Raw genomic sequence first — 1,053,892 nt, 5'->3', positions numbered from 1 at the left:
CAGCATAGCCAGTGGTCAGGAATGATGGGAGTTGGAGTCCAACAGCATTTGGATCTAGTTCACTATCCTGCACGGTGACTAGCCAGATGCCTTTAGGAAGAACAAGAAGGCAATGACAATCTCTGTTGTTTTTCCTACCATTTGGCAACCAGAGATATATGCTTCCATGCATAGAGATTCAATTTCAGTAGGGATTCTTAATGGCCATGGATCCACCTAGCCCTCTTGTGTTTGTCTTGTGTTGTGTGTTGATCAGAAAATCCTTTTAAAAAACTGCATAAGATAGCGGTCACAATTGCCACAATTTACAGTAACAAATACCAGTGAATACCAGATTAGAAGTTGAGAGGCTTTTAAATGGAGTCCGTTGATGCTTAAAGTGTTTAATCACAAAGCTAAAAGATTTCATCTGACTTTTTTCCCACCCCCGGGACAGAAAATATTTATTTGTTTGTTTGAAAAACCTTTTGGTTGTAAGAAGGACCCTCCCAAAGTGATTCACAGTACACTCAAGATCAATAAAATCATTAAGATCACATCCACACCATATGTTTAAATCACATGTATACCACTTTAACAGTCATGGCTTCCCCCAAAGAATTCTGGGAACTGTCATTTACTCCTCACAGAGCTACAGTTCCTATTACCCTTAACAAACTACAGTTCCCAGGAGTCTTTGGGGAAAACATGACTGTTAAAGTGGTGTAAGAGTGCTTTAAATGTATGTGGATGTGACCTAAAACATGTTAAAATATTTTAAACAGAAATTAGATAACAGTTTTACATGATCCCGTCAATGTGTTAAAAGAAGGGGTGGCAAAATCAATGGGCTATACAAGCAAGCCCCGCTTACTACCATCATGTACCATGCAAGTGCACTACCAGCACTCTCTCTCTCAATATCTGCATGTTCAGACTATATCAGAAGGAGTCCTACTTACAAACTGATGTATGGATGTGAAGCTCCACCATTCAAGGAGGGACCTTGATTGGGCCAGGGCTCCACCTCCTGTGGATCTCTATGCACACAGATAGGTACAAATTTAAAACTCTTTCTGGTGTTGTTTGAATCTGTTGATATTGAGAGAATGTGGCATGGAGGTATGAGCGGGGTTTGCCCACACAGCCCTCCATACTGCCTTTCAAGCCATGGGTGGTAGTGGTTGTGTGAATCCTCCATGCACAGATTAAAAGAGCAGATAACGAGTTAACATTTCAGTATCATAATTAAACACCACTGAAAGCCAGATGGCATAAAAATGTTTTGGAGCTTTATGGCTAAGAACCGGCACCTTGAATTGGGCCCAACAATGAATTGGAAGCCAGTGGAATTGCTGTGACTGGTGTAATATCAGGATAATAGGATCCTAAGAAGTTGCCTCATTTGGAGTAAGTCACATCATTAGGCCATCTAGCTCAGTATTGTCTACATGGACTGGCAGTGGCTTCTCAGGTTTCCAGACAGGGTCTTTCCCAGTCCTACCTGGGGATGCTAGAGACTGAACTTCATGCATGTGATTAAATCTTACGTATACACATAAAGAGAACTCTGCTATAGTCATTCTGCTATCGCACATTTAAGACTGAGGCAGAATGTACATGGCAAGAGTTCATTGGTATTCTGAACCCGGATGTGGTAAGTTGAGGATGTTCTCAGATCAAGTAGGAGTCCATAAAGGGATCAGTACTAAGTCTATGTTTGTCCATCACAGTGATGAATGTGCTAACCTCATAGATCTAAACAAATGGACCACAGGGTGTGATATTTACTGATGACATGGTACTATGCAGTGTGGAAAAGCAGGAATTGCAAGAGCTTCTGAGCAGGTGGAAGATGTTATTAGAAGAGAGAGATCGATACAGACAAGACAGATTATATGAGTTGTGGGAACATGAAGGCAGGAAGGAGCACCTTCAACTTAGAAAATGAACCATTGCAGAAAGCACATGAATATGAATTTCTAGGCTTGATGATAATGGGGAGAAGAACAAATGAGGACTGAAGTTAAAATATACTGTAGAACTGATTTCTTAAATGGAGGGAAATGAGTAGGTGTCATAGGCATTTGACAATAAACCTGAGGAAGTAAGTCATATTAAACAATTTTGTTCTCTGTCGTGGTATGTGATGAACAACAAAAGGACATAGAACATATTTACTGTACAGACTTGAATTTGTCTGCCAGTCTGTTGCCCTAGAGAATCTGCAAACTGCATCTCTGTGGAGAGGATTAGGAGTCTTTCATAGAGAACTCTCAACACCTTTGCTAAATAACAGTTCACGGGATCTTTGGCAGAATGCGTGCTAGTTAATTAGTATAAAAGAGTTATATGTTTGAAGCACAGATGGCAACAACATGTATAGAATGTAATATAGAATTAAGTTTGGGTTTCCTAGAGCCAAAAAAAAGAGGGGCAGGCTGAGGGCAGCTTCCACGCCAGATCTAGCATGAAATTTTTACAAATGTATGACATTTATGATTGATTATTAACCCGATTCTCACCACCACCTGCAGGTATATTACAAGGAATATGTGTAGGAAATATATCATGGGTTGCTTGACCCAATATGATGATGTTAAAAGTATAGAACCATATATTGGCAATATATACAACATGCTCTTATCTATACATTTCTTTAATAATTTTATACCATTGGAATCTTGTTAATACAAGGTAAAGCATAAGGGATTTTCTGTCATAGCTTATTGGATTAAACACAGGCTAATACAGGTATGTTAGAATCAGTGGGAGCTTTGTCATTAGTTTCAGTTGGATGTCGACTGTACCTGGTGATGATTGCAAGGCATTGTAAATGTATATACTGCATTTATTGTTCTTGTTTTAAAGTACACGGCATGAGTTATGTTCCTCCCCATGAGCCACTTTTAATTATTCTTGAGAAAGCAATATAGGGAGAACTTCACTAAATCAAACAGGGATATACTGTATATGTAGAAAAATATGAGACTTGAGATGCTTTACTGCAGACACTAGTGTCCTAAAAGGAAGAAGCAGACTTTTGTATCTGCAGCTCTGGGAAATTCAGGGCCCCATTGAATTGCTCATATGTGCCTTTTGATGCCGATTAGAATGTGTGTCCCCATCCAAAGCTAGCAGCTGTTGAGCATTGCTAGTTTCATGTGACTGCAGCTATATCGTGGGTACAATGTGAACAAAACATACAGATCAGAACTCTAAACATTAAAAAAAATCCACTGCCATAATGGTTATGATAATTTATTGCACACTTCCAGACTCGGGAGATATAGTCAAAATGCAATTTTGGGACTGGGATATTGAAGATAGGTTTTTGAGACCTAGCCCATAGTTTAGAATGCTTTTACATCCTTGGAAACCTGTTTATTTTATATTTCTGCTGGTTTGTTTATCTACTGTATTTACATCCCACCTGGCCAAAGCTATTTCAAGGTGGCTTACAAATCACAAGAGTGGGTGGCAGAGGCAATGCTGAGAAAGTGTTGGAAGGGGGTTCCTCCCAGGTGACTGTAGCAGGTGTAGCAGAACCACTATGAGTGCAGTCACCTAAACCCTTCTCACCATGTAGAACCTTGTTCACAGGCTACCATGTGAACTGGGATTTGATATCTTGTTGAAAAAGCGCCATATTATAAAGTCAGTATTTTTTATCAATGAAAAATAAGCTTGATTTATCTATGGGATAGGTCAAGTAGGACTTTTATTGCAAAGGGTATTCACAAAGGCAAGCAAAGCATAGCTGCAAAGTTGCAGACATGTTTTCTAACAAATTATACTTTGATTCTAATTTAGTGCAACCATTGAGCACCAATAAATCATCCAGAGATATATGCAGCCCATATTTATTTCTCTGAGTATTTGGGCTTCTTGCCAGTTGTCGCCTTGGAGTGTCACACTGGAACATTACATTTGCAGCTGAAAGATAGTTAAAGAAGCAGTACATAACACTTTGGAGAATGATTTCTCTCCTCCGTTTGTCCATGACAAGTCTATCGTTGAACTTCATGCAGAACTCCGACTAAAATGAACGTAAATCATATATACTAGTCACAAATTCATTCTTTGAGAGTGGATCCTTCTACAGAGCAAATGGTGCCATACAAACACAAGAGGGAAGCACCGGCAGTTTTAGATTAACCTCAAGATTGAGGAGGGAAACCTACAAAAATAGCTCAATGAGAAATGAATATGTTCAATGGCCATGGAACACTGTTGAGAGGAGTATGGAAAATGGGAGAGGGAAATGAAGGTTCCTGGAAAAGGGCATCATTCACTGGAACCCTAAACAGGAACACTCCATGCTACATTTGTTGCAGGTCCCACTGTAATTCCCTAACTGTATGTACTGCTTAAAACTTAGTACACAATACACCAGAAATAGTAAAGAATGGTAAAAGTTGTGGGAATGTAACATGAGACTTCTATGTATTGCTTGTACAAGGGCATTGGCAGTTACCAACATTACTAAAGCTAACTTGAATCTTCAGAATTTCCTTTTAACAATCCGCAAAAACAGTATAATCAAGGAACAGGGCTTGCATAAGTCACTACTATTCCATTTCAGTTTCTTTTTAATGAGTCCATACGGGGTTCATTACACTCAGATTTTCTAATGCCGCTTCCGCCCTTGGGGAATTAACATTTATTCTAGGGAGCAAAGTTTGCCCTCTGCTTAAACCTCCCTCATCTCCTTCTATCAGCATCTTTCTCACAGAAGGGAGAGAAAACTTTCCGGTGAAAGTATATCCTATCTACATCTGTGCTTGCTGAACTTTTCTGAAACTCTCTAGGTTGATTTAACAGCTTTTTGCTTTTTGTTTTCTTCATCACTGAAACCAGCCTAATTTAGGAAGCTTTATCTCTCCCACTCACTACCCACTGTTTTCTAACTTGCTCCTTCTTGTTCTGTTTGCCCAGATCCTTCCCCATCTACTGCTAATTCCTTTCACTTTAAGGCAGAGGTAGATAAATTGTGGTCCCCCAGATGTTGCTGGATTAGAACGTCCATCATCCCTGACTACCGGAGCTCATGGAGTTTGGTGTCTAACAACATATTACTGGAGTTTGGTATATGTTGCAGAGTGCAGAAATAAATAATCTGGTAAAATTGTTGGCGGAAAGAATAAAGAAACTTAAGGTTTATTACTACTGGGAAATAAAGTCATTCTGTCTACAGACATATATATGACCATGGTAGAGCTGTGAGGCTTACGCTCACAGCCTGACTGAATAGGAAGGAAGAGGAAGGAAGTAAAGTCTGGGAAAAAATTAGTTACTAAAGAAGGAATCAGCAAGGAAAAACTAGATTGCCTTTCTATCTATTCCCCCCCCACACTGGTTCAGGTTACTTGTTAGAAGCATTGGTGCTTTACCCCAACAACCTGAAATGTCACAGGTCAGGTTGGTCACTTCCTGACTAAGGCCTCTTTGTTTTTATCACAGCCTGCCTGCCCTTCAAGCACACCCTGTTCACACTAAAGTGTTTATTGTGCTTGACTATTTCCTACTATGATGGAACAAAAAATAATAATGCTTATTTTAGACTCATTGGGCTTCTTTCTCACTTATATTCTTGTTGAGGGGCTAGAATTAACAGCACTGGATACTGCTGGATACTGCTTTGCTCTTGAGTATATGTTACAAAACTTTAGTTTTATTAATGTAAGGAGTGTTGAATTCTGGTATGTATGAGAAGAAAAAATGGACAGACCAGGAGCTTCAGTGGCAGACCAGCTATCTGCATGTCCTGAATACTGGTATCTTCCTGCAGTTGTAAGTGTGCTGTGGTAATCTGACACAGTACGATGGAAACAGCTTTAAATCCATTTATCTTTTTCATTCATCTCTTGAATTTATTATTAAGTAAACAAGTTGCATGCATTGCTGTGATATTGTTTTGCACCCTAATAAGCAGAATAAGCTGATCAAATATAGTTTTGCTAAAATCAGTTGATCCTCTGCTCATTAGCTTAAAAATTAGTAACTAGAGAATGAGAAGAATGGATGAGTTGATTCTTATAATAATAATCATGAAACTCTCTTGTTTGTTCCAAAGTAGAAAAAAATGAAAGTGGCTGAATTGAGCTGCTGTTAATGGAAGGAAAATGATAATAATATAATGATCTAACTGAAATGTACCTGAAGGTCATCTGTTCCATCCATTATTCTAATCTGAAAGGGGATCCTTACGTGATGAGGAGTGGAAGAAAGAAAACAGGCAGTATTTGGGGGCACAATAATTGGTGGGTTTTTTTTTAGGAACATAGGAAACTGCTTATATCAAGTAGGGATGGCATCTATTGGCCAGTCCCATTTCGAAAGCATTCCATCAGCCTAACAGGCTGACACTGATTCAAGTTCATTCTTTAGCCACTGCTTTTACTGATCCATGCTTTTTTTGCTCAGGAAAAAAATATGAATATTAATGTAGATATTTTTAAGGAAATACTGATATTTTGGAAATATCATTAAAATATTGATATTTTGAAGGAAGTATTGATATCTTAAAATGAAATATCAATAAACTATCATTCTTAAAATCAATATATTAGAAGCATATTTTCCCCAAAAAAGTCCATTTTCTAGAAGAGCTGCAGAAATTAGCTACGTTAAAATCCAATTGTCAATGATTGAGAATAAGTGAATTAATGAAAAATTCAGTACCAAATCTGAATTGGGCGGAATTCTAGCACATCCCTAATATCAGGCCTTTGGCTCATCTAGCTCAGTAGTGGCTACATTAACTGTCAGTGGGTCTCCAGGGTTTCAGGTAGGAGCCTCTCCCAGGCCTGCCTAGAGATGCTGAAGACTGAACCTGAGACCTTCTGCATGCAAAGTAGATGTTCTACCATTGAGACAAAAACAGCTACTACAAACCCATGTTCTCCGGCAGTAAATAAAATCTAGGGAACATGGGCTTCAGTTCTGTCTGCCTGCTGTTTCAACTTGGGAGAAAGAGGAAACTACAAACCTCAAGAATCTTAGTCTGTGATGATGCTCTTGAGCATGTTCCATTTCCATTTAATGGAAGGTTAGCAAGCACACTCTTTTCTCTAACAAAGCCTCCCTACAGCTGGTTTCTCCTAATGCTGCTCCTCAAAGGTAGGGTTTGATTTTGTTGCTTGGGAAGGGGATGGAATGAACTGGCAAATAGGCAAATGATTAGATCTGGATTTGAAGGGGTTGGGCCCCAGCTTGAAATTGGGTAAGACTATTCAGACTGGAGGCTTTGGTGTTTGGAAGTCCTCCAATGCTGATTTTGCTCCCATCGCTAATGGTGGTTATTACTTTCAAAGCCATAAGCTGTTGGCCCAACAGCCTCTTGTACAAATCTTCATGTCCCTCAGGTCCTCATGGAAGGATCTGACTGAAGTCTCTTTCCAAGAAGTGAGGCTATCTAGTACTTCTAGTAAAATATTCTTAGTAGCTGCACCATGCCTAGGGAACAGAGGGCCCCTGCCATGCTGCTTTACTAGTCAGCTTCAGATAGCTTTTCAAAACTATTTTAAATTAGGCAAGACTTTGACGGTGCTGGGGATGTGGATGTGGGTGGGAGTGGGTTGAACATAATTCTTCTCCTCCCCAGATTTTCTTGGGACACAATTAATTGTTCATTTAATATATATACAGTATATTGTATATATACATTATATATTGCCTTATGGCTTTGAAATATGGTTAATCAATTTGAAATCAACACCGCTTTTCAGTCCTGCTATTTTGAAAATTAGGAAGTGGCAAAGTCAGTTTGGACAGTGGATACTCTCCCTCCAACTCCCTCCTCCTCAGCCACCACCGTCACCAACTTGCTTCCCTTGGCTTAATCTTAAGATGTCATGTGCAAAGCATTGGGAAAGATCCCTTATCATTTGGTGGCTCTATGCAGGCCTTCTGCTTATGTGGGAAACCTACACGTAAGCAGGGAGACCAGAGACAAGCACATTAAGCTCTGCACCCCATTGCCCACCAACTGTGATGTAAAGCTGGTGCGGTATAGTTGGATTGGGACCTGGAAGACCAAGGTTCAAATTCCTGCTCGGCCATGAAGCTTACTGGGTGATCATGGGCCAGTCACTGTCTCAGCCTAACCTACCTCATGGGGTTGTTGGAAGGATAAAATTGTGAGGTGGAGAACTAAGTTTGTTCGCCACCTTGAAGTCCATGGAGGAGAGTTGGGAACAATAACAATAACAACAACTTGTGATGAAGGTCTGAAGCCCCTATGGAGGTTCCCCACTTTAGACCTCCACTCTCCACAAGTTGGTGGGTAATGGGGAACAGGCAAGTAGAGCTTAGTGGGCTTATCCCCCCTTTCCTTGTTTGTGGGCTTTACACACAAGCAGAACATCTGCAGAGGGCTTGGTTGGGTGTGCATTACAATGGAGGTTCTTCAAACCACAGATTTGAATGGGATTGGCTGTCATGAGGAGGGATTTGAAGCCAACTCAATAATGTAAATATTTTGTATATGCTGACTCTTTTGGCATTCTTTTTTCTTCATTTTTACTGAGGAGAAAAAACAGAAAGATAAGGTTTGACAAGGTCAAGGTAAACTATGAGTCAGAGGCAAGAACTATACCTTAACCATGCCGCCTTTCAACCTGGCCGCTAATACAGACACATCAAAAGCTGTTTTGTATTTTTTGTCTGTGTATGGAAGTAATTGACCAAACTTCTTAAGGTGATTTTGATAGCACTCTGTCATGTGCAGCATGGCATCCTGCCTTGATGTCAACTAAGACATATTTTCCATAATAAAAACATCAAATATCAGTTATTCCATAATGTGCATGACTGAGTGCAGCAACAGCTCAAATCTACCCAAGCAATTTGACATAACAGAAAGAGGCAAGTGGCGATACAGTTTTTGAACTCATCTCATTTTGGTTATTCAGTTGGCTGGGAAAATTGTTTTCATTTTATTGGGAAGCTGCTGATGCACGAGAAGGAAATGGGGTATGAAAAGGATGTAAAAAAAGAAAATAGAGTTTCCTACCCTCTCTCCCCATCCAATGGACAATATATACTCTTCTGTGGGTTTTCCTAGTTAAAAGTACCTGTCATTTCAAAGCTCCTGTTTATTGATTTTTGTTTGTTTATTTATTCACTCAAATTTCTGCTCCTCCTACAAGCAGGCTTTCATAGTGGCTTACAAATTAAAAATACAGTACAATACAGTAAAATCAATGCAAACAAGACAAATTAACACATTTTAAACGAAGATGCTTTATTCTAGGTCAGAGCACTGACCCATCTAGGTCAGCATTGTCTATACTGACTGGCAGGGGTCTTTCTCAGCCCAGCCAGAAAATGCCAGGAAATGAACCTGAGACCTTCTGCATACAAATTATGTGCTCTGTCACTATGGCTCCTCAAGCAAACAATCAACAAAAATATATGCCTTCTATATTACTCAAAACAATCTAGGGGACCACAGGTTCTGCATTCCTTGTGTTCAAGGTTCAGTGGGATTTTTCCAAAACATTTCACTGGGAGAGGGCAAAGGTTTACAGCAAGGCACAAATGCCTTCTTTTGGATACAGCCAAGATGAAATGGCAAAGTAGTAACAATATTTTTAAGAGCATCTGTTGTGGTTGGTGCTTATATCACATAATCAACAGCAATCTCTTGTGGAATCATCAGTCCCCCCCACTATCATTCCTATACATACACCCAGGTGGTTGAGCCTAATCTAAATGCAACCCTAATGTCCAATCATTGCATTTCATATGATTGAATCAAGACTTTGTTATATGGGAATATATTCTTGCCAAGGTGGCAACCCTCCTCAAACCTATCCCTGACATACCATCTTCATTTGTATCCAGCGCAAAAATGTGGTCCTTATCTTCTTCTTTTTAAAAAAGGCTTCGTGCTATCCTATCTTTTAAGCCTTATTTCCCATTCTAGCCCAGGTTGTGGCCACTTCACCCTCCAGTTCTGTTATGGTAGCCGCTGCATAGTCTCAGGCCACAAAACAAATTTAGCATTTAGCATCCTACATTGGCCATGTGTTTCTCTGCAGTGTAGTTTTCATAGGCAATCCCTGGTTCGACAGAAATCTATCAGGCTTAGCTACATGCCACTTGGAGAGTAGCCATCCCTCAAAGGAAATGAGGCACTTCATGGGAAAATGAGGAACACACAGAAAAAACAATGCTTCCTTAAAATGTTGCCAGTTTTTTCAAAACTCTATGGACTTCCTCTAAGTATAAAGCCAATTCTACCAGGAGTTATCTGGATTCAAGCTTGGAATCTTTGGATGTGCATGCCTTCCCATGTGGTGAGCTACAGGCCTCTAGTTTGGTATACCCAACAGCCTTCCCCAACCTGGTTCTCTCCAGGTGTTGTTGGAATACAGTTCCCATCAGCCCCAGCAAACATGGGCAATGGTCAGGGATGATTATAGGTCTGGTCTGTAGGGGACTATGTTGGGTAAGTACCCTCGGGCGCTGGACTGGCTCTACCTGTGAAAACTGGCCATTTATACTCCTGGTCAGAAAGGAGTACAAAAGTGGTCCCTGTAGGAGCAGCAAGGTCTTCCTGGCTGTGCTGTGTGATCTGCAGCTCCAACTTCTGCTTCAGTTCTTTATCTCTGTTTCCAATATCTGCCCTGCTTCTTGGTTCTAATTCCTTCTTGTTCCCTGGTTCAGTACCTGGTTCCTGACTCGTCTTGGACAACTGCCTATGGGCTATCCCTAACAGTCTTACAACGTGAAGGATTTAAAGTCAGCTTTGGAAACACCAAGAAAGAGGCCTGAGAAAAGATAAATTACATCTCTTCCAAGGAATCTGTGGTGATGAAACAGGCAACCCCCCCCCCAAACAAAGTTGCCTTTTTCATCACTGGGGCTGTCCTTGCAGAGTGAGCTTCATGCAATACATGCTGTAAAGTATAAAATGCTTTTATGGTGACTATTTAAGGTTGAATTATCTGCTGGTCTCATTTGCGATAGATATGGCTTTCCCCTGTGTCTAATGACGAGTTGGTCATTAGCAAAGGCTATTGGAGAAAGAGGACTGTTAATAATTGATTCACAATTCCTGGGGGTGATCCAGGTTAAGAATGTATGAGACTTTTCTTCTCTTTAAAAAATCAAACTGTGCTTCACTTGATTGGCATAAGATATTATATATGCTTTCAGTTTTCTCCCTATGTGGATTTTATTAACAATGACAACATCTGTGAAAGACTTTTAGATCCTTGTGCTTTGCTGATCAACATCATCAACACTGGTGGTGTATTGAGGCTTTCAGGACTTCATTGAGAGTTTAAAATAACTGTAATCAAAAAAACCTTGGCAGAAAAACATTTAAAAGATTTATTTTTTTCCTGGGTAGAAACACCGCTGATTTTGACAGCAGCTTCTATTGTATGGGAATAAGGAACAATGAATTTGCAGCTAAAATGACAAGAGCAGAGCTAAAGTGAAGATTATGATAGAAGCCAAGTGCAATTTCCTTTTTTTCCTCCCCTTCTTCTTTTTGCAAATTAGGAGGCTGGAAACAGTGTCACTCTCAGATTGCTGAAGTTTCAGATTAATGACACTTTTTATAGCACACTCAAAATGTGTTATAATAACTGATTGGAAAGGAAGGCTCTTCACATCCTCGATAATGGAATCGACAAGTCAACAAAAGTGTCGCTACAAAGTATGCTGCCTTCCCTTACACCAACATTGTTTGTTTGTGTGTCTTTTATCTAAAGAAACAGTCCAATAGTAAGTGGAAATGGGCAATTCTTCCTTCCAATAAAATATGATGTGTTCCAAATTCCATACTTCTGTTCGCTTTGGTGGAAGAGACTTTGTGGGCTTTCCGTCAGCATTTGGTTGGCCACTGTCAGAGATGGATGCCGAAGTAGATGAATCTTTGGTCTGACCTGGAAGGGTTCTTCTTTTGTCCTCTCTAGACATGCAAGGGAATACCTACAAAGCTGACTTCTCCCCTGGGGGAGATGGCTTTGTAGGGTGCAGCAGAATAAGAGTGGAGAGGGAATGAGAGAAAATTGCTTCCCCTCCACTTCCAATGAATGAGGCCTCCACTGGATCAAAAGCCTTTCCACCAGTGGAAGGACACTAGTGAATACAACCCATTGTATGTGAATTCCTGCCAAAGTATGTTGGACAAAAGCAACATTTGTCACCTGTTACGGAATATATATATTTTTCTACATGAAAATTGACTGAAAGCATGCCTCCTAGATGACACATTTAATCCAGTATCAAACCTGTCGAATTGTAATGATTCCTAATCAGGGAATCCTGGCAGCTGTCACTCTATAAAGATCAGAACTACCATTCCCATGGCTCTTGGGAAAGATGTGACTGTCAAACTGGTTTCAATTTGTCGTGTCAATGGTGTCCTTACATGTCATGTACTGAAAAGGAACTTGTGCAGCTCCTCTTGATCCAATGTACTTCAAAATTAAAATCCAAATGAATCTACCCCAGAGACAGATAGTCCAATGGTACCCCCTTTCACTAATCAACTCAGGTTACAATCTGCATAAAGGTTTTCTTGCATACCCAACTAAAATGAATAGGAGCTATGGAAAAACACTATGTGAAGCCCTGCTGAAGTTCCTTGTTAATAGGACCCTTCAAAATGTTTAACTGGGCCATATTCATCCAGCTTTAATCAATGCATGCCACTTCTTGCCAGATTCCCATTTTTTAAAGCAATTGGTTGAGGTAACAGGAACAGCAGTGAGAGGCATAACAGTAAGGCTGCATTCAGATGTGGGGTTTATTGTGTTATTTTTCCACATTATAATGTTAGCACTCCTGTCCCAATTTGTGGTGTTCCTTTCACACTGCAGTACCTGTTGCATTATAGAACTGTTTTTTCTCTTCAATATACCACCATGTCATGCAAAATTTCAGTCACACTAGCGTGTGTGTTGTGACACAATAATATCGGATGTGTAACCCCACCACCATTTATGCACATGCATGCTTCTGTATGCTGGAATACTACCCCAAATTTCATTATTTGAGTGGCAGGCCTGTGGCTGTGGTTGGGGGAAATAGAGGTGCAGCTGCCCCAGAGCTGTGCTTTACACACCCCTGGGATTTTGGGCAAAATGTCTTCTTTTTAATTTGGGACATGACAATGACAACCTCCATTTAAAGAATGCTAGCTTGTTTAAGAATAGGACCCTCTGAAAAATTCAGTGAATAAGGCAGGGTGAGTGCACAACAAGAGCCTCATCTGGAAGAGCCCCCAAAGTCTGCTCACTCAACACCTTGCGATACTGTGGGTAAATTTTCATGATCACAATCACCCTAAAACAATCCTGGAAAAACAGACCATATGGGAACATTACCCTTGAAGAGCTAAATATTAGAACTTTTTTTTATGGGCTAGAGTTAGACTCCAGTCCTTGGACTTTCTTTTGCACTGCTTTTCCTTTTCAGTTTCAGTTGTGTTATCTACACAGCAAGCAATAAAGAAGCTTGTCTATTCTTTGACAAGTTTGTTTATTCTGCAGTCAGTATAATGAGTAGGATTGGATATTTATTGCTAAAGGGTGAAATAAAGAGATACCTTAAGTGATCTGAAAAAATGGCTACCCTTTAGATTTTTAAGGCACTCACTATACTCACAATCATGCTATTTATTTTCCCCCTTCTTTTTCTTGATTGATTGATGCCATAGGATGAAAACAGCCCTAGAGGAATAGATATATTGCTGTGTACACTACAGTAAGCTAGCTGGCTGTAACTTAAGTTTAATTTCTTATTCTTTCCAATATGTGCAGCTCAGCATGAGGCCTTTTCAGGGTTGCTGGACAGAAAAATCAACCCAGAAACCAGTAAAAAAAATCCAGTTGCTTTCCACAATTAGTATTAAATTGCTTAGTTGATCTTTCATATAGCAGCTAATTAAAAAGTTTCCCCTTGATGGTCAAACAGGAAGGAATGTGTAAAAGCCAGGAGCAAGACTAAAATGAGGGACTGTCAAACACGGTGGGTTCACAGTGGCTAGCACCTAATTAACAGATACCAGATGCCAGCCAGACCATAAATCTGCTAGGCAGGAGGAACCAGGGGCCAGCCAGCGTGTTTACTGTTTGGGAACCGCTGAAGGAGGATGCAGGGGGGTCAAGTCCTTAAGGCAGTCCAAAGGTTCAGAAACCAAGAGATCTGATCAGGCAGGGCAGGGTCCAAGGCACGGGTCAAGAGGGGAGCTGGAGCAATGTCTGCAGCAAGGCTTGATGTTGACTCTAGCAAGAAGTCTCCCTTTCCTTCCAGTCTTTTATGCTCGGCGTTTGAGGCCAGGTGCTTACAATCAGCCTGTGTTCTTGTGAGCTCTCCTGCTCCTTAATCAAGCTGATTGCCTTTGTTGCTGCAACACCTGTTGGCATCTTCTCTCTGCTGGGGACAGCGCAGCCTACTGGTCGCTTCCCAACTCTCACAGGCGGGCTCCCTCTGGGGCTTGCCTCTGGTCTGGCGAAGGATCCTGAGCTGTCTCCTTGCTTGGCCCCTCTCCTGGGTCTGCAGTCTCCCATTCCTCTTCCTTCTTGGATGAGTCCTCTGAGGGGGCATGACAGGGACTCTCATGGAGGAGTTAATACACTCTATAGTATTTATTTTCTCTCTGCCCTTCCTTAAACTTGTAGTATGGACTAGTTTGTTTTTTCAGGTGAAATCTAAAACTGAGATACCTAATGCAGCATAAAAGCAAGCTCAGGAGCTCACTGTCTTTACCAAAGTATTTCAATTCATGAAGAATCAGAACACAGGGACAGACCACACCACAGGTGAAGGGGGACTGTAGCTATAGGCAAAGTCAAGCTGTTGAGTCTGGTATTCCTGGGGATCTCTCAAAAATGGGTGAGGCAATTCAACAGATTAAGGTTCATTCATGTAAGTTAACACACTCTGTGGATGGAGGAGGACTGACAGGGAAGGTCATTTCTCTTCCCCTGGCGTGGCCCTCACATCCTCTCCTCCAGTGAGGGGGGGATTGGCCGGCACTATGTACCTCTTCTTCCCCCATGCCCCACCTAGAAATGCAGCTGCCCAACCTAGAAATATGGCTGCCCCACCTAACAAGGAAAGCTGACTCCAGGGCTGATGAGTGGAGGTGGCATGATCTCAACCGTGGGGAAAATAAAATGTCAAACTCCTGTGATTTTCAAAGTTAACAGGGTTGCAAACAGATTTTTATCTGGAAGCAATAAACATGAAAATGAGTGCTAAACTCCCACTTGATTCCACTAAATTTCCAGAAGTGGCTTTTATGTTGTATGAAAGTTCACATAACAGGCGAGGAAACATCAGGAAAATGGAATAAAGTGCTGCCTGAACGCAGCCTAACATGCAATGCATGGAAGAAGTAATGAGAAGTATTTGTCAGCTTAGAGATGAGGATGCATTGGTGGGGAGACACCAGCTAGAAGTAATGAATATGTAGAGCTAAAAATAAACAAATGCCAGGGGTAAAGTTGAAGTATACAATGAAGAAAAAGCACAATGAAATAAAGAACTGGACATGTAGACCTTAAATGCACTAATTAAATTAAAGGAGGCAGGGGATTTTGCTACTTTAAACCCACAGAACTTTATTTCTTCAATTTTATATTGAGCTAGCTTTTACAAATAAGCCATTTAAAGAATTTTGCTGTAATACTACAGTCAAGTCTCATTCACAGGCAGAGTCCTGAATAATAATAAGCAGATGCTGTTTCATAAAAATGGCACATGACAGGCTACCAGCAGGTCTATGTGGACCTTACCTTATCCATAAATGTAAAACTCAGGCAAGTCTTCAATAGCTGATTTTATTGTGCTGTTAAAAAAAATAAGTTCTATTGTTTTTAAAAGAAAACAAATTTATTTGATACCCAGATAGTCTTAAACTGGAGTGTGGGTATGTGTTTGATTTGAAACTGTGTCGTCGTCGTAATAGAAATGGTGAATATCCTAAATTTCAATGTGGCCTCAGATCAATTTTGTCTAAGAATTCAGAGAAAATAAATGTTGACAGTTCCCAAAGTGTGTCTGTCAGCATTAACTGGTATAGTAAGAAAAATGAGGAAATGTGTCTAGTTTCAGACATTCACAAAGTTCATATGGGACTGTTCTCATCAGAATGTCAACCTTCCCCAAATTTTGGATTCACAGATAGAGATATAGAATAGATACAGATACAGATACAGATTAAATATAGATATAGATATAGATATAGATATATGGATCATTTTAGTCCTGAAGAACAGGTTATCAACTCAATTATTCTTGATAAAATTCATTCTAAGCCCTTCCTTCCTTCCTTCCATCCATCTTTCTTGAGCTTGGAGACCTTTCTGAACTAATTCAGCTTTCTCCTCACCTATAGCCCTACCCCAAGAATCTGTTCCACAGCAGAGTATGCACAGATCTGCACATGCAGTTATATGCATTCAACCTGTTCCTGTGTGCAGACATCTGTGAACTGGGGCACTAATCAAACATGGGCATCAGAAAGGAAACTAGAACAAGACATCTCTGACTCTTCCTGAAACTACATACAGGAACAAAGCAGCACTACTTTCCAAATCAGGAAATGAGGGGGCAAGCATGAGACTAGCCTAATGTGAATCAACAATGATCTTTTCAAGAAGGCATTCAGTCCACCCATGTTCTGTCTGTTGACCTCACCTGCCTCATGGTTCTGGCTTGTCCAACATAGCAAGGTGCTGTATACCAAGTCAGACTATTTAGGTCAGTATTGGCTATGCTGACTGGCAGCCATTCTCCAGGATTTCAGACAGAAGTCCTTCCTATACTTGCTAGAGATTGCATCCAGTGTAGCATTATTTAAATGCTCGGTCATCACAAGGATTTCAGCTTACACAACAGAACATTCTCCCTCCCCCCTCCCCCCTCCCCCCGTGCACTCCTTAAATCTGTTCTGGAGAGCAGATTTAGGGAGGGTTCAGGGTACGTGTGGTAGGAGTAGTCCCATTGTGCAGGCAGAAATCCTTGCACTTACAAGATGTGTTAGATGAATATCACCCTTGGCTAATTTAACTAACTGATTATGGTGTCACCTCTTTTTTTTCTTTGAAATGATCTAATAATTGTTATATTTCTTTTCAGTGTTATAAATGTCTCAAAAAGTTGTTAATTATTTAACTAATGAGAATTATTGTAATGCTTCTGTCTGTTATGTATTTATATTACCTTATTTTTGCAAACTGGTCTGTGACCATTTTTGTTGAAGGGTAAGAAATCTTTTAATAAATTAAATAAATACATGGAATCCAACAAAGGAACGGTGCAAGATATAAAAACACCCAAATTTTTGCATCAGAAATACTAAATTGACTTTCCTAGAATGTCAGAAGATTTTCATCTCTTCATTTTGCTGATAAAGAAAGGCTAGAAAATGCCTTTTGCTTCCTGGCTACAGCTTGAGGGGAGAAAACACATACACACATGGCAATTTGAGACTTTGAACTCAGCAATTTTTCTTCCTATTGTGAATGATCTATATGTTTCATTACTCTATGATCCTTGAATCCTCAGGCAAAGGTTCAGCTGCACAAAATAAGTTTCCTAGATCGTGAAACAAACAGAGATATGGACAGAATTCCAAAACAAGTATGGAAAACTTGATTTAACCCTTGTCTGCCTGTGCCAGGGCTAGCCACTGTCAGCATGCTAAAAGATGTTATGTTCAACTGATTCATTCTTAACAAGAACTCGTGTGTGTGTGTGTGTGCTTAAACATACACGTCTGCATAACCTCCAACAGCTCAACACCTGGTATTGTCAGAATGACTCATTTTCAGTTCCATTGACTGCCATATCAAAGCATACTTGAGCATGTGTTTTGACTTGCCCTTCAACACCCATCTCATTGTGGCTTTATGCAGCTCTTGTGAAAGACAGGGGCTGTCAAAATGACACTATTTTGTGGATTCTCATGGGGAGAAAAAGCTCTTCAGTCTTTGGATGGAAATATAATAATAAACCCTCTAGATGATGTCTTCATTTTATCTGCCAGGGAGATTTCCACCATGCTCCTTTTGTAAAGAAATTGAGATAGTGGTTTTTACATTTATTAGCTGATTGGGATACCACACTGAGTGACTAGTGTAGATTAGATTATAGCATTGGAACTGAATCAGAAAACCTGGAATTAGGCTGATCAGCAGTGCCTGCAAACCTGCTTTTGGCAGGGAGCCATGTCTTTACCTGTCCTGCACCTGACATCGTGTATGACATCAGGTAGAGGGAAGGTGGGCATGTCTTTGTCAAAATGGCCTCATAGGCCAAACAGAGAAGATTGCCAGGCCTAATTAGGCCTGTGGGCTGGAGGCTTGCCATTGCCGCCATAAGCTCTGCATTGCTCTCAGTCTTAAGATAATGTGTGGGAAGACCTCAGCCTCAAGGCACCTTTTCCCCATTTTTGAAAATATAAAATTCAGCAGTTCTCTACAACTCTATTATATAGCCATGAGGATATAAATCTCATTGAACTCAAAAAGCATGCAAATGATCAAACCTTCCCTTCCCTCCCCTCTTCCTCCCTACTATCCCCGCCATCTTACCCCTTCCCTCCCCCTTCCTTTGTCCCTCCCATCCCATCCCTTTCCAATCCTCTTCATTCTCCTTCCCCTTACGCCTTCTTTCCCTCTCCTCTCCCTTCCCGCCTTAAAGCGCAAGGTGTTTTTTTTTGCCTATTGGTGAATCTAACCTTAAGAAAAACAGACAAGTTCCTTGTGGTAGAGAACAGTAATATAGAGAAACATGGCAATTTTTATATTTGCAAAGCAAGAGATTAATTGTAGATGGTGTGCTAGGCTTTTTAAAAAGTCAATAGAAGCTAGATTATTTAGCTTTACCTAGAGATTGGTAAGAATGTACCTTCCAAGAATAAAAGTTCCAACTTTGGGTTTTACTAGGCATTCAGGAATACCATCCTCCATTATAAATTATCTTGAATGTCTTGCTGTAAGAATATAAAAAGGAGTATTAAAATTCCACTTGCCTATTATTGATATCGCCTTGTAAATTAAAATGTTGTGCTATTGAGCATGGTTTCTGAGAGACACCTGCTCCCCTGCCAAAAATGCTAGAAATCAGAGTCCATTATCTCAAATAATGTAGCACAGAGTTCCATTGACTGTATCTTTTCACGATGCAAGTAGAAGTTTTATTATTGAATGTCATCTAAATCTCCTTGGCAAATAAATAAAATCTAAATAATTAAATCTCCTTGGCTATGGACAACTAGCATGGTCAGCAGAATATTCTGTCAACAGAGAAATGCACAGTCTGTAGTGGCTCTCAATCTGGGATGGAGGGAACATTTTTCTCTTTCTTTCTTTCCATGCATGCATAGAAAGATTGATGGCAATTCTTAGCTTATACTGTGGTTGAGTAATAACAAATCAAAAGGACTGTGGCATGGGTGGGTAACCTGTGGCCCTCCAGATGTTGCTGGACTCCCATTATCACTGACTATTGGCCATGCTGGCTAGGGACTGGGGGCCAACAACATCAGTGGGTCAGAGGTGTGCCATCCCTAGCATAAAGGTAAGGTCACTAGAATAAATGTATTTTAAGTGTTTCACTGTTGCAAAGAATGATTCATGTATGTTCTATGCTTATGCGCAACTACCAAAATAACTGAGCAGGATTTAAATAAATTTGTCTTTTTTTAAAAAAGACGCAATTTAGTTTGTCCTTCTCTTCTCCCCCCCCCAGATCTGCTCCATGAGGAGCATGACATGCTAATTGCATAGCTAAAGCTAAAGTCACGTCAATTAAACAGTAAAGTGAAAATGATTCATTTGGGCAAACAATGAGTTCCTGATGGCAACTACATTGTTCACTTGCTGTTTAATTATATTAATTGCTGAAGACCATTTTGCAGTTGAAATTTCAATTGTCAAACCTAGTGTGGATTTCAGCCGCTGACAACCTGACAGTTGAGTATGACAACTGTGAACAGTGTTGATGTATTGCATCTGGAGGGGGGCATTTTAGGACTCCAGTGAAAAGTGTAACACTATGAAAACAGATATGAAGTATTCCAGGAAAACTTTGTGCCTGAAGCTGAGCAGATGGATCAGCTTCATTCATAAATATATCAGGGGTGAAGCATACATATCTTATTTTCTAGTGTGAAGGACAAAGAGCTATGCAAGTTTAAGAATTCACATGACCCTATCACCACTAGTGGTAGAAATTCACTGTTCTGTCATATTGCCCCTTTCTGATCTAGCTCTCAGGTCCCACACATAAATCACAAGTCTCGTGCTCAGATTGTGTGGTAAAGCAGCCATCCTGTGAGAGCCAACATAAAATGTGTGAAGGGATCATGTGGTAAAACACTGAACTGCGGTGGGAGCTTCTCAGTGAACCTTCTTCAGGCTCTGGACTGACTCTGCCCACCCAGACTGGCAATGGGACCCCGTTAGACTTCCTAGGGAGGCTTCCTTTTCCTGTTCAGCGTACCTCAGGCAACAAGGTATTTCTGAGCTCTGCTGTGTTTCTTCATCCTTTGTTACTCTTTGGTCCTGATTTCTAGTTTGATCATTGACCTTGCCACTTGGTTTGCCCTTCAGTCTTGACTTGCTCTTTTCTCCTGGCTTTGCCTCACAGTGCCTGGTTCCTAGCGTTTCCCTCAGCCCAAGCTACTGCCCATGGCCCAGCACCAACATCCATTTGCTATTGATATCCCTGCTGTGAGGGGGATATTGCTGGGAGCACATGGAAGGGGTAGCAGAGTCTGCTTCACTATGGACAGTTTTGGCCCTATCACCTTTTGGCTCTATCATATTTTTCAGGAGACCTGAGGCTTGCTTTTTTGGGGGGGGGGTCTTTTGAATATCACTGAGCATCTTATTTGGGCCAGGGGCGGGGTCTTCTGATATTTATGAGGAGAGGTCAGAAAGGGGCTTCTAAAAACCAAAATCATATAACCCCTACACCAAATCCTCCAAGACTAAATCAGTCCAGACTAAATCGGCAAGCAGTAAGAAAAGACTGAGGGCTGGATCCCTTTGGAAGAGATACAAAGCTGGGGGAAACAAAGAAGTGTGTTGCCCAGAACCTCTTCCCAGTTTGTCTGTTCCTTCATATGTTACTAGCAGTAACCCTGCAGAGAAGACTTGCCTAGTTTCACCTGGTCATTGCCTTTTTCTGAAGAGAGGAAGACCAGTCTAGACAAGAGAACAGGGCAAATATGTGACAAAGAAGTCACAAACAAACAAGCATTTCCAAAGAAACAGAGGGTTGGCCTCAAGCCTGATAATACAATAGCCCTATAGAGATGCTCTAACAATGCATTGTTAGTAGGAAAAGAGTGGGATTCCAGTGGCAACCATTCTACCCATATTCAGTTAAATGCACGTAACCTAGAAGTGTACAACTGTAAATATGCAGGGCATTCTCCATGGAACTGGGAACCCTAAACAAATAAATCTCCCAATTGTATGGTGAGAACACTATGCATATATGTATATAGCCTCAGTGTAGACCTTCAGCTGAATGTACATAGTTTACACACACATTGTACACACAGTTTGAACATCTGCATTGGATAAAAGCAACAGCAGCAGGCTTGTAACTACAGTTTCCTGGTTCAGATGTTCAGTTGGACCAAGCACTCCTCCACAGCCCCTTCTCTCCCCACTCCCACTGCATGCCAGCATGAGCCCCCCATTTGCACTATACATTTAAATCATTATTATACCACTTTAAACAGCCACAGCTTCCCCCAAGGAATCCTGGGAACTGTCATTTGTTAAGGGTGTTGAGAGTTGTTAGGAGACCCCTATTGCCCTCCAGAGCTACAGTTTCCAGAGTGGTTTAACAATCAATCCCTCTTTCCAGGGAACTCTGCTAACTCTCAGCACTTTTTAACAAACTACAGTTCCAAGGATTCTTTGGGAGAAACCATGACTGTTTAATGTGGTAGGATAGTGCTTTAAATGTATAGTTCAAATGGGACCTCAGTGTGAAGATCCTGAGTAGTAATCTAGAGTTCCTCGCAGAGCTTGGAAAAGTTACTTTTTTGAACTACAACTCCCATCAGCCCAATCCAGTGGCCATGCTGGCTGGGGCTGATGGGAGTTGTAGTTCAAAAAAGTAACTTTTCCAAGCTCTGGTTCCTCGTTATGTCCAAGGCTTGGAATTGGGGCTAAATGGTGGTTAATAAACCAGGGAAATAAGCCTGATTTGTTAATCAACATTAAGTTGCCCAGTTCAGCTACAAGGACAACTCTGGCTTAATACAAGCCAGGATTTTGTGCTGAAACCTGTGTGCAACATGAGGAGGGAAAGTATGAGGAAGGAGGACTCGGCCCCCAAATTTGTTCCAAGTCTCATAGACTATAGTCCAAATCAGGTAATGGTAAGAGATATGAAGTAGAAGGATTAGGCCCCATTTCCAGGGGAGAAGCAAAAAATATTAGTCCCACAATATAAAGGAACCCATTCAAGTGTACTAGTAGAACAGATGTGATAAAACCTCTCATTTGAATGAGCCACTTCAGATTTCACACAAGAATGTCATTCCCCGCTTGAGCGGGGGTGGATTTGCCACACCCCCTCTGCCTAAAAGAGACTCACGAGTGTTTGTCTCTCCCAGGGAAGGGAATAGGTAGACCACATGTAGAGGAGTGCTCAATAGGAGGGGGACAGCCAGTCTTTAGAGAGCAGTATTTAGGCTGCTCTGCAACCTCCTCTTCCGCATTTCATAGCTGCACCTCCCTCCTCCTACCATGTGGTATCTGGCTAGTCACCATTTTGGGGGCTGAGTAGGAATGTTGGGGGTGCCCCTGATTGGTACTTGGGACTCTCTTTTTTGCCTCCCTCATACCGTAGGGCACAGTTTGTTTTGATTTGGTCCATTTGGTTTGTTTGGTATCCAGTGGAGGCAGGTAGGGGAAAATATGTCTTCAGCTGACAGCCACTCTGAGGCATTTGTGGGTTGGGGGCCCCTCTGACATTGTCATCTACAGCCCGAGGCTTGGAGATTACTTGGGGATACCCTTGGAAGGCTGGACAGTGGGGCTTGGACATGCATGTTGAGTTCAGATGCTCAAGGCTCACTTAGGAAGGAGGGAGAAGTTTCTCCCAGTATTTGGCTGGGTAGTCATCAAGGTAGTTACTTGCATGCCCAGAAGTAATAATAATAATAATAAAATTTTATTTATGAGTCGCCTATCTGGCCGAATGAATGGCCACTCTAGGCGACGTACATAACACAGTAAAATAAAATATAAAAACAATGAAGACCACAATCAATAATCAGTCTAAACACCACCCTCATGCTTCCCTCATACATTCTGAGTCACTTCACCTGCCCACACTTATGTGATTGGCTTATGATTGCAGACCTTTCACTTCTTATATTTTTATAACTTTTCCCCACCTATACTATGTCTCAAGTCTTTTTTCAGGGTGTGTGTGTAGGCAATAGGGGTGGGATAGGGCTTGTGGTAGCCAATCCAATCAAAATCCAGTAGACTGGCAGGCCATTCCTTTTATTGTCTGCTCATTTCTGCCGACTTCTTCCTTTATCCTATTCAATTCTCTCACACTCGTAAGGCTAGAAGGCTATTTTCAGGGTTAATGCTGCAGAGATTAAAAGCCGAGCCTAGAGAGCTGCCTCCAACTTTTCTAGGCTTGCTAATTAATCTCTGTGCATTAATCCTTAAAATAGATAGATAGATAGTTTATTCGACCATCTGGTCAGAAACAGAGTAAAACAGCTAACAGTTGTACATTATCAAGAATTCTGTACAATCCGAAATGGGACTTTAAAATACAATTCATTAAAAAAAAAAACACAGTGTAGAATACATTATGTTTCATAATAATATTCATTCCAATAGAGTCCTATTCTCAGCCAGAAGAACCCTTTAAAATATTGGATCTAAGTTTTTGAGCAGCAACACTAAATTTTGCAACCTGAGTTGTTATCTTGGGAGATGTGTCATCCAAAAGAAATTCCAACCAAAAGTGTTCAGATTTGTGTTGAAAAGTGGACAAAAGAGGAGCAATCAATTGGTGTCTTAAAGAATTGTAAAAAGGACAATAAAAAAGTACATGTATATTATTTTCAACTACTTCCTCTCCACAAGGGCAGACTCGATTTTTATATGGAGTTTTGGCAAACCTACCCTCCATAAGAGCCGAAGGTAGAACATCCAGCCTGATCCGGGAAAAGGCTTTACGATATTCCGGGATTTCCAAGTTTAGTAGATATGGCATTGGGGTGCAAAATTTAGGGTTATGTCTTTGATTTTTAATTAGTAGTAGATGCTGTTGGTAGTCAATGTCTTTTAAACGTTGGCGTATATTGGTTATAGCTGTTTGGAACCCCATGGCAAGAATAAGTTGAGGTGAAAAGCCTATCGTTTTAAGTTTATCTACTACAAGATCCGCCCATGGGGATTTGAAATTATCACTTAGAATATCTGGGGCAAAGCCAATAGGATTAAAAATAAGTTTTAGCCAAGCGCTAATTCTTGAAAACCATATTTTAGTTTCAATTAGTTGGACTCCAGCTTCCAATCTAAGGATGATATTTGACACGCATGTTGGGATTGCCAATATGGATCTCAGAAAGGTGGTCTGAACCATTTCGAACTCTTTAAAATTAAGATTCTTATTTACCTGGGAGCCAAAGGTTAGTTGTGCTATTATTTTAGCATTAAAGATTTTAATGGCCGGTAAAAAGGATTGTCCACCAACAGAGAAGTAGAAGGCCAACAGTGCTTTCATCGTTCTCTTGGCATTAAGAATCATGAGTTTGTTATGAATATGGCAAGTGCCTGACGCTTGTATAACATACCCCAAATATTTGAAGGAATTGACTTGTTCAATTTTGTTTCCTTGTATCCGCCAATGGTGGTTAGTTTTTTTCCTAGTGAATGCTATAATTTTGGTTTTTTGGTAATTTATCGTCAATGATTCCATGTGGCAATAAGTTGCTAATTTAGCAAGGAGTCGCTTCAAATCAATTGGAGTTCTAGCTAGTAAGGCAATGTCATCAGCATATAGAAGGATGTTTCTCGATTTCTTGGCTAGTATAGGAGGGTGTGTAGCTGCTGGTGTTAAATTATGTACAATATCATTGATATATATGTTAAATAGTACTGGGGCTAGCACACATCCCTGTTTGACTCCTTTGAATGTTGGAATAGGGTTCGTTAAGTGACCACTAGTGTTACATCTTATTTGCATGGAAGTATTGTTATAGAGACCCTGTATTAAAGCAATAAGACGGCTATCCATGCCAAGCTGGTTTAATTTTGACCAGAGACGGGGGCGGGATATTGAATCAAATGCAGCCTTGAGATCTATAAATGCTGCATAAAGAACCCCTCCTTTTCTGGCTGCATATTTGTCAATTAGGTGTTGAAGCACTAGTATGTGATCAAAAATTGATCTTTTTGGGCGAAAACCAGCTTGTTCATTTGCTAGTATGTCATTCTGTTCGATCCAATCGATCAATTTTATATGCAGATGGGCTGCATAGAGTTTGCTAATTGTATTTAGTAAACTGATCAGTCTATAGTTGGTTGGATCGTCTACCGGGCCTTTTTTATGAATAGGGACAATTGTAGCCAGTCCCCAATGTTCTGGTATTATTAATGTAGAATCAATATACCTAAATAGTGAGGCCAGAACGGGAGCCCACCAATTTGCGTTGGTTTTAAAAACCTCAGGGGGGATATTCTCTGGCCCAGGAGCTTTATTAGGTCTCAATTTGGAAATTAAATACACGATTTTTTGTTTAGTGACTGGGGGCCACTTCTGTAAAGACTCATTTACTGGTTGCGGTGTTGAATTTAGATCAATTTGGTTGAAATATAAATTATAAAAGTATGATTCCCAGATAGGAGCAGGTACATTTGCAGAGTTGCGATATTGGGATTTTGGCCAGTGAGATGTAACTAGTCGCCAGAAGATGTTAGTATTTTTTTGCTTAGCAGCTTCCAATAGTTTTTGCCAAGCGCTATTCCTGTCTTGTTTTTTATTCTTAATTAATAATTTGTATTTTTTCTTTATTTCACAGTATGCATGTAAGTCTTCAAGAGACCCTGTGGCCTTAGCTTTTTGGTAAGTATCCCTCATTTGACGGTTAACTATTACGCATTCACTGTCGAACCATGTCTTAAATTTTGGGCGGTAAGTAGTGAAGTGGGGGCGTGATGTATTTGTAATAATCATTTGCAAATTTGTCATAAGTTGTTGAAAAGCGCAAAGTGTATCAGTCGTAAGGGTGGATTCTAGTATTTCCTCTTTGATTTTATTAATAGTCGGAGAAATTAGTAACTTAGATACCTCAGTGCTCAATTTAGGCAACCATTTGACCCTAGTTGAGCGCATTTCTACTTCGTTATTGGCGAATGTTCTATGGGAGGGATGCAAATCATTTGTATTAAGTTTAAATTCAGTTATGGTTGGCAAGTGGTCACTTTCCCGTCGATTTTCAATGTGGAATTTATTTACCAGAAAGAAAAAGTCTATTGAAACAAAAACAAACTCGATTTGAGATGAGCCATTAAATGAGTGATAGGTGTAGTCCCCTGTAATATCTCCCAAGGCTCGCCCATTTAGTAATATTAGGTTTGCCTCTATACACATTTTCATTAATAGCAATCCTGCATAGTTTATGACGTTGTCCTTTGAGGAACGAGGGGGTATGTTGATGTTCTCTGTTGAGAGTAGAGGTAATTGATGGTACTTATGAAATAAGGCCGAATCTGAAGTGCCAATTCGGGCATTAAAATCTCCGTGCAAAATCAATTTTTTTCTGGATTATCAATCATTAACTTAGAGATAAAAGCTTCAAATAAAGATATTCTTTTGATATTTATGCTGTTGCTACGTGCTGGAGGTAAATATACATTGACGAGTATCAATGAAAATTCAGTAAATTTTAAAATAAGGGCAATAGCTAGATCTTGTAAAGTCCCAGCAACTGTAGTTTTAGCTTTTAAGGAAGTTGAAATAAAGGTGCAGACTCCTCCTTTGGGTCTGCCACCTCTTTCGCTAGGGGTTGCTTGGAGGTAATAAGATGTAAAACTATCAAGGATTGGTTCACTCAGAATCCAAGTTTCTTGTAGGGATATTATGTTATGGGAGGATAGGTAATCTATCGTGTCCTGGTTAGTAGAGATATTATTCCATCCAGCAATATTCCATGAGAGTAAATTAAGTTCGCTTGACTTAGGTTTCAGTCAGTTAGATGAAGGATGAGTGATTCGGGACTGGTATATTGTCTTATCTCTACACACATTTCCATTGATTTTAGAGGGTTGTAATCGGGTAGTTGCAGTTTCTTTTAGCAGTCGTGAAGTAAGTTTTGAAGAATTTGTTGTCAGAGGGAAGCTTAAGGAATTACTGTGTGTTGAATGTTTTTCAGGAGAATTGTGTGTTAAGACTGAGATGTCCGATACATTTGAAAAGGTTAAGGACTCTTGTGTTTCAGGCAGTATGATTGGCTTCTTTATATTCTCCAGAGATTGTATTAGATCTTTCAGTCTATTGATGGTCTCAAGTTGGTCATTGGAGTTGAGGTCAGGATAAAGATCAAGAAGTAATTGTTCTTCTGGAAATTTCGATGTTGAATATTGGTTTCCTTGATCCGTAGGGGGATTATGGTCTCTCTCTTTTTGTTGAAGGTTCATCGTTGATTGTGAGTGCCTAGATGAATTCGGATGAAACGGTGAAATTTTAAGAAGACTTTGCGGTGAGGCATGATTTTTGAAATATCTTGTAATCCATAAGTGGCTGCGTACAAGTATCGCTTTATGGGTGTAGAGGAGATATGCATCCCTCGCATCCCAAAAGGTAATAACAGCTCTGGTCGTAGTGTAGTTATGGAAGAGGTATTGTACTGATGAGATTGAGTTTATATTAGTGTGGCCAGGAATTATTTCCTCTAAAAGTTCCCATATATGGTATTTACGTTCCTTTTGTAATAGCCATCTTTTAGCTTTAGGGAAATTCAGAAGTACTAGTTTTCTTGGATTTAGAGTCAATTCCCAATGGCATTCCTGCATTTGGTTTGTTGTCGTTAAGTTATTGTTTTTATGTTGAAGTTGCATCTGATGGAATTCCTTATGGAGTTCGGTATAGGTCAGCTTTGGTGACTTCTGAGTTGTAGTCTCTTGAAATGAATTTTGGATTGGTGAGGCAATGTTTGATCCTTGAAGGAGTTCAGGCTCTCTCGAGTTCGAAGGAGGCTCCTTTCTGGTAGTTCTCTTTTTCTTTTTTCCCTTGTTTTTCTTTTTTGAAGCTCGTCGTGGCGGGTCTAAATGTTTATATAATTTCCTAAAGTTCATATGGGACTTCCTAATTGTTTTGGAATCTTTTATGTTCTTGCTTTTTTTCCTTTGTTGGACTGTTTGTGTGTTCTTATTTTCCTTATTCTTGTTCTGTGCAGGTAATTTCCAGTCCTTTGTCCTAGTTTGAGAAGCTTGCGATCTGTGTGTAAGGACTATTTTTGGAGGACTGGTTTGTAAGTCTATTTTTCTGGTAAGCTCTATTAATGTTGCTAGTAGAGGGCTTAATTCCATTACATATGTTGCAATTTGAGAGAAGTATTGCGTGGCTGTTGAGATCCATTTTTCCATTGATGCATTGGTCTCACACTTGTCATGCGTTGTGTGTGATTTAGCATCTACGCAAGGTTTGCATGCTTCAATAGTATCAAGTTCTCTTTGCTCATTATACAAGGTATCAATAAAATTTGTAAAATCCCATAAAATATATTCAGAATGTGACTTCGAATTTCTTTTTGGTGAGGATAGCACTGTTGGTATTAAGGTTTCTGTGCTTCTAATAGACTGTATTTCAGGTATTGACTCACTATAAGATGATTCGAGTAAGGGCATAGAGCTAGCTGTGGACAGATTAATTGGAGAATCTTTCAAATGAGAATCAAGGAAAGAAGTAGAAGGCTCGTGTTGTTCAGCCCATTTTAATTCTTCAGCTAAGTTGAGACAGGATGGGTCCTCCCATCTCAAGGTCAACATTTCTGTATTGCTTAAAGAAATATCCAAGTCATTCTTATCTGTCCTCAATATAGGAGCAAGATGTAGGTCTGATGTTAGTGTTTCATTACTTCTCTCTCTTTCCTTTTTGCTGTTCTTCGTTTTATAATACTGGGTAATTTCCATCTGTTTGTGTGTGTGAGAAGATTTTCGAGTATTAGTTGGTAGAGCTTCCCGTGTGGGGGAAATACCCAGTGCTTTACAAGCATTCCTAGTGAGAACCATCACAGTTTGTTTTAAGTTGATGGGTAGTTTTGTTCGTCTTAATCATTTGTGGTGGGTGAAATAAAGTAGCGTAACCCTTGAGATAGGCTTTGTGTCCTTAATTATTTACTTACAGTTGGTAGCTAGGTCAGGCTCCAAGTTCAGCGTCTTTTAGCTTCTCAGCTTAATTGCAAAATATATCCTGGAACAGGGAGTGAACCGGTGAATAAGAACAGTCGTCACAAGTAGATGATAATACTGTGTAGTCCTTGAAGTAATTAGAGAGTTTGAAGATTGAATAAGGTGTTTTAGTCAGCTTGTCTAGAGAGAAGTAAAAAATTGACGTACTCCTATATCACCATCTTTTTTCCTCCCCATCCTTAAAATGTCCTTCACCAGGACTGTCAGCAGCCACACAGGGAGGAGGAGGAGGGGGGGGCATACCTAGCCACAGCGGCATGGCCTAATTGTGGCTTCTGTGTCTTGACTGACCTGAGGATGGAAAAGGAGGTGGAGGTGGAAGAGGAGGTACTCCCACAGTGGAAGAAAAGAGTGGTGTGGTGGCTGTAGCACCAGGTCCTCCAAACTGGATTAGATTGTGGAGGAGGAGGAGGACGAAGAAGACAAGGTCTCCTTTTGCAGGGCAAGCAGTAGCTACTCAGCAGCAGCAGTGGGAGGCTCCAGAGCTATGGCAAGTGCACTTCCAATTTGCTAGTAGGCCTGTAGGCAGAGGTTTGGCAGGGCTCAGTGGGCCCAGGCAAGGAAGAGAAATGTGCCTGGTGGCATGGGAGGCAACAGCTGCATGTAGGTCACAGCAAACATGCTCCCTTTGCACACAGAGCGAGCATGTGAACTGTTGAAAAATCCAGTTAGAAATCCAAAGTAAGTGGAATTCTCACCCATCCCTAGTTGGCAAAGCACGTTTTGAATGTGCTACCATGTGAAATCTGAGCTGTCAGCAGTGGAACATTACCACATCAATCTCTGTACATTTGAGTTGGTCCTTAGACTACTATTGGCCCTATTCAGGCTGGTTCATACATGCAAAATGTCATGGCTCCTTGTTTTCAGCATGGGAACTCTTACATGTGGGATTGTGCTGAAAAACCTTTGTGTGAATTAGGCCATATATGGGACAAGTACACAACCATTGCCATGACTGTGGCAGCTGAAAAATGCATGATAGATTGAGTTGGCCATAATTTAAGGATTTTGTAGAAAATAAATTTTGTAAACATTGTTTGGTTGGCAAACTGCATTGTAAAATTTGCATAAATGCAGATTTTGAAGGATAGCTGTGTTTTGGTTTTCATGTTGTTTTGGAAAGCGCAAATTTGATAGGTTCGGCTTGAAATATAAACTGAATTTAATTTGTCGCCCATCCCTAGTCACAGAGCTATTTCTTTTACATAGAACTGACTCAAAGCATTTTGCCAGCTGACGCAGAACTCCAAATCATGCTCCTCCACACAGGATAAAGTACATCCCAAGACAAGTTATTTTCCCAAGATAAGGAGCATCCCAAGACCAGCCAAATCATTTTTTCCATGAATCAGAAAACCCCTTGCTGGGAGAAAAAACACACAATAACAATTCAAAGCCCTAACATTCCAGGGTTCTTATTCACACAGGAAGTCACCACCAGTCCAGGAGGCTCCCTGCTTTGGACATTTGCCTTCCAACTCATGGAGGGCAATGGATGGGGGAAGAGCTTAGCGTGGCCATACCCAGTCTGCGCCATCCTGCTTCAGAAGGTGGAAGGTGACAGGGATGATAACAAAGGGGGCAATGTTGTTATGTTATGTTATGTCAGCATTTATTTCTAGGCCGCCTTTCGGCCAAAAAGGCTCCCAAGGCAGCTCACACACAAATAGAAAAGCACTAATACAAATCAAAACAACACAATCTACAAGAATTCAAACCAACAAAATTATAACATTTCTAAAAATCAACAACTAAAAACAAAAAGCGGTCATCATCTTGGTAAAGGACAGTCCCCAGAAAATGTCACTAACAGCAGGGGGCAAAACAGCAATACATCTCAGTCTGCAGTTCCTCCAGATAAGATCCAAGCAGAGGGGTGGGGCAAGGCAGGTGGAAAAGCTTGCCCCTTGATGGTCCCAGCCATCCCAGTGCACTTGTTCCTCTCCCGCATGACATTGCTGATGGGATTATAACACATGAAGAGAAGTTGTGTAGATAATTTTGCTCAGTAACACACTTCTTTATCCCCAAAACAGCATGCTGTATATACCACCAACTACTGGGTGTGCGTATCGAGCAGATGAGCTGATTGTTGCTTACCTCTTTGAAATGCCCTCCTACTTTTGAGGAAATGATAAAGCCTTGCATATTCTGACAGCTTTTTGTTGGTGCCTACATGGAGATCATTTGTGCTAATGTTCCATTCAATATACTAACATCTTTCTCTTACTACTACGGCTGGTGGTTTTGATTTAAAACTTTAGTTTACTTGGGTTAATATTGTTTTATATATTCCACATAGGAATTAGAAACCTCTGGCCTGTTTTACTTCATTCATTCATCTTCTTCTTCATCATCATCATCAATAATAATAATAACAACAACATGTCCTTCAGTGCATCCCATCCTGTTCCCATATTAATTTTTTTTAAAAACCTGCACACACAAAAATCGCATTTAAATGAATTTAAAATACATTTTATGTTTATTTTCTTCCAAATATTTTATATTGCTTGTTAGAGAAAGCCTTCACAAAGCAACCTGCAAAAAATGAATAGATTTATCATTAAAAAAAAGTAAACAAAATTTCATAAAAACCAACCTAACTATAATAACAAACTAAGCAGAAGTGGTTAAAAATAAAGCTCGTATTTCAAAATATGCATTTAAATTATATTTTAATAACTTGAAGGGGGGAGCTGAGAACTGTGTTGGAACATTCAAGAAGTATAAAAGCTGGTAGAGATAACTCAGTTCTAATCTGCTCATTAGTCCAGAAGAAGCAGGGCACATAAATTCTTTCTAACTGGAATGTGCAAAGATGGAATTCAATTCCTTAAGCATCCCTAGACATCAAATTCATAACTTGTGAAAGTAAAGCAAAAGGAAATAAACGTGGACTGAACAATTGTGATCTAACAAGCTGAAAGCAGCCCACCAGCCATGTATTATAGTAGGGCCTCAAAATGTTGTTAATCTCCCATCAGCCCCAGCAAGCATGGCCAATGGTCAGGGGTTATGGGAGTTGTTGCTCACCAACATGTGGAGGGTGCCATATTGGCCATCCTTGTAAGGCTTGCCAAGGACTTTATAACTTTTTTACAAAATGATTTTTAATTGCTTTTTAAACAAGAAAACACATAACAAGAGCACACCAGAAACAGAAGGTTTATCAAACCTCTCAAGGAATGCTATACACAAATGGTAGGTTGCATTTGGCTTGCCAGAACAGAAGTTGTGCAGACCTAAAATAAACTGTATTCAGTAATAATTATGACTGTTCTTGTGAATCACATCTTGGTTTGGCAAAGGCTCCTGCACATCTTAACATGCTGTTCTGGCTTTTTGGATTATGGACCTGCCATTGAATAAGCTATGCATCATTGTGTTAGCTTGCCATAATCACACTGCTTTCATATATTCAGGAGTTCATATTTCACTGCTGCAAACGAGGTTGCTCCACCTTTTTCTGGAATGGTTTCAAGACATAAATCCATGTTTGTAATAGGATTGTTCTTGATAGTGATTATATTTTCTTTAACTCATTACTCTATTGCTCTAAATTAACATTTGCTGTTGGCATCATAACTATCCAGTCACATTTTGTCAATATGTTAAACTAGTGTATTTTGCTAAGGGTCCAATCTATGTTTAGGAAATTAGGTTTGAATTGATCATAGGATCTTGGATTGGGCATTAATGTACTACATAAATAAGCCATCCTTCATTTGTGTGCTCTTATCATTGTAGTTGAAACTCGATACTTATTACAGAATATTTATTTACTCATAGTACATATTTCTCTTTAGTTTTCCCATCTTCATGCCATAAACCACTGAGTAAATCCCACTAAGTTCAAATGGGCTTACTCCCAGATAAGTGGGTGTAGGATCACAGCCTAAACCTATCTACCTAGAAGTGCAATGATCGGAGGGGGGTGATGTCAAAGCTCTGGCAGATTATAGGGTTGTCAGATCTCTGGTTTTCACCTGGAGACTCCGGATTTTGGGAGTCCTCTCCAGGACTCTGGGTGAATCACCCAAATCTCTAGACTCTGAGCTTTCATTTTTTTAAAAAAAAATGTTTCTAGCTGGTCTGGTTCGAGAGTTATACACCAAAACGTCAGGCACCCCCCACCCCACAAATTCTGTTAAATATGCTCATGGCTGGCTGCTCTAACCCTACACTTTCAGGTTTGTAGCCAACAAATGAAGTCAGGGTTGTGATTGACAAGGAATTTGCTAACTTTTTGGCAATAGCTAGAACCCAATGTAAGGCCAGAAAACTGTTGTCTTTTCCTGGTTTATAGCTTTCAGCAGTAGCAAAAGTCCATTTCTCTCTGTGTGCCGGTTAGGAGATGTCAAACAACAACATCACAGCAGGGTCATGGTAGGCAATTGTTTACTGTAAACAATTTTAGTTATGGTTATAATAAAAATGCACATGCAGGGTTTTTTAATTACTTGCAAAGATAGCATATTGTACATTTTATCTTTCAATAATTTTTGAACATAATTTTTTTAAAAGTGTACATGCAATTTGTTTAAATTTTTCTGGGCTGTTGAAGAGGGCAATTTATTTGTCTATTTCATAGCCTGTTTTGAAAACCTTCCCAATGTGAAGCTTTAATCCTTTACTCACTTTACCCACATACCAGGAGTAAACCCCATTGTGTTCAATAGGACTTACTTTTCAGTAAACATGGTTGGAATTGTGCTGTAAATCAGTGGGACTTTTGAGTGAACATAGCAAAGGATTGTGTTTGTGTTGTAAATCTTTTCCCCTCCAATCCTATTTTTAAAGCAATTAGGCAGGGCTTACATAGATGTCACTACTTTTATTTGGCAGGAAACAAACACTGATTTTATTTTATTTTATTTAAAAAATGTTCTGCTGTGACCAACAGACTATTATATGGGGTGTATGTATTTTTACATTTCCATTGTGTGTGTATACGGAATCTTTCCGACAGCCCCATGGGGTAGGGTGGAAACCAAGGCAGCTCACAACAAGAAATAAATCCATTTAAAATCCAATAACCATAGAACAAGTATGAAATGGTTGCAAAACAACTTAAAGTGGCACGATTCTGAATTTTGGATTGGGTGAGTGGAGTTCCTCATCACTTGAGGTTGCAGTCCTGTGCACACTTCCATTTGAGTAAGCCTCACTGAATACATTGGGACCTGCTTCTGAGTAAGCATACATAGGATTGCACTATAAATATATTTACAGGTAGTATATATAATAAGCATCTTTGATAATCATGCTTATATGAATATTTCTTCATACTATGTTCCCAAAAGTATCTGATTTCACACTATGGTTGTGCATGATTGTTTCCTCTACATTTTAAGTGTGCCCTTCTTAGTTTGGGTGGTCATGGTCCCCCTCTGTTTTTTTCACTCTGAGGGGCAGATTAGGCTGAGAGATGGTGAGTAGCCTATGGTCATCCAGTAAACATTGTAGCGGATTTCAATTCTAAAATAATTAAAATGATTTCCATGCAGGCAACGTTTATTAAGTAGATCCACACAATACATTTAAAGCACATCCAACTCACATTTAAAGTGCATGACTTCCTCAAAGAATCCTGGGAAGTGTAGTTTCCCCCTCACAGTTATGGTTCACACTACCCTTAACAAACTACAGTTCCCATGATTCTGTGGTGGGATTCGTGTTAAATGTGCTTTAAATGAAAGGAGTGGATCTGCCCTAAGTGTGCTGTGCGTTCATTAGTGAACTGAAAAGAACAATTGTAAAAGACACATTTTTAAACACAGGAAGGGCTATAGCTCGGTGGTAGGGCACATGCTTTGCATGCAAAGGTTCAAAATCCAATCTCTGGAAAAGACTTTTGTCTGGAATCATGGAAAGCCAATGCTAGTCCATGTCATCAGTACTGAGCTGGATGGTACCAAATGGCCTGAGTCGGTATAAGGCAGATTCCTTTGTTCCTAAAAGAGGAAAGAGACCCAAGGGCACAATGACTCCAAAAATTATTTATGTATTTTATTTACAACATTTATATACCTCTTTATTGTAAAAAAAAATCCTGAAAGCAGTTTACAGAAGGAATTAAAACAATGAAATTATTGGGGGGGGGGAACAGTTAAAGACAGGTATTTAAAAACATTCAAAATAATAAAACCAACAATGAGTTAAAAACGGATAAAAAAACATAACAGCTTCTACATGCCTGAGTAGGCTTGCCTAAACAAAAATGTTTTTAGCAGGTGCCAAAAACAGTACAATGAAGGTGCCTGCCTAATGTCAATAGGAAGGGAGTTCCAAAGCGTAGGTGCTACCACACTAAAGGATCAATTTCTTACAAGAGCAGAACAAGTGGAACCCGTAACATGGAAAACACACCTTGAACTTGGTCTGGTAGCAAATTGGCAACCAAGACAGCTTTCAAAGCAGAGGTATTATGTGCTGATAGGGTCTTACCTATGTCAGCAACCATGCCATAGCATGATTGCTGTGCTGATAATCATACACTAACAGCAGCCCCCGGATCAGGTTGTGCTGCATGGGGATTTCTGTGACCTTGGCTGACTGGCTGCCAGTTTTTTTTTTTTAGTTTTGGTTTTTGATTAGGAACCCTGACTGTTTGTGGGATGCTGAGTTTTCTGCCTTACTCATAGGAATCTTGTTGTGGTTGGTATGGTATTGCATTTAGGAAATCATCACTGTGTTATCTTTTTCTTTTGCATTTCACTTATCTCTGATGCCACTCCCTTACATCCATAGAAGCAACAACAGCGGTTGAATGCACTCAGCTCAACCCCCTTAAACCCACTGATGATGCACCTTGTTGGTTCCATGATGGTTTGTTTCCTGCCCAATAGTGGTAAAAGATAATTCACATACTGAGAAATGTGGCTTCAGTTGCCACACCCATATTCTTCTGACCAGAGCTTGGAAAAGTTACTTTTTTGAACTACAACTCCCATCAGCCCCAGCCAGCATGCTGGCTGGGGCTCATGGGAGTTGTAGTTCAAAAAAGTTACTTTTCCGCTTCTGACCAAGCTCCAGTGTGGTGTAACAATCAGCCCCTCTTCTGGTGATTGTAGCTCTGTGAGGGGAATAGGAGTCTCCTCTCAACACCCTTCATAAATTATACTTCCCAAAATTATTTGGGGGAAGCCATGACTGTTTAAAGTGGAATAAATGTCTGATGTTGATGTGACCAGGGACAGCTTTGGTTTAATTTTGGGTGGAAGACTACATGTGTCTGATGTATAGGGATGGGGTTCACTGCCCAGTTCCAATCCGCTTGTATTCTGATAGTGTGTCATTCAATCCCAATCCACTTTTTTTTGTTCCTGCTTGGTTTTATACTTCCCGATCCAATCCGCTGTGGGTTGTTGTTTTTTTTGGCAGCGAAAAAATTACATAATTTTTAAAGTAAATGCTTATGTAAATCCATGGAAGTTAAATGATAATAGCTATTGTAATGATGAAGATAATTATGTAAAATTGGGGGGGGATTCAAAGAAATAGTGCCGGTCTGAAAAGAAAATGGACTGTTAGATTCAGTCAAAATCCAGTACTAAGTCCGATTTAGTGGATATTCTCCTCCATCCCTACTGCTGTAGAATAAAAAGGTGGGGGGAAATCCCGAAAGATAATGATACAGTTAACAATGCTTTCATTTTGGAAAGGGGCTTACCCTCCGCATAGTGCCCACTCACCTAATCTCCTCCCCTCCCTCCCCCTTTCCCTCCCTTTCCTCCCTACCCTTAACCTTCTGCCCCTCCTCCCCCTTCGTCCCCTTCTCTCCTCCTCTCCCTCCCCAGTGCAGTTTCACCTATCCTAAGCATGATCGCACAGCAGTAAATCTCACTGAATAAGCATGCAAATAATCAAACCTGCCCTCCCCTCCTCTTCCCTCCTATCCACTACCTCCTGACCCTCCCCCACCCTTCCTCCTCCCCCTCTCCCTTCTCCCTCCTCCCCACTCCAAAGCTGCAGTTTCAGCACCTAAATGCACCCAAAATAGAAATAGAATATATCCTCCAATTTGAAACACAAAAGGCTGTCTTCACCATCATATGACATTGACCAATAAAAGGCTTTGAAATAAATAAATCTGATACAGATTTCTAGGATATATTTTTCTAGGTCAGATTCTCTGAAGAAACAGTAGTAACTCAGAAAAGAAGCAAAGTAAGAAAAACACCATCAAAATACAAAAAAATGTAATTCTCCATCTTTGGAGATGCAGTCTTGATTGCAGGTGCAAAGTAAGAACACCAACAAACATACAAAAATATAATTCTCTATCTTTGGAGATGGCAGGTATTGCCACTGCTCACCATATGCTCAGAAGCACATGTTATCAAATTCTTCCAAGCTGCGCAGCAAGTGGCTTGGACTGTGAAAGACCAACCCAAATGGTGTTTGGATTTTTACAAATTTGTAGGGCAGTCCAATATCTCAGAGAGGAGGTCAGGTCTCCTGCTGCCCTGGTGCATTCACTATAGCTGCCCAATTTCCCTGCTTTTTAAAGTTTGATAGAAATTTATGTTGGCTATAGGTACGTTCTTAAACTGCAAGGTTTTTTTTTTGCCTATTCATGAATTATTCTACTGTTAATCCTAATAAAAGCAGTATACTGCTGCTTTGGGATCCCCACTACCTCCTTTGATGGATCAATATGACTGTCATTTTTATTTACACAAAGCTTTAAGAGCTGAATATCTGCTGGTCACACGTATATTAAAGTCATAGGAATCTGGCCAGGAGAAACAGCTGGCAATTCTAATTTGCAGTGGTCTTGTTTATAGTCCAATAGGTTGGATCTAGACTTGCCTTTGACAGAACTCTGCTAACTGGGTGCTCGTGTGGGCAGAGGGAGGAGGAGGCAAACATTTCTCCCCCTCTGCTCCCAGAGCATCCAGCTAGTGGGACAGGGTCCTCTCTTCAGTTGTAGGCCTGTTTATAAACAGAAGGATGGAGAGAGTGCTTAGAGTTCCTTTGTCCAAGCCATTATGTTTACTTGGGTAAACAGCATTTCTTTTGTCAGCCACATTCCATTAGAATGGTGTTACAATCAGCTAATACCAAGATAATTTTCAGGCTACACAGACGTTTTGTTCAAATACAAATGAGTATGGGTTAAATAGAAGTTATTTCTAGCCTTTGTACTATTGCATATTTCAAGGAATTGGGCTCCATGCTGCTCTACATTGTTGCCGAGGTTGTTATATGATCATCCTGAGACTGAGAAGCATGTTTCTCTATCATAAGGAAAATGTAGTAAATTCTAGCACCCCAGGTTTTACTTTTGTCAGGTTTTTTTTTTAGATGGAAATATTTTCTTTCTTGTTTTCTCATGTGATGCAAATTTTATTTTTATTTTTGTTATTCCTTCAAATTAAAAGTGTTTAGCAAATCAGTGCTTGGCTTATTTTCCATCTCCCCTTAATATACCTCTGTTCTTGGAATTGAAAGCATATTCTGGTCCTCTGCAGATAGACATTCTTCAGTCTCTATCTTCTGTCATTTTTTAAAAAAAAACATTTATGCCCTTGGCACTATGAAAAAATGCAAACAACAAACCAATAACAACAAAAATAAACACCCCTGTTCTTCACTAAGGGTGTATGTGTTGGTGGAAAAGCACAAGATAACTGAACTATCATTTAAATATTTATCAAAATGTTCTTTTTTCCTGTTGAGATAAATACAGTGAGGAGGATGCTGGGGAAAACTGGCAGTAGTCACCAATGGCAAAGGTTTTGTTAATCTTTTCAAAATGCTAACCGAAGAAGGAAATTTATATTGGTTATAGCCACCGTTATTTTTCAATACTGTACTACCACACTTCAGAAACCCTTGAAAATATATCTAACTGGAATATAGGGCACCAGGAAAATAGGAGGGGGGAAAGAAGGGGCAGAGTAGATTCTGAGGGAATAACCTCTGATTTGCATATTAAATCTTCCCAAACTGAAACATCTCTATATTTAACACTCCACACCTAAACATCTTCATCAAAATTCAGGAAATCTGATTTCAAAAGAGATTTGTATCCAGATCTGGTGCCAGCAGATGGAATATCTAGACAAATGCTAGGGTCCAGGTATGCTTCAGCCTCACTGATAGGGGAACACTGATGGTGTCTAGCTGAGAGGTGCCCACTGGGGCAGCCTGCTGGGGAAGGTCAGTGAAGATACCATGCCTTAGACCCATTCAGACTTGGAGCCAGCCCTGTTTGTATTCAATTAAAGCAGTAATCCTGTACCCTTTTATCAAGGAGCAAGCTTACTTACTACTCAGTGAGTAGACATGCATAGGATGATGCTGTAATCATGTTTAGGATTGCAACCTTAATTAAAATTCAGATGTATCATTCTTTCAACTGTGTGTGTGGGCAGGGTGGTTCTATACTTTTTGCATAGTTATTGTCACTTGGTGCTGCTAAAAATGCAAATCTTTTTTCTCACAAGAAAACATTAACAGGACACTTGGTCTGTTTGGACGAAATAGATTTTCTGCAGGTGATAACAGTTACATGACAAATTCACTACAAAATGATTTTTTCTGTATAGATTTCTGTATATGATTTTTTAATGTATTTTAAAATCTGTTTTATTATGTTTTAGAGTGTTTTAGTGCTTTGTTTGCCGCCCTGGGCTCCTGCTGGGAGGAAGGGCAGGATACAAATTAAATAAATAAATAAATAAATAAATAAATAAATAATAGAATGGAAATCTTCAACAGTGGAATTTCTACCCATTATGCAATAGTTAAATATGTAGGAGCCCCAGGAGATAACAGATTATATCTGGGTCACAATATACGAGAGGGTAGTAATCAGTAAACATTATCTCACCAGATTCTGAAATGTTTCCTTCTTTCAGGTTGCGGCCCCCACCAAGCATTGTGTGACACAAATTCCAATAGCTTGTGGTAGCCTCTAACCACCAAAGACTATCAAATAAGCATCTTCTGCTATTGGGCTGTACAGAAGCTGAGAGAGGGAGCGATTTTGCATAATCAAAAAGCATACTTAGAACAATGTGCCTATTTTTAAACAGCCCGAGTGATCTTGCTGGTGGAAGATACATACATACATGGTAGAGTTGCCAGGTCAGAAGCATCCCAAATCCTGAGATTTCAGGGGTGGGCCCTAGTGATGTCATGGGGGCAGGCCCTAGTGATGACATTAAGCATGATACATTAAGCATCAACCACAGCTGCTTGGAGCATACAATTCAAACAAACATTTTTTTCTGATTGGAAATTAAGATATAAATCTTAGCAAAAAGATGGTGTTCCCACGTCCAGCTGAAGTGATGGAATCATTCCTTCTCATCTGCGTAGAGAGCCTGGGTAGGGAACACTTAATCTAGCCTACTTGCTTCTGGCAAGAAGGGTTTCAGTGCCCTCAGGCCAGGCCAGGCCAGTTACCGGAAGACCACTGTAGGAAGAAAGAAGCCTAGTGTTGTGGAGATGTTAGATGGAAGCACTCAGGAGTAAAGATAGATGCCTCTGAAGGCTGCAATTCTAAACACACTAAGTCCCTTAGAACACATAGAACTTAATAGAACTTACTTCTGAATAGATGTGGTTTGGATTGTGCTGTTGCTAAAGCTTGACAAGGGATCCTTGACAAACCCCTGCCTGAAATGCCTGGTCTCTGCCTTTTAACATGGCTGCTCCAAACTTCTTTACAGACTTGACCCTTCACTTCAGAAATAGGTTTGAGAAATGACTAAGAATTAAGATTCTCTACCCTTTTCTGCCTAACCTGTGGGCTGCTATAAATTCACTTTGACAGCCAGCTCAATTCCAGTGAGTAATAATTGACAGAGAGAAAACACACATGGTTTGGTCTACCTTCACAGGCAGTAGCTTGGGAACAACAGTAATTGCAGCCACACTTCCCAGTATGTGAATTCTCTTTTACCACTATTGGGCAAGAAACAAATTGCCATGCACACTCCATACACACACACTGGAGATGTAAAATACATATACCCTATATAATAGTTTATTGTCAAAACCAGTTGGTCATTGCAAACTTTTTTTTAAAAAAAAATCAGTATTAGTTTCCTACATAATAAAACCAGTGACACCTAAGTAAGCCCTGCCTAATAGCTTTAAAAATAGGATTGGAGGGGAAGATAAAGATTTACAACACAAACACAATCCTTTGCTATGTTCACTCAAAAGTCCCATTAATTTACAGCAGAATCCTAACTTTGTCTACTCAAAAGTAAATCCTATTGAATTCAATGGGGTTTACTCCCAGTATGTGGGATAAGCATTGCAGCTTCACTCCCAAAAAAGGGAGGTTTTCACAACAGGCTATGAATTAGACAATGAACTGCTCTCTCCAACAGCCCAAGAAAATGTAAAGTTGTTTGACTCCTCATAATTAGAAAATCATAACACATTATAATGGCATTTAGTTCTCCTGCACACAAGAGAGAAAGAGACTTTTGCTATTGTTGAAAGCTATACACTTACAAAGTTTATGAGATTTGCAGACAAGCAGGAAAAAAACAACAATTTTCTGAACGTTTATAAGTTGTAGGTATTGCCTGGAGGTCAAGAAATCCCTTGTCAATCACAACCTTGACTTCACTTGTTGGCTACAAACCTGAAAGGGTGGGGTTAGAGCAGCCAACTACAAGCTCATTTAACAGAAGTTGTGGGGGCAGCTGACATTTTGGTGTATATCTCTTGAACCAGACCACCTAGGAACTTTAATTTTTTAAAAAATGAAAGCTAAGAGTCTGGAGATTTGGATGACTCCACCTGGAGACCAGGTGAGGACCCAAAAAAACTGGAGTCTCTGGGCAAAAACTGGAGACCTGGCAACCCTAATACACAGTCTCTGAAGAATATTCAATATGGTTCTATAAAAATAATAGAAACTCAGTTGCATAATATAATAAAGATACATGCCCTTCCTATAGGTTTTGTAAAATGTTCTGTGAAATTCAATATAAAACAAGAATCTTCCATCTGGATTTTCACTTTTTTAAAGGCAGGGATGGGAAAACTTTTTTTCCCCTGTTGGCCACATTTCCTCAGAGATAATCTGTCAGGAGCTGCATACTGGTGGCGACTGGGGTCAGAGACAAAGGGGTTGGGTCACCCCCTTCTCTCTCTCTTTCTCTCTCTCTCTCTCTCTCTCTCTTTCTCTCTTTCTCTCTCTCTCTCCCATCTCCCACAATTTCCCCATCTTTGCCACTAGCATTATATTATACTGAGGGCCACCTGAACTTTGGGCAAAGACTGCATGAGGTCTTCAGGGCATAGGATGCTCACCCGTGCTTTAAGGAATTCATGTCAAGGATGATCACATTGTAGTTGATGCCCTCATCAGAAGTGTTAGTCTCCAGGAAAAGGAAAATATTAAATTCTCCATTAGTCTCAGTAAGTTGCAGACCACACAAAACAACTTTCTAAACAAAAAAGAAATAAATTAATGTTTGATGCAAGAATAATTCCTGAAAATTAATAGGAGTCTCACTACTAATTTGCCATGCAAGGCTGTCTTATCTGCATTCCCTTAAAAAGCAATGTGTTATCCACATAAACATTTAGACTGATTTCACATTCTCAAAGTGTGTATGCTGCAGAAAAAGACTCACCAAAACGATTTTCTACAAGTTTAGTGCAAATGAAATTATATATACATAATGACCTCATGAAGTCACAAGGCCCAGTGTCAAACAGAATACATATATCTGTGTATAGCAAAGGCACCTAAGGAAGAACTTATGATTTGCCTGCAAAACTCACTTAGGTAACTTCAAATATTCCAGCCAAAGTTCTTATTCCAAGCATTTTGATTTGTATAACTGACAGAGAGATCCTTTCTGCACATTGCATAATAACATTTTCCTCACAGGCCTGGCACCAGGAATTGTAGGCTCCCTCCAACTTCTTTTGTCCTAATTCCTCCTTGATATTCACATTATGGTTCATATCTCCTTTTGGCTGCCTCCCAACCTCTGGTGAGAGTCAAACCAAATGAGATGCTATTAATGCACTAAGTAAATCGTAGGCACAGAAAGCTATAATCTGGATTGGGACATTGGTGAGGGGAATATGAGTTTTAATCATTTATGCACACACAAACTGCTGACACTCTGATCCAAGTTTGGCCCCCACACCTGAGATTTGCTCTGGAGAAAAGCTCCCATTTGATGGGGTGATCTAGATCAGAACCACACGAATCCCTTCTAACCCCGACACAAGGGTATCAATCTGGACCGGGTTCCTGCATCTGCGATTAATTCAGTTGCTTATTGTGTGAATGGAGAGGGAAGAGTTACAGGAGAATGCCTGAAAGCAGGACAGCTCTTAACTCTATATGGTCTTGTTGATCATGTTTGTCTTTCTGGTTATGGCAAATGCCAATAAATACAGACCTTTATAAAAAAAGAAAAAGCCATGATATATAGATATAGGTTTTTTTGAAGGGAATGTTTTAACACAAATCATGATTATTTCAGCGGTTTCAAGGGTCTTCCAAACTTTACCACAACAGTCATTTAAAATGTTTCAGATTCTGTCATTGCCATAAACTTTGTGCACAAAGCATTGATTCAGAATCCATGTTCTTTTGATCCCTGGCCTTTACAAGACTGTCAAAAAGTGTGGCAGTTAATCACAGTTGTGCCTATGATTCATTTTATGAACTCATTAATTAAGACTCCCTTAGTACTGAAAGGTCCTGCTGCAGACCTGTTAGCTATCTGTATCGTACATGCCAAGAAGAAATCAGTGACATTTAACCTCATTAGAGATTATTTATCCCACAGTTATGTGAAAATGGAGAGAATGTGGTATGCTCAAATTATGTATATATTCACAAATAGGCAAAAAAACCTTGGGGTTTAAGAACATACCTATAGCTAATAGATATTTCTGTCAAACTTTAAAAAGCAGGGAAATTGGGCAGCTATAGTGAATGCACCAGGGGAGCAGGAGACCTGACCTCCTCTCTGAGATATTGGACTGCCTTACAAATTTGTCAAAATGCAAACACCATTTGGGTTGGTCTTTCACAGTCCAATCCACTTACTGTGTAGCTTGGAAGAATTTGGTAACATGTGCTTCTGAGCATATGGTGAGCGGTGGCAACACCTGCCATCTCCAAAGATAGAGAATTACATTTTTGTGTTTGTTGGTGTTCTTACTTTGCTTCTTTCTGTGTTACTACTGTTTCTACAGAGAGTCTAACCTAGATATTTCTCTCATTATTCATCCTAGAAATCTGTGCAATCATGGTTAGCATACGTAAAACTGACCATGGGAGGAGGAGAAGGGGGAGGGAAGAGTAAGAAGGGGGGAGAGAGGACAGAAAGACAGGGAGGGGAAGGAAGGGATTGGAAGGGGAGGGGAGGGGTGAAGTAAGGGGGAGGGAAGGGGGAAAAGGGAGATGATGGGAGGGAGGAGGAGGGGAGGGCAGGTTTGATCGTTTGTATGCTTATTGAGTTCAATGGGATTTAGTCCCATGCAATCATGCCTAATAAAGGTAAAACTGACAGTGGGGGAGGGGGAGGGGAGGAAGGAGGGGATTGGAGGGGGATGGGGAGGGAAAGGGAGGGATGATGAAAGGGGGAGGGAAGGGGCAAGAGGGAGAGAATAAGAGGGAGGGGATAGGAGGGACGAGGAGGGGAGGACAAGTTTGATCATTTGCATGCTTTTTGAGTTCAGTGGGATTTACTCCTGTGCAATCATGCTTAGCATAAGTGAAACTGACCTGGGGGAGGAAGAGGGCAGGAAAGGAAGGGGTAGGGAGGGAAGGGGAGGGGAGATTGGATTGGAGGAGGAGGGGAGGAGACTGGATTGGCACTAGGCAGAAGGGAATCTCCTTTCTTTTCCAAAAAGACAACATTGTGAACAGTATCATTCTTTTTCAGCATTTCCCCCACTTTTTTATTCTACATATGTAGGCACATGTAGCCTCCCACCCAAATTTAAACCAAAGCTCTCTCTGGCCACATCCACACCAGACCTTTATTTCACTTTGGATAGTCATGGCTTCTCCCAAAGAATCCTGGGAAGTGCAGTTAGTGAAGGGTGCTGAGAATTGCTAGGAGAGGCCCTGTTCCCCTCACAGAGCTTCAATCAGAGTGGCAGACTGTCAAACTACTCTGGCCACTGGAGCTCTGTCAGAGGAATAAGAGTCTCCTCTCAGCACCCTTCAAAATCTACACTTCCCAGGATTCTTTGGGTGAAGCCATGACTATCTAAAGTGAAATAAAGGTCTGGTGTGGGTGTGGCCCCCTGATTAGGCAAGTCCAGCAGCTGTGAGTCTGGCTTTTTAAACACTGACAGTTCTTATTGATTATGCCTGGCCTTAATCATTGAGTTCAATGCTAAATTTCTTAAATTAATTAAAAATCAGCCAGACATTTTTTTAACTTTTAAACTGCAGAAGATGAAGGTCAGAGCATGGGGCAAGGTCAGTAATAGGATTACAGGTACTCTGTGATCATGGCTGATTTTTAATTAATTTCAACAAATTATAAGAACTCCAAAAGGGGTCTGTTTTCTCTCTCTTTTTACACTTTGAACTCTTGATTCTCTCTGTTTTGTGAATCACCATGAAAATTTAGAGGGTTATTAAGCAAGCGTTTCTGAGTTCAGGACTATAAGTTTTGTAAAGTTTTGTTTTGAAATGAGCTTATGGGAAGCATCAGAATGGCATGGGGGTATTCTCAATTTAACATTGCAGAATGCAAAAAATCCATGCTGACTATAGTATATAGCCACTTGCGTGGCTGTATAATTTAAGCTTCTACAGACGTATTATATGGGGGGGGGAGAGGGGCAGGCAATGTTTTTATGATTTTTAAAATTGACATTCCAGTCTCTTTTTTCTATTTGCTTTATGAAATTTTAATGTTTTATGTTGTAAACCATACTGAGTTGTGTTTTTACACCAGAAGGGCAAGATACTAATGTGTGTGTTTGGGGGGGGGTTATCACAACCTCTATTTTACTGGTCTTCAATCAGGAATATTAATTATAATAAATAAACACTAAAAGCTCAACTATAAATCTTTGTTGTCCTTTAAAAATAAGCTGTGGAAATATCTAGGTTTTTTGTGTGTGTGTTTTTAAAAAAACCCTTATCTTTGACTATGGTAAACACTACAGGTGTGAAAGAATAAGTAGATAAGTAGAAGGATAGAAAGTAGTCTTCTTCAATTGGAGTTAGCAAAGAAACAACCCAAAATTGTACCATATACAAGACTCAATTCAGAGCAAGACTCGGTTCAGGTGTTAATCAGGCTAAGGATTCTGTTCCCATGTTGGAGGAGCAAGGGTATGTGGTGCCTTCCACATGCTTGTAGCATGTGACATGGACATCCTGTGTAAATGGTCAGGATCATGGAAGGCCTAAGTCTTCCCAGTCTTGCCCCGCCCCTTTTTGAGGGGTAATAATTCAGGATTCTGCATATATAGGTGTCTGTGTGGAACACTCCCACCATATGTTACATTATGAGTGTAGTGGAGGGAAGTATACACAGCTGCTCCTCCCCCTTAGAAATCTTTAGCCCAGCTAAGAATTCTAAAGAAGAGCAAGTGATGTCATAGCAGAACGTTCTTTCCATCCAAATAACAGCATGAAGTTTTAATCAGCCCTTCTAGGAGGAACCCAATTATGCTATATATTTTTCTTATGTGACAGGATGAAGGGCTGCCTGCAGGAGATGAGGGGAGGACCACAGCAAAATGTCTCTTCAGGTGAGGCTTCAGGAACAATATATCTAGTAGACAGGTGACACAGACTGGTTATTAAAGCCAGTAACACAAGGCCATCAAGGCCTCTGTTGACCCTCCAGATTTTCTAATCTAGCAGGCCAATAACACCATCTTGCTCAATCATCAGTATTGGGATTCCCTGCATTGGTGTGGTGGTTCAGGCTGCAAAGAGACATGTGACGTACATCAACTGATGTGTTGTCTACTATCTCCATAGTTGTGCTCCTGCCTGATAGGGTCTGAAGGCTTCCATCTATGTGGAAAGTGTTATATTTTATCTGATTGGTTGATCGTTGCAGTCTGTATACAAAATTAGGAACATCACAGTTACAGATGCAGTGACTCTATATAACAGGTGTAGGGAAGCCTTGGCCTGCCAGATGTTCCTGAACTACAACTCCCAGAATCCCTGGCCATTGGCCATGCTTGCTGGGTCTCATTAGAGTTGTAGTTTAGCAACATCTGGAGGGCCAAAAGTTCCTCACACCTGCAAAGTACAATAAAGCAGAAAGCAACCACAGTCCATACTAACCTCCCTATGTATATTTCCTGGGACAATAAAATCAGACTATTTCATCACCTGCTTTCTGATCGCCACTGCCACTGTCAGTCTGTGGACACACTAGTTACTTCAAAAGCAGCCAGAATGGTTTTTCTCATTGCGTTTTGAAGCAACTCTGCCTTCAGCTGGCCACACTTCCTTTGCCCACTGCTGACTTCATATCCTTCCACACCTCCTACATCAGTGTATTGGGCCAATTACTGTCTCTCCCTGAGCCTACAGCAAAGCGTTTCCGTTTGCCACACCTGGAGGGGCAATGGGCTGATTTACCACTCAGTTGCAAAATTTGTCTGAAACTGATTTTTTTGAAAAGAAAAGAAACAAAAACAAAACTTGAGTTGATCCGATCAAGTTTTAAAAAGGGGGCAGAGTTTGATGAGTGTCCTGTGCCCATTTTCAGAAAACAGAGGTGGAGACGCACGGCACAACAGTAAGTGTCTCTATTCTCAGGAATTTTGCCAGTGGCAATGAAATTCCAGAACTTTTATCTGCTAATAGATAACTTAAACAAACAAACAAAGGATGATGTTGCTGTTCACAGATGTCTGGCTCTATTGTAGTTTTAACACATGCTGCTGTTGTCAGGTCTTTGCTATTTTAATGCATTGATTGGTTGGTTTTGTTATATTGTTAAGTGCTCTGGCAATTCTTTGGAGTTAAACTGTGGATGATTCATTACATTAAGACTGAGTAAGGTCCATTTTTGCATTTTGAAGATATGGATCCACTTTTTTCCACGATACTCCAGTCTTTGTGAGGAACAATGTACACGCATCACTCAGAGAAACAGCCTTGAGGGTATGTTTTTACCGGAAGGTAGTAGCTAAGCTCTGTATTAAGTCTTTGTGCAATATAAAGTCTTTGTGCAATAAAGGAACTTCAGTGGTCACTCTGCCAACAAAGGGCTATTTCTGATACATCCATGCTAAATATAAAGCAGCATCAAATGCTCCTTCTAAAACCCTGCAACTTTATCAAGTTCATTAGACTCAAATAGTGTAACGCATTTGTGACTTACCAGCTATGAGCCTGCTGAGAGAATTTTCATAATATCAAAGCCATGGCCCTGAGCTACCACTTTACTTCTCTCCCCCCACCCCTTTTGCAAATGGCTAATCTTCTGCTTTCGAGCCATATGTCTTTGGGTCAATTTCCAACAAGGTTAGACTTTGGGAGAGGTACTTAGATTAAAGAGACTGATTTAAGGCTGCCATAAGGCTTGCTAATGTGCTAGGATGGGACTCACACCCAATAAAGGAAAGAACAAAAGAAAAATGTTGTTGCTATTCAGATGCTAAGGAACTTCTAAAGTGCTATGGTAACACTTGGGGGACTCTGAAGCATGCAAACCCTGTGTCACCCGTCACTTTAGCTATTTACCATGGGCAAAATGGACGTAAAACAGTCCTGCTTTACACCCTGGCGCTATGTGAGAATAGCACTGAATGATAATGCATCAGACTCTTGGTTTTCCTCGCTGGCTTATTACCATAATTGAGCAAGGGAATCATTCCCTCAATTGTTTTATTGCAGCTGATTATGTAAGGGATTAAATTAGTGCAGTTATGTAAAAGCTGAAGAGATTTGGTGGGACAGGACAGAACATGGAGGTGCTGAGGCGAGGGAGAACAAAGAGTCAAAGCAAATTATGGAATGAAGAGCACATACATAAAGATATCATTTGGGACCAGCTCACACAGGAACATGTAGGGCTGCCATGGGGCTTGCAGATTTATATAGAGGTGCTGTTTGGTTAACTGGTGCCTCCATGGATGTTCTGTACACATGGTCACCATGCCGTTGAGATGGCAGTATCTCCAAAGTTACTGCTGCTGTTACAGAATGTCCACTACACAGGTGGAGGCACAGATTCTCACAAATAGCGCCTATGTGCACAGTTGAGCATGGCTCAACTATGAGTCCCAGTGGCAGATCCAGAAGTTCCACGTAGACAGTGTTGCAGTTAGTAGCATCAACAAAATTATTTGATTTTCCTGGTTGTCTCTCACAGGGCAGCTAGCCTTACAGGAGTGCTGTAGGGAAGGAGACAACTGGTTGAATGTAAGGAAGGGGCCTGTGGCTTGATGAAAACTAACCAGGAAGGATCATGGGATCACGGTGGATATATATATATAATTATGTGTATGCTGGCAGTAAAAAAGGGAAATTCATTGCCAAGAAGAAGGGTTATAGCTTGGGGAAGGGCCATAGCTCAGTGGTAGAGTGTCTGCTTTGTATGGAGATGGTCCCAGGTTCAATCCCTGACATCTTCAGGTTGGGAGAGACCCCTGCCTGAAACCCTGGAGAGCTGCTGCCAGTCAGTGTAGACAGTACATAGCTAGATGGACCAATGGTCTAACTCAGTATAAGGCAGTTTCCTATGGTATTGGGAGAGGAATTGTAAATAAACAATAGTAATTATAGTAATCATAATTATTTATTTAATTTTTCAAAAACAACAATTAAACAAAGGAAATACACATGGTACAATTCAAAGCAGAATCATACAGCCCTATTGTTTACTTCCCTCCCACGAGCAAGAGAGAGTTGGGGGAACCTGGCAAGCCCCACCTTCTCTGATGTGTCCCCTTCCCATCTTTATAGCCCTCTATGAATTAAAGGAGAGGAAAGTGGGGAGACTCCTCCACTCACGGCAGCTTCCCTTGCTGTTCAGAAGACAGGCAAGGTGATGTGTTGGTAAGGCAGGGCCTGCCATTGTACACCCACTGTCCCACAACTGATGACAATCACATACATGAACAGCCAAATCGGGCTGTAATAACACATTTATATAAATCTATGGTTTGGTTGCAACTGTATAGTTGTTGTCATTCCATCTCAAAATGGGTAACATAGAGCTAGAAAAGGTGCAGAAAAAAGGACAACTAAAATGAGCAGGGAAATGGAACCTATGAGAAAAGATTAAAATGTTTGGAGCTTATTAGTCTAGATAAATGATTACTAAAGGGTGACTGTAATAGTTATTTATAAAATTACACATAGTAGGGAGAAAGTGAAAATAAAAAGCTTTTGTTCCTTCCCTTGCTCAATGAAATTGATTTGCAGAAGGTTCAGGACAGATAAAAGAAAGGACTTCTTCACATTGTGCATAATTGATTTATGGACTGCCACAAGATGTGATGATGGCCACTAGTACTGATGGCTTTAAAGGGGAACGTAACATTGATAGAACTATATGTGCATATTAGTCATGATGGCTATGTGGGCCCTTCTTGTTTAAAGGCATTATGACAGTGAATACTGGGGGGAGAGGTCTGTTGACCTCATCCTCTGCTTGTGGGCTTCACAGACACTGTGACAACTACTGTAGAAAACAGGTCAATGGCTGGACAAGATAGGCCTGTGGTCTAATCCAGCAGGTCTTGCCATTTTTCTATAGTTACTGCTATACACATTCCAACTGTATGTGAAACAAATACACCTTATGAATACCGTGACTTTGCACCAGTTCTGTAGATGATTTGATATAGCACTTAACGTTCCGCTGTCTGAATTTTAAAATTATATTTGACCTATTGTCAATCTTTTATTAAAAACAAACCTTTATCTGGCCTATCCCTCAAAAATAGGTGTTTCATTAGCAAGAATGATTTCTCTATTATGCAAAATGTTTCCACCCATGTAATTAGTGCTGCTAAGATAAGGGCACATTTTGCAATACCAGTATGAACTGTTGTAAAAATGACACAATGCAAGATGATAGGCTGCCCTTTCCGCTATGTAATTTAAGGGGAAAGGATGTTATGGCATGTGATGAAACAACTAATTAATAAAGCCATTAAACTTAATTTGCCAAATTTATACACTTTTGTCCAGTAAAGGAGATGTGAGCTCAAAAAGAAACACTTTTTTGTGTGTAATCAATGTGGAGGCAAATGCACATCGGGTGCCCATCTGAACTAGATGGATGCAGAGCTAAGGTCTGGTTTGATGGTGCCCTTGCTTCCCTCCTGGCTAGACCCCTCACTGGTGGCCGTGCATTCCCCTAAGTGGGCCCCATCAGCAGCACCCTTCCCTCACAAGTGCTGCTATGGGTGTCCACTTTTTTCTTTATTTCCCCACAATGCTTTTGGACCTCCAGTGCAATAGTGCGCTGGACCAATGCTATGTCAAGGCCCCAGAGACATTATGGGAAAATTAAAATGATAAGAGATAGCCACAGCTACCAGAGTTTCAGCACTGAGAAGGGGGCTATAGCTGGCATTCTGGGTTGATGGCAGGGTAGGCAGTGGGCCCTCCTGAAGGCTCAGGCTGACAGCAGCTGCCCAAAAGTCCAACCTCTGACACTGGACCTATCTTTTGATGGGGATGTGTACCCACATCTAGGGCCACCAGTAATTGTGTGTCCAGCAGAGCACAATCAGAGTGCGATGGGGGGTTGCTTCTATTTTAGGTGTACTCTTAAAAATCTCAATACCACCCTACCACATGTTTCCTCTGGAGAATATAGAAATAAAACTCAGTGCAGTATCTAGAATGCTGAGGTTCTTCCCATTTGATCAGGGCTTAGGCCCACTTTGTACATTGTACAACACCCATAAACCTGGCTTTGCCGCTGACAGCGCTCAGTCAGGACCTGCAGACAATCATGGCTGTTTGGGCTGTGTAATCCAGGCGTTTTCAAACAACTGTGTCAGGACTAGGGATGGAATTCACTTGGTGGTGCTGGTTCAGATTGTGTTACGCTGAACTGAAAGGTGGTTTTCATCTGTATTTGTTATTTTTCTACTATCCTTTGCTTTTACCAGTTCATGTTTTTCCTCCCAAAAAATAACAATATTGTTATAAACAATGTTTTCCTTTTTGAAAGGGAAATAGCTTTCTCTCTGCCCAGTGCCCACCCACCCAATCCCCCCTTTGCCTCCTCCTCCTGCTCCCAAATTGTATGATATCCAACCCCGAACCAAGCCATGGGAGAAAGCCATGGTCAACCATGGTATCCTAGTCACTTACACTGAAAGAAAGCCAAAGGAAGAAAGCAGTTTCATGTTAGCAGAGCAGACACACACTGGTCAGTTTCATGTTAACAAAGCAAAGATGTATGCTGGTAAGTTTCATGAAGTCAGACTGGGAAAGATTTCTGCCTGAAATCCTGAAGCACCTGTGCCAGCGTAGATGGTTCCCTCCCTCTCATTCCCTGATTTTGCACCCCCCTTCCCTCCTGTCCCCTCTTCAAGACCATCAGTAGAAAGGAAGTAAAGAGGGGGATTGGATGGGCATACACCTAGCAGAGAGAAAGCCACACTCTCTCTGTCTTTGACTTTTTCACAGCTTTGCACAGCAGCCCACCCACCTTCTTTCCAGGTTGCTAAAGAAACTCTACTGCAAAGAATGAATGTTAAAGATTACCATAAACACCTCACTGACAAAAGTTAAAGGGAACACAACAATAACAATATAGTTATATTTGATGCATTTTTTAAAAAATCCATTGTTGAAAAAAGCCATGGAAACTCACAGCATACAAGATCAGTCCGCATAGATAGTGAACATGTGAACTATAGGGATATCAGGTACCAAATTTGATTTCATCGAAATTCTCATCCATCCCTAATCAGGACTAAGGCAGATGGTGCTGAAGACATCCACATTTGCTTATTTGCAAGGTAACTGAACACCCCCTGTACACACAAACAAAGGTAGCCCTCATCAAGTATCTTCAAGATGTGTAAAAGAGAGATTTTCATCAGATAGAGGTGAAACTCCCTCTCCTATACAAGCAGCAGGAGTCCTACCAAGACTGTCCCAAGACATTCGGTTGTCTGAGGCAGAACAGCAAATAGTGCTCCCTACTTCAAGTCAAGGTCATACTCCCAAGGGTGGCCAAGTTATATTGGTACCTGAGGCACCAAATCCCACAAGTGCCTCACCCTGGAGGTAACAACAACAACAACAACCTAAGTTGCTGTCCTTTCATGATACCCAAAATCAGCTGCCTTGAGGTAGCTGCCTCATTCTGCCAATTGGTAGGGCCTGCCGGCTTGCACCCTACCTACTCACATGCACAGAGCAGCCACACAAAGAAACAAATATGGCCCTCACCGTTTATAGTTTTAATGTTAAAAAGTTGTAATGTATACCTTTTTTAAAGAAAAAAAGGAACGTGGTCCTTTTACACTATGATTATTCAATCATTCCATAGTCATTAGATAAACTGGCAACTTATTTCAACATAGTCCCAGCAAACCAAGGAAATGACTGTGAAGAGTCAAAATAGACTTGCGACATACAGTATAAATTGATAAATTGGTGCACGCCAAATTTTTAACTAGCTTAGCATATTTGTAAACACACACACACACAAAAGAAACCTCTTCCATTACTCTAAAATGAAACTTAGAGTTCAAAGTCATCTTTGTAGTGGACCAAAACACCCCAAGGGAATCTTCAAAGAAATCTTTACAGTTTAATTTTGATTATATATGGGGACAGGAGGGGGGGAGTAAGAGAAACTAAAAAGAAAATGTGGTTGAAATTCTTTAGTATTGATTCAGGACACATTTCCTGACACTTAGTAATAACCGCAGTGTATTCCACAGGAAAATCTAATGCAAACCTGCAACAAAGAGCTTGTTTCACCTACAGAAAGTCGACTCACATATTCATATCTGGAACTCACTTGGGATATTTATTTGCTGAAATGTTAACAGCCACAACTTCACAGTCTTTGTCAGGAGCAGACAAATGAATTTCTATGAAAAAGGAGGAAGGTTGAAGCTTTGGTTTGGCTCAGCACACTTGTTTTTGTGCTCAGTTCTGCAACACTCATACACTCTCCAATTAATGTACTTATCAATGTCTCTTTCTACTATAGCCAGTAAACTCCCTATTTCCTACTTCTTCTCAAAGGTCCCTATTTGTCTTTGTTACATTTCTATCCTGCCTTTCCTCCAGTGAGCTGAGGCAACAATGGTTATCCCCTTCCCATTTTATTTTCACAACATCTTTGCAAGAGTTAGGCTGAGAAATTGTGAACTAGTCCAAGGTTATCCAGTGATCTTCATGGCTGAACGGGGATTTGAACCTAGGCCTCCCCGTCCTAGGGTGAAACTAGATGTCACTTTAATTGTATAGCAAGGGAGCATACCAGGTGTTTTTCTTTGTTTAATTACAGGTGTGGCTCCCCCAGAATTGCATCAAGACCACAGCACATGGGGTAGGTAGGATAAAGCTTCCCACCCTAACTGCGCTCTCATTGAAGATTAGTCCCTGCCACCACATGCAGCCTGGGGGGGGGGGACTCCATTGGCACTAATGAAAGATCCCCACCCCCCACCGTCAAGGCTAATAGTAGCATGAGGACTGATCTTAAGTTGGATTGTAATCAGGAAGGGGTTACTAGAAAAAGCCTTCCCTGGACTCAGGAATATCCTAATAATTTTAGACCAGTGACAAATGTCTCCTTTCTGAGCAAGGTTCTTGAAAGCATGGGTTCCAACCAGACCCAGGTACTCTTGGAGGACATAGATTTTCTAGATCCTTTTCAATTAGGATTCAGGCCTGGGTTGGATATGGAAACTGCCTTGGTCACCCTGTACGATGATCTGTATTAGGAGAGAGACAGGGGGAGTGTGACTGTTGATCCTTCTTGATATTTCAGTGGCTTTCAATACCATCGACCATGGTAGCCTTCTGGGGCGACAGTCTGAGTTGGGTGTTGGGGGCACCACGTTGCAGTGGTTCCATTCTTACATGGATGTGTAGCTCCAGAAGATGGTTCTTGGGTAGCATTGCTTGGCTCCATGGGTTGTCCAGTATGGGATCCCATGGTCTGGTCTGTCCTCCATGTTGTTTAACATCTACATGGATCTGCTGGGTGGGGTCATACTGAGTTTTGGAGTGCATTGTCATCAGTATACTGATGACTCACGGCTCTACTTCACCTTTTCATCTTCTGCAGATGAAGCAGTGGATGTGCTGAATCAGTGCTTGGTTGTGATAATGGACTGGATGAGAGCTGATAAACTGAAGCTTAATCCAGACAAGACTGAGATGCTGTTGGTGGGTGATTCCTCTGACCAGCTGAATGGTGTGTGACCTGCTCTAGGTGGGTTCACACACCCTCTGAAGGAGCGGGTTCATAGTTTGGGGATTCTCCTGGATCCATTGCTGTCACTTGAGGCACAGGTGGCACCAGTGGTGCGGAGTTCCATCCATCAGCTTAGGCTGAAGGCCCAACTGTGATCCTATCTGGACAGGGATAACCTGGCTGCAGTATACTATGCTCTGTTAACCTTGAGGATGGATTGTTACAATGCACATTACATGGGGCTGCCTTTGAAAATGGTTTAGTAGCTTCAGTTGTAGTGCAGTTAGTTTTGAAGTGCAGAATGTGGCTGCCTTATTCTTAATGGGTTCAAGGTGAATAGATCATCTAACACTGATCCTCTAACAGTTACACTGGTTGCCTGTACACTCCCAAATCCAATTTAAAGAGCTGGTTTTGAAGCTAGATATACAGCTCTTTATGGCTCAGGATCCCAATATTTTCTGGAACACCTCTCCTGATATGAACCAATTCAGACTCTTAGATATTCTGCTGAGACCCTTCTCCAGGTCCTTCCCTGAGAAGGGCTCGGAGGGTAGTTACAAGGACGAGGGCTTTTTCAGTTGTGGTTCCCTATCTGTGAAATACGCTCCCCAATGAGGTTCTCTGTCACCTTCACTGAGATCTTTTCAGTGCCAGATAAAGACTTACCTTTTTTCCAAGCTGATTGACTGAGATGATGTTGTTTGTCATTTGTATGCTGCCAAAGCGCCCTGTGGCTATATGGGGTGTGTGTGTTTCATTGTTTTGTTTTATAGTATGATATATTTGTTTTTGTTTTCAGTATTGCTTATAAGTCACTTGGAGACCTTCAGGTAACAACCAACTAATACTTATAACAATAATTATTATTATTCACCCCTCATGCTGTGGTCCCAGTGCAGTTCAGGGAGAGCCACACCTATAATTAAAGAAAAACCACGGACAAGCTCCCTAGCTACGCAATTCAAGTGATGTCTAGTTTGGCTCTTAGTCTAACACTCTAACCACTACACCATGCTGGCTCTTTTGGGGAGATCTTAGGAATGCTTCTTAAAAATGCAGTTGGTGTGCACATATGTGAACTAATGTTCTTTAGGTTTCATCCCCCTCTCCCAAGTCTCTAGCTATTACAAGTCTTGCAGTGGTGTTTTATGTCCTTACCCTGATAAATGCATGCACAATACAAAATGCATGTGTGCTGTTATTTATTTATTTATTACATTTGTATACTGCCCCATAGCCGAAGCTCTCTGGGCAGTTTACAACAATTAAACATAAAAACAAATATACAAATTTAAAAACACATTTTAAAAAGCCAATTAAAACACATGCTAAAATGCCTGGGAGAAGAGGAAAGTCTTGACCTGGCGCCAAAAAGATAACAGTGTTGGTGCCAGGCACGCCTCGTCAGGGAGGTCATTCCATAATTTGGAGGCCACCACTGAGAAGGCCCACTCCCTTGTTGCCAGACTCCCAGCTTCCCTCCAAGTAGGCACCCAGAGGAGGGACTTGGATGTTGAGCGTAGTGTATGGCTGGATTCATGTCGGGAGAGGCGTTCCAACAAGTATTGTGGTCCCAAGCTGTGTAAGGCTTTATAGGTTAAAACCAGCACCTTGAATCGAGTTCGGAAACATGCAGGCAGCCAATGCAAGTGAGCCAGAATAGGTTTTATATGTTTGAACCGTCTGGTCCCTGTTACCAATCTGGCTGCTGCATTTTGCACAAGCTGCAGTTTCCGAACCATCTTCAAAGGCAGCCCAACATAGAGTGCATTGCAATAATCTAACTTGAAGGTTACCAGAGCATGAACAACTGAAGCCAGGTTATCCTTGTCCAGATAGGGGTGTAGCTGGGCCACCAACCAAAGTTGGTAGAAGGCATTCCATGCCACTGAGGCTACCTGAGCCTCAAGTGACAGAGATGGTTCTAGGAGAACCCCCAAGCTATGAACTTGCCCCTTCAGGGGGAGTGCAACTCCATCCAGGACAGGTTGGATATCCACCATCCGGTTATCCTTCCACCTCCCCCAGTTCAATGTCACTGAAACAGTTTGAGTTGGAGGTATTCCGTACGTGCAACCAGATCCATTCTATCAAACATTCTACTAAAAAAAGAAGGTTTTTTTGTATTATTATTATTAAGAAGGAAGTTGTGTGTTGTCTGTTTACTGACACTCCATTTCATAAGCCAGCACATAACCTGCTATTTCAGAATAAGTGAATACAACATACAACAGTCAGGGACAAAGGAGGAAGGGGGTATGACTCAGGTCTGCTGTTTGAGTGAAAATAGGTGTTACAATTACAAATGATGCACAAACACCCCTATTATATTTTGTAAAACGTTGGAGGAAATCCACTTGCAATATAGAGGAGGCACATTTGAGCTGGCAGCCTTCCCCAATCTGGTGCCTTTCTAGAGTTGTGAAGGCCTGGGGGGGGGACAGAAAAAATGGGGGGGAATCCTCTCCCCCCATTTTTTCCAGAAAAATGGGGATGCCAGAAAAACTAAAAAAGCCTCCCCCCGAAAAAAATCCAGTTTCCCCCCCACGTCTCCACGTCTCTATGCCTTCCAGATGTTGCTGGGCTACAACTACCACCATCCTTGACTCTTGGCCATGCTGGGGCTGATGGGAGGTGGAGCCCAACAACATCTGGAGGACACCAGGTTGAGGAAAGCTGACCGAGAATATGACCACACTAGTACAGGAGCATAGTGCCAGGTAAGGCCAATGTATTTTAATTTTGGCTGTGACCAGCTGAATATCGACATTATAAGCAAATGGAAATGTGCACATCAGCTAGGGGAGACTCTGTCACATGGCCCAGAAGGAGCTGGGAACTTCAGCTTAGGTTGATAGGGCCAATTCACAAGTACACTGAGCAAAGGAAAGCTGCTTCCATCATGGTCTGCGTGAGATTGAACTACTTGGCCCCATTCCCTTATCTCAGAGGCTGTCTGTGGGAACTGTTGCCAGCAAGGGAAAACTGCTTCCATCATGGGCTGAGCTCAGCCCTACTCTCTAGCTCCAGAGGATTTTGGTGGTGCTGCTGCCTGGTGGTATGACAGCAGGGATGAACAAGGATGTATTGCCTGAATAATCCTGGACACCACGTAATTTCTCTTTGGTACTAGATGTGAGTGGTTTTGTTCTGATAATGTTTCATAAGCTGCTTTGAGAGCCTTTTGGCTCTGTAAAGTGGGATAGAAGGCTAAGATTTCTCCCGGCACAACAGAATGACCTCCCCCTCTGCGCCCCCCAGATCAGTTCTGTGCTGTTCTGCCAGCCCTACGGAACAGATATGGGGAGAGTGCAGGTGGCATGCAGGGAGAGTAAATCCTGTTGTGCTACTGCTAATCTTTCTTTGCATTAGTGCAAAAAGTGAGTTGAATACTGCCCACATTCCCAAAGTAATATTCAGTGCATGGGCTAGACAGAGAGCATTATTTTCACAGACGCTGCATATTTATTTATTTATTTATTTATTTATTTATTTATTTATTTATTTATTTATTTATTATTTGATTTATATTCCACTCTTCCTCCCAGCAGGAGCCCAGGGCAGCAAACCAAAGCACTAAAAACACTTTAAAATATCATAAAAGCACTTTAAAATACATTAAACCAAAACTTGTTTAAAAACATTTTTGAAAAAACTTTCAAGATATCTTTTTTTTTAAAAAAAGGTTAAAAACATACTGTTTTTTTTAAAAAAGATTTAAAAACATATTAAAAAGCAATTCCAACACAGACACGGACTGGGATAAGGTCTCAACTTAAAAGGCTTGTTGAAAGAGGAAGGTCTTCAATAGGCGCAGAAAAGATAACAGAGACGGCACCTATCTAATATTTAAGGGAAGGGAATTCCACAGTGTAGGTGCCATCACACTAAAGGTCTGTTTCCTATATTGTGCAGAACGAACCTCCTGATAAGATGGTATCTGCAGGAGGCCCTCACCTGCAGAGTGCAGTGATCGATTGGGTATATAAGGGGTAAGACGGTCTTTCAGGTATCCTGGTCCCAAGCTGTATAAGGCTTTGCACACCAACACTAAAACCTTGAACTTGGCCTGCTGGCGAATGGGCAGCCAGTGCAATTCTGTCAGCAGCAGGGTGACATGTTGGCGATACCATGCCCCAGTGAGCAGTCTCGCCGCCGCAGTTTGCATTAGCTACAGCTTCCAGACCAACCTCAAGGGCAGCCCCACATAGAGCTCATTACAGTAATCCAGCCTAGAGGTTACCAGTGCATGGACAACATTGGTCAGCCTATCCCGGTCAAGAAACAGCCACAGCTGTCCTACCAACCAAAGCTGCTAAAAGGTACTCCTAGCCATTGAGGTCACCTGGGCCTCTAGTGACAAAGATGGATCCTGGAGCACCCCCAGACTACGTACCTGCCCTTTCAGAGGGAGTACAACCCCATCCAAAGCAGCCAACTGATCAATTATCTGAACTTAGGAACCACCAACCCACAGCACCTCCATCTTGCTAGGATTCAGACTCAGTTTATTGGCCCTCATCCAGCCCACCACTGAGTCCAGGCAGTGGTCCAGGGCTTACATGGCCTCTCCCAATTCAGATGTTACGGAGAAATGGAGCTGGGTATCGTCAGCATACTGCTGACACCTCACCCCAGATCTCCTGATGACTGCTCCCAAGGGCTTCATATAGATGTTAAACAGCATGGGGGACAAGATGGTACCCTGCGGCACCCCACAGCACAACTGCCAGAGGGCCAAAAGACAATGAATGCTATTCTCTGATAACTACCTTGGAGATAGGATCAGAACCACTGTAAAACAGTGCCTCCAATACCCATCTCACCAAGTCGGCCCAGAAGGATACCATGGTGAATGGTATAAAAAGCCACCAAGAGATCAAGTAAGAGTAACGGGGTTGCACTCCCCCGTCCTTCTCCCAATAAAAGTCATCCATCAGGGTGACCAAGGCTGATTCAGTCCCATAACCAGACCTGAACCCAGACACAATAAGAGTATTGTGGACTTTCCCTTCAAATGGAAATGACATCTTCCAGCCAGCTTTCTTCTTAAAAAGACCTGGGATAAATGTGAGAAATTCTATTCCGGCTGATATGGTTGACATAGCTGAATCTAAGCTCTTGGGGATGATCCAGATGAACAGGCTTTGATAATCAGTAGACAGGATTGGTGGAACTGAACCATCCATTCTCAACATGGTCTACCTATCAGCAAACAGTTCTATGAGAACTGACCGATAGGCAATTTGAGAAGAACAGTGAACATGGCATTTTGTCTCAGTATGGAAGGAGTAATGAGGGGAGCCCAGCCTAGCCGCAAAGCAAGTGCTTATCCTTGACATTTTGGAGTTTTCTTCCTACTAATGATAGGAGGACTCAGCATCTGAGTTTTGGGACTGAGCCTGGAGTAAACAATTACTAGAATCATAATGTTAAATATTCTTTTAGTAAGCAGCAGGCTCATTTGCTGCTTCCAGCAGCTGCCTGGGGCTGGTTAAGTTTAATTCCATTTCCATTTAACCAAAGTGAAACCTACACACAAGATCAAACAAATGGACTACAAAAATAGAACAAAAAAAAAAAAAGGCTTCTGATTCCTATAGTTTCTCTCTATTTGCAGCCTGGGCTTTGGGAGATTGCAGGCACAGCAGACAGTCTTATCAGCCACTCAGAAATTAAACACCAGCCAACACTGGCATGTTTTTAGGCATTGCTGGTAGCTTGCTTTGCCAGCAACAGACTTGCGGCAGTGTTGGAAATATTTTGGCCCGCTGGGCTAAGCTAGAAACAATTAGACCGAAGCCAGGGAGAAAGTGACAGGAAAGTTGAAAAATGCATTAAAGAAGAACCCCCAGCTGCATGCCAGATATTGTTTAGGGTTAGTAAAAATGTGGAAATAATAGGTCATCTCATTCACTTCCTCTTCTCTGGTTTGGTCTGGCTATTTTTATGTCATCTATTCATATTAAATATTTTCACATTGCCTTTCACTGTTAGAAGCAAGCTTATAAAAGTGTATGAAATGATCCAGCCTGGCTGCTGCTGTCTCTCAGTGCTATTAGGTAATGAGTAAAACCAGAACTGATAAGTGAGTTGTTTGGACACCAGACAATTTGGGATTCTAAACAACTGTTGTTTGCCCTCCACTTTAGTGTATTTTTCCTGCGTCTGTCTTTTCTTTTAGGCCTTGGAATCTCCATAGTTTGCCATTCCTTTTTCCCTATCAACCTGGATGCATCTTTCCTATACAAGGTTTGTTTGATCAGGTAGTGCCTAGAAATAGTTTTCTGCAAATACTACTACACAATAAGTATGGACAGAGGTTGAAGAACCCCCCTCCACACAAAAGACAAATATGCAAACTTTCAAAGAGGCTTAGGCATGTCTCCTGCTTTGCAGGAGATAAAGACAAGGGACTCATTAAAAAAAAAATCACTGTATAGCAGTACAATGGTATATATCAGGGGTGGGGGAACCTTCTTGGCTTCCGGGGCTAGATCTTTGCCTGCCCCACCCCATTGGCCAACTTTGACAAGTGGGTGAGGCAGTACACCTGTCAATCACATGACATCACTATGTTGTCACGTGATTGGCAGGTAGGTTGCAGACATCGGCTCAGACAGGGACCGCTCCATCACACAGCAATAAAGGGGCACTTATTTTTTCAGTGCTGTTTGAAGCAATCCCCCACCATTAAAGGCAAAGAGTCTCTTCAAAGAGCACTTTCTTTAAGGCAGTCTCTGCATTCCCATGCTCAGACAGGAGTGTAGGGTCTGTCTCAAAGCAAGCACCCTTGGAAGCAGTGATCTTTAAGGTGGGGAGACTGCTTCAAACACCATTGCAAAATGCTTTAAGGCAGTCCCCACTTCCCATCGGAGCATAATAGCATGGAGACAGTCTTAAAGAAAGTGCTCTTTAAAATAGTTTCCCCCTTTGAAAGATCGCTCCAGCTTCAAAGAGCACTGCAAAACAAGCACATAATTCTTCATTGCTGTGCAACTGACACTGGCTGCGGCAGAGACGGCTCTGTCACACAACACTGAAGTAAAAAACAGAGTCTGCTTGTTGTTTCTGCATGCGCAGCAAAAGCAAGCAGACCCTGGTTTTGCAAAAAGCCCAACCCATGCTAATCCGTTTCGAAGGTTGAAGGGTTCAATGCACGGTGGGCTTTCTGAGGTCCCACCCATCAGCTGACATCACCAGTGATGTCAGTTGATGGGTTGGTGGGTGCAGATTGGGGGGAATGGCCCTGGGGACCAAAGTGAACCCCTTGGTGAGTCAAGATTGGCACCCCAGCTGGAGGTTGCCCACCCCCGGTATACATGTCTACTCAAAAGAAAACCGCTCTGTGTTTAACAGGGATTACTTCCAGATATGTGGATACAGAATGACAGCCTAGGCTTTGGTGTAGGTTGGCACTGAGGAAAAACAGGTTTCTTGTGTCTTTTAGATGCAGGCAGAAATTCAACAGGCCAAATCTTTTCTAGTATTGGAATACAATTATGGGAACAGCTTCACCATGACTACTTTCTAATTTTGTGTTATATCACAACCCCATAGCAACCATTTTGTTACCAGTACCCCAGAGCATTCTCTAGATTTGAAATGTGCTCTTTGGCCAAAAAACTTTGGTGACCCCTGAATTTTCTGAGCTTTTCTTCTGTGAAATAGATATTTTGTAGTCACAAAATAACAACAACAGCAACAGCAACAACAATAATAAAGTGGTTCTAGGTAAACATATTCAGCCCAGTGATTTTTGCAAGTCTGGAAGGTGTTGACAAAATATATAAATCAATATTAATCCAATTTTCAGGGGGTAGGCAAATTCTAAAAAAAATTAAGGGACTCTTGCTAGAATGGTGAAATACCAATTGATTAGAGGTTAGATTACTTGGGGAACTCTCAGGACTTGCCTGGAGAGACTAGTCCTCTTCCCCCACTATTTTGGAATCCAAGCCAGGATGGCTGTGAGCAGCAACACCAGGACATGACCTCATCACCTGCTCAGATTCAGAATAGATTGCAGCTGACAGGACAGGATCCGTGGAAGCAAAAGGACCCTTTAGATTGTTCCATGGAGAACAAGTTGGAAAAGGAGAAAGTAGGACAAAATGGGGGGAGGAGAGGTGGAAAGACCAGAAGAAAGAAGGAGAGACTAAGGACTAAGACAACATAGGTAGAGGGCCCTGGGAAACTCTTTCCTCAGGCAAATTGGCCAGACTCTGCAATCTCTAGAATGGGCTGATACACCACAGCACAGGTCCTCCCACAGAGGCAGGTCAGTCCGAGACTAACCCAGCAAGGGAGGCCAAGCTAGTGATGAGAGGCCTTGGGGAACCTATCTATGGAGTGAAATTGGTTCTGGGTACACAAGTAGAATAGTCCAGCTTAGAGAGGCTGCAGACCTGACGTTCCTGAGAGGGGGTACTGTGAGAAATTGAGCCTTCCCTATTTATTTTTATTTTATTAAATTTATATACCGCCCCATAGCTGAAGCTCTCTGGGCGGTTCACAACAGTCATACATCAAATACAATAAACCACATATTTAGACAATTTAAAACAACTTTAAAATTTTTAAATTCTTAAAAAAGTTAAAAAAAAAACAATTTTAACACATACTAAAATGCCTGGGAGAAGAGGAGAATTTTGACCTGGCGCCGAAAAGATAATAATGTTGGCACCAGGCGTACCTCATCAGATTGTTCCATAATTCGGGGGCCACCACTGAAAAGGCCCTTTTTCTTGTTGATACCCTCCGAGCTTCTCTATGAGTAGGCACCTGGAGGAGGGTCTTCGATGTTGAGCGTAGTGTACGGGTAGGTTCATATCGGGAGAGGCGTTCCATCAGGTATTGTGGTCCTGAACCGTATAAGGCTTTATAGGTTAACACCAGCACTTTGAACCGGGCCCGGAAACATATAGGCAGCCAATGCAAGCGGGCCAGAATCGGTGTTATATGTTTGGACCGCCGGGTCCCTGTTATCAATCTGGCCGCTGCATTTTGCACGAGCTGCAGTTTCCAAACCGTCTTCAAAGGCAGCCCCACGTAGAGCGCATTGCAGTAATCTAATTTAGAGGTTACCAGAGCATGAACAACTGAAGCGGAACAACCTTTCGGGGTAGAAGGGAGTAAATCTTCTAGCAACCTGGCATAGTACCATCAATGGTAGAGGCAGAGACCAGGAAAAGGGTGTAGATTGTAGCAAGATCCACCAGGAGAAAAACATGTGAAGGTGCTTTGACAAACAGTTGTGATTAACTCTAAGAAGCTTGCTGGAGGAGGGGGAGAGACTTACCTGTAAACCAACTGATGGACAATAGACAGACCTCTCTTCCTTGAAAGTGTCTTCTGAACCAGGGAAGTAACTGAAAAGGATTACATTAATAATTGCTTAGCATTTACCTGCATTATTGTCTGATATTGTAGAGGGGTGTCTTTGATCTCCCATTGCCCAGGAACTGGGTCACACCAATAAAATTCAGAACCAACAACTATTAGATACATAACACTTCTGAAAATTTTTTTTTTTCAATAATTTTTATTCAGATTTTCATAAAACATACAAGACGAAATCATAAAACATTCAAAGACAAAAAACAAAATCAAAAATAGTTAAACAAAAAGAAAAAAAGAAAAAAAAACAAAAATAAAAAATAAAGAGTAAAATATTGACTTCCCATTTGTCAAAGATCAAATCAGTTATAAGTCTATAATATATAACAATCCTGTCTCTTAAGTCATATTATAAAATCACTTTCCTCCAGTAGTTATCTTACTTAATCATCAAATCTCATAAACATTACTTTATTCTTTCCACAAAAAGTCAAAGAGAGGTTTCAATTCTTTAAGAAATATATCTATCAATTTTTTTTTCCAGATAAGCATATCGATTAATCCATCTCATTACTAATTATGATAATCTTATTGTCATAACCATAGTCAAAATAAACATTTCAATTAATCCATCACATCAGAATCTGTTAGGTTCAGTAATTTCAGTAGCCATTGTTCTATTATCCCTATTAGTTCCATTTTCCATCTTCCATCTTCAGTAGTCTTGTTAAGTCCAGTAATTTCAGTATCCAATCTTCCATTATCAGTATTCCATAATAATCTTGCTGTCAAAGCCATAGTCATATAGTAAGAGTCTGATGGGAATTACCTCTATCCCAAATATTTTCTTGCCATCCATTCTGAATAGGTTGCTGAAATACTGCTGTAAAATCATATCTCTGTTCTTTTTTTCAAAATACACTGGGTCATCTCTTGAAAGTTTTTCCATTGTCACATGGCTGCAGTTAATTCCATAGATTTTCTCTATATTGGGCTCCATCACATCATTCCAGTCCAGAAGATTATCCATGCCATTGATAACTTTATCTCTAGAATCTTCATTAATTTCTTCAGAGATAACATTGAGTTCCAAACAATAGATTTTATTTCTAAAGTCCATAGACTCCAAATCTTGTTCCTGTTCCACGTTTGTTCCAATCTCCGGGATCTCCTCTCTCACAGGGACCCCTGTTCCAGTCTCCAGGGTCTCCTCTCTCACAGGGACCCCTGTTCCAGTCTCCAGGGTCTCCTCTCTCACAAGGACCCCTATGTCTTTAATCTCCTGTGTCTCCAAACAATAGATTTTGTTTCTAAAGTCCATAGACTCCAAATCTTTTTCCTGTTCCACGTTTGTTCCAATCTCCGGGGTCTCCTCTCTCACAGGGACCCCTTCCAGGGTCACCTCTCTCACAGGGACCCCTATATCTTTAATCTCCTGCTTCATTTTACTCAATTCAATTTTCAGCTCCTTACAACCCTGTCGCAGGTTTTGTTTCGTTATCTCAATCTCATCCATTATTTTCTGAAACATAGTTATTTCCAGATTCTCAGCCACTTTCTTAATTGCCATTTTAAAAGAAAAATATAGGAAAACCACTTCTTATTTCAGCAACAATTGGGTTAATACTCCAAACTTGGTGACATCACAGTATAAACAGAGCAGACAGCCTTATCTCTCCATGCTTAAGTAAACAAAATGCAGTTCCCAGGATCGAAACAATTAATGGCGGTCGTCAGGAAACAGATTCGTCAAAATAAAATAGACCAAAAAGAGAGTAGTCTCAGACAATATAATATTCTTCAAAATAAAAATCTGGAATAGAAATCCCTCTTCTGTGTATATCTTTAGAATGCAAATCCAGGACAGCTTTTTGCAACAAAAACAGAGATAAGCTATTAATTAGTGAGTAGCAGAGAGAAGTTATGGCTCCCCAGTGAGATGTCAAAAACCGATCAATCTGGCAAATCTCTTTTAAACAGCAACAATTTAAGTCAAATAAAAGAAAAATATAGAAAGAAGGGTGCTTGCCTGTTAGTGCGTTCTCTCTTAGAAGATAAGATGAACGTTCGCTTTATCAGATAGAGCTTGTTGTTGAAAATCCGTCCCACCTTCGTCGGCTGGACCTCGTCCCATAAATTAATGAGATCTGGTCGTCCCAACAAAAATAGGCTTTGAGGTTAATCTCTTCGTTTCTCCCTACCCGGGAGAAGTTTAATCAGTCAAAAAAAAAAAAAATCTGACTGATATATCTGAATAAGCTTCTTTTGAGGCAGGAGCCCGTCTCAAAAGCAGGCACAGGCTAAGTCACCCTTCCCGGAAGTCATAACACTTCTGAAAATAATGTATTTGGAAACTGATTTAAAATGAGGAGTGCCCTAAGAGCTCTCAGATGGCAGGTTATGTTTCTTATCCCCCCTCTAAGTTGAGTTTCTTGCTTGATACCTCCCCCCCTTGTTTTCTTGATATGTTTGTTATCCCATTAATCCACTAAATCCCCAGCTTGTTCTCTTCTTGAACTTTTTGTATGCATGGCATTAAAGAACCAGCTGTATTCCTCTGACAATGCAAAAATTCTTGAAATAAAGTGGACTTGGCAGTTAGCTGGCACTGTCTTTATCTCCTTTAAACTTTATCTGTAGTGATACACTGTTCATTTCCATATTATTCAAGTCTTGGCATGGGACATGGTGTCCCTGAAAGCAGATGCACTCAAGAAAGCTCTTAAAGATGCCCCTTCAGCAATAGGCACTAGAATTAAACCTTGCAAGGAAATGGGATATTACTCGGCGTCATCTTGCACTAGTACCAGTCTATTCATAATTTGCCCAGTTAGATCCTTGGGGAGGGGAACCTACTAAAATGTTTAAAAGGCTTGGCAACGAGATGGAGCAAAATCCTCAGGCATTAAAGGAAACAAGAGTGGCCTATGGCAGGGATAGCCAATGTGCTGCCCACCAGATGTTGCTGGACTGCAATTCCCATGATCCATGACCTCTGACCATGCTGGCTGGGGCTGATTGGAGTTGTAGTTCAGCACCATCAGCAGGGCATCATGTTGGCTACCCTGGGCCTGCGAGATACAAAAATGCAGAATGTTAGCTACTATCGCTGGCTGAATGGCCTGTTTATACAAACTAACTTTTGGGGAGCAGCAAGGCTCCTAAGAACACAAGCATTACATCATTACTCAACCAAGCAGGAGCAGTTAGCAGAACGGAGGGCCAAACTGCAAGTAATTTTGATCATGTACTTTGCCCTTGAGTGCACATTTTTTTCACTTGCATTTTTTAATGTTTTATGCTTTTAAACCTGGCATTGATTTTATATTGCAAAGCTACCTTGGGACTCTAAAAAGTGGTACACAAATATTTTAGATCAACCACTCCAAACATTGCCAATGCAGAGGGGTGTGTGAAGGTTTTCAACACACACACACAACTGTGGAGCAAAGGCACATTGCATGCATGGGGGTTGGGGAAGTCAGCTGATCTGGAACATAAGAAGCTCCCTTATGCCAAATCAGACCATTGACCCAGTCAGCTCAGTATTGTCTTCACTAACTGGCAGTGACTCTCCTGGTCTCAGGCAGGAGTCTTTCCCATCCCTAACTAGAGATGCCAGGGATGGAACTTGGGACCTTCTGCCTACAGAACATGTGCTCCGCCACTGAGCAATGGAGCCACAGATCAGGACTGCAGGTTGTGGGAAGCAGGAAGATAAGAGTTAGAGCTACCTATCCCAGGGTCCTCCGCACGGGCATTTTTTTTAAAGAAAAGGGTAGCACTTACATTCAGTTTGGCCCTCAGTGTTGAACAGAACCTTCCAACAAACAATCACTTTTAACCAGTAAGGAAGCTGCACTCAGAAGTAGTCATCCACATATAGATTCCCTTGCTGGATAGGTAGGTGCTTGTGCAGATTTGATCCACGTTGTATGTATATCCAGCTACAAAGCATTCAACACGGTCCTCATTTGCTTCATGTGTGCACTGAGATGTGCACTGCCAGCCATCTTGCAAAGTGCATGTAAATGTGCCTCTCCACCTGCTGACTAGTGCTTGGTGTGCCACATTAACAGCTTTCTTGGGATCACCTCTTAGGATGCAGCTCTCTCAAGATCAGGGACAATTATTATTTATTTATTATTTATTAGACTTTTATACCACCCAACTAGCAATAGCTCTCTGGGCGGTGAACACAAATGAGTTTATGTGGTGTCTATGGGGAAGTAAGGGTTTACATCAGATCTCTCATCCTATGATACGTGAGCAAGGGCATGTAGCTGATTTATCATATAATATAGAAGCCACAAATATTTTTCATATATGCTTTATTTGAGTCATTAGTGCCTAAGAAATAGTCTGTTGGACAATATACTGTTGGAAATCTTTTCCAAGAATTGTGCATTTGTGCTCCTCCAGATTATGGTAGCCGGCGCCCCAATTAGGCTATAATTCTTCATTCATTTGAGATTTCAAATTCACATTACACTTTGCACAAGTTTAAAACAACTTTGGACATTTTGGGATGCTGATAATTCAGTAAGTCCAACACTGAACTTCAAATATTGAAATCTGTTATTCATGTTCAATTATTAACTGCATACCTCAAAGTTATTCACAATCTGTTTTGAGGCCCGGTGACAATTTGATATCAAAGCCAATAAAAATCATTCTACTGACTGTGAACTGAAAGAGATCTCTTGAGAATTTTGGGAATACAGAGTATCATCATTTTAAAGAATATGCAGTGCACTTAATGTGATTGCGCTAGTTCTTTACAATGACCATTTGGACATGACAGATGGTTTTTAACAATGGATGTATTTGCTCCAGATTATTCTTTCTTATATATTCTTTTACTTTCTAGCTAAATAAATAAATAAAATGTACCTGTTCTGCCAAGCATTAGTGTTCAGTGATACATAGTGAAACATAGTGAGATAAAAAGGCCTCACTGCATTTTAAGCTGGAAATGTGTACAAGCCCTTAATCCCAAGTGAATGGATATAGGATTGCAGCCTTAATGTCATACTGTTTTCATTGAGAGGGATTTAAGCACTCTCAAAGAACTCAGTGGAAGTTTAAAATATATAACTTTGCCTGGATCATGCTCCAAATAAATAACATTAGGGTTAAAAGAATGTGGCATCAATTTAGTAACGCATAATATGCCATATAGAAAGTAGAGTTTCTTGGAATCACAATGACGTATGCATCTTTGGAAAATCTGTAAGAAATTGCTTCCAATGAACATTTTTTATATAGTGCCCTATCTTTATATTGCCTTGCTGATTGCATCTGAAAAGAAAGCAGTTTCTGTCCAGATGACATTCAGTTTTCTAATTTGCTTTTAATAAGGCAATCCTTTTCAGAGATTTATTTGCTTAAGATAATGAAGTAGGATTACCAAGGAATTAACATCAATGCTATTAACATTTTTCCACCCTTTGGTATTGATTTATGCTTTCTGTTAAAGAAATAATAAGTTGGGATCTTATTTTATTTTATTTTTACTTTGTCTTGAACAACATACACAAGAGCAGCAATAAAAAGGTCATGGAGGGTAGTGATTCTTTGGAGAAATTGACACCTATAGTTTTTAAGTGTGTTTGCTTTAGAAGCTATGGTTAAATAATTTAGCAAACGTTTCTGCTTGACTTAAGAATAGTTGTAAGCATTTTCAGTCATTGGTGATTCATGTCCTTGTCAGACAATGCTCTAGAATGCAAGGTTTACAAACCTAGTTTGCAGATTACAGGGTCAATATGTGGTTCAGTGGTTTTCAAATCCTGGGATACTTCCAGTGTTTATCAGGGATTCATGAATCTGAAGAAGATCAGCAATGGTGAACACATTTCCTTAAAAGGAAGCTTAAGAAGGTATTGCTCAACAACATTCTGATTTTGACCTACTATGCATAGCCACAGTAGATTGTTTAGTGTGTTCTAGAGTACTGCACTGATTACCCTCCAAAGCATGGCAGACCAGATATGACAGCTACATTAAGCTCCAACAGAACTGGCTGGGGCCTTTTGTGACCAGTGTGTGTGCCCCAGAACACTTCCCAGAATTTTCTGCAACATATAGGAGTCAGCACAGCAAAAAGGAGGTGGAAAATCTGAAAACTACTATGTCAGTCTGTGGATAAAGTATTCCAGATTGTTGACATGTCTGAGTATCTGGAGGGAAGACATTAGGCAAAAGCTACACATTAGTCAAGACAAGCCTGGTTTAGGAAACAGCAGCACATAGTGCCTGAAGGTTCTCATGTACATACCCACCACCCCATATTAATAAGAAGCTGAGTGTTGCTACCAATCCCCTCAACAGTGCCCCACATTCATCAGGCCTTTCTGTTTTGATGCTTTTTCCTCTTCTGTCAGGAAGAGGACCCCAGTCACAGGGCAACTGTACTTCTGAATCCATTACAGTCATTTGAGGCACAGGTTGTCTTAGTGATGCAGATAGCCTTCCATCATCTTCAGCTGGTGGCTCAGCTGCGACCCTATCTAGACAGGGATGGCCTAGCTTCTGTTGTCTATGCTCTGGTAACCTCTACGTTAGATTACTGCAATGTGTTATATGTGGGGCTGCCGTCGAAGATGGTTCAGAACCTGCAGCTAGTACAGAATTCAGTATCCACACTGCTGACTGGGTCTGAGCGTATGACACCAATCCTGGCATGACTGCACTGGCTACCAATGAGTTTCTGGGCTCAATTCAAAGTGCTGGTTTTAACTTATAAAGTCTTATGTGGCTTGGGACCCCTAATACCTCAAGGAAGCAACCAAGACACTGTATTCATAATCTGAGGCCTTTCTCTGGGTAGGGATGGGATTTTCTGCCTAGTTCCGATCTGCTTGTATTGCAATAGTCCATTATTCCATCCCGATCTGCTCTTTTTTGTTTCCACTTGCTTTGGTGCTTGCCGATTCGATCTGCTATTTTTTGGGGGGGTTGCAAAAAAAATTGTGGAAAAACCTGTAAATGCCTATGTAAAGATCATGGTGTTCCACATGGTTTATTTTTTCTTATTTATTACACCTACACACTGTTACAAATGCATCAATGTAGATGAAATTAGGAAGATAATTACGTAAAATTGGAAGGGGAATAAAAAAACCCTCTGTGCCGATTATAGCTGGGGCCTGCCACAAGAAATCCATGCCAATTACAGCCACAGCCTGCTGCAAGAAATCAGTGCCAGTCTAAAAAGATAACGGACTGTCGAATTCAGTTGGAATCCAGTACTAAATCCGATTTATTCTCCTTCATCCTTATGTCTGTGTGCCTCCTCTAGGGATGGGGTTCACTACTTAGTTCTTTTTTTTTTTACAATAATTTTTATTCAAATTTCCATAAAACAAACAAAACAAAATCATAAAACATTCAAAGACAAAAAACAAAACAAAAATGATTAAACAAAAAAATAAAATGACTTCCCATTTGTCGCAGATCAGTTATAGGTCTACAATATATAACAATCCTGTCTCTTAAATTATATTATAAAATCACTTTCCTCCAGTAGTTATCTTAATTAATCATCAAATCTCATAGCCATTACTTTATTCTTTCCACAAAAAGTCAAAGAGAGGTTTCAATTCTTTAAGAAATATATCTGTCAATTTTTCTCCAAATAAACATGTTGATTAATCCATCTCGTTAATAATAATAATAATCTTATTGTCATAACCATAGTCCAAATAAACATATCGATTAATCCATCTCATCAAATCTGTTAAGTCCAATAATTTCAATAGCCATTATTCCATTATCCATATTAATTCCATCTTCCATCTTCAATAGTCCTGTTAAGTCCAGTAATTTCAGTGTCCAATCTTCCATTATCAGTATTCCATAATAATCTTGCTGTCATAGCCATAGTCATATAATAAGAGTCTGATGGGAATTTCCTCTATCCCAAATATTTTCTTGCCATCAATTCTGAATAAGTTGCTGAAATATTGTTGTAAAGTCATATCTCTGTTCTTCTTTTTTACAAAATGCACTGGCTCATCTCTGGCTGCAGTTAATTCCATAGATTTTCTCTATATCAAGCTCCATCACGTCATTCCAGTCCAGAAAATTATCCAAGCCATTGATAACTTTATCTCTAATATCTTCATTAATTTCTTCAGAGATAACGTTAAGTTCCAAACAGTAGATTTTATTTCTAATATCCATAAACTCCAGATCTTTTTCCAATTCCACATTTGTTCCAATCTCCAGGGCTTGTATCTTCCCTTTATTTTTTCTTTTCTCATCTCTGATCTCATTCTCCTCTCTCACAGGATCCCCTATTTCTTTAAGCTCCTGCGTCATTTTGCTCAGTTCAATTTTCAGCTCCTTACTGCCCTGTCGCAGGGTTTGTTTCGTTATCTCAATCTCATCCATTATTTTCTGAAACATAATTACTTCCAGATTCTCAGCCACTTTCTTGATTGCCATTTTTAAAACCACGAAAACAAAACAAAACAAAAATAAAGAAGAACCACTTCTTATTTCAGCAACAATTGGGTTAATATTCCAGGCTTGATGACATCACAGTATAAACAGAGCAGCCTGCCTTATCTCTCTATGTTCAAGAATACAACACAAATTTAGTTCCCAGCATCAAAACAGTTAGTGGCGTCGTGAAGGAGCAGATTCATCAAAATAAAATAGACCAAAAAGAGAATAGTCCCAGACAATATAATGTTCCAAAGTTCATATTTTTTATTTTTTTCTCCTCGGAATAGAAATCCCTCTTCTGTTTATATCTTTAGAATGCACTTCCAGGACAGCTTTTTGCAATAGAAACAGAGATAAGCTGTTAATTTCGTGAATAACAGAGAAGAGTTATAGCTCACCCAGAAGTTCTTTAAAGCTGATTCATTTGACAAATCTCTTTTTGCTGCAACAATTTAAACCAAGTAAAAAAAAGAAAGAAGGGTGCTTGCCTGTTAGTCCGTTTTCTCTTTGAAGAAAAGATAAACGTATCGCATTAATCAGATAGAGCTTGTTCAGAAGTCCGTCCGGCATTGCTGGCTGGACCTTTTCTCATAAATTAATGAAATCCAGTCCTCCCAACAAAAACAGGCTTTTGAGGTTGATCTCTACGTTTCTCCCTGCCCGGGAGAAATTTCATCAGTAAAAAAAAAAAAAATGTTCTGACTGATTTATATCTGAATAAGCTTCTTGTGAGGCGGGAGCCCGTCTCAAAAGCAGGCACAAGCGAAGTCACCCTTCCCGGAAGTCCGGGTTCACTACTTAGTTCTGATCCACTTCTACTCAGAAAGTCCATTGTTCAATCCCGATCCGCCATTTTTTTGTCCCCGCTTGCTTTTCCCCCCCTTATTTTACTTTAAGTCACTTTGCTGTCAAACATATAAATATAATAAGGAATATATATATATATATAAGCCCATTTATTGTCAAACTCTTGCTAAGTATCTAGACTTAATTTATTAAATTTGTTAGTCACTTTTCCACACATATGTGCACACTCAAAGCAACATAATTAATAAAAAAATAAAAAAATAAAAATATATAAATAAATAAAAACAGTACATGAGGCAGTGGAACAACCCTTACAAAGGCTACACAACAGAAGCCCCCCAAAAGCCTTCCAAAGTTAAGAACCAAGTGCCTGGGAGAAATGTTTTTGCCTTGTGCCTAAAGATGGATTCACTAATAGGCAAAAAAACCTTGCGGTTTAAAAATGTACCTATAGTCAATAGATATTTCTATCAAACTTTAAAAAGCAGGGAAATTGGGCAGCTATAGTGAATGCACCAGGGGAGCAGGAGACCTGACCTCTTCTCTGAGGTACTGTACTGCCCTACAGAGTTGTCAAAATGCAAACACAATGTGGGTTGGTCTTACACAGTCCAATCTACTTGCTGGGAAGCTTGGAAGAATTTGGTAACGTGTGCCTCTGAGCATATGGTGAGTGGTGGCAATACCTGCCATCTCCAAAGATAGAGAATTATATTTTTGTGTGTTTGTTGGTGTTCTTACTTTGCTTCTTTCCTGTGTTACTAATGTTTCTACAGAGAATCTAACCTAGAAAAGTTTATTTTCCTCATTTCTCTAGAAAGCTGTGTCAAATTTATTTTTATTAATTTCAAAGCCTTTTTATCAACGTCATATGATGGTGAAGACAACCTTTTGTATTTCAAATTGTTGGTTATGTTCTATTTCTATTTTGAGTGTATTAACAGTTGAATTTGAAACTGCAGTTTGATGTAAAATCAGACTGATTACAATATGTTGCTACTTCAGCAATGTCTAGCTGTTCGAAAAAAGAGGATGCATGTTTTCAGCCTGCTATGTTTAAACCACTTCATTTAAGGCAAGGTGGGCACGGTCAATTAAAAACATAGAGCACACCTAGAATTTTGCTAGAATATATTTCACCTCCCACTGTTTTATATTGTGCAAATTGAGACTCTCCTGAGGTCCATTGGAGACTATTCTGCAGAAGTCAGTGCCATTATTCCACAATTATGTTTGGAGGTTTTTAGTGTAAATTTTGCAAAGTGTTGCTGTACTTCACATATTCACAGAAATAGAAACAAAAGAAAATTATTTCCTATAGGAAACTTCACTAAAATAGCAAAGTAAATCAGACATATTTAAAGTGACCATCTGAACTATATCAACTGTCTTAATAATGTTGCTTCCTCCCTGCTAAAACAAGATCAGCACAGCACATGTTTTCTTTCTATTCCTTGAGCTGATTGAAGGTGTTGCCACCACTCACCATATGCTCAGAGGCACATGTTACCAAATTCTTGCAAGCTATACAGCAAGTGGATTGGACTGTGAAAGACCAGCCCAAATTGTGTTTGCATATTGACAACTTTGCAGGGCAGTCCAATATCTCAGAGAGGAGTTCAGGTCTCCTGCTCCCCTGGTGCATTCACTATAGCTGCCCAATTTCCCTGCTTTTTAAAGTTTGATAGAAATATCTGTGGGTTATAGGTATATTCTTAAGCCACAAGGGTTTTTTTTTTTGCTTATTGGTGAATTTCCCTGCTTTTTAATCTGGGAGGTAAGAAATGGGATCCTGTGCAAGCTTGCTGAGAATGGATTGATCATTTGCATGCATATTGAGTTCAGTGGGATTTACTCCCCTACAATCATGCTTAGGATAGGTGAAACTGACCACAGGGGTTGGGGAGGAGAGGAGGAGGAAGAGGACGAGGGAGGGGAAGAAAGGCAGAGGGGAGGACTGGGATGGGAGCAGGCAGGAGGGGGAGGGGAGGAGGTTTGATCATTTGCATGTTTATTGAGTTCAGTGGGATTTACTCCCATGCAATCATGCTTAGGATAGGTAAAACTGACCGGGGGGATGGAGGGAGGGCTGATGTTGGCAGGGGAGGAGGAAGAAGGAAGAGGGGGGAGGAAGAAGGGAGAGGAGAGGTGAAGGAAGGGAAAATCAGATCTGATTGTTTGCATGCTTATTGAGTTCAATGGGATTTACTCGTTTGCAATCATGGTTAGGAAAAATTGACCATGGGGGAGGAGGAGGGGGAAGGGGAAGGAGAGTATTGGAGGGTGGCAAAGGAAGGGGGAGGGGAGGGCAGGTTTGATCATTTACATGCTTATAGAGTTCAATGGTATTTACTTCCGTGCAATCATGCTTAAGATAGGTAAAATTGACCATGGGGAGGGGGAAGGGGAGGAGGAGGAAGGGGGAGGAGGGATTGGAAGGGGATGGGGAGTGAGGGTCAAAGGAAGGGAAGGGAAGGGGCAAGAGGGAGGGGATAGGAGGGAGAAGGGAGGGTGTGTTTGATCTAGGGTTGCCAGGCTCAGGACCTGAGAATGATTCTGTGTCTTTAAGAGAAGAGAAAATTCAGCCAAGTACAGGTGTTCTTGCAACACTGTAATGGGAAAAACCACAAGGTGAAATTCTCCCTTCCCCCTGCACAACTTTTAAAGATACGGTAGACCTCTTGGAGGCTGGGCCTGGCAACCCTAGCTTGATCATTTGCATACTTTTTGAGTTCAGTGAGATTTATTTGTGTGCAATCATGTTTGAAAATGGAAATGGACTGACTTCAAGTCGACTGGGCTTATGGCAACACTTTGAATAGGGTTTTCATGGTAAATAGTATTCAGAGGTGGTTTTACCATTGCCTTCTGTGATTTCCCTGTATGTAGATATTACTGTAAATATGGTAAGTGCAGGTTTTGTAGGGTAAATGTGGTAAGTAGAGTGAGTGAGAGGGGGGAGTACATGGGCTAGAATGCTGGAGAATGCTGTATTGTGATTGGCTGAGCGTTTGAGTGGCTGAAGGTATAAATGAGAGGATGACAGTTGAGAAAGAGTTCTGTTGGTTGAGTCAGTAGTTTGTGGTTGTTGTGGGTTGGAGTTGGTTGTGGTTGGATTGTATTAGGCTGGTATTGAGGCAGATATATGACTAGAAACATAAAGAGTAATGCAATATATGAAACCATACGCTTGTTAAATATACCTTAAGTAATCTTGTTATTTCCTGATGTTCATAAATAAATATTTTATTGGTTTACCAAAACCCTGATCCTTGGCTGGGGCTTTCACAGACCAGAAGGGTGGGCAGGGAATTTACCAAGGTGGATAAACAGTATCAAATGGTGGCAGTGGTGAAGAGATAGTGTATCATCAAATATGCAGGGCAACCCGGGGCTGTATGCTTTATTGGCACAAAGATACAGGGGGGTTGTGGCCTGCAAGTGCACCCAGACACAAAGTAACAATAAGCCAGAAGGAGACTAAGGCAAAGTCCCCAGGGAATATTGTGAAATAGGGAGTGGCTGGTGGTGCTGCCTAGCAGTGGGATCTTGCGAGATCTGTGCTAGAGCCGGTGAGAGAACAAATAAAACCCAGGATCCTGACTGGAGGGACCTGACAGGTGGTGGCCTGAGGTGGGATCCTGACACCTTCCTTTGAGGGTGCAAGGCAGTGACTGGCCCAAGGTCACCCAGTGAGCTTCATGGCTATGTGGGGATTCAAACCCTGGTCTCCCAGGTCCTAGTCCAACACTGACCTGGGGGAGGGCTGGGAACGGGGAGGAGATTGGGTGGGTGGGCACTGGGCAGACAGGAAAACCCTTTCCTTTCCAAAAGGAAAACATTGTGAACAGTATCATTGCTTTTCAGTGTTTCCCTCACCTTCTTATTCTACAGCAGGCACATGTAGCCTCCCACTCAAATGTAAACCAAAGCTGTCCCTGGCCACACCAGGGCTTTATTTCACTTTGGAGAGTCATGGCTTCTCTCAAAGAATCCTGGGAAGTGTAATTAGTGAAGGGTGCTGAGAGTTGCTAGGAGACGCCCTGTTCCCCTCACAGACCTTCAATCAGAGTGGCACTGTAAAACCAGTCTGGCCACTAGAGCTCTGTCAGTGGAATAGGAGACTCCTCTCAGCACCTTTCACAAACTACACTTCCCAGGATTCTCTGAGGGAAACCATGACTGTCTAAAGTGAAATCAAAGTCTGGTGTGGGTGTGGCCCCCTGATTAGGCAAGCCCAGCAGCTGTGAGTCTGGCTTTTAGAACACTGACAGTTGGCTCTTATTGAGCATGCCCCACATTATCATAGGGTTCCAGCCAAAATTTCTTAAATTAATTAAAAATCAGCCAGGCATTTTTTAAACTTTTAAACTGCAGAAGATGAAGGTCAGAGTGTGCGGCAAGGTCAGTATTAGGATGCAGGTACTCTGTGAACATGGCTGATTTTTAATGAATTTCAACAGATTATGAGAACTCTCAGAGAAAAATGTCCAATAGGGCTCTGGGTGTTTTCTCTCTCTTTTTAGACTTTAAACTTTCTATTCTCTCTGACTGTTTTGTGTACAGGTGGGCCCTGCTTATATGGCAGATTCCATTCTGGACTGCCGCCAAAAAGCGGAAACCACCGAAAAGAGGAACACATTGAAGATAATGGTGCACATCGCACTAAAATGGTGCATGATGAGCAAAAAACGCCATAAAAGCAGAACAAGTGCCTTAAAGCTGGGACTTTCCCTATTTGAAAGCCGCCGCATTAGCGGAACACTGAAAGGAAAAGCGCCGTAAAGCGGGGCCCGCCTGTATTGCCATGAAAATTGAGAGGGTTGTTAAGCAAGCGTTTCTGAGTTCAAGACTATAAGTTTTGTAAGGTTTTGTTTTGAAATGAGCTTATGGGAAGAATCAGAATGACATGGGGGTATTTTCAATTTAACATTGTGGAATGTGAAAAATCCACACTGGCTATATTATACAGCCACTCTTGTGGCTGTATAATAATGATGGTGCCAGGAGCACCTCCCTGGGGAGGGTACTCCACAAATAGGTCCCAGCACTAACCGAGCCCATTCTCATGTTGCTACTCTTCGTACCTCCTTCAGAGGGGGCATACAAAGAACGACCTTTGAGACCAAGCACAGGGTCTGAGTTGGTATACATAGGGAGAGATGGTCCTTGAGGCATTGGGGTCCTGAGCCATATAAGGTGTTATAGGTCAAAAACAGCACTTTGAATTGAGCCTAGAAACTAACTGGTAGCCAATGCAGTTGAGCCAGAATTGGTGTTATGTGCTCAAACCATCTCGTCCTGGTGAGCAATCTGGATGTTGAATTCTGTACCACTTTCTCAACTATCTTCAAAGACAGTCCCACATATAATGCATTGCAGTAATCTAATTTAGAGTTTACCAGGCCATACACAACCAAAGTCAGGCTATCCCTGTCCAGACAGGGTTGTACCTGGGCCACCAGCCAAAGCTGATAGAAGGCACTCCTTGTCACCACTTGAGCCTCAAGCAACAGTAGTGGATCCAGTACTCCCAAGGTACATACCTGCTTCTTCAGAGGGAGTGTAACCCCATCAAGAGCAGGCTGCAACCCTCCATCCAATCTAGGGAAACACCCACTAACATTGCCTCAGTCTTGTCTGGATTCAGCTTCAGTTTATTGGCTCTCATTTATTCCATTACTGAAGCAAGAGTGTGGTCTAGCACATCTGCTTCCATACTTGGAGATGTAAAGGAGATATAGAGTTGTGTGTCATCAGCATATTGCTGACAACTTACTCCAAATGTCCGGAAGACCCCACTCAGCAGTTTCATGTAGATGTTAAATATCATGGGAGGTAAATTGAACCCTGCAGAACCCCATATTCGTGATATTCCCCAGGCATCACCCTCTGAGAGTGACCATCCAAGTAGGAACCACAGAACAGTGCCATCCACCCCCAACTGAAACAGCCACTCCAGAAGAATACCATGGTTGTTGGTATCAAAAGCCATGGAGAGATCAAGGAGGATTAATAGAGACATACCCCCCTTTTCTCTCCCAACACAGGTCACCATACAGGGCAACCAAGGCAGTTTTTGTGCCAAAACTGTGTCTGATCTACAAACTGTAGAAGGACAGATCCTCCTTGATGCCATGCTTTGGAGATCAGAGCTGGTTCCATCCTATTATTGACCTTGCAAGCATCATCATTCCATCAAAGGGAAGATACTGTTGTGTGCCTCCCCAATCTCAGAGCTGTGAGATTTCAGGGGTTCCTTTGGGAAGAAGGTCAGTGGAGACTTCAGTGTCTTTATGAAATATGGTTTATTTATTTACACACATTCCAACCTGAGCTTATGATGGAGGGGTTCAAGGCATCAGCCGTCCAATATCCAACTTTTCCATCAGGGTTGCAGGAGGCATTATAAAGCCATGGTGCAGAGAGACAGCCCCTCTGCTTGCCTCCAGTTCCCAGCCTTTCTCTTGACAACTCTAAACACACTCAAAGCCCAACCCTCTGCTAGCCGCCAGGAAGGGGGGGCTCTCCTGCAGAGTTTAAATGACAAAAGGATCTTCTTGGCCCATTCACCAGTTGCTGGGCACTTGAAAGACCCATTAGCAAACTGGCCACTCTATTAGCTTAACAAAAGAAACTCCAGCAGAGCCAGCCCCTCACCCCAAGGCACAGGATTCCAAATCAGAGGCTGGAAGGGGACTCACAGGGATCATCCATTCCAACCCCCAAACTCATAACAATACATCACATACTTGCTCAAGAACATGATTATTGTTGAGCATAGTGTGGGGGGGATGGGATTAGATTTTGTCACTTTGCAAAAAAATTTAGATGACTTTATTTAACAGGAAACTTCAACAGAAGCACTGATCTTCCCACCTTTTTTTTTCTTTTAGTCCATATTTGATTTTAGCTGCTCTGTATGCTTTTCTTTTCTTTTCACTCTGTATTTAACTGGACATTTCCAGTGAGTACAGATGCTGGCTGCTGCCCTTACTAAAAATGAATTTAAATAAATATGTTAATGTGCATTCTGTAACATTCTGTCATGTTAATTTTTGAATTGCAGAGGTATGTGTGTATGTGCTTGGCATCCTTAAAATCATATTTCTCCTCATACTTTCAGTCCTGCTGCTTTGATTAATTGGTGTTAACTGCTGTTTAGATTAATTGCTTTGATTCATCGCTCTCAATTCCAACTTTACTACTTATTTGCCCACATTCCTGCCCAATTTCACTAACTGAGGGAGCTTATTTGAGAATTCATTTGAAGTTCTTTTCATATTCAGGGTCTTCCAGAAGCTCCAGTTTTTCTTTCAAACACTTTGCTTTTTAAAAAGCTGTTATTTAAATTCAAAAAATGCTTCAGAAGTAGGGATTCAAGTCTTAGCATGGAGACACTCTCCCCAACCTTCCCAGCTCATAATTTCCATTTTAGCAGTATCCAGTTATGTTCTGTTGCATCTTTAAAGATCACGTGTCATTGCCCTTTTAAGTATCCATGTGACAAATCAGAACAAAGGCATGGAAAGAGACATGCTTAGATATTCCTCCGTAACTGTGGAACTTCCTTCTTTCTAAACTTTGCCAAAGCTACCCAGAGGCAGCTTCCATAGGCACCAGCTATGTGTGGACAATCATATCTCAGTTTAATAAGCCAAGATATGTACACACCTTTTGCTCATGTGCGCAGGTTCTTTTTTCCTCCCTTCGCAGTGTACCTGAATGAAACATGGAAGTCTTCCAATAACCACAGTTTACCATTTGTCCAAACTGGAAAACTATGTTTACCAACTTCAGAATGTAAGCCAGAATCCTCAAATAACTTCTAGTTGTGGTTTAAGATCTTGGCTTGTTCCAAAGCTGGTAACCACATGCTCCTAATTTGGATGAAATAGGAAACTAAGGTTAATTGGAAACTTCCATATTTCATTTGGGCACACTGTGAAGAGAAAAGACAAGGTTCTGCATGTACAGGCAAAAAGATCGTGCATATCTTAGCAATGCACCACTGTAAAAAAAAGTCACCAAAAATGCCCTCTGTCTGCTGCATTGTTCACCCAGCTGACCCATAATGCTTCAGAACAGTTTGTCAGGTGGAAATTGAAGAGGGAGCATTGCTGATCAGACACTTGTTCCTTACAGCACTGGGGCTGCTGCCTGCTGGTCAGAGAAATGACCGTTTAAAGCAGAACACTATTATCCAAGCCCATAATCCTCCTGATTCTAGCCACCAGAGAGCCAATCCTATGCCACTGCTTGGTATAAAGTTTTCAGATCTCCTCCTCTCCATTTAAATGGGCATCTTGACATGGAGAGAGGCTGGTTCATCTTCTGTTGACATACCTGTCTGTCACCTGAGTGGCTGAATGTCACCTCATTGTCTTCTACCTGTGTAACATCTGCTAGTCGATTCCATTTCAGTTATTTCTGGGCTCTTGTACCTGGGCTCCTGATACATTTTCACCTGGAGCACAGCTATTATGTTTGTTTGTTGCCAGTTCTTCATCATCAAGTGATCACAGGATGGGGTACAATAAAACAAGATAAAACACAATAGCAATTTCATCAGTATCAAACATAACCGACAGCATCCAAGCAACAATAAAACAATTAGAACTACTTCAGCTAAATAACCCTCTGATTCAACAAATGCCTGTGTAGGCAAGTATGTTTTCAGCTGGTATGTTTTCAGATAGTGCCAGCCATATCTTAGAGAGGGCATTCTGAAACTAGGGCAATCACAGAGAAATCCCCATTGATCAACTCATAGGAAAGTTGGTAGGGTGAAGATGTTCCTTCAAATATAGGACCCAAGTTGTTTAAAGGGCATCACACAGACCTTGAATTTGGCTTGGTAGTATACTGGTAGCCAATGCAACTCCTTCCAGACTAGTGTTATATAAGCTGATCTGCTCCACAACCAGGCACCTAAATTTTGCACAAGCTGTCCCTTTCAGACCATTTTCAAGGGCAGCCCCACATGGAGTGTTTTACAGTAGTCTAACTGGGAGGTTACCAACACATAGATCACTGTGGCAAGGCTGTCCCTGTCCAGGAATGGCTGTAGCTGGTAACGATGGAAGGATCGATCGACTTTGGTTTTCTTACTTTCTCAGTTTTCCAATGTTAAATTCAGTTTTATTTATTTATTTATTTATTTAATTATGCTTTTAAACCGCCCTATAGCAACAAGCTCTCAGGGCGGTGTACAGCAAGATAAAACCACATTTAAAAATGAACAAGTGTGGATGACAGCATACAATATAAAACATATTTAAAAACAAAATTAGAATACAAATTAAAATAAAAATACAATTACAGTTAAATTTAAAATAAAATTAAATTTAAGCTTAAAATGCCTGGGCGAAGAGGTAGGTTTTTACCTGGCGCCGAAAAGATAACAAAGAAGGCGCCAGGCGTATCTCATCTGGGAGGGCATTCCATAATTCGGGGGCCGCCACTGAAAAGGCCCTAGATCTAATTGTTGTTCTCCGGGCCTCCCTATGAGTTGGGACCCGGAGAAGGGCCTTAGATGTCGAGCGCAGTGAACGGGTAGGTACATAGCGAGAGAGGCGTTCCATCAGATATTGCAGTCCGATGCCGTTAAGGTGTTAAGAACCAACACTTTGAATCTGGCCCGGAAACATATAGGTAGCCAGTGCAGTTGGGCCAGAATAGGTGTTATATGGTCGAATTTCTTCGTCCCAGTAAGAACTCTGGCCGCAGCATTCTGCACTAGCTGAAGTTTCCGAATCGTCTTCAAATGTAACCCTACGCAGAGTGCATTGCAGTAATCCAATCTAGAGGTTACCAAAGCATTCTCCATATTTCTGCAGCAATTTGTGATTTTTTAAACAAAATCCTCATGAAAATTCTTCTACATTTTAGTGCTAATTTCCTCTAGCACACACATGTTTGTATGCTGTTTTAACTAATGTACACATTTTTGCCAGCAATTTCTCCTAATAAGATGTTTTGGTATGTTATTTTTCACTAATACATTCATTTTTATGCACACTGTGCCCTACTATATGCATTTTTGTAAACATTTATTGATCAGAGAACTACATCACAAAATTCAGATAAGTGTAAGTTTCAAAGGATGGCTGTGGTTTGGTTCTCATATTGTTTCAGAAACTGTGAACTTGACAGATTCAGTTTTAAATGCAAACTTGTGCTAAGCACTTATGAACAGTTGTTTGAAAACACTCCAGTATATTGCTTTTGCTGCTGATCCGCATCACCTTGCCACACTATTTCTTGGCTGGAATCTTTACTGAATGGTGGTTGTTTCCCTTATATCTCATGCAATTGTTTGCATTCATGAATGTGGCATCATGCTGCCAACCTAAACCATTGAACAGAAGGATTTGTGCTCTATATATGCAGAAATCTCAATTCAAACTGGCAATTACTACAGTCTCACATTTTGGAAGGCGTTGATCTGTCACTATGCATCAAGAAAACTTGTCAACATAATTCTTGACATGACATGATCAACAGCCACCCATTAAAGCAAATGTCAAATTTTCATCACTACAAACCTCGTCGATATGGACAATTCAAAACTATCTATCTTGCTGTGGACAAGTTTTTTTTTTTTTTTTTTGCAGCATGGTTCAGGTGCTGTTAATTTTCTTTTTTATCTCTCAGACTTGGTATTTATAATTTATATATTACTTCCTCTACAAGTGCAAGAGCAAATTACTGCAAGAGATGAGTTACTGTCAAGCAATGATCATTAAATATGCATATTGATAGGAAAGCTAGTTTTACTTTCTGAAATATTCAAAGCAAGGGTTTGGAAGGCAACTGTCTTCTGTCTGATCTGTGTAGCCTCATTATAAGCAACACATCTGAAAGGTCAGATTAGACTGAGACAAATACATGCATATTTGGTCGAAGCATTTTGTGTGGCCATTTCCACCCCCCACCCATACGATCTCCAGCATTTATTTTTGAGAAGCAGACTTGATAACTTTGTCATGATGACCAAATCCAAGCAGTGCCTGTCACCCCTTTGTAGGCTGGCAACTAAAGTTCTTTGACTACTAATGGGTCTTCTGATTTCTGTGATTAACACCTCTGAATACTGATGTGCCATTAAAGCCAGGAATCTATATTTTAGGGATGCATATTAAATGAAATAGCATGAGATGCATGAAAAGATAATGCCCTTATCTAGAGGCATTTCTGAGTGCAATACTTGCTAAGGCAGCTCCCTTCCTCCCTCTGAACTCGTTACTGACAGCAGAAATGGAGGACAAGATATCTGCTCTGAGTTCCTCCCTCTGCAGAGAGATACTGCCCACAAAGTTCTCTAGCTCACAGCGGTGCTCAAATTACATGGGGAAAGACTGGTCATCAGTGAAATTCCTGAGCTCCCATCCTTTACCCCACAATTTTAGCCAAATCACACACACACACACCCAAGAAGCAGCTGAGGGCCATCAGAAAAGATAAGGAAGCAGCTCCTCTCCCCAGTCTCCCATAATTTGAGCACAGGGCTCCTACTCTGCCTGCAACTCAGGTTAGGTAAAGCAAGTGTGGAGAATCTTTGGCCCTCCAGATATTGCTGAACTACAACTTTAATCAACTCTGGTGATTGGTCATGCTTGCTAGGGTTGATGGGAGTTGTAGTTCAGGAATATCTGGAGAGCACAAGGTATATAAAGGATATGATACAAAGGATTTCCCTTTCCACAACAATCTTATTCATGTATGGCAGAAATATGTTGGTGTGGACATAAAATTCTGCACATGGATCTTCCTTGTCTGTATTGACCAAAGTCTAGTGTTTACATATTATTGAAGTGTACTCTCTGGATTATGAAACAGCTAGTGAAGAGGGATGGGCAAATATTCAGTTCTCCGTAATTCATCAGCATTTTTGTGTGTGAATCTCTCTCAATATACACACTTCTGTATGCAATTTTGCCTAATATGCCAGTGTGGTATAATGGTTAGAGTGTTGGATTATGATCTGAGAAACTAGGGTTCGAATCCCCGCTCAGCCATGAAGCTCACTTTGCCCTAGTACATGCATTTTTGGGCACATTTCTTAACTGGAGAACTGTAGCACTGCAACATTTGAGAAGTGAGAGTTTTGAAGGATGGCTGAGTTTTGGTTCACACATTGCTTCAGAAAGTGCAAACTAGGTAGTGATGTGATCTGAATCAAATTTCTCCCCCATCTCTACTAGTGAAATATCTGTCATTATAACATGTGTAAATGTACTGGGTAAAAAAACAAATCCACCCTCTGTAGCCTAATTTTAGTGGTTTATCGTTTCCTAAAGGAGTCAATAGCACTACACCATTCCACATTAGAGTGCAATTTAAGCTGTCTCCTTTTAGCTGGTGACCACAGTACTGGGGCGATCTAGCTCTTCTCAGCTCTGTCAGGCTGAAGCTTCTTTACTTTCCCCCCAGAACTTAATGGGAGCCATACAAATTAAGGCTGCTCATGTCAGCGCATCCCAACTACTTCATCCGCATTGTTCAACTTGGACTTTTATTTCTTGTTCCTATTAGAAAACAGGAGAACTCTGATATGGGAGAGAAGGACAGAAAGGACAATGTGCATTGTGGGTGGGTAGGGGGAGAATCCTTTGCACCATATATTAGAACAGCTTACTATACATTTTAGACCCCTCTTGAGATATTGTTGCCCAACTTGGCAAGACTGTTCCCGAGATGGAGGAGCCAGTTTCTGTCTATGTTTAAATACCGTCCAACACCATTTTGAATCAAGCTGGTGAACCAAACAGTTCCAAACTGCACCGGACACCTCTAAAGATACTGTCACACTAGTTTGCAGGTATGTTTCCAGAAGATTCAATCCTATTCTCTGCAGTGAGGTGGTGGGGCTGGGGAAGATACAGTGTTTCCTCCTCCTCCTCCTCCCACACCCTCACTATGTTATAATGTTTAATTGAGGTTTTAAAACTCAGATTAAACATGCAGTTGGGAGGGGGTAAAGGACGATTTAAAATCCTAATTAAACTTTAGGGCTTGCCCTTGAATTGATTTGGTTGGTCCCAGATTGGCTTGGGTTGGGGCCAGTCTGAAGTCCTGGATTGAGGAGAGGGGTCATGCACAGCCCTAGAAAGTACTTCTTTCCCATTATGAAACTAAAGAAGGATCCAGTTATACATCTCAGTATCTAAGGGTTTCTAAGAATTCTTGGACAATGCCGGACACTATATGCTAGTAATGATATGTTTCACATTGACGCTCCTAACCAAAAGATATAGTGGACAGGTAGGTGTGAGCTATTTATCTGGGAGATGCTCTCATATCCCCATCCCCTCTGGCACAACCTATGCTAGATTATAACAGAACCTTAGTCTTTAAAGCCCTGATACACACAGCAGGTGTAAAAAGAGTATCCATGTGATCAGAAGCCTTCGGTTGGCCATCACAGCTATTGCTATGACCAAGTGGAGAACTGACTGCCTCAGACACCTGATTTTGGGTGTCATGAAAGCTAATTTAATACCTATTTAAATGACTTGACTGGCCTTGAGTACTAAGCACCCAAGTCTTGAGGGCAGCATAATCTCTTGGGCCAACTCTGCCTATTGCTTCTGATAGTTAGCCTGAGTGCTTCATTGCAGCCGACTCTCTGAGCTGCTGCTGCTGTTGCTGCTTCCACTCACACACCCTGCAACAGTGCAGAGGTTGTTCTCAAAAATACCAAGAAAGGAGCCAAGAAATTGCTGCAGGGCTGTGACTGCCACATTCCACTGTGATGCTCCAAGAAACTCCCCACCCCTCACAATGCCAAAAAGTGAGCAAATGGGGAGGCAGCACAAGGAGAAGACTGTGCAAGGGGGTCTCCCGATGATCACAGCAGCTGTCTGAACAAAATCCGGATACAGTTTATTTACAGCCCACAAAGTACAATTTTGCTGTGTAGACAATTGGCTGCTCTGGTGGCTAGATAGAGGCTCCTTTTTACTCCTTTGTGAACTGGGTCTAGCAGGATGGTCAAGAGGGAGAGGAAAAATGCATTACACTCGCTTGACTTAGTCCTACAGAATCAACTTTGTTTAAGTAGATTTAGTAGAGATTAGTTGTGTGGCTGCATGAAGGAATATTGTTTTAATTATGACGATTGGCTAATGAGCTGAATGCAGCTTGCAGGTGATTCCTCATGCACTTCTCCAGATGCATGTTCCATATGACAGGGAAACAAGAGGGTTCCCTAACATGTGGAGTCAAACAAGTTATTCCCTCGAGTGACAAGTCTTCTTCATCCAAGCAAATGTTGTAAAAACATTGGTTATCCCCTTCTTACATGTAATTCCTGTTTTAATGCACCATTGCATTCATTAACAAGCCAGCATCACTGTGACTATCATAGGGCAAGAGCACATATTTTTCTACTGTAATTATATAATGCTTGATATTATTAAATTACATTAATGTAAAAGATTTATTGTCTGCAGTAAGTGCAACAAGAAGTATTTTCTCCCAGGGTCATCTTGGTAGTGGCTCCTCCTGTGTGGAATGCCCTCTCTGGTGAGGTGTGAATGCCTCCCATGCTTATTAATATTCAGGAGGAATTTTACAACTTTCCTTTTCACCCAGGCATGTGATGACTGAAATATACTGTTACAACCATTACATTATCAGCTGTGAGGATACACAATTGTTTGAAATGTTTTCAGTTGTTTTAAAATTATTTTAATTGTTTTTTGGGAAATAGTATTGTTTTGCTGTTTTATTGCTTGCCACCCTGGACCTCTTTGGCAGGAAGGGTGAGATAAAAATGTAATAAATGTTATTGTTGTCATTCTCACAAAATTACAAATTATGGCATTTTCAACATAGGTGTGTATGCAGTTTTCAGATTTATCACATTAAAAATCAGAATAAAGTCTATTTCCCCAAAAATACATTATTTACTTGCCTTCATTCACCTCTAAATGCATAATTTCTAATTTGTTAATGTTAGCATTAAAATAGCATCCAGTTTTCTAAGACTGCAACTTTCTAAGGATACTACACTGGGGGTGTACCATTACCTGAGTAGAAACATACTCACTGTTCTTCTGGTTCCAGTACACCTCCACCACTCTCTTCTGAAAACAGGGTCACTCAACACTAGTCCAGCTACACAGGAAGTGGATTGGACTGTGAAAGACCAACCCAAATTGTGTTTGCATTTTGACCAATTTGTAGGGCAGTACAATATCACAGAGAGGAGGTCAGGTCTCCTGCTCCCCTGGTGCATTCACTATAGCTGCCCAATTTCCCTGCTTTCTAAAGTTTGATAGAAATATCTGTGGGATATTGGTATGTTCTTACACCACAAGGTGTTTTTTTTGCCAATTAATGAATTTCTCTGCTTTTTAATACGGGAGGTAAGAAATGGGATCCTGTGCAAGCTTGCTGAGAATGGATTGATCATTTGCATGCTTATTGAGTTCAGTGGGATTTATTCCCCTGCAATCATGCTCAGGATAGGTGAAACTGACCACAGGGGATGGGGAGGTGGGGAGGACGAGGGAGGGGAGGAAGCACAGAGGGGAGGAGGGGAATGGAAACAGGAAGGAGGGGAAGGGAGAAGGACAGGTTTGATCATTTGCATGTTTATTGAGTTCAGTGGGATTTACTCCTGTGCAAGAAGGAAGAGGGGAGGGGAGGAGGAAGGGAGAGGAGGGGGAAGGAGGGGAAAGCCAGGTCTCATGATTTGCATGCTTATTGAGTTCAATGGGATTTACTCCTATGTAATCATGGTTAAGATAGGTAAAACTGACCATGGGGGAGGGGAGAGGAGAGGGAAAGAGAAAGGGAGGGGAGTGGGAGAGGGACGGGGAAGGAGGGGATTGGAGGGGGAGGGACAAAGAAAGGGGTGGGGGAGGGCAGTTTTGATAATTTGCATGCTTATTGGGTTCAGTGGTATTTATTCCTATGCAATCATGCTTAAGACAGGTAAAACTGACCATGGGAAGGAGGAGGGGGAGGGGGAGGAGGCGATTGGAGGCGAAGGAAGGGGCAAGAGGGAGGAGATAGGAAGGAGGAGAAGGGAGGGTGGGTTTATTATTATTATTATTATTATTATTATATTTTTGAGTTCAATGGGATTTATTTCTGTGCAATCATGTTTGAAAATGGAAATGGACTGCCTTCAAGTCGATCCCAACTTATGGTGACCCTGTGAATAGGGTTTTCATGGTAAACGGTATTCAGAGGTGGTTTTACCATTGCCTTCCTCTGAGACTGAGAGGCAGTGACTGGTCCAAGGTGAGCTTCATGGCTGTGTGGGGATTTGAACCCTGGTCTCCCAGGTCGTAGTCCAACAGTGACCTGGGAGAGGGGCTGGGAGGGTAGGAGGAGGGTAGGGGATTGGGTGGGTTGGCACTGGGCAGAGGGGAAGCCTTTTTCCTTTCCAAAAGGAAAACATTGTGAACAGTATCATTGCTTTTCAGTGTTTCCCTCACATTTTTATTCTACAGCAGGCACATGTAGCCTCCCACTCAAATGTAAACAAAAGCTGTCCCTGGCCATATCCACACCAGGCCTTTATTTCACTTTGGACAGTCATGACTTCTCTCAAAGGATCCTGGGAAGTGTAGTTAGTGAAAGGTGCTGAGAGTTGCTAGGAGACACCCTGTTCCCCTCACAGACCTTCAATCAGAATGGCTGACTATGAAACCAGTCTGGCCACTGGAGCTCTGTCAGTGGAATAGGTATCTCCTCTCAGCACCCTTCACAAACCACACTTCCCAGGATTCTCTGAGGGAAGCCATGACTGTCTCATGTGAAATCAAGGTCTGGTGTGGGTGTGGCCCCCTGATTAGGCAAGCCCAGCAGCTGTGAGTCTGGCTTTTAGAACATTGACCATTGGTTCTTACTGAGCATGCCCCACATTATCATTTAGTTCAAGCCAAAATTTATGAAATTAATTAAACATCAGCCAGAGATATTTTTAACTTTTAAACTGCAGAAGATGACGGTCAGAGTATGGGGCAAGGTCAGTAACAGGGTTACAGATACTCTGTGACCATGGCTGATTTTTAATGAATTTCAACAGATTATGAGAACTCTAAGAGAAAAAAGTCCAAATGGGGTCTGGGTTTTTTCTCTCTCTCTTTAGACTTTGAACTCTAGATTCTTTCTGACTGTTTTGTTTATCACCATGAAAATATACATGGTTGTTAAGCAAGCATATCTGAGTTCAGGACTATAAGTTTTGTAAGGTTTTGTTTTCAAATGAGTTTATGGGAGCATCAAAATGGGAAGGGGGGTATTTTCAATTTAACATTGCGGAACATGAAAAATCCACCCTGGCTATAGAATACAGCCACTCTTGTGGCTGTATAATACTACTGACATCAATTTTGTCCAATATTGAGAGAATTGCAGAACATAGGCAGGAAGTTAGGGCTTATATTACCACACCTCCCTCATTTGTCTTGTCCCAATCAGTATATCCAATTTAAGCTGAAGTAGTGAGGTATCAACAAAACTGAGGATAATAATGAATTTCTGTCAAGATTACCCACAAAGTTCTTTTTAATGGTGCTTTTATTAATGGCCAGCAGTAACCTGGGAGAAAAAGTATGATTTTAGCAAGCACTGAAAACCGAGAAGAATATATTCTTTTCTCAGATGGGAGTTTATTCCATAGATGAGGTGCCACAACAGAAAAGGCCCTTCTTCTGGTTTTTGCAACACAGACCTCTGCAGGCTGCCTCTTTGTGGATTGCAATTTCATACTATACTTATTTAGAACATGTCTGTTTTAAAAATACTGTTGCCTGGGAGTGGGGTCCAATTTTACCAATATTCTCTGTCACTTCTCTGTACGACATAATTATATTACCTTGGACTATTTCATTTAATACTGGGACATTATTTTCTTTTCTTTTATTTGTTCATTATAATAAATTGCCATCAGAGGTGATAATCCTGGGTTTAGCTTAGCTTTAAACTAACCTCATCATGAATAAATTGATTCTGTACAAAGATTGTTCCAGATAATCGCAGAGTCTTTACCACCCATAATGCTAGAGGGTGTATTTTCAGAGTATTGGAAAATTTTATTCTTCCAGAGTCAAGATGCACCACCCACTCACCACTCATAAAGTCTGAAGACCTGGGGAAGGGGTCTAAAATAATAATAAAAAATCATCTAGTGTACACCTGCGTACTAACAACATTTTAAGAAGCATTCCAAGCATCTCCCAAGCATCAACAAAATACAGGCAGAAGATGTGTTATGTTTTGACAGGGATAAGAAAATAAGGAGTGTCACAGCTGCATAGCTAGTCATTCAGGTATTGTTGAAGCATATATGACCTGCCATGCTTAAAACAACCCACCAATCATATGCTGTTACCAGTTAGGTGATTGATAAACTCTTCTTCTTTGGCAGCCTCAGACAGGCAAAGAAAATGAACTGAAATGAGGAATAATTTGGCCCATAGTGGGCAACCTTCCCTGACTGGCAGGCTACAGTATGCTTAACTTGGAGGGTCATATGTTGTGAAGTCTTTATTTAATACCTCCTAGTCAGCTTCAATATAATAAAGTTAAATGTGAAACCATTGAATACATATGTGGGCAGACTATGCATCACTTAATATAAGAGCCTGCTAATGGGTCAGTTAGTTCAGCATCCTATTTTCACAGTGGCATCTACCTGACATTGTCACTATGGATGTGGTTCAGCACTAGGTTATTTATTAATCTGCCATATCATGAGGAATCATCAGCCCACCAACATAAGGCACTCTGTTATTAGTCTCAGATCCATAAATCAAGGCTGCAACTTTCTTTGCCATTTAAGAGGCCTCTGGCCTTATTAGGCCAGGACTAGGGATGTTGTTCGCTTGTTGGTGTCAGTTCATATCTCATTAGATCAGTCTGGCAGGAGGTTACAGTTCATATTTTATTGTTCTGTTATTTTCTGCTTTTGCCATTTCAACCCCCACATTTCTTTAAAAAAAGGTTAATCTTCCTTCTGCCAATGTTTTCCTACTTCTTATGTGTGTGACAGAGAATTAGGGGGCTGAAAACAGGACTCTGTGGCTCCCCCTCACCTGCCTGCTCCATCTTTGCTGCCTCCCATCTTGGATTACTTGAAATTATTAGTTCTGAGGAACTGTGCCTGATTTTTTTAAAGGTTTGAATTAATTTTATATTGATTTGCTGCTTTGTTGTTTGCTGCCCCAGTCAAGAAAGGCAGGATAGAAATTTAATTAGTAATAATAGTAGTAGTCTTCATCATAATCATGGTGGTGCTGGTGGCAGCAGAGGGAGACACTGAAAGGAAAGGAAAGAAAAGGAAAGGAAAGTCCGTGTGTGCATAATCACAAATAAGATGTGAAGGGGAGGGAGGTATGAGAACCTTTCTCCTTGCTGTTTCCCTAAACAACTAGCTGGGCGGGGGGGGGAGAGCATCTCCAAGGCACACCCCTTTTCTGCCATCCTCTCCATCTGGGTGTGGGGAGTCTGTGCAACCCCCACTCGAGTGAAGGAGAGTGTGGCAGAGAAAGAGAGAGACTGGACAAGGAGGCAGGTGGGAGAGAGTAAAGCAGGAGCACTGATTGTATAAATGTCTGCTGTGCTGTGAGTTAAAATCATATGTAAGCCCCACACCATGACATCAGAGTGTGAAAATGGAGACACAGCAAGCCATGCGGCTCGCACCTTGGCAGCTGCAGCCTAAGTGGGATGCTGGGTGAGAGGCTGGGCGGGAGGTCGGTGGTGGCAGCTGCAGCTAGGCCAGGAGGCCAGGTGAGAGGCCAGCAGCAGCAGCTGCAGCTGCAGCTTGGGTGGAGGCCAGGTGAGAGGCCAGCGGCAGCAGTAGTGTGGAGGCCGGGTGGCAGGTTTGGCGGCCCATGGGGAGCGGACTGCAGGTTTGGTGACCTGTGGGGGGAAGGATGGCAGATTTGGAGACCCATGGGAGGCAGAGGGAACCTTGGTGGCCCATGGGTGCCAAGGAAGCTTTGATGGCTCATGGGGGCGGGGAGAGCTTCAGGGGCCCATGGGGCAAGTTTCAGCAGCCTGGAGGGAGGGGGTTTGGCATTGGTAGGTGAGGTTGGTGAGTGAAGCGAGTGGGATGGAGCCCCTATTTTTTTATTTAAAAAAACAAATCTGGTGTTAGGAAAAGCCGTGGAAGCTCAAAGCATACAAGATTGGTTTGCAAAGATAGTGAATAGGAAGTCTGGTACAAAGTCTGACTTTAGAAAAATTTCCTCCCGTTCCTAGTTAGCACCATCTCAGCTTGTATCACCATATATTTTCCCTGAAGAGGCCATTGCTTAATGGATTACATATGGTCTTACCCATGTCTATAGCATAACTGGTTTTCCTGGCTGCTAGTATCCTCTCTCTTTCTCTCTCTTCCTTGTGGCTTCAGGCCCATATTTAACATGATGTCTGCCGGTCTGGTCTAATCTGAGCAAACTATACAGTGACAAACTTACCCCCTGCTACATGTTATAAGAGATATAAGACACTGAGGTGCATTCCTCTGTAAATGTGAAAGCTCTGCTTCAGAGATGAAGAACCTGTGGCCCTGCAGATGATGCTGGACTAAAATTCCTATCACCTATATAAATATTGCCAAGCTGGCTGAGGATTGTGGGAATTGGAGTTCAACAGCATTGGAAGATCCACAGGTTTCCCATTCCAACTCTAGGCAGACTATAGTCTCTGATTTCTCAGACTATCTGTACATGCAAATGCAGGATGTGAGGAATATGGTACATATATTCTTGGCTGGATATGTGCCTTCTAGTATTGCTGGTTAAATAATGTTGTGAGTGTTCTGTAGAAAATTTATTGGTTTTTTAATTATTATTATAGTTGACACTATAATTTTAAATTTCTATTTCATAAACCGCATTAAGAGAGCTTTACTCAGAAAGGGGGCAGTACTTTATCAGGTTACTGTATAAGGAAAATGTCAGGGGGGAGAGAGTGAGCAGCTTTGCAAAATTCAAACATATGTCTCTAGCTTAAGGAAAATACTAGGGTCAGAAAAGGGGATCTCCTTCATGACTTGACAAGTTTATTTATTTATTTATTGAATTTCTTAGTCGCCCATCTGACTGGCTATCCAGCCAGTCTGGGCAATGTACAAAGCAGGCATACAAATATAATAGATATTAAAAATCTGAAAACAATGACAATAAAATCTACCCCACCCCAAAAGTCTGCCTGAAGAGCCAGGTCTTTACGGCCTTGCCAAAACTGATTATAGAGGAGGCATGGCAGAGATCATTTGGGAGGGAGTTCCACAGGGTGGGGGCCACAAATGAAAAAGCCCTCTCTCTAGTCCTCACCAGTCTGGCTGTTTTGACTGATGGGATAGAGAGAAGGTCTTTTGAGGTTGATCTTGTTGGGCGGCATAGCTGATGAAGCTGGAGGCGCTCCTTCAGATAGACTGGGCCGAAACCGTACAGGGATTTAAAGGTCAAAACCAACACCTTGAATTGGGCCTGGCAAGCAACTGGTAACCAGCACAACTCTTTTAGCACTGGAGTTATGTGATCTCACCGGCGGCTGCCTTTAATCAGGCGCGCAGCCACGTTCTGTACCAGTTGCAGCTTCCGGACCGTTTTCAAGGGTAGCCCCATGTAGAGCGCATTACAGTAGTCTAGGTGAGAGGAGACCAGGGCATGTACCACCGATGGGAACAGATGATTGGGAAGGTAGGGGTGCAGCCTCCGTATTAGATTTAGTTGATACAGTGCTGCCCAGCTCACAGCCGAGAACTGAGCTTCCATGGACAGTTGGGAGTCAAGAATGATCCTGAGGCTGCGGACCTGGTCTTTCAGGGGCAATTGTACCCCATTGAGCACCAGGTCCAAATCCCCTAACCTTCCCTTGTCTCCCACGAACAGTACCTTGGTTTTGTCAGGGTTCAGTTTCAACTTATTCCTTCCCATCCAGCCACTCACCGACTCCAGGCACTTGGACAGGGTTTCTACAGCCAACCTCGGTGAAGATTTAAATGAGAGATAGAGCTGCGTGTCATCCGCATATTGGTGACACTGCAGCCCAAATCTCCTAATGATAGCCCCCAGCAGCTTTATATAGATGATAAATAGCATCGGGGAGAGGATGGAGCCCTGTGGCACCCCACAGGTGAGAGCCCAAGGATCCGAAACCTCATCCCCCAATGCTACTCTTTGGTGCCTATCAGCCAGGAAGGAACGGAACCACTGCAATACAGTGCCTCCTATGCCTAATCCCTCCAGGCGGGCCAAAAGGATACCATGGTCAACGGTATTAAAAGCCGCTGAGAGATCCAGGAGGACGAGGAAAGTGCATTCACCCCTATGCAATGCTCTCCTCATCTCATCCACCAAGGCGACCAAGGCTGTTTCAGTCCCATGTCCAGGCCTAAAGCCCGACTGAAATGGATCCAGATAATCTGCTTCTTCCAAGTGCGCTTGCAACTGCTTTGCCACCACCTGCTCGACCGCCTTGCCCAAGAATGGTAAGTTTGAGATTGGGCGAAAGTTGTTCAGATCTTCGGGATCCAAGGAGGGCTTCTTTAAAATTGGTTTTATTACTGCCTCACTGAGAGCTGATGGCATCACGCCGTCTTCCAAGGATGCATTTACCACCGCCTTGATCCCCTCGCCCAGGCTGTTCTTGCAGTCCATAATGAGCCACGATGGGCAAGGATCGAGTAAGCAGGTGGTTGGCCTTAAGGTTGAATGCACCTTGTCCACTTCATCAGAAGGAAGAAGCTAGAACCAGTCTAGTTTATAATCAGAGGGAATTATTTACCAGCCTTCTCCAATCCCTGTGCTTTGGAACCGGAAACTGAGAATGAAATGGATATCTCTTTTCTTAAGCAAAATGCCAGAATGCGGAGTTCTCCGTACCCCAAAATCAATTTTAAAAAAGTATCTAGCATGAAAAGATCTGGATCTATTTGCAATTTGGCAGGTTTCTTACTCAGGGACACTTTACTCATCTCTGCAATTTTCAAACCAATTGCTCACAAAACAATAGGGGACATTAAGTGGTTCTTATTTTACCCCCCAAAGACCCTCCCATGGTAATGTCTGTTGTTTTTTTGGGGAAACCCAGCAGCTATCCTTTTGAAATTTGGCAAGATTCATGCCCTCAGAAAGGGAGGCCTTGTCTTCAAATTTCATCCAGTTCTTTCCCAACAAACAAACAAAAAAGTTAACAGATGTTATCTTTAAATTAAATAAATAATGGGATCAACACAGAAGCCCCTGGACTTTTGCCTGTGATTTGGCAAGATGCATCCACTCTGAAGAAGCTAGTATGCATCTGTCAAAACAGAGGGAGGGGATTTATAGCCTTTTAAAATTTCCCAATAGAGAAAGGAGTGGGAGATAAAAGTGGACTTGGACAGATCATGAGCCAAAATAGGCAGTCTATGAAGGACCTTAGTCTGAGATGGGTTTCAGAAGTACGAAATCTCATCCAAACCAAATCTTGTGCTCAGTACATACTCATAATGCATACACATTTACATTTAAATGCATACATATCCATTTACATATTGATTGGTTAGTTGGTTGGTTGGTTGCTATGCATTTGAACACCTTTTAAGATATTGCAACCAATTTTTGTGATGGTTTCGGAAAGGAGCAGATTTTTGTCTATATTTGGATACAACTGGACACTATTTTGAATCAAGATGGTGGACTAAGCCTGTCAAAACTGCACTGATTTTTTTTTTGTTACTTAGAATCCCTGAGCAACACTGGGTTAGTAGGTTGGGATCTGCTTACTGTTTCCAGTTAGATCACATTCCATCAAACTGTCCTGTGTTCATTTGTTTTCTGTTAACTTCTCTTTTTGCTGTTTTTTTCTTCCTGAAAAATAACAATACTTCTATCGCTTTTTCTAACAATGTTTTCCTTTCCAAATAACAGGAAAGTGGCTTTCTCTGCCTGATCAGTTCCCACTCACCCACCCACCCCCTTCACCTGTTCCTCCTCACCTTGAATCATATTCAATCCTCAACCTCTCACCTCCAGCCATGGGAGAAAGTGAGAAAATTGAATAGATCACCTGGTCAATTGCATATTAGCAAAGCAATGAGCAGGTTGGTCAGTTTCACTTATGCTGTGCTAACTCTTTACACACCACCCACCTGCCTTCTGATCCTAGCTAGAAAGGGCTGCCATTGCTTTGTCATGAAGTCTGTAACAATGAAAGAGATGGGACTGCGAGCCAAGGAGAACTGTGTGCCTGTCTACTACCGTGACTATTGTTTCCCACTGGCTGAGGGCTTTATTAAAAAATGATATGCCACTTGATTGTGAAAAACCTCTAAGTGGTTTACACACACACACACAAGCAATATCATCATTATATTAAACCAGGAAAAATCTGGTGTTAAATTGATCCATCCTGGCAATTTCATATTAGCAAAGCAACCAGCAGGTTAGGCAGTTTCACCTATGCTATGCTAACTCCTTTTATTGCACCCATCTGCCTGCTGATCCTGGCTGCCATCCGGGAGTTTGGAAAGGGCTGCCACTGCTTTACCAAGAGATCTGTAGTACCGAGAGAGCTGAGACTGAGCTGAGGAGAACTGCATGTCTCCCTGCCTATTGTTTGTTTTCCGGTTGTGGGCTTCAGGATGGGCTTTGTGTGTGTGAGTGCTATTGTTGCTAATGCTGTTGAGTATGACAGATAAAAACTGCAGTAGTGGCTCTACAAACTCTTTAAACACCCCCCGCAACATTGTCAATATCAATATCATTTTAATATATTCAACAAGGAAAACTCCAATGTCAGTAAAAGGTGCAAAACCTTGCAGCACACAAGATTAGTCTGCATGATAACAAATGTGTGGACTAGAGGGAAAATCTGGTACCAAATTTGAAATTAGAAAAAATCCTCACCCATCCTTAGGTACAAAAGCAAAATAGCCTAAATATATACATGCAGTAGAAACAAAATATCCCCCCCCTCTCTCTCTACACACACACACACACACAAAAAAAAAACCTGTGCTGTATTGAGTTTCAGTTCTGTGTGTTAAAATGTGCTCTGCTTGGTTGAAACTGATATCCAATTGTTACTGATGTCAACTGCCTATTAATGTTTGTAGCGCTGTTTCAAGTCATCATACTGTACTATTATGATGCAGCTATCACTAGTCAATACTACAAGTCATGTAGTTACACTTGAATACGCTTTCTTAGTGACATAAATCCAGTGTAAAGGGGTCTTGCAAAAACGAAATAAACAATGGCTCTTAACAGGGCATAAACTGTCAGAAACTCATATATTGGAACAGTTCAAAGTAGCTGAACCAGCTGGTTTCCCCCCATAGTGTCTCCTACATCCAGGTTCTATGTATGATGTGGGATGGACTAGTTTGGAGCCATTAGTGTTCTGAGCACTCTTCCCTAGAGGGTTGGATTATGAATTAATCCTTCATAATCACTACAATGTATGCCTTCTAGGTAAACATATTAATGATGCCCTGCTCGCCGCACAGCTGACGGGCGGGGCATAATTGCAGATGGGAACGAAGCTGCCGCCTCCATCCTTAAATGGGGCAAAGTCGCACGTCGCACCTATGATGCAAGTGCGACTTGGCTGAAGGGAGGGGCAAGGCTGGAGGGCTTATTTAAGCCCAGCTGCCCCTCCTACCTTCCTCTTTGGAATTGCGACGGCTCAAAGGAGGATGACAGAGCAGAGCATCGTGTTGGAGAGCAGCAGCCATTTTTCGAAGCCACTTCACAGTTGTGGAGGCTACGTTTGTTGGGCCTATTAGGCCTACTTGATTGATCCTTGGGGTGGGAGTGCTGCTGGCTCAGGCCTTTGCGAGGCTGCGTGTTGTGGGGCTGATTAGGACCTTTTAATTTTATCGGCAGGTGACGCTGCAGCATGGCTGCTGCTGGGGCGGGCCTCAAAAGGGGCCTCACCAGCGGGGCTTGTAAAGGGCACCCAGCCCCCCCCCGAGGCAGTTACAGTAGGGTGACGTGAGGCTTTTCTTTGAGCAGCACCACGCCTGTGCTGCTACTTGTTAAATGAACGACACACGCGAATGAATAAAGGGCCTCGTTAAAGGGGCCTAGCCAGCTGGATGTGGCAGCTAGGCGTCCTTCAGCGACACTGCGTCAGGGCTCCCTAGGCAGTCGGTTAAGCAAGAGCCTACATACATACAATTAAAAAAATAATAATAGAAGAACACAAAGGAAGGGGAATAAAGGAATTATAAGCGCAGGGCAGATTGTGGGAGATAAGGTGGCACGGGCCTTTCAATCCCCCCCCCCCATACACCTAGGATAAGTTTTTGGTGTAGTGGTTAATGTGTTGGGCTATGACCCAGGAGACCAGGGTTCGAATCTTCCCTATAGCCGTGAAGCTCACTGGGTGACCTTAAGCCAGTCACTGCAGGCTCAGAGCAAATTATGGGAGTGGAGGCTGTGCAGGCCTTTCAAGCCTGTCCACATAGGCCCTATTTCCCCCCTTTGGTTTCCAAGGCTGGGTGTGAGTTCAGCCTAGGTAGGGGGCGCAAGACAGTGAGGGATGTGGATGAGGCTCTGGCAGCCTCTATTGGCCATTGTGCAGGGCTCTTTGGTTAAGCTTATGGCCTTTTGTTAGACCCAGGCCTATCTTAGGTTTAAGGTACTTTATTAATTTTATTACATGGTGGCTGCTTTGGGGTGGGTGGAGCTCTTTGGTTAGGCTTCTGACTTCTTGCTAGGCCCAGAATATATTAGGTTGAGGTAATTAATTCCATTATTATTATATTACATGTTGCCTTTGTAGGGCCGGGTGTGCCTCTGCGGCCTTTCAGCCTTCATATTTGGATACTAATGGTGCGCAGAGATGACAGGGTTTGCTAGAACATGTCTAAATCACCATGACATAGATGACAGTGATCATTTTTCAAGTATCAGTTACACATTCCTATATCAAAAACAAAGCACATGGCATTTCTTATATTTAAAGAAGAGCATGCAAACTTCTGCAGGGAATTGAAGGTCTAGCAGATGATAGTGTGGCTGGATGGGTGGATAGGAATAAAGAGGAAAGACAGGCTACTTATCAGACTCTTCTCCTCATTTCCAGGATCTTAGATTTTACTGAACCAGCGGCTGCCTTGACAGAATCTTAGATTCTGTTTTGACACATGCTGCATTTAAGCTCCAGGCAGACTCTTCACCCTTTTCTGATGATTTTACAACAATACCAAAACCTCTCTTTGTTAGGATTTCTGATAATAATTACCTGAGGTCATACATGCATGCAACTTTTACATGGGCCTTATATTCTGATTGGCGTTTAGAAACCTGCTAGGCGACAGCTGCTGCAGTGGGGACTAATATCGGTTACAGCAGTATATCCTTAGTCTTTTCGCTTTAGGAGAATTGGGTTAGCTGCAATGACCTAGTAGTTGGTAAAGTGTGCTTACTTATAAATGATTTCCTTCCATTTTGCAGAAGGATGTGTGCAACAGCGCGATAGGAGGTAAGAGGCCTTCAAAGGCGTAAGAAGAAGCCCCTAGCATAAGCTGCTTTGGGACAGGTGTCCCTCCCCAGTTAGACTCAAGGTTCTACAAACTTTGTTTGCAGGCTACCTAGTTTAAGGGGAGTTTTGTATGTGTTCCGGTGTTTTCCTTTTGGTTTCCCTATCCCATACTTAAATTCCCAGCTGGCCTTCATGGCCTCCAACTCCCGGCTGGCCTTCATGGCCTACCACCTTCAATCTGTTTTAGTTATGACAGTAATTGCCAGGGACGGATTGTAAAGAGGTGCAGTTGGGCAGACTTCCTGCCCCCCTTTTTTTGGATGCCCCAGTCAGCTATGCCCCTAACGGGCAATGGGCAAATTATGCCTGATTCACCAACAGTCTTATTTACGGGGTCAGGCAGTAACGGGTTCATACCTGATATTCTGCCCCAGTGTTCACCTTTCTGGGTATCAAGATTGACTCTGGGGCACGGGGCTGCAGGCTGCAAATGGACAGGCTTTAACTGTTGCTGATCAGGATCCTGGAGTTTTCAGAGGCCATGAAAGGTTTCCTTTGGCCCTCCAGGTGTTAGGGGTCTTTTACGGGAGTCATGATGCCATGGCAGGGCTTGCACAGCCTTACTACAGGTTCAGAGTCATGGATGCCTTATGCGCCGACCTGGCTGTGTGGCCCTCTTTCCTGCAGCTGCAGGCCTGGATTAGGAAGGGTTAGCTATGGGTGTCACCTTTCATTACTTCTTTTGATGTCAACATGGGCAGATGGGCTCATTGGCCATGGGCCAGATTTTGTAACCCCTTATATTTAAGAACACTAGGATTAGGGCCATGGATTCCATGGCCCCTAGCATGCTAGCCAGCTACCAGAGAGCAGGTCACCTGCTGAAAGTCCTAATGAAAGGCAGGAGAAGGGGCCTGTCAGTCCGAGCACTTCAAGGTAAGCTGGCAGGACTTTCCTTCTTAACTAGGCTTGTGGTTTTTTCCCTATCCACATCGCCCTTGCCAGTGGGAATACAGTAAGCTCCTCCAGTTATGAAACCAGACCATGCTAGGCAGTAGCCCTTATGCTGTTTTTGGAGCTTTTGGGATAGGTGAGGTGGTGGCTGGATCCAAGCGAGACCTGTCTCGCGTACCCTCCAGCTATCAGATGTCTTCTTGGAGGGGGGTTGCGCCTGTATCTAATTGAACAGGTTTAAGACAGACCAGATATGTATGGGGTGGACTGTACATTTGACCATGCGGTCTGGAGAAGGGTATTTATTCACCCATGCAAAGGTGGATCCCCTCACGAAATACCAGTTTTGGGCGCTCGCAAAGCAGCAAATCCACTCTTTTGGAATTGGAGCTGCTTTTACGGCAGCAGGTCTTGGGTTTTTTCCCAGGCGAAGGTGCAGGCCATTAGATGTTGGTCCTCTGGTGCTTATAAGGGTTATATGCATTTATTCGCCCTTGCAAGCGAGGATCCCATCACAAAATACCAGTTTGAGCTCTCACAAAGCGGGCCTTACAGGGGCTGGGGCATGACCCCTCAGAGTTTGGAATCCACTCCTTGGAATTGGAGCTGCTTCTACAGCAGCAGGTCTAGGTTTTCCCAGGCGAAGGTGCAGGCAGTTGCATGCCGGTCCTCTGGCTTATAAGGGCTATATTTCCCCTTTTCTGGAGGGCCTGGGCTTTCTGCAGCCTAACCTGTTAAAATTATTTCGACAGGTTGCTGGACTGGGACAGAGCAGACATGCATCCTAATATGTGGCCACAGCATGGTCTTCTGGGCAGCCCGGAGGGCCGTGAAATCGAGCATGGGCTCACAGCTGGGCCTCAGTAGATGGGCTGCAGTACAGTAGCTTGGCCAGAGAGGAATGCGTTGAGATGGGCGCCTTCCCACTTTTGTTCCAGCAAGGTGCTGTGCTGACAACTCTGCACGTGGTGGTCATTTACCTCGGTGGTAATGACCTTGGAGTGATGCAGGGCAAGGCCCTCATCTTTCAAGCATGTATGGACATGCAGCTGTCAAGGCAGCAGGGCCTTTGATACGTCTGATGTGATCAGACACGTTTCCACGTCTGATGTGATCGGACATGCTTCCACGTCTGATGGACGGAGCAGACACTCATCCTTATTTGCGGCCACAGCATGGTGTTCTGGGCAGCTTGAAGGGCAGCAAACTTGAGCGCCGGCTCACAGTTGGGCCTGAGCAGATGGGCGGCGATACAGTGGCTTGGCTGGCGAGGAATGCATTGGGAGGGGCTTCTACCCGCACTATTCCAGCAATATGCGACGCGGTGCTGACATGCAGCTTATCAGGCAACGGTGGCCTGGCATACGTCTGATGGTCAGACGCTCCCGCGGAGGGAGTGGCGTGGTGTATGGGATCCAGGGGCTATAGATTGGGCACGGAAGATGGTCAACCGATGGATTCGGTTGGTCCTTCTTCCACATGGTGAGTTAACCATTCCAATCCACGCATTTGGCACTGGTGGGGTGCACTTTACAGGGCAGACGGCGTTCACCTGTCTGACACAGGTAACACCTTATTTTTTGGGGACCTGCAGAGGTGTCTGCGAGAGGTGCTTCTCGGCAGTGGGGTAAAAGGGGACTAAATAGAGATTTGTCCCCTTTTTGTAGTGGGAAGGTGCAGGAAGGGAAATAGTTAAGGACAGCTAGGTGGCCCCCTTAGGCACCTTTGGAGATGATTGGCGGTTCCGGAGGCCTGTCTGGCAAGGCTTTGCAGCTCGAGGACAGGATATGGGCTGCCTCTGGGGCCAACTTATCGACCCAAGGCTTATTCAAACCCGGGTGGGGATGACGTGGGAAGGCCCCCCTACTCACCTACAAGGTGTGGCTGGGGTAAGGGGTAAGCAGATGGGCTTGCCCTTGCCCCGGCAGGGGCTGGTCACCCAAGAGCTGTATGGCAAGCTACTTGCTTATAGATAGTCCCACACCTAGATTTTCCCTCTGCAGGTCACTTTAAAATTGGGTTTGTCTGCTGTAATTTAATAAAGTGGCCCTTGTTTAACCCAAGCTGATGTGTCAGTGTCTTATTTTGCCCCTCAACTGCAATTCTAAAGAGCATGAACCATTTCAAGAAATCTTATTGTGTGGTGTAAGAGTGTGCTACTAAATTTACTACTTCCCTCCTCTGAGGGAATTGTCAGTATAAACACATGAGATTTGCTGTCTTGGGCAGAAGTATCCATCACTGGGCCAATAGATTAACAGAGAATTAAGGCTCATCTAAACCTCAAACAGGAGGAGACTCCTGGGTATAAGAGTTCGATGGCTCTAGCCTTAACAACTTGACAGATAGAGTCACTCATTTTAAATCTTTGAGATGTGCTTTGCAACTATTTCTGCTCTTCCTCTTTCATATCAGTTTCCAGCAAATCATTCGTTTTGTTTGTTATAGCTTCTGTATCACCTTTGATTAAATCTTACAGACTTGGATTAAGCCTGTTCTTTGGGCTCTCAATTGCAGCTGCATATTTGGCATCCAAACATCAAGGCAGAGTGCCTAAGAAGTAAAATTTGGTAGGATATCCTTGCTGTCTTCATGTGGTCTATTAACAGAAGGACTGTTAACTAAAAGAATGTTTAGTTACATAATCATCCATCTTGATTGATTAATTTATCATACTAAATGACACATTATTTAAACAATATAATTGTCTTCTTATAAATACTGGGAGAATTTAACACAATTTAATAAACACAACCTACAGCTATTGCCAAAAGAAAATGCCATGTTTAATACAGTGGCCTTTGCTTCTGATAATGAAATGTCGCTTTTGTTTATTAAATTGTCAAATGTTTGTTTCATTCCTGCTTACAGCAGCACACTGACATTAAAATACCCTCACAAACATAATTAATTGTAATGTTATTTTTATTTAATACATTTATATCTCACCTTTTCTCTGAGGAGCTCAATGTGGCATACAAGCATGGTTTTCCCCCTCTCAATTTTATCCTTACAACAAGTCTGTGAGATAGGTTAGGCTGAGATACAGTGATTGGCCTGAGGTCACACAGTGATTGGCCTGAGGTCACCCAGTGAGCTTCATGGATGAGTGGGGATTTGAACCCAGATCTCCCAGGTCCCAGTCCAACACTCTAACTACTATGCCACACTCCTTGAATTTTCAATTATATCACATTTCCTTTAATACTATGTCACATTGCCTTTAACATTTAATGTTTCCAAAGAAAAAGCCTTCATACTGATATTTTGGTGATATGGAAATATATTAAAATATAAACCTCTAATTAATTAATTTATGGTGAATGATTAATCCGTTCTCTAACCAGTAGACAGCTAATAGCTCTGGTTACAAGTTATGTACTCAAAGTGGAGAAGAAATCAGTTTTGTGCCAAATATCCGTGAGTTAGAGAAACACTCACTCCTTTTAATAGCAAGCTGAGGTGGGGTATGCCACCAGGACTGTAGCCAAAATGGGGCCACTGAGAAACAAGAGGGATATATCAGTATGCTTAGAAGAACCTAGAACACTTCCTTGTGCCTGCACAGTGTCAAGGCTCAGCTCTGGCCAGGCCTTGAATCTGAGGTAGCAAGGGGACCCTCCAGCAGATCTCCACTGCCAATAACCCTGAGGAACCATGATATCTGGACACCCCCTGCACCAAGGTTGAAGGTCCCCACACTAGGTACCTCAATCCCTTGCTGGCTCGCAGACCACATGCCCTCCATCTTCCCTAGAGCAACAGAAACAGAAAAGATGGCAAGCCTGACAGGAACTTCAGAACTGTCAGCAAAGTGCCTAGTTAGCTGTATGTGGGGCTATTGGGGAGGGAAGCACATGGAAACACCTGCTTTGATCAGGACATCACTGAGGTTGTATAGGAACAGCCTCTAGCTCCTATACAAGTTTGAGCTGTGTCATTGCTTAAGGAACGGCTCTCATCTAAGTTCTAGGCTTCCTGACCTTGGGAAACCGACACACATCAGGGATGTGAGAGAAATTCAGTTGCATAATGCAAACCTACCTAATTCTCATTTCCTGAAAAAATACACAAACACATCTATCCTTTTAAAGTCTCATATCTCACAATTTCTAATCATAATGGACTTCAGCAGCACTTCATGAGTGAAAAAAATCCAGACTGCCATCGGTGAGGCCTGGTAATATCACTGGCAGCCCTTTACTACATACACTTCCTCAGAAATTTCCACATGGGCTGGGCTGGTAAGGAAACAGCACAGAGAAACCATTTTCAGGATCACAGTAGCTGCAAAATTCCCTGCTGTAACCACATCCATTTATCTATTTATGATATTTTCATCTAACTTTTCAGGCAAAAATTGTCCCCCAAGTGGCTCACAGCTGACAAGCACTGTACATAAAATGAAGATGAGACACTGGCTTTTAAATGAGACCTCAGTCTTTTAAATAAAAAACAACACCTCCATATGTAAAGGAGAGAAAAAACTGCATATCAGCATATTGCTGACAACCGACTCCAAAACTCCAGATGACTCCACTCAGCAGTTCCATGTAGCTGTTAAACAGCATGGAGGATAGATTGAACCCTTTAGGACCCGACACTTAAGGTTCCATGGAGCCAAAAAAAACACTCCCCAAGCACCACCCTCTGAAGATGACCGTCCAAGTAGGATTAGCACCATGAAAAACAGTGCCACCTACCCCCAATTTGGACAGCTGTTCCAGAATAATACCATGATAGTATGATAGCATGGTATGAGTGAGTGAAATCAATTAGATTAAATGGGAAACCTATTAACATAATTACCATCCAGGTCTACGCTCCAATGGCAAATGCAGAAGAAGAGGAACTGGAAAGATTTTACACAGAAGTACAAGAAGAAATTGATCACACACCAAAACAAGATGTGCTGATAATCATGGGGGACAAGAATGCAAAAGTAGGGAACAGAGAAGAACTAGGAATTGTGGGGAAATGGGGCTTAAAAGATAGAAATGAAGCAGGAGAAAGACATTGAATTCTGTGAAGCCAATAATTTGTTTCTTGCAAACACATTTTTGAGCAACCAAAAAGATGACTGTACATGTGGACACCACCAAATCAACAATATAGGAATAAAATTGATTATATAATTGGTAGCAGAAGATGGAGAAGTTCCATACGTTCTGCAAAAACAAGACCAGGAGCAGTCTGTGGTACATCATGAACTGGTAATATCGAAAATCAGATTAAAGCTAAAGAACAAAGCAATCAAAATGCCAAAATACAATTTAAACAAAATCCCAGCAGAATATAAAGATCAAATAACGAATAGATTTGAGGCTTAAAACTTATTTGACAGAGAACCAGAAGAACTATGGAGTGAAGTCAGATGCATTATCAGGGAAGAATACAAAAAGATAATACCTCTAGTTAAAAAGAGAGAAATACCTCAATGGATGACTGAAGAAACCCTTAAAATAGTTAATAGAAATAGAAGAGGACAACAAAAAGGGAAGAACAAGAGCCCTATTCCAAAATATTAGAGAAACTAAAGGGAAATTTAAGCCAAGAGTAGGGACGTTGAATAATCAACAGGAGCATACACTGATTGACCAAGATGAAATAAAAGGAAGATGGAAGCAATACACTGAAGAACTCTATCCCCCCAAAGAGATGCAAAGATGACAGATTCATTCACAGAGGAACCGTATGATGAAGAACCAGAAATTTTAGAATGTGAGGTGAAAGCTGCTCTTAAAATACTTGAAAGAAACAAATCACCAGAAACAGATGGCATACCAATAGAGTTTCTACAAGCAAAAATTTGTGAACAAATATGGAAAAATAAACCATGGCCCACAGACTGGAAGCATTCAATATACATCCCAATTCCAAAGAAAGGGGATCCCAGGAAATGCAGTAATTATCAAAATATTGCCTTAGTAATGCTAAGTAATGTAATGCATCACAAGTAAAGTAATGCTCAAGATTCTACAACAAAAACTCTTACCATATATGGAGTGAGAAATGCCAGATGTCTAAGCTGGATTTAGAAAGGGAAGACCAGAGATCATATTGCAAACATATGTTGGATAATGGAATGGACCAAGGAATTTCAGAAGGAAATCACAGATGCCAGAGCATCTGATTGTCCTGATGCGCAACCTATACTCTGGACAACAGGCTAATGTAAGGACAGAATATGAAGAAACTGATTGGTTTCCAATTGGAAAGGGTGTGAGACGGGTATATTTTATCACCCTATTTATTTAATCTATACGCAGAACATAAAATACGGAAAGTGGGATTGGACCAAGATGAAGGAGGTGTGAAAATTGGAGGGAGAAATATCAATAATTTAAGATATGCAGACAATACCATACTACTAGCAGAAACCAGTAATGATTTGAAACGAATGCTGATGAAAGTTCAAGAGGAAAGCACAAAAGCAGGACTACAGCTGAACATCAAAAAGACTAAAGTAATGACAACAGAAGATTTATGTAACTTTAACAATGAGGACATTGACCTTGTCAAGGATTATCAATACCTCGGCACAGTCATTAACCAAAATGGAGACAATAGTCAAGAAATCAGAAGAATGCTAGGACTGGGGAGGGCAGCTGTGAGAGAACTAGAAAAGGTCCTCAAATGCAAAGATGTATCACTGAACACCAAAGTCAGGATCATTCAGACCATGGTATTCCCGATCTCTATGTATGGATGTGAAAGTTGGACAGTGAAAAAAGCAGATAAGAGAAAAATCATCTCATTTGAAATGTGGTGTTGGGGAAGAGCTTTGCGGATACCGTGGACTGCAAAAAAAGACAAATAATTGGGTGTTAGAACAAATTAAACCAGAACTGTCACTAGAAGCTAAAATGATGAAACTGAGGTTATTATATTTTAGACACATAATGAGAAGACCTGATTTACTCGAGAAGACAATAATGCTGGGAAAAACAGAAGGGAGTAGAAAAAGAGGAAGGCCAAACAAGAGATGGATTGATTCCATAAAGGAAGATCTGAACAGGGTGGTTCATGACAGATGCTATTACAGGTCACTGATTCATAGGGTCGCCATAAGTCGTAATCGACTTGAAGGCACATGAGGAGAATTCTGGCCACCATTCTTTCTGAGCAGGGGAGTCACATAGACAATAGTGAAGAGCACTGCTGTAGCAGACTGAACATGTGCCAAGGATACTGATATTGCAGGAATGCATAGAGGAGGGTGGCCAGTATGGGGGCAGAGCATCACAGCAGCATAGAATAATTGGATGAAACCGTTGCTATGGCTATGACGAATGTAGGGGTATATATATGTCTGGATCCATCTGCCATTTTAGTCGAGTTACGTACTTCACTCCAGAAAAGCGCTTTGCCGAATAAAAAACTTAAAAACAGGCTTTGGCTTTGTTATTGTGTCTCCTCCAAAAAGAAGCCAGTTGTAAATTCCACAACACACATAACAACAAGTATTTCATAGTATGGAAAACCACTGAGAGGCCAAGAAGGATTAACAGGGACACACTCCCCTTATCTCTCGTCTGACAAAGGTTTATTTTATGCATTTTACGTATGTGCATAATGAATTTTATGTATTTTAATAGTATTTTATGCATTTTAATTTACTGTAATGTTTTGTGTTTTTATTGTGTATATTATTATATATCTGTGTGATTTTATTGTAGTGACCCTGAGTGCCCTATTGTAGGGTAGAAGGGCAGGATAGAAATATTTTAAATAAATAAATGTTTGTTTGTTTATATCCCACCCTTCCTCCCAGTAGGGGCCCAGGGCAACCAAAGCAGTTTTTTCTGCCAAAGATGGGCCAAAACCCTGATTGAAATGAATCTGGAAAATTAGTTTCATCCAAAAGATCCTGGATCTCCCCTGTGATCATGTGCTCAAGAAACTTCTCCAAGATGGAAACATTATCGGCCAACCAATCATTAAACTATTTAGAAATATTTAGGGGGAGCAAGATCTATGAATTGTTACTATTCGTCATTGGCAACCCCCTCCACCCACTGTTCCGTGATGTTGAAGAGAAGAAATGAGAACCAATGGTGGGCTGTTTCTGTTGGTAATTTATGAGATTATGCATTTCTGAACTAACTTCTAACAAATTGCTTTATTCGTCCATTTAACAGTACCAGGTTAAGGCACTGGAAAGACATACTACTGAACTACTGAACAACAATAATGAAGTACTCTAAGCCTGACTAAAACCCCTAAGGTTTTTAGGGGTCATACATTTTACACTGAATCTGTCATGGCTCTGGTATGGTATTCCAGATATAAATTGTCAAACCAGTCAGACTGCTTTTGTTAGTGTTTGTCTGTCCATAACATAAAAAGAACTGTTTTTGTTACTGTTTGTCGATCCGTAACAGAAAATATAATATCAAGTGAATAATCCTTTAAACAAAACCTAGAGTCTTTGATGGTCTTGATCAAAATGGTCAATAACGTCTTTTATAAATTTCCTCTTGGAATAGAGCTTCAAATTTTCTCTACGGACACTCAGCAAACACAAGCCAGACAATCAATTTTCACTCATCCTTGAACACAACCATGTCTTCACTCTACAGAAGGTACTAAAGGACTATTAAAATTGTGCATTTGTACCTGGGAGACAAAGTACTGTAAGGATGGCCATTTTGATAGCAAGGAACAGTTTGGTATGGTCCAACAGTTCAATAAGGCTCATGTTGAATATGTCACACAATGATGGGTGTGTTTCTTTGGCATGTCTTCTTGCCCACAACTCATACCATCCCCAAAGCTTTCTGATTTGAAACATTCCTGAGTGGCGTTGACACGGGTTTGAAAGTTTGTTTCTTCAGTGTGGTTCATCTGAGATGGATGTAGCTTCAGCAAACTGTAAACAGGTTGGTTTTCATCACTGAAATTAGTCTTAAGTGAGATAACAAGTAAATCCAGGTAGGGAATGTAGATGGAATGTCAGCAGATTAACTAAGATCGAAAAAGATTGGCATGGTTTTTCTGTCGTGTGGTTTGTCTAGCCACTGTCAGGTTTACATCCACTTCATCTGCCAGTTTCTTGCACTTCTCTATTATTGCGCTAAAGGTCTCCTCACTGGTTTTTATGTATTGTTCCATTATTCCCAGTAACTCTCATATATGTGCTTTCTTTTCCATTAGATCTGACTTTGTGAGGTTGGGTGACTGGCTCTAGCATCAACCAATATTTGCTTATGATCACAAGACAAACAATAAAACTGGATGGTACAACTGGACTTGGTGTTGCTTGATTCTGCTAATTGCTTGAGTGGTGAGAGAATAGCATTTATATGTTAGCAGCTGATGAAGGTGGAAGCCAAAACGTTTTGGTAGTACAAGAAAAACCTCTGTTTTGTTATTCACAATTATGTGTGTGTGTATATATATATATTCCCCTGCCTCAACATGAAATGCTAACGTGTCTATCATGTCACGTGTAGCACTAGTCTTACCATGAAGAGCAAGGTCATGTGACCCACAATACACAATGATTTATATTAGGAGTCCAGCTTTTGCCTGCTTTCCTCTATAGCTCTTGCATAAGACTTAAGTTGTTGCTTTCAACTAACACCTTTTTTCTGTTCATGACAGAAAGGAAGTTAGAAGCATCTTCTTGTGAACCACTATGCCATCCACTTTTTGAGTGTTCTCTTGCAGCTTCATTGAAGTCTTTGTACTTGGTACACGCTTTGGTAATGAATGTGCTCTGTATCCCTCATACTACTGGCCGGAGAAATAAAACAACATAAAGGTCCTTTCAAAATAGCAGACTATGCTAACCATAGAGAATATTTAGAAAGCTATGCATGACAAACTGCTCTTGGGCCCATACTATTGTGCCTGACATCCTAACTTTCTGGAGAGATCCAGTACTGTAGGCAGCCCAGATTTTAACACATCTGATAGAGGATTTCCTTTTGATATATAGTTCCCTATATCCAACCTTTCCTGTGATTCAAGTTGTACATTACTGCTAGATACCTCAGTATATTCAGTTGAGATGTTCTCATGCCCTCCCTGGACCTGCATATATTATGTCTCTTTTGAGGCAGATTCATTGGGTTCTACATGCATAATGTTTGATGAAGTAGCATCTCTAGCATGTGTCTCTGGCTCACTAAATGTCTTCTGCTTTTTGAAGCAGTTGCAGATATTCATACCTAAATATAATAAAAAATACAGCTCTGCTGCTTCACTTTCTCTCTAACAAGCTTATATAGAATACTCCTGTGCCTTTCCCCCCCCAACCGTAAACCAATCAAATCTGTAGCACTAAATTTCTGTTGCCCAAGAAAAGGATTTTCACTACACATTTCCTGACAACCTTGTCAGCACTTTTGGTTTCTGTTCAGCGGCTGAGTTGGCCTTTTGACCCTGCAGCCAGCTCCAAAATCCAAACCTATCGACATAACATTCAAGAAAACTGAGTAAACATGAACATTCCTTCACACTTTGCTTGGAAAGCCTATAGTCAGAACAGGCAGGGTCTTGACAGTCATGAGAGGAAAAAAATAGCAATTGCTATATTTCACTAGGGCTCAGTGTAGTGTAGGGTACTGTTACTTTAAGTCCACCTCTCCAAGGACCTCTAGTACATCATCATGCAAATGGAAACTGCAAAGGAGATCAGTGCAGCCTTGTTATTTCATTAGCTGCTAAGATAAGGTGTTTAATAAATATAGTGGTTAGCATACTATAAGCTTTCTCAGTCTGTTTCCAGATTGCAAAAAGGGGAATATGCTACAGTAAGGAAAGCCTGGAGCTCATTGCATGAAGGCCCATTACCACAAAAGCCATACTGAAACTATGATAATATTTTTTCAAACTTTATATCCCACCAGGTTGATATTATCATTGAATTTCTAGAATCTTGTAAAATTGGCAAAAGCATCATCATTCGATCAGACCAAGTAGCAGTCATCTAAGCTGCCTGCTGGTACAGGACCACTCCCTCTTGCAAAGAGGTATTAATCACCTGCCTCACCCAGCCATCCGTCTCTCCCTTTTCTTGGGAACTTCCTCGTGAGCTGGGCTTTATGTGGAAACAGGCCACAGCAGGCCACAGTCCATGGTAGTTGTAAAAACAACTTGTAAAATTGCCATAATAGGCTGTACCTTGGCCCACATGGAGGCTTATACTGAAGTGATCACATGAAGAAAATAAATGGCCAGTATGCATGCACAAAGCAGCATCTCTCTCCAGGGAAGCCCTATAGTTTCCTTGACATTTCACACATAGGGTTGAATCCCACTAAATCATATTCAGAATAGGCCCTTCAGTTCTTTTCCATTCTTGTATGCATAGTTGTCTTTCTACTGTCCATCAATGACTACTGTGTATGCATTAAAAATATTATTCACGTAATCATGCATTTAAAACACATCTCTCCCACCCCCAAGAATCTAGGGAGCTGTAGTTTACCCCTCACAGAGTTCCAGTTCATAGAACCCTTAACAAACTACAGTTCTCAGGATTCTAAGGTGACAAAGTGTGCTTTAAGTGTATGGTGTGCAGTACACAGCCATAATGTCACGTAAATTTGATTAAGGCGAGATAAAAACAACACAACGTAAAATCTCTGAAACCTTTTTTGAGGCCATGAAAATACAAATGCAACACTACTTATTGGGGTTCAACACAAAAATTGCAGATGTGTCACATTCAGGTCAGATGCAAGCTGTAGTAGCAGGTATTGTGATACTGTAGGTCGGTTACTGTAATCAAGGTTTGGGCACTTATTATTCACCTTTGTACTTAGAGACTGCAAGGAATGCTGAAGTTAGCTAGCAGCTCATTTAAAGTCTACTTAATTTAATAATCATCCCTCCCTTTAATTAATTGTGAAGTGCTGTAATTTAGTAATAGAGGAGAAAATTTCATTAAGAGTCCTGATTAGGACAAGAACACTAATACAGTTGTAAAGGTTATACAAATTTGGATTCTGTTCAACATAAATTTCATACAGAAATGGTAAATGCCTCAAAATAATATGAAAGACATAGCTTAAACTAAAACAGGTTTTTCATTTCATTTTGCCATTCTGCATTTACAATGACTTCCCCCCATTTAAGGAAAGGTATTAGAATAAATTTTCTTGTTTAAAGAATGGGTTTTTTGTCAGCAAAAATGTCATTGTTTCTTTCATTGTTTTGTTTTATATATGCATGAATAATCTCATCATTTGATGATTCACAGCTGATTCGCACATTTTATTTATTTATGCCATTAGTTCTTTAGTTAGTTGAACCATATATTATACCACATAACAGCATAGCTTCCAAGCAGTATACAATAAGGCTACCAAAAAGATACAATAGTTAATCAGGTAAAATTAACCATAAAATCAGAAAATATTCATCACATCAAGTGGCAACTTGCATGTGTGAATATGTAAACATTCCAGATGCACTTGATCTGAATTTGCCTGAATTAGAAACTATTTTAAAATAAAATATCACAGAAATCCTTTATCCCTTCCCCTCTGAAGGAAGGTTGTTGTGACCTGGCTTTCCTGAAGAAAAATGAATTCCAGTAAGTTCATTCTATGTTATTAAAATAGTGACACACTTGTGAGTTTATGATAAATTACAAAGCCCTCTTGTTTATATTAACTGTTTGTTTCATGAAATATATCTCAGCATTATAATGAATCTGCATCTAACCTGATTTTTTCTCTCTTCTCAATCTGATCCTCCCCTCCCCACAACACAATTTCCAGTCTGTTATGGTAAATTATGTGAAATGATATTTTAAGAAGATTTGTCATGAGAATGAATAGAACCTGTGTGTATCAGAGGAGAACTATAATTGAACAAGTGTGTTCAATATTCTCTGCAATCACTTGCTATATATCATAGGGTTCAAGTGTGGATGCTACTAACACAACTTTGTACTGTAAAATGCTGAAGTACTGATATGTGATTCAACACATAATAAGCTTCAAGACATATTTGTGCTTGCCAAAAATCAACAAAATCTAAAAATAAGGTATACTGAGCCATTAACGGGACTGACAGTCAGTAATTTGCGACTCATTCCAAGTTATCTGCCTGACATGGCCTTTTCAGAAAATGCTCTTGTCACCAGCTGACCAGGAAATATATATACATATATATATATATGCTGGCAAACTCTGAACATCTTACCGGAGCCATCAGCAGGCCTCCTGTTATAGCATTTCACCAACCTCCTAATTTGCGCAGACTGTTGGTGAGAGCTGTGCTTAAGCCACCTATCGGCAATCCAGGGTCTCATCCTTGTCACTCCAAATGCTGTATCACCTGTGTGTACCTCAGGGAGACAGCCACTTTTACAAGCACTAGGATAGGCAGGACATATTAAATCAAACAGAACATCACCTGCAGGTCCTGCAATATAGTTTACATCATCGAGTGCAAAAGACCAGGATGTCATATCCAATACGTAGGAAAGACCACAACTGACCTACGCACGCGCTTCAGGAACCACAAGTCAGCAATTTTGACAAAAAAAGTGGAGTAACCAGTTGCAAAGCATTTTAACATTGAGGGTCACAGCCTGTTGGACTTTTCCATTACAGCGATAGAGATGCCAGCAGATCCAGCAGCACTGACCAAAAGGGAGAACTTTTAGATTTACTCTCTGGACACTGTAGTGAAAGCAGAGAGCTCTTCCCCATCTGCTCTCACTGTCCTAGGAGTCAACCCCCAGCCTTGGGCAATTGATCCTAGCAAATCCCAGTCTGCCAAGGTTGTGCACGTCAACACCAACCCTGCAAGGTAGTACTGCCACCACCCTTCAACTGGTTAGATACTCTGGGGCGAAGGGGTCCCCAGAGCCCACTTAAAACACCTGAGCCTCTCAGGACCAGAGTCTAGATACACTCCTGGCCCCTTCTGAAGTCTTAGGTAAAAACGGTTCTCTGTTACACAGTAGTTGTGGTCAAATGGCAAGGACTGAATTTAGGAACTGACCCCTCTCTCTGGAATAAACACACGTTGGTTTAAAGTAATTAAAGTTTATTAAAAAGAAAATAAGAAAAGTATAAAAAAGGTTACAAAAGGCAAAAAGGTACACACAAATAATTTATAGCAGGAAATTGAATCCTAACACCATACACCCAAACAGGTAAGGTATTTAGTAAAAAAAGATAAAGGACAGTTTCTTGGCACAAATCAAAATAACAAAGCTATCTGCCTTAGCTATACTTACAAGAGCATAGGATCTCTCAATGGATAGCCTTCTTCCCCACAGGGAGTTGCAAGTCAAGATGTAAATAGAGCCACAACAGAACATCACCGTAGGCAAGGTGGTGCTCCGAAGTGAGACACAAACCCAGAGTTCTGAACCTCTTATGGAGGAAAATTCCCTCCCAGCCGGAGACAACCAATTAATCTTTTCATCAAAGGGATGAAAAAACGATGTTCCCACAGCACCTGGCGCCTCCTCTTGGTTTCCCATAACAAAGCAAGGAGTTTTACAGCCTTGACGGAACCGGGCCCCTTCTACTGATAAGAAGGTGCAAAATTACTGTAAGCTGGTACAGCTGTGGTGTAAAAATCACCAAGTCACAGGGATGATAGAACATCAAAAATTCAACTGCTTGCTAGCAAGCTAACATGGAAGATGTCAAGGGGAAGAATTCCCCATAAGGCTTTGGGAGTTAGCCATTTTAACTGCAGGCCAGGGTAAGGCTGGCAAGCTGGCATGACAGACACATTGGCACCACATGGCCTGAACCTGGAGGACAGTACCACCACTACTTAGCTTCTGCAAATGAAGCCCCTCTGAGCATTCCATTCTCAAAGCTCTATAACTGCCACCTTGGTAACAGCATTTGTATGTTAGCAGGTGATGAAGGCGGAAGCCAAAACGTTTTGTTAATATAATAAAAACCTCTGTTTGGTTAATCACAATTATGTTCATATATATCACACATATATATATATATCCCTCCTTCTATGCCTTTAACAGCAGCTTGATCTGCAGAAACACAGCATGCAGATAAGAACTGTCCCCTTCTAATGTCTGCAGATCAAGCAGCTTTTAAAGACTTATGAGCTAGTAAAAGAGTTGGCCGTGGCAAGCCCACCAGAATCAGAGACTCTGCTTACACGTCTTCAGCTGTCTCAGGAATACGGTGTCACTGTACTACTACAGCTGACCAGCTGACTTGAAATTTCACCCAACCCTGAGCCTAGATTTGAAGGGGGGGAAATCCTGACATGGATGCCATGCAATTAATTACACAGCCCCGAGAGTTGCTGTATACTATAGTCAGCATGGATTTTTTGCATTCCACAATGTTAAATTGAAAATACCCCCATGCCATTCTGATGCTTCCCAAAAGCTCATTTCAAAACAAAACCTTACAAAACTTATAGTCCTAAACTCAGAAACTCTCGCTTAACAACCCTCTCAATTTTCACGGCGATACACAAAACAGAGAAAATTTCTGTCAGAGTTGTCAAAATCTGTTGAAATTAATTAAAAATCAGCCATGTTCACAGAGTACCTGTAATCCTATTACTGACCTTGCCCCATACACTGACCTTCATCTTCTGCAGTTTAAAAGTTAAAAAAAATACCTGGCTGATTTTCAATTAATTTAAGAAATTCAGGCTACATATGCCTGCTGTAGAATAAAAATGTGGGGGAAACCCTGAAAAAGAATGATACTGTTCACAATGTTTTCCTTTTGGAAAGGAAAGGGGCCCTGCCCAGTGCCAACCCATGTTTCTTTCCTTTGGGCTGATTGCAGGTGTTGCCACCATTCACCATATGCTCAGGGGCACGTTACCAAATTCTTCCAAGCTACACAGGAAGTGGATTGGACTGTGAAAGACCAACGCAAATTGTGTTTGCATTCTGACAAATTTGTAGGGCAATACAATGTCTCAGAGAGGAGGTCAGGTCTCCTGCTCCTCTGCTGCATTCACTAGAGCTGCCCAATGTCCCTGCTTTTTAAAGCTTGGTAGAAATATCTGTGGGCTATAGGTACCTTCTTAAACTGCAAGGTTTTTTGCCTATTAGTGAATATTTGCTTTGCACAAACTGGAGAAATGCAGGTGTGGGGAGGAGCCTGAGATTGACTCCTCCCACATACATCTGAGCTGCTGTGATGAAACAAAGTGTCATGCTGCAGAGGTTCCCTTATGAGAAGGAGATGCTTCTCTCTATCTTCCTCTTCCAGCTATCCTTTTCCAAATTATATTCCAAAGTCCCCCCTCCTTTTTCCCCATCATTCAGTCTGGTTTTCTGTTAGCTAAAGCCAAAACGTGACATTCAGAAAATTAAGCTCCTTAAATAGCTAATGTTTGTTTCTTTTTAACAATGAAAACTATTCATAATGTATATACCTTTTATTTTCAGCTCTATCACTTCACATGTCATCCTGATGGAAACACTTATAAAATTAATCTAGTGGCAAGCAGTATGTTACACAAACAGTCTTACATGTACTGTAGCTACTGCAATTATTTGTGTTCTTCATGCTTTTCTTACAAGTCTTATTTTGAAATGAGCTGACACAACATGATACAACAGCTAAGAGAGATGTGAGCCTACATTCACTAATGCACTAAAATTACTGCCATAATGTTACTGAAGATCATTAGCAAGCTAAATTTTCAATAAAAAACCCAACTAAACAAATTTTCAATCAGCAATTAATCTACTGTCGAAAACATTCCCAAAATAACTGATGCAGCTATTGAAAGTTCCACAGTAAAAAAAAAAAAATGCAGAAGATATTACATTATAAACGTGGTCCATCCTTGGAGGAAGTCACTTGCCCACATTCTCTGGAATAATTGACAGTTGCAGCTTGCTATCCCATTCATTTGTGCAGTTTGTTGGCTTCCTTAAATAGCTAATGTTTGTTTGCAGTTGAGGGGCAAAATAAAACACAGACACATCAGCTTGGGTTGAACAAGGGCCACTTTATTAAAATTAAGCAAACAAACCCCCTTTTAAAGTGGCCTGCAGAGGGAAAACCTAGGTGCGGGAACTGTCTATAAGCAAGCAGCTTGCCATATAGCTCTCGGGCAACCAGCCCCTGCTGGGGCAAGGGCAAGCCCATCTGCTTACCCCTTACCTCAGCCACGCCCTGTAGGTGAGCAGGGGGGGCTTCTCACATCACCATCCCTGGGGCTGTACAACCCTTGGGTGGATGAGGTAAGTTGGCCCCAGAAGCAGCCCATATCCTGCCCTCGAGCCATAAAGCCCTGACAGACTGGCCTCCAGAACCGCCAATCACCTCCAAAGGTGCCTAAAGGGGCCACCTAGCTGTCCTTACCTATTTTCGTTCCCACACCTTCCCGCACCAGTGCCTTAATAAACTACCCTTTTGGGCATTAACCTTTTAAATATGATGAATTAGCCTAATCAGCCAAAATCACCTATTAGTCACTATGGCTCCTAACCCGCTTCCTTCCCATTCTCATAGTGTGGAGCAGCTGAAAAACCTGCCCGCCAACGGGGTGGGCAAGAGAAAAATTCCTACTCGGCCCTGTAGCGACCCCTAGACACACCATAAAAGAGGGAGGGCGGGGTGGGCATTGCACTGCAAAGAGGAGGATGGAAGGGGCGGCTTTGTTTAAATAAGCCCAGAAACTCCGCCCCTCCATGCTGCATGTCGCACTCGCAAAATGCCTGCAACATGAGATGCTGCCCCATTCTAAGATGGCGGTGCCAGCTTTGCCCCCATCTGCAACTTTGCCCCACTTGCCAGGCTGTGCGTGCGAGCGGGGCATTATTTCTTTATCACAATGAAAACTATTCATAACGTATATACCTTTTATTTTCAGCTCTATCACTTCACATGTCATCCTGATGGAAATACTGATAAAATTAATCATCTTCTGCAGTTTAAAAGATAAAAAAATGCCTGGCTGATTTTTAATTAATTTAAGAAATTTAGCATTGAACTCAATGATTAAGGCCAGGCATGCTCAGTAAGAGCCAACTGTCAGTGTTCTAAAAGCCAGACTCATAGCTGCTGGGATTGCCTAACCAGAGGGCCATACCCACACTAGACCTTTATTTCACTTTAGACAATCATGGCTTTCCCCAAAGAATCCTGAGAAGTGTAGTTTGTGAAGGGTGCTGAGAGGAGACTCTGATTCCCCTGACAGCTCCAGTGGCCAGAGTGGTTTAACAGTCAGCTGCTCTGATTGAAGCTCTGTGAGGGGAACAGGGCTTCTCCTAGCAAATCTCAGCACCCTTCACTAACTGCACTTCCCAGGATTCTTTGGGAGAAGCCATGACTGTCCAAAGTGAAATAAAGGTCTGGTGCGGATGTGGCCAGAGACAGCTTTGGTTTAAATTTGGGTGGGAGGCTACATGTGCCTACATATGTAGAATAAAAAAGTGGGGGAAATGCTGAAAAAGAATGATACTGTTCACAATGTTGTCTTTTTGGAAAAGAAAGGAGCTTCCCTTCTGCCCAGTGCCAATCCAGTCTCCTCCCCTCCCCCTCCAATCCAATCTCCCCTCCCCCTCCCTCCCTACCCCTTCCTTTCCTGCCCTCTTCCTCCCCCTGGTCAGTTTCACTTATGCTAAGCATGATTGCACAGGAGTAAATCCCACTGAACTCAAAAAGCATGCAAATGATCAAACTTGTCCTCCCCTCCTCATCCCTCCTATCCCCTCCCTCTTATCCTCTCCCTCTTGCCCCTTCCCTCCCCCTTTCATCATCCCTCCCCCTCCTCTCCCCCTCCCTCCCTCCTCCTCTTCTCCCTGCCCCTTCCCCAGGTCAGTTTCAGCTATCCTAAGCATGATTGCACAGGAGCAATACCCACTGAACTGAAAAGCGTGGAAATGATCAAACCTGCCATCCCCTCCTCCTTCCTCCTATCCCCTCCCTCTTGCCCCTTCCCTCCCTATTCCTTCACCCTTTCATACCCCTCTGCCATCCCCTTCTGATCCCCTCCTTCCCCTCCTGCTCCTTACCACCCTCCCCTCCGCCCTCCCACTCCTCCTCCCCCATGGTCAGTTTTACCTATCCTAGGACTACAACCTGAGAGACTAGGGTTCACATCCCCACACAGCCATGAAGTTCACTGGGTGACCTTGGGCCAGTCAGTGCCTCTCAGCCTCAGAGGAAGGCAATGTTAAACCACCTCTGAATACTGCTTACCATGAAAACATGTTACCAAATTCTTCCAATCTACACAGGAAGTGGATTGGACTTTGAAAGACCAACCCAAATGGTGTTTGCATTTTGACGAATTTGTAGGGCAGTACAATATCTCAGGGAGGTCAGGTCTCCTGCTCCCCAGCTGCATTCACGATAGCTGCCCAATTTCCCTGCTTTTTAAAGTTTGATAGAAATATCTGGTGTGTTCTTAAACGACAGGGTTTTTTGCCTATTAGTGAATATTTTATCGCATCGACAGAAAACTTTAACAGCCATCATTTTCAGAGCAGTCTTTTGGATCTAGAGGAACAATGACAGAGTTGATGTAGTATTATGGTTAAAGCTGCAATCTTCTGTACGCTGACTTGAGAGTAAGTTCCGTTGCAATCAATTTTACTTTGAAGTATGCTTGGCTAGGATTAGGCTGCACAAGTGCAAACTGCGGTTATACATAAGCCACTTGCTAGGGTGTCATAGGGCAAGCTGCCACTCTCTGACTCTCCATCCTTCATCTGCATTATTGGGTTTAATACCGTTTAACTCTACAGGGTTGTTGTTATTATGCAGACCATGTTTTGATATTTTTATTTTCTTTATTAAGACCACCCTACCCTTTAAATAAAATTTTCTGGGGTGACTAATATCTGTGAAGTGCTTTGGACACTCAGCAATGATCATCACTACCCTGATAATTACAACGATGATGTCACTATCAATATCTAATAATGCTGAACTCAGCTTTTCATGCTGAGCTCAACTTTGGGAAAGAAACAAATTTTATGAACATTTTTGTGCCACTTAAAAAGTGAAGGCCATTTATGGTGGATTTTTTAACAGGGCAGTCGAGAGCTGGAAAACTGTTCCAAGGTAGGATTTTTTTTAATTGTTTATATACATCAGAGCACAGAAATGGGGCTTTAAAACAACAAACGTTAATGTGTATTTAAATATGCATTAGCAGCCAGCAATGGGCTTACAAAAAGAATATTTTACATTTGCATTGTTTGTGAACTTCGATGTTTATTCCAGTGTTTCTTTTTATCATGATGAAACTTACTGGTATAGAGTACCGGCATCTCTCTCTCTCTCTCTCTCTCTGCCTTTGCTACTGACAGTAACTATTTTGTGCTGGCACTCACAGCATATTTATAAAAAATATGAATACTGGCACCTCGTTTTTTACCAGAAAACCACTGATTATTCATGTTAATGAACACTAAAATATCTTTCAAAGAATCATTTAATGTGCATCAGTATTTTGAGATTTACTGGGCCCAAGACATCAAGAAGGACCTGGCCCAGGCTGCAACTCCATTACTGTGAGGACTGGAGGGAAATTGAGGCTAATTGTGAATCATATTTGAGGATATTTCTGGAAACCTTTTTCCCTGCGTCTACGTACCTGTTGTCTGATCTCATGAGATTTGCCAGTGTTAATCAACAAGCAGTGTTAGAACGGAAGCAGCAACACTTCAAACAGTGACATGCTAGTCCAGGCCCTTCTCTTGAACCGAGAAGGGTGTGTTTATGCAGTTAAACTAGGATTTGTACTTTGGGAAAGAGAAAGCATGTCACATGCTTAGAAGCTATGCGTCTTCTATTTATTTATTTATTTCGATTTCTATAGCGCCCACAGCCAAAAGGCTCTCAGGGCGGTGCACAACATAGAGTAAAATACAATAAAATTACAAAGGTCAGTAAAAAGCATACATATTAAACAGTAAAACAGCCTGGTATAAATTGAAAGCTAAAAAATAAATTAAGTTAAAATGCCTGGGAGAATAAAAAGTTTTTAACCTGGCGCCGAAAAGATAAAAGTGTAGGCGCCAGGCGTACCTCATCAGGGAGACTGTTCCATAATTCGGGGGCCACTACTGAAAAGGCCCTGGATCTTGTTACAACCCTCCGAGCCTCTCTAGAAGCGTCTTCTAGCTCCTAGAGACCCTTGTGATTGTGCAAGAGCAAGGGAGAGTTGGCAGGGATGACACTCTATAATAATCGGAGGCATTAATCCCAGGGACAGTGAGAGTCAACAGTGATGAAATACAAAGTAGACAGCCAGAAAAATGAGGTTAAACAAAGTAAAGTAAAAGAAGCTAAAGGATGCCAGTGAATCCCTCAGTTTTTCAAACTAGACATTCTGTCTGCATGCAATACACTAACCAGGGAAGAACAAAAACAACATTTATTTATTTATTTATTTGATTTATTAGTCGCCCATCTGGCTGGTTGTCCAGCCACTCTGGGCGACGTACAGAATAAAAACATACAAATACATTAAAACATTAAAATCTCAACAGTAGTAATAAACCTAACCCAATAAACATGAAAATGATATCAATATATAGAATGTGTTTGTGATAACTGGCAACTGATGATAAAGAAAGGTGGCTGCATGTTATTATGCAACTCCAATGTTGTTGTTGTTATATGCCTTCAAGTCGATTATGACTTATGGCCACCCTGTCAATCAGCGACCTCCAATAGCAAACTCTAATGTAATGTTTCCAAAAGACAGACAGGGTAATATCACCATTAATTTTAATGTGAATTGGTCTATTTATAAAATGTTTGCAGCCACTGATCCATTCACATAAAAAAAAAATCAAAAGCATAGACAGGATAATGCTTTTATTAGGAACAACCAAAAAAAGTTACAAAATAATTGTCTTTAATTGATACCAGAAATAGCTTGTGTCTTCAGAGCAACTGCTCTTATTATTCTGTACATTTGTTCTGTTGCAGCTATTTTTCTGTTGCATCTTATCACCCACTTCTTTATAAGTCACTTTATCAGAGTGTGTGGAATCTAATTCCTGCTGAAAGCAGTGAGGTTTGCTACTGAATTTAAACAACAACAAATCCACTGCAAATGAACAATTGGGAGGGCACAGTTTAGGGTGCATTCCCACATGTTTCTTTGCAACAGGGCTTGCTTTTGATGCTGCTTAAATTCAGCACCACATGCAAGTCCTGCTGCTTTCAAGTGGACTTAGATGCACCTGGCGTCACATGACATCAGGTTATTGACAGGTGGGCAGAACCAAGGAGTGGCCACTTTTTGATTTGGCCCATCAGAGAAAATTGGCATCCCCATCTATGCTCTATAAAATAAATGGCTTAAAATACTTCAAATAAATAAGTGATATAGTCATCAAGCTTTTTGTAGGATGTTCTGTTAAAACAAACTTAATAAAAAGGAGGGGGGGTGTTAATGGAGCATGGTATAAAAGTCCCAGTGTACACCATGGTGTAATTTGAGAAATGTAGAAAGTGTAATTTCAGAATTAAAATAAAAGAAAGTTTCCCCCATGAGAGTGAACATACGAGATAGGCTATGGGCGGTTTATAAATGAAATGCATGAGAAGGGCCCCATTTTACCAGTTTGTAAAGCCCGCCCCCCCCAAATATTTGATAGTATCCAAATAATTGGTTCTATCTTAGTGTTTGGTAGAGACAACAGTAGGATGAATGCAAACAAATGTAGTTATACATATTTGGATTTTTTTTTCTGTTGGGGATGAAGATTAAGGTGTTGAGCTAAGGCTTTCATGGGAAAGGTGCATTTTGAGGAGGGATTTGAAAGAAGAGGGAGAAATGGCATCACCGGAATTCCAAGCAAAATAGGCAGAAAGAAAGAGTGGATGAGGTCAAGAACAGGTATCTGGAAATGGCAGAATTGAAGGTAAGACAGAGGAGCAATTAATTTGTTAATCTTATTATATATGCTCTGTGAAATTCATGACAGAAAGTAGCATTTTATGCAGTAAAAATTATCATAATCCTGCCAGGTTTTGCCCCCGTGTGAATTTAAAGTCAGTGGCAGGGTGCTTCTGGGTCGGCTTTGTGCAAAAGGAGAGCAAACTATTTCATAGTCTAGAAAGCTTCTCACCAGACATAAGCTTCTTACAGCCTAAGTGTGAAGGTTGGGCCACTTGTCAGCTTTGTAGGAGCTTTACAGCTGCTATGAAAGAGCTATAAATTAAAAGAGATGCAAGATAAACCCTTGTGTTGCATGCAGCATGTGGGGAAGGAAGTGGCGGCTTAGAATAAGGAACCATAACATTTTCTCTCCCCAAGCATCACCAGTCAAGGTCAGTCATCAGAAAATGCCACAGCAAGTATCAATATTTCAAGATTCAGAAGATAGTGTACACTAGATAAAGATATCATGTCTAGATAAAGGATTTTTTAAGAAATGTTTAATCAGATCTAAATCTATTTCGGAATTAATCTGCATGGTGAACTGTCATTTAGTTGGACAGGATAGAATCAACTGTTGCTCTTTGAGTAACTCATCTGAGAAGTTCTCAGTCATGTGTAAACATAATGCAGGTCTAGATGGTCATTGGTCTTCTAATCTAACAAAGCAATTTCACGTTCATAGATGTCAAAATCTGTGTGCTTTACTGAAACTCACTTAGCTTCCCTTGGTCCTTCTGAGGAAGATCCCCAAAACTTTGCTTCAGAAAAAAAATACTGTAGTAACTCTAGAGGGAAAAAAAATGTTTGAGAACCATTGACTGGGCACATGCCAGAGTGTGGTTAATATAGTTCAGACCTTTCCTGTAACAGGCTAATGGCACGATCCTGTGCATGTTTACTTGGCAGTAAGTCCCATTAAGTTCAAAAGGACTTGCTTAGTCCCTGGTAAGAATAAGAGGTTGCTGTCTAACCTTGCCTTTCACATACATACAAAACATTTTGGAAGCTCACAAAATGGTGACTAGCCTAAGAGCCCTTACAGATATCTCAGAAGCAGGCTCAGCACCACTATGGCAATTACCAGGGCTCACCGTGGATGCCTGCCCTGAGCCCTTAAAAAAAAGAAAAGCTCTTGGAACCTGGTGGCAACCATGTTTTTCTCCACAATGTCTTGGGAGTCATCTTGACTTCTAGGGTACTGTGGAGGAAAAACATGGTTGAGCTGGTGAAAGCATGTTTAGCTTTCTAGGGGTCCCTAGTCCAACCTTACAGGGTGGGAGACCAGATAGCACTTTGCCAAGGGCTCCCTCATCTCTGGATATGATCCTGTTCACAAGGGAGCTGGAGGCTCCTTTAAACTTCCCATTTCAAAAACAAAAAGACAAGAACCACTGTGACCCAGGGACAAAGCTAAGGTGGACCACATGATGAATCCTAGCAGATCATAACGTGATGGGTAATGGGAATCTGGCAGGTAATGGTTAGAATTGGAGATGAACCTAGCAATCAGGTGTGAAGCTGAGACAGAATATGACACCATGTGGCAAATCATGAGTGGAATTTCACATCTCTGGGGGTGGGAGAATCAACAGAAAAAACAGTGGTGGCTAGCTCTCAGTGTTATTTCATTTTCAAACTCTGCAATTCTATGCGTGCTAGAATGCAGTTTTACTGGTCAGACCAGTAAAATAATGTCCATTTGACAAGCCTAAGCACTGTAAACTGCAGTTGCTACTTCTGCTATGAGGTCAGTGTCAAACAATGTCCTGGCCCTATATGTGGCAGGCAAGATAAAGCCAACAAACTGCAGAAATGAATTGAGAGGTGAATAAGAAATGGGATAGCATGCTGCAACTGTCAATTATTCCAGAGAACGTGGGCAAGTGACTTCCTCCAAGGATGGACCACGTTTATAATGTAATATCTTCCTCATTATTTTTTTTTACTGTGGAACTTTCAATAGCTGCATCAGTTATTTTGGGAATGTTTTCAGGCAGTAGATTAATTGCTGATTGAAAATTTGTTTAGTTGGGTTTTTTATTGAAAATTTAGCTTGCTAATGATCTTCAGTAACATTATGGGAGTAATTTTAGTGCATTAACGAATGTAGGCTCACATCTCTCCTAGCTGTTGTATCATGTTGTGTCAGCTCATGTAAGACTGTTTGTGTAACATACTGCTTGCCACTAGATTAATTTTATAAGTGTTTCCATCAGGATGACATGTGAAGTGATAGAGCTGAAAATAAAAGGTATATACATTATGAATAGTTTTCATTGTTAAAAAGAAACAAACATTAGCTATTTAAGGAGCTTAATTTTCTGAATGTCACGTTTTGGCTTTAGCTAACAGAAAACCAGACTGAATGATGGGGAAAAAGGAGGGGGGACTTTGGAATATAATTTGGAAAAGGATAGCTGGAAGAGGAAGATAGAGAGAAGCATCTCCTTCTCATAAGGGAACCTCTGCAGCATGACACTTTGTTTCATCACAGCAGCTCAGATGTATGTGGGAGGAGTCAATCTCAGGCTCCTCCCCACACCTGCATTTCTCCAGTTTGTGCAAAGCAAATATTCACTAATAGGCAAAAAACCTTGCAGTTTAAGAAGGTACCTATAGCCCACAGATATTTCTACCAAGCTTTAAAAAGCAGGGAAATTGGGCAGCTCTAGTGAATGCAGCAGAGGAGCAGGAGACCTGACCTCCTCTCTGAGACATTGTATTGCCCTACAAATTTGTCAGAATGCAAACACAATTTGCGTTGGTCTTTCACAGTCCAATCCACTTCCTGTGTAGCTTGGAAGAATTTGGTAACGTGCCCCTGAGCATATGGTGAATGGTGGCAACACCTGCAATCAGCCCAAAGGAAAGAAACATGGGTTGGCACTGGGCAGGGCCCCTTTCCTTTCCAAAAGGAAAACATTGTGAACAGTATCATTCTTTTTCAGGGTTTCCCCCACATTTTTATTCTACAGCAGGCATATGTAGCCTGAATTTCTTAAATTAATTGAAAATCAGCCAGGTATTTTTTTTTAACTTTTAAACTGCAGAAGATGAAGGTCAGTGTATGGCAAGGTCAGTAACAGGATTACATGTACTCTGTGAACATGGCTGATTTTTAATTAATTTCAACAGATTTTGAGAACTCTGACAGAAAAAAGTCCAACAGTGACCTGGGTTTTTTCTCTCTCTCTTTAGACTTTGAACTCTCTATTTTCTTTGACTGTTTTGTGTATCGCCATGAAAATTGAGAGGGTTGTTAAGCAAGCGTTTCTGAGTTCAGGACTATGCGATTTGTAAGGTTTTGTTTTGAAATGAGCTTATGGGAAGCATCAGAATGGCATGGGGGTATTTTCAATATAACATTGCAGAATGGGAATATCCAGGCTGACTATAGTATACAGCCACTCTTGGGGCTTTATAATGAGAAGTGCTCTTAAGGAAAGAGAACCAATGAGATAGAAAAGGTGCAGACTCACCAATGAAAAGCACTTCAGCTGACCTGCACAAGAAAGCAAGCAGTGAACAACTGGGGAAAAGATTCAGCTGGCTGTTAGGGGTGTGTATCAGCTCTGTGTGACTCAAATAATGAGGCAAATGGGGGTGATGCAGCATAGTCTTCCATGTTACTGAGTTGGATTATGCTGTTAATAAGGCGTGCCAGTATCAGTCAGGGAGTGCCCACCCTTCCAAGACGTTTTGTTATCTTGGCTTTTCCATAAAATTAAATGCAGAACCATCTTTTCTCCTTTTCTTTTTTCAGAAACAAAACTGGGGAATGCCAGGGGACTCTATTTTTATTTTGGTTGTGAATGCAGAGCGTAAGCAGCAGAGTTAGACTATTTGGGTGCCTGCTTCTTTCCCCTAACAATTAAAAATCATAGTTCTCTCTCTCTGTTCCCCACAGAGGAAGGTGAGAGTGGAGGTGAGAGAGAAAAACTGTGACCTTTCCAGGGTTTTTTTATAACCAGTAGCGCAGGGGCAAATTCAGAAGTGCAGGGTCCTTTCATGATAGTCACAGCCACCACCACCTTTTTTTCCCCCTGTGGGGCTGAGAAGGCTTGTTAATGCCTTCGGCCACAACAGACGTCCCCAGGAGCCAATAAACATGAAAGGGGAGACTGTCAGCTACTGCAAATAGTCTCTGTGACTGATTCACCTTCTTTCATTCTGATTATTTCCAATTAGTAGGACAGGGCAAGGAAACATGTTAAAAAAAACTCTTCTCAGTGGCTAACACACTTCTGTATCTGGCAGCTGAGCTGACTGAGGCAGAACCTTTAGGCCCCTGCAGTTCCCAGGGCTCAGAGGCAGCTCACTGTCTCTCTCTTATTCTGAGAAGGGGCATCTTGTGTCACGAGGGGAAGGCTGGATTCCTGTTTTACCGGAGGACCTTGGATCACCCTGGTCTGCCTCATGGTTCCTCAACACAAGCTGCTTCCTCTCACCCACTCACTGTCCTGAATAATCTAATGCACATCTGTTTGTGTTAAAGGCAATATTTAAAATGATTAGATGCACTTTTCTTCAAAAAGAAAAGAAAAATCATGAAGATGAGTTGTGGGAATCCACTTGAGCAGTAAAGGACAAACTGTCATTGGACTTGTATCCTGGCAGACACACAAGAGGAAAAGATGCGAACTTCAGCCAGCTTTTGAACTTCCCAAGAGGCCCTGTGTCACTGTCTTAATTTCTGATGTTTGTCATGGCCATCTCAAAGGGACAGATGACATATCATACTAGTGAAGAGAAAAAAAATCATAATAAAGCTAAGAGCAGGCACAACTACCAAGATAATTGATCTGAAAGTTTTAATGAGGGGAGCAACCTGTGCATGATTATTCATTGATAAAAATAAGCACTTTATTCAATTTATCTTTAATTGTAAATAAAGAGGAGGAACAGTACTCTGTATCAAAGAACAATTTTCAAATTATAAAGAAAAAATAGAATTTCTTTAAAAAGCATTCAAGAAAAGGAGGCAGCATTTAGTGATGCTATTATGTAGTTCTGCATGTATAAAATGTTAAGTAAATTATTGATTTCTTGTTGGATAAGTTGTCCTCAGGAGGGTAAATGATTTTGTTACTTTTATATAGATTTGATTTTTAAAGAGAAACCACTCTTTAATATAGATTTGATTTTTAATGAGAGATCAATTTAGTGATGTGGTGTGTCCACAATAACTCAAGAATGCACCAAACTCATCAAACCTTCCTCAATAAACCCCAGTTTTACACACTTCCTGTTGTAGATTTAAGCCAAAACATTAATCAGTTCTTCCTTGTGCTACAAGAGTCCTATGTATCAAATCTGATTCCAAACTATCAATTTATTAATGAGTTACGATGACCACACCACACACAATTAGGCTGCTTTCCTATATCCACTTACTCTGAGTAAGTCCACTGATCTCAGTGGCACTTACTTATGAGTAGGCATGATAAAATTACATTTCACTTTTTTAAAAAAAACTAAACCCATTTAACCACTTCAGGACCTTTTACTATCAGTACTTAATTTTAACATTTCATGCACACATCATTGCACAGCCCAAACTGACAAACAAAATGTGGAACCCACCACAAGAATTCACATGACAGCTTTACAATAAACTCAGTGCTAACATTCTGTGCACACAAGACTAAATAAATAATAAATAAAATACATAAGAGCCCCTGCTAATAAAAGTGGGGTTTGAAGCTGGATTTCTGTTGTACAAAGACAATGCATTTCTACTAAATTACAGAGACACTTCTGACTTTGCTGCTTGTTTTAAGATAATTAGACATCACACCAATTTTGGTGAAATAATAGCTATTAAACTGATCTTACGGATGGCTGATTTCCAACTATTCAAAAACAAAGGAATATAAAACAAGCTCAGGGAAATGGTCATGTCTCCCTTACTTCAGGAATCACATAAATGGAAATAATTAAAATCTACCTCTGACTTAAATTCGTAACTCTTTTGGTAGAAAAAAATTGGGTAGAACAGGGAGAATTTGGAAACAACAATGCCACTGTGGGTTCAAGAATATTCATGTCATTATTTTCCTAAGCCTTTTGCTCAGAAGAGATCTCAACACAAAGGATTAGCATTCAAGGATTACTTACAAGTAATCTTACTGTGAGATCAAAATGCACAGATAATATTAGATACGTCCTGTGAGATATTATACTATGGATTATAGGCTGCAAAGTTTCTATAGATAAGCTTGCATATTAACAAACCATGTAAGCTTGGTCACACACTCATGGTTCTGTCCTAAAAACTCCTATTATACAAGAAAGGAATTCCAGTCACACAGCAGTCACCTGAGTCCCCCCTCTGCATTTTTTTCCTTTTCTTTTTTTTCTTTTGTTAAAGGCATTCTTTGTGGGCTGAACATACGAGTGAGAGCCAGTGAAAAGGGGGGGGCAGCAGGAATCACCCCAGTCTCTTTCCTACGTGGCCATTGTTAGCCTCAAAATCTCCCATCTCCTAAACTGCTTTTTCACTTCCAGGGTTAAAAAGGATATGCTTATCTTTTGTTTCTGGGGATGCAAAAGCAGCAGAGGGAGTATTCATGAGGGGAAGAAGGGCTGGAAACAGAAGGGTCAAGTAGTTCCTGTCCCCATTGTTCCTTCTCTCATATTCAAAGCCTCAAAAGTCTGCTTTTGGGTTTTGTGTCATTTTTGTAAAGGCTGGGATAATGATACATGTGACTGCAGGTCACATCTAATTTTGGACCTCCTTTGTTAACACTTGTGTGTCATACTAAGGTGTTTCCCTATAGAACCATGAACTACAAGAAATAATAGTTGACCATCCATCTATCACTTGTTTTAGAACAGAAGTGTAACAGCCCATGATGTTGTCAAGGCCTGTTGACTCTGCAATTTATTTCAACTTCTGTTTGACCGCTCTCCCACCTTATGAATGTTTAACCTGACTTGCCTAAGTGAGATTTCCAATGGAAGGATGGGGTCGGTCACTTTGTCCCCCAGAGATACCCCCCTTTTTGCCACCACAAGTATAGTTGACCACTACCAAAGCTCCTTGAGCCAAAAAAGACGTATTTAGAGGAGGTAGATTTTTTCTGAAGTATATGTTGGTCCCTTCTCCATGCATATTGAATACACACATAATTTCTGGAGTATTTTTGGACCCCAGTGGTTTATTATTATTATTATTATTATTATTATTATTATTATTATTATTATTATTATTATTATTATTATTTGTTTCCAGAAGAAAAACAGTAAGTGGTAACTGGTAATGGGGACGTTACATGGGGTTTGTGACAATGTCGTAGAATGGCAACCCTGTAGGTCTACCCACGTGTAAATTACACAATAACAAATGTAAATGTACTGCCTTCAAGTCGATTCCGACTTATGGCAACCCTATGAATAGGGTTTTCATGAGGCTGAGAGGCAGTGACTGGCCCAAGGTCACCCAGTGAGCTTCATGGCTATGTGGGGATTCAAACCCTGGTCTCCCAGCCCGTAGTCCAACACCTTAACCACTACAACACACTGGCTCTCAAATTACACAATAAAAGGCAGAAATTTGCCCAAGGGCTTTTTGCTAGGATATTTTTGGCCCCCAGTAGTTTTTTTGTTTCCAGAAGGACAACAGTAAGTGTTAACTGGCTGAAATTTGGGGAAGTTGTACAGATCAAAATTTGTGACCATCCCTGTAGGTCTACTTCTGTATAAATTACACAATGAAAAGTGCACCTGGGGCCAAAAATGCACAACAAGTCTATATGAGGGTTAAAGGAATCAGAGCTTGAAGGGAGTTGTAGGATTACTATTCCTATTGCCTCACTGCTCTGCACTGGGAGAGGGTCCCAATGGCTAAAGGAAGGCAGAGGATGGAGGAAAACAAGGGAAAAGAAGACAAGAATTATAGGAAGGAAGAGCCAATAAGAGTGCAGGCATGGAAATAACCTCATATTTGACTTGGGGCAATATGGTATTGACTGGAAGAGACTTTATTTATTACTTTTAATTTAACAACATTTATATACTGCTTGATTGTGAAACACCACTAAATCATTTACAAAAACTGGTCAGGTATACTAGAACATCAGAATGCCCCATAAACCTGCAAAGTTGACTGAGGGGGTGGTGCCGAAGGCACTCCTCACCCAGAGTGCTATTTATCCTATAGCCTGCCCTGGAGAATGCTCAGGTAACAGAACTTTAGGGGCTGAGCGACTTGGCTAGGAAAGCCAAAAGTGGTGAGAGTGGGGCTGAACGATACACAATGATATGGAGAAGCCATCCACATTTTAAGCTGTAGTCCAGGTGTGCAGAACCTTTGGCCCTCCAGCTGCGGCCGAACTGCAACTCTCATAATTCTTGGCCGTGGCCATTCTTGCTAGGATGGGAGCAACATCTGGAGGGCCAAAGGTTCTAGCAGGTGTCTAATATATCACAAAAAGAGCATGTATAGTAGAATATTAGAATTATGACACATTGCCCTGGATGTGTGATATCATGGCCAGCTGGATCTGAATGTTGGTGTTTTAGCTATTTCCGCAGCACCCAGACCTTAGCTATCATTTCTTGTTATTCTAACTATGTGTAGTCCTGCTGTACAATGATAATCAACAATGAAGCCTATCAGGTTACAAGCAATTTCACAAATGGCTTTTACTGCTACATGTAGATACAGAAACAGTTTAGCTCATGAGTCCTTAAACTCTCTGTATACACTACTTCCAAAGAGTCAAAACTAAAATCTAACAAAAGGTTAACAAAATGGCAGGTCACCACTGGAGTAGGAAGAGGGGAGATAATAGCCTGGTTGGAGTCTGTCACCTACAAAAATATAGGTAGGCAAGTGGTCCCACGGAATAAGGAACAAAAGGTTGCCAGTATTTCCTTCTCACAAGGAAACTGACTCTGTAAAATTGTTGTGGATCTTGTACCATTTGGAGAAGATTGATGTTTGACACAATGACCACATTTAGATGTCAAAAACAATGGTTTATGGTAAAAGCACATCACAGTGAGCCCCAGCCTTCATGGGCTGCCCCCCACAACACTCATGCAACTGGGGATTGGAACAAATCAGAATTATAGGGGCTGTGGTTTGTAATAGTTATATTTAGTTAACAAACCAGGATATCAAACCAGGAACAAACTCTGGAAATTTGTTGACGAACAAGGTATAAATCACAATGTATAAATTCCAGATGGTTTCATTCCAGTGCTGGAAGGCATCAGAAGAATGGGGAGGTGGGAACTCTGCAGTCCCCCCCCCAAAATAAAAAATCTGCCTCAGAAGGTTGGAGAACCCTCTGGAGCAGATATGGAGTGATGAAGAAGATTGCAGAGGAGAAGGAATTGCCAAAAATGCAGCTCCATTATCATCATCATCATCTTTCAGGTAACCTGGCCCCAAGCTGTATAGGGCTCTGTACACCAAAACCAGAACCTTGAACTTAGCCCGGTAGCTAATGGGCTGCCAGTGCAATTATTTCAGCAGTGGGGTGACATGTTGGTGATATCCTGCCCCAGTGAGCAATTGAACCACCACAGTTTGCACCAGCTGCAGCTTCTGGACCAGCCTCAAGGGCAGCCCCACATAGAGCACATTACAGTAATCCAACCTGGAGGTTACCAGTGCGTGGACAACAGTGGTGAGGCTATCCCGGTCCAGAAATGGCTGCAGCTGTCTTTAGACATGCCTTAAGGAGAAGCCAAAAATGCAGGCTGCTGTGATGGAATATATATCCCCCACAAAACTCACACACACAAAAACCCCAGAATAATTCTCATAGTAGCATAATACCCAATTTATTAGGGTCAGCTAACTGTCATAGAATAGTGAGCTGACAAAGTGTGGTGTAATCCTGCTAGACTTTGTCTGGGGTGCTCTGGGCTCACATCCCTGATCAGCCACAAAGTTCACTGGCTGACCTTGAGGCAGTCACTATCTGAGTCTAGCCTACCTCACAACCTTATTATGTGAATAAAGTAGGATAACTCTTTATTCGCCATCTGTGCCATCATCCATGTATGCCACCTTAAGTCATTGGGGGAAGGGTGGGAAACAAACGCAAACAAGAATGAAGTACCATGTAGTGACAGCCTGCCATCTCAACATGTTAGCGAGGCTCATTCTGAATTGTTGAAAACTGACTGTGGAACAACTGTATTCATTTCTAACAGATATTTAATCTGAACAAAAAACAAAAACCAGAACCCGCATGTATTTTTAAATGTCACAGAAAAGGCTCTTGCCACATAAATGAATAAATGCTCTGCATTCCACCACCACCCAAGCTTGCAAAACTGGCAAATACTGCTCTGGCAGATAATGTTATCACTCTTCCTGTGAAAAATGTATCAGACATGCATGCACTCTGCCACATTCCTGCTCCAATACACCACTGTTCCCTCTATTCCACTGATGGATGTCTTCTGTCAGCAGAGCAACACCAGTTGGATTCCATCCATAATTTCCTGTATTTGGACAAACCAGTCCGAAACTTTAAATCTTTTCCATTGCTTGCAAAGGAGGAGTTCTGTGAGCCCAGAGTTCTTTTCAGGGACTGGTTTGAAACAGAGGCTCTGACCTGTGACACAGATAATGTAATGAAAATGCACCATTTTGTGCTTCCTTATGGTACTTGCTAATTGAGGTATACTTCGCCTCTGTAGGTACCCCGAACAACAAGGCAAATTGGCACGATTTGGGATAGGCTTTCATGTTACTGACTTGGATTGTGCCATTAACACAATGTGTCAAGTAGGCATTGGATTTGCTTGTTGTTGCCGATCTGATCCTAATCCAGCAGACTGGAAGGTCATTCCATCCTGTGTGTTTGTTTGTTTTGCTCTGTTTATCGGGTTTGATTTTCCCCTCCCTGTGAGGGTTGAAGGAAGTTTACCTGGTTAATACCACAGAGATTAAAAGCCAAACTCAGAAAGAGTCCTCAATTTGGCCACCATCTGACTCAATGCCCATGTTAAGAACATATTTTAGGCTAGTTGCCTCCTAATCTCTGCAGTATTAACCCCTTAAATGCCCTTCAGCAGAAGGAAAGGGTGGCGGCAATAACAGCAGATCTGAGCTGGTCTAGATTGAGGAGGAGGAGGTGCCCTGGTGTGGTGTGGTGTGCTCCGCTGTGGGGCATGCAGCTCGGCAATAGTAGCAGGGGGTTCTAGAGCCATGGTAGGAATGCCCTCAATGGGTTCACAGGCATGTGGGCAGAGGGTCAGTGTTCTCTCTCTCTCTCTCTCTCTCCCTCTCCCTCTCTCTCTGATCTGCTGCATCAAGTGCTACTTTGAGCTTTGAAAAGCACATAGTGCTAATTCAGCTAAACACTTCAAGGGAGGAGGGAAGGTAGCTCACCTTGCCATATCAAGGGAGCAGCCAGTGAGGGGGATGTAAGTGGAATTCTCGCCCAATGGATTCTGGTGTCAGGCAAAAGCCACTGAGTTTGCAGCAAGCATGCTCAGCCTGCAAACAGGATGAGCATGTGAAGTATTATAAAATCTAGTTTCAAATCTGACTAATTATTGACCCATCTCTGGTGGCAAGGTGCATCAGGGTAGCTGTTGCCTCAGTTTTTCCCCATAAAGTCAAATGCACCACTATCCCCCTCCCTTTCTTTTCTGAGAAATTGAACAAAGGTGACCAGAGAAACTGCCAGAGTTTGAGAGGGTAGGGGGTGGAGAGGTGTGGAAAAGGTGTGGAATCTTTCGTTTTGATGGGGAGATCTACCTTTTGATCACAATGAATTATTTTTCCAGGACACTCCAGTCACAGTAATTTGGAGGGGGGATGTTGAAGTATACACTTGGGCTGTGAGAGTGGGTGTAAGCGACAAAATTAGACTATTGGGCTGCCCTACTTAATTCCCAGTTCTTTTTCATAGCAAACAATTAAAAAAAAACATAGCCTGTCTTTTTTTCTCCATGGAGGGTGCTTCCAAGAAGGGAGGGCAGTGAGAAAAAAACTTTCCCAGTTTTTGTTTAATAACAAGGGGGGGGGGATCATCTAGTATAACAACATCTATTTGTATGAACTTTGGCAGTTTCTCATCCAGGTGTACTTCCCTTATGTTGCCAGTTTTCAAACTGATCCTCCGCTCCAGAAACAACTACAAGGTGAATCATGTGTTCACTGCACACCCCATAGTAGCTAGTATGTGACATGAACTGACACCCAAGCCATGCAATTTGCATGGATCTCTCTCTATTCACAAAACCCACTACTTACCATAGAGATTTTCCAGTCAGGAAGCAGCCTGCATTCTCTTAACTTGTGCCTTTGCATTGATTCCCTAAAAGCAGTCATGCTCTTCAGCCACAAATTATTAAACTGCTATGAAAATGGCAATGTATCACAGTGTTGTTAGTTTCTTTTCTTCCCTCCCCTTCCTGTGTTCATTATGCTGTAAACAGACATGTCCTTCATTCTGCTTCTCTGTAGGAAATTAAAAAGATAATCAGTCAGGAATTAGCAACCTTTTGGATTCAGAAAGCACTGAATTAACAGCTGATTAAACAATTATGTTTGTATTTGTAGAGCCATGCCTACAACAAATCATAGGTTACAGAACTATGAATTACTCAGGGTACAGCGTTTGTTGAACTATTGTGGCCCTCAAGCAGAATGCCACATTCTGAAAGTTAATTAGCCATGTTATCTTTTATTTGCCAATGTACTTTCAGCAGGTTACCTTTTCTCAACTTTATGGTGCAAGGTGCATAGAACATCCCATATAGTTGCTACTCATCTAATTTGAGGCTGTGGCTTGTATCTAAATCATGCCTGAAGCCCCTCATTATAGATACAATCTAGAAAAAAAATCACATTGAAATGAATGACACAGACTACCCAAACCTGTGCATGTTTACTCAGAAATAAGTCCCACTGTGTGCATAGGACTGCTGACTTCAATATTTAACTGTGCACTTGCAGCATTGATTTCAATAAGGCTTGAGGCTCATTCAAAATTAAGTTGGGACAACTGGAGCAACGTTCAGTATTTATGAGAAACTTCTGTTTGTCTGAACAATGCAAATAGTGAACCACTAGCTCATAATCAGATGCAATAATTCCCAGTGTACATGTTGGGGCATCAGACAGACACAATGGTTTTTGCTTCAGTTGAATTTCATGAGGCACTAGTGTATGCATAACATTGCTCATATTAATGGGCTATATCTATAAGTGTGAAAAGAAATCCAAGCTGTGTCCATTGATGTTTTAACTTTCTCTGGGCTGAGCTCTGCAGCTACAGGGGTGTGTGTGTGTGCATATTCTCCCCGAGTATTTTCCTCTCAGAGGTTTTTTCCTAAAATGCTACTATTTAAAATATCTTAAGTTCAAAAGTAGTGTAAGGACTTGGGGACAAGGCCTCTTGTATATCATTTTCTTGGGAAAAATGCATCATACCTACCATCAACAATTCCTCCCTCCTCCCGTTATATCAAAGTTGAAGCCTATCTGTCTATATGCAATCTTTGCAAAGGTGCCTGTACACAGGTTCATACTTCCAGACAGCAAGAATGAATTCCTTTCTATATGGAAAATGTATTTTCCCAACATGTTAGGCTCCTCCACGCCCTCCAACGCTCAGGGGATTCACAACCCCCATTACACCAAAGGACAGGATTTGCAACCACTCTTAGACCTAAGAGGCCCAGCTCAGTGTAGGGTAGGCTAATCTAGCCACAATCTCCCTTCTCTCCAAACCTTTACCCATGCTCTAAATCTTCCATAGAACTCTGCAGCCTCCTCTTTTCCTGTGGCTTATAAAGCAGAAACAGACCCTCTCTTGCTTCTGTTCTTCCAACCTCACTCACCTTCAGGCTTCAGTACACCTGGGATTAATTCCAACAGCTGATGTGGGTGGGAAAGCAAGCAGCCTCAGCAGCTCCTCTCGCCTCATCACATTGTCTGTTTTGCCACCTATACCCCTCCTTTCTATGAGAAAATTAAACTCAATGTGGTTTTATGAATAAAAATATAAATCACACAAACTGAAATTATTTGTGGAGGGAATTGTTTGGTTTGTGTTCTTAATCCCCAAAGGGGCTGTGCACAACCTGCACGACCTCCATCTTTGCCAGGAGCCAGTAATTTGGATGAGAGATTACACATTTTTACATATTTTTGCCTTTGGAAATCATACTTCAAGTGGCTGTTTCCTGCTTCAAACATCCCAGGAGCATACGAGCTCTTGAGCGCAATAATCAAATAGAAGCATCGCAGTAGGAAAAGGTGAACACCAGAGAAGCAATCCAAAAGACAATCTACATACTGCTGAACCGTGTTGCATTGATTCTTGCCCTCTCCTCAGGTGCCAGCACAAGCAACCTAGAACTCTGAGATGCCGCCACCCGGCCAAACAGCTGTGCCACTACAACTTGTTGAAGTGGTCACCCAGCAGCTCCCATAGAACTACAAGCCCAGAGTACCTGATCCAGGAGAAATGGGGTGCTTTGAGCTTCTGCATTTCGCAAAGACCAGTCACAACCAGCTCATACATGGTCACCCAGGCACTAGAGGTTGTCTCCCAGGTGTCAGGACCTGGCCCTATATTTATTATGCATTTTTAAAAATCATATATATAACCTGCTTTTCCTGAATAGTCCAAGGTGATTAACAAAAGCATACAATACAAAACAGGATCATACTACAAAATAACAACAAATTCTAAAAGATACAAGACAAATGCCTATAAAAGGTCCTCATCAAGACCCACAACAGAAGAAAATTCTATTAAACACAATTATACCACATAATAAACAATAAAAAGTGGGTAGATGTTAAAGTGCAAAGGGTTCTTGAATGGGAAAGTGTTCACTATCTGGCAGAAAGCTAGAAAAGTGTGGGAGGAGAGGTGGGCCTCCCCCAGGAGAGAGTTCCACACTCTAGGGTTGGCTACCAGTCAGGGTACACATGAGAGGCCCTGGTTATCTTCAGATTAGAATACTGTAATGTATTATATACATGGGGCTGTATACATGAAATCATCACAAGATGGAAATAGGTTGATCTGACTATCCGTAACAGTAGCATGTCCTCCCAAAAGCAAAAGGTAGTAGCAAAGAGTCATTTTTTTTTTTGGCAGGTACATTGTGCAACATGTCATTTATGCAATAACAGTGCAATAGTGGTGGATTCATACTGGACTGTCCACACATCATTCTGCTTTATTAGTTGTTCTGCATGCTTTCCCAATGTTATTGCATTATTGCCACCTGGAGGGTCAAAAGTGGGATCACCTCCCACCCTCACAAACATAGGTGATATGAAAAGTGACAGGATTTTCACAGGACGCTATGAGACATGCACAGGTTGGAAATGAAGCAATGTATCTGCCCCAAAATATTTGCAGGCACAAACGGTACTGAAAGTAGGATCACATATAACCATCCCAATAACATCATGATCACAGATCATCATGCATCCACAATAAAAAGGATGTCCGGAGGGCCCCTTTCTCACATAGGTTTAATTTCATGCAAAATGAATATATGGACATTAAAAAAAAACTCTGTAAATGCAAATAAAATTCATCATTGCTGTATCCATATTGCAGATGGGGTTATTACAGTATAGTTGAGAAAGCATAGGTTGTATCAGCCCTGCATGGTAGCCCAGCCTGTATAATAATATTCATAGAGTAGTGAAAGAATACTGCATGTCAACAACCCTGTAGTGTGTAATCTGGTGTTTTCTAATCTCTTGACATGTTTTTGTTTTGTTTTGTTTCATGGAAATACAGAGGGTGTGTGAATATTGCTGTTTAGTTGATTTAGCAGCAACATGGGAGGGGAGGAGTTATTAATTGCCTTTCCACCTATGCAAACAGATATCCAAGATTCAGTGGAGCCATTATTAAGGAATACCTGTGTGAATAGGTAAGGTTTTACCAGCCAGCAAATACCTGCATTGTAAGTGTCCATCATATTTCTAATGGGATGTCATTCCACAGTGTGTGGAGACCATTAAATTTAATCTTGAATTTATCTAAGGATGGGCATCTGAACCTTGGCTGCTGTAAAATGTAAACCTCTTGACTGCTCCCTCCCGTGCCTAGACTTGTACTGAATGCAGTACTACCAGCCTAAGATCAGCTGATGATCAACTGATGTTTTTCCAACTAAGGGGAAAGCTGCACTTGTTGATGTTCTGTCTGTCATAAGAACATAATGTCAGACATCTTATTATTTGTGTGTGGCCCCTGATTTATTTTTGAGCCCTCTACACCACCTGCAAAAGAGGACACAACTTTGCAGATGTCACAAAGTTGATGCAAAGTTGATGCAAATATATGTCGTCTTTTGCAAGGAGTCTTCAGGCCCCAGTTCCCAAATAGTGGCCCGGGCCCAGGGAATCCAGTTGCCATCCCTGGAAACACTCCAAGTGTTTGAGTCCTATATCAGATATTGCTCTTTAATATTCTGGTATTTAAATATTTTTTCTTCTACTGCAATTTTAACTTTTGGTAATCTGCTTTGAGGCAGGGTATAATTTTCTTAAAATAAATAAAGTATCCATTGATTACCTTAGTAAGCAAGAAGGTTTATATGAGAAAAGGCTGTCCTTCAGATATTCTTAAGAGAAAACTTTTTTTATCTGTTATTTTGTCTATGGATTTGAACTTCTCTGCCTTTTGTATGGTTTAAACACACTATGTGTGTGCACCAGGAAGCAGTCTGATTTGTTTTGGAGCCACTCTGTGTCTTTCACCGAATTAGATCTGTGAAAAATTAAGCTCTGTTTTCCCCATTCACAATAATGGGGAATCTAAAAATGTATTTATATTTTCCCCTTTCACAGAAATGGATGAAAATTTCAGGTATAAGAGCTTCTCCAGTGCGGATTAATCCTGCCCAGTTGTAAGCAGTTATGATCTGTTTGTGTGCAGGGCACCATTAAAGTTTGACTTATTTTTAAAAGGCTCTTTTATTTTTTTGCCAGGATAAGATGCCATTTGCAGGCATGGTTACCCCTTCTGAGATGATGAAGCCTATCCAATTTCAGAATAATAGCTGTGGGGGTGTAAAACAGGAATCATAGGGGAGGGGCGACAGAAAAAAAAGATAATGGATTTCCAGGAAAGACTAGAGTGGAGGAAAAGTCACACCCCCAGCAAGTATTCTGTTACCCCAAGTGTCTTTCCCCCCTGGGAGGGAGTTCTGCCTCTCTATTGAATTGCATAGGGGAAGGGTGGTGGTAGGGAAAAAAAAGGCATAGATCACTGTTCTTCAACCTTGGGTCCCCAGATGTTGTTGGACTACAACTCCCTTTAACCCCAGCCAGCTCAACCATAGGCCAAGCATAGATCCATGTGAAAAACACACACAATTTCAACATCTTTTCCCCAAATCACTGTGATTATTGTGCTCTAGGAAGATAATTCACTGTGATTTAAACCTTGACCTGTCTGTCAAAATTAAAGATTCCTCCATCTCTCCACCCTTCCCTACTCAGGGCATTTCGCTAGTCAGCTAGATCTCATTTTTAAAAAAATAATAATAATCAGTAGCTGCTTTAAAAATGAAGTGTTGGGGGGACACTTGAGTCCATAGAACACCTAAGGATTTTGAAAAGTTCCTAATCTACCTTGACATTTGGTTAATGGCCCAATCACGCATGTGAAACCTCACCTGGATCATCTCTATTCACCTGGTAATTCAGGAAGTATAGAGAGAGCCAATGCACACCCTTAAAATACACCACTGTGGTGTGTATTACTGATAAACATTCTAGTTTTATAAGAGAAAATAAAGCACTGCCAAGTCCCAACACTCCAAGGACTAAAAAGCAAGTCTATTTGGGTTGATGCTAGTCTGTGGGATTTTTTTTTTAAAAAAAGAACGTTGCAGGGAATCATTTGTGGGTAAAATGTTAGGAATACATAAAACCCTCTTTCTGATTCCCCCAAGTGTAAAATGTACACTTAAAGGAAAAGAATACTTAACAGTATTGACCCATTTACAGCAGAGGGGGCAATTCTAGCCTAGAGAACATGAATGAGGCAACTATACAGAACAATCCCTCACATCAAGTAGGGTTAAGGATCCATTGCCTTAAATATTTTCTATATTGGAGTATAAAATTAATGCTACCATTTTGGAAAAAATGGTAGGATTTGAACAAGGCATCTCCTCACCCGAGGCTAAGATTTAGATAAATGAGCCACCTTTAGAGCCATCTAAAAGATAATACCTCAGTTAACAAAGTAGATATGTTCCTGGACATTACTTCTTTAACAGAAGCTTTCTACTAGAGGTAGGAATAACATAGAAAAAATAGGGATATGTTCCTACACCTGCTCATAGATGGTGGGGGCAACTTCAACAGGGGCTTTAAAGGGTGCCTACCTGGCACTCCCCCCTCATCTAAATGGTATTGGATTCCCTCCCCAGCCCTGGAAGAAAGCAAGAGATCTTTTAATGTAAAGCAAACACACAGGCTTGTCAGTTTCACCCTAGCAAAACAAAGGCACAGGCTTATCTATTTATTAATACCCAAGCAAAGACACAGGCTGGTCAGTTTCACCTTAAAGCAAAGGTACACAAGCTTGAAAGTTTATCCACAGCAAAGCATAGTTCGTCAGTTTCACCTTAAAAAAAGGCTTCCTTAAAAAGAGCTTGATTCCTAGAGAATCCTTAAGGGAGGTATTACTGTACTGAGGTTACCCTTAGAGGCCAATCCAAGGAATAAGGATGCGATTAGTAGGCATTATGAAGATATGATATAAATAATAGGGATGAATAGCTCCTCTCCTTTTATTCTATTGTTATGTGTGTTTGCTCTGCCCTACACTCCACTTTCCTTGGCTTCTGACAAGTTAGAGAATTTCCAAAACTGATCTTTCAATTGGCATATGTGCACATTTAGAACAGTTATTGACATATGCCTTTTTTGTTGCAGGTTACTGATGCACATCAGCACCTACGTACATTAAATCACATGCAAATATTAATCTTAATGTGTTCATGTATGCATTAGTTAAATCACTGTGCAAAACAGAATCCTGGTGCAGTTGTGAAATCACATCAAAATCCCTTTTTTGCATATAATATTATCAATGTTCATATATGCTGGTGTACACTGATATTTAAGGGGAAGCAATGCAAACTGAAAACTCTAACAAAACGCATGTAAGTGCAGTAGTCTCAATAAAGTTAAGAAATCACAAGTGGGTGGTTGGCAGATTGCTAAGATATTGGTGCTGCTCTGAAGACAAGATGAACCCCCAATTTGGAACCCCCAAATCCAGGGATAAATTCAGATGGGGCAAAGGTAGGCAGATTGCTATCAGTGAGAGGGCCTTTTCAACAGTGGCGCCTCTCCTGTGGAGCGATCTCCAAACACAGATCCACAAGGCACCTTTACTTTTGAGTTTTACTCACTAGGTTCAAACTTTTCTTCCCAGTGCTGTTCTCATAGTTGTATTGCCTTAGAATTTTAGGTTTTGTTGTGCCCAGTTGCTTTAATTGTTCTGTCTTATTGTAGGTTTTATGGTAATAATATTAATAGGCTCCTACTGGGAGAAAGGGCGGGATATAAATCTGATAAATAAATAATGTGCATCATCTTGATAGAAAGTCTTTTCATCATTGGGAATAATGCACCAATGCTTGTAACAAGTAACCTGAACTGGGGGGGGGGGCAACAGACAGAAAGGCAACCAAATTTTCCCCTGCTGATTCCCTCTTTAGAACTACTTGTTGATGTATAAATTGGTTGTTTTAAGCTCTACTTCCTTCCTTCTTGTTAGTTAAAGTTAGTATGTGTTAACCTCATGACTCCATAATAGCCCCATGTAACTCTATACTCAGAATGGCTTATTTCCCAAGAATAATAATCCTTAAATTCCTTTATTCTTTCAACCAGTCTTACCAAACTATTATTCTGCTACTATATATTCCAAACTCCAATACTAATAAATGCTATAAATAATAATTTTAGAACCCACACCCTTCACCCTGCCTGTGATGTGGCCCTGGCCATTTATTCTGTTTTGGAAAATTCTATTATGAATGCTCTGTTTTGTGTGTGGCTCTGGATGTATTAGGAGATATATCAGAAGAAAAATATTTAAATGCTCCATTTTGGATAACTGTTAAAATTTGACATTGTATTAATAGCTCAGGTGAAGATGGCAGGTTACTAGTATTAGACCACTGGCCAAATTGCCAGAATTAAATTAAGATAAAAAACTACAGGTCAGACTTGACCTTTTTCATTTGCTGATTGCCTTCATTTCATAGGGTAACAAAAAATCATTTTTTGTGCGTGTATTCTTGACAATATAGCATCACTATAAATAAGAACTTTCTCTCAGAGCTGATAAAAAAAATATAATCAACTGCAAGTAAAACTGCAAAACCTTTAGACAGTGTTGTTAAGCATATCTTGTCGGCCTTTAGAAAGCAATGTGGCTCCCAGACAGGAACAGTTCAATTTACTTGAAGTTCCTAACACGCGGCCTAGAAAATAGCTTATCCAGAGATGACAGTTTCTTTCACCTTTGTGACATCTCTGGAATTTCATTAGTGCTGAATGGTAATACTATTTCTTTGAAGTGTGCAAAGCACTATTTCCTTTGGTATTTTTCCTGTCTCTGCCTCACAAATTGTCTCCTCATAAAAATACACATGGGAAAATGCATAGGGAAAGGGAGTGTGTGGAAAAGATTGCTTGAATCAAACTGCAACTGTTTTGTTGTCACAGATAGTGTATAATCACTATTGTTGCAGCCCTGAACACATTTGCGTGTAAGAGTGGCTTTCTCAGGTTGTTTAATAGAAGAAAAAGTAACTTGGTAACTTTCCTGATACTCTTACTTCTACTGCTGCTGCTAATTATTTATAAGACATGTTTCAAATCTTCAAGCTATCTGCAAACCTATGTTGTATATTAGAGAGCCAGTGTGGTGTAGTACCTTGAAGACCAGGGTTTGAACCCACACACAGCCAGGAAGCTTACTGGGTGACCTTGAGCCAGTCGCTGCCTCTCAGCTTCAGAGGAAGGCAATGAGAAACCACCTCTGAATACTGCTTACCATGAAAACCCTATTCATAGGGTTGCCGTAAGTCGGGATCAACTTGAAGGCAGTCCATTTCATTTTTTCATGTTATATGTTAATGAGTACATCAACCCATCTGTAATCTAAAAATCCTTACAATAGTGCTATAAGATAGGCCACTATATTATCCTCACTTTGCAGTTGGGCAGGGTGGGCCAAGGAGGAGGCTGAGGCTGAAAGAACAGTAAGATGCCTATTGACTCTGTGGCTAAAAATCCCTAGCTCACAGGCTGTAATCCCATACACAAGGGGTAGCTAATATGGTGCCTGTTATACTGATCAGGATGAGACCGAGGATAAAATAAGAGCTTCTTTATGTGATAAACAGTAAAACATCTGAGCTTGTTCTGTGCTAGGCTTCACCCAGCACACACAACACTGACTAACTAACCCCAGTAACTAAATCAGCCTAGCTCCCCCTAGCCTAGGGTGTGTAATACCCTCTAGAGAAAGTTAACTCTTTCTTTGCTGTGCATCTAATTTAAAGACACATTTCACTATATTTCCCTTTTTTGAGTTCTAACTTTTGTGGGGGGGTTTCTATCAGCTAACATTGTGTAGAATAACATTTAGTCTCTATAATATTCTGGTTTTTTAATTACTCTTCCTCTGGATGTCACTTTCTTCAGACTCTCAAGACATAGGCTGTCTTTGGCAGGTGATGCTTGCTCACAAGAATTTGTCAGTTCTTTATTCTCAGTCTTTTCAGATTGTTCTGGCAATAAATTCTGCTCTTCTGGTATTTCTGTCTCTGAATTCTCACTTTGTTGTGAAATTGGTTGTGGTTTGGGAACCAACTGTAGACGTCTCCTGTTCCTTCGGAATGTTCCATTGTTGGTAGTGACAACATGAGATCTTGGAGTTTGACTTTGGTTTGGAGAAAGTCTACTGCAATGAAGTACTTTTGTCCCTGTAACAGATGTCTGCTCCCACTCTCTTCCATGGTCTATCTGGCAATTGAGTGGTGATGAGTGGTTCCTTACCTTGTGAAGGTTTGTCTGGAAAAACTCAGAGTTTGCTATTATTGCCTTGAGGTCTTGCCCTATTTGTGGCCATCAAACAGACATTCTTGCAATTCTCTGCACTTAGTGATTCCTTGATGACCTTCATGTTTTTCCAATATTTCCTGTCGCATTTTAGCAGGAATGACAATTCTATCACCAAATAGGGCTGTTCTTTCCAACTCTGTAAGACTTTCCTTTTCTGCAAAGAAAGTTTTAAGGTTAGTTGTCACTTTAGACATGTACAATGGCCAACCAGTTCTGACAAATTTCAGCACCGTTGAAAGGTCTGGGTCAGTGCTGGTAGCTGCTTGAATGCATTGAATGAGTGTGGTAGATATTGGTTTAGAAGCTTGCAGAAGATTTACATAGACTTTGATTTCCTCAACTAACTGGGTTGTTTCAGTGTCTGGCCTAGGGTCCAGTGGATTTCTTGACAGTGTGTCTGCTGCAACAAAAGTCTTGCCTTGTATGTATTCTGCTTGAGGATTGTACCTGATCATGCATAAAAGGAGTTGCTGACATCGTATTGGTACTCGATCCAGGTGTTTGCAATTTATCAGCAGTACCAAGGGTTTATGGTCTGTATAGAGTGTAAATGATTCTAGCCCATAGAGATAGTTTGAGAATTTTTCACAAGCCCCAAAAGCAGCTAGACATTCCTTTTCTATCTGAGCGTATTGGGTCTCAGCTTCTTTTAGTGTTCTTATTTATTTATTTATTTATTTATTATTTCATTTATATCCCACCCTTCCTCTAAGCAGGATCCTCCCAGCAATAAGCCACTGGTTTCAACTCTCCATCATGATTTTGGAGTAGTACTCCTCCCAGGCCGTAACTGCTGGTATCAGTACTCACTATGGTCTGCGAGTTAACTTCATATTAAGCAAGTACTGGAGCCTCTGTTAAGAGTTTTTTCACTATTGAGAAGGCCTTTTCTTGGCTTGGACTCCAGCACCACGTGCTGTCTGCTTTCAACAGTGTATTTAATGGGTGTAGTTTCTCTGCCAAATTTGGCAAGAAGCATCCTAAATAATGTACCATGCCCAAAAATCTTTTCAGTCCTGTGATGGAGTCTGGAGGTTTGATTGCGGAAATGGTTTCTACTTTCTTAGGATCTGGACTCACTTCATGCTCATTTATGCAGTCTCCAAGATTTGTAAGGTCTCTCTGGCATAAGATTCATTTGCTGTTGAGTCTTAACCCTGCTGCCTTTACTGTTGCTAAGACTTTGGCCAATCTTTCATCATGTTCTGCCATTGTGGCACCATAAACCAACATACCGTCCATGAACACTGAAACACCTTCCAGGTGTTGTAACAGCTCCGACATTTCTCTCTGAAATTGCTCAGATGTACTTGAAATTCCACATGGCAATCTCTTGAAGAAGTATCTCCCAAACGGAGTGATGAATGTAGTCAATTTAGCAATGTCGGCAGCTAGGCAAATCTGCCAAAATCCACTTGCAGCATCAAGCAATGAAAATATATGGGGACCAGCTAACTGTGGCAGGATATCATCCATAGTAGGAAGAATGTACTTTTCCACTTGACAGCTTTATTTAGTTGTTTTAGATCCCCACACACAGCGAACCATTCTATCCAGTTCCGCCTTTATTTTGGGTAGCAGTGGAACTGATATTGTTCTGGCAATGTGAATAGCATAAGGTACAGCCCCTTCTTTGAGCCTTATCTGTACTGGTGGTGTCTTCAAAGTTCCAACTGTGTTGGGAATTTCTGTGGAAAGCTCATCTAAACATTGCACCAACCCCATTATAGTTGCAACGTCTCGGCTTAGGAGGTTATTAGTCTTTGCCAGACTTTTCTGCTGCTCCACAGTTTCACTCACCATTCTAGTGCGGCACACAGCAGCAAAATGACTTATCTTCTTACATTTGTGGCATTCTGCAGCCTTTGCAGGACAGACTGCTCTTTGTGTATGCCCTTTCCCACATCTTGTGCATCTAGGGGCTTTTATTTGAGCATTAGATGTTTGGCTGTATATTTGTTTCTGGTATTTTGGAGTTTGGGTTTTCCATTTCTGCAGGGGTTTCTTGGCTATTTCTTGCAGCCCCTTTAAAGCACCTTAGTCTTGGACCTGGCCTTTTATAAGCTCTTAGTTTCTTATTATCTCCACAGCTCTCTCCAAAGTGAGATTGGATTCCATCTGCAGCTTCTGGGACAGGTCTTTATCCAAAATTCCCACTACCAATTGGTCTCTGAGCATTTCACTCCTGGTGTACCCAAAAGCACATTCATGCAGCCGACTTATGTAGGCCTCTGTAGATTCCCCTGGTTTCTGATGTCTCTGGTGAAAGTAGGTCCTCTCATGAATGATATTTTTCTTTGGCACAAGATATTCATCAAATTTTCCCAGGACTAGGAGATAGTCATCCTGGTCCTCTGCAGCAGCAAACTGAAATGATTTAAATATCTGCTCTGCTTGCTGGCCCATGGCATAAATCAAGGAGCATACCTGAATTTCTTCTTTCTCTTCATTCAGTTTTGTAGCAATGCAGTATCTGGAAAACCTCTGCTTCCAATCTGGCCATGCTGCAGGCCTGGAGAAATCAAAGGCCTCTGGTGGGGAAAACTTTGCCACTCCTTTCCTTTGTTTTTGTTTTTTTCCAATTGTCCCAGGAGCTCTGCTACGCTGGAGATGCTATGAGGATTTCTTAACTTCTGACATAATATTATATTGATCAGGATGAGACTGAGGATAAAATAAGAGCTTCTTTATTCAATAGTTCTGAAACAGTAAAACATCTGAGCTTGTTCTGTGCTAGGCGTCACCCAGCACTTGGAACACTGACTCCAGTAACTAACTCAGTCTAGCTCCCCCTACGGTGTGTAATACCCTTTAGAGAAAAGTAACTTTTTCTTTGCTGTGCATCTAACTTAAAGACACATTTCACTACAGTGCCCTCGCCTCCAGATGTTATTAAACTGCAAAACCCATCAGCCCCAGCCAGCATGGTCACTTATGGGGGCTGATGGGAGTTGTAGTCCGACAGTATCTGAATTGGCTACTCTTGCTATGATCACTAGCCTGTGGCTTACTTCTGAGTGACTAGACATAACATTGTACTGTTAAACCACAGCCAGTACCAGTTAGGTATGTGAGGCTTTCCCCCACGGAAAGCTATGAATTCATCCCCAATGTGATCTCATTTATCACGAGTCATAAAGGTTTGTCAAAACCTGGTATGTTTCAGGTGTAGGATAGCCCCACCCTTTCTCCCTTTTGACACTATTTTCAAACACCAGCACCACTGAAAAAATAACCAATGACAGAGGAAGAAAAGCAAGCATAATTTATAGTATGCTAGTAGGGTTGCCAGGTTCCTGGCCTGAGACTGATCCTGTATGTTTAGGAGAAGAGAAAGTCAGCCAAGTGCATGTGTTCTTGTAACTCTGTAATGGGAAAAACCACAAGGTGGAATTCTCCCTCCCCCCCTCCACAACTTTTAAAGATACAGCAGACCTCCTGGAGGCCTGGCCTGGCAACCAAGAGGTCTTCTGTATCTTTAAAAATTGTGCAGGTGGAAGGGAGAATTCCACCTTGTGGTTTTTCCCATTACAGTGTTGCAAGAACACCTGCACTTGGCTGACTTTCTCTTCTCCTAAACATACAGGATCAATCTCAGGCCAGGAACCTGGTAACCCTATGCTCCAGATAGAAATAGAGAACAAAAATCTGAATGTTCAAATAATGCTATTAATACTGTAGCAAAATGTAAGGGTTTTTTGCCTATTAATTAGTATACCACCACTACCCTTAATATATGCTTTGGTTTAAAGAATAATTGTCCTTTAATCAATGAAGGGCTTTCATTTTAATTAAAATTAACTAATGTTCTAAATTGCTGTTCTGGGGTATAGGCTACATCCGAATTCAGAATTAGTGCGTAATGGTAGATAGTATCCATATATCAGAAATACCATTTAAAGTGAAAACTATCTTTGTTTTGAGTGAGGAGAGCAATGTAAGATGAATATGAGCCAAAATTATATGAGCCAAGACTTTGTTTCACATTTGTTTTGTATGTAGTAATGCTAAGTATTCAGTGTTAAACTACTGCTAATTATATCTTTAAGGTTGCTGGTTGAGATTTCCTGTCAGTGACTTTTAACTAGACTCAATGAATTATGGCTGAGCCATAATTTGCAAATCAAGTTCTGGAGCAGTACGTTGCAAACCAACTTCAAGTATGTTGCTAGTGTGCTATTATAAATTACAAGTCGGGCCTGCAACAAAATGTTGCACAATGGAGTGTTCCTGTTCATTGTTCTAGCCAGCCATCCCTTCTTCCAGGACACACCATTCCATTATTCCTCACTTTTCCATTTCTTTCTCCCAACTGACACCTAGCATTTTGTGGCCACTGAACATGCTCAATCTTCATTGGGTGTTTTATTGGGAGGTTTGTGGAGGGATGAATTCTTCCCTTTCAGGATTTTATAAAAACATTGCTTGTACTTCAGCAAACCCTTGGGGTTCCACCAAGCCTGCTGATACCACCCTCTTCCACATAGCCAGTGCCACTCTGGCTGCATGTTCTGAGAGGCATGATTTAAATAATGAAAATATGCTGTGAGCCTAATGTACCCACCCACAGAGGAGGCTGACTGTTGTGTCTGCATGATTCACTGATCTGGGCTTTTTTCTTTCCAATCAGCCTCTGCTGGGATGAGACACTCAGCTATATTTTTGTGCTGTGTGACTATGGAGAGATGCAACAAAATGACTGGCCCTCAGAGAAGGCATGCTTCAGAGAAGGGTGAATTCCTCTGAAGGTGGCTAATTCTTGTTACACATTATAAATCTCATTTAAGATGGATGTGTGCCTCTAATTTTAAATTCAGCAATTTTTTAAAGGATTTTCAGTTAATAATCCTCATGGACAGATGTGGTCCCATTGCCATGCAGAAATGGGACAGACCAGACTTTTATGGGTCTGTCCATTCCTAAATACTCTTTTGGATTCTAGTAAGCAGGGACAGTGGAACTCTTGCACTTACTAAAGAAAACAAATCCAAAATTGTGGTACCAAAACTGGAATGTGGGGTATTTAGAGTGAGCTAGGCATGAAGGACACATCCAGGACACAAAATTAAGTCAGTTTTTAAAGGAAAAATGTCAGGAGGTTTACTAAGGCAATTGCCTCCAAGTCAGTTTCAATTTACCTATAAATAAGAATCTGTCATTTTAAACTTTTTCTCCTGGTGTCTGTCAGCATTTCCAGCTGCCACAAGGTAAACACACTGTATTCTTCATAGATTCCTACAAATATAAACAAGCGGATGAGAATATTCTCTAGAGCCTGTACATATGTGCACTTGCAAAAGTGTTGTTGTGTTTGGGGAAATGTGATGAATTCGGTTGTGAATGTATAAAATGAAATAAATGTGTGTGTTTGTGTGTGTGTGAATGTCTGTAGCCTCTGACTTCATATTGGGGGTGTCATATTCTATAATGATTCTTTGTAGTATACACACATTGAACATGACATTAGAATGTAAAACACAAGGTTGCAAAAGTGCATAATTTATCAGGCTGTAACATCTACTTATATAAAAGAGCGCATGCATAATACATGTGCATAAATGTGAAGAGCGACTGACACTGAATCACACTGTTGCATTAACCTTTCACTTATGGAGGGATCCTTGAGCTGAAATTCAGTTTTGGATTGCAAGTGACAATAAAATCCAAAGAGTGAAAAACGGTGGCTTCAGTTATATAACCCCTGCAATACTCTTCCTGCTACTGCAACTCTTATCCAACTCATTTAAATTTGACATGACTGACAGTAGGCATTAAATAGTGACACAGGACTGAAACGCTACAGTGCTGTGGAAGAGGTTTTTGTCGGGGTTCATTATTCTCTCACTTTTGCCCACTGCTGCAACTATCCACAAAATTCTAAGCAGCTATGGTGCCCTGGAAAAGCCACACTGGTTTCAGTAATGCTTTCCTTTAAATTAATGATGGCACATAATGCTTTATGTTTTACAAAGCATTTACAACAATTATCTCTCTTCCTTACACTACTGGAGCAACCTGAGAGCCTTCTGCCTATGGTTCATCCCACACTGATGCATTATCTTATGTAAAGAGGAACGATGTGGGTCAGCCAATGTGGTGGTCCACATGTGGGGTTTCACAGCTTTCCCTATGCTGAACTACATTCTCGGTAGGAAAAGCACCTCTGCTGTGCTGTACCAGAAAGCATTGTTTGGCACTCTACCAAGGTGGGCAGACTAGGAGTGGTGGAGGAGCAGTGACATCAGGAGGAGAAAGATGATAGGCAGTGCCACCCCCTGAACTGGTTGTAAGTAACAAAGCAAGTAGGTGGGGGCTCGCAGAGGGCAGGCTGAGGCTGGTCAGCCAATGTCTCATTTGCCCTTATGGATGAGCCTCCTCTGTCTGGCCCCACATGAAAGCAGGACAACAAGTTGTCCACTCCTGCATTAAGGGCTTCAGGATCATCCAGCGTTTGCTGCTTTCCTGGGACTGCAGAAACTGGGACCCAGCTAAAAGGGTCTCAAGTAGCAGGACTGAGGCCCTGGCGAGCTGCTTCTACTCTGGGTAGACCACCCTTTGCCAATCTGGTCCCCTCCAGATGGCAAATCCAGTGCTGGCCGGGGCTGATGGGAGTTGTAGTCCAAAACATCTGGAAGGCACCAGCTTGGTGAGAGCTGGAACAGACAATGCTGGGACCAATGGTCTGATAATCCAAGAGAGCCTCCTCTTTCATCATGCACCACCGGTGGGCTGCTTTGAGTATGGTGAGTCTGGACTACTGTGGTTGTCAGCTCGGACAACAATGGTCCTTTTAATCTTGTCACCTTTGTGCGTGCATGCGAGAGACAGGGGTTGTTTTTGTCCCCTTCCTTTTTAAAAGAGTCTCTGTGCCCTTTTCAAGCCTCCTATCAAACAAAGAGAAAGACACATTACCATAAGCCAGCTCTCTTACCACTCCCAAGAGAAAGGAGGATTTTTTTGTTTTAAAAAAAGTTCCTTCAGCTAATGCCAGACAATGTCATAGCATTCTCAATGAAAAGGGGATTGGGGACTGTGGATTGGTTATGGGAGGTAATTTATATTTTTGTTGCTGTAGGGTTAATAAGGGAGATGTCGTCATTCTGCTTGAGTGGCATGTTTTGTTTTCGTTTTTTAAAAAACCAACCACTGCATTTGGCTGTAGTTGGATGAATGTGAACCTTCCTTCAATCTTCCTGACCTCACACGATGCTATTGTTTCTAGTATAACTTGAGGTCTCTTGCAATGTAATTTCAAAGGAAAAGAAGAGAAAGAAAATTCCTGCCTGCTCCAAATGTTAATTGTGGTAGCTCAACCTTTTGGAACCGGAAAGTGGTCACTGGGTAAGATGGCAGGTGCTTCACATTTTCACTTTCATCTCCCGTCTAAGCGTAGAGAAGCTAAAGGGGGTTGAGAACATGTGGGGGAAGGGCTACAGCTCAGCAGCAGAGCACATGCTGTGCATGTGAAAGCCCCTAGGTCCAATCTCCAGTTTAAAAACATCTGTCACGTAGGAGGGTTGTGTGACACAGAGAGAGCTGACTGCAGCAAAGGGATGAGCTATAGGGCAGAGCCACAGTCAGTGCAGCCCAGTCACATCCAGAGCCAAGTCATAAGTTGGGTTGGGTCATGAGGATGTCAGAACCTGGGCAGAGTACTGTGGACGGTGCCAGCTGGAGTGGTCTCACTCACACAAGGAAGAGTTGTGACCTTAGCAAGCTGCAGGGGCTTTTTCAGGCATTCTGGATACTGGCTTGAATGGTCCTGTTGTTGGCCTCACTCCCTCTGAGGAGCTGCCTGTGGTCTTAAAGGTCCATTGCCTGATTCTGCAGCTCTTGGCTCCTCCGGTGCAGTGTCGATGGAGTCTACACTAGGAGTGTGTCTCTCGAGCCTGAGGAGTACAGCGAAGCAACATCTTCCATTCAGGAGCGGGGAACAATGGCTGGCTGAGAAACACCTCCTCCCTGTTCGTGTCTTCCTCCAAACTTGAGGGGGGATTAAGGACAGAGAACATGACAGGCTGGGAAATCATGGAGAATACTGTCAGTCACTGTAGACACTGTACGGAAGAAGATGGGCCAAAGATCAGACTTGGTATATAAAGCTGCTTCATAGGTCCACACCTGGGGAAAAAAAAAAATGCTTGCACCTCCTGTAGAAGTGAGCAGCTTTGCAGCACTGCCTGTGAAAGCACTGAGCAAGTGAGCTTTCATTATATTCTTTCTGTAGATATCCATAAAGGAGGGAGAAGAAAACACTTTAATGATAGACGGATTTCTTCTGACCTTGAACAGCAGAGGAAGGATGCTTTTGTTTTGAGGGAAGGAAAGGAAGAAAGCAAGGACAATGCTGATATTGATCAGCTTCCTTGGAATACCTTCAATTTCTTGTCCCAATCCACATTTCTTTACTTCCAAAGCTCTGTGTGCAATCAGATTAGATTGTATGCCATTTACCTGCCACTTTTGACTTATAATGATAATACTTAGGTGATATACTTTATAAATACTATGTGCTCAAAGCACTTCATAATCTCAGTAAACCTTACAGGAACCCTGTAAAGTAGTCCATTGGTCTTCTTCATTGCCTTCTTATGATTTGCACAGTGGCATCAACATACATAGCATTTTGCAGAATAAGATAAAGCAGCCTTCCCCAACTTGGTGCCCTCCAGATGTTTGGGACTATAGTTAAGATGGGAGCTGTAGTCCAAAACATCTGAAGGCCATCAGGTTGGCTAAGACTGACCAAAGTGATAATAATTTGCAAAATAATAATTTGCAACACACACACACACACAAAGACCATGCCTCTAAGGAGTTTACAGTTGAAGGATTTTGAAAGTGGGAGGGAGGAGAGCAGTAGCAGTTGACGAGGTGGGATGGCACTGCTTACCTTACTTCCTGTCACTGCTGTTGCTGTGGCATACTGGGAGGGCAAAGAGGAGGAGCAAGGAGACAGTGAAGTTGGTGCAGTGCAAATTTTGCTGTAGGTTAAAAAGACATTTGTGACAATTATAGATGGATAAATATTCATTTTTTTTTCTTGCTAGCAAAATGTAGAACTAACTTTCATATATATTTGCATATAGATTGGCATCCACAGTAGCAGTTCTGGTAACAAGGCCCAGACCAGAGATATCATCAGACATTTTGCATACTTAGCAAAATGAAGGCCAGACAAAACCTTAACGAGAGGCTTGGGGAACCAAACAGCTTTTCATCTCACCTTCAAGAGAAGAAGCATACATGAATGACATTGATCCCATGTAGGTACAGCACAAATGGAGACTGATTGAAAGGGGCTGGGGGAAAGTCATTAAAATTAACCACTGTAATCCCTTTATAAAATAACGAAGGCTAAGCGAAACTCTTTAAATCTGACAGTTCCCAGTGTTAAGAGAGTGTTTAATAAATTATGCATTTAAATCACTGAATACTGACAAGCAACCAAGGAGTGCAGGAAGAAACGAACATTTCCAGTTTGGTTCACATAGGCACTACCTTTTATAACTTCATGTAACACTTCTTTTCTTGCATTTTAATGTAAATTTTCCTCCCATGTTACTACTTTGCTCAATCGGCTTGATAGTAAGTATCCACACAAATGGGTAAGTACAGATAATTAAGAAATGTTTGTGGAAACAGGAAGGCACATCTCCTGTGGCACACAGTAAACACTTATTTTTAGACAGCAATACTTTATAAGACTATTTGCACCTAATTTTTCTTGTGTTGAGACTAAAGTGTCTGCAAGTAAAGTACGGAAAGTGTATTAATTCCTAACAACTCAGAGACTATTAAACTTCCCTTTTACAGTGCATACATTCAGAAGCTGCATCCAGATTAGCGAATGGATGGACTTCCTGTATCTCAATTTGGAATGATCCTGATTAACATGAATAATTCTAAAATAATTCATTTTAATTTGGTCTTTATTCCAATTGCTCTTTATGTCAGCGGGAGCATGATGGGGCCTAGAAGTTTCCGTGTCACCAACTTCTGCAGCAAGATGTCCTCACTTCCCTCTCCTTTTCCCAACCTTATCTTACCAAGATGAGGGGCTCACTGCAATTGTTGGCTTCAGGATTGAGGTCTGCATGCTGACAGGAGCTTGCAAGTAAGTAATACGGTGTCCACTGTTACAAGGAAGCATGGGAACAATATTTTACCATCTCCTCAGCTCCACTTTGCAATGCATGTTTGTATTCAAGCCTTTGTATTCGGGCCTTCAAATTGCAGTGTATGTTTGTATTGAAGCCTTAATCCTTAACATTGTTGTGAGCCCTTTCTGCCACCTTGCCTGGGTAAGCTCTGCCAATGGGTAGTCTCTAGACCTAGAATGAGGGGGCCCAGGAGAAAGTAGGGCTGAGGTAAAGCCTCACACATGTGCTTTACAAATATGGTCTCCAGCCGTCCAAGCCTTCCTTATCATTGAACTTTCTACCTGTCCTTTCTCTTCTCTTTGCTCAGTGTGAGGCTTTGCCCCCTCCTACTTTCTCTTGGGATCATATTTTCCTTGTGTCCCCATCGTCCATTGTTTCCTCAGCCTATTTTGTCCCCTTTTCTTTAGTAACCACTTGTATTTTCTCCATCTCAGATACAGCCTTCTTGACCTTAATGGTAGTGAAGTTTCTTCAGGGTTCCTCTAACCTTCATGTTCTGCCTGCTCTGCCATTTTACTTACACCTCTTTCTTTGCCCTTTGCTCATGTCCTTCTGAGACCACTATCTATTCTACTCCCTTCTTTCAGCCACCTTGTTGCTGGGCCCACAGTCTGTGAAGGAAGGGAATGTTATCTGTTTGGGTGGGATCAAAGCCTCCCTAAACAGACTTTAGGACTAGTTTTGTGGGCCAATCTGGGGACTAAAATGAGGTCCCAGGTGATAAAGAAGCTCCCTTGTTCATAAACAACATTCCATGCTACCTCACCAGCCAATCAGTAACAAGGCTTCACAGCTGTGGGAGCATTACAAGACTGACTACCATACTACATACTACAGAAGGGATAACTGGGAAGGATGTCCCAGATGAAAAGGCATGATGTTACTGGAAAGGCTCTCTGGATCTTAGACGATTCAGCAAAATAGGCCATTACACAGAGTCAGCCTAGAAATGCAATGGAGTAAACCAATCAGCTTAGACAATACCATGAGGGGACAGGGGGAAATCAAAGTAGGAACTGGTGTCTAATTAGTGAAGTCTTTTTAAAATGTGGGTGAGGGGAGAGGTGCTATTTCGGTTCCTCTTCAGACAGCAAATGCCTTGGTCAGCATTGCTGTTTACAGAAAATAGTTTTGAGTAGCTTTTCAGAGATGAAAGCTTTCAATTAATGCTAAATCACAGTGAACACACAACATGTCAGTTAATTGTGATATGGTCAGGTTTCCTATATGTTGGTTTCCTATAACAATCACTGTTTTGCTATTCTGCCTAAGGAAAAAAAATGCCTGAGCCCATACCTCTTCCTGACATATGCTGCATAGCGCAAAGTTGTAATGCTAATCAAGGCGCAGCCCTCTGCCAGGGTATAAAATGATCAGTTTGGAAGTGTGTTTTGCATCTCTCAATTCCTCCACGGAGAATGTCATTCTCAGTCCTGGTCATTGCACCCATGCTTCCAGCCTTGAGTCTCTGCCTGTTTGTCCTCCCTCCAACAATCCTCTTCACAACCCTTGAAGTAACAATTCCAAGACATGTGCATGGATATTTCAGTACTTGTGTCTCTTTAAAATTGATCCAAACAGTGACTGAGAAAGGAATGTGCATTTCAAGATGCAAATGCCAAGAAATACGCATGTGCCCCTTCAGATCTGACATGGTTGGCATGCTGTTTATATTCAGCTCTCCCTGAAAGACAGCTTGTCCACCCACTACAAATCCTTACTTGCAATGCACACAAGTTTGGTATGTTCCAGAGTACACTACCAGTTGACACAGAATAATGACAGGGCCTACAGACCTAGATGCTCAACATAAACCGAGTGTGCACTGTAAAACATGCTCCAGAATCCTCTACAGATTACTCGGGTTCTGTGGCAGACAAACAGATGTGGAACATGCTTCCTGAAGGGAAGGTACAGAGGCTTGAACACTGCTGGCTTTAGAGCAGCAAAGGTTCTGTTATTTTTGAAATTTTGTATGTTTCACCTGAATTGTAGCACCTTGTATTCAAGAGGTTCTGAACCCCTTGCCATCAAATGGAGAAAAAACATGTCAGTGTTTCTGAGCTCTGCTCTCAGGATCACAGGACTTTGCTATCTTTGTCTGCTATCTATTTCCTCCAGTTATTTGACCTTCTCCGGAGTCCCTTTAACCATCTGTATAATCTGTTTTACCATGTGTTATTTACAATTTCCTTTTTTTCACTTGAGCCTCAGACTTCTGATTGCTTTGTGCTTCTTGAGAAGTAAACAACAGGAGAGAATCCACAGATAATTCATAGCTATCAATAAAAATGACAATTGTTTAGCAAATATCTTTGGGATCACTTGCTTATATACAGGAAAATCCTCTTGCTCGTAATCTCAGGTCATTGCATATGTTCATGGAATTCCATTTGCAAACTAAGATAATAAATATTGTATTATTTAAACAAGCTGTGTTCATACCACCAAGCGGGGTGCTAAATGTTGCCAAATGGATGGAAGAGCAAGACTGCAGTGGCAAGCCCTGCCTCCACATGTTCCTTGGCTGATGAATGTGTGGAAGTTAGGGGTGGAACCTGACACCACAGTCCCTCTTCCTCTGCCATGTGTTTATTTATAAAAGTATTTGTATACCGCAATTTCATCTGTAAAAAGTGGTGTCCAATAATTCAGATATAATTAAAAACAACACAAAAATGAAAACAATTCACCAGCTATTAAGAAAAAAATGTTTCTTCATTGTCCGCATAAGCCTGGTGGCAAAGAAAAGTTTTCAGCGGATGTTTGACTGTTAGCATAGAAGGTGCCTCCTGAATCTCTGCTGGAAAAGCATTCCAAAAGAGTGAGCCAATAACACTAAAGGCTCGGTTCTGTGTCAGTGTCAAATGAGCCTCATCAGCTCAGAGGATAACCAATGACACTGCCGCAAATGATCTCAGTGACTGAGCTAGGATATGAGGGTACCCTGGACCTAAGTTGTTGAGGGCTTATTATTTAATTCTTTGTTTATGAAGTTTATATCCTGCCCTTCCTCCCAGAAGGAGCCCAGGGTGGCAAACAAAAACACGTTAAAACATCTTTAAAACAAAACATCTTACAAACATATTTAAAAACTACCTTAAAACATCTTTAAAAAGCAATTCCAACACAGACACAGACTGGGATAAGGTCTCTAGTTAAAAGGCTTGTGGAAAGAGGAAGGTCGTCAGTAGGCACCAAAAAGATAACAGAGATGGCGCCTGTCTAATATTTCAGGGGAGGGAGTTCCAAAGGGTAGGTGCCACAGCACTAAAGGTCCACTTCCTATGTTGTGTGGAACGGACCTCCTGATAAGATGGCATCTGCAGAAGGCCCTCACCTGCAGAGTGCAGTGATTGAATGGGTATATAAGGGGTAAGACGGTCTTTCAGGTATCCTGGTCCCAAGCTGCGTATAACCTTGAACTTGGCCTGGTAGCTAATGGGCAGTGAGATAACACATTGGCAATACCCTGCCCCAGTGAGCAGTTGCACCGCCACATTTTGCACCAACTGCAGCTTTCGGACCAACCTCAAGGGCAGCCCCACACAGAGTGCATGACAGTAATCCAGCCTGGAGGTTACCAGTGCATGGACAACAGTGGTCAGGCTATCCCAGTCCAGAAAATGCCACAGCTATCTTACCAGCTGAAGCTGGTAAAAGGCACGCCTAGCCACTGAGGTCACCTGGGCCTCTAGCAACAGAGACGGATCCAGGAGCATCCCCAGACTACGAACATGCTCTTTTAGATGGAGTGTGACCCCATCCAAAGCAGGCAATTGGCCAGTTATCCAAACTCAGAACCACCAACGCACATCATCTCCATGTTGCTAGGATTCAGACTCAGTTTATTGGCCCTCATCCAACCCACCACCAAGTCCAGGCACTGGTCCAGGGCTTGCATGGGCTCTCCCAATCCAAATGTTACACAGAAATAGAGCTGAGTAGCATCAGCATGCTGCTGACACCTTGCCCCAAATTTCCTGATTACTGTTCCCAAGGCTCCCAGCTGCGCCAGGTTCAAGTTTGGGATGATAGATGTTAAACAGAAAGGGGGAAAAGATGGTACCCTGCAGCACCCCACAGTACAACTGCCAGGGGCTGAAAGACAATCACCCAATGTTATTCTCTGAAAATGACCCTGGAAATAGGATTGGAACCACTGTAAAACAGTGCTGCCGATACCCATCTCACCAAGTTGGCTCAGAAGAATACCATGGTCAATGGTATCAAAAGCCACTGAGAGATCGAATAAGAATAACAGTGCCATATCCCCCCTGTGCTTCTCCTGATAAGGCCATCCATCAGGATGACCAACGTCGATTCAGTTCCATAACCAGGCCTGAACCAAGATTGGAATGGGTCAAGATAACCTGTTTCATCCAAGAGTACTTGAAATTGCTGCGCCACAACCTTCTCAATCACCTTCCCTAAAAGGGAGTATTTGCAGCCAGGCTTATGGCTACCCTATGAATAGGGTTTTCATGGCAAGCGGTATTCAGAGGGGGTTTACCATTGCCTCCCTCTGAGGCTAGTCCTCCCCAGCTGGTTAGGGTCTGCTCAGCTTGTCACAGCTGCACAGGCCAGCCCCTTCCTTGTCTGCAACTGCCAGCTGGGGGGCAACTGGTCTCCTTGGGACTATGCAGCTTGCCCACGGCTGCACAGGTGGCAGGGCATGTAACCCCTGAGCTACTCACTGTGGGGGTGATCTTTAGCTGGTCCTTGACACCCAGGAGACACGAGCGGGGTATTGAACTCACAGACTCTGGACTCCCAGCCAGGCTCTCCTCCCCACTGTGCTGTACCAGCACAAAAATAATAAAATCAATGTTTACAACTTGGAGATGTCTTCAAGTAGAAATATATGCACCACCACCAACCGAGAAATATTGCAACTCTCAGTGGCACTCTTTTGGCTTCCCTCGACATTCCTCAGATATTTTGTGTGAGAAGAAATCTCCCAGTTCTCACTGTATTTCACTTTGGGTGTAATCTGATGACAAAAGATAGGGCAACCAGTGATGTGCATAACTCCCTAAGAGTTATAAACACCCCTTTGGCATCCATTGAACTTTCTTAAATGCTTTCACCAAGGAGGAAAGACCCTAAATGTCCGTAAAATTTTGCTTTAAGTGAATTTTCTATAGTAACTCTTAAACAAGTTATTTGGTTTACCTTGAAATTAGTGATCAATAGCACTTGTTATAAAGTCACTACTGAGCAAGTTCGTGCTTAGAGCAATGCTATAAAGCAAGTACAGAAAGAAGGAATGGATATTGTGTATACATTTTTAAGCAGCCCTGTGGTAGATGATGGTGGATACTTTATTGCTGGAGCAGGAAGTTTGTTTAATGGCATTGAACAAGCCCAACCAAAAACAAAGGCCACTTATTCCGAATTTCTTTCATGCCCAATTTCCTGTAGTTGCACACTGTAAACTAGCAAAGAAAAATGTACTTCATGGACTAATAACATAGCCTGATGTATATTCACTCAGCAGTAAACACCATTGAGTATTATTATGCTCACCCCAATTTTCCAGATGTTCAGTGTTTACTCTGGGTTTGGTTTCCTTTGGAATGAGGTCACTGGAAGCTTACTGGCATTTTGTAATATTTGTGTTTATTTACAAATATACAGGTTGAGTATAGGTGGAGGAACAGCATTAAAAAGCCTCCAAAAGTCTGCTGCTCCCACATAAGACCTTTAGGGAGGCAGACATCTCCACAAGATTCTTTTCAAGAGCAACTCAGTTCTTTGTGTTTCTTCAGTGTTCCTCACCTGCACTCAGAAAAACATGGGGCAGGGAATAACCAAACCAAAATTAGTTCAGGGAATGGCTGCAGAGAAAGGGGGAGAAGAATTCCCAGCCCATTATCTAGAACAGCCTCTGCCAACCTGGTGTCTTCCAGATGGCTTGGACTCCCCAGCCCCAGTCAACACAGCACAAAAGTGGCTACCAACACATTTGTGTGATTGGTGTGCAGCAGACTGGATGTTGTCTATAATATGGTTCTGCTTATAAGAATTTCTGTTGGGTGAGTGTCCTCTTTATTCTGTAGTTTAACAAAAAGAGCAGAGTGAACTAATACCGAGGCAAAGTGTGTGATGGGGTATGAGTGAATGTCATAACGTTTACCCTACTTTTTAAGCTGTTGTTTTGTTGGTATTGTTTTAGTATAGTATAGACTGTAATTGTTTATTCTTTATTTTATTTTATTTATTAGATTTATATCCCACCCTTCTTCCCAGTAGGAATAATTGTCTTATTGTTGATTTGTTAATAAGTTTATATTACTTGGTATATATTTGTTAATAATATTATATGACCACTTTGGGGCACATCTCAGTCTGGAATCTGTTTCCCCAGACTCATCCTAGGAGACAGGCAGTCTCTGAGTAGATAGCCATGGCTCTTCTGGGACCTGGATATGAGACTTGTTTGCCTGGTGCAGTGCTGATTTGCAGGCACAGAACATCTCCAAAAGAATGATCTGTACATGTGCAAGTCTACATCTCTCCACTTGAATCACCCTTGTTAGATCAGAATCATTGTTTGTCAGCGATGGAAGACAGGGAGGGGGAGAGAAAGAGAGGGAGGGAGAAACCCTGGACTCAGGGATACTCCTTACATTACATTTTTTCAGATACAATTACAAATTAAAGTGTGCAATAAACATATAAGTACACTTGTCAGGGAGCAGGCACCAGCTGTATCTCCCTTTGAGCGTATGATCCCAGGCATACCTGTTTGGCTGTAGGAAATGTATGGAATGACCATTAATGTGCCAAAGAACAAAAGGCTTCTCAGAGTCCGTGAGATGTAAAAGGCAGCTCTTGGATGAGCTGATATGCTAGGCTACTTTGTGATATTTTGATAGCTGAACTTAATGTCAACTTTGTCTCTGTATTTATTTCATTTTACTAATTACTACAAGCTAAGGGGTGAATATCCATTATATCCAGGGTGGGGAAGGTGTGGCCCTCCAAATGTTGTTGGACTTCAACTTCTATCAGATTGAGCAAGCATGGTCAATAGCAGCAGACAGTGGGGGGGCAGTGCCATGGAGTTGCCCTCTTGACACCAAAATTGCTCCAGGTGTACGACTCCATGGCACTGCCTACTGCATCAGTCACTCCTGAATGATGGGACTCATAGTCCAGCAACATCTGTGGGGTTACACATCCCCTATCCCTGTCTTGCACTCGGGTCCTGCTTGCGGGCTTCCCCCAGGCACCTGGTTGGCCACTGTGAGAACAGGATGCTGGACTAGATGGGCCACTGGCCTGATCCAGCAGGCTCTTCTTATGTTCTTATGTTTTTATGTAAAAGCTCAAAAGATAATGAGACTTTTATATGGGGCAAAGGTAAGAACACCAATTGTACTGAATGGAGTTCAGAAAATCAAAGTGTTCTCTCTCTCTCTCTCTCTCTCACTCACTCACTCACTCACTCACTCACTCACTCTCCTGTGGGTTTACAGTTATCATTATAACAGTTACCGTGGCTGCTAGATGGCAAGCCTAGGAGTTCAGAGTGATAAGGAGGAAAGCTGTGGCATCAAACACATCATGCTGGCCCAAATGGAGACAGAGTTCTTGCCTCCCCATCTTGCAAAAAAGAAAAGAAAAGTTGTTGTGTGCCCAGGCTCTTTTACTCTTTGCCCCAGCTATCATGGGATCAGTTGCTCAAGCCTCTTTCTTCCACATTGCTTGTTATTTTGACCACAGGCTGTCAGCACAGGGTCAGAGAGACATCAATCCTGTTAGCACTGGCAATTCGGTATATGCTGATCTTGTAGTATTCTTTCAGACTGAGGTCACACCTACAGGGGCCTGGCTGGCTGGACACATTCCTTATAGTTCCAAGGAGATGAGACATTTCCCTGGCTTTGAAGTGCATCTTCAGCCAGCAAACTTTATGATGAAGCTAACATTGGCTTTTGCTTTGTTCCTGACAGCAGAGTGTTCTTTTCTAAGATGAGTTTCATTTCTCATTCACATTATTTACAATTGATTCATATGATGTATTCCTACTCTGATCCCCAGAGAACCTTGACACAGATTGTGGATTGGCACATGATACCTAGGCATCCCTTGCCAAAAACTCATCATGTACTACCTGCAGGACCTTTGATTTGGAGTTATTGGGTTTTTTAAACAATGTCCTCTCACCCACAAAGACACTTGATATCTTCTCTAGTTTTGGTACCTTTGTCACTCATTCACCCTTGCCATCTCTTTCCAACAATGGAGGCTGGCCCATTAGGGCAAAAGGGGTATTGTTCCACCAACCTCAGTCTGCCTGCCCTCAGCCAGCTCCCACCTGCCTGCCGTCTTACAACCAGTCCAGGGTTTGTCTCTGGCTTCCTCCTCCTCCTCAGTCTCAGTTTTGCCCATATAGAACTCAGCAAGGTTGAGGATGGGGGCAAAATTAGTTGGCTCGGACACCACCCGCTGTTGGCTTCCCTGTCTTCTGCCCCACCAACCCCAATGGGCACCAGCCGTCACTCCTTTCCAGTTAAAACAAGGAAGTCACTTATCAGGTTTCAAACTTCCTTGTTCTTTCCAGCATTGGTTGTTGCTTCCTAAAACTGGGAGGGGAAATATTAGGGGGGGAAACCAAGCCAAGTGAGGTGAAATAGGTTAATGAGCCAGCAATAAGAACTTGTTAAAAGAATTTGCTCTGTGTGTGTGTGGTAAGGTGTAACTATTGATGTGTGGAAAATGGCATCTTCTATTAACAGGATTTGTCAAAACCATGCAACAGAATCCATTTTTAAAAAGCTACAATGAAACAAGAGCAGAGCAATTGTAAAAGGGCAATATTTCAATAAGAAAGGCTGGATGGTATTTTGTGCATTTTTGAACTTTGTTTTCATTAGAGTGGGTCAAAACACATTAATGGTTTCTCTGAGAGGAAAAAAAACACCAATTTTCTAACACTTGCAAATTCCTCTAGAACATAATGAGGTAAGTTTAATTTTGAGCTGTTATTACATTTCATGTAGTTGACTCTGGTGAAACAGACTGTTCTTCATGACCTTCTTCATACAGGTGACCTCAGCATTCAGGGTATCTTTCTGACCTGTGAAAGCTGAACCTGGAATTCATCGCTATTTTTACTTGGCAGAGATGCTTTGATAACATGTTCTGTCATAGGAACAGTGCTTATTCCTGTCAGTATGTAAGTAACTGGATCCAAAAGTGCCCTTCCTCCATTGGTAGAATATGCCTCCTCCAAAAGAGGAAGCTTGTTCCATCAGAGTACAGGAACTTTTGCATTCAACCCAAGAAAACCTTGGGTGCTTTCAGAAGGAGATGTCCACCTAGAAAAGTTCCTCAGGTATTTCTTGAGCTTGCTTGGCCTCTCTTTATTTATTTTTGTAATACTGCATTTATATCCCACCTTTTCTCCAAGGATTTCAAGGCAGCATGCATGGTTCATCCCCCTCTATTTTATCCTCACAACAATCCCGTTCACCAGTCCAAGTTCACTAAGTGAGCTTTATGGCTGAATGGAAATTTCAACCCAGGTCTTCCCAGCTCGAGCTCAACACAGCTGAATTGGGAGAGGCCGTGCAAGCCCTGGACCGCTGCCTGGACTCGGTGGTGGGCTGTATGAGGGCCAATAAACTGAGTCTGAATCCTAGCAAAACGGAGGCACTGTGGGTTGGTGGTTCCCGAGCTCGGATAATCGGTCAGTTGCCTGCTTTGGACAGGGTTGTAATCCCTCTGAAAGACCAGGTCTGTAGCCTGGGGGTACTCCTGGATCCATCTTTGTCACTAGAGGCCCAGGTGACCTCAGTGGCTAGGAGTGCCTTTTACCAGCTTTGGCTGGTGATACAGCTGCAGCTGTTTCTGGACTGGGATAGCCTGACCACTGTTGTCTACGCACTGGTAACCTCCAGGCTGAATTACTGTAATGCGCTCTATGTGGGGCTGCCCTTGAGGTTAGTCAGGAAGCTGCAGCTGGTGCAAAATGCAGCAGCGAGACTGCTCACTGGGGTAGGGTATCACCAACACGTCACCCGCTGCTGAAAGAATTGCACTGGCTGCCCATTTGCTACCAGGCCAAGTTCAAGGTTCTAGTTCTGGTGTTCAGAGCCCTATACAACTTGGGACCAGGATACCTGAAAGACCATCTAACCCCTTATATACCCAGTCGATCACTGTGCTCTGCAGGTGAGGGCCTCCTGCAGATACCATCTTATCAGGAGGTTCATTCTGCACAATATAGGAAATGGACCTTTAGTGTGGCGGCACCTACCCTTTGGAATTCCCTTCCCTTAAAAATTAGGCAGGCGCCATCTCTGCTATAATTTTGGCGCCTTTGGAAGACTTTCCTCTTTCAACAAGCCTTTTAAGTTGAGACCTATCCCAGTCTGTGTCTGTGTTAGAATTGCTTAATATGTTTTTTTAATAATGTTTTTAACCTTTTTAAAGTGTTTTTTAAAATGTTTTAACGCTGTTTTGTTTTAATGTATTTTAAGATCTGTTTTTATGATGCTTTGAAGTGTTTTTTGTGCTTTGTTTGCCACCCTGGGCTCCTGCTGGGAGGAAGGGCGGGATACAAATTAAATAATAAATAAATAAACACTCTAACTCAGGGCTGGCTAGCCTTTATCAGCCCAAGAGTTGGATTCAAGGTTAGGCAACTCTCCAAGGGCTGCATGCCACAGGTGTGTGTGACCAAAGTGGCCGACACACATTCACTTGCTCATGCACACACACACAATCATTCATTCAGCCCCCGTCTTCTGTTGGTCAGCAGAAGGGTGGGTGGAGTTCCTTCCCATCACAGTGCTGTGCTGGGAGGAGAGGAAACTCTTCTCCTAGCCCAGCGCGGTGATGTGGAGGAAAGTTTCCCGTTTACCTTCCTGGTTTCTGAGCTCTAAGACCTTCTGGTCATGACAGAGGGAGAAGAGGCCCCTTTGCAAGATAAGAGGAGGAATCAGTGTCTGAATTGGGGTGCTGTGGGCACCAAAAGTGCATTTGCAGGCCAAATGTGGCCCATGGGTTCACTATTCCTTCTTTAACTGCTATACCACACTTGCTGTTATCTCCAGGTTGCTGTTTTTTCACGGATCGGCTAGCAAGCAAGTGTGGAATGCTCAGGTCCTAAGCATTTCCAAGGATCAGAAGGAGAATTAGGACCTATTTTCATCCTGAGCCTCAGTCAATCTTTGCAGAGATAGGCATTCGGTATATGGTGCCTAGGCATCACTTATAAAAAACTGACCATGCACTGCCTCCAGGATTTTTGATTTAGTGTGTGTGTTGGGGGAAAGAGAATGAAGCTTAATTTGACTCCCCCATTATCTTTTCCAAAATGGAAGACGGTGTCTGTTTGCAGAGACTTGTTTTGCTCTGATCCCCAATTTGCATCTGTACATGTCCCAGTTCTAGACCTTGTAACAAATAAGATATACGTAGAAAGGATTTCACTTTTTTGAATCCACACATCTGATTTGATGAATGGCTCTAAGATTTTCCAACTAGCACAGACACTGAGAAGGGAAAAAGGCAAAGAATGTTAGCTCATTTTTTTTCTTTTTCATCAAAAAGAAATCTGCATATATAATTAGTTTCTCAATGCTACCAGTGAACAGATGGGCAAATATGCCACCGTGTTTATGGTGGGGGCATTAGAGGACGTGTCATTCCACCCCCTTCTACTCACATCATGTTTGATTGTTTGACTGAGCACTGGAAATGTAAGTAAAATTGTCCATGTTTAATTAAAATGAAATTAAATGTATTATTCAGGGAGAGTGTGGGGGGGGAGAACGCTCTCTGCTCTGTTTATGCTTCGGGGAAAATAGCAAACATATGGGTCTGTTTCATTGTTTGTCACAAATCACAATAAGGGCTGCTTTTTGTTGCCTGCTCAGCCTACGGGGGGAAAACAAACCATCAAAAGATACTATTGCTCTTAAAGTTTCAAAGATCCTCAGACAGTCTCGCTGGCTCTTGTAGCATAAAAAGATGAAATGTGTGTTCATCGATGCACAGCCACAGTTGCTGTCCAACTTACTCTCTGACTAGCTTCACATCATAACTCAGGGCTTCATTCATTAAAGAAATACCACAAATACCATTGTAATGTGCGCCGGTGATAACAACAGGAATGGGACTGTGGTATCTGCTTGTATTTCCCAGTTTTGCAGATTGCGTATTCTGAGGCCATCTTTACATGAAACTGTTGTGGCATGGGATTTGTTTCTTTGTGGATCCATTTGATGAAATGGAGGTATTGTATGTGGGTATGGGTGGGTGTAAATGGAGAAGCCATATGTGTGGGACAACTCATTTGATCTTTCCCTTCCTCCTGTCCTGCAGTCAGTGCTCTTTTTGGTAACAAATGAAGGGCTGGTACACATACTTTGAAAAAAGTGCTGTGGGTCCAAGCACAACATCGTTGCCATGGGCAGCCAAAAGAAAGAAAGAACAGGTGATGGTACCCTGTACTGGTGAGTGCTGTCACAAACAAAGCACTGCCTACAATTGGGCAGGGATGATCTGAGCAACCGACCCCACTACATTCATTTGGGTTGCATCACAGATGGTTGTTTTGAAGTGTTTCAGAGGTCTGAAGGAAGTAGGAAGAAGCCAGCATTAACTATGACATATACATTCATTTCTTGTGCCATTCAGCAGTTGCTGTTCAAAAAGGATTTGTAGGTCTTCAAAAACATGCAGCCATGTTTGAACAACAGCCATAATGAGAAAGAAAATAAGCGTCTTCCACATCTTATGTTAATGCACACACAATGGGGAACATGATTGCATCTGCTTGTGGCTCTTGGAGGGTGCAGGGGGGGAAGTCTACTTGCATGCAAAGTACAGGTGTGTAAGTTGTATTTATTTGGGGAATTTTGTGCATGCAAAAGTCCCTAACCACATGGATGGAGTCTGCATGCACATGAGTTGCAGGCATGTAAGTTCTTTCAGTCCTTCACCCAAACATGCATCTGGAGCAAGACTAGAGGCTGTGAGCAGATACAATACAATCCCGCCCCCAATATGTGATTAATCTTGATTTAAAGGTCTGAAATTGTACTGCATAGGTTGAAAACCAACACAATCTTCTTTTTTAAAAGCCCAATTGCCACCTACACCCCCCCATCATCCCAAAGAGAAAGAAAACAGATCGAAAGAGAGGGGAAAATAGTTGATTGGGTAATTTGAAACGACATCATTAGCAGCTTCAATGAACTTTTAAGACAATGGATTATATCCAAGCGTAGTCAGAGTTAATGGATATGACTAATTCAGGTCCATTAATTTAAATGGGTCAACTCTAAAACTTTTTAGATATCACCCTGTGATAATAGATTAAGTGTTTATTTCCCTCAACAAAATATAAGGAAGCAGTGACAAAACATTGCAGCAAATGATGGAGGGATAGGTCCGCAGCAACAGATCAGAGATGGAGCAGGAGTACCCACAGAATACTGCAAACACCATCTGAATTCCTGCACTTTAGTACTCTTTACATGCATGCATTTTAAAAACAGGCAAATGCTCCCCCCCCCCAGTTCATAAGGAATTGTCCCTGCTGGACCAGGCCAGTGGTCCATCTAGTCCAGTGTCCTGTTCTCACAGTAGCCAATCAGATGCCTGTGGGAAGCCCAAAACCAAGACCTGAACACAAGAGCACTCTTCCCTACTTGTGATTCCTAGCAATTGGCATCTAGAGGCATACCACCTCTGACAATGTAGAACATAGCCATCATCGCTAGTAGCCATTGATAGCCATATCCACCACGAATTGGTCCAATCCACTTTTAAAGTCTTCCAAGTTAGTGGCCATCACTATTGTGGGAGTGAATTCCACAGTGAAACTATGCACTGTGTGAAGTACTTTATTCTGCTTGTCCTGAATCTTCAGCTTCATTGGATATCCAAGAGTTATTGTGTCATGGGGGGGGGGGAATTCTCTATCCACTTTCTCCATGCCATACATAATTTTATACACTTCTATCATGTCACATCTTACTCACTTCTCTAAATTAAACAGCCCCAAATGCGGCAACCTTTCCTCATAGGGGAGTCCCTCCACCCCCTTGAACATTTTGGTTGCTCTTTTCTGACCTTTTTTCCGATTCTACAATACCATTTTTGAGGTGAGGTGACCAGAACTGTACACGGTATTCCAAACATCTCCATACCCACTTTCTCCACACCATGCATAATCTTCTTATCAACCAGAGGCATGGAAGAATTTGTGCCTGCACTGCACGTGCACATTCACATACAAATGTTGAAGCTTCCCTTGAAATTCCTCAGAGGTTTTTCCTCAGCAAGAACTGCCCAATTTGCTTTGAATTGCTTTACAATTAAATGTCAATCAACTTTATAAAGTGTAAAACCTAAATGTAAATTTTAAATGATTGTTTGTCCTAATGATGGAAATGAACTGAAATGGTGCTCATGTTTCCTCACAGTGTGGAGTGTGATTGATTGATTGATACCATGTTTGTTGGATTCCTTCATGTTCCTCCATACAGCTTGGATTGGTTCAGCCCATTTTTGTCCAACAAGGAAGATTAGTCTCAGGGTCACCCTATAGGTTTCATGGCTATATCGGTATTTGAATCCAAGTTGAGATGACCTTCCCATTAGGCAGAGGGAGGTGGCTGCCTCAGGCAGTTGCTTTGGGGTGCCATGAAAGGGCAGCAAATTGTTAATCATTTTAATTTATTATCATTATATTTTTACTCTCAGGATCACTTGTGGGATTTCTTGCCTCAGGTGCAAATTAACGTGGCTAGCCTTGGGTAGGATGAACCTTACCTTTGAGGATGGGCTGCTATTTGCTGTTCTGTCTCAGGCAGCAAAATGTCTTGGGCTAAACTTGTCCAAGGTCCCATCCACACCATAAATTTAAAGCACTCTTATACCATTTTAATGGTTATGCGCCCCCCCAAGAATCCTGGGAATGGTAGTTTCTTAAAGTTACTGGGAATTGTAGCTCTGTGGCAAACAAACAACAGTTCCTAGGATTCTTTGCGGAAGCCATGACTTTTAAAAGTGCTATAAAGGTGCTATAAATGTATGGTGTGTGGATGCAAGTCTCCTTCGTCAAATGCCCAGCACTTTGGCTATTTAAGCTCTCCCTTTTAGCTACCAACAAATTTACGTCTTCCCCATTCTCAGTGTAAATGCTACTATGCTGTGGGGCCCTAGCTTGAGGGCAGGGTTGTCAGCATTTCCTGGCCCCCCAAGCCCTGCTTCTGTGTCTTTAACAGCAATTTAATACAGAAAAATTAAGAAGATAAAGCTTTCCCCATCATACTGTTATTATGTTGAGGGTGTGGGTGGGTGGGTGAAGAAACTTTATTTGCTTAATTTCAGTGTGTCAGTCTGTTATTGAAGGTGTAGGAGCAGGGCCAGAAAAAACACAGCAATTTTACCTGTGAGATCAATCTTAGATGTTGGCGTTGGAAGCACAGCAGACAGTTTTCAGTGCTGGGTGCCTACTGCAAGGATACTTAATCCTTATTTAGACACATAAATGAACATTAAATGAGTACATATTGTGTTCTAATAGTCCCATTGTGTGTGGCACATGTGTTTATGCTTTTGAAAAGCATCTTTTTATTGAGATGCATCAATAAGCACTTAAGACTATTTCCCACCTTCTGTTGTCAAGTCATAGAATGGCTCCTGTAAATCAATTTCACATTTTAAAATGTTTGCATAGGAAGACACATCTATTTCTAATAATACTTTGACTTGGCTTGAGCAATCCCTTGCTATTCCACACCCAACATATTTCTGCAGAGCCTTGTGGTATGTTTGTGTTCATTGTAAGTCAGGCCTACATGATGTATGATGGAGTAAACTGAGCATAGCCCTCTAGCCATGAATAGCAGCTCACCGGGGGCTAGATAACCCTGCTGGGTTTGCTGCCTGGGACTGTATACACTGTGGGATTGTCAAGCACCTAGCAGGCCATAACATCTGTGGGCTGTGCTCAGCTTGGTAGGTCACAAATTGCACGTGCCTGATACAGTCTGACCTTTGAAAGGATGGTGGGTGGATAATCTGATCTTTGGGCTAAGGTCTGCTCAGATCTCACTCAGGCCAAAGATCCTATTCCTTTGTTGGAGGAGTGAACTGTGCATACAGCTCATGTATAATGCGGCATGATGTGAGTGCTCAGGACATAATATTTGAACCACATGATCAATATTTGAACAATATGATCTTTGGTCCCCTTTTTGAAGTGAAAGAATAGCATGATTTGGGCTTTAATTAAAACAGGCCTCAGTGTGGAGCACTATGCTACATCACGTTACTTTATGTGTGGACAAGGACATAAGAACATAAGAAGAGCCTGCTGGATCAGGCCAGTGGCCCATCTAGTCCAGCATCCTGTTCTCACAGTGGCCAACCAGGTGCCTGGGGGAAGCCCGCAAGCAGGACCCGAGTGCAAGAACACTCTCCCCTCCTGAGGCTTCCGGCAACTGGTTTTCAGAAGCATGCTGCCTCTGACTAGGGTGGCAGAGCACAGCCATCACAGCTAGTAGCCATTGATAGCCTTGTCCTCCATGAATTTGTCTAATTTGTCTAAAGCCGTCCAAGCTGGTGGCCATTACTGCATCTTGTGGGAGCAAATTCCATAGTTTAACTATGCGCTGAGTAAAGAAGTACTTCCTTTTGTCTGTCCTGAATCTTCCAACATTCAGCTTCTTTGAATGTCCACGAGTTCTAGTATTATGAGAGAGGGAGAAGAACTTTTCTCTATCCACTTTCTCAGTGCCGTGCATAATTTTATACACTTCTATCATGTCTCCTCTGACCCGCCTTTTCTCTAAACTAAAAAGCCCCAAATGCTGCAACCTTTCCTCGTAAGGGAGTCGCTCCATCCCCTTGATCATTCTGGTTGCCCTCTTCTGAACCTTTTCCAACTCTATAATATCCTTTTTGAGATGAGGCGACCAGAACTGTACACAGTATTCCAAATGCGGCCGCACCATAGATTTATACAACGGCATTATGATATCGGCTGTTTTATTTTCAATACCTTTCCTAATTATTCCTAGCATGGAATTTGCCTTTTTCACAGCTGCCGCACACTGGGTCGACATTTTCATTGTGCTGTCCACTACAACCCCGAGGTCTCTCTCCTGGTCGGTCACCGCCAGTTCAGACCCCATGAGCGTATATGTGAAATTCAGATTTTTTGCTCCAATATGCATAATTTTACACTTGTTTATATTGAATTGCATTTGCCATTTTTCTGCCCATTCACTCAGTTTGGAGAGGTCTTTTTGGAGCTCTTCGCAATCCCTTTTTGTTTTAACAACCCTGAACAATTTAGTGTCATCAGCAAACTTGGCCACTTCACTGCTCACTCCTAATTCTAGGTCATTAATGAACAAGTTGAAAAGTACAGGTCCCAATACCGATCCTTGAGGGACTCCACTTTCTACAGCCCTCCATTGGGAGAACTGTCCGTTTATTCCTACTCTCTGCTTTCTGCTTCTTAACCAATTCCTTATCCACAAGAGGACCTCTCCTCTTATTCCATGACTGCTAAGCTTCCTCAGAAGCCTTTGGTGAGGTACCTTGTCAAACGCTTTTTGAAAGTCTAAGTACACTATGTCCACTGGATCACCTCTATCTATATGCTTGTTGACACTCTCAAAGAATTCTAATAGGTTACTGAGACAGGACTTTCCCTTGCAGAAGCCATGCTGGCTCTGCTTCAGCAAGGCTTGTTCTTCTATGTGCTTAGTTAATCTAGCTTTAATAATACTTTCTACCAGTTTTCCAGGGACAGAAGTTAAGCTAACTGGCCTGTAATTTCCAGGATCCCCTCTGGATCCCTTTTTGAAGATTGGCATTACATTTGCCACTTTCCAGTCCTCAGGCACGGAGGAGGACCCAAGGAACAAGTTACATATTTTAGTTAGCAGATCAGCAATTTCACCTTTGAGTTCTTTGAGAACTCTCGGGTGGATGCCATCCGGGCCCGGTGATTTGTCAGTTTTTATATTGTCTATTAAGCTTAGAACTTCCTCTCTCGTTACCACTATTTGTCTCAGTTCCTCAGAATCCCTTCCTGCAAATGTTAGTTCAGGTTCAGGGATCTGCCCTATATCTTCCACTGTGAAGACAGATGCAAAGAATTCATTTAGCTTCTCTGCAATCTCCTTATCGTTCTTTAGTACACCTTTGACTCCCTTATCATCCAAGGGTCCAATCGTCTCCCTAGATGGTCTCCTGCTTTGAATGTATTTATAGAATTTTTTGTTGTTGGTTTTTATGTTCTTAGCAATGTGCTCCTCAAATTCTTTTTTAGCATCCCTTATTGTCTTCTTGCATTTCTTTTGCCAGAGTTTGTGTTCTTTTTTATTTTCTTCATTCGGACAAGACTTCCATTTTTTGAAGGAAGACTTTTTGCCTCTAAGAGCTTCCTTGAGGTTATGTGTGGACAAGGAGGGGCATGTGCATACTCATTTCACCACAATAGGAACTAGTCCAAAGATTCAGATGTCATTTTGGCTGAGAAGATAGGGTCGACTGGCAGTACCGGCATCTGTCTTAGAGCCAGTTTACAAATGGTCCACAAGCACTACCCTCTCTGGTGTGACTACCTTGGAATGGGACTTCTGTCTTACCCCTATGACGGCACATTCATGTGTGGTGAGGAGCCTTCAGTATGGATGATGTGTAATATGTAATATGACAACTGATCTCTCTCTTTCTCTCTCTCTCTGTGATAGCAGAGTTAATTTCCAAAGCTACCATCCGGTAACTCATAATGTCAGCATATTTACACTAACCTCGTGTAACCACACACCAGAGCTTGGAAAAGTTACTTTTTTGAACTACAACTCCCATCAGCCCCAGTCAGTATGGCCACTGGATTGGGCTGATGGGAGTTGTAGTTCAAAAAAGTAACTTTTCCAAGCTCTGCCACACACATACACCAGTCTTTCCTGAATTACACTATTAGATGTAGAGCTGATTTGTGAGAGTTAAAAGGCCTTCATGGACGTACATTACAAACTGGATTTTTTTAAAGGCTGTGTAGCCATTTGGGAGAGATGTGCACTAGATATGATTTCTATGTCCATTTTTGGTTGCTTTCCTGTATTTTCTCATTTGCCATTAAACCCTGCCATCAGTGTTGTGACTTAATAAGATTCATGCACAAATTGAGTGCAGGAGTTCACCTTATTGTGCCACTTATTGTTACCTTAAAGTGTAGCAGCCTTGCATAAACTGGAACCCACCAAGCTGAACACAGCCTATGACACATGTATGGTAGCCCACCACAGGCTCAATAAATCACTTGTGTGGCTGGTGAGTTTCATTTAGCTTGCAGTCCATGAAACCAGACACAGCCCAACAGCAACCAGGTGTTTGAGCCTTCTCTTCCGCCCCGTGTTTGCAATCCCAAGATAGCAGCAAAACCAAGTCCTTAGTTGGCTGCTATGCATGCTTAGTGAGTTGCTAGGGTGGCCATGTGTCCTACTTTACAAAATAGAGATCAGTCCTCTATTTTGAAGGGCTGTCAGAGGACAGACACCTCTATTTGAGGTTTCCTCTATTTGAGGCCTGCCCAGTCCAAGTCTAGTTTCAAGACAAGAAATCATAAAAAGGGAAATAAGGAGCCTTGAAGTTGCTCATCGACAGTTAACAGCATCTGGTCATCAGACTTGAACAAGTACCAAGCCACCTTGTGTCCTCTCCATTATGGTGAGATATATTGTATTGCAATTTATCTTATAAATTAATTATTTCTATGTTTGCACTTATATATATAAATTGACACATGCAGATTTTATGTAAATTGATGTCTTTTTTTGGCAGTATGTAACTGGCCATCCTATGAGCTGCATTCAACTTGGTGGGTTGCATGCTGTACAGGCCTAGTGTACAGAAGGATGTGATCAACAGAACTAGTATATTGTTTATTGGTCTGTATCTGCAGTATTGAGTTGGAAAGTTGAGGAAACAAAAAGCAAGAGCCCAGCAGCTGTAATGTAAAGGAGACATTAGACATTTAGTAAGTAGTAAAAGTAAACCTGAGTCCATTTTGTCATCTTCTTTTTTAAATTATGGTTGTATTATTCCTGTTTCCATTGCACTAAAGTGAGCCATGTGCTTTATAGATCAATAAAGCTGTGGTTTATGGGAAGGATGTGTATTGCATGATTTTGCTTTCTGTGCTGACAAATGTAACCCTATTTCCCCTCCAGTTAAAGCTAGTGATTTAGACAAGGACAGGATTGGGATAATAGCAATAGTCTACAGATAGGACAAACAATGGCAAAGTAGTCGACAGAAAGAACTGAAAGCTGACTGATTGCATCCAATCCAAAGGTCACAATTAAGGAAAGGACTATAAGGGGTAATAAAAATTGCTGGAAAAACTAAATATCCTGCTTATAAGACAGTAAAGGCTGCAAAATATTCAGGCATCTAACCTCCTCTCCCTTAGTTACTGCTGCTCCTGAAAAAAGAGCAGGCTGAATGGAACAGCCTGGCCTTGGTGAGGACAACTTGATTGCACTAGGAAATTGCAAACTGTTGGTGTAGGGACTGGAGAATAATCTCTGTACCTTTCCTGGGCAGAAATTATATTTCTAAGGCCTGTTTTGAGTGGCGGACTGCCAATTATGAGCTGAACCTAAAGAGGGTGACCCTAAAGGAGGGGTTGCCCTTTTGGGTAAACCACTTGGAGAAGGGTAACACAAAGGCAAGAGTCCTATCCCAGTGTGAAGCTGTTAGAAAGAACAAGTACGGGAAATAGGACAGCAACTCCCCCCCCAATGAAACAAAGAGGCAAAGCCTCAAAATGGTAGTGAAAGACAGATCTTTATAAAATAGCAGCAATCCTTGTGAAACTATAACATTCTCCACACATTTTAATCGATGACAGCTTCCCTCAGGAGCACAAGATTAAGGCTTTTCCTGTCCAGACAACATCTCTCTTGGACCTCTGTAGCATGGAGTACCCTTTACCAGCTTTGGCTGGTACAACGATTGCAACCCCTCCTGGGCATGGTCAACCATGTTCAGTGATCCCCATCTAGTTCATTGCAATGTGTTATATGTGAAATTGCATCTGAAGGCACTTTGGAAGCTTCACTTAGGGCAGAATGTAGTGACCAGAAATTCAACTGACCCTGCTCGCTTGGATCATATCCCATCACTCCCAAAAGAACTTGGTTGCCTATTAGCTTCCGGGCACAATTCAATGTGCTGGTGCTCATCTTTAAAGCCAAAGATGGCTTGGATACAAGTAATTGAAGATGTTTCTCCTCTCATACGAACTTGTCCACATGCTAATGTTGTCAGCTGATGCCTTTCTCTAAAAACCACCCCCAACAGAGGTGAGTTTAGTAACAACAATGAAGGGATCTCTTTTTTTTTTAGTGGCATCCCAAATATGGAATTTTTCTGCAGGGAGGTACACCTGATACCAACTTTACTCTGTTTTAAGCACCAGGGGAAAAAAATAGCATATAAACATAGGCACACATACACACACATTTAGATTGTTCCTAATAAGATACAATAATTCATCATGTCTTGGGACTCTATTATTTCAGAATGAAATGGACTCCATTTTCCTATAAGCCTGTTATCCTAATATCTGTGTTCTCTAACTTTTACCATATTTTTAACTTAACAGTGGAAGTAACATCCCAAATTCGTGTGATCCACTAATCAATCAAAGGTGGATTAACCTTTTCCAAGCTGGAACAAACTGCCATGTGGGCTATATTCAATACACAATCAGTCATGTCCAAATCCTCAACAAAAAGTTTCCCTTTAGATGACAGACTAGTATCATTAAAGGGTCCTTTGGGAGGTAATATCTTCTAATAGTTTAAATTTCTTCTAAGAGCAACCCAATAACTCTCAGTCATCCTTAGGGCATGACCAGAAAATATGGTGTATATCGGCTTTTGAAGATCCACATTGCCAGGATAGATTGTTCATGAAAAGATAAATTCATTAAACTTGTCAATACCTGATACCACCTGTGCAGTAATTTGTAAACTTGTGTGGGAATTTCTCCAAAACCCATTCCCAAACTTGTGATATAATTCACTTATCTTATATATGCATTTTAAACATTCAATAAATTTATTAAACTAGAACACATTTAGTACATTCATCAAAAATATACATTCCGAAGACATCAGTAAATATAACTCAAATTCCATCATCTTAGCAAATAATGATTTGTAGAGCTTATGATCATTAAGTTCATTAAACTAAGCTTCCCATAACTAATATTTCAATAACTTAATACATAACTTTTACTCATTTATAAATTATTAATAAATATACTACATAGGTTATAATTGTTATAATTATTCATTTATGGCAGCAGATAGTTTATTCCAAGATCATTTATGCCCAACTCACTTTTAATATAAGCGATGGTTGCCTTTTTTCCCCAGTTCCCTCCTTCAGTATTTTATAAGGTCATAGCAGTGTAGTCAGTTTTATAACCTCCTGTTCCCAAATTTTCCTAATCGATTCTATTTCCTTTGGTCTTCTCTCCTGTTTCCATGTTTTAGCGATGAGTATTTTCAGAGTTGTTATATATAAAATTTGAGACTGATATTTCTTCACACTCTCTTGCCACTGCTTATAATTTAAATATCATAACAAAGAATCTACAACCAACTGAACATTGAGCATTTATTTAATTTTTTCTTCTACTATTCTCCAGAAACAGCTTGCTTTCCTACAGCCTCACCATATATGGAAGAAATTCCCTTCTGTGTCTGACATATCCAGCACTTTCTGTCTCTGGTCTTACTTACCAGTTTACTTTTCCAGGGAATCCACTACCGCTGGGTTGCCATCTTTATACAGTTTTATTCATGCAATGTTGAGATAAAAAATTAGACCTCTTCTGGAATATACACTGCCATACTTCTTTGGGGATCTCCATATTCAAATCTTTACTCAATTTTTCCATAAAATGGTGTGGTTTACTCTAGATTCTTTTTCTTTAGTATTTGATATATCTTTGATAATGGTCTTGATCTCTTAGTCTCTAGTAATATCTCAAATTGGGTCTTTTCTCTCCAGATCTCTTGTTCCCTAATCAGCTGGTGGACAAATGCTGTTATCTGAATAAACTGAAAAAAGGGGGGGGTATATTTTACTTGCTCCATTTTTACCTCTTCCCAGTCCTGAAAAGTCTCCAGCTTCATATGCTTCCATTTTCAACTGTATTATATATTTTCTTATACATCATAACCTTATATATGCATTTATTGTTGCTTTGTTTACATTTTTGTAAACATCCTCAAAATCAGTGATGAAAGGCAGCATATACACATTCTGAATAAATAAATAGAACTGAAAATGTTGCTCAAAGGAAGATGTAGTTTACAGCCAATTTAGAGCAGATAGTGGGGAGTCATACAGTTCTGACCTATGGAGGGTTCCATGTGGTTCAGTGTCACCTTGTCAAGTGTTCTTAATCTGTGTAGTTGTTCCTACATGCAGAATGTTTGCACTCTAGCATCTCCACTCTCCTTTGGATTAGGGTAGAGACACACTTGTGGTTGTGCTGTTTTCATTGCATCTCCAGCTCTGTTTTCTGAAGTTGGAGACACACAATGCTAGTCAAGCTCCACCCCTTTTTACTCCAAAACCTGGAGAAACGCAGCTCCAGAGTGTTTCTCCGTGAAATGTGCTTCACATAGAAATCAAAACTGTTTGGTAGATCAACTCTTTGCCACTGCTTGGTGTGTCCAACGAAAATGCTTTGCTTCAGGTTGGGCAGAGACAGAGATTAGCCCAGCACTTTATTGTGGGCAGTCCTAAAAGGTCTGAGATCAGCAGCGGGGAAGGGAGATGTGTCCAGACATGGGCAAAAGTGAAACCAAAGTAAATGGTCTGGCTGCTTTTGAAACAGCTGGTGTGTCTGCAGCCTTAGAAATTGTTGCTGGGCAAACACACACCAAACAGAAACACATGTTCAATGGTTGTTATAACATTGGAGTTAGATCGTCTTTAATTTTCCTCAACTTGCTAAAATGTATGTGAAGGATGGGCAGCAGCCCAAGACATTTTAGTACCTGATACATATCATAACATACACAGACGTTGACCTGACTTATTTCAACATTGGCAATAAGACAGTGTCCTCCTGAGAACAAAAATCTAGATTAGGGGGCAGCAGAGAGACTGCTTGGCCTACATATCTTTGTCCTTCATAGTCTCTGCTGCTGCCCATCCTCCAACATCTGCTGCCTAAAGCAGCTTCCTCATTCTGTCTAATGAATATAGAATGGGTTATGGCTTTATTACTTTGTACTATATATTGTGGCTTATTGGTTGGGTGGGGGGCTGCATCACAGTAGAGTCTTTCCTATTTTTCAGTCAGCTGTTCTTTTTGCAAGTGGAGAAATGACATTTGCATCTCTTTGCAGGGTTCTCTTTTTACTATTAGGCAAAGTGAGGTGACTCAATTCAAATCCAGATTTTAAGCACCATTAAAGGACAGAATATTGTTGGCTATTTCAGAATTATATTTTTGCGGGGGGGATGGAGGGACTTCCCGATGAGGAAAGGTTGCAGCATTTGGGTAAGATGTGACATGAGAGAAGTGTATAAAATTATGCATGTCATGGAGAAAGTAGATATAGAGAAGTTTTTATCCCTATCTTCTAATACTAGAACTCATGGACATCCAATGAAGCTGAATGTTGGAAGATTCAGAACAGTCAAAAGAAAGTACTTTCTCATACAGCGTAAACTATGGAATTTGCTTCCACAAGAGACAGCGATGGCCACTAATTTGGATGGTTTTAAAAGAGGATTAGACAAATTCATGGTGGAAAAGTCTATCAGTGGCTACTAGCCATAATGGCTTGCTCTGCCTCCATAGTCGGAGACAATATGCTTCCAAATACCAGTTGTTGACAACTGCAGGAGGGGAGAGTGCTCTTGCATTCAGGTCCTGCTTGTGGGCTTCCCATGGGCAACTGGTTGGCCACTGTGAGAACAGGATGCTGGACTGGATGGGGCAGTGGCTTGATCCAGCAAGTTCTTCTTATGAAACATTGGAGGGGGAGTTATACTTCCACAGATCCTAAGGGTGGAGGGAAAGGGGGACAAAAATCTGTCTGGAAGGAAGAAATGAAGCATGTGTCCAGGAAGAAAGTACTCCAAAGTTTCTGTCAAAGCTACAAAAACAACAACACTATAGTTTATGACTGGGCGGGTGGAGTTGAAATTTGCCATCCAACTAACTAACATGAAAAATAGCATTGTAGGACAGTAATTGTTGTTTTCAGAGGTGATGGTCTTATCGGTTTGACAAGCTAAAGTAAGTGGATAATGAATCAACTTCGTTTTGCTGTTGTTCATAAAGGAAGAAAATTATTTCCAGTGGTAATTGTTAGTTTGGAATGTTCTAACTGAGCAGAAAATAGGATATCACTGGTTTTACACAATATAAAGCAGTGGAAATCCTGGTAGCTGTTTCATGCTTTTTCTCTGCATGAATGGAGCTTTTTGGCAACAACTGTTTTAAGTCCATTTGACTATAGCAGTCTGCACTGTGCATGTGTATACATACGTTTGAGATGTGAACTTTAAATGACTTGTAAAATACAGCACAATGTAACTGTGGGAAGATGGAAATTGGCTGCCACCAACACTAGTGCCAGAGTTTGTGTAGGGTTCTAATATGTAGGCTATTCATTGGATGGCCTTGAGTTCTAGTATTATAAGAGAGGTTCTCCCTATCTACTTGCTCCATGTCATGCATATTCTTCTTGTTAGCACTAGCATTAGCATTTATTACCTGCTCTTCACCCAAAGGTCCCAGGGCAGATTACAACAATTTTAAAATACAGCATTAAAAACATTAAAATAACAACCTACCATCACAAAATAGGGTGCATCATAAAAATATATGTCTCAAGTGTCAAAAGACAAGGTAAAGAGGTGTGTCTTCAAAATTTGCCTAAACCTATACAGTGAAGTTGCCAGATGCACCTCAGTGGGAAAGTTCCACAATTTAGGGGTTGCCCCAGAGAACTGGCAACGAATGTCAACTATACACTTCTATCGTGCCCCCCATACTCACCTTTGTCATGATCCAGTATAAACAATTCTGTGTTGGAGCTGTCTGTGAGGGCCTGCAACTGGTCTCGAGCAAAGGAGACAGTAAATTAGTGTTGCTGCTGGTGTACCATCCACCCTGCTGCCCGGCAGCTTCTCTAACGGAGCTGGCAGAGGCCATCTTGGCTGTGGTATTGGAACAGTCCAAAATTATAGTCCTGGGTGATTTCAGTGTCCATGCTGAGGCTGCCTCTAGTGTTCTGGCTTGGGACTTCATGGCCTCCATGATGACCATGGAGCTGTCTCAAGTTGTCACCGGCCTAGCATAGGGCAAGGCACACGCTTGACTTGGTTTTTGCTCCAGATGGAGGAAGGGGTGGTCTGCAGATGGGGGTGGTGGATGTCATCCCATTGTCATGGTAAGACCACTTCCTGGTGAAGTTTAGACTTATGGCTCTGATCCTTCCCTGCAGAAGTGATGGACAGATTAATATGGTCTGCCCCAGAGACTAATGGAATCCACAGGATTTCTGAATGCCCTGGGGGAGTTCCCAGTAGATAAAGCAGGTGATCCTGTTGAAGCCCTTGTCATGCTGTGGAACAGTGAGGCATGTCAGGTTCTTGACACAGTTGTCCCGAACACCCTCTCTGGCATTGTTGAGCCCGGTTTGCACCTTGGTACACCAGTGAACCAAGGACAACGAAACAGGCTGGATGACAGCTAGAGCGCAAGTGGTGAAAGACATGCTATGAGGCTGATTGGGCATGAGTAAAACATCATAACTGTACCTACTGTGTGGTGGTGAGGGCATCAAAGAAGACCCACTTCTTTGCCCCCATCACATCCTCAAGTAGTTGTCCAATGGAGCTTTTCCATATTGTCAGGGGTCTGTTGACATCAGCTCCAGGAAATGGAGATTTAGACCCTTCGGAGGCCTACTGTGAATTGTTTGCAAGGCACTTTGAGAGTAAAGTCACTCGTCTCTGTAGCAATCTTGATGTCTCATCCACATCTCCTGTAGTCTTCAGTGAGGTGTCCAGTGCAACATCTGCTGCAAAGTCTTGGGAACTGTTTCAGTTGATGCAGCCTGATGACGTGGACAAAGTGCTTGCAGTGATGCTGCCAGCAATGTGTCCTCTCGGCCCTTACCCTTCTTGGCTTATTAAAGCTTACCGAGGGATCCAGGGTGTGGTCAATGCATTGTTGTGGGAGGGAGTGGTTCCAACCATTCTGAAAGAGGCAGTGATCCGACCACTCCTGAAAACCACCCTGGACCCATTGTTTTGTGACAACTACTGCCTGGGCGCAAATACTCCCTTCTTAGGGAAGGTGATTGAGAGGGTTGTGGCACAGCAATTGCAAATACTCTTGGATGAAACAGATTATCTTGACCCATGCCAGTCTGGGTTCAGGACTGGTTATGGGACTGAATTGGCCTTGGTCACCCTGATGAATGACCATTATCGGGAGAATGACAGGGGGGATATGGCACTGTTATTCTTATTCGATCTCTCAGTGACTTTTGATACCATTGACCATGGTATCCTTCTGGGCCGACTTGGTGAGATGGGTATCGGAGGCACTGTTTTACAGTGGTTCCGATATTATCTCCAGGGTCATTTTCAGGGAATAGGATTGGGTGATTGTATTTTGCCCCACTGGCAGCTGTGCTGTGGGGTGCTGCAGGGTACCATCTTGTCCCCCATGCTGTTTAACATCTATATGAAACCCTTGGGAGTGGTGGTCAGGAGATTTGGGGTGAGGTGTCAGCAGTATGCTGATCATACCCAGCTCCATTTCTCTGTAACATCTGAATCGGGAGAGGCCATGCAAGCCCTGGACTATTGCCTGCACTAAGTGGTGAGCTGGATGAGGGCCAATAAACTGACTCTGAATCCTAACAAGATTTGGTGGTTCCCTAGTTCAGATAATTGGTCAGTTGCCTGCTTTGGATGGGGTTGTACCCCCTCTGAAAGAGCAGGTCTGAAGTCTGGGAGTGCTCCTGGATCCATCTTTGTTGCTAGAGGCTCAGTGGCTTGTTGTTGTTATGTGCCTTCAAGTCGACTATGACTTAGGGTGACCCTATGAATCAGCTATCTCCACCAGCATCTGTCGTGAACCACCCTGTTCAGATCTTGTAAGTTCAGGTCTGTGGCTTCCTTTATGGAATCAATCCATCTCTTATTTTGGCCTTCCTCTTTTTCTACTCCCTTCTGTTTCTCCCAGCATTATTGTCTTTTCTAGTGAATCATGTCTTCTCATTATGTGTCCAAAGTATGATAACCTCAGTTTCATCATTTTAGCTTCTAATGTTGTTGTAAACCACCCAGAGAGCTTCAGCTATGGGGCGGTATACAAATGTAATTAATAATAATAATGATGATGATGATGATGTAGTTCTGGTTTAATTTGTTCTAACAGCCAATTATTTGTCTTTTTCACAGTCAGTGGTATGCGCAAAGCTCTCCTCCAACACTACATTCAAATGAGTTGATTTTTCTCTTATCCACTTTTTTCCCTGTCCAACTTTCACATCCATACATAGAGATCGGGAATACCATGGTCTGAATGATCCTGATTTTAGTGTTCAATGATAATAATGTAAATGTACTGCCTTCAAGTCGATTTTGACTTATGGTGACCCTATGAATAGGGTTTTCATGAGGCTGAGAGGCAGTGACTGGCCCAAGATCACCCAATGAGTTTCATGGGTGTGTAGGGATTCGAACCATGGTCTCCCAGGTCATAGTCCAACAACTTAACCACTACGCCGCACTGGCTCTCAGTGTTCAATGATACAACTTTGCATTTGAGGATCTTTTCTAGTTCTCTCACAGCTGCCCTCCCCAGTCCTAGCCTTCTGATTTCTTGACTGTTGTCCCCATTTTGGTTAATGACTGTGCCAAGGTATTGATAATCCTTGACAAGTTCAATGTCCTCATTGTCAACTTTAAAGTTGCATAAATCTTCTGTTGACATTACTTTAGCCTTCTTGACATTCAGCTGTAGTTCTGCTTTTGTGCTTTCCTCTTTGACTTTCATCAGCATTCGTTTTAAATCATTACTGGTTTCTGCTCGTAGTATGGTATCATCTGCATATCTTAAATTATTGATATTTCTCCCTCCAATTTTCACACCTCCTTCATCTGGGTCCAATCCCACTTTCCGTATGATATGTTGTGTGTACAGATTAAACAAATAGGGTGATAAAATACACCCCTGTCTCACACCCTTTCCGATGGGGAACCAATTGGTTTCTCCATATTCTGTCCTTACAGTAGCCTCTTGTCCAGAGTATGGGTTGCGCATCAGGACAATCAGATGCTGTGGCACCCCCATTTCTTTCAAAGCATTCCATAGTTTTTCATGATCTACACAGTCAAAGGCTTTGCTGTCATCTATAAAGCACAGAGTATTTTCTTCTGAAATTGCTTGGTCTGTTCCATTACATATCCAGTAATACATATATATCCAGTATGTTTGTGATATGATCTCTGGTGCCTCCTCGTTTCTAAATCCAGCTTTGTTGTAGGACCTTGAGCATTACTTCAGTTGCATGAGATATCAAGGCAATAGTTTGATCATTACTGCATTTCCTGGGATCCCTTTTCTTTGGAATTGGGATGTATATAGAACGCTTTCAGTCTGTGGGTCATTGTTTACTTTTCCATATTTCTTGACAGATTTTTGTCAAAATTTGGACAGATTCAGTCTCATTAGCTTGTAGCAACTCTGTTGGTATTCCATCTGTTCCTGGTGATTTGTTTTCCAAGTATTTTAAGCAGCTTTCACCTCACATTGTAAAATTTCTGGTTCCTCATCATATGGTTCCTCCGTGAATGAATCTGTCATCCTGGCATCTCTTTTATAGAGTTCTTCAGTGTATTGCTTTCATCTTCCTTTTATTTTATCTTGGTCAGTCAGTATGTTCCCCTGTTGATTATTCAACATCCCTACTCTTGGTTTAAATTTCCCTTTCATTTCTCTAATCTTTTGGAATAGGGCTCTTGTTCTACCCTTTTTGGTGTCTTCTATTTCTATACAATATCTATTGTAATAGTTCTCTTTGTCTGTACATACTAGTCACTGTATTGCTGTATTTACTGGTCTCTGTTTCCATCTCCTTTTGCTTTCCTACTCTTTTTAACCATTTTAAGAGTTCCTTCAGTCATCCATTGAGGTCTTTCTCTCTTTTTAACCAGAGGTATTATCTTTTTGCATTCTTCCCTGATAATGTCTCTGACTGCACTCCATAGTTCTTCTGGTTCTCTGTCAAGTATGTTTAAAGCATCACACCTGTTCCTTATTTGATCTTTATATTCTTCTGGGATGTTATTTAAATTGTATGTTGGCATTATGATTGCTTTGTTGTTCTTCTTTAGCTTTACTCTGATTTTCAATATGACCAGTTCAAGTGACAATAATGCATCCAGTAGGATCCGCAAGCTATGCACCCGCTCCTTCAGAGACAGAGTAACTCCATAAATAGTAGGCCACATGCTCTCTATCTGGTCTTGGGAAACAACTGTTAACAGTTCCTCAGTCTTGTCTGGAGTGAGCTTTAGTTTATTGGCTCTCATCTAGTACCGAGGCAAGATATCAGTCTAGCACATCTACTGCCATACCTGGAGAGGCAATGGAGAGAGCCGTGTGTCATCAGCATATTGCTGGCAACATACTCCAAATCTCTAGATGACTCCACTCAGCAGTTTCATGTAAAGGTAAAGGTGTCCCCGCACTTATAGTGCGAGTCGTTTTCGACTCTTAGGGTGACGTCTTGCGACGTTTACTAGACAGACCGTATATATGGGGTGGGATTGCCAGTTTCTTCCCTGGCCTTTTTTTACCCCCCAGCATATGCTGGGTACTCATTTTACCAACCACAGATGGATGGAAGGCTGAGTGGACCTCGACCCCTTTTACCGGAGATTCAACTTCCTCCTTCCGTTGGAATCGAACTCTGGCCGTGAGCAGAGCTTCGGCTGCGTTACTGCTGCTTACCACTCTGTGCCATGGAGGGTCATTGCGGTTTCATGTAGATGTTAAATAACATGGGGCTCAAATTGAACTCTGAAGAACCCCATACTGAAGGCTCCATGGGGCCGAATAATAGTCCCCACACACCACACTCTGAGAGCAATCATCCAAGTAGGACCGGAACCACTACAAAGCAGTGCCATCCACCCCCAACTCAGACATCCGCTCTAGAATACCATGGTCAATGGTATCGAAAGCCACTGAGAGATCAAGGAGGATTAATATTGACACAATCCCCCTATCTCTCTCCTGACATAGGTTATCATATAGGGTGACCAAGGCAATTTCTGTGCCAAAACTGGGTCTAAACCCTGACTGAAATAGATCTAGAAAATTGGTTTCATTCAAGAGAGCCTGGATCTGTCCTGCAGGCATGCACCCAGGAACGTTGCCCAACAAAGGAACATTAGTGAACAGCCAATGATTATTTAGATTTTCCAGATCCAGGGAGGGTTCCTTAAATATAATGGTCTTACCACTGCCTCTTATAGGCAGATGGGGACCACCCTCTCTCATAAGGAGGCATTAATCACCTCCCTGGCTTAGCCTTCAATGAGGTCCACATGAATATTCTGATGCACGTCCTCATCTGAGCACATGGGAGCTTCGCCATGGGCACCAAAATAATATTCCTTTTTCTAATAGTGTTTTTTTTCCCTTATTGGCTAAGGCTACGGTTCTATGCGCACTTATCTAAGAATAAGCCCCATTACACACAGTGGGACATACTACTGAATAAACAAGACTAGGATTGTGCTATAATTCATGCATATCTAACCAATCATGTTTAAAACTGGGTAATTAATGGACAAAAAGGTATTTTAATTAGTTGAGAGTCCTGGTTCTAGCAGCTTGCTCACTAACAAAAACTTTCAAGAACATTTGATTACAGGTTCAGTATTAGACCATTGATCTTCGCTAGCTATTAACTACAAGAAAATCAATAGCCTATTCAGTACCAACAAGTGAGACTACTATTCTCCAATTAGAAGTTAAAACAAAAATATCCCAGAGGTAAAAATAATGGTTCAGCAAACTCCTGCCCCCCTTTTTTAAATATTAAGTGATAGATTAGCTTTTTAGTCAGCAGTATACTCTACTCCATTATCAATATTACTTTCAAAAGGTTTAAACCTCAATTTTACTTGTAAAATAGCTTCAAGGTAGGGGATTTCCCCTTTTGCCCCTGATTTTTTTTAAACAGTTTTTTGAGGTGTCTCAATTTTTGAAGTTTGAGGAAGTGTTGAAAGATAGAACAACACTTTCACAAACTTCCCCTCTGTGACCAGAACATTTTTTGGGGGGGGGGTGCATGGGGGAAGGAGAGGTAGGGGACGTTCTGCTGTGCAAGCAGAAATTGTTCCACTTGTGAAGTGACTTAGTTGGATACAACCCAATAAATTCACTGGTTAGTATTTCTTAAGACCAAGCGCATGTCCAAGTACTTTGATCCCACAGGTCCACATGGTGTTGGACTACAGCTCCCATCATACCTGACCATGGGTCATACTGGCTGGGGGAATTGGAATTAAACGGAATTGGAATCCAACAGCATCTGAAGGGCAACATATTGGCTACTCCTGGTCCAGATCAACTCAAAGAATTTAGCAAAAAATGAAAGTGAAGTCAAGAATGCATCATATTCTAGATGATTATTTTTTATTCCAACTTTTCACAAAAACTTATGAGACATTCTCCAAAATGATTTTTACAGAGTCCATGTTGCAAACAGAAGAGTTTGTCTATGCTGGCAGAGATTTTAGGCACCATTAAAGGACAGCAAATTATCAGTTGTCAGTATGACAGTGAAGCCAACCATAGCAACACATCCGCATAAACTTAATCACAGAATCATAGGCAACCCAGAATCCCATGCTGTTTTGTTATATAGTAACTTTTAGGGTGAAATTAATTTTCCCCTGTGTATATGCTGCAAAAATGTAATCTGCTTACTACAACCCCATAAAAATTATTCTTTGAGCATAATCAACAGCTCCTCTAGCATGTTACCATAGAACTATTAATTTTAGTTCCTTACAAATGCCCAATGATTGTGGTGTGTTTTTATTTATTGATTCATTCATTTTATAAAAATCCTTATATACCACTACTCATTAAAAAAACACAAAATGGTTTACAACAATCTCTCACACAGTAAAACCATGTCACAATTAAAATCAGAAATCATTGGCTAATTATTGCAGAAAGATATCTTCTCAGTTGCCTACATATATCTGGCAGCATAGAAAAGCTTTCAGCAGGTGTTTAAAAGTCAAGACAGAAGGTGCCTGCTGATTGGCAGATCATTCCACAGAGGTGAGCTGATGACACTAAAGGCTCGATGTCTTGTCAAATGAGCCTTGCCAACTTGGAAGATGACCAATGATGCTCCTGCAGATGATCTCAGTGATCAAGCTGGGATATAAGGTTCAGGTAGTCCTTATGGTACCCTGGACCTAAGTTGTTCAAGGCTTTGTACATTAATAGAAGGACCTGAATGTAGCTCAGACAGTGCAGAAGTTTTAACAGTGATGTCATATGTTGTCAGCCATGTGCTCCCATCAGCAGTCTGCCTGCCACATTCTGTACCAGCTGGAGCTTCCAAACCAGGCCCAAGGCCAGACCCACACAGAGCACATTCTCTTATTCCCAGTGAAATCTGACGGGGAAAGTTTGACAGTAAGGTGTTTGGCTTTCTAGTAAGGTCCTAGATTGCATATTGTCAGCATTCCAACAAATGTTTTAGAGGCACGTAAACATTTTTTTCACTCTTTTTATTAGAGACAGTGAAAGGTAACTAGAAGGCTAGAGGCTGTGTACACACAACCTTTTATTCTAGAATCAAGGGAGACAGCACACTTGTTTTTTTCTATGTAGTTCATACCCAATCTAGATCTATTGCATATTTGTCCCCCCCAAAAGCACTTTTTGAGAAACTAGTTTCATTCTGAGAATAAAAGCTCATTGCAGATATATTCTGTGTTACCTCACTGTGTGCCCATTTGAAAACAGAGGAAAAAAAGATATCGGTGAATTCAGGAATGAGAGAGTGTATCCACACCTGCCTGATAGTGTTGAGGGTGGGCATATACCAATATTGCAATCACCACTTCATTCACTTGGGCAATGTGCAGGGAGTAAAAGTTATGGATAAAGGGGAGGGTTTTCAAATGTGTATCAAGTAAACATGTCCACCCTTGTGGATGGCAGGAGCTAGAATCAGTGTAGTCAGAAGGTTCTGTCAGCTTCAGTTCTCTGTTTCCCATGTTTCCAATCTTAAATTCAGTTCTGCACATTTCTGCAGCAATTTGCTAATTTTTAAAAAAATCCTCAAGAAAATTCTCCAGCATTTTAGTGCAAATTTCTCCTGATAAACACGGTTTTTGTATGCACTTTTGACTAATGTATACATTTTTGCAAGCAATTTCTCCCGATATAATGTAATTCATTTTGTATGTTTTTCATTTTTATCCACACTTTCCCCTTATATTCACATTTCTGTAAACATTGTTTGGTTGGACAACTGTATCACAAAATTCAGATAAGTGCAAATTTCAAAGGATGGCTGTGATTCAGTTCTCCTATTGCTTTAGAAAGTGCAAATTTTACAGACTTGGCTTTAAATGCAAACTGGATCCCCCATCCCTAATCCAGATTGACAACAACATGTTGAGGATGAGCATAAACGGTTCCAGATTGAGAAAAACTACATTTTTTGTGCTGCAAATGGGTTAGTATGTATGCACAGCCAGGATTTTGTTGCATACAATTTTATAGTGAATGTTGAAAGTTAGTATCTGTTGCAGATGCTCCATTTATCCCTTTTCACCAAGGACAGTCTCTCTCTCTCTCTCTCTCTCTCTGTGTGTGTGTGTATGTGTGTGTGTCTGTGTGTGTGTGTGTGTGTACCTTTCCTTGGAAAATAACTATCCCTATTTTGGATTTGGGGAGTTTCTACCTTGGTGGGTTTCATTTGCCTTGCTTTTAAATAATGGCAGGAAAGAGAGACAGGCTCTGGTGCTGAGTAGATTTATTGTATGCTTGATGCGTTTCGGAATTTATCCTTCTTCAGGAGCAGTGGAGATCTGTTTTCTTTACTCTATCCAGGCAATTCAAATTTTTTGTCCAGCTCCACACTAAACACAACCAAACTGCTCCTGAAGAAGGATAAATTCCGAAACGCGATGAGCATACAGTAAATCTACTCAGCATCAGAGCCTGTGTCTCTTTCCTGCCTTCAGTTTGGTGCTTTTTCCCTTTTGTTTCTGCCTTGCTTTTAAATTAAGTCAGTTTACCCAAGCTTCAGCTGGGATGATTCTGTCTTGGCTCCCCAAGACATAAAACACCACAGCAACATTGCTTCCCATGTTCTAAAGGTAGCCAACCAGATAGCAGCCCTTTTCAGATGCTCATTCACATGTTTTACCATCAGCTGGAAGGGAAGACACTATTGTCATATCCGTACAGGCTCCTGCAACCAGGGTTTCAAATCACAGGGAAGCCTGCGCACAACAGCGGCCTCCTTTCTACAGATGTCCCCCTGCCCCATCAAGGAAGGAGAGGGCAGTAGCCAAACATTGCTTTCCCTTCATGTGATGGCAAATCAGAAGAGCAAAAGCCTGAATAAAGTTAGTTAAGTGTTGCTGAATGTGTTTGAGTTATTATTATTATTTATTATTATTTATTGCACTTTTAGACCGCCCTATAGCAACAGGGTCTCAGGGCGGTGTACAACAGGATAAAAACAGATTTAAAACCAGTGAATGTGGATACAACATACAACATATAAGTATAAAAACACATTAAAAACAGATTAAGACAAAATTAATAAAATTACAAATAATTAACTATAACATTAAAATTAAAAACTAAGACTAAAACAAAAACTAAAATGCCTGCAGCTGTGTGATGGATACATTCCTGTATGGATACATTTTGATAAAATAAAACTGGCCTCAAGATTGCCCAGAAACTTATTGGACTAATCACCTGCCAGGAAACAGCTCATACCTATTGTTGACTTTTGGCCAGCTTGATTAGGTAAGCAAATGACAAGTGTTTTACTGCATAGCGATTGATGAGGTATACCCCTATCTTATTGACAGGCAGTTATTTTTTTCTTGTCTCTATTTTGGATCCGTTTTTCCTTTTCAACAGATTTTGGGTATGCATTTTTAATTTTTAAAATTTATTTATTTATTTTTTTTTAAATCTTTTAGTGTGAATTGCTAGAGTGCCATCCGTCAGGTTTCTTCCTCCCCTCCCCAGTCTGTTGAATTTAAATATCTTAATAGGTAGAGGAGGTGATGCACTTTGTCTCTGGTATGCGTGGATGTAATTTCACACACTCAAACACTAAAACATCATGTAGCACGGCTTGCCCTATTGCAAGCTGCAGTGGGTAAGGTCCATTTTGAACTGTTGATAAAATATTCCGGAACAATTATGCCACCTACCCCAGGATATCTTTAAAAGCCTTGGGCTTTTAAGGAAACAGGATAGGGCATACTGTTGCAAAGTAAAGTAATGGAACATGCAGCAGTGGCCAGAAGCTGTAGTAGTGGAACGTGTGTGTGTGTGGGGTGTGTGTGTCAGGCAGTGATTCTTAGTATGGCAACAGGCCGGGGGCATTCTAATTACACAGGAATGTTTCTATTTTCATCCTGAAAATACAGGAGGCTGTGAGAATGGACTTTTCCCTTTCTTCTATGATGACTCCACGCTGCCTGTCCATGTGCATGTAGAATGGAAGAAAGGCAGCCCTACAGGAGAATTATTGCTACATGGGGGTGGGGGAGCCGGGAAGGAGGTTTGCAGCTGGGAGCACAGGGGAATCTGGGGAGGTGCAAAGGACAGGCTTGTTCAAAAGCAAGCTGCCTCTGAAGAAGAGCATGCAGAAACACTGCACACACAGAAGCCTCACTTTGTACATGTTACCCCTGCAAGACAGAGAACACACAAATAGGAAATGGAAGCAGTTTGTTTCACTTACATTTGAGGGCTGAGCTTTCTCAAAACTCCAACTCCTGACTCCCTTGTGTGATTAAACATGCCATCTCTCCTCCTTTCCTTGCACAGATATTTTTTAAATGTATATCCTAGAAAAGCTTTGCCAGCGTCAGATTGCATCCTCTGGTCTTGACTAAATTTGCACAGGGTTCAGGTTTGGCTGGCTCACTTTCTTTAACACAGGAGGTTCTCTGGCCACATCTGTTAACCTGCCTGATCTTTTCCAACAGTGCCAGGTTTTCTGTCAATCCCACCCCATTCCTCCCTGCTGTGATTTTCTGGCAATGGCAGCAAATTCTGTTTGGATCCAGACAGACTTAAGCTCTTGCCTTTCTGGCTACGAAAAGGGTGCTGGGCTGCCAAGAGCATATGTGCTAGTGTTGCCACTTATATGTTAATTACACTTCTGAAGAGATGCCAAGGATAGCCGTCTAAACTGAGCCTGACACTTGTTTACTCTTGACTTGAAACCTGGATCAGTCAAATGATATTTCTCCTGCAGCTCTGATTAAGGAGGTGTGAATTCTAGACGTAGCTGTGTACGGGTCATGACTTGCCCAGGACTGCAATAGCAAGGTTTTTAAAAAAAAAGGGGGGGGGAGGCTCAGGGGTATATCTCTTAGAGCAGGGGTTCCTAAATTGTTGAATCCCAGTCCACGGAATTCATTCATGTGATCCACGAGGTAATGGGAGGCTAGAATTCAGAACTTTAATCTTGATAATATATTTTTTTCTTTTAATAGTGGCAATATGTATTTTATTGCTTTTTATTTATTTCATTGTATTACAGTTGAAATTATACGGAATTCAAAATGTAACACAATAAAATACAAGAAATACAAGAAATAAAAAATGCTGTTAAAATCGTACAGCATCTAGCCACAGTGCATTACAATTGCCACATAGAATCATTAAGCAGTTCTACCAAGACCCGCAGCAACTTTCAAGTGGTTCATGGGGGGGAAAGTCTGGAAATGACTGCTCTACAAAGATGTGAAACTGGTCGCTCTGAAATTAACAGGCAACTGTTGTATTCTGTGGGTTGGTAATATTCTCAAATAGGGAACATTCTTTTACAAAAGGGCTGAAAGTCCTTGGGCCTTCACCTCATTTCTGTGAAGCTCCATGTCACTCCCTGTGGCTTGCACTGATTTGACTTTGGCCTGTACTTGGATCAGAGATGGCTAGCTGGCAGCCCAAGAGTTCCCAAGTTGTGCAAATTGAGCAGAGAAGCCCTATGCGTGGTGAGTTCCTCTCTTTGTGTGTGGAATACAAACCCTGACATGGCTAGGTATTCCCCCAAATCCCACGCCAGGCAAAGGCATGGGAAAAAAAATCTATAATGGGTCATGTCCACTAGTTGATTTGGTACCCCTGATGGTGTTCTGCTGCCTTTCCTCTCCCCCTCCATCCTCCTCCATTGAATTCATGTCTTGTTTATTTATTTATTACATTTATACCCTGCCTTTCTTTTCATGATAGAAACCCAAGGCTGCTTACGTATGGTTCCCAGGGGGTCTCCCGTCCAGGCACTGACCAGACCTGACCCTGCTTAGCTTCAGCAGGATGCTGGCCCCATGTGCCTTCAGACCATAGCCTGGGACCATAGCCTGCTGTTCCCTCACCCCATATCAGGAATCCATGCTCCTGCAGTGCTATGCTCCAAGCCCATGAGGCAAGCTTGTATCCCTTCTCCCTCAGTTTTAGACTACTGAAAGGGAATGCCTGCAGCTTTCCTGGTTACTACAACAGTTCTCCATTGTCCAGTAGTACTGCATTGTACAAAGATGCCTGCTTCTTAGCTGCTGAATGCTAAAGCACAAAGAACCTTAAGAAATTGATAATTCCTGTTTTGGACTGGACCCATAACGAAAAGATGTAATTCACTAGAAAAGACAATAATGCTGGGAAAAACAGAAGGGAGTAGAAAAAGAGGAAGGCCAAACAAGAGGTGGATTGATTCCATAAAGCGAACCACAGACCTGAATTTACAAGATCTGGTTTATAACAGATGCTATTGGAGGTCGCTGATTCATAAGGTTGCCATAAGTTGTAATTGACTTGAAAGCACATAACAACTACATCAATTGGGGGGGGAGTTGAAGGAATATGGGCAAGAATTGGCTCAAGGAAGGTCTCTAATGGCCAAATCAGATGGAAAACTGCTTTATTGCCTAAGATTATCCAGCAGTGGATGCGTTGAACAGCATTTGCACTGTTCTGACCTCCCTGTACCTTGCCCCTCTCTTTCCTGGTAAGCAGCAGCAACTCAGCTAACAGGTAGTCCACCCCAACACCAACACACTGTCCACTAGTGAATCACCATTTTATTTCTGAAGGATGTCTGTTTCTCTGTGTGTGTGTGTGTAAACCCTAGGTGATGCATTTAGCATCACATCTAGCTTGAGCCTAAAGGAGAAAAACTGTGGTCACATAGACAAATGCAATGCAGATTTTGCCTTCACTTCCATTCCTCTGCCTCTGTGTGTGGGTGTGAGTGTGCATGGACGCCGATGCACACGCCTAGGTGATGATCTGCATATGTAAATTAGAGGCTGTCTACATCGTAAATGCACCATGTGAAAAGTAGCCAAGTTCTGATACTGCAGATTCTGTCTGGACAACTGTCACTTGAGGAAAGCTTGGAAGCCTTTGCCTTCATGCCAAGCTGAGAGAGAGAGAGACAGAGAGAGAGAGAGAGAGAGAGAGAGAGAGAGATGTGCTGCTGGCCAATTAGCTTCCTTGGCTAATTTCCCCTGCTTCTCAATTGCCTGGGGAAATTAGCTGAGTGAGATAACAAAATATATATTTTGCTTTATTTATTCCTTTAAAATGATATTCTGCATTTCTGCCATAGTTGGCAGCTTAATAAAAAAAAATCTTATAAATAACAATATAATAATATGAAACTGCAATGAAATAAGAAATCAGGCCCTTCTGTGTAAACAATAAGAGTAAAAGTAGCAGATAGTCAGTAGCAGATACAGTAGTCAGCAGGAGACAGGCCAGCTCCAAAGTCAGGCCCCCTCTTCAAAAAGCCTGAGTGAATAGGATAGATTATGCATGGTTCCTAAAAGACAGCGGGTGGATCTCCCTTGGGAGGTATCAAAAACGTTTGTCCAGAGAACAGAATATTATTCTCTCTCATTAATATCGTTCTATATTATCATTTAAACACCTCATGCCACGTTCCACAGCTCAATGACAGAACAAATGCTTTGTATGCAGAAGGTCCCACATTCATTCCATGGCATCTCTAGGCAGGGCTGGAAAGACCTTTGTCTGAAACCCTTGGGAACTACACTTTAAGATGGATGCAAACTGGATCAAATTCAGAGGATGGCAGCAAGGATGATCAGGGGGCTGAAAACAAAGCCCTATGAGGAGAGACTGAAAGAACTGGGCATGTTTAGCCTGGAGAAGACTGAGGGGAGGTATGATAGCACTCTTCAAGTACTTGAAAGGCTGCCACACAGAGGAGGGCCAGGATCTCTTCACAATTGTCCCAGAGTGCAGGACATGGAATAATAGGCTCCAGTTACAGGAAGCCAGGCAGAACATCAGGAAAAAAATCGTAACTGTTAGAGCAGTATGACAGTGGAACCAATTACCTATAGAGGTGGTGGGCTTTCCAGCTCTGGAGGCATTCAGGAGGTGGACAGGCACCTGTCGGGTATGCTGACTGACCTAGTTGGTTAGTTAATGCTGAACTAAGGTGGTTCAAAAGCTGCTGTTGTTGCAAAGTTTGGCTACCAGAGTAATGGCTGGTTCAGCCTGCTGGAAGTGTATAATACTGGTTCTGAAGAGCTTGCATTGGCTGCCTATATGCCATTAAGCTAAGGCTAAGGTTTTAATGAACAGCCCAAGACCCAGTCATCTCAAGGAACACTTCTCCCTGCATTGTCCTGCCTGGGCATTAACATCTGCCAGGGAAGCCTTCTTTAGACCACCTCTGGGTGATGCCTATGGTCTTTTCATCAGAAGTAGGGCCTTCTCAATGGTGGCACCCTGGCTGTAGAATGCCATCCCCAACTGCAGTACAACTGATGCCAACACTGGTTAGCTAAACACCTGCTTTTTCCTCTATGCCTTTAATGGGGAGAGAGACTGATTAAAATGTGATGATTCAACTTGTTCAATACTGGGAAAGAGCAGATCAAGGGAGTGGATGAAAATAGTTCTTCAAAAACTTGTTTTATGCCTTTTTAATGTTATGTTGAACAATTTTTACTGTGTGTACTTATTTATTATGTAATGTGCTCTGGGATTGCTTGGCATTGAAGAGTGGGCTAGAAATAGTATGCAGAAATAAATAAATAAAATTAGTCCATGTGGTATGAAGCATCTTTCACCAGCTGAGGCTGGTGTGCCAGCTGTGAGTGACCCATTCTGGACAGAGATCGCCTGGTCACTCAGTCCATGCACTAGGGATCTCCTGATAAGTCTACTGCAGTGCCTTATATGTAGGGCTTGCCATGAAGACTTCTCCAAAAACTTCAGTGAGTTCAGCATACAGCTCCTAGTTTAGTGTAAGAACTCACTAGTTCATTAGCAAATACAATGCTTTCTGAGCACAGCTGAAAGTGCTGGTGCTTGCTTTTCGGGTCTGACATGGATTGGAACCTGATTATCTTGAGGATCACTAGCAGCCTTTATACTGAGCCCTCTTGCCTTTGGAGCCAAGGCAGGGTTGCGTTGTGTTGTGTTGGGGCCACACTTGGGCTGGGTGGGTTTAGGGGTGAAAGGGGTTGAGGTGGGCAATGGCGGTAGCAGCACTTCTTTTTTTTAGCTCCCATACCCCCTCCAAAAGCCTATTTCTGTGCAACACCATGTCAGGATGACACCCGGGCTTCTGGGAAAGAAATGGCTTCTGTAGAGAGGAGCTGCCACAGCTGCCAGTCAGTACCACCCCCTCAATGTTTTGCTGTATTCTGCCCCCCCCCCATCACTGGAATGTGTCCTGCACTACGTATATGATAAGGGCATTTTGGATCAACCCTAAGCAGGTGGTAGCAGGGGACAGGGCTTTTTTTTCTGCTGTGGCACTCCATCATGGAATGATTTCTCCAGGGAGGCTTGCCTGACCCTGAGCTTGCTGCACCCAGTAAAAACCTTTCTTTAAATTTGTCCAAGGCTTTTAGTGCTCCTTTTTAAAACAACAACAACAAAAAACTCTTTCTTTTCTTTTATGCTGCTTTTGTTGTTGCTGCTTTTGGGTTAGATGATGATGGTGATGATAATAATGATGATTAATTACTCACCCTTCACCCAAAGGTCCCAGGGCGGGTTACAACTATTTTAAAATACAGCATTAGAAACAATTACGGATTCCAAAATGGGGTGGGCCCTAAAAACACACATATCAGATGTCATATTGCAGTGTAAAGTGTTGCATCTTCTATAAAGATTATAAAGTGAGGGGTTTTTTTTGGGGGGGAGCAGTGATAAACATGTAGGGACAACCCTGGTGGTTGTGGGGACAAGTCCCGGCCTGTCATCAGAACCTTTCAGGGCCCTGACTTGGCGAAAATGAGGTCCAAGTCGGGGGTGATTTTCCCTCTCCCCGCCTTCGAGCCCTCGTGGATCACACAGTTATCGCCACCTTTCTCGGCCTTTAATGCCTGTTTCCTCTTAGGCATTCCCAAGCTGCACTCTCCCCATGCTCTACCTCTCCTTAACCCTCGCTTTCCCCCCCCCCCTTGGCTGTTGAAGCTGCTTATTCATTATTTCTCATTGGCAAAGGACTTTGCTTGCAAAAAAAGCTAAAGAACGGGTGGTTAGAAACCCCCACTTTGCGTGCCCGCTATAGAATGTGTGTACGATGCTGAAAAGCGGAGACGGGAGGGGGAAGGGGAGGAGAAGGAGGAAACCAGAGGATCAAGTAGACAGGCGGCGGCAGCCAATCAGCGTCGCTTTCCCGAGCTGCAGAAAGCAGAGCCGGCATATGAGCTGAAGCTTTGGAGATAACACAGAGCTGGAATCCTGTGCGCCTCTCTCGCTCTCTGGACCGGGAGTAGGTGCGCACTGAGGATAGAAGTACCCCCTCTCTTTTTTGTTTGCTTCTCTTATAGCCATTAAAGTTCTCTGTTACCAGTTAGGGCAAGTCAGCTAAGGTAAGGCTTGAAATAAACTGACCCCTTTACAAAAAAGAAAATATATGCAATATCTTATGGCAGGACATATAGGAGGCTGCTGTTGCTGCCGCCGCCACTGTCCATCTCAGCCAGAGAGAACCTAGCTTTTAGGTAGAGGTATCTAAGACTTTTATTTTGTACTGCTATATCTAATATTTGTGTAGGGCAAATGGTTGCCTTTCAAGTCCCCCCTCCTTTTCTTTCATGTTCGCTGCTGACTGAGCCTTACCCAGCTTCTGTGATGCTCTTCTGTTGCTGTGCGTTTGCTTAGCCCGGAATATTTGTAACGGAAGCTACAATTTAAAAGAGAGAGAGAGAGAGAGAGAGAGAGAGAGAGGGCTCTATTATCTGTGCATGCGTGTCTGTTTGTATTCCCCTAAGAATGCCAGTACCGTCGATGCTGCTGTTCTCCAACGTGGGCAATGCACACATTTGGAAGGGGGAACACATTCCGGTCCGACACAGATATGTGTGAGTCTCTATAGCGTTTAACCTTTCCAGTCGTGAGGAAGGCTGAATGTTGACTTGACAGGAGTATTGCAATGTAACGCAATCGCTTCTCCGCCAAGCCAGCCTTCTCCCCCGTTCCCCATGTGCCGCGCTTGAACCATTACCTGCTATTTCAGCCCTTAGAAAATGCAGGGAAGGCAGATAGCTTAGAGGGCAGCGCCTTCTTGTTAACGCTTTCAACAATTGCCGGCTAAACTTTCTCTTTTTACTTCTGATAGTAGAAGGCATTGGAATGGAGGCAGAGTGAAAAGCCTGCCCCATTTTTTTCATCTCATAAAGGAAGATATCAACAAGATGGGTGGTGGTGGTGGAGTGATGAGTGTTCCTTGAGAGCTGCAATTTTTGCATATGGAAAGAATTTGGAGACTCGGGATGAAGACACTTTGGGGTGGGGGAGGGAAAATACAATATTTTGCTAATTAATTCATTGGAAACACTGTCTCATTGAATCTTCAGTTGGGTGTCCTGGCCTGCCAAAGGGGCAAATGAGCTACTTTAGATAAGGCAGAATAAACAACAGTGCATCACTGCAAAGCAGACATTTAGAAAATACTTATTAATTACTACACTTGAAGGCTTTGAGTTGGGATTTACAACATACAATGTACCAAAGAACATACATGGATTCCCCCCACTTTCTGAAAACATGTATTTTTAATACACATCACATGAATGCTTACTGCTGTCAGATGATTTAGAACGAAGCAATTTAAAACAAAACCATTCCATTTTCTCCTCTCCCCTTCAAAGCGAACTGAGTACAGGGACAAGGACTATGCTTTTATAGGCTGAAGGTCAACTATGGGTGCTATCCAGCCAAAGTTAAGCATAAGTACCCTAATTTCAATGGGTGAGAGTTAAATATATGCCTAATTCTCCTGCTGAAATCAGTTTAAGTAAATAATGATCAGCTTTGGCTGCTTGTGTCCTTTATGTTAAAAAATGTTCTCTTTGCAATCATTCTTCTATAACCAGTGTATGCAATGCTGTTATTAAAAATATACTCATGTCTTAAAAAGTAAATAGTTATGTCTTAAAGTCAGTAAGTAATCTGAGTGCTTTACAGAGGTGTGAACCTGATTGAATAGACACTATCTTAATTTTTAGGAGGCCCAAATACAAATTTAGTAAGAGAGCCATAAATCTTCCCAGCCTCTTAGCATCCGGCACTATGTTACAGTAATCCATTTTTATTTATTTAGTTATTTATTTTTAGGAGGGTCCAGGAAGTTAATCTTACTTATATTTTGTATAAGGCATACTAAGCTTTGTGGGTTTTTTTCCTTATAAATATAGGAGTGTGTGATGTGATATGCAGTCTCACAAAATAGTTTTGTGGATACAATTTTCTTGAAAACATTGGTAATCATGATAGGAATATCTCAGTATTCTGCTTCCTGTTTGCCACTTAAGGGATTGTCAAGACTGTGTCAAAGAGAAAAGTTTGACTTATGTCAGTGGGGGTGTTAGAGGGTGCTGTGCAACTCATAGGTTCATTATTTTTTATCCACTCATCAAGGCTACAATCCTATATTGACTTACCTGTAAGTCCCTTTGAACTCTATGAGGTTTACTAATAATTAGACCTGTATAGGGCTGTACTTTAAAGCTCTTCTTAAAAATTTCACAAGATTTTGCTAATTTCCTCAGGTATATTTGATGTAGCTTATGTGATATATAAAGTATGTAATGTGGATAATTTGCTAATTTTGCATAGTGATGAATTCATTAAAGTATTGTGTAAAGCACATTAGGATTGTTTCCATTATAGTTTTATAATAATAACAAATTATATCAATGATAATAATGCATGGTGAATTTCTTGAATGTATGTATTTGTGTGGGAGAGAGAGCACTCAAAATAGGGAAAATATTACAAATTCCTATATATTGACAAATTTTAAGTAGCCTTCAGTAAAGATAAAATATTTGAAATGTTTAATAATGAAAATTGACTGGATATTGGTGATTGCTAAATGAAATAACTTTGGATGGATGGATATTTGGATCTGGTTCCCACCAGGCTTCATTTTGCATAAAGCAAAGTTTGAATTTGCTTTATTGTTTTTGCTTTGTTAAAATATTTCTATCCTGCTTTTTGGTCCAAAGACTTTCAAGGCGGCTAACAGTGTTATAATAAATCAATCCTAAAACAACAGTGTGAAAGAGCACACACTTATAGCCACTCCAAATGTATGAAACCACAGAATATAAAGCCACTAAGAAGCAGGGTAATGCATTGGGACATTTTACATAAATCAAATGCCTGCTGAAACAGTCAGGTTTTTTCACTGCATGAAAATGCAAGCAGTGAGAAAGCTAGGCAGACCTTGCTTCGGAGGTTATTCAAGATTTTGGGTGCCATGCCCCCAAAGGCCCTGTCCTTTCTGCTTTTCCAATTTATCTCAGATAATTGAAGGAGACATAGCAGGATCTTTGATATTTATTTAACTGCATGGAGCAGGTTGATATGGTAGAAGAAAATAAGTCAGGTGGTCCTTCATTTGTGTGAACTTTAAGTAGCAACTGTAGGATCATTCCCTTCTTTCCTTTTGGTGAACTGATCAGTGGTGTCAGCTCAGATCTTACAACCTATTGGGAAACACGGAATGCTGAGACTAGAGATTGGTGAGAAATTATATTCAGTTCGCATTTTGAGCAGAATCTATCAAATTAGAAGCTTTCTAAAACAATATGAGAACCAAAACACAGCCATACTTCAAAATTCACACGTATTCAAATTTTGCAATGCAGTTTTCCAACCAAGCAATGTTTACAAAAATGCATATGTTAGGGAAAAGTGTGCATAAAAATTGGATATATGAGTGAAAATAACACACAAAAGTGCATCATATGATGAGAAAGTGCTTGCAAAAATGTGTACATGAGTCAAAATTGCAGACAAAAATGTGTTTATTAAGAGAAATTCGCACTAAAATGTTGGAGAAATTTCATGAAGATTTAAAAAAATATTCTCAGATTGCTGCATAAATGTGGAGAACTGAGTTTAAGATTGGAAATTGATAGATCTTTCCATCCCTAGCAGAGACTCAACATGCCTCCCCCACTTGTAGAGGCTCAGCCTACTTTATACTTTCTGTTGGTGTAGAAAGTAAAGTTATTCAAGATGAAGCAGAATGTTCAAAGGATTTAAGAGAATGTGATTAAGCTTGATATCAGGGCTTTTGTCCTTTCAGAAACATGTTACTGTTAAATAGTTCAGATGGGTTGGCGAACCTCTGGCCTTCCAGATAGTGTTGGACTACAACTTCCATAATCCCAGACCACTCGTCGTGCTAGTGGGGACTGATGGGAATTGGAGTCCAACACTATCTAGAGGGCCACAGATTTGCCACCCCTGATTTATGCTTAGGCAATAAAAGAAAGCAATTCTAGTTTGTCTTGTTGCTTTCTCTCTTGCTATTGCAATAATTATGGCAGTAGACAAGCTTGCTTATATTAACAGGTGGTAGCAGAGAAAAGCCCAGGATTCACACACGTTCCCAGACCTACAAGGCATGGCAGCCTCCCTGGATCCTGGCACATAGGGATGGCCAGAAACCAAACATAATCATCAACAACAAAAGACATAAATAAGCTTGATTTCCCTCTGCATCCTTTGTTTGCATTGTGTATGGGAATCTGTCCAAAAATGAGTGCTTGCCTCTCATAAGTCCTGTTCAGTACCCTAGGGCCAGACCAGTTAGAGACAAAAAGCATGTATCCATTCCCAGGTGGATAGCCGTGTTCCAGCAAAACCAACAAAGATATTTGTAGCACCCTATTGTGGCATAATGGCTTGTGAACTAGAGTGTACTTCATGAAATGTGGATACTTGTTTCTGCTTCTGTAGGAAAGAAAATTCAGAATGAGGATAAAGGGTGAATTTCTCACCCTTTGTTCCTTTCAAGGTGACTTGAGGTACCCGCTGTGAGAGGTTGATTGTGAAGACTTATTTTGGGACAAATTCTCAGGTCCAGTACAAATTCAGTATTTATTTTTATTTTATTTTATTTTGAACTTTGGCAATAAGGTGGCCTATAAATAAATAAATGAAAATAAAATTTTTAAAAAAATCCCCCATGTTTCCTCCAAGGAGCTCAAGATCCCTCTCTCAATTTTATCTTCACAACAACTCTGTGAGGTAGGCTGAGAGACAGTGATTGACTCAAGATCACTTGATGAGCTTCATGGCCAAGTGGTGATTCGAACCTGGCTCTTCCAGGACTTAGTGTGAGACTATTACTCTAGGAGTTGGATATTTGGTAGTATCAGAAAAGCAGGAGCTGTGCCCAAAAGATTGCATTCAATACGGATACATAAAGAGTGCTTACAGATTGGTAAATCTACTGCCAAATCCATTGTCAGGGTGCGTAGCCTGCCAGCAAGTAGGTTTGTAGAGAAGAAAAATGTTAGGTGCTGTATAATCCTATTCATGTCTATATAGAAGTAAGCATGGGCCTTAATCCTCGGCAAGTGTGTATAGGATTGTTGCGTAAAATTGTTTCACTCTAGTTAAAAGTGAGAGGAGGATATAAATGGGGGGGAAATGCTTGAGTGTACTTGTTTATAATACAGCATATTATTACCCCTGCCTCACACGCACCCTTTAGGGTTACCAGATCCTGGAGTCCCAGATTCTAGTTTGAACTTTAGTGACTCAGCAGGTGATGGTGCTGCTACTGCACCTTCCACGTATTCTTTCAGCAGCCCTTCTGTTCACTCTCCTCCCTCATCTGCCCCCATTTTCTTTCAACCTTATTATTAATATTAAAGATTATGGACTGGATGGATCAAGTTATACCTGTCATGCTTAGAGTAGACTCACTATAATCAATGGGCTTAAGTTAATACATTGCATGACGAATTTAAGTCCCATTGACTTAATATAACTAAATGAGGATCCAACCTGTTGCAAGCTGAACAACATTTCATCTGTGACAACTGAGTTCAGGTTTTACTAGAATAAATACTTGGGTTTTTTTCTGTTGGCAGTAGAGGTCTCTGTATACTGTTTTTTTTAGTGAAGTATTTACATATGCAGCCGTGTAAAGGTGAACATAATAATAATAATAATAAATTTATGTGTCGCCTATCTGGCCAGTGGCCACTCTAGGCGACGTACATACAATAAATATGGCAGAATACAATATAAAAATACAGTGAAATATATAAATTATAAGAGCAAACAATACATAATAGGAGGCATTTAAAACAGAAGATTATTAAGCCTCCCCAGAAGTCCCGAAAGCCTGCTGAAAAAGCCAGGTCTTTAAGGCCTTGCGGAACATATTCAGGGAAGAGATGTGCCGAAGATCTTGTGGGAGGGAGTTCCAGAGGGTGGGGGCCGCCACTGAAAAGGCCTTTCCGTATATCCTGAAAAGTGTTTCCATGAGTTCTTCAGTGGAGAGAGAAATTTTCCTTGACTGAATTAATGTATTTTTAATACTGGTATATTAGCAACCTGAAGTGCTGATTCTTCTCAGTATAAAAACTTGGCTTTCACTGAGAGGTCAAATAAACTACAGGCACCTGAGCAGCACCACTGCAAGACATGTATGGTCCACCTTCATGCAATATCTACTTTTTAAAATAGAGAGAACAAATAATTAAATAGTTCATTCCTATGAGAAGTTAGACCCATTATGTTCAGTTGGGGTTATCTTGGTTGAAGTAACTAGGATTTGTTGTTATGTGCCTTCAAGTCGATTTTGACTTATGGTGACCCTATGAATCAGTGACCTCCAATAGCATTTGTCATGAACCACTCTGTTCAGATCTTGTAACTTCAGGTCCGTGGCTTCCTTTATGGAATCAATCCAGCTCTTGTTTGGTCTTCCTCTTTTTCGATTCCCTTCTGTTTTTCCCAGCATTATTGTCTTTTCTAGTGAATCATGTCTTCTTATTATGTGTCCAAAGTATGATAACCTCAGCTTCATCATTTTAGCTTCTAGTGACAGTTCTGGTTTAATTTGTTCTAACACCCAATTATTTGTCTTTTTTGCAGTCCATAGTATGCACAAAGCTCTCCTCCAACACCACACTTCAGATGAGTTGATTTTTCACTTATCCGCTTTTTCCCCCTGTCCGACTTTCACAACTTTCATAGAGATTGGAAATACCATGGTCTGAATGATCCAGACTTTAGTGTTCAGTGATACATTTTTTATTTCAGGACCTTTTCTAGTTCTCTCATAGCTGCCCTCCTTAGTAGTAGCCTCCTTCTGATTTCTTGTCTATTGTCTCCATTTTGGTTAATGACTGTGCCAAGGTATTGATAATCCTTGACAAGTTCAATGTCCTCTTTGTCAACTTTAAAGTTATATAAATCTTCTGTTGTCATTACTTTAGCCTTCTTGATGTTTAGCTGTAGTCCTGGTTTTGTGCTTTCCTCTTTAACTTTCATCAGCCGCTTCAAATCATTACTGGTTTCTGCTAGTAGTATGGTATTGTCTGCATATCTTAAATTATTGATATTTCTCCCTCCAATTTTCACACCTCCTTCATCTGGGTCCAATCCCGCTTTCTGTATGATATGTTCTGCATATATATTAAACAAATAGGGTGATAAAATGCACCCCTGTCTCACACCCTTTCCGATGGGGAACCAATTGGTTTCTCCATATTCTGTCCTTACAGTAGCCTCTTGTCCAGAGTATGGGTTGCGCATCAGGACAATCAGATGCTGTGGCACCCCCATTTCTTTCAAAGCATTCCATAGTTTTTCATGATCTGCACAATCAAAGGCTTTGCTGTCATCTATAAAGCACAGGGTGATTTCCTTCTGAAATTCCCTGGTCCATTCCATAACCAAAGTATGCTTGCAGTATGATCTCTGGTGCCTCTTCCCTTTCTAAATCCAGCTTGGACATCCAGCATTTCCCGCTCCATATATGGTAAGAGCCTTTGTTGTAGAATCTTGAGTTACTTTACTTGCATTTTAAGACAATAGTTCGATAATTATTGCATTCCCTGGGGTCCCCTTTCTTTGGAATTGGGATGTATATTGAATGCTTCTGGTCTGTGGGCCATTGTTTAGTTTTCCATATTTCAAAATTGTCAAAATTTGGACAGATTCAGTTTCAGTAGCTTGTAGCAACTCTATTGGTATGCCATCTGTTCCTGGTGATTTGTTTCTTCCAAGTATTTTAAGAGCAGTTTTCACCTCACATTCTAAAATTTCTGGTTCTTCATCATACGGTTCCTCCGTGAATGAATCTGTCATCCTGGCATCTCTTTTATAGAGTTCTTCAGTGTATTGCTTCCATCTTCCTTTTATTTCATCTTGGTCAGTCAGTGTGTTCTCCTGTTGATTCAACATCCCTACTCTTGGTTTAAATTTCCCTTTAATTTCTCTAATCTTTTGGAATAGGGCTCTTGTTCTTCCTTTTTTTGTCCTTTTCTATTTCTATGCAATAACCATTGTAATAGTTCTCGTTGTCTCTATGTACTATTCACTGTATTGTTGCATTTAAGGTTCTAACTGTGTTTCTGATACCTTTTGCTTTCCTTCTTTCTTTAACCATTTTAAGAGTCTCTTCAGTCATCCATTGAGGTCCTTCTCTCTTTTGAACGAGAGGTATTATCTTTTTGCATTTTCCCCTGATAATGTCTCTGATTTCACTCCATAGTTCTTCTGGTTCTCTGTCAAGTAAGTTTAAAGCCTCAAATCTGTTCCTTATATGATCTTTATATTCTTCTGGGATGTTATTTAAATTGCATTTTGTCATTATGATTGCTTTGTTGTTGTTCTTTAGCTTTACTCTGATTTTCAATATTACCAGATTCATGATCCGTACCACATTCTGCTCCTGGTCTTGTCCTGGTCTGGTCTAGGATTACAACCTATGTTTTACTGGGTCTGCAATCTTATGTATGCTTACCCTTGAATCAGCCCCTTTGAACTCCATGAGGCTTGCTTCTGAGTCAACATGCATATGATTGCACTTCAAATCACTAAATCATGATTCCTGTTTCATGATTCAAATGTTTTATTTCCCAGTGCATAGTAATATGTTGATGCATTCATGAAGTATCTCCATGTCCTTTGTTGTACATGTCATTTTCATCCAGCTGTTGTAACAAAATCTGCTACAATTCATTAGAGCAAGTTCCACTGTAGTGAATCAAGGGAGGAGACATTCAGAATGATTATTGTTCATGTTTAAATTAAGTGGCATGCCTTTCTGCAGATGTACAATAGAGCAGACAATGCATGGCTTCCCTCTTGCTTTGTCTCCATGATAGGTTTGTTTACTAGGGTCCTTGTGACCCCCACCCACCCTGTTTTACATTTACAAGCAAGAGTGCATGTTCAGGATCTCTTAACAGTTAAGTCATAATTAATTTGTGTTCAGTGATCCTGAGTATACACTTTTGCTTAAGAACTTACATGTATTTCTGGATCTAACCAAAGTTCACCTAGATGGGGAATCCCAATTACTGTTGAGTTTGGAGACCTACCAGAAATTGTTACTGGTCTTCTGTTGGACCATGGTTTACTTTCTACATATCCCTGCTATAGATGGTTGAAACTAATTAGGAGAATTAGCTTCTAAACACACTTATTCCTGAATTTTGAAATACTAGAGTTCTGTCTGAAAGGAAATGAAATGGCTGACTCCCATTATAACCAAACTCCAGAGAAATGGTTTGTAAATCTTCTGTCATTCCCTTTTCTAATATACCCCTGCTTACAAGTAAGTGATCAAAGCAAGTTACTTAAAGGTTTGATGGATGCATTTTCTTTAATTAGGAATTGGGTATCTTAGTATTGTTGTATCTGAATGAGTATTTTATTAATACTTTTATATTGCACTGCTAGATCATGATCTAAAGATACTCATGTGCAGACTTGATACTCATCTGCTTTCCTATTAACGAAAATCCTCACAAGGATTTACTTCCACACCCATTAGATAGCTGGCATTATCCTGTCTGATTACATATTGGGAGAGGAGATGCATATTAGCATTTAGAGTTCAATCCTCCAAGCAATGACTTCTGATACAATCTGTGCTGTTCTATCTTTGCAGGCGACAAGCTTATCTCCTTGCATTCAGAACTCTATATATTAATTACAACGTATACTTACATTATGGAATTCATTATCAAAAGGTGTGGTGATATCCATTAGTTTAGATTAACCTGACATATATATCTACAAAATGTTGTGATCCAACAAATATTTGACACCTGCCCATGTATTCTTATAGTTAGGCATATTGAAGCCTGAAATAAATACCATCACCCAACTCCCTTCCATTTTACAAAAGACTGTCTGTAGAGTCTTCTGGAAACAATTATTTTTCTCCAAAGGTGCATGACATAGGTGCCTGTTGGGGAAAAAAAGAATTAAAAAGAAGGGATTTTTTTTAAAAAAAGGATTAGATGAATTAATGAAGGATAGATCTATCAACAGCTGTTCGGCATGGCAAATGGGGAGTGGGGCCCTAACAAAATGTTGCAGTTGATTCCTCAGAAGTAAGACCTATTGAGTTGTATGGAACTTAGTTTTGACTAAGTGGGTATAGGATTGCAGCCTAAGTGTTTTTGTGCCTCTGCTTTTCTGTTTCCTCCTCTTCCCTTTTTTACAGGCCTTGGCACTGCTCAACTACCTTTCTCTTTGCCTCATATCTCCATGCTGTCTGTGGTGTTGTATGTTTGTGCATGTGTATTTTCCATTACTTTTTGTTTTTGGCATCCATCCAACTTTGCTTCTTTCTCTATGTCACTGTTCCTGGGATGTTTCTGGGCAGCATCCAATCATTCCTTTCAGTTCTGTTGCACAGCAATACACCAGGTTACTATTGTGTTGTGCTATGTTCACATTTGGTACCTCTTCCATGTGCAAGGCAGGGCTGTGGAGTCGGAGTCGTGGAGTCAGGAGCAATCTTGGGTGGAGTCGGAGTTGGTAGAAATGTACCGACTCCGACTCTGATTCCGACTCTTTCATAAATGGCAAATGTATATTAAGTGTAATAACAAATTTACTGTAGTAAAATGGTAGCACAAGGCATTTCATCACCACCATGTGAATCCAGAGCTTGGAAAAGTTACTTTTTTGAACTACAACTCCCACGAGCCCAATCCCTGGGGCTGATGGGAGTTGTAGTTTAAAAAAGTAACTTTTCCAAGCTCTGGATTCATGTGGTGGTGATGAAATGCCTTGTGCTTCCATTTTACTACAGAAAAATTTGTTATTACTAGTTAATATACATTTGCCATTTATGAAGGAGTCGGAGTCTGACAGTAGAAAAATAGAGGTCAGAGTCGAAGGTCTGGCGTACCGACTCCACAGCCCTGGTGCAAGGACGCACGTTTAGTTTACGTTTTAATTAAATTTGGGGGGACAATATTTAACAGTTACATATCTTGGGGTTCAAAACTTGTTTCATTTGTGAATGGTCCCCTTTCACCTCCGAAGTGTTTGCACAGAGACACCTGAGTTCAGTATTAAAATAACTGATCCCTAAAAGGAACCTTCACATCAATAAATTGTAGACATCCAAATACCAAATACTAGGGGGCAACAAAGGTTTGGGGCAAAAACAATATTGGTGTTGGATGGGGGGAGGGGAAGGATGCTTATGCAGCTCCCTTTTTAATGTGTGGGACCTAGTCCAGGAGTGCGGTCTAGGCATAGATGAGAAGAGTGCAAAGCCAAAAGGATGTGCCTGTGTGAATCATGATTTTGTCTCCTTACACTGACTTCCTGGGAGGAGTATGTAAGGAAAAAAACACAGATTGCAGCATTTGAGCTGGAACGTCATCCATTAATAAAGCTAATGAGATTTATTAAGCAAGTGAATGAAGAGTGTCTAGTGGAACTGCTGTCTCTAGGATCTATATTTCCCAAGAGCCCCTGATGTGACCTGAATCTCTGACCTTGAAAAGGGAGTCACCTTCCTGATGCAGACAACGTGAAAAATGAGGAAAATGCAGGCAGAGGCAGAAAGAAGCTTGCCACCTGGGAGTAGGTCTGCATGCTGGGTGAAGCATGATAGGACTGGAATGAAAGATCACCATTGGGTAGTTGAAACAGAGTAAGCTCTGGGATATTGTTGTACAAACTGTAGTAGGAAGGGCTGTGCAAGGCTACATTTGAATTGGTGGCCATCCCCAGCCAGATCAAAGACTCTGATTATTACACTATTATGTGCTGTTCCTTGGGAGTCTGCACACTTCCCTGTTTTAGCTACCTTATCTAGACTATTAAACCATCTGTTGTTTCTTAGCCATGTTTCATTGAGATTGGAGGGGGAGTATAGAGATTGGTAATACTGGAGCACCTTCAGCCCTTGTCTTCAGTTCTAGTTGCCCAAGCATGATACTGGAAGGTTAATTGGGACTGAATGTGTTACTGGTAGCAAGGATTTGCAGAGCTCACAAATGGGGTTATCCAGAACCATCTGGATAAATGGACTGGATACAGAGGGTATGAAGAAGTTTTATGAGTCAAGTATCCTAACAAGTTAGCAGACAGTGTAACTGACAGAAAAAGTCAATTTTGATCATTAAGAAGTGGATGTTGGGGCAATGCTAATGTGTTTTTGTGTGTGTGGGGGGGAACTTGCTGCACCTTGTACAGTTTATGTCTTGATGGGCGTAGATGTCCACTTGATGTTCCTAGAGCTAGGGATCCAGATTATGTTGGTCAGTGACGCAGGTTGTGAGACTCACAGACAAGGTTTTTAGCAGAGAGAGAGAAACCTGAAGCAGAAGGGTTAAACTGTGAGAACAGAGTTCCAGACAATCAAGGTCAGTGTGGCTAGCTGAGTGTGTGATAAGCTGGGAACTGGCAGGATCTCGAGTGTGGGGGAAGAATTGTCAATGGAGGAAGATGTCTCTAATGTCTTTGCCTAGTAAAGACTCTTACATGAAACTTGCCTGGCCTGTCTTATTCCTGTTCTAAACGGCTCTTGAATTCATGCCACGTCTCACCTACACACGCAGTGCGCTACAGATTATACCTTGGCTCTCAGAACTTGTATTAGGTGTGCAATCTTTGGTTTTGCGTGTGATGAGAAGAAAAAGGAGGCAGAGAAAGCGAAAGAAACGTGAGTTGTATAGCTGGCTATGTAGCCTTGAGACACTGCAAGGATATCCTGTTACTTGCGGGGAACTGATATTGCTTTAAAGGCTAACACTGACTGTCTGGGTGATTGCTGCTCTTCTTCCCTCACATTCCTGCTCAATGTAAATTTATAGCACAAACATATCGTCAGCCTTTTCTCTTTACAAGTGAAATGATCCTCTAAAAGACTGTCCTGAAGTGTCCTACTAGACAGAAGTATAAAATAATATAATAATTATAGATGTCTTATTATTAATGAAATGGAAATGGAAAAATGGCACAAAAACCCAATAGATATCTGTCATGACTGTGATGAATTAACGTGTGTGTGTGTCTGTGAAATTAAAAGAGAACCATGTTAAAATATTCTCAAAGTCTTAACAACCAGTTGTTGAATAGAGAGCCCTAGATCAGTGTTGTAGATCTCAATAACCTACTCACGATCCGTCAGCTGCACAGGAAGGAATTGGATGCTCTTGGCAACACGACTAGGTGGTAAGAAGGCATGGGAGGACTGGGGGGAAAAAGGACCCGCAGAAGGTCTGCAGTTCACTTTAGCAGAATGTACATACAATTCCGGAGAGTTTAGACTCAAGGGAGCAAGTACATCTTTCATGTTTGCCTTTTTTTTCTTCGTAGAGCACAATTGGAACAAACAGAAAATGAGAATGTTCTGGTGAAATGCATATTAATTGTGTTGTCAAAAGTTCCTCATGACAATAGCTAGTCAAATGCCCATCATTATAGTAAATGGTATGTGTGTGGGTAGGCAAAAAGTCCGTGTACTGATCAGATCTTATTGGTGGTGTGGTTGAGTTGCATCTCAGTGAGGTAGAAGCAAAAACTGCTTTGTTCTTGGTAATTCTAGTCACTGACAGCCAAACTAGTAATAATACCATGCTAGGTTGTTTCTTGATCACGCTTGTATTGTAGTGTGGAATAAAGTGATGGTAAGAAATGTGAAATACTCTAATTGGTTGCAAATTATTTAGTTTTTTTCATTTATTTACCTACCTATTTTACCTCACTTTTTCCATGAGAATGGCCCCCAAAGTCCTTAAATAGTAGCTCAAAGAAATGAAGGGGCTCCAGTTGTCTCTACTGGACAAGACCTGAGGTCATACATAATATGTTGACTGAGTCAAATTTCTCAACATTTCTTACTTATTCACTAATAGGCAAAACAACCTTGCAGTTTAAGAACATACCTATAGCCCACGGATATTTCTGTCAAACTTCAAAAAGCAGGGAATTTGGGCAGCTATAGTGAATGCACCAGGGGAGCAGGAGACCTGAACTCCTCTCTGAGATATTATATTGCCCTACAAATATGTCAAAATGCAAGCACAATTTGGGTTGGTCTTTCACAGTCCAATCCACATCCTGTGTAGCTTGGAATGATTTTGTAACAAGTGCCTCTGAGCATATGGTCAGTGGTGGCAACATCTGCAATTAGCCCAAACAACAGAAACAAGACAAGTGCTGTGCTTATCTTTTTTGGGTATAGATATGTTCTTAAACCACAAGGTGTTTTTTTTGCCTATTAGTGAATTTCTCTGCTCTTTAATCTGGGAGTAAGAAATGGGATCCTGTGCAAGTTTGCTGAGAATGGATCAATCATTTGCATGGTTATTGAGTTCAGAAGGATTTACTCCTCTGCAATCATGCTTAGCATAGATGAAACTGACCAAGGGGAAGGAGGAGAAGAGGGAGGGCTGGAGTGGGCAGGAGAGGAGGAAGAAGGAAGAGGGGAGAGGAGGAAAAAGGGAGGACGAGGGGAGAGGATAGGGGAAGGAGAGGCAGGAGAAGGGGAAGGAGAGGAGGGAGAAGGGGAAGGAGAGAGAGGGAATAAAAGGAGAGAGGGGGAGGAAAAGGTAGGTCTGATCATTTGCATGCTTACTGAGTTTAAAGGGATTTACTCCCATGCAATCATGCTTAGGATAGGTAAAACTGACCATGGGGGAGGAGGAGAAGAGAGGAGGGGAGGGGGGAGAGGAAGGAGGAAGGGAGGGGAGGGGTGAAAAGTGGGAAGGGGCAAGAAGAGGAGAGAGGATGAGGAAAGGGAAGGTTTGATCATTTGCATGCTTTTTGAGTTCAGTGAGATTTACTCCTGTACAGTTATGTTTAGGATAGCTGAAACTGACCTGAGGAAGGGGCAGGGAGGGGGAAGAGGAGGGGATGAGATTGGGTGTGTGGGCACTGGGCAGAGGGAAACATTGTAAACAGTATCATAGTTTTTCAGGGTTTCCCCCACCTTTTTATTCTACAGCAAGTGCATGCATTCTCTCACTCAAATTTAAACCAAAGCTGTCCCTGGCTACATCCACACCAGACCTTTATTTCCCTTTAGACAGTGCTGGCTTCCCCCAAAGAATCCTGGGAAGTGTAGTTTGTAAAGGGTGCTGAGAGTTGCTAGGAGACGGCCTATTCCCCTCACAGAGCTACAATTTCCAGAAGACGGGCTGACTGTTAAACCATTCTGGCCACTGGAGCTCTGTCAGGGGAATAGGAGTCTCCTAACAACTCTCAGCACCCTTCACAAACTACACTTCCTAGGATTCTCTGGGAGAAGCCAGGTCTGTCTAAAGGGAAATAAAGGTCTGGTGCTGGTGTGGCCACCTGATTAGCCAAGCCAAACAGCTCTGGCTTTTAGAACACTGACAACTGATTCTTACTGAGCATGCCTGTGCTTATCATTGACTTCAGTGTTAAATTTCCTATATTAATTAAAAGTCAGCCAGGCATTTTGTTAACTTTTAAACTGCAGAAGATGAAGGCCAGAGTATGGGGCAAGGTCAGTAATTACAGGTACTCTGTGAATATGGCTGATTTTAAATTAATTTCAACAAACAGGGATCTGGATTTTTTCCCCTCGTTTTACACTTTGAACTGTTTTGTGTATCACCATGAAAACTTAGAGGGTTGTTAAGCAAGCATTTCTGAGTTCAGGACTATAAATTTTGTAAGGTTTTGTTTTGAAATGAGCTTATGGGAAGCAGCAGAATGGCATGGGGGGCTATTTTTGATTAAACATGCCAGAATGCAAAAAATCCATGCCAGCTGTAATATAGAACCACTCTTGGGGCTGCATAACAAGGAGAAAATGAGGGTAACCCAGAAGCTGATATAGAACAAGTTCACTTCAGAATATTGTGAAAAACTAAAAGTGAATAATGCATGAAGCAATTGTATATATTGTAATATATTAATACATAATATTAATGTATTGATAAACCAATAATAATACATTTCATAAAATGTAAATTGTCTCCAGTATAGGTGTGATTCTCACTAATGCCATATGAGTTAAACAAATACGTAGTGTAATGATTCGAGTTTTGGACTGGGACTAGGAGACCAGGATTTAAATCCCCACTCACCTATGAAGCTCATTGGGTGACTCAAGACCAGTCGCTGTCTCTCGGCCTAACCAGCATCACAGGGTTATTGTGAGGATTACAGGGGGGAGAAAGAACCCCAGAGGCTTGTGGTTTATACAAGGATACTTACAATTAAAAAAAAAACAGATGGGAAATAGGGGAACTGGAAGAACTCTCTGAAAGCTGAACGGAGGAAATGACATCAAGATGCGAAAAGGGCACAGGCAATGATGGTGAGGAAAATGGTGCAATGCTGAACGTGGAGCTCCTCTTCTTATGATGATCATCCTTCCCCAGATTAAGGAGAAATTTTCATGAAAATTCCGATTGACGCCCTTTGGTGGGGGAGGCTGGTTCGTGGGAGGACCAAACAACCACGCCTTGTTCCAACATGGAGCAGCTCCTCCAGTTGGCCAGCATGGAGCTCAAGTTCCTCATCATCCAGAATGCAGCTGCCTCCAAGGCATTCCCTCTGCCATCAACAAGCCTCAGTATGCTCACCTGCTAGGAAAACTGCAGCATCTCCGGCCTGGACAACGTCTCTTGTGATTGGAGCTGGGAGTTCACCATGGCCCTTTTCTTCACCGACGGCATCCTTGCCACCACGGCTTGTGTTGCCCTTCCTCGCTGCTCGACGCCACCCGCTTCAGCACCGGCATGGCCATCTTTATCCTCCTCCTCAAGCCTTTGTCCTGCTTCTTCGCCTACTGGATGTGTCAGGAGTGCGGAGGAGAGTGTGCCTTGAGCCTAGTCTGGGAAGGTTCGCCAGAGAGACACATTTCCCGGGACGATGTTCGCTCCTCTGCTGTTTCCTTCGTCCACCATTGCTGGGCCGGCTTCCGCTCTCTGTTCTTTCTAGAGGGGCTTTTCTTGCTTTGTGTGTGTCTCTGACAGTTTGGAGATGGGTGTTTACCTCCCATCTTTTCTCCTGGGCCCTTTTTAGAAGGCCAAGAAGAGAGAGGAGTGAATTTTTGCTTTGTGATTTGTTAGTGTATTTTATTGGATGTTGTAACTGCTGCTTTTTCTAAACTGTATTGTTTTTATTGATGTATTTTTATATTTGTTTTTATTTATTTTTGTAAGCCACCGTGAGGACCTTTTGGGCAAAAGGCGGAGTAGAAATAAACAATAATAATAATAATAATTTATGCCACCTTGAGCTCTTTGGAGGAATGGTAAGATATACATATACTTACTTACTGGACTGCCTTCAAGTCGATTCCGACTTATGGCAACCCTGTGAATAGGGTTTTCATGAGGCTGAGAGGCAGGGACTGGCCCAAGGTCACTCAGTGAGTGTCATGGCTATGTGGGGATTCGAACCCTGGTCTCCCAGGTCATAGTCCAACACCTTAACCACTTAACAACACTGGCTCTCAAGATATACATATAATAATGAATAAATAAATAAACCTATATTTGTTTCACCTGATTGACTGTTCTGCCATCTACTATATATTTTGGAAAGTTGTTTGTTGCTATGCAGCTGGACACCTCTTAAGATTCCATAACCAAATTTTGCATGATGGTCCCTGAAATCAAGGAGCAGGTTTTCATCTATACAGTTGGACGCAATTGCAGACTGAAACTTAAAAAACCATACTGATTTTAACCAAACTACTGAGTTTTGGGTTTCTTAGAATTCCCGAGCAACTTTGGGAACAATGCTCCTAGTACAAAATAATTACCTGCTCTGTAGATTTCATGAGTAAAGATCTAACATAGCCATCTCTCTGCCAAACTTGTTTTCTGCATGTAGGAATTCTGCCCTCTCCACTGGGGCAGCATTCTGTATTGTGAGCCTCTCTTGTAGTATGCACCTTACCTTATCTGCAGTTGAACCAAGCCATACTAATCCTGCAGTGAATGGTATTGTTGACTGAATAAATAATTCAAAAGGTGGGTTGAAGTTGCGTATGCAGTAATGGCTCCATTGCTCAGTACTGGATTTGCTTCCTAGTTTGATGCCGTTCCAAGACTTTAAATTAACTGTACAATCTCCACACCTGAAGGAAAAAAACCCTCTTGTGGAAAGCTGGTCTATTTCTGCCTGTTTTCAGAAAGGTCCTTTTAAATGATGAGTTCTTAAGTATCACAGATGTTGATGTCTAAACAATTTATTTCTAAACACTTGTACTGGGTAAGTTCCAGATTGCCCAGCTATCATCTAATTGGGAGTTCTTCATAACATAGTTAAGTATTTATAGGACATCTGATATTTCTGTCCTGGGATTGGGCCATCATCAGTCTAGGAAGCAAGCCAAGTGTTGATTGTTGGAGCCCAATACATCACTGCAAGCCACTTGTGAGGCAGCACAGGAGGAGGTGAGTGGGGGAGAGACAGCTAGTTGAGATAGGGAAAGTGGGGAGAGGTACCGAGCTTAACCCCTGCAGAAGCAGGTGCCTCCAAGAGGGTGTTGTTTTGGGAGATAGTAACATCAGGATTAGGCCTCACTGAGGCTGTATTCCATTTGCCTGAGTGGCCGTTGCTGTCCATGGCACTCCCTAGACCAGCAAACCTTTCAGTCATACTTGGAAAAGGAAGGATATAAGCCAAGCCTGCCAGGGACAGTATCTGGTGCCACCAGTGGGGATGACCCTGACAGGTGACACCAAAAGGGGAGGTTGGGCAAGATTTTATGTGTTGATTCCTTTTTTTCCCCTCTGGGGGGATTGTTGTGGTTTTCTCTAGACCAATTTCAAACTGGAGACTGGAGGTGGTCTGGAGTGATGTGTGTTGGTGGAAAGTGGTTTCATGATCCTTGATGGATAGACTCCATCATGAAACTGTTCCCTTCTTGGGTGTGAGTTTGGGTGTGTGAGAGTTCTTTGTCCCAGGTGAGAGCTGAGGTGTGACCATCATCCTATAGTTTTCTTTGTTTAACTATCCCCTCTCCCCTCTCTGCTGTACTCCTTTGTTTTCTAGAGGTGGGCCAGGGAACTGTGTGTCTTGGCCAGGAACAGGGGGTGGGAGTGGGACTGCCATGTATGGTTGGTAGGGGAAGATTTGGTGGTGGGCAAAGGTATGTGGGAGGAGGAGGAGGAGGAGGGCTGCTTGCATCAAAGCCCTTGCTTCACTTGCTGTGTTTCAGAATTTTGGACTGCCGGTCAGCTGACCCCCTAGCCTTGTGGTGGTGTTATTAAATGCCAGGTCTGCCCAAAATACAACATCTGTCATCCGTAATTTGATTATGGATGAGGAGGTAGACTTGCCATGTATAACTGAGAGCTGGGCGGATGAGCGTGGTGGCCCAGTGGTAACCCAGCTGTGTCTCCCTGGGTACTTGGTACAGCACCCTTCACCATATAATCCCAGAGCAAAGTACATACTGAACCAATATAACAAATTAAAACAACATAACATAAAACATTAATTAAAACCATTCTTTAAAACTGTAGTATAATTAACAATAGAAAACAAGCATTTTTTACCCTGCTCTTTAAAGTCTTCCAGAACAGCTTACGTAAGATCAATAAAAATAAGACAGACCCTGTTTGCAGGCTTACTATCTAAAAGACACAACACAAAAAGGAAAACAAAAAAGGGATGAGACAGGAAGAGGAAAACAAGCAAATCCAGGCTCCAGTTCTTAAAGTTACATAGTAGTGCTTTCAAAGACCATCTGGAATGGAAGCAGTTTATGGAGAGAAAGAGCCAAATGGAGCTGGGCTCCCAGCAGAGCCGATAGAGTGACACTGCTTCCCTTCTCCCTTTGCCGTGGCCTTATGGGATGGCTGCTGCTAGGTGGTGACAGTTTAAGGAGAGAAAGATCCAAAAGCAGCTGATGAATAGACCTGCTTCCCTTCTCTTCCTCCGCTGCAGCCAGGTGGAAAGGATGCTGTCAGGAGAGTGTAAATGGACCTCTACTATGTATGCTTGCCAAATGCACAAAAACCTTTTGGGTGATGAAAGAGAAAAAGATTACTGCTTCACTTTGCCATAGTTACCATAATATGTGATAGAAAAAGAAAAAAAAAAGCATATATTATTAAAATGTGACACTTTTTGTGATCATTTAATTGTAAATATATCTAAGAATGGGCATTTGTACCTTCTGCCCATCTGTTGAAATTTTGCATGATCCTGAGAAAGCTATTCATCCTAAAAATGACCCCTAAATTTAGAAAAAAATGCAGGTCCTCCAGTGTGTATCTTCTAACTGTTAGCCAGCTCAAAGGCTGGCACAATTCTAGAATGGTGAATACAGCTATGGACTCTGTGTTTTGGTTGTTTTAAGATGCAGTTTGACACTTTGATTCACTTGGACCATGAATGGGGATATCATGATCTTCATAAAAAGCAATGAGTCTTGCTCCACAGGACTATTTGAATGCTAATTATTCTCATTAATTTGTAATGAGTGTTTGTTCTATTCATCGTGAAGCTTATTATATTTTAATGAGTCTTGCAACTGCCCTGCAGTGAAAAACTCCCCCATGTATCTGCATATGCACATAAATAGGTGGCGTTTAAGATTACTGGAATTTATCCAAATGGTGACTTGTGTGAACAAGGCTCATATCTTAGAAAACATTTGTATTTAACACAGTTATGGCTAAATAATTTGGCAATTTTAAAGCAATGTATCCCAAATGTTACTTGTTTGCAGTTGGATGCAAACAAAATACCTTTACCAATGGCACAAACCATCAGTTGAAGACAGCTGGAGAACTACATTCACTTGAGTTTTCACCAAGCTGATCACAGGTCCTTTTCTGGAACATAATTTTGCTCAGAACTTAGGTTGTCAAATCAGATTTTGGATACTAAAAAGCTAAAGGGGCCCAAAATTATATATAAAACCCTCAGAATAGATCTACAGTTAAATATAACTGCTCATTCTAAGTATCTAAGTATCTCAGTAGACTGGTATCATGGCCAGACCATGGGTTGTTGATCATAAGTAACTTGTGAATATTCTCCTATGCATAATTCCTTCTTCTCTTTCGTGGTTTGTTGAAACCATGGTTTGCCTTTGTGTCCCAGTTGGCTAAATCATGGTTACCGCTGCTGATGAGCCCATTTTAAACCATGATTTAAATTAATGGTTTGGAGAGTTTTCTAATGAGTAGCAACCACTGTTTGCCTGATTTGGATGTCACCAGAAGCTGTGGTTTGAGCAAATCAGGAGGAGGAGAGAGGACATGAATCTTTGTGGCACTCACAAAGGTTTAGTCCTGAGGCTTGAACATCATGTGAGTTCATGTGCATCTGTCTGAGGGGAGGAGTACCTAAGAATGGTGTGCATGTGTGAGAGAAGGGGTGCATTATGAATTATTAGGGAGAGCAGCCTTCATTCAACATAATTTGGAGCCATTTTGTAGACAGCACTTTCTATTCAAGTGCTGCAGTCTTGATACTTGCAAAATTGGACTGTTTCTTGCTTATTGTTTCTTGCAAATTTTCCCTCTGTTTTATGTTATTTAAATTGCTTATTCCCATATTTCCCTAAGCTGAGGGAATGTTTCTCTGTCTTGAAACACTGACATTTCTCCTTTTTTCATTAATCATTAACTGTAAAGAGAAAGGTTTTGACAATGGTCAGTAGAAAATGGCCTCAAGGTAAAGGGCTTCCTGCATTGCTGATTGGCAATTTTTGCTGATCTGGTAAATACAGAAGGTCTCATAATTAGTAAGGCTGATTAAATGCATCATGAAAATATTGCAAAGTAAGTCTTCCCCCACACAGAAAATTAAACCTCGTGTATAGATTATTCTGTGACATTATGTGAGATGAACAGTATCCATATGCAAATCTTAGAAACCTTCAGATTTATCCAGTATCAGCAACAGTAATCTAGAGCCAACTGAGTAAAATCAACAATAACACCTCAGTGTCATTGATTTTGTGTGTGTCCTGAAGTTGTTGTCATTATCATGGTTTATTTGTATGCTTCCTTTCCATTGTAATCTACACTCAAGGCGGCTCACAACATGAAAAAAGTTAAATAATTCACCGTTACAACCCAAAATTCATATAATCAATAAATTAAAGAAAACAATAAATTGAAACAGTGCCCTTGTAATTCATTATAAGGTCCAACAATAAAATGCAAAACCATAATCCCAATAACAACAAAAATAACTGACCTCTAGAATTAAATTTTGGCCCAACAAAAGCCCCTGAACAACAACCCACAGTCAAGGTGTGCTCTGGCATCTTCAGGTAGTAGCAGCTTTCATAGCTGGAATCAATCAGGGCCCCACCCTCTCAGGTCAGGTGGAAAGAGGCTGGAAGGAGGGAAAGGGTCTTGCAGGACTAGGGTTGCTAGGTTCAGGGCCTGAGACTGATCCTGTATCTTTAGGAGAAGAGAAAGTCAGCCAAGTGCAGGTGTTCTTGCTACACTTTAATGGGAAAAACCACAAGGTGGAATTCTCTCTTCCCCCTGCACAACTTTTAAAGATACAGAAGACTTCTTGGAGGCTGGGCCTGGCAACCAAGAGGTCTTCTGCATCTTTAAAAGTTGCACAGGGGGAAGGAAGAATTCCACCTTGTTTTTTTTTCTTATTATAGTGTTGCAAGAACACCTGCACTTGGTTGACTTTCTCTTCTCCCAAAGATACAGGATCAGTCTCAGGCCAGGAACCTGGCAACCCTATGCAGGACCCACAGTCAAGATGGTCTCTGGCATCTTCAGGTAGCAGCAGTTTTTATAGCGGCAGGCAGTGAGGGCCTTACCTTCCTGGGCCAGGTGGAAAGAGGCAAGCAAGGGAGAGGCTTGCAGCATTCACAATGGAAGTAGCCTCTGGCACAGTCAAGATGGTCACAAAAAAGTACTCAAGCTGCTAAAGAAAACATTTGCATCACTCAGTGATTTATTATAGTTGACCATAGTGTCTCCCATTGATCTTCAATGCAGTAAAATGTGTTTTTGCCACAGTGCCAAAATAGTAGCAAAGAGCTATTAAATCATATTGTCTAAAATATTTTAGTAAAATATATGGGTGATTGGGCATTTCCTAGCACTGATCCAAAGTGCAACTACTTAGAGATCAGTTTCATTAATATTATTGGAATGTCTTGTCATTTAAATGTTAAGAATCAAAATTTTCTGTGGTGTACTTCCCCCCCCCCCAGGCATAGACTGTTTTTGTGTGACAGATTAATGACAGGCAGAGGTTCAGCAAGTACAGCTTTCCCATTTATTGAATCTGTATGGTAGGGAAAACTGCACCTTTAGGATATCTGTCTACCTTTCATACAACTTTTAACAATGAAGACACTTTCTTATGGCATTATTTCCAGTTCATCATGTGGAACAACCTCTCTATAAATTAGGGATAGATGAGAAATTTGGTTCAATTCACATTTGAAGCCAAATCTATCAAATTTGCACTTTCAGAAACAATATGAGAGCTGAAATTTGCACTTACTCAAATTTTTCGATGCAGTTCACCAACCAAACATTGTTTACAGAAATGCATATGTTAGGGGAAAGTGTGCATAAAAACAGGTATATGATTGAAAATAACATACAAAAATGCATTGTATGATGAGAAATTGCTTGCAAAAATGTGTTTGTTAGCAACAGTGCCTACAAAAATGATTTATTAGGAGAAATTCACACTAAAATGCTGGAGAATTTTCATGAGGATTTTTTTTAAAAATCACAGATTTGTGCAGAAATGTGGAGACCTGAATTTAAGATTGGAAAAATGAGGAATGGAGAGAACCAAAAGGTAAAGAACTTTCCATCCCTGCTATAAATGCAAATGTGCCATCTGTTTCATACTTTAGGTTACCAAATTGGCACCCATCAGCGCACTCTGTGCAGCCACAAAGACCTTCCCTGGTGCCTATAAGGACTCTCCTCCACTGAAAATAGGCTTGAAATAAGCATTCTGCCGTCGCCAGTAGCATAGGTTGCTGTATGTTCTTGGTTGCAGTACATGTGTGGTTCCTGCAACAACTTCTTCAGTTTGCAGATATGTCCACAGGCCCAGAAAGGTTGGTGATCCCTGCTGAAGACCTTGTTCATTCCCTGATCATGGATATTAACATTCATTGTGTGATTTTAGAAGCATATTAGGGAAGGGTCATAGCTCAGTGTTAGACCATCTGACTTCCTTGAAGAAGTCCCAGGTTCAATCTCCGGTATCTCCAGGTATGGCTAAGAGAGATCCTTGCCTGAAATGCTGGAGAGCCACTGTCAGTCAGTGCAGACAATGCTGAGCTAGAACGACCAAGGGTCTCGCTCAGTATAAGGCAGCTTCCTGTGTTTATATCCTTTTGTACACTACTTTGAAATGATAAAATAGTAAGTGGTATGTAAGAGTATCCAGTGCTGTGCAAGCAGAGTTCCGCTTTGCAGCACATTTTGAAGGTGTGTGGGGGCTTCAGGGGAGATGAGTGGGAAATTCCATTTCACAAGTGGAAGTCTGTTGAGTAAGCAGAACAGCAGCATTGGAAACAACGCTATGTGGTTTAAATAAATAAATAAAATCTTGTAGCACCAGGAAATCAATATTTGCAATGGAGTATAATTGTTGTTGTTATAAATTGACCCTGGCTTTTACCAAGAAAAAACATGCCAAACAGCTTACTTTGACTTGCAGCTGGTGCTTTCTTTGGCCTTTTCTTATTGCTAATGAAATGATCTGAAGTTGCCATGGCCAGGGCTGGTGCTAAAGGGTGGCCAGGTTGGACCCTGCCTGAGGGCCCCTGGGGCCATGGGAGCCCCCGAGGGGCCCCTTGATAGGGTGGGGGAGGAGTAGAGCCCCCCTTCTGCAATCCACGGCAGAGAGCTTCCCAGCCACCTGCTTGTTCACTGGCTCCACCTACCTGTCTCTCTTGTCTTTTGCGGCTGCACAGGCTGCATGTGCAGGGCTGCCATTAACCAAGATGGTGGCTGAGGTTTCCCTAATGTGCTGATGCCCCTGCCGCCATCAGTCAAGATGGCGGTGGAGGCTTCAGCCCCTTAGGGAAACCTCGACCATCATCTTGGTTAATGGCAGCTGTGTGTGCATAGCAGCAAAAGACAGGAGAGACAGGTGGGGTGCACGTGCACGCATTGGGGCGTAGGGCAAGCTGGTGCCCAAGGGCCCTGGCATGCCTGGCACTGGCCCTGGCCTTGGCTTCAAGTTACCCTCTGGCAGACAGTCAAGGATCATGCAGTGAATGAGATCATGTCACTTTGCTGGGCCCATGCTAGCTGTTGGATTTGACATCATCAGGGATGGGAAACTTGTGGCCCTACATATATTGGTGGACTACCAACTCCCATCAACCCCAGCTAGCATGGCCAATAGTCATGGATGAAGGGAGCTGTGGTCTGGAAACATCTGGAAGCCTGCAGATTCCCTGTTCCTAACTTACGTGATGATTTGGTTGAAGCCATGTGAGGAAAACTTAGAGAGAGGGCAGTGTCAATGAATATGCACACCTTTTTGCAAGAAATGCCAAAAATGGCCAAAAAACAGACACATTTTTGGCATTATTGAAAAACAGCAGTAGTAGTTTAGCTCTCTTTATGGATAATGTTTTTTCATCATTTCAAATGAATATGTGATCCTCTAAGTTTGAAAGTCATTCAATTTGAGATTCCTCAAAAATATTGTTGTTGAGTGACTCCCAAAGGCTGCATGAGTCTGATATCCTAATGTTTATTCAGTCTGATAGTCACTAGCTTGTCATTTTTTTCCAGCCCAAAAGACCACATAACTTTAATTGCCTACAGGCATGAGAGATTAGTTTCTTTCTCACAAGCAAAATGAATAGATATTTTGAAGTGCCTCCATTTTGTTTTAAAGCTTCCTTGAAAGTGAAGTGTGATGAGCCAGAGATTTCATTTCAGGTGCCCACCAATATATATCCGTTATTCTTGATTTTAAGGTGATATATTTTCTTTTTGCTTGGGTTGCTAAATCTCAGTGAGCAATCACTTAGCTCTTTTATGTGAGGAAGCTCAGACAAGCTGTAGCATTAGTTTTCCTTTTGAATGGCCTTTTACACCAAACATTCCTTAGTGTCTTTTATGTTCTCCTTGCTAAAATCTAAAATAAAAATACTAAAATAAAAAGAGGAAGGAAGGGATAAACCATCTTTGAATACCGCTTACCATGAAAATTCTATTATAGGGTCGCCATAAGTGTTACACTAGAATTTCAGGTTCGTTTCCTGCTGGTTGAGAAAACCCAATCACTCAAACAACAGAGACTCAGAATAGCCAACCAAGGCCCCTTTATTATACGTTTTACAAAGCGGAGATCTCACAGTGACTCGTGTCAGTCTATGAGATCTGAAACATTCATGATTTTACAGGCAGTTATACACTTTGGTTCCAAGAAGTTGGCAGTACACACAAATTCCGAAGGTGGGGGTTAGTCATGCTCTGTACTTTTGCACTGTAGCTACAAGATAAGCAAATTGCAACGTCTAAATCACTCATTGTATTCTTCACAGTTTTGCTGACTTCTAGCAAATGGACAATGGCCTCATGTTGCCAACTTACCAAAGATCATTGTCATCTTTCTAACGTGTTGTCAGCATTTCTATAGGTACAGGAAAGTTTTTAATTCAAACTTCAGTGTAACATAAGTAGGAATTGACTTGAAGGCAGTCCATTTCCATTTTACTAAAATCTTAGTATGAAAACCTAAGTAAATAAAAACTGCACATTAGTTGTTGCAAGAGTATATTATTTCTCCTACATGGGGAATGTATAGACAATACTGCTATTTTCTTTCTTGTCATATAGCATCTCTTAGGGCTGAGAGAATTCTAAAATTCTCCAGGATATTTATGGGCAGTGAAATTGGGGAAGGGGATTTCACTAAATATTCTTGGAGGGGGAAGGTGAAATTCTCCAACATCCCCCCCCCCCAGCTGACTTGATGTTGAATGGAACTCTGTTGTGAAGTCACATTGGTAAGTAGAGGAAGCTAGGGACTAGGAGAAAAGGGCTGGAAGGAGGAGGGGTGAAGCCCACTGCTTTCTTCAAGAACATTAAGATAATGTTAAATAATTGAATCCACTACTTTGAAATTGGAGAGGGTATTTTGCCAAATATCCTCCAGGGAGAACTTAAATTTTCTAACAGTGAAGAGCTTTAAAAAAAACAAAATCCCTGACAAATTTCAGATTAGTCCTATCTTCTCTTAAGTGGCTAATTTAAAGGTCCTTCCCCTGCCACAACCCCCAAAACTTTCAAATTCAACTCATTCTCGATGGAGTACAGTCTGAAATGCACCCACAAAAGTCCCTAGGCTGTGTTAGACCTGTGCAGGTGCCCCTGGGCTCTAACACCATCATGAAATCTTAATGGTTCAGCCTCTAGGTCAGGGGTGGTGAACCTGTGGCACGGTGTGCCTAAGGTGGCACATGAAAAAAAATTGTTGGCACGTCTGGCTCTCTGCCTCCCCCAAGAGAGACCACGGGTCTGAGAACCTCATGGGATCACTTCCTCCCATAGAGGCCTTGTGCGTCTCTGCTGGGGCTGTCAGGCAACACACTGTGCTTTCACATGCCCACCTTAAAGTACGGGAGGGGGGATTGAGGGGAGGAACGACTGAAGAAGGACAACCGCAGGCAGCCAGAGAGAAGGAGAGGCAGGAGGTAAGAAAGGAAGGAAGGGGAAGAGCCTTGATGCTGCCAGGTGGCAGGAGGGGCCTGAGCTGCCAGTGCAGTTTTGGGGTTCTCTCACTTTCCTCCCCACCTGTGACATAGAGTTGGAAGAGAGCAAGAAGCTGGCAGATTGTTTTTACACCAAGCTTGGGGGAGGTTGCCTGACTGGTCTAGCCTACGAGGATGGGACTCTCTGAGCAGTAGGGCCAGAGAAGAAAGACAGATAGAAACCGAGTTTGGGATTTAGCCTTGAAAGGACAAGAGGAGACTACAATCTGGCAAGGCGACTGGTTGGCTGCCTTGTTTCAAGAGCCGCTGTTGTTGCCACGGCCAAACAGCGCAGAGGCACAACTGGGCAGGAGTGTGGCTGCCACAATTCCCTCCTAAGTTATATTATCATAGTTAAGTTTATCAGTGAGATATATTAATTCAACTACTGGACAATTTTCTTTAAGATTTACTAAGTTCAGGTCATTTGAAGAAACTGCAAAATTCATAAAGTATGACAAAAGTGTAACGTTAGACAAACTGAATTTGGAAATGTTGCAGTGGATTGAGTTGGATAATTTTGAGATGCATTTGATTGATTTACAAAGCAGCTCAATTTGGAGGCAAAAAATGTTGTTTTAAGAGCTGAACTAGTAAATATTGAAAGATATCAGTTAGTGACAGGATTAACAAAGAAAATTGCAGAAAATGAGGTTCTGTAACTGGAATTCCATTCCTGAAACTTTTGACTGTCTGAAAAATCTTGCAATGGCAGTATTAACAGTATTTTCATCAACATAGTCATGTGAGTCATTGTTTTCAGTGATGAACTTTGTCAAGTCTAATTATAGGAGTATACTTACTGATGAAACTAGTGATACATGCATAGCTCTCAAAACAACCAAATATAAGCCTGATATAAAATATCTGTAATTGTTGGTGCAGCAGTAAAAGACTCACTGAGAGTAAAATATGCTTATTTTTTTAATGTTTTATATAATATGAACCAAAGCATATCATTTCACATTCACATTTCTTATGCTGCTTTTAAGGTACAATAACAATACTATTTATAAATGATTTTATTTTTCAGTTGTCTTTTTAAAAACATTGATATTATTAATTTTTGTACAGGCTTTCTAAAATGCTTTCATTTATTTCAATCTCTCTCTAATATACTTTTGTTAATAGTAAAACAATGAATACACGTAAATAAGCAACAGGACTCCTTTTTCCATAAAATGGTCTATTATTATTGTTACTAATCATTAATCTTACTTCTTGTGAATTACTAGTTATTAATAACATGTAATTCCTAAAGCTGTCCCATTTTAAACAATTCAGAAGAGTTATTGGTTGCTTAAACAGACTTCTTTAAGAATGCTTTCAAGCATTTTGTTCTCGTTTTCCATATTTCTTTTGTAAAATACAAATATAATAATAATAAATAATAATCTGCTGCTCAAAATTACCATGGGCACATGAGAGAATTTAGAATATTATCACCAATTTGGGCACATGCTCTCAAAAAGGTTTGCCACCCCTGCTATAGGTCATGGTGCCTACTAAGCCCATAGAGCACACTGAACAGTGCAGCCATTAATTTGTTTGACTTTAAAACTGCCCTTCATCATATGAGATCCATGGAACTGGACATAACAAAAGTGAGCTTCCATTACATCCAGGTTTCCTGTGCATGTGCCATGGTGCCTGAGACCTGAAGGATATGCATGGAGTCTTTTCTGCCATCTGTGTTAAGTTTAATAAGGAATACAGAGGGAGGCAGGGGTGACAAGAAGGTCTCAGTCAGTCAGTCTTGCTCAGAGGCCTGTAGACTGCATTTCACATTGGATGTGCATGAGGCCTCATAGTACCAAGGGACCCATTATGAAATTAATCTAGGCAGCCTAGATTAATTTCAGGATATCCAGTAGACAACCTGGGGTACTCCTGGATCCATCTTTGTCATTAGAGGCCCAGGTGACCTCTGTGGCTAGGACCTACCCTGTGGAATTCCCTCCCCTTCAATATTAGGCAGGCACCATCTCTGCTCTCTTTTTGGCGCCTTTTGAAGACTTTCCTCTTCCAACAAGCCTTTTAAGTTGAGACCTACGTCTGTGTTAGAATTGCTTTTAATATGTCTTTTAATATGTCTTTAACCCTTTTTTAAAATGATGTTTATAACGTTTTTAAAATGTTTTTAACATTGTTTTGTTTAAATGTATTTTAAGGTCTTTTTATGATGTTTTAAAGTGTTTTTAGTGTTTCTGTTTGCCGTCCTGGGCTCCTGCTGGAAGGAAGGGTGGGGTATAAATAAATACATGTGCAAATGTTATGCTGGTCACTATGGAAATATCCAAACTTTTTTTTTTATTATGTAGTCATACAAAATAACGATCATTTGGAAATTAACTCCAGCCTTGTATTTAAAACACTTAGTGCTGGATAGCCACAAGCAGCAAGGAATTGCATGCTGGTGAATAAGTAAGCTGAAGGAGGAGGTATGGAGTTCTCTATCCCTCCTCTGAACCTAGCATAGAAACCAAGTAGGCTGATGGAGGGGGGAAGCTCCCTTCTCTGCACCCTGCATAGAAATTCAGAAGGGCTGCTGAAGGAGGGATGTTGCTTCCCTTCCCCCTCTGTTAGTCTTCAGTAGGCCAGTAATATTATTCTCTTTTTATAGACTACTAACTTTATAGACTTATTGTAAACCGCCCAGAGAGCTTTGGCTATATGGTGGTATATAAATACAATAAATAAATATATAAGACTGAAACGAACATTTTGTAAATATACATTCAATGGCATTTTTATATTAAAAAATCAAACTGGCTACAGTAGTATTATGTGATGGAACAGGTATGCCCTTCTCTTAATTTAAGGAGCTTAATTTTGTAGTTCTTGCCTCAAAAATGACCATTTTAATCCCTTAAGGTTCTCCTTCATCTCAGAGAATCCAACTCCTCTTATTTGCATCCAGTAATCTCTTCCTCTCCTCCAAATAGCTCTGCGTATTCTTTGCCAATTTGAGGAGAATTTGGTTTCTGGGATGGTGGCATGTCACTAGGGTTGCCAGGTCAGAAGCATGCCAAACCCTGAGATTTTGGGGCAGGTCCAAGTGACATCATGGGGCAGGTCCAAGTGACATCATGGAGCGGGTCCAAGCGATGTCACAGGGTGGGTCCAAGTGACATCATGGGGCAAGTCCAAGTGATGTCATTAAGCATGATACATTAAGCATCAACCACAGTTGCTTGGCGCATACAAGTCATACAAAAACATTTATCTGATTGGAAATTAAGATAGAAATTTTAGCTAAAAGATGGAGCCTGGGTAGGGAACATTTAATCTAGTCAATTTGCTTCTGGCAAAAAAGGGTACAAGTGCCCTCCTCAGGCCAGGCCAGGCCAGTCACCAGAAGGCTATTGTAGGAAGAAAGGAGCCTAGTGTTGTGGAGATGTTAGATGGGAGCACTCAGGAGTAAAGATGGATGCCCCCAAAGAGCTGCAATTCTAAACACACTTACTAAGGGACTAAGCCCCATAGAACTCAATAGGACTTACTTCTCAGTAGATATGGTTTGGATTGTGTTGTTGGTAAAGCTTGACTTGGGATCCTCTGCAAATATATCCATATTCAAGTAGGGTTGGAACCCCCCTGCCTGGAATGCCATGCCCCTACCTTTTAACATCCAAATTTCTTTACAGATTTGACCCTTCACTTCATAAAGAGGTCTGAGTAATGAGTAAGAAGATTCTCTACCCTTTTCTGTCTACCCTGTGGGCTGCTATAAACTCACTTTATCAGCCCGCCCAATTCCAGTGAATATAATTGACAGAGAGAAAGCACACAATTTGGTCTACCTTCATAGGGAGCAGCTTGGGAACAACAACAATTGCAGCCATGCTGCTCAGTATGTGAATGCTCTTGTACCATTATTGGACAAAAAAACAAACAACAAGGTGCATCATCAGTGGGTTTAAGAAGGTTGAGCGGAGTGCATAGGAACAATGTTGTTGCTTCTATGGATGAAAGGGAGTGAGGATAAAGGTAAATGAAATGCAAATAGAAAAAGAAACACAAAAGACAGTGATGATTTCTTAAATGCAATACCATACCAACCACAAGATTCCTATGAGTAAGGCAGAAAACAAAGCACATCACAACCAGTCAAGATTCCTAACCAAAAATATGAAAAATGAATAAATATTTGTATAAGCATGACTTTCAAATATATTTATTATGTATACAACCTGTAAAGATATTTATAGTGGAATCCTATGTTTATTTATTCATAAGCAAGCCCCAATGTATTCAGTGGGGCTTACTCAAACAGGGACAGAACTGCAACCTCAAGTGATAAGCAACTTCATTCATGCAATCCAAAATTAGGAATCATGCCACTTTAAGCTGTTTTGCAACTGTTTATACTTGTTTTATGGTTATTGGATTTTAAAGGGATTTATTTCTTATTGTGAGCTGCCTTGGTTTCCAGACTGCAACCGTACCTCACAGGATTGTTGGAAAGATTCTCTCTCTCTCTCTCTCTCTCTCTCTCTCTCTCTCTCTCTCTCACACACACACACACACACACACACACGAGGAGATGTAAAAATACATAGACCCCACATAATAGATTATTGTCAAAACAAGTTGATCATTGCAGAACATTAAAAAAATAAAATCAGTATTAGTTTCCAACATAATAAAAACAGTGATACCTAAGTAAGCCATGCCTAATTGCTTTAAAAATAGGATTGGAGAAGGAGAGAAGGCTATACAACACAAACACAATTCTTTCCTATGTTCACTCAAAAGTCCCATCAATTTACAGCACAATCCTAACCATGTCTACTCAAAATGAAGTCCTATTGAATTCAATGAGGTTTACTCTGGGTATGTTTACTCTGGAAAAGCAAGTACTGGATTAAAGCTTCAATTTGGGAAGTTTGCAAACACTGCCCTCTTCAAAATTTAAACCTGTTTGACTCCTACACACAAGAGAGAAAAAGACTGAAAGCTTACTTATTCAATCTGTGAGATGTTCAGAAAAAGCAGGAAAAAGTATGTTTCTGAGCCTTGGGCCAGTCACTGCCTCTCAGCCTCAGAGGGAGGCAATAGTAACCCCCCTCTGAATACCGTTTATCATGAAAACACTGTTCATAGGGTCACCATAAGTCGGAATTGACTTGAAGGCAGACAACTCAATTTGACTCTACATTTTGACTCTATAATTCCTTGTCAATCATATTCTTGATTTCTGATTGGCTAAAAACCTGAAAGGGCAGGGATTAGAGCAGAATTTAGAGCAACTGAGAATTTGTGGGGGGTGGCTAACATTTTGGAGTGTATCTCTGAAACCAGACCATCTAGAAACTTAATTTTTTTAAAAAATGAAAGCTGAAAGTCCGGAGATAAGGTGAGTCACCCAGAGACCCGGAGGTGACCCCTCAAAACTGGAGTCTCCAGCTGAAAAACGGAGGTCTGGTAACCCTACATGTCACCCATCACTGTGAAGTAACCATTGTTGGACCAAGAACCCAGTGGTAGAACATTCTGCTTCTTGTTTAACTTTGAGTGATTTTGTTTCTGCAGAAGTTGTTGTCTGGAAGTGCCATAAGCCAATATCATGTTATTAGCGTGTTCTTGTACACAAACTTCTCCATTGTTAAATGAGGGAAGGTGTTATTAAAATATGGGATAATCACATAAGAGAAGCTGTTCTAATATTATTTTAAATTTGCTCTGATTTTTTCTGTGAACTAAATCAGTAACATTTTGAAACAAAACTCTGCCATTCAAGTATTACTGAATAACAACTTTTTTTCTAAAATAAACAAATAGCTCAGTCAGCTTTCTACCTCCCTTGACTTTTAAAAATTCAGGCTGTTAAAATACAATGATAAAATAAATATAAGCGGATAGACAGAGAGGGAAAGAGTATTATTTGTAATATGTCCTCAGTTGCTTGAATGCAAGATGTATTGGGTAAATGGAGAAAATAATGTGCTTCTCTTAGCATTTGTTGACTGATGGTATCATTTGATATATGGGTGTGATCCAGAACTTCACGCATGCATGGAGCTCCCATTTCTGGTTGTTGTAAAAGCAGATTACAGGGTGCATTTGTGTGTCATTGCTAATAATGGAAGGACTCTGCTTGGATTCCTGGGGGTTGTAGCATTGCCACATCATGGCCAGTATACTGAAGGAATGATATGGGCACCAAAATTGAGGAACTTAGAACTGTAAATGCCCCAAAAATCATTGAAGATGTGAAAATGGCTTTTTGTGCTCTTTAGCTTCTTTACTGATTCCCAACCCCATAGGACTTTCCCCCTAACTTCTGAGCCCCTACAGTTGCTTTCACCTGATTCTGTCTGTTATTATTTGGATGTTCAGGCAGCCTTGTGAAACTTAGCGTGTGTGGCAATGTTGATTCATAAAGATGTATTTATGCCGCAAGGAGGTTTCATTAAATTGTGAAAAATCCCACTGACCACATCCAGACAGAGCTTTACACACTGTTTTAGTATATTTGGCCACAGTATCCAACCTCAAGATCATTGTGTCTGTGGTGTGTGTTTTCCTATTCACCTGATGAACTGGCAGTGGCTGAGTCATTCCAACTGGGACCTAGGAAGGCAGTGGTGAAGTTGCTAGGGAGTTGATGTTCAGGAATAATTGAGAGAATCAAGAAGACAAATGCAGACTTCTTGGGGGCTCTGGATCCCTTCTTCTTGCCCCTCCCTGCAACCATTTTATTTTCTTAGAGGTCAGAATAATATAGCATATTTTTCTCCTGCTTGGTTAAGTAAGAATTCATCTAAAACATGCATGTATATTCTTCCTATCAGAGTAATTATGCCAGGGGCATAGAATATTATTTGACAGCACTTGTGTGGAGTTCCTGGGCATGTATTCTTTATCTGTGGCGCTGCTGACTTTTGTATAGAATTGTGCTCATAAAACCTTATCAGAGGAGCTTGAAATACTTTTGACAAGCAACCCCTGAAGTCACACTTGAGCTGGATTACACTTTAGAAGTGTGTTAGTCATTGTGAATGATGTTCCCTTTTTCTGTTTTAGGAATTTTATTATTTCTCTGCACATGTCATTTATTACAATGAAAGATCCTTTACATAACACCCTGCTCCCACACCTCAGCATATTTCAAACAGTCTCTGGCTCGTCGTAATCTGTATTATAACATGGCAATATGCTATTCATTGACATATGTTTATTTGTCATGTGCAATGCAAACTGGAATTCTTCCTCCTGTTAGAACAATTTAGAATATTTATTACTTCCTGTTTGAATTTTGTTAATTCTATAGGCACCTGCTCCTAATTAGAATGGAAAATAGGGAGCTGCCTTGCATCGGATGCAGACTATTTGTCTGTATAACCCAACAGTGTCTACTTGGATCAGCAGTGGCTCTTGAGGGTCTCAGACAGAGATCTTTTATATCATCTGCTACATAATTTTATTTTAACTGGATATGCCAGGGATTGAACTGGGGACCTTTTTCAGCACTACTACTGAGCTGTAGTCTTGTTGCTTCCCAGCATTCCATATGGAAGCCTATTTACTTTGATTGGGTGACCAGACCTGGCAGGTTCCCCATGCCTTCTCTCCTTGCTTCCTTTTTACTTACCTTTTTTAAAAAAAGTCGTGTAGCGTCTGTTACTGCTCTGCAGGCACATTTCACTTCATTTTATTTTTGTTGTTTCCAGAGAGAAGAATACATACTGTGGTTGTCTTGCAATTGAGGGATGTGCTTCTTGGTCACTGAAGAATTGGATAGGTTGACTTGAACTCTTCAGCTCTCTATGACTTGAACTCTTCAGCAAATCACACTTGGTCAGCTATCTATTGATCTACCACCTGCCTAAATAGTGAATCTGAAGACAGCATTGTGGTAAGTTGTGAATTATGTCAAAATTTAATGGTTTAACGGTGGTGTGGATTTTGTCAAAATGGTATTTGAAGAGGGAAACATGAAACTAAATGAATTTAGGTCACTTTTATGTAACAGTTTTGGCTCTCTCTCTCTCTCTCTGTGTGTGTGTATGTATGTGTATGTGTATTTATATAATCATCCATGCACATGATGCTTTACAAAGAAGAGGTTTGACAGGTCCCCACCCCAAAGGCTTACCCTCTAAAAATAATGAATAGAATTACACCGGAAAGACATTGCATGCTGACTTGGCATACTGTTTAATGGCTCATGAGTAGACCTGGGTCTGAATCTTCTGCCATGGATCATGAGAGTGATTCTGTGGGTACACTTCTGTAAGCAAGAGTCACGGCTGTCAGTGTGATAGGAAACCAGGCTATGGTTCACACATACATGTGCATTGCTAGATTACTCATTGATTGATAATTGGTAAATACGCATATGAAGCAACTGCACTGAATATTATTGCATTTGAGGTGACGTTAGGAAAGTGCCATCTTTGGTCTTATATCTATAATAGCTCATTCAGACATATATTTGTTATTCAAGTAATGAACATATGCCTGTGTTGATCAGGCCTCTGTTTTGTAGAATACTGGATACCAAGGTCAACAGGGCTTGATTATTCTGACAATGTGTATCCTGTAAACTATGGTTATTTTGTAAAATGTGGAATTGGATTGGATTTCATGTGATTTAAACATGAGGAATTTTATAAGAATGTGCATCCCGGTTATTATAATGCTGATCTCAAAGGATTTAGCTGATTGGCCCCAGTCCAATTATGCTTAATACTGTTGCCTGTAGACCATTGGTGACTATCAGACAATCCATGAGACTACCATGAAAATAAGAGAGGAAAATGCAGAATAGCCAAACATACACTGGCAAGGCAACCAATTCTTCAGATTAAATTTTAACTAAAACCTGGCTTGCCTTTTTAGCTGTACAAGTGCCTGCAGTAAAAACTTCAACCCCCCCCTCCGGCTGTTTAAACAATTATTTCCCATATGTGCTTATAACTTTATTGAATTGTAGCCACAAAAGACCAATATAGTTGCCTTTAAAAAAAATCAGAAGCTTTTCAAGCGTGTTCTCATGTGGTGCCTTTAAGGTAAGAAAATGCAGCAGTCTGCAAAGAACAAGTAAGCTGAAAGAATTGTCCACAATACTTTTTTTTTTTTGTCTTTGGAAAAGAGTAGGGCGTGAGCCTGGTGGAACACACTAATAATTGTACACTGAATTTACTGAAAGGATTGAAATCTAGGAGACTGCTAGAAAGGCTTATTGATTCAATTTGTGGTGAACACAATGATGCCTGTTCTCTGTTAACCATAGTGCTGCTTTGCTTACAAAAAGATAGAGTGCACTGATGCCACTTGGAAGTGGAGATATTATTTTAACATCTGCAAATGTGCCACCTCTTGGTGTAATTCATGAATCCCCCCCACAAACACTTGAATGATATTTTGGCTACTAGTTATGAGCATTAAAAAAGCAAAACATTTTTTTCATGAGTTCTAAATCAGCTTGTAAAGTTTTGGCACAGGGACATGTGTGGTAGGGCAGTGCCGCGTTAGAACTGTAGTGCCTAAGCAACTTCATGGAATCATAGAATCGATGCTGTTGAGTGTTGTGCATCATGAGTTCAGATGCTCTGGCTCATGATTGGCTGCTGGAATGTGGAAAAGAAGAAGATATCACCAGATTGGCAGAATTTGTGCAGGGGGGTGGGATGCTACACATGGTAATCCAATGGGACACATACTTAATTCCCAGAAACTCCCTCCAGTGGAACAAACCCTGATGCAATAAATGACAGAGGAGGTCCAAGTAGAAATAGGAATAGTGGAAGTGGGCAGCAGGGCTTGGCTGTTAAAAGATTGAGAAAGGTAAGGTCCCCTGCCCCACTCCAGCAATGGGAATACTAAGACTTGGCAAAAATGCAGCTGTTAGGGAAGGAAGGACAGTTTCTTATTAAGATCAAGCAAGGGTTAAAGTTCTGGGCATGCACCAACAGCAGCTGCTGACCTGACTGACCTAGTCAACTGGATTCAGAATGCATGGATGCAAAAGTGAGATATCGTTTGGAAATACATCACACTATTAATTAGAAATCATGTTACTTCCATGGTAGGGGTACGTTAAGAGGGCCGGTGTCCATGCCCCCAGCCATTCTCTTTCTGCACACCAATATCCACAACTGCTGAAATGATCAATTTACAGTTTATTAGGACAGAGTGTTACATCACACTCTTATTTCCTCACTGAATGCAATCTGGCAGTTCCTTGTTGGGGTACCAGTTGGATGTAGTCTGAGGCCTCACACTTTGCCCTGTGGTCTTCTAGCCCCTCCAGTTCCTTCACAGCACCTTCTCCCTGCTGGACTTTGGCTTAACTGAAACTCCAGACAGGTCCTTTCTGTTCCCATCCCCTCTCTTCCTCCTCTGAAGCCTCCTTGTCAACAGCTATATCTCTCCCCAGCTCTTACTTACCTGTGCTATCAGACCCCTTTGCAGGGAGGAGAAATTGCAGGGTTTGCCTGGCTGCAGGCTTGGCTCCCAGCCATTCTCCAAGAATAAGCCCTGCTGACTGGGGCCTTCAACCTGCATCCATGCAGGAGGGGAGCACAGGGGCCAGTCCTGGCGATCCTTCACAAATGGACTAAGAGTTTCCACCTAAGAGTAATAAAAACAAGTGTTAATACGAATTTCCAGTGTTCGTAATGTCGGCCCATTATACCAGCATTAGTAGTGAAATGGGTACCTTTTGCATCAGTTGTATTGATTGCAGGTACTGTTGAAGCTTAAATAATGATAGCATATAATTTGCTCTGCTTGAGAAGCAGGGGTGTAAAAACTCTTTGTACTGGCAAATACTGTAATAGTAATTCATTTATTGTTTTTAAGATGCTTTAGAGTGCTTTTAGTGTTTTTGTTTGCCACCCTGGGCTTCTGAGAGGAAGGGCAGGATATAAATTTAATTAATTAATTAATACCAATACATTACCCTGGATTGCATATGCAACCTTTGTTGGGCTGGTGACCAGTAGGCATTACTATCTCTAGTAATTTTCCATGAAGCCTGCAAGTTTGAAGACGTAACTGTGGTTAAGGGGGAGTTATGTCTATGCTCTGTCTGGGAACGGACTGCCAGGGTCGTTGCTATGGTAGCCATCTGATAGCGACTGGGAAAGTTCTAACAGAGTCTATGTGTTGTTCTTCTGAATTATGCCTCTGAGCTGAGAGGCTGTCTTTTGTGATTTATCTATGGAGAGTGATGTACCAGAAGGGGGGGTGACTGAAGAATCTCTACATGTATTTACTCTTAAGCCTCTGGCCTTAATGTCTTTCAATAAAGACTCTTAACATGCTCTGAAGAAGTCTTCTTGCTCAATTTAACTCCAACGTAATGTATGCTGTTTCACACAACAACGCACACACGCCAACAGTGGTAGCAGAGGATGGTTACGCTCCACAGCGCATTACACGGGAGTAAGTTGCTGGTCTGAACGGCAGACGGAGTTCCAGAGAGGGCAGCTTGATCGATTGAACCAGACGGAGGTGAGCAACATGGCTGTAAACCTGTCTGGGGGAGGCTTGCCGATGGAACAACTTAATGAGAAGAATTTTGGCAGCTGGAAGCCGAGGATGCGGGCTTTGCTGATAACAGAGGATTTATGGGACGTGATTGAGGAAAAAACCCCGGCGGTACCGACTGCGGCCTGGAAGCGTCGAGACCAGAGGGCGCAGGCGTTTATAATCTTGGCTCTATCGGATTCTCAACTGATGTGTGTTAGAGATGAGCCGTCGGCTAAACAGATCTGGGATGCGTCCCAGGAATGGCAGCGGAGGCAGGAGGTGCAGAGAGCCCAGCCGGTGGAGGCTGTCAGAAGCAAGGAGGAGAAATGTGCCGAACCGGAGCAGGCTGTCGAAAGCAGACAGGAAAACAAGCGGGAGCAGCAGAGGCTGAAGTCTTGTTTTGCTTGTGGGGCTCGTGGGCATCTCCGTAAAGATTGTGCAATCAAGCGAAACTCCAGGGACGGAGGCTTGAAGCAGGGAAGTGTGAACTTTGTAAACAGAAGTCTAAAGACTTGGAACAAATTAACTTTATTCTTGATAGCGGAGCAAGCCATATACTAATCAAAGACAGGAGTCTGTTTTACACGTCTACAGATGAGCAGGGCTTTGTGTTACTTGCTGATGGATCACGGAAATCCGTAAAAGCACGTGGTCTGGTTAAATTTGACAAACTTGGACTAATGTCAGAATGTTTGTTTGTTCCAGGATTGGCTCATAATATTTTATCTGTGAGAAAACTGGTGAGTTGTCAATTTTCAGTCTGGTTTGATAAAGGAAAATGTTGGGTGCAAGAGGAGAAAATGTTGTCTGTCAGGGTTTCATGACACAAGGGCAGTTTAAAATGTCCATGGGTGTGAAGTGTGCTGATGCCTTGAGTTTAATGGGGTGGAAAGGGAATGACCGCCAGAGCTGTAAAAAGACAGCTGTAAAAGGCACACAGTCAGTGTTTACTGCTCACATGGAATCTTCATGCAATGCAATCAGGTTGATGCCTAAGAGAGTGCAAAGCAGCCGGGTACACATTCCACAGGGAAAAAGAAGAGCTAGGCTTGCACCCAGAGCACCACGAGGTTTTGTTTGGATGCCAGAAACACAGCAGTTAATTCTGAGCAGAAGCATTAAAGTTGCAGAAAAGCCTTGGGATCAAAGGCAAACAGTCATTCTCACAGGGTCAAGTGACACACAACCGCAAACATTTAAACATAAGGCTGAGGAAATGGAATCTCCAGCGCAGGCTGTGCCAAGCACAAGCACAGATGGGGGGGCTGAGAGATCAGAAGTTCATACCAAAAGTGTCAGATACTTTCATGTAAGGGATTGTGTGCAGCAGGGGTTCGTTAACCTGGCATTTTGTGACACTAACAACATGGTGGCTGACATAATGACCAAGTCTTTGTGTGAGGAGAAATTTGGCAAACTGGTGACAAGGCTTGGAATGAACCAAAGTTTGAGTGAATAAAGTTTTAAACTGTACTGAGATGTAAGTTTGAACTATACTGAATTGAAAATGCAATGTACTGAAATGTATTGCAAGAGGTATTGTAGAAATGTATGACTGTATGACTATGTATTATGGAGATGTATTTCATGTGTATTTTGCAGTCTTAATGGAAAAAAGGGGAGCTGTTGGGCTGGTGACCAGTAGGCATTACTGTCTCTAGTAATTTTCCATGAAGCCTGCAAGTTTGAAGACGTAACTGTGGTTAAGGGGGAGTTATGTCTATGCTCTGTCTGGGAACGGACTGCCAGGGTCGTTGCTATGGTAGCCATCTGATAGCGACTGGGAAAGTTCTAACAGAGTCTATGTGTTGTTCTTCTGAATTATGCCTCTGAGCTGAGAGGCTGTCTTTTGTGATTTATCTATGGAGAGTGATGTACCAGAAGGGGGGGTGACTGAAGAATCTCTACATGTATTTACTCTTAAGCCTCTGGCCTTAATGTCTTTCAATAAAGACTCTTAACATGCTCTGAAGAAGTCTTCTTGCTCAACTTAACTCCAACGTAATGTATGCTGTTTCGCACAACAACGCACACACGCCAACAACCTTTGCAGCAATTAATATAATTTGTTTACTACTTAGAATGATTGACTAATATAACATCATGTTTCTTCATAAAAATGTGTTGAGGAAAATATAGATAGAGAGATAAAGGAAATAAAAATCAGCTATTTGACCTGTTTTCCTCTGGACTATAAAATTTCAGGTGGCACATTTGGTGAGACATGCTAGAAGGAATATAGAGCAAAATCAGGATCGTGCTGAAAACAGATATGTTAGAAAAGGTATTGAACTTGTGATCTGCTATATGATCTACTGTAGAAATATCAGAGGAGAATACACTAACTGCACAAACCTATGGATGTCTAATGCTTGGAAGTAAGTCCAACTGAACTCGGTGAGAGTTATTTCTGAATATATATAAAATATAAAATTACATGATTAAGAATTCTATAGATATTTTATTTTAATTTCATGATTTTTTAAAAAATATCAAATCTACAAAACAACAGAAAAGTGGTTTGATTCTAGAAGTGTTTCACAGTTAAGTCAGTTTTATATATGATGCTCAGCAATTATTCAGTTCTGCATTCATCTATCTTGCTTTTGAATGGGAAACATGATATAATTAAGTGATGTCCAAAAATGATTCAGATCTGCATTAATTTATTTCCTTGTCTGTGATTTTGAATAGAGATGATCATGTACAATTAAGCCAGCTGCCTGCGTAATGTGAAATAATAATTTGTAAGAACTGTACTTCTATCTCTGCTTTTGAATAAGCAACATGATCTGCAGTTGCAGGTAGTAATACTTATGTGAGGCACAAAAATGATTCAGATCCCTTGTAGCATAAAAATTGTGTATCTGCTTTTGCAGATAAGCATCCTGCAATGCTGTTGTATGGAAAAATGAACATATCCTTGGAAACAAAGGGACTGGGTTTGCATAGCCATATATTTAATACAACATGCTGAATGAAGCCACAAGAACTTAAGGTAAAACCCTGCTGGATCAGATCAAAGTCCCATCTAGTCTAGCATCATATTCTCGTGGTGGCCAGTCAGATGCCTATGGGAAATCAGGCTTTGAGTGCAACAGCGTTCTCCCCACCTGCAATGCCCAGCAACTGGCATTCAGAGGCATACTGCCTCTGACACTGGAAGAAGAAACATAGCTATCATGGCTAGCAGCCATTGATGTCATATCCTTCATAAATTTGTCTCGAACTCTTTTAAAGCCATCCAAGTTGGTGGCAATTATTGCATCTTGTGATGGTGAATTCCATAGTTTGCTATGTGTAAAGAAGTACTTATTTTTACCTGTCTTCCAGCATTCCACTTCACTGGATGACCTTGTGTTCTAGTATTATGAAGGAGGAGAAAAACTCCATGAGTAGGCCTCTATCATGTCTCCTCTTGCCTTTTTCGTAAACTAAAAAGTCCCAAGAGTTGTGTAGTTTTTCCTCCATAAGGCTGTTGCTACTACCTCTTGATCATTTTGAGATAATTTTGATTGGCCTTTTCCATATTTCCAGCTCTTCAATATCCTTTTTGAAGAATAGCAACCAGAACCATGCACAATTTTTCATGTGTGGCCACACCATAATGATACTGGCAATTTTATTGATTGATTATTTTATGACAGTGAAAGACCAGTCCACACAGAATTGTACAACAAATGTGAAATATAAAAAGTAAAACTCTTGTACATATTAAAACCTGCCAATATTATTTTCAATCCCTTTCCTAATGATCTGTAACAGATTTTTACAGCTGTTGTAGACTGGGTGAGCATTTCCATTTAACTACCTACACAACCCCAAGATCTCCAGATCTTGGAGATGTCTGGATCCAACAGCTCATTATGGTAACTGGGAGGGTGATTTGCTGAGGGGGGGGGAGAGTCCTGCTCCTTTTTCTCCTCTTCCCAGGAGACACCAAAATCTAAGTCTAGACAGGTCTAAACCTTTATTTTATTTTACTCTGTTGCCCATTACACAGTAGTATATTGCTCCTAATTTGACCAGTAGGCCAGTTCTTGTGGTTTGGTTTAAATTGCAGTGGGGTGAGCAATTCCCATGCTGACAAATACGGTAGGGCTCAGCAGCCTAACTGCTTCAAGCCTGAAAATAAAATGAAGCACAAAAAAATGTTCTTCTTTTCATAATCTAGGCTTGCAAATAACCACTTGACTGGTCACCTGGGACAAGTAAGAATTACTTCCAGGAAGCCAAGCAAGTCAGCTCTGTGTGTAGACTCCTACTCTCACTATCACCATTGCAGAAAAAGGGAGAATAATAGTCCTAGAGACAGCTTTCCTAACAGAATTTTCAAAGGTGTGAATTCTGCTCTGGAGATGGTGGATACAACTGTTCCCCCCTCCTTTGTTCTTCAAAGATTGGGGGGGGGACAGCAAAATGCACATTGTTCTGAATAGACAGGCAATTGCATCTTATCTCTCTCCTCTTTCTGCATATGGGGGGAGGAGACCCACATGTTGCCCCATGAATAGAGTTCTGTCTTAAACAACTGTTAAACAATGGGCTGTCTGTGAGTCGTTCAAACTACATTTCAAGCAAATGCTATATATCTGGCTGCTTTATTTCTGTCTTGTGGTAGTTATGACTTTTTATTCCAGTACTTTACAAATAAGGACTATGGCTCCACTGACGGATTTTGGACTGAACAAGCTTCCTGAAGCATGTTCCTGAAGCATCATGTTAGTTTCGTCATTACAGCTAAGCCCCAAACTCTATAAAGCAATTCTGTTAACGGAAGAGAGATCTTTCTTCCAATAATAAGATATTGGCTGGGACCCAGGGATCTTCTGTGTGTGAAAATACAAGTCCAAGACAAACAGAAGCCCACAATGCTGTGTTAAAACTGAATCTGAAGGACTTTAAAAAATAGTCTGTGATATGATCTAGGAGTTTGCTTTCCAGAGCGAAAACATCTTGAATTCCAATGGGCATGCATAATCCCTTATCCTAGGCATACTGATTTTTGCCATAGTCAAAACATTCATGAATAATTTCAAAGCCAATATTCTTTCCAAATACCCAACAAAAAGCTTAATGAGTTTATTGGATTTTTTATTCCAGTCATTTCTTTTATATTTCTCAAAATTGATCTCCGGAATAATTTAATACAGTTCTAAACACATGCAGAAAAATAGCCTTGTGGGTTCCATGTCTGTAATAGTTATTACTATTGAAATTGTAAATCTATCTTAACCAGTAAGGAATACCATATTATTGATACTAAATTTTCAAGCAAACAGAAAATTACCACTCCTTTAAACTAGATGACATTATTCCCCCCCCCAACAAGTTGCATATGTGTCTATTGGAAACCTGTGAACCTGCCACCCTCGTGTCCCATTAAACACACCTCCTTGAGAAGAGGGGAATCTTTTGCTAGAGATAACCCAGGTGCTTTGCCCTGAAATGTATCTGAACAGTGTTTGTGTAACTCAAGAAATGTAGATCCAAACCAAGCTAAAGAAAAGTTTGCTTTTATTGAAAGACAAGAGAAGAATAGAGATACAAAATTCCTGAGTATGAGGCAGCATTAATTATAAATATTCTAACTCATTCATAACTCTAAACTAAAGAGACAAAAAGTCCCTATTGCTAAATGAAATGAGAAGTTGCAGAGATTACCTGTTTTAGGCCTAAAGGAGTAGGCAGGGGAATACAGTGGCAGTGATGTGAAGGAGGTCTGACCAAAAGGCAGGAAGAAATCTCTTTGCCTCAAGGTTTGCAGCTGAGGGGCGAAATAAGACAGACACGTCAGCTTGGGTTGAACAAGGGCCACTTTATTTAATTATAACAAAACCCATTTTAAAGAGTCCTGCAGAGGGAAAACCTAGGTGCGGGAACTGTCTATAAGCAAGTAGCTTGCCATACAGCTCTTGGGCGACCAGCCCCTCCTGGGGCAAGAGCAAGCCCATCTGCTTACCCTTTACCCCAGCCACACCCTGTAGGTGAGTAGGGGGGTCTTCTCACGTTACCACCCCCGGGGCCGTACAACCATCGGGTGGATGAGATAAGTTGGCCTCAGAAGCAGCCCATATCCTGCCCTCGAGCCATAAAGCCCTGACAGACAGGCCTCTGGAACTGACAATCACATCCAAAGGTTCCTAAGGGGGCCACCTAGCTGTCCTTACCTACTTCCCTTCCTGCACCCGTGCCATAACAACCTGCCCTCCATAGGGTATTAACAGTTTAAATATGTCAAATTAGTCGAATCAGCCAAAACCACCTATTAATCACAACACCCCCTAACCCGATTCCGTCCCACTCTCACAGTGTGGAGCAGGCAAAAAACCTGTCTGCCAACTAGGGTGGGCAGGATAAAAATTCCTACTTGGCCCCGAAGCGACCCCTGAACACACCATAACAGAGAGAGGGCAGGGTGGGCGTCGCACGCCAAAGAGGAGGCTAGGAGGGGCAGCCGGGACTTAAATAAGCCCCATAGCTCCACTCCTTCACGCCATACATTGTGCATGCATAACTGCTGTGATGCGCAACATTGTCCCCCTCTAAGATGGCGGCGGCAGCATCGCCCCCATCAGCAACTATGCCCCACTTGCCAGCTGCGCGGCTAGTGGGGCGGTATTTGTATTGAGACAGACTCCCCAACTTATGTCCTGAAGTCCTGCACTGCATTCCTTGAGACTGTAGTTATACATGTTGCACCTCAGATTGCTGTCTTGGATCTCAAATGCTGTTCGATACGCGTTCTCTGTTACAAATTAGCATGAAGAGGAAGGATCTTGGTATGAGGTGATCTCATGTTATGTATGTATTTCTTGCTGAAGAAAAACTTGTTGCTCAGAGAAAAACTAGTTCTGCTTTCTAATGATGTGTTCTTTAAACAATGGGATTGTTCTGCTTGGCATGAGGGAAATCTGCCAAGAAATGAGATAACATTTAATTCAGGTTCTGCATATTCCTCTGAAAGTACCAAAAGATGGTCCTTGCTTCTTCTTGTTGTTTCATAGTACTCGGGAAGGCACAAGAAGTCACAAAACAGGGGGTGTGGGGTGGGAAATTAGTACAGAATATTCCAGTTTTGCCACCCATTGAACCAAAGTGGGGGACAGCCAGAGCACTTCTAACAGACACTATACCAAATCCAGTTCCATTTTTCTTCTGAGATATAAGTGCCCAGCCCTTTAATTTGGAGAACCATTTATATTTTTGCCAATGGAATCTGTCTTTGCAGCTGTTGAAGTGTTCACTGCAAGCAGAACAGGCAGGCAAAGTGGGCGGGTGGCTGAAGCAAACAAACTGCAGTCTGAACGTTTCAGCTGCCCATCTTGGGGAGGGGGAGAAGCAAGGCTGAGCCATGCTGGGCTCGAGGGTGGGGGTGGGGGGAAGCTGATAAGTGGCTCATGCTGCAACAGTTGCAGGAGACTAGTAAGCAGCCTAGGCAGGGCAGTGGCTTTGCTCAAGGGCGGTGGGAGGGTGGGGACAGAAGGCCGGTCAACAGCCAAGGGAAGACAGCGGCGGTGGTGGCCTGGGCAGGTGGGAGGCCAGAAAGGTTTGTGAGTGCCCAGGGGTGGTGAGTGGTTTGTGGGTGCTTCTCTCTCTCTCTCTCTCTCTCTCTCTCTGTGTGTGTGTGTGTGTGTGTGTGTGTGTTTGTCCCTGTATGTGTGTTTGGAGGTGCCTGGACTGCGTTTGGAGGTGTGTGTGTGAGAGAGAGTGAGGGAGTGAGAGAGGGAGTGTGTCCCTGTCCTTGTGTGTATGTGTTTGGGGGTGCCTAAGCTGTATGTGCGTTGGGGGGTTGGCCAACAAAGAAGGCAGGGGGCTCTTCCACCCTAGTATGAGATCCCCCCCCTCAATAGATATATGCTACCAACTTGATGGATACTTTTTTTTCCAATTAGCGAGCTCTCTTAATAGGCAATTGGTTCTCAATTTAATTAAAGCATATCTAATTTCAAAATATTGCAGAAATGAGGTTGGAAATTATCTAGTTTCCTGTTTAAGTTATCACATTATTCCATCTTTCTATAATTTCTTCAGTTCCAATAAATTATTTTTCTCCCTCAGAGAGACATGACCTAAATCCATATAGGGACATTACAAATGAGTGTGTGGAAGGAGGATTGGATCATGCCCACTGGATCCATCTGTAGCATCCATATTTCACAGTACCTTTCCCACAGGAACTTTAGTGCATAGGCCTTGTTCAACTGGATCTTGAATGTGGAAAGTAATCTAGATCTCACTTCCACATCTTCATTTGAACATATAACAGACATCTGCACAGGGATCTAATATCTTAATTTTAATGTTATCAAACTAGTCATTAGATGAACAATAGGTTGTGGGGGGTTGGGGAGGGAGTTAATATTTGTTTTGTATTGTTCCAGAATCAAGAATCAAGAAAATGAAATTGATGTTTTGTGTTATCATCTCAAGTCATTATTACAATTATACCATGCAGTCTATTTTAAGGAAATTTTTAAATAACCCTGTTCTGTTTTATATAACTTTCTATTCACAGTATATAAAATATCATAATTGATTGTAACACATAAATTGCAAGAGATTCACAAGGTGAATAGAGTTGAGCTCTGCTGAACTTTTCTTTGTCTTCTTAATTTGTTCCAAATGGACGTGACAGATGGCTTTTGAGTAAAAGGTGAAAGACTGCTCACAGTGGAGGCGAAGGTTCACCAGACAAGTGCTGAGAATAGGAAGTTTCCACAGTATCAAGCTGATCATACCTCTTTGAGAATGAGATCAAATTGAACTGGTGTCAAGGTTTTTACAGACGGGGAGGCTGGAATTTCTGTGAGAATGAATCCTGACAAAAACATGAGGTGTATAAGATCAGAAGAATATGTAACAAGAATCACTCAGTTTGTTCAAGGTTATTTGTACATCTCAGAACATCTGCTGCCTTTGCCACAACCAAGAGAGTATGCTTGGTCTTTCTATATTGTTGCTCTAATTTTAAAAGTGGGCCATTGATTGATGTACTCAACAAGATCCTCAGGGTAGCATGAATCAATGGGTAGATGCTATATCACATCCCTGTAAAATAGGAGTATATGAAATATCAGTACAAAATACCATAAGTTGTAAGGCCATGGCTCAAATTAAGCCCTGGATATTTTATATGTGCATCTTCCATGAATTTTCTCAAACTTTATGTTGAACCTGGGTCTTTTAGCTGTGTCAGTGGCTTCTAGCAATTAGTATGTGATGTATGTTTTCCTTTATAATCTTACAGTTATTTTAATTCCATTTTACACTCTGTATTCCACTACTCCTTTCTTATATCACTTTTACAAAACATTTTGAAGTTTCACATACCTGTCTTCATATAAGCTGAAGAAAAGTCCAAATCTTTCTAGTTTAGCCTTGTCTGGAGGGTGTTCTGTATACCTGCTGACCGTCTGTCCTTTTCTAGTTCCCTGTCCTTTTTGAGATGGAACACAGAAGTACGAGGGAGAGAAGAACCATTGATGCAATAGACTTTAGAGATATGGGGTTGGATACAAACATACCATTCCATTAATGGAAGGAGAGTTCTGCTTGTTGAAGGACCCCTTGCATTCACAATAGTCTTCTTCCATGAATGGAAGCTTTGACTATTTTGAGGGGTTGGGTGGAGGCTCCAGGAGACTAGCAGTGGCAATGGGAGCATTATTTTCCTTCTATTTTTAAACTTCATTGCTATTGCTCTGTTGTGGCAAGCTGTGGCAGAGCTGCAATTTGCAGCTCTGTGGGCTGCCTCGGAGAGAACATTTGTGTTTTAATAATGCTACATTATGACAATAACATGGTTCAAATAGAAATGTTGTGGCGGAACCCAGTGGCCTATAAGGCTGCAAAGCTGCTGCTTGTCTCCTTTCCCAAGAAAATTTAAAGAATTTCACTCCCCCAAGAAATAGCAGAACCACCTCCCCTTCCCCACAAAAAAACAGCAGAACCTTCCTTCCCAGCCTTACATTGCCTACAAATGAGGCCACAAACTTGGGGAGGAATGTTTGATTTGGCTAGTTTATATAGCATTTTATTGTAATTTTGCTTGTAATTTCTAAGCTGAAACGGAAGATACACTTTGCAGAAAATTTGGCTCCAAGGAAGGGGCAAAACTGTTTACCTATTCAGAACAGAGTGCAAGACATGAGATGGAGGTGAAACTGGAATTAATTCTTGTTTTATTAGAGTAACGGTTACATTAGAAGCAGTGCGCTTCATAGACCTGACTATGCTAACTCACTACTGGCCCTAACTAAGTTACTTAGGCATTCTCTGCAGCGTGTGGAGTAGATTGACTCAGCAACCCAATCAGGGGGGTGCCACCTTAAATAGGGAAGGTCTTTGCCCTTAATCTCTGACTCCTGTGAACAATCACCTTCTGACCGTCCTGCTTCTCGTGTTGTCTCATGCGGGGCAAGAGGGGGCGAGCCTCCGGCTGCTCATCTGACAGCAAAGGCTCACTAGGTGCTGGCTCGACCTTGGGGGGTGGGGAGCAGGTTGGCAGGGAAGCTTTTGAAGTGCCAGGTGGGGAAACCTGGGGGGGTGGAGTTGGTGCGCGTGAGAGATAGCTTCCCAATGGCTCTGTTGGAGTGCTTCCAACCAGAGCAGGTGCCGCGTCGACGGGACGGCTGACCATGGGAACTTGTGGGTTGTCAGCATCTCCCTCTCCCTCAGTGTCCTCAAAAGCCGCATCCTCCTCTGACATCTCTCCCTGGTCCACCTGCGGGATCTGGGTCTCAACACAAGGGCAGGAAGCAGTGATGTTTTTATTTTGGTTTGATTTAATGACATTGTCACATAGGTAAATATCAGATCTTGGATGATTACTTTTAAAAAGGAATAAGTTACAATTACTGTTACATGGCCTCCCAAATTAATAAATTAACATTACAATTACAACTGCTATGAAAGTAACTGATTACCGTTACTCAATGGCAAATGCAGAAGAAGAGGAATTGGAGAGATTTTATGCAGAAGTACAGGAGGAAATTGATCACACACCAAAACAAGGTGTTATGGTAATCATGGGAGACTTGAATGCAAAAGCAGGGAACAGAGAAGAACTAGGAATTGTGGGGAAATGTGGCTGAGGAGGCAGAAATGAAGCAGGAGAAAGATTTATTGAATTCTGTGAAGCCAATAATTTGTTTCTTGCAAACACATCTTTTCAGCAACTGAAAAGGTGACTGTACACATGGACATCACCAAATGGTCAATACAGGAATCAAATTGATTATATAATTGGTAGCAGAAGATGGAGAAGTTCCATACTTTCTGCAAAAACAAGACTTGGAGCAGACTGTGGTACAGATCATGAACTGGTTGTATCGAAAATCAGAGTACAGCTAAAGAAGGAGAACAAAGGAATCATAATGCCAAAATACAATTTAAAAACATCTCAAAAGAATATAAAGATCAAATAAGGAACAGATCTGAGGCTTTAAACTTAGTTGTCAGAGAGCGAGAACTATGGAGTGAAGTCAGACATTATCAGGGAAGAATGCAAAAATACAATACCTCTAGCAGAGCTTGGAAGTAACTAGTTACAAGTAATGAATTACTTGTAATTCATTACTTTTTTGAGTAACGAGTGGGTAATTCCTTTACATTTTGATTGTAATAGATCTAGGAGTAATTTTACTACTTTTGTAGAGTAATTGTAATGTTTCCAGAATTACTTTTGGGCACTACTTGAGGGGGGAGCAGGGGAAGTCTTCTGCTCCTCTGATTTGTGGATGAAAATCATGTGCCTCAAACTGGGCTTCTGTGCAGTGTCACTCTTTCCTCATGCTCTGTGGATGGGCAGGAGGTGACGAGGGAGGAGGCGGAGAGTGAGATGGGGTGGAGTGGAGAAAACAATTATTTAAAAAAACAGATAGTGGTGGTGAAGAATGGAGTGGAGGGAAAAAGGATCCGGAGGTCAAGAACATGGATAAAGGAGGAAGAGGCAGCAGCAGAATGGAGATAAAGAACTGTGGAGGTGAAAGATGACAATGTGTGTGTGTGCATGTGTGTGTGTGTGTGTGTGAATACTGTGTTTGCACTTGGCACACAAAGTGGCTTCCACCACCCTCTCTGGCTACTGTGCTGCATTTGCAGTATTTTAACTTTTTTGCATCACAGGGGAAAATGTTTGCTTGAGTGAGTGTCCCTTAGTTGGTGGCAGGGCAGGGTCTGAGAGGTGGTTAAGAGACAGAGATTATGCTGGCTGGGTGAGTGGGGGGGTTGCACTTTGTTTGACATGCAAAGATCTGAGTACTGGCCTCAGCCTCCCTCCCCACCTCCCTTACTAGCAGAGAGACCACCATTGCTATCTTATGAATACAAATAATTATTCTACTACCTCTGTATGTGTTTGTTTATTTTTAATGTTGTTTTAGGCTACTTAGATGTGCAGCAGCCAAGGCCAGCACCTTGTAGACATTTTTTTTAAAGTAGCTGAAATGTAATTATAGTGATTACTTTGGAGGAAAAGTAAAGCAATCAGTTACTTTCAGAGCAATTGTAATTGTAACGGTAATTACTACTTTTTTGGGTCATGTAACTGTAACTGTAATTTATTACTTTTTAAAAGTAATATTCCAAGCTCTGACCTCTAGTTAAAAAGAGAGAAAGACCTCAATGGATGACTGAAGAAACTCTTAAAATGGTTAAAAAGAGTAGGAAAGCAAAAGCAAAAGGAGATAGAAACATGGTCTAAATGCAGCAATACAGCGACTAGTACGTAGGGACAAAGAGAACTATTACAATAGTTATTGTATAGAAATAGAAGAGGACAACAAAAAGGGAAGAACAAGAGCCCTATTCCAAAAGATTAGAGGAACGAAAGGGAAATTTAAATAACCAGGAACAGATGGCATACCAATAGAGTTGCTACAAGCTACTGAGACTGAATCTGTCCAAATTTTGACAAAATTTGTCAAGAAATATGGAAAACTAAACAATGACCCACAGACTGGAAGTGTTCCATATACATCCCAAAGGGAATCCCAGGGAATGCAGTAATTATCAAACTATTGCCTTAATATCCCATGCAAGTAAGGTAATGCTCAAGATTCTACAACAAAGGCTCTTACCATATATGGAGCGAGAAATGCCAGATGTCCAAGCTGGTTTTACAAAGGGAAGAGGCACCAGAGATATGGCAAACATACATTGGATAATGGAACGGACCAATGAATTTCAGAAGAAAATCACCCTGTGCTTTATAGATTACAGCAAAGCCTTTCCTGTGTTGATCATAAAAATATTATGGAATGCTTTAAAAGAAATGAGGGTGCCACTGCATTTGATTGTCCTGATGCGAAACCTATACTCTGGACAAGAGGCTACTGTAAGGACAGAATATGGAGAAACGGATTGGTTCCCCATTGAAAAGGGTGTGAGACAGGGGTGTATTTTATCACCCTATTTGTTTACGCAGAACATATCATACGGAAAGCGGGATTGGACCAAGATGAAGGAGGTGTGAAAATTGGAGGGAGAAATATCAATAATTTAAGATATGCAGATGATACCATACTACTAGCAGAAACCAGTCATGATTTAAAATGAATGCTGATGAAAGTTAAAGAGGAAAGCATAAAAGTAGGACTACAACTGAACGCCAAAAAGACTAAATTAATGACAACAGAACATTTATGTAACTTTAAAGTTGACAAGGACATTGAACTTGTCAAGGATTATCAATACCTTGGCACAGTCATTAACCAAAATGGAGACAATAGTCAAGAAATTAGAAGAAGGCTAGGACTAGGGAGGGCAGCTATGACAGAACTAGATAAGGTGCTCCAATGCAAAGATCTATCACTGAACACCAAAGTCAGGATCATTCAGACCATGGTATTCCTGATCTCTATGTATGGATGTGAAAGTTGGACAGCGAATAAAGTGGATAAGAGAAAAATCAACTCATTATGAAATGTGGTGCTGGAGGAGAGCTTTGCGCATACCATGGACTGAGAAAAAGACAAATAATTGGGTGTTATAATAAATCAAACCAGAACTGTCACTAGAAGCTAAAATGATGAAACTGAGTTTATCATACTTTGGACACATAATGATAAGACATGATTCACTAGAAAAGACAATAATGCAGGGAAAACAGAAGGGAGTGGAAAAAGAGGAAGGCCAAACAAGACATGGTTTGATTCTGTCAAGGAAGCCACATACCTGAACTGACAAGGACTGAACAGGGTGGTCCATGACAGATGCCACTGGAGGTTGCTGATTCATAGGGTCGCCATAAGTCATAGTCGACTTGAAGGTACATAACAACAGCAACAACTCAAAAGTAATCACTATAATTACACTTAAGTTATTTTTTTAAAAAAATGGAGTGCCTACAAGGTGCTGGCTTTAGCTGCTGCACATCTAAGTAGCCTAAAACAACATTAAAAATAAACACACACAGAGGGTAGTAGAATATTTTTTTTATCCATGAGATTAACAGAATGGCATAACAGAATCTCCCATCCACCCTCCACTCCCACCCCAGCAATAGTGATATCCTAACACACATATACCTTTTCACTGGAAATCAATTTTTACACTTGAAATGCTGCTTTTGCAATACATTTCTGTTGTCTCATCTTTGCTCAAAGAGCACATCAAACAAGGAATGTCTTTTTACAGTCATTACGTTGTCACCAGTACTGAACAGCCGTTCTACTGCGGTGCTTGAAGGCATGCCTGTGTTGTGCTGCAAAAAAGACCACATCACCCCTTTAAAGTAAAACACATTTTTACCAATATGGCAGTTCCCCATCATCAAAGAAAAATGCAAACTTCAGTACTTTAGCGGTTGCCTTTGTAATTTTTTTTGTCAACCGTATAATTTACAGGTAACTTAATCCTGAACATACGTACCTGGCAGTAAGTCCCATTGAACTCATTGGTAGACGTGTATGCACGATTGAACTGTCAGAGGTAGAACTTAAGAGGTGTAACACAGGTAAACAGAAAATGCACATATCAAAAGTAATCCACCAGAATAAATGTTATTCCTTCTGCAGTTAAAAATATAGCCTTGCACAGCTTATAGTGAAACTATGGAACTTGCAACCGCAAGAAGCAGTAATGGGCATCAACTTGGATGGCTTTAGAAGAGGGTTAGACAAAATTCATGGAGAATAAAGCTATCAGTGGCACCTAGCAGTGATGGCTATGTTCTACTTCCACTCTCAGAGACAGTATGCTTCTGCATATCAGTTGCTGGAAATACAAGTGAGGAGATTCCTATTTGTGCACTCAGGTCCTGCTTGTGGGCTTCCCTTTAGGGCATCTGATTGGCTGCTGTGAGAACCAGATGCTGGACTAGAAGGGCCACTGGTTGGATCCAGCAGGCTCTTATGTTCTTGTATGTAATTGCAACAGAAAATAAAAGTTACTTGTAGGGTCTTACAGAGCAGGATAGCCAACATGGTGCCCTCCAGATGTTGTAGGACTACAATTTCCATCATCCCTGATAGTTGGTTATGTTATCTGAGACTGATGGGAATTGTAATCCAACAACATCTGCAGGGCACTATGTTGATGACCCAATTACATTAGCACAACTCCCTTCCCACCTATTTTAAACATGGCCAGAAAAGTATGCCTCTTAAATTCTATGTCTGACAGTGCATTCCTTTCAGTGGTAAAAATTAATCTGCAATCATATATACTTACCCATTTAACTCAGTGAGGCTTAACTCTGAGTAAACTTATATAGGACTAGACTCTGCCAGGATACATTTCAGGGGCTATACTTTATTAATGCTGTACCAACTACAACTACCAACTGCTGCTTATGTACATATATTGTCTCAGCCTAAGCTACCGCACAGGGTTGTTGCAAAGATAAATGGGGGAGGGGAGGAAATGGCAATTCACAAATCAAAAGCAAATCTGGTGAGAGGGATACACAAGTAGTAAGATGTTTGGCAGACAGAATGCTAACAGGTGAAGCTTCCCCATAAATGTATTTCCATTATAGAAAAGGCTTACCTCTGTCATTTCTACCTCCCACAGAGCTGTTAAATGCACAAGAGCCTGATCTCGTGCAATGCCAACCCTAAACCATACAAAGAACTCAAGTTTTTTTGAAAATAACCACCACAGAATTGGGGATTTTTTTTAAAAAAAAAAATCTGTACCTGTATGAAATACGATATTTTCAGGTAAAAAGAAGTTACGAGACAGTAGACATAAAAAACAACGCACAAAGCCTTGACAAACAGCAACAAAAATACAGGCATACCCCACTTTAACATACACAATGGGACCGGAGCATATATGTAAAGTGAAAATGTACTTAAAGTGAAGCAATTATCTGTGCATGTACTGCACTGAAATCGCCACTAGATGGCAGCAGCATCATGCCCTTAAGTGTCCGTAATTGCGAAGCACGTACGTTAAAGTGGGGTATGGTGGAGTATGGAGCATGTACTTTATAGTGAGGCGACTTTAAGTGAAGCGACATTAAGCGGGGTATGCCTGTACTCTGAGCATGAGCAATTTCACATTTTAAATTTTTACTCATCATTGTTCTTGCTTATTTACTGCCTTGGGCGAGTCCCTAATTCTCAGCCTAACCTACCTCACATGGCTGTTGTGAAGATACATAAGGCAGAATTAAAATTGCTGCAAAAGGAGACGAAGGCTGCAATCCAATACATGTCTACTCAGAAGTAAGCTCTATTGGATTCAATGGACTTACTCCCTTGTAAGTGTGTACTCCAATACATACTTGCCTGGGAGTAAATCCCATTCAACCCTATGGAATTTACTTCTGAGTAGACATGTATTGGATTACAGGTTAATCCTTATATTGTATTAATTTTACTTGCCTTAACCAGATTGATGCATCTTTGTACTATAAAGTGTCATATTGTTCCTCTCCTCTCCCCCCAAATTAGTTCATTCAAGGCTTCAACCAGTCTTTGCCTAATTAGTGTAATCCTATACCAATTTGATTTTATTTACCTTGGAGTAAGCTCCATTAAACATAAAGAGACTTACTTCTGAGTAGACTTGTACATATTGTAAGTTAACTATACAGGGCCTGGACAAGTGCCTGTTTGTAACTCTTTACATTTGCCATGGGGAGGGATATTTTTTAATTTGCACAAAAGAACTTCCAGGGAATACCTTCCTCAGAAGAAGAAGATGCGTCCTGGTTGTTAGGAAGAAAGGAAGGGCAGGAAAGAAAACTGGAAGCAGCAGCTCTTTAGGACTCTGGTTGCTTCCTGCTGCAACTTCTGCCTGCCCCTCGCTCACCAAACCGGGGCTTTGGGCTGTGTGCCTTGCTCTCTCAGCAGCCCTGCTGCTTCTGAGTGGCTAGATAGCAGTGGTGATTTCTTATCTCTCTGCTGGTAAGAGAGGGGAGGTGGGGAGGGAGGCAGAGGCCATCGCTCAGAGCTTTTGTGCCAAACCACATGCATGCTCCCTCACTCTCTCTCAACCAGCAATCATAGTCTCTCTCACTCAACCACCTTATGGACCCTGCCTTGCCACAAAGCAAGCTTTTTCTCTTGGGGTGCAGAAACGTTTCTCTCATCTCTGCAGTTCTTCATGTGCATTCTTTCGCTGCCTCCTTGACCTCCAGCTTCTTTCTTCCTCCATTATTCTCCACCACCCTCCATTTTTTAAACAATTGCTGTCCCCACTCCTCCCCATCTTGCACTCAGCCTCCTCCCTCGTCACCTCCTAAACACTCATAGAGCACGAGGATAGAGTGACCCTGCACAGAAGCATATGATTTTTATCCACGAATCACAAGAGCAGAATGTTTTCCCTGTTCCTTCCCAAGTAACACCAAAAACTAATGCTGGAAACTTTAAAAACATCTGTTTTTATGATGTTTTAAAGTGTTTTTATTTATTTATTTATTTATTGAATTTTATAACGTGCCACTAGCATAGCTCTCTGGGCAGTGTACAACAATTACAATAAATACAATAGAATCACACAGAACAATACAAAAAATATAAATGCAAATCCACAATCTAAAACCAGTTAAAACATGTTTAAGAAAAGCTAAAATGCCTGATAAAATAGGAAGGTTTTAACTTGGCGCCGAAAGGATAGCAATGTTGGCGCCAAGCGCACTTCTTCGAGAAGACTATTCCACAGTTCGGGGGCCACCACTGAGAAGGCCCTAGTTCTTGTTACCATCCTCCGAGCCTCTCTATGAGTCGGAACTCGGAGGAGGGCCTTCGATGTTGAGCGTAGTGTACGGGCAGGTTCATATCGGGAGAGGCGTTCTGAAAAGTATTGTGGTCCCACGCCGTATAAGGCTTTATAGGTTAAAACCAACACTTTGAATCTGGCCCGGAAGCATATAGGTAGCCAGTGCAAGCGGGCCAGAACAGGTGTTATGTGTTTGGACCACCTGGTCCTCGTTATTAGTCTGGCCGCCGCATTTTGCACCAGCTGTAGCTTCCGAACCGTCTTCAAAGGCAGCCCTACGTAGAGCGCATTGCAGTAGTCCAATCGAGAGGTTACCAGGGCATGAACAACTGAGGTGAGATGTTCTCTGTCCAGATAGGGACGTAGCTGGGCCACCAACTGAAGCTGGTAGAACGCATTCCGTGCCACCGAGGCTACTTGAGCCTTGAGTGACAGAGAAGGATCTAAGAGTATTCCCAGACTACGAACCTGCTCTTTCAGGGGGAGTGTAACCCCATCGAGAACAGGATGAGTATCCACCATCTGATCAGAGAGACCACCCACCATCAGCATCTCAGTCTTGTCTGGATTGAGTCTCAGTTTATTAGCTCGCATCCAGTCCATTATCGCAGCCAGGCAACGGTTCAGCACATTGACAGCCTCACCTGAAGAAGATGAAAAGGAGAAGTAGAGCTGCGTGTCATCAGCATACTGGTGACAACGCACTCCAAAACTCCTGATGACCACACCAAGCGGCTTCATGTAGATGTTAAAAAGCATGGGGGACAGAACTGACCCCTGTGGGACTCCATATTGGAGGACCCACGGCGTCGAGCAATGTTCCCCAAGCACTACCTTCTGGAGACGACCCGTCAAGTAGGAGCGGAACCACTGCAAAGCAGTACCTCCAACACCCAACTCCACAAGCCTCTCCAGAAGAATACCATGGTCGATGGTATCAAAAGCCGCAGAGAGATCAAGGAGAATCAACAGAGTTACACTCCCTCTGTCTCTCTCCCGACATAGGTCATCATACAGGGCGACCAAGGCTGTCTCAGTGCCGAAACCGGGCCTAAAACCCGATTGAAATGGATCTAGATAATCGGTTTCATCCAATAGCGCCTGGAGCTGGCTAGCAACCACTTGTTCCAAGATCTTGCCCAGTGCTTTTGTTTGCTGCCCTGAGCTCCTGCTGGGAGGAAGGGCAGGATGTAAATCAAATAATAAATAAATAAATAAATGTTAAAATTATAACTTAAAAAGTAATGAAATTACTCCTATTACAATCAAAATATAAAGAAATTGACTACTTGTTCCTCAAAAAAGTAATAAATTACAAGTAGATCATTTTTCCTAAGGAATTACTTCCAAGTTCTGCGAAATATTCCTCTATGACAATGTGACGATGTTCCATTGTGCAAACCCTATTTGGCTGGGGTTATATCAGGGAGAAGTCTGTTTTAAAACAAGGTTGCGGAAGCTGCAGATTAGAGAGAGAAAAACAGCTACAGTGCAAACAGGAGGCAAATGTGGATAAATGGGATCTTGGAATGTTGTGAAAAATGTACCCCCCTTTTACTCTGAAAATATTCATGGACAAAGCATTTGTGTGGTCCTATTTTTAATCCTTGATTATGAAGTTTGACTTTCTGATGGCTACTGTGTCTAATACAGATGTGCTTTCACGCTGGCTCGTTTTAACGTTCTTCCTTCCAATCTATTACAGGGCAGATTTAAAAAAATACCAAGAATTTTTAGATACTGTACCTGTAAAGACACAGAGATTGAGATTATTTCTCATGTTTTATTTTATTGTAAATTATATGATCAGATTAGGAATGATCTTTTACTCTCAATTCTTTTAAAATACCCAGGCCGATCCAAACATATAATATTAATAATTTTACTACAAGGTCAGGATGTAACAATTACTTTGGCAGTTGCCAAATTTATAAATCAGGCCATACAGATTAGGAAGGACTTTTGTGAGTCCTGATTATGATGGATATTAAAATGATATGTAGATATGTAGATCTATGTATAAATTTTATTTGTTGTATTGTTGTTGATTGTTGTTGATGTTTGCTGAGGTCTATGGATCGTGCAATAAAACTATTGATTGATTGATGTTTTCAGAAAACAGTCACAATTATTCCGAGATACTTTTTTCTTGAGTTTTAATAGATCTTCCAGAGATCAATAAGAGGTATGTGTAGCTGGAGGTGAGGTCTCCAACCACACTCACAAATGCAATTCTGCATTAGACAGCAGTTCTCAATTCTGAGTTTATTAGCTATTTCATTTGCTTTATTTTTTCTGGAATTCCCTAAAGTAAGTATAAGACTTCATATCTTAAAATGGTTTTTATATAACCAGCTACTTAATTGTACATATTTCAGTGCTGAATAAAAAATGTAGGTTGCAATTGAGGCCTTTCACAAAGCACGCTACTTGCCTCAGAGGAGTTTTGTGTTTTGGTTGGTTCTTTGGGATTTTGTGGGGGCACCTCTAGGCAGCTGCTGCCTCTGCTAATGGAATAAAAATGCCCTGCATTCATTACTCTGAAGATGGAACTAGAGATTATTCACTAATAGACAAAAAACCTTGCGGTTTAAGAACGTACCTATAGCCAACAGGTATTTCTATCAAACTTTAAAAAGCAGGGAAATTTAGCAGCTATAGTGAATGCACCAAGGGAGCAGGAGACCTAACCTCCACTCTGAGATATTGTACTGCCCTACAGATTGGTAGGGCAATTTTATGCCTATTAGTGAATTTCTCTACTTTTTAATCCGGGAGGTAAGAAATGGGATCCTGTGCAAATTTGCTCAGAATGGATTAATCATTTGCATGCTTATTGAGTTGAGTGGGATTTACTCCCCTGCAATCATGCTTAGGATAGGTGAAACTGACCACAGGGGATGGGGAGGGGAGAAGGAAGGGCAGGTTTGAACATTTGCATATCTGCTCTATCTGGGAAGGGAGGAAAGCTGCATAATATGATTATGCCACAACATGAGTAACATTGTGTGTAGAGATGGGAGAGTTTAAAACATGGCTCTAGTTGTTGCTTGCAATCTTTTGTTTTTTAACTTCTAGTTAATTCCTGAGAATCAACTATAGTGTTCCTGAAGGGAGCATGGTGGAGAATCCTGATTATCCATAATGTCATGCTCTTGGACCATCATCTCCAATCCAGCTCAGAGGCAGACTCTAAGGGAGAGGAGTCAGTACTTGGGAAGCCATCTCCACCCTCACCTCCAGATCCCGGACCATCCAGGACAGAGGATGTAGCATTGCCCAACTCCTGCAGCTCAGTGGACACATCTTGTAGCAGCTGTCACAACCCCCTCACTTTAGAAGTTAGTGTCTGCAGAATAGGGCAATGGCCCTTTAAGCAGCAGCTGGATCCTTGGATGGTGCAGGGCTGTCAGGAGGTATCAGGCCATCAGGGTAGGATGTCTATGGTGGTGAGATTTTATCCCCTAGGAATAAAGCATCCCTTACAGTAGGGGTTCCAAAACTGTAGTCTGCGAGCATCATTTAGGAGGTCTGTGCATTTCTGTGTTAAATATTCATATTGATTTCAATGGTACTTTACTGTTTTTATTGTATTTTATTGTATTATGATTTGAGTTCTATGGAATGCAAATTGTAATACTATAAAATACAATATAGGAAATAAAATACACTTTAAAAAGGCATACAACGTCTAGCACTGCTCATTACAATTGCTCCAACACAGAGGAAAATCGTTCAGTGATCCACCAAGATGATCAGCAAGTTTCAAGTTGTCGGGGGGGGGGGAGGAGTGTGGAACCACTATTTTACAGGATTGTCAAAGCTTTAAAAGCAAGTAAATAAATAAATGTGTGTCTTAGTCTTGAGTTACAAGTATGAACTGCATGTGTTTGTAAATTGTCACGCACTCTTGTTAGTATTCCATTACATAACAGTTTAGCATTTGTGCGACAGACATTTACAGCTTACTGATTCACCTAGCGTCTCTTTCTCTTTCTCACTGGAATAAATATCACATGTATTATGAGATATGCTTCAATAAGCTCTCATTGAACAAGACTATTAGGGAAATGATTCACTGATGTTGGGTGCAAGGATCACAGCCATACATTTTAACGAACATTTATAATCAACGCAGCTTCTCTTCTCCCTGCAACAAAAGGTTGCAGCTTCACTGTTCAAAACATTGTGATAGTTCAGCATGCAAGTTGTAGAACAGAACTGTTGAATGACATTGGGACAAGCAGGAGTCTTGCTTCTGGATACAGAATTAAGAAATGCTTAATGCTATTGAGAGAAGAAGCTTGTGAGGCAGTAGCTGTCTGTAGTGTGTTCCAAGCAGCTGGCATACAGAGAACAGAGATGAGAGTCTCAGCAGGATTGGCACTGGAAGTTGAGTGGAGCACTCTGGCAGATTCTCAGACTTGTTGATCTGGAAGGCCAGGGTCAGAACAGAGAGACCCATCCAAAGCATGAATAAGGTGGTATTGGCTGAAAGACAAGCAAGACGACAGGGACGTTGGAAGATTGGGAGGAAGAAGAAAAATTGAGGAACTAGTGGGGTGACACAAAGTGATGCTTGGGAAGCAGTGGATTTAATTGTGTGTTTAATTCCCATGAAAACCTGATATAAACAAATGCTGGGTTGTGCAATGTTGTCTTCAGTTACAAAAATCAACCTGCCCCCATCTACTGATGAGCAGTTGTGTAGTGGCAAATTTAGAAGTGCAGCATCCCTTCATGAATTATTCTCCCTCGCAGGCATGCCCCCTTCTAAGATTATACATCCTTCAAAGATGTGTAAATAAAAATAATCTTTCAGCCACTTACTTTATTTTGACTTCTGTTGAGTGATGAATGCAGGGTGAATGTCTTTTTGAGGTTCAGGAAGAAAACCATGATAGCTTCCAGAAGTTCCAGTCGATCACCCAAATGTTGTGATATTTTAGCATGCAAATTGTAAAACAGAATCTTGTTAATTTTCCATTAAATTTTTTTGGTAGATATATATTTATATCAAAAATTATTTTGGTAAATTACCTATCCTAAGCTTGATTGCAGGGGAGTAAATCCCACTGAACTCAATAAGCATTCAAATGATCAATCCATTCTCAGCAAACTTGGACAGGATCCCATTTCTTACCTCCCAGATTAAAAAGCAGGGAAATTAAATTTGTCAAAATGCAAACACAATTTGGGTTGGTCTTTCACAATCCAATCCACTTGCTGTGTAGCTTGGAAGAATTTGGTAACATGTGCCTCTGAGCATATGGTGAATGGTGGCAACACCTGCAATCAGCCCAAATAATAGAAAGAAGACATGTGCTGTGCTGATCTTGTTTTAGCAGGGAGGAAGCAACATTATTAAGATAGTTGACATAGTCACTTTAAGTATGTCTGATTTACTTTTCAATTTTAGTGAAGTTTCCTATTTGTTTCTATTTCTGTGAATATGTGAAGTACAGCAACACTCTGCAAAATTTACACTAAAAAACTTCCAAACATAATTGTTGAATAATGGCACTGACTTCTGCAGAATAGTCTCCAGTGGACCTCAGGAGTGTCTCAATTTGCACAAGATAAAACAGTGGGAGGTGAAATATATTCTAGCAAAATGCTAAGTGTGCTCTATGTTTTTAATTGACCGTGCCCACCTTGCCTTAAATAAAGTGGTTGAAACATAGCAGGCTGAAAACATGCATCCTCTTTTTTCTCCAACAGCTAGAGTCATTGCTGAAGGAGCAACATATTGGAATCAGTCTGATTTTACATCAAACTGCAGTTTCAGATTCAACTGTTAATGCACCCAAAATAAAAATAGGACATTACCTCCAATTTGAAACACAAAAGGCTGTCTTTACCATCATATGGCATTGGCAAATAAAAAGGCTTTGAAATTAATAAAAATAAATTTGACACAGATTTGTAGGATGTATAATGAGGGAAATAAAATTTTCTAGTTTAGATTCTCTAGAAATATTAGTAACACAGGAAAGAAGCAAAGTAAGAAGAACACCAACAAACATACAAAAATATAATTCTCCATCTTTGGAGATGGCAGGTGTTGCCACCACTCACCATATGCTCAGAGGCACATGTTACCCAATTCTTGAAAGCTACACAGCAAGTGGATTGCTGTGAAAGACCAACCCAAATGGTGTTTGCATTTTGACCAATTTGTAGGGCAGTACAATGTCTCAGAGAGGTCAGGTCTCCTGCTCCCCTGGTGCATTCACTATAGCTGCCCAATTTCCCTGCTTTTTAAAGTTTGATAGAAATATCTGTGAGCTATAGGCACATTCTTAAACCACAAGGTTTTTTTCTATTAGTGAATTCTCTTTAAGACAAGGGCAGCTTACAGCAGTAGTAGTCAATGTGGTGCCATCCAGATGTTGCTGGATTCTAACTTCCATCAGCTCCACACAGCCAGCATAGCCAATAGTCCAACAACATCTTGAGCGCACCACTGCGTTGGCTACCTATGGCTTACAACTCCCCCCCATTTTGTTGTTGTTGTTATGTGTCTTTAAGTCGGTTACAACTTCTGGCGACCCTATGACTCAGTGAGCTCCAATAGCATCTGTCATGAAACCACCTGTTCAGATCTTGTGAGTTCAGGTCTGTGGCTTCCTTTATGGAATCAATCCATCTCTTGTTTGGCCTTCCTCTTTTTCCAGTCCCTTCTGTTTTTCCCAGCATTATTGTCTTTTTTTAGTGAATTGTGTCTTCTCATTATGTGTCCAAAGTATAATAACCTCAGTTTCATCATTTTAGCTTCTAGTGATAGTTCTGGTTTATTGTTCTAACACCCAATTATTTGTCTTTTTCACAGTCCATGGTAAGCATAAAGCTCTCCTCCAACACCACATTTCAAATGAGGTGATTTTTCTCTTATCCACTTTTTTCACTGTCCAGCTTTCACATCCATACACAGAGATCGGGAATACCATGATCTGAATGATCCTGACTTTAGTGTTCAGTGATACATCTTTGCATTTGAGGACCTTGTCTAGTTCTTTCATAGCTGCCCTCCCCAGTCCTAGCCTTCTTCTGATTTCTTGACTATTGTCTCCATTTTGGTTAATGACTGTGCCGAGGTATTGATAATCCTTGACAAGTTCAATGTCCTCTTGGTCAACTTTAAAGTTACATAAATGTTCTGTTGTCATTAGTTTTTTTGACGTTCAGCTGTAGTCCTGCTTTTATGCTTTCCCCTTTAACTTTCATCAGCATTCATTTTAAATCATGACTGGTTTCTGCCAATGAATGAATGAATGAATGAAGTCTTTATTGTTCAGAGCCATAGGCTACCACAATTAATCAGATGTAAAAAGAAGATACAAAATACATATTAAAAACAGATCATATTACAGTAAAACACAGTTCAGCAACATAGAGTGGAAGAGTAACAGTACAATTCAAATAAAATTTCCTCTCCTGAGAGGGAGATACCCTGGCCTACCCCATGTCTTAGTGTATAGATACTACCGTCAGAATAGCGCAGGGGCACATCCCACTCATCCCACAAGGTGTTTTAGGTAATTAATGCTTACGTTTCCTGCAGCTAGAGCAAATTTTGCCACCTGAGTAGTTATAAATGTGTCATTGTCTGCTAACATGATGCATATCTGCTCCAGGGGAGGTCTATTGACAAGGAGCGAAGGATGCAGGAAAGAAATGTTAATCTTGGGGACTTATATTGGGGGCAACTTAGTAGGTAATGTATAATGTCCTCAACTTCACCAGATTGACAGACACAAAGTCTTTGCTGGGTCAGAATGTAAGAAAACCTTCTATCCAGAAAAGCAGAGGGCATAGTCTGAAGTTGTAAAGCTGTGAATGATTTTCTCAGGGGTGCCACTGTCAGAAATGTAAAGTAGTGCTCCTTGCCAAATATTGTTTCATATAGTGGGTATCAAATAGATTATGACATTTGGGTAACTGAAGAAAGGTCCCACCGTTTAGTATAAAGATAAATTCTGTCTTTGAATAGCTGTTTAATTCTCACAGAAGTAAAGGTCGGTAAAACTTCCGTGCTAATCCCATAAGCAGACAGAGTAGATTTAACAGAATTTACCCAGCAGCTTTGGGTTGGAGTTCGCAGTTGTTCTAGAAAGCATTTCTTTGGCAGGCAGAAATCATTCATACAAGCCAACTTCAGCCAATACAAGGCAAGTGAAGCGTGGGCACAGGATTCTATAGAATAGAGCCCTGTTTCTGCCCTCAAAAGAAATGCAGGTGTACTTTGAGGGACAGCTAACGGATCTCGTGAAGGAATTCTGCACTAACTCCAGAGCAGAGACATTTGTATACCACCAAAGCTCTGCGCCATATAGCAGTTGTGGGACTCTCTTCTTCCAAAACACCTCAACTGCAGATGCAATCAAGCCCCCCCCCCAGAACTTAGAAAAATGCATCAAAGATTGTATAGAATGGGAGGATTTCAGCTTAACTGTATCAAGATGTAACTTCCATGAAAGTTGGGCATTAAACCCAAGTCCCAAGTATCTGAAATTACGTTGTTGTTCAATGGGTTTATCATTCAACTTCCAAACATGGGTTTTTTTCTTCCTCCCAAAGACTACCAGTTTTGTTTTGGCATGATTGATAAATAAATACTTCTTTGAACAAAACATACTCAGACTTCTTAATAACCTTCTGATCCGAATTAACGTAGTGGAAATCATAGCTATGTCATCGGCATACAAAAGGACAGAGAGCTTGGCATCTAAAACTGAAACTGGAAAATATTCTGAACCACTCAAATCATGAAAAATGTCATTGATATAAAAATTAAAAAGGATGGGAGCCAAGAGGCATCCCTGGTGTACTCCTCTGCTGCTTGGTATATTTTCTGATAGTAATCCATTTGCTCCAAGCCTTACCCTGAGAGAAGTATTTGTGTGCAGCATTTGTATTAAACACAATAACCTTCTGTCAATATTGGTGGCGGATAACTTTTGCCGCAACTGGCCTCTATCAATAAGATCAAAGGCAGAAGTAAAATCCACAAAGGCAACAAAAAGCTCATTTCTGCCACTTGGGAGTATTTCTGAATCAGGTGATGAAGAATAAAGCACCGATCTATTGTGGACTTTCCCTCTTATAAACCCTGCCTCCTCTTCGGTGATGACTGAGTTCGCAGTAGCCCAAGCTTCCAATTTGCATAATAAGTATTTAGAATACAATTTAGCAACAACATTGAGCAGGCAAATCAGTCTAAAATTGTTTGGATCCGCCTTAGAACCTCTTTTATGAATGGGCACAACTATACTTACACCTCAACCCTGAGTTGTTTTCCCATGTTGGTTTATATAGGTGAACATTTTAGCAAAAACTGGGCACCACCAGGCAGGATTTGATCTAAACAATTCTGCAGGAAGCATATCCTCCTCTGGTGCTTTTTTTGCAGGCAGAGAGTTAATCAAAGTATATATTTCATCAGGGGTTACAATGTCCCATTCAGGGCAGGAGGAGAGCAGATAAAAAATCTATATTAGGGGGAATATCTAGAGTTAGCCTGGTGATAGACTGACTGAAAAGGGAAGAAAAAATGTATGTACCATTGTGATGAAGTAATTTGATTGTCAATGGTGCCAGTTTCCCCTTTTATCCCTTTTGGCACCAAGGTCCAAAAAGCTGAGTCCTTTTCCAAGGTTGCCAAACCTAACTCCATCCACAGCTGGCGTATGTGGTTATCCTTTTTAGAGTGCAGCAAATTTTTATACTCTCTACAGAGATGTATGTAGGAGTTACAATTTTCGAAAGAGTCCACTTTCCTTAATTTCCGTACGGCTCTTGATAGGATACGTTTGTGAGCAGCACACTGCTCATCAAACCAACCTTGATTTGGCTGTCTGAGTGGGAGCTAACCACAAGAAGCCTGATTTCTTTCACTATTTTGTTGAAAATTTCCAAGGGATCTGAAGAGGACAAAAGTTGATCCCTTAAAATTAATATCCTAGGGGACATTAAAAATAGATTTATTCCTTCTTGAACCTTTCCATTCCAGTGGACCCTTTTGTCACCTTGAATTATCAGGTTTTTGGGAGGAGCTGGTACTGAAGGGATTAATCCAACTGGAATGGAAAAAAAGATTGAATTGGCATATGATCACTCTCAGGCCTTGCAAGAACTTTAAAGGTCTCATAGAAAGAAACGAGTGGCCGAGAGAGGACCATATAATCTATAACACTCTTTCCCCTTGGTCCAATATACGTATATAACTCTGATGGTGGACTTCTATCTGTCCCATTACATATATATAGATGGAACTTAAAGACAAGAGCAAAAAGAGAATGGCCAGCTGTGTTGATTGAGTTTCTAATGGGAAAAGGAGTCAAATCTTCCGGTGTCAGCCCCAGTTTCTCCCCTATTTTAAAGTTGTTTAATCCTATCCTGGCATTCATGTCGCCTGACATTAAACTTAAAGGATCAAGGTTTGACTCATATAAAGAGGAGAGAACCTGATCTAGATCAGTCCAAACTGAGATACCCTCACACTTTGAAATCTGCTAATAGTATGGTATCATCTGCATATTTTAAATTATTGATATTACTCCCTCCAATTTTCACACCACCTTCATCTTGGTCCAATCCCGCTTTCCATATGATATGTTCTGCATATAGATTAAACAAATAGGGTGATAAAATACACCCCTGTCTCACACCCTTTCCCATGGGGAACCAATCAGTTTCTCCATATTCTGTCCTTACAGTAGCCTCTTGTGCAGAGTATAGGTTGTGCATCAGGACAATCAGATGCTGTGGCACCCCCATTTCTTTGAAAGTGTTCCATAGTTTTTCATGATCTACACAACCAAAGGTTTTGCTGTAATCTATAAAGCACAGGGCAATTTCCTTCTGAAATTCATTTCTCCGTTCCATTATCCAATGTATGTTTGCGATATGATCTCTGATGACTCTTCCTTTTCTAAATCCAGCTTGTATGTCTGGTATTTCTTGCTCCATATATGATAACAGCCTTTGTTGTAGAATTTTCCTCATTATTTTACTTGCATGGAATATTAAGGTAATAGTTTGATAATTACTGCATTCCCTGGGTTCCCCTTTCTTTGGAATTGGGATGCAGGTCATTGTTTAGTTTTCCATATTTCTTGACAATTTTTTGTCAAAATTTGGACAGATTCAGTCTCAGTAACTTATAGCAACTCTATTGGTATGTCATCTGTTCCTGGTGATTTGTTTCTTCCAAGTATTTCAAGAGCAGCTTTTACCTCACATTCTAAAATTTCTGGTTCTTCATCATATGGTTCCTCCATGAGCAAATCTGTCATCCTGGCATCTCTTTTATAAAGTTCTTCAGTGTAGTGCTTCTATCTTCCTTTTATTTCATCTTGGCCAGTCAGTGTGTTCCTCTGTTGATTATTCAACATTCCTACTCTTGGCTTAAATTTCCCTTTAGTTTCTCTAATCTTTTGGAATAGGGCTGTTGTTCTTCCCTTTTTGTTGTCCTCTTCTATTTCTATACAATAACTATTGTAATTTTTCTCTTTGTCCCTATGTACTAGTTGCTATATTGTTGCATTTAGGGTTCTAAACATGTTTCTGTCTCCTTTTGTTTTTACTTTCCTTCTCTCTTTAACCATTTTAAGTTTCTTCAGTTATCGATTGAGGTCTTTCTCTCTTTTTAACTAGAGGTATTTTCTTTTTGCATTCTTCCCTGATAATGTGTCTGACTTCATTCCATAGTTCTTCTGGTTCTCTTTCAACTAAGTTTAAAGCCTCAAATCTGTTCCTTATTTGATCTTTATGTTCTTCTGGGGTGTTTTTAAATTGTATTTTGGCATTATGATTGCTTTGTTCTCCTTCTTTAGTTTACTCTGATTTTCGACATGACCAGTTCATGATCTGTACCACAGTTTGCTGCTGGTCTTGTTTTTGCAGAAAGTATGGAACTTCTCCACCTTCTGCTACCAATTATATAATCAATTTGATTCCTATATTGACCATTTGGTGATGTCCACGTGTACAGTCATCTATTCGGTTGCTTGAAAAATGTGTTTGCAAGAAACAAATTATTGGCTTCACAGAATTCAGTAAGTTTTTCTCCTGGTTTATTTCTATCTCCTAAGCCCCATTTCCCCACAGTTCCTAGTTCTTCTCTGTTCCCTACTTTTGCATTCCTGTCCCCCATGATTATCAGCACATTTTGTTTTGGTGTGTGATCAATTTCTTCCTGTATGTCCTTACAAAATCTCTCCAATTCCTTTTCTTCTTCATTTACCGTTGGAGCGTAGACTTGAATGGTGGTTATGTTAATAGGTTTCCCATTTAATCTCATTGATATCACTCACTCAGACCTTCCGTTATAGCTCCTAATTGCTTTTGCTACATCACTTCTCACTATTAAAGCAACCCCATTTCTTCTTAATTTCTCATTTCCTGCATAAAATATTTTGTGTTTGCCTGACTGAAAATGTCCTATTCCAGTCTATTTTAATTCACTCATGCCCAGTATTGTAATGTTGATATGTTTCATTTCTTGCTTGACAATTTTGACTTTCCCTGGTTCATGCTTCTCACATTCCATGTTCCTATTGTGTACGTCGACAACTCCATACTCTCCTTTCGCATCTTTGTGCATAAGCCTCTGGGCTTCCATTCAGCTTTGACCCAGCAGCATCATTAGTCACAGCGCTACTTGTACTTGTCCTTTGTTCTTCTCCAGTAGCTCAGTGAGTGCCTTCTGATCTGGGGGTCTCATCTTCTAGCAGTATCTTGTTTTGCATTTTGGATAATCTGTTCATAGGGTTTTTCGTGGTAAGAGGTATTCAGAGGTGGTTTACCATTGCCTTCCTCTGAGTCTGGATGCATCTTAGTCTGGTGTCTCAGCTTTGACCATTCCACCTTGCGTGCCCAAGGGTCTAGCCTCAGTCTAGACTCCTGACGTCATTGCTCTCAGCTTCTTCAACACTCTCAAACCTCCTCACCACATTAAGGTGTTCGTCCTAGAAGGGTTTTTCCATTTTAGTTTTTATGAATTTATTGTTAGCCGTCTTAAGTTCTATATGTTTTAGTTCAATGATAGCCAACATGGTGCCTTCCAGATGTTGTTTGATTACAGCTCCTAACATCCCTGACCATTGGCCATGCTACCCTTGTTTTAGAGAAAAGGCAGGTTATTTAAATGCTTCATAGAACCACATATCTTCACCAGAAACTGGATTTTTTTGGGGGGGGGTTGCTTACTGTAACTGACCTATCTATACTAGTATGTCATCCCTCTCCCCAACGTGTATAAATATGGAATATTAAAGGTTCACATTAATATTTCCCTGCACAGATATTGTCTTGCTGTGTATTAAAATCTCTCAAAGCTATGGGGTGATCCGACTAAAATGACTGATCGTAGACTTTATTTTTTCTTTAAAGCAAAAACAAAACAACACATAGACAGGCAAAAGGCTCAGGATGGAGAAAAGGTAATACTTCTTCACACAACATATGATTAATCTATATCATGTCTTACCAGCTGATGGTTAGTATCTTCTGCTTGCGAACCTCCCAGGACATCTCACAGGCTGCTGCTGGAGACAGAGGATTGTAGCCAAGGCCTTTTTTTCTAGTGTAGACCCATTGAAAATAATGACCCTAAGTTAGTCGTATTCATTGCATGACTAACATTAAATACAACCTAGAATGCTAGCCTAGGTAGAGCTTAGGACTGATCTAGAATGGCAGTTCTTATATACTTATGTTCTTAAAATTCAATTATTAAACAAGAGAATGTCAACATTTTTATGTAGTGTTGTAGGTATTGTTCTTAACTATAATATAGTTAAAGTTTACGGTTAGAAGGCAAGAGAGTCAAATCTTTCCAGAATGTTTTGGGGTTGTTAGAAACCACAGTAATAGAAGCTCAGCTAGAATGTATATCGCAGATCAGGAAAGGTGCCACCAGGACCAAGAGGATGCTAGTGTGGTTAAAAACAGAGTTAAGAAGACTTCCTTCAGATAATGGAAATCTTGTCCAAACAAGGAGAACAAAAAGGAACACGAACTTGGCAAAATAAATGCAAGCTGACAATAAGAGATGCAAAAAAACAAAAACAAAACAAAAAAAATTGAGGAATACATAAAGACCACCACCACCACCTGCACCACCACCACCACCAATTGCTTTAAATACTTTATTGGCAGGAGACCAGGTAGGGAGGGGGTTGGACCTTTGGACAACAATGGAGTCGAAGGTGTGCTAATGGAGGAAAAGCCAATTACAGAGAAGCTGGATGAATCTTTTGCATCTGTCTTCACTGAGGAAGATGTGGGGCAGATCCTTGTGCCTGAAGTAATTTCACAGGAAGGGTGACTGAAGAAAATAGTGGTGACAAGAGATGAAGTTCTGAGTCTTATTGGCAAATGAAAAACTGACAAATCACTGGTTCCAGATGGCATATACTCAAGTTCTTAAAAAAACTCAAATGTGCAATTGCTAATTGTCTAACAAAATTAAGTAACTTGTCTCTAATATGAGTCTCCATACCTGAGGACTGGAAAGTGGGCAATATAACACCATTTTTTAAAAAGAGATTCAAGGATAAAGTTGATTAGTTTAATCTCTTTTGCGAGAAATCTGGTGGAAAGCATTGTCAAAGAGAATTGCCAGCTCATAGAACAGCAAGTCTTACTGAAGCAGAACTTGCAAGGGGAAGTTCTTTATCACTAACCTTTTAGAGTTAGTTTAGAATGTTATACAGATAGAGGTGATCCAGTTGATACTGTGTTCCAAGACTCTCAAAAAGCTTTTGATAAAGTACTTTCTCAAAGACTCCTAGGTTAGGAGTCATGGAATAAGAGGAAAGGTGCTTTTGTGGCTCAGTAACTAGTTAACAAATAGGAAGCAGAGAGTAGAAATAAACATGCAGGTCTCCCAACGGAGGGACAGATGGAGAGCAGATTCCCAGAATCAGTATTGGGCCCTGTGCCTTTAAACCTGTTCTTTAGAGATCTAGAGTTAAGTGCAAGCAGTGAGATAGCCAAGTTTCTTGAAGATACCAAATTCTTCAAGGTTGTGAAATGCTCCAGAATGATATCTCTACACTGGGTGAATGGGCAGTAAAATGGCAAATGCTATTCTATATAAAATTATAACCACTGGGGCAAACCCTTCTAATTTCACATAAAAAACAAATGTGGTTTGAACTTACAGTAACCAACCAGGAATGAGAGGTTGAAGTAGTGAATAACTGAGTGGCAGCTGTGAAAAAGGCAACTTTTTTTCAGATTTAGGTAAGTGGAAATAAAACTGCCAGTATCAAAATGCCATTATAGAAACCCATACCACACTTTGAATACTGTGTACAGTTCTGATCTCCCCACTTACAAAAGATATAGTGGAGCTGAGGCTGGTGTGTGTTTCATGTATTACTCTCAATGTTCCTGGTTCTTCCTTTCTCTTGGTCCCCTTCTGTAGACAGCAGTCTGGAGGTCATTGGATGTCAAAGAAATGGCAACACTTGCTTTCATAGAAAAAGAGAATGGTGAAATTGGCACTGTTGCTTCTTCTAAGGATAGACAGAAATTCCTATCAGCACCTTCAAAGATTTTAGTTGAAAGGCATTGCCCTAAGACTTCACTTGTTGGAAGGACAGCTAATGTAAATCCAGCAACATCCCAGTCAAACAGAAAGGCTCTAGGGAATTTGAATAGGCCTTTAACAAGTGATATGAAGGTCCAGCGGGGGGGAAAAATGGAAACATTTGAAAACAAACACTTTTTCCTGTTTCCCCCCCCAAAAACTGGAAAAATAGGAACATTTATTATGAAATATTTTCTTTTAGAAAGTTATTTCTTTCAGTTACTGGGGATCACAGGTAAGGAAAGTGCTATTGTATTCAGGTTCTGCTTGTGCCCTTCCCATAAGCATGAATGACCTCTGTGAGAATAGGATGCTGTACTAGATGAACCTTTGGCCTAATCCAGCATGACTCTTCTTATGTTCTTATGAAACATGATATGATGAGCAGAGCTTGCACTGAGGTTTGACTACAGCTTTATTGACTCTGCTGAGATCTGCAGAACATCTGTCCTACAATATCAGCTCCCTTTTATTGAGGCAGGAAGGAGAGGTACCTCTGCTCCATTTTTCTATTTGGGCATCTCCCATTCTTCTCCAAGCCTCAGAGCAGTTGCCAGTATTGATCTTCACTTTTCAGTGCCTATAGTCCACAGTGGTTTGCCAAGGGAGTTTACTAGGGAACTTATCTTGTGTCAAGTATTTTCTATTTTAACTTTCCTGGTATTTTCTCCCTTTAACCAGGACTGGATTAGCAATTTGCACTTACTATTTCAGTTCATATTAGCCTTATCTGACTAACTTTGGCAGTGCTGTGCACTAGGCAAGAAACAACCCTTTTCTGTAATGAATTCTGGACCTTCAGCATAAAAAATTCTACCTGGCTCCATAGGGTGACAAGTTAGTCCTTAACTGAATGCTAAGAGATGGAGAGTGGGCTTCTGGTCAGCCCAGAGAAAAAGAATGGAAGTGTCAAGACATGAGTCTTTTAAGACCATTGTCCCCTTCACCCTAATTGGCTGGATTGAGTGCACTCATCTGGTGTGCTGGGTGTTGCGGGCTTTCTTCCCCTTCTTTTGCTCACCAGTCTGGGAAGGTGTTGAAGCTACTCTCAAAAGCATTGCAAAGAAGCAGGAAAGTGCATTCGTAAAAGTGAGCGCAATGCAAGTCCTTCAGTTCTAAGGATGTTAATATTTGCTATGAATTGGAAAGAGAACTTTATAAAACATTGCTTTAGTCATATTTGACCCCATATAAATTAAAATGGTTTTATAATTTGACTCAGGATAATTATTGGCACTGGGGGAAAACACTTGCAGATCATATTTTTAGGAACTATGATGAAATTTTTAAAAAAACCAACAGCTGATGTTCAAGTATATTAAACAAATTACAGCATAGGATATCCCTATGAATCCCTTGAGAGCCTTGTTAAAATACCTGAAGTGGGTGTATTGAAAAGACAGATGTTGAAATATTGCTAATTTGTTAGTGGTAGCAAGGATGCCCATAGCTTAGTTGTCCTGGCTCCCCCCCCCCCCACATAATCAGTCTTCAGACCACTGGCTTGGTTTTTGCCAAAGACCTTGATCCAGAACTTGAATGGCTGGTACGTAGAACAGACTACAGGTTACACACGTCTCTACAAGGCACAGCTAGGCATGGCTACTCAAGCAAAGATGTCACAATAGTGGACACCCCTCCAAGGACCACCTTATGAAGAATGGGGGTGGGCATACTAGTGTGGGAACTGTCTCTTGGATCAGGACCAGGCCAGCAAGTGGGCATGCCTACAAGTAGGCTGGCGATCTGCTTGCTCCTGTGTTAATGGCAGAGTGTCCTATGCCTCAGCCGGTTCACTCCCAGGCTTCACCTCCAACCAAACCTCCTGCTGCGAAGACATGTCAACAATAGACGGTGGAGCATGTGTGGGATCAGGACGCTGAGAGCCCACCAGGGGTGAAGTAGGGTAATGGGTGGTGTTGGTTGTGCCTCCTCGGTTGCCATCGGCACCTCGGGGAAGGGGCTGTCAACTGGAGGTTACAGAGCTCCTCCCCAGCTTTGTCAGCTGCCATGTTCAGACCACTAGGCCCCTCCCCTAGATCCCAGTCCTCCCCCTGTTTGGAACAGCTCTGCCAGGAGTGTTCCATGGGCTCATGACATTACTATGGAAAAAGCTATTCCTCTACCAATCTCTGATTGATTTTACAGGATATATAGGACATTGCCATAATGATGATATTAACATATTATAATTGTGAATGGAAACAGCCTATATATGATGGTCAATTTGCTAAGGAATCAATGCTATTAACTGGTTGTTCGGAGTGACAAATTCAGTTATGATATCTGTCCATATTTATTGTTTAGTATGTTTGGTTGGATGCAGATAATTTTCTCTCTCCTTTGGACTGGGGATATATTTTACAATTTTGAATGTCTTCTGCAAATTCATGTATGTGTATGATGTAATATGACTACTGTACACTATGTTATTGTGGAATATATGAAATGTGATTGGTATAGTCTGATTCTTTTTTGTATATTCCTAATAAATCTAAAAAAAGATTTCTTGCTCACATTTTGCAATATCCTAACTAGCCACATATGTGAAAAAGTGAAAGTGTATGCAGCTTGTTTTGTTTTAAAATAAATTATGTAAGTGAAATGAACACAACATGGTGATTAATGGACTTCCCCCTCTATTCCTGGGGTGTGATCTCTGAAATTAACCGAACAAGTAAATATGTCTTTTGCTGATCCTCTGAATAAAGTAATGCTTAGTGGTGGTATCATGTGATTTCTCTTTCTGGGCATCACACAGCATTTCCATTAAGAATTGTGCCCTAGAACACTGAAAATTGGTACTTTCAGAAAGTATAAGATGGTGTTAAGGGGTTTTTGTTGTTGTTTTGCCAAATCATGCGTTATATTTTGGCAGCCAAAAATATAGCTACATTGGATGATTTAGCTCTGAATTTTTAGCAGGCAGAAAACAGCTCCAGTCTTTCAAGTGCTCACTTCACGCTTTACCATAAATGAGAAGTTAACAGGTACATAGACATTTATCATCCATCCCATTCAGATACTTATTTGAAAGCTTGCTCAATTCAATGTTAGAAGAGAAATCCTTAAGAAATAATTCTGCTAGTGGGACCCATCACTGTATTGAGACAGATGCTTAATTTCTACCCTTAAAGCGTCTACTGTGAATATAATCTGCAGTTATCATGGAGTTCCAGCTGCTGCAAAAAATCTATACAGGATTTAAGTGTTGCCAATGAGAAAATTATGAAAAATAGTTGGAGTATTTATTGCTGGTCTCCCACCACCCTGAATGCTATTCTTGTACAATGGGCCTTTTGTATAAGGTCTTTGTTTCCATGATTATTTTTTTTTGCTATGACTGCAGATGCTTATAGTTTTGCCAGAACTAAATTCCAAAAGATCCTTGAATGTTGATATGTGCAAAGGTAATTGTAGACGCACATCAAGGATTGCTTCAGATTTTTTTTTTTTTGAGAACCTGCAAGTAGGGAAGAACTGAGTAATGTTCCCTCTTTCCATGTTTTCCTTCTAGATAACATCCCAAGAGTGGTGGGGAATACACCTGTTCTCCAGAAGTGGGGACAAAACATGCATTTCCCTTGCAAGGACATGTATGCTCAACTTCCTGTAAGGCAGGGGCAGGGAGGCTGTGTGTCAATCTCTGTCGGCTGCACCAAGTTGATTAATGGTGCTGTAAAACAATTAGCTGGCAGCTGCCAAAGGAGGGGCTTGGTTGTAAAGCGAACAAGGCTTGAAGAGAATGTGGATAAGCAAGGGAGAGGGTTGAGGGGTTTCAGTTCCACATATCAGTTTGTCTTCCAAAGGCAAGGTCAGTAACAAATCAAATATTCAATGTTCCAACAAGGCAATCCGGGTTTCAAGACTCGACAGGGTATGGCACAGCAGCCAAGGGTCTGATGTTGATGCCCAACATTGCTTCCAGCAGAGGACAAAAGGCATCTCACTGCCTTTTATGTTCCCTTTCTGGTTCATCTACTAGCAATCAGCCCTCCGACCCCCGGGAGCTTGTAGCCTTAAGCAGCCGGAACGCCTGTATTGCTCTGCTACTTGCAGTTGTCTTCGCTCTGCAGGGGGCAGAGGGGTCTCCTGTTCACTCCCTGAGTCTGAGGCTCCCTGAGCTGGGTCTCCAGCTGTGTCCTGAACAACTTCCAGCGGTGGGAAGTGTGGAGCTGCATCTTGGGTGAGTCTGCTTGTTCCCTCTCCTGTGTCTGCTGTGCCAATCCACTGCTCCTCATCTTCCTCTGACGATTCATCTGATGGAGGCATGACACTATTCCCATCTCCAGGGCCAGCCCACCCCCACTCCCCGAGCCCTGATTTGTCTGGGTAGTGTCAGTGGAAACAATGGAGCAGCTGGGAGGCATGCACCCGTGTCTTCCCAGGAGTGTTCTTTTGGACCATACCCCTTCCAATCTGTCAGGCACTGAAGCTGAGTGCAATGCCTATGGGAGTCAAGGATCTGTGAAACTTCAAACTCCTCATCCCTGTCTATCTCCACAGGTGGTGGAGGCCATGGTTGAGCACTCAAGGGGTTGAGGCAGGAGAGCCAGAACAAGAAACTGATGGAGTGAATGCGCAGGGATGCAGGGAGCTGCAACTGGAAAGCCACTGGGTTGATCTGCTGGGAAGGGACCAATGTGCCATGCATCCAGCTTCTGGGACTGCCAGGCTATAGGAACTTGGTCGAGAACCCAGTCTCCTACCTTCAAAGGGGACCCCACCTGGTGACAGTGGTCCACAAATTACTTGTATGCCTCATTAGTCTGCCCCAACTGTTCTTTCAGGACACGCACAGCCTGAAACTCTTGAACCATGAGGTCTGCAGCAGGGACTGAGGAGGGAGGCATCACTGATGGGAAAAATCAAGGGTGGTAGCCGTAAGTGGAAAAGAAGGAGGTTTGCTGTGTGGATGCATACAGGGAGTTATTGTACATAAATTACGTCAGTGGCAGCAGATCTGCCCAATCATCCTGTTGGAAACTGGTATAACTGCAAATATTTCTCTAACATGGCATTGTTGCACTCTGTCTGGCCATCTGACCGAGGATGGTGGGCTGAGGGCAGTTGGATCTGGAAGGCAAGGATCTGGAACAGGGCTTGCCAAAACCGGGCGGTGAACTGGGCTCCCCGGTCTGATATCAGATGGTGTGGAAGTCCATGCAGACAGAATAATCGGGCCGTCTCTTGAGCTGAGGATAGTGCTATACATAGGAGTAAGTGAGCCATCTTTGTGAACAGGTCCACCATTACAAGGATAGTGGTCAATGTGCCCGTACCTGGTGTGAAAGGCTATCTCCCTCTCGGATGCACTCTAGATTAGAGGCCCCCCTCGGGCCCAACTTGGTAAATATTTGGGCTCTGTGTAACTGTTCCAGGAGTTCCGGGATCAGAACCAGAAGATACAGGTTCTGAACAGTGAGCCAGTTAAGGGCCCGGTAATCAATGCAAAGCTGGAGTTTCCCACAGTTCTTTTTCACAAACAGCACCAGGGCAGTGGCTGGTGGCATGGAGGGTTGGATAAATCTCTGGTTCTTGTCTATGAATTCCCATAGGGTTTCCAGTTTGGGTTAAGATAAGAAGTAAATCCGCCCAACCAGGATCTTGACCCCTGGCAGCATATTCAATCAGGCAGTTGTAGGATGATTAGGTGGTAGCTGATGGGCCTCCCATTTCCCAAACACATCACAGAGTTCTCAGTACTTTTCTGGCAGTTACTTCAGTTTGGGGCCCTCTTCCAGGGTGGTCAAGAACAGCTCCGTCTGTCCCCGACAACCTGTTAGACATTATACAGAGGAGAAGGACAATAGGCCTGTTGACTACTGGATACTCAGGTCATGTTGTTGGAGCCAAGCTAGACCGAGCAGTTATGGGAAGTGGGGAGCTGCTGCCAGGTAGAACTGGATTATTTCCAGTGTCCTCCCAAGGCTGTCTGCAGGGTTATGGTCTCCTGTACCACCAGTCCAGATGTAAGCAGTTGGCCATCAGTTGTTTCCACCAGTACAGGATGGGCAGTAGGTTGTTGTGGGATGCAGTGCAGGTTCACAACGGATATGTCCATGAAGTTGCAGGAAGATCCTGAGTCCAACGTGGCCTGTACTTGCAGGGTCCCCTGCCTAGAGATCTTCAGGGAAACCGGCACAATCAGGTGTTTGGGTGGCAAAGGACTGAGGTGGCAGGTCCTTTTAATGGCAGGATCACCCCAGTTCAAGGGCCCAAGGGGTTCTGGAGTTTCCCGGGGTCCAAGGTGATGGTCGTTTGACTGGGCACTGGGCTGCAAAATGTTCTTGGGTTCTGTAGTATAGGCAGAGGCCCAACTGCCTGTGCTTCTACTTCTTTGTGGGTTTGTGCAGCCCTCCCAGCTGCATGGGTTCCTCTGGTGGGATGGGGTCCTGGCAGGAGGCTCCAGGGAGGCCCTCCATGGGGTAGGATCTCCACAGGCTGACCAGGTTGAGGCTTGTCTGCTTTCCAGCCTCCCATCGATCTGCAGACACAGGTGGATCAGAGCTTGCAGGGTTACCAGTTGCTCTACCCAAGTCAGTTTATCCAGCAGTTCATCTGAAAGGCCTTCTTGGAATTGACCCCTGAGCACCTCTTCATTCCATCCCAAGTCTTGTTGCAGCAGGCAGAAGTCACATACTCTGCAAAGGTATCAGCCTACAGATACGGCAGTTGGCGGTAGCAGACCTCACGGGATCCTCAAACATAGCCTGCAGCTCCCTGGTGAATTCAGCCAGATCAGCAGTGAACTGCACTCCAGTAACAAGGGTGTAGCCCACCTAGCCAACACTCCTGTGAACAGGCCACATAGAAACCCAACCCGGGTCTTATCATCAGAGAAGGCTTTTGGTTCAAGTCCATAAAGAGTTGCTCTTGTGCCAAAAATTCTGAGAGATGGTCAGAAGCCCCAGAGAACTTCTCTGGAACTGCCACCGGGCATTTGACTTTCATGGCTGTTGTGTGTGTGTGGGGCAGCTTCTCAGAGTTGAGCTTGCAAAGCTTGAACAGGCATCATTAGTTGGTTTACCTGCGAGCACAGGAGCATGTTTTCCTGCTGGAGCTGTTGCATGGCAGGGAAATGCCTAGCGCTTACTTCTATTTAGGCTGAAAGCAAGCTGTCAGTCTCTGCCAGCAGTACTGAGGTGATTAATGGTGCTGTAAAACAATTAGCCGGCAGCTGCCTAACCAGGGGTTTGGTTGAAAAGCAGACAAGGTTGAAGAGAATGTGGATAAGCAAGGGAGGGGGTTGAGGAGTTTCAGTTCCATGTATCAGTTTGTCTTCCAAAGGCAAGGTCAGTAACAATTCAAATATTCAATGTTCCAACAAGGCAATCCGGGTTTCAAGACAGGGTCTAGCACAGCAGCCAAGGGTCTGATGTTGATGCCCAACATTGCTTCCAGCAGAGGACAAAAGGCCTCTCACTGCCTTTTATGTTCCTTTTCTGGTTCATCTACTAGCAATCAGCCCTCCGTCTCCCGGGAGCTTGTAGTCTTAAGCGGCCACAACTCCTGTATTGCTCTGCTACCTGCAGGTGTCTTTGATCTGCAGGGGGCAGAGGGGTCTCCTGTTCACTCCCTGAGTCTGAGGCTCCCTGAGCTGGGTCTTCAGCTGTGTCCTGAACAACTTCCAGCAGTGGGAAGTGTGGAGCTGCATCTTGGGTTGTTCCCTCTCCTGTGTCTGCTGTGCCAGTCCACTGCACCTCATCCTCCTGTGAGGACTCATTCAATGGAGGCATGACATTGTTCTCCTCCAGGTGTTGTTGGATTCTGACTCCTGTCAGCCCCAGACAGCATTGCCAGTGCTTGGGATGATGGAAACTGTAGTGCATCCGGAGGGGCACAAGTTCCTCACTCATGTTGTAAGAGAACATTGGAAGCATCAAAACTCTTCTCTTCTGGAGTATGAGAGGAATATTTGAGGGAAAAGAAATCATTTTCCTACTGATACAGTTAAGGGAAGAGGTTTATTTATTTATTTTACAAACCAGCACATTCATAGTAGCTGTACCTATTCCTTAAATCAACCATCTTAAGATAAGTTTAGCTTAATAGTCTAGGGTGGTCTGCCCTTCTCAGTTTCTTGGTACATCAACAGTTGTTATTTCTAAACACAGACCCTTTGGCTAGGACGCAGGAGTATGGGAGATCAGTGTTCTTCCATTGCTAGGGCAGAATAAAAATGAAACATCAATCTTTGTCATGTATATACATCCCCCCCCCCACATACATACTCCTTAGACAACTTTGGAGAGTGTCTGTCTCATAGCCAGTTATGACAGAACCATAGAACATTAATTACCATTGTGTATAATGTTGATCAATTGGTTTTGGTTTATGACATGAAGCAGTCAATGAAAGCAGTTCATGAACAGCCCACACTGGCTTGCCCTATTCAATATAATACAGTTGTTTAGGTTGTGTAGAAATGTGGAACTCAGTGCACGTTATCAGACTGTTAACTTCATTTCTGAGGTTGAATTCACTCTCTGAAGTTTATTGTTCTAATAAAAGTTAATTTGGCCTCCTCATGACCTCACTACAGGAACATAATTATTAATAGGTTTTATGACTGTTTTTGCTTCCTAATTTTTATTAGCCATTTCAAGAGAGGCTGATGTCAAATGCTGTATTTTTGAGGCTGCCCTATACTTATGAAAAGAGAAATGCCTGAGAAAACATGATTCTTGCTGTTCTTTCTGCAGGCCAGATGAGAGATTCTTCCACACCAGCAGTTGTGTGGTATGTTGTGCAGTTTAATAACATTTGGGTGCCGATTCAGGTATACTCAGAAGCAATAGTGTGTGCAGTTTAAGAGAATGGTTTTGCAACTGCATTGCATTGTGGATGGATGTGTGTGTGACACCCCCCCTCCAATACTGTAATGTGAATAGGAATTGCAGAACACAGCCATCTGGATAGGCACTGCAATACAGATACCCATCCGGATGTACATCCATATTCAGCCTGCTGACTTGCATATTGATCTCCCCATAAGAAGCTGCTTCTATTGTCCTTTCTGGACTGGAGTGTTAGTCACAGACTTGCTTATAAGGATCCTCCCTTTGAAGATAAAGTTACCATGGATGGTATTCAATGTTAGTCCTACTCAGAGTGGATCCACTGAAATTAATAGACATGACTAACTGAGGATCATTAATTTCAATTGTCCTGCTCCGAGTAGGACTTAGTTGAATAGAACCCATTGTTTTGAAGACTGCAGCTGAACGGAAATAAAGTCTCACTCAGACATTGACTTTGTATTTGTCCATAAGTCCTATTCTTGAGAACCATTTAGATATATGACACGCCAAACTTGTTCTACCTTGTGCCATGATCTCATTTTGTTGTAGAGGTCAAAGCATATGTTATACTAGGAAAGCCATGATTAAATATCATTTCTTTTAAAAACAACAAGTACATCCAGTGGAGTGTGGTCTACTGTGACTGGGGAAAATAGTGTGGGACTGAGGCTTTTTGACCATGTACCCATGCCATTTCCCCAATCCAAATCACCTTCCTCAAGTTAATATTTGAAAAGGGGAAAAATATAGGTGCTATGTATTTATGCATATATTTCCCTCCCACAGAGAAGTTAGAACTTTGAGGTGAATTGATTTACATCAGGGAAAATGATATGGCTGACAGGGGCCAACCTCCCATTTCCTTTGCAGTGCAATTTACCCCCTACCGCCAACCCAGCTGCATTTAGTATAAAACAGAAACTGGAGATCAATCATAGATCACAAGTTGTGCAAGTCGTGCCTCATTAAAGAAATATCTATCTATCTCTGCTTGTTTTTGTTGAGATCATACTTAATGCTCAGGGCTGGTGACAGAGGATGGCCAGGTCAGGCCCTGGCCAAGAGCCCATGGGTCCCAAGGGGCCCTTGAAAGGACCCTCCTTAGGGTGGGTGGGTAGTGGTTCCATCCGTGATCTGTGGCAGCGTCGGCTCCTGACCCTGCTACAGATCATAAGAGGGAGCTCCCAGACACCCCTCCTACTGCAGCACAGGCCCGTGACACCTGCCTGCATGCCCCACCTACCTCTCCCTTGATGTACATGCTGGTCACGCTGGAAGCGCAAGCCTGCCATCAACCAAGATGGTAGCTGAGGTTTCCCTAAGGGACTGGTTCCCCTTCAGCCATCTTAGTTGATGGCAGGGATGCATGCACGTAGCACACATGTGTGCCATCAACCAAGATGGGGCAGAGGCATCAGCCCCTTAGGGAAGCCTTGGTTGATGGCAGGCTTGCGCCCGCAGTACAACCAACATTTACCTCAAGGGAGAGATAGGTGGGGCATGCAGATGGGTGTCACGGGCAACAGCAGCAGGGGTATCTGGGAGCTCCCTCTCTGCAATCTGCAGCAAGGTCGGGAGCTGATGCTGTCATGGATCGTGGAAGGTAGGTAGGTGGGGCGTGTGTGCAGCTGCCAGGGCCCGGGGCAGGCTGGTGCCCAAGGGCCCCGGCATGCCTGGCGCTGGCCCTGTTAATGCTCATAATATACTCAACACCTAGAACATTTTTCTTTGTTTAAATAGAAACACAATATAATGGCTTTTGAAGGGCTTAAGATTGAGATGAGCAATTATTTTAAAGAAAAACATAATGCTTAGAGTTGTTTCTTCCACGGCATATTCACGCTAATGATGTCACAACAGGAATTTTTATTGTTGTATGGAAAAAAACAACTGCTTGAGTTGTTAAAGAGGCACATTCCAGAAGTTTTAGAACCACTCAATAGTCGTTATTTTCATACTTTCATTAGTAGACTATTCATTGATTTGGCTGTTTGCAGGAAAAGGTTCTGTGTTATCTTTCATCTATTTTCTTTCCTTATGACAAATGATGCACTTCTTTTACAATTTGAGTATCTGCCTCCTTTGTATTGTTCTTTTCTGAAACTCCTATTCACTAACCGTTTGGTCAATGTAGCAGTAAAGGTAAGACATCAATTCTTTTGGAAGGATTGAGGACTTTTTTTTTAACTAACATACATCAAGCTGTCATGAGAACAAGGTCAAGCAACTTTTTACCATGCTTTTCTCAAAGTCTGATAACATATTGAGTCCTAAGTTATTTCTGAAATTTTCCACATTTACAAAAACACATATAATCAACACCTTGTGTGTTTGATTTTATTTTTTTAATTGGTTGGAATTCTAAGATACTCACTTTGATCCAATTAAGAAGATCAGCACATGAAAGCAGGATTCCAAACGTATATCATTTTTTTGGGATCAGAATCTCTTAGTATGACTGTTAGCTGTCCATACGGTATTTATTTCAGTGAATTTCTGATTCACTTTTGAATGAGTATTCCCTGTCCATATTACTGTGCTGTTACAATACACAAATACCTTTTAAAAGTACAGATAGATTTGAATCTGAGTGAGAAAAATCAGATGCTAGTACAGGTGTGGGGAACATTTTGCTCTCCAGGTAATGCTGAATTACAACTCCCACAATGCTTGCTGGGGGTAATGGGAGTTGTAGTTCAGCAACATCTGGAGGGCCAAAGGCTGCACTTACCTGTGCTAGTATGTTGATTCTGATCACAAGGAACACTTTCCTGTTTGATCACTGTCTTGAGAATAATTTTTTGGGAGCACTGACTATTGTTCTCATGTGCGAAGTATTCAGCTAAGGTAGAGAAGGGTCTAATAGACTGGAAGAGAAAATAGTGGTTTTGCTAAAAGAATTTCATTGAGAACATTGAATTAGGCCAGATAATAAAGATAAGGAAACCCAAATATAATGCTTTGAGCAGAGGATATGGCAAATTAAAGAAAGGGGTAGCAGGGTGAGTCAAGATCATAAGATAAACTGAATGCCTTTGTCAAGTTATTATATGCAGATTAACTATTTATTTATATAATTACTTATTATTTGATTTATATCCCACCCTTCCTCCCAGTAGGATCCCAGGGCGGCAAGCAAAAGCACTAAAACACTTTAAAACGTCCCTTTAAAACTACCCAGTGTGGTGTAGTGGTTAAGGTGTTGGACTATGACCTGAGAGACCAGGGATTGAATCCCCACACAGCCATGAAGCTCACTGGGTGACCTTGGGCCAGTCACTGCCTCTCAGCCTCAGAGGAAGGCAATGGTAAACCCCCTCTGAATACCGCTTACTATGAAAACCCTATTCATAGGGTCACCATAAGTCGGAAGTGACTTAAAGGCAGTCAATTTCCATTTTCAACACAAACTCAAATTCAGTGTGGTAAAAGAGGGGTAAAAGGATGATTTACTTTCTGTCCTTTCCATTGTACAGTAGGGCCCTGCTTATACGGCTGGTTAGGGACCAGGCCCCTGCTGTAAAGCAGAAATCGACGTAAAGCAGAACCCATTGACTCTAATGGGTCGCGTCGTGCAAAAATGACACGAAAATGCCGCAAAACCGCAAAATCGGCTTTAAAACGGGGAATTTCCCCTAATTGAAAGCTGCCGCGTCAGTGGAACACCGGAAAACAGAATGCTGTAAAGCGGGGCCCTACTGTATATGTCTAAGCAAATTAGGAATGCTGATCTTCATTAGAGACACAAAGATCTGTTGTAGACAATACTGTTCTCTCACACTATGCTGAGGTCTCTGGGCATGCATGGCATGGCCCTGTGTGGTGTAGAGATGTTATAGGTCCTTCAAGTGAAATCAGAATAAGAATTTGGAGAATTCCAGGTCCATTCTGGAAGGCATTCTGTTCTACCAAGATCTCCATTAGAAATTCCTTTTGGAATGGAGTTGACCTCCATCTCTAGTTTAGGGGACAGATCTTAGAGTTAAGAGATATCTCTTCTTCCATCAGAGGGCTATCTGAATAGGTTGAGAGCTAACTGAATAGCAAGTAGACTTTTGTTTCATATCTGCTTTGTTTTTTATGTTGATGCATGTGATTAGTTCAGAGCTCTAGCGTAGACTGAAATGAAGGTTACTTTATGATTGCTACCAATGGCCTGAACAATTTACTGTACGTAGGTTTATTCTGTTTTCAATCCTATATAAAAAAATTGTTATATGTTAGTTTTGTGAACACTTGCAGATTTGTCTAAATTAGGGCTTCTCTGAGCATTTACCTATTTCAGGTTGTGAGGTGAAAGCACTTCCTCTGAGGAATCTTTGCCCATTTTTGCACATGTTCATGGGCATTGTTTCCCTGATTCACTGCTCCTTCAAGTGCTGTTCTCTCTGCCCACCCTCCATCCTTCCAGGGACTTATTGTCTGCATGATCCCAACAGTCGTGATCATGCAGTGAACATGATGACATTGCATTGCTATGTAGCCAATCGGATTTGGCCATGTAACCTCATTGCTGTGTGCAGATGAAGATTGTTGAGAGTGAAGGGAATGATAGTGGGTTGTCTATGAGGGTGATTTCAACCAGTGGGATCACCTCACTGTGCAATAGGTGAACACATTAATCACAGTTCGCAATCACTGGAAAAGTGGGAAGCACTATTTGTCACTGGCAAAAGTGTTTGTGAAAAGTGACCCCTTTCAAGATAAAATTGAAGACAAGTTCATGATTTGCTCTGTATAAAAACAAGAACTGCTTGCAGAATTTTGGGGTGAGCCTAATCTGGTCTAGCAGCTGGATGAATCCAGTCCCTGAGGGGGCACAGCATATTGAATATAACCTATGCATGTGACCAATAGATTGAGATTATTTATTTTTAAATGGAGACCTGATGACAGGAGGAGAGAAAAAAAGGCTAGGAATATCTGTGACTCCTTGTCTGTTTTTAATGATGCTGTATTTTTAAGTACTTAAGTGCATTTATAGGATGTGTTGCATTGGTGGTTTCATTGCAATGATGTTTTACTGTATTCTAAATACTGTATTTACTGGGATTATATAATGAAGGGCATGCTAGACATTCTCTTATTAATGAATGAACAAATGAATTAAATAATTGCAAGTGAAGGATATTTGGATCACACAGGGTTCCCCCCTCCTTTTTCTTTTTGATTGTGCATTCATAACCCTCAGAAGGGAAGAGGTGCTGCTTCAGGTAGTAAGACCTCTTTCTTTATAGAGAATCAGGAGAACATCTGAGAGAATACAAATGAATCACCATTGTGGATATGGAAATCAGTTTGTGTAATATCCTGTAATACAGCCTTTCCCAACCAGTGTGCCTCCAGATGTTGTTGGACCTCAACTCCCATCAGCCTCAGCCAGCATTGCCAATGGTCAGGAAAGATGGGAGTTGTGGTCCAACAACATCTGGAGGCACACTGGTTGGGAAAGGCTGCTGTAATATATGACCATGTGTTTGAGGCAGTCTCCATTATCTGAACTACTAATTATTAGGATGTTTTTTGGATTTATTCCTAAGTGTTGTTGCTTCCCAAGAAAGGCAAAGGACAAATATAATCACTTATTTTCTTGATTTATTACGATGTATAACTCAATTTTCATATCTCCATTTTAAGCAAGCTGCCTATTATATTGCAGGGAAATCTAGTCAATATGGCTCAGTTAAGTTTTGGAAACCTGTATGAGATATTATCTGCATATTTCATAGTACCGATGCTTCGGCTCCGTTCACCAGCATTTTAATTTTCAGTGCCTCTTTTGCATTTGCCAAACTTAGAAATAGATAACTGGCAGGTGAGAGCTATATTGTGCATTGACGATAATAAAACATATCCAGGCAAAGTTAAATACTATTAAATACAGACAGAGCAATTTTACGTTAGGCTGGGAACGAGGGGTGTTATAGTGCTGCTACACCAGGGGAATTGACCTTGTATCTAATGTGTGCTCAGCCCAGGAGGGGAAAAATACACAAAAATGGAAAATGTGGTTTCAGGCCACAAAGCCTTTCAAAGTTTATGAGTGCACTGTGACCCAGCTCTGCTGCTGTTGGAAGGCCAAGAAATTGACTTTCCACTCAAAACATGGGCACCTGGAGCTTCAAACACTGGTCTTCCTCCCTCCTATGAGCTGATGCTCTGGGTGTGGGAGGAGGTGGGTAGGCCAGTGTTCTAGGACTAGTGGCGTTACACATAAAGTCTTGGGGGCAGGGAGGGATGGCCTGGCAAGGGTGGGCCAAGCTGGGTGGTTCCTGCAGATATGCCATGGTGGAGCACCCAGTAATGGCCTCTCTTCCCATTGTTTCCATAGCTGTGAACTTCCTTCAGTTTGATTCAGAAATAGTACTGTCTAAAAATGGTAGTAATGCCAACTAGGAAGGTGTTTTTTTCTTTTGAGGACTCTCAGTGGGGATCTTTTTTCTTTCTTTCTCCTGAGAGTTCTAAATTGATTTATAAAATTAGTTGCCATTTATTAGATTGGTTTGTAGGCAGAGGGGAAGGAATTGGAGGCTTGCAGGGATTTAGAAGCTGATGTGCGTTGGAGATCCTCTTCAATCCTGTGCCCCCTTCCTGATCAGGTGACAATAGGGTGACAAATGATTTGGTTCGTTATTAGCCTATTGTGGGTTAGGAAGGAACAGCTTATTCCAAGCCAATTTGAGGAGAACCTGGGGGTGTTTATCACTACAGTAGAGCCCCTCTTTTCGGCGTTCCGCTTCTCGGTGTTCCGCTAATACGGTGGTTTTCAATTACAGTAGGGCCACACTCATATGGTGCTTATTCCTCTTTTTTGGCATTTTTTGGCATGACGCGCTCCGAAAAGGGTGTTGGGTGCCATTTTATTGTCGGTGTTCCACTCTTCAGCTATTTTCGCTTTTCGGCGGAGGTCTAGAACCTAACCTGCCATATGAGTAGGGCCCTACTGTATATGTTATATTGGAAAGCATATGTTCTTAATCTCTCACTTCTTCTGAAGGATCAGCAGGTAGGAAGGAGGGGTTCCCAACTCGTCTCATGTCTACTCATTCTCCCTTTTTGATGGGTACCCACACCTGGCCATTTTAACTTCCACTGGATAAATTTCCTGTTTAAGTGCCCAGTTGGCAAAAGAAGATTTAAATTGATTGGGGGGATCTTCAGGGGAGAAATGTGCACAGGGAAAGAGTAGAGCATCCCCTTTCTCCTTGTCAATTCTTCCTTGCAAGCTACCCCCCCATTTACCATGACAGTGCCATTTTTTATACATAATATGTAGTTCTGACCTTTATTCAAATTTTAATTACATTTGCTTGTTTTATTACTTTATTTCACTCAATAGCATCAGCTTTCTGCTTGGGGCACCTATTTTAGAAGTCTTTTAATTTTGGCTAGATCATTTTGTTGTATTGTTATTTAAAAACTGCATGTTTCTAATTTATTTTTTATCCTCTGGATACATTACTACTAATATGTGGAATTCCAAATTTTCCTTTAATGCTCTTTGGAGACATAAGGAAACAGCACCTTAACTTCTGTGGCTTTGTCTGTGCCGATAATGCCGTTTCCGAGGATGAATTAATCACCTCACCAGTCTTGTAGTTGACAGTACAATCCTAGACATGTCCACTCAGAAGTAAGCCCTACTGAGATAAATGTAAGTGGGTACGGGATTGCAACCTGAATATCTGCTTTCAGGTTTTTGCAACATGGCTTGTTGACCCAAACAGTTTCCTCATGTTCCCACCTCTTTTCCCTAGCAACATCTAATAATACAAAATGTGTGATACCCCCTCACTGTGCGTTTCTATTCCACTTAAGTAGCTGCCTCTTGCTGGGCTGGGAAAACCTACAGCACAGTAACATCATGCCACACATTAGTATTAAGAAAATAAAAGACTCTGCTGATTCAGGTGAAAGGCCCATCTAATCCTGCACTCTGTTCTCATAGTGGCCATCCCATAGGAAGCTTGCAAGCAGAACCTGAGCCCAACAGAACTCTCCCCACCTGCGATTCCCAGCAGCTGGCATTCAGAGGTAAACTTCTAGACATACTACTAGACTAAGTCAGGAAAAAGAGGTGGGGAAGTGATGGGGCTGCTTTTCATGGTGGCAGCTATGTGTCTCCTGCAATGTCTAGTTCCAGCTTCAGAAGCATCCTACTTACTTGGTTAATTTGATAGCAACTTTGCATTTTCTTTTAAACAGCTAATTATCACAAATACACTGGGAAAATATTCAGGTCTAATAGTACTGCAAGTGAATTAGAAAGTGAAATTAACTTTCACCTGCAATGAAACTGATAAATGCCAGAAAACTGAATTCAAATTAGCACCTTGTCTGCATGGCCATGAATAAAAGAAAGATAAATCCATTTTATTTTAAGGCCTTCTGGTGTCTGCAGTTCTTGCACACTTTGTGGACGTAAGTAGTGTTGGATTTAACAGGACTTGGTTTCTAAGCAGTAAATGTGTATTCTTGAAATTATTTTAGTAGAAAATCTCCCTTTACCCTCCAGGTTTGTCTGTTTTATTATGCTGTACACCGCCCTGGGAGCTTATTGCTATAGGGCGGTCTAAAAATGTAATAAAATAATAATAAAATAAATAAATTTTAAGAAATGTTCTTTATTGCCACATTGGCTTATTGATGAATACTGTGGGGGCACAATTTTCCTCTTGGAGTTTAAGCTTTTGAGTGAAGGTGATGATTAATAAGAGGATATCAAGTCATTTGGCTGGGCAGACACATGAAAGGACTTCCTTTGGAAAAGCTAATGGCTTTCAGTCGATTGTAGGTGTATATTGTGTAATTTGAGTCTGAGATTTCCAGGATCTGGAATTACTATGACTTATGTATTGATTTAAATAATTTCTATACCGCCTTACTGCAGTAAAGTGTGCTCAAGACTGCTCACAATAAGACTACAAGCCATAAATACAAAACCATCAATACAAGCCCATTATAAAACAGTTGCAGCAGTTTTAAAACATCAAAGAGAACAAATTAAGAAACTGCTTGCTGGGGGGAAGCCATTGCTTGATGTTATATCCATGCTATGTTTAATATACACTTTTGTGAATGTATAGATTTTTTTCCAAAGACTCTTGACAGACTTCAGTGCTCTCCTTTCCAAAAGAAAAAGAATGTACCAAGGGGATGTATTTTATTTGCATATTGTCCACTATCTAGTAGGGCTGGTACGAGAATCAGTGTGTATGTGCAGATTGAAGCTTAACTTTTAGCAGTGGTAGCAGAGGTGGCTTATTCTCGGTATTAATAACTTTATAAAGTATTGAGCCAGCTATAGCGACAGCAGCACAAGCCTGGCCACCATTTTCTTAACCTGAAAATGATATGGATGCTGTATTGTTTTGGGGTGTTTGGGGAGAGAAACACAGTACCTGTGAAAATAAAGTTTTTAAAAAAATCAAACACCAGAAGAAGCCACCCCACCACATTTTGATGCACATTCTCCACCCAATAACCAGAGAAATGTCTCCTGAATTGAAGCTGGGAGTGCAGTGTCCAGGAGGCACTTCAATATAGCCCCTGCTACCTAGAGTACCTAAACAGAGTTGGTGAGATTCTATACGTAAAGCCCTTGGAACCCTGTACTACAGGGTTCACACAAAGGCTCCATACTTGCAGATGGTAGTGTTGTATGCACATATACCACCAGGAGTGGCTAATCAGCATGTGTGATGTTGGGGACATGGCTACTTAGCACAGCTCCACTCTCTGCTCATGCATTCAGAGAACGCATGAATATATTTTCTGAAGGGGCAACAAACTTGCCCCAATATTAATCCTCATCTACTTCACTACCATTTAGAAATAAAGCTTCTGAAAAAGAAAAATGTGTCTACTCCAAAGTATTTCCTCAGTTGTCTTTACAACTGCTTTATGAAAACAGTAAGAGATTTCTATTATTTTTTTCATTGCATTAAACATTGGATGGTGAAAGCCTCAGAGGATTCCATAGAAGTCCACTGTCATTTATTTAGAAAAGTTATGGAATCTAACATTCATATGCCAATTGTTGATCTCTTGACATGAGCATCTATGACATTAAGAATAGATCAGTGGTTCCCAACCTGAGGGGCGTGAAGTAATATGGGGGGGCACAAACAGTAAATAAATGGTTATTTTTTTAAAAAGTCTTCCCTCCCTGGATGCTGTCTGCTCCCCACTGCTGCTGCAGATGGCACCTCTCCCTTGCTCCAAACCAGAGGAGAGGACTTTTTCTGAAGCTGCAGAGTGTCTTTCAGGTACCCGAGGGCAGGTGTCTGCCTATAAAACATGTGGCAGATGCTGAAGGAGGCTGAGGGCGGAGCTACCAGGAAGAAGGGGGGATTAATATTGCTGACTCCCATGTCCTCGCACTGCCGCTGCTGACGATGCCCTTACTCAGAACGAGAGGAGAGGGCTTTTCGTGAAGCAAAAAAGAAGCAAGGCTGCAAGGAAAGGCTGTTCCCTCTTCCTTCCTGGCAGCCGGCCTACCTGCCTTTCTTGGCTCCTGCTTCGCTGCCACCTCCTTTCAAAAATTATTCTTATTTGTGAGGCTGCCCAGATCTCACCTTCAGCCCAGACAGAGCCAAGAAGCAGTGAGGAAGTGCAGGACTTGCTCACCCTCCATTTCTGAGGCTGTTTGTGCCAGTGTCCCTCTTTTCTTCTACCTACACTCTGCCCCCCCATCTCTCTCTCCAAGACGCTGCAGCAGTTGAGGGCTTCCCCTCTCTGCATGCATGCCTGCAGATGCTTGCATGAGGGGCAAGTGTGTTTGTGTGTGTGTGCGTGCACTGACCTGTCTTCTGCTCCACTCTATTCCCCAAGTGCCCCTAACCTTCATCAGTTCTTATGACCATCCCAAGGCCTGAAAGCACTAACCCCCCTCATCAATCTGTGCACCTTGTGGTCTGCAGTGCACAATCTAGCATCCTCATCATGGACACTTTGCTACCTCTTGATTATTATTTAATGGAAAGGGATACCTGGAGATATGATTTTGCCACACACCATTTTTTTAAATTAATAGACACTAAAATTACAATTAGTATGGGACGGGTGTGTGTCACAAAATACTTTGAGCTTACAAAGGGGGTCCCATACTCATAAAGGTTGGGAACCCCTGTAACAGATTATATGTGTTTGTTGCCAATCCAAGTTTTAGATGAGCAATATTGATTACCTCAATTAACACATCAATATACACATATACAATGTCCAGCTAATAGACTGTATCTGTTTAAATTTATACAGACATCAATAATTCTCAAAGAATGTACACTCTCAGCCTAAAAAGTGGATAAAAATTTGTGAGTGGCACATACATAACTACTTCCAGTAGATTTATGTTTAACCCACAGATTAAGTTGCTGAATCAAGTATCCAATATTCTTCCCCCCCCCACACACACACTTCAAAAAACCCTCCAGCAAAAATGAGGAGCCCTGTCCTCATTGGTCTTTTGAGTATCCCTCTAAGCACCTTGACTTCAGCTAATGACGTGAGAAAATTAAAACTACAACAAATAAATCAACAATTGAATCAAACCATGCAAGGACGCACTTGGATTCTGTGTTCTGAGAGCCTGGTTGCAGTAAAGCACTACCACTTTCACTCAGCCTATCAACAGCTATAAGCATATTCTGAGGATAGGAACCTTCCACCATAGATATGTGAGGGAACTCAAGTCTCTGTTCATTCCACACCAATGACACTTCTTAGGTGCCTTTCAAGACCCTTGCTTTCCTCTGTCATATATGGGGGAGACCCCTCTAGGTGTGGTTGAACCTTTAAGAAGGTTCCCCAGTCGGGTCTTAGCATTCAGTCTTTGGAACACACTCAAGGGGTTCATTTCATGGGTCCAGGAGAAGGAATTATTCCCTGCTCTAGCTCCTATACTTCAGTTACTGTGGCTCACTTGCTTTCTTACTGTCTGGTATTCTTTTTTCCCCTTCCTCCATTTTTTTTGTTTTAAGCTCAGGCCCCATTCCAGGAAGCCTCACAACGTTGCACGCTTCAGGGATTTGCAGGGCTCAGGTAGCCCCAGCTTCCCTCTGCAACCAAACCAAGGTACTCTTATCAGTCTGGCGCCAAGGATGATCTCCTGACTCGATTCCCATCTCTTTTCCTTTTTCACCTCTGCTGTTTTCTTCCCTTCCATTTTTCAATATAGCCATGCTGCTGCTGGTGCCACACAGTTATCTGATTCTCTCCTCATGCCAATTCATTGGCGATCACTCGTGGCTGAGTAATATTGTCTTCCAAGATAAGGTCTTTAACGGTGGGTTCGTAAGTGACTTTGGAGGCCAATTCTGGATCCACACAGCCTCCCACAGTGAGGACATAGGTTTCCAGATGAAAGATGGTCACAATGAGGATTTGCTTGATGTGCCTTCCGCTTAGCTCGTTTGTCCCTTTCTCCCTATACTCATGCTTCTTCAAAGTCCATAGCACCTTTGATAATGGCCAACCTCTAATTGGGACTCTCACGGGCCAAGGCATCCCAGTTCTCGATGCTTATGTTACATTTTTTTAGATTTGCTTTGAGAACATCTTTAAACCTCTTTTGCTGTCCACTGATATTCCGTTTTCCATCCTTAAGTTGGGAGTAAAGTAGCTGCTTTGGAAGATGGTGATCAGGCATTCGAACAACATGGCTGGTCCAGCAAAGTTGATGTTGGAGGATCTTTGTTTCAACACTGGTGGTCTTTGCTTCTTCCAATACGCTAACATTTGCCCACCTATCTTCCCAAGTAATTAGCAGAATTTTCCAGAGGCAGCGTTGGTGGAATCTTTCAAGAAGTTGGGAGTGGCGTTTATAGATGATCCATGTTTCATAGGTGTACAGTAAGGTCGGTAGTACAATGGCTTTGTAAATAAACATTTTGGTTTCCCTGCAAACATCCTTGCTGTTCTCTTTTCTCCATATATTATAGGTGGTTCTTCTGACCTCAGACTATGTGAGGTGTAACCAAGCTGCCGGTCTGATTTGAATATTCTCTGCTTAATCCCCCCCCCAACAATCTGAATATTACTATTTCTATTTTGTAATAAAATAGTACATTATTTAATTTTACGCTGTGGGATATAGGAATACTAATTCCCCTTTATATGTGTATATAACTCCCCTGGCACACTTTGAGCTAAACATTTTGTTTGTTTGTTTATTAGATTTATATCCCGCCCTTCCTCCCAGTAGGAACCCAGGGCAGCAAAACAAAAGCACTAAATGATCATGATAGTTATGTGAATGTACAAGGCCACACTGACCCCATCACTCCTTCTGAGCTTGGGGAGCAGGTGAAGGGTCATCCTTGTGATTTTGTTATACTTTGGGAAGTGCTTTGAGTGCCTCCAAAGTACAGCGCAGTGTAGGCAAGCAATCACCCATCTCCAGATTGCAGAGACAGGCAAAGACCTCCAAACTGCAATGCTTAGTGGATAAGTACTTTCCTCCATCTGAGCTTGGGGCTGGGTAAGAGGCATGGGGTGGTTTCTGCAGCTTCTGAAATGTTCCAAATTCCTTCGGAGTGCAGCACAGTGGGTAAATCCTTGATTTCCTTCTGAGTTTCCAGTGGGGGAGAATAGGTTGGTATCAGCCCTCTGCTGTGCTTGGGAGTTGCTCTGAATGCTTCACATGGCTGAGTCCTGTTCTCATCCCAAGCTGTGCAGGGGGAGAGGGGATCAGAACTGATCTAGAACTCTTTTCAGATCAGCCTCTGATTCAGCATCTTAAACATGCAAACAAATGTAAGGTTTAAGTGGATGGAGGCACAGTGACTCCAGTAGTCCACCTTCAGGGAGGGGGAGTCTTTAGGAAGGCTGTTATTTTGGAGGTTTTCCACTGGGGTGGTTCCTGAAACCAGTCTTCCCTATCCTCTATGTCATCAGACCCCTCTTTGAAAGGGTGTTTGTGTCTATGTCTGTGGTCTGTGCCCTGGGGCACAACATCATGGGGACACTGTGACACTATTGAGAACTATTGCCAGACGTCTTTTATTGAAGCATATCCAGGGTTCCACAATTTCTAGCTGGCTTTGGTTGCCAAACCAAAACTTGTGGATTACAAGATCTTGCCGTTCCTCTCATACATGGCCTCTGTATGAGTTCAGGGATAATCCCTTCTTCCCATCCCTATCTTTTTTTTGTAATGGCAGGAGCCCACCATAACTGTGGGGATCATCTTTGTCTGTCACCAGCTCCAAACCTGGCTGGAAGTTAGGAGTGGAGATGGGTATTGTTTGACACTGGGTTGCTAAGGTACTCAGAGCTTCAGCAAATGGCCAGGTACCCAAACAGCCAGTTTCTCTTCCTGGAGCGAAGGGGACATCTTGGACTTGTTTGGCTGCTGGGCTGTGAGATGCTCCAAGTTCTGCAGTGCCCAGATGAAAACAATCAGTTTTTCCAGTGGCAGGAATCTTCCTGTAGTGCAACACAGCTGTGGGAACGATCCTTGGCCCTTGGAGAGGCAGACTGGGGCTTCTCTTGTCATCCTTACTAGATGTCAGTGGGTCACTCACGATGGCATTGATGGTGAGCAGAATTCATCAGTGCTGAGTATACAATCAGATAGTCAGAACAAACAAGTTGTATTGTATAGTTTGAAAAATGGAAGAGCTTTTTTGAAACTCATCTCTGGGCAGCCAAAGTGAACTTGGACACATTTTGCATGCTGACCTTGTGCTGACCTCTGAATTGTCTTTGAGCATTCTTCCTTGATGTTGATTCACACTCTGCAGACTGTCAGGGTTTGACTGTCAAAACAGTCTGAATTATAATCCAAAACAATTTTGTTGGCTTTTTCCCCCCTGGTAGTGGGGACTAAGGAAAGGCCTAACATAGACAACCCCTATGTGAGATTTACAATAAGTTTTTGCTGCAGGACAGAAGATTATAGTGTTGCTATAATTCTACTTTTCATTAACCAGCACTTGCCAATATCTCAAAAAGTATGTAATGTTGACACAATTCTCTATTTTTTAAAAAAGGGAGCAAAAATACATTTCAACCTATTTGGTTGACACCCTGTGTTTTATTTTGCATGAAAGCAATAGCATGCAGAAGGAATAAATACGTTGCAGCCCAAGGGTTTTGTGTGTGTGTGTGGGGGGGGATGCATGCATGACAGAGCTCCCTCACAAATACAGAGGGGTTAGGGGCAGGAAAAGAGAATGAAATTTAAACCTTAGAAGAAATAAGTAATAGCTTAATACCTGCCTTATGTTAAATTATTTGTATCTCTCTGCAGGAGCAGAAGTTCTTGTTTTTCTATCATTCCTAGCTCTACTTTCAATGTTATATTGCTTCAGTGGCAATCTTACAGAGAATTTTGTTCTCACTAATTAGAAGCTTGTAAGATGGCAGACATGGAATAAAGGAAAAAGAATATCATATATTGGGCCAGTTTTAGCTGTCTAAAATATTTTATTTATTTTTTTATTATTTTATTTATATCCCGCTGTTCCTCCCAGCAGGAGCCCAGGTCGGCTCCCTGGCTTTAAGAGCATACATTCAGAGCAAGATCTAGATCTAGATCTATAATTCATTTTAAATATTTTCCTTGACTGACTGAATATCATTAGAGGCAATGTCTGTCTGTCTGCCTGCCTGCTTGCCTGTCTTCATGTTTTATAAAACCATCAGGATTGCATCAGATACTTGTGTATGTTATATCTTCCTTGAAATTAGTCTATTTGTTATAGCCAAGCTGAGTATTCAGAGAAACCTCTTTGCTGTTTGCTGTCCTTGTGTTCCTTAGTCTCTTGCTACATCCCAGCACCATTTCTTCTTCTTTGGCCTCGCTATCCTAAACGGGTCATCAGCAAATCCATGATCGTTAAGCTTTCTCAAGCAACTATCCTAGTTGGTGAGTGAATGTTTCTTTCTGAGCAGTTATAGGTGGTTGATGGTTTTTGATTGATTGACCTTAAAGCTGCCCAATAAGTGACATGTGATGGGGTGTGGCTTATGCTATCCCATCTACCTGCTGCCTTGCTACCCAGCAACAAGGAGAAAAGGGAATCAAGACTTCTTCACCGTTCATTACCACAATTGTCCAGCAACAAGTAACAGAGAAGGCTCCTGTACTCTTCCAGGTCTCAGGGCCTGTTCAGTACTGCCATGGCATTCTGTCTTGAGGCAATGGCACCACACATGGGATATCCCTGACTTTACAAAATAAAATGTGTTTTCTGAACCTTTTTAGTCCCTCAAAATGTTAGCGCAGGTTTGTTGAAAGTTAAGCTTGACATCGCATTAGGTGTCTCATCCATGTCTGTCTCACTCTGTAGAGGCTGGTTGCTCCGATGTAGGTGGGGCAGTGAATCCGCTGCGAGTGTTAGTCTGAACTTAGAAGGAACTGTCCAAGGTGCTCAGCAAACTGTTTGTTTAGTTCTTTATGCCTGCTGTGATTTATTTCTTTTTTTTCCCCTTTGGCATTGAAAACATAAGGAGCATATGGTTTTGAAAGGATTTGACAATGTTAAGTAAAATGCAGCAATCCCAACAGGATTTCTTATTAAAATCATGAATTCTTTTTGATTCTAAAGCTTAAAGAGAAACACCTGCTCATGAATTAAAGAAAATTCTTCATGAACAAGAGTAAGCCAAAGCTGCAATGTTTGTGCTTTCTGCATCTGAAGATGGTTAACCACTTAAGTATCAGTATAAGTAATTCAAGGGACACAGTAAAAAAAATAGAAAATCAAAGCTTATGAGGAACTTCAAGGTATTCAACATTAAGAGTTGATACTAAAGGATAATTCACATTTGATTCTTCTTAATCATGTAAAAGTGTTATGACACCTATAGAAATGTAACACATCTATGCATGTGGTTCGTCTTCATAAACCTCATATTGCAGAATTGGCTCCTATTCTGAAACCAAGTTTCATAGAGACTCACAGTATCTCCTGTCCAGTAAGGGAAATCCATGCATGTAGCAATCTTCCACACACACTGATCAGAATATTGTTGGGAAGGGATGAGCATTTGCATCTGCACTGTAGCAGGATGAGTTGGATTGCACATCCCCATATGCACTGATGCCCTATGAATCCCACCCAACATGTTCTGAGTAAATAGGCATATGTGTTTATTATCCATTAAGATATTGTTTTATCCATTAAGATACTGTTTTGCAAAATATACAGGAGAAAAAAGCGGGGGAGACCCCAAGATGCTGGAAAAAAGGAATTCTTGAAATGAAAATCCAAATAGGTTTTATTAAAAAGGAAAAACCAACGTGTTTCGGCCACTCAGTGACTTAGCCTTCGTCAGGGGATGAACAGGTCTAAAAAGTTTCTCTTCAACAATTATGTATGCACAAATGAATAATGACCATTCAGGTGCACAGAATCAGTGCAGAAACTCCATGTACATTTGTGCATACATAATTGTTGAAGATATACTTTTTAGACCTGTTCATCCCCTGACGAAGGCCAAGTCACTGAGTGGCCAAAACGTGTTGGGCTTTCTTTTTAATAAAACCTATTTGAATTTTCATTTCAAGAATTCCTTTTTTCCAGAATCTTGGAGTCTCCCCCCTCTTTTTTCTCCTGCTTATCCTTGGATGCTTACCACCCTCGTTGTTTGCAAAATATACAGGCATTATACATGGATCTGCAGATTGCCAGTGGAAAACATTTAAAAAAATTATATTGTGTCACATTTTTGTGAAATTTGAATAATGTGATGGTTTGAATGATGAAATATCTGAGGATTTATGTATTAAAAAGAGGTTTAATTTGAAGTTTTGTGGTTTTTTTATTTTTTTGTCCATTAGTAACAGCTACAGAAATGATGATTCTCATCATGCTCAATTCTTCAGTCATTATGTGGATTTTGTTGCAAGGATTGACTATGAGACTGCATTATTTAAGAGGTTGTACTATGCTCAGAGCTGGTCCCTCCATGATTTGTTTAATGACCTCTGTTCAGATATTAAAAGAGTAAATGATGTGATGCAGCATATACAGGCATGGTAATACTACACTGAAGTAGCATGCTGCACATTTTGGGAAAAGGGATGAAAATTTAGAAAAAAAGTTTGTAGAGGTATATCTTAGAAAGATTATTTCACAAAGAGTTAAAATGAACAGAGATTGATGAGAATGCTTTGACCCAGCTGTCAAGAAAACCTCATTGTATCATTGATGTAGAATTTCTCAGCTCCATTAATTCCTTATTATCAATGCTGCAAGTCTAATAAAAGTAATCTGTTGCTTTAATTGGTAATATGCCTTTGCTGAATGCAGTATCGGATAAACATAGAAACCTTTGTTCTTAATGGGACACAGAAGAATAGATATATTACTGATAATCAATAGTGGTTGGTGACATGGGGCACTGGTGCTCACCTGACCTCTGATTATTCACATTGCTGCTGCATACTGGGACAGCGAGGGGACAGTGCAAGGTTGATGTAGCGCAAACACACTGGTGGAGCCAATGTGATGCTCCCACTGGTGTGTTTGAAACCCACCAACCTGGCTGTTGCTTCCCCCCCCCTTCCTGGTATGCAGCAATGATGTGGGTGAAGAGAGTTCAGATGAGCACCGTTGCCCCACCCTGCCAACTGCTACTGTTAATAATGATGCTTTGTCCCCCCCCCCGTGATATTGTCCTACAGTTATAAACACCCTGAAGTGTATCTTGTAATTTTCCTGATTGTGTGCTGCCTCAGCTCTACCTCTTCCTATGTTGCTTCAGTAAAATTGTGCATAAAGGAACTGTGCAGGTGGGATCAGCGATGTGGTCCCTTTGCATGTTAGCATTGTCCAGCCTCCAGGTAAGGTGTTTTCAGCAGAGGAAGAAACGTTATTAATATTTGTTAATACTTTATTGCCTTTGCACAGGAAATATGCCATGAAAACACAGCTGCCACGCTTTCTGTTACAGTGTAACAGCCATCCATGTATCTGTATCTCGATCAAGACTACTTAAGAGCAATGTCTCCAGTGGAGAAAGGCTATCCTGTAATTCTACTACATTAGCGGAAAGCTACTACTTATTAATATCAGGCAGAAAGTAGATTACCTTTGCCCAAAACATAACAAAAGGGGTCTGAAAGACATAGTAGCAGATGCAGGAAGGGCACAGCCAAGGTGCAAAATGACTCATCGTTTGCTACTGTGTGAGGTCTCATGCAGTTGTGGAGTATTTCTAAGCTAAGCAGTCATGGTGGATGCTCCGGGAACAAACCAGAAGTATCATCTGCCTTCCCGCAGGCTTGAAATGAGATAACAAGGGACTATGCAAAGGGACAGGCTGACATGCTGAGAGGTAATTTAAACCTCTCTGTGCCTGCCTCAGTGAATCTGACCCTATATATTTTGTCCGATGAATGTGTCACTGCTATGAAGCATCACCGGTAAAACATCACACTATACAAGATTAGTGTGACAAGATAAAACGAGACAAGATGTCATGGCAGCCAGATGCCTGCACCAGAAAAGCCCATGACATGTTGATGTGGCCACATTAATAAAGTCCTCCATTTGTGTGGTGTATGCATGCTTCTTGGTATCTCATTTTTCCACTTCTAGATTCTGTCCTTCTGGATTTTAAACTGAGGGAGTCCTAAAAGTCATTGTCAGGACATCTCAACATACATTTCACCTCATTCTCCAAGTAATGCAGTGAACTGGGTTGTATTCTGTATGTTTCTTCTTTTCTGTTCATCCTAGTTAATGCTATTCCAAGAATTAGTATTCTGTGCTCCAGTAAGTACTGGTTTCCATATATTATGCAACATTTTTATTATATAAGTTGTTTTGAGTTTATACTTGTAAAGAAGCCTGGCTTTATCCAATGGATTAAGAACAAATTCATACCCTGAGGATGGTTCCTTATGTGCCTAAAATGGGAGGTGTCAAGGGGATTAAAAACAACAGCTCATTGAGGACAGAGCAGTGGCCACAGAATGCTAACTGATCTTCAGCCAGAGTGGTGGGGGATTGGAAAACCAGGGATGGGGAATTGAATGGAGTATCCTGGAAGTTGTCTGGAATGTGGCAACATTTTTTTAAAGATCCCCCACTTATTTATATTGAAAATAAATTCTTCTGGATTCTGGAATACAGTATAGCCTAGTAGTGGATTTGATAATTCAGTTCTTATGAAACAAAGTTGGACTGGGCTTCTGATGAACAATATCTTTTCTTCGCTTGTAGCTTCTTGGATTCTTCACACAAGGAAAAACTTCTTACATTTCCTCAAATATCAGTTTAAGCAAAAGTTGTTGTGAATTCAACTGTTTCTAGTTTTGCTAAATTACTTTAAATGTTTTCAAAATTTCTTGCGTGGTGTGCTTAAGTTCTAACCTCAGATCCTTCCATTTCTACTTTAGGTGCAATTTGTTGACTGCTGTGACCTAGAGATTGTGTCTTATAGAACATTTGTCCAACTTGGAACATTGGGCACCACTGTGCTTAGGTTTTGGTAGTAGTAATTTGTTTCTTAAAATTTATTTAGTACAGACTTGATTGTATGTATGCATTAATAGTACATTTAGCATGGTTGCTGCTAAAACCTCACTCCTGTGTGCTCCATAGCTTGCCCATAATGAAAACAAGGGGGCATTTCATATAGGTTATTGTGTGATTACTGCAAGCTAATTTTAGCAGTCCTGGTGGAAGAACAATGCTGATGTGGAAAGTAACCATGAGATTTGATCAACCCACGTGATTAGCTGTCCAAGAAGAATATTTGTAGCAAAAAGAATTTGCATACCACAGTAGGGATGATAATCTCCATTTTAGAGAAAGTTGTCTCCTTATAGGGTAAATAAAATGTGCAATGTGGCACTTGAAGTTATGGTTGGGGGTGGCGAGGAGGTGTAGCAACTTCCATGAGCAAATGTTGGGTTTTTGAACTAGAAATTACTTCTGTACGCCTCTGTTGACAGACCCTGTGAGTACCTGTGGTGAATTTCACAAGATTGAGCTAGTCACATTTTTGGCAATGCCTGGGTTGAATACAATGCATTGGCTAAAATGCTACTTTAAAAGTTATTGCAGCAAGCTCTATATAAACTGAATATAGTAATCCCTCATGCCTGTATTTTTTGCCTTTTGTACATCTTGCCCTCCCCCCTTTTTATAAGTAACATAAAGAAAACAAAATGCCTCTTGCTCAGGGCTGTGCAATCTCTGATGTCACTTGTAGAAATGGGAAGATTTAAGGCAGAATTAAAAAATGATGCTGAACTGAAAAACTAATCTGTCGGTATCTTCACTTCTTAACTAATGAAAAATACAAACAAGGTATCTGCAAGATGGGTGGCCAGATTCTAGTGCCCATGGAAACTGGGGTTCTGTGCATTCCAGTCCTCATTCTCTACCACCCCCCTTTTAATTTTTGAATTGGAGCAATAGAGAATGAAAGTGACTGTTGAGGATTCAAACTATTTATTTATTTATTATTTGATGTATATCCCACCCTTCATCCCAGTAGGAGCCCAGATGTAGACAGATGTGTAACAAAAGAATACATACGTAATGCAAGGCCATAATTTTAGAACATTTGTGTGTGGCAGATTAATTATTTTGCATTTGTAAAACTTCATAAACAAAACAGAACATCTATCAATATCATAATTCTTAATTTATAATTAATTTTAATTGGGGAACAGCTGCAGCACTAGAGGGACTGAAGAAGACCTGCCCTGGGAGTGAGTATCTGAGTGCTTGTTGCTCGCTCCTCTGGTTTGCTGTCTCTTGAGACAGCTGAAGTCCCTAGTAAGTGCTGCAAGGACTGGGACCCCCTGCCTGACTCTGGCTCCAGAGAGAGGCTGCAGTTAACCTTGCAGCCTCTTGCGTCAGCTCCTGGTTGGGTCAGAAGGCATAAAAGCCCAGCTGCCCTTGGGCGGCGGGTCTGTGGCCAGCAGGGTCATCTGTTGGGGAGTCGCTTAGGGAGTCCCAAGGGTGAGGGTGCTACCCCCTTCTATTTCTTTATATGTTTTTAACCAATCTAGAGGGGATTGGTAATGGGGAGGGTGTGTGGCATATGTGTAGTTCTTGCTCAGGGTGAGAGCTTGTGCAGTGAACTGAATAGGAGAAAGTTGCCAGGTGCCTTTAGAGTGAGAGTCTGTAACTGGCAGGATGGCCCTCCCTGGGTGTGAGATGGTGGGTGGGGTGGAGTAGATGTGCCCTGTGTAAAAGATTTTGAGTAGATCTGACTTTTCCCAATAATCTCAGAGGCCTACTGGGATAACTGGTTCAGGTAAGTTTTGTTGGTGGGCTGTTCTTGGGTCCATGTCAGGTGCTTAGGAGGAGTCATAATAAGGAGGAACATGGGTGATGCCACCCCAGTTTTGGTGATCACTGGTAGAGGGAAGCATAGCCATGGGGAGGTGGTAAACTACCATAGAAGATGAGGGCAAGGCTATCTGCACCTTGTTCCTTACTGCCACTCCTCTCATGGATGGGTTCCTTGTTGCTGATCTACAGTGCCCACTGGCCTATGTGTGTTGTTTTTTAACACCAGATTGGTACACAACAAGACCACATTCATCCATGATTTAATTTTGGATGAAGGTGCTGATTTGGTGTGCATTACTGAGACCTGGGTGAGTTTGCTGGGGAGGAGTTGATCTGACCCAGCTTTGCCCACATGGATACTCAATGCAACACCAGCACAGGCTGCAGGGACGGGGGGGGGGAGGAGGAGTTGCTGTTGTCTACAGAACTTCTATTTCTGTCACCAGGAAACCACTCTGTCTTGGAGTTGCAAGTATAGCCTGCATCTGGTGTTGGGCCAAGGAGACAGGAACTAGGGTTGCTGCTGGTGTACCATCCACCCAGCTGCCTTGCACTTCTCTGACTGAGCTGGTGGAGGCCATACTGGCTGTGGTATTGGAGGAGCCCAGAACGATAGTCCTGGGTGATTTCAGTGTCCATCCTGAGGCTGCTTCTAGTGTTCCGGCTCGGGACTTCATGGCCTCCATGACTATCATGGGACTGTCTCAAGTTACCGGTCCGGTACATAGGGTAGGGCACACCCTCGACTTGGTCTTTACTCCAGATGGAGGAAGGGGTGGTCTGGAGATAGGGGGGTGGATGTCGCCCCATTGTCATGGTCAGACCACTTCCTGGTGAAGTTTAGACTTATGGTTCCAATCCTCCCCTGCAGGGGTGGTGGACAGATTAAGATGGTCCGCCCCCAGAGACTAATGGAATCCACTGGATTCCTGAATGCCCTGGGGGAGTTCCCAGTAGACAGAGCAGGTGACTCTGTTGAAGCCCTTGTCACACTGTGGAACAATGAGGTGCATCGGGCTATTGATACGGTTGCCCCTGAGTGCCCTCTCCAGCATTGTGGAGCCCGGTTTGCACCTTGGTACACCAGTGAGCTAATGGCAATGAAACAGGCTGGACAGTGGCTAGAGTGCAAGTGGAGAAAGATGTGCTGTGAGGCTGATCGGGCATGAGTAAAATATCATAACCATTCTTACTATGTTCCGGTGAGGGCTGTGAAGAAGGCCCACTTCTCTGCCACCATTGCATCCTCAAGTAGCGTGGAGCTTTTCTGTATAGTCAGGAGTTGGTTCACAACAACTCCAGGAAATGGAGTTATAGACCCTTCTGAGCCCACTGTGAATTGTTTGACACTTTGAGGGTAAAGTTACTCACCTCCGTAGCAATCTTGATGCCCCATCCACAGCTACTGTAGTTCCCAGTGAGGTGTCCAGTGCAACATCTACTGCAACTTCTTGGGAACAGTTTCAGTTGATGCAGCCTGATGATGTAGACAAGGTGGTTGTGATGATGTGGCCAACAATGTGTCCTCGACCCTTGCCCTTCTTGGCTTATTAAAGCTTGCTAAGGGGTTTGACCAAGTGGATCCAGGGTGTGGTCAATGCATCGTTGTGGGAGGGAATGGTTCCAGCCACCCTGAAAGAAGCGGTGATCCGACTGCTCTTGAAAAGCCCACCCTGGATCCATTGGCTTGCAACAATTACCACTTGGTTGCAAATACCCCCTTCTTAGGAAAGGTGATTGAGAGGGTTGTGGCACAGCAATTGCAGGTACTCTTGGATAAAAGAGGTTATGTTGACCCATTACAGTCTGGGTTCAGGTCTGGTTATGGGACTGAATTGGCCTTGGTCGCCCTGATGGATGCCCTTTATCGGGAGACTGACAGGGGGAGTGCAACCCTGGTACTCTTACTTGATCTCCCAGTGGCTTTTGATACAATTGACCATGGTATCCTTCTGTGCTGACTTGGTGAAATGAGTATTAGAGGCACTGTTGTACAGTGGGTGTTGTAGCATTGGGTGATTGTCTTTGGATGGGGTTGTATTCCCTCTGAAAGAGCAGGTCCATAGTCTAGGGGTGCTCCTGGATCCATCTTTGTCGCTTGAGGCCAGGTGACCTCAGCAGGTACCAATTTCGGCTGGTGAGACAGCTGTGGCCATTTCTGGACTAGGATAGCCTGACCACTGTTGTCCATGCACTGGTAACCTCCAAGCTGGATTATTGTAATGCACTCTATGTGAGGCTGCCCTTGAGGTTGGTCTGGAAGCTGTAGCTGGTGCAAAATGCAGTGGTGAGACTGCTCATTGGGGCAGGGTATTGCCAACATGTCACCCCGCTGCTGAAAGAATTGCTCTGGCTGTCCATTCGTTACCGAGCCAAGTTCAAGATTCTAGTTTTGGTTTACAAAGCCCTATACAGCTTGGGACCAGGATACCTGAAAGACCTTCCTATCTCTTACATACCCAGTCGATCACTGCAGACCCAGTGCCTGCAGGAAGAAGGAGAACATTGCCACCCAGGGAAGGAGAGCCTGCTGTTGCTGCTGCTGTTGGAACACTACCTCCACCACCCTTCCCAGTGGGACTGCTGCCTGGCAGACGTGCCTTCTGCAGGACCAGGTCCCAGGCACCCAGCCAGCTGTGACTAATTTCCATCACCTGTCCCTCTTTGGAGGGATACATAAGCCGGCTGGCTGAGGTGGCCTGGGGTTTTGTCTTTTGTTTTGTTTTTGTTTTGCTGCTTTCTTTTTTCTTTTGGGTGCCATTGATTTTAGCTATGGGTGGGTTCGGTTTCGTTTTATATTGTAGTTCTTGGGTTTTTATGTAGTTTGTATGTTGTATTTTACTTTATCTTGTACGCCGCCTAGAGTGGCCGCTTGTGCGGCCAGATAGGCGGCCTAGAAATAAAATTTATTATTTATTATTATTATTAAGGCCTCCTGCAGATACCATATCATCAGGAGGTCCGTTCTGTACAACATAGGAAATGGACCTTTAGTGTAGCGGCACCTACACTTTGGAATTCCCGCCCCTTAAATATTTGACAGGTACCATCTCTGTCATCTTTTTGGTGCCTACTGAAGACTTTCCTCTTTCAACAAGCCTTTTAAGTAGATACTTTTTCCCAGCCTTCATCTGTGTTGGAATTGCTTTTTAATATATTTTTAAATCTTTTTTAATGTTTTTAAAACTTCTTTAATTTTTTTAGAAATATGTTTTGTTTTAATATATTTCAAAGTCTGTTTTGAGATGTTTAAAAATGTTGTTAGTGCTTTTGTTTGCCATCCTGGCCTCCTACTGGGAGGAAGGGCGGCATATAAATCAAATAGATAGATAAATAAATAAATAAAATTCCTAGTGAGGTACTTGCCAAATAGTGGGAATGTGGATTGGGATGTGGCCATAAATATGGAGTATAGCTAAGTGGGTGGGCAAGGGCTAGTCCCAGCTGGTGTCCCACCATACCTTTTCCATCAGTTCTATTTGTCTGTAGTCCATCGCTGTAGCTATTTTAGCAAGTTGATGCCCAAAGGATGGGAAGCTTATGGATGTGTAGTCTGGAGATAGGAAGGATGATGAAATTTGTTTTTATCTTTACCCAAACATTGTAAGATGTGTCCCTGCTTAATCAAATCCAGATCTGTCAGCCTCATATGTTCCTGCTCAGAAGTGAGTCCCAATGAATTCAATAAACTTTCTCCCAGGGTCTAAGATTGTAGCCTTAGATGTGTTTCCAGAGAATCACAGAGGTGGTTGCTGCTCATCTCTATAAGTCCATGTTTAGTCTTGACACTTTGTTTCTAGCCCTATTAAGCATAGTAGTCTTCATCCCTTTCCTTAGGCTTAACTCCTATCTGTCCCAAACATGTAGGAAGTGTGATAATGAAGAGCAAAAATAGTATAAGCCCTGCTAGCTTTGTTTGGCGCATCCCCACCAGTATTTTTTCCCCTCAGGCAGTGTTTTTTCCCCACACTGAAGTTCAGCTGCAGGAAAAGTGATGGCAGCCCAAGGGTTGGGGGTGGGGAGACTGTGGAAAAATGAAGGAAGAGTCTGACATTCCTACCTGTGTACCCCTTTGATCTTTAAATCAGATCCTCCTCTCCAGCTATCTACATTATTTGGACAGGTATGGGTTTAAACACATAGAGCTGCTTCCATTATGTGTAGATTGGACCATTGCATGATGTGGTGATGATGTCACCAAACCGTTGATGCTGAGTATTTCCTTATGCACAAGATTGTAAATATCCATTCATTTGTTTTGAGTTAGAATTGCTTCTGAGGACAGAAAACCTATGTAAACTGGAAATTTCAAACCTGTTTCCAGGCCACCAATGCACCACTAGTGCTTAACAGAGCCATGTGTAGGAAGTTAGACTAGTTTTAAAAAAGTGGGCTAGTTCCTTTTTGTTGAACCCTTGTTTCTTTCTTCCAGGTGAAATGTTGTAGGTTCCATAAACACATCCCATTGCATCCCTCATCCCCTAAGTGAGGCATGGGGAACTTGTGTCCTTCCAGATGTTGTTGGACTCCATCTCCCATCCATCCTGAATATTGGCCATGCTGACTGTGACTGATGGGAACTGGCATCCAACAACATCTGAAGAGCCATGGGTTCCCTACCACTGCTGTAAGCTTTCAGATATTACCTTTCCTACCTGCCCTACCTGGTTCAGTTTAGCAGGCTTGTAGACACTTTCTATAATCATAGAACATATTATAGAAAATAATATTGAGCTATTTTTCATTTGTGGGTAAGGGGAGGGCATAAATGAGATCATATCCAGAAAGGTGTTGTAAAATAGATAATAAATAATATGGGGAGGAATGGGGTACTGAAAAGGATGTAAAATTCCAACTATTGGACTATATCCCTTCAAGCAAATGTCATACATATGAAGAACTTTGGATGGCCCCTTATAAATAGGGTCTCGTTCCTTCTGGCTTGCTTATAGACAAAAGTAAAACATTGCAATCATTTTTGACATTATATGCCATTGCAGGAGATTTTGGATAGATCTTAGGTCCTTGCTTGGGGAATGAATTCCCTGGTGTGCTGCTCTTGTTTCTATACTTAGCCTGGAATCCAACAGAACAAAAGTAGTGTGTGTGCACAAAAAGAAAATGATGAATTAGGCTTCCAGAACTAAGGTATGTCACATAACCATGAGGTATGAAGAAAGGAAAAAGGGAACTGTAAATGTTGTAAAATAGTTCATTTCTGGAGAGCATCATTTGGAGTATGTGATGAATAACTATTTGGGTATACCTTTGAAAGACAGCTCTGTTTGAGCAATATTTTTCTCACAAAGTGGCATATGGTGGAGAAGTGACCTTGTGAAAACAACCTTGTCTTTTTACAATGTCTGTTCCAGATGGACTGTAGAACTTTTAAGCTTGGTTTGGTCAGTGGGAATATGTAGGACCACCATTGGACTTACAGCCTGGCAGGTTTCACATAGAAGTGGCAACCGCATATTTATTTATTTATTACATTTATATACCACCCCATAGCCGAAGCTGTCTGGGCAGTTTACAGCAATTAAAAACAATAAAAACAAATATACAAATTTAAAAAAAAAACAATTTAAAAACAGAAAAAACAATTTAAAAACACAATTTAATTTAAAAAAAAAAACAATTTAAAAACACATGCTAAAATGCCTGGGAGAAGAGGAAAGTCTTGACCTGGCACCAAACAGATAACAGTGTTGGCAGCAGGCACACCTTGTCAAACAGATCATTCCATAATTTGGGGGCCACCACTGAGCATAAACCGGTGCCTCCAAATCCCCACATGTGGACTACATATATAGCCACAACTTTTTAAATGTTGTTTATTGGGCAAAGCAAGAGTGACAATTAAAGACATTTGGCTCAGCTCTCTGGTGTATTTAGGGAGGTACACAGCTATTATTTGACTCCCTGTGCCCAAAGATGTTGTGGACACCTTTTGAAGAAGAAGAAAATGATTTGAGGAGGTTCAAAGAGGTGCCCAAGAAAACCAATACATAAAGACTCATGCAAAGGCTTATGTAAAGGAGACATACATCCAGAATTGACCCTTGCAAGCAATCTTGGATTGCTTGCAGTCATTAAATCAGATAGTGAATTGATATCAAGAAGTTCACCCATAGATATAACACCATGCTTTGGTTTGAGATTGCCCTTTCAAATACAAACTATATCTTGCATGTTTAGCTTATGAGAATGAACACATATATTCTGAGATGACACTGATAAATTAGAAATGTACAAATAGGAGACATCTTTGACTGTATTCCTGTGTACCCAAATGCACATAATTAAGCATATTGACTTTAGTGAGTCTAAATATTCATAATCAAGAGGAAAGGTACTGCTTTTGTGTTTACTAATATATTGCACAATCATTATCCCATTGCTTTTGCTAGTCACATATACATATTTGGTGGAAAATGTGCATGGTAGCACAATAAAGTCACCATATAGCATTTGTGTGTGGGGGGGGTAAGTGGGGAACGTAGCATTACCAAGTTAAAGATCACCTGTTTCCTTGAAGCCAGGTTTGCAACAAAGGGATGGAAGGATTATCCCGTGACTTTCATCAAACATATGAAAGCCTGTGCATGCAAGGTCCTGTGAGAAGCCACATCACTCAAAACATACTGGTGTGCTCATATTACACACATTTGAATGGAGGAGAACACAACTGGATTGGGAGTAATGTGGTGATGTTGGCCTCAGTGTGAAAAGAGCCTCCTCTCAACACATATAAAAGTGAAGTTGAGATAACTGAGGAGTGTGGAGAAACTGCAGAGGAAATGGCAAGAAAACCTTGATGTGATAAAGAAAACTGATGAAGATGAGAGCAGAAAAGACCAACTTTTGCTGAGCTGGGTAAATAGGTCCACTTCTTCCCTCAGGACATTGCAGCCAGTTTCCAGAGGGAAAACTAGTGTAGAGAATCCTCTACACCATGAAGTCATTATTTCATAGGACCCTGCCATGAAAAAAAGGGATACTGTGTTAATCATATGCTGTGAGTGAATCCTATAAGAGAATCCTGGGGGCTCTTGACATCGATAGATCGTAGGGATTTTCACAGCAAGTTTATGGTTTGTTACTGTCTTTATTTATTTATTACATTTATATCCTACCCTTCCTCCCAGAAGGAGTCCAAAACTGTCACAGAATATTGAATTTGGTTTCAGGTACATGAAACCTGGGCTGTGAAGGTGGCAGATACAATGAGTTTGATTTGCTTTGTAACAAAACTTCCCAACTCCTGTGGTAAAATTACAAAAAAAAAAAACCCACAACAATAACTTCAAAACTCTTCAATCTTTCATATCTTTTCAAGGAGCAATATCATGAAAAGAAGCTAATAAAAAGTAATATTAGAATCATCCTGAATTAGATTTTTCTCTTTTTTTTCGTTCCCCAAAGATATCCTTTGTCCAATGTTACACTAAATAGAATTATTGGAACCTGTTATTAAAGCTAGAAGGTATTTTGGGAGGAGGGGGGGAGCTATTAAACTTCCACAACTCAAATGCACTCATTTTCCTCTCCTTAATTGTATAATGCTATTTTTATGGTATAATGAAGGACACTTTGAAGACATAACGCCCATCCATTCCCAGCTGCATGACCTACTCCAGTAAACAAGAGAAGCAAGGAGAATGCAGGGATAACATCCAGGTGTGGGTTGTATAAGATTGCTTAGTAAGGTTTGACCTGTAGAAATTTGAGCACTGGTTTAGAATTTGCCCTAGTTGTTACAGATAGCATATGGCACCTGGTTTTATAACTGTGTGGTCCCTCCAAATTTATAAGCAAATAAATACATATATGAGTAAACAGTGTATATGTGATGCATGCACATATTACACAAAAGGCTGTTTTTTCAGATATTCTAATATTGTAAGCAACCAAATCCTTTCAGTCCTTATAGCAATATCTATGTATATTTAATTTAGTGGCAATATCTTTCCATTTACATGCTAATTTTGCAGCTGATGTTTGAAGCTGAACTTCAATTCCAGGTTGAGATCTGATTTTTCACTATATTATTCAAAAGACTGAAATGTGACGTGCTTCAGAATGTCACTGGTGAGAACTTTAAAGTTCATGCCAACTGGCTTCTGCTTCATTATACTTTTTTTTTCTGCTTGAACTTTTTCCTTCATGTGTATAACATTTACTTCCCTTCTTGCTAATACTCATCTGGGTCACACCAGCAGGGGAGAGATTATACAGCCACAAGACTGGCTGTATACTATAGCCAGCGTGGATTTTTCACATTCCAGAATGTTAAATTGAAAATACCCCCATGCCATTCTGATGCTTCCCATAAGCTCATCTCAAAACAAAACCTTACAAAACTTATAGTCCTGAACCCAGAAATGCTCGCTTAACAACACTCTCAATTTTCATGGTGATACACAAAACAGTCAGAGAGAATTGAGAGTTCAAAGTGTAAAAAGAGGGGGGGGGGAAACCCAGAGCCCTTTTGGACTTTTTACTCTGAGAGTTCTCATAATCTATTGAAATTCATTAAAAACCAGCCATGTTCACAGAGTACATGTAATCCTAATATTGAGCTTGCCCCATACTTTAACCTTCATCTTCTACGGTTTAAAAGTTAAAAAAATGTCTGGCTGATGTTTAATTAATTTAAGAAATTTTGGCTGGAACCCTATGATAATGCAGGGCATGCTCAGTAAGAACCAACTGTCAGTGTTCTAAAAGCCAGACTCACAGCTGCTAATTAGGGGGCCACACCCACACCAGACTTTGATTTCACCTTAGACAGTCATGGCTTCCCTCAGCTTTCCTGGGAAGTGTGGTTTGTGAAGGGTGCTGAGAGGAGACTCCTATTCCACTGACAGAACTCCAGTGGCCAGACTGGTTTAACAGTCAGCCACTCTGAAGGTCTGTGAGGGGAACGGGGCGTCTCCTAGCAACTCTCAGCACCCTTCACTAACTACACTTCCCAGGATTATTTGAGAGAAGCCATGACTGTCCAAAGTGAAATAAAGGCGTGGTGTGGATGTGGCCAGGGACCAGCGGTGTCACTAGCCGGGTGTGGGGAGTGCGGACCTCACCAGGGTGACACCATGAGAGGGGGGTGTCACCCAGAGTAGGGTCGTCATATTGCCCAGTTAGCCAGGTTTTACCCAGATTCTTTGCATGCCACCCGGTGCCCGTTTAGTCCCTGTCGTGCCCGGGTTGGGACTCAAGAACAGAATCACTTGATGAAAGCAAATCAGTTTTTATTAGAGTAATTTCCAGACATAGGCTTCTCTGCCTCATGAACTCTTAACATGAACCAAAACCCGCAGCATGGAAGAGAGTTGATAGAACAAACATTCCCTGTCCCTTATCAAGGGGGCTTTCGGGCACGGATCCTCTCACTCCGCCTCAAACTGCCCACATCTACGCCCCTTCCCTCCTCTTTTCTTTGGCGCCTTTTTAACTGTCTTCGGGTGTGGGGCGAGGGGGGGCGGCTACCTCCTCCCCTTCTGATTCAGAAAGGATGGTAGGGAGTGGGGGGGTTTGGCCCAACTCTTCAGGCGATTTCTCTCTACCCTTCTCTGCAGACGAAGGGCCTTGGTCTCCCTCCTCCTCCCCCTCTGTCCGTAACTGCTTCACATTCCTAGGGGGGGGAGTGCGTGGGAAACGAGTCTGTTGCCTGTTCAAGGTTTTCCCCCTCTATCTGGGAAGCCTCCTCCTCCCCTCCAGACAACTCAGCCCAACTGCCCCCCCAACTCATCCTCAGAAACATCAGAATCCCAACCATACATCCTGACAGTCCCTTAGCTGGCCCGGATTCTCAGCTTTAATTTTTTTAAAAAAATTAAGTTTCTAAGTGGTCCAATTCTCGAGATATACATAAAAATGTCAGCCCCCCCGTTAAATCTTTTTTTAAACTACTGTATAGCACTTCGTAGCTTTAACCCCGCCCATTCAGGATTGCAGCCAATCAGTGAAGTGTTTGGTTGACCTGTGGCAGTGTCTAGTAAACCTCATTGCAAGGCCAGAAAATGGTGGTTCCCCTCCCCTGTTTATCTGAAAATCTCATAAATTGGGTAAGTATATACATTTCAGTTTTTTCCCCTCTAGTGTGTAGGTGTCAGATCCTGGGCAGTGTTTTGAAAACCTTCCCAATACTTGCTCTTGTGGGGGTAAAAGCATTGCTAATCCCATATGTCCAGAGTAAATCCCATTGAATTCAATAGGATTTACTTTTGAGTAGACATGGTTATGAATGTGCTGAAAATCAATGGGACTTTGGAGTGAATGTAAAAAAGAATTGTGTTTGTGTTCTCTTTCTGCTCCCCTCCCTCCAGTCCTATTTTAAAGCAAGTAGGCAGGGCTTACTTAGGTATTACAGTTTTTATTCTGTAGGAAACTAACACTGATTTTTTTTAAACTAATACTGATTTTTCTGCAATGACCAACTGGTTTGACAATAAACTATTATATGGGCTGTATGTATTTATACATCTGCAGTGTGTGTGTGTGTGTGTAGTCTTTCCAACAACCCTGTGAGGTAGGGTTGGAAACCAAGGCAACTCACAACAAGAAATAAAGCCATTTAAAATCCAATAACCATAAAAACAAGTATAAACAGTTGCAAAACAGCGTAAAGTGGCATGATTCAGAATGTTGGGTTGTGTGAATGAAGTTGCTTATCACTTGAGGTTGCACTTCTGTCCCTGTTTGAGTAAGTTCCACTGAATACACTGGGACTTGCTTCTGAATAAATAAACCTAGGATTGCACTATAAATATCTTTACAGTTTGTGTAAATAATAAATATATTTGATAGTCATGCTTATATAAATATTTCTTCATTTGTCATATTTTTGGTTTTTGGTTAGGAATCCTGACTGGTTGTGAGATGCTTAGTTTTCTGCCTTACTCATAGCAATCTTGTTGTGGTTGGTATGGTATTACATTTAGGAAAGTGTTACTGCCTTCCGTGTGTTTTTTTTCCTATTTGCATTTCACTTATCTTTAACCTCACTCCGTTACAGACATAGAAGCAACAGCAGCATATGCAAGATAATTAACTCCCATTAGTGATAAGAGCAAGAACTTATAATTATTACTTTAATTAAAACAAGAGGCTTATGAGTACTTTGAAGAGGACCAGATATTTATTTTCTTTCTGAGCCCAGGACTGGGTCTTTCATGATGCCCGGTGGAGGGGGGGGAGCAGGAGAGTAGTCGATAAGACTGACATCCTGGCATTGGTAATCTAATTAGCAAGGTGTGTGTGGGGTTGTTGGACACTTCCAGGCCCAGTTTCATTTTGAGTATGGAGGTGGAACCTGTGTAGATGTGGTTGATCAAAGGGAGAAGAAATTTTGAGTTAAGCAAAGCTCTGCTTTTATAAAACCTAAGAAACATACAGATACTCTGAATGTCTGGGTGCCTGCACCAGTGCAATACTGGAGGAACTTGTAAAACTTGCCGCAACAGTATTTAGAACTGAGCATGTGGCGTGAAAGACTCCTTTTCCTAACATTTTGGCTTGTTTTTCTCCACCCACCACTTCTCTGAAATATATCATATATGTAATGGTTAACCGTACTGCTGCCCTGACTTACTTTATGTTTGTTGCTATTTTGTGTTTTTATTATGTTTTTATATTGATTGTGCATTTTTATTGTTTTTATTATATTTGTAAGCTGTGCTGAGCTCTGTTTTTAACAGCAGAAGGGCAGGATATAAATCCTCATAATCAATCAACATTCCATAGTGTTGGAAACTAGAGTCTAGGCATTTAAGACTGAAAATGTTAAGTTTTTTTAAAAAAAGATTTCTCACATCTTTCCCCAGTTTTTGGTGGTAATTCCTAGGCACAAAAACAAAACAACTGGACAATCCAAATATTAATATGCAAATATTTGCATAATATGCAAATAATATGCAAATAATTTGCATAATATGCAAATAATATGCAAATAATTTGCATAATATGCAAATTAGCCTGCCGGATTTATGGAACTGGAATATGGCAACCCTAACCCAGTGCCGCCCCGCCCCTAGGCACCCTAGGTCTGGTACGGGAGGAGGTCCATGGGGGTAACACCATGAGTTACCGCACCGGGTGACACCAACCCTAGGGACGCCACTGCCAGGGACAGCTTTGGTTTAAATTTGGGTGGGATGCTAAATGTGCCTGCTGTAGAATAAACGCTGAAAAATAATACTGTTCACAATGTTTTCCTTTTGGAAAGGAAAGGGTTTTCCCCTCTGCCTAGTGCCCAACCACCCAATCTCCTCCCCTCCCCCCCCTCCTCCGGGTCAGTGTTGGACTATGAGGTTCATAGGGAGAGCAGGGTTCGAATCCCCACACAGCCATGAAGCTGACTGGGTGACCTTGGGCCAGTCACTGCCTCTCAGCCTCTGAGGAAGGCAAGGGTAAAACCACCTCTGAATACCATTTACCATGAAAACCCTATTCAAAGGGTCACCATAGATTTGGTCAACTTGAAGGCAGTCCATTTCCATTTTCAAACATGATTGCACAGAAATAAATCCCACTGAACTCAAAAAGTATGCAAATGATCAAACTAGGGTTGCCAGGCCCAGCCTCCGAGTGGTCTTCTGTATCTTTAAAAGTTATGCAGGGGGAAGGGAGAATTTCACCTTGTGGTTTTTCCCATTACAGTGTTGCAGGAAAACCTGTACTTGGCTGAATTTTCTCTTTTCTTAAAGATACAGAATCATTCTCAGGCCCTGAGCCTGGCAACCCTAGATCAGACCCACCCTCCCTTCTATCCCCTCCCTGTTGCCCCTCCCATCCTCCTTCCTTTGCCCCTCCCTCTCCATCCCCTTCCAATTCCCTCCTTCCCCTTCCTCCTCCTCCCACTCCCCTTCTTCCTCCCAATGGTCAGTTTTACCTATCTTAAGCATGATTGCACGGAAGTAAATACCACTGAAGTCTATAAGCATGCAAATGATAAAAACTGCCCTCCCCTCCCCCTTCCTTTGCCCCCTGTCATACTCTCCTTCCCCTCCCCCTCCTCCCCGTGGTCATTTTTTCCTATCCTAACCATGATTGCATAGGAGTAAATCCCATTGAACTCAATGAGCATGGAAATGATCAGACCTGCTATTCTCCTCCTTCCCCTCTCCTCTCCTCTCCCTCCTCCCCCTCTTCCTTGTTCGTCCTCCCCTGCCCACTCCAGCCCTCCCTCCCTCCCCCCAGTCAGTTTTAACTATCTGAAGCATGATTGAATGAGAGTATATCCCACTGAACTCAATAAACATGCAAATGATTAAACCTGTCCTTCTACTCTCCCCCTGCCTGCTCCCCTCCCAGTCCTCCCCTCTGCCTTTACTCCACTTCCTCCTTCTGCCCTCCCCATTCCTTGTGGTCAGTTTCACCTATCCAAAGCATGATTGCAGGGGAGTAAATCCCACGGAACTCAATAAGCATGCAAATGATCAATCCATTCTCAGCAAGCTTGCACAGGATCCCATTTCTTACTTCCCAGATTAAAAAGTAGGGAAATTCACTTATAGGCAAAAAATCTTGTGGTTTAATAACGTACCTATAGCCCACAGATATTTCTATCAAACTTTAAAAAGCAGGGAAATTGGGCAGCTATAGTGAATGCACCAGGGGAGCAGGAGACCTGACCTCCTCTCTGAGATATTGGACTGCCCTACAAATTTGTCAAAATGCAAACACCATTTGGGTTGGTCTTTCACAGTCCAAGCCACTTGCTGCGCAGCTTGGAAGAATTTGGTAACATGTCTCTGAGCATATAGTGAGTGATGGCACCACCTGCAATCAGCCCAAAGAATAGAAAGAAGACATGTGCTGTGCTGATCTTGTTTTAGCAGGGAGGAAGCAACATTATTAAGTTGACATAGTCACTTTAAGTATGGCTGATTTCCTTTGCAATTTTAGTGAAGTTTCCTATAATAAATCATTTTCTTTTTCTCCTGTTTCTGTGAATATGTGAAGTACAGCAACACTTTGTGAAATTTACACTAAAAAATCTCCAAAAATAATTGTGGAATAATGGCACTGACTACTCTGCAGCATAGTCTCCAGTGGACATCAGGAGTGTCTCAGTTTGCACCAGATAAAACAGTGTGAGGTGAATATATTCTAGCAAAATTCTAGGTGTGCTCTATGTTTTTAATTGACCGTGCCCACCTTTCCTTACATGAAATGGTTTAAACATAGTAGGCTGACAACCTGCATCTTGGGTAGGCTCTTTTTTCCAACATCTAGAGTCATTGCTGAAGTAGCAACATATTATAATCTGTCTGGTTTTACTTCAAACTGCAGTTTCAGATTCAACTGTTAATGTACTCAAAAGAGAAATAGAACATAACCAACAATTTGAAATACAAAAGGCTGTCTTCACCATCATATGACATTGACCAATAAAAAGGTGTTGAAATTAATAAAAAATAAATTTGACACAGATTTCTAGGATGAATAATGAGAGAAATAAACTTTTCTAGTTTAGATTCTCTGTAGAAACATTAGTAACACAGGAATGAAGCAAAGTAAGAACACCAACAAACATACAAAAATGTAATTCTCCATCTTTGGAGATGGCAGGTATTGCCACCACTCACCATATGCTCAGAGGCACGTTACCAAATTCTTCCAAGCTACACAGTAAGTGGATTGGACTGTGAAAGACCAACCCAAATGGTGTTTGCATTTTGACAAATTTGTAGGGTAGTACAGTATCTCAGAGAGGAGGTCAGGTCTCCTGCTCCCCTGGTGCATTCACTATAGCTGCCCAATTTCCCTGCTTTTTTAAAGTTTGATAGAAATAGCTGTGGGCTATTGGTACGTTCTTAAACCACAAGGTTTGTTTCCTATTAGTGAATATACATAAAAAGAAGTAATGAAGATATCAGCCAATTAAGTTATCCTCCTCCCCCCACTTCCAATTTGCTCCTTTAGGTATGAAGTTAGGTTGTCAAGTAACTTTTAGGTCTTGTTGAATCCTATGATCTCTTGGGAGATCTGTCAGTGAGCCCAGTAGCCCTGTTTGTACTGTCTTCCTCTTTATCTCAATGGAGACCCTGCTATCAATAAAGAGGACATGCCTATGTTTGATGTTTTCAGACTCTCTCTTCCTGCTTCTTGGAGCCAAGGTTATGTTTACATAGTTCAAGTTTACATGACTTGGAGTAAACTCTTTGGCCACAAATAAAATCTGGAAGATAAACCTGTATTTCACATTAAAATGGATTATCATCTTGTTAGAATGCTGATTCCCTTGTTGTAATACCTAATAGGGGTATTTGGTGGCATTTATTTTTAGGGTATTGTTTTGTTTATTTGAAAACCCAAGGTGATCAATATCTGAATAGAGAGCTGCAGTCACTATGGTGCTGCTTTTGCATATCTGCCTCTTGTCAGAGCAATGAACACATCTGATTGTGTTATGCATTTTTCACCTGCCCATTTAACGATGCCATGGTTCTTGTTGTATGATTGGGCATACTGTGTTATCTGTTACAGAGCGCGAGTAAGCAGCAATCACCAAGTGAGTTTTGTATGTGAATCTTAGTTATGTAGCCCACCGTGTCTGGAAGTTACTCACACAGAGACGTTAAGCTTTGAACTCAGAAAGCTACTTTGTTTAAGGAAATACATACAGTATTTGGATAGCCAACAATCTCTAAGCTGGCACTGATTCCAGTGCATGCCCTCATGCTGGAGGAGAGAGGAACAAAGATGTCTTCTTTCTCCCAAGACAACAAATAAAAGAGTGAGACTGGATATAGTGGTCAGCAAACTTAGAGTATCATCTTACAAACTGGAAAGGTGAATCAACACAGGTAAAGGATAGACATAGCCTAAGCATCTGGTGGTCCTAACCTCTGTCAACCTTTTAATCCTTTCAGAACAAGTTAAGTTGCTCCCACATTCTCTGACATTATCTTCCTTTTTTTTTTTACAATAATTTTTATTCAAATTTTCATAAAACATAGAAAACAAAATCATAAAACATTCAAAGACAAAAAACAGAACAAAACAAAAATGATTAAACAAAAAAAAATAAAATGTTGACTTCCCATTTGTCACATATCAAATCAGTTATAGGTCTACAATATATAACAATCCTGTCTCTTAGATCATATTATAAAATCACTTTCCTCCAGTAGTTATCTTAATTAATCATCAAATCTCATAAACATTACTTTATTCTTTCCACAAAAAGTCAAAGAGAGGTTTCAATTCTTTAAGAAATATATCTATCAATTTTTCTCCAAATAAACATGTCAATTAATCCATCTCGTTAATAATTATAATAATCTTATTGTCATAACCATAGTCCAAATAAACATTTTGATTAATCCATCTCATCAGAATCTGTTAGGTCCAATAATTTCAATAGCCATTATTCCATTATCCCTATTAGTTCCATCTTCCGTCTTCAATAGTCCTGTTAAGTCCAGTAATTTCAGTGTCCAATCTTCCATTATCAGTATTCCATAATAATCTTGCTGTTGTAGCCATAGTCATATAATAAGAGTCTGATGGGAATTTCCTCTATCCCAAATATTTTCTTGCCATCCATTCTGAATAAGTTGCTGAAATACTGTTGTAAAGTCATATCTGTGTTCTTCTTTTTTACAAAATGCACTGGCTCATCTCTTAAGAGTTTTTCCATTGTCACATGGCTGCAGTTAATTCCATAGATTTTCTCTATATCAAGCTCCATCACATCATTCCAGTCCAGAAGATTATCCAAGCCATTGATAACTTTATCTCTAATATCTTCATTAATTTCTTCAGAGATAACGTTAAATTCCAAACAGTAGATTTTATTTCTAAAATCCATAAACTCCAGATCTTTTTCCAATTCCACATTTGTTCCAATCTCCAGGGCTTGTATCTTCCCTTTATTTTTTCTTTTCTCATCTCTGATCTCATTCTCCTCTCTCACAGGATCCCCTATTTCTTTAAGCTCCTGCGTCATTTTGCTCAGTTCAATTTTCAGCTCCTTACTACCCTGTCGCAGGGTTTGTTTCGTTATCTCAATCTCATCCATTATTTTCTGAAACATAGTTACTTCCAGATTCTCAGCCACTTTCTTGATTGCCATTTTTAAAACCACGAAAACAAAGCAAAACAAAAATAAAGAAAAACCACTTCTTATTTCAGCAACAATTGGGTTAATATTCCAGGCTTGATGACATCACAGTATAAACAGAGCAACCTGCCTTATCTCTCTATGTTCAAGAATGCAAAACAAATTTAGTTCCCAGCATCAAAACAGTTAGTGGCGTCGTGAAGAAGCAGATTCGTCAAAATAAAATAGACCAAAAAGAGAATAGTCCCAGACAATATAATATTCCTTGGAATAGAAATCAGGAATAGAAATCCCTCTTCTGTGTATATCTTTAGAATGCACTTCCAGGACAGCTTTTTGCGACAGAAACAGAGATAAGCTGTTAATTTCGTGGATAACAGAGAAGAGTTATAGCTCACCCAGAAGCTGTCCAAAGCCGATCAATCTGACAAATCTCCTTTTGCTGCAACAATTTAAACCAAGTAAAAAAAATAATAGAAAGAAGGGTGCTTGCCTGTTAGTCCGTTCTCTCTTTAAAGAAAAGATAAACGTATCGCTTAAGCAGATAGAGCTTGTTCGAAAGTCCGTCCGGCATTGTTGGCTGGACCTTATCTCATAAATTAATGAAATCCAGTCCTCCCAACAAAAACAGGCTTTTGAGGTTGATCTCTACGTTTCTCCCTGCCTGGGAGAAATTTCATCAGTCAAAAAAAAAATGTTCTGACTGATTTATATCTGAATAAGCTTCTTTTGAGGCGGGAGCCCATCCCAAAAGCAGGCACAAGCGAAGTCACCCTTCCCGGAAGTCATTCTCTGACATTATCTTCCATCAGATTTATTAGAAAGGATTCACCTGCTGGTACCAAATCCAGACGAGTAGAAAGTGGTACAAAGTCAAAACAGGAATAGAAGCTCTTCAACTGCATGTGATAAAATTCACTAATAGGCAAAAAACCTTGTGGTTTAAGAATGTACCTAGTGCCAACAGATATTTCTATCAAACTTTTAAAAGCAGGGAAATTGGGCAGCTATAGTGAATGCACCAGGGGAGTAGGAGACCTGACCTGTGCATTTGGTAACAAGTGCCTCTGAGCATACAGTGAGTGGTGGCAACACCTGCCATCTCCAAACATGGAAAATTACATTTTTTTAATGTTTCTTGGTGTTCTTACTTTGCTTCTTTTCTGTGTTCATAGAATAGTAGAGTTGGAAGGGGCCTATAAGGCCATCAAGTCCAACCCCCTGCTCAATGCAGGAATCCAAATCCCAACAGATGGCTGTCCAGCTACCTCTTGAATTCCGCCAGTGTCGGAGAGACCACTACCTCTCTGTGTAATTGATTCCATTGTCGTATGGCTCTAACAGTTAGGAAGTTTTTGGCTTCCTGCGACTTGAGCCCATTATTCCATGTCCTGCACTCTGGGATGATCAAGAAGAGATCCCAGCCCTCCTCTGTGTGGCAACCTTTCATGTACTTGAACAGTGCTATCATATTTCCCCTCAGCCTTTTCTTTCCCAGGCTAAACATGCCCAGTTCTTTCAGTCCCTCCTCATAGGGCTTTGTTTCCAGTCCCCTGATCATTCTTGTTGCCCTCCTCTGAACCTGTTCCAGTTGGTCTGCATCCTTCGTGAAGTGTAGAGTCCAGACCTAGATGCAGCACTCAAGATGAAGCCTAACCAGTGCTGAATAGAGGGGAACTAATACTTCACATGATTTGGAAACTATACTTCTGTTGCTGCAGCCTAATACAGCATTTGCCTTTTTTGCAGCCACATCGCACTGTTGGCTCATATTCAGCTTATGATCAATGACAATTCCATGATCCTTCCAAAATGTTGTATTGCTGAGCCAAGTATCCCCCATCATATAACTGTGTATTTGGTTTCTTTTTCCTAGGTGTAGAACTTTGCATTTGTCCCTGTTGGATTTCATTCTGTTGTTTTCAGCTCAATGCTCCAGCCTATCAAAGTCCCTTTGAATTTTGTTTCTGTCTTCCATGGTATTAGCTATGCCCTCCAATTTTGTATCATCTGCAAATTTGATAAGCATGGTCTGTACCTCCTCATCGAAGTCGTTAATAAAAATGTTGAAAATAGTAAAAATGTTACTATTGATTCTACAGAGAATCTAATGTGGAAAATTATATTTCTCTCATTCATCCTAGAAATTTGTTTCAAATTTATTTTATTAACTTCAAAGCCTTTCTATTGGTCCATGCCATACGATGGTGAAGACAGCCTTTTGTGTTTCAAATTGGAGGTTATGTTCTATTTCTATTTTGGGTGCATTAACAGTTGAATCTGAAACTGCAGTTTGATGTAAAATCAGACTGATTACAATATGTTGCTACTTCAGCAATGACTCTAGCTGTTGGAAAAAACAAAGTTTGCCTGCCCAAAATGCATGTTTTCAGCTTGTGATGCTTAAAATTCTCCACTTAAGGAAAGGTGGGCATGGTCAATTAAAAACATAGAGTACACCTAGAATTTTGCTAGAATATATTTCACCTCCCACTGTTTTATCTTACGCAGACTGCGACACCGCTCACGCCCGTTGGAAACTATTCTGCAGAACAGTCTGTGTCATTATTCCACAATTGTTTTTGGAGCTTTTGTTTAGTGTTGCAAAGTGTTGCTGCACTTCACATATTCACAGAAGCAGAAGCAAAATAAAAATATTTACTATAGGAAACTTCACTAAACACTGACAGTTGGTTCTTAATGACCTTATCATTGAGTTCAAGACAAAAAGTTCTTAAATTAATTAAAAATTAGCCAGACATTTTTTAAACTTTTAAACTGAAGAAGATGAAGGTCAGAGTATGGGGCAAGGTCAGTAATGGGATTACAGGTGCTCTGTGAACATGGCTGATTTTTAATTAATTTCAACAGATTATGAGAACTCTGACAGAAAAAACTCCCAAAGGGGTCTGTTTTTCTCTCTCTCTTTTTATACTTGGAATTCTCAATTCTCTCTGACTGTTTTGTGTTTTGAAACTTTAGAGGGTTGTTAAAGAAGCATTTCTGAGTTGAAGAGTCTAGGTTTTCTAAGGTTTTGTTTTGAAATGTGCTTATGGGAAGCATCAGAATGGCATGGGGTATTTCCATATTAACGTTATGGAATGCAAACAATCCATGCTGAATAGTATAGTATACAGCTACTCTCATGGATCCATGTATAGCTTGCCGCTAGTATAACTTTTTAAATACATTATGCCTATATGCTCACCAAATGTTGAAAGAATACCATATTGTTCTTTGATAAAAGCCATGCAATGAAAGATGGTTATTCCATTTTCTGGAAAATTGCCAGCAAAGACGTCAAGAAGAGCTGAAAGTCAATATGATACTAGATTAGTGGCTGTGCAGCCAGGGGTGTGTGTGTGTGTGTGTGTGTGTGTGTGTGTGTGTGTGTGTGCGCGTGCGCACATGTGTTGGCTCCCAGTAGACTCTGCTTCTATATTTGTAAATAAACAGGTATTACAAGGATGTCATAAGTTTCTAGTACTCTTTCATTCAAAGGAAATGAGCAGTGGCAATAACTGATTTATGGGTTTTCTATAGGTTGTAAAAAGTGCTGTGAAAATAGATTAAGTGAATTTTAAAATATGTAAATAATATATTGTAACAGTCTAAGATCCTAAAATATTTAACAGAAATAAAAAATTGGTACCAAAGGGCTCACAGCTAAAATTATACTCACAGACATATGATAAAGTATCCAATTAGAACATAAGAAAAGACTACTGGATCAGGCCAAGGGCTTTCTTGCCCACCATCCTGTTCTCACAGTGGTCAGCCAGATGTTTCCGGAAAGCACACAAGCTGGACCTGAGCACCAGAGCAAATGCCATTGTTTAACTATGCACTGCATGGAGAAGTACTTTCTTTTGTCTGTCTTGAATTTTCCAACATTTAGCTTCATTGAATGTCCCCAAGTTTTAGCATTATGACAGAAGGAGAAAAAGAATGAGTATTTTTATATTATAGGATGTAGGCACTATCTCAAAATTAAAATGCTATGTGCAAGGCTCCTTTATCACACACTAGCATTCCATCTAGGAAACAAATGTCATTCACAAACTGTTTTACATTATGGTAGGAAAATATACATTCAGCTACAATCCTATACACGCTTTCCTGGAGTAAGTCCCATAGAACTCCCTGAGACTTACATTTGAGTTGACAGAGTATACGGTTCTGCTGCAAAAGGAAATTGTAAAGCTTTTGATGAAAATTAAAATATTTAATCTGCTTGCTTCTTCAAATAGTGTTTATTGATTGCTACTGCTTCCTAAACAATCAAGATATAAAACCAGGGGACAACAATAAAAACATGCTATGAGCAGCAATCAACATTTGTCACATCACATCTTGTCAATGCGAGTCAAGATGACCCCAGATAGAAAGATTGTAGGTTTTGTGTACTATTCAAGGTGTTGTCCCCCCTTTTTTCCTCTTGTATTGTACTGTTGATGTGTTAAATTGAGTACTGTATGTTGGAGAAGAGTGTGAACACTTGAATCAGAGCTGCAAAGATCTTTTATTTTCTTCTTAGCTCCTTGGTATAGGTGACATGCTGGCACTTGATGTGCTTGAGAGGAATACAGCAGTTCTAAGGAAATAAATCTTTTCAGAAACTGGAGGATGTGAGACTTTTATAAAGAACAAAGTAAAGATGAGTAGGTCAAAACCTAGGTTTCTTGACCTAATGAGAATATGCTCTTTTTTTAACCACTGATAGAAATATATTGAAACACAATGATATCTCAAAAGGGTGAGTGAATACACATGATATCAAGCAAATCGTATTAGGTTCACTCTAGAGCAGCCTTTCCCAACAAGTGTGCCTCCAGATGTTGCTGGACCACAACGCCCATCAGCCTCAGCCATCATTGCCAATGGTCAGGAAAGATGGGAATTGTGGTCCAACAACATCTGGAGGCACACTGGTTGGGAAAGGCTGCTCTAGAGGTTTGGAAGACTTTTCTCAAAGTAGGAAGGGAATTTCCCAGCCCCTGAATTTCCTTTCCTGCCTGGCTAGAGAGTCAGTCTCATTCCTGCTGCTAATTACCACCACTATCACAAACAAGGGTTAAGCATTTGCTTTTCTTTCTCCTGTCCTTCACATGTAAAACCACTGAGGATTTACAAGTGTTCTCTGTGAGCACTCACAAGATCCTGTGGACATTCTCAGAAAAATGCTCTCAAATCCCCAGTGGTTTTTTTAGTTGCTCAACTGAGTGGTCATCTGTCCCTAGGCATAAATGAATCCTGAGTGGTGATGACTGGCTATTTGAAATTACATATTTATTATTTATTTATTTATTTAAAATATTTATACCCCGCCCTTTTTCCTAGGAACTCAGGGCGGCTTACATTAAAACAGAAGTAATTAATAAACATGATATTCAGTTTAAGCAATTTAAATAAAATTAAAATTAAACAAACATAAGTTAAAACTAACTACATTGGTTAAAAGCCCGTCTAAATAGAACAGTCTTCACCTGTGCACGAAAATTCGATAATGAGGAAGCCAACCGGACCTCAATTGGGAGAGAATTCCACAGTCTAGGGGCGGCCACCGAAAAAGCCCTATTCTGTGTCTCTGCAAGATGAACTTGCAGAAAGGAAGGGGTAATGAGTAGAATCTCGCTGGAGGATCTTAGAGTCCGAGCAGGTTCATAGAGGGAGAGGCGCTCTGACAGATAGCCTGGACCTAAGCCGCATAAGGCTTTATAGGTCAAAACCAGCACCTTGAATTGTGCCCGGAAACATATTGGCAACCAGTGGAGCTGATACAACAAAGGAGTTGTATGTTCTCTATATCCCGCCCCAGTTAGCATCCTGGCTGCAGCTCTTTGTACCAATTTCAGTTTCTGAGCAGTCTTCAGGGGCAGCCCCACATAGAGCGCGTTACAGTAGTCTAATCGGGATGTAACTAAGGCATGTGTCACCGTGGTCAAGTCTGACTGGTCAAGGAACGGGCGCAGTTGGCGCACCAATCTTAATTGAGCGAAAGCACTCTTAGCTACAGCCGAGACCTGTGCCTCCAAGGTCAGAGCCGAGTCCAGGAGCACTCCCAAACTGCGAACCTGTGATTTCAGGGGGAATGTAACCCCATCCAGCACAAGTTGAATCCCTATTCCCTGCTCTGCCTTCCGACTGACGAGGAGCACCTCTGTCTTGCGCTGTTATGGATCAGTGTCCTGAGCAGGCAGCAGGTTTGTGAATATTATTCTTAGAATCATGTTAGTATCATGGAAAAATGCCTTAATTCAACCAGGTTTCAAACAATTAAGCCCTTTGTGCTTGTGCTATGCAACATGGATGCCATTCTGTACAGTTGTCTTTATTTGAATGGGTAACTTGATGCACGATTAGAATAACAATATTACAATACTAGGATCCACTTTAGAAACTTTACATATCTGCATTTGAAAGTGTACTGAGTTTGTGGTTTGTGGGCAGAAACAGTGAAATTAAGGGATATCTTTTATGAGTGAATAAATTAAGAAAGGAGAGAGTGCTGTGCAAGTGATTGCTGATATCCATGAATAGACTGGATGTGTGGGCCAGGAGCTGAAGGTACAATGTGCATGTGAGAGAAAGAGAGAGTAAAAGAGAATGCAGGAGTTAGAATGTGAGGGGTTTAGAATGTGGCTGTAAAGCTGTAAAGGGTGAGAGCAAGGGGTGGGTAAAAGTAAAGGAAGAACAAAGTGTGTGGCACAGATATATTTGGATGGGTAAGGAGTACTGTTGAAATTACACCAGAAGAGTCCCTTTAAATATTTGCCCGGGGGAGTATGTGTGCAAATGAAGCAGTAGAAGGAAGTCTTCCATATTAGAGAGAAAAAAGGAATTGAGAGACTGTGGGTGTGTAGTAAAAGCTCTCATGTGAGTGGGTGTGCCCAAGGCTGCAATCCAATACATGTCTACTCAGAAGTAAGCTCCATTGGTTTCAATGGACTTACTCCCACCTAAGTGTATTGGATTGCAGCCCAACTGGAAGATGGGTTGAGTTATACATGAATGAGGCTTAGGGAAGATGCATTATATAGTTGCTGGAGGGTGGGTGGGATGTAAACCTATTACCATTCTATTCTAATGGGAGGACCCCCCCCCATGGATAAGAACAATTTCCAGAGAATAGAGTAGATATGATCCAACACAGAGAATGTTGAGGGTATTTAGGAAATACTGCAGCTAGAAGCTCTGTTGACATCCTGTGTGTGTGTGTGGTGAGGAGGTCATTCTGTGGAGGATAAAAAAATGTCATGCATCATTTTGCATCAGGTTTGGTATGATCGAAAAAATGAGGTATCAACCAATTTGTTGATACTCACACCCAGGAAATACAAATAAAATGCAGTATACCAAGCTGTCTTATAAATCAATCTCAGTTTGCTATTCCTGCTATGTTAATGTCTAAGAGTGGTTTATTAGTTTGGGACAGGACAGTAATGACAATAGATACCGAAATAAATAAAACATTTAAAGGACAGTATAGCAAATGGGAAACTTTGTGTTACATAATATGGGAGCATGTGCTTTCTGGCAAGGAAAGTGGCACCAGGTGATGAAGTCCTTTGTGGAATTGTTGAACAAAAATGTTATAACTGGGTGGCAGGGGGGGGGGAAGACTTCTAGGGCTGTTGTAAGACATTTTCCCCATGAATCGGCATAACTGAAAAGGTTGAGACAGAATTGGATTTAGCAAAGAACTGTGGTGTGTTTGTTGATCAAAGCTTTAAATTCACATTCAGGACCTGGCCTTTGGCGGCTTTATTAATAGGTCAGGCAGTTTTAAGACTGTGTGTAGTCTTAACTTAAAAACATCCTTGATGCATCTTACGATAAGTTGAGAGATGTATTAATAATGTAATCTGTTTCTTCCTTTGTTCTCTGTGCTTAGTTGTTTTCCATACTGCTTTTGTCTCAATTATCCCACTGTAAGTAAAAGTAATGATTGCATATAAAATAACCCCCCAGATATTCAGGAAGCAATGATGAAGATTGTTTAGGGACAATGTTTTCTTTGGGTGATGAAATGACTGAAAATATAAGATAAACCAGAACGCATTAGAAAATGATGCCCTCCTTCTGTCCAGAACACATTTAACTCCCTTTGATTTCAAGGGAAAGGGAGGGCAGAGTTAAGCACATACTTATGAATTAGCACAGGCTGTTGTATAATGTTTCAAAGTGTGTGCATGCATGTTCTGGTCCCTCTTTAAACACTGAGTATAATTCCAAAGGGAGACAGCCAAAAATTGCCTCCCTCTCCCCATTCTGCCGATGTATTCTGTTCCATCAGTGGATGCCAGGCAGTCACTATTGGATACCACCTACTGAACTGTACAGATACAGCATAAGTGAGAGATAGGTAGATGGAAGAGCCTTCCCTTTCCTCTTACAAACACAGAGAGTCTGTTGCACACCTACCTTCGCTTCTTTTCATATCTCTGGCATGTTGTGATACATCATACCCAGAGATAGGTGCTGACCTACTCTTGAATATGGGGACAGAGAAGTGACTTCTTGACTTCATACTGATTAAAAATGTAATCAGAAGGGAAGGGCCTGCTCAGCCAAGAAGTTGATAACAGCAATGTAATGGGGTTATGTTTGATTATTGTCACCATTTTGTTTCCTCTTGCTGTTGCTGCTTTGTACAAGAGAGGCATGGCTGGCAGATAGATGAAGGTGAGTAGAGGCCTCTGTCAAAGTTGCTCAGCAGAAAATGAAATCTTTTTGCTGCTGCTGTCTAGCCTCAAGGAGAACACAGAGCCTTTGACCAGATGCTGTTCCCATCTCCTCCTTTCAGATTTTTCTCTCTCTCCAAAGGAAGCACATGACATTGAGCAATAATGCTGAACTAACGTTCTAGGAGGATTTTGTGTTAAGCTGTGTTCAAGTTAGGGCTGGGGTCCACTTGTTTGTGCCTATTCAATTACAGTCCATCGAACTGACAGGTGGTTCTGTTTCAGGTTAGTTATTTTTCTGCTATCCTTTGTTTTTACTATTCCAATTTTTTTCTCCTCCCCCAAAATAATGATATTGTTAGCAATGTTTTCCTCTCAGAAAGGAAAATAAAATGGCTTTCTCTCTGCCAAGTGCCCCCCCTCCGCTCCTCTTCCCAAATGGTATTGGATCCTTCCCCCCCAGCCCTGGGAGAAAATGAGAGATCTCCTTAATGCAAAGCAAGCCACAGGCTGGTCAGCTTATTAGTAAATGTAAACACCCAGGCTGATCAGTTTCATCTTAGCAAATTAAAGGCACAAGTTTATCATTTTATCCTTAGCAAAGCAAAGACATAGGCTAGTCAGTTTCATCTTAGCAAAACAAAGAGCAGGCTGAGCAAGCAAAGACACTGACTTGTCAGTTTAACCTTAGCAAAGCAAATGCACAGGCTGCTCAGTTTAGCATTATCTAAAGTTGGATGTGCGTGTGTGTGTTTAAATCTGCTGTTGGAAAAGCTGAGGTTGGTCTGTGAAGATAGCAAACCTGTTGACTATTGGGAAGTCTGGTGTCAAGTTCAACTTTAACAAAATTCTTGCCCTTCCCTAGTTCAGGTGGCAGCTGTCCCCCACATCTGGTTTGCACTGTAATACCGACCTGGAGGGTGGAGGTGGGGAATTAGATTTCTTAGAAATGTAGCTTGCAGCAGCATTTGTGTAAGATTGCATGGTGACTGCAGACTTAGAATTTTTCTGTTAAACTAAAGCAAGCTACTAGGCTGAGAGAGCTGGCCTACAAACACCATGATGTGATGTGACTGTCAATCAAATTCACCTGTACATGGAAAGAAGTCTAATAAAAATATACCACAGAAAAGAGAGCAAGTTAAAATCAGAAAAAGCAGAGTCTTGTCCATGGAAATCCATTCCAGGAAAATAAGTTTCAAAATAGGAGAAATAGTATTTCCCCTAATAGTTGTGTACATCCTCATAATCTAGAATCTGGGTGTCTAGTTATCTTTAGTTTAGGGGTGGGGAACCTATGGCCCTCCAGATGTTGTTGGACTCAATCTCCCATCAACCTGGCCAATAACCAGGGATGATGGAAGTTATAGTCAACAACAAAATCTGGAGGGCCAAAGACTCCCCATCCCTGTTTTAGCCGATAAAACTGCCTTTGGCAAAGCAGATTGCTTCAGAATTGTGCAGCACCTAGTATTTATGCAGTAGTAAATGAATAAAATCCACAGTACTGCCAATCTTTTCCAATATTTGATTCTTTTAAATAATTCATCACACAATTTCTGACATTTTGCAATACCCTTTATGATGTTTTTATGTCTTGAAATCTGGATCAATGGTGCAGGTCAGGATACTGAATAATGTTGTGATAGGAGTTGGTGTATTATCTAGAAGTGTGACAGGCTTTAACATACTGCCATTATGTCCTCCTCTTGTCACAGCCATCTTTCTCCTTAATCAGTTCAGTTGTAATGTCCATTCAGAAGTATTTTCCTGCTTGGTCTGACTTCTAGTAGATGAACGCATCATTTTCAGGATAGCCCTCTGAAGTTTGAAAAATGAAGGTTCAGCAGGATTGATGCTTTCCTGAAGACTGAATCAAGGCTTAGCTAAATCAATCAGGATACAACTAAAATAAAGAAGTGGCTGCAGTGAGGAAAGACTAAAACTTTTGGGGGGTCTGGGACCAGTATCAAAATTTTGTAGGGTGGTTTCAGTCACTCCATTCACTCCCCCTTTCTGTTCTCTTCCCTCCAACAATCAATCAACATTATGTTCCCACTGACCATGCATAGTCCTCACTGGGCTGTTTTGGTACCCCCTCCTCTCTTTTACGGTATTTTTGCTACTTATTTTTTACTTAATGCTAAGCTTGGAGTTTCACCAGTCCTGCTGATACCTCCGTCTTGTGAGTGAATGATCTCGTTTTGGCTACATAAGGACCAGCATGAAGACAACTGAGTTTGTTATTAGTGTTTGTGAAACCCACACTTATCAGTGGACATGGTGCAACATTCATAGACAAGACAGAAGCAACACACATGGGAGACATAATAGAGAGTTACAAAATTGCTATTGGGGCATAGAAAGTGTGGATAAAAGGCTCTCATAATGCTAGAACATGGAGTGACCTAATGAAGCTGGATGGCAGTGGATTCAAGGCAAAATCATCAATTTGGGACAAAATAGATGTGACACCATTCAAGCAATTAGCAATTATTCCTGACTGAGGACACTCCCACCCCCAGCATGTTGTTTGCATTGGGAGAAAAGCTCCAGTTGCTCCTCTAAAAACCCTTTCCCACAACTGCTAATTGCATGGATGGGGTCCTGTCTAGTTTCATTCTTTGAAACCCTTCTTGTATGAGGCATCTGGCTGGCTGCTGTTGGAAACAGAAAGCTGGATTAAATGAATGTTGATCTGATCCAATAAGGCAAAATGTAAAAGCCCTGATACAGAATTCATTGCATGCAATATCTGGATAGAGAGGATATTTCTATCTAGATCAAAAAGCAGGACAGTTCAGCAGAGTTACTGCAGATGCACTTCACAGTGTAGATGTAGCTGCACATCCTTCCCTGATTTGGCATCTGCATTGGCTGTGCTCAAGGAAACCTGCTTCTGCATGCCACTGATCTCTATTGCTGGATCTGGGCAAACCCTTTTGGCTTCCAAATTCAAATAGGAATGTTGCGAGTGTGCATTTTATGCCTTTGCAGTATTTTAGTGCTTACATTTCCAGTCTTGGCAGGTAGAAATGAAAAATAATGGGGAGGGAAGGAAAGTTAAGTGATCATTTTCAAACGTCAGAAAAGTTTTGGTTCACTTAGCATCTGAGCGCTGGGTTGAAGGTTCAGATCACTGCTTTGGTTTGGTTACCCTTGACTTTAACTGGCTGAGAGAGAATGAGAAAAATAAACCACAAAAGAATTGCAGTCTTAAATTGTTGGGCATTTTGCCAGCAACTGAGCTATTAAAGCTGGCTTTCCCATCAACGCTTAAGCAACAGGTTTCTGAGAAATCAGCTTTAAGAGGACAGCCAAAGTTAGATAAAGGGCTTTATTGCTTAAGCCCTAACTAATGAGCTCTTGAGTGTTTTAAGGCCATTTTGCCAGTCATTCTCTTTGTCAGATACACATACACTGCAGTAATTAAGGATCTGTTTACATTTCAGCTGTGGGCCTAAAATGTTATAACTCAAAACAAATTCTGAGTGTTTGTATGTGTGTATGTTGGGGGCTCTGGGAGATGGAGAATACACAGCCTTGCTATTACTATGACCATTCAGAATGCTATTTATCACATGTAAAAAGAATATGAAGGATTGCTTTTTCCCACATATCCCTATCCAAACCTCAAGATATGCAGATTCAGCCTTATTCCATGTCCCACTGTTTACTGAAGTTCATTCTGCATGGTCATGCAGCAGGACCTTTGAATAGTGGTACCCACTCTATGGAATGCCCTGCCAAGTAATGTCTGTTTGGCCCTACCCATACTTTATTTATTTTCTTACATTTCTCTCCCATCTCTCTGTCATAATGGTATCCAAAGTGGGATACATATGACTCCCAGGTGGTCAGCCATCCAGGCACTGATTAAACCCAGACCAGCTTAGCTTCAGCAAGGCCTTATGTGCCTTCAGACCATACCCTAATCTCAGTTTTTAGTAGAATAGTAAGACTTAAAATAAGCATTTTGTTGTTGTTATGTGCCTTCAAGTCGATTACAACTTATGGCGACCTTATGAATCAGCGAGCTCCAGTAGCGTCTGTCATGAACCACCCTTTTCAGATCTTGTAAATTCAGGTCTGTGGCTTCCTTTATGGAATCAAGCCATCTCTTGTTTGGCCTTCCTCTTTTTCTTCTCCCTTCTGTTTTTCCCAGCATTGTTGTCTTTTCTAGTGAATCATGTCTTCTCATTGTGTGTCCAAAGTATGATAACCTCAGTTTCATCATTTTAGCTTCTAGTGATAGTTCTGATTTAATTTGTTCTAACACCCAATTATTTGCCTTTTTTGCAGTCCATAGTATGCACAACACTCTTCTCCAACACCACATTTCAAAGGAGTTGATTTTTCTTTTATCCACTTTTTTCACTGCCCAACATGCACATCCATACACAGAGATCAGGAATACCATGGTCTGAATGATCCTGACTTTAGTGTTCAGCGATACATCTTTGCATTTGAGGACCTTTTCTAGTTCTCTCATAGCTGCCCTCCCCAGTCCTAGCCTTCTTCTGATTTCTTGACTATTGTCTCCATTTTGGTAAATGACTGTGCTAAGGTATTGATAATCCTTGACAAGTTCAATGCCCTCGTTGTCAGCTTTAAAGTTACATAAATCTTCTGCCGTCATTACTTTAGTCTTCTTGACGTTCAACTATAGTCCTGCTTTTGTGCTTTCCTCTCTAACTTTCATTTCATTCATTTCAAATCAGTAATGGTTTCTGGTAGCAGTTGGTATCGTCTTTCTTTTTTCTTGATTCTCTGCTGTCATCTTAGACACCAATCAACATGGAGTCCCTCTAACTGACTAGCAACCAGCCATATGTTCACTTTTTCTCCCCTCCCAGTCTCACCCCATCAAATCACACCACCTAAGGATAGCCTACCACCACCCATCAGAATATGAATATATTCTATTCTCCTTTTGTATATTGAGAGTTCTGTATCCTTGGCTGCCAGTTAAGGTCCCCCAGTGACAGTTAAACCAACTTTCCCCTGACATGACAGAAGAGTTCTCCCATTAAATATTGTTCAATGTACATTACAATACAGATGACAGATGACATTACACAATACCTATTAAAACACAGTTTAAACAAACAGGGCAGCATTCAACTTTGTGTATGTGTATGTGCTAGCACAAAGATTAGCACTAGCACAAAGGGATTTCCTCCCTATATGTACATACAATGCCATCCCAAAATCTGCTCTGGAGGGTTAGAGGAAAACCCAGAACAGATTTAGAGGACACACAGGAGGACAATTGTGCAAGGAGAAATCTTTGTGCTGACTGAACATTAGGGGCCTGCCTATAAGGATATCGAGGCCAACCGCTGCTCAGTGCAGGAATCCAAAATAAAGCATACCTGACAGGTGCATGTCCAGCTGCCTCCTGAATGCCCCCAGTGTTGGAGAGCCCACCACCACCCTAGGGAACTGGTTCCATCGTTGTTCCGCTCTAACAGTTAGGAAGTTTTTTCCTGATGTTCAGTCAAAATCTGACTTTCTGCAACTTGAGCCCATTATTCCATGTCCTGCACTCTGGGACAATTGAGAAGAGATCCCGGCCCTCCTCTGTGTGGCAACCTTTCAAGTAGTTAAAGAGTGCTATCATATCTCTCCTCAATCTTCTCTTCTCAAGGCTAAATGTGCCCAGTTCTTTCAGTCTCTCCTCATAGGGCTTTGTTTCCAGTCCCTTGATCATCTTTGTTGCCCTCCTCTGAACCCGTTCCAGTTTGTCTGCATCCTTCTTAAAATGTGGTGTCCAGAACTGGATGCAGTAGTCAAGATGAAGCCTAACCAGTGCCGAGTAGAGGGGAACTAATGCTTCATGTGATTTGGAAACTATACTTCTGTTAATGCTGTCTAAAATAGCATTTGCATTTTTTTCAGACACATCACACTGTTGGCCCATATTCAGCATGTTGTCAATAATAATTCCAAAATCCTTATCGCATGTAGTATTACTGAGCTAAGTATCCCCCATCTTATAACTGTGCATTTGGTTTCTTTTTCCTAGGTGTAGAACTTTGCACTTATCCCTGTTAAATTTCATTTTGTTTTCAGCACCATGTTCCAGCCTATCAAGATCCCTTTGAATCTTGTTTCTGTCTTCCAGGGTATTAGCTGTCCTTCCCAATTCTGTATCATCTGCAAATGTGATAAGCATTCCCTGCACCTCCTCATCCATGTCATTAATAAAAATGTTGAAGAGCACTGGGCCCAGGACTCAGCTCTGTCCTTAGTTCTACAATGAAGGCAACCTAAAGGATTTCTTCACAAGGACATTTGTCAACTTCTTTCCAGTGAAGCCACTGGGAAGGAGAAAGAGACAATAGCTGCTGTCTCTCCTAATCCTTAACCCAATATTCTTTCTAGCACTTGAATTGCTTTGCTTTATTTTAACTTTGCTGCCTCCTCCTATCTACTCCTTTTAAGGTCATGCTGTTGCTATTTTACATCTGTTTGATTAAATTAGTATTTTTAAGCATTCATTGGTTTTCATCTTTATACATCTCATTGTCATTGTTTTTACCTCTTGTGTTTCACCTCAAATATTTGTTTACAGAGGACCCTCATGCAGAAAGAAAAAAGAAAGAGGAGAGCCTCCTTTCCTTGCCTGTTGACTGTTTACTGCTCCAACCTTCCTTCCTAGTATCATCACCACTCAAATGCTATTTTTTTTGATTTCTTAGACTCTAGGCACATGTGAGATGGTGGTATGGAAATGCTTAAATAATGTCTGCCTTGCCTCTCTTGTGATAACAGCTCATCTAGACACTATCAGAGGTTTCATCACCACAGAATCCCACAATACTTCACAACCTGTGAAACATTTTCTTCTGGATTTTGTACTCTCTTGGCCCCTGCGTTTTCCTGTTAACACTTGAGAGCAAATCCAGCTGTGATAGATATAGCACTGCATATAGATTTTCATACAGTTGCACAGTATATGCACTTGTTCTGCTTCTCCAGTTGTGCTTTAGTGAGTTGGTACATTCGCAGTCAATTTTAGTGTTCTGCTTTACTTCAGAAAATGTCATTCTGCTTCCACTTTCCCAAAATGTTTCATTGTTTTTCCTTCCTGAATGTCTTTTCTGTGTTTACCCTTTTGCCACCCATTATAGTTATTTATTCTAGTCTGATGGTTTTTTAAAATGCACTTCTTCTCAAATGCTCTGGATGGGTAACAGTATATAGTAAATTGAATGAACTCCCCCCCCAATCTATAAAAAGTTGTGTGGGCCTTTCAATTTGCAATCCAGAGCAAACTCACCTGGCTGGGAGTGTACCCTACTGAACTTAAATGAGGTTTACTTCCAAGGAGATACATAGATCAGGCTATATATCTTATTTGATCATATAGGGCTTAAGGTAGTTATGAATAATTTGGTCTGTTGCTTTCTTGCAAATTTCGACACAGCTAACCTTCTCTGGATTGAGGTCTAAGTGTTACTGTTCATCTTGTTATTTCTTTTCCCATCATTTCACTCTCTTTCTGCCTTTTCCAGACCTCTCCTCCACCCCTCACTTCTAAATGTAGCTTTCTTCACAATTGAACTTGTCCCTCTGGTCCACTGAGGAGGGGTGGGGCAAGATGAGCAATGCAAGGGCCACAATCCATATAGTGAGTACATGTTATGGCTGGGCTTGGATGATCCACTCTGGGGAAGTTGTTTTCAATAGAATCCCTGAAGCAATCTGTAAGATGTGTTCCAAATCTATAACCTCTCCGGGGGAGTTAAAGGAGTACGCAAAACATTAAGCCTATGTAAGCAGTTAATGAATATGGGGGCATTTTGTTTTTAACATGTAGAGATGGAGGCATTGGCTTGCCTCATTTAGGAATATAGGAAGCTGCCTTAAATTGAGTCAAGCCAATGGTCCATCTAGCTCAGAATTGTCTAGTCTGACTGGCTACTGCTCTGCAGGGTAGGGGACATTCTCAACCCAGCCTGGAGATGCTGGGGATTGGAATCGGGATGTTATACATGGAAAGCAGATGCACTTGCCTTAGGCAACAGGGGCTGGAGTGGCAAATTAGCAACCCCTGTGCCCCCACTTGTTTGCCTCACTCGTCCGCTCACTTTAAAATGTATTTTAAGTTTAAATAACTTTTTTAAACTACTTTTAAGCTGTATGTTAAAGGGCTGCAGAGCAGCGGCAGTGCAAGCCCTCCCTGAGTGATCTCAGCCACAATTCCTTATGCTGAGAAAGGATCCCAAAGTTTCAAACAGGAGTCTCTCTAAGCCCTACCTGGAAGTCCCAGGGATTTAATTTGGGACCTTCTGCATGGAAATACCTCTGAGCTACGGTCCTTCCCTTTATTTGTAGTTGATAGCATCCTTTAGTCTAGCCAATACCATCCTTGACGACAGAATCCTGATTTTAGGCTTGGACAACTCACAATTGGTTTCAAGTCTGCATTGGGCAATGTGGCTACAGGAAGTGACACAAATTAGCCACTTCACACTTTATGAAGCATCCAGCATGGACCCCGGAAGGCTCTGGCTAGTGTCTGGCCAGTTAAGTGAGCAGAAGAGGTTTGACTCTGCTCTGTAGCCCTCTAGAACTCCTCCTAATTTGGCCTGTGCATCTTGGCCTGTGTATCTTCCTGGTACTGAGGCTTCATTTAGTTTGCATGATGATGCCAGAGTTGGGTCCATGGGAATTCATTAAAGTCTTGCTGCATCGCTAAGCAGGAATCGGTATACTTGAATGAGTTTCAGCAACACTAGAACTTTATCCCTCCCTCCCTTCCTGCCCCCCGTCAACTCATTTAATTATTTATTTTAATTCCAACCAGCTACAGCTGCCTCTTGAGATATGGAACTCAGTTTGTGAGGGTTCCTGGGAGACAACATAGTAGGATGGCTCAGTGGTAGCATATGTTGTTCTCTCTTACATGGGAAAAAAGAAAAACTCCAAGAGCCAAAGGTATCAATCAAGTATTGATTGTAGAATTAGAAGCCTTAAGTAGTTTGAGCTAGTGTATTCTGCCAGAGATAGAATTTGTACAATAACATAATGTCTTATCAGTAAAACTAATCAAGCATTGTAAATACTGAGGGGCCTCACGGAAATAATAATTTTGAAGGCACAACAAAAATCATATGTGCAGATATCCCATAAAAAGCAAAAGCAAAAAAAAAAATCTTATAAATGGATTTTCAAGACTACCACATAGCGACAGTTGTCTACAATAGTGTTGAACCAGATTATTTTGCAACATAAGCTTTACTTTTTTTTTTAGCAGGGTCACAGATACCCATTTACAAGAAGTATCCTGGTGAAAAAGGAAAATAAGCAATCTCTGGAAAATCAAATTGTGGAATTTGTCTAACAGAATATTGGTTACATGTTGAGTGAAGCCAGGGTATTTAATGAAACATGTCCTTCATGCTTCATGTCCTTCAGAAACATAAGTACAAAGTAGACTTGAGTCACTTCCAGGTGACCTGTTTATTGAGGATTCATCCTGATTTGTTTGCACAAAGTTTGTGGGGAGGTCAGACAGCATTGGCTATTTATTGATAATTTATTCTGTTTGTTTGCATAGAGGTTACTGGATGCTGCTTCAAGCAATTGTTATCTCACAGTTTCTAGTACATTTTCCTGACACTTTCCTTATCACAAAGCGATCAATTTTTGGTGGGAAGCAGGTTTGTTGCACAAGAGTACCAAATAAACTTTAATTGCACAATCTGAATTTGCTGGTATTAAATACCACCCCAAAATAGTGACAGTCTGGAAGCAGTCTTAATGTTCTTATTAATTAGAATACAGTAAAACTTAATGTCACTTTGTTACTCAAAAGGATAATTGGTTGTATCTTGTACTAATTTTTCAAGCAAAATCAGTATTTCCTTCTTTGAGTCTTCCTTGTTATCACATGCCTTTGAAGACTTAATTTTGAGAAATATGACATACCATGAAACAAAGAATGAGGATACAGGGAATTGACATGATACAAATGGATAATAATATATGGCCCCACACAGATGATTTTCAGATCCTAAGGTAAGAATAAAGCTATCTCATAAAGGATAGGACCACAGTGGAAAAGAGATATATTAACATGAACTGGAGACAGAATGTTTATGTTTCTATTACGAATAAGCTATGGTAAATAATTTTTGGAGAATAAACAATCCTAACCAGTTTCTGTTTTGCACATTGGAAGATGTGAATCAAATGTCCAGAAGTAGATCTTGATAGGCTGCTATTTAAAAAAAAAGGAAGAAGAAAGAGTCTCGGTGGATTTTGCAAGGGCATCCATTAAACAAAAGTGCTTCACTATGGTAACTAACTCTTGCTGTTTAGAATCAGGTGTTCCTTTTAGGTAGGTGCATGCTGCATCCGCCACCAGCTTTGGGTAATAACTGACACAACAGTGGTTTTCTGGATGAAAACTAGGGATGTGCTAGAATTCCACAAAATTCAGATTTGGTACTGAATTTTCCATTAATCTGCTTATTCCCAATTGCTGAGGATAGGATTTTAATATAGCAAATTTCCGTCACAATTTTTAATTCCCTCAGCCCTCCGCTGGCAGGAAGCACCCATGGGACTTGGCCAGCATTAGAACTCCAGCGTTGTGTAAGCCAAGGGACCTGGGCTCCTGTTGGTCAACCAGTGGGAGATGGTGTGTGCTGTATGAGGTCCAGCTCTGCAATATCTCTTTTGATGAGCATATATGTGAACATTGACTTATGTGAAATTAAGATTTTTTGCTCCAATATCCTTAACTTTACACTTGTTTACATTGAATTGCATTTGCCATTTTACCGCCTATTCACTCAGCTTGGAGAGGTCCTTTTGGAGCTATTTGAAATCCCTTTTTGTTTTAACCACCCTGAACAATTTAGTATCATTAGCAAACTTGGCCATCTCATTGCTCACCTCTAGCTCTAGATCATTTATGAACAAGTTAAAAAGTATAGGTCCCAATACCCATCCTTGGGGGACTCTACTTTCAATATCCCTCTATTGGGAGAACTGTCAACTTATTCCTACTCTCTGCTTCTTGCTACTTAACCAATTCCTGATCCAAAAGAGGACTTCTCCTCTTATTCCATGACTGCTAAGCTTATTCAGGAGTCTTTGATGGGGTACCTAGTCAAAAGCTTTTTGAAAGTCCAAGTACATTATGTCAGCTGGATCACCTCTATCTATATGCTCAAAGAACTCTAACATAGTGAGACAGAACTTACTTGTTGCAACCAAGGAATCAGGTTCTGTGTGATGTCACCAAGTCAGGTGTCAATACCCACAGGTGACAGATGAAAATTATAGGGATGGAACATTCCAGGACAATCACATTTGATTAATGCATGACAGGCCACTATGCCACCATATGCTCTGACTATGCAAACCATCAGATTATGTGAACCACTGCTTTAGTAACACACCATCAGGCCACTTCAATCCTCTGGGGTACTTTTGCATCTCTCCACAGCCTCCTTTAGAGCCATGCCAACCAGCCTAGTCATGGATGAATATTCTTCTGCCCAGCAGGCCAGGTCAGCTTTCATTGCCAGCTCCAGATCCATGCCCTTCAGCACACAACAGTTGTTCTCTCCCAGATGCATTAGCAGCAAATCGTGTGGGATCCACTGGTCAACCAAAGATCACAAAGCGCTGGATCTCACGGTCAACCAAAGATCACAATTCATTCCACCTAATACCTTGTTTGGAAATCCAGGATTCATTGGCCTGTGCCAACAAGCACAGTTGATTGGTCCAAAGTGTGGATCTTGCATGATGTTTTGCCCAGTGTACAATGCTATGCCCTACAATCCATACCCTCCTTTGGCCTGAAACAATTAATAGATTACTGACACAGTGGGAACCCCTTGAGGGCAGATGTACCCCTGGTTGACCCAAGGTTTTTATCTGGGTTGCAGGCAATGATGTAGTGGCCCCAATCCAAAAGAAATGTGTGGTGTATTCATCCGCGGGAAAGCCCACTCTGGCCAAGCAAATCTTAACTACTCCAGTGAACTGGTGCCTCAACAGAGGAGTAGCATCCTGATGAATAAAAAAAAACTTCCCAGACCTTGGGGCCATAGTTGGAGGTAGGTTCTGGCATCCCTCAGTGGGCAGAGACCCTTAATAGGGGACAGCTTCAGAAATAGGAAGGACCCTTTGGCCTTCAGGTCCGTCTTAGATCTGTGTATGGTCAGAGTAAACACAGATTTTGTGACAGCTGCATCTTTTAATTGGAGGGAGAATGCTGAAGTTTCCCCTTTATGAGGAACTCTACATTTGGTTACCCTCAGGGCTCCACAGAATACTGGAGTGAGGGCTGCGTGGAAGAGGGTAGCTTTGTAGCTGGACCAACAGACCATGGGTAATAGGTCCAATAGGAGTGCCAGAATGTCTGTAGTCCACAATAAGTGGGTCATTCCATTTCCAATCATGAATGGCCCTGCATACCCAAAGGAGTTGCAGGGGCCAGAGGAACCCTGACCCTTGGAAAATAAGGAAATGGCAGTTGGGTGTGAAATGATCTTTGGCACACACCCCTGGTCTCTCAGACAGATATTTTAGACCCATTGCCTTGCAAGCTGGCCAGGGTTTCCATGACACCTGAGATTTGGTCCTCCCTAGATAATCAATAAGATCAGAAGATGGAAGATGCAACAGTGTGCAATATTCCCTGAATTATGTTGTTGTCCCAGTTTCCTACAGGGCTTCTGGGAATGGCTCTGGTTCCAGATTGGCCATGGGCACCAGCAATCGAATCTGCTTTCCTGAAAGCAAGACAAGGCATCAGTGATGTTGTTGTCTACACCTGGTACGTGGCAAGCTGAAAAAAAAGTTAGCTTCAAGGCAAAGAAAAACAAATTCTCGCACCAGGCCCATTACCTGCTCGGAGTGCAGTGACTGCTTGTTAATTACCTTAACTACCGGCTGGTTGTCATACCAGAAGCAAACTCTCTTATCCCTGAAACGTTCCTTTCAGAGAATGACTGCTGCCACTGTGGGGAAAATCTCTGAGGTTCCACAGAACACCCATGGATTCCCAGTGCCTAGCACAGAATATCCATCCAGGGTTCATAAATTTATAGGTGAAGTTTAGGTGTCTAAGCAGGACCTGCAGCTCCCTGAACTTGCCCTTGCCCTTGTCCTAGATCTCCTGCAAGAGGGTCTGCAAGGTTGCCAGCTTATCCAGTGGAAGGTTGGAAGGGGCTGTGGTGAAATTTAGTTGGTTGCCTAGATAAGTTAGTGTGATGGAGGGCCTTTTTGTTTTTTCTGATACACCGAATGGCCTCTGGAAAGTAACCAGCAAATCCTTGCACTCCAGTGAATAGGGTATCATTCAGGTAGTGAGTCATCTGGTACCTCCCTACCACCAGCCCACTACCCACTCTAGAAATATGCTAGAAGTCTCAAAGGCTGCACAAGTGATGGAGCACACCATAGGAAATGCTTTGTCAACTTACCAATTTTCCCCAAACTTAAAGCGCAGGCAGTTGTAATACTGAGGGTGTGCTGGGAGCAGGTAAAAGGCTGACTGGATGCCATTCTTTGCCATGAGGGCTTGTTACGCCTGCATAGTGGTAATGCAGCTGCCAAATTTCTCCATTTTGCAACCAGATCAATTTCAGCACACAGTGAAGCAAACAGGAAAGGGGAGGCAGTCCTCAAAACGCTATAGAAATGTAATCTGGCCATAACACAGAGCAATCAGACAAAGCCTTCACTACTTAGGCAGCTGCAGTAGACTTTAAATGCACCGCATAGTGATAACCGAGTTCAGTCATTTGAATCTGTTCATTGACTGGAATGTGGATGAGGGAGAAAACCTGAATCTTTGTGGGAGCAAAGCTACAGGGAGGGGGTGATTTGGAGCAGGGAAATGGTTAAGCAGCCCCTTCCCTGCTGTTTCTGCATTCCCAGTTGCCTTTTCTGAAAACAGATTTTTCCAAATAGCCATAAGACTATTGTTACATGTGTTTATACCCTATTCTGTTGAGGCTTGAGGCCTGCAGAGGATGTAGCAATTCCAGTCAGGTCAGGTCCAGTCCAAGGTTGGCTCCGTGCAAGGCAAGGCAGATCAGGACCCCGGGCAGCTCCCAGTGGATCCTCCTGGCTGCAGTATGGGAGAGGCTATCTCAACCAAGGACCAGAGTCATCAGTCCTTGGAAGAGTTAAAAAGACTAGCATGCCTTTCCCTTCTACTACCCCCCCGTTTGGGAGAGAGCTCTATGCAGTCTTTAAAGGATACATAACTAATTCTGAAGTTGCACAAGTCTGCATGACTATGGAGCAGGAGAAGTCTGATGGGAAAGTAACATCCAGGCCTGGGCACTGTAGAAGATAGTGCTGAGGGCTCTCCTCTGGAGCGACAGGTGAGCCATCTGAATTTAAATCCTCATCAGGCTGACCCTAAGATTCTTGACAGTTTGCTTGTAGTTTGGCTATGGCATATGTTATATATGTGTGCCTCCTTGCATGAGGTGCCTGACAATAAATGTAGGTTTTACAGAACATGCACTGGGAGAGCACAGGATTGTGGTGCCAGGGCCCTTTCAATAAATTGCAATATGAGATCCAGTGTGCATATGTACAATTAGTATAAGCTTGACCATGTGACTAGGAACCCTCACACGTTCAGCCAACTTACACTGGTTGCCTGAAAAGAACTTAGGTCCAAGTCATGTGGGGTAACTGCAATATGGGTTGTCGCTGGGCACTTTGCATAGGTCTACTGACATTTCTATAAATTGTAACATAGCTTTGTAACATGTTTAGGTTTTATGTCTAATGTCATAAAGTGTGAATGTGGCAAGCATGTGATTGAAAACACATGTATCATTATACTCATCAGGGAAGCCATGATTGGTGGCAGCTGTCTGTTGAGTGCAGACTACGGACCTTAGACAGCAGGGCCCAAGTGCCTTTCTTCCCGCATCACTGAAGCAGCTTATAGGTAGTTTAGATCCTTGCCTCTCTGCAGTGCCACCATCCAGGTGGCCAGAGGACATACTACAGCTTTTTAGATCAGCAAAATCAGGTGACTTGAGATGCTAATAGGACCCCATCTGACCCTGACTACTGACTGTGGCTTTCTTCCGCACTCTGATTGCCTGTACCTGCTGAACTGCTGTTCTTCCTCTGGGTCACTGGCTCCGATGTCACCTCTGTGTTATATGTGTATCAGCTCATAAATGCAGATTTGGTTTATCTATCAGCTCCTGTTTGTCCAAGAGAACTGGAAATGAACACTGTCTCTTGCATGCTGTTTTGTACAAGTTAATATCAAATGATCATGTTCTATTTGCTCTTGGCTTAGGGAGAAGTAATTTTGTGTTGATTGTGCAAACGAAAAACAAAGCAAAACTGATGAATTATTTAAAATCATCTTACCCATGCAGTTATTGAAATCACTTCCATTCATAACTGTTGAGTGTTGCAGCTTTTGTTATTAATAATAATATGTGGAATATTTATTGGAAATTATAGGAAGAAGTGGCAGAGCCCTTATTCTTCCCACCTGAAAGATACTACTGGTTTCGGATGATTATATGATCAAAGTTAATACAGTATTTTGTGCTCCCTGGAAAGCAAATCACTTATAATCAATATTGCTAGCTTTATCTTTAGTTTCAGCATTTTTTCCAGATGTGTCAGTGAGCCACAGACTCACAAAGAACTGATCTAGACTTAGCAGGATCACTAAGAATGATTTTTTGGGAAAGACTAACTTTTGGGGGGGCAACAGAGGGAGGGAGTGGTGGATGTGGAGTGGCAGAATCTAATAGATATACATATAGATATTATTATTATTATTTAAATTTATATCCCTCGCCCTTCCTCCCAGTAGGAGCCCAGTGCACCATTGTTTTCCCTTTTCTTTTGGCAGAAACTCTAGTGCCAACTTTCTGTTGTAACTTGTTTTGTATTGGAAAATCTGTGTATCTCCAGGGTGGTTTGCTCCTTAATTAGTACAAAAGATTGGGCTGGTGTTTGCTCTCTGTCCTGATGACTCCTGATGGAACTGTTCTTGGATGGAGTACAAACACTGCAAAAGTGCCTGTTGTTCCAGTGGGAATCTTCATTTTGAAGCATGTGTATATAACGAGAGAGAAAAATCCATAAGCCATGCTGCAACCAGGGCATTTGGGATCCTGAATATTCTTGTGACTTGTCTTAGTGCTTTTCATAAACCTGATTGGGAGGATCCTGGAAAGATAGTTTTAAAAAACTTAGTTCCAGTGGGTATTGAGTATATTATTCCTCTTCTTCTGTCACATTAGATTGTCAAACAATTCACTATGAAGGGTAGAGGTGTGATTACCATAAGATAATGGCACCCATGGGTGTGGGAGGGCTGTGCATGACAACCTGTTTCCTACAGCAGTTGCTTTGTTAGATGTGTGTGTGTGTTTGTGTGTGTGTGTGAACACAACAATATTCTGCTCCTTTCTCAACTCTCTGTCTCTCTCAGGAACATTGGCATCTCCCCACCCCCTCAAAACACTTCCATAATCCTGACTCAAAAATATCTTTTTTTCTGACAGGACACAGCAACCTAGCATCAAAGAGAGAGAGAAATTACCATGTTCACTGTGTACAGTATGTTTGGGATCTGCAGGGATAGGGAATCAACAGCAGCCTTGGTCATAGACACAAACTCCCCATCACCACAAGCCTCTCGCCTCCTCCAATTCATTTCATTAGTGTTGAATTGTTTTTTTGTCACAGTTGCCAATCCAACACCCTTGCTGATTTCTTGCAAGGGCTTGGGATTGGTACAGATCCATGTCGTTATTGTTCAAGGTTTAGTAAATACACAATTCTCAGACTCTCAAAATATCTTCCACACAATATATTTGAAGTTTCCTCATCAGATGTTGTCTAAGTAATGATCCTGTTCCTGTTGTGTATGGGTTGAAGAGGGGTGGTATTATTCTAGTTATCCAGCTGCTAATGGCAGCTCAGTCCCAGAAACCTTGCTCCTTTATTCCAGATGCTTAATGACAAAGGAAGAGCGCTCTGCATGTGTTCTTTGCACATCAGTACTCAGAACACTGGCATGAAGGAAATGTGTGTTCTAAGATCTCAGGTCCTCTGTACATGTACCCTGACAAGCATGACTATCATCTGAACTTTATTTTTCATGTTTTGGTGAGCTGTCCAACAAGTCATTTCCTGGTGACGAAGGGTGAGCCTGATCTGTACCATGCAGATTGCAGGTGACCTCAGAGACCCATCATCATAAGATCACTCAAAGGTGTTCTTCAATGCAAGAGATTAGCCCTGCATGATTTTATAGAAATCTGCTACATTGTACTAATGTGGAAGGTTGTGGTATATCTCAGAGTATTTTCCTGATACTACTAATTTCTCTTGAGATGGAATGACATGAACTGTACTCACAGAAATATGATTATAAAGCAGCCTACTTGATAAGGTTTGTGAGGAATACCTGAGATAAGGAAATTGTATTAGTTGGCCAGAGCCTCAGGACTTTGGATGGGTTATAAATCTTCAAAATAAAACATAAAATATTTTTTTTGTATCAGAGCTTCACACTTTCAAGACTAGTCTGCACTAGTCTGCTCTTGCCATCTGCACCTCTTGAAACACTACACTAATTTTAAGATGCATAAACACATACCCATTTTCCATAAAAGGTTAAAAGGAATGTTGGTTGTTGTAGGGCACTCTCTTGGCAGAACCTGTTAATGCAGTAATAAGTGCATCATTGCTGGAGGTCAAAAATCTGAAATTACTGTTCTTAGAGATGTGTAAAGTGATTTTCTCCCTCTCTCCTTTCCCTCCCATTAGGTATAAAATGTGTGGCTCCAGCAGTCAGTTGTGAAGATCACAGAATAAACACCAACCACTTCCTCACTTTGCTTTTCATGATGTAAATGAACTGAGTCTCTGACCAATGAGCAGCTGAACCATGGACAGACTAAAAGAAACTTTCTGGACTGTTTTTTTAAATCAGTTCTTTTCTACCCCCATGGGAGCCTATTAACGGATAATAGTGGAAAGGCAAAAGAAGAGAAAGGGGAAGAAAACACCTTGAACTGGAAAGCGATCCTACAATGAGAATTACGAGCACGTCTTGCATCTGCCCAGTCCTAGTTTGTCTCTGTTTTGTGCAGAGGTGTTATGGAACTGCACATCATGGCTCCATCAAGGTGACCAGAAACCAGACCAAACATATAGAGGGGGAAACGGAAGTGCACCATCGTCCCAAACGTGGATGGGTGTGGAACCAGTTCTTTGTTTTAGAAGAGCACTTGGGACCAGATCCTCAGTATGTCGGAAAGGTGAAGTATGTTTTATGTTTTGCAAATGCCTTCTGTGCTGCAAATAATCAAAAACTTTCTTGGTTCTCAAGCATTTAGGATACACAGTTACCAGAACAACAAATAACTATTTATTACAAATATCCAATTTGTTAAGAGCATTCATAAAACATATGAAACCTGTGAAACATAATATGCTTAGTAAGTATATTATATTTTTGTTAGAAAGTTTGCACACACACCTTTCACACACATGCCACTAATATATGCACACAGCAAAATTTGCACAGACCAAGAAATCAGAATTTTGATGACTCACCAAATGTTGATCTTCCCAAAGGCACAATGAAATTTACATTTGCTAGATGTATTCACGTGTAAGTTTTCTTTTCTCCCAAGGGCTTATAGTTGTTCCCTAGAACTTCAATATATCCTAGAAACGACGTTTCCAATCTCCTGGAATGGGGGGTGGGGCAGCTAAAGGCTATCATTTCAAAAGTACTTCTTTGATAGGAGTAGCACATTTAATTGAACACAGTATCTTCCTGGACTCCTAGTCTATTCCAAGAAAGAATGGGGGATGGCAGATTATACTGGGTGATTAACGAGGCATTGTATTTATTTCAGTACATTATAGCCTAATTCAGGGGTGGACAGGCTTCTGTCTTGCAGGATCTATTTTCTGTTGTTACAAGGTCACCATGGTTCATACCACCAGAAGCAGATGTAAAATTCCTGCCTAGGCATCAGTTCCAGATCCACTATGGGCTTGAGTCCTATCTGAGTGTCATAATCTCATTTTGGAAAGAATGACTGAGGAACCTTTTTTTAAAAAGCCCTAACTATATGTGAAGATTTGTGGCATGACATATTTTGGTGGAAAAGAGTGGCACTTTGAATACATCAAACTTTTGATTGACTTCTTTCTTGATTTGTAATATGTAACATGTACATACATATATGTGTTAAAACAGGCCTGGGGGACCCGTGACTCTCCAGACATTGTTGGATTACAACTCCAAGTATCCCTAGCAAGCTGGCTGGGACTGATAAGAGTTGGAATCCAACAACATAAAAGAGGACCACAGGTCTCCATCCTGATATTTAAGATAGTTCTGAGGTGGAAGGTGGTAGAGCTTAAAGCTGTTTTGTTCCTTCTATACCCTTGGGTGATTGTGTGAATATATCTATGGTGTATTTTGCCTATCTGGAACATAATTAACAATCCGAGTCTGTGTAGTGTGCTCATGTGACACACCATCCAAATTGTACTTAGAAATCCCTCTCTGTTAATTGTGGGATATCCATTAATAAGCTGCTGATCAGAGGATATAATCTAACAATGAAATGTTATATAGTCTGTGTTTATTGCAGATACTGGAACTATGTAGATCTTGGTAAAATTTCAGAGGAGGGGAATCTGTGTTTGAGCCTGTAATAAAAAAAAAGTAATGAACATTATTCAATAATGGTTATGAATAATGTACTGAATTAAAGTTAATGGACCTGTTGGGTTCTTTATAGCTACTTTTGTATATACTTTATGCAAATCTGTTGATTTTAGCATATCAGCTTATATATACTTTGGACTTTATAATTCTGTGTTTTATTTTATAATAGTGTTGTGGTTTATTTTGACTTTTCAGAAACATGAGCAATTAGTAATTAAGAAGTAATTTGTAGAACTCAATAACGTTAATGAAGGAGCAGAGCTGGTGTACAAGTAGATAATGTATACATCTGTTAAGTTTATTTAAATGCTAATTTTACTAGAAATATTTAAGATAAACATAAGAGGGTAGCCAACAGGGGTAGCCAACATAGTGCCCTCTAGATGTTGCTGGACTACAACACCCATCATCCCTGCTTTCAGGCCATTCTGGCTGGGGCAAATGGGAGATGGAATCATCATAGTTTCTATGCTGCCTTGCCATAGTAAACTGTGCTCAAGGGGATTCACAACATCATAACAGTTACAAGACATAACGAAATGTAAAGTCAGAAACAATAGATCAAATAAAACATCTATTAATAAATATGCAATAAAATCAAACAACCCACTGATAATTCATAAGGTCTAATGATAAAATGCATGAATGTGTTTTCCAGAACAATAGCATTCAGGGACTAGGAAACATGTATGAAATTAATTTATATTAGTACTGTCATGGATTTTAATGGAATAAGAACATGGCAAATAGACCCTTTGAAAAGATACTATGTATGGTAAGGAAAAGAGTACCTAAGATCTTATTAGTGTTGAGCGTGTTACTTCCTATGCCTAGGAAATGATCCTTCTGTTAAAATGGTCTCAAAATATCACTGGCCTTTTGTGCCATCACACCAAGGTTTTGACTTGTTCCATTTACCATTCAATTCTCAAAGCAGAACATTTCCTTCTGTTAGTACTGGGTCTAAGTACAAATTCAGACATCTTTCACTTGGTAGTAATTTTGTCAAGGTTCAACTTCTCACCCATGGTACAGCTTGATTGTATTGATTGAAAAATCTGAATAGCCATGCACACAACCCAGCTTGTGTAGGGAGTAGACTGCATCCTTTTTTCTGCCCACGTATGGATCGTAGACTTGGCAGGATTCCGAATAAGAGCAAACCTGCTATTGTGTTAGGCATATGTTACCTTCTGTCTGAGAAAAGGAGGAGATGGGGGGAAATGTTCATGCAAACAGGACATCAGAACAACTTTGGTCACAGCATAGCATGGAGGGCACAGGAAGCTCTAGTGATTTGTGTTTCACATTCTCCATACATCTCGAGACTGTCAAAACTTAGGTGTCCATCTCCCTTCCCTGACTCCCCACAGGTGATCAGATATGCTATCCTCACATGAGGAGTTTGTGAATAGGACACAGGTGGCGTGAGGGATGTTGATTCCCTGCTCAAATTAGTAGCTCTTCCCCTTCCCTCCAGCGGAAACATTTAGTTAAATAAAAATTGGGAAATAAGTCATGAATTATCCAGCATAACATGTAGTTTGTCACTGAGGTGAACAATATGCCCTCCAACCACAAGGCTTTACCAGCCATTTTGGATTTAATCGATTTTGTGCTCAGAAAGTCATCTAAATTTTAATATCCTACTTGGCTAATGCAAAGACTTTAGATTGTATTCAACCTAGCACTAAGCCATAGAATCATAGAATAGAGTTGGAAGGGGGCTATAAGACCATCCAACCCCCTGCTCGATGGAGGAATCCAAATTAAAGCATACCCGACAGATGGCTGTCCAGCTGCCTCCAGGGTTGGAGAGCCCATCACCTCCCTAGGCAATGGGTTCAGTTGTTGTATTGCTCTAACAGGTGGAAAGATTTTTCTGATGTTTCTCCAAAATCTGGCTTCCTGTAACTTGAGCCCATTATTTTGAGTGCTGCAGTCTGGGATGATCAAGAAGAGATCTTGGCCCTCTGTGTGACAACCTTTCAAGTACTTGAAGAGTGTTATCATATCTCCCCTCAGTCTTTTCTTCTCAAGGCTAAACATGCCCAGTTCTTTCAGTCTCTCCTTACAGGGCTTTCTTTCCAGTCCCCTGATCATCCTTGTTGCTCTCCTCTAAATCTGTTCTAGTTTTTCTGCATCTTTCTTAAATCCTTGTCTTTTTTGCAGCCACATTGCACTGTTGGCTAATATTCAGCTTGTGATCACCAACAGTTTCAAGATGCTTCTTGCATGTAGTATTGCTGAGCGAAGTATGCTCAGTCTTATAAATGTGCATTTGATTTCTTTTTCCTCGGTATAAAACTTTGAACTTATCCCTGTTAAATTTCATTCTGTTTTCAGCACAATGCTCCAACCTATCAAGTTCACTTTGAATTTTGTTTCTTTCTTCCAGGGTATTAGCTACCTCTTCCAATTTTGTGTCATCTGCAAATTTAACAAGCATTCCCTGCACCTCCTCATACAAGTCATTAATAAAAATGTTGAAGAGCACTGGGCCCAGGACTGAGCCCTGTGGTACACTGCTCGTTACCTTCCTCCAGCATGAGAAGCATCAACAAGCACCCTTTGAGTATGATTCTGTAGCCAACTGTGGATCCACCTGATAATTGTTTCATCCAGCCCACATTTAGCTAGCTTGCTAATAAAATAACATGGGGCACTGTCAAAAGCTTTGCTGAAGTCGAGATATATTGTGTCCATAGCATTCCCACAGTCTACCAGGGAGATTACCCAGTCAAAAAATGAGATAAAATTAATCTGGCAGGATTTGTCCTTGACAAATCCATGTTGGCTTCTAGTCATCACTGCATTGTTTTCAAGGTGCTCACAGACTGACCGCTTTATAATGTTTCTAGGGATTTGTGTCAGGCTGACTAGTCTGTAGTTCCCAGGTTCCTTCTTTTTGCCCTTTTTGAAGATGGGGACATTAGTTCTCCTCTACTCATCCGGAACTTCACCTATCCTCCATGATTTCACAAAGATAATAGACAGTGGTTCCGAGAGTTCTTCAGCCAGTTCCTTCATTACACTAGGATGCAGTTCAGTGAGCCCTAGAGATTTGAACTCATTCAGAGTAATAAGGTATTATTTGACCATTTGTCTATCAGTCTGAACCTGCAGTACTGTCCCTTCAATTTTTACTTTTGCTAGCAGGGTCATAGATTCTCTTTTGGGAGAAGACAAAGTAGGAATGGAGCACTTCTGCCTTTTCTTTGTCATCTGTTATCATTTTGCTATCCACATTGAGCTGAACAGCTACTTATTTTCTCTGTCTTTTACTATGCATATACCCGAAGCAGATTTTTTGTTGCTTTTAGCATCCCTCACTAACCTCAGTTCATTCTCAGCTTTAGCCTTCCTGATGCCATCCCAACAGTTCTGTGCTACCTGTTTGTGTTCTTACTCTGTAGACTGGCCTTCTTTCTACTTCCTCTCTGTGTCCTTTTTTGTTTGTCCTTTTTTTCCCCAAGTTCAGTCGCCTTGGCTTCTATCTTCCAACTTCTATCCTTGTTGGAATTTTTTGGAATTGTGCTTTTAGAATTTCCTTTTTTTGAAACTCCCACCCATCTTAGATTCCTTTTCTCATTAGGATCACTTGTCATGGGACCTTACTTACTATTGTTCTGAATTTATTAAAATCAGCTTTCTTGAAGTCCAGGGTATGCATATGGCTACACTCAGCTTTTGCTTCCTTTAAAATCAAGAACTTAAGTATAACATGGACACTTGCCCTCACAGTTTCTTTAAATGCTACTACATTCACTAAGTCATCTCTATTGGTTAGAATCAAGTAAAGGATAGCTGATCCTCTAGTTCCTTTCTCCACTTTCTGTAAGAGAGAGTTATAGCAACACAACTCAGGAATTTCTTGGAGGGGGCATGTTTGGCAGAATTTGTTTTCTAACAGATATTGGTGAACTGAAGTCTCCCATTACTACTACATCATGCCTCCTTGAAACATTGGCAATTTGTTTTTCAAAAATTTCATCCTCGTCTTCTCTTTGATTGGGTGGTCAGTAGTAGACTCCAACCACCATGTTCCTTTTATTTCTTGCCCCATTTATTTTAATCTAGATGCTGTTGGTGAAGCTATCAAGCTCACCTCCTGTATTCCAGTGCAGGAATATATATATATATATATCCTTTAATAGCTGTAGTCCAGTCGTGGGAATCATCCCACCTAGTTATACCTATGAAGTTCATATTTACCCTCCTGTATTAAGAGTTAAAGTTTGTCTAGTTGTTTCTCATACTCTGGGCATTAGTATACAGATGTGGAAGACCATGTGATTTATGGTATGCCTTCCTACATTTTTATGAAGGCTATTACTGGACCCCAATAGAACTGTTATCTCAGTTCCTCTTACTGTGCACAAGCCTTCATCAGTTGTTACCTCCAATTTTACATCTCCTTCCCCTTAGGATTCAGTTTAAAGCCTTCCTGATGAAGTTCTCTATGCTGTGACCAAATGCATTTTTCCAGTTCTTATGAGGTGCAACCCATCACTTGCCAGCAGTCCATCTTCCAGGAAGTGTAGCCCATGCTCCCAGAATCCAAATCGCTCACATCGCCACCATCTTCGTAGCCATTCATTCACCTGGAATATTTTTATTTCCCTCTCTACTCTTCTAAATACTGGAAGGATGGATAAGAAAACTATCTGCATCCCAAAGTCCTTAGGTTTCCTTCCCAGAGCTTCAAAGTCTGATGCGATTTCTTTATAGCTCCACTTGGCAGTACCATTTGTTCCCACATGGATGAGAAGAAAGGGATATGTGTCACTGAGCTTTATGAGTGTTGGCAACCCTTCAGTTGCATCTTTAATCCGTCTTCCAAAGAGACAGCATACCTGACAAGTCCATGGGTCTTCTTGGTATACTTGAGTTTCAATTCCACACAGTAGGGAGTCTCCCACTTCTACTCCTCCTCTTCTGTTCTTGTTGTGGGACATGGTTTCATTTATTCTGCTTGACAGAGCTTCAGCCTCTCACTTGCTGTCCCATGGAGTCTTCTGTAATTCTTCCTCTGCAGGCTGTCTTCCAGTCTCATCCTCAATTACCTGGAAATGGTTCCATAGTTCCACTGGTGTAGAGTGTCTTCTAACTCTTCTGCTCCAGACTGTCACCTCTTTCCATGGAGTTTCCTTCACTTCATTTTTCCTGTCCTCAACACTCTCCTCTTCTGCCTCAACTTGCTGTTGTTCTTCCACCTCCTGTAATTCTCTTTGCTGTTGTTGTTCCAGTGTTATGTCTAGGCACTTTTCATCTTCTTGAGTGTGGCCACTTGTCACTCCAGGCCTCTTACTTTTTTCTTCCAACAATGAAAACAGCTTGCACCTGTTGCAAGTTTATGCCATGTTATCAGGCAAGAAAAGAAACATTGCACAAGCCTTGCAGGTCACCATCACAGGAGTGTTCTTTTTGTATCTATTACCTTTTGTTTCTATCTTTCTGCTTGTATTGGAATATCCTGTGCTTTGTCCTGTCCTCCTTCAGGGTTAACAGGAGAGTCCCACTGGTCTGTGATGTGAACTACAAGAACAATTTGTTTTAGGGACCTCCCCCACTGAACTCCACTGCCAGACTCCTGTTAGCTCTCCCCGTTCATTCGCTCTCTGAAAGCTGGCTCACTTGTATATCCTCTGCACCAGCTGAGACAGCTTCCTCTGCTCTGCTTCGTTAGGAGTCAGGAAACAGAATGAAACTCAGCACACACAGCTGCTGATAGTTGCACTTAGCAGTTATCAGGACATGCCCTTTCAGTCAACAGCTAGCAGGACTTACCTCTTCCACTCAAGTAGCTCTGGAGCCCTCCAACCTTTCTACCTTCCCAGCTGAGCACATGGTGATTCAGAACAGGCAGTCTTCTGGGGTTACCCCAGGCAGCACACCTCTTTGCCTTTGTCTCTTCCTCATTACACCTCTACTGCTAAACTCCTGTTAGTTCCCTCTTTTTGCTCACTCTCTGAGAACTGGCTCACTTGCGTATCCTCTGGACCAGCGAATTCCATCAGTGCAAGGATTTATCCTTGTGCAGTGAAATGTTCTTCCCCTCTCCTCCCCCTGCATGACTTCTAAGAGCACATTCACACCATACATTTATTCCACTATTTTTCTATAATCAAGTCTTACCCTAAAAGAATCCTGGGAATTGCAGTTTTTATGGGTGCTGTTAGGAGAGTCCTATTCCCCTCACACAGGTGCAATTCCCAGATTGATTTAACAGTCAGTTCCTCTTCCCAGAGAATTCAGAACTGTAGCTCTGTGAGGAGAATAGGGGTCTCCTAACAACTTTCAACACCCTTGTCAACACATTCACACCATAAATTTAGTCCACTGTTGTTTCACTTTAAACAGTCAGTGCTTCCCCCCAAAGAACGCTGGGGTTTCTCCCAACCTTCCAGAGCAGATTTTGGGGACAGTGGGGGAAGGAGAGGGTGGAAAGTCCCATGGTGCAGGTGGTAAACCCTGTGCTAGCACAATTATTTAGTTGAATACCATCCTACCAGTTCTGATAAGAGCCAAAGACAACTTCACATAGCATGTGGCTTTTTATAATTGCAAAAGGGGAGTACCATTTTTCCTTTTTTCCAGTATGACTGATTAGTACAATCTGTTACTCTTTTGTGCTTGGCACAGTCTAACCTGATCAGTCTGCTTCCTGAATTACCATCTCAAAACCTTACTAGAGCTTCCAAATTATTGCTAGGTTTCCATTTGATGTGATGGGAGAATTGATCTGAGCCTAGCTCAGGCTCAAATTTAGGAGACCTGAGTCCAAACTGGATGTGAGCCTTCTGACCACGGAATTTCCTTTTTAGAGTTCAGAATCCAAGTGTTTGGGAAAGTAGGTCCACAGTATTTCCCCCCTGGTCCAATTCAAAGTAATGGACCGTAGGAGTATGATTAGCTTGCATAGGGACAGAAGAACGCTTCCCCCCCCCACTGCCAGAAGGTGCAAACTCAGGGGAAGAGGCCCCAGCTTCCTCTATGCACCAGTAGGGATCAGCCCTCCTACTTTCTTGATGTCACCCCAGTGTTTGCATCTGTGTATACGTTTCATATCTCCATAGGAATTAATGGCTCCATTCCTGAGGGGCCAGGAAAGATATGTTTGGTGGGGGGGAGACATCAGGGGTTTGGGACTGAAAGCCACTTCCTGCAGGTCATCTCTGGGGGATAGCTTTCAACTGCATCCTCAATATTGTACACCCACACAACATTTTTTCTACCCCCTTTAGTTCCTTCATGAGTATGAAACGCTCCTGAGATTAGTCCTTTTATTGAATTGAAGCTGTAACTCAAGTTTTGGAAGAACTCAGTTAAATGTAAGTTAATCCATGAGTTGTTTTCAGAGATTGATAAGGTTCCAGTTCCCACTGAGCCTTCCACTGAGCACATTTTAGCATCTTCACTGATACCGTGGTGAATCATTGAGTTCTCTGGGAAGAGGGATTGACTGTTAAACCACTCAAGGAATTGTAACTCTCTGAGGGGAATAGAGGCCTCCAAACAACTCTCAGTACCCTTCACAAATTACACTTCCCAGTATTTTTGGGGGGAAGCCAGGACTGTTTAAAGTGGAATAATAGTGGATTAAATGTATGGTGTGGACGTGGCCCAGGAAATAAAGTGCTTGCTCCTCTCTCAATAGCAGCTATTCCGTGAAGCTATGCTACATAGGTCTGAACAAAAATGATTCATTTTGGTGAATATTGTCTGTTTGAGGATGCACTTATGCTGTTCAGATTGCACTCCAGTAGCAAATTTAAATATGGCAAAGATTATCTATCCATCTATCATCATCATCATCATCTGTAATTGTGGGATGACAATATTAGGAGAGAAATGCACACACTTATTACTGAAGGCTTGCTATTTTATCAGAGTGATGTGATGGAATGCTGGTATTTGAAGACACAAGGTTAGCAGTGGAGAGCCATAGAACACCAGATCCCTCACCCCATTTTTGGCAGTCTTTTTGCTTCTTTTGAAAATTCTCTGTTGTCTTTTAAGCAGGAACTTTTGCATTCACCTTGAAATTTCACTTTGAGTGAAATTCAGTGGCAACTTGGGTCCTAGGCTGATCGCTTTATAAACAGTTTATTCACCATTGCCTGACTCCAACCCTGGACATCTTCAGTAGTGGGTCAGGTCTCATATCCAGCACAGTGTGAGCAACAAACCTGCATTCATGTTATTTGGCTAGCTTTATCTAACTTCCCTTACATTCCTTGGATGTTTTGCCTAAGCAGGAGCTTCAACACTCACACCAAGATTTTACATTGGGTGAAATTTAGTGTTCAGACTTTGGATGAACAGCATTGCACATTCATACATAAGTGAGCAATGTAAATGTCAAAACGAGATATCAAAATCAGCAACTAGGGAAAAAGGGGGTTATACTTTCTTTTTTTCAATCAGAGCCATTTTGTAGTAGGTGAATGCTAGCTCCCACTAGGGTAATGGCTCCCTATTCTGGCTTCCTTTTTTGGGTAATGGACTGAGGTAGCTATAGTAGGCAAGGGCTAAAAAATCACAATGTTATGAGCACAGTGATTATAATTCCACCTGTTTATGATTGTGTTTAAAAGCATGTCAGTTTCAAAAAAATTAAGAACTAAAATCATTGCATGTCTGAGACTAAATGGTTTTATTTTGGCCTAAGCTTTGTATATAGCCTTTGAAATGCATATGGCAGATGAAAAAGATAATGGACTATATGGACTGAAATTCAGGCAAGGATATATGAGCAAGATACAAGCTATAGATAAGTAGAGAGCACAGAGAGAGAGAAAGCATACGGACAGGTAAGGTGCTTCTGCACATAGAGAAACGCCAACTTGAAGTACCTTGCTTTGTGAAGGGTATTTCCCACCACATCCATTGTTTTCAGGAATGATAATAAAGAAGCAACAGCACATGCTAGTATAAATAGCTTTTTGCATGGCCCTATTTTCCACCCAGTACAATGATCAACCAAACAATGTTTACAAAAAAATGCATAGATTAGGGGAAAGTGTGCATATAAATGAATATCTGAGTGAAAACCATGCAAAATGCATTATATGTTGAGAAATGGCTTGCATTAGTCATTGTGTACATTAGTCAACATTCCCTTCCAAAAATGTGTTTATTAGGGGAGATTTGCAGTAAAATGCAGAAGAATTTTCATGAGGATTTTTAAAAAAATCAAAAATTGCTGCAGAAATATGGAGAACTGAATTTGAGATTGGAAAAATAAACTGACAGACCTTTCTATGCCTATTGATGATGAGGTCAGAACTGCATGGGCACACAGGTGGAGCCAAACTGGTGTTTCTGCCAAAGTGCCCTCACAGTCTTGACCTCACTGCCACTCTACCCCACCTGCACTGTCCTGGTTTACAACAGCAGCAGCACCTTGCTGACCGCTTCTGTATGGATCCCTTTAATTTTGGTCCAGAAATATGATTTTCCCCCTCAAACAACTGCTGCGAATGTAGGCTTTTCATTCTATTTAGGAGCTACTTTTTAAAAAAATGCCTACATCAGTGCAACGTAAATTTCTAAAATGTCTCTTTAGAATTCTCTCCTACATTGACAACATTCGCACATGATTCAGAGAACAAGAGATGCTCAGATTCTAGTGTTGCATATGATACTTCCCTAAACTGTTGTAACCAGCTTTACAGTGGTTGATGGCTCTCCCAAAGATCAGTGATCTTGACCACTTGTTCTTGACTACCAAGATGGATAAGATGAAGCTCATGATACTGATGCCTGGAGGGGATTATGCTTTCATAGTTCACTGTTCACATCCTACTATGGAAAATGGCCTGAATATGTGGTGACATGGTTTGAGGGGGAGAAGTGAGTCAAAATTCCATTAGTAGTGATCCAGCTGAATGCTGGCTGTTATGAGTTTGCACTTCTAAAGACCTGATTTTGGGAATCACTTCAAGAGTTGTAGATCAGCAACATGTGGAGGACCACAGGTTGCCCTAAGCTATCCCTGCGAACTGCCATCACCCCCCCCCCGCCAAATACGCAGGAGTGCCACTGAATTTTTTTTTTCCTTAAGGGACAGGATGGGAATTGGATGTAAATAGGGAGAAAGTATGAGCTTTTGGCTCCAGCCTGTTCAATTATCTTCATAGTCAGGAAAAGAGGCACAAAAATATGTATTGCTATTCTGTAATACTAGTCTGCCTAGCTTGTGACCCATCAGTCTGCAAGCCATGTATGGCAGCACACTAAGGCTTGACATACCTCCCATTTTTCCTGCTTTCCCAGACTTAAAAATGAGGCTTATCAAGAACCTGGTAGCCTACTATACATTGCTGGTTTGTTTTTTGTTTTTTGCATGATGGGTCACAATTTGAATATGCCTACTCTTAGTAGTAAAGAGTTTGCTAGGTTTTTTTAAGGCTGGTAGGGCAGAGCAGTAATAAGCAAGAATGTATGGTGTCTTAGCTTTCATGCCAGTGTGCCAGCTAAAGCTAACACAAAAAGAAATGGGCTGTAAAAATACTTTGCTCCAGCCATGTTCCTCTTTAGTGGTATGTTGAGAAATCACTTTTATTTACCCTCTAAGAAATAACCACTAGTAAAACAGGAAGGGCAAAGAAGCATACCCGAGACCTCTGTAAGTGGTCAGTTGAACAAGAAAAAAATATTTTTCTTAAATTAAGGTTTGCGTGCTTTGAGGATTATAAAAAAAACCTCTTATTGCAACAAGCAAGGTTATATTGGTATATCACTCTCTCAGTTATTGTAAGAAGCTAGTAAACAACTAGTGCCAAGAGAAGTGCTGGCAAATACAGAGCAGGACACATAATAATGGGCTAATTTGCCCTGCTCTAATGTGACCATTCCAGTTTATTACTTTGGTAGTATTATTCCAAGCATTTATTGCAAGGCTCACTCTTTGTAACAGTTACAGTTAGGGCATTCACTGCTAGTTTACAATGCAGCAGAGCCACTCCAGACTGCTAATTGCTTAATAAATGTAACCAAGCATATTTGGTGCTTGACTTAACCTAATTGATTTTCAGTGTCATAGAGCAGGAATGTAGAAGCTTGCAATAATTGCTTAATAGGTGAATTGGTTATTGAAAAGGTAGACAGGAATGCCAGGCAGAAATATAATATTTTAACATGAAGCAGAGTTGATGGTTTAAAAAACTATCTGGCTGAACTGGTATTTGTAGTATGCAGTGTCTTAACACAAATGGCCTTTTAGAATTCTACAAACAGCCTCACAAATTGGAAAGAAGGAAGAGTAGTTGCTCTTATTCTCCTTAATATTATTTGGGGTTTTTGTTTTTTGTTATATTGGTTAGTGACTCCTAAACTTGAACCAGAAACCTCATATATGACAAGGACTGATCACATTGTCATAGAAGAATGGCATTTGGTTGCATTCCATGTTTTGTCAAGCTGAGTGGGAACTATTTTCCAAAGTGGCTTATTAGGTGATTGGTACATTTTGAATAATTTCTTAGGAAATTGCTAAAAGAGGAAATAGTATTCTCAGACCTGATATAATGTCAGTGTTAACAATTATCTGTCTATACTATAGTTTTGTAAGTCATCACACCATCATGACTTGATGCAACATGACATGTGGGCATGGTGGCAAAGCATCTTACCAAAACAAAGATGGTGACATAACTGGCAGTGGCGGCAGGAGGGGCCAGCTACGAGAGGGATGGACAGGTGGTGGGAGCAGTAGGGGTGGGGGGTGAGCAAGCAGCAGCAACAACAACAAATTAAGCGGGGGGACAGAACTGCTGTGAGTGCTGGGGGCAGTTTATGGAGCTGTCTGCAGGTGGGGGGAGTTTTGATGACCCATGGGGGGACTGTTGGTGCCCCATGAAGGGGGTGAGGGGGTGTTAGTGACCTGTGGAGGGGACAGGGGGAGTGATGGTGACCCATGGGGGATCCATAGGGAGAAGGGGAGGTTTGGCAGCCTGTGGAGGAGGGGAAGGGGAGAGCTTCAGAGGCCCATGGGGAGAAGGGGGGCTTTGGTGATGGTAAGTGGGGTTAGCGAGCAAAGCCCCTAGTAACAGTAGCACTTTTTTTAGTATCACACTGTATGGTCAACAATTTTGAAATGTATATAAACACATGTGTGCATTGGAATTCATTTTTCCCCTTACTATGGATAGAGACATGCTTGAAGTTGTGCTGGTGCACCTTCATTTTTTGAATGTGGGGACACATGACACTAGTAAAACCCCACCCCCTTTCACTCCAAAACCTTGGAAGTTACAGCTCAAGTGCATTCTACCTTGAAGTCCGGTTTACAGACTTCAAAACTGATTGGCCATCAGCCCCGTTGCCTTTCCAGGTGAGTCCAATGAAAACACTTTGCTGTAGGCTCAGTCAGACACAGTGACTGGCCCCCAATGCTTTGCTATGGACAGTCCTAATCAATAGTGGGGAAAGGATACATGTCCAGCTATGGGCAGAATTGTTTTAAAATGTAACCAGAGAAAACAGGCTGGCTTCATTTGAAGCAACTAATGAGTCTGCAGCCTACATGTGATGCCAGGAGATTCATGATTTATCAAAGTTAAATGGGGCTTATTAGTATGTTGGTCTAGGATTGGAGCCTGAAATAGGTAACTGTAAATTGCAGTGCCATCATGAACAATTTGTCATTTTCTCACTGTAAAAACTTCATTAGAAACGTAGGAAGCTGCCTTATTCCGAGTCAGACCATTGGTCCATGTAACTCAGTATTGCCTACACTGACTGGCAGCAGCACTCCAGGTTTTCAACAGGACTCTCACCCTGTTGTGTTATATTTTATTAATTTAAAGTATTGGTTTCCCACCCTTAATCAAAGATATCAGGGAGGGTTATGGGAGCTTCATAAAATAGCACATCAGTGTGTAAAAATCAAAATTACTTAAAAGCTACGTGTTATGTACTATCTCACTGCAGCACCTCTCCGGTCTTCATCAAAAGTCTATGCAAAAAGTTGTGTCTTGACCTGTCGTAGTGTTGTAGGTGCTGGGAAATTTCACAGCTTTGGAACTCCCCGCCCTCTGAAATTCAGCAGGCTTTGGGGATATTTATTAGCTTGTGCTTTAGTGCAATCTATGATCTTATGTATGGATGTGGTATTTTCCTGAATGTTGCTGCTGTCTCCACTGAGATCTCAAAATTTCTTTTAACATTTTAAGTGTGAGATCATACAATTCCATCACTCTCATCATAACCCACTGTCAGATTTTAGATGCGTTATCACCTACATCCATTTTACCACTTGAAGTTAGCTTTCCTCACCTCCTTCTTTATTGTCCATGCATTTCATACTAAATTATTGTTTAGTTGATTGGGCACAACAGCAAAGTGACCTCTTATCTAAATCATGCTAAATGTAATGGAAAGCTGTTATCACATCATACCTGTAAAGGTCAACATTTTTTCTAAGTGGAAAAATGAAAATACAGAGTAGGTTAGCAATGAATTCATGTCACATCTGAAATTAATCTACTCTCATTTTTCAGCGACAGGCTGTAGTTTTGGCAGACATCAGTCTCAGACATAATTTAAGGAGAGTCCTGAATACAGGAATGGGAAAATGTAGTGCTAAGTTATTGACCTGGATTTTGGAAGGAGTGAAGGAAGATTGGTAAGATGTGAATAAAATAGAAAATTATTTCCTTTTTAGATTTTTTTGTAGTGAGAGGAAGAGAGACAAAAGAGTATCTTTAGCACACCTGGTGTACAAGATGGACTGGATCACAAAGAGGAGAGATGGCTTCTTTGGAAACAATGGAAGGTGTGCATGTTTTGTGGTGACAAATAGACTGTTTCATTTTCCCTTGGAACAAGTCCATTAAAATCAAATCATTTTGAAAATAAGTTCATATGATACACTAGGAGTTTAACCATGACAGGTTTAATTGCTCTTGGAATAATGTGCTATTTGTTGTATTATATTAATTCTCATTCTGAAATCTTCTACAAATATATTCTTACCTCAGTGCTAGGGGAGGGACTGCAAGCATGTGACCGAGTTCTGGACCATAATTGATTGTAGATATTATTCATTAATTTTCTTTTCTGGAATGGAACAAAATTTACGTTAAAGTTATCTCAGAGTAAGGTTTATATACTAAAACCCAAAACAGATACAAAATGTGACCAGTGTAACACTTGCCATGACTCCATAACTGTGTGCACCTACTCACCTTTCTGGTAGAAATATATCTCAGTCTGAGCTGAGCGTGAGCTGTACCAAGGCATGAGTTAGTGTGTGTGTGAGAGAGAGACAGCAAGAGATATAAAGCAGTTATGCATTGGAACTGGAGAGTAACTTTCACTCAAAATACATTTTGAAGTCACTATTGGAGATAGGTACCATGTCTAGATATGTAAGAGGAGACAAATTCCTCAAACAAGTAGGTGTCCCCATTTTTTTCAAAGAAATTTAACATGTGGAATAAATTCCACCCTTGCAATGCTGTTGGCTACTTCTGTGCCCCTTCCATTTATTTATTTTTGGGGGTGCTGCCACTGTTACTAGGTACAGAGGCTACCATTGTCTTGAAACAGAGAAAACTAAATGGCTTCTACCTGCTTATTGTTTCCCATTAAAAAAAACACCCTGTTCCTCATCTTCTAAGGTACACTATAGTTTTGAGGTCTTTCTGAAATGTAATGGTCTCCAAGTGCTATCAATCATATCAGCAATTGTGCTTTGACTTTAGACCAGTTCCCCCTTCTACCACTGCTTGACAGTAAATAAAACAAAAACAACAAAATGGCCCAAGTTCACAATTTGTAGTATTTCACTTAATAAATAACAGTATGAATTCATGAGTTAGTTGACAACCATTGATGCCAATGATTAAATGCTTTATATCATCCATCAACCTTTTGATCTAAATGCTAATATTAAATAGGGAATAATGTTATTTTAATGTTGAGCTCAAAACAACTTTATCAGTGTTATACCTTCTTGTATGAAATTTTCTGGACTTGGAGGAAGAGGGGTGGGGGAGAGAATTACCTCTTGGACAAACTATATATATGCTTATGATAAATCGGAAAGAATTTCCTCTGCTAAATAAAAGCAAGTCAAGACCTTTAGCTGCAATTGTCACTCATGGCTCAAGCTTGAGTTTTGTTGGCTGACTTCTGAGAAAAACAGAGTGCCTCATTATGAGGGTCAAAAAGAAGTTGTTGTCTGAGACAGCAGGGAATTTGATGACTGCATTCCTAACACAACTTGGATTCATAGTGCATACAGGTAGTCAGAGCTTTGAAGATTACTCTTAAAAAGTAATAAATCACGATTACTGTTACATGGCCCCAAAAAGTAATAAATTACCATTACAATTGCACTGAAAGTAAGATTACTGTTACTCAAAAGTAATCACTACAATTACACTTACGCTGCTTTTTTTAAAAAATGGAGTGCCTACAAGGGGCTGGCCTTGGCTGCTGCTCATCTAAGTAGCCTAAAACAACATTAAAAATAAAGACACACAGAGGGTAGCAGAATATGTTTTTGATCCATAAGATTAACAGAATGGCATAACAGACTCTCACATCCACGCCCCACCCCAGCAATGGTGATACCCCAACACGTGTATACCTTTTCACTGGAAATCAATTTTTACACTTGAAATGCTGCTTTTGCAATACATTTCTGTTATGTCTCATCTTTGCTCAAAGAGCACGTCAGACCAGGAATGTCTTTTTACAGTCATTATGTTGCCACCAATACTGAACACTACTGCGGCACTTGAAGGCATGCCTGTGTTGTGCTGCAAAAAAGACCACAGCACCCCTTTAAACTAAAACACATTTTTATCAATATGGCAATCCCCTGTAATAAAAGAAAAATACAAACTTTAGTACTTTACTGGTTGCCTTTGTAATTTTTTTGGTCAGCAGTATAACTTAGAGGTAACTTAATCCTATACATACTTACCTGGGAATATGTCCCATTGAACTCTTGGGTAGACATGCATGCACAATTGAACTGTCAGAAGTAGAACTTAAGAGACATAACGTAGGTAAACAGAAAATACACATATCAAAAGTAATCCATCAGAATAAACGTTATCGCTTCTCCTGCAAAATGTAGTCTTACTTCTTGCACAGTGTATAGTGAAAGTATGGAATTTGCTCCCACAAGAAGCAGTGATGGGCACCAACTTGGATGGCTTTAAAAGAGGATTAGACAAATGCATGAAGGATAAAGCTATCAGCGGCACCTAGCAATGATGGCTATGTTCTACTTCCACTGTCAGAGACAGTATGCTTCTGAATATCAGTTGCTGGGAATACAAGTGAGGGGAGTGCTGCTTGTGCACTCAGGTCCTGCTTGTGGGCTTCCCTTTAGGGTGTTTGGCTGGCCACTGTGAGAACATGCTGGACTAGATGGGCCACTGGTTGGATCCAGCCGGCTCTTCTTATGTTCTTGTATGTAATTGCAAAAAACCACAAAAGTTACTTGTGGGGCCTTACAGAGCAGGGATAGCCAACGGGGTGCCCTCCAGATGTTTCAGGACTACAATTTAAATCATCCCTGATAATTGGTTATGTTGTCTGAGACTGATGGGAATTGTACTCCAGCAACATCTGCAGGGCACTATGTTGATGACCCAATTACATTAACACAACTCCCTTGCCACTTATGCACCTGTATCAAACATGTCCAGGAAAGTATGTCTCTTAAATTCTATGTCTGACAGTGTGTTCCTTTCGGAAGTAAAAATTAATCTGCAGTCCTATACACTTATGTATTTAACTCAATGAGGCTTAATTCAGAGTAGACGTGTATAGGACTGAACTTCACCAGAATACATTTCAGTGGCTATACTTTATTAATGCTGTACCAACTACAACGACAAACCGCTGCTTATGTACATATATTGTCTCAGCCTAAGATACTTCACAGGGTTGTTGCAAAGATAAATGGGGGAGGGAATGGCAATGGTCATGGCATTCACAAATCAAAAGTAAATCTGGGGAGGGGGGCACACACAAGTAATAAGGTGTCTGACAGACAGAATGTTAACAGGTGAAGCTTTCCCCATAATTGTATTTCCACAGTAGAAAAGGCTTATCTCATTTAATTTCTATGTGCCCCCCAGCTGTTAAATGCACAAGAGCCTGATCTCCTGCAATGCCAACCCTAAACTATACAAAGAACTCAAGTTAAAAAAATATCACAGAATTTGGACTTTTTTTTAATAAGAACATCTGTAACTGTGTGAAATACGACATTCTCGGGCAAAGAAATTATGAGACAATAGACATAAAAAAACACACACATACAAAGCCTTGACAAACAGCAGCAAAAATACTCTGAGTATGAGCATTTTCACATTTTAATTTTTTACTCATCATTGTTTTTGCTTATTTACTGCCTTGGGCCAGTCCCTAACTCTCAGCCTAACCTACCTCACATGGCTGTAGGGTTGCCAGGCTCAGGGCCTGAGACTGATTCTGTATCTTTAAGAGAAGAGAAAATTCAGCCAAGTGCAGGTTTTCTTTCAAGACTGTAATGGGAAAAACCACAAGGTGGAATTCTCCCTTCCGCCTGCACAACTTTTAAAGATACAGAAGACCTCTTGGTTGCCAGGCCTAGCCTCCATGAGGTCTTCTGTATCTTTAAAAGTTGTGCAGGGGGAAGGGAGAATTCCACCTTGTGGTTTTTCCCATTACAGGGTTGCAAGAACACCTGCACTTGGCTGACTTTCTCTTCTCCTAAAGATACAGGATCAGTCTTAGGCCATGAACTTGGCAACCCTAACACACACACTCAGCCAGCAAGCACAGTCTCTCTCACTCAACCATCTCCTGGACCCTGCCCTGCCACAAAGTAAACATTTTCCCTTGGGATGCAAAAAAGTTAAAACTGCAAATGCAGCAAAGTAGCCAGGGAGGGCTAATCCCTCACACCAAGTGCAGGCAATCACACAGACACACAAGTTGTTGTCTCTCACCTGCACAGTTCTTCATGTCCATTCTGCTGCTGCCTCCTTGCCCTCCAGCTCCTTTTTCCCTCACTCCGTTCTTCTCCATCACCATCCACTTTTTTAACCATTTTTCTCCACTCCACCCCATTCTCTCCACATCCTCCCTCATCACCTCCTAAACACCTATAGAATCTCAAATAATACAAGTAGTTGCTTAAGAAAAATGCTGAGAGATGGGAGCATCTTTCACAAATTCTTATATCACTTCTGGATGCAAATTTGAAAAGAAAATGTTTACTCAAGGACCAAATACCTTCCAAAGATATCTTACATTTCTGATGGACTCAAGACTCCCAGGAGTTCTCTTTCCTTTTCTATCATGCTCCTCAATATATAGTATTGACATTACTAATTTAAACCAGTGTAAGTCTTTTGGTTTCCTTTCATAACTGCCGTTTGGCAAGTGTAGGTGTAAACCATATAAGAGATTTCTGGCCCCTTCATTGGAACATAGAGCTGGGGGAGATTTTTGCTTGATCTGTTCTTTACAGTGAACTGATCTAATTGGCATCTCCCAGATTAGTCTATGGATTGGAATGTAATTATCCATCAGATTTCACATTTCTCCAAATTTTATGGTAACAGTTCTTCACTCAGAAAAAAGTACCAAAATGCTTTTTTAAAAAATGGATTGTATTAATTTAAGTCTTACTCAGAGTGGACCCATTAAAATTTATTAACCTAAGTTAGTCATATCCTTTAGCGGCAATGGGTCTAGCCTGAATAGGGCTCCATTGAATACCACCCAATATTCTATCTTACTGTATTATATTTTTGTAAGCTTTCACTGGTAGTGTGATGCTTACAGGTGAGGAAAGCAAGATGAGGCAAACCATGGTGGCGATAGCAGCAGTGAGGGGAACGGTGGCAGCAGTGGGGGGGCAGCAGCGGCAAGGAGGGGGCAGCAGCGGCAACAATGACAATGAGGGTGGTGGTGGAGGGGCTTGTGGGCAGAGCCTAAGTGGACCCTAGGTGGGGCCCTAGGACAGGCCCAGCGGGTGAGTGAGCAAACAGCAGCAGCAAATCTATAAGGTAAGTGGGGAGAGGGGGAGGTTTGGTAACCCATAGGTGACAGGGGGATATTTGGAGACCCATGGGGGCTGGGGAAGTTTGGAGACCTGTGGGGAGTAGGGAGGTTTGGGTAATCTTGGAGGGGGTGGGGGAGGTTTGGTGACCCATGGGAGGTAGGGAGAAGTTTGACAATGCGTGATGGGAGCAGGAGAAGTTTGGCAGCCTATGAGGGTGTGGGGGAGGTTTGGTGACCCCTGGGGAAGGGGAGGTTGGGCAACCTGTGGGGGGGCAGGGGGAGGTTTGGAGACCCATGGAAGAGGAAGAGCTTCAGTAACAAGTGAATGCAGGTGGGCTCTGGGGATCTGTGGGGGGTAGGGGGCTCTGGCCACCTTTGTGAGGTGAGGTTGATTGAGAGTTGGTGAGGGGTGAGGGAGGGCTAGGGACACCTGACAGAGGTGGTGGTGGGGGCTAAGGGGCCCATGGCAGAGAGGATGGAAGTACGGGAAGGAGGGGCCTGGCAGAGTGGGGGTAGGCCTTAGAGGTGCTGTAGGGTGAAGTGTAGGCGGGGTTGGTAAGCAAAATGATCAGGGGCAGCAACTCCTAGTGATACAATACATTCAGAAATGAAACAAAGTTTGTAAGTAAACATGATTTAATAGGGTTTCTAAAGTGCAGATAAAATTCAGGCAGGATGGAAGTGACTTCTGGCTATTTATATCTGCTAGTCTAGTTTGATGGTGGAAGAGGTGTTTGGATAGATAAATTCCATTTGGCAAACATGAATGGCTTGACAGCAGGAATTCCATTTTAACACTGGGTTCAGTCCAGCCAACTGCTACTGGGGTGCACAAAACTTTCAGACAGTGATCCAATACCTACATTTTACAGTATTTGACATTGCAAACAATTGCACAGATAATGGAAGATTAATGAATAGTGCTTATCTTGCTTCCTAAGGGGATACTCTTTGATCAGGAGGTGATTGTGTTTCTAAATGAAGCTTGTCAGAAGCCCAAGAATACTGTTGTGTAAGAAGGCATAGCACAAAACAAAAAGTCTGGATAAAAAACATGCCGTTACAAAATCATAGAGACTGGACTAGATCATATAATTGCTCCTGATGAATTGTCTGGGCAGCAAGAAGGCTATAGGTAAGTGTCCAGGCTTTTAGCAGCACAGGGTAGGTACAATGCAGCACATGGAACTAAGACACACTTTGAACTAAGTAGGGCTTCTGAAGAATCATATATAGGATTTCAGTGGGAAATGATGTTAGTAATAGAATGTAACCAACAGTGATTCTCTTATCAAAGACCAATGGATTTAGGGACAGCTTTTTACAGTAAAAATTGCCTAAAAGCCAGATTATGGGATGGATCACAGAAGCTGGACTAGCTTTTGCAATGTGCTCCAGGCATGCATATAGAGACCTGATTGGCCTTTTTGACCATGCCCTGTTTGGAACATGTGAAGTGAGGCCAGTGGGGGGGGAATTAAAAACACTGTGGATTCTCTGTTCACATCTAGCATGGAGAAGGGGGATGAAAACAATGCCAGTTCACTGCACTAAAACATGGGGGGTGCAAGACCATGTGCTCAGCTTCTGTTATGAAGCAAGCAGGAAGTATTTTCACTACTCATTCATTATGCATGCTATGATTTGGACGTGCACTGCAGCTTGCAAACTGTCCCTGGACATATCACTTGCCATGCCAGATGTGCAGAATATTTTTGTAAGGATTTGGGATCCAGCCCTTCATGGGGTGGTGTGGGGAAGGAACATTCCTGGTCATCTTCTGATGATGCTTTGAAACTGATCTGATACCCAGGGTTTCTCCCCAGATTTTGGCTAGAATTCAATTCAATAGCATTACAGACCTTGTATAGGTAATTGGTATAGAAATTAGAAGTCTATTAGCATTCTGATATGGTACCCAACCAATGAAAGTAGCCACTTCTAGGGGGTGCTGCAATTATTCATGGTTTTCTGCTCTCAGTATGAAAACCACATACTTACTTTTTTGGATTACAGTCCCAAACATGAATCTGTGAAAAATGAAGTAGCGACTGAATGGATAAAATGCTATGCAATGAATCCAGTTGATGTTGTCACTTGCTACAAAAAAGTGTCTCAAAGCAATGTACATTTTTAAAAAGCATCCACTGCAAAAATTTAAATATGACAAAAGATAAAAGAACATTATTAACTAAAAGTGTTCACTCTACATTAACATAAAAAGGGCACATCCTACCCCACCCAACTAAAAGATGAACACCAAATGATAATGCTTGTGATGCAATACAGTGATGGTGATCTGCATGGCAAAAACTGCATATGAAGGATCATGTATTTATTTATTTCATTTAAGAATTGCTTCCCATCAGGCATGCCAAAACATTTTACAGTATAATAACATATATGGAACATTTACATGTATTAATACAGTTTAAAATGCATATACAAAAACAATTATAACTATAAAACAGTTTAAAACAACTACCACACAAATAATCTGTTATATGTTGCAGATAAATCCACTATATGTACATGTAGGTGCAAAGGTGGAAACACACATGAAAAATACCACCAATTATCAGTTCAGCGGCAGCAAAGGAGGGCAGAGGGATGGCATGCTCCCTTCACTCACACACACCCCACTGATAAATAAAGCTGCTGCTGATTATCTGACTCCGGGACATTTAAATCGGGAAATACACATAGTACCACTAACATGAAATTTCACAAATGCCTTCTTCCATATACTACTGGAAAACTAGTCACCTCGATCCACATTTCCATTTAAGATTATGAGATACCATGATTATTTGCTGCAGATTATTTGCTGGGTAAGGTTTTATTATTCTGGTTCGAGATTTTAAATGTTGTAATGTATTTGGATGTTTTATATTGTACGTCGCTCAGAGTGGCTGGATAACCAGCCAGATGGGCGACTAATAAATTCAATAAATAAATATCTTCACATGCACGCGTGTGTGTGGTGTGTTGCTACACCCCAGTGTCTCCATCAAAATTTAGCCAGAAAAACAAGAAGAACTGTGCTGAAATGGAATGACAATAAGGAGTGCCCATGTTTATTGATGGTTTGCTGAATATTAATGAAAATTATTTATTTCAAGAGTGTTGTCAGATTAGACTATGCCACCAGAGTAATGTGTACTGTAATGTACAAAGCAATATTTATGTTCCTCTAGGCCTGCTTTCATCCTTTGCCATCAAGCAATCAAGAAAAAAATAGCCATTATGATTGTGAATATAGTGAGTGCTTTAAAATGTAAAGGTTAGAATTTTTTTCCAGATTACTTTATCACTTTATTTCACTCTTTAGCAACAAGCACCCAATCTAGTTCTCTGCATTATAGTGGCTGAAGAATAAATAAACTCTTACTTTGTGCAAGCTTCTTTATTGCTGGCTGGGTAGACAGCACAACTGAAACTGAAAAGCAGAACAAAGGAAGGACCAAGAAGTGGAGTCTAACTCTAGCCCATAATACAAAGTTCTAATATTTAACTCTGCAAAGGTCATACAGGCTGGTTTTTTCAGGATCACTTAAGTAATTATAGGGTAATTATGATCATGAAAAACCCACTTTTAGTCAGGGAAAGTTTTAAGTGAGCAAACTTTTTGGGGCTCTTCCAGATTGAGGTTTTTTTGTTCATTCACCCTGCCTTACTCACTGATTTTCTCAGACTCCTATTCTTAAATTGCTCCTATTCTTAAAAGAAGCTATCATTCTTTAAATGGAGGTTGTAATTGTCTGTCATGACACAAATTAAAAAGAAGGCAGTTTCCCAAAAATATTCTATGGGGGCAAGCACAGGGCTAGAGGGGGCAGTGCCCCCCTGGCTACAGGCCTAAGCCCTGGTACTCTAACAACCATTTTCTGTGTCTTAGTGCTTCCCCTTTTCAGTGAATAGGGAGGTTTCTATTGTTGAGAATTCTGTGGATGGATGAGGTTTGGGAAGAGAAGCTGGCGCCTTTTAGGAGGAATAAAAGATCATAAACATTACTTCAAGAATTATTACTGGATGAATGCTGTGTTACATGTTGAACATTCAGGAAGCTTATTTGAAAAGAGGAGTTTAATAGCTGGGATGTTCGATTGTAGACCGTAGGAAGCCAATGTTAAAAACTTTGTCGCATTATTTTTATTAAGAAAGAGGCATATTGGAGGTGAGTTCTCTGTGCTTCCTGGTTGGAACAAAAGTAGAAGTATGAAACTGGAGAAATAGGCCTCGCTCACAAGCAGAGATAAAATGAAGAGCCATCTTCGGAATGGACAAATCTGTCAATTTGAATACTCTTAGTTCCTAATTTTTCTAGCTTTAAATTCAGTTTGCCCCATTTCATATCAGTTTAGCACAAATATTTGTACCCATTTACGTGTGCATTTCTCCTAATATATTCATTTTTGTATGTAGTTTCACTTTGTATGCACATTTACACATATTTTCCCTTAATATAATGCATTCTCATATGCCATTTTTACACATATATGCCTTTTAATGCTAACTTTCCTCTAATAACAATTTTTTTGTATGCAGTTTCTTATTGGAGAACTACATCAGAAATGTACAAATTTCAAAGGGTAGTGCAAATTAGGTAGGTTCATATTAAAATGTGAATCAAATGAATTTCTCTCCCTTCTGTAGTCTTGATAGTCATATTGTGTATGTGGTTCGGCCAGATATTACTATTGATTGCATTTGTTCATTGCTTACTAAAACAAATATCTGAAAGTGACTTGCAATTATAAAAGCATACATAATACAAAATTTAAAAGTCATCAAAAAGATAAAAGAATGTTAATTGACTAAACATGCTCATCCTGCAATGACATAAAAAGGACAAATCCTATCCTACCCTATTAAAAGGTGAACACCAATACAGGCTAGGGTATTCTATCCTATGATCCCAGTTAGGAGCCCAACTCCTGGGTGAACAGGAACATATTTGTCTGGTGCCTAAAAGTTAAGAATGGGTCCACCTAGCAGGTCTCTCTGGGGAGAGCATTCCAGAATTGGGGAGCCATGACTGAAAAGGCCCATTCTCATGCTGCTACCCTCCCTCCCTCAGAGGAGCCACACAAATAAAGGCCTCAGATAACAAACACAGAGTCTGGGTAGGTTCATGGGGGAAAGGTGGCCCCTCAGACTCTGAGCTGCCTAAGGCTTAATAGATGAAAACCAGCACTTTTAATTGAGACTGGAAACTAATCGACAGCCACTTAAGTCAGGCCGGGATTGGGGTTGTATGAACAGACCTCCTACTCTCTGACAATAGTCTGGTCACTGAATTCTGTACAAACTGCAGTTTCTGAACTGTTTTCAAAGGCAGCCCCATGTATAGCACAGTACAGTAATCTAACCTAGAGGTTACCAGAGCATAGAAAACAGAAGCTTGGCTAGCTCTGTCCAAATAGGGTCACAGCTGGGGCACCATCTGAAGCTGATGGAAGGCATGCTGTGCCGCTGAGGCCACTTGTGCCTCAAGTGAGAGAAGTGGATCCAGAAGTACTGCCAAACTGTGCAACTGCTCCTTTAGTAGGAGTACAACCCCATCCAGAACAGGTTGAAACCCACCTCTCCAATCCAGGGAACCACTCACTAATTGGCTCAGTCTTACCTGGATTGAGCTTCAGTGTACTGGCTCTCATCCAGCCTAAATAGGCAGATAATTCAAATTTTAGAAGATGTATTTAAATATCTATACTTCCAGAAAAGATTTTATAGAATATAAATACTAGGGGCAATTATTTTAGCTCATGTAAGTGTTCTGTCAAATCACTTCCACAAATATCACTAGCACTAGCCTGTTTGTCTGACATATTTGCTTTAACTTATAGAGACCACACTTGGATTTGGAGCCCAGTTTTGAACATTTCATTATTTAGAAAAACATTATAAACTGCTTCATCAAATAATCCTTTATTCATATAACTGGAGTATTGTACATAGGATGTAGGAGTCATACCGTACCTAAATAATAAATTAGCTTTAGTGCATGGTGGCTGTGATTCCAGCTCTCATCCCTAGTAAGATTTTGGTTGCTTTTCAGGGTGGGTATGTGTTTTAAGCAAACACTTGGTATTCATTTTTTCCTTTGGAATCATTTGAAGTCCAAATGGGAATGGTGTGTACTAAATTAATGATTTTCAAATTGGAGAAACCAGGGATATGTTTCCAGAAGTGGGGTTCTTCATACTACTAAGAGCAACTTTCTTGAAAGACAGAACCAATTTTCCCCTTCACTGTCCAGTCACAGAGAAATGTTGGGTGTGTTTTATTGTCTCACCTTCCATTCATGTTGGGTGATGGTAAAATCCAGTGGGCCTGGCCAGCACTCAATGTAAACAGAATGCATGTTCTAGAATACCACCTCCCTCGTTCCCAGACTCCTCTGCAGGGCATAGTGGTGCCCTGACCGACAACTTAATGCTGAAGGAGTCCCCATAGGGCAGATATTTGAAAAGCACATAATCAAATGGAGAATTGAGTCAGGTTTTTTCCCTCCTAGGAAATGTAAATCAATTTGCCCCGCTTGCTTCTAATTAGCCCTAGTGTTGCTTAGAAGAGCTTTGTTGTTGTTTGCAGATAAATATGCAAGTTATCTCTTGTTAACATTTAACTATCTGCTGCACATTTATTAATTTATTTTCTTACATTTACGTCCTACCTTTCTTCCATCATAGAATCTAAAGCTTATGGTGCCTAAGTGGTCAGCCATCCTGGCACTGACCAGACCCAGAACAACTTAATTTCAACAAGATGGTAGCTTCATGTGCCTTCTGACTGTATCCTGAGATGCAGGATCCTGTACAATGACTCAAATATGTGTGAGAACACATTTCTTCATTCTGTGAATGTAGGAACCTTTGTTGGAGATTTGGACCACAGTGCATGTTTGCACCAGTTTGTAAAGTGACCAGTATAATAAGAAAGAAAGATACCACAAACTTTACATCTTTTAATTAACATGAAAAATAAAGGCTACTTCTTTAGTGATTTTACACTTGATGTATGTGCTGAGTTAGGTTAGTAATCTGGCTAGTTTTGTGATGACAAAATGAGAAAAATATTCAGCATTGCTGTATAAAACTAATTATATTATTCAAAAACAGGGGGGCTGATGTGTTCATTAGTTTCACAGCTCTTCTTCAAGGACATTTTTTTCTCATTTTTTCCCTCTTTTTGGTTAATAGAAGGGAGTGTGGGTTTTGTTTTTTTCCCCACACATTTTTATTTCTCTAGTTTTGTAGCACATAAATCAAATTTGAGCAATCCTTCCTTCTTACTAAAAAGGAAGAGGGATCAAACAATTCATGTGTACGTCCACCCAGGCCTGTATACGGAGTACTCAGCTCACATAGTGCCTTAGGAATAGGGATAGGGCAGAAATTTGCTTTGGCTCACCTTGTAATACAAACCTACCTAATTCACACTTCTCAAAACAATATGTGAACCGAAATGCAGCTAGCCTTCAAAATTCATGCTTCTCTGAATTCCACAGTTCTGTAACCAAAGGATGTGTACAAAATGCATATATTAGTGAAAATTACATACAAAAAAGCAGGGAAAGTTTTTCATAATATATATATATATTGAGGAAAAATTACAAATGTGTGCATTTTAAAAGAAATACACTGGCGAATTTTCACACGCACTAAACAATTCACAAACTTACACTGAAATGTGGGGAATTGAAGTAAAGATTGAAAAAATGAGAAATTGAGAATAATTACAAATTGGGTCATCCATACTTAAGACCCAGCTACACATTTTTTTAAAGTGGCTGTTTCTTTAACATAAATAACAGGTGGTGTGGTTGGGAATATTGTGGGTAATGTCCTGTTCTAGCTGCGCTTTGAGTTCACAGGAGAAGCAGATTGCAACCATGGTACTGTCTGGCATGGTAGCATGACAGATAAAGCCAAGCCAAGCTCTGTAAGATCAGACCATAGCTGGCATGGCAGAGTTCCATCAGGTAAAATACAGTCATGGCAGGCACAGCAGAATCTGGCTTACAAAAATCAGGACCTTGGACAGAGCTGTGTGAGACAGCTGACTGTGGTTCTCTCACTCACTGAAGGGGAGCTGTTGTTTCAGCAAGCAGGGAAGGCCTTATGAGGCAGACTAGTCCTGTAATTGGCCCTGGCCCATTTGAAGAGTCATTTATATCTTTAAAAGGCTAGTGCCTTATTCTGCAGGCATTGATACATATGATGTGAGGGTGGTGAGGCTGGGAGTACTTCTACTCCAAAGAGGTTGGTAAAGCAACATTTGATTGAGAAGAACTTTATGAAGGTTAGTCATCTGAGGAGGATTATAAATTGGGCTGTTTTAGATGGTGAAGAAATGTGGTATCTAGGATAGCAAAAAAGGCAGACAGCCACATCAGCAGGAAAATCTCCACATAGTATAAATTATCCTGGGGCATTTTGTTTGAAGTCTCACTTCCTTTTTCATGTTTTAAGAGTTTGTTTTGAATAGTTTGCTTTTATTACATATTTATATTATATAACAGTTATTGTTTATTTTTGCCATATTGCCAAGAGGTGTAGTGTGGCCTGCTAAAGAATGTAATGTTATAGTATTGAAAAGGTTTTTGTGTTTGCTGTGGCATTTGTTATTGTTTTATTACTGCTGTTGTATTATTTTATTATGAAATTGTTTTTGTGATTGTTTTGCTTTTGTTGTAAGCCACTTTGAGCACAATTTTGCCAGAAATGGCAGCATGAGAATTGACTGATGCTGGACTTCCGGGAAGGGTGAGGACTTCCAGGAAGGGTTACTTCGCTTGTGCCTGCTTTTGAGACGGGCTCCCACCTCAAAAGAAGCTTATTCAGATATAAATCTGAATTTTTTTTTTTGACTGATGAAATTTCTCCCGGGCAGGGAGAAACGTAGAGATCAACCTCAAAAGCCTGTTTTTGTTGGGAGGACTGGATTTCATTAATTTATGAGAAAAGGTCCAGCCAGCAATGCCGGACAGACTTCTGAACAAGCTCTATCTGATTAATGCGATATGTTTATCTTTTCTTCAAAGAGAAAACGGACTAACAGGCAAGCACCCTTCTTTCTATTATTTTTTTTACTTGGTTTAAATTGTTGCAGCAAAAAGAGATTTGTCAAATGAATCAGCTTTAAAGAACTTCTGGGTGAGCTATAACTCTTCTCTGTTATTCACGAAATTAACAGCTTATCTCTGTTTCTATTGCAAAAAGCTGTCCTGGAAGTGCATTCTAAAGATATAAACATAAGAGGGATTTCTATTCCAAGGAATATTATATTGTCTGGGACTATTCTCTTTTTGGTCTATTTTATTTTGACGAATCTGCTTCTTCACGACGCCACTAACTGTTTTGATGCTGGGAACTAAATTTGTTTTGCATTCTTGAACATAGAGAGATAAGGCAGGTTGCTCTGTTTATACTGTGATGTCATCAAGCCTGGAATATTAACCCAATTGTTGCTGAAATAAGAAGTGGTTTTTCTTTATTTTTGTTTTGTTTTGCTTTCGTGGTTTTAAAAATGGCAATCAAGAAAGTGGCTGAGAATCTGGAAGTAATTATGTTTCAGAAAATAATGGATGAGATTGAGATAATGAAACAAACCCTGCGACAGGGCAGTAAGGAGCTGAAAATTGAACTGAGCAAAATGACGCAGGAGCTTAAAGAAATAGGGGATCCTGTGAGAGAGGAGAATGAGATCAGAGATGAGAAAAGAAAAAATAAAGGGAAGATACAAGCCCTGGAGATTGGAACAAATGTGGAATTGGAAAAAGATCTGGAGTTTATGGATATTAGAAATAAAATCTACTGTTTGGAATTTAACGTTATCTGAAGAAATTAATGAAGATATTAGAGATAAAGTTATCAATGGCTTGGATAATCTTCTGGACTGGAATGACGTGATGGAGCTTGATATAGAGAAAATCTATGGAATTAACTGCAGCCATGTGACAATGGAAAAACTCTCAAGAGATGAGCCAGTGCATTTTGTAAAAAAGAAGAACAGAGATATGACTTTACAACAATATTTCAGCAACTTATTCAGAATTGATGGCAAGAAAATATTTGGGATAGAGGAAATTCCCATCAGACTCTTATTATATGACTATGGCTATGACAGCAAGATTATTATGGAATACTGATAATGGAAGATTGGACACTGAAATTACTGGACTTAACAGGACTATTGAAGATGGAAGATGGAATTAATATGGATAATGGAATAATGGCTATTGAAATTATTGGACCTAACAGATTTTGATGAGATGGATTAATCGATATGTTTATTTGGACTATGGTTATGACAATAAGATTATTATTATTATTAACGAGATGGATTAATCGACATGTTTATTTGGAGAAAAATTGATAGATATATTTCTTAAAGAATTGAAACCTCTCTTTGACTTTTTGTGGAAAGAATAAAGTAATGTTTATGAGATTTGATGATTAATTAAGATAACTACTGGAGGAAAGTGATTTTATAATATAATTTAAGAGACAGGATTGTTATATATTGTAGACCTACAACTGATTTGATCTGCGACAAATGGGAAGTCAACATTTTATTTTTTTGTTTAATCATTTTTGTTTTGTTTTGTTTTTTGTCTTTGAATGTTTTATGATTTTGTTTTGTATGTTTTATGAAAATTTGAATAAAAATTATTGTAAAAAAAAAGAATTGACTGATGCTGGGCTTACATTTGCAGTTCACAGCTTCTGCACTACATGGTCCTTTTAAAACAGCTTTAAGGTAGTAAGAAATTATGGAAGCAGCAGCGGTGTGTGAGGGGTTGGAGCAGCAGTGGTGCCCTCATAGTGGTAGTGCAGTGCTGACTGCGATGAGTGAGGCAGCTGTGCACACTTGCAGGACTGCCACCACCAGTCTAGAGCTTTCCTGACCTCATCTCCACCTCACCTGCACCATCCCTGTTCTGGCGAGTGGCAATGCCACTGCCAGGAGGGTGTCGCTGCTACTACTCCCCCTCATGGACTGTTCCGGTAGGTAAATACAGTGAGTGACACTTGGTGAGGCAAATGGCCACTCTCCTGTCCTCCTAAGCTACCTCCTATTGCCACAAAAATCTCAGGGTAGTGTGGACTTGGACTATGAAGAGTGAGGTTCAGATCACCATGCAGTCATGAAGCTCATGGAGTCTTGAATCTCACAGTGCTGTTGTGAGAATAAAATATAGAATTGCATCTGAACTTTCCCTAAAGCAAAGATTCAATGTAAATGAATTCTGGTGAGTGAGAGTGAGAGTCCCTCCCCCCCCCAAAAAAAAATTGTGAAATCTGTCAGGTTGTTAAAAAGTTGCTACTGAGGTTGTCGTTTGGAAAGAAGGGTAAGATATGCATATAATAAATATATAAATAAAATTGCCATGGGCTTCCACCTCAGGTAAGGGGGAACTTGCATGATATTTCTTCATGATCAAAAACATCCATACTATTTGAGTGGAGTCAATTTTTTAAAAAACAAAATCTGTACAGAAACTCATATCACATCCTTGCACCTGTAGTGAGGAAGCCACAATGAGAATACCTGGAAATGTTGTTGATAATAGGCTACATTCATTGAAAGGCTGGACTTCAATTATAACAATTCTGTTCTTTGCATAATGTATGAAAATGGAAATGGACTGCCTTCAAGTCGCTTCCGACTTATGGCGACCCTGTGAATAGGGTTTTCATGGTAAGTGGTATTCAGAGGGGGTTTACCATTGCCTTCCTCTGAGGCTGAGAGGCAGTGACTGGCCCAAGGTCACCCAGTGAGCTTTATGACTGTGTGAGGATTTGAATCCTGGTCTCCCAGGTCATAGTCCAACACTTTAACCACTAGACTACACTGTGTAACAGACTATAATCATTCACAGTACTAATTCCATTACTTTGTTAGCAAATAGTTTATACTTCAAGCTTGTTAGTAAACTTTTTACACAGTTATGGGGTTCATCCAACTAAGTAATAGTCAGAGAAGATCTTTCAAAATCAGTGGGCTTAAGTTAGCCATCACCATTATTTCAATGTGTCTAACCTTGTGTTTGACTTAGTTGGATTCAGCTCATGGTGATTAAATTGACTCTGGCCTGATTCTGAAATGAAACCATCAATCAAGCACTGAAGGGCATTACTGCATGTACATTGCTCTGAGCTTCTTGGAGAAAGGGATTTATAAAATAAATAAGGAGGGTGTGCTTGCACAGTGAGTCTTTCTTGCTGGGATGAGGAGAAACAAACTATCTCCTTTTCCTTTCAGAACATTCTTCTGCTTTTCAGTTGTGCTGCTCAGTTCAGAGAGCCAAAGAGGAATGACTTTTGAGTAAGAAGCCAAACCTGCTTTGTGAAGTGGCTGATTCTACTGGATTGGGTAAAATTCCAGTCTGATGCTTCAAACAGGCTTTCATCAGGAGCAGAAAGGAGGCAATATTCTGTGTAGTATCTATTCAGGTGTTTTATGGACAATCAAGGGGATGTGAATTCTTCTTGAACAAGTTACTCACCCTCCTCTCATCAGACCCAGAAGTGGAAGTGCTGATTAGCTCCATCTAGGAAGTGGAGCAAACTATACCAGTTCTACCTGAGATGTATCCCATGATAAAAAGTTGGTGGAAACATTGCCCAGATTTCACCAAAAGTCTTAATGGAATTATCACTCGCCTCTGCTCCAAACCTGAGGGTGAGACATTTGGCATTAGGCCTGAGCTCCTGCCCTCACTTCTCGAAATATAATTTCCCAACTTCCCTCCATCGCACTCCTGCGTTCATTGAATCTTCATTGAATTTTATTAAATTCAGGCACTGAGCTTGCTAAATCCAAAGGAGGCTTTGTGTTCCACCACAAAGTGCAGCTCACTTCCTTTTCTTTGCAGTTCAAGCAAGCCACAAAAGCAGGTTATAGAGCCCTGTGGAGCTGACCAGATGTCACCCAGAATTCATTTCTTCCTAGGCCAAGAAGCTGATGAGACCTTCTCTATAGAGATGAATTGGCACCTGACTGAAGTCTGAAGCTCAGAGTGGGACCACAGGAATTAATGTCTCTCAACCTTCCACTGCCATCTGCAGATGTGGGATGCAGATGTGAAGGTGGGCCTGTGCCAAAAGGTAGCACTGGAGACATAGTGTCCATTTGGTAGCCCAGGGTCTCCCTTCCCTCAGCCCTACCCAGGAGAGTCAAACATTAGTGTGTGCTCTGAACCATGGCCCTGTTGAGCTCCTGGAAGAGGTTGGGCAGCTGAGTCCACCGTGAAACTGTGCAGTCTTCAATTCTTTATGAATATCCTCATCTGGTCTTGCTGATTCTGCTGGACAGCTCCCTTGCTGATCCACACCTCCTGGTAAGGCCCAGCTGTCAGCATCCAGATTCTACTAACAGAGACCGATGTCTTAATCCTTACTCTAATCTCTGGTTACATCCTATCTATTCAGTTTTGGCAGAAGTGAACACCAGGCATGGCTGATGGACTGTGTTTAGCTTTTTGAGCCATAATGTGCTTAGGCTTGATCAAAAGTATTTTTTCCCCTTTAACACTACTCACATAGAGCAGAAAGAAAAATACAAATCTAGTTTCTTAAAGGGATATGTCTTTACTTTCTGGAAGATATAACAATAAAGAATCCCCCTCTCACCATATTTCTGTTAATACAGAAAATGAACTGTTTGGCTTCTAGATATGATAATGCTGGACAACTGCAATGCAAGTCCAAGTACATCTCAAAACATTTTGTCCCTTTGCATAATATATCCCAATTGCCTAATTCCAGCTTCAAACAAGCCTCCATGTTGCAATATCAATGGAGTCATGCACACTGGCAATCAGACTCTGCGAGCTTCCAACATCATGACAAGAGCAGTGTTTAAGACAGACAGGTGCAGATTTGTGAAAGTCAAGTCAAAAGGAGCTTGAGGTATTACTCTCAACCACAAAACAAAAGAAAAGTCAATGTAATGGCAGTGGTGCTGCCGTTTCAGAAGTGTTTCTCACTTCAGTGGAGCTTGAAATTAATCAGCAGTCATGCTGGCTAACTGTGGTACCAGATCTCCTTGGTCCTCTTAACATCTTCCTTGAGTCTCATGGTGCATCAAGATAAATGTATACTTCTGTCAGCAGTCAGGCATGTTCTATGTTCAGATGCTGGAGAAATTTACTCCAGTTAAATTTATTCCAGCAGCCATTTTTTATTTTATTTTGCAGAGTTAACTTGTCTCCAAAATGGTTCAAATACAATTGGGCGGGGGGGGGGTGTCTTTAAACAAAAGAAAATAAAAAAGAATGAATTGGCAACATTAGAAGTGACTGGTCTCACACCTGCCTGGAATCTACACTTCACTGATCCACGCTGCTAGATGTGTTGGCACTGGTGCTTTTTTTCTGAATGAGGTAATAAATACACTAGGAGCATGCTCAGAGGAATTTGCTTCTCCAGTTATAATACAAGTGTAGGAAATGAGGTTGAGCCTCTTCTGGGCTGCCCTGCATTGGCAGAGTGTTGTACTTGTTTTGGTAGGTTTAAAAGTTGTTCTTTCCTGACTAGAACATCTACTTTACAGCCTTCCCAAATGTCAACTGTAATTATATTTTAAACAATTTTAAATAATTTTAAATAATTATTGCTAAAATTCCACAAAGGAAAACCACTGAACAACTTCTGGAGAAGTAAGACTTTTGATGATGAATTAACTCTCAGTGGAGTTGGAGGGGGGCATAGCACATTCCAAGGTAGTCACTAGATTTTTTTAAAGCAAAATTTGAAGCAAATTTGGATTTTTTTTCATTCTGTCATTTATATATTATATTGCCCCCCCTAATCTCTGTAATTAGAACTTATTTAATCTTCTATTTGTAGATATGTTAGGAACTGACCAAGGCTTAATCTCTGTTATCATATATTGATTGTTCCTGTGCGGTATACCTGATCCTGCTTAGAAAAGCTCTTCTCTGAAAAGCTTCTGTCCTTTTTTCTATGCCTCTTGAGTTTCAGCCTGGAGGGCCTCTCCTTGCATTGTTTTTTCACCTCATTTTACCTCAGTCAGACTCAATCTGCTGTATAGCTAACTATTGGATCTTCTGCATAAACACATTATTTGCTATTCAGATTGTGTTCAAGTTATGAATCAAATTGATAATTGATTCACTGAAAGTGCAGATTAGATGTGAGTTTAACTGGCTGGACAAACATACAGCCTACTGTGTGTTGAGGCTGAAACATCCTCCACTGCTAAGTCCTCTGGAATTTTGAGAGAAACCAACATAAATGTAACAGCAAATTTTATATTGGGTTACACACATGTGTAACATGAATCTAGCTCTCACCTCTCAGTTCACATATTGACACAATATTGGTGGTATTGCAATTGCTGTGGCCATGAGCTTGACATTACTTATTGAGGATAAGCACTGTTTGATAGTGATGTAAATACTGAGGATTCAGGTTTTCAAACAGTCATTCCCAAACAGATTCCCAAGAAGAATAAGACCAGGAGTGGAATTGCTTGTACGTTGGATTAGAGTCAGTGGCTTTGATTTATGGCTAAGCTTGTGCTGAAGCAAATGTGCTGGGGAAATGGCAAGTTCTCTGTCTACCTGTACCCGAAACTTCAGTTAAAGAAGAAAAAAAATGGTATACATTTTTAGGCATTTTTGGGAGCACTCCCAGCAGCAGAAGTTGATGGGAAGCCATCTAAAGACTTCTGAATATTGTACCACAGGCTTGTAAATAGCCACTTGCCTCGTCACCAATAGCATTTAATAATTGCTTTCAGCCCTCAGTTCAGGGAAGCTTTCGTTAATTGGAACAGAGTTGCTTCTTCACCTCAGAAAGCCTAATATAGATATGGACAAGCAGGGTTAGTAAAAACTGAGTTGGATTAGGTTGTTTCGCAGGCATGCCTGCAAATGAAATAAATGTCTTGAGAAACATAAATGTGACAAATCATCCCTAATCTTGTTATTACATGGTTCATGTGGGAGCTGTGTTTATTATCTTATGTGAATCAGTGAGGTCACACCAGTTCAAATGAAGGGTTCTGTGCCAGCTACGCTTGGTGGCTGTGTGCTCACTGTGCTTCCACAGCTGAGGAAACAATTTTAGCTGAAGTTCTTAAAGCAAGCTAAACCAGGTCAAGGTTGTCAAAGCAAATTAAATGAGCTGGAAATTAGCTGTCAAGATGTACAAATCTGAAGTTGAATATTCAAAGGGAGAACCTTCCTCGACAGTTTGTAACTTTGGAAAAAATTACTAGTGTCAACTCTGAGATTACCTGTATTTTGTAACTGAGCTCACTGATTGGTTGGGTTGGGAGAGGGGAAATGCACAGTGCAACCAATGGAATAATTTATTCCAGGAGTAATGGCATATCATCAACAAGTACTCTGTTACATTTGCACATTGTGTTTGTTAGAAAATGCTTTTAAAAAGTATTAAAAGAGTTCTGTGTTCTCCAAGGTTTTATTTAAAGGCCCTAAGCCATATTCTAGTATAGCCCTGTTTGTATGCGCAGCCAGCACATTTTTCCTCCAAACCATAGATTACTAGTTTGTGAACACTTTGTTGGAAAGGACTGCTACATGAGTTGAGACCCCTTTAAATGTGACCAGACCATATGGAACACTACATGGATAAATGTGTTTTCTTATATAAATTGCCCCAATATGACTAGTTATCATGAAAATGATGTGATTTCAAATATAAATTGAGTAGATCCTACTGAATTCCTGCATAAGAATTGCCCCCTTCCAACTCTCCTCCTTTCTCAATTCTGGAAACAATCAATTATCAATGAGTGATTATCAGATCTAGCCAGGTAAGCCAAGAACTTGCTGCAATCAAATCCATACTTGAAATGTACCTGATTCTTTTACCCAGTTTCTAAATCAAATTTCGGAAACAAATTGACATTCCTTAGTCCCAGGTACCTTTTTTCCCAGTGATGAGATAAATATCCCGCAAGACTCGCTTCACACTTACAGGCCCCTTCCACTACTTAATCCTGCCCTTCAGTTTTTGTCGTGGACCATAGCTGGTTGGAGAAACAAACAAAATGACTTAGAGCTGATTTCGTATCTTAATAAATTTGATATAATACTTTTACAAGAGACTTGGGCAACTTGCAAACCTTTCCTGAATGGTTTTTCTTCTAGGCACCTTCCAGCGGTGTCTTCGGCTTCAAGGAGAGGTAGAGCAGAAGGGGGTCTGGCAATTTTGGTATCAACTGGCCTGGCTATCCAGGTCAATGATTTGCAGCCCTTGAACTCCATTGCCTTGGCAGTCCTTCTGAAACTTAATGCCTTAACTATACTGTGTATTAACAGTATATGCCTCCTAATTATTCGCGAGCTCACGCGGGATGAGCTAGATAACTATCTGCTAGATCTGGAGTCCACCCATCCTGGAGCGCACTTGATTATCATGGGGGACTTCAATGCGAGGATAGGCCCCAATAATGCTGCACTTTTTTCTTCAAATTTATGGCGGGGTGAAAACTGTGAACATCTCATCCCTGCCTTTAACAGACAGTCGAAGGACAATAGGATTAACTATGGGGGGATCTGCCTAGCACGTTTGGTAGGCAATCATAACCTGACAATTCTAAATGGCCTTGACCAAATAGATAGTTGTGCGGAATAACCTATATTTCTAACCGCGGAAGCAGCGTAATCGATTATGCGATAATTTCATTCCCACTATTCAAACTAATTTCTGTTTTTGACGTAGGTAATAGACAAAACAGTGATCATCTTCCACTTAATATTAACTGTCTTTTCCCAGATAATCCACGCCTAACAAATTATTATAAATCTACACCCAATAATGCTTATTTTATAGGCAAAAGGACTATATGGTCGGCATCCTTGGCCCTTAAGATAAAAAATTTCTTCTTATCCCCGACGGCAATGTTCATTTCGGAGACCCTAAAGAATTCTAATAACTTTCAAGATGCTCTAGATGAGTATTCTTCTTTAATCTTAAATTTAAATGCCATCCTTTTCCCGAATCCACACGCTGCCAAAACAACCTTGAGTGCTAACCCGAAATGGTTCGATACTGAATGTTTGGACCTTAAACGTCAGCTAAGGTTGGCCTACTTGAAATATCGACATCATAATCTCAACCAGTTGCCTCCTGAATACTATGCTATCAAAAGGGAATATAAATCGCTGCTGGCCAAAAAAAGAAGGATGGCTGTGCTGAGGGATTGGGAGATTTTAATTTATGTATCAAGATTTAAAGACTCCAAAAACTTCTGGGCCATTATGTCTAGTGCCTTTAAATCTTCACACTCCGTAGTATGCAATATCCCCCCTCAAGTGTGGGAACAACATTTTACCTCTATCTATGCGGAATCCCGAGGTAATGATTTAACCCCTTTTGATCCCCCTGATTTTATGGCCCTCCCTCCCTGGCTCCCTGTTTCTCAGGCTGAAATTAGAGATCTAATTGCTGGGTTGAAATTGGCTAAGGCACCTGGCCCCGATAATATTCCTCCAGAATTATTAAAAAACTTTCCAGACTGGTGGGCTCCCATCTTAGCCAATCTCTTCACCAGAATTAACAACACTGGTCAGTTTCCGGTTGCATGGCGTGAAGCAATAGTTGTACCCATATTTAAAAAAGGGGACAGAGAGGACCCCCACAACTATAGGCCTATTAGTCTACTATCGGTAATAGGTAAACTTTATGCAGCCTACTTGAAAGTTAAACTGTCTCTTGGATGGAGGAACATGAGATACTAGGACAAGAGCAGGCCAGGTTTAGGAAAGGATGTTCGGTTCTTGATCACTGCCTTGTACTGAGTCATCTTGCAGAAAAATACGACAAGCCAAGGGGAAACGGACTCTATGTGGCTTTTGTTGATCTTAAAGCCGCTTTTGACTCCATCCCCAGAGATAGATTCTGGTCCAAGTTAGCAAACACATCCATTGACAAAAGGCTCCTATTCCTGATCTATAATCTTTACCAACACACTTCTTTACGTGTTCGATGTGGCCATGAGGGTGGCTTATCTAATTCAATCCCCTCTAACATGGGGGTGAGGCAGGGCTGCGTTTTAGCTCCCCTGCTATTCAATTTATACCTAAATGATCTGAAAGCATGCTGCCTCCCAGGTATTCCATGCTCCAAAAATTGCTGATGCAAGATGTCCCTTGCTTTTATATGCAGACGACGCTGCCCTTCTCTCCTTTTCTAAAGTGGGACTTAAATGACTACTATGGGCCTTTATGGTCTATTGTAGTGAGAACCTGTTGTTTATAAACTTTTCCAAAACAAAAATCTTAGTATTTTCTAGATGTACAGCATCCTCCTCCTGGACAATTAACGGTCATCAAATTGAACAGGTTTCTCAATACAAATATTTAGGCATCATTTTTCACTCTTCATTGAGTTGGGCCACCCATATAAGAGCGGCAATTTTGAATGCCCGGAACACAGTAAAAGGTCTGCTGCGATACTTTTTTTCTAAAGGGGGCAGTATGTGCCAGCTGCTATTCAGGTCTTTAAAGGTAAAGTCATTCCCCAGCTCTTATATGGAGCACCGATTTGGATACACTCATTTAATCCCGCAATGGGAACAGTCGTCTCCCTTTTTTTAAGGCAAGTGTTGGGTGTACCTAGATGTGTTCCCTCGGCAGCCCTTAGATTAGAGTGTGGTTTTACTTCCTTAGAGTGCCAGGCATGGTTGATGGCTTTTAATTATTGGACCAAATTAGCGTCTAACCCTCTCCCTGGATATCAATCAGCCCTTTGGAATGATGTATATATATCTAATTTGAATAAAAAATATATTGCAAAACTCCAACGGTTAGGTCTCTCGGGAGAATATCTATCATTTCAACCTTCTTACACGGCTAAATTTTTGATTCGGACTCGGCTTAAAGACTTAGACCTGCAATCTACTATAGCCATGGCTTCTAAAACATGTTCTCCTATTTTTTTGAAATTAAAAGCAGATTTTGGTAATTCCGCCCCCTATTTGGATTTCCTTACAGTCCCTAAGTTAAGGCTGGCCTTTACCAAGGCTAGGTTCAATTCTTTACACTCAGCATGGTTGGAAGGAAGGTTTGTGGGCCGTCCTTATGAGCAACACCTTTGTCCATGCGGAGCGGGTTCTATTGAAACTCTTCAACACATGCTCCTAAACTGTACCCTATACTCCCAGATACGTAACAATTTTTTATCCCCCTTACTTGCAAGACAGGTATACAACTCTCCTGATACCATAATATCTTATCTTCTATCTGGCGTAGATAGAGGGATCTCTCACCGTGTAGCAAAGTTTATCTACGCAATTCAACAAACACGATTATCCCTGTTTTCCGGATAAGAAAGGTCCCGAAATTTTAGATTTGGTACTAGTGTACTTTGGATTCAATTTTATTTTAATTTGAATTTGAATTTATCCTTATTTTACTTCTATATGCTGTATAATTTGTACACTATATGGGTCTTTGACCGTAATAAACTTTGTGTGTGTGTACCCAGTTCCTTAACAGATATGTTGAATTTACATTGGCTGTGGTTAACAGCAATACCTTTCCCACACTTTATATATCAGATGCCATGTGGCTTGAACCAGGAGCCCTGCAGATCATGCATTGGCTCTCTGCAGCCACAAGGGGAGTATAACAGCAAAGACAACTACAGGCCATCCCAGCTGAGAAACTTGCATCATAGCCCAGAATCTCAGAGAGCTGGTCCAGCCCAAGAAGCCAAGCAATTTTACTCAGGCCAGCTAAAGGACACAAACTACTATGGAAGTATTTCAGTTCACCAGAACTCTTATACAGGCTGCATATTAAAAATAATGCACAAAGCATGGGCATGGTAACAGCCCATATCTGCAGGTTGAAACTATATTAAGACTGAATGGAAGGCGAGTTTTAAAGACTTCACTGAGTGTTTCAAGGCATGCTGGGAATGGCTATTTTCCCTTGAAAATGTACAAGTCAGCAGTTATTTGGATCTGTTTCTGGCACTAATCAAAACTCACAGGCCCCTTGTGAGGGAGAGATCAAATACTGTATAAAGAAAAAGAAGCTACATGGTAGCCCTTATACGAGCATAACTGGAGATTCATTTTAGATGATTTAGTAAGTATAGAATCGGTAGAAACCCTGTCAGTTATTATCTGGTGATGAGAGAACACATTTCCTCCCTATAATAGACAAAGGCATGTAGGTGTATAATTGAGTCTGCCATAAAAGTTCTTAACATACTGCCTATTGGGCTTCCATTATGCATAGCAGCAGCTTTTTCTCTTCCCTACAGTCCATCCCCTCCTTTGTTTTTCTGTAACATCCAGCCTGCAGAAGAGTTCAGCTGAGCTCAAAAGCTTGCATGCTGTTTTGTTATTGTTGTTTGTCATTACAGTAGCGATAGTAATATATTTTATTGCCTTTAGAAGTCTGTTGATTTTATCAGTATAAACATTTTATATTTTATGGAAACAGTGTAGAGATTTGTTTTTATAAAGCAGTCTAGAAATTTTGTTAAATAAATGAAAAATAATATAAATTTGCTGTTTAGCTCTCCCTGTATGGCTTAGATAAAACTCCCAGATCTGCCTCTTTTCTCTGTCTGATCAACTTGTTGCTGCCTGCCTGCACTCCAGCAGTCTGCTTCCCAGCTTGGTCTCTTCCTGTCTGCTTGCCCTCAACCTTTGACTGTTCAGCTAACATGGGGCCACTTTCGTATTGACTCTTCTTGCTCCTTATAAAGTGGACCATGATTTCTCTGCATTCTCTAAGGGACAGCCCCATGGAATATTTGTTTATATAAGTGTAGTGGATTGCAGCTTCCCTGGTATTCTGGGATAGAAATAATGCAAGGCAAAAAAAAAAAAATCCTGATAAGAAAAAAATAATCAGAGATAACTGTAGAATCTGATTTGACCTCCAATGCTCTTTGCGAAATTGCAGGAGTGCTTCTTCCTTTCTTATTAATGTTGAGTTAACAAGTAGTGGAGTAATTGCAAAATACTTCAGTGGAACCTCTGGGTCACCAAGGCAGACAGGATGTGAATAAACAGAGGAGTGACAGAATGTAATGAGCTGCCTATAACTTTAAATAACCAATTGTTTGTCTAAAAGGAAGATCATCCACACAAACTGCTCACTCCTGTCTGGTGCAAAGCCAGTGAAGGCATAAGTTGGAAAGTGTTTAACAGGACTATTCATCTGTGTGGAGTTTATGATTAATGCAATCTGATTAATGCAGTGTACTGTCTGTTCAGTAATTGAATTGGGAACGTCTGGATTTAAAGTGCTTTAAAGGGAAATGATTAAGCAGACTCTTTTGACTGCATATCTGCACTGTTCTTTTTGATCAAAACAAGAAAACTAGCTATTAACAATGCAGCTCAAATAGTTAATAGTGTACCATAGCAGGTTTGGCTACCTATACACCTGTAATTCAGCATTTCCATGGATTCTTTGTTACTTGTTGAGCTTTCTTTTCTGGTCTACTTAATAGCAGATATATTTCATAGAAATATTTTTTAATAACTAGATCCTGGTTTAAAAGTGGGGGCGTAAATCTGTGCATGCCTATGTATGGCCTGCCAAAGGGATATCACCTTTTAATGCAGTGTTTGTAAATCATAGAATGATTACCTTCCCTATATATTCTAATCACTCTCCCTAGTTTGGCCGGTAGATAATGTGTTTCTTGGGGATCATGCACATATCTTGCCAAATAGTATCTGGAGGCTCCTTGTCAGTTAGTGGCCTTTCTTTTACTGAAATTGCATAATGGTGGTTGTTCATCAAAAGTACAATAAATTCATCTTGCTTGCTTGCTAGGAGGTTGTCTACTAGAGGCAGTTAGTTGATTCACATACGTTCACTTCCCACTTGACAGTTCTCAGCCCTGGATCCAATACATATGTTACATGTGATGAGACAATGCTGGCTCCTGATTGTTTGGCTTTTTGGTGCACACAATAGTTCCATTCTTTTTCTTTTTTGAGGAATAACCACACATGCCAAGTGTCCATACAATCAGGTGTTGCCATGGAGTGCCCTGCACATATGTGACATCATCTGCATGGTGGGGGATAGGGACATTATGCTCCTTTACTATGCAGATGGCTGGTTAAGTGGCTAAACAAAGGGCTCAGTTAAGAACCATTCTACACATGCAGTAGAACCACATTATACCATTTTAGGTGGAACAGGTTTGAATGCTCACCTGTTCGGGAACAAATTCCCCATACATAACACATCAGTGAAGAAGACAGTAGTGCATGGATGAAGAACCTGTGCCGCTCCAGATATTGCTGTACTCCAATTCCCATCAGCCCCAGCCAGCATTGCCAATGTCCAGGGATGATGGTTATAGTCTGGCAACATTTGGAAGGCCATAGGTCCCCACCTCTGCTGAAGTTTACGGCAGGGTGTGTGTGTGAGAGAGAGACTAAATCTTCAGTCCCAGATATACATGGGACCCAATTTGTGTTCCGGCAGGTGGAGAGCTTCACAGCAAAATGGTGCTACTTGCTGGCATGGGTTGGGGGAGTGGGTTGGGGTGCCACTGCACAAGCCAAACAGCATATGGCTTGGCTACCGTGGGGGTCGGGGTGCATAAGCACCAAAGGGAGAATCAGACTCCCTTGCATCTGCTCGTGGGCTACTTATAGAAGATTCCCCCATCCTCTACAGACATCTGGATTCCATTCCTATGGATGTTTCCAGGTCTCTTATGACTCCTACACACAAAATCTGTGGACTCTGTCAGTTGTGTTTGCCAGGGCTGGGAAGGAATTTTGCCCACAAGATGATTGACCATCCCTGCTGGGTTTTCACCTTCCTCATAGCAAAGGGTTCCTTTGGGGACTCATTCTGCTTTAAATTTATGTCACAACTTCTTTGGTGAAAATTGGTGTTGGACAGTATCCCTATCCAGGAAATGGGGGAGGAGCCCCCAGCTTCTCACTTTGGGGATCCCCTCATGGGATGCAGGGTGCAGCTATAATGCCCATAGCTCTGGGGGGGATGGGTGAAGGCACCCCAATTAGCATGGGGCCTCCAACACTGGTCCACACCAAGGAGGACTCACTGCCCTTTTTCAAAGGGAAAGCCAACTCCCTAGGTCCCTCCCCCAACACTTAGGGCTGGGGGACAGGTGCTCACACATTCCATAGCAACCGGGTTGTGCAACAGATGGATCCTGCCCTATGCCAAGCAAAACCCTTGAGTAACTCTTAATAAATGTTGTGGAATTGTTTTACCCCATGTCAGTCTCCAGTCTCATCATTTCTCTGTCTTTGTCCTCAGCCAAATATCATGCCTGGCTCCGCAAAAAGCCACTTGTGTAGTGGCCACAGCCCCATGTTATCCAGTTTGCTGCAGCTGCATGCATAGTTCCAAAGAAAGGGAATGAGAGAACTCTGCATATTGTTTGTTACTCCAGGTTCCAATGCAATTCCACAGGGCTTGCTGACATGAAATTTTCAGATGGCAAAAGCTGGATTGCACAGAGAAATGAACGTAAAGAACTGGCACACCACACATACAAGATCGCATGGAGGCTGCCTGTTTGTGAAGAACCATCCCCAGGTTTTTGACTGGTTCCAGGCCTGCCCAACTTCTGAGTTATCAAGCCAAATTCAGTTCATCAGCTCACCTGGGGTCCCTGCTTTTGCTGCCTGCCTAGGACTGCAAAAACCATATCATATACCTAACAGGTCTCATGAACCTGATAGGACACAGTCAGTTCATCATGTGCTGTACAAAACTGCCACAGTCCTTCATTATATGATAAATGCAGCCCTTAGAAAAGCATTTCTATATAACCAAATATGTGAGCACATCAATATTGCTTCTGTTTGCAGTGTTTCATTACACTGAAGTTAGACGTGAAGGGCATAAAAGCCACAGCTTTTGTACATGTGTAGCATTCTGTATAAAATTTGTAAATAACATTTAAAAAAAATAATGGAGGTTTCCTAATGCATAAATTCAGCTTCTGAAATACCAGGTCTATTTCTAAATTACAGAATACAAGTAGAAATTTGGATGAGATAAATTTCAGAATAATGTGAAAGAGGGATATATCCCGAATGTTCCTATCCTGATAGGTAGTTGGGCATAGGATTGCATACTCAGAAGTGAGTCCTGTTGTGTTCAATGAAGCGTACTCCCTAGTAAGTGTGTTAGGCTGCAATCCTTAGTCACTAACAAAAGATGAAAGCTTGTTGAAGGTATGATGCTGTTCAACTGTATTTATGTATTTCTTTTGTCCCGCTGAGTTTCAAAGGCCAGTGACCGTTGAAATTAAACTAATCTCCTTTAAGAGGATGCTGTCTACTTAACATTCTCAGATATGTATGTTTGCTGTACTCATACATCATAAATGTTTCTATTCTTTTTCTATTCTGCTCATCTTTTCTGCCTCTGTGTTGTATTACGACATTTCTATTCAAAATAATGCTGGGATTTCAGTTGGCATATGACTTTACTTTATTTATTTGCGGTCGTGGACCCAACTAGATTTCAGTTGGCATATGCTGTCAGCTCTGAAAGGTCTAATCTAAAGGCCATTGAAGTAAATGAGTTCAAACTAACGATGAGAATGCAGTTTGTTTTAGAAAGCCTTGTGACTCAGTTAATTAAAAATGGATGCAAGACAGAAGGTAACTGATGCTAATTGTCAGGGAATAGTGCAGAGGACCTTGTAAAATCCAGCAAGCATCAGATGCATGTTAGATGGGTCCACAAATTCTGTCAGTCATTATTTTCTACTAACCAATCCTGCTATGATACCGTAAAAGAGAATTATACATTTTCAAACTGCTATGTTTTGAAACCCGTGTTTGATCCTGGTTAGTTATGAGCATTGTGGTTTAAATAAGGCACAGTTTCCTGTTTTGGATGTAAAAGGAAACTGAAGTGTGTTTTGAGCATCAAAGGGAAGCTTTAACTTTCACCTCTTGGTATGCAAAAGAGGAAAGAGAGCTTGTAAACCTGAGGATTGCTACTGCGCATTCTGATAATGGAAAACCATGACTTCCTGCTACATTGGAACTGGACCTCATCTGTTCTGTGAGATTGGGGCTGTCTCTTAGGATTAGGGGTGCCGGTGAGAAGCATCCCAAAACCTGAGATTTCAGGGGTGGGGCTGAGTGATGTCACAGGGGTGGGCCCAAATGATGTCATTAAGCATGATACATTAAGCATCAATCACAGTTGCTCGGAGCATACAATTAAAAAAAATTACCTGATTGGAAATTAAGATAGAAATCTTAGCTAAAAGATGGAGCCTGGGTAGGGAACATTTAATCTAACCGACTTGCTTTTGGCAAGAAGGGTTTAAGTGCCTTCAGGCCAGGCCAGTCACCAGAAGGCCATTGTAGGAAGAAAGGAGCCTAGTGTTGTGGAAATGTTAGATGGGAGCATTTGGGAGTAAAGATGGATGCCCCTGACGGCTGCAATTCTAAACACACTTACTGAGGGACTAAGCCCCATAGAACTCAACAGGACTTACTTCTGAGTAGATATAGTTTGGATTGTGGTGTTGGTAAAACTTGACTAGGGATCAAAGACATCCATATCCAAGCAGGGTTGGCAACCCCCTGCCTGGAATGCCCTGCCCTTATGTTTTAACATGGCTGCTCCAAACTTCTTTACAGATTTGACCCTTCACTTCAGAAAGAGGTCTGAGAAATGAGTAAGAGTAAGAAGATTCCTTACTCTTTTCTACAGACTTATGAGCAGAGTTTTATTTAATGCATCTACACATACACAAACAAAATCAGTGTTCTTTGAAGTAACTCAGTTGTGAGTGACTCAACAAAGAAATCTGTGTTAAACTACAGCTATATGGATAGATTTTTATTCAACAAGATACACATTCTAGGAACCTGGTTGCAAATAGACTTACACCTAAATAAAACTGCCTTGAATTATACGGATATGAATATATTTTTATTTAACTGCATACACAAACACGCCCCCATAATCAGGGTGTTTCCAACTTTCTGGCCTGCATGGGAGGATTGCGGACATTTTGGGATACACTTTGAGAGGTTTTTTTTTTTAAAGGAGAGAGACACACCCAGCTCAAAACTCAAGCATGCTCTTGAGTACTACCTAGTCACAGATATAAAATAATAAGTTTGTCATGCTCAGAGTAGACCCATTGAAATTAATGGGTATCACTTACTCATAGGCGTACCTTATGACCTAGCTAGATACATCATCATCATCAATTCTGCTGTCAATTCCAACAATTCCTTCTGCTGCTCCTCCTTTCTCTCTCTGCATCACTTTAAACAATGCTATACCTCCTCTCCCAATCTTTTTTTTAAAGTTGTGCAAAGAATTTAGGGGAAATTTGGTAACAGGCCTGAGTGCATTTTGTTATTTTCCATTTTCTGGGAAAAGTGCTCTGCTCACTGAACCCCGTCGGGTGCTGACGCGTTTTGAAGTCATCATCGATACCTCCTATTTTACCAGGTTCAAGCCCAGCTTTTGACAAGTGTAGGTGAGGGGCAAGTTGTCTGGATGTTGTTCCTGAACATTTATTTCAAACACTATGATTGGGAAAAGTCAAAGTGATCCAAACTGCAAATCCTTTGCTGGGAAGTAAATCTGACTGAACTGGATAGGCTTTCCTTCTGAGTCAACGTGTACAGATTGAGTTAAACTATCTTTCCTTGTCCCAATTCTAGTCCCCTCTGTTTCTTTTTGTCTCTCTCTCCCTCTTTCCTTTTATTCCCTTCCTCTCTTCCGACTTTACTCAGAAGCCAGTCCCTAGCACCTTTCACTAGGTCTTACTCCTAAGTAGATGTGCACTGCTAGCCTTTCCTTCATCTTTCCTCTCTGCAACATACCTTTTTGTCCAGCTTCATCAGCCTGCAACCTCACCTACCTAGGAGTAAGCCCCACTGAATGTAATGGGCTTACTTCTGAGCAGACCTGGTTTTGATTTGCTGCTGTCAGTTATTCTCTTGCCAAGCCAGTCTTAAATCATTCTGCCTTTTGCACGTTCTACACTTTTGAATGAAAGTCCTTCACCTTGGCCATCTCTTTCCATCTGCCCCCCCTTTCTTTCTGATGCCAAACCCAGCCTCCTACACGCCCAAAACCAGAGCAAGGTTAGAGACAGTTTTCTGAAGATCCTTCCACCTAATACAGCATTCTGGCAATAAGGTGTATTAGTGAAGAAGCTGGTGGGGAGAGATTTAGGCTCTCTGCAAGCAAGAATTTGATATGCTTAGGTATTAGTTTCGGTTTTTTGAAAGTCCGTTTTTTAAACAAACAAAAAACACCCTACCATCTGATTGCTTTCATCCAGTCTTTTACTAGCTACGTTGAAAAGGTTTGAGAGAGAAAAGGAGCAAGTGTACACAAACGCACATGTCTTAAAATTATCAATTTATAAACATAAAAGGAAGAAACATGATTTTTCCAGGACAGCCACTTTACTACAGATTTACTACTCTGTGTGTGTAAGTCTATATACACACACTCTTTCTCATCATCCTACCTACTTCCTCCTATGCTGGAACATATGCAACACAAGAAAAATATTTTTGCAATTACCCCCCACAAAACATTTTGCAATTACCCCCCCCCACACACAAAACTTACCCAACTACACTAGAGTATATTATGAACCTCCCCTGCCTCTGGTTTAAGCTTCTCTCTCACACACACAAATGCACGCTTTCCCAATTTTAGTGAAGCTGACAAGGCATTGCAAATTTTACCTGTGAGTTCTGTTTGGTCTGTGACAGTATTAAATTATACTACTACTACTACTACTACTACTACTACTACTACTACTACTACTACTACTACTACTACCTGTGAGTTGAGAGCACTTTGCTGTTTTTAAAAATCTTTCTCTTCTCTCTCTCTCTGTGTGAAATGAATGCTAATGGCTAGCGGTGCCCTGTCACAATCACTCCCTGCCCCGCATAAGGGGCTGCATGTGCCCAGGAAAGGCTGTGTGCCCTGTGCGCCTAGGGGGCACCGCACTAACTTCCCAGGCATCTTTAGTGAGGAGGAGCCGTCCAAGATGTGCCCCTCCTGTATGGCCCCCTCCCCTTAGGAGCAAGGAAGCCAGCCAGCCTGCCTTTTGGCTACGATCCTTCCACCTGCTGCACTTCACCAAAAGTTTTGAGTTTGAGGGAGAGAGAAAACTCTGCGACTAAAGTTTGTGGCAGGTGCTGAGCAGGAAGAGGGGGCAGGGTGAGGGGGTACCAGGAAGGGAGGGATGCAACGGTGGTGGCTGGTTGCTGAGTGAGTGAGCGAGCGAACAAGCGCTCATACACGTGCAAACAAACAGGTGGGCAGGAAGGAAGGAGGGGAGGCAGCGGCCTGCCCAGACCCCTTCCCAGCGAGCAGAGAGCAAAGATAGCTGCTCTGGGAAAGGGTGGCCTCAGCCTTCGGCATACGTGTGAATCACGCATGCATGGCTGGGTGGGAGCCTGGAAAGCCAGAGATCCAGGTATTTGGGGGTGAGCTGACCGGAGAGGGCCCTCAGATGCCTGAGTTTCCGGCGGAAAAACAGAGGTCTGGCATCCCTACATAGGATGGTTCTCATATTTGCAAACAGCAATAATCCCCTACAGAATGTGATTTTAGTTCTAGGGACCACTGTGCTGCATTTACATTTGTGCATATCATCTAATCATTAGCTGTGCAATTGACTCAGCAGAAAAAATGAAGCTAGAGTGTATGTGTGGGGGGTCGAGTATAGTCTGGCCTTGGATTATAGTAAATACTTGATCTGCTCCTAAAAGAACCCTAGCCTTGCTATTGTATGGAGATGCCAAATCAAAGAAAGGTGAATGTAGGCTACTGGGACTCTCTACTACACTACACTAATTAGGGTCTCCTGAACTCATGGAGCAGAGGCAAAGACCCAAGCAGCAATCAAGTTGTGTACTTATCTCCTGACATATCCAGATTTTGTGGGGCACAGTAAACTTTACTGGATCACCTATATGGGAAGTGAGCAGTCTACCTATCATCTCAGGAAGAAGCTTAGGATGGTTCTCATATTTGTAAACAGCAATAATCCCCAACAGAAGTGCCTGTCTCATTTTTCTGTGATTGGTATAAAATAAAGCTTTTTCTTCTTGTTATTTATAGCTGGACTGCTGTAAGGATTTACAATTACAAAGCATTGTGCACATTTCAGATTCATTTATACCTGATTACGGTTAATGACAGCAACATTTTTTCCAGAAATAAACAGCATTAGCTCTTAGTATCTTTTAAAATATGTCACTCAGAATCCCTGAAGATCAAGTATTTGTTGCTGAGGATTTAAGTTGTCATACTGTTATCCTATCAAATTGTCCAATAACATTTAAGTTGCTTAATTTTATATTACACCTCTGCAGGCCTACAGTGCGAAGCAACATAATCCTACAGGGCTGGAACATTCATTAATGGGTTCTCTGGGAGGTAAAAAAATCACTGAAATGTGGATGATGGATGACATCCCTACCATTGTCTGAGACAATGCTGAAACTCACACAAAGGAGAGGGAAGATCTGATTCTCTAAGTGCTTGTAATTAATTTCTCATGTTTCATATACTCCAAAACTCTGTTCTATGAGAAGGGTCAAATAACAGCTCACTGCAATAAACAGAACAGCTCTTTAGAGATTATCCATGAAATATTTTCCAGCAATATCAGTTGAGAAAGAAACTCATCTGAGTTTCTCTGAACTGAGAAAAAAAAATGTTGAAAGAGTAGTATAGAACCTGCTGACCTTTTGATACTTGTAAATCCCAAAAAAGCTATTGGCATAAGGAGTGTACACATTGAAAGCCTAACTAAGCTACACATTATACAAAAATAATGAACCTCAGACTTGAAAACATCCTTTGGAGACAGTGATTTAGAGTGGAGGAGACATTGGGGATGATGGAGGGAGAATAGGTGCTTAACTGTTTCCTTGTGCTTATTTTCAGTCAACTCTCCAAAGAAGGCCACATATGAATCAAAGTGCCCCCAGATGATCTAAACAGGGTTTTTCAACCTTGGGTCCCCAGATGTTGCCAGACTGCAACTCCCATCATTCCTGACAATTAGTAATGTGGCTGTGGATGATAGGAGTTGTAGTCCAGCAACATCTAAGGGCCCAGGGTTGGAGAACACTGTTCTAAGAGATTAAGGATGTTATTTGCATTAGTAAGCAGGGCTGTTTTATTGCTGAGGGTGAATTTTGTAGGTTTTTTTAGCATATTATTAATCTGGTTTGGGGCTATTTGCAAAGAGCAAACTTGCCACTAATGAAAGAAATTACTCCCCATGTTCAAGCCCAGTTCTAGTGGGTGATTTGGACATTTGTTGAAGACCCAAGACCGACAAGGAGTCTCAACAACGCTACAGTGTACATTCCTGTGGAGGGCTCAAGTAGGTCACCCAGTTTTGTTAATAATATTCTGTTATTAATTATTAAATACTATTTCAATCTATTTTTATAAATATTTTCTAATATACCTAAGATGAATTTTAAATTACTCATTTCACTCATTTCAGCAGTAAAAAAGCATCAGCAATTGTAGGTTATATTGCTGCTTCATATAAATAATAAAAGAGTACCATCATCTCTGTTCCTTTTCCAGTCTTCCTTCTTTTAATGTAGCTAACTTTAATTAGTTTAGTCATTGTTACAGTATATCATACTTTCATCATTCCTTCCTTCACTGAAGGTATTTTAGACATTCACTATTTAGCGGCCAGCAAAATTCTTGCAACACACAACAAATTCCCTACTATCATTATATATTTTGATTGAACATCCTTTTATGTGTATCCTCAAAGGATTAGAAGTGGATCAAGAGAATCTGCATATCCAAAAAGAGTTGCAAGGACTCGAACAATCATCTCCCAATAATTCTTAACCTTTTGACACCCCTCCACCAGGTGAGCATAAAATCAGCAACCACATATCCAACGATGATCCTCAAGATTAGGATATATTCTTGCTAGTTGTTGGGTATTAAATAGCAATTATATAGTAACTATTATTATAATTAATATAATGTACTCCAGTACTTATACATGGTGACATTTCTAGATTTGTGAAATGAAATATGTTATTTCATTTTCCATCTGTTGCTTTTTTTGCTATCTATTTTTAAATTCATTACCTTTAATTTCCTTCTTAAACCTAACAACAATTGTCATACAACAGATGACAACATTGGAATTTTCTTTCTCTGCTTGATGATCTTCTTGAATGTTGTTAATTCCATGTTTATCTTTCTGTTTCTTACATTTTTGTTTAGGAAACTCTTAAACTACAAATATTAATGCCACTGGAGCTTTTTTGCATCCATTTTTATCCTTAATTCCTCTAATGTAATGAATCTTATCTTTCTTCAAAATACCTTCTATTTTTGTAACCTTAGATTGTGTCCATAGATTTCTGTTGCCCATCAGTTGAAACAATTCATTATACCAAAAAAGAAAGAAAAAAAAGGGGGGGGAGTGATTATAACAGAGATTTAGTGTAATAATGTGTTGTTATAGTTTTGCCAGACTTGTAAAGTTGTTAGAACTTATCAATGCTAAATGTTATTTTGTTTCTTTATGAAGGTCCAAGGCAAATACTCCAGAGTAGGGTTGTCAGGTTCAATCCCTGAGACTGATCCTGTATCTTTAGGAGAAAAGAAAGTCAGCCAAGTGCAGGTGTTCTTGTAACCCTGTGATGGGAAAAACCACCAGGTGGAATTCTCCCTTTCCCCTGCACAACTTTTAAAGATACAAAAGACCTCTTGGAGGCTGGGCCTGGCAACCAAGAGGTCTTTTGTATCTTTAAATGTTGTGCAGGGGGGAGGGAGAATTCCAACTGGTGGTTTTTCCCATTACAGGGTTACAAGAACACCTGCACTTGGCTGACTTTCTCTTCTCCTAAAGATACAGGATCAGGCCTTGAACCTGACAACCCTAGTGGCTATATATAGGGCCCTCTTAAACTGAACCTTGGCTCTCAAAAATGTCTTGATTTTAATTAGATTTTAGAGGGCTGTTCTGCTTTTCCAAATTTCTGAATAGGTAATGTTGAGTCAGGATTAAATGTTGGTCTAGATCAGCCTTTCCCAACCAGTGTGCCTCCAGATGTTGTTGGACCACAATTCCCATATTTCCTGACTGTTGGCAATGCTGGCTGAGGCTGATGGGAGTTGTGGTCCAACAACATCTGGAGGCACACTGGTTGGGAAAGGCTGGTCTAGATGAATTCATTGAAGATAGGCCTGTTGATGGCTATTGCCTTGACAGCTAATTGTGAAACCTTCAAGTACAGATTCTGTAGTCCTCTGATTATGGAATGTTGGGATCCAGCATATTATAGCTGCTGGCCTATGAGGTTCCAAGGGACCCTTGCTGGAGACAAAGTGATGGGCTAGACAAATCTTTCATATAATTCAGCAAGGCAATTCATATGCTCTTACGTTGTCAATTTAATAGATAAAATTATGTAAATATCCATGTTTAATATTCATTTCCCCCTATTTGCTTGCATTTGTGTTTGCCTGATACCCTGTGGTTATCTTCCTGTCAATGACATATGGCCAGATGCTTTTCCTCGCTCAGCAGTCTGAGCTGAGTTCACTGAGTTGTTCAGTGAAAGAGAAGATAGCTCAAATGTGTATTTTCTCTTGGGCCATTCTTTTCCAAGTTTTTGAATACACTTAACTCTTTCTTATCTGGGAACATTTTTGTAAGCTTGGGGGGGAAATCAGAAATTTCACCTGCTGCTTATTTTGAATTAGACTGAGCACAAATCAGTTTTTATTTATTTTATTTATTTATTATTTGATTTATATTCCACCCTTCCTCCCAGCAGGAGCCCAGGGCAGCAAACAAAAGCACCAGAAATACTTTATCATAAAAGAGACTTTAAAATACATTAAAACAAAACATCTTTTAAAACATTTTTTTAAAAAACTTTCAAGATATCTGTAAAAAAAGGTTAAAAACACATTGTTTTTAAAAAATTTTTTAAAGAAACACATTAAAAAGCAATTCCAAGACTGGCATAAGATCTCAACTTAAAAGGCTTGTTGAAAGAGGAAGGTCTTCAACAGGTGCCAAAAAGATAACAGAGGTGGTGCCTGTCTAATATTTAAGGATAGGGAATGCCACAGGGTAGGTGCTGCCACCCTATTTCCTATGTTGTACAGAATGGACCTCCTGATAAGATGGTATCTGCAGGAGGCCCTCACCTGCAGAGCACAGTGATCTACTGTGTATATAAGGAATAAGACAGCCTTTCAGGTATCCTGATCCCAAGCTGTATAGGGCTTTGTACACCAAGACTAGAATCTTGAACTTGGTCCGGTAGCAAATGGGCAGCCAGTGCAATTCTTTCAGCAGTGGAGTAACATGTTGACAATACCCTGCCCCAGTGAGCAGTTTTGCTGGCGCATTTTGCACCAGCTGCAACATCCAGACCAACCTCAAGGGCAGCCCCACATAGAGTGCATTACAGTAGTACAGCCTGGAGGTTACCAGTGCATGGACACCAGTGGTCAGGCTATCCCGGTCCAGAAACGGCCACAGCTGGTATACTGCTGGTACTTCCCCCCCAAATCTCCTGATGACTGCTCACAAGGGCTTCATATAGATATTAAACAAGTTTTTGGTAAACTACACCAGATGCCACCTGCTAGTCAGCTTCTGGCCCTGGTTCAAAATGTTTGTTATCTGTAAAGCCTTACATCACAGATATTGAATTCCAACCCTCATCAGCCCCATCTGGCATGACCAGTGATCAGAGATGACAGGACATGTAGACCAACAGCACAGCATCCCCATCCCTACCTTAAATGGTCTGAGCCTACATTCATGTGAAGACAGCTTCTCCTGTGGCTTTCTCTGTGAGCAGAGGTAGTTCCAGAATTTAGAGCACTTTGGGGAAATGTTCCAATTCTCCAAGCCGTGAGAATTCACAGGTATAACATATACCTGGATTGTTTCCTTAGAATACCCTGGAGGCTTGTGATATTTTTATGACACATGGATGGAATATACACATACATGTGAGCACAGGTGGAAACTGTCCCTATGTTCACTGGTTCCCATCAGATTTCTAGGAGGATACAAGCAGACCCCCAAATGCTGTAACTTACAAAGTCTAAAACAGAGTCACTCTCTGTGACTCCAAACTGCCACTCTGTTGTTTATTTTCACACACACACAAATGACATCACCTCCAGCCAGGAGAGCAGGGGAGAAAGACATGCCCTCTTTTTCCATACTGACTCTCACCTTCCTGAAGTGAGTCCAGCTATTTAGTTTCCATGTCAACATAGTGTATTTAGCTTACATAACAAAGGGGATATTCAATTGCTCTGACTAGGGATGTAAAGTAACTGAGTGAAATATTTTAGCAGCCCTGCTCTTCTACAGAGCCCAGTCTCATAACACTCGAGGCATAGCCAGCTTTGGCTCCTTCTCCACCTCCTCCTCAAATGCCACACAAAGGGAGAGGAGAGTGGCAACTGTTCCACCATTCTTCTGTCCCAGACTGTCTTCCCAAATGATCAACAGCAGTGGAAAGGAGAAGAATCAGTTGCCACCAGGCAGCTGAAGCTGCATTAGCTGTCCACGTTGCCTACTAGTATCCAGATAGAGGTACAGCAGATGGCTCCTGTTTATCTTTGCACCCACTGCCGTTTCCTGTTAAAGTTGATAGACAAGTGATCAGTGACCACCACAAGGATGAGCATATACCTTGACTGCTGCTTGTCCTGTCCTACAGTGCAACAGTTGTGGAGGGGAAGCTACTGACCATATACTGCTGAAGGGGGGGATGATCACTGGAGGGAAGTCCAGTCTTCAACCTACCCAGGGAGAGAGGACAGGTAATAGTGGTTGCTGCTGTTCCTCATCTGTGGTGGGTCATTGTTGAGTCTGAGGTCGATAGCAGGCTATTCTAAGGCACTAGACTCCCCCAGAAGAATGCTGACTCCTGCTGTTGGCCTCTGTCTGTGAATATTTATTCTAGAGCTTCCTGAAACATAGCTGCTTTGAAGCTGCCTCTCCTTATGGTGGAGTCACACATGTTCTACCTCTGCCGGGTATTTTCAGCACCCAGCTTTTCCTTTGCAAAGTAGGGCTTAGAGGGCATCATTTGCATTGGTGAAGCAATGGGCAGGGGAGGGGTACACCTCATCCTTTCCATGGTTATTGCTTTACTCTCCAACTCCTCCCCCCCCCAACCTGGCCCTATATTCCCATCAACATTAACATGAACCCTGCAACCTGAGCTGGTGGGGGGAAGGTCAGGAGAGGACAAGTGTTGGTGGCAGGGAAGGGTGACAGTTAAGTTCACCTTCTGTTCTCCTGGTGAAGGGTTAAGTTGGGAAGGGTCTTCCCACCTGCTGTTTTTTTCACTGGAAATCATGTTGTTCCATACAATGGAGGCAGTATACCTAGTTCCATCCTTCGATTCTCACCAAGTCATTTTTCTTTTACTTTGTTACCAGGTTTTTTAATTAGTCCGAGTTAGTGATTTTTGTCATATTAACAACCTGCTGGATTTGAATTGTTTTAAAACAGTGGTACCATGTAGAGCTGGCAAAGAACATACACTTCCTCCCCCATCATGCCTCAGAGCACACATGATTATTTTGAAGGAATTATTTCTGACTAATTCACTGGCTCTATACTACAATTGACTTTTGTTATCAACAATATTAAATGAGCCCAGGCACTAGTAGGCATGCCAAAAACCACAAGTCCTTTCACTTTAAAGGAGGGGAAGTATCACTTCCACTGTTAATAATATTGTTCTAGTTATTATGAAGTGTAACAAGTAATCATGACACATGCCCTTAAGATCCATTGCTTTGGGATGATTTAATCTGGCATGGATTGAAGAGCAGGCATTTGAAACTTGCTGAGACCCCCCCCCCAATACACACATTTCAAATGGTGCCCATCATTTTTATTCTCATTTTAAAATATTTCATGCCAGTGTTTTGAGTGCAAAAAGTTAGTTTGATTTTTTAAAAAAAAAATGTAATATTGCTATCATTTGCTTTATATTCTCAGTTCTTCTCGCTGTGCCATTGTGTACAGCCACATGGCTTGTGATGTTGTTCTCAGTAGGAAATGTGTGCATTGTGACATGCCTACATTAAACTGGCTTACTTCACTTTTGGTGTGATGGAGACCCAAATAATTTTAACCATGGGATTTTGCTGGCTGTATTATCTTTTTGCCTTTGGAGAATTTATCTGAATGCCCTCTTGCTGCTGAATGATCCAGGGGTATGAGTGCTTCTTTATGTGTGTGGAGAGGCTAAGTAGAACAAGTCACTAAAGCAAAACAACAACAACAAACAGCTGGTTTAGCAGTGTGTCTGAAATTGCTCCAATCCAGAACATCTGTATGAGCAGTCCATGGTAATGCTGGGTTGCTGACCCATTTATTTATTTTCAAATCTTTGCTCTTTAGCAGATATCAGTTATCTCCCTGCCTGTTAAATGGAATAATTCAACCCTCAAAACTGCCAGTTGTTAGCGCACTCTGCATTTTTAAGCATTTTGCTGATCATATTGTTTTTTTCTTGGTAGATACTTGCTTGTCCCAGCTCCATGATTTCCACGCTATGTTCCTAGGAATTCTGGGGTTCCTCATCTTGAAGAGCAGGAACGGTGGACTAGCGTCCCTGAAAGGTGGTTTCAGGACCTAGCACTCCTGACATTCCCCTACCCATCTACAGGGAATGGTGGGGTACATGCTAGAACAGATATAGGACAATGGCAAAACCTGATAGAACTGGCCAGGTGTCCTATGGCAATAGAGGCTGTACCATAGAATGCACTACAATCCTCCACAACGCATGTGGGTTCAAATTGCAGAAGCACAGAGTATCCTCAAAAACAGTTCTTGGGGGTAGATGTTTTAAAAATCACTGTTCATCTAGTCCAGCCAATTTTGTTTTCTTTGTCTTACTGACACTGGAGATGCCACCAAAATTTCTTCTAAGACACTTGCAGCAAAAACCTCAGGTACAAGTAAGATTTGATGAGAATAATAACGTTTCCTCCTCCTATTGGTGGATCGCATCCTATGTTGTTGCCATATTCCATCTAAAATAGGGTTCAAATGTAATTTGAGGAGATGTTCCTTCTTAGACAAAATATATAAGGAATTTGAGGGGAGCGAAAAAGAATTCCAGTAACAATAGAATTCTCTTTCTGGACATAAGGAGCATAGCTCAGTGGTACAACACATGCCCGACCTGTGGAAAGTTCAATCCCGGGCATGTCCATTTTAAAAGGATCAAGTAGCAGGTAACAGGAAGACTGCTTGAGATCTTAGAGAGCCGCTGCTAGTCAGAGTAGATATGACTCGGGTTATATGGGGAATTAGTCTGACCTCAATAAAGCAGCTGTTTATGGTTTTTTCCCCTGTCCCTAAGCATCCTACGTTGATTTCTGTTCTTGCTGTATGATGGCCTTTATTATTAAAGTTCTATTTAACTAGTATCATCAACAAAGTACAAACAGCGTTCACTTGCAGAATTTTCACTTCTGAGCAGAATGATGTGTAGACTAATAGTTGCTGATATTTTTATTTTTTATTTTGCGTGCTGAGGGTCTCAGGTTCATTCTCTGCCATCTCCCATTAAAAAGGAACAAGTAGCAGGCAACAGAAAACAGCTTTGCCTGAAACTCTGAAGAGCCACTGCCAGTCAAGAGTAAGCAATATTCTTCTTGATGAATACTTTATCTGGTTTAAACAGGGCTGGCACCAGGCATGACTGGGCTCTTGGGCATCAGCCTGCCTCAGGCGCACAGCTCCTGCCTGTTCCACCTACCCCTCACCTGTGTTCTACTGCTACGCGCACTGTGTGCACAGGGCTACCATCAACCAAGATGGCAGTGGAGGCTTCTCTAAAGGGCTGATGCCCCACCGTCATCTTGGTTGATGGCACACAGGCACAGTACGGCAAACGGGCGGGTGGCCTAGAAGCTCCATCCCTGTGATCCGCAGCAGGGTCTCTGCCGCGGATCGTAAAAGGGGAGTGCTACTCTCTCATCCTAATGAGGGGCCCTCAGCCAGGGCCTGACCTGGCTGCCCTATGGCACTGACCCTGGGTATAAGGCAGCTTCCTACTTACAGCACTTCATAATATTAAATGACCCAATATTTAGAGCACAAAGAGGGCAATAAAAATAGTAATTGGTAATCCAAAATCAGCAGCCAAACAAACAAAACAAGTTATTGCATCCCTGTTTGAAAGGAAGGAGTACATTAAATGTGCACATTAATCAGAGTTGCAGAGAAAAATGTTTTTATTAGAAGTAATTTACACTAAAACGACGAGGAATTTTCATAAGGATTAAAAAAAAAAAGCAAATGGCTGCAGAAATGTGAAGAACTGAATGTAAGATTGGAAAAATGAAAAACTGGGAGAACCAAAATTGACAGATCCTTCCATCCCTGTTATCAGCTGAACCAGCTATAAAGAACAAAGGCACATGAACTAGGGCCTGGTACACATACACCTCTGGCAGAGAAGGGGGTATCACTTCATTTGATACATTTTAACAAATGGCTTTCTTTGCTCCTTGTGCTCAGATGTTGTCCACCTTTTGCAATAAAAATAACCAACATCATTTATCACTTACATCAACTTCTTGCTTTTAGATGTTATTGTGAAGCCTCTTATGTATGTGTCAGCATGTCCCAGCTATTACTTGGGCTCTTCCAAAATATGAGGAACAGATGGACTTTAAATGAGTAAAGCTTGAAACAGAAACTGATGCTTGCCTGCTATTGTGTTAGACACCAAAGCAAATACTATCTCTACTCTGCCTTCCTAGACAATTTCTATCAAATCATTTGCTGTACTCTCAAAAATCTCATTCACCAGATGGGTCAATTGCAATTTTGTTTTTGTTTTTGTTTGCTGGCCTAGCTGAGGAAATAGTTTCTTCTCAATTTATAGTCACTGTTTAGATAAAAGAAAGTTATTGCCTGTGAGATTGCCCATATCTGCATCATATATTTCCTTAAAATAGGCTATGACGTTTGACAGCCATGGTTGGATAAGGTTCTAGAGGCTGAAAGAGAATCTACTGTTTTAGAAAAGTCTCTGTCAGGCCTGCTCCAATTTTTTTTTTTTTAAAAAAATGCTATTTTCTCCATAGAAAAAGACAAAAGCTTCTTTTCGGGGAATGGCTTTAGGCGCTGGTGTTTGGGATGAATTATAGATGTATGTTGATAGAGATAAGGGTATCACCCACTTATACCCAACTCTATGCTGCCAAACTCTGCCACCCCTGTGATGGGAAATGTTTAGTTTGCAGTTGTGGAGAGAAGCCACCATCATTAGGGTTCCCTTTGATGAAGCAACACACAGTGGCTTCCAGGAGGTCCTATTCAAGGGGGTAGGCTTTGATACATCCTGAGGAAGCCTCCAAAGAATATCACAATAAGGGCAGAGAACCTGCAATTGCTTACCTGTGAGTCAAGTACTTACAGTTGTAATCTGCTTCCCTGTTTTCATGTTTTTTTTAAAAAAGAATCATTGCATTTGTGGGGCTGGCTGAACCTCTGAACATAGTTTGAGATCATAGTGTAGTGCTGAAGAGTCTCAGGCCAGGTCTAATTAGGCTGTGCAGGGGTTCTGATTTGGTCCCAAGAGCATTTTCTCCAAGCCATGCCCACCTGCCCTACATATATTCATGACATCAGGTGTGGGGCAGGTAAAGATGCAACTCCCTGCTAAAAAGTGGGATTTTCAGGCATTGCCTGTCAGCAGATCATCAGTGTCTGCAAACCCTAAGCCTTTGTTCACAAGGTTTGATTTCAGACAGCCCAGGCAAAGGCAGCAAGGTTTGCAGGTGCCACCAATAAACTGATCAGAAGCATCTACAAACCTCTAAACCTTTGTGCCTGTGAATTGATTTCACACTGTAAGGGCAAAGAAAAATGCTTCACCTGATATCACGGTAATGTCAGGTGACTCACATGTTAGTGACCCTGCACAGTTGTCATAATGGCCCACAGGGGTTGGGACAGATCAGCCCAGCTGCGAGTTACAGTTCCCTACTCCTGTCAAAGTGTAATAAACTTTATTATTATTATTATTATTGTTGTTGTTGTTGTTGTTGTTGTTGTTGTTGTTGTTAAAATTCAGTGTGCTAACATGGTACCTGGTCTCCAAACTACCTGCACATTAGCCACTCAGCCAGGGCCATTAACTGAGTGGCCATGCTACTTGCATTTTTATTAGCATCATTACTGGCTAAGCAGTACCTCTGGGATAAGACATATGAAGACAAAAAAATGGCATATTTTTGTCACATGGCTCTATCTTCATAATCCTAAAACATTCCATCCCTATCATAAGGTTGCGCTGAAACTATGGGAAAATTAGGGGGGGGACTTTCACACATTGGGTGAGGGTAAAGGGTGGAGCAAGAAAAAGAAGAACTGGCTAGGAATGGGGGAGGGGTTTCCCCTTCCCTGTGCACAGCTGGGAGCCCATAGCTTTGCCCAACTAACCTTGCCTCTCTAGAAGGGGGAGAGACCAGCAGCAGTGTTCCAAGTCAGTTCTGCCCTCATGGACTATCAGGGATGGAATCTGCAAATACAAGGACAACCATTTGCAAGCCACTGAAGAACAGAACCAAAGCAGAGCCTGAAGCCTTATTTCTATGTACCTTAGCACTATCAAGCTAGATTCTCTTTGTATATTATATATCATATTTAGCAGCGTGCCTCTTGTGGCTTTCTGCTGCTGTTTCAGTATATTAGCATTTTTATAAAATTACATGCTATGTCTACTGTACATAAATAGTTCAAATAACCAGCTTGATTACATTCATGGAGCTAGCAAAACTGGAGCATATCCTTGCAGTTTCATGCATTAGCCTATCTTACCTCCTTTCCTATATATCTGCATTTCTGGGATGTTAATGCACTCATTTGCCAGGAGCCATGCTACATAGGCAAGGACTGAAGCTGGCCTGAATGTGCCTGGCTGAATCCATGTTCTTTAAAGCTAATTCTGTCTTTTGTCAATTATACACCCATATTAGGGCAGCCATATGGCAGGAGATCAAAGACCTGCAGTAACCCTGGAATTCTTGGATGAGCTGGGTTAGGGGATGTTTTGAGTAGGGCTGCCAGACTCAGGGCCTGAGACTGATCCTGTATCTTTAGGAGGAGAGAAAGTCAGGCAAGTGCAGGTGTTCTTGCAACACTGTAATGGGAAAAAACCACAAGGTGGAATTCTCCCTTCCCCCTGCACAACTTCTAAAGATACAAAAGACCTCTTGGAGGCTGGGCCTTGTAGAGTTGTAATACTCTAGATCAGGATGATTAGACTTCAGGTTTTTGGTATTGATTTTTTTTATCATTATTATTATTACAAAAACCTAAGATCCACCAACCAGAGCAAGCAACAAAATATATACACTTAAATAATTCTTAGCCCAGAGATTTGTTCTGAGTTCCAGAAATGAACTGAGCTCACGGTATTTCCACACAAAAATCCACTCCTGATTACCCCCCCTTTCTTCTTTTTAGCAGTATAGTGGTGGAGTGGTCATTTTCTTGTTTTCATGGTGAAACAGGAGTCTGAAATCCCCACCGATCTTCTGCGAGTCATCCTGAGATACACCAATACATTTCAATTTACTTTCTGCCCACCTTGCATTTAAAGTGCTATCCAAAAACTAAACTTTATGACATAGATCATAAAAAGAGATACTGATGATCACTTTTTGATACTGAGCTACCAACATTTCCACTGAAAAACCATAAAAACCACAGCTCAGAGCTTTCCTGTTTCCCAAATACCAGGAAAGGCTTTCCAGGGGATATAGTATGTTACAGTGGGAGCTGCAGGCTGGAAAGCCCAGCTGATAAATAATTTCCCCCACGTTTACATTTTGAGTGTAGTTCTGTGTATTAAAACGCATGATGTCCTCAAGAAAGAATCGGGTGTACCATGTTGGAAGAATCATTTCAGTTCATACTCTTAAGCAGCTTGTTTTCATTGCAGCCCCCTCTTCCTCAAAATATTTTCATATACAAATATTCAATATATTTAGGTCTGCACTTTCACAGATTTATGTATGACTAAGTCCTATTGATCTCTATAGGACTTCTATCTCACTAATTATGTATATGATTGTTCCATGAAAGCCTCCATTAAAAACTATACATACTCTAAGAATAACAGGCAATGAAAAATGCAATATTTTAATAACTATAATTATGATAGTTACAGAAGTTGGTATTTTCTATTTAAAAGTTGGTGTTTTGATTTTAAAAACTTAAGAATGTGCAGGAAAAATTAAAAGAGTAAAACTACATTCCTGTTTCTGCCAAAACTCTTTCTATTGAATGTACGCCTTGACAGGAAACAGTTTCAGGAAGTATAACAGACCCAGCATGCCTTGTCTTCTTGCCAATAAAAGGGAACTGCTTCAATGGCACATTTAATAAGTGTCACTGAAGCCATTTTCCTTTCCTGGCAGGAAATCTGTATATAACTGAGACTGTACACTCGTTGAATGTTATGTGTGAATAACTGTACGAGTGTACCACCCAGCTACTTGTGTACCTAGGTACATAGTCTGTACACTCAATGAATGTAACGTGTGAACAGGGCCGAGGTAAAGGATGATCAGAATCCCAAACAGTGGGACAAATGAAGAAAGGTAGAACAAGGGACACTGAAACCCTGTCAGTCAGTAAAACAGTGAAATAAAACCTACACAGCTTGTGACTTACTGAGGTCTACTCAACCTACCAGCATGCACGCATGCACATGCGTGTAAACACACACACACACACACACACACACACTGCAGCCTTCCAGGTGCTTGACCATAGCTCAGTAGGAGAGCCCACATATCTCCAGGTAGGGCTAGGAAAGTTCCCTGTCTGAATCTCTGGAGAGACATTGCTAGTCTGTGTCCTAGTTCACACATCACGATAAGCTATGGTTAATGGCTTACCATGAATGTGCAGATGGCTTCCATTTCATTTCTAACCTAGCACAAGAAGGAGCAAGCCACAATCTTTTTGCCTAGCATGTTGTCAAAAACAGAGACCATGGTTTGTTTCGGTCCAAGCAAAAAATGGTCTCAAGCCAGGGGTTGTTTTTGACTTGCTGCTTATTTGAGAAAAACAAACCACAACCCCCAGTTCAGACATAATACTAAGCCAAGTTTGTGGTTTGCTGTTCGCACTAAGAAAAGTGGGAGTATTCTGCAGGTTTATGGTAAACTATTAGTGATAGCTTCCTGTGACATGCAGACTGGTACAGTAAAAAGCATTGAGCTAAAATGGACCAATGGAATGTCTTGGTATAAGGCAACTTCCTATGTTCCTTCTCTCCACTCTCGCAAAGCTATTGTCTCAGGTAGACAACCAGAACAAGAAGTTTATGGAGCCACATGGAGACCGTTTTTATAGCTTGGTTATTTACAAGTTGTACAGATCTGCTGATGCATTTAGCTTACAGCTGAGTTAAATCTGCTTGCTGTTTCTCTTCTCTCCCAAGGCCAAACAGTAATTGCCTGAGAGTGTCTTCCTCCCTCTATCCTGTTTACTTTATATATTGGTTCTCGTTCATTTCCTGAGAAGTTTCCAGGTCAGCTTTCCTCTTCTTAGCATTATGTGCTAGCCCTTTCCACAGGGACATTGGCACGCACATTAGTCACAATGCAGTCTGTGGGATTTAATTGCCTCAGATGCAACTTAGTCTTGCAAAACTAATCTGGCTTTAGCCAGATTAACCTGTTTACATTAATATCTAAAACCCCACAGAATTGAATGTCAGCATTACTACTTGCACTTCAGCCGTGTCTCTTTGTTCTGGCTGGATTCTGAGGAAATTAGAAATTAGCTTCAGGATGTAACAACAGAAGCACGGCAATTGGTGGCGGTGTGAAATGTTTTCTTTCTTACTGTAGTTATTAATTTGTATATTACAAGCAAAGTGGGTGCTCTCATCTCTAATGTGTGAATTTAGGAATGGAAATAAAGCTCATTACAAATTTAAATGCTTGATTCTTTGTCATGGTATGCATATTAATCAACATATCTGGTAATATCTTGCGACAGCCTTCTCCAAATTGATGCCCTGGAGATGTTTTGGACCACAACTCTGATCATACTTGACCATTGGCCATGGTAGCTGGGGCTGATGAGAGTTGTAGTCCAAACATCTGGAGGGCACCAGCTTGGAGAAGCCTGCTTAAGGGACCTGGCATCTGTATGGAATCTCCAGATTCAGAGGCAGAGGACCTGCATCCCATCCCACCCCTTCCCACCATTTGGGCATGTGCATTGGGGTGATCCTGTCTGGTGGGCCTCCTCTGCTGACAGAGGTCAGCAAATCCAAACCGGACTGGGCAGAGGAACACCTGATCCAAATCCACCTGGTGGATTGGAGGTTTGGATTGTGCTGTCAGTAGCCTCTGTCCCTCTCTGAATTGTGAGTATATTTCTCACAAGGAGACAAACCTGATTCTCCCATGTTTCAAAACCTAGCAGTTTTCCCACTGTACCTATTCCGGCCTGGAAGTTTCCTCTGTGCATTGTGCCTTTACACATCAGCTCCTGCTTTATTTTGGATACATTCCTCATAAGGAATTTGTGCTGGATATAAAAAACAACCCCCCCTACAGTGTGAAAAGCCTCACTATGTTCTATTACATTAAGAACCGTTTCATTTCATGAATCCCTTGATAATGGAGGGAGGGGAAATAGTAGGCAACTAATTGGACCCATGGAAGAAAAAACACAAGCATTCTCTAACATACAGAAAGCACTTTGGTTTGTTTCTCCTCTCTAGGTTAGTCATGCACTAAAGAAAAGAGGCAGTTAAAGATTGAAGAGCCATCGTAAATCATTCTGAAGCCAAACTGTTATTAGATATGTCAAAAATTGAAGCCCTGTGAGTTGATAAAAGGGGACACCTCAGGTTTTATTTTCTCTGCAGCTATTATTTTCTAGTTTCTTCTATTTCATACCAGGTAAAGTTTCAGACAAACAAGGACAAAATCCTGCTTTGGTAAATCAAATCTTTTATTGTTGCAGTCATAGACCCAAAAACATTGAGATAAAATACAATTACTGACCAATTAAAACAATATTACAATATTACATAAGGACAGGGCCATCAGAAGGGGAAATTTCCCCCCGTATAGATTGAGCAGCAAATATAAATTTAGCAACAGATAAGGTAAGTTCTCTATTTGAGGCTGACAGAAGGTAAGGGAGTAAACGATCAAGCGGCTTATAAGGAAACTTTTTTATAATGGGAATTACAAATTTGGAACGTTCAGTAATATATAGCGCACACTCAAAGAGAAAATGAAAAAGAGTTTCAATAACGCATGCATTACAGGGGCACAGTCGATTTTCATACGATAAGCCCCGGTATCTCCCTTCTAACAATGCAGAAGTTAGACAGTTAAATCTAGCCTTAGTAAAGGCTAGACGATATTTAGGGACAGTAGGGAATTCCAAATAAGAAGAATGGGTCAACGGCTCATAATTCAGGCCGAAATGAATGGGGGAACATGATGAGGTGGCTACCGTTATTGTACGTTGGAAGTCTATATCCCTAAGCCAGGTCAGAATGGAATATTTGGCTGCCTCTAAATCTTGAGATGCAAGATGCTCCAAAGAAAAACCTATAGTTGCAAGGTAGGTGGAAAACGTTTTAGCCCATAGGGAGGAGAAAGGATCCTCCCACATAAGTGGGGGATAGCCAGAGGAATACTCATATGACAGTTTAATCCAGTAATTTAGTGCTATAGTCCATGCTTGGGCCTCAAGCGAGATTTGGCCAGATTCCAGTCTAAGGGCTGCAGCCGGAACACATCTTGGGACACCAAAGATTTGTCAGAGGAAGATCGAAAGTACAGCCTCGACAGATGAATTAAAGGCACAAATCCATAGTAGGACTCCGTATAGGAGTTGAGGGATTATTTTAGACCTAAAAACCTGTAGGGCTGCCGGAATATATTGTCCTCCTTTTGTAAAAAAATATCATAAAATGCCCTTTACTGAGTTTCGCGCAGTTATAATAGCAGGTCGAAGGTGAGGGGCCCAGGACAATGATGAGTGAAGCAAAATACCTAAGTACTTAAATTGAGTGACCTGAGCAATTTGATGAGTATTAATCTTCCATTCAGAAACTGAAGAACGCTTAGAGAAAACTAAAATTTTAGTTTTGGAAAAGTTTATGGTCAGCTGGTTTTCATGACAATATCGCATGAAAGCTCGAAATAAACGTTTTAAACCTACTTTAGATAAAGATAAAAGGGCAGCATCGTCTGCGTATAACAATAAGGGGCAGTGATGAGTCGCTAATTTAGGAGAGTGAAAATCAGACGAATAGCATCTAATTGATAAATCATTCATGAAAAGATTAAATAAGAGAGGGGCTAAAATACAGCCTTGTCTAACTCCTTTTGTTGTTGGAATGGAGCTGCTTTGGTATATATGTCCTAACAGTATGAGTGTTCTACAAAATTGTTTGTGTAATTTAATTGGTGGCTAATTAAAAAATTCTATTTCATTCTTTTATAGTGCAATACTATGAATGTTTACTCAGAATTAAGTGCCATTGAGTCCAGTGGGGCTTACTCCCAAGTGAGGGCACACAGAATTGCAGACTAGATACATTGCTTGGATTCCTGAATGAAGTGGTTTGAAAATGATTGATAATCTCCAGGATCCAAAGATCTGGACTGGGTATGCCCTGGGGATTCGGCATGCCCATTATTATTATTATTATTATTATTATTATTATTATTATTATTATTATTATTATTATTATTATTATTATTATTATTATTATTATTATTATTGATGGGTTACTGATGCCCAAAATGGCATATAGAACTAATTCCTTGTTTCTTTGGATCCTGGCCCTAGGAAAGCCTCATTTGTCACAGCTGTGAAAATATTGTTGATAAAATCATATAAACCAGTAGCTCCTCCTGGATGTGAATGGTTACATAAAAGGACCAGCAAGTGCATGGGCAAATGAGAGAGGGTAGAAAAACTCTAATTTTAAAGGTCATACTCCCCCACCCCCCATTATTAGCTTATTGAAGACAAAAACCACAGTGGATGCAGGTGTATATACAATAGTTTCTCTGCAGTTCTATTAATTTGTAAGGCTTTGTTATTTATTTTGTAAACTTATTCAAACAGTATTTGCTCATGTGTTTAACATCACATGAAGGAAAGAGTGAGGCCATGCCTGCTGGCCACGCCATTGTGTCCTTGCTGCACCCCCCGTCTCCTATGTGTTGGAAGAAATGTTTCAAGTGTGGAGCCTCCTGTACGTACATAGACTGTCAGATCTCAGACACGTATGTACTAGAACTCAGATTGTTCAGGATCCTAAATAACATGGGGGAGGGGATGGAAGTGAGTGGGGCCCCTCTCTCTCCCTGATGTGGTTGTTCAGAAAAATTATTGATAGCCATGGGATGGAGTTAATTCAGTGAGCCACTGCTTGTGAAGCGTGGACCATGATTATAAATGTGGGTTGAGTTGGACATATTGCAGTGTAATTACACAACTAGTTTATCATGTCTCAAAGTCTGTGTGTATCTGCTCAGCCCATATTCATAACACATCTCTTTGGCTTTGTGGATTGACTTTTTTGAACACCCCACAGCCTTTTATTTACTTATAAAACAGCAGCAGCAGCAGCAGCAACAACAACAATAATAATGGATGACAATGATGCTGTCCTACCTCCTGGAACTGAAAGCAAATAGCACACTGTTTTTACAACTTGCTGCATCGGCACGCAGGGCTCATGTGCATATATAAGCCTATTATTTGAGAATCTGCATGTGGGAATAAATTCCCACAGATAGACCTTTTTATGTCACCCAGTGTTTCCTTTTCACTGTTGTTCGGTCCAGGCCTGGCAGAGGGCAGCCAAGTTGGGCACTGACCAAGGGCCCATGTGACCCCAAGGGCCCCCTAAAGGGCCACTCCTTAGGGTGGAAGGGTAGCACTCCAAGGCAATGTAAGGTCCTGACCTCACTGCAGATTGTGGAGAGGGAGTTCCCAGGTACCCCCCCAATACAGACAGTGTGGGCTTCAATAAGCCCACATGCATGCCCCACCTACCTCTCCTGTCCCTGAGAATGCCATGTGCACTGTGTACTCATGTTGTTGAGTGAGATTCAATCTCAATCTCACTGTGCCTCCTTCCCCAGGTAAGGTACGACCTGGATTGGACCCTGAACCATTATTAGGAAGGAAAACACATTCACACACAAGCGATCTTTGGCCAAAGATTCCACCAGCAAGCAGCCCTCAGTCCAACCGAGCGACAGCCTTGGTCAGATGGATGAGTTTATTTAGGAAGTACCAAGATTTTATAGACCACCAGGGCACGGTAAACAGTAAACAGATGAAAGACAGAGTCATAAGCAAAGTCATAAATAGACGTAATAAAAGAACAAAAGGTGCGGTTTCATCCTTCCTGTCTTCCTGTTCTTCTGACAGATCCTGTCTTAAAGCTAAACCCCCCCTTGGAACAAACTCTTCATGACCAATGTATTGGAAAAGAACAAACATGTTTTGTTCTTTTCAGGGTTAGATGCAGGGAACACATTCTTTGCCTTTGTCCTAGATATACAAAGGCAATTTCAGCAGATTCTAAATGTCAGTGCTTTACAAAGAATTAACACATACTTAGCACAAGCCTAAAAGGCTAGGGAGAGATATATTTTACAATAAACATAAGCCAAGAAAGGGATAGATTAAATTCAGTGGGGTTGCTACTGGAGGCACTCATATTTCCCACGCCAACAATGTTAATCAACTAAGATGGCAGTGGGAGCTTTCTTAAGGGGCTAACGCCCCTTCCACCATCTTAATTGATGACACGCATGCATGCTATGCACGCAGTCATCCACATGACACAATGTGAGATGAGGTAGGTGGAATATTGTGGGCGGGCAATGTGGGCCCAGGGCAGGCTGGTTCCCAAGGGTCTAGTCATGCCTGGTGCCAGCCCTGGTTGGGTCCGTCCATCAAGAACTGAATTATCAAGTTAGTGCTCAAAGTAGGATGCGGTGCAATTCCACTTCTTCTCAAATGGATCTGAATCTGCTAGGGAAGTTGGAGAATGAAAAAAGGAGTGGAAACTGCTGATGTTTGCTTATTTGTCCCATGTCCAAAATGGAAATCAATCCAGTGAATATGATCACTATTTACTGATGTTGTGGTTGTTGCCTTCTGTCCACAACCAAACTGTAATTGATTACATCCCCCCTTTGCATTGTGGTCCTTTGCATTGAAATGAATGGTCATTAAAACACAATGACCACATAATTTGTACAAACATAACTTATGTTATTACATAAGTTATGTAAGTTCACCACAGTGGGCAGCAGGATGAATAGTGCAGGATTTTTTTTGTGGAAGTCAAACTGCAATTGAACAGAAACAGTTCTTCATGTGATGAATATGAGGTGGAACAAAAGACAATACTGTTGCGCGCCTCCCCCAATCTCCGAGCGGTGAGATTTCAGGGGGTCCCTGAGCCCATCCAGGGTTTGGTTTCCTTTGGGAAGAAGGTCAGCGGAGACTGCGGTGTCTTTATGAAATATGGTTTATTTATTTACACACATTCCAACCTGAGCTTAGGATGGAGGGGTTCAAGGCATCAGCAGTCTAATATCCAGCTTTTCCATCTAGGTGCAGGGGCATTCTATCGCCACGATGCAGGGAGCCAGCCTCTCCGCATGCCTGCAGCCCTAGTTCTGTCCCGAACACACACTACCAACTACAAACACACTTCTGCCCGCCCAGGAGTGGGGGGAGAGACCCTCCTCCAGTAGAGTTTAAAATGACAAAAGGATCTTCCTAGCCCTTTCACCAGTTGCCAGGGCAATTAAACAGGCCCATTAACTACCTAGCCACTCTATTTGATTAACAAAGGAGATTCATCTGGCTAGCAGAGCCAGCCTCCCAGGCATAGGATTCCAAATCACAGGCTGGAAAGGTGACCCACAGAAATCATCCATTCCAGCCCCCACCATGCTCATAACACTACCTTCTTACAAAGCTAGAAACCACCCTCCTTTTTTTCAGTGATGTCAAACTATCCTGCTATGCTACACAAAGCAGGTTTATACCAGTATGATGAACAACAAACAGGACTTGAGATATAAACTGACAGTTTGTGGATCTGAAAAAGGCACACAATGTCAAAGAAAGTTTTTTCTTTCCTACCAACTGAAACCCACAGCCCAGGAGAGCCCCTGCTGGGCATTGGCAGAGGAACAGGAAGCGCTTCAGAGTGCCTTCCTGCTGAAGCCTCACCCTGCTCCACAAACATCTGTGGCCTTAACAAGGTTAGAAGACGGAAGTAGATCAAAATTGAATTTTACAGTGAGAATATTTGTAAACCTTTTTTGAAGGTTTGTTGTGCCTGGCATTAGGCCACATTCATTAACAATTTTAACCTTATAGTAATTCTGTTGTTCTCATGATATGGCTTGGTATACAGTCAGTTATACAGTATGGTTAAATTTATTTCAGAGTGTATATTTACATATTCTACCTTGTCAGCAAAGGTCATCGTTATTGTTTACATGCTTCTAGCAATGGCGACTGGGTTGTGGATTAAACTGAGCCTGGCCTAATTTTAAATGAACCCCCCCCAAATGAAACAGCGCATTGGATCAAGTGAACCAAATGCCCCTACAGCATTTCACATGTGACATACTGTCACAAAAAAAATGCTATGCTACACGTTAAGCATCACTGGGAGCGGTGATCAATGTGCCATAAGCTGCTATGCAAAATCCCAATCAGTTAAACTCAAGTACTTCCTTTTTATTGTTTGTAGCTAACTGACATACACCCTTTTGTATGTGTGTCAGTTGGGTGTGTCAACTGAATTCTCTTTTATCCAGCATGCTGATGGTGCAGTGGAGAAGCATGGCAGCCAGCTCTCCTATCATTGCAGCCCCCACTGAATAGCCGATTGGCAGGTAGACAAGTCTCATGGGGCTATTGGAGCTCATCTGGCAGTGGTCACAGCTGAGAAAGCAGGGCTGAATGGCAGTGTGGTTTTATGTAAACTATGACTGCCATTATGGAAGGAGTCAGAATAGCAAAGGCATTGGCTGAACCTGAAGGGTAGGAATTCCACCAAGCAAGTCCTGGCAGAGGACCAGACAGGGGGCAGACCCCAGGAATCAAAGAGATGAGGAGGGGGACCTGAGTCAAAGTAGAGTGAAAAGGGAGGTACTAGAGACTTCCTGGGAGCACCACGAATTTCTGAGAGAGAAATGGAAAGAAGGGTGAAGTGGAAGTACGAATGGTCCAGGGGAAAAGATAACAGAAAGACAAGCAGGTTTTCGAAAGGGCATTCTGCCTCCTGCTTACCCAAACCAGGATTAGCGGGTGCTGGTAGTGGCAGTGGCAAGCTCAACTTAAGGGACGGCCAGGTAGGTAAGGACAAAACAGCTTGTCACCTGGCTCATCTGAATTCAAGCCAAAGATTCCAACAATTCAAAAATCAGGTGAACCTCTGTCTGTTCTAGAACCAGCTGACATATCTGGTGTCCTGAAGGCCCTTGGTGACTCTTTCCTGAACCCAGTGCTTTAGTTTGGAGGAGCAAATAGTGAAGCAGTAGAGTTGTGTATGTGAGTATCCTTTAAGAAAAAATGGTGGATATGAACTGCTTTGATGTGCCCCTTCACCAGGACCTTCTGACACTATGTCAGAAAATAACTATTATTTTGTAAGGGCAAGTAGATGGAATGAGTTCCTTGAGGGTTTTTTTTTTAAAAAAAGCCTCCAAACTATCCTTCCTTTTTGCTTCAAAGAGTTAGCAGTAGGCTCATATATTAATTTTATTATTTATTTATTACATTTCTATCTCGCTCTTCCTGACAGAAGGAGCCCAGGGCAGCAAACAAATAACAAAATGCTAAAAACATCTTTAAAAAGTCTTAAAAGATCCAAAAACAAAAAAAAGTCCAGCACAGAACTGAGGAACATTGAGGGAGGCTGTTCTAGAGGTTAGATGTCAGCGCTGAATTAGGCTGTAGAGCTTTGAAGGTTCAAATAAAGACAAAGCTACAGCCTTCTTACTTCATGAATGTAGTAGAGAGCACTTATGGCCACTTCAAAGACTTAAAAACTATTGCCCCTTAGTATTGTTACAACATCATTGGTATTCTAAAACTGATCCAAACGGAGCCAATCAAATTCAGCATTCACGTAAAATTAATAATACAAAATGTATTTCTCAATTCTCATGAGTATCTGTTTCAGGAATATCCAAATAAAACAACCAGGACACACAAAGTGGATTACGAGAAATGTTCATTAATTGTTTGTTGGATTAGTGTCATCCTTCAATAGGTTTATCTTCAGAAGCCAAGTGGCTTGCAGCCAGCACTGTAATCAGATACAGAACACAGCTTGATACTGATATGACACAGAGCTCATGGAATTTGCATCTCATAGCTAATGAGAGCCATTAGGATGGATAGAACGTTGTATCAAATGAGACACCAGAGTAATCTTTTTCATAAACTTTCAGCCTTGAACATACAAACTGGCTTCACACTGAGTCAGACTATCACTGTACCTAGCAGAGTGAAGTCTACCTATAAGTGACAGTGGCATTTCAAGTTCCAGCTTTCCAAGGTCATCTTCCCAGAATTACTGCCCATTAAGTGGAGATTTCAGGGACTGAACTGGAACCATCGGAACACAAGCTGCATGCTATATTCTTCTCATGTATAGCACTGCCTTAGATCAGCATTCCCCAACCTAGTGCCCTCCAGATATTTTGAATGATAGGACCTATCATCCTTGACCTTTGGCCATGCTGTCTGGGGATGACGAGAGTTGCAGTTCAAAACATCTGGAGGATATCAGGGTGGGGAAAATCTGTCTTAGCACAACGTTCTGTCTAGTCCAAAACTTCTATGTCTGCTCTCACCACTAGCTCAACTCTCCAAGGATGAAAGGACTTTCTCAGATGCTTTGACTGGCATTAATTAATATGACTTGAACCTGAGTTTGCAACATGCAAAGCATATTCATTTGCCCCTTGCATGGGTAAAAATGTATGTGGAAATATTTTTATTTATTTATTTATTTATTTATTTATTTATTTATTTATTATTAAACTTCTTTCCTTCCCTTCCTCACAGAAGGAGCCCAGGGTGGCAGACAAAGAACAAAAGATGAAAAACATATAAAAACATCTCCAAAACAAAACATCTTAAACACATCTTTAAAATAAACCATCTTTAAAAAATATTTTCATATGTTTTAAAAGATTTTTTTAAAAGCAATTCCAAAACAGACACAGGCTGGGATAAAGTCTCTACTTAAAAAGCTTGTTGAAAAAGGAAGGTCTTCAGTAAGCATTGAAAAGACAACAAAGATGGTGCTTGTCTAACATTTAAGGGGAGGAAAGTCCAAAGGGTAGGTGCCACAACACTAAAGGTCCACTTATTGTTGGGCAGAAAAGACCTCCTGATGAGATGGTATCTACAGAAGGCCCTCACCTGCAGAGTACAATGATTGACTGGGTATATAAGGGGTGAGATGATCTTTCAGGTGTCATGGTCCCAAGCTATGTAGGGCTTTATATCCAAAACTAACACCTTGAACTTAGCCAGGTAGCTTATGGCAGCTAATACAATTATTTCAGCAGCTGGGTGACATGTTGGCAATGTTCTGCCGCAGTGAGCACCGGCTGCAGCTTCTGGACCAACCTCAAAGGCAGCACCACATACAGTACATTACAGAAGTCCAGCCTGGAAGTTATCAGTGCATGAACAACAGTGGTCAAGCTAGTGGTCCAGAAATGGCCGTAGCTCTTACCAACTGAAGCTGTTAAAAGGCATTATTAAGCTACTGAGATCACCTGGGCCTTTAATAGAGATGGTACAGAAATTCAATCTGATTCACATTTAAAGTCATATCTATCAAATTCGCACTTTCTGAAACAACATGACAACCGAAACACGGCCATCCTTCAAAATTCACACTTATCTGAATTTTGTGCTGTAGTTCTCCAACCAACCAATGTTTACAAAAATGCTTTCAAAAATGTGTACTTTAGTCAAAACTGCATACAGAAATGTGTTTATTAGTAGAAATTTGCACTAAAAGAATTTACATGAGGGGGTTGCAAATGAAATGTGGAGAACTGAATTTAAGACTGGAAAAATGAGATATTGGGAGAACCAAAGCTGACAGATCTTGCAATCCTGAGCCTCTAGTGACAAAAATGGATTCAGGATCACACCCAGACTACAAACCTGTTCTTTCAGAGGGAGTACAACCTCATTCAAAGCACACAATTGACCAATTACTTAGGCTGTTTTCACACATGGGGCTGATTCCATTAGTTTTAAGGATTAAAAAGGTAGCGCTTCTGTCCAGATTTCTAAAATCCCTTTCACACTGCAGTACCTTTTGCATTAAGGAACTGCAGCCTTTTCAGCTGATATATCAGCATTTTATGCAACTGTCTTTCACATTGCTTGTTTTCATCCCTCAACCATTATACATATGTGCACTGTTCCCCACTATGTAGGAGGTCTAAGATCTCATCCCGTTGCCATGCAAGCCCTCTCCCTTTAGGATCTGCCTTTTGAAATTATTTTAGTTGTATTGACACAGGGGTGTGGGGGGAAAATACTGCTGCTATCTATGCTGATGCTGGAATACCGGTACAATTTTTGTCAGGCAAAAAACCTCCCACGTGACTAAAGGGCGGGAATGCACTGCATGGTGGGATGCCTGTCACATGAGTGGCTGCATCTAGCAAAAAACTCTTGCGATTTTCCAGGTTCCTAGCCTTGTTATCAGGTTATTTCTGGTATCATTTATCATGGAAATTTGTGCTAAACTTGCACTACATTCAGCTAGAATTCCAGAGCTAGCTTGTACATTGTGTGAAAGATGAAATATAATGTACAAGTTACCAGGTAAGCAATGGGATAATGGGATAAAGTGCAGTGTGAAAGCAGCCCTAGACTGAGGAACCATCTACCCACAGTGTCTCTGTTTTGCCTAGGATTCAGTCACTTTAGTGGCCCTCATCCAACCCATCACCAAGTACAGGCACTGATTTAGGACTTGAATGACTTCTCCTGATTCAGATGGTACTGAGAGATAGGGCTGGATATCATCAGTGTACTGCTGATACCTTGACCCAAATCTCCTAATGACTGCTTCATACAGATATTAAACAACATTGGGAACAGATGGTATCCTGCAAGATGGTATCCTGCGACACCCCATGGCACAACTGCAAAGGGGGTGGGGAGACAATCACACAATGCTATTATTTGAAACTAACCCTAGAGATAGGGCTGGAACCATTATAAAATAGTGCCTCCAGAACCCATCCCACCAAGTCGGCTTAAAAGGATACCATAATCAATGGTATTAAAAGCTGCTGAGGGATCACACTCCCCCTGTGTCCTCCTGCTGATAAAGATCAGGATGACCAGGCCTGAACCCAGATTGAAATGGGTCAAGATGATCTGTTTCATCCAATAGTACTTGCAACTGCTGCGCCACAACTATCTCAATTACCTTCCCTAAAAAGGAGGTATTTGTGACCAGGCGGTAGTTGTCACAAACCAGTGAATACAGAGTGTGCTTTTTCAGGAGTGGTCACATAAATCCCTCTTTCGGGGCAGCTGGGACCACCCCTTACTGCAAAGATGTGTTGACCACACCCTGGATCCACTTGGTTATAACCCCTTAGCAAGTTTTAATCAGCCAAGAAGGACAAGGGTTGAGAAGACACGTTGCTGGTTGCATCATCACAATCACTTTGTCCATGTTGTCAGGTCATATCGACTGAAACTGATGCCAAGAAGTTGCAGCAGATGTTGTGCTGGACACCTTCTTGGGGGCTACAGTAAGTGTGGATGGGGTGTCAAGATTGCTATGGAGGCAAGCAACATTATCCTCAAAGTGCCTCAAAATCATCCAGTAGCTCCAGTGAATTGCTACTTCTGGGTGCAGCGGAGGCAGAGAAGTGGCCTTCTTCACTACCCTCGCTACCACAAAGTAGGCATGGTCATGTTGTTTCATTCATGCCCGATCAGCCTAACAGCACGTTTTTCATCACTTATGCTCTAGCCATCATCCAGCCTGTTTCATTGCCCTTAGTTCACTAGTGTACCAAGGTGCAAAATGGACTCCACAATGGTGGAGAAGGGTGCTCAAGGGCAACTGTGTCAAAAGCCCGACATCTCATTTTTCTACAGCTAATGGGAACTCCGTGTGGAGCCACTTATAATAGAAGGAAGGATGGAAAATGTGAGAACTTGATAATAACAATACCTTTGTTGACATCTATTTTACTGCATAAAATAAAGAGATATAAAATACTAACCCTGGGATTCAGAGAATGGGCTGGATTTTTTAAAACAAAATCATACAGAACCTCTTCTGCAGAGTTTGGATTCCATCTTCAGAAATTCAAGAATAAAAATCAGAATATTTCACTATAAGAAAGTTTTATCAAGGGAAAAGAGCAGAGGTGCCTCTGGCACTTTATTTCAGCAGCTGCTTTACAAGTGGAGTGTAAAAAGTACATTTGAAGATCAGAAATTCTCAGATTCTACAAACCCTAAGCCATTGTATTCTCCCTCTCCCTCTCCCTCTCTCTCTCTCTCTCTCTCTCTCACACACACACACACACACGCACACGCACTCATGCATGCACGTGCTTGCACCATACAGGTTTTCCATTAATAGCTACCTGGCCAATTTTAGCATATCTGAACATTTGCAAACAGTTGAATGCAGAACTGATTTTATTATTCTTACATATTTTACACCTCAGCCTTTGAATTCAAAGTTGCACAAAACTGACCCCCTTCCCTTCCCCTACCAATATTACTTTGCCCCCCTTATAGAGCTAAGGACTTAATACTACCAACATTTTGCCCTCATTGGGAAAAGTCCCTAGAATGGCACAAGCTAGACATTAAGCATGTTATCAGGATTTATCGTAAATGTATGAAGACCTTTCATTTGCCTAATTCTTCTTGTGGCTTTCCAGCCTAGCCCCATGGGTCAGGAAGTCTCTGATATAACATGTGAAGGGAGTCCAGCCCAAGGTGTGCCACTGACCCCACCCACAATATTGCAGAGCTTCCCTGGCCTCATCCCTTGATGTCCACACATCTTAGTGTGGACATCTAAGCCAGGGAAGTCTATCTGCAGGAAGGTTAACTGTAAAATCTGGAAGAGAGAGGTAACATCAGTATTTGGAATCTCTGTTTTCTTTTACTGGGACACATTTTTGGAAGCCTACTAAGGTCCAAAATAAAATGCTTCACAGTCTACATGAGATCAATGGGCTGTCCCTGTGTCAAAGAAAGAGTTGACTTAGACATGGTATGCCTGACAATTTCTTATTAATATTACTGAACTGTATTAATATTGGTGACCAGTAAGTGGGTTCTGCAGCAAAAAAATTGCAGCGCAGAGTTCTACTGTTCAGGGTACTTGCTAGCCAATGATGCTATTTTCCAGGATACTCCATTCCCCCTATTCCTCCGTTTTCTTCTGGCCTTATTGCTGCTAAGTACCTCCTTTTCTAGACATCTCAAAATATGGTTGCCTTAGCAAGTGCAGACAGATGGATATTTGCTCTTCCCTGGTCTTTCCCAATGTGCATCTTAACTGAGCTAGAGGCCATCATGCTAACCCATTGCTCCTCCAATTCGATACAATATGCAGCGTGCCTAAGGGAAGGGATTTAGAAGCTCATATTGGAACTCCTTGCTTTATAATGATCATCTATGTTGGGAATCAATTAAACAGTTTCCTGTTTCTGCAAAGCTCTTCCCCTTCACATTTACCTTGGGACCTTGAAACATGCAATAGCATCGTGTCGATTTGCTTCACTGCTTGTTTTTTAGCCCTTTCTCCCTAACCTGAGGATAAGCTTTAGGCAGCCCTGCCAAGCAATTTGCCTTCATTGTATTTTTGATGATCGGATAAAGTAAGAGTTTGTTTTGGATTAAAGAGGCTCATTCTGGCAAAAGTTTACCTTTCTGTACCCTTAAGCAGTGCTGATGACATAACAGCTTTTCCTCACCAACTGAACAAGTCTGAGCCATAATAAGGTATTATATTACATATTATGGGCATTATTCAACTAAATAATTGCATGAGAGGAATGACTTATGCATATGCAGTGAAACATTCTTCCATCTCCTCTCCCCTTGGGCACCCGAAACCATCCTCAAATCTGCTCCGGAGGATTGGGGGAAACCCCAAAATAGGCTGGGGGATGCAGGAGGAGGAGACGAGAGAAATGTTATATTGCACAAGAAGAAATCCTTATGCTGATGGAACATTTGTCTTAGCGCTACATTGGATACAATCCTATGTATCTATCTTACCTTTTTTTCCCCTTACAGCTGCACTCCAATTCCGACAAAGGTGATGGATCAGTCAAATACATCCTTACAGGTGAAGGGGCTGGGACTATCTTTGTTATTGACGACACGACGGGAGACATCCATTCAACCAAAAGCCTAGACCGGGAAAAGAAAACCCATTATGTGCTGCATGCACAAGCTATTGACAGACGGACAAACAAGCCACTTGAGCCTGAATCAGAGTTTATTATCAAAGTACAGGACATCAATGACAATGCGCCAACATTTACAGATGGACCTTACATCGTTACTGTGCCAGAGATGTCTGATATGGGTAAGAAGATTAAATGAGGAGTTGTGTTAGTATGTTGATGTTTCTGTAGGTTTTACCCTGCCATTTAACAGGCAGTTTGGCTTGCTTTTTTGAGACACCTAAGTGATGTGCTCTTAGGTACATTGGTGTGGTTTGCTGTAATTCCTCAGGGACATTTGGAAGGCACTACATATGATTCCTCGCCCTCTTAGAGCTTTCTCAACTCCTTTAGGATTGCAAACATTCTTTTCCTGGTAAAGATCCAGTGCATTGTTTCAGTTGGGCAACAGACAGAAATGGGGATCAGGGAGCTCTTCTTGCCACTGTATCTCCATGCTGGAAGGTGGGAGTAGGGAACCTTCACTATGATCGGCTGTTCTCCCTCCCTCCCTCCCTCTCAGGCCTTGGAAAGCATCTTCCAGTTGTCAATAGAAAGCTAGATTGTTCAAATAAAGTTGCTATGTTCTGCTTGCCACGCAGTAGTCTGTGAATCTACTGCTCAGCAACAAGGAGAAAAGTGATGTAGCTGGCCTTGTTTGGAGCAAAGAGTTCTGCAACTTTACCCTGCCTGTTCTTAAGTTCTGCTACTGACCTGATGGTGAAATGAGTGATTAGGTGTAGTCCTTTATAGAGAATAATTAGGGTGCTTTCACACATGGGGCTAATAGCGCTAGTTTACCAGATTAAAAAGGTAGGCTTCGTTCCATATTTCAAAAATCCCTTTCACACTGCAGTACCTGTTATACTGGGATTTTGCGCAGCAGTCGTTCACACAGAGCACAGTCCCCCCCCCCCCCAATTCGGCCTCACACGACACCGGATGAGCTGGTTTGAGGCCTGTTCTTTCAGTGCATGGGGGGGTTGAAAGAGGCGCGATCACGAACGCGATCAGCTGAGAGGCGCGGCAGCGCAGCAGCAGCACAGGCTCTGCAACACAGGCTCCTCTCTCAGGAGCAGCTGGGATCGGCTGGGAGGTATGGCGAAGGATGTTGGTAAGGGCAGGAATGCACTGCATGTTGGGAGGGCTGTTGGTAAGGGCGGGAATGCACTGCATGCTGGGATGGCTGTCACGTGAGCAGCGGCAGCTAGTGCAAAACTCCTGCGATCTTCCGTGTCCTGGCCTTGCTATCGGAATTTTTGAGGTATCATTTATTGCAGAATTTAGCGCTAAACTTCCACTACATTCCACCAGAATTCTGGAGCTACCCATTATGTCGTGTGAAAGCTCAAATTTTATGCGCAAATTAATAGGAAATAAATCGTCAGAGTAACGGAATAAAGTGCAGTGTGAAAGCACCCTTAGAAGCCCACAAACCTTCCAAGGGGATTTACACAATGCACACAATTGACACGTTATATCTTTTTATTTGTTTTTGAAGCAAGGACCTCCCCAGTCAAATTTGGTTGATTTTAAATGTATAAATAAGAGCTCATTGGAAGAATATCAAAGTAAATTGAGTTATTGGCCTCTCATAAACTTTATTATTATATGTGTGTGAGAGAGATGCCTACGTGTACGTTGATGGCTTATCACTCTGAATCATGATGGCAGTCATTATGATTGCTCATGATAATGTGTCAGTCATGGCAGACAACATCAACATTTGTTTATATTGGGCAGAAAAGCAAGAGAAATGTGAATGGTATGGTAATGTGTGAACTCTTGTAAAACATAAAACCTGCTATGATCAAGAAAATTGCCACACTTGTTCTCTTCCATGTAGAAATGTGTGATGGTGCAGTTAGGCTGCAGATTCCCTGTTGATTAGATAAATCTAGTTAGTATTATCAAGCAGTGCAACAGGTGAAGACCGTGATACTATCTATGCGGATGACTGGGATGATTTTCCTGATCCTGGGGTAGTTTGGTTTGCTGTTGTTTGTGTGTTTGCTTGTCTTTGCTTCATCATGCCAAGTGATAAGGAGAATTTACCACACACTGGAGTAGATGTAGTCAAATATATGGTAAGATATCTGTCTGTAACAATCCAGGGACAAAGAACTTGGTCTACCAGTAGCCAAGTAAAACAGATTTTAGGGGCATAGAAGGGAAGCAAACACACAATAAAATAGCAGATATGTGACCACTATTATGTCCCTTTTCAGGCATTCTTCCTGTCACAGGATTATGCCCCTTCTCTTGCATCACCATTGTCACTCCTGCAGTCCTCCACATGTTGGGGGAACTTCTCCAGGGAATCAGGCATACTTCTTTCCCAGCCCTGTTTTCAGAGAACTTTTTTTTTTCTGGAGAAGCCAGGGATTGAAACTAGGATCATCTACATTACATACAGAGTACATGTGGCCAGGGCTGGTGCCAGGCATGACTGGCCCCTTGGGCACCAGCCTGCCCTGGGTCTATGGTGCTCTAGCCCAACACACACACCCATATAGGCGGCATGGGGCTAATAAGTCTGCCTGCCATCCCACCATCCTCTTGTGTTGTGTGAGTGATGTGCAGTCATAGCACACATGCCTGCCATCAACAAAGATGGCAGCAGAGGCACCAGCTCCTTAGGGAAGACCCCGCTGCCATTGTGGGTGATAGCAGGCATGTGCGCACAGTGTGCACAGCATTCACACTGATGGGAGAGGTAGGTGGGGCTTGCATGTGGGCTTATTGAAGCCCACACTGTAGTGGGGGGTGCCTGGGAGCTCTTTCTCCACAATACGCGGCAGGTCGGGTTATAGGACCCGACACTGCTGCGGATCATGAAATGGAGTACCACCCTCCCACCCTAAGGAGGAGCCCTTCAAGGGCCCCTCTGGGTCACAAGGGCCCTCAGCCAGGGCCCAACCTGGCTGCCTTCTGGTGCCGGCCCTGCACATGGCTCCACATTGAGGGCCCCAAACCTGTAATGCTATTTCCAAAGCTATCCTCTTTTTCTCTCTTAGCTATGCTAGCTGTTAATAAATAAAAACAATTAATATACTTTTAAAAAATTAAAAGGGGCATCTTTTTAATCAGTCAGAAGCTCTTGAGTAATGAACCAATAAAATATTTCACCCTTAACATCTTTATCCATAGTTATATATCAGGGTGGATAACATTTTTTAGCCCAAGTGCCTCATTCCCTTATAGGCAATCTTCTGGGGCAATGGTGGGGTGGGGCCAGAGGCAAACGTGGGTGGAGCAATGGCTGTGACTCATTCCTACACACACAAACCTTGCATCTTCCATCTAGGCAAGCAAGAGGCATTATTATAGTGCAAGGACATATTCTAGTCAGGTAAAGTCACTTGCATAGGGTGTGGAGGAGGGTCAGTGAGTGGCATAGCCTGGGAAGGGGCATGGTTTGGGAAGAGTCCTGAGGACTGGACCTGGTTCCCCACCCCATTATATATTTGTATAATGTGAAGATAGCACAATGTGGCCACTGCCAGTGGACCAAAACCCTAGAGACTGTTCCCCTTGCTTCCCAGGCATAACATCATGGCAAGAAGGAAATCAGTCTGGCTCCATCCATTGGCCAGAGTTGGTGCAGCTGCAAGGAGCTCATTTCCCTGCATCCTACCAGATGCAGCACTCAGCTCCAACTGCAGAGGTAAAGTGGAAAGGACACTCAGACCCCACCCATTAGCCAAAGGAAGAAAAAGTCAGTCAGTCCGATTTTAATTTGAGGCCAATGCCATTACAATGCAACTTACAAAAAACAAACAGGACAATCCAAGAGTAAGTTAAAATATATCAGTTTGCAGAAATCCAAGTTGCTAACACTTAAAATTGTAAAGTTCCCCAAATTGTATAGATTAAAAATTCTGTCAACACTTTTTTGGTTCAAACTTGCTGCTAGTGTGTACAAACCTAGCTTATAGGTAACAAAGTCAACTATGTCAGCCAGCAACTATCTATTTTTGAACTATTTGAACATAAGAACATAAGAAGAGCCTGCTGGATCAGGCCAGTGGCCCATCTAGTCCAGCATCCTGTTCTCACAGTGGTCAACCAGGTGCCTGGGGGAAGCCCACAAGCAGGACCCGAGTGCAAGAACACTCTCCCCTCCTGAGGCTTCCGGCAACTGGTTTTCAGAAGCATGCTGCCTCTGACTAGGGTGGCACAGCACAGCCATCATAGCTAGTAGCCATTGATAGCCCTGTCCTCCATGAATTTGTCTAATCTTCTTTTAAAGCCATCCAAGCTGGTGGCCATTACTGCATCTTGTGGGAGCAAATTCCATAGTTTAACTATGCGCTGAGTAAAGAAGTACTTCCTTTTGTCTGTCCTGAATCTTCCAACATTCAGCTTCTTTGAATGTCCACGAGTTCTAGTATTATGAGAGAGGGAGAAGAACTTTTCTCTATCCACTTTCTCAATGCCATGCATAATTTTATACACTTCTATCATGTCTCCTCTGACCCGCCTTTTCTCTAAACTAAAAAGCCCCAAATGCTGCAACCTTTCCTCGTAAGGGAGTCGCTCCATCCCCTTGATCATTCTGGTTGCCCTCTTCTGAACCTTTTCCATCTCTATAATATCCTTTTTGAGATGAGGCGACCAGAACTGTACACAATATTCCAAATGTGGCCGCACCATAGATTTATACAACGGCATTATGATATTGGCTGTTTTATTTTCAATACCTTTCCTAATTATCCCTAGCATGGAATTTGCCTTTTTCACAGCTGCCACACACTGGGTCGATTGACCTTCTAGAAAATTATGCAACTAATAGGAATCTCTCCCTAGGTGAGCTGTATAAAGGCCAAAACAAGACAGAGTATACCATGTCTTTGTTTTGGTCTGATCCTCATGCACAGAGACGGTAATTTCTTGGCCTACTAAAGAATTTAACAGTCAGATATTCATTGGGCATAATTTGAGGGGGAATTATTCCCACAGATAAGCAGCTCTTTTATGGTCAGATTTAATTTTAATATATCAAACTGATGGCACACATGCATGCTGTGTGCTCGCATCCCTGCCATGAACCAAGATGACGGCAGAGGCTTCAGCTCCTTGGGGAAACCTCAGCTGCCATCTTTCTTAAGGGCACTGCTGCATGTGCAACCGCAGAACAAGATAAGGTAAGGAAGGGAATGGCGGCGCCCCGAAGCTCTCACCGTGCGTGAGTTGCGGAAGGGGAGCACTGAGGCCTGGGGCAGACTTTTACCCTGGATAAAATACACCCCTGTCTCACGCCCTTTCCGATTGGGAACCAATCGGTTTCTCCATATTCTGTCCTTACAGTAGCCTCTTGTCCAGAGTATATGTTATGAATCAGGACAATCAGATGCTGTGGCACCCCCATTTCTTTTTAAAGCATTCCATAGTTTTTCATGATCTACACAATCAAAGGCTTTGCTGTAATCTATAAAGCACAGGGTGATTTCCTTCTGAAATTCCTTGCTCCATTCCATGATCCAACGTATGTTTGTGATATGATCTCTGGTGCCTCTTCCCTTTCTAAATCCAGCTTGGACATCTGGCATTTCTCATTCCATATATGGCAAGAGCCTTTATTGTAGAATCTTGAGCATTACTTTACTTGCATGGGATATTAAGGCAATAGTTCGATAATTACTGTATTCCCTGGGATCTCCTGTCTTTGGAATTGGGATAAATATTGAATGCTTCCTGTCTGTGGGTCATTGTTTAGTTTTCCATATTTCTTGACAAATTTTGTCAAAATTTGGACAGATTCAGTCTCAGTAGCTTGTAGCAGCTCTGTTGGTATGCCATCTGTTCCTGGTGATTTGTTTCATCCAAGTATTTTAAGAGCAGCTTTCACCTTAACATTCTAAAATTTCTGGTTCTTCATCATACGGTTCCTCCATGAATGAATCTGTCATCCTTGCATCACTTTTATAGAGTTCTTCAGTGTATTGCTTCCATCTTCCTTTTATTTCATCTCGGTCAGTTAGTGTGTTCCCCTGTTGATTATTCAACATCCCTACTCGTTTAAATTTACCTTTAATTTTTCTAATCTTTTACAATAACTACTATAATAGTTCTCCTTGTCCCTACATACTAGTCACATTTAGGGTTCTGACTGTGTTTCTGTCTTTTAAGAGTTTCTTCAGTCATCCATTGAGGTCTGTCTTTTTAACTAGAGTTATTGTCTTTTTGCCTTCTTTCCTGGTAATGTCTCTGACTTCACTCCATAATTCTTCTGGTTCTCTGTCATCTAAGTTTAAAGCCTCAAATATGTTCCTTATTTGATTTTTATGTTCTTCTGGGATGTTATTTAAATTGTATTTTGGCATTATGATTGATTGTTCTTCTTTAGGTTTACTCTGATTTTTTATATTCTCAGTTCATGATCTATACTGCAGTCTGCTCCTGGTCTTGTTTTCACAGAAAGTTTGGAGCTTCTCCATCTTCTGCTTCCAATTATATAATCAATTTGATTCCTATATTGACCATTTGGTTGATGTCCACGTGTACAGTTGTCTTTTCGGTTCCTCAAAAAATGTGTTTTCAAGAAACAAATTATTGGCCTCACAGAATTCAACAAGTCTTTCTCCTGCTTCTTTTCTGTCTCCTAGGCCCCATTTCCCCACAATTCCTAGTTCTTCTCTGTTCCCTACTTTTGTATTCTAGTCCCGCATGATTATCAGCACATCGTGTTTTGGTGTGTGATCAATTTATTCCTGTACTTCTGCGTAAAATCTCTCCAGTTCTTCTTCTTCTGCCTTTGCCGTTGGAGCGTAGACTTGGATGATGGTTATGTTAATAGGTTTCCCATTTAATCTCATTGATATCACTCGCTCAGACTTTGCGTTGTAGCTCCTATTTGCTTTTGCTACATCACTTCTCACTATTAAAGCAACCCCGTTTCTTCTTAATTTCTCATTTGCTGCATTTTAATTCACTCATGGCAAGTATTTTAATGTTGATACGTTCCATTTCTTGCTTGACAGTTCTAGCTTTCCCTGGTTCATGCTTCTCATGTTCCATGTTCCTATTGTGTGTGTCATACAACTCTGGACTCTCCTTTCACATCTGTGCAAATCAGCCTCCAGGCTTCCTTTCGACTTTGAGCCAGCTACGTCATTAGTCACAGCGCTACTCGTACTTGTCTTTTGTTCTTCCCCAGTAGCTTGGTGAGTGCCTTCTGACCTGGGGGTCTCACTGTGGGCAACCTATCCCAATCCAGGAATGGCTTGAAAAGGCACTCCCACTCCTCAGTGACTATGAGTGCCTTTTAAAGCCATTCCCAGACTGGGATAGGTTGCCCACAGTTGTCCATGCATTGGTAACCTCAAGATTGGATTACTGCAATGTACTCTACCATTGGTGGTGAGGCTACCATTGAGGTTAGTCTGAGACTGCAGCTACTGCAGAACACTGCAGCTAGATTGCTTGTAGGGGCAAGCTATAACATCTATTTGCAGGATTTCTATTGGCTGCCAATCTGCTACCGGGTGAAGTTCAAGGTTTTGGTCCCAATATATGAGACCTATACTACTCAGGATCAGGTTACTTGAGAGACCACCTTGTCTCTTATATACCCAGTAGGACTGCATTCTGCAGGACAGTTTACCCAAAACACAATAACTTGGAACAGAGCTTTTAGAGTGGTAGTCCTTGTTCTGTGGAAGAGCATTTTTGTTGAGATATGAGAAATGCCCTCTACCTGCCTTTTAGGAAACAATTGAAGACATTTTTGTGCCACCAGGCTTTCCTAACTGGATGGATAGGCGTATGCCATAGGTGTTCATTTTGTATTGTTTGTAAACCTGTTTTCAGTTTTAAAAACAGGTTTTTAAAGCTGTTTTTATGATATGACTGTAAATTTCCTTGAGACGTATATGTAACGATGGATGATTCATAAATTAATAATATTAATAATAGGCCCCTTGAATTCCTCCAGCATCTCTGCTTACAATAGAGAAGCAGAAGAAGCTTAAAGAGAAGAGGCTTAGGGTATGGGCACTGCTGTAATCAAGTATATTAAATCTTCCAAATTTCAGACAGATCCCTACACTCAGGGCTGAAACAGAGGAACACAAAGTGCCTCTAAAAGGCTGAGACTCAGATCACTTCTTTATAATGTTCTTTGTTTACTATTTGCTTTGGGATGCCTTCATTTTTCAGCCCTCGGCTGCCTAACTAATTAGACTAATTGATTTTATTCGTTTTACTTTCATGGCAGAATTGTTACTTGTCTCTCAAACAGAGCTGTTAATAAATAGTGATGGGAGTCATTTGTTTTATGTTTGGGATGAATAATTAAATGTCCTGCCTTCCAAATATTTACATCTATCCCTAAAGAGAGATAATATCGCAAAACAGTTTTTTTATATGCTGGTTTTCTGGGAATGATGTGAGAGAACTCAGTATTCACTCTGTTCCTAGAAGTAACCAAACTACTTTCAGAAAAAGGCAGAATTTGCAAAAATACTATGAGTTTCTATACTGAATGTCCTGTTGTCTTTTAATTCTTTCCTGGTGTAGGTATAGTATCAAAATCAATGATTAAGGTTGTCAAGTTGCCACATGTGTTTATTATTTGTCTTCTTTCATTTGTATCCCACCTTTCTTCCATCGTGGAACCCAAGTCAGCGTACATGTGGTTCCCTGGCAGTCACCCATCCAGGAGCTTACCAGAGCCAGACCTGATTACCTTTAGCAAGGTGGTGGCCTCATGTGCCTTCAAAGCATAGCCTGTAGAAAATGTGTTTCTCTAGAAATGTACCGATGGAGCAGAATGGGTACTCATGGCTGTTCCTGTCCATTTCTCTCTCGGCCCTTTCCTCTTCCCTTCTTTGCCACCCGTTGTAGAACAAACACGGAATCCTGCCTGGTAGTACAAGCTGAGGAAAAGAACAGATAAAAGGACCAGGGGGAAAATGAGCAGGTGTGGTCATATTGTCTCCTATTTTATTAGTATATGAAAAGGCAAACTACTCTCTCCAGGGTGCAAGCATAGTAACGATCCAGGAAATATAGGGTCATCTGAAAGTATTGTCAAAGTTGCAGCTGTTTTATTAGTCTCAGATGGTGGAATAGGGGCCTTAATTCTTAATTGTTTCAAATGCATGCAGCTCTGTCACTCTCCTGTGGCTCTGTAGTCTTTCATGTCAGTAGCAACCAAGTTTACTTCCACAAACCAAATGTTTAAAGATGGAATATTGTCCACTTTCAGAAGATCCAAGGGGCATTACACAAACAGGTCAATGCATCCCACTCTTTGGTATATCAACAAAATTATTATTCAGTAAGAAGAACATAAGACAGTGGAATAAATTCAGGGGGAATAAATATCAAAAGTGAAACAAAAATGAGTAATGCCTGTGGCTGCATGGGCCTCAGCTGTATACTATGTTTACTTGAATTGTATATGTCTATGTTTTGCTTTTTGTTTATTGACTCAAAATCAATAAAGGCTTTTTTAAAAAGAAAAAAGAAAAGAAATGGAATATGGCCTGAAAAAAAAGCAAAAGTAGAACAGCTTCTGAATATATTGGACAATATATTCTGAATATATTGAAACAGCCCAAGCAAAACAAAGCACCTTTTAATGCGGGTGAGATTTAAGCAAGTATAAAATTCCACTGTTTGAATAAATTGGACTTAAAAGAACTTAACTTGACTGGATCATATCAATATGTTTAAACAACATGGATATGAACTAGCTACAGATTACTGCTATCACAATGAGACTTTCCCTCCCTCTCCTCCCCCCCAACCCACGTGCCCCATGCCATCCCCATATCTGCTCTAGAGGGTTGGGGGGAAATCCAGAACAGATTAGGGGACATGGAGTGGGGAGGAGTGCGGAGAACATTCTGTTGTGCACAGAGAAAACCTTGTGTTGATGGAACATTCACTTTAGCACTACATTGCATACAACCCTATGCCACCATGGGACAGAATTAAGTGTGTGCTTATCTTTCCCATTGAAAACAAAGGGAAATACAAATGTCTATCTTTGTCTAGATTGTCCCCCTTTTCCTTGTAAGGAAAACGCACTTCCTTTCAAAATATATTGTTAACTGAACTCAAATTGATCTTTAGATTGAACCATAGGGGATGCCACAATTCCTGTGATATCCCATACAATTGAAAGGACCAAAACAGGGCGTTTGTGGCAACAGCTTCCCATTAGTGTGAGCATTCAAGTTGTTCCTTAGGATGTCTGTTGTACAACTGACACCATTTTGGATATCTACTTATGCAGGAGATTTCCTTGGGAGCAACATGAATTCTCAAACTGGCCTGATTTACCTTTCTGCCACAGCCTCTGTTGCTATTATTTGTTTGCTAGCTTTAATCATTTATATCCCAACTTTATTTTTTGCTCAAGGCTGCTTACATAATAAAACAGCAAACCAATAATAAAATCACTTTTAAAATAATATCAAAAAATTTAGAACACATCTGCATAAAATATGTCAGCTGAGAATTAATAATAAAAAGCATTGTGTAATTAAAAAAGAAGCTTTCAAAGCCCATCAGAAGAAGACAGAGAATGGGTTTGTCAGAGCTTCCAAGGAAGATAATTCAGTAGTTGCCGAGCCACCACCTAGAAGAGCCTGAACCTGTTTTTCCCCCTCATTTGTTCTTCACTTATAACAGGCCAAAGAGCAAAGCCTGAACAGTTTCTAAATTGTTTTACTGTTTTGTAGACACAAAATACCGTGTAAAAACTATTTTGCTGCAGCAACAGCAACAAGAGTAGCAGAAAGGAGGCTGGTGTGATTATTCAAATCCCTCCCCCCCCCCAAGATTCTGTGGCCTGTAGGGACAGCATCACCTGGGATGCACCAAGGCCTTCTAAGGTGCAACTTATGGTCCATTATCTTTATTTTTCTATGTTTCATTAGGGCCAGCAGTTAACGTCAAACTAAAATTAGAAATTGGTACAATGGAAATAGATAAATCTAGGTAAATAATTGACTGAACTAGACTTGGTAATAATGCCATTTGAAGGGCTGACTACCATGGTTTAATTAAGTTGATTGGTTAAGTTTGATTGAATTACGCTTAATTTGGTTTTATTTCGCACCACATTTGTTTTATTATAACTGTTCTTCCTATTTTATTGTTCTATATTGTGAAGACCATAAGCTTTAACTAATAAAGTTGAATTGATTGAATGTCCTTAAAGCAGTTTGTAGAAAACAGACCATTTAAATGCCATAGTACAATAAATAATGCACAATAAAAAAATATAACACATAAAACATACCAATAGGTCTATTAACAATGTTGAATACCAATAACATCAACGTTATACCTACTTTAAGCAATTCATCCAGCAGTTCATATTAAGAGACGTAACAGTAAGATAGCTTACCCACATCAGCTAGCAGCAAAAAAAGAAAAGTTAAAATTACCCTAAGGAGAAGCCTCCAACTAAGCATACTGGCACTATAAACAAACACAACCAAGATGTGCAACTAAAAGCCTCACTCTTGCCCTGATCATCCCTCCTCTCCATGGGACCTTAATTCTAGCCCCCAAATACATAACCAGAAAGCCCACCCTCCTGCAACAGAAAGACACCCTCCTCTCCCTTGTCCTATATCCTGAGCCAAGAAAGGGGACCTGCATCATCTTAGGAAATTCCCTACAGGGTGTTTCTAGGTAGCAAGATGGAAAAAGCCTCTCTCTGGGCTGTTATCCTCCTTTGATGCAGTACAGCAGCCTTAACACACCCAAAGTAGCCCCAAGTTTGATTGATTAGTCCCTATTTACCTTCCCAAGTTTTATAACGAGACCCAAAAAGGTCAGAAAATCTCCTCACACTTCCTTCTACCAGCCACTCCCTTAGCAGTGCCCCTTGAATTTCCTCTGGTGGTTACTTCAGGTCCCCTGCAACAGATCCTATGGTCATTGTTATATTCCATTTGTAAAATTATGAGACATGGCTTTTAGATTAAATAGTTATGTTTATTTAAAAAGTCAGATGGGAGAATTTTGTATTTGAACAGAAGTGCCTGATGTCTGATTTCTCACATTTCATACAGTTTTAATATTTGTGTCGCTTTATATCTAAACCTCTTTTTTTGTGTGTGGTTGAAGTGAGGTGTGCATGAGCAGATGAAATAAGCATATTTTCTCCCAGAAAATCTGTTAATATTATTCATAGATAATGGATTCTAAAATGAAAATGTGGCTATCGTTCTGTATTAAACATTATGGTTTAAAATAATCTGCAGTCTCTTTAATATTGATCTTTTTAGTTAGTTAAAGGGAATACAGGCAGAAGATCCCCACATAGTAAGCTTATTTATTTCTCATTCTGCCCCCCCTTCCATTATACACCCAGACGCAGTTGAAAGAAACAGAGTGGGGGGGGAAGAGGGGGGGAGAGAGAATTGGTAGTTTTCTAGAATGAAAGCTCAGGACCTTTTTTCCAATTACCCAACTACTTGAGTCCATGTGCAATTTATTGTTTTGCTGGTGATACTCATTGCCTGCATAAAACAAAATTAAAGTTGTATCTTGTTGACTTCTTTTTTAAAAAAGAGAGAAACAGAGAGAAAACAGTCTTGAGTGGGTAGTCAGATGTCTGGAGATTTCATAAGGCTCTGCCTTATTTTCACTCCTCAGAGTGTTAAAAGAGTATTGCCTCAACATTGATCCATCTGAGATTTTAACAGTGCACCAAAAGGATGGCAACTCATGCATACAAATTTGCATTCTCAGCAGACATTTGCCATTTTTTTTATTAAACTGCCTCATTAAACATTAAAGATTTGTCTGCAGAGACACAGATTGAAGTCTTCCCTTTTTAAGCTTCTCATTGCCATATAACTTTTGCAAAATCCCAATGCTAAAGCAGTAGCAAGAAAGAACTAGTATAAAGCTAGGGGTGTCTCCTACATCAGTGTAATCTGAATGTAATAGGTAGGGATGGATAAATCAGTTGATTTTTGGTCCATGACACATTTCCATATATTTACCCATTAGTACATTCAATCCTGTTTCTACATTGATCTGCAATTAAAAATGAAACAAAATCACAAAATGTTTGCATTTAAATATGTATATTCTCTCAAAATATGTTCTGAAACATTTGGGAACTGCAAAAGCCAGTGAATTAAAAAGGTCCGACCTGTACATTAGTCCAAGAGGTACAGACCAGGTGAGCTCTTATCAGAATTCACAAAGAATCCCTAGAAATTGATTGAGGCAGGATGAAAACCTAAGGCTGGTTTTAAATTTGTTGAATGCAATCCTATCCTTTGTCTGCTGAGAGCAGAGCATTAAGGCTCCCACCATACTGGGTGCATGGCAGTCCACTAGCTAGCAACCAATGACTGCCACTCTGCTCATGGTGACATGTTCATGGAAGCTAGTCCTACTATAAGTAAGAGAGACAATGAATGCCATAGACAGTGAGGTTCGTGCCACTTGCCACTTCTTCAGAGGAGGTATAGAAGCCATGAATCTAAACATGCAACAAGTTGGAAGGAGAGAATAAGGCAGGCTGTCCCCTCCCTGTCCTTTATTCCTGGATACCCCTTTACTCGCCCATACACAGAGCCTCCGCACCCTGCCCTTTGCAAACAAACGCAGGAATGTTCCTTTATTTAGTAAAGTAGATTATTCCCAGGCTTAAGATGAAATGGAACAATTCCAGAACCTGCTTTAAAGCCCCAGCAAAGCCTTGGAATATATTGGTATGTGCGCCCCACTTTCCCAACCAGTGAGAATTTCCAGGGGCAGCACCTGCCCAGGTTTGGTTTCATTTGGATAGATCACTGGCAAGGCAATGTGTTCATGTATTATTTGAGTGCATTTGTAAATATATAAATTGAGCACAGGTAGGAAAGACAGTATAGCATTCCTGAAAAGAGTAAATCCATTGTCCCAATAGAGCTCCAAAAGAGATGCCAGAAGGTGCTCTCCAGTGTTCAAAAATAGTTCTCTGCCATGATCGCTACACCAAAATGCTTCTGTTATTCTTCCCCACATGTAAAGGATTCAGTCAGCACCTCCTCACAATTATTATTTTTTTTTTGGGGGGGGAAGATGAATAATCTTTGCTAAAATGGCTTTTACCTTCCTGAGGTGTCTACTATTATTTCTTAGCCATTCTGGACCATTTCTCTCTAATTTTACTAACAATGGATGTAGTTGGCAACATGACCACTGATTAATGAGGATTTTAAGCAGCCATTCAGGGCTTATTAATTGTTTTCTGTCCAAACAGAGACTCCTTCACAGTAATCAAATCTGTAATTCTGTAACAATATTTACTAGCAATAAAGAGTTTGTTTGTCAGTTTGTTTCAAACACATTTCTGAACGATCCCAGCCAATTCATACGTATCTGGTCATTGGCCAAGGCTTGCCTGCATTTCACACAGCCTTTTGATGGAGCCTTGAGCCCTTGACCTCTCTTTCTAAAAATTAAGTATGGAGTACATAATACCCAATCTGCAGTTTCTAAAAAGCACATGGGGAATACTTTGGAGTGTTAATTGTACACTGAATAATTTAAGCTTCTGTGCATAAGGGGGGGAAAGTACCTTTTTAAAAGATGTAACACAAAGCTACCAAATATTAGAGAGATGTGAAATCTTTCCAAGAAATTAGAGAGGAAATGTCCTTAGGTATTTGTGTCCTGTCCCCACCAACCCTGCCATGCGGCTCAAAGTTCTGCTTTGATATAAGAGCCAAAGAGTTGTCTGGAGGTCAGAGATGTTCAGGGTCACAGGGGAGCTGTCCAACAAGAAGTCACAGGGAGCACAACAGGATCAAGTGTTGCTTTACTTAGAGCTCCCAAGTAAAGTGTGCTTAGAACTGTAATGTCTTTACAAAAGGGATAGGGAACCAGATGAGGAGCCTGTGGCCCTCCAGATGTTCTTAGATTACAATTTATATAATCCCTGAGCATTGGCCATGCAAGTTAATGCTGATAGAGTTCAGGAACGTCTGCAGGGCCACAGGTTCCTCATGCCTGCTTTACAATGTAGTACACCACCATAACCCAACAAGTGGCAAGAACTGGGGTGGAAAATTTACAATTGGCAATGTTGAGTTATGCATGACCGTAGGGTGTCCATAATTCCTGATCTTTACAGATGTGTTGACTGTCTCTGTGATATGAAAATCCTTTCTTTTTCCTTTGGTTTTATGAGCCTTACTTTATTGCCAGGGCCATAATGGTCAAGGTCATAAGTATCTCTTGCAATGAACAGTGCTGGCATTACAGCGTAAGTTGTGTTTATATTGTAAAATGTTTATAAAGCTTGCTATCAAGGATAAAAAAAAATGTAGAACCAGAGGGGTGGAGTACTATTTATATATACTTTTTTTTTCATTTTTGTCTGCCACTTTTAATATGTCAATTCTTAATTACCTCCTCTTTACAATTGCATCTAGGCTGGGCAATGGAAGATTGTCATGTCCCCAGAATATACGAGATAATCATCCAATAGTGAGGCTGCTGCCATTTTACGCACCACTTCGAAAGTTTAGTTAGAGGCTCTTTTGCCAAGACATTTACATATCAGAGGTACAGACGCTGAAATTTTGACACCCTAGCAGCTCCAGAAAAAAAATTAAAGGGGCACAGATGGGATAAAATGTATTTCTCAGGTGGTAGTGGTACTGAAGCTTTGTCTCACATGGTACATTTCTGGAAAAAAAACAGTATACAAATCGAAGCCTGGAACAAGATTTTGCAGTGTAGAGTGTTTCTGTTCAGGTGTCCAGCCACTTCATTTCCTTCCCCTCTCCAATTTGCCTTCCCTTCCCAACAGTCAGCAAGCATTTTGTACCCACTAAGCATGCTCTGTTTGCAGCATTCAATTTGAATTGAATGCTAATTCAATTAGATTTTTTTTTGGGGGGAGGGAGTTGGGGTGAACACATTTGTGCCCAATTCCAGCTACATTAAGATACTGGATTTCTCTGAGCAGCTTTTCACTTGCATTCCTGGAGACATTTAAAAATCGATTCTCAGTGTGAACTAGGAAATGACCTCTCCAGACAATTAGATGGTTGCCTGTTTGCTTTTTATATCTAGGGGTCTTTGCCTTGGTCCTCTCCTTATGAGTCAGTTATTTGCATGTGGAAAGTTTTTTTCTTCAAGTAATCACGGGGTCCAGTTATGGGGGGCAGGTGGGGGCAAGCTATGCTTGCCCCATCACTCCCATCACAGCTTTTGCCTCTCAGGCAGTTGCTGCTATGGTTGCCTCCATGGTTGAGTCAACCCTGCACACTAATTATGTGATTTAAGTTTGTCTTAAGCAAACAACAGTCACCCATGAGGGTAGTTGGAAAACCTGTTTGTGATATGCCACTGGCACCTGGTATTCTAAGAGGAGAAGAAAGGTCAAACACTCCAGGGGACATGTGCAAGTTCTTCGGCATGTCTAAAGTAGTCTTTTTTTAAAAAAAATCCTGGACACTGCTTTCTAGAGCTTTTTCTCAGAATCTAATGACCCACAGGAGGCTCCCTTCCATGTAATATTAGAGGAAAGGGGGCTCTCACAGTAACTGCATGGAAACATATTATCTGCTCTGTAGAATCATAATCTCTTAGCTGAATAAAAACAACCTAATTAGCACATCTTGGTGTCATTTTTTTCTTGCTTATCTGAACTCATTTAAAAGAAAATCTCCTCCTCCCCCCCCCACACACCAAGTAAACACAGGGGGGTAACAGCACATTTTGGGGTAGTCAGCAGGATGAGAGCAGATAAGCAAGATAAGAACATGATATAATCAGTATGCAAAAGGTATACAAGATATGAAAAATTTTACCACCCACTACGGGTGAGAAATAGGTTTTCAAGATGGAGTCCATCAATGAAAGATAGATTGAATCTGGTCCAATACTATGCTTGGTAGCAGCTACTGCAATATGGATTTTTGCTAAATATCTGTCTTGCATGTAATATGTATTATATTCAGGTCCTCTACTAGTAATGATATGTAATATTCTGGCATAAAGGGAGAATTTTAGATTTGAGATGGATTATAATGTCATTATCTGGAATGTGTGGAATCCAGCAGTTGTCCTTTTGATGCTCTATCTGAACGTATTTTGGGGTCTGAAATGGCTTAATAATACAACATGCCATAATAGAAAGTAGAAGCTTGGTAGAACTGTATAAGAATGAATTATGCATCTGAAGTCATAAGAGAGCTGATTCATGCAAAAAACATGTCTCTGCTTTGAAGAGGAGTCACCTGACTGAGCACAAGAGGCAGCCCATAGGTTAGACTGCTGACTCATCCTGTCTGAAAGCTATATAAGAAGATTAAGGAGTACCATCAAGAGAGTCTGCATGAATCACCAGCAGTTAAGAGATCAAGGAAGGATGGAGTGTGACTCAACAACAGCTATTCTTAAAATCTAGAGAGGAAGGCAGTCTCCCCAGTAGCTGACTCAGATTATATGTTTTCTGTTCTGTAGAATTACACTTATGTAATGCATAGTTGCTTTGATTATTCTGCTAAGTAACTAATAAACCCACCTAATTAGCACAGCTGGTGTCAATCCTCATTGCTTATCCAGAATCATCTAAAAGAACCCCTTTCTAGAAATGAGAAAGGCATCTGGCAAGACACATGACTGGCTTGCAGAATCAGTCTTCAGCAGAAGTTGAACTCCTGGTTCTCTTGTACATTCTTCACAAGAAAGTCTGTAGTCTACTAAAGGAGTATTTTGAACATCTTATTGGGCAGGATCTAACTGTCTCAAGAAAAGTGTTAGAAAGTGCACTGCTAAAAAGCAGGTTTTGCATATGAATCAGAGTTAACATATGTCAATTAAATGATGTTTTCTTGGATATCTCAGGTACCTCAGTCCTTCAGGTGACAGCTACAGATGCTGATGACCCCACCTATGGAAATAGTGCTCGGGTGGTGTACAGTATTCTTCAGGGACAGCCATATTTCTCTGTTGACCCTAAAACAGGTATGTGTCTTTTCCATTGTGCATGACAAGGCTACAGGCATATTTAAGGAGGTTCTCTCCCCCTGTACTATATCAGAATTAAAATGTATATACAATATGTACTATTAAAATGCTGCTGTTGTTATTGTTGCTACAGTACCAAAAAATTAAAAGTACAACCTAAAAACAAAGCAAACTAACATGGAAACCCAACAGCAGTTAAAAACAAGGAGGCAGCAGTTTTAAAAGGAGATCACACAATAGAAGATGGAGAGCCATTGGACTGCACTCTCTTTCTGGCTCTAATTTCTCCTGCCAGCCTTAGCCAGGGTTTTCTCTTAACATACGAAGAGTCCTGCTGGATCAGGCTAAAGCTGCATCTAGTCCAGCATTCTGTTCCCACAGTGGCTAGCCAGATGCCCATGGGGAACCCACAAGCAGCACCTGTGTGCAACCATGCTCTCCCCACTTAGTGATTTCAATCAGCTGGTATCCAGAAGCATACTGCCTCTGACAGTAGAGTATAGCTATTGTGACTAGTTAGACATTGATACCAGTTAGACATTGATACCATCATCCATGAATTTGTCTAATCCTTTTTTAAAGCCATCCAAGTCGGTGGCTATCATTACTTCTTTTGGGGAGCAAATTCCATAGCTTAACTATGTACTGTGTGAAGAACTTTCTTTTCAAACCTGTATCTGAGACTGTTTCCATAGTTAAGAGGAAACCTCATTAGTGATAACTATAAATAGGATTGTTTGTTTATTTAGCATTTATCTAAAATGTCAGAATTGCTGCAATGACTAAACTAACAAATTGCAGGAGAGTAAAGAAAAACAGCAGAAACGAGACAAATTAGTATCAGTTGGTCATCTTGAGTTTTGTAAATAATGGTATGGTAAAATATGAAAACACTAACATTAAAAATACCTGCTTTGTTTACCCCCTTTGCTTTCTTCTGCCACCATTTATTTCAAAACCTTTGTTCACCTTTTACCTAGTAGCAGTTGGTGGGGCGGTGAGGACATTATATACCTGGCTTCTGCACGCCAAGCATCCCTGCCACTCATCCAAAAGGAGGAGGGGCATGGTGCAGGCCCAGCAGATTGACTCCACCACTGTGCATGCAAAGTGCGTTGCCCCTCACCCTCTCTGTAAGTGGCTATGATGCTTGGGGTCCAGAAGTCAGGTACGCAATGCCACCCTGCTTTCATTGCCTCATCAACTGCTACTGCTTTTCCCTTTCACATACACAGTCAGTGGATATAGGCATGGGATAGACAGACCACAGATTTGTACCTAAAAGTTGAAGACAGATCATGTAATTTATTAAAAGTTTGTGTAAGCAAATATATTTATTTGCAGGTAAGTTGTATAATAAAACTTGGTTTTATACTTGATACAAGTTGCTGTTACTTAATAGGGCTACTGTTGCTTTAAATAGATGTTACAGTCTTTAATGACATTGCTGTTTTAAGAAGTTGTCTAGGTGCTTGCTCTAGTTTCTATCCCTATGTGAATAACACTAGACAATTAACCTATCCATCTCCAACCCAGTCCAGAGGGATTTAGTTGAAGTCTTTCCTCTGGTCAGGGTTTACTTTCCCTCAGATACCTTTCAGGCTTTTCTGAGGTCTGCACCAGAATTTCTCACTCTGGACAGGAAACAGCTGCTTCCTTAGATCAACTATCACCTGCTGACATGATGGCCTTTGCTTTCCTCAAAAGCTGCAGCTGGAGTTTTCAGCTTCTGTCTTGCAGACCTTCTTAGATTCTGCCTTCTGTGATTTCAGCTTCGAGGTTGACTCTCCATCTGTGTCATGTTCTTTTCCCAGGTTGTTCTTAAATCCCTCACTGAACCTCTTCACAGTCCACCAAACACTGCTGAGCCTGTGTCATATTCCCTTTAGCTAGGATCCTCCGGCCAGTCAACACATTTCTGCTGGAATTCCAAACCCTCATTGGCCTATAATTATGGACCAATGGGTTTGAATGGAATGCTCACTAAATTACTGATCATAAACTGACCCTTTGGATTCTACTAAACTGTTCGTAAATGTTGACACCTCACATGTGCCTTTTTATTACCTTAGCAACAGGGAGCCATTGTGATTGTTTAACTGCCACTTGGCAGACTGCTAGTACACCTCATATATTGTGCATCTTTGTTCTACCTCTAGCCTGGAGTAAAATTCATCTGCTGCTCATAGAACACAATTCATGTATCAGAGGTACTGGTGTACAAGCACAAGAATTATTTGGGCCTTTATAGACAAAATGACTTGATGCCATATACAGTAATAAAAATGAATTTTATAATGTTATCTAGGAGCTGCAGCTAAACATGTATGGTGTGGCTCATTATCTGTTGCTTTACTGATTGTTCTGCCCCATGTACAGTATGCTGAAATTAGAGCTATACAGTGGCGTCACTAGGGTTGGTGTCACCCAGTGCAGTAACTCATGGTGTCACCCACATGGACCTCCTCTCGTACCAGACCATACAGAATCCTTAGTAATGTTTTTTGTACTAATGTTACTTGTAAATCTTAATTCCCGTATGTCACTGAATGTAATGGCAATAGTAGTGACATAAACAACTAGCAAAATTAAAATTACACCTTTAAATTACAATATCATACGCACAGCCTAAATGTATTTACATTTACATAGTTTCATGTGGTTAAAGTGAAAATTCTGTAAGAAAACAATAGAATTCTTTGTTATGTTTACTCAGAAGTCCCATTAATTTACAGCACAATCCTAACCATGTCTACTCAAAAGTAAGTCCTAATGAATTCAATGGGGTTTACTCCAGGTACATGGGATCAGCATTCCTTTACTCCCAGAAAAGCAAGTATTGGATTAAAGCTTTCATATTGGAAAGATTTTCAAAGCACTGCCCTCTCCAACAGCCCAGGGTCTGACTGCTACACACAAGAGAAAAAAAAACTTTAGCCCATATTCTTACTTACTCAACTAAAGACCTCAAAACCACCATTTTGATGTTGTAATGAAGCCTAAGCACTGGCTGGGTCAACAAATCACAAGCCTGGCTCCCCTTATTGGCTACAATCCTGAAAGGGCAGGATTAGAGGTCAGAGCTTGGAAAAGTTATTTTTTTTGGAACTATAACTCCCATCAGTCCAATCCAGTGGCCATGCTGGCTGGGGCTGATGGGAGCTGTAGTTTAAAAAAGTAACTTTTCCAAGCTCTGGCTAAAAGCTGCTATACAGATCGGTTAAAAAACCGATTAAATAGTTGCGGGGGGGCTGACGTTTTGGTGTATATCTCAGGAACCAGACGACCTAGAAACTTAGTTGTTGTTTTTTAAATTGAAGCTGAGAGTCCGGAGATTAAGGTAAGTTAGCTGGAGACCCAGAGGGGACCCCCCAGAACCAGAAACTCCAGCCGAAAATTGGACACTTGGTAACCCTACTCCATCTTTGCACCCCCTGATTGGCTGCACCCCGACCCCCCCTTGGTACACCATTGAAACATGCAGCGGGTTTACAGAGGCAGTGCTTGCCTGGGCTGGAGGTTTGAATCTCCCGCTCTTTGGCTGCAGAGCAGTTTTTCCCCCATCCTGCCTGGGAAGCCACTCAGGGACGCAGCCCAAGAGCAGGCAGGGGATTCAAACCTCCCGCCTAAAATTCACAGCTGATGAGCGGGCAGGCCAGGCAGGATGGGGGGAAAACTGCTCTGCAGCCAAAGAGCGGGAGGTTCCCCAAGAGGGAAGTGGCTGGCGAGATGGCTGCTGCAGGGCTGAAGATAGAGATAGGTGCCTAGGGGCAGCTCTAGGTGTCACCCCCCCCGATGGTGTCACCTGGTGCGGTCCCACACACCCCTAGTGACGCCGCTGGAGCTATATGTTTAAGGTAGGTTCTGAAGCTTCTATGCTGACTATGAATTATGATGTCCTCGCTTCAGTTGTCCATGCTCTGGTAACCTCCAAGTTAGATTACTGCAATGCACTCTATGTGGGGCTGCCTTTGAAGATGGTTCAGAAACTGCAGCTTGTACAAAATGCAGCCGCCAGATTAGTAACAGGGACCAGACTGTTCGAATAAAACCGATTCTGGCCCACTTGCATTGGCTGCCTGTATGTTTCCGAACTCAATTCAAAGTGCTCGTTTTAACCTATAAAGCCTTACATGGCTTGGGACCACAATACCTGATGGACCACCTCTCCCGATACAAACCCACCCATACACTATGTTCCACATCCAAGGCCCTTCTCCGGGTGCCTACTGTGAGGAAAGCTGGGAGTCTGGCAACAAGGGAGAGGACCTTCTCAGTGGTGGCCCCCAAATTATGGAATGATCTTCCTGACAAGGTGTGCCTGGTGCCAACACTGGTATCTTTTCGGCGCCAGGTCAATACTTTCCTCTTCTCCCAGGCATTTTAGCATGTGTTTTTAAATTGTTGTTTTTTTTTAAAAAAAAGTGTTTTTAAATTTGTATATTTGTTTTTAATGTTTTTAATTGTTGTAAACCGCCCAGAGAGCTTGCTGTCCAGCAATTTAAGTATCTGGTTTTGTGTGGAATAAAATGGAATGCTAGTTTCAAAGTCTGTGTTGAGGGAAACCTGGGCTTGGTAGCTTTAGACATTTGAAGGGGCTGCAGCTCAGTGGTAGAGCACATGTTTTACATGCAGAAGGCCTCAATTCTCAGCATTTTCAGTTAAGAAGATTTCAGACCTCAGAGCTGGAAAAGTTGTTTGCATGAGTGCTTGGAGAGCAATTGCCATTGAGAGTAGATCATACTAATATTTCCAAGCAGCAAAACCCTCTCCTTAGAACAGTTTGGGAGACAGCGGGACATTCCAACCTGATTTTTTCATGTAAAATATAGGTGGTCTTATGTGCTGCCTAGTCTTGTTTACAGCCTACTCCATTCACACGAGGACACCAAGAGTGACAAGTTATTTGAAGATAATGTGCAGAAAGGATTTACTGAGTAAAGGTGCTCAAGAAGAGAGCTGCGATACTTCTATGTACTTGTATTATTTATGGTAGAGGTTGGTATTTGGTTGTATATGGTAAGATGTGTTAGACTAAGCAAACTTGCATGTTCCTTTTAAAGGATATTTGGGAAATATCCCATGTACCTGTTTACCAGTGAAACTATTCCTATTTCACACATATTTTTTTAAAATATCAGACAAGAAGTTAGTGAAGGGAGGGTGAGTGAGTGAGATGGAATGTTGGTGAATGCTGTGCATGATTGGTTGAGAGGATGCTGGTTTATATTTGAGTAATAAATGACAGTGGACACTTAGATAAGAACTAGTTCTGGAAGAGACAGGGTTTGGTTCTTGAGAGAGTTAGAGAAGGCTGAGTTTATGAGATAGATAGGAACTGGGTCTGGGGTAGTGAGGGTTGGAAGAAAGGTTCAGTAGTGGGTAGAGAGGAAGGACTTAATTATATTAGTTTATGGGAACTCAATTAAGTGTAAATTTTAAGAACTAAGGAACATAAAATTGTGACCACACCCTTGAGAACCAAAGTTAAAAATGATCTTGCTTGTATTTTTGCTTTTTGTTTAATGAACCTGTTTGGTGTTAAACACTTCCCTGTTTATTGGCCAGCTATCTGAGGACGCTTATATCGGTACAGAAGGGTTGTAACAGCAGAGGAGTTAGAGAATCACAGTAACAGCTATGGGAAGTCAGTCCATAGCTGTGGTCTTTTGATGGCACAAAGATGCATGGGGGGGAGGGTAAGGATTTCCTAGTGCCTGCACAGTAATAAGCAGAGGCATTGTTTATCTGTAGCATGTGTGAGAGAAAAAGAAAATCATATCCCAGCTTGCTAAAGGCTGTGGTATACTAGGGGAGGGGGGAATACAACAAGAACAAAAGTTAATTATATTTTAATATTTCAATACACGTAGTGTGTGCTATGAACAATGCAATAAAGTGTGCCATCGTCAGTGCATTCTTGAGCTTCCCAGCTTGGTTTTTTTTAGGCTTTGCAACATTGCCTCTTACATTTTGGATAGCAGTGGTTTTCTATGCAGGTTTAGGAAAATTATTGCATGCAAACTTTTTTAAAAAAAGAATGTGTTTTTAAAATGTCACAGTTGTGTTTGGAAAATTGTTCTTTTTGTGACTGATGGAATATTACAATTAGATTTCTGAGAAGTACATTTCAGTATTATATAACAAAGAAAGGTAGAACATTAATCAAGAGCCCTCCTAGCTTATTTAGATGGAGAGTTCTCTCACCTAGAGATCGATATAGCCTTGCTTTGAATACCAGAAACTTGCCTGCTGTTTATTATGGACATTTTATACTGTTTAAAATGCCATATTCATATTTTCATTCTGAAATATGAAAGTGTGTCTTCAAAATAACACTAAGCTTAAAGCTCCATTAGTCGCTAAAATATTGCTGTTCAGCAAGAATAAATGGAACTGTTATTTTGGACGGGAAAAATGAATAGTTTTGAAATTACATGTGGCAAGTATATACGACAACATGTTCCTATTAAATGTGTCTGCGGGCATGTTTGTGCACAGGGTGAAAGGGGATTGAACTGGTGTATGTTTCCATTGATATATACTGTATGTGACATGAACAAACTGCATGTTATCTTTGGTATTACTTTACCTTACATTTATTTCACTTTTGGTAATCCTGATTCACAAGATACACACATTGAGTCGTACCTGATGGGGTGGAATAATGAGTGCAAAAATGAATCTTTGAACATAAAAAAATGCCAATTGATGTGATGGCAGTGGAAAGACATGCTTTAAGTATCTAAACCTATCCATTCAGTTGCATTTTCTTCCCATTGGTGTCATGAAAGTACTTAGATTTTTCTCTTTTGGTTTTAAAGAATATTGCCAAATCAACCATAAACTGAGTTATATGGCATTTGCAAAAGTACATGAAGTTCAATTTATTTATATGTTTTATTCCATGAAGCCATGGCTGCTTTAGAATTCTACTGTTCTTCCCCCCCCACCCTGTTTTTCATTGTGTTTGATAGCCACATTGGATATTCACTGTTTTTATACAAATTCTCTGGACAGAAATCTTTAAATTTCAGGAAGCTGTTGCAATGCCTGAACTAGCAGAGAAGATCCACATCCTGGGATGTAAGTGATGAGATTATTTCCTCTGAAATGAATTCTGAAGTTGGAGTAGGTGCTGCTTGCCATAGATTTCTATTACAAGAAAAGCAATGATTGTAGTGGAAAGCACACTTTAGTTTTAGATGATGCATACTTGTGTGGCAGCTGACATTGACTCTGTGTACCCCTCACAGTAAGTCATAAACCATGACTTGCCATGAATAAGCAGCCTGTTACAGCATGCTGCTGAATTGATCCCATTTCACTTTGCACCTTCCTTGAGTCAGGAATAACAAACCATAAGGCTTGGCTTACCGTAATGTGTGAACCAATGTGTGAACAAGCCACTATCTGTATGCCAAGAACAAACCTTGGCTTACCACTGGTTTGTTTAGAAAGAAACACATCATGAGTGCTGGTTTGCATGTTACAATAAGCCAAGCCTTGTGGTTTGTTGCTCCCAGCTCAAGGAAGGACAGAATAAAACAAAATGGAAGCCGCTCATTCACAGTATGGTTTACTGTGGCAAGCAAACATAATTTGCCTTCTACATTTTGAAGAAGTATCTGTATGAAAAAAATGTAGAAGGCAATCTTTTGTCAAGAATTGTTATTCAAAGCTCCCCGAACTTTCTTACATAGGAGGCGGCCCACTGTATTTTGTAGGATTCACTTTTTGAGGCATTGCCTCCTTCCAATTAGCTTCTGTTAGTGGTATGTTATTCTGTGTCACAAAACATTTGCGTCCTTGGCTCCTGCTGGGAGGAAGGGTGGAATATAAATCAAATAATAAATAAATAAGTAAAACATTAAATAAGTCCCAATGTAGAGATGTAGCAGAATCATCTGCCCTCTATGAAGGCTGCCTGTTATATCTCTGCAGTCACAAGGCACACTCACAAGAATGACTAATGTAGAAATCTAGGGGTCAGGCTCATCTTCAGGAAAATGAAGATACTTCATTATATACTTCATGGCTGCAAGCGTATTCAGACATGGGATGTGATAACCTCTGAACAAAGATTTGTAATATTGGGCTGTAAGAATAAACCTTAAGAGTGAAGTGTCCTTCCAACTTTAATGTAGAAATGACAAATGTGCTATCAGATGTTTGGGGAACATTGTTCAATTAACATAAAGTGAGCATGTAGAGAAAGAGACTGTGCCTTGAAGATCTAATGTTCAATTATATCCTGAGCCATTTGCTGATAGCCTCCACTGAGTAATCTGAAATGTATTATTATATGTGATTGATTTCTACTTTGCAGTGCTAAGAAGAGGTCACATTAAAGAATCAAAGCTCATCTCCTTGGTCAAGCCTTTCTTTATTGTAAACATATGTTTCTATTGGAGCATTTGGCTTTGCTTAAGCTAAAATTTACTGTTAACTGCCAATGATTATTTCACTGGTTTTCTATAAATATTAAGTCCTTTGAGCAGAGAGGTTTTATGGGAGATTTTCTCCCCTGTGTATTTTTGTCAGTAAATACATAATAACAAGTTTTCCCCCATTTTATTTATCCTGTTGCCAAAGTATTCTGTTTGTTGCAAGAAATTAATCAGAAGATCTGGTTCAAAACAACCTTAAAATAATATTTCCATGGTTTCTACTCTTCATTTTAGATTGTATTTTCTTCTTTTTCCTGCTTTTATTGATCACCCACTCATATAGTAATCCCTGACATCTAAAGTAATTGTTGAGGTTTACAAAAAAAAATAGAGGAAAAATTGGAGGTTTCTCCTTGATGAATCATCTGAGGGAGGCAAACCATGTCAGTAAGATTAGTAAATTTTAAAGGAGCACGGAGGCTTTATTTCTCTTTCATCACAATCTTATGCATGTCTACTTAAAAGTAAGTCTTACTGAGTTCAATAGGGCTTTCTTTCAGATAAATATGTATAGGATTGAAGCCTCAGCATTAACAAGCTTTGCATAAAGGAAGCCTTTATTTAAGGGATGTAAACCCCATTTTTCAACAATTTCCCAGGTCTTCTCCCACCACTCTTTTTAAAATACTGTTTAAATTGCAGGCTGTGATGCATCATTTCAGGAGAGATGCATTTAAGGGTGCATAGCAGTGAGAGCAGGCTGTAGTTTAAGCAATATTTTAAAAATGCCAACAGGAAGAGGGAGCCACCTAAGAGTCCCCCCCACCTCCTAATCTGCCAGTTTGGGCCCCTGCTTTCCTGAAATTGCACTGACTACCACAGAGAGAGAGAGAGAGAGAGAGCTGGGGAAACCCACAGTTTGTGGGAGTTCACCACAACCCTAGTATACAGCACTTTTTTAAGGCCCACTTGAAGGCTCCTGCTTTTCACATGATATGGCTCCTCAGTGGGAGTGCAGGGAGCTGCTGTCTCATAACAACATCAGTGTAAATGTTTCTTAATCAAGTAAATTCATTTTGTGCAGAGCTTGGAAAAGTTACTTTTTTTAACTACAACCCCCATCAGCCCAATCCAGTGGTTATGCTGGCTGGGGCTGATGGGAGTTGTAGTTCAAAAAAGTAACTTTTCCAAGCTCTGATTTTGTGTATGATTGTTATGGATGTTTTGCACTTTCCACTAATCCATTGTTTATCCACTTACCTTATCCGTCACTGAGCTTTTGTTCTTATATGTGTTTAAAAGGTGGGGCCACAATCTGGTTTAATACTCCGTTTAAAAGTCTGTGGCACTTTAAATTAAACTGCAGTATTTCCTCCTAGAGGTGTATTAGGAATGAAATGATAGTTTTGTGGGCCCTCTGGACAGGGAGAGCTGATCTCCATCATTCTGTTTCCCCCTAAAGTACATATTCTGTGAACTTGGTACTGTAACAGGAGGCAAAATTCTGCATATGATGTCAGCAGGGATATATGATTCTGGGATGAATTTGTTCAGGCCTTAATTTGTATTTGTGGAATCCCTAGGCACTTTACAAAACCAGGGGTACTTAGTTATCATACTCTGCCACACATTGATTGTTCATAAATTCCAATTTGGAGTTCATTTCAATAGCAGAATACTGCAATACATCGCAAATTATATGGAAAATACTGATATAACTACCTTTTCCATCAATAATAAGATACAAGAACTCAAAGTATTTGTCATTTCTAGGAAGATTTGTTGGTTAAGGTCAAAGGCTTTTTCTATTTGTGTTTCAAAAAGCTATATTTGTTGCTCATATTTAAGTTTCACCACCAAATGTCAAGATCTATCACTGAACACTAAAGTCAGGATCATTCAGACCATGGTATTCCCAATCTCTATGTATGGATGTGAAACTTGGACAGGGAAAAAAGCGGATAAGACAAAAATCAACTCATTTGAAATGTGGTGTTGGAGGAGAGCTTTGCGCATACCATGGGCTGCAAAAAAGACAAATAATTAGAACAAAATAAACTAGAACTATCACTAGAAGGTAAAATGATGAAACTGAGTTTATCATACTTTGGACACATCATGAGAAGACATGATTCACTAGAAATGCTGGGGAAAACAGAAGGGAGTAGAAAAAGAGGAAGACCAAGAGATGGACTGATTCTGTAAAGGCAGCCACAGACCTGAACTTACAAGACCTGAACAGGGTGTTTCATGACAGATGCTGTTGGAGGTCACTGATTCATAGGGTCACCATAAGTTATAATCGATTTGAAGGCACATTTATTTATTTATTTATTTATTTAATTACATTTCTAGACCGCCCTATAGCAGAAAGCTCTCAGGGCGGTGTACAACAAATAAACAACATAACAACAACAAAACCAAATGTCAACTTTGATACCTATGAGCCTGGCCAAAGATCAAGATTTGAAGCTCAGATATCGGATGTTGAGGGAATGTTATATATGCACACGGTGTGGAATCCAACATTGTGTGAGCACACTTCTCCTTATGCAAAGGGAGTTCCCCTTCCCTGCAGCTCCCAGGCACTCCTCCAAAAACTGCTCTGGAAGGTCCCTCAGACATCTGAAGCAGATTTTGCAGGCACACAGGGGTTGCAATGGGGAGGATAGGAAGGAAATCCTATTGCATGTGTGGAAGTCCTTTCCACTTGTGCATGTACACCATTGGATACCTGAAAGTTGGAAGCATTCATCTGTGTTACAGTTCTTTTATATTTAGTTCTAATCTGATTCATTATCATCATCACCATCGTATCCCGTCCTTTTTGCAAAGGGAATAAAATCATACATACTTCATTGGAATTATTTTGATGACATTGTAAGTTACCAGGCAGCATTGTCAAGGAAGGCTAGATTGTAAGGCAAATAGATGCTTTGTTGCAAACTTTGAAGTTTGCAAGTATCCCTCAGGCAAACAAGCTGCAGTATATACCTCCAGGGATGACTCAAAGCAACAGTCACTTCTTCCTTTAAAAATAAACACAGATAATAAGATTATTTTGCTTATTATTTAGTGTACACTTTTTGCTTTCCAACTTAACCTTGACATCTCTGGCCGATATTTAGGTTCACCTGGCACTACACTTCCCCCAATATTTTTCAAAAGGTGAAGATTCCCAAAACAAATGTACAGCATAAATATTTTGCTACTTACTTTTTGCTATTTTGTCACTTTCTCCTAAATTCAAATGTATTATGTATTCTCTGCAATAGTCAGTCTGTACAACAGATGATTTCATGATTTTAGGATCCTTTCCTTCTTTGGTGTTCTGTATAGACTATTTTTACTACCATTGTCATCATTGCACCTAAAGAGAAATGTTTAACAGGGTTCAATAAGACTTACTTTTTTCCTCTGGATCTTTCTCAAATCTCTAATTTTAGCCGACTAGCAAAGCAAGCCTGTCTTCTCTTGGGGGATATATTATGTTTACAAGAAAGCAGAGCTTGGAAAAGTTACTTTTTTTTTGAACTACAACTCCCATCAGCCCCAGCTAGCATGGCCACTGGATTGGGCTGATGGGAGTTGTAGTTCAAAAAAAGTAACTTTTCCAAGCTCTGCAAGAAAGTTACCTGAAATGTAATGCCTGAAAGATTTACAGCCTATGCATGTTTATGTAGAAGAAAGTTCAACAACTGGGACTTACTCCAAAGTAACTATACATTGGATTACAGCCTGCACATACTTAGACTGGATTCAGATATCTATTATGTTTTCTTGATGTTTCTGTACCAGTTAAATTTTGCATTTTATGTGATCTTTCACATGACAAAAAAAGCCACTTCTGCAAATCTAGTGGAATCAAGTGGAAGTTTAGTGCTTATTTCTGTGTTAATTGCTTGCAGAAAAATCAGTTTGCAATCGTGTTAACCAGGAAAATTGCAGGAGTTTGGCATTTTATTTCCCCCACACACGCAGTTTTCTTGGGATTAAGCCTCCACCACTCACATAATGAAATTTGGGGCAGTATTCCAGCATACAGAAATGTCCATGCACATAAAGAGTGGAGGGGGCGACATGTCCAAATACATCCACTTTTGTGTCACACCATGCCAGCTGCGGTGAATGAAATTTAGAGTGACATTGTGGTATGTTGATGAAAACAATGACAGTTCCATAATGCAACAGGTACTGCGGTGTGAAAGGGACAGTAGAAAGTGGGGCAGAAGTGCTAGCAAGAAACAGAAGCAGGAAGAATAATACAAAAAAACCCCCACATCTGAATGCAGCCTTACAGTCCCATTAGAAAATACGGGTTTTGTTATAACAGCTCTCTTGTATGCTAGGGATCCTCCATCCTTTCTTGCTATTGCATTATTTGAGGAAATAGATTTAGATTATAAGGTTTCGTGTAAATCCATTGAGGTAGAAAATTCCACTGCTCTGGATGTGACTAACTACAAAAAGAATAAGGGCAGGGGCAGTTGTTGTTGTTGGTGGTGTTATTCCGTAAGATGCAGCTGATACAATGGTTTCTTCCTGGAAACATCTTTCAAGTGATTGTTCTCCACGTTAAATGGCCAAGACTGTTGCAGGAAAGAGACTCTTCTGCTGTCTCTGTGAATTTGAGAAGTTCTAATGCATTTGAAATCAGTCCTGATGAATTGTTGTTAGTACCCCTGTGAAAAGGCTGGCTGACCTTGACCAAATTATTGTGCACGAGAAACTTGCAAGTGCTGAAAGTTGTAGGCGTTCGTACAATCTGCAGCTTCAAGGGATGGTGCCCCCAGAAAGAAAAAGAAAAGCTACCATACCTTCCCTCTCACTCACCTGCCTCTCCTCTTAAGATGTCAAGAAGGCCTTAGTTTGAATTGTACCTGACAGAGGAATTTGGGTAGTGCTGAGTCACTGTACTATGAAGAGTTTCCAGGATCACTTGGGCCAAGCGTGGGATACTCTTTACTATAGAAAATATCTAATCTGCCCTTCAACCTATAATAGATATAGTGCACTATAAGGCTGAGACATGTCTGCATGGTGTGCGGGAGGGAAGTGTCACTGTAGCCTACCCCCTACCAATGCAGGACGAAGTGCCAAAAAAAGTCTATTTCAAAACAGTGATATTAATGGGAAGGAATTATGTAGAAGAGGGATTTCAGCACCTTTTCATGGGGTGTGTGTGAGAGAAGCAGACAAAATTTACTCTTGCACAACTGAGAGAAAAGTACAGGATCGTATCTGGCCATTTTAGCGATGGAGATAAGTACGATACAGTAGGTGTGGACAGGGTAACAGCAAGGGCAGGCAATACTCTCTATGCACGTGCAATGTTGTGAAGCAGTGTATAAGAATTTAAATAGTAAATCAGAAACAGCATTCTGAACTTGGCAAGCAAATGATGAGCAAATTGTGGAGCAGCCATGCTAATAGGGATGCATGTTTCAGTCTATTTTCAGTCAGTGTCAATTTTCCAGCTCCATCTCATTTCCACATTAATTTACTAGTGTTTTTTTTAGAATAACTGCATGATGTTTTTTACAAATACATATTTGAATGCATATTTTGAATGTTTTTTCTCACAGTATAACCAATTATAAAATTGCTTTATCTAAATGTATTCAATCCTAAACATATTTTTATATGCTATATGAATATTTAAATAAATGTTGGTACCGTGTTTGAGCTGAGAATTATATTGCAAAATCTGTAGAAATTTGAAATCCAAAGGATAATTGTGTTCCAATCTGCACATTAGCCCAGGAGGTGCAGATCTAGGGTGGTATTCAATGCTAGCCCTGCTTAGAGTAGACCCACTGGAATTAACAGACATGACCATCTTTGATTCATTCGTTTGTATTCAGCTATCTTTTAATCAGAGTAGACCCAGTGAAATTAATGAACATGACTAACTTAGGCCCCTTATTTTTCAGTGGGTTTACTCTGAGTAAAAGTTAGTTAAATACATCTCCTACATTTAAGTAGGGCTACTCTGAGTAGGACTTAGGCCTGGTTCACACAGGAGTTGAACTTCGGATTAAAGATACAGCATATTCCATTGCTATAGATTTGCAGGTTTTGCACTACCTACCCTTCAATCCCACTCTTTTCCATTCACATTTGGTGTTCCTATTGAGAGGTTTAATATTGCTGCTTCCTTGTGGCCCCGATCTCAAATCTACATGTTTAGTCCCTCCGGGATATTGCTAATGGAGAAGGGAGGGTTTTTTATTGCTTCTTGTCAATTTCATGCTGAAGCACGGAGAGCATGGGGGACAACCCACCTTTTTAAAGTACTTATGAAATGCAATTTTTAGTGGAAGTATGTGTGTGTGTGTGTGTGCACACCTTCTGCAGCCTCAAGCAACTACCTGGTCCTTATTTACTCAGAAGTAAGCCTCAACAGGGCTTACTCTCCACTCACGGCTCATCACTGATAAGCATAGAGAGGTTTCTCCTGACAGATAGACCATTGAAGTTGTTATGCACTCTGGGCTCCCTCAAAACCGGGAGAGCATGGGGGGCTACTGTGCAATTGACACAAAAAACTTTTTTCACGCCGCTGTGTCCAGTGGGATTTACTCCCCTGCATATGTGCACAGGTTGCAGCCTCGAATGACTACCTGGTCCCTCTCACCCTTCCATAACTCACCTTTTTTCCCCAATTCCCCCTTTACCCATAGCCATTTCTACTTGCGTAAGGAAGAGGGACCTTGCTGCACGCGCTCTCACACATACACACTAGCTTTTTTCAAAAAGGTTCTTTTTCTCCATGGTTTTTTTTTCTTTTTCTATCTAAGGCTGCAATTCAAAACATGTCTACTCAGAAGTAAGCCCCAAACCCCACCAGTCATTACCACCCTTCTCTCTCTCCCCCCATCTTCCTATGTCCCTCAACCAAGAGGCGTTTCATTAGCTACAGAGAGAGATCTCTTACATGTTTACTCCCGCCCCAGTATCAATTTTGCTAATGGAGAAGGGGAGGGTTTTTTTGTCAGTTTCATTGTTTCTTGTCAATTGCATGCCTCTCCCTGCAGCCCAGAGAGCCTGGGGGTGAAATTGACATGAAACGAGGGGGGCAGTGAGTGAAAGCAAGCTGATCCAGCAGCAGGCAAAGCCTCTCTTTTCCTGCCCAACATCTGATGGGGATGCGAGGGGGAGCTAAAAATTGAGGAACGTGAGGAAGGGGAGATCGAGTTCTCTCCCTCCAGGCAAACAGATATGCATGTGTGTGAGCGTGTGCATGCACTATTTCCTCCCAGCCTGAAACAACCCAGATGTTTATTTTGCTTACATTTGGGGTGGTATTAACGTTGCCCTTTTGCACATCCACAAATCTGTGTTAACAATGGGGGGAAAGGGTGGAAGGAAGGCTAGAACAGCTGGAAGTGACTGGTTAAGGTGATGGAAGCAAAATGGAATTCTTGGGGAGTTCAATGTGTGAAGAAAGGGGAGTATCTGCAAGTTACGATCCACCCACCCCCAGCAGGAAACATCGGAGTAAGGCTACTACATGGGAGGAACGCTGCAAAGCAGAGCCATTTTTCCTTACTTTTTGGATTTTCTGCGGGTTGCTTTGATTCAGATTTAAATGGAAAAGCAGTTAGACACCTTCCCTTTGCCTCCTATGTCATGTAAACTGTGCAAATTAAACGGGCATGCAAGTAGAACCCATCTCACATTAAATCACCATGTGAACTGTCCCTTAGTTGAATACAACCCCTGGTAGGTTCATATCAAAATTCATGAACACCTACTTGCATCTACTTGCTAAAGAACTTAGATTAATGCTAGTCCAAAGTGAAGCAGAAATGTTGTGGAAGCTTTTACTCTCTGAAAAGAAACCTTTTCATTTTGCCGATTTTTAAAAATTTAAATTTAAAATTTATTTTTGTGATGGGGCACACATGGCTGAATGTGTTCACCTGCTTTAAACTGACATCTGTCACTTTAAAGGAGGTGATCCTCAAAGGAGTTCTCAATTGCCTCAGCCCCCTGCATCAACAAGGGCTTTACACTTCTTTCAAAAGTCAGATTATCTTTTAATGTTAAACTGAAAGAGGGAAAGGGTATACTTGAGTTTTACCATTGGCCAGTTTTACCATTCTCTTTCCAAAGGCTGACATCTAATGTTTATTCTAGTTAAAGTAAGATAAGACAGTAAATTCTTTGGAATAAATTTTTGCCTTCTTAACAAATAAATCTTAAACTCAGCAGTTGGTCCAAGGCTGCAAGAAGGGTCTTGAAAATTTACTACTTTAACATCTCCGGAAAAGAATAAAAAAATGATTGGACTTTTATTATAATTAGAGATAATGAACTAAAAGAAATAAAATGAATTTTCAGGCCTTTTGTTACTAACTTCCTTGCTAACGTAAAAACTGTTTAAAATAAGCCATAAATAAACTCAAAGTTATAGCCGTGGATGCCAGTTAGAATAATGGATAAGCAAAACTATACATTTCATATTCATAGTGAGTTACTATTCAGCAGTTTCTCCACAAGACTCACTTCCAATTAATTTCAAAAGTTCAGTTTAAGCTGCATGCATGGCCAATATTTTTTTCTGCTGTAACTACACAGGGCCTCCACATGGTTTTGTTCACTAATAATCCCAGGCATAGGTCCAGTTGAAGAATCTTGTCATTCACATTTTCCCTGCCATTATGACTGAATTGGTTGCCACTTCCATTTCTTCTAATCTGTACATCTCAGGGATTGCTTAATGTAAAAAAAATATCAAACTTCTTATTTGACAGTGGAGAAGATGTTGTAAAGCAGGAGTGCAGAACCTCCAGCCCATGGGCAAAATTTGGCCCATCAGGCCATTTTTTTCTAAATCACACCCACATCAGGTGCTAGGCAGGTAGAAACTCAGGTACTTTTGCTGCAGAAAACATGATTGAGCCCCTGCTCATCAGCTGATGGGCATCGGGTTCAATCCTGCTTGGTTCAGGTGCACAAGAGAGTTCCTGGGGGGAACTCTCTCGTGCACTCTAACCTTGCAGAAAGCAGAATTGAACTCCCCACCCATCTCTTGATGGGCAGAGAGTTTATTCCTGCTTGGTTCAGGTATGTGAGAGAATTCCATGCACAATTTGCTTACTGAGTGATATGGATAAAAAAGAGTAATACCTCCACTGTGGTGAAGAGACTGCTTCTGTATTCCTCCTTGTCGTCCCCCCCCCAAAGATAAGTTGCTGGATGCTTTGGGAAGAGGGGCTGAGGCTGGCAGCAGAAGCTCATGAGATACGGGTCCCCAATTGGATTTCTTGTGACATCTCTCATTATAAGTCATGATCCTATTATTGTAGTACTACAAATGCACAAAACCCTTTTAAACCTGAGAATTGTGTTCTGTAACTTTAATGGATTATGTTTGAAAACTATATTTTTTTTGCCTTCAAGACTATGTTTGCTTCCTTTTCAGCATCTTACATCATGGGCTTTCTAAGTACTCACCTAATTTTAAAATATTGTTTTGAATATCTTTCTGATTTCCCCCCCTTATTTGTCCCAGTACCTTTTGTATGCATGATTTGTTTTTGTGTTGTTGTGTTGTTTCATTCATGAAACTTTCCCATGTTAAATTTTAATTTCTTGTCTTTTCATTTATGTGATTTGAAAAGTTGGAGGAGTGTGTCGAGCATGATATCTGAATGAGAAATAGAGAAAAAGAAGTAGCCATTTGTTGGTTCTTTGTGGTATGAGAATGGCATTTAACTTGGGGCTAGTTTGTACTATTGAGTTCTCCAGTGAATTACCTAATGTGCTGCATTTGCAGTTCTAAAGGGATTATTCATTCATTCAAAAGCATTTAATGTGGTTCAGGTGTGAGCAGTTCTTTGAAGATTGTGTTGTCAATGCATTCTGCTGATGCCAGCAGGAAGTGGATGCAGGGGTGTGTGGATGGGATTGTTTGGAACCCTATTGGGAGATTTCAGTTATCTTATTAAAACTTGATTTGCTTCCATCAAAATCCTATCCCCCCCTCCAAGCAGAAACTTACAAATTCATCTTGAAATCTCGCTTTAAGTAAATTTGGCATTTCTAGAAAATTATTTAACCCAACTCTATTAACCATGTATTTTTATCTCACCATGTTGGGCCAGTCTTATATTTTTCTTCTCCTTCCCTCCTTTAGTGTATTAATCTTGAGGAAAGTGCAGAGTAGGGTGGTGAGCATTTGACCTATGTTGCCAACATTGCTATTAAAACAACAGTGTGTAAGAAGCAAAACAACAAAGTCTCCTCAAAGATGGCCAGTGTCAGGAATGATGGGAGTTAGTCTAGCAACATCTTCCTTTCCTTGGGGAAGGCTGGAGCAGACAGTACTGGTCTAGATGGACCAATAGTCTGAATCTTTATTTTAAAAAAATCCATTATTTCATATATATTCAAGTATCCAATACAATCTCTCTCTTTCTGAATATATCAGCTGGCCTTTGAACCCTCATATGACTATTCCCTCCCCTACTGATTGCTTTGCACACACACCTTTTTTAAAAAAAAGAACAACCACCTTTGAAATGTGTCTGTGCCTCCTAGGTAATTATGGCTTACTCTTGTGGCTGTATACTATAGCCAGCATGGATTTTTCACATTCTGCCATGTTAAAAATACCCCATGCCATTCTGCTGCTTCCCATAAACTCATTTTAAAACAAGGTCTTTAACAAATTATAGTCCTGAACTCAGAAACGTTTGCTTAACAACCCTCTAAGTTTTCATGGCAACACACACAACACTCAGAGAGAATCGAGAGTTCAAAATGTAAAACGAGTAAAATAATCCAGACCCCAATGGACTTTTTCTGCCAGTGGTCTCATAATTTGTTGAAAATAATTAAAAATCAGCCATGTTCACAGAGTACCTGTAATCCTATTACTAACCTTGGCCCATACTCTGACCTTCATCTTCTGCAGTTGAAATGTTTAAAAAAAGATGCACGGCTGAGTTTTAATTAATTTAAGAAAATTAACATTGGAGTCTGTGATAGCACAGGCATGCTCAGTAAGAACCAACTGTCAGTGCTGTAAAAGACAGACAAACAGCTGTTTGGCTTGGCTAATCAGGTGGCCGCACCCATACCAGAACATAAAAACATAAGAAGAGCCTGCTGGATCAGGCCAGTGGCCCATCTAGTCCAGCATCCTGTTCTCACAGTGGCCAACCAGGTGCCTGGGGGAAGCCCGCAAGCAGGACCCGAGTGCAAGAACACTCTCCCCTCCTGAGGCTTCCGGCAACTGGTTTTCAGAAGCATGCTGCCTCTGACTAGGGTGGCACAGCACAGCCATCACGGCTAGTAGCCATTGATAGCCCTGTCCTCCATGAATTTGTCTAATCTTCTTTTAAAGCCATCCAAGCTGGTGGCCATTACTGCATCTTGTGGGAGCAAATTCCATAGTTTAACTATGCGCTGAGTAAAGAAGTACTTCCTTTTGTCTGTCCTGAATCTTCCAACATTCAGCTTCTTTGAATGTCCACGAGTTCTAGTATTATGAGAGAGGGAGAAGAACTTTTCTCTATCCACTTTCTCAATGCCATGCATAATTTTATACACTTCTATCATGTCTCCTCTGACCCGCCTTTTCTCTAAACTAAAAAGCCCCAAATGCTGCAACCTTTCCTCGTAAGGGAGTCGCTCCATCCCCTTGATCATTCTGGTTGCCCTCTTCTGAACCTTTTCCAACTCTATAATATCCTTTTTGGGATGAGGTGACCAGAACTGTACACAGTATTCCAAATGCGGCCGCACCATAGATTTATACAACGGCATTATGATATTGGCTGTTTTATTTTCAATACCTTTCCTAATTATTGCTGGCATGGAACTTGCCTTTTTCACAGCTGCCGCACACTGGGTCGACATTTTCATCGTGCTGTCCACTACAACCCCGAGGTCTCTCTCCTGGTTGGTCACCGCCAGTTCAGACCCCATGAGCATATATGTGAAATTCAGATTTTTTGCTCCAATATGCATAATTTTACACTTGTTTATATTGAATTGCATTTGCCATTTTTCCGCCCATTCACTCAGTTTGGAGAGATCTTTTTGGAGCTCTTCGCAATCCCTTTTTGTTTTAACAACCCTGAACAATTTAGTGTCGTCAGCAAACTTGGCCACTTCACTGCTCACTCCTAATTCTAGGTCATTAATGAACAAGTTGAAAAGTACAGGTCCCAATACCGATCCTTGAGGGACTCCACTTTCTACAGCCCTCCATTGGGAGAACTGTCCATTTATTCCTACTCTCTGCTTTCTGCTTCTTAACCAATTCCTTATCCACAAGAGGACCTCTCCTCTTATTCCATGACTGCTAAGCTTCCTCAGAAGCCTTTGGTGAGGTACCTTGTCAAACGCTTTTTGAAAGTCTAAGTACACTATGTCCACTGGATCACCTCTATCTATATGCTTGTTGACACTCTCAAAGAATTCTAATAGGTTACTGAGACAGGACTTTCCCTTGCAGAAGCCATGCTGGCTCTGCTTCAGCAAGGCTTGTTCTTCTATGTGCTTAGTTAATCTAGCTTTAATAATACTTTCTACCAGTTTTCCAGGGACAGAAGTTAAGCTAACTGGCCTGTAATTTCCGGGATCCCCTCTGGATCCCTTTTTGAATGTTGGCGTTACATTTGCCACTTTCCAGTCCTCAGGCACGGAGGAGGACCCGAGGGACAAGTTACATATTTTAGTTAGCAGATCAGCAATTTCACATTTGAGTTCTTTGAGAACTCTCGGGTGGATGCCATCCGGGCCCGGTGATTTGTCAGTTTTTATATTGTCCATTAAGCTTAGAACTTCCTCTCTCGTTACCACTATTTGTCTCAGTTCCTCAGAATCCCTTCCTGCAAATATTAGTTCAGGTTCAGGGATCTGCCCTATATCTTCTACTGTGAAGACAGATGCAAAGAATTCATTTAGCTTCTCTGCAATCTCCTTATCGTTCTTTAGTAGACTCCCTTATCATCCAAGGGTCCAATCGCCTCCCTAGATGGTCTCCTGCTTTGAATGTATTTATAGAATTTTTTGTTGTTGGTTTTTATGTTCTTAGCAATGTGCTCCTCAAATTCTTTTTTAGCATCCCTAATTGTCTTCTTGCATTTCTTTTGCCAGAGTTTGTGTTCTTTTTTATTTTCTTCATTCGGACAAGACTTCCATTTTCTGAAGGAAGACTTTTTGCCTCTAAGAGCTTCCTTGACTTTGCTCGTTAACCATGCTGGCATCTTCTTGGCCCTGGTGGTACCTTTTCTGATCTGCGGTATGCACTCCAGTTGAGCTTCTAATATAGTGTTTTTAAACAACTTCCAAGCATTTTCGAGTGATGTGACCCTCTGGACTTTGTTTTTCAGCTTTCTTTTTACCAATCCCCTCATTTTTGTGAAGTTTCCTCTTTTGAAGTCAAATGTGACCGTGTTGGATTTTCTTGGCAATTGGCCATTTACATGTATGTTTAATTTAATAGCACTGTGGTCACTGCTCCCAGTCGGTTCAACAACACTTACATCTCGCACCAGGTCCCGGTCCCCACTGAGGATTAAGTCCAGGGTTGCCGTCCCTCTGGTCGGTTCCATGACCAACTGGTCTAGGGAATAGTCATTTAGAATATCTAGAAACTTTGCTTCTTTGTCATGACTGGAACACATATGCGGCCAGTCTATGTCCGGGCAGTTGAAGTCACCCATTACTACCACATTTCCTAGTTTGGATGCTTCCTCAATTTCATATCTCATCTCAAGGTCTCCCTGAGCATTTTGATCAGGGGGACGATAGATCGTTCCCAGTATTAAGTCCCTCCTGGGGCATGGTATCACCACCCACAACGATTCTGTGGAGGAGTCTGCCTCTTTTGGGGTTTCGAGCTTGCTGGATTCAATGCCTTCTTTCACATATAGAGCGACTCCGCCACCAATACGTCCTTCCCTGTCCTTCCGATATAGTTTATATCCAGGGATAACCATATCCCACTGGTTTTCTCCATTCCACCAGGTCTCCGTTATGCTCACTATATCAATGCTCTCCTCTAAGACCAAGCACTCCAGTTCTCCCATCTTGGTTCGGAGGCTCCTAGCATTAGCGTACAGGCACTTGTAAGCAGTGTCTCTCTTCAAGTGTCTTTGGCACTTGTGGTTTGGCCTGTGGTAATTTTGTTCTTCTGAATTTATATCCTGTGCCCCTGCTCTCACAATGCCTACTTCTAGGCCTACCCCTTTTAAATTTTCATCATTTCTTTGGTCTTTATCCCAGGGGGGAGGTTTATTCCGAACCGGACCTTTCTCAGCTCCTGTCGGGTTTCCCCCCTCAGTCAGTTTAAAAGCTGCTCTGCTACCTTTTTAATTTTAAGTGCCAGCAGTCTGGTTCCATTCTGGTTCAAGTGGAGCCCGTCCCTTTTGTACAGGCCCGGCTTGTCCCAAAATGTTCCCCAGTGCTTAACAAATCTAAACCCTTCCACCCGACACCATCGTCTCATCCACGCATTGAGACTGCAAAGCTGGGCCTGTCTGGCTGGTCCTGTGTGTGGAACCGGTAGCATTTCAGAGAAAGCCACCTTGGAGGTCCTGGCTTTCAGCATCCTACCTAGCAACCTAAATTTTGCTTCCAGGACCTCACGGCTGCATTTCCCCATGTCGTTGGTGCCAACGTGCACCACGACCACTGACTCCTCCCCAGCACTGTCTACCAAACTATCTAAACGATGGGTGATATCCGCAACCTTCGCACCAGGCAGGCAAAACACCTTGCGGTCTACACACCCATCACACACCCCACTGTCTATGTTCCTAATGATCGAATCACCCACTACAAGGATCCCTCCACCCCCTGGAGATATATCCTCAGCACGAGAGGATAGCTGCTCATCCCCCAAGGAATGGGTCCCTTCTAAGGGATCGTTTCCCTCTTCCTCAGCTGGATGCTCTCCTTCCCCGAGACCATCGTTCTCCATGATAGCAGGAGAGCTATCATCGCTGGAGTGGGACACAGCTATAACGTCCCCGAAGGCCTCCTCCACACACCTCTCTGCCTCTCTCAGTTTTTCCAGGTCCGCCACCTTGGCCTCAAGGAAATGAAATCGTTCCCGGAGAGCCAGGAGCTCATTGCACCGAGAGCACACCCACGACTGCTGTCCAACAGGCAGATAGTCGTACATGCTGCAGGCTGTGCAAAACACTGGAAAGCCCCCACACCCCTGCTGGCTTCTTACCTGCATAGTTTTGTTTAAGGTTTATTACGTCAATGGGTTGGAGACTGTGGTTTAGTTGAGGTCAGGGAACAGATGGGCAGAGTGGGGGGCCTTGGCCTCCTCGCCCTGCTGCCGAACTCACTCTGCTGCTTAACTCGCCTTGACGCTTCATCAGCTGGGGCTCCCTCTAGCTCGTGGAGCAGGCTCCCTCGCTAGGTGCTCTGACTTTATATGTGTGGCTGGTTCCTCCCAGCTACTGCTGCCAGCCAATGATGTGTTACTTGAGGCTGATGGCTCAACTATCAGCTGGGGCTTAACTCTTTAGTATTATCTCAGGCTTCCTTCCTTTGAAGGCAGGAAGGCAGGCTTCCTTCCTGAGCGAGGGGCGGGGCTGTTTAAGCTTTTGGCTGCTTTTAATCTCAGCAAGGGGCTGCGACTTCCAGGCAAGTCTTTTGTGTTTGTTGTTTTCCCACCTAGAACAGCCCGACCTTTCTTTAACCTAGGGAAACAGAGCTTGTGGTTGTGTTTCAGGAAGGCTGAAGCTGCCCTTTTTAGCAAGGACTGAGCTGACTTTCTCCCTGTATGTATCGGTGGAGTTTCCTTTTTCCCCTTCTCTCCTACTGGAATTTAGCCTTATTTACAGTGTCCCCTGAAGCTTTCCTGCTAGGGTGGTGTTGAACACTAGCTTTCTATAGGCTTCCTTCTCCTAGGATCTGTCTCCTAAGATATAGGTTCTTTCAGGATTTGGCTCCTAGCTCAGGGTGACCTTAGGCTGCCCTTATTGCTTATTTCTCTGAGCTGTTTTAATTCAATTAAATAATGGAATAGATGGGAGCTACTTACCCTCTTTTCGCTCTGCTGCTTAACTCGTCTTGACGCTTCGTCAGCTGGGGCCTTGACGCTTCGTCAGCTGGGGCCTTGACGCTTCGTCAGCTGGGGCCTTGACGCTTCGTCAGCTGGGGCTCCCTCTAGCTCGACATTTCTTCCACTTTAAACAGTCATGGCTTCCCTCAAAGAATTCTGGGAAATGTAGTTTGTGACAGGTAGTGAGAGTTGTTAAGAAACTCCTGTTCCCCTAATAGAGCTCCAGCAACCAGAGTGGTTAACAGTCAGCCTCTCTTCTGATGACTGTAGTTCTGTTAGGGAAGTAGGGTGTCTCTTAACAACTCTCAGCACCCTTCACAAACTGCAGTTCCCAGGATTCTTTGGGGAGACCATGACTGTTTATAGTGGAATAAATGTCTTGTGTGGATGTGGCCAGAGACAGTTTGGTTTAAATTTGGGTGGAAGACTACATGTATCTGCTGTAGAATAAAAAGTTGGGAGAAGAAGGAGTGAGATAGGGGAGGAGGAGTAGGGAGAGGGAAGGGAAGAGGCAGGAGGTGGGGAGGAGGAGAGATAGGAGCAGGCATGGGGGAGGGGGGAGGAGTGAAGGAAGAGGGCAGGTTTGATCATTTGCCTGCTTATTGAGTTCAATGGGATTTCTTCCTGTGCAATCATTCTTAGGATAGGTGAAACTAACCACAGGGGAGGAGGAGTTCGGTAGCAGAATATCTGATTTATATGCAGAAGCTTCCTGGCTCAATCCCCAGCATCTACTGGCAGGGCAGGGAAAGACTTCCTGTATGAAATTCTGGAGAACTGCTGCCAGTCAGTGTAGATAGTACTGAGCTATATGGACCAATAATCTGGCATGGCATAAGGCAACTTCTTATGTTCCTAGTATGGCTGATTGTCAGAGATGATGGGAGTTGGTGCCCAACACCTTCTGGAGGTTACCCAATGTGGAAAGGCTGGGGTAGACAGTACTAATTTGGAAGCAATTTTGTAGTTTCATATATGTTCAAGTATCCAACACAGACTTTTTAACAAAACACACATGCATTAGTTATCACAGCTGAAATAATGTACCTTATATTACTTCATGTTTTAATAACCGATTGATATTTCTCATTATATCTTTTCTCTGAAATGCAAATACCACATACAAATGAGAAAAGTAACCCAAATGAACCTTTCCCCCCCCTTTCATACTGTCATTCAGTTCAGCTAAGCTGGCTGTCATGCCCATTATTAAATCCTAAATTCAATATATAGGCACTTTTGGTGCATTTTCACATATTAATTATTATAATGGCATTATTTTGGTATAAAATTAACACAGCTCTTTCTTTTAAATGGCAGAGCCTTACATTGTCTGAAACAACACAGTGACATTTTAAAATAAGAGGCAAGTCGTTTGCAGAGTTTTGCTTTCTTTGGGTTTTGGTATTTGCTATAATAATAATTACAGCATGCAAAGAGGTTATTAAGAACTTTATTAAAATGTACCTAAATGACAACCTATTATATTTACATATTTCAAGTTGGGTTGCAGTGAATGTCCATTATTTGCATTTCCAGACATGGTTCAAATCTCATTCACTGCTGAAGAAAAAATGTTCCCCCAAATAACAAATTGGTTTCTGAACAAAATATAGTGGAGCTATTTAGATCTTATGAGAACTGGGGTTAAATGACTTCTGTAGGGACAGAGGGGCCACCTCTCAGCATTCTCATCCCTGCCATCTTTTCTGCCAACCTTTGTCCATTCAGCATGAAGATATGAAGGGGGCTTGTAATCAGATCTATCAGAATGCACTTAGGGAGCAATCCAAACCCAAGGTTCACTGGGATGAGCAGAGTTTGGAACAGGTGGATCTCCAGCTGAGCTGTCTGAAGTCCCTCATCCTGACTCAGGGAAGGACCATTGCTCAGTGGTAGAGCATGTTCCTTGTATGAAGAAGGTCCCACGTTCAATCCCCGGCATCTCCAGGTAGGGTGAACAGAGTCCTGCCTGAAAATCCTAGAGAGCTGCTGCTAGTCGGTATAGACAGTGGTGAGCTAGATGGACCAATGGTCTGATTCGATATAAGTTAGTTTCCTCTGTTCCTCAGCTGGAGAATCGCCAGCATAAGCCCTACATCTCCCCTCAGCCAGGGCTAAACCAAAGTTGGCTGAGCAAAGGGCAAGGCAAGTCCTGAAAAAGGGGGATTCCAGGGGGGCAAGACAGGGGAAACCTATGTTTCTTTCAAACTCTATTCAGTTCAGTCATGTGAGCTGCAACCCAGCAGAAATTACACTGGCAAGAAGGGTGATGTCAGTCAAACTCTACATTAAAGGCTTTTTTGCCATCTGCCAAGCTTGGCCTGGCTCAGCAGGCAGTAGCCCCTCTCCTGAATGAGTTTGGAATAGGGGTAAATTACACTGGCATAATTTACCCTGGCATAATTTATGCTGACTTCCTATAATGTAGATTGCTCTGTCAAAAACTCTTTTCAGACCTTCATGGTGAACATGTGAAGCTCAGGCCATTTTTACACTACATATTTATTCCACTATTATTCCAATTTAAACAGTCATGTCTTCCCCCAAAGAATCCTGGGAAATGTAGTTTGTGAAGGATGTGGACAGCTGGTGAGAGACTTCTGTTCTTCTCACAGAGTTACACTTGTCAGAGTGGTTTAGCAGTTAGTCCCTCTTATCAGAGAACTCTGGGAATTGTAGCTGTATGAGGGGAATAGGGGTCTCCTAACAACTCTTAGCACCCTTCACAAACTAGACAAAAAGGTTTTTTGCTTCTTAGTGAATATATACATGGAAAATATCAATAAATAAAATCAAATGTCTAAAAACTCAATGTTATTGACATGTGTATGGGATATTCAGCCACTGCAAAAGAAAGCAAGGTGGTGGCCTCATGTGCCTGCAGACCATAGCCTGGGACCAAGACTTAAGCTGAAATCCAAAATGCAACCCCCAGGGAGCCTTGCCCAGGAAGAGAAGCCCCAACAGAGCTCAGGAATGTGAGCAGCTCCCATCCAGTTACCACTTCACCGCCCAGGAGCTCCATGCCATCCTTTACAGGTCCATGTCAGGTGTGAGGCAGCAGAGCATCACCTGGGAAGTCAGACATCCTCCCCACAGCCCGGGCAGGTGGACCAGCTCACAAAAACAAAGGCTGTGTGGTGGTGGAGAGGGACAACTTGTCCTATGACATTATGCGCTTCCGAGAAAAGAAGGAATGTCTCTCCTAAGACCACGTCTGCTGTGGTAACTGTGCATCATTTGAAAACAAAGAAAACATTGTTTTGTTGCAAATAATTTTTACTTCTTGTTACATTGTTTGTGTTGCATTGTATTTACATTGTTCTTGTTGCATTGCATTTTTACTGTATATTTTTTACTGGTTATTTCTTATGTAATTTTTTTTTGTAATATGTTTTAATATGTTGTTCTCCACATTGGAATCCTTTTGGCCAAACAGTGGTATATAAATAAACTAGACAACTATAAAAATAAACTAGACAACTATATATCAAAATGTCAACTAATGTAGCCAACAATGTTATGACAAACTAAAGGCAACATATATATACTTAGTGGACCAAACACATTTCTACTCTGAATGGGTCTTCTTCAGTGGTCAGTATACATATTATATATGATTTAATTTTGTCACTGTGTGCAGTTTGCTGCTATAACAAAGCATTATATTATAATCACCTGTCTACTCTTGAGAATATATTTATATCCTTTGATGGATCTGGATTTACCATGTGGTTTGCCCCATAAGGCCTTTTCCAAATAATAATTCTCTCATAGGTCAGCCAGCAAGCAGCTAACTGTGCATATAGCGACAAAATTGAATCATATATCTATATTAACCACTGAAGAAGACCCTTTCGGGGTAGAAACATGTTTGTCCAGTCTCTATTTGTATGTTACATTTAGTTTGACATAACATTGTTGGCTGCATTAGTTGACATTTTGATATATTCCATATGCATGTCAATAACATTGAGTTTTTAGACATTTGAGTTTATTTATTGGCATTTTCCCTATATATATATATATACACACATTAACTTTTTGAGATTATAGTTGGACATTTTTATTTATTTTATTAACGTAGGTGTCAATATTTCTTATACCCACATACTCAAACCCAATTCCGTATTGCTATTTTTTTCCTGTAAGTTGGGTTTATATTTCCTTGTTCTTTCGTCTCAGGACTTCAAATAACCATGCACCTGAACTTTAGTATATGTAATATTTTAGTACATATCACAATTTTGGATTATTCCAAATGATGCAATAACTGTCATAGATTCTGACTGTAACCTTCTAATGATGTTCCAGCACTCTGTATGCTAGCCAGCATGCAGGTGCAGAGAACAATTATTCAAACTAAAACATATTTTGTTTTCAATTTGGGCTTATGAAACATATTCTGGGGTCCCAACTGGTAATCCTTGACTGAAATTAAGCACTGAAGTTGGTTTTCTTGTTCTAGCTATAGCGGCGATCTGGCAGAAATAGATGAATACCAAAGTCAGTTGAAAATTACTGCCACTAAAAAAAATATCCACAAACATTTTCACCATCAGCTCTTTGAGAGAGAAGGGCGAGTGAGAATAATTACCACAAAAGCTTTATGTCTGCTATGATCCTCTTCAAGAACACGTCAACATGGAGGATGAAACTTGTTATTCTGGGCTATGAGAAACCTATATTAGAACATAGGTAGATTCTGTTCTGTTTTCAGCAAGGGCTTGTAGAATGGAAGCAGCAGTATTGGGAAAGATTTTCTTAAAGCATGAATAGGAAACCTCTGGACCCTCCAGATGTTGCCCAGCTGCAACTCCTATCATCCTTGACAATTGACCATGCAGGACAGGGCCGATGAGAGCTGGAGTCCAACAACATCTTGAAGGGCAACAGATTTCTCATCCCTGTCATACGGGATGGAAGGTACTAAGGCAAATGCATGTATCCTGAGGTTGATCTTGAGTACAGATCAAAGGTTATAAGACTTACTTTAGCTCAAATTAATGTCCCAGGTAATGTATAAATCTTGCAAATCTATTGTGATGGAAAAAGTTGTGTCTTTAATCCGAAGTTAAGCTCCCATGTGAACCAGCCCTTATAGAACAAATATGAGTACTGGCACCTTTTTTTTTTTTTACTTTTTTTTACTAAAAGCACTCTATTTATCTATAAAATCTTAAGTTAATTCTGGTTGCCCTGTTTGTACCAGCTCATCTTCAGTGCCCTTTAAAAATGCTTATTAAATAAAGCCCCCTGCCCTTTGTTATAAAATGCATATAAATAAACGTATCCAGACTACTTTGTGCAGGACGTCCCCTTGCAGAATCCAATCTCTGTAATAAATGAAATGTCAAATTCAGCAAATGCTCATTGTACAAAATAAATCATTTAAATTAAAGTTCAGCAAATGTTAATTGATGTGATTAAATGGATCAGTGAGATTTTATTTATCAAACATAAAGTCTCTTGTGCAGCATCAGATGTGTTAGCAGGTTCTTCAAGGCTACTTTCTCAGGACTGCCTAACAAAAGTTATTCATCCTTCATGCCTTGACTCCTCTCCCATTGCTAACAATTAAGATTACAGAATAGATTTCTCCTGCATATTCTAATTCATTTTTTGCTATTGTGAGAATGGGGCTAAGGATTGTTTGTTAGTCTGAATCAATATAGTCCAAATCAGTTCAGGGATCTTTGCTGCCCTGGGCTCCTGCTGGGAGGAAGGGTGGGATATAAATCAAATAACCAACCAATCAATCTTCCATACCAGCTGTTTATTGAACATTCATGTTGATAGGCTCACACAAAAACTCATGCAGAGGTTATACAATGTTGTCTGTTTATTGAGCATTCATCCTGATATATTTGTGCAGAGGTTATATGACATTGTCAGCATGGGGTTGTTACCTTTCACTTTCCAGTGCAATTTTCCATCTCTTTTCTTGTCAGAGTTGTTATTGTTGGGATAATTGTTGATGGGATAATTGGACTAAAAAGTGCATGACCCATCTGGAAGCACACATTGTGTATATGTACTCATGGTAGGCTACTTTGATTGGAAACCATTCTGTAGTAGAGGAGAAGAACGAGATTCAAGGGTGATAGGCATTACATACAAATTATTGAGAAAATCATGCCATGCAGATGATGCTCTGAAAATCAAAGTGTTATTCCTGGTCTGCTGGAAGCTTTTCCTACATTCCCCTAGCATATGTTATTAGTGCTGAAGCTCCTTTCTGAAACCACGAGGGACAGTATCCTGTTCTTTTCTTATAATGTGAAAGTCTTTAAAATATGAAGGTACAATGCCCAGCTGCAAACCAATTTTACTGCTTTGGATGCATACCAATGTCTTCTGGGTAACTATGCCAGGTGGCATACCTGGAGAATTTGTTCATCACTTTAAAAGTCAGAGCAAGAGAACATGGAACAGCTTTCCTAGCAGTCCCTTTGCTCACCTTGTTTCGTAGGGGTGCTGGTTACTGCCTTACCTATTACACCTGACACCTATCTCTATATAAATAGCTCAAACTATCCTGTGACACATTAGTACATGTGCTGCCCAGGTACCTCATTATCTGTTGCAGCATCTCTAAGCACAATATAGGTACTTTATGTGGGACGCTTTTGGTTTGGGCAAGGCAGCAATTTTGGATTACTGTCAGTTCATAGAGCTCTTTTACATTGGTTTGAAAATTGCAACCTTGCCATGAGTTATCTAGAGATGAGAAGGGGTGGTAGAATCTGCCGATATCAGTTCTCTCTCTCATTTTTCTAGTTTTAAATTCAGTTCTCCAGACATCTGAGGTAATTTGGTTTTTTTAAAAAAAGATCGTGAAAATTATTTTGAATTGTGTGAATTTCTACTAATATACACATTTTGTAGGCAGTTTTGACTCATGTACACATTTTGCAAGCAATTTCTCCAAATATACAGTAATGTAGGTTTGTATATAATTTGCACAAATATCTTCATTTTATGCACACTTTCTCCAATATATAATTTTTATAAACATTATTTGGTTGGAGAAAGGCATCACAAAAATTGAATATGTGTGAATTTCAAAAGATAGTTGTGTTTCAGTTCTCATATTGTTTCAAAAAGTGTTGATTTTGGCTGTAAATGTAAATTTAGGGATGAATGGTTTCCCCCTATTCCCTGCCGTTATTGTTTCTTTGATTCCACTCCACCTGAATTCCCACTTAACTAGGACTACATTCACACCATACATTTATTCTGCAATTATTCCACTTTAAACAGTCATGGCTTCCCCCAGAGAATTCTGGGAAGTGTAGTTTGTGAAAGGTGCTGAGAACTGTTAGGAGACTTCTATTCCCCTCACAGAGCTACAATTCTCAGAGTAGTTTAAGAGTCAGTCCCTCTTCCCAGAGAACTCTGGGACCTGTAGCACTATGAGGGGAATAGGTGTCTCCTAACAACTCTCAGCACCCTTCACAAACTACACTTCCCAGGATTCTTTGATGGAAGCTATGACTGTTTAAAATGGAATAATTGTAGAATAAATGTATAGTGTGAATGTGGTATGGGAGGACATCTAAATTTAATTCCAGAATTAGAGCAAGTGCAGTTTGTCACAGTTTTCAGTTTCTTTAATTCTCTTGCATCTTCCCCCCTCTCTTTGTTACTGATGCAGTTATACATATGATCATACATTTTGTTTTGCACCAAAGATTTGTTTTGTCAAGTGTTTTATTGTATCCCACATGCATTCCTGCACATTGACAAAAACACTGCCTAATTTGGGAACAGTCATATGTACAATCACATTGATTGTTTTTATTTATTTTCTAAGGGAGCAATCCAAACCCAAGATCCACTGGGAAGAGAGAGATAGGATCTGGTGGATCTCCAGCTCAACCGGCTCAGCTGGAGATATGCCAACATTAGTCCCTTATCCCAGCCAGGGCTCAGCCAAGGCAGGTGTAAATCCCTAACAAGTTGGCTTAGCCAAGACTGGCATAGCTCCCTAAGAAGGGGTTAGGAGGGACAAAGCCAGGCGGTTGGGGGAGACTTGCACTGATCCTAAGTAGGGATGGAGTCCTCTCCTTTTTACATTTTGTTTTTAAGTGTGGCCCCCTAGTGGTCATTAATGATCCAATTCCTTTTTCCTCCAATATCTCAATTTTTCCATTCTCCTATTTTTATTTTTGCTTTGTAGAGAATTATTATAATCACTACTTATTCATGAGTCTCCACTGGTATTGATCTTAATTCTGAACTCTGTAATGATTGCCTGTTACATTCCTTTCCAAGTGCACTGCAGACAGATTAAGGCAGATCATCAAGTCAGTGTCTTTCCCCCTGCTGCTTACAGTGGCCACCTCATTCCCCCCTGCTGCTTTCTGTCTGTCAGTTACAGTCAATATTCCATTGAAATCAGTGAAAGTCAATACACATTTGAAGAGCTCAAATAGAAAGTAGATCAATAAAAGTATCACTCACACTATCGATAATTTCAATGCGATTTTTTTAAATAAAGAATGATCAGAAACCAGGTGCAAAGAGTTGCTACGTCATAGAGAATATAGAGAACATCAGAAATAATAATTAATCAGATGGCAAATCCGATTATTGCAGAAACAGAGCCATTGCTAGTCCTAAATCTGTTCAGCTCAGTCACACGACCTGAGAACTTGGTGGAACTTACACCTGCAAAAAGAATAGTACAAGTCAAACTCTATTTAAAGGCTTGTTTTCTCTAAGGCAGGCTTGGGCAGGCTCAGCCAGCAGTAGCCTTGCTCCTGAATGAAGTCTGAATCTGGGATACATTACACTGATTTAACTCTTCTCATAGTTAGGAGTTCTTCCTTATTTGCACTACTATTCCACCTTCCTTCCAACGTGGAACCTAAGACAGCATGCATGTGGTTCCCATCATCCATCAAGGCATCCTGGGTAACATCCATCAAGGCATCCTGGGTAACATCCATCAGGGCAGTGACCAGAGCTAGACCTGCTTAGCTTTAGCAAGGTCTCATGTGCCTTCATACCATACCCTCATGATTGCTTTTTTGCAGTGTTTAACTCAATAAGGGGTGTGTGTTGGAGTGGAGATATGAATGCACTGAAGTATTCATAAAACTTCAGCAAACTGCTCAGTGCTATGCAGACAATTTAGCAAAATAAAAAAAGAATACTAGGGAATTCCTAATGCATTGATTCCACTTTAGAAACAAAACCAGGAAATTCAGAACTCAAACATCTGGGGGAGGAAAAACAGGAGAAAATTTTCAGAAGGCTATTTCTGAAAGATAGTTTTCCCCTCCATTTTCTTAGGATCATTCACGCCCCACAAAAGAGGAGCATTTCCAGCTACTTCTTTCTTAAACCAAAGAACTGAGGTAGCACCATTCCCCTTGGGTCATTCCACGACTACTGGGAATGTAGTCAGGCTCAAGAGTGTCCACAAAAATATTATTTTTGGGGGGACAAGGTCTATGAATTGTTATTACAGGTCATTGGCCACCGACTGCACACAACATTATGTTTAGAATTCAGGGGGCATCTCCCCCCTACACCCTTGGTCAGGTTGCCTTGACTGTAGGGTTCTAAATCCCATAGGAAGTCCACATGCCATGAGCAGGCATTCCAGTGATAAGGATGCACAAAACGGAGTGGAGCCATGGGGCATGGCCTCACTCTTCCCCTCACATTGATATAATTGTGTGAGGTTGAATGTCTGAATAAGGCTCTAGACAGTAACATTTGGCCATGTGATAACCCCACATAAGATGGAGAGAAAGGGAGAGCACCCTCTATTATAACACCCAGTTCTGATAAATCAGAGAATAATTTCACCCCACCCCCAAATGCTGGAAGATCATCGGAAAGAGGAGGTGTGTTTTTCACTAGCACCGAAACAAAAAAGGCAAGTAGTTTCTGCTCAGTGCTAACTTAAAATTATTTGATGTCACTACCACACAAATTCTTCCTAACAGCAGCTTTGTGTGGTTATTTTGAAGAATAAAAAACTGAAAGTGTGTCCAGTTTCCTGGTTTAAATGTTGCCACATACCATATAGAATCTACAGAAATATAGTTACCATAGAAATCAATTAGGCTTTAAACATGTATGCATAATTTTGTTAGCGATCTGTGATTCAATTCCCTTGAAAGGGCTGTAGACAATTGATATGTTTTCTTGTACTCTGCACTTGTAAAGCAAGGGCTAGTGTAGCTTAATCCTAATCCTAAATGGAGGAAGCAATTGCTTTTTGGAATAGGCAGTGTAATTGGTTGCAGGCTGCATGGTAGATAGTGCTTTCTGAAGACGATGGAACATGTTAATTGATTCTGCAGCTCCGTGACACAAGTATAAGTGATTCTTTGAATCACGCTACACAGCTCTGGGACTTGGTTTCATTTTATTTCTTCCTTGCAGCTTGAAAGGTTTATATCAAATATGTAGGAGGTACTTGATTGGAGAAATACGCCATGCACTACATAATTATGATGATGAAATGCAGCAGCTGGGGTGTGTGCACAGTTAACTGATAGAATTTTAACGAAAGCATGTGATGGATTTATGAAGGAAAGCACATTCCTTCCTAAAAATGTAGCATGATGAGAATGGAAAGGAGTAAATCATTAGCAACCTACATTGAAAGCAACATGTAGGCTGCAATTCTATAAAGTAAGTAAGTCATAGAATCATAGAATAGTAGAGTTGGAAGGGGCCTATAAGGCCATCAAGTCCAACCCCCTGCCCAATGCAGGAATCCAAATCAAAGCATTCCCAATAGATGGCTGTAAGTCAGACTTACTTTCAAACAGAGGCACTGCTGGTTTTAAGGAAGCCTCAGGCATAGCGCCTCCTGCTGTCCCCTGCACCTTGGCACTGCAATTAACCCATTTTTTGTTGGTTTGTTTTCTTGCTTGCTTGATTACATTCCCGAAATAACAGAACTGGTCTTCTTTCCACTGTCCTGGGTATTTTGGGGCTTAACTGCCTGTCTGGAGCAGGCAGGCCATAGGGCAAGGGGGACTCCCAGCATACAGTACCAGCAGCCACCTGCTAATCTTTTAATTTAACTAATGACTCCAAAACAATGAGAATGACAGAAAGCACAGCCAATCAGATGTCAACTTTGAGACTGCAGAGCTAACCTGGTTCCGAAGCAATGACAGGGTGGGCCGAAGGGGAATCAGCCTGTCCCCTCACTACTCTGGTGTCCTTATTATTCCTGTGACCCCAAAGATGGCACCTGATGGACTGAGCTTGCTGCTATTCTTGTCATGTTTGTTTGTTTATTTATTTAGTATATTTGTATGCCGCTTTTCATCACCAGGTGACCTCAAAGCGGCTTCCATAGCAAGAACAAAACAATATAATAATAATAATAAAAAAACAGTACCAATAAATAACATCACAAATATAACAAAACAGGCTGAAATCTCAAATTGATCTAGTCTGCAAAATCTAGAGAAAACAAATTTATATATAGAGAGAGAAAGAAAACAAATATACGGTAGAGCCCCATCATTGTATAACCATCCATGTCTCCAAGAGGTGAAAGTTATACCACTGGGGCATCACTATAGAGAAGATCCTTCTCCAAGTCCTCCTCTGGAGACAGCGATGTAGCCACCCATCTGGCGATGGAGGAGTTCTTTCAGGCAGTCTAATGAGTGCACAACAGCAGCCATCTTTCACAGTGTTTGTGAATTGGATATTTTGTCCCATTCTCTGTATTCCATTCCATGGCTAGTATTCTCCAGTGTTTGCTGCTTTTGCAGGCTCTATGAGTTAATCTAATGGTTTTGTATTGGTTCAGGGATGGGACAAGGTCTTTCCACTTTCATCCACTGAGTTCTTCACACTGGGTGTCAAGGTCCATTTTGGATGCAACAGTGCGCAGAGCTCTCTCGGAAAGGAAGCTGCTGTTGAAGAAGTTAAATGGGTGGTAGGCAATTGCAGTTGTGACCGCTGGTGCAGCACTTCCTAGCACGCCATAGCTTGTCTGGTGATCATTTGTGGGGAAAAGGCTAGGCTGCATGGGTCCTGGGCTTATGCCCCAACAGTGTCACTGCTTTCAAGTAAAGATGTCTAGTTAGTGTTTTTAAAAGAATGCTGACATCCTGTTGATACAATATACTTTGAAAAAACTTCAAATAATTTTGAAGGATTATGAAAAAATTAGGGTGGATCTATATTAATGTATGATTCATGTGTTCTTTGCTTCATTAATGACCTGGGCTTTCATCAAAGAGCTGACAGCAATATCTCAATTGTACAACCACCCACTGACTGAGAAGGATTAGGAATATGCTACAGGTTTGAGCACTTCTCCTTCCTCTCCTCTCCTCTTTCTTGCAGATTCCTTTCTCTTTTTCCTCATTTGCTCTAAGCCATTTGACATCTGAAACAGCAAAGTTCAACCAGGAATTGTCTTCAAATAATGGTTTGAATTCATGGTTTGGAAGCAATCTTGAATACTTCTAATTATAGTTTCTATAATTTGAGCATCTTGACAAACTATGGATAGAGCAAGCAAGAAAAAGTATTGGAAATCTGTACGGAAAGGTAGAGGAGATCCCATGGTTTGGCAGTTGGACACTTTGGGTCTGGACACTATCCGATACATCACACTAGAGCCATAGAATTAAGATGCTAGTGGACTTGTCACCATATATTATTTGCCGCATTTTAGGCCAACGTGTTGGCTTAGTATGATGTCATTCATTTATCAATCCTCTCACAGACCATCCCACATAGTCCAAACTACAGATGAGAAGGGACCTTTGATTGCTGGGAAGAAGGGGCAGAACAAGAGAGATGGACATAGCAAAGACAAAACCAGCATTATGGTAATAATGATAGCATTAGTGGCCTGGGTGCTGTGGCCCTTTTTAAAACTACCTTTGGAGAATTCTCCTCACCTTAAACAGTAGGCTGAAACAGGCATCCAGAACGGAGTAGATTTTACTCCCAAGGCAGTTATAGCAGAGCATGCATTGCCTGCTGTTGTAAAGTAAGGCTTACAGAACAAGTCCCTGAAAGACAGGCTGCCTTTGTGTGCAGCAGCACATCACAATGAGGCTCAAGTGCAAGCTCATATAGATAGCCAGGGGCAATACTATTAAAGGGTTTCAAAGACAACTATGTCAATCTGAACACAGTCATGCTGCCCACAGTATACTCCAGTAGGGAGGTAAAACGATAGGATAGCTGTCCAAACCATATTGCTGTATCCTCAGTTAGTGAGTGACAGGTTAAGCAGCTTTTAACAGGAAATAGACTTATTTGATCATGTTGCTCATACTTTCTTGCAGGGCCAGATTAAGCTGAGGAGGGCCCCTAGGCTGATTCTGAGCCACCCGCCGTCCCATCCCATCCCCCTGCTTCGCCTACCTTTCTGCTTTTTTTGCAGCTGCGTGCACTGTGTGCGCAGGTTTGCCATCAATCAAGATGGCAAACCGCAAAAAACAGCGGAGAAAAAGGTAAGTGAAGCAGGGGGATGGCAGGCGGTCCGGAAGCTCTTGTCTCGTGATCCGTGGCTCCTGTCCTGCTTCTGCGGATCGCGGGCCCCCCAAGATCTCTGGGCCCCTAGGCTTCAGCCTGCTAATCCTAATGGATAATCCGGCCCTGCTTTCTTGTGATCCATATAAAAGCCATTCAGATAACAATAAGAGTAACCCTACATTTTGTCGACTCACAGCTACATTTGTATTAACAGCAGACAGTATATGTGTACCACAGTTCAAGTGTACGTTCACTTACATCTTAACAAGTCTCTTGACTCTTACCAAGTATTTATAATGCAAGCATATATTATCACATCATGAACTAATATTAACACATCCCACTATAATTTGTGTACTAGATATTATTAGTTGTTATTTTATCTTTTGATAAGTGTGCTTCTTTTTGCTTTGTTTTGGGCTTCTTTTCACTTCTAATGATGACACTGAAATCTGAATCCATAATATCTCAGTGTTTAATGAAGGCCTACTAGGCACAACTGAAGAGATTTCAATAGCCCAATTCAGAGGTTCTGAAAATGTATTAGTGCAGGAGCCACAGGCAAGTGAACCCACCCCAACCTTTCCATGTTGATCAGAAATGTCTATTAATGGGGATTGTGAGCTCACTCAGCTGAATATGATTTCAGCCCTCTCCAGGATCAGGGACCCTGTGCAATGAAAGTTCCTCATCATGGGGAGGTCTGTAATTGTGCTAAGCTGAACAAATTTACAGTCACCCTTCAGACCTTCCCACTCAATGCAGTTAGATCTGGAGTGGAGGAGTCATGACTGGTGTACCACAGAAACAATTTGAGACCTTTTGTGTAGGACCATAATCTGTAGTAAATATAGTGCATTAATGACAAAGTGGTTTGTTTCTTTTTGATACATTGGAAGCTCAATATAATACATCTCATTGTACTGCAAAATCAGATATACTGCAGATGTAACCATGTCCCCCGAGCAAAACACTGTATACCCTGTTTTTCTGTGTTTAAACCTTGTTTTTTTTTTGTCCTCTAAGCTCCTTGTCCCTAGTGAGTCCTCCACTTGCTTCCCCTCAGTGTTTCTGCATCCTTTTTCCTCTCGGCATTTTTAAAAATCTGTTTCCCTGACATCCCCCTCCTGCCCATCCTTTTTCTTCCTGGTGTGTTCCCCCTCCCCTAAGGGATGCTTATCTCTCAAGCCTTCTTCAACTTCTTGCATTATTGTCTGTGGAACTTTATTATTATTGTAACTTGTTTTTCCCTCTGTTACCCTTCCTGTTTCTTTCTTCCCATTCAGTTCCTCAGTGGCGACAGCAGCAGCAGGGTTTTTTGCCACTCTAGGAACCAGTACAGTACTGTACTCCCTGGCTTTAACCTTTGCAGTGCAGTTTTCATTATAATATGGAAGCCCTATAACACAGGGCCATTCTTTGCCCCCTGACCCCCATGCTAAAATGAGTTTTCACTGTAGTCTGCACTGAGAATATCTCTCCAGGATGGCCCTCCAATATTTTATAAAACAGGCAGGAAAGTACAGGACCTAAAATAAATCTGGTTTTGATATATTGACTCAAAATAAAATTAGTTGCCATTTGAATATATACAGTAGGGTGGTGTCATATAGAATCCAGTACTCTGCCCAAACCTAAGTTGGTTATTTGCCCAGTAAGAGATATTGTTAAGACAAATGCTGACTAATATATTTTTTTCATGGTGGTGTGAGGATCTATCTTTTTATTCCTTTGAAAAGGATGTCTGGGTTTTAGAAGTCCTGGAATGCTGTGGATGGTTCTTGTTGCTAAAAGGCTGGATTTTCTCTGTCTTACAGTAAGAAGTAACTTGATTTGAGCCACAGCAAGATGGATGGATGCTTGATGAAAATGAATTAGGAGAAGTCATATGGGGAGACAGCTTAAGCTGAGTCAGGAATAAGTGTTGTTTAAGCAGTCAAAAGATGGAAGGTCCTAGAACCAGATGATACTTAGAACAAGGGGTGGGCAATGGGGCAAGAAGTGATAAGGAGTTAAATCTGTGCAGACAAGCGTGGACAGCCTTTCCCAGCCTGATGCCCTCCAGATGTTTAGAACTACAGCTTCCATCAGCCCCTAACCTCCATAGACAATGGTCAGGGATAATAGGAGTTAAGTCTGGAGAGCACCAGGTTGGGGAAGGCTTATTGGGGAAGGCTGGGTTAGAAGATGAAGGCAGACGCCTTGGTCAGCAACATAATATCTGCCTTCTTCACTAGAGAAAGATAGAAGCCCTCTGTCAATCAAATATGCTGATGTTAGAAACTCCTGACACTTACTGACTTCCTAGCTTTATGGTTCCTTATTAGATGGAAGAAATGGTTGACAACAGTGCTTATTTTTAAGGAAATTTCTTTGTAAAGAAATTTGCATTGGCAATGGATAAAACCCTCCTATGTTGAGAATACATTTTTTGGAGGACGCTCAGAAAAAGCTGAGACTCTCCCCAAGAATTCTCACCAGCCCTCTCATCTTCCAGTTTCCTCCAATCCCCTTTCTCACATCTTTCCAACCATTAAGTATTGAGTGGGAAAATATATATACATTGACACTGCTATGAGGAAAGGAAGAAAAGGAGGCAAAAAATGGCATAGAACCCAAGTAAGGGGGAGAGTTTTGACTACGAGCTTTATGAGTCACTATTTAGTCTATGAACTAAATTATGAAATCCAGGCCAAGGCAGGTCAATGGTTTATTTATTATTTTCATCTGTGTCAAAAAACATAGAATATATACAATGCCCTCTATAATTTCAAGGAGCCCTCCAAACTTAAAGACAGTCCCTCTTTTCAAGGACTCTCATCAAATTCTAGGGTCCCTGACACTATATATATATATTGGAAAATACAGATTAGAGTATCACGGCATGGGGTAAGGAGATTTATATCCAAAACTCCCTTACTTGTGCCTCTATAAGTTACTGGATTTAGATACTTAAAAGCTTAATTACTAGTTTTATTTTTTGTAAAAGTTTTCCTGAAGCTTTTTGCACCTGGCGTTCCATAATGGTCTGTCTTTCCCTGTTGGATCCTATGCTGATGTTGCCTAATTTATTCAAATTTTGAGGGGTGGGAGTTTGCCTGTTGCTGTTTTGGCTGTGGAAATGTTCATTTACCACAAGACAATAATATGCCATCTGCACAGGAGGGATATACACTCAGTGCATAAACCTCTCTCTAAGAAGAGGATTGTGGGTGATGATTTGGAGCCAGTTAGCCTTCTAGTGCTTTGCTGTTTGACAGATTTGCACCTGCATACTCTTGTTTGAATTATTTCTGCTTTTATTATCGATAGCTCAGTCTTTTTAGGTGGAGGAATGCACTTAATGAGTTGGAAAATGATTTCAGTGTTGCTCAACAGCTGTATGTAGGAATTTGTGTGAGGTGTACTTATCTCCACTAAGGTATCAGTGCCATGAAAAGTGTGAAATTCAGGCACTGCTACAGACTGCACAAATGAAATATCAAACTGGGCATAATGTACACTAAGCTAGTTAAAAGCTCTGAAATGTGAGCCAGCAACATGCATTTCCCCTCTGTTTTTATTGTCATCTTAAAGCATAAACCTCCATGGTTTGCTGCCTAAGGTAGTGTCACTGTATGTTCCATGTACTCCCTATATTGTGTTTTCTTTTCTTGGCAGCTGCATTAGTTCACCAACAAAGAATCCAGTAGATAAAGATAGCCCATTATGGAACTCCAGGAGCTCTTATAAAACCCATGAGAGTATCCTGCAATGTTGCTATCTGAACTTTAATTTTTCCTACTGTTGATATTATTTCTAGTTGTGCTGACTCTAGTCTCTTTGCTGTAGAGAGCCTTTTCCCGTTCTCCCATGATGCTCAAATTTCCTTTCGCTGACAATGTTTGTTTTAATTTATTTATTTTAATCTTTTACAGTAGAAACCTGCATATGTCTACTCTGATGCAATCTCCACAGCATTCAATGGGACTTGCTCCCAAATAAAACTGTGTAGGAGTGCATCCTTGAAATATAATCATGATTAATTTTAGCACTGACATAAAAAAAATTAACCACAATGCCAACAACAGCATTGAGCTCCTTGGAGGAAAAAGGTTGGTTATCAATGTAATAAATAAAAACCAATCATACATTAAAAAGCTACAAATAGGGATATAAGGCGATAGTGATTTCTGTAGTTGCTTGTTTTATCACAATCAGCACTTTTTCTGTTACACTGCAGTTCAACGTATGCTAAAACCTTTGTTATTTGTCTTGCTATCAGCTATGGCTCAAACTAACAATTTCAATGGAAGGGAAACAAAAAACAATACATAAAATTATGTAACTATGCACAAAATATTTGCAGACAAAAAACAACAATGATAATGAATACCATTCTTATTTCCTTGAGGGATTTCTATTCCTGACCTCAGGCAAACATGCAAATTGCCACAGTTTCCACTCCCATTTCTGTTTCCAACAGAAAATTTTGACATCCCTTGCTTGATCAAATTACTGTAAAAAGTCAATTTGGAAGTCTATCACAATTCCATAATCTAAACCAAACCATAGAACATGAATTGAACTCAGCACGAAAAAAAAACAAGTTAACTTCTGTTGCCTACATTCTCATACATAAACATCAGCATTTCCTGAATTATTTGTGCATACAGAGGAACAATTTACTCTCATATTTTTCCCGCCATCACTATTCTATTTAAAATTCAATAATAGGCAAAAAAACCTTGCGGTTTAAGAACGTACCTATAGCCCACATCTATTTCTATCAAACTTTAAAAAGCAGGGAAATTGGGCAGCTATAGTGAATGCACCAGGGGAGCAGGAGACCTGAACTCCTCTCTGAGATATTGGACTGGATTGGCCTACAAATTTGTCAAAATGCAAACACCATTTGGGTTGGTCTTTCACAGTCCAATCCACTTCCTATGTAACTTGGAAGAATTTGGTAACGTGTGCCTCTGAGCATATGGTGAGTGGTGGCAACACCTGCCATCTCCAAAGATAGAGAATTATATTTTTGTATGCTTGTTGGTGTTGTTCTTACTTTGCTCTTTCTTGCTGTTGGAAAAAAGAGCATGCATGTTTTCAGCCTGCTATGTTTAAACCACTTCATTTAAGGCAAGGTGGGCAAGGTCAATTAAAAACATAGAGAACACTTAGAATTTTGCAAGAATATATTTCACCTCCCACTGTTTTATCTTGTGCAAATTGAGACACTCCTGAGGTCCACTGGAGACTATTCTGCTGAAGTCAGTGGCATTATTCCACAATTATGTTTGGAGGTTTTTTAGTGTAAATTTTGCAAAGTGTTGCTGTACTTCACATATTCACAGAAACTTCACAAAAATTTCAAAGGAAATCAGACATATTCAAAGTGACATCTGAACTATATCAACTGTCTTAATAATGTTGCTTCCTCCCTGCTAAAACAAGATCAGCACAGCACATGTCTTCTTTCTATTCTTTCGGCTTATTGCAGGTGTTGCCACCACTCACCATATGTTCAGAGGCACATGCTACCAAATTCTTCCAAGCTACACAGGAAGTGGATTGGACTGTGAAATGCCAACCCAAATGGTGTTTGCATTTTGACAAATTTGTCGGGCAGCACAATATCTCAGACAGGAGGTCAGGTCTCCTGCTCCCCTGGTGCATTCACTATAGCTGCCCAATTTCCCTGCTTTTTTAAAGTTTGATAGAAATAGCTGTGGGCTATTGGTACGTTCTTAAACCACAAGGTTTTTTGCCTGTTAGTGAATTTCCCTGCTTTTTAATCCGGGAGGTAAGAAATGGGATCCTGTGCAAGTTTGCTGAGAATGGATTGATCATTTGCATGCTTATTGAGTTCAGTGGGATTTACTCCCCTGCAATCATGGAGGGAGCAATGGTAAACCCTCTTTGAATACAGCTTACCATGAAAACCCTATTCATAGGGTAGCCATAAGTTGGGATCGACCTGAAGGCAGTCCATTTCCATTTCAAACATGCTTAGGATAGGTGAAACTGACCACAGAGGATGGGGAGGGGAGGAGGGAGGGGAGGAAATGCAGAGGGGAGTACTGGGAGGGGAGAAGGCAAGAGGGGGAGGGGTGGAGGACAGGTTTGATCATTTGCATTTTTATTGAATTCAGTGCGATTTACTCTCATGCAATCATGCTTGGGATAGGTAAAACTGACCGGGGGAGAGGGAGGGAGGGCTGGAGTGGGCAGGGGAGGAGGAAGGAAGAGGGAAGAGAGGAGGAAGGGAGAGAAAAGGGGAAGGAGGTGAAAAGCAGGTCTAATCATTTGCATGCTTATTGAGTTCAATGGGTTTTACTCCTATGCAATCTTGGTTAGGATAGGAAAAACTGACCATGGGGGAGGAGAAGGGGGAGTGGGAAGGGGAAGGAGTGTATTGGAGGGGGGCAAAGGAAGGGGAGGGCAGGTTTGATTATTTGCATGCTTATAGAGTTCAGTGGTATTTACTTCCATGTAATCATGCTTAAGATAGGTAAAACTGACCATGGGGAGGGGGAGGAGGAAGGGAAGGCGGAGGAGGAAGGGAAGGGGGAGGAGGAAGGGAAGGGGGAGGAGGAAGGGAAGGGGGAGGAGGAAGGGGAGGGGGAGGAGGAAGGGGAGGGGGAGGGGGAGGAGGAAGGGGAGGGGGAGGGGGAGGAGGAAGGGGAGGGGGAGGAGGAAGGGGAGGGGGAGGAGGAAGGGGAGGGGGAGGAGGAAGGGGAGGGGGAGGAGGAGGAAGGAGGGGATTGGAAGGGGATAGGAAGGGGGAACAAAGGAAGGGGGAGGGAAGGGGCAAGAGGGAGGGGATCAGAGGGAGAAGGGAGGGAGGGTTTGATCATTTGCATACTTTTTGAGTTCAATGGAATTCGTTTCTATGCAATCATGTTTAAAAATGGAAATGGACTGCCTTCAAGTTGATTCCCCCTATGGTGACCCTTTGAATAGGGTTTTCATGGTAAATGGTATTCAGAGGTGGTTTCACCATTGCCTTCCTCAGAGGCTGAGAGGCAGTGACTGGCCCAAGGTCACCCAATGAGCTTCATGGCTGTGTGGGGATTCGAACCCTGGTCTCCCAGGTCATAGTCCAACACTGACCCAAGGAAGGGGCAGGGAGAGGAGGGGGAGGAGATTGGGTGGGTGAGCACCGGGCAGAAGGGAAGCCCCTTTCCTTTCCAAAAGGAAAACTTTGTGAACAGTGTCATGAAATCTGCCCCCCAAGAGCCACAATTTGCATGCTTCAGACCCAATTCCCACCCTTAGGGCAATTGATCTGGAACCCAATCACTAAATTCCCCTTGCCAATGCTGTGCAAACCAACACCAACCCTGCAAGGTAGAAGATAGGCTGCCACCACCCCTTCACTGGTTCAACTCTGAGCTAGGGGAACTCAGAGCCCGGAAATAGGTAAACCAAGGTTCAGTAAGACAAGAGCCAAACTTACACTCCTTGTCCAGAAACCTCTGGTAAAACCAAAATATACTTCTACTTAACTCCTTGGTAGTTTTGTGGTCAAATGGTCAAGGTGCTGGATTCAGAACCACCTTCCCCCTCAATGAACACACCAGGTTAATAAGAAGTAGCTTTATTAAAAATATAAGTGCACATTAATATATAGCAGCAAAACAATTCCTCAAAACCACACACCCAACCAGGGGTTGTGGTATAACATAAGAGAGTTCACACACACAACAGAAAATGATAAACTATCTAGCCTCATCTACTTACTTAGAGGTAGTTGTTGATAAGTCTCATCTCTCCTCAGAGAGAATAGTATCAGGATAGCAAGAAGCAGTGGAACCCCACATAGGTAACCACCCATCAAGATAGAAACCCAGGGAACAAACGCTATGGTTCTCAGACCCTATACTTAAGGAAAAAGAAACCTAACGGTCCAGGATGACTTAACCAATCAGGGGCTTTCTGATGTAATCCTCTTCCTGAAGCTTCTTCACTTTTTCACACCTTGCAGGCCCCCCTCCCATCTCTGTTCTCAACCTTCTCAGCCTGCATGGCCTTGAGTACCAGGCTCCTACTGATTAGCAGAGATAAACAGGTGTTTCTGTTCAGGCCTCCGCAACTGCTTGCAGCTGGAAACAAAACTTAAAATTTTCCTCTCACAGAGGCCTTTCTCCTTCCAAGATGTAACTCCCATGGTCCCTTGTAACTGAGCCATGATACACAAACCAGGTTAACAAATTCACAGAAATTTACAATTTCATGACAAACAGTATCATTCTTTTTCAGGCTTCCCCCCACCTTTTTATTCTACAGCAGGCACATGTAGCCTCCCACCCAAATTTAAACCAAAGCTTTCCCTGGCCACATCCACACCAGGCCTTTAATTCCCTTTGGACAGTCATGGCTTCTCTCAAAGAATCCTGGGAAGTGTAGCTAGTGAAGAGTGCTGAGAGTTGCTAGGAGACGCCCTGTTCCCCTCACAGACCTTCAATCAGAGTAGCTGACTATTAAACCAGTCTGGCCGCTGGAGCTCTCTCAGTGGAACAGGAGTCTCCTCTCAGCACCCTTCACAAACTACACTTCCCAGGATTCTCTGAGGGAAGCCATGACTGTCTCAAGTGAAATCAAAGTCTGGTGTGGGTGTGGCCCCCTGATTAGGCAAGCCCAGCAGCTGTGAATCTGGCATTTTGAATTCTGACAGTTGGTTCTTACTGAGCATGCCCTGCATTATCATAGGCTGCCAGCCAAAATTTATTAAATTAATTAAAAAATCAGCCAGGCATTTTTTAACTTTTAAACTGCAGAAGGTGAAGGTCAGAGTATGGGGCAAGGTCAGTATTAGGATTACAGGTACTTTGTGAATATGGCTGACTTTTAATGAATTTCAACAGATTATGAGAACTTTTGAGAGAAAAAAGTCCAAAAGGGCTCTGGGTTTTTTTCTTTCTTTTTAGACTTTGAACTGTCTGTTCTCTCTGACTGTTTTGTGTATCTCCATGAAAATTGAGAGGGTTGTTAAGCAAGCGTTTCTGAGTTCAGAACTATAAGTTTTGTAAGGTTTTGTTTTGAAATGAGCTTATGGGAAACATCAGAATGGCATGGGGAGTATTTTCAATTTAACATTGCAGAATGTGAAAAACCCACGGTGCCTATAGTATACAGCCACTCTCGTGGCTGTATAATAATCAAATAAAAAAACCCCCCATTCAGTATTACTATTAGCTTTGTGACTGCATGAGGGAACTGATAAATATAATAAATAAATAGTTAACCTCACTATGAAATAATTCAATAAGGTTGCTTTCTAATGAGAAAGAACTGCCCTGGCTTGCCTTTGTGCCTTGAAAAATCAGGTTGTTATGTAGAAATCAGCAACTAGACCTTTTTCATGGCAAAGAGATAAATATCATTACCTATTAATCCTTGTCAATTAGGCTGTTGTTAATATCACAGGAGTAGGGGTGGGTAAAAAAAATGGCAACTTTTCCCAATTAAATCACAGGTGTAGCTACCCTGTGGCTCATCAGATGTTGTTGGATTCCCCCTCCCATCATACCCAGCCACTATGATGGGTGTTGTAGTCCAGCAGCATCTGGATGGCCACAGGTTAGCCAACTCTGCTGTATCATCACTAGGTCTAGTAGCAGACTAATTTCCTTTATATTCTTAGTGATATCAATCACCTATTTCCTAAAGAATAAGGCTTTAAGATGGATGTAACTATCAATGTGTCGGAATCCACTTTTAGTTGTATTTTTGGATGTCTGTGATTAACCAAGTTGATCATGCCAAACAAGGTGGCTTTGTCAATCTTTCCTGATAGTCACATGTGTAAACTCCTAACATAAGGCTCGGCAAGGCCAGAAAACATGACTTCAACTGTATGAAAAGATTACTTGTTGAAACAGAAACATTCCAATTATAAAACTGGCACTAGACTTGCTAGGTTGAATTTTCCCTTTATATAAAGTCTCTTTCTTTTTATGTTTAATTTCCCACTCTTTGCAATATTCACATTGCAAAAAAGGAAAGAGACTAGTAAATGGCCATTATCATTATCTAGAGGATGTCTCTCAAATAAAATGTTAAAAGCATGTGGAGTGTAGAATGAGGCCCCAAATTTGCTGCAGAATGATAGATGTGGGAGGAAAAAGATGCCTCTGAAATGATGTCTTGGCTCAAAACCAGTTCAGCAAAGAACGGGAATCTTTCATTATTATTATTATTATTATTTGGTAAGAACATTTCCTTCCTCTAGTATGCTGTATCACTTCATACTGCGTAACTGAGCTCAGCATCTTTTTATAAGAGAAGGGATCTAACTTGTCTGAATTATAAATTCCACATCATTTAAGCTCATTATATTTTAAGGCACATATCTGGAGGGTGTGTGTGTGTCATATTAAGTGCTAATTCTCTGAGCAACGCTTCAGCTTTTAATTGGATTAATAAATAAATAAATAAATAAAAGTACATTATATTGGGAAAAATACAAACTTCACTTTGCACTTGAGTGAATTGTAGAACTGTTTATTTCACATGTTCTCTTTAATTCTGTATTTGTGACATATAGTTCTGGATAAACTGTCAATTTTGTCTGATTAAGAACACACCTCCACAAATTCTGAAGTAAACAGGGCTTCAGACAGCAAAAACAAAACTAAGCTTTATTGTCTTTTGTAAGGCTGCCAGTTAAAAACGTTGTTAGCAGGGGAAATGAAGTGGCAATTGTTCAAAGATCATAATAGTAGCACCACACCATCATCCTGATGAAGACAAAAAGAAGAAAACACCGATAGCAAAGAATGAATTGTGAACAAACCATCACATCTACAAATCATTTTCAGTGTAACATAACATATTGGCAATTTTTTATTTTTATATAACCTGCCTTTCTTTCATCAAGTAACCCAAGGCAGCATACATGTAATTCCTGTTGACCCATAGGCAGGACTGCCTTTTGTTTCCATCAAGACTAGGAGCGGGGAGGGAGCAGAGCAGGGGTTGAGCTGCTGGCGGGGCCTTGCGGGGCCTTGGCATGGCCGTCGGGGCCGGCACCTGGTGCTGCCGGGGCAACCGAGAGGGATGTGGGCTGGACAGCTCTGCCGGCCTAGTGTGGGGGAAGCTGTTTCTGTGAGGGAAGAAGTTCGTGCTTGTGGGGGAAGTTATTGTGGCTGTGAGGGAAAGTGAAAGTCCTGCAAGCTGTACTGTTTTTTGTTGCTGTCTTTAATGTCCGAAGTAAAGGACTCTTAATCAAGTTCTCGGCTTGTGTCTGGATTTCTGCACGTCTTGCTCTTCAATTGTAAAGTACTGGACACACAATATATCCGCACACACCAACAATTCCCAGGTAGTTTCCTATCCAGGTGCTGGCAAGACCTAGACCTACTTAGCTTCAGCAAGGTGTTGGCCTCATGTACCTTCAGACCATATCATGGGACCAGGTTATTCCTTCTATCCTGCCAAAGAAAGCAAACGTATACAAGAAATTAAGCTATTGGAAATTTTTTCAACAGAGTATTCTTTGAGAATGCAAACTCTGAGGATGATTAATAAAATATTAAATATTAAAGCTAATGGGGGGGATGAGCAAGTCACCATCTATCAAGGCAACCTCAGATATTCCCTACAGCTTAATACTTTTTTCCCCTCTTGTCCTTGGGGTTCAGTCCCCCCTCCAATCCAGTCTGTAATGATTTCTTCTTGGTTTATCCATGTACTTTAAATACCCCCCTTTTTTTTAATGTTAGGAAAAGTCAATCTCCAAATTTTTAATTATATGAGAGTTTGGTGACTGCATTTACCAGTCCCTTTTTTCCTTTACAAGAAAGGACCTTTGGGGACACCAGTCTAGGTCAGGAACAGATACAGAAAACACATACACACATACTGTTTTCCTGCCAAATATCACTGTGCACAGTACTGTGACCATATGTTTCTGGGAGTCCAGTCCTGGAACTCTAGTTTGATGCTAATTTATTTTCTGTGATGTGATTTTTGTCATGTGGGTTGCAATTTAATATTCTTAGCTGCCAACAGATATTTTTGAGAGAAAGAGAGAGAGAGAGAGAGTTGGCTGTTCGGTTTTGTCTCTCAGTAAGGTGCCTATAACTATTGCTCGAGCCTCTAAGTGTCATAGAATGCTCATCATTTTAACTGCTAAATGGAGGAAGCAAAGTTACAGAATTTTGGCAACTAGTGAAGGTTGTGTGGAGAAACCACCATTTAGTTTGGCTGAGGAGAAAGTCCAGTTAGAAAGTACTCCAAGTCGTGGTTTGACAATGAATGTGTGGAAGGCAAAAAGTTATTAATAACTAAATTTAAGGCCTATAAAGCGACTCGTAAACCAGCTATGCTGCAAGAATACTGTGAACAAAAAAAATTGTTCAAACACCTGCTAAAACAAAAAAAGAAAGCAGGTCTCCATGGAATTTGGCAGCGCCTTTCATATGCCTCGAGATTGAAAAATTCCAAATTGTTTTGGGAAATTGTTGTAAGCAATTGGCCAAAACCCTGCTCTAATATGGGCTGCTATGTGCAACCAAGAGTATGGGAAAACTACTTCCATAAATTATACGACCATGATGTAGATTCCGTTAGACCTATAGATCTACCAACTGTCATTCCTGAATGGGCTCCGGTTAGTATTAATGACATTATTGAACTTATATCTAAACTAAAAGCCAATAAAGCCCCTGGTTCAGATAATATACCAGCTGAAGTGTTTAAATCTAATGTGGAATGGTGGGCCCCATTACTTGCGGCCCTGTTTACACATATTGATCACTCAATGCAAATACCTAGTGATTGGGGAATAGCTATAATTATACCAATCCACAAAAAAGGTTCGCTTCATGATCCAGCTAACTTTAGACCTATCAGTTTACTGAATATTGTCAGTAAACTTTATTCGGCTCATTTATACGGGAAATTAAGTGCTTGGGTGGATCAAAACGAAATACTAGCCCCAGAGCAAGCTGGCTTTCGTGCTGGACGGTCAACTTTTGATCACGCATTGGTGCTCCAGCATTTAGTTGACAAATGTAAGGGTAGAACTGGGAGTGCGCTGTTTACTGCATTCATTGATCTAAAAACAGCCTGCGATTCTATTTCGAGGGGAAAACTTTGGAATAAACTCGCCTGTACTAATATTGATATCCGTTTACTGGCACTAATTCGGGGCCTATATGATAATACTTACCTACGTGTCAGATGCAACCATATGGGTCAGTTAACCAACCCCATTCCCACCCACAAAGGGGTAAAACAGGGCTGTATATTGCCCCCATTATTGTTTAATATCTATGTAAATTCAGTCGTCCATCAGATGTCATCAATTATTTCGCATTCCCCTGAATTAGCAGAAATTCTGAGATCCATTCTGCTATATGCAGACGACATTTTGCTAATTTCAAGAACACCTGTAGGCCTGAGACGACTGTTGTCTGGTGTAGCCACTTTTTGCTCTGCAGAATCCTTAATAATAAACCATGAAAAAACAAAAGTAATGATTTTTACTAATAAAAGAATCAAACATGCTTGGAGGATCAACGGTCATACAATCGACCAGGTCGAAGCATTTAAATATCTGGGGCTGACCTTCCAAGCAAATGGTTCATGGTCCCTCCATACGAAGTTGGCGATTTTAAATGCAAAAAGAACCATGAAAGCTTTATTATCCTTGTATTATAATAAAGGGGGTCAACTTCCTATACCAGCTATTAAAGTCTTCAGAGCAAAAATAATCCCCCAATTACTGTATGGTTCCCAAGTAACAATTTATGAGAATTTTGTACAATTGGAAGCAGTTCAAAACACTTTCCTTAGATCAATATTTGCAGTTTCTACCTGTGTCCCTAGTTTTATTTTATGAATGGAAGCGGGACTACCCTCCCTAGAAGCACGAATCTGGTGCCTTAGAATTAACACCTGGCTTAAGTTGATATTCAGCCCAACTGGCCTGGCATCCCATATCCTGCAAGATAGATTTCATTCATCGTGGGAAACAATGATTATTAACAAAATAACAACTCTGGGTTTTTCAATCCCCTTAGTTTTAACTATGGGGTTTGTAAAAGCCAAAGAACAAATTTTCCAGCGAGTCAAAGATGTGGACCTTCAACAGCATTTTGTGCTGGTTTAAAAACATATGTTTAACACCAATCCTCAACTACCCATGCCATATCTGTCTAATCTATCTATACCCAAATATCGGAAGGCATTTATGCTGGCAAGGCTAAATTGTTTACCATCTGCGATCTTGGAGGGCAGATATAATAACATACCATATATTGAAAGAAAATGCCCTTGCGATGATGGTGAGGTAGAATCTTTAATCCACGTCTTTTTTCACTGCACGTATTATAATGAGATTAGAAATCAATTGATCAGGCCTTTAATTACTTATTTGCCAGGAAGAAGCGAGGATTTTTATATTAAGTATCTTCTTGCTGATCAATTTGCCCATGTAACAGATTCTGTAGCAAAATTCTGTGCCATAACTATTTCCATCAGGAAAAGTTTAACTTCTCCTACTTAAAACTATAGCGAAATTGAATTCTATCTCTGAAAGTAGCAAAGTGCCATATATTAAATATCTCTGTTCTCCAACTAGTATGTTAAGTTAAATTGCAATTGAATATTGTTCCTTTCACCATTTTACATAAGAATTCTAAGCTCATATTTTTTAAAATTTTAATGAATTGGTTTTGTCTTAACTGTATGTATGTCTATATATTCGTATATTTTTGGTCTGTGACCGTAATAAAACCAACTCCAACTCCAGTTAGAAAGTGAAAGGGAAGTTGTGAAACAGGATCTGTTAGTGAAAGTTACAGTAGAAGGTCAAAGAAAATAGGCTCGTCCATAGATTCAGTGATGGTTATTTTAACAAACCTCAGTCTGCGGGAACCATCATCTCAAATCTGATACAGATGTGTTGTGTCTGTACCTTAAAAGGCTGGAATTGAACTTTTTTTGGGGGGGGACACTAAACTTGCTTATTATCTTTGTGTGATGGGGATGATATTTGATTTTTCTTTGGTTTTTAACTTCCTTTCCTCTTGATGGGCAGGAGAGTAAAGGGGCCATGACATCATTTTGGGATGGTAAGTAGAATTCCCCAGCCTCTGCAAAATCACAAAATCTATCCTACTTTACTCCAACACTTTTTGTCATCATATTCTCCTTTTCAAGAGATGCAAAGCAAGTCCTAATAAGGCTAGCAATTTTTTCAAGGTCTTTCCCAGAAGTTTCACCTGAAGTGAGATTTTGAGGCAAATCTGGAGGTTCCTGCTTTAAATCTAGTATCCTTTCTCTCAGTTTGTCTGGGTTAGTTCACTACTGAGGATGAGATAATTTTCTCAACTGAATGAACCCAGGGAGAATGAAGACAGGGGCATCCCCAGTCTGCTCTGCCTTTAATCCTCTGAACCTCTCTCCAGTAAGGAAGGATGAGTGAACATAATTCATTCCAGTTTTTTGTCATTCCATGTGTTTTAATCCATAATTCTGTTTTGTACTGTCTGTATTAATCAGTGGATTTAAAAATAAATCTGAAGAAGGCATTCAAATGTATATTTTTCTCAAAATATATATTGAAATGTCTGCATTCAAACTATTGAAAACTGCATTGAAACATTTGGAAAATTGTGAAAGGTGGATAACTAAATTCCAATGTACACATTAGTTTGAGAGGTACAGGGCTGCAGGACTAGAGCACTAAGGATCGGCATCAGCCAAGTGACCCCCAGGCAAGTAGCGCATGCCCTCCCCAAAATGCCCTTTGACTTTTCAGTACCCATGCCAATATTTTTTCATGCTTCCACTGTGCAAATCAAGTCATTTTATGTAGAAATTCACAAATATATAATTCCTCTGCATCCCTAAGTAGAAGATTAGATTTCTCCAACTGTCTTCCCACATCTCTCTCGGAAGGGAGAGGAAAATATTTGTGGGAGGGGAATAGGTTTTAATGACAGAAGGTGAGAAAAGGGAATATTGCTGTTGGTCAATGTCAGGAAGACTGCATTTCATTTAGACATTTGAAATAAAAAAGTCAAATCATTGGTAAGTCAGGGGTACTGGGAAGCTGACAATCCTGGGAGACTCAGGAATGGATATGAGGCTGCATTTATATATAGCTGAAATAAGCAGTCAGATATTTGGTTGCAGGACTTTTTTCACTGCAGTTAGTTTTAATTTAAAATATTTTTTCCAAACTTCAAGGCTTTCAGAAACCCACTTTTTCACTGTTTCTCCATGAAAATATGCATTGTTCACAACATAATAGGCTATTTATGTACTTCTGCAAAATATGCTTGTCTCACCATTTAAATATCTGAAGATTTAGAGGATATTTATGAATCACTTTTCAAGTGATGAATGACCTCTTCAGAAGAAGAATAAATGCCTGTTCTTCAGTCATTTTTTGAAAATAGCTTCCACAGAGCAGTTCATAACGATAAAGTTGCAAAAACCCAAGTGATAGCATATTAATGTAATGGATCACTGTTCAAAGACTTCCTTTGTGTGTCAGAATGACAATTGCAGCTGTATTCTATGGGGTTGTATCCAACTAAGTCATACAAAGGTAGACCCATTGAAATCAAGAGACTTAAGTTAACTCTGACTAATGTAAGTCCACTGAAATGAGTCTACTATGAGTATGACTTATTGAGGTACAACCTATTGTTTGTAACATTTATTGGTGAAATTGTGGTTGCGCTTTTAGCAGAATCCCATGAAATCAGAATTAGAGTGTCATTAAGATCTGTCACATTCTAGAGTTGCTATAGAGGTGTTTTTCTTCCCCACAGCAATGCTAGGCTAGGAGGACAACATTCCATATTAGGCACTGGCAGCAAGGTTGAGGGAGCTTTGTGGCAGTGGCCCTGCAGGTGTGCATGCACCTGCACCACTGCTACCAATCTGGTATTCCTTCCTCTGTCCCATTGCTGTCCTGACAAGTACAGTGTCACCATCACATGGAGGATGCCACTGCCTCCTTTCTCCCATTCCCCTCCATGAGCCACTGCTGGTGACTGGAAATGAAATCCATCCAAAGTTATCTAACATTGATCCCAGATAAAGAGTTAATTTGGTCCTATTATAGTTAATGGTCACAGTCCACCATGAACTTTGATAAACATAAAAGCTTCTACCAAGTCAGACCATTTAGCTCAGTACCTTCTATATCAGCCTTTTCCAACCTTTGGGTCCCCAGATGTTGCTGTACTACAGTTTCCATCATTCCTGACGATTGGCCATTCTGGTTGGGGCTGATGGGAGTTGTAGTCCAACAACATATGGGGACCCAAAGGTTGGGAAAGGCTGGTCTACATTAGCTGGCAGTCACTGTTCAAGGTTTCAGAGAGCAGTTTTTCCCCAGTCTTTCCTAGGACCTTTCACATACAAACTATGTTCCCTTCCTTAAAATGTGGCATTCAGTTTGCCCAAAATATCGTATTGTTAAAAGTCCTGTAGTTTCCTAGATTTTTGAACCATTTCTGATATTATGCAGATCATTGTATCCTAAAAATCTATGATAGAAGAGAAAAAAATCAATACTTAGTCTCTTTTCTTGCAATATCATTCCCATATCAATGAAAGAACACAGAAATCTGTTTTCAAACAATGTTATGTTGTGTTGACCCTTCAGATAAACCTTTATCTTCAAATTGACCATTATTTAACTCTCTGGTCAATAAAATCTTGATTGAATCCCAACAAAACCAATAGCTAACCATCATATAGCTTTGTAGATGAAGATTTTGATGATGTCAGATTTAAAAAATAATAATAATACAGTATTTGTAAAGATACTTGTCATAGGTTTCATGAAAGCTTTTTCATTCAGTTCTCTTTATAAACCTTTCAGCATCTTATTGATGTCAAAGCAATAAAAACACCTGTCCGCTCAATACAAAATTCTGAATTCAACATTAAAGAAAACAGCAAATAACCAAAAATCATTTCACACCAGTTGTCAGCTCAGTTGGCCATTTGTCAAGCAAGTAGGCAGTAAGTCATCAGACACCGTAGTGAAATCGTTCATTTTATCTTTTTTATCTTTCCTTTCTTTTTTTCCTAAGAGTGCCATATTGTGCTATGAACTGGCTTTAATCAAAGTTTGGTCTGTTCCTAAGTCCGTTATGAAACTTCATATCACATGAGATGAAATGTCATGGCCTTCCCATTCTTCTAAGTGTCAAACTCATAATTGGAAGAAGAGCCTCAGTCCCTGGAAAGGTCTGCTGGCATAGAGGTCCAGTTTTATTTCTCATGAAGGGTTGGAAAAGAATTAGAGTTGCCACCAAATTTTGCCTAAAGTGCCTTTTCAAAGAAACTGTGGAGACCCTAGCAGGGATAAACTATCAGACAGATTTTGAAGGAGATAAGAGAGTTTCAGTAAGAAAAGCAACGTTTGTCAGGGAAAGTGGATGACTACACACTGCTGCAAGAGTTTTCCTCCCCCTCTAATGCCTTAGTGTCTCTTGAGTTTTTGTTTCATTTTAGCTTTAGCTCTTCTCCTGTAGCATGAGATCTGGATGTTTTCATTAAGTTTTTCATAGTCATGATGGCACCTCTGACATGAAGCACTTTGTTCACAGTTTTCTACTTTGAGCATATAAAATACCATATTGCCATTCTGTATGCATTCTAAAAAGCAGGGCTGGAAGATCTGATGGCAAAGTCAGGCATCTCCTAGAACCTTGGCAAAGGGCTACTGCCCCAACAGGGTTGCACATTTAGATTTGCATCTACCACCAACAAAGTTCAGAAGCAGTATGAGCTAATTCAAGGCTTCCATGGCTCATCTCTTCCAATTTAAGGGGTCCTAGTGCCCTGCCTGAGCCCTCTTACCCTTCAAATCCTGTGGATATCACTACTGGGAAGGCAATTTATTTATTTATTTATTATTAAATTTATTAGTCGCCCATCTGGCTGGATATCCAGCCACTCTGGGCGACGTACAAGGTAAAAACAGTACATAAACAATTAAATATTTAAAACAGTAAGAACCTAACCCGCCCCAAAAGCCTGCAAAGGCCCATTTGTCTTCTGGCTCCAGAAGGGTTCTTTCAGGAAGCACATTCCCATCTCAGCCATGCCTTCCGATCAAGATCCTCGTATAATCTGAGCACAGATGCTTTATACACGTGAAAACTTCTTAATAACCTTCCCAGGCCAATTTTATTATAGAGCAGAAGGAGACAACTGGCAGCCTAATTTCAAAAACCTTTGCAAGAAATCATTTAAGACCTTTGGCAAAAGTGATCTATCCTTTTCCTGGCAGGGAAGAAGGATAGGAGAGAGGAAAGGGGGCAGCAGAAAGAGAGTTTTAAAAAGGGCTCAGCTGCCCATTTCCTGCTCTGGCTGTGTGCATGGGTGATTTAAGTCCTGCACATTGCCAGCATATGGCTCACAACAGAGGTTGTTGGTGCCCATTCGGACTGGTGAAGCAGAAGGCAAAATGGCCAACAGTAGGCGGAGCTAGAACCAATGACAGGCAGAGCCAACTAATTCTAGTTTAGCTGTCATTCTCTTCACTGCTGAGTTCTACACGGAAACCAAGGAAGGAGAAGCCCTTGGACAGGATTAAGTAACAAAGCAGGCATCTGGAGACTGGCAAAAGGCAGATTGAGGTTGATGGCACAGTGTACCATTTGTCCTAATGGACCAGCCTTCACTGCCTAGGGGAATGTAGCCTTCAACAGAAAAGGAATGTCTCATGCCTGTTATGGACCCTGACCATTTGTGAGAATATTGGATATTTCTGGCTCTTCTAACTAGCGTGAATAAAATGGCAAACATTATTGCAGAAACCAACCATCTCTGAAGTATGCTATAGTAAAACCTGTCAGTTGTCACATTGCTCTGCATAGAAAGAGTGGTTTTAAGCATATACATCACTTAAGTGTTGCAGCTTTTAGATCAAAATACAGTTTAATTGACTTGTCTCAACCCTCCATCACACCAGTTTTTGCTCCATCACACCAGTTTTAAACTGCTAGCTTTTATGAACAGAAAAAGTGTTTACTGGAGGTTGGTTTAAAAAGAAGACAATTGTCACACCATTATTCACAAAGCAAATAGTTTATAACACATCACTTTTAGGCAACTTGAAATCCTGCTTCCCAGCCAAAACTTTTAAGTAGATTCTTGAAAAACAGCAACAACTGAAAATGCTGAATGCTGATATTGAAGAGCCACTATATAATTAATTAGAATCTTGGTCCAGAGCTGTTGTTTACTGTAGTAATTCTGTAACCCCTTCCCTTTTTAATTTGTTTGCTTATATTTATTACTGTGTATTTTTCCATTATTAAGTTTCGAGTGTTGAGTTTTTATATGGAATTGTACAGTTTGAAAGTGCACTGAGAGCATATGGTATATGAGCACTATAAAGAGTTACTGCTGCAGTTGTTTAAATAAAAATATAACAAATGATTGTTTCAAAAACAGAAACCAGTAGACAGTAAAAGAAGAAAGTCATCACAGAATATTCAACAGATTATCATTGGCTACTTCAAAGGTTATCCCTTGTGGAAGACAGCAAAGAGTGATAGTTAATTTACGGAATTCCCTGCTACGAAAAACAGTGAGCTTGTTTATCAAAGGATTTGACACATTCAGGGAGGATAGGGCAGTCAGTGGCTATGATCCATGATAGGAAAATGGCACCCTCATCTTTAGTAGCTGTATATTCTATATTCATTAATAGGTTTAAAAAAAACCTTGTGGTTTAAGAACTTACGTATAGTCCACAGATATTTCTATTAAACTTTTAAAAGCAAGGAAATTGAGCAGTTATAGTTGAGGGCCCCTGTGGCCCAGAGGAGCTGCTGAAGGGCCTCTCCTTAGGGTGGGATGGTAGTGCTTCCATTCCATGATCCACGGCAGCGTTGACTCCCAACCCTGCAGCACATCACAGAATGGGAGCTCCCAGGGCCCCCCATACAGACTGTGTGGGCCCACAATGCCTCTCCCATTGCCTTGAATGCTGTGCGTGCTGCACGCATATACCTGCCATCAACCAAGATGGCACTGGAGGCTTCTCTAAGGGGCTAACGCCCCTACTGCCATCTTAATTGATGGCACGCATGTGCACATGCATAGTGTAGTGTGCATACATGCCATCAACCAAGATGGCGGTGGGGCAGCAGCTCTTAGAAAGCCCCCATCACCATCTTGGTTGATAGGGCCTTCTCATAAAGCAACAGAGATACAGGTGGGGTGTGTGGGCTAGTGCCCCAGGCCTAGGGCAGGCGGTGTCCAAGGGCCCAGTCATACCTGAGGCCGGCCCTGAAGCCACTCCCTAATTATTCTTCCTGGGTTGCCTTTACTGTACATTACATAGCCCAGGATGGACTACTTTGTAATTAGTTAACCTTCCTGTGAAAACTATCTAAAAATGCAATCCTATGCATTCAGCAGTAATTCCTGTTGACTTGTTCAATCTTCTAGCCATTTGCCATCGAGCAAATTCAGTTGAGCTCAGTGGGATTTACATACTTCTGAGTAGACATGTATAGGATTGTGCTGTGAATTTGGGAATAAGTCCAGTATGGACACTATGCTTAGAAACCTAAATAGTTCCAAGATGAGTGACACCACAAAAGTAATTAAACACTGAGCCTAATTTGCAATGGAAAATATGGAAAGAAACTCACAAAGCATTTATACATCTGTCAGTCTGACAGTGTTCCATAGATCCATCAAGAGGCAAAATTAAATTAGTGGGAAATCATGGTAGAAGTTGTAGGCTGGCATCACTGCTACTAATGGAATGAATCTAGAATTTATCTTTTAACATCTTTAGACCTAAAAATGTTAACCTGTTTAGGAGACTGAGATTTAATTGAACACTACATCAGTATATATCCTAACATTACACTTAAAGTCTTGGTACTTGTTGTTAAAGGCCTTGAGGGAAGTGTACAAGTTTATTTTTATTCCTTTCCTGCTGTACTGATTTTCTGATTGCTATAATATATGCAGAAATTGTGTCTTCATGATGTGCCCTACATGAGGAGATGAGTGTGGATTCCCATATCATAGAGATAGATTCTTATTAAATGAAAATAAGAGAGCTGTTCCTGGAGGACCCAGAAGTGTTTTGGTACATGACATCTGCCATATGAAAAAAAAAATTTGTTTGGAGGATTCCCTGTGTTGAAGGTTTAAAGAAACAGCAGTTCTTGCTCTGGAAGTAAAAGCTGCAAACATCAATATTTCATTTGGACATGAAGAATAGTACAGATTCCAACTTTCACTGGAACTGAATATTACAGACTTCCTTCCATTTGAAAATAATTTGTCATGTAATTATCAAACATTTGCTGTTTTTTTATAATGGTTTGTTAATTAAATTGATGACAACAAGAATAACAGAATATACAGTTCTCAAATAATGACAGCATAGTTATTTTTGCAAAACATTTTTAAGATGTTGATATTGCCATGGAAAATGTATTTTAAAATGTTAGGAGAATACACACATCTTTCAGTTATCAAAAATGAAAAAAATAATTTTTAATTTTTTTCATCAAAGCTTTAGGAGGATGAACTCATCAGTGATGGGGAACTTGTGGCTCTTCAGATGTTGACTCCAACTCCCACCAACAGCAGTCAGCATGGCCATGGTCAGGACTGACTGATCGATTTTTAAAATTTCTTATCCACCCTTCACCATAAGATCCCAGGGTGGGTTACGACAATATAAAAATACAATAATAAAAACAATTTACATCAGAGGAATAGGATGGGTCCTAAAACATGGGAATTAGTGTTCAACAACATCTGGAGGGTCACAGATTCTCCATCCTGAGGGAATGTGGCCCTTGACTTTGAAATACTTGCCCACTCAAGTCATCATCACTATCATCATTACTTCTCATAGTAAACCATGCTCAGAGCAGCTCACAATATCAAGAAGTTTACCAATGATAATTCTTATGATGGGCAAAAGTGGCTGTGTGGAGAGACGCCCCCCTCAACTTGCCATGCTCATCTGCTGATCATCAGCCTGGAAAAATACATAGAGCTGGAGGAGGAAGTGGAAAGAGCATCTCTCCCACTGCTTACTTTTTAAGGCTCAGATAGGCACGCATGTCCTCAATCCTTTATCCATAGAGTCTGTGAACTTTTCCTGGTTTTCAGTGACAGTAATGTTTGTGTGGGGGGGCATTTTGGAGGCTACAAGGGAGACCCTTGAGGGCTGTATACTGGCCACAGGTTGCCTACATAAACCGTGTGCAGACATTCATCTTAACCAAGGTTTGCTTTCCTTTACTATGGATATGTATTAAAGCAGTCTGTGAATCTATAGTATGAAGTGTTTGCAAACCATGATTTGCATTAATAATTGTGAAGCCTTCAATCATAAGAACATAAGAAGAGCCTGCTGAATCAGGCCAGTGGCCCATCTTGTCCAGCATCCTGTTCTCACAGTGGCCAACAAGATGCCCATGGGAAGCCCACAAGCAGGACCTGATTGCAAGAAGATTCTCTCCTTCTGCGGCTACCAGTAACTGGTTTTCAGAAGCATACTGCATCTGACTATGGTGGCAGTACATAGAGACTGCTTCAGTCATGGCTTGCTTGATAATTATAATGATGAGGGGCTTCTGCTGGCATAGCCCAGCTGAGCCAGGACTCAGTCAGTTCAACCGGAGATCTGCCAAATCCAACTCACCTCAGCCTGGTGTAAATAGCAGTTGTATTGTGCCCTAAGTACAAATTGTAATATCATGATGAAGTATACAGAAAATATCTAAGTTGCTAGTAGATCTTACATATATGCCTACCTACATGTAAGGAGGAAAAATAAATTAAACACATCACCTTCATGTAATTAGTAATTGCATGACGCAACTCTTCTTATTTTGATCCGTTATTTGTTTTTGTATTTTGGAAAGTTTTTTTTAAAAAAAATAGTTATTTGGTTTAATCCAGATGATTGATCAACTAACGTGTTTAACTGGTTGATAGTCCTATGTATTGTGTTGGCCTAGCTAGTCAGTTGAAAACATTATGTGGCATAATTATTCCTTTAGATTTAGATCTATTTCTTGAGACATTTTTAAGGAGAGCTTGATTATTTTACATTTTGTATTCTTTGTTACTTTCAAATCCTTACCTTTTAAAAAACACATAGCTGCAGTGTTCTACTTTGTCTTAAATAGAAAATACTCTTGTTTATTTTAACTTTTCAATGTTGTGAATGACCTGCAGTGCCCTTTTAACCTTGGCTCTGTTCTTTCAACTTAAAATTTGAACATCCTTTCTGTAGAATCCATCACAGGCAAAATGTCCCATCTATGTACTGAAGTGTGGAGTTTGAAGTGGGAGTTGGGTGTGTGAGAAATGTGAACTCCCCTTCCTCAAAAAGGGATGCCCCTATTTTGGATCAGGCCGAGACTCGTTCAAATTTGGATCCGTTTTGGAATTTGGATCTCTTCTCTGCCAATTCTTCTGCTCTTCACAAGCATCACAAGCATACCCTCTTATAATTGCAAAAGGGGAGGGGGTAAGAAATGATGGAGGGCTAACTCGACACTCTTGCCTCACTCCTGAAGATCATATGACCCAAACATGCTCTGAAGCATCATTTCAATCTCAAGAGTCAGGCTGACTGGTGCCCTCATCACCTCCTGTTATCAGCTTTCCAAATTTAAAGGGTTTCTTGCTTTGCTTGGCAAAGGTATAGTGACTGGTAAATGTAAATGAATAAATGCAGCCCAGGGCAAGAATCAGTAGTGAACCCTGCCAGGGTGCTGGGTCCATGTCAGCTGCCTAACGATGTCAATTGCTGCTTCTGGTCCTGAACATGCACATGTAAAACTACTTGAAAGCTTGGTGTACAAAGCTGGTATCTCAGCCTGATATATATGTCTGCTTGGAAGGAAGGATAACTGAGTTCAATTTTCCTGAGCTTCCAAATAAATGTGCATAGGAATGACACCTCTCATAACGAGAGACCAAATTGCTAAGGCAATACTTCCTTTGGTGAAAGAGAATGCATACATTTGAATTATATGTAGCTTTTCAGCAGATCAAGTAATGTTACACTAAAGCCAACTGACTTTGAGTTTGCCTAATTAGAATTGTATTCCAAATTGGCATTGGCAAAGTCATTCATGAGAATGGAACCATGTTATCAATAGAAAACAAAACATTTCAACATTTCCCAAATTAGATTTTTAAAAAAGACCTCACAATAAGACATAACATTGTGTTCATTCATAATTCAGTTACACTGCTACTTAAGCAATTAGCATATGCAGTAAAACAGTATCCTTTCTGGCACTTTCTACTTCGTGTGGATAGAATCAATCATTTGTTAATACATTATACTTTCTTGTAATGGGAGTGTGTACATATCCTCCAGCTAGGTGACAATCAAATGCTACCCTATTTGCCTTTGAAAGCAACAGTGTAGTGGTGTTTGACATCACTTTTAATAGCTTATATGAGCCATTTTTCCCCTTCCCATAGATGCAGTACTGTAGAGACTGAAAACTGGTTGAATATAAATCAGAATTTCAACTAAACATAGTTTAAATGGTAATAGTTTCAGGTTCTTCTGTGTGTCATTCTGTAGGTGTCGGGAGGATGAGCTGGGCTCCTGGGGGGTTGTCAGAAGAGGATTCAAATGGCTGGCAGAGGGAGGAGGGAGGAACTTACCCTCTGTGGAGCGAAGCCGAAACAGAGGACATGCCAGAGATAGGGTCGCCTAGCAACGGGGAGCCTGAGAGCCTTGAAGTTTTAGAATCCCCCCCAGACATTCCCAGGCCCTCCCTTCTCCGCAGCTCAGAGCAAGAGGGAGGGCTGATCACAGCAGAAAGGCGGAGAGATGGTTTACCCTCAGCTCCTCCTTTATCACCCATAGGGGAATCGGACACTTCAGAAGAGGAGGAGGTGATGCCTCCCCCCTCACCACGCACACGCAGACGGTTGAAAAGACAGGAGAGAAGGGGGGGAAGGCGGGCAGTACCTGAGGGGGAGTTAAGGAGGAGCGAAAGGTTGCGCGCCCGTTTAGCCCCTTCTTAAAGAACAGGCGGGAAGCAGCCCCTTGCTCTGTCAACTTTCTCCCAATGTCGCAGGACCTGTATCCCTGTATTGCTTCATGAGAAAGCGCAGTCTTTGTTGGACATTACTCTAATAAAACACGAATTAACTACAACCTCTGGTCTGGTTCCTGAGTCGCATCCTGGGCCTGACAGTAGGCAAGAGGAGCTGTAAAGATATCCTACCCTTCTATGCCTTTTTAAAGAAGCTAAGAGTAATCTCTCTTCCCCTCCCTTTTTTTCTCTCTCTAACAACACAGGAGTCATCAGGACAGCATTGCATAACATGGACAGGGAAGCCAGAGAACATTATTCGGTTGTCATTCAAGCCAAAGATATGGCTGGACAAGTTGGAGGGCTGTCGGGATCGACCACTGTAAATATAACACTCACTGATGTCAACGACAATCCCCCCAGGTTCCCTCAGAGTATGTAAAGGTTTGATCTGATTTATTTTTTTTCCCTACTAAAACTTTGTCTATAGTAATTAAAAGTTATTTAATTTCTGGGGGATTTGGTTAAGAAAGAGGATGAGCTGTGAATAATCAAGAGAGATCTGGAAGTGCCAGAAGTCATATTGAGAGTGGTACCTTCTGCTCTCAGTAACATACAGTATTTGCAGGGTTACCTTTATCTACAGTCAGAGCCATCTCCTTTTCCAGTTGCCATTTTCTTTCTTTCTTTCTTTCTTTCTTTCTTTCTTTCTTTCTTTCTTTCTTTCTTTCTTTCTTTCTTTCTTTCTTTCTTTCTTTCTTTCTTTCTTTCTTTCTTTCTTTCTTTCTTTCTTTCTTTCTTTCTTTCTTTCTTTCTTTCTTTCTTTCTTTCTTTCTTTCTTTCTTTCTTTCTTTCTTTCTTTCTTTCTTTCTTTCTTTCTTCCTTCCTTCCTTCCTTCCTTTCTTTCTTTCTAAATGTGTACCTGATTACATGACATAAATCAATCAGGCTTTGGTGCATGTAAAGGCTGAACTGTGTATGGTAGGAAACATGGGACTGGAAACCTGGGCCCAACACTTCTGTACTTCAAAGTGGGTCAGGAGCAATTTGCAGAGGAGAAGCCGAAGGCAGAAAAGTGCTTAAACTTCCCGTCACTTTTGACTTTCTGCCTTGCCTCCTGTGCTTTCCCCCAGTTGCTACAACAAACACATGTGTAGGAACAATGTGACTAGAGTGGTGGGGTTGTAATAGCAAGGGAGGAAAAGATAAAGCATACGCATGTGCTGCCCACAGTGCCACCCTTGCAAAACCACACACACACCCCAATGACTTTACAGCAGAGAGGAGTGGGCAGATTCACAGACCCATGTTTGCTACCCAATACTTAGTTCAATCCTTAACAAGCACAACGTGGTAGTGGTAGTATATATTAAAGCCCCAGAGTATGGTCTAAAGGCAGATGTCTAAAGGTCTAAGGACCTTGCCGTAGCTAAGCAGCTCTGTGTTTGGTCAGTACCTGGATGGGAGACTTGGGCATCATATGTATATCATCTTGAGTTCTGTGATGGAAGAAACGTCAGATGTAAATGTAAGAAAATAAAATTTAAAAATAATCCTTGATTTTTAATTATTTTTAAAATTATTTTAATTTTAATGAAAATTCTAAATATTTTTTTTAAAATCCTTGAGTTGAGAGAGTTACATGATCATTTTGGGTCCTAACATATTTGACATCATCAAGGCCCAGCTATCATAGTCACCATTCACTGCCTTAAACAGAATTTATGTGAGTTCTTTTCATAAAGCAGTCAATAGGAGCTTTGTCTTTTACTTGAAATTCCTGGAACCAGCTGTTTTCCCCCCCTTTATTAAGCAGCCAGTCATGCCCACACTCAAAGGAGCAATTTCCACACGTAGCCACAAGGAAGAACTGCCTGGCATGTTAAATAATATACTATTCTTTATCATGTTGTCTGAGGTCTGACTTTATTGTTTTGGGGACTTGCAAGAATATACCATAGGTCTGGAATAGGGTTGTCAGGTCAGAAGCATCCCAAAACCTGAGATTTTAGGGGCGGGCCCAAGTGATGTCATGGGGCAGGCCCAAATGATGTCATGGGGCAGGCCCAAGTGATGTCATTACATTAAGCATCAAACACAGTTGCTTGGAGCGTACAATTAAAAAAAATATCTGACTGGAAATTAAGCTAGACATCTTAGCTAAAAGATGGAGCCTGGGTAGGGAACATTTAATCTAGCCTACTTGCTTTTGGCAAGAAGGGTTTAAGTGCCTTCAGGCCGGGCCAGTCACCAGAAGGCCACTGTAGGAAGAAAGGAGCCTAGTGTTGTGGAGATGTTAGATGGGAGCATTGGGGAGTAAAGATGGATGCCCCGAAGGCTGCAATTCTAAACACACATACTAAAGGTCTAAGCCCCCATAGAACTTAACAGGACTTACTTCTGAGTAGATATAGTTTGGATTGTGCTGTTGGTAAAGCTTGACTAGGGATCCTCTGCAAAGACATCCATATCCAAGCAGAGTTGGCAACCCCCTGGCTGGAATGCCCTGCCCTTATCTTTTAAAGTGGCTGCTCCAAACTTCTTTACAGATTTGACCCTTCACTTCAGAAAGAGGTCTGAGAAATGAGTAAGAGTAAGAAGATTCTCTACCCTTTCTGTCTGCATAGATGCCCTCCTCCTTCCCCTGTGCCCAGCAGAAGCTCTGGGCCAGGCGGGATGCAGTGGCATCTCATAGAGGAAACCCTCCCCTTTCATGGGGTGTATGATTTGTCCTGGCCCAGAGCAGATTTTGGGGTGGGCACCCCCAATTACTTATTTTTCCTATATGTCTTTTTCTGCTTTGATTTTGTATAGATGCTCTCTTCTGTGCCCTGTGCCCAGCAGAAGCTCTGGGCCAGGCGGAATGCAGTGGTGTCTCGTAGAGGACACCCTCCCCTTTCCTGGGGTATATGATTTGTCCTGTCCCAGAGCCGAGTTTGGGGTGGGCACCCCCAGTTACTTATTTTTTATGATTTTATGACATCATTATGTATTTATGATAATATCAGAAGCCTGATGATCTTGATTGCATAATTGTATTGTTATTCTTGATGGGAAGAGTCCCCTGATCACAGTGATATATCATGCAGGGTACCCCAACATATATTTTGGGGTTTAGAGACATGTTAAGTTTGGTTTGAAGTTGCTGTAGTTGTCGACTCTTCTTTTTTAGTGTTTTGAACTTTCAAGCAAATAAGGAACTGGGAACTAGGAACCAACTTCAGTGTCGTATCAGTTAAATAGATTAAACAGTCGCGGGGGGATGGCTGATGTTTTGGTGTATATCTCAGGAACCAGACCACCTAGAAACTTAATTTGTTTTTTAAATTGAAGCTGAGAGTCTGGAGGTTAAGGGGTGCTAGCCGGAGGGTCCCCAAAAAACTGGAGACTCCGGACAAAAAACGGAGACCTGGTAACTCTAGTCTGGAATGAATTTGATAGGTCCCCTACCCTCTGCTGGTCTTTTTTGTTTGCTTAAGGTTTGTACCAAGGCTTAGTATGCCAGTGTAAGTTGATGATGTCTTTGATCTGCGTTGCTTTGTCAGGCCTCACCACACAATTGCTGCCATCAGATACCAAGGAACTGATCTTATTTTTGGCAGCTGTCAAAAAAGTGTGCCCACCTCTAGCTATGATAAGTAAAAGCAGCAAGAGGAAAGGTGGACTGTGTGAGAACAATTCTCTTGAGTAGAATGGCAAAAGCAGAGTGAAAAAAGCTTGTCCTGGTCATTCCAAATATTGAGAGATGGGGCAGAGACGCTACTCTAGCTTCCTCACAGGCGGATCACTGTTGCCTACGTGGAGGTAGAAGAGCAAGTCATCAGGGAGGTCAGGACCTTGCAAAAGTACTGGCAGAGCCAATCTGGCACTCCTACTGGTGTGCTTGCTCTGCACCAACCACCACACCCCTTTCCAGTAAGCCACAGCAAGCCACCTACTATTAAACTAAGGTAGTGGCTCCACCCCACCTTGTGAGCCACTTCAGGTCATATGTGGCCAATTCCAGTGATGAATGGTGTTGGCAATCCAATCCAAAGGATGTTTACTCTGATGTTAGGCCCACTGAATTCAATTAGAGTTACTCCCTGGTAATTGTACATTCTGAATCAAAATTCTGAATTGTGGTGTGCTCCATGACTTTCAAATACCAACTGTGTTACCTTGCTAAGTTTTAAGGCTGCAGACATTTCTGCAGGTTGCTCATAACGTTTCTGTTCTGACCTTAGAGAATGGTGAATGACTGACAAGACTTCATTTAAATGTTTACTGTTCCATACATTGATTTTTCTCCCTTATTTGAACAAATGCTTCATGCAGCAAATCTCAAATGTACTTAAATCTAATTGCGCTTTATTTAAAAATAGCAAATATTCTCTGCCTTTATGAAGAGCAGAGCAGGCTAGAACTTGGAGAGGTTAGACTTGAGTTTCCCAGCATGCCAACCCTAATCAATTTTCTCAGCTGGAATCTGGAGTGGAGCGAGAGGCAGGGAGACCTAAATAGATTTGCATTAGATGCTTTGGGTGACCGAGTTAGCTGGCTTGGGTAATAGAGGAACAAAATCTGTCAGGATTCCTACTCTCCTCACGGAGACAACTAGTTGGACTCTCTTGCCTAGCAAGTGTGTTTGAGGCAATGACACTGGGTCATTTAGGAAAAAAACAACCCCTTTGTAGCCAAATAGAGTGTTAAAAGACACAAGCCTCAGAGGACTAGATGGCATTTACAATCTCCACTCTACATTTGCTTGAGCTGGTGGTGAATAGTTTACGCAGAGGTCTGAAGGAGGAGGCATTGTAAGGAAAACTTTAGTCTTATGTGTCCTGTCATTTTGACTTTGTGTCTGGTTTGCATGTAATACATACCCAAACTATGGCTTAGCATCTGGTCGCAAGGCAGAAGCAGGAGAGGAGTGAAGCAGCCATGAAAAATGTGCACCAGCATACTTCCTCATTCACACTAAGCCATAGTGATCATGTCTGCATGATCTTCCCATCCCACACAGTTTGCCTTCGTGTTACTTACGTACTGAGCCACTGTTTCAGATGGGGCAAAGTGTGAGAAGAGCAGGAAGAGGGTTATAGAAGTCTTTGAAAAATGTAGCATACTTTATGGATGGTGCCAAACATGTTTTACATTGCCAATCCAACTCCATTCATATCGTTGATGCCTTCACACCTTATTGAGGAACTGTATATAATATATTTAAATTGCCTTGTTATTATTTTGGGGGTGCTGTGTCATCTTATTCACATCAGTGCCTATGAAAGCACACCTTACTGCCCCCTTGCCCAACCCTGTCTTGTATTTTCCCTTCCTTTCCTGAAGTCCAAGCAACCTGAACCTTAATTTGCCTGGTCCAAATCATTGATACCGGCATGGGTAGCATCCACATGAGCTGCCCATCCCACATGATTCCAGCCTTCAGCTTTATTAGAGCAGTGTGGAATCAAGGGACACATTACTCTGTTAATCAATGAACAGAGCCACAGTCTCAAGGGAATGGGAGGATAAGCTTTCAGGATATATTCTTAGTTGGGTAAATTAGTACAATAATTAATCTACCATACTATTTGACTGTAGGCCATTTGTCTTTATTATCTTGAGAGAGAAAACAGGGGCACCATTTAGAGAGGAAAAGAGGCACTCCTCCCTCAATGTTTCAGATACAATGTGATTATTTATTAGGCCCACCTTTATCTTCAGTCAGTTCACTAGTTCTACACACTGTCTATTTTTTAAAAACGGTTTAGTTACACTTATATTAGCTTACCTACTAAGGCAGTAGTACGAGGTGTGATGCCCCACCAGGCATCGATTGCTCACATCAGCTCAACTCGCATGGCCAACCATCAGGGATGATTGGAGTTGGAGTCCAACAATCTCTCAAGGTATACAGGCTCCCCACCCCTGTACTAAGCGGCTAATGTAAATGGGTTCTTGTTCCATGATGACTTGAATAGCCTCTAGTTATGTACACTAGAGGAACAGCTGCAGCACTGAGGGACTAGAGAAGACCTGCCCTGGGAGTGACTACTTGAGCATCTGGGTGCTTGCTTGCTCACTCCTTCAGGTTGCTGTCTCTTGAGACAGCTGAGGCCCCGGAAAGTGCTGCAAGGACAGGGACCCCCTGTTTAACCCTGACTCCACAGAGAGGCTGCAGTCAAGCTTGCAGCCTCTTGCATCAGCTCCTGGCTGGGACAGGGGGCATAAAAGCCTGGCTGCCCTTGAGTGGTGGGTCTGCCGCCTGTGGAGTCACCAGTGAAGTGGTGACTCCAAAGGGGGTGGCCCCTTGGGGATCCCCTTAGGGAGTCCTGAGGGCAAGGGTGCTACCCCCTTCTATTTTTAAAAAAAACAACCTGGAGAAGATTGGTAGTGGGGAGGGTGTGTGGCGCATGTGTAGTTCCTGTGCAGGGTGAGAGCCTGTGCAGTGAACTGAACAATAGGAGAAAGTTGCCAGGTGCCTTCAGAGTGAGAGCCTGTAACTGGCAGAAGGATGGCCCTCCCTAGGTGTGAGATAGGGGAGGAGTAGATGTGTCCTGTGTGAAAAATATTGAGTGGGTTTGACTGTTCCCAATACACTCAGAGGCCTACTGGGACAATTGGTTCAAGTAGGTTTTGAACCAGCACAGGAGGAGGAGATGCTGTGGTCTACAGAATTTCCACCTCTGTCACCAGGAAACCACTCTGTTTTGGAGTTGGCTGTGAGGGCCTGTACCTGATGTTTAGCCAAGGAGACAGTAAACAATGGTTGCTGCTGGTGTACCATCCACCCTGCTGCCTGGCAGCTTCTCTGACCAAGTCAGCAGACGCCATCTCGGCTGTGGTATTGGAACAGCCCAGAATGATACTCCTGGGTGATTTCAATGCCCATGCTGAGGCAGCCATGGGGCTGTCTCAAGTTGTCACTGGCTGACGCATAGGGTAGGGGACACCCTTGACTTGGTTTTTGCTCCAGATGGAGGAAGGGGTGGTCTGCAGATGGGGGGGTGGATGTTACCCCATTGTCATGGTCAGACCACTTCCTTGTGAAGTTTAGACTCATGGCTCCAATCCTCCCCTGCAGGAGTGATGGACAGATTAAGATGGTCTGCCCCCAGAGACTAATGGAATCCACAGGATTCCTGAATGCCCTGGGGGAGTTCCCAGTAGATAGAGCAGGTGACCTTGTTGAAGCCCTTGTCATGCTGTGGAACAGCAAGGCATGTTGGGCTCTTGACATGGTTACCCTCGAGCCCCTGTCCAGCATTGTGGAGCCCAGTTTGCACCCTGGTACACCAGTGAGCTAAGGGCAATGAAACAGACTGGATAATGGCTAGAGCGCAAGTGGCAAAAGACATGCTGTGAAGCTGATTGGGCACGAGCAAAACATCATAACTGTACCTACTGTGCAGCAGTGAAGGCAGCGAAAAAGACCCATTTCTCTGCCAACATCACATCCTCAAGTAGCCATCCAGTGGAGCTTTTCCATATTGTCAGGGGTCTTTTGACATCAACTCCAGGAAATTGAGTTTTAGACCCTTCAGAGGCCCACTGAATTCTTTGCAAGGCAATTTGAGGGTAAAGTTGCTGGCCTCATCCACATCTTGATGCCTCATCCACATCTACTGTAGTCCCCAGTGAAGTGTCCAGTGCAACATCTGCTACAACTTCTTGGGAACGGTTTCAGTTGATGCGGCCTGATGACATTGACATGGTTCTTGCAACAATGCGGCCAGCAATCTGTTCTCTCGACCCTTTTCATTCTTGGCTTATTAAAGCTTGTCAAGGGGGTTTGACCGAGTGGATCCCAGTGTGGTCAATGCACCATTGCAGGATGGAGTGGTGACAGCTGCCCTGAAAGAGGCAGTGATTCAACTGCTCCTGAAGAAGCCCACCCAGGACCCACCGGTTTGCAACAACTACTGCTCGGTTGCAAATACCCCCTTCTTAGGGAAGGTGATTGAGAGGGTTGTGGCACAGCAATTGCAAGCATTCTTGGATGAAACAGATTATCTTGACCCATTCCAGTCTGGGTTCAGGCCTGGTTATGGGACTGAATTGGCCTTGGTAGCCCTGGTGGATGACCTTTTTCAGGGGAAGGGCAACCGTTATTCTTACTTGATCTCTTGGCACCTGTTGATACCATTGACCGTGGTATCCTTCTGGGCGCACTTGGTGAGATGGGTATTGGAGGCACTGTTTTACAGTGATTCTGATCCTATTCCCAGGGTTCTTTTCAGAGAACAGCATTGGGCAACTGTATTTTGACCCCAGTTGTACTGCAGGGTGTCACAAGGTACCATCTTCTCCCCCATGTTGTTTAAGATCTATATGAATCCCTTGGGAGCAGTTATCAGGAGATTTGGGGTGAGGTGTCAGTAGTACGTTCATGATCCCCAGCTCTATTTCTCTGTAACATCTGAATCAGGAGAGGTTGTGCAAACCCTGGACCTGTGCCTGGACTCTATGGTGGGCTGGTTGAAGGCCAATAAACTGACTCTTAATCCTAGCAAGACTGTGGGTTGGTGGTTCCTGAGTTCAGATAATTGGTCAGTTGCCTGCTTTGGATGGGGTTGTACTCCCTCTGAAGGAGCAGGTTCATAGTCTGGGGGTGCTTCTGGATCCATCTTTGTCACTAGAGGCCCAGGTGACCTCAGTGGCTAGAAGTTCCTTTTACCAGTTGTGGCTGGTAAGACAGCTGCGGCTGTTTCTTTACTGGGATAGCCTGACCACTGTTGTCCATGCATTGGTAACCTCCACACTGGTTTAATGTAATGCCCTCTATGTGGGGCCACCCTTGAGGTTGCTTTGGAAACTGCAGCTGATGCAAATGCAGTGGCAAGACTGCTCACTGAAGCAGGTTATTGCCAACATGTCACTCCACTACTGAAGAATTGCACTGACTACCTATTAGCTACCCGGCTAAGTTCAAGGTTCTAGTTTTGGTTTATAAAGCCCTATACAGCTTGAGATCAGGATACCTGAAAGACTATCTTATCCCTTATATACCCAATTGATCACTGCACTCTGCAGGTGAGGGCCTCCTTCAGATACCAACTTACAATGAGGTCTGTCCACACAACATAAGAAGTGGACCTTTAGTGTAGTGGTGCCTGGAATTCCCTCCCCTTAAATATTAGACAGGCACCATCTCTGTTATCTTTTGGGCGCCTACTGAAGACCTTCCTTTTTCAACAAGCCTTTTAAGCAGAGACCTTATCCCAGTCTGCATCTGTGCCGGAATTGCTTTTTAATATATTTTTAAACCTTTTTAAAATGTTTTTTAAGCTTTTTAAAAATGTTTTAAAGAATGTTTTGTTTTAATATGTTTTTAATGGTTGTTGTGTTTTAATATATTTTGAAGTCTGTTTTTGTCATATTTTAAAGTGTTTTTAGTGCTTTTGTTTGCCGCCCTGGGCTCCTTCTGTAAGAAAGGATGGGATATAAATTAAATAAATACATAATGTACACATCACATACAAAGGAATGAGCTTGAAATGATGATGTGCCGCTTGTGCCCAAAGATCGATTCTTAAACTACACTTCCTTTCTTGCAATTTAATCTTGAATATGAGTGGTTCTCATATTTGTTGCTTATGCCCCCCCACACACACACATAAAAATCCAACACCAGAATCCAAAATGGAACTTATGGGGATGGAAGCATAGTTTTGTTGCTACATACTTCTGTGCAAATTCAAAAGCATAGGAAATATGTATTTTAAAATGAATATCCAAAATATCTGATCTGGGGAAAAAACCCGCTGTGCTGTTTCTCTTGCACTTAGTTTTTGTTTTCATTTCCAGATGTATACCTGCCATAGTGGCCCAGGCAGGCTCTCAAAGGGGCTCATTTCTCCCAAAAGATGTTCTCTGAGCCTCAGTTAATGACATGTATAATTCTGTTTTCTTTAAGAGAGATCTATGTAAAATAGATATATTTATTTAAAAATGTTCTGGCAAATTTATTTAAGAACATAAGAAGAGCCTGCTGGATCAGGCCTGTGGCCCATCTAGTCCAGTATCCTGTTCTCACAGTGGCCAACCAGGTGCCTTTAATGGGTTTGCTTGTAAATTCTGAGGAACTACAGCCACTAGTCAGTTTTCTTTGAGGAAGTGTAATTGTCAAGCCTGTGCCTTCTTTTAATAAGCATGGTCTTAAGTGATAACCATTTGGTTAAATGCCTTGCTGAATTGAACTTGAACTTGAAAGAACAAGTGGTGTAGTTTTTATGAAGATCTGTTGTATTCTTTATGCATGGCAATGAAGTCTGTTTCCTACTTTAAGTGCACAGCTGACCACAAACTTAACTGTGAAGTTGTAACTGGAGCCTCCATAATTATTTTTTTTTATGTGAGTGGTTGCTAACTGAATGTTATGTGATCCAAAATGAGAAGACAAGCAGTCTGTGAAATTGAGAAGGGGAGGAACACTGTTAAGGAGACAAATGGTCTTCAGATGCACTCTGCACTGTGGAAATTCAGAACCATTAGCAAACCAGAGTGCCCAGGAACAAAGAGGCTACAAATCAGTAAATGAGGTTCTCTCCCTTAGTTAGAAAGTTTTTTGGGGTGGAGAGGTCAAAATGACCCCCTACCTTTCTGCAACTTCCAAAAGCAACCTGGGATGAGGGTTATACAATGGCTTGGCCTTCATCCAACCAGAGAACATAGACAGCAAAGAGCCACATGAAGACACAAGCTCTCAGCTTCAAATTACATGTGACCTTCACTTTAGCCCTGTTCATGCGTAACTTGTCTGTAGGTCATGGCCATGTTGATGGTGGAGAGGTGCCGGACTTTTAGCCCTGGTGCCTCCTTGGGGTCTTCTTCCTCTAAGAACCATGTGAAATTGGGACACCCAGTTGCATAGGTATCCCAATCAAGTGGAGCATAATCATGTCCAAAAATCACAAACATGTGGAGAACTGAACTTAAGACTAGAAAAATTAGAAACTGAGAGAAACCAAAATTGACAGATTTGCTCACTGGTACATATAAATCATGTTACTAATTCTTTTACCTTGCTATGTCTATATTTCATATGTTGTCCAATATTTTTCTGAGATGTTTGAATTGATTATCCTTACTTCATAGAGTAGGCATGCGTTTCATATCTGGCATGCCCTTAATCAAAGATGCTTAGTGGATAATAAACTACTAGAAACTTAGAGTGTTACTATTTATTTTGATCCAATTAACATTTTGCTGGTGTGTGTGTGTGTGTGTGTGTGTGTGTGTGTTAGAGAGAGAGATACAGATATATATGCTGTTGCATAAAAAATGCTATTCTATGTATTTTATCAATTGTTGGGGGATGGTCATTCAGACTGGCAAATAATGTGTTACCACCAATTAAATTGCGCTTAATGAAAATCTGGGAAATGGGGTGAAGTGCTAAAAATGACATGACATATATGAGGCTAATAGCTTGATCATATGCCTAGTCACCTGTAAATAAATTGCACTATGTTCAATGAGATTTTCTTCCAAGGACTGTAGTCGTGGAGAAAGGACAGCTATCATTGGAGGAAATTTTGTGGTTTACCACAAAGAGAAGTATAGGTTGTACTTTTTGATGCACTTCATTATAATAATAGATTTGATAATGATTGATGGATACAAACTCCTTGCTACTAATAACATATTGGTTTTGTTAGGATTCAGTGTTCTCTCCTTCTGTTTGCAATGTTTTTTAACGGACAATAAATCTTTAAATAATTATGCACCCCTCCTCATTTTCTCAAGACAGCACAAGTGAACTGAAAAGTGTTATCTCAGCTCCACTGCAAAAGTCATATCAGCCATAATTGCACCTTTCTTAGCACCACAGCTATGGATAAGCTTTTATTTCTTTTTTACATTAAGGTCAGCTAATGGGGTACATGAATGTTCATTTAAGATATAATCTGGTTTGGCTGAGTGCTATAAAGTTTTGAGTAGTAATAATTTCTCACAGTTGCAAGACACATAAATCTGGAAGGAGGAGGAGGCCTCAACTCCAGGCTTTTAAAAATTGCTTAGATTTTAATTTGGAGAAATTTACAGCCCTTGTTTTTTTGGCCATTTAAGAAGAGAGAATGAAGAGAGCCCAAAATTATTATATTTTTCTCCTGCGGCTACAAGATATGCATGCTGTTACTGCTCTGAATGTCAAGCAATTCAGTGAAACAAAAGGTAGGATCTTAGATGCTTTATGCTGATTTAAAAATTTCCTTGTGCTTTAGACTGCTTAAGCTATCACTTTCTTATAATGCTAGAACTCAGGTTCACTCAATGAAACTGACTGGCATTTTGGACCAGGCAAAAGAAAGCACTTGTTCACATAGTACATAATTAATTTATGGAATTCATTGCCACAAGATGTGGTGATGGCAAGTATTTTAGAAGGTTTTAAAAGGGATTTGATTCATCAGTGACTTGTCAATGGCTATTGTAGATCTGAATATCAACTTCTGTGATTAAAGAAATGAAGAGGGCTGTAGCCTTCATCCTCTGTTATGTGTGTTTCCCACTGGAGACAGGATGCTGCACACAGATGGTGTAATCCAGCAAGGTTTTTTATGTTCTTATTACTTTCCTCTTTCCAGAGAGCAGCATTTTACATCCTGGGAGGAAAAAACTTCATAATCAGGCACTGTAGACTGGTAAAATAGTTGGTGCCCCCCCCCTTTAGAAATGATGCTTGACAATTTGAAATTATCTTGCAGCAAAATTGCTAGAAATGTTGTCTGACTGATTATATTTTCCAGAACATTATCAACTGTATGTTCCTGAGTCGGCACAAGTTGGTTCTGCAGTAGGCAAAATCAAGGCTAATGATGCGGACACTGGGTCAAATGCAGATATGAAGTACACCATCATAAATGGGGATGGCTCCGGAGTGTTTTCCATTTCAACTGACAAAGAAACAAGAGAAGGGATTATTTCCTTGAAGAAGGTAAGCAAAACCTTGGGGAAAGGCTTCTAGGTGGTAGATGTAGAGATCTTCTAAGGCCGCAATTCTATGCGTACTTAGGGCCAAATTAGACAGAACAGCAATAGTTCCATGTGTTTAAACTCAAAACTTCCTCTATCATATAGAAAGAGGGGGTGGGGTGGCAATTTTAAATGGAGAAAGGGAACAGGGATGAGGAGTGCAGAACACTGTGATTTACCTCCCCAAAACTTATTTTACAAAGCACTTTTATCCTCGGTTGAACTCTGATAAAAGTAATTCTCAGTTTGGGAGAAAAACTCTTGGGGAAGGGGCTGCAGGAAGGTGAGCATGATCAGGGAGAAGATCTGACACTCATTACCCATGTGTGTTACCTTAGGGCTGTAATTGCCATAGAAGCAAGGAATGAAACAATCATGTGCAGTAGCTTGGGCCTATTTGAAAAACATCAGCAATTTTTTACAAATTGTAATGTTGAAATAATAAAATAAAAGAATATAATTTCTGGGGGGAGGGGGAAACACCAGCACACCTCACCAACCCCCCCTCCTTCTCCCCCACAAAGAAAAAATTTACTGGCATGATTAACTTCTACCTGACCTACAAAGGAGTTGCTACACATGAGCCCTCGTCAGACATTCAGATACACTCAGGGGGCATGAAGATGAGCATGTTAGGTCCTCCTGTCACAGTTCCTGTCACCTTCCAACTCATGAAGGGCAACCACATGAAGTGAAGAGTTTCCAGTACTCATGGAGGCTCCCCATGCATTTTAGAACCACATTTATTACTAGTAACTCATTTGGAAACGTATCTGAAGGCAAATGTTTTGTCAGTCTTCCCTGTTGTCTTGCATTTAGTTAACTGTCATTCTAGCAATGATTATAATTTCCTGTGTATTAGGACCTTTAATTGCACTTAGTCATTGTGTGCAGCTTGATAGACATAGAAACAGTTTTAGGATATTTATCTTCCTATATCATATGAGTCTTTTCTTCAGAAGTCTCTTGTGAGAACTCACAAACATTCCGCATGCCCACACAACAGTTAATTTATTTGCTAAGATATGTGCACTTTCATGCTAACATTTGGTCATCTGTGTGTGTGAAAGAGAGAGATCTGGAAAGTAACCATCTGAAAATAATTATTTATAACTATTTTATGTATTCACAGTAGGTCTTTAGGTGTGAAGGTTTTAAGCACTCTTGCATTGCCCACCAGAAGTAACTTTGGTTTGGCCAACAGCCATAATGAAAGTAATTATCAACACAAAGTAAAATCTGGGAACTGTACATACATACTGTCAAGAACCATAATTAGATGAACAGGATACAGCTTACCAAAGCATATTCTCAAAACTAAATAGACAGACCTTAATATGGGCCTGCTCATGCATTCACCATTCTGGAAATCCCATAGACATGGCATGACATGGTGTGTGCTTGTCATGCCCACTGTGCTTATGAAATGGTATATAGCAGGAATGTGTACATCTATGTATATGTACCCACCTTTTTGGAAGTGGAATTATAATACGCTTTGGGTATAACGTGTGTTTCATGTTACTTCATACATGTCAGAGAGTGCACATGCATGCCAAATTCCTTGCAGGATTTCTAGAGCAGTGAACTTGTGAATTAAGCCTTTGTTTTGCTCCCTGCCCCAAATCTTCACAAAAGCTAGGATCCTTATTATAGGGATGGAGGAGGAATTTCTTGTGCTTTTTGCAGCAGACTGAACTGATCTGACACTCCTGAAGTTGCTTACAGATCAGAATGCAACTCTCAGTCAGATGTGTATTTTATGGAAAAATGCATTGAGTTTTATGTAAAATGGAAAAATATGTATTTTACATAAAAAGTGCATACAAAATGGGTGGTATTTGATGCTAGTCCTAGTCAGACCCATTGAAGTTAATAGACATGATTAACTTAGATTCATTAATTTCAGTGGTTATGTCTGACTAGGAACTGGTTGAATACAACCCATTGTCTATAAAAGGCATGTTGAGGGTAAAGTTGCTTGCCTCCATAGCAGTATAGATGCCCCATCCACATCTACTGTAGTCCGCAGTGAGATATCCAGTGCAACGACTGCTGCAAGTTCTTGGGATCAGTTTCAGTTGATGCAGCCTGATGACATGGACAAGGTGCTTGTGACAATGCAACCAGTAATGTGTCCCCTTGACTCTTGTCCTTCTTCGCTTATTAAAGCTTGCCAAGGGGGTGTGACTGAGTGGATCTAGGGTGTGGTTAACACGTCTTTGTGAGAGGGAGTGGACCCAGCTGCCCTGAAAGAGGCAGTGATCTGACCACTCCAGAAAAAGTCCACCTTGGACCTTTGGTTTGCGACAAATACCTCCCGGTTGCAAATACCCCCTTTTAAAGGAAGGTGATTGAGAAGGTTGTGGCACAGCAATTACATGTACTCTTGGATGAAACAGATTATCTTGACCCATTCCAATCTGGGTTCAGGCCTTGTTGTGGGACTGAATTGGCCTTGGTCACCCTGATGGATGAGCTTTATTGGGAGAAGGACAGGGGGAGTGTGACCCTGTTATTTTTGCTTGATCTCTTGGTACCTGTTGATACTATTGACCATGGTATCCTTCTGAGTTGACTTGGTGAGATGGGCATTGGAGGCACTGTTTTACTGTGGTTCCAATTCAATCTCCAGGGTTGTTTTCAGAAAATAGCATTGGGTGCTTGTTTTTCGGTCCCCTTTCAGTTGTGCTGTGGGGTGCTGCAGGATACCATCTTGTCCCCCATGCTGTTTAATATCTATATGAAGCCCTTGAGAATAGTGATCAGGATTTTTGGGGCAAGGTGTCAGCAGTACGCTGATGATACCCAGCTGTATTTCTCTCTAACATTTGAATCGGGAGAGGCTGTGGGCTGGATGAGGGCCAAAAAACTGAGTCTGAATCCTAGCAAGATGGAGTTACTGTGGGTTAGTGGTTCCACACCAAGCAAGCCTTTTAAGTGGAGACCATATCCCAGTCTGTGTCTGTGTTGGAATTGCTTTTTAAGATGTGCCTATAGCCCACAGATATTTCTATCAAACTTTAAAAAGCAGGGAAATTGGGCAGCCATAGTGGGAGGGGGAGCAGGAGGCCTGACCTCCTCTCTAAAATATTGTACTGCCTTACAAATTTGTCAAAATGCAAACACAATTTGGGTCAGTCTTTCACAGTCCAATCCACTTCCTGTGTAGTTTGGAAGAATTTGGTAACATGTGCCTCTAAGCATATCATGAGTGGTGGCAATACCTGCAATCAGCCCAAAGAACAGAAACAAGACATGTGCTGTGCTGATCTTGTTTTAGCACTGAGGAAGCAACAATATTACAACAGTTGATATACTTCAGATAGTCCTTTTAAATATGTTTGATTTACTTTGCAATTTTAGTGAAGCTTCCTATCATTTTCTTTTGCTTCTGTTTCTGTGAATATGTGAAATACAGCAACACTTTGCGTAGCTCACCCTAAAAAAACTCCAAAAACAATTGTAGAATAATGGCACTGACTATTCTACAGAATAGTCTTCCACAGACATGAGGAGTGTGTCAGTTTGCATAAGATAAAACAATGGGAGGTGAAATATATTCTAGCATATTTCCAGGTGTGCTCTATGTTTTTAATTGACCATCCCCACTCTTCCTTAAGTGGAGTGGTTTAAGCATGGCAGGCTGAACATATGCATCTTGGGCTGGCCAATAAATAAATAAAAAATAAAAAGTGCAGAAAACAGGATGGAAAAAATCCACACCAAGCAAGATAGAATAAGCTTATGACTGAGTGGCAATGCAACTGAATGGGATGGAATACGGCTGCTCGGTCCTTCCCTACCTCATTGTTGGCTGAACAACAGATACTGCTGAAGCCACTTTGATACAAGTTTGTCTGCTGTTGCTATGGAAGCATTTACATGTTCAATTCTGTTATATCAGAATTAATCATAACACAGATTGCTCAGAGTAGGTCTTCTAGCATAATTCAAGACTTCCTACCGGCTCATGCTGAGTGTGACTTATTTTGTTGTCATGCCTGTGCAGTCTCTAACGTAAGAGTGGACAAAAGTGGACTTCTGATGGGCAGCTTCAGAATTTCAGTAGGGCCATGAGCTGTAAATCTGTAAAGGAACTATTTTCTTTTTAAATGTGTATGGAGGAGATGAAGGACTGATGGTGTGATAAGTACAGCCCATTCTTCAAAAAGTTACAAATCTGTGTTAATGGTCTTACATTATAAGTGGGAAATGATCAGTTTTCCAACCCCACTTTTTATCCTCCTGACAGGGGCGTCACTGGGGTGGTGCGGCAGGTGCGGGCCGCACTGGGTGACACCACCAGACGGGGGTGACACCCAGAGCCACCGCCCCCGGCACCGCCTAGGCTCCAACGAGAGCCTTTGCGTGCCGCGCTGGCTGCCTTCCTCGGCTGTTAGAAGGTGGCAGCGGCAGCAAGGCGGTGGCGTGCTCCGGGGCCCTGTTGTTTGGCCGCGCGCTACACAAAGCCACGCGCACTATGCGTGTGTGATCACTCACACTCTCGGGAGAGAAGGCGCTGAGGGCCGCACCGGGTGACAACAGCCCTAGTGACGCCACTGCCTCCTGACCAAAACACCCATTTTTGTATTACAACACAAAATATCAGATGAGATGAGTGACTGACAGACCATCCTATGCATGTGTACTCACAAGTAAGTCCCACTGAATTCATTTGGACTTACTCCTAGATGAGCATGTTTGGGATTGCAGCCTTAAACATTTTAGCCCCAAAGGGCATGTGGTAGCACTGGGCTAATATCACTCTTTGGCTAAGCTGAAACTAAGCACTTCAGAAAAGTGCTTCAAAGAAAAAACACGTTTATTTGGAAGCAATTGTGAAAATGCACAGTACATTGAAAGCTATTCACGTGTACATTTCCCCTTAGTGTTTTATTATTCTGCATGCACCACATTCAGTGCTATTCCACAGACTAGGTAGAATAAAAGGAATATATAAGCACTGTCCTCTCTTAGCCTTCTTTTGAACAGCATCAAAGGGATATCCAATAAAATATGCCAATTTTAAGAAACATCACTATGTAAACTGAACCACTTGGGCGCAGATGTGTTAGAAATGTTGATCTGGTTGGTAAAACTGATGGAAAGTTTTATAGAAACCTCTGAAAGATCTCTGGTTGGTTCCTTTCTATCAGTGACAGGAAATCATAGCTATTACTCACTGAGGAATTGTCGAGCAAACATTACCTAAGTGGCAAGTGTTGCTCATTCTTAAAAGCAACAATGGGGAATGGGGGAGAATCTGTTTGCATTTAAAGGTGAACTTAACTAATTCACACTTTCTGCAACACTACATTAACTCAAAAACAGTCATCCCTCCAAATTTGCACTTCTCCAGTTTTGCAATGCAGCCGAGTAATGTGTACAAAATCTCATATACTAGGGTAAACTGTGCCTAGTATAACCCTCTTACCTACTAAATTCTCAATTTAGGCTGCAATCCAGCACACACTTACCTGGAAGTAAGTCGCATTGAACCCAATGGAGCTTACTTCTGAATAGACATGTATTGGAGTGCACTGTTAGCCTGTGCAGAATCTTGTAGGAACCTGATCCTAACACTGCTGACCAGCTGTTGCTTCACAGGAGGACACTGAGCCATCCAATCTGAGTCCTTATGAGTACAATGATAACTGAGAACCATAGGATTAAGTTTAAGGTTTGCAATCCTGACAGACCTGTCTGTCACAGAATTGTGTAATAGCAATTAGACAGATTGCTGTTCAGTGTATGTAAGCCTCTTTGTGCCTTAGGGATTGGGTGGGATATAAATCAAAGATGACATGTAATAAATAATGATTGCCAACAGCCCAACCACATGTCAAGAAGCATTGTTAATTTGTGGGGCTGTTTCACCTGTGAAAGAAACCAGCGTGCTAAATTCTTCCATGTGAGTGCATATATGAGCACCTGGCTATCCAGAGAAATGTTCTTGCTAATCAAACTGAACACACAATAAGAGAGCAGCAATTTCCATGACCGCAGAAATGTAATGACTACATAAATGGCTTCTGTTTCATTGCATGCACAGTCCAAAACAAGTAGTCATGTATAGAAATGGGCAAATGGTCATTTTTGTTCTCTCAGTTTCTCATTTTTTTCCAGTCTTAAGTTCAGTTCTTTCCAGTTTGCAGTTGTTGTTTTTAAAAAAGTCCTCCCTTTTTTCAATTTTGCCTAATAAACACATTTTTGAAAACCAGTTTTCAGTAATAAGATGCATTTTTGTATGTCATTTTCACCAGCATCTGCATTTTTATGGACACTTTGCCCTTGTATATGCAGTTTTGTACACTTTACTTGGCTGGACAACTGCATTGCTAATTTTGGGGAAGTGTTAATTTTGAAGGGTGGTTAAGTTTCAATGTACAGATTGTTTCGAAAAGTGTGCGTTAGGTCAGTACACCTTTAAGTTTGAACTGAATCGAATTTCCCCCCCATTCCTCGTCATGTGCCTGTGTACATTGTGGAGAAATTTAGCGATGTGAACTACGACTGCTGCTACTACTGTTTACATATTGCTTGCTGACATCCAGTTTGATGTACTCTAGTAGCTACCTGGAGATGCCGCTATTGTTAGTCATTTACAGGGTTGAAATTGAGGCATGGAGATCTTAATTATTTGGTCAAAGTCTCCTAGTGGGTCATTGACTGAGGTTGGATTTTTAATTTAACTGGACTACCCAGCAGCCTTACAGTCCTAAACATCATTCATTCCCTTGCATCTGCTCCATCTAATTTCAGATATATTCTGCACTAGTCCAAGAAATACTGCTGTAAAACACATGAAACATCATGTAATGAATTTATTGCAACTGCTGGAGGGGGGGGACTATTCCTGCCATACTTCTTACTGGGAACAAAAGACCCTGTTTCTGTCTCCTCACCCATAGTCCTAAGACATTGGACATACTGGAAAGGAGGAACCAGCGGTTAGTTAAACAAACTAAAGAATGAGGAGAGGGTGGCATAACCAGGTTTTGAGTCTAAGGGGGCAATTACTTTTTCACACAGGGGCACTGGGTGTTGCCTAACTTTCTTTAAAAAATAAATGAAATAAGTATCAAAATTTTGTGTTTGTTCACTCAGCTTCCCTTTTCTCTAGTATTAGGTTTCGGTTCAAGATCTGACGATTCAGTGCCAAAAATATGCAACAATGCAGAAAATCAGACAGGGGTAAATACTTTTTCATGGCACTGTATACCAGAGGTAGACAATATGGTGCCCTCTAGATCTTGTGGACTACATCTCCCATCATCCCTTCCCATTGGCCAAATTGGCTAGAGCCAATGGGAGTTGGAGTCCACAACATCTGGAGAGTACCACTTTGCTCTATCCCTTATATACACATTTAAGCTTTACATAGAATTATCACAGACTGTTCTTGCACATTTTGTAGCCACTCTGTTTATCATTTCCCCCTCTATGCCTGTGTTTGTCCCAGAAACATATCTGCCAACTGAGGATAACACGTCATGAACATTTATGACACATCTTTAAGATTCCACATATTTTTTGGGTTTCTTGCTGTAATAGCTACCTCTCTGGCATATATAAATAAGCTGTTCAACCCAGAAAAAAGTTATGCAGTCATACTCATCACCCCCCCCCCAAACTGCCCAACAAAACAGACTAAATGAACAAAGGCCACCTTCAGTCAGCCAGTTCTGGAATGGGAACTAAGCAATTCCTACTCAGCCCTAACTGGTGATAGCTAATACTGCCTTGTAGATAGCTGCATGGACAGGAGAGTTGCCACTCTGAAAGAGGTCCTAGACAAGGTGCAGCTGTCCCAGCATATAGTCTGAAGGCACATGAGACCACCACCATGCTGAAGCTAACCAAATCTAGGTCTGGACACTGCCTCAGTTGGGTAGTCATGTGGGAATCACATGTACTCAGACAGAAAGGCAGGATATAAATCTCAAACAAATAAATAGCTGCAACTGCGTCTCCCTTTATTAGCTAGGATATATGAGAAGCATAACCAGCATGATCCTGTGCCTCCGTTCCTCTAAAGAAGGGTGGGAAAACTGTTGCTTTCCAGGTGTTGTTCGGCTACAACTCCCATCATCCCTGACATTTGGACCTGCTGTTTGGGGCTGATCGGAGTTTGAGTCAAACAATATCTGGAAAGACACCAGTCCTTCACCCATGTTCTCAGGAGTGGAGACAAAAAACACACATCTCCACTTCACAAGGCAGGTGAAAGTGATTATCTCACTGTAAATCCAGAGTGTTCATTTATTTACAGGAGTCAGATGCTGCTATACACGTAGTAATTTCAAACCAGAGGTGGTGGAGGGATTAAATGTGGCAATACCAAAGCCTATTATAATATAATGCAAAGGTGCTACAGCTAAAGTGTAGGAAAGGATGCTGTGAACTGGGTCTGTTCAAACTATATTATGTGAATACCTCTGAGGCTGGCAAACACCTCCCTGACAGTGCAAATAAGGTAAAGAAATCAATGCATTTTGTGAAATCCATCACAAACCCAAGCTCACAGTGGTAATGCTACAATTCTTTTCTTCCCACAGCCACTCAACTATGAAAAAAAGAAATCCTATACTCTTAATATAGAAGGAGCAAATACCCACCTCGATTTCCGCTTCTCACACTTAGGACCTTTTAAAGATGTAACTATGTTGAAGATCATTGTTGGGGACGTGGACGAGCCTCCGTTGTTCACTTTGCCTTCCTATGTCATGGATGTTTATGAAAATGCCAAGATTGGGACTGTTGTGGGCACAGTTACAGCACAAGATCCAGACAGTGCAAACAACTTAGTAAGGTATGGTGGTATATTAATATATCTTCACTGAACTAAAATGGGGAGGGGGGAGCAGGGAAGGTCAATGTGCATTCTTCATAAAGCTGTGCTATGGAAAACTGGCTTGATCTCTTATTAAAAAAATAAGAAATTTTGGGTTTTATGCATTTCTGTTGAAGCGTGATAGGTGGAATGCAATAACGATCATCTTGTTAAAAAAAATAAACACCCCTTTAAAAGCCCTCTTATACTTTAATAATAGGAAATGTGTCATACCTGGTTAATATTAGTGACAAATGGGACCTGGAACAAAATTTAAGGTGTCAGCCTGCCAGCCACGTCCTTCTCCATTCCATTCCCTCACCCCAGTTTTTTTTTCCAACTAACACTCAGCATTCTGTGGCTACTGAGCATGATCATGCTTCACTGGGCTGTTTTGGGGAGGGGGCTATTTATTTATTTATAAGATTACTTAAAAACAATTTATTTATAAGATTACTTGAAAACAATCAAGATTCCAGAGCAGCATACAAAAATGTGGATAAAACTATACTTAAGAGGTACCAGAGATCATATCGCAAACATACATTGGATAATGGGACGGAGCAAGGAATTTCAGAAGGAAATCACCCTGTGCTTTATAGATTACAGCAAAGCCTTTGATTGTGTAGATCATGAAAAACTATGGAATGCTTTAAAAGAAATGGGGGTGCCACAGCATCTGATTGTCCTGATGCGCAACCTCTACTCCGCACAAGAGGCTACTGTAAGGACAGAATATGGAGAAACTGATTGGTTCCCCATGGGAAAGGGTGTGAGACAGGGGTGTATTTTATCACCCTGTTTGTTTAATCTATATGCAGAACATATATGGAAAGCGAGATTGGACAAAGATGAAGGAGTTGTGAAAATTGGAGGGAGGAGTATCAATAATTTAGGATATACAGACAATACCATACTACTAGCAGAAACCAATAATGATTTGAAACGAATGCTGATGAAAGTTAAAGAGGAAAGCACAAAAGCAGGACTACAGCTGAACATCAGAAAGGCTAAAGTAATGACTACAGAAGATTTATGTAACTTTAAAGTTTACAAAGAGGACATTGAACTTGTCAATGCCTTGGCACAGTCATTAACCAAAATGGAGACAATAGTCAAGAAATCAGAAGGAGGCTAGGACTGGGGAGGGCAGCTGTGAGAGAACTACAAAAGGCTCTCAGATGCAAAGATGTATCACTGAACACTAAAGTCAGGATCATTCAGACCATGGAATTCCCAATCTGTATGTATGGATGTGAAAGTTGGACAGTGAAAAAAGCAGATAAGAGAAAAATCAATTCATTTGAAAGGTGGTGTTGGAGGAGAGCTTTGTGCATACCATGGATTGCAAAAAAGATAAATAATTGGGTGTTAGAACAAATTAAACCAGAACTATCACTAGAAGCTAAAATGATGAAACTGAGGTTGTCGTACTTTGGACACATCATGAGAAGACATGATTCCCTAGAAAAGACAATAATGCTGGGAGAAACAGAAGGGAATATAAAAAGAGGAAGGCCAAACAAGAGATGGATTGATTCAATAAAGGAAGCCACCAAACTGAACATACAAGAACTGAACAGAGTGGTTTATAACAGAGGCTATTGGAGGTCACTGATTCACAGGGTCGCCATAAGTCGTAATCGACTTGAATGCATATAAAAACAACAACACCATATAAATACAATAAAAATAGACAAACATAAAATAAACAACAAGGTGAGAGGACGGTTGAAAAACTAAAAGAGGGGATTCCAATTAGGCATCTCATCTGAAGTGCCTGAGTTATCCCTTAATTATTGTTGTTGTTTTTAATGGTTTGGGGGAATTTTTTTTTGTACTTTGGCAAACCTTGGAGTTGCCCCAAGCATGCTGTTACATCCCTCTTGTTTCCCTGGCTGGCTACAGTCCCATTGGCCCTCACCACTGGGGTTCACTGTTGGATTGATGAAAGTTCGGTCACAAAGTTACTTATAAAATTAAGGAAGGATCCATAGCTCAGTGGTAGAGCACATGCTGAATCTTTAGTATTGTCGGTTAAGAGAATCTCAGTCAGGGGAATTGGAATGACCTTAGTCAGAGTAGACTGTATGTGGCCAGTTTAACTCTTCTTCTCTTCATAGAGAGTCTTCTACAAAGGAAGGACCAAGTATGTTTGTCCACTCCATATGCCACATAGACTTGAGTACTTGAAAATATATCATTTTGCTTAATTAATGCATCACATTAATTAATGCACACATATGTATTTTTACTGACTAAAGTGGTATATTGAATAGCACTGTGGCACAGTTTGTAAAGTTGCATTCTTATACATATGCAAAACTAGGCCCCGACTCAGTTAGGCTACACCAGCATAAGTCCCTCAGCCCAGCTGAGCCAAGACCAAGCAAGCTCAGCTGAGACCATGGCAAGTGGAGCCAGCATAAGGCCCAAAAGAGGGGTGTGTCAAGGGAGGGGGCAAGGTGAGGAGACTTAGGCCACATCCAACTCATGTTTGGAGTAGTCCTGCAGGTCCCAACCAAGGCAAAAGGTACGGTGGGAAAAAGGTTGGTCTAAGAAAATTACAACAGAGGTCAGTGGAGAGGGCCTACTTCCCGGTAGGCATATTTGGGAGAGCAGGCTTTTACTTTCTGGTCCTTGCACACTGCCCCTGGCTAAGCCGGTGTTTTGCCAACCCATAGGCTCCTGAATGGGAATTGGATGTGGTGGAACTTTACACTGGCTTCTCTTGCTTCTGCACAACTCACGTCGGCTTCCGCTGAGTTGGATTGCTCTGTAAATCGCAAAATGCCTGCCATTATGATCAGTGGAGAGAGGGCATAAATACTGCAAGGACCCATACATGTGTACGAGGATGTTCAAAGCACTGGTACATTGCACTTAATATGTGTTCAGTCTCAATGGAAGACAGAGCCCAGTGTCAGGTATAGGGGAGGGTTTTTCTCCACTGTAATTAAGCCTCAACTTCAAATGTTACTTTTTATCTGTAAGAATGCATAGTACCTGCTTACTTATATGTGAGGATATAAATTTGTGTATTAAGACACATTATTAGGGTGGGGGCTAAAACTATTCTTTGTCCCTGGTTACCCAAGTTTCCTGAAGAAGAGCAAGCTGCCCTTCCCCAAAGCTGGTTGCTGATTATAATTCATCAGTTTTCCATCGTTGATCCCATTTCAGTAGGAGAGCTTGCGTGTAATGGTTAAGAAAGGTCAGTTGGTTGTGTGCAACAGTTTGGTTTTTTGTAAATGATCAGGCAAATTTGCAATATCCAGAGATTCACTCTGCACAAGTTAAGATCGCAGAGCTTAAGACAAGGCATCAGCAACAAACCATGAAATGCCAACTTTCCAGAGATTTTATTATGGAGTTGCATAATGATGCAAATGCTTTAAGATTGGGCTGTTAAAGTCTCCAAATCTGAACCTACTTCCTTTCCCTAAAATAAAAATTGCATTCTGTCTTCTGGCTTAGATTAAAAATTAAACGTAGTATTATGCTTTTGGTGTACTAGTAGAAATGTTTCTTTGTTCTGGAAGGATCATAGCAAGTGAGAGGAATTTGAAAAAATAAAATAAAGATTGTGTTGCTATCTCTAAACGATTGAATACTGAGGGTAAACAAACCATCTAAATACATGAAGTCTGAGAGTAAACAAATCAAAGTAGGATTAAAGTAAACCCTTTTAGCAAAAAGAACCTAAATCCATAATGGATATATGCTGCAGGAACCTAATCCTTTTTATTATGAAATTGTTGTAAATTTTTCTCTCTTTTTTAAGAAAAACAAACACTAAGTACAAAAGTAACTGGAAGATACATTTCTAAGTTTAATTGTGTGTGTGTGTGTAGATGTTAATTTAAGCATATATTCTGTGCATGGTTTTATCAACACAGCTGAATGATTAGCATGGCATTTTACGGGATCCATTTTTAAGATTCCAAAGTACATTTTCACTCTATGAAAGTCATAAAGATATACAGTCAAACAGTAGTAGAGTGGCTGTATGCTATAGCCGGCATGGATTTTTCACATTCCGCAATGTTAAATTGAAAATACCCACATGCCATTCTGATGCTTCCCATAAGCTCATTTCAAAACAAAACCTTACAAAATGTATAGTCCTGGACTCAGAAACACTTGCTTAACAACCCTCTCAATTTTCATGGAGATACACAAAACAGTCAGAGAGAATCGAGAGTTCAAAGTCTAAAAAGAGAGAGAGAGAAAAACCCAGAGCCCTTTTGGACTTTTTTTTCTGAGAGTTCTCATAATGTGTTGAAATTCATTAAAAATCAGCCATGTTCACAGGGTACCTGTAATCCTATTACTGACCTGGCCCCATACTCTGACCTTCATCTTCCACAGTTTAAAAGTTAAAAAATGACTCGCTGATGTTTAATTAATTTAAGAAATTTTGCATTGAACAGAATGATAGTGTCGGGCATGTTCAGTAAGAACCATCTGTCAGTGTTCTAAAAGCCAGACTCAAAGGTGCTTCGCTTGGCTAATCAATGGGCCACACCCACACCAGACTTTGATTTCACATGTGACAGTTATGGCTTCCCCCAGAGAATCCTTGGAAGTGCAGTTTGTGAAGGGTGCTGAGAGGAGTCTCCTATTCCAATGACAGAGGTCCAGTGGCCCGACTGGTTTAACAGTCAGCCACTCTGATTGAAGCTCTATAAAGGGAACAGGGCCTCTCCTAGCAACTCTTAGCACCCTTCACTAACTGCACTTCCCAGGATTCTTTGAGAGAAGCCATAACTGTCAAAAGTGAAATAAAAGCCTGGTGTGGATGTGGCCAAGGACAGCTTTGGTTTAAATTTGGGTGGGAGGCTACATATGCCTGCTGTAGAATAATACGGTGGGGGAAGCCCTGAAAAGCAATCATACTGTTCACAATGTTTTCCTTTTGGAAAGTAAAGGGGCTTCCCTTCTGCCCAATGCCCACTCACCCAATCTCCTCCCTTCCCCCTCCTCCTACCCTCCCTGCCCCTTGCCCAGGTCAGTGTTGGACTACGACCTGGGACACCAGGGTTCAAATCTCTACACAGCCATGAAGCTCACTGGGTGACCTTGAGCCAGTCACTGCCTCTCAGCATCTCAGTAATAAATCCCATTGAACTCAAAAAGTATGCAAATGGTCAAACCCACCCTCCCTTCTCCTCTGCATGGAAAGATGATATCAGGTGGGTAACTAGCTCCACCTAGTGGTTGAAGGCAAAAGAGTACTGCTGACGCTTTAATGTAGTTCCGTTCCTGGTCTGCGCCTGCTCCTCCCTCAGTTTTCTCTTTTGCCTTCACCGAAAGTGGTTGGATTTTCTCTGCCTCCATTGGTTCAGGCCTGTATAGTTTTGTTTGTCTGGGTCTTGTGTGTCCTTTTACTGTGATTCTTTCCCTCCGTGTGTTTTACCCCTCTCCTTTCTGATAAAGTTAAAAAAAAATAGAAGAAGTCCTGGTGTCCTTCCGTGAAAGCCTTACCTTCATCACGGGGAGCATCCAGCTCCTCCCCACGGTTCCTGGGGCCGTCAGCCTCTTCAGGCTCCCCCTCCAGGCAACTTCGCTGCCATTTCTCCTGAAGAGCAAGCCACAGCATCGGCAGTTTTAACTTCAGAGGCGGCCTTCCCCTGGAGTCAGCGCCCAGGCCTACGCCTAGATTTTTTGCTCTCATTTTTAGAGCGGCTTTTGTTTTCCCCACTCTATAGCAGTGGGGGGGGGCAGACGCACGAACACCTTGTTCTACCTGGTTAATAACGCAGTTGGGAGGACGGCTTCGGCCGCTGCTGGATTTCGTGCTTCACCCAGCCTTTTACCAGTACAGCGCTGTTAGTCACCACCAGCGAGAGCCTTTCCTTCATGTCTTCCAGCTACGAGGCTCATACTCCCTTCATTAACCCTATAAGTCCCACAGTGTGTGCCCTCGATGGGGAAAGCCACACACAAAACGAAACACCTCTCAAAGAGGTTGAAACCGCTCCCCCGCACGCCTGCAACAGGCGCAGCATCAGAACCCCTTCCCACCCTGGGATCAGGGCAGTCGCATTCTTTGCGGATCATTCCAAAATGGTGGTGGCCCGCCCATCTACCGTCAGACACGAGGTGGCTGAGGCTCAGGTTCTTGTGGGCAGGGTGGCTACGGAAGGCAGGATGCCTGTCCCATATAAGGGAACCTGTAGAGACAGTCAAGGTCCTGTCCACCATACAAGGGACCAGAGGGGCCTGGAACCCCTGCCTGATGAGGAAGGCGGCCAGTCTCACCCTTCTTTGGGTGCTATTTTTTCTACCACCTCCTCTCCTGAGACCTTTACAGGTTTTTTGGAGGAACCAATCCCTGTCCAACAGATCCAAGAAGCTGGAGGGCACAGGCTCTAGTTATCTCACACTCAGGCTCGCCCTATCCAGTTGCACCTATCAGCACATTCAATTCAACAACTGAAGGAGCAGGTTAGGGATGCCCTGTTAATGGATCTGGCTAGCGATTTGTCTTCTCAAGCTACATCGGGCTCACAGTCCTCACGGGACCCACCTACAGATCACTGAGCGCAAATCCACACCCTTCCCCTAGCTGCACATCCCCAGACCCCTATGCAGCATCTCAAGGCAGGCAACTTCAGCCCCCAGAGCAGGAGCTTATAGACACAGAAAATGACTTGATTGTCTTGGATGAAGAGGAATGGAGTGGGGAGTCGGAATCTGAGGAGGTTTTATCTACTAGGATATTTCAGGAGCCTCATTTCCTTCTTCTGCTATGCAAGGTGATGGAAGCCCTTACCCTCACCTCGGCAGAGGATCCTCCTACTCCATCCACCTCGAGAGTCTCAGCAGTATGTCCAGATCCAAAACCTAGGTCTAGAGTGTTGAAGCTTCCTTCTCTTCTCCCGAAGGTGCTCAAATCAGAATTTGACATTCCTTTGCAATTCAAAAAATTGGTCTCCTTAGCCAACAAATATTATATGCTGGAACCACCGATCATGGATCAGCTGAAGGTCCTGCTCATAGACGTGCCTATAGTAAATCTTCTGAACCCATCATTGAATCCGAAAGACTCAGATGCGCACCTTAAGGATACCACTGAGCGCAAGATGGACCAGGGGCTTAGAAGGGTGCATGAGGCTAGTGTGTTGTCAATCAGTGCAGCAGCAGCATCCTGGGTGATTGCTCGAGCCTCCCTTCTTTGGTTGGAAGACCTGCTGGATGTCCCACAGCAAGATGCAGCCCGGGTGCGCAAATCTCTGCTGAAGGTCTCTCGGGCATGGCAGATGCGTCTATGGATGCCATGCAGTTTGCAGCAAGGTCAGTGACGTCAGAGATCTTCACACGAAGAACCCTTTGGCTCTGACATTGGGAGGCAGACCCTGCAGCTCGTTCGAATCTTGCCTCAGAACCCTATGTGGGGGACAAATTATTTGGGGACACCGCCCTCACTAATGTTTTGGAAACTAAGGAAAAGAAAAAGTTCATGCCATCCACTAGAAAAAGAGTTGACGGAAGACCCTTTCATTGCTCTTGCCATCCTTATCACTCTTTCCATCCTTATCACTTGTCGCAGTCCTTTCGGGGCTCACGTCCATATGGAAGACAGAAGGACGCCTGCTCCAGCCGTCCCTTCTGGAACAGCCAGCGCTGCCAGCTCAAGTCCCAGCAACACCTCCCGGGTCGATTGGGCTTTGCATCCCAGTCGTGTGGAAACAGGAGTCAATTCTGACGCCTCCGCCTCGCCGGTGGGAGGCCGTCTCCAACATTTTGCTCACCGATGGAAGGACTCATCTTCCGATCAGAGGGTCCTCCGCACCCTTCGATACGGCCTTCACCTGGAATTTACTTCCACCCCCCAGCGAGATTCATTCCATCCCCTCTATCAGTGACTCCATGCAAGAGGGACAGAGTTTTATGGTCAGTCTCCCATCTCCTATAAATGGCGGCCATAGAGAAGGTCCCACCAGGAGAGAGATTCTTGGGAAATTACTCTCTGTTCTTCACCGTCGAGAAAAAAGACGGTTCATCCAGACCGGTACTAGACCTCAAAGGTCTAAACAGCTTCATAAAATACCGCAAATTTCGTATGGACACCTTACTTTCAATCAAGGAAGCACTGAGGCTAGGGGACTTCCTTTCTTCTATTGACCTGAAGGAGGCCTACCTTCACATCCCAATTTTCCCCCCTCACAGAAAGTATCTTTGCTTTGCGGTGGGACGAGACCATTATCAGTTCAGGGCTATGCCCTTTGGCCTATCGTCTGCTCCCAGAGCATTCACGAAGATCGTGGTTGCCTTGGTGGCAAACCTCAGAACACTGGGGATTCATATATTTCCTTATCTGGACGATTTTCTGATCCGCTCCCCATCATTACAGGACCTCCATGTTACCCTGGCCTGTCTAAAGGACCGCGGCTTCCTGATCAACGAGACCAAGAGCCATCTCTTTCCGTCCCAATGCATAGCACATTTGGGTGCAACTATAGACTCACAACACGGCCTCATTATTTTGTCCCAAGAAAGGGTCAGCAAGATTTGCAAAGTAGCATCGGGTGTCCTATCCTCCCCCTCAACAGACCTGATGGAGTTAGCAGCACTTCTCGGTTTGATGGGTTCCACGTTCCAAATGACACCATGGGCACGTCATCATTCCCGCACACTTCAGTGGGTGCTCCTACACTTCCAAAGCAACATAGTGCCCAGGCACCACCGCAGGGTGGCTGTGTCGCCACAGGTTCGGCAGTCGCTGTTCTGGTGGACCCACAAACCCAACCTGTCGTGAGGCATTCCTTTCCAGGATCCACTGCACACCCTGATAACATCGGATGCCAGCCTATCAGGATGGGGAGCGATATGCGACGGGCAGATGATTCAGGGCACGTGGTCATCTCCGAATCCACACTGCTGATCAACCTGCTCAAACTACAGTCTGTCTGGCCCTCAGATACTTCGCAAAGACCAGATGGTTAGGTGCGGTAGTTATCAGAACAGACAACGTGTCGGCTAAATCTTATTTAAGCCGTCAGGGGGGCACACACTCCCTCCTTCTTCAGAAGGAAGCCTTTCTCCTCTTCCAGTGGGTGGAGAACAATGTCGACTCAATAGCGGCAGAATATCTGAAGGGGGAGGACAACAGCCAAGCAGACTGGCTCAGTCGGGAGAAGCTGATTCAAGGAGAGTGGAGACTTCACCCAGAGGCCTTTCAACAGATAATTGGACATTTTGGCCGCATTAATAATAATAATAATAATAATAATAATAATAATAATAATAATAATTTATTTATTTCGGTCATTGACCAGCAGAACAATTTGCATGTAGTTTATAGTTACAAGACAAAACTTAGCTCGTCAATAAGCTAAGAAAATATTTTAAAATCATTTAACTAAAACCTTCCTGCGAGCAATGGCAGCTACGCAAAATTTAGCTACCAGTTCTGTAACCTCGTGACATCGGTCCTCAAGTAGACTACGAATGTATGGCATGTCTGGGACTCTCTGCATTTTAGCCAAACATGGGGTAATAAAAAGTTCACGGAGGTCGAGATATAATGAGCACTGGAGTAAAACGTGATCAATAGTTTCCACAACACCGGCCTCACAGAGGCATACCTGGTCAGTAAAAGGAATTTTCTTGTACCTTCCTTCCAAAAGTGCTGAGGGTAGTACATTAAAATGCACCAATTTGAATGATCTCCTATACTTGGTGATGCTCGATTTGGTTAAATAGCCCGCAGGTGCTAAGGAACTCACACTGAGCTGATAAAATGGATATGCCGCCACGCAACTCAGATTATTTTGTAGTTCAATGTCACAAAGAAGTTGGCATATAACTTCCTTGGCCTTGCTATAGCCCAGGTCTGTTACCACCGACTGTGATAGACCGATCAAATGTAATTTATTAGTTACAGCAATTTGCCGTCGTGATTGAAAAGTGTCTATCAGAATTAGTGGAGCAAGCCCTAGGGGAGCAAATAGCAATTTCAACCAAAGGTTGAACCTATGAGTCCAAGCACGCGTTTCTACCAATAGTGTCCCAAGTTCTAAACGCAGCATCACATTAGGAACACACTTAGGAACACCAAGAATGCTTCTGGAAAATCTGGATTGAATGTTCTCAAATAAATAGTAATTACTTTTTATACAGAGCTGGGAGCCAAAAATCAATTGAGAGAGGACCTTAGCATTAAATACCTGTAAGGCCGAGGGAATGAACTGCCCGCCTTTAGAAAAGAAAAAGGCGAGAACTGCATTCGCACTTCTAATTGCCTTCTCGGCTGTGTTGTTCATATGTGCAGACCATGATCCAGAGGCATGGAACAATATCCCTAGATATCTAAAGACCGGGACCTGTTCAATTTGATGTCCATTCACCTGCCAATGATGATTGGACCTTCTACGGGTGAAAACCAAAATTTTGGATTTATCGTAGTTAACTTCAAGCTTTTCCTCCTTACAGTAAACAGATAATGCTCCCAAAAGACGCTGGAGACCCACAGATGTTAAAGATAGGAGAACGGCATCATCAGCATATAGTGAGGCAGATAACGGCCTGTTGGCCAGTTTAGGAGAGTGGGAGTTTACAGATGGTAAGGCGGCAATTAGTGAGTTGATAAAAAAATTAAAAAGAGTGGGGGCAAGTACACACCCCTGTTTGACTCCGTTGGTAGTTGGAACCGATGCAGTCAAGTTGCCTACACGATTGCATCTCACCTTTAGATGGGTGTTTTCATATAGAGTATGAATAAGAATTAAAAGACATTTGTTGATATTAGACTCCCTTAATTTTCTCCATAGCCTATCCCTGGGGATCAAGTCAAAGGCTGCCTTAAAATCTATAAATGCGGCACAAAGAGATCCCCTGGGCTTTGAAGAATACTTGTTCACCAAGTGTTGGAGCACCAAACATTGATCTATAGTGGATCGTCCAGTTCTAAAGCCGGCTTGTTCATCTGCTAAGATGTTTTCAGCCTCCATCCAATCTATTAATTTCTCTAAAAGATGAGATGCATACAGTTTACTAATGATACTCAACAGGCTGATCGGGCCATAATTTGCCAGGTCAGCTCTGTTCCCTCTTTTAAAAATAGGGATTATGATGGCTAATTTCCAGTCCTCTGGAATATACCCAAGTCAAGTCAAAAATGTTTATTGTGCTAGCCATAAGCCATGACAAATACTGTACAAAACTTTAATATTGAATATAAACAAAGACATAGAAAATATACATAATAAAAATTAACAAGCAGAGTCTCCCTGGCAGTTAATTGCTATGTAGTCTAATTCTTTTTTTCTGATCTTTTTTGCCGCAAGGGCAAAAAGAGCCACCTTGTGGGTCACGTAGCTGTTAACATCACTCAGGAGATATAAGGTCTCCTCCAGGGAGTTCCCATTTCCCTGGGACAACAAAGGTTTAATAAATCTCTCTCTTGGGTGATCGTATAGAGGGCATCTTAACATGTAATGCACAATATCCTCCACCTCTCCTAGATCACAAATACACAGTCTTCTTTCAAATGGCACTTTCTGATAACGACCATCCAGTACCGCTGTAGGCATAACTTGGAACCGAAGTTCCATGAAAGCAATTCTTAAGGGGGCTAGCCTTAATTTAGTCAGATAACAAGCTCTAAAATGTTCTGTTTTCACTAATGCAAAATAAGTAGAAAATCTGGATTTTTTGATTAGACACAGATCTCTTTTAGCGTCTATCCAAAGGAGCCAGTCCCTTAGGTGTCTTTTTTCTATGTCCACGAGATATTTTAGCTCGGGAAGATGGTAGCTATTTAAGAGGTTATGGGACATTAACTTCCAGTTATGGTTATTTTCTAACTCCTTATAACACAAAGTTGGTAAACGTTCCGTTATCAAAGAAGCAATTCGCTTAAAATAATTCAAGCGGAGCCACACAGCTTTTATCTTTATAGATGGCCAGCCAGTTTCTGTTCTCAAGAAAGCTGCAGGTGTTCCTGGGGGTAAGGAGTATAGTTTTCTAAAGAATTTATTCTGCACTATTTCCAGGGTTGTGATCACATTCGTATCTGCTCCCCATACCTCTACCCCATAGAGCATTTGTGTGACTACTTTACTGCCAAAGATCTTTAAGGCAGGTTCGATCAATTGTCCACCCTTATTATAATAAAATTTCATTAAGGCTCCAATTGTTCTCTCTGCTTTCAGCTTAATCATCTCACTATGCCGTTTCCACGAAAGGGACTCGCTGAAAACTATCCCTAAATATCTGAATGAGCGGACTTGTTCTAAGACCTGTTGATCCAAACACCATTTATACCTTGGATTACGTTTGCCAAAGACCATAATTTTAGACTTAGAGTAGTTTATCAATAGGTTCTCATTTTTACAGTAAGTGCTGAATGAGTCAAGGAGGTTTTTAAGGCCCAAACGAGAAAGAGAAATAAGTACCAAGTCATCTGCATACATTAAAATAAAAATCTTTCTATTGCTAATTGCTGGTGCAGGCGAATCTACTCGAGCTAACCATGGGACCAGATCATTGATATAAATATTAAAAAGAGTGGGAGCCAAAATGCATCCCTGCTTCACCCCTCGTGTAGTTTTCAAAGCTTCAGTTAATGCACCCTTTAAGCCAATTCTGATCCTCAGTTCTGTGTTGCTATACAACTCTTGAATCAACTGTAAAAGTCTACGATCCATCTCAATGCTTTGTAATTTCTCCCATAGTCTGGATCTGTTGATTGAGTCAAAAGCTGCAGTGAGGTCAATAAAGGCAGCATACAGATGTCTTCTGTTCTTAGTGTATTTCGCTATAATATGATTTAAGACAAAGCATTGGTCAATCGTGCTGTAACCTCTTCTAAACCCTGCTTGTTCTTCCTGGATAATCAAATTATCTTGCAGCCAATCAGTTAGTTTTTGCAGTAAATATCGAGCATATATTTTTGAGGGGATGTCTAACAAACTGATTGGACGATAGTTTTGTGGGTCATTTCTATCCCCTTTTTTATAGATTGGAAATATTATGCTTGTTTTCCATCCGAGAGGCATTTGACCAGAGCTGTTGATTGTGGTGAATAATCCAACCAGGATGGGTATCCACCAGTCTACATTTTCTGTAAAGAGTTCTGGGGGAAGCATATCTTCTCCTGGTGCTTTTTTAGTTTTCAAGGATGCAATAAGCGTCTTTATCTCATGTGTAGTTACTGGATGCCACTCAGGTAAGTTATCAAAGTTTTTAGATATCTCAATCTCTGCACTATCATTAGGTTGACCACCAAATAAGTTAGTAAAGTGCTTAATCCAGGAAGAAGCAGGAACTGCAGCCTCCGAGGTAGATCTTATTTCCTTTAATCCTCGTGCAACCAGCTCCCAGAATTTACCTTCATTGTGTTCCCTTACTGTTTGTTCCAATTCTTGCCACTGAGTTTTTATATATACCCCTTTCTTATTTTTAAGTAAACTTTTATATTCCGTCCTACATTTAATTAACTCTTCCGTTTTCTCTTTTGAAGGTTTCTTACAGGATTCTCTGATTTTTTTTTTTAATACTTTCTTAGCCTTCCTACACTCTGCATCAAACCAGCCGTGTTGGAATATCTGTTTACTTTTATCTTTAGTTGTTATTAAACAAGGTCTAAGTTCAGTAACTATTTGCTGGAAAATATCTATATGATTCACTGAGTTATCCCCAAATTGTTGTCGCCTGCTCATCAGAAAATTGTTTTGTAGTTTTTGCTGGATGTTACTACTTAATTTGTTAGACCATTTCAGTCTCCTTTCGCCCAGCATTTCCCCGGTAAGATTAGTTGTATCTGTTATTGGCATCCGTTCCAACAAGGGATTTAAAGTCACCACTAAGGGGAGATGATCGCTTTCTGTTCTTCCAAGAATTTCAAAAGCACTTACTAAAGGGAAAAGTGAGACTGAAACCATTATATGATCGATAACACTGGCACCCAAATTGCTCAGATAGGTATAATAACCTTCAGTTATGTCCAGTGGACTCCCATGCAGCGAATATAAATTTTGATGGTATATAAATTCTAAGAATTTAAGACCTTGTTGATTGTATTTGCTGTCCATCGAGGTGTGGGGAGTTAGAAAGATCTCTTCCAGATCTAAACCGAAGGGATGAAAGAAACCTTCTGAAATTGCCCCAATTCGGGCATTAAAATCCCCGCAGATTAGAATATATGCTTGCAGGAACTTCTGATCTATCTGTTCCAGTAAAGATACTAAATCCTTCCATATCTTGGTAACGGTTACAGGGTTGTTAGACGGTGGAAAATATGTGTTTATGCAGAAGAAGGGGTCTCCAGTCTCTGTTTTTAATTGTACTGGAAGAAGATAGTTGTTTTGAGATTCCAATTTAACCAACTGGGATTCTTCGATTAATTCCAGCGATAAGAAGGACACCAGTCCACCACTACCTCTGCCCTTCTTGAATTTCTTTGTGGCTGGTAGATAGAATGATTTGTAACCCCGCAGCAGTGGAGAATTGAGTTCATTAGTCCAAGTCTCCTGTAAGCAGACTATATCATATAGTTGGAGCATCTCAATAAATTCTTTATCTGCCATCTTATTTTCCCAACCTGCCACGTTCCAGGAGATTATCTTTAACCCTTTATATTTTGTATCAAGTCATTTAGAATAGTCCAAAGAGGTTTTAGGAGAGTAATCTCTGGGCTTATTATTATCACCCTTGATCCAATATTTATCTTTAATATGGATCATGTGTTGTGTTCTCCAATTTTTCTGGTTGTGGGTATGTGTTTGCAGCCTGATGTTATTTGGGTACGTTACAAATTTGGGGAGCTCGTATCTCTGATTCCTCCAGCCTCTATTTTCCCCAGTGTTATATTCCAGCCATCTTTTACTTCCAGTCTTTGGAATCCAAGTGGAAATATTATGATGCCCTTGAGAGGACTTGTTTGGTGTTCTTATGAGTTCAAATAGTAGCCCTCTGTTGGAAAACCTATGTAATAGGGACCAGAAATTGTACCCTAACTCCGAACTCCGAAATGTGAGCTCGATGCTTCCCAATTGACCAAAAGAGGGTAGACATTTGCAAAAAACTCCTTTTCTTATGTCAAGGGCTGTTCCCAATATAGATTGAATATCAGTTAGGAGTTCTTTCCACGAACTTAATCTCCCTCCTGATTTTCTCACTAACCAGTTGTGGATGATCACTTGAAAGTCATTCGGTATTCTTTCCTTTGATCTAATCCTTTTCTTATAAAAAGGGTTGTATTTACTCCTTTTCCTTCTATTGTCTTTATAGTTGTATTTTAGGGGATGTGATGATTCACTGAGTTCCTCGGTTGCCTCCCATCTACGTTGCTGAACCATACGGGGAGACTGTTGGTGAAACTTGACTGAACCATCTACTTCTGATGGAGTTTTCAGGGTTTGCTTAAAAATATTAGGTGGACAACTCATGTTTTCCACTATCAGTGGAGTAGAGGCCTTATCTGAATATTTATCAATTATTAAAAGTCTTGGGTCGGAGGGTGTGAGATTTAAAATGGAAACATCGTTATTGCTGAGAGCTTGCTCTTGGTTACCAACATAAGGGAATGTCTCTGAGTGCTTGTTCCAGTCTTCAAGTATATCTTTTAGTTGTTGAGTTGTTGTGTTTTGGTCGAAATCCTCCTTATGCCGAATATCTCTAACTGCTTGTTCTTTCTGTGGCACGGTGTCCTCCAAACCTTGAATAGTAAAATTTGTCTGAGGGGCTATCGTCAAAATTCCCAACTCTACAAGGGCAACTAAAGTTCCAATGGTAGCTTTCAGGCCAGAGACTTCCTGCTGCAGTTTATCCATGTTATGAAAAAATTTTTCCGTTGTCTGCTTGGTTAAAAAACATTGATCTCTTAAAATTTCCCATGAGGAAGGAGTTTCTTCCTCGTTTTCTCCCAAAACTAAATTGCCTGAGTTTTCCTTTAAAGAATCTAGAGTTTCTTTGCTTACTGTAAGTTGTGTTTGTCTACAAAATTGGAAAGTGTCTTCTCTCAAATCAGGATCAGTGGACCAGTTTGTTGGACTTTCGTTGTAGGAATGCTTGTCTGAGTTTCTTCTATCTTCTAGATGATCTCCTGTCTCAGTTATAAAACTGGTGCTGTCAAAGAAACCCAGACTCTCCATAGGTGTTAATTCTGGAGTTCTTTGGTCCATCTGCTGCTCTTTTACTTTTGCTGTAGGTTTATTACTTTTAATTATCCCACAATAGTCTAATATTGATTTTTGGATTAGATTAGGAGTTGAGCTGTTAATTATAGTACTACGGCTTTGAGCACGCGTGGTCACCATTTTGTACCCGTCAGGTGAATTTCAAAGAGTGAAATATGCTTAAACAGCACTAATTTCTCTTCACCTCCTAGCACTCTGTTCTGATTTCAATAAAAGATACTTTGGCAGCTGCAATGTTAAAGAAAGGAGTCAAGGCTTTGTAGGAGTGAGAGACTAATTAGTTTGTAATATGCAAGGGGGGTCGTGACGTCAAAGCTGTTAAAGGTCCATGTAGAATTACTCCTTCCAACTCACAAAAATGTTTCTACACCCTTATGTAGTTTATAGTTCAGGTTTACTTCTGCTCTCATGCTCCTACGAGTAAGAATTCAGTTTAGTGTTTTAGAACTCTTCTCTCTCCGTTGAAATTGCAGCTACATTGATGTTTATATTAATTAAGTGAGGTGCCGAGCCGCTGGGAAAAAGATAATAGAGAGTACCTGTGTATGTGCGCTGGAATTACGTCTATTCCACTACAGAGATGTACTTGAAAAGAAACTGGAGCTTCCTTGCTTCCTTGCGATACAATAAAGAAGCAGTCGATGTTTTCAGCTTGCTGTTCCTGAGTGTTCCCCTCCTCCAGGTCTCAACATAAACTGCTTTGTAGCTTATCTCTCCGGTTTCTCACTTTTCCTTTCAGATGTTTTCAAAAGCCCAGGGAAGATAGAGGAGTTGTCTTACTCCTATATTGAGTCCGTTCACTTTAGATAACTCACAATGGCCAAAGATATAAAATTAATATAGGAGCCGAGTAATCATTCAACCGACTCAGTCGCCATCTTGGCCCCCTCCCCTGGAATATACCCAGTTTGGTCAATTGAAGTAAAAAGGGCTGCTAAAATTGGCGCCCACCACTCTATATTACCCTTTAAGAGTTCTGGGGGAATATTGTCAACCCTGGGTGCCTTGCCCAATTTGAGATTGTTAAGAAGAGTGGTAATTTCTGAGATTGACACTGGAGGCCAAGTAGGGAGAGTACTAATATCCTCCCAACCTGAAGATGGAATACATTGTCCCTTCATGAAAATGGATCTAAAATAAGCTTCCCACTCGCAGGGGGAGATGTGCAAGTCCATACTAACAGGATTAGATCGATAGCCTCTAGAGACCAGTCTCCAGAATGTGGACGTGTCTTTTGTTCTAACAGCTTTTATTAGATTTTGCCACGGTTCTCTTTGCGCCAATTTCTTTTTCTTCTTTATTGTGATCTTATAACTTTTTATTAAGCCCAAAGTAATCTGCAGGAATAGAAGTTAAATCAAGGCTTCTATACAATTTATATTTATCCACAAGGGAATTCTTTAAATTGATACATTCCCGGTTGAACCAGGGTTTAGAACCAATTGAGGAAGAGAATGGCCTTATCTGCTTTTTGGCAGTTAGTTGAGTATCAAAAGAATTAATCAATTCCTGAAAAAGATCTACAACTGACTCGGGGTCTTTTGCAGATAATATACACTCATGTAAAGTGCAGGAGCCAGTAGAGTGTAAGAAATTTGTTAAATTAGTCGCTAACTTAGGAGACAATTTAATACACAGAAATCTTTGTTCTGCGACTAGGTTTAGCATAGGCGCACAAGACACATAAAGTGGCTGGCACCCCAAGTTAAGAGAAAGTAATAGGGGTAGATGGTCACTATCTCCTCTCGCCCCCACACAACACTTAAATATGTCTGGTAGAAGACTATGTGAAACAACAAAATAGTCAATCATAGATGCCCCCGAGGCCTTAATGCAAGTAAATTCCCCACACAGATCGCCTGCCACTCTCCCATTCAGTATCACCAGGTCTAATCTGTTGACCAGCTGAGTAAAGCAAAGTCTGGCGTAGTTACATCTGGCGTCCTTGGAGTGTCTGGTCAGAAGGGGATAATCAGTCTCAACTTCCGGTGGGGCCAAATGAAAGCAAGAATATAAGGCTATGTCATTAGGGCCTATTCTTGCGTTGAAGTCCCCAGCCAGGATGACATGTGCCTCAGTGTGTTCACTCATCAATTTAATAATGAACTCCTCCAGTTTCCTCCAGGTGTCCCTAATTAAAGGTTTCCGTTGTAAAGGAGGAAGATAGACGTTAATCAGCAGTAGGAGAGACCGGGAGAATTTAAGCAACAAGGCCACCACAAGATTTCCCAACTCTCCTAGTTTTGTGATACCAGAAACAAGTTTGGTCGATACCACCACGGCTAGGCCCCCTTTAGGACGACCCCCTCTCTCGCTGGGCATGGCCCTGAGTGAGTAGGTGGCAAAATTACTCAGGGTAAATTCCTCTCAGAGTTTTGGCCGCATTCAGGTAGACCTGTCTGCCACCAGCAACAATCAGGAAGTAAAGAGGTTCTTCTCCTGGTATGTGACGCCAGGCGCGGAGGGGATAGATGCCTTCCTGGTGGCCTCCGGGCAGACTGTATGCCTTTCCTCCAATTCCAGTTATTCCCAGGGTAATCAAAAAACTTTGTACCGAGAGGTCAGCAGTTCTGCTGGTAGCTCCATGGTGGCCAAGAAGGCCTTGGTTTCCAGATCTCCTCAACCTGCCGGTGGAACCCCCATGGAAAATTCCAGCGAGAAGGGACCTGCTATCTCAGGGACAGCTCCTACACCCATACCAGGAGTGGTTGCTGCTTCATGTATGGTACTTGAACGGAAGAGACTCTTGAAGAAAGGCATCTCTCCACAAGTATTGGAAACCATGATGGCTTCTAGACGCCCATGCACACTCAGAATATATGAAAGCACATGGAAGACCTTCTCATCCTGGTCATGGAAGAAAGGAATTCTTCCTCGGAAAGCAGGGATCAATGAGATCTTGTCTTTTCTGCAAGAGGGCTTATCTTTGGGTCTCAGACCTAACACCCTGAGGCGCCAAGTTTCAGCCTTATCGGCAATTCTCTCCAGATCCCTGGATAATCCAATCGGGTCTCACCCTTTCATCAAACGTTTCCTCAGAGGAGCAACATTAACAGCGCCACCTATGGTGCATCGCTACCCAACTTGGGACCTACATAAAGTTTTATCAGCCCTTCAAAGGCCTCCATTTGAACCTCTGAGTCAAGTTTCTCTCTGTCTCCTGTCTCTTAAGGTCTTGTTTCTGGTGGCCATTACTTCGGCCCGTAGAGTGTCTGAATTGAATGCCCTGTCTGTCCATAAAAATTGTTGTGTTTTTCATAAGGACAGAGTAGTCCTATGTACTATCCGTTCCTTTCATCCCAAAGTATTGCCAGCAAGAACTGGTATTGCCGTCCTTCTGTCCGAATCCTGTCCACCCCTTAGAGAAAGCCTGGCACTTGCTTGACGTGAGAAGAGCCCTGAAAGTTTATGTTTCCAAGACAAAACCAATTCGGAAAACGGATAATTTGTCTCTTTTCACCCGACATCTCTGGGAAATAAGGTGACCGTGTCTACGCTGGCCAGGTGGATCAAGGCGTGCATATCTTTAGCATATGCCTCTCTAAGATTAGCCCGCCCTGCCGGAATAGTGGCTCACTCAACTAGAGCAGTGGCCACATTAGCAACCTTTTCCCACAATGCCCATCTAGTCAAGATTTGTAGGGCAGCCACATGGGCCACACCCAATACTTTCATTAAGCATTACAAGATAGATTCCTATGCTTCAGCTGAGGCAGCCTTTGGGAGGAGAGTGCTACAGCACATCCTCACAGACCAATAGTAGCCACAGCCTGGTAGTATCCCCACCCTATATGGGTCAGCTTTGGTATGTCCCACCTGATATCATCTTTCCATGCACAGGAGAAGAGGCATTTGGTCTTACCGTGAAATCGGTCTTCTGTGTGCATGTCAAAGATGATATCAGGGCCAATCCCTATGAGGACTGGGCTACCTTTACAAGTGCTATTAGATCTTGAGCAGAGAGTGTATGAGTACTGTTGTCTTGTTTTTATTCGTGCTTTTACCGGCCTTACTCCTTTGAGCTTGTCATCGAAAACTGAGGGAGGAGCAGGCGCAGACCAGGAACAGAACTACATTAAAACATCAGCAGTACTCTTTTGCCTTCAACCACTAGGGGGAGCTAGTTACCCACCTGATATAATCTTTGACATGCACAGAGAAGACTGATTTCACGGTAAGACCAAATGTCTCTTCTCCCTCCTATCCCCTCCCTCTTGCTCCTTCCCTCCCCCTTCCTTTGTCCTTCCCTCCCAATTCCATCCCCAACCCCTTCCAATCCCCTTCTTCCCCTTTCCCCTCCTCCCCCCCTTCCCATGGTCAGTTTTACCTATCTTAAGCATGATTGCACAGGAGTAAATACCATTGAACTCTGTAAGCATGCAAATTATCAAACCTTCTCCAATGTGCTCCTTCCCCCTCCTTCTCCCCCATGGTCAGTTTTACCTATTCTAAGCATGATTGCAGGGGAGTAAATCCCACTCAACTCAATAAGCATGCAAATGATCAATCCATTCTCAGCAAACTTGCACAGGATCTCATTTCTTACTTCCCGGATTAAAAAGCTGAGAAATTCACTAATAGGCAAAAAACTTTGCTGTTTAAGAATGTATCTATAGCGAACAGATATTTCTACTAAACTTTAAAAAGCAGGGAAATTGGACAGCTATAGTGAATGCACCAGGAGAGCAGGAGACCTGACCTGCTCTCTGAGATATTGGACTGCCCTACAAATTGGTCAAAATGCAAACACCATTTGGGTTGGTCTTTCACAGTCCAATCCACTTCCTGTGTCGCTTGGAAGAATTTGGGAACATGTGCCTCTGAGCATGTGGTGGCAACACCTGCAGTCAGCCCAAATAATAGAAAGAAGGCATGTGCTGTGCTGATCTTGTTTTAGCAGGGAGGAAGCAACATTATTAAGACAGTTGATATAGTTCAGATGGTCTCTTTGTCACTATGTCTGATTTCCTTTGAAATTTTAATGATGTTTCCTATAGGAAATCATTTTCTTTTGTTTCTATTTCTGTGAATATGTGAAGTACAGCAACACTTTGCAAAATGTACACTAAAAAAACTCCAAAAATAATTGTGGAATAATGGCTCTGACTATTCTGCCGAATAGTCTCCAGTGGACATCAGTTTGCACAAGATAAAACAGTGGGAGGTGAAATATATTCTAGCAAAATTCTAAGTGTCCTCTATGTTTTTAATTGACCTTGCCCACCTTGCCTTAAATGAAGTGGTTTAAATATAGCAGGCTGAAAACATGCATCCTCTTTTTCCCAACAGCTAGAGTCATTGTTGAAGTAGCAACATATTGTAAGCTGTGTTGTGGCTGAGTCGGGATAAGGGACTTACACCAGCATAGCCCAGCTGAGCCAGGACCCAGCCAGCTCAGCCAGAGATCTACCATATCTTAACTCCCCTCAGCCTGGCATAAATACCTATAAGATTGGGGGACTCCCTCCAAAATGGTGATGGACGAGGTTCTTTTGTTCTGAGCTCCATTACTCCTACTTAATCTGCTTCATTGTTTAATGGCATTTTAAGAATTTTAAACAATTTTAACATTTCATTAATGTCCTGCGATTAATGAGTCCAAAGCTTAAAGTTTACAACCTGAGGTGAGACAGATTTGCCCCTCTTGTATTTCAACTTGGAGCATTTGGTGAGTTTTTTCACAAGTTGACGACGTGAGAGGGCTGTTAGGAGAGAAGCAAGGAAATAGTGTTTTGCTTTGAAACAGTTTTACTCCTTTATGGCTGCCCTGCCTGTTCTTATCACATTGAGTGGACGACGACGGTGAAAGATTTTAGAAGGAGAAGCGCTGAGGTTTTTTGTTTTTTTCGGAGTAAACTCAGAGTGATTAAGGCATTATGGTAGTAACTAGATCCCAGAAAAGCTGAAAGAGATTTATAGAACCTCTCTCTGCATCCACACAGAGATCATTCTTGGAATATTGCCTTCCCGTGGAAACTGAAGGAACATTTAACAAAGGAATTTTAAGCAAGCGCAGCTCTACCCCAGTTATGGCAGACTCACTGAATTTCACTGCCTTGGTGAATGATGAAGATAGTAGAGACCCCCAGCTGGGAGAGTCTCCAGATACTTGTGATCAAGAACAGATGGGCAATTGGTCTCTTGACCCAGAATTCACATGCAAAAATTCCTTTTTATTGCCTCTTGAAGATGGCACATTTTTGTACACTTCTGCTACTGTACAGCAAGACAACTCACTGGTAAGGGGCATAGAAAAGGAAACTCAGGTAACCCTCGCTGAAGTATATAAATATCTCAGGGACCAGTGCTTTCTCACAGCTCAAGCTAACGAGGGAATATTTCAAAGTCTGGATAATTTAAGGAAAGAGCTCTCTGGTCTTAAGGCCAATATCCAGGTCATAGTGGACTTAATTGAGATTGGGATCCTGACAACAGCTCCTGCACCAGCACCGCCTAGTCAAGAAGCCAATAAAAACTGTTTTAACAGAGCTACAGGTAGATATTTCCCAGATTGATGACCGGGATTTTGGGGACCATGTGGGTGACTTCTTGATGGACTGGGATAGACAAGGGATTATATGGCCAGATATGGCAGATGTGGAAGAAATTCAGGACGATATTATTGAACTTTCCCACATTATTCTTCCTGATCCTGATGTTATTGTTTTGGATGAGTGGCAAGAGGACTCACTAATGGAATTCAATAGGTGAGATGACATTATGGAGCAGAATGGATTCGAAGATGAGTGTGAGGAACTGAGGAAGAAGCTGATTCAGACAGATAATGAACTAACAGGGACTCTCCAGACAGAACAGGATAAGACTGATTTCAATATCTCTCTATTTAATCGGCCATTGAAGCAGATGGATGGCTTGTGGAAAAAAGGTGCAGAGGTGTTAGCAGAACTATTACCAGCAGTTGGGATCCTAAGGAAGGATTTAGGGGAAATGACTTGCACATGACTCCCGGGGACATGGGAGAATAAGGGGTATAATGGATTGACTTTTACTTGTTTGGAACACTGTCAAACCTTTTGGACTTTTCTGTCTTATTTCAAAAATAGTAATGTATCTTTTAAGTGGGGTAAACATACATTGGGACAAAGTTCTAAATGTATGTATTCATACCAGGAAGTAGTTCAACAAAGGAAGGTCCCTAGCCATTTCTTCAATCAATACAAAAGGGCTCATTTTCTTAAAGACCCCCCCATAAATGCAGGACCTATAAGATTGTGCCCTTCATTGGATAAAACCTGGAGGTGATTTACCAATCTCTGCTGAGGAAAATCAAAGGCTGCTTAATGAGTGAATAATAGCTATGACCTCACAGCCTGATTTTTGCATTGCAAAGTTTACAAAGGTAAGTTTCATTGGTCTTGGACACTTCACTCTGATATAAACCAAGAAGTCACAAGTTAAATACGGTATAATTATCTACAGCTTTACTATCTATTTTCACTATAATTGTCTTCAATTCTGCTTTTCTCTCCTCTGTTCTTTCTTCTTTTATGCTAGCTTTTTTGGATTTCAATATAATAATTCATCACATTTTAGCTGTGAGTTCATCAGAAGATACAGTGTCAGCTTCCATGCCATTAGATACGCTAGTACTTTTTAAGATAAAAGGAACTTTAAAAAGAGTTATTTTTATAATCTAACACTGGTGCTAGGAATTTTTCTTTAGTTTCTCATTCTGCATGCTGGTTTTATTATACCAGCTGCTTTTCACACGACAAAATTCATGTAAAGTACATCAGCATGCTGTCTAGCTCTTTCTTCTGACTCTGTTGGTTTTCACTTAGTAATTTTTGAAATATTTTCCAATATGGTAAAACTCAGAGCTTGGAAGATTACTTTTTAAAAGTAATAAATTACAGTTACAGTTACATGGCCCAAAAAAGTAGTAATTACCATTACGTTACAACTGCTCTGAAAGTAACTGATTACTTTACTTTTTCTCAAAAGTAATCACTACAATTATATTTCTGTTACCTTTTTAAAAAAAATGCCTACAAGGTGCTGGCCTTGGCAGCTGCGCATCTAAATAGCCTAAAACAACATTAAAAATACACACATACAGAGGTAGTAGAATAATTCTTTTTATCCATAAGATTGCAATGGTGGTCTCTTCGCTGGTAAGGGAGGTGGTGAGGGAGGCAGAGGCCACTACTCAGATCTTTGCACGTCAAACCAAGTGCACCCCCCCCAGCCAGCAGGCATAATCTCTCTCACTTAACTACCTCTTGGACCCTGCCCTGCCACCAACTAAGGGACACTCACCCAAGCAAACATTTTCCCCTGAGATGCAAAAAAGTTAAAATACTACAAATGCAGCACAGTAGCTAGAGAGGGTGGTGGAGGCCACTTTGTGTGCCAAAAGATGTAATCTTTCACCTCCACAGTTCTTTATCTCCATTCTGCTGCTGCCTCCTTCTCCTCCTTTAGCCACATTCTTGCCCTCCGGCTCCTTTTTCCCTTCACTCCATTTTTTTAAACAATTGTTTTCTCCACTCCACCCTGTCTCACTCTCCACCTCCTCCCTTGTCTCCTTCCCACCCACAGACCATGATGATAATGAAAGTTAAGGAGGAAAGCACAAAAACAGGACTACATCTGAACATCAAGAAGACTAAAATAATGACAACAGAAGATTTATGTAACTTTAAAGTTGACAGTGAGGACATTGAAGTTGTCAAGGATTATCAATACCTTGGCACAGTCATTAACCAAAATGGAGACCATAATCAAGAAATCATTAGAAGACTAGGAATAGGGAGGGCAGCTATGAGAGAACTAGAAAAGGTCCTCAAACGCAAAGATGTATCACTGAACACTAAAGTCAGGATCATTCAGACCATGGTATTCCTGATCTCTATGTATGGATGTGAGAGTTGGACAGTGAAAAAAGCTGATAAGAGAAAAATCAATTCATTTGAAATGTGGTGTTGGAGGAGAGCTTTGGGCATACCATGGACTGCAAAAAAGATAACCATTATAACCAAGTGACTTCCTGGAGCTATTATCTTTTTTTTTTAATTCATTTTTATTCAAATTTTTCAAAGACAAAACAAAACAAACAAAACAAATTAACTATCACAATAAAAACTATTGACTTCTGATTTGTCGTAGATTAGCTATAGGTCTATGATATATAACAAACCTGTCTCTTAATAAAATATACAATCACTTCCTCCAGTGTTTATCTTGATTGGTATCAAATCTCATTAACATCATTTTATTCTTTCCCCAAAAAGTCAAAGAGAAGTTACTAATCCTTGAGATATATATCCATCAATTTTTCTCCAAATAAACATGTCAATTAATCTATCTCATCAGGTCTACTAAGTCCAATAATTTCAATAGCTCTTCTCCCATTATCAATATTGATTCCATCTTCCATTTTTGCACACCAAATAATCTTGCTGTCATAATGATTCCATCTTCCATCTTCCGTCTTTGCACACCCAATAATCTTGCTGCCATAGTCATATAATAAGAGTCTGATAGGAATTTCTTTCATCACAAATATTTTGTTGCCATCAATTCTGAATGTGTTACTGAAATGTTGTTGTAAAGTTGTGTCTCTGTTCCTCTTTTTTACAGAATGCACCAGCACATCTCTTATGAGTTTTTCCATTGTCACATATCTGGAATTAATTCTATACGCTTTCTCTATTTCAAGTTCCATCAAATCCTTCCAATCCAGGAATTTTTTCGAGCCATTAATATCTTTATCTCTAATCTCTTCACCAATTCCTTCAGGGACAGCACTAGATTCCAAATAGCAATATTTGTTTATAGGATCTATCATAGCCAAAAAATCCAGATCTTTTTCCATGTCCATATTTAATAAGTCTATGCCAATCTCCAAGTCTTGAGCCTTCTCTATGATCTTTCTTTCATCTTCTTTTTCTTGTCCAATTATAGAATCCTGAATTTCTTTCATTTCCTGTCTTATTTTGCCAATTTCAATTTTCATCTCTTGCCTAGTCTGTCCCAGCACCTGTTTCATTAGCTTGATCTCATTCATTATTTTCTGAAACATATTTAGAGAGAGAAACCCTTCCTGAACATCCAGGGTCTCAGTGACCTTCTTGATTGTCATTCTTGAAACCAAAAGAACAAAACCCCTTCCAATATAGTCACTGTACTCAAGCAAAGAACAGTTTGTTTCTTTTTCCAGTCACCAATGAGTTAATTTTGCAAGCCAGATGACATCACCCTCTAGACAGCACGAATGGCCTTATCTCTTATATGTCCAAAACAAATTTAGTTCACAGCGTCCAAATGGCTAGTAGCATAAAGAATAAGCAGATTTGCCAAGAAAAAAAAAAGTAGACCAGAAAAATAGTCCCAGACATATAATACACAAATGTCAAATAAATCAGATGTTCTCTTCTAATTAGCAGCCTCTCATCTGTTTATATCTTTAAAATGCTCAATTCCATGCCAGCTTTTTGCAATAAAAACAAAGATAGGCTATTTCGATTTTCTTCCTCCTTAATTCCGTATGTAAAAAAGAAAGTTATAACTCACCCAGGGCTTCTTTGTTGCTAACTCTTTGACAAATCTCTTTTGCAATAACGATAACAAAATGATTATAATTGACAGGAGGATGCTTGCCTGTTAATTTCCGTTTTTCTTCAAAAAAAAAAAAACGGCTCGCTTAATCAGTTAGAGCCTGTTAGTAATCCCTGGCTCCGTTCCACGTTGGTGGCTGCCTTCCTTCATAGGCAGTTCCAATGAATTCCAGTCCAGCAAACAAAAATGAAGCTTTCTGTGGATAATCTCTTCGTTTCTCCCTTACCTGGGAGAAAGTTTTTTCCAGTCAAAAAAAAAATCTGACTAGTTTTACAACTGAAAAAGCTTCCTCTGAGACGGGAGCTCGTCTCAAAGGCTGCACAGGCGGAGCGATTCCTCCTGGGAAGTCCACTTTCTGGAGCTATTATCACAAATAAATAGTCTGAATGCTAGTACTCCCCCTAGGGTCCTAGATCTGAGGCTTTGATTTGTAAGTTTGACAGTTTGATTTAACGTCAGTTCACAAAAGCACCAAACATCCAGATAAAAGCTGGCTGCAGGATCCCCAGTTCCAGTCTCACTTAATGGTCCTCGATAAATCATTTGAAATCTGCTACATTAATGAAGCATTATTGCCGGATACCCCAATATCACCACACACATACATATACGAAGGCAACTCCAGATACATAGCCCAACCACCTCTTTCAGAGTATGTCTACTACCTCAACACTTTCAGTAAGCTAGGAGCCTCCAGACAGAGAGCTCATATCTCAGTAGAAGAGGATATGTGTTTCATGCGCTGAGGTCCTAAATTCAATCCCTGACAGTCAAGAGGATCTAACATGACAAAGCTAGCAAAAGCCCTTGGCCTGAGCGGCTCCCAGTCACAGGCAGTAATACTGGGCTAGATGAGCCACTACTCTGATTCGGTATAAAGCAGCCTCCTATGTTCAGAAAACATGTTCAACTCGAGGTTTTAAGATGTTTTTAGTGTTTTGTCTCCCTGGGCTCTTTCTGGAAGGAAGGGCAAGATAGAAGTTTAATAATATATAAATAAATATTTCCAAGTGAATTTTTACCCATGCAAGGGGCATGTTACAAACTCAGGTTCAATTCATATTATTGCCAGTCAAAGCATTTGAGAAAGGCTTTTGATCTTTGGAGAGTTGAGTTAGTGATGAGAGTAGTCATAGACAGTTTTAGACTAGACACAACATTGTGCTAAGGCAGATTTTCCCCAACCTGGTGTCCTCCAGATGTTTTGGTCTGCTACTCTCATCATCCCCAGCCAGCATGGCCAAAGGTCAAGGATGATAGGTCTTTTATCATTCAAGATATCTGGAGGGTGCTAGCTTGGGGAAGGCTGATCTAAGGCAGTGCTATATATGGGAAGAACATAGCATGCAACTTGTGTTCCAATGGTTCCAGTTTAGTCCCTGAAATCACCACTTAATGGGCTTTAATTCTGGGAAGAAGACCTTGGAAATCTGGAACTTGAAATGCTGCTATCACTTATAAGTAGACTTCACTGTGCTAGGTAGACTGATAGTGTGAGGTTACTTTGTATGTTCAAGGCTGAACGTTTATGAAAAAGATTACTCTGGTGTCTCATTTGATGCAACATTCTATCCATCCTAATGGCTCTCATTAGCTATGAGATGCAAATTCCATGAGCTCTGTGTCATATCAGTATCAAGCTGTGTTCTGTATCTGATTACAGTGCTGGCTGCAAGCCACTTGGCTTCTGAAGAGAAACCTATTGAAGGATGACACTAATCCAACAAACAATTAATGAACATTTCTCGTAATCCACTTTGTGTGTCCTGGTTGTTTTATTAGGACATACCCGAAGCAGATACTTATGAGAATTGAGAATACATTTTGTATCATTACTTTTATTGCCCCTGTGAATGCTGAATTTGATTGGCTCCATTTGGATCAGTTTTAGCATACCAACAATGCTGTAACAATCCTTTTTTTTTTTACAATAATTTTTATTCAAATTTTCATAAAACATACAAAACAAAATCATAAAACATTCAAAGACAAAAAACAGAACAAAACAAAAATGATTAAACAAAAAAATAAAATGTTGACTTCCCATTTGTCGCAGATCAAATCAGTTATAGGTCTACAATATATAACAATCCAGTCTCTTAAATTATATTATAAAATCACTTTCCTCCAGTAGTTATCTTAATTAATCATCAAATCTCATAAACATTACTTTATTCTTTCCACAAAAAGTCAAAGAGAGGTTTCAATTCTTTAAGAAATATATCTATCAATTTTTCTCCAAATAAACATGTCGATTAATCCATCTCGTTAATAATAATAATAATCTTATTGTCATAACCATAGTCCAAATAAACATATCGATTAATCCATCTCATCAAAATCTGTTAGGTCCAATAATTTCAATAGCCATTATTCCATTATCCCTATTAATTCCATCTTCCATCTTCAATAGTCCTGTTAAGTCCAGTAATTTCAGTGTCCAATCTTCCATTATCAGTATTCCATAATAATCTTGCTGTCATAGCCATAGTCATATAATAAGAGTCTGATGGGAATTTCCTCTATCCCAAATATTTTCTTGCCATCAATTCTGAATAAGTTGCTGAAATATTGTTGTAAAGTCATATCTGTGTTCTTCTTTTTTACAAAATGCACTGGCTCATCTCTTGAGAGTTTTTCCATTGTCACATGGCTGCAGTTAATTCCATAGATTTTCTCTATATCAAGCTCCATCACGTCATTCCAGTCCAGAAGATTATCCAAGCCATTGATAACTTTATCTCTAATATCTTCATTAATTTCTTCAGAGATAACGTTAAATTCCAAACAGTAGATTTTATTTCTAATATCCATAAACTCCAGATCTTTTTCCAATCCCACATTTGTTCCAATCTCCAGGGCTTGTATCTTCCCTTTATTTTTTCTTTTCTCATCTCTGACCTCATTCTCCTCTCTCACAGGATCCCCTATTTCTTTAAGCTCCTGCGTCATTTTGCTCAGTTCAATTTTCAGCTCCTTACTGCCCTGTCGCAGGGTTTGTTTCGTTATCTCAATCTCATCCATTATTTTCTGAAACATAATTACTTCCAGATTCTCAGCCACTTTCTTGATTGCCATTTTTAAAACCACGAAAACAAAACAAAACAAAAATAAAGAAGAACCACTTCTTATTTCAGCAACAATTGGGTTAATATTCCAGGCTTGATGACATCACAGTATAAACAGAGCAGCCTGCCTTATCTCTCTATGTTCAAGAATACAAAACAAATTTAGTTCCCAGCATCAAAACAGTTAGTGGCGTCGTGAAGAAGCAGATTCGTCAAAATAAAATAGACCAAAAAGAGAATAGTCCCAGACAATATAATGTTCCTCGGAATAGAAATCCCTCTTCTGTTTATATCTTTAGAATGCACTTCCAGGACAGCTTTTTGCAATAGAAACAGAGATAAGCTGTTAATTTCGTGAATAACAGAGAAGAGTTATAGCTCACCCAGAAGTTCTTTAAAGCTGATTCATTTGACAAATCTCTTTTTGCTGCAACAATTTAAACCAAGTAAAAAAAATAATAGAAAGAAGGGTGCTTGCCTGTTAGTCCGTTTTCTCTTTGAAGAAAAGATAAACGTATCGCATTAATCAGATAGAGCTTGTTCGGAAGTCCGTCCGGCATTGCTGGCTGGACCTTTTCTCATAAATTAATGAAATCCAGTCCTCCCAACAAAAACAGGCTTTTGAGGTTGATCTCTACGTTTCTCCCTGCCCGGGAGAAATTTCATCAGTCAAAAAAAAATGTTCTGACTGATTTATATCTGAAGAAGCTTCTTTTGAGGCGGGAGCCCGTCTCAAAAGCAGGCACAAGTGAAGTCACCCTTCCCGGAAGTCAATGCTGTAACAATCCTAAGGGGCAATTGTTTGTTAAGTCTTTGAAATGGCCATAAATGTTCTCTACTACCTTCATGTAGTAAGAAGGCTGTAGCTTTGTCTTTCTTTGTACCTTCAAAACTCTACATCCTAATCCAGTGCTGACATCTAACCTCTAGAACAGCTTTCCTCAATGTTCTAGTGAAGACTTATCCAATCTGGTGCTCTCATCCCTGACTTTTGGCCATTATAGCTGGAGTTGGCCTCCAAAACCTCTGGAAGGTACCAGGTTGGGGAAGTCTGCACTAGAACATTAAATTCAAGAATGTCATCTACTGTATCACTCTCTTAGATACTGTTCTGTCTGCCAGAATAGTTCAGATTTGCAGAGAAGTGTGCCCATCCTCTGCCCAATAAATGTTGCTAATGCATGTTGATATTAATGTTTTTGAAAAATTATTATATTTTCCCTTGAAAATCTTGAAGCGATTTATCTAAATGGAGTCCCAATTTTGTTTAAGGGAAAACTTGTGGCATCTATGGATATTGTGTGATTTGCCTGAACTGAATCTTAGTTTAGAGGAAGTGAACTTCTCTGGAAAGAAATAAAAACATAGTGCTGCATGCCCAGGCATGATGGTTTTCCTTCAAATTGATAGAAGTTTGGGGAAAACTGGGATATCTGCATGCAGGACACTATTAAAAATGTTTAATGCACAAACATCGATTTACACTTTCCCACCTATTAAATTAGGAGGTAAACCACATATCTGGTTTAATCTACAATATTTAATACAGGTGGTGGCTTCAGTTCAAAGAAAATTATTTGTACTCACACCCCATTGAGATTGATGAGAAATAAGCCTGATTAGCTTTCTCTGGATTGAAGCAATCAAATCTTTACACCAGAATTCCTCAATCAGGGCACCATAGAACCCTTGGGTTTCACAAGCCACCCTAGAGATTCTGAGTAATAACATTTGATGAACACACTGAATTATATTTATTAAAACTTTCTAATTTTCCAAATAATGGTCTGAGTTATAACCATGAATTAGTGCAAATTTGTTTTTGAATGTTAAATAAATTACTTATCACCAGTTTTTAACTCTTTTTCTGGGTGGGGAGAGTGGGTTGGGGTTTCACAGGATGTCACAACATGGTACAAGTGTTCCTCAACCTTGAAAGAAGGTGGATTCAAGGGCTTCTGTTGGATGTTAAATATACATGTACAGCAAAACACTCCAGTAGGCAAACCCAGTGGAGGCTGGTCCACTAGGTAAGTGGGGCACTGCCCTACCAACTTCAGTTTGCCCTCAGTCAGCTCCCACCTCCCTGCCTTTTTTTCTTACAAACAATGTTGCTCATGTAGAACTCAGCAGGGAGGAGGATGGGGACACAACTAGAATTAGTTGGTTCTGCCTGTCATTGGTCTTTGTTCCTCCTACTGTTTGGGCTGACTGAAATCTGTTCCACCTGCCCCAATGGGCACTAGCCACCACTGGAAAACCATTATCTTAAGCAACTATTTAAAGGGAGTGTTCTCTCTAGTAAATGTTACATTTACTTGTTATACCTCAAGAAAATTTGAGATGTGCACCTTCACATTAATGTAAAGGAACAACACATACATCCAATATGTTCACTTTTGTGCTACAGTAATCCATCTTCAAAAGCACAGTTTCTAGAAGAAATACTGTTTTCTAGGTATTTTCTTGGGAATGTGATTGTGATAGCTTACATTGTAATGGGATATGGCTGAAAATTAGTTTTGTATCCATGGCATCTATCCTCTACATTGGAATGTCCTTCATTAGCCTTTGCTGTGGCTGACAAATGATAGAGAGCCTTAAGTGATCTTGATATTTTGCAGACTGCAGAAGGAATTACAATATGTGGTACAGTTAACAGCTGAATGCTGGTAAACCTAGAGCATATTTCAACAAGCTGCTCTCATCTATTTCTTTTAAAAAAAAAAAATACAACACACCTGCTTTATTTTCAGGCAATGTGGAGTGCATGTACCAGATTAAAGAAACCTTCCACAGTTTTGAAAAGTGTTTTCTGTGCACTTCAAAGTGTTCATTTTATGAGGAGTTAGTGGAGCATGCAGGAGAGTCTTATTGCTGCCTCTGGCTTTCCAATTTGTCTAATTGTTGTGCAGTACTATCTAGTATGAAGTGATATATTGTGGCACTTGAGTTACCTGCTCCTGCAGGCAGTGCAGAAAAGCCCATTTTCCATCCACCTTCATTTTAGCTAGTAGCAGAGATGGACTTAGTTCACCTAGTTCACCAAAGTTTGCTGAAACCCCTCTGCTCTGCCTTGGCCAACTAATACATTATATGCATATTATAATTCTCAACATTCCATCCCACTCTTCAAACAATCTGGTATAATTTTCCCATGCCCATAAACATAACCTATTGTGGGGCTATGAGGATGAAGGGACAGGATTATACAGTTAGAAGTACGCCTGATTCTTAATTACTGAGATTACCAAATACAGAGACCAAAACATTAGGGTCTCTGAGTGTACCACTGATGGGGAATTTTTGGGATCTGGGACTGGAAGTCCTTGGAAAAAATTTGAAGACGCAGGCTTGAAGCAAAAAGGTAGGCCTTTATTCTTTACTAGGATACGCAGGGTCAGCCCATCCAGAGTGCCTGGTGAGGACTGCCCTGAGGCACTGTCTGCATGGCTGTTTTATACAGTACTAAGGTCAGCATGTGACATTAGTTTACCAATCCCACAAGTTCCTTCCCACATAACGTAACAGTTCCTCCTCTCTGCAGTATTTCCAAACCAATCAGAAACATTATGTAATTCTACTCTCTAGTTACATGAACACGTGTACAGGTAATTTGTCAGTGTTTTAATATACTTCTTATTCCAATAATCTGTCTGTCTTACTAATATCACCATTGTTCTGCTGTCCTCCTTGACTAATGCTCTTCCAGGCCAGTTGAAACCAATTACTACCATACACTACATTCTACTATTATGAGTGGGCCTTCATGCATACCTGTTACTTTCATTGTTTCTGATCGGCCAGGCTGACCCAGGTACACCTGGAGATATTAGAACATGTTCCTTGAGCGGTACAACAATTCCAGGTTGGGTTTGGCTCAACTTAAGGTAACTGAAAGTTCATGAGCACCACAGTTCTATTAATTTGCTATAGGGGTTCTTATTTCTTATATTTTCTTAGAAGTCCCATTCCTAACTTAAAAATACATAGCTATAGAGAAGGAGCTATGATTAAAGTACTGGACTATGACTGGAGACCACACAGTTAAGAAAGGCACTGGGTGATTCCAGCCAGCCACTATCTCTCAGCCTCAGAGGAATGGAAAAGGCAAACTACCTCAGAATACCTTTTTACCATGAAAACCCACTTACAAAGTTGGTATTCTGTTTGTCAAGACTGAAATTAAACACACTGGGACATCTTAAAAGTCAAAGTTTCTCTCACTCCTACTTTGATAATGTTTCAAAGTTTTCCACTGAACTGAACTTCACTTGCCTCTCTGTGAAAATGGATTTTGGGGTCTCATAGGCCTGTGGGCCTTTTTGCTTAGTTCCTTGTGATTTTTCTTATATTTTGTAAACATATACCTTCTAATATCTATGTTTATATGTGTGGATATATAAAAATTCTCCATTACCACTCTGTTCCTGTTGCTGGACAGCCAGTATCATGGGTAAGGATCCAAATCTCATGGGAAGTGGCTTAAATCCAGTCAAATTCATAAAAGAATTTGCTGGGTGCTGCCAACAAATAGGATTAGGTGTATTCCACAGCAATATGTTTTTCAACTATAATTGTCTTCTGTGACTTCATCATTTGAAGGCTAGTTTGCCAACCCCTGTTCTGCCTTGAGTACATGCTATGTCCATCTCATGCGTCAGTCTAGTTTTCAAAATCTCTAAAAAAGATACAATTTCATAGTGGCATGGAACATTGTTGGCTTGCCTACAAAGAGTGATGCTGAATTTCTGTCCAGTTTGCTGCATCCCAGAGCTTTTTAGGAGCTACTTGAGATTTCCAATTCAGCTTTTGGATATTGGTCTACACTGAGAAGAATGATGATGCCACTATGATATTTAGTTGAGAAGAACTGAGGTGCCACTATGTTACTGAACCTTTTCAATGGCTTTCAAGAAAATTGACTATGTCTATCTGTTAAGAAAATCTGGCAAGCAAGTTCTGAGTATTTAAATTGTTCCAGTGTATTCAAACTGCTGAAGAAGATGAAGAGTATAGTTTGTTCATAGAAGAAACCACTTATAACTCTGAAGACACATTGTCTCTCAAAGAGCAGTTTTAAAGAAATTGATAATAGGATAATATTGGCTATGTTGCTAGTTTTAGTATTTTCACTGTGTATATGCTAATAGTCTTCACATATTATCTTAACTCAGAAGTTTATAGATACACTATAGTAAAGCAGCCTTCCCTAACTTGATGACCTCCACATGCATCAAGTTGAACTACAACTCCCATCAGCTCCAGTCAGCACAGCTGTGCTGGGTGGAGCTGATGGGAGTTGTAGTCCAAAACATCCGGAGACCACTAGGTTAAGAAAATCTACAGTAAGGTCTTTGAGGACTTATATTCTCTCAGATATAAGAATAGTTCCTGTTCACTCCTCTGTATGACTGTGCAGAAATAATTGAAGAGTCTAGAAAATAGTTCCAACAAAAGACAATCCACAATGAGGCATAAAACGTTTTGAGTATCAGCAAAACCACACTTCTGTAAAATAAATGCCTCCCTTAATTTTCAATCAAGATGCATAAGCTGGTCTGAAGGCTGTCGAAAGTCTGTAATTGATTCAATTGTTGTCGGTGACCTTCAGTGAAGTATACTTTGAAAGACGCTGCTTGTCAATCTGTTCAGTGTTTTCTCATTCTGTTTTGTTTCTTCTATCCATTTCAATGCCCTCACTTTCAGCTTAAGGCAGAACCACAGCAACTTAGGAGTTAAAGAGAGCTCCGTTCTGCATTGGGACTATTTTGATGCTCCCTTTATTGGCCATCCCAATCCTGGTGTCACTTTTGTGGGGATGCAATGCATTTCTCTTTCATTTCATTTTCATGAAAACTATATCCTGTATTATAAAGAGCACAGAAGCCATCAAGAAGAAAGTGACAGCCAATGATTAGTAAGGCACGTGTCTGTCTCCCACATCTTTCTGGGTTTAGGCAAATATATATTTGAGTATTTCTGTTTAAAATAACCTCTGGCATGTATCATAAACCTCAGTCAAATACTTGTTTTGACTCGAAACAAACATGGTTCTCACAGAAAAGAAGAAAACAATTTTTCAGCAACTAGTGGGTTCTGGCCCAGCTTTAGTTCTTCAATGTTTGTTTATATCTACTATATATTGTTTGCCTGTTCCTCCATCTGTTTTCTATGTGTTCAGACACCTCTGAAGTTATTTATTTATTTTATTTATTTATTATTTGATTTATATCCTGCCCTTCCTCCCAGCAGGGCCCATGGCGGTAAACAAAAGCACAAAAAACCCCACTTCAAAACATCATAAAAACAGACCTTAAAATACATTAAAACAAAACAGCTTTTTTAAAAAAAAAATTAAAAAGCTTTAAAGACATCTTTTTAAAAAGCATTAAAAAACATTGTGTTTTTTTTAAAAAAAATGTTTTTTTTAAAACAAACATATTAAAAAGCAATTCCAGCACAGACGCAGACTGGGATAGGTCTCAACTTAGAAGGCTTGTTGAAAGAGGAAAGTGTTCAAAAGGCACCAAAAAGATAACAGAGATGGCGCCTGCCTAATTTTTAAGGGGAGGGAATTCCACAGGTTAGGTGCCGCCACACTAAAGGTCCGTTTCCTATGTTGTGCAGAACGGACCTCCTGATAAGATGGTATTTGCAGGAGGCCCTCACCTGCAGAGCGCAGTGATCGGCATCAATATTGCCACCAAATTTGGCACAATGGTCCCTGAGATTGAGAGACAGGTTTTGGTCTATATTTGAATACTATTGGATGCTATTTTGAATCAAGTTGACAAACTGAACTGTTCAAAACTGTGCTGATTTGGATGCCTCTTAAGCTATCATAATTGTTATACCTCTGCTGGAGGAATCTGATTCAGAGGAAGACCCGGCACTCCCCAACACAAACATCACAGAGGTGCAGGCTGGGGCCTTCAGAAATCACAATACCCCAACTTCCTTTGCAAGACACAGAAGGGCTTCCACAGAATCAGAGGCAGAGCCTGAGCTGCCATTCAGTTGGGGGGAGTGTCAACACCTAAAGGTGCAGACCCAGTCAGCTGCCAGATGCTGGAGTGCCTGCCTGAAGAACTAGGATTCCTTGGGAGCAAAGGGCTACTCATAAGAAAGCTACTTCTCACAAGCAGACCAGGCAGTTCAGATGGCCTACAGCTGTGCTCTGGGTAGAGCTCTGGAGGTTCATGGTTAAAAGCTTCTAGTGCTGGCAGAGTTCTGGAATACAATCACTTCCTTGATGTGCGGCCTAGCTGAGGCTGTCCTGTGTTTTGATTGTGAACTATTTATGGACCTTCCTTCTTATGTTGCCTCTGTGTTCTGGACTATAACCAGAATTATGTTTAATTGCCCTGGTGAGTGGACTTGAGGGCTGGATTTAGCTTCTCCTGAAGCAGGACACTAGCCAAATTTTGCATGGTGGTTCCTGAGATTAAGGTGGAGGTTTTTTGTCTCAGTTTGAGTACTGTTGGATGCCATTTTGAATCAAGATGGTGGACTGAACCTTCTGAAATGGCACTGATTTTAACCAATTTTGGCAGGAAACTGCCAAATTAAATCATCCATCTCTCTCTCTGTATATGTGGATGTGGGTGTATTTGTTGTTTTTTTAGAACTCCTGAGCAATGCTGGGTACTTTCTGCAAGTAGTATATATATATATCCTTTATATCCCACCCTTTCTCTAAGGAGCTCAAAGTAGTGTTCGTGGTCCCCTTCTGCCCTCCATTATATCCTTGCAACAACTGTGAGATAGATTATTCACTGAGAGAGTTACTTGCCCAGAATCGTCCAGTGTACTCAATAGCTTAGTAGGAACCTGGGTTTCCTCAGTCTTTGACAGACTAACCACTGTATTGATCAAGGATACCATATCAGGTTTTAAGCAAAGATTCAAAGGCTGCTAGAGAGCCAGTGTGGTGTAGTGGTTAAGGTGCTGGACTACGACCTGGGAGACCAGGGTTCGAATCCCCACACAGCCATGAAGCTCACTGGGTGACCTTGGGCCAGTCAGTGCCTCTCAGCCTCAGAGGAAGGCAATGGGAAACCCCCTCTGAATACCCCTTACCATGAAAACCCTATTCATAGGGTCACCCATAAGTTGGAATCAACTTGAAGGCAGTCTATTTCCATTCAAAGGCTGCCGTTCAAGATTTTTTTTTTAAAAAAAGACCAAACAACCAGAGTTTTAAGAGTATTTGATACTCCCCTACCAAAATTTGGCTTCTCCAGAGTCATCTCATTAGATAGGAAAACCTCTCACACAACTTAATACATACATAGGTACATGTTATTATGTGTACCCCACAGACAGTCCTAGGTCCTAATTCATTTTTCTGTATCTTTCACCTTTGACTACCACTACATTGTTTATTTTATATTTAATACCATATTTTTGTGGATAATTTATGACTCCATCGTTTGGCTCTAGATCTTTCTTCTGCTTTGTTGTCTGCTATTATGTGCTATCTTGTTGCTGTTGTGTCTTGGCTTTCCTCTCATTCTTTAAAAAGTTAACAGTTTTAAAACTGAGTTCCCTTTCTGCCCTCCTGGCAATCTAACCATTCTTCCATCTTTTACTTTGCCTTGAAGTTTTGCTACAGTCTGTCCTTCTGCCTACATGGATAACCTTTGGAATTATATTTGATTCTTCACTTTCTTTTGATTTATTTTCTGTCTCTCTCATGGCTATAGCACAGTCTCATCCATTGCAGCTTTTAAGCATCTCAAAAATCAGACTTTCTTTTTTTTTGCTACTCTCTGCTACCAAGACTTTATTTAATGATCTGATCATTTCTCATCTTGATGATTGAAGTTGATTTCTTTCTGGCTTCCAGTTTCTAACAATATGTTTTTCTGGTAATATCTATTCTACATTTTTGCTGCTTTTATTTGTTATTGTTCTCTTTGACCATGTGTCACCTTTTGTTTGTCATAGTCATCTTATTTATATATCCCATTTTCCACAAATACATCTGTGCTCAAAGCAGTTCACAGAAAAAAAAACATTGTAAATACAGTGTGTATGCACACACACACACACAACCCCCCCCAGCAAAATTTAAGAAAGCATAGAGGTGTTGTGGCTGGGTGTTTCCTTTCCTGGAATTAGGTGTATTACCTGTTTTGAGAGGGGCTTGGGAGAGTCATTGTCTGGGGGTACTCCTAGTTTCCAACCTGTCACTGGAGTCTCAAGTGGCTTCTGCAGCTAGGAGTACTTATACCCAGCTTAGGCTGGTTTGCCATCTATGGCCATTCCTGGACTAGGATAGCCTGGTCTCAGTTGTCCATGCTCTGGTGACCTCCCACTTAGACTACTGTAATGCACTTTATATGGGGCTGCCCTTGAATATGGTTCAAAAGCTGCAGCTACTGCAGAATGTGGCTCCTAGGTTGGCAAATGGAACAGCCTGATGGGGCCATGTGTCACTGGTCCTAAAAGCTCTGCAGACAGTGAGCTACTGAGACAAATTCAAGGTGTTAACATTAGACAGGGCTGGCCTTAGGGGTGGGCAAGCTGGGTAGTTGCCTGGGCACAGCACAAAGCTGAAAGAGGCACCAAGCTGAGCTCAGTGGCTGTGGGTTTTTTTTAATGTACTGTCTGTAGTGAGCTAGGGTGGCAAAACTCAAGTGTCTGTAACCTTTTTCCAAGGTTCTATAGGGTGTGTGGTTGCTAACTACAAAAATGATCTTTCTTCAGTTAGCTTTAAAATATGTTTCTTTTTCAATATCCTCTTTGATGTCATTTGCGCCAGGTAAAAATCAGTGGAACACAGCTTTGCTTTGAGGTAACGTACCAAGCACTTAGCATTTCAAATACTATAGACGCTATAAGCACTGTATAAATAATAATAAATAAAGCCATAAGCTATAAGAGGTTAGCTGAATACCTTTTTATTTATAAATTTTCTTTATTATTTTAAAGCTAAAAATAATGGATACTCTGAAATGAAGAATGCTTACCAAAAGATAGGAATTGTTACCAAATATATATATATATTGATAGTAAAACCTGTGATAGCTGAGTAGGTAGTGTTGGAGCTCACAGAAGAGAGCTTGCAGCAGAAGCCATTTTGTGTGCTGAACATAAAGAAAATAGGCCTACATCTCAATGAGAGTCATCCTTTGAGAGTCCCAACATGACTGAGACTTCATTGGGATCCTGGAACTGGAGCAGGAGTGCACAGAAAGCAGAGCAGCAAATAAGAGCTAGCTTGCTATGGGCCCTTTTCATAGGCATTGCTGGGGAAAAGCCTGAGAGTAGCACAGCCTATTGCACTGCTGTGTTTTGCAATCCTGCAGAAGTCATAAAACTTGGTAACACTGCAAAGTTGTGGGGCTGCCTGGTGGGGGGGCTGAGGCCACTTGCCCCAGGCCTCCACAAAGCAAGAGGCCCCCTGCCTCAGTTCCTGTGTGTACCATGTGACCCTGCCCTGACCCTGCCACATTGCTCACCACAATTCTTAGTATTTTGTTTAAAGATTTCATAAAAAGAAGAAATAGTATATAAGGGTGTAAGATGACACTGAATCACAACACGTAATTGTAACATAATGGGACCTCTCCCCAGTCACAATGAAGTAAATATTTTACATAGTTGTGTATTAAACAAAATAGATGCTAATTTGAAGCTTAAGCTGGCAGTAAAATGTATCATTGGGAGGCAGGAAGGGAGGTGCCTACATGATAGCTAGGCCTGCAGCCCAATTGTAAAGGAGTCTAAACCAATCATAGTAAAGTAAAATCTTTCCTTATGTCTCAGCAGCAATAGAGATAAGATTGGTCAGGCAGGCTTATGATTGACCCAGGCCAAGTAGCCCCAAGTAAGACTGAGTCCCAGGAAAGGCACTTTGCCAGAAGGGGGTTGGAATTTGAGGGACGTACTCAGGAGAAACACAATCAATTCCCACTCCATTATCCCCATGTTAAAAAAAATGAAACACATCTATCATTCTGCTTGATCCTAGGGCAAGGAGGAGCTGCAAGAGATAATTGTCACATATATCCCATGCATGCAATAATTCTTACATGTGCCCCCCTGCTGTATATATACATGCATGGGACAGCAGCAGGGGCCCCAACATCAGACCTGAGCTCCTCACCCAGGGCATTATTTATCCTAGGGCTGGCCCTGGCTTTAGTGTACAAAGCCCTAAATGTCTTGGGATCTAAGTTTCTTAAGGAGTGACTCCCCCAGTATCAACCATATAAATGATCAGCAGGGGAGGCCCTATTAGCGGTGCCACCTCTGATTGCTGCCTGATTGGCATTGACCCATGATGGCCTTTTCAGTGGTGTTTCCCTGTTTGTGAAATTCCCTGCCTGTTGAGGTGCATTGGTCTCCCTCACTATGGAATGTCAGGAGTAATTTAAACTCCCAGGCATTTGGTGGCCGATAGATACTGGCCATGGCAACCTTGAAATTAGGGATTTGAGTGGATGTAAAAAACCAAAATTTTAGTCTTCTCAAGACGCCGAAATGCAGGCTCCTGGACTGTTAACGGTCAGCAAATCACTCTGGTTTCTCAATACAAATACCTAGGTATTACCTTTCATTCATCCCTGAATTGGGCCACCCACATAAAAACTGCGATTACATTTGCATGTAATAACGCAAAAAAACTTCTTCGTTATTTCTATTATAAAGGGGGGAGGTATATACTGGCAGTAATTCAGACATTTCAATTGAAAATTATACCTCAATTATTATTTGGTGTGCAAATTTGGGTCCAGGCATTTAACAACTCGGTAGAATCTGTCCTTTCCTCTTTTTTGCGTCAAATTATGGGTTTACCAAGATGTGCTCCGGCAGCGGCTCTCAGGCTAGAAACTGGTTTGCCATCATTAGCATGCCAAGCGTGGCTCCTAGCCTTAAATTATTGGACCAGAGTATCCTATGAACCTCCCTTGGGTTACCTAACTCATATCTGGGACGATACTTATATTTCCCATTGGGATAACAACATTAGGAACAAGCTTTCTCAAATTGGTTTATCCTTTGATTATTTATCATCTCAACCTCTTTCCTCGGCCAGACTAGCTATCCGTACTCGTCTTAATGACATTGATTTCCAAACAACCAATACTGAAGCTACTAAAACCTGCTCACCAGCATATTTTAAAATGGAGTTTAAACCGTTCAAGCAGGCTACATATCTTGATTATCTTGTAACACCTAACTTACGTCTGGCCTTTACCAGGGCCAGATTTAACTCCCTAAACTCTGCACTTCTGATAGGAAGATACAAGGGGATTCCCTATAATTGCTGTTTGTGCCCTTGTGGAACTGGCAGCATTGAAACTCTTGAACATGTTATATTAACCTGTCCTATGTACAATCATATACAATATAAATTTTTGAACAAAATATTAGGAACTATCTTTTGGATGCCAAATGACAACAAAATACGTTACCTTATCTCAGGCACTAATAGAGGAATTACAATGGGAGTTATCAAATTCCTATATGCTGCACAATGTTTACGCTCCAAAGATTTTCCGGAGTAATGTACATAGCTTTTAGTGTTACTTTAATTTTTATTGTTTACTCTCTTTATATCTTTTAATGTTTCCTTACCAAAGACGGGTCTTTGACCGCAAAATAAAGATTTGATTTGATTTGAGTGGATGTGAGTGTTTTTAAATGTTTTTTGTTTAAAAATATGTTTTAAAGGCTGTAAGTGTCTCAATCCAAACTATGAGAAAGTCCCCTTAGAGTTCTTTGGGAGTAGTTCCCTTATGAGAGCTCTCAGGGCTGGAGGAGGAGGAGGAGGCAAGGTTGGTAGACAGCCATCCCCTGATGGCAAACAAAGAGTCTTTCTCTGACTTAGAGACTCAGTCTAATGCATGCTTATTTGGAAAAGGCCCCCTTGAATATAGTGTGACTTCCTTCTGAGTAAACATGTGTAGTAGCAAGGATGGAGAACCTGTGGCCCATCATGTGGTGTTGAACGACAGTTCTCATTGTCCCTGACTGCTGGCTGGGGCTGATGGGAACTGGAGTCCAACATGATCTGAAGGGCTACAAGGTTCACTACCACTTATGTACAGGATTGCACTGTAAGTGTCTGAAATATATTTGAATTAGTTGAACCAGATGTAATATGGCAGCCACATTTGTTTCCCACCTGTCTGCTGTGTTTGTGTCTTGGTGGGGGGAGGAAGGGGATCTAATTTTTATAATGGAGTGTCAATGCAGGTGAATAGAGCTGAATCATAAGAACATAGGAAGCTGGCTTTACACCAAGTCAGACCCTTGATCCATTGAGCTCAGCATTGTTGACACTGACTGGCAGAAGTTCTCAAAGGTTTTAGACAGGAGTTTTACCCAACCCCACTTGGAGATGCCAGAGACTGACTCTAAGGCTTCTGCATGCAAAATATATACCCCATCTCTAAACTATGGCCTTTCTCCCGATCCTCCTTTTTCCCTGTCTTAACTCCCTGCACTCTGTTACTTCAGGCATTTTTCTCTAGGAGGTGTTTCTGAAATTCTCTTTGTCCACATTTCTCATTGAATTTTGGGGTTCTGAATTTGTTGGTGCCTTTTTTAGTAAAAAGTACTTACTGTACTAAGATTATTCTGTTCTTCCATATATCTTTTTTAATTTCACAAAGAGGACTGTGCATGGCAGCTTACTGTTCTTTTGCCTCTTTCTCCACCTACATTACTAAGGCATATTTGCATGGATGAAATATGCAAAGAAGCCCTCTTGGGGTGATCATATGCATCACTGTGTCAAGATATGGTATGTTTCAGATGCACAAGTACACTTTCGTGCATTGATAAAAACACCATCCAGAAGCAAACTTGATGTGATTGTTACAGTATGTTGCTTAGACATAAGTGGGAAGAACAAACAAGCAAGCAAATGTGGTTGCCTCTTCTTGCATAGTTTGGCCCTAAGAATGCAAGTGTGGTATAGTGACTAGAATCTTGAACCTAGGATGAGCAGACATAAGTTCAAATGTGACTATCATGAAACTCACCATGTGACCAATCATGAAAATATTTCCCTTGTTCAATTCCTTCATTGTTCCTGAGGTTGTTAGAATGAATGTTTGTCTGGAAAAGACTCCCCATTTCTATGCTGTCCCCTTTTCTACATGTATTTTGGACCTTGAGGCCTGTAAGTTATTTGCATTGGCATCTGCTGCTGAAATTTCCAGTCTTCCAGACTAAGATTCACATCCTAAGCTGGGATGGTTAAATTTTCCTAAGGAGTAGTCCAGAAATACCCATTGTTCAACTCTGCATCCCAGCATTACCATTGCCCAGCATGTAAAGCCCCATTCCAGTAGCTTCAAGCTCATTTTCTTATTACATTACACCACCACCACCACCCCCGGGCCACTGTTAATAATACCAGCTGTGGGAGGACAGATGGTGGTCTCTAAGTAAGGGGAAGAAGACCATGCAATAAAAATCAGTAGAGAACACTGAACTGGAATGAGATAAAGGCTCCTCTGTCATGCACATGCAATGCACTAAGTGGCATGGGTGCCACTTACCCATGATCCCATGATGCTCTGACAACAGCTGTAGTAGACCCCAAAGGATTACTAGAGGTAATCCTTGCTATAGGGAGATTTTGCAAAGCAAATATAGAAAATTAACTTCACATTTATTGTACAGGTACTCTGCATGCTTGCAAATATATTTTAAATCATGAGTAGCCAAAGTGGTGCCCTCCAGGTGTTGGACTACAACTCCCATCATCCCTGACTATTGCTCTTGCCAGCTGGAGCTAATGGGAGTTGCAGTCTGTGATGTCCCTGTAAGTTAGCATCTCTAAATATGGTAAGTGCGGGTCTATTAGGTCGTGTATGGTAAATGACTGAGAGAGAAAGGGGAAGTACATGGGTTAGAAGCTGAAGTATGCTGGATGATGATTGGCTGAGTGGCTGGCTGGCTGAAGGTATAAATGTGAGGATGAGAGTTGTGTAGGGGGGGAGAAGTTGTTGAGTTGATTGGAGTGAGGTCATTTGGTGAGGGTTGGTTGGCAGAGTTCTGAGGGAAGTTTGGATTGTATTTAAAGAGTATAAATATGAACAGAAACATAAAGAGTGACCAAATATGAAACTATACGCTTGTGAAACATTCCTAAAGTAATCTTGTTATTTCCTGTTGTTAGTAAATAAATACTTATTTGGTTTACCAAAGGCCTGATTCTCGGCTGGGGGAATATACAGACCAGAAGGTAGGGCAAGGTAATTACCAAGGCTGAACAGAAACTGTATCTAATGGTGGCAGCAGTGGAGGGAGATATTGTAACAAGTAAAGTATCCAGAGCAACCCAGAGTTGTATGCTTTATATATAAAGATACAAAGGGGGTTGGGAACAGCATAAGCACTCAGTCACAAAGTAACCAGCTATAGAGAGACTCAGGCAAAGTCTCTGGGAGTATTGGTTACAGGACGTGACTGGTGGTGTTGCCTAGCAGTGGGATCTAGTGAGATCTGTGCTAGAGCAGAGTGGAGAAAACATAAAAACAACGATCCTGACTGGTGGTGTCCCTGGTGGTGCCTAGGGAAAGGCAGTAGCCACAAGCAGGTGGGAACCTGACAGGGAGAACCAGGGAAGGACATCACACAGTCCTATAACATCTAGAGGACACTACCTTAATGGTGGGAATGAAAGCACTGGTTTCCCTTGGCAGGCTCTTCATTTCAGAAGTGATGTGTTTAAAGCTGCCTTGTACTAAAGCAGGCAAACAAACCCAGAATTGTCTGTTCTCAGTAGCCTATAGGATCAAAAGCTGCAGAGAGTCTCCCCCAACCTCAACCCTGACATTGGAGATCATTTAACAATGAAAATTGCCAGGGATTCAAGATGGGAGTTCTGCAGGCAAAGCACGTGCTCTTCAACTGAGCTATGGCCTCTCCCCTTCTACAGTTTAGATTTCAATAGTTGAGAAAATGTCTTATTGCTAAATGTTTTGCCATTTTGTTTTGTTTTTTAAATGTTAAGTTTTAATTTTTGTTTTTCCTTCTTAGATATTTCATTGACCACAATACAGGAGAGGATACGTATTTCACCATTGATGCAAACACTGGGACCATCAAAACTGCCAAGGCCTTTGACAGAGAAGAAACTCCTTGGTACAACATAACAGTTACTGCTTCTGAAATTGGTAGGTAACAAGTTCTCAAGGTTAAAAAGTCCATGCAATGCTCACATGCAACAGGGAAGGATTGCTTGATAGAGGGGAAATGGTTGTGTTTCAAAAATCCATATAATCTCTTCAAAATTACTTACTTACTTATTTATTACCATGTTTTCATCCTCCCTTTCTACCACCATGGAACTTGAGGCAATATACATAGTAGTCTCCCATCAGACACTGATCAGACTCAGACCTGCTTAGCTTCAGCAAGGTAGTGCCCTCATGTGCCCTCAACCATACCCTGGGAGTATTTTATTTTATTTTGCTAAATAAGGTTTTGGAGCACCTGTGGGCTGCTGTGGTCAACCTATGGCTGTGGTTAGGACAAAATGTTGTTGTCAATGAGTAATTACCAATAAAAGTGGCAGGCCCACATCTCCTCCTCTTTCTCACATTAAATAATGCAAAACTCATCACAGCTTAGGAATTTCCCCACCCCCATAAGCAGCAGCCAGTAAAGTGAAGCGGGGATAACAAAATGCTCAACATGACAATGCCACATGCCATGGTTGTTTTGCCACCACACCAAAGAAGACTTGTGACACAAATATGGAATAATGTTATATTTATTAAAATATAACACACAATCAAATTAAATTCAGCCAATTAATCAAATATAAAACACTTCGGGCAGGTGAGGCTAAACCTAAATGGGAGGGAATACTCCCTCCCATTCTGAAGGCAAATAATTCTCCTCAGAGTGTAACTCCCCAGTCAAGGATGTGGGAGAAATCCTCCCTCCTTGCTATTGGAGTCAGGTATGTGGTTCCAACCTCTGCATCCTGGCCCTGCTGTACATGCGTTCACCATGATGCGTAAGCCAGTCCCACAAGGACACTCCCCAGATCCCCACCAGACATTAAGCCCTGATGGTTCCCTAGGGAGTGCCCTTTAACAGAATGCCTCAACCGCCTCAATTTTAACCCCAATATACCTCACCTGCCTGAATTCCATGCCACAAGAGGGGATCAGCTGAAGCTTGGTCCCCTCAACCCAATGAAAACAAACCCACAAGACCCAACCTAAGATCCCCCAGCAAAAAATCACACCCACGCTCTGAGAGATGAACCCCATCATCTTGAAACAAGTGTGGAGAATGGAACTTAATCCTAACATGAGGAATGAAAGCCCCACCAAGAAACAGAACCAATTCCCTAACTTTTCAATTGGCCCACTTTCTAGACCTGTCAATCCTATTGGGGTGAATTGCACCCCTCCACACCCTTCTCACAAGCATATCAGACCATACTAAAATGAGATTGGGATGAGAATGAATGAGCCATGTGAGATGATGAGTGACCTTGAGCAGCAAATCCATATCCGGTCACTGCGCCAAATCATTCTCCCTCAAATGAATTAATAAGACATGAGGCTGGCTAGCCGAAGACATGATTCGGCACACCAAGGGCATCAATGCATCCATCAACATACCCCTCTGAGCCTCCCAACTAACTGTAGCTTTGGCAGAAAGCTTCAGCTGCATCCCAGCAACAATCGAAGAGGCCCTCCCGTGGGCCCAAAATAAGATAGAATGGCCACACAGGACGATCCTCACCAGGACTGGAAGGCTCCGCACACCTAAGGAAAACAGAAAACAAAATTACTTAGAATTATTACCTGACATAAGACTTGAAAGTGGAAGAAGGCCACCTGCCAATTGCCTGGATGTCGCCAACACATGGCCGCACCCATCTGAAATGAATGCAGCCCATAGACTCCAGCATAGCAACCACTGGCCAACAAGGCCTGCCGAACAACAGCCCAAAATTGAAATTGAGTCAGGGCAGAACCATCCGCATGTATGAAAAGAAAATGTTGGCCCACTGGCCTAATAGACAGAAATTGACACATTACAGACACAGGGCATAATTCACAGACCTGGCAACTGCATAAAGAGACAATACTGCCACGGCCATTCTGGTCGGTCTTAGAGACTCTTAGGGAAAACCTCACTACGTCAGCACCTAGCGTGCAATCGCCAGAACATAAGGCCCGGTAGAACACATCGCGCTTAGAGGGGACCAATACTTCACTATGGCGAAAGGCACCATAGAACATTGTCAGAGTTACTGCGGTGAAAGGTGCAACTCATACAGAGATAAGCATAAAGAATGTCACAATGCCAGGATCTGGAGGAGGACATCGGGCGTGATTGGCCTCCTCCGGTCAGTGGACCTGCAAGCAGAATACAACCAACCCTCAATGTCAGGCCCGGATGTGACTCAGGAACCGGACCAACGATTGTAGTTAATTCGTGTTTTATTAGGGTAATGTCCAAACAAAGACTGCGTTTTCTCATGAAGCAATACAGGGATACAGGTCCTGCGGCATTGGGAGAAAGTTGACAGAGCAAGGGACTTCTTCCCGCCTGTTCTTTAAGAAGGGGCCAAACGGGCACGCAATCTTTCGCTCCTCCTTAACTGCCCCTCAGGTACTGCCCGCCTTCCCCCCTTCTCTCCTGTCTTTTCAGCTGTCTGCATGTGCGCAGTGAGGGGGGAAGCATCACCCCCTCCTCTTCTGAAGTTTCCGATTCCAGGATGGGGGATAGGGGAGGGGCTGATGGTAAACTGCCTCCCCGCTTTTCGGCTGTGAGCAGCCCTCCCTCTTCCCCCTCTTGCTCTGAGCCTGAAAGAGGGGGAGGCGTGAGAATGTCCAGGGAGGGCTCAGGCTCCCCGTTGCTAGGTGACCTTATCACTGGCAGTTCCTCTGTTTCGTCTTCGCTCCAAAGGGGGGAAGTTCCTCCCCCTTCCCTCTGCCATCCATCCGAATGCTCTTGTCCCAACTCTCCGGGATCCAGCTCCCCGGGATTGGGACCCCAGCTCTGCCTTCCAACACCATCCCCCCTCCCAGACTGTGCCCCCCTCCCCTTGTCTGGCTTGGGACGGTGGGGAAAACGTTGATGGAAAAGTTTTACCAATTCTGGAGCATGCACATCAGCTGCATCTTCCCATGATCTGTCAGCCACCCCATAGCCTTTCCAGTGAATCAAGTACTGCAGCTTGTGGCGTCTGATCCTGGAATCTAAGATCTCCTCAACTTCAAACTCAAGCTGCTCATTTACCAGGAGTGGAGCTCCGGGAGGTTCCTCCGGCCGTAACTCACTGGGAGGGGCGGCTTTCGTTAAGAGGGATCGATGGAACACAGGATGTATTTTAAACGTGTCAGGCAGCTTCAGTCGGTACGCCACGGGATTGATTTGAGTTTCTATTTCGAAAGGACCCACCCTCTTGTCTTGTAATTTTCTACATTTGCCCGGCATCTGGAGGAAGCGGGTGGACAGCCATACCTGGTCTCCCGGTTGAAGGGGGGTCCTCCTTCCTGTGCAGGTCAGCAACTCGCTTGTACTCCATTTTGGCTTCGTTTAACTGCTGTTTCAGTATCTGTTGTGCCACTTGCAATTCCTTAAGGAAGTTCTCAGCTGCCGGTACCAGCATTCCTTCTGAGCTGCTTGGAAAGACTTTAGGATGGAATCCATAATTAGCGAAGAACGGGGTTTGTTGAGTGCTGGAGTGCAGAGAATTGTTGTAGGCGAACTCTGCAAAATGCAAATATGATACCCAGTCAGTCTGTTGATAGGACACATAACTTCGTAAATATCTTTCCAAAACGGCGTTCAAGCGTTCCGTCTGCCCATCTGTCTGGGGGTGATCGGCGGAGGAGAGTTTTAATTCTGTCTGCAACTGTTTCCACATTGCTCTCCAAAATTTGGCTGTGAACTGAGTTCCTCGGTCTGAGACTACGCTGTTTGGCAATCCATGCAGCCGGTAGACTTCTTTTATGAATAACTTGGCCGTTTCTTTAGCCTCTAAGGCCCCTGCACAAGGAAGAAAGTGTGCCATTTTGGTAAGTAGATCCACCACTACTAAGATGGCTGTCATTCCTTGGGACTTGGGTAGATCAGTTATAAAATCCATGGAGAGGTCCTTCCAGGGTTCGTGTGGGACAGGCAACGGTTGTAACAGTCCTGCTGGTGTCCCTGTTTGTGTTTTTGTCCGCAGACAGACAGAGCAGGACTTTACATAACTCTCAATATCCCGACACATTTTAGGCCACCAGAAGTCCTTGGCTACGTTCTGAATGGTTTTGTAAATCCCAAAGTGTCCCGCTGTAATGGAATCATGACACTGGCATAGGATTCTGAGCCTTAATTCCCCTTCTGGCACATATCTGGCGGTTTTGAACCATAACAGTCCATTTCTCCAGTGAAAGGTTACTTCTGAGTCTTGACCTTGTCCCGTCTCCTGCCCATATTTTAGCATGTCTGCATCTTCTTGTTGTGCCTTTTTGAGTTCCTCTTCCCATGAAGGCTGGCATACTCCCAACGTTAATTTCTCTGGCGGGATTACGTACTGAGGCTGGTCCTCGGATTCACTTTCTTTGTATTGTGGCTGTCTGGATAAGGCATCCGCTCTCTGGTTTTTGGCTTGGGCATGGTAAGTAATCTGGAAGTTAAACCTAGTGAAGAACTGGGACCATCTTATCTGTCTCTGGTTCAGCTTTCTGGCTGTTTGGAGGCTTTCAAGATTCTTGTGGTCGGAGCGCACTTCAATTCGATGAGAGGTTCCCTCTAGGTATTGTCTCCAGTTTTCAAAAGAGTCCTTGATGGCCAGCAGCTCCTTCTCCCAAACTGTGTAGTTCTTCTCTGCAGGCTTTAACTTCCGAGAGAAGTACGCACAGGGGTGCAGCTCCTTCCCTTCTTGGTCTAATTGTAGCAGGACCCCCCCGATGGCAAAATCTGAAGCATCTGCTTCCACTATGAAAGGGCGGTTCGGATCAGCAAAGCGCAGAATGGGCTCAGTAGCAAACCTTCTCTTCAGCTCCTCAAAGGCCTCGGTGGCGTTCTGTGTCCATTGAAACTTCTTCTTCCCCCTTAAACAGTCAGTCAGAGGAGCTGTTAATTTGGAAAACCCTGGAATGAACTTTCTGTAATAATTGGCAAACCCCAAAAAACGTTGTACATCCTTTTTGGTGACAGGTTGGCCCCAGTCCAATATGCAGCTTACTTTCCCTGGGTCCATCTCCACACCTTCCGCTGAGATTCGATATCCAAGGAAGTCTAGAGACTTGAGGTCAAATCCACATTTCTCTAATTTAGCATACAGGTGATTTTCTCTCAGTCTCTTCAACACCGTCTTCACATGCTGGTCGTGGTCTTCCTGGTTCTTTGAGAACACCAGGATATCATCTAAGTAACAGATTACACACGTGTCCAACAAGTCTCTAAACACGTCGTTCATGAATTTTTGAAAAATTCCTGTACTTCCACAAAGCCCGAACGGCATGACCAGGTATTCATACTGTCCGTAAGTGGTCAAGAATCCTGTTTTCCATTCATCTCCCTCCTTCATTCTGATCAGATTGTACGCTCCTCTCAAATCCAACTTCGTGAAGATTTTTGCAGAGCGCAGTCGGTCCAGCAACTCTGAGATCAGGGGCAGCGGGTAGCTGTTGGGGATGGTGATCTGGTTCAATGCGCGATAGTCATTACAGGGTCTGAGTTCCCCCCCTTCTTTTTCACAAACAATAGTGGCGCTCCAGCAGGGGATTGTGAGGGGCGTATGAATCCTCGCATCAGGTTTTTATCCAGGAATTCCTTCAGGGCCTCCCTCTCATTCTCTGTGAGAGAGTAGATTCTCTCTGATGGGATGCTGGCTCCTAGCACTAGATCAATCGCACAGTCGTAAGGGCGGTGGGGGGGTAAAGTCTCTGCCTCTTTTTCATCAAACGCATCTTTGAATTCTTCATACTTTGGCGGCAGGGTCACTTGCTCGATCTCTTGCACTGCCCCCGCTAAGGTGTTCTTGATTCCTTCAGGTTGACAGTTCTCCTGGCAATACTGTGAGGTGAACCACACCACCGCCTCCTTCCAACTTATTTTGGGTTCATGCTTTGCTAGCCAGGGCATTCCCAGAATCACCTCAAAGTTCGAGAGATCTGACACGTATAGCGAAATGAACTCTTCGTGCCCAGGGATTTGAAGTTTCACTTCCTCCGTGGCTTGTGTCACCCCTCCTGACTTCAGGGGTCTCCCATCGATAGTCTCCACAGCTAGGGGAGCGTCCAGTTTCCACCGGGAAATTCCATGACGCTTGACTAACTTTGCATCAATAAAATTTGTAGAGGCTCCACTGTCAATTAAGGCAGTGGAATTAAACACCACTCCTCTGGAAGTTGTAATCCGAATAGGCAAGACCAACACCCCCTTTGATGGAGGTTGGATCGTTGGGGGGCCTTTATACAACGCTGCCCCCAGTCCACCGGCCTGCACGTGGACTGGGTGTTCTAGTTTCCCGACGGCTCGGCTTTCCCCCCTTTCAGTCCACAGTCTCTGGCCACATGGCCCGGCTTTGAACAATAAAAGCATAAACGTTCCCGGCGTCATCTTTCCTTTTCTTCTTCCAACAGTCTTGGCCTAGCCCCTCCCTGTCCCTCAGTTGCATTACCTGCCATCCCTGCAGTGGGAAGGGTCTTGTTGCGGGATGCCGAGGCTGAGTATCTTGGGACCTCCTGCTTCCTTTCCAGGCGCCTTCCTTCCATCCGGTGATCTATCTGTAGGCATAGCCGGATGAGCCCTGGTAGGTCAGCGGGGGGGGGAGGTCCTGGCCAACTCATCCAGGATTTCAGCATTTAATCCACTCCGGTACATAAACATCAGGGCGGCGTCATTGTAACCAGTTTCCTGGGACAGAATTTTAAAAGCATTAGTGTACTCGGAAACAGTCCCTTTAGCTTGCTTCAGAGCGCCTGGTTGCCGCGCTACTGTTTCAGCCCTTTGCGGGTCTTGAAACATCTCGGTCATCTCCTGTATAAATCCTCTGTACCTTCCTAAGACAGTATCCTTTCTCACGAGATACGGAGTCACCCATTTTGCAGCTTCTCTCTCCAGGAGGCTAATCACGAAAGCTACTTTAGCCCCATCGTCTGGAAATTCCGTGTGCCTGACATCCAGATATAACTCACATTGATCCACGAAGGTTGCCAACTGATCACTTTGTCCCGCGTATTTTGGGGGCAATCCAGTGGGAACCTTTACTACGGCAGCTGGAGGGGCTGTTCGCATCTGGTCTATCGTGGCCTTCAAGGTTTGATTATCCGTCTTCAGCGCCTTGACTGCTGCTAGCAGGGCTTGAACATCCGTCTGCAAATCAGCTACCTTAGTCCTCAGGAGTTCCACTTCTTCCGTCTCAGAAGTGGGGTTCGTCCCCCCCGCTGCTCCCTTTGATATCTTGTCCCAGTCAAGTGAAGAGAGCGTTGAGGGTGATTTAGGTGGCTCTGTCAAGCTGTCAGGCCCAGGATGTGACTCAGGAACCAGACCAACGATTGTAGTTAATTCGTGTTTTATTAGGGTATTGTCCAAACAAAGACTGCGTTTTCTCATGAAGCAATACAGGGATACAGGTCCTGCGGCATTGGGAGAAAGTTGACAGAGCAAGGGACTTCTTCCCGCCTGTTCTTTAAGAAGGGGCCAAACGGGCGCGCAATCTTTCGCTCCTCCTTAACTGCCCCTCAGGTACTGCCCGCCTTCCCCCCCTTCTCTCCTGTCTTTTCAGCTGTCTGCGTGTGCGCGGTGAGGGGGGAAGCATCACCCCTCCTCTTCTGAAGTTTCCAATTCCAGGATGGGGGATAGGGGAGGGGCTGATGGTAAACTGCCTCCCCGCTTTTCGGCTGTGAGCAGCCCTCCCTCTTCCCCCTCTTGCTCTGAGCCTGAAAGAGGGGGAGGCGTGAGAATGTCCAGGGAGGGCTCAGGCTCCCCGTTGCTAAGCAACCTTATCACTGGCAGTTCCTCTGTTTCATCTTCGCTCCAAAGGGGGGAAGTTCCTCCCCCTTCCCTCTGCCATCCATCCGAATACTCTTCTCCCAACTCTCTGGGATCCAGCTCCCCGGGATTGGGACCCCAGGTCTGCCTTCCGACACTCAAGGACCTTCCTGACCCTAAAATCTGCAGAATGATCCGGCAATCCCTGTGCCTTAGAAATAAAGGCCAGCGCAGATAGGTGTCCAGCGACAGTTGAAATGGAATTGTTTTGCCCTTTTAAATATAACATAAACTGCAACAGATGAAATACAGGAATAGGCCACGCAATAGGCAGAGCACTGCCGGTTCGGAAAGCCTGGAATATTTCAGAGGCACGCTGATACGCTTTTTGAGTGCTGGGAGCAAGTGCAGAAGCAATGGCAGCCCCAACATCTAATTGCCAAGGCTCCAAAGGAAAGGTGATACCAGGACCAGGTCCAGAGCTGCTCTAGGTGCTAGCTCCCAGAAGGGCACCATCTGTAAGCAGGAAGAGCATAAGCAACATAATTCTGTAAACCTGGGACATGCCGAGCAATGAATAATATTAAAACGCAAGCATTGCAAGACAAAGGCATGCACTAAGCGCATAACACGAGGGGATTTAGAAATTTGAACATTTACAACGCACACTGTGGACAAATTGTCACACCAAAAACATACAGTGTGATTTGAAATGCCAACGGCCATATATAAACCGCTACCACAATCAGAAAAAAATATGAAAAGGTCATATCAGAAGTAAGCCCAGAGGCTTGCCCATTGGAAGGCCATCTCCCAGCTCTCCACTGAGATCTAAAAATTACACCGAATCCAAGTCCTCCAGCAGCATCAGAATGTACCTGGAGTTCCGCTTTTAATAATACCTCGTGCCAAAAGGAGAGACTATTAAAATCCTCCAAGAAAACTAGCCACTTTTGCAAGTCATCTTACATTCCTGCTGTGACCCGAATCAGATGGAAACGAGAGCAAACTTCCTTCATGGCGTCACAGAGACGCCTAAGGAATGCGCGACCAGGGGAAATGACTTTAGAAGCAAAAACTAAATGGTCTACAAATTCCTGCAACTAAGCTAGTGTGATCTTCCTCAAGACAATCGCTGAACGAAGTCGTTGCCGCAGGGTGAGCAACTTGTTTTGGGGTAAACTGGAAGACTGAATAATAATATCAAAATCATGTTTGTGTTTCCCATATTTCTGTTGGTATTTCACAAAAAGTATTTCTTCAGTGAAACTTCAAGCGTTATTCTGATGCTGGTTTCAAGCATCTATAGCTACCTAAGTTATTTCCTCACAAAAGGATGTTCTGGAGGAAACTACTGAGATTGAGACAGAGAAGAGTCTCCCAAATGGGTTCATGGGGTCTGAACTGGCAGTGACTGACCAGGAATGATACCTTGGGGTCATAGTGGATAGCTCGATGGATGGCCCAGTTTGCGGCAGCTGTAAAAAAGGCAAAATCCATGCTAGGGATTGTTAGGAAAATAATTGAACATAAAACTGCCAATATTATAATGCCATTACACAAATCTATGGTGCAACCACATTTGGAATACTGTGTACAGTTCTGATCACCTCACCTTAAAAAGAATGTTGTAGAGTTGGGAAAAGTTTCAGAAAAGGGCAACCAAAATGTTCAAGGGGATGGAGCAACTCTCCTTCAAGGAAAGGTTGGAATGTTTGTGGCTTTGTAGTTTAGAGATAAGCTGAGTAAGAGGTGATATGAAACAAGTGTATAAAATTATGCATGACATGGAGAAAGTGGATAGAGATAAGTTTTTCTTCCTCTTACATAACACTAGAACTTGGCGCCCAATGAAGCATAATGTTGGAAGATTCAGGATGGACAAAGAAAGTGCTGCTTCTTATAGTGCATAGTTAAAATATGGAATTCACTCCTACGAGAGGCAGTGAAGACCACCAACTTGGATGGCTTTCAAAGAGATTAGACAAATTTGTGGAGGATAAGGCTATCAATGACTGCTAGCCATGATGGATATGCTCTACCTCTGTGGTCAGAGACGGTATGCTCTTGTGCTGAGTTCCTGCTTGTGGGCTTCCCAAAGGCATCTGGATGGCCACTGTGATAATAGGATGATGAAGTAGATGGGTCATTGACCTGATCCAGCAGGTTCTTATGTTCTTAAATATTGCTTAGACAATTTTTGGTAGAGAAAGGCCGGATGTCAGGAGTTTGAACTTTATCAATCAGAAAGTTGATACCTCATCTTCACCTACTGCATTCAGACACACTTCCACAGTTGGTGTGCTGTTATACCCCTAGTTATGAAGCATCAACAGGTATAGGCTTGCAGATATTCTAGGATGTACATGATTAAGTTACTAAGAAATAATCAAAATATGGAAGAAAATACTAGTAGTTATTATAATTACAATGACAATGATGATGGTGGTTTATTGCATTTATATCCTTCTCTTCCTTTCACCCAAACCGTGAAAAGCAGTGTATATGATTTTCCTGCCCATTTTATTTTCACAACAATATTGGAGTAGGTTAGGCTGCAAGGTAGTGACTGGCTGAGTGGGAATTTGAACCTGGATCTCCCCAGACTTCGTCCAGATAGGGATTGGTGATCTGTCAATTTCAGTTTCTCATTTTTCCAACCCTTAGTTCAGTTGTCCACATTTCCACTTCATGAAAATTTATCAGCATTTTGCTGCGAATTTCTCCCATTATGCACATTTGTATACAATTTTGCCTGACATACCCATTTTTACAAAGCAACTTTCCCTAATATAATACATTCTGGGGTATTATTTTCATGAATGTATGCCTCTTTACACACACTTTGTCCCAGCACGTGTATTTTTGTACACATTACATAGCTAGAGAACTGCATTGCCAAATTTGGCAAAGTTTTCATTTCAAAGGATGGCTGTATTTCTGTTTATGTATTATTTTGGAAAATGCAATTAGGTAGGTTTGCCTTTAAATGTATTTATTTATTACATTTATATACTGCCCCATAGCTGAAGCTCTCTGGGCGGTTTACAGCAAATAAAAACAATAAAAACAAATATACAAATTTTAAAACAAAAAAAACAATTTAAAAACACAATTTAATTTAAAAAAAAACAATTTAAAAACTCATAAATAAGAACTGAATCAGATTTTATTCCCATTCCTTGTCCAACATTCTAAGTCAGTCTTCCCCAACCTGTTGCATTCCAGATGTTGGACTCCCAACTCCCATCAGCCCCATCACCATGGTCAGGCATCAGTGATGATGATGGGTGTAGTCCAAAATATCTGCAGAGCACCTAGTTCAAGAAGTCTACTTTAACCACATAGCAGTTCAATAACAGTTTTTTCACTGTTCAGTGTATTTCATGTACATTGTTGATCAGTATGCAGCAACTGCAAGTCCTCTTGGATGAAACAGTTTACCTTGACCCATCCCTGTCTGGGTCCAAGTCTGGTTATGGGACTGAATCGGCCTTGGTCGCCCTGATGGATGACCTTTGTCAGGAGAAGGACAGGGGGAGTGCAACCCTGTTGTTCTTACTTGATCTCTCGGCGGCTTTTGATACCATTGACCATGGTATCCTTCTGGGCTGACTTAGTGAGATGGGTATTGGAGACACTATTTTACAGAGGTTCCGATCCTATCTCCAAGGTCATTGCCAGAGAATAGCATTGGGTGACTGTCTTTCGGCCCCCTGGCAGCTGTGCTGTGGGGTGCCACAGGGTACCATCTTGCCCCCATGCTGTTTAACATCTATGTGAAGCCCCCGGGAGCAGTCATCAGGAGCTTTGGGGCAAAGTGTCAACAGTATGCTGATGATACCCAGCTCTATTTCTCCGTAACATCTGAATCAGGAGAGGCCATGCAAGCCCTGGACTGCTGCCTGGACTCGGTGGTGGGCTGGTTGGGGCCAATAAACTGAGTCTGAATCCTAGCAAGACAGAGGTGCTATGGCTTGGTGGTTCCCGAGTTCGGATAATTGGTCAGTTGCCTGCTTTGGATGAGGTCATATCCCCTCTGAAAGAGCAGGTCCGTAGCCTGGGAGTGCTCCTGGATCCATCTTTGTCACTAGAGACCCAGGTGACCTCAGTGGCTAGGCCAAGTTCAACGTTCTAGTTTTGGTGTACAAAGCCTTATACAGCTTGGGACCAAGATACCTGAAAGACCATCTTACCCCTTATATACCCAGTCGATCGCTGTGCTCTGCAGGTGAGGGCCTCCTGCAGATACCATCTTATCAGGAGGTTCGTTCTGCACAATACCGGAAAGGGACCTTTTGTGTGGCAGCACCTACCCTGTGGAATTCCCTCCCTTTAAGCAGGCAACATCTCTGCTATCTTTTCGGTGCCTTTTAAAGAATTTCCTCTTTCAACAAGCCTGTTAGGCTGAGACCTATCCCAGTCTGAGTCTGTGTTAGAATTGTTTAATGTTTTTAATAATGTTTTAACCCTTTTTTAAAGTTGTTTTTTAATGGTTTTAATGCTGTTTTGTTTTAATGTATTTTAAGATCTGTTTTTATGATGTTTTAAGGTGTTTTTAGCGCTTTGTTTGCTGCCCTGGGCTCCTGCTGGGAGGAAGGGCAGGATACAAATTAAATAATAAATAAATAAATAAATAGAGAGATAATGGTCTTGCCCCCTGAGTTCATGAAGTCCGAGCCAGAGGCTTTCTGACTTACTGTTAACTGTCACACGACAGCAGCTCTTATCTATATATTGGGGCTGCCATCACTTTGAGGTATGTGACATTTAAAGTATCCTCACTAAACTAAAGATTAAGACCAATATACTATTTTTGGAGTCCTCAGCTAATAACCTATGAAATTAAATGTCAAAAAGCTCCTTACATTTTTTATAAGGCCACTTAGCAATCAGAGTAAGTATGATACAGATATATAAAATAAATTATCTGAGATCTATTTTGTTCCAGAGAGTAGTTGATGATGAAATCCTGTATCCATTTATGTGAGAGTAAACTCCTTTGGACTTAATGGGACTTTCCTCTGAGTAGATGTGTATAGGATTCCTCTCCTTTACATTTTTTTTACACATATTCAGTATTTATTTCACTGTTCTATAAAATGGGCTTAGGAAAAAGAAATGTGGTAATAATGGAGTGCAATATATTTTATCTGTAAAGAGCAAAAGTTTGCTGGTATATTTTCAGACACTGCCACATGTTCTTAAAAATAAAAGCACACTTTTTACTTATGGGCTGGAAATATTAGTAACGTGCTCTGTCCAGAGGTAATGTAGGAGCCATATTGGGGCAGTGGGCTCAGTAATAGGGATGGCAATTTCACTAAAATCAAACTTGGCACTGGACATCCTGAAAATTCACACATTCACAATCTTTGCAGACCAATCCTGGATGCTGAGAGCTTCCATGGCTTTTCCCAACACCCGATTTTTTTTAAAAAAGCATCAATTATAATGATATTGTGTATTCCTTTTAACTTCAATCAATGGCGTGTTCATGGCAGCCACTAACATTCATTGTTAGCCATTAACATTCATTCATTCATTGTTTCCTGTAGAATTTCTTTAGCAACCTGGAAAGAAGGTGGGCAGGCTGCTGTGCAAAGCCGTGCAAAAGCCAGAAAGAGCGAGAGAGCAGCTTTCTCTCTGCCCAGTGCCTCGCAGTGGAGTGCTAGACTTGGACGGGAGAAAACAAGGAAGGAGATCAATCTCCAGGGAGAATTCTCCTGATGTGGTAAACAGAGAGGAGACCAGTGGGGCATTTTAAGACCCCTAAAAGCAAAAAAAAAGGGGTGGTGGTGCACCAAAGAGACCACAGAAAAGCCTGAAAATACTGCTTTAAAAAATCTTAATCTCATAACTCACGTTGACAGGAGAACCTTGCTCCTAAGTTGGAAAGTCGTCATCACCAAACATGCACTGCACATTTTATTGTCTTATCAAAACTATTATTTGATTAACATATACTTTCAAAACCATTTGGAGGCACTGTTCTTTTGCATCTAGTTTAAAAACAGTGAAGAGTGGTAAATAAAGAGATCTAACCATTTGCATTCCATTTCTCTATCTACTAGCTACAGGTGGTAACCATTTTCATACTGCTTCCCTTCTTTTCTGTTTAGATCCATGCAGCCCACTCCTATTTATACTTACTTAAAAATCAGTCCCATTGGCTTCATTGGGGTTTACTACTAAGTATGTGTGCACATAATTGCAGCCTCAGTAGCCTTTAATCACCATAAGATGGTGTCAGGCAAGATGAGTGGGGAAAGACTATAAAAATAATAATGGCTGATCTTTCCTTATTCGCCCATCATATTTCCATCTGCGGTTCACTACTACTAGATAATGGAGTCTTTGCAGTTTAATTTATAAGGGATACTACACACAAGGACTGCATTAATACTATGCATAGGTATTTTTATGAAGACATCAAACTGATCTTTATAGTTATTTCTGCCCTTGGGATTGAGCTAATACTTTGAACTAAGTAAATTTCTACAGTAAACTACAGTTTTATAATTAACCATTAAGAGTTCAACCTCTGAGACCTAATATGGGCTGCGCAGTCTGTTCACACAGTGTTTTTATTTCCAATGCAGAGTGCTTTCAGCTATAATTTAGTCCTAATCATAAACAGGTGTACAGCAAGACTGAGCTTTAATTAAGATTTAAAAGCCTCATTGGAGCTTTATTCGTAAAGCTGCATAACTAGTGCTAGCTAGCTACTGAAGGGAGTGAAGGCAGAGGAGCCGTCTGACGTAGCTGTTTTGCAGAAATCAATCTTGGTAGCATCAGACTTCTCAATACCATCAGACTTCAGTGTTGCATTCCTATAAATTATTTATTTGGTATAGTCACATGAGTGCTACATTACAAAAGGACACTAAGAACAGTGATGCCTTCTATTGAAATAAGATTGTTTGGAGTGCTGATGTAATGCTGTTCAAAACAGCAAATTTTCCACAGTTCTGTCTACCAGATTATGTATGCATAGTTGCATACACAGACCTATAGAAAATATGGGGCATAAAGCGGCCAAAATTAAGCACTTTTCTACCTTGTTGATTTCAGCGGGAGAGATTTAAGCATATTGCTGCCTCCACTTCAGTTGAAATCAAGCACTTGGCTTTGGCTAGACTTGGTTTTATATCAAATATTTCATTTGCACCTTTACTCTTGTCATGCTCCCTCTGCACAAAAATGAGACAGACAAGAAATGGAAAATCAAACCTGGGATTGGTCAAGGAACAAGTGCAGTGCTCAAACCTTTGGGCTAGTGTGCTTTTGTCACCTCTTATTTCTCTGAAGACACATGACCATATGTTGCACCATCTGCAGCTCTTTGATAGCCTCTTCTTGGAAACCATTTGCAGTCACAAAGCAACTCACTGAATATGGGGAAGACAAAACAGGTGGCTCAGCACAAGGCCATCTCTCTTGAGCAGCAATCCTAGCTTGCAGTGTTCAAACCAAGTTTAAAAGACAAAAGAGGTTTGGGAGATTTGATGCCAGAACAATTAAAGAATTGACACAATGGAAGAGACTCTAAAGGGTCCAGAAAGGAGAGGTTCCCTTTCAATATAAGGTTTTGGGTTTTTTTGTCTGTGGGTTTCGTACCAAAATGTGTTTCCTATTTCCTATCTACCTCATCTGTGCCTTGCTCAGTTTAAAGAAGCTGTTACTAATGCAGTTTCTTATCTTACGGACCCTAAAAATCTGTATGATAGTCATGATTACCCAAAGAATACTCTGAAATGAAATCGCATGATACTGTCTTGCTTCTAAAGTCAAGCAGATGTAGCCCTCTAAGCTGCATCTCTGGAAACCATTTGTTAGGCATTCTGAACTGTTTACAGAACAGTGAGATACAAATTAAATAAATGAACCAAATAAATTGAGGCTACATTTGGGTGCAATGCTGAGCCAAACTATAGTTTTAGTATTAGCTGAAAAAGTCTTGGGCTTGTGAGCTCCCTTTTCTCCTCCATCACAGCCTCAAGGAGGCAATCAGAACCTTTTGCTTCCATTTAAAACTAACTGGTTTGTCATTATGTACAAACTCGGAAGAACCATGGTTAGGCCTGACTATGGTTTAGGGAAAGAAGCTAGCTTCAAACTAAAGTTTTGGATTTTATCCAGGATCTGAAACCATAAACTGTAAGATTAATGATGGATTCAGGTTTGCACATAACAAACCACAGTTAGTTGAAAATGGAAGCAAAAGCTTCCAATTTACTCCTAGTGCCCACACTGGAGGGGAAGGGGGAGTGCATGACCCCGAGAGTAGGTCCTGCTGTCTTATCACTCCCTTTGCTGCAGCAAGGTGGAATGGCAACTAAGAGATAATAGTTTAGAGATAGAAAGTGTGTGTCAGATTGTAGCCTTTGACAATCAAATATAAATAAAAGGAGCTGTTGCCCTGACCTCTCCTCAGTACTAAAGGTTACTCAAGGCAACATATTTGGTAGTCTCTCATCCAGACACTGATCAGACTCAGACCTGCTCTATTTGCAAAAAAATAAATAAAATCAGATATAATTCCCAGTTATTTATTTATAATACACTTATATTACAGTGTCATACCAAAACAGGTTTGAGTAAACCAAAAAAGTGCTATAAAGTATATCTATTTACCCTATGAGAAAAGGGGGAAAATAGCTCTGAAATGTCTATACAGAAGAACATTATAAAAGCAGATCTTCAGCAATAGAGGTATAAATTGATTGTTTGCAAAGAGCTAGCCGGGACATTTCTTTTAGACTGCTTTTGTTTGTTTCCTAAGATGCTGGACTACCAAGCAGAGGCTGTACAGAACAAGTGCAAAGGAAAAGGATCTGAGGCAACAGATGCCTGAAGTAGGAAAATGTCAGATTACCACAGGCTTTATTAAGCTCTGACTGTCTGAAATGCCAAAGTGTAAGAAAAATGACCACAGGAAAGGCAGCTACCTATACACACAGCTTTGATCTCCAGCTATACTTAGGGAAAAAAAGGTTTGCAACAAGTGTATAATTTTACAAGACATTGAAAATCCTCAAGGCTATAGCTATGTAAGCAACAGGCGGAGTAAAAGGTGGATTGTGTTTTGAGGGTTTTTTTTAGTTTTTCAGATTTTTGTACAAAAAATTAGGTATTTTTATCCTATCTTCAAAGGGAAAGCACATGTGAAAAAAAACAACAGCTCATTGCTATATGGACAAAATCTTCTATGCCTCATAGAAGAGAAATTGAAAACAATTCCAAGGAAATGCAGTCGGTACAATAGCCCAGCAAGGTAAAAGCATTTTCAAAGGCACTTTGAGGCAGGAGCAATGAATTCTAATCAAAATAAAGAAGTCTGAAACATGCAAAACAGGAGGCAATGCTTCTCAGCACTTCTTCTCAGACATAGGCAGTCCGTTTGGTTGTTCACACGCATCTTAATCCAAAGCTGTAATACACCAGCAGACCCAGAAATACGAATAAAATTATTGCTTATGGAATGGTAGTGGCAGAGTATTTAGCAATCACTCCTCTGGTTGAGAACTCCATGTGTACTGTGGCACACAGCTGGAATTTTGGCATTAGAGGGCTTTTCTGTTTCTTTCAACAGTGATGGCAGCTCTGTGAATCCTTCACTCTGTACACATAGAAGTGGATGGGAAAACCCCTGCAATCACTCAAGCTCATTATGTACACATTGGCCAAGTTTGGACATCACCATAAACTATGGTTTATTATGACAGGAATGAGCCTAGTCTGCTCTTGGATCCGCATGCTCCCCCTTCTCCTCTGCCACAGCCACAAGGTGTTTGGAAGCTTTCACTTTTATTTCAATTGCCGCATTGTCTAAACCTGATAAACTGTGATGATATTAAGAGCTTTGACTCCAAGTCTTTTACCTGGTTTATCTGTGCTTCACGGTTTTAAACTTTGTATGGTTTTTAAAATTGTATATTTTCAGTGTTTTTCATTTTTGTAAACCGCGAATAAGCGAATTAATGGAAAATTCAGCACCAACTCTGAATTGGATGGAATCACTACATGACATGGAGAAAGTGGAGAGGGAAGTTTTTTTCTCCCTCTTTCATAATACTAGAACTCACGGACATCTAATTAAGCTGAATGTTGGAAGATTCAAGACAGACAAAAGCAAATACTTCCTCACACAGCACATAGTTAAACTATGGAATTTTCTCCCATAGGAGGCAGTGATGGTCACCAACTTGGATGCCTTGAAAAAGAGGATTAGACAAATCCATGGTGGATAAAGCTATTTATTGTGATGGCCTTTCCCCTTTTTGTGCACTCTCCCCTCCTCTTTCTTCCTCTGGTGTTACTGCAAGGAGATCAGAAGGTTTTGCTTCCAATTTCAATATGTTTATTTATTTATTTGTTACATTTATATACCACCCCATAGCCAAAGCTCTCTGGGCAGTTTACAAAAATTAAAAACATTGAAAATTAAAAACAAATATACAATTTTAAAACCCATACAAAGTTTAAAACCATGAAGCACAGATAAACCAGGTAAAAGACTTGGAGTCAGAGCTCTTAATATCGTCACAGTTTATCTGGTTTAGACAATGTGTCATGGCCCTGTCAGAGGACTCCTCAGATGAGGACGACTCGGGAGTAACAGCAGCAGACCCAGGAGCAGCAGACTCCGAAGGAGACATGGAGGAGCCTCCTGAGAATCCAGCTCCTTCTCCCCCTCAGCTGCAGAGCACCCCAGATACAGCAGAGTCCCTGCAGCCAGACACAGACAGTGAACAGGATACTCCCCCCTCACCTGCAGAACGTAGACAGCAGAAGGTCAGGCAGAAGAGAGGCAGGCCTGTCTCCTTAAGGCCCAAACGCTGAGGACTCACACCTGCTGTCAGCCTTGCTCTTTATAAGGCACACCTTGGCTGCAGCTTGTTGCTGACTGCAACGTCAGGCGTGGCTTTGTGTAGACCTAGTTTCCCTGCAGCATCTCTTTGACTAACCCCTTGGCACTTGATCCCGGACCTCCACTGACCTCACTTCTGGACTTCTGACTCGACAAGTATGCTTCGGATAGGCCTGGCAGATTTACAACCCAACTGCTGGCTAAGGACTTTCCTTCCCTGCCAAAGACCCAGGAATTTCCAGCCCCCCCCCTGGCACTGCTGATGCAGTGTAGAGCTGACAGTTTGCAGTCAGCCCCAAACAAAGCAGACAACAAAGGAGTGGGGGAAGTGCTAACCATGGAGCAACTCCAGCAGGAAAACTTGCTCCTGTGCTCACAAGTAGACCAGCTGCTGTTGGCCGTCCAAGGCTTGCAAACCCAGCTAGCAGCAGCCCCACCCCCTCTCCCTACAGGGAGAGCCAAGTGCCCTGTTACTCTCCCAGAGAAATTTACTGGGGCTTCCGACCAGCTCTTAGCCTTCTTGGCCCAGGCCCAGCTCTTCATGGAGTTATGCCCAGAGGCCTTCCCAGATGATAAGACCCGGGTGGGATTCTTGATTAACCTCTGCACCGGGACGGCAGCTAGATGGACCACGCCCCTGCTCCTCGAGCGGAGCCCCGTGCTCAACGACCTAGCCGCCTTCACCAGAGAACTGAAGGCTATGTTCGAGGACCCAGTCCAATCTGCCACAGCCAACCACCAGATACGCAGGCTGCGGCAAGGCCAACGCCCCTTGGGGGAATATGTAACAGACTTTCGTCTATTGCAACAAACCCTGGGCTGGAACGAAGCTGCTCTCATGGACCAGTTTCAGGAGGGGCTGTCGGATGAGCTCCTGGATGAGCTAGCTAGGGTGGAGTGCCCTGGAACCCTGCAAGCCTTCATACGCCTGTGTCTCCAGATTGATGGGAGGCTGGAAAGCAGGCTTGCTGCCAACCGACCCCGGCCAGTCTACAGAGCATCAGCCCCAGTGGCTGGGCCCTTGGAGCCTGTCGGCAAGGACCCTACACCTCCGGCAGAACCGATGCAGCTGGGAGGGGCTCGGCCACGTCTCTCTGCAGCCGAAAAGCTGCGACGCCGGCAACAGGGCCTCTGCCTGTATTGCGGGGCACCGGAACATTTTACAGCCCAGTGTTCCGCGAAATGACCCACAGCCCCTGCCTCAGGAAACGCCCATGCCCCGGCCTTCACAGGCCCCTGAGCCAGGGCAACCTCATGGTTCAAGGGGCCTGCCACCTCAGTTCCTCACCGCCCAAGCATCTGACCGTGTTGATCGCACTGACAGTCCCCGGAAGGGGGACCCTACAAGTACCCGCCATGCTGGACTCAGGATCCACCAGCAATTTTATGGACATGTCCTTTGCCAAGCTCCACCAGGTTCCTAGTCAACCCATTCGCCGCCCCCTCCTGGTGGAGACTATTGATGGCCGGCTTCTCGCCTCGGGCCCTGTAGTACAGGAGACAGTGCCGCTCGACATGGCCCTGGGGGAGCACGAGGAAAGCCTCCAGTTCTACCTGGCTGCCGCACCCCACTTCCCGGTCGTGCTGGGCCTGGCATGGCTCCAGCGGCATGACCCCATCATCCAGTGGTCCACGGGCCGACTGACCCTCGGATCCCCCTATTGCCAAGCCAACTGCTGGAGGCCGAAGGAGCGCATCCTGATGACCCAGGAGGCAAGCTCCGTGCCCGAGGACTTACCGGAACAGTACCGGGAGTTCGCGGATGTGTTTGGGAAGCAAGAGGCAGACCAGTTGCCGCCCCATCGTCCTTACAACTGTCCCATTGATCTGCTCCCCGGAGCCAAGATTCCCGTGGGCCGGCTTTACTCCCTGTCGGAACCCGAACTGGCAGCCCTCAGAGAGTTCCTCGACAAGAACCTGCGCCGAGGGTTCATTCGCCCTTCCACGTCCCCTGCAGCCGCCCCTGTCCTCTTTGTCAAAAAGAAATGTGGGGAACTCCGGCTGTGCAATGACTACCACACCCTCAACCAGATTACAGTTCGGAATCGCTACCCTTTGCCCCTGATCCCAGAACTATTAGAGCGGCTGTGGGGTGCTCGCATTTTCACCAAACTAGACGTGAGAGGGGCCTACAACCTGGTGCGTATGCGGGAAGGCGATGAGTGGAAGACGGCCTTCCGCACCCGTTATGGGCACTTTGAGTACACCGTGATGCCGTTTGGCTTGTGCAACGCTCCTGCTGTCTTCCAGCACTTCATGAACGACATCTTCCGGGACCTCCTAGACCGCTTCCTGGTGATCTACTTGGATGACATCCTGATCTACTCGCGGAACCCCTCGGAACATAAGGAGCATGTTCGGGCGGTGCTGCAGCGCCTGCGGGAGAACCGCCTCTTCGCCAAGCTAGAAAAATGCGCCTTTGACCTCACGACCGTGGATTTCCTAGGCCATCGGATCTCGCCCTCAGGTATCCAGATGGACCCCACCAAAATTGAGACCATCCTCCACTGGGCAGCTCCGCGAAGCCCCAAAGATGTGCAGCAATTCTTGGGCTTCGCCAACTATTACCGCCGGTTCATCTCCCACTTCTCTGAACTCACCACACCTATATCAGACCTGGTTCGAGGCAAAGAGCAGTTTGTTTGGACGGAGACCGCTCAACAGGCCTTCCGGCGCCTCCAACACGCCTTTACATCGGAACCCATCCTCCAGCAACCCGACCCCACCCAACCTTACATAGTTGAGGCCGATGCATCTGATAAGGCCGTGGCAGCGGTCCTACTCCAGCCAGTGGGGAGCAAGCAACCCCTGCTCGCCTGTGCGTTCCACTCCCGGAAACTCAACGCTTCGGAACAGAACTACACCATTTGGGAGAAGGAATTACTGGCCATCAAAGTAGCCTTCGAGACCTGGCATCATCTCCTGGAAGGGGCACGCCATCTGGTCCAGGTACGAACGGACCACCGAAAACTGGAGCACCTGCAAAGCGCCCGACAGCTGAACCAACGCCAGATCCGGTGGTCCCTGTTTTTCTTCCGGTTCCAGTTCACGGTCACCTACCTCCCTGGCCGCTGAAACACCGTAGCAGACGCGCTCTCTCGCAAGCCGGAATACCGAGCCGAGCAGGTCGATTGCCCCCTTCACCCAATCCTCCACCCAGAGAAGTTTGCCGCTAACCACCAACCACAACTCCTCCTGGACCAGGTGCAGGAGCAGCAGCAAAAGGACCCCTATGCCCTGGCCCAGCAGCGAGAGCTCCAGTCAGGGACGCCCGCCCAGGACAGCCCCTTTTCCTTGCATCAGGGCCTCTTGTACCACTGGAACCGGTTGTACGTTCCCCTGGGAGCTCTGCGGGGAGAGGTGCTCCACCTCTGCCATGACAGCCAGCCGGCAGGGCATTTTGGAACGTATAAAACCCTCCACCTGGTCCTACGGGATTTCTGGTGGCCCCGGGTCCAAGCGGACGTCAAGGACTATGTAGCGGCCTGTGATACCTGCCAGCGAGCCAAGAGCCACCCCGGCAAGCCCCCGGGGCTCCTGCTCCCACTACCTACCCTCCCAGGGCCCTGGCGCTCGGTCTCCCTGGATTTTATCACTGACTTACCAGCCTCCCGGGGAATGACCACCATCCTCGTAGTCGTAGACCTGTTCACCAAGATGGCCCATTTCCTCCCCTGTGCCGGACTACCCTCTGCCCCAGAAACTGCGCAACTGTTTTTGACCCAGGTTTTCTGGTTGCACGGCCTCCCCGACCACCTGATCTCTGACCGAGGAGCCCAGTTCACCGCCCGGTTCTGGCAGGCCCTGTTTTGGGCCCTGCACGTCCAGATCCACTTGTCCTCCGCCCTCCACCCTCAATCAGATGGACAAACAGAACGTACCAACGCCACCGTCGAACAATACCTGCGGTGTTACACCTGCTTCCAACAGGACGATTGGGTGGATCTGTTACCGCTGGCGGAGTTCGCGTATAATAACTCCGTGCATGCCTCCACGCGCCAGACCCCGTTCTTTGCCTCTTACGGCTACCACCCCCGATTCTTCCCCTCAGTGCAACCCCCGTCGCCGGTCCCCGCTGCGGATGTCATGCTGCAGGAGTTGCAGGCCCTGCAGGCAGTCCTGAAGGAGCAGCTGGAGCAGGCCAAGGACACGTATAAGCGCTTTGCTGACCGCCACCGCCAACCAGGCTCGCCGCTGAAGGTAGGGGACCGGGTATGGCTCTCGACCAAATTCCTGCGTTCGCAACGGCTGTCTCACAAGCTGGAGGCTCGGAACGTAGGTCCCTTCTGGATCACCCAGCAAATTAACCCGGTGGCGTTCCGGCTCCAACTCCCTGCCTCCTTCCGCATTCACCCTGTCTTCCATAGATCACTGCTGACTTCCGCTCTCCCACCTCACCCCTTGAGTAGTAAACCGCCGCCCCCGCCGCCGATACAAGTCAACGGGGAAGAGGAATTCGAAGTGGCACAGATCCTGGACTTCCGGAGGCATCGGGGCTGCCTCCAGTACCTCATAGACTGGCAGGGGTACGGCCCTGAGGAACGTTCGTGGGAAGAGGCGACGCAGGTGCATGCCCCTCGTCTGGTCCGGCGCTTCCACCAGCGCTACCCGGATAAGCCGGGCCCCGGCGGGAGGCTGAGGGTTGGTCGTGGGGCGGGGGATGGTGTCATGGCCCCGTCAGAGGACTCCTCAGATGAGGACGACTCAGGAGTAACAGCAGCAGACCCAGGAGCAGCAGACTCAGAAGGAGACATGGAGGAGCCTCCTGAGAATCCAGCTCCTTCTCCCCCTCAGCTGTAGAGCACCCCAGATACAGCAGAGTCCCTGCAGCCAGACACAGACAGTGAACAGGATACTCCCCCCTCACCTGCAGAACGTAGACAGCAGAAGGTCAGGCAGAAGAGAGGCAGGCCTGTCTCCTTAAGGCCCAAACGCTGAGGACTCACACCTGCTGTCAACCTTGCTCTTTATAAGGCACACCTTGGCTGCAGCTTGTTGCTGACTGCAACGTCAGGCGTGGCTTTGTGTAGACCTAGTTTCCCTGCAGCATCTCTTTGACTGACCCCTTGGCACTTGATCCCGGACCTCCACTGACCTCACTTCTGGACTTCTGACTCGGCAAGTACGCTTCGGATAGGCCTGGCAGATTTACAACCCGACTGCTGGCTAAGGACTTTCCTTCCCTGCCAAAGACCCAGGAATTTCCAGCCCCCCCCGGCACTGCTGATGCAGTGTAGAGCTGACACAATGCAGCAATGAATACAGGAAATATCAATAAAATTATTCTTAATATCAATATTTTAGGGGCAGATTATTAATTACAATCATTTTTGAAAATATCTGTGGAAAGTCGCTACATAAAAATCTGATCTGCAACCATTTCTGAGCTTACTCAGGAGTCTTTGGTGAGGTACCTTGTTGAAAGCTTTTTCAAAGTACTCTATGTCAACTGGATCACCTTTAGCTATCTGCTTGTTGACACTCTCAAAGAACTCTAACAGGATGTTCTGCTTTAGCAAGGCTTGTTCTTCTATGTGCTTCATTATTTGATCTTTAGCAATACTTTCCAGCAGTTTTCCTGGGACTACTGCCCTGTAATTTCCAGGATTCTCCCTGGATTTCTTTTTTTAAAATGGTGTTTTATGTTAGCCTCTTTCCATTCCTTAGGTATGGGGGCCAATCCTTGGGACAAGTTACATATTTTTGTTAAAAGATTTTCTTTGAAAACTCCCAGGTGGATACCATGCGTACCTGGTAATTTGTCAGTTTTTATTTTGCTTATTAGACCTAAAACTTCATCTGTCATCACCACTATTTGCCTCAGTTCCTTGGACTCCCTCCTTGCAAAACCTAATTCAGGCACAGGGATCTCTTCTATATCTGCTGCTGTGAAGACAGATGCAAAGAATTCATTCAGCTTCTCTGCAATCTCCTTATCCACCTTTATTTTCCACAAAAAGTGTGCCCACATGTCAGGTTCTGATGATTGTAGGATCTGGATCAACAACCTGAAACAGGATTAGAGACCAGAATGCCTTTCTCAAGACAGACACTTAGCCACAGAGAGTCATGCTGGAGAGATCAAGGAAAGGAGCATAGGGAGCATAGTAGTAAGGAGGGTATTTCTTACCTGGCCCCCATAACCTTCTAAAATGGTAGCTTGTGGGCACTGTGATGTTCCTGCCAATATTATAAATATGGTAAGTGCTGGTTATATAGAAGACATATGGTAAGTGGAGTGAAAGAGGAGGGGGAGTACATGAGCAGTAGAATGCTGGATGATTGGCTGAGCGTTTGAATGGCTGGGAGTATAAATGGAGGAATGACAGTTGAATCGGGTGGTGGATGTTGGAGGTTGAGAGAGGTGAAAGAAAGGTTTTGGTGGTGTTTGGAGGTTGTTGTTGATAGTGAGTCGGAGTTCTGAGGCAATTAGTAAGAAGTCAAGTACATAACAGAATATAGATGAAACCATGTGCTTGTGAAACATTCCTTAAGTAATCTTGTTATTTCTAATACTAAATGAATATTTCTTGGTTAAACAAAAGCCTGATTCCTTCAGCTGGGAAACACAAACCAGGGGGGATAGCAAGTAACCAAGGCTGGACAGTTGTATCAAATGGTGGCAGCGGTGGAGGAAAAGATATTGTATCCAGTACCACAGAGAAACCCAGGGCTGTAAGCTTCAGTGCAAGAGGCTGCAGGGGGGGTTGGGAATTACCTATACCCATAGACACAAGGTATCGAGATAGCCTGGCAGAGACTAAGGCACAGTCTAAAGGTTATAAGAGATACAGAGTGTTGCGTAGTAAGGCCTAGCAGGGGGATCTTCTGAGAACTGTGCTAGAGCTGTAAAGGGTAAAAAGAAAACCTGATGTTCCTGTCTGCTGGTAGCCACAAGTGAGAGCTTCACAGGTGGTGCCAGGGAAGGACGTCACATATGGTGGCAGAGGTGGGATACAAACAACAGAGAGTCCCTAAAAGTGGTGTGGCAAAAAGAAATAACAAACAAAGATTACTTGTGAGAGTGACTGGCAAAGAGTGTGTGGCAAAGTGTGAGTGAACTCTGTGATGTTCCTATATATTAGTGTATATATAGTAAGTGCTGGTTGTTTAGAGTATACATGGTAAGTAGTGAAAGAGGAGGGGGAGTGAATGGGCAATAGAATGCTTGATGATTGGCTGAATGTTTAAAATGGCTGACAGTATAAATGAAAGGATGACAGGTAAATCTGGGGGAATGTGAGGTGGTGAATTGTGGAATCTGGGGGGAGAAGAGAAAGAGTGGATTGCTTGGTGGGGTTTGAGAGAGTTGTTTGCCAGGAGAGAGTGAAGAAGGAGGGAGGTGGAGTTCAGATTAGTATTGAGTAAAACCATATGCTTATGTGCCTTAAGAAGAAATCTTGTTAATCTTGTTAGCTTTGTTATCTGTAATACATACTTAATTTGGTTTACCAAAGGCCTGATCCTTGGCTGGGGTTTCACAGACCAGAAGGGAGGGTAAGGTAATGACCAAGGCTGAAGGGGAACTGTAACAAATGGTGGCAGCGGTGAAGAGAATAACAATACCAGTATTCAGAGTCTCTGGGAATACTAGTATTGGGACGTTACTGGTGGTTGCCTAGCAGGGGGATCTGTTGAGATCTGTGCTAGAGCAGGGAGAGAAACCATAAGAGAGAGCGGTCCGGACTGGTGGAGTCCCTGGTGGTGCCTAGAGACAGGCAGTAACCACGAGCAGGTAGGAACCTGACAGGGAGAGCCAGGGAAGGACGCATCACAAACTCCTAAAACATGGCTGAATATATAAAGCTGAAAAGAGAGGAGCTGGTGGAGAAGTGCATAACATGCAATTTACCTCACAAGGGTAAAGGGGTAGATTAATTGCAACTGGCATTAATAACGTATACATCAATCCAACACAAAAACTTGTCAGGGAAGAGACCCCAGAAAGGTACTCAAGCAATCCCGCTTATATTGAATATTTAAGAGAGAAGTTAAGATGGGAGGCTGAGGAAAAAGACAAGCAGAGGGTCTTTGAAGCTGCAGAGAAGGAAAGGCAACGTGTGTTGGAAACTGAAAGGGAGGATGGAGGCTGAGGACAGGGAAAAGCAACGTCAGTTAGAGATTGAAAGGATGAGAATAGATACTGAAAGAATGAGTGGATGCTGAAATACAAGTGGGAAAGTTAAAATTTGAAAGAGAAGTTTCAGTCGGATGAAACAAAAGACAAAAATGAAACAAAGATAAAGGTTACACCAAAATATTTTGCAGTGTTTGAACCTGGACAAGACCCACAGATTTACCTCAACACCTTCGAAAAGGCAGCTCAGATGTGGGGGCTACGGGAAGATAAATATATGCAATATTTATCAAATTTGATCAAAGGGGAATTGGCAGAGGTATACCAATATTTTCCCTCAGACAGGCCCATCACATATGCTGAATTTAAAGAGGCAGTGTACAAAAGATTCAGACTGGGACCTGACTATTTCAGAAAGTTATTTTGAAACTGCCAGATCCAGGCAGGGAGGTCTTTTGTTGAATTGGGAGCAAAATTGGTGGACATATTTGGAAAGTGGATGGGAAGTGCCAAAGCTCAGTCGGTAGAAGAGATGAAAAGCCTCATGATACTGGATCAATTATACCATCAGTTACCACCAGAAATAAGGCTCCTTGTCAAAGACCGTTCCCCTAAATCTGTTCAAGAGGCAGCAGAGTTGGCAGATCACTTTGCCTCAAATAGAACTGGCTGGGTGGGAAAAACATCGAGAGAGTTTAAACCCAGACCATATAATGGTGGCAGAAAGGATGTGGTACCACAGCGAGTGAGCCCTCCAATAAAATCTGAAGGGCACAGGACACCCCAGAGTGGACCTGTGTACCCCAAAATGGAGGAGAAACTATGTTATAAATGTGGTAGACCGGGGCACCTACATTTCCAATGTGAGGTTGCCAACCCCATTAGTAATCCTGCTCAGGGAAGGGCAGTGAAAACAGAACCAAGGGAGTTAGAAACAAAGACAGTTCAGTTCTGCCAGATAAACAGACTTTGATTCGAGTCTGAGGGAAGAAGTGAGTGTGCAAGGGGCAAATTATTGGCCATTGCTGGATACTGGTGCTGCTCAGACATTACTGAGGTCAGATTTGATAAAATCTGAGGAAATATTACCTCAGGAAACGGTGACAAACCAAGGAGTGAGGGGTGAACCAGAAAGCATACCCATGGCCCTGATGAAATTAAAGTGGAGAGGAAAGGAGGAGATCTGTAAAGTGGGTATTAATGCCCAACAACAAGAACCAGTGATACTAGGAAGAGATGTTATGGGGGCACAATGAAAAATATATGTTGTGACCCGAAACCAAATGAACAAAGGAGCAGAAACCATTTTAGCCAGCTCTGAACAAAACAGGGTAGAATCTGTGGTTGAGACTGAGGTCGCCATAGCAACCCCTAGCAGGCCTGCTGAGAGAGACACACTGTTTCAAATGGTCTCTACTGCAGAGGCACAGCAGTTCAGAGAAGAGCTGAGTAAGGATGAAAGTTTGAAGCAAATGGAGGACCAAGCCCTTACACAAAGGATTCCCTTTACTGACAATCTGAGGGATCAAATTGTGTATGAGAATGGGATATTGTACAGACTGTGAATGCCTGCTGAGAGAGCGAATGAATGTGAACCAGTGAAACAATTGGTGGTACCTAGCAAATTTAGAGCCAGATTGCTAGAGGTAGCCCATGATGTCCCATGTTCAGGGCATCTTGGAATAAAGAAGACCAAGAAAAGATTGGCTGCACACTATTATTGGCCAAATATTTCTAAAGACGTAAAACAATATTGCTTATCTTGCATCATATGCCAAAAGGTGGGGAAAAGTGGAGTAAAGACAAAAGCACCTATAATAGGACAACCCTTTTATAGAGTGGGAATAGATTTGGTGGGCCCTTTTTCCAAACCCACAAGGCATGGCAAGAAATACCTATTGGTGGTGGTGGATTTTGTCACCAGATACCCAGACGCTGAAGCACTAAGATCCATGGAAGCTGCTGTAGTGTCAGGCTTTATTAAAAATCTTTATGAGACTGGGTTTCCCTCATGAAGTGTTGGCGGATCAAGGCAGTGTATTCATGGGAGAAGTGATGCAATGTATGTGGAGGTGTTGTGGACTAAAACTTTTAAAGACAACTACTTACCATCCAGCAACTAATGGGTTAACTGAGAGATTTAATGGGGTTCTGAAGGGCATGATAAGAAGTTATGTTCAAGATCACCCACAAGACTGGGATGAACGTTTGAGGTGCTTCTTATTTGCATACAGAGAAGTCCCTCAAGAGTCAACAGGCTTCTCACCCTTTGAATTGATGTTTGCTAGAAAAATGAGGGGACCTCTGGAACTGTTAAGAAATTCATGGGAAGGGACCCTGGGAGAGTACAAAACATATGTGGTCGATTTTGTATTAGACTTCCACAACAAATTAGCATCAATGATGAAAGTTGTGCAAAAGAATTTATGTCAAGCTCAGCAGAAGCAAAGTTACTGGTATGATAGAACAGCCAGAGAGCATGTGTATGATGTGGGAAATATGGTTATGGCATTCATACCCAGGAAACACGATAAATTACAGGCCAACTGGGAGGGACCATATACCATAAGGGAAAAGCTTGACACAGTGACTTATGTGACAACCACAGACCAATTAAAAAAGCATAAAGTGGTGCATGTGAATATGCTCAAACCATATCACACCAGGGATGTTAAAGTTTTACAGGTCACCTTGTTCCCTGAGGGTAGTGGTCCTGACCTTCCAGATTTGGTACAGGAAAGCAAAGCAAAAGGAGGGGTAGATCAATTGGAATGGTCAGAGGAGGTGGAGGAAGAAGTCAAGAAAGAAATTCTAAGAGTTTTAAAAAATTATGGGGATCTCTTCAGCAACAAACCTGGCCGAACCAGTATAGCCAGATATTCAATTGATACTGGAAATCATGCCCCAATCAGATCTGTTCCGTACCATGTGAATGGGAAAGTTTTGAATGAAATTAGAAAGGAGGTTGAAGACATGTTGGAATTAGGGGTTATCAGGGAATCCATCAGTCCCTGGGCCTCAAGTATTGTCCTGGTTACAAAAAAAGATGGAACCATGAGGTTTTGTATTGATTATCGATTAATCAATAAAATTACTGTCCCAGATGCGTATCCTATGCCTAGGGTGGACGCAATGTTAGAGCTATTGGGAGCAGCAACCATTATCTCTACCATAGATTTGTGTAAAGGATTTTGGCAGATGGAATTAGACGAGCAATTCAGAGCCAAAACTGCCTTCAGTACACCAGTTGGGTTATATGAGTTTGTGACTTTACCCATGGGGCTAAGGAACTCACCAAGTTCTTTTCAGAGACTAATCAACACTGTGTTGCAAGGCATGTCAGACTTTGCTGTGGCCTATATAGATGACGTGGGCATTTTCAGCAAGTCATTGCCTGAGCATGTCCAACACCTGACATCAGTGTTAGAGGCATTTAAGAAAGCAGGGCTAACTATAAAAGCCAAGAAATGCCAGTTTGGTTTGAATGAAGTGGTCTATTTATGACATAAGGTGGGGAGTGGGAAAATAACCCCCTTATGGAGCAAAGTTGAAGCAATACAATTGTGACCCATCCCCTTAACTAAAAAGCAAGTTAGGGCGTTTTTAGGTGTGGCTGGTTTCTACCGTAAATTTATAAAAGATTTTGGGGAAATAGCAACCCCTTTGCATGAGCTAACAAGAAAAATGTGTGCTGAGTGTGTGGTGTGGACGGATGAATGTCAAAAGGCTTTTGACCTTCTAAAGCAAGCCTTGTGCCAAGGGCCTGTATTGATAGCACCAGATTTCAAGCAACCATTTATCGTGGCCACGGATGCGTCGGACCTAGCGCTTGGAGTCATCTTGCTTCAAGAGAGGGGAGGCACCAGACATCCAGTGGCGTATCTTAGTCGCAAGCTGACATCGCAGGAGAAGAACTATTCGTTGGTCCAAAAGGAATGCATAGTAGTCGTGTGGGGACTGAGCAAGTTGCACCCATATGTTTAGGGATGAAGATTTACAGTGACAATGGATCATCTAGCATTGCTATGGTTAGAGACTATGAGAAATAATAACACCATGTTGCAGAGGTGGTCCTGGGCTTTACAAGAATACCAGGTGGACTTTAAGTTCATAAAAGGCAAGGACAATGTATTAGCCGATGGACTTTCAAGGCAGGTGGCCGGGACTGTAGTGACGTGACCCAGACGTGGGTGTGAAAAGACATTTTCCCCTAAGAAACTTGTTTTTTATTATTAACGCGTTGTATGAATCCTAGAGCAGGAATAATACTTTGCTGTTGTTTTTAAGGGGGGGGGGGATGTGATGTTCCTGCTTATATTGTAAATATGGTAAGTGCTGTTTATATAGAAGACATGGTAAGTGGAGTGAAAGAGGAGGGGGAGTACATGAGCAATAGAGTGCTGGATGATTGGCTGAGCGTTTGAATGGCTGGGAGTATAAATGGAGGAATGACAGTTGAATCGGGTGGTGGATGTTGGAAGTTGAGAGAGGTGAAAGAGAGGTTTTGGTGGTGTTTGGAGGTTGTTGTTGAGAGTGAGTCGGAGTTCTGAGACAATTAGTAAGAAGTCAAGTACATAACAGAATATAGATGAAACTGTATGCTTGTGAAACATTCCTTAAGTAATCGTGTTATTTCTAATTATTAATAAATATTTCTTGGTTATAAAAAAGCCTGATTCCTTCAGCTGGGAAACACAAACCAGGGGGGATAGCAAGTAACCAAGGCTGGACAGTTGTATCAAATGGTGGCAGTGGCAGAGGAAAAGATATTGTATCCAGTACCACAGAGAAACCCAGGGCTGTAAGCTTCAGTGCAAGAGGCTGCAGGGGTGGGTGGGAATTACCTAGGTAATTACACAAGGTATCGAGATAGCCTGGCAGAGACTAAGGCATAGTCTAAAGGTTATAAGAGATACAGAGTGTTGGGTAGTAAGGCCTAGCAGGGGGATCTTCTGAGAACTGTGCTGGAGCTGTAAAGGGTAAGAAGAAAACCTGACGTTCCTGTCTGCTGGTAGCCACAAGTGAGAGCTTCACAGGTGGTGCCAGGGAAGGACATCACAGGCACCATAAAAGGTATGGGGCAGCCCCCTCACAATTTGAGCATTGCCCATGGAATCTGCTGAGAGGTGGCTCCTTCCAGTGCTTCTGAAGTACCGTGAGAAGCCTTGAGCAATGTGGGAAAAACCCATGTTCCTGCTCTCCCCACACCAATGTTGTCCTACTTCAAGAACTGCAGTATAGTCTGCTCCCATGTGCTCCAGAAGTTCTCCCATTACCCCAGCAGTGCACAAAGGAACCACTTTGAAGCAGCCTCCACACTGTCAAGATAATGTCAGGAGGTGGCGTAAGACTACCCTTGTCATGCAAAACAAGATAAAAATGAAGAGTTTCATTTTTTCACTAGAGAGTTTAATATTGATTAAGAAGATGAAAAGTCAAATCCAGGGATTAACAAGCTAGTTTTTGCTCTGTTTTGTGTTCATTCTTCTAGTATTCCTAAAACAACAAATCATCAGGTGATTTTAATATCTGATATCCAATAATTAAAGCAAACAAGTTCAACCTTTCATTGTTCAAACTTCATTACAGGATTGCAACTTGTAATAGATAATGTAAAATTCATTCACACACATAATTGTTACAGTATGTTAATCACCTAAACTGCCTTGTATTTGGCAGAGAGTACTGGATGAGTGCCTATGCAATAACAATGCTAATGTAACTATTTGTTGGGTCCTGGTGGCTAAATTTACTGCAGATTTTTGTCTGATAGATTATTTCAAAGACAGCATCTTTCAAGTGCTGCTGTTCCCCACAATTCCCCACTTTTTCTTTCACTTTCTCCAGTTGATCAGAGAAAGATTATTGATTTGTTTCTGACACCTGAGCCAGAGCAGAGGGAGTCACCTGCCAACCCTTGGACCTAATCTGGCCCACTATCTGCTTAGCCCAACACCATGATGGGGATGCAAATTGCCCTCTTTCCACTCATCCAGTTGATTATCTGAGGAGCCAGGGAGAGGAAAATAACCCAGCCATTTCTGATGTTCTGCCTGGATCAGCTTGGGGGGGAGACTGTATTCCCCGCTCGCTCGCTCTGTGTGTGTGTGTGTCTGTGCAAGTGTCTTGCATATTTGTGTGTGTGTTGTGTGTGCATGAATGTATGCTAGAGTATACTCATCAAGTGGCTACATCTACTTTTGGCCATATCCTTGGAGGGTTGGCATTTATTCTATAGAAGTTGAGCAACTTCTGTTTCAGTTAACACTGTGAACGTTGAGGTGATAAATGTGACAAGGGGAGCATTTCCTGCTGACATGCTTTGTTTAGTTGAAAATATTCCTAATTTTCATTAACATGTGTAGGCTTCTTTGATCAATACACTTGAAAGATTTTTTCAGGGAGCAAATCTGTACTCAACCATTCATGTTATGTGGAAAGAACTAAGAGGTTCAGATACAGGATTTGTGGTGACCTGGAACCTTTATATCAATACCATTTATATCAATACCCTATCAAATAAATACAGTCAAGTCCTTTCAACAGTAGAAAGGAGTGTCCCATTTCCTGCTGTGGTTTTAGCAATCACTGAGCAAAGTTTTCAATGAAGTTTAACTTACAATGTACAAATGAAAGGACAGGATCCTTTTGAAAGCATCTGTGATTAATCTGAACAATATTGTCCCACACACCTACAGAGCTGACGCTAGATCAATACATAATGGGTTGTTTTATGTGTAATGGGATAAAGAACTTTAATGGTAAGCTTTGACATTATGAAATTAAGACCCAATTCCACTGTGTAGCTGTGCAGGAGATTGCTTTTCTGAAGATATCCTGACATGTTTCTGGGTAGATCACACAATGGGGGACTTTTTTAGTTTAGTTTATTTCGAGGCACTTTAGTATTTCATGAGCCAACAGCAGACCATTATTGCAGTGTGACCCCTGTAAGAGACAATGTAGTTCCTTCCCTATATGTCAGCGGTGGCTAACCAGTGGCTGATGGGAGTTATAGTTCATCAGTATCTGGAGGGCCACCCCAGCTGCCTGTCATGCTTACATTCTATTCAAATACATACTGCACATGCATACCTATAATAACATTCAAAATGAATGTTCAGTGTTAACTTCTGACGTGATATGCTTGCATCTGAGGTTGAGACATATAAAGTCAGAGCACTCTAATGAGGGAGCCTGCTCCATGAGCTAGAGGGAGCCCCAGCTGACAAAGCGTTAAGGCCCCAGCTGACAAAGCGTCAAGGCGAGTTAAGCAGCAGAGCGAAAAGAGGGTAAGTAGCTCCCATTTATTCCATTATTTAATTGAAGTAAAACAGCTCAGAGCAATAAGTAATAAGGGCAGCCCAAGGTCACCCTGAGCTAGGAGCCAAATCCTGAAAGAACCTATATCTTAGGAGACAGATCCTAGAAGGAAGCCTATAGAAAGCTAGTTTTCAACACCACCCTAGCAGGAAAGCTTCAGGGCACACTGTAAACAAGGCTAAATTCCAGTAGGAGAGAAGGGGGAAAAGGAAACTCCACCGATACATACAGGGAGAGAGTCAGCTCAGTCCTTGCTAAAAAGGGCAGCTTCAGCCTTCCTGAAACACAACCACAAGCTCTGTTTCCCTAGGTTAAAGAAAGGTCAGGCTGTTCTAGGTGGGAAAACAACAAACAAAAAAAACTTGCCTGGAAGTCTCAGCCCCTTGCTTAGATTAAAAGCAGCCAAAAGCTTAAACAGCCCCGCCCCTTGCTCAGGAAGGAAACCTGAGATAATACTAAAGAGTTAAGCCCCAGCTGATAGACATCAGCCTCAAGTAACACATCATTGGCTGGCAGCAGTAGCTGGAAGGAACCAGCCACACATATAAAGTCAGAGCACCCTAGTGAGGGAGCCTGCTCCACGAGCTAGAGGGAGCCCCAGCTGACAAAGCGTCAAGGCGAGTTAAGCAGCAGAGCGAAAAGAGGGTAAGTAGCTCCCATTTATTCCATTATTTAATTGAAGTAAAACAGCTCAGAGCAATAAGTAATAAGGGCAGCCCAAGGTCACCCTGAGCTAGGAGCCAAATCCTGAAAGAACCTACATCTTAGGAGACAGATCCTAGGAGAAGGAAGCCTATAGAAAGCTAGTTTTCAACACCACCCTAGCAGGAAAGCTTCAGGGGACACTGTAAACAAGGCTAAATTCCAGTCAGAGAGAAGGGGGAAAAGGAAACTCTAGCCTGCTCCACGAGCTAGAGGGAGCCCCAGCTGACGAAGCGTCAAGGCCCCAGCTGACAAAGCGTCAAGGCGAGTTAAGCAGCAGAGCGAGTTCGGCAGCAGGGCGAGGAGGCCAGGGCCCCCTACTCTGCCCGTCTGTTCCCTGACCTCAACTAAACCGCAGTCTCCAACCCATTGACGTAATAAACCTTAAACAAAACTATGCAGGTAAGAAGCCAGCAGGGGTGTGGGGGCTTTCCAGTGTTTTGCACCGCCTGCAGCATGTACGACTATCTGCCTGTTGGACAGAAGTCGTGGGTGTGCTCTCAGTGCAATGAGCTCCTGGCTCTCCGGGAACGACTTCATTTCCTTGAGGCCAAGGTGGCGGACCTGGAAAAGCTGAGAGAGGCAGAGAGGTGTGTGGAGGAGGCCTTCAGGGACGTTATAGCTGTGTCCCACTCCAACGATGATAGCTCTCCTGCTATCATGGAGAACGATGGTCTCGGGGAAGGAGAGCATCCAGCTGAGGAAGAGGGAAACGATCCCTTAGAAGGGACCCATTCCTTGGGGGATGAGCAGTTATCCTCTCGTGCTGAGGATATATCTCCAGGGGGTGGAGGGATCCTTGTAGTGGGTGATTCGATCATTAGGAACATAGACAGTGGGGTGTGTGATGGGCGTGTAGACCGCAAGGTGTTTTGCCTGCCTGGTGCGAAGGTTGCGGATATCGCCCGTCGTTTAGATAGTTTGGTAGACAGTGCTGGGAAGGAGTCAGTGGTCGTGGTGCACGTTGGCACCAACGACATGGGGAAATGCAGCCGTGAGGTCCTGGAAGCAAAATTTAGGTTGCTAGGTAGGATGCTGAAAGCCAGGACCTCCAAGGTGGCTTTCTCTGAAATGCTACCGGTTCCACGTGCAGGACCAGCCAGACAGGCCCAGCTTCGCAGTCTCAATGCGTGGATGAGACAATGGTGTCGGGTGGAAGGGTTTGGATTTGTTAGGCACTGGGGAACATTTTGGGACAAGCCGGGCCTGTACAAAAGGGACGGGCTCCACTTGAACCAGAATGGAACCAGACTGCTGGCACTTAAAATTAAAAAGGTAGCAGAGCAGCTTTTAAACTGACTGAGGGGGGAAACCCGACAGGAGCTGAGAAAGGTCCGGTTCGGAATAAACCTCCCCCCTGGGATAAAAACCAAAGCAATGATGAAGTTTTAAAAGGGGTAGGCCTAGAAGTAGGCATTGTGAGAGCAGGGGCACAGGATATAAATTCAGAAGAGCAAAATTACCACAGGCCTAACCACAAGTGCCAAAGACACTTGAAGAGAGACACTGCTTACAAGTGCCTGTACGCTAATGCTAGGAGCCTCCGAACCAAGATGGGAGAACTGGAGTGCTTGGTCTCAGAGAAGAGCATTGATATAGTGAGCATAACGGAGACCTGGTGGAATGGAGAAAACCAGTGGGATACGGTTATCCCTGGATATAAACTATATCGGAAGGACAGGGCAGGATGTATTGGTGGCAGAGTCGCTCTATACGTGAAAGAAGGCATTGAATCCAGCAAGCTCGAAACCCCAAAAGAGGCAGACTCCTCCACAGAATCGTTGTGGGTGGTGATACCATGCCCCAGGAGGGACTTAATACTGGGAACGATCTATCGTCCCCCTGATCAAAATGCTCAGGGAGACCTTGAGATGAGATATGAAATTGAGGAAGCATCCAAACTAGGAAATGTGGTAGTAATGGGTGACTTCAACTACCCGGACGTAGACTGGCCGCATATGTGTTCCAGTCATGACAAAGAAGCAAAGTTTCTAGATATTCTAAATGACTATTCCCTAGACCAGTTGGTCATGGAACCGACCAGAGGGACGGCAACCCTGGACTTAATCCTCAGTGGGGACCGGGACCTGGTGCAAGATGTACGTGTTGTTGAACCGATTGGGAGCAGTGACCACAGTGCTATTAAATTAAACATACATGTAACTGGCCAATTGCCAAGAAAATCCAACACGGTCACATTTGACTTCAAAAGAGGAAACTTCACAAAAATGAGGGGATTGGTAAAAAGAAAGCTGAAAAACAAAGTCCAGAGGGTCACATCACTCGAAAATGCTTGGAAGTTGTTTAGAAACACTATATTAGAAGCTCAACTGGAGTGCATGCCGCAGATCAGAAAAGGTACCGCCAGGGCCAAGAAGATGCCAGCATGGTTAACGAGCAAAGTCAAGGAAGCTCTTAGAGGCAAAAAGTCTTCCTTCAGAAAATGGAAGTCTTGTCCGAATGAAGAAAATAAAAAAGAACACAAACTCTGGCAAAAGAAATGCAAGAAGACAATAAGGGATGCTAAAAAAGAATTTGAGGAGCACATTGCTAAGAACATAAAAACCAACAACAAAAAATTCTATAAATACATTCAAAGCAGGAGACCATCTAGGGAGACAATTGGACCCTTGGATGAGAAGGGAGTCAAAGGTGTACTAAAGAACGATAAGGAGATTACAGAGAAGCTAAATGAATTCTTTGCATCTGTCTTCACAGTGGAAGATATAGGGCAGATCCCTGAACCTGAACTAACATTTGCAGGAAGGGATTCTGAGGAACTGAGACAAATAGTGGTAACGAGAGAGGAAGTTCTAAGCTTAATGGACAATATAAAAACTGACAAATCACCGGGCCCGGATGGCATCCACCCAAGAGTTCTCAAAGAACTCAAAGGTGAAATTGCTGATCTGCTAACTAAAATATGTAACTTGTTCCTTGGGTCCTCCTCCGTGCCTGAGGACTGGAAAGTGGCAAATGTAACGCCAATCTTCAAAAAGGGATCCAGAGGGGATCCCGGAAATTACAGGCCAGTTAGCTTAACTTCTGTCCCTGGAAAACTGGTAGAAAGTATTATTAAAGCTAGATTAACTAAGCACATAGAAGAACAAGCCTTGCTGAAGCAGAGCCAGCATGGCTTCTGCAAGGGAAAGTCCTGTCTCAGTAACCTATTAGAATTCTTTGAGAGTGACAACAAGCATATAGATAGAGGTGATCCAGTGGACATAGTGTACTTAGACTTTCAAAAAGCGTTTGACAAGGTACCTCACCAAAGGCTTCTGAGGAAGCTTAGCAGTCATGGAATAAGAGGAGAGGTCCTCTTATGGATAAGGAATTGGTTAAGAAGCAGAAAGCAGAGAGTAGGAATAAACGGACAGTTCTCCCAATAGAGGGCTGTAGAAAGTGGAGTCCCTCAAGGATCGGTATTGGGACCTGTACTTTTCAACTTGTTCATTAATGACCTAGAATTAGGAGTGAGCAGTGAAGTGGCCAAGTCTGCTGACGACACGAAATTGTTCAGGGTTGTTAAAACAAAAAGGGATTGCGAAGAGCTCCAAAAAGACCTCACCAAACTGAGTGAATGGACGGAAAAATGGCAAATGCAATTCAATATAAACAAGTGTAAAATTATGCATATTGGAGCAAAAAATCTGAATCTCACATATACGCTCATGGGGTCTGAACTGGCGGTGACCGACCAGGAGAGAGACCTCGGGGTTGTAGTGGACAGCACGATGAAAATGTCGACCCAGTGTGCGGCAGCTGTGAAAAAGGCAAATTCCATGCTAGCGATAATTAGGAAAGGTATTGAAAATAAAACAGCCGATATCATAATGCCATTGTATAAATCTATGGTGCGGCCGCATTTGGAATACTGTGTACAGTTCTGGTCGCCTCATCTCAAAAAGGATATTATAGAGTTGGAAAAGGTTCAGAAGAGGGCAACCAGAATGATCAAGGGGATGGAGCGACTCCCTTACGAGGAAAGGTTGCAGCATTTGGGGCTTTTTAGTTTAGAGAAAAGGCGGGTCAGAGGAGACATGATAGAAGTGTATAAAATTATGCATGGCATTGAGAAAGTGGATAGAGAAAAGTTCTTCTCCCTCTCTCATAATACTGGAACTCGTGGACATTCAAAGAAGCTGAATGTTGGAAGATTCAGGACAGACAAAAGGAAGTACTTCTTTACTCAGCGCATAGTTAAACTATGGAATTTGCTCCCACAAGATGCAGTAATGGCCACCAGCTTGGATGGCTTTAAAAGAAGATTAGACAAATTCATGGAGGACAGGGCTATCAATGGCTACTAGCCATGATGGCTGTGCTCTGCCACCCTAGTCAGAGGCAGCATGCTTCTGAAAACCAGTTGCTGGAAGCCTCAGGAGGGGAGAGTGTTCTTGCACTCGGGTCCTGCTTGCGGGCTTCCCCCAGGCACCTGGTTGGCCACTGTGAGAACAGGATGCTGGACTAGATGGGCCACTGGCCTGATCCAGCAGGCTCTTCTTATGTTCTTAAGTACCTTTACAAGTGGATCCCACTTCAAACATTTTGAGAAGCATTGGTCAGATTTATTAGCTTTATTAACCTGTACATGCAAGGGAGGTTTTTTTTGTGTGTTGGGACCTTCAAGCAATGTCCAATGTGCATTCTTTATGATTTGCATGTTTTATATTATTACCATTTTGTGCTTTGTTGACTCACAATACCTCCAGAGCCAAATCCTATAGTTAGCTTGAGGAAAGCTGAACTATGGAACTCCCTACCACAAGGGAATTGCTGTGGTAAACATTTTAGCAATTTCTAAAGTGGGATTAGAAATTAATAGAAAATGATGTTAGTATTTGCCAGCTGATTATACCAATCAGTATCTCTGTCTGTCACCCTTGTGTTACTAGGTTTGCCTTTGCACTGTCATTTTGTGATTGGTGCACCACAGCAATTTTCTGCGTCTTCCTCTAGTGAACCCTGGGAATAGAAAGACTGAAAAACCCTGTTCTAGGGTTTTTTGACAAATTAAATGTTACATTCTAATTGAAAGATAAATAAATAATCAGAACTGCATGACATCTATCCAAAAGTTCTTAAAGAACTCACATGTGGAATCGCTGACCAATCCACACAAGAGGTTCACTTTCTGGGCACTACTGCGCAACAATGAGGGATGTTGAAAAATTCCATCAGGAGCAGAAATCAGCACAATTCACATGTTCACCCAAGGTCAGGAATGGAAATCATGCAAGCAAATACAAGCAGAATTCACTGTTGTTGTTGTTGTTTTAATATGCAAATATTAAATAAATGATTATATTTTGTCCTGCATTGGTTTTGACGTTTCTCTTCCATTGAAATGCACTGACATTAATTACATCATCAGAGGTTAATTCACCTGCTCATTTTCTAAGTGATATATGTCATCATCTGCCAGCAATTCCCTTCTTTGTTCTCCATAGGCCAGTCTCTGTGCAAGATAATAAATGGACACACATTGAAATGGCAATCTCCACAGACAAGTGGGGGGACATTTCAGTCTCCCAGACATTCTGTAACTGACCTTAAAGTTGTCATCTTTAAAGAAAGGATGACCACTGAAGGAAACAGGATGCTAAGACTAGATAGACCCTCAGTTTGATACAGCAGAGCTTTTTATGGTCTCATGTTTCTCCTCTTATTTATTTGTATGAACATTTATTTATTTTTAAAAAAATCTATACCACCTTTCATCAATAGTATGAGGGCGGTTCACAGTAATACAATACACTTCCAATGAATCAACACATTAACATTTATGTAATCACAATCACAATCGACAATACACCAGCCAGATACCATTCAGCTTCAGTATTAACAACCCACAAATGCCTGAGCAAACAGATGGGTCTTTAGCAAGTGCTGAAAGCTCATACAAGTCAGCAGTTGCCAGGTTTCAAAGGGGAGACAATCCCATAAGCTGGGTGCCACAACAGGAAAGGCTCTCCTCCATGTTATCTCAAGAGGGATCTCAGCAGACTGTGGGTGGTGTTCAGTGCTAGTCCTACTCAGAATAGAACCATTGCAGTTAATAGACATGACTAACTTAACTTCATGGGATCATATCCAACTTACTTTTTGCTGCCAGGGCAAGGGAATTTCCCCCTGTGTCCTCCCTAAATTTGTTCCAGAGGGACATGAGCACCCCTCAGAACATCCTGTGGGGGAAGGACAGGAAGACCATTCCATCAGGCAAGCAAAAACACTTGCACTGATGGAACAATTTCCTTAGTGCTACACAGAATATAACCCATTAATTTCAATTGGTGTACCTGAGTAAGACCTAGTTGAATACAACCCTGTGGGACAACCAGGAGGGCTTCATACAAAGATCTTAGCATACACACAGGTCTATATAGGAGAAGATACTCCTTCAACTATTCAGGTTCCATGTTGTTTAGGACTTTTTATGTCAACAAACAAGCCTTAACATTTTGCTTGGTAGCAAATTGGCAGCCAGTGCAGTTCTTTCAGAAGTGATGTCATATGCTCACAGACTTTCTTTAATAAAATCAAATTCAAGGTAATACAATACACTATATACTGTAAATATATGTATAACAACAAAATTAATAACAATTCTATCGATAAAATTACTGCAGTCAAAATCAGCATCATATTTTTAAAAATCTTTATCCTTTCTCCTCTTATAATTTTACTCCATGAAAAGACCAGCTAATTTTTTGCTGTTTTTTGTTCACCATTGATATGACACTATAATGCCAAGTGAAGTCATTTGATTTAACTCTCTGCCTACAACATGAGTGTGTGCAATGGACTCTGAAAATTTCTTCCGCTATTCTTCAGTACCATGTTAATATCCCAGATATTACAAACCTGAGGTTTAACATTAAGTCTTGACTTTGATTTCCATTTTCAAAAAGCCTGCGAGACTTTAGCAGACCACATCTTCATAAGGTTACTGTATCGCTGTAATTCTGCTGCAGCGTGCAGACTCTGACAAGCCATTTGTGACAAAGGCATAGTGTTTGTTTCTGTTCACATGTTCAGGTAGGTTAGGGTTAATAGAATGTTAAGTGTGATTGGCTGGAGTGTTTGCAAGGGAGGAGTGAGGGAGTGAAAGGTTTATAAAGGGAAAGAGGTGACAGCTGGGAGTTTTGTGGTTGGAGTTAGACAAGGCTAAGTTTATGAGGTAGACAGTGTGGGGTTTGGGTCTTAGTGTGGGTTGGGTTTAGCGTGGGTAGGTAGGCAGGTTAGGTTTAGGACTATATCAAATAAAACCTCTCTAATTTACTGTGATCATAATAAACTCTTGTTTGTTTGTTTGTTTGTTTAAAATTCCATGTGTGTGGTTGGTTTTTACTACGCTACCAAACAGCGTTCTAAATGCTATTAACTACATATAAACCCACAAGTCTAAACCACATTCAACCCATTAGTCACTTCCAAGCGGGGAGGTGGGATTGCTGAAGTTTGTGGTACAGTAGATAACTGGGCAAAGCTGAGGCTGGCATCTTTGGAGTCACCTGTTTCAGGTGTGAAGGAGCAGGAAGGATTTTATGTCCGTGAGCCAGGACGCAACACCATTGTTTTACATGAAGTTCTGAACTCTGCTTTCAGGGCCAGAGAATTACTTTGAGGACATGCTGTAAGAGTTACGTGTCTGCTGAAACAGCTAAGTCACTTCATTCTTTTGTGTTTTACAGAAAGTCCTGGCCTCCTTAGTCATGTCACCATAGGAATTAAAATTCTTGACGTCAATGACAACCCTCCAGAGCTTGCTGGAGACCATGATGTAGTTGTCTGTGAGAATGCAAAGCCTAACCAGGTAACCTTAGTAATCACACTCTTAATGACCTATTTGAAAGCAGCTCAGTTCAAAAAGTGTTTGTTTCAGAGAGGAGAGCATGTATTTTTATATTATCCATAAATATATTTGTATACCGCTATTTCATTTCAAAAAACATCAACACAGTTTACCATGAATCAAAACTGTACAGTAAAAACCATTTTAAACATACTGTAAAAGCAAAGGTCATTACTGCAAAAGGATATCTTAATTGCTTGCATAAATAAGCCTGTTGAAACAGAAAGGTTTTCAGCAGGCATTTAAAGGTTAAAACAGAAGGTACCTGCTGAATCTCTGTTGGCAGAGCATTCCAGAGAACTGGGTTAATAACACTGAAGGTTCTGTTTCATGTCAATGTTAAATGAACCTCACCAACTTGAGGAACATAGCCACACATACATAGACACACACACACATATGTGATTTGAATTATACTTTTCAGACTGCACTAGAGATCTACAGGATAGCTTACTATCTGTACACGTGCACACACACACACAAACATCTGATAAGTCCCTTTTTAGCTGTTGAAATTGTATCATTTCTTTTAGAAGGATTCCCATTGCATCAGACAGATCCCCTTTGGATGATTTGACAGGCTTAGATGCCATGTTTAAATCTTTCTGTAAGGCCTTCAGGCTGGGATCATCTGGTGCCCACTGGGCTTTAAAATAAGCAGTGTAATCATTCTTTTGCATTCCTGGGGTGCCTGATTGCATTTCCTCCAGGATTCTGTAATCTGTTGGATTATAAACACAGTTTTTCACTGCAGTGGGCTATTTAAAGGGCAACTAGGGGTGAAGATCTCACCACAGATTGACTTCTTTGTCGCATGACATCACTTCCCCGGGCAGAGTTCTTTCTTTTTTCTTTTAATACTTTTTATTAATTATTTTGAACAATACAGTAGACTTACATTAATAAGTACAAACAAGACCACATGAAAACAAGACAACATTGAGTCTATTTCATTTTCATTATGTATATAAAGTTATTTCTGATGGTATGAAAGTATTAAGAATGTTCATGGCAAAGACAGATGCACAGGCTTAGATGCATAGATTTTAAAATTGTATTCTAGCAATACAATGTGGGTAGGTGGCAGAGGTTTTATTTTTCCAGGTCCTCCTATGCTTTGTTTCCCAATGCTAGAATGATGTTATACAACAGCTCATCTTCATATTTGTATGGAACAAAATTAACTGCATAGCCTCTGTGTCTTTTTTTTTTATCCTGCAATTCAGTACTGAGTTACAAACAGGGAAATAACATAAACCCTGGTGTGGCTGTCTCCCAGATTGAATAGTTTTGCCTGGCAATGCAAATGCAACAAAACCTTGTCAACTGTTACTGCACTGTGTCAGCAATGCTGGTCCCAGTTGAAAGACGACATTGGAGTGCCACCATGCATAGTACTGTGCACAGTTGGGGTGTGGACATCAGATGCAGATATGTTTTCATGTACTCATCACGAGATAAGTGAGAATGCCTCACACACACACACACCTGTCTTCTGGAATGTTAAGTGCTGGGATTACATTGCATGGATTTCATTGCATTCTGCTGTCTACTCCTTTTGGAATATGTAAAACCACACTGAGAATATGCAACAACAATCTTATCAAAATTCTTTTGGCTTCTTTCAAAATTCCTCAGATGTTTTGCCTGAGGAAGAACCTCCCCACCATCCAATTTCCTTGGAATTTAATTATAGGTAAAATTGTTTGTACATCAGTATCACAAATGGTCACCAAGGACAGTTCTTTGAATCTGCCCTTTTTTTCCTCATGCACAATAGGATCAGTTGCGGGGTAGTTATTTTGTACTGATAAAGAAACCATTTGCAAAGCAATTTCAAGCAAACATGAGTAAAATTTCTCGGGTGGGATTAGAAATCCTGAGGAGAACAGAACCACTGGACTGTAGCGTGCCAATATTAGGCCAAGTAATTAAAATAATGGTTTGTGTGAAAAATGTGTTTCACCTGCACATTTACCCCTCTCAGTAGGTCTTTATGTGAATGTCTATCAAAATCTTCAGAAAGCCTTTGGATCAAATACTTTCTCAATAATAAAATCTTCCCAATGCCTTGAGTGAAATATTTTCTCTATATACCTTAAAGTTAGAGTGTTGGGTGTATGTTTAAATCATTTCACAATATTGCCGGGGGGGGGATCCCAGCTAATGGACTGATCATTTCATAGGCAGTCTATGATATCAGTCAAGTAGAAAATACAGATCCAGTTCAAAGTTCATCATATCCACTATTCAATTTTCTTCCAGGTTATTCAGACAATCGGTGCCACTGACAGAGATGACTTTGCAAATGGTCAAAGATTCCACTTTTCTCTAGACAACAGTTTCCCTTTGAATCCCAACTTTACCCTGAAGGACAACGAAGGTAAATCAAATACATTATTCTGTAGGCAAAGCTCTCTGTCTGGGATGTCTCATTGAACAGAATGACTTCTTTTCTCAAAAGGTTTTTTGTCAGCAGGTGAAAACCATAATCTATCAGGAGAGAAGTGGTTTATAAAAAGGGTTCCATATTCATAACCTTTGTGTTGTGAAGGATGAAAAACTAGGGATCATTTAGAAAGAAAATAACCTTGCAATATTTCCTCCCTGGTCTATATTTGATTAGGGTTCATACATATTCTCTATGCTGTTTAAAAGTTTTGGGTTACAGAGTTTTGTTTTAGCTTCTTGCTTGAGTAACAGTAACACCATCATCATAACAGATACTATGCTGTGCATTTGTTGCATTATATACCACCCTATAATGGGTAGATCCTCTGGACAGTTCACAAACATTATTGAAAATACAAAACACAAACCAAAATTTAAAATAATAAAATCAGTTACAGGCATACCCCACTTAACATCGCTTCACTTAACATCTCCTCGCTATAACGTACATGCTCCATACACCACCATACCCCGCTTAACGTATGCGTGCTTTGCAATTACAGACACTTAATGGCATGACGCCGCTGCCATCTAGTGGCGATTGCAGTGCAGTACATGCATAGATAATTGCTTCACTTTAAGTTCATTTTCACTTTACATACACGCTCCGGTCCCATTGCGTATGTTAAAGCGGGGTATGCCTGTATAAAACAACACAAATCAACACAAAGAAAATAATCTAAAAGCATAAAATCAATTTAAGACCAGCAAGGAGGAAAGAATGTGGTGCAAGAATTTAAAAGCACCAAACAAATATGCCTGTTATAATTTAAAAAACTGGAGCAATAAAAAAGATCTTCACCTGATACCCCTGGTTTTCCTGTTCCCCCTCCCCAAACAGCTTGCATTAGAGGTGGGAGAGAAATCTGATTCAGTTATTTAAAGCCAAATCTATGAAATTCACAGTTTCTGAAACAATATTTTATTATTTATTTATTAAATTTATACCCCGCCTTTCTTTTCATAATAGAAACCCAAGGTGGCTTACATATAAAAATGCATATATTAAGGGAAAGTGTGCATACAAATGAATATATTACCAAAAATAGCCTGCAAGAAGCATTATATTAGGAGAAGTTGCTTGCAAACAGGTATATATTCAAAACCGTATACATAAATGTGTTGATTAGAACTCACACTAAAATGCTGAAGAATTTCCAAGAGGATTTTTTTTTTAAAAAATGACAAATTGCTGCAGAAATGCAGAGAACTGAATTTAAGATTGGAGAAATTAGAAACTGAGAGACTCAAAATTAATAGACCCTCCCATCCCAAGTCGTCATTCCATGCCTATTGAACATGCGTAGTCCTCATTCGGCTTTCCCTTATTCCATTTTGTGGGGTTTGCAGGAGGATGATTCTTTGGGCAACTCTCACATCCTTCCCTGTAAACATTTAAAAAATCTTTGTTTATAGCATTTTTATCCTACTCATGCTTCAGCCAAAAAGACACCCAAACCAGCTTTCATATATTTAATAAAACAATGACCCGCAATCATGTAATCTAAACTATACATCATGAAAGGGAACGGGGGTGGGGTGGGCAGAAGGAAAGCAGATAACTCAGGCATCAGTTGTGAAAGTTAAGTTGAAGTTGAAAAGGGCTTCTTAGTATAAACCATGAAATGACATATCCAGGCAATGTAGTGATTCTTTGTATCTTATTTATATCTATGTCTCTTCCCTCCATCCTCTTTTACCATTCACTCCACTCCATTCTCTCTCCTTCCCAGTGTTGTTGTTGTCGTTGTTTGTTTGTTTGTTTGTTTATACAGTCATGATAGTGGCTCTATACTATAGCCAGCATGGATTTTTCACATTCTGCAATGTTAAATTGAAAATACACCATTCTGCTGCTTCGCATAAGCTCATTTCAAAACAAAACCTTACAAAACTTATAGTCCTGAACTCAGAAGCGCTTCCTTAACAACCCTCTGACTTTTCATGGTGATTCACAAAATAGTCAGAGAGAATCGAGAATTCAAAGTCTAAAACAAGAAAAAAAATCCAGACACCTGTTGGACTTTTTTATGTCACTGGTCTCATAACTTGTTGAAATTAATTAAAAATCAGCCATGTTCACAGAGTACCTGTAATCCTATTACTGACCTTGCCCCATACACTGACCTTCATCTTCTGCAGTTTAAACATGACAAAAATGCATGGCTGATTTTTAATTAATTTAAGAAATTTAACATTGGAGTCTATCATAGTGCAGGAATGCTCAGTAAGAATCAACTGTCAGTGTTCTAAAAGCCAGACTCACAGCTGTTTGGCTTGGCTAATCAGGGGGCTGCACTCATGTCAGACATTTATTTCACTTTAAACAGTCATGCCTTCCCCCAAAGAATCATGGGAAGTGTAGTTTGTGAAAGGTGCCATGAGGTGTTAGGAGACTCCTATTCCATGACAGAGCTCCAGTGGCCAGAGTGGTTTAGCAGTCAGTCCCTCTTCTGGGGATTGTAGCTCTGTGGGGGCATAGGGTGTCTCCTAGCAATACTTAGAACCCTTCACAAATTACACTTCCCAGGATTGACTGTTGAAAGTGGAATAAATGTTCTGGTATGGATATGGCCAGGGGCAGCTTTGGCTTAAACTTGGGTTGTAAACCATTCTAATTTTAATCTTAGCCATTCTGCGGTGACTGAGTCTTCCCTGGAGTGTTTGTGCAGTTTGCCACTTTAGGTTTCTTTTCTTTCCTAAAGATGTTTTGTACCTCAGCAAACCTTGGGGCTACCCTGTATCTTCTGGTGTGGTGTGGTGGTTTGGGCTACATTTCTGCAAGCACACAAAGAGTTATTTATTTATGTATTATTATTTATTAAATTAAAGCCAGTGTGGTGTAGTGGTTAAGGTGTTGGACTATGACCTGGAAGACCAAGGTTTGAATCCCCATATAGCCATGAAGCTCAGTGGGTGACCTTGGGCCAGTCACTGCCTCTCAGACTCATGAAAATCTATTCATAGGGTCGCCATAAGTCGGAAACGACTTTAAGGCAGTACATTTACATTTTTTATTTATTAAATTTATATCCCACCCTTCCTGCCAGGAGAAGCCCAGGGTGGCAAACAAAAACACTACAAGCACTCTAAAACATCTTAAAAACAAGAGACTTTAAAACATATTAAAGCTAAAGTTCTTTTAAAAAAAGTATTAAAACAAAGCATATTTTAAAATCCCACGGCTTTAAAAACATCTTAAAAAGCAATTCTGACAAAGACTGAGATAAGGTCTCTACTTAAAAGCCTGGCTGAAAGAGGAAGATCTTCAGTAGCCTCCAAAAAGATAAAAGAGGTGGTGCATGTCTAATATTTAAGAGGAGTTAAAGCAAAAAAGAGTGAGAATGATACCTCATAAGTAAAGATAATTGATAAATTCAGAGGAAATTGGAGATGTCTGCTTTCTAAACCATTTGAATGTTGAAATTAGTAATTCAAATTGCAGATGCAGTTAGACCCTTCCCCCCAAAAAGTTAGAAACACTGATCAATAAATAAATCATAATTTTGTGCATTTTTTAAAAAGTAGGTTCTATTTATTGAACAGTTAAATGTCTGTAGGGCTTCAAAGTTTCTTTTAAAGAACAGACATGTACAAATAGCTGAGCCCAAAAACATGAGCACCTGTGCACAAGGGAAGATTTAACGATTCTCATTTGAGGAAATAATACAAAAGCAAACCAAAAGGTACAGATATATAATATTCATCTTTAATCACAACATCTTACATAGCCTAAATCAGTTGAAAAAGTTAATGCAAACGGAGATGGGCAATAAATTAAAATTTGCCAAAAGGAAAAAACACAAGACATTCTCCCATAATCTCTTGTGCTGGCATTTTATGCTAATGTGTTAAAAGAACTCTCAGTTTGTGAATAATACATGAATAAATACTCTCCAAAGTCTTCTGGTATTGACCTGTCACTCTACCATTATATCTCTGTTGCCTTAGTTTTTCCCGAAATCTGCCTTCAATACGTTTTCCAGTACAGTAACTCAGTATAACTAGTCTAAGATGAATACACCCTTTGGCAGTGGGAAGAGTGCTACAATAGCCCTGGGTGCACTGTGGATTTTTGGGAATCATAGTTGATGCTTCAAAAGTTTATAAGACTTCATTGCATTTCAGGCAAATGGGTTTGCAAGCCAAAGTTCCAATATATGAAATGTATATAATTAGGATCCTGAACTCGAATCTTACTCCCAATACAAGGCAAGTTTTGTGTGGAAAGATGGAATACATAATCATTTGTCTACCTGGCCAAGAAGCCAAGTATGTACTGATGGACTTGTTACAAACCCCAGTTCGAGCTGGCAGATGCGACAAAAATAGCCATGTGAATTCAAACCTATTTCAACAGGGAACCAGGCAACTTCCTCATCTTAATTCAATACCTCTCTCTTCAGTAGCTTTAAAGGTTTTTTTCCCCAGGACTCACATTTTTCACAGGACTTTCAAATATGCCTTACTTCTTCCATTGTAAGGTCAGAAGAAAACTGTTTGATAAGCCAGTTCAGAAGATACTTGACTCTAGCTAGATCAACAAAAGGTCGTTGCTACCAATAATGAATGCTGCTGGAGAAATTTTGGAAATGCATAGGATTGAAATATTACTGGAGAATGCTAATGTCAGAACATAAAATACATTTTTGCCCAGAAATGTTTCTAATGAATATAGCAATGTGGTTGACTACTAAGGGAATGACAATCAGTTCATTGAATATTAGGGCTATGGATGCCCCCCAATCCAATTCAGAGCCCAACCTGGCACTCTGGAACAGGTCCACTCTCACCCGGGATGACCTGGGACCAACCCAGATCCAAGACCTGAGCCAAACTGGGGACCTTGCACAGTGTTTAATTTGGGTTTTAAGCCCTAATTAAACATGTACTTGGAGGGGGGAGAAAAGGAAATACAGGCAGATGTCTGTTTCTCTTTCTCCCCCACCCACCCCCATCCTCACCACATGGCAGCCCCCTTTTAATAGCCCCAAATCATTCCTCATGGATACATTCCAGGCGTGCCCCAATCTTCTCTGGCCAAATCCCAGATTGGTTCGATTTGCCTTGAGATTCAGGTTTGGCTAGAGCAGTTGAAAAGCCCTGTTGCATGCAACTGCTTTAGCCAGATAGATCATAACTAAATACTGGAGAAGCAGGAACCAACTATAGTGGGTGAATTGTTAAGAAATGTGTTGTATCATTCCTTCTATTTGCGATGTTAAGGGGTCAATACCAGTCCTTAAGGAGCCCAAATGGCCTTATTGATATACAACAGGGAGATTTCCACATATCCAGAGCATCCACAAAGTTTGCAGAAGGTTAAAGAATATTTAAGGTGGAACAAAAAAAGAAAAAGAAACCCCAAACAATCTAATGACAAGTGAGAATGCCTAATGACGACCAAAGTGTTTGGATGAAAAGCTGGTAGGGAATGGAGTATCCTGGAAGAGGACATTGGCTTCTGGACCAGAGCACACCACACCACAACATTCTGTTGCAGTCCCCCATATATTTTAATATTATCAAATATATTGGTTCCCATCATTCTATTCCACATATCCAACATTCTGTCTGACTCTACGGGAACTAATCAAAAGAAGCCAGCGTGCAGAAAGAAGCAGGTTTGGTTTTTGATGGACATGGTCATCATTATTTACATTTTTTTTAAAAAAAGTTTGTTTTCTGTTATTTTTTTATTTGATTTGATTCTCATTGCTAAGAATTATTATTAAACCTTGTGGGCATATTTAGCCACAGCTTTCTGAATTCATTATTATTATTATTATTATTATTGTTGTTGTTGTTGTTGTTGTTGTTATTACCACCAATTGCAAACCACAGTGAATATTATTAATATTAAATAGTATTTTTATTTTCCTCTATATGACAGGGTCTTTTTTAAATATAGATATAGATATTTCTTTTATTAGTAGTATTATTTTAGAGAAAGCATACTTTAAAGGTGGCTAGAATGAAACCCCCCAGAGCTACCCACCAGAAATTTGTCAGGGTTAATTCCCTCAATAGGAGCTACCATGAGTGGGAAAAAACTAAAACCATTATATCCATTTTAATTTTGAAACATTTAAAATTTTAAAGGTGGATAGCACGAAAAACTCCAGAGCTATCTACCTGCAACCTGGCAAGTGTATTGCCCTTTATAGCAACTACCATATCTCCAAATTCTATGTTTCTAGATCAAAAGGTAAGAAAGTTGTGGCCATATCAGTTTTACAATGTAAGTCAATGGGATTTCTGGAGTTTTGTAACATCCAGATTGTGATTCAGATCTGTATTCGTTTGGATCAGATCCAAATCTGTCCACAGTGGATTGGGCCTCATTTGTATTTACAAACTGGAGCCACAAATCAGATCGGGAGGTACGTGCACAGTCCTAGTTGATATATTTAAAGAAAAATAAAATAATAAAAGTGGCCAATACTAGTCAGAACATTGACTTGTACATATTTATTTAATCCTGCACTCTTCCCCTCTGTTTGGCAAACTTTTCCAAAGCTTGCTTTATGCTCCAATCTTCTTGGGTTCCTATACCCATTATATTGTTATTGCCAACTTTACCTTTGGGATTTTGTTTCATTGTATCTCCAACTTGCCTTGGTTTTTTTTGAAAAATACATCCTTTCCATCTTTTGCACCTTTGATTTTTCTCCTAGCTTGGATTTTTTCATCTTCAAAACATTCTTTTCTTCATCTGTTGTTATCTGTTCCCTTGTCTCATCTCTACACTCACGTTTCCATTATTTCCCTACCTTTTGCAACTTTGCACATAATCGCCGGAGCTTAAAATCTTTCATCATTGCTGGACTGCTCCTCATGGCTTCTCTGTGTTTTTAACCTTTCTCCCATGCAGGCTCACTTTTCCTGCTCCTGCAAACCATGACTCTGTGTCTTCTCCTTTTATGTCTACAGGTTTGCCAGGGCTGTTCTACCCAAACACAGTGGATCACTCATTCTTTGTTAGATTTATGCCATATGGGGTGAGGAGGAGGTTACGCTTTCCTGATCAGAGTTAAAGAGACTGCCGCACTGCAGGAACCAATGTGGTGCCCTCCAGCTGTTGTTGGACTACTCCATCAGCCTCAGCCACCATGGTCAATGATCAGGGATGATGTGAATTGGAGTCCAGCGAAATCTGGAGGGCACCATGTTGGCTGCCCCTGACCTAGCATACCATCCTAGGCAAATTCATATAGACAAAGAATTGCTGGAGTACCTTACCTGGTCTGTTCATATTCTCAAGGCTGTATTTTATTTTAATAGGCTTCCATAATGAAATGTACACTTCAGGAAACCAGTGCACTTATTAAACCGTGAAACTCACCAGCAAAGTATCACTAAAGTGAAAACATTTCACTGTTGCATAATAGAATCTCACACTTGCCTTGCCTTCTCCCACTCAAATTAGTATCATTCAGAAGTCTCACAACCGTTTTCATTTACTACGTAACCAGCATGAACAATCTACATTTTTTACGAAAGAGTATTGGTCCCAGGAAAAGATGTACAGATGCCCCTGAGAAACCCCAAAATTCAGCTTAACATTTTGCTATAGGCAAAATTAAATTGCAGCTCTTACTGATGGATTCCTTAGTCAGGCCAAAATGCCTCAAGTTAATTGGGGAAGCACCATTGGTATGTAGGGAGCATATCAGAAGGTCCCATGTTCAATAACTCCAGATTGGGATGGGAAACCCCGGAGACCCACTGTCAGCCAGTGTAGATAATACCGAGCTAGGTGGACTAGTGGTCTTGAGCCATTATAAAAAGCAGCTCACCACTATGCTGGCTTCCCGGCAGGTGTCATTGTTGCTTTCCAGGAGGGGAAGGGGAGAGGTGGCAGGAAGGTTGGTGTAGTGCAAATGCATCAGCAGAGCCTGCCAGTGTTTTTGCACCACATCAACCCCTTCACCTTGCCCCCTCTCCCTCCTTGTAAGCAACAGCAATCCACCAGCTGGGAAGCTAGCATAGTGGCTTTGCCCTCACATGACAAGCTGCTATTCATTATAAGGCAGTGTCCTATGTTCTACACTGAACTACAAAGACACTTCTCCAGGAACCATAACTTCCAGTTTTTAACTCCGTCTTATGGCATGGAAGGCATCACCTAATGTTACCTGTTGGCAACTCTATATAACTACAGGATATGTTGTGCATCTGTCTAAGTATGTATCAGCCTTATGGCTTGTATATTTCTGTAGGGAATATGCTTTCTCTTAATTCTTAAACTGCTCCTCTAGCTTACTTCATTTGAATTCACCTATGATGGAGAGAAATTTTGAAGATCATGCTGGAAGCCTTTCATGGAATCATTCTGAAATAGTTATAGCAGTCATAAATGCCAGCCTGTTCAGGCTCTCATACTCTCTATAGCTGGAATCTAGACTAGCAGAATCTCATTATAACTTCAGGAAAAGCAGTGTTTTTCAGTTAGCCGGCAGCAAAGCAAGGACATCAGACCCTACTACTAGTTATGTAAAATAAAACGAAGTAAATGTAGGGAGACAAGGGGCCTTTTATAATTTTAAAGCTTTGAAACTAGTTTATCTATGGCATACAGCAATAGAAAAAAGATAAAATTATACTTTTTTGTACTTGGGATCGGATTTTTATATAAAATATACTTCACATACAATGATACATGATATAGTATTGATTGCAATAGTGTGTGGATATGATGTTAAGACATGAATCAAGGTTTAAATGAAACCATGTGCACTGCCCATATGCAGAAAAATATATAAGAAAAATAAGAACCGGGACAAATCTTACCTGCCTATTTCTCCTTTCAAATCAGTTATTCAGGAGAATGAAGTATGCACTTCCGGGAAGGGTGACTTCGCTTGTGCCTGCTTTTGAGACGGGCTCCCGCCTCAAAAGAAGCTTCTTCAGATATAAATCAGTCAGAACATTTTTTTTTTGACTGATGAAATTTCTCCCGGGCAGGGAGAAACGTAGAGATCAACCTCAAAAGCCTGTTTTTGTTGGGAGGACTGGATTTCATTAATTTATGAGAAAAGGTCCAGCCAGCAATGCCGGACGGACTTCCGAACAAGCTCTATCTGATTAATGCGATACGTTTATCTTTTCTTCAAAGAGAAAATGGACTAACAGGCAAGCACCCTTCTTTCTATTATTTTTTTTACTTGGTTTAAATTGTTGCAGCAAAAAGAGATTTGTCAAATGAATCAGCTTTAAAGAACTTCTGGGTGAGTTATAACTCTTCTCTGTTATTCACGAAATTAACAGCTTATCTCTGTTTCTATTGCAAAAAGCTGTCCTGGAAGTGCATTCTAAAGATATAAACAGAAGAGGGATTTCTATTCCGAGGAACATTATATTGTCTGGGACTATTCTCTTTTTGGTCTATTTTATTTTGACGAATCTGCTTCTTCACGACGCCACTAACTGTTTTGATGCTGGGAACTAAATTTGTTTTGTATTCTTGAACATAGAGAGATAAGGCAGGCTGCTCTGTTTATACTGTGATGTCATCAAGCCTGGAATATTAACCCAATTGTTGCTGAAATAAGAAGTGGTTCTTCTTTATTTTTGTTTTGTTTTGTTTTCGTGGTTTTAAAAATGGCAATCAAGAAAGTGGCTGAGAATCTGGAAGTAATTATGTTTCAGAAAATAATGGATGAGATTGAGATAACGAAACAAACCCTGCGACAGGGCAGTAAGGAGCTGAAAATTGAACTGAGCAAAATGACGCAGGAGCTTAAAGAAATAGGGGATCCTGTGAGAGAGGAGAATGAGATCAGAGATGAGAAAAGAAAAAATAAAGGGAAGATACAAGCCCTGGAGATTGGAACAAATGTGGGATTGGAAAAAGATCTGGAGTTTATGGATATTAGAAATAAAATCTACTGTTTGGAATTTAACGTTATCTCTGAAGAAATTAATGAAGATATTAGAGATAAAGTTATCAATGGCTTGGATAATCTTCTGGACTGGAATGACGTGATGGAGCTTGATATAGAGAAAATCTATGGAATTAACTGCAGCCATGTGACAATGGAAAAACTCTCAAGAGATGAGCCAGTGCATTTTGTAAAAAAGAAGAACAGAGATATGACTTTACAACAATATTTCAGCAACTTATTCAGAATTGATGGCAAGAAAATATTTGGGATAGAGGAAATTCCCATCAGACTCTTATTATATGACTATGGCTATGACAGCAAGATTATTATGGAATACTGATAATGGAAGATTGGACACTGAAATTACTGGACTTAACAGGACTATTGAAGATGGAAGATGGAATTAATAGGGATAATGGAATAATGGCTATTAAAATTATTGGACCTAACAGATTTTGATGAGATGGATTAATCAATATGTTTATTTGGACTATGGTTATTACAATAAGATTATTATTATTATTAACGAGATGGATTAATCGACATGTTTATTTGGAGAAAAATTGATAGATATATTTCTTAAAGAATTGAAACCTCTCTTTAACTTTTTGTGGAAAGAATAAAGTAATGTTTATGAGATTTGATGATTAATTAAGATAACTACTGGAGGAAAGTGATTTTATAATATAATTTAAGAGACAGGATTGTTATATATTGTAGACCTATAACTGATTTGATCTGCGACAAATGGGAAGTCAACATTTTATTTTTTTGTTTAACCATTTTTGTTTTGTTTTGTTTTTTGTCTTTGAATGTTTTATGATTTTGTTTTGTATGTTTTATGAAAATTTGAATAAAAATTATTGTAAAAAAAAAAGAGAGAATGAAGTATGCAGTCTATTATCAGGAATCCAGCCCCACAATGCTTGGGGATTGGGGGGGGAAACAGAAAGTCTTGGTCCAGGTACAGTTCAAATGAGGGCCCAACTAGGGATGGGTGATCATTTCAATTCAGTTCACATTTCAAGTCAAATCTATCAAATTTGCAATTTCCAAAATTCGCACTTACTCAAATTTTGTGATGGGGTTTGCCAACCAAACAGTGTTTACAAAAATGCATATAATAGGGGAAAGTGTGCATAAAAATGAATATATCAGTGAAAACAACATGCAAAAATGCATTATATGGCAAGAAATTGCTTGCAAAATGTGTACATTAGTCAAAACTACCTACAAAAATGTGTTTCATAGGATAAATTCACACTAAAATGCTGGAGAATTTTCATGAGGATTTTTTTTTAAAAGAAAATAAATTGCAAATTGTTGCAGGAATGTGGAGAACCGAATTTAAGATTTGAAAAATGAGAGAGAACCGAAACTGACGCATCTTTCCATGCCTTGGTCCAACTAATAAACTGGCATGCCAGTTTTGAAAATTACTGCAGCCTGATGTGTTAGTGGACTCTAGCCTCATAAGAAGGCAAGCTATATATAAGGATGCTTTAGAAATTCTTTTCTTTTGAATTCTGAGTCAAAGCAACACAGTCTGCACACAAACACACCCCTTCAGAGATGCAAGTCAGAATTTTATGGTTTATTGTCTTTCACAGTTCTCCAAATGCAATAGTGCGTCTTTTAGCTGTTTATACATTAAAAAATACAGGGCAAGGAAAGGTTGTCCATGCAAATGTAAACATTTGTGATATTTTGGTCTTGTAAATGCATAAAACTTCATTTTAAATGGGCATAATACCAATGTTGGTATATATCCAGAAAAGCAAGAACACAATGCCTGTATAATTCTTGATATTGGTTGAGCCAAATCACATATAAAATATGTATTTGGGGAGAGACTTTTTAAAAAAGATCTGTGATTAACTGGGAAACAACAAAACAGAATCATGATTTTTAAACAAGGCAAAAACGGAGACTGCTTCCTCCATCCCTAGTTTATATATAAAAAAAAATTGCAGAAAAAATAATATTACTTGAATTGTAATCTTATCTGAGAAGAGGATTTGCCCTTAATTAGAACCCCAAGCTTCAATATATGGAAATGGTATGATGTGACATTGTGCTGGCATTCGTCGTCCACTTTTTGGCTGGTGCCTTCAAATGAACACAGCTTGGTAAAGCTATGGGAAAAGAAAAGTGCACTTTGTTGACCAGGTTTTTGTTGAATCATAGTTTAGTAGAGTTGGAAGGGGCCTATAAGGCCATTGAGTCCAATTCCTTGCTCAATGCAAGGAATCAAAGTTAGAGCATACTCAACAGATGGCTGTCCAGCTGCTTTTACAATGCCACCAGTGTTGGAGAGCCCACCACCTCCCTAGGTAAATGGTTCAATTGGCATACTTTAACAATAAACAGCATTGATTTAACAATTAACAGTTAGGAAGTTTTTCTTGATGTTCAGCCAAAATCTGGCCTCCTGTAACTTGAGCCCATTACTCCATGTCCTGCACTCTGTGATGATTAAGAAGAGATCCTGAAAAGATTTTGTGACTCTTTTCACCAAGATGGATCCTGAGGTTGCCCCAGTTTGCTGCGTAGGCTACCAGCGCATCCATGTGGGTGACCAAAGTGGGGGGGGGGGCGGAATGGTGACGGTGACTGAATGTGATAGTGATTAAGATTATTCTGACCTGCTTTTTGTTCTTACAGATAACACAGCCAGTATCCTGACCAGGCGGAGGAGATTTAGTCGGACTACCCAGGATGTGTATTACCTCCCTATTGTGATCTCTGATGGAGGAATCCCTTCTCTCAGCGGTAGCACCACTCTTGTGATACGGGTGTGTGCATGTGAGCGAGATGGGCGTGTGCGGACCTGTCACGCAGAAGCATTCCTCTCGTCTGCTGGACTGAGTACAGGAGCCTTAATTGCCATCCTGCTGTGTGTCGTCATTCTCCTGGGTAAGAATCTCAGAATTAAGCACTGATATCCTTTCCATAGCCTTCAGATGATCACAGAAGCATTGTGGCTTTTAAACATAATGTCATTCTGAACCAGGAATCGCTTGTAATAGGTGGTAATTAGAAATACAAAGCTTTGATTTTTTTTAAAAAAAAAAAAGGCTTTAGCTAAAATTAAATAGGACTGAGAAGCCTTTAAAGTACACAGCTGAACTTCTGGCATCCAGCGGAATTAATTTTGCAGAGGTCAGTAAGTAATTAGCACCGTTGATCTACTCCGGTAATTTGGTAAGATTTCAGGGAGCTCCCAATTCAAGTTGCATGTCCGATACTCTTGGGGAAAGTAATAGAAAGAAGAGAGGAGGAGGGGAATCTCCTTGAAACAGAATCCACTGCCAGAAGCACTTTCAGGACTGTATGAAAGCCATTTGCTAATTATCTCTGTGGGATGAGCTGATAACAGCACAAAGCATCATCAAGAGGGGCAAGGGACAGAGGAAGCAAGAAGATGATTCCATTAGATAAATGTCCTTGGAAATGCATTTTCTCTGAACACTTTATGTGCTCAGGCTAATCTGAATAGTGCCCATTAGCTAATATTCTCTCATTTGGCTGAGATTCAGCCTGTTCATACTGTCTCTACATGTATATTTGCACACCAAACAGGGCTTGAGAATAAAGTCGTTTTGAAGAACAAATGCTGCTCACAATGGGATTTATATACAGTGACACATATACAAATATCGTTAGAAATTAAATCAGTGAATTCCTATCCAGATAATGGAAGTTCTTCAATGTATAGTATTATTGTTAAACATCCACATTAGCAATCTTGCTCCCCTCCTCCAGGGGAAAAAAATACTGTTCAAAATTTCTGATGGGAACCACCCAGATTTAGGGTTTTTCTCCCCACAAATAGAACTCATTAAGTGATATAGAAATCCCTCACTCCACCTCGCTTGGTTTTGTTCAATGTCCATTTCACAATCTTTCATTTTGTTAGTGGCTCCAATCCAGAAAAAAATGTTAGTTATGTGTAAGTCCCAAAGAAATCAGTGAACCTTTTCCAATTGATATCCATATTAATCTGTGGTAGGCATTCTTCCCTCAACAGTAAAATTTCTAGGGTTTTGTTTTTCCCATTAGAATTTGTCAGAAAACTATTAATGTGACAGTAATATCTTCCTAGCTTTTCTGGAAAATTGTTTGGATTTAGATAAATAATCAGATAGATAGATAGATAGATAGATAGATAGATAGATAGATAGATAGATAGATAGATAGATAGATAGATAGATAGATAGATAGATAGATATTAAAAGCAGGTAGTTCATGTCTATCTACCTGTCATCCATAAATCTAATAACATTTTCAAATATTCAAAAACTAAAGTTTTATTGATGATTGGTGGAGGACAATTTTAATCAATGAGTGTTATGCATAAGGGCAAACTTTGGTATTTTCTTAGGTGATTTTGGTCCTAGTGTGTTACTGGAATTGAGTACATGAAGGAAACAATTAACTATTTCATTCTCACAATGAATGGTAGCATTGAGTTGCCTGTTTTCTTAAAGGATATAAATTATATACATTTTCTTTTGGGTCTATTAGTAGCAGCTACAACTATCTTTTCCAGTCATCAGGAAGCAAAAACTATCCCAAATCAGAAGGAATGGATATCTGGAAAGTAGCTAAAATGGAAAATGTGACATAGATAAAGCAACCTGAAGATAGGGGAAGGATAGATAATTCCAATGGATTCAGAGATAATTGGCTGATATTTGATTCATATTGGAATGTGAAATAGGATTCTCATAAAATTCCAGAACATTCAGTGATATCCTGTATATAGAATATGTACTACTGAGAGGAAGGGTGGGATATAAATCTAATAAATAAATAAATAAATAAATAAATAAAATAAGATTATGCTTATCTTGCACTTTCCGGTATTTGAAGAGCATATTATATTAAAGTTTTGGCAGTATGAAGATTTATTGCAGTTTAGTCAATTAATGAATGAATAGATGAATGTGTTAAAAGCCAGGTGATTAATCCACCGGAAAAAATCTTTTGTCAGCCTCACCCCTACTAATCTCCTATCTTAAATTTTGTCATCAGCAATAGTGGTCCTTTTCATCACACTAAGACGCAGCAAAAAGGAGCCTCTGATCATTTCGGAGGAAGATGTCCGGGAAAATGTTGTTACCTATGATGATGAGGGAGGAGGTGAGGAGGATACTGAAGCTTTTGACATCACTGCCCTACGAAACCCATCAGCTGCTGAGGAACTGAAGTATCGAAGGGATGTTCGGCCTGAAGTGAAGCCCACCCCCAAGCATCCCACTTCATCCAGCCTTGACAGTATAGATGTTCAGGAATTTATTAAGCAAAGACTGGCAGAAGCAGACCTCGACCCTAGCGTGCCCCCATATGATTCCCTACAGACATACGCATATGAGGGTCAAAGATCAGAAGCTGGATCTATCAGCTCTTTGGATTCAGCTACTACTCATTCTGACCAGGATTATAATTACCTTGGTGATTGGGGACCAGAGTTTAAGAAGGTAGCTGAACTTTATGGAGAAATGGAATCTGAAAGAACAACTTAATTTTCTTTATCATTGTCCAAATAAGGAACATTTTCGTTCCCCAAGCAACTTGGAGACATAATGACAACCATGGTTTAAAAGCAAAAGATCTATCTGAATATATTATATAAATACAGTACTTGGAGCAAACTGATGTACACAGTTACTGTAGAAACAAGTGCCCTTTTCACATTTGAAACTGGGTTCTTCAGTTGGGAGAAAGTCAAATTTGGAAGAAGAAATACACCCTCAAAGGAAAAGATTGTCCCCTTGTGTATATTTTTAATTGCTCAATAAAGTCTGTGGTGCGGTATCAGTAACAATACCCTAAGTAAGCCAAGCAATGGCCAATATTATTGCAATATCCATAAATATCCCCAGAGCTACAGTGAGTCTATACTGGTGCCTACTCATGAGAAGAACTAATATTATTTGGATGGTTAACATAATATATCTAGCTCTGTTTACAGGCTTAGGGGTTTGAGGTAATGGTGTGGAGGGTTCATTTGCTTTTTGTTTTAATAAATCCCAGCAATCCTATTACTTTCAGGAGGATATACTGGAATTATTCAGTCAAGTGCCATTGTAGTGTCTGCCTGTACCAACATCCAGCTGAATTTTGTTTATTTACACATCAGTGTTGTTGGGGACTGCAACATTTCATTTGGCCAGACTTAATCTTTCCATCCACGGAGAGGTAATAAGCCAAGCATTAAATTGCTCCTTATTGAAACAAGCTCATAATTCCCCCCTCCCCTCCCGCCAGAACTTTGCAGTTACTGAGTGGTATCGAAGCTGTTGCTTCCATTGTATAGTTATTTTGCCTGCTATTTTAACAGCTTTTTCAAAGCAACAACAGGATTTTTTTTAATTTAAATTGAACAGATTAAATTTCTTTCTGCAATGAAGTAGAAGGTTAATAGGCGTTCTCAGTTTTGTTTTTTTTAAAGGCATTGTTATATTATGTATTAAGCTATGCAACAGCTTGGGTTGCCTGATCTTCATTGGGACTGGTGAATGTAGATAAGATGTTATCAGTCATATGCTGCTCCAAATCCAAAACCGAAATCATCGCTTGGTAAGGTGTTACCATAGCCATGTCTGTATGTTCATGTGATGGCACAGAACATTTCAGGCAATTCCAATGTATGGATCAGCATCCCTGGAAAGACTTTGGGCACAACAAACAGCCTGAAAGCATATGATGTGAATCCCACCTCTGAAGCTAAACGGGTCTGGGCCATTCAATGCAATGCGCCAAAGGGCAGCACCAGTACAAGACATGCACATCACTGGTGTGCAAAGCAGAGCTGTAAAAGTACCTTAAATTTTTCTAAAAAAAATTATTGTCAGAGCATAGAGCTATTCTTTATTGCAGCAACACCCAATAAGTTTGGAGGGACATGCCCTTGTTTTATGTCTAAGAATTTCAGTTGATTGATTATATGTTGGATTTATGCTGCTTTGGGTCATTTGTTGAAGATTGTGTGCATATTTTATATTACTTCTAGTGTATTTTAAACCCAGCTTTATATGGCTAAAGCTGTTTTGGTCCTTCAAAACATGTTGGGTAGTTCCATAAAAACAATAAAAGATTTATTCTTTTGACAAAGAAAGATAGAGCTCTTTTGTGCACTACTGGTGTTGCAATTTCTTGTTTTGGGGCTTTGCAACATCTAGATAGGAGGCTACCTGATAGGAGGCCACCTGGGACCCCCTCCCCCAAGTAAACTACCCCAAGCTCTTTCATGAAATGGTATAGCACAGATTTAATGTTTAAGGTTAATCTTGTGAGTGTCTGAATATGGGGGAGTGATCATTTATTGTCAAATGAATAGTATCCCAGGATCCTACTTGGGATCCCCCCAGATAAGTCTGGGTCTGACTCACATTTTCCTCCCCAGATAACTCACACTGATAACCATTTCTGATATGTACCTACATAAGTATGTGCATTCACAACAGCACTTTAAAAAGGCATTCCCATCAGGGCCACTCTTCTTAAGCCCATTGGTTAAATTGTGGCCTCTATATCTGAAGAGGCCCATTATCTGAACAAGGAAACACAGCCAAGAAAAGATTGTATTAGTATAATAGATTGTGTTAGTATTTTAATTTATAATTAATTTTATGATATCGTTCCCAAATGTTAGATAGCCAGATTTTATGGCATTGTTGGCAGGGATGTGTGCATGTGTTTGTGTGTTTGAGAGAGAGAGAGACATATAATTGTTAGACAACCATTTGTTGTTTTCTCATTTTTTTCTATATACCAAATTAATTTAAGGTGTGGCAGAGCACAAAGGAATATTTATGTCATTGCAAGTCAATTTCCCTTAGGCTGCGGTATCGTTACGTTTAGGGGGGATTCTGACTTAGAGGTGTTCAGTCATAATCCCACAGATGGTAGCTTTATCCCATTGGCTCCTCAGCCAAGCACATACACCAAATGTCTGAAACTGCGGTTCCTTTCGTACTGAGCAGGATTACTATCGAAACAACACATCATCAGTAGGGTAAAACTAACCTGTTTCATGATGGTCTAATCCAAGCCTAAGGGGGCTTGAATTTTGTGGAGCCTATTAATGAAGATGACTACTGAAGAGAATTTGATTTTTCACCACTTCACATTTAATGTATTGGTTTTACTCCCCATTTCTCTCATGACAAGGCCCTCGTGCTCCACACCGTAGCTGAAATCCTGGTTCTGCAAAGGATCATTGCAATAGTATTCCTTCATTGTCATGATCTAGTCTTGGCAAAATAAATTTGAAACTATTTTGTGAAACAAGCATTGGAGCACTTCAGGAAAGTCTCCCGTGAGCAATGTGACTGTCTAAACATTTACAAGAGAATCCTGTCCTCATTACTCCATCCTACTCTAACACAGAGATAGAACATTGCAGTCATTTTGAATAAACACCTTGATTTTGCAACTTCTGCCTCTGAATTGAATTAATGTTGCTTCAGGAGACTTGGCATCACTCACCTCATCATGCTAGAGATGGGCTATAGTTACTCACTTGGTATGCCCTTGCTCACTACTAATAGATTGCTGCTTCTAACTACTGCTTGTAGCACTGTTTCCCAAATGAGGCATCTTTTTTTTCTGAATCAAAATGGGAGATATGTTCCTTATAGCAGAAAACTGCCAGAAATAATTATTTTTATGCTGTGTTAAAAGTAAGAATTGCCCAGGCTTGAAAGAATGAGCTCCTTGTGTTTCTGCTGGATTTGGTGATTGGGGCTCACCTCCTAATTGGACGGAGGCAAGCCTAGAGAGATGAGACATACAAAGATGTGACACAGGTGGCCTCACATCACATTCTATGCAGAATTACCTGCCCCCAGTTGATATGGATATGAAGGAGGCAAGGCCAACATAGTAAATCATACAGAAACAGTGCACAATCTCCTCTATAGATGAATACTTTGGGTCTGCGGGGCCCTCCAGTTATTTGATGCAATTCTACTCATGTTTATGGAGCTGCAGTGCAAGCTTCCCAGCAGCAGGGTTGCTGCAGTTTACTGAGGCAGGGGGGAAGAAGTGAAGCCGTGGGATGGTTGACGCAATGCCCATGCACTGGCTGGAGCTGCCTGCACCATGCTGACCTCTCAGCTGCCTCACCTGTCCCGGTAAGTGACAGTGTCACCACTTCCAGAAAGCTTGTGTTGCAGCTCCACCCAGAAGTGACTCTTGAGTTTCGTGGGGCTTAGTCCCAAGTAAGTGTATACAGGATTGCTGTTTGAATTTAGAACCGGTGTGGCACTAGGAGTTATCTCTTGACACACTAATGTACCCAGCACACAGTTTGGGAATGACTGGCTTTTAAGTTGGCTTGCAGCCTCTATTGGAATAACAAACAAAATGCCAGTTATCTTTCAACAAGGAAACCAAGGAGTAAAACATAAGCCATAATTGCAGTGTTTTCTGGGATTCTCATGCATTCACACCATTCTGCACGTAGGAATTTTTCTGTGAGCTGGGGAATGTTCCCAACATATACACAAGAGGATGGGTGTTCCAACAGTGAAAGGAACAAAAGAAGTTGCCTTATACCAAGTCAGATGGAAGTTAGTCCATCTAGCTCAGTAGCAGCAACTCTCCAGGGTTTTTGTCTAGGAGATTTTGACAGGAGATTTTGTCTAGTCCTACCTTGAGATGCTTGAGATTGAACTTGGGACCTTTTGCATGCAAAAGATGTGGTCTACCACTGAATCACAGCCCTTCAACTAAAGCTGACACTTCCTAGCTCACAAGATATTGGAATGGTGCCTTGCCATGCAGAATGTGTGTGTGTGCATTAGAATCCTGCCAGGTGCATGAGGATCACTATATTCCACCAAGTGTGTGCCTCATAATGACTGTTGGACATACACATATAAGTCATGCAAAACTGATTTAGTAGTCATTTCCCTGCCCCAGGCAACTCCTGAGAACTGTGGCAGGGTGTATGTGTAGAGATATCTAACAGAAATCTTCAGCACCTTTGCCAAACTACATTTGCCAAGATTCTTGGGGACAGCTGTGACAGTGGAAGTGATATAAAACTAACATACATGTGTATCAGAGAGATGCTTGCAAATTAAAAGCCCATCTTTCTATTTTTTTTTTTTTTAAAAGCAGTTCCTCGTTTTAAGGAATACATTTCAATCCATAAAGTCTGTTTTTCTTACCAAGTGTTAAGGAATCTCATAAATGTTAAATTGGTTTGCTGTGGATCTTTTCTTGTAACATTGTCTGTTGGAACGGTTCCCTGTCACTTGCTTTACCAAGCCTGCAAACCCTTTGCGATGCGTGACATTTTCTCAAGGGTTGTTTTTGTTTGTTTAAATAAAGTGTACTGAGTGAGTGACAGCATAAAAGTTATATAATTTAGAAAGAAAAGAAAAAAGAGGTTTGTTTTAAAAAAAATCAAATATGAAAAAATATTTTAATAGAAAAGAAGAGTGAGGTTTCCAATGTGCTCCTGTGATTGATTGCCCAGTGAAGGATATTTCAGAACAAGAAGGGACCAAGAATCTGCAAGGTGTTGCTACAACTAAAGCATGCCATTAGCATCCCTTTACATCATTTCCCCCCCACAACAGCTTATATGTTCAAGACTGTTTGAAACATATATTTTTCCCCAGCTGAGGGAAAGCAGGCACTCTTTTCAAAATCCCATGAACATAAAAGATGGAAGAGTCTCCACTGTAGACAAATTCTCAAGACAGGGCTGATTGCCTCTCTGTTATCACCATATTCACATTTCATTTCAGGTTACATATTATTGTTCCCCAGAAGCACCTGTATTAAGTTATTCAGCTGCTTCAAATATCTGTCATTCCCCAGACCAACATACTTTGGAATTCCAAACTTGGATACAGGACACATTAGATGCTTCTTTCATCTTCCCACAGTCAAGAGATATGGATGACAGATGACAGATATCAAAGCAAATCCTCAATCAAGGGCTCATCCCTAAACTATAGTTCCCTGCTCCATTTGCACCATGCCTGTATATCTAACCTATAGTTCTATTTACTATAAAACTGATAGCAATGACAGACAACCTGCAGAACAAATGTAGTCCTTCAGCTGAACTAGCTACTGAATTGGTCTGCTTCATTCTTTTCAATGCAGGTATTAGTCATTGCAATGCTCACAATCTCCTTTGGTCCAAACTTAATTCTGTGTGTCATAAAAGGTAGAATGGACAAACAATGCTCCAGCTTCAGTGTGTATCATGCAAGGCCAAACATCATAGACAGGAAGTTTCCACCACTCTGTGTCTTCTCTTTCTTTTATTATATCTAATACAAACAACATCTGATGTGACACCACAGTGTGTGTCCCTCCCTCCACCAATCAGTGATGTGATGTGGGTATATGCACAGTGCAATGATGTCACATCACACTTTGTCTGGGTTAGTACTAAGAGGAGAGAAAGAGAATTAATTGATTGATTGATTGATTTTGGTCATGGACCAGCCAACATAGTATGAACACAACACACAAATTACACAAATTGCACAATATACGATTTACATCTTACAATAAAACCATTAAAGGGCATAAAATGTATAAAATTAGCAATACTAAAATATATAAAAGAAACCAATAATTAAAATAATTCATATCTAAGATCTTCTGTCCGCAGGTGGTGGCAGCTGCGCAAAATTTAGCTACCCTGAGTGTCACCATTGGGCTAGTATCTGCTAACAAAAGATGGAGGTAGTCAGCTTCAGACTTTACAGAAAGCTCGTGTAGGATAGGAGTAATAAGAACGTGCTGGAGGTCTCGGTAAAAAGGACAGTTCAAAAGAACATGTCCAGTGGTCTCCACCTCCCATGCTTTGCATGGACAAACTTGATCTTGATAGGGCATTCTATTATACTTACCATCGAGCAGGGCAGATGGCAAAGCATTGAATCTGGCCAGGGTAAAAGCTTTTCTATATTTGGCCACAGTTAGGTTTGTCAAATAAGACATAGAAGAAAATACTCTTTGATTTAGACTCAGATTAGAATATGCCACAGCCAAACATAAATTATTCTGTAATTCTATATCCTTGATCCGTTGCTGGATGGCTGTTTTGGCCCTAGTGAAGCCGAGCTCTATGAGACCCTCAGGCAAAAAACCCAGGGCGTAAAGTTTGTTGTATACACGTCGCTGGCATCTAGATTGAAAGGGGTCTTCTAGCATCAGGGGAGCCAATCCTACAGATGTAAATATCATTTTGAACCAGTCATTGATTCTATAGATCCAGGCACGGGATTCAATTAGTAGGAGACTGACCTCGAGGCATATAGCCACATTAGGTACACAAGAGGGGAGGCCTAAAATGGCTCTTAGGAACTTGGATTGGATAATTTCCAGAGGGCCATACTCCTCGAGCGCACAAAATTGTGCTCCATAGAGCATGTGAGTTATTACCTTGGCGCGAGAAAGAGAAGAGACGCAAAGTTTGGTCCTGCCTGGAAAAACTGTGATGCTGGAGTACTTTAGTAGCCAATGAAATAAGTGCATCTAAATGCTCTGATTTAAGTGTTTGTAGGTTGCAACCTAAGTGTGCTATTTATACATTCCATCCCTTATGTCATTTAGAATAAATCTGGACCAAAGAAATTGTGAGCCTTATAATGATGAACCAAGAATAAAGCCCAGTTCCGCATCCAGTGTTACTGAGAGTAATTTGCCAGAGTGAAAAAGCTGGCAACACTAGGTATGTGTTCTGAACAAGTCAATGAGGGTTAATCTCACAGGAAAGAAAAAGAATCTACCCACTGTCTCAGAGATTCCAAAAGTGTGTGCTGGAACGGACTTCCGGGAAGGGTGACTTAGCCTGTGCCTGCTTTTGAGACGGGCTCCTGCCTCAAAAGAAGCTTATTCAGATATATCAGTCAGATTTTTTTTTTTTTTTGACTGATTAAACTTCTCCCGGGTAGGGAGAAACGAAGAGATTAACCTCAAAGCCTATTTTTGTTGGGACGACCAGATCTCATTAATTTATGGGACGAGGTCCAGCCGACGAAGGTGGGACGGATTTTCAACAACAAGCTCTATCTGATAAAGCGAACGTTCATCTTATCTTCTAAGAGAGAACGCACTAACAGGCAAGCACCCTTCTTTCTATATTTTTCTTTTACTTGACTTAAATTGTTGCTGTTTAAAAGAGATTTGCCAGATTGATCGGTTTTTGACATCTCACTGGGGAGCCATAACTTCTCTCTGCTACTCACTAATTAATAGCTTATCTCTGTTTTTGTTGCAAAAAGCTGTCCTGGATTTGCATTCTAAAGATATACACAGAAGAGGGATTTCTATTCCAGATTTTTATTTTGAAGAATATTATATTGTCTGAGACTACTCTCTTTTTGGTCTATTTTATTTTGACGAATCTGTTTCCTGACGACCGCCATTAATTGTTTCGATCCTGGGAACTGCATTTTGTTTACTTAAGCATGGAGAGATAAGGCTGTCTGCTCTGTTTATACTGTGATGTCACCAAGTTTGGAGTATTAACCCAATTGTTGCTGAAATAAGAAGTGGTTTTCCTATATTTTTCTTTTAAAATGGCAATTAAGAAAGTGGCTGAGAATCTGGAAATAACTATGTTTCAGAAAATAATGGATGAGATTGAGATAACGAAACAAAACCTGCGACAGGGTTGTAAGGAGCTGAAAATTGAATTGAGTAAAATGACGCAGGAGATTAAAGATATAGGGGTCCCTGTGAGAGAGGTGACCCTGGAAGGGGTCCCTGTGAGAGAGGAGACCCCGGAGATTGGAACAAACGTGGAACAGGAAAAAGATTTGGAGTCTATGGACTTTAGAAATAAAATCTATTGTTTGGAGACACAGGAGATTAAAGACATAGGGGTCCTTGTGAGAGAGGAGACCCTGGAGACTGGAACAGGGGTCCCTGTGAGAGAGGAGACCCTGGAGACTGGAACAGGGGTCCCTGTGAGAGAGGAGATCCCGGAGATTGGAACAAACGTGGAACAGGAACAAGATTTGGAGTCTATGGACTTTAGAAATAAAATCTATTGTTTGGAACTCAATGTTATCTCTGAAGAAATTAATGAAGATTCTAGAGATAAAGTTATCAATGGCATGGATAATCTTCTGGACTGGAATGATGTGATGGAGCCCAATATAGAGAAAATCTATGGAATTAACTGCAGCCATGTGACAATGGAAAAACTTTCAAGAGATGACCCAGTGTATTTTGAAAAAAAGAACAGAGATATGATTTTACAGCAGTATTTCAGCAACCTATTCAGAATGGATGGCAAGAAAATATTTGGGATAGAGGTAATTCCCATCAGACTCTTACTATATGACTATGGCTTTGACAGCAAGATTATTATGGAATACTGATAATGGAAGATTGGATATTGAAATTACTGGACTTAACAAGACTACTGAAGATGGAAGATGGAAAATGGAACTAATAGGGATAATAGAACAATGGCTACTGAAATTACTGAACCTAACAGATTCTGATGTGATGGATTAATTGAAATGTTTATTTTGACTATGGTTATGACAATAAGATTATCATAATTAGTAATGAGATGGATTAATCGATATGCTTATCTGGAAAAAAAAATTGATAGATATATTTCTTAAAGAATTGAAACCTCTCTTTGACTTTTTGTGGAAAGAATAAAGTAATGTTTATGAGATTTGATGATTAAGTAAGATAACTACTGGAGGAAAGTGATTTTATAATATGACTTAAGAGACAGGATTGTTATATATTATAGACTTATAACTTTTTTTTTTTTTCAATAATTTTTATTCAGATTTTCATAAAACATACAAGACAAAATCATAAAACATTCAAAGACAAAAAACAAAATCAAAAATAGTTAAACAAAAAGAAAAAAAGAAAAGAAGAAAAAAATAAAAATAAAAAATAAAGAGTAAAATATTGACTTCCCATTTGTCAAAGATCAAATCAGTTATAAGTCTATAATATATAGCAATCCTGTCTCTTAAGTCATATTATAAAATCACTTTCCTCCAGTAGTTATCTTACTTAATCATCAAATCTCATAAACATTACTTTATTCTTTCCACAAAAAGTCAAAGAGAGGTTTCAATTCTTTAAGAAATATATCTATCAATTTTTTTTTCCAGATAAGCATATCGATTAATCCATCTCATTACTAATTATGATAATCTTATTGTCATAACCATAGTCAAAATAAACATTTCAATTAATCCATCACATCAGAATCTGTTAGGTTCAGTAATTTCAGTAGCCATTGTTCTATTATCTCTATTAGTTCCATTTTCCATCTTCCATCTTCAGTAGTCTTGTTAAGTCCAGTAATTTCAATATCCAATCTTCCATTATCAGTATTCCATAATAATCTTGCTGTCAAAGCCATAGTCATATAATAAGAGTCTGATGGGAATTACCTCTATCCCAAATATTTTCTTGCCATCCATTCTGAATAAGTTGCTGAAATACTGCTGTAAAATCATATCTCTGTTCTTTTTTTCAAAATACACTGGGTCATCTCTTAAAAGTTTTTCCATTGTCACATGGCTGCAGTTAATTCCATAGATTTTCTCTATATTGGGCTCCATCACATCATTCCAGTCCAGAAGATAATCCATGCCATTGATAACTTTATCTCTAGAATCTTCATTAATTTCTTCAGAGATAACATTGAGTTCCAAACAATAGATTTTATTTCTAAAGTCCATAGACTCCAAATCTTGTTCCTGTTCCACGTTTGTTCCAATCTCCGGGATCTCCTCTCTCACAGGGACCCCTATTCCAGTCTCCAGGGTCTCCTCTCTCACAGGGACCCCTATTCCAATCTCCGGGGTCTCCTCTCTCACAGGGACCCCTTCCAGGGTCACCTCTCTCACAGGGACCCTTATATCTTTAATCTCCTGCTTCATTTTACTCAATTCAATTTTCGTTATCTCAATCTCATTCATTATTCTCTGAAACATAGTTATTTCCAGATTCTCAGCCACTTTCTTAATTGCCATTTTAAAAGAAAAATATAGGAAAACCACTTCTTATTTCAGCAACAATTGGGTTAATACTCCAAACTTGGTGACATCACAGTATAAACAGAGCAGACAGCCTTATCTCTCCAATAGTTAAGTAAACAAAATGCAGTTCCCAGGATCGAAGCAATTAATGGCAATCGTCAAGAAACAGATTCGTCAAAATAAAATAGACCAAAAAGAGAGTAGTCTCAAAACAGTATAATATTTTTCAAAATAAAAATCTGGAATAGAAATCCCTCTTCTGTGTGTATCTTTAGAATGCAAATCCAGGACAGCTTTTTGCAACAAAAACAGAGATAAGCTATTAATTAGTGCGTAGCAGAGAGAAGTTACGGCTCCCCAGTGAGATGTCAAAAACCGATCAATCTGGCAAATCTCTTTTAAACAGCAACAATTTAAGTCAAGTAAAAGAAAAATATAGAAAGAAGGGTGCTTGCCTGTTAGTGCGTTCTCTCTTAGAAGATAAGATGAACGTTCGCTTTAACAGATAGAGCTTGCTGTTGAAAATCCGTCCCACCTTCGTCGGCTGGACCTCGTCCCATAAATTAATGAGATCTGGTCGTCCCAACAAAAATAGGCTTTGAGGTTAATCTCTTCGTTTCTCCCTACCCGGGAGAAGTTTAATCAGTCAAAAAAAAAAGAAAAAACTGACTGATATATCTGAATAAGCTTCTTTTGAGGCAGGAGCCCGTCTCAAAAGCAGGCACAGGCTAAGTCACCCTTCCCGGAAGTTCATATATTATAGACTTATAACTGATTTGATCTTTGACAAATGGGAAGTCAATATTTTACTCTTTATTTTTTATTTTTGTTTTTTTTTTTCTTTTTTTTTTTTGTTTAACTATTTTTGATTTTGTTTTTTGTCTTTGAATGTTTTATGATTTCGTCTTGTATGTTTTATGAAAATCTGAATAAAAATTATTGAAAAAAAAAAAACAAAAGTGTGTGCTGGAACACATTACTCTTGCACAAGTGGACTGAAGCATGCCTTGAAAAACCAAGCTGCCATGTTGAATTTGTCTATTATTCAGTTCCCGTTGGAGCGGGAAGTCCCCATGCCACTTTGATCCTGCCTCTCTGCCAATATATACATGGGTCATCATCCCAAGGGATGGAGTAAGGTTGTAATGGGATTCTTGCATGCAGCTTCCATGGCAGCTAATAGGCATAGGAGAAACTCAGACCATCGCCAACGGCCAACGTTTATGAGTCTGACTTGGGCAAAAGGCTGGGAGGTCAAATTATCCAGCCTATCCTGCAGCTACAAGAACAACCCATTACTTTAGCAGCTCAAGAAGAGAAAAGTGAATTGTGCCTCCAGTTTCTGTCTGGATGAGGGGCCGGGGGCCAGATGGTGATCATTCCCTGCTTATCAAACATTTGAAAAATGCTGCCCTACCTACATAGGTTCTTGAGGTTCCAGTGTGCTTACTACCCACCGAATGGTAGCCCAGACTCAGCTCTGGGTGATTCTGCTGTGGAGTCTGTTTGATGTGTCCTGACCACAGTGTTCTCCACATGTGCTTTTGTATCATGATAAGCCTGCATGCTTGCTATGCTTACCGTCTTTCATTCAACTATCCATCCCAGTGCTGTTGTTTGCATGACAAATTGCAGAAATTCTGAACTTTCAGGGCTGCAGAACAGAGAAAAGATTCACGGAGCAGAACAGAAAGAATTGCCATTCTCCCTGCTTTCCTCCCTGCCTCGTCAGCCCACATTACTTTAGGGTTTTACTCTTCTATTCTCCCCAGAGCAGATAATTCCTCTGTTTGGTATTTTGTGTGTTAAAAAGATTAAACTACGGGGAAGGGGATCTTACTTGGTGAGTGATTGAATGCAAGGTCATTGTTATCATACTGTGAGTTTAAGCAAAGGTTATGCACAGAGAAAATATTGTTTAGTAATTTCCAGCTATGTGTAGATCAGCAATGATTTTCTGAGGACAAAGGAAAGGCAATTCCATGCTCCCCCATGGCTTGAGATATATATCAGCATGGCATAGTTACCTCCTTCCTTTTTTTTCACAATTATACCCAACCACCCAAGGGCAAAACACTAGTAGCAGTGTTTTACAGTGATTTTGTAAGCAGGGCTCCAATTCTAAAGAAGCCAGAAGCAGTCCAGATACAGTAAGATGCACATAGGCAGCCTGAAATCCACAGGACTTGCATGTATTCTTTTTGCTTAAATCCTGTTGTGTTTCTTAGGACATATGTGTTCCTAATTTCTACTTCTAGATTCCTAGAAGTCTCTTTAAAAACACTTAATTTCAAGTCCACTAAACAAGCAGCCAATCCTGTCCCTCTGAGTAAAAGCATGGAAGATTCCGTCACGTTCAGCTCAGCAGGACTTTCTCACAGATATGGAAGCGGGAGAAAATAGTTGCATGGAGCATAATTGAACTGAAAAGACTTTTTATTAAAGTATCCAAGTCAAATGTTATTACTGTGTCAGAAAGTGCGGGAGGAACTGACAAGCGGAGAAAGCACTGAATTGCCCCATATCACTTCTTGTACCAAAGACACCAAGAGCTATTTGTCATAGGCACTCTGGGCAGGCCATGTTCTAGCAGTGAGGAGGATGAAGCTTCCTTCCTTCCCACTTTATACTTTTGGAATCCTACTTACAAGTAAGGAGAGGGCCAGAACTGTCATCTTTGGTTAGTTTCTCACCAGCAGAAGAGCATCGGCAGAGTAGGACCTTCTCTTCTGTATTTATTTATTTAATTGATTTATATCCCACTCTTCCTCCCAAGTCAGCTCTCTTCATGCCCATTCCGATGACACTGCTCCCCTGTTTGCCTCTTCTACCTAATATGATGAATAAGCTATTGGCATGGACAACCCAATGCCTGGAGTCCAGGATTCTATGACACTTCCTTCTCTCAAAAGTAGAAGATTGCATGAATTGGGCCTCCATGTGAGCAGGTGTTTAGACAGATGATCCAGTTCGTACTGGAGATTATCTTTATAGTAGAAGAGAAGAGCTCACGTTGCTCCTCCCCCATGGAATTACAGCACTACCATTGGCTGAACAGAAGAACTGGAGTAGACAGATTTCAAAGGGGAGGAAAACACAAACTGAGCCAGATCTGGCTTCTATTTTTACAGCTTCACCAGAACAATTTTTTCAAAGAGTCATCATGAAAAGTCTAAACTGTTTTTATTTTAAAACTTGAAGCATATCAGTGTGTATCTGAGCTGGGACTGGATATTGATGGGTAGGATCCACCCATAATTTCTCCAAATTGGCTGCTGCCATGCCCATAGCCACACCTTCCTCTCAACACGGCTTTGGAGGCTAAAGGAGAGTCTAGAACTCCTCCAGATTTGACCTTCAATCACCGAATCTGGGCATAACTAGGTAGTGCCACTGGCTAAGCATCCTCAAGCAGACTTTTCCATCAGTATGTCATAGTTACAAAAATGTCCCCTTCCATTCTAATCAATTTGTTGACTCTGAATAAACAGTGTGTGCATGAATCAGCTGGGTTTGTGCTGGCTGTTGGGTAAGGAGGACTTTTTCTTGAACAGCCCGTTTCAATCCCCCCTGTAGAATCAACCATGTTCTCAGCACCTGCTTCCATGAGTGATTCCCCATTTATCTATGACAGCCTTCTTCATCCTTGTCCTCTGCAGTTGTTTTGGATTACAGCTCCCATCACCCTGAGCCAGCACAGCCATGCTGGGTTGGGCAGATGGAATTCGTAATTCAAAATATACAAAGGGCTGTAGGCTGGAGAAGATTGTATGCTTGCAGTGCTTGCTTGTGCATGTGTATAGCCTAGAGATGTGAAGGCCTGGAAAAAATCTGGAAAAATAAAAAAGGGTTTTTTCCATTATTTCCAAATTTTTCCAGTTTTTCCCAAGGTCTTCACATCTCTAGCCCATAGCTGGATGGAAACATCTAGCATTTCTCCCACATCTGAGACAACCAATTTATGGCATCCTTTTTGATTAAAACTCTTCATCTGCAGAGTTTAAGCCACTCCCTCTTCAGCAACATTATACAGATCTGTTGACTTATTCCAGAACTAGAGGGTTAAGGCACAGGATCGAATTCCCGGGCATGTGTGTCATGGTGTTTGTAATGCTGCAGGGTGTTGGCCACTAACAAGAGAGGGAGGGGAACAGTTTTTTTAATACTTTAGTTTCATTTACGGTGTTTCTTTTGATATCTATAAACCTCCCCTTTAAAAACTTAATGCTGGAGCATATCTGCCAATTTATATCATCTACATTTTCCTTCATGTTGTTACAAAACATGAATAAAGTGGAGCTGCTTGGATGATAGGAAAAAACAGTAGGTTTTGTTGCCATGGACAACTGATTTGGAGCTCTTGTCTGAGGCAACTTGCGCTTGCTATACCTCTAAGACAGCACTATGTATTGACAGAATGGTAACAGCAGCATTAGAAAGTTGGGTCATTCTTACTTTTTCCCCCGAAGTATGTGAAAAATCTATTTTTTTAAGAAAAGAAAAATGTGAAAAGTGTGATATTACTGGAACTTATGTGAAAAATATTGTTCCATTTTCTTTCAATAAACAAAAGGGACAAAAACATTGTTTACTGGTACATATATTTTCCAAATAAAATATCTCATTTGCCACTGCCACAGGCTATTGCATTCCTCAACACTCGTGGAACTTTTCCAAGCCAGGTAGAAGTATTCACCATGCCGATACAATACAATAAATTTCAGGTTCCTGCATTTTCAAAACCCAGCACATTCCATTTTAATTAAGAAGCTCAGTCTTCGCAAGATTCAGCCAACTTCCCATTAGTTGAACAAATGTGAGATCAGATCTGTGTAAGGTGCGTCCTCTTAACATTTCAGTCCACATAGGGTGATCTGTGCAGGTATTTATACATGGGGGAGAAAAACCTGTGCATCCAGGAACCAACTGTGTACTCCATACATAGCTTTCCTGTATTGTGTTCAGCAGATGGTCAATACAATCTGCTCTGACACCATTAATTACTTAATGGGAAATGGCATGAAGAGACAGGTGATCAGCGCTGTTTATTGGGGATGAACGAATCCACACACGGCAGCATCTATGCCATTGGAGACTAAATTTTGCTTTCTGCACAGCCCCGCCTCTTTATCTGCTTAGCCTGTCCCTGGTTCTATTTCTGCTCATGCTAGAATGTGGCACTAGACTCTGATGACACTTAAGAGCTGGCTTTTATCGATGGACTGGTCCCAGCACAGCACAGCACTATGGCAAAACAGAAGGGGCTGCAGTGCAATCCAGTTGAGGAAGGGAGGCAAAGTTGGGACAAAGGCAGCTGCCTTATACTGACTCACACGATTGATTCATCTAGCTCAGTACAGGAGTAAGGGATGAAGGGCATCAATGCACACCTGGCATCCTGGTAGTGGAGTTGCTGCCTCTCACTGGGAAGGGGGAGGATGAGGAGTGAAACAGTGGGGAGGTTGGTGGGAGCACCGAATTATCTATCTTGACAAGTAGTGGCTCTCTGGGGCTTCAGACAAGATCTGTCCCAGATTTTTCTGGAGATGCCTAGGACTGAACCTGGGATCTTTTGCATGGAAAGCAGATGCCTCTGCATGGAAAGCCACATCCCTTCCCTAGTGGTTTTCAGTGATTCTCTCTTCCTCCTGTAGCCTCCTGTGCCACCTCCTATGATGTTCCAGAGGATTGCCCAACTCTCTGGAGGAGCTTTTCAGGAAGTTCAAAGGGCTGCAGGTGGAAGGGGGGATTTGTAAGAATCAAATTTGCCCCTTTCTGTTCCTGGGAATGTTCCATGAGCAGAACTTCACCTAGATCTAACCCTGTGCATTTATTTATGAAAACTAGCTTTTAGACATTTTGGGAGGAGTGGGGTGGTTTATGGTTACTGAAAGGTGAAAGAGATCATATAAAATTATCAACAAACAGTGCAATCCTATGCATGTCTACTCAGAAGCAAAGTCTCACTGAGCAGCCTAAAGTTCAGAAGAGAGAGATTTGCACAAAAAAATAATAGTTCAGTCTACCTTCCAAATGAGATAAACTTGACTAAAGGAAAAACAGGCAAACCCTGAGATGATACAGTAATGGCAATTTGCATATCTTTGGGGTATAAGGACTCTGGGCCAATTGTCTGAAACTGGTCCTCTCTAGTCATCAGTTCAGTTGAATATCTGTTATCAAAAGAAATCAGTGCTGCTCCAAAAAGATAGCAGACTGTCAAATTCAGTTGGAATCCGGTACTAAGTTCAATTTAGCGGATATTCTCCTCCATACCTAGTTGAACACAAAGTTCTTCAGGGGCTTCCAAATGTGTTTGCCTGAGCATGCTTAGACACCTCTGTATGATCAGGAATCCTGATAAGACAGAGGTCCCAATCATGCAGAAGTGTGCTCCACCAAATATGGGTAGAAGTAGAAAACCCTTTCAGACTTTTCTAGACTCCTGCTCCTCTACCTACTTTTGTCTCCTGCATGCTCAGGTGCACAAAGATGTCGTGTGTAAGAGTGATGTATGAATGCCATGTGTGACTACTGTTGCTGTCAAAGCCCACCTTGGGCCAGTCACTAACTCTCTGCCTAACCTACCTCACAGGGTTATTATGAGGATAACATCAGGAGGGGGAGAACCATGTTTGTATGCTACCTTGAGCTGCTTGGAAGGAAAGGTGGGATATATATGGAATTTATTATTATTATTATTATTATTTCTCACCTTGTTTAATACTAATATTATTATTAACATTAGTATTAGCATTAAACACTGTGAGAAAGTTAAAATGCATTGTGTAGATAGAAAGGGTCCCTATATCAAGTTCAAGGTTCTTGTGGTGGTGTACAAAGCCCTATGCAGCTTGGGACCAGGATACCTGAAGATTGTCTTACCCCTTATATCATTGGTGATCACTCCTGGCCGAGTAAAATTGTCTTCCAGGGTAAGGTCTTTAACAGTGGGTCCGTAAGTGACTGTGGAGGCCAATTCTGAATCCACACAGCCTCCCACAGTGAGAACATAGGTTTCCAGATTGCAGATGGTCACGATGAGGATTTGCTTGATGTGCCTTCCACTTAGCTCATTTGTCCAATTTGCCCTGTACTCATGCTTCTTCAAAGTCCATAGCACCTTTGATAATGGCCGACCTCCAATTGGGACGCGCATGGGCCAAGACTTCCCAGTTCTCGATGCTCATGTTACATTTTTTTAGATTCTCATTAAAAACATCTTTAAACCTCTTTTGCTGTCCACCGATATTTCATTTTCCATCCTTAAGTTGGAAGTTAAGTAGCTGCTTTGGAAGACGGTGATCAGGCATTTGAACAACATGGCCGGTCCAGCAAAGTTGATGTTGGAGGATCATTGTTTCAACACTGGTGGTCTTTGCTTCTTCCAATATGCTAACATTAGTCCGCCTATCTTCCCAAGTAATTTGCAGAATTTTCCGGAGGCAGCGTTGGTGGAATCTTTCAAAAAGTTGGGAGTGACGTTTATAGATGATCCATGTTTCAGAGGCATACAGTAAGGTCGGTAGTACAATGGCTTTGTAAATAAGCATTTTGGTCTCCCTGTGAATATCCCGATCCTCAAACACTCTATGCTTCATTCGGGAGAATGCGGCACTCACAGAGCTCAGACGATGCTGAATTTCAGCATCGATGTCAGCTTTTACAGAGAGATGGCTGCCAAGATAAGAAAAGTGATCAACATTCTCCAGTGTTGCACCATTGAGCTGGATCGATGGTGCTACAAAGGGATTGGTTCGCACTTGCTGATGAAGCACTTTGGTTTTTTTATGTTAAGCGAGAGGCCAAGCTTTTAATATGCTTCTGCAAAAGCATTTAGGATAGTTTGAAGATCTTCCTCTGAATGTGCAGAGACTACATTACCATCGGTATGTTGAAGTTCTACGATGGAGATTGTAATTATCTTAGTTTTTGCTTTTAGCCTACTGAGATTAAAAAGATTTCCATCTGTTTGATATGTGGTTTCCACCCCAGTGGGAAGTTTCCCCTCAACAAGGTGTAGAATCATGGCGATGAAAATAGCCAGTAAGGTCAGAGCAATGATGCATACCTGTTTGACACCTGATCCTACTTTCAATGGATCACTTTGAGAGCCATTGTTATCCAAAATTGTCACTGTCAAATTTATCAGGGCGTCCAATTTTCAGAAGGATGGTCCAGAGAGTAGTCAATTTACAGTAACAAAGGCCTTAGTCAGATCAATAAAAGCCATATACAGAGGTCGGTTTTGCTCCCTGCATTTTTTTTTGAAGCTGTCGTGCAGTGAAGATCATGTCCACTGTCCCCCTGGAAGGGCGGAAACCATTTTGGGATTCAGTGAGGATGTCTTCTCAGATAGGTAGGAGGCGATTTGCAAGGATCCTTGCAAGGATTTTACCTGCGGTAGCTAGAAGAAAAATCCCTCAGTAGTTCCCACAATATGTTCTATCACCCTTCTCAAAAAGAGTGATAATTATGGCATCCCTAAAGTCTTCTGGGATCTCCTCCCTCATCCAGATTTTTTTTGATGAGTTTATGAAGTTGTTGTGTAAGTTCAGGCCCACCTTCTTTAAAGACTTCAGCAGGTATCCCATCAGGACCACTGGCTTTGTTATTCTTCATTTGATTAATGGCTTTAATGACATCATCCAAATTAGGGGATACTGCAAGCTCATCTCTAATTTGCTGTTGTGGGATTTGCGAGAAGACCTCACCAGCCACATAAGAGTTACGATTAAGGAGGTCATGGTAATGCTCTTTCCAACACAGTGCAATAGACTCTTTGTCCTTTAGAAGTTTGGTACCATCTATTGAGTGTAAGGGATTTGTACCATAATTTGTTGGTCCATAGATGGCCTTTGTGGCATTAAAAAAGCCCTGTGTGTCATGAGCATCTGCAAAATGCTGGATTTCTTGAGCTTTCTTTATCCACAGGCATTCTTAAGTTCTCTAGTTCTTCTTTGGACCTCAGCCTTTGCACTGGCATAGATTTTTTTCTTAGCAGCACAGTTAATGTCTTTTTGCCATATCTGGAAGGCTTTCCTTAGTCAATCTCTGTGCTCTGCAGGTGAGGGCCTCCTGCAGATAGCATCTCATCTGCAGGTCAGTTCCGCACAACAGAGCAAGAGGATCTCTTGTGACACCAACCAGGACACAAAATTGGATCCCTGTTTTTCCAGTCTCCTATTCCTCCTGCAGCCAACTCCCACACTGTTACCAAAGGTCTCCCAACCCCCTGGAGCAGCTCTTCAAAGGGTTGTAGGGAGGAGGAGAAATCAGCAAAAACTACCTTTTTACTCTTTTCTGATGACACAAATGGAACTCTGCTATTTATATATGTAGATCCAACCCCATATGCACAAATTTATAAGAGTCTCTCCCCTTGTATTTAGAGATTTTGATCAAGGATGGATTTATATGTTAGTCCCTTTTCTTTTACAGTACCTTTTCTTGCTATAAGTCTCAAGGATTTACAGTACATTTTCCCTGAAATAAGGGTGCTTCATCCTGATTTATTATTAGTTGTATTATTATTAAATGTATTTATACCCCGCCTTTTGACCAAAGACCCTCAAGGTGGCTTACAAAGAAAAATAAACACAAGTATAAAAATATATCAATAAAAGCAATAACATTTACAAAAATTAAACTAAATAGCAAATAACATTATTAAGAAAAAATGTCCTTTTTGTTCTATGCAAGCCTCACAAGGGTCTGTCCTACCCTTTTGACACTCCAGCAAGAGTTTGTTGCCACATTCCAAAGTGGGTGAAGTTGACTTGGTATTTGGACTTCTTGGTCATGGAGCACCCACTTGCCCAGGATGTATTCATTTGTATTTGTTTGCAGGAAGATGGGGTGACTTTGGCTATTTAATGAGCATTCATTCTGATTTGTTTGTTGGAGAGGTTAGATGGCGTTGCATCAAAGCAAGCATTATCCCACACTTTCCACTGCATTTTCCCCACCAACTTCTTTATTGCAAAAATTCCAATCTTTTGGGAAAGTGGGTTTCTTGGGCAGGGCATCCCAAACAACTAAAATTGTGCAATCTGAATTTGCTAGTATATTATTGAATCCCACCCCAAAACAGTGACTGCTCTGTGTCTTGAGCCCCACATATCACACAGTAGTGTGATGGCAAATTCAGAGTGCAGGGTCCCTTCATGATAGTTGTAATGTGAGTAGGAACTCAAGTGAATTAGAAGTAATTGCATGGGGGGATCAGTTGGGGGTGGGACCAATATAGGGAAAAGAAAGTAGAGTTTTTGGTTATGCAGCAACACACTGTGAAGTAAAGTTTGTTCCTTCTAACCAGCATTTGTGGTTCATTTCAAATCTTGCAAATATTAAATGGTGTCAGAAGACTACCTAAAAACATAAGGCAGTGAAAAATGGACCAGCTAAAGCCTCCAGGAACATTGGTGTTTGAAGGAAATGCAGCAGAGAACTGGAGAAGATGGAAGCAAGGGTTTGAATTGTACTGCATTGCAAGTGGAGCAGATAAGAAAGATGAGAGACTCCAATCAGCATTATTTCTGCATGTGGCAGGTGAAGAAGCAAGAGAGGTATTTAATACTTTCCAGTTTGATGATGATGCAGATAAAAATAAAATTCAAGTTTTGATGAATAAATTTGAAGCATAATGTGTGCCCAGAATAAATGTTACTTATGAAAAGCACAGGTTCTTCACTAGAATACAGAGTGAAGGAGAATGTATAGACCAATGTGTGACTGATTTGAAGCTTTTGGCTCAGACCTGTGAATTTGGGAAGCTGTGTGATTCTCTTATTAAGGATTGCATAGTGTGTGGCATTCAGACAGACAGATTGAGAGCCAAGTTACTGAGAGAGAGTGATTTAATCCTTGAGTGTGCAGTGAATATATACAGGGCAGAAAAAGTGACTGCAAAACAGATGAAAGGTTTTGGGGCCACAGAAAAACAAATGGATGCCTTACAGGGCAAAAGTACCTTTGAAAAGCCAAAAGTAAGCCAGCCTCAGAGCAAATGGAGCCCTGGCACTACTACCAGCCCCCAAGAAAAGGAAATGCCACAGAGCCCTGTAGAAGCAGCAAAGGCCTGCTACAAGTGTGGTATCAGTCATCATGACATAAATGCTTGTCCTGCAAATGGGAAGGAATGCAGAAGATGTGGCAAACTTAATCATTTTGCTAAAATGTGTAAAATTAGAGATAGAAAACTTCAACGCAGACAAATGTTCTCAGTAGCAGATACAACTAAAAATGCTCATGATTTCTTCATTGGCACATTGAATTCTACAGCTCTGGAAGATGAATGGTGTGTGGATCTTCTCATAAATGAACACAAGTATGTGACCTTTAAGATTGACACAGGAGCACAGACTAATGCAATGTCTTTAAAAACATACAAAGCCTTGCAAGCTGAACCACTTCAGCATTCAAATACCAGATTAAACTGCTAACAAGAACGAAGCGGTCTGACCATATAACACCTGTTTTGGCCTGCTTGCACTGGCTTCCAATACGCTTCCGGGCCAAATTCAAAGTGTTGGTATCAACCTATAAAGCCTTATACGGCGCGGGACCTCAATATCTGTCGGAACGCCTCTCCCGCTAGGAACCGGCTCGTACACTACGGTCTGCTACGAAGGCCCTCCTCCGGGTCCCGACTCATAGGAAGGCCCGGAGGGCAGTGACAAGATCAAGGGCCTTCTCAGTGGTGGCCCCCGAACTATGGAATAGTCTCCCCGAGGAGGTTCGCCTGGCACTGACACTATCATCCTTTCGGCGCCAGGTTAAAACCTTTCTCTACTCTGAGGCATTTTAATTTTTTGTTAATGATTGTAATGTTTGTAATTTGATTTTACCCTTTGCTGTTTTTAGATTGTGAAATTTGATTTTAGACTGATGTTTTTGTATTATATTGTATTTTATTGTATCTATGTTCACCACCCAGAGAGCTATTGCTAGTCGGGTGGTATATAAGTTTTAAAAATAAAATAAATAAATAATAACCTACTCCGGAGAAAGACTACATGTGTCTGGTAAATGTAACCTGGATTGCAAATATAAAGATCAAAGAGCTGAGTTGGAATTTCACATAGTAGACTTTGATGCACAAGCTGTACTCGGTCTCCGGGCTGTGACTAATTTAAATTTGGTGCAAAGAGTTAATTTAATGAAAAGAGCTTCAGTAGATCAATGGGATGTTGCAGTTGAATAGAAAGATGTATTTGAAGGCTTAGGTTGCTTATCAGAGAAATACGCCATCAAAATCAAACCACAGGTTCCACCTGTAATTCATGCACCTCGGAAGGTTCCAGTGGCACTAAGGGATAAAGTCCAAATGGAACTGACTTGTATGGAGCAATTAAAAGTCATAGTTAAGGTAAAAGAACCTACAGAGCGGGTGAATTCAATTGTGGTTGTAGACAAGCCTGGCCGGGACCAGATAAGAATATGTTTAGATCCAACAGATATGAACAGAGCAATTTTAAGAGAACATTTTCAATTGCCTACTGTAGAAGAAATTACAAGTAAGCTAGCAGAAGCAGAATTGTTTACAGTTCTTGATGCCAGTAGTGGATTCTGGCAAATTCAGCTAGATGACAACAGTTCCAGGCTATGTACATTTAATACACCTTTTGGCAGGTACCGATTTACAAGAATGCCATTTGGTATCTCTTCAGCTCCTGAGGTCTATCAGAGGATGATCCAACAGACATTTGAGGGTATTGATGGGGTCACATGCTACATAGATGATATCCTGGTTTTGGGGAAGACCAAACAGGAAAATGATGAGAGACTGAAGAGAGTTCTGGACAGGTGCCAAGAGAGGAATCTGAAACTGAACAAAGTGAAATGCAAATTTGCCACGACTGAAATAAAATATCTAGGACACATCTTAACCAAAGAAGGACTAAAACCTGATTCATCTAAAATAGAGGCCATCACTGATATGCCCAGTCCAAGTAACAAAACTGATCTTCAAAGATTTCTAGGAATGGTGACTTACCTAGCAAAGTTTATCCCAAATTTGTCAACAGTAACAACCCCTTTAAGACAGCTGTTGGCCCAAGATGTTGAATTTTGCTGGATGTCAGTTCATGAAACAGCAGTCACACAGTTGAAAGAACTATTAACAAAAACTGTTTTGAAATATTATAATGTGAAAGAACCTGTAACTGTGTCAGTGGATGCTAGTTCTACAGGCTTAGGTGCTGTACTGTTGCAAAGAGGTGCACCTGTTGCATATGCTTCTAAAGCAATGCCTGCGGCCCAACAGAGCTATGCTCAAATAGAAAAGGAAATGTTGGCAATAGTGTTTGGATGCACAAGATTCCATCAATTTCTCAATGGCAAAAAGGTGACTGTGGAAACAGACCATTGGAGGCAATTTTCAGAAAACCTTTGCATAATGCACCTCCAAGAATCCAAAGATGGCAGTTAACAAGTGCACTAAAGACCAGGCAAAGAATTAATAATTGCTGATACCCTGTCCAGGGCATATCTTGAACAGGGTGAAGGAATAAGTGCTGAAGAAGCTGAGGTTGCTGTTAACCTCATGCTCTCTTATTTACCAATCTCCGAATCAAAACTGAAAGAATTTCAGGTGGCTACTGAAAATGATAGCATTTTGCAAATCCTGAAAAATGCCATTTTGCAGGGGTGGCCAGATAGAAGAGTAGAAGTTCCAAAGTGTATATGTGTTTATTGGAATTACAGAGAGGAATTAAGTGTTCATGATGGACTCCTTTTTAAAAGTGACAGAATCGTAGTACCACAAGATTTGAGGAAAGAGATATTGAATATTATACATGAGAGTCATCTGGGTGTTGAATTATGTAAAAAGCGGGCATGAGAAGCTGTATATTGGCCAGATATGTGTGCCCAAATTGAAGAATTGGTACTGTCATGTACCACATGTCACACCTTCAGAAATAAAAACCAAAAAGAACCAATGTTACCTCAAGAAATTCCAAGAAGACCTTGGCAGAATCTAGAAATGGACTTGTTTGAATTTCAAAGAAAGGACTATCTACTTTTGGTTGATTATTATTCAAAATATGTGGAAATATGTTTGCTTGAAGACACTACAAGTAGATCAGTAATTTTACACTGCAAATCTATATTTGCAAGACATGGTATACCTGAAGAGGTTGTCAGTGATAATGGCCCTCACTTTTGCTCTAGAGACTTTAAAATGTTTGCCAAAGATGGGGACTTTGTTCACACAACATCCAACCCACTATTTCCTCAATCAAATGGAATGGCAGAAAGAGCGATCCAAACAGTAAAGAGGATTCTTAAGAAATCTAGTCTGAATAACACAGATTCTTATCTCTGTTGGATTACAGAAATACGCCTACAGTAGATACAGCCTCACCTGCACAACTTTTAATGGGGAGACGTTTAAGAACCAGCTTGCCTACCTCAGCACCGTTGTTACTACCTCAGCAGGTAAAAGGTGACATACAGACACATCTGAAGAGAAGACAAGAAAAACAGAAGCTTTACTTTGACAAAGGTTCAAAGTCTTTACCACCTTTGCAGGTTGGTGATTCTGTTAATGTTTGGCAAGATGGAGTGTGGAAACCAGCGAGAGTGACTGGACAAAACATGACTCCAAGATCATATTTGGTTCAGACTGATGATTTAGCTGTCTACAGACAGAACAGAAGACATCTTCAAAGCACTCCAAGTTGTGAACCAAAAATGGATGAGAATACTGAGACTGCAACTGCACCTCCATCAGAGGTAGACCTATCAGAGTCTCAAGACAACAAAAGTGGAACAGCTGTAGCACAAAGTGCCGGTGATATACCAGAAAAGATTTTGGACTCTGAGTTACCTGTTACTACATCAAGAGGCAGAGTGATCAGAAAACCAATTCGATATAGACAGTAGTTTCTATCTTTTTCTTTTAAACAAAAAATAAAGGGAGATGTAATGTGAGTAGGAACTCAAGTGAATTAAAAGTAATTGTATGGGGGAATCAGTTGGGGGTGGGACCAATATAGGAAAACGAAAGTAGAGTTTTTGGTTATGCAGTAACACACTGTGAAGTAAAGTTTGTTCCTTCTAACCAGCATTTGTGGTTCATTTCAAATCTTGCAAATATTACAATAGTGATGCCATGCTCCCTCACAGCCATTCCCACATTCCCTGGTTTCCCTTGCTGTTCTCTGCCAGAACAGATGTCCCTAGAAACTAGTCAGCATAAAATGAGAGGTTGTGGATTAGCTAATGTGAAGACTCTTCTCAGTGGCTGGCTCATCTTTTATGTTGATTTGGCTCCAATCAGCATGAAAGGAGAAAGGACTCCTCTCAGGAGAAGGACTCCTCTCAGTGGCTAGCAAGCTCCCCTTTCATGCTGATTGGCTCATATATAGGGACCTGGCTGGGACCCTGCTTCCAAAAAAGTAAGGGGTCTAGGACCTCCTGCGACCCTGGGTTAAAAGCAATTATGATGACATTTCAGAAAGTGGGCTGTTTGAGCATTCACAGAGATTGTGAGTTTTTCATTCACTATTGCACACATGCTGTACATGATGACAGGATGGGACCTTACATGATTTTGCATTCCAGTTTGTTCAGCTTGCCTGAAACAATCACTCACAGGTTTGGGCATGCTCCTCTTCATGACTTTTCACACCTGTGCTCTCTGCACACTGTTACAATCTATGGAGTGAGTGGTGGATGTGGTGGAACATGGCTGAGTCAATGGCAGACATTGATGGAGACGAGAGGCTGCCATGGGAAATAGAGGGAAGATAATTAAGTTAAACCATTAAAGCTGCAATCCTTCACAGAGTTAGCCTGTGTAGGTCTTATTGACTTTGTAGAATTCAAGCAGCCTATGCTGTGGACAGAATGATAGCCTAGATTTCCCATGTGATGCAGTACTCTCGGCAGAAAGGGGGCACTTAGAGCTAAACTGACAATACTTTCACTTCCTGTGTATGTGTGGTGTGTGTGTGGTGTGTGGTGTGTGTGTAGGGGGCGGTGTTAAGAGGTTTTAACCCTTTGCCCCCTGGTAATAGTCCCAGTTCAGATCAGGTCCCCCATGCCTGCTATTTGCATAGGGGAAAAAAATCCCCCTTCCCAATCTGGTTGGGAAGTGGGTGTGGATGGCATGATCAGGGGATGAGTTTACCTTCTCAGCTTGCAGTCTACCTTTGGCTCTGCTCTCCAGGCAGTACACAAAGGACTCTGGGACCTTCAGCAGCAGGTGGTTTTTATTATTATTACTTCCAAACATAAGAAACTTTAACCCCAAAAGAACTCCTTTTGCACATAGAGAAGGAACACACTGCCTCAGCTCCAAGGCTTGCACTAAAAGAGGAACCTTGCTTAGTCCACAAGGAGCAAAGAGAAACTAACCCCAACAGCAGGCTCTCTTAAGCTATATATGCATACCTCACAGGGTGAGATGGTGCCAGATCCTGATTGTGTATGGCAGGTGTGAGGAACCTTTGGCCCTCCAGATGTTGTTGAACTACAGCTCCCATCAGCAAGCATGGCCGATGGCCAGGGATGATGGGAGTTATAGTTCAGCAACACTGTGAGGGCCAAAAGCTCTGCACACCATAGAGGAGGGGGACCAGATAACAGTTTGAAGTGGAAGAAAGTGACAAAACTAAATATCAGTAACTGGTTGGATTACATGGAAGAGAGGCAATAATCTTCAACAAGGAGACTGGAATCCACTACTTGGTCATGACAGCAGGTTTATCACCATACCAATGCATGGTAAAAAATTAAGAATGCATTTTAATGGTGGGTCCTGGGTTTGAAAAGGCTGAAGACCACTGAAGACAGTAGTGTTGCGTATACACTTGCATTCTCCAGAAATATACCAGTCTTCCAAACTGGGCTAGTGACCTTTATCAGCATGAGAAGTCTGTCGAGAAGATGACCCACAACAGCTTCATAGGGAGAGGGAGAACCTTGGTGGCAAGATACAGAGAGCACAAAACACAGCCCAGTACCACCAAATTTCCAGAGAAGTATACCTTGTAAAGAAATTGGTGGGGATTCTTCCTCTTTTGAGCAACACCAAAAGGGTTTGGGTAAGTAAAGCCAACATTTCTGAGGGGCATTTCATACTTCTCTAAATTGCCATCAAATCAGAAAAAAACTGAGACAAATTTGGAGGTATCTGCTCTGGAAAAAAAACATTTCAGGGATTCAAAAGGGAACTGGAAAGTGCTAGCAAAATTTCTCTGAGGGGATTTGCACACCCCCTGGGGATCACAACCCTCCTGGGGGTTGGGAACCATTGTAGTACAGTACTGGAATTCCCCAATGTATACTATGGTTCTACCTGAGATCACTGGAGAGAGGTTTGTGGAAAATGACAAATAAACCTGCCACATAAGATAGAGGTTAGACGTTGGCTGTCCCAAGGCACACCTGGTTTTTATAGACAGAGAAAACAAAAGATCAAAGGCCATTCACCAAGCTTTTTGGACCGGGGGCACATGTTGAATTTTGAGAGAGTGCTGGGGGCACTAGTCACAAACTGGCTGCCGTGTGTGTGTGTGTGTGTGACATAACACAAAATTAGAGACAGCACAGTCATTGCTGCTTCTCTTCCTTCCCCCGCCCTGACAACCTGATGTTTGTCATAGGAAGTCAGCTATGTCCTGCTGGTCCTAATTGTGGAGATACAGCTGTTAAAGGCGCAAGAACCCTGTTTACCCCAATGCCAATACTAAAACAAAGTCTGGGCTGCCATTTTGTACCTACTTACCTGGGAGTAAGCGCCATTAAACACAAAGAGGCTTATTTTTGAAGTAGGCATGAACATCACTGCACTATAAGTTACCAATACAGTGAATTCTTAATATGTTCCTGGATAACAGCTTCTACACAGCAGTTTATAAGCTTTGCATTTGCCATTTTGGGAGGGGATTCTTTAACATCCACCCACACTTGTTGTGTAGCAGCAGTTGCAGAAAACAACTTCTAGAGAACACCTGATCTCAGACGAACCCACCACAGGAAAGTTGCATCCTGGTTGCTAGGTAAAAAGGAAGGGCAAACTACAGGGATTCCAGGGTCTACACAAAAATAAGACAGAAGCAGGAAAAGTACACTAAAGAGGAGGAAATAAAAGCAGCTCTTTTGGACCACAGGGATTCATATTGCCTGGTGTCCAAGCAACTCACTTACTAGCCACAGTGCTGACTTGACTCAGTAGCTAAAAACACTGACAGGTGGGAGCAGCCAGGCTGGGTCATTTCACAGAAATTGCTTAGAAGGGTACCCACATATTTAATGGAGAAGAATTGTGGGAAGGGTCATCCCTACACATTTATTTCCCCATTGCAAAAGATTACTATCCCCACTCTGCCCACTCTATTAGCCTCATGGGAGCAGGAATGTTTACTGGGTTAGGAATGTGTGTGGGGGGGAAGAGAGATTAAAGCCTCCCCAGTGGTCTTAATGTGCGCAAAATTGTTTGTTTGTTTATTATTTGATTTATATCCCGCCCTTCCTCTCAGCAGGAGCTGTTGTCCCTGTGCTACTATTATTTGAATGGGAACAGTGAACTTTTCTGCAGGCCATGGGTTGCCAACCCCTGTCTAAGGCTATGTATTTTAAAGCACATTCAAAGCACGCACACATACTTGAATCCTGGGAACTGTAGTTTGTTAAGGGTGCTGGGAATTGTAGCCCAGAGGCAGAGTTTCTGGATTGATACATGGCTGGTAACTCTCTTTCCTAAAAACACAGCATGAAAGAAGACAATATGAAAAATAAGTCAAGCCCTACAAAAGACCTGCAGCTGGAGTAAGCTACAGGCAAGAAGGTGTAAGAATTACATATTTTTTTTGTGACCAAAAAAATGTTCTTGCTCTTTTTAAAATGTTTCATCTTTCACAGCACTACTGGAAATGACAGGGAGCAGCAAATGCCACTATTCGAAAACCTGGCATTTCCCAAGCCATTTATCGTACAATATATGATGTGGAAGAATTATTACACTTAGCTTTTCTATTCTTTTACCATGAGTAGTCTCAAATGGAGCTACTTTCAGCATTCCAGACAATGTCTACCTTCATAACGTGCTAGTTCTTTGGAATCAAATCAAATCATGTTCTGGACTGGTACTATGTTGCAGGATGTCTTTGTGTGACAGACTACTATTATAAAGTGAATGTTTTTTTTCTGTATGGGACAAAATTCTACCATGAATAGATGTTCTTGCCACAAAATGTTAAAGAACAATATGGAAAACTATTGTAACTATGGAAACAAAACACATGGCAATGGTTGGGAAAGGATGTTCTATTGTTATTTTTCATGCTCATGTATTTATTATTATGTTTCTTCAAATAAACCTAATGGTGCACATCAAGCGTTGGTGACCTTTGGCCTTCTATATGTTGCTGAACTACAACTCCCATCATACCTGGCCATTCGCCATGCTTGCTGGGGCTGATGGGAGTTGTCATTCAGCAACTTCCAGAGGGCCAAAGGCTCTTCCATCCTGGCCTCTATGGTTCTCACCCATCTTCAAAACAGTACTCAGAAGTAGGCTAGACTGAGAGACAGTGGTTGGTCCAGGCTTACCCAGTGAACTTCATGGTTAAATGGGTTGTCTTCATTCTGAGTCCTACTTTCAACCCACTGTACCATGCTGCCTCACAATATTGATATATTTACAGACATGTATCATCTCAAAAACCTGTATTTGCCAGCAAATGCCTGGTTGGTCATTAGATGAGACCACCTTTGCAATCCCTCCTCAATTTACGATTGCCGCAAAAGGTAGTTTCCCCTACTTCTCCAGCCTCTCTGTTTGCCAGGTGAGAAGCAGGTTTCTTCAGGTGTCTCACTAAGCTTGTTCACACATGGCACTGCAGATCCAAGCTGTCTCTACACATACTGTTTGTGTGAAAGAGTGTACACTTGCTGATTTGTACAGTTCAACTATTATGTACACAGACACAGAGACTGTACACTTGTTGAACATTACGTGTGAGTAGCTGTTAGGGATGGGGGAGAATATCTGCTAGATCGGACTTCCTATTGGATTTTGACTGAATCCGACAGTCTGCTGTCTTTTTGGACCGGTACTGATTTCTTGCGGTGGGCTGTAATTGACATGGCTTTTTTTCCTGAATTTCCCCCTGATTTTATGTAATTATCTTCGTAATTACAACCGTATTATCCATTAACTTTCATGGATTTACATAAGCATTTATATTAAAAACTACATACTTTTTTTCCCCGCCACCAAAAACAGTGGATCAAATTGGCAAGTGCCAAAGCAAGCAGGAACAAAAAAATGGTGGATCGGGATTGAATGATGGACTATTGGAATACAAGTTGATCGGAACTAGGCAGCGAACCCCATACCTAGTAACTGTACAGGTGTACAGCTCAACTATCTGTGTACGCATGTATATAGATTGTACACTGTATGTAATGAGTGAATACCAATGGTATAAAAAACCCCAAGGATTGAGCTTAGATTGGTAAACCACACCAAGTTTCACTAGATTCACAGTCTTAGAAAGCAGCTGTGAAAATTGGAGTTAGGTGTTTCAGTCTGTGAAGGACAAATGAAATGGGTGGTGGGTTTTGGTAAGCTTCACCCATGGAACCACATGTGCCCAAAATGTTCAGGGATAGATTTGTACTTGTTTATATACCAAGTCCCACTGTGTATAATGAGACTGGACCTAGGATAAATAGTGCCCTGGGTGAGGAGTGTCTTTGCCCCCCCGGTCAGCTTTGCAGGGCCATCCAGAGGCTTTATGAGGCCCAGTGCAGCTGAGGTGTTGGGAACCCTGCTGCTGCTCCTACATGGGCCAATGCATGTGTGTATAAGGCCGGCGCCACATGTGAGAATTATCGCATGGACGGACTACATGTGGGAATTCTCACTTGCAGCTTCTCCTTGTCCTGGGATCAAGCGGAATGATAGATGTGCTGCTCCTTTTTTTCTTACATGAGGATAAGGGACTATGGATTGGATTGTGCTTCTAAGTACATCCTCCAAATTCCAAACCCCTTCTGGCAGAGCTTCTTCCTGCTTCCTGGAGCTTTAAATTCAACTTTAAGCAAAAGGCAACTTAGTGGTCTCACAGGACTTCTGGTTGTGGCTGACTCCTGGCCTTTTCTACTACTCAGAAGGGATTCCTCAGAAAGGACTCACCACTCCCACACCTTTCCCTGTGGTAGCTGCCACAGACAATTACTCTACTTTGGTACCTTGCCTTGAAATCTTAGGTAGCATTCACTCACTCACTACTTGAACTCCTTCCCCGATGGGCCTGTAGTTCTTTCTGTGACAAGAACAGGCTGCCTATTGTGCTGCAGAATCCTTAAAGCCTACCCCATTCCTTCTCTCCTTACAGCAAACTCTGTAACTTGGCCGACTTGGCCTGGAGCACTCATAACTGCCTGCAGGGCCGGTTCCAAAGGGCGGCCAGGTGGGACCCCGGCTAAGGGTCTCTGGGGCTACAGGGGCCCCTGAGGAGCCCCTCTGTTCCCCTTCTGTGATTCAAAGCAGGATCGCTACCTCAGATCGCATGGCGAGAGCTTCAGAGCCCCTGCCTTTCCCTTGCTTAATGTACCTTTCTCGGCTGTTGCAGTGCTGCCCTTAACCAAGATGGCAGTCAAGGTTTCCCTAAGGGACTGAAGCCTCTGCCGCCATCTTCGTTGATGGCACCCATGTGTGCTACATGTGCACATCCCTGCCATGAGCCAAGATGGTGGCAGAGGCTTCGGCCCTTAGGGAAACCTCAGCCGCCATCTTGGTTAAAGGCAGCACTGTGTATGCAACCACAGAACAGCTGAGAAAGGTAGGTTAAGCAAGGGAATGGCAGGGGCATCACAGCTGTTGCCGTGCAATCTGCAGCAGCGATCCTGCCGCAAATTGCAGAAGGGAAGCACTGGGTCCTGGGTCCTGGGGCAGACTTGTGTCCAAGGACCCTGGCATGTCTGGGGCTGGCCCTGACTGCCTGACTAATCTTATTTCTATTGCTGCAGAGACCTAAATAAAGATTTTACCTCACTGTGATTGGTTTAGGCTCCCTTACTGCAGGCTGCAGGCCTAGCTAATAAGCAGGCCTCTCCCTCCCAGCCTCTCAAGAATACATTTTACAGCCAGTGTGAGCCTCAAATTAGCATCTATATTTTCTTACACAACTATGTAAAATATTTACTTCATCATGGCTGGGGAGAGGTCTTATTATGTCACAATTATGTTTTGAGATTCAGTGTCATTTTACGCTCTAATAGCATTTCCTCTTTTTATAAAAACTTTAAACAAAATATTATGAATTCTGTTGAACAATGTAGCAGGGTCAGGGGGGAGGCCAATGTAACACACAAGAACTGGTGGGGGGCTTGCTTTGTGGGGGCCTGTGGCAGTCCTGCAGCTTTTTGGTGTTACCAAGTTTTATGGCTTCTGCAGGATTGCAAACCACATCAGTGTAACAGACCCTGTTACATCCAGGCTTTTCCCCAACAATGCCTATAAAAGGGTCTGTCATGGTATCTTGCCCCCAAGAGCCACGATTCGCATGCTTCAGACCCAATTCCCACCCTTTGGGCAATTGATCTGGAACCCAATCACCAAATTCCCCTTGCCAAGGCTGTGCAAACCAACACCAACCCTGCAAGGTAGAAGATAGGCTGCCACCACCCCTTCACTGGTTCAACTCTGAGCTAGGGGAACTCAGAACTCAGAATTAGGTAAACTAAGGTTCAGTGAGACAAGAGCCAAACTTACACTCCTTGTCCAGAAACCTCTGGTAAAATCAAAGTATATTTCTGCTTAACTCCTTAGTAGTTTTGTGGTCAAATGGTCAAGGTGCTGGATTCAGTACCACCTTCCCCCTCAATGAACACACCAGGTTAATAAGTAGCTTTATTAAAAATATAAGTGCACATTAATATATAGTAGCAAAACAATTCCTCAAAGCCACACACCCAACCAGGGGCCCAGGTATAACCTAGGACAGTTCACACACACAACAGAAAATAATAAACTACCTAGCCTCATCTACATACTTGGAGATAATTGTTGATAGGTCTCATCTCTCCTCAGAGAGAATAGTATCAGGATAGCAAGAAGCAGTGGAACCCCACATGGAACCACCCATCAAGATGGAAACCCAGGGGAACAAAGGCTATGGGTCTCAGACCCTATACTTAAGGAAAAAGAAACCTAACGGTCCAGGATGACTTAACCAATCAGGGGCTTTCTGATGTAATCCTCTTCCCGAAGCTTCTTCACTTTTTCACGCTTTGCAGGCCCCCCTCCCATCTCTGATCTCAACCTTTTCAGGCCTGCACGACCTTGAGCATCAGGCTCCTAGCAGATTAGCAGAGATAAACAGGTGTTTCTGTTCAGGCCTCCGCAACTGTTTGCAGCTGGAAACAAAACTTAAAAAATTTCCTCTCACAGAGGCCTGTCTCCTGCCAAGATGTAACTCCCATATTTCCTTGTAACTGAGCCATGATACAACTCCAGGTTAACAAATTCACAGAAATTTACAATTTCATGACAGGGTCCAGAGAGAGCTTCCTTTCTGCTCTGCTTTCAGCACACTCCTGCTGCATTTCTAGGATCCCAATGAAGTCTCTGTCATGTGGTGCAGATGGCTCTCAAAGGATGACTCTCATGGGGTTGTAGGCCTTTATCCTTTATTATGAACAGCACACACACAAAATGGCCCCTGCTGCAAGCTCTCCTCCCTGAGTTCTAAAGCTTTCTCCTCAGCTATCACAGGTTTTACGTGTGTGTGTAGTAGTAGTAGTAGTAGTTCTTATCCTTTAGTAAACATTCTTTATTTCAGAATACCCTTTATTTTTTATCCTTAAAGACAGTAAAGAAAGGTGCTAAATAAAAAGGTATCCAGCTGACCTCTTACAACTTACGACTTTATTTTATTTTTATTTATATCATGCTTATGGTGTTTATACTATTTGAAGTGCCAAGTGCTCGGTACATTACCTCAAAGTAGAGCTGTGTTCCACTGATTTTTACCTAGTGCAAGTAATATCAAAGTGGAAATTGAAAAAGAAACATGTTTTAAAGCTAACAGGAGGAAAATCATTTTTATAGTTTGCACCCAAACTACCTGTAGAACCTTGAAAAAAGGTTACAGATACATGCTTTTTGCCACCCTAGCTCACCACAGACAGTACATTTTAAAATAGTCACTGAACTCAGCATAGTGCCTCCTTCATCTCAGCTTGGCACACACACCCCAGAGCTTGGTGCCCCAGACAACCACCAAGGTTGCCCACCCCTAAGGCCAGCCTGGATGATAGCTTCCACCCAAGTGGCTTGGACATGTGTGGGTTAGCACACTGGGGCCATGGATGTGCAGCTGTTCAGACTGAAGTGCAATTTCAATAAACAAAGGGGTTATATAATATATTTTGCCTCTGCAATTTGGGCAATGCAAAAGGGTGGTATGAAAATGACAGAAATCATGGTGGCTGTATGCTATGTTTATACCGACAAGTTCCCTCAAAACTAAATGCTGCGCAGCTGTAAGAACTTGTTCCAAGGCAATCAGGTGGGTGCTTGGGGAAAAGCTGTTAAGGTATTGCTATGGAGCATTACACAAGTGAAGATATTTTGTGATCAATGATTCCTTCTGCAATGTTTGGATGCCAGATGTGTGTCTTTCCCCTTTCTCTGTCAAGAATGCTATCTGACATGTTAAGTCTGTCTACTTGCTTGTCACATAGTTTGGCAGGAATTGCAATCAGCTGTCACTCAAGGGAAAGTGTCTTCTGGGGTGGGTTCTGTCCCTGCCAAATCCTTTATGATGTGGAGATAAATTTAGACAGTTGAGATGACTGCTAATAGAGATGGCCAATCTTTTTTTCAGTCATGATCTTGTCAAAGCACCTCAGCTCCTAATTTCTTCCCTTTCTACCGCCTGGTATTTATCATCTTACCTTATCATCGATGTCTTTGCTTATGCTTATGCCGGCGTTGGTACGATCTTGGACTGTGGCTGGACTTTACATCTTTGCCTGGACCCAGTTTTGCTGTTTTGGCCTTTGGTTCGGGGCGGAGCCGCGGCTCTTGGGTTGCTCTGACCCGTTGCGGAGTTCCATCTTTGGCGTGCTACGGCTGGAGTGTGTCGGGGGCCGCTGTTGCCGCGGCATTGCTGCCCTGGCTGCTGCGGTTCTCGAGGACTTGCTGCCCTCCGGGTGCTTCTCGAGTGTTTTTGGGCCGTTTGTTTCTGGGCCCGTTGTTTGGTCTCCGGCGTGGCTCTGGCCGTTTCGGATTTACAACTGCTGCTGCCTTGGCTTTTGTTGTTGCTGCCGCTGCTCTCCGGGTCTTCTGGACTGCCTGTTGGTCGGTGTTCGGCTTTGTCGTCGGTCGCCGGCTGCGACACGCCTGTGAGTCCTGGATCGATGCTGCTAGGTTCTGCTGCTTCTGCCTGCTGCTCTGTTGCTGGATCGATGCTGCTGGGTTCCGCTGCTTCTGCCTGCTGCTCTGTCACTGTTTCATCGTGGCTTTCTGCCTGCTTGCTGCCACTCCATTCAAGTTCGCTGCTTGGGGCGTGTCTTGTCCTCTGGCTTGCTTACTTGCTGTTTACTGGGTCGCGGGCAGATATTTTACAACTTTATTTGATGACATTACTTATGGATGAAGCTTGATGCGGAGGAGAATTTTAACGTCGGCTGCTATTGTTGCTGTTTGGGTGCATTTTAATTGTCTGTTTGTTTTGTCTGTTGGGTGTATGAATGAGATTGTGTGGACGTGTTTGTGTATATTTATGTGTATTTTTATGCGTTGTTGTGTGAATGTGTTTGTTTGTATTTAAATATTTTTAAAATGTGCCTGGGAGAGCATGCTTTGTATTTAACGGGGGGGCTTCTGGGGGCCCCAATTAGCGTAGTGACGGGTAATGGGAGGTATGGTGTTAGGAGGAGAACATGCCAGGTAAGGGGAACTCGCCCCAGACAAGTTGTGTCTGTGCCTTGTTCCGGTTCTCCTCAAGACCACAGAACTGCTGGTTGTTCTATCAGCCAGCCCTTAGATCTCCAGGTGCTGCTTTTGAATGCCAGGTCGGTATATAATAAAACCTCCCTTGTCCATGATTTAATTGTGGATGAGAGTGCCGACCTGGCGTGTATAACCGAGACCTGGGTGGGTGAGCAGGGAGGAGTTGCCCTCTCTCAGCTTTGCCCACCTGGGTATACGGTGCAGCACTATGGTAGATTTGAGGGCCGGGGAGGCGGGGTCGCTGTGGTCTATAGGAGTATTTTCTCTCTCACCAGGCATCCTGTCCAGATGACGACTGGTCTAGAGTGCCTCCACCTTGTACTGGGCCAAGGAGACAGACTGGGAATCTTGTTGGTGTACCGCCCACCTTGCTGCCCAACAGCTTCCCTAGCTGAGCTGACAGAGATAGTCTCGGAGGTGTTGTTGAGGTCCCCCAAACTTGTGGTGTTGGGGGATATCAACGTTCATGCCGAGACTGTCTTATCTGGAGCGGCTCAGGACTTCATGGCCTCCATGACAACCATGGGGCTGTCTCAATTTGTTACTGGCCCAACGCATGTGTCGGGTCACACTCTTGATTTGATCTTCGCCACTGGTCATGGAGATGGTGATCTGGAGGTGGGGTATTTTTCATCTACTCCATTGTCATGGACAGATCACCGCCTGCTGAGTTTTAGACTTACAATGACTCTTTCCCTCTGCAAGGGTGGGGGACCTATTAAGTTGGTCCGCTCCCGGAGGCTTATGGATCCTATGGGTTTTCAGAGGGTTCTGGGAGTTTTTCCAGCTGATAGTACTGGCGCTCCTGTCGAGGCCTTGGTCGAACTGTGGAATACAGAGATGGCCCGGGCTATCGACACGATCGCTTCCATGCACCCTCTTCGATGCAGAGCTCATACAGCTCCGTGGTATACCCCGGAGCTGAGAGTGATGAAGCAAGAGAGAAGGAGGCTGGAGTGCAGATGGAGACGAACTCCAGACGGATGCAATTATGCTTTGGTAAGTGCCTCTACTAAGTCGTACATAAAAGCGGTAAGGGCAGCGAAGAAGTCCTACTTCGCTGCCTCTATCAAGACATCTCTCTGCCGCCCAGCAAAGCTTTTTAGGGTTGTACGAGGACTCTTACATTCTGGTCCTCAAGATACCATTGAAACATCTGAAGCTCGCTGTAACGACATTGCAGGGCACTTCCAAAATAAAATCGCATGCATCCGTAGGGACCTAGACTCTGATGTTACGACAGATGAATCCATTGAAGTGTCCAGAACACGGTCTTGTCTTTCATTATTGGATGAGTTTCAGTTGGTGCAGCTTGAGGAAGTGGACAAGGTGCTTGGAATGGTGCGGGCGACCACGTCTGCTCTAGATCCTTGTCCATCTTGGCTGGTCAAGGCTAGCAGGACTGGTACCACCGGCTGGGCCAAGGAAGTGATAAATGCCTCCTTGAGTGAGGGAGTAGTCCCTAGTAGCCTCAAGGAGGCAGTAGTGAGACCTCTTTTGAAGAAACCTTCCTTAGACCCAGATAACTTGAACAATTATAGACCGGTGGCAAATATCCCCTTTTGGGGCAAGGTTCTGGAGCGGGTGGTTGCCAATCAGCTCCAGGTGCTCTTGGATGAGACCGATTATCTGGATCCATTTCAATCCGGTTTTAGGCCTGGTTTTGGCACTGAAACAGCCTTGGTTGCCCTGTACGATGACCTCTGTCGGGAGAGGGACAGAGGGAGTGTGACTCTGTTGATTCTCCTTGATCTCTCAGTGGCGTTTGATACCATCGACCATGGTATCCTTCTGGGGAGACTCGCGGAGTTGGGAGTTGGAGGCACTGCTTGGCAGTGGTTCCGCTCCTACTTGGCGGATCGTCGCCAGAAGGTAGTACTTGGGGAACATTGCTCGACACCTTGGACTCTCCATTGTGGAGTCCCTCAGGGGTCGATTTTGTCCCCCATGCTTTTTAACATCTACATGCAGCCTCTGGGTGCTGTCATCAGGAGTTTTGGAGTGCGTTGCCACCAGTACGCTGATGACACACAGCTCTATTTCTCCTTTTCATCTTCTACAGGTGAGTCTGTGGATGTGCTGAATCATTGCCTGACCGCGATAATGGACTGAATGAGAGCTAATAAACTGAGACTCAATCCAGACAAGACTGAGACACTGTTGGTGAGTGCCTCCCCTGCCCAGATGGTGGATGTTCACCCTGTTCTAGATGGGGTCACACTCCCCTTGAAGGAACAGGTTCGTAGTCTGGGAGTTCTTTTCGATCCTTCCTTGACCCTTGAGGTGCAAGTGGCCTCGGTGGCAAGGAATGCGTTCTACCACCTTCGGTTGGTAGCCCAGCTACGCCCCTATCTGAACAGGGATGACCTCACCTCAGTTGTTCATGCTCTGGTAACTTCTAGGCTGGATCACTGTAATGCGCTCTACGTAGGGCTGCCCTTGAAGGCAGTTCGGAAGCTTCAGCTAGTGCAAAACGCAGCAGCCAGACTGCTGACGAGGACCAGCCGGTCAGCACATATAACACCTGTTCTGGCCCGTTTGCACTGGCTACCTATTTGTTTCCGAGCCAGATTCAAGGTGCTGGTTTTGACCTATAAAGCCTTACACGGCGTGGGACCACAATATCTTGTGGAACGCCTCTCCCGCTATGAACCTACCCGGTCACTTCGCTCAGCATCTAAGGCCCTCCTCTGGGGTACCAACCCATCGAGAAGCCCGGAGGACAGTTACTCGATCTAGGGCCTTTTCTGTAGTGGCCCCCGAACTGTGGAACAGCCTCCCCGAAGAAGTACGCCTGGCGCCTACGCTCCTATCTTTTCGGCGCCAGGTTAAGACCTGGCTATGCTCCCAGGCATTTTAAGCATTTATGTTATAATTTAATTTTTTTATTTTTTATTTTTTTCTTTAGTTGCTGCTTGTGTTTATTGTTTGTTGTCTGATTTTATTGTTGATATTTTGTATTTTAACCTTTTTGTACACCGCCCAGAGAGCCACTCGCTATGGGCGGTCTATAAATGAAACAAATAAATAAAAATAAATAAATAAATAAACCACTGCAGAGCAGCATCAAAACAAGACAAAAATCCTGGGAAGCAAAGGTTTGGGGCTGATTGGATTTCAGTGTGACAATCTCCGATTATGTTTCAACAGGAACATTATATCTATGCACCTTCAGTAATTGAGGGTGTTGTCAAAAGACTTAGGGTGCCCATTATTTTCATCCTGTTTGTTCTACTGTTGAGTGTTGTATGCACTCTGACTTGAAATGAAAGATAGTGACCCAATTAAAATGAAAGACAGAATACTTCGATGGATTAAAAAGAAAAAAGAAATTCCAGGTATTTAATCAATTTCAAAATTTCCAGCTTGAGCTACTTAACATTTGACATTTATAGCCTGAAAATATGGTTTTAAAACAGCTTGGTCAAAAATTTCATTTTACATTGTCCTGCATTTCAAATCAATGTTGAGTTTCTTTCTTCAGGGAAAATATCTGAAGAATCTTGAGTGAAGGCAATAGGGTTTTATTAAGGTTATCCAAATTTCTCAGGAGATGGGAGGCCACTAAGATGCCATTTCCAAACAAAACATTCAGTGAATTTTGCGTCCACATATATTGCATGTAAAATGGATGTGATCCCTCCTAATTGCCACTTGTAAGTAGTTTGAAGGGGAAGGCCAAGTCAGAAAGAGCTTTGTGCCCTGGCACCCATGAATACCTTTATTTTGTATCTGTTGTGTGTACAAAATATCTCTAGATAAGTGTCTAAAGAAGCTTGCTTGTGCCGAGTATGGCCATTGGCCTTTCTAACCTATTATTCTCTACACCAGCCTTCCCCCAACCTTGGGTGCTTAGATGTTATTGGTGTCTAACTCCCATCATCCTGATCAGTGGTCATGTTAGCTGGGGCTGATAGAGGTTGGAATTCAACAATATCTGGGGACGCAAGACTGGGAAAGGCTCATCTTCTCTGTCTGGTGACAGCTCCCCAGTACCTCACGCAGAGGCCTTTCTCAACATTGCTACTGAAAATGCCAGGGGTGAAACCTACCATTTTCTACCTGCAGACTGAACTCTGGGCCTTCTCAATATCTAGAAAGATGTAGTGGTTATTGTGAATAATAAACTCAATATGAATCAATGGTGTAATCCTGTGTCATGTGGAGCTAATGCTATTTAGTTTTCCAGGTTTTACTTTGATGTCTTCCACTGCATTTCAAGAAGTGTTTGAAAGGCTGCTCATACAGCATCAGAATGCCATACAAATCCTTGTAGAGGCTGAGTCCCACTGAAAATAACAGAAAATATGCTGGCCATCAACATCTTTCTTGTGAGGTTCTTGGCCAAGATGAGCCATATCAGAGTTTTAATTTAAAATGCCTATGAAACTTTCATATTGTTAGATGTAAGCTGGTATCATCCATAGCCATTTTATTATTGTTCCTTTCTGTGTGTTCTGATATGAATGACTATTCAGCTGAATTATTAAAATGTGGAAATATAGCATATCCATAAATGATTTAGGGAATCAGGCTCAGTAAGAACAACAAAAACTCAGCTACTACTCATCTCTTCTTCTGACATTTCTAGAGCTAAGACTGATTCTAACACTTAAAAAAACCCTTTGTGGTGCTGTACAATTGTACAATCCAGAAAAATTAAAGTCAACAAGCTTGCAGTTGACTTTAATGGGATTTGTACTGGAACATCAAATGATTAGAACTAAAGTCAGTAATATATTTTTTTCACTTTGTGAATAATTTTTGGTTCCTTTTATGAATTTGGCTGGAGGGGAGATCTTATTCAGCTCTCTTGAAAACCTCCCTTTCATTTGCCTTGTTCTGATTGCCTTGAAATTCTCCAGTGACTTTCCCTCTTATGAACTCTAGCCTGGTTGTGTCAATCAGCAGACATCCCACCCCAATTGAATTCAATCAGTTTAGCCATTTTGAATAGTAAATGCTTGTGACTACTTTGGATACTTGACAAGAGCTTATAAACAGCCAGCTCTCCCACTGAGTAAGTGGTTGTCTGTCAGTATCCTCTAGGCAGAGGAGTTTGTATCTTTACTCTTCATTTGCAGAGCAGCGTTTCTACTGTGATTTCCCATGGCCTTACTTTGTCTCTGCTCAGCCACTGACCAATCCTTTGTTGAACTAGGGGTTGGACAAATCTCACAGTGCTGGTTTTTCTCAGTTTCTCATTTTTTTCAATATTCACTTCTCCACATTTCTGCATCAGTTTCTGGACTTTTTTAAAACTAAAAAAGTTCTCATGAAAGTTCATCAGCAGGTTAGTGCACATTTCTTCTAATATACAAATGTTTTATGCAATTTTGCCTATTATGCAGTTTGTTTATTATTTTCACTAATATATGCATTGTTACATACACCTTCTCTAATATATGCATTTTTGTACACATTATTTGGTTGAAGAGTTGCATTACAAAATTTGGAGAAGTATGAATTTCAAAGGGTGGCTATGTTTCACTTTGCATATTGTTTAAGAAAGTGCAAGTAGGTTCTCCTCCATTAGGTAAGTTTTTCCTCCATCCCAACTAAGGGCTTCACATAGGAACAGAAGAAGCTGCCTTATACTGAGTCAGACCTCTGGTCTGTCTAGCCTAATGCTCTCCAGGGTTTATCTATGTGTCTCCAAGCAATAGACCCACCATTGGGTGGTAGGTCATGAGTTAACACTTAACCCTTATCTGTTTGACTGGGCAAGGAGGGTTTTTTTTAACAGTAGTTCACTGAGTTCTCCTTTTTCCTTGAACTGCTACTTTGTATTGGCAGAAAATAATTTCCATGGGGAAACATTCAACCATGTAATAATAACTCACCTGTGGTATGAAGTGGTACAGTTCACCTCAGCTTGAGCTAGGCCCCAAAGTGGTAACATACTTTACAGTTGCCACAAGGATATCCCTGAAAATAAACTTTCTCATTGCAAATCATCATTGTACCTACTAAAATATTTGAGTACTCACCACATGGATCAAGTTCATTGTATGTTCTTCACAGAGGCTATTAGGAGAATGGAGGTAAACAATATGCTTGTGAGTACTCCTACTTGCTCACCGTAGAGAGATCATTTTTAGTGCTATCCCTAGAGCAACTGTAATGTTTGCTTCATTGCATGCACACATATTACCACATGCTTATGTCTCTGTAGGGGAAGGTGATTAGTGCTGTTATCAACAGCACAATGTGTGCTATCTTTATAGCACAGTTTCAACCATGAAATTTCTTCTAATGTACATTTCTGGAAGGTACATTGGTGCATTTGTAACAATCACTGAGATAACCTACAGTTATTGCTCTGTACGTGTGTCAGAGGGTAGGATAAGATCAGGGACCCTTGATAAAATAATTTTAAGGAAAATAGGTTTGGCCAGGGAAAATTAAATTCACTGAGCTTGCTATCTCAACATAGTGTTTATCCTTGTGCTGGAATGATACAATGAATCATCTTCACTATCGTGTCTGTTTTTCAAGACCAAGGATAGTTGGTGAATAGAACTGAAATATGTATATAAAGGAAGCAGCTGACTTTTTCTGTGATTAAATACAGCCTTCTGCTTAGGAAATACAACAGCAAAAAAAAAAAGATAGTGAGATGAGAAGTACAATAGAAAGTCTCTTGGCAAAAGTACTGCATAACTGGACTAATCATTTCAAGACAACGAGGGCACTTAAAATGGTTCCATGTACGGGGACAGATATTTCTCAGTGTTTGTTTTCATCACTTCAGTACAACTTGAGTGATAAAACTGAAGAGCTGACATATTGTCCTGTTTGTCCTCTTTCCTGATTTCCATTAGAATCAACTCAAAACACCTTGCTGTTTTATTTTCTGCTAAATGGGTTCCCCCACCGCCTGGTGGAGGATGAGAAAAAAATTGCCTTGCATGGCTATAATTCTGGAACTATGTTGGGACAAAGTGACAGTGAGAAATAGAGGAATAAGAGGTATAATTAGTTAACTGTGCTTGATTTATGGGGGAAGAGGTAGGGGGCGTTTACTGAAATGCCAAAGTGACTTCCTCCAGTTTTAGCCAAATCATGCCTCCCCTATAGCATTCTCAAATAGTAACCAAGGGGGATACCACAGAAGGTAAAAGGGTATCCCTCTTAGCTTCTCTATAACCCAAACACAGCTTGTTATAGCACAGTGGAGGCTTTAATTTTTTAAAACAAACAATGGCTTGTGTCTGCTTCCCATGTGACCATTTCTATCCATGGGAATATCTCCCAGAAGTCACTGTTCCATAAATCAGGCTTTAAGGTAGATCAAAATGATACAATGATGAAATGCCAGTTCAAGGCCTGGGCAGAGAAGGGATTGCAATCCATCAGCCTTAAAGGCTGAGACACTGAGTCAAGCTGCATGTGATGTTCAGACACATGGAGTTTGCCCCAGCGTTAAGCGGGTCTTAACCTTTTCCCCACATGCTGTTTATCTGACTAAAATTTACACACGCACACTAAGCTGCATTTTTCCTGTAATGGATAAAATTGGATATTAGTTTGTTTTCCACTGTAGGGCAAAAAACAGCTAGACTGTAATTTTGACAGAAGAAGAAAAGATCTTACCACCTGTCCCTCTTTGGAGGGATACATAAGCTGGCTGGCTGAGGTGGCCTGGGAGACGCAGGCCCTGCAGGAGAAAGAAAGCATCGCCCCAAGGGAAGGAGAGGCTGCTGCTGTGCTGCTGCTGCTACTGCTACTGTGGGACCTCCACCTCCACCACCCTTCCCTGAGGGACTTCTGCCTGGCAGGACCAGGCCCCAGGTACCCAGCCAGCCAGGACTGATTCTTACCACCTGTCCCTCTTTGGAGGGATACATAAGCCGGCTGGCTGAGGTGGCCTGGGAGACCCAGGCCCTGCAGGAGAAAAAAAGCATCGCCCAAGGGAAGGAGAGGCTGCTGCTGCTGTTGTGCTGCTGCTGCTGTGGGACCACCATCTCCACCACCCTTCCCTGAGGGACTTCTGCCTGGCAGGACCAGGCCCCAGGTACCCAGCCAGCCAGGACTGATTCTTACCACCTGTTCCTCTTTGGAGGGATACATAAGCTGGCTGGCTGAGGTGGCCTGGGAGACCCAGGCCCTGCAGGAGAAAGAAAGCATCGCCCCAAGGGAAGGAGAGGCTGCTGCTGCTGTGCTGCTCCTTTCTTTCTTTTTATTTATATTTTTTATTTTTTTATTTTTTTATTTTTTTATTTTTATTTTTTTTTATTTTTATTTTTTTATTTTTTTATTTATTTATTTATTTATTTATTTTTTTTATTTTTTTTTACTTTTTTGTTGGTGTGTTGATGCAATTTGAGATGAATGGGTGCCTGATTATATGAATGTATGTCTGAGTGAGTGTGTATGTTTATATGCTGTATATATGGCTGTATATATAGCTGTTTTTATACGTTTAATTGTTGTATATTTTAGTTGTATTATGTGCTTCGGAGAGAGTTTTATCCATCAGGCGGGGAGACTTGAGGGGGCCCCAATTGCCGTAGTGACGGGCAAAGGAAGGTATGGCGCTGTGAGAAGGACGTGCCAGGTAAGGGGAACGCGGTCCAGACATGTTGTGGCTGTGCCTTGTTCCGGTCCTTCCCACACCCGCAAGGTCGTTGGTAGTCCTATCAGCCAACTCTCAGATCTCCAGTTGCTGTTATTAAATGCCAGATCGGTATATAATAAAACCTCCCTCGTCCACGATTTGATTGTGGATGAGGCAGCCGATCTGGCATGTATAACCGAGACCTGGGTGGGTGAGCAGGGAGGAGTTGGTCTCTCTCAGCTCTGCCCACCGGGGTACTTGGTTCAGCATCATGGTAGATCTGAGGGTCGGGGAGGTGGGGTTGCTGTCGTCTATAAGAGTTCCATCTCACTCACCAAGCACCATGTTCATTCAGTTACTGGCCTGGAGTGTTTGCACCTTGTGTTGGGCCAGAGGGACAGGCTGGGAATCCTTTTGGTGTACCGCCCACCTTGCTGCCCAATGGCTTCCCTAACTGAGCTGGCGGAAGTGGTCTCGGATATATTGTTGAGGTCCCCCAGACTAATAGTACTGGGGGATTTTAACATTCATGCCGAGACCACTTTGTCTGGCGCGGCTCAGGACTTCATGGCTTCCATGACAGCCATGGGGCTGTCTCAATATGTTAGTGGTCCAACACATGTATCGGGGCACACTCTAGACCTTGTTTTTGCTACTGAGCATGGGGAAAGTGATCTGGATGTGGGGAGTTTTACAACACTCCCTTTGTCATGGACAGACCACTGCTTGCTGAAGTTTAGACTTTCAGTAACCTCTTCCCTCTGCAAGGGTGGGGGACTTATTAAAATGGTCCGCCCCCGGAGACTAATGGATCCTGAAGGTTTTCAAAGGGCTCTGGGGGATTTTCCGGCTGATAGGACTGGCGCTCCTGCTGAAGCCCTGGTCGCTCTGTGGAATACGGAGATGACCCGGGCTGTAAACACGATCGCTCCTGCATGCCCTCTCCTGTGTAGAGCTCATACAGCTCCATGGTATACTCCGGAGCTGAGAGCGATGAAGCAAGATAGGAGGAGGCTTGAGCGGAAATGGAGACGAACTCCCGACGGATACAATTATGCACTGGTTAGTGCTTCGACTAAGCTCTATGTAGGAGCAGTGAAGGCAGCTAAAAAACATCATTTTGCTGCCACTATTAAATCATCTCTTTGCCGCCCAGCGGAGCTCTTTCGAGTTGTCCGGGGGCTTCTCCATTCAAACCCTCCGGACACGGTGGAATCATCGGAGGCCCGCTGTAATCAGTTTGCCGATCACTTCCAGAATAAGATCTCATGTATCCGCCAGGACCTAGACTCTCAAGTTATAGCAGTAGATCCTAGTGAGATGTCCGGAGCACAGTGTTGTCCTGTTTTGTTGGATGAGCTTCAGTTGGTTCAACTCGAGGACGTGGACAAGGTGCTTGGACAGGTACGTGCAACCACTTCGGTACTGGATCCTTGCCCCTCCTGGCTGATAAAAACTAGTAGGAATGGAACAGGTAGCTGGGCCAAGGAAGTGATAAATGCCTCTTTACGAGAGGGAGTGGTCCCAGGCTGTCTGAAAGAGGCAGTGGTGAGACCACTCCTGAAAAAGCCTTCCTTGGACCCAGACAATTTTAACAGCTACAGGCCAGTGGCGAATGTTCCATTCCTGGGCAAGGTCTTGGAACGGGTGGTTGCTGGCCAGCTCCAGGCGCTATTGGATGAAACTGATTATCTAGATCCATTTCAATCGGGTTTTAGGCCCGGTTTTGGCACTGAGACAGCCTTGGTCGCCCTGTACGATGACCTATGTCGGGAAAAAGACAGAGGGAGTGTAACTCTGTTGATTCTCCTTGATCTCTCAGCGGCTTTTGATACCATCGACCATGGTATCCTTCTGGAGAGGCTCGCGGAGTTGGGAGTTGGAGGTACTGCTTGGCAGTGGTTCCGCTCCTACTTGGCGGGTCGTCTCCAGAAGGTAGTGCTTGGGGAACATTGCTCGACACCGCGGGCTCTCCAATATGGGGTCCCGCAGGGGTCAGTTTTGTCCCCCCTGCTTTTTAATATCTACATGAAGCCGTTGGGAGAGGTCATCAGGAGTTTTGGAGTGCGTTGTCATCAGTATGCTGATGACACGCAGCTCTACTTCTCCTTTTCATCTTCTTCAGGTGAGGCTGTCGATTTGCTGAACCGTTGCCTGGCCTCGACAATGGACTGGATGAGAGTTAACAAACTGAAGCTCAATCCAGACAAGACTGAGATGCTGTTGGTGGACGGGTTCTCTGATCGGATGGTGGATATATACCCTGTCCTGGACGGGGTTACACTCCCCCTAAAGGACCGGGTTCGTAGTCTGGGAGTCTTTTTAGACTCTTCCCTCTCACTTGAGGCTCAAGTAGCCTCGGTGGTTAGGAATGCGTTTTACCAACTTCGGTTGGTAGCCCAGCTACGTCCCTATTTGAGTAAAGAGGACCTTACATCAGTGGTACATGCTCTGGTAACCTCACGTTTGGATTACTGTAATGCGCTTTACGTAGGGCTACCTTTGAAGACAGTTCGGAAGCTACAACTAGTGCAAAATGCGGCGGCCAGATTGCTGACAAGGACCAAGCGGTCCGAGCATATAACACCTGTTCTGGCCAGCTTGCACTGGTTGCCAATATGTTTCCGGGCTAGATTCAAAGTGTTGGTATTAACCTATAAAGCCTTATACGGTGCGGGACCACGATACCTTGCGGAACGCCTCTTCCGATATGAACCGGCCCGTGCACTACGTTCTGCTACGAAGGCCCTCCTCCGGGTTCCAACTCACAGGGAGGCCCGGAGGGTGATGACAAGATCTAGGGCCTTCTCAGTGGTGGCCCCCAAACTATGGAACAGTCTCCCTGAGGAAGTACGCCTGGCGCCGACTCTGCTCTCCTTCCGGCGCCAGGTCAAAACCTTCCTATTCTCTGAAGCATTTTAAGTTACACTGATTTAATTTTAAAAATGTTTATTGTGTTGGATTGTTGCTTGTATTTTAGTATTGTTTTGTTATTTATTGTATTTTTATGCTGTTTTATGTTCACCGCCCAGAGAGCTATTGCTAGTCGGGCGGTATATAAATTTAATAAATAAATAAATAAATAAATAAATAAATCTTATAAATCAAAATCTTATAAAACCTATAGCCCTGAATTCAGAAACACTTGTTTAACAACTCATGATCATACACAGAACCCTCAGAGAGAATCCAGAATTCAAAGTCTAAAATAAGAGTAAAATAATCCAGACCCCTGTTGTACTCTCTGTCAGTGGTCTCATAATTTGTTGAAATTAGTTAATAATCAGCTATGTTCACTGAGTACCTGTAATCCAGTTACTGACCTTGCCCCATACTCTGACCTTTATCGTATGCAGTTAAAATTTTAAAAAATGCATGGCTGATTTTTAATTAATTTAAGAAATTTAACATTGGAGTCTATGATAGTGTAGGCATGCTTAGTAAGAACCAACTGTCAGTGTTCTAAAAGTCAGACTCACAGCTGTCAGCTAATCAGGGGGCCACCCCCACCCCAGCCATTTTTTCCACTTTAAACAGTCATGCCTTCCCCCAAAGAATCCTGGGAAGTGTAGTTTGTGAAGGGTGCCATGAGGTGTTAGTAGACTCCTATTCCCTGACACAGGTCCAGTGGCCAGAGTGTTTTAGCAGTCAGTCATTCTTCTGGGGATTGTAGCTCTGTGAGGGGCATATGGTATCTCTTAGCAATACTTAGAACCCTTCACAAGTTACACTTCCCAGGATTCTTTGGGGGAAGCCATGAGTGTAGAAAGTGGAATAACTGTTCTGGTGTGGATATGGCCAGGGAGAGCTTTGGCTTAAACTTGGGTTGTAAACCATTCTGGCAGGTACCTGGCCATTGTATTCTTTGTAAAGAGAACTAGTAGAATGTTACATAAATTCACTAATAGGTAAAAATCCTTGCGGTTTAAGAATGTACCTATAGCCCACAGATATTTCAGATGTTTTTTTTTACCTGTTGTAAACCGCCCAGAGAGCTTCGGCTATGGGGCGGTATATAAATTGAATAAATAAATAAATAAATAAATAAATAAATAAATAAATAAAATATTTCTATCAAACTTTAAAAAGCAGGGGAACTGAGCAGCTATAGTGAATGCACCAGGGGAGCAGGAGACCCGACCTCCTCTCTGAGATATTGTACTGAGGGGTATAGGGCATCTCCTAGCAACTCTCAGAACCCTTCACAAACTACACTTCCCAGGATTCTTTGGGGGAAGCCATAACTGTTGAAAGTAGAATAAATGTTCTGGTCTGGATATGGTCAGGAAGAGCTTTGGCTCAAATTTGAGTGAGAGACTACATGCAGAATACATACATGAAGAATATATCCTACCACTGTAAAATAAAAAGGTAGGGGTAACCCTGAAAAACTATGATAATCTTAACAATGTTTTCTTTTGGGAAAGGAAAGGTGCTTTCCCTCTGCCCAGTGCCCACCCATCCAATCTCCTCTCCTCCCTCCCTCCTTCCCCCCATCCTCCTCCCTCCCCCCCCTCTCCCCTCCTCCTCCTTCCTTACCCCTACCCTTTCTCCCCTCCTCCCCCTCCTCCCCCCTCTTTCCCCTTCCCCTCCTCCCCTTCCTCCAGGTCAGTTTCACTTATTCTAAGGATGTTTGCACAGGAGTAAATTCCATTGAACTCAATAAGCATGCAAAATATCAAACCTGTCCTCCCTCCCCCTCTCCTTTTCCCTCCCTCTCCTTCACCTCCCCTCCCCTTCTCCCCTCCCTCCTTTCCCCACCCTCCTCTCTTCCTCCTCCCCCTCCCCCTGCAGCCATGCCCTACTCCTCCCCCTCCCTTGCACTTTTCCCTTACCCCCCTCCACCCTACTTCCTGCCCTCCAGGTCAGTTTCACCTATCCTAAGCATCATTGTATGGGAGTAAATCCCACTCAATAAACATGCAAATGATCAAACCTGTCCTTCTCCTCCCCTCCCCCTCCTGCCTACTCCCTTCCCCCTCCTCCCCTCTGCCGTTCCTCTCCTCTCTCCTACTCCTCCTTCTCCCCTCCCCATCCCCTGTGGTCAGTTTCACCTATCCTGAGGATGATCCTATAGCCAGTGTGGTGTAGCCATGAAGCTCACTGGGTGACCTTGGGACAGTCACTGCCTCTCAGCTATGGCAAAAGGCAACAGTAAAATCACCTCTGAATACCACTTATCATGAAAACCCTATTCACAGGGTCACCATAAGTCAGAATCGACTTGAAGGCAATCCATTTCCATTTCATAGGTACCTTCTTAAACCCCAATGTTTTTTTTGTCTATTAGTGAATAGAGCTAATTAAATCAAAAACCAAAACCATAAAAGTAGAAAAACTAGAGCTGAGCCAAAATGTCCTCCTCCCAAATTTTCTGTTTGGCTTGTAGGTTCCCAGGTTGGGAGGATTCTGCTGACTTGAGGGGGAACACTTAGCCAGCAGCTGTGATTCTTTTTTTCCCTTGGAGCCATTTTTCTCTTTTTTTCCTTACCTACAAGACAAAAGCAAAGCTTCCAACCCTCACTCTGGCTTTGGTTGCATGACTATATCACTGAGCCAATGAGATATGATTATTTGATGACATCTGAAGCCCAATGATGCTTTGTGGATAAGGAATGTGATTGTTATCATTGCCAGACAATACAAACAGGCAAGAGTGATAAAGACAAGCAGGGGACAGTTTCACAATATCTTCCCCATTTAAAAAAAATCAATTTTGACTGAAAAAAGTTAAAAGATTCTTTGGCTCAGCACTAAAAAGTGATAGCTGCAGCCTCAAGCAATATAATCATGAAGCAACAGTGTGGCTGATTTTACTGACTGCATACAGCAGGCTAAATGTCTGAACATAACATTGGCAACAGGAGAATGCACAAAACTAAATTGCACTTTGGGAATACATTCACTAACTTCAAGGAGCCTGTCTGGTTTACACTACGATGATCACAATTACAGCATGGGAACAATTCATACACATGGTAATTCACGTGTAGGGCCAGTTCACATATACATGTATGTCACTTAATCATCCACACCTGAATTTCATATGAACATACATAAGAAGAGCCAAAGGCCCATCCAGTCCATCATCTTGTTCTTACAGTGGCCAACCAGATCCCCATTAAGAGCCTGCAACCAGGACCAAAGTGCAACAGCACTCTTCCCACTTGTGATTTCCAACTGGTATACAGAAGCATATTCCTTCTGACATTGGAGGGAGAACATAGCCATTGTGCCTAGTAGCCATTGATAGCCTTATCCTCCATGAATTTGTTTAACCCTCATTTAAAGCCATTCAAGTTGGTGCCCATCGCTGCCCCCTATGGGAGCGAATTTAACTATACATGGTGTGAAGTATTTTCAGTTTGGAGACATAGGACATTCATTTTAAAGATGCAATACTCAGCCTACAAGAGATGGAGCTTCAAAGAGAAAAATAATTCAGTCTGACTTTCTGCCTTCAAACTTTTTCTCCAAACTGCCTTTCTTAAAAGTTAAATAGATGAGGCCTGATGTATCTGGAATAATTAGCAAAAGTAATAAAGACTCATCTTTAAAAGACACATGATAGAAAGAAACACAAAAGAAAGAAATCTTCACCAAGAATGACTTCAAAATGATACTCATTAGGCCATAGACAATAACTATCAAATTGTTTCACTCAGAATGTCTTCAAATAAAGCATAATTAATTAAACGTGGAAGTGCATTAATTAAGTTTGGATAAAGAATTGTATAGATAATTAGAGTCAACATGCATCTGAGCATTTCAATAGATAACTACGCCTCAGGGTCTGCCCTCTAATCGATCCCTTCAAATAAACTACACTTTTTATTATGATAATCAGATTTAATTTCAGCAGCGGCAAGATTGCCTTTCTCTCTCCAAAAATATAGCAGGAAATCTAGATCTGAATATCACAGCAGGATCTTGGTAGGCATGCACAGTAATTTCAGTTATGATTATAATAAAAGTGTACATGCAGTTTTTTAATTACTTGGAAAAATTGCATACTATACATTTTATCTTTCAAATAATTTTTGAACAGAACTTTGAAAAAGTGTACATGCTGCATCTTATGTTGCCATTACAATATGTTATACTTTTCTAATTATAAGGACTCAAACAAGTTTAAATTTTCCTGGTCTGTTGAACAGGGCAGTTTATTTGTCTAATTCATAGCCTGTTTTGAAAACGTTCACAATATGAAGCTGTAACCCTATACTCACTTTTCTGGGAGTAAAGCTGCAACGCTAATCCCACATACCTGGGAGTAAACCCCAATGAATTCAGTAGGACTTCCTTTTGAGTAGACATAGTTAGGTTTGAGCTGTAAATCAATGGGACTTCTGACTGAACATAGCAAAGGAATTGTGTTGTAAATCTTTCTCTCCCTCTCCAATCCTATTTGTAAGCAATTAGGCAGGGTTTACATAGGTGCTACTGCTTTTATTTGGTGGGAAACTAATACTGTTTTTTTAAAAAATAAGTTCATATAATAGTTTATTGTCAAAACCATACCTACACTATTATAAGAGGTGTATGTATTTTTACATCTCCACTGTGTGTATGTGGAATCTTTCCAACAGCCCTGTGAGGTAGGGTTGGAAACCAAGGCAGCTCACAAGAAATAAATCCATTTAAAATCCAATAACCATAAAACAAATACAAAACAGTTACAAAACAGCTTAAAGTGAATATTGGGTTGGGTGAGTGAAGTTCCTTATCACTTGAGGTTGCAGTCTTGTGAATCCTATTTGAGTAAGCCATATTGAATGCATTGTGACTTGCTTCTGAGTAAACATGCAGAGGATTGCACTATAAATATATTTACAGGATATAAATATCCTTGACATTCATGCTTATATAAATATTTCTTCATATTATGCCTCAATATGTATCTGATTTCACGCTATGGTTGTACATTATTTTCCCCCTCTAGATTTTTCCTCTGTTGTTTTCACCCTGAAGGCATATTAGGCTGAGAGATGGTGAGTAGCCCATGGTCATTAAGTAACTATGTAGCTGATATCCATTTTATGAATTAAATAAAATGACTTAATGCAGGCAATGTTTATCCACATAATACATTTAAAGCACATCCAACTTACATTTAAAGCACATGACTTCCCCTAAAGAATCCTGGAAAGTGTAGTTTCCCTCTCATAGTTATGGTTCCCACCACCCTTAACAAACTACATTTCCCATGATTCTGTGGTGGTATTCATGTGCTTCAAATGCATGTTGAATGTGCTTTAAATGAATGGTGTGGAACTGCCATAGGTGTTCAGTGCATCCTTTAGTGAATTGAAAAGAACAATTTAAGAATATACTTTTTATTAATTAATTTATTTATTATTTGATTTTTATCCCGCCCTTCCTCCAAGTAGGAGCCCAGGGTAGCAAACAAAAGCACTAAAGACACTTTAAAACATTATAAAAACAGACTTTAAAATATATTAAAACAAAACATTTTTAAAAACATTTTAAAAACTTTAAAACATCTTTAAAAAAAGGTTTAAAAACATATACTTTTTAAAAAAGTTTAAAAACATATTAAAAAGCAATTCCAACACAGATGCAGACTGGGATAAGGCCTCTACTTAACAGGCTTGTTGAAAGAGGAAGGTCTCCAGTAGGCACCGAAAAGATAACAGAGATGGCACCTGTCTAATATTTAAGGGGAGGGAATTCCAAAGGGAATTTACTTTTTTGAACATGGGAAGGGCTGTAGCTCAGTAGCTGGGGACATACTTTGCATGCAAAAGTCCAAAATCCAATCTCTGGAAAAGGCTATTGCCTGGAAGCCTCGAGAGCCAATGCTAGTCCATGTCATCAGTACTGAGCTAGATAGTACCAAATGGCCCAAGTAGGTATAAGGCAGATTACCTTGTGCCTAAAAAAGGAAAGAGACCCAAGGGCCACAGTAACTCTGAAATTTATTTATGTATTTTACTAACAACATTTATATACCACTTTATTGTAAAAAAAACCCCTTCAAAGCAGTTTACAGAAGGAATTAAAACAATAAAATTATTGGCAAAACAGTTAGAAACAGGTATTTAAAAACATTCAAAATAATAAAACCAACAATGAGTTAAAAACAGAGAAAAAGCATAGTAGCTTCTACATATCTGAGTCGGCTTGCCTAAACAAAAACTGTTTTTAGTAGATGCTGAAAAGAGTACAATGAAGGTGCCTGCCTAATGTCAATAGGCAGGGAATTCCTAAGTATAGGTGCTGTCATACTAAAGGACTAATTTCTTACAAGAACAGAACAAGTACTATGTGGCACCAGTAAGATGGAAAGCACACCTTGAACTTGGCCTGGTAGCAAATCAGCAACCAGTGCAGATTTCAGAGCAGAGGTATTTTGTACTGATTGGGTCTCACTCATGTTAGCAATCGTGCTGCAGCATTCAGCACTAACTGCAGCCCCCGGGTCAGGTTGTGCTGCATGGGGATTTCTGTGACTGGCTGCCAGGATTTTTTAGTTCTTGTTCTGTTTCCTTTCTTTCTTCATCTCACTGGATGGATGAATGGATGGATGGATGGATGGATGGATGGATGGATGGATGGATGGATGGATGGATGGATGGATGGATGGATGGATGGATGGATGGATGGATGGATGGATGGATGGATGGATGGATGGTTGGATGGATGGATGGATGGATGGATGGATGGATGGATGGATGGATGGATGGATGGATGGATGGATGGATGGATCTCAGAAAATGAAGAATGTTGAATGAATGAATCCATTGGGAGTTAACTTGAACTGACTGTTTAATTTGCACATATACTGATGATGGTGTACATTCACATGGAAGTTGTGGGAAATGGATGATGTCATATATATTCTATATTGAAGTGAGAGCATGAATATCTCACTGCCAGTGTTCATTATGCATTACTTCTTTTGGAGCTTATGTTTGATTTCCTGTAAGGTCATCCACTGAAATAAAAAATAAATGGCCATTGTTATGTCCCTATTGACGTACACATAGCCAGTCACAAACAAGCTTCAAGAACTTTCAGTAAGCTGTCGCTACAGCTTACTTAAACAGGGATGGGGCAGAGCAGGGCCACAACAGGGTTGTGTTTGTGTTGATACACTAGTGAGAGTGCAGGATTGGCTCTGCTGCTGTGTCAATTGCAGCCCCAGCCTGTCTGCTGCCCTAAGCTGTAATGGCACTAGTGTCAGAAGGGTGGCTTTGCCTCTGAGCATATGGTGCCTCTGAGCATATGGTGAGTGTTGGCAACACCTGTAATCAGCCTAAATAACAGAAACAAGACATGTGCTATGCTGATCTTGTTTTAGCAGGGAGGAAGCAACAATATTAAGATAAAGTTGATATAGTTCAGATAGTCACTTTAAATATGTTTGATTTACTTTGCAATTTTAGTGAAGTTTCCTGTAGTAAATCATTTCCTTTTATTTATTTTATTTTTATTTTTATTATTTCAATTTATATACCGCCCTTAGCAGAATAGCTCTCAGGGCGGTGAACAAACAAGGTAAAATACAATATATCATGGTAAAAAATCACAAAAACATGTACAAACAAACAACAGAAAGCACAACAAAAACAAATACAACACAAATTAAGAAGGATACATATTAAAAATAGAAAGATTAAGAAAATTAAAAGATTAAAATGCCTGGGAGCATAAAAAGGTCTTTACCTGGCGCCGGAAAGATAGAAGTGTAGAAGTGTAGAAGTGCTTCTGTTTCTGTGAATATGTGAAGTACAGCAGCACTTTGCAAAAAATACACTAAAAAACTCCAAAAACAATTGTGGAATAATAGCTCTGACTATTCTGCAGAATAGTCTCCAGTGGACATCTCGAGTGTCTCAGTTTGCAGAAGATAAAACAGTGGGAAGTAAAATATATTCTAGCAAATTTCTAGGTGTGCTCTATGTTTTTAATTGACCATGCCCACCTTGCCTTAAATGAAGTGGTTGAAACATAGCAGGCTGAAAACATGCATCATCTTTTTTTCCAACAGCTGGAGTCATTGCTGAAGTAGCAACATATTGTAATCAGTCTGATTTTACATCAAACTGCAGTTTCAGATTCAACTGTTAATGCACCCAATAGAACATAACATCCAACTTGAAGCACAAAAGGCTGTCTTCCTCATCATATGACTGTGACCAATAAAAAGACTTCGAAATAAATTTGATACAGGTTTCTAGGATGAATAATGGGAAATAAAATTTTAGATTCTCTGAACACAATTAGATTCTCTGTAGAAACAATAGGAAAGAAACAAAGTAAGAACATCAACATACAAAAATGTAATTCTCCATCTTTGGAGATGGCAGGTGTTGTCACCACTCATCATATGCTCAGAGGCATATGTTACCAAATTCTTCCAAGCTACACAGGAAGTGGATTGGACTCTGAAAGACCAACACAAATTGTGTTTGCATTTTGACATATTTGTAGGGCAGTACAATATCTCAGAGAGGAGGTCAGGTCTCCTGCTCCCCTGGTGCATTCACTCTAGCTGCTCAGTTTCCCTGCTTTTTCAAGTTTTATAGAAATATCTGTGGACTATAAGTACATTCTTAAACAGCAAGGATCTTTGCCTGTTAGTGAATTTATGTATTATATGCCTAGCATTCTACTAGTTCTCTTTACAAAGAATAAAATGTCCAGGTACCTGCCAGAATTGTTTACAACCCAAGTTCTGATGCATGCAAAGAATTTCCAGTCTGAATTTATTCTGTGACCATTAAAATTTGCATCGTCACCGCAAATGCTTCATTTCCCCCTCATTTATTTGTGCTAGGAGCTTAGCACAATGTTGCAAGGTGTGGGAGAAATGGATAGCAGGTGAAAAATGGTATTCATTGAAGTTTTCTACTTCGTTGTCTTTTTCACTTTTTCTTTCCAAAACATTTTATAGAAGTGATCTACACAATTGTCGATAAAATGGACTGTTATCCACTTCAGTCTCAGCAATCTCTCTTAAATGGTTGGGCGATTTTGCTGCTGACCGAAACTGAATTACATCTAAATGGAACTAAAAAGACTTTGTGCAAAACTATAAAACTAGTTATGTCTGCTGTTGAAAAATTAATAAAGATGTCTTTTTCCTGATAAAGACCTAGCAGAATTAATTGTTCTATTGTATTTATCTTTGATCATTTGACAGTAATTTCTCAGTAGGAAACATAAAACAGAAATGGGGAATAGATATTTAAACTCTCTGTGTTGAAAATGAGCTAAATTTCCTTGGTTTTGTACTCATTTATCTACTTAAAATTGAGACAGTGTTTTTTCTCATTATTCCAAGAGACTTATAACTATGTGTTTTGGTGCACTTGCTGGCCCCTTGCTCCTTTGAATGGTACTGGAAGCTTTCAGATCCTCTAGTTAGCTTGATTAGACAGCAGCCCTTTGCCTGCTATAGATTTCTGGATTTAGAGTTTATCTCAGGGTCATGCGGGGAATTTTCAGTGTGTGGTGTTGGCAATTAGCCATCTTTTTGAATGAATGAAGGCAGTGAATATTGAAAACGATAAGCCTTGTTCTTCAAAAGCCAGGTGTTATTTTGATTATACAGAGTCCAATTTTACCAGTTGTGTTAAAAGGAGGGAGGTAACAGATTGCTAGAATCAAGTGTGGACCTGTTATTGTCAAAGAAAAACAAAGAGAAGTTAAATATAATTATGGATGAAGCCCTCTTGGACTCAATTTGGACTTGGGCTTAATAAATAAACCTATGTCTGCCCCCCAAATCAGAGACAAAGCACAGTTTTTCCCAATATCAATTCCAAATTTGATAACCCCATTTGTGCTCCTGATGACATCATTAGATAATACTGTTGCAGGCCTCCCCAATCTCCGAGCGGTGAGAATTTGGGGGTCCCTGCGCTCCTCCAGGGTTTGGTTTCCTTTGGGGAAGAAGGTCAGCAGAGACTGCGGTGTCTTTATGAAATATGGTTTGTTTGTTTACACACATTCCAACCTGAGCTCAAGGATGGAGGGGTTCAAGGCATCAGCAGTCCAATATCCAGTCTTTCCATCTGGGTTGCAAGAGGCACCTCAAAGGCCATGGTGCAGAGACCCATTCTCTCTCTGCCTCCCAGTTCCCAGCTATTGTCTGGACACACTCAAAACTACAAGCACAACTTCTGCTGGATGCCAGGAGTGGGGGAGGAGGCAAAAGGGTCTCCCTGACCCATCCACCATTGCTAGGCAACTGATCGGCCCATTATCTTACCTGGCCAATCTATTTGGTTAACAAAAGACTCATTTGACCAGCAGAGAGTTCCTCATTCCAAGGCACAGGATTCCAAATCAGAGGTTGGAAAGGGGGCCCACAGGAATCAACCATCCCAACCCCCATGCTCATAACAATACATTAAGGTTTACATATCCTTCCTCCATGAGACCCCAAACTCTGCTCTTCCTGCCTCCTTCCCATTCACTTGCCTGGCCTGGTGCAAGATACGGCAGAGGGAGGGAGGACTGAGAGGCCTCTCTTCTCTTTCCTGCTCTTTGGAATGTTAGTGTCCCTTGTGCAGAAACCCTGGGAGATGCAGCCAGAAAATTACATGGTCCTTGGCACCTGGGATGCAAATCTTCCGGATGCCAGGAACAAGGGGAAAGGAAAGTGGAAGAGGGAGAGGAAGGCCTCTGAGGGTGCAAACCCATGTTGGGGCAAGTACAAGCAGTTCCTTTGTGGCTTGAAGTGTGTATAGGAGGATGGCACTCAGTTCAATCTGTTCAGGATATGAAAGATCGCCTCCTTCCCTCTTCCCGAGTTTTGAGATAGGTAGAAGGGGTCCCCTTGGTAGTTTCACTGCACCCAGAGTTTTGAGGGGGGCGAGTGGAAGATAGCATTCATTGTGGCAAACCCTAAGTTGTGGAATTCCCTCTTCACAGATGTGCATCTGGCACCTTCATTATACAGCTTCCCTTGTATGCTGAAGACACACCACCCTTGCCTTTGAAATTTGAGATTTATATTGTAGGACCTCTCTAGTGGTGAATGTAATTTGCTTTAAACTGTTTTTAATATTGTATTTTATATTGTTGTTACCCACCCTCGGACCTTATGGCAAAGGGCAGGTCATCATCATCAAGGACGGAGTCTTTGGTTTAGAATTGCTACTGAAGTAAATTTGGGAACTTTGGGTGAAATAGCTGAGGAATTTTAAGGGAAATAAAAAGTTTAAATAAAGCTAATTTATTTATTTATTTATTTGTTTGTTTCATTTTTAAACCGCCCATAGCGAGTGGCTCTCTGGGCGGTGTACAAAAGATTAAAATACAAAATATCACAATAAAATCAACCTACCAGCAGTAAACATAAACAGCAAACAAAAAAAGATTTAAAATTATAACATTAAACGCTTAAAATGCCTGGGAGCATAGCCAGGTCTTAACCTGGCGCCGAAAAGATAGAAGCGTCTGCGCCAGGCGTACTTCTTTGGGGAGGCTGTTCCACAGTTCGGGGGCCACTACAGAAAAGGCCCTAGATCGAGTAACTGTCCTAAAGTCTCTCAACTGGAGGTGGGGGAGGAATCCACAGGAAGCAATAATTAAATTTTTAAGGGAGGTGTGGCTATCATCTGTCTGCTTCTCACCAGCAGTGGATATGCTGTTGCTTGTTGGAAGTCTGGAACTGATGAAATAACGCTCCATGAAGTCAGCCAATCTGAAATGAGGAATTTTGGTGGGCATATTCCTACTGCTGATGTGCATCCACTCTGTATCTAGTACATAAAAGGGGTAAGGCACATATATGCATCTATAATTGGTTTGTGTAACCCATATTTGCCACGGGTTACAGTCTCCAGAACCTATATAGGAAGAGCCCTATTGGATCAGAACAAAGGTCCATCTAATCCAGCAGCTACCGGCCAACTAGATATGTAATGGAAAGCCTACATGCACGACATGAGCACAACAGCACTCTCCCCACAGCACTCTCCCTCCATTGAGAACTCTCTGATTCTTGTTTCTAAAATGATCCACAAGAGGATCTCTCCTCTTATTCTGTGATTGCTAAGCTTGCTCAGGAACCATGCTGGTTCTGCTTCAGCAAGACTTGTTCTTCTATATGCCTGGTAATTCTATTTTGAGCAATGCTTTCCACCAGATTTCTCAGAACAGATGTTAAAACTAACCAGCCTGTAATTTCCAGGTTTACCCTTGATCTTTTTAAAAAAAAAAATGACGTGAAATAGGCTACTTTCTAGTCCAGTATGGAGGCTGATTTTAGGGACACATTTTTGTTAGAAGACCATCAATTTCACATTTAAGTTCTTTAAAAACTCTCAGGTAGATGTCATCTAGACCTGGGGATTTGTCCAATTTTAATTTGTCAATAAGGCTTAGAACGTTGTCTCTTGTAACCACTGTTTGCCTCAGCTCCTGAGACTCCCTTCCTGAGAAAGGTAGTTCAGGCACAGGAATCTGTCCCACATCTTCTGGTAAGAAAACATTTGCAAAGAATTCATTCAATTTCTCCTCCTTTAGCATACCTTTGACTAGGGATGGGCAAGAATTTTGCCCAAATCAGACTTGATACTGGATTTTTTTACAAATTTGCATGTCCACTCTTTCCATGGACTGATCTTGAACACTATGAGTTTCTGCAGATTTTTTGAAAAACTTACAACAGTCCTTAATACAGATGGCAAAAACTCACCTGGGGAAAGGAAATGAGCTGGCTCTCTGTCTGACTGCTCCAACTTCCTACTCCCTCTTGTACTCATACACACAACAACCAAGGGGGGGGGAGAAACAGAAAGAAACTGGTGGGCAGGAATCAGGCTCTCATTAGCAATGGAGCATTTTAGTTAGAGCATTGATGATGATATTTCCATTTATAGACCTCTCACTATCTGAAAGATCTCAAAGCGGTTTATAATGGCATACACAAGGTACAATAAAAACCATATCAAATTAATTTACAAAGCAAAATACATGAACGATATATATGTACATAACCACAATATAAAAGTCAGAGTATTACAAGCAGTATAATATAAATAACAACCAACATATCACAATAGAATGTTTAAGATTTAATTTTTAATTTCTAATTTTTAGGATTTTGATTATGCCTATATGGAATGTACTTGTGTTTGGTTGTAAGTCGCCCAGAGTGGCAGATTAACCTCTGCCAGATGGGCATCTAACACATCTCATAAATAAATAAATAAATAATAAACAATAGAACCATTCACCATCTATTCCATGCAACCATTGCCATCATTCACTACCTCAAAAATATCAACCAACCACTCATACAATATGCAGATTATGCAGACACAAGGCTACATAAAGAATACAATGTTCTGAACAGGGAGCTTCACAACTGGAGTTATAATGTGTGATTTCCTACCTCCAATCTGTCTGTCCTCGTTACCTTTTGTGCTGCTGCTGCTGCTGCAGCTGGAACTGGCACACCTGGATTGCCTGCAACCAGCATTGGCCCTGTTGGCAGGATCTCTGCTGGGACCAAGCCAGTTGAGACAGGCCCCAAGCAGGGGTTAAAGGCTGTTGAAGCATTGGTGGCTAAGCTTGATGCAACTGAAAACATTGGCTTTAGTGTTTGGTATTGATAAATGGAATCAGTGTCGATGAAATAGGAGATCCCTTCCCCCCTCTTTTTTTGAATGTATGAGGCATATGCTTCACTGGTTTTAATGGGACACCAGGCAACATGGCATTAACTAGTTGCATTTGCTGGGCCAGCATGGCAATGTTCTTCTGCTGAATCAGATTATTGCATCCATTGATCTCCAACTGTGTTTTTAAGTATGGTGGTGGGTGAAGATACTACTTACTGACCTCTGGAGGAAAGGTGATAATGAAGGATGTGAAATGTCAATCGGGGTATTATTGCCTCAGAGTGCACGTGTAGTACAGTAGGGCCCCACTTACTGGCACTTCGCTTACCAGCGTTCCGCTAATGCGGCGGCTTTCATTTCCCATTTTAAAGCCAATTTTGTTGCATTTTACGGCATTTTCGTGTCATTTTCGCGTGACGTGCCCCATTATACTCAATGAGATTCTGCTTTATGGCGATTTCTGCTTTATGGTGCGGGTCCGGAATGGAACCTGCCATATAAGCGGAGCCCGCTTGTACAGCATTTATAGGCTTAAAATACTAGAGAGTATGGGGTTAATACTAGAGATTAAAAAGGAAGCCTAGACAAAGTGTCACCCATGTTAAGGCAAGGCTAGAAAATGTGGGTGAAGCACTCTGTACTTCCTTTTTAACCTCTGTGGTATCAACCCTGTAAATGTCCTTCCACCTTGTTCCTAGTTGAAGTATTAATTTGAACCAGATGAAAGCCTAAGGTAATGGCTACAAATAAAGATGGTTCAAAACTGCATTCCAGTTAGATGGAATGCTAGCGGACTGGGACCTGCAAGTGGATCTCAACCCTACCTTTGACCCTGTTGTCATCCAAAGGTCCAACCATCTCCCAAACTGATTCCCAACACCCAAACATTCTTGAGAAATTTGACCCTGTTGCTTTTCTCTTTCAACCTACTTTTTACAAATCCCCTTATTTTTTAGAAGTTTCCCCTTCTGAAGTCAAATTACTTTCTTGGCAATTGTCCACTTGCACATATGTTGAATTTGATAATACTGTAGTCAATGTTCCTAATTGGTTCAACAATACATCTTGCAGCAGTTCGTGGGCACCACTTAAGATTGCCACCCCTCTGGTCAGTTCCATTCTAGGGCACAATCATTTCTGGCATCTAGATATTTTGCCTCTTTGTCATGAGCACACATGTGCCCACTCTATGTGAGGACAATTGGACTTATTGATTACTATAACTCTTCCTCCATGCGATTCCTCCTTGATTTTATTTTCCATCTCAAGATTTGAACTAGGAACCTCATAGTCCGCTTGCCATGGTCAGCCATGATAGACTTTTGTGTGTTCAGTGAGAACCATCTTTAGGCACTAAAGAGGGTTTGAACACCAGCAAAGCAATGATAGAGATGAAACAGTTATTAAAGATAAATGCAGGAATCAAACAACTCTAGAAAAAGACAGTCTGTTATATTCCTGGTACATTTTATTGTATAGGCTTTGTTAAAGGATGTTAATTTTCAAAATTAAAGTAAATCACTTGAATGTGTTCACCCTCTCAGCATGCTGATGGTCCATATGTTTTTGAAGGTAAGGCAGAACTACTCAGGTCCACATAGGGATAAGAAATATTTTACAACTTCAGCACCAGCACCAACCATTGGTGGGATGTAAGAAACTAATTGGATTGTGCTGGCCTAGTAGTTATACTCAGAGCTGCCTTTGCCTGTCAACGGAAACATGTGTTATAACATTTCAACCTTCCATTTCTAGTTCAGGTGGCTGAACTCAAAGAACACACCTGTAGAGATGGATGAATTCACCTTATGGCTCACTAATTTGTGAGCAGCATCTCTGAACACACAATGAAAAGCAAGAGTTCTAAATTGCTTCACAAAAAAGAATACCCCTCCAAAATAACCTCTTCTGCACAATTAAAAAAGAAGTGTTTTTAAAAACCACTTCCACTTCAGCAGAAAATAACTTTTAATGCATTTTTATTAATAACATTTTTGTTTCCATCTACAGTTGCACAACAGCAGTCCCATACAATGTAAAAGAAACAGTCTTTTTAAAAGAAGTTGCTAGCAATATTCTTGACTTGATTTACTAGTAAAAGATTATTATCTGGCGGAAGAAAGCTCACTTTGAGAACTGTAAGCTGAAGTTGAGAACTGTAAGCTCAGTAAATTTGTATGTCCATTATGTTTTGACTCAGACTCCGTCACTGTGCATCTTCTAAGCTTGGATTTAGGTTTAGTCATCTCCAGGCTAGCCCTCTTGTCCTTTACTTCTCTAGCTGTTATTCCCATTCTACATAGGAATCATGTAATTTACATGAATTTACAGATTTATAATTTGGTGCATGTTAGCAGATTCAGGAATGAAGTCTTGATTAATGTTTCTGCCTTACTAGTTCCACTTTTGTTCTTGGTCCCTAAGATAGTGTTCTCAGGTTTGATTCTCACAGTAGGTCTAGCTTAAGGAAGAAGTGAGAGAGTCATGAGTCCTATGAACATGACACACTTTTACATTATTTTCAGATTCTGTAATAACCTTCCTTCCCAAATTACTAAAAATGGGAAGTCTGCTGCTCTTCTGTTTTTACAATATGCATTAAAGCAGTCATCAGCCTGGTACACATTTAGAAAGTCATAACCCTTTCCCTCAGCATGGGGTTACTTATCGTTCTGCAACATTAAGCTGTTGTCTATACTGTATAATTTGGAACAGAATGGTATAAATTATTTCTTGAATGGTGTGTGTTAATAGATGTGTGTGTGTGTGTTACAATTTTGTTTATCTAAACTTGGAAATTCAGCATAATGCTAGGCATTTATTTATTTATTACATTTATACCCCTCCTTTCTTGTCATGATAATAACCCAAGGCGGCTTACCTATGGTTCCCAGGCAGTCTCCCATCCAGGCACTGACCAGACCTCACCCAACTTAGCTTTAGCATGGTGCTGCCCTCATGTGCCTTCAGACTATAGCCTGGGACCAGTTTACTAGTAGAACCTAGACAAGATCATCCATGAAGCATGCAATCTGTCCCAGCATCAGCTGGAACAATGCAAATTATTTCAATGGAGCATCTGGGGGGAGTTATTGTTGGTAGGTTTGCTGTGTCAATGCTTCTCTCATCTTGCCCCCTTCCCTTCCCTATCACTTTCTTCATGCAGCCCTCTTTACCCAGCGGGTTCCCAGACCCATGTATGAAAAGCAGCTGAGGGAGAAGCTTGCATGGCAGGGGGAGAGGAAGCAGTATGTGGGGGAAGGAATAAGCGTTGGCTCCCCACTTGTTGCTTCTCCACTGCACGTTGCATCCTCCCCACACCACTTTCCAGCTGTTCATGGCAACCAGGATTTTAATTCTGTGGCTGCCGCCAAGCCTCTAGTTCAGCCCTTACTATACTTTTATTCTGTTGCTAGAGTAGTGGTGCTTAATTACCGTAAGCCACTTCAAGAGGCCTCTAGAGCTGGTTAAACAATGTATGTGCGCATATATAAATGTGTGTGTGTGTGCACACTCACACACCCACTAGGGATGGAATGGTCTGTCAGTTTAAAGTCTCTCAGTTTCTCATTTTTCTAATATTAAATTCAGTTTTCCACATTTCTGCAGGAATTTGCTTATTTTTTTGAAAAAATTCCTCATGAAAATTCTTTAGCATTTTAGTGTGAATTGCTCTTAATAAATACATTTTGTGTGCAGTTTTGACTAACGTGCACATTTTTGCAAGCAATCTATTCTAATATAATGCACGTTTATATGTTTTTTCCACCAGTATGTTTATTTTGTGCACACTTTCCCCTAATATTGTATATGCATTTCTGTAAACGTTGCTTGGTTGGAGAATTGCATTGCAAAATCCGGATGAGTGTTAATTTTGAAGGATGGTTCTGTTTTGGTTCTCATATTGTTATGGAAAGGGCAAATTTGATAAATTTGGCTTTAAACACGAACTGAATCAAATTTCTCCCCCATTCTAGTGTGCGTGTATCTATATATCTAGCAATCCAATCTTCAATGCTTTCATCACTAAAGTTTGCTTGCATTTCTAAAACATATGTTTTTCTGTCTGCTACTAAAAATGCCTGCTCATTCAACTGTCAGTGGAGAGCCAATGGAACTCCCTCAAGCCACAGTTACATAGGATGTGTGGCTTAATTTGCTCTGCACTGGGATTTTACTTTCTATTATTAGGACAGCTCCATATCATGGCTTTTGAGTGTTAGCACTTAAGATTTTCAGAATAAACTACCCATCAGGGCATCTTTGATTATGTTTTTCTAAACCTCAAGTTTCTGAGTTGTGTGATACCATCCTAACAATTTGGGGACATACTCTTTTCGAGGAAGAGATGTACACATCATTTTTAAAAATCTAGATAACAGAGTGTCTTTGACATCCTATAGGAGAAGCATAACCATACAGATACTTTTTCATGTTTCGCAGTTTGAGGGAGAGCTGTACAAATGTTCTTCCTCTACCATTTTCAAGCAAGCAGCATGTCTTGGAAATGTTCTGAGTGCTGAGAAGGTTTTACTAGCTCTGTTTCTTTATTGTTCCCTTGGCTCGCTATAGTTCCACGCCTTCTAAATTCAAGTTTAAATATGAGAAGTTGTCAAATTAATTCTGGATTTGAAGAATGCACTCACAGTTCCTTTAGTACCTTTGCATCTGTTTCTTTACATTATCACTGCTCATGTGTGCATCATAAAACACTGCAAAAAGCAATGTTTAAACTCTTTCTTTGTATTTTTCCTGCTGTAGTTTACAAAGACACACAGCCTTCTCCTGGCCCTGCATCCAAGCAGTCCACACAGTGGGGGAAGGTCTGAAGGGGCTATGCTGAGCACACATAGACTGTTGCTGTATATGTGTAAGGATCCATCTCACAGGGACAGTAAATGCACATTCAGTAGGCTTCCACTCTTCAAGCCTTCCCCATCACATGGACAATGTGGGTGCGAGACCAGCAGAGAATGGGTCCAAGGGTTCAGCTAAACGTAGGAGACCACAGCTCCTTTCAAGGTATTTTGTCCCTCCATGTAAGTCATGCATGAAGGAGATTTAATGTCTTAATATCTGTTATTAACATTACAAATACTTGTATTTTATTTTATCAAACTTTCCCATTTCTGTGGTATGTATCAAGTACAATTACATTCTGTTTGCACTTTATACTTCTTAAAAAGTTTGTATTGTTAATATACAAACAATGAAAGTAACATAACCAGAAATCACACTCAGAGTGAAAAACCCTGCAAAAAGCCCTCTTCATGCATCAGTTGTTCTTGTGTGGTGTTTTATTGATGTGCACACACGCATTCCTCACATCATTAAAACACTACATAAAAAAGAATCTTGGTGCAAATCATGAGTCCTGTCATGTCAAGATAATCTTTTTGCAGTAATTTTTCAAAGATGCCGTGAGCATTGGTAATATGAGGGGACATATGACAATTAAAGAAACTGAAAGCTGTGCATGACTAGCGACGTTTACAATTACAACCCAGAACAAGACTAAATTCTCACAACAGCAATTCCGCTTCAGAAATAAGACTAGATAATTCAGAACTCCAAAATCTGGAGAGAAATTCAGATGAGGAAATTTTTCAGCCTTCAGCTTTCTAGCTATAGGGAGTACCTTAACCATTTGGGGGACAATATGATTTGAGTAAGTACAAGTGCTCAGTATTCGGGGGGGGGTTGTTCTAGTAATCTGGATATTTCAGACTCTTCAAGGTACCAAATTCTAGGATTCAAGTTCATCAGGCAGTACCACAACAATATCAATTTCTCATAATTGCTAGTGCTTGTGAGTATTAAAATTGAGTGCTCAGAGAGCCTCAAGCTTTTTGTGAATGTTTAATTTGAAGGCTCACAAAAAAATTTGGAGGGTGTTTGCAAATCATCTCTTGCCACCTCCACCTTTCCTTGCCCAAAGACATAGAAACTTACCTTGGGGCAAGACAGGGAAAGGTAGCAGGGCTGTGACAGAGGTGAGCTATACTCCCCAGGTCTCAGCAGAACATAATTTCTATCACTGGTCCCAGAATCCCTGGTAGGAAACTGGCGCTATGCATGGTTTTTCTCCTTGGAAGAAGCCCTTCCGAGACTATGCTCATCTGAATCCTGCTTGCAAACCTTCAGGCTTTGTAGAGTATCCCTGCTTGAATACTTGCCACACCTCTAATTTCAAGAACCCAGCAGAGAGCTAAGTGAGTGAGGCCCAAATGTGTTTAATATCTAGCATACATGGTTTAAAATGCCATCTATAAATATGCTCTTTATCACTTGCTTTTATTAAAGCTGTGCACAAAATCCAAAAATATCTTTTCTGACTATTTGTTGGGTGGGGGCAAAACAAAACCTTCTTGAAAGAACACTGTGTGTGTGTGGGGAGAGATTTCTCCAATGTTTTGGGGGAGGGATTGCTGCTTACCTTATTTAACTTATGAGGTTGTCAAGGGTTTTCTTCTCTTTTACTTCCCCTGCTTTTCTAACATTTTTGGAAAGCCGTACATCGCTCACAGTGTTGCAAGGCTCTTTCTGCAGCTTCTCACTGGTTGCACTTGTTGGAATGCCTTCGGAATGGCACCATGTCACTATGCACCACACTGTTCCAAAAGTCTTCAGGCAAGGAAGATCAGTCAGGAGGCGCTTTCCACAGCTCCCTGCACTTCCTGGCGAGAAAGTAAAAGAAGCAGCAACCCCTCCTAAAAAATTCAGGGAACTTTTCCCCCCACATAAGCTGTAGAAAATTGGACCCCATTTTCTCAAGGGGATAATGGGTTGTAGTCAACTAAGTCTCAGTGTAGACCCACTGAAATTAATGAACCTAAGTGATTCATGCCTGTTAACTTCAATGGATCTGCTGAGTAGGACTAGCATTGAATACCAGTCAATGTTTTCAGGAAACTGGGGGGGGGGGGGTAGGAGAGAGAGAGAGAGAGAGATATTTCGGCCCAGCCATAGGAAATTGTAGCCCTATGAGGGGAATAGCGGTCTCCTAACAGCTCTCTGCATCCTTCACAAACTAATGTTCCCAAGATTCTTTGGGGAACCCATAACTGTTTGAAGTGGAACAATAGTGGAATAAATGTATGGTGTGAATGTGGTAGTTTTTATTGTTATATATTAGCCACTCGGTGACTTCTTAAGTGACTTCTTGTGCTTGAAAGAAAATCCCAAGTCTTTTAGAAGAAGGAAAAAGGAAACATCAAAATGATTCTTTTTTTTTATCAACCATTGATAATATTCATCATTTTCTCCTCTCTGTTTTTTCTTCCTGAACAGTAATTTCATCATCTGCTTCACGGGCCATCTTGAATGTATCATTCACTTTAGTCATGTAGTATGAAAGGAATCCAACCAGAGCGCCATTTCCCAGGGAGAGCCCTTTGCAAGCTTCCTCAGTTTGTTAGCTTTAAATATAGCAGCCAGGGACATTAATAAGCACAATCAGGCCCCATGTCTGCTCTTGTCAATGAATGTCACCTTGGCTGAAAAATGAGAATGATTGGAATAATAGGCTATTGACAGAGTAGCGGAGGGCAGGAGGGCATTTTTTAATTGTTGATAAGGTTATTTTGTTTTTTAAAAAATGCTCACCAGTTTTCTCATTTTGTATGATTTAGGGAGGAACTAGAGAAGACAGTGGAGATCTGTCATTATATATTATATTTCCTCTCCACCATCACCACTTAAACAGGGCCAATGCAACCATGGGCAAATAACTTCTTTAAGGAGGTGCATAGTTTGGAGGAATGGATTAAATATGCTTCCCTGACTGTGCTAGCTCTGATCCATATCAGGAACCGGGGGGGGGGCATAGCTCAATTTGCCTTTTAAGAAGTTGAGAGATTGAGTCATAGATCTAGCTGGGATCTCAATAGTAACTTTCAGTGACTAAGGCTGCAATCCAGTGCATGTCTACTCAGAAGTAAACTCCATTGGGTCCAATGGGTCACAGGTAAGCATATATCGGATTGCAGTCTAAATCTCTATTCAGGCACTGTTTTCCTGGTGCAAGAAAGAGGAAAGTGGGGATGTACTAGCTAGCTCCACCCTCTCTGTTAGGTCCCTGCTGCTTCACCCCTACATGCATTGAAGGGCAAACAAGTGCACTTGTGAATTGCATGTCTGGCACCAGCAGTCAGATAGCTCAGGCACTAACAAAGGCCATAGGGGATTGGAAGGGCCCCTCACTGGCCTGACCTGGACATGCGACCACTCCCCACACTCTCTGCTACACCACTGGATGGCCATTTTTGAATGGGAATGAAGCTGACTCCCATCCATGGTGGCAGCCTACCATCTCAATTTACCGAAAAGGCAATGCCCTGGCCCATAGATCTATAAAATCTTTAAAACGAACTTTATAAAGCTGTGAAATCTGTTGATCTATACGATAGAGCTTTGAATTTTCGGTACATTAAGGTGGCAGATGGCCACCACAGATGAGAGCTTAACTTGGCTCCTATTCAAAAGTGATGCAAGCACCTGCCCACCATTACAATGCCATCTGGGAAGCCCGCAGGGACAAAGGTGATTGGTTCTGCTGCTGCCACTGCCCTAGTAAGGAGGGGCAAGGACGGTATTGCTGGACCAGGCAAAAAGAAGATGCTTGGTTGCCAATTTTGTTAGGACTTGGTTTCCCGCATATGCACATTGCAGAAGATTCCCTTAAATCCAAAAGAAGCGTGGCCCGTGTTTTACCCAAATCTCACCTGTGTCATGCCTCTTTATTTCAAGGTTGTGGTCGCAATTCTCGTTAGCCACTGGGAGTGGAGCACTCTGGTGGCAGCTGGCCTTTGCATCCATGTCTTGGAAGGAGGCGTGCCAGCTGCTATGCTGCGTGCCAGGACTTGAAGCACTGGCACTGGAGGATGGGGCTGATCCATGCCCTATTTAAGCATAGTGCTCCCCTCCCTCCAGTTTCTTCAGTTTCGAGCAGCAGGTTTATCTTGTTGCCTTTAGAGGGGCCAAGTAAGATTTTTTTTTGCCACTTTGCACTTTTAGCCAAACAGTTGTTTTGCCTACTCTGTACTGCTTTCTCTAAATTTGGCTTGTTTTGGTATGTTAAATAGGTTGTCACATTTGGCTGGTTTATGCAGGAATTGGTCAGGTTAGGGCTTTTGGTGAGCACCCTTTTGCACCTTTATGGTGAATGGTGGGACCCAATGGTGTGGGGCATGTTGGCAGGGTATGACTCATGTTTGGGGCTAACCTGTGACAACCATACAGAGTTGTGGGGCCCCAGGAGGGGTTGGATGAGGAAGGCATCTCAAGTAATCCCTTAGAGGGTGGGGCTGGGAATGGGGGGCAGGATTTATACCCCCCATTTTCACTCGCCTGATTTCTTAGGATTCAGTTTCCTTCATATCCATACTGCAGATGCTTGGCTTAAATCCAAAATAAATGTGGCCCATGTTTCACCCAAACCTCACCTGTGTTGTGCCTCTTTATTTCAGGGTTGTGGTCGCCAATGTTTGTGAGCGGCATTAGCTTGACTCTTTAAGCTATGCAGGCTTCTTATAAGGTTTCTGTGTATAACTAGCAATGCTTTATATGTTACCCACAAAAGCATCAGCTGCTCACAGACCAGAATGCTTGAGATTCATTTTCATTTGTTAAGTTGCAGAAACAAAATGAGGGTTTAATATCCAAAGGCGTGCATTATCCTAAACAGTCTGCAGGGGATTCTCTTTTTTCTTTTCAGTTTTGTTTCTTTTTATCAGCAGCTTTGCAATCACTTTCATGAAGGGGACTGGTGTAATCAGCTTTCCATGTGTGTTTCCAAGTGGCTGCTTTTGTGTTTATTTGTACTTGAAGTTGCCGGGGGGAGTCAAACTCTTTGATAGTAGCTTCTGGGCTGAGTCATCACACAGAAGCATATGCGATTTGCTCTTAGGTCCATCGATGTAGCATTTCAACTGAAAAGAAGCTGAGCTTGTCACAAAAGCTTCCACTGAAATAGAAACATAATGAAGAAAATATGCAAAGCTTCACATCCCTTAAAGATAGCAACCTACAGTATCCCCCCCCCATCATCTTTAATCAGTCTGCCTTCTTAACTGCTGGCTCTAAGCCTTTCATTTCCAGTGATACCATTCTGTGCTTCATGAGTTGCATTTAGAATACTTTCGTAAGTTAGTATGGTAGCGTTATTAAATGTAGCTTCTTCAGAAGCATATGTTTAGATACCTATTTTGTCAGGGCCCATCCATACAACTGTGCAATCTGCAATGTTATAGCTTTGCATCCTCATTAATTCACAGTCATCTATATGATGTTGCAAGCAAGTACAGATTTTCGCATTCACAAATCTGCATTAGAAATACCACAGAAGAACTGATATATTTTTCTAAACCAATAATCAATTGCATTAATGTCTGTGTGCTTGGACACAATGCCACAGACTTTTCTGCAATAGGTGGTCCATGGACATTCCTCCATCATATGCCAGGCCCCTTGTCTCCTTCCCACTCGATAGCACATCCACAAACCTGTACATGCATGGGAATTAAAAAAAGATATACATTTCTGAGCTCTTCCAAAAAAGCACACAAAAAGCAAACTACTGTTATGGACCAGACACTGAAAAGGGGTGGACTTGGCCAATGCTAAAGCAATTTAGACCCCCCAAAAAGCCCACATGTATGGATGCTTGAAAATTGTTTTTTTCACAATAATCCTACCACAAACAGGACATGAATGGATCTCGAGGCCCCCAACCAAATAGGGAAAATGCGGATTTTGTGGTTAGGTATGGATGGGCCCTCCGAGCTGGTGTTGGCTATCCACTCCAAAAATTAGATGGGGTAATCATGTGAGATAAACATATACAGGATGCACTCTTGTTGTCGTAGTACCTTTAGTTCCCACTGAATTTCACGTAGGAGAAAATTCATGGTGACTTTTGAAGTTCAATAAGAGGAGTAAGTGGATAGACCCAAGATCCAGAGATTGGGAAGCAGCTGGGAAAGAGAACAGGAAGGTTTTGCTTGGGAGGTGTCAAAAGACCGTTAGTACCGCTTGCTTAGAGCAGACTTCTGAGAGCACAGACAGGACTAAATAAAGGCTCATCCATACTTCTGTTTAATCTGCAGTGTAAGCCCCTTGTGTTGCCGTTAATTCTCCCTCTTCTTTATAATGCTGGCCTCCAATCACTGCTTCCCCACACTTTCCCCTCCCTTAATGCACAGTTTCTCATACCAGCTATACTGAGAACAGGAGGGAAACAGCAATTACAAAGAGCTGCTGAGGAGGGATGCCAGCTGCATTGTCTCAGACTTTCACTTCCTTCCACACCTCCTGCTCCTGTTGGGTTACCATTAGCTCCCTCACCCCTCTCCCTTCTGATCTGAACCAATCAGCAACACAACAACATGAGAAGGAGGGAGGGGGAGTTTGCAAACAAAAAAGGCATGCCTGTAAGTATGGATGAAAAAGTTTGATTTGAGTACTAAGAAAGTGCAAAAAAAAAAAAAGGTTTGGGCTAGCAGAGGACAATTCCAATAAGGCAAATGTAGATTTTTAGTGTGGTCTTGATGAGACCAATGTCTCTTATCTCTGGCCTCATCACCTGGTCAAATCTACACCATACATTTAAAGCACTCTGATAGCACTTATTTATTTATTTATTTATTGCACTTGTATACCGCCCCATAGCCAAAGCTCTCTGGGCGGTTTACAGCAATCAAACATTAAAACAAATATACAATTTAAACACATATTTTAAAATCAATTTAAAACACAATTTTAAAATTTAAAACAATATAAAAACAATTTAAAACACATGCTAAAATGCCTGGGAGAAGAGGGAAGTCTTGACCTGGCGCCGAAAAGATAACAGTGTTGGCGCCAGGCACACCTCATCAAGAAGATCATTCCATAATTTGGGGGCCACCACTGAGAAGGCCCTCTCCCTTATTGCCACCTTCTGAGCTTCCCTTGGAGTAGGCATAACTCATAACAGTCATGGCTTCCCCCAAAGAATCCTGGGAACTTTTGTTTGTTTAGGGTGGTGACCTCCCAGAACTACAATTTCCAGCACCCTTATAAACTACAGTTCCCATGCTTCTCCATGACTATTAAAGGGGTATAAGGGTGATTTAAAGGTATGATGTGGATGTGACCACTGTGTCATGGTAGGATATGCCTGTGCCCCAACAGATGTGGCTAAGCTGTGGCCCTCCAGATGTTGAGCTCCATCTCCCATTAGCCCCAGCCAGCATGGTCAATGGTGAGGGATGATGGGAGTTCTACTACAACAACATCTGGAAGGCCACCAATTCTCCACCCTAATTTTACATGAATGCTAGGCTGAACTTTCAGAATCTTGGAAATGTTGGATGTAAATTTGGGAAGGGAATCGTCTTTTGCGTTTGGGAGGAATTTTTGAGGGTGGGGATGCAAATGTCAGCAGTAATCTCCCAGCTCTTCATTGCTGGCAATCACTATGTTTAATGCCCTAGGATTTGGGGGCTGGGTGGAAGGAGGGCAGCCACCAGTGCCTCTGAGAATTATGTAATGGCATTCTAGGGCATGATGGGGTTCAAATGTGATGACTGGCAACAGTGAGTTTCATGCTTCCCCACCCTTAACATTTGCCGAACCTTCTGAAAATAGCTAAAATGCCCCCCTCCACATTTGTGGCCTTCAAAAGGAAAAGAGGTATGAGAGAGGCATTTTTACACAGGCCTACCTCAACTTGTTTTTATGCATATATTTCAGTATTTTGTATATCAAAATTACGTCTGTGGATAGGTAGTCACTGGAATTAGTAAGCAGAAGGCAATCATGGTTTGCATTGGCACAAAGCCAAATGAGCTCTCATTTAAGCCAGGCCTATCACTATGTCGTATGCACAATTCTCTGTTCAAAGAATTTTACATTGAAGCACAGTCAATAACAACTATTTTGGACAGGATTTTTCAGCAGAGGATTTATCCCTGTAGTCTAGGGGGATTCTCCTTGATCTATTGCCTATTAGAAATATCCCCTATACAACCAATCAGTGTTTCATGAACTTTGTACAACAACTTGTACAAGTTGGAAGATTTTTAAAACAACACCACATCTGGGAATGAAGCACACAGAGGGCTTCTGGATAATCACTACAAAAAACACCAGTGGATTTAAGAGAAAGCTAGGCAGTCACTGGGCTGGTTCTTACCTGCACATACCTCATTTCCTTTCTCACCACTTGGTCCCTCATCACCTGATAACTAAGGGTGTTCAGTGCATTCAGACAAATCCCAGATCTGGAACTAAAGCAGAGCACTTTGGATGGATTTGTCACAAGTGGACTGGGATGCATCCCAGGCACCTCAAACCAAAGCAAGGACTTCCAGAGCACTTTGTGGACTTTAAAAAAAACCCAGCAACATTGCAGACAAGTGTCTGCTAAAAGTGAAATTCTTGTGGGCCAAACAGGGAGGCCTAGTGGAGCTAATTTGTCTCATGTATAAAGAAAGCAGGTTGTGACTGACAGGTCGAGCTTGTAATCACAGGGGATGATTTTCACCAGGGCTCCACAATCCCAGTGCTTTGAGGGAGGGATGTTGAAGTCAGATTTGTTCTCACATGCTTCTTGCTATTTTCTTGTTCTGTCTCTGAGAAGCAGTAGTGTTAAAAAAAGTTTATTTGAACACTTTTCTTGTGCTTGTGTGGTCCTATTTATCAGGCCAGCTTACCTCATCCCAACCCAGTCTCTTCCGGCCCCAGCCTTTCTTCTTTACAGTCCCTTCACCTTTATTCTTTTTGATTCAATCTTACTATCATTCGTGTATTTGAGGCACATGTTGGCAAGCTGCACAGCAAGTGGATTGGACTGTCAAAGACCAACCCAAATTGTGTTTGCATTTTGACAGATTTGTAGGGCAGTCCAATATCTCAGAGAGGAGGTCAGGTCTCCTGCTCCCCTGATGCATTCACTAGAGCTGCCCAATTTCCCTACTTTTTAAAGTTTGATAGAAATATCTGTTGGCTATAGGTATGTTCTTAAACCACAAGGTTTGTTGCCTATTAGTGAATTGCTCTGCTTTTAAATCCAGGAGGTAAGAAATGGGATCATGTGCAAGTTTGCTGAGAATGGATTGATCATTTGCATGCTTATTGAGTTGAGTGGGATTTACTCCCCTGCAATCATGCTTAGGATAGGTGAAACTGACCACAGGGGATGGGGAGGGGAGGGGGAGGGAGAGGAGGAGGAGGAGGAGGGAGGGAAGAAGGGCAGAGGGGAGGAGTGGGATGGAAGCAGGCAGAATGGGGAGGGGAGGAGAAGGGCAGGTTTGATCATTTGCATGTTTATTGAGTTCAGTGGCATTTACTGTCATGCAGTGATGCTTAGGATAGATAAAACAGACCAGGGGGCAGGGAGGGAGGGCTGGAGTGGGCAGAGGAGGAGGAAGAAGGACGAGGGGAGGGGAGGAGGAAGGTAGAGGAGGGGCGAAGGAGGAGAAAGCCAAGTCTGATCATTTGCATGGTTATTGAGTTCAATGGGATTTACTCCCATGCAATCATGCTTGAAAATATGGGGCAACGTCAGTATTAGGATTACAGGTACTCTGTGAACATGGCTGATTTTTAATTAATTTCAACAGATTATGAGAACTCTGACAGAAAAAAGTCCAAAAGGGGTCTGTTTTTTCTCTCTCTCTTTTTACACTTTGAACTCATGATTCTCTCTGTTTTGTGTATCACCATGAAAATTTAGAGGGTTGTTAAGAGTTCAGAATTCAGGACTATACGTTTTGTAAGGTTTTTTTTTTTAAAAAAAATGAGCTTATGGGAAGGATCAGAATGGCATGGGTGTATTTCCAATTTAACATTGCGGAACGTGAAAAATCCATGCTGGCTATAATTGGAAAAGTTACTTTTTTGAACTACAACTCCCATCAGCCCCAGCCAGCATGGCCACTGGATTCAGCTGATGGGAGTTGTAGTTCAAAAAAGTAACTTTTCCAAGCTCTGACTATAGTATACAGCCACTCTTGTGGCTGTATAAAAAATCTTAAGTCTCTCTATTTATTTCACACAGTTATTAGGCCACAAGGCTATTGTGTGCACAAGCACTCATGGCTGTATGCTGCAAAATGTTTGTTGTTTTTTAAAGTGAAGGCCCTATTGTTAATAATTTGTTATTGTGTCTGATCATGAGGCACACACATATGGTGCCCCAGCCAGGGTCAAGGTTGGGGTCAATGTCAGAGATGTTGGTTTGAGTTCTTCCCACACAAAACTCAAATGCACCTTCCCTGTTGCAGACAGATGCAGTGATGATATGTAGCAGCTGCAGGTTCCCCCCTTCCTGAGGCTGGCTGATTGTCTGCCTGCCTGCCTTTGAAGGCAGGCTGCAGACATAATTAGTTTATTAATGGGAGAACAAGCATCAGGCTTACATGCTCTCCTTCACCCTCTCCCTTTCCCTTTCCCCCTTCAGCGCTGGCATCAGTGCTTGTTTGCACCATGGTTAGTTTACATGTGCTGTTACATCTGGACCAGATAGTTGAATCTCAAATTATTAATGATGAAGTATCCAGACTACACATTGACTCATTTTTTAAAATAAAAAATTCTTGTGAAAAAAGTTTGTGGGTTGTATCCAATGAGTAGGGCAATTCTTACCTCTGATCTGCACTGCTGGGTGGGGTGTTAAAATGCAGTAGAGAATTTCCTCCTTTCAGCTCCACTGGTGGAGGGGAGCTTCACCACCATGGAAGGCCCCACTTCATCCAGTGGTACAGACTATGGATAGGCTCATGTTCCTGCTGGCGGTGGCTGATGTAAGGACCCAAAATAGGGCAGAAAAGAGGTGGAAAGGGGGCAAAGCTGGGCCAGCGACCAATTACTGGATCTTAAGCTGGTCTAGCAGCTGGACAGCAGTCTGATCCTCGCTTCTCTGCTGCCTCAGCCTAGAGCTGGTGTGAGCCAGTGTGATGTTGCACTAGAACCTTGGAGACCAGGGTTCAAATCCCTACTCAGTCATGAAGCTCACTGTGGGTGACCTTGGGCCAGTCACTGCCTCTCAGTCTAACCTACCTCAATGGTTTCTTGTGAGGATAAAATGGGAAGATGGAGAACCGTGTATACCACCTTGACTTCCTTGGAGGATACATGGAATATAAATATAATAAATAAATATCAAGAAAAGAAAAATACTGCCCCCTGTCTTCTACCCTGGCCAGTGCATGTGGCAGAACCTTTGATGCAGCAGTGGTTCCACTGTTCAATCACATTTTTTCCCAGCCAGGAGTTAATATTGCTTCCTAATAGAGTTGGGATCTGTTGGCCAGTGCTGGTTTGAAAGCATTCCGTTGACCTAGCAGGCTGGCATCAATTCAAATCCATTCTGTATCCACTAGCCACTGCTTTTACAGATCCATTTTTTTTCACTTGGAAAAAATATCGATATTAATATCAATATTTTTTATTTTATTTATATATTTGATTTATATCCTGCCCTTCCTCCCAACAGGAGCCTATTATTTTTTAAGGAAATATCTATATTTTGAAAGAAATATTGGTATTTCCTTTAAAATATTGATATTTTTGAAGGAAATATCGATAATTTAAAAGGAAAAATCAATAAATTATCATTTTTATAATTGATGTTTTAGAGGCAGACTTTTTATTTAAAAAGTCAGTTTTCAAAAATAGCTGCAGAAATTCACTAGATGAGAATCTGATCCTCAGCAATTTAGAATAAGTGAATTAATGGAAAATTCAGTACGAAATCTGAATTGGAAAGAATTCTAGTACATCCCTACTCCCTAAATCATACTCTTTAACTCATAAGTAACCTAAGTCCATTGATTTCAATGGGCCTACACTGAGTATGTCTTAGTCAAAGGCAACCCAGTGCTTACTTCAGGACAGGCTTCATCTTTCAGTTTCTGTGACTATTTTTGAAAAACTATGTAAGCGCATCTTGTCTTGTTTTTTTTAATTTGACATCTCATTTGTATCTGTGGTACATACCTGAAAACTGTGTCCATATTGAAACCTCGCAACCTATGTTATGCTACAGGTCAGAGATGGGGAACCTTTGGCCCTCCAGATTTTAATGAACCACAACTCCCGTTATCCCAGGTTATTGGCCATGATTGCTGGGGCTGATGGAAGTTGTAGTTCAGCAATATCTGGAAGGCCAAAACTTCCCCACACCTGCTATGGATTATAGATGTTCTTAATACAGAAAATCAAAGCATTTGACTAGAATTCCACTGACAAAATGATATGCAGTGGTTCTGAAAACCATCACAACCAAACATGCATTACGAAAGATGACTTCATCTCACAAACTTCAATTCATATTTGGGTTCTAATATCCTATACTAAGGTTTTCTGTATTGCCACAGCTATCAAAAAATTAATATATGCTTCCATCAACCACCAGAAGCCTCAAGGGAGAAATGTGTTTTTCTGCCACTATAAATTTAAACACAGACAAATAGTTAGGGAAAGATAGTCTACTCCTGTGAAAATTTCACTGAAAAATACCTTGTCTTGCTGGTTTCTGTTCAAATGGCTATATCAGAGTCATGGAAACTTTGGCTGACTATCTCTTGTAGATATTCATAGAATTAAATTAATGTATTTAAGTTTTACACTAAGTGCCAAAATTAGTACTGGAACAAGCAGTAAGTTGTAGGTTGGGGTGACTACCTGCAATTGATTCTTGAGTGCATATACAAGATAGGAAAGGAGGGGAAAGGGCATGACCTTGCCATCTTTCTTCTTGGATAGGGGTAAGGATGGGTTCCATTGGCCAGTGCTGGATCAAAAGCATTTCATTGACCTAACAGGCTGGTATTGATTCAAATTCATTCTTTGTCTGCCAGCTGCCACTTTTATGATCCATTTTTCCCCTCAGAAAAAATATTGATATTAATATCAATGTTTTTTAAAAAAATAAAGTTATTTTGAAAGGAAATACTGATATTTTGAAAAGAAATGTCATACATTGTAGGAAATATTTTGATTGATATTAATATTGATATAATATCAATATTAATATCAATATTTTAGATGCAGAATATTTTTAAAAAAAGATCCATTTCCCAAAATAACTGTGGAAAATCACTACATAAAAATCCAGTCTGCAATGGCAATGAATAAGCGAATGAATGGAAAATTTGGTATCAAATCTGAATTGGGCAAAATTCTAGTACATCCCTAGATAGGAGAGAATGTTATTCCAAGTGGGAGCCACTCATATCTCATGAGGTAGCACTCTGATGGCCCCCTGATATTGGGGAGGTTTCAGGGGGTTCCTCCCTTTGGAAGGAGGGAGTTAAAAAGCTAGCACAACAAAAGCACTGATTATACCAGTTTGGATCCCAAGCAGGAGTGAAGGCACTGCCACATACTGAGTCTGAACAAGTGTGACCAACCAAGCCAGTCATGAGGTTTAGTGAATTTCTGGGGGCTGAAACTGCAATGCTTATGTGTAAAGGTAATCCAGAACAGTGGCTTCCAGTTTTCTACCCTTGGCTCTGATGGCCCAAGAGGAGTGAGATCTTTCAGAGGGGGAGGGCAGTCCACTTAAGAATTGGCATATCCTTTCTCTTTTCACACTGAGCAGCCTGTAGCTGACTGGAGAGGCCTGGTGAAGAGTTTCTCCCTGTAAGCCCTAGCAGTTCTTCATGGTAGTTGATGAAATGCTCACAGTGGGTACACAGAAACTTCAGTCTGAAACTCCCCCACACATATTCTTTTCTTTGTATATAAACAGAAGATGGACTCTGCCCTTGAACATGGCAAAAGCTAGCACCATCAGGATCTAGTGCCATGACTGAGATGCAAGCACTTCCTCTTATCACTCACCTGTGCCTATATAGGCCCAAATCACTGCTGCCTTGCAACACAAACTAGATTGTGAGTTGAATGAAAGATACTCAGGGAAAGCAGTCTGAGATTGGTTTTTAATTACTTAAGCGGATTCCATGTTTCACTACTGAAAATCTATTTTCTATTTGGAAGAAAAGGTTAACTTTAACAACAGCAACAAAAAGATAGTGGTGAATACACAGTGATCCATCAGGACAAAACCGTGACACCCGGCAGGACAGCTGATGAATACCTTTGAACTTCTTGTTTCCTACTTTCCACTGTTCATGTAAACCATTTTTGTAAATGAAATTTCAGTCTAACCATTGACCCCAGAGAGACCTAAGTAAACATTTTCCTTTGCAAATACTGTGTCTTTAGCACACTGCCTCCTGTGATTTTGCCCTCAATCCCTGATGCTTCATTTCTTATCAGCAGCCTGTCATTTTGTATTTCACAAAAGTAGTTTCTCCAAAGCCAGATAAACTGTGTCATGAGCACTGCTATTATCAGCCTTGCCACAGCTTTAACCTCCTTGGAGGAGTTCAATGTAGTTAGGTGGCAGCTTTAGCTTTTGGAATTGCCTATGCCTTATGCCATCAAACTGAAATGATCCCACACTTTCAACTAAACATCTAGGTTCCTAGGACCATTAACATTGACCTAAGTGAACTTTCATAATGGCAACCATCTGCTTTAGCGTTGTTATTTGTATCTGAAGCATGTTGGAAGATACACATCAATTTCAAGGATAATATCACCACAATAAGGACTAAGCTCAGTTAGCAAACTCCCCCCCTCTCCAAACCCATCAGAAGAGGCAATATCTCTAAGACCAGGAAGAGAAAAAGAAATAACAATTTCTGGAGAACTCTCTCTTGAACATTTCTATGGAGAGTTTGGTGGAAACTTTAAAGTGTCCTAGTTTGCTAGGTTTCTCCAGCCTTTCTTTCCAGATGAAATGGACGCCAAAGTGCTCATGAAGGAATACACAAAATGGAGGCAGCTGATGTTCTTTGGCAACTACTTCTTTCATTGCCAGCTGAGTAGATAATGTCATCTCATTGCAATAGCTGATGCTCTTAAAAACAAGATTGCAAATCGGGGAAATGCCAACATTCTGATAACAAAAGAAACATAGTTTGTAAACAAACCCCAGGATTTGACCCCAGGATTCATACACCTTTCCATGTTCCAGTTCAGTAGTTGGGGCAGGGCATTATTTAGTTTCAATATTATGCTTGCTCAGCTATGGAGCATTTTTGTGACTTTGGACAGCTCATTGTCTCAAAACTACCTCACAGAGTTGTCATAAGAACTCACATAAAATAAATAAATAAATAAACACTCTCTATCATACAACACTCTCTGCCAGCAACAAGGAATAAAACCAGGAACTAGCTAATCCAGGTTGAAAAAAGGAGACACCAATGAAGTTGCTTTGTCAGTGGGCACACCCTTTTTGAACTTTAAATGTTTACAGAAGGCTGTACAAAATGTGTAAATATTTAGAAGTTATTATGCCATCCCAAATTCTGAGATATAATGAATTAATGTTGGGAATTTCCCACTTTTTCAATGGCTTTGACATTATTAAAATTTCATTTTATAAAATATCAGTACAGGAAATGCATACATAACTATGGCCCTCACCTGATCAGCCAAAATGAAAACATCTAGCTTTGGCTCTGTGCTATCTCTTCTCTGTTTGAAATAGATTATATTTTCCTTGCCATGTTATTTCATCCATCTTAAGATGCTACTGTATGTAGCCATATCTTTTAAAATCAGCATATGAGATAAATAAATGCAGCAGCATAACTGCTCACTGGGGCAGAGTGTCCCAATATGTCACCACACTGCTGAAAGAATTGCAGTGCTGCCCATTAGCTACTGGGCCAGGTTCAAGCTTCTGGTTTTGGTGTACAAAGCCCTATACAGCTTGGAACCAGGGTACATGGAAGATTGTCTTATTCCTTATATACCCAGTCGATCACTGCACTCTGCAGATGAGGGCCTCTTGGAGATACCATACCAAAGGCACCTACCCTTTGAAATTTCCTCCCCTTAAATATTAGACAGGCACCATCTCTATCATCTTTTTGGTGCCTACTGAAGACCTTCTTCTTTCAACAAGCCTTTTAAGTAGAGACCTTATCCCAGACTGCATCTGTGTTGGAATTGCTTTTTAATATGTTTTGATAGGGATTTTTAAAAAAGATATTTTAATATGCTGTTCAAGATATTTTGTTTTAATATATTTTAAAGTCTGATTTTTAATAAGTTTTATAGTGTTTTTAGTGTTTTTGTTTGCCACCCTGAGCTCCTACTGGGAAGAAGGGCAGGATATAAATCAATCAATCAATCAATCAATCAATCAATCAATATGGATGGTTATTAGTGCAGCAATGAAACATAAACTACAGTGTTATGCTGACATTGCAGATATATTCAACAGTTGTCATGTGTAGGATCTGGCTGCCAATATTTTAAATAGCTCTGATCCATCCAGTACTGCATATATCACCCAATTTAATGTAGCTTAGATGGAAGAGTTTTCCATCTGAGGTTACTTACATTACCTGGGGATGCTGGCTTGATCTTTCTTTGTAAAAAAACACACACAAAAAACTCACTATATTTGGAGTTATAGCCAGCTTGAGGCTCTGTTTTTCATTTTTGTACTCCTTTTATCTAAAAACATTATTTCCAAAACCAACTTTCACTGGGTGGTGAATTGATCTAAATTGTTTCCATGTGGTAGATCTGCCTCTTGTATATTTTAACTACTGTTTAGGTTTGCTGTACATAGTGTCCTTTTCTTCAATTTAATATTTCTTAGGTCATGCCCCTCCTGCAGAATGCACACCTTAATGTGGTGAGGCGGTTTGACAGTGCTGAAGAAGCTGAGAGCAATGCTTTCAGGAGTCTAGACCAAGAGGCTAGACTCCTAGCAGGGCCCCCCAAGGCAGAATGGTCAAAGCTGAGACACCAGATTAAGATGCATCCAGACTCAGAGGAAGGCAATGGTAAACCACCTCTGAATATCTCTTACCATGAAAACCCTACAAACAGAGTATCCAAAATGCAACATGAGATAGTGTTGGAAGATGAGATCCCCAGGTCAGATGACATTCAGCAAGCTACTGGGGAAAAACAATGGACAAGTATGAGTAGCACTGTGACTAATGACACCACTGGGTCAAAGCCGGAATGGAAGCCCAGAGGCTGATGTGCACAGATGTAAAATGAGAGTCTGGAGTTGTACAATGTACACAACAGGAACATGGAATGTGAGAAGCATGAACCAGGGAAAGTTAGAAATTGTCAAGCAAGAAATAGAATGCATCAACATTATAATACTTGGCGTGAGTGAATTAAAGCAGACGGGGATAAGACATTTTCAATCGGACAATTACAAAATATTTTATGCAGGAAATGATAAATTAAGGAGAAACGGGGTTGCTTTAATAGTAAGAAGTGATGTAGCAAAAGCAATTAGGAACTATAACAGAAGGTCTGAGCGAGTGATATCAATGAGATTTAGCGAGAAACCTATTAACATAACCATATCCAAGTCTATGTTCCAAAGGCAAAGTTGGAAGAAGAGGAACTGGAGAGATTTTGTGCAGAAGTACAGGAAGAAATTGATCACATACCAAAACAATATGTTCTGATAATCATGGGGGACAGGAATGCAAAAGTAGGGGAATGAGAAGAATTAGGAACTATGGGAAAATGAGGCTTATGAGACAGAAAGGAAGCAGGAGAAAGACTTACTGAATTCTGTGAAGCCAATAATTTGTTTCTTGCAAACACATGTTTTGAGCAACCAAAAAGATGGCTGTGCATGTGGACATCACCAAATGGTCAATATAGGAATCAAATTGATTATATAATTGGTAGCAGAAGATACTTTCTGCGAAAAAACCAGGAGCAGACTGAGTTACAGATCTTGAACTGGTAATATCAAAAATCAGAGTAAAGCTAAAAAAGAATGACAAAGCAGTCATAATGCCGAAATACAATCTAAATAACATCCTAGAAGAATAAAAAGATCAAATAAGGAACAGATTTGAGGCTTTAAACTTAGTTGATAGAGAACCAAGAGAACTATGGAGTGAAGTCAGAGACATTATAAGGGAAGAATTATCTCCAGTTAAAAAGAGAGAAAGACCTCAATGGATGACTGAAGAAACTCTTCAAATGGTTAAAGAGAGAAGGAAAGCAAAAGCAAAAGGAGTTAGAAATATGGTCAGAACCCTAAATGCAATAATACAGTGACTGCTACGTAGGGACAAAGAACGATTACAGTACAGAAATAGAAGAGGACAACAAAAAAGGTAGAACAAGAGCCCTATTCCAAAAGATTAGCGAAATGAAAGGGAGATTTAAACCAAGAGTACGGATGTTGAATAAGCAAGAGGGGAACACACTGACTGACCGAGATGAAATAAAAGGAAACTGGAAGCACTACACTGAAGAACTCTATAAAAGAGATGCCAGGATGACAGATTCATTCATGGAGGAACCATATGATAAAGAACCAGAAATTCTGGAATGTGAGGTGAAAGCTGCTCTTAAAATACTTGGAAGAAACAAATCACCAGGAACAGATGGCATACCAATAGAGTTGCTACAAGCTATTGAGACTGAATCTGTCCAAATTTTGACAAATTTTGGCAACAAATATAGAAAATAAAACAATGATCCACAGATTGGAAGCATTCAATATATATCTCAGTTCCATATGGAAAGTGGGACTGGACCAAGATGAAGAATGTGTGAAAATTGGACAGAGAAATGTCAATAATTTAAGATATGCAGATGATATTATACTACTAGCAGAAACCAGTAATGATTTAAAACAAATGTTGATGAAAGTTAAAGAGAAAAGCACAAAAGCAGGACTACAGCTGAATGTCAAGATGACTAAAGTGATGACAACAGAAGATTTATGTAACTTTAAAGTTGACAATGAGGACATTGAACTTGTCAAGGATTATCAATACCTTGGCACAGTCAATAACCAAAATGGAGACAACAGTCAAGAAATCAGCAGGAGGCTAGGACTGGGGAGGGCAGCTATGAGAGAACTAGAAAAGGTCCTCAAATGCAAAGATGTATCACTGAACACTAAAGTCAGGGTCATTCAGACCATGCTATTCCCGATCTCAATGTATGGATTGTGAAAGTTGGACAGTGAAAAAAGCAGATCAGAGAAAAATCAAGCTAAAATGATGAAACTGAGATTCTCATACTTTGGACACATACTGAGAAGACATGATTCATTAGAAAAGACAATAATGCCTGGAAAAACATATAGATGTTGCCAGAGAGTGGATTTTGTTTTTAAAGAAGAATGCATTCCTTATTCTTATGAATAATCAGAATTTTCATGGTTTTTATTAAAATCCACCCGGATAGAGTAAAATGCCCTCAGTCTGTGTATTGAACTGATATGATGTGTTGTGATGTAGTGCAAAAATAATGTTAGTGAAAGGTTTCTTGAAAGGAAACAGTTATACATCAGCAAATTGTGGTTTTAGAAACTGGCTTTTCCTAGTTTATTTATTTATTTTATTTATTATCATTATTTTTACCCCACCCTTTTTCCAAAACTGGAACTCACGGCGGCTTCCAGATAAAAGCACACATATAATTAAAAACATACAAAAGTCTAGATTAAAATCGAACTAAACTATTTACAGTATTAAAACCATTCATACATACAATTAAAATAATTCAAACTCAGTTTAAAATAATACAATTAGACAATAGTTTAAAACAGACTGCAAAAGTTGATGAGACTGATGACTTGTGATGAAGTCATCACATGATGGTTTTATGGAAACATGAACATTCTATCTCTGAGATTCATAGATGATCCTTTCTGGTCCATTCTGCAACTTCTTGCAGGCCCAGTCCAGCCTTTAGCTATATGAAGAAAGTAATAGATGGGCAAGTATGACCATGTTGACACTTTCTTGATAGTCATTTCCTTGAGCACATTGGCATGTATTTGAGGTACCAGCTCAACCAAATCATTGCTAGAAACTAGTGCTTGTCCATGGGGCTGTGCTAATTGATTGTTGCCTTCTCCGTGTGGCTGTCTGAATCTGGCCATAGTGTGTTGAAAGTAGAAATAAAAGCAATATGCGGAGCAAAGTAATATAATGAATATCAGCATTTGTTTTTTTGCTACAATCACTTCATGATTTTTTTTACGTTAGGTTTATTGAATTTATGCATTGCTTAACACAACAAAGGTCCCAAAGCAATTTACATCAAGAATAAAATACAATGATAAAAATACATAAAAATATTAAAAACAGTGTCAGAATAAAAATATCCAATCATTGGTGCTTTTTCAAACGATAGAAATCTGGGGTGTAAATGCTATAAATATATCAATACTGAGTTACTTATGAAACCATAGGATGCAAAAGAGCACAAAATGTGTAATTTCACTCATTATTCTAACAGGTGCACAACTGTATGTTTTATAAGATGTAATAGTGCTTATTTTGTTGTCAAAAAATTAATAAGGCCTAGAAGGATCAGTATTATTGAGCACAACAGTGGCTCTGCTTCTTCCCTATACTCTGTTTCAGAGAACAGCATTGTCTCTCATCTCCTTGGCAGTTGTGATGTGGGGTCTGCAGGGTACCATTTTTTCTCCAGTGGAGTTTAATATCTACATGAACCTGTTGTGAGCAGTCATTTGGAGATTTGGGACAAGGTGTCATCAGTATGCCGATGATACCCAGCTCTCTTTCTTTGTAACACCTGAATCAGTAGAAGCTGCGCAAGCTCTGCCCCATAGACTCAATGGTGGTCTGGATGAGGGACAACAAACTGCCTTGGAATCCTGGTAAGATGGAGGTGCTGTAGATGAGAGGTTCCTGTCCATTATTGCATAATTGAACAAACCTTGAAAACTATACTGAGATAGATTTTTTTAATTTATTAAAAACCACACTAACATCTGAATTTATGTAATTGGATAGATGACGAATTTTGCAATGGAAAAACATTTTGGATGCACATTTTAAAAACATTGGGTATATCCAATTAAGTCATACTCAGACCCACTGAAATCAACTTGAGTTAATTAATGGACCTGTTCTATATATGTTTAATGCTGGATACACATAGTTTCGTCCCAATAAATCAAGTCATAAATTAGATTTCAGTTAAGAATACAACAAAAACTCATCTGGGATGCAGCTAGGTCAATCTAGTTCAGAAGTCTTAACAGTGGCCAAATGAACTATTATAGAAAACACAGCAGCAGGGAATAAAGGCAGCCACTTTCCCCTGCTCCGTGTCCCCAGTATTTGCCATCTAAACATAAGGGTTCTATTTAGATTGCTGAGGGTCATGGTGGACCAGTTAATTATTTTTCTGCCTGTTGTAACCATTGTAATGTGTGATGCTGCATTATTTTTAATTGTATTTTTATTGCTTCTTTTATTTCTTACATTGTATTTTATCATGTTACAATTTGAATTCCATAGAATTCAAATTACAAGTGTTTTTCATAGACATGTTGCGGGCCACCTGAATCAAGTTTACAGACCACTGCTGGTCTACACACCACAGTTTGGGAACCCCTATACTACAACATTTTGTTGCAGATCCCCATGTGTGTTTTTTAAAAAAAAATTAAGCAGCATTTTGTTCAATTTTAAAAAAGAAAAGTTGTATATAAAGATATGAATAATATGCCTATTAATTTCTGTTCTAGAAGAAACACACAGGAACCTTAGGATTGTTAAGCAGGGAAGGGAAATTTAATCAATACAACATTAAAATAAGCCTTCATCAAATAATCTCCATGGTATACCTCCCCGGCTGTGCTTCCACATGGAGTTCAGATTTTCGGCAGGTGGGTTAAGATAATGGGTAGCTTTGCAGGATTTATCCCCCCCCAAAAATACAATGAGTAAATGGCATTGCTACTTATCTAGTTAAAATATCTTAATTAACAGATGTAGTGAAAATTGCTACATTTGATATATTCATAGAAACCTACTTTAGTGTGGAACCAGCTTTGAACTATATAAAAATTCCAGTAATTATACTTTGGACCTGCTTATTAAAATATCCAAATGAAGAATGCAGGTCTGTTATTATTAATTCTACTTTATATTGTTAAAAAAAATCCTACCCTTTGAATGAGAATACACTGTAACACATAACTGATTTATTTCTTTGTGATGCATAATATGATAACTTTGTGCTACTTCTAGAACAATTTCCTTTGGAGGTCAGAAACAATTTTACAAAGCAGTTATTTCCCCCACACTCCTGTGAGGAAAGGATGCATCATTCTTGCATTCTAAAGGATGCAAACCTAATAATGGGGAGATTAAAGGCATCATTTTCTAAGTGCTGGCATTTTTACACTTTGTATTCAGAACTTGTTTGTGTCCTGTGGGCCTGCTCCACTTGAAAACATTACGTTTTGGCACATTCTTCAGGCATGACAATAATCTATTCAAAATAATAAGCAGTGACGAAGTATGAGCTGAAATCTCTAAAAAACTTAGCTGTGGCCCTTTTCACAGTTAACAACACATGAGCAAGATCTAGCCTTATACTTTTGCAAGAATGGTCTGCAGGGCCTCCCTATTTACAAAAAGGCATTGAGGTAAAATTCCCAACCATTCTCAGGAGCTTCATGTACCAATACACACATATTGCCATGGATGTGCTAGGTGCAGCAATGCACAGTAGGCCATGGTGTGGCAGTGGGGCATCCTTGGGACCTCCTCTGAACCCCAGCCCATGCAAGTATGCAGAATTGGGTCACAGCAACATATTGAAGTGGACCAGGGACCCCAAGGCTGATAATACATTAGCTCTCCCATGATTGGCTAATTTAAATGCCAAGCTTCCATCCCAGATAGAATGGTGAGGCAGGTTGAAGGGGAGTCAGGGCAGCTCTGGTCTTCTCAGTGAGCTCAGCTGGCCTGTGCCAATCACTATGGACAAAAAACAGGTGCACCCATTAACAAAAGGGGAGATGCTTTGTACTCGAAGAAAACCTATGATATGCAGCAGTAACACATGCATACACAGCTTACTAAATTGCCCCTCCTCAAATGACACATGTGGACTGTACATGCATGCCACCACAACTCATGCACAAGCCAGCATGACAGTGAACAGAGGCACGGCTTTTTCATTACCTTAGCTGCCCCAGAGGTTTCCAGGGATCAGTCTGTTATTGGAAGTGGGGAGCACAGGACCCTTTCCAAAGCAATGCATCTTCCATTATCTTTTTAGAGGGAGGTATGAAAGACTGCCAACAGCAGCAGCATCAGTAAGGAGAAGGACAGCCAGTGGGAAGAGTTAGCCTCTAGAGTGCTCACAAGTGAGTGTCTGGGGCTTAATGGGACAGTGGCATGGTCCAGGAGACACGTTTAGCATCATATTCAGTTGAGCTGAGAGAGAAGGTTGGGGGAAAAGCCATTTTAACTGATGTGGAAGGTTTTCTAGAAAAGGCACCATTTTCTTTATAAGACTCTTAAACAAATTATTAATCTATGGTTGCTTGAGGTGGTTTCTGTGTGATGGCTGTACATCTCCTTCCCCTCCCCCTTATAATTCCTTTTAGCACATTTGCATTGAATTGGCCCTAGGAGCAGAGGACTGAGATAAAGGCTAACTCAGATAACCATGTCCTAAGTGGTAACATACCACAGTATATGTAAATGTAACCTAGGTGGAGTGATCATCTGTATTGTCTTCTGTCACATGGTGAGAAGAATTTGAAGATATGGGGCAGTATTTCTACCCAATTGTTCAGTCAGATAACACCCCACTCTTGCCTAATTGTTATAGCCAATGAGGAAAGTTACAGCTATGGCTGACCCATAAAGGCAAACAGTGATATCCTGTATATACTCACAGAGACAGGAAAATATAGACTTAACACTTCCACCACTTGGGGGTAGAACTTCCTGGTTCCTTTTGGAGCAGTTTCCCCTGTTCTTCTGTGGCGTAAGTGAGATCCACTAAGAGAAATCGTTGGTGTTCCACTTCTTTGTAAGTTGGGTCTTACAATTTCATGTGAAAAAATGTTTTTTTCCAATTAGGTTTTAAGCATTCAATACAAGCATTTGGGCATTTAAAAACTGCCATGTCAATATCAATACCATCCATTGTCTCCATATTGCAGGTTGAGGTCCAGTAGCTTAATACAGCTGTACAATTTATTCCGCTATTAACATTGAAGAGAATTTTAGCTGAGGGAAAGCTGTAACAGAATCTTGTTTACTACATACACTGATTACATATAGCAAGAAATATTTTAAGGAACTTTCCTGCATACAAATGGAAAGGTAGATTTAATGTTATTGTTGTTATTATTGTTATTTTATTAATTTACAATCATACAATAAAAGCAACTAAAATAATGCAAAAGAAACAATGCAAATAAGCATCTGAGGCAGAGACCTAATTTTTTTGTTTAATCCAACTCAAAAGCTTGTTGAAAAAAAATGTATTTAATTGTTTATGGAAATTACAGATCATAGACATCTCAACAGGGATGATGTTCCACAAAATAGAGGTAGCCACTGGTCCAAGTTGCTGTATAAAGGATAATGCAGCCAATGCAAGTGAGTTGAGGGTTCCTTAACTACTACACTGAATAATTGTCTTAGTCTTGCATTTAATGTTTCATATTACACATAAAAGTATGGAAGAAGAGGCCAAAAGCCCACTTCCTTGCTGCAGAATAGTGTAAAGTTGGTCAGTATTATTTTCATTATACAAGAGATGGTAGTTGCGACTGAGGGTAGGAACTTGTTGATATCATTTGATAAATTCATGGTAGAGGTGACATTAAAGCCTAGTATCTACACTTCACTGAGAGTGCAACGCTATATATGCATTCTGAAACTTTATCTGTGGAGAGTCCATGGAACTGCAGACACTGGCTCTGCCCCTTCCACTCCAACTGTGCCATATTGAATGGGAAAGCCAGATTGTAAGTATGTTTAGCTGAATGCAGTTACAGTCCTCTGCACAACTGAGAACCCTGAAGCATGGGAAGTTTGGGGGTGAAGGGATCAGGTCTGGCATATGCACCCACACAACCCCTCTATGGATACAATTTTCGAGCACCTTAATGGAGTAATATTCCCAGAACAGGGAAATAAATGAGGGACTCCCAGGTTTGGGAAGACCGCAGTCTTAATTCTTATTTCAGCTGACTATGAGGCTTCTCCATTTTCTTTGAAGCAAGGATAATCACTGCAAGCTAAGGGAGGGTACTTATTTTTAGTATCTAACTGCCAGGATCAAGACTTTGAAGAATAACCAACAACATACACGCACATACTTGGAACTTTAGCCACACATTAAGTAAGAGATAGATGTAGAAGCATGTAGCGCTGGAGCAACAGAACCAGAGACAGTAGAACAGAGCAGCTTGCTACATCTCTCCCCAGCAAGCTATTAGCTGACAGTGAAGTAGAAGGCTTAAGCAGAACCTGGCAGCAGGAAGTGATCATGCAAAAAGATGCTTCCTCTTGTCCTTCCTCAACTTTTTGAGATTGTTGCTGGATCAAACACAAAGCAACTGATACACACACAGTTCAACAAGTAATGTGCCTGATTTACATAATTAGGAAGAAATATGCAAATTAGGCCATCCAGAACTTACAAATTCAAACATGGCATTCTTATCCAGGTCTTCCCTTCTTTCTAAGGGAGACAAAGACTAGGCTCCTTGCTGTACACAATACACACAAGAAGGATGCAAATTCCATAATAAAATCTTATCTTAAACCATTTGGGGCTACTGTTCAAAGGAATGTGCACCAACAATAGCCATATTTCAAGAAAACAGTTTCATTGTCAGTAAACAAAAGATGAACACTTTCCTTTCTTCTCAGTAACAGATACATACAAAGTCATTATGCTAAGGGGAAGCTTAATTTAGGAAAATGTTGTTTAGGCACTGTGCCCCAACACGAAATAGTGATTGACAGATACTTCAGTATGTCTGGCGAGAATTGCAGAGGTCCAAGGAATAAAACATGGTGAATGAAACGTGAGTGTTGGTGCTGAGGATTTCCAGGAAATGAAGAATTAAATGAGCTCCCCCCAACTTCTAACTGTGAATCTGCAAAAGGTTTAGCAGAGCTGTTTGATTAGTCTAGAGAGCAACAGGAAAAATCTCCTTGTAGATTAAGGAGACAAGAAGAAGAGGAACGATACGATACATATAAACACACTGGCAGGGAATCAGACAGCACTTGAAACGATGCAATTGCAGAGACCCAGGTGATCAGAGACTTCACAGATGTATGATCTTGCATAGCATGTGCAGTATTGAAGGCATGATTGAAAGATGTGCCTTTGTGAGGCCTTGTATTTGCACAAACTTGTCCTACTTTAATTAAAACAGTTAATTCCACTTGTACAGTTCCCTATGTGAATGGTTTTATATCCATTGAAGAGAGGAGCATTTCAGCCAATACACCGGTCTTAAATGATGGCCGCTTTAAAAACAATACGGGAATACCAATAAAGCTTTGCATTCGTTTAAGTAAATCGACTGCACTTGAGTGGGTGCATTTTTTTATGTAGATAAGCTCAATGAAGTACAGACTAATATCTTCAATATATGATGGAGGAAGGGAACGGTCTTCCTACTTAGGCTGAGAACTTTCCTCCATCTTCTATTTTTTTAAAAAAAAAACCACTTTATTGAATCTAAGTAGAACACACAAGATAAAAAAAATAAAAATGAGCAACAGCACCAACAGCAGGGAAGGGCATAAGGCAGAGGAGGGTAACAGAGGCCCAGAGCAGTGAGTAGGGCATGTGACAGACCGACTCAAACTTGGACTGCGGTGATATCAAGATAGAAGGGCATAAAGGTGAGAAAGGAAAGGGTATCTTTGTAGAGCTTAAGGGGGGTGTTATCCTATATGTTCCCATTGATGCTAGTAATAACCCCTGTTCTGGGGAAGAGCATTCCAGTTGAGATATGACAGTTGCTCACTGTCTGCATTTTCTGGAGACAATTGAAGCCAGTCCCACCCACCCCACACCCCGACAGGTTTTCTCAGCTGAATGAATAGGTCTCTGCCATATGTGTCTATTTTTATTGGTTTTTAAAATTCATGTTCTGATTTTTTTTCATTAAAAACACGTGTTTCTGCATTAGTTGTTTTTATTATATTTTCTACATCATCGGGATATATAATAACAATAACAACTCAGAATCAGGTCTCAAAGAAGCTTAATTAGTTGTTCTGCTGGTCAATCTCATCTCATGCGTCTCCAGACACTCATACACTAGTTCTTTAGGGAATACGGTGCCATCAGTTTCCAGCGATGAGCAGTTGTTAAGAGGAGAACGATCAGGTCGTCGTGGAGTGAAAACTTTCCCCCCATCTTCTCATTAATAAAAGCCAGTTCTCAAGGTTTCAACATACTTTAGCATGACCAAGATATAGAATTTGGGATAGGGCTATGCAGATGAAAGGGTGTGGGTTGCTTTCAACTTTTTACTCACAGCAGACCCATTAAAATTTAGCAATTAATTTTAATCGATCTGCTGTGATTAAAAGTTAATTGAATGCAACCCTGTGTTTATGCAGTTAGAGACTACCTCAGTTTTGAATGGCTGCTATTAAGGCCCAGTTTATACATGCAGCAGAAACAAGTGGTAAAGCTTTTGTCATGCCTTGTAGCATTTCAGACTGCAGGTAGACATTTATATGTTTCAGTGCTACTCCAGGGGGGGGGAAACACGCCCTCCAGCACCTCAGAACAGAAGGCTAGCCCAAGCCTTTCTCTTTGGTGTACTAGATTTTGCCTGCAAATATCTTGTGGGGAGGTGGAACATGACAAACTTAGCCAGTGTGGTGTAGTGGTTAGAGTATTGGACTACAACCTGGGAGACCAGGGTTCGAATCCCCACAAAGCCATGAAGCTCACTGGGTGACCTTGGGCCAATCACTGCCTCTCAGCCTCCGAGGAAGGCAATGGTAAACCCCCTCTGAATACTGCTTTCCATGAAAACTCTATTCGTAGGGTCGCCATGAGTTGGAATCGACTTGAAGCCAGTCCATTTCCATTTTAACTTGCAGTATGAATTGGTACAGCCCAGGAAAAGTTTTTCATGTCATGTTTCTGTTTCATGTACAAACTGAGTCTTAGTTTTTTTGGGACAAAACAAAAAGGCTATAATCTCTGGCACAGTTAAATAATGGCAAAAGCTTTGCATCGCCTCAGAAAACAGTCACTAAGAGGATGGGACAGCTTGAGTCTCCGTCCCAATGGAGTTCCAAAATACATCTTTTTGTATGACTGCCATTCTCTCAATTTTTGGGAGGGGGATTGCGATGACAGACCTGCCCTTCATTCTTGATTGACAGCAGCTATTCTAGCCATTACTGAAAGGGATCTCACAGAGCAGCCTTTATCAGCCTGGTGCAGTTGAGGAAGACTGCAGCAAGTCATCATTTGAGGACTTTTGCCCTCTCACATATAATAATAGTCCTTGTCCACAACTGTGCTGGCTGAGGCTGATGGGACTTGCAATCCAAAACATCTAAAGGGCACCAGGCTGGGGAAGGCTGTCATAAATGGATACTTTCTGCAGAACACAGAGCAACACAATGCACTTCCCGAGGTTCTTTGCATATATAAGAACTCTCTCTCTGGCCTAACATCCAATCCACTAGTCATAGTTAAGGAAAGAAGCTACATATATCAATGATGTCTCCTAAGTACCATTTGTCCAGAGGTATGATTAATTTATAGACTATAGTTTTGAGGGGTTTTGGGGGGGCATCAACGAATGTTTGAAAGTTAGGAGAGAGAAAAATTACCCAGACATTTTCAGGATGGTATTGGGGGGCATGCAAATGAATATGCAAACTTACTGAAATGTTGTCAACCTTTACTGAGTAAAATAAACATAAATGGTTGTCAGGCGAACCGTGGAATTGAAAAACCAGCCATTCAGTATAGTCAAATAATGGCCTTTTAATTATATATAATACAGTACAGTATATGAAGCAGGAAGCGATACAAAGCGAGGTGCGCTGACGGGTGCTTTCAGTGTGTGCAGAGCTTGAATGCTAATGTTCCAAACTCGTCTGAAGTTCTTCAGCTACACAATTTCATTTCATGCTAGTTTGAAGCAAGCATGAACAGGGGCTGTGAGGTCATCATCTTAAAATGTGAGAATGGATTTATACATTTTGCAAAGCAGGGGTATGTCTTATAAAGTGCCAGATACACTGCCTTCTTCCACTGCACATGCACCCCAAATAAGGTAAAGTAGAGGCAAAGTAATACAGCAATTAAGGAACAATACTTTAAGTACCAGACATTGGTGAAAGGGTGTGAATCTGGGTGTGAATCTGGAGAAAAGCAAACTCTAAGGGATGTGAATCTACTTTAAAAGTATCACCCCAATCAACTTTATATTATTTGTACATAAGGATCTTTCAATTTTGGTTCAATTTTCAATTTTCAATTTTGGTTTTCTTAGTTTCTCATTTTTTCAGTTTTAAATTTCGCTCTCCACATTTCTTCAGCAATTTGTCATTTTTTAAAAAACAAAACAAACAAAATTCTTCAGCATTTTAGTGCAAATTTCTCCTAATAAACATATTGTTGGATGCACGTTTGACTTAGGTTCACGTTTTTGCAAGCCATCTCTCCTATTATGTTGTTTTCACAGAAAATACATCTATGTTTTTTAAAGTTTTGTTGATTTTATAGGTAAATAAAATCATTGATTAAACATTTTATCTTATGTATACTTGTTTTTAATAGCTTTGTGGGTTTTACCTGTGTTTCATTATACTTAGAAAACTTTGTAATTAAGCAGCCTATACTTAATAAGGGATAAATAAATGTTTTAGCCTAAATTTGGCTTTCTAATGGTAGGCTTGTCTTGTTCAGTATTTTTTTCATTTGTTCACTCACATTCAACTACTTGAATATTCTCATGTAGGTACTCAATGTCTCATGAATTTTCTTGACTTGATAACACTTTTGTTATGACAATTGTGCATGTTTGCATTGCATCATGGGGTTTGTCAGTGAATAAGGCTGTAATCCTATACCCTAGGGATGAAGATCTTGTCACCCTCAAGGTGTTACTGGACTCCCAATTCATATCACCTTTGATTGTTGGCCATATTATTATTTATTTATTATTATTTATTACTGGCATTTGTTCAACAGTAGAACTCAAAGCGACTTACAACAAGAAAGCAAAAACACAATAATTGAAATAACTTATAACAAGAGCAAACAATGCACGACAATTTCAAACAAAATAATACAACCATAATAAAAAATAATAACAAATAGCAGATATTACAATACATGAATTAATTCCACACTATAAATATAATATAACATATGATAGAAGGCCACATTACATATTCAATCAGTACTGCAAAAGTAGGAAAAGAATTAAAGCAGCTTCAACTTAGCCTCCACCAGTCTCCATCCGCCGCCACCCTAATTCTTCCCAGCTGCCCAATCTCAGGCAGCGGCATCAACTGCCCAGGCGAGCCTGAGGCGGCACCCTTCTTGGCAGCTGTGAGGGCTCCTCGCTCTTGGGTGGCAGCAGAGCTCTGCGGAGAGAGATGGTGGGGGTTCAGGGCTCCTCTCGATGTCGGGGTGCTGGCAGGGGTGACAATGGGGTGCTGTGTGAGGGTTCCTTTCCCTTCCCCTCAGGTGGGGAGACCTTGAAACTGAACAGAGTGAAAGGAAAGGGGGATGGGATGGAGGAGGAAGAGACGGTGGAGTAGCTGGTCCAGGCCGGCTGGGGGGCAGGCAGGGGCCTGGGGGCCTGCTTGTACAGGTCCACCAGACCAAGTTGAAAGCTGTTTCTCATTCCTGAACCTGCAAACTTGTAATAGACATCAAACTGGATGTTCTCGGGCAAGGAGCGGATGTACCTGCAGCACGCCCAGCCGTAGCTGTCGACCAGAGCCGACATAGTGGTGTTGTAGAGCGCCTTGGGCACCCACTCCAGCTCCATGGCCGCCTTCTTGCATGTGCCGAGCAAGGGATGGAGGGAGACGGGGAGGCGAGCGGCAGCTGGGGCTGATGGTAGTTGGAGTCAAAAAATTTCTGGTGAGTCATAGGTTACCCATAAGTGCTATACCCACTTACCTAGGAGTAAGCCTCAAGTAAATCAATTGGACTTACTTCTGAGTAGACATGTATAGAGTTAGAAACAGCACAATTCTATGCATGTTTGCACAGAAATAAGCCCCACTGCATTCACTGGTGCTTACTCCAGTAGTTGTGTGTAGGATTTCAGCCTGAAAGTTCATCATTTTAAAAGGGTGTTAATGCATACAGATTATAATGTATTTCACTGAGAAGACATTATGGGTTTGATGCAAAACACCTAAAATATTGTGAGAACAGAAGTATAATGCAAACATAGAAAATTCATTGACACAGTAAAGAAAACACAGAACAGATTGATATCATGGGCCATCACTGCCAAACAGCACTGCTACGGGGAAGACAAAAACTCTATATTGCTGATCCAGTCATGAATGCAGGTAAAAAGCCTTCCTAGCCCACCACCCAGCTAACATTTGTCCATAGTGAGGCGATGAGTACTGCAAGACAAGGGTGGGTGGGAGGTAAGTCTGTGACAACAATGCTGAAGCCCAGCCAAGGTCCCTAATTCAGTCTGGTGCCCTCCAGACGTTTTGGATTGCAATGCTCATCAGTCCTAGCCAGAACTGCCCTAATTTATATATAGTTTAGGAGCAGAGGAAGAAGAAGCGGTTCCCTCTTTGGTCCACACGGAGGTCCTGTCCCCAGAAAACCATTCAACCCACCTGATTGGCCCCAGGGATGGGGTCCTGGCTGCAGTGCAAATGGATGGTAGATCAGCTCAGATGGCTGCCCAGTTGCAATAAAAGAGGATCCTATTGATCCCCATGATTTGCACAGCTTTCCGTCTTTGATGCTCCAAGATATTAGAAGCAGAAAGGAAACTGAACTAAGGAAAAAATATTGGCAGCATCCTGTTGCAGTAGGAATCTTTCAAGGTTTTAATCTGTAATAATCTTGTTGTCTTCCATTGTTCGACATCAAGTGAAATGTTTTTAGAATTATGAATCCACCATAGAGTTCAGCACTTCAAAACATGACATTGCAATCCACAATAGTTGCTTCAATGTGTTCTGCAAAATCCATGGTGAAGTGTCTATGCAACATCTCTCCAAATTCAGATTTACATTTTCAGACTCTTACAGGCAGGCTGATGTTTACTTGTCACACTTTACATCTTTAAAGGCCAATTGAGCTCTTTCATTGGAAGCTGTGCACAAGGTATACACAGCACCCGTTTTGATCTGTTCTGGCAGATATGATGTTGCTGAGCTGCTGACACCTTGTCAAAAATAAAATAGGACAATTGAATTCAAAAGAAGCTATTTTTCTCAGGGACAGAGGAGTGACATGAGGACAATTGCTGCAAAAGAAATTCCCTTTCTCTTGACATGCAAGTGTTGGATAATTTTGTATTTCTCCTGTGGGTTCTTTTGCTGGGGGTCCTTGAATAAAAAATTTGAAGACACAGGCTGGCAGCAAAAAGGTAGGCCTTTACTGGATGACAAGTGTACACTTGGTCAGTCTCCCTCCTAGTGAGTGGAGAACTGCCACTTGGCACTGTTTGCCTGGGTTTTTTATACATTTCAGGACAAAGACTTTAGCATCTACCAATCAGGATTTAACACATCAGAATGACATAGACATGATAGTATTACACAGGCATTTTTCATAGGTACTATACTTCTCTGCATCGTGTTCTAGTGAATTTGGTGTTCTAATGAATTTGGCAGTGTTCAGTACTTCACATGAAAGTACATTTTCACAGTGAGCTAAGCATCTTAGCTATTCTGCAATTCTTTCTGCGTCTTAGAGGTACCGAGATATTCAGCACAGTGTTATCAATTGTTTTGAGTACAAATAGTTCCAAACGACCAGCATAGTCAGGGAGACAGCTGCAAGAAGAAAAAGATCTGGCTTCCTACTAAACTATTAAAAAGTTATGAACCTTTATAGCTTTATAGCTTTATAAAAGAATGTTTTTGCTTATTGATTATGTATATTGAGTTCCCCATTAGCCATACATGTATGTATATATAAAATTTCCCCATCACAAGTACTATCACTTCTATCTTGGCACAATACACGCACATAGTTGCTTTACAATTATTTATCATAATGTTTCTTCTAGTGAAAGGTCTACCACAATGGGTGCAAAACTTTCTACCTTCATGGATCCTCTCATGCCATTTTTGTTAATTTTGTTTTTGGTTTGTATTAGGGATGCTTAGTGATTTTGTGTGATCCCCATTTTTAAGGAGACTGACCTGATTTGCACTTCCTGGACTAAGGCACAATTTGGAAGGCAGCTATCCTAGCCATGTGACAATGGAAAAACTCTTAAGAGATGAGCCAGTGCATTTTGTAAAAAAGAAGAACACAGATATGACTTTACAACAGTATTTCAGCAACTTATTCAGAATGGATGGCAAGAAAATATTTGGGATAGAGGAAATTCCCATCAGACTCTTATTATATGACTATGGCTACAACAGCAAGATTATTATGGAATACTGATAATGGAAGATTGGACACTGAAATTACTGGACTTAACAGGACTATTGAAGATGGAAGATGGAACTAATAGGGATAATGGAATAATGGCTATTGAAATTATTGGACCTAACAGATTCTGATGAGATGGATTAATCGAAATGTTTATTTGGACTATGGTTATGACAATAAGATTATTATAATTATTAACGAGATGGATTAATTGACATGTTTATTTGGAGAAAAATTGATAGATATATTTCTTAAAGAATTGAAACCTCTCTTTGACTTTTTGTGGAAAGAATAAAGTAATGTTTATGAGATTTGATGATTAATTAAGATAACTACTGGAGGAAAGTGATTTTATAATATGATTTAAGAGACAGGATTGTTATATATTGTAGACCTATAACTGATTTGATATGTAACAAATGGGAAGTCAACATTTTATTTTATTTTATTTTTTTGTTTAATCATTTTTGTTTTGTTTTGTTTTTTGTCTTTGAATGTTTTATGATTTTGTTTTCTATGTTTTATGAAAATTTGAATAAAAATTATTGTAAAAAAAAAAATTTGGAAGGCAGCTATCCTTCAAGCTTTCACTCTTCAGAATTTGCAACATGGTAACAATTCAAAAATAAACCAATAACAAAATATGCATAAAATGTGGCTTTTTAGAGTCAAATGCATACAAAACTGCATATTTCATGAAAATATCAGCACAAAAATAATCCACATTTTCATGTGTTTTTTTTGGGGGGGGGTTACCACAGGCTGATGAGGAAGAGGGAAGGAACAGACTTATGAATGAAACCTGACACAGACTGGAAACAGACTGGTCTGTCTGTACCTAGTTGGGATGCACATACCTGTTCTTGTTAAACTAGAACTATGAACTATGAACTTTGTAGATGTTGCTTTTACCAGGACTATGCATCAGTTTAAAAACCTTGTGGTTCATTAGTCAATGAACCAAATGATTAAATTCAAATAAATTGGCATGTTACCCAAACCTCAATCTAGGTGCCCTTTTGAGATATTGGAGAACATGTGTGAGAACAATAATAATTTAATTAACAGAAGATACCACTGCTTGTTAGAAGGGAAGCCTATTTTTAACCTTTTCTTTTTTCATTGCCATAACATACCAAAAACAAAATACCCTGTAAAAGAAATGTTTGCTCATAGCTCTCCATATTGATCCCCACTGATTAACTTTGGCCCCCACTTTAGCTTAGTTGATTAAACACTGTAGCTAATTAATATACCGACTAGACTAATTAAAGCTTGCAGACCTAGCATGTTGTCCATCAAAATGTTGAGAGCAAAGCCTGGGAAGGGCACAGAGGTCATGTCAGGTATAGCATTGATCTGCACAAGCTTCAATTCATTGAACAGAGATTTCAGGGTGTTTCCTATAATTATTTTGGTAATTATATCTGGTGATTATCATTTTCATTAGCAATCTGTGTGCTGCACAATGATGTGCTAAGGATTTCCACCACCACATGGTTGGCAGTGACATAATTTGGAAAAGAAAGTAGAGCTGCCCCTGGAATTCACCACACTGCCATTATTTGGTGGCAGATTGGAGGGATCATGCTTCAGCACATTGGGACCCTCTGTTGCCCTTTCAAAATCTGCCCCAGCAGACCCCAACTTTTGCCCTTGCTGGGCATCATGTTAGAAGGAGAGCATAGTAGTATCTCCCTAGAAAGTTCCCTGTATGGACATGCACTCAAATGGCACAAGGAACTGTATAGGGAGCAACCTGGGTACTCCCGATGGCTGTTACTGCTGCCATCACTGTTGCTGCTGCTGCTGCTGCTCCTACTACTGCAGTGGTAACATATATTTTTCCCAATACAGGACACCTTCTAGATGGAAACTTGATTCCTCCCTTTTTAAAAATGATGTCTGGCAGCTGTGGCAGTAACTGTAGCAGCTCTCACATAGCCTCCCACTCAAGGAGTCAGATGATGTTGAGTCCAAGAGCCACTTCACAAGACTAGCCCAGTGGAATTCTTGTGGGAACGAGTCTGTTGTATCTCTAAGGAAAGAGATGCCTGGAAACAGACTTACCAGACTCCCAGTGTTACGACTGATGTTTTCAGCTTTGACATCTCCAGTTATTGGTGGTGGTGGTGGCGGCAGTGGTGAGGGTGGTGGTGAAGGAGGAGCAATACCATGTGCATATCTCTGCCAAAAGAGAGTGCATAGCTCTTTAATATGAAACTGTGCTTTAACTGCTTGAATATGATGCTCAATTTGCTCTTGCCTATACTAGATTATCTATAGATATTTAGATGAACCTGTGAGGTTATTAAACATCATATGCATTGCATTGCCAGCAGTCTTTACCCAAAGCTAGCAAGAGCCTTAGTAATTTACTCTCGCTTGTTTGTTTTAGCACTTTGAAGTCTGAAGGCATTTGAACTCTCTGTTGGATGTGATTTGTCTCTGTATAAAAATGTAAGCCTCACGCTCTCATGTTGTCATGATGTCACAGTGTGATAGAGGGGATGGAATGAGCCAGCAAGCTATACAGCAGCTGTGGTGGCCACAGCCTAGGTCTTGGCGGTGGCCTTGGCTTCAGTAGTGCTCAGGTCTGTGCCTCAGTGGCGTGTGCCTTGGAGGCTATGGCCTGGGTGGGAAGCCAGTGGTGGCAGCCATTGCAGCTGCACCCCTAGGTGGGAGTCTGGGTGAGAGGCCGGGTGGGAGACTGGTAGCAGCAGCAGTGGTGGCAGTAGTGCAAAGGCTGGACAGCAGATTCGGTGACCCATGGGGGGCAGGGAGCGAGCTTCAGAGGCCCATGAGGGTGGGGGAGCTTCAGAGGCCCATGGGGGAGGTGAAGGGAACTTTGAAGGTCCGTGGGGTATGGCAGGAGCATTGTTGGCCTGGGCCTCAGCAGTGCCCAGACCTGGGCCTCAGAGGCCATAGCAGGAGGCTGGTGGTAGTGGCAGCAGCTGCTTCTGCAGACTGGGTAGGAGGCCAGGTGGAAGGCCAGTAGCATTGGTAGTGGCAGCAGTGGTGGTAGCAGCATGGAGACCAGGCAACAGGTTTGGGGACCCATGGGGGTTAGGGAGAGCTTCAGTGGCTTGTGGGGTGGGTAGGGAAGATTTGGATGGTAGGGGGAACTTCTGCAGCCTATGGGGGTGGGAGGCACTTCAGAGGCCTATGGGGGGCAGGGGAGATTCAGCAGCATATGGGGGGCTTAGGCGGTTGGTGGGGGTGAGGAAGGGGGGAGCTTTGGCGATCTGGGGTTGGCGAGTGAAGCGAGAAGGGGCAGAGCTCCTAGTATGTTAAAATTTGTCTTCTTGGTGTGTCAATTTCATCATGGCTTTCTATGGAAGCACAACTAACAAATGATAGGAATAATCCTCCCCCCCTAACCACCATTGCCATACAATAGATGTTCAAAAGTTACAGAATTTGCCAGCTTTTATACACCATTTTGTGTTATGACATCCAGCCAAAACCCATCTGAAGTCCACTAGGACATTGAGAATCAAGACTACCTCATAACTGCTATAACGTGAAATAATTATTTTATAAGTAGCAGCTCTTTGACAGTATTGATCCCCATCAAATTTGTCAGTAGATGTTTAAACTTTAATTAGAGGATGATCTTTTGTCAGGCAGTTGTGCTTCCTCAATGTAAATTAGGCTGTATTATCTTTTTAATTAAGTTTACATTATTCAGTGTGAGGAACAGGTGTGGGAGGAATAAAGTTGCTCTTCAAATATTCCCTTTTCAGGAGACATGAAGTGATGACAGCATCCACTGAGATTTTCCATCAATGTCAGCAGGAGCACGGCTCAGTGCTTGGGAATGATGGTCCTGGAAAGCATTTGAAGTAGTGCTAGGCTGAAATATTTGGCCTCGTGATTGCTCTGTGGTGCAGGGGCAGGATGAAAATCTCCCCCTCCCCCAAGTTTGGATTAATTGGGAGGATTCTAAGTTTGTTCGGGGTGATCTCATATTTACAGATGTAGTGACAACTTTCTTTCTTTCTTTCTTTCTTTCTTTCTTTCTTTCTTTCTTTCTTTCTTTCTTTCTTTCTTTCTTTCTTTCTTTCTTTCTTTCTTTCTTTCTTTCTTTCTTTCTCCCTCTATCACTTTCTCTTTGTTTTTTTTTTACCAAAAATCCTCGGCACCTCTTCAACTGGCAGCTTGGCAGCCTTCAGCAACCCAGTGGCATTACTGAGACAGAATGGCTCATGGGAGCAGCACTATGCCATGATGTAATGTTTGCATTCTTGGGGTGGAGGGAGAGATGTCCTGCTCCGTGGGAAAAAAAAGAGATGGCTATCTACCAGAAGTTGCCCAGAGTTCCCCTTCATATTTTCATGAGGATGAATAGTTTCACAAAAGGGAGAGGGTGGCCCAGCTTTACTTCAAATAACATTATATAAAAACCACTTTTAGCTGCAATTTGGTTATCTTGTATAAATAGATTCCTTCTTGATTTCTGCCTCCACATGGCCCTTGATTAATATGAGCTAGCTACTCAAGGGACCCTGTGTAGAGATCTTGCAGAAACTATATACCATGACTGTCCGATGATGAACAAGACAGCTAGCTCTTTTGTTGTTCAGAATAGCTTTAGGTTGCGATTCTTGTATCCTAAATATATCCTACAAAGGAGTTCAGTATAGCAGTAGCACACCCTACTGATGGGCAATGAAATCAGCATTCAACTAAATGCATTCACGCCAGTTGTGGTTTTGAAAAGCTGATGCTTGCCATCCCAGCCCATGCCATCCCAGGAGGAGCCATTTTCACATGTTACATGGAATACAGGGGGGTAATATCATGCCCACTCAGAGCTGCTAAGTTCACCTCTGTCTCATGTGCAGGTTTGACATTCGTCCCTACCAACTGTACATGCATTGATTCTGCCTGCCTGTTCAGTGCCTGTGATAGCATGCACAAAGTCTGTGCACACACAGTTGGAACATCTGTGGGCTGCTTCAGTCCTTCCATTATGCAGAGGAGGGGCAGTGGCTGCCATCCTGCTCCCTCCACCCCTGTATGCACACTCAATGTAATATGCAAAAAGTGCTGAAATCTGGCCTTGGTAAAGGACTGCAAATGATACCGTAGCTGGAAAGGTCTGAGAGTCAAAGGACTAACTGGAGCCCTCTTTACCAGTGGACAGATTCCTTCCTTCTTTCCTTCCCTCTGTCCTTCTGTCACTTACTCCTTCCAGCCTATATACCAGCAAGAAATGATAGCACATTTCTAAAAAACCCCACAAACAACTATGAACAAAAATTGTTTTAGCCTTCCTTCTGAAAAGAAGGAAATTCCACAATTAAATCACCATAACAAAGAATGTCCATTCCAGCCACTAATCTGGCTTGTAATAGGGAAGGAATTTAGAGCAAAGCTTTATCTGATGGTGTATGCTTTTTGTAGTGTAGGTTGTGATGGTTATCCACAAGCAATTAATATGCTGCCCACAAAGAATGTTCTGAGAGAAGTGTTGGGGGATGCATCTCCTTGTCCTGAAAGAATGGTGTGTTTTTATGAGCTTATTTATTTATTTATTAGATTTATATCCTGCCCTTTCTCCCAGTAGGAGCCCAGGGTGGCAATATTCTAAGACAAGGACCACCTTATCCCATATGTTTCAGGTCAATCACAGATATAATCTGGGGCAGCACTTCTCGTGGTCCCTCATGAAGCATGTCTCATGTTAATGAGAAGTCCTGCTTTCAATGTAATGGGCCCTAAATCTGTGGAACTCCCTCCCATTAGAAATCAGGAGAGCACTATGCCTGCCGAGTTTGAGATGCCGGGTTAACATAGTTTTATATTTTAGGAGGGCTTTGCACAATGAATGCCATCCTAATGTTTTATTCTCTGATGTTTTAATTGCATATTTTAAATTTAGTATATTTTGTTTTTATTTTTTGTAAGCCAGATTGAGACACGGATGTGGTGAAAAGTAGAGTATATTTTTTAAAAAAAAACAAATAAACAGGATACCTGAAGTATAAATAATGTAAGGACAACACTCTGGTTTCCAGTATAATATAAAAACTGCACAGTGCTGCATGTGTACTTCAGCTAAGAACATAAGAGCCTTTCTGCATCAGACCAAAGGCCAATATAGGTCAGATTCCTGTTTCCTGCAGTGGCCAGCCTAATGCCTATGTGAAGCCCTCTTTTACTATTGTTCCACAGTATTCAGAGCCATGCTGATTCTGATCCTAGAGATATCATGTAGCCAAGCTTACTAGTAGCCATTGGGTGCACTAAGTCTCTCGTTCCATTAGCACAATGATTTCTCCTTACACAACAGAACATTCTCCCCCTCTCCTCCACCTGTGTGCCCCTTAAATCTGTTCTAGAGGTTCCCCCAACCCTCTGGAGCAAATTTGAGGAGGGTGCGCAGAGGACAAGGTGGGAGGAATCCCACCTGTTGCACAAGCATAAATCTTTCTGCTGATGGGATGTGATAGTTGAATAGTTGATACTTATCCCCCATGAATTTGTCTATTCTTTTAAGTTAGTGAACATCACCACCCAATTGTCAGTCCATAATTGTGAAATACGATGAAAATGTGACAGATAATTAAATAGACTGCTTCACTGGCTCCATCATCATGACTAGCTGTCAGGCCTAACTCATACATTTTGAAGGCTGATGATAATGTCTCACATCTGCCTGCAGCAATCCCAGGTCTAGCAGGTCATGGCTTATTAATAAGGCCTGCAGTATAAGAGGCTGTTAACGCAGCATGATTCTCAGGACACAACCCATTAACAGCTATGAGCTGTTTGTCACACTGCTGGGAAGACTTTCTAGTGAAACTTTGCTCCAGCAGCACTCCCTAACAGGCAGGGTGACCTTTGTCCACTAGAGCTGGGTCACTGCAGGAACAAACCCTGTGACAGATCACATGCTGGAGGCAATGAAGAAGCTGCCCCTTGGAGCTGACCCATATTAGTGTTGCTTTCTTGATCTCATTAGCAGCAAGAGCCTGGCATCTGTGCACCATTTTCAGAAATGTTCCGGTTTTGTGATCTCTAATATATCTGCCTTTGGGCAAGCTGATCTGTGCAATATGTTCACCTGGTTTGGAGAAAGTCCCATTAAATTCAGTGAGATTTATGTGTATAAATGACACAAGATCAGACCATTACAGTTCTGGGGCTCTCAGCCCTGATAAACTCTGAGGAGCATATTAGATTTGAAGGACCTTATTTTTCATCTCCAATGGTGCAGGTCCCTCACAGCTTTCCATGGTCTTGTTATGGCACCACACACTAAATAAAAGAAGTCCATGAAAGCAGAGTCAGACTAAAGGGAATGTTCCATGGAATATTTCAAGATTTCAGCATTTCAGAATCTAAACTGCTTTCTCTCCCTGTCATCTGCTGACATTCATAGAGATGTACACAGGCAAATACAACTGTGCACACAAAAGCATATAGCTGGTTACAAGTTATTCTGACTGTCCCACTCTGCCCTTCCATGGTAATCATAAAGAGCATAAGAAATGCATCTGCAGAATTATACCAAGGTTCTATCTAGCCTAGCATTATATTTCCACAGTGGCTTACCCAATGCTCCTAAGAAGCTTCCACAAAAGCAAGATGGACAGATATTGGATGATGATAGCTTTGAGTGATCAAAAGTATGCTGTCTCTGAATGAGGCTGCATGTACCCATCATGATCATTAGACACTGACAGACGAAGCCTCCATGAATTCATGTCATTCTTTTAAAATGCCCTTTAAACTAGAGGCCAACACCACCTGTTAATAGTGATGAATTCCATAATAAAGTGTGCAATATGTGATGTCATGCTTCCTTTTATCTATTTTGAAGCTGATGCCAATTGGCCTTCATCATAGTTTCCCTTTCTTGCTACCATGTTCTGAATCCCTGCCTCCCCAAATTGAAAGAACAAGAGGGCTAGAGATGAGAAAACTGTTGCCAAGACTTACTGAATTTTTTTGGGGGGGGCTTCCCACAAAATTCCTCAGATGCTTCCCCTGAAGAGGAACCACCAAATTCAATCCACAAGAATCAAGTGACAATTTAGGAATGTGCAGACCCCTCCCACTGAATGATTTCACTGGCTTTATAAAAAAAGTGCAGGAAGAGGCATCCCTTGAATTCCCTCGTTTAACTTGAAGGAGGGAAAATTCCATATTTGCTTCTTATTTCAGTTTAGGAAATACGCTGTGCCCCTAGGCTTCTTAATCTGACTCTGGCGGCAAGACTTCCTCTAAAAGCAGGTACAATATGGTTCAGACAGCCCTCATCAGGCATTAGAATGGGGGGGGGAAGCTATCAGCTGACTAATTCCACCCCAATTGCTGATCCTGTCACCTTCAAACTTGTGGAAACTGACTGTCTGACATGGAGGACCTTTTATTTTTATTTATTTATTTTATTTATTATTAAATTTATTAGTCGCCCATCTGGCTGGTTGTCCAGCCACTCTGGGTGACGTACAAGATAAAAACAGTACATAAAACAATTAAAAAATTAAAAAACAGTAAGAACCTAACCCGCCCCAAAAGCCTGCCTGAAAAGCCAGGTCTTCAAGATCCGGCGGAAGCTCATCATAGACGGGGCATGGCGTAGATCATTTCAAGGGTAACCCCATGTAGAGCGCATTACAGTAGTCTAGGCAAGTGGTGACCAGGGCATGTACCACCGGTGGGAGCAGATGGTTGGGAAGGTAGGGGCGTAGCCTCCGAATCAGATGAAGTTGATATCTATGGAGGCTGCCCCTGTAGCTTAGGGCCCTCATTTTCCAACTCTGTCAGCCTCAGCCATGTTAGCAAATGGCCAGGGATGATGGGAGTTGTAGTCCAACAACATCTGGTGACAATTGAAGAACAACGTTCTAAAACATGTGAGGAGCCTCCATGGACACAAACATCTCCATGGTGCAGAAGTCTGCCCTCCAAAAGTTTGCAGGTGATGAGAATGGCAATGGGAGAGGTCAATGTGCTCCTCTTCTTTCTTCTGCCCCCCTCACACATTTGCATTTCCGTTACTGCAATGCCTGAAGAAGAATTTTTGCAGTTTCTACAGCTAGTACCTTGCTAAGAATCACACGTCTTTGCAGTTCACCCAGGAGAGGAATCAGAGGAGGTTAAAAAACTGGTTGTGTATGAATCACAACATACTGTAGATGCTCCACAGGAGATGTGGAGGGGATGGAGGTGGTGGGGATGGAGAATAAATGAGTACAGCAGGCCAGGAAAAATCTGCCTTCTTTCCAAGCAGCAGGAGCTGCCGTTTCACTCTTATATTTAAGTTCTCCCATCAGGTCCTAAAATATGATGCATAATGATCTTGAACTGCTGCAGTTTTGCAGTGTATTAGAAACAAATGGATTCAACAACATGTCCTTTCTGCTATGTAAAGATAACTTGTGATTTTGGAGAGCTTACAATGGAGGTTAATGCAAGATGCCACCTTTTTAAAGAACTTGTACATCATTTCCCTGACATGCTATTGAAAATATTCCTTATCTTCAATTACCTCTAAAATATTATGACACTCTTAGCAATGGTAAGATTTTGCAATTGCCACTTAGTCAAGTATCATGTAAGATTTCATTATGTTGTGTTTTGTACTTCCTTGGCCCCTCTTCTTGAGTGACAGGACGTTTTGGAGACTGCTTTTTACAGAATCAATTTTACAGGGAAGACAGAGTGCTAAAGAACTGTGGTGTTTTGTAATATCTTTGTTCACAAATATACATTTTTAAGTCTAGGGCTTTTAAAAAATTAATTTTAAGTTTTCCTGTTCTCCTCCTCTTCAATCTATTTCTTTTTTAAGGCTTTAATTTTAAAATGGCAAGGTGCCAAACAGAATCATAAATGTGACGAGTCACTTTGGGACTCCAGTCAAAAAGTTCTATAATCAAGAGTTAATAAACAAAAACAAATATACGTCATATTGGGCAGTTTGAAAGTGACTTTTGCAAAACAAGCTTATTGCACTTTGCACTGCCATGTTTACTCCCCACCTTTGTTCTCTTTAACTTGAGCTCTGTATGCAAATGAATGCTTGTACACTATAGGGATCTGTTGCATGGTTAATTGAGGTTTTTGTTTTTTAGCCTTGGAGGTTTGGTTCTTTCTTTCTTTCTTTCTTTCTTTCTTTCTTTCTTTCTTTCTTTCTTTCTTTCTTTCTTTCTTTCTTTCTTTCTTTCTGCAGACTGAAACAAAATCTAATTATGAAACAGATCATACAATTAACTAAACAGTAGCAGCTGAGCATCACAAACAGTTTCATATCAAAACTCATAAGAAATGCCACTTAAGTTTTTTTTTTTCCCCCAGGCAAATTGCAATGTGTTTTGTTATCGGTAGAGAAGCTTCCAGTGCAGCAGCTCATTTGCTGCTACTGGTTTCATATTTACATTTCAGTGAATATCTCCTCTCTTGTGTGCTCAAAATACAGTCCCAATTACAGCAGAGCAGGAGGAACAGCTTACTAATTTAAAAATGCCCAATGAAAACCAGATAATGTGTGTGTCTAAGAGGCATGTGCTATTAATTATATATATAATTTAATTATAATTTCTGCTTTTGAGGTTTTAGCTTAATGTGTACACATAGCCAATTCTTTTTCCACCCCACTAGTTACTGGCACCCCCTTTATTCCCCAAAAGAGCTCAGAGCAGAGTGGACATGAGCTTCCCAGGTGATTCTCCTTCCATGTATTTGTCTTGAACTGACCTGCACTACTTTAGACACACCAAGCTAAACACATTTCACCAGCCATATGTAGTAGCCTGCCAGGGACTCAGTAAGCCTTTGGTTTTTGCTGCCTTCTTGGGATCTCCCAAACAGTGGGTTTGTCAAACATCTGGCAGATCATGCCACATGAAATAGTGGGCTGTTTGATTTTTGGGGTAACAATTCATACAAGCCTTCACTATTTGAATGAAATCTGTAATGATACAGTAGAGCAGGGCTCACCAGTGTGGTGCCCATGAGCGCCCATGTGTTTGTGGAGGCATTCGTTTTAGCTCACAGGGTCTCTTCCCACCACTCATGTTTGGCTTGAAAGAAGCATTCTGTTGTAGCCCACTGAGATGTGCTTGGTTGCGTGTATGTGTGTGTGCGCTGGGGTGTCCACAACAGTTTCTCTGGTTACAAATGTGCCCATTAGTCCCAAAAAGTTGATGATAACTATAGTAGAGTTCATGTTTGGCTATATGATTTTTATATATTTAAAAACTGATCATTGTTAGACAATTAGGACGACCAAATTTTGGTTTAATAAATTCAGATGTGTCGTATGGAATATGTGGTATGGGGGCCTGGGGCAGATCAGGGACAGGCCCCAGCAGAAGTAGAGCCAAAGGAAAAAGTATTTCATTTCATTCATTTATTAAATTTATATCCCACCCTTCCTCCCAGTAGATGCCATGTTCTTGTGACTGGTGCTGGACTGAGTTTGTGCAGGCTGAAGTAGCTACACGTGGAGATGGATATATGACTGAGCTTTGCATGCTGCCACTGCCAAGTTGCCATATTGCTGTGCCAGACACTGACAACCCTGCCTCCCTTGGCTAAAAGCAAACCAACCTATGGAGGGCAACCATGGAAAAACCACACACCATCTTTTACTCAAATGCCACTGGCAATTTGCCTAACACTTTCATTTGTTCTGGCAATAGGTCAAAGGTTTTAACCCACCACCACACACATGCACTGTACCTTTGCAGTTGCATGAAAGAAACTATCCATTACTATTTTTTCCATTGTGGCAAGCACACAAAAAAGCTCTGTACAGCTTCAGTTCATCCCTGGAGCCAATCAGGTGGGCTGAATGGTTTCTGGGGGCAGGACCTCAATGTGGACCAAAGAGGGAACACATCCTACAGGGCAGTTCTGGCTAGGGCTGATGGGCATTGTAGTCCAAAACTACTATTAAAATAGTACCCTCATACAATGGACACAGCAATCCAACTGAGGGAAATACAGCAGAAGGGGTGCTGGTGGAGGAGAAGCCAGTGGGAAGGTCCGTGGCACCCATTTGCCATTCAGGAGCCACTGGGCCAGTGGAACATCATCTCAGCTGGAAGCTGCATGCATGAACAGAAAGGAAAAAGGCTCTCACAAATACCACTACTGGCAAGTAAGTGCTCCCCACTGACTTCTGTCATGATTATTTGCTTAGACCAATATTTTTCTCAGCGTAAATTTGGCCAAGGTCAGGACCAATAGGAATGCTCAGAATGGGAGTTGGATGTTGCATAAGATGCCCCCCTTGACCCCTCCACTGACACCCCCCAGAATGCCCCTTTTTGGGGATTTTTGCTGGCTTCTGCCAGCACCCCTTCCGCAGGACTGGACTGTCCCAGCAGATCCCCAGCTGAGCCAGCAGGCTCCCAGCTCCACTGTGGCTAAGCCGCGGTGAGGGGCTTCTGCTGGTGGAGCCAGGGCCCTGCTGGCTCAACCAGGGGTCTGCCACATCCAACTCCCTTCAGCCCAGCGTAAATAAGAATTGGATTGTGCGCACGCACACACGCGCGCACGCACACACACACACACACACACACAGAGTGTATTGGGATGGGCAAATATTGCAGATTTTTCTTCTTTTTAGTGCATGCTGAGAGGAGTAATGAGTTGAACAGGGACTATATAATATCATTTAGGTTAGGGATGAATCTATAGTTCCCCAAACACAGATGACCATATGTGTTTTATTTTATTTATTTATAACTCTCAGGGATGGAAAAATCTGTCAATTTCAGTTCTCTCAGTTTCTCACTTTTCCAAACTTAAATTCAGTTCTGCACATTTCAGGAGAATGTTGCTGGTTTTTTACAAAAAGCCTCATGAAAATTCTCTAGTACTTCAGTGTGAATTTCTCCTAATAAACAAAATTTTGTAGGCACTTTTACTAATGAACACATGTTTTGCAAGCAATTTATTATCATGTAATGCATTTTTGTATTTTATTTTTAATCATATACTCAGTTTTATTCAGACTTCCCCCAAACATATGCATTTTTGTAAACATTGTTTGGTTTGGCGAACTGCATTGCAAAATTCTAATATGTGCAAATTTTGAAGGATGGCTGTGTTTTGGTTCTCATATTGTTTCATAAAGTGTGAATTTGATAGATGTGGCTTGAAATGTGAACTGAATTGAATTTCTCACCTGTAAATGTCTTTATGTTAGTGATGTCTACCTTAAGTCTATTGATTTCAATGGATCTACTGAAGCTGTGACTTACCTGGATACAACCCGATGTCTTTCTACCAAAGTTAGTGAGCAATCAAGGAATAATATAGTACAAACATCTTGATCTGTGTTTTTTTTTTGTCATGCAGGTCTTAAAAGTTCAATTCCTATTATATGCTTAATGAGGGCTGGCAAAATTGAAAGGGAAAAAAATTGTCCTGTTTCCTTGATTGAAAGAAAAATAGTTGACATCCCACCCACACTAAAACAGAAATAGAAGTGGTTGGAAAGGTCATTGTGTTTCAGAGACAGAATCATAGAATCGTAGAGATGGAAGGGGCCTATAAGGCCATCAATCCAACCCCCAGATTTGCACAGGAAATCTTTAAAGCATGTATCAGCAGTTTTACACTTCAACTTCACTTTTCTGTTTGAGGGAGAGAAAAAAACACCAGCAAAATCATCTATGCTGCAAATATAACTTGTTTGTGTCTCATTCAGATTGTCTCTTATTTATGCTGGCATTTTTTGGAGGGGGCGGGTGGAACAACCTTTTAAACAGCAGGGATGGAATTAGAGCACTTGTGAAGCTTCCCATTTGTTTCAGTTGACTCTAATGAAAATAAAAATCACAGTCTAAATGAGGGACCTCTTCTGACTGGTTACATCCCACCTACTGATACAGCAGTGCTCTCATTGTGAATTAAAGTTGTGGCACAGGATCAAGTTTTTGTTATGTATACAATTCCCACAGTGCATATAGTGCTAAACTGTAGAGAATTCAATGAAGAGTCAGTCATCTCACCAGCTATGTACATGAATGTATTCCTGAATGTGTAAATTCAGACTGCAGCCCCCTTCATGCACTCAAAAGAACACATGTGGATATAAAGTGTGTAGCAAAAGTGGGCAAAAGCCTCATTGCAAATGTCTGGGCAATATTGCAGGGTTCCCAATAATAGGGAGATTTCTAAGTGTTTCCAGCTGCAAGCAATTAGAAGACCCCTTCAGACCCTCCCACTCAGCATTGAAGGTTGAAAATGGAGTGGGCAAGAATGGGGGCACTGGGATGAGACTGGCATGCACACACTCTCCTTACACAATTTCTACCCACAAGCATTCAAAGAATGCATAGATAGGACATATTATACTGCATGTGAGGCTACTTTCTATAGCTAATATAGGTTGTTAACTTCCAGGCAATGTTAAGTACTTATAAAAACATAAGTCTTCTAGAGATATCCTGCTGCACCACAACCACTTGGACACACAGTAAGCAAATGTGTAACATCTGAACACTACATCAATTAGCACCTAGCAGCATGGAGAATGTATTTTGCAATGTTTCCCCATAGCTCAAGTCTGCTGAGCCAAATGGCACTAGAACCTTTTTTTCCCCCATGTTCTCCCTCAGCAATGGCCACCGTGCAACATTTAAGGCAGGTGTGGGGAACCGTTGTCCCTCCAGATGTTGTTCTGCTACAATTCCCATCATCCCAGCCATTGGTCATGCTTGCTGGGGTAGATGGGAGTTGTAGTTCAGCAACATCTGGAGGGTCAAAAGGTCTCCACACCTGATTTGAGCTTTGAAGTGTGTCTGCTTTCACTGCCACATTTAAAGATGCAAGAGCCCTGTCCTTTTTTTCTCCTTGACACCCTACCATCAACTGATACAAATAATAAAGCAAGAGCCTGGCTACTTCTCACTTCTTGAATACAAAATGGGGAGAGGCCCTATATGCCCTGGGACAAAAGAAAATGGCAGCAATCAGCCAGGATTTTAGGGAGCCTGCACTGAGTGGAACCCCAGGAAAGAGTAGATGGTGTATAGAGGACTTTCCCAAGGATCCTTGCAATATATTGACGTTTCCTCTGTTCTTGTCCATCATCATGAATTATTTTTTGCCAGCCTGAAATAAAGAGGGTACAAGCTTAAGAGCACAACTTTAGTCACACCTACATCAGTTTGAATCACACACCTGTCCTCTGTTTTTTTTTTAAATCCAAACCCATTTGTCAGGATGACACAGGGAAATGTTTCCTCTGTGATCCCATGAGTGATTGCACATCTCTTGCATCTTGCACACACTTAGCCAGTGGGTTCCATCTTGACAAAGCCAAACCTGTTTCAAAATTCCCCAGACATGAATTCCTAGACTTCAGAGGTACAGCAGCTGTCAAGCAGGCTTGGATTTTCCCTTTGTTGAATGGGTGGTTGTCTAAAATGATAATGAGACCTCTGCCATGAAAAGGCAACCAGCTGACTGCTGCTTTCAACACCAGACCCCCTGCTTTCTTTAGACCTTTGTACTCTGTTGTCAAAAAGCAAGACTCACAAGTCAGAGCTGCTGTGGAACTACCAGTTGTTTGTGTTGGCTGTTTTTAATTAGAACTGATGAAAATGTTTGTGGGGGGTCAGCTAGCCCATTGGTGCTTCTTACCTAGGTCTAGCCACCCCCCTTTCCCCTTCAGGCAGCTTTTAACATATGTGACAGAAATTCACAAGGCAAAGCGTTCCTAGGCATGGTGGTGCAATGATGGGGAGCACTTTGCCCGCTGAATTCCTGCCTGTGTTATGCAGCCAGTACATGCTGCATAACCCTACTAGGAAAAGGAAGATGATATCCCTTTAAAGAAAAAGTGGAGAAAACACCTTCCAGACTATTCATCTGTCCAGTTGAGAAACCTTATAGATCTTTTGATTAAAAAATGATAACTATTGCAATCCTACATATGTCTACAGAGAAAGAAGTCCCCTTGAGTTCAATAGGGCTTACTCTCTGGGAAAATCTGTCTATTTCAGTTTCTCATTTTCCATTCTTCAATTCTTCACATTTCCACATCAGTTTCTGATTTTAAAAAATCATGAAAATTCATCAACGTTTTAGTGCAAATTTATCCTAATATGCATGTTTGTAGGCATTTTTTCCTAAAGTACACATTTTTGCAAAGCAAGTTCCCATACTACGGCACACATTTATGTTATTTTCATGAATATATACATTTTTATGCTCACTTTACACTACTCTATGCATTAATTTTTTTATTACTTGGCTGGAGAACTGCATTGCAAAATTTGTAGAAGTGTACATTTTGAAGGATGGCTGTATTTTGGTTCATGTGTTATTATGGAAAGAACAAATTAGGTAGATTTACCTTTAAGTGCAAACTGAATCAAATATCTCCCCCATCCCTCTTCTCGGGTAAGCAGGTAGAGGGTTGCAGTCTTAGATGACAATGTTGGCTCCTTCCTATTACTCTGAAGTATATACAGGCCTGAATCTGCAATTTTTGAAATCAACAAATCTGTTAAGAGGCAAAAGGGTCCCTTAGAGAGGAAAGTGTACATGTTTTCCCTTCTAATTTTACCCATAAAAAAATCCTGTAAGATAAATTAGACTGAGAGATGGTGACTGATCACCCAAGGTCATCCAGTGAATTTAATGGCTGACTGTGGATCTGAATCTGGATCTCCCCAGTTCTGGTCTAACATTCTAACCACTACACCATGCTAGCTTTTGATTCTATCATCTTCTACCAAAAATTACTGCCTGAACATTTCTGCCCCCACACCCATAGTATGTCTCTTGCTGAAAGATCTTCTCCAACTGCCATATGCTGTATTCATTTATTCTGCAATTTATCCTGCACAAGTTGCTAGTAAGAAATAGGGCTGCTCTGTCTGTTCATATATACTTTCAAGCTCAAGTTAAGACGGGGCTATGCTCCCAGGCATTTTAACTGTTAAATGTTTAAATGTTTATAACATTATTGTGTGTAGCTTGATTTTATTGTCATATTTTGTATTTTAACCTTTTTGTACACCGCCCAGAGAGCTATTCGCTATTGGTGGTCTATAAATAAAACAAACAAACAAACAAATAAATAAAAGGATGCTTTGGAAGAGCCAAAATAGTTCCTGGCTGTCTCCAGTTGAGAATGTTTATTCCCATTGTTTACTTTCTCTGCTATATTGCAGCACTGTTTTTTCTCTCTTGAGTCTTCCTCAGAATAGTTATAAATGGATGATTCTTGCTAATCAGGGATCATGTGCTAAATGTGACGTTGCAACACTTTAGCCCTCCTCAGGTATTATGCCTGTCAAAGGATGGGAAGGAGAGCTGTGGTGAATTTATTGGTCCCATTCCCAGTATCACACCCCCATTGCCTCTCTCCATTGTCTTTCATACATTGGTGGCCAAATATCTACAGCAAGAAGCCTTCTGTGCTTACATACGCTCCTTGCATCATTTATGTCCCTGCTGCAGATATTCAGCCTTCAACACACAGAGGGAGGCAGTGATGGAAGAACAACAGAAGTCAAAAGGCTCATCCCCACTTTTCCTCTCATGCAATTCTAATTACACGGGGAAGGCAACTGAACAGGGATTCAGGTGGGTAGATGCTGACAGACTAAAGAGGGAATTTTACAGATACTCCTTGTATGGCAAGCTTCAGCTGCTGAAATTTCTTCTTATGCACAACAACTAAAGGCACTGGAGCCCTATCTTCCGTTCCTTCAGACCAATCTCAGTAGAAACGCCAAATCATTCAATGGGTTTTCAAGCAGTGGGAAGCTAATGACTAAAATAATGAGAAGCACATATACATGTTCTGTGAAAGAAATAAAAACCCAATGGATGGCTTGAAAGCAGATGTTCCTTGTGCCCTTTTCTTTGGCATTTATTAATAACAACCTGCACATTGTGTGGGTTTGTTAGTTAACTAGTGTGTTTTTACAGAGCTCTTGAATGAAATGGAGTATAAATCGAGTCCCATGGAAACCAATTCTCCTTCACTTCATCCCATGAGTGTTAGTATTAAGAACAGTATGATGGAAACATTGGAAATAGTTACATATCTCTAAGTAATAAATTCCCTTTTCAATGTAACTATGTGTTGTCGTTCTTTACTATCTATGTACATGGTGTTCTACAATCAATAGGTATGGCAGGTCCCTAGTCTTAGGGGTTTACAATTAAAATAAACATAGGGGATGGGAAAAAAGGAGGCAGGGTGAGAATTACTTTGGCTCAGTTACAGTAAGGACTTGTAAAAGGACTAGAGAGATAGTCCAAAGCGGGTGGGATGAGAGAAAGTTGAGACAAACTATGCACTCCAGGAAGCTGTAAATAAAGAGTAGACAGGGCATAGAGTGATGGCTGCAGAAGGAGGATGGGTCAAAGGATGGTCTACTTAGAATAAAGAAAATAGTGACAGGTTTGAATGCTGAAGGGGAGGAGCCAGAGGAGCCAGAAAGTGATGTTAATAATGTGGAGGAGAAGAGAGGATGGATAGTGGTAGGGAGATGAGACAGGATCAAAGGGGTACATTGAGGGGTTCAATGAGGATAACAGGGTAGTCAACTCATCAAATGTAACAGAAGAAGGAAGAAAGGGTACATGGTGATACAGATAGGAAATGGCTTTATTCTCAATTATGTTCAGTCCTATGGGAACAGATAAATGGGATAGTGTTGTGTTAAGGGAAAAACTCAGTTTCCATCCCTGTCACTGGGAAGCCAGGTTATCACTCGCCAAGCATCCATAGTGGAGAGTAATGTGATGCTCTCTGTTGCCCAAGTTATTCATCCCTCTAATATATACACCCCTCCTACCTACACATGCAGGCATGTGTCATATTAACAAGCATTATTCTTTGAAACCAATTTAGGGATTATTATAGAACAAGAGGATTGCTTCAAATTAAGCCAGCCATCTCCCATTCCTCATGCCACAGTCTGCATCCTATGTAAAAACCTGCAGCATGAACTGTAATACTGGGGACGCAGGAATGAAAGGAGGAAATGTAGCATTATTATATGTTACAATTGCTTTAAGACCAACTCCTAATTATAGGGAATCTAGCAGAAAATAGATTTAAGTCACATGGCAATAATTACTAACTTCTTTATTCAAGGCTTGCATTTCTGGTATTATAAGCCAACCGTACAGTCTTGTTACTGTACAAATATATTTACATATCTTCCCTAAATCGTGGACAAAGGAGGAATTCTGATAATTTACGTTGGCAAAAAAATCCTTTTTTCAAAGGAATCCCAGAAAGAGGAGAGGGTAGCCCTTGAGACACTGGCCCAGTCAACTCTGAAGGGGTTAAATGATTTGAATATGCTAATGTCAGCTCCTGCCATATTTCAATTTTAGTTATTTATTTTTTTACATTCATATCTCCCTCCCAATAGGAGCCCAGAGCAGCACCTAGATCCTGTGGTAGGGATGTACTCGAATTTTACAAAATTCAAATTTGACATCGGAGTTCCTATTTATTAGCTTTTTCCCTTTTGTGGATTGGGGTTTTTTTTCTATTGGTTTTCCATGGCTGAAGCAGATTTAAAAAAAAAAAAAAGTCAGCTCAATAATATTGATATTCATATTGATATTTTCTTCAAAATATTATTCCATTTAAAATCTTTTTTAAAAATTGATGATTTTAAAAAATGTTAATTGTTCAAAATATTAATATTAATATTGATATTTTTGCAGGAAAAAATGAATTGGTATTTATAGCAAATAGCAAACATTGATCCCTGACGAAGCGGTACTGGAAGGAAGTCTGACAGAGTGAAAATTGAACCAGCACCAAAATACTGATTCCAGCCCTATCCCACGGTCAGATCCGATGCAGAGTTTATCACTCCAAAGACATTTATGATTCATTAAGGGAAGGATGGGAAAAGGTGTCTGCTACAATGGTCACTTTGCAATGGACTAGCCCCTCATCAAGGGGTTTCCATATCAAATAATATTTGGATAACTATTATGTGATACGTATTTACCAGATAAACTAGTGACAGAAATAGTTATGGATGCTACAACTAATAGGTAAGGATTATTACCAGGCTTGCCATATCCAATTCCATGAGTATGTATGACCTATCAAAAATATCTGGGAATATCAATACTGTAGTACTATCGAAGCAAAGTAGATGTTGATCTCATATCTAGGGGTGGTTGTTATTTCATTATTTTGTTTTATGTTATGATGTATTTATTTTGGTTTTTAACAAAGTTGTAAGCTGCTTGGAAACCTTCGGGTAACATGTAACCAATAAATCTTAATAATAATAATAATAATGTGGTGGTGGTGGTGATGGTGATCCTGGATTGGGAGCCGCACCGGGGCTTTCTGAAGGAAGAGTTGTATAGAAGAGGGACTTTCAGCGGGTTTAGCGTGTTGTGTTTAAAGTTCCTCTTCTAAACAGTTTTTAAAGGTGCATGAGCCCACATCTCTTTTGCATCCGGCCACCCTACTTGAAACTTTTATACATTAAATAATATAAATATATAAAAATATTTAAAGCTCTATACTATATTAGACAAAGCAAAGAAAGGTCAGAAGTCAGTTTCATTTCTGCAAAATTTTCAGTTTTCAGTATTCAAGCTGTAAAGCTTGCTTTCTTGAGTTTAAAAACTTCTTGTCTCAAAGACAGGCATGGTAAATCATTGAATTAACTACATTAGCATCAATTTCCTTCTCTGCATCTCCCAGCAACTATTAAAATGTGCCCTAGAAGCAGGATGTGCAGGAATATGCTTAATTTCCCCTTATTTAAACCAAATACTAGATTTACCTTGAAATTTGTCATGGTTTTAAAATACATTTTGAGGATTCATCTAACCAGTTTTACTAGAGGATATGAACCAGGATTGATTGATATGGAGATAGTTTGCAATTTAAACAGATTTAGCTTTGGAATCCGAACATAATCTGAATTTCATGGCTGGACACACTCCCTATAGTAGCAACTGGTAATTTGTGCTTTCCCCCCCAGGAGACTATGATGTTTATATGCTATCTCTGAGCCACTTAGACTAGTGTACTTGGATTTTTTTACATGCACCCAGCATTGCCACATTTTACTGAACTTCAAAAGCAGCTTGAGCTACAGACATTAAAAGGTGATAAACTTCATATGCTGATTTCTTTAAATCAGGAATGGGGATCCTGTGGCCCTCCAGATGTTGTTAGAGTCCAACTCCCATCAGTCCTAGACAGCATTTTTATTATTTATTTATTATTTAAAATATTTCTATCCCGTCCTTCTGCCCCACAATGGGGCACTCAGGGCAGCTCACAATACAACAGTGAACAGTAAATAAAAACAACAACAAAGCATTAAAATAAACATACATACAACTGTAATTACAAATACTGTAGTTAACAATTCAAGGGGAGTGATAGTAAAAGGGGGACTAAAGAGGTAAAAACTCAAAAGGGGAAAAATAAAATCAGTTTCCGGCTATACCTTCAGTCCCTTCCCAAGTCTCACTGGAATCAGATGATTTTCAAAGGTCTCTGAAACGTCATCAGGGAGGGAGCAGAGTGGGCTTCTTGGGGTGGGGTAGGATATTCCAAAGCTTGGGAGACACAGCTGAAAAGGCCCTTTTCTGCATGCCTGCCAGTCTAACTTCTTTCATTCAAGGCACACAGAGGAGACCAGAGCCAGATGCTATTACATCAGAGGCACTGGTACATATGGAGGTAAGTGGTCCTCAGGTACATTGGTCCAAGGACATTATAGGGCTTTAAAGCTCAAAACCAGCACTTTGAATTGGGCCCAGAAACAAACTGGAAGCTAGTGGAGTCGATAAAGGACAGGGGTGATGTGATCCCCACACTGTGATCCAGTTAACATTCTGATTGCTGCATTTTGAACCAACTGCAATTTCTAAACCATTTTCAAAGCAGCCTCATGTAGAGTGTGTTACAGTAATCAAGCATTGATGTCACCATCACATGTGTCAGTATGACCAAGTCAACTGCTTCCAGGAAGCGGGCAACTAGTAGACTAATTTGAGTTAGCCCAAAGCACTGTTGGCTACCCGATATTCAAACAGCAGGGTAGGATCCAGGAGAATGCCCAAACTGCAGATCTGCTCCTGCCCTGGGGAGTGCTACTCTGTCCAGAACAGGTTGCAGACTTACACCTGGTGCAGCTTTCCCCTTGACCAACAACACTTCTGTCTTGTCTGGATTAAATTTCAGTTTGTTAGCCTACATCCAGCCCTTCACAGCCTCCAGACACCAGTTTATGATGTCCACTCCCTCCCTCCAATCAGATGGTAGGGAGAGAAAGTGTTGTGCATCATCAGCATATTGGTGACATTGTACTCTAAATCTCTGGATGACCTGTCCCACTGGTTTCATGTCAGCAGCCTATGTATACTGATCTGGCATTAAACAACAGCACACATAGGCCAGTGAGCATAGCAGATGAGCAACAAGGAGGAATGGGAATGAGGAACAAAGTGTAGATCACTTTACCCTCATCTTCTGTGGTGGCTCACCACCTCCCCATGGGTATACCTCCCTCTATCCATGATCACTGAAATTGTGGTGGCATCACCCATGTCCCTCCTCACTACGACTCTTCCTAAACACCTGATATGGATTCAACAACAGACCACCAACAAAACCTACCTGAACCAGTTATCCCAATAGGCCTCTGAGAGAATTGGGAATAGTCAGACCCACTCAATATCTTTCATACAGAGCACATCTACTCACACCCAGGGAGAGCCAGCCTTCTGCCAGTTGCAGACTCTCACTCTGAAGGCATCTGGGAACTTTCTCCTATTATTCAGTTTGCTGCACAGGCTCTCACCCTGACCAGGAACTACACATGCACATTACACTCTTCCCACTACCAATCTCCTCTAGACTGTTTTTTTTTTAAAAAAACAAGGTAGTGCCCTCACCCTTGGCACTCCCCAAGGGACGATCCCCTTTGGTGTTGTCCTTCAGTGGCAACCCAGGCAGCAGCAAGGGCAGCTGTGCTTTTATGCCCCCTGAGCCAGCTAGGAACTGATGCAAGAGGCTGTTAAGGTTGACTGCAGCCTCTCTCTGGATTTAGAGTCAGGCAGGGGGTCCCAGTCCTTGTAGCACGTACTGTGGACCTCAGCTGTCTTAAAAGACAGCAACCCAGAGGAGCGAGTGAGTGAGTGAGCGAGCAAGCAAGCAAGCACCCAGATGCTGAAGTACTCACTTCCAGGGCAGATCTTCTCCAGTCCCCCAGTGTTGCAGCTGTTCCCAAGGACCCAAAGGGAAGTTGGGCTTTTATGACCCCTCACCCAGCCAGAAACTGATTCAAGAGGCTGCAAGATTGACTGCAGCTGGATTCAGGGTCAGGCAGCACTTACCAGGAACCTCAGCTATCTCAAGAAACAGCAACCTAGAGGAGCGAACAAGCAGGCAAGCACCAAGATGGTCAATACTCACTCCCAGGGCACATCTTCCCCAGTCCCCCAGTGCTGCAGCTTGTGTGTCAAGTTAGGGTGTCTAGATGGAAAAGAGGAGAGGGCTCCTACACCTTTAATGGTTGTGTAGAAGATAGAATTACGTTAGGTGAGGCTTGTCTGAGATTCCCTCTTCTATATAACTATTAAAGGTTCAGGAGCTCTCTTCTCTTTTCTATCTGGCTACCACAGTTCTAGGTGTCAAAGAAGAGTTGGCTATTATCTTTTTAAAAATCTGGATTGCTTGCTGATGGCCAGAGCTGATCTACTAATATGCATATACCCACATACCCAAGTCTACTATATTGTTTGGTTGAAATAGTAGTCCTGTGTTCTGCCTGTATGGTATAGCAGGAAAAACAAATGAATTTAGTGATGAAAGATAGTCATCAGCTTGAAACAGTTGACATTTGAACAGGGACAAGAGTTTAACTAGTGCTGGTTAAAACTGAAATTGCCACAAGTTTTCAGAAAGTAATGCCGAATTAGCCTTGAGATGCTTCCCAGCTTAACAATACAAGGCATTTCAGTGTATGTTTAATGGAACTGTTATCATGGGATTGCTGTTTCGTCCTTCAAATTGGTTCAAAGAAACAATGAGGTGGTGGGCATCTCTCCTCCCCCTCAAACGACACTTTATATTATGAAAATCCTCATCCTTTGCAGAAAAAGTGCAATAAGAATTTTAATGCAGAACATGCTTTGAAGATAAGAATTAGCCTTGGTTTATTTATAACTCTTGCAGCCCAATCATAAACAAGCTTACTAAGAAGAAGAAGCAACTGGCATCAGTGGGACTTAAATGGTGCTCCTATACATCTACCTGGAACCCCCACTGAACACAATGGAACCTGAGTAAACGCATTTAGGAACTTGGTGTCAAGGATTGAGCAGTAGGCATTGTATTGAATGTCTTGCCTATAGCTACTTCCTGGCAAAAGTTGAAAAAGTATTTCAATATTTTTTTCAGGACCCACTCCCTTCATGAGAATATAGCAACTGGAGACGTGAACAATGGAAAAAGAAAACCATAATGAAGCTAGTGCCAAAGTCACTGCTATATGGGATAATATCCCCTTTGTTCACACATGAAAAATGGTCTATTGCAGGAAAGAAATCCGCCTTTTCTCATTTCTGAGAGCAGGGTAAAGAGGACTCTCCGTGAAAAGTGTGAAGTATATAAAAGTATCACTTTAACACAATTTCATGCAGCAAATTGTATTGTGTAACTCCAGCAGTCTTTCTAAGCAGAGTTCAATATCACTGCTATTACTCCTGCTCTGACTTTGTCTGTTGTTGTATAGGCAGGAAAGTGGATGCTTAGCTGCACATTTCCTTTCTCAGCCAGTCAGCTGTCCTCCAGGATCATTTAGGGGCCTAAAGTCAGGAATCCAGTTTGTATGTACTCCCAGAGGTACTTTGAGAAATGACGATGGCAGGCGTGGTTATCTGGAGCTCCACTCTGGAGGACCACACAAGAAAGAAAGAAAGAAAGAAAGAAAGAAAGAAAGAAAGAAAGAAAGAAGTGGCAAGGATCATGGCTCTCTCCCACCGGCTAAGGAGGAGGAAGAGGAGGGAAGAGGTCAACCAAGAGGCTGATGGCATCCAGTTGGGGACTAATGGGTCCCCTTTTCTAACCTTTCTTCAAACACTTTATCAAGAGTGCTAGACACACAGTAACCAGCATGCCAAAATATTTATACATTTTTTCTCTTTGAAATAGTTTTTCAAAAAGAGAAAGGGATCCATTCACCTCCTTCCCCGCCAGCTCCCCTTTTTCTTTCACTGTGGTGAAAACAAAAAACAAAAAACAAAAAAAACGAGATCCCACTCTTCAGGCAGTAGAAAGGGAACAAACAAGTCCTCTTTTGTTTCTTTGTTGCCCTAAAAGCCAAAGAAAGAAAAAGGGAGTCCTTCTTTCCCCTCCTTCTTCCAAGGTGACAGAACAAATGCCCCTTTTTCTTTCTTTTGCTCAGCGGGGAGGGGGAGAAAAAGGGACCCTTTCATTCCCTTCCCCCATTGCCTGATAAAGAAAGGGGGATGAGCAAGAGGTGGGGTGGGGAGAGAAAAAGCTGTGTGGTGGTGTGGTGTGGGGCTCAAACCTAGTAGTGCCACTGCTTACAAACTTGGGGGGGGAAGGAGAGGCTTGGGCAGGGGAAACAAGGCCATATCTGCACCATACATTTAAAGAAGCAGTACCATGCCACTTTAAATAATAATTGGTTCCCCCCAAAGAATCCTGGGAACTGTAGTTTGTTGTGGGTGCTCAGAGTTGTTAGGAGATTCCCTATTCACAGAGCCACAATTTCCAGAGTTCACTCTAGGAACAGAGTGAGCATATTGTACTGCCTGAGTCTGCCCTAGTCTCTCCCTGTTCCCAAACGCCTCCTCCTCCTCCTCCATATCTTTCTCAGCTGTCTCCTCCTTCCTCTTCCCTCTGCTCACCCCACCTGCTCCTTTCCCCCTCTGTTGCAGCATTGCCTACTCTGTGCTCCTGTTCTTACCTGGCTGAGCAGCCAGCCTGGGCTCTCGTACATTCTTGACATTGTAGCTGGCTGGACCTCCAGGAAGGCATAGCATTGTGACCAGAGCATAGATTTATATACACTGACAACAAAGTAGGCTTTTGAATGCTGCATATAGTTCTGGCTCCCCAAGCTCTTAAAGAAGGAATTAGAGAGCTAGAAAAGGGCAATTAAAGTGACCTTGGGAGAGTGTTGGGGCACCTTTTCTTTTTTCCTAGGAAATATTAGGGGAAGGACTGTAGCTCAGGGGTAGAGCATCTGCCTTGCATGCAGAAGGTCCCACATTCAATCCCCGACATCTCCAGGTAGAGCTGGGGGCCCATTCATGCCATACATTTATTCCACTGTTATTCCACTTGACACAGTCATGTCTTCCCCCAAAGAATCCTGGCAAATATAGTTTGTGAAGGGTGTTGAGAGTAGTTTGGAGGCATCTATTCCCCTCAGAGAGCTGCAATTCCTTGAGTGGTTTAAGGATCAATCCCTTTTCCCAGGGAACTCTGGGAACTGCAGGTCTGCAAGGGGAATTGGGGTGTCCTCACAACTCTCAGCACCCTTCACAAACTACACTTCCGAGGATTCTTTGGAGAAAGCCATGACTATTTAAAGTGGAATAATGTATAGTACCAATGCAGCTTGGGAGAGACTCCTGCCTGAAACTCTGGAGAGCCACTGGGAGTCAGTGCAGACCATACTGAGCTAGATGCTCTGACACAGTATAAAACAACTTCCTATGTCCCCGTGTCTCTCCCACCTCCATTTTAAAGAAGGGGCCCTTTCTTTGAGTGAGGCATTGTGGCTAAGATCACTCCAAGAGGGCTTCCACTGCAGCTCCTCTGCAGCACTTTAAAATTCAGTTTAAAAGGACAGTTTAAAATGTTCTTTAAACTTTAAAGAAATTTTAAAGTGAGTGGACAGGCAAGGCAAGCAAGTGGGCTCCCAGCAGGCTCTAATTTGCCACTCCAGCCCCTGCCACCTAAAGCAATTGCTGCAGTTTGCCTCATGGAAAAAGCTGCCCCTTTCCCTAGCCATTGTCCATGCTGGTGCTGATGAGAGTTAAAGTCCATCTGGAGGGCCATGGGTTCCTTATTTCTGACTAGTGATAGGAAACTAGTGACATTCAAGTGCTTCAAGAATGAGGTTATTTGACATCATCTATAGCTATTGTCCAGGGTTAGACAGTTGTCAGAATAACTTATACCAAAAGTGCCCCCCAATCCTGCATTTATAATTTTTAAAAGATCAACAGCTATGCCAACTAGCAACAACTATATATATTACCAGGACTAGAAAATAAAAGCAACTGCCTTATGGTGAACAATTGCTAATGGGTATTTATATATCAGGCTGGAAACCTGCTGAAACAGGGAGAAAGTGTTACCTCAGTGGCATAAATCTGATAGTCTGAAGAACTTTCAAAACAGGGGAAATCAATAGGCTCAACTAGGGGTGGTGGTGGGGAAGACAAACACACCACAAACCCACAAAGCAATGGGTTGGACAGTGCAATACTTAATGATCAAAAAGAACTATTAAGCTAAAATGAAACAGAGCAAGCCGTTCCCATTTTCAAGCCGTGATAAAGTGTATTCCACTGGTTTCCCTGGGGGATGTTGAGCCAATTCATCCGATTGCAGATTGAAACACACACCCTAAGGACCTTAGACCTATAAGGCCAAAGTCATTTTCTACTTCTCCCCCCTTAATACATTTTGTCCCCCCTTTTGAACAGTTTGTGTTATTTATGTCTTGCACAGACTGAATAGAGTATAGTAGCTGTGTTTTATGAGGGAAATAAATCGCACCTGGAAAGTGGTGGCCTCATGGAATAATCAGCTTTGTAGCTTTATATTGTAAAATTCTACCAAGTGAAGATAGATTAATTGACATGTGTCTCCGCCAGAGCAACCTTTGAAGCAGGCACAGGGGGGTTTGTTTGTTTTCGGAGGGGTGGCATTAAATGCTATTCTTAGGACACTGCTGGCTTCCACTTCAGGAGACAAAACAAAGATTTACTTGTCAAGGTTTCTCCTTTCCTCCTCTACCCCATCATGTACTTGGACTTTGAACCCATTATACTTTCATTAACTCTGTTTGATTTTAATCTAAGGAGAAAGTGTTCACCTTGGAAACATAAGACTATGGGATGAAAAGCATTTTTCATTCTTTTCTGTGTTATTCTGTGTTTTTCAGGTTTGGTGATTATGTCATCTTATTAAGAGATCAGGCAAATGGCATGGACTTATTCATTCCCTCCTTTTCTGTATAATCTCTTTCCCTCTTAGGAATTCTTCCCCTTTTGTGGTCGGTCATGGTGCAATGTCTTGTTTGTATTCATATTAATGCTACTGATGTTCTTATGAACCACTACTGCTACATATTATTAGATTTATTACCCACCCTTCACCAGTAAGTTATGTTGTTAAATAAATAAATGCTGAAGTGCTTTAATCTCTTTTAGTCTACTGTTTTTAATCATTTTTAGAATGTTTTTAATTACTTATTTTATCTGTTTTTATTGATAACTTTAATGTGTTTTGAAAACCGCTTAGAGGTTTTTCACAATCAAATCGTATATGTTTTGCTAAATACATAAAAATAATAGGTTGCAGGGTGGGTCACAACAATATAAAATACCAGATTAAAAACACTTTAAAACAAATTACATTCACAACAAGAAAAGGTCCTAAAAATATCTCCCAAGTGTCAAAGGCTGGGGTGAATAAGTGCGTCTTCAGCATATGCACCCCTCCATCAATTTGTGCACCTGCCATATACAGCACTAGTTATATATTGATCCTCAACAGCTACCACAGTGGCTTCTGAAGAACCACTTTACCTTGAGGAGAGCAGAACAAGAGCCCTATTCCAAAAGATTAGAGAAATTAAAAGGAAATTTACTCCAAGGGTAGGAATGTTGAATAATCAACAGGGGAATACACTGACTGACCAAGTTGAAATAAAAGGAGGAAGATGGAAGCAATACAATGAAGAACTCTATAAAAGAGATGCCAGGATGACAGATTCATTCAAAGAGGAACCATATGATGAAGAACCAGAAATTTTAGAATGTGAGATGAAAGCTCCTCTTAAAATACTTGGAAGAAGCAAACCACCAGGAACAGATGGCATACCAATAGAGTTGCTACAAGCTACTGAGACTGAATCTGTCCAAATTTTGACAAAAATCTGTCAAGAAATATGGAAAACTAAAAAATGGCCCACAGTCTGGAAGTGTTCCATATACATCCCAATTCCAAAGAAAGGAGATCCCATGGAATGCAGTAATTATGAAACTATTACCTTAATATCCCATGCAAATAAAGTAATGCTCAAGATTCTACAACAAAGGCTCTTACCATATATGGAGCGTGAAATGCCAGACGTCCAAGCTGGATTCAGAAAGGGAAGAGGTACCAGAGATCATATTGCAAACATACGTTGGATAATGGAACGGACCAAGGAATTTCAGAAGGAAATCACCCTGTGCTTTATAGATTACAGCAAAGCCTTTGACTGTGCAGATCATGAAAAACTATACTTTAAAAGAAATGGGGGTGCCACAGCATCTGATTGTCCTGATGCACAACCTATACTCTGGATAAGAGTCTACTATGAGGACAGAATATGGAGAAACTGATTGGTTTCCAATCGGAAAGGGTGAGAGATGGCATGTATTTTATCACCCTATTTGTTTAATATATACACAGAACATCATATGGAAAGTGGGATTGGACCAAGATGAAGGAGGTGTGAAAATTGGAGGGAGAAATATCAATAATTTAAGATATGCAGACGATACTATACTACTAGCAGAAACCAGTAATGATTTGAAATGAATGCTGATGAAAGTTAAAGAGGAAAGCAAAAAGCAGGACTACAGCTAAACATCAAAAAGACTAAAGTAATGACAAGTTTTATGCAACTTCAAAGTTGACAACGAGGACATTGAACTTGTCAAGGATTATCAATACCTTGGCACAGTCATTAACCAAAATGGAGACCATAGTCAAGAAATCAGAAGAAGGCTAGGACTGGGGAGGGCAGCTGTGAGAGAACTAGATAAGGTGCTCCAATGGAAAGATGTATCACTGAACACCAAAGTCAGGATCATTCAGACCATGGTATTCCTGATCTCAATGTATGGATTGTGAAAGTTGGACAGTGAAAAAGCAGATAAGAGAAAAATCAACTCATTTGAAAGGTGGTGTTGGAGGAGAGCTCTGCACATACCATGGACTGTGAAAAAGAAATAATTGGGTGTTACAGCAAATTAAACCAGAACTGTCACTAGAAGCTAAAATTATGAAATTGAGGTTATCATACTTTGGACACATCATGAGAAGACATGATTCACTAGAAAAGACAATAATGCTGGGAAAAACAGAAGGTAGTAGAAAAAGAGGAAGAGCAAACAAGAGATGGATTGATTCCACAAAGGAAGCCACAGACCTGAACTTACAAGATCTAAACAGGGTGGTTCACGACAGATGCTACTGGAGGTCACCAATTCATAGGGTTGCCGTAAGTCGTGATCGACTTTAAGGCACATAACAACAACAACAACAAAGCCTGCAGGCAGGGACTGTCTTGTATTAACTGATTTATGTAAGCCACTCTGGGAGCCTTTTTGGCTAAAGAGTGGGGTCTAAATGCAATAACTAACTAACTAACTAAATAAAATATTTGGCCAGCATGTGAAGAATTCTATGCCAACTCTTCATGCGGGGGGGGGGGAAGGGAGATCTTGGGCCAATCACCATCACCCCATGCAGAATCCCTTCTCATATGCAGAAGGTTTTGTGTGAGAGAGACTACTGGGCACAACGGAGGCAAGGCTAGCCCATATGGCCTCATGACTATCCACCATGTGTTTTTTGAATGTGTGGGGGTGGGGTAATTTGAACCTTCCTATGGCCAGCTTCATAAGGTGGGGCTTAACTTCCTAACTGATCCAGGAGCAAATCTGGGATGTTTGAAAGTAAGACAAGTGTTTCAGTTGGGGAGCCAAAGCCAAGCAGCATCTATTGTTCGGAGGGCCTGATTTTTGCTCTTCATTACATATAATCTGTATGCCCGATAAGATGATCAGTCCATTTTTTTTAAATGCTCCTTTTAATCTATCATAACAGCCATCTCAATCTGCCAGAATTTTTATAATCTTTGATATATATATATAAGTTCTCAATAAAAAGAAGACCAAAGAGAAAGACAAGGAAGGGAGATTAATGAACTTAGAATATGCCAGAGGCCAGAAGGTAACCCAGTTTCCATATGACTGGGCAATTAACATACCAACTCAAGTCTTTATGGCATGGAATTTAAAATGTTTTTAAAAGGTTAGATGTCTGTATTTCCTGCCAGTGCTCTATATTACAGCCTGCTATTAATAAAACCGTATTAGAGAGTTGAAAAGGGAAGAGAATGTGGGGTCTTCTTGTTGTGGAATCTTCTTGTTGGGAATGATCAAAATTCAACAGCAAAATCAATACACACATCATATGTAGTTCTGTTCTCAGTTCTAATAGCCAACAAGGACATCAGGGTACAAAAAGGGGGGGGGAGAAGGGAAAAAAGAGAATGGGAGGACTTCTGCTTAGTGGTGTAGAAGAGGGAATTTCAGCAGGTGCAACTTGCAATAAAATTCCTTCTTCTGCACAAAAGGTGGGCAGATCTACCAACCAGAGCCAGGGGTAAAAGACATGCAGGTAAAATCAGGGTGCCTCTGAGTACATTCGGAGCCTAGGAGTTTGTTTCCAATGCTGTAGTGAGCTCATGGTCCTTTCACACAAACAGCCACTCATGGTTAACTTTCTTCATTTCAGTAGCCTAACATAGGTGGGAAAAGTCATTTTGTGTTGTTATTGTTAAACAGTTAGGAGCCAGAAGCCTTTGTCGATCTGCTGCAAATCATTCAAAGATTTACAGCTAGATCCTCATCTATTGTTCTATCCACAACTATAAAAAGTTCAGGAGCCCTGTCGACTTTAGCATCTCACCCCACCCCACCCATGGCATGGCCAACCCAACCATTTTGGGTGTGAAGTTCTATTCCTGAAGAATCTGGGATTTTAGACTATTTGGAATATGGGATTTTCTTTTGACTGTACAATGTTTACAACAAATCTGAATTATGTATATTTTACCAGAGCCAGATTATCATCAGAGACTTTAGGAGAGAACAGGGATAGACCAGCTTCTAATGGGTCTATCCATCCCTAATTGCTGCTTACCATTAGGGATGGGTGAATCTGTCAATTTTGGTTTCTCTCAGTTTCTTATTTTTCTACTCCTAAGTTTAGTTGTCCACATTTCTACATCAGCTAGTGATTTTTTAAAAAAAAGTCCTCATGAAAATTGAACATTTTTATATGCAATTTTACCTAGCATTGATACTTTCCCTAATATAATGCATTTTGTATGTTATTTTCATACATAAATATGCATTTTCATTCACATTTTACCCAAGTACATGTATTTTACACAGCTGGAAAAGTACATTGCAAAATTCAGAGAAGTGCAGATTTCAAACGATAGCTGTGTTCCAGTTTGCATATTGTTTTGGAAAGTGTGGATTAGGCAGATTTGCCTTTAGGTGTGACCTGAATAAAAATTCCCGACCCCAGTTCCTAAGTTCCATGCTGGTAAAAAGGGGGGAGAGAACGAAGTCCTTTTTCTTTCTGATAAATAAATAAAAAATGAATCCATTCTGTTTCATCCACACCCAACATCCTGGTAAAAAGGTGGTGGTGGTGGTAGACCAGGCCCCTTTTCCTTTCACTCATCAGAAACAAAAAGGACCTTATTGCCCTCGCTCCTCTCATCTACCAGGTGGCAGGGAAAGGACCCTTCACTTTTTCTAGCTGCTTTTGAAAAACTCTTACAGAAGGTGTTGGTCCACTACCTTCAGTATACCTGACAACCTCTATAAGAGTTTTTCAAGAAAGATTAGGAAAATGAAGGGTCCCCTTCCCCAGTGCTTGCCTATTCAGTCTTCATTTTGGAGCTCAGCAAGAGACGGCTCAGTAGAATAGCCTGGGACTGTTCCTGAAGGCTGTGTAATTCTTATCTTCCTCAGGTAAAGGGCTCTTGTCCTGTGACTCTTCGCCTGGAGTGCAGAGCTTGTAGCCACCAAGGTGTGCAAACCCAACAAGAGGAGAACTTGATAACAACCTCTTTGTTGATGTTATTCATCATTATCGTAAAGCCTGAGACATATAAAAGGGCATCCCTTGGCAGAGCTCCAATCACTCTTGATTGAATCTTTTACCATTTTGATAAGTTTTTAGTGTTTCAGGTTTTTAAAATATATAGTGGATTTGTGATACTGTTTTTATAAGGCACAGTTGCTGTTTGTCATTTACTTCTTATAATGAGTAAGACCAAATGCGCAGGTAGCCTGGGATTGGTCCCTCTGGGCTTACCTTTAAACAGAATAGAATTGATTCTTTCCTTGTTTCTCCAACACTCCCTTTTGAGATTAGCATTTCTGTTTGTAATTGTTTCGCAGTATTTGATTCAGATGCTACAGGGCTGACAGTGGCCTTAGATCAAGTTGCCACACATTCACTTGAGACATCAAAGCCTACATCTGGATCAAATTGAGTTGTTATGCACCCACCTGAGATATCTGAAGCAACTCTGTATAACCCAGTTTCTAATGGGGAAAATGGGAGCATTTTGGCTGAAAAGTGTCCCTTATTAGCTTGGTTTTTGTCATCAATTTATTCTCTTGTAAAGGAGTTGAAGAAAGAACTGGAACACCTTACTTCCAGGTTAGGTTGCCCAAAGGCTGCAAGACCAGAAAAGCAAGTGGTAGAATGACTTAGTGGCAGAACAGAGCTGGATCATTTATTCCACAGTACTGGAAGTAAGCAAACCAAAACACAGCCATCCTTTGTAATTTGCACTTCTCTGAATTTTGCAATGCAGTTCTCCAGCCAAGTAATGTGTGCAAAAATGCACATATTAGGGGAAAGTGTGCATAAAACAGAATATATTAGTCAAATATACAAAAAGCATTATGTTAGGGGGAATTGCTTTGCAAAAACATGTATATTAGAGAAAACTGCATACAAATGTGTATATTAGAAGAAACAAAAATGCTGGTGAATTTTCATGAGGAATTTCTTTGAAAATAATGCAAACTGGTGTAAAACTGTGAATAATTTAAGACTGGAGGGGGAAAAAAGAGAAACTGAGAGCAGTCAATTGCTCTTGTGGTCAGACCACATCATGGTAAAATGCAGGAATGGAGATCAAAGACAGTTGTGATATGCTAGTTATCTTACCGTTTTCAATCTTCACAGCAGTCCAAATGATCCTAGGGATATAGAAAGTTTATTTTCAAAAACAAAAGCTACTTTTAACTTTTTTTAAAAAAATGACTTTTGAAAACATATTTGTATTGTATTTTTCAAAACTAAACACAAAACCAATTCATGGATAGTAAGTATAGAGTGCAGTTCAAAAGAGGAAAGGAACTGGTTATGACATAAGAGGAAGGGGAAAATAACAATGCCAGCAACACCATTGATAATTTTACAGTAAAAACACTTGCATACATGTGTAAAGCACAAAGCAGATAGGTATTACAACTAATGACGAATCTGACCAAACCTGACAGCAATAGGATTCCTAACATGTGCAAATGCACATTGTATTATAATGTATTAATGCTAACTAGGAATGAGTTAACTTCCTATTTAGTAAGCAAAACCTGTAATTCATTTTTAGAAAAAAAAGTTCATGTTTTGATCACATTAATGTATTGTCCTTCCTCATTGTAGCCCAGGGTGGTGTGCACAGATTTACAGAGCAATCCTATGCATCTCTACTCAGAAGTAAGCTCCACTGACAGGGCCGGCTCCAGGAATGTGGGGGCCCTTGGGCATTAGCCTGCCCCGGGCCCCTCTGCTTCCCTTCCGCGATCCCACAGATCGCAAGACGAGCTTCTGAACTGCCCGCCATCCCCCGCCATCCCCAGCGCTTCACCTACCTTTCTCTGCTGTTCACGCAGGGTTGCCATCAATAAAGATGGCGGCTGAGGTTTCCGTAAGGGACTGAAGCTTTTGCCGCCATCTTGGTTGATGGCATGCAGCACGCGCATTGCTGCCATCAACCAAGATGGCGGCAGAGGCTTCAGTCCCTTACGGAAACCTCGGCCGCCATCTTTATTGATGGCAACCCTGCGCGAACAGCAGAGAAAGGTAGGTGAAGCGCTGGGGATGGCGGGCGGCTCGGAAGCTCGTCTTGTGATCTGCAGGATCGCGGAAGGAGAGTGGAGGGCCCCTCAGGGGCCCCCCAAGGGCTCCTAGAGCTGTGGGGCCCTCAGGCCAGTGCCCAACCTGGCCGCCCTTTGGAACCAGCCCTGTCCACTGACTTCAACTGGATTTACTCCCAGGTAAGTGTATGGACAAGTCTGCACCCTTATTTTTGTTTTGTTCTTACAACCACCCTGTCAAGTAGGTTAGACTGAAAAAAATTGACTGCCCAAAGGTCATCTAGTAAATTTCACAGCTGAGCAGTGAAGTCAGATCTCCCCAGTACAAGCCAAACAACACTCTGTCTACTACCACCCTTGCTCTTGCTCCTTTATATTCTTAATATGTTTAATTATATTTATATTGAGAATAAGATACCCCAAAGACTTACAAATAAAGAAGTGTGACCTTCAGTCTTAGTTCAATGGATTGAAATTGGCCTCTGTTTAAAATTAGCTTCCACTAATTCCTTAACTAAAGGTGAGAATAATCAACCTTATGAACATTTTGAAAATGCCACCAAATTAGTCCAACATAGAGCTTTTGTGGGATAATAACATAGCCTAAAAGCAGAAACAATATTTCAGTATAGTTTTACATACTAAAAACAAAACAGGCACAATTGCAAGCACATAACTTCTCCCTCCAGTATCAATCCTATACACACTTACTACTGAGAATCCACATTGAACACAGTAGGACTTATTTCTGAGTAAACATGAAAAAGATTGCACTGCACATGTGTCAGTGTATACCCAGTATTTTCATGTATCAAGCTCTTTAGATTACTGGTGGGCAACCTGCAGCCTGGACCCCAACCTCATTTTATATTGCCTCCAACACCTCCTGAAGCTGCCCCATTCTTCCATTGAGTTCCTTCCTTTCTGTTTGATTAGACCTTTTATCCTCATTGGATGCCTTGGGGAAAATAATCACTTCCAGCTATCTAAGAAGGCAGAGACAGAGAGACTGGAGTCAGAAAGGAATTGCTCTCACTTGCTTTCCACAACAGTAACTGTTATAGGGTTGCCAGGCTCAGGGCCTGAGAATGATTCTGTATCTTTAATAGAAGAGAAAATTCAGCCAAGTGCAGGTTTTCTTGCATGACTGTAATGGGAAAAACCACAAGGTGAAATTCTCCCTTCCCCCTGCACAACTTTTAAACATACAGGACCTTTTGGTTGCCAGGCCCAGCTTCTAAGAGGTCTTCTGTATCTTTAAAAGTTGTGCAGGGGGAAGGGAGAATTTCACCTTGTGGTTTTTCCCACTACAATGTTGCAAGAAAACCTGCACTTGGCTGAATTTTCTCTTCTCTTTAAGATACAGAATCATTCTCAGGCCCTGAGCCTGGAAACCCTAACTCAGACAGAGATCCGTTTATTCCAAACTCCACTCATCCTGTCAAATCTTCAGAGTTTGGATTGCTCCCTGAATTCATATATGTCGCCCTTGATACCCTTAATTTTGTCTCATGTCTTCAGTATGTGTGTGGGCAAGTAATCTGGCAGCAACAATGAGATTCATCCAGATTGACCAGAGCCAATCTGTGCCTTCTAGCACTTGCTTACCAGAGGGCACATGGGAGTTGCTCACGGCCAGTTGTGCTAGTTGTCATTCAACAATGACAAGGGTCCACCCTCCAAGGGGTGTACCCTCCCCACTTCCCCTTGAGCTGGCTGACAATGTGAGGTAGGTTGGGTGACTGCTCCTCCCCTCCATTTGCCTCAGGGTGCTTACAAGGTTAACTTATAATTTGCCATCATACCTGCACTCCTTGCCCACATGACAAAAACTAAAATTCTCATCAACCAAATTGCTTTAATGCTACTTGCCATTTTCACAGTAGGGAGTAAGCAGAAAAGATCTGCCAGTCTGGGTGTTCCCCCCAAAAATTCTACTCAAAGGTTCACACTGAAACAGATAGTGGATAGGGCATCACCACTAGTGATGGGGAGTACAATTCAGTTTTCATTTAAAGGTGCATCTGTGGTTAGAGTGTTGGACTATGACCTGGGAGACCAGGGTTCGAATCCCCACACAGCCATGAAGCTCACTGGGTGACCTTGGGCCAGTCACTGCCTGTCAGCCTCAGAGGAAGGCAATGTTAAACCACCTCTGAATACTGCATACCTTGAAAACCCTATTCATAGGGTTGCCATAAGTTGGAATTGACTTGAAGGCAGTCCATTTCCATTTTCATCAGATTTGCACTTTCTGAAACAATATGAAAACCAAAACAGAGCCATCCTTTGTAATTTGCACTTATATGAATTTTGTGATGCAATTCTCCGACCAAGCAATGTTCACAAAAATGCATATAAGTGCACATAAAACAATATGTTAGTGGAAAATCATACAAAATGCACTATATTAGAAGAAAATGCTTGCAAAAATGTGCACGCTAGTCAAAACTCCATACAAAAATGTGTTTGTTAGGAGAAATCCACACGATAATGCTGAAGACTTTTTTTAAAAAAAAAACTTGCAAATTGCTGTAGAAATGTGAACTGAATTTAAGATTGGAAAAATGAGAAATGGAGAGAACCAAAGCTGACAGTTCCTTCCATCCCTAGTAGTCACAGTAACAAAAAAGAGGAAGTGATAGGGTGGAGCCAGCTTTTATATGCTGCTCCCTGCATTATGGGATTGGCTACATGAGCCCACATCCTAATGCTATGTGGCCAAAATCGCATGCCTCCTCTCCAGCCTCAAGTGGGACAAGGCAAATCATCTCTGCCTGAATGGCAAGATGTGGCATTCATGGTATGAAATTGGTCTTAGATTATTTTTGTCTTTTTGAAGTTATTTGTGGGTCTCATAGTGGATAAGCTCATCCAGTCCTTCATCCAATTTTGTAGGGTAAAAACATACTCAAGAAGCAATTTTTGTTGTGCAATTTACACATAAGTAGACCAACAGGGAAGTCTTTCTAGGGCATTGTCACAAATCGTCACCCATATAATATCCCCAAATTTCAACCAGTTACCAATTAATGTTTTCTTCCTGGAAACAAAAAAAAAATATTCATCTGCATTATCAAATGTTCCAGAAATGCATTGAATTTAACCATTGGCATGTATTTACGCCCCAGCCAATGTTAGTGGATTGGGGTAGTAAAACATCCCATGCTTTTTTTTCATAGAAAAATGGCCAGTGTCAGGACAACAAATGGCATGGAAGTTAAATTTCCCTTCTCAAGCAGACAAGGTTGCAATCACAAGCAGGGGTGTAGTCATCTAGGGTCTCGGGGCGGTCTTAGTCCCCCTACTTTTTTGGGAGCAGGGTCCCTTTGTCTCCTGCACCCTACAAACCAATCAACATGAAAAGGGAATGTGTTAGTCACTGAGAAGAGTTTTCTAACATGCTTCCTGTCCTCTCCTGCTGATTGGAGCTGATCAGAGTGAAAGGAGGTGAGTCAGTCACTGAGAAGACTCTTCTCAATAGCTAACACTTCACTTTCATGCTGATTGGCTTCTAGAGATATCTGTTGTGGGAGAAGGTTTTAGCAAGGATCTCATTCTCATCCCAGGAGCAAAAAAGGGTGTGTGTGGCTGTGACTATCATGAAGGGACCCTGCTCTTCTGAATTTGCCACTATACTACTGGAAGACAAAGCAGTAAACAAACTTGCAATCATATCCCCAAGGTTGTTGCAGAGGTATACACCTTTGGCTCTTGGGAAAAAAGAATTCTACAAGCAAAATAAGTTTTGTTTTACAAATGGTGTATATTATAAATCCCAGGAAAGTGTTAGGAACACCCCCACCCCCTTTATGGCACTCCAAGGAGAGAAACTCCTTTCTTTGCCCAGGCTATTCCCCTAGCCCCATTTTCTGGGAGATGCTGGGGTGGGAAGGGAAGGGATGTAGCTAATCTGCATCCATCCAGACCTGATTCCAAGCATCCCTCATGGGTTGGGTGAGTGTACTTTGAAATGCCCTGGGCATTCTCTTTGAAGGGTGACATCTACCTTGGCAAGCACGGGACACAGGAAAACCAGCTTGGTTACAGTGTTGTTACCAAGCTGGCAGAACCATGGTACAACAGTTGTAGGAATGTAGTTGGGGACAACTTCTTCACCAGCACTGAGCTGGCTAAACATTTGCTTCAGAAAGCTCTTATTCTTTTGGAACAACTAGATGCTGCCATCTTTGCAATAGGGTAGTGGTTCCCAACTTGGAGGCCGTGACCCCCAGGATGTGTGTGAAGTAATCTGTGTGTGTGTGTGTGAACAGTAAATAAATGATTTTTTTTAAAGTCTTCTGTCCCTGGATGCTGTCTGCTCCCCACTGCTGCTGCAGATGGCACCTCCCCCTTGCTCCAAACCAGAGGGGAGGACTTTGTCTGAAGCTGCAGAGTGTCTTTCAGGTACGTTGAGGGCAGGTGTCTGCCTATAAAACATGTGGCAGATGCCGAAGGAGGCTGAGGGTGGAGCTACTCGGAAGAAGGGGGGATTACTATTGCTGACTCCCATCTCCTCGCACTGCCACTGCTGATAACACCCTCGCTCAGAATGAGAGGAGACGGCTTTTCATGAAGCAAAAAGAAGCAAGGCTGCAAGGAAGGCTGTTTCCCCCTTCCTTCCTGGCAGCTGGCCTGCCTGCCTTTCTTGACTCCTGCTTTGCTATCACCTCCATTTAAATATTATTCTTATTTGTGAGGCTGCCAAGATCTCTCCTTCAGCCCAGACAGGGCCAAGAAACAGTGAGGAAGTGCAGGACTTGCTCACCCTCCATTTCTGAGGCTGTTTGTGCCAGCGTCCCTCCTTCCTTCTCCCTACACTCCAGCCCCAATTTCTCTCTCCAAGATGCTGCAGCAGTTGAGAGCTTTCCCCTTCTGCATGCACACCTGCAGATGCTTGCAGGAACGTTGAGTGTGTTTGTGTGTGTGCATGTGGTGATCTGTCTTCTGTTCCGCTTTCATTCTCCAAGTGCATACTAACCAAGTCATCATTTTTGATTATCATCCCAACGCTTGAAAGCACTAACCCCCCTCCTCAATCTGTGCATCTTGTCATCTGCAGTGCACAATCTAGCATCCCCATCACCAGAACATTGCTACTTCCTGATTATTATTTAATAAAAGAAAAGAAAAAAAGATCAGCAGGTTGGCTGAGGCTGGACTCTTGGTCTTGCAGCAGCAATGTATTTATTTAATTATTATTGCATTTATATCCCACCTTTCCTCCAAGTTGTTCAAGGTGGTGCACATGGTTCCCCCCCTTTCCATTTTATTCTTACACCAATGCTGTGAGATAGGTCAGGGTGAGAGACTGTGTTTGGTCCAAGGTCACCCAGTGGGCTTCATGGCTGGGTGGGGATTTCAACCTGGTTTGTAATCCAGCACTGTAACCCACTGGTGTTGGGAGACAGGACTGTACATCTTCAGACTGGGCAGGAGGGGAATACCAATTGGATAGGACCTTTGCATTAAGAAAAGAAAGCAGAAGCTCCCTGTCTGCAGCAATCTTTTAATGGAAGGGGATATTTGGAGATATGAGTTTGCCACACACCATTTTTTCAATTAACAGAGACTAAAATTACAATTAGCATGGGGCGGGGGGTCATGAATTTTTTTGAGCTTACAAAGGGGGTCCCATACTCATAAAGGTTGGGAACCCCTGCAATAGGGTATAAGATAAGAAAACCAGCTGACAGTGCAACAGCCATGGGAAGTTCTGTTGTGGGGTCCACAGCACAGCAGAAATTAAATATCTGTGGGGGTGTCAACTGGTTGGCACAAACCACATAATATTGTTTGGGGACATATCTCTAACCAAGGACAGTTTTCTTGCAGGCTTTTTAACAGGGTTAAAAAATACTCCTCAAAACTGTTAATGTTCATTCTCAACTGTAATAAACTTTTTTTCTAGCCAGTTTACAATATTTTCATGACATTTTTTATTTTGAAAGATAGTTATTACTGTTTATAATTGAAAATAAAAACCATAGCTTATTAAAGGAACAGAAATTGTGTGTTTATTCAAGATGCAGGGGAAGATGCAAACTTTTACTGCAAAGAAAAATTCTGCCTCCTCTGAATAAATGTTTTCTAGCTCTGGGTGTTTGGGTATTGTCAAGCACACTTCATCTTACACCACAGACATAAATTTTATCAGGTTAAGTTATCAGCCAACCATATATTGGAAATCCTATTGGGCTAGAACTCCCCTCCCCTAAAAAACCATTAGTGTGGTTTTTTTCTTGACATTAGTTATGATACTGAATCCCATGTTAATAAATACCTTCCATTTAAAAAATGAACCAGCCAAATGAAACTCGAGAAGGGAGTAATCTAGACAACACAACTACTATCTCTGGCAACAATGAATAAAAAGCATTGCTATGAAATTGCCTTTTAGAATAAAGCTAATGATCTTTCGAAGGTTTGTACAGTGGGTTTCATTTAATATGATGGCACTGATAGCATTGTCCTTGTGTGATCGCATGCTGCTCCGCCGTTATGGTTCAAACAGGATATTGAAGAAAATGCAGGAGGATCCTAAGACATAGTGATGGAAGATGATGGAGAGGCCTAGAGAGTTCAGTGAACAACACATAATAGGTTAAGACCTAGGAGGATATGAAGCTTTTGTTACACATCTTACTACTTTAGGACTGGTTCACACAATGCTCCCTGGCACATAGATGTTAATGTGGTGGGTGAAGGAGTAAATCTTCGGGCCGTTTCATGGATTGCCCCCTAGTATGTAGATTCTACATGAAGTGGGATGAAGGAGTGTTTCCTAGGCTGTACCTTATAAACTGCAGCATCACACTTGATCAGCACATATACATATACACTTTATCCAATTGATCTGTCTGTTCACTTCTTTTTGCAGCAGACTAATTGCAGCCACGTGGCACGGACATGTAGGTATATATTAGGGGTGTGCACCAGCTTTGTGAGTGGGCCAAATAATGAGGGAAATTTGGGTGACTCAGTGGTCTTTCCATCACCACCATGGGTCAAAGTATGATGTCAATACAAGCACTCTACAGTCAGATCAGCCCCACACCCCAGCTTTGTGTTGCTCTGTTGGTTCTGTACATTTCTGTCCCATGTAGGGTTCATGGACTTTGCAAAAAAAATGAGGCTGTTCAAAATGTTGCCTGCAGAGCACTGAATTGCTCTGGAAAGCTTCTTTGTTAAACAGTGGATGATTTTTTTAGACAAATAAAGTTATCCTATGTTGCTCTGCTTTAAGAAGAAAAACATCAGAACTCTGTAGGCAACATTTTTGACAATTTCACTTTGTAAGTCCTGTTTGAGGCTTGTAAGTCAGAACACAAACACCAGAAAATAAAGGCCAGTATGAAGTAGCAAAGTTTTTTAAAAATGAACAAGCAAGAATACATACCAGTCAGCAGCCTCTTAATTATTTTAAGGTAAGAAAGGGCAAAAGACAAACCCCATAAGGGATTATGAAGGAAAGTTAATCCCTTTTCCTTCCCCCAGAAAAAGCTCCTATACTTATTTGCCTGCAATTTGGCAGGCCTAATCTACTCTGGAGGGATGCCTGTGCCTCTAAATTTCATCCACTTTTACTAAATGAGGAAAAATAGACCTTTTTAACTCCCCATTAGAGTGAATGGGAACACTGAGATTTATTTTATACAAGGCAGCTCACAGCTCAAATTACAGATTGAAGCAAAGAGTGCACAGGACAACTCAGGGACACACAGATACAGATACAAGGCATATTTTGGGGCACATGCTCACCCCTAGTATATATGTACATATCATTCATCATCGGCGATCACTCGTGGCCGAGTAAGATTATCTTCCAAGATAGGGTCTTTAACGGTGGGTCCGTAAGTGACTGTGGAGGGCAATTCTGGATCCACACAGCCTCCCAGAGTGAGGACATAGGTTTCCAGATGGAAGATGGTCATGATGAGGATTTGCTTGACGTGCAAAGCTTAGCTCGTTTGTCCCTTTCGCCCTGTACCCGTACTTCTTCAAAGTCCATAGCACCTTTGATAATGGCCGACCTCCAATTTGGACTCTCATGGGCCAAGGTTTCCCAGTTCTCTATGCTTATGTCACTTTTTTTTAGATTAGCTTTGAGAACATATTTAAACCTCTTTTGCTGTCCACCAATATTCCATTTTCCATCCTTAAGTTGGGAGTAAAGTAGCTGCTTTGGAAGACGGTGATCAGACATTCGAAAAACATGGCCGGCCCAGCGAAGTTGATGTTGGAGGATCATTGTTTCAACATTTATTTTATTATAAATGTATGTAGTTTTATTTATAAATGTCTTTTGGTCTATGACCGTATCAATAAAGATTGATTGATTGATTGGTGGTCTTTGCTTCTTCCAATACGCTAACATTAGTTCGCCTATCTTCCCAAGTAATTTGCAGAATTTTCCGGAGGCAGCGTTGGTGGAATCTTTCAAGAAGTTGGGAGTGCCGTTTATAGATGGTCCATGTTTCACAGGCGTACAGTAAGGTCGGTAGTACAATGGCTTTGTAAATAAACATTTTGGTCTCCCTGCAAATATCCCAATCCTCAAACACTCTACGCTTCATTCGGGAGAATGCGGCACTCGCAGAGCTCAGACAATGCTAAATTTCAGCGCCGATATCAGCTTTTACAGAGAGATGGCTGCCAAGATAAGAAAAGTGATCGACATTCTCCAGCGCCACACCATTAAGCTGGATTGATGGTGCTACAGAGGGATTGGTTCGCACTTGCTGATGAAGCACTTTGGTTTTTTTATGTTAAGCGAGAGGCCAAGCTTTTCATATGCTTCTGCAAAGACATTTAGGATAGTTTGAAGATCTTCCTCTGAATGTGTGAAGACTACATTATCATCGGCATATTGAAGTTCTAAGACAGAGGTTGTAATTACCTTACTTTTTGCTTTCAGCCAACTGAGATTAAAAAGCTTTCCATCTGTTTGATATGTGATTTCCACACCAGTGGGAAGTTTTCCCTCAACAAGGTATAGAATCATGGCAATGAAAATAGCAAATAAGGTCAGAGCAATGACACATCCCTGTTTGATGCCTGATCCCACTATGAATGGATCATTTTGAGAGCCATTGTTATCCAAAATTGTCGCTGTCATGTTGTCATGGAGGAGTCACAAAATATTCACAAATTCATCAGGGCATCCAATTTTCAGAAGGATGGTCCAGAGAGCAGTTCGATTTACAGTATCAAAGGTCTTAGTCAGATCAATAAACGCCATATACACAGGTCGGTTTTGCTCCCTGCATTTTTTTTGAAGCTGTCGTGCAGTGAAGATCATGTCCACTGTCCCCCTGGAAGGGTGGAAACCATTTTGGGATTCAGTGAGGATGTCTTCTGAGATAGGTAGGAGGCGATATGTGAGGATCCTTGCAAGGATTTTACCTGCAGTAGCAAGAAGGGAGATACCTCAGTAGTTCCCACAATCTGTTCTATCACCCTTCTTGAAAAGAATGATAATTATGGCATCCCTAAAGTCTTCCAGGATCTCCTCCCCCATCCAGATTTTTTCAATGAGCTTATGAAGTTGTTGTGTAAGTTCAGGGCCACCTTGTTTAAAGACTTCAGCAGGAATCCCATCAGGTCCACTAGCTTTGTTATTCTTCATTTGATTAATAGCTTTACTGACTTCATCCAAATTACATATATGCTCATCATCACACATGATATCCTATGTGCAATAGATAGTATATCAGAACTGGGCAGAATGGTGGTTCAGGATAATTGTCCACACCAGGGGAACTACAATATTTAAATTGGAAATGACTGGGAAAGTAGCAAGGGGAAAGAGAGTATTTAACCCTCTCACCCTCTGGCACACACACAAACACCATAGTCCCTATGAAATTTACCTCCCACAATATTTGGGGCAGAGGAAAGCAGTTTTAAAGATTTTTGGAAAATGTTTTGTTTTGAATAAGTTTTATATGTGTTTTTAGTGTTTAGTCATTTGTTTGCTGCCCTGAGCTCCTTCTGGGAGGAAGTGCGGGATGTGAATTGAAAAACAAATAAATAAAAGAATTTATAAATAAAATTATGCTGTGAGATTTAGTTCTTTCTCTCTCCTAACATGCAATTTGCTATATATCTAGGGCTGTCCTATTATCCTTTAGCAACACCACATTTAACAGTTTTATGAATATTTAAAGAAAGCCATTTGCAAACGTGAAAAAAAGGGATGCTGTAACCTACACAATATCTTTGGAGAAGGCTGTTGTGATTTATCATTCCTACTGATGATCCTAAGAACAAACTGCTAAATCAAAGTGCCAATACATACTAGGCAAAGTTATAGTTTAACAATCTGTTTTGAATATTGGTGAAATCCCAGATTAAATGTTCTCCATTATTGAATTGATACAATCCTGTGATTTATAGCTAGAAGCTGTGGCTGTAAATAGTCAGCAGTGGCAAATTATCTGTTTCCCTCCCTTACCCCTGAGGTTTCTTGAGTAGTAAGCAAATTTAAATCAGCCAACCAGACCTTTGTATAAAAGTTCTGTTGAGCAATGTATTCCTCAGTGGTTCAGTTCTCCTTGACCCGTTTCAGGGCTAAACTGCAGATTACATTAACTGTTCAGTTTGCACTTACATATATCTTCCCCCCTCCCCTAAATAGATGCTACAGGGTCCCCTGCATGGATCAAGACTAGGGATGGAGGAGAAATTCCTTCAGCTTGCATTTTAGTGTGTTCTTCACAAATTCACATTTCCTAAACCAATATATGAACTGAAACTCAGTTCTCTTTTAAAATTTGCACTTCTCTGAATTTTGCTGTGCACTTTTCCAGCCAAATAATGCATAGAAAAATGTGCATATTACTGAAATGCATTATAGTGGGAAACTTGCTTGTAAAAATGCTTATGCTAAGCAAAATTATGTACAAAAATACATATATTTAGGAGAAATATACATGAATATGCATACAAATTGTCATGAAGGCTTTTTAAAATTGCAGTGGGGCAAACTGAACTTTTAAGATTGGGGGGAAAATAAAAGGAAAAACAACAAAATGGACAGATTTGTCCATCCTTAACTGGTATCACAATGGATGTGAAATTAAGCTTTCTGCTCCATGCCAGGATCCTGAAGAACATCAGTCCCTCCCCACAGCTGCTATTTGGAACACAGGAAACTGTGTAATACCAAGACAGAGCATTGGTTCACCTAGCTCGTTTTGTCTCCTCTGATTGGCAAAAGATCTCCAAGGATAAGAGTCTTCCCCAGGGACTGAGCCTTCTATAAAACAAGACAGAGCATGTATGAAAAGGTAGCCCTTTCACCACCTCATAACATTGTACATATTTAAACATGATGTGCGTCTGTGTCTCTGTGTGTGCAGATTAAAAGTAATGTAAAATAATACAGAAATTGAATGGAACATATTTAGAAAAGATCACATGCAAAACTGCTATGGACTAGAAATGAACTGATCCATCCTTATTCCCAACAAATTGTGAGGTAATCACTTGTTGGTTGCCAATTGTATTCCAAGACCATTTTCAAGGTGTTGCTTTTACTGTTCAAACTTGAATGGCCCAGAACCCTCACAACCTGTTGCATAATAGAGCCAGCATTGCCAAATAATGCACAGGCTCTGAACACTTCAAAATACACAGGCACGGCATCAACCAGTATCCAGATTGGGCCCTGTCTATGGCCCCTACAGCCCAGAAGGGCTCCTGAAGAGCCACTCCTTAAGCTGGGAGGGTGGAACTCCTGCTTCACAATCCGTGGCAGCACTGGGTTGTGGGACCCAGCAACTTGACACTGCCGCAATTTGCAGAGCAGGAGCTCCCAGGTAACACCCCCAAATAAGCCCGCCTGCCCCCCTACCTCCCGAGTTGCCACATCAGCACATTAGCATGCTGTGCACAAATGCCCGCCATCACCAAAGATGATGGTGGGGGAGTCCCAAAGCAGTTCATGCCCCCATCTTGGGTGATGGCAGGTTTGTGAGTGCCGCACATGCAGTGTGTGCATGCAGCGTACTGTTGTGGGAGGTAGGTGGGGCTGGTGGGTCTATTTAAGTCCCACATCATCTGCATTGGGAGGAGGGTTGGGCAGTATGGTGTTGCGGGCCTGGGGCATGTTGGTCCAGAAAATATATCTTGATCCCCAGCTGCTTGTGACCTTCCCATAGGTATCTACTTGGCCACTGTGAGACAAGGATGCTGGACTAGATGGGCCTTTGGCCTGATCCATCAGAGCTCTTCTTCTGTCCTTATGACAGCGCACAATTAAGCCAACTGCACAGAAAGGAGAAGGAAATGCAACTGCCTTAACTGTTGCATTCCCCCCCCCCCCCAGGGCATGAACAATAGCAAGCTGGTTTGCACTTTCAATGGGAAACAAATGTTTGCCTGATACCTTGAATATTGGGAGACAAGTAAAATGCAAACCAACAGTTTGGACAATCCTGCAAAAGTTGGTAGACGAATGTTTCCATACATGAAATGCCAATGTTTGGCAAGGCCAAAATGTAACTGGGAAGCCTTTGCTGGAAGACCTCCAGCAGAACCGAATAATCTGGTTGAATTGCTTCTGCCTAAAGATTTTTTTTAAAGTATCTTGCATTTGTTTATAGAGCACCATCAATCTGGTTGCAGAACGTTTTTTACTCTCCGAAGATCCCTAATGGCCAGATGGTGCTAGCATAGACGATAGAATCTTCCCAGATCCTGGAAAAGATGGGGAGCAGATGTGTCCCATTATGTGGACTGTAGAAAATTCTTCAGCTTCCTAAATTACAGGTCCATGTGCCAGTGTCTTTGAAAAAAATGCAACATTTTATTGGCTAATTGCAGCATATTTTTGAAAGTTGAAGCATACAAAAAAAAAGCTAGACAAAATGCGTGCCTGTGTGCTTTGCTCTTTTGGCTTCTGTAGATGAGAAAAACATTCAAACCCTATTTGGGCATCCTGTTCACATGTAAGGAGAGCATGCAAACAGGAAATCAGGTTGCAGAAAGTAGCTCCTTTCCCTGGCATTTATGTATGTCGAGTGAATGTCTGAAAGGGAAGAAGGTTCCTTTGCATACATAGGCTTCCATTTGATCTGGATCCTTGAGAAATCAGATGAAGGCTCCTTCCTATCCTTCAGATGTTTGTGCAGTATGGATGGATGTTAGGAGAAGAGGCTACGTGCCAGTCTTGCTTCCCGTTTGCATGTTCCTCTTCACCATGAGCAGAACACCTGAACAGAGCCATAATGGATGTCCTATGTGTGGGAATAAAACCATGAGTATGTGTGTGTTAGACAGTACACATTATGACCTCAGTTCAGCTATAGTTGTGGGCAACTGGTTGCATGTCACAAGTAGGCCTCCCCAGATGTGACTGTACATCCCCTTTCACATCCAGAGAGACACCTACCCAGATCCATAGGATTTGGATGCAGATAGGGGTATGCATGTTATGCAATCAGATGTGCACTGGCAATTGCAGCAGCAATCTACACCAGGGGTGGGTGGGAGTTAGTCAGCCCTGATCTCTGCAGAAGGCTCCTTGCCCAGGCTCTTTTGCTGGTTCAAAATAATATACACTGTATTCAAATCCTGTCTAGGCTATGAAAAAGTAAAGCACTTTAAAAAGTTTTGAATTCAGTGTCATAAAAATATAGGAGAAAAAGATTTGTATTCATACATTAATTTTGCCAAGTTTAACACTGCAAATGGATGCTCTCACCCTACTGCAGGGTTCACACAGGATTGTGCTCTATTCTGCGGCTTAGCCTTTGCACATTTGATTTAGCCATGCAGAGAAGAGAGTCCTTGAGCAGAAGAGAGTCCTTGAGCATGTGAGAAAATAATTTCTAATATTCACTGAGCAACCCCAGGCTTCTCATATATGTTTAATCCTGGGATTCAAATTGTAGGTCTTTCAGGCAAGCAGGGGAACCAATACCTATAATTTTAAATCTACTTATTTGCACCATCAGTGTAAAGTGCTTCACAGAGTAACATAAGCAAAAAAAGAAGTCTCTGTCGTAATGAGCTTCTATTCTAAACACAGACTGCAAGGAAAGGGGAATGGATGTAGAGGAGGAAGACAGCGGGGAAAAAAACAAAGGGAGAGAGGGGAGAAATAGTAGATGTAAAGGTAATAAGGGATTAATGAAAGTAAGAAATTAAGTTCCACTCTGCAGCCTAGTGTTTGGGGTCCATCAATCAGGTTGCAACGTGATGTACTACCTGGAGGGAATTAGAGGAGGATTTGTGCAAGTGCACAACTTATCTATACCCCCTCCATTATTCCTAATGTTTGACCATGCTGACTGCGTCTGATGGGAGTTGGAGTTCAATAGCTAGAGGGCAATCGAGCCATCGATTCTGGTTGAACTACTGCTCAATCCCAGCTCACGCCTAATTGGGCCAGTTGCCTGGGTTTGGTCTGGTCTGCTGCACCCAGATCCTTACAGCTGAAGAACTGGAGGGGGTTGTTGTTGTCATTTTACCAATGACGTTCTCAATGTTGGTGTATCAATAAGCCATAAGAACATAACAAGAGCCAATGACCAATGACCTATCTAGTCCAGCATCCTGTTCTCACAGAGCCCAAGAAGATGCCTATGGGAAGCCTGCAAGCAGGATCTGAGCGCAACAACACTCTCCCCTCCTGCTGCAGTTTCCAGTAACTGGTATTCAACAGCCTGCTGCTTCCAACCATGGATGCAGAGCATAGCCATATAATGGGCCATCCCAGATAATGGCTTAAAATATGCATAAAATATGCTGAAATCATTTAAACCTGTTTATATTGCTTAGAATATGCTTAAGATTTGCTTAGAATATGCTTAAGTGTTACTGAAATAACTTATAAAGTCTGTTTCATGCATAAGAGCCTTGTTGTTATGTGTCTTCAAGTTGATTACGACTTACGGCAACCCTATGAATCAGTGATCTCCAAAAGAATTTGTCATGAACCACCCTGTTCAGATCTTGTGAGTTCAGGTCTGTGGCTTCCTTTATGGAATCAATCCATCTCTTGTTTGGCCTTCCTCTTTTTCTACTCCCTTCTGGTTTTCCCAGCATTATTGTCTTTTCTAGTGAATCATGTCTTCTAATTATATGTGTCCAAAGTATGATAACCTCAGTTTAATCATTTTAGCTTCTAGTGACAGTTCTGGTTTAATTTGTTCTAACACCTAATTATTATTTTTTTGCCGTCCCTGGTATGCGCAAAACTCTTCTCCAACACCACATTTCAAATGAGATGATTTTTCTCTTATCTGCTTTTTTCACTGTCCAACATTCACATCCATACACAGAGATAGGGAATACCATGGTCTGAATGATCCTGACTTTGGTGTTCAGTGATACATCTTTGCATTTGAGGACCTTTTCTAGTTCTCTCATAGCTGCCCTCCCCAGTCCTAGCCTTCTTCTGATTTCTGGACTATTGTCTCCATTTTGGTTAATGACTGTGCCAAGGTATTAATCCTTGACTAGTTCAATGTCCTCATTGTCAACTTTGAAGTTACATAAATCTTCTGTTGTCATTACTTTAGTCTTCTTGACATTCAGCTGTAGTCGTGCTTTTGTGCTTTCCTCTTTAACTTTCATCAGCATTTGTTTCAAATCATTACTGGTTTCTGCTAACAGTAAGGTATTGTCTGCATATCTTAAATTATAGATATTTCTCCCTCCAGTTTTCACACCTCCTTCAATCTTGGTCCAATCCCGCTTTCTGTATGATATGTTCTGCGTATGGATTAAACAAATAGGGTGATAAAATACACCCCTGTCTCACACCCTTTCCGAGTGGGAACCAATCGGTTTCTCCATATTCTGTCCTTACAGTAGCCTCTTGTCCAGAGTATAGGTTGTGCATTAGGACAATCGGATGCTGTGGCACCCCCATTTCTTTTAAAGCATTCTATAGTTTTTCATGATCTACACAGTCAAAGGCTTTGCTATAATCTTTAAAGCACAGGGTGATTTTCTTCTGAAATTCTTGCTCCATTCCATTATCCAATGTATGTTTGCCATATGATTTGATGCCTCTTCCCTCTTTAAATCCAGCTTGGATGTCTGGCATTTCTCGGTCCATATATGGTAAGAGCCTTTGTTATAGAATCTTGAGCATTACTTTAGTTGCATGGGATATTAACGCAATAGTTCGATAATTACTGTATTCCCTGGGATCTCCTGTCTTTGGAATTGGGATAAATATTGAATGCTTCCTGTCTGTGGGTCATTGTTTAGTTTTCCATATTTGTTGACAATTTTTTGTCAAAATTTGGACAGATTCAGTCTTAGTAGCTTGTAGCAACTCTATTGGTATGCCATCTGTTCCTGGTGATTTGTTTCTTCCAAGTATTTTAAGAGCAGCTTTCACCTCACATTCTAGAATTTCTGGTTATTCATCATATGGTTCCTCCGTGAATGAATCTGTCATCCTGTCATCTCTTTTATATTCTTCAGTGTATTGCTTCCATCTTCCTTTTATTTCATCTCAGTCAGTCAGTGTGTTCCCCTCTTGCTTATTCAACATCCCTACTCTTGGTTTAAATTTCCCTTTCATTTCTCTAATCTTTTGGAATAGGACTCTTGTTCTTCTCTTTTTGTTGTCCTCTTCTATTTCTATACAATAACTAGTGTAACAGTTCTCTTTGTCCCTACTGTGTTTCTGACTGTGTTTCTATCTCCTCTTGCTTTTGCTTTCCTTCTCTCTTTATCCATTTCAAGAGGTTCTTCAGTCATCCATTGAGGTCTTTTTCTCTTTTTAACTAGAGGCATTGTCTTTTTGCATTCTTCCCTGATAATGTCTCTTTCAGTCCATAGTTCTTCTGGTTCTCTGTCAACTAAGTTTAAAGCCTCAAATCTGTTCCTTATTTGATCTCTATATTCTTCTGGGATGTTACTTAAATTGTATTTTGGCATTATGGTTGCTTTGTTCTTGTTTAGCTTTACTATGATTTTTGATATGACAAGTTCACGATCTGTACCACAGTCTGCTCCTGGTCTTGTTTTTGCAGAAAGTATGGAACTTCTCCATCTTCTGTTACCAATTATATAATCAGTTTGATTCCTATCAAATCATCTGGTGATGTCCATGTTTATAGTCATCTTTTTGGTTGCTGAAAAAAATGTGTTGGCAAGAAACAAATTATTGGTTTCACAGAATTCAGTAAGTCTTTCTTCTGCTTCATTTCTGTCTCCTAAGCCCCATTTCCCCACAATTTCTGTTTCTTCTCTGTTCCCTACTTTTGCATTCCAGTCCCCCATGATTATCATCATATCTTGTTTTGGTGTGTGATCAATTTCCTCCTGTACTTCTGCATAAAATCTCTCCAGTTCTTCTGCATTTGCCGTTGGAGCGTAGAATTGGATGATGGTTATGTTAATAGGTTTCCCATTTAATCTCATTGATATCACTTGCTCAGACCTTGCATTGTAGCTCCTAATTGCTTTTGCTACATCACTTCTCACTATTAAAGCAACCCTGTTTCTTCTTGATTTCTCATTTCCTGCATAAAATATTCTGTAGTTGCCTGATTGAAAATGTCCCATTCCCAACCATTTTAATTCACTCATGCCAAGTATTATAATGTTGATACGTTCCATTTCTTGCTTGACAATTTCTAACTTTCCCTGATTCATGCTTCTCACATTCCATGTTCCTATTGTGTGCGACCTGGGGATCTTATCTTCCAGCAATATCTCGTGTTGCATTTTGGATACTCTGTTCATAGGGTTTTCGTGGTAGGAGGTATTCAAAGGTGGTTTACCATTGCCTTCCTCTGAGTTTGGCTGCATCTTAGTCTGGTGTCTCAGCTTTGAGTTTAGAGATTAGCTTTGATCTTAGCAGGGGCATAAGAGCCTAATATTAAGAAAAGGAATAATGTAAAACTGTCTCCCTCTCTTTCCTCTGTCTCCAAACCAAAGCTGTAATTTTCCTACGAAAGCAGCTGGAAGAGATAGAGATAAGACATCTGGGCAGTATGCCAATACTCAAACTAGCATTTTTCAGAGGAAATTCCTCATATGGTATGGCTAACACTACCACATTCTCCTAGTAGTTTACATGGAACATTCTCGCCATCTCTAGGAGAAGGCAGAAAGGTCAGTAGTGCCGCCTCTAGTACACAGAATAATGGATAAGGCTATGGGAACAAATCTTCTTTATGATAAGAGATGGGGACCAGACGGGACAGCAGCAATAGCACCTTGAAGAGGAAATTTGATAAACTGCAGCCCATCAACTTTTCTAAAAATTAGTCTAAACTGTGTTGGCAGAACTTCAGAACCCACGAAAAAAGTGACCTCACCTGTTGGGAAGCAGGGAGAATAGCAATAGATATCCCTGTACCTCAAGGCACAACAAGTCTTGAGAAGACAGTTTAATTATGGCACAGCTGTTTCCTGAGAGAGAAAACTTTCTGGCTGCTTTTCTGTACCCCACGCTGTCACCGCTTTACTTCTTAAAAGCAAAACACAACATCTGTCTTTGCTTATGTCAGCTGCTAATGTCACTTTGACTCGCTGCCCAGTTCTCAGTCCTGCTACTCTCTTCCCAATTGCTTCTGATGGAGAGCCCCATGACTGTTCAACTGTTACTGGCCAGCTCTCCATACCTTGCATAGACCTCAAGGACTTGCCCCTACAAAATCCAGGTCTTGTGCTGCATGTTGATGGTTCCTGCCTCCAAGACCAGCAAGGGACTCTAGCAGCCAGATATGCAGTCTGCAGTCAACACAAAGTTCTTGAAGCCCACTCTTTTACTGTCTGCACCCTCTGCTCAAGTCACTGAACTAGTAGCCCTCACACATGCATGCACCTTAGCTAAAGATCAGTCTGCTATGATATACACTGACTCTCGTTATGCTGTTGGCTTTGTCCATGACTATGGGCAATTCTGGAAACAACTGGTTTCCTCACCTCAGGGGGAGTAAAGCTTAGCAATGGTTAATATGTAAATGCTCTTCTTGATGCTTTGCTATTGCCTTCTGAAATTGCTATTGTTATATGTGTTGGTCACCAAATCCCTTATGATGATGTTACATGTGGAAATGCCTTAGCTGACCAAACAGCTAGGAATGCAACCCTTTCCAGCCTGCAGGCTCCTAATCATGTTATTTTGTATTTTCCAGACTCCCAGTCTCCACTAGCAAGCCTCATGGAACTTGCATCTCTCCAAGATCAGACCTCAGAAACTGAAAAAGAAGCATGGATTCTGGACAAGTGCTTTTTGCCTCCTGACGCTTTGTGGTGTTCCCTTGATGGCTGCCTAGTAGCACGTAAGAGTTTGCTATCCTACCTTGCTCATCTGTCGCACTTAGTGGCACACATGCACAAAGGGGGAATGATTGCTGCTGTACAACAACATTGTTAAGCCCCACATTTTCCCTCCATGGCACAACAGTACTGCAGCTCTTGCCCCATCTGTTTAGCCCACAATTCTGGACAGTGGGTGAAAAACAGACCTGCAGCCCACCCCCCTCCTTGGGACTGTTTGTAAACCTTCAGATTGGTTTTGTTCAAATGGCCAGATGCTCTTCCATTAGCCCTAATGCATATTAGAAGTACTGTCAACAGAAAGCATGGACTCTTTCTGCATGAGATCCTCATGGGACACCCCATGAGGCTACCAGTTTCACTGTCCCCACCTCCACATCAACTGGACCTCCAATTGACTGATGATAGTGTTCTTTCATATTGCAAAGCACTAATGAAGAGTGTCAGATCTTTTCACTCACAGGTCCAAGAAGAAAAGCCAAAGGAAGCAGGTGAGCCTTGCCACCCACTGCAGCCTGGTGATTGGGTCTACATTAAGATACATCTGAGAAAGGACAAGCTCCAACCCCGGTGGAAAGGACGTTTCCAGATCCTGCTGACAACACATGCAGCAGTCTGGTGCAAAGGCCACCAGGCATGGGTACATGCATCACACTGCAAGAAAACTTCACCTCCTCTGGACCCAGACCAACCAATGTTCACTCCTAGGCACCATAACAACACACTTCAAAGCCCAGCAGGGAGCCTAGCATCAGCTGGTGAAGAGAACATAAGAACATAAGAACATAAGAAGAGCCTGCTGGATCAGGCCAGTGGCCCATCTAGTCCAGCATCCTGTTCTCACAGTGGCCAACCAGGTGCCTGGGGGAAGCCCGCAAGCAGGACCCCAGTGCAAGAACACTCTCCCCTCCTGAGGCTTCCGGCAACTGGTTTTCAGAACCATGCTGCCTCTGACTAGGGTGGCACAGCACAGCCATCATGGCTAGTAGCCATTGATAGCCCTGTCCTCCATGAATTTGTCTAATCTTCTTTTAAAGCCATCCAAGCTGGTGGCCATTACTGCATCTTGTGGGAGCAAATTCCATAGTTTAACTATGCGCTGAGTAAAGAAGTACTTCCTTTTGTCTGTCCTGAATCTTCCAACATTCAGCTTCTTTGAATGTCCACGAGTTCTAGTATTATGAGAGAGGGAGAAGAACTTTTCTCTATCCACTTTCTCAATGCCATGCATAATTTTATACACTTCTATCATGTCTCCTCTGACCCGCCTTTTCTCTAAACTAAAAAGCCCCAAATGCTGCAACCTTTCCTCGTAAGGGAGTCGCTCCATCCCCTTGATCATTCTGGTTGCCCTCTTCTGAACCTTTCCCAACTCTATAATATCCTTTTTGAGATGAGGCGACCAGAACTGTACACAGTATTCCAAATGCGGCCGCACCATAGATTTATACAATGCCATTATGATATCGGCTGTTTTATTTTCAATACCTTTCCTAATTATTGCTAGCATGGAATTTGCCTTTTTCACAGCTGCCGCACACTGGGTCGACATTTTCATTGTGCTGTCCACTACAACCCCGAGGTCTCTCTCCTGGTCGGTCACCGCCAGTTCAGACCCCATGAGCGTATATGTGAAATTAAGATTGTTTGCTCCAATATGCATAATTTTACACTTGTTTATATTGAATTGCATTTGCCATTTTTCCGCCCATTCACTCAGTTTGGAGAGGTCTTTTTGGAGCTCTTCGCAATCCCTTTTTGTTTTAACAACCCTGAACAATTTAGTGTCGTCAGCAAACTTGGCCACTTCACTGCTCACTCCTAATTCTAGGTCATTAATGAACAAGTTGAAAAGTACAGGTCCCAATACCGATCCTTGAGGGACTCCACTTTCTACAGCCCTCCATTGGGAGAACTGTCCGTTTATTCCTACTCTCTGCTTTCTGCTTCTTAACCAATTCCTTATCCACAAGAGGACCTCTCCTCTTATTCCATGACTGCTAAGCTTCCTCAGAAGCCTTTGGTGAGGTACCTTGTCAAACGCTTTTTGAAAGTCTAAGTACACTATGTCCACTGGATCACCTCTATCTATATGCTTGTTGGCACTCTCAAAGAATTCTAATAGGTTACTGAGACAGGACTTTCCCTTGCAGAAGCCATGCTGGCTCTGCTTCAGCAAGGCTTGTTCTTCTATGTGCTTAGTTAATCTAGCTTTAATCATACTTTCTACCAGTTTTCCAGGGACAGAAGTTAAGCTAACTGGCCTGTAATTTCCGGGATCCCCTCTGAATCCCTTTTTGAAGATTGGCGTTACATTTGCCACTTTCCAGTGCTCAGGCACGGAGGAGGACCCGAGGGACAAGTTACATATTTTAGTTAGCAGATCAGCAATTTCACCTTTGAGTTCTTTGAGAACTCTAGGGTGGATGCCATCCGGGCCCGGTGATTTGTCAGTTTTTATATTGTCCATTAAGCTTAGAACTTCCTCTCTCGTTACCACTATTTGTCTTAGTTCCTCAGAATCCCTTCCTGCAAATGTTAGTTCAGGTTCAGGGATCTGCCCTATATCTTCCACTGTGAAGACAGATGCAAAGAATTTATTTAGCTTCTCTGCAATCTCCTTATCGTTCTTTAGTACACCTTTGACTCCCTTATCATCCAAGGGTCCAATTGTCTCCCTAGATGGTCTCCTGCTTTGAATGTATAAGAGACTACACATCGTGAAGTTGCTGCTGTTTGGCAGACCCGGTACCACCTCCAAGAAAGGTGGAAGTGGCCAACCGCCTAGATCCCGTTTTCCAACATGGGTGTGGCTATTTTCTGTCTGGCTCCTGCTGACCATGATAGCCTACTCCATTGTGTTTGGAACTGTCTCCTCTTGGCTCTTTCCACCTGACCAGATTAACCTGCAGTTGCTTGACAGTGCCAGACAACCACTGAACAAGACTGATTATGAACTCTTACAGTTGGAACCTGAACATCTTGAAAAATGAGATAAGAGGGAGATAGATCCCTGATTTGAGCACCCTAACACTTTTGTAGGCACAATGGCTCAGATAATAAAATATATAAATGTATCTGAGTGCTGGATATGGAGCCATGTTCCCATTCATGCATCTGGGGGGAGACCCATACCTATTCCCCTCAATGGTTTCCAGATGACAGCTCCTTGGTACCTAGATTTCAACAGTAGTGAGACCTGGCAAGCTATACATTGTAATTGTTCTTATTATACACACCTAGCAGGTAAACTGCGAGAAGAGATTTGTTGGACATGCAGTGCCACCAGTTTTCTTCTAGGGAATAGCAGTTGTGCCCTACATTATAAGATAATGTGGCCCTGTTTCCATACAGTACCTAGCTAGATGGTGTAACACGCAACCAGAACCATAATCTTATTGGCTGTTATTTGCAATGGGTGATGTCAAACTGATGTGGAAAAGGTTTCACTGTACTGTCTGGACATTATTTTGTGTGCAGGAACAAGGCCTATAAACATGTTCCTGCTGGCCGGGAAGGGACCTATTATATAGCTGCTGTGGCTCCTGCCATCAGCCTGGCCAAAATCCTTCCCGAAGGAAGGAAACAGTTAAACTCCACAAGAGAAACAGCTGGGACATTGGCTCATGGTTTTCTTTCATATTTGTCTCCCTTGGGTTTATCATAATACATAGTCTTATGTTATTATTTGCTCTAGTAGCCCTGTGTGCTATAATAATGCTTGTCTGCTGTTGCTTAAGTTCTACAATGAAACAAATATCTAAACCTTAGAACCCGGAACAAAAGAAGGAAATTTTAAATACGTATGTTGAATCACAGAGTGCAAGAGATATGAGGAGGAGGTGATAGAAAGCCTTATGAGATTGGAAGTTTGGGCAGTTAATTGTGCCAAATAGGCGCAAAATGGGGGCTTGAGGGGTCAGACCCACCCAGGCCCTTAACTTTAGTTCAGCAAAATGTGTACGTGGCAGAAAGTGAGGAGGAACTGAGCAAAGAAGTTCCTAGAAATGTAACTGTTAAAAAAACTGCTGAAACTGCCAGAATTCTGTTTAAATATGTCTCTGTGCTTATGCTGTGAAATTCGATTGTCTGTGAAAAGGGGAAGTAGATAAGATTTGCCTTGCTTTTAGCTAAAGACTATATAATCTGAATGACCTCACAGTTTGAAAAAGCCACTTGAAACAGTGGGGGTGGCCCTGCTGTTGGTGTTGTCTCCCTGTGCGCTTGTAGTTTCAGTGCAATAATAAAGGTACCTTTGGCTGACTTGTTCTAAAATCACTTTGTGTGCCTCGTTTCCACAACAATATGTATGTATGTATGTATTTTTACATGCAATTTCTTACCTGCCCTTCACCGTAAGCTCCCAAGGTGCATTACAACAATGTAATCACACAATTAGAAGCAAGTAAAACAGTTTATATAATTATAAAAACAAGTAAAACAATTCCAAACAAAAGCAGCACAGTGTACATTGAACAAAATAGGAGAGGTGGGTCCCACATATGTACCATAAATGTCAAAGACCAGGATAAAGGGGTCTATGGTGTGATTCAAATGTGCACACAATCACTTATTTTCTCACCTTTGGATTTCTCAATACTTGATGACACTCCGGCTCCATTGAATGTGTGAACTATCTCTATTGAAAAATAGTGTGTTTGAATTAACATCATAGGATAGGGAAGCTATATCTAATCAGTGAGAGTTCATTCACAAATGTAAGTTATCAGCTGAGGGATACAATGAATGAGGAATGTCTCTCTGTGTGAACCAGCTCTGTCTTTAAGTCTGCCATATGCTTAAGCATTTCTGTGGTGTAGTGATTAAGGTGTTGGACTATGACCTGGGAGACCAGGGTTCGAATCCCCACATAGCCATGAAGCTCACTGGGTGACCTTGGGCCAGTCACTGCCTCTCAGCCTCATGAAAACCCTATTCATAGGGTTGCCATAAGTCGGAATCGACTTGAAGGCAGTACATTTATGCAACATAAAAAATATACATGCCCTTATTTTGAAAATGTAACAAGAGTGGAAAGGTAGAAACATTCCATTGCTTGAGTAAAAATGGATAAATCATGATTCACACAAGCTTCTACATAAACACACTTGCATGCATACATGTATGGTCTTATTCCTGCAATCTTGTCTTTTTTTTCTCCCTCTTTGTTCAATGATTGTCTCAGCAAGACTTAAAAGAGTTTAATAAATCCAGAGCACAAAGAGGTTTATAATGAACCTGTCAGAGGATTTGCTTGTAATTTGCTTGAAGGGATATTATTTCCTGAGAGCAAAGCTGCTGGTTTCTATGGCCACATAATTCTTTCTGAACAATTAACTCCTGTGCCTTTAAAATGAGGGTGTTGATGACTTTGAATATGATGCACAGACTTCCAGTAACCTAATACCTAACTGAGGAGCCTCAGAGTGAAAATAGAGCAAAATGTCTAAAACAAGGAGACATAAAATATTTGTCCATGTAAATGCTTTCTATCAGGTGGTCCAAACCGATCACCCATTGTGTTAACACATAAGGGGTAAGAAAAGGCATGAGGACTACTGTGCCAGTGCAACCTCACAACTTGTAGTCACGTCGTAATCCCAACTAGACTACTTTAAGATGCTCTATGTGTGGCTTCCTTTGATGATTGTCTGGAAGCTGCAGCTGATCCAGAACTTGGCAGCCAGGTTGATTTTTGGTGCTAACTTTGGAGAACATGTAAAGTCAATTGTATATTACCAGTTTGTTTCTGGGCTGAATTCAAGGTACACAGACTTACATTTAAAGCCCTTTACAATCTGGGAAGGTGATGTGTGAGAAAACATCTTCTTCATGATTACCTGTATTGCCAATCACTAGAAGAATCTTGATGTACGAGTAGGTGTAGAAATGGCATGTGAATGGCCTCTGTCCCCTGATTATTGCCCCAGATCGCTGATTTATGGGGGTGCTGATTGCTTTTGCACACTGTAACTGCAATGGATTGGAATCTGGAGAATTCAAAATGTAGGCTCTCTGTTCAGAAATGCTTAATTCTGTCTGTAAAACAGCCTTTGGGAAAAGTTATTCAGTTAACTAAAACAATGCAGCTTGTCCGACACTTCTGCTCTGTCAAGTGGGATTGTTTATGGATTCTCAAGCTTTGAAGGGATGGTGAGCTAATTGGCTTATGAAGGTTCTCACTTGGCTAATGTAAAGAAGCAGCCTGATAGTCAAAACAAGCAATCAACCTTGAAAATGCAACAGCATTCTCAGTCCAAGGTGTCATAAGGGCAGGGTTAGGAGCGATTGCCTGATGATTGTCAGCAATCAGAAGGATGAGGATAATGATCTAATAGGTGTAAGGTGTCCCTCCCAGAGAGTATTGCAAATATAAGCAAGGGACCCCTAGATCAGGGAGATTAAGAAACTCCAGGGGCTGAAGAAGCTCCAAGATAACATCAGGAAAGACCAAGCTTCTAGGGGGCTGACACAGCCTCGAAGTATCATCAAGGAACAACATCAAGAAGACTGAACTCCTCCCAGACAAGAATTCTCATTGTTCTGTTAGGAGGTTTCCAGCCAGTGTAAGACAGGGAAGGCAGAGACTGCTAGCTATTTAGCTTCATTTTAGCTGTTTGCAAATTCTGCTCTAATAAACCTTTAATTTCTTCACCATCAGCACTGTTCATTGCCTTTTGAAATTCTGAACTTAATTTGTCTTGTGCTTGTCAAGGGGCTAGGCATTTGACGTTACAGTACCTTTCCTTTTTTATGATCTAGCACAGAGTTCCATTTTCTCTAAGGCTAGTGGTCACCATGAGGAGGTCTTTGTCAGTGGTGGTGGCCCCTAAATTATAACACTAATTATCTAGTGAGGTCCACCAGATTTGGGACCTTGGCCCTTTTAATTAAACATTAAGGATCTGATTATTTATATAAGCTTTTTATGGTTAAGGTGCCAACTTATTCTTATTGGTTATACTATATTAATTCCCCCTTATAATTTTACTAACCTTGATAATTGTTGTATTGAAAGGTGGCCTTGTTGTTATGTGCCTTCAAGTCGATTACAACCTATGGCGACCCTATGAATCAGTGGCCTCCAAGAGCATCTGTCATGAACCACCCTGTTCAGATCTTGTAAGTTCAGGTCTGTGGCTTCCTTTATGGAATCAATCCATTTCTCGTTTGGCCTTCCTCTTTTGCTACTCCCTTCTGTTTTTAGAAAGTAGCCTATATACTATATTTTTCTTTTTCCAGCATGTTGCTAGTCATAAGGCCTTTACTTAATACTTTTCCATGCAATGCAACTTGTTAACTTATTTTAGAGTATTTAAACTCACTGAAGGGCATTTAAGCCCAGATGAGTTTAAACAGGCCCACCTCCAGCAGTGGCCCAGGTGGGACACTGGCCAAGGACCCAGGAATATGGGGGGGGCTCACTGGCCCCAGCATAATGGGATCTGCTGCTTGTTGCTGATCCTATCCTATTCCAATGGACAGGAAATGTTTTTCCCCCCACACTAACTTCTCTTTTTATCTGATTCACAAGAGTGGAGGGAAAATTGATGGGTTAATACCATGGAGTTGAAAAGCTGAGCCCAGAAGGTCTCCTCAACTTGGCAACTGTCATTCAATGCTGATGTTGGGATGGCCTAGGCTAGTTGCCTCCTAATTTCTGTAGTATTAACCCCTTAAATGCCCTTCAGCAGAAGGGCAGAAGAAAAGAGCAGTGGCAGCAGCTCCAAGCCAGGCTGGATCATGAAGGAGCAAAGGAGGAAAAGGAGGCTTCCTTGCATGGTGTGCTCTGCTGCAGGGCAAGCAGCAGGGACTCTGGAGCCATGGAAGGAATGCCCCCAATGAACTTACAGACAGAGATTTGGCATTCCTTTTCTCTCTCTCCTGTTTGATTCCTGTTTCACCCCATTCTTTCTGTTCAGGTTTTGTTTTACAGTAGGGCCCCACTCATACGTCAGGTTACGTTCTGGACCCCCAATGAAAAGCAAAAACCACTGAAAAGCAGAACTCATTGAATAGAATGGCGCGCGATGCCCGAAAACCGCTGTAAAAACAGAACAAGCTCTGTAAAGCGGGACCCTACTGTACTTTAAAAGTGTGAGGTCAAGAGGGAGAAGGAGTGTGGTTTGAGGAAGAAAGCAAGAGGGCAAGGGCCCCCCTGATAGCCTTTGCCCATGGGCCCCCAGAAACCTGGAGCCAGCCCTGAGTTTAAATGCTATGAATTTCAGAATACCAAAAGCACCTGTAGGATTCCTCAGTGGAAAAGAATTCATGCACATACTTTTTTATAAACAATCCTATATCCCTCTTCCTGAAAAAAAACCCAACTTTTTTTTTTACTTGGAGATGTTGATTCTGACCTTGGATGATTTCTGAAAACTTCTTGCATATTACTTTCTTTTTCATTTCATCACTTTGTAAATGATGATTTGTGGTATCAGATACCAAGAGATGTCACACAAGACTTTTCTCCATAAGTAGATTTTAATTTAGATTTAGGCTTTAAGGGCCAAAGCTGAGGTTCTGGTGATGTTTATGTGCAGTGTGAACAATACCAGGTGCCAAAGTCCAGACGTCACCGTCAGAGTGCAATTCTATGAATATGTACACAGAAATAGGAGCCATTGAGTTCAATGAGACTTACTCCCAGTACACACACACAGCCTTGCAACCTTAGTTCAATTAATTTTCACAAACATTCCAAAATTTGGACAATATTAGGACATAAGCATTTGCTTCAGACTTGTGTCCTCCTGATGAACATGTGATTTCCCATCCAGCTAGGGATGGGATGTTTCTCTGTTTCTTTCTTGGTTACCTTTTGCACTTTAATTTAACCATTAATAATAGTCATTTTAATGTTAGTTATATTGTCACAGAGGTTCCTTCATAATTCAAAACACTGAAATACCACCATTTAGATGAGGAAACTTGTTGGAAGCAGACTTCAGGCTTGTTGGATCTCCATTATGTTTCTTATCTCAATATCTACCAACCTGAGCCAGGTGTAAAAAGACATAGAGTTAGAATTAAAGGACAGGGTACCTCTGAGCACATTCTGAGCCTAGGGATTTGTTTTCAGAAACAGGATGTACTGAACTTACAGTCCTTCCTTTCACACACACTCTTTGTAATCCCAAGCTTTCTTCATTTCAGCAGCCAAATTTAGGTGGGAAAAGGCCTTTTGTTCTTCCTATTGTTAAACAATTAAGAGTCATAAACCCTTTCCAATCTACTGCAAATCTCCTAGGCAGTGGCGACTGGTAGCTCCATGTCAGTGGGGCAGTGGAATCCACTCCAGGTTCCTTCATACATGGAAAATAAAATAAATATGCATAGTAAATCAAGATCAAAGCAAAGAGAGAGAAACAGAAAAAATGAAAATAAGTGGAAATAGGCAAATATAAAAGTATAAATATAATTTTAAGTGTAAATATGCCAGTTATTATCCTTAAAAAGTGTTTCCAACAGCACATATGGTTGAACACTTTTTAGGGTTTGTTACACCAGTAAATCATAAAGCTACTCCACTTTTCTATAAATAAATTATCCATTTGCCTGCCTTCTCCTACACATATGGATTAGCAATTTCACTATATAAGCGATTTCCCAAACTCTTCTTATCCAGTCTCCTAGTGTTGGAGTGGCTATCTTTTTCCAATGATAACATACTGTAAAATGGACAGCTTTAGTATATGTACTACCAGTACATCCACTGACCAGACCAAATCCTTACTGAACCTAACTGAACAATATAACCAGTAGGCCTTCGGGCAAATTGTGCCCTGAGTTTTATCTCTTTAATTACAACTTTCCAAAATATTTTTATTTTTATACAAGACCAGACATTACCAGACATTAGCACTTGCTGTTCCTTCTCTTCACCAATTGCTTGTTATTTTTATCACCATTTATCCATCATCATTCTGTGTCAGTCCTTCTCCAGGATGGAGGTATCTTCCATGACTTCTTGCATCTCTGTAATATGACACTATCTTTGCCATCAGCACAGAGGTGGTGAGTGCAGGTGCTTTCAGCCCCTGGTAGAGTATTTTTACTGCCAGGACTGGAACTACCAGAAAATGTTCGAGGGCGAACCCAGAAATGTCTATGCATCCCTACTCTTGGTTTTTTGCCCTCCCCCTTCCCCTTTTTCCCAGTAGCCCAATTAAGAAAAATAAAATATTGTATATATGCTCAAAGGCCCTTTCTTTACAGTTCTGGGAGCAAAAGTATACCAAAATGCATACAATGTGTACAAAATGCATATTTTGTGGGAGGAAAGTGTGTTTTAAAAAGTGTGAATTTTCATGCATTTTTTTTAAAAAAAATCATCTGGAAATGAAATGGACTTGTGAATGAATGTATGCAAAACTACACAGACCATAAATATCCACCCATCCGTAGCTCTCCTCTTTCCATCCCCTGCTTATACATCTATTTTCACCTATTTTCATCTGTGAAATGTTGGAGGATATGGATTTCACATAGTCCATGTGAAAAGCTACATCGAAGATTTTTTAAAGTAAATGTATAATTCTATTTATAATAATATTATAAAAGATATTATGATTACTACCGCTACTATTAAAAAGGAACAAACAAGCAAGGTGGGTCTTATAATGGCAAAGTGTCATAGTATATGTGTTCAGCTTGTATCACAACTGAAATTTTAAAAGTGAAAGTAAGAATAAGTTTGGTTCCTCAATGGTCCTTAAGGCCAGAATCTCTTCCACTTTTATAGATTCCTCTGTATTGATGAGACAACCAAGCCATCAAAATGGAGAATCAAAACTTTATCTCAAGGATGCTTCATGCATGTCTTATACCAGGGCACTCCTTCAGTTACCATAACTTCAGATTATTGACTTACTGTCATGAAAGTCCACTGTTACAAAAAATGTGTGTGAAAATATACACAATGAATTTAATTTTTGGCTCTGTCAAAGAACAAACCTCCCTCCCCTCACAGAATGACATCTTGATGACTGCCTCTTTTGCAGCTTCAGGGTTATCCTGGTGAACCTTTTTCTGCTCCTAAAATGGTCCATTCTGCTCTAAACCTCTGTGGAAAATGAATCCTATAACGCACCATCCCACAAGGATTGATGATCATACAATATATGGGTGAGCAACCTGTATTTTTCAGTGTGGTGCCCTGTGATGTTCCTGTATTAATGTATATATGGTAAGTGCTGTTTGTATAGAAGATATGTGGTAAGTGGAATGAAAGAGGAGGGGGGAGTAAATGAGCAGTAGAATGCTGGATGATTGGCTGAGTGTTTGGATGGCTGAGAGTATAAATGGAAGGATGACAGTTGAATCTGAGTGGACGTTAGTGGGTTGTTTTGGTGGAGTTTGGAGGTGGGTGTGAGTTGGTGTATGTCAGGAGAGTGTGGAGAAAGAGGGAGGTGGAGTTCGGATTAGTAATAAGTCAATATCACAGTAATAGATGAAACCATAAGCTTGTAGATCATTATCAAAGTTATCTTGTTATTAATGTTATTTAATAAATACTATTATGGTTTACTGAAGGCCTGATCCTTGGCTGGGGTTTCACAGACCAGAAGGGAGGGTAAGGTAATAACCAAGGCTGAAGGGAAACAGTAACAAATGGTGGCAGCAGTGAAGAGGAGAAGATAACATTGTAAGTATCCAGAGCAACCCCGAGTTATGAGTTATCTGCATTGATACAAGGGGGTTGGGAACAGCATAGGCACGCAGTCACGAATGTAACCGGATAGAGAGACTCAGGCAAGGTCTCTGGGAACATTGGTTGTAGAATGTGACTGGTGGTGCTGCCTAGCAGGGGGATCTATTGAGATCTGTGCTAGAGCGGAGAGAGAAACCATAAAAAAGGACAGTCCGGACTGGTGGAGTCCCTGGTGGTGCCTAATGAAAGGCAGTAGCCACGAACAGGTAGGAACCTGACAGGGAGAGCCAGAGAAGGGCGTCACATGCCCTAAAGTAGCAGGAGCTGTGTTACAATATAAGAAGAGGAAGAAAAGATAGCCTCTAGTGTTAAACTCTATTGGCAAGGAATGGGAAACCTGTGACCATCCAGATGTTGTTGGACTTCACTGCCAGTTGTCAAGGATGGAGTCCCACAGCATCTGGAGAGCCGGAGCTTCTCTGTCCCTGCTCTTGTGGGCTGTGTGAAAAGATCTTGCAAATGAGTTTGTGAAAAGGAAGGAACTACTCCAAATTCGACATCTCTTTTCTTATGCCATCCTCTTTTGCTATGTAACAGCTCTTCCATGAGCAGAAGATATTTTCTGGCAACCTTGAAATTGTTAGCTGTGGGGAAATGTGACTATTTTAAAATATTTTTGGATGTTCTTGATTGTTTTCATTGTGGTATGCTTTTATTTTATTTTTAGATGCATTTTAATTGCATTGTTTTGGGTAGAATAGAAATAGAATGAATGAATGAATGAAACAAAAGTCACCATTGACTCCAACAGTACAGCTGAAGGAAAGCCTCTTGCAAACTAGCATTTGTGCCCTGCAGGATTGCTGCCTCTGCTCATCTGCGGATGAATAGAAGCAGCAATCTTGTGTGTGTGTGTGTGCTTAAGCAGGAAGGAAAGCTGCGGCATTGGGACTTCCCACCTGATACCTGCTTCTTCTTCCTGTCTGATGTCCCTCCCCCTGACACCCACAGGTCACTCTGACCCATCCAATCTGACCCATAGTGATCCATGACTATCCCACCTCAGCTTGGCTGAGCCCCCGTAATGTCCAAATGGGCCCAGTTTGGCTCAGGACTCAGCCGAATACAGTGCACAGCCCTAATGAATTGCTTTATGTTGTTGAATAACAAAATCATTTCAAACATAGGCCTGAATGAAGACTCATGTGTATCATATATATTAGCCAGTCTGAGACCTCAAAAATGCATTGTTTACTTTATTAAATAACCTACAGTCCCATGAGACTGAATATGCAAGCAGTAGTTTAGAAGAAAATACAATGGCTTTTGACATGATGGATTTGATCTTAAGAGCTGTGATACCTGTATGCATATTTAGTGCGTACTTGTGAATCTCAAATTGATGTTATTGGGAGGGTCTATTACAAATGGAGGAGCTGGATATTTGCAGACATTGATTATGTCTGAAAGCAACACAAGGGACCAATAAAACAGCATAGGGAAGACACAAAAGTCTTTGAAAATGCATTTTGGATCATTTCCTCTTCAGCAGAAATGGTGTGACTGCTGACACTAATAGGCAAAACACCTTGCGGTTTAAGAACGTACCTATAGCCCACATCTATTTCTATCAAACTTTAAAAAGCAGGGAAATTGGGCAGCTAAAGTGAATGCACCAGGGGAGCAGGAGAACTGACCTCCTCTCTGAGATATTGGACTGCCCTACAAATTTGTCAGAATGCAAACACAATTTGGGTTGGTCATTCACAGTCCAATCCACTTCCTGTGTAGCTTGGAAGAATTTGGTAACATGTGCCTCTGAGCATACGGTGAGTGGTGGCAACAGCTGCCATCTCCAAAGATAGAGAATTATATTTTTGTACGTTTGTTGGGTTCTTACTTTGCCTCTTCCCTGTGTTACTAATGTTTCTACAGTGAATCTAACCTAGATAATTTTATTTCCCTCATTATTCATCCTGGAAATCTGTGTCAAATTTATTTTATTAATTTCAAAGCCTTTTTATTGGTCAATGTCATATGATGGTGAACACAGCCTTTTGTGTTTCAAATTGGAGGTTAATTTCTATTTCTATTTTGTGTGCATTAACAGTTGAATCTGAAACTGCAGTTTGATGTAAAATCAGACTGATTACAATATGTTGCTACTTCACCTGTCAATCACATGACATCATTATCCAACCCACTTATCAAAACCCCTTGCAAGGGGTTCCCAAGTCACAACGTCCTGCTGGCAATCAGGTGTTTGGAAATCGCTTCACAAGGGATGTGGCTAGCCCTGTGCTCGGTGCTTCCCAAAGCACCAAACATAAAGCTAGCAAAGTGGTTGTTTCTCCCCTCCCCATGGGGGGGTACAAAGAAGCTGGTATTTTACAGGCATTGCTGCCTGCAAGAAAGGTCCCCCTCACAGCTTCGTTTTGTCTCCCTTCATTTTGCATATCAGCTGAGAGAAGAACTATTGCACATGATGCCTGTAAAAGACAAGGGACATTGCTTGACAAGAGTTTGTTTCTCCTTGCACAGACTCACTGCAGCCATAATGGAGGGTGCGCGGGGAGAGAGAGAAAGAGGGCTAAAAAGAGTGGGTGGAGAATGAGGTGAGGTGAGCTGAGGTGGACATTTCCTCACAAAGAAGGAGGCAAAGGAAGGCAGAAGAAAGGGAGAAGGAAGGCTGCCTGTAAAACACAAGGAGAATTGCTTGTAAAGCAATTCTTTTTCCCTCGATTGTGCCTTTTGCAGATTATCTGTGAGCAAGCGGAGGGAGGAAGAGAGAGCCTCATGGAGGGTGGGGGAAGACAGAAAGAGCAGAGGGCTAAGAAGAATGTGGCTGCCTGCATTTTACAAGGGGAAGAAAACTGCTTTTTGTAGATTAGCTGTGAGAAGTTCTGTCTTGCGCAGCGATGACCACTGAGGGAGAAAAAAATGCTTTACAAGCAACGCACCTTGTATTTTGCAATCAGTCTTCCTTCTTTCAGCCTTCCTTCCTTTGTCCCCCTTCTCTGTGAGAAAACGCTGCTTTGCCTCCCACCCCATGTAGCTGTGTTCACCTACCCTCCACGTTGGCTGCTACGGGTGTGGGTGAGACTGTTTGAAATGAATTTTTTAGTAAGATTCTGATTCAAACCCCTCTTAAATCAGGCTTGGCTGACTCTCCTCTTCCCAGTAGACTTCCCTCTCTTAACTTCTGCTGACTCTCTCTCTGTTCCTGTTTCTCTCCTCCCCATAACAATAGATGGTGGGAGCCAATTAGCATGCAAGGAGATTCATACAGACTGCTCATTAGCTGTAGTGACTCCTGACCTTGCTGGATTCTCTGGCTCTCCTAAGGTAAGAGGAAAGGGCGTAGCTTTTAAATGCAAGCATACACTACGCATTCAGGAACTGCAGTGACTTCACTGGCTGTAGAGACAGATAGAAGACTCCAGGAGAGGGGCGGCAGGGGGCTGGGCTGCAACAAAAGTAACAGGTCTGCATTCCGGACCTTCCCCCCAGGAAAACATACCAGCTGTCAACTAATAGGCCTCATATTTTAGGAGGCAAAACAACTGTATTGGGATCAGGTAACATGATGCTCTCTTTGTTCATGTAGATTTAATCCAGCAGGAAATTAGAAAATGGCCACATTCACTCTGTACATTTATTCCACTATTATTCCACTTGAAGCAGCCATAGCTTCCCCTAAATAAGCCTGGGAAGTGTAGTCTGTTTAAGGTGCTGAGAGTTGTTAGGAGACCCCTGTTCTTTTCAAAGAGCTACAATTCTCAGAGTGGTTTAACAATCGGTTCCTTTCCCTAGTGAACTCTGGGAATTGTAGCTCTATTAGCAATATAGGAGTCTCCTAACAACTCTCAGCACCCTTCGCAAACTACACTTCCCAGGATTCTTTGGGGGAAGCCATGACTGTTTAAAGTGGAATAATAGTGGAATAAATGTACAGTGTGAATGTGGCCAATGAAATTACATGAAAGGAGGAGAGTTGATTCCTTTGTTTTTGTTCACTATTTTGCGGAAGGTGTAGAACAGTATTGTGGAAGAGAAAAGGAAAGGCTAAATGTGGCTACACCTAAAATGTGGCTACAGTTAAAATGCAAATACAAATGACTTTCTAGGTATTAAAGCACTCATTAAGCTGGAACACTGATGACTACAGTAATAAAAAGTATATGGCATATTTTAAGTACCAGTATCTTTTTCATCTTTATGCACAGTTAGATGAAATTCTTCAGATTAATATAAAGATTTTGCATTCTTCTTGCCACAGGTGTGATGAACACCCTTATTCACTTATTCATAAAGAAGTAATTCAGTTCTTTGGTTTCCTCTTCTGAGCCTGAAAGAAGCATTAAGATTTGAAAAAAGCATCCTTTTCATGTTCAGTGTGGATCTAGAATATGGGAATACAGAAAGTAAATGCTAGCCCCTAATTTAATTTAGTATTATATGTATATGTATGTATATCACAGATGGGGAATCTGTGGCTCTTCCATATTCCCTGATCATTGGCCTTGCTGGCTGGGGCTGATGGGAATTGTATTCTAACAAAATCTGGAGGGTTCTTCAAATGGGACTGTCCTCGTAGATGACTCAGAAACTTCAAATGGTCCAAAATGCAGCAGTCAAATTACTGACTGGGGTTCCATTTAAAACACCTGCATTGGTTGCAAGTTTGTTTCTGGCCCCAATCCAAGGTGCTCACATTAATATTTAAACCCTAAAGAACTTAGGTCATAAATCTCTGAAAGACATTTCCTACAGACCCTCTTGGGTGTTAAGATTGGCAGAAGGGGCCCTCTTGGTAATTCTACCAGCTCCAAGCATTCAGGAAAGGGCATTCTCTGCGGCAACCCGAAGCTGTGGAACTCCCTCCCCACAGATGTGTGTCTGGCACCATCACATATGCTGGGCGCATCTCTTTATCTTGACCTTTGACACCTGAGATATTTTTTAGGACCCACCCCAATCTTCTTGTAAATTGTTTTAACTGATTTTAATCTTGCATTTTTATATTGTTGTAATCCACCCAGGAACCTTATGGTGAAGGATGGTCAAGAAATCCAATACAACGTCGTCGTCATCATCCAGCAGAGTCTACAATAGAAACCATGAGTTGAATCCAGACTAAGTTAATTGAACTTATGTCCCTTTGAAATCAGTGGCAAATAATTGACTTAGTCTGGATACTCTCCTATATTACTTTTTGGATAGTAATGACAGCATGGGAAGCAGCCTTGTAGCCAAGGTGGGGCAAATGAGTGCACTGCAACCCCCACAATTTTGGGGGAAATGCGTCCTTTTAATTTGTGACACTATAGACTATGACAGCCTCCACATAAAGAACACATTTGTTTTTAGAATTGGAGCAATTTAAGAATAGGACCTTCTGAAAAAATCAGTGAATAAGGCAGCATGAGCGCACAACAAAAGCCTTATCTGGAAGAACCTCCCAAAATCTGCTCACTGAAGACTTTCCCTGACCAAGGGTGGATTTTTCAGGACCACAATCACCCTATAAGTGACCCTGGGGGAAAAATAGCCTGTATAGTAACATGACCCTTGAAAGTTAAATATTAGAACTTTGTATCATGGGCTAGAGTTAGACTCCACCCCTTGGACTTTGCTCTGCTTTGCCTTTTCAGTTTCAGTTGTGTTCTCTACCCAGCCAGCAATAAAGAAGCATGTTTGTTTGCCTGCAGTAAGAAGTAAGAGTCTGCTTATTCTGCAGTTATTATGATGAGTAGAGCAGGATTGGCTGCTTATTGTTAAAGGGTAAAATAAAGAAATAACTTAAAGTGATCTGAAAAAGTATCTATTTTTGTTAAGCACTCAATATACTCACAATCATAGTGACTATACTTCCTTCTTTTTCTTGAGTTTTTGATGGCAAAGGATGAAAACAGCCCTAGAGGAACACAAGCACAGCTGTGCACACTACAGTTAGCTGTCTGGCTGGTCACCTAGGTTGTAACTCAGGTCTAATTTCTGATTTTCCCAATGTGTGTACCTCAACTTGAGACCTTTCCAGGGTTTCTGGGCAGAAAAATAAACCCAGCAATTAGTACAAAAAAACCTCCAATTACTTTCCACAATTACTTTCCAATCACTAACTTAGTCTTTTTTATAGCAACCAATTAAAACGTTTTCCCTCTATTGTCCAACAGGAAGGAAAATCTAAAGGTCAGGGACAAGACTAGAGGTAGATACCCTCAAGAAGGAGTTAACAAACACACCCTAAAGTATTTATTTTCTGTCACTGCCTTTCCCTTCACCTGGTCTGGCCCTCACATCCTCTCTGCTAGTGAGTGGGGGGGCAAGATCAGTTGGCACTATGCGCCTCCCTCCAAATGTCCCACCAAGAAATGTGGCTGTCCCACCTAACAAGGAAAGCTAGCTACAGAGTTGATAGGAAGATCAGAAGAACTTGGCTTAACATTGATGAAAAGAGGAGCTAATGATGGTAGTAGTTTTGGTTGCCTCACTAACACACAGATAGGTGCAATGTTTAATGACTGGTTCTTACATTATGGGAGCAGGACAACATCATTCCTTTATGGCTGCTTCCCATGCATATACAGTAATGAAGGACAGGAAGAACCACACTGGAGGATCATGACTGGCAGTGCTGGTATTGTTCTTCTCACGCAATCCAGCCTCTCTTGTTTGTTTCCTTTATTTTAAAGCATTCCCAAAATTATGGAATTACTACAGCTCCAGCTGTAGGAGCTCTTTGCTTTTCTTCTCTCCAGACCTTTTATGTAATTATAGTTATTCTAGAGAGCTGGAGTGTTCTCTTCCATTTGCTCAGGGTCACAGAAGTAGTGGAAGGATCAAGAGTGCTGGCAAAGACATCAATGAAGTAAAGTCTACTCTTCAAAACTGTTCCTCCTTCACAAGGCCTTTAACTTTAATGTAATCTGAGCTATCCAACCTTTTCAAGAAACTGACAGCTTATTTTCCATCCTCCGGAGCTACACGGGGAACAGAAGGTAAGTCAGTGGCATACATTCAACACAGAGTTGAATTAGTAAGAAGAAAAGAAAAATGCAAGCCCCCAAACCAGTCAGGTTATTGCTAAAGGATGAATGATATTCTGCAATTTTCATAAAGTGTTTGATAGCAATCTTGATGATTTTTTTGACATGACTAAATGGGAATATTGATCAAGCCAGTCACCTTTTTCATTTGTTCCTCTGCTGATATTTGTGCCCAAAAGTGAACAACTGGATTATTGTGCATGTTTTTGATTGCTAATGGTAGACATAGGTTTGAATTTATGAAGACACGGAGATGGCTTGAGTAAATTATTATTTCTCAAACTGGGCTTCTACTGGGAGGAAGGACATGATATAACTCAAATAAATAAATAAATAAATAAAATCTACCACAGAGGGTTGTTGTGAAAAGCAAATGTGATGTCCTCATGTACTCCACCAGGAGTGCCTTGGAAGAAAACCTGCTTGGCCAAAATCTGATAATTGCACAATGATTTCAGAGGCAGAACCAGTTCCACTCCACCTTCTTAATCCCAAAACTGCATACCATATCTGCCTAGTACAGATGAGTAAGTTAGGATTTTAGGGCACAATCTATCTCTTTTTCCGCCAACATTGATTCATTTCAATCAAAGTTGTTCAGGAGACATTTCAGGGAACTGTATTCATCTCATAGAGCCATTCCTCTCTGTACAATTGAATAGGGGACATGTGATCCTAAAGATGTTGCTGGACTACAACTCCTACCTTCCCTAAGCATTGGCCATCCTGATTGGTTGATGGGAGCTGGAGTTCAACAACATTTGAAGGGCCACATGTTCTCTATCTCCAAAATATGTGATCACATAAATAAGTACATACAATAGATGCATTTATTTATGATTATTTATAGATGGCTAATACAAAAGGTCTCCAAGCTGTGTACAGCATATTAAAAACAGGACAAAATGGAAAATAGAAAAGATAAAATTCACAAATCTGAAGGGCCTACAAAAATCAGAATAAAAGCCAGCTTCACTACTCCCCAAAGATTTGCCTGAATATAAAAAGGTGAAACCAGCCAACTGTTGCAGATTATGTATCTCAGGAGCGAGTGTATTCCCAAAAATGAATGCCATCATATTGAATGCCCTCTCCAGAGTAGTTGTCAAATACATCTCATGGGGTCTATGTGTTGGTGGTGAAGTCTTTGGATGACCTCAATGACCAAAAGGCCAGTATGAGAGAAGGCAGTTTCTCAAATAACCAAATCCTATGTTGTTTAGGGCTTTATATACTAATGGTAGCAAGTTGACAGCCAATGAAGATCCTTTAACAAGAGTGCTACTAAAGAGGAGGGAGAAATTCAATTAATTTACATTTAAAGGAGAACCTGCCAAATTTTCACTTTCTGACACAATACATGAACGGAAATACATAATCCTTCAAAATTCACGTCTCTCAATTTTGCAATGCAGTTTGCTAGCCAAGTGACATGTACAAGCATTGTATATACTAGTGCGGAGGGGGCTTCCGGTCCCGGTCCCGGTAAGATGCTTTCTTTCTCAGCTCTAATCTCAGCTCCCCTAATTTATAACCTGCATCCCTTCAATTCTTACCTGCCTTCTGGCAATAGAGACGGCAGGATGTCTAAAGACTTGGCAACCAGCCCAACATTGTAAATATTACTTCAAAGCCCAAGGGCAGCAGTAACTAAGATAACAAGCTGCCTCCCTCCGCAGAGCGTATGTTAAAGGAGCAGGAGAAATAGGACATTAAAGTGAAATACTTATCTCCCTGCTACAAGACCCTTGAACAACCGAAACAAACCGGGGGATAATCTTCTGAGTCCTTTGCAACATAACGCATAAGAGTATTTATATATCTACTGCCAAACTTAGATACCAAAAGAATTGAATAGAGACACTGGCGTCCATTTTAAGGCTCACCCTGGCGATTACATAATGGTCCTTACGAGGAAAAAATGTCAGGAGCTAGACATCTCCTTGGGGGAAGGGAAAACCCCCACTGAACTATTTCAACCACCTCAATCAAAGATAACTCAATTCTTCCCACCGAATTCTACTATTCACTATCCCCAGTCTTTATCAACAAATAATGCAAACGATGTTCTCCAGCCACCATTCCAACATGATTGGTCATTAGACCATCAACTAACAATCAAGCCACCTAAGCAGGATAATCATAGTAAAAGTCTGGCTGAAGAATTACAGGACGCAGGCTTTAATTGCAATCTAACTCTGAGGGATGAGGAGATTCCCTCTGAAATATTAACAATAGACGATATAAATGAATCCCAAGAACCTAGGTGTGTCCACCCAGAGAATCAGTCATAAATAAATCCTCAACACAGCAGAGTATGACAGGACTGAACCTGCCGACATTAGGCTGGGGAATAGCTGTTACTGAAGAATTGAGCTTGATAAAAGTCTATCTAGCCGACACGAATAGTCTTCTCACTACTCTGATCAAGTCCTTGGGGCTGCTTCTAACAAAGGAACTAAACCCCCCTGATACCACCTCTGCTACCCAAGCTACTCAAGAATGCCTGACATGGAAGCCAGAATCGAAAGCAAAAAACGCTAAGTCCTTGCAATGGGCTTACCGGAGAGCCAACAAAACGAAGAAACCAAAGAATACAAAGAACTCTAAGCCGGTTTTAACAAAGAAAATGAATTTTAAACCTTTAATTAAGCTACTGAACGCTCCAACTAAAACTCAGCTAACTCCCATCCATGCCTGCAAAACAAAAATACCCTCAATAACCAGCTCTCAACATTCAAACAAGCTAAGTCCCTTATTGGAGAAAACTAAACCCCTATCAGAGCTCAGCACAGAAACGTCAGAGAATGGATCCAGGATTTCAGATACCAACAAACGTACCGATACCCACCTATTTCCGGACAGATACTGCAACGTCTCAAATTGGAACTTACAATTGGCGAGAGACAAACTGGCAGTAACTTTCTTATCTACGCCATTGGAGCAGAGTTTGACTACATGGATAAAACAACATTTTGAATCCTGTCTCAGACTTTATTCTCCGAACATTTCATTCAAGAACTGCGTTAAGCATGTGTCTCATTTTTATTCACACTTTCCCGAAAGACGCGTCATTTTCACCTTCCAATCGATATCTATCACTGAAAGGATTTACAAAATTAGGGAAGCCCTCTATCCCCATGGCATTCGAATTCACCGCTATTTTGTAAATAAGGCTCCACTCAACTCATTGATTAGCTGTTCCCTCCTGCAATCATGGGAAGAAAGAGCTCGGCCTCAGACACCCTCTACTCGTCAGAACAGCTTTGAGCTCCCCATTCGGACTAATCCCACGGCCCAATGCCAAATTCAACCCCATTGGCAGGAGAGCCTAGACCATGAAAAGCCTCTCTTTATGGAATTGTATGACCGTCTATCTAAACCAAATCAGGAAGGAATAATTAAGACACCGGTTCATTTTAACCAAAGCTTAACTAAACGATGCTCCGAACCAAACAGAGCTGCCGCCCCCCAGGCCTCCCCCTTAGCTGCAGATAACTTTAAAAAATTTCCCTCTAGAACTATGACTAACCAATCTCTTTCACATAGCCCGCTACCCAACAATAGTAATAGCCCCCTCACTCCAGATAAAGGAAGGGAGGTACTTAGACCTCAACATTATGATCCAATTCCGGGCGTAGCCAGGCCATCAACTAGCTCTGCTTGCCTTGAGATGTGTTACCTGCAACCCGAAGAATTGGGCTCCCCGGCCACTAATCGGAAGATAAAACCAAACCCCTCCCTCAGAACTACACAAGCTCCTGGATTAAATTCTAATGTCATCCCACTGTCCCCAGAAATACAGATTATTGTTCCATATCCATGACATCAGCCAAAGTAACAACTAAAACATACAGCCCAATGCCCAATTCCAGCCCTCGGGCAGGCTTTATTCTACCTCGTGTCATGTTGATGGACCCTCCTTTTTCATACTACTATGAATTTTTCTCCAATATTTTATTTTGATGTTTTATTAATTAGTTACCCAACATCATCATACCTGTCCGATACAATATACCATATACACCCATAGATTTTATATTCTTATGTATTATTACCCTCTTTATGTATATGCATTTTTATGAACTGGTATTTCCACGATTGTTATGGGTCTATGACCGCAATAAATATTTGATTGATACTAGTGTGCATAAAAATTCATGTAGTGGTAAAAATAATACACAATGTTTTATATTAAGAAAAATTTCTTTGTAGAATTATGTACGTTAGACAAAATTGTATATAAATGTATATTTTAGGAGAAACTTGCACTCCTTGTTTCTCCTTGATTTTAGGAGAAACTCGTTTTCATGATAGCTTTCTTTAAAAAAACATTGAAATATTAATAAGTGAACAAGATGAGGCAAAAATGAGACACGAAGAGAAACCAAAATTGACAGATTCACCCATCCATAGGTATTACATGCTGATGATAGACTGCCACATTCAGCAACCAAGCTGTAGCATTCTGCACTAGCTGCAACTTCCAGACCAACCCCAAAGACAGCCCTGCATAGAGTGCATTGCAATAATCCAGTCTTAGGACCCCCATGTGTAAAACACTGTGGCCAAATGATCTCTATCCAGAAACAATAGCGAGTAAAAAGCACTCTGAATGGTTGAGGTCACCTGGACCTCAAATGACAAAGGTGGATCTAGGAGCACCAGTGTAGGTAAACCACTCCCTAGTCCCTACCAATGCCATTCAAAATGGTTGCATCTTCTTTTCTCTTTTTTATCTAGTTAATATTTATGCAACTTTAGGAACAGGCTGAAAAAAAATATTCAGAGTGCAATATATCTATGACAATCTGTAGAGAAAACTTTGAATTTGCATCACATCTGTGATTTTTGCAACAAATTCCAGAGGGGTGGTTCATTAATTTGACAGGCAATATCCACTCATGTTGCTCCCATTGCTTCTCTGTTCATTTGCAATGCAATCATTTCCACCTCACTCATTTACAGTTTTCTACCAGCCTTGGTGTTATTAACAAGGGCTAAAGAAAACTCATGCGGGTGTCATGATGAAATTCCTCTTCTTGCCTTACAATACTGAAAATCTGCTCTGACTGTGTTGAGTAGACAAAAGATGCTCTCTTGTGAATCACTCCAAGGTGTGACAAATCTGTATGTCATGTGACTGACATGATGTTGGGAAGTAGGAAGACTAGAAAAGGAAAGAAGCTGTACTACTCTCACTGCTAATGGTGAGCCCTACCAAGGAGGATTTGCTGGAGAATTTCTCCCCCTGCAGATAAATTCAGTAAAATCCCTCCCTCCCCCCAGTATTTTTGCCCACAGACAGAGTGGAGAATTGGCTATTTGTACACAGCCCAAGCATTTATATGGGCATCAGAGGGCATTCTGTTGAAAGCAACACTGTGCACATCCACACCAGGATGCACATTTGGCATCACACCTGTAAGCAAGCTATGATCATTTTATGGGTCTCTATAGCATCTTTCAGGTATAAGAAAAACAAAACAAACCATGCCACAAACTTAGTTCCAGACTCGATAAAACGATATTCCCATTAAATCTTAATGGAAAAGATAATAACATCCCCCAAAATGACTGGTATAAAATCAAAATACAGGAGAGGGGGTCACAAGGCATTCCTGTCCTTACTTCTAATGAAGGGAAATTAAATATTTATTAAAGCGAAGTATATACATAATAACAACACAGAAAATAACCTGCAGTTTCCTCTTTGTTAAGATCCACCCTCCCACCAGGTTTCTCCCCCAAATACAGTTGGCAGTGCTGTACCTAGCCATAGCTATGATGAAAGCCTGACGACAGAACTCATCAGCTCTTTGGGAGTGGGATTGGAAGAGACTGGATTTGATCTCATTTGCTCCCACTGGCCAAACAGCTGATAGGTGCAATTGTGAATGGCTTGAGAGACTATGTAAGTATATACACATTGCCTATGCAGCCCCAGCTGCTATGCATGCAAGTGCACGTGTGCACAAGCACAGGCACACACACCCTTTTCAGTCAGAGCCATCCCTTTATTAAATTGCAGAGGTTTGTTTGCTATCAGTAATTCTTCCCTTAGAGGCAGGAGGAAAAGAGCTAGTTTGTTCCAAGTTTGTTTAGGCTGGCGATTGTGAGCAGCAGAGAGAATCTGAAATTAATTCAACAATACTAATCAAGTCTTTCAACCATCAAGAGGCATTTGATCCTCCAATCAGCTTTTCATATCTTCTTCAGATCATCATCATAGAAATTCTGGAGGGCGAAAAGTGATTGTGTGTTTGTGCATACACACACACATGCAGAGTGTGATGCAAGAGGGGAGCAACTGTTTCTTTACCTGTTGGTTTAAAAGTTAGGTACCTCAAGTCACATAATGGGGAAAAGAAGAGGTAAGCAAAATTTTTAGAAAAGCGTATGATTTTGAGATTAGAGTCAGTTCAATAATTCATCCTGGGCATTTATTTTCAAGCCAAATTCATGTGATTATCTCTCCCTGTTGCTTATTCAACTTATGGAACCGGTTGAACAGCTTGTGAATATTTAATGAAATCATTTTTCCAACATGAGGTGTACATTCCATTTGATTCCCCCTCCCTATTTTTACTGTCTCTGTTCCTTATCAGACTCTCTGTGAAGGGGTATAAATAATTTACTTCTTTTAAAACAGGGGTGGAGAACCTGTGGCCTGCCAAATATTGCTGGGCTCCAAATCCCATCAGCCCCAGCCAGCATGGCCAATCACATTGGGGAAGATGGGAGCTGTAGTCCTAAACCAGCCTTTCCCAACTAGTGGGCCACCAGGTGTTGCTGGACCACAACTCCCATCAGCCTCAGCTAGCATTGCCAATGGTCAGGAAAGATGGGGATTGTGATCCAACAACATATGGTGGCCCACTAGTTGGGAAAGGCTGTCCTAAACTATCTGGAGAGCCAAAGATTCCCAATACCTGTTTTAAAGGTCTGGTCCACACAGGACTAAGGACATAAGAATTGCTGTGCTGGATTACAGGAAATCCTGTTGCCCCATCATTCTGTTTCCAGCAGCTACCGGTCAAATAATTCTAGACTCTAACAACCATCATCCATATCCAGACCTTTGATACATATGCAATCTGAGTGTTTGTGTGCTGCACTGCTTCCCCCTTCACTTCACCTCACCGATGTCATCAGATATGACTTGGGTAGCCCAGGCCCAGCTCATGTGTGAGTATTCCCTCTCAACAAAGGGGAGAGAGATTGCATGATCTGGTGTCTGCACCAATCAAGTGATGGGTGTAGCACCACAGCTGCTATGTGGTAACATCTGTGTAGCGGAGGGGAGGGAGCACACTTCTCCCCTACTATGTGGAATAGAGGATAGATGTATTGCTCCTATACATGGAGGCTCCTATACATGGAAGCCATCATAGTTCACAGATATTAATATACCAATCCTCCATTAATTTGTCTCATCTTTTAAAAACAAAGAAACATCAAACATCTAAGCTAGTAGCCATTACCACATCCTTTGCCAATGTGAGGAATGCCTGCTGACAATTCACACATTTAATTCACATTTCAACAAAAGTTGAGCAGCTTTCCTATTGCCTCAGACACTGCTATCCATGCTCTCCCTTGCATGGTTCCACATAGCTCAGTGTCTCATTTAAGGGATCCTCCTCAGTCAGTGAGCTGGCCTTGTCATGCGCAGTGTTTGTTCACCTGCAATCTATGGCAAGGAGTGAAGCCAGGCTGGTTCATTGGTTAATGAACCTTTAAAAGAGATGCCAGACAAAATGAGACCCTTCATGAGTAGGGGTGGCAAAGAAATGATTTTGGTTTGCATTTTAGCACTTCCCAAACCAACACAAGATCCAAAATCTGGCTATTATTCAACATTTGCACTTCTCTGAATTTTGTGATGCAGTTTCCCAATTAAAAAGTGTGTATATTAGGGAAAGATGTGCACAAACATGTTTATATTCATGACACTAATGTTGTATGTTTGAGCAAATTGTTTGCAAAAAATTGAAAATAAGGCAAGTTTGCTAACAAATTTTTATTTGTACTTTTAAAAAATTGCTGTGAAAATGGGGAGAACTGAACTCAATAATGGAAAAATTAGAAACCAAGAGAAACTGAAACTGACAGGCACATTCATCTCTATCATAAGTAAGTCCTACAGCTTTGCCTTCCTCTGCAGAATGGCATTGGATGAGTCCACAGAAAGACAGCAGGAGCTGGAAGGAGGAAGGGAGCCTTAGTGTCGAAACACTCATGATGTGGACCATGTGTAAAGAACAAATGATGCCGGCCTGTTACCACTGTGGTAGCTTCTTCATGTCTGGCATTACAATTCCCATGGCATGTCTGCTCATACTGCTGGCATGATAACAACACACATGGCAAATGAATGAGAATGTGATGGAATGTCTGTGGAACATTTGCATGGACACATGATTCACCTGTGGTCCACTACACATTTCTTTTGGCCCTGAGTGGGCCTAAGAGCTTTATGTTACTTGTATATCCCTTGCCCAGGTCACCAAAGCCAACTCTTCTTGATTCTGCTGAGAACAAATCAGCAAATATTGTGTTAGACTATCTGTCACTCTGAATATTTTCCAGATCTCGATTAAGGAAGGATTCAACCTCCCACCCATACCTTAGGAAAACTGAATCATTGTGAAACATGTAAACATAAATGGATGTGTTGCCATTTGAGCAGGAGCTTGATCTCACTCATTGTAGTGGTTACTTTTTTTTAAGTTGTCCATGGTTAATGAAATTAAGGGCACTAATTTTAGTCATGCCCATTAATTTCAATGGATCTACTCTAAGTAGGACTAGAACTAAATACCACCCCAGTATACAGTCACTGACTTGTAAGTTCCACATCAAATATACAAGAGATTCAAAGTGTATTTGACATCTTTTTGTTTGTTTCTTTCTTTCCAAACAAAAAGTCTCCTGTGGAGCCATATGGAAAGTAGTTCAGGCACATAAGTCAATGTGTTTCTCATCTGAGCCCAAGGTAAATCAAAGAGCAATGAGCTCTTCAGAAGCTCCAACTTAACATATTTTAATATTGCTCAAAGAGAATGCACTTCAAATGGCAGTCATTCATCTGAAAAGTCTTTTACAGCACACCTTATACATGTTTACTCAGAAGTCTCATTGGTTTCCTTGAGGTTTACTTCCAGATATGTGGACACAGGATTGCAACCTTAATTTAACTTTACATGAAACTGCCACCAAAATTGCATCTTGTATGAAGTGTCCTCTTCACCTGGTATACTTACCCATGTCATTTCCCTGCACTTACCCAGCAATATCAGCCAACGCTTTGAGCAGACGTGAAGAAGCACATTGTGATATGGGGAAGTGTGCTTAAATGGGGAGGAGGGGAACAAGGTACAGGGCTTCACACTAGGCATGAGCTAATCTCAATTTCAGTTTCTCTCCGTCTCTTATTTTTCTAATCTTCAGTTTGATTCTACATGATTCTACACCACTTTGCTTTTTTAAAAAAACGTCATCATGAAAATTCACCAGCATTTTAGTGCAAATTTCACCTAATAGACACATTTTGTATGCAGTTTTGCCAAAATTGCATTTTTTGCAAAGCATATTTTCCCTAATATTTATATTTTCCCAAATATAATGAATTCTGTATGTTATATTTCACTAATATATGCATTTTTATGTTCATTTGCTGTGATATATGCATTTTTGCACACATTAATTGGCTGGAGAACTGCACGGCAAAATTTGAAGAAGTGTAAAGTTCAAAGGATAGCTGTGTTTTAGTTCGCATATTAGTTGGAAAGTACAAATTAGGTAGATCTGGCTGTAAATGTGACCCACTTACCTGTGGGCCTGCTCATTATTTTTGTTAGTAATCATCAAATGAAGGTGAGTTGGGCATCAATACCTGAGAGAAACTGTTGTTCATGAACAATCCGGTCAATCCTGACGGCAGCTGCATTGCAACCAGTGGGTTTCATGGCAGCAGTGCCCTTTGAGAATAAGGCTGAAAAGCAAGAATCCATCATTCTAGTGAGGGCCGACGCAAGTTTCCTAGCCATTTAATTTACATAAACTTAAGGTCAGCTCAATGAAGAATGAGGAGCTTCACAGACCTTATGGTGGCACCTTGTCACAAAGGGGATTTTGCATATGTTGGAATTCTGATAGTTGGAAAAAGGGATCACAAACTTCCATTTGTCTGTGTTTCGTTTTGTACAGAGCAGGAATATTTAGCACCAAAAGTTACTGTGATAATATACAAGGAGTCTACAACGCACAGATAATTCATTCAGAGCATTTATCATCCACAACAGATTTTTGGCAGCAAATTGTTAACGAGTGTCAGCATATTTATAGCTGCAGAAGGCAATTTATTTTTTGCTTTATGGTGACCTAGATGTGGGAGACACGACCACATCTTGAATGCCAAGGCTGTTGTTTCCTATTCTAATTGGGGAAGTGCAGAACTCACTGTGTGAAATGAAATTTAGGTGGTCCTTCTAGGACAAACCAACACAATTTGTGACCCATCATTCTGACTGCAGTCCACCAGCCACGTATTAGTAATGGTAGTGGCTGGTGCCCATTGGGAATGGTAGGGTGGAAAGCAGGGAGACCAACAGTAGGGGGCCAGTCTTCCATTGCCCTAAAGGACTAGCCTCCACTGATTAGTAGCTTTCCAGGAGCTTCATATACCTCTAGTTTTTTCTGTTTGCCTGGGACTGCTGAACAAATTTTGTTTTTGTCAGTTATATAGCAGGTCCCAATATTTCCCTGATGGGCTGCATTTGGTTTGGTGTGCAGGCCTCATCCAGGGTCTTGAATGCAATGGTATAGCTAGGCAATTTTAGATCCTAGACTTAATTATCTTATGGTATGCATGCTTTAGATGGCTCTGTCTATTACTTCAGTTGTGAAGCAAACAATTGACATATCTCTCATTCTTGTTGTGCCCCCATGCTTTACACTTGCTTCAATATTCCTCATATATTAGAGCAAAAACAACATCAAAAATAAATAAGTTTGTCAAACCTGATTTAAAATAACAACTCTGGGTGGTATCCAATGCTGTTCTACTCAGAGTAGTCCCACTGAAATTAATGAACTTAACTTAGTCATGCCCATTAATTGTAATGGATCTATTCTGCATAGAATTTAGTTGGATGCAACCTACTGAGCATGTGCAGTTCCATCTTTTAGACATTTAGATCATAACACCATTATGACTATGGGAAATATATGGAATTTCTGTCTGCTGTCCTAATGCTTAACACATTTACTGGGGAAGCACCACCCACTTTGTTGTAGGATAGCATATGTTTAAATAACTAGATAAGCATCTGTTACCATGCATATGCCAAATGAGCCACCCCTCTGACTATAAAATGTTTTTTAATAAAAGAGAACTGATGCTGCAGTGACCAGCATCAGCCCCGGTGGGACCTGGTATGCCCTTGTTGACTGAGGTGTTGATGCAGAGTCTGTTTGCTGGTGGCCCCATTATCTGCCACTCTAAGTTGTCATCCCCCCTTGCCTCAGGCTGTGAGCCCTGGACTTTGGCCCTGAGGTTCAGGCCTAGCTGCACCACTGCTTGAAGTCAGCTTCATTTGGTGGAGATTAGATAACAGACTGGATTAAGCAAATTCAGGAAGCTAATGCTAGCCTCTCTTCACCTTCATTATTGTTTTTCAGCAACTGCCAGGAACTGAGGGTAAAATCATGCTACGTGCAACGACTTATTATCTGAGTTTGACATTGTTGCAACTTGCATAAGAAATTTAGTTTAAGTTTCCATGGAAGAAAACCATGGAAGAAAGCTTTTTTAAAACTCTCCAGAAAGGATGTGATATATGCCCCCGGCCGCCAGAACAAGAAAAGTCACTCGTCTTCTTAAAACTATTTTTGCTTTATGCACAATTTGATGGCCTCTTTCTCTTTGTGAGACATTGCCCCCTGTAGCTTTCATTCTAGGGCTTTCTCGACTAGGTCAGGATGACATATTGCTGCTGAATGTTCATCACCCATGTTATAGAGCCAACTGTGCTTTCCTAGGCCTGTTTACTCAGAAGTAAGCCCAACTGTGTTCAGTGGTCTTTGCTCCTCATAAGTATCTGGAGGACTGTAGCCCAAATCTAATAGTAGAAATAAGTCTTTACAAAAACATATTCAACACTCTCTTTCTCCTAACATTGCTACCAAACTGCAGAGAGCCTCACCAGTCAAAACATCTGAGGAATTTCAACAATAGTTTTCTCCAGTGATGTCAGCAGATTTGATCAAAACTCAGGAAAGGTCAGCCCTATTATTCGGTTGTGGCTATCTCAGGCAGCTTGTGTTGGGTGTTGTGAAAGGGCAGCAAACTGTTGCTTATTATGACTGCATACTGCCGCGAATGGGAGATGATGTTTGTGGGATTCCCTGAGTTCCCATGGTTCAGTTAAAGCTCGGGAGAACATGTCATGAGGTAACTTCTCACATGGAGCTTTTCCAGATCAGAATGCCAGGGAGGCTTCGGAGCATTAGAGATGTGTTTAATGGAAAGAAAAACACCCACAGCCATCCCACAGTGCTAAGGTAAGTTCAACCCTGCACCCACCAAAATTATAGAGTACTCCATAAGAAAATCTGAAGTGCCCTTAGAGAGAAATTGAAACCTCTTTCGCAGCTGAAGAAACCTTTTGAGAAATTAGAGGACATGTTTTAGAACAGTACTAATTGGAACCATTCCAGACCCTGCTAGAAAAAAGCATGGCTATTAAACTTTGTTTGACACTTCAGTCTTGAGGGTGGACTCAGAGCATGTCTGAAGAACATGGTCTTAGCTTTTTTTATGGAATGACTGCTTTCAGCCCTTCTGTGGAAGCAGCCCATTCCTGCTCTGCTATAGTCAATTCCTGTTGACCTCCAACATACTTTGGTTAGGCAGGTCTTTTTCTTTTCTTTTTTCCTTTGAAATCCACTGTAGAGTTGGAGAAGTGAAGTTGACTCATGATAAGAACCCATGGCTGATACAAGATTTGATTCATGGTTTCTCTTGAGCTGAGTGGATGGTAGGGTTGCCAGGTTCAGGGCCTGAGACTGATCTTGTATCTTTAGGAGAAGAGAAAATCAGCCAAATGCAGGTGTTCTTGCAACCCTGTAATGGGAAAAACCACAAGGTGGGATTCTCCCTTCTCCCTGCACAACTTTTAAAAATACAGAAGACCTGTTGGAGGCTGGGCCTGGCAACCAAGAGGTCCTCTGTATCTTTAAAAGTTGTGCAGGGGAAAGGGAGAATTCCACCTTGTGGTTTTTCCCATTACAGGGTTGCAAGAACACCTGCACTTGGCTGACTTTCTCTTCTCCTAAAGACACAGGATCAGCTCAGGCCCTGAACCTGGCAACTCTAGGGGATGGTGATGGAGAACAAGCAGTGATTTTAATCTTTCCATGTTATACAAACAGCATCTCTTTCTTAGGCTTTCATAGCTTATAGCACCATCCTGTACATGTCTGCTCAGAAGTCCCACTGAGTTCAGTGGGCCTTACTCCCAGGTAAGTAGATATAAGATCGCAGCCTTAGAGGTAGTGCTGCAAGCACTGCTGGAAACTCAATGGATATCCTGTACGTCTGGTTACCCCTAACCTTTTTTTTAAAATGTTGAGCAAATTAGCATTCCAAAGAGGCAAACTGTCAACTATGTCCCTGCTACCTGATGTCCACAGAGAGCCATCCTACAAAATACACTTCGTAGGGAGTAGCGTGGTTTCTGTACTGAATACCAAACTGAGAAGAACAATGTGTTGGCTATGAATCCAGCTGTCAGGTCTTAGCCAGAGGAGTCCTGATCGGAGAAGTCCTCATCGGAGAAAGACCAGGAGGCTCCAGTCTTGAACTCAGTTCTGGCTCAGGCTCCATCTAAAGGTGAGGGGCCAGGATCCTGTGACAAGGCCCAGGATGAGCCATCTGCACCTGGAGAAAGTTTAGCCTCTGGCATCGAGGCTGAACAGCCCCTTAGCCCCAGGGAGAGGTGTTGTCTCTGACGCCAGATGGAGACCCAGCCCATCTGGAGGAGTACACAACTACAGGCCCAAACTCCTCGGGAATGAGGGACTCCTTGGGAGTAAAGGTCTGGCTGCAGGTGATCAATGGGAGTCAGCTAGGGTTTTCAGGTTCTTGGCCTGAGACTGATCCTGTATCTTTAGGAGAAGAAAAAGTCAGCCAAGTGCAGCTGTTCTTGCAACTCTGTAATGAGAAAACCACAAGGTGGAATTCTCCCTTCCCCCTGCCCAACTTTTAAAGATACAGAAGACCTCTTGGTTGACAGGCCCGGCCTCCAAGAGGTCTTCTGTATCTTTAAAAGTTGTGGAGGGGGGAGGGAGAATTCCACCTTGTGGTTTTTTCCATTACAGAGTTCCAAGAACACCTGGACTTGGCTGACCTTCTCTTCTCCTAAAGATACAGGATCAGTGACAGGCCATGGATCTGGCAACCCTAGAGTCAGCTGAGGTTTGGCATGTGAAATCCAGACCTGTCTCTTGCTTTCCCCTTTACCTGCATTGCTCACAGTTTGCTTGGCTTCTGACCCTGGAATTCTCTGACACTGATTCTTGCCTGCTCTCCTGGGTTTTGAGGTAGACTCTGACTCTGACTTTGGACTGACCCTGGATACTGCCTTTGTGGTACCCTCACTTGTATTTCTGCTGGGGAGTCTCTTGACTCCAGAAGAAACCCAGCGAGAACAGGACATCAGCCACCACCAGTCTCCATCAATAATGACACCCCAAACGATGAACCTCCAAACAAAGACACCAAGTGACACTGTGCTGCCTCTGGTCCACTTCATTGTGATAAAAAGAAGACCTGATGTATAAGGCATCATCGGTCAGCTTAACAACTAAATAAAACCAGTGTATCATTTCAGCCCTGCTGCTCACAGTTGGTGTGTTTACTCTGGAGTGTCATCTCAGAGAAGTATTTCCACTGGTATATGCTAGAGATTGCCAACTGGAGTGGTGAGGAGGAAAGACCCAGAATGTGTTGATTTCCATGCCCCGTAGGGAAGCTGCTGTTAACTTTAATTGGCTAAGAGTGAACAACTAGAAAACAGACTACAGCCGTAAAAAAAATGAAATAGCTGGGGTAGGAGGTGTTCCTTTTATTATGGCAATTATGCTTCCATTTTACCTTCACATGCTATTTTATTGCTGCTGGGCTGGATACTGGGTGTACCTGGTGGGAGAGGGGGAGGGACACTCAAACAGGGTTTGAGGGAAGGAAGGCCCTTGACAGCTGCATAGGAAATGAATATGGAGGAGCATTATTGCAGAAGAACCCAACACTGAAAGAAAGTGCTGAACTATTACATTGGCTACACAGGATGTTAAAATGGAATGTTTTACAGTCACCTGTTTGAAAGCCTTTCACAGGCCTTAAATATAAAAAGGGCAGTTCTTCCCCTTTCGTGAATGGAGGGCATCACCATTGTTCAGGTAAGACCTTCATATCCTCACACTGGCAATGTAGCCCATCAGTTGTTGCCAGTAATGTCTGGCCCTCCCATGTACAGTGAGCATGTGCCTTAGTCCTCTTCCAGGCTCCCAGCATGAAGGCTGTTCACACTATCTTATTATTTAATTAATTTATTTATATCCCACCCTCCCAGAGGAAGCCCAGGGTGGCAAATAAAAACACCAAAAGCATTTTAAAACATATTAAAACAAGAACATCTTTAAAAACATATTAAAACATCTTAAAAACAACTTTTAAAAAACTTTAAAAATACCTTAAAAAGCAATTTCAACACAGACACAAATTGGGATAAGGTCTCTACTTAAAAGGCTTGTTGAAAGAGGAAGGTCTTCAGTAGGCACCAAAAAGATAACAGAGATGGCACCTATCTAATATTTGGGGGGAGGATTCTAAAGGGTAGGTGCCACAACACTGAAGGTCCACTTCCTATATTGTGCAGAAAAGACCTCCTGATAAGATGGTATCTGCAGGAGGCCCTCACCTACACAACACAGTGATCAATTGGATATATAAGGGGTAAGATGATCTTTCGGGTATCTTGGTCCTAAGCTGCATAGGGCTTTGTATACCAAAACAAGAACCTTGAACTTGGCCAGGTAGCTAATGGGCGCAGCCAGTGCAATTCTTTCAGCAGTGGGGTGACATTTTGGCGATACCCTGCCCCACTGAGCAGTTGCCCCACCACATTTTGCACCAGCTGCAACTTCCAGACCAACCTCAAGGGTGGCCCCACATAGAATGCATTACAGTAATCCAACCTGGAGGTTATCAGTGCATGGACAACAGTGGTCAGGCTATCCTGGTCCAGAAACTGCCACAGCTGTCTTTGTACACCAAAGCTGTCTGAACCAACCTCAAGGGCATCATAAGCTGTACTTTCAAGTCTGGTTAAACCTATTTTGAAGCTGCTACCCATTTTTGGCAGATAATATAGTTCTCTGGATTCAACCCCCCCCCCCCAACAAAAACACAAACTCATCCTTCTTTGTTATACACTCCTGTCAGATATTGGTAAATGTAGGTTGTTTGCTGAGTGACAAATACAGGCACAAAATGTAAGATGCCTATTATTAAAAGACACCAAGAAGGTTTCCATAGCAACAAGGAAATAGAAGGAAAAAGAAAAGCATTGAAGGAAACAGTCACAGCATCAGTTTATACAGTATTAGCAGGGTTTTTTTTTATGATGGAACTCACTGGTACCACCAACTTCCACATGTGCACAGCTTTTCAAATTGGGAAACATTGCACTCCTTTTTTCCATAGGTGGAATGCTTTGGACCTTTCTTCCCCACCCCTTTTTTTTTGTATCCAGTTGCATTCTCTTTGCAATTCTGTGCAGACAATATATCAGTGGCTCTGCCCTTTTTCTGCACAGAGATCACACATGTCATTTTTGGTGTGTGGAACAGCTGTTCCATGTGGAATATTGAAAGCAGAGAAGAATAATGCAAGGCCTGTAGGTAAGGGGTAGAGCACATACTTTGCATATAGAAGGTTCCTGCTTTAATCCCTGGCAGGCTGAAACCCTGGAGAGTTACTGCCAGTCAGTGTAGACAAGACTGAGTTAAATGGACCAGTAGGCTGACTTTAATGTGTGAAACATCTTTCAGTGTTTTCTGCCCTTGAAGGCACCAGGTCTTTTTATTTCAGATCCTTCTGCATGTTCCTATTTTTCTACAATAATGAGGAATAAACATTTGCATCCCAACACAAAAGTCCCTGGGTGCTTTAATGTACACAAAGAGCTTTGGCACATGTGGGAATCCCCACACAGTTCAATATGAGGAGCCCATCCACCATGCACAGATTGGCTTGCTCAACAGATGTGAATGGAGAAGCTGGTCTCTGAAGAGAGCTGTGTGTATACAGCATAGTTTGAAGACCTAGGCCCATTCACTAGATGCTTTTTAAAAAAAATACCACACTTCCGATTTTCTGGTTATCACTTTGCTTATTCTTCTGAAAGGGTTTGGGAGTCATGCAATGGCATTCATTGGCTCTGAATGACAGAAACAAACATTTCTTCAATCAGTGGAATTGGCTACCATAAGAAGTGGTGTCTTGGCCCCTGGCTTTCGTGTGTTTTTTAAACTAGGGGCTCTACCCCTGCTCACTTTGCTCACCAAACCTGCCTACTGTAGTCAAACCTTCTCCTTTCCCCCATGTGAGCCACCAGCATGTCCTCTTCCTCCCCATGTGGATCACCAGCACTCCCCCTTCCCCCACATTGGTCACCAGCACTCCCACTTCCACCCATGTGGATTGCCAGCCCTCCTCCTTTCCCCTGCACAGGTCTCTCACCTGCCCAGGCCACAGCTGTCTCAGCAGCATAGCCTCTGCCTCCCCCTGTGCATTTGCCACCACTGTCCCTCCTGCCACCATCCCTCTTTCTGCCACCACCCCTGCCCCTCTTGTTGTTGTTTTTGCCACTACTGCTGCCACCCCTCTCGCTGCTCTCATCACCACTGCCCCTCTTGCTGCTCTCACTACCACCATTGCCACTGTGGCCTGCTTCACCTTTAAGCATTAATTCTACATGTGCACCTGTGCAGAAGCATTCACAGGTAGCATGAGGCTTAAAAAAATATTATATAGGAAGAAAAAAAGAGTTAGATAAATTTAAGTCAATCTTCAACTTTATTGATAAGAGGGCCTGAGCAACTCTCAACTAATACAAGCAGAAGAAAGCTGAAACTGATTGACTGATAAAAAATATATGGATGAGGTGAAAAGGCAAGGCCTTCCAGGCTGAAATTAAGAATGATAGCAGAGAACAAAGTCAATGGACAGCTTTCCTTTTTTGGAGGAAAACTGATCTGAGCATGGATAGAAATTCTAATTAAACACAACCAGTCAATGCATGCTAACAGACAGTAAGGTCTGCTTAGTTGTTGACTGACTGACAAAGGACTGTTAAAGAAATTCTGACTACAAAGGCTGGGAAGAAGTATAAGAAATAATATTCACTAACAGGCAAAAAAAACCTTGCTGTTTAAGAATGTACATATAGCCCACAGATATTTCTATCAAACTTTAAAAAGCAGGAAAATTGGGCAGCTATAGTGAATGCACCAGGAGAGCAGAAGACCTGACCTCCTCTCTGAAATCAATATGGTCAAATTGGTCAAAATGCAAACACAATTTGGGTTCGTCTTTCACAGTCCAATCCACTTGCTGTGTAGCTTGGAAGAATTTGGTAACATGTGCCTCTGAGCATATGGTGAGTGGTGACAACACCTGCCATCTCCAAAGACGGGGAATTATATTTTTGTATGTTTGTTGATGTTCCTACCTTGCTTCTTTCCTGTGTTACTAATGTTTCTACAGAGAATCTAAACTAGAAAATTTTATTTCCCTCATTATTCAACCTAGAAATGTGTCAAATTTATTTTTATTAATTTCAAAGCCTTTTTATTGGTCAATGACATATGATGGTGGAGACAGCCTTTTGTATTTCAAATGGTTGGTTATGTTCTATTTCTATTTTGAGTGCATTAACAGTTGAATCTGAAACTGCAATTTGATGTAAAATTAGACTGATTACAATATGTTGCTACTTCAGCAATGACTAGCTGTTGGAAAACAGAGGATGCATGTTTTCAGCCTGCTATGTTTAAACTACTTCATTTAAGGCAAGGTGGACATGGTCAATTAAAAACATAGAGCACATCTAGAATTTTGCTAGGATATATTTCACCTCCCACTGTTTTATCTTGTGCAAATTGAGACACTCCTGAGGTCCAGTGGAGACTATTCTGCAGAACACTCAGTGGCATTATTCCACAATTATGTTTGGAGTTCTTTTAGTGTAAATTTTGCAAAGTGTTGCTGTACTTCACATATTCACAGAAATAGAAACAAAAGAAAATGATTTCCTATAGGAAACTTCACTAAAATTGCAATGGAAATCAGACATATTTAAAATGACCATCTGAACTATATCAACTGTCTTAATAATGTTGCTTCCTCTCTGCTAAAACAAGATTAGCACAGGACATGTCTTCTTTCTATTCTTGGGCTGATTGCAGGTGTTGCCACCACTCACCATATGCTCAGAGGCACATGTTACCAAATTCTTCCAAGCTACACAGGAAGTGGATTGGACTGTGAAAGACCAACTCAAATGTTGTTTGTATTCTGACAAATTTGTAGGGCAGTCCAATATCTCAGAGAGGAGGTCAGGTCTCCTGCTCCCCTGGTGCATTCACTATAGCTGCCCAATTTCCCTGCTTTTTAAAGTTTGATAGAAATATCTGTGGGCTATAGGTACATTCTTAAACCACAAGGTTTTTTGCCTATTAGTGAATTTCCCTGCTTTTTAATCCAGGAGGTAAGAAATGGGATCCTGTGCAAGCTCGCTGAGAATGGATTGATCATTTGCATGCTTATTGAGTTCAGTGGGATTTACTCCCCTGCAGTCATGCTTAGGATAGGTGGAACTGACCACAGGGGATGGGGAGGGGAGGAGGACGATGAGGACAAGGGAGGGGAGAAAAGGCAGAGGGGAGGACTGGGATGGGAGCAGGCAGGAGGGGTTTGGGAGGAGAAGGACAGGTTTGATCATTTGCATATTTATTTATTTTATTATTTATTTGTTTCATTTTTAAACCGCCCATAGCGAGTGGCTCTCTGGGCGGTGTACAAAAGATTAAAATACAGAATATAACAATAAAATCAACCTACCAACAGTAAACATAAACAGCAAACAAAAAAGATTTAAAATTATAACATTAAACGCTTAAAATGCCTGGGAGCATAGCCAGGTCTTAACCTGGCGCCAAAAAGATAGAAGCGTCGGCGCCAGGCATACTTCTTCGGGGAGGCTGTTCCACAGTTCGGGGGCCACTACAGAAAAGGCCCTACATCGAGTAACTATCATCCGGGCTTCCTGATGGGTTGGTACCTGGAGGAGGGCCTTAGATGCTGAGCGAAGTGACCGGGTCGGATCATAGCGGGAGAGGTGTTCCACAAGATACTGCGGTCCCACGCTGTGTAAGGCTTTATAGGTCAAAACCAGCACCTTGAATCTGGCTCGGAAACAAATGGGTAGCCAGTGCAAAGGGGCCAGAACAGGTGTTATATGCGCTGACCGGCTGGTCCTCGTCAGCAGTCTGGCTGCTGTGTTTTGCACTAGCTGAAGCTTCCGAACTGTCTTCAAGGGCAGCCCTACGTAGAGTGCATTACAGTAATCCAACCTAGAAGTTACTAGAGCATGAACAACTGAGGCGAGGTCATCACTGTCCAGATAGGGTTCAGTGTGATTTACTCCCGTGCAATCATGCTTAGGATAGATAAAACTGTCCGGGGCGGAGGGAGGGCTGGAGTGAGCAGGGGAGGAGGAAGAAGGATGAAGGGGGAGGAGGAAGGGGGAGGAGAGGGGAAGGAGGTGGAAAGCAGGTCTGATCATTTGCATGTGTATTGAGTTCAATGGGATTTACTCCTGTGTAATGATGGCTAGGATAGGAAAAACTGACCATGGAGGAGGAGGGAGGAGGGAGGAAGGAGGAGGGGGGAGGGGAAAGAGCATATTGGAGGTGGGCAAAGGAAGGGGAAGGGGAGGGCAGGTTTGATTATTTGCATGCTTATAGAGTTCAATGGTATTTACTTCAGAGTAATCATGCTTAAGATAGTTAAAACTGACCATGAGGAGGAGGAAGGGAAGGGGGAGGAGGAGGAGGAAGGGGAGGGGGAGGAGGAGGGAGGGACAAAGGAAGTGGGAGGGAAGGGGCAAGGGGGAGGGAAGCAGCAAGAGGGAGGGGGTAGGTGGGAGAAGGGAGGGTGGGTGATCATTTGCATACTTTTTGAGTTCAGTGGGATTTATTTCTGTGCAATCATGTTTGAAAATGGAAATGGACTGCCTTCAAGTTGACCGGACCTATGGCAACCCTTTGAATAGGGTTTTCATGGAAAATGGTGTTCAAATGTGGTTTTACCATTGCTTTCCTCTGAGGCTGAGAGGCCGTGACTGGCCCAAGGTCACCCAGTCAGCTTCATGGCTGTGTGGAGATTTGAACCCTGGTCTCCCAGGTCCTAGTCCAACACTGACCTGGGGGAGCGGGAGGAGAGGAGATTGGGTGGGTGTGCACTGGGAAGAGGAGAAAACCCTTTCCTTTCCAAAAGGAAAACATTGTAAACAGTAGCATTACTTTTCAGCGTTTCCCTCACCTTTTTATTCTACAGCAGACACATGTAGCCTCCCACATAAATTTAAACCAAAGCTGTCCCTGGCCACATCCACACCAGGCCTTTATTTCACTTTGGACAGTCATGGCTTCTCTCAAAGAATCCTGGGAAGTGTAGTTAGTGAAGGGTGCTGAGAGTTGCTAGGAGATGCCCTATTCCCCTCACAGACCTTCAATCAGAGTGGCTGACTGTTAAACCAGTCTGGCCACTGGAGCTCTCTCAGGGGAATAGGAGTCTCTTAGCACCCTTCACAAACGACACTTCCCAGGATTCTTTGAGGGAAGCCATGACTGTCTCAAGTGAAATCAAGTCTGGTGTGGGTGTGGCCCTCTGATTAGCCAAGCCCAGCAGCTGGGAGTGTTTTAGAACACTGACGGTCCTTACTGAGCATGCCCCACATTATCATAGGCTTCCAGCCAAAACTTCTTAAATTAATTAAAAATCAGCCAGGCATTTTTTTAACCTTTAATTTGCAGAAGATGAAGGTCAGAGTATGGGGCAAGGTCAGTATTAGGATTACATGTACTCTGTGAACATGGCTGATTTTTAATGAATTTCACAGATTATGAGACCTCTCAGAGAAAAAAGTCCAAAAGGGCTCTGGGTTTTTTTCTCTCTTTTTAGACTTTGAACTGTCGATTCTCTCTGACTGTTTGTGTATTGCCATGAAAATTGACAGGGTTGTTAAGCAAGCGTTTCTGAGTTCAGGACTATAAGTTTTGTAAGGTTTTGTTTTCAAATGAGCTTATGGGAAGCATCAGAATGGCATGGGGGATTTTCAATTTAACATTGCGGAATGTGAAAAATCCATGCCGGCTATAGTATACAGACACTCTCGTGGCTGTATAATAACAGACACCACGGTCATTCCCTGCTTCAAGAGGCATCTGGATGGCCACTTTCAGAGACAAAAGAGATTTAATCTAGTCTGATCCAGCAAGTTTTTTTTAAAAATAATAAAAAAATCTTATGGCTGCACATAATAAGCCATTGTCCTGGCTTTATGTGCTGGAATCTTATATTCCTTATGATTTGTAGAGTGTTCTATAGTGTGTGGGGCTAATTACCGTTAATGGGCTTCTAGATTCATGGAAATTATCCAGCTGAGATCCCTATTTTCTGCAGGAAAGGCTTCCACCTTGTGCTTAATGTTTCAGAATGCAAAGGTAATTGCTCACCCAAAGGGCACACATTCTGCATAACATAATGCTATAAAAATAGCCCCTTCGACCATTGGGAACATTTATTAAGGCTGCTTCTGAACAGTGTTGCTGATGCACATTATGCGGGCCTGATAATTGTGCTAAGCATCGTCTAACAAAACTTACACTGAAGCAATATGCGGGACATACATTTCACCTTGCTGCTAAATTGGGAGCTTCCCACACAACTTCAAGTGTCAAAGAAATGGGAGGTTTGCTTCATTTGGGAGTACTGTCAGTCATTTTAATGAGTAAACAATTGCTTCTGAACAATTGTTTGCCGTTAAAGAGGCCTGCCGGAAAAATGTCTTTATTTGGAACATGCTGCAGTATAAAAATAAGGCAAAAATAACAATCAGATGCACTGGTTGTGGGCCAGTCTAGATGTATGACATTTCTAATATATTAACCTAGCTCACATAAATGGCATTGATTTAGACCATTAGGTTGTAGATTTGGGGTTTAGTTCTTTATAGTCATTTTCACCAGTTTTGTTTTGCAGGTTCTTCTTTTTTATTTTTCTCAGTTGGCTTAGATGTGGCTCACAATTCAGGGTTCATGCAGATCCAATATTTTCTTTGATAGGAGTATGTTTGGAGTGATTCCCTTTGAGGATTCCATATGGAGAAATAGCTATGTATAGATATAGATATATCAGAAGACAGCACTGCATATAATTTAGGGGAATGTCTGCCAACTAACAAGAAATGAGGGGAGCAGGAAGATGAAGAAAGATTTGAGTTGAATGGGTGAGGTCACCTAATCCATAAGCACTTACCCATCTGGCGTGTATATTTTTGATGCATATATTCCTTCCTGTTCCTACCTCTGAATTGTTACCATATTTGCTGAGGGCATGTGTCTCTCTATAAATCTAACTACTTCTTGGTGTTGTTCAGAAATTTCATGGGAGGGGGGAATTTAGTTCAACTGTGCTAGGTGAATGGTTTCCCACTGAGACCCTGGCCCTACTCTACTGAAGTGCAGGCTGCTGTTTGTTCGGTCGAGATTTTTTTCCCCAAATGCAAAAGAGCACAGCATGAGTAGCTTTGGATCAATGTCTGGATAGTGGAAAGCCCTCATAACATATTCAGGGAACGAAAGAGAGTAGGGGTGGGCAAGAAATGTGATTCAGTTCACATTTGAAGCTGAATATCAAACCCACAGTTTCCAAAACAATGTGAGAACAAACACAGCCATCCTTCAAAATTTGCACTTATTCAAATTTTGTGATGCAGTTTGCCAAGCCACGAATGTTTACAAAAATGCATATGTTAGGGGAAAGGGTGCATAAAAATGAATTTGTGAGTGAAAATAACATCCAAAAATGCATCATATGATGAGAAATTACTTGCTAAAATGTGCACATTAGTCAAAACTGCCTACAAAAATGTGTTTATTAGGAGAATTTTGCACTAACATGCTGGATAATTTTCATGAGGATTTTTTTCCAAAAAAAATTACAAATTGGTGCAGAAATGTTGAGAACTGAATCTAGGATTGGAAAAAATGAGAAACTGAGAGAATTGAAACTGACAGATTTTTCATCCCTAATAGAATGATGATCAGAGCTCTTCCCAAAAAATTTTAAGGAAGTATTTTTTTTAAAAAAAGGCAATTTAATAGTTAATTGTGGAGGCTATTCCAAGGGCCGAAGGCAGAGAAATAATACTGAGGAGTTTGTGAGGCATGGAGGCTGCATGATAATTTATTTGGGGAAAGAGAGATTCAGCGGGAAATGGAATGCTGGGAGAAGAGGAGAGAGAGAGAGAGAGAGAGAGAGATTATCTGACCTAACACAGAGGGAGAACGGGATTCCTGGTAAATCCCAAAAAGTCCAAAAAAAGAGAGATACTTTTCTTGTGCACAGCTAGGCTTTTACTGGGCAGAACCCAGAGGAAGTGAAAATGCAGAAAAGAGGCACTGAAAGCCTGGATCTCACACTAAGCGAGGCTACATTTATCACAGGCTGTGTACACACATTTAATCCTAGAATCAACAGAGACTGAGTACTTGCTTTTCTATGTCGTCCACACACAATCTAGATCTATTGCATATATTTTCTCCTGAAAATAACTTCTTGAGAAACTGATTTTATTCTGAAAATAAAAGCTCATTGTAGATTGATTCTGTATTACTCCACAGAGTGTCCATTTGAAAAGTGATAAAAATAGATGTAGGCGGTCCCACCAACAGGGAATGTATTCACACCTGCCGAGTGATGTTGTGGGTGGGAGTATGCCAAGATCGCAATCACCACTTCCTTCTTCATTCACCTGGGGCATGTGCAGGAAAGAAAAGGTATGAGTAATCAAGGGGAGGAGTTTCAAATATGTATCAAGTAACCACACCCACCCTTGTGGATGGCAGGATCTAGAATCAATTGAGTTTGAAAGCAGGATGTTGAGGATGAGCGTGAACAATTCTGGATTGAGAAAAACTACATTTTTGCTCAACAAACAGGATAGTGCACATGCAGCCACAGTGAGAGCCTTTTCTGGAATCATCTGGCATTCACAGAGGCCAGAATTGGGGACCCAGGCAGGAGTTCTAAAACTTAGAATGTCTGCCAGCAACATGGAACTTGGAATCGCATTCAGAAGACTCACTAGCCCTGTTCAGGGGTTTCTGTCCATGAGCTTGATACTGCATGGAGAGAGATGGTGGGATGTGTGTGGTTATCCCAGGCCTCCATTGCACCCCATGCCAGCCCCTCTCAACACATTCTATGTGTTGGGGGAAGGTCTGAGCTGCCTCTATGAGCTGGAACCCTGAGCAGACATAGATACATCCATCAGGTTTTCTCCCTTCAGACCTTTCCTCGACATGAAAACAGTGTTAACAAGGGGCTTGCATGGAATGTAATGGCAGGGCTTGGATGAAGGCATCTGAGCCCACTGTCTCTCTTGAGTGGAGAGAAATGTCTGAAGAGTGCTACAGTTATAGCCTTTGTTTACAAAGAGTACAAGAGTATGGTGGTCCTACAATGGGGTTTTTCAGGAGCACAGGTGTCTTTTCAAGTATCTTGTCTTGTTTCTTAAACAGGTTGTGGAGGAAGTCTAGGCTTTAGGTGGTGTTTAGTACTTCTTGTAGAGGAGATGTGAAAACTCAGGGCTCTCTATAGCCAATTGATAGGCAATACAGGATTGCTTTTATTAGATTAGGAATGGGGGAAGATTGAGTATCATTTTCAGGAGGTCCCATGCCAGTGTATATAGAGGGTAGATCAGGGATGGGGAAGCTGTGATCCTCCAGAAGTGATTGGATTACAACTTGCATTGTCCCTGACTATTGGCTGACTGGGGCTGATGAGTGCTGGAGTCCCACAACATCTGGAGGGCTGCAGGTTCTCCACCCTTCCAATGGGAAGGGTTGTAGCAGGAACTTTCAAGTACATTTTGTCCTAGTTTGCTAAATCTCTCCTGCTTTCTTTTCGAAACAAAATGGAACCTTTTGAGCCATGATGCCCATGGGGGAAAAACTGAAAATGAAGGTAGCATAGCGGTCCCTGGCAATGCCATTCTGGCCATAAATGTCCGGGTAGTCAAAGCCAAGGGAAGGGTGCTTTACTTATGAAATGCGATACAAGTCCACCTTTTGCCTGCTCCTAGTTCACCCAAATGATATCAATTAGCTGGGCATTAAGTTTAGGGTTAAATACTATGTTGACCAGGCTGTGCCTATGGGCTGCTCAAATTTTCTAATCGCACAGTGTTTGAAGCTTTCAGCTCCTTTTTGGAATGGGCTTTGGGGGTTAGGACAGCTATGGAGTCAGCTTGATGATTTTCTTTTTGTGGGGGCAGCTGGTACTACCCAGTGTGCTACCCTCATTCAGGCTTTTACTGACTTAACTAACTACCTTGAGGTCCCATTGGCATCCGAGAAATCAAAAGGCCCAGCCATGGCTTTGACTTTTGGGGGGATTGAGCTTGATATTGTGGCTCAGTGCTCATATTTATCTGGTGACAAGCTCAGTGCCCTCAGGGACAGGCTGAAATCAACTCAGGTTGCCAAGAGGCTGACATTGCAGCAGCATCAGGAGTTGGTAGGGCATCTAGTTTTTCCATGTAAAGTCATATCACCTGGGAGAGCTTTCTTAACATGGTTATGTGATGCCATATATGGGGTTTAACACAGGCACCATCATATACAAATAATGGACAGTGTGCACACAGAGATATGTGGCTCACCTTTTTGCAGGCATAAAATGGTGTCTGCTTTTGGAGGAAAGATATGCTTTTGGAGGTCGAGCTGCAGGTCCGATCTGATGCTGCAGGGATCCTTGGTTTTGGTGCTGTATTTCACAACCAGCCCTCTGAGTGGCATGCAGCAGGTATCATCTCTGATTTGACCTTTTCATATATTTTCCCCCCATAGCGGTGCCCGTTTCTGTTTGGGCTGAATCCTTCAAGTATCACACTGTGCATTTCTGGTGTGATAACCAGTTCACTATGCATCTCATTAACTGCCAGATTTCCTGTTCAGTTGGAGTGATGCTCTTGATGCGGGCATTTATATTACAATGCCTGCATTTCAACATCCTTTTTGTGGCCCAGCATGATCCAGGTCTGCAGAATGATGTAGCTGATGTCCTCTCTCGCTTCCAGATGGTGCACTTTCGGGAGCTGGCATCAGGCACTTCCCTCAACCCTGTTTGCATGCCTCCCAGCCTGTGGACTCTTGAAGACTAACAGCTCACAAGTCCATCATACCAGCAATTGCATGCAGTACTGGGCATTCTTATCAGTGTGGTCTCCTTGAATCTGAGGAATTTTGCTCTTCCTCTGCTCTCCCATCCACTTGGGGGTTATTCAGCTGCTTTAGCCTTTGAATCATGGTCTTGAAGGGTCATTGACCCAACTACTGATTTTTTAGTCCGAAAGATGCTCAAAGGTTGGGCTCGGCTGGCACCAGCTATCCCAGATAATCAGTTTTCCATCACTCCAGATGTTTTACTGCTATTGCTGCCTCAATTTCAAAGTTTATGCTCCTTTGCCTATGAGTCCATTCTGTTCACTGCAACAGCCTGGTTGGCCTTTTATGGGGTTTTTCACCCCAGTGAGCTTGGGCCCGAATAAAAAAAAATGATGCATCTATGAGGGCGCTGTTATGGGGTGATATTCAGCTCAGTGACACCGAAATTCAGATCACAATCCACAGGTCAAAGACAGACCAGAGGGGCAAGGGATGTAATATCCTCTGTTCCTACACACATCTTTGCCCAGTGGTGGTAATCAAAAGGTGTGCAAATGTGCAGCCTGGTGGCCAGGTTTATTACCTCATTCATAAAAATGGTGGCTTCCTAGAGTATTATCAATTCTGGGCAGTGCTCCATTGGGTCTCACTGGCCGTTGGGAAAGATCGTGTCATGGTCTACATTGATTCAGGATCGGTGCTGCCACAGTGGCTGCCCTGGTAGGCTTCCCCATGAGGGGACACACAAGGCATTGGCAGGTGGCAATCTAGGGCCTTCCAATTTTCTATTCTCTGTTGGGCTCACAAGAGGGCTGGCACCTCCACATTTGGCAGACAATTCTGGTTATCAAGCAGGGTGGCTTGTCAGTGGAAAGAACAACGGGAAATGTAGTGAAATGAGCTTACCTCCATGCTGCATTCTCATCTTGCAAGAGGTTCTTTCCCACATATAATTTTAATCCATTTAGGAGAAAATTATCTCATCCAGCAGATGGGATTAGATCTTATTAGAAGCATAACTGAAGACCTACAATGGATACATATATGGTTCCCTGGCTCAATTGTTGTTTGGTCTGAGATATTGAACAGGTGGTATTACAGGGAGGCTGCCCGTCCTAATAAAACTGATAGGGTTCATAATGGGTTTAACCACGCAGTAAGAACATTTATCCTGGCAGCCGGTGGGGCTTACATTGCCCATCCAAAGATTAGACATGACATTCCTGCCCTTTATTGAGGTGATGGTCTCCACCTTTCTACTGAGGGGTTGGATATATTGCTAGAAGATCTGCAAAGAGCTCTCTCGGAACTCTTGTGTTTTTGTGGTGGGAGGTGAATAAGCTAAAACTAATCATCTCTTCTGGCATCCACAAGAGTGCGGGCATGTAACTTATTTATTAGCCACCCTGAGGCATCTGTGGGTTAACAAGGGCACTCTGGAGTCATCACACAAACCTGAGGCTTGGAGTTACTCTGGGGTGCACTTAGCGCCTGGCATGCTCACCTTGGTGAATGTTGGGATAGCGGGGCCAGGGTGCACATGTCTGGTAGACACCCAGGGTTCACCTAGCAAAGTGGGAGGAGTTCTTCCCAACCCTTGGCTGGAGAATAACAATGAGTTTGTTGCATACCCAGAGGATAGAGGAATGCATCCCTCAAAGACATATAGCCACCTAGTTCAACCTGCCTGCACTAGATGGATAGGTTTATTTGCAGATCTTCTAACTGTTATATTTTAATAACTATAATCTTTTCCCTATATACCTTCTTTCAGTGGAGTGTATGAGCAATAAAATGTTAGTGATCTAGGGCAGAGTCCAGCCAGAGTTATGCAACAGTATGTATCACTGATTTCAGTGGGAGAAAAAGTACATTTTAACTCACATCTCCCTATTGAAAGAAAAAGTGCCATCAATTATTTCCCACTAATTAAATAGTAGCACATCACCTGGACTGCCACTGTTGATGGGAGATTAAGAGGAGTGTGCCCTCCAAAGATGTTCTTTTGTTCTTCCTCGATTTTATTGAAATCTAGCTTCAAACATGTGCTGAGTCAAGCTTCTAACCTATTCATCTGTGTCAGCGCAATGAAGTTATTGTAAAGGGTGACTTGATTGGAGGAAGGGCCAGGTAAGTCTCTTTTGAACATGCTGAACTTGCTTGTAATGTAAGTAGAGCCAATGATGTCTTTGGCTGCCTAAACACATAAAAGACATCTGATGCTAGAGCGATTCTTAGATTGTTGGTGGTAGCTGTTCTTTCTGGGAAGCCTTTATCCCCTGTACCAATGTCATCCCCGGGTCATACGTTTGCCTTGCTAATGAAGGCAGTGCAGAGAAAGGAGCATTTGCATTGCATGTGTTGCTGAGGTTATGGTTAGCTGACTGGTATATAAGATTGTGCACTCCACAGCAGCCAGTGCAACGGGATCTTTCAAAATTAATGTTTCCTCGCTAACAAACCTCTAAGAAAAAGGAGAGGGGGACAAATCCACTCAGATCATTTGAACAAATTCTGTTAAGTGTGACAAAACAGCAATAAAACATTTCCTAGTAAAACATTTAAGAAGTCAGAGTTCAGTGTTCTCTGCAGTGCGCACAGTGAATTCCCATGCATGTGAGATTTCCATTAACTCCAAAGAAAGGAGCAACTATATACACCCTTTTAAATGTAGAATTGCCACATATGTGAATGGAGAAGGGTGTGCTCCATATGCACTTTGGAGTTTCAGCACAGGATCAAAGGATTGGGGGCATATGTCTATGTTTTCTTGTTAAGAAACTAATGTTAATGCAGAGCAGCTATGCGATGCAATTATGCGTGTAACAGTTATGTGTCAAACTGCTTTAAAAGATGTTCATTAGAGATCAGCTGGCAGATTAATAAATGCCAGTTCACATTTGTTTCCCCATGAATTTGATGTAGCTAACCCTAGGCTAGCTTGTTAAATATTAATTACATGACGAAAATTGCCCTGCAAGGTTAGAGACACTAGTATGAATATAATTAACCATATATTTATTGCATTTGTTGCCTGTATGGGGTCAGCAAATGGCACATCAGCAACTTTTGCTTGCAGCAGATAATTGATAATAGAAATAAATGCAACCAAGGCTCCATCCCCCAGAAAGTTGTCTTGTGAGCTTCTCACCGAAATTAACAGGTGCGTTGCAAAATTGTAGACATGATCAAATCTTAGGTCTTTCTGAATAATTCTAAGGCGTGAGTAAATATGAAGTAGTTAAATTCAACATGTTTTCACTTGGCAGCACGATCCTGTCTTCTTTGTCCACTGCTGTGGGTCATATGGTGGGCCCTCCATAGGTACAGCATAGCTGCTAAAAACTAGGTTGGCCGTTTTGAAAAATCCCTAAATACAAACAATACTCACAGTATGGGGCCGGGGGAACCAATTTACCAGAATTTAACATTGGACTTTTGTAAGAAGATAATACTCGTCAGAAATTTCTTCAGTTTGTGTACATGTGTCTATTTCACTACCGATCTCTATCATACCAGTGTAGAGATCCAACTTCATAGCTCATCAGCTTGCAGCAGCCAGATTGTTGGCTGATACTGGGAGCATGTATTTCATGGATGGCAAACTTGTGGCTCTCCAGATGTGGTTGTACAAAAACTGCCATCAGCCCCAGCCAGCATGGCCAGTGGTGAGGGATGATGGAAGTTTTAGTCCAATAACATGTGGAGGGTCACAGGTTCCCCACCCCTGCCTTAATGAAACAGCTTCATTGGCTTTAAGACCATTTCTGGGCCCGGACTAAAGTGGTAGTTATGATGTTTAAAGCCCCAATAAATGCCTTGAGACTGGGATAGAACTCCCATAGGTGCTGTCCAAATGTTAAGGGTTGCAGGCGAGGCCCTTCTGTGTATCCCTCCAACATTTATGTATTTTTATTTATTTATTATTAGATTTATATCCTGCCCTTCCTCCCAGTTTGAGCCCAGGGCAGTATCTGAGCTCCTTCTGGCTGGGACTCAAGAGGGGCACTTCTAGGCTTTGGAATGAGAGGCTTGCTGCATTGAGTCCCCCTCCTTTTTGCAAGCTTTTGTCACTAAAGGTATAAATCTTCTCTCTGGTTTAGCTTGCTGCCTCTGCCCCCTCCCAAATTAACCTATATTTGTAGCTGCTGTCATTTTTCCAAATTTTGATTGCTGTTTATTGTTTTTATATTTAATATTTTTAATAAAATTATATATTTTATATTTTAATTGACCACACAATTCTTCTTCTAGTTAGTATTAGTGTTACACTTGGAGTGGAAAGGTGGGATAAAAGTATGCATAAAAAATAAACCCTGACACTGCAACCCTATGAATCTCTATTTAGAAGTAAGTCCTGTTGAAGCTAACAGAGCCCTGTTCCAGATAAGTGGGTATAGGACTGAGGCTGCAATCCAATACATGTCTACCCAGAAGTAAGCTCTTTGGAATCAATGGGACTTACTCACAGGTATTGGATTGGATTGCAGCCTTAATGAGGTTTTCAAGTGACTTGAGGTCATCCTACTTGCCAGTTCCTTTCAGAAGGATACCTTGGATATTGCTGCATACTTTCTTGCTGAAAGACTTACGAGAGGAAGGGGAACTGAGCTCTTAGGTTGCACATCTTCAGGCCTTTGCCACCAAAAGGATCAAGAGAAGGAGGAGGATTGTGCTGGATGGATACTTGGCTTTGAAGCCCAAATCTTTCTTTTCCCTGAAATGATCCTTTCAGCAGCAAAGTGGGTTGCATCCTGCTAGAAAGGGATTCCAAGTGAAGAGAATCGAGCTTTGAGGGCACACTCCCCCATTGTACATGCCCTTGAAGACCACTGCACTCCCTTTCAAAATACATTTTCAGCAGTGAAGAGGGGCTCAGGATGTTGATTTGGCTTGAAGGACACATACACCACAGGATGTGGACCACAATCCTATCACCAAGATCTTTTTAGCAGTGAAAGGGAAACCCACCTTCACTACCGAAATACTATAGGTAAAGGAATTAAGCACATGTGAAAGTTTCTTGGTCTCCTCTTGTTCTGTATAGAAATGAAATGAAATCCTTTATTTGCATTAGCTACAAGCCATTGCAATTAAAATGTATTCAGTAAAAACAATAGAGAGCAAATATACAACTTAATCAGATTCCCCTGCTAAGATTCTAACATTTCTATAAGATACCAATCAATAGAATTAGTGTATCTATGGTCCCACATAAGAGAGATGGATAAGTAAAGCTAGCAATAAAAAAGAATTATAACTGGATAAAACTCAAGGAATCATTGTAGAACTTATTCTGATGGCACCTACTAAAACTTTTGCAGACATTTCTGTAACCCTCCATTCTTGATTTGCAAGACTAAAAACCACATAAAAGTTGGTTGGATGCCCTGGAAAAGATGACAACAGTGCGATAATTAGCTCATTCCTCAAATCTCTATAGAAAGAGCAGAACAGCAGTATATGAGCTACTGAGTCAACATTGCCATCTCTTCAAGGGCATAAATGATTTTGCAATGGAATTCTGCACTATCAATCACTATTCCTTGACCATGGAATTAAGGAGAACCAAACACTGGATGTCCCAGAAAATCTACTGGATTGGTTGCCAGTCTCTGTAATCAAAGTCAAGAACCTTATCTTGCAGTTGAAGAACAATAAAGCACCAGGCAATGATTTCTTACCACCAGAACTCCTAAAATCTAATAGTGATTGGTGGGCTCCTCTGTTGGCAGTTGTTTTCTCATTTATTAATTCAACAGGGCTATTGCCTGAGTATTGGGGTATTGCCATAATTGCTCCTATATTTAAAAAAGGATCCAAATCCGATCCAGCCAACTATCGCCCAATCAGTTATGTGTAATTAGCAACTTTTATGCAAAACATCTTCATAACAAATTAACTGACTGGATAACTGAGGAAGCTATTTTGGCTGACGAACAAGCAGGATTCAGACAGGGCAGATCTACCATAGACCATTGCTTTGTCCTTAATCATCTAATTGATAAATACACAAAAACGAAACTAGGTGGCATATTATATGCAGCATTTATTGATCTGAAGGCAGCGTTCGATTCAATCTCTTGTACAAGACTCTGGGAAAAATTAGCCCTCTCATCTATAGATAAAGAGACTCATCTTTCTGATCAAATGTTTATATAATAATACTTGGCTGAAGGTGCGATGTACCAGAGACGGACATCTTACAGATTCTGTCCCAGTGACAAAAGCAATTAAACAAGGCTGCATTTTGGCCCGTCTTATTCAATCTGTATATTAATGACATTGTTGAGCATCTGACATCTTTATAGATATTAACTTATGTGTAATGCAATCCCAAGCATGCTTACTCAAAAGTAAGCCCCACTGAACTCAGTAGAGTCTACTCTCTAGTAACTGTGTTGGACCCACTGCTGCTGCATTAGATGCAGTACTTCCCTGTAGCATAATCACAGAAGACCCTCCTCTTTCAACAAGCCTTTTAAGTAGAGACCATATCCCAGTCTCTGTGTGTGCTGGAATTGCTTTTGTAAATGTTTTTAAAGCTTTTTGTAAAGATATTTGTAAAGATATTTTTAAAGATGTTTTGTTTTAAAATGTTTTAAAATCTTTTGTTTTTACGATGTTTTAAATTGTTTTTGGTGTTTTTGTTTGCCGCCTTGAGCTCCTTCTAGGAGAAAAGGTGGGATAGGAATTTAATAAATAAATAAAATATAATCAACATTCACAAGACCTAGGGGGTAAGCCTGGCAGATGAGTCTAAGGGTAGAGATGGATGGATCAGTCTATTTCTGGTCCAAATGTCACATGTGTTCATTTATAAGTCCTTTTTGTACTGTTTCTGTCTCAATTTGCATTTTTATTTTTAAAAATTGGCATGAAAAATCATATTTAAATATGAATTTTCTCACCAAAAATGTGCACTTCTATAGGTAATTTTTGTTCAGAGTATGCATTTCTGCCGCCCTGGACTCCTACTGGGAGGAAAGGTGGGATATAAATTTAATAAATAAATAAATAACATATTTTATCTTAAATAACATATTTTATCTTATCTTTAGACACATCTGAGTTTGTTCCTTTTTTTAGCCAAGAACTGCACTGAAAAATTCAGAGAAATGTAGAATCCAAAGGATTCTGATCCACCTTCCTCTGATGGATTGTGTCAGATTGAATTAGAATTTGCAGAGAACAAGTCTTCAGGCATCCCTACTTGAGAAGAGTGAAGGAGCAGTTCAAAGGGAAAGAATGAACTGGTAATAATAATAATAATAAAATTTAATTTGTGTGTCGCCTATCTGGCCAATGGCCATTCTGGTAGCAGAATTCAGACAATCTGCAAGCATCCAGCAAAATTTCAATTTTCAAATGATATTCTATCACTTTAAAGGTTCTGCAATAAGAAATAATTTCTTATCAAATGTTTGTTCATACCAAATGTCATAATTTACATAATTTAAAGATGATTGTGCACAGCCCTTGATGAGTGACCATCAAAAAGATTTGCAAATTGAGTTGTTAGACATATGGACTTATCTGTTTGATAAAGGTTCAAAATTGAATCCCACACTGTGGAAATGACAAACTGTTTACAGCCCTGTTGTGGTAGTTACTGATACTGCTTGTGATGAAGGGAGTTTTCATAAAATTCTGGTGGGAATGTGTAAGGCTAAATTAGTATTTAGGGAATGCTTATTGAAACAGTAGAAGAAACACCAGGAGTGCTTTTCAAATAATGTGAAGGAATCTGCATTAAGGAATCAACAAGAGGTAATACTAAGCCTCTTAGTAACAGCAAGACTTGTAAACAGCAGATATCTGAAGTTGACTATAGTACTATATTTTTAAAAAGTGGCTAAACAAGGATTTACAAACTATTACGTTTGTAAAATTGGGAAACATACAGTCTATAAAGGACAAATAAAAAGTTAATAGAGGGTCAGACAGTTTCTCCAAGGAATGGACTCCAGTTTAAAGATATATAAACTGGAAGAATTCAGACATGGAAGATACTGTTGAGAACTGGTTGGTTTTGATTTAATGAGAATACTCACTTTAGGATGTATTGAATCAGTATGTACTGTTTCACATATTATGCATTTGTGTTTTTCATCACATATAAATAATTATCTTTAAAACCTAATTCTACTGTTGAGAGAGGATTGGATTTAGTTTTAACAGCTTTTCCCTCTCTCTCTCTCTCTCATGTTAACTCTGTGCCAGGCGAGGTGTCCATCATTATTTTAACTATTTATTTCTAGAACTGATCTGAAACTGACCCATGCAAAACAGAGTCCAATCCCTATTTTTGTAATAGATGGAGTGAGGGTGGGGACTGTGGTCTGCAAGTTTATCCATTCGGTAAGGGCAGGAAACATTGTTCTCACTCTGATCTGGCTTTGTGATTTCATTACACTTCCAAATCTGGTGGACTGTGTGATGATGTGACATCACATAGCATATGCAGCCAGCCCCTAATTGACTGGAATGGCCTTAGAAAGAAGCCAGTGATGTACATTTTTTTTAAACAATGTTGTAGAAGCAGAAGGAAAAGAAGCAGCTGAGCCTAGGTAATGAAGAGTTTTCAAAAAAGATGAGTGAGAGGGATAACCTTTTCTGTCCTTGAAACTTCCACTGTTACCCCATTATTTGTTTATTATTGTGGATCTTACTTGATTCTGGCTGTAAGCTGAAGTTAAACACTGAAAAGCTGAAGTCTCTACCTTTGGTAATCAGCAGCGTGTGAGGGGTAGCTGAAGTGGCAGTAGTGTTCTGTGGTACTGTGGTTGCTGCCCCACAGGTGCATGTAGATCTGTGGGGCTGCCACCACCAACAGCCTGGAGCTGCCCCCAACCTTGCTGCCACCTTACCCCACCTCTGTCCTGGCAAGTACACTGCCAATGATGCTCTGTCCTCCCCCATGTGCCGTCGCTGTTGGCAATTGTAAGTAAGGTTCTCACTCACCAAGTTCTACTTCTTTTCTACTACATCCTTTCATAGTTGGGCTCCTATACCTTTATCAGCTGCCTCATAGGCAAGTAAAGGCTTTTCTGCATCCCTCCATCTTTATGTCCAAAAAGTGTTATTCAATGTTAAAAATGGTGAATACATTTCAAATCTAAAGTTTCACTTTGATTGACCCCAAAATGGGAGCAGTTTCTTCTAAAAAGGTTTTGAGTCTTCCTTGTCCATCTTTCTGTGTTATAATTAAGAATTTGATTTTAGCACGGAACTTGAATGACTATCATAGATGATTTTAAAAAAAATATTTTTGCTTGTTTATTTATTCCTTAAGTACAACTTTGATAGGAACTGGTCATAGAGGTAGGTAGGCAGAAAGAGTCTTTTGTAGCTTTTCAGCAAATCCTGGCCAGCTGAAACTTTTCAATCCATTTTTTATAGTGGCTCAACGAGTTATCATCTGACTGATGGCTACTTCTAAACAAAACTTGAAACAGATGGTTTCATCTGTGCTGGTCATACACCATCCAAAACATCTGCCTCCCCGGTGACTCCAGCCAGGAAGCACAAACCTTATATTGTGAATTGTCAGGAGCACCTCTCAGAAGTTTTAGAGAAAGGCATTTTTAGTGCATCAGTTCTATTCAACATAGAAACAGCCATTTATTAATGTATTCACTAATAGGCAAAAAACCTTGCAGTTTAAGAATGTGTCTATAGCTCACAGATATTTCTATCAAACTTTAAAAAGCAGGGAAATTGGGCAGCTATAGTGAATGCACCAGGGGAGCAGGAGACCTGACCTCCTCTCTGAGATATTGTACTGCCCTACAAATTTATCAAAATGCAAACACAATTTGGGTTGGTCATTCACAGTCCAATCCACTTGCTGTGTAGCTTTCAAGAATTGGGTAACATGTGCCTCTGAGCATATGGTTAGATCAACCTGTTCCCCCTTCCAGATGTGGCTAATGGAAACTCTTTGATATGGCAACTAGTGTGTTTACATCCATAGACACCTCCACAATACACTTTCAAGCCAATTGATCAATATAATGTACATTAATTAATATAACATTAAAACCTCAGCAGTGATGCCTTTTGTATATAATGGAGTAGCCATAGTATGATTTACTACTTATTAAACAAAGCTGCCACTTATCATTAGAAGGAAAGGCATCCCTTAATGATTTTTTGTCCCCATTATAAGAGCACACCTACTATAGAAGCACAGGTAAGCAGCCTTATTCTGAGTCAGACCAATGGTCCACCTAGCTTAGTACTGACTACACTAATTTCAGACAAGAGACTTCCCCAGTCCAACCTGGAGGTGCCAGATTTGAACATGGTAACTTTAGCATGCAAAACCTGAACTCTACCACTGATCAACTTTCCTCCCATTCCACCAACACAACTTCTAAAAATAAGCAGATGTATTCTTAACACTGAGTGCTGCTGGTTGAAGTTTGCTCTTGTTGCTTAAAATTGGTCCCCCCCCCAATGAATTACCCAAGGCTTTATTAACCTATTGATAAAACTGATTAATCAATAGGAGCTCTAGAGAGAATGTATTTGGGGAGAGCCATTTCTTGCTCATCTATTATTTCTGATATGCACTACCTCATGCGACAGTCTGTCTCCCATGTAGTCAGTATGCAAGAATATTTGGTTTAGAATATGGGGGACCCAAGTTCAAACCTTTGCTCTGCCATAAAGCTTATGAGGTAGTTTTGGCCAAACTAATGTTTTAGTTCCCATAGCATGATTAAAAGGATAAAGTTAAGCAGGTCTGAGTCTGGTCAGTACCTGAACAGGAGATGGTATAGGTTATAAATATAATTAATAAATAGGCCTAGTTTACCAAACCAACAAGTGAAGTTGTACAGGTGGGAAAATCACAGGGCTAAATATTTTCTTTCTTTTTTTTCCATTAATTTTTTATTCAAAGTTTCAAAAAACAAAACAAAACAAGACAAAAACAAATTAATAACTAATACAATAAAATAAAATGTTGACTTCCGATTCCTATAATATAATATAATGTTATAATATATAACAAACCTGTCTCTTAATATATTACAAAATCACTTTCCTCCAGTAGTTATCTTAATTAATCATCAAATCTCATTAACATCACTTTATTCTTTCCGCAAAAAGTCAAAGAGAGGTTTCCAGTCCTTGAGAAATATATCCATCGATTCTTCTCCAAATAAACATGTCGATTAATCCATCTCATCAAGTCTGCTAGGTCCAGTAATTTCAATAGCCATTCTTCCATTATCAGTGTTAATTCCATCTTCCATCTTCCATCCTTGCATCCATAATAATCTTGCTGTCATAGTCATAGTCATATAATAAGAGTCTGATGGGAATTTCCTTCCTCACAAATATTTCCTTGCCATCAATTCTGAATGTGTTACTGAAATGTTGTTGTAAAGTCATATCTCTATTCCTCTTTTTTACGAAATGCACTAGCACATCTCTTGAGAGTTTTTCCATTGTCACATATCTGTAATTAATTCCATAAATTTTCTCTATTTCAAGCTCCATCACATCATTCCAGTCCAGAAATTTTTTCGAAACATTGATAGCTTTATCTCTGATATCTTCATCAATTTCTTCAGGGACAACGCTGAATTCCAAACAGTAATCTTTATCTCTAAGGTCCATAAACTCCAAATCTTTTTCCAGTTCCACTTTTGATATATCTGTTCCAATCTCCAGGACTTGCATCTTCCCTTTAATTTTTCTTTCTTCTTCTATTGCTTGTCTAGTTATATGTTTGATCTCATCAACCTCCTCTCTCATAAAATCCCCTATTTCTTTCAGCTCCTGCTTCATTTTGCCAAATTCAATTTTCATCTCTTGTTTGCCATGTCTAAGTTCTTGTTTCGTTATCTCAATCTCATCCATTATTTTCTGAAACATATTTACTTCCAGGGTCTCAGCCACTTTCTTAATTGTCATTTTTAAAACCAAGAAGAAAAAAAACCCTTCAATTTCCAATATAGCACTATTCCCAAGCAAAGAGCAATTTATTTCTTTTTCCAGCAACAAAGGAGTTAATATTCCAAACCTGATGACATCATAATATAGACAGCACAAACTGCCTTATCTCTTATGTGTCCAAGAATGCAAAACAAATTTAGTTCACAGCATCCAAATAGTTAGTGGCATAAAGAACAAGCAGATTCGTCAAAATGAAGTAGACCAGAAAAAATAGTCCCAGACATATAATACTCAAAAGTTCATATAAATCAAAATTTTTCTCCTCAGATTAGATATCTCTCATCCGTTTGTATCTTTATAATTCTCAATTCCAGGCCAGCTTTTTGCAATAAAAACAAAGATAAGCTATTTCAATTTCCTTCCGCCTTAATTCCGTGTATAAAAGAGAAAAGTTATAACTCACCCAGGGATTCTTTACTGCTGGTTCTTTTAACAAATCTCTTTTACTGCAACAATTTAAGCCAAATGATAAGGATAGAAAGAAGAATGCTTGCCTGTTAAAATCTGTTTTTCTTTGAAGAAAAGAAAAACGTCTCACTTAATCAGTTTGAGCTTGCTTGAAATTCCTTGGCTCCGTCCCACGTTGCTGGCTGGTCCTTCGTTCATAGGCAATCCTAATGAATTCAAGTCCCCCAACAAACACAATGAAGCTTGTGGATGATCTCTTCGTTTCTCCCTTGCCTGGGAGAAAGTTTTTACCAGTCAAAAATAACCTTTTGACTGGTTTTAAAACTGAAAAAGCTTCCTCTGAGACGAGAGCTCATCTCAGAGGCAGGCACAAGTGAAGCAATCCTTCCCGGAAGTCACAGGGCTAAATATTTTCCATGCACACTGGAAAAAAAAAAGTCTTGTACATCCAAAGCTATTGGGGAGATGCTTAGGCTAGAACTCTGCTGGAATTCTCTAGATGTTAATGAACAAGGGTTTTTTACCACTTAAATTGTTTTGTTGCCTGAATTAGGCTTTTCATCTAATGAATGTGTCCTAAAAGGGTTATTCTGAAAGTAACCTGAAATAAGGTCATAGTGTAAACTATAAGCAAGTGGTACACAGTTCTCACAGGGGAACATACTTTCCCCTAGTACCATGGTTGCCTTCTTTGCCATGGATGCTCAAGAGAAGAGCTTGTTGAGCCCCAGCTCTCCCAGGGGAATCAGGGTGGGGAGCCGGTCGAGTTCCAGCCTCCTCAGATAGGGCAGGGGGAGGAATCAGAGGTAGATGAGACTTTCGAGGACAATGAGGGAGGGGGAGTAGCTGACAGCCTGCCAGTTCCCACAGACAGTTCTCCTGCCGAAGCAGACTTCGCTCCCCCACAGACACCTCAACAGAGCTGTTGAGGGATGCCTGGGCGGACCAGCTCCACCCCCCCCAGGATTCCCAGCCTGGCACTTCAAATGCTTTCCCACCTCCTGAGGCATCTATTGAGCCTGTACTGTCAGATGAGCCGGTGGAGGCTTGCTTCCCTTCGCACCGCACGAGACGTCGAGAGAAGGTGGGACTTCGCAGGAGTCAGAGATTGCGAGCGAAGACCTTCCCTACTTAAGGCGGCGCCCCCCTGACTCGGTTGCTGAGTCAACTTTCTTCACACGCTGCAGAGTAAGCCTAGGTAGCTTAGTTAGGGAATGTAGTGAGTTAGCACAGCTAAGTCTATGAAACATATTGCCTTTGATGTTACTCTAATAAAACAGGAATTAATTCCAGCCTCACCTCCGTTTCATGGCTCTCACTCCGGGCAGGACAGAGGTAAAGGGAAATTGGCTTACTCGTAAAACACCACTTAGATTAATTATTTTGCTCAAATTATATATATTTTTTCTATTGCCATCATCTAAGCTTATTGGTGAATTTTCCATTCAGTCAGATAAACCCCTGTTGCTTGTTTATTCTACTATGTTCTCTCCAGTTTATTCAAAATGCATCAGAGCTATGACCCCCACTTGCACAAGATAAGAGCTTATTATTATTCAGATGTTGAATGGCATTTGAATAAACAGAATGATTGAGGTATAGGCAGCTCAGAATAAGTGACCCAACATGATTGATATATTCCACTTCACTCCAAAGTTAACTGCAGGACAGAGCCAGCACTGAACTCATCAGGAAGGTTAGTTTTACACTATGGCAAAATGTAAATCTTAATCAGTATAAAATGAGTATGAGTCTCTGCTAATGAGAGGAGACATCACCGTAGGCAATGTGACTATGGGGAAAACAGTCATATGTTGCAAAGTAATACACTGGTCACCAGACAGCGAAATGGAAATGGACTGCCTTCAAGTCAATCCCGACTTATGGCTACCCTATGAATAGGGTTTTCATGGTATGCAGTATTCAGAGAGGGTTTACCATTGCCTCCCTCTGAGGCTAGTCCTCCCCAGTTGGCTAGAGCCTGCTCAGATTGCCACAGCCGCACAAGCCAGCCCCTTCCTTGTCCGCATCTGCCAGCTGGGGGGCAACTGGGCTCCTTGGGACTATGCAGCTTGCCCACTGCTGCACCGGTGGCAGGGCACATAACCCCTGAGCCACTCACTGTGGGGGTGATCTTTAGCTGACCCTTTACACCCAGGAGACATGAGCGGGGATTTGAACTCACAGCTCTGGACTCCCAGCCAGGCTCTCCTCCCCACTGTGCTATACCAGCTGTTCACCAGACAGCAACCGACTCATAATCTAGTCAACGGGGTGGTATAATTAGTTTTTTTTATTTCTTGAAAAATGCCTGCCTTCCTTCATTTCTCTACCTGCCAGCAAGCTATTGCTTGCAGTCTCACCTTTGCTTTTGCCACTGCGGGCACCAAGGCTTGCTTTGATTGCTAGCATTTAGGGATGGAGAGAAATTTAATTCAATTTGCATTTAAAGCTGAATTTATCAAATCACACTTTCTGAAATAATACAAGACCTGAAGCACAGACATTCTTCAAATTTTGCACTTACCCGAATCTTGTCATGCAGATCTCCAACCAATGTTTACAAAAATGCATGTATTAGGGGAAATGTGCATAAAAACGAATATATTAGTGAAAATCTTCCTATATTATATTTTTATAAGTGTCACACTTCCAAAAGGGGAGCTTTGGCAACCTGTGAGAGGGGGAAGCTCTGTGGGGGAGGGCTTTGGTGACCCATGAGGTAGAGGGGGAGGGCTTTGGCAATCCTTGGGGGATGGGTCTGGTGACCCATGGGGGAAGGGGCAAACAGACTTTATGCAGGAGCAGGAGTCATTTGCTTTTCCCAAGGATTTCTGGGAAATGTGGCTCTGTGATGACAGGAAATTGAGACTAATAAAATAAAATCCACTGCATTATTACCAAACTACAGTTCCCAGGATTCTTTTGAGGAAGCTATGGCTGATATAAAACAGACAGAAAAGCTGTAGTATAAACTGAATATATCTATAGTAGTTTCTAAATGTTTGAAATAAAACTGATGGGGTCTGAATTAATGCTATTTATTTTACTGGTTTTGATGGCTTCCTTTGGGTATTGAGACAACAAAGGAATTTGAGGTTATGAACAGTGCAAAAATTATGCTCAGGATTTTGATTAACAGCAAGCTGAGTTGCACATTGTAACAAAGCTAAGTCCACACAGCAAATCAAAGCTACTAAAAGAATATTGAGACAAATCATTAGACACAAGGAAATTTGGGGCAGATGGTAAGGGAGTTTATTGCTCAGATCAATCTGTGACTTTCTTGGTCTGCTTTCAAGGGAGGTCATCTGCTTGAAAAAGGGGGTGCTTTCTTGGATCTTAGCCTTCGTGTTTGTCACAAGGACATGAAAAATAACTTTCAAGTCCTTGTGATTTTTTTTGGATGTTCTGCTTGACTAAGCCATCAAGCAAATGTTATCAACATTTTAATAATGGCTGGACCCCATTTACCTCTTCTCTCAGCTGTTTCCCAGTCATGTTTTTAAAAAACTAATTATATCACACTTTAATCAAATATGAAAGGAAACAAGATTCCATGTTCTCAGTTGTTATACATCAGCCATTCAAGGCTGATGATTAGCCCATAAATTCAAGGGTAATTATTAGGATACTGCATCTTTTATATTGTAAGCCTAAAATATACACTTAGTTAAATGTACCATTATTTTTTCAGTTTAGTGAGCCCTTAGCATGATTTAGCTTCTTTTCTCACAAAGGTTCCTTAATTTCAGTGCATCTACTCTGAGTAAGATGCGGTTGAATACATGACAGTGTGATTACTGCTGAAAACAGCTTCACTGTGGTTGGGACTCTCCTTGGTTGTTTTAATGTATTGTATTGCATTCCCACATTCTGTATGGATTGTCTATACGTGGGGCACAATTTAAATGTTTTTGTGGGTTTATCTACATATTTTACATTTTTGTAAGCATTTAAGGGTAGTGTGATGCTTACAGGTGAGGCAGGCAAGGCGAGGTAAACCACTGCAATGAGAGGGGTGGTGGTAGGGAGAAAGGGCAGGGGAGCTCTGATGCTCCTTGAAGTGGTGGGAGGTGAAGGAGAATTCTGGCTACCCCGGGGTATTGGAGGGGAGAAGGGGAGGGGAGGTCTGACAACCCCTGGGGGGTGGGGGGAGGGGAGGTCTGGTGACCCATGGAATACTGATGGAGGGGAAAGCAGAGGGGTGCTCTGGTGATAACTGAAGAGAATGGGGGAGAGTGTGACGATCCCACAGCTGGCTCTACCTGAGATACTCCCACCAGGGCCACCACCTGTCAGGATCTCGGTTTTTATTTGTTCTCTCACATGGTCTAGCACAGATCTCACAAGATCCCACTGCTAGGCAGCACCACCAGCCACTCCCTGTAAACAATACTGCTAGAGAATTCGCCTTAGTCTCCCTATGGCTTATTGTTACTTTGTGTATGGGTGCCCTTGCTGTCCACAACCCCCTTGTTTCTTTGTCTATAAAGCATACAATCCTGGGTTGCTCTGGATACTTGATGATGTTACAACATCTCCCTTCACTGCTGCCACCATTTATTTGATACTGTTTTCCTCCAGCTTTGGTAATTACCCTGCCCTCCCTTCTGGTCTGTGTATCCCCAGCCAAGGATCAGGCTTTTGGTAAACCAATAAAAGTATTTATTTGATAACACCAGGAAATAACAAGATTACTTTAGGAATGTTTAACTAGTGTCTGGTTTCATGTAGTGTCACTTCTTATGTTTCCAGTCATATATATTCTGTCTAAATACCAGCCAAATATAATCCAAACCTCCCTCAGAGCTCTGCCAATCACTCCTTTCAACAACTCTCCTCTTCCCAGAACCCAACCCAACTCCACTCCCTCTCTCCAACAACTCCCCCCAACTCAACTGCCATCCTCTCATTTATACCTTCAGCCATTCAAACACTCAGCCAATCATCATCCAACATTCTCCAGCATTCTAGCCCATGTACTCCCCCCTCTCACTCAGTCACTTACCATATATCACTTAATAAACCCACACTTAACATATTTACAGTTATCAAACTATAGGGACATCACAGAGAGCTACAGTGAACTGTGAGGGGAGGAGGGCTTTGGCAACCCAGGGTGGAAGGGGATTGGCAATGGTAGGTGGGGTTGGCAAGTGAAGCAAGCAGGGTCAGAGTCCCTAGTAAGAAAATAATACTGATGCATGCAATGTCCCATACACTCATTTACACTCATTTGGCTCGCTTATGTATGCTGCATTAGCATGCAAGGAATTTGAACCCCAGTCAGGAGCTCTACAAAGTAGCTGAGAATCTGATTTAAATGTCATGCCAGCTGCACCACACAGAAGTGTTTCACATACAAGTGGTGCCATAGTGGACCTGAGTAGGATTTCCCTGACAAACATAGACTGGCTAACCCTCATAGCATGCCGATTCCATGTGTTACCACACCTGTATGGAGCTCTATCCAAGTGGAAGTGATTTGGGGTGGTAAAGATGCCACCAGCAGCATTAGAGAATAAGAGAAGTGCCAGACAAGGCTAAAGACCCATCTAGTCCACCATCCTGTTCTCTCAGTGGCTAATCCACATGCAGGACCTGAGTGCAATAGCGTTCTTCCCACTTGTGATTCCAATCCCAGCTACTGGTACTCAGAGGTACACTGACTCTGACAGTACAGACAGAACATAGCCTTTAATTGTGCTATCTTCTATGAATTTGTCCACTCCTCCTTTAAAGCCATCCAAGTTGGTGGCCATTACTACATCTTGTGGGAGAGAATTCCATTGTTTAACTGTGCACTGTGTGAAGAAAGACTTTCTCTTGTCTTTTCTGAATCTTCCAACATTCAGCTTCATTGAATGACTCCAAGTTCTAGTATTGTGCAAGATGGAGAAACATTTAACACTTGATTTAATATTTTTGTTAACCTTTCATTTAAGATTGAGGGAAGTTTTCCTGAGCGCAAAGCAAACATACTCTTAACCTCTGCTTCTCTCCCTGGGATGAGACCCGCCTGGCTCTGCCTATCTGATGAAGGGTGGAATGACTATAAACTCAGCCAACCTTCCCATCTAGCCAATACAGGTCCATCTTCTGATGCCCCATTCTGTCTCTGACTCCAGGCACTGACATATTTGAGAAGCATTTGGGGGCAGGGCATGGGGTAAGATGTATTTAGTACATCTGTTGCCAATGTTCTGGAATATTTAGTCATAGCATGGAGTGTCTTATAGACTCTCCCTCCCCCATTCCAGATAAACCACATGAGAGTAGCAAGACAGGAATCTGAACTTCTGCTGTTACTCCAAGAAAAGCAAACAAAGCTAGCAGTAGAGTAACAGAAAGAAGATGAAACACTCTAAGAGGATACGTGGAGTTGCAGCAGAAACATATGAACAGTTTTAAAGTATCAGTTCATACCTACAATGCCTTATCTGCATAACTGGCCATATTCTCCTTTAAGATGTTTTGAGTTTCTGAGGGTGTGAATTTTCTGTATCAGTTAAAAAAAAGAGATCCTCTCTGGGTTTTCCCCATGGTTTCCATTGCTTCCATTCCACCACAAGAGCCAACATGCCTGGGACATAGTCAGTTTAATTTGATTGAACTTAATTGGCCAAACATCACAGCCCTATGGACACTTATTTTATTTGTTTGTTTATTTATGAAATGTATAGACTGATTTTTACAACAATGTGGTCCCCAAGCAGTTTCCAACAGAATAAAACCAGTTCAACAATCAAAACAGAATATAAATAAAATCATAGAGCAGCAGTAATAGCATAACTCAGGCAAACATGACCTCTAGAGTAGACTTAACCAGATCCTCAAAGAGCCTGGGAGAACATATTTGTTTTAACTAAGCTTATTTGAGACTAAGGCTGCATACACATGACATTTTATTCTAAAATCAATGGCTGCTGAGTACTTGTGTTTTTAAGTCCGCACACAGTCTAGATCTATTGCATTTTTTGACCCTGAAAAACACTTCTTGAGCATCGAGTTTCATTCCATGAATGAAAGTTCATTGCAGATTGATTCTGCATTACTCTGCAGTGTGTCAATTTGAAAACAGATGTAGGCAGTCCCAGCAATAGGGGGTGCATCTACACCTGCCTAATGAAGTTGTGGGTGAGCTTATACCAAAATCACAAGCACTACTTCCTTCTTCATTCACCTGGGCATGTGGATGGCAGGATCTCGAATCAATCTAGATTGAGAGCAGCATGTTGAGGAGAAGCAAGAATGCCTGTGGAATGAAAGAAACCACACTTTGCACTACAAATGGGTTAGTTTGTATGTTGCACTGATTTCAATGGGGCATACTCCCAACCAAATGTATATGCAGGAGGATGCAGCCTAAATCATTTGAAATCAGATGACTTCATTTTAACCTTTGACCTTATAGGCCTACAATTCTATCCACAGTTACCCAAAAGTAAGTCCCATTGAACTCAGTAGGGCTTACTTTTGAGTAGAGATGCATAGGGTTACACTGACAGGGTTTATTATGAATACTGGTATCCCACTTTTCCACTAAAAGTGATAATAATGCAATCCACAATGAAAATATAAAAACAGAACAATCAAAATGTAAGAGAACGTCCGTAGCTAAAAACAGAGTTTAACTTTGAAACTGAAGAGCTGAAATGCTGTCCACAGTTACCTGACAGCAAGTGCCATTAAAGTCAGTGTGTCTTACTTTTGAGTACACACGGACAGGATTGCACAGGAGAGATGTTGGATTGTCTGAAACATCCACTGAAGTTAAACATGTACTTGATTATATTGTGTAAAGTGTGAGAGATTGCTAACAGCTTAGAAACGAAGGGCATTCTGGTTGGATTTGGAAATGGTGAATAATGGTGTGACTTCATGGATTATTGCTTTTATACACAAAGGTAACGATTTCCACTGAAGTAGCACTTCCAGAAGACTGGTGTGAAAGCTCTCAGAACACTCTTCTCTGTCTTAATGGACTTGGTGATTTATATAAAGCAAATATTGCTCACTTGAATAACACAGCAGGCATTTTTTTTTTAACAGGGGGGACCTCTTTGATGTCTTCTTCCCAAATATTCCATCCCTCATTTGAAGGGCCATATATATGATATGGTTTGAGCTTTTTGTCCCCTCATTTTTTTTAACATATGGAGAAAGAAGGACCTATTTTGCTGCTGAACAGCTTTGAGTATGCCATTACATTTCACATAGGGATGTGCAGAATCCACATGCAGGATTTCATTGTTAGGTGCTTGTCCCTTTAGCCAACCCAGAAGCAGCTCATTTAGCTGGCATCGAGGACATAGCTCCTTCTCACTCACAATCTCCTTCTGGAAACAAATGACTGGAAATGGCACAAGTTCCAATGATCAGCGCTGGGGATCCAACTGAAATATTGACCTCAGCAGGTACCCCACAATGATGTTTTCTCTCTCTCTCTCTCTCTCTCTGTGTGTGTGTGTGTGTGTGTGCACGTGTTCATGAATTTAAGGTGTCAGGTCAAAATGTTTTGTTTTTTAATTTCCACAGGCATTAACATACAACAGATATGGCATTACACTGCTGCTATTTCCCCCCTGCACTGCTTTTATTAATACTTCATGAATTGCTCTATTGTTTGCCTTTTATGTTAGTCATTTTTATTTTTGAGTCTAAACATTGCAAATCACATTATTTACATCTGTGCCCCCCAAAATGGTAGCCATGGGCACCATGGTACCCTCTGGCACCCTCTCTGGTTCCCAACAATGCACCCTGCTCCTTCCATTTTTTTTCTTTTTTAAAAGGTATTTTGGCTTGTTTAAGGGGCATTGCCAATTTTTTTATGAGGGGAGGTGTTGCTTGTTTTTTTGTCGGTTGTATTTGTCTAAGCTATGTGTGGATGTTTTGCGTGTTTGGTGTGTGTGTGTGTGTGTGTGTGTGTGTGTGAAATTCATATTTTGTGGTGCCCACAGCAGTTCCATAGATTCCCAAATGTTCCCTCAGGCACACAATGATTGGGAGCCCAGGTTTACATAATGAAGTCTAATTATTATTAATGGGACAAGTTCTTTTCCTTTGCACAAAATGGACAGTATGTTTCCTAGAAGGCAGAATCAAGGAACAGGATGATATGTTTTATTTATTATCATTAAGTTTATATCCTGCCCTTCCTCCCAAGGGAGCTCAGAGCAGCAAACACGTCAGTGTTACAACAATACCATTAAAAACAAAATAACATTAAAAACAATTACATACGTTCACAGCAATAGTTCAAGGTTGCTAGTTCAACATTCCTTTACACTGCAACTACTGAGTACAATTTAGTTTAAACCTGATAAATAGCACTCCATATACCATGTTAATATGAACTTCCAGTCACTCATTTTAATAAGCATTTAAGAAGCTGTTACAAGGATCCCTGCTGCTCTGCAAGATCACACATTGGGCCTATTTCTGGCTTCTTGAAACCTCTTTCTGAAGTGCTTGAAAAGCAGGTGTGTGTCATAAGTAGCTGGTGGGTTTCTAACATACATAACAGATTAGATTATAAAGCTGATCGCATTATGAATATGCAAAATCCTCTGGTTGCCATCCAACACACAACATGTATTCCCCCTGTTGTCTTCAAGAGACACATGAGGCCACCACCCTGCTGAAGCTAAGCAGATCTGGATAGTGCCTGGACAGTGCCTGGGAGTGACATGTACACCACTTTGGGTTCCATGATGGAAAAAACGGGAATATATAAAAGCAAGTAAATAAATATGCATGCTTTAATGTGCAGATGTTATTAGGAACTAATATGAAATCATAAGTCAGGGATGAGGATCCTTTGGCCCTCCAGATGTTGTTGGGAGTCCAACTCTGCTCATCCCTAGCAAGCATGGCCCGAGGTCAAGAAAGTTTGGAATTACAGTCCAACATTATCTAGTTGGCCACAGGTTCCCCATTCCTGGTTTAGACTATGGTTAACCTCTAGCATAGCTATGAGAATGAAGGACAGAGCACATGCTTTGCATGCAATATATTCCAGGTGTAATCTTTAGCAACTCCAGTTAAAAGGATCCAATAGCCTTTTCCAAGAGAGTGACAGGTAGTCAGAGTATGGGCTAAATGGGCAAGTAGTCTGGCCTAGTATAAAGCTGTTTCCTATGTGGTGGTGGCAGCTGGGTTTTTCTTCAAAGCATCAAGATACTACCTCTTATTTAGTTCATATTCAAAGTACTAGAATTATTTGGTGTTTGAGGAGTCACTAGAAATCAGTATATATTATTCTACCTCATCCTGTGTAATGCACATATTGGCTCTGAGGATTTAGAGTTGGGGTGGCCAGTGCAGTGCCTTCTAACTGCTGGGGGACTACAGCAACCGTGGGCTGAAGCTGATGGGCACTGAGGGTCAAGCAACATTTGGATGAAAGCTACCTTTGCTTTCCAGTTAACAAACACAGAACCCCTAGAGAGGCACTAATTTGGTAAGAGAAAAGAAAAAAAGTGTGGATATTTTTGAAAGCTTAGTTCAGGGGATCATACAGACCTGCTCTAAACCAGTGGTTCCCAACCTGGGGGCCGTGATCCCCAGAGTGGTCAGGAAGCCATCCTGGGGCAGGCGTGAGGAGCCAAATTATTTATCTCTTTCTACTGCCTCTGTTTCTCCACCTGCATGCAAATTGTGATGCTTGCCAGAGTAGCAGCAGCAGGAGCAACAATTAGCATGTGAGGGGTGTGATATTTGTTGAGGTTACAGAGGGGGTCCTGTACTCATAAAACTGGGATCACATGGTGAAGCTACTCTTGAACTGTATCTCTCTGGACTGAGGGTTTCATGTTTGAATGATCCCATCCTTGAGCCCCCTTCAGGTGTTACTTGCATGAAGAGTTATTAAAGTGTGTTGAAAAGGGCTGTAGGAATGTGTCATATATAAATAATATATAAATACATACATACATACATAAAGTATTAATATGGACATCTGAAGCAGGGAGGCCTTCACATGAAAACCTCTGCATGCCTAGCCTTCCCGGGCCCCGGTGTAACAAACAAAACGCCCTAGCCCCTTTTGGGGGTTCTAGTAGCTTGGATCCGCTCCCAATACTCACCCAATAGAGTCTCAGAAATGAACGAAACAAGATGGAGGATGGAGTATATTTATTGCTAACACGTGCACGTGGAGAAGGGCCAAGCCAGTTCTGGCAAAACACCGCAGTGCTTGCCTTTTTATAAGCTTTGTTTTACTAATTATGCATGCATCAATATCATAATAACTACATCATGACTACATCATTAGTCCATACCCATTTCCTCCTAGTAACCATATTAGGAGATTGTTTTTCACACTTGTTATCTTGTTATGTTCATTTTAGCCTTGTATATCTGCAACATAGTTTGATACTTTTCTACAGTACAGCTGCAGTTTGCAACAACTGATTTTCCCAGCTATAGCTATTTTGCAAACACAGCTTTAAACAAACAATGATAATGCATGTCAGCAAATTAGCATTTCTCTTTACACACACACAAGTAAATTAACTTGTCAGCAGATTAACACACAAGCAAGTTAACTGTCAATTTACTGTGCTACATTTCTACACAGGCCCAGCATTTTACTCTAAGCAGCAAATAAGCAAAATACATCTTTAGTTTAAACAAATAAAGTCCAGTGTCACACCGGGACGTTGTGTGATCAGAGTCCCTGCATCTAAGGAAGCCTAGATACATAGCAGTCTATGCACAAAGTGTGTCTCACCTCAGACACCCATACTAACACATGACCTACAGGGATGAGGGGAGCCACACATTGTTGAGGCATAACACTAGAGGCCATTTCTAATGTTTAGCCCTTTCACGCAAGTAATGAATGAAGGAGGCTAAAGAAAAATTCCTGAGAAAACAAAAAAATAGCATGTTGGGGAGAAGGGTAAGTAAGTTGTAGTAGAGACACTTTTTAATGAATAGGGTTTTATTTTTGTGAGAGAGCATTCAGTCATACTGATCCACCATCTATAGCTGAAGAGGTACAATTTAGGAGCAATTTGATCACTCATTTATTTTTTGGTCCTGGTGTGTTTGGGGTATTTTTTGTCCAGACCACATCTGAAGGAATGGATATAATAAAAGGTCTGAAAGAATTAAATAACTTTTAAACAACAGTGCAGGGTGGAGCTCTGTTTTAACCCCCCCCATGTTATGCTCAATAATCAATCAGTTTAGTTTAGATGCAATCCTCATCGCCATTTTATTTCTCTGCCAGTAAGTCTGCAAAACCTTGTTTTGTACACTGCAGTGAGAGACGAGCATGGAAGATTTCTTGTTTCTTGAGTGTTTCAGACATAACATTTGCTGTCTCCATTCCACCTCAGCCCTCTATCACAATCATGATATGTTTATTGTTGCTATGGAGACTTCTCAACAATTGCTTTCTTTCATACTGTAAAGATTTGGATAACGTGATGACGACTGTCAACAGCACATTTGCTCCATTTTCAACAAAATTCTGTTTCTCATGAATGCAACTTTTAATTCCCTCATATCGCCAGATTTTTAAATGCAATATTTTGAAACGCCTTACTTTAGTTTACCAAGCAGTTATCAAGGGATGCACTGAATATGTGTATTCATGCCAGATGGCTTTGTGATTTATTTGCTGGCTGAAAGATGATGACAAATGGCCCACTTCATGGAATACTTCCCTCATTCACCCTTGTCTCCACAAAATAAATAAACCCCTTATGGCATTTTTAAAAAAATCATAAATAAATGTGGTTGCAGTTTAAAGGATTTTTGACTAACTGGTTCTATCTGTGGTGGTTTTAAATACTTTTGTGGTATGAAGGGCAACCAATGGGTGACATTTTTTGTTATCGTATACCTCAGGGGACTTTCCCATGTTACAACTAGAGTGGGTAGTTATAGATATTGTGAGCTTTGTTTTTCTTTAGAAGTTGCCTAGAACTTAGAATTTAATCAAATTTACTGTTTCCCATCATTGAACTGTACAAAAAGAAGTAGTTTTGCGCCACCAAGCTTTATCTAGAATTCTAGAATTTGCTCTACTATTCAACTTTTAAAGAGTCATGATTGCTAGGTCTGGACCTGTCAAAACATAGGAGTGTTCCAGGAAGTCATTTATTTTGTTAAAAACAGGCCTACACAATTTGTGACCCACCAAGCTGAGCCCCACCCAACAGCATAGTAACTCCCCTGTGGCTGTCAGGATGAGCATAACTCCTGAACCTGTGAAGCAGATGCACTGGCTACCAATTCACTTCCAAGCCCAATTCAAGGGGCTCACATTTGTGTTTAAAGCCCTAAACAGCTTTGGCCTCAAATACCTGCATGAGCACCTCCTCTATGTCTCAATAAGAGTGTTACAGTCAGCATGAGAGGCTTTTCTTATGGTGCCATCTCTTTCAGAGGTGCAGGGAAGGTGATGGCTTGTGAGAGAGCCTTCTTTATAATGGCCCCCAAACTGTGGAACTCATTCCTTATAGAGGTGGCCCTTATAGAGGGATCCCTGGGCAGTGACCATGAGATGTTGCTAGGCTTCAGGATGACTCCATTCATGCAGGCTCAGGGCCAGCTCAAGACATTTTGCTGCCTGCGGTGGAAAAGCAAATCCCCCATTCCAGATTAATAGTACCCAAGACTGGTCAAGTTTATTTTGGCACTTGAGGCAGAAAATCTTACAAATGTCTCTACCTCTCCCTGGCAGTAAAATACAATAATAAATTACATATCTAACAATTTGCTGCTCTTTCATGAAACCTAAAATCAACTCTGCCTCATGGTAGAGCCAGCACTGTCAGCAGAAGATAGTCCATTGCTTTGGGGAGTGTTGCACTGTCCATTTTTCACCCCTGTCTTGTATATAAAATTTGTTCAAATAACCTTTGCACAAGTCTAGAGGGAAAATTTGTTCCGGGAAGGGAGATGTTTGCTGGGTTTTTTTTAATTTAATACATAGGAACAATTTTTTAATACAGAAAATCTATTAACATTGTAATAAGAACATGCTGAAGGATTGAAAGTTATACTGTGATAAGGGCACCAAGGGATATTGTGCCAATTTGCATTGACCATGAATCTAACCTGTGCATTTGCAGAGGAGGGGAGGATAGCAAGAGGGAACAGAGCATAGATATAATGAAAGATGAACAATTCAACTCTCCCAAACAGCTGGTGGTTTGGCATACACATTGCTGAAAATTACTGCACTGCAGCAACTGCCCCTCCGTCCTTCAGGCTTTTAATAATGCATTTCTTCAGTGGTTATTACAGTGACAAGAAGAAAAATGAGTTTCCATCCACCTAGTCAATATTAACTAAATTCCTAGATGGGATTACACAATAAGGTCCCGTATACATGTTCTAATAGAAAATAATGTTTATTGACTGGGTGGACTGTAAATAAGAAAGTAATGCATTTATAGATATTAAGTAGTTAGAGTGTGGGGACTTTATAACTGGGGGTCACATTGTAAATATTTTAAATTGGCCTGGGGATGGCTGAGTTACATCCAAGAAGTTAAGTATGTGAACTCACACACAAGTATGTAATTTTTCTCCTATTACATACATAATGCACATAATGTTTTTGATAAATGTGAAGTTCCCCTTAGAATCAGAATGGGGGAAATAGAATGAATGCCGTGAAAAACTTGCAAACTCACCCTGGAAAAAAGATTTGAGACATAATGTAACTGAGAGGTTATATTCATTTAAACATAACAAATGGAAGATCTGCAACCATAAGACAGTCACATAAGTGTGGGCAGGTGAAGTGAACTCAGCGAGTCTGAGGGAAGCATCCCTCCACACTCTGGGCATGTCAGCAACCACAGTGTTATCCTTTGTATGTACTTCTCTGAATCTCGTGATTCAGTTCTGTGCTCTGAAAATGTGCCTGTATATATTCCATAACAATACTATACTAGCTACTTTAGATGTCACATCTCTTTACACCGATATACCACATAATGATGAGATTCAGGCTTTAAATGAGTTCCTTAACATCAGAGATATGAACAATCCTCCAACAGAAGTTCTCATAACTTTAGCTACGCTAGTCCTGACTTGTAACAACTTTACATTCAATGGAGAACACTACCTGCAACTACAAGGCACAGCTATGGGGACTCGCATGGCTCCATCATATGCAAATCTCTTTATGGGTAAACTGGAACAGGAGATCCTCAGAAAAAGCCATCAACAAACCACTTATATGGTGGCGATACATTGACAACATCTTTATGGTCTGGACAAATGGTAAAGAGAGTTTGGAACAATTTAAAAATTACATCAACTCTATCCATCCCTCTATTAAGTTTACATTTAATAGTACAAATGACAATCCACACATCCCTTTTCTGGATGTCCTTCTCACCATTGAAAACAACAAAATAGCCACTGATCTCTACAGCAAATCCACTGATGCCCACACCTATTTAAACTGGAAATCCTGCCATCCTAGGCATATAAAGAAGAACATTGTGTATAGCTTAGCTCTGAGAATCAAACTTATTTGCAACACTGAAGATAAATACCAGAGAAGGATCAGTGAACTTAAAGAACACCTTCTTCTAAGAGGATATTCTCCACATATTATCAATTGCAACATCCACCGAGCCTCCATTCTGTCCAGAGAAAACCTCCTCCATCATACTGAGGTTTCAAAGAGCAGAGAGCAATGGATTCCATTTGTGACAGATTTCCATCCAGCATCTCCTAACTATCACCAAGCAATCAGGGAGAGCTACCCATTGCTGGCAAACTCTGAACATCTTACTAGAGCCATCAGCAGGCCTCCTGCTATAGCATTTTGCCAACCTCCTAATTTGTGCAGACTGTTGGTGAGAGCTGTGCTTAAGCCACCTATCACCAATCCAGGGTCTCATCCTTGTCACTCCAAACGCTGTATCACCTGTGTGTACCTCAGGGAGACAGCCACTTTTACAAGCACTAGGACAGGCAGTACATATTACATCAAACAGAACATCACCTGCTGGTCCTGCAATATAGTTTACATCATCGCGTGCAAAAGACCAGGATGTCATATCCAATACGTAGGAAAAACCACAACTGACCTACACATGTGCTTCAGAAACCACAAGTCGGCAATATTGACCAAAAAAAGTGGAGCAACCAGTTGCAAAGCATTTTAACATCGAGGGTCACAGCCTGTTGGACTTTTCCATTACAGCGATAGAGATGCCAGCAGATCCAGCAGCATTGACTAAAAGGGAGAACTTTTGGATTTACTCTCTGGACACATTGGCACCACATGGCCTGAATCTGGAGGACAGTACCACCACTACTTAGCTTCTGCAAATGAAGCCCCTCTGAGCATTCCATCCTCAAAGCTCTATAACTGCCACCTTGGGAACAGCATTTGTATGTTAGCAGCTGATGAAGGCAGAAGCTGAAACATTTTGTTAATACAATAAAAACCTCTGTTTGGTTAATCACAATTATGTTCACACACACACACACACACACACACACACACACAAATGCATATTTTCAGATAAAAAGCTTGCAAAAATGCCTAGTTTGTGAAAAAATATGTTTAAAATATTGCAAATGTTCATGATTTTTTTAAAATAACCCACAGATTGATGCAAAACACATGTAAATCTGACATTGGCCAGAAATAGACTGATCCATTCATTCTGCACTACTACGTGTGTTAAATGTACTTAAAGAGAAAGTACAGAGAAGGACTGGACTGAGAGCAGATACTCTAAGTACATATCTGGTTATAGAATGGACATGAAGGATACGAAGAAGAAGGTAAGACAGCAGAAAAAACTAGATTAGTAATGAAGTCATACAGATGCTTGGTAAGATTTGATTCTCCTGCCTTTCAAAGCTGAAAGAAAGAAAATCACACTGCAGGGTAACACAAATAAAACCTGTTCATTCAGATTGTTATTGCAGGGTTTGGACTTCTGCTTTTTAACTTTTCTTATTGAGTGTGGATTTTGACACCCAGGCTGCTTTCACACTGAACTTTATTCCATTATTCTGATGATTTCTTACCTGGTAATTTGCTCATTATATTTGATCTTTCACATGATGCACAAGCTAGCTCCAGAATTCTAGTGGAATGTGATGGAAGTTTAGTGCAAATTTCTGTGATAAATGATACCAGAAATAATCCATTAGCAAGGGTGGGAACCCGGATGATTGCAGGAGTTTTTCACTAGCGGCAGCCTTTCATGTGACAGGCATCCCAGCATGCAATGCGTTACTGCCCTTTAGTTGCTCGTTGTTGTTGTTTTTGCCTGATGAATGTTGTACCGGTATTCCAGCACTAGTGCAGATAGCAGCAGTATTCCGCACACACACTGCAGTCTTGATAAAACTAAAACAATTTAAAAAGTCAGATCCTAAAGGGAGAGTGATTGCATGGTGATGGGACAAGAACTTAGACCTCCTTCACAGTGAGGAACAGTGTGCATGGGTGAGGGATGAAAACAAGCTGTGTGAAAGACAGTTGCGCGAAATGCCGCTATATCAGCTGAAAAAGTACTGTTCCTTATCGCAAGAGGTACTGCAGTGTGAAAGGGATTTTAGAAATCGGGACAGAAGCGCTACCTTTTTAATCCATTAAACTAAATCAATCAGCCCCATGTGTGAAAGCAGCTGCAATTCCACAGAAGATTTAAGAGTACAACTCCATACATACCTGCTCACTATTGTGCTCAGTAAGGCTTACTCCCAGTTAAGAGAGAATTGGTAATTAGTAATGCCATCTACATGTACCTAGAGATCATGCAGAACGAGATAACCCATCTCTGATTTACTCCATGGTAATAAGTGTTCTGATGATGACTTGAATGAAGTTCATAGATGTAAGTCATACAATTATAATAGAGGTTTAGGCATTATCAAAGTGCCTCACTGGAAAGGCTGGCTATACATTCCAAGATCTGAAGCATTAGTATACATATATGCATTCTGCAAAAAATCAGCAAAATTAGTTCAGTATATCTGAACACCTGGTACTCCAAACAGTGGTCAAGGGTGATCACAATTGCTCCTCAGTCATGAATCATTCCAACCAACCTCAGTCTCGATAAAAGAATGAATGGAAATAGGAAAAAAATCTAAAGTTCTGCTTGGGAAATTCCCCAACAGGCTTAACCGAGACAAAGTAGATGTAGCCTTTTCAGTAAATGGCTATAAATAGTACAGTTTAAAGCAGGCACCCAAAACATTGTCACTGCTGTTCACAACTGTGTAATTACGACCGATCTATTTTGATAGTTGCAGCAAAGACCACAGATACAGATACAAAGACTTGTAGAAAATTCAGAGAACAAGTAATGCCTAACTGACTTGTCTTATCCAATGCACCGTGCCAGAAACAGCCAGGTTGCAAAAATCATTCATAACTAGCTGATCAGATCAGACATGCCCCCTTAGCACATATATAGTCCTGATCCAGTTCTTAAGAATGATGATTAACCCTTATATTGGGATGAACCTATTTTAACAAATAAAGCAATAGTTTACAGGAGACCATACTGAATTCAGGTGAATGTTGAAAAAAAACCCTAAAACTACTACTATATTAGATGTTGCAGTACCTTTTGCACATGACAATGTAAAAAATGAGAATGAATAACTAAATATTAGTTAGTTAACTAAATAAATCCTGCTTGTGAATTCAAGACAATTCATACAGAACCCTTCAATATTAGCTGCAGCAGTTGTTACAAGAACTTTGAAGCAAACTTTAAGAGAACATATATACCATCATTCCTATTAAAAACCATTGTTGAAAAGCCACTATTTTTTCTGTCTTAACATAGAACCGTGACGTTCCTTGCAGAAAGAAGCTCATGATGTTAGATCCCCACCTATGTAAGAATGGAGATTACTGAGAATAACGTTACAAGAGGGGTGTGTTGCCAAGCCCCTGAAGATGACATTCAGGAGGTCATCTGAGATGGGTTGGCAAAATGGAAACTACCTATGGAGTGGCAGTTTGCAGTGGCTTCACTATGGTTTGTGTCACCTGGTGTGGTAACTCATGGTGTCACCCCATGGACCTCCTCCCATACCAGACCTAGAGTGCCTAGGGGCAGGGCGGCTCTGGGTGACACCCCCCTCTCATGGTGTCACCCTGGTGCGGTCTGCACTCCCCGCACCCGGCTAGTGATGCTGCTGAGTAAACCCATTGAAGTTTAACAGGCACAAATACCTGTAGGCCATTAATTTCAGTGGGCCTACTCCAAACAGGGCTTCACTGGAGACAACTCACAGGATTCAACTAAATCCTACTCACAGCAGACACTCTGAAGTTAATGCATCTAAGTTGACCATGTCTACTAACTTCAATGGGTCTACTCTGAATAGGCCTAGCAATATGATCCATGGTGTGTATGCTGCCCCCTCCAGCCATTCTTGCCAGTACCTTTCAAACACCTTCCCACCCCTTGATGCCACCCCAATCCCAACATGGTATAGCGGTTAGAGCACCAGACTGGGACCTGGGCAACCAGGGTTCAAATTCCCACTGGCACATGAAGCTCACCAAGTGACCTTGAGCCTGTCACTGGCTCTCAGGCTAACCTACCTCACAGGGTTGTCCTGAAAATAAAACAGAGAGGGAGGAGACCCACGTAGGCCTCCTTGGAGTAAAGGTGGGATAGAAATGTAATAAAGAGATAAATTAAAAACAAAGAAATATGTACCCTCCGCAAGGCCTCCTTGGTGGCAGCGAGCTGCCCCTTGAGCGCTTTCCTACAGAACTCTTGCAGGTTCTCGAAATACTCGTCTTCTTTGTCCTGGTTGTGGGTGAAGAGCGAGTCCAGCAGCGCTTTCCGGCTGCACACCTCCAAGGCCCAGCCCAGGTACCTCTCCAAGCGATGGCACAGCACCTCCAGCTCCGCCTCGGCCAGCACCGGACTGCTGGGGAAGAGCAGCACCCACAGGCCGCTGTAGCTCCCCAGGGCCGGGGGTAGGGCTGGGAAGCAAGGCTCCAGCGGCAGGTTCAAGGCCACCAGCTGCCGGTGGACACCCTGCAAGGCCTGCAGGGAGTACAAGCTGGCCCAGCTCATCTGCTGCGAGTCGCCACCGCCGCTGCCCACCACTTGCTCCTCCTGCAAGGTCCGGTTGTGGCAGGTCATCACTGTAAACTTGCTCTCAATGCCATTCATGCCCTTCCATCATGGCGCTCAAGCCTCCCTGATGTGTTTGTGCGCTGTGCGTGCGCTGCACAGACAGGCCAGCTCTCCGCCGTTCACCTGCCCCGCTTCCTGGTGCCTAGGGGCGGGGTGGTTTTGGGTGACATCCCCCTCTCATGGTGTCACCCTGGTGCAGTCCGCACTCCCTGCACCCGGCTAGTGACGCCGCTGGCAGTTCGTTCACACAAAGATGTTATCGCTTGAAGTTGCTGTGAACCAGCCTTTACTCCCAAATTAAGTGTGTTTAGAATTGGCCCCAAGGATTAGCTCTTTGATTGCACATTAACTTTAACAGGACTGGTTTAGTTTAAATCAACCTTTCCAAACCTCTGGGTTCCCAGATGTTGCTGGATGACAGTTCCCATAATTCATGACCATAGGCTATCTGGCAGGGGCTGATGGGAGTTGTAGTCCAGCAACATCTGGGGACCCAAAGGTTGGGAAAGACGGGTTTAAATAACATTTAATAACATTTAAATAACATTTGTGAAACTGTAGGTTCTGGCCTAATGGTTGTAAAGAAATATGAGGGGGAAGAAGACTGCATGGATGTGGTGGAGGGCGATGTAATTCAAATGCTTGTGTCAAAAAATACATTAGCATGGGAGCAGAAGTCTACTAATGGAACACAATTATTCAAAATTATTCACATTTCCTCTCAAAGGGAAGCCTTCTGACAGTGGTCGTATTCATCTGTAAATTATTGGCATTTTATTCTCTTTGCAGATAACTCATTTGAAGGGTAAATTACAAACAGAAAGCACAGCTATGTATAAACCAATGCTTATTCAGTACCTAATTGTATTGATTGATGGCCCTGTTCTTTGTGTTTTTTGCTTTCTGCTGCTTTTTAAAAATTTGATCTGTTGTTTTAAGGTTTGTTTTGTTTAATTTGCTTGTAATCCACTTAGAGCGACTCCTTGGTGCAGGGGAAAAAGTGGGATATTTTTTAAAAAATAAATAAATAATTAAATACCCCCCTTTTTTAAAAAAATAACTATTTAAAACTTTAAAAATTCTGTCTGCATTTCTCCCTGGATTTGGGGCATTGGCATTACTTGATTTTGTAAGTGGAGTGACACCATTGCATTACTGACCCACCATTCTTTGAGGGGGGGAAATCCTGTTTATGTTCTGACTGCTATGCATGTGTAGTTTGCCTCATCTTTACCAATGTGGGAGTAACTCCCATTGATCACAGAACAACTCAGAACCAAATTAGCTATCACGTTACATGTGCATATTTTAAAAAATGCAAATAGTTGATGGACAGACAGATAATTATCAGGATCACAGGAGGCAGGGGGGAGTTTAATCCTTTCCTCCCCTGCTGTGGTCTGATGAAAATCACTCTTCCAAAGCTGCTATTTGCATTGAGAGGAAATATCCATTGGCACCAATGGGTGGTTCCCTCCCAATGCAAATGCCAGCTTCAGAGGAGAGACAACTTTCTTCTGGACCACAGCAGGGGAGGAAATGGTTAAGCTCCTTCCCTCTACACTGCCCCAAATCTCAATAATTATCAGCCCCCACAGAAGCTGCTGTTTGCATTTTTAAAATCTGCATATCAAATGCAAGGCACATGTAATATCATATCTAGTCTGGCCCCCAAGTCACATGACTATGTTCAATGGGAGTTATGCCCTTGTAGGTGAGCATAGGGCCAAAGTAGGCCTGGCAACCAAGAGGTCTTTTGTATCTTTAAAAATTGTGCAGGGGGGAGGGAGAATTCCACCTTGTGGTTTTTCCTATTACAGGGTTGCAAGAACACCTGCACTTGGCTGACTTTCTCTTCTCCTAAAGATACAGGATCAGTCTCAGGGATTGAACCTGGCAACCTTAGACCAAAGCCTTCAAGTATACTTATTTGGGAACCCTGCCACTGCAGCAGCTAAAGAGGAATCCATAGCTAGCCACACCTAACGTAGCAATGCAAGGTAGCTAAGTTGTTCTCACTCCCTTGATTTACAAGTGGATCATAGGATGCTTAGGCCAAAAGGTCCTTGTTGGGTCCTCTCCCATTACCAGTCCTGCATCAGCAAAAAGCTTATTGCATGGCAGAATTGTGCTGTGCACGGGAAGAAGAGTGGCCATCATAATGGAGTCATTTCCCCACAACTGGGCTCTTGTACAACCGATCCTAAGAATTGCTACATGGGACAGCATTACATACAGTTACATAGTGTTACACAGTATGACCTGAAATCCTCACTGAAGTCATCCAATGCAGCAAGGACAGGTCAACTCCAGAAACGTATTAGAAAGGAACATTTGTTGGCTTCTTCTGAAGAATTCATTTTTATTTTTTACTTTTCCTTCTACATTCCAAAACTGACCTCCATCTCAGGTCCTCTTCCAAATTCCTACACAACAGGTAGGAAGAACATTGATTTTTGGTCAAATAAAAGGTTTAATTTTAACTCACAGAAACTCATTCATCATGGCTCTCATTATGTTGAAAGACAAAAAGGCATACTTGCTTTTGCCAAAACTGACACTGAAGCAATAATAATACAAGCAGCATCTCTTAGACAGAAAAGGAGGTTATATACAGCTTTCCAGTTCCAAGACTATTTCTCAGAGAATGCAAGACCAAGGGTAACAGTTCAGAATGTGAACTGGTGGGAGGTATAAAATGCAAAGATGGATGCTGGGAGGAGGGATACCATCTGTGAAAAGATGTAATGATAGGGATGTGAGTTCAGTAGTACTAACAAAGAAGAAGCATCATCTCAATTTTCAGAAGAAGAAGGGCAAACATTTTAGCAGGAGGAATATTAATTCACATCTAACCGTTTTGGACAATCTTCAAAGGCAATGCCAAGTACAACACATTGCAGAATCACATAAAGAGACTGAAAACCTAGCATCTGAATTCTTGCTGTGATTAAACCAACTGAAGGAGATGTTTTGGGGGGATAAAGTGGGCTGCAGTGGGGAGGAAGAATTAGGAGAAGTCTGTAGTGCATGCAGTAGTGTAGTTGCAAACTCAGAAGCGCAGGGTCCCTTCATGATAATATCAGCAGGCTGGAGCCAAGAGGAGTTGGAGTTTAACAACATCTAGAGGGCCACAAGTCCCCAACCCCTGCCTTAGAGGATTCCTTCCTTTCTTTTTACCGCTGCACAATATTTAATACAGAAATATAATTTTCAGCTAAACAAAGCAACAGCTCTATAATGGATTCAAATGGAAAAGATGCACACATATCCACATACTTTTTTTTAACAAAGATTTATGCAACAACTAAAGCAGAAAATTATTTTCTATCATCTGGTTTTGCCCCAGTCTTTAATTTGCACCTGTAAAAAAAGATGATTAAATGTTATTTCATTGTCAGTGATGCACATGATTATCCCTATAGGTGTCTTCAGAAACCAATTCAAAGTGCATAGATGTAGTCTTTTTTAACAGGATTCCATTAATCAAAGTTACTTCTTTCATACTCCATACTTTGGAGAGTCTATTTCTTTGGGCTGCTTCACAACATGATATTTGTCCTATAATTTTTGTATAAGGGGAGTAAATGGATTTGCACCAATTAAAAGGTTTTAGTTGATTAACCATCTGGTTTTTAGTCTTTCACCTAACTGATAATATTTAAAATTTCATACTACCAAAATCTCAATATAGATGACCTTTTCAGGATATTAAAAAAAATTGTGGTTAAATAAATGAAAGATACTACCTTTGGTTTAAAAGGATTCTGTTAAATATTTTCCTTTACTCTTGCAGTAGCACAACAGCCAGTCATTGTCTCTCAGCCTAACTACCTCACAGGGTTGTTGTGAGGATAAAATTGGGAGGGGGACAATCATGTTTGTACCTTGAGCTCCTTGGAGGAAATGTGAGATATAGAAGTAATAAATAAGTAAGTAAGTGAGTGAGTGAGTGAGTGAGTGAGAAGGGTTTTTCTCCCTCTCCTTCCCCTGTGCACACACAGCACTGTCCCAAAATCTACTCCAGAAGGTTTGGGGGAAACCCAGAACAGATTTAGGGGGCACACAGGGAAGAAGAGGGGGAGATCATCCTGTCATGCAAAGATAAATTGTTGCACTGATGGAACAATTGCCTTAACACTATGTTGAATGCAACCTTAAATCTTTAGCTCATTAATCAGCATAGCAAGGCTGCAGTCTAATGCACATTTACCCTGGAACAAACTTCTCAGAATATAGTGGAACTAATGATTAAGCATGCATAGGATTGGGCTGTACATTGGTTTTATACCGATCCCTAGAAAAAATCATGGATCTGGATGGGGTTTTTTTAGGTCATTAATGCAAATACTTGTTTTGCTATATAATATATGCACAAATGTTGGGAAGCCAAAGCTGTGATGAATGGAGTCAGTGAAGTGACAACTGCTATCTCTGTGGTCAGAAATAGCCTGGTCACCATTGTACAAGTCATGAGAACCGCTCAATTGAACTATTCTAAAGTGGTGAATGTGAGGTTGTCTTTGAAGGCTTCCTGGAGTCTTCAGTTAGTCCAGAACTGTGCTAAGTCACTAAGCTTCATTTTTCTAAAGTGGATTTGACTTTGAACCAAACTCAATCAGACTCTGAAACACTTTAGATCAAAGTGGGCAGGCTTCTGAAATGCCAAATAAAGGTCCAAATTCAATCTTGTGTTCTTCAAACAGTCCTCATTATTGCATATTTTCCCACTTAGGTCCTGCCTGAATGCAGGAGCAGAGGTGATGATTCCAGGATGCAAGGCAAACACCATCCAGGAGCTCAGGGGACAATTAAGGGGATAAGGGACTGGAGGAGGAAAGGAGTGGAGCTCAGGAGGGCTTTGGTTTGCAAGGGCAGTTACAGATGTCACTGTTGAGGACCTTACCAAAAAAAACCCAAAAAGAGATGGTCCTGGAGGAGACTTCCTAGGCACAAATACACAAAAAGTCAGCTGTCATTAACAAAAGAGGAGGGGTTTTCTTGGACTTTCTCCAGTAGGATTAGTACTTTCTTATACATACCTCCTACTGGACTCCTACTGGGAGGAAGGGTGGGATATAAATAAATAAACAAACAAACAAACAAATAAATACTGTAAAAGCTCTATGCTTGTTACGTAAGGGCCCTAAATGGACAGTAAATGGGTGAACTGGAAGACTTTTATTATATCAAATAGGATGTCATGAGCCCCATGGAGCTATCCTGGACTGATGAAGAAGACAATGAAGATACAAAATGGGACCCAGGAGAGGTTCTTAGTTGGTTGCAAACAGGAAGTGCTGAGGCAATAGACTTCAGTACTTTTGACAGTGACAGCTCCTCCCCCTTAGCTCCAGTTGTAACAGAAGAAATGTCAGTTGATCACCAGCCTGTTCCTTCACCTCCCCTCCACGTCCCCTGCTCCTCCCAAGTTGCTGCTGTCGCACACACCTCCTCTAGAGGAGGAGGAGCTCAATGATGTGCCACTGCCCTCATCGCCCCAGACACATAGCCAGGAGGCTCAGCTGGCCCCCACTTTACCACCTCAAAAGAGCACTCATGTGCATGTGCACTCCCTTCTGTGACATCTTCTTCACGCAAGTATAACGAACCACCCCAACTTACTTAAGGGTTGTAAGGGGGGTGTCTAGCTGCTCTGACAACATCTTAGCTTTGAATAGTCATGCCCAGTTATGTTGTGTAGAGTTGCAGAATCTTGTGTGACCTGTAATCTAATCCATGAAGTGCACTAAACTGGAGTTTTTCACTAAACATATTGGAGAAAGATACACCAGTGGATCTGAGTCTGATTCCAGCAGCTTGGACCAGGACAGGTTGACATTTTGGAGATCCTGTGCTTGGTGAACAGAGGGTGGGAATACCTCCCTAATCCATGTTAACAAAGGGATGCTAATAGCTTGTTTGTTGCTTTCTTGACCTTTGTGACTAGCCCTGTCCTAGCTTGCCTTCTTAGGGAATATGGAATCAGTACAGACTGAATATTATTCATGTGTCTTTAAAAACTGCCTGTCAGCCAACAATTAACATGGGAAAGTTTCCACATCACTGCATCGGCCTACGTAACCTAAATGTTACAGGAACAGTGAAGTCACAGGGCCTCTTCCAGATGTGATGAAGTAGAATGGATTTCAGAATCTTGTGCTGTTTCCTTACAGCCTACAAATAGAACAATGGTCACTCACAGCCAGCATCCACAGGGCTGGGTGTAGTGGTGCTAGGGCAAGGGAAGGATAACTAAGGTTTAAGAGCTCCAGGGGAATGGCTGGAAAGCAAAACACAATCCTCAGCCCTGGATACAGAACTTCTGAGCATGCTCAGAATACATTTCCTTCAGTGGAAACAGCAGCAACTATTCTTGACTTAGCATCAGGGGCTAACTCTATTCACCCAAATAAACTGGTGGATATATGCCTGGGAGCAAAATATACTCATTAAAAGAATTTTTAAAAGGTAGAACCAGTAACTAAAATGTTAAGGAACAGAAAGGAATGTTGATATCAGGACAGAATTTCTCAGTTGCTACTGAGCAGGGAAAAGGAACAAGCAATGAAATTCTTCACGTGGGCTCAAAGGGAAAGGAACTAGCAGTGAAATTCTTCAACAGTTCCCACACATCTTTGATCTGCTGTTGTCTGAGGAATAGAACTTTTTTCCTTCCAGTTATTGTTAAGAAAACTTTAGGTGTCAGTCAGCTTAGCTGATGCAATAATAAGACTTCAAACACTAGCTGCTTTAAAATGAAATAAACCCAGCTTGATGTGCTGTCACAGAATGTATGTGTCTGAACTTAAGTGTGTGTGTGTGTGTGTGTGTGTGTTGGGGTCATGCCAATCAGCCATCACTGGAATGAGACTGCTCACTCGGCCGCCTCATTATCACACCATAAACAATGTATTGACTTAAGGCATATGTGGATGAGAGATTCCCAAATTTCTGCTCAAATCCAAAAGGACAGTTTTCTATTTAAACATTATATATTTACTCTGTGTCCCATCAAGGAGGCTTGCATGTTCCTCAAAAACAGCATAATATAAACAAACATTAGTGCAATAAGAAATGTGCCATGTGGTTTGCGAAGCAACATTTTTCTTTCCCAATTGTGGATAGCACTACTCCTGATTAGGAACAAATCTATCAGTTTAAGTTTCTCACTTTTCCAGTCTTAAGTTCACTTCTCCACATTTCCAGATCCCTTTAAAAAAATCCTCATGAAAATACACCAGCACGTTGGCACATATTTCTCCAAATATACAGATTTGTTCATTCAATTTTCTCAACTGTAATGCATTTTAACGCCATTTCTATAAATTTATGCGTTTTTGAGGGCACTTTCTCCGAATATACACTTTTTTATACATGTTATTTGTTTTGATCACTGCACTGCAAAATTCAGTGAATGTAAAAAGGTGGCTGCATTTTGATTCACATACTGTTTGGGGAAGTGCAAATTTGGTAGATTTGCATTGAATCTCTCCCCCATCCCCACTGATGATTGCCTTCTCTGCTCCTTTGAATGGGTGGAGGAATCAAGTTGTTTCAACTTGTGGCATATTCTGAGCCAACACATCCAGGTCCCACCAAAAGCACTGTACAAAACCACCCTCCATATCCACCATCTGTACTTAGGTTCCTCTCCAAAAACTTTTGTCAGATGTTATGGAATTCTGATGGCTGCAAAGCTGGTACAGTCATAAACTTCAGTTAGTATTCCTGGTCCTCTCCAGCCTCTCACAGTGGACAGCTTGCTGCAGCCAACTTTGATATCTGGAAGCCTTCTGTATCATTTTTCTCCAATGCTAATTCCATTTTTGTCTGCTTTTTTAAAGAGGCAATGAGAACTTACATCTCTCTTATTGGCAGCCTTCCTAAGTCTTGAACTAGGAATCCTGGCATGAGATAAGTACATGAGGTGGTGGTAGAAACATTGGTGAAGGCCTCCTAAAGCAAGAGTACCAAGCAGCATTGTGGGGACATGCTATCTTGTAGAAGAGAATGCTTTTTGAAAGGAAGTATCCAAATCATCTTAACACAGCTTGAATTTTACAAAAAAACTCTCTTTTGCTTGACACTATCTGAGGTGTCATTTCCTGATGTTAATTATCATCAGGGGGTGGGGAACATGTTGCCCGTGTGAGATTCTAAAGACTGCAGCACAATGTTCTTCTCATAGTAATTGCTGCTTACAGACACCAGAACACATACTGTGCATGGTGTTTCCTGTGCTGCCAGCTAAATTGCTCATGACATTATTAATAATGTGCTTGTCTTTTCCTTTGCATTCTGCAGCAAAAAGCATCCTGAAGTCAGACAAGTCAACGTAAATGATAGATCAATTGAAGATTTCAAACTGAGGCAATTCCACCATAGTATTTATATCCTTAAAAGTGGCAAAAGCAAGCCATTTTGTAAAATCATCATCATCATCATCTGAGAGGGCCTTTTCAGACTTTGGAATGGATAGTAATGGTCAATAATGATTAGTTCTGTACCCATCAGCAATGGACATTCATTCCTATATGACAGACGTAGGGAACCTCAGACCCACTGGCCAGATGTGGCCCTCCAGGCCTCTCTATCTGGCCCTTCAGATTCTTCCTAGGCCCCTCCCCAGGACACACCACTTCCTGGCCCTGCTCTGTGCACCTCTTGAGAGATTTTGCTTGGATAGCATGTGTCCTTGAACTGTGATTGTGATATTACCTCTTCCCTGCCCGAATGGAGGATAGAGATAAGTGTTTGTGTGGGAATGCGTTCAGACTCTGCTTTTTACTTGACTGAAATGTAGTCTGTTGAACTAAGTTGAGAGTCACATCCATTGCTCCTCCCACTTTTGTCTGCCCACTACATTCATAAGCCACCTGGAAGGTTCCCATGAGACAATGTGGCCCAAGGGGCTGAAAAGGGTTCCCCATCCCTGATATATTTGACATTCTTATTGTAGTACTGTAGGTTGTAGGTTGTCTACTGACTTGCAATGTTTTCTATGTAGAAGCAGTTTTAAAATATTTAAATATTGTAAATATATGTTTACTGCATTTCCTACCGTTTACTCTAGTTGGTGCAAATGTAATTGTTATAGTTTTAAGACATGAAGGTTTTGAAAGTGGATGAGAGATGTTTGTTGCTGGCCACAGCATTTTGCTCCTCTTTGTGTTCTATCTTCTTTCATGAGAACAAGCAAGCCACTCTTCTAGTGCATTTGTGAAAATCTCATTGTTTTGCCACACATATATATCTTCTGGGCTGCAAAAGAGGCTATCTGTGGATGGCTGCATTATCCATAGGGAAAATCTGAGGGGGCATCCCAGAAGGCAACAGAAGCTTAAAGCTGTTTCTATTGTTTCACTTCCTCCTACCCCGTTTTTATTTTTAGTTTGAAATGTTGTTGGGGTTGGGACAAGATGCAATGCTGGGTCTTGTTCATGCCACGCCAAAAGTTGACATGAACAACCAGTGTTACTTTTTAAATCACAGTGGAGAAAAAGAGAAAGTATCACTGCTGACATTCCTGGTAAGCCTGACCCCTCAAAATAACTGATAATTTTCACCCATCCCCTCTTCCCAAAGTAAGAGCTAAAATGGCCACAAATATTAGCTGCCTGCCTGAGAATGGCAGATTTGGAATAGCTATTGAACCCAGCTCTAAACAATGTACCTCAACTGCCTTTACTCCTAGATCTGCTCTTGAATGAGTGGCGAGGATGGGAACAACAGTATATTTGCATTCTGTCTCACTTTTGCATATGCACACCAGTAATTCTGTTCCATCCCCCTTCTTCATTAATCTGCAATCATTAGCTCTTATGGCAACAAAATACCTATAACTGGCTAACTTTTTACTATTTCTTTGGGAAGAAGAAATGGGTAATGATTATCAGCTGTTTTTAAGGAGAGACACTTACCATTTGGCAGGTTTAACCACTCAAAGAGCCTTTGTATCATTAAGAGCCATAGAATCATTGAATTGTGCAGGGGGCACTGTTGTGCCCTCACCCTCCACCACACTGTTTGTAGCAGATGGGGACATGTTTTATTTACCAAACACACTCTTATAGCAATGCTGCTACTGAATACTAAGCTGAAACATGGACCTATTGTCCTAAGATATAGGGGTGGTGAATCCCCCAGTCCCTCAGTCTGATCTGCCCCCCAGCAATCTTTGTGACTCCCACGAGACCCCACTGATATATATCTATATATCTAGTTATCAATTAATGTGACTGGTGTATGTCACTTGATTTCACAGGGCTTCACATTAGAAGCTTCAGCTATGAAATGATTGCAGCTTTCCATTATCATATGATCCATTCCCCTTATCATTTCCTCTTACCCTTTTAGCTCTAGAGGCAAATGGAGACATGAAGAGAAAGAATAAACCTTGATAGAAGATCCATAGTAACACCCAAATGTGCAACTGTTTGAAAGCTGGTTGCAAGTTTATCAGTTTGATGTTTTATCACCTAAATGGATTGTGGGAATCAAATCTCAGCTCTTGCATTAAACAAATCTCAGACTTCTGTGTAGTTGTTTATTGAACAGAACGTGGTGTCTGTGCAGCTTTTGAACTTATCAGCAAACACTAAGAAGCAGGAAACTTGCATAGTAGCAAAACATGAAGTTATGTTTCATTTATGCATAATGCTAATTAAATGGTTTGCAAGCATTGTGCTAAAGATGACAGGACTCTGGAGAGAAAACATATTAATAATTCAACGGTTAATTTGGCAATGAACTAAATTGTTTGTTTACCATCTTCCAGTCTCCCTACCTTGTCACTGTACAGTCATTATTTAACAGTTGAACTATATTGAACTATAATGCCCCAGTCATTTGAGTCATTGTGGTGGCAAATATTTTGAATCAGGTACATGGTAGGGGAGTGAGATTGTAGCATGCAGCCTCCACCTGCAGAATGACATTGACATCAGTCCTCCAATGTGGCCAGAAGTACCATCAACAGAAGTACCACCAGAAGTGGCCTACAGAAAGCCCCCAAATGGGATGTTCCAGAGGCATGGAAGAGCTGACCTACCCTGGGATCTATTGGAACACAAGCTGGCCCTGCTCCAGTCACTTGATGGCATTGGACCCAATATGGTTTGGATTGCTGTGCAGGTCCAGGCTGCTGTAGTGCAGAGCAGACTTTTGCTTACCCCCCCCACCTTCTGCCCTGGTGTGCTGTGGATTCATCTGTGACTACACAGCTCCATCACAGCCCATTACTGCCCAGCTGGGATTAGGACTTCTCTGTCCATTGAAATGTTGGATTGTAATGCTTGCTGTACACCCCAACCCTGTACACACTTTTATCCCATGTGTGTTCAGGCAAGAGTTTTTGACATAGTTACATCAGCACTGGTAAACCATCTTCCAACACTGTCTGGAAATGAAATACTTGCCTGTTTTAGAATGAATGTAGTGTTTTCCATTGCTCCCATGGCTAAATCTGTGAATTTTCTTTTCTTGCCTAGTGATGGAGAATTTTTCCTCTCCATTGGAATCTTTTGCTGGGGGTCCATGAATAAATGTGAAGACACAGGCTTGGAGCAAAAACATAGGCCTTTATTCTTTACAAGCATATGCACATGCAGGGTCAGCCTCCAGAAACATCCAGGAGAGACTCCACTGAGGCACAGTGTGCAAGCTTCCTTTATAGAGAACAGTTACAGCATGTGACAATGATTTCACCAATCTTATGAGTCATTGCCCACACAACATCATTCCAAACCAATCAGAAAGCATTAGCTAACTCCAGTGGTGATTCCAAGATTCTGTCCATATCATAAATGTTACCATTGTCCTACTGTCTCTTCAAGACTAATGAATTTGGGGACTAGTTGGAAAAGTTACTACTGTGAATGTTTTCAAGCATACCCAGTACATTCCATATGCCATTGTTTCATTGTTTCTGATCAGTCAGGCTGCCCCTGGTACATCGGAGAAATTTGGACAAGTTCCCTTGAGTTAAGTTTGGGAACTTAACTCAGGGTGTTTGTGAATGTATGAGCACCCCCAGTTCTATTCCTTTGCCATAGGAGTTCTTATGTCCTTATACCTTCTCAGAAATCCCATTTCCTTCCTTGCAAAATGAATAGCTCAAGAGAGGGAATCAACAACAACAATAATTTATTTCAGTCATTGACCAGATACATAGAATACAAAAAATAAAAACCAATAAAATGCAATACAATTTAGAAATAGTACATCCAATCAAGATTTTACAAGCATTTGACCTGTACCTTCCTACAAGAAATAGAAGCCGCAATATATTTGGCGACTTTATATGTAACTTGTGGAGAGTAATCTCCCAATAAATAATCAGCATAAAAGGATTTTGGTCTACCTGGGAAGGAAATTAAAATAGGGGAAATTAGCTGTTGCCTTAGATCACGATAAAAAGGGCATCTCAATAGAACATGCACATTGGTTTCAGTTTCACCTTCGCCACAAGGGCAAGTTCTATCACTGTATGGGACTTTATTAAACTTGCCCTCTAAAAGGGCAGAGGGGAGAGTATTTGTTCTCACCAGAGTAAAAGCCCTTCGATACTTAGGGAGTGTCAAATCCGTTAGATAGGGCATGGGAGAAAAACATCTAGGATTGTACCCATGTTTTCTTACAAGCATCAAATGGTGTTGGAAATCTATGTCTTTGATGCGTTGCTGGATGACCACTCGGGCTGTGTCAAGGCCCATTTTTAGAATTATCGGGACAGAGAAGCCCAAATTAGCTATTTTATCTAAAATCTGCTTTTCCCATATTGAATTAAAATCATCGACTAAAATAAAAGGGGAAAGACCTTTTGGCTCAAAAATCAGTTTTAACCACGCATTTATTTTAAGGGCCCAAATGCGTGATTCAACAGATTGCAATCCCGTTTCTAGTCTCAAAATAAAACTAGGTATACAGGTAGAAACAGCTAAAACAGCTCTCATAAAAGTGTTTTGAATAGATTCCAGAGCCGAAAATTTCTCAGAGATGAAAATTTGAGAACCGTATAGCAATTGGGGAATAATTTTCGCCATAAATATTTTAACAACTGATGGGAAGGATTGGCCACCTCTCTGATAGAAAAAGGTCATTAATGCCTTCATAGATCTTTTTGCATTTAAAGCGGCTATACCAGTCTGCAGCCGAAAGGATCCCGAGGCTTGAAAAGTTATGCCTAGATATTTATAATTATTTACCTGCTCAACTGCCTGGCCATTAATACGCCAGAGATGTTTTGTTTTCGTTTTGGAGAAGACTATAACTTTCGTTTTTGCATGATTTATGGTTAAAAATTCTGAAGAACAGAAAGATGTTAATGCGGCTAGTAAACGCTTTAAGCCGATGGGAGTCCTAGACATTAAAGCTATGTCGTCCGCGTATAATAATAGAAAGCGCGGAGTTCCAGCTAACCTTGGAGGGTGCGACACAATAGGAGCTAGCTTGGATACAACATCGTTAATGTAAATATCAAATAACAGGGGCGCTAAAGGGCAACCCTGTTTTACACCTTTAAAGGTGTAAATAGGGTTTGAAAGATGTCCCTTGTTGGAACATCTAACTTGGAGTGATGTATTTTCATATAGGCCCCTTATTAATGCTAGAAGACGTTTATCAATACCTAGATTGTTTAATTTCTCCCAAAGTCTTATTCTGGATACGGAATCAAACGCCATTTTTAGATCAATGAACGCAACATATAGGGCGTTACCTTTTCTGGTGGTGTATTTAGTTATAAGATGGTGCAGTACAAGAGCATGATCCGTTGTGGAGCGACCACTGCGGAAACCAGCTTGCTCTTGTGCTAAGATGTCATTTTGATCTATCCAGGTTATAAGCTTCTTGTAAAGATGTGCAGCATAGAGCTTGCTGATTATGTTAAGCAGGCTAATAGGCCTATAGTTGGCCGGGTCAGAAAATGAGCCTTTTTTATGAATAGGAATAATAATAGCTGATTTCCAATCATTAGGGATCTGCAACGAAGCATCAATGTATGTAAAAAGGGTTGCAAGAATAGGAGCCCACCAAGCTGCGTTGGATTTATATATTTCGGCGGGAATATTATCAGGCCCAGGTGCTTTGTTTGATTTTAACGCAGCTAGAAGCTCAAGTATTTCTTCAGTTGAAACTGGAGGCCAGTTCGGAATTTCATCTACCCGACCGAAAGGTATGGTGTTTAAACCATGTCCTGTCTGATATAGTTCCCCAAAGAATTTTTCCCAAACTGTTGATGAAATGCAACAGTTGGGTTTAGCATAAGGCTTTGGCCAATGATGTGCTATAAGGTGCCAGAAAGTAGAAGGATTTTTCAGTTTAGAGGCCTGTAGCAGATGCTGCCAAATGACTCTTTGTTCTAAACTCTTTTTCCTTCTTATTAGTTGTTTATATTGTTTTTTCGCTATACAATATTCCTGTAAGGAATCTGGAGATCTGTTTGCTTTATAAACCTGGTGAATAGCAATAAGTTGTCTTTTGGATGCGACACATTCATGGTCGAACCAGGATCTAGATTTATAGACTTGACTAGTTGGTTGTTGTTTGGAGTTGGTTAAAAGGACCGTTTGGAGCATAAGAATTAGTTGGTGGAAATGACAAACAAGAACATCTGTCTGAGAGGATAGCACAATTTGTTCCTTGATAGTTTGAAATTCAGATGAATTTAATCTGACTGCTATATCTTTTTCCAATTTAGGAGCCCATTTAATCCTACCTGGTCGTGTCATCATATCTTTTACTGCGGGAATTTGTTGCCTCAAGTGTAAGGAACAGTCGTCGGAGGAAAATACAATAGTTATTAAAGAGTGGTCGCTATCTAATCGATTTATTACTTTACAATTTGCCACCCAATGGAATAATTCTAAGGAGACAAATACTAGGTCGATCATGGACGCTCCCCTGGGGGATAGGAAGGTGAATTCACCATCCAAATCACCCAAGAGAGGGAATCATTTAAACACACTGAGCTTCAATCCTTAAAGAGCACACAAACTCAGGAAAAACTGGATGACTCTGGTTAATTAATATTTTTCAGCCTCAGAAATACAGAGGCAGGCAGACCACCTCAGATGTACCTTTTTCCTAATGAAAACACACTTATAAAGTTATAAATATTATTTTATAACATTATAAAATCTAACTATTTTCTTTTCATTAAAACATTAGGTTATGCTATAAAGCTTTTCTCCTTTAGATGGCATTCAAGAATCAAACACTGGAAATTCCTACTAATCACAGCTTCCTGAAACGCTCCTTGATTCTGGACAATAGGGTAATTAATCATGCTTCAGCCAGGTCTTGGCACCGGCCGAATCTGGCAAAGAAACAGGAGAGCACTGTGACCTGTTGCAAGTGGCAACAGGTTATTACCAACAAGTCTGAATTAAATGCTAAGATTCAGAGCTCCCTATTAGCCTGAATCTCAGGTCCCTATGATTGTAAAACATATACCCCTTTTAATAATTATGATCATTCATGTATGGATAAATAAAATTCCCCATTACTAGTGTGATACCAAAACCTGTCCTACAATTTATTCAACATTTTCTTCACCTGAGAAAGAGGCTTCCACCATTCTGCCACATTCACAGGTAGCTTTAGAATTTCAGTGGGTGTAGGACTAAGCGTTATCATTGTGAGATGGCCATGGATGGTGTTCTGTGACCCCCCCCTGCCATTTCCTGGTCTGACAAAGCCCCAGGGAAGAGGAGTTACATCATGGCATCTTCCCCTGGGTTTTAATTGAAATGTGGGAAAATGGCAGATGGTGGCTACTGAGTACCTGAGATAGCACACTCTCTGACTTTGTTTTTAAGGGAAGTCCTTCTTTACCTTTTTATTAAAACAAAAATTTCTGCACTTATTTCTTTAACAGTAAAAAGACTTCACTTAAAACAAACAATGAACAGGTGTCAGGCAGTCTCCCTGCATTCCACTGCTTACAGCAAAGCCCACCCAAGATTTTTATTTTTCAGGAAGTGTAGGCACCCAGGGAGGCTGCAGGACACAGACTGCTGAAGAGATTATTTGTAGAATGAAAGGAAATTAACAAACACCCTTTGGCCACCTCAAAAGTAAAGTAAGTTCAACAAAAACCCTGTACCCTACTCATGAGAAGTTCATCAAAATTCAATCATCTCTTTGATAATTTTCCAGTGCATTTTCTTTTCTCATTAATTGGTGAGTAATGGTCAAAAAACCAAGGGAATAATTTTTGACAAAGCACTAGTTTTGGCTACTTACTTGTATTGTGAGCTATTCTTATAGTTCCATCCTATTAATTTATGTTACCTGGATGCTTAAAACTGGTTGCCTGTTTGTGACTATCAGTTACTGAACAGACAGTTACATGTATTTGGAGTTAGTTTGGATTAACATGATTCTTTTTTTATACAGTGCAGTAACCCCCCCCCATTTTATGTTCTATCTTAAAGTCACAATATCAGAACCCCCTTAAAAAGAGAAAAATATCATTAAATGAACATAAATAAAGGGAAATACATTAAATTTATTCTAGCCTCAGAAGAACACATTCTATGAGAATTTCTCTGCAATTGTTTAGCATTTGAAAAAGTTGGCAAAGTAACATGAACTGAATTTGGTTTTTGGACTGCTCTTTCATTGTTTTCACTTACATTCTCAGGGAATTCAGTTCTAAAAAGAATTACTTTATGACAAAACAATGTCTCATGGAAAGAGACAACACAAGAATGTCAGAAACAAAGGCCAGCTTTGCAACTGTTTTGGGCCAAGGATCAGTTCTTATATTTTCTGTTCCTGATCCACCAGTTTCTCCCACAGTGGATGCCCACACACCATCTGTTATGTTGCACATTCCAGGTTGTATTTAACTGCACCAAATTCTAAAATCACCACATTCAGATGCACTTATTTCAAACCCATTGTCACCAACCACAGACTATGATGGTCATAATGCATTGCCAAAGAAAGAGAGAGGAAAAAGGGGACAGTGATGAGCATATAATTAGCATGTGTCAATTTATAGGTATAGATGCAAATTTAGAAATAATTACTATAATTTAAATAGAAACACAAAACATCTCACAATCACAGGGAAGATTATGACCAGGACATCTGCCCACTCATTCTGCACTTCAGGTCCTAACTACTGATGAGCAACATCACTTCTTGGACTTGACCTGGCTACCCCTTCAAACAGATGACTTCTTCAAATAGAGGACTATCCTTTGTAAAATAGGGCTCATGGCCACTCTATCACAATCCTGCCTCATTTACACACAAAATCTAAAAAAGGGTCTTCAGCTACCTGCTCTCACCTCCCATCTTAGGTCTCCCCACCATCTCCTTTCAGCTCACAAGCAAATCTTACTCCCCCCAGAATGTGCCATTCCTCTGTATCTCTTTATCCCCCTTCCCAGTTATCTCTCTAGATAGGGTTGCCAGGTTCATGGCCTGAGACAGATACAGAAGACCTCTTGGTTGCCAGGCCCAGCCTCCAAGAGGTCTTCCGAATCTTTAAAAGTTGTGCAGGGGGAAGGGAGAATTCCACCTTGTGGTTTTTTCCATTACAGTGGTGCAAGAATACCTGCACTTGGCTGACTTTCTCTTCTCCTAAAGATACAGGATCCGTCTCAGGCCATGAACCTGGCAACCTTATCTCTGGACTAGGGTTGCCAGGTTCAGGGCCTGAGACTGATTCTGTATCTTTAGGAGAAGAGAAAGTCAGCCAAGTGCAGGTGTTCTTGCAACTCTGTAATAGGAAAAACTACAAGGTGGAATTCTCCCTTCCCCCTGCACAATTTTTAAAGATACAGAGGACCTCTTGGTTGCTAGGTCATTTGTACTTCAGATCACAGGTGCTGATAGGTAACTTGGGCCAATGGACAAGAGGATGACTTCATAATTTGCTGAGGAAATGCATTTTTTAAAAAGTCGTAGGCAGAAACTGTTTTTGATCAGCTGCTACTGTACTGATCTGATAGCTGTGTTAACATTCTTTGGGCTCCTTGATTAGCAGTAGCAGGAACATCACAGCAGGAGAGCATATACCAAACTAAGACAACAGCAGGGAAGCTACCGCAGAAAGAATGCAACAAGTATAAACAAAGAACAGCACAATAGACAGCAGAGCAAGAATATAAAATAAGTCAAAAGCCTCAATAGGAAGGCAGGCAGGAGAGAAAATGAAAAATAGAGAGAGCTAAACAAACCACAGAAAAAAAGCATCCTTAATTTATCAAGGCCACAGGGACCACCACCTCATGCAATGAAGCATTAACCACTGGCCCCAACCAGTCAAACCCCCTCTGCTAGATTTAATAAGCTAGGAGAGACAGGAGTCAAGAGGGCACATGGTTGGATGTGTAGCTTCCAATATATGCACTCTGTAATGCATTTTGGTAAAAAAAAATTTTTGCTGAGAATTGTAATGCAAATTTCAGAGAAGTGCAAAATCCATATGATAAGTACATTCTGATCTGTACATTAGTCCAAGAGGTGTAGACCAGACCAGTTACCTACAAAGAAGCTTTAAGTTAAAAAAAAAAAGTGTCATGCTGGTTGTAGATGAGCATACTTAATAAACGAAGTTATATCTGTTTGCCACCACACCAAAGAAGACTCATGACACAGATCTGGAATAATGTTATATTTATTTAAATATAAAAAACATAAAGCTTTCTAATTATAATCCAATAGCCGAATTGAACTTACTTCGGGTAGGTAAAGATGACTAACTGGGAGGTAATCTATCCTCCAATTTGTCTGGGCATGTAAGTCAGAACCTACCTTGACTCCACAGCAATGAAAATGGATGAAATTAACCCTCCTTGCCGGTAGAGCCAATCATGTGGTTCCAACCTCCGCATCCCGGCCCCACCGTACAGGCGTTCACCCTGATGTGCAAGTTGGTCCACACTGACACTCCCAGATCTCCACAAGCCACACATGACCATTGGTTCTCTGGTGAGTGCCCTCAATTAATATGCCTCAGTTACCTTCTTTATATCCCCACCTTCCTCACCTGCCCAAATTCCATGCCAACCAATGCAGAACAACCCCCCATAATGGCCAATTGAATTAAAACCCCCAAGCAGTATGGAGTAGGCAAAACCAAGGGGATTCTGAAATCAAGATCCCCCCCAAAAATTCCTACTCAGCCCCAATATTTGGCAACTAGCAAAGGCCCATACTGACAAGGGAGGGGGGGGGCGGATACTGAAAGGCATGAAAATGGAGGAGGAGCTGGCTTATAAGCCTACAAATTGCTCCCCTCATTGGTTGAACCAGCCCACCTGACCCTTTTAAACATATCCAGAATGTTCCTGAGCCTTCTAAAGAAGTATGGGTGGCGGCAAACATGCCCCTCGCATAATGCAGGAATGCCATTCTATTGATTAATACACTTCCTAACAAACTAGGGTTTTTTTTGAAGGGAATTAGATTTTTGCAGAGATATTCAGTGGGATCTTCATAGAACAAAATAACTTATCTTTGGAGATAAAGTTGCAGCTGATTTTGGTTATTAAAATTATGCTTCCCTAGCAGAGACATTTTCTGGGTAAGTTAAAGGATACTTTTGACAACCACATTTATCTCAGTGTCAAAATAGGGGAGCCATTATAAAGCTAGGAGAATCAGACTATAAATAGTTTTGATGGGGTGCTTGGAGATGTCACGAATGGAAGATTTTCACTGGTTTACAGTTTGATACTGCAGATAGTTGCATCAATCCCACCATAGAGTGGTTTGAAGACTTCTGAACTCTGCATTATTGAACTTTAAAAAGTGGCAAATCTCCTTTCTAGAACTCCTGCAAATAAAAATGGTTGTTAAGTGCTGATTAATGAAAGTTAAACAATGATTCCAACAATAAAAAACTACAAGCAAAAATCCTTTCAGTCCCCCCTCCCTGAGAAAGAACGAAGGAATCACCAGTTGACACTATAAAACAAAATCTCAAGACAAGAAATATCACAAGACAGACTGTTATAAAATGGGTGTGTGGGGGGTGAGGATGGACTTGTTTGTTAAAATACATTTTCTAGTAACAGGCCTATTGTGCTGGACAGATTTTAAACAACCAGTCTTCCTGCCAAATCCATTCCCATATGACTCCTTCCCCATTCCCCCATTCAACATTAAGCTGTTGACTCAGGCAGAATAAGGGGTGGGACTGTTGTTCCAAATCTGGCATTGGGAGAGAACGTAAGAAGAGCCATGTTGGATTAGACCAAAGCCTCATTTAGTCCAGGACTCTATTATCACAGTGACCAACCAGATGCCCATGGGAAACTAGCTAGCAGAACCCAAGTTCAACAACATTCTACTGCCGATTCCTAGCTCAGTGGAGGTACAACAAAGCCATTGTGGCTAGTAGCCATTGACAGCCTTATCTTCCATGAATTTGTCTAGTCCTCTTTTAAAGCCATCCAAGTTGGTGCCCATCACTATCTCTGGTGGGAGAGAATTCCATCATTTAACTATACTATATCTGTGCAAAAACTACTTTATCTGTCCTAGATCTTCCAACATTAAATGGGGTCACCCAGGGGACTAAACCTAGACCTGGGTAAACTTTTTGACCCATTTTTTCTTTCTTTTTTAACAGTTTGTGGGGATGGGGTGAAAATGACCTCCTGAAATTGCTCTGCTTTTGGGGGGCACAAAAATTGACAGTACATTCGTGGAGAGATGTTCTTTCCTTAATTTAAATAAAAACACATGGTGCTGAGAGCTTTTTCCTTCATTTTAAATTTTTAACTTGTTAAAAAAGCTGAGCTGCCATCACACAGAGTGAGAAATCAGGAGATGCCAGCACAGAGAGGGCTGTAGACTCCAGGGGCAAAAGGAGCTGAGCTGAAAACAAGAAGGCTGGAAGCTGCACTGCCACTGGAGTAGGATGAGCTGAAATAGCTTTACCGCTAGCTTTTGGTTGAAGTAGGAAAGAAGTCTGTTGTGAGAAAATAATGTTTGTTTCTCACTCTGGCCAGACAAGACGCTAACAGCTTTTAAGGTTAAAAACTTAAAATAGTTTAATGAAAAGGAAGCACTCACACCAGCAATTCAGAGTGAGTGCAGTCGACCCAGACTGTCTCGTTCCCCTGATATTTATACCCCTCAGTAAACAACTTACAGGAAGTTTACAGTAGGAACTCCATATATGGTAATATTACAGTGTGTTACATTGAACTGGTTCCACCAGTGTATTCCCTGAGTCATGCTTCCGACCATAGTACATGAACAGCTTATATTACTAAGATTATGGATATAGACATCCGTTGTAAAATGGCAGTGCTTAATCAAAACAGTAGATAACTCGCAAGGATGGCCCCCAAGTAGGTGCTTTAGTGTGTCAGAGGAATTAACCCTTAACAAGTCTATACTAGGAGAAGAGCCACAGCTCAGTGGTATAGCATCTGCTTTGCATGCAGAAGGTTCTGGGACCTCACCAGGAAGGACTGGGAGAGCACCGTGTCTAAAATCCTGGAAAGCTGCTGCCAGTCACTGTAGACAATACTGAACTAGATGGCCCAATGTTCTGACTCAGTTTCCTATGCTTCTAGATCAGGGATGGGGAACCTGTGGCCCTCCAGATGTTGTCTGCTATGCTGGCTGAGACTGAGTTTGAGTGCAACATCTGGAGGGCTACAGGTTCCCCATCCCTGCTTTAGAAGGATGCTCTTTTCATTTCCTATTTTATGGTTAACCGTTAAAGTAGTTATAAAATGTGTGTTTTCCCCATGAAATGTCATCATGATATCTGATAAACTGCCACTTTTCAAAACCCTTAGGATACTCTACATTTATTGTTGGTTTAACCTTGGTGTTCCATTTTTCCCCACCCCATACCTAATTGGCCTTACCACAGGGAGTCATCTGGGGCCAGTATGTTACAGAGGTTAAAGGGCTGTTTTTAGTGGAGATAGACAGGAAATAAAGATTCCCATTTGGTGGCAGTATGAGGAAAACAGGAGGGCTTAAGGAAGTTCATCGGTTTGCAAGCCTTCCTTGCAGCCTGTGCTGTCACTAGGGATGGGAAAGAAATTCAATTCAGTTCACATTCAAAAAGGCAAACTTACCTAATTCTCACTTTCCAAAACAATACACAAACTGAAACATAGCTATTCTTCATAATTCACACTTGTCAAAATTTTGCAAATCAATTCTCCAGCCAGTTAATGTGCTCAAGAATGCATATATTAGGGTAAAGTGTGCATATTAATGCACACATTAGTGAAAAATAGTATACAAAGTGCATTATATTAGGCAAAGTTGTATACAAAAACATGTATATTAGAAGAAATTTGCACTAAAATGCTGATGAATTTTTAAGAGGACTATTTCTTAACAATGGAATCTGGAGGTTTGAGGAAATGTGAAAAACTGAATTTAAAACTGGAAAAATGACAAGAACTAAAATTAAAACAGACAGATTTGTCCATTCTTAGCTGTCACACCAGTTTGTCAGTCACTTCTGCTAGAGATGCTTGAGGAATTTGATCTTGGTCATTCTGATATGAACTGACCTAATTGGTACTTCCCAGAATAGGGTTGCATCCAATGTAGGGATGGGCAAGAATTTCAATTCAGTTTTCATTTCAAGCCAAATCTATCAAATTCACACTTTCTGAAACAATATGAGTGCCGAAACATAGCCATCCTTCAAAATTTGCACTGACTTGCATTTTGTGATGCAATTTACCAATCAATGTTTACAAAAATGCACATATTTGGAGAAAGCGTGCATAAAAATAAATATATGAGTGAAAATAACATGCAAAATCCATTATATGACAGGAAATGTTTGCAAAAATGTGTTCATTACTCAAAAATATGTATTTTGAGAAGAAATCTAGCAGTGCATATTTGTGATTAAAATATGTTTAGACCATGCAAAATGTCTTTTTTAAAGTAAATGTATGCATATATGGTATGGAATGGATTTGTATGGGTGAATATAAACAAAAGTCACACAGACCTGAAATAGACTGATGGGCTGATCCCTACCTTCCATCAGAAAGAGGATGCAGTAATGTAGTCATTTATGGACTGAATAGAAATCGAGAGCACAGTTCCCACAAAGTGACTTTGTCATAGATATACAGCAGAAGAGTCATAACAAGAGCTGTAGGTATACTGATGTGTGTACAAGACAGCTTGTCAGCATCCAACTCTGCAGCAATTCATGCAAAATGGTGACAGCAATGCCACCTTCCTTTGCTACCAGGGAGACTGTTCTGTGCCATGATGTCTGTCAGACTGTGAAACCCTTTCCCCCCACTTAGATCAACCAGCCAGCCTAGATTCTCTGCACACTTGGGCTACACGGTCTTATCTCTGCTTTTTTTCCCCCTAGCAATGACATGGCGTTTCCCAGAGTTGGCTCATGTGAAACCCAAGTTTGTTTGTCTCCTGCAAATTATTTTCTTTGCAGATCTCAGCTGAGCATAATGTCAGCTGAGCTGGCATTGCTTCTTTTCTGTCAGGGATGAGGAACCTGATACCATTAGGCTCCAACTAACATCAGTCCCTGCTCACATGGCCAATGGTTATGCATAGCAGAAGTTGCAGTCCAACAACTTCTGGAGGGCCACAGCTTCCACATCTCCATTTTAGGTGATAAGTGAACAGACTGGAATTTTCCTGCTTTTTTAGGTGAGAAGGGGACAGACTGACATTCTCCTCCTGCTGCCATCCTTTGTCTAAAATGTATGAAAGATCTTGTTCCAGTTGGTATGTTTCCTGCACCCTTGCTTGTGCACCTCAACCAAAATAGCATATATATTTCTCTGCTGCCCAGCAATATAGTGCAATAACTAGAGACACTGAGATGAGGGAGGAGTGCTTGCTCATAAGCTTTAAGTTTCAAAATCACCCAAAGTGTCAATTTTGGAGCACCCTCCTCCTGTTTACAAATATGAGAACTGCCTTACTGAATCAGACAAAGTCTCATCTTGCCTATCATTTTTTTTCAAACCTGAAACAACCAGCCAACCAGATGCCCCTGGAAGCTTATAGACAAGTCATGGAGGAGATGTAATTCCCCAGTTAATTCCCCAGTATGCTGGTGTTAGGTTTATTAGGTCAGTGTGAGGATCTTTAGCCACATGTGCCAGATACTGTGTACTGTAAAACACACGTAAGTGTGCTGGAGACAGACAAAAGTATGCCAGAGGACATAAGAGCAACTTTGATGTGACTTGGGAGATGAAATGGAACCATGTAAATAAATCAAACTCGACTCCAAGACCACTGATGACTAATGGGACGTTATGGAATGACACACTCAACTAGTGAAAAGTCTAACAAATTTATACTTCTATGTATTTTTGTGATTTTTTTAAAAAATTGAATGTTGCCATTTGATTTTTCTGTAAAAATGAATAACACCAGTTATTATTTTTTTAAAAAAACATGCTGGATTGTAGTTACTGTTTTCAGTGTAGCATGCTCAGTCATAGTAGCAAATGTTTGTGTGTTAGGCACACATTGACATGCAACTATTTTCCTGCAGATTTTCAAACTATTACAAGCAATGGTAGTCATATTTTACCACAAGGATTTCCTAACAATTAAAGTACTGTAATAGACTTGTTCTTCAAGTTTTTGGATTTAAAAAACTGTTTTTCTAAGTGTCTGATTCAATTTAATGTCATCACCGAACCACAAACAAATGGAATTAGGGTTGCCAGGTTGAATCCCTGAGACTGATCCTGTATCTTTGGGCCTGGCAACCAAAAGGTCTTTTGTATCTTTAAAAGTTGTGCAGGGGGGGAGGGTGAATTCCACCTTGTGGTTTTTCCCATTACAGAGTTGCAAGAACACCTGCACTTGGCTGACTTTCTTTTCTCCTAAAGATACAGGATCAGTCTCAGGGATTCAACCTGGCAACCCTAAATGGAATAGTGTAATGGGAATCAATACAGTAGGTATTTTATGCCATGTGAAAATATCCCGAGCAGCCAGCTATTCACATATGTGGAGTTGATAGAAACTTATTGATCTTTTCAAAACACTGATTTAATTGATAGTTTTCATCAAGGCCAATCAAGCTGATTGTATAGGATGCAGGGGCACACTTGGGCTAATCACTCATAGTCTTCCCTACTGAAACAATTTTGTAGTGCTGGGTTAGTAGAAGGTGTATGGGGAAGAGTGCCTCAGATACAAGGCTTCCAAATTTCCCAAAAAGAAAGAAATGAAAAAGACATGATAAATGTAGAAGGGCTGTAGTGTCAGTGGTAAAACACATGATTTGCTTGCAAAGGTCTTAGGTTCACTCCCTGGCATCTCTAAATATGACTCAGATAGTCTCCTGTGTGAAACCTTGGAAATCTACTGCCAGTCAGTGTAGGCAATGCTACATGGACTAATTGCCTGACTCAGAATGGCAGCTTCCAGTGTTCCTAAAAGTCATAATAAATGTGTTAGCCTTTATGTTGCCATAAGACTCTTTGCTGTTTTTATTGCAACAGACTAACTAACTTGCCTATCCCTCTGGAAAATAAAAAATTCTGGGATGTTTATTTCAGAATTTTTATTGACAAGCACAAACCGAAAAGAAAGTGGAATTGACCAGATTTAATGAAGGGCTGATTGGGTGCAACCATCTGTTTAATGACTTGGTCACAAAACTACATTAATCTGAAGTGGCCAAGTTAAATCTACATAAAAGCTATGTTGCTGGATCAGACCAAGGTCCATCTAATCTACTGTTCTGTTTCTGAGAGCAGTCAGCCAGAGAGTTCACAATAACGACATCAATGTGATGGCCTTCCCTTGTCTTTCCACAGCATCTGATTATCCAGAGGTATACTGTCCCTGTTCATTTAGCTATCAGAACCAGCAGTCATTGACTAACAATCCTTTATTAAAACAATCTAAACTGTGATACATTATTTGTGGAAACAAATTCTGTAAGAACATAAGAGCCCGGCTAAATCACACCAAAGGCCCGTCTAGACCAGCATCCTGTTTCCCACAGTGGCCAATCAGATGCCTATGGAAAGCCCACAAGCAGGAATCAGGAAAGCATATCTCCCTCCTTGTTCCCTAGTGCCTTTTATTCAGATTCGTGATGCCTGTGATCTTGGAGGTAGTACACAGCCACCTCAATAGCCTTCTCCTCCATGAATTTGCCTAATCCCCTTTTGAAACTAAGTTCGTAGTCATCACCATGTCATTTGGCAGCAAACCCCATAGTTTAAATATGTGCTATGTGAAAAAATCTTTCTTTTTGCCTGTCCTGAAATTCTCACCAATCATTTCATTGGATGACTCAATGTGTGAAGAAATACTTTCTTTTGCCACTCTTGAACATGATTCATCATCTTCCAATGTCTGCTTCCTTCTCTCATGCAGTTAGAGTTGGCCCTGATTCTGGTTTTCAGAGTAACTGAGTAGCATGCTTAAGGGCAATAGTAGTCAGTAGGATGTGGCAGTGGCCCAGGATATAGAGAGGAAGGGGAGAGGCAGCAGTAAGGTCAGTGCAGTGCAAATACACCAGCAGAGCCAATCCAGCACTCCCGCTAATGCCTTCGCATAGTGCCAGCCTCCCCTTCTCTGTCTTGGAATGCAGCAATAATGCGGATGCCTCCACCTGACCTCATAGTCCACTATTGCTTAAGGGCATGTGGAAGAACCAGGGAGTTGGGATAATGAAGAAAGAAACCAAGATGGACTGATTTCCCTGCTTGGTGGTGCTGGAGAGTCTTGTGTGACTCTAGCAGAAGGCTCCGTCTGCTCTTCTCTTTTCTCCCTCCCCATTTTTTTCTTTAACTAACTGGCTGATCAATTACAATAGCACCATTAGAACAAAACCACTTAAGCGGTTTAAGAGCTATAATTTAGGCACATCGTTTCAGCAAACAGAACAGTGACCTACATGTTTGAGCAGCCTGAAACAAATTGGTGTAGTAATTATTTTTGAAAAGATCATTAGCAGTTAGACTCACCCTTCACAATTAAATAATAGGCCAATGTAATATTCAGTGTACATCACCAATTGTTTCATTATTCAAATATCTATTTGTTAGATCTCACACGGACTCCATCTTCTGTTTACTATAATTTCACCCCACAACACACTACTTTTTTTTTTTAACAGGTGGCATGATTTTATTATCCTGATGGGCATTCCCTTCAAAAAATCATTTCTTCACCAAGGGCAATTTGTGAAATGATGAAGTATGGTTCCTACCTTATAGAACTGCCTCACAAGGGATGTGATGTGTGATTGGCCCATCAATACAGGCCTTCAAGCAGGCTTTGAAGATCCATATGTTCTGATTGGCTTTTAATCAGGGGTGCAGTCATCCAGGGTCTCAGGTGGTCTTAGACCCCTTACTTTTTTGGGAGCAGGGTGCCACCAGTGTCCCTGTCTCCAGAATCCTATGTGGCAATCAGGATGAAAGGGGACTGTGTTAGCCACTGAGAAGAGTCTTCTAACATGCTTCCTTGTCCTTTCCTGCTGATTGGAGCCAATCAAAATAAAAGGTGGTGAATCAGCCACTGAGAAGACTTTTTTCAGTAGCTAACACTCTCCCCTTTCATAGTTATTGGCTCCTAGGGATATCTGTTGTTGAGATAGAAGGCATTAACAAGGATCTCATTCACAACTCAGCAGCAAAAAGGGGGTGTGGCTGTGACTATTATGAAGGGATCTTACACTACACTACTTCTTTTAATTAAGATTATTTTAATAAGATTGCTGCTGGTTTTTAGAGTGCTGGTTTTCAGTTTTGTGGTTTGTCTTTTCCAATGCTGGGCTGAACAATGTTTTAGAGGGTTAGTTAATTCATGTTAACACTTGCGTGTTTTTTTTAAAAAAATTGTAATTTGTGAATTGTGTTTTATGTTCTCTTATAGAAAGTGTAATTTTCTCTGTTTGTAAGTCATCTACAGAGGACATGGGCCTGTAAGGTAGCCTACAAATTCTTTAAATAAAAGCAAAGCAATAAATAAGAATGTGCTAGAATCCAAAGCCATGGCAGTCTTCGTACAAAAATCTCCTTTCCATATGGTAGATCTAGAGGTGAACGCTATTTTTTTTAAAAAAATTAAAAGGATTTATATACCACAAAATTTATAGAAAACAATATAAAAACAAGTAGATCCAATAAAATTTATCAAAATACAAATAAAATCAAGTTTAACCACAAGTATACATGACAAGATTACGTCTGGCTTTACTAAACAAAAAAGATTTTTAGCAGGTGCCAAAAACAGTACAATGAAGGGACTTGCCTAATATTAATAGGCAGGAAATTCCAGAGCATAAATACTGCTATACTAAAGGATCAGTTCCCCATAAGTGCCCAACATTATGTGGAAATTGTAGAAGTGCCAGTTCTGCAGATCTTTTTATGACCAAAGGGAAGACATTCCATCCGATCAATCAATCCTATATCAGTAAACACTTTATTTGGGTAAGGCCACAGGTCAGTGGTAGAGCATCTTTATTGCCTGCAGAAGATCCCAGTTTCAATTCCAAGCATCCCCAGGTAGAGCCGGGAGAGAACCTTGTCTGAAACCAGAGGGATGCTGCCAGTTCGTTCGTTCATTCATTCATTCATTCATTCATTCATTCATTCAATTTCTATGCTGCCTTTTGGCCAAAAGGCCCTCAAGGCGGCTCACAAGGTTATGGATCTGCAGGACACTATGGCTACTTGTTTCCCTGGCACTTCTCCAAAAAGCTCCTTAGAAGTGGTGCAAGTTAATTCCCTCCCATTGGAAGGGCAAAAAAACAAACAAAACAAAAGAGAATAAACTACCAACCCCACCACTTACTGCTCTGCTTGCCCCAGACCTCTGCCCCATCCCTTCTCCCCCAGTTAGTGCAGTCAGTACTGAGCTTGATGGATCAATGGGTCTGAATCAGTATGGCAGCTTCCAATGTTCTTATTATGTACCAAATAGCAAGCCATAACATTTAATTCCCCCCTAATACTCTTGAATATCCTAGCATAACAGCACAATCCTATGTACTTACTGAGAAGTAAGCCCTACTGAAAACAGTGGGGTTTACTTTCAAGTAAACATGCATAGGATTGTACTGTAATTTTTTTAAAAAAAGGTTAAATTATTGTAATTTGTAAACAAAAATTATTTATATCATCAAATAATCATCCTGAGATACAAGAACCTCAAGAATTTCAAATAAAAAAGATAGGCAACCAGAATCCTGAGAAATAAGTAAGGCTACCTACACACCATACATTAAAAGCACAGCAATTCTCCCAAAGAATCCTGGCAACTGTAGTTTACCCCTCACAGAGCTACAATCCCCAGGACTGTTAACAAACTATAGTTCCTGCTTGTACATTAAATTCATTCTTGGAAACTTTTCTGACCTTTAAGGACAAAATATACTTAAAATTTCTCCTTAAATGAAATTTTATTGGCAATCCAAGCCCTGTCATGCTCTTGGCAGGGCACATCCCCAGCACAATTCACAAGAAAAGTGTCAGTTATTAAGATATAGCAATACTAAAATTTAGAAATTTAGGTACAGTGGATTTCATAACATGTTAACTGTACTGTCACCATTGCAAGTAGGTGATAATATCCAGTGTTTTAGTGTCCATCTTGGGACCCATTCCTCAAGAAGAGAGTCTGGAAGAAAACATCATTATACCCAACCATTGGTGCTAAAATAATGTCCTTTAAGTCCATCTCCATATGTATAGTGAGCAATAGTTAGATTGCTGGAATGGAGAAAGTGAAGTGTCACATTGCAAAAATATCTAACAACTTCCTCAGCAACCAGGGTTCAAATGCCTACTCAGCCATGAAGCTCACTGGGTTACCCTGAGCCAGTCACTGTCCCTCAGTCTAATCTACCTAACAGGCTTGTTTTTTGAAAATATATTTTTATTATTTATTAATTTAGGAACATATAAAAAATACAATCCTTAAATAGAAATCCAAGGACAGAGTACATTATACATTTATCAAATGCTACACTTTACAAGATTAGCACTAAGCAAAATAAGGATCAAGATAACTAAACTGATTTGATATACACTTGGCAGTTGGTCACACAATTCATGTTCAGCAGGCTTGTTGTGATGATAAAATTCATGTCTATGCTGATGCACACATACATACACAGTCACAACGCACTACAAGAGGAGCCGAAATCCTGAACTCCAAGTTTTTCCATTCAGTTTTAAAAAGATATTACTGGAGAATGAGTTAATTTTCCAAAAGATTAGTCTTTGAAAAAAGGTGTAGAGCTATGTTCTTTTCCCATGTTTTACCCATTACTTTTGTGCCTGTAAGGCATTTTCTGAATCAAATATTTATGCAAATTCAGTCATGACACATATGCTAATACAGAAAGCCAGGTTTCCTGCAAGCACAAAATGATGAAGTTGTCAGTATAAAATACAGGGCATGCCACATTTCAATCATGTTATATTTCAATTTAAATAGCTGTACATCTCTCTGTGAATCTGACAGTTTTGGCTGAGTGTTTTCTATTGTGTTTCCTGAGCAGTATGATCCTCCGAGTCCTGCAATATTTATACACACTGGAGACAGTAAGGCCCAAGCAGAGTGCTTTAAGCTCATTGATATAAATGTATAAGTCTCATTGATATAAATGTATAAGAACCCTGTTTGGGTTCTTTTGTTTGTATTCCAGAAGGAAGATAGAGTTAGGGATTTCCAGTTGGCTAGGCTTGTCTAGTTTTAACTGTGCTCTTCTCTACCTAACTTCGTTCCATTGTAAACTGATATGCTCAGGGAAGCTGATCTGCCCCTCCTTCCTTTGTCTTCTTCAACTGTCTGAGGAGAAAGGAGACATTTCTGTATTTGCTCTCTCTCCTGAGCCATGAGGACAATACTCAGGCCTGGGCATTGCACCTCCAACTTAGTTAGTTAGAACTAGGTATGCCTTTCCTATCTACTATATATTTCTATAAATAAAATAGCCTATCATATTTTACTAAGTCTTTAGTCTCAGTGATCTAAATGCAGGGTAAAAGCCTGCTACTTATGTAAATACACACACTGGCACACAAGCAGCTCAGAAGCTGAGTATCTCCACATATTTCCTTAACAAAGGGTTATCGCCTCCCAGTAAGCTAAACTGAACTGCAAGTTGTGCCTGAAAATGAAAAATCCTAAGTACTGTATATGATTTAGAAAAAGAGATCAAAAGGAGACTAGGTTACAGAGAGAAAAGCAGAACAAAAGATAGGAAACCATGGCTGAAGAATCAACACTTAAAACAAGCCACTTAAGACAAGGATCCCAAAGCTGGAGAAGGACAATTATATGTTTTGGAGTCTCCGAATGATGGCACTTTTGGAAGGGGAGAATCTGCATGGAGTCCTGACTGACCCTGAGCCCTCAGCAGAGGATGAAGCAGCTCCTGGCTCCTGGAAGCATAAGCATGCCAAAGTGAAGTCTCTTCCTATTTCTGCTTTATCAGATGAGGCATTAAATGTTTGCATGGGCTGTAGAAATGCTAAACAAATATGGGAAAACTTGAAAAAGTGTATCAGAGAAAATCTAAAAATCATGTGATGTTTCTCTGTAAGTTGCTGTACACTCTGAGACAATCTGACAGAGAAGATCTCAGTCCACATCTGGAGAGATTTAGAAGTCTGCTCTGAGAATTAGAAAGCTGCGGGAGATCTTTAGATGAAGATTTGAAAAAAGTCATACTCCTGGCCTCTCTAAATGAACACCATTATATCATGGTGATGTCTGCATACTTCAACAGACAGATTAAACTTTGGATCAGATTATAGCATATTTGAAAGATCAGGACTATAAAGAGAGACATGAACAAGCTCTGTCTGAAAAAGAAAATATTATTGAGGGTAGAAACAGCAACCAAAGGCAGGATAGAGAGGTGAGTCACGCTCCGAAGCCACAGCAGGGCACAGACAAACAAAGGAAGAATTGCTTCAAATGCAAATCTCCTAATCACCTTCAAAGAGATTGTCCTAGAAGGGAGACAGGATAAAGAGTTGATTTTAAACAGAAGCAACCTGAAAGAAAAACAAATAGCCAAACTAAAGTGAAGCATTCCAGTAACCATGTACCTGATGGAAAGAATGATGATTATAAAACCAGAATTTTAATCGATACTGGGGCTACCACACATTTAATAAATAATAATAAAATTGTTTAAGAACTTTAGCCCCCATACACAGGATGTAATTGCAGCATCAGGAAATGTTTTCTGTTCTCAAGGAATAGGCACTGTGGAGCTACTTTGCAAAATGCCAGAGAGTGCCAGAGAGCTTGAAATGAAAAACTGCCTATTAGTTTGAGCTTTTAAAGATAATTTAATAAGTGCCACAAAAATAATGGAGCTTGGAGGTGAACTTTATTTATGTGACAAAATTTGCCGAGTTTTAGATCAAGGAGAAGTGTGTTGTACTGCAAAATTGAAAATGCCGTTCCTGTAAGGGGCGTGATTTGCCTCCACCCTAATTATGGAAGATGCGGGAAGGTTCTCGAAATTACGCTAGGGTGCCACGTGAGATTGCTTATCCAATCTAAAGGGGCGTTGGAGCAGCAGATATAAAGCTGCTCCTTCCCCCATGCGCTTGCCTTTTTGCCTCGCGGCACTTACTGCTGGTTCGCGCTTGCAGGGGCTCTTTCAGCGTTCCGTTGGTGAACGTTTCCTTGCTAAATACCTCGTTTACCTTTCTCTGCTCTTTCCTCCCTTTCCCGTTGCTCTTTATCATTCCCTGTTGTTGTTTTGAGCCCCGATGATCAGCTGGGCTGTGGGCCTCTGCCCACACGCCCGCCGGCTTCTTGCCGGCTCACCGGCCGTTTTCCCTTGTATTGCCTGCGCTTTACAGCGTTTGTTGCTCGTGAAAAGCCCAGCTTGTTTTTTACTTACGGTGTTTGTGGGTGGTGACGTTCCTGGTTGTTATATTCCCTTGGTTATATATATAAAATTTGATTCCGTTTGTTCTGCCCCCCCCTTTTCTTCCGGTTTGTTTTTAAATTGTTAAAGTTGCTTGTGTTTGGGTGCTTTGTTAGTTAGTTTCAGTGATCTTTGGTTCTTAGATAAATATATATTTCAATTGCTTATATATATTTTTTTATTTATTTGCTATTGTATTATATTCAGTTATAATTTGAAGGCAGTTTTGGTATATTAATACCCTTTAATTCATAGCTTCCACCACCCTTTTTGTTTCCCTTCCCTTATTTTTCCTTTAATCCCCCCCCTTTTTCATTTTCTGGGCATTTAAAGTGGTGTGTTGATCCTCTGGATTTCTTGTGCAGTTACTTAATTATATTTATAGCATAATATTGCATAAATTCATAATTATAGCTTAGGTAATTTATTCTTAAGGTATATTGTTAGTTAAAACTCATTTGAAAGTTGTTGTTTGTTCATTTTATTGAGTTTAATAAATACCCTTTATCAAACACCCCCCACTTCCCTTCCCCTTAAATCCTCCACCCCCCCTTAATTCCAGTTTATAATACTTACCTGAAAATAAAAATAAATAAATAATAATTAATACGTGTAATAATAATAATAGGTTAAGTTAATTGGTGGATTGTAGTTATATTGCACTGTACGTGCACTGTTAAAAAAAAGAGTTGGTAAATTCATAATTAGGTCACACTTGCATTTGGTAAGTTGTATAATTGTTGTTATTTGGTCTTTACAAATATGCCACCCAAGAAATCTCAGCAGAAAAAAGGGGTGCGTGTTGTGAAGCAGACTACAAAGCGCCAGCCAATTCAGCAGGACACGTCTTCTGATGATGATGAGGATTTGGGGACCATCTGTGCGTTGGTAGCTAGAGTTGAGGCGCTGGAAAAGGAACGCAGGCAGCCGCTGGACGCTGATGTGGGTACAAGTACCACTCCAGCAGGATTGGTGTTCTTGAAGCTGTAGTAACCATTGAAGAGCCCTTAGCAGCTGGGTCGCCAGCTGCTTTGCCTGCGGTTCCAGATACCATATCTTCTCCTGCGGTTCTAGTCATACCTGCTGTTGGGCCTCTTCAAGCGCCACTGCCGTTTTCGCCACCGGCGGCCACGGCTCTGCCTGCGGGAGCTTCGGGGTTTGTCGCACCCCCAGTGGTTGCCTCTCCGGCTGCTTATGCAGGTGAGCAAATTGCACAGTCACAAGCTCTTCACACACAGGTTCAGGATTCTATTGCTCCTCCTCGTGACACTCCAATGGCGACTTCTCAGTTCTCTAGTAATACTACTCACCCGTTAGTGTTTATGGGTGGTGTGTTGGTTCCGCAGCAACCCCAATTACCTTGGCTGACGGCTGCCGTGACTCCTTGGCAGCCGCCTGTGGCTTCTTCTGCGCAATCTCCTGTGTATTTGCCTCTCCCACAGGGAGTTTATCCACATGGTGATAACTCCCTTCCCCTGGGTGACCATTTACTGTTAGCTACAAAAGAAAAAATTTGGCGTGGGGAATATATTGACCTGTTCACTCTTTTGTTTCGTGAAAATGAGATGAAGCCCAAGGAAGGTCAGGAACTTAAGGAGCATGAGGCGGACGTGAAAAAGAAGGTCGATTGCATGTGGCCTAATTGGTTGAGCGCCTATACTATCTATATGGGCGTTATGACTCAGGCTTACCCATCTAGAGCTTTGTCCATGATTAAATATCAGGACATTGTTCATCGGGCCTTCCGTGAGTTTTCTGGAACCGCTTGGTTGCGTTACGATGCAAATTTTAGGCAGAGAGCGGCGTTGGACCCCACCCTTCGTTGGGATATCGAGCACACGGGCCTGTGGCTCCGCTCTATGACTCCCGCCAGGCCCACTTTAGGAGACAGAGCTGATAGTGGACATATATTAGCACGTGCGCAAACTTCCGCCTTCGGCTCAGGCCAAGGCGGGCGGTGGGTTCAATCCCAGCATGTCTGCTGGACATTTAACAGTACAGGCCGTTGCCTCTGATGGCCATGTAAGTTCAGACACGTCTGTGGTTCATGTGGGGGCAACGACCCCAGCTCATCGTGCCAGTGAGCGCGTACAGCTCGACAGGGTACAGGGGAACAGCAACAGCCCAAACGAGGGTCTGGCAACAGCAGCAGTACGTCGCAAGGCCAGTAGCCTGATCAAGTTAATTCCTTTGGAAGGGTGGTTGAAGTTTTACCCCAATAGGCAAGCTGCTAGTTTTTTGCTTCATGGTTTCAAGGAAGGCTTCCGTATTCCATTTGAGGGTCCCAGGATAGCTACTTCCTCATCAAATCAGCCCTCTCTTAGCAACATGGTTTCGGTGGTGTTAGCAAAAATTAATAAGGAAATAATTGCTGACCGGATATCTGGCCCTTTCTCTTTTCCACCCTTAAAAAATTTGAGGATATCTCCTATAGGTATTATTCCCAAGAAGCAGCCTGGGGAATATCGTTTAATCCATAATTTGTCATTCCCAAAAGGCGCCTCTGTTAATGATGGGATTTCTCAATCCTACACATCAGTTAGATATACGTCTTTTGATGAGGCAGTGAGAGTAGTTCGCAAAGCCGGTAGGGGCGCTTTAATGGCTAAGTGCGACATAAAATCCACTTTTCGCCTCCTACCTGTTCACCCCGAGGATGTGGATTTGCTTGGTTTTAAATTTTGGGGTCAGTTTTATGTAGATAGGGCTATGCCAATGGGTTGTTCCATGTCATGTGCTGCTTTTGAAGCATTCAGCACATTTCTTGAATGGGCATTGAGGAGGAAAGCCTCTTCATCCTTCTCTGCTCATTATCTGGATGATTTTTTGTTTATTGGGCCAGCTGGGTCTTCACATTGCCTCCATCTGATGCAATCCTTTGCAGCTTTAATGAAAGAATTAGGGGTTCCTTTAGCTCCAGAAAAGTCTGAGGGTCCTACTACTTCTTTAACTTTTTTAGGGATCAAGTTGGATACTGTGGCTCAGTCTTCGAGTTTGCCACAAGAAAAGTTGATTGCCCTTCGGCAACGGCTTTGCGTGGTTCTAGGATTAAAAAAGATTACATTGGCTCAGTTGCAGGAAATTGTGGGTCATTTAGTATTTGCATCAAAAGTTATTTCACCTGGTCGTGCATTCCTCAGGCGTCTTTGTGACGCCATGAAGGGTGTTCGATCTCGCTGCCACTTTGTCAGAATTACTGCTGGGATGAGAGCTGATTTAAATATGTGGCTTCAGTTTTTGATGGAATTTAACGACCTCTCTTTCTGGCGGGAGGAATTATTATTGGAAGCTGAATTACAGGTGCATTCAGATGCTGTGGGAGGCCTCGGCTTCGGGGTAATTTTTAGATCCCAGTGGTGCGTTGCAAGATGGCCTGCCACATGGCAGGTATCCCGGATCACTTCTGATTTGACATTTTTGGAATTTTTTCCAATACTTGTAGCAGTTTATATCTGGCCACTAGTATTTCAAAATCATACAGTGCGTTTCTGGTGTGACAATTTGTCCACAGTTAGCATTATCAATGCTCAGACTTCCAAGTTGCCTCGCGTTATGCACTTGGTGCGAGCCTTTGTCTTGCAATGCTTGCATTTCAATATTTTATTCATAGCCAGGCATGTTCCAGGTTTACAGAATTGCGTTGCTGATGCTCTTTCCTGCTTACAGATGGCATGCTTTCAGGAGCTTGCACCTGGAGCAGAACTGGATCCAGTCCCAGTCCCACCGTTCCTGTGGAACCTTGGCAATTAGAAGTCGGGGCCGCTATTGCAGCCGCCCTTGCTCCCAGTACTCAAAAAGCGTATGAGCGTTCTTTTGCGAAGTTCCAGCGTTTTCGCACCATTTCTGCATTGCCTATGGCGTGGCCTATTCCTGTTTCACACTTATTGCAGTTTATGATATATTTAAAAGGTCACAACAATTCTGTTTCCACTATCGCTGGGCACCTTTCAGCGCTGGCCTTTATCTCTAAGGCGCGGGGACTGCCGGATCATTCTGTAGATTTTAGGGTCAGAAAGGTCCTTGAGGGTTGGTCGCGTTCTGCTCCCAGGCCCATTGACCGGAGGAGGCCAATCACGCCCGATGTCCTCCTCCAGATCCTGGCATTGTTTCATTGTTTATGCTCATCTCAGTATGAGTCGCACCTGTTCGCCGCAGTAACTCTGACGATGTTCTATGGTGTTTTTCGCCCTAGCGAAGTATTGGTCCCCTCTAAGCGCAATGTTGTCTACAGAGCCTTATGCTTTAGCGATTGCATGCTAGGTGCTGATATAGTAAGGTTTTCCCTATGAGTCTCTAAGACTGATCTGAAGGGCCGTGGCAGTATTGTGTCTAGAATATCTAGATATTCTAAATGACTATTCCCTAGACCAGTTGGTCATGGAACCGACCAGAGGGATGGCAACCCTGGACTTAATCCTCAGTGGGGACCGGGACCTGGTGCGAGATGTAAGTGTTGTTGAACCGATTGGGAGCAGTGACCACAGTGCTATTAAATTAAACATACATGTAAATGGCCAATTGCCAAGAAAATCCAACATGGTCACATTTGACTTCAAAAGAGGAAACTTCACAAAAATGAGGGGATTGGTAAAAAGAAAGCTGAAAAACAAAGTCCAGAGGGTCACATCACTCAAAAATGCTTGGAAGTTGTTTAAAAACACTATATTAGAAGCTCAACTGGAGTGCATACCGCAGATCAGAAAAGGTACCGCCAGGGCCAAGAAGATGCCAGCATGGTTAACGAGCAAAGTCAAGGACGCTCTTAGAGGCAAAAAGTCTTCCTTCAGAAAATGGAAGTCTTGTCTGAATGAAGAAAATAAAAAAGAACACAAACTCTGGCAAAAGAAATGCAAGAAGACAATAAGGGATGCTAAAAAAGAATTTGAGGAGCACATTGCTAAGAACATAAAAACCAACAACAAAAAATTCTATAAATACATTCAAAGCAGGAGACCATCTAGGGAGGCGATTGGACCCTTGGATGATAAGGGAGTCAAAGGTGTACTAAAGAACGATAAGGAGATTGCAGAGAAGCTAAATGAATTCTTTGCATCTGTCTTCACAGTGGAAGATACAGGGCAGATCCCTGAACCTGAACTAACATTTGCAGGAAGGGATTCTGAGGAACTGAGACAAATAATGGTAACGAGAGAGGAAGTTCTAGGCTTAATGGACAATATAAAAACTGACAAATCACCGGGCCCGGATGGCATCCACCCAAGAGTTCTCAAAGAACTCAAAGGTGAAATTGCTGATCTGCTAACTAAAATATGTAACTTGTCCCTCGGGTCCTCCTCCGTGCCTGAGCACTGGAAAGTGGCAAATGTAACGCCAATCTTCAAAAAGGGATCCAGAGGGGATCCCGGAAATTACAGGCCAGTTAGCTTAACTTCTGTCCCTGGAAAACTGGTAGAAAGTATTATTAAAGCTAGATTAACTAAGCACATAGAAGAACAAGCCTTGCTGAAGCAGAGCCAGCATGGCTTTTGCAAGGGAAAGTCCTGTCTCAGTAACCTATTAGAATTCTTTGAGAGTGTCAACAAGCATATAGATAGAGGTGATCCAGTGGACATAGTGTACTTAGACTTTCAAAAAGCGTTTGACAAGGTACCTCATCAAAGGCTTCTGAGGAAGCTGAGCAGTCATGGAATAAAAGGAGAGGTCCTCTTGTGGATAAGGAATTGGTTAAGAAGCAGAAAGCAGAGAGTAGGAATAAACGGACAGTTCTCCCAATGGAGGGCTGTAGAAAGTGGAGTCCCTCAAGGATCGGTATTGGGACCTGTACTTTTCAACTTGTTCATTAATGACCTAGAATTAGGAGTGAGCAGTGAAGTGGCCAAGTTTGCTGACGACACTAAATTGTTCAGGGTTGTTAAAACAAAAAGGGATTGCGAAGAGCTCCAAAAAGATCTCTCCAAACTGAGTGAATGGGCGGAAAAATGGCAAATGCAATTCAATATAAACAAGTGTAAAATTATGCATATTGGAGCAAACAATCTTAATTTCACATATACGCTCATGGGGTCTGAACTGGCGGTGACCGACCAGGAGAGAGACCTCGGGGTTGCAGTGGACAGCACGATGAAAATGTCGACCCAGTGTGCGGCAGCTGTGAAAAAGGCAAATTGCTAGCAATAATTAGGAAAGGTATTGAAAATCAAACAGCCGATATCATAATGCCGTTGTATAAATCTATGGTGCGGCCGCATTTGGAATACTGTGAACAGTTCTGGTCGCCTCATCTCAAAAAGGATATTATAGAGTTGGGAAAGGTTCAGAAGAGGGCAACCAGAATGATCAAGGGGATGGAGCGACTCCCTTACGAGGAAAGGTTGCAGCATTTGGGGCTTTTTAGTTTAGAGAAAAGGCGGGTCAGAGGAGACATGATAGAAGTGTATAAAATTATGCATGGCTTTGAGAAAGTGGATAGAGAAAAGTTCTTCTCCCTCTCTCATAATACTAGAACTCGTGGACATTCAAAGAAGCTGAATGTTGGAAGATTCAGGACAGACAAAAGGAAGTACTTCTTTACTCAGCGCATAGTTAAACTATGGAATTTGCTCCCACAAGATGCAGTAATGGCCACCAGCTTGGACGGCTTTAAAAGAAGATTAGACAAATTCATGGAGGACAGGGCTATCAATGGCTACTAGCCATGATGGCTGTGCTGTGCCACCCTAGTCAGAGGCAGCATGCTTCTGCAAACCAGTTGCCGGAAGCCTCAGGAGGGGAGAGTGTTCTTGCACTCGGGTCCTGCTTGTGGGCTTCCCCCAGGCACCTGGTTTGCCACTGTGAGAACAGGATGCTGGACTAGATGGGCCACTGGCCTGATCCAGCAGGCTCTTCTTATGTTCTTATGTTCTTTGAGCACTGGCTGGGTCCCTGAATTATGCCCTGTGTCTGCAATGTGGCAATTCTTGTCTATACGGCCAGTGCGCCAGCGTTATCTGTTCATACATGCGGATGGTACAGCCCTGACTCAATTTCAATTCTGGGCCGTTGTTCGGCAGGCCTTGTTGGCCAGTGGTCGCGTTGCGTGAGTCTATGGGCTGCATTCATTTCGGATTGGTGCGACTACGGCCGTGGCCCTCAGGGGCATGAGCGTTAGCGATATCCAAGCGTTTGGAAGGTGGTGTTCCAATGCATTTAAGTCTTATGTCAGGTTTTAATTATGATGCAGTGTGTTTTTGTTTCCATTAGGTTTGTTGAACCTCCCAGTTCCTGTGAAGATCGTTCTGTGTGGCCATTCAATCTTGTTTTGGGTGCACCGGCGTGCCTCTTCATCAATACCTGGAACACAGCTGCAGCTCTCGGCCGTAGCTACAGTTCGATGAGAAGACCATAGGGGCATGCTATGGGATGCGCTGTTGCCATCAGTTTGCCGACTTATGTCTTCAGCGGATCGGCCTCATGTATTGTTGATTCATTTGGGGGAAAATGACTTGGTGCAGCGTCCAGGGATGGACCTGCTTCGTAAGGTCACTCATGATCTCACGTGGCTTATTTGTTCATTTCCCACCCTCCTATTGGTGTGGTCAGATATGCTAGCTAGGAGGGTGTGGAGGGGTGCTTTTCATCCTAACAGGATCGATAGATCCCGGAAATGGGTGAATAGGAAAGTCAGGGCTCTGGTCTTATCTCTTGGTGGGGCATATATTCCTCATGATAGGATCAGGTTCTATGCCCCACATTTGTTTTGTGATGATGGGGTTCATCTTTCAGAACAAGGGTGTGATTTCTTTTTAGAGGATCTGATGTTGGGATTAAGGGGTTTGTTAATTTCTTTGGGCTGAGGGGACCAAGCTTCAGCTGATCCCCTCTTGTGGCATAGAATTCGGGCAGGTGAGGTATTAGAGGGTTGAATTGAGGTGATTAAGGCATTCTGAAAAAGGGGCACTTCCTAGGGAACCATCACGGCTTCATGTCAGGTGGGGATCTGGGTAGAGTCCTGGTGGGACCGGCTTGTGCATCATGGTGAATGCCTGTATGGCGGGGCCATGGTGTGGAGGTTGGAACCACATGACTGGCTCTAAGAGCAAGGAGGGAGGAATTCACCCATGTCCTTGTCTCTGGAGTTACAGACTCAGAAGAATTAATGTGTTTTGAAGGTGAGGGTGTAATCCCTCATAGATAGGTTTAGCCTCACCTGCCCGAAGTATTTTGATATGAATAATTGGCTGTATTTTAATTGAGTTAGGATGTTATGTTTAATAAATATAACATTATTCCAGTCTGGTGTCACGTGTCTTCCTTGGTGTGGGGGCAAATGGACTTTTGCATTTGGAATATTTTGAAACTATGCATGCAAATAAAGCCAAAGAAAACTGTGATTCTGAATGTTTGTATGTTTGGCATTGAAGAATGGGACATGCCAACCTAGCCAGAATCAATGCTCTAGAGAAGGAAAATTTGACTAGAGGCATTAAAATGTAAATCCATAGAAAAACGTGAATGCTGTATATAAAGACAAAACATTATGACAACAAAATTTCCTAAGAAAAGTGAGAGGAAAACTACAAAACCTCTAGAGTATCTCTGCATTTTTCCATAATACATCCACAGTTTGCTCACATGCTCAAAGCCTTTTATGATGAAAAGCATTGCTATACCTCAGCAAATTCTTAGCTAGCCTCTTCTTAAAGATGGCAGTAGTATAGAAAGACCACCTGCTGTCAAAATGATTGATGATGACCCCTGACCCTGACCTCCCTCTGACCTCCCGCTCCCCCACCCCTAGCCTCCATCCTTCCCCAGCCCCCAGCCCTTACCTCCTTCCAAATGACATCACCAGTCCCAGCCACTGTCTGTGGACCTAGGGGTGTTGATTTATGGCCCCTGACCTTCCCCTGACCTCCCTCCTCCCCTCCCCTCCCCTCCCTCCTCTGGAAATGGACCCCAAAGGGGTCCATTTCCAACCCTCCCCCTCCCCAAGGACTCACTGTGCTATGACAACCAGTAGACCATGGATTTGAACCAATCAAGAGAGGGGGCAGTCAGAGCAGGCAATTTTGCATGCCCGGGCATTTTCTGAGCCTTGAACACATTCTGAGTTTTGAACATGGAAGCAGCCAGCACTCCTAAGAGTCCTGAGGAATTAACCAAGCAGCCAACTGTAGACATGGAAGCAGCCAGCACTTCTAAGAGTCCTGAGGAAAGCACTCCTAAGAGTCCTGAGGAATTAACCAACCAGCCATTGGTAGAGGTCCCTAACCCTAAAAAGGGCTATATTAGCATGAGTTCTGATGAAGACGATGGTTTTCCACATGCTAAATTGCTAAAAGAGGAAGCAACTGAGGTCAACAAAAGATGGATCACCATGTTGGAGACGATTGCATCTGATAATGCTGTAATACCGGTATGCTTTTATTTGGAAAGTAAATGATTGGGGAGGTGTAAAATCAAAGGTTACAAAAATGTTAAAGAATGTTCTTAATTCTCTAAGGACCTTCAGCAACTGAAAACTCTGTTGAAGTTTATCCACAGCCACTACCCCCATCAGCTCTGTGGAAAATGTCAGCGATAGGAAGCATTCAAATGCAGGTTTGTAGAGTCATTATTTCCATGATGTAGTATAAAACCAAAGAAAGATCTGTGTATGATTTTTTCTAAATTATTATTATTATTATTATTATTATTATTATTATTATTTTAGGATTCTGCAGATCTGACATCAAATCAGACCGGGCATCTCATCCTCAGAAGCATACTCGGTATTCAAGCACGTGAAACGGACAATATTTTACCAAGAAAATGTAGGGGAGCAATGAAAGGGATTGTCAGATCACCAGACTTTCTTTAAAAAAAACAAAAAAAACAATTCTGTAAACTGTAAAGCTATTACTCGGAGAAAAAGATATGGCAGGTGGAGGGGGGGAACAAGCAAAAATGTTAGAAAGAGACTTTCGCCAGAGCTTGGTAGTAATTCGTTAAAAGTAACAAATTACTTGTAATTCATTACTTTTTTGAGGAATTAGTAATTCCTTTATATTTTGATTGTAATAGAACTAGGAGTGTTTTATCATTCCTATTTATAGTTTCCTTGTTATATTGTATTTTATGTGTATTTTATTGTGCTGCATTTACTGCAACTGATTTGTACGTCGCCTAGAGTGGCCATTGGCCAGATAGGCAACACATAAATTAAATTATTATTATTATTATTATTATTATTGTGTATGCCATTTTAAAGTACTGTTTAAGGCAATACATGCACGAGGCTTGTCTGAGTTGTGTCATTGATGCCCCGGGACAAACATCCCATGAGTGTCTTTTCTGGACACAAAGCGACCTCTCTACGAAGCTAAGGTTTATCTGTGGAAAAATCTGCTTTAAAAGCATGCTCCATGTTGTTATCTTAACAGCTTATGGCCTGAATTGTCTTGTTCTAACACAAGAAACTGTTAATGAGATATTAATTTTGGTCACGAAGGTAGCCTGTTCCCAGGACTCTGTTAAAATTGTTGATCAGATCCTGAAGAGCACTGATCAGTCATTTTTAAAACATGTTGAAAGTGTCATCAGCAATAGGGGTTATAGAAGTTTTTTCACCTCTCAATTTTAGAGGACGAAATCTGTCCTCTCTAGAAAATTGAGATTGCTTTTTTCATGTTCTAACACAAGAAAGTATGGATGTTAAATTGTTGAACAATAACGTTTTTTGTATGAAAACTCAGTGTGTTTAAATTCTGTTTAAAAACATGGGAATTATAGTTTAAACAGAAAACAGCCTGTCAAAATGATTGATGAGCCCCACCCCCACCTTCCATGCCCTTACCTCAGCCCCACAGCCCTTCATCTCCCAGCCCCACAAAGCCATACACTGATACCCAATCCTAAGACAGCCTTCCTTTGTTCATTACTTTAAATAGAAACAACAAAATACATGGGTTCCCAGCAATGGGCCATTCCTTCAACATGCTTTGATTAAAACCATGCCTATAGAAATGTTAGAATTTCCTGCCCCCAAACAATCTAGAGGAGCTAACCCCCCTCCCCCAACCCACTGAATAAAAAAGGTTATATTGAAAACAGGTTAAGTTGTCAACAAAGCTCTAATGAACTAGGCTGTCAGTCACTTCACTGCCAAAAGAAAACAAACGTTTTGTTTAAAGTCATGCAGTCATAACCTAACTAAAATATATATAGATGCAACATACCAGCTTAACCTTGTCATGCAGTTATCCTGAGTGGAAAGTTAGAAATTCCAAAAGCATCCTAGAAAGCAGAAAAAGTTCCATGCCAGCTCTGTAAAAGTTTTGGGACCAAAAAAAACCACCCTCCACCACATGACCAAGGGGAAAAACCCTAACCGTAATCCATAGAGAGAGAAAATTTCCAAGCCAGCTCTGCAAAAGTTTTGGGAACAAAAAGCCTCTGCCACATGGTCAAGGGGAAAAAATTTCTGATGTAATCCTCAGGTTGTAGGAACAGCATGTGGAAAGTCTTTCATACAGCTCTGAACAAAGGATAACCTCGTGATGTGGACAACCAATCAACATGATGGGAAATAATTAAATAAATTCCATACCTTAAGTCAATAGGGGAGCTTAGGCCTGCATATATAATGTGATAACTTTATGTCCATGAGGGTAGCGGTGTTTAAGCACATCCATTTTTTCCCTGTTCTTATATCATCCAGAGGTGAGTAACCATATGCATGTGCCTGTTAAGTTGCTATTATTTTAAAAAAGCAGGGAAGCCCACAAGAACAATTTGTTTGATTTTCCAGGGCAGACCAGGGCAAAGACCGTGATGGAAAGCTCCTTAGATGGTATGAGACTTATTTAATAAATGTTAGACCCTGCTGCTGGCAAATAAGTAATCTTTTTTAAAAAGTTATGAACAATATTTGTTTTTATCTGTATTGCAGAAGTATCTTTATCTGCATTGTTAACAGAGCCTATGCATGACCATCAATTAGAAGGTATGAAAATAAAAACAGTTTTAAAATGTATTTCTTTATGTAAATTTTTATTTAAGAGAACTAGCTATGGTAAAAAAAAACTTGTTAAATCACCTCCTGTGAAAAATGAGTGATGACCCCTCCACTGCTAGAAGCATGGTGGGGTTATCAGAAACAGATGTGAGTTCTTAGAATGTAGAATGCAAACTTTTTAAAATTTTATTAAAAGTAAGAAAAATTAACAAAGAGATGTATAAAATCAGTTTCTTTCCATTTTAAAAATGTATTTCTTTATGTAAGCAAACTTTTATTTAAGAGAACTAGCTATGTTAAAAACTTGTTAAAGCACCACCGGTCAAAAATGACTGATGATGCCTCCACTGCTAGATGCTAAATGTGAAACAGATGTGAGATTGGGTTACTCTTATTTCTTAGCTAGAAATGCAAACTTTTTAAAATTTTATTTAAAAGTAAGAACTATATTTCTATACATGTCAACTTTTAATTTAAAAAGAACTTTATATGTACTCTTTTTAAAAAAGAACTTTATATGTATTTTATTTAAAAAGTTAAAAAGATTCTTGAAATTCAAAGTTAGCTGTGTAAAAAGCTTCACAATCACCACCTGTCAAAACAGAGTGATGACCCCTCCGCTGCTAGACACTAGATATATCAGAAACAGATGTGAGATCTTAGCATGTTATGTAGGCAGCAATGTATATTCCTTTTGGAAAATAGGTATTAAACTTTCTTTTTATATTTACAGATTATTTTGCAGCAGATTCTAATCAGCCAGATATAGCTAATCTATTAGAAGGTAAATCAAGCCACTATTCTGTTTTGTCCCAGCGCCTGTATGAATGCTATTTGTTTTTAAACTCTCTCTGCATGTAAGACTGTTAAAACACTCCTCACCCACCTACCCCCTCCTTCTCCCTCCTTCCCTCAACCCCCAGCCTCTGCAATAAACTGTTCACTTTAAACAGAAGCCATGAAAGTCTGCTAGACCCCCCTCTGCCTGAAACTGTTTGCTTTAAACAGAAGCCATGCAAAAACATGTAAAGAGATCTTTTGAATATTCTTTACTTTTTATTTCATAGTTAAATTTTAAACAGGGAATGTTAGCCACAGCTTAGGGTGATAATTCTTGAAAACCTGAAATATTCTGGTCATCACATTGTAGAGAGATCTCTCAAAATGCTTAGTAAAGCCGTGTTCCTACAATAAAAGATAGATAACAGTTATTAAGATGAAGTCAGCTAATTTTCTCAAACTTAAGAGCAATATTTGTTTGTCATACTCACCCAACCTCCATTTTCCAAGATCCATTCTGATTTTGTACTCATTATGTAGTCTGTGATATAATGTGAAAACTGATCCTCATTGTTCTGTGTCAGAGTGTTAGGTCCAAACCCAACACGCAAGCCGTCACTGTCTCCTCAGCTCACGTGTACCCAGGAAGGTGCAGAGTTGAGTGCAATTACCCACTACTGGAGGCTAGGAATAACACAACACAATATTTACCTTTGCAAAGGGGACCCAATACCTTCAAACAAGATGCCTTTCAGAAGTGGGAACCCCGTTTATTGAAAAGACAAAGATTATATAGTTTCTTGCAGATAACAAAAAGTAGGGGATCATACGTCACAAAATAGCATAAAATATTGCCAGTCATAGTAACATCTAAGGAATAGAATTGGGGTGCTTGAGATAAGAATGTACAGGAACATTCAATCTTTCACTAGACACAGTAACACTATAGATATGGAAAGAGGGGTACTTTAGAATAACAAAGTAAGGCACATCTTAGTTTCTGAGAAAGGGGCTCACACAGATATGCGACCTTGAGATAAGCGCTTCCAGACTTTAGCAAAACAAAAGACAGATAGTGTGGGAGGAAGAGCAGTTTCAGGCAAGATCATTAAACTAGGAAGGTTTCCATTTTACATTTACAAGGAGATACGTGTCAAGGCCTACAAGCTCACAAATTAAGCCAAGGAATGTCTTTGTACTACATGATGGCAACTTTATATAGGCCATTCAAACACTATGCATAAAGATATATGATCAGGAAGGCACAATCCAGCTTGAATAGGCTTTTATTCACAGAGCCACTGGAAGGTTGAAAGTAGGTCACCAGGAAATAAACCGATATTAAACATATCAAACACACTTTATTTCCAAACCTAACAAGAGGAATCTGTTGCATCTGTATTTTTTAGCCATAATCCCACCAAACAACAAAGCTGTTAAAAGATGGCCCCAAATTGTTTTTCCATCAACAAATTCTAATTCTGCCACTCTGCTAAAAGTTTTGCATGCAGTCTTGATAGATTTAATTTCTAGAGAGTCCAAAAGAGGGGTTATTTTTCTTTGAAGCTCATCTAAAAGTTGGGGAGCAATATCTTGAAAAATTCACGCAGGTCTGAACTGTTGTATCACACGTACTGTCTTCCCACAAACCAGGTTCAAAGCTGTTTCAACCATCAGCAATGTCTGTCTCTCCATCTTTTCTGAATGTGCTATTGATACAGATAAACCCAGGCTGTGCTATATACAGGTTCCTGGCCGGGCAAGTCTCAACATGCCTGCATGTATTCCTTCAGAAATTCCAGGGTCAAACGATAGGGGTTCCTCTAAACTGAAATGATTCTGTTTTCAGTTTAAAAATTCTGATATGTTTCCTTGCTTTTAGCGGATGGGGTTGAGCAAGCTGAAGGATCAGGGCTGCCCCTTAAGAAAACAGAGCTTGTTGTGGAGCATCAGAGGACTGATGATGCAGGTAAATAAGACATTTTTACATTGGAAGAGGGATCCTTAAAAAAACCTATGAGCAGCTAAAGTGACTAAGATGGACTGTGTAAAGAAGCATGCTTCTAATTTCAGTTTTAAATTGATGATATGTTTTCCTCGCTCTCAGGTGACGGAAGGACTGAGCAAGAAGAAAAAAAAAGAAAACTAAACATTTCATGGATCAGCCCTATGATGATATAGGTAAATAAGATATTTTTACGTTTTAAAAGGGGCCCACAAGACATCCCAGGAATCAGCTAAAGTGCCTGTTATCTTTTTACAGTGTACATAACTGACAGTCCACTTCTGATGCCTAGTGTTACCAGGGGTCAGGGCACTAGCATGGGTAAGATGTGTGTGTGTGTGTGTGTGTAAACACAGATCCTAAAACAACTACTATGTTGTTATTTCCTTTCAGTGTACATCACTGGAAGTCCTTCTCTATCCCCTAAAGTTACAAGTGGAGATGGTGCTAACTTGGGTAAGACGTGTGTGTGTGTGTGTGTGTGTGTAAACATATTCCTACTTACAGCCATAAATGACAGTTATTTTATACTTTGAAGATGAGAATAAAAAGTGTGATGGTGCAGCAATACAGGAGATTCCTGGTCCAGTGCCTAAGAGGCCAAGGTGTGATGACCCTCAACAGGCATCCCAAGGGATTGAGCAAGATTTACACAATCGTGTTGAGCACCACAGGCTGATAGCACATACATACGAGGCTATAGAGAATATGATTTAAAAAGCTAACATTCTGATTGAAAAAGCTAACATGATGAAGATGAATGCTAACCAGTATCAATTATCCATGATTCAACTTTGTAGTGGGTGTTCTGATTCATCAGCTCTGGTGACTCTTGTTAATGAGATTAAAAAGCACCAACAGTATCACATCTCTCATAATAGTATTGCTAAGCAGTGGGGTGGGGGTAAACCCCAAAAAAGGTTTAGGAAATGCAAACCAACCCAGCACTAGTTGTACTGGAGAAGGAGGGTTCAAAAATATGAAGTAAGGCTAAAAAAACACTCTCAGCCTCTAAAAACCAAACACGCTCCAGTAAAAAAGGCTCTAAAAATGTTGAGCCAGATAGTGTGCCTTCAAGTTCATGCCTGTCTACACCTTCTCAGGATGTTGAACCAGACAATGTACCTACAGGGGCTGGTTCATCTACACCACCCCCTGATAGCGAAGCTGAATGTGTACCCGCTGATGAAGACCAGCCCCGGGTATACGTACAGCACATGGCCCAGTTTCCTCAGGAATTTGAGGGGTTTCATGCTTTATGTATTACAGAGATCTTCCGGTTTATTAATCTTGAGCGTATAACTTCCTATGCCCAGGCTGTGGCTGGATTATATGATGGGATTCAACAGATTCTCATTGACATTCATCAGAGAATACAGCCTGGGGATTTTGTTCAGCTGAAACTGGATGGTGCAGGGCTATCGAATCCATTGTTTTTTGTTAGAAGGAGCAGGGATGCATTGAATGCTGAGGACTTTCTAGCACACATCACCAATCTCTTGCAGAGCAATGCACAAATACTTGCAGATGTCTCTCTGTGTTTGATTGCCAAAATTGTGAGGTCACCAAACGGCAGAGGTCATAGGGAAATAGGCTCTATACCCTACAGCGAAATCATCAGTAAAAAAAAGGCAGCACTTGGTAGATTTAAACACCCTAGGTAACAATCTCTGCTTTGCTGGGGGGCTTTTAGCTGTTATGGCTGACAAGATCCCCACAGATGCTGAGTTGTTGGCAGCAGCCAGGGAATTGCATAGGGAATTAGGATGGACTGATCAAAAGAAAGTTACCCTTAGTGATGTTTCCATTATTGAAGACCATTTGAAGGTCAACATTCAGGTGGGGTGTTTCTGTAAAAAGGGTTGGATTCTGCTTCACACATCAGGTTCAAACTACCCCAAAACCTATACCATGTTTCCCAATGATGAACATTATTATGGAGTGCTCAATGTGAAAGCACTTTTTGGCTCTAAAAACTGTTGTGCGTATTGCAGAACATTATATATCCACACGTATAACTGTATGTATTGTTGCAGACTTTGTTTGAGTACAGAATGTGCTAGTAATGTTAGGACAGTGCAGAGATGTAATAATTGTAAGATGTTCTGCAGATCTACATCCTGTTTAGATAGACATAATCAATTGGCCTCTAAGAAAGATGTAAAATGTGAACATAGAAACTATTGTGTAAACTGCAGTACCTTCCAGAAATCAGGGCACAATGAGGAAAAATGCAAGGGTAGGCAGTGCACCGTCTGCTGGGGATTTATCACAAAGGAGAAAAACCATCAGTGCCACATGGCACCTATTAAGAAACCTGATGTGTCTGTAAAATATGTGTTTTATGATTTTGAGTGTCACCCATCAACAGGTGTTCACATTCCAAATTATTGCTTTGCACAAGCACTTGCAGGAGAAACTGTGAAATGCTTTAAGGTTAAGCCCAAGGACGTAAAAAAGAAGGGAAAGAAACAGAAGGGGGCAAAGAAACAGAACAAGACAAACAAAAAGGAGAATGCTGAGAATGAGTGGCCCCCTGCAGGAAAATCGTGGGAATTTAAAGGTGAGTTGTGCCTTGCTGACTTTATCAAGACCTTCACTAAGGATAGTCAGTTCAGCAACTGCACATTTATAGCTCACAACTCAAAAGGCTACGATGGTTATTTTATAATCAGGCAACTGATCAGAGAAAAACTGGATGTAACATTGTTGCTCAGGGGGGAACTGATATGTATAACTGTAAAAAGTTTAGACATCAATTTCATTGATTCCCTTAGTCATCTACCCATGGCTCTCTAAGTTTCCAACAGCTTTGGGTTTTGAAGGATGTAAGGACTATTTCCCCCATTATTTTAATACTCCTGAGAACCAGAATTATGTAGGGCCCATGCCCAGAGTTGAGGACTACAGTGTACATCAGATGTTGCCGGAAGAAAGGGAGAAATTTCTATCATGGTATAAGAAGAACAAATCAAACACTTTTGACATGCAGAAAGAGCTGGCATTTTATTGCAAGCAAGATGTAGCCATTCTGGTGCAGGGCTGCACCAAGTACAGACATGAAATCATAGAAATGACAAAGGAGAGGAGAGAAGTAAACAGGGGGAAGAAGTGTGTGACTGAATGGCTTGCTATAGATCCATTCCAATACCTTACTCTGGCTAGTGTGAGCCTGGCCATGTACATGTTTAAGTTTCTGAAGGAGAATACCATAGCCATCCCCCAGCCTGACAACTATCACAAACAGTGCAAGAGAGTCCCTACCCCTTCAATCCAGTGGCTCTCATACATAGAGCATAAAGAAAATATTCAGATTCAGCATGCCTTGAAGGGCGGCAAATTCCAGGCTGAGACTTATTTTCTTGATGGTTATGCTATCCTAGATAATAAGAAAACTGCCTTTGAATTTAACGGATGCTTTTGGCATGGCTGTGTTCTGTGTTATCCTCCACATAAAAGGAATCCTCTGTTGGGTAAATCTTATGAGTCCCTTTACAACTCTACAGAGAAGAAAGCTGCTGAACTGAAAGGGTTGGGGTATGAAGTCAGGAGCATTTCGGAGTGGAGGCAGATGATGAAAACAGGTGAGGAACTTAAAAACTTTCTCTCTGCAGCAGTTTCCTGACCCTCTAGAACCTAGAGATGCTCTCTACGGTGGGCGAACTAACGCTATCAGTCGTACTATAAACCAAATGCAGATGAGCAGATACATTATTATGATGTTTGCAGTTTATATCCGTTTGTACTTAAATGAAAACCTTCCCTGTAGTGCATCAGAAGGTAATCTATGAGAACTTTGAACCCCTCTCTAATTATTTTGGGATTGCAAAGGTAAAAGTGTACCCTCCCAGAGGCCTTTTCTTCCCAGTGATGCCTGTCAAGACAAATGGAAAACTCATGTTTCCCCTGTGTGCAGCTTGTGCAAAAGCACAGTTGGAAACATGCACCCATTCGGATGAGGAGAGAGCTCTGGTAGGAATGTGGTGTACAGTGGAACTGAATGTTGCCGTAGAGAAGGGATCCAGGGTGGTAGAAATCTATGAAGTGTGGCATTTTGAAAGGACGTCTACAAGCCTATTTTCAGACTATATAGACATGCACCTTTGTCAGAAACAGGAGGCATCAGGGTATCCTGAGTGGTGTGTTAGCGGAAATGATAAACAATAAATATGTAGAGGAGTTTCTCAAAAAAGAGGGGGTGCTCTTGCGCCATGAGCTGATTTCTGAAAACAAAGCCAAACAAAATATTGCCAAACTGTTTTTGAATTCTCTGTCGGGGAAATTTGCTTAGAAATCTGATCTAACTAACACACTGGTGGTAAGAGATTGTGATGATTTGTTTAACATTCTGTTCTCTGATGCTTTTGAGGTTTCAATGTGTGAATTTATTGATGATGAAGCGGCATGTGTGACTTGGAAACACTCGAAAGATCGCATGGTGGTCTCAGGGGGTAAGAACATGTTCATAGCCTGTTTTACAACTGCTTATGCTCATCTGGAGCTCTACAGCTTGCTAGACAAGCTGCAAGAGTGCTGCCTGTATCATGACACAGATTCTGTTATATTTGTGAGTCGGAAGGGACAGTGGAATCCACCTGTAGGTAATTTTTTAGGCGAACTCACAAGCGAGGTCCCTAATGGACAATATATCACAGAGTATGTGTCAGCAGGTCCTAAATCATATGGTTACAAGCTGTCCGGAGGGACTGCATGCCTGAAGGTCAAAGGGATAACCTTGACAGTGGATAACTGTACAAAAATTAATTTCAACAGTCTGAAAGACTTAGTTTTTGCCTTTGTCCCAGACAGGGAAGAGGGGCCACAACATGAGATAGTAGTGCATCAGCAGGGTTTGAAACAAAAGGCTCTGGACTCTTGAAACAAAAACTCTCAAGAAAATACAGAAAGTTGATTTTGACAAAAGGGTAATTACCCAAGGATTTAAAACCATTCCTTACAGATTTTAAGTCATGGATACAAGATGGCACCATCCATTCTCAGCCATTTTAGCAGGACCTAGTAACTGTGTGGAAAGTTTTTTTATAAAAAACATGTTCAGCAATGCTCATAGTGTACTTTCAGCACCTCCTGATAATATTGTATGGTTTTACAATGTTTGGCAGCCTCTATACCAAGAATTATTATGTAAATGCCCTTTTATTAATTTTGTGAAGGGCTTGCCTGAGAAATTTGATGATGACAATTTACTACCTCCTAACAGAACAAATTATATTATTATTGATGATTTGATGAATTGTGCATCACAGGATCAAGAAGTGGAAAAAGCTTTTACTCAATATGTACATCATAGAAATCTGAGTATTTTTTTCATTACACAGAATATTTTCTGCAAGGGAAAAAGCAACCGCACCATTAGCCTAAACACTAAACATATGGTGCTGTTTAAGAATCCCAGAGATAAATTACAAATTGCAACTTTAGCATGGCAGGTGTATCCCAGAAATGCTCAGTTCTTCATTGAGGTTTTTGCAGATGCTACACAAAAACCATACGGTTACTTGGTTGTGGATTTAAATACCTCCACACCTGAACCATACAGATTAAGGGCTGGGCTGTTCCCTCCAGACTGGCCTGTGGTATACACCATGAAAAAGCCCACACATGGGTACAAAAGGTGGTGACTTCATCTCCCTGCATTCTTTTGAGTTGCCTACCTGACTAGTCAACATGTCCAGTCATATAAAAAGAAACCTCCTCCTATTAACTCTTCTTATTAAGGCCCCTCCACATCAGAGGAAAGCTATTTTATGTGCAGCATCAGATGAGCTCATAGAGGCAATTTGTGAGGTAGCTCTGAACACTTTAAAAGGCAATGTTCCCCTGACTCCCCAGCAGGTGCATATATTAAGGAAAAAGTGCACCCTTATCAAAAGCCTAAGCAACAAGAGAGTATTGCTGAGAAGGAAGAAACAATTAGTGAAGCAGTCTGGGGGGTATCTTGTGCCATTATTGAGTACCACCATCCCCATAATAACTGGACTTTTAGCTAAACTGTGATGGAATATACTGAAAAGATGTATCTGGTTCCCAGTCATCTGTTAGGGCAATTGAAGGGAACCCCTCCTAAGGAGGAAAACATCAGGAGAGCTGCCATCAACACTCTCGATACTAAAATGCTGGGGATTCTTCACAGGACCGACTTAACAGAATTTGAAAAAGTCAAACTTTATGATACTCTTCTTCAAAGATATCTCATTCATGTAAGACATAGGGAGGCGGAGAAAGAAAAACTAAACCTGATGCTGCCCCAGACCTCTGCAGAAGCCTCTGTAAATTCTGATGCGCTTGTTCAGGAAGTACTGGACAATCTTCTTGATAGATATAGGAATCATGCAAGGGTGCTGTTAAACAAAATGTTGCAGAACAAAAGTGTTTCTTCCTGGAATGAAAAAGGCGCTTTTGTGTATAAGGGTGATGCTACAGACGGCTCAAATATGTTGGACTTGATTAATGGAATCACTCAAACCCAGGCCCTATCCACCAAACATGTCCCTAAAGGCTGGGATGCTTTTCTGGCTGCCCTAGCTGAACTAAATGTACCTACATCTGTTGTGGGCAATCCTATCAATAGAGAATCTTTAGACAACCTAAAGAACCCCACTATCTATTCCAAAGAAAAGAAAAAGAAAAAAAGAAAAAAACTGCTGCATGGCTTGATTTCTAGTATCTCTGATGTATATTTTATAAAGCAATAAAAAATTTCAAAAGTGTACTTAACCTTATATACTGTCTGTGACTGATTGTTTTACAGGTATAAAAGAAAAAACAACACTCTAAATTATTGAAGCCCCTAGGGGTGCTTTATTGGTAAACACGTCTATGAAAATCATTGCAGGATATATAGCTTTAGGTTGGATGAAACACAACTGAGGAAGCCCTGGCCATGTGTCTCTTGTTGTTTACAATTTCTTGCACCATCCGGTCATTTCTCTCTAAATCATGAGAATACAATTCTTGAACCTGTTTAAATGTTAGACCCTTACAACGCTGCTGTAGAAAAAATACATAATGGTAGCCACAGGAGTCAGAGTCTGGGGTTTGTAATTGTCTGGGTTGAAAAGCAATCCTGCTGGCATTTTTTCTTAGAAATTTCATAATGGCCTTGGAAATCCTCGGGTAGTCTGGAGGATGACCGTAGGAATAAAAAAATTCTCCACTCTTATCTTATGCCAGGTAGATGGCTAGCCAGTGTTCTCCAGGTAAGTTATGTGAATGGGTATTGACTACTAACCCCACGGGTCTTTGTAGTAATCTCCGTTTGGGAAGTCTGTCACAGGGAAACACACCGTAGAAAGTCTTTCACATGTAGGGGTTTGAAGAGAGGATGCGGGTTAACTGTATGCTGTCCATGTTTACATATAGTCATACAAAACATTTTTGTATGATTTATCTCTATCACGTTGTCAAAAACTCCTTACACTATCATGTTGACTGTGGTCGGAAGAGCCCTTGCAAATCGAACTTCTGCTCTCAGATTCCCTGTTTTGATCAAAGAATAGTGCTCCCCGCATTCCTAAAAGCAAAAAGAGTGTAGCCTCTTGCAAACTCCTCACGGTTAATTAAAAGAGCTCTATCTTTCACGTGCTTGCCGGATGTCTGCACCAGACTCATGTATTCTCGAACGCAGTTTCTTGTTTCAAATTCAGGCTGAAGAGGTTTTGTGGGAATTTGGAAACCGTCGACATACAGAGATACAAAACTGATGTCATATTGCTTAAGGTTGAAGGGGTTTTTATTGTAAACCCCACTTAAAGAATCGTTATCGATCAGCCCTATAACCACTTGCTTGGGTAGCTGGCCCAAAAACAGATTCTCCTGATTGCCGACGCAGCTTCCTCAGGGGATACTAAACACTTTCATGCTGACACAATCCACGGGGTATTTGGCATTGGATGTCAACAATGCTTCTGCATGTCCTAACTGGACACTTGGTGCCACTCTCACCTTCTTTACAAAAAGTGAGGCCGACACAATTTGTAATTTGTATCAGCTGTTTGCATCATCAGTCATCAAACAGAAAGCATCTTTGTTGCGTGTCAATTTAATTTTCACATCCACTTCGCTCAGAAGCAATTTTTCTTGAAAAAACAGATCAGCATGGAGATGACCTAGGAGGTCTATTTTTTGGCTTTCAGCTGTCAGAGCAACCCTTCTAACAAAGCCTAAATTTTCCCCATCCAGGGTTGCTGCCTCATGATGTCCGGTTGTGTCTTTGTCAAATAACCCTACAGAAAATTGTGTGGCTAGGGTGTCTTCACTGTAATTCAGCACAGATTCTATGAAGGCTCTATAAGGGTAGCAGTCGGTCTCCCAGAGTCACATCCAATTGGCTAAAGATGGAGGCCAATGGATAATTCACCAGACCCACATTAGCACCTCTGGCCAGGTTTGTTCCATCCTGATTCACAATTTTGCAACACACGTATAGCAATGTATTGTTTAAGTCCATATCATCTTCGCCATTTCCAGCGATGTAAAATTCTAGTGGTGCAGTTTCCGTCAACACTGCCAAGGGTGGCACTTCAATAAACAGGCTTCTCTCAATACATGTCTGCGTAGGTCCAATCTGGAATAGATCTAATTCAGATTTAGTGCATTCCTCAGAACTGCCATGGATGAAAGCCATGATGGTTTAAAATATATCTCCTTTTCGAGCTGATGCTGTACGCCTCTTCTTTCTCGTGGCTTTCTGCTTCTGAGGTTTTTTCCTCATCAGAGATGTTCTTTTAAAAGGTCTGGGAGGGCCTGTTAGTTGTACCCGTGATGTTTTTCTTTTTGGGGCTTTTCTTCTTTTAATATACATCAGCCCTGACCCCTCTTGTGGATTAACTCTTTTGAAAACTGCCTGAGTAACCTGGCCAAGCACATTGTTAGCAATATTCTGAACAGCTGTCTTAGCGTGTGGTTTAAGAATCTCTAGACCTCTTCTCAAAAGTGGCATGGCTTTTCGAAAATGGCTCCTGACTATTCCCCCTATTCCTGCCGCATACATAACAGGGGTACCATGGTAACCCGGAAGTGCATTTCCTGCCTGGGCCCTGTAATAATTCCGATAAAGGGTTGGGTCTCCATAAATTTTCAGTATCACCATTTTTTAAACCAACAGAGCTCTGCCCAGGCAAAAGTGTAGCTTCACAATCACCTTTCCATAACGAAATGACACATTTTTGTTCTGGTCCGTCTTTATCTCAACATTAATGGTGTCAATATAGTTCTTACTCACAGGAATGTAGTGTGGTTTGTCATAAACAATGTTGACACAGTTGTTATTTTGATCACGCACCGGTATGGACGGCAATAAGTGTACATAGAAGTCCCCAACTACCTGATGCTCTACCATGTCTGTGTGTATGTACAGCGTGTTGAACCCTCCTGTAATGTCTGCTGTATAGGGCATCTGTAGCACTAGGGTGTTGGGTATCATCCCTAATAGGTCGGCTAGTTCTTTGCCTGTTTTAATAGTGTAACCATCATCTGATTCAAGGCTAACCTTTCTAGTCACTTAGTCATAGTGTAGTACCGCAGCGGGGCATTCGCAGCTCTGGCTTCTTATAATGCTGTTCATGTTTTCCAACAGTTCAGGGATGCTTGAGTAATAGCCACATCACAGATAGCAGGTCCATACTTTTCTTCCATTAGAAATTTCAAAGCGGCCATCAGTTGTTAGATTGTTCCAGCTGTGTGGGTATTGTATCTCAACTAACCCAACTTCCCAAGCCCCTGGTAGATCCAGAGGCCTTGCTAGGTGAATAGTAAAGGCAGAGCTCATGTTCTGTGGGAAAACAGTCCTACAGGCATTGCTAGGTAGGGTAATGTAAAAACTACTAACTTCCATTCTTCTGAATAGGTTCACAAAGGTCAGAAGCAGGTACCCAACTGTTGAACTTATTGGGCCAGCCTAACCATTTCACTAAATGATACTTTCTCCTACCCCTGACTTTTGTTGATAATTTTTTTTTCAATCCTGTACACCTTGTCCTGATTGACATTAACGTTCTGCAATTCTTCAGAATAGAAAGAACCAACTACCAGCTCCCCAGCATAATCTTGTAACAGGAAGACAGGTCTCCCACCTCTTCTGATGACCTGATCCACTATAAACAGTTCTGTGGTGAAATTTTGTTCATAGCCCTTGACAAATACCCCTCTGCTTTTAGAAATCCTCACGTGGTCGCCTTTACTGAATAGCTGTGGTACATCTTTTCTGTAAATGTAATCTCCATACATTGTTTTCCATACTGACAAGGCATTAGAATGGTTAATATCAACAGGCCTTGCTCTGATAGTTCTGTGAAAGCTGTGACTATTACTTTTTACGAGATGTGGCAGGACTTCAATATAACTATATGTATTGTTAGCTGTAAAATACCTCCACATTTTTGATTTCAAAGTTCTGTTAAATCTTTCAATGATGGCTACTTTTACTTCATTATTGGTGACAAAGTGGTGAACTCCATGCTGTTTTAACAAACCACTTACGGCTCTGTTTAGAAATTCTTTGCCACAATCCATTTGGAGCTTTCTGGGCTTTCTTCCACTGTGATTGAATATGAGGTTAAAAGCCTTAGAAACCGATTTGCCTGTCTTATCTTTTAAAGGCAACACCCATGTATACTTAGACAGGATATCTATGACTGATAAAATGTACCTATAGTTCTTGTTGTGCTTAGAAAATTGCTGCATATCTACTAGGTCAGCCTTCCATTGGGCATTAATATCTGACACAAGAGTCTTGCTTCTTTTAAAACAGATTCTGACCAGTTTGTGCAGTGTGTAAGCATCCTGGTCTGAAAGCCATGTCAAAACATGTTTCCTTCTTAGTGTATTACTCTGCTTTTTTGCCTCCTGAAATAGAGGATTCACACCCCCAAAGCTTCCAACCTCCCCTGGTGAGTAATATATGTTTTTTAGAATTTCTTCATGCTCATTCATATTGCTGATTGATACAAGTATGGACACAGAGTATTAAAACATACTAATTTTATTGGTACAAAAACTTCTGCTTTCAGGGTTCAGACTGAGGGCAGACACATAAAATGTAGCAAATATTAACAGTCGGTGAACTCTTGATGTGTGGATTTTCATAATCACCATCAGGCTGCACATCTTCCTGTAGAAAAAAAAGGCACTTTTTTTAGCATTGAGGTTGCACCATACTGGAAAACAACACGCTATTAAAACACTACTCAGAAACACTTACCTGGGCTCCCCCATGCTCCATGTCTTCAATTAATTCTTCTGGCAGCACATTTTCTTTATCATCCATTTCCTCCGAGGGTTGAAAAAGGACACCTCCATCCACAAACTCTTCAGCTTTTGTGAAGTTCATCTTCAGATTACATCCGCAATCACACTCTAAGAGGTCATGATGGTTTGGCAGTTCTTCTTCGGCTTTTGCGAAGTAAGTCTTCATATCACTAGAATTTGCCAGGAACATGGTTTCGGGGTCTGGATCTTGTCCGGCTGTAAACACCACTACCGGTAAACTTCTTGTTGAAACAGAACCTTTTTTACCGATCTGCCCAGGCTCTTTCTTTCCAAGCTCTGATTTCACATCTGCTGGTGGAAATGATAAATGCCTAGGCTTTAAAGACCTCTTTGAATGTGCTTTCAATGGTGCTGGAGGATAGGAAAAACCTAGTAGTCCATATGCTGCCTGCTTGGTTAATTCCTCAGGACTCTTAGGAGTGCTGGCTGCTTCCATGTTCAAAACTCAGAATGTGTTCAAGGCTCAGAACATGCCAGGCCATGCAAAATTGCCTGCTCTGACCACCCCCTCTCCTGATTGGTTCAAATCCATGGTCTACTGGTTGCCATAGCTACAGTGAGTCCTTGGGGAGGGGAGGGTTGGAAATGGACCCCTTTGGGGTCCATTTCCAGAGGGGTGAGGGGAAGGTAGGAGGGAGGTCAGGGGAAGGTCAGGGGCCATAAATAAATACCCCTAGGTCCACAGTCAGGGGCTGGGACTGGTGATGTCATTTAGAAGGGGGTAAGGACTGGGGGCTGGGGAAGGATGGAGGCTGGGGAATGGGAGGGGGAGGTCAGAGGGAGATCAGGGTCAGGGGTCATCATCAATCATTTTGACAGCAGGTGGTCTTTCTATACTACTGATGGCATTACTCTGGGTAACACTTGTGCTCTTCTGCTTTTCTCTGTTCATTTCAATGGGATTTTCATTGAGAAAAATAGCCTTTGCAAAAATTTTAACACTCCCATATTCTGTGCCTCAAACAGTAGCTGAAATTCTTACCTCCATGCCATGTAAAGCTTCACTTGCTGACTTATGCAGGTTCAGCTGTGCCAAGTAGTTCCTCCCTACCCTTGGTCCCCCAACTTAGTAGGCCTTTCTCCAACCTCAATACTTTATCCATTTAACCTACTTCTCATGTTCTGGCAGCATGTTAAGTGAACACATGTAAAAGGAAACTTGCACTTGCTGGTCTCATCCCTCATCTTTGTGCATCGAGCAGACACTACTGTGCCCCTGCAAGGGGCAGCCATATAGATCAGTGGTAGAGCATCTGCTTTGCAGGCACAAGTCACAGGTTCATTCCACAACATCTCCAGTTAGGGCTGGGAGAGAACCTGTCTGAAACCATACATAGCTGCTGATAGTCAATATGGACAATACAGAGCTAGTTGAACCAATGGTCTGACTTGATATAAGGCAGCTTTCTATGGTACTATGGTTACTATTCAGGGCCTGTGCTTGCAATGAGGAACCCAGGATTTCCAATCATGCAAAGTTCCAATCATGCAAATCACAAACATCATAGAAAAAACAACACAATAAACCTCCGTATTTTAGAGTAGCACAGATACCCGTTAGATCAGATGTCCTCTAAACTAGCTTTTCCCAACCTTTGAGTACCCAGATATTGTTGGACTACAACTCCCATCAGCCCCACCCAGCATGATCAACAGTCAGGAATTATGGGAACTCTAGTCTAGCAACATCTGGGGACCCAAAGATTAGGAAAGTCTGCTAAACATCAGTGTAAACTGAAATAGCTAACTTACAGAGGCCATAGTTACTACTAGCAGATCCAAAGTACGGAAATCCAGCAGAGACAACCAGTTGTACCCACCAAGTATACAAGAATGTATTTATAGGCAGCAGTAGCTGTTGCGAATTGCGTGTGTAGGTGAGACGTGGTTTGAATCCAAAAGCCGTTTAGAACAGGAATAAGACAGGCCAGGCAAGTTTCATGTAAGAGTCTTTACTAGGCAAAGACATTAGAGACATCTTCCTCCATTGACATTGCTTCCCCCACACTCGAGTTCCTGCCAGTTCCCAGCTTATCACACTCTCAGCCAGCCATTCTGACCTTGATTGTCTGGAACTCTGTTCTCACAGCTTAACCCTTCTGCTTCAGGTTTCTCTCTCTCTGCTAAAAACCTTGTCTGTGAGTCTCACAACCTGCGTCACTGACCAACAGTAGCACCCTCACTTCTTCTGCTATCTCCTACTAAAAGGTGGGGGCAAAATGATGCAATCTCCACCGCTGGAGCTCCCTGCTGTCACAAGGAGCACTCACAATCATTCCTCCCCCACTCCTGCCCCCAATATCCATAAAGACAAAGACAAAACCATCTTCCATGATGTGCGTTGATTTGCAAAGTAGAAAAATTCTTGCAACCTCTTGAAGCCTGCTTTTGACTGATGCCAAAATCTGGCTTGATAGCAAACCTGAAATGTTATGTTGGAAACATTTGTTCTCTTCAAAGCCTGCTCCATTCAAGAAGAAGGAAATATTTCTGTATAAAGATTGTGGGTGGCAATGCCCACTGGAATGTGACAATACTTTGTAGCTCATTTTGCTGTTAGAATAAAAGGGAGGGGATTATAAAATCAAAGACAGCAAATGTGGCTGACAAAATACATCGGGACAAATGAAGGAATAGAAACTGCTGCATATACAACTGTATTTTGTTTTCCATTTATTTTTCAATCTAAATGAAATGTGAAATTCCCAAATCATCAGAAGAAGGCAAAATGCATCAGCCTGAAGCAAAACAGCCAACTTCAACTGGGGATTTCTTGTCCATTCTGTTTTCTTAACAAAGGAAACAAATAATACTGTCTACAAATGCATACAATTTGAGGAACTGTTTTGACCATATTCAGCTTATTTCTTGTTGCCCCTGCTGTATGTTACAAAAATATGGATGAATGAACTCATCACTGGCAATGCATACCATTATTGCCTAAAAGAATTTTGAAATGTAGCAATTCCATAAATTCTTGCAGAATGCTAACTTGATAGTGTTCACATTGAAAAGCAAACCCACCTAATTCACACTTTCTGAAACAATATGTCAACCGATGCACTGCCATCCTTTCAAATTCACACTTACATGAATTTTGCAGTGCCATTCTCCAGACTAATGAATGAATATAGATATAGTAGGGTATAAAGTGTGCACAAAATGCATATATTATTTAAAATAGCATAAAATTCATGATATTAGGGGAAATTGCTTTGCAAAAATGGTTATATTAGGCAAAATTCCATACAAAATCTATATATTAAGTGAATATCTACACTAAAAATCTGGGATTTGCAACCCTTTTTATAGAGTAGAACTGGGTGATTCTCCATCTCTGTTAAAAGAAGAAGCAATGTTGGTGATGTTATCATGTGAAGCATGATGATGTACATTTATTCTCATCTATCTTGGCCTTTGCAGTGTTGGCACCATAAGTTAGGGAATCTTCTCCCTACGGGGACTCCCTGGCAACTACATTGATGTCCTTTTGGCACTGGGAGAAGACATTTTTATTCTTCCTAGAATTTTAATGAGGTTTATTTCCACTTGATTTTTATGCTGCTCCCCCATCTGGTGTTCTGGTTTTTAATGCTGTTGTTGTTTTAGAATATAAAAATGTAGCACATTTTGTTGTATTATTGTATTTTTATTTCCATTGTAAAGTCGACCTGGGAAAGGTCTTTTTTTTAAGGGCAGGATATATAAATATCTAAAGCATAAACAAAGAAATGTATTCTTGCTCTCAAACTTACAATCTACAAAGTGGGAGAAGGGTATTGGAGGGTGCCTTTTTCTTTAGTTACCTTTCAAAATCTACAGATGTGTGCTTATTTGTTTATTTATTTATTTAATGGAGCATAATTTCCCATATGTTTAAGGAAAATGGCACTGCCTTTATGCATTTGCAGGAAGAATGGCCATGAAATGAACTTGTCTTGGAAGACAATTGTGTTTATATTTATCATGATATCTACACAGCATTTCCAAAGGTTCTGTCATACTGTAGTGTGATAAAAAAAAGTATCCTGAATGAAGCTTTACAGATCAAAGGGTGAAGATATGTGGATTATGATTAGACTTAATTCTCAATATCTAGGATTGCTGGGGTTATGGGGAGAATGAAGCAGATCTACTCTCCCTTCCAATGCTACCCCGGTTGCATCTCCCCCATAAACAAAGGATTGATATTCACTCCTATAGGGGAAAGTAAAGCACTGTACTTTGGGGAACTGCTGCAATGAGGGCAAAACTTGCCCTCCATAGATATCCTGCTATTCACTGACAGATGATTTGAAAAAGTGGTGCCATTTGTCTCTATGGAGAGAGTTTTCTGGCGACATGCTGGATCCCCAAGGCACACATAAGATTTTCCTCCACACATATCTGACCTGGTACCAAATTTTCCATTATTTCACTTATTCACTATCATCACAGATCAAATTTTTATGTAATGATTTCCCATGGCTATTTTCAGAAACAGATTTTTAAAAAGAAAAATCCATGTCTAAATATTGATATTAATAACAATATTTTATTATTATTTCCTTCAATGTATTGATATTTCCATTAATTTATTGACATTTCCTTTAAAAATATTAATATTAATATTTTTCCCAAGGGAAAAAACCCAGATCAGTAAAAGCAATGGCTTGCAGCCAAAGAATGAACTCAAATTGATACCAGCCTGCAGGTCTACAGAATGCTTACAAACTGGCACCAGCCGATGGATCCCATCCCTAGTTCCTGACAGTGAGAAGGATTCTAAGCACATCCTTGAGAATCTGCCTTCAGACCTTCACAATGAATGTGTGAAGACTGGGAGTGGAGGGGGTACACATTGGGACCCTTGCTTCTTCAGCTGAATGCTTGAACAGGACTTAGTTCTTCTGTTATTGTACCATCATCATCATCACTATTTTATTTATTTATCTACCTCATTTATATTCCATCCATCAGCACCTTGAAGTCCCCGTGCATAACCTGGTTAAACCAGAATACAGTAAGTACATCAGAACACAATAAGATAAAATTAAATGATGCACAACAATTCCAAACACTGAATAAGAGCAGTTAATCATTCAGACATTATACCAGATCAGATTATTGGTCCATCTAGCTCTGTATTGTCTACAGGAGTCTCTCCCAGCCCAGCCTGTAGATGCTAGGGAATGAACCTGGGCTCTTACCCTCAGTCCATCCAGCAACAAATTTCTTGCAAAAACTTGAGAGAATAGAAATGGTTTAACCAGGTGTTGGATACTGATCACATGTATGAACTGTATCTTTCCAGAAGAGTTGGGATCCTTCTGAATTTAATTATTAATTTAACATTGGACCACCTGAAGCCCCAAGTCCACTACCATCTTAAATATACAGTACTTCTCGGTTCACTGCATCATTCACTTTTTGGCTACTTCACTATTATGCAGAACTGCAATTGTGAAACACAGTAATGCATGATTTGCTATCTGCAACTTTTGACTGAACTGGAAGAATGATGGACCTGAAAGGTCAGAGAGTAATTGTTTGAAATACCTAATTTCTGCATATATGTGCTTATTGAGATAAAAAGATGCAATAATTCTCCTTTTTGAGAGATCTTAATAAAGAAGCCTTTGAGATTCTGGAAGCAGATTTGTTTGGGAAATATTTCAAATCATAATGGATTGTCCATGTTCATTTTCTGTAGGCATTCTGTGACAGTAAATGTCTCAATAAATTAATTACTGGATAAATAAAAACAGGCAATTGTCACCTATTGTGTTTCATGTATCTAATGGGACTTTTTGTGAAGCTGAATTGAAGTGTCCTTTTCTTTGTGTATTCTTTCCTTACAGTATGGCTAAGGAAGACAGCAAATTATTAATAGTGAATGGGAAATGTTTGCTGCTACAAAATATGACTACTATCAAAGACACACACACACACACAGTTACTGCACTGAAAAATCAGTAGCATCTAAGAAATGTATCTTCACGTTCTTTTTCAGTTCTGTGGGTCATTATTATAGATTCTTATTTTCCCTTTTAAAAAACAAATATGGATCCTACTTGAGTAATAACTTGTGACAGGTTCACCCTCTAAATAGGACTAAATTATGGTTATTGCAGGATCTGTAGTTTCACTTGGAGCCGAGGATCATAGCATTAGAATAAATTTTATTTTTGCCAGCTAAATATTTTTATGATGGCCTTGATTATGGATCATAGCTATCATAAATATTTCATCAGCTTTTGATTACTGCAACAAGCATGGTGTGATAATTCACAGCCCATAGAATGAATTGAATTCACATATTTGAAAGCAATTAATTAAAAGCAACCAATTGCCAGGATATTTATCTATTTATCTATCATTAAGGAGGGCAGAGGGGCATATCCATAATTTATTTGTTCAAGAAGGTGCTTAAATCTATATCCCTCAAAATCTTGGAAAGTGTTCAGGTATAACCCTCCAATGTTTCATGGATAAAGATGGGTCACTCTTGTGTAGCAGAAGCGTGCTTATTTTCACATCAAGCATCACCACCTGAGCGACTCTGCTCCAGAAATTACATGTAACAGAAGACTCACTTTTTTTTCCACAGTACAAATTTATTCTGTAGTAGTCTACACCAGGAGTGGGTGTAGTGGAACCTCAGGCCCAGGGGCCAAAGATGACCCTCCAAGACTCCTTATCTGGCCCTCAGAACTTTCCCCACACCATACCCCTCCCCAGCCACACCATATCTCCTCAGGCCACACCCCTTACTGGCCTTACTTTGCGCCCTCCTTGAGTGTTTTTGCATAGCTGGAATGTGTCCTTGAACTCTGGTAATGTTACTTGTTTGCTGGGATGGGGAATGGAAGGGTGTGTGTGTGTAGGAACAAGCCAACTGCAAAAAGTTTATTCATTTTACAAAATGTGTATACCACTTGATTGTAGCAAAACCTCCAAGCAGTTAAAAAATGTGTTCCTTCACCCAATTTTTTTCTCTGGCCCCACCGTCAGTAGTAAGATGGAAGATGGCGGCGAAGTAGGAGGATGTGAATTGGAGTTCCTCCGTCGCCTTAACATTTAACATTTACATTTAACATCAATTAATATCTTTAAAGCATCTCTGAAAGGCTCCTGGACCATTCTGGATTGTGTGAAGGGGTGAGCAAGCGTGTTGTCTCCCCCTTTTTTTTTAATACCATCCTGTGGAGATCTCCCCGTGCCTTACCTGTGGCCGGCGTTTTTACTTTGGGCCGGGAGGCGTTCCCGGTGCCGGCTGTGATTTTTGCCTCTCGTTTGGACTGACGCTGGCTCTTCTGACGCCGTGGTTGCTGTGGCCCGGGGCTTCGTTACGGCCTGCCGCCTCCTGTTCCAGCTGCGGCTCTTCGGGGCGCTTGGTCGCTGTTGGTGTTGCGGTGGCTGGTTGGCTGGTTGGCTGCGGGTGGCCCCGTCCATTGTGGGTGTGGCTGTGTTTGCTGGTGCGGCGGCTGTGTCACTTGCTGCCTTTTTGCTGCATGCCACTGTTGCTGTGCCTGGTCCGGACGTTTCTGGCGGCTGGTGTTTTGCGCCTTCGGGTCCGGCGCTTGGGGCCACGGCTTGGATTGTTCTGCTGCCGCCGCCGTGGCTGCTTGGTGAGGCGGATGTTTCCTCGCCGCCGTTGTTACGGCCTATGCCCGTCGCCGCAGCCTGTTGGGGTGTCTCTGTTATCGTTGCTGCTGATGCGGCTTGCACCCATTGCTGTGGCCGTGCTGCCGCCGCCCTTGCTTGTCAGCTTGAGGACATCTTGCTTGGACAGGAGAGAGTGACTGGTAGCAGGAGTTAAAAAGAAGAAGTGCCAGCGAATGGAAGCGAGTTCATCCAACGTCATCTGGATCAAGGAAGTCGGAGGCTTTTTATTTTATTTTATTTTATTTATTTTTTATTTCAATTTTGTTATTTTTTATTTTTTATTTTTATTTTATTTTTAATTTTTAATTTTTTATTTTATTTTATTTTAATTTATTCTATATATTTTATATTTTATTTTATTTTATTATTATTTTTATTTTTATTTTCATTTTGATTTTTTAATTTTAAGCTAATTTTAGTAGTGGGGGGCCTGCCTGATCGGCAGACGGGGAGCGGGACATGTGTAAGCCGGAGGGAAATAATGTGGGGAGCCACGGTATCGTGAGGCTTGGTGGCAGACCCTGGAAGGGCAGAGGTGGCAGGCCACACCAGGTTAGGGGAACAAGGGATAGATGTATTGTACCCATCCCTTGTTCTGGGCCTGCCCTAAACCAGAAGATAACTGGGGGATGTAAGACTCCATCCAACCTTCGACTGCTGTTGTGTAACGCCAGGTCTGTAGTTCAGAAAACATCACTCATCCATGATCTTATTCTGGATGAGCATGCAGACCTGGTGTGCATTACAGAGACCTGGCTGGACGAGGCCTCGGCTCCTATACTTGAGGCCATGTGTCCAGTGGGTTTCCAATATGCACAGCAGCCGAGGATTGGTAGGCGGGGAGGGGGTGTGGCAGTTATTTATCGAGAGTCCTTGGTTTTCACCAGACCTCCTCTCCACGAGACCAAGTTTGTTGATTGTATGTACTGGAGGTTGGGACCAAAGGGCAGTTTAGGAATTCTGCTGATGTACCGCCCACCCCGCTGCATGGCAGACTCCCTGGCTGAGGTGCTCGAGGTGGTCGCGGCTGTACGGTTGTTTACCCCGAACTTATTGGTTTTGGGGGATTTCAGCGTGCATGCCGAGGCCATTCTCACTGGAGCCCCTCGGGATTTCATTGAAACCATGACTTCATGGGAACTGCACCTAAGTAATATGGGTCCCACCCATGTAGCCGGCCATACCATTGACCTTGTATTTGTCGCGGGAGAGAAGGAAAGTGATCTGAAGATGGGGACTGTTTCTTCTAGCCCTGTGTCATGGTCAGATCACTACCTGGTGAAATTGGATCTCTCTGTGCCGCACACCCTCTGCAGGGGACAAGGACCTATTAGGATGGTCCGCCCCAGACGCATGATGGAGCCTATTGGATTCCTAAATGTGCTGGGTGATCTGGAGCTAACTGAAGGCCACCCGGTCGAAGCCCTGGTGATGGAGTGGAATAGGGAGATCACTAGGGCAATAGACCGGGTGGCACCGAAACGTCCTCTTCTCCTGAATAGAACTCAGACTGCACCCTGGTATACACCACGGTTACGCAGTCTGAGGCAGGAAGTGAGATGACTAGAGCGCCGATGGCAGAAATCGTGCACTGAAGGTGATCGGACACTGGTTAGAGCGGCAATAGCGGCCTACCAGCGGGCAACAAAGGCAGCAAAGAGGCAATTCTTTGCTGCCTCTATTGCATCGGCAGAGTGCTGTCCCAGGAGGTTGTTCCAAGTGGTCCGAAGCCTGGTCGGTCCAGTAGCGCAGGAACCTATGGAACAATCAAAAGCCTCCTGTGACACATTTGTTAAACACTTTGCCGATAAAATCGAGCACCTAAAGGACAAGATTCCGTACGTCGTGGTTACAAGTAGGGGTCCAGAGGCGGCCAGTTGCAATCCGGTCTGCTGGGATCGGTTTCAGCCTCTTCTCTCTGATGAAGTGGACAAGGTGCTCTCTACTGTAAAACCAACCACTTGCTTACTTGATCCTTGCCCTTCATGGCTCGTTATGAGCTGTAAAGAGAGACTGGGCAATGGGATCAAGGCAATGGTAAATGCATCCTTGGAGGAGGGTGTAATGCCATTGCCCCTCAAGGAGGCAGTGATAAGACCTATTCTGAAAAAGCCCTCCTTGGATCCCCAAGATTTAAACAACTTTCGCCCAGTCTCCAATTTACTGTTCTTGGGCAAGGTGATTGAGCGTGTGGTGGCAAAGCAGCTACAGACACACTTGGAGGAAGCAGATTATTTAGATCCTTTCCAGTCGGGCTTCAGGACTGGACACGGAACTGAAACAGCCTTGGTCGCTCTGGTGGATGATATGAGGAGGGTGTTGGATAGGGGAGAACATACCTTCCTCGTCCTCCTGGATCTCTCAGCGGCTTTCGATACCGTCGACCATGGTATCCTGTTGAGTCGCCTGGAGGGACTGGGAATAGGAGGCACTGTTTTACAGTGGTTCCGTTCCTATCTCTCCGGTAGATATCAATGGGTAGTGTTGGGAGATGAGGTTTCAGACCCTTGGCCCCTCAACTGTGGTGTGCCACAGGGTTCTATCCTCTCTCCCATGCTATTTAACATTTATATGAAACTGCTGGGAGCCATCATCAGGAGTTTTGGGCTGCAGTGTCACCAATATGCGGATGACATGCAGCTCTATCTCTCATTTAAATCTTCACCAGAGTTGGCTGTGGATACCTTGTCCAAGTGCCTGGAGTCCGTAAGTGGATGGATGGGAGAGAACAGGCTGAAGCTGAACCCCGATAAGACCGAGGTATTACTAGTGGGGGACAAGGGAAGGTTGGGTGATTTTGACCTGATACTTAATGGGGTTAGTTTGCCCCTGAAGGACCAGGTCCGCAGTCTCAGGGTCATCTTGGACTCCCAGCTGTCTATGGAGGCTCAGGTTTCTGCAGTGAGCTGGGCAGCTTGGTACCAACTTCATCTAGTACAGAGGCTGCGACCCTATCTTCCCATACATCTGCTCCCACAAGTGATACATGCCCTGATCTCCTCTCGATTAGACTACTGTAATGCGCTCTATGTGGGGTTACCCTTGAAGACGGTCCGGAAACTCCAGCTGGTACAAAACGCGGCGGCAGGCTTAATAAAGCAGACCCGCCGCCGCGATCATATCACCCCAGTGTTGATTGAATTACACTGGTTGCCAGTTGTATACCGGGCCCAATTCAAGGTGTTGGTTTTAACCTTTAAAACTCTATACGGTTCCGGCCCAGTTTATCTGAAGGAGCGCCTCCAGTATCACCAAATATGCCGCCAAACAAGATCAGCCTCACAGGACCTTCTCTCGGTCCCACCGACTAAGACAGCTAGGTTGGTGCGGACCAGGGAGAGGGCTTTTTGATCGTGGCCCCCACCCTCTGGAACTTACTTCCCTTTGACCTTCGGCATGCCCCCTCCCTGTTGACTTTTCGCCGAGCCTTGAAGACCTGGCTCTTCAGGCAGGCCTATGGGATCTCTGGGGTGGGTTAGGTTTTACACTGTATTAATGTAAGATGGTCTTCAGATGAGATGTTATGATATTAATAATGTGATGATTATGTATATGAGCAGATTGTATTTTATATTGTACGTCGCCCAGAGTGTCCGTTCAGTTGGACAGATGGGTGTCTGCTAAATAAAATTTTATTATTATTATTTATTATAGTATGTGGCCCCCAGATGGCTGCCCAGCAGGGAATGCAGCCCACAGGCTGAAAAATCTTCCTTATCCCTGGCCTACACCAAAAGAATTTGCTCTAAAACTAAAATATACATGACAAAAACACCTTCGCTCTGTGACATATTATGAAAAATTCAAATTGAATGTAACTCACTTCAGCTTTCAAATGGTAGACTGCATTACATGGCATCATAATCCCCATGACCTCCCAACCTAGAAGTTTTACTTTTAGAGTTCTGTGGTAATTTCTCATAATACATTCTTCCAAGAAAAAGTTTTGAGATATTTCTTTCTCACCACCACCATCACCCATAGAAAAAGAAAGCCACTTCACAGACTTTTTTCCTGAATATTCCTCACTATTTTTTGTAGTGGATCCTATTCCCCCCAATGCGCCAAATAACACTAGGTCTGGCACATTCTGGAGGATGCAAAATGGTGACCAGGCTGCCATCACAGTTGCCACTTGCAGCAACAGCACCAAAAAATAAAATAAATAAACCTTGGGGGGGGGAGGCAGAGAAAGATCTGCCATTTGTGAGCTCCATCCCTTACAAACTATTTATTTACTTATTTATTATTAAATTTATATCCCACCCGTCCTCCCAAAGGCAGCCTAGGACAGCAAACATCTTTTAATTTAATTTTTAAAAAGCATCTGTGGTGTCTCTGCTGTTCTTTTCTTTTAATGGCAATACCCTGTTTTACCAGGCCTTTACCTCAGCAGGCAACACCTTCTATCACATACTGAATGAAGCTGTCACCAGGACCTTTACTAAAGATCCAGTACTTGTTCTCTTTAGGATATGAGGATGCGAGGACATGTATTAATCTTATTATTTCATCTGTATTGCTTTCCCTCTTGGTAGTAATCGAGCAATAGGTGTGAGATCATGAAGACAACAGTATATTTATTATTTCTTTACTTTATTTATTTATTTATTTATTTATTTATTTATTATTTCACATTTGAAAGGTATTACACAATAAGAGGCCATTTTATCCTCCTCCAGCACATATATTTAAGGTTTTACTAACTATATTAACTACTAGTTATTCCCTCTTACATTCATGCTCATTCTCTCCTTAGACCCCACTCAGATCCTAGACCTGTATCTGTTTATCTAAATCCTCAGCCGCCACCGATCTAACTGAACTGAAATTCCACCCCTAACCTTTTCTTGTCACCCCTCAAAACACCACTCATCTCTAAACATATCACTCGCTTCCTTCCCTCTACTCTCAGCCAGTCACCACGCACACGCAAATACTCCGTCACTCATTTTACTCACTCTCAAGCACTACTTACCATGAATAACTATACATATAAACAGGTGACATCACATCATCTTGAAAACAAAACCTCTTAAAAAAAATCTTAAGAACAAAACATTTTTTTACAAAAACAATTACAATACAGATGCAGACTGGGAAAAGGTCTCTCCTTAAAAGCCTTGTTGAAAAGGACTTCAGTAGGTGAATTTCTGTTGGATAATTTCTCCTCCTGCTGGAAAAAAATCAGTGAATTCCTCTGCCCATACATAGAGTGGAGAATTCTGAGGCACCATTTGGGCATAGCTCTAATGTGGGGCAAGGGGCTAAAAAGTGAAGAATGCAAATCTAGCAATCCATAGGACCACGGTTTATTTAAAGGCCTCCTTGTCATCTCCCCCCAAGGCAAAGTAAGAACTATGACTGAGTAGGGGACAAGTACTTAATTTTTTTTAAAAAAATCCAGGATGGTCCCAGGTAAATAGGGATAATTGAAGCATGTGGCCATTGTCATTAGGTTACTATATTGCATCCTTGCCAGAACTGCTCCAGTATGTTGGGTGCCTAAGAAAATAGGCTTGAATCTTGTCCTGCAAAAGGTATCCATAGAGGGAAGATATGATTCAGTGCAAGATTATTTGGATCTGATATATGTTCATTTCAGTATCCACAAAGAACTGTAAACTAATCCACAAACTCATTTTGAGTTATACGATTGGTAAGATAAGCCACCGCATTGTTGGCAAACCCAAGGCACATTAAAATATGGAAATTGATACTTAAACATCTCTTAAGTTTCCCATCATCTCTGCATTGAAAGCTACAATAATAATGAATCAATATTGCCTCAGACAGCCAAAAATTGTATCTGTGGAAGGATAGTATAACTTTCTCACAGTTACCCTAAAATAGAAATGGAACATGACTTTAACCTTCGGCTGCCATCCATTTCAATTATGTTTCTCAGGAATGTCAGAAGCTGCCTTGTATCAAGTCAAACCTCTGGTCCATCTCACTCAGAATTGCCCACACTTACTGGCAGTGACTCTCCAAGGATTCAGGCTGGGGATATTCTCAGCCCTACCTTGAAATGCTGGGACTGAACCTGGAATTACAGGCATGCAAAACAGATGTCCTGAGCTATGGCCCTTCAGAGGGACTATACTGGAGTAAGCAATCTGCAGACTGAAGCGAATGAACCATGGTCAAGTTGGCAAGTCACAGTAAGCTAACCATTTTGAGGACCATTGCCTGCTGCATTAGTGTAGATTTCAAAAATTCTATGTTGTTCTACCTTTACCATCCCAACCTACAATCTGAAACTTGCCTTTGATCTGTCCTTAAAGCTCTTCTAATTCAGAAAAGAGTGAGGCACTGTTAGTGGACAGTTCCCTAGACCAGATAGACGGGGTTCAACCTGTTCTGGATTTACAAAAATGCATATGTTAGGGGAAAGTGTGCATAAAAATGAATATATGAGTGAAAATAATATACAAAAATGCATCATGTGGTGAGAAATTTTGTAAAAATGTGCACGTTAGTCCAAGCTGCCAACAAAAATGTGTTTATTAAGAGAAATTTGCACTAAAATGCTGGAAATTTTTTCACAAGGATTGCAGAAATGTGGAGAACTGAATTTAAGATTGGAAAAATGAGAGAGACAAAATTGACAGATCTTTCCATCCCTAGACTGAGGAAATCTGGGGACAATCATTATCTTTCAGCCTAGCTTATTTCACAGGTTTGCTAAGAGAGCTGGGAGGAGGGAGAGAGTCTTATATGGCATCCTGAGATCCTTGAAGGAACAGTGAGCTTTAAAAAGCATAAGCAATGAATAATGGGTGGTATTCAGCGCTAGTCCTACTCAGAGCAGACCCATTGAAGTTAGTGGGCATGACTAATATAGGTTGAATAATTTCAATGGGTCTACTCTGAGTAGGACTGGCATTGAATACCACTCAATAAAATTAGTTGGATCCTAGCAGTCCTGTCCAGTCAGGGAGAAAGAAAAAAGCGATAGGCTTGAGTTGTGGCATGGATTGTTAGAGGACAGCTGCACAAGGAAGTGGGTGTTAGAGCAATCTGCTGCCAGACAGACACATTGCCCTGATGCCACTTCCTCCTTTTCCTTGTGGTCTTTCACACCCTTGAGCTCAACAGAGCCTGCAGAGGGAGGCTGTAGATGAACTACATGCATGCACTCTGCAATTGCACACTTAGGAGCATATGGCGTGGTGCTCTCTGGAGCAATTCTCACTGTCTAGCTCCACTGGGCCAGCTCAGATATGCATAGTAAATAAATATTCTTGCTCATTCAAAAGATGCAATGGGACCACCTTTCTTTTTTTATATATATAAAAAAATTCTGGCAGCCTACCAAGACCAAGCAGCCAACCCAGCTTTTTGCTTACCTTACTGGCCAATTGGCAACATTATTATAGCACCTTGTTCTCTGATCTACTTTCAAAGTTTTTGATGGTCAGAATGAAATTGCTGCTTACAGAACCTATCTTATCACATCAGTATCATCAGCTATGGTTTTGATGGGGAAAATCAGCCTGTACTGACGTCGGCTGCAATCCTATAACTGCTTTCTTGGAAGTAATTCCCACTGAACACAACAGAACATCCTTCTGAGTAGACACGTATAAGAGTGCACTGTTAATCCTTTTATGTAATTTGAAGGCAACATTTTGGAACTTCAGAACTGCTGGATTTCTCATTACTATTTCCAGCACAATCTGAAAGTGGTGGTGCTGTAGTGTTTTTTCTCTCTTTCTCTTTTTCATTTCTATTCAGAAGCCTCAGCAATACCCAAAACTGCAACATAAGGAGATTGTTGAATAATAACTCAGGCTGTCACACAGGGTCCCCAATTGAATTGTGCTTTTCTCATTAGTACTATACCCTACTGTTGTGGGGTGGGTGAAGCATCAATTACCCATCTGCAACATGGCTGTAAGATTAATGCACCTTTCTGTTGTAATATTTAAATCAAGGGCAAATTTGCCGCTAGATGACATGCGCCCAATATTTTGTTCACCTGTAAACTAGAGTAGCATAGAAGAATATAAAAATACTCCATTGACGTCGTTTTCAACAATGGCCCCTTGAGCAGCAGTTTTGTAATAAAGTATTTCAAATGGAGCTGGTACAAATCCAAACTTTTTGCTAATAAATCATGTCACACTAGTAAAATCTCACCCTTGAGAGCAGAAAGCTTTTAACTCTTCAGTTTTGTAACAGAATACACATTAATATGTCCTTTCTTTCTTTCTTTTTTTGCCCCCTAGCAATTACATCTCAAGGGTTTTATAAACCTGCATTAGTGTCTTACTTCTCATCATCCTGGTACTACTAGTAGTAGAATTATATATCACTGTTTTAGCAATTACTGTGAGTTATATTCAGTGCAAAGCTGATATGCTGTTTGGTCAGAGAGACTTATAATCCAACACAGACACAAAGGACAACAACCAGGGTTACATTCAATGTTCCACACATACAGTAGTTCCACTGGTGTCCCCCCCATCTGATTTGGAGGGTCCCCAAACCCCCCTGAGCTGATTTTGAAGGCATACACAGGGTGATGGGGGTGGAGAGGACAAGAGAGGAAGAGGAAGCTCCATTGCGTGCACCGAAGCCTGTTATGCCAGTAGAGCTGCAGTGTTGGATACAGACCTCAACCAACTATACCATGTTGGTGTGCTTATTTGTTAAGGCAAAGATAACTACAAAACTGCATTATGTTTCTGTTACTATTAGGAGTTGATCAAATATAATTTTTGTAATAATTTTCTTTTATATTTTTCGGAGAGGGAGGTTATTCCAAATATTCTATATTTGTTAAACTTTGGCTACACTGGTTTTTGTTAACTTTTAAGGGAATCCTTTCCACAACAACATGTCCACAGAGAAACTGCTGTGTGTCTGTTGTGTACCCCTTGTGAATTGCAAAGGTTTACAAAGTTCTGCCTGGGACCGGATTGTGGTGTTGCACAGCTGACTGTGATGAGGGAGGCACCAACTCCTGTGAGATTTTGTGCAAGCTCAGCTGCTCTCATGAGGCCTTGCAGGATCTTGTGGAGAGGGCAGAGCAGCAGCCTTATAAAAGGGTCTGCTTTGTGCCCTCCTGGCCTCTATGATTCCTTGTTGAGCTTCCTTAACCCACCCTCACTCAGTATTGAAGTTTGCACTGGGGCTTTAAGCAGTCGCTGGTTGACAAAGCCAGAAAGGAATTTTATTCTCAGTCACAATTGGCCCTCTACTGGGCGGGTTTTTCCCCCTTTCTTTCAGTGTTTAGCTTGGTTTGTTAGGTGTGTTTCTATTTCTGTCACAATGTTGCAGAAATGGCATTGGGCAGGATCATTAAAATAAGGGAAACCCACCTATGGACTCTTGGGGTGGCACTCAGAACCTGGTGGGCCAGCTCTGACATCATGTGTCTCCAGTTGCCAGGGAGATTCCAGATGCCTGGCCTGCACCACACTGGGTTCTTCACGCTGATCATCTCCCAATGGCACCCCTCAGCATGCATGTTGTTTGAAGGGATGTTGATCCTATGCCCATTGTTATGGCAACCCCACTTATCAGCTGCAATCAATAAAGTGGTGGCTTATATCCACCCATACCTTGCTTTGGTCTGTTATTAATTATCTTTGTCTAAAGGGCAGCACAATACATTTACCCTCCAACCAGAATGTTTTAGAGGGCACACTCAGGACCATACTAGACTAGAGCTCCTCCCAGTTGCTGGGAATCACAAATGGGGATAATGTTGTTGTGCATTCAGGTCCTGCTTTTAGGCTTTCCATAGCCATGTAGCTCACCACTGGACTACATGGGCCTTTGGCCTGATCAAAGCAAGGCTCTTTCTGTGCTTACAAAACGTTATTTTGGCCTAGAAAAACAAGCACAATCTTCTTAAATCTCATTTTAATCAAAGCACATCCTCTCTCCTCCAGAAAAGGCAATGCACTCTGTCATCATGGACCTTCATTAAAGGCTAGTAAAATGAATTGTTCTTACTAGAGCTATTCTTTTGAATGCACAACTCTATCTTCATTCTGTCCACAATCCTGTTTTTTTGTAATATGAGCTGAATATCTCCTGACCTTTAATATCCATTATTATTATCTCCAGAAAAATATCTTGAAAGTATTAGGAAGTGATTCTAATGACTTAGATTTTAGTGGAAGAAGATGAATATTAAATCTGTTGTATTGTTAAGGGCAGGCAAAGGAAGAGGTATGGGAGAAAAGCTGCCTTATCATTTCAAGATTATGCTGGTAGTTTGATCGATGAGATTCAGGCAAATCATTCAGAGGAGCTGCTGAGAATATAGAGAGTTATTATCCAATAATAAATTAATGGAAAGTGCCCCAAAAATGTGACCCAAGTCTGCAATAATATTGCACTTAGTGCCCCCAAGTTCTGCTTTTATAGATTTTTGGTAATGATCATCTGTTGTAACTCAGTCAGAGCTGGCAGTGGAGGGGTCAAATGTGTTATCTATTACAACCTTTTTGCAGCAGAATAGCAACAAATGGAGTCATCTCAGTCACTTTTAATCAACATATGCTGGATCAGGTTCTAAACTTGATAGCAGGCAAGCACAGAAGGGCTGTAGCTCAGTGGCAGAGCATCTGCTTTGCATGCAGAAGGTTGCTGGTTCAGTCCTCAGCATCTCCAGAGAGGGACCCCTGTCCAATGCCCTAGAAAGCTGTTGTCAGTGTAGAAAATAGTGGCCTAGATAGACTAATGGTCTGGCTCGATATGAGTTACCTTCCTGCGTTTCTAAAATAAACACAGGTCATGAAAAATGTCCTGTTCACAAAGGAACATTTTGTAAAAATGGAATACGAAAAGATTGCATTTGCCAAGCTCTGTCAGTGCTGCTCAGTGTCATTTCTCCATATAAGCCTCGTCCAGATCCATGGCTTTCATGGACCCTGGAAGTCTTCTTCTTATCCTTCCTCTTCATCTTCTGAAACATGTTTGATTGAAATTTCAACCAGAACTTGCACAAGGAGAATCAGTACTACACTGTTTATTCACTCTATTAATTGTTTCATTGAAAAACACTACCATGGTCGCTTATAATTCACAAGCTGTCAACTTAATCCCAGGTAAAGTGTATAAAGCACATTCATCAAAAATAGCTTCTCCATAGATCAGAATGAGTGCAGGAGATCACTATAGTAGTATAGAAAGACCACCTGCTGTCAAAAATGATTGATGATGACTGTGATGTTCCTGCTTGTAGGGTAAATATGGTAAGTGCTGTTTATATAGAAGACATATGGTAAGTGGAGTGAAAGAGGAGGGGGGAGTACATGAGCAGTAGAATGCTGGATGATTGGCTGAGCGTTTGAATGGCTGGGAGTATAAATGGAAGAATGACAGTTGAATCTGGGTGGATGTTGGGAGTGTGGAGAAAGAGGTGTTTGAGAGTGGAGGTCAGGAGTGTGGAGAAAGAGGGAGTTGGAGTTCTGATTAATAATAAGTCAAGTACAAAACAGGAATAGATGAAACCATACGCTTGTGAAACATTCTAAAACTAATCTTGTTATTTCTGATATATAATAAATACTTATTTGGTTTACCAAAGACCTGATCCTTGGCTGGGGAATATACATACCAGAAGGGAGGGCAAGGTAATTACCAAGGCTGAACAGAAACAGTATCTAATGGTGGCAGCTGTGAAGGGAGGAATAATAACAATTCAAGTATCCAGAGCAACCCAGAGTTGTATGCGTTATCTATAAAGATACAAGGGGGTTGGGAACAGCATAAGCACGCAGTCACAAAAGTAACCAGCTAGAGACAGACTCAGGCAAAGTCTCTGGGAGTATTGGTTATAGGACGTGACTGGTGGTGCTGCCTAGCAGGGGGATCTAGTGAGATCTGTGCTAGAGCGGAGTGAGAAACCATATAAAGGACAGTCCGGACTGGTGTTATCCCTGGTGGTGCCTAGTGAAAGGCAGTAGCCACAAGCAGGTGGGAAACTGACAGGGAGAACCGGGGAAGGATGTCACAATGACCTCTGACCCTGACCTCCCTCTGACCTCCCCTAGCCTCCACCCTTACCCCAGCCCCTAGCCCTTACCGCCTTCCAAATGACATCACCAGTCCCAGCCCATCTGTGGACCTAGGGGGCCTTGATTTATGGCCCCTGACCTCCCTCCCACCCTCCCCTCACCCCTTTGGAAATGGACCCCTCCCCCTTCAGATGGCCCCGTGGTTGCTATGGCAACCATCAGACCAAGGATTTGAACCAATCAGGAAAGGGGGGGTCAGAGCAGGCATTTTGCATGCCAAGGCATGTTCTGTGACTTGTGTCTTACACAAAGTTAGGTTATGTGGTCATTACAATTACAATTTATACAAGATTTTAAAAGTTTTTTAATACAAACAATAACAAACACTAATTCATACATATGAAAACAAAATTGTCTCCTGAATCAAAAGTGCCTAATTCTTTAGTCCATACTAATGAATGAATACACACGTCTACTATAGTGCTTTTGTAAAAGCTGCTGGTTAACTTGCTTGTAGATGTTAAATCTGTGCCTCAATGGAGCAAGATGCGTATATTGTGGCCAGACGCATTTCAACTTGTGTGTCTTTATCAATGGCCTTTCAAACACATATTAACAAATTTTCACTTGGATGAAGAGTAATAGATGCAGGATGGATGCATTTCCATTAATTGATTTTTTATCCAGTTCCTCTGGACTATTTTTATCAACAGTATTCATGTAAAGCCCCCTTGAAATCAATGAGTATTGCATGCCCAGACTTGTTCTGAGCTTTGAACACAATCTGAGTTTTGAACATGGGAGAAGCCAGCACTCCTAAGAGTCCTGAGGAATTAACCAAGCAGGCAGCATATGGACTAGTAGGTTTTCCCTATCCTCCAGCACCATTGAAAGTGTGTTCAAAGAGGTCTTTAAAGCCTAGGCGTTTATCATTTCCACCAGTAGATGTGAAATCAGAGCTTGGAAAGAGAGAGCCTGGGCAGTTCGGAAAAAAAGGTTCTGTTTCAACAAGAAGCTTACCCGTGGCTGTGTTTACAGCCAGACAAGATCCAGACCCTGAAACCACATTTCTGGCAAATTCTAGTGAACTCTTAGAGTGTGATTGTGGGTGTAATATGAAGATGCAGTTCCTAAAAGTTGAAGAAGAACTCATGAAACCTGTAGAGTTTGTGGAGGGTGGTGTCCTTTTTCAACCCTTGGAGGAAATGGATGATAAAGAAAATGTGCTGCCAGAAGAATTAATTGAAGACATGGAGCATGGGGGACTCCAGGTAAGTGTTTCTGAGTAGTGTTTTAATAGCATGTTGTTTTCCAGTATGGTGTAACCTCAATGCTAAAAAAGTGCCTTTTTTGTTTTCTACAGGAAGATGTGCAGCCTGAAGGTGATTAGGAAAATCCACACATCAAGAGTTCACCGAATGTTAATATCTGCTGCATTTTATGTGTCTGCCCTCAGTCTGAACCCTGAAAGCAGAAGTTTTTGTACCAATAAAATTATGTTTTAATACTCTGTGTCCATACTTGTATCAATCGGCAATATGGATGAGCATGAAGAAATTCTAAAAAACATATATTACTCACCAGGGGAGGTTGAAAGCTTTGGGGGTGTGAATCCTCTATTTCAGGAGGCAAAAACGCAGAGTAATATACTAAGATGGAAACATGTTTTGACATGGCTTTCAGACCAGGATGCTTACACACTGCATAAACCGGTCAGAATCCATTTTAAAAGAAACAAGACTATTGTGTCAGATATTGATGTCCAATGGAAGGCTGACCTAGTAGATATGCAGCAATCTTCTAAGCACAACAAGAACTATAGGTACATTTTATCAGTCATAGATATTCTGTCTAAGTATGCATGGGCATTGCCTTTAAAAGACAAAACAGGCAAATCAGTCTCTAAGGCTTTTAATGTTATATTCAGCCAGAGTGGAAGAAAGCCCAGAAAGCTACAAACGGATTGTGGCAAAGAATTTCTAAACAGAGTCATAAGCTGTTTGTTAAAACAGCATGGAGTTCACCACTTTGTCACCAATAATGAAGTAAAAGCAGCTATCATTGAAAGATTTAACAGAACTTTGAAATTAAAAATGTGGAGGTATTTTACAGCTAACAATACCTATTGATGTCCTGCCACAACTCATAAAAAGTTATAATCACAGCTTTCACAGAACTATCAGAGCAAGACTGGTTGATATTAGCCATTCTAATGCCTTGTCATTATAGAAAACTCACCGTGGGGATGTGTTCAAGGCACAGGACACGCCTGGGCATGCAAAATGCCTGCTCTGACCACCCCTCTTTCCTGATTGGTTCAAATCCTTGGCCTGATGGTTGCCATAGCAACTGTGGGGCCATCTGAAGGGGGGTTGAAAATGGACCCCAAAGGGGTCCATTTCCAAAGGGGTGAGAGGAGGGTGCGAGGGAGGTCCGGGGAAGGTCAGGGGCCATAAATCAAAGCCCTCTAGGTCCACAGACAGGGGCTAGGACTGGTGATGTCATTTGGAAGGTGGTAAGGGCTGGGGGCTGGGGGAAGGGTGGAGGCTAGGGGAGGTCAGAGAGAGGTCAGGGTCAGAGGTCATCATCAATCATGTTTGACAGCAGGTGGTCTTTCTATACAACTCACTATTATTGTTAGCAAAACTCAGAAAAGGGAACCAAATTTGGTGAAACTTGTTATGTTTTGCTCCCGTTAACCACCTGTATATAATAAGTAAGGTGTTCTGAAAGCACAAAGTTCCAAACTCGCACCCACCAACCCTCCTTGGATGGGCCCTCAATTACCTTCCAGCTCCTAGCAACCTCTATTCTGGCCACTACCAAAAGGAGTGCAACCAGTTTTTTGTGACGGACTTCGGGGTTCACCCCGCTCTCCAGAAATGCCAAAGCTAGTAATGGATCAAGATGCAAAGTCTGAGAGTTTATGGCAGAAATCTTCTCAAATATCCAGGCCCCAAAGAGAGTAACCTTGCTGCAATGCCACCACAAATGAATTAAGGTGCCTGTTACATCACAATCCCTCCAACACAGTGGCAAGACAGATTTAATCAAATGAGAAAGTCACACTGGATTCCAATGCCACCTCGGTAGGGTCTTCAGAGTAGATTCTTATGTTCTAGCCAATATCGTTTTTAGAGGGGGGTGGTGTGATGTTCCTGTATGTGAATATAATGTAAATATGGTAAGTGCATGTTTAATATAGGAAATATGGTAAGTGGAGTGAATGAGAAGGGGGAGTACATGGGCTGTAGAATGCTGGATGATGATTGGCTGTGTGTTTGAATGGCTGAAGGTATAAATGAGAGGATGACAGTTGAGTTGTGGAGTGGTTGGGTGGGTGTTAAACGGTGGGTTGGTTGAAGGTGGTGGGAGTTGAAGGTTGTTGTAGAGAGAACGTGGCTGTTGAGAGATTGGATTAGGACTCCTGAGGCATATATTAAGAATTAAGAACATAAGAGAATCATATATGAAACCATACACTTGTCAACAAAATCTATAAGTAATCTTGTTGTTCCTAGTGTTAGCAATAAATATTTTCTTGGTTTACTTAAAGCCTGATTCCTTAGTTGGAGTGTACAGACCAGGGGGGGAAGGCAGGGTAACCAAGGCTGAAGAAGAAATTGTATCTAATGGTGGCCGCAGTAAAAGTTGAGATATTGTAGCAGCATTCAGTACCACAGAGCAACCCAGAGCTATGAGCTTCATAGGCAAGAGGCTTCAGGGGGGTTGGGAACCTAAACACACAGACACAAGGTAGCAAAATAGCCAGGAAGAGATTAAGGCAAGTCTAGAGGCTATACTGAATACACAGAGTGTTGGGTAGTGTGGCCTAGCAGGGGGATCTTTTGAGATCTGTGCTAGAGCGGAGAGAGGTAAAAATAAACACAACGATCCTGACTGCTGGTAGCCACGAGTGAGAGAGTCACAGGTGGTGCCAGAGGAAGGATGTCACAGATGGGTCCATACTTTTGCCTACTCTTCACTTTCAATACATATTCCCAAATTTCCTTCCCAACCCACCCTCAGTCCTTCAGAGGAGCCCACCTTTGCATGTAACAGTAGGTTGTATATAGAATGTGGTTTTGCACACAGAAGCGTTCATACAGAGTTAGTTACCCCAGACATTTACCTCCCCTGGCCAGTTTGTTTGCCAGCTGTTGTACTTGTGCTATGTGCAACCAATTAAATTTAAAGTAGTTTGGCTTGCGAGCTAGTTTCTGTGATAGGTTGTCCCCCCTCAAGCAGATATCTTAGTCTAAACAGGCCTCTGCCTGTCCATCCCCTATATTGTACTAATTTATCTGAGTGGTAAAACTCTTTATGCTCTAGAAAGGGAGTGAGGGGAGGGAACTCTCCAGGTGGTAAACTTTCTGCCATTGCCTCTAGATCTCCATAGAGGTGTGCATGAAGGGGTTAGGGATGCTACAGACTTTAGCCCTAGAGAGGGGGAGAAAGGCAGAGCTTGGAAATGTTACTTTTGAAAACTACAACTCCCATCAGCCCCAGCCAGCATGGGCACTGGATTGGGCTGATGGGAGTTGTAGTTCAAAAAAGTAACTTTTCCAAGCTCTGGAGAAAGGCCATAGCCTGAAGAAAAGAACCAGAAGGATGAAGTTCAATTTGGACCCAAGGTATATGGTTAAAGGCTTTAATGATGGGTGAATTGCTTTAACTAAAATGCATCATAGTATAACCACAAATCAAGGTGCTCCTAATCCTCCCTTGTCCAATGTGTATATAGGGCATGAGAAGTGACTTGGCTGCATTTTTCTCCATTTGTAAAGGCGCTGAGGAGACTCTGCCATCTGGTGAACCAGAAGTTAGGGATCTGAAGCAGGAGAGTCTGGAACAAGTACAATAACTTTGGGAGTATGGTCATCTTCACAGCCACAATCCAACTGAGCCAATTAAAGCACAAATGCTGCCAGCTTTGCAATTCATTCATGCAAACATTTCAGTCAGGAACCACCTGAGAAATGTCCAGCCAATTCTATCAAATGTTTTGAAGGCATCCAGGGATGCAAGTGCTGCTGGGGCAGCTTCTCTGTCACACATGTAGACCTTGTCAAGGACTCTACAGATGGAGTCCACTATATTCCTGGAATAATGCCTGTCTGATCCAGCGTGACATATTGTCCTGTGAAGTTGTTTAAGCACCGTTCCATAACCCCTGACTATACAGCAACGAGAGAGCCAGCATGGATTTTTCACATTCTGCAATGTTAAATTGAAATACCCCCATGCCATTCTGATGCTTCCCATAAACTCATTTCAAAACAAAACCTTACAAAATGTAACTCAGAAACGCTTGCTTAGCAACCCTGTAAATGTTCATGGTGATACACAAAACAGTCAGAGAGAATAGGGAGTTCAAAGTCTAAAGAGAGAGAGAGAAAACAGACCCCTTTGGGACTTTTTTCTCTGAGAGTTCTCATAATCTGTTGAAATTCAATAAAAATCAGCCATGTTCACAGAGTACCTGTAATCCTTGCCCCATACCTTCATCTTCTGCAGTTTAAAAGTTTAAAAAAATGCCTGGCTGATTTTTAATTAATTTAAGAAATTTTTGGCTTCAACCCAAATATAGTGTTGGGCATGCTCAGTAAGAACCAACTGTCAGTGTTCTAAAAGCCAGATTCCCAGCTGCTTGGCTTGGCTAATCAGGAGGCCACACCCACACCAGACTTTGAGACAGTCACAGCTTCCCTCAAAGAATCCTGGGAAGTGTAGTTTGTGAAGGGTGCTGAGAGGAGAATCCTGTTCCACTGACAAAGCTCCAGTAGCCAGAGTGGTTTAACAGTCAACCACTCTGATTGAAGGTCTGCGTTTCCTAGCAACTCTCAGAACCCTTCAATAACTACACTTCCCGGATTCTTTGAGAGAAGCCATGACTCTCCAAAGTGAAATAAAGGCCTGGTGTGGATGTGGCCAGGGACAGCTTTGGTTTAAATTTGGGTGGGAGGCTACTTGTGCCTGCTGTAGATTGCTGATTTGTGGTTTCTGAAGTGTGTGCGTAGGTCAGTTGTGGTTTTTCCTCTGTATTGGATATGACATCCTGGTCTTTTGCATTTGATGACATAATATTGCAGGACCTGCAGGTGATTTTCTGTTTGATGTAATATGTCCTGCCTGTCCTAGTGCTTGTGAAAGTAGCTGTCTCCCTGAGGTACACACAGGTGATACAGCATTTGGAGTGACAAGGATGAGACCCAGGATTGGTGATAGATGGCTTAAGCACAGCTCTCACTAACAGTCTGAGCAAATTAGGAAGCTGGCAAAATGCTACAACAGGTGGCCTGCTGCTGGCTCTAGCAAGATGTTCAGAGTTTGCCAGCAATGGGTGTCTGTCCCCGATTGTTCAGTGATAGTTAGGAGATGCTGGATGGAAGTCTATCACACATGGAATCTGTTGCTCTCTGCTCTTTGACACCTCATTATGATGGAGGAGGTTTTCTCTGGACAGAATGGAGGCCTGGTGGATGTCAATATATATATCAAGACATTTTACTGGTTTAGAACTTTTTTGAAATTTTGCTGTTTCTTCCTTTATTTCAACAAAAATAGTTTTAAATATTTTTGTATAGTGGATTATGTTCAGCAAAATCCTACTCAGTGATAATTCTAGCCTGGTGATAATTCTAGCCCACCTTTACAGAGTTCTTGTAAGGATTATGGAAAACATGCATATAAAAGGTAAAGGTGTCCCCACACTTGTAGTGCGAGTCGTTTCCGACTCTTAGGGTGACGTCTTGCGACGTTTACTAGGCAGACTGTATATATGGGGTGGGATTGCCAGTTCCATCCCTGGCCTTTCTTTATCCCCCAGCATATGCCGGGTACTCATTTTACTGACCACAGATGGATGGATGGCTGAATGGACCTCGACCCCTTTTACCAGAGATTCAACTTCCTCCTTCCATTGGAATCAAACTCCGGCCATGAGCAGAGCTTCGGCTGCATTACCGCCGCTTACATAATTAGCCATGCCGTACTCCCATAACACTTTGGTCCTCTTTCTGTAGTAATAGTGGATAATTATCTCCTCAGTTGTGGAGAATTTGGATACAGATTCATACTGGAGCCTGGATGCTTCCCATTGTGCATTCAGCAGATAAGAAACCTGAGTCATAGTTTGAGCCCATTTCTAATCAAGTGTTCTCCATACCTTGCTGCCTGTTTCAGAAGACCTGACATGTCAGTCAGAATCAGAACAATAATGAGAGAGAGAAAGCCGCTGCAGGGTTCATCAGTCCACAGGTTTCATTCAACCTTTCCCTCCAAAAGCACAACTTAGGTGTCCAAATGGAGGGCTAATTTCCTTCCAAATTAAAATGTAAGGCATATTTGTGTTTTTCAAAAGACTGCACAGCAACACCACCAGACAAAAAAGGGTAATCTAAGCAAATGAATTTTATACCCCTATGAATGGCAAAAAGCTGAAACCAATAACATATTTCCCTTAATTAATGTAATTGTTTTTCTCCTGCAACCCACCCTTCAAAATGAAATTCACAGATCCCAGGTTTCAGCCCAATTACATTTCAAAATTACTGTGATATAAAACCTTAAAATAGGGATTTACTGTGGGTAACATGAGTTAGGTTGCCAGAATTTGCCACATTAGCATGATCATTGCTTAACGCTATAATTACTTTGCAAAACAGGTATGCAGAATTAAGTATTTTAAAGTTTTTAAAGATGTATTGTTTTAATATATTTTAAAGTCTGTTTTTAAGTTGTTTTAGAGTGTTTTTAGTGCTTTGTTTGCCGCCCTGGGCTCCTTCTGGAAGGGTGGGATATCAATTTAATAATTAAATAAATATTGAAACCATGTCCATGAATATGATTGGATTTCAAATCCTGCTCTTGCATTTAAAAAGAAAGAAGACTTTGTGCTTGGGATATGGATCAACCATCAGGAATAATAATTATTATACCAGAAGGAAATCCCCACTGTTAGCAGAATGAACACCAATGCAGTAAAAGAACATGTTAGCATTTTGTCTTGGTGATTCATATGAAACCAACAGTGATGGCTGGGCAAGTTCTGTGGTTCTCATTGTTCTGATTATTCACTGAATGCAGATGTCCTGAATTTTAGTGGTACCTGGTAAGGTGGCAGTGCCAGCCTGGCTCAAGGCATTTTGCTTAATGGTGGAGTCCAAATGGAAACATTGCCACCCTTGGCTAGGAGCACACTTTTAAATGGTCCTGCTGTACCATTAAAGTTGCAATCCTATGGTCTCTGGCAACTGGCTGCATTCAGGTAGCAGTTTATTTCATTTTGCCAATGGCGTTCCTTTTAAGGGGCGTATTTGCCCTCACCATAATTACAGGGAAGGCTTGTGAACATTCTAGAATCAAGAGTTAGGAGCCACGTGAGATCAATCAACCAATAGATGAAGGCGCGGAGCAGCAGATATAAGGCTGCTCTGTCCTTCCCGCGCTTGCCTTTTTCGCCTTGCGGCACGCTTGCACTTAGCTCTTTTGTTGGATGGCTTCAGCTTCCCTCGTTGGATTTCTTCGTTCCTGTGTTTTCTTCCTCCCGTTGCAGCGACGCAACTGGGCTGTTACTGTTGTTCAGTAAAGCTTGCTATGAGACTCACAGACAGGGTTTTTAGCAGAAAGAAGGAAACCTGCAATTAAAGAGTTAAGCAGAGCAGAACAGAGCGCCAGGTTTGCCAAGGTCAGCAGCTGGTGGGCAAGTAGATAAGCAGGAACTTGCAGAAGCTCTGGTGTGGGGGAAAAGTCGTTTGGAGAGAGAGAACTGTGTTTTGTGTCTTGTCAGTAAAGACTCTTACAAGGAACTTGCCTGGCCTGGCTTATTCACTGATCTATGCGACACTTGAATTGCTTACTTGTATGATCTCTATTCGCACGCACCGACAGGGGTTATGGGCCCAGCTTATCATACAAAGTAAGGGGTTCGAGAGTCGTTGATGTGACGTTGTTGCAGAGAGAAAAGAAAGTGCAAGAAAGAGGCAAGTAAGAGTGGACAACATGGCTGTAAACCTGTCATCCGGGATGCCGATGGAGAGACTGAATGCTGTAAACTACTCCAGCTGGAAATGGAGAATGAGAGCAGTTCTGATTAAAGAAGATTTGAATGATGTCGTAGGAAATCCCCCTCCGGCAGCTCCTTCAGCAGCGTGGACGAAGAAAGACGAGAAAGTGAAGGCTTTTATTACTCTGGGGCTGTCTGATTCACAACTGTTGCTGGTGAGTAATGAGCCGACAGCTAATCAAATGTGGGAGAAGCTAAGAGCCGCTCATGTGCAGCAAACTGCAGGGAGCCGGCTGTGTTTAGCACGGAAGCTTTATCAGACGCGTTTTACAGATGAAGTGACTATGACAGAGCATCTGGCTGAATTTCGTAGATTATTTGCTGAACTTCAAGATAGAGGAGTGCATCATAGTGACATTCAGATGGTCTATATACTGTTATCTTCTTTGGATCGAAAATGGGATGTTATGGTCTCGAGCTTAGAAACTTTACCAGACGGAACCTTATCTTTGGACTTTGTAGAACAGAAACTTCAACAAGAATGGAATAGGAGACAAGAGAGTAAGAAGACTGAGTTAAAAGAGACTGAGGCTGTACAACAACAACAATATCAAAGAAACAGGCAAGAGAATAAAATATGTTATTTTTGTGGGTCCCGAGGACATATACAGAGACATTGTTTAAGTAAGAAGAGAAATAACAGGGACTTTGGACTTCAGAGAACAAGCGTGAACTTTATTACCAAGGAGGACAATAAACTAATTAACTCTAAGTGGCTTCTCGACAGCGGAGCGTCTAATTGCCTGATCACAGACTCTAGTTTATTTTACACATCAAAGCCAGTGCAGGAGAAGATTTATCTGGCTGACGGATCGACTCAGGATGCAATTGCAAGAGGCACGCTCAGGTTAAGTAATTTGGGAACTATATTGACAGATGTGTTATTAGTTTCTGGTTTAAAATATAACATTCTATAGCCCGTCAGCTGGTCAGCGGGTAGATAGCGGGCAGTTTCAAAAAACTGCGGGCAAGCGTTTCTTTTTTGTTTTGTTTTTAAAATCTTGCTGCTTGCTCTGCGACAGTTTGTAAGTTATAGTGATTCCCCCACCCCAATTTTTTTTTTTTTTAGGGGCCTTTTGAGCGGCATGTTTTGTGCTGGTCTGTTGGAGAGGGCCTTTTTGATTCCTCCCCCCCCATTTGTTTTAAGGGCCTTTCGTTGCGCCCTACTGGGGCCTTGCTGGACTGGGATTTGTCGAGGCGTTTTGCACAAGCACCCCCCACTTGTTGGTATCCTCTGTCAAGCCCCCCCATTCCATTCAGCCTGCGCTGTAATTCTCCCACCCCTTATTGGGTGTTGTGGGAAGTTGGGTCATTTACCACCTCCCCTTGCACCCCCTCTTGTTCCTTTTGCCGCTTTCATGGGGGAGGTGTGAGTTGCTTCAAAGGGTGGTGGGCTGTCTGTTTTGTCTTATTAATTTATTATATATCATACAATTTTATGATTATTAAATCAACTGATAATAGCATAATTTAATTTTAGGATAATTATAGATATATATTTTTATTATTAAATAAATAAATAGATAAATACATGAATTCATTTTAATATATTTATAGATATATATGTAAATTTAACACACACACCCGTTCCTTTTGTTTATTGCTTTTCCCCATATCAATTTATTTTATATTTAGTTCTGTTTGTACTCCTACATTCATGTTTTGGTTTTTAAAATGCTGTTCTTGATCATTTCGCTTCATAATTTTGTTGCATGTATTGTGCATGGAGAAAAAGTATAGATGCTTATGTAATATCATCTAAAGGGCAATAGATAATTTATTTTAAGGTGAGTTCATTGGAATTCCACATCTCTGACTTCTTATTTGGCTTCAAAATATGTATAAGTGTGATTCAGAGAAAGGTAATTTATGCTATGCAAGAATAGAGGAAATGCTCTACAGCCAGGTGAACTCATTGTTGTGGCTTTCGGAGAGCCAATATGTTAAGGTTAATGGAAAAATAAATAAATAAATAAGTAAATAATTATATATATATATATAAGTTTGCTAAATCAGTATTTGTTTGCTTTTTGAGTGATTAAGTCTTAACTGTAATCTCTAGTATGGATCTCTAGTAGTTAATAAGCTTATAACAATAGTTTTTCTATAGCAGGAGTGTAGCAGGAATGTTTTAATATGTTGGTTGCTTAAGGCACTATATTGCCTGTAGTTTTAAATGCTTTGTTTTATCCCTGAAATAGCTAAATGAAATATAAAATATGCCTATTTTAGGAATGATAGCTTATTGGTTCTTGCTTAAACTGCTCCTATAGCATTTGGTATATTTATATCATGAAGCTTTTCCAAGGCATTTTTAATTCAATTTAACTTCATTCCTAAAATATGAATAGTATACTGCTTGTTTCACAAGATACAGGTACCCTCTTCAATCACATCTATTTCATGGCAGTCTCTTGCATACTAGGCGCTGCTACCTGTTCGATTCGCATTCATTCATACGTCAGGATGGCAGTTCTTGTTTACATCATATGAAGAAGAACCTTCTGTGGGAAACCTGCATAGGTTGTGTGGGCTTTTGCGTTATGGCCAGGCTGTTGTCTAGATCCTGATCACTTCTACTGGGTTGTGCAAGTGCTGCTGGCCAGATGTGACTTCAACGGCCATTCTTTCTTCAAGAACAAAGGACTTGCTCCTGTAGCTTGAACTGTAGGTAAGCTTTGATGCAGTTGGTGGTTGGTATTTTGGTGTCAATTCAGGATCTTGGGTGTGCTGAATAATGGCTGGCTGCTTTTAAGGTGCCTGGGGTTCACAATAGAATTTATTTTCTGACTATTTTCCGACAGTGCTTGCAGTATATATGTGGCCTTCTGCCCTTCTGATCCGCATGATACGTTCAGTGCAGCACTTGGCTATGGTTATGTGGTAAATCCCCAGAACCTCAACGTGAATTGAGCTATGCGCCTTGTGCATGCGTTTATTCCGCAAAGTACAGTTGCATTTCACCCGAATGTCGCCTGATCCTATGAGGCCATCCCTCCCCCATGTATGAATGATGTACACCTTGTTGCATCCCATGCTCTACTAAGGAGGGCAGGACATTACCGTTGGGAATATATCCTGCCTCCTTTTTGCCTCTTTCTTTAATTTTCAGGCCGAATGCATTCAAGAACCCATTTTATGAAAACCAAAGGAGGCTAGTCGCATTCCACCCTGAGACCGCCTGGTCCTATGTAGCCCCTGTTATACTGTTGATGTTCCTGCCTTCGATGATTCTTAGTGCCCCCCCTCTTCCAGGCCAGTTATCCTGGGCAGTGGCCTTACCAATAATTTTAAGGCGCCTTTTGGCCTGGTAAAATTAGTTTTCCGTGCAAGTCATTGTAATACTTGAGCCCTGCGCTTATATTGCTGTGCTGTTGTCAGTGCATATGCTTAAGTCGGACCAGTGGGCTTGTGATTGAGTGGTGAAGCTGAGGGGCTGCCCATCACCCTCTCTGTCCCTGGTTCGCTGAGGGACCTTTCTCTCTTTCAGGCCAGTGGGCCAGTACTATCTTTTCATGTATCAATGGCTACGCATTGATTCAGTTTTGATTATTGCTATGTTGTTCGCAAGGCCATTATGTTTAAGGATTACATTTCTTTCATACAGGAGCAGCTGCAACAGTTGCCATCGTGGGCACGTGTTCTGGAAGTATTCTGCTATTTATGCTGTATTCAAAGGGCAAAAACTTATTTCTGTCATAACTATCGTTTGACACTTCTCGGCGCTGGCCTTTAATCCAAGGCAAGAGGAATGCAGGATCATTATGTGGATTTAGGGTCAGTAAGGTCCTTGTGGGTTGGTTGCGTTCCGCTCCTAGGGCTACTGACCGGAGGAGGCTAATCACGCCCAATGTTCTCCTTCAGATCCTGCCTTTATTTAGGTCAATGTGCTCATCTTGTATGAGTCGCACCTGTTCGCCGCAGTAACTCTGACGATGTTCTATGGTGCTTTTCGCCCTAGTGAATTATTGGTTTCCTCAAAGCGCGATGTGTCCTATTGGGCCTTTGGCGATTGCACGTTAGGTGCAGATTTAGTGAGGTTCTCCTTAAAAGTCTATAAGACTGATCAAAAGGGCCATGGCAGTTTTGCTTCTTTATAGTTGCCAGGTACCTGACTTATGCCCATTTTCCGCTATGCAGCAATGTTTGTGTTTCAGGCCAGCTGGCCAGCGTTATCTCTTTATACATGCAGATGGTTCTGCCCTGACTCAGCTTCAATTTTGGGCCGTTGTTCGGCGGGCCTTGTTGGCCAGTGGTTGCGATGTTGGAGTCTATGGGCTGCATTCCTTTTGACTTTTTGCATGGGCACGGAGCTGCCGTTGGAGTGGCCTATTCCTGTGGAGCATCTATTGCAGTTTATGATACATTTAAAAGGGCACAATAATTCTGTTTCTACTATTGCCGGCCACCTCTCGGCGCTAGCCTTTAACTCCAAGGCAAGGGGGCTGCCGGATCATTCTGTAGATTTTAGGGTCAGAAAGATCCTTGAGGGTTAGTCGCGTTCCGCTCCCAGGTCCACTGGCCGGAGGAGGCCAATCACGCCCGATGTCCTCCTCCAGATCCTGGCACTATTTAATTCTTTATGCTCATCTCTGTATGAGTCGCACCTGTTCGCTGCAGTAACTCTGACGATGTTTTATGGTGCTTTTCGCCCTAGTGAAATACTGGCCCCTTCTAAGCATGATGTGACTAATCGAGCCTTATGCTATGGCGATTGCACATTAGGTGCGGATATAGTGAGGTTCTCCCTGCATGTCTCTAAGACCGATCAAAAGGGCCGTGGCAGTATCGTGGTTACAACGATGCCAGGTCCCAGTATTGTGCCCTGTGTCTGCAATGCGGCAATTCTTATCCATTCGGCCAGCGGGCCAGCGTTATTTGTTTCTACATGCAGATGGAACTGCCCTGACTCAGTTTCAATTTTGGGCCGTTGTTCGGCGGGCCTTGTTGCCCAGTGGTTGCGCTGTTGGAGTCTATGGGCTGCATTCATTCTGGATTGGTGCGGCTATTGCCGCGGCCCTCGTGGGCATGAGTATAAGCGATATACAGGCGATTGCCGGGTGGCGTTCCGATGCATTCAAGTCTTATGTCAGGTTTTAACAGAGGAATTTGTTTTTGTTTCCCATAGGTTTGACAAACATTCCAATTCCTGTGAGGATCGTCTTGTGTGGCCACTCAATTTTGTTTTGGGAGCACCGGAGGGCATCCTCCTCTGTTCTGGGCACACAGCTGCAGCTGTCGGCCTCAGCTACAGTTCAGCGGGATGCACGGAGGGGCATGTTATGGGATGCGTTGTTGCCTGCCATGTGCTGAATCATGTCCTCTGCTAATAGGCCACACATCGTGTTGATTCATTTGGGAGAAAATGATTTGGTGCAGCGTCCTGCGTTGGATTTGCTGCTGAAAGTTATGTGTGATCTCACGTGGCTTATCCACGTATATCCCAATCTTATAATTGTATGGTCCACAATGCTTGTTAGAAGGATCTGGAGGGGTGCAGTGCACCCCAATAAGGTAGATAGATCTAGGAAATGGGTTTAATAGGAAGGTAAGGGAGCTAGTTTTGTCCTTGGGTGGGGCAGTTATTCCTCATGAAAGGATTAGGTTCCATGCCCCACATCTGTTTCGTGATGACGGTGTTCATCTTTCTGAGCAAGGGTGTGATTTTTTTTTTGGAGGATCTTATGGGGGGATTAAGGGGTTTGTTATCTTCATTGGGTGGAGGGGACCAAGCTTAAGCTGTTCCCCTCTTGTGGCATAGAATTCGGGCAGGTGAGGTATATGGGGGTTAAAATTAGGCGGTTAAGACATCCTGAAAAAGGGGCACTCCACAGGGAACCATCAGGGCTTGGTGTCTGGTGGCGATCTGGGTTGTGTCCTCGTGGGACCTGCTTGCACATCAGGGTGAACGCCTGTACGGCGGGGCCATGGTGTGGAGGTAGGAACCACACATCTGGCTCCAAGAGCAAGGAGGGAGGAATTCACACACGTCCTTGACTCTTGGGTTATGTAATGACGTGAATAGATGCCTTTAGAAGGTGAGGGTGTAATCCCTCGTTGTTAGGTTTAGCCTCACCTGCCCGAAGAGTTGGATATTTGAATAATTGGCTGTATTGCATTTGATTTACGATGTTATATTTTAATAAATATAACATTATACCAGTCTGGTGTCACGAGTCTTCCTTGTGTGGGGGCAATGGCGTTCCTTTTAAGGGGCGTATTTGCCCTCACCATAATTACAGGGAAGGCTTGTGAACATTCTAGAATCAAGAGTTAGGAGCCACGTGAGATCAATCAACCAATAGATGAAGGCGCGGAGCAGCAGATATAAGACTGCTCCGTCCTTCCCACGCTTGCCTTTTTCGCCTTGCGGCACCCACCCTCCCTCCCTTGTCAGCATGGGCTTTGCTGGTCGCCTGAATGGGGCCGAGTAGGAATTTTGGGGGGGGGATCCTGATTTCAGAATCCCTTTCGTTTTGCCTACTCCATACTGCTCGGGTTTAATTCAATTGGCTTTTCGGTTGGGTTGGGATGCGTCTGCTTTGGCTGGCATAGAATTCGGGCAGGTGAGGTATATGGGGTTAAAATTAGGCGGTTAAGGCATCCTGAAAAAGGGGCACTCCACAGGGAACCATCAGGGCTTGGTGTCTGGTGGCGATCTGGGTTGTGTCCTCGTGGGACCTGCTTGCACATCAGGGTGAATGCCTGTACGGCGGGGCCATGGTGTGGAGGTGGGAACCACACAGCTGGCTCCAAGAGCAAGGAGGGAGGAATTCACACACGTCCTTGACTCTTGGGTTACGTAATGACGTGAATAGATGCCTTTAGAAGGTGAGGGTGTAATCCCTCGTTGTTAGGTTTAGCCTCACCTGCCCGAAGAGTTGGATATTTGAATAATTGGCTGTATTGCATTTGATTTACGATGTTATATTTTAATAAATATAACATTATACCAGTCTGGTGTCACGAGTCTTCCTTGTGTGGGGGCAATGTTTCCTTACTGGATAATTTGAGTAGGCAATTTTTTCCCCTTAGGCTATTTATTATTATATTTATTTTTAAATGTTAATGATTATTAATTTTATAAACCCAGCATATGTCAACCTAAACTCTTCAAGATTGTCTTCAGCCATCCTGTTCTGGGTGCCCCCTGTGGTGTTTCAATAGACATTTACAGTAGAGGTTCGTATTAGGGTGTATAAGTTAGTGAAGCAAGGAGGAGTGAATGAGATGGAATGTTAGGGGATGCCACATGTGATTGGTTGAGAGAATGGGGGATGGTGGCTTTTATTTGAATAAACAACAGTTAACAGTTAAACAAGGTACAGACATGAGATAGGGCTTGGACTTGGAGTAGAGAAGGTTGGAGGTTAGAGTGGGTAGTGTCCTGGTCCAAGCTGCTGGAATCAGACTCAGATATTCTCCAGTATGTTTAAAGGGAAAATCTAGTTGAGTGCACTTCATGGATTAGATTACAAGTCATGCAAGATTCTGCAATTCTACATGGCATAACTAAGCATGACTACTCAGTGCTAAGACATTGTTGCAGCAATTAGTCACCCCCCCTTACAACCCTTAGGTAGGGTCGGGCAAGCTCTTTCTATTTGAGTGAGGAAGGTGTCACAGAACAGGAGCGCGCACACACAGAAGCGCTCCTTTGAGGTGGGAAAGTAGGGACCAGCTGTGCCTGCTGTCTAAGTTGTCTGCATGTCCGGGGCCCTAGATCTTGTCATCACCCTCCGGGCCTCCCTGTGAGTTGGAACCCGGAGGAGGGCCTTCGTAGCAGAACGTAGTGCACGGGCCAGTTCATATCGGAAGAGGCGTTCCGCAAGGTATTGTGGTCCCAGAACAGGAGCGCGCACACACAGAAGCACTCCTTTGAGGTGGGAAAGTAGGGACCAGCTGTGCGTGCTGTCTAAGTTGTCTGCATGTCCGGGGCAATGGGGGCAGTGGCACTTCATTGAGATCTTCCTCCTCTAGATGGGGTGTGTGTGGTGGCAGTGCCTTGGGAAGAGAGGAGATGGAGAGAAGAAGGGTCAGGCTCCTGATCAGCTGAATTTTTTTCTGCTGTCACTGGAGCTAAGAGGAGCTATCACTGTCAAAAATATTGAAGCCTGCTCCTTCAGCAATTCCAGATTGCAAGTTACTTGGACCTTCCCCTGGGTGCCACTTTGTGCCTTCATCCTCTTTTTCATCACTCCAGGGCCGTTCTGTGGGGCCCATGACACGGCAAGAGGCAAGATTGTAGTATTTGAGGCAAGTCTAGTTATATCTGCCATTTGTTATTTCTCTATCGTATTATTTGGCTTGAAATTGTTTTTGCCATTGTTTGACTTGCTGTAAGCTATTTCAAATGCAGTGTGTTTTTGTTTTCCTTTTTGTATGTTGCTTTGAGTCCTATTTTTTGGGGAAAAGTGACTAACAAATACTATAAATAAATAAATAATAAATAAACCTAGTTAGTGTGACTTATGAGAAACACATGAACATTAATCTGTAACCATAGGTAACCTCACGTTTGGATTACTGTAATGCGCTTTACATAGGGCTACCTTTGAAGACAGTTCGGAAGCTACAACTAGTGCAAAATGCGGCGGCCAGATTGCTGACAAGGACCAAGCGGTCCGAGCATATAACACCTGTTCTGGCCAGCTTGCACTGGTTGCTAATATGTTTCCGGGCTAGATTCAAAGTGTTGGTATTAACCTATAAAGCCTTATACGGTGCGGGACCACGATACCTTGCGGAACGCCTCTTCCGATATGAACTGGCCCGTGCACTACGTTCTGCTACGAAGGCCCTCCTCCGGGTTCCAACTCACAGGGAGGCCCGGAGGGTGATGACAAGATCTAGGGCCTTCTCAGTGGTGGCCCCTGAACTATGGAACAGTCTCCCCGAGGAAGTATGCCTGGCGCCAACTCTGCTCTCCTTCCGGCGCCAGGTCAAAACCTTCCTATTCTCTGAAGCATTTTAAGTTACACTGATTTACTTTTTAAAATGTTTATTGTATTGGATTGATGATTGTATTTTAGTATTATTTTGTTATTCATTGTATTTTTATGCTATTTTATGCTCACCGCCCAGAGAGCTATTGCTAGTCGGGCGGTATATAAATTTAATAAATAAATAAATAAATAAATAAATAGGCTTGAGAATCTGAGTTAAAAGTATTCTTGTTTATATTCAAATCTGTTGTTAAATAAATCTGATTGGTTTGCTATCACAAAGATTACACTTCGCTAGCAAAATATAAACGAAGGTTGAAACAGGAAGTTATGGTGGCAGCAGCATTTACCCTAAAGAGTAACACTAACAGGTTTAGGGAATTAGCACATGGCTGTGGTCCTTTAGAAAGAAAGAAACACAGGGGGAATGAAGTTCTCCTAGTATCTGAGCACCAATAAGCAGAGATTTTAACACACACTTTACAGCTATGCAATATCTCTGCTTATTGGTGCTCAGGCACTAGGAAAACTTCACTCCCCCTGTGTTTCTTTCTTGTTAAAGGACCACAGCCATGGGCTAATTCCCTAAACCTGTTAGTGTTACTCTTTAGGGTAAATGCTGCTGCCACCATAACTTCCTGCATCCCTTCCTGTTGGATGCAAGGTGATAGGGGGAATATGACACCCCTGCTACATCAGGTGAGGCAGGCAGCTACCAAGGAGAGGGCCTTTTCAGTAGTGGCACATTGGCTATAAAATAGGCAGCACCAACTGATGACCTGATCTTTGTAATTATGTTTTACATCCAGACTGAAATATTTGATGCTATCCCTATGCATGGAAGTAGTATGCTGTTTATTATAGGTTTTTTATTATCATATATTGTGTTTTCAGTATTTTGTTGTAAGATGTCCAGAGAATGTTTACATAAATGAAATGAATGGTTAAATGAATCAATTTATAGCCTACCTTTCTATTAGCATGCTAACAAATTATGCATTAGGATGCTAGTATGCATTAGGCACCTAAACAAGCAGGGGTGTAGTCATCCAAGGTCTCAGGGGGTGTCTTAGACCATTTACTTTTTGGGGAGCAAAGTCCCAGCAGTGTCAGGCCCAGGATGCGACTCAGGAACCAGACCAGCGGTTGTAGTTAATTTGTGTTTTATTAGGGTAATGTCCAAACAAAGACTGCGTTTTCTCATGAAGCAATACAGGGATACAGGTCCTGCGGCATTGGGAGAAAGTTGACAGAGCAAGGGACTTCTTCCCGCCTGTTCTTTAAGAAGGGGCCAAACGGGCGCACAATCTTTCGCTCCTCCTTAACTGCCCCTCAGGTACTGCCCGCCTTCCCCCCTTCTCTCCTGTCTTTTCAGCTGTCTGCGTGTGTGCGGTGAGGGGGGAAGCATCACCCCCTCCTCTTCTGAAGTTTCCGATTCCAGGATGGGGGATAGGGGAGGGGCTGATGGTAAACTGCCTCCCCGCTTTTCGGCTGTGAGCAGCCCTCCCTCTTCCCCCTCTTGCTCTGAGCCTGAAAGAGGGGGAGGCGTGAGAATGTCCAGGGAGGGCTCAGGCTCCCCGTTGCTAAGCGACCTTATCACTGGCAGTTCCTCTGTTTTGTCTTCGCTCCAAAGGGGGAAGTTCCTCCCCCTTCCCTCTGCCATCCATCCGAATACTCTTCTCCCAACTCTCCGGGATCCAGCTCCCCAGGATTGGGACCCCAGCTCTGCCTTCCAACAAGCAGGGTCCCTATGTCTTTATGAGGCAATCAGCATGAAAAGGGAGTGTGTTAGCCACTGAGAAGAGTCTTCTAACATGCTTCTTTGTCCTTTCCTGCTAGTTGGAGCAAATCAGAGTAAAAGGAGGTGAGTCAGCCATTGAGAAGACTAATTCTAATTCTCAACCCAGCAGCAGAAAGGGGAGGGCATGGCTATGACAAACATGAAGGGACCCCTGAACTTCTGAATCTGCCACTGTACCACTGCTAACAAGATAAATCAATTACACTACAATAGAAGAAAACAAATTGATAGCTAGAAACTCCTTTTGGTTTTGGAAATAGATAATGTTGAGCAGCTTCATCAGAGATGGCAAAAGGAAGCAGTCCTTGGTCACTTCTTCTCCTACTCTCAGCTAGGAATGGGAAAGAGAAATTCAATTCCATTTACATTTAAAGACAAACCTACCAATTACACACTTTCAAAAACTATACATGATCCAAAACACAGCCACTCTTAGAAAGTAAAACCTATTGAAATGAATGGGTATACTACCAGTCTGAGATAAGTATGGTTAGGATTGCAGCTTTAGGAACAGCTAGCAGGAAGGGCTTCATGGTTATGAAACATGGGCACTCACACATAGCTTTACTTCCCAGTGTGCACATTTGAAAATCCAAGCATGGCTCCAGGTTTGAAGAGGCCCTGGGCAAAGTGTTCTCTGCTGGCCCCCCTCCACTATCTGGAGGCCTTGGAAGCCTTACCTGGCTGTGGTGGCAGTGCTCCTTATTAGTTCTGGATGGCCAGGCCTAGCCATGCAGAGTCATCAGAATTTGGAAGAAACCTTAAAAACAGGACGTGCTGTGCATGTGGGAGAAAGGTCAAGAGACAGAGCGATATCCATGCTAGATTGCTAGGAATATTAGTAAAATAGGTGCCAAATCATGACTTTGTTTAATATTTTAGGGAAATGTCTGGCTTCCCACAGACATTTTATGCAGATATTGTTCCATATGCAGTACATAGCAGCTATAGCAGGTAGCTAAAGAAATAAAGCAAGAGTACCATTAAGTTAAAGAGGAAAGCACAAAAGCAGGACTACAGCTGAACATTAAAAAGACTAAAGTAATGTCAACAGAAGATTTATGCAATTTTAAAGTTGACAATTAGAACATTGAACTTGTCAAAGATTCTCAATACCTTGGCACAGTCATTAACCAAACTGGGGACAATACAGTAATTCAAAGGCAGCTAGGACTGGGGAGGGCAGCTGTGAGAGAACTAGAAAAGGTCCTCAAATGCAAAGATGTATCACTGAACACTAAAGTCAGGATCATTCAGACTATGATATTCCCGATCTCTATGTATGGATGTGAAAGTTGGACAGTGGAAAAAGTGGATAAGAGAAAAATCAACTCATTTGAAATGTGGTGTTGGAGGAGAGCTTTGCACATGCCATGGACTGTGAAAAGGACAAACAATTGGGTGCTAGAACAAATTAAACCAGAACTACCATTAGAAGATAAAATGATGAAACTGAGGTTATCATACTTTGGACACATCATGAGAAGACATGATTCACTAGAAAAGGCCATAATGCTGGGAAAAACAGAAGGGAGTAGAAAAAGAGGAAGGCCAAACAAGAGATGGATTGGTTCCATAAAGGAAGCCACAGACCTAAACTTACAAGATCTAAACAGGGTGGTTCACAACAGATGCTATTGGAGATCACCGATTCATAGGGCCACCATGTCATAGTCGACTTGAAGGCACATAACAACAAACCATAAGGTCATTAATCCATAATTTTAAACACAGGGAATGGAAAAAATGCTTCCACAAGCAGCCAAAGGGGAAAGAAAAGGTAAGAAAAACAGAAGGGGAGAGAGTAAAACCAACCTTACACATTTAGTTCCAGTTGTGTCAGTTCAAGATAAAGCTTCGAAGAAGCTCCTGGATAACAGACAGCAGGATACTCTGCCTATTCCATTATAGAAGCCTTGCTTGGACTGACTGGAAAATATCCAAGATTGCTACAGTCTAAAGATCAATCAGAGGATGGGCCACTTCCCTTTCTGAAGGTGTCAGTTGCACTGAGCCATCACTGATCGGTAAGTATATCCCCTGTTGTGGTTGAAACCTTGTGAGCACTTGTTTTGAATTGTATAGTGACCTTGATTTGCATTTTATTTGTAATCAATAAAATTGAATTGTACCTTGCCCCTTCTATGGTCTGAATTTCTGTTCCCAATTACACAGTCTGTATAACCCTAGTAAACCTTTACACTGACCTGTGTCAGTGCTTACAGGAATTGTGGATCAAAATTCATCTAGGAAAATAAGTAATATGCAGGATGGGCACTTTAGTTCAGTTAGTTATTATTTCTTTATTCAATATGTTTTTGTTTTATTTCTGTCCTGCCCTTCATCCAACATACCACAGGGAGGCCCATCCATCAAATGCAACATCTCATAAAATACAACTTAAAATCTATAACAAAAAATCTAAAACTGGAACAAAAACATATGTAGCAAACACAATTATTCCACAGCATTCTGATATCCAACATAACTCCCCTTACAAAGCCTGAATCAGAGTTTGGAAGATTACTTTTAAAAAGGAATAAATTACAATTACTGTTATATGCCCCCCCAAGGAATAGATTACCATTACCATTGCAATTGTTCTGAAAGGAATTGGTTACTTTGCCATTACTCAAAAGTAATCACTACAGTTACAGTTAAGTAACTTATTTTAAAGAATGAGTGCCTATAAGATGCTGGCCTTGGCACACCAAAGTAGCCTAAACAACATTAAAAATAAACACAAACATATGCAGAATTTTTTTTTATCCATAAGATGAAAAGATTGGCATAACAATCTCAAACCCACCCCACTCACCCACCTTCAACTGCGATGTCATGCAAAGTGCCCCCCATCTCTTCCCCATCCTGCAGAATCCCCCCAGTCAGAGTACAAGGGAGCAGGCCAATAGCAGTAGCAGAATTAAAAGAGATCCTCATAATTTTTGCTCACTGAATAAATCTGCCTGGGCCAGTCATTCAGCCTATCCTAGTACTTCACAGGGTTGTTATGAGAATAAAATGGAGGGGAAGAGAGCCATGTAGATGATGATTATGATGACAATAAACATGCAGCATTTCAAATTAATTCTGTATGAAAACCTTTCCACGCCAAGCTTGAAAGATTAAGGAAGAGTATGGTCTCTTAAATTCTATGTCTGGCAGCATGTTTCTTTCAGAGGTAAAAATTAATCTGCAATCCTATATACTTATCCATTTAACTCAATGAGGCTTAATTTGGAGTAGACAGATACAGGACTGGACTCCACCAGAATACATTTCAGCATTTCAGATGCTCTACTTTATTAATGCTGTACCAACTACAACTACCAACTGCTGCTTATGTACATATATTGTCTCAGCCTAAGATACTTCACAGGGTTGTTGCAAAGATAAATGGGGGAGGGAATGGCAATGGTCATGGCATTCACAAATCAAAAGTAAATCTGGGGAGGGTGGCACACACAAGTAATAAGATGTCTGAAAGACAGAATGTTAACAGGTGAAGCTTTCCCCATAATTTTATTTCCACAGTAGAAAAGACTTACCCCATTTAATTGCTACCTGCCCCACAACTGTTAAATGCACAAGAGCCATGATTTCTTGTAGTGCCAACCCTAAATCATGGAAAGAACTCAAGTTAAAAAAGCAACCATAAAATTTGGGCTATATTATTATTATTAAAGAACATCTGTAACTTTATGAAATACGACATTCTCAGGCAAAAGAAACAGTGAGACGCTAGATATAAAACACACAAAACTTTGACGAACAGCAACAAAAACACTCTGAGCATAAGCATTTTCACATTTTAAATTTTTTACTCGTCATTGCTTTTCTTATTTACTGCCTTGGACTAGTCCCTAACTCTTAGCCTAACCTACCTCACATGGATGTTGTGAAGATACAGAAGGCAGAATTAAAATGGCTGCAAAAGGAAACTAAGGCTGCAATCCAATACACATCTACTCAGAAGTAAACTCCATTAGGTTTAATGGGACTTACTCCCAGGTAACTATATACTGGATTGCAGCTACAATCCCTACAATGATTTTTAACAAGTGCCTGTTTGCAACTCTTTGCATTTGCCATGGGATGGGAGATTCTTTGATTTGTACAAAATAACTTCCAGGGAACACCTGCCTGAGACGAAGGAAGGAAGGAAGGAAGGAAGGAAGGAAGGAAGGAAGGAAGGAAGGAAGGAAGGAAGGAAGGAAGGAAGGAAGGAAGGAAGGAAGGAAGGAAGGAAGGAAGGAAGGAAGGAAGGAAGGAAGGAAGGAAGGAAGGAAGGAAGGAAGGAAGGAAGGAAGGAAGGAAGGAAGGAAGGAAGGAAGGAAGGAAGGAAGGAAGGAAGGAAGGAAGGAAGGAAGGAAGGAAGGAAGGAAGGAAGGAAGGAAGGAAGGAAGGAAGGAAGGAAGGAAGGAAGGAAGGAAGGAAGGAAGGAAGGAAGGAAGGAAGGAAGGAAGGAAGGAAGGAAGGAAGGAAGGAAGGAAGGAAGGAAGGAAGGAAGGAAGGAAGGAAGGAAGGAAGGAAGGAAGGAAGGAAGGAAGGAAGGAAGGAAGGAAGGAAGGAAGGAAGGAAGGAAGGAAGGAAGGAAGGAAGGAAGGAAGGAAGGAAGGAAGGAAGGAAGGAAGGAAGGAAGGAAGGAAGGAAGGAGCAGCTGTTTAGGACCTTGGCCACTTCCTGCTGCAACTTCTGCTTGCCTGCCCATTACTAGCCCTGAAGCCATGACACTGGTAATCCAATACACTGGGAGTAAGTCCCATTGAACCCAATGGAGCTTACTTCTGAGTAGACATGCATTGGATTGCAGGTTAGTCCTTGTATTATAGACATCAAATTTTCCTTGCCTTAACCAGACTGATGAATCTTTGTACTATAAAGGGTCATCTTTTCTCTCTCCCTCCTGCCCCTGCAAATTAGTACAGCTTCAATGCTTCAGCCAGATGTTATCTGGCCTAATTTGTGTAATCCTACACCTGGGAGTAAGCTCCATTAAACAAAGACATTTACTTCTGAGTAGACATGTATATATTGTTATGGATTTGGGGGTGAGATTAGGGTTGTCAGGTTCAATCCCTGAGACTGATCCTGTATCTTTAGGAGAAAAGAAAGTCAGCCAAGTGCAGATGTTCTTGCAACTCTGTTGTAGTGAAAGCGGGGGACCTCCCCCCATCTGCTCTCACTGTCCGTGGAGTCAATCCCCAGTCTTGGGCAATTGATCCCAGCAAATCCTGGTTTGCCAAGATTGTGCATGCTCACACCAACCCTGCAAGGTAGTAACTGCCACCACCCTTCTAGCTGGTTAGCCACTCTGGGGTGAAAGGAACCTCAGAGCCCAGTTAAGCTCCAGAGCTTCTCAGAGCAAGAGCCTAGATACACTCCTTGCCCCTTCCAAAGCCTCAGGCAAAACGCTCCTTTGTTACACGGTAGTTTGTAGTTGAATGGTAAGTACTGAATTTAGGAACTGACCCCCCTCTGAAGTGATCACACATTGGTTAAAGTAATTAAAGTTTATTAAAAAGAATAAGAAAAGCATAAAAGTATTACAGATAAAAAAGAGGTACACAAAATAAGGTCTAGCAGCAAATTGAATCCTGTTACCATACACCCAAACAGGGTAAGGTTTGGTAAGAAATACAAGCAAGATAGTTTTTGGCACAAATCAAAAATAACAAAGCTTTCTTGCCTCATCTATACTTACAGACCATAGGATTTATAGATGGATAGCTTTGTCCGCTCAGGAAATTGCAAGTCAGGATGGAAATGGAGCCACAACAGAGCATCATCCATGAAGCATGATGGTACTCATGAAGTATGACCAAAACCCAAAGTTCTGAGCTCCTTTTTATGGAAGAAATATTCCACCCAGCCAGAGACAATTAACCAATTGAGATATTATTAAAAGGATGAAAAAACTATGTTCCCACAACACCAGGTGCCTCCTCTTGGTTTCCCAAGGCAGTTCCTTGAATTTTATGGCCTTGACGGAACCAGGCCCCTTCTACTGATAACAAGGTGAGAAGCTATCTTGTAATCTCATACAGCTGGGGTTGTAAATTGCCAAGTCACAGCGATGAGGCAAAACCAAACATTTAACTGCTTACGGACAGGTTACAGAAAAAGATGTCAAGAGAAAAAATCCCCACAAGGCTTTGCATAAGCATTTTAGATACAGGCCAGGGCAAGGCTGGCAAGCTGGCATGACATATGTAATGGGGAAAACTACCAGGTGGAACTCTCCCTCCCCCCTGCACAACTTTTAAAGATACAAAAGACTTCTTGGTTGCCAGGCCCAGCCTCCAAGAGGTCTTTTGTATCTTTCAAAGTTGTGCAGGGGGGAGGGAGAATTCCACCTGGTAGTTTTTCCCATTACAGAGTTGCAAGAACACCTGTACTTGGCTGACTTTCTTTTCTCCTAAAGATACAGGATCAGTCTCAGGGACTAAACCTGACAACCCTAGGTAGCATATAGGCAATCAATGCAGTTCCTGAAGTTGAAGTGTCACATGATTTCATCTCTGTCCATCAGTGTCATTACTGCATTCTGCATTAGCTGCAGCTTCTGGTCATCTTTAAAGGTAGCCATACACAGAGTCCTCCAAATGTGAGGTTACCAGGGCATAAACATGGCCAGGCTATCTTGGTCCAGGAATGGCCATAGCTGGTGAACCAGCTAAATCTGAAAATGAGTACTCCTTGCCACTGAAGCCACCTGGGCTTCCAGTAACAGTTTAGAATCTAGGAGTACTCCCAAGCCACGCACCTGCTTCTTCAGGGTAAGTCCAATCATATCTAGAACAGGTGAGCCTCCATCTTGTCAAGATTCAGCCTGTGTTTATTGGTCCTCATCAAATTTATTAAGGCTAGGTGGGAGTTATCCATCTGGTATCTACAAAATATAGGCTGCTCAAATATGGCAATAAGCAACACACTTAACCATTTTTCAGATATACTATCACAGTGAGTAATCCTTTCAAATATTCTTATTCCTATGTTGCCCAGAAGGGGCTGGGGCAACCAAAACAGTGGCTTACCTTAGACCACCCAGTAATGAGATGTTTGGACCAGGGACTCGCATCTCACATATTTAGCTCTAGATGTGAATGGAAAGACTGTAGGTAAACAGAGCAACTCCTTTGCATGCAGAGGGTCCCAGGTTCAATGCCTGGCACCTCCACATAGGGCTGGTAGCCCTGTCTGAAATCCTAGAGGGCATCTGCCACTCACTGTAGAGACAATACTGAGCTAGATGATTCCATATAATGCAGCCTCCTTCATACCCAAGTAGGATGTACAGGGAACTGTGGGCTTTTTCCTTATCATGGTAAAGCTAACTTAGAATCATATAATAGCAAAGTTGTGCCTATGAGACCATTGAGTTCAACCCCTTGCTCAGTGCAGGAATCAAATTTAAAGCATACCTGAAAGGTGGCTGTCCTGAACTTGTGCCTGTCTTTTATCATGGAACTCAAGATAGCATACAGAAGGATTCCTAGGCCATAAGGCTTGAATGTTCTCAGATTTGGTAAAGTGATAACTCTGCCATGTGCCTTCAGATCATGCTTCGGCTGGGTTAAACAAGAAAGCTCTTCCAAAACAGGCCATTTAACTAAGGCTGTTTGCACTTCAGGGAATTCTAGTAATGCAACTCATGATTCAAACTGTACAGCTTTCTTTGACATTTCCTATATATAGTGGTTATCCTACTTGCTTGCATTGTAACACAATGTTGTGAGAAGAAGTGTGTGGCTGTCAGTGGTGGCTGGTTCCCAATGGGACTGATAGATTCAAAGATGGCGGCCGGATGGGACAGATGTTGCCTCATCTGCTCCAGCACTTGCTTTCCTGAAGAGCTGTGTAAACAGCAGCCGGGTCCCTGAATCTTTATTCCTGACTTACTTCCATCCTCAGCAACACTGATATCAGCTCCTTATCGTCTGAGCGACCTTGGGAGTAAAGTGATAGTGGATTTATTTGATGTCTTCCTGCTAGACGGCAGCATTATTTGAGCTGAGCAACCAGAGTGCCTGTGGAGTTTGTTAATACACACCGTCCAACACTTAAGTAAGCAAACTTTTCTTCTTTGACCATCTAACTACTTGAGCTGACATTAAAGACGGAGGAAAAGCTGGGGAAGCATCCACTCTGAGTTATTCCGTGCTGTGTTTATTCAGGACTGCTACAGTAATTGTAGCTTTAATACTGACCTCTGGCTATCATCTTAAAGAGACAGCACCACAATATGGTTTATACCAGGAATAGCTACAGAAAGCTTGGAATTCCCCCGGAGGGTGAGTCACCTTCTTTTGTAAAACCGGCAAAACAGTCAAAGCAGTCAACTATTACCCACTTTCCCCCCCTTATGAAAAGGCAGTGAATTCAGCTCCACCAAAGGGAGGAGAAAGGACTAGTGCGAAGGTGCAACCGGGGCCTCAGGAGTTTGACCTTCCCACTTCCAGCCATGACAATGCTCCCCTGGACTGGTCACTGGACTTGAAGGGAGTTCTTCAACTGGATTTAGCTGATCCCCCCTGTTATAACCTCGTCTTTGAGATAGAGCAGGCTGAGAGTTTGACCGAGAAACATACACCCAAAGTCTCAACTAACTACTTCATGCCTGGAAGCAGTGAAGAGGTTGCGAAGATGTCCAGCCAGCAGATCTCCAACTACCTTTTTCCTTCAAATTTAAAACCAAGTGATGACATACTAATTCATCCAGATGATCAACAATGCATTGATACTAAAACATTGGAAAATTGGCTCCATACACTTTCCAGGGACATAGCCTGTATAAAAAGTTTTTAACTGAATCAAACCAGCTGCTGACCACCCTCATGGAAGCCTACAAGACATCAGGCTTCCAACAAATACATGAGCCCAAATCCGGTTGTCAACTTACCGGTCCCGTACATCTTTCAAAGCCAAGGAGGCAAAGAAGGAAAATAACATTAAAAACCAAAAGAAGCTCCTCAAACAAAAGAATTATCACCTCCAAGAAGAGCAAAAATATTAAAAACTTTAAGTTTCATCGAGGTCAAAAAATGAATTTTACAAAAGTTTTCAAGCTTCTAGACTCGATACTTAAATTAAGGAGCAATCATGAGCTTAAGGTTATAAGACAGGAGGGTCCTTCAAAGAATGCCAAAGCCAATTCTGAGAGCTCTGCTATAATAGCGAGTCCCCTGTCAGTGTTTCTTCCTCCTAACAATCTACCACAACTTTGCTCCCCTGAACCGCAGGATTCATGCTCTTTAGCACCCCGGGTCTCTCTGCAGAATCTGATGAAGGAGATTAGATGGAATTAAAACTCATTACTCAAAAATTAGTTTTAACCAACTATCCCAGGGCATATACTCACCGTACCCAAATAGCACATAAAGCTCACCTTGTGAAGCTTTTACAAACGAGTATACCAGGGCTTTATACTATAACCGATTTTAATCACATACAGTATTTGTATTTTAATTCTATAAATGCTCGGATACCGTTGACTTTTAATAACTCAGATAAAGCTAACCTTCTTCTTACAAATAAACATGTGCTGAGTAGTTTTGGAATTATGACAAATAGATATTTTGAGAACACTGCTTGGCCCTATCCTTTGATTACGCTTCTACCTTCTGCTCCTTCAGAACATCGGTTGAACCGGTGTTCAATTCCTGTGACGAACCCAGCGGCACTGGACTTGGTTCCAACGTCTAATACCTCTAGTGCTTCATTGAGGCCAATGGCTCTCCCACAGGTTACAACAAGGACTTTGCCCAGGTATACCTCCAAGCTCTTTAGTTCTAACATCCCTCCAGTGGCTAATAATGTGGTCACATCCAAACAGGAATAATAATAATAATAATAAATTTAATTTTTGTGTCGCCTATCTGGCCGAAGCCACTCTAGGCGACGTACAAACTAAAATTCAGTAAATTACAATACAATACAGAAAAAATAAAATAAAATCAGTACGATCATTAATCACAGCAGCACGATAATACAGAGGAGCAAACATTGTTTATTGAGGAGAAGGAGAACCTATTCAGCACCCCATTGGCTAACATTGTGACCTCAGCTAACCGAGAAGCTACAAGGAACATTTCTGAGAGCGTAGAGGCACAAACACCGTTCATTGAAGAGGAGGAGAAACTGTTCAGTGCTTTTAGTACCCTGCCCAGCCAAGCTCAATTGGAGATTATTATGAGACTCCAGAGACTAACTACACATCTCCAAGACTGGATGATTAAATCTGAACCCTGTGGTTCCTATAAGTTAAACAAATGCTACGACCTGAAAGAGGCTGAGGACCTGCAAGCGGATAAGAGGGTATGGACACTGCATTCTCCTGTGAACAAAGATTCCTCCCCCTCACACTTTCTCACTAAAATCAATTCATCAACTTGCATACCTTTTCAGGAATTTCATCAGAAGAAGCCACCAAATATATGTCATACTCCCTCCTGGACTGACATGAGGTATCTGGACAGAGAAGAATTGGGATTCCCTGGTAAAGGGTGTGCTTTGCCGGGGCTTCCTCCTCCCAAGGTGATAAGATCAAATGTCAGCCAGTTGGATAATTCTTTTGAAGTGATAATCCATCTTCCGGCTCTTCACAGTCCCCTACCTAGCCCTGCCATTGCTACTGAGAAGCTTCCCGTCAAGCCATCTGCTATGACACATCCACTTTCATCTTGGCAAACTAAGAATTCCTCTAAGCCCAGATTTACAATTTTATCCTGGAATATAGCCGGGTGGAGGAATAAGGCCATGGATTATCCACTTTTGGACTTTATGAACAAACATGACATCATTATTCTGCAGGAGACTTGGGCCAGAGAACAAGTGGAATTAAATGGTTTCTCTGCATACTCGCTTGAGGCAACGCCAAGCGACAAAGGGGGTAGACCCAAAGGCAGTCTTACTGTGCTGATTTCAACAAATTTACGTGTTTCAAAGAAAAGACTAACTTCCTTACCTGGGCTTGCTATGTCAATGCTCCTTGAATTCAACCAAGTGCATTTCGTCCTTATTAACGTCTACTTGCCACCTCTTTGTCAAAAAAGCGAGGTAAAAGCCAACAGCCAGAAATTAGAACAATTTATTACTAACTTGACAGCACTATTCCCAGAAGAGGTGTTAGTGATAGCTGACGATTTTAACGCCAGAATTGGCACGACTGATAGTTATACGCTCATTTTCATGAAATCCCTCCGTCTATAGATGACACGCTTAATTTACCGCAAAGACAGTCTAAAGACTAAGGATGCAATTATGCAGGCTACTGTCTTCTCCAGATGCTTCATAACCTGAACTTGACCTTGTTGAATGGCTCTGTGGATGGTGATAAGAGCAGGGAGGATACCTTTGTTTCAGGATCGGGTGCCTCTGTAATTGATTTTTTTACAATATCATCTGACTTTTTAAGTTCAGTGGCCAGATGTACGGTTGGGAATCGTATGGAGAGTGATCATTTCCCATTAGTTGCACACTTCTATCATGACAATATATCCCCCCAGGCCGAATGGCTTCCGGTTGTGGGTATAGATCTCCCAACGAAAATTACCCGCACCAAATGGTTGGCCAAAATAGAGCTAGAAATAAAGGGAATTCTAAATTCAGATAGTAATATCAATTTACACAATACTATTATGGCTGCGACTCCTGAGACAGATATATTAGCATTGTATCAAGAATTGTCTATGGAGCTTCAAAAATGTTTAATCTCAAACTACGCGGCAAGTCCTCGTGCTCCCTCGCTCAATTCCAAATCTTGGTTTCACCAAGAATGTCTAGACCTGAAGAAGCTTTTAGCTGCAAACTACAGAACATACAGAGCCCTCGACCTTTCAGCATTGCCTATGGAATATCTTGTGCTGAAGAAGAAATACAAATTACTGATTAAAACCAAAAAAAAGGCTGGCACAGATACAACAATGGAAGACCTTAATCCAGGCCTCAAAGAACAAAGATGAGACCACTTTCTGGCGACTTGTAGCCAGAGGTTGGCCCAAACCTCCCCCTAGTCCTGAATATTACATTTCTGTGGAATCATGGGAATTGTATAACATCCACTCTAGGGGGCAGGAGCGATCCCAATATACTGTGAACATTCCTGAAGATCTCCCTGACTGGCCCGTGGTATCTCCAAAGGAAATATCTTCCCTCATTACAAGGCTGAAAATGGGCAAGGCACCAGGACCCGATAATATCCTTCCTGAAATATTCAAGTGCAATCTAGAGTGGTGGGCTCCAGTCCTAGCAGCACTCTTTACGACCATCGACTGCACAGCCCGAGTTCTGGAAGACTGGGGTCTAGCCACTATTGTCCCAATCTATAAAAGAGGCCCCTGTTCTGACCCTGCCAATTATAGGCCAATTAGCCTCCTAAACATAGTCAGCAAACTATATGCCACTCATTTGCTCGATAAGCTACAAAATTGGCTGGCCCAGGAAAATATCCTGGCCGAGGAGCAAGCAGGGCTCAGAGCAGAACGTTCTGCCGTGGACCATATATTAGTACTCCAGCATCTAGTAGAAAAATATTCAACTAAAAAGGGGGGATCTCTCTACATGGCTGTTATAGATTTTAAAACCGCATTTGATCTCATACCCAGAGACAAGCTCTGGGAAAAGCTTGAGTCAACTGACATTGACAGATGCCTCTTAGTTCTCATACGCTGTCTCTATGAGAACACCAGACTGCGTATTAGGTGTAACAATGCAGGCCATCTAACTAAGCCAATTTCTACCTATGAGGGTGTCAAACAGGGCTGCGTCTTAGCCCCAACCCTATTCAATTTTTATATAAACTCTTTGGTTGGCTCCTTGGTACAGATTGCATCTCACCCTCCTATACTCACCAACAAACCCCTAGTAATATGCAGTACTGCTATCACGGACAAGTATTGTTCTACGTTGACTACTACGGGCCTTAGCAGATTATTGCTCCAAAGAACGGTTAGTCATTAACCATGAGAAGATGAAAGTACTCGTGTTCACCAAGAAAAAAAAAGGTGAGGCACAACTGGCAACTTAATGGACTTCAAATAGAACAGGAGGACTTCCGGTAAGGGCTCCTTCCAGTAAGGATTGGCTATACATCGCGTCTACCTAAAACAATTTTTATTATCGCCTCCGATACTGTTTTCTCTACTAAAACCTTATCTATCCTAAACCAAAAGACTACTGACTTTATGCTTTGAATGTGAGATAGGAATTAAGACTCAAACACCTCGCGGAGGCTGCTAATTACCATCTGGATGGAGCTGGAGCTTTTAAGCCATAAATCTCCTCCTCCATAAATGTCCTACAACTAAAAGTTTTTTTCTTTGTACTATCACCTTTTAAACAGACGCTGAGAGGAGAATCTCTCAAAGTGCTTACAGAGGATATAATTCTGAGAACTCTATATATCTGGCTAAACAAGGCAGATTATTTTAAATACTACTGACGGAATAAAGTGTCTAATGACTTTTAACAGGAAACACCGCCAGCTACTGGGTGTAACCACCGAAAATGAAAACTATGACAGGCCTGGTAACCTTCAAACAAAAATAACAAAATTTTTCTTACTTCTTAATGTCTCTGCAAGGCATACCCCGCAACCATTGTCCACTTCTTGTTTCAATACACTTTTTGAAACTCCAGGTGACTGGTCGTTAGATAGACCTTCGCAATTATATCCTTTCACTGCTTCCCCTTCTGGCAGAAGCCTGGCCGAAGAATTAGAAGATGCAGGCTTTAATTGTCTACTGAATCAAGTTAATTTTACTCCCCCAACAGAAAAGAACTGCCTCATGGAATTAATTACAGTTGATTCGTATCAAAATACTCAGGGACGCCCTTCCTATTCACCAAAACATATGGAAGAGGAACATCATAAGTATGGTTTAACTACTCCTGAAGCCACCTGTCTGGACTGGAAGGAATTGTTATTTAAAGAAATGAGCTCAGTCAAAAATTATTTAAATGAAACTAACCAGCTGCTTAACACTCTGGTAAAGGCTCTTGGACCGTCCCTTTATAATAAAGACCAGCAAACAGTAGAAGTCCTACCAGCTGAAAATAGGCAAATGAATGTGTCTCAAGCAGAAACTAACAGCCCTAAGAACAAGACTAAGAAAAAGAAAATACCTTGATCCTCTCAAAATCAGAAAAAAACAAAGAATATTAAGAATATAAAACAAAAGCCGGTAAAGAAAATGCACTATGAACCGCTGTTCAAATTACTTGATATCCCTAATAAAGAGGCCCAACGCCCCGCTAGATCTGAAGGTGGATATACTCCCAAAATAACTATAAATCACAACACTAAAAACTCATCCTTTCCCACCAGTTCATCTGATGAGATTATGAATGATACTTCTCCTCAGCAGACCTGTACAAGGGATAAACTACTATCTCCCTCTACAAAAACCCTGTTTAATACTGATCAATGGAACCTTGTATTACAGATGGACAAGCTAGCTGTTACTTATCACAGTAAGATTACAGCGCACCAAACACCCTTTCCGAACATCCCATTTCTGGATTTCCGTTTTGGATCATTGTTCCATCAAGCTCGTCTCTTTAACTATATAAAACGTATAACAAACTTATCTTTCAAACCAGGGATATGGAGATTGATTGTCACCTTTCACTCTCCGACCATTGCAAATAGGATTTTTCATGCCAGAGACAGGTTAACGAATCGCGGCTTGTCAATACAATGTTACTATGTTAACACCTCAACTCCGCTTTCTCTGATTAGACAACAACTAAAAATTTCACAACAGATGGCGAGATGCAATAGGCCACCTACCATGATTGATAATCAAAAGAATTCAGCATCGACATACCCAGCGAATCCAACTTGTCTACTTCATACGAACAGTCCTATGACTATGGCCTTCAGAAAGGAAATGGAATCGGAGGAATTACAACTCACTGAGCTTTACTCCCAATTATCTGGGCTGGAAAGACTATTAAATGTCGACAAATTATACCATCTTATTCATCGACTGGAAACTGCAGTACCCAATGTGACCCAGCAGGAATCCTACTCAAATAACACCCCTAAGGAGACTGACTTTGAGTCCTCAAGCTCGCTAGAATCTAATATGGTACTTTCGACAGCCAACCAAAACTGGGGCAATAATACATATCAAGATGAAGAAATTAGCTCCAATGTAAGTCACTTGGTCCATGGAGAAAAAAACCATACAACAGCTTATTTTACAGATACTCCTGTTTCAATCCCCCCGAAATGTATTGCTAAATCGGGTGCCGTTTTTATAGACTCCATGAAAATCCTAGATCAGATCAAGGAATTAAACTGATATTCCCAACAATTAAACTCAACTTGTCCTGAAACTACTCCAGCCTTCCGGGCATCCCATTCTGAGATAATTTGTGATGACCATCCCATCTTTGAAAATGTAATACATTTTCTTTCCTGGAATATCGCCAGATGGTCTGCAAAACAATCATCTTCTGACTTCATCACATATCTGAACGAATTTGATGCAATTTTCTTTCAGGAGACTTGGACCACACAAAATTTAATAGTGGATGGATTCTCAATCACATGTTTACCTGCGATTCCTCCGTTACCAAAAATGAAAGGCCGACCGAAAGGAGGCTTGGCAATACTTATAGACACTTCAGTATCAGCAAGTATAACACATTTGAAATCCTGTAAAAATATGGCTATGGGAGTTCTTTTGACTTATAATACCTGTGCCCTCCTCCTGATTAATGTATATATTCCCCCCAACCTCACAAGAGCTCAAACTGATCAAGCTTGGTCTGACCTAGACAGATACATTATGGCACAGGAGACATTATTCCCTAAAGCCTTCCCCATTATTATGGGTGATGTCAATGCCAGGACCGGTTCAAGTAATGATAAACTGTTTGCTTCGAAATTATGGGGGGAAGAGTCTATTGACTATTATAATTTTATACCAGATAGAACTTCCAAGGATACCAAGATTAATTATGGAGGTATATGCTTAACAAGATTTATTGGCAGTCGAAATTTCACTATGTTAAATGGCCTAAATCGGATTAATAGCTGTGCGGAATATACGTATATTTCTGGTTTAGGGAGCAGTGTTATCGATTATGCCCTAGTCCCTCAATATCTACTTAAGTATATTATAAACTTTGCTATAGGCAACAGACAGGACAGTGATCACTTACCATTAACCTTCTCCTTCTGTCTCCCAGAGAAAGGACATCTGTTTCATGCCCATACCCAAATGATATATCCATTGCATCTTACTCATAAACGAATTATATGGTCCCCACAGATAGCTTCAAATGTGGCTACATTTCTTTCATCCAACTATGCTTTAGAAATAAGGGAAAAAATTCTGAACACCTCAAACCCTTCTTCTACTTTAACTACTTATGCCTCATTGATTTCAAATTTAAAAACATCAGTTACCCCCTCCCCTACCCATAGGACAGCTACCTATATGGGATGCCCTAAATGGTTTGATAAAGAATGTTTGGCTGCCAAAAAACAACTTAGACTGGTATATCTTCAATATCACCAATCAAATACAAACGTACTCCCACCTGAATATTATACCGTCAAAAAGAATTATAAACAATTGATAGCTATCAAAAAAAGGCATGCGTTACGTGGGAGTTGGGAATTGTTAATACTTGCTTCAAGAACTAAGAACTCCAAAAAATTCTGGGAGATTGTCAATGGATCCATTGGACCTTTAAATTCTGCTCCATGTTGTATCCATGCCCATATATGGGAACAACACTTCAATGATAATCAGAATACAAACCTTTGTCCCCCTTCACAATGTATTACTAGCCTTCCCGACTGGCCGCCTGTTTCCCAATCGGAAATAACTGACTTGATTGCTAATCTGAAAACAGGAAAAGCCCCTGGTTCAGATAATATCACTTCTGAAATGCTGAAAGAACATCCAACTTGGTGGTCACCGTTGTTGGCAAACCTCTTTACATTGATGAATGCTTCTGGATACATACCTGAATCTTGGTTTGAAGCCATAGTTGTTCCTATTTTTAAGAAAGGAAACAGAGGAGCCAGCTAATTATAGACCTATAAGCCTCCTTCCTGTTATTGGCAAACTCTATGCCAGTTATTTGAATAGGAGACTTTCAGCGTGGTTAGAGGAAGAAAACATACTTGGATGGGAGCAGGCTGGCTTTAGAAAGGGTAGGTCTGGGATGGATCATTGTGTCACCCTAAATCATCTGGCGGAAAAATACAAAAAACGATGTGGGAACGGTCTTTTTGTAGCTTTTGTTGACCTAAAATCAGCATTTGATTCTGTACCTAGAGATTTACTTTGGGCAAAATTTGAAAACTCTACAATCGATAAGAGACTTTTCTTCCTAATAATGCAGTTATACCAGCAGACCTCTTTCCGAGTTAAATGTGATCGTGGAGGGGGTCTCACTAACCCTATTAATACAAATACCGGAGTTAGACAAGGATGTATATTATCTCCCCTCCTATTTAATTTTTTCCTAAATGATTTATCATCTAAATGCCAGTCCTTGACCTTTCATTCACCTAAATTAGCAAATAAATGTTGCCTGCTGCTATTGTATGCAGACGACGCTGTACTCTTATTTCTATCCAAAGTGGGTCTAAAACGCTTATTTTGTGCTTTTATGCACTATTGTAAAGAAAATCAGTTGACCATAAATTACACTAAAACTAAAATCTTAGTATTTTTTGCCAACCGCTTTCGTCCTTCAGTTTGGAATATAAACGGTCAAAAAATCGACCAAGTAAATAAATTTAAATATCTTGGTATCATGTTTCATACATCACTATCCTGGATACCTCATATTCAAGCGGCCATTGCAACAGCAAGAAACTCTGTTAGAGGTATTTTAAGATTTTTCTATACTAAAGGAGGCCAATTTATCCCAGCAGCTCTGAAGGTTTTCTGTTCCAAAATAATACCTCAACTTTTATACGGAGTCCCACTTTGGATTGGTACATTTAATTCATCTGTAGAGGTAGTCTTATCCTCCTTCCTCAGACAAATCTACAGCCTCCCTAAATGTGCCCCGTCAGCGGCTCTTAGGTTGGAATCTGGCTTAACCTCATTGCAAACGCGTGCATGGTCTATTGCCTATAATTATTGGTGCAAAATGTCATATGAAAATACCTCTAGCTACCCCTCATGTAAATGGGAAGATACTTACAACTCACATTGGGCAAAAATTTTCATTTCCCACCTTACAAGTATAGGACTATCCCCTGAATATTTAACATCTCAAGATCCAAACTCAATAAAATATTCTATACGAACACATCTTAGAGACATAGATTATCAACTTGCAATTTCCGCAGCTTCTTCTACCTGTTCTCCGATTCACTTTGGTTTAAATTATGACCCATTAAATTGTTCTCCCTATCTGGATTTTCTAACTATCTCTAAATATCGTCTAGCCTTTACCAAGGCTAGATTTAATTGTCTAGCCTCGGCCCTGCTTGATGGGAGATTTCTAGGTATCCCTTTTAACAATCGAATCTGTCCCTGCAAAGCTGATGCGATCGAAACTCTTTATCATGTTATTTTTGATTGCGTATTATATAAGGAGGAACGTACTAAGCTTATTACCCCAATAATTAATAAATTTCCCCATAAATCAGATAAATATTTACTTGCTTTCCTACTATATGGTTCTAATAAAGATATAACCTTACCAGTAGCTAAATCATTTTTATCGCCCAACAAATTCGTAGAGGTTGTTCTTCTACTGTTCTTTCGGATGATTAGAAGTATTTCCTATCTTATTGTAATGCATTTGGTAACTGTTCTATATTTTAACCTTTGATCTCCCATGTATCTTTGTTTTAACATATGTTTCATTTCCTCTTTCGTATATGGGTCTATGACAGTAATAAAGTGGATTTGATTTGATTTGATTTGAAATAGAACAGGTTTCTTCATATCGATATTTGGGGGTGACTTTCCACTCCTCAGGAGCATGGCATCTTCATGCAAAGAATACCATCACTAATGCCCGGAGGACCTCGAAGGCTCTATTGTCATTCTTTCATACTAAGGGAGGTCAATATGTTCCATCCGCTTTACAAGTCTTCATGGCGAAGGTCATCTCCCACATGCTCTGCGGCTCTCAGGCATAGCTATACTCCAAATCTGTGTCCTTTGAACCCGTCCAAACCCAATTTTTAAGATCCATTTTTGGGACACCGACGTGTGTCTCAAATAATGTTCTAAGACTGGAAGCTGATCTCCCTACAATTGAGGCCCGCATTTGGAAATTAAGAATAAGGTTATGGTTAAAATTGCGGTTCTGCCCCGTGGGCTTGGCCCCGCTGGTACTTTCTGACTCTTATCGATCTAAATGGCATAAGTCTTTGATTGAGAAACTTGTAAACCTTGGCTTTTCTACTCCCGCGATTTCCATGCTGGGCTACTCTAAAGCATGGCTGGCTATATCACAACGAATCATGGATGTAGAATTACAAAGTCATCAATTGTCGATGACATTCAAGGATGATTCCCTTTCCCACACCAGGGGCTTTGCGCTCCCGCATTACTTCAGCTCGCTCCCTAATGTGAGATACAGAAAAGCATTTACATTGGCGAAGTTTGACGTGCTCCCATCTGCTCTTTTAGAGGGCAGATATCGGGGAGTTCCCCGTACGAAGCAATTATGCCCTTGTGGGATGGGACAAATTGAAACAGTAACCCATGTACTCTTAATCTGCCCTTTTTATCATGATCTCCGTCTCCTGCATATAACTCCAATAATCAACTTGATTCCTGGCCGGGACCTTTCCTTTTACACCACCTATCTTCTATCGGATCAATATACTCAAATCACGTGTAGTGTTGCAAGATTCTGTGCTATGGCAATCATCCATCGCAGAACATTGTTAGCCCAACTGCCTATACAGCCATGATTATAGTTAGCAAATGTATGATTTTTAACCAGTTTTATATGATGTGTGATATTGTGTACTGGTCTATGACAGCAAGAATAAATTCAATTCAATTCAGTGGGACTGATAGGGTGGAAGGCAGGGAGACCAACAGTAGGTGCAGGCAGAGCCAATGACAGGCAGAGCCACCCCTTGACTGGCTGTAAGGAAGAAGGCAGACAGGTGAGGGCTGGTTGAGAACAGACTGAGACTGGTGGAGCGGTGCCCCATTTGCCCAAATGGATGAGCTTCTGCTGATGACTGTTAATAACCCCTTAGTAAGTCATGAGTCAAAATGCATCAGAAGCTCCGAGAAGAAAGGGACTTTTGATCTAGCCTTTTTTGCCAATGTATCATCTTTTCATAGGCAATGGGGTTTTGATGTGGGGTGTTTCAAATGAACATTCCCATTCTGAGATGATACAATCATTGGAAGAGTATATCACATGCCCTCCTAAATGTTTGAACTGGCTCATTCTCACCTTGACAGCGTAACCAGTCTAATCAGAACTGATTTATTGCTAAGAATGATACACCAGTGGTGGTGGTGGTGGTGAAGATGGATTGGGTTTCTCTTGAAGAAAATGTGTATGTCTCTTGCTGATAGTCTCACTTTATGACATCACTTTGGCCATCTGAATACTGTAATTATCTTCTCCAACTGCAGCATTTCCTCTCCATTTCCCTTTTCTTTACAGCTGCCAAGTAAGGAAAATATGATGATTTTCTTCCCATAAAAGAATGTGCAGTTGTCATTATTCTTAAAGAAATTATTCAGAGACACCCATGCATTGACTCTCCAGCTGCTTTGCATGGTGTGAAAGTGGAGTGCACATGGAGCTGGACAGTACTATGAGTATTGCTGCCAGTAGAAAAGGGCTTGCTGGGTAGGTTTTGTCCTAGTAATTCTACCCCAATTAATGCATTATCTGATAGGTGTATAGTTTTTGAAAGCAGGCAAAATGGAGAAAATGTTGGGGTATAATATGCAATTGAAAGATCAACCTAGGGGCTTTGGGAGCTATATTCCCCTGAAATGAAATTAGACAAGCCCCTTCACACATGTTATACACATTTTGTAGCATCTATCCTTTATTTTAAAATGATACTCCCACAAATTATTTCAATACATTCCAGATCTCTTACAACCATTCCAAACTCTCTGGGGCCCAAATCGGGCAAAAACTATGTCAGTGATAGCCTTAACAATCTTTCCACGGACTATGCAGCATAATTCAGTTTTAGGGTGGTTTCTGTAAGTATATTCCAGGGGGAAAGGCCCAATTTTTTCCCTGAGAACGTTTAACCCACAGACTGGTGGGGGTGATTGTCTACAAGCAATGCAGAATGACATAGGGCAGTATTAAACTAAGGGCACAATCCAATTACTATTTATGCTGGGTTGAGGAGAGTTGGATATGGCAGACCTCTGGCTAAGCTGACTGGGTCCAGGCTCAGCTGGGCTACTCCGATCTGAGCTCCTCACCCTGGCTCAGCCAGCTCAGATCGAGGTCTCTCAAGGAAGCCCAGCCCAGCATAAGGGGAGCTGGCAGGAGCTGGCAGAAGGCCTGAAAAAGGGGTGTTCTGGGGTGGTGCCACAGAAGGAGCCAGGGGGGACTTAAGTGATATCCAGGTCCTGTTCGGCTCCCTCCCGTGGCCCTCTGTTGCAGCAGCTGGCAAATAGGAAAAGGGGTGGTGGAAGAAAACTCCCCCCCTTTCTGCTGAGCTGTGTTGGCACAGCCAGTGTCCTCTCCTCCATGAGGCCTCCAAGTGGCAGCTGGATGTGGCAGCCCCTTCCGCCAGCTCCCCCTCTGTTGGTTTCACTCCTGCTGGCCTCCAACAAGTTGGATTGCTCAGTAAGTCATCCCATCAGTGGATGGATTACCATGAGCATGATGGGACTTTTCCCCCTCTCCTCCCCCTGTGCATGCCCTGCACCATCCCCAAATCTGCTCCAGATTGTTGGGGGAACCCCTAGAACAGATTTAGGGGACATTCAGCTGGAGAGGGGGGAAAGCCCCATTGTGCTAATGACAATGTGTATGTTGATGGGACTGTGACTTAGTGCTATGTTGGATACAACCCATAGTCACTGGAGGGGTTGTCCCAAATAATGAGCTTAGCCTCATGGTCTACCTGTGAAAACTAGGATTTCAAACTCATCATATGTGAAATTCACTACTTCTCTTATGAGACAAACGGCACAAATGTTCAGCACCAAAACAGGTCACTTACAATTCATTTTCCTGGGACCTCTTGCATGTGTTCTACCACTGAGCTACAAACCATTATTAAAATGATGGAAGAGATCACACAGATCAGGTTTACATGTATGCATGCCTCTGCTTGAAACATTGTCTCACATATTACCTTAAACATATTGGTGAGGTTTGCAGGGGAAACAGCCACTGATTTTAACTGTAACTTGAGCTGCAGACATTAGCATCAGTGAGTGAATGACCCTACACTGAACAGGCAGCTCGACTACATGATCTCCAAGTTTTCTTCCAGCAGTATAATTCTATTAATTAGTATGGAGATTAGCAATTTCACTTGCTAGTGAATGCAGATCTGTCTTCATTTTTATGTTAAGACGTATAAGCATTTCATCCCAAAAAGGCCTCTCAGAGGAATACAAGGCAATTAAAAAAAAAACCTTTAAAATCAATAACATAAAAATTAACATAACACAACACAATGAAATTAACATAAAAATCAAACTTACACAGACGGCAGAATCAAAACCAGCAACAAACCCAGTAGCCTCATCAAAACCATCGAGATTGTGGGTGGGGAACTTAACCAATACTGAAGACAGTTTGAAATGAGGCAATCTTCATTAGATATCTAAAAGACAGAAAAGTGTCCCAAAGGAGGGAGTTCCCCATTCTGGGAGCAACACCTGAGGAAGCCTCATCCCACATCCCCATCAACTGCACTTCTGACAGAGGTGGGACATGAATCAAGGCCTCCCCAAAGACCTCCATGGACAAGCAGGATCATGTGGAATAAGATTAGGCCATTGTTAAAAGCACAGAAGCAGGGGCCAATAAAAGAGTTGATAATCCTGATGGTCAAGGAGATGTCCATAGTGATTGGTGCTGGCAGTACGATTGATGATTTCACATGATTAATGTGGCCTGTGATGTCGTGATCAGCATATCTTCCAGGTAATACAGAAACCACATATAGAAACCAACTGTGTCACTTACTGTTATTCAAGCTGCATCTTCATATTTTGGTTACAGGACTCCCATCAGAATTTTCTTGATAAATCTGATTTTTTAATTGATTTATTAAATGTACATCCACCTTTCCTCCCAAAGGAGCCCATATTTATGATTCCTCAGCACATTCCCTATATGGGTCTTCCTGTCTGCCACTGTCTAGCTTGCTCTTGGAGCATATGTCTTTGTCCACTTCTCTGGAATTTATAAAACCACATTTTCAAAGTGTTTTATGGCATGAGAGCCAGTGTGGTATAGTGGTTAAGGTGTTGGACTATGACCTGGGAGACCAGGGTTCGAATCCCCACATAGCCATGAAGCTCACTGGGTGACCTTGGGCCAGTCACTGGCTCTCAACCTCATGAAAACCCTAGTCATAGGGTTGCCGTAAGTCAGAATCGACTTGAAGGCAGTACATTTACATTTAAGTAAAACAGAATTTCCTGAAATGGATTTTCCAGTACACTTTTTATATAAAAAAATTCCATACTTCTACTTGGCATCTCATCCATTATTTTTCTTAGTAATTTCTCCTTTGGATTCTTTCTTGCTATAATTATGTTTTCTATATGTCTCCTTTGGAACACTCTTGCATATGATTGCCAGAATATTTATTAAGGAGCCTATTATAAAATCACTATGATTCACAGTTGCATTCAAGAGCAAGTTCTAGTATGTCATCATGCATCTGCTGTTATTTTTTTAAAAGATGTTTGCGATGAGTTTGGAGGCTCCTGCTTAGATGAAACATCAGAGGAACTTTGAGGGTAACTAACTGTCTTGAATTGGTCAGCTGGTAAGCAATGAATTTAACACCAGCTATGGCAATCAATTTGGTTTATTAGAACTACAGCATAACAGTAGAGAGTAGCAGATATTACACCACCATTCAGCTACTGGGAGTTCCCCATGTAGATGTTAACAGTAACAATTGCAGGGTCATTAATCACACACTCCCTCCTGCATCAGAGTCTTAACCCTGGTATATAGAGTCTCCTAGAGCAATGGGCTGCCATCACTTATATAGCAAGTGGGCTGTCTTACTTTCCAGGGGCTGGCTTCCTCCCTACTGGTTGCTTTAAAAGGGTCTGCCCAGCTATCTGCCATCCCAGAAACCCATACATGTGCTTCATGTCTCACACTGCTCAGCAGCATGGGTAATTGCCTGGCAGTAAGCCCATCAAAGTAAGCACCCACAAATCACAGATCATAGGCTTGCCCATATTTGTCATTCCTCTGCATATTCCTTATATGGGTCTTCCTATCTGGCACTGTCTAGCAAGCCCCACTCCTCCTGACAGTGTCTGTGACTCTATTACATGAAGCCTCTAGCCCCTCCCAGTTTACTCTAATTAGTCTGCCTTTAGCCACTTCCCTCTTATGACATCATGTGACATCACACATTCTTATACAGAATTCTTTACAGGATATAGCTTTAAAGTTTCTACTTATCACCATGGTATATGCCTACAGTTGTGTAGTGGCAAATTCAGAAGTGCAGGGTCCCTTCATAATAGTCATGTCATGCCCCCTCACTTGCTTGCTTGCTCTCCATCATCATTTACACACTCCTCAGTCCTTCCCATGTGTGCCTTCTCCCCCAGCAACAGATGTCCCTAGGAGCCAAACAGCAAGAAAGAGCAGTGTGTTAGCTACTGAGAAGAGTCTTCTCAGTGGCTGACTCACCTCCTTTCACTCCAATTGACTCCAATCAACCTAGACTTGGCGATCCTGGAGGCAGGGTGGCAATAGTATATAGAGAGACTATCTCCCTAACTAGGATCCCCCTTTCATCTCCTCCTGGATTCGAAGTCCTTAGTCTAAAATCTGGCAACCAGGATAATTTGGTAATTTTATTGACCTACCGTTCTCCATGCTGCCCCACGTCCACATTGCAGGATCTATCGAATTCGATCCTGGAATTAATGTTGATGTCCCCCAAACTGTTAGTATTGGGTGACTTCAACATTCATGCTAATTCTTCTTTATATGGTGCGGCTCGAGAGTTTATGACGACTATGTCGACCTTGGGACTTCTTCAACTAATTAAGAACCTGCACATAGAGCTGGAAACACTCTTGATCTTGTTTTTTACACAGGATCAGATGAAGAGATCTTAGCAGTCTCTGACTTATCTATTCGTCCATTACCATGGACGGATCATTATTTAATTAAATTTAAAATTCCACCACTATTTACCCCTTCTACAGGAAAGAATCCCATTAAAATGATTCGTCCAAAATGATTATTAAATTCAACAACTTTTTTATCTACTGCTGAAAAACTCCTAGTTCCTCGACCTAACGAGTCTATTGTTGATCTAGTAGATTCTGGAACAATACAATGTCCAGAACTATAGATATTGTTGCTCCGTTACGCCCTCTCACACACTCTCGATCTAAAGTTGCCCCATGGTTCTCTAAGGAGTTGGCTGATATGAAACGGACCTATAGGGGCTTAGAACGCCATTGGCTGAAGACACGGAGCCCCTGCGACCATCTTCAGGCAAAAAATTTTCTGAAACACTATATGTCATCTAGAATTACGGCTCAAAGAACCTTTTTCTCGGCCACCATTGCATCTGCTGATGGCCGACCATAAGAACTCTTCCAGGTGGTTAAGAATTTACTTAACCAAGACCAGCATAAGCCGAATCCTGATCATTCTGCTTCTCGTTGCCAAGAACTAGCCACGTACTTTAGTACTAAAATTGCTCAGATCCGTTTCGACCTTGACACTAAGAATATTATAATTTCCAACCCCCTCCCTGCCACTCACGTCTGCGTTGCCACCTTAGGCTCTTTTCAGATTGTACATCCAGCAGATATAAATAACCTTTTGGAAGGGATGAGACCTACCACTTGTCTACTTGACCCTTGCCCTTCCTGGATTATAAAACAGTCCAGAAAGGGACTCGCAATTTGGATCAGTGAGTTGATTAATGCCTCCCTCCAGCAAGGTCACCTTCCAGGAAGCTTAAAAGAAGCAATTGTTATCCCATTATTAAAAAAAGCCTTCCTTGAACCCTTCCTGTTTAGACAGTTTTTGTCCTGTTTCTAACTTACCTTTTTTAAGTAAAATCATTGAGAGAGTTGTAGCCACGCAACTCCAGAGTTTTCTGGAGCTGACGGATTACTTTGACTCATCTCAATCTGGTTTTAGGCCAGGTCATGGAACTGAGACTGTATTGGTGGCCTTAGTAGACGATCTTCGGAGAGAGTTAGACAAGGGGAATGTGTCCTTACTAGTTCTCCTCGATCTTTCTGCAGCGTTCGACACGATCGACCACAACATCCTCCTAGACCGCCTCTTCGAGATGGGCTTGCGAGGCACTGTTTTTCAGTGGCTCGGCTCGTTCTTGGAGGGCAGATCACAGAGAGTATTGCTTGGGAATTTTAGTTCTGATCCCTGGCCGTTATCATGTGAAGTTCCACAAGGCTCGGTGCTTTCACCGATGCTATTCAACATTTACATGAAACAGCTAGGAGAGATCATCCGGAGGTTTGGAATTCAATTTCACCAATATGCTGATGATACCCAGCTTTATTTTTCCTTTCCTCCGGATACGAAAGATGCCATCCTCCCATTAAACAATTGTCTAACAGCAGTAAAGACCTGGATGACGCAGAATAAACTTAAACTAAACCCAGATAAAACAGAGGTGCTGGTGGTTGGACATCGAACTAAGTTGGAAACAGGGAATGTTCCGATATTAGACGGAGTTGTACTCCCTTTAAAGACTCAAGTCCGTAGTCTCGGTGTTCTCCTAGACTCGGCCTTGACTCTAGAGGCTCATGTTCTTGCAATCTCTAGAAGCGCTTTCGCCCGCCTGAAGCTAGTTCGCCAATTGCGTCCTTTTTTGGAGCTTTCTGACTTGACCATGGTTACCCATGCCTTGGTCACGTCTAAACTAGATTATTGTAACTCACTTTATTTAGGTCTTCCCCTTAGAATACTCTGCCAATTGAAATTGGTTCAGAGAGCAGCTGTTAGGATGCTAACTGGGGCGGACGTCCATGCTCACACTACTCCGCTTTTAAAACAACTACACTGGCTTCCAATCTCCTATCGAGTTCAGTTTAAAATCCTGGTTTTAATGTTTAAAGCTCTATCGGGCTCAGGTCCCAGTTATCTATCAAATCATTTCTCATTTTATGAACCGGCCCGTCCTTTAAGATCTTCTTTAGATCCTGGTCTTAATATTCCCTCCTTTTCCCAAATTCACCAGACGGGCATTAGGAATAAATTGTTCTCAGTGGGGGCACCAACTCTTTGGAATGCTCTTCCGCAGGAAATTCATTCTTCCCCTTCTCTGTTTAGCTTCCGTCGCCAAGTTAAGACCTTTATATTTCGGTTAGCTTTTAATTGTAATGTGTGATATACTGTATATTTCTTATAATGTTTTATAACTTGTTTGGTATGTTATACTGTACTATGTTGTTTTATTATGCTATTGTTTGCCGCTTAGAATTCCTTGGAACTGAAGCGGGATATAAACTTTTTAAATAAAATAAATAAATAAATAAATAAAATCAGCATGAAAGGACAAGAAAGCATGTTAGAAGGTTCTTTTCTGTGGCTAACACCCCCCTTCATGCTGATTATCTCATAGGATGCTGGAGACATAGGGACCCAGCTGGGACCCTACTCCCAAAAAGATGAGGGGTGTAAGACCTCCCGAGACCCTGGACGAGTATACCCCCATCTATGCCTATATCACATTAAAGCACCTCATTAAGCAGTTTCAGATCCATATTAGCTCCAAGTAGGGCATTAATTGGATAACTTGCTGGATTCCACCTATTTCAAGGAAATACAATTTTATTTGACAACACAGCAGACTATAAAAACACTATCTACAGAGACAAGTGTATATCCTCCCTTCCATGTTGTCCAGGTCCCCAATGGTAGAACAGGAGGCACCTCAGGAGCTCTGGTGTAGCATGCTCGATCCATCCCCTGAGAGAAGGACAAAGGGCTCACCAGCCAGGATAGACTTTTTAAGGTGTTTGTCTCACTGTAGAAGCTGTCAGCAAATGGCATGCTTGCTCTCCCTCCATCTTGGGGTGAGGGTTCATCAAGAGTTCAGGGCTCTTATCTATGCATGAGGTAATGAGAATGGCCACCTGCCAATAGGGTTGCTAGACAATCCAAAGATAACAGGGGACCTACCTACTAGCTTAGTGCATCTATCTATTAGCAGAAAATAGCTATATAGCCATACAGAGAACTATTTCACGATTATACACTATTATTCAATATATGGCTCTTTAGGACCCTGGATGGGACCCCTGCACCAATTCACACATGAACCCCATTTTCCAATCCAATACTCTAACAGATTTTGAAATATTACGCTACTGGGCTAATTTAGCAAACTCGTCTTCAAGGATACTGGTGAGATCTTGTTTTGATGTGGCAGTAGTAAGTAACTACTGGTCCTCCAAATTTCGGTTGGTCCTTTCACAATATCATATTTCCATACATACAATTTCTGAGCTTTATAGGTATAATATACATGACCATATAGTGAATCATTGCGTGTGGCTGGACGGCTTGTCAATTTTAAACTCGAAGTTTTCTAGATGGTACAGTTCACTTAAATCTGATCATAAACTGGCAAGTTATTTAACATATCAATTCCCGGTAAAATTAAGATATTCATTTACTGCATTGAGATTTCAAACTATGACAACTGCATGGTTAGCAGGGCGTTATGAACATACCTCATATGAACAACGCTTATCTATATGCCAAACCGGGAAAGTGGAAGATCTATCTCATATTTATTTGATTGCCCCATCTACTCCCATCCTAGAGCTGTGTTCCTTAATATCTTAATAAATTGCCAAGGGCCTGGCTTTGACGATCATTTTATTCCATTTCTTTTAGGAGATAATGATTATAGGATTTCTTATTATGTGGCTAGATTTGCCTTCGCTGCTCAAAACTTGAGGGCTAAATATTTAACTACAATGGATTTACAGGCTGCTTAAGGCTTACTGGTTTTAATGTCCTATTTGGTTTTATTTTCCATTGCAAATTTTAATTGTGATGTTATTGCTCTGTTGGTGTTTTACTTTGTATGTATGTTGCGATGGCCTAAGGCCTGCAATAAAGTGATGATGATGATAAAGTGATGATGATGAAATAGTGAACGTTCTTGTGGGAGCTGTCATACGTCCTAAATTTCCAGTTCTGATATGCATTTCATATCATAGTTCACATTTTCCTAGAATTTTTCTAGAACTTAGCAACAGACTTCTCCAGGCTTTCTGAAATTTTAAGCACATAGGAGGTGACTCCTCCAACCCTAGCCTTGCTGCACTGAGCAACAAAGTCTGAAAGGGGGGTTGGTTTGTAAGCATGTTTGCTTGAACATGCTTACAAGCCTCTCTGTGATAAGGAACCCAGTTCACACAGGGTTCCTGATCATAGGGAGTCTTGTTAAGAATGTTCAGGCAAACATGCTTACAACCCCCCTGACCTTCACACTCAATGTGGGAAGGTTGCAGTTGGAGGGCCCTGTCGGACTAGAACTTGGCTGACCAGGGTTCGAATCCCCACTCAGCCATGAAGCTCATTGGGTGATGTTGGGCAAGTCACCATCTTGCAGCCTAACTACCTCACAGGGTTGCTGTGAGGATAAAATGGGATAGGAGGAAAACCATGAGCATGACCTTCAACTCCTTGAAGGAAAGGTGGAATATACACATTTATTTATTTTATTTATTTATTAATTAGATTTATATACCGCCCCATAGCCGAAGCTCTCTGGGTGGTTCACAACATAACATCCAATATACAATTAAAATATATATTAAACAACTTAAAAATAAAGTAATTATACCAGAAACCTAAACATAATTAAACACATAAGCAGCTACAAAACTCAACACTAAAATATTAAATATTAACAAAGGATTAAATTGGTTAAAATATTAAATATTAAATATTAACATATTAACATATTAACATGCCTGGGAGAAGAGGAAGGTTTTTACCTGGCACCGAAAAGATAACAATGTTGGCGCCAGGCGTACCTCATCAGGGAGAGTATTCCATAATTCGGGAGCCACCACTGAGAAAGCCCGTTTTCTCGGTGTCACCTTCCGAGCTTCTCTCTGAGTAGGCCCCCGAAGGAGGGCCTTTGATGTTGAACGCAGCGTACGGGTAGGTTCATATCCGGAGAGGCGTTCCATCAGGTATTGTGGTCCCAAGCCGTGTAAGGCTTTATAAGTTAAAACCAGCACCTTGAATCGAGCCCGGAAGCATATAGGCAGCCAGTGCAAGCAGGCCAGAATCGGTGTTATATGTTCGGACCTCTGAGTCCCTGTTAACAGTCTGGCTGCTGCATTTTGCATGAGCTGTAGCTTCCAAACCGTCTTCAAAGGCAGCCCCACATAGAGTGCATTGCAGTAGTCCAATTTAGAGGTTACCAGTGCATGGACAACTGAAGCAAGGTTTTCCCTTTCCAGATGGGAGCATAGTTGGGCCACCAACCGAAGTTGATAGAAAGCACTCCTTGCCACCGAGGCTACCTGTGCCTCTAGTGACAGGGATGGTTCTAAAAGAACTCCCAAACTACGGACCTGCTCCTAACAGCATCTCAGTCTTGTCTGGATTGAGCCTCAATTTATTCGCTCTCATCCAGTCCATTACCGCAGCCAGGCATTGGTTCAGCACCTTGACAGCCTCACCTGAAAAAGATGCACTGGAGTAGTAGAGCTGCAGTGCACTCCAAAACTCCTGATGACGGCACCCAGCGGCTTCATGTAGATGTTAAAAAGCATGGGGGATAGTACTGACCCCTGTGGGAGTTCGTATTGGAGGGCCCAGGGTGCCTTGCAAAACTCCCCAAGCTCTACCTTCTGGAGGCGACCCGCCAAGTAGGAGCAGAACCTCCAACTCCCAGATCAGCGAGTCTCCCCAGGAGGATACCATGGTGAATGGTATCAAAAGCCGCTGAGAGATCAAGGAGGATCAACAGAGTTACACTTCCCCTGTCTTTCTCCCAACAAAGGTCATCATACAGGGCGACCAAGGCCGTCTCCGTGCCAAAACCGGGCCTGAAACCCGATTTAAATGGATCTAGATAATCAGTCTCATCCAAGAGCATCTGGAGCTGGTCCGCAACCACTCTTTCCAGGACCTTGCCCAAGAATGGAACATTCACTACCGGCCTGTAATTGTTAAGATTTTCTGGGTCTAGGGAAGATTTCTTCAGAAGTGGTCTCACCACCGCTGCCTTCAGGCAGCCAGGGACCACTCCCTCTCGCAATGAGGCATTAATCACTTCCCTGGCCCAGCCAGCAGTTCTAACCCTGCTAGCTTTTATCAGCCAAGAGGGGCAAGGGTCCAATGTAGAAGTGGTTGCACGCACCTGTCCAAGCACCTTGTCAACGTCCTCAAGCTGTACCAATTGAAACTCATCCAACAAATCATGACCAGACTGTGCTCCGGACATCTCATTTAGTTCCACTGCTATAACATTGGAGTCCAAGTCCTGACGGATGCAAGAGATTTTATCTTGGAAGTGCCTAGCAAATTCATTACAATGGGCTTCGGATGGATCTATCATGTCCTTAGCGCCAGAATGTAACAGCCCTCGGACAATTTCAAAAAGCTCCGCCGGCCGCCAGATAGAAGATTGAATGGTGGCAACAAAATATTGTTTTTCACTGCCCGCACTGCCCCTAAATACAGCTTGGTATAGGCACTTACCAGTGCGAAATTGCATCCATCAGGAGTTCATCTCCATCTGCACTCAAGCCGTCTCCTATACTGTTTCATCGCTCTCAGCTCTGGAGTGTACCATGCAGCTGTATGAGCTCTACCCAGGAGAGGGCGCTCAGGAGCGATCATGTCAGCTGCCCGGGTCATTTCAGTATTCCACAATTCGACCAGGGTTTCGACAGGAGCACCAGCCTTATCAGCTGGAAAACTCCCCAGAACCTTTTGAAAACCATCCGGATTCATTAGTCTCCGGGGGCGGACCATCTAAACAGGTCCCCCACCCCTGCAGAGGGGAGAAGCCACTGTAAGTCTAAACTTCAACAAGCAGTGATCTGTCCATGACAAAGGGGCTGATGTAAGACTCCCTACCTTCAGATCACCTTCACCCTGTCCTGTTGCAAAAATCAGGTCTAGAGTATGCCCTGCCACATGCGTTGGGCCGATAGCATATTGGGACAGCCCCATGGTTGTCATGGATACCATGAAGTCCTGAGCCGCCCCAGATAAGGCGGCCTCAGCATGGATGTTGACATCCCCCAGCACCAAAAGTCTAGGGGATCTCAACAATACATCCGAGACTACCTCCATCAGCTCAGTTAGGGAGTCTGTTGGGCAGCAGGGTGGGCGGTACACCAGCAGAATATTAATAAGTTAAATGGAAGGCCTATATAAATTGAGAACCTCCCTCCATTCTTAAAATAATAACATTAAACTAATCAGGATAGACAACAATCTGGTTATTTTAAAAAAAGAAACACTTTCCTTCTACAGTTCAGAGAGTGAACTTGCAGAGTAGTCCTTCCCCTTCCCTTTTCTAATTATTTTACTTGGAAAGAGATTTTCCTGAGAGTAGCCAGAAAACTAGGTACCTGGCTTTAAACTCCTTTCCTATCTTGTGGACAAACCGGCATAAAATAGCCAACTGTGGAAAAATGGATCCCATCACTTTTTCTTTCTCTACTGCTAACTTAATAAACAGCCCCAACTTCTTTCAAATGATTTATAAAGCTTGGTAGATAAGAAACCTCTCTTGAGGTTAGGCAGCAGTGTGATTCCATCAGCGGCTTCTCCCAGTGGTACTGAATATTTCTGACCTATTCATGCATTCCACAGAACATCTGAGGGTGCAAACTGTGCAAGAGGCACAAGAGTGCATGAGCTGTGCCCAGCCCCAACATCCTTGTGATCACCAGCCCCTGTTGCTCCCCTACTGTCCTCTCCACCTTGAGTGGGAAGGCCTGAAGGGAGATTCTAAGCATGTTTGGCTGAACACAATCAGGAATACTGATTGTGCATGATGATCTTCTTTCACCCTGATCATGGGGATTTCCCTTACACTAAATGCACAAAGGTCTCTGGTAGGTACAGATATGTTGGGAGGCTGGGCTTGCATACAATTTCCCATAGCTCTCTTCACATATTCAAACTGAGTTAGGGATCCTGCCAAGTGGCACCTGACAAAAGGTGATGACGATGGGAACTAAGCAGACTCCCTGTGCATGTGTAGAAAATATTCAGGTACATACATGGCAGCTGTTTGACTCCCAGTTCTGATCCTACTAGCTCCCAATTTTCTTTATATAAAATGGGATGGTAATGATCTTCCCATGAAGAACAGACACAATAAAGATTAAACAGCCACAAGAGTGGCTGTATACTATAGTCAGCATGGATTTTTTGCATTCCACAATGTTAAATTGAAAATACCCCCATGCCACTCTGATGCTTCCCATAAGCTCATTTCAAAACAAAAACTTACAAAACTTACAATCCTGAACTCATAAACGTTTGCTTAACAACCCTGTAAATTTTCATGGTGATACACAACACCTAGCCGATTTTTAATTAATTTAAGAAAGTTAACATTGAACTGAATGATAAGGCTGGGCATGCTCAGTAAGAACCAATGGTCAGTGTTCTAAAAGCCAGACTCACAGCTGCTGGACTTGCCTAATCAGGGGGCCGCACCCAAACCAGACTTTGATTTCATGTGAGACAGTCATGGCTTCCCCCAGAAAATCCTGGGAAGTGTAGTTTGTGAAGGGTGCTGAGAGGAGACTGCTATTCCCCTGACAGATCTCCAGTGGCTGGAGCAGTTTAACAGTCAGCCACTCTGATGGAAGCTCTGTGAGTGGAAAAGGGTATCTCCTAGCAACTCTCAGCACCCTTCACTAACTACACTTCCCAGGATTCTCTAGGAGAAGCCATGACTACCTAAACTGAAATAAAGGTCTGGTGTGGATGTAGCCAGAGACAGCTTTGATTTAAATTTGGGTGGGAGGCTACTTGTGCCTGCTGTAGAATAAAAAGGTGGGGAAAACCCTGAAAAAGAATGATACTGTTCACAATGTTTTCCCTTTGGAAAGGAAAGGGGCTTCCCCTCTGCCCATTGCCCACCCACCCAATCTCCTCCTGTCCCCTCCTCTTCCTGCTCTCCTCCTCCCCTTCCTGCTCTCATCTCCCAGGTCATTTTCACCTGTACTAAGCATGATTGTACAGGAGTAAATCCCACTGAACTCAAAAAGCATGCAAATGATCAAACCTGCCCTTCCTCCCTCCTCCCTCCTATCCCCTCCCTCTTGCCCCTTTCTTCTCCCTTCCTTCATCCCTCCCCCTCCCTTCCCCCTCCTCCTCCTTCCCTCCCTTCCGACCTCACCCCTCACCCCCTCCTCCCCCATGGTCAGTTTTATTATCCTAGGACTACGACCTCGGAGACCAGGGTTCAAATCCCCACACAGTCATGAAGCTCACTGGGTCAACTTGGGCCAGTCACTGCCTCCCAGCTTCAGAGGAAAGCAACGGTAAACCACCTCTGAATACTGCTTATCATGACGACCCTATTCTTAGGGTTGCCATAAGTCAGAATCGACTTGAAGGCAGTCCATTTCATTTTCAATCATGATTGCAAAGGAGTAAATCCCACTGAATACAGTAAGCATGCAAATGATCAAACCTGCCCTCCCCTCTTCCTCCCTCCTCCTATCACCTCTCTTTTGTCCCTTCCCTCCCCCTTCCTTCACCCCTACCCCTCCCCTTCCAATCTTCTCCTTCCCCCTTCCACTCCTTCTGCTCCCCTCTCCCATTTCTTCCCTCTACTCTCCCCTCTCCCTCCTCCTCCCCCATGGTTTTACCTATACTAGCAATGATTTCACAGGAGCAAATCCCATTGAACTCAAAAAGCATGCAAATGATCAGACCTACCTTTCCCTTCCTTCCCCTCTCCTCTCCCTTCCTTCTTCCTTCTTCTTCCTCCCCTGCCACTCCAGGCTTCCCACCCCATGGTCAGTTTTACCTATCCTAAACATGATTGCATGGGAGTAAATCACACTGAACTCAATAAACATGCAAATGATCAAATCTACCCTCCTCCTCTCCCTCCTGCCCCTTTTCCCTTCTCTATCCCCTGTGGTCAGTTTCACCTATCTTAAGCATGTTTGCAGGGGAGTAAATCTCACTGAACTCAATAAGCATGCAAATGATCAATCCATTCTCAGCAAATTTGCACAGGATCCCATTTCTTACCTCCCAGATTAAAAAGCAGAGAAATTCACTTCCAAGCTACACAGGAAGTGGATTGGACTGTGAAAGACCAACCCAAATTGTGTCTGCATTTTGACAAGTTTGTCGGGCAGTACAATATCTCAGAGAGGAGGTCAGGTCTCCTGCTCCCCTGGTGCATTCACTATAGCTGCCCAATTTCCCTGCCTTTTAAAATTTGATAGAAATATCTGTTGGCTGTTGGTACATTCTTAAACCGCAAGGTGTTTTGCCTATTAGTGAATTATAAACTACTTTGCATATTAGGTAATATACATAGCAGTACCACATAACATATAAGCCACTATCTTCAAGCCAGTGAATGAATATTTCAGCATGAAAGGCCTTGTGTGTGTGTGTGTGTGTGTGTGTGTATGAACATAATTGTGATTAACAAAACAGAGGGTTTTATTGTATTAACAAAACTTTTCAGCTTCCGCCTTCATCAGCTGCTAACATACAAATGCTGTTACCAAGGTGGCAGTTATAGAGCTTTGAGAATGGAATGCTCAGAAGGGCTTCATTTGCAGGAGCTAAGCAGTGGTGGTACTGTCCTCCAGGTTCAGGCCATGTGGTGCCAATGTGTCCAGAGAGTAAATTCAAAAGTTCTCCCTTTTAGTCAATACTGCTGGATCTGTTGGCATCTCTATCACAGTTATAGAAAAGTCCAACAGACTGTGACCATCCATGTTGAAATGTTTTGCAACTGGTTGCTCCACTTATTTTAAGATTGCCGATTTGTGGTTTCTGAAGCGTGTGAGTAGGTCAGTTGTGGTTTTACCTACATATTGGATATGGCATCCATTGAATACAATTCATTCATTCATTCTTAAGGTGCCACAAGGCTCTTTGTTGTTTTTTGTTTGTTTCCTGTATTTATAGCTTGCCTTTTTGTCGTGCCAAAAAGAGTTTCTCTGTTGACTCTAGCAGATTTCGGATTGATCTACAGAAGAGAAAAGCAGATACACAGAAAATGGGGATTCTGGACAGTAAAGGGGTAGTTGTACAACAGATTTGTTTCCTGTGTTCCAGATCTTATCTAACTTCCTTTTCTAGTCTTATCTAACATTATTTTTCTCCTCCGTTTTGCCCAGACTAGAACCTCCAATTTAACCTTCAAAGTTCATTTTAGAAAAAAATTGACTTTAGATGCTGAAGTCTTGTTTGGATCATGGCCTAATATTTCAATGTTTATTCTAACTTCTTTCTGAAAGTTACCTAGTTATATACATTTCCCTTTTTCATTCTGATCTTTCTTGACACAATCCATTTACATTCAGCAATGACAAGGTTCTTCTAGATAATTTAACAGGAGTAAATTTTTCAACAAGAGTAATTAATATTGTGTAGTCTGGTGGAAAATAAATATTTTAGGTTACAGAAAAATGAGTGGAAAAAACTGTTAGTATAGTACTCTTTTCAAAGGAAGTCTATTAACTTTGTCTTCTGTGTAATTATAAAGTAATTAAGTCTGACATTTTTTTCCTCAAGCATGGACAAAATGTGTAAATATTGAGAGAGAGAGAGAGATGGAGCAAAATTATTCATGTACAAGTATGAAAGCAGCCATATTCAAAACTCATTTTAAAACTAGGCCTCACCCAGAGTAGCTCTTTAAGCTATTTTCAGTGTTTGGGCTCAATTAGGGAACATGGGAAACAGTAAAGTAGAATACCTTTGGGTGTGTGTGGGGTGTATTTTCTTCATCATTCAGGGCTAGTTCACATAGTGCCAGGGCAGGTAGATTCTGAATTCAGGGTTGGAGGTCCAAGCACATGAGTCTAACTCTCATGCATGGTATTTATACCATGCATAGAATCTATTGAGGCCTATGTGTGCCTGCCTCACCTATCAGAGCCATCCACCCTTTATCACAGCATATCAATTTTTCAGGTGGGATATGTTTGTTTGTTTGTTTATTGCATTTATATACCGGTTTTCTACCAAGGGGACTAAGGCAGTTTGCAACTTTTAAATACTAATATAAAATGTACAGTTGGCTCTGTAGTGGGCAGTTCAACTGGAGCAGGCCTTGATGCTGTCTTTTCCTGCCCCCTGGGAGGGGTGATGTTGACTTTGCCTGCCCACCTCTTTCTCTCTCTCCTTCCTTCTCACACAGCAGATGGTGCTTGTATATGGATGTATCACATGTTTGAAGTGGGCCTAGAGCAAGTCCAGTTTGGGTTATTTTGTTCATATTTCAGAAAGAAGATAGAGTTAGGGTCCTCTAGCTGGCTAGGCTTGCCTGCCTTTACCTGTGCTCTTCTCTACCTAACCTTTTTCCTTTTGTTGTAGACTGATATGCTCAGGGAAGCTTACCTTCCTTTGTCTTTTTCTTCAACTGTCCGAGGAGAGAGGAGATATCTCTGTCTTTGTTCTTTCTCCTGAACCATGAGGGCAATACCCAAGTCTGAGCATTGTGCTTCCAACTTAGTTAGTTAGTTAATTAGAACTAGGTATGCCTTTCCTATCTACTATGACTTTCTATAAATAAAGTATTTTTTCTTATTTTACTAAGTCTTAAGTCTCAGTGATCTAAATCAGAGCTTGGAAAAGTTACTTTTTTGAACTACAACTCCCATCAGCCCAATCCAGTGGCCATGCTGGTTGGGGCTGATGGGAGTTGTAGTTTAAAAAAGTAACTTTTCCAAGGTCTTATCTAAATGCAGGGTAAAAGTCTGCTACTTAAGTAAGTACACTTACTGGCACATTCGAAACTCAGACCATTGAGTTACTCTGTATATTTCCATAACATAGGGTTAATGCACCCAGTAAGCTAAATTGAATTAAAATTTGTGCTTGAAAGCTAAAAAGGCTAAGTACTGTGTGTGATTTACAAAAGAGATCAAAAGGAGACTTTAAGTTAGAGAAAGGAAAGCAAAACAAAAGATAGGAAACCATCGTTGAAGAATCAACACTTAATACAAGCATCCCAAGGCTGGAGAAAGACAATTATGCCATTTGGAGTCTTCAAATGATGGCACTTTTGGAAGGGGAGGATCTGCATGGAGTCCTGACTTATCCTGAACCCTCAGCAGTGGATCAAGCAGCCACTGTATTCTAGAAACACAAGCATGCCAAAGTGAAGTCTCTTCTTATTTCTGCTTTATCAGATGAGGCACTAAATGCTTGCATGGGCTGTAAAAATGCTAAGTAAACATGGGGAAAGCTTGAGAAAGTGTATCAGAGAAAATAAAAAATCATATGGTTTCTCTATTTATTTATTTATTTATTTATTTATTTATTTATTTATTTATTTATTTATTTATTTATTTATATCCTGCCCTTCCTCCCAGCAGGAGCCCAGGGTGGCAAACTCTATAAGTTGCTGTACATGCTGAGACAATCTTACAGTATATCAGTGAACATATGGAGAGATTTGCAAGTCTGCTCTGAGAATTAGAAAGTTGTGGAAAGTCTTTAGATGAGGATTTGGAGAAAACTATACTACTGGACTCTTTATATGAATGACATCATATCACAGCTTGCATACTAGAGCAATCAAATCAGAACTTGGATTAGATGATGGCATATCTTAAAGATCAGGTCTATAAAGAAAGACAAGAATAAGCTCTGTATGAAAAAGCAAATTTTACTGTGGGCAGAAACAGCAACCAAAGGCAGGATAGAGAGATGAGTCATGCCCCAAAGCCACAGCAGGGCAGAGATAACCAAAGAAAGAGTGGTTTCAAATGCAAATCTCCTAATCAGCTTCACAGAGATTGTCCTAGAAGGGAGACAGGAGAGTTGATTTTAAATAGAAGCAAGTTGAAAGGAAAACAAATAGCCAAACTAAAGTGAAGCATTCCAGTTACCATGTATCTGATGGAAAGAAAGATGATTATAAAACCAGATTTTTAATTAATACTGGGGTGACACCACATTTAATAAAGAATAAAAATATGTTTAAGAACTTTAGCTCCCATACACAGCACGTAATTACAGCATCAGGAGATAGTTTCTGTTCTCAAGGAATAGGCACTGTGGAGCTACTTTGCAAAATGCCAGAGAGTGCCAGAGAGCTTGAACTGAAAAATTGCCTATTTGTTCGAGCTTTTAAAGATAATTTAATAAGTGCCACAAAAATAATGGAGCTTGGAGGTGAACTTTATTTATGTGACAAAATTTGCTGAGTTTTACATCAAGGAGAAGTGTGTTGTACTGCAAAATTGAAAAATGGACTTTTGCATTTGGAATATTTTGAAACTATGCATGCAAATACAGCCAGAGAAAACTGTGATACTGGATGTTTACATGTCTGGTATCAAAAAATGGGACATGCCAGTTTAGCCAGAATGATTGCTCTAGAGAAGGAAAAATTGGCTAGAGGCATTAAAATTGGACAATGTAAATCCATAGAAAAATGTGAATGTTGTATAAAGACAAAAATATGAAACCAAATTTTCCTAAGAGAAGTGAAAGCACAACTATAAAATCTCTAGAATAAATTTACACAGACCTTTGTGGACCCATGAGAACTCCATCACAGGGCGGAAATTTATACATGGTTATTTTAATAGATGATTACTCGAGGTATACTACAATGTATCTACTGAGAGAGAAAAGTCAAGTACTTCAAAAATTGAAGGACTATATCAGAATTGTATCCAACAAATTTGTCAGAAAGCGACAAATTATAAAAGCCAACAACGAAGGAGAATTTGTGTCCAGGGCTATGCAAGACTTTCTACATGAGGAAGGCATAGAGCACCAGATTACTGTTGTGTATACTCCAGAATGAAATGAGGTTGCAGAATGCATGGACCAGATTCTTGGACAGATGATTTGTTCCTTGTTGGAAGATGCACAGTTACCACAGAAGTACTGGGGGGAAGCAGCCACCTATTAGCCCTCGTGGCTAATAAAAGCTAGCAGAAATGGAACAGCCGGCTGGGCCAAGGAGGTGATTAATGCCTCGTTACGAGAGGGAGTGGTCCCACCTTGTCTGAAACAGGCGATAGTGAGACCGCTCCTAAAAAAGCCCTCCTTGGACCCTGATAACTTTAACAACTATAGGCCGGTAGCAAATGTTCCATTTCTGGGCAAGGTTCTAGAGCGCGTGGTCGCTCACCAACTCCAGGCTCTCTTGGATGAAACTGATTATCTGGATCCATTTCAATCCGGCTTTTGGCCGGGGTTTGGTACAGAAACAGCCTTGGTCGCCCTGTATGATGACCTCTGTCGGGAGAAAGACAGAGGGAGTGTAACTCTGTTGGTTCTCCTTGATCTCTCGGCGGCTTTTGATACCATCGACCATGGTATCCTTCCGGGGCGACTCGCGGATTTAGGAGTTGGAGGCACTGCTTGGCGGTGGCTGTGCTCCTATCTTGGGAATCGTCTCCAGAAGGTGATGCTTGGGGAGCACTACTCGAGTCCCTGGGTGCTCCAGTATGGGGTCCCGCAGGGCTCAGTTCTGTCCCCCATGCTTTTTAATATCTATATGAAGCCGCTGGGTGAGGTCATCAGGAGTTCTGGAGTGCGTTTCCAGCAATATGCTGATGATACGCAGCTCTATTTCTCCTTTTCATCTTCCTCAGGTGAGGCTGTTGCTGTACTGAACCGTTGCCTGGCTGCAATAATGGACTGGATGAGAGCGAATAAACTAAAACTCAATCCTGACAAGACTGAGATGCTGTTGGTTGGGGGGCCCTCTGCTCAGATGGTTGATGTCAGACCTGCCCTAGATGGGGTTACACTCCCCCTAAAGGAACAGGTCTGTAGTTTGGGGATCTTATTAGATCCGCTTCTGTCACTTGAGGCTCAGGTAGCCTCAGTGGCATGAAATGCGTTTTACCAGCTTCGGCTGGTAGCCCAACTATGACCATATCTGGACAGGGAGAACCTAGCCTCAGTTATTCACGCTCTGGTAACCTCCAGATTGGATTACTGTAATGCTCTCTACGTAGTGTTACCTTTGAAAATGATTTGGAAACTTCAGCTAGTGCAGAATGCTGCGGCCAGAGTTCTTACTGGGACGAGGAAATTCGACCACATAACACCTATTCTGGCTCAACTGCACTGGCTTCCAATATGTTTCCAGGCCAGATTCAAAGTGTTGGTTCTTACCTATAAAGCCCTTAATGGCACTGGACCGCAATATCTGATGGAACGCCTCTCTCGCTATATTCCTACCCGTTCACTCCGCTCGACGTCTAAGGCCCATACAGAGGCCCGGAGAACAGTAATAAGATCTAGGGCCTTTTCGGTGGTGGCCCCCGAATTATGGAATGCCCTCCCAGATGAGATACTCCTGGCGCCTTCCCTGTCATCTTTCCAGCACCAGGTAAAAACCCACCTCTTCACCCAGGCATTTTAATGTATTTTATGCTTTTAATCTTATTTATTTTATTTCTAGTTTTCTTTTACTTTGTTTATATAATGTTTTATATTGTCTGTGCAATACACACTTGCTGTATTTTAAATATTGTGGTTTTATCATGTTGTACACCGCCCTGGGAGCTGCTAGCTATAGGGCGGTTTAGAAATGCAACTAACTAACTAACTAACTAACTAAATAAATATCTGCAGAACTGACTTCTAGCAGCTGTAACCAACAAGACATCTTTTGAGTTACGGCATGCACACACACCAAGTGTGTCTCACCTTTGTGTTTTGGGGTGCAAGGCCTTTGTGCACTTCCCAAAACAAAAGCAGTCAAATTTTGACAACACTGCCAAGAAGTAATATTGATTGGATATTTTTCAATGCAGAAGGTGTTGCAATGAGTTAAAATTAAAAAGGTTGTACTGAAATAAAATCAAACAATGCTAAGTGAAACATATGCTTACCTCCCTTGTGAAAAGTATGGGAGTTTTCCGCTTATCTGCTTCTTTAACAATTAAAAATGTTATTCCCAGCTTATCGGACCAAAGGTCAAGGATAGAGGAAGTTTGAAAGGAGAACAGAGAAGTGGACCAGAATAGACAGATGCTGAGAAATTAAACAATGATGTATTCTTGATTAGCTATGCATTTCTGATATTATGTATGTGACGCATCTATAGCCTATAAATATGATGACTGTCAGCAATTCTGGAGAGTCACTTGAGGGTGGCCCTCCCTTTGCAAAGGTTCTAATAAAGGCAAGTATTTGCAGTAGTCTGGTCTCGTCTCTATTCCTTATTGGCATCTCAAGGAATTGAGAGCTCTTATCGGTCTGGCCTCCATACAGGCCTGGCTCCTTTTGTAACAAAGGGATACCGATGGATCCCAAAACTGGCCAAGTTGGAATATACAGAGCTGTTCACTTTGATGAAGGAAAGTGTGCACACCAACCAGAAGGGGAGCCACACCAAGCAGATGACAGTGAAATGGAAGAAGACACTGAGCTATTCTTCCACAATAGAAGGAATCACAGTAATACACCAGCAGAGGAAGGCGAGGAGTCTGAGCCAAAAGAGGCATCAGAGCCAGAAGGGGCAGCTGAAGCTCCAGCACCCAGATGCTCTGAATGCACCATCAAAGGTGTATCACCAGACAGACTTGCTTACCTCATGAGAGATAAACTTCCAGAGCCAGAGACCTGGGAAGAGGTTGATGCCTTATCCAAAGCTGAAGCTGAGAGGTAGAGGCAGCCAGCCAAGGCAGAGCTGGAAGCTCTACACAAAAATAAAACTTGGACACTGATCAAGCTTCCTCAAGGAAGGAAAGCATTAGGCTGCAAATGGATATTCAAGAGAAAAAGCCAGATGCTGAAGGAAACATTGAGAGATACAAGGCAGGACTAGCAGCCAAAGGTTACTCTCAAAAGTATGGACAAAACTACTGTCAAACATTTGCTCCTGTAGTCAAACACACTACCATCAGAACTCTTCTAAGTGTTGCTGCTAACAAGAAAATGCAGGTGGAGCACATGGATATAAAAAGACCATTCTTGCATGGATAAATAGAAGAGGAAATCTACATGCAACAACCACCAGGGTTTGAAGTTCCAAGAAAAGAAACCCTAGTGTGTAAACTTCAAAAATCCATCTATGGACTTAAACAGGTTGTCAGAGCCAGAGCTTGGGAAAGTTACTTTTTTGAACTACAACTCCCATCAGCTCAATCCAGTGGCCATGCTGGCTGGGGCTGATGGGAGCTGTAGTTTTAAAAAGTAACTTTTCCAAGCTATGGTCAGAGCCTGGAATGAGAAACTGAGCAAAATGCTTTTGAAAGAAGGCTTTGTACAAGGCAGAGCAGAGTCATGCCTGTACAGCAGATTCAAGAATAACAGATGGACTTACTAATTTGTGTGGATGATCTATTGTTGGCTTATCAAGACCCACTGGACAAGCAACAACTAGTGAATCATCTCAACAAGGAGGTTGAAGTGAAGTGCCTAGGTGATATCACTCACTACCTTGAAATACAAATTGAAAGAGAAGATGATGGATCCTTCTTACTGCATCAAACACAAACGATCCAAGACCTTCTCAAGAGTCTAGGACTGAAGGAAGTACATCCATCACCTACTCCAATGGGAGTAGGATACCTGAAACCAGACCACAACAAACAACCATGGGAAGACCATGAAAGCTACAGACAAGCTATCGGAAAACTTCTGTATATCACTGCTGTTACCAGGCCAGATGTGAAGTTAGAAGTGGGATACTTGTGCAGCAAAACCAGCTCGCCAAACCAGCTCACCAACCAAGTAGGATTGGGAAGCAATCAAGAGAGGGATTGCTTCATATATCTGACGGGCACGGGAACCATGAAACTGAAGTTAGCGGCTACCCAAGATCCCAAACTAGTGGGATATACAGATGCTGATTGGGCTGAAGATACTACAGATCGAAAATCCACCAGTGGAAACATCTTCTACTATGGAGAGTCAGTGATCAGCTGGACAAGTAAGAAATAAGACTGTAGCACTCTCTTACACAGAAGCAGAGTGTGTGTCAGCTTCTGAAGCTAGCAGGCAGTTGACATGGCTATTTGAACTGTTCAAAGATTTAGGCATCTCTATACCTGGGCCTGTCGTGATGCATGAAGACAACCAAGAATGCATCAGACTCACGGAGTCGGAAGGGGTGAGTTCACAAACCAAGCACATAGATGTGAAGTACCATTTCATTAGCAATACCTACCACAGAGGACTACTTAAGATGGAATATTGTCCAATGGAAGATATGACTGCAGACGCTTTGATGAAGGCGTTGGGCAAAGTCAGATACTGCAAGCTGCGAGACAATATGAACCTTGTGGACTGAACCAAACACTCGTTGAGAAGGGATGTTGGAAGTGGGATAACAGCTACTCCTGTTTGGGTTCTTTTGTTCCTATTCCAGAAGGAAGATAGAGTTAGGGTCCTTCAGCTAACTACCTTTACCTGTGCTCTTCTCTACCTAACTTCCTTTCATTGTAGACTGATACGCTCAGGGAAGCTTATCTGCCCCTCCTTCCTTTGTCTTTTCCTTTGAATTTGTTCTTTCTCCTGAACCATGAGGGCATTACCCAAGTTTGGGCATTGCGCCTCCAACTTAGTTGTTAGAACTAGGTATGCCTTTCCTATCTACTGTGTCTTTCTATAAATAAAGTAGCTTTTTCTTATTGTACTAAGTCTTAAGTCTCAGTGATATAAATGCAAGGTAAAAGCCTTCTACTTAGGTAAACACACATACTGACATGCTCCAAGCTCAGACCCCTGAGTTACTCTGCATATTTCCATAATATCACAAAGTACATTCTACACATGGTAGGAGGTGGAGGTGTTTGTGGAGCAGCCAGTGTGATGGGGCAATGTTGCAAAGCCATCCTCCTGACGCAGGCTTCACTGCAGTTTTTCTGGACAGTGCCGGAGCAGGGGAAGGTGGTGGCAAGGTCAGGGCTGTGCAGACTCACTGGCAGAGCCAATCCAAAAATGGGAATATTCAAAGATGGGAAGTACTCAATTAAGAGACATAATCTCAAATGGGAATGTGAAAATATAGAATCCCCATCATTACATGCAAACCATCATATTCTAAATTTTCAAGTATGGCACACCATCAGTCCATTGATAAGAGAAGCTGGACCTACTGAGAATATGTCCTAAATTTGAAACGTTAAGACTAAGTGGCAAGATGAAAGGATGGGGGAAGTTATAAAATATTGATAGAGTTAATATAGTAGTTGGGAGTGGGAGTTGGGAAGGAAAATCTCTAAGGAAACATGGATATGGACATGGCAGGAGGTTCTCTGAGAAACAGTATGCCTTCATTTTAAGGAAAGCTTTTATGTAGATGGTATCTAATACCTAAAAGAATGAGCCAGATATACCTAGGAGTGGAGGACAAATGCTGGAGATGTGGGAGTATAAGAGAAGATATTGTACATATTTGGGGGGAATATCCCAGTATTAAAGAATATTGGGAAGTAGTGGAGTATAACTTCAAGGAAATGACAGGGTATCAACTACCATGTAATCCAATAGTTATTCTCTTTGGAAATGTCAAAAATGAAGTATTGAAAGAGAACACAAAAATTATTATTCATTTATCAACAGCAATGAGAGCAATCTGTGATGATTTTTTTTTAAAAATCCACTCAAAATGTGCATTTAAATACCTAATTTTTTAATGTTTTCTTTCAAAACACACATTTCTAGATTTGTTTTCTCTCAAAATATGCCTTTTAAAAATACATTATGGGGGTTTTTTGAACCACAAAAGAATGGGTAACTAATTTTGATCTGCCCATTAGTCTGGACAGTTTTTATCTAAATTCACAAAGATCAAGTTCCTCAAACATTCCCAGATGTGGTTTGGCTTGGTGGGTCACAAAGTACTTGGGATTGCTGTAATGTATGTGAATAACCTTAACTGTGTGCATTTAATGTAAGTTTTCCATGATCATATTTCCTTTGGTAAGATGAGGAAACTTGGTGCTATGATTAATCTTAAAGTGGTATAATAAAATAACACAGGTGAAATTAATTTCCAGGGGAACTAACAGTACGATACACTAAGCACTGATTCCTTGCAATACCTATTGATATAAATAGCACTGAATGTAGATAAAGCTTAGCTTGATTTTTGCCCTAATTCTGTGATGATCAAATACAGAGCTTTAAGCTCTATAAATGGTAGGGATTTATTGCCAAATGTAGGATAACAGGCCATGAAGGCAACCACAGATCACATTTGATTTTTGTGTGGTCCATATATCTGACAAAATGTATCACTAGGCCCCAAACTATGCAAGGAATTGACATGAACACAGCCCTAAACTTCAGTGTATTGCGGTATGATGAAACTATAATCAAAGCATGTAATCACAGTGTTTGTCCTAAGGATAATTATTCAGATAATATTTTGCAGGTTATGAGCCTTGAATTAAGAATGGGTGGACTGCCCATCACCAGCACAGGATACCTTTCCTAGGTGTCCCCTAGATATACTGAAAATTAATCCAGGTTCTACATTATCTACAACTGCCCCCCCAGCCCTGTGCACCAAGCCCTGCATGTTTCAGATCTGTTTTGCTCTTCACATTGTGAGTGGTCCATAATCCTTCTCCCCATTTCATGCTAGTTATCAAAAGTTGTGGGACAGCTTGTGGACTTCCATTTGCTGTGTGACGGTCTGAGACCCTGGATGCTACTGAGCATGTATAGTGCATCTCTAGAAGTTGGGAAGCATAGAAATCCATTGCTTACACTGCCTAAGGGTCTAATGTGGCTGAATGTTAGACCATACAGATTCTGTTCCTGGAATTCAATCCCCACAATGGCAGGTTCACCACAAACGGTCCAAAGATCCATGCTTTGCTGAGCTTACTTGAAGATCTGAATCTTGTATATGTTCACCAAAGTGTGGAGAACTTTAGCTAAACTCCTGTCCCTAAAACTTAGTATTTAAGTACCAGTTTAATTGTTTGTTTATTTATTTATTTTTTAAACTTATATCCCGCCCTTCCTCCTAGAGGTTTCAGGGATCCCTGTATGAATTATTGAGTGCCTCCCCAATCTCCAAGCGGTGAGATTTCCTGGGGTCCCTGCACTCGCCCTGGGTTTGGTTTCCTTGGGAAGAAGGTCAGTGGAGACTGTGGCGTCTTCATGAAATATGGTTTATTTATTTACACACATTCCAACCTGAGCTTAGGATGGAGGGGTTCAAGGCATCAGAAGTCCAATATCCAGCTTTTCCATTAGGGTTACAGGAGGCATCCTAAAGCCATGGTGCAGGGAGCCAGTCTCTCTGCCTGCCTCCATTTCCCAGCCATTCTCCAACTACACTCCACACACTCAAAAACAAACCTCTCATAGCCACCAGGAGGGAGGGAACTCTCCTGAAGAGTTTGAATGACAAAAAGATCATCCTGGCCCATTCACTAGTTGCTGGGCACCTGATAGACCCATTAACAAACCTGGCCACTCTATTAGCTTAACAAAGAAACTCATCCGACCAGCAGAGCGAGTTTCTCTACCCCAAGGCACAGGATTCTAAATCAGAGGCTAGAAGGGGACTCTTGGAATTATCCATTCCAACCCCCAAACTCACAACAGAATCAATGAAAGGGACAGACTGCATTAGCATTTATTTATTTTTTTACTCAGTTGTCAGGACCGCCCCTACTGTTAGGTAGTGTGAGATAGCTGCCGCAGCTGGCATATGCTGGGAAGGGGGTAGAAAAGTGGAGAGGTGTTGGGGAACACAGCTGCATCTGCCATGGGGCTTGCTTGGCATCCCATAAGCTACCTGCTGGTGTCAGGTGAACTTGAAGATGCTATTCTGTCACCAGTTGTTGGAGAAAAAATAAACTGCCAAATTGATTTGATTTTGGATGTGCAAATGGAGGAACACCAGCCTTTTGGGCCAGCCCTACTAACTTCTAAATGTACATCTCCTAAAATGCATATAAAGGAATTGAGCAAGTGATGAAAATTGAGGTCATGGAAGGCATTCCTTCCATCTATTCATAATTTGAATTAATATAACTTTATAAAAGAATTGTGTCTTAGAAATTGTGTGATCTTCCAAGCAGAAAAACTAGAAGGTATTTCCACAATATTGGGGGAAATATTGGTTTAATGACATGATTGTTGCACCCAGTTGTGGATTTCTTTCATTTAAAGTCAGATATGCTAGAAAAAAACTGAAGTTCAATTAGTTATGAAATATCTAGTGATAAATCCCAAGCAAGGAGATCTTCATACCTCAGTGAGCAAAGGTGTCAAAAACGCTGATGACTTTCCAGCTAACAGAGACCAGATGCTTCCTCCATAAATCCAACCTGCATACACATCTGTGGATAATATGAAATTTCTATTTCTGACACATGGTAGGGTGACAGGCCTCCATGCTTTCTCTGGGAAGAAAGTGTGTCACATGAAATAACTGATATGCTTTTGTCCAGTTATATTTTCTTTTAAATTTGGGGGCTGCTTGATTGCCATCTTACCCCCCCAAGCCTGATGGTGCCGCCTCACCATAATCACACAGCTACTTTTGGAATTGAACTAATTGTCAACTCCTGTCTCATCCCCTGTCTGTAGACAGATAGCCTGATCATGTGACTATAGAATATGACACTTTAGAGTCTCAGCTGGGAACAATGGTCATAAATGCAGAAGATGAAGAAGATGAAGGGACAATGAAGAGGGCATGACGACAGCACAGTGCACAACAACATGGAATACAACCTGGGCAAGTGTGTGCTCAATGACCAAGAAGTCCAAATCCCAAGTCAACTTCACCCACTTTGGAATGTGGCAACAAACTCTTGCTGAAAGGTCAAAAGGATAGGACAGACCCTTGTGAGGCCTGCACAGAACAAAAAGGACATTTTTTTCTTAATAATGTTATTTGTTATTTAGTTTTATTTTTGTAAATTGTATTGCTTTTATTGATGTATTTTTAGACTTGTGTTTATTTTTCTTTGTAAGCCGCCTTGAGGGCCTTTGGCCAAAAGGTGGGGTATAAATAATACTGATACTGATACTGATACTAATACTGATACTGATACTGATACTACTACTACTACTACTACTACTACTACTACTACTATGTTCTATGGAAAAATTCAAAAGTCTGTTACTGAGGTGCGCAGCATTGGTCTTTTGAATATCCCTGGCAGTGCCTTGATTCTAGTTATTTTCATTTCACTGAGGAAAGGCTGGATAAGCATTAAACTTAGAAACAGCCAATGTAAGAAAGGTTAAGTTCACACCTTAACCTTAATGTGGAGTTTTACAGAACAATCCTATGCACATGTACTCAGAATAAAGTTCCTTCGGTTCCATAGAGATGCTTGAGGCATTTTGTTTCTGTGAATTCCAAATCCCAATCCCCATAGGATGGAGAAATCTGTCAGTTCTGAGGCTTTAAACTTAGTTGACAGAGAACCAGAAGAACTATGGAATGAAGTCAGAGATGTTATCAGAGAAGAATGCAAAAAAACAATATCTCTAGTTAAAAAAAGACCTCAGAAGATGACTGAAGAAACTCTTCAAATGGTTAAAGAGAGAAGGAAAGCAAAAGGAAAAGGAGATAGAAACACAGGCAGAACCCTAAATGCAACAATACAGAGACTAGTATGTGGGAACAAAGAGAACTATTACAATAGTTACTGTATAGAAACAGAAGAGGACAACAAAAAGGGTAGAACAAGAGCCCTGTTCCAAAAGATTAGAGAAATGAAAGGGAAATTTAAACCAAGAGTAGAGATGTTGAATAATCAACAGGGAAACACACTGACTGACTGAGATGAAATAAAAGGAAGATGGAAGCAATACACTGAAGAACTCTATAAAAGAGATGCAAGGATGACAGATTCGTTCATGGAGGAACCATATGATGAAGAACCAGAAATTCTAGAATGTGAGGTGAAATCTCCTCTTAAAATACTTGGAAGAAACAAATCACCAGGAATAGATGGCATACCAATAGAGTTGCTACAAGCTACTGACTAAATTTTGACTAAAATCTGTCAAGAAATATGGAAAACTAAACAATGGCCTACAGACTGGAAGTATTCCATATATATCCTAATTCCAAAGGAAGGGGATCCCAGGGAATGCAGTAATTATCAAACTATTGCCTTAATATCCCATGCAAGTAAAGTAATGCTCAAGATTCTACAACAAAGGCTCTTGCCATATATGGAGCGAGAAATGCCAGACGTCCAAGCTGGATTTAGAAAGGGAAGAGGTACCAGAGATCATATCGCAAACATATGTTGGATAATGGAACAGACCAAGGAATTCAGAAGGAAATCACCCTGTGCTTTATAGATTACAGCAAAACCTTTGACTGTGTAGATCATGAAAACTATGGAATGCTTTAAAAGAAATAGGGGTGCCACAGTATCTGATTGTCCTGATGCGCAACCTATACTCTGGACAAGAGGCTACTGTAAGGACAGAATATGGAGAAACCGATTGTTTCCCCATCAGAAAGGGTGTGAGATAGGGGTGTATTTTATCACCCTATTTATTAATCTGTACGCAGAACATATCATACGGAAAGCAGGATTGGACCAAGAAGAAGGAGGTGTGAAAACTGGAGAGAGAAATATCAATAATTTAAGATATGCAGACGATACCATACAACTAGCAGAAACCGGTAATGATTTGAAATGAATGCTGATGACAGTTCAAGAGGAAAGCACAAAAGCAGGACTACAGCTGAACGTCAAAAAGACTAAAGTAATGACAACAGAAGATTTATGCAAGTTTACATCTGACAATGAGGACATTGAACTTGTCAAGGATTATCAATATCTTAGCACAGTCATTAACCAAAATGGAGACCATAGTCAAGAAATCAGAAGAAGGCTAGGACTGGGTAGGGCAGCTGTGAGAGAACTGGAAAAGGTCATCAAATGTAAAGATGTATCACTGAACACAAAAGTCAGGGTCATTCAGACCATGGTATTCCCGATCTCTATGTATGGATGTGAAAGTTGGACAGTGAAAAAAGCAGTTAAGAGAAAAATAAACTCATTTGAAATGTGGTGATGGGAAGAGCTTTGCACATACCATGGACTGCAAAACAACAACAACAAATAATTGGGTGTTAGAACAAATTAAACCAGAACTATCACTAGAAGATAAAATGATGAAACTGACGTTATCATACTTTGGACACATAATGAGAAGTCATGATTAATTAGAAAAGACAATAATGCTTGGAAAAACAGCAGGGAGTAGAAAAAGAGGAAAGACAAACAAAAGATGGATTGATTCCATAAAGGAAGCCACAGACCTGAACTTACAAGATCTGAACAGGGTGGTTCATGACAGATGCTCTTGGAGGTCACTGATTCATAGGGTCGGCATAAGTCATAGTCAACTTGGAGGCACATGACAACAACAACAATATTAAATTATGTTCTTCATATTTCCACATCAGTTTGTGAAGTTTTTTTAAAAAAGATGTCATGAAAATTCATCAGCATTTTAATGCAAATTTCTCCTAATATGCATGATGCAATTTTGCCTAATATACACATTTTTGCGAACAATGCATTTTTGTATGTTGCTTTTAAATAAAATATTCAATTTAAGGACACACTAGCCCAGAATATGCATTTTTGTACACATTACTTGGCTGGAGAACTCCAGAGCAAAATCAGAGAGGTGTGGCTTCCAAAGGATGACTGTATTTCAGTTTGTCTATTGTTTCTGAAAGTGTGAATTAGATAAGTTTGCTTTTAAATGAGAACAGGATCAAAATCCCCCCCCCATCCCTACTAGGGTTGGAAACCACATTTTATTGCTGATTCAGTTGCACTCCCTCAAACTGGCCGGTGCTTTCTTCCTGTGTATGATTGTTTTCTACTGTCTCTTGCTATTACAGTTCCTTTTTTTTCTCCGTGAAAAAATAACAATATTTTAACATTATTTATAATGAAAGAAAGTGGCTTTCCCTCTGCATCATATCCCCCCCTTTGCCTCTTTCTCCTCCCAAATTGTATTAGATCCTTCCCCTTCCCGCAGGCCATGTGAGAAAGCGAGAGATCACCTGTCACTCAGTTTCAGGTTAGGAAAACAAAGACCCAGGCCTTATCCAAATGGAGCGGGATAATCCATGGTTTCCATATTCAGTTTGTCATCTGATACTCCTCACTTTGCCTTTTCGTTTGCTCTTTCCCAATTAAAAAAAAATGCTTTTTTGCACCCGCACATGCAGTGGTAAGACCCCTACATTCTTTTTGCTTTTTCCAAGCTCCGGCTCTAAAACGTCCCCCTATCAACCAATTGGTCAGCAAAAAAATGATGTATGCTCCTCTCCCCCTTTGCAACAAAGCACAATATGGCTGTAAAGGAGTTCTCGCCACAGAAGGAAAGGGAGAAGGAGGGGTGGTCGGTTTCAGCTTGCCTCGGAAAGCTTTGTCAATTTCATTCTACTGGCTGGGGTTTTTGCTTCAAATCATTTCACCATGGGAAGGAAAGGGAGAAGGAGGGAGGTGACACGTTCCTTGTTTTTTTGGAGAAATAAGTGCAATTGCCAGCATGTGTATCTCCTTAAATATCCATAAAGGCAGAAAAGCATACATTCGTTTAAGCGTAATATTGCAAATATAAACAAGAAAGGGGCTGCTGGTCGGTTTCAAGCCTGCCTGGGAAAGCTTTGTCAATTTCATTCTCTATGGTTCTCCAGTCTCTAAAGAGATACACAGGCTGGCAATTGCACTTATTATTTCTCCAAAAAAGCAAGAAACGTGTCACACACCCCTCCTTCTCCCTTTCCTTCCTGCAGCAAAATGATTTGAAACAAAAACCCCAGCCAATAGAATGCAATTGACAAAGCTTTCCTGAGGCAGGCTGAAACCGACCAGCAGCCCTTTTCTCACTTGCTGTGCATTGCAGATCTCACCCAGAGTGGCCACCCAGGTTGCTGGCTGGCAAAAAATAAAATGCATCTGTGCAGTAGTTGCAGACACCCCCCTAACACCCTACCATTGCGATGATTGGTTCAATTTTCCTGGGCTTATTCTCACACATGCGCAAAAGTGAAGATATGTGATTGGCTGGAATGAGGAGAAGTGGCAAGGGGAAATGCCCAAGAACCACCCATCAGCTGTAAAGTTTGCGGTATTGCATCCTACCTCCTGAAGACAAAGTGGATGATTCCCGATTTTAAACAGCAAATCGCATTTTTGCCAGTATTGCAAGGAGTGGATTTAACCCACGAAAATGCGTAACAGCGCGAGACACCATTTGGACGACCGAAAAATAATGAACACACATAGCAGGCATGTCACACATTTTGCAGTTGTCTGGATGAGCCCCCAGCCTAGTCAGTTTTAGGACGCCTGGTAGTAAAAGAACACAACTTGCAGTGCACAAATGCATGCACACAGAGAGACATCTGGCTGCCTGGTGTGAGAGAAGCTGATCCTTTAGTTCTCTGATTTTACAAACCTCTTCTCTTCCATTCCCTCTTCAGCCAACACTCCAGTTGTCTGCAGTTTTTATTTTGGCTCTTTGGCATGTTTACCTCAGGACCCCGACCCTGCATTAGCTGTTAGGCAGGAAAAAGAGACTTTGCCTGCTGCTAGTTTGACTGCACCCCGTGGGATCTTTGTGTGAGGCTAGGAGGGACAGGAAGCCTGCTGGATCTGCAGCAGCTCCCAACCCCATTCCCATCAGCTCTTGGGCATGGTGGGAAAGGCTTTGCTTGCTGCTAGATCAGCTGTGTGCACACACATACACACACAGAGTCCGCTGCCAATAGCCTCCTTTGCCCATACTCTCTCTCTGTGTGCTTTCTATTGATCCCCCCTTTAAAAAAAGAAAAAAAATAACTTGATTATTTTGGAAAGGAAGAGTTCGATTTAAAAACAAACTCCTTGTAATAAATGTGACAGTCTCCAAAGACAAGCAACATTAATCCAGTGATTTCATCTCCTGCTCGTAACCACCTCCTTCTCCATTCACTAGCCAGCCTCCCTTGGAGAAGACATTTCAAGCCAAAAGCAATAAAAATAGGTAAGGAAATGCAAGAGCAGTAGCAACAAGTTTTTTGGGGGAGGGAGGATTGTGATGTTTCTATATTAATGTATATATGGTAAGTGTTAGTTGTTTAGAAGATACATGGTAAGTGGAGTGAAAGAGGGGGAGTGAATGGGCAGTAGAATGCAAGATGATTGGCTGAGTGTTTAAAATGGCTGAATGTATAAAAGGAAGAGTGAGAGTGGAATCTGGGGGGGAGAAGAGAACTGAGTGGGTTGCTTGGTGGGGTTTAGAGAGTTGTTTACCAGGAGGGAGGTGGAGTTCGGATTAGTATTGAGTAAAAACATATGATTATGTGCCTTAAGAAGAAATCTTGTTAATCTTGTTAGCTTTGTTATCTGTAATAAATACTTAATTTGGTTTACCAAAGGCCTGATCCTTGGCTGGGGTTTCACAGACCAGAAGGGAGGGTAAGGTAATGACCAAGGCTGAAGGGGAACTGTAACAAATGGTGGCAGCGGTGAAGAGAATAACAATACCAGTATTCAGAGTCTCTGGGAATACTAGTATTGGGACGTTACTGGTGGTTGCCTAGCAGGGGGATCTGTTGAGATCTGTGCTAGAGCAGGGAGAGAAACCATAAGAGAGAGCGGACCGGACTGGTGGAGTCCCTGGTGGTGCCTAGTGACAGGCAGTAACCACGAGCAGGTAGGAACCTGACAGGGAGAGCCAGGGAAGGACGCCTCACATGTGGTGGCAGTAGCGGTGGGATACGAACAACAGAGAATCCAGATACGAACCAAAGAGAGTCCCAAAGACATGTGGTGACAAAGGAGACTACGTCACAGGTGTTGGCTGTAGCAGTGAGATACGAATACTAGACAATCCCTAATAGTTGTGTGGCAAACAGAAATAACAAAACAAGATTACTTGTGAGAGTGACCGGCAAAGAGTGTGTGGCAAAGAGTGAGTGAACTCAAACGCCATGGCTGAATACATAAAAACGAAAAGAGAGGAGCTGGTGGAGAAGTGCATAACATTCAATTTACCTCACGAGGGTAAAGGGGTAGATGAATTGAGGGTAGCACTTATAGGATTTGCAACTGCCCAGCAAAAACAACCTGTCAGGGAAGAGACCCCAGAAGGATATTTAAGCAATCCCGCCTATATAGAGTACTTGAGAGAGAAGTTAAGATGGGAGGCTGAGGAAAAAGACAAGCAGAGGGAGTTGGAAGCTGAGAGATTGAGGGTGGAAACTGAGAGAATGAGGATGGAGGCTGAGGAAAAAGACAAACAGCGGGTCTTTGAGGCTGAGGAAAAAGACAAACAGAGCGAGTTGGAAACTGAGAAGTTGAGAATGGGGTTTGAGGAGAGGGAGAAGCAACGAGCAGTGGATGCCGAATTACAAGTAGAAAAGTTAAAATTTGAAAGAGAGAAGTTTCATTCTGATGAAACAAGAAAGGACAGAGATGGAGCAAAAATAAAAATTACTCCAAAGGACTTTGCTGTCTATGAGCCTGGTCAAGATCATCAAATTTACCTCAGCACCTTTGAAAAAGCAGCTCAGTTGTGGGGGCTACCTGAAGATAAATACATGCAGTATTTATCAAACCTGATTAAAGGGGAATTGGCTGAGGTATACCAATATTTCCCCTCAGACAGGCCCGTCACCTATGCTGAATTCAAAGAAGCAGTGTTTAAAAGATTCAGACTGGGGCCTGATTATTTTAGAAAGCTTTTCAGAAACTGCCAGATACAGACAGGGAGGTCTTTCGTGGAGCTGGTGGCAAAACTGATGGACATATTTGGGAAATGGCTGACAAGTGCCAAAGCTCAGTCTGTGGAGGAGGTGAAAAACCTCATGATATTGGATCAATTATACCATCAGTTACCACCAGAAATAAGGCTCCTGGTCAAAGACCGTTCCCCTACATCGGTGCAGGAGGCCACAGAGATGGCGGATCACTTCGCCTCCAACAGAACTGGCTGGGTGGGGAAAACATCAAGAGGTTTTAAACCCAGACCATATAACGCTGGCAGAAGGGATGTGGTACCACAGCGAGTGAGTCCTCCAGTAAAATCTGAAGGGCACAGGACACCCCAGAGTGGATCTGTGTACCCTAAAAGTGAGGAGAAATTATGCTACAAATGTGGTAGACCGGGGCACCTACATTTTCAATGTGAGGTTGCCAACCCCATTAGTAATCCTGCTCAGACAAGGACAGTGAAAACAGAGCCCAAGGCTTTAGAAACAGCGAAAAAGGTTCAGTTTTGCCAGATAAACTGGACAGAAGTAACAGACCTTGATTCAAGTCTGAGAGAGGAAGTGAGTGTACAAGGGGCAAATTATTGGGCATTGCTTGATACTGGTGCCGCTCAGACATTACTGAGGCCAGATTTAATAAAATCTGAGGTAATATTACCTCAGGAAACTGTGACTATCCAAGGAGTGAGGGGTCAACCAGAAAGTTTGCCTGTGGCCCTGGTGGATATGACTTGGAGAGGCCGAGAGGGCCGATATAAAGTAGGCATTAATGCCCAGCAACAAGAACCAGTAATACTGGGAAGAGATGTAATGGGAGCCCAAGGAAAGATCTATGTAGTGATCAGACAGCAAATTGGCAGAGAAAAAGAAGCCATATTAAGGGGGGCTGAAACAAACAGGGTGGAATCTGTTAACCAGCCTCAGGTCACCATAGCAACCACTAGCAGGCCTGCTGAAGAAGACAAACTGTATCAAGTGGTCTCTGATAATGATGAGGCAGATCAATTCAGGGAAGAGCTACAAAAAGATATAAGTTTGAAGCAGATAAAGGAACAAGCTCTGACCCAACAGATTCCTTTCACTGACAAACTGAGGAATCAAGTTGTGTGTGAGAATGGGATTTTATATCGACTGTGGATGCCTGCTGAGAGAAAGGATGAATGTGAACCAGTGAAGCAATTAATAGTACCTAGCAAATACAGAACCAGATTGCTAGAGGTAGCCCACGATGTCCCATGTGCAGGACATCTGGGAATAAAAAAGACCAAGAGGAGATTGGCTGCACACTATTATTGGCCAAACATCTCCAAAGATGTAAAACAACATTGTCTATCTTGTGGAATATGCCAAAATTTGGGAAAAAGTGGAGTAAAGACTAAGGCACCTTTAAAGCCCCTTCCTATAATTGGACAACCCTTTTATAGAGTGGGAATAGATTTGGTGGGCCCTTTTTCCAAACCCACAAGGCATGGCAAGAAATATCTAGTGGTGGTGGTGGATTTTGCCACCAGGTACCCAGACGCAGAAGCACTAAGATCCGTGGAAGCTCCTGTAGTGGCAGAGGCTTTATTAAAAATCTTTATGAGGCTGGGTTTCCCTCATGAAGTGCTGACGGATCAAGGCAGTGTATTCATGGGAGAAGTGATGCAATGTATGTGGAAATGTTGTGGTCTAAAACATCTAAAGACCACTACTTACCATCCCACCACTAATGGGTTAACAGAGAGATTCAATGGCGTTTTGAAGGGCATGATCAGAAGCTATGATCAAGATCACCCACAACACTGGGATGAACGGTTGGGATGCTTCTTGTTTGCATACAGAGAAGTCCCTCAGGAGTCAACAGGCTTCTCACCCTTTGAACTCATGTTCACTAGAAAAGTGAGGGGACCTTTGGAACTATTAAAAAATTCATGGGAAGGAACCCTGGGAGAGTACAAAACATCTGTAGTAGATTTTGTATTGGAATTCCGCAATAAATTAACATCAATGATGGAGGTGGTGGAAAAGAATTTGAGTCAAGCACAGGAGAAGCAACGTTACTGGTATGACAGAACAGCCAGGGAACGTGTGTATGATGTGGGAGATATGGTTATGGCGTTCATACCCAGGAAACATGACAAATTACAGGCTAACTGGGAAGGACCATATACCATCAGAGAAAGGCTTGACACAGTGACGTATGTAATTACCACAGACCAATTAAACAAAAGCAAAGTGGTTCATGTAAATATGTTGAAGCCTTACCATACCAGGGATGCAAAGGTGTTGCAAGTTACCTTATTCCCTGAGGGAAGTGGGCCTGAACTTCCAGATTTGGTACAGGAAAGCAAAGACAAAGGAGGGGTAGATCAAGTGGAATGGTCAGAGGAGGTGAAGGAGGAAGTAAAAGAGGAGATTCTGAGAGTTTTGAAAACCTATAGGAATCTCTTTAGCAACAAACCTGGCCGAACCAGTATAGTTATACATTCCATTGATACTGGAGATCATGCCCCAATCAGATCTGTTCCGTACCATGTGAATGGGAAAGTTTTGAATGAGATCAAAAGGAGGTGGAAGAGATGCTGGAATTAGGAGTGATCAGGGAATCCATCAGTCCCTGGGCCGCAAGTATTGTCCTGGTTCCGAAAAAAGATGGAATGACAAGGTTTTGCATTGATTATCGGCTAATCAATAAAATTACTGTCCCAGATGCGTATCCTATGCCTAGGGTAGACGCAATGTTAGAGTTATTGGGGGCAGCAACCATTATCTCTACACTAGATCTCTGTAAAGGATTTTGGCAAATGGAACTAGACGAGCAATCCAGAGCCAAAACTGCCTTCAGTACACCAGATGGGTTATATGAGTTTGTGACCTTACCCATGGGACTAAGGAACTCACCAAGTTCATTTCAGAGGCTAATCAATACTGTGTTGCGAGGCATGTCAGATTTTGCAGTGGCCTATATCGATGACGTGGCCATTTTTAGCAAGTCGGTGCCTGAGCATGTCCAACACCTGACAACAGTATTGGAGGCCTTAAGAAAAGCAGGCCTCACAATAAAATCTAAGAAATGCCAGTTTGGACTAAAGGAAGTAATTTATTTAGGACATAAGGTGGGGAGTGGGAAAATCACCCCCTTATGGAGCAAGGTGGAGGCAATACAAGCGTGGCCGATCCCCTTAACCAAAAAACAAGTAAGGGCATTTCTGGGTGTGGCTGGATTTTATAGGAAGTTTGTGAGAAATTTTGGGGAAATAGCAACCCCCTTGCATGAATTAACAAAGAAAAAGTGTTCTGAGCGTGTGGTATGGACGGATGAATGTCAGAAGGCTTTTGATCTACTGAAGCAAGCCTTGTGCCAAGGACCCATATTAATAGCACCAGACTATGAGAAACCATTCATCATGGCTACAGATGCGTTGGACCTGGCGCTGGGAGTCGTCTTGCTACAGGAGAGAGAAGGCACCAGACATCCAGTGGCGTACCTGAGTCGCAAGCTGACGCCGAGGGAGAAAAACTATTTGTCGGTCCAGAAGGAGTGCCTAGCGGTCGTGTGGGGACTGAACAAGTTGCGCCCATACGTGTGGGGACGAAGATTCACAGTGACTACGGATCATCGGGCCTTGTTATGGTTGCAGACTATGAAAAACCATAATACTATGCTGCAGAGGTGGTCCTGGGCCCTACAGGACTATCAAGTGGACTTCCAGTTCATAAAAGGCAAGGACAATGTACTGGCCGATGGACTTTCCAGGCAAGTGGCCGGGACTGCAGTGACGTGACCAGATGAAGGAACAAAAAAGACATTTTCCCCATAGAGACTTTTATTTGTTAATGCGACGTATAAATCCTGGAACAGGAATAATACTCTGCTGTTGTTTAAGGGGGGGGGAAATGTGATGTTCCTATATTAATGTATATATGGTAAGTGTTAGTTGTTTAGAAGATACATGGTAAGTGGAGTGAAAGAGGGGGAGTGAATGGGCAGTAGAATGCGAGATGATTGGCTGAGTGTTTAAAATGGCTGAAAGTATAAAAGGAAGAGTGAGAGTAGAATCTGGGGGGAGAAGAGAACTGAGTGGGTTGCTTGGTGGGGTTTAGAGAGTTGTTTACCAGGAGGGAGGTGGAGTTCGGATTAGTATTGAGTAAAACCATATGCTTATGTGCCTTAAGAAGAAATCTTATTAATCTTGTTAGCTTTGTTATCTGTAATAAATACTTAATTTGGTTTACCAAAGGCCTGATCCTTGGCTGGGGTTTCACAGACCAGAAGGGAGGGTAAGGTAATGACCAAGGCTGAAGGGGAACTGTAACAAATGGTGGCAGCGGTGAAGAGAATAACAATACCAGTATTCAGAGTCTCTGGGAATACTAGTATTGGGACGTTACTGGTGGTTGCCTAGCAGGGGGATCTGTTGAGATCTGTGCTAGAGCGGATAGGTAAACCATAAGAGAGTGCGGACTGGTGGAGTCCCTGGTGATGCCTAGAGACAGGCAGTAACCACGAGCAGGTAGGAACCTGACAGGGAGAGCCAGGGAAGGACGCATCACAAGGATACGCAACAACAAGTAAACCTCCTCCTTTAAACTCCTTTTGTATTTTTAAATTGAAAACTGACTCCAGGAGGAGGGGTGTTTTTGCAATCATCAAGGAAACAGTAGATTGGGGCAGGGTCAGTGATTCAAGTGCAAGTCAGTTTCAGGTTAGCAAAGCAAAGACAAATGCTGGTCAGTTTCGTCAGCAAAAACTTCCAAAGTCTGGAAAAACCTCGGAAGTTGGCAGCATTTACGATTGGTTTACAAAGACAGTGAATATGTGAACTATGGGGAAATCTGGTAACAAATTCAAATTTAGAGGAATCCTCTTCCATCTCTAGTCCCTACCCACAGAGTGTTTTTTCAGGTTGGGCAGATAGGGCTGCACCCTCTCTGACCCCCAATAAAATCCTGAACCAGAGTCCATTCTATAATCATCAGTCATGGCAATCAGATCTTTTTTTTTTTTTTTTTTTTTTTCAATAATTTTTATTCAAATTTTCATAAAACATACAAGACGAAATCATAAAACATTCAAAGACAAAAAACAAAATCAAAAATAGTTAAACAAAAAAAAAAATAAAAATAAAAATAAAAATAAAAATAAAAAATAAAGAGTAAAATATTGACTTCCCATTTGTCAAAGATCAGATCAGTTATAAGTCTATAATATATAACAATCCTGTCTCTTAAGTCATATTATAAAATCACTTTCCTCCAATAGTTATCTTACTTAATCATCAAATCTCATAAACATTACTTTATTCTTTCCACAAAAAGTCAAAGAGAGGTTTCAATTCTTTAAGAAATATATCTATCAATTTTTTTTCCAGATAAGCATATCAATTAATCCATCTCATTACTAATTATGATAATCTTATTGTCATAACCATAGTCAAAATAAACATTTCAATTAATCCATCACATCAGAATCTGTTAGGTTCAGTAATTTCAGTAGCCATTGTTCTATTATCCCTATTAATTCCATTTTCCATCTTCCATCTTCAGTAGTCTTGTTAAGTCCAGTAATTTCAGTATCCAATCTTCCATTATCAGTATTCCATAATAATCTTGCTGTCAAAGCCATAGTCATATAGTAAGAGTCTGATGGGAATTACCTCTATCCCAAATATTTTCTTGCCATCCATTCTGAATAAGTTGCTGAAATACTGCTGTAAAATCATATCTCTGTTCTTTTTTTCAAAATACACTGGGTCATCTCTTGAAAGTTTTTCCATTGTTACATGGCTGCAGTTAATTCCATAAATTTTCTCTATATTGGGCTCCATCACATCATTCCAGTCCAGAAGATTATCCATGCCATTGATAACTTTATCTCTAGAATCTTCATTAATTTCTTCAGAGATAACATTGAGTTCCAAACAATAGATTTTATTTCTAAAGTCCATAGACTCCAAATCTTTTTCCTGTTCCACGTTTGTTCCAATCTCCGGGGTCTCCTCTCTCACAGGGACCCCTGTTCCAGTCTCCAGGGTCTCCTCTCTCACAGGGACCCCTGTTCCAGTCTCCAGGGTCTCCTCTCTCACAAGGACCCCTATATCTTTAATCTCCTGTGTCTCCAAACAATAGATTTTATTTCTAAAGTCCATAGACTCCAAATTTTTTTCCTGTTCCACGTTTGTTCCAATCTCCGGGGTCTCCTCTCTCACAGGGACCCCTTCCAGGGTCACCTCTCTCACAGGGACCCCTATATCTTTAATCTCCTGCGTCATTTTACTCAATTCAATTTTCAGCTCCTTACAACCCTGTCGCAGGTTTTGTTTCGTTATCTCAATCTCATCCATTATTTTCTGAAACATAGTTATTTCCAGATTCTCAGCCACTTTCTTAATTGCCATTTTAAAAGAAAAATATAGGAAAACCACTTCTTATTTCAGCAACAATTGGGTTAATACTCCAAACTTGGTGACATCACAGTATAAACAGAGCAGACAGCCTTATCTCTCCATAGTTAAGTAAACAAAAAGCAGTTCCCAGGATCGAAACAATTAATGGCAGTCGTCAAAAAACAGATTCGTCAAAATAAAATAGACCAAAAAGAGAGTAGTCTCAGACAGTATAATATTCTTCAAAATAAAAATCTGGAATAGAAATCCCTCTTCTGTGTATATCTTTAGAATGCAAATCCAGGACAGCTTTTTGCAACAAAAACAGAGATAAGCTATTAATTAGTGCGTAGCAGAGAGAAGTTATGGCTCCCCAGTGAGATGTCAAAAACCGATCAATCTGGCAAATCTCTTTTAAACAGCAACAATTTAAGTCAAGTAAAAGAAAAATATAGAAAGAAGGGTGCTTGCCTGTTAGTGCGTTCTCTCTTAGAAGATAAGATGAACGTTCGCTTTAACAGATAGAGCTTGCTGTTGAAAATCCGTCCCACCTTCGTCGGCTGGACCTCGTCCCATAAATTAATGAGATCTGGTCGTCCCAACAAAAATAGGCTTTGAGGTTAATCTCTTCGTTTCTCCCTACCCGGGAGAAGTTTAATCAGTCAAAAAAAAAGAAAAAACTGACTGATATATCTGAATAAGCTTCTTTTGAGGCAGGAGCCCGTCTCAAAAGCAGGCACAGGCTAAGTCACCCTTCCCGGAAGTCCCGGCAATCAGATCTAATGCTTTTCCAGCATTTCCACAGCACACTACAAGCAGAGTGTGAATTACATCAGGCAAGGAAATGCCATTAACATAATCCCATTTACTTCCTTCCCCTTGTTTCCAAAGGGAGGGAAATAGTTTTAAGAACATAAATTTAAAAAGGGAAGTTCAAGAGCCCAGCAGGGAGCTGGATACAGCCTTTTTCATTCCCCTGCCCCACTGTTTTAGGATTGCAGCCTTAATGCTCTTCACATAGCAATTAGCCACTCTGGGCTTATTGAAGAAAGATGGGCTATACATGGTTTTTTAAGTTATTAATTAATAAATTAATTAAATAATTAAATTTCTATTCCGCCCTTCCTCCCAAAGGAACCCAGGTTGGTAAATACTAAAACGTTGAAACAATACTATTAAAAATGAAATAAAAACATATTTGAAAGCATTTTAAAAACAATTTAAAAGAGCTAAAACATTTAAAGCATTTATACTTATTCATAAATAGTACAGAAAACAGACAGGTTTGGCTGGCATCCATTTCTTGTCGATGAAGAACCAAACTAAAAAGTTGAGGTAATGCCTTCAGATTGTTGAACAGATGGCAGCTGTACAATATTTAACAAATGAGTGTAGTAATTGAGAATTTACCTGATGAGCCAAGGCTAAAGGTGCTTGTTTAGCATATAAAAAGAGAAAACTGAAAGGGGGTGGTGTTGGTAATCTGTAATATATCAGAATAATTTTACCCAGTAGAGGGAGATGGCATATTTAGCTTATGGGAGGCTCTGAGATCAAGAACTGATGGCTACAAATTGGGCTTTAACTAGGGATGATGGAATCTATGAATTTCAGTTTCTCTCTGTTTCTTATTCTGCATCAGTCTGCACATTTTATTCTTTAAAGAGTCCTCATGAAAATTTGTCAGCATTTTAGTGTGCTTTTCATCTACTATACACATTTTGTATGCAACATTGCCTAACATAGTGCATTTTGTATGTTATTTTCACTAATATATAATTCATGTAAAAACATCTGTCAACTGATAATTTAAGGGAGATCTTGCTGTTCGCCTCTCCAAATGCATCCAGTTGGCAAATAATAAAAACAACTGTTTGAGGTCACACACACACACACCATTCATTAGGTGGATGGGGATGAATCAAAACCTTACTGAAAGACTGAGGGAATAAATTTCCAAGACATGTTGGGAGGATGCAGCACTTACCTTTCTTAACCCTGGCCAAAGGTTTTCAGTTTTGTTTTCTTTTTTAAAATTTTATTATTATTATTATTTATTGCATTTGTATACCGCCCCGTAGCCGAAGCTCTCTGGGCAGTTTACAACAATTAATAACATTAAAAACAAATATACAAATTTAAAAACATATTTTTAAAAAGCAATTTAAAAACACATGCTGAAATGCCTGGGAGAAGAGGAAAGTCTTGACCTGGTGCCGAAAAGATAACAGTGTAGGTGCCAGGCGCACCTCATCACACAGATCATTCCATAATTTGGGGGCCACTACTGAGAAGGCCCTCTCCCTTGTTGCCAGACTCCCAGCTTCCCTCCGAGTAGGCACCTGGAGGAGGGCATATGATGTTGACCGTAGTGTACAGGTGGGTTCGTGTTGGGAGAGGCATTCCATCGGGTATTGTGGTCCTAAGCCATGTAAGGCTTTATAGGTTAAAACCAGTACCTTGAATCAAGCTTGGAAACATACAGGCAGCCAATGCAAGCAGGCCAGAATCGGTTTTATATGTTCAAACCATCTGGTCCCTGTTACCAATCTGGCTGCTGCATTTTGCACAAGCTGCAGTTTTTGAACCATCTTCAAAGGCAGCCCCACGTAGAGCGCATTGCAGTAATCTAACTTGGAGGTTACCAGAGCATGGACAACTGAAGCCAGGTTATCCCTGTCTAGATAGGGACGTAGCTGGGCCACCAACTGAAGTTGGTAGTAGGCACTCTGTGCCACCGAGGCTACCTCAGCCTCAAGTGACAGAGATGGTTCTAGGAGAACCCCCAAGCTACAAACCTGCTTTAAAATGCCCAGCACCACTCAGAGTGTCACAATGTTCTCAGCATCTCTTCCTCCTGGTTGCACTTCCCAGAATGACTTGGAGGTGATGCTGCATAACTTCATAATGTGCCACTCCCAAGGCATTGTGGGAAGTGTGGCTGGCAGAAAGTAGTTAAGGCTCTCTTCACAGCTTTCTGCCAGCCACACTTCCTGGTGAGCCCAGTAGGGTAACTGGCAACCACCTCCCAAAACTTTGATGAAATCCCCCTCCCCCATAAGAAAGGAACAGAAAATTGCCCTGATTTCATAGGGGGAGAATATTCTAAAACTGGGGAGGGATTTCAGCCCCCCTTAGTTAGTACACTCTTGTTATGGCACTACTTGCTGATGACTTTTCTGCTGTTTTTATGTTGTGGCTGCTGCATTATTTAATTGTTTTAGGGTACAATCATATAGGTATTTATGTTGGGCTGAGGGGAGTTAGGGTATGGTGGATCTCTGACTGAGCCACTGGGTCCTGGCTCAGCCAGGCTACACTGGCAGAAGTCCCTCATTCAAGCTCAGCTGTGGCGCAGCCAGGAAAACCACACCTCTTCTGGCTCAGCTGAGACTTGCATAAATCAAGTCAGTATAAGTCCCCCAAAAGTGTTGTTCCAGGAGTGTGGTGGGGACTTGAACAAGGGGAAGGTAACATATGCCATATCCTACATCTGCTCAGCATAGTTATGTGACCTCCATACCCAGCATAACTTAAGCCAGGAAAAAGGGTGCTTGTGATGAAACCATCTGTTTAAACTTGTTTTAAAATGTGTTCTGTTATGAAACAGTTAATGGAATGCTAAGAGGTATGGATGATGTAAGATTGCCAGGTGGGAGGACGTGTGCAAGTGAAAGTTCTGAGTGAGTTTTGAATAGAAAAGGAGTTTGTTTTGTCAGTTAGGGGAGACAGGGATTAGATTTTGAACAGTTAGGGTGTTTTTTTGAGAGAGATACATTTGGGAGGGTGTTGAGGGAAGATTTTATTAGGATTAGAGGGGTAGAATAGTTAGGGAGGATAGGAACTATAACAACACTATTTCTAATATTTAACATCTTGTAATTAATATTGTTTATTTTGTTTGTTCAAAATCCTGTGTTTCAGCTTGCTCATGTACACTACCACAACAGGGTCCAATTCCATACCCACTATCAGGGTACACCACTGATCATCTTTTGAGGAGATGAGGAAAAAGGTGGTGGGCTGAAGCTTATGGTTCAGAGAGTATATCTGACACAGGCTGAGGCAGACGCCCCGTGGGGGATTGCCAACACACCAAGGAAGACTCGTGACACATGTATGGTTGAAATGTTATATTTATTAAAATATAACACATAATCAATCAAATTCCAATCCGCCAATTAAATAATCTCAAATCCTTCGGGCAGGTGAGGCTCAACCTATCTATGAGGGTCTAGACCCTCCCAACCAGGAGGCAAGTCAGTCACATCGTACTGCAACTCCCCAGACAAGGATGTGGGAAAACTTCTCCCTCCTTGCAATCGGAGTCAGGTTTGTGGTTCCAACCTCCGCATCCTGGCCCCACCGTACAGGTGTTCACCATGATGCGCAAGCCAGTCCCACGTGGACACCCCCCGGATCCACACCAGACATTACGCCTTGATGTTTCACCAGGGGGTGCCCTTTTCCCAAATGCCTCATCCACCTCAATTTTAACCCCAATTACCTCACCTGCCCGAATCCAACGCCAGCCAAACCGGAATCACCACAACCCACCCACAACAAGCCAAATGAATCAAACCCAAGCAGTATGGAGTAGGCAAAACCAAAGAGATTCTGAAATCAGAATCTCCAAAAAAAAATTCCTACTCAGCCCCCTCAGGCGACTAGCAAAGCCCATACTGACAAGGGAGGGGTGGGTGGGTGCCGCAAGGCAAAAAAGGCCCGCACTTAAGGAGGAGCAGGCTATATATAGCTGCTCAAAACCCTTGCCCAATTGGTCAAGGTGCACCACCTGACCTATTACACAATTTTCTGGAACCTTCCCGAGCCTTCCCAATAATAGGGTGTAGGCAAATCCGCCCCAGCCAAATGGGCAGGAACGTTATTTCCTGATGCAAGCATGCATTATCAGGAGGTAGAATCCCAGGTAGGCACTGGGGTGGATATCACAGTAGTCTAAGTGAAAACACAGAATAGTTCTGCTTTTTTGCTGCTTGTATTTTCCTTCCACTGTGCTCTGCAGACTGAGCTGCCATTATCCCCTTTCAAAGTCTCCTGAACAGAGTTAGGATCTGGCATACATTAAACTGGAATAACGTCAGCCGGCTTAAATTATGCTTGCTTCCTCAGTGTAGGATTGCTCTTGTAATTATTGTTTCATTGTTTTACCATTTTTGCTGCAATCCACTTACGATTCTACTTGGATGGAAGGTAAACAAATAAGAAAAATAAGAAAAATAAACAGAGCCCATATTTCCTACCTTTCCTCAAAAGCCAAGAAACCTTGGAAGTACAGTAAGACTAGGCATGGATGGACAGAAAGATAATCAAAAGGGTTGACTATTCAAGGCCAAATCACAAATCTGATAATTTTATTCCTGATTCTCAATCCAGTTTGGAGTTTTTTCAAAGTAAAATAATCCCATCTTCAAAACTATAAGGATCCAATCACATGCATGGCTGTTCTGCCTGGAAATATACTGTGTCAATTCTGTAGAACTGATACCTGGTTTCCAAAGATGCAGATACATGTTTTTATTTATTATTTGTTAAATTTGTATTCCATCTTTCCACCAAATGGTGCACTGTACCTAGAATGTCTAAATAAAATGCTGTATGTCTGCACAGCATTAAACATGTCACTAATGTAGGAATGATATAAGAAAAGCAGTGGATCTTTTTCAGCTTGAGTTAAGTAGTATTTAGAAAGAACATACTGCAAGAATAGCATACAGGTTTCCAAGATTCTGATAGGGTGCCTCATTGACCATCTTACAATATATATAAAATTGCAGTGCTTCTTAGCTGTTCCCATGTTTTATCAGAACCTTCTTCATTGTCCCTAGTTTTGTAAGAATGAAAAACGTTGTTATCAGATACTGGAAATGATGCAGAAATATGATTTTATGCTGAAGCTGTGACTGTTTTCCTATATTTTCTGTTTTGGTATGTGGTGGGGGAAAACTGAGATCTAATCAGCAATAAATTCTCCTAATGCACTTTCTAAATGTATCAAAAGCCACTGCTTTAATAGCAGCCATATGTGTTCTTAAATAATGAAGTACTGAGTGCTTTTACTGACCTTAGTGCTGAATCAGAGAAGTATTCAAGAAAAGATATAGATTGCACTCTAGGTTGCTTATGGGCCATGAGGCTTCCTTCACTCACTCACACTCTCTCTCATACACACAAAACCCCTCTGTGAATTAAGGGGAGCAGAAATTTTGAGACGTTTTGATATATTCTTTTGCTCTTAAGGCAAGGCTTATGAGTACGGCAGCAAGATTATTATATGCACAAAAGTGGAAAATGGAATCAACACCAACTACGGAAGAATGGCTATTGAAATTAATGGGCTTAGTAGAGATGGATAAATTGACATGCTTACTTAGGGAAAAATCGACAGACACATTTCTTAAGGAATGGAAGCCTCTCTTAGACTTTTTGTTGAAAGATCAAAATAAAATGATGATATTGGGATTTGACGATTAAGTAAGATAACCTATGGAGAAAAGTGATCCTGTACGTATATATTAAGGGACAGGTTTGATATATATTATATACTTATAGCTGATCTGCGACAAATCGGAAGTCAACTGTTTTTTTTCTTTTGTTGTATTGTTATGTTTTTGTTGTTTGACTTTGTTTTGTTTGTCCTTTGAAAAATTTGAATAAAAAAAATTATAAAAAAAAGGTAAGGCTTATGAGTCTGTTTTGAAAGCTGCTAAAAGTTGATCACAAATCATTTGGATCACAAATCTGTTGGGATAATAACATACCTGATTAATGGACTTCTCAGGTAATTGTAATTGCTTATCACAATCATATACTCCAAAAAGCATAAGTTCAACAGAACTCATTTTTGTTTTTTTTATTACCATTTTCCCTGTCCATCATTGGTCATCTCCTTGTCTTCTCTTTTCTTTTATGGTGGAGGTGTGTGATGTATTTCCTAAATATTCTTATGAGAGTGCTATCAACTTCCATTTTCATTCTGAGGTGTGTGAAATAATTTGTGTGATATTTCACACACAAAACTAGCAAGCATTAATTGGTTTAATCTGTACATCAGTCAACTACCTCTTTAGAGCACAATTCAGCCAAAGTTAGGCACTTTTACATTCTATGGATTTCAATGGGAAAGTTAAGCACATGTAATGTAATGCAATATTGTGCATGCCTATTTAGAAGTAAGTCCCATTAAGTTCAATGGGACTTACTCCCAGGTTAGTGTATAGAGGGTTGCTGCCTTAATCTCTCCCATTGAAATCAACGTGGCTTAGAAGTGACTTATATTGACTGGATCATGTCTTTGGTTGGCTAACTGATAGAGATCAATTTTAAATGGCCATTTCAGTCTGGCTGCACTTTTTCTGTTGAGATTGTTCTGTCTCTTGCATGTTACTATAATAAGGAGTCACAATTAAAAATATAGTACTCCACTAACAAGCACTCATTGTTTTATAAATGGTGCTATACTTCCTGCAAGACACCTATATTGGTGTATAAGAAATATGTGATTTTATTTAAATACAATTGATTAATGGGCCAAATTTCAGATGATTATCAAATATTATTTGACTGAAACTGCTTATTCCAAACCCTAGCACATTAATTAAGTAATTATAAAATGCACAGTGCATCATTACAAAATAAATTAGGGTGGTGGCATAAGGGGAGAGGTTGTTTTAATGCATTTCAGGTTTGGGAAACCTTCACTACAGATATGTCAAAACCATTCTGAAACAGGCTTGTTTTAGGCAAAAATCCCATGCATACTTTGATATTTTTTTCACACTCTGCAATGTTAAATTGAAAATACCCCCCTTCCCATTCTGATGCTTCCCATAAGTTCATTTCAAAACAAAACCTTACAAAACTTATAGTCCTGAACACAGAAATGCTTGCTTAACAACCCTCTCAATTTTCATGGTGATACACAAAAGTCACAAAGATTTGAGAATTCAAAGTCTAAAAAGAGGGGGGGAAACCAGATGCCTTTTGGAATTTTTCTGCCTGAGTTCTCATAATATATTGAAATTCATTAAAAATCAAACATGTTCACAGAGTACCTGTAATCCTATTACTGACCTTGCCCCATACTCTGACCTTCAGCTTCTGTAGTTTAAACGTTTTAAAAAAGCATGGCTGATTTTTAATTAATCTAAGAAATTTTGCATTGAACTGGATGATAATGTCGGGCTCCATAACAACAAGGATTGTTACCAGATCTAGGGCCTTTTCTGTAGTGGCCCCCGAATTGTGGAACAGCTTACCTGAAGAGATACGCCTGGCGCCTACGGTGCTTTCTTTTAGGTGCCAGGTTAAGACCTGGCTGTACTCCCAGGCTTTTTAATGTTTTTAATGTTAATGTTTATGTCTACACTTTATTTTAATATTGTTGTTGATATATGTGATTGATTTTATTATAATATTGTATTTTTAATCTGTTTAGTACACCCCCCAGAGAGCTACTAGCTATGGGCGGTCTAAAAATGAAACAAATAAATAAAAATAAATAAATAAATAAAACCAACTGTCAGTGTTCTAACAGTCAGACTCACAGCTGCTGGGATTGGCTAATCAGGAGGCCACACCCACACCTGACTTTTATTTCACTTTAGACAGTCATGGCATCCCCCCAAAATTCCTGGGAAGTGTAGTTTGTGAAGGATGCTGAGAGGAGACTCCTATTCCACTGAGAGAGCTCCACAGGCCAGACTGGTTTAACAGTCAGCCACTCTGACTGAAAGTCTATGAGGGGAACAGGGCATCTCCTAGCAACTCTCAGCACAATTCACTAACTATACTTCCCAGGATTCCTTGAGAGAAGCCATGACTGTCCAAAGTGAAATAAAGGCCTGGTTTGGATGTGGCCACGGACAGCTTTGGTTTAGATTTGGGTGGGGGGCTACATGTGCCTGCTGTACAATAAAAAGGTGGGGGAAATTCTGAAAAAGAATGTTCACAATGTTTGCTTTTGGAAAGGTAAGGGGCTTCCCCTCTGCCCAGTGCCCTTGCACTCAATCTCCTCCCCTGCCCCACCCCTCCCTGCCCCTGCCCCAGGTCAGTGTTAGACTATGTCCTGGGAGACCAGGATTCGAATCCCCACACACAGCCATGAAGCTCACTGGGTGACCTTGGGCCAGTCACTGCCTCTCAGCCTCAGAGGAAGGCAATGGTAAAACCACCTCTGAATACTGTTTACCATGAAAACCCTATTCAAAGGGTCACCATAAATTGGGATTGACTTGAAGGCAGTCCATTTCCATTTTCAAAAATGATTGCACAGAAATATATCCCATTGAACTCAACAAGTATGCAAATGATCAAACCCACCCTTCCTTCTCCTCTCTACTATCCCCTCCATCTTGCCCTTTGCCTCCCCCTTCCTTTGCCCCTACCCATCCCCATCCCCTTCCGATCCCCTCCTTCTCTTCCCCCTCCTTCTCTTCCCCCTCCTCCCCTTCCTCCTCCCCATGGTCAGTTTTACCTATCTTAAGCATGATTGCACTGGAATAAATACCACTGAATTCTATAAGCATGCAAATGATCAAACCTGCCCTCCCCTCTCCCTTCCTTTGCCCCCTCCAATCCATTCCTTCCCCTTCCCCCTGCAAATGATCAGACCTGCCTTTCCCCTCCTTCCTCTCTCCTCTCCTCTCCCTTCCTCCTCCCCTGAGCACTCCACCCTCCTCAGTTTTACCTATTCTAAGCATGATTGTGCAGGAGTAAATCCCACTGAACGCAAACATGCAAATGATCAAACCTGTCCTCTTCTCCTCCCCCACCTGCCTGCTCCCATTCCACTCTTTCCCCTGCCCTTCCTCCCCTCCCTCTTCCTCCTCCCCTCCTTCCCATCCCTTGTGATCAGTTTCACCTATCCTAAGCATGATTGCAGGGGAGAAAATCCCATTGAACTCAATAGGCATGCAAATGTTCAATCCATTCTAAGCAAACTTGCACAGGATCCCATTTCTTACCTCCCAGATTAAAAAGCAGAGAAATTCACTAATAGGCAAAAAACCTTGCAGTTTAAGAACATACCTATAGCCTTTCACAGTCCAATCCACTTCCTGTGTAGCTTGGAAGAGTTTGGTAACATGTGCTTCTGAGCATATGGTGACTGTTGGCAACACCTGCCATTTCCAAAGATGGAGAATTACATTTTTTGTATGTTTGTTGGTGTTCTTCTTACTGTGCTTCTTTCCTGTGTTACTAATGTTTCTGCACAGAATCTAATCTAGAAAATTTTATTTCCCTCATTATTCATCCTAGAAATCTGTGTCAAATTAATTTTTTTTATTAATTTCAAAGCCTTTTTATTGGTCAATGCCATATGATGGTAAAGACAGCCTTTGTTTCAAATTGGAAGTTCTACTTCTATTTTGGGTGCATTAACAGTTGAATCTGAAACTGCAGTTTGATGTAAAATCAGACTGATTACAATATGTTGCTCCTTCAGCAATGACACTAGGTGTTGGAAAAAAGAGGATGTATGTTTTCAGCCTGCTATGTTTAAACCATTTCATATAAGGCAAGGTGGGCACAGTCAATTAAAAACATAGAGCACACCTAGAATTTTGCTAGAATATATTTCACCTCCCACTGTTTTATCTTGGGCAAACTGAGAAACTCCTAATCTCCACTGGAGACTATTCTGCAGAATAGACAGTGCCATTATTCTACAATTATTTTTGGGGGGGGGGTTAGTGTAAATTTTGCAAAGTGTTGCTGTACTTCACATATTCACATAAACAGAAGCAAAAGAAAATGATTTCCTATAGGAAACTTCACTAAACTTGCAAGGTAAACCAGACATATTTAAAGTGACCATCTGAACTATATAAACTGTCTTAATAATGTTGCTTCCTCCCTGCTAAAACAAGATCAGCACAGCACATGCCTTGTTTGTGTTATTTGGGCTGATCGCAGATGTTACCACCACTTGCTATACGCTCAGAGGCACATGTTAGCAAATTCTTCCAAGATACACAGCAAGTGGTTTGGACTGTGAAAGACCAACCCAAATTGTGTTTGCATTTTTACAAATTTGTAGGGCAGTGCAATATCTCAGAGAGGAGGTCAGGTCTCCTGCTCCCCTGGTGCATTCACTATAGCTGCCCAATTTCCCTGCTTTTTAAAGTTTGATAGAAATATCTGAGGGTGACTGGCCAAAGGTCACCTAGTGAGCTTCATGGCTGTGTGGGGATTCGAATCCTCATCTCCCAGGTCATAGTCCAACACTGACCTGGGGGAGGGGCAGGGGGGTAGGAGGAGAAAAGAGGGGGAGGAAGGGGAGGAGAAGGGGGAGGGAGGGGAAGAAATTGGATGGGTGAGCACTAGGCAGAGGGAAAACCCCTTTCCTTTCAAAAAGGAAAACGTTGTGAACAATATCATTGCTTTTCAGCATTTCCCCCATGTTTTTATTCTACAGCAGGCACATGTGGCCTCCCACCCAAACTTAAACCAAAGCTGTCCCTGGCCATATCCACACCAGACCTTTATTTCACTTTGGACAGTCATGGCTTCTCTCAAAGAATCCTGGGAAGTGTAGTTAGTGAAGGGTGCTGAGAGTTGCTAGGAGATACCCTTTTCCCCTCACATACCTTTAATCAGAGCAGCTGACTGTTAAACCACCTGAGGGAAGCCATGACTGTCTCATGTGAAATCAAGGTCTGGTGTGGATGTGACCCCCTAATTAGCCAAGCCCAGCAGCTGTGAGTCTGGCTTTTAGAACACTGACCATTGGATCTTACTGAGCATGCCTGACATTATCTTTGAGTTCAAACCTTTATTTATTAATTAAAACCAGCCAGACAATTTTTTAACTTTTAAACTGCAGAAGATGAAGGTCAGCGTATGGGGCAAGGACAGTAACAGGATTACAGGTACTCTGTGAACATGGCTGATTTTTAATGAATTTCAACAGATTATGAGAACTCTCAGAGAAAAAAGTCCAAAAGGGGTCTGGTTTTTTCTCTCTCTCTTTAGACTTTGAGCTCTCAGTTCTTTCTGACTGTTTTGTGTATCACCATGAAAATTGAGAGGGTTATTAAGCAAGCGTTTCTGAGTTCAGGACTGTAAGGTTTGTAAGATTTCATTTTGAAATGAGCTTATGGGAAGCATCAGAATGGGAAGAGGGTATTTTCAATTTAACATTGTGGAATGTGAAAAATCCACACTGGCTATAGTATACAGCCACTCTTGTGGCTGTATAATTCTGATGTATTTTTATAGGACAAACATATAATTCAGCATTCCCCCTGAATGGTGAGAAATTCTAGAGCACCCTTTTACTAGATGAATTTTTCTTTGAGTACTGGTGATGACTGGTATATTTTGTAATAAGCTCTTTATTGACAAATGTAATGTATTGGCTGTGTGGATGGGGAGCATGGCACAGACAGTACTAGGCATAAAGCAGCATCCTACCAGGACTCCTATGTACTTCCAGCTTTCAGCCCCTTCACAACCATTCCCAACAAGTCCAAACAGATATTATTATTCTTATTGTGACCAAGGCTCAGGGAGTCTGGGATGTAACACTGAAGGCAAGCACTTCAGACTTTTAGGGGTAAAACCCCCAATTACTTTATTATTCAACAAACCCCTCACAAATATTGGGCTCTCATAAAAGAAACTGAGTCCTGAATAAAGTCCTGTTCCTTAGCCTTGCTGCTTAGTCCCTTTCCTTCTGCAGGGTCCTGCCTGTTGCCCAGGTAAATGAGATGAATAAGTCTCTTCCCTAACACACGTGTTGGAGGCTGCTGGATCCCCTGCTCCCCATAACCATTCTGTCCCAAGCTGACTCTCTCTATCTCCCTTCCTAGATTTTTCTTCTCCAGTCTCCTTGCAGGGCAGTTTGAACTTCCTCTCTCCAGCCAACCTTTTTCAACTGTCCTTCCCTCTTTTCCCTTCTTCCCCAACATTCTATTCCCCATGGCAACTGTTGCCACAAGGCTGACATTATTATACAGCCACGAGAGTGGGTGTATACTATAGCCAGCAGGGATTTTTCACATTCTGCAATGTCAAATTGAAAATACCCCCATGCCATTCTGAGGCTTCCCATAAGCTCATTTCAAAACAAAACCTTACAAAACGTATAGTCCTGAACTCAGAAACGCTGGCTTAACAACCGTCTCAATTTTCATGGTGATACACAAACAGTCAGAGAGAATAGACAGTTCAAACTGTAAAAAGAGAGAGAGAAACCTCAGAGCCCTTTTGGACTTTTTTCTCTGAGAGTTCTCATAATCTGTTGAAATTCATTAAAAATCAGCCATGTTCACAGAGTACCTGTAATCCTAATACTGATGTTGCCCGATACTCTGACCTTCATCTACTGCAGTTTAAAAGTGGAAAAAATGCCTGGCTGATTTTTAATTTAATAAATTTTGGCTGGGAGCCTATGATAACGCAGAGCATGCTCAGTAAGAACCAACTGTCAGAATTCTAAAACACTCCCAGCTGCTGGGCTTGCCTAATCAGGGGGCCACACCCACACCAGACTTTGATTTCACTTGAGACAGTCATGGCTTCCCTCAGAGAACCCTGGGAAGTGTAGTTTATGAAGGGTGCTGAGAGGAGACTCCTGTACCACTGAGAGAGCTCCACAGGCCAGACTGGTTTAACAGTCAGCTGCTCTGACTGAAAGTCTGTGAGGGGAACAGGGCATCTCCTAGCAACTCTCAGCACCCTTCACTAACTACACTTCCCAGGATTCTTTGAGAGAAGCCATGACTGTCCAAAGTGAAATAAAGTCCTGGTGTGGATGTGGCTTTGGTTTAAATGTTGGTGGGAGGCTACGCATACCTGCCGTAGAATAAAAAGGTCGGGGAAAGCCTGAAAAAGTATGATACTGTTTACAATGTTTTCCTTTTGGAAAGGAAATGGGCTTCCCATCTGCTCAGTGCCCACACACCCAATCTCCTCCCCTCCTCCTCTCCTCCCTGCCTCTTCCCTGGGTCAGTGGTGGACTACAACCTGGGAGAGCAGGGTTCAAATCCCCACACAGCCATGAAGCTGACTGGGTGACCTTGGGCTGGTCGCTGCCTCTCAGCCTCAGAGGAAGGCAATGGTGAAACCACCTCTGAATACCTTTTACTATGAAAACCCTATTCAAAGGGTCGACACAGGTGGGGATTGACTTGAAGGCAGTCCATTTCCATTTTCAAACATGATTGCATAGAAAAAATCCCATTGAACTCAATAAGCATGCAAATGAGCAGACTTGCTTTCCCCCTCCTTCCCCTCTCCTCCCCTCTTCCTTCTTCCTCCTCCCCTCCCCTCTTCCTTCTTCCTCCTCCCCTGCCCACTCCAGCCCACTCCAGCCCTCCCTTCCTTCCCCCAGTCAGTTTTAGCTATCCTAAACATGATTGCATGGGAGTAAATTCAATAAACATGCAAATGATCAAACCTGTCCTTCTGCACCCCTCCCCCTCCTGCCTGCTCCCATCCCAGTCCTCTCCTTTGCATTTCCTCCCCTCCCTCCTCCTCCTCCCCTCCCCATCTTCTGTGGTCAGTTTTACCTATCCTAAGCATGATTGCAGGGGAATAAATTCCATTGAACTCAATAAGCATGCAAATTATCAATCCATTCTCAGCAAACTTTCACAGGTTCCCATTTCTTACCTGCCGGATTAAAAAGCAGGGAAATTCAGTAATAGGCCAAAAAGACCTTGTGGTTTAAGAATGTACCTATAGCCCACAGCTATTTCTATCAAACTTTAAAAAGCAGGGAAATTGGGCAGCTATAGTGAATGCACCAGGAGGAGACCTGACCTCTCTGAGATATTGTACTGCCCTACAAACTGGTTAAAATGCAAACACCATTTGAGTTGGTCTTTCACAGTCCAATCCACTTCCTGTGTAGCTTGGAAGAATTTGGTAACATTCTCTATCTTTGGAGATGGCAGGTGTTGCCACCACTCACCATATGCTCAGAGGCACATGTTACCCAATGCTCTAAGGCACATGTTGCCCAATTTCCCTGCTTTTTTAAGTTTGATAGAAATAGCTGTGGGCTATAGGTACATTCTTAAACCGCAAGGTTTTTTGCCTATGAGTGAATCTTCTATAGGTATAACATAAAAAGAGAAATCACAGTGGTCTCTTTTTCTGTGGTATAAGTCCAGCTTCATCATCCCCTCACAGTTTGCCGGACAGACATGCAGACAGCAAACGGAAGGCTAGTTCAGTTGGCAGGAACAATAGTAACCCCATGCTCCTGGTGGATCCCCCACCTTTTAAAATCTGTTTAAATGCCATATGCACATTTACTTATATGTATATTCATTCTTCACCTTCTAACATTTTTGGGGGGAAAATGCGCTGGAGAAGGAGGGATATTGATATCACAGACACAAGCCAGTCAGCACTGTGCACAGCTGTTGATGAAAACTTGCAGAACTGGTTTTTTTTCTAGGTCTTAACCCATTATTGGAAAAGATAGAGTTGACCTGATCACAGTAGCCATTGGTTGAGGTCATGTCTGCAGCAGAGCAGCCTGCCAGATATGCATAAGCTCTCCAGTGAGCTAGAACGTTGAGTGCCATTAGAAAGCATAGGGTGCATTGGATGCAGCAGAAACATGCATGTCTCATGCTATTATCTTCAGGTGTTTATAAATACCTGAAGAAGTATCTATTTAAACTGGCCCAGTTGCTCTACAAAGTAACATTTGTCTTCATTCTCACTAAAGTATTGATGACTGAAGTGATTTCAGTGATGTTTCCAAACCAGGAAGCTAGAATAATTTTGACCATGTGTATGTATATGTGTTCATATTTATCCATAGCCATTAGCTTGGTTTCTCTCTGACACAAGAAGAGAGTGCAATTATACTTCATGGCAGGTGGAATTAACCATAAGGAAGTTTTTGCCACTTAATCGCATGCAATTTCATCTTACAAACCTTTCCACTTTGTGCAGACGAAATGGATTTTGTAGAATAACAATATTTGCATAACTAGGAAAGAAAACATTTCAAATTATGTCAACAAGCCAATTAGTAAGTTGCTTATAGAAGGATTCAAAGTTTAGATTAAATGTTCACAACACTGAGGGGTGCAATCATTCTTCATTTTATGGGAGGGCTACGGGATGCAGAAGATTCTGAATAATGCCCCCACTCACTGAAGAGTTTTGAGGGAAGATTAAAAATAGGACCTCAGTGAATTGTGGGTAAGAGTGGCATCTGAATTAGCAGGCAATAATTGCTGTAGGCTATACCCCTTCAGCAGAAGCACAGAAGGAGAAGGGAAATATCATTGATGAATATTTGGGAACAGGCAAAGAGCAGGCTTGCACAACTTGTGACCCACCAAAGCAAATACAGCCCACTAGCCATTTATTGTGGTCTGCCATGGGCTTTGGCAACAGGTTTTGCCGTCTCAGGCAGGTAACAACAACAGGAGGCATAGCAAGGTGCCTAACGGCCCAATACAGGGCCAGTGGTCTACATTTGTTGGATCACATGTTGTGCAGGACTCTAGTGGAAACAATATGGTTTGAGCTTATGGATGTTGCTTGGGAGCATTATTTTCTTAAGACTCTTGATGAGTGTTGACTTCTTAAAGCCCCAGAAATTGTTTGATTTGCTCTATGAAAATATAGTTATTGGTTGTTTTGAAAAAGTCTCCATTAAGATATGGTGAATAAGAGAATAAAAGATTGCAGTCACTCCACCAGTCTGTCAACGCTCTGCTAGTTGCCAAGAGAGAATTCAGCATAAAGCATGAAAGTAACAGAATATTTGGCACAGGTGGTAACAAAACAAGTCTCATGGAGTGTAAATCTGAAGGTACACAGGATCTACTTTCCAAGCAGGCTGAGCAATCTGATCTCAGAGGGAGATGTGAATAGCTGTCTGCTCTCAAAATCAGTTATATTGATTTCCTGCATAATTAAAGGAAAGCAGTGTGTGCACACAGAAGAAAACCCCAACCCCAAATAAAAGAATTACAGGAGGTTTAGCTAGTACTGCAAAACATTTTCCCTTTAAAGTTCATATAGGCAGTTTTGAGCATGGATTAGTACTGCCCTCAAAACTCAAAACATTTAATTTCTTTGAAAGAAAGAAAAAGGTTTGAAATGTCCCCTTCTGCCCCCACCCCCGCCCTGAAGATTGTGTTAACTTCTGCTATTCTAGTCACCTTTGGAAACATCACAGAGAGGTCCTGTTTGTAGAATGTCAAGGTCTGAAAGAAGTGGTGGAATAAATGGAACTGTACTAGAGCTGTGTTCAAAATTCTTCACCATATGTGGACAGAGAAACTGAGTGACCACTTAATTTATTCATGAAATTTGTATGGCACTCCATAATATAAGGTTCTCTGAGTGGCTTACAATAAACAACCAACAATAACTACAATTGAAATACAGAGCAAAACATAAAATTAATAAGGGATGACACCCTACAAAAATACAATAAAACAGAACTCACTGCACACTCAACATTAAAAACGGATTTAAAACATAGAGGCCCAGGTGGCCTAAGTTATTTAAAAGTTCTGTGGGAATCACAAAGTCTTCATCTGGCACCAAAAACACCACAAAGATGGTGCCAGACAAGCTTCTGTGGAAATGTTGTTCCATAACCAGGGGGGCATTACTTTAAGCTCCTCTTCCTTGAGGATACCAACCTCTTTTCTGTTATGTAAATTTGTAATATATTGAGCAGAGATTGTCAACGGTCTGAGATGTGTGTGTGCCAGTGTGTGCGTTTATCTAAGTGGCAGGCTTTCACCCTGCATTAGTATCACTGAGACTTAAGACTTAGTAAAATAAGAAAAGCTACTTTATTTATAGAAATACATATTAGATAGGAAAGGCATACTTAGGTCTAACTAACTAACTAAGTTGGAGGTGCAACGCCTAGGCTTGGGAGTTGACCTCATGGCTCAGGAAGGAGAGCAAAGACAAAAATGTCTCCTCTCTCTTGGACAGTCGAAGAAGAGAAGAAGAAAGGGTGGAAGGAGGAGGGACAGATAAGCTTCCCTATCAGTCTGCGATAGAAGGAAGTCAGTCAGAGCATTACAGGTAAAGGTAGTCAAGCCTAGCCATCTAGAGGACCCTAACTCTATCTCCTTTCTGGAACATAAACAAAAGAACAAAACAGGAGTTGCTCTTGCCCAACTTCCAACAATTTCCTCAGGTTTTTTTTTAATGCTGCTACTTCAAGGACAGCAACAGCAACTGTATTGGCAGGCTGACCACCATTTTGCATCATCTACAATTTCCTGGGTATCATTCAGGGACATGGGGTAGGGGCAGTGGTGGCTGCCACACAAAAATAATGGTGGAGAATATTCAGAGGAAATTCTGCAAGGTGGCAGGTTTCTCTGGGAGGGGGGGAGAGGAGGAGGACAAAAAAGAAAAATCTCAGATTTTTCTCAGGAAATAAATGTCTTGAGAAATGTCAGCAAAATCCAGTCAGAGCTCTGAAGCTTCCAGTTGTTTATGAAGATTTCAAGAGATACTAGTTATAAAAAAGTATAGAATTATTTCTTAAGAATAAAACTACAGTATCACAGAATAATAGCAAAGATGGCTCTTATCGAACAGAAACTAATCTTAGTTCAAGAGATAAAGCTATAATGCAACAAAAGGATATGAAATCTGGTTTAAATCAATACATCTAGGGTTCAAATGTTCCCACAAACAGCAACTAGCAATGGCAGAAACAGAAAGAAAAGTTATAAGAACAAGGTAACGTTCCTAACTAGAAGTAAGTAGTGGCGAAGGTCGTTTATAGTTTCCAGAACTACAGCTGTTTAGACTTTCTCTGGGAAAGTCACTCTTTCCTGGGTTCAGAAGTCACTGGCCGTTGTCTTGGTCAATCTTTAAAATAAAAACTCACAAAGTTATCAGTATGAAATCACCTTTTCTCTTCCACTGTTGGGAACAACCTCACAGCTTCCTCCATAATAGTCAACCATCTAAGTTCCTCAGAAGTCCTCCTTGTTGTCAGCTTGATGACAGTCTTGTCCATTTGCTGCTATATGTCTTGGACTTTATGTTCTGAAGTTACACTTTTGATCTGTAAAACTTCTGAGAGGTCTAGGTGTGATTATATATGAAACTACTACTTTCGGCGAGAGAGTAGAGCTGTTTGTCTTCTAAAATTAGACTAAAAGTAATCTCATAGCCAACTAGTATCCAACATATCAGCAGAATCTACCCTATGCCTAAGAAATCTGCATAGCAAAGCCAAAGTATGTTCATCTAGCATAATATCCCGAAGAACCTCAAAACAGCTGAAATATTTGTCCAGGCAACATCCCACATAGCATTTTAGTATTACTGTTGTTTTGCATAATGTCCCTTTCTCCTTCTTTCCTTTGAGAAATTTATCAAGGCCTTATCAAAACTCTTTTTGCTTCCTTCAAAACCCCTTATAGGTTTTGTCTAAACATGAATAATCAAATTCCTCTCAGTAATTTGCTTCACGTGGAAATATGGTGGAAATTCTATCTAGGGCTGCTAGCATTGCTTGACCTTGCCTTGTGCTCAGCTGGCTGCTGTAGAAGGACAAATTTCTCTCACTATGCAGACACAAACATATCGAAGTTTGATATATATAGCAATGGAGTGCAGAAATGTGTAGTCTGGTAAGACCAGAGGTTGAAAGAATAAAGAAACAAAAGGTTTATTACTCCTGGGAAATAAAGCCATTCTGAGTGCATACATTCATGTGGCCATTACAGAATCATGAAATTAACAGTAACACTAGCTAAATAACTAACAAGGAAAAGGAAGAAAATAAAGCCTGAAAAAGAAAACATTCTACATATCAACAAACAGTTAAAGAAAGAATCAGTGAGAGAAGAATTCAGCAAAGGAAGAATTCAGTTCAGAACTTGATACAAACATTGTTACTTTACTGCCAACAATGTAAACACCTGGAACCAGGTGAAAACACACTCAAAAATGTTGGGAAAGCTACACCTGCTTAGCATCTATCAGGGCAGCTGTTTAAAGTGAGAAGTTATATACACACACACACACACACACTCCCCTTGGTAACAGCATTTGTATGTTAGCAGCTGATGAAGGCAGAAGCTGAAACGTTTTGTTAATACAATAAAACCTCTGTTTTGTTAATCACAATTGTGTTCAGAGAGAGAGAGAGAGAGAGAGAGAGAGAGAGAGAGAGAGAGAGAGAGAGAGAGAGAGAGAGAGAGAGAGAGAGAGAGAGAGAGAGAGAGAGAGAGAGAGAGAGAGAGAGAGAGAGAGAGAGAGAGAGAGAGAGAGAGAGAGAGAGAGAGAGAGAGTAGCAAACCTTAATTCAAAGGTCTACTGAATGCCTTTTAAGTCTAACAGGAAACACGTTAGAACTTTTCTTTCTGTTCCAAGTTTACTGAGGAAGTTCCATCTTCGATTCTAAATTGTAACAAATGGTGGGTTGTTGTTGCTGTTTTTTAAATGGCACATGCTATTTTTCCCCTCCATAAGCAAAATAGAAACCCATTTTGTCTGTAAA

General features: G+C 41.5%; 1 protein-coding gene and 1 long non-coding RNA gene across 6 annotated transcripts in view; both read left to right on the top strand.

Annotated features, from left to right (window-relative positions):
- Nucleotides 1-26,076, top strand: part of LOC133390902 (uncharacterized) — a 368,591-nt gene extending 342,515 nt beyond the window's left edge. Inside the window, exon 4 of the long non-coding RNA XR_009764488.1 lies at nt 26,033-26,076. This is a non-coding gene — a long non-coding RNA (uncharacterized LOC133390902). The remainder of the gene's footprint in view (nt 1-26,032) is intronic.
- Nucleotides 26,077-80,613: 54,537 nt separating this feature from the next.
- Nucleotides 80,614-640,878, top strand: CDH18 (cadherin 18). 5 transcript variants are annotated; one of them, XM_061589839.1, is made up of 13 exons: nt 80,614-80,661; nt 236,418-236,602; nt 348,639-349,132; nt 429,036-429,330; nt 447,017-447,136; nt 511,353-511,520; nt 523,821-524,008; nt 532,608-532,861; nt 578,691-578,827; nt 621,286-621,407; nt 623,712-623,829; nt 636,449-636,700; nt 638,822-640,877. In XM_061589839.1, the coding sequence occupies exons 3-13, from the start codon at nt 348,905-348,907 to the stop codon at nt 639,310-639,312; spliced, it is 2,373 nt and encodes a 790-aa protein (XP_061445823.1). In that variant the 5' UTR covers nt 80,614-80,661; nt 236,418-236,602; nt 348,639-348,904; the 3' UTR covers nt 639,313-640,877. The 5 variants fall into 5 exon arrangements, with proteins under 5 accessions (XP_061445823.1, XP_061445806.1, XP_061445814.1 ...); XM_061589822.1 differs by lacking the exon at nt 80,614-80,661 and adding an exon at nt 201,005-201,142; XM_061589830.1 differs by lacking the exon at nt 80,614-80,661 and adding an exon at nt 213,514-213,732.
- The last annotated feature ends 413,014 nt before the right edge of the window (nt 640,879-1,053,892 follow it).

Source organism: Rhineura floridana, chromosome 1, assembly GCF_030035675.1.
Source record: "Rhineura floridana isolate rRhiFlo1 chromosome 1, rRhiFlo1.hap2, whole genome shotgun sequence".
Taxonomy (NCBI): domain Eukaryota; kingdom Metazoa; phylum Chordata; class Lepidosauria; order Squamata; family Rhineuridae; genus Rhineura; species Rhineura floridana.
The sequence above is the reverse complement of the archived record's forward strand: the minus strand, read 5'-3'. Positions and strand labels throughout refer to the sequence as shown.

Excerpts from the sequence above, each read along its gene's own strand:
- CDH18 (XM_061589839.1), top strand. The coding sequence starts at position 348,905 with ATGAGAATTACGAGCACGTCTTGCATCTGCCCAGTCCTAGTTTGTCTC. Across the intron at positions 349,133-429,035 it reads ATCCTCAGTATGTCGGAAAG|CTGCACTCCAATTCCGACAA; the intron begins GTGAAGTATGTT and ends TTCCCCTTACAG. Across the intron at positions 623,830-636,448 it reads TACCCTGAAGGACAACGAAG|ATAACACAGCCAGTATCCTG; the intron begins GTAAATCAAATA and ends TTGTTCTTACAG.